General features: G+C 43.2%; 1 protein-coding gene, 1 non-coding gene and 1 pseudogene across 2 annotated transcripts; 2 read left to right on the forward strand and 1 right to left on the reverse strand.

Moving 5' to 3' along the window:
- The first annotated feature begins 5,477 nt into the window (after window positions 1-5,477).
- LOC126204448 (GTPase-activating protein CdGAPr) lies at window positions 5,478-843,038 on the forward strand. The gene is made up of 20 exons (XM_049938835.1): window positions 5,478-5,601; window positions 105,655-105,818; window positions 382,306-382,391; window positions 739,369-739,539; window positions 747,307-747,531; window positions 749,427-749,651; window positions 758,096-758,477; window positions 767,876-767,978; window positions 770,304-770,537; window positions 771,187-771,452; window positions 789,023-789,151; window positions 789,973-790,151; window positions 790,394-790,647; window positions 790,975-791,176; window positions 799,370-799,567; window positions 799,684-800,785; window positions 820,406-821,524; window positions 831,169-831,632; window positions 840,072-840,521; window positions 841,843-843,038. Exons 3-19 carry the CDS (start codon window positions 382,323-382,325, stop codon window positions 840,504-840,506), a joined length of 5,757 nt encoding a protein of 1,918 aa, XP_049794792.1. The 5' UTR covers window positions 5,478-5,601; window positions 105,655-105,818; window positions 382,306-382,322; the 3' UTR covers window positions 840,507-840,521; window positions 841,843-843,038.
- Trnas-cga (transfer RNA serine (anticodon CGA)) lies at window positions 100,573-100,647 on the reverse strand. The gene has a single exon. It is a non-coding gene; the product is annotated as a tRNA-Ser (tRNA).
- Window positions 284,780-284,897, forward strand: LOC126204549 (5S ribosomal RNA; annotated as a pseudogene).
- Window positions 843,039-862,807: the final 19,769 nt, after the last annotated feature.

An 862,807-nucleotide genomic window follows, 5' to 3' on the forward strand; every position in this document is an offset into this window, starting at 1 on the left:
TACAGGCCTCATAATTTTAGAGCAAGTTGTTTCAGCTTGTGGAACATTCTTGCTTGCTGTGAATGATCCAGTGTCTTGGCACAGTGGAGCGTTGTGATCTGTCGGCAGTGGTTTACGTTATCACCGACCTCATGCTCGTAACATCCCCCACAACATGGGCTCCAAACCGCTGCAGTGAGTGTTTTGGATCACTCCTGCCCCATGTCTAATTAGGTTGTCAAATGAAGTCCCATTAACACATTTGAAGTTCCAGTTTTCTGTCCAGCATGAGAATACACTTTCTTACACACAAAACAAGTCACTGTCTCTGAGATTTTCTCCTTACTACCAGGTAAAAACCAGATTTCTTCCAGATTGGTGATTTCCATTTAGTTTCGCATAACAATGAGAAATTACGTTGTTTCACCTTATGTGAAACCAGTGGCCAGGGCTGCATGTAGAGTGTGCTTGATGGACTGCACAAAAGATAATGTTATGACAATATGTACTCATGAAGTAAGTGCAGGGCCCTTGGTGTGTAGCTAAAGTGACATAGCCAGAAGTTAAGGACAAGAGTTCTGCTTTATCTGGGCATTTCAAACATTCCTTGGATGCCAACAGACTTCAAGTTTAGAACTATCATTACAAAATACAGTTCTAATTCATGCAATCTCATTTGTTGACCACTGGTAACACAACTTGATGAAGAGTGTATAGTAAGATTGATATTATACTTTAATTTTTAGCCACAAAGCAGCTATTGTTGAGGATATTTGCAGATAACCCACAAACATCTGCATTTGTGCATGCTTTTATCCAAAGCGTAGCAACTACTGTGGGTATCCAGGGATATATCCTCGAATATCTGCAGCCCCACTGACCTCTTCTCATAGGCTGTCTATCTCTTGTTGGCTCACATGCTTATACCATTCAATTTTGTTATTGTTTGTGGTTATGTCATTTCATTCTTGCATACGTTCCTTTATGATACATTTAGAAGCACTTAGAAAAGTTAGTTTTCTTGTTAGCTTTCTTCAGTATTATCCATTCTCTCAGCAATGGCCATTCTCATCGCCACTGAAAGATGTGAAATGTGTATATGTAGGCAAAATATTATATATTTCTTCATACTTGAAACAGGAAGAAATGAGCATGTTTGGAAATAGTGACCAGAGGCAGACATATGAAAGTATTCAGAATTTATTTTCCAGTGTAAGTAATTGACTCTACTTCAGCAATGGCACTTGACAGTGGCAAAGAAACATGTTATCAGAAATTTACCCCTAGTAAAGAAATTGAGTTTGTTATCAAACTACCAAGGTTTTGAGAAATGCTCCTCTTTCACCCAACAGCACTGGCTTAATTTATCTATTGCATCAGTGAGAGAGGATTGACATTCCTTTTGCTTCTGTTTCAATCTTTTTCCTTCCTTCGTTTCTCTCATTATTCTCACAACAAATATTTTCCACTGAAAGTTTGCCCACTCTTGTCTTCTGGTAAATACTGTTGACCCAAGAAACAATCTTCAGAAGTACAGAGAATTATTATTATTATTATTATTATTATTATTATTGTTGTCTCCTATCATTCTTCATATATATTAACTTTTAGTCTCCAGATATAAGAATATAAATAACTTTGGTGTGTAATGCACTGTTATGTGTAAAATTGTGTTGTGTAAAAATTTTTAATGTTATAGTTAATATCAGTTTAAGCAGTAATTTCATTGTAGCATACTTATGTTAAATATGATTATCAGTTTCCTAAATTTTTGTTAAATTTGTTTCCTTATAGTTGGAACCTATGATTAAAAGCAGTGTAAAGGCTGTGATATAATGTGACAAAGAACATATGACATATATTATGTTTTTATTTTTGTTAAAGAAAACTGGTAACATTTTATATCTGTTGAAAACTAATCATTATGCATAAACATCAGCTCTATTCCAAACGTACAACTTCTTTGTTTAGGCTGTGTCAATGCAATCATTATGGTCTATAGGCACCTGGAAACTTTCATAACTCAAAAAGTTACCTCATTTTACAACTCAGATAGTATGCTACAGCGCATATCCTCCATTTCAAATAGATGAGAAACTGTTTCTTTGTAACAAGTTATGTTTACAATTAGTGCTACAATAAAAACATTGTATTGTTTAATTCCATTCAGATCATTATAGATTATATTCAGAAGGTGTGTCCTAGATCACTAAATTCAGTTCTCTTAAATCATAAAGTAACAACCAAAATCCAAATCTACCAGAGTCAGAAACTGAGAACTTGATTTGGCATCTATTTAATTTCTGTTCATACTTACTTTATTACTGTTGTGTTTAGACTGTAAATTCGTCTAGTTAAAAACTTGCTGATAACTCATGACGCTTATTATGCACACACCTTATGTCTGGACCTCCACTTGTAGAAGTCCAATGCCTTTGAACCAGTAGTATTTTGTAAGCAAGTACTGCAACTTTTTACCATCAGGCAACATTGTATGCAATAGATTTTTTGGAAGCATTATTTAATCATGTGTTTCATTTGCTGGTTTGTAACTTCTAGCAGTAAGTATCATTATGGAGCTTGCCCCTATACAAGGTGATTTCAGTTTGAATTTTAATTACTGGCACACCATGCTTTTACAGAGATTCAGTACAAAGCACTGCTATGGTGCCTGCACTGAATGAGGAAAGCAGGGCATGCTCCTTCCACACTACTACTCATCCCACAACAGTCTGTGTTCAGGGCTGGACGTGGGTTATCTGCTCCTTGCATCCTTCTTAAAATCAGCCAAGCTAAAGTGTGTGCATAATAGCAAATTTATGTTTCATTGGCATGTTGTATTGTTAGCAAGCCACAATATAATGACAGTGTTAGCAAACCACACTGTAATGGCATTGTGTGAAGCCATATCTCTGTTATTGTTGTAGCTGAATGCAACCATCCCATTTGGTGTTAAAAGAAATTAAGAAATTCCAAAGTTGGGTTGTAGTTGGTTCTTTCTTAGATAAAAAATTTAAAATAACATTTTTATATAAAGAAGCAATTAATTGCCCTAGTATAATAACAAAAAGGAATGATAGAAAGTCAGACCCTAACATTTCTTCAAAGGAACAAAATTAATCTCAGTGATCTGTGGAAGACAGTTCTCAGAGAGATGTGACACAGGCTGTATTTAGAACTGTGCAGTTTTTGTGTGTGTGTGTGGGGGGGGGGGGGGGGGGGGGAAGGGAGAGCTGTATCCAATCTATTTTCAGCTGTTCAGAAGCATCAATTTTCTGACTGTTACATTGCTTGTACAAGACTTGAGAACTGTAATAAAAAAAAATATGTTGTGGAGGAGTCAGATCGAGTGTCATGTATAGTTACATACTAAATACCTAGATCGTACTGTTTTGTGTGATTTTCTGTTTTTTATTAGGATATGTATGTATTTTATGATACAAAAACTTTGTACTTAAACATCTCTCAGAATATGCTGTTTAAATTGTATGTGTTATTATGTGTTGTTATTTCATTTCAAAGTAGTACAGTAATAGAGTACTGCATGTGGAACATTTTAAAAATGTCATGAGTAAAGACTAAACTAACTCTACAAATGAGATATTGAGCAGTGTTATCACTTCCCCCCCCCCCCCCCCCCTCTCTCTCTCTCTCTCTCTCTCTCTCTCTCTCTCTCTCTCTCTCACTCTCTCTCTCTCTCTCCAGCTATCTATCTGCCACCCCCCACTCCACCTCATTTTCAGATCCTGCACCAGAAAATGGAAATATGCAAGTAGAGACCTAACTAATAAAGAGAACTAGAAATATAATGATGTGGCAGTCAGGCTTTTGTCTTTTCCTATCATTTGTTGTCGTGCGCCTTTTGTTTTGGCAGTTGATGAGTAGGTGACATTTTGCACTTCATACTGAGACATTGATACTATTACTGAATGGTTTATATTCTTTCTTGTGCTTTTAACACAAGAGACCATGAGATGTTTGTAATTTCAGTTTTATCTAAAATGTTGTTGTCAAGTGAGTTAAAATCGAAACTTCCTGCAGGGAAGTAATGAGCCTGGTTCATTTTTGCAAAAGGCTTAGTTAAAGTGTAATAGAAAACATTGTATTTATGACAAATGAATGTAAAAAGCAGCAGTTTCATATTTTATAAAACTAAGAAGGGTGAGTGTGTTGTTGTTGTCTGTTCATCCATGTTACATTATAAAATGGTTAAATATTTCTTTATCTGCTACAATACTTTTATTTTCTTAATGATTACTTTTACTGTTGTTTTCTGCAGATGATGATTATACACCTCTCTGTGTACAGAACTGAGCTACGTACGCTACAGGCAATTAGTCCTTAAGAATTATTTCATTAGTAATAGTTATAAATAAAACAAATTATGTGTGCTTAAATCTATTTTATTCTGATGACAGTAAGAGGGTACAAGATCTTGTGTCACTGTTATGTATTTGTAGATTCTGTTCTATTTATAAATGTGTGTGTATTGACTGTGCCATCAAGTTTCCTCACATGATGCCATATCATTTATATCCAAACTACGTATCTTATACCAGTTGTGTAAATTTTTGCTTTTATATATTTTAAAATTAAATTTTAGCTTCAAATGCACCCAACAGTACACATTAATGTGTTGAAATGTGCTTCCAGTCCTAAAGAGCTGTGGTATTAGAAATTGTTGAAATCTATTTTGTGCAAATATGTAAGAAATGTGATATATTGTACAATGCAATAAAATTTAATATGCTATTTTCAAAGTAAAAAATGAAGTTCATTCCCCAGAAAATTCTAAAAAAGAAAAAAATTGCACACACACACACACACACAGAGAGAGAGGTGGTGAGAGTTATGAACATCTCTCTTCTTCCCTGGCCCTCCACCATAATGTTACAGTTGGAATCCTTAGCAAAACAAAATGACGTGTTTGACAGACATTTAATAAGGCAAACTATATACATTTTTGATGGAGTATTTTCAAGTTGAATGTTTTTATTTATTTATTTATCCATCCGTAGACAAACAGGATTGTATGGATGTAGTTAACATAATTATGACAACTAATTTCTCACGTCACATTTACATTTCACATTCAGAACTATTCTCGCGCGCGGTGTTATAAGAGCTGCTGTAGTTTTCGATTACATTATTATAAAACGTTATTATTAGTGCTGCTTTAAACTAAACCCAAATGCATGTTCGATGCAAACAGATCGCCTGGATGTAAAAATTAGACTTTATTAGAAGTCCTTCGCTGCTTATAGATGTAAATTATGGGTATTATGAACATTGCACTACGTTCCTGAAGAATATTCACAACGTTGTGCGTGTAATATTTTAAAATAAATTATTTCATTACAAAATAGTCCTTGAGTCTCAGCAGTCACAAGTACAGAACGTTTCTCAGAGAGGGCAGTGAAGAACTTGGTGCGTAGCCGCTAGGGGGCAGAGCAGTAACTTCCGGTCGGAGGGTGTTCCTGCTCTGTGTGTTGTGTATCTGTTAGTATACGTTGTTGATGTTGTGTGTGGTGCGCGTCGTACGCAGGGGTGCGAGTGTCAACTGTTTCGCAGAATGGTCTCAAGCCAAACCTTCCGCTTATGATGATGCTGCTACACTTATAGGTAGGAACTTTTAATTATTGTTCATACCAGAAGAGTGGTGCAGGCCTCCATAACCAGAAATTCTGTTCGAATGTTTATCATGATCAAATGTCGGAACATTCGCCTGACGCCGTTGACAGATTACATATTCTAGTGATGTGTGTTCTGTCGCCTGTAAGGTGTTATTCTCACTTTATAGCGGCTTTCTCCGTTTTTCAGAGTCGCTCACGGAGGCAATCGCCAAATTATTGTGCGTATGAAGCATTTTCATCATAAGGATGTAGCTTTCACGCCGTGTCAATCAAAACATGAACTGCAAACTTTTGTTGCCATCCCTCAGAAGACTGATTTGTCATAGCTTTTAGGTTTCAGTAGCGTATAGATAGGTCTTAGACTTCTGCTAAACATAGGTTTCGTTAATGGAGAATTTCCTTTGTAACAAGTAACGCCAGTAACTAGTAAACGAAAGTTATTGACACTTTTTTCATCACTCATTATGGAAATTATACCTAAGAAGGTACTAGGTGCAAAATTTCGAGTAAATAACCGGTTTACATACTTCACTCCTGAATGCTTCAGTGTTACGTTATCATCACAGCAAGCATTTTCGCATTCTGGTAAGGGCAGTTACTTGGATCGTAGCCGATAATGCTATATTTTAGGAAGGCAACGCTGGCAGAATTGTGGCAGAAGTTGAAAGACTTAAGTTTCCTTTCTGTTTCAGATGTCAGTACCATTTACTTATCGTGTATAATCCAAATGAGAACCGGCAAGCTGTTTCCTTAAATCTGAATGCTGGTGTAAATTTTTCGTAATAAATGCATGACAAGAGGCCACAATATCATAATAGTTTGGTGGGGGTACGCTATACATTTCAACTGTCCGCATTTATGGAATGGGTAAAATTTTCAGAAAAAGAAATTAAATTAACGCTCAGCTGATCATGTATGTTAGCCCCGATTATTGCCCCCCCCCCCCCAAAATTTCCTTCACGGGTCCGGCGCGGTGGGGGAGGGGGTTACGTCCTATTCGTTTTAGCAAAATTTTATTCCAGTGATATTACCAGTTATGGCGAGCTGAATCATCAAAAATATTTAGCATACTTTTCCTTGCTATACGAACAATCATATCTCCGTCGTACGTAGCCAAATGTATCTCAGAGCACACAGAAATAAACAGAATCAAATGCAGTATTCGTTAGAAGGCTCGTTTAAATTCATAACTCCCACTGTATATCGGTTAACAATTGAACTGCGATATGGTTGAATGATACTAAGAGCCTCGTATGGCCGAGAGAATTTATTGCCTCAGGAAAGCAGCCAGTTTGAAATGTAGCTGTATGTGTTCTCTGTATTTTAAATCGCAAGTATGAACTATGTCTCCCAATCTTCTTCTCAGAACATAGCTGGTTTGGTTAGTTACATAGATCGTTTGAACGATTTGTAGTACTGTTAATACTTTCAATTGAAACTTCGTTAATCGCCGGTAGGACCATCTTTCTCCACGATAATAGCAACGTAATTTAATTTTTTTCCCAAATACCCGCATTTTGCTTTATAAACGAGCGAGTTGACGCTATAGCTCTGATAAAACAGGTTTAAAATCCTCGACTACATCAATGTTTAATAAACTATTAAGTTCCGTAGTTTGGCCGGCCGAAATGACCGTGCGGTTAAAGGCGCTGCAGTCTGGAACCGCAAGACCGCTACGGTCGCAGGTTCGAATCCTGCCTCGGGCATGGATGTTTGTGATGTCCTTAGGTTAGTTAGGTTTAACTAGTTCTAAGTTCTAGGGGACTAATGACCTCAGCAGTTGAGTCCCATAGTGCTCGGAGCCATTAGTTCCGTAGTTTCTCAAAATCGTATAGCACGGATTGTAATAAACACGACCTATTTTCTTTGATAACCTCTCTGATCCGGTGTATTGTTGCAAATATAATTTTAAGAGACAGCCCCTAAGCAGACGTATCGACTACCGTAACAATTAACGACGTATTATGACGAGTTAATCCTCCTAATAACTTGGGTACTCTTATTTTAAGAAATTCAGCCTTCAGTTGCAAGGTAAAATTTTATTACTTTACCCAGGTTTCGATGCCAATAATGGTACCTTCTTCAGAACAAAAATTAAATTATTTTGAAATTATTTAACAAAAATAATTTATGTTCTGAAGAAGATACCATTATTAGCATCGAAACCTAGGTAAACTAATAAAATTTTACCTTGCAACTGAAGGCTTAATTTCTGAAGCACTGCACTATGTTAAAGATTTGTTCTCTTATCTTCTGCACTGAATAGAAAGGTGTAGATCTGTGTGACTTTATGATCAGAACTCGTATCCCGTCTCTATCAACTAGTTGGCAACGAGATTTTAAACCCACATTTTCCTCTCGTTAGTGCTGAGAGCTCTCAGACGTAACGGAGAAAAGATGCCATCAATCTGAAGGCTGTTATGACCACAATGCCATTCGAGGTGTGGTCGGCCTAGAGTTGATTGCTTTTGTCTTCCTCCGATCTTGGAACAGTGATAAGGGGATATGCAGTTTAACGAGTACTCGAAACCAGCATACAAATCTGCATTTTCAATGTTGTACAATTAATGGCAATGACAAAAAATCCTAGGATCGATTTAAGATGGAATGCCGAATACGTGGATTTGTAGTCCGAAACTTATGCACTAAGCTACAAGTTAACAATCTAAAACAGCACGAAACCTCTTGACATGTTACTTACAGTACTTTTCAGTGTTGAGCTATGATTGGTCCTTACAGTGAGATGATACCAACAATTTGTCTTTCGCCATTCACCACTGTTTTACGCTGAGATCACCAGATCGTCATTTTTCTGTGATTCCAGAAAGCTGCTGAATGAAACCCGTTTGGCTGTCAAGAGAGCAATGCGTGATGGCTTCAGTGAATGCCATCGCAGGATACTGATAAGTGTCTTCCACAGAACTCAGAAATTCAGGTCGTATGTAAAGGCTGTTAGTGCCACAAAAGTTAGTTTGCAGTACCTAGTGAATGAGACGGGTACTGAAATTGAGGTTATCAGAGCAAAAGCTGACATGCTTAACTATGTTTTCAAATGTCACTCTACACAGCAAAACCGAGGACAGTTGCCCCTATTTAATCCTCATCCCTCTGAAAAGATGAATGAAATAAGTATTAGTGCCAATGGTGTTGAGAAACTGCTGAAATCGTTGAAATTGAACAAAGCAACAGGGCCGGCTGGAATCTGTAAGATTCTTTACCCAGTTTGTTGCTGAGTTAGCCGCTCTTCTAACTGTAATCTATCATAGATCCCTCGAACAAAAAACCGTGTCCAGTTCTTAGAAAAAGTTACAGATCACACCAGTCTACAAGAATGGTGGTAGAAGTGATCTACAAAACTACTGTCTAGTATCCTTGACATAGATTTGTTGTAGACTCTTAGAACATATTCTGACCTCATACATAATGCTCGAAAAGAATGACCTCAATGCGAATCAGCATGGATTTCGAAAACATCGATGATACGAAACCCTACTCGCATTTTTCTCACGTGACATACTGAAAGCTTTGGATCAAGGCAGTCAGGTAGATGCAGTATTCCTTGATTTACAAAGAGCATTTGACTCAGTACCACACCCACGCTTATTGTTAAAAATACGATCATATGGATTATCAAGTGAAATTTGTGGCTGCAGGCAATATTAATAGTAAAATCAGGCTATTTGCAGGTGATGCAGTTATCTATAATGAAGTACTATCTGAAAGAAGCTTCATAAACATTGTCAGATCTTGATAAGATTCCAAAGTGGTGCAGAGATTGGCAATTTGCTTTAAATGTTCAGAAACGTAAAAAAAGATCGTAGTGTCCTATAATATCAATAAGTAACTGTTGGAATCGGCCAACTCATACAAATACCTAGGTGTTACATTTTGTAGGGATATTAAGTAGCCGGCCGCTGTGGCCGAGCGGTTCTAGGCGCTTCAGTATGGAACCGCACTGCTGCTCCGGTCGCAGGTTCGAATCCTGCCTCGGGCATGGATGTGTGTGCTGCCCTTAGGTTAGTTAGGTTTAAGTAGTTCTAAGTCCAGGGGACTGATGAGCTCAGATGTTAAGTCCCATAGTGCTTAGAGCCATTTGAACCATTTTTTAATATTCAATGGAATAATCAAAATATCCACGGGTGTACTGCCGGTCTACAGTGTCCAACGGGCACAATATTTCGGCGATCATACATGTCGCCATCATCAGGTGAACTGACGAACTGAGCTCCTGTGAACGTGCCGGCACGGAGATCCGTACACTATGGCTGCTCAGGGGGAACTGGGTTCGGTCGCGGCGGCGGCCGATTTAAATACCCTCCGCCCGGGACGCGCTCACTCCGCCGTCCGCGCCCCGCACCACGGTCGCGCGGTGGAACAGATTGCGACGGCGTCTGAGATGACGTCGGTGTGATGGCTCTGTCCGCCGTGGTCGTCACAACTATACATTTGCTCGATTTACTCTTGATTAACCCAATCGCTGGGCATGTCTTGACTTCCACGTATTTTCTTTTTAATGGAGAATACTACGAACAAACGGAGGGAGTCGCCATGGGTAGCCCACTCTCACCGGTGGTGGCGAATTTGTACATGGAGAACTTCGAGGAGGAAGCCCTGTCGTCATCCGAATGGAAACCTACTTGCTTTTTCCGTTACGTGGACGAAACGTTCGTCATCTGGCCACATGGTATGGATAAACTCCTTGATTTCCTTACACATCTAAACTCCATACACCCCAACATCAAATTCACTATGGAGACTGAAACGGAGGGTAAACTACCTTTCCTTGACGTCTTGGTCAAGAGAAGGCCTGACGGCACCCTAGGCCATGGGGTGTATCGGAAGACAACGCACACTGATCTGTATTTGCACGCAGACAGCTGCCACCACCCTTCTCAGAGGAATGGGGTGCTTAAAACTCTAGTACATAGGGTGCGCACTATCTCTGACGCAGAGAGTCTGCCCCAGGAATTGTAACATCTGAGAACTGTATTTCGAAAAAATGGGTACTCCGAGTGGCAGATTCAACGTGCTCTCCGCCCACCCACTACAGCACAACCTGTGGAGATGGATGAAATCACGAGGGAGGAGGTAGGCACTGCGTTTATCCCATATACAGGCGCACTCTCAGGGAAAATCGCCCGCATTTTGAAGAAACACCGGGTCGGAACTGTGTTTTGTCCTCCGAATAAAACTCGTGCACTGCTGGGGAGCGCCAAAGATGACCTCGGTTTGAGGAAGGCCGGCGTGTACCAGATTCCGTGTCAATGTGGCAAGTCGTATATTGGTCAGACGATGCGTACCGTCGAGGATCGATGCTGTGAACACCAGAGGCACACTCGACTGATATATCCGAGCAAGTCGGCGGTCGCTGAACATTGTTTGTCGGAAAATCACGCTATGGAGTATGAACGCACGAGGATTCTGGTACAGACGTCGAGATACTGGGACAGCGTTGTTAGAGAGGCCATCGAAATTCGCACCAATGACGACCTCATAAACCGTGACTGTGGCTATAATCTTAGCAAGGCTTGGGAACCAGCGATTGGGTTAATCAAGAGTAAATCGAGCAAATGTATGGTTGTGACGACCACGGCGGACAGAGCCATCACACCGACGTCATCTCAGACGCCGTCGCAATCTGTTCCACCGCGCGACCGTGGCGCGGGGCGCGGACGGCGGAGTGAGCGCGCCGCGGGCGGAGGGTATTTAAATCGGCCGCCGCCGCGACCGAACCCAGTTCCCCCTGAGCAGCCATAGTGTACGGATCTCCGTGCCGGCACGTTCACAGGAGCTCAGTCCGTCAGTTCACCTGATGATGGCGACATGTATGATCGCCGAAATATTGTGCCCGTTGGACACTGTATACCGGCAGTACACCCGTGGATATTTTGATTATCAAATACGCCGGGAGAAACTCAAGAATCACGTTAAATGGAGTGATCATGTGGGTCCAGTCGTGAGTAAAGCAGGTGGTAGACTTGGATTTATTGATGAAATACTGGAGAAGTGCAATCGGTCTACAAAGGAAATTGCTTACAAATCACTCGTCCGACATGTTCTAGAATATTGTTCAACTGTGTGGCACCCGTACCAGAAAGGGCTAACAGCGGATGTTGAACGTATACAGAGAAGGGCAGCACGAATGGTCACAGATTTTTTTAATCCGCGGGAGAGTTCCACAGAGATACTGAAGGAACTGAAGTGGAAGAATCTTGTAGATAGAGGTAAACTGTCTTCTGGAAGTCTGTTAACGGAGTTTCAAGAACCAGCTTTAAATTGCTGCTCAAAGAATGTATTACAGCCCCCTACGTATCGCTCGCATAGGGATGATGAAGATAAGATTAGAATAATTCTTGCACGCACAGAGATATTCAACCATTTTTCCCGCGCTCCATACATGAATGGAACAATATGAAACCCTAATAACTGGGACAATGGGGTGTACCCTCTGCCATGCACCTCACGGTGGTTTGCAGAGTATATATGTAGAAAATAAGTAATAAATATTGCAGTTGTATAGTTTATGTACACTACTGGCCATTAAAATTGCTACACCGCGAAGATGACGTGCTACAGACGCCAAATTTAACCGACGACAAGAAGATGCTGTGATATGCAAATGATTAGCTTTTCAGAGCATTCACACAAGGTTGGCGCCGGTGGCGACACCTACAACGTGCTGACATGAGGAAAGTTTCCAACCGATTTCTCATACACAAACAGCAGTTGACCGGCGTTGCCTGCTGAAACGTTGTTGTGATGCCTCGTGTAAGGAGGAGAAATGCGTACCATCACGTTTCCTACTTTGATAAAGGTCGGAATGTAGCCTATCGCGATTGCGGTTTATCGTATCGCGACATTGCTGCCCGCGTTGGTCGAGATCCAATGACTGTTAGAAGAATATGGAATCGGTGGGTTCAGGAGGGTAACACGGAACGCCGTGCTGGATCCCAACGGCCTCGTATCACTAGCAGTCGAGATGACAGGCATCTTATCCGCGTGGCTGTAACGGATCGTGCAGCCACGTCTCGTTCCCTGAATCAACAGATGGGGACGTTTGCAAGACAACAAGCATCTGCTCGAACAGTTCGACGACGTTTGTAGCAGCACGGACTATCATCTCGGAGACCGTGGTTGCGGTTACCCTTGACGCTGCATCACAGACAGGAGCGCATGCGATGGTGTACTCAACGACGAACCTGGGTGCACGATTGGCAAAACGTCATTTTTTCGGATGAATCCAGGTTCTGTTTACAGCATCACGATGGTCGCATCCGTGTTTGGCGACATCGCGGTGAACGCACATTGGAAGCGTGTATTCTTCATCGCCATACTGGCGTATCACCCGGCGTGGTGGTATGGGGTGCCACTGGTTACACGTCTCGGTCACCTCTTGTTCGCATTGACGGCACTTTGAACAGTGGACGTTACATTTCCGATGTGTTACGACCCGTGGCTCTAACCTTCATTCGATCGCTGCGAAACCCTACATTTCAGCAGGATAATGGACGACCGCATGTTGCAGGTCCTGTACGGGCCTTTCTGGATACATAAAATGTTCGACTGCTGCTCTGGCCAGCACATTCTCCAGATCTCTCACCAACTGAAAACCTCTGGTCAATGGTGGCCGAGCAACTGGCTCGTCACAATACGCCAGTCACTACTCTTGATGAACTGTGGTATAGTGTTCAAGCTTCATGGGCAGCTGTACCTGTACACGCCATCAAAGCTCTGTTTGACCCAATGTCCAGGCGTATCAAGGCCGTTATTACGGCCATAGGTGGTTGTTCTGGGTACTGATTTCTCAGGATCTATGCATCCAAATTGCGTGAAGATGTAATCACATGTCAGTTCTAGTATAATATATTTATCCAATGAATACCCGTTTATCATCTGAATTTCTTTTTGGTGTAGCAATTTTAATGGTCAGTAGTGTACATACAGGCGCAAGGCTGAAAACACAAGCGAGACAGAAATCTTAGCGGTTCTGTAATAAAGTATGTAAACCTTGTAGGCACTGAATAAGTGGATCAGATGATTTTTTCCTGCGGCTATATTATAGTAGATGAAATGTGGTGCACTGCAGAAAAAATTTCCCCAATGGAATACCAGGAGGAAAAATTACAGTATATAGGCAAAAAGGATCTGTAGAGGTCCGCCACTTAATTATTTTATCAGTTATTAATTTGACGTGATAACTGGAAGAAATACCTTTTATTCGCTGACTGTTGCTCCAAAAGAAAGAAACCTTTAACCGTCTACTTATTTACTGATTTATGGTAGCTTTTATTTGCTGTATTTACCTAGTGTATGTTTTGTAGTGTTTCGTTATAGAACCTAGCAACACGTGGATAACGAACTAGATACGAAGACGAAATATTGTACTTTCGTATTTCTATCAAATAACAACTAGATCAGTCCCGTTATCTGGTGTAACGACTGCAGGGAGATGACAGGAGCTTATAAATCTTTGCCGAAGAAACAGTAGGCCTAGTTGCAGAGATCTCGCCAAAGGACCATATTCTCTAATGCACCTTTAGATACAGACGAATAATAATATGAGGTGAGCATTTGACATGTTTTGTGCTGAATGCTACATTTACTTTTAAAACGACAGGGAACACCGCACAATTACTTCCCAGACGGAATTTAGGAAGGATGATTGTTGGTGCGTACCCCTGTTGTAATTATCTTAATAATCGACACGTTACGAACTGCTGGGTACTGAAATTGTATCTTTAAATTTAGTCAAATTGTCTGGAGATGATCTGCGTTCGTTCTTGTAACATTCCTCCGTGAGCTGAATAGAATCAACGATTATCGTGTTGCTGCTATCTGTACACGGAACAAGTGTGCCTCCGAAAGACCGTGACCACATTAAAGAGACTCACAGGAAGTTGCGCATGCTTTTTGATGGGATCGAAGTTTCCCATGACTACTTCCGGAAACATGTAGGTGTTTCCCGCGATCGGACACTGTCATTTAAGGAGCACGGCTTGAATGTGTCAAGGAAGATTGCCTCGAGAGTAAATCTACTCCACAGAATAGCCGGAAGCACCTGGAAGCAAATGAACATACCCTTAGCAATGCTGCAGTTTCACTTTACAGCTGCTGAATAGTATGCCGCTACGTGAGGAAAGAAATAAGAGAGCTGTACGGCTGAATGAGGTCACGATGACCATTACTGGCTCTGCCAGATGAACTCACTTTCAGTGGTCACCTGTTCTGTCTCAATGTTGCCCCTCTGAATATCAGAAGAAAAAGAGCAAATTCTTAGGAAGACACTATAAGAACTCAGTCCTGTGTCGCTCTTTCAAGAGTGCACCAACTATACGCCTGAAGTCAAGCAAACCACTTTGGGTAAAAGTGCTATCGACTGAGGATTTCAAGTTTATTCCGTATTGCTAGATTTCCAGTTAAGGCTTATGACACCGATCCTCTCAAACGGCCTGTAGTCAAATTGTGTGCCTATGAAGTATCGCGTCGGTTGTGCGACTGCATTTGTGACTTCCTACCAGAAACGTCGCAGTTCATACAGGAAACAGAAGTGAATCTGGGGTTTCACAAGTAAATGTAGTAAGCCATCTGTTGTTCCTAATCTTGCCGCGAGCTGTGCAGCATGTAATGTGCATGGCTGAAATGATTCCACTGAGTCGCCAAATGCAACAGGTGGGATAACAATGATGTACTTTGCAAATGCGTACTTTCGCTAGGATGCTGCAGCCCAGCAGTGGTAAGAGAACAATGAAGAGAAGCTTGATAGCTGGAACAGATTCCAGGAACTGTAGAAAACGTTTGGCGGCTATCAGCAGCAAGTTTGCGTGGCAAAACAATTACTGGAGAATAATGCCCAATGTCAGAAGAAACAACACAGTCTTAAATACAGAATGTTTTGGCCGTGAATACAGATATGATAGCTCACAGGATCCCACAGATGATAAAAGGAATCGCAGAAGACAAGTACTAAGTTCTTCTGGCAGAGGACGTCACAACAAAAGAATTCATCAAGTGATACCAGTGCAGTGAGTAAGTTAAAGAGAAAAAGGTCGGGCAAAATATGTTCAACTCCCGAATGTGATCGCTGTGCACTTGTGGAAGAATGCCATGACCTCACTTCTGTCATCTGCCAGGTTAGGAGACGAGATGCAGCATATTGTGGCAGCCAGAACCGTCGGACCGAGTACACAGGGGGCAACGCCATGATTGTGAACCCTTTATTTCAGGTTGAAGAATCTTTACACCCACATCCGCCACCAACCAGATCCTCCATGAAGAATGGACTCGCTCACATGGACTTAGGCTGCAGCTGTCAAATGACAGCCCAGCATCTGACTGTGACATGTACTGCTAACCCCTCTGGCAAGTAGAATGCCCAAAGGACAACAGACATTATCAGAACAGCACAGCAGTATGTTTCCAAGGAAACGCTCCGGGCACATTGTATGCTACTGCAGAGAAAGATGATGAGCATTCAACATCTGCTACACAACAAGTCGTCATCCATCACAATAGTTCTATTCACGCCAGTCAACTGCAGATGATTATAGCCAACTTGTGGCATGAAGCCTTATGCAGTACCCTGGACGAGGCCACTCCGTAACGTGCTGTAGCCATTTCGCCCTATTGTGCAGAGGTACCGGTGCTCGCCTGGTCGCCGAACTAACGAAAACTAGATGAAGCTACCGTCTGTGAAGGTGAGAAAGCGCCGATGACAATCCCCTATGGAAGACAGACGAAGATTTCAGGAAATATCATCGATGGCCAGTCTGTCGAGGTACTACTCAAGGGCTACCTTTTCTCTTATGTTCTGTGAAATAAAAGCACAAGGTCACAAATGGTAAATACATTCATCTGAAAGGAACATGTATTGCAAGAATAATTACCAATGATGCGACACACTCCTTTGAATTTATCGTTTTAAAATAATGTGATAATGTAATCCTAATCTTATCAGATGGGGCGTCTTGCAGGCGTCACAAGCAGTCATACACTGTGGGACGTCGTAACTCCAGATTGACAAAGCTGTTCCAACAAGCACACATTGGACAGAGCAATTGTTTCCCCTTGAAGAGCTTGTTGTTATCCTGCTATCATCAGTGAGATGAAATGCAGTTGCCAATCTCCATGCTCATTTAAGCTGTGAAGCTTGTGTCGATTGCAAAAAGCTATTCAGACTCGTGAAAGAAATCTATGAACCAGTGACAGTCGTAACCATTGCAGGTGGTAAAGAAGATTTTTGGATAACTAATTGTCGTGGGCAGCCACAACTAATCCCTAAAGGTATGTACATATAAACAGCCAAACCAGTCCACGATGGACAACTCAGTCTCATCAACAAAGAATCATGCTCCGCTACCAATACAGACAAAGCAATGAAGAAAGCTACAGTGAAACTGCCAATAGGATCTGTCCTGACCAAGGCACAACATCAGCAAGTCTTAGCCATTCTACACCAATTTTCGGATGCTTTCAAATCTGGAATGGAGAAAAGATTGGCCACACCCCACGGTAAAACATAGTACCAACACTGGGGACCATCTACCACTTAGCAAGCACTCGTATGTGGTGTTCCCAGCTGAATTACGCATAATCCTGGAGGAAGTGGAGAACATACTACAAGACATAATTGAACCGTCAACGAATCCTTGATCATTTCCTGTGGTCTTTGTCAAGAAGAATGGCACATGGTGTTTCTGCATCAGCTACCAATTACTGAACAAAATCACGACAGTAGATGCCTATCCATTGTCGTGCATTGATGACATCCCGAAATGCTTATCATCATCATCAGATCGGCGATCGAGGACCCTGCAGATCATGCGCCGACCTCACAATGCTCCTCCATAGATGGCGATCTTGTGCGCTTTGGATCCTGTTGTCACGGACTCCTGTCTTTCTGTAGCTCATTCTCCCATCTCCTCCTGGGTCTTCCAATTGGACGGTTACCATTAGGTCTTCCCATAAGTACGGCTTTTGCCCGAGAGGTGTCTGGTCTCTTGGCAACGTGGCCTACCAAGCTTATTGACCGCGCTTTCAGTTTTTGAGCGATGTTCAGTTGCCACATCAGCTCATACAATTCTTGGTTTTTTCTTCGTCTCCACGAGCTCCCTTCCTGGACTGGCCCAAAGATCCTTCTCATAATTTTTCTTTCGAAGACCAACAAGTTTTCTTCATCCTTCTTTGTTGTGCTTAGGGTTTCTGTCCCATACAACAATACTGGCACTATCACGGCATTGTATGCTTCAAGTTTGGTCTTAATTGACAGATTCTTGGATGACATTATCTGTTTTAGACTGAAATAAGTCAGACCATAGAAACCTTGAAGGAAGAAGAACCAACTAAAGAATAGTTCGAGTTAATAAACGGAACATTGCATAAGAAGAACTATGATCCACTGGGGCAGAAATACACTGCTGGCCACAGTAAATGCAACACCCTGAAGGAAGCATCCGAATCAAGTGAAATTTACACCATGGGTTTGCAGCGATGAGATATGCAACTGATTAGAATTTCAGCGCAGACGCACATCATGCGCGCCTGTGGCGCCACCTACATCTACATCTACATTCATACTCCGCAAGCCACCCAACGGTGTGTGGCGGAGGGCACTTTACGTGCCACTGTCATTACCTCCCTTTCCTGTTCCAGTCGCGTATGGTTCGCGGGAAGAACGACTGTCTGAAAGCCTCCGTGCGCGCTCTAATCTCCCTAATTTTACATTCGTGATCTCCTCGGGAGGTATAAGTAGGGGGAAGCAATATACTCGATACCTCATCCAGAAACGCACCCTCTCGAAACCTGGCGAGCAAGCTACACCGCGATGCAGAGCGCCTCTCTTGCAGAGTCTGCCACTTGAGTTTATTAAACATCTCCGTAACGCTATCACGGTTACCAAATAACCCTGTGACGAAACGCGCCGCTCTTCTTTGGATCTTCTCTATCTCCTCCGTCAACCCGATCTGGTACGGATCCCACACTGATGAGCAATACTCAAGTATAGGTCGAAAGAGTGTTTTGTAAGCCACCTCCTTTGTTGCTGGACTACATTTTCTAAGCACTCTCCCAATGAATCTCAACCTGGTACCCGCCTTACCAACAATTAATTTTATATGATCATTCCACTTCAAATCGTTCCGCACGCATACTCCCAGATATTTTACAGAAGTAACTGCTACCAGTGTTTGTTCCGCTATCATATAATCATACAATAAAGGATCCTTCTTTCTATGCATTCGCAATACATTACATTTGTCTATGTTAAGGGACAGTTGCCACTCCCTGCACCAAGTGCCTATCCGCTGCAGATCTTCCTGCATTTCGCTACAATTTTCTAATGCTGCAACTTCTCTGTATACTACAGCATCATCCGCGAAAAGCCGCATGGAACTTCCGACACTATCTACTAGGTCATTTATATATATTGTGAAAAGCAATGGTCCCATAACACTTCCCTGTGGCACGCCAGAGGTTACTTTAACGTCTGTAGACGTCTCTCCATTGATAACAACATGCTGTGTTCTGTTTGCTAAAAAATCTTCAATCCAGCCACACAGCTGGTCTGATATTCCGTAGGCTCTTACTTTATCAGGCGACAGTGCGGAACTGTATCGAACGCCTTCCGGAAGTCAAGAAAAATAGCATCTACCTGGGAGCCTGTATCTAATATTTTCTGGGTCTCACGAACAAATAACGCGAGTTGGGTCTCACACGATCGCTGTTTCCGGAATCCATGTTGATTCCTACATAGTAGATTCTGGGTTTCCAAAAACGACATGATACTCGAGCAAAAAACATGTTCTAAAATTCTACAACAGATCGACGTCAGAGATATAGGTCTATAGTTTCGCGCATCTGCTCGACGACCCTTCTTGTAGACTGGGACTACCTGTGCTCTTTTCCAATCATTTGGAACCTTCCGTTCCTCTAGAGACTTGCGGTACACGGCTGTTAGAAGGGGGAGAGGGGCAAGTTCTTTCGCGTACTCTGTGTAGAATCGAATTGGTATCCCGTCAGGTCCAGTGGACTTTCCTCTGTTGAGTGATTCCAGTTGCTTTTCTATTCCTTGGACACTTATTTCGATGTCAGCCATTTTTTCGTTTGTGCGAGGATTTAGAGAAGGAACTGCAGTGCGGTCTTCCTCTGTGAAACAGCTTTGGAAAAAGGTGTTTAGTATTTCAGCTTTACGCGTGTCATCCTCTGTTTCAATGCCATCATCATCCCGGAGTGTCTGGATATGCTGTTTCGAGCCACTTACTGATTTAACGTAAGACCAGAACTTCCTAGGATTTTCTGTCAAGTCTGTACATAGAATTTTACTTTCGAATTCACTGAACGCTTCTCGCATAGCCCTCCTTACGCTAACTTTGACATCGCTTAGCTTCTGTTTGTCTGAGAGGTTTTGGCTGCGTTTAAACTTGGAGTGAAGCTCTCTTTGCTTTCGCAGTAGTTTCCTAACTTTGTTGTTGTACCACGGTGGGTTTTTCCCGTCCCTCACAGTTTTACTCGGCACGTACCTGTCTAAAACGCATTTTACGATTGCCTTGAACTTTTTCCATAAACACTCAACATTGTCCGTGCCGGAACAGAAATTTTCGTTTTGATCTGTTAGGTGGTCTGAAATCTGCCTTCTATTACTCTTGCTAAACAGATAAACCTTCCTCCCTTTTTTTATATTCCTATTAACTTCCATATTCAGGGATGCTACAACGGCCTTATGATCACTGATTCCCTGTTCTGCACTTACAGAGTCGAAAAGTTCGGGTCTGTTTGTTATCAGTAGGTCCAAGATGTTAACCCCACGAGTTGGTTCTCTGTTTAATTGCTCGAGGTAATTTTCGGATAGTGCACTCAGTATAATGTCACTCGATGCTCTGTCCCTACCACCCGTTCTAAACATCTGAGTGTCCCAGTCTATATCTGGTAAATTGAAATCTCCACCTAAGACTATAACATGCTGAGGAAATTTATGCGAAATGTATTCCAAATTTTCTCTCAGTTGTTCTGCCACTAACGCTGCTGAGTCGGGAGGTCGGTAAAAGGAGCCAATTATTAACCCAGCTCGGTTGTTGAGTGTAACCTCCACCCATAATAATTCACAGGAACTATCCACTTCTACTTCACTACAGTATAAACTACTACTAACAGCGACAAACACTCCACCACCGGTTGCATGCAATCTATCCTTCCTAAACACCGTCTGTACCTCTGTAAAAATTTCGGCAGAATTTATCTCTGGCTTAAGCCAGCTCTCTGTACCTATAACGATTTCAGCTTCGGTGCTTTCTATCAGCGCTTGAAGTTCCGGTCCTTTACCAACGCAGCTTCGACAGTTTACAATTACAATACCGATTGCTGCTTGGTCCCCGCATGTCCTGACTTTGCTCCGCACCCTTTGAGGCTGTTGCCCTTTCTGTACTTGCCCGAGGCCATCTAACCTAAAAAAACCGCCCAGTCCACGCCACACAACCCCTGCTACCCGTGTAGCCGCTTGCTGCGTGTAGTGGACTCCTGACCTATCCAGCGGAACCCGAAACCCCACCACCCTATGGCGCAAGTCGAGGAATCTGCAGCCCACACTGTCGCAGAACCGTCTCAGCCTCTGATTCAGACCCTCCACTCGGCTCTGTACCAAAGGTCCGCAGTCAGTCCTGTCGACGATGCTGCAGATGGTGAGCTCTGCTTTCATCCCGCTAGCGAGACTGGCAGTCTTCACCAAATCAGATAGCCGACGGAAGCCAGAGAGGATTTCCTCCGATCCATAGCGACACACATCATTGGTGCCGACATGAGCGACCACCTGCAGATGGGTGCACCCTGTACCCTTCATGGCATCCGGAAGGACCCTTTCCACATCTGGAATGACTCCCCCCGGTATGCACACGGAGTGCACATTGGTTTTCTTCCCCTCTCTTGCTGCCATTTCTCTAAGGGGCCCCATTACGCGCCTGACGTTGGAGCTCCCAACTACCAGTAAGCCCACCCTCTGCGACCGCCCGGATCTTGCAGACTGAGGGGCAACCTCTGGAACAGGACAAGCAGCCATGTCAGGCCGAAGATCAGTATCAGCCTGAGACAGAACCTGAAACCGGTTCGTCAGGCAAACTGGAGAGGCCTTCCGTTCAGCCCTCCGGAATGTCTTTCGCCCCCTGCCACACCTTGAGACTACCTCCCACTCTACCACAGGTGAGGGATCAGCCTCAATGCGGGCAGTATCCCGGGCAACCACAGTCTTAGTCCGATCGGGGGATGCGTGGGACGAGCTGGCCGTCCCCGACAAACCCCCATCCGGACCCCCACAGTGATGCCCATTGGCAACAGCCTCAAGCTGTGTGACCGAAGCCAACACTGCCTGAAGCTGGGAGCGAAGGGATGCCAACTCAGCCTGCATCCGAACACAGCAGTTGCAGTCCCTATCCATGCTAAAAACTGTTTTGCAAAGAACGTCTGAACTAATCTACAGAGAGCGCAAACAAATCGACAAAATTTAAACGGTTATTAAAATACAAGATTGCCTAGTAAATGCAGTAATGCTGCTACTAACGCACTGCTGACACACTGCTCGGCAGCGGAAGGAGACTACGCGATTTTACACTATTCAGGTACTAAAACGCGATGCTACAACTCGCAAATACTATAATACGCCCGAAATTTATGTATCAAACAATGCAAGTACCAAAAACACTCAAAGAAATTAAGAATTAAACTATGTAAGAAATGAGTGAGCTAGGAGTATACGACTTGCTGCTGCAGCTGCTTATCCAACGGCGGCGCCATTTAAGGCTTGGCGATTTCGACGAGTGTACGTTCGGCACGTGTGTTTACCTTGTGGTTGTTTCACAAGACGATCAGTTATGCCTCGTAGACAACAGCGAACATCGTTTGATCAAGTATCCGAGTTCGACAGAGGAAGGATAGCGGCTTACCGAGATTGTGGATTATCATACAGAGAAATCGCTAGTCGTGTTGGACGAAACCAAACAACTGTAATGCGGATATGTGACCGTTGGATGCAGGAGGGTACGACGGACCGACGTGGTCGATCGCATTCACCTCGGTGCACCACTGCACGTGCTGATAGGCAAATTGTGCGCATGGCAGTGACGGATCGCTCAGTGACATCCCGAACCATAGCACAGCACATTGCGTCTGTAACGCATCATCCAGTGTCTGCGCGTACCATTCGACGCCGTTTACAGCAGAGTGGTCTGTCCGCAAGACGTCCATTGCTTCGTCTACCATTGACGCAGAACCACAGACGTCTCCGTCGCCAATGGTGTGATGACAGACGGATGTGGACGGCAGAATGGAATGACGTTGTCTTTACTGACGAGGCACGCTTCTGTCTGCAGCACCACGATGGTCGGATTCGAGCGTGGAGACACCGTGGAGAGAGGATGCTGGACAGCTGCATTATGCACCGCCACACTGGTCTTGCACCGGGTATTATGGTATGGGGCGGTATTGGATATTACTCTCGCACGCCTCTAGTACGCATTGCCGGTACTTTAAATAGCCGGCGCTACATATCCGAGGTGCTGGAGCCAGTTGTCCTTCCTTACCTTCAGGGCTCGGTCACAGCCATATTTCAACAGGATAATGCGCGACCACACGTGGCACGCATTTTCCAAAGGTTCTTCGTCAATAACCAGATTGAATTGCTTCCCTGGCCGGCTCGCTCTCCGGATCTTTCGCCGATAGAAAACATGTGGTCCATGGCTGCTCAACGAGTGACCCAGATTACATCCCCAGCTGCCACACCAGATGATCTTTGGCAACGTGTGGAAGCTGCTTGGGCTGCTGTACCCCAGGAACACATCCAACGTCTCTTTGACTCAATGCCGAGACGTGTGGCAGCGGTGATCTCCAACAATGGCGGCTACTCTGGCTACTGATTCTGGCAGGAACCACATGTCACAGACGTCTGTAAACGTAATCATTTGATACTTGGTCAACATGTTATCTACAAAATAAATTTTGTTGTGCTACCTCTTGCCTTTCTTGGTGTTGCATTTACGGTGGCCAGCAGTGTAGTTACTCATCACACATCATCTATTGCCAGCTGTCCTAAAGTTTTTCCGCAACACTCCAACATATGGTCACCTGGGATTTGTGAATCCTCTGTGCAAAATAAGACGCAGGTATCACTGGCAGGCCTTTACTGATCCGTTAGACACTATTCGAGCCATTGTAAGGAATACCAGCAACAGAAGCATGTGCTACAATTACATCTAGTGTATCTGAAGCCAATTCTGCCCGCGGCAGCGCTATTCCACCAGATTGGAATTGACCTCTTGGGGAGGTTTGTCGAGTTGACAAGCGAGAATTGATAACAGTCGTAGAAACAGTCGTAGATAAGTCTTGTAGAAATAATTATTTTGAAGCAAGGAACATCTCGCGTGACTATCTCTGATAGCGAATAAGTTTTCCAGTCGAGAATAGTATTAGAGATAATTTCACTATGCGAAATCAGCCACAGACAAATGGCCTCGTTGGACACTTTAATAAGATGGCAGATACACTCTCATGATACGCTGATGTCGAAGAGAGGTTGAGATAGATATTGTCCATCCTAACATTCGCATAAACACAGCAAAACTTCACAAATCGTATCACGATAGATACACTTTTCCCGTTTCGACCTGATGGTACTCTGCATAACTGCTTGAAACATCTCATCACGAGTATAAAGAAAAGGGACAGCCAACATGCATACGGTCCGTGGATGCCTGCGAGAAAGGCCAAGAGTGCTGCTGTAACGCAAAGCCAGTGAACTATAGCCTGGGAGGCTTGGTATGTATTTTTTCGCATGTGGAGAAAATGAGGCTGTTGGTATAGTTACTAAAACGCTACTTTGAACTGTATGTTGTCGTTCGTTGCTTGTTGGACGTCACATACAAAGTCGAGATTTATGACCCTCCCAGTAACCGCCTCCTTTGGCCAATTGCAAAATTACGTAGCGTATCGCTCTGAGGCAATTTTATGACTTCAGAAGTCACAGTATAGCTTATGTTTAGTTGTCACAAACGTATTTTCTTTTAAGTATTAATTTAAATCTACTTGCCAAATATTGAGTGGGAAACCATCAATGCCAAAAGATATAAAAAGCGTTTGGTGTCACCTATAAAGTTAAGTTTTGTGACATGACGTCTCCCTGCCAGTCCAAAGAATTTTTCGTTATACAGTGAAAATTCATGCAGATTTCTTCCAAAGGTTTTGTTCGATGACTCAGTATGTAAGTGCCACACTAAAATTGCAAAGGTTCAGGTTTATATTCCCAACATTTCTTGTATCATGTATCGCTTCTTTTACCTCTAGCAAGAATTTCTTAACCTGAAAACTTCCGAGTTGCATCCTGGTTCAGAGTCGATGTTAAACTATAAGTGCCCCCTACAACAATCTGGGAAGTCTGCAAAAGGTGGAACATGGGCGTACCACCTCTCATAAGACCATGCATAAGAAAGCACCTTTGGGTTGAAGACAGCGTTCCTTTACGTTACAAGAGTGCAAAGTTTTAGACAAGTGGCGTCCACTATCTCCAGTATTTTTATAGGCCTGTGATACCATAGTTGATTATCATTGGCCTTAGCAACAATAGATTTTTACCAGAGCCAAGTGGCTTTCAGTACTACTTTACTTGCTGACGATCAGTTAATTCTCACCGAACTGAGGAGTCTGTCAATCTTTTATAAATAACTGGAGGAAAGGTCAGTTCCTACATAAAAATTTACAGCTGTCAACGGCAAATATTCATTTACATGTACAGCTTATTACTTTTAATTGTTTGGGTTATCTAATTTTGCTGAAGATAAAGATTCAGGCTTCAATGTAAACAAGAAAATTAAAATTACGGATACTGGAGAATCTAACTGAATAGAAAGACTTTTTTCAAAAAAGAAAACATATTCCACGGAAATTGTTTAAATTTATGCAGCAACTTGCTGATATTCTGAACTGTATGTCTAGATACGGGACCTCTGCGAAGAGTCGCAGAAACTGATAAATGACAGACGATTCCCCATAAAATTATAATAGATTATTTTAATTTTGTAGAGGAAAATAATCCACCTAAATATGACAAACTAAAGAATGACTCTTTGGTGAGAAACAGAGTTCGTATAGATATACAATTTTCAGAGAACAAAGTAGCTTTATCCTTAAAATACTGTTCATAGAAAATGGATATGGCAAGGACCAGCTGATATCAAAAATGAAGTGACTATATTTTAACGGTATGTGAGGGTCCTAAATTACTTTTGAATTGCAAGTGATCATAGCTTGCTGAGAGGCAGAATAAAAACCAGGCGTGACACCATAAATGTAGGCTACAAGAGTTTATTTATCGATAGGGAAGAATACCAAATTAAATTAAGAGAAACTTGAGTGTTTAAAAAATTCACATAAAGACAGAAGATGCAGTTATTTGACAAAGCTTGTAGGCAACTGGGAAAAGGGTAGACTTATAAGAAATGTGACACTGGATAGGGAGCATTTGAAAACTATAGAAAGTTTCAGGTGCCGATAAGTATAATGTAGGAAAATGGAATGAAAGGCAAAGTGAACGTGCGAGGCAAGTTGATAACTGTATGTGAAGTGTGAGAGGAATGATAAAGTCCAACAGAAAAGTAAGAAGGTGAAATAGTACACATATTATATACCAATTTTGTTGAATGCTGCAAGAACTAGGCACAGGAAGCAGAGGAAAAAAAAGGTAATGTAGGAACAAGTTAAATAAAATTTTTGATAAGTCGGATGGAAGCAACAGATAGATCGATAGATAAGAAATGAAAGCGTTAGGAAGACATGCAAAACTCCTACAAGTCTAGACTGAGGAAAAAAGATTGTATTGGCATACGAAGAGAATGTATGAGACGAAGATGTACAGGAAGGTGCACGAGATGAAGTTTAAGTTGAGGGGGGGCGGGGACCAAGGGGAACCCCAAGGATGATGGGGCTAATAGAAGGGGATAAGAATGAATCAGAACGATATAGGGATGTATAACCAGTAACGCAAGAGAGGCAGAAAAACGAACTGATCAGGAGACGTAAGTGGCGTCAAATCGAAAGACTTGCACCAGGCGAACGGTCTACCCGACGGGAGGCCGTCGTCACACGACATTTCATTTCATGACAATGAATGGAGTTGAACTGAACATGTAACCGTGTAAATCGACGGTAGATGGACCGAGGAAGTTCTCTGCTGAATTCTAAGAGGCGAGAAAAGACAGAGGTAAGAAAGTAGCTATAGGCAGATAGATGGCTTTCTAAAATAGGCATGGGCAGCGTGGGTGCGATGACCGTAGTGCATACAGACTAGTATCTTGCAAGAAATAGAAATCGGTCATTACGTATACCTAAAACCAAGATTGCCTTTGTTCCACCTAATCTTCAAGCACATTGCTACTCTCAGGTATTTGTATTACTTTAGTTACAATTCATTACTCTTGTAGACAAAGCCAACGGCAGGCAGTCTTTGCACGAGACTGATATTTTTGTCTAGGTCATGAACAGTAATAGCCGTACTACAGTTTCTGCCGGACGTCTGAAATTACTTTTGTGTTTGAATTTTTGCGTAATGAGTTGCGTGCTGGTTGGAAAGGAAATGTTAATTCGATAATACTCCGGTAAATGTTCCTTCCAAGTGTAAGAACTTGACAGAAATAAGCCTGTTCGGCTGTCTTATGGTACCAAAGCTGCCGCCGCCCCCGACCCCCCCCCCCCCCCAAAAAAAAAGGTTGATGACTGCTTTGCGCAATTACTCTATACTTTCATGAGGGTGCTTTGTGTGCCGATCACAGGGCATCAAATTGTCCTTAATGTTCTCAGAGAATACAAGTTTATATCTGTGAGCTATTGGCTGGGCAATTGTAACTATACTTGTAACAACATGATGGCTACACATCGAGAAATTTTAAATATATTTAATTTTTTCTGTTTTATTTTGTAATCATTATTATTAACTGTTTCTTCAGTAGGCTTGATTAGGTTTGGAAAGGAACTAATAACTAAACCATCGAACGCTAAATGCCAGTGTAGCAACAGTAAACCCCGTAGTACAACACGATCTGATCAAAATATCGGTAAATGTATTAGTAGTCATTAATATAAGTTATATCCACCCTTGGACTTTATGACTTCTTGAACTTAGTTGGGGATGCCTGTGGAGAAATGACAGCCCATTCTTCCTCAAGAGTCGAAACCAGAGAATGTGGTAACGTTCGATGCTGGGGTCTAGAGCGAAGTTGACAATCTAACTCATCCAAAAATGTTTCGTCTGGTTCATGTCCGGAGTCTGGGTAGTGGAGTCCGTTTTAGGAATGTTATTGTCTTCAAACCGTTGCCTCACGGATGCTGCTTTATGATAGGGAGCATTGTCATGTTGATAAAAACAACTGTCGTCTCCGAACTGTTCCTCTACTGTACGCAATACGCGCTGCTGTCAACTGTCTTCATATCCTTCCGCTAGCGCAACAAGGGGACCACACGCTAAACGCGAAAAACGCCTCCATACCATAACACAGCGCCCTCAGTGCGCTATCGTTGGCACTACACGTGATGGCAGGTAACGTTCTCCAGTCAGTCGCCAAACCCAAACCCTTCTACCTGATTGTCACCTCGGTAACTCAAAATCATACGTTTCCAGTCATAATACTCCTCACCTCCTTTGGTAGTGGCCGTTTCGCTTCTCGTGACACCTAGTAGTCAGTTACGCATTAAATAGGGCTGTCCGGACGCTTTTGATCAGATAGTGTATCTCAGGTTTGACACGATGCAATGTGACGGCTAGTGGTGGTGACTCCATATGCAAGTGTCAAACTGGCAGTTGTTTCACTCTCAAGTCAGACAGATTTTTCTTCTACCAGATAATTAAAAAATGGCAATTTTTGAGTTTGGGAGGCTTTGCTTGACCATCAGGTAGCAATTTTTGTGTTCAAATCGGTTGCATTGCGCTTGGGAAACCAACGATGTCGAAATATCTGCAGCCCTATGTATTTTCCCCGTTTATATTTTTCGAGAGCACTGCATTTGACCTTAACATAGTCATTGTTTCACCTGGAACATCCACATGATGATGGAGCAGTGCCTCAGAAACGTGTTTTCATTTACCTAGTGGTTATAATTAAACTTTCCCTATTTAACACAACACGGAGACTAATTACCGTACTAGTACCAAACTTGGTAGCATTAATATCAAGGACATGGGGAAGAGCAATTGAAACACTTTTAATGTGCTGCTACGGTACATCATACCATTACATACCGGTATCATTACTGCTACAAAAGGGACTCTATACGGTGCCCATCAGTGTCCAGAAGAGTCTGAAAGCGCAGGATTGCGTTCTGCACAGCAGAGCGAGGCATGTCCGTAGGTATGCTGGCTACCTCTCGCGATATGCTGCGCTTTAGATCAGCACATTTATGAATGTTCCCCTGGTAAACCCTGCCCTTCAGGAAACTCCACAACCAGAAATCACAGGGAGTGAGGTCAGGTGATAGTGCCGGCCAAGAATTTGGAAACGATCGGCTGATAATCCGATCGCTTCCAATTGTGTTTCGGTGCATCTCTCTCTCCTGCAGGGCGGGTATGACATTGGCGCAGCATATCATAGTAACGCTGGCCAGCAACACTGCGCATCTTCGGTCCCTGAGCGCCAACCTGTTCAAAAAAGAATGGGCCAATGATGAACGTATCCGTGAAGACACACCATGTTGTGACACGTTAACCATACAGAGGAACTTAATGCACAGTGACTGGAGGTGAAGATCCCCATACTCGGCAATTCCATGTGTTCGCCCCACCCGTCAGAGAAGAATGAGCTTTGTCTGTCCATAGGATGCTCCAGGACCAGCCCTCGCCAGCTTCAATCCTTGCGAGAAAGTGGAGAGCGAAGTCAATACGTCGTTGTGCGTCTGTGGTGCAAGCTGTGTACGATGTGGATCTTGTACGGATACCATTTGAGAATGGTTCTTACAAGGGAACCTCCCCATCGCACCCCCCTCAGATTTAGTTATAAATTGTCACAGTGGATAGGCCTTGAAAAACTGAACAGAGATCAATCGAGAAAACAGGAAGAAGTTGTCTGGAACTATGAAAAAATAAGTAAAATATACAAACTGAGTAGTCCATGGGGAAGATATGCAACATAAAGGACAATGTTAGCCGACGAGCGCCGTGGTCTCGCGGTTAGAGTGAGCAACTGCGGAGTGAAAGGTCCTTGGTTCGAGTCCTGCCTCGAGTGGAAATTTTACTTTCTTTATTTTCGCAAAGTTATGATCTGTCCGTTCATTCATTGACGTCTCTGTTCACTGTAATAAGTTTAGTGTCTGTGTTTTGCGACCGCACCGTGAAACCGTGCGATTAGTAGACGAAAGGACGTGCCTCTCCAATAGGAACCGAAAACATTTGATCATAAGGTCATAGGTCAACCGATTCCTCCACAGGAAAACACGTCTGATATATTCTTTACGACACTGGTGACGGCATGTGCGTCACATGACAGGAATATGTTGTCGACCCACCTAACTTGCACACTTGGCGAATGGGTAAAAAGATTCTTCTACCTTACCCGATTTAGGTTTTCTTGTGGATGTGATGATCACTCCCAAAAAATTGATGAAAACATAAGAATTTGTCACATAAACTGCATCAAATGAATGCAACAGTTTCACAGTCGCACAGTTTTCCCTGTGCTCTGTCAAAACGTATGTTTTTTACGTTTTCAAATGTTTCCGTGCGTAGTCCGTCAAATCCTGTATATGTCCAAGCAAATCTGAACCTGTCCTGGAATTTTGGAGAGCGAAGTTGATTATGTGTGAGTGCCTGAACTTTGATAATTATCTGAAAATAAAAAGTTAAAATTTTCACTCGAGAGATGATTTGAACCCAGGACCTGTCGTTCTGCAGCTGCTCACGCTAACCACGGGACCACGGCGCTCGTGAACTAACACGCTCCTTGATGTTGCCTAGCTTGCGCATGGACTACTCAGTTTGTATATTTTGCTTATTTTTTTCGTAGTTCCACACAACTTCTTCCTGTTTTCTCGATTGATCTGTGTACAGTTTTTCAAGGCCTATCCCTGTGCCAACTTATAACTAAATCTGAGGGGGGTGCGATGGGGAGCTTACCTTGTTAGCACCTTCCGTCCAGTGGACCGCGGGATGTTCAACTGTTGTGACACAGCACGCGCACTGCTTGACGATGGGGAATTGCGCTCAGCGTTGTCCGCCATAACAACAGCGATCCCATCAACCACCTGAGGTGCAACCGGTCGTCGGCTTCTTCGCGGAGCGACGACCAGTTCTCCAGTTGATTCGAACTACGTCATGCTCCGCACAGCAGGAGAAGAAAGAGCACCCTTCCGTAACCCTTTGAGCCGGCGATATTCTCGAAGTGCAGCTGCATCGTTACTGTTGTTTTGATCGTAGAGCTGCTCCTTTTGCCCAAGCTCATGTTGACACGCCAACAAGTGCACGCTGCCACTGCCACTGTTCAGGTGTGCGTGAGACTGTGAATCACGATGGCTGATGTGAGACTGTGAATCACGATGGCTGATGGCGGCATCTGTTGGCCATAGTTTGGACTGGACGGTGGCACTGTGACGCGTGGAAATCATGCACCCCAGGGAAAGTTTAATTATAACCACCCGGTATATCGTGAACAGGCAGTCGCGAAAATAGCCTACTAAACATGTGTATGTGTAAAGTTCTCCTCCCTCTCTTGTATTTTTATTCTTCCTCTTTTCTTCTTCCTCTTTTCTTCTTCTGCATCTTCTTCACATGTCATTCACTTGCGACAGACTCTGTGTACACGTGAAAAGTATCAAGCCGCAATGTGAGATTCAAGCCAACCTTACTTGATGACAGCTTTACGAGAAAAATAACACCCACCCAGTTTCAAGCAAAAAATTTACTTAGAGATTTCTCACAAACGCCTGTGCGGTTATTTACGAGGTGATGGCAGGCAATTTTATCCAAGTGTTGCAAGTAATTTTTACCGCCAATATTCGGCCTGTAAGAGGAGCACAAGTTTAGCGTTCAGTTCTGTTCGGTTCATTCCTTGCCCATTTGTAACAGCAGAACTCTACACTGCCCTGCACAAATACTCGTCAGAGTTATCTACGCTGTTCAAATACACAAACGAGAAGCTGAATTAGAGATAGCTGCTGGGTTTTCAGAGTGAATGCTCTTGCCGCCACGGCGACTGGAACAGTCCTGCGTATCACATGGCACGAATGTACTCTGTCCATGTAATAACTGTCGGCGTGTCAGCCAAGCGTAGGATTGACAAAAAGTGCGACATCGTTGTCCACGAACTCTTGTTTGGTGTTTATTGTAAATTTACTTATCCTCCGCTTGACAATAGCTCATAAATTTATTGTGGGAGTCACATCAAGGCTATGGAGACACTTTTGACTTGGTGACAATGTGCCCTATCATGCATAAAAATGGTATCTTTATTAGGGAACGACTTACTTATGGGGGAAAAGTCTCTTTTCAGTGATAGTTTATATTGTTTTTGTCTCATTGTCTCTTCAGCAATGTGTAAACTGCCAGGACCCTTCAGGGACGTCACACTGAAGACCACAACGGAAATGAGATGCTCACTCGTTGCATGCACTCGGCCTGGAACGCCTCTCCTGGTCTCCGACGAACATACTGGCAGCTTTCTTCCGTCACAGTGAATACAGATTCAGCACTGAAGCATACCAGACGGACGTCTACAAAATTTCTAATTAGAAATGTTGTGAATAGTAGAACAGGAGACTTCAACACCAAAATTCGAAATTGCATTTCTTTAACGACAGTAAAACATCAAAATTTGGAGTAGAAACTCTTAATTTTGCAGTTAATTTTGCACTTAATTCACCGTATCATTTAACATATCTTTAGCCAGTCCTTACTTGCCCACTTCCGAAGTTTTTTAGCCCACAGCAGTCTTTGGGGTTTCATTTCATGTGTGATTTTGTGCTTTTTTCCGTGGTCGGCATGCTTTTAAACAACATTCAGACACACCTGCGTGCTGTCACAGGAGAAACTTCCACACCCAGAGCTTTCAGCTGATGGCCGAAGTCAGAAGAAGCAAGTTCAGTTAATTGTTGTAAGTCTCTTGTTCTAGAAATGGTTTTTCTTATACGTCCACATTTTACTCCTCTGTTTGGCTCATATTCATCACCTTCGCGCACTGAAAGTTGATTGTGCTGACAGTTTTCTGTGATATTATCATTCTATCAGCAATTTTTTTCCGTGTACAGCGGTTTTCAGCAAGAAGTGATTACCATAGCAGAAGTTTTCCTAGGTCAAATGTCTTTTGTATTTGCCATAACCTGTCTTTCTTCGGCAACTTAAAGATTTATTCCTGTACTAAACACATTAAAGTTCGCAGGATATAATGTCTTGTTAATGTAGCAAGAAGTTTGTAGAATAAAAACCAAGCCGAAGATAACCACAGAAACATAAGAAAATAATGTAAACATAGTTTCAAAGCGTGTGCACTGCCAGCCTACACTATACCACAATTTAGAGGGAAAATGACATTTTGCCAACTGTGAGAAATACAATGATCTGTGACTTGTTTGAAAGGGATTTTCGTAACATCGATCAAGAATGAAGTAAGCAGAAAAAATAGTCAGGTATTACTCTTTTCTCTCCTGTTTTTCTACCAGCGAACTTAGGAACATTGAAAGTATATCCTTTATTCTAATAATTAGAACACGAGGACTTAAGATAAAAGTAAAAACTTGCTGTTAGCGAGATTCGAACCAGCATACTTAAGGATTACTAAATTTCCGCACCATGCACTCAGCTACCGTCGAGTCTGGCAGTAACGTAGACATGTTTTATACTTAACAGTCTTGCAAATATTTTATTAATTTGAAGATGATTTTTTCATCTAATCAAAATTATTCGCACAGTTCTATTGACCCCTAAATGTCACGAGGAATGGACCCGCCAGTATAAAAGGAGGCGGGGAGTAGTGTGTTGTCAGCAGAGAAGCGGTAACAGAAAATGGGTCGGTCAGGAGAGCTCAGTAACTCGAACGTGGGGTAGCCATTTGACGTCACCCGAGTAACGAATCCATCAGGCACGTTTCAGCCCTTCTAAAACTGCCCAAGTCGACCGTTGGAGATGTGACTGAGAAGTGGAAACGCAAAGGAACATCTGCAACTAAACTAACATCAAGCAGACCTCAGGGGCTGTGTTAAGGAGGATGGTTGTAGAAAATCGTATGAAATCGGCAGAAGGACTAATTCGTGAGTTCCAGAGCGCTACCAGCAGTCGACCTAGCACAGTAACTGTACGTATGGAGATGAAAACAGTAGGGTACGATGTTCTAGCAGTTCCTCTTGAGCCACATTATTGTAGTCATTGCTGAGCGACAGTCGGGGTTGTGTGACTAGCGGCGCCACTGGACAATGAATTACTGGAAACGAGTGATTTGGAGTGATGAATCACTGCATACCCTGTGACAGTCCGAAAGACGAGTTTGTTCTTGGAAAATGCGTGGAGAACGTTACTCGCCGTCATCTGAAGTGCCAACACTGAAGTGGTGTTAGGATATGGGGACGACACGTGGTTAGGGTGTAGTATTCTTATTGCGCTTAGGAAAACGCTGGATATGGACAAATCTGAACACATTTTACAGCATTGTGTACTGCGTATAGTGGAGGACCCATTCGGAGAAGCTGATTGTTTGTATCAGCATGACAGTGCACGATGTCATAAAGCAGCGTCCGTGAGACGGTGTTTAATGGCCGAGTCCCGACGTGAACCCAACACGGAACACGTTTGGGGTGACTTAGAACTTTGGCTTCGTCCCAGACCCCTGCGTCCAATATCACTGCCTTCATTGGTTTCAGATCCTGAGAATCAGTTGGCTGCCATTCTTTCACACACATTCAATAACCTCATTGGAAGTGTCCCCAGCAGAGTTAAAGCAGTCATAAAGCATGTGATGGGGACACACCGTATTAATGTTTAGTAATAGGCGTCCGGGTACTTTTGATAATATAGTGCAGATGTCTGGGTATGACCTCCATATTTCATATGTATGAACAAAATCCAACAGGGCAAGTCCTTAATATACCCCTGCGGGTTAAGGGGTTTTCAGAAGTCAAGAAATATTACAGTGTCGTGCTTATTGTGTAATTGGCGACAAATGATGCATTTTTTGGAAGGCCTCTTGCTGCAATAATACAGATCAAGAGGACATCGTTCGCGAAGTCTTCGTCCCCATACCTACATATGTGATCAAAAGTATCAGGACACCTGGGTGAAAATGACTTAAAAGTTAATGGCGCCTTCCATCGTCAATGCTGGGATTCAATGAGGTGTTGGTCCACCTTTAGCCTTGATGACAGCGTCCACCCTCGCAGGCATACGTTCAGTCAGATGCTGGAAGGTTTCTTGGGGAATGGCAGCCCACTCTTCACGGAGTGCTGCACTGAGGAGAGGTATCGATGTCGGTCGGTGAGGCCTGTGACCAATTCGGCGTTCCAAAACATCCCAAAAGTGTTCTATAGGATGCAGGTAAGGGCACTGTGCAGACCAGTCCATTACAGGGATGTTATTCTCGTGTAACCACTCCGACACAGGCCGTGCATTATGAACAGGTGCTCGATCATGTTGAAAGATGCAATTGCCATCCCCGAGTATCTCTTAAACAGTGGGAAGCAAGAAGGTGCTTCAAACATCAATGTACGCCCGTGCTTTGATTGTGTCACGCAAAACAACAAGGGGTGCAAGCCACCGCCATGAAAAACACGACCACACTATAACACCACCGCCTCCGAATTTTACTGTTGGCACTACACACGCTGGCAGATGACGTTCACTGGCCATTCTCCATACCCACACCCTGCCATCGGATCGGCACATCGTGTACTGTTATTCGTCACTCCACACAACGTTTTTTCACTGTTCAATCGTCCAGTGTTTACACACCTTACACCAAGCGAGGCGTCGTTTGACATTTACCGGCGTGATGTGTCGCTTATGAGCAGCCGCTCGACTATGAAATCCAAGTTTTCTCACCTCCCGCCTAACTGTCAGTACTGCAGTACTTGCAGTGGATCCAGATGCAGTTTGGAATTCCTGTGTGATGGTCTGGATAGATGTCTGCCTATTACATATTACGACCCTCTTCAACTGTCGGCGGTCTCCGTCAGTCAGCAGACGAGGTCGGCTTTTGTGCTGTACTTGTCCATTCACGTTTCCACTTCACTGTCACATTGACCTGACCACGTTCGAAGTCCGTGAAGCCCGCGGAGCTCTCCATTCTGCTCTCTCGCGATGTCTAATGACTACTGAGGTCGCTGATATGGGGTACCTGTCAGCAGGTGGCTGCACAATGCACCTAATATAAAAAAACGTATTTTTTTTGGGGTGTCCGGATACCTTTGATCATATAGTGTATAAGTCGTGTTTTCTGTCGCGCTGCCCCTCCGTAACTGTTCCGCGGCGTTGCAGAATCCGTGGGCGCACTCACGGTTACAGCCGTTGCCGTGGGAACCTGTTGCCGTCCGGTTCGCGGGCTTCGGCCAGAGCGCGCGAACGGTCGCCCGCTGCACAGCCTGTTTTCAAAAAGCCTCACAGCCTTGTGCGACGATGCCCAAGTTTAGAAAGTGATTGAAATCGACCTCTGTTACACGACTCGTGTAACTAAATATATCCATGCCTGCTCTCACAACACGTGCTGTAACGGTCGTGGAAGAATTACTTCAGTCAGATGTCAGAGTGGTCTTAAACATACAAGACAGATTTTACTTTCTATTGTGTAAAAGGAATAAAGTATCATTGGTACCTGGCCGTGTGTGAGAATCCCAGGAAAAGCGCATGCCGAATGCAAGGAAAGTGCTGTCCGCTTTAGTGCTGTTGAAGTAGAGGGCTGCATGAGAGAATGTGTGGCTGAAGGTACAGAATGCCATGACGAACGTTGTTCCAGTCACACTGGTATAAAGAAGTGTGGTCTTCGACGCGACAGAGAACAGACGATTGTCCTCAGACACACAGGCACCTCGTGGGGCGGGACGACCACCCAGTGTGTGGTACCTGTGACATGTCAGTGTCGGTTCACCACATTTTAATTTGACTGCTTTTTATATTCTGATAGAAGGGCAGGCATTTTCCTTGATAACGATTTGTCCACTGTTTTAAATAAAAATTAAACGTTGGTCAAAACCGTTTAAAATTTTCTGTGCTGTAGTCCAAATTACTGGGTACGTTATTTTGATGTATCTTTGGGTGGCTGGTTCGCCCTTTTTTAGTCAATGATCGATTATTTGAATCAGATTTTCAATTTTCATTGCGTGCCAATTTCCCTTTTAATATATATTTTGTAAACATGTAAGCAGTTTTAACATCCACGTATCTTTACATTGAGGAAGCAGTAAAAGAAATCAAGCAGAAATTTGGAAGGGAATTACTTAAAGTCTGAGGTTTGCCTGTTACTTTGTAATTCTGTCAGAAACGAGAAAGGACTTGGAAGAGAATTTCAGCGGAATGAACAATGTTTTGAAAAGACGTTATTAGATGATCAACCATGGTAATGGAATGGCTACGGTGCGGGAATTAGGTAAGTCTTCTGTAGCAACACATTTCAAAACCTTCTATTGTCTTCTTCTCTAGACTGCTTGACGTCCGTCCACGTTTTACTTCCGGACAATACTCACACTCCAGGGAAATACCTTCAGAAAAGACATGATGTTGTAGTTAGTGCAATGTTGGCTAGACAGCCATCATGTTGGTACCACAGTTTCCTCCTCGTCTGCAGAAGGACGTCTTCTAGCATGGAAGATGGTCTATTAGGAGGTTGCGATACTTGGGCGCGTTCAGTGTTCCGCCTATGAAAAACGGGCCTATGAGCTGATTGTTTACTATCCCACACCACATGTTTTACGTTCCATGGACGCTGACGTTCCACCTGCCGAAGCCAGCGGGGATTTTCAACAAACCAATAGCGCGTGTTTCGGCGGTTTACCTGGCCATTACTGGTAAATGTGGCTTCGTCACTAAAAAAGATAGAAGTTAACACGTTTCGCATAATCATTTCCATGCAACTCTTGATGGAGTGAGATGTGGTAGGGATGGGACCTATGCCGATGGAGAATGCGAGGGACTCTTGGCTGACTCGTGCCACTTCCTTGTGCGATTGCGAGGGAGCTAACGTGCGGACCAACTGCAGCAGCAGCAACATTAATTTCCCCCCCCCCCCCTCTTCTGTTGTCACTTTTCTCCTCCTGTTAGCTGGCCTAAGTTTTACACTGCGACTTTCGTGTAAGTGATGGTAGAGTTTGATGAATCAGTGCCGACATAGTTGACGTCTATAGGGATATCCTGCCACAAGAACGGCTGCATTCTTCCTACGCTCTCCATACACCAAGAGTATGTCGGCTTTTGCTGAATTATGAAATCCCATCGCCCACTCACGACCTACTGCTTGGGCTGTCACACACTGACTGGCTAGCAAGTCGCAAGGCACTCAAGGAACACACATGCATACTGCAAGCAAACTATACAGGTTGAATGGCGCTAACAAGTGCGGAAAACTTTTTGAAACACCGCATCTGGTAAACGTCTGGCACTAGAATCCTACAACAAACACCACTGACTTACTAATTTACCATACTTTTAGTTTTTTAGTGTCAATAGGTATTGTTCCATTAAAAGTGTATGTTTCTGCAAAAAATACACTTTCTAAGTATATAACAGTCTGTTTACTGGCTAATATTTGCGGTACAGGTCTTGGGTGATTCAACCTATATATCTTTATATTTAAATGTTATCAGTGCATATTTGGTTGCTTTTTACATTACTGTGTAAGGAGCGATAGAAATAGTATTAAAATTAGGAAAGTGGTAACGTTTGTGGACTTGGGACAAGTAACAACCAATGTGTACCAAGTAGACGAGGTACAATGTAGTTACTTTGGATAGGATACACACCAAGGGATTGGCAAGACTTGAAGATTATCCAAGACAGCCATGATTTTTTTAACTTATGTAGAATAGAAATGAAGTAAATGTGGCAAAGGAACCCTTTGGTGGAATAAAAGTAATTAAAGTAGTAAAGGTAACAATTCGACAAATAGTTAAGGTGCTGAGTCGTTTATAGACGCGTTAGTAAGACTGAGAACGTTGCTAGCTTTTGAAGAACACATCTTACGGTGAACATTTTGTTTTGATAAATGTAAGTCTATGATTTCTATTTGAACAAAACTGGATTTAATACAGTTCCACTTCTGTGTTAAATGGCCAGTAGAGACTCATGAAGGTCGGTCTTGATGAAACAACGATAAATAAATATAACACATAGTTTCGACCAGTTGGTTTCTGCAGCTGTGGAACAGCGTGACGGCGTGGCTTGCGAGCAGAATCCTTCAGGTACTCCAACACAGTAATGTCAGATACGGATCAGGCTGCAGGCACAGGGTGGCACAACACCTTTGAAATAGATTGTCTGTGAAAACACAACTACAGAAAGAAAGTCTTGATGTTGTTGGCTGTATGAGCCGTTGCATTGTCCTGCCGAAACCACATTTACTGTAACTGGACTTAGGGTACGATATAATGTTTACGAACTGTTATAGCGTCTTTATGTAGCGATCACTGTCCAATGCGCCACGAAACAATCGAAATAATGTAATAAAGATTTATGTATGTGACATCGCACACCAAATACAAATGTCTTATGTGTGTAGCTGATATGGATTGTCCGGAGCCCAAATGTGCGAATTCTGTACAGGTGTATCGTCAAACAATTGCGCAATGCCTTGGAAATACTACCAATGCAGAGATCCGACTGGTTAAATGCTATTGACACAAACTTTGTAGAACTAGAAGAACATGCAGGTTCCACGTCGATCAACGTTTCTTGGTTTAGAATTTCTAGCTGCTAACTTTTGGTTGTATCTGCCACATTTCTCCTGTCCCGGAACTTATTTTACAGCCGCTTTATGCCGTACTTCATATTTGCAACCTTATTCTACTGCGAATGCATTATGTGTCGCGGCATAACTGATACATCTAATGTACTGGGTGACAATATGCCCTGCTGTAATCTTCTGTACCATTGTTTAGCGTAATGGGATCATTTCGAGACACGAATGACAGCGATACAATTCAAAGGAGCTCGTTTAATACTGCCGCAAAATAAGGGGGAGAGGTCACTGATACTATAAGCGAGTTGGAATGCCAGCCATTAAAACAAAGACATTATCCTCTCAGCGATATTGTTTCATAAAATTTCGATCACCAACACTCTCCTACGAATGCGAAAATATTTTGTTGACTCACACCTACGTAGAAAGATAAGACTAACGTGATAAAATAAGAGAAATATGTCACGGGTAGAATTGGGTGTTTATTACTCCCACGTGTTGTTCGAGAGTGGACGGATGAGAAATAGCCTGATTGTGGTTTTATGAACTCTCCGCGAAATATTTAGAGCTCGAATTTCAGAGTAGTCGTGTGGGATGTAGATGCCTCAGATTTATGTTTTCCTTCTTTCGATCAAGTTGTGCCATAAATGTCCTTTCTCCTCCACTTCAGCTCAGCACCTCTTCATTACTTATCTGCTTTACCAGTTTAATCCTCAGCTTTCTTCTGTAGCACCACATCTCGAATGCTTTTATTCTCTGGTTGGCTGCACTGTTTTATCGTCCACGTTCCGCTTCCTTATAAGGCTATGCTCCAAGTAAATAATTTCATAAAAGGCTTCCTAACATCTAAATTTGTACTACACTCCTGGAAATTGAAATAAGAACACCGTGAATTCATTGTCCCAGGAAGGGGAAACTTTATTGACACATTCCTGGTGTCAGATACATCACATGATCACACTGACAGAACCACAGGCACATAGACACAGGCAACAGAGCATGCACAATGTCGGCACTAGTACAGTGTATATCCACCTTTCGCAGCAATGCAGGCTGCTATTCTCCCATGGAGACGAAGGTAGAGATGCTGGATGTAGTCCTGTGGAACGGCTTGCCATGCCATTTCCACCTGGCGCCTCAGTTGGACCAGCGTTCGTGCTGGACGTGCAGACCGCGTGAGACGACGCTTCATCCAGTCCCAAACATGCTCAATAGGGGACAGATCCGGAGATCTTGCTGGCCAGGGTAGTTGACTTACACCTTCTAGAGCACGTTGGGTGGCACGGGATACATGCGGACGTGCATTGTCCTGTTGGAACAGCAAGTTCCCTTGCCGGTCTAGGAATGGTAGAACGATGGGTTCGATGACGGTTTGGATGTACCGTGCACTATTCAGTGTCCCCTCGACGATCACCAGTGGTGTACGGCCAGTGTAGGAGATCGCTCCCCACACCATGATGCCGGGTGTTGGCCCTGTGTGCCTCGGTCATATGCAGTCCTGATTGTGGCGCTCACCTGCACGGCGCCAAACACGCATACGACCATCATTGGCACCAAGGCAGAAGCGACTCTCATCGCTGAAGACGACACGTCTCCATTCGTCCCTCCATTCACGCCTGTCGCGACACCACTGGAGGCGGGCTGCACGATGTTGGGGCGTGAGCGGAAGACGGCCTAACGGTGTGCGGGACCGTAGCCCAGCTTCATGGAGACGGTTGCGAATGGTCCTCGCCGATACCCCAGGAGCAACAGTGTCCCTAATTTGCTGGGAAGTGGCGGTGCGGTCCCCTACGGCACTGCGTAGGATCCTACGGTCTTGGCGTGCATCCGTGCGTCGCTGCGGTCCGGTCCCAGGTCGACGGGCACGTGCACCTTCCGCCGACCACTGGCGACAACATCGATGTACTGTGGAGACCTTACGCCCCACGTGTTGAGCAATTCGGCGGTACGTCCACCCGGCCTCCCGCATGCCCACTATACGCCCTCCCTCAAAGTCCGTCAACTGCACATACGGTTCACGTCCACGCTGTCGCGGCATGCTACCAGTGTTAAAGACTGCGATGGAGCTCCGTATGCCACGGCAAACTGGCTGACACTGACGGCGGCGGTGCACAAATGCTGCGCAGCTAGCGCCATTCGACGGCCAACACCGCGGTTCCTGGTGCGTCCGCTGTGCCGTGCGTGTGATCATTGCTTGTACAGCCCTCTCGCAGTGTCCGGAGCAAGTATGGTGGGTCTGACACACCGGTGTCAATGTGTTCTTTTTTCCATTTCCAGGAGTGTATATATTATGGTATTTTTGCTTCAGAAAAGCCGGCCGGTGTGACCGAGCGGTTCTAGGCGCTTCAGTCTGGAACCGCGCGACCGCTACGGTCGCATGTTCGAATCCTTCCTCGGGCATGGATGTGTGTGATGTCCTTAGGTTAGTTAGGTTTAAGTAGTTCTAACTTCTAGGGGACTGATGACCTCAGATGCTAAGTCCCATAGTGCTCAGAGCCATTTGAACCATTTGCTTCAGAAAAGCTATTCTGCTGTTTCTAGTTCGCATTTTATATTCCCCTTAGTTTTGTTAGCATCTGCAGTTGTCAGCAGTTTTGCTGCCACTATTAATTACGTTCAGCTGATCTTCCAAGTCCTTCGTTATCCCCGACGGGATTACAATAGCATCGGCCGTTCTCAAAGTGGTTTTTTTTTCCCTACCTGAACTTTAATTCCTTTTCCAAATATCTCTGTAGTTTCATTTAGTGTTTGCTCAGTGTACAGTTTGAGCAACACGAGAAATAGGTTCCAACCCTGTCTCACTGCGTTCTTAGTTACTGCTTGCGAAGTGGTATTCAGAACACTTGGGGCGCGAATGGTGCCACTCTGAACTTGGGAGAAATCAATAACCAGGCGAGTTTTTGCGTACCAGGGAGTTGTGGAAACGAGAAGTAACCAGTATAGCTTAACAGCAAATACAGATGATTATGATGGCCTTTTGACTTGCAAGATCAAACACATTCACTGCTTTTGTCCCGGCTTGCTTCACAATTAAGGTTTGTCTTGCTTCTGATCCACTCAGCTCGCGCTCATTGACGACAATGATGCATCACTTTTGACATAAGAACAGTTGCTAGGGTTGCGCTGTTTCATAAGAGGGTGAGTCAAATATGAACGACTCTTGGCCCCACGAGCGCAGTATTGAAATGTGACGGTTCCGGCTGCTGTCGGTTCTATATGGGGACGTGAAGAGTGGCCGAAGAAGTCGAGTGGGGCTGCTCGCTATCACGATGCCTTAGACAGTTCTAGCTACAGATAAGTCACCGTTTTCAACAGCTTGCTGAGCGTGAGAGAAGTTTGATGGTCGCTGAGATTACAGAAGAGGCCAGTATAGCTTATGGCAGCACATGTGCCATTATTACAGGCCATATGGGGTTCAGGAAAGTGTGTACCACGTAGGTTTCTCGCCTTTCGCAACTGATTTGAAATTGGACCGTTTGTAGACGTTTGAGCGATATTGGTTAAATTTCAGGAGGAAAGAGACTCGCTTTTGACTCACATTATCGCCTGTGATGAAAAGTGGGTGCATCATTACATACTTCAATCTACAGAATTGCTGAGTGTGGAGAAAGACAAGGGGGGCGGACCGGTGAAAGTCGTATCGCAGCTGTCAGAACACAAGGTCATCCCAGCTGGTTCCACCCGGCGTGGCTTGTTGCACACTGAATTTTTGTACGGTCTTCGAGCAATAAACGCCGTATACTACTGCGAGGAATAACGACGTGACATCACCGAGAGAAATGGTTCTTCTGCAAGACAACACGCGTCCCCGTATTAAAATCCATGGAGAAGAAATAAAAACTTTGAGGTTTGCCGATGACATTGTAATTCTGTCAGACAGCAAAGGACCTGGAAGAGCAGCTGAACGGAATGGACAGTGTCTTGAAAGGAGGGTATAAGATGAACATCAACAAAGGCAAAACGAAGATAATGGAATGTAGTCTAATTAAATCGGCTGATGCTGAGGGAATTAGATTAGGAAATGAGACGCTTAAAGCAGTAAATGAGTTTTGCTATTTGGGGAGGAAAATAACTGACAATGGTCGAAGTAGAGAGGATATAAAATGTAGACTGGCAATGGCAAGGAAAGCATTTCTGAAGAAGAGAAATTTGTTAACATCGAGTATAGATTTAAGTGTCATGAAGTCGTTTCTGAAAGTATTTGTATGGAGTGTAGTCATGTGTGGAAGTGAAACGTGGACGATAAGTAGTATAGACAATAAGAGAAAAGAAGCTTTCGAAATGTGGTGCTACAGAAGAATGCTGAAGATTAGATGGGTGGATCACATAATTAATGAGGAGGTATTGAATAGGATTGGGGAGAAGAGAAGTTTGTGGCACAACTTGACTAGAAGAAGGGATCGGTTGGTAGGACATGTTTTGAGGCATCAAGGGATCACAAATTTAGCATTGGAGGGCAGCGTGGAGGGTAAAAATCGTAGAGGGAGACCAAGAGATGAATACACTCAGCAGATTCAGAAGGATGTAGGTTGCAGTAGGTACTGGGAGATGAAGAAGCTTGCACAGGATAGAGTAGCATGGAGAGCTGCATCAAACCAGTCTTTAGACTGAAGACCACAACAGATTTTCCCGCACCCCGTGACTCAAGCACAAAAACGACGACATGCATACGCCTGCAGCGACTTTATTGAAGTGAAAACTGCGGACAATTCTTTTCTGAAAAAAATCATCTCTGGTGAAACTTATTCATATGAACTAACCACAAAACGACAAAGTGCAGAAATTCCCAATGGAAGTTCGACGCTTTGACGACATAACCGAAACCCATGCCAGTGTGAAGTGCGAGTTGAACATCACAAAGAAATGCTTTTCTGACAGTTTGACATGGTTTGTGTGTGTTTGCGTTTTACTGAAGTGAAGGGAGACTACGTAGAATACCTGAAGCATTAACCAACGTTTTCAACGTTTCTTTATTTTTGTTAATCTAGTCTCGTAACTTTTTGGGCTTCGGACACGACCGACTTCATTGTACGACGTCGTGATATCAGTTACCTTTTCACTGGGAAAAACGTGTTTCTAAAGCAATGGGGTTTGTAGAAAAATTACGTGCACTGGTACTTTTTATTTCCAACTAATTCGTGTTTGTGTTTGATTCACCCTCGTACTTCTCCTCTGCTTTCCGCGCTCCCCAAAAAACTGAAATGAGCCGGTCTGCCACCAAAAAATCAACAGCACACCACTACAGAGTACTGGATTAATGACTTTCTCAGATTTGAAAGTGGATTTAATGAGGTTAGGCGATCAGATTGGAACCCTATTCTTTTTGAATACGGATGTGTATTCCAACCACTGCGTTACGTCAGCTATGGATTGTGTAGCAATCATGTGCGACTTCTTTAAAACAAACTCACCAAAGTAAGCATAAGGAACTGCAAACCATGTGGCAAAAAGTGTCGCGATAACACCCTGAATGCACCCCTCTTGGCGTAAGAAGTGCCTCTGAGGCTGATTAAACGAACGTTGGACGTGCGTTCAGGAGCACTGGGCTACAAATCCCCATTGGGTCGTTCAGATTATGTTCTCCGCGGTTTCCCTAAGTCGCTTAAGTCATATGTCACAATGGTTTCTTTGAAAATGACATCCGGTTTTCCTTCCCCATCCTTCTAAAATGTGGGCTTGTACACTGAAGCGCCAAAGAAACAGGTATAAGCATGCATATTCAAATACAGAGGTATGCAAACAGGAAGAACACGGCGCTGCGGTCGGCAACGCCTATATAAGACAACAAGTGTCTGGCGCAGTTGCTAGATTAGTTACTGCTGCTACAAAGGCAGGTTATCAAGATTGAAGTGTCTGAACGTGGTGTTGTAGTTGGCGCACGAGCGATGGGACACAGCATCTCCGAGATAGCGAAGAAGTGAGGATTTCCCCATACGACCATTTCACGAGTGTGCCGTCAATATCAGGAGTCCGGTAAAACATCAAACCTCCGATATCGCTGCGGCCAGAAAAATATCCTGCAAGAACGGGACCAACGACGACTGAAGAGAATCGTTCAACGTGACATAAGTGCAACCGTTCCGCAAATTGGTGCAGATTTCAATGCTGAATCATCAACAAGTGTCAGCGTGCGAACCATTCAACGAAACATTATCGATATGGGATTAAGAGCCGAAGGCCCACTCGTGCACCCCTGATGACTGCACGTCACAAGCTTTACGCGTCGCCTGGGCCCGTCAACACCGACATTAGACTGCTGATGACTGGAAACATGTTGCCTGGTCGGACGCGTCTAGCTTCAAATTGTATCGAACGGATGGACGTTTACGGGGATGAAGACAACCTCATGAATCCATGGACCCTGCATGTCAGCAGGGAACTGTTCAAGCCAACTGCACACGCCCCACGCCATTACAGAGTGTAACGGCGTGGGGCGTGCGCAGTTGGAGTGATAGGTGACCCGTGATACGTCTAGATACGACTCTGACAGGTGACACGTATGTGAGCATGTTGTCTGATCACCTGCATCCATTCATGTTCTTTGTGCATTCCGCGACGGACTTGGGCAATTCCAGCAGGACAGTGCGACACTCTGCAAGTTCAGAATTGGTACAGAGTAACTCCAGGAAGAGTATTCCGAGTATAAACACTTCCGATGGCCACTAAACTCCCCAGACGTGAACATTATTGAGCGTATCTGGGATGCCGTGCAACGTGCTGTTCAGAAGAGTTCTCCAGCCCCTCGTACTCTTACAGATTTAAGGACAGCCCTTCATAATTCAGGGTGTCAGTTCCCTCCATCACTACTTCAGACATCAGTCGAGTCCATGGGACGTCGTGTTGCAGCTCTTCTACGCGCTCGCGGGGGCTCTACACGATTTTAGGCAGATGTACCAGTTTCTTTGGCTCTTCAGTGTATTTCGTCTCTAATGACCTTCTCGTCGACGAAAAGCAAAACTCCCTCCCTCCAAATGAAGTAATTGAGCTTAACCGGAGTTGTGGATATCGAGAAGTTCCGTCACTCCTTCGCAGATTTCATAAGAACTACACCTCTTTGATATCCCCCGTTTGAGATATTATCAGTTAATAATCCAGTTCAAAATAAGGACGTCAAACCCCAAAACGAGCAGAGATCGGTATCGACAGCAGAGGACTTTCTTTTTAGCTCAATTAAGAGTTCAGTGACTGAAATATATGTCGAGGATTCGAAACGCGTAGCTCTCCGTCGAGCTCCACCACTTGTGCAAGTGGGGCGCAATGGTAAATAAGTAGACGTCAGATAAGAATATTAAACTGAACGACTGCACCATTTTTTAAAAAATTTAAAAATCTAAGGATTAAAAATGGTACGTACTTATCGCACTATCTGCGAGTGTCAACACTGCGTTGCGTACATCAAAATGCCGTGGTCCTAAATGGCTATACGCAGATGGTCACTAATTTGGTTTATAACCGGTAAATTTGTAGTAATATTTTACACACTATAGCTTGGCCGTACATTGTTGCATTTCGTTGCTGCTAGGTATATACAGTCACATTTAAACAGCTGCACAGAGCTACAATTAGTCCTTGTTACATTTAACTAGTTTTGTAATTTTTTTACAGAAATTTTTGGAGGTTGATCATCTCTGTTTACAGGTTGTTAGGCATCTGCAGTTCTAAGTAGTGAAGCCTTTTCAATTCTACGTGGTTAGCCACTTAAAATTGCCAGGTAATTAACCATTTATTATTGCGGGCACTAAACCATCTACAACCTCCAGTTGGTGATTTAATATTGGTATAGGTGGTTAGTTCTACGTAAACAATGACATGTAGGCATTCTGTTTTCAAAGTTACAGATGCTTAACTCTGTAGTTACGAGCAATTGAAATAAAACGTTGTAGCTCTATCACAAGTTGCATTGAGAAGTATCTTTTTTTTTTTTATTTCTTGATGGTGACTAGTTTCGGACACCTGATTCCATGTTCAAATCATCCGTATCGTGAGTGTGACAATACAGGCTATAGCACATGTACAAAAACTGCCCCTGCAGTGAGGATCACAGCAGTGCTATAGCCGACTCAACAATAGTAAAAAAGAGAACATAGGACGGACATTAGAAAACTCTCTTGTATTTTCCTGTACAGCCTTCTGAAGAAGAGCACTTAGTGCTCGAAACGGGTTAAGAAATTAAATTCATTTTATGCAGCTGGTTGTTGATTATATCTATGTACACAACTACAGTTGCTGAGGATGGATAAACTACTAAAGCTCCGTGTAGTTTTTAGAGTTTACTTAGCGACCTCAACTGAGGAGATAAGTTTGGATGAAACAGCGACAGGAAGATTTACAGGCGCCCAAGATATGAACAGCTTGGAAGTGTACGTGCTTGTGCTTTAAACAGCCAACACGTCGCTCCAGAAGAGAGAGAGAGACTGCGACTGCAAACTACGCGAGACCTTCTATACTGTCCCAGGTTCTCTGGTAAAGATGGGCTGCTTAGAATGAAAAACAGCATCCTTGTGCTTTCCCGGCTCTGGGCGAAGATATTTAAAGTTTTAAATAATAAAATAAATACGCCAGTTGCGATTTTTCATGCGTCTTTCAACGCGTTTCGTTGATTTATTTCCCTTTTCGAGAACTCTGATATAGGAATAAATTCTCGAAAATCCGTTTGCTGTGCTTGAAACAAAAACAGAAACTATTATAGCATTGTATTACTGAAATCATTGCTGACGCAGTGGCAAGTGTACCAATAACGTCGTCTATGATACATGAACTGCAGATATTAAAAAAAAGAAACCTAGTATAGTGTGTCGCGACATTTAAGTACCGTATTTTACGAACTATAAGACGCTACAGACTTTAAGACGCACCTTGATTTTTAAGCAATTTTTGTAAGAAAATACAATTTTACCATTTTTATTATTAGCTTACAAAGCCAGACTAAAAAAATCATAGTTTATAAAACCGTACTGATCTTTAAAATGCCTGAAAAACGTCATTTGAACTTTCTTCTTCTTCGTCGTCGTCGTCGTTATCCTCTTCGTGCATAAGATGGTCTTCACTGTCATCTGGAGCGTTACTTATGATTTACCAGTAATGTCTTCTGACTGTAGACTACGACTGTTTTATCCACTGACACACCGATTTGATTGTAGCTCATTTTAAAACTCCCTTCGGCGTGAATTCGTGCAGGGTTTCATCCACCATCCATTTGTTCCATTCCTCTCGCAAGTATACTTAATGGTTTACTTATCGAGACATCAAGAGATTGCAGTTATTAAGTAAGTTCTCCCGGAACAACAGCAATCTCTGTACTTCCGTGTCTCATATTCTCTTTCACGGATTTTTTTTTTAATTACTGCTAAACTGATTTAGCACAAAAAGAGAACTCTTGTTCAATAAAGCACCTTCCCTTCTCTCCCACACTGTAAGTCCACAATTTCATACCAGCTTGGTACCTCCTACCCTTGTCATGTTTATGAACACCACCACCTGGCGATATTTCAGAAGACTTTGGCATTGTCTTGCGCTTGAAAAAGATCATCGGATTAAGTTCAGTACCGTCAGCACAACATGAAAGGACAACAGTGTAGTTCCTTTTTTCATGTCCACTTCTTTTTATACGGTAGTTACAATTTTAGCACCTTTCATGTCAATGGGTCTGTTACTCGACACATCAAATGTCACAGGAGTTTCGTCCATATTCGCTGTATGCCTTGGTTCCACACCGGTTTTCTTTCGATGTTGAATAATAAAGCTATAGAAAGATAATAGTTTCTCTTCATACTCTCGTGGAATTTTCTGAGATATTTTGGTTTTGTTTCGCATCCTAAGTCCAAGACGCTTCGTAAACCTGTAGCACTAACCATCTCCACACTTAGAAGTCTGATAAGTTCCCCTGTAGTGCGAGATTACGACCGTGTATTTGAATCGGTTTTTTTTTTTTATATAAATACCAGTGCCATTTTGACGATATTCTTGAATCCATTTCAATACGTCATCTTCTGGTTTTGGCCATTTTGCATTCTGTCATCTGTTTGTACATTTGGTCTTCCCCTTTTTTTCAGTTCTTTACTACCCCCCCCCCCCCCCCCCCCAATCGCGAATGATTTTTCTTTTGGTGGAGAGCCGAAATGGTGCTCAGCTGCTCTGTTTCCATGTTTATAGCACGCATCTTGCGAACACTTTTTATTTTTTCCATTACGAAACTAGCTACTAACAAAAATACTGTGCTGTTACCGATAACACACATCACTTTCGATTCAAGTTCACTGGCACCGTAGACTGCAGTGACGCGTCATAGGCTAGACAGTGTTCTGGGTTTGTGTTGGCGGGGTGGGAGGGAGACAGTGTTATTTTTATATTAATTTAGAGTATATGACGCACCTGAATTTTGAAGGCAAATTTTCAAAGAAGAATGTACGTCTTGTAGTCTGAAATACTGTATAGGTGTCGTAAACACTAAGGTTACTTTGAACACCACAGTGCTGTACGAGGGATGGGGTTGTTGGATATAAATTTCCTCGTCATTTATAAGGGCGACCTAGGTTTAACGTTCACTGTGAGCCACGATAATACGGCATTTTTCACAGCTAGGTGAGAAAGAAGCCACAAGGTAAAAGCAAAGCTGTGATTGACCGAAAGGTTCGTTTGAACATCACGAGACTTTACTTATACCCTTTCATGTTTCCGAACTTTGATCTGCCTTACCCAGCCAGTTGTAGGAACACCTCCAGTTTAACGTGCATTCGGAACCGTGTAGAAACTCGACATTTTTGACGTTAACAGACGAAGGAAGTGATAGGTGACATAATAATCCTAGGACTGACCAGGCATCGAACTACAGTCCTTTGGAAGCGGCGTCGGGCATTAAGTCGCTGAACAATAAGTGACTGGAAATATCCCCGGAAAGACTGGATTTGAACCTGCACTCATGAATTGATAAGCTCATGTACGTAATTAATTGTTTCTTTATGTGCGGCGTTTATGTTGTATAACCTTAAGTCGCGTGGATGGGATGAAATGTATTCCCGACTGATGTTCGTATGATACAAGTCCGTCTTGGTCATAGGACTCGCAAACGTGTGAAACACGGGCTTAGACTTTGATTCTGCAGCGACATGTAAGCCGTGATGATACTTTGAATGGTAGCGGTGCTCCGTAGCGGTACTTTAACCTAGAACTTAATCTTTAGCAAGAAACGCTCTTACCAACTTAGATACACAAGTAAGCCTCGTGACCCAACTCAGCGCTTCAGCCTATTGATACTTCTCATGTTTGACAGTTTCCACAGAGTTACTCTGGGATGCATTGCCGCTGATAGAAAGTGTGTGGCCGAGGATGGTTTGGCCACGACGACTTACGGATTGTTCCCAGAATGAGTGTTTTGTCAGGTGCGGCCCTACAGATACACAGTTGAGCCGTTAAGCGTTCCCGGCCGGCTTAACAAGATTATTGCACGCGAAAGGTTAACAGCCAACTTCAGTTGCCCGCATCTCGTGGTCGTGCGGTAGCGTCCTCCCTTCCCACGCCCGGGTTCCCGGGTTCGATTCCCGGCAGGGTCAGGGATTTTCTCTGCCTCGTGATGGCTGGGTGTTGTGTGATGTCCTTAGGTTAGTTAGGTTTAAGTAGTTCTAAGTTCTAGGGGACTGATGACCTCAGATGTTAAGTCACATAGTGCTCAGAGCGATTTGAACCATTTTGCTGTAGTGCAGAAAGAGAGGAAAAAATACACACAATTTACATTCGTCCACGAGTACAGCAGCAGAGGGTAGTTTTAAACTGTGAGCGCTAGCAGCAATGGGCGTGAGATAAGATGTGGAAGAGAAACAGGACAAAAAAATTGGTGAAGACAGAGGACAGGAAAGTGCCATGAGTGAGTGAGAAATTAAAAGGGCAAAATGTATGACTAAGATAACGAGAATATTTGCTTTATTGGTTTTCAGAGGAAAAACTAGACAGATTCGTTAATTTTTGGGGAAACGTTACGATGGTGACAGAAGAAAGGGCGTCATCTTCTTAAATGCAGCAGGGCATTCGGCTATGCGCACAGTGCAGCGCAGCTTGTTCCAGAAGCGGACGGCGGAACAGAGAGAGGACTTTGGGTACGTTTGTGTTACTGATTGGCACAGTTAGGGAGTAAGATAAGTTAGACCTTGTGTTTCGATTATGTTGACAGGTACTCAACCTCTTCTGCTAGGTACTGAAAAGTTGACGAAGTAGATCTAGCGTTCGGCAGTGACGGAACCTGTCTGGTCGCAAGTAACCTGTCTGGGCAGATGAAGCACTCACCTGGTCGAGTATATGTATGTTGCGGATGTAAGCACACAAGCATTCGTGGTTAGCAATTGGTTTGTATCCAAATTGTCTTGCCGTCTTCGGCCCCAAATACTGAGGCGACGATTTATTTGCAAGCAGTGAATTGGTGTAAGGTCGCTAAGATGACTTGTCTTTTTGTCTCAGGCGTGTAATGAACTACCCACAGTAGAGGTACGAAAAATCTAGCCTTCCAATTCAAGTCGGTCGAGAAACTCGCAGGCGCTGTTGACTCCCATTTCTCTCGTGCTGCTCTGTTAGCTGTTTTGGGACTTACCTTGCGCATAGTTTCCGGTAACGCAGCGTTTCTGTGTGTGTCTCGTATAAGAGTTGTGGAAACATCGCAGAAATTTTGTTCGTAACACGTTCGCAGCAAACTGTCCTGAGCAGCAAAAAAAGTTGGTAATGTTGTTCGTTCCGCGAATAGGATGCGGATGACAGCGCGTGGCCGAGATTTGGCAGGATTTTTTTAGCGACATCTTTCATGCAGCTGGACACTGCAACGTGAGTTCACGCACTAGCGTGTTCCTGCGATGCTCGGTCAGGTCGGGGGTTCTCCTCTGGCACTCAGAGTTTTCAACCCTCACAGCCCGTTATAGTCGCAGCACACTTGTATTCTGAACGTGCTTCGTATATCGGGAAAAATTTAAAAAGGAAGATACACATTTCGTTGCACAACTCCAGTTTGGCATTTTTTCGGGGCTGAAATACCATTGGATTTCACCATAGTTGGGCGCGTTCCAGACGGGTAAATTTTAAATGGACGACCTACCGCCATGTCTACATTTGAGGTTTTTCACACTGGGAAATGTCGTTTAGAATATTCCTGCGCTACCTACAAATTTAAGTCACCGAGGAACGAGTGAAATAGAATAGAAACGTCATTGTGTGCGGGTGCTGTGATGCAGTGGTTGTGTGAAGACTGTATTGATTTGGGGTGGCGTGTGGGGAGCGTGCGTGCCGGCGCTAGGCACGCGTGCTGCTGCTGCTGCTGCTGCTGGCCCGCCAGGAATCCGCCGCTTCCGTCAGCGCCAGTTCAGCGTCTTCGGGCTGACTCCGGGTGGATTAACCAGGGAGCGCGGCTGCCTCCACCGGCGACGCTTGCGATGCTGGCGACGTATAACAGTGTCGAACTCGTTCTTGTCGGCCACTGCGTACATTTACAAGAAATTATCCGCCCCTTTCCTTAATCATTCAAAGGGAGTCTACACTCTGTATCGCAGAAATGCCCTGATCATGCTACATTAGTCGGAGGCGACTTCAGACTACCTAGTATAGACTGGGATGTCTATGGATTCATTTTACAGGTGGTACAGACAAGCCGTCGTGTGAATTACTTTTGAACACACCCGAAAACTGTCTTGAGCAGCTAAATCGACAGCCAACGCGTAATGGAGATATTTTAGATCTGGTAGTCACTAACAGACCTCATCGACGGTGTCAGTGTTGAGACAGGGATTAGTGATCATGACGTTGTCATTACGACTATGGTTACGAAAGTTAAAAAGTCGGTCAAGAAGGCTAGGAGAGTATTCTTACTAGAAAGAGCAGATAAGCAGTTGTTAGCATCCCACTTAGTAAATGAATCTACTTCATTTACTTCTGGTACGATGGACGTGGAAGAATTATGGGCAAATTTTAAACACATTGTAAGCCACGCATTGGAGAAGTATGTGCCGAAAAAGTGCGTTACGGACGGAAAAGACCCACCGTGGTTTAACAGCGTAATGCGGAGATTGCTCAGGAAGCAAAGACAGTTGCACTCGAGGTACAAGAAAGATCGGGAGAATGAGGACAGGCAAAAGTTAGCAGAGATTCGTGCTGCTGTATAAAGAGCGATGCGCGAAGCATTCAACCACTACCACCGTCATACCTTAGCAAAAGATCTTGCTGAAAACCCAAGGAAATTCTGGCCTTACGTAAAATCGGTAAGCGGGTCGAAGGCTTCCATCCAGTCACTCACTGATCAGTCGGGCCTGGCAACGGAAGACAGCAAAACGAAAGCTGAAATTTTAAATTTAGCATTTGAGAAATCTTTCACGCAGGAGGATTGTACAAACATACCGCCGTTTGAGTCTCGTACGGATTCCCGTATGGAGTACATAGTGATAGACATTCCTGGGGTTGTGAAGCAGCTGAATGGGTTGAAAATAAATAAATCGCCAGGTCCTGATGGGATTCCAATTCGGTTTTACAGAGAGTACTCTACTGCATTGGCTCCTTACTTAGCTTGCATTTATCGCGAATCTCTTGACCAACGTAAGCCCCGAGCGACTGGAAAAAAGCGCAGGTGACGCCTGTATATAACAAGGGTAGAAGGACGGATCCTCAAAATTACAGACCAATGCCCGCAACATCGGTTTGTTGCAGGATTCTCGAGCATATTCTCAGTTCGAATATAATGAATTTCCTTGAGACAGAGAGGTTGCTGTCCATACATCAGCACGGCTTTAGAAACCATCGCTCCTGCGAAACGCAACTCGCCCTTTTTTCACATGATATCTTGCGAACCGTGGACGAAGGATATCAGACGGATGCCATATTCCTTGACTTCCGGAAAGCGTTTGACTCGGTGCCCCACTGCAGACTCCTAACTAAGGTACGAGCTTATGGGATTGGTTCCCAAGTATGTGAGCGGCTCGAAGACTTCTTAAGTAATAGGACCCAGTACGTTGTCCTCGATGGTGAGTGTTCATCGGAGGTGAGGGTATCACCTGGAGTGCCCCAGGGAAGTGTGGTAGGTCCGCTGTTGTTTTTTATCTACATAAATGATCTTTTGGATAGGGTGGATAGCAATGTGCGGCTGTTTGCTGATGATGCTGTGGTGTACGGGAAGGTGTCGTCGTTGAGTGACTGTAGGAGGATACAAGATGACTTGGACAGGATTTGTGATCGGTGTAAAGAATGGCATCATTAATAGGAAAAAGAATTCCGTAATGTTTGAATACTCAATTAGTAGTGTAGCGCTTGACACTGTCACGCCGATTAAATATCTGGGCGTAACATTGCAGAGCAATATGAAGTGGGACAAGCATGTAATGGCAGTTGTGGGGAAGGCGGATAGCCGCCTTCGGTTCATTGATAGAATTTTGGGAAGATGTGGTTAATCTATAAAGGAGGCCGCTTATAAAACACTAATATGACCTATTCTTGAATACTGGTCGAGCGTTTGGGATCCCTATCAGGTCGGATTGAGGGAGGACATAGAAGCAATTCAGAGGCGGGCTGCTAGATTTGTTACTGGTAGGTTTGATCATCACGCGAGTGTTAGGGAAATGCTTCAGGAACTCTGGTGGGAGTCTCTGGAGGAAAGGAGGCGTTCTTTTCGTCAATCGCTACTGAGGAAATTTAGAGAACCAGCATTTGAGGCTGGCTGCAGTACAATTTTACTGCCGCCAACTTATATTTCGCGGAAAGACCACAAAGATAAGAGAGATTAGGGCTCGTACAGAGGCATATAGGCAGGCAGTTTTCCCTCGTTCTGTTTGGGAGTGGAACAGGGAGAGAAGATGCTAGTTGTGGTACGAGTTACCCTCCGCCACGCACCGTATGGTGGATTGCGGAGTATGTATGTAGATGTAGAGCACTGTTCATCTTAATTTCGAAACTTATTTAGAAAAAAGCCTTCTGAAACAGTTGGTGTATTTCAATTACAGCAAGACAGCAAAACAGCTCGATTCTGCTATCTAATTTTACTTTAAAGCCGGTGTTTAAATTACTATTAATTAATCAAAACACTGAGAAAGATACAGCCATAACTTTCGTAACACTTTCCCTAGACCAAATTCAATTTCAGTTTCGTAGTCCTCGTATCAAATGGAATCGTTTGATATGCACCTCAATAACGTTTATTTTGGCATTTTTCTAGTTGTGTTTTTAGCCGTTTCACCACCAATCCTATCAATATATTGCAATCAGTCTGCAGTATGTTACAATCTTTCAGGGATGACAGGGAAGAGTTAATGTATCAGTTTGAGATAAGAGTCGCTGGTCTGTAAACGACCATGTCGAAAGCTATAAGCGATAATCGTTCTGATACCTGTGACAGTGAAACACTTGTACTGGTACTGTTGTTGCCAAGATTGTAGGGTGGGAAACTCTCATAGATAGTGGTATGGACCAAAACACGAAAAAAAGTATCGAAAACTTGGGCTTCAAACTGCGTAGATGCTAGCTTACGAACTATACGCACTCGTTCAGTAGAAGAGATGGGTTTTACAGTAGCGAAGATTAACAAGTGCTGTTAGCTCTTAACGTATTAATTTTAGAACCCATGTTTAATAGACTTTTCTTTTTTCTTTGTTTTGGTTCGTACTACGACCCCGCAAGGGTTCCTACCCCAGAGTCTTAATAAGAACAGTACCAGTACACGCATTCCACTGTCACAGGCATCAAAACGATATTCGCCTATAACTTTCGACTCGGTCGTTTCCGATTTAAGGTCCCTACCTCTAATTGATTCACTTACCCTTCCCCATCGTATCTGAAGTCACTCTATATTTTCAACACGATTTACAAGCGAAAAGAACCACGAATTGTGAGGGACTCACCGTGTCGTTTGAATGCACGAATTATCTGAAAAATTCGCCATCAACAAAAAAATTATATGAAACTTCGTTTGATTCACTGTAATTACATCAGAAGTCACTAAAATAAAAGCACCGGGTTCAGATGAAGTTGGACTCTTGGGGAAATTGCGATGAGCGTCTAGGCACTCTTATCGACTTTTGTAGCAAGCACTCGCTTTGAAATCTACAAATGTGTTCATGACTCCAAGACAGCACAGTTTCTTTCCCTTGTGTGAGATTGGGAACACTGATGCAGCGAGGTTTTTTCAGAGCAACGTATTCGTGTTACTGTTTCTGTACTCAACAATAATAAACAAACATTACTTGTTTGTGTTTGTTATTTGTAAAGTTATAATAACGTTAAATTTGGACTTGATATCCGCAAGGTCAGTAGAGCAGGGGGGGGGGGGGGCTCTGAGTTTTTCTATGTGTGTGCAAAACACTGTAACGATATGTCAAATATTACAACTGCAGCAAATTTGTGAAGTCACTTCAAGCATTTATATTTATAAATAAAAAGGATAAAATAAAATACAAAGTGTTAAAAGGTTTTCTGGTACTCGTACAGAACAATGAAAGGAAGCCAGGGTAATTTAGAAGTGAGAGAGACAGGTTTCTATCGCATCCCCAATGTTAATCAACCTGTACTTAGAGCAAGCGACGAAGAAAAGAATAATTAATTTTGAAAGGCTATTAAATATTCATTAACCATATTGACTGATTACTTTTCCGCGACTTCTATAATAAGGGATAAGTCTATGTGCACTTAGCTCATGCAGTCACGATGTTTAAAGATTTTTAATATTATGATATTAATTTATCAACGTCGCGTTTCGAGCCACCAGTGCTCATCTCTGGCATCAAGCCATGCAAATATTTAAATATTCTTTACGCTACTAAAACTATACCTAGATTAGCGGTAAACTGTTGCGTCAGCAGGGTATTTATCTGGTGGAAAACGTACGGCTCCCTCCAGACATCAGTTATCATGTATTGCTACATTTTGCTGTGTTTCCTCGCTTTAAGTGCATTGTGGAGAAAGATGCAGAACACAAAAATGCCACAAAGTGGAGAACAGACGCTCGACCACCGCAGCAGCCTGCTGGCATACATGCAGTAAGTCACCAGAATAGTATTATCAAAGACATTCTGCTGGCAAGAACTCATTTGGCAATAAATAAACGATTTTTCCCCTTTCTCATCTTTGTACAATCCCCCCCCCCCCCCCTCTCCCGGCAACGCAACAGATCAACGATAATCCAGCAAATAGGAAATACACTGACAGAGAACCTAATCCCAAGATCAAGATACAGGATGACAGTTTGATGTAAGCGCGAGAAAAGCCATTGCAAATGTGCAATTCTGTTAGATTAATAACCGGTGTGACGACCGTACTGTTGTTGAATGAAAGCATCCCAATGTGCATACATTGAGTTATCTGGTGGCATGGAGTTCCATGCCTATTGCACTTTGGTCGGACAATACAATACAAGGACGGCTAATGCTGGTTGTCGATGAAACTGAAATTACCGTCCGCTAATGTCCGACACGTGCTCCACTGGAGACATATCCGATGATTGAGCAGGCCAAGGCAGCAAGTCGACACTCTATAGAGCATGTTGGATGCCGAGAAATAAAGATTTCCGACAATTAGAAGCATCAGAAATGAAATTACTAAGCTCTGTAAAAAATCTGCGGTGAGGAAGACATTAGAATCGAATTAATAATGGTAGATTTAGGGATGCAACCAATAACCCAAAAGGCAATGCAGAGAGAAAATGTACTTCGTGTGCCTCCACAGTTATTTTTAAAACAAGCAATGGATTATAAACCATGGGTCAAGAGAACTGTGGAAAGGCCGAGGATGCGATGGTGAGACTGAAAAAGCCATAACGCTGGAATGGCGACAGAAGAAGGAGGCGTTCGATACAGTTCCCCACAGTCATTTAATGAACAAAGTAAGAGCATATGGACTATCAGACCAATTGTGTGATTGGATTGAAGAGTTCCTAGATAACAGAACGCAGCATGTCATTCTCAATGGACAGAAGTCTTCCGAAGTAAGAGTGATTTCAGGTGTGCCGCAGTGGAGTGTCGTAGGACCGTTGCTATTCACAGTATACATAAAAATCCTTGTTGATAACATCGGAAGTTCACTGAGGCTTTTTGCGGATGATACTGTGGTATATCGAGAGGTTGTAACAATGGAAAATTGTACTGAAATGCACGAGCATCTGCAACGAATTGACGCATGGTGCAGGGAATGGCAATTGAATCTCAATGTAGACAAGTGTAATGTGCTGCGAATACATAGAAAGATAGATCCCTTATCATTTAGCTACAAAATAGCAGGTCAGCAACTGGAAGCAGTTAATTCCATAAATTATCTGGGAGTAGGCATTAGGAGTGATTTAAAATGGAATGATCATATAAAGTTGATCGTCGGTAAAGCAGATGCCAGACTGAGATTCATTGGAAGAACCCTGAGGAAATGCAATACGAAAACAAAGGAAGTAGGTTACAGTACGCTTGTTCGCCCACTGCTTGAATACTGCTCAGCAGTGTGGGACCCGTACCAGATATGGTTGATAGAAGAGATAGAGAAGATCCAACGGAGAGCAGCGCGCTTCGTTACAGGATCATTTAGTAATCGCGAAAGCGTTACGGAGATGATACATAAACTCCAGTGGAAGACTCTGCGAGAGAGACGCTCAGTAGCTCGATACGGGCTTTTGTTGAAGTTTCGAGAACATACCTTCACCGAGGAGTCGTGCAGCATATTGCTCCCTCCTACGTGTATCTCGCGAAGAGACCGTGAGGATAAAATCAGAGAGATTATAGCCCACACAGAGGGATACCGACAATCCTTCTTTCCACGAACAATACGAGACTGGAATAGAAGGGAGAACCGATAGAGGTACTCAAGGTACCCTCCGCCACACACCGTCAGGTGGCTTGCGGAGCATGGATGTAGATGAAGATGAAGAACAAAGTAGCATTTTACCACAGAGCCATCGAGACAAACGAAGTACTTGCAGTATCACACTTGTGAATCTTCGAGCGTACATCCGCCTTCAGGGAGAGATTCTCCGTGGCTGCGTGCAGTGTAATGGTTCGGCACCGGCCAGGAAGACGTGCAGTGTGGGCGGAATACTCGCGATCAGGCTTTTGATGCGCCCTGCCAGTTAATGACGTGCAGTTCCCAACTTTCCCTGTCGGCTGCGTCCTCCCCCACCGCACGGCCTGCGGAACTGCAGCGCCGCGCCGCGGTCCCGTTAGAAGCAACGGCCGGACGGAGGACGGAGTGCTCGATTAAATGACGAGCCCGGCCGGCTGCAGGCGGCGGCGACCTTTCACCGCGGTTAGCGCTTCCCCGCTGTAGCTGGCCAGCCTGCCAGCACTTAATAGCCGCGGCCGCGGCGCGTCGTCACGCGTCACGTGTACCGATCGAGGACTGGGAGAAAGGCAGGCAGGTGTGACGAGCGGCGCCACTTCAGTTTATACTGCACTACGCTGTCACGGACGCTCCGTATACCTTCTTCAGAGTTCTTTCTTACCGCTACACATTCTGCATCCGACTTTTACAATAAGCCAGTGCATACAGTTTTGTTATATGGCCAGCCACAGCCGTCGAAATTCGGTAGTAAACTGAACTTGAATAAACCGCAAACAGCTGTTAAGCGATGATTTATTAACGACCGTTGTCAGTGCGTTGAAACAGGTCCTTCACTTCGTTCTACATAGCAAAGAAAAAATCCTTGTAATCTATATATTAAAAAACTGATTACAGACAGGCAATAAAAGTAATCCTAAATAAAAGTACTTACAGTACATGGAACGAAAGGCTATATACAGTGTGTACAGAAACCAGATGGCAGTTATAAGAGTCGAGGGGCATGAAAGGGGAACAGTGGTTGAGAAGGGAGTGAGACAGGGTTGTAGCCTCTCCCCGATGTTATTCAATCTGTACATTGAGCAAGCAGTAAAAGAAACAAAAGAAAAATTTGGAGTAGGAATTAAAAACCATGGGGAAGAAATAAAACCTTCAAGGTTCGTCGATGACATTGCAATTCTGTCAGAAACAGCAAAGGACTTGGAAGAGCAGTTGAACGGAATGGTTGGTTGGTTCAAATGGCTCTGAGCACTATGGGACTCAACTGCTGTGGTCATAAGTCCCCTAGAACTTAGAACTACTTAAACCTAACTAACCTAAGGACAGCACACAACACCCAGCCATCACGAGGCAGAGAAAATCCCTGACCCCGCCGGGAATCGAACCCGGGAACCCGGGCGTGGGAAGCGAGAACGCTACCGCACGACCACGAGATGCGGGCGAACGGAATGGACAGTGTCTTGAAAGGAGGATATAAAACGAGCATCAACAAAAGCAAAACGATGATAATGGAATGTAGTCGAATTAAATCGGGTGATGGTGAGGGAATTAGGTTAGGAAATGAGACACTTAAAGTAGTAAAGGAATTTTGCTATTTGGGGAGAAAAATAACTGATGATGGTCGAAGTAGAGTGGATATAAAATGTAGACTGGCAATGGCAAGGAAAGCGTTTCTGAAGAAGAGAAATTTGTTAACATTGAGTATAGATTTAAGTGTCAAGAAGTCGTTTCTGAAAGTATTTGTATGGAGTGTAGCCATGTATGGAAATGAAATGTAGACGATAAATAGTTTGGACAAGAAGAGAATAGAAGCTTTCGAAATGTGGTGCTACAAACGGTTCAAATGGCTCTGAGCACTATGGGACTTAACATCTTAGGTCATCAGTCCCCTAGAACTTAGAACTACTTAAACCTAACTAACCTAAGGACATCACACACATCCTTGCCCGAGGCAGCATTCGAACCTGCGACCATAGCAGTCGCGCGGTTCCGGACTGAAGCGCCTAGAACCGCTCGGTCACCGCGGCCGGCGTTGTGCTACAGAAGAATGCTGAAGATTAGATGGTTAGATCACGTAACTAATGAGGAGGTACTGAGTAGAACTGGTGAGAAGAGGAATTTGTGGCACGACTTAACTAGAAGAAGGGACCGATTGGCAGGACTAATGCTGAGGCATCAAGGGATCACCAATTTGGTACTGGAGGGAAGCGTGGACGGTAATAATCGTAGAGGGAGAGGAGACGAGGAGATGAATACACTAAGCAGATTCAGAAGAATGTAGGTTGCGTTAGTTACTTGGATATGAATAACCTTGCACAGGATAGAGTAACATTGAGAGCTGCATCAAACCAGTCTCGGGACTGAGGACCACAACAACAGTAAAAAATTAAATGATAGTATGGCATAGTTGGCCGGGAGGCCCAATCCGGTGAAGTTCCGGCCGCCGAGTGCCAGTCTTATTCCAGTGGGCGCCACATTGGGCGACTTCGGCGCCGGTGATGAGGATGAAACGATGATAAGGACAACTCATCACACGAGTGGAGACTATCTCCAACCCGGCCGGGAATCGAACCCGGGCCCGCTGCACGGGAGGCAAGCACTTTACCACCCAGCTAAGCAGGCGGATAACAACAACTGTAGTGTCACATAGATAAGGACACGGAGACGCCTTCAATGTACGTTGTCACATAGTGCAACCCAATGAAGAGGGGAAGTCGTCAACAAATAATAAATCGGCAGAGCACTGGGGCAAATAGTGCATAGTATGGCGATCTTCGCCAGTTCAGTATACAGCTGCTTTATTACTATATCGGGTGATCAAAAAGTCAGTATAAATTTGAAAACTGAATATATCACGGAATAATGTAGATAGAGAGGTACAAATTGACACACATGCTTGGAATGACATGCGGTTTTATTACAACCAAAAAAATACGAAAGTTCAAACAATGTCCGACAGATGGCGCTTCATCTGATCAGAATAGCAATAATTAGCATAACGAAGTAAGACAAAGCAAAGATGATGTTCTTTACAGGAAATGCTCAATATGTCCACCATCATTCCTCAACAATAGCTGTAGTCGAGGAATAATGTTGTGAGCAGCACTGTAAAGCATGTCCGGAGTTATGGTGAGGCATTGGCGTCGGATGTTGTCTTTCAGCATCCCTAGAGATGTCGGTCGATCACGATACACTTGCGACTTCAAGTAACCCCAAAGCCAATAATCGCACGGACTGAGGTCTGGGGACCTGGGAGGCCAAGCATGACGAAAGTGGCGGCTGAGCACACGATCATCACCAAACGACGCGCGCAAGAGATCTATCACGCATCTAGCAATGTGGGGTGGAGCGCCATCCTGCATAAACATCGTACACTCCAGCAGGTGTTTATCAGCCAGGCTGGGGATAATGCGATTCTGTAACATATCGGTGTACCTCTCACCCGTCACGGTAGCTGTCCAGCGCCATCTGTCAGACATTCCGTGAACTTTTTTTTTTTGTTCTAATAAAACCCCATGTCATTCCAAGCGTGTGTGTCTATTTTTACCTCTCTATCTACATTATTCCGTGGTTTATTAAGTTTTCAAATTTATACTGACTTTTTGATCACCCGGTATATAAGCCCGCCTCCAGTGCTTTGCCCATGCGATAACCAACTGCAGAGAATATAAATTTCGCGTATTGGCATGTTTAGACATTCAAGTTATGCTAGGCGGTTCATTAATCTGTTCTTCTGGTTCCTAGGTTTGCTTTTATAAATGACATCCCCTGTTATCTGATGGTCATTCTTGGTTTTTGGTAACTGACTTAAATAAAATTTAAAAAAAAAATGGTTCAAATGGCTCTGAGCACTATGGGACTCAACTGCTGTGGTCATAAGTCCCCTAGAACTTAGAACTACTTAAACCTAACTAACCTACGGACATCACACACATCCATGCCCGAGGCAGGATTCGAACCTGCGACCGTAGCAGTCGCGCGGTTCCGGACTGCGCGCCTAGAACCGCTAGACCACCGCGGCCGGCTAAAATTTAAAACCGAAGATTTTTAATACGGTCTAGTCTTTCATCTAAATTAAATTTGCACATGGATACACATGTAGGCCCAACAGCATAATTGACGTCTTGGTTCTCGATTTTTAATCTTGAATAATTTTATCCCTCTGGGGGGGGGGGGTATTTTTATCTTTGTAGTAACGGGTCTGGTTAATGGCTTCATTCTCAGATGGACGCTCCACTACGTACTTTATTTATTGTTCTATTACTTTTTACCCATATTTATTTCGTTAACTGCGGTTATTTTCGCCATAGTACCTCATCACCCCCTCCCCTGCACTATTCGCCCCAATGCTCTATCGCTTATTATGTGTTGTTGATTTCTGCTCTTCAAGGGATTGGATTATGTGACACTACTGTAAGTAGTTTTAGTTAGGATTACTTTTATTGGCACTCCTTAACAAATTGTTTTACATTATGGATTACAAGGATGCTTTCTTTCCTATGTAGAACAAGCTGAAGATGCTGCTTTAAACGCAGCGAAAGCACTTAACAGCTTTTTGTGATTTATTCAAGTTTAATTTACAATAAGCCAGTAGTTTCCAACCCGAGGTAATTACCCCATGAAATAGTGTGAGGGGTTAAAAACAAACGTGTGCAATTTTTTTTTTCGGCGACGAAACAAAATTGTTTTTAAACGAGAATTACTATAGTTACCACTATTTCAGAAGACTAATATTTCTTCTATAAGTTACCAATGATTACATTTTTTCCCTGTATACTAACATTAACCTGGACGCAATGTGGTGAAGGGAACAGTTTGTGAAATGAACGTAGGAACACCTTCCACACATAGTCGACGCATTACGTTCGTGCTTTGTACCATGTATTTGTGACAATGAAATGTACGTACACTATGTGATCAAAAGTATCCGGACACTTGGCTGAAAATTACTTACATGTTCATGGCTCCCTCCATCGGTAATGCTGGAATTCAGTACAGTGTTGGCTCACCGTTAGCCTTGATGACAATTTCCACCCTCGCAGGCATACGTTCAATCAGATGCTGGAAGGTTTCTTGGGGAATAGCAGCCCATTCTTCACGGAGTGCTGCACTGAGGAGAGGTGTCGATGTCGGTCGGTGACGCCTGGCAAGAAGTCGGCGTTCCAAAACATCCCAAAAGTGTTGTGTAGGATGCAGGTAAGGACACTGTGCAGGGCAGTCCATTACAGGGATGTTATTGTCGTGTAACCACTCCGACACAGGCCGTGCTTTATGAACAGGTGCTCGATCATGTTGAAAGATGCAATCGCCATCCCCGAATTGCTCTTCAACAGTGGGAAGCAAGAAGGTGCTTGAAACATCAATGTAGGCCCGTGCTGTGATAGTGCCACGCAAAACAACAAGGGGTACAAGCCCCCTCCATGAAAAACAAGACCACACCATAACACCACCACCTCCGAATTTTACTGTTGACACTATACTCGCTCGCAGAAGACGTTCACCGGGCATTCGCCATACCCATACCCTGCCATTAGATCGACACATTTTGCACCATGATTCGTCACTCAACACAACGTCCTTCCACTGTTCAGTCGTCCAATGTTACACTACTTACACCAAGCGAGGCGTCTTTTGGCATTTAGCGGCGTGATGTGTGGCTTATGAGCAGCCGCTCGACCATGAAATCGAAGTTTTCTCACCTCCCGCCTAACTGTCACAGTACTGGCGGTGGATCCTGATGCAATTTGGAATTCGTGTGCGATGGTGTGGGTATATGTCTGCCTATTCCACATTAAGGTCCGCTTCAACTGTCGGCGGTCTCTGTCAGTCAACAAACGAGGTCGGCCTGTACGCTTTTGTGCTGTACGTGTCCATTCACGTTTTCACTATCACATCAGAAACCGTGGACCTAGGGATGTTTAGCAGTGTGGAAATCTCGCGCACAGACATATGACACAAATGACACTCAATCACCTGGCCACGTTCGAATTCCGTGAGTTCCGCGGAGCGCCCCGTTGTGCACTCTCACGATGTCTTAATGACTATTGGTGTCGCTGATATGAAGTACCTGACAGCAGGTGGCAGCACAATGCACGTAATATGAAAAACGTATGTTTTTGGGGGTGTCCAGATACTTTCGATAACACAGTGTAAGTATCTCATGAAAAATGCCTCCTCCCAGATGTAAGTAGTTCCCTTAATGAACCAGAATTTGCTTCATTATTTGCTTCAGATCAGAAGCAGCTAGTAATCGAGAGCCCAACACAGAAGTAACTGCGTAGTGGCTACTACACTGCTTTAGAGCTCATACATATTATTACGATTATTATTATTATTATCTTTACTTTCTCAGACGTTAAGTCTGGTGAGGAATGGAGTGACGCGGACCTTTATCAAGCGTCACTTCCTTTTTGCTGTACGGTATATGTTATATTGCATTTAGGAACTTTCGGGTAATTGAACATGTATAAATAATTACGGATTTCTGTAATTGTATATATATGTTTGGATGTAGCTGTATTGCATTGATGTATTGGTGGATATTGTGTGGTATGACTCCTGTAGTTGATAGTATAATTGGTATGATGTCAACTTTATCCTGATGCCACATGTCTTTGACTTCCTCAGCCAGTTGGATGTATTTTTCAATTTTTTCTCCTGTTTTCTTTTGTATATTTGTTGTATTGGGTATGGATATTTCGATTAGTTGTGTTAATTTCTTCTTTTTATTGGTGAGTATGATGTCAGGTTTGTTATGTGGCGTTGTTTTATCTGTTATAATGGTTCTGTTCCAGTATAATTTGTATTCATCATTCTCCAGTACATTTTGTGGTGCATACTTGTATGTAGGAACGTGTTGTTTTATAAGTTTATGTTGTAAGGCAAGCTGTTGATGTATTATTTTTGCGACATTGTCATGTCTTCTGGGGTATTCTGTATTTGCTAGTATTGTACATCCGCTTGTGATGTGATCTACTGTTTCTATTTGTTGTTTGCAAAGTCTGCATTTATCTGTTGTGGTATTGGCATCTATAACAATACGCTTGCTGTAATATCTGGTGTTTATTGTTTGATCCTGTATCGCAATCATGAATCCTTCCGTCTCACTGTATATATTGCCTTTTCTTAGCCATGTGTTGGATGCGTCTTGATCGATGTATTGCTGTGTTAGATGATACGGGTGCTTGCCATGTAGAGTTTTCCTTTTCCAATTTGCTTTCTTCGTATCTGTTGATGTTATGTGATCTAAAGGGTTGTAGAAGTGGTTATGAAATTGCAGTGGTGTAGCCGATGTATTTATATGAGTGATTGCCTTGTGTATTTTGCTAGTTTCTGCTCGTTCTAGAAAGAATTTTCTTAAATTGTCTACCTGTCCATAATGTAGGTTTTTATGTCGATAAATCCCCTTCCTCCTTCCTTTCTGCTTAATGTGAATCTTTCTGTTGCTGAATGTATGTGATGTATTCTATATTTGTGGCATTGTGATCGTGTAAGTGTATTGAGTGCTTCTAGGTCTGTGTTACTCCATTTCACTACTCCAAATGAGTAGGTCAATATTGGTATGGCATAAGTATTTATAGCTTTTGTCTTGTTTCTTGCTGTCAGTTCTGTTTTCAGTATTTTTGTTAGTCTTTGTCTATATTTTTCTTTTAGTTCTTCTTTAATATTTGTATTATCTATTCCTATTTTTTGCCTGTATCCTAGATATTTATAGGCATCCGTTTTTTCCATCGCTTCTATGCAGTCGCTGTTATCCAATATGTAATCTTCTTGTTTAGTGTGTTTTCCCTTGACTATGCTATTTTTCTTACATTTGTCTGTTCCAAAAGCCATACTTATATCATTGCTGAATCCTTCTGTTATCTTTAGTAATTGGTTGAGTTGTTGATTGGTTGCTGCCAGTAGTTTTAGATCATCCATGTATAGCAAATGTGTGATTTTGTGTGGGTATGTTCCAGTAATATTGTATCCATAATTTGTATTGTTTAGCATGTTGGATAGTGGGTTCAGAGCAAGGCAGAACCAGAAAGGACTTAATGAGTCTCCTTGGTATATTCCACGCTTAATCTGTATTGGCTGTGATGTGATATTATTAGAGTTTGTTTGGATATTAAGTGTGGTTTTCCAGTTTTTCATAACTATGTTTAGGAACTGCATTAATTTAGGATCTACTTTGTATATTTCCAATATCTGTAGTAACCAATGTGTGGGGTACACTATCAAAAGCTTTTTGGTAATCAATGTATGCGTAGTGTAGCGACCTTTGTTTAGTTTTAGCTTGATATGTCACCTCTGCATCTATTATCAGTTGCTCTTTACATCCTCGTGCTCCTTTGCAACAGCCTTTTTGTTCTTCATTTATAATTTTGTTCTGTGTTGTATGTGTCATTAATTTCTGTGTAATGACTGAAGTTAATATTTTGTATATTGTTGGTAGGCATGTTATGGGGCGATATTTAGCTGGGTTTGCTGTGTCTGCTTGATCTTTAGGTTTCAGATAGGTTATTCCATGTGTAAGTGTATCAGGGAATGTGTATGGGTCTGCAATGTAACTGTTAAATAATTTAGTTAGATGTGAATGTGTTGAGGTGAACTTCTTTAACCAGAAATTTGCTATTTTATCATTTCCAGGGGCTTTCCAATTGTGCGCAGAATTAATTGCTCGGGTGACTTCATGTTGCAAAATTATCACTTCAGGAATTTGTGGTATCATCTTGTATGTGTCTGTTTCTGCTTGTATCCACCGTGCATGTCTGTTATGTTGTACCGGGTTTGACCATATGTTGCTCCAGAAGTGTTCCATGTCTCTTATGTTTGGTGGATTGTCTATTTTTATGTGTGTGTTATCTATTGTCTGGTAAAATTTCTTTTGGTTTGTGTTGAATGTTTGGTTTTGTTTCCTTCTATTTTCACTTTTTTTGTATCTTCTAAGTCGTTTGGCCAATGCTTGTAACTTCTGCTTCTTTTCATCTAATTGCTCCATTGCTTCTTGTTGTGAGATTTTACCTAACCTTTTTCGTTTTTTGTCTGATATTTCATTTCTTATAAATTGTGTTAGCTGTCCGATGTCTTTTCTCAGTTTTTCTATTCTGATCTGTAGCCTGTGTTGCCATGCTGGTTTTGTGGGTTTCTTCTGTGTGTTGGTTGGTTCTGATCTCTGTCTAGTGTGTATATTTAGTGTAGTGAGTGCTCCTACATAAACCAGTAGTTGTAACTCTTCCATTGTTGTATTTTCATTTATTTTGTTGTGTATGATTGTGTTGATAGTTGTTATTGTTGTTTCGACTTGTGGGTTATTTGGTGGTCTATGCAAGAATGGTCTAATGTCTGTATTTGTGTCTTTGTATTCTATATATGTCAGCTGAAATTTCTCTTCTATATCTAACATGTGTGTCACTTCGTGTTCTATTTGTGCTTGTTCTGGTGGCTGTCTTAAGATGTCGTTTTCCTCTAATTGTTTAATTGATGTGTGTTGTTCTTTGTTTGTTTGCTCTGGGATGTTTGAGTCCATTACTGTATTTTCTTCTTCTTCTTCTGATTGCACATTATTTTGTTCTAGTATTTGTTGTACTTGTTGTTTGATGTTTTCTAATTCTGACTGGGGTATCCTGTTATTTTTGATTATTACACGGATCTGATCAGCTAGTCGTTGTTCTGTTAAAAATTTTAATTCTGGGTATCTGGTAATAAATGTTGTGTGTACTTGTGATCTGTATCCAGTTGTGTTGGTTCCTAGGTTTGTTGCTCGGTAATAACAGAACATGAGGTGTCGATTAACTTCATCTGACCATCTCATCCTCTGTCTTTGTTTTCCTTCTAGGGTGGTTGCAGGAAGCATATCCTGCAAAACACCTCTATTTGGATTTAAATCATTTTCCAGTTGGCTAGCAGTGTCGTTACCATTGTGGGCGGGCATAGGGTTCAAGCGTCGTCCCCGACCATGACGGCGCTTGTCCGAGGCTTCTTTAGTTCTGTCCTGAACCAAGTAATCACACTAAAAGGGGGGTTAGCCCTATTAGTGGTTTGTTCTTTTCGTCGCCTTTTACGACTGGCAGAACATACCGGAGGCCTATTATTATTAATGGCATTGCACAGACATAAAGCATTGGTAGCCTGAAGTCTCCCAATTTCGGACAGTTCAGAAGTAAAAAGTCAGCAATGAAGTGAATTTCAAACAGTGAGTATAGTACATGCATTTTACCTTGTTGGAGTTTAACTGCCGGTACAGGGTGTGAGTGGAGCAAGTGTCGCTAGGCAGAGAAGAGGTGCAGAGGAGGTAGCATGTTTTGTAACGACGGTCTGCCGTCAGTGTGGATAGTCAACTCTTTTTGCCAAAGAGGAGTTGTAGGTGTCACTTACAATGCACTGAGAATTGCTTCGTCGTTTTATAAAAAAATTGTTACACATAAGACTTACCAATTGCCTCGTTGTCCGCATCCGCAACTGAGTGGTCAGTGTTAATGTTTGTCGTGCGGAAGAGCCGGGTTCGATTCCCGGTACGGGGTGCACTCAGCCTCGTGATATCAACTGAGGAGCTGGTTGACCGAATAGTAGCCTCTCCACGGTCTGGAAAGTATGCAAAACGGCGGGGAGTGCAGTATGCTGACCACATTCCCCTCCATACCGTGTCCGCATGACGCCGCAAGGCAGAGCATCACACGGTGTCCAGTAGACTTCCCTTGGGCCTTCACGGCCTGTTCAGGAAGTCCTTTTTAATTGTCTCGTGGAGCCATTAGTTATTAGTTTAATGAAACGAAACACCTACAAAAACTAAATATCATTACTTTCATTTTAAAAATAAAAAGTTGAAAGAAAATTCTCGTCATTCTAAAGTTAAATTAGGCTGTCCTGATGATGATGATGATGATGATGATGACAGGGGGCAGGGGGTACCAGCCAGTATCTGATTGCCCTTCTGTGATGGTCTCAGAAATATTGGCAACCACTGCAGTAAGCGAATGTGTGTGTACAGTACCACTTTTAACTGTTCTCTTTCCTTCATTTTCGTGTGTATCTGTTTGCCACTATTATCTCACTCACAGTTGCCATGTATTACGAGCATCCTTCTGTATCATATGTCACAATCATGTAAGGTCACGAGAAAAAAATGTTAGTTACTCCTATGAAAGACCACACTGTTCGTTTCCGATCGCTGCAGATAGTACAGTAACGGCATGAGAACCTCTGCCGTTGATGTAAGCCAGTCGTTTGTATGGAATCAGAATGTGGAGGCGTCACTAAATGGTGGAAATCAGCTATTGTTTACCGAGCGAGGTGGCGCAGTGGTTAGCACACTGGACTCGCATTCGGGAGGACGACGGTTCAATCCCGTCTCCGGCCATCCTGATTTAGGTTTTCCGTGATTTCCCTAAATCCCTCCAGGCAAATGCCGGGATGGTGACTTTGAAAGGGCACGGCCGATTTCCTTCCCCATCCTTCCCTCACCCGAGCTTGCGCTCCGTCTCTAATGACCTCGTTGTCGACGGGACGTTAAACACTAATCTCCTCCTCCTCCTCAGCTATTGTTAGTCCATCTTTTTTCGGGAGTGCGTCCGGGACATTGTTAACTCTTTTACCGATATTTCGGCTGACAAGCTTTCAGCTATTCTCAAGGTGAGTCGCTTGAAAGATGTTTAAGCTCTTTACACTGTGGAGTAATGATACAGCGAATCCACAGTGTTTAGGAAGTGTTTCATTGCTTAATGGATGGCATATGTTCTATATGACTGGCAGTGAAGACCAAGAACAATATTTTCGTTGAGAGCTCAGACGTGAAACTGAGGAGTTTCCATGATTTGTCGAGCAGAAATCCTCGTCTCGGGTGAGCAGGCTGTGTGCTAATTGTTTCCACAGCTTCATTGGCCACTGAATTCCAGTAGGATGAGGCTGTGGCCAGTATCTTGCCGTTCCCGTAGTCCACGGAATAGCCAGCGGAAATACAGTTTTCAGCCACTAGAGATTTGTTGGGCTGTATTAGGCGATTGTATCTCTGGTGTTCAATGCAAAGCTCTTGTACAGTGCGTATTGTTTTACCACACTCGCCATTCTTAAAAGCATATCCTCCGCAGTACACGGAAGAGCTGCTGTCTGGGCTCGTGGAAGAAAGATCACACCCACTTTATGCTTCTCAGTTATTCTAGTAGTTTTTGAAGAAGTGTTTCTCCACAAGCGGTAGAAATATCGTAGACTTCACATCTTTCTTCTTGCTCTTCTTTTAGTGGGTGTGGTGTATTGCTTGCAGAGCTCTCTTAATTTGATGTTTTATTTGTCCAGTCTTACGGAATATTTCTTCCAATAGTTTGTGTCCGACACTGCATGAGGCCTGCGTGCTCAAGTATTAACAACAATCACAGTTTGCGAAGGATGGTGGCAGCGAGGCGTCTGCAAGTACAAATCTGTACGGGTGGGATTATATCAAACGCAAAGTTCTAAAAACCAATCCTTCTTTCTTCGGACTAATTTGTCCACAAACGGTACATAGTGATTCATTTCCCGTTCCACTGTAAATTTGATATTTTCTTGACTGAAGGTGAGATGTTAAAGAAACTGGATCGATTTGTCCTCACCTTGGGGCCAAATTAAGATCTGTGTGTCATCGAGGTAGCTCCAGAGCACTGTCGGTTTAAAAACTGCGGACTCCAGTGCCTTTATTCCCCAATATCCTCCATAAATAAATTAGCTACCGTGGGTGGCAAACTACTGCCCGTGACAACACCAACAGTCTGTCAAAATATTGTTCATCAAATGAAAAGTAAGTGGAGGTTAGGCCGTGCTTAAGCAATACAGTTGTGTCTTTTTCAAACTTGCTGCTAATCAGTGACATTGTGTCAACAAAAAGTATTTCTGTGAACGAGGAATCGACGTCCAAGCTGAACAATAAATCGTGCCTGTTAAGTTTCAAAGTTTTTAACCTACTAACAAAATCTGCTGAACTACGGATATGATAACCTACAAAATTTCTCAACAACGAGGCTAAATATTTGACTAACCAATAAGTAGATACATTAATGTTACTAACTATTGGTCTAAACGGCAGTGCTTTTATTATCTGCCGCAGACGTGGTTTATAACTTCCATCTTCTTCTAAATCCCATTTTGTTTCTGTATTGCTTTGTGGACCATGGGAAGGCCGTGTAGTCTTGGAAAAACAGAGCTGTGCCCCTTCAGTCTGTTGCTATCTTACTTGGGTATAAAGCCGGAATACAGAAGTGAAGCAGTTTTTCCTTGAACACGTGCAGCGGGATACGATATGTTGTGTTCTCAAATAAGCTGTACATTTTCTCTTCATAGACCTGTCTCGGCAGCAAAACAGTGGCATTAGCCTTGTCTGGAGCAAGGATACAGTCTGGGAATCATTCCGGAATTTACGAAGTGCAGCACTATCAGACGAGGATATCTTACTTTTGTGCGGACGGGATCTTAGTGTTCGGCATGCATCATGCCTTATTTCTTCAGCTGCGTCATCAGATAATTCTCTAATGGCTTTTCAGTTCCTCCGATAAAAGATGTTGATGGCAAGGTTCCGGTGTAGGAGGAAAATTCAAGCCCATTCCTAATATCGGTGCAAGAGTAACCAACGTCTGGGATTAACTCCCGCAAAATGATGGGATATTCGGACCGCCGAGAAACTTCAATAAACAGCAGCTATCGTATTTCACTGCACCCTGAGGCGTAGCGCCGTATAACGATCCTGCCTTGGAGGCCGTTAAGTGGGAGATGTGTCTCACAGCTGGACAGTGACAGATGGTAACGTGAGACTGGATGCGCACGTAGTTTATGTATCAGCCGTTAGAGGACAGTATTGGGTAGGGGACTGATTTAGTTTCGATTGTGCCCAGTAGAGTGCACTAGAATAATAGAATGTTTTTCATAAACTGTTCTGGTATTTTCATAAAGTGTTGTTATGTCTTCTTGTGTATGTAAAATGTTATAAATGTCTTTTAGCAGTATGAATGATGCGTGAGTGTGGATTAATGTTAATATGAAGATAATTGTTTAACGAGTTATGTAGTAGGATTTAGTGTGGGTACATTTCGAAGAAGTATTGATATGGACAAAGGGGATTTTTGTAGAACAGATTTGTAAAGTAAGTTTATGGTAAAGGGAAAGTTAATTCAGGTATAAATAACAATAGTAAATAACTTTATGAATAAGCAAAACTTCAGCATATTAGATAATTACGTCGGTAAAAAGTGCAGTCGTTAGGTTTACTATTTTGCGATTGGTTATTGATGAAAAGCGTGGACTGACGCGGGAGAATGTTGTTTTGCTATTGGCTGTTGAGCAAACTGAGCAATGGTAAAGCAATATTCTTCGCGCGCCTTTCTCTGCTGGTAGAGGAGACTTAGAGTACTCTAGAGAAGAGTCCAAGCCTAGCCATGAAAGAGATCGGACGTGTGCAATAGTAGTAGTTCCGGGAAATGATAAGTTGCCGGATCTAGCAGTGTTTCATACATCAAAAGTGTGGTAAAGTGACGGCATAATTATTCCGAAGGGCGTGTAGAAATGTCGGAATTTTTAAATGAATTTTATGACGACAAAAGACATATTCCGCGTGGCGTATTGAGCAGGTCGGTGGCTAAAAACTGTGACTGCATTTGGTACCGACAGAGTTAATATTTGGCGAGCGTTCTCAATCAAAAACAAAACGTATTTTTGTAGCTATTACGTTTTCGGGAAATGCAACACCATAAACTTGCTAACGTGAGTGAAAGGGATTGTGAGTGACTGTGTTAAGACTAGCACGGGCTTGGCAGTGATACTTGTTCAGTTAAGTATCAGAATATATTAATTGAGGACAAAATTTCCAACCTTTCATTTCGTGTTTCTCCCGAAACGTAGATCAGTGATTTTAATTGCAGCCTGGTTCACGTCGAAGTACAGTAGGTTTCACTCGGCTTCCCTACTGGTGATCTGCTGAGACAATGTTCACAGGTAGGCGATGGTTCGTCGTAAAGGGACGGAAAGAACCGCGCCGCCGCAACCCCTGAAGTTGCCCTGTTTTAATATTTGTATTGTTGACGGCCTGATGCAAACGTGAAGTTGACGCCACGTGAGATTGCTTGCCAACTGTTTTATTTGTAACTGTGTCGTGTAGGCCACTGTATGAGACCTAGCTGTAAAGTTTTATTTCTAGAATTAAAAAAAAATCAGTTGCCACTAATTTCTTAATTTATTCCACGATCGGTTTCGAAGGATAAAGCTTCATCTTCAGAAACCAGCAAAAGATTACATGAACAGAAATGTGTGGAGGTCGGGTCCGTCAGTCTTGCCAAACGAACGTATGGGAGCGAAGGACCAGCAACCACAGCGCCCGCCTGGACGGCAACTGAGACGAATTTTTATTCTAGACATATGTTCCTCAGTTGCGGATGTTCACCTAATCAAATATTATGCACCTAAAGTTTTCATTATTACCTCGAGAACTTTAAGTTACTTTTTTTTTATATACGTCTGAAGTGGTACACTTCTTAAAATCTCCGTGCCGCATGACCGTAGCATGCCGCTAGTGGGTGCAGAGGTTACGCTTTTACAGTATAGGCATTTTACAAGTATGTCTGTTTGGAACTGGGGACTGATGACCTCGATGTTTAGCCCCCATCAAACCCCAAAACCAACCAACCATGCCGCTAGTGTCAGTCCAGGCCTGTGAGTCGGTCCCGCTGGTTTGTTTGACACCACAGAGCTTAACTTGGAGGTGGTCTGCCGTTACCGTCGTCCGACCTGTGAACTGATTTACGCCCTCAGTTATTGGGGGAACTGCCGTTCTTGCCATTAACGAATCATTGCTAAAGATGATAGAAAAGATAATGACAAACATTCCTAGATTCCACAGGTGATAGAAGTTCGGACCTTTCCAGCTGTAGTCCTGGCACTTATTGATCCCAGAGGCGGCAGTTGGTACATACGCCAGTATGTGTCGTCAACGTGATTGTATTTCAAGAGATTTATTGTAGTCGGTGATGTAGTGTTGCATATAGTAATCTACACAAGGCAATAGATTGTTATTAAAACATGCATTATTAGAAAAATAGATTGGGTGGCAACATGTGGGAGTAGTTACCGCCCCTGTAACACAGTTATAGATTACATCACGGTGTGAGGTTCCGCAGGGGTAAGACCAAAACTACACTATGTAATTTTTCGACAAAAATCTTTGTCAGAGAGTGTATCAAACTTCTTGGACCAAACTAGTTCACTGCAGCCATTACAATATCGTAAAATTTTCCGTCGTAGTTGCTCGTGAATGGATGCCGAATAGTCTCTGCACTAGCATGTAATATGATGTTGGAGAACGCATTGCTTCAAAAGAAACAGAAACGGAAACGATTGTGAGTGAAACCGTGGATGTTGAGAAGAGAAGCTCTAAGTGTTCACCAGAATTTGCTTCGAGAACTATAGTGCGACGACATAAAGAGCAACGAAAATTTAGATTGGTCGAACAAACATTTCAGGTTGTCCTTTATGAAAGGAGGCCCTCATGTTTACAAACAAGATACCCATTTAAGAAACGCCATTTCTGCTAAAGGTCAGCTCATGATTAAGATTTTCAACAACAAGCATAAAAGAAATCCCTTATGAAAGCTCACGTAGTATACTGTCCAAGAATTTACAAAAGGTATTTTATAAGATATTGGTCAAAGATATTTCACAGTGTAATACTGCACTGAAACACTGGATTCGTATTCTTAAGAAAGCCGGTTTAATTCCTCGTGTAGCCGTCCATATTTAGGTATCACGTAGTTCCATAAATTGCTTAAGACGAATGCCGGGATGGTTCTTTCAAAAGGGACACGGACGATTTCCATCCCAATCCGAACACGGGCTCCGTCTCTCGTGACCACCTCGCCGTCGACAGCACGGAAAATCTTAATCTTCCTTCCTTTCGCTTGCATAAATTACATCGGAAGTGACTGGGGCGAGACGCGAGCGCCACGTCAGGCGCCACGAGAACAGTTAGCGTGCTTTCAGACAGGTAGATGCGGCCACTGGATAAAACGGTACCGCAGACAAAAATAAATTCGTCTGAGTCCCGGCTGCGCGACGGACGTGCGTTTGAAAGGCTGGAGACAGCTGTTAGTGTTGCGTAGCAGTGTACGAAACGAAAAAGCCTGTACAGGTAACGGTGAAATGTTCTTACCTTGTGTGCTCTCTTTCTGTCTCCGCGCAATTCCTGATGGCTCCGAACTGAACGCAGAACTCGAGATATTTGGAGTCAGTACACGGCTGCCAGGACAGCAGCCGGCATTCATAATGCGCTGCAGTACGATTATTCTTCCGTTGGACCATAGATAACTGACCTGCTCCCGCGTCACAAGGTGTGAGGTCGACTGTGCAAGGTTTCAACAACCAAACGTCCAAGGGAGCCATCGGCGAATGTTTTTCGTACCTCTGAAGTGTCACCACTGGTCGTTTTAGAACCGCGAGTGGGTGTTGCGAAGCGTGGTCCTGGAAGGCAGCACATTTTGACTTGAGCATCGAAGTAACGAAACAGTCATCTGAAGTGTCGTTTTCGTTATTCTGTTGTCCAGTCGTGGATGTTCCTATGCCGATGGAGATGTAATTTTAACGGCTCGTTCTAAAACATTTCTGCGATCCTCATCGTTGTCAGTTGTGCTACAGAGTACCAACTGTCCTGCTTTACAAAACCGGTAAAACATACGATTTCGCCCTCATTCGTACTCATTTCGATGGCAAAGTCCTGCCAGTCTTCTCGTTTCTGTTCACTCAAACACAGTCCACTGCTCGCGTTCATGTACAGTGTGCCAAAAATGCCTATAGAAGGCGATTTCTGTACACACAGTCAGCTGATGATTTTTCTGTATCCGTGTCACGTGCCCTCCATTCGAAGCAACGTCTTGAGTTCTCCGGCAGAAGACTAGTGATAAGTGAAATGAAATGATCGTACGGCATTGTTGGCCGGGAGACCCCATGCGGGGTGTTCGGCCGCCGAAATTGCAAGTCCTTTTTAGCTGGCACCACTTCGGCGACTTGCGAGTCAATGATGATGAAAGACACACAACGCCCAGTCATCACGAGGCAGAGAAAATCCCTGACCCCGCCGGGAATCGAACCCGGGACCCCGTGCGCGGGAAGCGAGAGCAAGACCACGAGCTGCGGACTAGTGATAAGTGAATGCGCTGTTTACAACTCAAAACGTCTGCTTACGATAGCCGTCATGTACTACAGAGTGTGTCAAACCGTTTGGGTCAAAATAAAACAGGTGATAGTCGGTCCACAACCGATTACTGAGATAGGGAACCACGGTATACATATTTTTGTGTCATAGTCATGCACAGCGTTCCTCGTGTAACAACAACGTAGCTCATAGTAATTGTTCACAGCGACGACCGCCAGTCTCAATGTATGTATTGCAACGGCGCATGCAGTTCTGCCGCATTTTCGCAAAGGTAGTGGGTGTCTATTGTACCAGGAGGTAGGCAGCTTTGACCTAGCAAGCAGGTCTTCATCTGTTTCTACGGGGTTTGATAGGCCAAAGTCGTTACGTAACCACCGAGGTAAAAGTACAGAGGTGTGAGATCTGGCGATATTCCTGCTCGTGGGACAGGGCCTCCCCTTCCGATCCAACGACGAGGGTAAGTGTTGTTCAGGTGGGCTGCTGCATCTACAAGAACTTCATGTGCCATTGTCATGCATGCATTGAGACTGGCTGTCGTCACTTCGAACAGTTACTAAGAGGTATGTTGTTGTTGTTGTTATGCAGTCTGAGCTGTGTATGTCCATAACATAACAAATACGCATTCCGGCCATCTCAATATAATCGGTTGTGGATCCACTGTCAATCTGTCACCTGCTCCAGTTTGACTCAAAAGGCTTGAGACACCCTGTATAGAGACGTTATATGGACACACATAGATATTCCTGTGCTTTGAATCATCTTTCAGGAGAGAGAAATTGAATTTTCTTTCGCTTCTCTCCAACGTTTCTAAACGTAGACACATTCATTCATAAACATGTTTCTTCACCAGTGTACGTATCTAGTACTTATTTATACCACGAAAGATAAAAGCTGTAATGTATTTCTGGGTCAGTCAGAGCACCTGCTGATTAGACTCTTGTTTCACGCTTTCACTTCGTCCGCAAGCCTAATATTTGCAGGCAGCCAACCATTAACTTCCGGTTCGCTCGCCTAGTATACAGGCTGTCCCACTTATCTTGAACAACCCCCCCCCCCCTCTGGATAACTTTTTGGTCAGAGGCATAATAAAAAAAAGTGTCAAGAAAATGTTGTTTAGCTAGCATGTTTGCCTTCCTTGCTTCCTTGTAACATTGTTCATTACAAAGATATGAACTTCAGTACGGCTTTTTAATAACACCTTATTGTTTTATTGACAACCACTCTGTCCCCACGAGACCTGTTTGAAATTGACTTTGACTGTCCTGTACTAATATACTAGTACTATAGAGGTCTGTACAGAAGCAGATATTCGTAGTAATAATATTGACCTGCGAATAAAAGCCTAGCCGATGCAGATATCCGTGGGGGTATCTCCGCATGTCGATGATAATAATTATTATTATTACTTTGTGTTAAAAGTTAATGAACGGTGTCAGTTGCACGATTTCAGACTATTTGTGCATTACAAGTGATCGATTACAATCATTGTTTAAGTCATTATTAGAAACCATTTGAGACGGATAGTTGCTATATTGACTTGAATGCGCAGCATCCTGCAGAGGCTAGATGTGTTTTTGAAATCTGCAAAGACTAAATAATGCTACATGGAGATTTCCTAATTATTCGCACAATTATACGTACGTCCTGATACCGTCATACCATCAGCTGTCTTACGCCTGGGTCATTCCTGTCTAGTTTACATTAACAAGGGGTGACTTACATAGCTACTGGTAGCTGCCACGGAGTGGCATGAAGGCTGTTCTAGGACGTTCCATCTATTGGTTTGTTCACTTCATGGTATGAGTCCTGTTTGTTTATCATATACTAAATCCCCCCGCCCATGGGGCTCGCCACTCTTTGGCGGGTTCATGCTTGGTTACCACAGGGCCCGGGCCTCTGCAATATCTTTTCGCTTACGTGCTGCATGTCTATCCTCTTGCTATTCTCTTGCCCCTCCGTTGGGGAACATATCTGGGGTGTTACTGGGAATGTTCCGCATTATGTGTCACTGACATAAGAACAGCCTCACCACTGTCATTCGCTCCCTTCTCCTTTCTTTGTTTCCCTTCTCCTTTCTTTGTTTCCCTTCTCCTTTCTTTGTTTCCCTTCTCCTTTCTTTGTTTCCCTTCTCCTTTCTTTGTTTCCCTTCTCCTTTCTTTGTTTCCCTTATCCTTTCTTTGTTTCCCTTATCCTTTCTTTGTTTCCCTTACCCTTTCTTTGTTTCCCTTACCCTTTCTTTGTTTCCCTTACCCTTTCTTTGTTTCCCTTCTCCTTTCTTTATTTCCCTTCTCCTCGCGTTCCTCCCCTTCGGCGATTGAGGTTCCTCTTTTTCTTCTTCCTCCCTGTGCGCTCCTGAAGGCCGGCCCACGCGTCTGACGTGTAACAGGTGACTGGGTAACGCGTAATTCCCAGCCCTGTGTTGACAGGTAGGGTTCGCACGTACCCCCTGGTACAGGCCAGGCACAGGGAAGGGTGATTGCCTGAGCTGCTACCTTCCCAAATTGCCCATTCGTCTCTCTGTCAGATGTTGGAGAGGTGTGAAAAATCACCTAAGGCGGGTGCGCCCACTTGTGAAGGGGGCCCCAAGTTGGAAGGAGCGCGCCATTGGAGGCACTGGCAATCATGGGGGATTTACTTGCAATGAGTCAATCATCTTCCCACTCAACGTCTACGAAACATAAACGGAATGAGGCTAATGATTCAAAGACCCTTCCAGCCCCACCACAGTCCCTTGTGGTTTCACATACTGAAGACAGTCAGTCCTTTGCAACTAAATTCGTTTATCATTCAGAAAGGTGTTGATGCAGCTCTGTGAAATCCTGCTCTGCTTTACGGAAAGGCACTTTGCTTTTGGAGACTACTCCTGATTCAAAAGCACTGCTGCTTGCCGTCTCTCTTCTCCACAACCGAGCGAAGTGGCGCAGTGGCTAGCACACGGGACTCGCATTCGGGAGGACGACGGTTCAATCCCGGGTCCGGCCATCCTGATTTAGGTTTTCCGTGATTTCCCTAAACCGCTCCAGGCAAATGCCGAGATGGTTCCTATGAAAGGGCACAGCCGACATCCTTCCCCGTCCTTTCCTATTGGCCGATGAGACCGATGACCTCGCTGTCTGGTCTCCTCCCCCAAAACAACTCAACTCTCTCTTCTCCACAGCTATTTTGTTAGTGTCGAGGCCCATATAACTCTGAATTCTTCCTCTGGTGTTATTTACGCTAGGCTGTTCAAAGGTCTGACAAGGCCGAGATCCAATCTTACCCCTGTGATTAGGGTGTCATTGGTATCCATCGGGTGGCGAAAAAGGTAGATTCCTCCTTAGTGCCCACCTGAACTCTTTTTCTCACCTTTGCTAGGGTGCTGCTTCCATCCAAGATCAAAGCAGGCTATGAAATTATCATAGTCCGGCCGTACATTCCATACACGATGCGCTGCTGCCAGTGTCACAGTTTCAACCACTCTAAAACGTCTTGTCGACACCCATCCAAATGTGTAACCTATGGTAGGGATGCACACGAGGACTATTGTCTGCCTCCTTCTCGCTGCTGTATCGACTGCAATGGCGGCCGTGCCGCCGCCTCTCGGAATTGTCCCGTGTATCTTGATGAGCAGGTTGTCCAGGAGATCCGGGTAAAGGAAAAAGTGCCTTACCCAGTCGCTCGGAAGCTATTGGTTAGTTGCAGCGTTCTCCTGTCTGGCATTTACAGTTCTGATCGTGCTATCACTCGCTCCATGAAGGACATGGCCATGCAAACATGCGGCCTCAAATTCAGCCCTGATGTTATGAAATCCCCCAGTGTCAAGCTAACATCGCCATCCCCTTGTCCAGGTGTGCAACAGGCCATTAAACTCCCGCCTCAAGGGGCGAAGCTACCAGCTACACAACTGCGGCATTCCATCTCATGGGGGCGTCATGCTGCTCACACGGGATGACATTCATAGTCAACACATCTCTCTGACCACCCATCTTCAAGTTGTTGCCACCTGACATTTTTGCCCTCCGTACCATTTATGTCCCTCCATCATTTTGATGTCACCAGGGCAGACTTCCTTCAGCTTATTGGGCAACTACCTCCCCCATTTCTGGTACTCACTGACTTAATTGCGCATCATTCCCTTGGGGATTCTCACAGAACCTGTCAGAGAGGTGCCCTCTTCGCTGACCTTAATCAACTTAACCTCTTCTGCCTTAACACTGAAGCACCTACATTCCTTTCCCACTCCTCGCACATCTATTCCCATTTGGACCTATCCTGTCGCACTGCCTAACTTGCCCATCATCTTGAGTGGTCCGTTCTTTCTGACACCTACTTGAGCGACCATTTCCCATGTGCTGTCCGTTTGTTGACTCCTACCCCACCTGCGTGCGCACGCAGATGGCAGCTTACAAGGGCTGACTGGCGGCTGTACTCCTCCCTGGCAACCTTTGAAGAAAAAGATTTCCCCAGTTGTGATGACCAGATGGAATATCTCACAAACGTTATCCTTACTGCTGCAGAACGTTCCATTCGTCTCACTTCATCTTTACCATGCCGTGTCCCAGTCACTGAGGCATGCTGCGACGCAATTGGCGCGCGGAGACGTACTCTCCGCATTTTTAACCATCATCCTACCATGGAAAACTGCATTCATTATAAACAGATGCCTGCAAAGTGTCGCCGCGTTCTTCGGGATCGCAAAAAAAATTAGCTGGATTTCATTCACTAGTTCTGTTAACAATTCTACCCCTTCCGCAGTCGTGTGGACCAACCCCCGACGGCACTCTGGGACCAAGATCGCCAATTTCCGGCCTCACAGTAACAGACGATGTAATGGTGGACCCTATTGCTACCTCCAACACCTTGGGCCGCCATTTTGCGGAAGTTTCGAGCTCTTCCCACTATCACCCTGATTTCCTCCATCGGAAGCGAGCGGAGGAGACTCGATCGATATCCTTCTATTCTCAGAATCGTGAATGCTACAATGCCGCCTTCACGATGAGGGAGCTAGATCATGCTCTCAGTTCATCCCGATCCTCCGCCTCAGGGCCAGACATTCAGATGTTGCAGTACCTTCCTCTTGCGGGCAATCACTTTCTGCTTAATATGTACAACCTCGTATGGGCAGAGAGTGTGTTTCCTGGACGTTGGCGTGAAGCCCCGTCATACCCATTTCTCTCACCAGCTGCCTTTGCAAGGTGATGGAATGTATGGTTCATGCCCGGCTGGTATGGTGGCTCGAGTCTCGCGATTTACTAACGACTGCACAGTGTGGATTTCGAGGGCGCCGTTCTGCAGCTGACCATCTCGTTACTTTGTCCACCCATGTCATGAATGGCTTTCTGAGGAAATTCCAGACTGGCCGTGTTTTCCGACTTAGAGGAGACCTACGACACCTGCTGGAGAACTGGTATCTTCCGTACTATCTACATGTGAGCTTCCGTGGCCGCCTGCCCCGTTCCCTTCAGGAATTTTAAAAAGACAGAGTTTTCAAGGTGTGTGTGGGTTCTGCCTTGTCGGACACTTTTTTCCCAGGAAAACGATGTGCGTCAGGGTTCCGTCGTGAGGGTTGTCCTCTTTGCTATCGCCATTAACCCTATAATGGCCTGTCCGCCGCCAGGCATCTCTGGCTCCCTTTTTGTTGACGATTTTGCCATCTATTGCAGTTCTCCGCGGACCTGTCTTAAGAGAGGCGTCTTCAGCGATATCATGATCGTCTCTACTCCTGGAGCGTCGACAGTGGCTTTCGTTTTTCCACTGACAGAACCGTCTATATGAATTTCGGGCGGTGCAATTGGTTTCTCCCGCCATCTTTACATCTTGGGCCTGTTGCTCTTCCGTTCGTTGAAACTACGAAATTCCTGGGACTCATGCTCAACAGGAAACTCCCTTGGTCCTCCCATGTGTCTTACCTGGCAGCCCCTGTATGTGGTCCTTAAATGTCCTATGTATCCCCAATGGTACTTCCTGGGGTGCCGATCCAACTACCCTCCTCCGTTTGCACCGGTCCCTTGTCCATTTGAAACTCGATGTGGGTGCTTTGTTTATGCATCTGCACGCCCGTCCTTCTTCGCCGTCTCAACACTATCCACAGTCGTGGCATCCATTTGGCCACGGGCACCTATTAGAGTAGTCCGGTTGAGAGTTTGTATGCTGAAGCTGCTGAACTACCACTGTCCTACCGCCATGACTTTCTCCCCAGCAGGTATGCATGCCGTTTGTCTGCCATGTGTGGCGACCCATTGTATCCCTCCTTCTTTGATGATTCCTTTGATCGTCAGTATGGGGCGCGTCCCTCTTCTGTTACCACCTGGAGTCCGCTTTCGGCACTTGCTACAACGGCTTAACTTCACACTACTGCAACTTTGCCGGTGGGTGGGAACCCTTCACCACCTTGGCTTCATGTGGCGGCCCGTGTTAACCTTGGCCTTCGTTCGCTTCCTAAGGAAACTACTCCAGCCTCGCTCTATCGCCTTCAGTGTCACGACCTTCGCATGGAACTTCGCGATAGTACCTTTGTGTACACTGAGGGCTCTCTGACTGACGTGGTGTCGGGTGTGCCCTCGTCATTGGCGCCAACGTTTTTTGATATCGGCTTCCGGCACACTGCTCAGTATTTACAGCCGAGCTCTTCGCCCTATATCAGGCCACGCAGTACATCCGGCGAGACAGTCTTTCCAGTTGTGTCCTCTGCTCAGACACTCACAGCCTACGTGCGCTGTACACCGCCCATCCCTTAGTGCAACGGGTCCAAGAAAACTGTCACTTGCTCACTCTTGTTGAAGCCACTGTGATTTTCATGTGGGTTCCTGGTCATAACGGTCTGCCAGGAAATGAGGCTGGTGACGCTGCAGCCAAGGCTGCAGTCCTCCTACCTCAGCCCACTAGTTCCTGTATATTCTTTCCAGTGATCTCTTTGTTGCCGTCCGTCAGGAGGCGGTGTCATTTTGGCATCGCCATTGGTCCTCCCTTCATGGGAATAAGCTGAGGATTATCGAGGCTCTCCTAGCGGCTTGGACCACCTCCTCTCGGCCCTGCCGCCGGGAGGAGATCTTTTTAACTAGGTTTACGTAATGGTCACTGCCTTTGTGGCCATCGTCATTTGTTAAGTGGCGCTCCCTCACCACTTCGTACACATTGTGCCCATGTTTAACTGTGCGCCACTTCTTTACGGAGTGTCCATTTGTTAACCGCTTACGTTCCCGCTTGGGTTTGCTGTCTGAGTTACCCGCTGTTTTAGCGAGCGACGCGCGGGCTGTCGGCTGCGTTTAGTTTTTACCCGTCGTAAGAATATGGCGAAGGCCATTTAATTTTTAGTTCTTGTCCTCCGTTTCTTTGTGGTGTCTTTTGCAGTTCTTTCTCCACGTACCTGTTAGCTGTATTCTCTTATGTCAATTGGTATTGACGTATAGTCGTTTTTTTAACTACTCTCTGCCTTCGTGTTCTATAGTCTTGACTTGGGCGCGTATGACACCAGTTGTTTTTGCGCCCCAAAACAAAACAAACAAACAAGCATATTTTTTAGTAGCTGGAGCCACACCGGTCTGGAGGAATGACTGATCTGGCCGTGGAACGTTACACTTGTTATGCTGGTATTGCGGACGTCTGAAAGCAAGGGTAAACTGCAGCCGTTAAGTTTCTTGAGGACGTGCGAGTCCACTGTAAGAGTTCTGTTCAAGAAATTTCGGGGCGTTTGTAATTTCACACCAACGGTCTCTTGGGGCGATGTGCGGTTGGCAACCCTTCACACTCCTATGCTTAATGTTTTTCATTATTTTATGTCTGTTAGTTACTCCTCAATGCTTTGTTGAGTAGAGCGTTGTGTCGCGAATTTCGAGATGGCAGAGCAACATATCTGCGTTAAATTTTGCGTGTAACACAAGAAAATCTTTACAGAGAACGCCAAATGATGCAGGGAAGGGTACGGTGGAGAGTGCTTAAGCCGTACTCGGCGTTACGAACGGTGCACACGGTTTAAAAAATGACCCTCATTCAGGACGCCCTTCGACGTCTACCGACGCTCGTGTGAGCAGTGTCAACGAAATTTGTGCCACAGGGACAAACCGTTAATCGGTGATACTATCGGGACGTGTTGCGACACCTGCGAGAAAATGTGAGAAGGAAACGGCCTGAAATGTGGCGAGACACTTCATGGATCTTGCATCACGATAACGCACCCGCATATTCATGCTTGTTGGTAGGTGCTGCCTCATCCTCCGTACACTCCAGACCTGGACCCTACGAACCTTTTATTATTATTATTATTATTATTATTATTTCTTCCCTTTCTCAGACGTTACGTCGGGTTAGAAATGGAAAGTGACGCGGACCTTGATCAAGCGTGACTTCCTTTTAACTGCACGGTATATGGTACATTGCATGTACGAACCTTCGGTTAATTGAACATGTATCAATAATTACAGATTTCTGTAGTTGTATATATACGTTTGGATCTACTGGTGGATATTGTCTGGTATGACACCTGTAGTTGATAGTATAATTGGTACAATGTCAACTTTATCCTGATGCCACATGTCCTTGACTTCCTCAGACAGTTGGATGTATTTTTCAATTTTTTCTCCTGTTTTCTTCTGTATATTTGTTGTATTGGGTATGGATATTTCGATTAGTTGTGTTAATTTCTTCTTTTTATTGGTGAGTATTATGTCAGGTTTGTTATGTGGTGGTGTTTTATCTCCTATAATGGTTCAGTTCCAGTATAATTCGTATTCATCATTCTCCAGTACATTTTGTGGTGCATACTTGTATGTTGGAACGTGTTGTTTTATTGGTTTATGTTGTAAGGCAAGCTGTTGATGTATTATTTTTGCCACATTTTCATGTCTTCTGGTGTATTCTGTATTTGCTAGTATTGTACATCCGCTTGTGATGTGATCTATTGTTTCTATTTGTTGTTTGCAAAGTCTGCTTTTATCTGTTGTGGTATTGGCATCTATGACAATACGCTTGCTGTAATATCTGATGTTTATTGTTTGATCCTGTATTGCAATCATGAATCCTTCCGTCTCACTGTATATATTGCCTTTTCTTAGCCATGTGTTGGATGCGTCTTGATCGATGTATTGCTGTGTTAGATGATACGGGTGCTTGCCATGTAGTGTTTTTCCAATTTACTTTCTTCGTATCTGTTGATGTTATGTGATCTAAAGGGTTGTAGAAGTGGTTATGAAATTGCAGTGGTGCAACCGATGTGTTTGTATGAGTGATTGATTTGTGTATTTTACTAGTTTCTGCTCGTTCTATAAAGAATTTTCTTAAATTGTCTACCTGTCCATAATGTAGGTTTTTAATGTCGATAAATCCCCTTCCTCCTTCCTTTCTGCTTAATGTGAATCTTTCTGTTGCTGAAAGTATGTGATGTATTTTATATTTGTGGCATTGTGATTGTGTAAGTGTATTGAGTGCTTCTAGGTCTGTGTTACTCCATTTCACTACTCCAAATTAGTAGGTCAATATTGGTATAGCATAAGTATTTATAGCTTTTGTCTTGTTTCTTGCTGTCAATTCTGTTTTCAGTATTTTTGTTAGTCTTTGTCTATATTTTTCTTTTAGTTCTTTAATATTTGTATTATCTATTCCTATTTTTTGTCTGTATCCTTGATATTTATAGGCATCTGTTTTTCTCATCACTTCTATGCAGTCGCTGTGGTTATCCAATATGTAATCTTCTTGTTTAGTGTGTTTTCCCTTGACTATGCTATTTTTCTTACATTTGTCTGTTCCAAAAGCCATACTTATATCATTGCTGAATCCTTCTGTTATCTTTAGTAATTGGTTGAGTTGTTGATTGGTTGCTGCCAGTGGTTTAAGATCATCCATGTATAGCAAATGTGTGATTTTGTGTGGGTATGTTCCAGTGATATTGTATCCATAATTTGTATTATTTAGCATGTTGGATAGTGGGTTCAGAGCAAGGCAGAACCAGAAAGGACTTAATGAGTCTCCTTGGTATATTCCATGCTTAATCTGTATTGGCTGTGATGTGATATTATTTGAATTTGTTTGGATATTAAGTATGGTTTTCCAATTTTTCATTACTATGTTTAGGAACTGTATCAATTTAGGATCTACTTTGTATATTTCCAATATTTGTAGTAACCATGAGTGGGGTACACTATCAAAAGCTTTTTGGTAATCAGTGTATGCGTAGTGTAGTGACCTTTGTTTTATTTTAGCTTGATATGTCACCTCTGCATCTATTATCAGCTGCTATCTTTGCAGCAGCCTTTTTGTTCTTCATTTATAATTTTGTTCTGTGTTGTATGTGTCATTAATTTCTGTGTAATGACTGAAGTTAATATTTTGTATATTGTTGGTAAGCATGTTATGGGGCGATATTTTGCTGGGTTTGGTGTGTCTGCTTGATCTTTAGGTTTCAGATAAGTTATTCCATGTGTAAGTGTATCAGGGAATGTGTATGGGTCTGCAATGTAACTGTTAAATAATTTAGTTAGATGTGAATGTGTTGAGGTGAACTTCTTTAGTCAGAAATTTGCTATTTTATCTTTTCCAGGTGCTTTCCAATTGTGCGTAGAATTAATTGCTCGGGTGACTTCATGTTGAAAAATTATCACTTCAGGAATTTGTGGTATCATCTTGTATGTGTCTGTTTCTGCTTGTATCCACCGTGCATGTCTGTTATGTTGTACCGGGTTTGACCATATGTTGCTCCAGAAGTGTTCCATGTCTGTTATGTTTGGTGGATTGTCTATTTTAATGTGTGTGTTATCTATTGTCTGGTAAAATTTCTTTTGGTTTGGGTTGAATATCTGGTTTTGTTTCCGTTTTCACTTTTTTTTTGTATCTTCTAAGTCGTTTGGCCAATGCTTGTAATTTCTGTTTCTTTTCATCTAATTGCTCTATCACTTTTTGTTTTGAGATTTTACCTAACCTTTTTTGTTTTTTTGTCTGATAATTCAATTCTTATAAACTGTGTTAGCTGTCTGATGTCTCTTCTCAGTTTTTCTATTCTGATCTGTAGCCTGTGTTGCCATGCTGGTTTTGTGGGTTTCTTCTGTGTGTTGGTTGGTTCTGATCTCTGCCTAGTGTGTATATTTAGTGTAGTGAGTGCTCCTATATAAACCAATAGTTGTAACTCTTCCATAGTTGTGTTTTCATTTATTTTGTTGTGTATGATTGTGTTGATTGTTTTTATTGTTGTTTCGACTTGTGAGTTATTTGGCGGTCTATGCAAGAATGGTCTAATGTCTGTATTTGTGTCTTTGTATTCTATATATGTTAGCTGAAATTTTTCTTCTATATCTAACATGTGTGTCACTTCGTGTTCTATTTGTGCTTGTTCTGGTGGCTGTCTTAAGATTTCGTTTTCCTCTGATTGTTTAATTGATGCGTGTTGTTCTTTGTTTGTTTGCTCTGGGATGTTTGAGTCCATTACTGTATTTTCTTCTTCTTCTGATTGCACATTATTTTGTTCCAGTATTTGTTGTACTTGTTGTTTGATGATTTCTAATTCTGACTGGGGTATCCTGTTATTTTTGATTATTACACGGATCTGATCAGCTAGTCGTTGTTCTGTTAAAAATTTTAATTCTGGGTATCTGGTAATAAATGTTGTGTATACTTGTGATCTGTATCCAGTTGTTTTGGTTCCTAGGTTTGTTGCTTGGTAATAAGAGAACATGAGGTGTCGATTAACTTCATCTGACCATCTCATCCTCTGTCTTTGTTTTCCTTCTAGGGTGGTTGCAGGAAGCATATCCTGCAAAACACCTCTATTTGGATTTAAATCATTTTCCAGTTGGCTAGCAGTGTCGTTACCATTGTGGGCGGGCATAGGGTTCAAGCGTCGTCCCCGACCATGACGGCGCTTGTCCGAGGCTTCTTTAGTTCTGTCCTGAACCAACTTATCACACTAAAAGGGGGGTTAGCCCTATTAGTGGTTTGTTCTTTTCGTCGCCTTTTACGACTGGCAGAACGTATTATTATTATTATTATTATTATTATTATTATTATTATTATTTTCAAAGTTGAAAACCACGTTGAAACGACAAAGATTTGGTTCAAATGGCTCTGAGCACTATGGGACTCAAGTGCTGAGGTCATTAGTCCCCTAGAACTTAGAACTAGTTAAACCTAACTAACCTAAGGACATCACAAACATCCATGCCCGAGGCAGGATTCGAACCTGCGACCGTAGCGGTCTTGCGGTTCCAGACTGCAGCGCCTTTAACCGCACGGCCACTTCGGCCGGCGACAAAGATTTGCAACTATAGACGAGATAAAAGAAAATTCGCATACGGCGCTTCGCGCTATCCAGCAAGAGGCGTACCAAGACTGCTTCCGGAAGTGGAAACGGCATTGGGAGCTGTGTATCAATTGTGTAGGAGAGTAATTCGGTCCGCAGCTCGTGGTCGTGCGGTAGCGTTCTCGCTTCCCACGCCCGGGTTCCCGGGTTCGATTCCTGGCGGAGTCAGGGATTTTCTCTGCCTCGTGATGACTGGGTGTTATGTGATGTCCTTAGGTTAGTTAGGTTTAAGTAGTTCTAAGTTCTAGGGGACTGATGACCATAGATGTTAAGTCCCATAGTGCTCGGAGCCATTGAACCATTTTTTAGAGTATTTCGATGGAGACCGTGCTCAATAAATAAAAGATAAGCGTAGAACAATTTTGTGGATTAAATTCCGGAATTTTTTGAACAGACCTTATATGATAGTGTGGAGAGGTGCATCAAACCAGTTGGACTAAGCACAATGACAGTAATAACAAATCGGTGATGCTATCAACATTTTTCTTTAAAATATTTACAATGTTTCTTGTCCGCCCACGATAGCTGAGTGGTCAGCGCGACAGAATGTCAATCCTAAGGGCCCGGGTTCGATTCCCGGCTGGGTCGGAGATTTTCTCCGCTCAGGGACTGTTGTCCCATTCATCATCATTTCATCCCCATCGACGCGCAAGTCGCCGAAGTGGCGTCAAACCGAAAGACTTGCACCCGGCGAACAGTCTACCCGACGGGAGGCCCTAGTCACACGACATTTACGTTTATTTAATTTACATTTTAACATTTGTTTACATTGTGAAGTAAATTTTACAATATTCGTTCAAGTGATGACGACAGAATGTTGTAACTTCAGGTACTTCTCGGAAATGGCGGCCGCTGTGGCCGAGCGGTTGTAGGTGCTTCAGTCCGGAACCGCGCTGCTGCTACGGTCGCAGGTTCGAATCCTGCATCGGGCATGGATGTGTGTGATGTCCTTAGGTTACCAGAATGAGATTTTCACTCTGCAGCGGAGTGTGCGCTGATATGAAACTTCCTGGCAGATTAAAACTGTGTGCCCGACCGAGACTCGAACTCGGGACCTTTGCCTTTCGCGGGCAAGTGCTCTAGTAAAGTTTGTAAGGTAGGAGACGAGATACTGGCAGAAGTAAAGCTGTGAGGACCGGGCGTCAGTCGTGCTTCGGTAGCTCAGATGGTAGAGCACTTGCCCGCGAAAGGCAAAGGTCCCGAGTTCGAGTCTCGGTCGGGCACACAGTTTTAATGTGTCAGGAAGTTTCGTCCTTAGGTTAGTTAGGTTTAAGTAGTTCTTAGTTCTAGGGGATTGATGACCTCAGAATTTAAGTCCCATAGTACTCAGAGCCATTTGAACCGTTTTTTTTTTTTTAACTACAGAAGCTGAAATTTCATAGTGAAAAAATATTTACACAATGAACCTCTGAATTAACCACTTTTGATGGCTTCATGTGATTTCAACAAAGGTATCCCAGATGATAGCACTGCATTATAGCTATCGTACCTGAAAGCTACGTATCTGTATCTATTTTATTTAATGATTTACCGTATCTTTTATGTCTTATCCGTTATGCAGATGTTTGCCAGAATGTCGTATTCTCCAGAGTTACACAGCTGAGGAATACTGCATGAATATCTCACAATTTGTCACACTTGTGTAGCTGTTTTTGCTATTTTGTAAGTGTGTTGATTGCAAGTGCTACTAAAAATAGTAATTTAAAAGTGTTAGCTGACACTACCATCAAAAAGAGTGCCAAAAGACACTCCTGTCAAACTGGCATAAATAATTGTTTTAGCAGTTTTTAACGACAGTTCATTGTCATTTAACGTGGGCGCACTTGTGCAAGAGCATTAGCTTATTTATTTATGTCTAGGCGCTCAGTCCGGAACCGCGCGACTGCTACGGTCGCAGGTTCGAATCCTGCCTCGGGCATGGATGTGTGTGATGTCCTTAGGCTAGTTAGGTTTAAGTAGTTCTAAGTTCTAGGGGACTGATGACCTCAGAAGTTAAGTCCCAGAGTGCTCAGAGCCATTTATTTATTTATGAACAACCTTTATTTGCAATCATTTTACTCGGTCTGAGTGTGACCGGATATTTACAACATTTCTTTTAATTAAGTGTTGTTGTAATATATTTGCTTAGTACATGAAAGTGGTAGTCGAATCACGTCTATAGAATGATGTATTTTTGCTGGCAACAGCCTTCGGCCAATGGAAAAGCAGACAATGGTGGAAAATTACGGGAGTCTCAAGTGGAGACTGCGACTTTTTGAGTGAAGAGCTCAAAGGGACGATTCGGGACACTTTACCTAGTTCTGGAAGGAGGAAGACTTGCCTGTGGTAATGAGTGACATTTAATCGTGCGGATGCCCCATTCCGGGCGGTGAATGCCACTACCATAGTTTAACTTTTGAAGGGACTTAACATTTAGAAAGGTCTGAATGTGCTCCAGAATAAGACTCGACTTCTTCTTGATTTACGGAACTGAGAATAGACATAGTATACATCGCATGTGTTAATTTTTGAATCATCATGTTGAACTCTGAACTTTCTTGATATGGTGAATATTTCATGTATTGTGATCACAAAATGTACTTAGTTTTTGCGCATCCTTGACGACTATTTAGTGTGTGGATTTTGCTACTATTTTCATAATGCTGTCAACGTAACTTTACTGCATCTGGTAAGGGTATTTTTGTCTGTATTTTAAAATGAAAATCGTTGGACCACTTCCCGTTTATTTGAAATGCCCTTCCTTGAATAAATATTATTCAACGTAACTATCCATCATCTGTATCAATTATAGACATTAGAATAGAAACCTTGTTGTTGAATTATTCATTAACTTTATTTTGATTTCTGTGTGTTTTATTACCTCGCAGTTCTAGCCAATGCACGGGATATTTGACTGCAGGTATCACAGCTACAGGTTATTATTTAGAATGAACTAGCTGCGGGGCATGAGAGTAGATACGTGCGTCTTGTCCCTATGACTACACTGAGCTAATCATTTTAAAGAGAGCCGCGCAGAGCACAAGTATCTAAAGTACGAGTTTCCACAGACAAAGACGCAATAGATTTGCTTGCAAGTGAAGCAGTTTGGAAGAACAACTACACTAGCAGTAACCGTTAGGTACCGTCGCACCCGCACCATTTTTATCCAGGAGTCACTATGAGTTAAGAGGTAAAGGAGTTAGAGACGTTGGCTGCGAGTGGGCATTGATTTAAATCAATAAGGAAAGTCGAAAATTTGTGCCAGACCCGGATTTGAACCCAGGTCTCCTGCTTACTACCCAGATGCTCTAACCAGTAAGCCATCGAGTTACAGTGGTCATCGCAGCTGCACGGACTGGCACAAATTTTCAACTTTCCCCATTGATTTAAATCAAAGTCCACTCGCAGCCAACGTTTGTAATAGCTTTTTCTCTTAATTCATAATGACGGCTGGATCAAAATACATATAACTCGGTTTTTTAAAATAAAAGTTTTAATTAATAACCAAAAAATTTAGCACTGCTGCTGTGGGTATTGGTATTTCTTTTTACCCGCTTATTAGTAAAAAATAAAGAAAACACTGGATGTAACCGAGGGAAAACAAATACTGAAAAATACCGGTTATTCACGACTAAGATACCGGTCGATTTTTCCCATCCCCAGTGTCTCTCGCCACTGGCGCGCATCCCCTGCCTCGGCCGCTCCCGTGCCGCCCCGCCCCCTCCACGCCCCCTCTGTAATCCGGCCCCCACGGCCTCCGCCGCCGCCGCCACTGATTATCTCTTCCGCTGCGGCCGACCTTAACAGGCGCCCAATGAGCGCCCCCATCCTTTACACTGCAGCCGACGTCGGGCAGGCGGCAGCAGCAAGCCACAACTCACTGCCTCACCGCCACCTGCAAAATATGTCGGCTACAGCCACGATCAGAACTCTACACTCCTTACATATAGCAATAAAGGCGAAGATAGCTACATTTTGCTATTTGTAGGGAAGTTCTTGAGTGAGAGGTCGCAAAAGGCCAGAGGTGTTAAAGGTATTCTATCCCCGCACGTACACTGATCAGCCAGAACATCACGACCACCGACCTACTATCGATATAAAGCCGACCAAGCGATAGCAACGTCACTTGGCGAGGAGTGACTGCTAGTGAGGCACACGCACGGTGCGTGTAGGAACAGTGAGCGTGCTGTCGCTGGGTAGAGTGGGGAATCTGACTTCGACCGAGGGCAGGTTTGTGATGAACCCTAGGCTCGACACGACCATTTTGGAAACTGCACGACTTGCCGTGTGTTTTTATTTATTTATTTATTTATTGTTCCGTGGGACCAAATTAAGGAGAAGTCTCCATGGTCATGGAACGAGTCAATACATGAAATTATAACACGATATTAGAAACAGATAAAATGAAATATAAAAAAAACATATTCAGGTGACAAGTCGTAAGTTTAAATAAAGAAAATCAACAATGTAACACTGGAATTTGCTTAATTTTTTAGCTCTTCCAGGAGCTCCTCGACAGAATAGGAGTGAGCCATGAGGAAACTCTTCAGTTTGGACTTAAAAGTGTTTGGGCTACTGCTAAGATTTTTGAGTTCTTGTGGTAGCTTATTGAAAATGGATGCAGCAAATACTGCCCTCCTTTCTGCACAAGAGTCAAGTAAGTGCATTCCACATGCAGATTTGATTTCTGCCTAGTATTAACTGAGTGAAAGCTGCTAACTCTTGGGAATAGGCTAATATTGCCAACAACAAACGACGTTAAAGAAAATATATACCGTGAGGGCAATGTCAGAATTCCCAGACTATTGAATAGGGGTCGACAAGAGGTTCTCGAACTTACACCACATATAGCTCGAACAGCCCGTTTTTGAGCCAAAAATACCTTTTTTGAATCAGAAGAATTACCCCAAAAAATAATACCATGCGACATAAGCGTATGAAAATAAGCGAAGTAGAGTACTTTTCGTGTTGAAGTGTCACTTATTTCAGATACTGTTTTAATGGTAAATAAAGCAGCATTTAGCTTCTGAAAAAGATCCTGGACATGGGCTTTCCACAACAGCTTACTATCTGTCCGAACGCCTAGGAACTTGAACTGTTCCGTCTCGCTTATAATATGCCTATTCTGTCTGATCAAAATATCGGTTCTTGTTGAATTGTGAGTTAGAAACTGTAAAAACTGAGTCTTACTGTGATTTAGAATCAAATTATTTTCCACAAGCCTCGAACTTATTTCATGAACTACATTATTTGATACTGTTTCAATATTACACACAAGATCCTTCACTACCAAGCTCGTGTCATCAGCAAACAGAAATATTTTTGAATCACCTGTAATACTAGAAGGCATATCATTTATATAAATAAGAAACAGCAGTGGCCCCAGCACCGACCCTTGGGGAATGCCCCACTTAACAGTGCCCCATTGGGACTGAACATCACTACCACTCTCAATATTGCGGAGAATTACCCTCTGCTTTCTGTTCTTAAAGTAAGAGGCGAACCAATTGTAAGCTACTCCCCTTACTCCATAATGGTCCAACTTCTGCAGTAATATTTTGTGGATCAACACAGTCAAAAGCCTTCGTTAAATCAAAGAAAACACATAGCGTTTGCAACCTTTTATTTAATCTGTCCAAAACGTCACAGAGAAAAGAGAATATAGCATTCTCAGTTGTTAAACCATTTCTAAAACCAAACTGAACATTTGACAGCAAATGTGGAGTGCTGTGGTGAGTGTCTTTAGCACGTAGCGAGACAGAGGTGAAACAACATACAGACGTCGTGGGGTTAGGCGGCCACCCCTCATTACATATGTCGGACGTCGTAGGCTGGGCAGACTGGTAAAACAGGACAGGCGGCGAACTGTGGCGGAACTAACACCATACTTCAATGCTGGGCAGTGTACCAGTGTACCTGAACACTCAGTGCGTCAGACACGCCTAACGATGAGCCTCCGCAGCCGACGACCCGTGCAGGTAGGTACCAGTGTCAACACGACGACTTTGGCAGTACGTCAGAAATGGGCAGGTGACCACGACACTGGACGTTGGCGCCGTGGCAGAGCGTTGTATAGGCTGATGAATCTCGACACCTTGTTCATCAAGCCAATAGGAGGACGCGAATCCATCGTCTTCCAGGAGAACAGCTCCTTGACACCTGTACTGCATGACGGAGACATGTTGGCAGGGTCTCCATTATGCTCAGAGAAACGTTCATGTGGGCATCCGTGGGTCCAGTGGAGATCGTGTAAATTCACCGTGACGGCAAAGGAGTATCATACACTGGTTGCAGTCCACCTAGACCCCTTCATGACGATCATGTTTGTCGATGGCAGTGGCATTTTTTCAATAAGATAATGCGCCATGTCACACTGCCAGGATTGTGATGGAGTGGTTCGAGAAATGCAGTGGCGAGTTTCAGTTGATGTGCTGGGCCCCCAGCTTGCCACATCTGAACCCAATCGAACACTTCTGGGATGTACTTGAACGTGGCGTCAAAGCTCATCGGCCCCCTTCCCGGAATTTACGGTAATTAGGCGACTCGTGTGTGCAGGTGCGGAGCCAACTCCCTCCAGCGACCTACCAAGGCTTTATTTCGTCTCTGCCACGGTGTGTCACCGCTGTCATCCGTGCCAGAGGTGGACGTACCGGCTATGGGGTAGGTGGTCATTGATGTTGTGGTCGATCACTGTATTGTCTACCGTGCAGCCACAATATTGCCTGCTAATAGCAAAAAGGGCGGGACTGTAGGTATCCAGTGGTGCGCACAGCACGAGGCTACGGAGCGTAGTCGAACTGCTTGGTCGACGAGAAACTCGCCACTGTGTTACAGTGCTAGTGGTGTTGATACAAAGCAGAGGAAAGGCAACGATAAATAAATGAAATATTGCATTGTATCTGCAACAACAGTTGCCGAAATTGACATTTCGTCAGAAAGGCACCCAAGAAATTTTGCAGAGTGATAAAAAAGTGGCAGATGATGTATTAGCTTTTCTGCAAGATAAGTCAGTGGACTGCTTGGTATAGTATAAGCTCCACTGTGCGGACAATGCGCATGGGCAGTACAATGGTAACGAGACGTGCTTAACAAGTGAAAGTGATACTGAAACAGGAGTCGAGCCATGTAGTTAATCAACTTGTCGGACAGGGAGCCACAAATCCCGCCTCCAGTGAAACGTAATAAAGGACAATCGTCGTACAAGGAGCAGGTACTAAACATAATTATGGGAGATTACCCGCAGCGTAGTAATATATATACTGCTCCTGTCCACTGACTTACCTTGCAGATTGCTGCCACTTTTTTCTCACTTTGCGAAATTTCTTGGGTGCCTTTCTGACGAAATATCGTATCTGTTCTGAAATCTGTTCATATATATTTATATATATATATATTTCGAGTAGGTCCGCACCAATATGGCCGTGTAGTGCAGAAGAAAAGCTACAGATATTCAGGCGAAGACAAGGCGCAGCTGTTCCAAAAACTAGCGTTTGCTCGTTTCAAGGATGCTCGATACAGTTTATATAGGATGTGCGTGATAGTGATGTACTGTGTTATGCACATTAAATTGCACGCGGCATGGATTAGTGATTTCAAGGGAAACAGTGGATGGTTGCATAACGCCAAACAGTGCTGCAGAATTGCATGACTTGATAAGGAAATTTCACACAAAGCGTCAACTTGACGATGCACAACAAACTGCGAAACCGGCCCGAAAATATGTAGATTAGATAAACTTATCGTTCAGTAAGGAATTTGTTTTCAAATCCGAGCAGTCGGGATTCGAACAGGAAATGCATATGAAAGGAATCCTGGAAATTAGAGGTATCGAGAGAGTTGTATCAAGATCAACTAAACCAATGCTTTAACGCATTCGTATACAGTTAAGGCGACTGTTAAGCCGGATGGTAAATTGGCTGGCTGACAAGCACACTGGATCAACAAAAGTATGCATCTACCCTTGGGGACCATGGTCACTCTTACATGCAGTTTGTTTTCGTTCGGCACCATAGCATCTACCAGCATGACAGTACATCGTGTCCAACAGCTCGCAATGTACGTACGTGATTCGAAGAGCAGCAGGATGAGTTTATGGTACTCCCTTGGCCACCAAACTTCCTGGATTTAAAACCAATCGACAGTCTGTGGGAGCACCTCCATCGGTCTGTTCGCGTCAAGGATTCTCAACCGAGGAACCCAGCGCAGTTGGCCATGGAATTCAAAAATGGTTCAAATGGCTCTGGGCACTATGGGACTCAACTGCTGTGGTCATTAGTCCCCTAGAACTTAGAACTACTTAAACCTAACTAACCTAAGGACATCACAAACATCCATGCCCGAGGCAGGATTCGAACCTGCGACCGTAGCAGTCGCACGGTTCCGGACTGCGCGCCTAGAACCGCGAGACCACCGCGGCCGGCGGCCATGGAATTGGTGTCGACATGGTTCTGCATCGCTGTCGGTACCTGCAAGAACTTCACTGACGCTCTTCCTGCACGCCTCTCAGCGGTCCGCGCTTCGAAAGATGGTTATAGAGGCTGCTGACTGTCGGTCACATAACTGTGTCTGAACACTGTATGTTTGACGCTAGTACACTTCTTTGCACCAGAAATGCCGTCTTGTCTACGATAATCTGCTTGTTATTTCCTCCTTGTTTCATTCGTCATGTGTCATTTTGCTTCCAAGCTATCAGAAGTACATAACTTCATCTAATTCGATCACCAATGTTGATGGTTCGTTTCTCACTAATCCTGTTTCTGCTACACTTTAGTCAAAGTGATCAGTGGACTCATTCCATTATGTCCTGTGATTCTTCCTGGCTTTCACTGATGATAGCAATGTCATCAGTGAATCTTGTCACTGACATCGTTTCACTGTTGATTTTAATCCCAATCGTGAACCTTTCTTTTGTTATTGTCATTGTTTCTTCGATGTAGAGACTGAACAATAAGAGAGTAAGACTGCATCCGTGCTTAGCCCTGATTAATAAAGAATTTTGTTCTTGGTTTTCTGTTCTTATTGTTCCACCTAGTTTCCTGTAGTCATACGTCCATACATACTATAAATATGGATGTACGTCTGTATGTATGTTCCACATCTTCTCCTAAACCACTGGATAGATTTTAACCAAACTTGGTACACATGTCCCTTATTGCCTAGAAAGAATTGCTTTGGGAGCAAGAACCACCTACGTATCAAATGTGTGCGGGTGGGGCTGGAAAAGCAACGACGCTCAAATACCCTTTACGAAACTTTTTCTCGCTAACTAGGCCCAAAAAATGAAGAAAGGAAAAAGTTTATCGCTTACAACATTTTCGCTGTTCATGCAGTAAAATCATTGCATGGAAAATGACAATTTATTACATCTTTACTACTGTGTCCGTGACTCATGTTGCAAATAGTATTCGCATGTACCGCTGAATTTATCAACAAAATTATGCCATTGTACGTGATGACTGGGTGTTGTGTGATCTCCTTAGGTTAGTTAGGTTTAAGTAGTTCTAAGTTCTTGGGGACTGATGACCATAGTGCTCAGAGCCATTTGAACCACATGCCATTGTATGACACACAATTCAGGAGATATGATATCAAATACTGTGATGTTGAAACACTGCGGCGTCATGAATGTTGTTTTAAATTGATTACTTATTTATTATTAACTCTGCTCGCAATACATGTCGCTAAAGTGGGAAGTACCTAGAAAATACATCACTGTAGAACACTTGGGTCGGGAGATATGACGTCATAAACACAGAGATGCGTGAAGAACTGCTGCACCATGCATGACGTTTTAATTTATTTATGTTTTCGGTGCACACATTAGTTATGGTCTGTAAAGGAATACTGTGGGGATAAGAACCACCAGCTTCCTATCGGAGTATACGTAATAACGCGGAGAGAGAAAGGGGAGTGGTAGGAGGAGATGGACAGTCAGCGGGTAGGCGAGAGATAGACAGGGATATTGGGAGAAGAAGATAGACAGAGGCGGAAAGAGAAACGGACAGAGAGAAGGGGCCTGAAGGAGGAAATAAAACGATGGAATAAATACATACCCGGGCAACGCCTTGTACTCAGCTAGTATCTTATAGACTAGCGAAGCTGGCAATGCTTCGTAATTGCTAAATTTGTGTATACGTCCTAATCTCTCTCTCTCTCTCTCTCTCTCTCTCTCTCTCTCTCTCTCTCTCATCTCATCTCCTCTTTCCCTTTCTCTCCTGTCTGTCCGTTGCCGGCCGCTGTGGCCGAGCAGTTCTAGGCGCTTCAGTCCAGAACTGCGCTGCTGCTACGGTCGCAGGTTCGAATGCAGCCTCGGGCATGGAATGTGAGTGATGTCCTTAGGTTAGTTAGGTTTAAGTAGTTCTAAGTTCTAGCGGACTGATGACCTCAGATGTTAAGTCCCATAGTGCTCAGAGCCATTTGAACCATCTGTCCGTCTGCTCTTTCCTCCTCTCTCCTCTCTGTCCATCTCCTCTTTCCCCTTTTCTGTGTTCGTTTCCTCCCCTCCCCCACCCCCACCTCTCTCTGTCCATCTCCTCTTCCCCCTCTCGTTGACGCTGACTTTTATGTTATTGTTAATGCAAATTCAGATGCCATAGTAGCATTCTGATCATAAGCCGATAAGCCACAAACACCACTTTCCCGTCTTCTGTGAAAACCTACTGCGAGGAAGAAAACAAAACAGCACATTATTCTGTATACAATTTGTGTTTAAAAATATCTGTAATGAGAAAGCCTATGTATGGGAGAAACAATTTGTGTAATGGTTTAAATGCCCTGTTGCCGCAGTTAAAACTGACAGCAGGAAAGAAAACAAAATCTCACGTTTTCACAGCACAGCATTTTCTTTCTCGCAGTTTAACAGAAAACCTGTGCATGTTTCCAGAATGAAATTTTCACTCTGCAGCGGAGTGTGCGTTGTTGTGAAACTTCCTGGCAGATTAAAACTGTGTGCCGGGCCGAGACTCGAACTCGGGACCTTTGCCTTTCGCGGGCAAGTGCTCTACCAACTGAGCTACCCAAGCACGACTCACGCCCCGTCCTCACAGCCTTACTTCTCCCAGTACCTCGTCTCCTAGCTTCGAGTCTCGGTCGGGCACACAGTTTTAATCTGCCAGGAAGTTTCATATCAACGCACACTCCGCTGCAGAGTGAAAATCTCATTCTGGAAACATCCCCCAGGCTGTCGCTAAGCAATGTCTCTGCAATATCCTTTTTTCAGGAGTGCTAGTTCTGCAAGGTTCGCTGGAGAGCTTCTGTAAAGTTTGGAAGGTAGGAGACGAGGTACTGGCGGAAGTAAAGCTGTGAGGACGGGGCGTGAGTCGTGCTTGGGCAGCTCAGTTGGTAGAGCACTTGCCCGCGAAAGGCAAAGGTCCTGAGTTCGAGTCTCGGCCCGGCACACAGTTTTAATCTGCCAGGAAGTTTCCTGTGCATGTTGTTAAAAAAAAAATACACTGTATGTGTGTGTCCGTCCGAATGTTCATTCAACTATCGTGTAAAAGTCCAAGTGACTCGGTCAGCTAGTTTTCGAGATTTTTGGTAGCGTTAAGCGACGACTTGTCTATAGAATACCATCGAAGTATTGATTACCCGTCTTTTCCATGAAGGTTACTCCTATTTTTCTTAGACTTTCGACCACCTTGCACCATTTTTCATTGTTGAACCATTTTTTGTGTGTCGACAAATGCTATGAATTTGTCTTGATTTTTACGTCTTGCTTTCACTATCAAGCGTAACTTCAGAACTGCCCCTCAACGTTCCTCAAAGCCAAACTAATAGTCGCCTAACTCTAACAGATTCAGAATTCCCTTTTCCGTCTTTCTGTGTGTTATACTTGTCAGAAACTTCGATGCTTGGACCGCTAAGCTGATTCTGTGATAGTTTTCGTACTTAACTGCCCCTGCTATTTTCGGGATTGTTTGGATGATATTTTTCCGGAAGTCTGATAGGCCCTTTGTAGTTTCATAGTGTCTACAAACAACTTGCACTATGTTTTGGTTCCAATTTTCCCCAGTGATTTTAGAAATTCCGAAAGAACGTTATCTGTGTCTGTCGCAAGTCTTCCAAACCTCTATTAAACCCCTAAACTAATTCTGGATTCCCTAAGTCTTGTGTATTGACCGCTATTTCTTCTTCTATCATGTCATCAGCGAAGTTCTCCTCCTCTTTAGAAGTCTTTTTCACTTTGCCGCTCTCTCCCCTGCTTTTAACAGTGGAATCTCCATTTCACTTCTCCCTAAAAAATTAAAACGGATGGACTGCTTCCTTTCTTCAAAAAATAAATCAAAGGCTCTTATCTTCTCCTAGTTATGCGTATTATTCTTTTTGTTTCCCAATCAGTTACACCAAATCCTTTGCCCCTGTCTTCATTATTTGTGACTCTGTCACGTACCTGTTCCTCTCTGTCTCCGAGCCCTTCTGTCACCTCCATTGCTGGAAGAGCCCTCAGTTGAAATCTACCTGATTGTAAGCCTCTCCTGTTCTGCTTTCCATGAACTAATAAAAGCAGAGCTACTTTCTACTATACTACTAACGCTTTATGTTATAGTTACTTCTGAGTGTTGTATCCCATATTAAGTACAACACTTCTTGTAACATTGTGTCATTATATGAACACAGTGTAAAATTTGTAGAATGTCTTGTTAGACGAAGAGAGGACCTGATCACTGTGGTCGTAAAAAAAACGCCGAGAGCTGTGTGTACCCAAGCACTTCTTAGGCAGTAAAGACAATGACCAAACTGTCGGAGCAGCATATTCCTTCGTCGCGAAGGGAGGGCATTACATTCCCGCACGGTAGCGACGATGATACTCCACGCTTGAGTGGCAGTATGGAGATGGAATCGATTGGTCGCCTCCGAAGAGGACGGAGCTGTGCGTTTGTGCCTCAGGGGTGGGAGGGGCCGCCCGGAGAGGCTACTTGGACTCTCCGAGATCGTAAATACACGACCACGACGGCGAGAAAGCCAGCTCGCATTCTACAGGGTGAGTTTAGTGAATGGAGACAAACTTTAGGATCTCTGAGAGGATACGGAGCAAAAGAGGTCATGTGGGCATATGACCGGAGGCCAAGGGAGGTAAACCAAGTAGTCAATGTGGACATGAAAGATCTTTGACGGAAAACACACACGATCACATCCTAGGCAAGTGGGAATGTTCTGTCTGTAATAGTGTTTTAGGTCCACACTAAAGAAGGCAGTGAACTGGAGCTTCGTCATGTAGTAGCCACATTAACCTTCGTACCACCAAAGGAACATCTTCCAGCGGAGGAGGCAGGATCACCCCCAGGAAGTGCAGATATACCTCTCCCGTAAGGCTTTGTGGGAGGAGAACTGCCCCCCCCCCCCCCACACACACACACACACACAAGGCGATAACCGACAATCCCCGCACACTTATTGAGGCCACCATACCATGAGGAGTACCCGCAGCACACAGGCGGCCTGAAATGTTGCTTTTTGAATAGTTAATAAAATGTCCCAAACGCTTAATTAATGCTAAAAGACATTAAGAATAAATTTTCTAAGTGTAAATAAACCTGTAAATTAACGAGAAAAGATCATAATTTAATATAAAAATGTATTTTCGTAGTGTTCGTATAAAGAATGTTCCAATGAAATGTTTATGTAACGAAACTTTATAAAAGAAGCTCTGTAAAGCAAGTTGAAGGTAGTCGCCATAATTTGCTTTGACTGTATAAAAGCAGGACCTGCTCTCTTATCTGTCTGTAACTTTTAAATAATTACGTTAATTTAGTGGCAACAACCGTGTTTGAATCAAGAACACTACTTTCTTCTCCCGTTAATGTCGCATCTCAATTTATTATGTTGCGTCTTAGAACCTTTTCAGGCTGCACAGAAGGAGTGTTGCCGACAGGTTGTTTGGTGGCCGCAGCCGAATGCTACTGGTATCCAATCGGCATTTACTTTTTTCAAACTCTTATTTCAATGTCCCTGAGATAACTTTTACTGATCTTTTCTATCAGTATCCGGGCAATGTAATTACGCAAACTGCGTAGTTTTCAATTCGTCTACTGGCATCTGAACACTGTCGTCGGACAGCGTTCTCGTCGGTCTGATGGGAATCTGATACTGCATGGCGGAATGCACGTCATACCCCTTACTAAGCACCATGTCCCGACTTGTGTGACCATCATACATCGCGGTAACTGCAGTATAACCATAGTCTTTGAATAAAACTGTTATTTCTCTTCGTCTCGTTGCGTATTTCTTTCTTTACTATACTGTAGCAGTTTTTCTATGTATGGTCCAAGTTTCGTCGAGCTACGTTATTTACCTGGCATGTGGAAGTTAGTTTTATCCTTAAGTTTTGGGCACCAGTGTACTTGGACAGACGACGCCACGTTAGTGCAGCTTAAGAGAGATCCGCGATCTCTTTCCGATGTGTGAAGATACAACGGCGACTCCCACACTGAGAGAAGTCTTCCGAAGTAAGAGTGATTTCAGGTGTGCCGCAGGGGAGTGTCGTTGGACCGTTGCTATTCAAAATATACATAAATGACCTTGTGGATAACATCGGAAGTTCACTGAGGCTTTTTGCGGATGATGCTGTGGTATATCGAGAGGTTGTAACAATGGAAAATTGTACTGAAATGCACGAGCATCTGCAGCGAATTGACGCATAGTGCAGGGAATGGCAATTGAATCTCAATGTAGACAAGTGTAATGTGCTGCGAATACATAGAAAGAGAGATCCCTTATCATTTAGCTACAAAATAGGTCAGCAACTGGAAGCAGTTAATTCCATAAATTATCTGGGAGTACGCATTAGGAGTGATTTAAAATGGAATGATCATATAAAGTTGATCGTCGGTAAAGCAGATGCCAGACTGAGTTTCATTGGAAGAATCCTAAGGAAATGCAATCCGAAAACAAAGGAAGTAGGTTACAGTACACTTGTTCGCCCACTGCTTAAATACTGTTCACCTGTGTGGGATCCGTACCAGATAGGGTTGATAGAAGAGATAGAGAAGATCCAACGGAGAGCAGCGCGCTTCGTTACAGGATCATTTAGTAATCGCGAAAGTGTTACGGATATGATAGATAAACTCCAGTGGAAGACTCTGCAGGAGAGACGCTCAGTAGCTCGGTACGGGCTTTTGTTGAAGTTTCGAGAACATACCTTCACAGAGGAGTCAAGCAGTATATTGCTCCCTCCTACGTATATCTCGCGAAGAGACTATGAGGATAAAATCAGAGAGGTTAGAGCCCACACAGAGGCATACCGACAATCCTCCTTTGCACGAACAATATGAGACTGGAATAGGAGGGAGAACCGATAGAGGTACTCAGGGTACCCTCCGCCACACACCGTCAGGTGGCTTGCGGAGTATGGATGTAGATGTAGAAAAATGTTCAAATGTGTGTGTGTGAAGCCTTATGGGACTTAACTGCTAAGGTCATCAGTACCATATGCTTACACACTACTTGACCTAAATTATCCTAAGGACAAACACACACACCCATGCCCGAGGGAGGACTCGAACCTCCGCCGGGACCAGCCGCACAGTCCATGACTGCTGCGCCTGAGACCTCTCGGCTAATCCGGCGCGGCTGTAGATGTAGACTGTAGTCTCAGTACATATCAGTTCGATACTGTGGACACGGCGATAACCCTTCCAGCGGGATGGTTTCTACGAGGGCCGTTCTATTAACAATGGAACACTTTTCTTCTCTCGGCCAATTTCAGTAAAAAAAAAAAAAATGCGGGATTTGTTGTGAGACATCGTGGAATATTCCCACTTTGGCCCCTATAATTTTATGAAGTTTACGATAGTTCGCGGCGTTACACGTAGCCTTCACAATGGCGTCTGTCACGGAGCTGCGTTCCAAGAAGATAGGTGGCATTGAGTTTCATTTGGCCGAAAACTAGAGCGTCGGAGTTGTTCGTAGGCATTCGCAGAATGTGTACGGAGAGCTGTGCAGTGAACAAAAGCACGGAGAGTCGTTGGGCGAGGCGTGTGTCATTGTTAATGCTGTTGTGCTGTCTTTAGCGCCTGTGTTCTCGCCGTACAGGTGTCCGTCGCCGCGGCAGCAGCAGGAGCAGCAGCAGCAGCAGCAGCGGACAGCAGCAGGGGAGGAGGATGCGCCCGCGGGACCGTGTCTCCTGCGCACGCGCCACGCCGCCAAACCTCCCTGGCCACCAGCCCCGCCGGCGCCACGCCGGAGCACTCCTCTAGGTGAGTCACGGGATACAGCGTGCTGGCTTACAAGCTGCCCAAAAGAAAAAGAGAGCTTTGCACTACCAGATACATGTCAACGAACGCGTGTGCCTTAGATATACTGCATGAGAAAATATGAAGTACGGAACAGTAAAAATAGCTCTGTGATGGGAAAAGAAGAAAAAAGGTAAGTCGGTCAGCTCGAAAGTGCACATCTGTGAAATCAAAATCCGTTGCTGGAGGACATTCAATACCGTATTGCACCTCCCAGTGCATTGTAACTTTCTTGGATCCTTCTTGGCTGGCCGTTGACAAGGTTGTCCAGACATTGGTGCTCACACCTGTTCCACTCTTCGACGGTGGGCCTGCTCGGAAAATCCAGTGTGTGAAGCGTGTTCCTGCGACTACGCACTGCAAATTGGTAACCGGTCCGATTTCCGTGCACTGTCGGATCAGAAATATCTGGCAACGTGTTATCGGACATTGATATGGGCTGTGTCCACCTTTCGTCTTTATGACCACTTGAACTCTGCTGGGGATTCTTTCAAAGAGGTGTCTGAATGCGGAGAAATCTCAGTCCCATTCTTTCTCAAGAGTCTAAATCAGCGAACGTACTGGTGTTAGACGCCGATGTCTGCAGCTGAATGCACGTCCGATCGGTTTCAGTTTGGGACTCAGGAGGCCGGTCTATTTCAGATATGTTAATTGTCCAGAAATCATTGCCTCACATATGTTGCCGTATGACACGGTGCACTGTCGCGCTGTTACAATTAACGTTTCCGAACTCTTCCTCTACTGTATGGAGTACACAAATCTGTTCATATTTTCTCATTTGCCGTTTTCGTCAGCGCCGTAAGTGGACCACACCTTAATCACGAAAAGCACCTCCATGCCGTAACACACTTCCTCCTTATTTCGGTCTTTGGCAGTACACATGATGGCACGTAACGTTCTCCAGCCATTTGCTAAACCCAGATCCTTCCATCGGATTCCAACAGGGTACAGCGTGACTCATCGTTGGTTTCTAGTCATCCGCTCTCCAGCGGCGTCGCTCTTTGAACCACCTTAACGTCGCGTAGCATCGGCTACATAATTGTGTGCCTTATGAGCAGATGCTCGGCCAATGTACGCCATTCCCTTTAACTCCCGACGCATCGTTGTGTTAGTAGGACTGCTGGGAGCAGTTTTGAACTCACGAATGATCCCTTCCGCTGCGTGCTTATGATTTTTCTATGACCACTATCCACAGTGCTCGACGGTCCCTTTCTGTCAGTACAGGAGATTTGCCCGGTCTTGATTCAGCCTGGATGTTCATTGGCGTTTCCACTTTACAATCACACCTCGAGTACTCTACTTGGACGACTTTACAAGGATTGAAATGAATGTATTTTGTACTCTGGTGACATCCAGTGAATAAGCCACGTTCGAAGTCATTGACCTTTCCTCACAGTCATTCTGCTGTTTCTGGTTCTCTACTGACAACACTGCCTCTCTTTGTACTGGCTATTTCCGCCTCTCGGTACACCTAGTGGTCAACTCCGCATTATATAAGGGCGTCCGGATACTTGTGATCGGATATTGTATGATACAGCTCACCTCCTTGACAAACCAATCACTTTGCATGTCGCAGGCGTGCATTGGGAGATGGCCGCCTCCACGGCTTTCTACGACCATTATTAGGCGTCAGACAAATGTTCGCTCGTCGGAGAAGATAATCCGACATCACTGATCTAGGTACCATACCGTACGTTACCTAGTCTTATCTTCTTCACACACCACGGTGTCGAGTTTGCAGTTTTATTTGTAGTGGACACTAGAAAGTCAACTTGATGCATGGATGTGGTTTCGTAATGTGTGGGACTGTGTGTAGACCTCCCAATTGGTTCCCAAGAGGCAGAGCTCAGTTCTGTTGCAGTCTCCTCTGGATCGTACAGCTCATAATTTCTACGCTGTAGACCGTGGGTGACAGCTACAAGGCAAGTTTTCATTGTTTTTGGTCTCACTTTAGGATTGAATATTGGAATAATGTTGCTTGTCGTACGTGATTTCGGCGGGCAACCTCCTCTGCCGTCAAGCCTCCTTGACGTTAAATGGCAATATGCGCACGGCGTATACACCAAACGACGCATTGAAGCATGCTGACAAACTGAACAAGGTACAGAAACCGCGTTGCCCTGAACCCAGTTGGAGAGTCGACTGCACCGACAGTGGACGTTTCCTCTTCCTCCGTTATAAAAGTAACTCTACGTAACGATTCAACTTCGCTCGAAAGGTTACTGAGAAACGGGTTTCTGATCAAGGACACACAAACCATGCAATGCAAGTACGAGGTTGGTGCAAAACTTTTTATGTTAAACTATCACACATTAATGTGGCTACCGCCTACGATCGAGGTCAACTTAACAATAACCACTCACAGACGGCATTTGGCAAGACTAGTAGTGGAGGGCATATAAAGCGTGTCGGGGGGGACACGCACAACACTGCAGTCGTTGGCTTAAGGTGGAAACGTAGCGACTTACATGACGTCCAGAGCGATTTCGGGCCAAGGGTGGAAGCATTTCCGAAACGGCTAAGGTTGCAAACCGTTTACGTGCCGCGGTGGCTAAAGCATACCGTGCATGGCAAAGTTGCGTTATCCAGAATCGTCGCCGAGGCAATGGTCTATAAACGACAAGGATGAACGACGGCTGCAGAGATGATTACGTGCGACACAACTGTTGAGCAACTCACCGCCCATGTAAACCGAGGGGCTACCAACAGTGTCTTCTCGACGACGGTTCAGGCAAAGTTACTGGGCACGGGCCTCCACAGTAGGCGCCTAATCCGTGGACCCGTGCTGAATCCTGTACATCGCCGACAAAGCCTAGTTTTTGCACACCAGTAACGAAACGGGTCGTCCACTGAGTTGCGACAGGTGGCCTTGTCAGATCAATCGCGTTTTATGCTCCATCGGACAGATGGCCATTGGCGTGAACCGCGTGAAATATCTAAAAGCAAATACCATACAACCAGGAGGAAGCGTTGTAGTCTGGGAAATGTCCTTGTGTCATTCGCTGGGTGCTCTTGTTATTCTGCAGTGCTCAGTGGATCTCGACTAGTATGCACCTGCCCTTGGGGACCACGTCTGCTCTTACACGCAGTTTGTTTTTCCTCAGGACAGTGTGACGCGTCACACAGCTAGCAGTTTGCGTGCGTGGTTCGGAGAGCGCCACGATGAGTTTACCAAACTCCCCGGATTTAAAGCCTGTCGACAATCTTCGGGACTACCTCACGCGGACTGTTCGCGCCGTGGATCTTCAACCGAGAAACCTACTGCAGCTGGTCACGGCATTGGGGTAGGCGCGGCTCCTCACCCTTGCCCAGAACCTCACTGACTTCCTTCCTGCACATCTCTTTGCGGTACGCACTGAAAAATGTGATTATTCATGATTTTGACAGATGATCACATCGATGTGACTGGACAGTGTGTGACCATACGTTGGAAACGTTGCCATATCAGCATCGTACAGATCTAAACATCGGTGTCACATTAGAACGGGATTTCATATGCATCAGACTTGCGCAGTCCGAGGTCGTATTTAATACTATAAAGTTGTTCCCTTGTTGTGATGGATGGACAGAAAAGAGTCGCAGATTGTTATCTCTTCAGAATTAATCCGACTGTTTGATATAAGGCGTCACTTCGCGGAAGAAACGTAGATGATACGGTCTTCTCCGGCCCACTTAGATTTCCAAAGTTGGGTAGACAATGTCGTGCGAAGTGCTCACCTAATTTGTTGCAACGTGTATCTGTTGCTACGGTAGTCCGCAGCTCGTGGTCGTGCGGTAGCGTTCTCGCTTCTCGCTTCCCGCGCCCGGGTTCCCGGGTTCGATTCCCGGCGGGGTCAGGGATTTTCTCTGCCTCGTGATGACTGGGTGTTGTGTGCTGTCCTTAGGTTAGTTAGGTTTAAGTAGTTCTAAGTTCTAGGGGACTGATGACTATAGATGTTAAGTCCCATAGTGCTCGGAGCAATTGGAACCATTTTTGTTGCTACGGTAAACAGTTTTCAGATGTTCCGGTCGCTTCGGGAGACTTTCCGTGTCAGTGTAGCTGCGATCTTAATTAACCAGCGTCCACCGCTCTTCTGCATCAGGTGGTGCCCCAACTGTCTGCATGCAGATGCAATTGACCAGTGTGTCTCTTTCTCTTAAAGATAAGTGTTTCGGTCCCATAATGTAAGTGTGACTTGATGACTGCGTTCTGGTCTCTCACTTTTGCCTATTTTGAGATGCATTTCTTGTTATAGAGAACTTTTGGAAACCTGAAAGCTGTTTTTATTTTGTAATAAAGAACTTCGTAACCAGTCTTTCCAGGCCAGTTTCCTGAGTAATTTCGTCCAAATATTTGACCTGAAAAACTATTTCGATTTACTTTTATTTGGTTTTTAGGATTTTGGGTGACAGGTTGTTGCTAGGTATTTACTTCATCTATTCAGACGATTTTGGAACCCCACTCTTTCTGCACTTTCTTCAAGATTTGCTATTTGATTTTGTGCTGCTTGAAAGTCTTCATATAGGATCACTAGGTCCTCAGCAAAAGCTAAGCAGTTTATCCTAATATTGTCTAATCCTGCTTTGATTAGTTTTGTCTGTTTTAAGTTCCGATTTCTGTTTTCACCATTCTTGAGTAACTTTTTCTAAGACACAGTTGAAAAATAATGGAGAGTCTCAATCACCTCGTCTTACTCCTGTTTTAATTTCAGAATATACCCAAATTTTTCTCCTGAACTTTACTGTAGGATTTGTCGTACTCAGTGTTTGTTTCGAGGTTCAGACCTGGTTCTTCCAGAATTTGGAGTAGTAGTCATATATTTTGTATGTAATTCTCTTCGTATGACGTTAGATTTATCCAATGATACAATTGCCGTGTGCCCTGACGCAAATAACAACAAACTGGTATTGAAAGTCGCCGATGCTGTTTTACCCGGAAGGACACCACTCTTCCTCCCCTCTTTCCTCTGCGACGAAAGAAGTGTTCTACAGATGAACGCGGAGCTGCCGACCAGTTATGCTAATTGTGTTGACTCGCTACCTTGAGCACCTTGTTGTTGGTGTCGTGTCGGGTGACATGGAGGACGATAGCTAGCGTCCTAAATCCGAATGAAAAATAAAACATAAAACGTGTTGTCCCATCTACTATTTGGTAGTAGAAGGACTCAGTGGCATGGATATTCTAATGCTGTCAGCTCGATTATTATATCTGCGTACATGACTTCACTCTTTAATACGATACCGAAATCTGCGAATGCTGTTACCCATGGAAGTCAGCAAGTATTGAAAAAATGTGGCAACGGATCTGTAGCTTGTAAAGTACTTTGCGCCGGCGTCTGAGGTCTTTGGGCGTCGTCGTAACGCATAGGTCGAAGGCTCTATTCCTTCTTCGGACATGAGTGTATGCGAGGACTGCTAGGAAAACGAGACACGTTTCTTTGTAACGATTAATCTTATTTTTAGACCTCAAGGTTGAGACTTTCTAAATAATTCTCTTTAGTAGTCACCCAGCGACGGATACATCGTTCCCTGTCTTCGTGGAAGTTGAGAAAGGCCTTCGGCTTTCCGGTTACGTTCTTCTGGATATGATGCAAAGTACTAAAGCGACGTCCTTTCAAATGGATTTTAAGTCGGGGGAATAAAAAAAACATAGGGAGACTGAGGAACCACAGGAATTCTATTTATTGCAAAAATTCGTTGATAGAAGTTGGTCTGTGACAGGGAGCACGGCTATAATGCAGCGTCCGAGTACGTGCAATGCTTGGTCGTACACGTACCAACCTTTCCCTGAATATTCCGAGCTTTTTTCGATAAAAAGTTTCATTGATAGTACTGGAGGCAAAAATTCTTTTTGGACGATCCAATGACTGTCAAAACAATTGAGCATCGAACTGATTTTGCTCATTTTCGCTTTCTTCTGAAGGGAAGAGTTTGCAGTGTACCACTAGCAGCTTTGCTGTTTCGTCTATGGATTCTGTTCGAAAACCATATTCACCAGTTGTGATAACACAAGAACTCTGGTTCACTCTGAAAGCAGTCCTAATGTCCAGCACAATTTCTTCGGGATATTATGCAAAGATATTCTTCGGATTGTTCTTCTGATCGGTCGTAAGATTCTTTGCTTTCTTGCTTGCTCACACTTTCCCCATGTCCAAATGGACATTTGATGGACGCTAAGACCAATAAGAACATAATAATTCCAGTTCCAAAGACGGCAGACGCTGACATGTGTTATGTTAGCGAGCCATCCTTTTATTAAGCCATGGTTACAAAATACTGATACATGAATGGAAAAACAATCAGTTTGGATTCTGGAGAAATAAAGAAGCACATAAGGCAATACTGCCCATACGACTTGCCCTAGAAGATACGTTGAAGAAAGTCCAACCTAGGCTTGTAGCATTGTAGATTTCGAGAAAGCTTTTGATAATATTGACTGGAGTACACTCATTGAAATTCTGGACATAGGGGTGATATATAGGGAGAGAAAAGTTACCCACAATTTACACAGAAACAAAACTGCAGCTTCTGCACATTGAGCAGGCGGTAAAGGAAAGGGGGTTAGTGATCAGGGAGAAGAAATAAAAATTTAAGGTTTCCCAGAACCGTGATACCATCCGTTGGCTTTGACCACTAACGCCATAACAAGACCCAAAGTGCAACACAGACACGATTTCGAGATGTCAACCAATGATACTATCTGCTTCCATGTTCCCCCGGAATATGAACTAACGAGATGTAGCTTCGAAAACATGACATGAGCTATACAGCACAACACGTTGACACCAATACAAAACGCCAGAAACAGATAGCAGCACAAAAAAGCCAAAAAGTGATGCCATTACATTTAGATCAAAATCGCCGCAATCAGCGAAGCGCAGTGTGGAAATACAACGAAGGATTAATAGGTTAACATCAGTATAACACACAAATTGACCCTCGATCTCTCAAAGAAGTAGCAAGCTAGGGAAGAATTTTATATCCAAATGGAAAATGAATTCATAAATAAATCTAAATTCATATAAATTGTAATTACAGTTTTCGGTAGATAGCAAAGCAACCAAAGACAGTGTTTAATGTCTGACTGGTGGATGGCGTTACCCACCACAACATTGCCACCTCACGGCTCAAAGCTGAGAGGCTGTGCCGAAGACAAAAGTTGACCCGACGAAACTGTGATTGTGTCAGAGGTTCGAAGGACTTCAGGCGAGCGAAATGTGTAGTTTCTTGAAAATATGCTATAAGATGAATGTCTAGAAAAATAAAACAAGGTCAATGGAATACAGTCGAATTAAATCAAGCGATGCTGAGGGAATTAGGGTAGGAGATGGAGATACTAGAAGTAGTCGATAAGTTTCGGCATTTGGACAGCAAAATAGATGACGACCAAAGTAGAGAATTATAAAATGTAGACTGGCTATAGCACGGAATGCATTTTTTAAAGAAAGAGGAATTTTTTAACATCTGATATAAATTTAAGTGATAGAGGTATTTCTGAAAGTATATGTCTGGAATTTGGCCTCTCATGGAAGTGAAACATTTATGATAAGCAATTCAGATAAGAAGAGAACGGAAGCCTTTGAAATGCCATGCTAAAGTAGAATGTTGAAAATTACGGTAGATCGAACAACTAATGAGGTGTGATTTGAAGTGGTTAGAAAAGAAATTCATGGCAAAGCTTGACTAAAAGAAGGGATCGGATAATACAACACATGCCGAGGCTTCAAAACAATTGAGCTTGGAGGAGGAGACCAAGGCTGGATCATAGCAAGCGGATTCGAATGGTTTTATGTTGCAGTAGAGACGCAGAAGCTTGCTCAGTTTAGACTAGCACGGAGAACTGCGTCAAACCAGTCTTCGGACTGAAGACCAGAACAAGAAAAACATTCAAATTTTACGTATTAATTCGGCTACTCAACATAGTTTTGCATCTGGAATCAGATATATCAATTAGTAGGTATTTTGCTGTGTAGAATCCTAATCTCTCTCTTTCAGAAGGTTCCAGCACGTAATATTTTTTCTTTTAGTTTTTAAGAGTTTCTTATTGTTCATGTTCCATATTTCGGTGCTTACTGTTCTTTTGTTCCGATTCTAATTATTATTATTATTATTATTATTATTATTATTATTAGTGCAGGAGTGCTAGAAGATAAAATAAATACTGTATGACAGGCGTGATAAAGATTCTTAATTACACTGAGACAAAGTACACTGAGATGAAAGAAGTCATGGGATATCTCGTCGTGTCAGTAGTGTAGCAATTCGATGTGGCGTGGACTCAACAACAAGTCGTTGGAAGTCCGCTGCAGAAATATAGCCGCCCATAATTGCGAAAGTGTTGCCGGTGGAGGATTTTGTTCACGAACTGACACCTCGATTATGTCCCATAAATGTTCGACGGGATTCATGTTGAGCGTTGTGGACGGCCAAATCATTCACTCCAGTTATTCAGAAGGTCCTTCAAACTACTCGCGTACAATTGTGGCCCAGTGACAATGTGCTTTGTCATCCATTAAAATTCCATCGTTGTTTGGAAACATGAACTTCGTGAATGGCTAAAAATGGTCTCCAAGTAGCTGAACAGAACCATTTACAATCAGTTACTGGTGCAGTTGGACCGGGCGACCCAGTCCATTCCACGTAAACACTGCCCACACCATTATGGAGCCACCAACAGCTCGCACGGTGGCTTATTGACAACTTGGGTCCCTGGCTTCACGAGGTCTGCGCCACAGACGAACCCTGTCATCAGCTTTTACCAATTGAAATCGGGGCTCGTGTGACCAGGTCTCGCTTTTCCGGTCGTCTAGTATTCAACACACTTAGTCACGAACTTAGGAGAGGTGTGATGCAGGTGATGTGCTGTTAGCAGAGTCACTCGCGTCGGTCGTCTGCTGCCATAGCTCATCAACGTCAGGTCTCGCCGCAGTGTCGTAACGGATACGTTCACCATACATTGACTTCTGCAGTTACTTGACGCATTGTTGCGTGTCTATTAGCACTGACAGCTCTACGGATACGATGCTGCTGCTGCTGCTGCTCACGGTCGTTAAGTGAAGGCCGTCGGCCACTCGTCTGTGATGAGAAGTAGTGCTTGACACCGTGGATCCCGGAATACTGAATTCCCCGACAATTTGCGAAGTGGAATGTCCAATGCGTCTAGCTCCAACTACCATTTCACGTTCCAAGTCTGTTAATACACGTCCTGTGTCCACAATCACGAAGGCAACCTTTTCACATGAATTACCTGAGTAAAAATGACAGCTCTGCCAATGCACTGCCCTTTTATACGTTGAAATGAAATGTCGTGTGGCTAAGGCCTCCCGTCGGGTAGACCGTTCGCCTGGTGCAGGTCTTTCGATTTGACGCCACTTCGGCGACTTGCGCGTCGATGGGGATGAAATGATGATGATTAGGACAACACAACACCCAGTCCCTGAGCGGAGAAAATCTCCGACCCAGCCGGGAATCGAACCCGGGCCTCTAGGATTGACATTCCGTCACGCTGACCACTCAGTTACCGGGGCCGGACGTTTATACGTTGTGTGGACGATACTACCCCGTATATACATGTGTATATCGCTATTCCATGACTTTTTGTCACGTCAATGTAATCCATAGTGCGGAAGAGACTGTATGATCTGTGCATTTTGAAACAAGCATTGTGCAATTCTGAGAATACTTACCTCGGCCCAGCAGGATACTGCGAGTTTTTGGTACCTCAGCGTGTGTTTCTTCAGAGAGATAATGCAATGTTTGGTGTTTAGAACTACAATTAGTAAAAATAACTGGTAAACGTTGTTGTTATCTCAACCACTTCGACAACTTTTGCTATGCCTGTGGTGAATTTCACCCCAAAATCTCGGTCTGAAATCAATTACTGATTTAGTTAAGAAGGCCTAATAAACTGTGTTTCAATGGCCTTGTTGGTCATAAACATAAAAATTTTACACCTCATATTGCGTGCATAATCTGCACGAACACTTTAACAGAATTGTCGAAGGAAAAGCTCCGAGCAATGCCATTCACATTTGCATTAGTGTGGTGTGAACCTTTAGGCCATTTTCGTGAGTGTTGCTTCTGTCTCGCAAATATTGCTGCGCATTCAAGCCAAACTAGACAAAAAAATAAATATCCAAATGTGTTACCACTGGATAAGCGTGTGCCTGTTCCTTTTGGTAATTTGAGAGACACGGTATCAGACCCAGTGTTAGCTACTTGGTCCTCTTTCAAAGGAATCGCGAATGGCTCTTGGGGCAACAGAAGAGGTGATAATTATGTTTCCATTGTGAATGATCTGTCACACAGCTACATGAATATTGGGTATGGAGTGTCACGTAAAATGCTCTTTTGTAAATTCCCACCGCGACTCCCTTGTGGAAAATTTGGGTGCCTTAAGCGATAAGAAGCATGACACAATCACCAAGATATCAGCGCAATGGAACACCATTATCAATGTCAGTGGAACACTGCAATGATGGGCGACTACTGCTGATCTCATGGTAGAGAGAATGATGTGTAACGGATGACAAGAGAAAAGTATCGTTGTCAATTTTTTCGAATACCAAAGATTAAAGCTGAAATTATGTTGTGAACAAATTTAGATCTGTTGGTGTCATGGCCATGTATATAAATGGTATTGAATTATTAAGTTCTAAATATGTGTTTCTTGTTTGTTTAATTCTGTCAATGTTTCCCGCAACTGTTTTTTGTTTCTGCTGTGTATCTAGGAATGTAACGTGATTGGGAAAAAGTGATTTTACCAGTGAATCCAGCGTCCCAAAACTGGGTAAATCGATCCATTTACAAAGCAGACGGAGAAAAAAAGTTTAAATTTGTTGACTGCTGTTGTTATGCCCACATTGTATGTGATCTGGCCTCACAAGACACTTCACTCAGGTCACATTGTCATCCATTTTGAAGTTGAAAGTCTTCCCGCACGACCGAGCGAGGTTGCGCAGTAGAGTCGCATTCGGGAGGACGTTGGTTTAAACCCGCGTCCGGCCATCCTGCTCTAGGTGTTCCGTGATTTCTCTAAATCGCTTCAGGCAAATGTCGGAATAGTTCCTTTGAAAGGGCACGGCTTCCTTCCTTAAACCGATGGGATCGATGACCCCACTGTTTGGTCCCCCCCCCCCCCCCCAAAAGAAAAAAAAAATCAATCAACCAACCAACCAACCAATCTTCCCGCACGAGCCTCGTGTTCCAATTCTTCGCGGCCGTCTAAAAAGTACTTGTGCCGTCCATACACTTTTGCTCTGAATCGGGAATGTTGTCCTCGAAACCCTTTTAACTTTTCGTAAGTCACAGTATCGGCTCCGACAAGCTTCGCACAAAATTTTATAGTGCAGCGTTGGTCATATTTTTATCGGTCCATGTTCGTAAACGCGCTTCATAAACGCAACTTCGCTTCAAACTCTCTCCGCGCTTGGGTTCCATCTGTAGCAAGTTCGTCGTGTTTCTGAGTCGAAGGCATATTTCAACCAAGGCTCACTACATGTCTAATACAGCCTGAGGGTTTTGCACAGATAGAGAGTTCTGAAATAGAAATGTGGGTTACTTTCACTTATTTAATCAGACAACCATCACAAGATGAATCTTTCACTCTACATGACAAAGTGCACTTTCTCCTAACGTGGTATAACCAGTTTTATAAGTAATCGCAATTTAATTTTTCTCCTCCACTGTTTTACGTCACGAATTGGAACGACTTTCGAATGGATGTCATGGAACATAATAAACAATATACTGAAGTGCAAATGGAAAAAGTTAACTTCGATGAGATTAAAGGACGGGATGAGAAGTCAGTAAAATTTTCCATTTGCGTTTATTACAATGTATTTACGTTTTGGCGAGGATTGACGAGAGCAATTGTTGCCAGTGGATGAAAGTGTGCTCTGTGAGTAATATCATGAAACAAACGATGGTACGAATAGTGCAGACAGGGAGTACGGCTACGATTTGTAAGTGGAAATTTTAAGCTAATGGCGGAGCAACCTACTATTCGCGAACTTGGAAATTACTGACAAACTGCCTATTGGCTTCTGTCTCGGGTTCCATTAACACCAGGATCAAGGAGCATAAGCGACATTGCAGGTTGGGGCAGGTGGAGAAATCGGCCGTGGCAGAACACGCACTGAATGAGACCGACCACGTAATAAAATTCGCCGACACGGAAGTTCTGGCTGTAGAGAACCACTATCACACGCGCTTGTTCAGAGAAGCTGTAGAAATACAAAAACACGCGAACAGTTTGAACAAGAAAGAGGAAAGCCTTAAGGTAAACGGATCCTGGCTTCCCGTACTGCAGCGAACGACCGTCGCAGGTAGCAAGAGGAGAACCGCACCGGAAATGACCGCGGATAAGCCCTCGGACGTTGGCGCGCCAGGTACATATAGTCTGCGCCCGCGAGCTCGGCTCCAGTTCACCACCGGCAATGGAGGGTGAAGCTTTGACAATGCCAGCCACTCGTGCTGGCGAAACGTCAGAAAAATCATTAGATGAACGTCGGCCGAAGAACCCGAGACAGAAGCCAATAGGCAGTTTGTCAACAAGTGGCCACGAAAGCCTCAACAATTTGGAAATTACTGTTTGTGCAAAATCACAATGTTGCAATATCAAGTGTTTCTTAACTGTTGTTTTCTCTCCGGCCTCTGATGGACATAAAAAAAAAGAACACGATTAATGGGCAGACGTGTGAATTAAAATATTAAATAAGACTGTGCATAAAAATGACGGAAGTGTAACATTGAACAAACTTTATGAAAGTAATGTGTTGTTCTATCTTCCTAATTACTGATTAGTTTTTTAAAGGCACACTAATATTTGTTTTAATTGAATGGTGCAAACAAAATTAAATATTATGCAAATTTTTTTACGTCTAGAAATACTGACGTGCCCCCTAGGACGAAAGCGGGTGAATTCCGATGTGATATCGTAAGGACTAAGTACAAAAAGAAAAAAAAATACAGGGAATTGAACACTTTTTTGGATTAATTTGACACATGCAGTTGTTGCAGATAAAGATGTTGGCACAGGAGAGGAATTCGGAGTGCGCCGCGTCACACCAATTAGAAGACTGATGACAAAAAAGAAACAGTTTTTGCTGTGCGGAACAATATTTTGCAAGATGAATCTCAATTACAACTTTTTGCACAAACATATGAGTATGCAGAAAAGCTGTTGTGGCTATAACAACCTTTTAGTAAAAATACATTATATGAAGGTTATGTTTTCGTTACTGACTATTGATGGGCTTGGAGTGCTGAAATTATAGCATTCAGCTTACGTATTACAGCATCGATATTCCTAAACGGCTAATCTTGTGCACAATCCGAGTTACAGACAGCTTTCCAGAAGCAACAAAAATTTGATATTAAATATTTCGTACAGTCATTGATATAACGCAATAAGCCAAGTATTACAGTTACAAGCTGAGGTAGTGCAACTCACGGCGACCAAATTACACAGACTGTATTCATCTAATATTTGTGAATCAGAGCTCTTAGCGACTTTCGACAAACTTTACACAGTTTACACACATTTTCAAACATTGTTTGAAACTTTCTCTGACTGACTGACTCCCCTGGCTGGCCACGTTGTAAACTTTTATCATCTACTATGAAGATTTAATTTGTTACTTCTTTACTACCCACTCTATTAGCAACACATTTTGCAGACAGTACCCACATATTCAACTGAATGTTTCTGCAAAATTGTATCATTGTACGACACATAGTTAGGGAGATATGGCGTTTTATAAATTCTTCAAATAATAGGGAGTGGTTGGGCAACTAAATCGCAGCCAACAGTCATTTTATGAAATGTCTCGTAGCAGAAGTTTTTTTTCATCTTGTTCACTAGTGCAGCCGAAAATATAAACATTCGCAGTAATAGGGACCGCATAGGCTTGGCTTACACACCTTCATCTACATCTACATCTACATTTATACTCCGCAAGCCACCCAACGGTGTGTGGCGGAGGGCACTTTACGTGCCACTGTCATTACCTCCCTTTCCTGTTCCAGTCGCGTATGGTTCGCGGGAAGAACGACTGTCTGAAAGCCTCCGTGCGCGCTCTAATCTCTCTAATTTTACATTCGTGATCTCCTCGGGAGGTATAAGTAGGGGGAAGCAATATATTCGATACCTCATCCAGAAACGCACCCTCTCGAAACCTGGCGAGCAAGCTACACCGCGATGCAGAGCGCTTCTCTTGCAGAGTCTGCCACTTGAGTTTGCTAAACATCTCCGTAACGCTATCACGCCTACCAAATAACCCTGTGACGAAACGCGCCGCTCTTCTTTGGATCTTCTCTATCTCCTTCGTCAACCCCATCTGGTACGCATCCCACACTGATGAGCAATACTCAAGTATAGGTCGAACGAGTGTTTTGTAAGCCACCTCCTTTGTTGGTGGACTACATTTTATAAGCACTCTCCCAATGAATCTCAACCTGCTACCCGCCTTCCCAACAATTAATTTTATATGATCGTTCCACTTCAAATCGTTCCGCACGCATACTCCCAGATATTTTACAGAAGTAACTGCTACCAGTGTTTGTTCCGCTATCATATAATCATACGAGTATCACCAAGTTCAGTTAACACTTGCTCTTGGCGATGGTGGTCAGGTGCTGTAGGTAACAGCAGGACTAGTACGACTTCATAACGTTGCAGTAGACAAGCAATGGCATATGTTGTCAACGTACGTGACTCACTGCACCGACAGTATGTTTCAAAACAGAATCAGAACCTGACGAACGACGGTATTGCCGACGTTCTTGCAAACAAATACTGTGTAGCTGTTCGGTACTTACAGACGTAACATGAGCGTAATAAGCCTTAGAGGGACGTCTCATCCGACTGGCCCGTTAAGGAGCGGCGGAGCTGCGACACGCGGCAGTGAACTCGCTGGGCCAGTGACCGGCTGTGCCACTTGGCCCTTCCAGCTGGCATTGTCCCTCACAGGGCGGCTAATTGAGTTCGAAGGCGGCGGGAAAGCAGAGGACGCTTTTGTGGGCACGTAGCGGTTGCTGTCTAACCAGCCTGGCGAGTTGAGCAGAGTTTGGCAAGTTACTGCCGGTCCGTAGTCAGCGCTGTTGGAGGGGTGTTGAAACATTCATCAGACGTTGCGTAGAGTTTCCGTTGGTGTGCAGAAAATCCTGAACAGTACTCGGTCACTCTAAGTAATAATCTCAAATAATAATCAATTGGCATAACTCAGTGGCGACAGTAAAAAATTTTGTGCCGAACCGGGATTCGAACCCGGATTTCCCCCTTTGCGCGAACGGCTGCCTTAATGGTTTCGGCCATCGCGCCTTCCGTACAAGTCTGCGTGTGCCGCACACTACAGACTGGTGACCCCTGTCCGTTAATCCTCTTCGCTCGCAGCCCTATTGTATTCCCACGAGAGGTCGGACAGTCTTGTGTATCTGCTCTACAAGGTCGATACACGATCAGGCGCATATATTATACAGGTATGTTATCTGGTCTTTCCTCGTAAAGAAACTGCTCCAACTCGCTTCATTTATTAGACTTGTTAAACGCTGTCATCAATCCGAAGTTTGCTACGAAGAATCACACAGCTTTACTAGGCGTAGTCGTAATAGAGGTGGTATGCTCTTGCCTTCTTCCGAACTTTGATCTTAACTTCAGCGTAGCTCGGCATTTTTACCGTAGCAAATATATTCCCGAGGTGAAAGAAGCGATAAGTGACAAATAAAAACCTTAGGACTGACCGGGTATTGAACCCGGGTCTTTTGCATCTATAGCCTGGTATGTAACCAGTTGAGACACTTTTTTCGAAATGTCTTTTATTGTTGTGAAATACAATGAACCACAATATAATGCGAATGTTCATGCAAAGCTTAACAATTATCAATACATCCCTCAAATAATTTACATTGAGCAAGAAATTAAAAGTGATAATACCACTTTGTTTTGTGTCTACAAGATAGTTTTTTAAACAAAATAAGTTGATTTTTACTTCCCTTTACAAAATGTTTTTTTCTGTGCTATGTTGATGTATTGTTTGAACTGGTTTTATACTCAATTAGAGAAATTAAACAGCAGAATTGCAGCAATTGTCACAGAATGTGTTTTCCTAAAATAATATTTTCACATGTATTACAAAGAAAGTGAATATATGATATTAATGTTAATGGTATAAGGATCTGTTCAGATTTTCGTTAACTGAACCGTCTACATAATAAAATAAGACATGAAATAAAATGCACAGCAGTCCATTCTTCTACCAGACAATACTTCCGCTTTTATTGCATTCCATTGTGTAGCCGCTGAACAGACATCATTTTAGTCTATATTATTTGTAATTATACACGACTTCACAACAGTCCTTTTCCATCAGCTTGATTTGTTATTCCTCTGATAGTAACTTTTGCAAGGCTTTGGGTGCTCTCGCGTGGATTCCCACGTACGTACGCTGTAGTTCTCCGCTTATCTCTCTGAGAAAGCATTCTTCTGTGTCTGATATGTCGTTATCGTCAAGGAGGAGTGTTTGCTTACATCTTCGTAGTGACATCGCAGATGGAAATACTCAAATTCTAAACAATGTAGTAGAAACTATTTTTCCATTGACTTAGAATAAGAGACGCACTGCTTCCGAAACAAGTATGCTTTTTGTGGTTGCTGAAGATGCGTCCAAACGGACCATAGAAATGGCATATTATCGACAGCATGGTGCAGCAATATTGTCCGGCAACATTGTCGGTCAGTGCTACTCCACAGTATTTACCGTGGTATATTCTCGAGCCAGAAGTGTTGACACGAGCCACTATACAGCAGCGAAATGACCGAAAGTGTACTATAAATATATGCTTCACTTTACATGTGGCAAGGGCCTTATCGACCACACGCCTGCTCTATGAGCCTCTTCCACTTGTCTGTCCAATGCGCTGTTTGTCCAGTTGCTGTTGCTGTTCATCCTAGTTGTGTCCTCCCGAATGTTATCCCGCCATCTGATCCTGGGTCTTCCCCTTCCTCTCGTTCCATCTATTGTTCTGCTGAATGACATTATAGACAGTCTATTCTCTGTTATTCTTGCTATATTGTCTGCCCAATTCAACCTTCTCCTCTTGAGCACATCGACGATGTTACGGTGTTTGTACAGCCCTTTTAATTCTTCATTTCTTCTTATTCTCCATCCATGTTATTTTCGTCGTATATAGGCCCAAAAATTTTCCTTGGTACTTTTCTTTCGAATATTAAGTTTTTTTTTTCCTTCTTCATTTCTCAGTATTAATGTTTCACTTCCATACAACGTAACAGCTATAATGGTCGATTGGTATAAGCGGATTTTGAAGTTACTGCTAAGTGATCTTCATCTTAGAATTTTGATGAAATTAAAAAGTGTCTTGTCTGCTGTATAAATATATATGTTGCTATAAATATATATGGAAGTGTGTGCAGCTCCCCTGCTTTTGCATTCCACAAGGAAAACGAATTAGCAATACAGAGGTATACCAGGCTTTATGAATACGTTCTTTTTTAATTAAGCGAACTCGTGAATTGATGCAGGATACAATCTTATCCAGGATGTACAAACACATTTTGAACATACAGTGAAAGCAATTGTCAGACAACTTGCAAGACCAACACCAGTATGAGAGACTGTATGCCAGTTATGTTCAGACTGGCGGCCATCCTTCAGTTTGTGGCTGCTGAGGGGTGCCTCTTCATAAAGTGCACTTCTCATCGATACGCCTCTTGGCACGAAAGTTTTGCAACGCTTTCTCAAGGAATTCGTTAAGGTAAGTTTGTAGCAGCAGTCAAATGTTTGTCATATTGTGGTTAACCAGTATAGTGCCCACCCCCGTAGCTGAGTGGTCAGCGCGTCTGACTGCGATGCAGTGGGCCGGGTTCGATTCCCACCCGCGTTGGAGAGTTTTCCGCTCGGGGACTGGGCGTTGAGTTGTTCTCATCATCATTTTATCACCATCATCGACACGCAAGTCGCCCAGTGTGGCGTAACTTGAAAAGACTTGCAACTCGGCGGCAGCTGGGTGACTCCCAAGCATCAGTGCTACACAATCATTTCACTAGCATAGTGAGAGGACTGTGAATTTAATAAATGCTATACTTAAGGGACACGGGAAGCGACGTATATAAAGAGCGTAATCAAAAATGACATTTGGCATGTTGGTGCCTTGAGTACTCAAATACGCATGATGTAGCGTACGAAAAATAGAAGTCTTAAAACATCTGTAGAATACTTTCATGAATCACTGCTGCAGATCTTCTAGTACAACGATAGCAGCAAGGACGTTGTTTCTCAGATTGCAGATACAGATGGGAAAAAGTAAGTAAACTGTTTATTATTTCAAAAGTAATCGCCAAGCCTTTATTCCACTGTCAGACAAGGCGGTCAGTACCTTCACGGAGAACTGTTTGGGGTTGCCTGCGGAACCGTGATTAGACCCAGGTGTGCACATCTTCGTCCGAAGCAAATCGAAGGTCACGAACGTCTCTGTTCAGGGTTCCAAAAAGAGGAAATCGGATGAGGAGGGATCGGGAACGTATGAGAGCATCCCAGCGAAAAGTCTGTAGCGTAGTCGAAAAAGGAAACAACCTACCAACAAAATGTCCTCTCTCATGTCGCCAAGGTTTCTCGAGTACGCTGCAGAAGTTTCGCAGGGCAGCCCTTACGTATCCTCCCATACAGCCCCGATCTCTCCTCAGCCGACTTCCTCTTTTTGGAGCGCTGAAGGGAGACATTCGTTGGCGTCGATTTGCTTCGAATATGTAGACGCCTGGGTACAAACAGTTTCGTAGGCAACCGCAAACGTTTTTCCACGAAGGTATTAACCGCCTTGCCTCACGCTGGGATAAACGTATTAACATATATGGCACTTATTTTGAACTCTACGTCATAAATAAAAGTCATAGTTCTCTCGTTCGTTCACTTGCCCATTCCTGTCAGTAACAAACAAACCGGGTGCCTCTACGTAAACTTGCGAGCTGAAGCGAAAGCTCACTGCTTCGCCCCTCAGATCAGGTTATTCAGCACCACGGAGCTGTCCGAGTGAGAACTAGGAAACAAGGCGAGAGGAGGTAGCAAACGTTTACAGTGGTAAGTGTGTTCCGACTGTACGAACATTTCTTCATCACAACTAAAGTCTCTCAGTAAATACGGAGATAAACCGCTTCAATTGGACAAGACTTTTATTTTCCTAACATCACGACCGGTTTCGGGCCTCCATATTTACTACGATGCTCAGTCACGGATGTTCATTCGGCAGGATTACTTGTAAATTCTCTCAACAGTGCAGTACCAATCAGTATGCGGGCGAGTTCGCTACTTGAGAGGGCCTCCATGAAAAACGAGTGATTGTAGGACAATGAAACTTCGTGGAAACATTTGTAAGGACATGCGAAAGACAAATAACAAATAAACCATTGAAAGAAAGAGATATCGTTCCTTGCCTTTGCTATTGTGCGTGGACTTTCCATTCCAAGTTGGAAAGTAAGGGACCGCTCCAGTCTTTTAGACGTCCGAGCAAGGACTGTTGGGCGCGGTACGGCCGACTATTTTGAAGTTTCGCTACTTGAGCACCTGTAGACGGAAAACTGTGTACCGTATTGATACCCAACTGTATAGGAATGATGATCAGACTACGGTGCAGGATGTGTGTTGTTAGTAGCACGACTTGCCGTTAGGCACCGGTGTTGGTACAGCGACGTAGTTTCGAAAGACAACCATCAGTGTGCGTTACAGTTGCGGACAGTCGACTTCGATGTGGGTACGGTGAAAAGGGCTTCAGTCGTTAAGCTGTTTCATCAAAATTCCAGCGATAGTGCTGCTCTTCTTCGCGAGGATCGACGCATTAAAGGAATACGGGCAGGTCCTCATTCCGCATCGGGACCGAAAAACAAGATTCGGATTTTCGAATTAACTGAAGACTTGGAAATTGCTCCTGGGAGAGACCGAAGGCCAATTGCACCACATGAGAATGTTAAAGTTCAGTAATTGCGTACCGTGTTTAGGTTCCAGGTTGCAGACGTTGGTCACTGTGACGACCATCTGCATCCACGACAGCCTGGAACCGCATTACAGATACCATTTTCATAATTGTTCGCAGCGCTTTCCGAACTATGGAGCACGGAATGTTCAATTTTCGCGGCACAACTCGTGCACTGCTTGAAGATCGCACGTTTCCTCCAGCATTCTCTGCCGTGGTAACGGTAACTTCCTAAACAACAGTCTGAACATCATTCCTATAAAGTTTGAGTACCCATACGATGAATAGTTTTCCATTTGCATTTGCATTGGCTGAGGTAGTAAAAATTTCATTGCGATCACCATTACATGGCCCAAACACTTCTTGGTCGCACGTCTAAAAGAAGGAAGCGATCGTCTTACTTCCCGACTTCGAATGGAAAGTCCGTGCAGAATAGCAAAGATAAGCAAGAATATCTCTGCCTCAAGCTGTAGAGCTGCTTTCTTTTTCTTGTATTTTCGTCAAGCATGTTATTCACCTCCGAAACTCCTTGCGAAGATAGTTTACGGTAATGGATATGAGTCATCCATGAACTGGAATTCGTAGCCAATCAACGCGGAGAGAGAAAGTTCTTGAGCTATTAGTGTAATGTGGCAGGCTAATCGACTCAGTTACGCCGAGAAATTTTACTGTCGTTATAACGTGGCAACTGTAAAAAGTAATAGAGTATAGCGGTCATCTACCTATAGGAGAGCCTGCACACTCACTATACTTCTACCGGAAGTGTCGTGCCCGTCATTCATCTACGTACCAGGAACATGAAGTTCATGGCATCGTGGCATTTTTCGGATACTTAGAGCATCGACAGAAACGAAAATTACAAGACTAACATAATTTCGAACTCTGAACTTTTGAACTTGCAGCCTGTCATTCTTGTATTGAACCACAGACAACGTTTGTTACTGTACTTATCTCTCTCTCTCTCTCTCTCTCTCTCTCTCTCTCTCTCTCTCTCTAAACTGTAAGGAACCACAGAAGTCCTTAATTAATGCCATTTGATACACCAAACGGATTTTATTCCTGGCGTATAACCAACATTAGCGCAGTAACTACGGTGGCACTTTGCGAGAACAGCTGTAGCCAACAGACGCTCATTCGACCCGTCAGCTGTGAACAGATAGTGTTAAAGTAGAGGACGTCCGACCGTATTGTCAACGTTGTTATGTCACTAATTGCAATCGAGCAACTAACGAGAATCAAGTATTAATGACATTCTTCAGGATTTTTGGAAGAAAGTTGTGTGTCAAGTTTGTCTCACTCACCCTGACTCCCTAACAAAAAGGACGCGTGGCGTGACTTGTTTGAAATAAGAAACGCGGACAGTGGACGAAATGATCGCGGCTGACGAGACTTGGTATTGTCAGTGTGGATCTACCGTAAAATGACAAAAGGGCGGAGGGTCAACGCTCTGACGAGATAATGAACATTCAAACTGATGTGATGCGAGTTGAACAGCGAAGTTGATATGAACATTCTGTGCGTTGTAATGAAGTGAGAGGAGACAGTATAAAACACTTGAAGCATAAATACCACTATCTTAACTCTCCTCTATTTTTTGTTAATCGAATCTCTAAACTTGTTGTTCGTTCAGGGTGTGTCATTACAGATAATGTACAGTATTTACACAAATAAAGTGGTAGCTGTCAGTCTGAGGCCTTGAATCAAAATTCTAATTTTTGACCCTACCAGTAAACATCGACTACTATTAAGATTACACTCCAAACAAAACAAAAAAAAAAGCGATGCACCGCGAAGGAGTTATTCGAATGGGAATGAGACAGATATCGGTATATGTGATATACAGTACACACAAACAAATGATTGCAATTTCAGAAAAATTGGATGATTTATTCAAGTGAAAGAGCTTTACAATTGAGCAAGTCAATAATGTCTTGGTCCACCTCTGGCTCTTGTGCACGCAGTTATTCGTCTTGGCACTGATTAAGTTGTTGGATGCCCTCCTGAAGGATATCGTGCCAAACTGTGTCGAATAAGCGCGTTTGATCGTCAAAATCTCGAGGTGGTTGGATTCTCGAGGTGGTTGGATTCTCGAGGTGGTTGGATTCTCGAGGTGGTTGGATTCTCGAGGTGGTTGGATTCTCGAGGTGGTTGAAGGGCCTTGCCCATGATGCTCCAAACGTTCTCAGCTGCGGAGAGATCCGGCGACCTTGCTGGCCAACACGGGGTTTGGCAAGCGCGAATACAAGCAGTAGAAAATCTCACCATATGTGGGCGGGCATTATCTTGCTGAAATGTAATCCCACTGTGGTTTGCCATGAAGAGCAACAGAATGAGGTGTAGAATATAGTCGAGGTACCGCTATGCTGTAAGGGTGCCTCTTATGACAACCAAAGGAGTCCTGCTATGAAAGGAAACGGCACCCCGTCATCACTGCTGGTGTCGGGCCACGTGGCAGGCGACACGAGGCTGGTATTCCACCGCTGTCCGGGGCGTCTCCGGACACGTCTCCGCTGGTCATTGCGGCTCAGTTCGAAGCGATACTCATCGCTGAAGACAACTTAATCCAGTCAGTGAGATTCCAGGGGTACGACGACCATATTGTAGCCGCCATTTTGTTACCCTTCATGGCAAGCCATCCTGGGCATACATTTCAGTAACATAATGCCCGCTCGCACATGGCGAGAGTTTCCACTACTTGTCTTCATCCTTGCGAAAGCTTCACTTGGCCAGCAAGATCGTCGGATCTCTCTCCAACTGAGAACGTTCGGAGCATCGTGGGCAGGTCCCTCCAACCAGCTCGGGATTTTGACCATCTAACGCGCCAGTTCGGCAGAATTTGGCACGAGGACAGGAGGGGATCCAACAATTCTGTCAAATCAGTGGCAAGTCGAATAACTGGTTGCGTACCGTGAGAGGTGGGTCACCGCGTTATTGACTTGCTCAGTTTGTGAAGCCTTTTCTCGTGAATAAATCATCCACGAAAGGCAAACGTCCGTCGAGGTTAGACTCCTGGTCCACCATGTAGTTTTAATCTTCCAGGAAATTTCAGCCGGCCGGTGTGACCGAGCGGTTCTAGGCGCTTCAGTCTGGTACCGCGCGACCGCTACGGTCGCAGGTTCGAATCCTGCCTCGGGCATGGATGTGTTTGATGTCCTTCAAGGTTTAAGTAGTTCTAAGTTCTAGGGGACTGATGACCTCAGATGTAAAGTCCCATAGTGCTTAGAGCCATTTTGAACCAGGAAATTTCAGATCGGCACACTCTCCGCTGCAGATTGAAAATTCATTCTGTAAACCATGTGCATGGTGTTTAAAAGTGCGTAAAATTCCTGAAAGCTACAATTAATCATAAACGAAGTTACTTTTCGAATACGAGAAGCCTACAAGAAAGTGCGTGCTCGTGCGCGCGCATAGAAATCTGGTAAGTCATTTTCCTTTATGCCAGGCGATCGTTGCGGTTTAGTGAGTGTATGCATGCTCGATAGGCAGAATATCAGACGTGGGGCCAATAGATAGTTGGAGGTAGTGTTTCAACAGGTGTAACTGCAGCCAGTAAACTACATTTGTTTCCGTGGAAACATGAAGTGTGTATTTTTGTGTGGGAATCGACGTGTTACCCTTGATCTTTTACGCTGTCTTGTATGCGTGCAAACTGTCGGCAGATGTTGCAAGTAGTCAGTTGGAGCAGTGTGTTGACAGCGGCGTGCGTTCCCAAATCCAGTGGTAGGAGCTCTGAATCTTTCTGAACGTACAGCGGATAAAATCATTGATTTTGGTGAACTGACAGTTTTACCTATGCATCAAAGCAAGATTGGCAATCCTCCCTAATACTATTTTGTAAGTGTAGCAGAGCAGAATAATTCTCCGGGATCAAGAGTGAACCCGTCTAGCTAATCTTCGTAGCAGTTACGCAACCTAATCTATCTCGTGCCCCCAAGAGCGCGTGTAGTCCAGCCGCTAAAAAGACTTCGAAAGACCTCCCCGCATACGAGACGGAAGAACGTAACACACCGATCTCTTTGGAATTGTGTTCGAATTTTTGGAGGAATGGATTCAGTTCCCAAGCAATCGACCTGATATAGGTTTTCTGTGGTTTAATTCAGTCACTTCAGACGAGTGCCAGGATCGTTACGTTCTTAAAGTCACAGCAGATTCTAAGCTTGTGCTCTGTCTCTAAAGACACAACTGTTCTTGAACACTACCATTTTTTACCTGTTGGAGATAAGCGACGTAGATGGAATAGTTCTACTCTTTGCAAAGGACCGTTTGAGTGGCCTTATGTGTGAAAAATTATAATATTGTACGAAACCAGATGAAACCTCGTACTCTGCCTTTCACTCGCTAAGCATAACTACTTGCAGTACACGATCACGAATGAAATCCCGAACTTCCCACAGGCTAATCAACTTCAACATAGTTTAAAAATAGTGCACGTCAGCCTCTTTAATGTGACGCTTAACAGACAATGTGGAACGTAGGAAAGCGAAAGACGAGAAGGCCGCATCTTTCGATGACGACTCCAATGTTTTATAGGCGCTGCATGAATACTGAATCCTTTGCTATGAAGATTAAGGTAGGTAATATACAGGGAGTCTGATTGGAAGTTACCGCCCCTAGTTTCTCGGCGCAGGCGCTGTAGCTCATGCTAGAGATGGGCGTGCCGCCATTGACCCGTCCGCCGATACATCTAATATGTGTGCGTTAGCAGGGTTTCCCAGAGGGCCTCCCGTGCGCCCACATCTCGCAGACATCGCCTGTCAAAGCAGCTGCACTGCCCACACTAAACTGGGTGCTTTACTGTATGGGCGTCATCACACAGGGCTGCCTTCAGGACAAAGGGACTGTGTGATCGAGACTGATGGGTCGTTGCTGTGTTCGCTCCACGTCTACAGCCTGAGATAGTGTCCTCCCGGACAAAGGAAATTCGGGTAGGCTTACGGTAGGGCGAAATCCAGGCGACGTTAGGAGCAGAGTAGTCTGTGAAAAAGATGTAAGTGGTCTGTTTCAAATGTAAAGAGTAATGTGAGCAGTGCTTGCTGGCGGTAGTTGGTAAATAGTAAAAGAGTGGAATATACTTTCACAACGTGGCAACTTTTCGAAATATGTCGAAATACAGTGGCGAGCTTGTCCCATCTATACTAGGATTTCTTCACACGCAATTTCTTCACACCTCGTGGACAGAGGTGAGTAGGAAGATTTTTTATACTTGCAGTTACGAAGACCATTTGGCAACTGTTTCACCGTCGATTGTCAGTAAATACAGGGTGCGGAAAAACAAATTGACCAAAAGCGTAAGGCAAAAAGACAGCAACAGACGAAGGAATTTGGGTGAAGGAACCAAGGGTCGCCGTTGAGTGTTTACGGCAGGCACTACCCCAGCGTGGAAACGGTGATCAGTTTCAGCATATGCTACGACGTACTTATATTAATTAAGTGGTGGCAAGTCATTGTACAAGAGTATGCTCATTTCTCATTTACTTTGGCTTCTTTAGGACATATTGAAACATAAAATATGGATATGCGATTGTTTTCATTTCTAAAGAGGTGCTTTATGGTACGTCAGCTAAGTACAATGCACGTATATGTGATGCTTTAAATTTTTCTTGTTCTCGTCGTGACGATTGGTTAGACCAAACATTTTGTTTATGTATACATTTTCTGTGAATTACATTTCATTTTGAGTAATAATGTCCAGTAGTCAGATTTCAGATACATTCCTGCAGCGCCGAAAATATGCAACTGCGGCCCCTAGTTCCTATACTCAAATTTCTTTATTTGATGCTGTCTTCCTGCCCAACACTTCTTGTGTAGCCCCTGTATAGCTCATGTATGTCCTCCAACTACGTAGCTGACTCTTAAGAGAGATTAACGAGTAAAAGTGTTAATCGAAAATGAAGATAACGTTAAACGCACCTCATGTCGGCCCACGTTATCGGTATATGTAACTGAAGTAACAGAGAAAGTGAATTTCATCAAAAACTGTTGTCCTAGTCTGCTTGTCAATAGGAAACTCTCATCGTTGACCTAGAAACGTGTAGACAACATTTGCACTTTGCGAAGTGAATAGAAACTCAACGTGATAGAAACAAGTGCAAGACAGTGAGCTCAATCATACAAATTACATTTCCAAGTGTAAAGTTATTAAGTGGTATTAAGCTTCTTAACACATGTCCGAGCTTACGGAATGTGTTCTCAGATATTTGCCTGGCTAGAAGACTTTGACATAACAAAACGCAGTACGCTATACCTGACGCCAAATGTCCCGGACAAGTGTGATAGGACATTTCCTGTTCTCTGCGTACATAAACGACTATCGGATATGTTGGACAGCTGTTTGAGATTGTTCACTGCTAACGTTGTGTGTACGATAGAGAGTGGGTCGGTAAATGGTTGTAGGGCGATTCAGGAAGCCCTGTATAGAATTTCAGTCTGCCGTAAATCTGGTTGAATTTATAAGTAGTGCAGTTGTTTTAGGTTGGTTGGTTGTTTTGGGGGAAGAGACCAAACTACGACGTCATCGGTCTCATCGAATTAGGAAAGGACGGGGAAGGAATTCGGCCGTGCCCTTTCAAAGGAACCATCCCGGCATTTGCCTGAAGCGATTTAGGGAAATCACGGAAAACCAAAATCAGGATGACCGGACGCGGGATTGAACCGTCGTCCTTCCGAATGCGAGTCCAGTGTGCTAAAGTTGTTTTAGGAGAAACATTCATGTAACAGTAGATTACATAACTGTATAGGCGTAACATTACAGAACGATATGAAATACCTCGCAGACAGAGAGAGTGTAGCACCTTCGCTGAAGAGCCAAAGGAACTGGTACACCTGCCTAATATCATGTAGGCCCCCACGAGCACGCAGAAGTGCCGCAACACGACGTGGCATGGACTCGCCTAATGTCTGAAGTAGTGCTGGCGGGAACTGAAGCCATGGATCCTGGGCTGCCCATAAATCTGTAAAAGTACGAGGGGGTTGAGATCTATACTGAACAGCACGCTGCAAGGCATCCACGATATGCTCAGTAATGTTCATGTCTGGGGAGTTTGGTGGCCAGCGGCAGTGTCTAAACTCTGAAGAGTATTCCTGGAGCCACTCTCTAGCAACTATCGACGTGTGTAGTATTGCACTGCCCTACTGGAATTGTCCAAGTCAGAGTCGTATCTAGCCGTAGCAGGGGTCCCATATCGCCAACTGCACACGCGCAACACAATTACAGAGCCTCCACCAGCTTGAACAGTCCCTTGCTGACTTTCCGGGTCCATTGTTTCATGAGATTGTCTCCATGCCCGTACACGTCCATCCGCTCGATACAATTTGAAACGAGACTCGTCCGACCAAGCAACGTGTTTCCAGTCATCAACAGCTCTCTGTCGGTTTTGACGGGCCCAGGCGAGTCGTAAAGCTTTGTGTCGTGCAGTCATCACTGGTACAGAGCCTTCGGCTCTGAAAGCCCGTATCGATGATGTTTCGTCGAATTGTTCGCACGGTGACACTTGTTGCTGGCCCAGCATTGAAATCGGCAGCAATTTGCGGAAGGGTTGCACTTTTTCACGTTGAACTATTCTCTTCAGTCGTCGCTGGTCCCGTTCTTGCAGGATCTTTTTTCGGCCGCAGCAGTGTCAAAGATTTGATGTATTACCGGATTCCTGATAATCACGGGACACTTGTGAAATGGTCGTATGGGAAAATCCCCACTTCATCGCTACCTCGGAGATGCTGTGTCCCATCGCTCGTTCGCCGACTGTAACACCACGTTGAAACTCACTCACACCTTGATAACCTGCCATTGTAGCAGCAGTAACCGATCTAACTACTGCGCCAGACACTTGTTGTCTGTCTAGGCGTTGCCTACCGTTGCGCCGTATTCTGCCTGTTTATATATCTCTGTACTTGAATACGCATGCCTGTACCAGTTTCTTTGGCGCTTCAGTGTATCAAGGACAGCTTCTACATAATCTACATCTGCGTGGTTACTCTGTTATTCAGAATAAAGTGCTTGGCTAAGGGTTCAGTGAACCACCTCCATGCTGTCTCTCTACCGTTCCACTCTCGAACGGCGCGCGGGAAAAACGATCACTTAAATTTTTCTGTGCGAGTCCTGATTTCTCTTATTTTATCGTGATTATCATTTCTCCCTATGTAGGTGGGAGCCAACAGAATGTTTTCGCAATCGGAGGAGAAAACTGGTGATTGAAATTTCATGAGAAGATCCCGCCGCAACGAAAAACGCCTTTGATTAAATGATTCCCACTCCAATTCACGTATCATGTCTGTGACACTATGTCCCCTATTTCGCAATAATACAAAAGAGCTGCCCTTCTTTTAGCGGATTTCTTTTAGTACTCATGTGAATAGCTTCACATTTTTCTTTATTCACGGTCAGCTGCCACTTTTCGCACCATACAGACATCTTATCTAAATAATTTTGCAATTCCTTTTGGTCATCTGATCACTTTACAAGACGGTAAATAACAGCATCATCAGCAAACAATCTAAGACGACTACTCAGATTGTCTCCTATGTCGTTAATATAGATCAGGAACAATAGAGGGCCCATAACACTTCCTTTGGGAACGCCGGATATTACTTATGTTTTACTTGATCACTTTCCGTCTATTACTACGAACTGTGACGTTTCTGAGAGGAAATCACGAATCCAGTCACACAACTGAGGCTATACTCCGTAGGCAAGCAGTTTTATTAGAATACGCTTGTGAGGAACGGTGTCGAAAGCCTTTAAAAATATGGAATCAATTTGACATCCCCTGTCGGTCGCACTCATTACCTCGTGAGTGTAAAGAGCTAATTGTGTTTCACAAGAACGATATTTTCCGAATTCGTGCTGCCTATCCTAGTGATACCCTCAACACAGTAATGCTAGAATATTGCAGGACGAATTAAAGGAAGACATCGAATGAATTCATAGCCATGGAGCTAGATTTGTTACCGGTCAGTTCGATCAGTTCGAGAGTGGTACAGAATTGCTTCGTGTGCGTAGGTGGGAATCCTTCTAAAAAAAAACACGTTCTGTGCGCGCTGTGCTATTGAGATACAACCATTTGCAACAGACTGCGGAACGATTCTACTGCCTCCCATTGTTCGTCTCATGTGGATAAAACAAAAATGGTCAGGACTCGTACACAGACATACAGGCAATAATTTTCCCCTCGCTGCATATGCGCCATATATTGTACTGTGGCTTCCGATGTATGTATATCGACATAGATTTAGATAATAAGAGCACATAAAATTTGTCGTAGGTAGACAAACGGATGATTGCTTTCTGTATCATTTATTCTCTGACATAGTTCTTGACGCTTATGAAATGCGGATTTAATTTTTTTACTTGGTGGTGGTTTCATGAATGTGCTGCAGTTTTTACTGATAGCAGTGTATTCAATGCTGCACGCGAGACAGAATATCTGTACATGATATATACGAGGGTTGGAACTTAATTAGTGGCAGCTATTTATTCGGAATCGATACAAAAGAGTTACATGTTTGCACCTGTTACTGTCCTTCAAAGTGGTTACTAGCGTTGTGTAGAACCCGTTGCCAGCGATGTGGAAGGCGTAGTATACCGTTAGCAGAGCCTGTCTGTTGATGGTGCGATTGGAGCGGTCTAAAGTTATGGTGATTCACTTGTACGACTGTGATGGTGTTATCGTAACGCATTACGTTCCTCCATGACAGACCGTCAGTCCACAATATTACTGTTCGTTTTTGGAGCATCAACTGCGATCCGCTTTGAAAAAGAAGCGGAGACACTTTCTGCGCAACCCACCCATCATTTTGCACGACAATGCGTGGGCGCATACAGCGCAAGCTGTGGCTTCTAACAGCCCTACCACAACAAAGGTCAAAAATTAATTATGATTGTAGTGTTGCTCACGCTGCTAAATATTGCATTTTCGGGCAACAACAAAGTTATATTATGTGGCAGGTGTCATTAGAGCACAGTTAATAAAGCCATTTCTTGAAATAATGGATAAACTAGGCACTCGTCTTTTCGTGTTTCCCACGCAGGTCTCGTTGTGAACTCATGGCTCAATCGTCGAAAATCTAGGTAGTGATGATTCCAAGCTCGGATGCAAAGAGGCCTAGGTGTTATTCTGAGATATTCAAAAGTTTTATAGATGTGTTTCATAAACCATTCTTGAAGATTAAACTTTTGCAAGTTAGGACAATGGTGATGTAAAAAAAAGTAATCTGCACCCCGAATTTAAATTACACTTCTTTTTTATTACTTTTGTTGCAATATCACGTAACTCGTTCCAAGACATCACTTCACAATATAAAACATACTTGGAAATATCTTCCTCACTGTTAAAGTTCACATTTCATAAACTGACTACAATTTGCGTCTTTTTAACATGACGACCAAAGCTTGACTCTCTAATAACCGTACGTACTTACGTCAATGATCATAGTGACAAAAGAAAGAATACACACAACAATAATATCATTGCAATATATACATATCGATGTTTCGAAGTACGTCTACATTAATGAAATCAAATCTGAATGTTGTCACAGAAATATGTTAACTATTTTACAGAAACACAGTAGAATATTGCTGGTATCGAGAGATTGAGGTGAGGTGCCGTAATGGTTACGTAATTCAAGTACCATTACTAGCTGCTCTGTTCGGTCGATGGGACTGGGAAGTACTGCACCATCCACCATGCTCCCCGGACTTAAGTCCTTGTGACTTTGATTTGATTCCGAAGATGGAGGAACCACTTCGTAGCATTCGCTTCAGAACTGTTCCAGAGTTTCGACAGGCAGCAGACCAATCCATTCGCATCAGAACAGGCTCTGCTAACGGTCTACTACGTCTACCACATCGCTGGCAACTGGTTCTACACAACGCTGGTGACTACTTTGAGGACTGTAACAGGTGCAAACATGTAACCCTTTTGTATCGGTTGTGAATAAATAGTTGCCACTATTCAAGTTCCAACCTTCGTATACTGGTGAGTCAAACTTTATGGCTACGCGCTTAATAGCGTGTTCGTTCACCTTTGGAACGCAATGCAGCTGCGATTTTGCGTGGCATGGGGTCGGCAAGTCCTTGGTAGGATTCCAAAGGTAGCTGGCACCACATGTCCATTCACAACCCACACAGTTCCCATAAATTACGGGGCGGTGATTTGTGGACGCGAAGCTGGCGTCCGATTGCGTCCCAGTTGTGCTCCACAGGATTTAGATGAGGCGAGTTTGGTAGCCGAGACATCATCTGGAAAAAGCCAGCATGTAGGTTTGCCGGCAGTCCGCAGCAGTGTTCACGCAGTCGTTAACCGTCATGAGGTCTTCGATTACTACCAAACGTCCCGTGGAAGCCCCAGTGAATCTCCCCCATGGCGTGGCGCGATGTATGTTTCGAGCAGCCGTTCCCTTGGATGATGGCGTATGTGGGCACGTGTGTCCACCTCTTATAGCGAGAAAAGTGGTTCTTCCGACCAGACCACACGTTTCCATTTACCCGCAGTACAGTCGCTATGATCAGAGGCCCACTGCAGTCTTACGATCGATATGGGAACACGTGGCGGTCGTCTACTGTGGAGCCTCACGTTTTAACGATGTGCGCTGAAGGGTGTGCTCCGAAACACTTGCTCCCGCATTAGCACTGTACTCTGTCGCCAGATCTGCCACATATAGCTAGCTGTCTATCCTGCTTTACCGAGCAAGCAAGCAAGCTTCCTACTTTCGTGTCCTTGACAAGACGAGGATGCCCAACACCTTGTCGCCTACTAATGGTTTCACCGTCCTTCGACCATTTTCAATAGACGTTCACGAAGTAGCACGCAACAGCCGAACTGATTGGCCATTTCAGTGATGCTCGTTCTCAGACTCGGGGCGATAGCAATCTGCCCTACGTAAAAGTCGTTTACACCAATACATTCCCCATTTGCGGCGCGCTAAAATGATCCCCATTTGTCTCTTTCACGCTAATACATTTTCCTTGCCTCGCCACGTGCCCACAACTCATTTACGCTCGCAGTGGGTGGTGGCCACAATGTTTTGTCCCACCGGTGTCGTACGTCGGCTGTCACCTGACGGAGACAGGTACAGCGAGAACGGTGTCTCGGCGAGCAAGTGGGCAGCCTTGCCGGCCGGCAGCTTGCTGGGCGACTGGAGGGGGAGTCGCGGTATCAGCTTCCCGCCCCGCTCGCCTTTATTACGAAACGTGCAGCCGCTCGCTAAGTGTCACTTCCGCTTAGCACATCGGGGCGCTGTCTGAGGCTGCGACCACCGCACGGGTTTGCGGCTGCAGTCTCTCTGCAAACTGAGCAGCTACCCAACTACGTCACAGTGACCACGTACGGGCTGTTTCACGAAGTTATACCGACCGCTCTGCGGCGCTCCATTTATGTCACAGGCGACGCAGTGGCACGAGTGTTCTTCACTGAATGCGTTCTCACTAGACGGAGTACAGACTTCACTAATTAACATAACTGACGCGAGAATCGCGCATCGACAGAATAACATCAAATAGCTGCGCGCTGCGCTCGCAATTAGACAGGAAGCTGGTTTTTGTTGTGCTGTACGGCGGTTGTAGTGTTATTCCGGAAAACGCAGCTCGCACACCTCGCAAACAATTTTCTATACTGAAATCCCAGCAAATTCCTCAGAAGGCCTTTGGACACAGAGCAAAGCGTTAGAGGCTGAGGTTTCAAAACTGGTGAGTGCGACAGACCACACCCGAACTGAATTTACGCGCCGGATTGACAACTGTTGGTATGGTACACGGACAAGGTGGTAGACGCGAAAGGATAATTCCCATACCCATTTACGCAACTGATAGGCTGTTTCCCCTTCGGTGCGTCAGAAACACAGTGTATAAATTATTGAAAGACGAATATGCTCATGAGACAATCTGCACAGTTGGCAGCCAGGTGACACACGCCTTGCTTGTCATATGACAAGGGAAGCATATACCCATCAAGTCGTCTATGGTTCAAACGGCTCTGAGCACTATGGTACTTAACTTCTGAGGTCATCATTCCCCTAGACTTAGAACTACTTAAACCTAACTAACCTAAGGACATCACACACATCCATACCCGAGGCAGGATTCGAACCTGCGACCGTAGCGGTAGCGCGGTTCCAGACTGTAGCGCCTATAACCGCTCGGCCACCCCGGCTAAGTCGTCGATTAAAATTTTTTATAGGTAACGGTCACATATTGTGATGGAGATACCCTCAGTTGGTATCGAAGCAAGGTCAGTGCACTAAAATTTGTGCAACCGTTTGGCTCATTTTATGCTTCGCCGGCTGGTGTGGCCGTGCGGTTCTAGGCGCTTCAGTCTGGAACCGCGTGACCGCTACGGTCGCAGGTTCGAATCCTGCCTCGGGCATGGATGTGTGTGATGTCCTTAGGTTAGTTAGGTTTAAGTAGTTCTAACTTCTAGGGGACTCATGACCACAGATGTTAAGTCCCATAGTGCTCAGAGCCATTTGAACCATTTTTTTTATGCTTCATTAAAAGCACCAGTATTGTTTTGTGAAGGATGCAATGTGACCTGCTACAAAAATATGTTTAATGTTCTTTTATACACTACAGCTACCTATATATTGCGGTTATATAGTAATGTTGAGGCCTATATGTTCGTTTTACGTATCGTTTTTCACACAAACTTCGCTGCTTCTGCAATTTTCGTGGCTTCAAGAAGTTACATTAATTATCCTGGCCGCTTCTGATACATCTGTGGCATACTATTAATGAATAAGCAGCAGCAGACAATCCCAGATTTTGCGAAAGAAGTGTATTTGGCGTAAAGGTTGGGGATCAGTGCAAGTCATGGTCACACACAGAGTGTATTCGAGTTGTGAGGAAGGACCCCCGTTTCTCACGCAATTGGGACAGTCGTGGAAAAGGTAAGCACTGGTCTCAAAAAATCTGGCCAATTATAACGCGAAAAGTTGGAGAAAGAAACGTAGTATTCAATTCAAAGGTGGACAGAAGAAAGTGTCTGCCTCCACATAAAATTTGGCGCTATGAAGTATTTATTAAAATCCTATCAAATATGGTGACACTTTTAGGAATATGGTTTATAAGCTACCGGGGCTATCGAAAGATAAGATGAAAGAAGGGAAATTTCGTCAGTTCTGACTTTCGGGAACTAACGAAAGACGAAATATTTGAAGTCAAAATGAATGAAATTTAAAGATCGTCTTGGATTTCATTTAAACAAGTTACCTACAAGTTTCTTGGCAACTGCAGAGACCTTGATTACGAGAATTGGTAAGAAACACGCCGGATAACTTCAACGTAGTGGATGCCTCACAGCGCTTAAAGCTACACTTTCTATACACCCACTCCAGCTATTTTGTAAAAAATCTATGTGCTGTGAGTGTGGAAGAGGGAGGAAGATTCCATCAAAACATTAAATAAATGGAACGGGGGTACCAGAGCGACGGGATGTCAGCGTGGTACCTGGTTGCTACACGGAGAGCATCCTCAGTCAGTGCCCAGAAGGAAAGACATGGAAGTAAGAACAAGCGGTACATTTATACCTCTTTATTAGAACATAATACTCCATTATAATTTTAGGAATGCCGTATTTTATCATGTTTTTACATAATGGTTTTTGTCTGTATGTGTTTCGTATGAATTTTCAGAGTTCCCGCCATTACTTTGTGATAGAGGGGAATTCGTTAGCATTCCTGAACTTAGTGTATCAAAAAACATTAGACTTTCCTATAATCATGAAGAAAAACTTGAAAAGTATAAATTTATAGACTAATTGTCTATGAACAGGTGCAGGAACAGCTAAGCAATTTCTCAACAAAAAAATGGTTCAAATGGCTCTGAGCACTATGGGACTCAACATCTGAGGTCATCAGTCCCCTAGAACTTAGAACTACTTAAACCTAACTAACCTAAGGACATCACACACATCCATGCCCGACGCAGGATTCGAACCTGCGACCGTAGCGGTCGCGCGGTTCCAGACTGTAGCGCCTAAAACCGCTCGACCACTCCGGCCGGCAATTTCTCAACAGTTTGATTTACGGAAAGCGACTCTTATCTTACCGCAGGGCGAACTGTCGTACTTCTTTGTGATACAAGTCTGATGAAGTAAGTTGCTGTTTCTACAAAAACACGGGAAAATAATTGTCTACGGTAATCGTGTTCATGTATGTCACAGTAGTCGTTCAGATTTTGTGATTCACTTTTCGGATGGTGGTTTCTCCCCCAGTGCGCCCGTCAAGAAACCGAGTGAGGTGGCGCGCAGGGAATATACTGGATGCGTACTTGGGTGCCCGGCGTGTCAGACCCCCTTCTGGCCGTCCAGATTTCGGTTTTCCACGATCTCCCTGAATCGTTTAAGGCGCATGCCGGGTTAATTCCACCGAATGGGCACAGCCGATTTCGTTCCCCACCATTGCACTGTCCGAACTCATGCTCCGTCTCTTATGGCTTAGTCGTCGACGGAATGTTAAACTTCCAAGAACAATGCTGTATTTCATAGCACAATCCGCGTCTCATTTTTCCTTGTCTGCAAACTAATGTCGTGTCATGTAAATAGCGCAGTGAATCATTCCTCTGTTATCGAAATTGTTGTATGAAGACTAGCGTGATAAATACATTACTTAATAGCGTCGAATTGGAATCTTGGGCTAATCTCGCGACTCGCGAGGTCATGGTTTTGAATTTGTAGCTCAGCCAATTAAAGTGCTACCTGTACTGGGTGATGCAAAGTGCTGACTAGGCAACCAACTTTTTCACGTCAAAGATAAACGACGAATGGTGAGGGGGTCAGGAAACAAAGACCCACTCGTTTTCGCACCTTTGTCAATCTCCCAGCTAGAGGTGTTAGTGTTCTTTATAAATTTGTTTATAGGATGGTGTTTGTGGCAGAGTAGCCGATGTGTATGAAACAAATTCAGTGACATAACTATTGGTGGCTGTATGATCAGTGTCGTCCAAAGTCAAAAGAAGTAAAATAAAAAGATAAGTAGTACACAGTGCTTGCTCCACTATAGACGGAGAGTGAAGACGGAAGTAAAGTTCTGGGTGGCGCCCTTTGAAACAGCCGCAATAATTGATATATTTTGACATCGTAATTCCTTATCAGACCTACGAAAGAGTTTTATTACTGAATTTTTCTAATTCATATCTGCTGTTCTGTCGCAAAAATAAGATAGTTCCACAAAAGTAGTGCCTGTGGTTAATGAAGTTGCGAAATAGCTTTTGGTCTTTGTTTCATGAGTCCCAGGTCGCTATTTGTCTAAAACTCAAACTGTTTCCGGTGATAACGTTAGGCGCCTCACAAATTAGGTACAAGTCTTCTCTTGAGTCTTTTCTGGCATTTCAGAAGAGGTTGAGTTCCACCAGTAACAACCAGTGAGGCTAGTTTATTTTTAGTCGCTACAGAAGTACTTAATTCACAAAAATTGAGGACACCCCGGGGAAAGCACCATTTTTCGTCAGTAAAAGTCCTGTTTACATTCCTAGAGTCCGGCCTTCAGCGAGAATTCTTTGAACGCCGTTCTTCTGCCCTTGTCTAGCGCAACGATGGTGATAATAAAATGACGCGAGTTAGAGGCCACTGTGAAGATGAAGATACACGTCCCAGCCACTACACACAGTCCCGTGTTCAGTGAACGGAGCCTCGCGGTGTTGAACAATGTCAGCAGAGGCGGCCGCCTGTCTAAATGCAACAGCCTGCAGCTTCCAGACGTGGGTCGACGCGGTGTAGCGTTACTCGACGCAGCTGTGCCGTCATCCAGCACAGCCGGTTAATACCTCTCGCTTCTAATAGCAGCTGTCGTTGGACACTCGGACGGCACCTTTTTCATAGTGACCAGCGTTTCGGGTTCCCTGATCCAAAGTCTTCCCTCGTGGCTGAGGTCTCTCTCAGATACTGTCGGAGGCAGCGTTCGTAATCCACGTTGAAGCCTCGTCCTTTAATTTGGGATGAAGCTACACGTAACAGAATGCTGTTGGTGTAAGTTTCACAGTGAAGTGAGATGGTTGCTATGATCTCCCACGTTGCACGTCAGACGTCCGGAGGACATGAAGCTAGAAACCAATTAGTGCTTGCCTTCCGCGTTCGTGAACTGGCTTTCTAACAGCGACACATTGTTTTGTGTCTAGCAGATCGATCTGCTTATGTAACTAGTATACGTGTGCTTGGAGTGGATGACAGTCACTCCATTCACACTTGTTCCTAGAAACATACGTATGCTACTGTTACTTCTGATATCCTTTTAGAAGACAGCACACCTCAAAAGCAGAAAGAGACTGGTAATTCATGCAGTATGTAAGATTACGCTACTGCGCATGATACTTATTAAAGCCTGTACAATGGTAAGTTGACGGGCTTCACCTTATAAGAAAGGAATTTGGTATATATGTTGACCGCGTGTACCTGAATGGAGGCATAATCAGACTTTCACCCACTCAGTAAGAACAATGATACGTGAAGCAAGTCTGAAGTGCAACTACACGTTAGGACGGACAAGAAACGACACAGCAGATGCTATCAAATTGTTAATAATACGGTCGCCAGCCTAATTAGGCATTAACTGAGTTTCTCCCCAGTACAAGTTGATGTACGTTCATACAAAACAACACGAAATGACACTGCATAATATGGTAAATTTTAGAACCCGAAAATCTACTGAACTAATAATTTCACTTTCTGTACTAATATGAACAAGCCATAAATACACAACAATACACTATAATGTTTACTACAAACTTCGTACTGTCTACTGATCTGATTAAAATCGGGCATAGGTTACTCTAGAAATAGCACTTTCGAAACGCACATACAATGTCAATTTTGAAAAAGGTAAAACACTAATAAATTTTGGTTTTATATTGGCTTTAACTTTGCTGATCAAATCAGTTCAGTACACTTCAGAATTTAAATGAATAGAAAAGAAAAGGATGGAAGGGGGGGGGGGCTGAAACTGTTAGGATCACTGAACTGAAATTTTGGTTATTTAAATCATTAAGCACTCAAGATTTCCGACATATGATTTACTACTCTCTTTGTCTTATTTCTTGCTCATTTAACTACCATTATTTTTGTCTCAAATTAATTAGCCTTCATTACTGAACCAATTTCAACATTATCTTCCAACTTTGTCAGACCTATATTATTAGCTTATATATTCTTTAACAACAAAGTTCTTTAAACAATTTTCTAACATAGATAGGTCTGCAGGTAATTATTATTAACATAAACTTTAAATCTTCATCTCGGGACACTCGGATTGCACAACATGTGGAAAGGACCCTGTCTAGGTTAGTGATGAGGATAATTAAATTATAGGACAGTTCTGGTAAAAGTTAAGTTGTTATTAAACAGTCAGGAACAAAAGTAACACTGGTCCACACGAATACAGTACTAAAAGTTTCAACCTGTTCGTATCGATGTGGCGGTTAGCGGGCGGCGAGATGGCGAGGCACAGAGCACACATATAATCACAGCTATGGCTCTTGATGTATCGGCACTTTGCTTCTTCATAGCGTCGCAATACTTTTCCATTTAGTGCCTATGGAATTTTTCCATGCTGTATAGTCGTCGGAACCGGCACATCCGAGGCTCAATGAAACTACGTTTTCGAGGAGAGCCTCATCGATCCAGAACGTGTTTCTCAGACCGATGCCAAACTCCGACTACTACTGCTGAGCCCGTTATGCCGTGCAGCGCCCGTGTGCATTTTCCCGCGCTCGCCTGCCATCCACCTTTTACCGCTCCCCTACAGACAGGGTATTCACCAAAGGTTTTGCATTCCACTTATCCTAATACATTGCCTACGTATGGACCAGGCGCACAATTACAACTTTAACATCTTACAACACTTTCAACATTTCTTACATTTCCATTTTGTTATAATATTGCTTGCAATTTGACATAAACATTAATATTCACATCGAAAATTGTTTACAGTTTCTTTAACATAATGACATGAAAAGAAAAAAGAAATGAAATCAGAACATCGCTTACACTAATTTATCGAAAATCAGAAGAAAAAATTACTATATGTACAGTTGTTGTTGTTACAAGTAGTCGGAACGTCATTTGGAAACGATTGTTTACTGAGCTGCCTCGACACCGTGCACGAATAAGAAAAAGTCGTTATGATAACGAAGGCCGTATCGAAAGTAGACAAGTGTGCCATAACTTGTAGCCCAGATATCGATAGAATCACATATTTATTTTGGATTACTCGTACTCATTTTTCATCAACATAGTTTCCATCAAATGTAGTGCACGTTGTCACCACTGATATGGGCTATCCATCTTGGAAAAGTCGTACGTGCCCTGTCGTATAAACTTCTTTACAACACTTTTCACCTCGAATGTTTCATGAAACAGCAGTCTCCGAAGGGTACCGCATCGGGGCTGTAAGGTCAGTGGAATTCACAGACTAGTCGTGTTGTCAGATAATCAGATTTGTTGTGGTAACGCAGACTGTCACGCTTATTTTGGACGGATGGATAGTAATCAGTGGTGTCACGTAGCGTGACTGCAAAGAGGCTTCGGATGTAACTCCAGCCACTGGTGCACAGGAACTTCTTTTTTCAGTCATCAATCTTCTGACTGGTGTGATGCGGCCCCCAACGAGTTGCACTCGTGTGCCAAGCTCTTCATCTCAGAGTAGCACTTGCAACGTACTTCCCCTCAGTTATTTGTTGGATGTATTCCAGTCTCTGATTTCCTTTACAGCTCGTTCTAGTAACATGGAAGTTACTCCGTGACGTCTTAACAGATGTTCCATGCGACTGTACGTGTTGCATGGGAATGAGCATGTGATGTGAATGGTGAAATAAAATACAATCTCTCTCATCAACTCGCCGAAAACCAAACTTCTAAACGGTTCACAAGTTCTGTATCAGCTCGGAGCCCTCACGTGCTACTGCACGAAAAATTTACCCACACATTACACAGTACACACTTCATCGGGCCTCCGTAAATGTGGTTAAACTTAAAAAACTTGGCTACGTTTTGTCTATGAGGCGCCAACTCTCATTCGTCGCAATGTACCCAATGCAAAAATCACGTAGGCAACCACGTAATTTTTAGTTTCTCAAATTCGAGTTTGTTTCCAATAAGAACATAGAAAAATCGGAAGTCACAATCCACAATAAATTAATTTCATAGCCTGACTGAGTTTCTTAAGAAAAAAATGGTTCAAATGGCTCTGAGCACTATGGGACTTAACTTCTGAGGTCAACAGTCCCTTAGAACTACTTACACCTAACTAACCTAAGGACACCACACACATATATGCCCGAGACAGAATTCGCACCTGCGACCGCAGCGGTCTCGAGGTTCCAGGCTGTAGCGCCTAGAACCGCATGGCTACTCCGGCCGGCCTGAGTTTCTTAAGATCTTGGAGGCAGTTGAATAAGCTGCGATTAATTGAGGAAGATACCTTTAGAAAATCGTTAAAGTTCCACAGTATATAAAACTATAAATTCCACAATGGCTGTCCCTGAAACCTTCTAGGTAAGGCTTGCGTCACACGCAACCCGAAAAGTAACAAGTTCATCAGACGCTGAAAAAAATCTATGTCCGAAAGTAGGAAATATAAATAATTCACACACATGAACTAATGGTTCAAATGGCTCTGAGCACTATGGGACTTAACATCCATGGTCATCAGTCCCCTAGAACTTAGAACTACTTAAACCTAACTAACCTAAGGACGTCACACAACACCCAGTCATCACGAGGCAGAGAAAATCCCCGACCCCGCCGGGAATCGAACCCGGGCGTGGGAAGCGAGAACGCTACCGCACGACCACGAGCTGCGGACACACATGAACTGGTGGCTGTTTCACCGCTCATGAGGTAAAACTTTCTGCTAACGAGACGAACGCAGCCTGACAGTCTCCAGCGGCGTCCGTTCCTAGACCCAACTGCCGCTGTCCACCGAGGAAAGCTCGGTCAGGCACCACTGCATTTGATAACTGTTGAAATTCTTAACTTTAACCTCTTGTACACATATTCATACAAAAGTTTTCTTTTATCTGCCTTAGTTGATTTATGAACAACAATTTCTACGGTTTTCCTCCGTTTTCAGGTTTAGAAGAGTAAATATTTACAAACTAGTTAAATTATACATTAAACAATTTCATATGTATCTAACGTTTACTGTACTGTCGCTACTTTTAATGTTTCTATTTATTTAATAAGAAAACCTGTTTTTAATTGTGCAAAATCCACTTTTCGGCCTCTCATTTAAATATGCGAATAATTTCAGTGAATCGACTGTCACGGCTCTGGAGTTATTTAAAACATTTAACTTACAATAACTTATAGAGTAATGCGACTGTCGAAATCGCGTCTTGACACGCGCAATCGTCCAACTTTACCGCCTCAAATGAGCCTACTGGCTCTTCAGTAACACATATGGTTCAACAGTTATTAATATTGGGGTAAGTTTTAATCTTGCACTGAACGCGAAAGCGGCGTTGAGAAACGAGCAGCCATTTTCCTGCCCAGCCGAAGGGTTTTTCCGACCACGCGGTCACCTTAGCGGCAGGTGGAAGTCCAGAGAAAACCGCGTCTGTGGAGTATAGGGTGAATCTGGCCCTCCACGTGCTCCTGTCAAGCTGGTTTCAGCTGTCAACACGAGTATGACCCGATCTTAGCCACCGCCTGTGCGTCCAAGGCCGCCTCGTTGTGGTTGAATAAAGTCTATCTTTCCTTTACAGTAGGCTGTCGTGTTACACCTACCATCCCGCCCCTTCTTCTTGCCTCTGTTTTCCATATGTTCCTTTACTTGATCTCCGGAGAACTTCCTTACCTTATCAGTCCACATAATTTTCAACGTTCGTCTGTAGCACCACATCACGAATGCTTAGATTCTCTTCTGCTCCAGTTTCCCCACAGTTCATGTTTCACTACCATACAGTGCTATGTTCCAAACTTAAAGTGTCAGAAATTCCTCGGATTAAGGCCTATGTTTGATACGTGTAGACATCTCTTGGCCAGGAATTCCATTGTTCGCCAGTGCTTGCCAGCTTTTTATGTCATCCTTGCTCCGTCCATCATGGATTATGTTTGCTGCCTAGGTAGCAGAATTCCTTTAACTTTATCTACTTCGTGACGATCTATCCCGATTAGTTTGTAGCTATTCTCATTCCTCCTCCTTCTCATTACTCTCGTCTTTCCTCGATTTGCCGGCCGATATGGCCAAGCGGTTCTAGGCGCTTCAGTCCGGAACCGCGTGACCGCTACGGTCGCAGGTTCGAATCCTGCCTCAGATGTGTGTGATGTGCTTAGGTCAGTTAGTTTTAAGTAGTTCTAAGTTCTAAGGGAATGATGACCTCAGATGTTAAGTCCTATAGTGCTCGGAGCCATTTTTTTCCTCGATTTACTCTCAGCCCATATTCTATACTCATTAGACTGCTCACCCAGCAGATCCTGCATTCCTCCTTCACTTTCTTTGAAGATAGCAATGTCATCTTTACCACGCCGCAACTCAATCTCGCCTGATGTCTGTTCTCATTAAAATGGATACCTACCTTACAATTTCCTGTCCTCATCGTGACCCAGTTATCAGATTACTGTCATACTTGAAGGCGTAGTTAATGTTGCTATCTTAATCTCTGGTTATTTTGATCAAGCTGATAAAAAGAAGTTAAGAGCAGGTGAGAAATTACAGCGCTATCTCAATAAGAGTCATAGTCAGTCTCAAAAAAAATTATATGAAGCTCTGAATAACAGATTTAAGCAATTAACTTTAATTGATTAATGTGATAATACAGAAATGAGAGACAAATCGCACTTAAACTGTTCAATTTTTACAGACTATTGTACAAACAGTCACTGCTCTGTCAACAGTGGAAAATCTCTCACATTAAATATTGAAATACGCAGGAAAACGAAGGAGAGCGAGTGAGATATTGCGTCAGATGGTGAGGACAGCAGAGCATTTGTGGTTAACAGAGCTGCAGTGTAGACGACTTCGTGGTTCGGTTGCGGTCTTGCTTTCTAGCTGCTGTCGTAGTATCAATAAATCGAGCTGTTGCGACTAGCGGGCAGCGAGATTCTCAAATAGTTTGCATATCGAAAACTTGCAGCCGTCCCTAAACTTCTGAGGATTCGGCACTCAGGAACAAGGCTACAACATGGCGTCTAAACTGTCAGCCGGTGTGGTCTACAGCCTGGCTGTACCTATCGAATAAGTTCGCCTTGGCCTCTACAGGGTCATCCATAATGTGGGTGAGGGTCATTGTTCACCTTTGTTGCTATTTAAAGTCTCTAGTCCCAAGAAAAACAGTCGACAGACCAAAGTGGAACTAATTTTTATGGAAAACCTACCTGTGTCTTCTAGAGCAGCTCTAGAAGAACCAGTCTGGACGTTAATTTTCAAGGCACCAGCGTTTGCCTCAATGCTAACTTCATCTTGCATGGGTATCTATGCGCGTGAAAGCGTTCAGGCTCACAAGAAGAATTGGTTTTTAATGGAAATCGCCATTAGTAACTTTTTAATGGAACTACGCTGGTGTCCAATATTAAAGCAACAAACCGCTATTTCCCCGTCCTGTGTCTAATTCACGTTGTAATCATACAAACTGCAACCAGATGTCCATACGATCGTATTCTACATGGAAGATGGCATTTATGTCGATTAACAACCGTGCCAACGATGACGTCAGGCCGCCTATGAAACGAGGAAGTGTTTGCCGGGTAGGCCCACATCCACAATCGATTTGTACATAGTCACAGACGATGCAGTATGGCTCAGAGAAGATGCCCACCAGACACTCTGCGGTGGAAGGTTAGAAAAGAAAGAAAGAAAGTAGGACAGTCGCAAACTGATGTGGCCCGGTGGCTTAGAGTGAATCGTACTGTTGTTTCTCGGATGTGGCGACAGTGTATAAATACCGAAACTTTATCCCGAAGACCAGGGCAAGGCCGACCATGCGTGACTTCTGAAGTGAGGGAACGTTATTTAGCTGTAAGGCGACGGCAGTACCGCCTTAGTACTGCACGGTAGCTGAGTGGTCAGCGCGACAGAATGTCAATCCTAAGGGACCGGGTTCGATTCCCGCCTGGGTCGGAGATTTTCTCCGCTTAGGGACTGGGTGTTGTGTTGTCCTAATCATCATTTCATCCCCATAGACGCGCAAGTCGCCGAAGTGGCGTCAGATCGAAAGACTTGCACCCGGCGAACGGTCTACCCGACGGGAGGCCCTAGTCGCACGACATTTTATTTACTGCACGGCATCTGGCAAGTAAGCTCGCAGCATCCCCTGGACGTGTTGTATTGAGGCAAACGGTGTGCAGAATGCTTCGGCGGAGTGGCCTTTATTGTGAGAGACGTGCTGTATGTCTACTTCTGACGTGTCTTCACAGAACGGAACGTGTAGAGGGGGGTCATCAGTATACTACCTGGACGATCGAACAGTGGGCCATGTTGTTTTCACAGACGAGTCCCGATGTAGTCTTGGAGAGTGATTCCCGATGGATTCACATGTGGAGGGAACGTGGAAAATGATTTCGGGACTGAAACATTGTGGAAAGAGACCGATATCCCTAATGATGTGGGCAGAGATTGTGTTTATCACTCTAACCGCTCTTCATGAAATTGTACTGGTGAATCGGCAAGGTTTAACTGCTGTCAGATATCGTGACGAGATCTTGGGACCTCATTTGCGATTGTTGGGAGATGCTGTAGGCCCATACTTCGTATTGAGGGACGATAATGCTTGACATCATAGAGCACGGGTGGCGTGCTCGCTCTCCCGATTTGAATCCCTTAGAGCGTGTCTGGGATGCACGAGGGAGACGGGTTGCATCCGACAGCATCCACCAGCCAGTCTCCAAGACTGCGAGCAGCTCTCCAGGAAGAAAGGGCGTTACTACCTCAGCATGAGACTGATGACATCATTCACAGCACACCTCGTAGTTTGCCAGGCCTATGTTGCTGCCTGAGCTGGTCACACCCCATACTGAGCACGTTAACCAGTTGTCGAAATGTGTGTGCAAATCCGTTAATTGAAAAAACGGAGAACATATTTGTTATGCTTATCCATTACGGATATTTTAGAATCGCGGTTGTGTATTAAAACAGCACGTTGCAGATGTTTGCTTTCTGTATTCGTTACGTTGTTTCTACGTTATCGTCACATGTTTATACTGTTTTGTACCAAAATTAACGCGACCTTGCTTTAATTTTGGATACCAGTGTATGTATCCCCAAGCAATAATCTTGGAAATATTCCAATGTGCCTAGGTATAATCATTATCTGTTTATCACCTCTCGGCCGCCCTCGCATCAGATATAAAATTATATACAAATTTGCACATTCATTAATTACCGAAATATCTGAATTAATCTTTAATTTAAAGTGCTTATTTTTCTTTAATCCAAGTAGTTATGATTTTTATTGCCCTTGTGCTTGGCAGCAATCCGTCATCTCTTGTTGTACAAATCCTTGTTCCACCACGGAAATTCAAACCATGTATATCATAGGCGAGCACCACCGCAGTAGTTCGGATTACGGATGATGATGATGATGATGATGATGATGGGTTTGTGGGGCGCTCAACTACGCGGTCATCAGCGCCCGTACAAAGTCCCAATTTGTACACAGCCCTCGGATTACGGAGGCAGGTAGGTGCACTTACGCACGCAGATGCTAGTATTCGCTCACTAACATTGCACTGTGATGTAGTTTCAGTCTTCATTCTCCATACCCTCAAAAATGGTGGGCGAAGGTAGTTTTGCGAATAAAAAGCGAGGCATGTCTCGAGCGTGGCTATATAAGTCCGTCAGTTTCTCATTGTCGTGGTGGTTGTTGCAAAATGGGTTCTGCAACTGTAGCTGCAAGTATAGAATTTCGCGCCAATTCCCAGTTTACGTAAGGCTGTAACGGAGACGCATGCATAATACAATACCGCCATCTGGATATAGAGCGCTCTCAAATTGCGTAACGGCTCGCCGGCCGCATTCGGCTGCACAGGAATGCGCCTGCATTGCTAGACCGTAACGTGGAGCAGTGACGTAAATGACATCGAGCGCCACTCGCTCTCCCAAACACCCCACCGAGCTGCTCGCTGTTTCACGGCGATATTACCCATTTGGCGCTGGGGACCTAGCATTATGAATGGCCAACTCTGTCTTCTAAATGATGGAACCATTTTAATTACTGTAGGTTGTCAATCTTATTCCTTTAACGCATATGCACATAATATACGTTACTGACAAAATTCTGCCTTAGATCATTTCCAGATATTAACAATATTATACCAAAAGTACAGTAAATATGTGAGACACATTAAGTGTACAACATTACGTTACGTATTGCAGTTATTTTAATTGCTTACGTCATATTGGTGATGAGTGCGTCACATTCTAAAAAAAATTTTCCTGCTATTTTGGGGGACACACACACACACACACACACACACACACACACACACACACAGTCCTGCACATACCAATCAGCTTAAAAACACAACTTTCACAACACGTCATCTATGCAAAAACGTTATTAACAGTCAGCTTATTAGTCCTTGCTCTTCCGTTTAACACCATACTGTGTACTTTTCGCACCCAAACGTACATGAAACTGTTATAAATCGCGGGAAAGGTGCCAACTCACTGACATTAAACTTCGAAAAGACTCACTATATGCAATTTAGAACCTGTAAGAGGTTTCCACCCAGCATATGCATAAAATACGAAGAAGAGGTTGACAGTCTTAAATTCCTGGGATTACAACTTGATAATAAATTCAGTTGGGAAGAGCACACCACAGAACTGCAGAAACGCCTTAACAAATCTGTATTTGCAATTCGAGTGTTAGCAGACATAGGCGACATAAAAATGAAAAAGCTTGCATACTTTGCCTACTTTCATTCCGTAATGTCATATGGTATAATATTTTGGGGTAACTCTTCAAGTCAAACAAAAGTTTTCAGAGTCCAAAAGCGTGTAATACGTATTATTTGTGGAGTAAATTCACGGACGTCCTGTAGAAACCTCTTCAAAGAACTGGGTATACTAACTACTGCCTCTCAGTATATTTACTCATTAATGAAATTTGTCCTAAATAATATATCTCTTTTTTCCAACAAACAGCTCAGTTCATACATACAATACCAGGAACGAAAATGATCTGCACAAGGACTTAAAAGCACTTACTTTAGTTCAAAAAGGGGTCCACTACTCAGGAACACTCATCTTCAATAATTTGCCAGTAAACATAAAAAAATTAGTTACAAATAAAGATCAGTTTAAAAGGAGCCTGAAAGACTTACTAGTGGCCAACTCCTTCTACTCCATTGACGAATTCTTTAATAGAAACAAATGATGTATATATTCATACTATTAGTATTGTTATTTCAGCTTAAAAAAATTGACATGTTCCACATCCACGAGGATCTCCTCAGCACGGATCTATGGAACGTAAACTAATCTAATCTATTATGCTAACACCTGTGATATTGTAGAGAGAAAGTCATCGCAAGAGCGAGTTGCAATCACTTGTTCAATCTTGCGTACATGTCGTTAATTTTAATTAAACATTGTACGTAACAGACTTGACAGTTCTTATAACCATTGTAGGCATAATCAAAATTTCTTTATTGCTGCAGTGATCATACGTCGTCTTAGCCCATATTTTTAAAAAAATGGCCTCAGTGTCATATGCCATGGCTGAAAATAGCATCTGTGCTCGTTATCATTACACAAATCATAAAGCGAGACAACATTAGTGTCCCTCGCAACTGTAGTAAAACAGTTCTTACATTTGATTATAGTCCTATGTCACATCGATCTATAAACTTTTGCAATAATGTCAACTGTTTACAGTAATGTCAGTACCAGAACGGTTTGCATTCGTTGTTAGTGTAAGAAATAAGCGCCAGCTGGTGTGGCCGAGCGGTTCTAGGCGCTACAGTCTGGAACCGCGCGACCGCTACGGTCGCAGGTTCGAATCCTGTCTCGGGCATGGATGTGTGTGATGTCCTTAGGGGACTGATGACCTCAGATGTTAAGTCCCATTGTGCTCAGAGCCATTTGAACCATTTTGTAAGAAATAAGCGTCATTCTGGCAATATTTTTCTCTGAAATAATCTCACGTTTTTGTTTTCCAAAAATAGAGTATTAAAACTAATCGTTTTCATCGTTAGTAAGATTAAGAAGTCCTTTCGTGCAGAGTTACGATACTGCTCTGCAACTACCAACCAGTTTTCATGGCGGTAAGATTAGTCACGCTTCTTGCCAAATTCACATAGCAGCACATAAAATAGGATTAAAATTGTCTAAAAAATCTTCTATTTCACAAGTCTGGCTGTCCATTTAATATGTTTATTGGCTGCTTTATGAGGTGTCCATAGCCGGCCGCGGTGGTCTGGCGCTGCAGTCCGGAACCGCGGGACTGCTACGGTCGCAGGTTCGAATCCTGCCTCGGGCATGGGTGTGTGTGATGTCCTTAGGTTAGTTAGGTTTAAGTAGTTCTAAGTTCTAGGGGACTTATGACCTAAGATGTTGAGTCCCATAGTGCTCAGAGCCATTTGAACCATTTTTTTGAGGTGTCCATATATCTCAACGTCTTTCAAGATAAACATAGTTTTCCCTTATGTTTTGCGTAAAAATTTTAATATTTTGTTTATGTCTGATGCAAGAGTGGCTGCTTCCTCTCAAATGACGTGAACGGCTTATTTTCATTCTGTATGACCTGTTCTTTAAACAGTGTGTTAAAATTTCTTGCCATTTGACCAGTGTGAAATTTTTCGCAATCTCCTCAATTTATTTTGTAAGTGCTGTATTTATTGAAAGGCGGCTCTTTCTGCGCTCTTTGTCGTATAATTTCACTTAACATGTTGTCTGTACGAAAACTAATATGAGCGTTATTCTTAGCAAACTTACGTGCTACTGTATATGAGATAGCTCTGATGTATGGCATGACAGCGTACTCTTGATTTTCTGCTTTTGCTTCTCTAGCTAGCGCGATTTCGTCATTTTTATTAATTGTTTAGCTTCCAACTATAATACTACGCAAATAACTTAAACAAAAGTTGTAATACGCAAGCGTAATATTGTCCACTTATGTGTCTTAACTGTTTACTTTACTTTTGGTATTATTCTGCAGACATTCGAAAATGGTCTAAGACCGAAACTGGCCAGTAATGTAAGTTGTATGCATAGGGGATTAAGAAAATGAAATTGATGACCTAAGGTTGTTAAAATGGTTCCATCATTTAGACTATACATTGATGATGTGGACACGTACATGAAGAAAAGAAAATTCTTTGCTGTCAGTATATTTAGATATTGTTGCTGTTTTTGTTGTTGTTGTTTCCAGTCCGAAGACTGGTTTGATCCAACTTTCTGCGCTAACCTATCGTGTGCAAGCCTCTTCATCTCTGCAAGCTACATCAGTTTCAACCTGTCTACTGTAGTCAGACTTTGATCTTCCTGTTCAATAACTTTTACACGTCTTTCCCCCCCTCTTCCCAATTTCCAAATTGACGATTCCATGGTGTCTCAAGACGAGTCCTATGTACAGATCCCAGAATGTGGAGAGGTTCTCGGAGACCATGGGGAAAAGCAGGCTAATATTTCGTGGATACCTGTACCGAATGGACAAAAATTAAACTAAAAAACAAAAGTTAAATCACCTCTGGAACAAAAAGACCAACACGACGTGGATTGAAGAACCATGCAAATACCTGGAGAGGTCCAACACCATGGGAGCCCTCATGGTAGAACGAGAGGTTCTTCGAAATAGACAGCAATGTCTGGATGGGTTTCACGTCGAGAGAAGAACTACAAAAACTGGTAGAACGTATACAGAGGGGCAAAAGCTTCAGCTTAGCGACCATATGAAGCAATATTGGAAACAGTAAACTCTGGCCAAAGAGGACTAAACGAAGTTGTAGCGTGGTCGCAACTGGTCAGATCACCAATAAAAAAAACTGTTCGTTTACATGCATATGTAGCACATTACTTTACCACAGTTTCAAAGATTCTGAAGTTAAGATAAATACGGCTTTTGAAAAGCATTCATCCGAAAATCTGAGAAGTTACCAGTTATGAAACTGATTTCAGAACTACGAGGGACATTCAGTGATAATTAAAGAGGCAGATTTATGGCACTTTGTGGGAGTAGTTTTGTACTTTCATTACTTTAGGTTGGCATCACTAGGATGAAATGAGAACATCTGACGGATAAAAATTGTTTTGTTTATAACCTTAGTATTGTATTTAACCATGGCGTGACTGCTTGAGGTTTCCACATTGGTTGAACAACGTTTTTTGTGTTCTGAAGATCAAAAACCGCCTAAAGTATTTTCTCGAATGATTTCACAGGATGATGGAAGTAGTGTGAACTGCAGAATTTTTTATAAGTGGGTAGTACAATTCAGAAACAACCTCGGTGACTGACGAGCGACGTCCTGCCCCCCCCCCCCTCCCCCCCCCCCCCCGCCACCCGTTCCATAGACCATTTGGATGATCCTTATAACGAGGTGATGTGTAACGAGTCAGTTAACAGGATATGATTAGTGGTAGCATTAATGAACACATTATTTCTAGTCCTACTCGTACAGCTACAATTTTTTTTATACATACGACGACAGTAACTTGTTCCCGAAAGAACAGTTACTGTTGATGACCACGCAGCTTTTCCCTGGAATAAATGATGACTAACTGAAAACCTCAGCTGCCGACAGGTGTTGTTGATATACCTCGATGTGGACAGGTGAAAATGTGTGCCCCGACCGGGACTCGAACCCGGGATCTCCTGCTTACATGGCAGACGCTCTATCCATCTGAGCCACCGAGGACACAGATGAATAGCGCGAATCGACTGCAGGGACTGATCCCTTGCACGCTTCCCGTGAGACTCACATTCCCAACTGTCCACAATTCTACATATGTATTCTACATTATAGACATTTGACCACCTACTCATTACTCGCGCACGCTTTGGCGATTCCCGTAAGAGTTTGGGCAAACTGTGCGCATTCGCACAGACGAAGGTCAATGGCTGGGTAGCCTTTAACTATATATATACGAAGACAGTAACTTGTTCCCGAAAGAACAGTTACTGTTGATGACCGTGCAGCTTTTCCCTGGAATAAATGATGACTAACTGAAAACCTCAGCTGCCGACAGGTGTTGTTGATATACCTCGATGTGCGCAAACTCTTACGGGAATCGCCAAAGCGTGCGCGAGTAATGAGTGGGTGGCCAAATGTCTATAAGGTACAATACATATGTAGAATTGTGGATAGTTGGGAATGTGAGTCTCACGGGAAGCATGCAAGGGATAAGTCCCTGCAGTCGCGCTATTCATCTGTGTCCTCGGCGGCTCAGATGGATAGAGCGTCTGCCATATAAGCAGGAGATCCTGGGTTCGAGTCCCGGTCGGGGCACACATTTTCAGCTGTCCACATCGAGGTATATCAACAACACCTGTCGGCAGCTGAGGTTGTCAGTTAGTCATCATTTACAATTTTTTTTCTTTTGCTCCGGCTTTTAAGTAGAAATTCACCAATGGGATCGAAGGAGTTGGCCCGGAGAAATTATTTTAAATTAGATTTAAAACTTGCTTTACTACCTGTTATGACATTTTATGCTATTGGGCAAATGATAAGAAATTTTTGTGGCTGCATATTGAACTCCACTCTGACCCCGTGACAGCTATAACAATGGGTAACAAAGGTCATGTTTCCCACTGTTATTGTAGGCATGTACATCACTGTTCTTCTCTCAAACTATGATGGCCTAGCTCCTTGAAGAGGTACCTACAAGACGTCCGTGGATGAACACCACATGATATTTTTACTGCTCGCGTTTGTGCAATAAATACTTTCTTCCTGTTTGATCAGCAACCCGAGAAAATTAATCCGTACGAAATTATTGAAACGAAATATGCAAAATATGTCAGAAGGTTCATACGTTTGTTTCCAAGATTAGCAATTGTACGAAGAGAGAGAGTAGCTTAACTTCATTGTTTGAGAAGCTCTGTACTCCCGGCCATCAACGCATACCATCAATTCAGTAATATGCTCCTTCCAATTCAAGTTTTCATCAATATATACACCCAAGAATTTGGCGCATTCTGTCCTATTTACTGACTCCTGCTAACGTGCTACATCAGTTGTTGGTATGAGTGTGTGTTGCACAGTACCGAATGTACTATGTTCCGCCAACAACACAAGGAAACAAGATTCAAAGTGTGTACAGAGTTGAAAGAACTCTGCTAAAGGGAAGGTGACCCTTTCCTAAACAAGAATTTAACGTGTGTTGTAACTTGAGTTCAAGAAACAAAGCGTGGAACGGAAGCACACCTGCTCACCTGTCAAAGAAATTCAGAACGCAAGCTTCAGCGGGAAAAGTCATGTCGACCGTCTTTTGGTGTCATCTTTTGTGGTTATTTGAAGATCAACATACAATAAACGTTGCCTACTGCTTAGACATGATGATGAACAAAGTAAAGCCAGCGGGTATCCAAGATAGACTACACGATAATGTTCGCCCACTTACCACCCTTGCTCATCCGTTGAAAAATGGTTTGGGAGATACTACCTCATCCTCCCTGCAATCCAGACTTGGGTCCCTCGGACTGTCATTTGTTGGGTCCATTACGTGGAAAACAGTTCAGTAACAACGAGGAGATCAAAGAACATGTGGAAGTGACTCAGTGAACAAGACAAAGACTTCGTTGCCTCAGGTGTAAAAAGCCAGTTCGTTGTTGGGGCTAGTGTATTAACATTGGTGCGGATAATGTCGAGAAGTAGTAAAAGTCTTAATTCGGTAAAAATAATTTTTTTCTATCGTATAATTCTTTCAGACAGTCTCTAGTTTGATAACATCAAAATTTACATAACACGCCCTAGAGTGACGTTAATGGGACCACCGCGTATGTTCGGCGTCATCGTGCAATAACCACTATCAGACGGCGGTTGGCAGCACCAGCAGTGGAGAATATACACTGAAGCGCCAAAGAAACTGGTGTAGGCATGTGTACTCAAATACAGAGATATGTAAACAGGCAGAATAGGGCGCTGCAGCCGGCAACGCCCATATAAGACAAGTGTCTGGCGAAGTTGTTAGATCGGTAACTGCTGTTACAATTTAAGTGAGTTTGAACGTAGTGTTATAGTCGGCACACGAGCGTCGGGACATAGTATCTCCGAGGTAGCGATTTAAGTGCAGATTTTCTCGTGCGTTCGTGAGTGTACCGTGAATGTCAGGGATCCGGAAAACATCAGATCTCTGACATTGCTGCGGCCGAAGAAAGATCCTACAGAACGGGACCGACGCCGACTCAAGAGAATCGTTCAACGTGAAAGAAGTGCAACCCTTCCGCAAACTGCTGCAGATTTCAATGCTGGGCCATCAACAAGTGTCACTGTGCGGACCATTCGCTCGTGTACCTTTGATGACTGCGCGACACAAAGCTTTACGCCTCGCTTGGACCGTCAACACCGACATTGGACTGTTGATAACTGGAAACATGTTGCCTGTTTGGACGAGTGTCGTTTCAAATTGTATCGAGTGGATGGAAGTGTACGCGTATGAGGAGAACCTCATGAACCCATGGACCCTGCGTGTCAGCAGGGGACTGTTCAAGCTCTTGGAGGCGTGTGCAGTTGGAGTGATATGGGACCCGTGATACGTCTAGATAAGACTCTGACAGGTGACACGTACGTCAGTATCCTGTCTCATCACCTGTATCCATTCATGTCTATTGTGCATTTTGACGGACTTGGGCAATTGCAGCGGGACTATCGCGTCCAGAATTGTGGCAGAATGGCTCCAGGAAGAGTATTCCGAGTGTAAACACTTTCGATGGCCACCAAACTCCCCAGACATTAACATTATTGAGCCTATCTGGGGTGCCTTGCAACTTGCTATTCAGAAGAGATCTGCACCACTTCGTACTCTTACGGATTTATGGACAGCCTTTCAGGATTCATGGTGTCAATTCTCTGCAGCACTACTTCATACATAAATCGAGTCCATGCCATTTTGTGGTGCGGCATTTCTGCGTGCTTGGGGAGGGAGGGGGGGGGGGTTGCTCGATGTTAGCCAGGTGTACCAGTTTCTTTGGCTCTTCGGTGTATAAAGCGTGTCCGTGTCCTAGGGGCGCGGCGTACTGTCCAGTCGTTGTCCTAATGCGGAAACGGTGGTATTTATCTGACGTCCAGAAGAGCATGGTCATTGGCTTTCTGGCCAAGGGTAGCTAGCTACGTTTGTAAACTGTTCACGTGTCGCCGTACTTAAAGTATACCGTGCATGGCAAAATGGCGCTGTGCGAAACCAGCGCCGAGGCAAACGGGCCCTAGATGAAAGGTGTGAGCGACCGCTGCGTAGATGTGTACGGGCGAATAAGCGTGCAGCTGGTGTGCTACTGACCGCCCAGATGAACCAAGGTGCTACCAACAATGACTCCTCAACGTCCGTTCAGCGAACATTGCAGCGTACGGGCCTCCGCTGCAGGCGCCTGGTTCATACACCCATCGGCCGGGGTGGCCGAGCGGTTCTAGGCGCTACAGTCTGGAACCGCGCGACCGGTACGGTCGCAGGTCCCAATCCTGCCTCGGGCATGGATGTGTGTGATGTCCTTAGGTTAGTTGGGTTTAAATAGTTCTAAGTTCTAGGGGACTGGTGACCTCAGCAGTTAAGTCCCATAGTGCTCAGAGCCATTTGAACCATTTTTGAACTACTGTTCATCCGTGACGAAGGCTGAAACTTGCGCGCCAATGCGCCATCTCAGATGAACCACGCTTCACGCTCCATCGGACAGACTTTCTGAAAGGCACAGTGCGTCAACACGAGTATGCATCCATCCTTGGGCACCATGTCGAGTCGTTCGTGTAGGTTGTTTTCCCTCGAGACGATGCCATTTACTAGCAGGACAATGCTTACACAGTCCCCAGTGTACGTGCGTGGTTGGAAGAGCACCAGGATGAGTTTACCGTCTCACCTGACCACTAAGCTCACCAGATTCAACCCCAGTCGAGAGTCTGTGGGACCACTTGGACCGGGCTGTTGGCACCGTGGACCCTAGACCGGGAAACGTGCCGCAGCTGGCCACGGCACTGGGGTCAGCGTGGCTCCACATCCCTGTCGGTACGTCGCAGAACCTCACTGACGTCCGCGATGCAAAAGTGCTTATTCAGGCTTTTGACAAGTGGTCACGTTAATTTGAGTGGACTGTGTTTAAATTCGAAACATGCATTGACCATTATCAGTATTTCACTTAGCGCTTCGGTTGTGAACACAAATCTGTAGATGAGGAGAGTTCTGTTTCTTTCAGTCATTTCCGAATACATTCGCGAAGTAAGTCTCTGCATTACTTTTTTCCCCTCGGCGTTCTGAGCCTTTCACTTTTTGTCTTACTGAGCTTCCTTGCACCTCGTCGTTCCTCTTTCTGGACTCAGTGAGGGGATGCGTTGCCGGCAGCGTGTACGATCACCGCGGAATGGGCGCCTTTCCCAAGCTGTATGTTCTCCGGAGCTTGTCAGGCAGCAGGGAAAAAAAAGCCCTCTGGCAACTAACTGGAACGTTCCCTGCATTAAACACGGCTTGTAATTTTTACAACGCCTTTCTCATAGTTTTCAAGCGACTATACTCCGAAAGTTTGCCGAGAAATTTGAAAAGTAAGGCATCTAAAAATGTTCGGTTTTGGGGATTTATATGGGTTAAGTATGCAACAGTCGCTTTCTTGGATTTTTGAATTGATTTATTATTCCATTAACATGCAGTACAGGATCAGAATATGAACCTCTGAGAATGAGAATTGGAAGAGAGGAGCTGGAAGTGATAGAGGAATTTACTTACCTGGGAAGCAAAATCACAAGAGATGGTAGAAGCCGTAAAGAAATTGCGACCAGAATACAAAAGGCCAAAATTGCATTTAATCGGAGAAGGAACTTACTCACCAGCAACAACATCAGTCTGAAAATAAGGAAACGTATCATGAAACATTTCGTTTGGAGTGTGGCCCTATACGCATGTGAAACTTGGACAATTGGAAGAGAAGAGAGAAGACGGCTAGAGGCCCTGTAAATATGGTGCTATAGAAGGATGATGATGATCAGCTGGAGAAACAAAGTAAGAAATGAAGAGGTGCTTATAAGAGTACAGGAAACCAGATCTCTGTGGAGGCACATCCAAAGAAGAAGAGACAAACTTCCAGGGCACATCCTACAACACAACAACATCATTGGAACAATAGCAGAAGGAGCTATTGAGGGAAGGAATCGGCGGGGGCGACCAAGGACATCATACATGCAACAGATCATGAATGGCGTTGGATGTAACACATACGTGGAAATGAAGAGGAAGGCAGACAGAAGAGAGGAATGGCGCTCTGCTGCAAACCAGCCTCAGGGTTGAACACTAAAAGAAAAAGAACATTTTTTAAAGCCACTACAGGGTCATCATTAGATGGTGTTACAGTCACGTTATGCCGAGGACCAAGTGCAGCTAGATACTCTGCTGATAGCGCTGGCGAAACTGACCCAAATTTAACTATCGGTAACCAGACGTTTACGAAACGGAAAAGTTATGTTTCGGATAGTTACAGCGCACTGCATCATCAAATCCGTAGCAAATCCTTTCCCATAATGTACAATATTAGTTAATGCACAGAAATATACACACTGTATAGCTGCATTTGGTTTTGTACTTATTCACACAAGGTAAACACTGGATGTCATTACCAAGAATATGAATATGAAAGATATCACATATTGCTACAACATGACTCTTTCGGCTGAGGTGCATTGTATTATAGCATAAATATTACAAGTGCAGGTAATATAGTTCAGTGAATCTTGATAGCTACATGTGTGTAAGATGGATTTGTTTATCTTTCGTATGACTTTAAATCCATGTTACATGTACAAGGTGCGGGAAAATAAGAACGGTCTGGAGAACATCATTGTATGGTACAAAGAAACACAGCAGAAGAAAGGGAATACGGTACTAACCTGACTGCAGAAGATGTTGAAAATGACCACCATTCATCTCTTGACACTTTTTGGGCCCTGGTCAGTAAATTGCTGAAGGCGGATCGAAGCTGGACTGTTGGAATTGCTGCAACCTCATCCAAATGTTCTGCTGCATTTCTTGATGATTATGAGGGTTGTCGCGATACACCTTAGACCTGAGGACTGCCCGCACAAAGCAGTCGGACACTGACATATCAGGTGAGGTGGGTGGCCAGCTAGGGCCGCGACCACACTCACCTCTGCTAAAACTCTTGTCAGGCGTGAAGGTCGTCTAAACGTGCTCGAAGGGTGGGCCGGCTGTTTGGGCTGTTCCTCGATCCTCTCGGAAGTACCTGTAGGTCTTTTCCTCCTCCGTTAGTGCATACATTCGCGTCCAATGTTACCCGCTCGTCCGTGCCACTTTAATTTTCTGCCGCCCTCGTGGATATTGCCAGTAGAAGAACACTCCTGCAGCTAGCAAGATTCACTTACAATTATCTCTACTTGTAATATTTATGCTGTAATACAATGCATCTCAGCCCAAAGGGCTATTACTAGCAGACTGTGATATCTTTCATATTCTTAGTAACGACTTGAAAACATGTTAATGGTACAACGAATCAAATCAATAATCAAAGAAAGCGACCGGTTGCATATTTATTCCCATATAAATCGCCGATTTAAATCACAGTTCCAGTTCCTGATCAATAATGGATAAACCAAAATAATCTATTTTACTAGAATGTATTTGGGGTGGGCTGTTGGACCATTGGCCCTCCTTTTCCCCATCTCGGATCCACGGCGGCCTATACGTGTCCGATAATCGCACTAAAAAGCCCGAGAACAGGGCGTTGGACATCGCACAAGAAAGCGCGAGAAGAGGGGGCGCGCTAACGTCTCCTAGGAGATAGGAGGTATAATTATCGTACATCTACATTTATACTCCGCAAGCGACCCAACGGTGTGTGGCGGAGGGCACTTTACGTGCCACTGTCATAACCTCCCTTTTCTGTTCCAGTCGCGTATGGTTCGCGGGAAGAACGACTGCCGGAAAGCCTTCGTGCGCTCTCGAATCTCTCTAATTTTACATTCGTGATCTCCTCCGGAGGTATAAGTAGGGGGAAGCAATATATTCGATACCTCATTCAGAAACGCACCCTCTCGAAACCTGGACAGCAAGCTACACCGCGATGCAGAGCGCCTCTCTTGCAGAGTCTGCCACTTGAGTTTGCTAAACATCTCCGTAACGCTATCACGCTTAGCAAATAAAGGCCGGTTCCCACTAGGGCTGCCGCGCGTCAAAACCGCGCGTCAGCGGCGTGGTTGCCATGGAAACGGCGTCAGCGGCACGCCGCGGCGGGCTCTGTATCGCGGTTTGACCATGTCGAGCCGTTTCCGCTGCCGCGTGCCGCGCTCCAGGTCCGCGCCGCCAATCACAGAACGCGCTGAGCGTGACGTCAGGAACGGAACCCCTGGCCACACGAACTTTCGCCGAACCGCTGGCGCGGACGCGGCGGCAGCTATGAAATACTGATCATCCGATTCCAAGGAAACTATTCGGCAGAAAAATTTGATTCTTGGGTATGTTACAGCCTGATATCTTCTCTCGATAAAGGACCGAATTTATTTTCGTTATTCGTCGTGGTTACTTGCTGTATCGCATTTACGTAAACCTTTACACGAAATTTTAATGAGTGTGCAGAGGTAAAAACGCATTGCGTGGACTTTGCGTACAGTTCATTTTAGGTAATACAGTATTGCGTATGAAATTTAGTCAACATATCGAAATTGTTTTTAAAGCTGAGAGCAGATCGATAGCTATCACCGTTCTCGAGATATTGAATGATATGTCGGCGGACGGGCTGTGCCGTGACCGCGAGCGGGTTGCTCGGTACTTCGTCCGGCTCGTCGTAAACCATGCGGTTGTATCAACCGCAAATTTCGTAAACTGTTCAAGAAATCGAAACGTGTTTTTTTTTTTTTTTTTTTTTTTTTTTTTTTTTTTTTTTTTTTTTTGCAAACGATAACTTGTGATATGTCATGTATTTCGCCGCATGATAAATATCCTAAATCTGTTTATCTACCGAGATATGAAAGTAACTACAGTTTTTCAGAAGGGATAGATGAATTTTTTTAAACAGCATTTAATAGCATGTGGAATGAGAAGTTAAACCGAAACTAATTTGCTGGTATGTCATAAGATGTAATTTACTAAATATCTACAGCTATTGATTATTTCCTTTGGTAAGTAACAAACTTTTTTTTCTTTATCCAGTGAACTTTACTGATTCAACGCGCGTTTCGCCTTTTACTTTAAGGCATCTTCGGTGGAATCTAGAATGATTCAGTTTTGTTTTGATATGTGATACTTGCAGATTATAAAACAGTTCACATCTTTTTTTACGTGAATGACTGATTACTTACAGTGAATCGAGTTTTTGGCGGACATACACGTTTCCCCTCGCCTGGTCACATGCTGTAGGTTGAAATTCTGATTTGAAGTCGTAACTACAGTGTGTTCACCTCATGTCCCTTCCTGTCTGGTTTGTTTATGTACATGTTGCCAACCTGCAGAATTATATTCTGAAAACTAATGTTTGTTTATTTTTGTTCTCCTTGTATCTGTATGTGTGTGTGGCTAGCCAGTGGTAGTTGAAAGTGAATCCAGTAGTTGTCAGACAGTGGTTGAAAGATTTGGTGTTCAGCTGATTTTAGTTTTGGTTTAAATGTTTTGTGGAGGAGTGCATGGAAGAGTAAATTCACTGCTTACATTAATAGATAAAATAGTAGAATAGCATTTCAACAGATGATTATTATCAGAATACTATCACCCAACCCCTTTGTCCTCACTCTTTGACGCCCCATAATACGTCCTGTCAACTAACCCCTATTGTTGCCAAAGTTGTGCCGTAATTTCCTCTTCCTCCTCTATTTAATACCGTAACTCTTCTTTAGTCACACGATCCTCGTATCTACTCTTCAGCATTCTTATTGATCACCACGTTTTGAAAGCGTCCATTGTCTTCTTGACAGGACTGTTCATCGTCCACGTTTCACTTACATACAAGGCTGCACTCCACACAAATACCTTTGTAAAATAGTATCCAACCATTAGAATTTATATTCGATGTGAACAAATTTTCTTTTTCAGAACGCTTATCTTGCTATCAACAGTCTTCAGTCAGGTTTGCGTCTGCACCAGGAAATGCCTTACAATTTAAAATCTGGTTTCGAAACTCTGTTCCAAATATGTATTCTTTCATGATTCTTAAGCTAGGTGCTGGCGATGATTACATTATGCTCTGTGGGAAATTCTATCAGGTGGCTTCCACTTTCATCCCTTCCACCTAGCCTTTGTGTTCTTACTGTTTTCGTGTACCTGCTACCGTATCACATTTTAAATTTTTGTCTCGCTTAACTATGTGAATAATGTCTTTTATCGTTCATTGTTTCAATGTATTAGGAGGTAGTGAACAATCATGAACGGTAGTCATGAAATCTGTTTATGTTGAAATGAGAAAACATGAATAATGAAATATGTGAAAGAGTACATTGTACAGAAAATGAAAGATTGGTATGTCTTCACCCAACTTCGTCTTTCCTTCATGTAGGTGTAAGATATAGTTATTCAAACACACCGGTCGTTTCGGTGGGTCCCACCCCGTACCTCAGTGGCTGTCCGTCATTGGCTACCGCTAGCGTCTGCCGCTTCCAGATGGGAACGCCAATTCCGCGAGCCGCCGCGTCAAAGCGGAAAACGCTTTCCGCTGCCGTTGCCGCACGCCGCGCTGCCGCGCTCTAGTGGGAACCGGCCTTAACCCTGTGACGAAACGCGCCGCTCTTCTTTGGATCTTCTCTATCTCCTCTGTCAACCCGACCTGGTACGAATCCCACACTGATGAGCAATACTCAAGTATAGGTCGAACGAGTGTTTCGTAACCCACCTCCTTTGTTGATGGACTACATTTTCTAAGGACTCTCCCAACGAAACTCAACCTGGCACCCCCCTTACCGACAATTAATATTATATAATCATTCCACTTCAAATCGTTCCGTACGCATACTCCCAGATATTTTACAGAAGTAACTGCTACCAGTGTTTGTTCCGCTATCATACACTCCTGGAAATTGAAATAAGAACACCATGAATTCATTGTCCCAGGAAGGGGAAACTTTATTGACACATTCCTGGGATCAGATACATCACATGATCACACTGACAGAACCACAGGCACATAGACACAGGCAACAGAGCATGCACAATGTCGGCACTAGTACAGTGTATATCCACCTTTCGCAGCAATGCAGGCTGCTATTCTCCCATGGAGACGATCGTAGAGATGCTGGATGTAGTCCTGTGGAACGGCTTGCCATGCCATTTCCACCTGGCGCCTCAGTTGGACCAGCGTTCGTGCTGGACGTGCAGACCGCGTGAGACGACGCTTCATCCAGTCCCAAACATGCTCAATGGGGGACAGATCCGGAGATCTTGCTGGCCAGGGTAGTTGACTTACACCTTCTAGAGCACGTTGGGTGGCACGGGATACATGCGGACGTGCATTGTCCTGTTGGAACAGCAAGTTCCCTTGCCGGTCTAGGAATGGTAGAACGATGGGTTCGATGACGGTTTGGATGTACCGTGCACTATTCCGTGTCCCCTCGACGATCACCAGTGGTGTACGGCCAGTGTAGGAGATCGCTCCCCACACCGTGATGCCGGGTGTTGGCCCTGTGTGCCTCGGTCGTATGCAGTCCTGATTGTGGCGCTCACCTGAACGGCGCCAAACACGCATACGACCATCATTGGCACCAAGGCAGAAGCGACTCTCATCGCTGAAGACGACACGTCTCCATTCGTCCCTCCATTCACGCCTGTCGCGACACCACTGGAGGCGGGCTGCACGATGTTGGGGCGTGAGCGGAAGACGGCCTAACGGTGTGCGGGACCGTAGCCTAGCTTCATGGAGACGGTTGCGAATGGTCCTCGCCGATACCCCAGGAGCAACAGTGTCCCTAATTTGCTGGGAAGTGGCGGTGCGGTCCCCTACGGCACTGCGTAGGATCCTACGGTCTTGGCGTGCATCCGTGCGTCGCTGCGGTCCTGTCCCAGGTCGACGGGCACGTGCACCTTCCGCCGACCACTGGCGACAACATCGATGTACTGTGGAGACCTCACGCCCCACGTGTTGAGCAATTCGGCGGTACGTCCACCCGGCCTCCCGCATGCCCACTATACGCCCTCGCTCAAAGTCCGTCAACTGCACATACGGTTCACGTCCACGCTGTCGCGGCATGCTACCAGTGTTAAAGACTGCGATGGAGCTCCGTATGCCACGGCAAACTGGCTGACACTGACGGCGGCGGTGCACAAATGCTGCGCAGCTAGCGCCATTCGACGGCCAACACCGCGGTTCCTGGTGTGTCCGCTGTGCCGTGCGTGTGATCATTGCTTGTACAGCCCTCTCGCAGTGTCCGGAGCAAGTATGGTGGGTCTGACACACCGGTGTCAATGTGTTCTTTTTTCCATTTCCAGGAGTGTATAATCATACAATATAGGATCCTTCTTTCTGTGTATTCGCAATACATTACATTTGTCTATGTTAAGGGACAGTTGCCACTCCCTGCAACAAGTGCCTATCCGCTGCAGATCTTCCTGCATTTCGCTACAATTTTCTAATGCTGCAACTTCTCTGTATACTACAGCATCATTCGCGAAAAGCCGCATGGAACTTCCGACACTATCTACTAGGTCATTTATATATATATTGTGAAAAGCAATGGTCCCATAACACTCCCCTGTGGCTCGCCAGAGGTTACTTTAACGTCTGTGGACGTCTCTCCATTGAGAACAACGTGCTGTGTTCTGTTTGCTAAAAACTCTTCAATCCAGCCACACAGCTGGTCTGATATTCCGTAGGCTCTTACTTTGTTTATCAGGCGACAGTGCGGAACTGTATCGAACGCCTTCCGGAAGTCAAGGAAAATGGCATCTACCTGGGAGCCTGTATCTAATATTTTCTGGGTCTCATGAACAAATAAAGCGAGTTGGGTATCACACGATCGCTGTTTCCGGAATCCATGTTGATTCCTACAGAGTAGATCCTGGGTTTCCAGAAACGACATGATACGCGAGCAAAAAACATGTTCTAAAATTCTACAACATACCGATGTCCGAGGTATAGGCCTATAGTTTTGCGCATCTGCTCGACGACCCTCCTTGAAGACTGGGACTACCTGTGCTCTTTCCCAATCATTGGGAACCTTCCGTTCCTCTAGAGACTTGCCGTACACGGCTGTTAGAAGGGGGCAAGTTCTTTCGCGTACTCTGTGTAGAATCGGTTTGGTATCCCGTGAGGTCCAGTGGACTTTCCTCTGTTGAGTGATTTCAGTTGCTTTTCTATTCCTTGGACACTTATTTCGATGTCAGCCATTTTTTCGTTCGTGCGAGTATTTAGAGAAGGAACTGCAGTGCGGTCTTCCTCTGTGAAACAGCTTTGGAAAAAATGTGTTCAGTATTTCAGCTTTACGCGTGTCATCCTGTGTTTCAGTGCCATCATCATCCCGGAGTGTCTGGATATGCTATTTCGATCCACTTACTGTTTTAACGTAATACCAGAAGTTCCTAGGATTTTCTGTGAAGTCGGTACATAGAATTTTACTTTCGAATTCACTGAACGCTTCACGCATAGCCCTCCTTACGCTAACTTTGACATCGTTTAGCTTCTGTTTGTCTGAGAGGTTTTGGCTGCGTTTAAACTTGCAGTGGAGCTCTCTTTGCTTTCGCAGTAGTTTCCTAACTTTGTTGTCGAACCACGGTGGGTTTTTCCCGTCCCTCACAGTCTTACTCGGCACGTACCTGTCTAAAACGCATTTTACGATTGCTTTGAACTTTTTCCATACGTTTCTGAAGCTACGACATGGGAAGGGAAAGCTCTGGTGGTGGTTCCGGCGCGCCGTCACACCCGACCAGCCAGCGCTGGGACGCCCCCTGCCACCGTCACTCGCCGGGCTGTCCTCTGCCTCAGGCAGCACCGCTTGTTTTCGCGTCGCTCCGCTGACAGAGCAGTCGCCACCGGCGTCCGGTTTCTGCTCTCTTCTCCGCTGCCGTTACGCAACGCTGGACCGGTTTCCGCGGAGACTCGGCGTCGCGAGCCCCTCGCCAGCGCTACCTCTGCCGCCTTAGACCACAGATACAGACACACAGAGCGCGCGTGCCATCGTATATCTGCCGTTCCAATGTTTGAAACCAACATGATAGTCACTTGACGAGGGGGGGGGGGGTGCACGAAGCATCGGCGGTTAACAGTTTTTCTTCTTTACACAATCTGATCAGACGTATCGCGTCACTCCTATGTCATTCGGAGTTGCCCGCTAGAAATCTGGATAGGTGGGCACGTCACCGCAAAAAATGAGTGGACTGTTGTTTTACCAACAGAGAAACAGTAAGAGGAGACTTCCTGGCACATTAAAACTGTGTGCCGGACCGAGACTCGAACTCGGGACCTTTGCCTTTCGCTGGCAAGTGCTCTACCAACTGAGCTACCCAAGCACGACTCACGCCCCGTCCTCACAGCTTTACTTCTGCCAGTATCTCGTCTCCTACCTTCCAAACTATACAGAAGCTCTCATATCAGCGCACACTCCGCTGCAGAGTGAAAATCTCGTTCTGGAAACATCCCCCAGGCTGTGGCTAAGCCATGTCTCTGCAATATCCTTTCTTTCAGGAGTGCTAGTTCTGCATGGTTCGCAGGAGAGCTTCTGTAAAGTTTGGAAGGTAGGAGGCGAGGTACTGGCAGAAGTAAAGCTGTGAGGACGGGGCGTGAGTTGTGCTTGGGTACCTGAGTTGGTAGAGCACTTGCCCGCGAAATGCAAAGGTCCCGAGTTCGAGTCTCGGTCCGGCATACAGCTTTAATCAAATGGTTGAAATGGCTCTGAGCACTATGGGACTCAACATCTGTGGTCATAAGTCCCCTTGAACTTAGAACTACGTAAACCTAACTAACTTAAGGACATCACACACATCCATGCCCGAGGCACGATTGGAACCTGCTACCGTAGCAGTCGCGCGGTTCCCGACTGAGCGCCTAGAACCGCTAGACCACGGCGGCCGGCAGCTTTAATCTGCCAGGAAGTTTCATATCAGCGCAGACTCCGCTGCAGAGTGAAAATCTCATTCTGGAAGTAAGAGGAGAATTGGTCGTTCGGGAGAGATCACTGACTTCCATCGTGAATCTCGCGTGATAACGCTTCCGCGAGATACATTCTGTTAGTGGCGACTGTTGATAATGAGATTTTGAACTATAAACTTGAAGGAAGAACCACTGCTGAACCAAGACCAGGCAATAGTACTGATGGTACTGATGGAGAGGCACCGTCGAGCATTGCGCAGGGCAGTTTTAAAAAATCACTTGAAATCGCAGAAGGAACCATCTCTGAGTTCCAATGTGAAATCAACACTCCAGCCTAGCGCAATGAGTGTACGTAGGAGACTAAAAAGAACAGGGTGCAGTGGTCGAGCACGTCTTTATAAGCCACGTATTTCCGTAGTGAATACTGAGCGACACTTGAGGCGGCGTTTGGAGTAAAGGGCGACGCCATTGGAGGATGACTGGAAACGTCTGACTTCGGGCGAGGAATCACGCTATACACTGTGGGAGTCAGATGGAACGATTTGGGCTTGGCGAATGCGTAGAGGACGTTATCTGGTGTCACGTGTACTGCCAGCAGTGAAGAACGGAGGAGGTGCTTCTCGTGGTTGGAATGTGGGTTCCTTATTGCGCTTAAGAAAGCTCTATATGTGTAGGGATATCAACACGCTTCAAAGCGCTGTGTACTGCGTACAGTAGAGGAGCAGTTCGGAGACGAGCCTTGTTTGTATCAGCATGACAGAATATTTAAGACATTAGGTTGTGGACAATATCATTCGTAAAAATTTACTGGACTCCCCAGAGTCCCGACCTGAATTCAAAGGAATTCCTTTGAGATTAGTTAGAAGATTGATTTCTCTCCAGACCCTAACGCCCGACGTCACTGTCTTCTCAGATTACGGCTCTTGAGGAAGAACGGGCTGCCATTACTCCACAGACATTCGATACCTCATTGGAAAGTGTCCCCAGCAGAGATGAGGCCGTCATAAAGGCGAAGGGTGGGCGCACCCCATATTAGTAATAGGTGTACTTCTGATCAGATGGCGTATAACTGAAATCAACCATTAATTTTCTAAAGTTGAACGACTTCTGTTGGTCTTAAACATGTAATGAAAACTTCAGTTAATCCGAGTTCTGCGAATTTCCCAGCATTAATGCTACTGTTATCGTTTTTGCATGTGGCCAGGTCAAAGGGTAAAAAACCGTCTGAAACACTGTATTGACACTTCATTCTTTTTCTAAGTGACTGAATTACAATCCTTCAGTGAATTCCTGTATTTGTTGTTTACCAGCTCCTCAGGAGAAGAATACAAATTATCAGTTGGTGGGAACCAATGAGTTTTCTGTCGCGATTTCTTGAATAGTAGGTTAAGTGTTTCATTCTGCTTTTATGAGAAATTAGATCCGTCCCTGTCCAGAATGTCCATTTGTTTCCAATAAATAAAGGTTTATGTTTTGCGACTTTTGCTTAATTCAGTGCGGGTACCGAGGCAATATCAAGTTAAGCATTATATTTTCGAAAATGATGATTGTAGAGAAAACTGTTGTAATGAGTTAGACATTGGCATCCTGTCGCATCCCCCACTCTTCGCATTCAGTCAGTTTTAGCGGTGACCAACGTATTCGTACGAGACAGAGAAATCATGGTCCTTATCATTCAATTTGCAATATTCAGACTAAGGTAAATACTCATAAATAGATCATTCTCGTCTGCTTGGTGACGATATCGCACCTTAGCTTCAGCCCGTAAATCACTGACTTGTTCTTGAATAAGTGTTTGCAATTTTTTTTTTCTGAAACAACTTTACCTGAGGGACGAAATATTACTTTCTTTCTAATACCTTTCGGTGGAGCTAAGCGCTGCACAAGATTTCAGCATTGTAATAAAGAAGCCTTTACTGGCCTGCTCGTATAGCCTAACGCGCAGCGCGCCATCTAGCGAGCCAGGTAGGTGGGACTGACGCGATTCATATTCGCGCGGCAGATTAACGGCAATGAGCTGGTATAGTGGCCAGCCTGACTGTGGTTTTTAGGCGGCTTCCCCAGCCCATTTAGGCATATGCTGAGCTAGTCCCCAAAGTCCGCCTCCGAGAATCCGATACACAGCCGTTAAAATACGGTAACACACGCTTAACAGCTGACGCACACGACGAAACTTTTACTAAAAATACTATTAAGATAATGAAGTGTGTGCCAAAAGTCGCCCGCAAATGAACATTGCAGTTCGCGCATCACCTGTGCTCTACGCCTGGCGGTGTTCAGGTCTCAGCCATGCATCACCACTCGAACATAAACTGTCGTGCTACGATCCTGCAAGCTGGCGCCAGATAAACCACACGCAGCTTCCGCCCCCCTGACCTTCACACGGGCCGTGACATTCAGCCTCCAGCTCGCCGAACGGCCAGATGATCCGGCTGTTCGTGTGGCAGGTGCACCGCGACGTCGTCATTTGCCACCGAACCGTACCCCAGTGCAATAAACGCGCGCCAGCTGCACACTAGTTCTCACAATGGATAAGCGTAAACTAGATTTTCACTTTGTCAAATCTACAAGATAGTGCCCCCGCGAGACACTGTCACTTACTGTAATTTGAACTTTTGTCGGCATACAAGCACTGCTGTTCCCTAAATTCCTCTATAAACACACACAGGTTCTTTCCGTGACCAAGTAGCCGTGACGTACGAGAAGCGACCTACTTGTGACTTAGGTGGAGTTCCTCGATTTCATTGGCCAAAGCTCAAATGCATGTTCCTAACAGATGACATGCTTGAGGTATAAGTCAGCAGGCGTTTGTGATCGTTGTCATTGAAGATAAAATCTTCTAGGCTGTTAGCCCGTTCCATATTCCTCTTCAATTTGTTCTTGTGCAATCGACATTTCGATTGCTTTGCTGGGATCTTCTGCTGTCCCCGGTTAGCTGAAAACTGTCAAAGACCAGTGTCGCTGTCACTTATAAAAGGGAGTTTCCCGCGCGCACTCTAAAGAAATCGGGTTATTGGGCGAAATTCTTCCGGCTACTATTGGTGCGCCAACGTCATTGGACAGAAAGCGAAACGGGCACACAAAGAGAGGGGCAACGTTACTTCTAAATATTGCTGTCGTGCAGCAGAGGAAACTTCCTGGTCGTTATAAATTCCACGTGCACCGTGACTACGTACTGTGTTCACTTCCGTAATGGCGGGAAGCCACGACGCTAGAAACCTATAGTCGTCATCTCTTGAATTTGCTTTCGTTCTTACAAATATCAGCAGCTTCTAGGACTTCCTTCTGTAAATGTTACATTCTTTGGCTAACATGGCTAGCATTCGCATGTTGTTGAAATCCACATTTTTGTTGGAGTCTTCCTGGTGATCTGCCATCGCAGGTTTCATCGCACGTGGCGTTCGTACTCTTCATTATATTTTTTTTACTATCTTTCCAGTTTTCCTATATATACTTTGGTACACCCACACGGCACTTGGTAGACTGCCGCGTGCTGAGATGAACAAGTGCGTCCTTTTTCTGTTGGAAAATGTATTCTATTTTCTCCTGACTGAAAAATGTGATCGTTGATTTTTCAGTAAGCTTATGTGGTCAGTAACTTCAGAAAAAGAACAGTATCCTTACAGAGAGAAAAATGTGATAGAGCACAATCTTATTAGTGTAATTCAAACTATTAAGGAAGTAAATACCCAACTGTCGTGCGCGGGAAATGCGAACAGCTAGCAAGAAACCGCCTCACGATTTTTGCATAAATACTCGGATTCACGTCCAGTGGTCTGATTCTTTGTTTTGTTTGTTATTTTTTAAGATGGTAAAGTTACTGTGGTAGTTAATTATTGTTTAAAATTGAGTTTTAGGTTATGGATCGATTATTGAACAGGAAAAAGAAAATAAAGGAAAGGTGGTGCTGCAGAGGGTGTAAGGTAGTGATTAGTTTTGCCTTACGGGAGTGGTGGCGAGCTCACTGACATCGGCGGTGCCAGTAGTCACGAGCCTACAGTGAATTCAAATGAATTACGTGTTTACACGTCTTCTGAGAATGTTTTATCAGCAGAAGATAAAACAGAAACTGTAGAATTATCCCATTTTTTTCTGCAAGTACCTCAGAAAGGGTTGGGAATGAACATTTTCTCGTCATGTTACGCAACTTATCGACCAACAACAGCAAAAGCATTGACTGTGCTCACAAACAATCTCACAAGACTTGTGAACCCTGAAACATCAAACACCTACAAATACCAACAAGTGTACGTGGAGGAGGTATCCCTCCCTCACTCTAGAACAAAAGAAATTTAAAAGAAACTGAGATTATTCTGATAAAATAAAACGATTTCGGTGTGGTGTACCATTTGCTTGATCTTTCAGTCAGAAATTCTTGGATCCTTTTAGGAAAGTTCTGCTGAAGAAGAAACTTGAGCAACTCTCGAATCAGAAACATTTCAGAATTGAGATGGCGCATTGTCTTCGTAGCATAGGAAGATTTGGACGGGCAGGCCAAGCAATATAATTCAGCAGCAAATAGACACAACAAACAAAAATTGTCCCAGGAATATTGTCCCACCACGAGACGTACCAAGTGACTAATAACCACTGTCCTAAGTGGAATGCCAAAATAAATAGATTCAAATATCCTAGATGCCCTGGGTATACATTTTTATTTTCCTTGCACAAAATGTGATCCGTGCGCTTGTTTCAACAAAGACAAAAACTGCTGTACCAATTTCTCTTAGTGCTCTTACTTTTACTAGAGCATTGATCAAAATTCAGACACGGTATTACTGCAAAGATTGAGATAATTATGTGTTCATAAAATACCAGAATGATGATAGAGCAAGTATGTTAGTCGATTTGCATACATATCTTGGAAACAAAAAAAAAAAAAAAGAACTGACGCGTTTCTGTATTGTACTGTGTTGCTTATTGACTGGCTGCCGTATGATTTCATGCGAAGTTGTATACGAGATCTGTTAGACAGGTATCCTACCTTTGGCCAGGGGAAAAATAGCTTACCTGGAGCGTTGGAGACCTAGTCACCCTCGAAGTAGATCCCTTGCGACTCCACACACTTCTGCCAGCGGTACCGCCAACGTTGGAAACAAGCCGAAAAAGCACGGCTGTCTCTTGTCTGAAGTCGCGTTCCTTTCAATGGCCTCTTGAGTTTGGGCAACAACCAGAAGTGGCTGGGAGACATATCAGGAGAATAAGGAGCCTGTTGAAGCACAGGAATCTGTTTTTTCACCAAAAGTCTGAATCAAGTGCGAGGAATGTGCTGGAGCATTGTCCTTATTGAGGCGCCAATTGTCTGTTGGCCGCAAGTACGGTCTCTTGCGTCGTACAGCGTCACTTAGGCGATGGAGGACATCCCTGTAGTTCTTTGGTGACTGATCATGTGGTGCCTACTCGTGATGTTCCACACCGCGGGAGTCAAAGAATGCAGTCAGCATCACTCTGACGTTGCTGTGCAATTGGCGAGCTTTCTTCCGTCTTGGTGACGAATGCTTCCACTGTGACGATGGGGATTTGGTTTCCTGGTCGTACCCGTACACCCAGGGCTGGTCAGCAGTGATTATGGTTTTTTCGAAACTGGCGTCACTGTTCGTAGAGTCCTACATGCCCTGTGAGACTTCAACTCGAAGGTGCTTTTGCTCCGCTGTCAACAGCTTCGGAATGAATTTCGCCAACTGGCCAAATTCGGTCACAATGTGAAAGGTACAGCAAAAAATGCTGACGCTCACCTCTTCGCCAATTCCTCTGATAGTCACACGATGGTCCCGCGTCACCGCAGCGTTCACTTTGGCAACGACCTGGTCATTCGGGCACGTCGATGGCCGACTGGAGCGTGGCTCGCTCCCCACCGATGTGCAGCCGTTTTTTAAACCGGTGACGCCCGTAGCATCGTCACCGAACGCCGTCTGAATCTTACGAATGGTTTCCACGTGGCGGTCGCCCAGTTTCTGGTATAACTTGATGCAGAGTCACTGCTCCAGTCGGTCCGTCATTTCCTTCGTAATGAAAAACCCACGCGAGCACTTGCACACCACCTCACTTAACATTGCAATTAAAAAAATAACCAAAATATTCTATGACAATGACAGTGAATGTTTGGATCTGTCATCTCATTAAATACATAACCTCCCCCGTCCCCGTTTGCCAGTGAAAAAAAGTCTCAGGTGGTTGTGGCTGTCTAATCCTGACATACATTACAGATGAAGGTATTTTTTTTTGTTATCATGAGAGCCGAGATAAGAAAGGTCCTAATGAAATGTGCACCTTTTTATGCTGTTACAATGAGAACTTCGTCCCCAAAAACTACTTCCACTTCTCCGGCAATTCGTGCGAAGGCCAAAATCGCAATCATACAGCTATAAGAATGTTATTGATATTAACAGACAGTGACAGATCTGACAAAATCTACCGCTAATTCCCCATTAGTGGGCACTCTTACCTATAATCTGCTTGTGGCTTTGGTGTCGTGAAAAGAAAGTTTGCGAATGTGTGATCGAGTGCTTATTTCGCGTCAGTATGCAGTGATCAGCTAGAACATTATGACCACCGACCACCGACTCATAATTTCGCCACCAAACGTCGTTACTCAGATATTGTGCTTGCAGCTATTCATTGAAGATATAAACCCGTCCAGGCGATAGCAGCGTCTCCTGGCGAGGAATGACAGCTAGTCAGACACACGCACGGTACATGTAGTGTCAGTGAGCTTGCTATCCGTCTGTAAACGGGGGAGGTCCGCGATCCATCTGACTTCGACCGAGGGCAGATTGTGATGGCCCGGAGGCTCGGCACGAGAGTTTCGGAAACTGAACAACTTGTCAGGTGTTCGAGGAGTGCTGTGTTGAGTGTCTGTAACACGTGGCGAAACCAAGGTGTAATCACGTCCACATGTCGTGGGGTTGAGCGACCACCCCTCATAACAGATGTCGGACGTCGTAGGCTGGGCAGACTGTGCGAACTGTGGCGGAACTAAACCGAACACTCCTAACAATGGGTCTTCGCAGCCGACGACCCATACACGTGCCACTGTTAAGACTACGACATCGGCATCTGCGACTGAAATGTGCACGTGACCATCGGCACTGGACGCTGGCGCAGTGGAAGAGCATTGCATGGTGTGATGAATCCCATACCTTCTTTGTCATGTCGATGGGAGGGCCTGTTTCCTTCGTCTGCCATTGGAACAGCTCCATAAGGACACCTGTACTGCGGGACGGAGACAAGCTGGCGGCGTCTCCCTCATACTCATACTCCGGGAACATTCATGAGGGCATCCACAGGTCAAGAGGAGCTCGTGCAAGGCGTCATGGTGGCAAAGGAATATTGTACAGTGGTTGCAGACCCCGTACACCCCTTCATCACAATCGTGTTTCCCGACGGCAGTGCCATTTTTCAGCAAGATAATGCACCGTGTCACAAGGCCAGGAGTGTCGTGGAATGGTTTGACGAACACAGTGGCGAGTTTCAGTTGATATGCTGGCCCCCCAACTTGCAGGATCTGAACCCGATCAAACACATATGGGATGTGATTCAACGTGGCGTCAGAGCCCAACACCCTCCTCCTCGGAACTTAACGGTAATTAGGTGACCTGTGTGTTCAGATGTGGTGCCAACTCCCTCCAGCGGCCTGCCAAGGTGGATATACCGGCTATTGGGCGGATGGTCGTAACGTTCTGCCTGATCATTGTTTGTCGTTTATCACTGAATCCAGCCGCCTATGTCGATTTGAAGTTCACGCTGCAAAAACAAGCGAAATAGTGGATCCCTTTATGCAAAAAGGTCGTAATATCAGATGAAACAATGGGAAAAGGAACTACAAAAGGAACAAAAAAAATTCTTTGCTCCAAGCAGTTTCTGTTTTGTGAGTACAGGGGCAGGCAGTTCCGTCAGTACCTTTACAGGACATATTTTACCAAAAAGGACCTTGGGCTTCCTGAAACAGGAGCATGTGATGGGAAAGTTCCCATAAACAAGAGCCATGCGGGGTAACCGCGCAGTCTATGGTGCCTTGCACAGTTCGCGCGGATTCCCATGTCGGAGGTTAGAGTCCTCTCTCTGGTGTGTGTGTGTGTGTGTGTGTGTGTGTGTGTGTGTGTGTGTGTGTTTTGTTCTTAGCCTAAGTTAAAGTTAGATTAAGTAGTGTGTAAGCCTAGGAACCGATGACCTCAGCAGTTTGGTCCCATAGGAACTTACCACCACCTATAAACCAAAAAAAAAAAGAAGTATATTATCGAGAAACTTCTTAAGTGTCTCATTTCCTAATCTAATTCCCTCATCATCACCCGACTTAATTCGACTACATTCCATTATCCTCGTTTTGCTTGTTTTTGCAGCGTGAACTTCAAATCGACATAGGCGGCTGGATTCAGTGATAAACGACAAACAATGATCAGGCAGAACATTACGACCATCCGCCCAATAGCCGGTATATCCACCTTGGCAGGTCGCTGGAGGGAGTTGGCACCACATCTGATCACACAGGTCACCTAGCATTCATAATTAGATGAAGACGTGGCCTACCAAAGGAGCGGATGAAGTTGACAGAAAAGTGACGAGACCCAATCATCTCAACATGTTCTGTATTCATTTCTGTGTAAACTTAGCGAAGTTTCCTGAACACCCAAGAGTTATAAAGTTAATGCTAAACATATTCGATGGTTTAGGTTCATAAGCATTAAAAATAGTAAGTTATTTGGTTATCATTTAAATGTACTTCATAACGTGATTATGTACGGGAGTAATGCATATTTCTGTCTTACAGGACGATTAGGACAGACATATTTACTTTATATTAGATTAATTGGCTTCTGAATACCGTCATTCATTAATTTTAAGTTCTTACTGTTATACGATTTTAAAATGTTCCTTAAGATATGAGCCCTCATTTATGGCTACGTGTAAGTGAGAACTCCAGGTATTAGCTCTACACCGTCTAGAAAATAAACATTGTACACGGCAGAAGAAATTCGCACTAAATTATTAAACATATGGTGTTTGTAATTCTGTCAGACACAGCAAAGGACTTGGAAGAGCAGTTGAACGGAATGGACAGTGTTTTGAAACGAGGATATAAGATGAACATCAACAAAAGCAAAACGAGGATAATGGAATGTAGTCGAATTAAGTCGGGTGATGCTGAGGGAATTAGATTAGGAAATGAGACACTTAAAGTAGTAAAGGAGTTTTGCTATTTGGGGAGCAAAATAACTGATGATGGTCGAAGTAGAGAGGATATAAAATGTAGACTGGCAATGGCAAGGAAAGCGTTTCTGAAGAAGAGAAATTTGATAACATCGAGTATAGATTTAAGCGTCAGGAAGTCATTTCTGAAAGTATTTGTATGGAGTGTAGCCATGTATGGTAGTGAAATATGGACGATAAATAGTTTAGACAAGAAGAGAATAGAAGCTTTCGAAATGTGGTGCTACAGAAGAATGCTGAAGATTAGATGGGTAGATCACATAACTAATGAGGAAGTATTGAACAGAATTGGGGAGGAGTTTGTGGCACAACTTGACAAGAAGAAGGGACCGGTTGGTAGGACATGTTGTGAGCATCAAGGGATCACAAATTTAGCATTGGAGGGCAGCGTGGAGGGTAAAAATCGTAGAGGGAGACCAAGAGATGAATACACTAAGCAGATTCAGAAGGATGTAGGATGTAGTAAGTACTGGGAGATGAAGAAGCTTGCACCGGATAGGGTAGCATGGAGAGCTGCATCAAACTAGTCTCAGGACTGAAGACCACAACAACAACATAGCGTAAATTTTTTTTCGTTGTCCTGAGTAATTCAGCAATCGTGAGTTGTTTCCTTTCAGAAATAAGATATTCAAATGGTGTAAGTGAAATCAACACGTGAAATGAACAGCGGGGAAAGCCAGTGAAAGACTAGTGTTGAAATGATTCTGGGAATGTTTTTTCATGCTGTTCTGTAGTACAGCTCCATTTTTTCTTTCTATCATTGCATAATTGTGGCTGTCACAATTTGTGTATTCCATTCGCCGTTCGCCTAAGAGGTGACGTGAGCCGTTTAAGAAATATGTTTAGTCTCCAGTTTCGGAAAGCAGCAACACCGAATTTAGTAGTCCATCCACTTACTTGAAATCTCCGTGTTCCAGGAATGTCCATAACCATAATACAATTATTGTTCGCGGCTCTCTTCTGAATCTCATAATTATGTTAACAATAGGATGAACGTAGTGTGTGTGTGTGTGTGTGTGTGTGTGTGTGTGTGTGTGTGTGTGTGAGAGAGAGAGAGAGAGAGAGAGAGAGAAGCGAAAAGCGATTTCGTTTTGCAAATGAAGTTATAGAGCTGTTGCGTCAGCTGTGACATTTGCGTTAGCGTAGATGTGCAGTCGGAATACAATTTACGTCCTGATTCAGCCCTACCACTTCCCGCTCCTCGCAGTCAGCTTGAAATGTGCTCGCTAAAATGTCAGAGGTCATAAAGCATCTAAGTTCTTTTTATGTCGCAGCGTCGGGACGCCCATAGGCGTTCCGATTTAAAAGCTGTGGCTTTCATTTGCAGTGTTAAAAATCCATTAACGATACAGGAGCTCTGTAGGTTCTGCTTCAATTCCACTTTCGTGTCTCATGTGCTTGCATTCGTGCGCTTCATTAGTGGCTAAATAACGACCTAAGCTGAACACAGGCCTCTAATTAGTAAAATTGTTAGAAGAGGAAAGAACTAGCGCAACTGACAGTACTGCTGACTTCTCAGCATTATCCAGCTGCTGCAGCAGCAGCCGAACAAAGTGAACAATGGGTATGTGGCTGCGTAGCGTGCGCAAGAAGTGACCACTCTGACAGTTGAAAACTATTTGCCGCGCCGGTACGCGTACGTGGGCCTTTACTTTTACCGAAATGGAAAACAATTCCAGCACCGATTACCGAGGTGTATAATACAGTGTTGATCGGAACAGATAACACCGAAGTAATTTTTTGTTAAATATTGCATTTTCTGTTTTTGAGTCATCCCGCTGCTTGTTTATCTGTTGCTTGTTTGTGTAAGTTATTGAATCTGTCTCATAAATAGTACTGTACATATTTAATTTTGCAAGTTGATGTGAATCAATACTTATTAGTTCTTGTAATTATTTTATGTCCTGGACTCGAAAAGTAAATAAAGTCAGTTAAGTATAAGAGAAATTTAGATTGAAGGGCGGTATACGGTTAAAGGGATATTCCACACAGTTGTGCTTTCGGATAGGTGACAGATCTGTCTGACAAACCATGAAGGCGGTTCCACTTCATCATAATCTGTATCGAGGCATCAGTGGCTACTGTGAGGTGCATTTACGAATCGTAAGGGAATAGCAGTGTTATAGAAGGTGCTCCACAAATATCTGGCCATATCAAAGATGTAATAGAGAGGATAAAAGTAAATAATTATTGTCGTGGGAAGTGGGTGCAGAAATGCAGCGTTTACTCGCTTGGCAGAAGGCACAGGATAGCTCATAATTTCGCGACCAAACGTCGTTACTCAAATATTGTGCTTGCAGCTATTCATTGACGAATCGCGTGCCTGCTTATTTGTCGTCTCCACAGGGAGAGTTGCCCGTCACCAAGCAGGTCGACCATCCGAACTACTTTGTTGTTGCGGCTCCTTGTAGGGTGTGATGCGTAGTAAATAAATAAATAAAAATGAAAAACTTAAGTTTAGTTTTGTTTTATTAGTGTGTTCTATCAAAAATATTCTGTGAAACGAATAATGTTAAGCGCAATGCGCGGAAGTGTATTGCTACCATGAGGTACCTGTGGGAACAGTTGGTGAGAGAGCGGAAGTAGGGCCGTTTTGCAACAGTGATAGTATTGGCGGAAATCAACTCTTGACTCTGATAAAACGTGCTAGTTTAGCAGAAATGATGAAAACTGAATTAATTTTTATTTTAAAAACGTTTTTCAGTGTGATTTTGTACATATAAGCGTTCTCTGATTAAAGGAAACATTATTCTTTACCTCTTCTTACGTGCACAAATTCATTAACAAGGAAGTTTTCGTTTGTGATCTGCAGTTAAAAAAGCTATTTGTTTAGCAGTTAAATTTTAAATATTCTATTTTCAACAAGTAAATCTGACCACACAATCAGTGCAATGAATGTTTGGAATTTATAGTATCTGTGAAGTTGAACCCTTTAAGCGCCTTTTGGGACTGCTTTCTTCCTATAACGAGCTTTCTGTCTTTGAAGTACCACACTTAAGAAAATTGATCCTTTTGTGTTTCTCAGTTCCATCTGTTATCGTAATGCAAATGGCATTTCACCTCGCAAGATGTTACAAAAGGGTGTCAGTAAGGACTCAACTTGATTTGCTGTTGAAATTAGAATTTCTCTTATATACAAGTTGTTCATAGGTACCACTCGTATTTCAAAGACAACTGCGTGAAAACTAAAAGACATACCGAAAATCGTCACACATCAGTGGACAGAGCATTTCTCCAAGTTTCCATTCGTAATACGCCCCGTAGCCCAGTAGCAGAGCGTTCCAGTAGCGAGTAGGGCTTCAGAACATGTAGACAAATCAGCCACTTCATATTGTCGCATCCACTTCTTTCACTGCTGCATATAGGCAACTCAGAAAACAAATTTAGAAAGCGGCGTGCTGTTGCTGCCCCTCCCTGGGGGACGGCGACACCACGCACCACGCAGAAATGGAAATAATTCGATGCGACAATACAGTGACTACAGTGAATTGATCGCACATATTGATGTTTTGCCGTCACAAACGGTGGCCGTATTGAACACTTGTAATGTTTCTTAAAAACTTTGAGAAATGCTCTGTCCACTGGTATGTGTCTATTTTCAATATGTCTTGTAGTTCTCGCGCAGTCGTCTACCGAAACCTCGGAGGTACATATGAGTAACCTGTATTTTGTACCTGATTTACGTAGATTGTCTATGAACTTGGGACCATACATAACACAGCGTAAGTTGAGCCACTGTTATCGAACCCAAATCCTTTTTCATAGCTGTCATTCAATATTGTATTGGTAGGCACTTTCTTTCTTGCAAATCGCTATCTGTACTTCCACATACCAGGAAAGAAAAACCAACGAGAAAGGATCTTAAGGAAATGCAGCAAGATTTGGATGTAGTTTCCATTAGGTGCAGTGAATGGCTGATAATACAAAAAAAAGTAATAGCATTCGATTATAAGATTATGGTGGAAGAACAATGTATATGCAAACGAAATTGCATACAAGCCGCTAGTGCGACCATTTCTGCGAGTGCAGTATTGTTCCAGGATTTGGCGTCTTTATCGAGTAGGTATGACAACACACGTCGAACAGATTCAGAGGCGCGCTGATGTCACATCGGTACAACCCACGTGAGAGTTACGAATTCAACAGATGTCCTCGCAAACTTAAGTAGAAATCTTCTACATCTACATCTACATCAATACTCCGCAAGCCACCTGACGGTGTGTGGCGGAGGGTACCCTGAGTACCTCTAAGAGTTCTCCCTTCTATTCCAGTCTCGTATTGTTCGTGGAAAGAAGGATTGTCGGTATGCCTCTGTGTGGGCTCTAATCTGTCTTATTTTATCTTCGGAAGAAAGACAACGTAGTTCTCGCGAAACCCTTTTCGGTCAATTTGGAGAATCTATATTGGAAGAAGACTGTGCAACAGCCCTGTTGCCACTGACGTATATCTCGCTGAGGGGTTAGGAGCATAACATGAGAGAGATTACGCGGTGTGCAGAGGCATGTATAGGTGTATCAAAATACATGTCACAAGGCGTTACGGTTGGCAGATGGGTACCATGTGAGCATATTTTGCTAATCGACCTATGTTCGAAAACGCTTCGTTTGCGTGCTAGCCTCTCTGAAATGTGGAGGAGGACGTAGGCAGCTTGGACCATACAAGCTAGGCAGGGAGTAAAAGAGACAATGTACATTACTGTCAGTAAACACTAGTTCAATTCACGTACAGGAGGTGCTCAATGTGACCGGTTCCGACTTCGATACATTTTGTGTATCGTGCTGAACCCGTGTACACCTCGTTCGCTGGACTTCACACGGTTGTGTTTTCATTTCTGGAGCCACATGAAAACTCTGTTGTACGAGACGCCCGTCGAGTCACCGCAGTATCTTGTGGCACGAATACAAGTAGCAGGTGGAGTCCTCCGTGATATGCCGAGAATCTTTTCAACGGTTTGGTAAGATTTCATCAGGCGATACACAAAAATGTATCAAAGTTGCTGCCGGTCATATTGAGCACCTTCAGTTAGTGAATTAAAATGTTTGGTTGCTCATAGTAATGGACACTATCTCCTTTACTCCTTTCCTCGTTTGTGTAAGCCAAACTGACTACGCTTTACTTCACATTTCAGAGACTCTAGACGCAAAAGACGCGTTTTCGTTTATTATCACAATATGCTGACAACGTACCCATCTATCATCCGTCACGCCTTGTAACATACCGCTTGATACACCCTTTAGTCAGTTGTCCGTCGCTCAGTACGCGAATGGAATAGGACATAAAATATTGATACAGAGTATTTCGTGCCATGCACGGTATATATGAAGATGCAGATATTGGTCTATGTGTATGCACCCAGTAACATAGCGTCACCATGCACGATACATCAGTTTACTCCAAGTAGTATCTCATCACCACCCTCACTGTTGGGGCTGGAGATGCCCAGTAATGCCGGTTAGCGTCCGAAAATAGGAAAGCATCAGGACAAAGTGAGAAACCTGTAAGATTCTACAAAGATTATGCGAAAAAGAGAGTAGCTTTCCTTTCTAGCAATAGGTTATCATAAGTCGTTTGAGCAACGAAGGATAGCTAGCGACAGGAAAAGAAAACGCAGGTCACTCCAGTTTTCAACTAGGGCCGCAGGACAGAAGCGCATAATTACGGACCTATATCGTTCATGTCAGTTTGTTTCAGAATTACGGAACAATTCTAATGCTCACGTTTTATGACTTTTTGGAGAATGAATCTCCTCTATAAAATCATGATTTTCGCAGAGATCTTGCGAAAAGAAAGCTCTCTCTGTTCGCCTATGAAATCAAGGGTGCCGTCCACACCGGTCCCCAGATTGATGCCGTGTTCCTAGACTTTAGGAAGGCATTTGACTACGTCCCGCATTGTCGTTTAGTGAAAAGAAAGAGAAAAGAAAACCAAAGAGCTTACCGAATATCGGACCAGATTTGCGACTGGATCAAGATTTCCTTGCAAAAAGAACTAAACACGTCCTCTTAGACAGATGTAAAGGTAACCGCGAAAGTACGTACCCCAAGGGAGTGTGATAGGACCGCTACTGTTTACAGTTTATATAAATGATGTGTTCTCAGAAGATGTAGTTGTCTATAAGATGGTTGTAACGCCAAAAGACTGTTGCTAGCTGCAGGAAGACCTGCAGAGAATTGATGATTGGTGTTGGGAGTGGAATAATTTGGCCCTGAACGTAAATAATGTAAGTGATTGCGCATAAATAAGCAAAGGAAATCACTACTGTACGGTTACACCATTGATGACAAATCACGGGGAGCAGTAACTAGTGAAAAATACCGGGCAGTAACCGTCCCGTGCGACCTAAAGTGAAATGGCTTCAAAGAAAGATAGTAAGAAGAGTAGATACCCGGCTGTCATTCATAGGAACAGTCTTCAGGAAATGTGATAAAACAATAGTATGACGGCTTCTGGAGTAATGCCCGTCAACCTGGAACCCTTACCAGGTTGCATTAGCAGACGAGAGAGACAACATCCAACAGAAAGCGGCGTGTCTCCTCATAGGAGATGCTCAAGAAACTCCAGTGGCGGACGCTGCAAGAAAGGCGGTGTGCGTCATGCGTCACGCAGAAATTCCCAGGAAGCGTCATGCAACACATTATGTCCGTTAACATACGTCTCGCGAAATGACCACAACGAGAAAATCTGAGAAAGTAGAGATAATAAGCATATTTACCGACAGTAATTCGCCGGCCGCGGTGGTCTAGTGGTTCTGGCGCTGCAGTCCGGAACCGCGGGACTGCTACGGTCGCAGGTTCGAATCCTGCCTCGGGCATGGGTGTGTGTGCTGTCCTTAGGTTAGTTAGGTTTAGGTAGTTCTAAGTTCTAGGGGACTTATGACCTAAGATGTTGAGTCCCATAGTGCTCGGAGCCATTTTTTGACAGTAATTCTTACTAATCGCGAATAGAACAGGGAAGAGGAATGGGGGGAGCGGTGGGGGGGGGGACAAATAGTGGTCCCGAGAGTATCCTCCGCCACACACCGTAATGTAGGTTGTGTAGTAAGGATATAGGTGTAGAAAATATACATAGAGGGTGAAAAGTATTTAAACCGACAAAGTCTAGGAGGTTGTAGGGGATATCAAAACAAATATTTTTCCCTAATGTCATTTTTTCCTTTGAGGAGTATTTAAACCGGTAGAGGAAGATTTCTGTGGCGGCAAATTAATTAAAGCAAAACTTTTCCATTTTTTTTTATGAGCAAGAGGCAACACATTAACACAACCCAATTTCAATTACAGGAGATTTTCAAAGATGGCTCCATTGACACGTAAGCAAAGCTGACACCGTCGGACCATGTTCTGCCCGGGTTCCCGGGTTCGATTCCCGGCGGGGTCAGGGATTTTCTCTCCTTCGTGATGGCTGGGTGTTGTGTGCTGTCCTTAGGTTAGTTAGGTTTAAGTAGTTCTAAGTTCTAGGGGACTGATGACCATAGATGTTAAGTCCCATAGTGCTCAGAGCCATTTGGACCATGTTCTGTGTGACACGGGCAAAAACCCGAGGAGTACTCTGAATTGCTGCTGCTGATACTATCCAGGCAACCAGATCCTCTTCTGATGCAACACGAGTTGCGTAAACAAGGTTGCGCATCTCTCCCCAAACAAAAAGTCCAGAGGGGACATATCTGGGGATCGAAGAGGCCATGGTACAGGACCACCTCTGCCAATCCACGTTTCTGGGAATCGGCGCACATGTTGGAACCACATGCGTTGTCTTGTAGGGAGCGGGACGTCTTCCAGCAATTCTGACAATGCTCTGGCGAGAAAATTGTAATATTGCCTGCCATTTAATGCCCTAGGTAGCAGATACGGCCCAATTAAACAGTCCCCATCAACACAGACCCACACATTAACGAAGAACCGCACTTGATGAGCGCCAGTAACTGTGGCATGTGGTTTATCCTCACTCCAAACATGCGAATTGTGCGTGTTGAAGACTCCATCACTCCGGAACGTTGCTTCATCGGTAAACAACACAGAGGATGGAAATGTAGGATGCATTTCACACTGTTCCAGGTACCACTGCGGAAACTGTGCTCTGGGTGGATAATCAACTGGTTCCAGGTTGTGGACACGCTGTATGCGAAATGGACGTAACAATTGCTCTCGAAGGACTGTTCTTACATTCATCTGAATCGTCCCCATGTTACGTGCAATTGCACGAGTGCTGATTGAAGGATCCCGTTCTGCATGGTGCAAGACTGCTTCCTTAGATAGCAGCGTTCTTACCGTGCGACGGCGTCCCTGTCCAGGCAATCTGCTGAATGACCTGGTCTCACGCAGATATTGGTACACGGCAGCAAATGTCGTATGATGCGGGATAAGGCGATTAGGATATTGTTGTTGATAAACCCGCTGTGCAGCTCGTCCGTTGTGGTGCGCTACGTAGTACGCACCAACCATATCAGTGCACTCACTCCAAGTGTATCGCTCCATTAGTAAACAGAGACAATGCACTACTACACTGGTGGACAGCAGTAGCCTACAACTGAAGATCGTAATACGGCCTTTAACAACTGAAGAGCGTAATACGGCCTCTAACAACTAAAGAGCGTAATACGGCCTCTACCGGTTTAATTAATCCTCATAGGAAAAAATGACATTAGGGAAAAACATTTATTTTGATGGCCCCTACAACTTCCCAGAGATTGTTGGTTTAAATACTTTTCACCCTGTATATACTCAGACAGCCTGAGACTTACACGGATGTTGTTAGTCGCGTGTTCGGCCATCTGCTGTACAATAAGGACGAAATGTAGGGCACATTACTTTGAATTTGCCTTGTCTTCCGTATCGTTGTCTGATAAATGGGGCATTGTGGGTAGTTCTGTGAGGATGATGTGTCTCAGGATGAATGTAGAATTGTAGTACCGATTCAGTACAGTACGACTGTGACGAAAAAATGTGGCGTAATTTGATACATCTGCGGACTTTGGCTAAGCGAGGCGCGCCTCAGCATTTGCGTGCGTGGTAGCGGGTCGAGCTGCAAGAGGATCGGTACGGTACCTCGCAAGCGTGGCGGGCGCGGCCGCGCGTGACTGCACTGCACTGCACTGCACTGCACTGCGGCGCCGGAACGCGACCGCGGACCACGGCGAGGCCCGTAAAGGCGCGAACAGCCAGAGTTTCTGGTTAAGTGCACCGTTTTCCCATTTCTTAAAATGAGACAAGTACACTTATTTCGACTCGCCGTCTGTTTGTCACGCCGCAGTTCAAAGAAAAATTCGGAATCGTGTACGAAGAGTAAGCCGAATGCCAAGACGACATGCAGACTTCTATTCTTGCTTTCCACAAAATGGTACCCCAACAAGCACATATTAGATAGGCTACGGTAGCAAAGTCCCATTGCTCCCCATGAGCCCGACTTTCGGCGTCTGGTGTGGAGATATAACATGGAGAAAAGATACAAGTTCAGAGCAGTTTTATCACAGGTCACGCGACAGCCTCGGAATTTCACCACTAAACACACTTAACCATACTCGCAGCGCGAGGCAACTACACTACTGGCCATTAAAATTGCTACACCACGAAGACGACGTGCTACAGACGCGAAATTCAACCGACAGGAAGAAGATGCTGTGATATGCAAATGATTAGCTTTTCAGAGCATTCACACAAGGTTGGCGCCGGTGGCGACACCTACAGCGTGCTGACATGAGGGAAGTTTCCAACCGGCGTTGCCTGGTGAAACGTTGTTGTGATGCCTCGTGTAAGGAGCAGAAATGCGTACCATCACGTTTCCGACTTTGATAAAGGTCGGATTGTAGCCTATCGCGACTGCGGTTTATCGTATCGCGACACTGCTGCTCGCGTTGGTCGAGATCCAATGACCGTTGGCACAATATGGAATCGGTGGGTTCAGGAGGGTAATACGGAACGCCGTGCTGCATTCCAACGGCCTCGTATCACTAGCAGTCGAGATGACAGGCATCTTATCCGCATGGGTGTAACGGATCGTGCAGCCACGTCTCGATCCCTGAGTCAACAGATGCAGACGTTTGCAAGGAAACAACCATCTGCACGAACAGTTGGACGACGTTTGCAGCAGCATGGACTATCAGCTCGGAGACCACGGCTGCGGTTACCCTTGACGCTGCATAACAGACAGGAGCGCCTGCGATGGTGCACTCATCGACGAACCTGGGTGTACGAATGGCAAAACGTCATTTTTTCGGATGAATCCAGGTTCTGTTTACAGCATCATGATGGTCGCATCCGTATTTGGCGAAATCATGGTGGAAGCACATTGGAAGCGTACTGGCGTATCACCCAGCGTGATCCTATGGGGTGCCATTGGTTGCACGTCTCGGTCACCTCTTGTTCGCATTGACGGCACTTTGAACAGTGGACGATACATTTCAGATGCGTTACGACCCGTGGCTCTACCCTTCATTAGATCCCTGCGAAACCCTGCATTTCAGCAAGATAATGCACGACCGCATGTTGCAGGTCCTGTACGGGCCTTTGTGGATACAGAAAATGTTCGACTGCTGCCCTCGCCAGCACATTCTCGAGATCTCTCACCAACTGAAAACGTCTGGTTACTGGTGGCCGAGCAACTGGCTCGTCACAATACGCCAGTCACTACTCCTGATGAACTGCGGTATCGTGTTGAAGCTGCATGGGCAGCTGTACCTGTACACGCCATCCAAGCTCTGTTTGACTCAATGCCCAGACGTATCAAGGCCTTTATTACGGCCAGAGGTGGTTGTTCTGGGTTGGGTGAAAATGCAATCACATGTCAGTTCTACTGTAATATATTTGTCCAATGAATACTCGTTTATCATCTGCATTTCTTCTTGGTGTAGCAATATTAATGGCCAGTAGTGTACTACATAAAGCGAGTGAGAACGGGGAAGGAATAACTGTTTAACGGTAAAATCTTACAGAATGACAAGTACTGAAGTATATGAAAAGAACCGTAAATTAGTTACAAACTACGACGTGCACACTTTTTATTCAACATGTAAACGTCACTACAGATATTCAGATTTAGATTCTGACATGTTCGCTATGCCTGCCATCATTGACCACGATGCGCCGCAGACGAACAGCGAAATTCTGCGTGACCTGCTGAAGTGTGGGAACATCGACGCAGTTGATGAGCTCCCGAATGGCTGTTTTCAGCTCAGAAATGGTTTTGGGGTTGCTACTGTACACCTTGTCTTTAATATAGCCCCACAAGAAGGAGGCGCATGTGTTCGGATCCGTGGAATATGGCGGCTTCGAAGACACCAAACATTCTCCAGCTTCGAGGGAGTCGAGTTCCGTCTTGCATAGACCACATCTTGTCGAAATCAAGGTCACTTTGGATAATGGGGATGAAATCTGGAGTACGTGCGCTAGCAGAACCGAAATGCGGGAAACGAAAGTCCGAAAACAATTTATCGGACTCACCAAAACGAAACTATAATACAGTATCCAAAAGAACAACGGACTCGATCTCAACTGCAGATCCACACAAATACAAAATAACAAATAACTATAGTAATAATAGTTAAGACCCGTCTCTTCACGGAGAGCGAACACAAACCGTTCTACAAAGTCAAGAGGTTCGTCGACTATACCAAGAGATCGGCCAGCTAGAAGAGGCGTCTGGCCGGGGCTGCCGGAGCGGTGTGTCGAAATGCCTTTTGTCGGCAGTGCGCCGCCTTATAAAGCCCGTCGGCGGATGCATCTGCCGGAATTATTTGCAATCACGTGCCTGGCGTAGCAAAGTAGTTCCTAGGCTAGCTGCGACCTCTGGTGAAAAAATCATGTTCCAAAACTTGCAGGTACTGTTCGGTAGTCATCGTGCCATCAAGGAATATTGCACCGATTATTCCGTGACTGGACATTGCACACCACACTGTCACCCATTGAATGTGAAGAGACTTCTCTATCGCGAAATGCGCCAATTTTGCTTACTGACAAAGATCCAAATGCAAGTGGACTTCGTCGCTAAACGGAACCATACTAATTCCCACCATGCCCTGCGGCCAGCCGTGCAGTGTGAACGTCCTAACGCAAACCGTTCAGAAGTTATGGCGTTTCTATTTCATATAGTTTAATTATTGTCACCCTGTACCAACAATTTTTTTTTCAGCTGATGGAACATGTAATGTTCTTTCCTCCCCTCAATGTAGGGGCGCTGTGTGTGTGTGTGTGTGTGTGGGGGGGGGGGGGGGGGGGGGGGGGAACGTGAGGTCACTCGGTGAAGTCTCCGTGTCGCATAAAGTGAGTGCGCCCTCTTGTGTGTGTGTGTGTGTGTGTGTGTGTGTGTGTGTGTGATTTTTTTTTTCTGGACTGGAGAGGTAGAGCCACACCAACTTCCTCTTGAACAGGATTTAGGGGATTCGGCTATAAACCACACCGTGGCTGGCCAAAGTCCACGCCGACTGTTATTAATGTGGGCCACGAGTTCCATCTTTACACACTTCCATTCTTGTAAGTTGACATTCAGCTATGCTACTATCAGGCCTAGTTGCTCAATGTTACCTGCACATCGTTCCTCTTCGCAAGCGGTAGATCTTTTTAAAATTTATACATCCAAAAATGATAGAAACTACATTAGCAGAATTCTCTGTAGTAAGCTGATAGAACAAAAATCCATCGCATCGCGCACAGTTAAAAATAAAACATTGTGAAACACGCAAGTATGTGAGAGTGACTAATTTGTGTTAAAAAAAAGGTAAAGCTGTCATCAACTCAAAGTTGGTTTGATCATAGTCCGATCCGCGAACGATGGCGGTTCGCGCTGGTCGAGAAACGGACGGGATTCCATTGTTGCCAGTTCCAGGCTACAGCTGCATACATGTGCTTTGCGCTTCATGTGAGCGTATATCCCGCAAATTATTTCTCTCACTTGTTTGTGTACAGTTTGCCTCTCACCACTGCTATCAAGCGGTGGCAACTCGCAACAAATGGAACAAAAGTACTCTCTAACTCTCTACGATCACGTTTAATGCTCGCGCTGGCTACGATATTGGCAGCAGAGCGCTCAGAAAGCTGGGGAACGCTCGTTGCCTGTCGGAGAATGTGTGACGTAGATGCGCAGAACGAGTCTAAACTGTACCGCCGTCGTTTCTGACTCCAACTCGACCTTGACTGCAGCTATAGACTTGTATTGCACGCCACATGCCATTGCATTTCTCGGGCCTTCTAACTAATTTATATAGGGAGACCTACAATTTAACGCGCACTCTGAACCACGATGCAACTTTGCATTTTTCGCCTTAAGTTACCATTGCCAGAGGTGAATGAAGTGATAAGAGGCTGATAAAAATCGTAGGAGTGACCGGGAGTCGTAACCCAGATCCAGGGATCAGTAGTTTCGCAACTAACCGTGAGCCACTGAGGCACACTCATTGTTAGGCATACAGTCATTACCTGCGAATTAATATAACATTTGTAATGACTGTTTATCTAATACTAAAATCTTTGAATGCTATATTCGAAAGCATATTTGCACCAACGACACTCGGCGGCCAAAGATTGTTTTACTTAAGGTAGCATATTACGTCTCTAGTCGATGGTACTCTCGTACGCCGTGCATTGTCCTCTTAAAATGGTATGTCCCGCGTTTATGTATAATATTTTTATGTAAAATGTTTTTCTATCAAAGATAATTTGTTTCCCATTTGTGTCCTCCTGTGTGACGATGATGACTCCAGGCCGAAACGCATAAAACTGAAAAAGTTTGTAAAATAAAGAAAGCAATCAACACAAGAGCATTACATCGTGTATACAACGGTGGACATTGAAGATTTTTAGAGAGACATGAAACTAACTTTCTGAAATTGTCCGTATTTTTTTCTCACGCCCGCAGATTGACTGCTACATTTGTCTATCAAGGATTGAGCCGTCTCATCCATACATGTTAACTACTTCTTTATGGCTGGAAACCAGTGGCTGTCTCAGTAAATGAATGTTCGAGCCATAAAGAGTTTTTAACTACACGTTGGTTGCGGCCTACGAGGCAAAAAAATGGTTCAAATGGCTCAGAGCACCATGGGACTTAACATCTGTGGTCATCAGTCCCCTAGACCTTAGAACTACTTAAACCTAATTAAACTAATGACATCACACACATCCATGCCCGAGGCAGGATTCGAACCTGCGACCGTAGCAGTCGCCCGGTTCCGGACTGAGCGCCTAGAACCGCTAGACCCCCCCTGCGGGTCCGGGGATTAGAATAGCCCCGGGGTATTCCTGCCTGTCGTAAGAGGCGACTAAAAGGAGTCCCTCCCCCTCAAGGGGGTAGTTAGCGCCTGCGTCCGGAGACGGACGGTTCCACGATCTCTATTTGCGGTCATTTTGCTTTTTCACTTCTCGTTTCTTCCTTCCTTTGGTTGGTTCCTTTCCTTGCTCTTCTCCACCTCACTGTCTTCCTTACTCTTTCCCCTGCAAAATCTCCTTGCCCTCTCATTGCCTTCTTCTCCTTGCCTTCTCATTGCCTTCTTCTCCTTGCCTTCTCTGGTCTCCGCCTCGACGTTTGAGACAGTGTGTTCTCTCTCTCTCTCTCTCTCTCTCTCTCCCTCTCTCTCTCCTTTTTCCTCTTCTTCCTTCCTCCCTGTGCGCGCCTGAAGGCCGACCCACGCGTTCGCACGCGTAGCCGGTGACGGGGTAACGCGTAATTCCCCGCCCTGGGTAGACATGTAAGGCACGCGCGTACCCCCTGGTAAAGGCCAGGCCCGGGGAGGGGTGATTGCCTGAGCTGATACCTTCTGACCATGCCGATTGGTCCCTCCGTCTGTTTCTCGGGAGGTGTGACCTGAGGTGTAAACATTCACCTAAGGCGGGAGTGCCCTCTGAGAGGGTCTCCACAAGGAAGGAGCGCGCCATCGGAGACGCTGGCAATCATGGGGGATTCCTCCGCAATGGATTTCACTCCATCTCTCTCGACTTCTGCCCAAAAACGGAAACGTGACCAGCTACCAGTGACAAAAGTACTACCGCCTGCCCCACAGTTCCTCGTCGTTTCCCGATCTGAGGACGGAAAGGATTTTTCCTCTGTCAACCCTTTCGTTATCCAGAAGGGCGTAGATGCCATAGCCGGATCTGTCAAATCTTGTACCAGGTTGCGTAACGGTACCTTATTACTCGAAACTGAGAGCGCCTTTCAGGCACAAAAACTGCTTCAGGCCACACTCCTGTACACGTTCCCTGTCCGGGTGGAGGCTCACCGAACTTTGAATTCGTCTCGTGGTGTGGTCTATACTCGATTACTCGACGACTTGACTGACGAGGAGATTCAATCTTTCCTCGCTGAGCAGGGCGTGACGGCTGTCCATAGGGTCATGAAAAAGGTCAACAATGACCTTGTACCGACCCGGACACTTATCTTGACCTTCGATAGTGTTAAGCTGCCATCGCGCATCAAGGCGGGCTACGAGGTTATTTCTGTTCGCCCCTATGTCCCGACACCTACGCGCTGCTACCAGTGTCAGCGTTTCAATCACACTCGACAATCTTGTTCCAATGCGGCTAAATGTGTCACTTGTGGCAGGGATGCCCATGAGGGTGACTGTCCACCTCCCTCTCCTCGTTGTGTGAACTGTCAGGGTGACCATGCCGCATCCTCCCGCGACTGTCCTGTCTATAAGGAAGAACGCTGTATCCAAGAAATTCGGGTCAAAGAGAAAGTGTCCACCTCGGCTGCTCGCAAGCTATTGGCTAGTAGGAAGCCCACGCTGCTCCCAGCGGGGAAATACAGTACTGTCCTCGCCTCTCCTCGGACTACCAGGGAGGTGGCAACCCAGACATGCGATCTGACCTTCAGCACCACGGTCGTCCGTTCGGCCAGTGCTAAGATCGCGCGGTCGACGTCTCCTCTTCCTCCCGTCACCCCACAGACACCAGCCCCTTCATCAGCTTCTGCTAAGACGAAGACCCAGAAGTCAGATGCACGGGCCTTTAAGAAGGAACCGTCCCGTGCAGACTTCCTACGTACCTCGACCTCCCAGCCTTCGACCGGTACTTCCACCAAACGACCTTCCAAGAAGGCTCATAGGAAGCACAGTTCTCCTTCTCCGCCACGGCGCATTTCTTCTCCTGCGCCACCCAGCGGTTGCCGCCCCAGGCCGTCATCCGTTTCGCCTGGCCGCACCGCTGGTAGCCGAACATCTGGCCGTTCACCGGCGGAGGAAGCTCCCTCTCCCGGCCATCTTTCCAAGATGGCCGATGAACCTATAGACCCAATGGACGATGACTGTCCGCCTACTGATAGCGGCGGCAGTGCTCGCTCGAAGCCAGGCCCTCAGCGGCCTTCGAGGTGACCCCCTTCTTTCATCTTCCTTTTTCTTTTCTTACGATGGCACTTATTCACTGGAATATTCGCAGCATTCGCTCCAACCGAGAGGACTTAAAGTTGCTGCTCCGCTTGCACCGTCCGCTCGTCGTAGCCCTCCAAGAAACGAAGCTACGCCCATGCGATCAAATTGCCTTGGCACACTACACCTCTGTGCGTTTGGACCTACCCCCTGTGGTAGGTATCCCAGCTCATGGAGGGGTTATGTTGCTGGTCCGGGATGATATTTACTACGATCCCATCACGTTGCACACCGGCCTGCAGGCAGTTGCCATCCGCATTACTCTCCCCACTTTTACATTTTCCATTTGTACCGTTTACACTCCATCGTCGTCTGCCGTTACCAGGGCAGACATGATGCAACTTATTGCTCAGCTACCTGCACCATTTTTGTTAACTGGAGACTTCAATGCCCACCATCCCCTTTGGAGCTCTCCAGCATCCTGCCCGAGGGGCTCCCTGTTAGCAGACCTTTTCAACCAGCTCAATCTTGTCTGCCTCAATACTGGCGCCCCTACTTTTCTTTCGGACACATCTCACACCTATTCCCATTTAGATCTCTCTATATGTACTCCCCAACTTGCACGCCGGTTCGAGTGGTATGCACTTTCTGATACATATTCGAGCGACCACTTCCCGTGTGTTATCCATCTCCTGCAGCATACCCCCTCTCCGTGCTCATCTAGTTGGAACATCTCCAAAGCAGACTGGGGGCTCTTCTCTTCCAGGGCGACCTTTCAGGATCAAACATTCACAAGCTGCGATAGTCAGGTCGCACACCTCACGGAAGTCATTCTCACTGCTGCTGAATATTCCATCCCTCACCCTACTTCTTCTCCACGTCGCGTACCGGTCCCCTGGTGGACCGCAGCATGTAGAGACGCTTTACGTGCTCGTCGACGTGCTTTACGCACCTTTAAACGCCACCCTACAGTGGCGAATTGTATCAATTATAAACGATTACGTGCACAGTGTCGTCGTATTATTAAAGAAAGCAAGAAAGCCAGCTGGGCTGCTTTCACAAGCACCTTCAACAGTTTTACTCCTTCTTCTGTTGTCTGGGGTAGCCTGCGCCGGCTATCTGGCACTAAGGTCCACTCACCAGTTTCTGGCTTGACGGTCGCGAATGGCGTCCTTGTGGCCCCTGAGGATGCCTCCAATGCCTTCGGCCGCTTTTTCGCAGAGGTTTCGAGCTCCGCTCATTACCACCCTCCCTTCCTCCCCCGCAAACAGGCAGAGGAGGCTAGGCCACCTAACTTCCGCTCCTCGAATCGTGAAAGTTATAATGCCCCATTCACCATGCGGGAACTCGAAAATGCACTTGGCCGATCACGGTCCTCCGCTCCAGGGCCTGATTCTATTCATATTCAGATGCTGAAGAACCTTTCTCCTGCAGGTAAAGGTTTTCTTCTTCGTACTTACAATCGCATCTGGATTGAGGGACATGTTCCCGCATGCTGGCGCGAGTCTATTGTTGTCCCGATTCCTAAGCCGGGGAAGGACAAGCACTTGCCTTCCAGTTATCGACCCATCTCGCTTACCAGCTGTGTCTGTAAAGTGATGGAGCGAATGGTTAACTCTCGATTGGTTTGGCTGCTCGAGTCTCGACGCCTACTTACCAATGTACAATGTGGATTTCGTAGACGCCGCTCTGCTGTTGACCATCTGGTTACCTTGTCGACCTTCATTATGAATAACTTCTTGCTGAAGCGCCCGACCGCGGCTGTGTTCTTTGATTTGGAGAGGGCTTACGACACCTGTTGGAGGGCGGGCATTCTCCGCACCATGCATACATGGGGCCTTCGCGGTCGCCTCCCTCTTTTTATTCGTTCCTTTTTAATGGATCGACAGTTCAGGGTACGTGTGGGTTCTGTCCTGTCAGACACCTTTCGCCAGGAGAATGGGGTGCCACAGGGCTCAGTTTTGAGCGTCGCTCTCTTCGCCATAGCGATCAATCCAATAATGGATTGCCTCCCAGCTGATGTATCAGGCTCCCCTTTCGTGGACGATTTTACCATCTATTGCAGCGCGCAGCGTACGTGTCTCCTGGAGCGCTGTCTTCAGCGTTCTCTTGACCGTCTTTACTCCTGGAGTGTCGCCAATGGCTTCCGTTTTTCTGCCGAGAAGACGGTCTGTATTAACTTCTGGCGCTACAAAGAGTTTCTCCCACCGTCCTTACGACTCGGTCCCGTTGCTCTCCCATTCGTGGAGACAACAAAATTTTTAGGTCTTACATTTGACAGGAAACTTAGTTGGTCTCCACATGTGTCATATTTGGCTGCCCGTTGTACCCGTTCTTTAAATGTCCTCCGTGTTCTCAGTGGTATGTCGTGGGGAGCGGATCGAACCGTCCTACTTCGTCTATATCGGTCGATCTTCCGCTCCAAGCTGGACTATGGGAGCTTCGTATACTCCTCTGCACGGCCATCCATCTTACGCCGCCTCAACTCCATACAACATTGGGGTTTACGACTTGCGATCGGAGCGTTTTATACTAGTCCCGTCGAGAGTCTTCATGCTGACGCTGGCGAATTGCCACTCACCTACCGGCGCGATATACTGCTTTGTCGGTATGCCTGTCGGCTACTGGCAATGCCCGACCACCCGTCTTATCGTTCCTTTTTTGATGACTCTCTCGACAGTCAATACGGGTTGTATGTCTCTGCCCTGCTACCCCCTGGAGTTCGCTTTCGTCGCCTCCTTCAACACCTTAATTTTTCACTCCCTGCAACCTTTCGAGTGGGCGAGAGCCACACGCCACCTTGGCTGCAGGCTCAGGTTCGCGTTCACCTTGACCTCTGCTCGCTCCCGAAGGAGGTTACCCCCGGTTCAGTCTACCACTCCCGTTTTGTCGAACTTCGTTCGAAGTTCATTAATATGACCTTCATTTATACAGATGGCTCTAAGACCAATGACGGGGTCGGGTGTTCTTTTATTGTCGGGGCACAAAGTTTCAAATACCGGCTCCATGGCCATTGTTCGGTCTTCACAGCTGAGCTCTTTGCCCTCTACCAGGCTGTTCTTTACATCTGCCGCCACCGACATTCTGCATATGTCATCTGCTCCGATTCCCTGAGCGCTATCCAGAGCCTCAGTGATCCGTACCCGGTTCACCCTTTCGTGCACCGGATCCAACGCTCTCTTCAGCAGCTGGTGGACGTCGGTTCTCCGGTTAGCTTTATGTGGGTTCCTGGCCATGTCGGTATCCCTGGGAACGAAGCTGCAGATGCCGCGGCCAAGGCTGCGGTCCTCCAGCCTCGGACAGCTTCTTGTTGTGTCCCTTACAGATTGTAGCAGGGTAATTTGTCGGCGCATTTTATCGCTGTGGCATGCCGATTGGGCTGCACTTACAGACAACAAGCTTCGGGCCTTGAAACCTCTTCCCGTGGCTTGGACGTCCTCCTCACGCCCTTCTCGGCGGGAGGAGGTAGTTTTGGCCCGGTTACGAATTGGACACTGCCGGTTCAGCCATCGCCATCTGCTGACGGCTGCGCCGGCGCCGTTCTGCCCATGTGGGCAATTGCTGTTTGTCCGCCACATTTTATTGTCCTGTCCGGATTTTAACACCCTGCGTCTTGATCTTGGCCTGCCATGTACTGTAGAAGCCATTTTAGCGGATGACCCACGAGCAGCTGCTCGCGTTCTTCATTTTATCAATTTGACAACTCTCTCAAAGGACATTTGATTATGCTGTTTTCCTTTTTTTAATCCTATGCCTGTCAGTCTGTCTTTTATCGTGTTTTCCGTTTCGTTGCTGTTTTAAACTAGTGACTCGCGGTGCATTCCTAACGTAGTCTGGGCGCTAATGACCGTTGAAGTTGTGCGCCCTAAAACCACAAAAAAAAAACCGCTAGACCACCGCGGCCGGCCCCTACGAGGCAACTGAGGATGTCCTTTCTCCGCTAATTCCTCAATAGTTTCAAATATAATTATATGTAACATGGCTGTATTTCCTGCCTTCCTTCGCAAAACTCTTTCTTTTTAATTACTTGCATCGTTTAGATTTTAAACGTTTCTCTGCAGTGCTGATTGTAGCTGAGGTCAAAAATGATTATGCTGTGTAGTTCCTTTCACTTCTTACCGTACCGTTAGCGACTTTTTGTTAACGGAATTTCTGGTCTCGATTTTTTTTCCACTCCACAGAAAAATTCCAGATTTGATTTTGACTCAACTGCTTCAAATGTTGTCATCGTGTTATTTATCCCGATGTTCAAATTATACTGCGATCAATTTCGGAGTCATGAAACTCCATCTTTAGGCACTTGCAAAGTAAGTTATTAGTAGTAGAGAACCCTGAAGTTACAATTTGAACTATTCTTGCCGTTATTTATGCTGGAGATTATTGAGTAAGGAGGCGCTCTAGGTTAACGTAGAAACAGAAGTACAACTTTAAAAGGCCAAGATCGCTACTGTACAGCGTTGTTTTCTGATGAATGGTTTCAGAAAATTACAGTACTACCATCAGATTCGTAAAGCAAAGACAAGTTATGTACAGAAATATGAAACATTACATTACAATTTTTGGGACAGTGCTATTCGTTCCGTTTGTCTCTGTCAGTTCCTATTTCATACTTAATCTCGAGCACCATGCATACCTTTGGCAAGTGGTATCACAAGCTGCAATCAAGCACTTAGGCGACTCCAGGGTTCTACACAACCTCACAGTCCAGTCGGGCGTTAGCAGACGGTAGCCTAAAGTGCTGCTTCTGGAGTCAGTTTACCGTTTAGGGCGTTGCAATTGGAAAGCATCGACTGCCTGGACGTGTGCGTGAGGTGTGATTGTAAGACGGCACGTCCGTGTTGTTGAGTAGAGCGCGGCTGCTCTGCATGCGGCACCCCTGCCTGCCCGCTGTCCTTGTTACGGGTGACCGACATCCGACATCGCCGTCACGCTCGGCCCCGTGTCGCCGACCCCTACCGCCCGGCGCCTCCCGCCCTGGAACACCGGCCGAGGCAGCGGGCCGCTGAGTCACCGCGTCTACGTGCGGCGTGCCTTGCCCAAGTCAGGAACACAACTCGGGAAACTTTGCATTTACGGTGTACCCCGTATAATTACAAGGTCGGGGGACGTAACAAGAATTTCCAATAGTTGAAAGTTCGATTTGAAGTGAGCTTGACTGATTGAGGTGGAACCGGGAGAAAGTCGAACTGACATGCGACGATTATCTGTGCGGCACTCGTGTTCCGACAGGAGTGGAGTTGTAAAACTACCGCCGGCCGGTGTGGCCGTGCGGTTCTAGGCGCTTCAGTTTGGAACCGCGTTACCGCTATGGTCGCAGGTTCGAATCCTGCCTCGGGCATGGATGTGTGTGATGTCCTTAGGTTAGTTAGGTTTAAGTAGTTCTGAGTTCTAGGGGACTAATGACCACAGCAGTTGAGTCCCATAGTGCTCAGAGCCATTTGAATTCTTGAATATGAGTAAATAAATCTGGAGATATAATATATTTCGTGCCATTTAAGGGAATGGAATAGATAGTAGAAATATTCAGGTATAACACTATAATGTATAAAGAGAGAACTTTTTTCCTGTGTGCATTTCTTGTGCATTTGACACGTTCCACATCATAACGGTTTTTCCTTGCTATTTATCAATGGAGCCCGTAACTAACTAACTAACTATGGAATACCTTTCTCTATTTACCTCTGGCGTGGCCCGTTGTATTCTGTGGCGCTATTGTGGTGTAGCGTCACGAGATGTACTACGTACATTAATTCTGTCGATAGCTCGTAGATTGCAGTGTTGTTTACGGTACGATGACGTACTCAATGGGTCAGTACGCGGATATGTACCTTTTTTACGGCACAGCAGAAGACAGTGCTCGAGCAGCAAGACGACGATGTATGGAGTGTTTCCAAAGGTAAGAGTACAAACCATGAGACTTCCACAGCAGTGGATAGGCGTTTAAGGGAACACGGCATTCGTAGTCTGCCACGGTTAAGTCGGCCTCAACTGGGTGGAATGGATGTTGAGAACATCCTGGAAATAGTATATGAAGACCCGACCATAAGTGCCCCCCCCCCCCCGTATAAGGACAACTATAGGGGTTCCTCAAACAAAGTATGGGGCCTACTTCGGGAACAGCAATTCCACCCATTTCACTTGCAGAAGATACACGAGCTGACATCTGTCCACTCTCCTGGACGTCACAATTTCTACAAGGATACCAAAATTTTTTTACACTAGTGTGGTGTAGTGGATAGTCAGTTACTCGGAACGCATGTTATACCACAGCTCCTGGCCGACAGAGTGTATCGACAGTTTTTGGAACGTGAACTGGGTAGTCTGTGCTTCATGGCGCCCCACTCGCTGCACGAACCGACTTATGGTTTATGCACGACTGTGCCCCCGTACATTTCAGTCGAGAGAATACCTCAGTGGTGTTTATCCCGATTGGTGGATAGGTTGTGCAGGACCAGTTGGTTGGCTCGCCAGATCTCCGGATCTTAACCCCCTGGACTTTTACCTTTGGGGCCGTCTCAAGCAGCTCATATAAGATGTTCGAATAGAGAATGTAGCACAACTATAGCAGCGAACTGAAAATGGCTGTGCAGTTGTTGAGAATGAGCCCTCAACATTCCCAGAGCAGTAAGATGTCGAATCCGTCACTGTTTCGTCTACATGCAGACATCATTTTGAACAAGCTCTGGGGTAAATGTACAGTACGTCGTTATGATGGCTAGTGGGTCCCTTCCCGTATTTGCTTTCTGAAAAGAATTAATTTTTTATTGTTTGTGTTTTACTTGCGATCCCTACTGTACTGCATAACTCTGAAATAAAACAATTTCAGACAAAATTTTATTTAACATTTTATGTTTATTTTGATGCATACATTACACACACACGAAGTGTGTACAGTTACTTTTGAATCACCCTGTAGACTGTCTCACGAAACTGCTGGCAATCCTTGCGAGAGGTGGTCATTCAGAGCTCTGGATTTTATCGAAAATGTATGCGGCAAGTTTACCGAGAACTTCTTATCCAGCAGAGAAAATGGACAGTAGCCTACTGGAGGAGTGTAGTGTGGTCCGAAGAGACGCAATGTGGCTCTTAAATGAAAGAAGGTGTGGAATGCACCGACAGCCCTACGAGACGTTTAATCTGCCATGTGTGGAGGGTGCAGATCAGGCGAGAGGATGTTCCGTGATGTTTTACGGGCGTTTGTCGTGCCATAACTTCCACATGTTCATTCAAGTTACCGTCGACATGAAGCAGGATGTTTATTTCGTTATCGATGGCATTATCGGTGGCTAGGTGTTGTCCTTTCTTGTCAATTTTCCTTGGGTGTATGCTGTGGACACTCTAGTGTTCCAAGATGACAATAGCCGTATTCACGAATACGTTCTTGATTTCACGAATACTCGCATACAATATCGCACATTATCGACGCGCTAAATACCAAATGTCTGGCACTATGTGATACAGCATGTGAAACAGAGCAGATAACACCCACGCAGTCACGTCGCTCAAGCAGCCGAACTGAACACAGTCAATCCTGTTTTGCGAAGGAAGTGATGACAGAGAAATACGTACAATTCTGTAGCGGCACAGCTCCGAGAAGCCTTTCAGCCGACAATGCCACACTATTCTCTCTGTTCCCGTATTCCGCCAGTACGGAAGCCCCGCCGGAGTGGACGCAGCGCACCACGTCTTCCTCTTTTTTGGCAGCTGGAGCAGAAATAAAAGGGCGGAGCGGCAGCCAGCGAAGCGCGAGCGATAAGGCGTGCGTATCTGAGGAAGCCGAGCCGACGACGGGCCCGGTTCCCCAAACTGGCCCTTCTCTGAAGCCGCGTGACTCACTCCCACGCAAGCTGCCTCCGGTGCTTCCAGTTGCGCCAGCTGCCCCGTTTTCAGAGTCGCCGCCAACTGGATCACTTTGCCCCTTTATAAGAGCTCCGGCGTCTCTCGTGGCTTATGAATTACGGGATTGTTTACTAACTAGAGAGCGAGATTTATGTCGCGTTCTGACCACTTACGACTACCAGATTACAGTTAGAAGAGTGGATCAGCATGAAAAGGAGGTAGTAACTGAGGAGGGAGTGAGGCAACGTTGTAGCCCATCTCCCATGTTATTAGATTTGTACGTAGAGCAAGCAATAAAGGAAACCAAGGAGAAATTTGCGTCGGGCAATTAAAATTCTTGTTATTCAGAGACGGCAATGGACTTGGAAGAGATTTTCAACGGAAGGGATTTGCGGTAGTCGGTGAATGACGCAACTAGCCACAAATAATTTTTAAATATTTTATTTTGGTGCCATAACTGGTTTGGGGCTACCACGCCCATCTTCAAATGGGTAATATTTTCGTTATATAGACGTTTTGATCAACATCGTGTCGTCTGCCTTACGCTGCACAATAATATGTGAGTGTTTAGTACCACTTTATCAATTGTTTCATTAATAAAAATCTGCTAAAGTGCTTGCATTATATATATATATATATATGGTTGGCCCTCTAGATGGCGTTGCCATAGGTCAAACGGATATCAACTGCGTTTTTTAACTAGGAACCCCGATTTTTTATTACATATTCGTGTAGTACGTTAAGAAATATGAATGTTTTAGTTGGACCACTTTCTTCACTTTGTGATAGATGGCGCTGTAATAGGCACAGACGTACAGGTACGTGGTATTACGTAACATTCCGCCAGTGCGGACGGTATTTGCTTCGTAATACATTACCCGTGTTAAAATGGACCGTTTACCAATTGCGGAAAAGGTCGATATCGTATTGATGCATGGCTGTTGTGATCAAAATGCCCAACGGGCGTGTGCTATGTATGCTGCTCGGTATCCTGGACGACATCATCCAAGTGTCCGGACCGTTCGCCGGATACAGGAAGTGTTCAGCCACATGTGAAACGTCAACCACGACCTGCAACAAATGATGATGCCCAAGTAGGTGTTATAGCTACTGTCGCGGCTAATCCGCACATCAGTAGCAGACAAATTGTGCGAGAATCGGGAATCTCAAAAACGTCGGTGTTGAGAATGCTACATCAACTTTGATCAACATTGATTGCACCCTTACCATATTTCTAGGCACCAGGAATTGCATGGCGACGACTTTGAACGTCGTGTACGGTTCTGCCACTTGGCACAAGAGAAATTACGGGACGATGACAGATTTTTTGCACGCTTTCTATTTAGGGACGAAGCGTCATTCAGCAACAGCGGTAACGTAAACCGGCATAATATGCACTATTGGGCAACGGAAAATCCACGATGGCCGCGACAAGTGGAACATCAGCGACCTTGGCGGGTTGATGTATGGTGCTGCATTATGGGAGGAAGGACAATTGGCCCTCATTTTATCGATGGCAATCTAAATGGTGCAGTGTATGCTGATTTCCTACGTAATGTTCTACCGATGTTACTACAAGATGTTTCACTGCATGACAGAATGGCGATGTACTTCAAATATGGTGGATGTCCGGCACATAGCTCGCGTGCGGTTGAAGCTGTATTGAATAGCATATTTCATGACAGGTGGATTGGTCGTCGAAGCACCGTACCATGGCCCGCACGTTCACCGCATCTGACGTCCCCGGATTTCTTTCTGTGGGGAAAGTTGAAGGATATTTGCTGTCGTGATCCACCGACAACGCCTGACAACAAGCGTGAGCGCATTGTCAATGCATGTGCGAACATTACGGAAGGCGAACTACTCGCTGTTGAGAGGAATGTCGTTACACGTATTACCAAAAGCATTGAGGTTGACGGACATTATTTTTAGTATTTATTGCATTAATGTGGTATTTACAGGTAATCACTCTATAACAGCATGCGTTCAAATATCGACCAAGGACGTAAACAGAGCAAGGACGATGTGTGAGATCTGCAAACTGTAACATGGTAATAACAGAAAAAAATGTTTACACCTTAAGCGTAAACTTATTAAAAGACAGTAGGATAAAATTTTTTCGTGGGATTCTTTTTCTTTTCTTTTTTACTAGTAGTTGAAATTATTCACAAAATACTTCAAAACCAATTTACTGCATATTATAACATAAACATAAATGTACACAAATTTATATATACAGATATTTGGTTATGACTACAGTCTCCTCTCACTTTCACTGTCTGTTATTGCTACCATCTCATTCATTCCTCCCCAGTGCTGCTGTTTTTCCTCACTGTAACTATCTCTCTCTTCCTCGTTGTCGTTCTCGTAGACTCTGTCTCTCATTATCACTGGATCACCCACTCCCACTTTCTCCTCGTTATTCCTTCCATCCTGACACTAGCTCCGTCACTCTTTTTCCTGGCACTGTTCTGTCACTGTGTCCCTCTCTTTCTTTCACATTGCGAAGGTCCCTTCCCACTTTCCATACCACAACTGCTGTCTACTATCTTCCAACACTTACAACTTTTTCGTTTCTTTCGCACTGCCTCTGTATCCTTTCTCAACATAAAAAAACACGAATGTGTTTGGACGTCAGAATTTTTGGAATAATTTTAAACGTGTTGAGGAAGGTAGACAGGGTTAGCTAGTACGCCAATTCTGTCTGTCTTTTAAACAGTCTTCTTTTTCGCCGGTTCTCTTTTTTTCCCTGGCACAGTAGGACATATCACTCACGTGAAAAGGAATTTATGGGTCAGTAAATTTTTGATAATTTACTTATGCGAAATTGAAATAACATAAAACGATTTTTACACCACAGACTGGATTCTAGGTGCACAAAACTTCTGCTTGAGAAGCAGTACTACAGCATGTGGTTCCCAGATGATAGCAGAGACATGTAACAGCACATTTCTCCCTGCTTCGTCACTTTATAAATGCGTTTTTTCCTCACGCCGGTTCTTACGTGTACAAGTAAGGTAACTTTGGAACTCTGTACCTCGGAAACGGATGAAGATGACAAGAAAATTTCCAAGTTTGCTCGAAATCGGAATCTTATGAATCTATTAAAAAATTACACACATTAACTGTGCATAGCCGTCTTGGAATCTGCGGCTCAATTTTGGTACCCAAAAGCCAGGTTTATGAGGTGTTTGTCGATAACGGATAAAGATTTTTGAAATTGGGAAGATGAAACTTCCAGATAAATGCCTAGAGAATATAACACTAAAATTTATTTATTATTTAGATTTCCCCTCACACTGGATTTTACGTGTACATGTAAGGTAACTTTGACCCTCTGTGTCTCGGAAACGGATAAAGATACCAACAACATTTTCAAGGTTGGTCGAGATCGGGATCTTATATCGTAAAAATTTCAGCATATTTGCTGTGCATAGCGATCTTGGGATCTGCGGTTCAGATACGAAAAATGGTGAAAAAACTTATTGGGGGGGGGGGGGGGGGGGATTTCTAAGGAACCGCCCGTGAACTATTGCTGTCTCCATAAATTCCTTAAGGCTCACAGTAGACTACACGAAATACGAGAAGAATCAGTCGTTTTTCTCCATTTGCCTAAGCAGGAGGAAGTGTATATTATGCACACTTTGATCCTTCTGTTGGTTCTGCAAATGATCTCTAGCCCAAGGGCTGTCCAAAAGACTAGGCCCTACCTGTCTGTTACCAATATAATCCGAGGTATGAGCACCGGAAGAACCTTGTTTTTATGCGCAGCTTTTTGGAACATATTAAGTAGCGCGTGCTGTCGTAGGCGTACCGGTTAAGTGGGGTGATGCTACGATAATTAGGTTGATATACGAGACGATAAAGTTAGTATACAAGTTTTGCTGTTTGAGCAGAAAAATAACCGACAGTGGCAGAAGTGAAGGGGCTATAAATGCAGACCGGTTATAGCAACTATAGCTTTTCTGAAAAAGCAAAGTTGGATACAAATTTAATTGTTAGAAACTCCTTCTCTGAAAGAACTCTTCTGTAGTGTAGTCTTGAAACGTGAACGATGAACAGTAGAGAGAAGTAAAGAATAGGCGGTTTTGGAATGTACTACAGAACAGTAGTGGAGGTAGGATGGTTTAAAGGCACATTTGCGTGCTGAGCTTTTATTAGCAAAAAAAGTAATTATAAGTAATGAAATAAACAAAAATTTGAGGCATATATATAGTCAACGGCTGTATAAATGTTGTATGCAGCCGCTGGAAACATTTGATGATTTTTGATCGTCATATTATTGGCGAAAGAGGAAGAGTCACCTTTCGTTTTTTAGGTCTTGTCCAGATCGGACGTATGTGGCACACTGCCATTAATACGGCATTATTTTATTAACATATTGACGAGTTGCAACCAAACTGAACGCGTAATTACATAATGTAAATGTCCTTTACATTGTGTTTTTATTATAGAATATATTGTTATTACTAACCTGTGTGTGTTTTATTTGTGTCTTTGGTCATTGTAAGATTGTTGGGTGACTTGGCATGGCAAAAGGTTCCGTACTTTTAAGCAAAGAGTCGTCCAGCTCAATCTACCGTCGTCTTCGGGTGCTTTTTTTTTCACGAAGTCCAATTTACCACGGAGAGAAGAAACACAATTAAAAATACATGAACGGACATTTAACGAAAATGCCATGCTCAAGCGCCAAAAGTCTGTATCAAACATATTTTACCAATCCGTAAACTTAATTGATATCTATTTAATATTCATTACCACAGTTCATTGTATGGTCTCGATCCAGTTACGAATGAGCCAAAAAAAATTAATTAAAATGGGTAGATCGGCTAACGGAAAAGGAGGCAGTGAAACGAAATTGAGAGTAATGAAACGGCGCAACTTGTGTGAAACAAGCGCTAGACTTATAGGACATCAATAAATATTTGTTACAGTAAGGGGAGTGAGGAGGCCGTAAGAATTGTGAAAGTGGGCTAATGCAGTTACGCAGAGATGAAGAAATTAGTTATTGTCGTGACTGCGTTAGAGAATTTAGCAGACTGCATAGGCACCCTAGCTTTTGAGTAGAGCGCTCATGATCTGTCGTTAGAAGAAAAAAAAATTAGAATTTAACGTTCCGTCGACATCGATGGCATTGGAGACGGGCCAGAAGTTCGATTGTTTCAAGGATGGGAAAAGAAAATCGACCGTGTCCTTTCAAAGTAACAAGCCGGGCATTTACCTGGAGCAGTTCAGGGAAATCACGGAAAAAATTAAATCTGGACGGCCATATTTGAACCGTCTTCCTCCCGAATGCGAGTTCAGAGAGCTAACCACTCCGCCATCTCTCTCTGTGTCTGTCGCTGGAAACATGCATTTCGTTTAAACATATATACCGTAATTTTAACATTCGGGAGGACAGGGATGCATGTATGCCGTTACGGTTGCGTGAAAGTACTGGGAAGGACGAAAGATAGTGTGTGGAAAAAGAACTACCGATTTTGTTTGTAGTTATTTAATATACTTCAGTCTCTTAGAATTCCATCTCTGTTACCGAACGTTTCTTTTAACATCCTTAACATTTTTAGGGTTGTTGGCCTCAGTTAGGTGTTATTATGTTGATAATTGTTACTTTCGATCCGTCGTCTAATTATATCTGAATATTACTAATTTTTCGTGCCATACGCGCTCCATCATTATTATTTCCAAGGCATCTTCAGTGGCCTTAAATGTTTAGATATTGTCGTTAACACTATTTTGTTTTACGTATTGGACACTCATTGCGTACTGAGATCATAAACAGTTCTAACAATTTCAGGTTTTCTGTGATTTAATAGTAATTTAAGCTTGTAAATTTATTCTTCTACTGCTCATTGTCACAAGAAAATTCGTTTGCAAAGCACTAGAAATTGAACGTATGTATTTGCTTTGCAAATGTTTAAGGCGAAACGCGTATGGCATGAAAAAGGCGTTCCACTTGGTTTTAATTAGACCGATCCAAAGTAATAACTGTCGATGTAATGTTTGTTCATCTACATCTACATTTATACTCCTTAAGCCACCCAACGGTGTGTGGCGGAGGGCACTTTACGTGGCACTGTCATTACCTCCCTTTCCTCTTCCAGTCGCGTATGGTTCGCGGGAAGAACGACTGCCGGAAAGCCACCGTATGCGCTCTAATCTCTCTAATTTTACATTCGTGATCTCCTTGGGAGGTATAAGTGCGGGGAAGCAATATATTCTGTACCTCATCCAGAAACGCACCCTCTCGAAACCTGGACAGCAAGCTACACTGCGATGCAGAGCGCCTCTCTTGCAGAGTCTGCCACTTGAGTTTGCTAAACATCTCCGTAACGCTATCACGCTTACCAAATAGCCCTGTGGCGAAACGCACCGCTCTTCTTTGGACCTTCTCTATCTCCCCTGTCAACCCGACCTGGTACGGATCCCACACTGATGGGCAATACTCATGTTTAGGTCGAATGAGTGTTTCTTAAGCCACCTTCTTTGTTGGTGGACTACATTTTCTAAGGATTCTCCTAATGAATCTCAGCCTGGCACCCACCTTACCAACAATTAATTTTATATGATCATTCCACTTCAAATCGTTCCGTACGCATACTCCCAGATATTTTACAGAAGTAACTGCTACCAGTGTTTGTTCCGCTATCATATAATCATACAATAAAGGATCCTTCTTTCTATGTAGTCGCTATACGTTACATTTGTCTATGTTAATGGTCAGTTGGCACTCCCTGCACCAAGTGCCTATCCGCTGCAGATCTTCCTGCATTTCGCTGCAATTTTCTAATGGTGCAACTTCTCTGTATACTACAGCATCATCCGCGAAAAGCCGCATGGAACTTTCGACACTATGTACTGTAGTTGTTCGTATGCAACGATACATAGCACAACTAATCCCTTGGCCAGATCTGGATTTAATCGAAGTGGCAGAGTAGCTGCAATGGATCCGGTACACTGGACGGTTTGTGTGTAATTTAAAGGCTGTTCCTCACTCTCATCTGGCAAAACCTGATCTGGTTCCGATTGTTCAGAACAGGAATACAACAAACTAACTATTCTGATAACGAACGTTTTCAATCATTACCACATAGCCGAACCTATGATAATAAGAAATATTATGTATTTATGTATACAAAATTGTTGAGGCTTTCGTGGCCACTTGTTGACAAACTGCCTATTGGCTTCTGTCTCGGGTTCTTCGGCCGACGTTCATCTAATGATTTTTCTGACGTTTCGCCAGCACGAGTGGCTGGCATTGTCAAAGCTTCACCGGCAATGGAGGGTGAAGCTTTGACAATGCCAGCCACTCGTGCTGGCGAAACGTCAGAAAAATCATTAGATGAACGTCGGCCGAAGAACCCGAGACAGAAGCCAATAGGCAGTTTATTTATGTATAGTTTCAAAATAGTCAGTGGCGTGAGCGAAGGATAAAATAGAGGAACATCTTGGCTACAGATTACCTTGATTACACGTCGGGACGATTTTGTACAATGGTTGCTACTTGAGGTCAAAAGTGCGGTCTTGACCGTTAAGTTCATACTTTCCGAAGAAGACATATTATGTCAGTCACAGGCCTCAAGCAGAAACCTATCTACCAGAAAACATAACAGAGAAAAAGTCTTATGCTCTTGCTGTGTAAAGAGTGAGGAAGGAGCGTGTCTACAGGAGTAACTGGATTGAGAACTTGAGAGGAGTCGAGTGCAATCAACAACTGATTAAAAGGCCAGCAGTTTTACTGGTCATTTCCAGACAGTAAATTTTTCGCAGAAGACGTGTCATTCGACCGTCTCCGACGAAGGTGAATCTCCGCTTGAAGGGTTATCGTAGTTAATTGTAATTTTGACGCAAAATAATCACCAGTCAATAGCATTTCGAAGACGACTCGTGAAGAATCCATACGCACTGTCTGGCACTGCCAACATCCTCGGCGCACCTGACACTGAAATCTACGCAATGTCGCCGCAGTAGTTCACGTCGCAGTAAGCAGGTAAACTCTGCGTCTGTGGTAAAGCCTTGCTGGCAAAGTACTTTCCTTTGACTTCACTCATGCTCAGCGGAATCCTTCGCGTTTTCCTCATCACATCTTCTTCAAAGACCGGCACAAATAATAATTGTGTTTTGCTATCCTCACCCATCTTGCATCTCTGTAATCGATCAACGGTCACAGTAGTACTGTTCAATCCTGCAAGTAAGATCGAACCCTCTGACGTAGAGACGTAGGTGAATACTGTTTCGATTAATGTGAGTAGTTAACTCTTTAGGAGCAATGTTCGAGTAACACTAACCTGGCGAACGTCTGTTATTCATTTATTTCAACTATCCATAGTAGCACCTTCAGTCGATGTAATCAGTGACTATGTCCAATTAATTATCTCGGGTCGAGACCGACCGGGGTGGTTGGCAGCTTAGTTACTATCACGAAACAGTTAAAATATGACAATTCGCAGCATAGGTTGTCATTTAAATTCCATATTCGGGTAAATGATTGCCTAGCGATAGGCATGGTACAGTTACAGATTTTACGAAGTCTTGGATAGGCGATTTCCCATCGTGTGCAGACAGCGATGCAGGAATATTGCCGAGGAGGAAAGAGAACAGTCTCTCTTTGCGACCTCACCAGGCAAAACATGTTCCAGAAATTCTATTTCTTTCTGCCAAGGCACTGTGTTAGGCCGTAATGTAGAGACGCGATGTGTGGCGTCATGTGTTCTTGGAACTGCATAGAATTCTAAGAATAATTGCCCGCGTTTCGTTATGCTCGTGCTTGATACTCCACAGGCGAGTCTTGTGTTGTCTCTTATAAAGTGCACTCCTCGCACTTAACTGCCCAGAAAAACGGTTCTTACGACCGTTCCTGGCACTTTCGTTTATGTACAGTACCGTCACATCAAAACCGGTGCCCAACGTACGTTGTCGAAGATTTCCGAGACAACATAACAAGACTCAAAATTTTGCGGCGCTTAAGCCAAGGGAATAACATCTCTTCAGTTACCTCACATGGATGTGAGAAAAATGCTGAAATTCTATCCGTACGGTCTGCAAGTTATTCGCTATTGAAAGAAGTAGACCTTGTTAGTTGTTCTTGATACTGCCGCTGATTGAACACATTCGCTGGTAACGACACCACATTTCTGAACACCGTGAGCGGCCCTGAATTATACAACGTAAAACTGAAAATTCACATATCTTGCGCATCCATACGATTAGTGTTTGCTGACGAAGTATGAGTCCTGTCCTGTTTGAAACTGTTCTGCATAGTAAGATTATACATCATTGATTAAGTCCACATCTTCAGGTGTATTTTGCGAGGTGGTGGTATGGACAAAAAAATGCATACAGTAAGAGCTACGAGCACTTATTCATCTTCGCTACTGTGATACTCATCTCTTCTGCTGTAAGCTCTTTGCTGTTACGAACGACCTTCTTTCTACAAAACAGGTTTACTGGTGCAAGGTATCTTCAGTTCCTATCAAAGGACTTGCCTGTCTTGCTAGATGTGGCAATGTTCCAACAACGGCTGGAGGTGAAATTCATGCATGACGAAGCACCACCGTATTGTCTCCGAAGTGTGCGAGAACACTTCAATGAGTTGGTTGGGAAGGTCCAGTGCGTTGTCCATCTCATTCCCCCAAGTTACTAATCCTTTAGTTGTTGGTTGTTCGGGCACTTCCACTCAGTAAGCCGTATGGAATAATTTTCTGGGGTAACTCATCGCCGGCCGAAGTGGCCGTGCGGTTAAAGGCGCTGCAGTCTGGAACCGCGAGACCGCTACGGTCGCAGGTTCGAATCCTGCCTCGGGCATGGATGTTTGTGATGTCCTTAGGCTAGTTAGGTTTAACTAGTTCTAAGTTCTAGGGGACTAATGACCTCAGCAGTTGAGTCCCATAGTGCTCAGAGCCATTTGAACCATTTTTTGGGTAACTCATCACTTAGAAAGTATTGATTGCACAAAAACGAGCAGTAAGAAAATATCTCGCGTTCATCCGCGGTCGTTATGTAGGTACTTCTTCAAGAAGTTGGGCATTTGAACTGCACTATCACAATACATATATTCCCCTAATGAAATGTGTCATAAATAATTCATCTGAATTTGATAAGAGAGGCGATATCCATGCTCACAGAATTAGAGGAAAAAATTACTTACGCGCGCAGCATTAATGATGTACAGACGCCACTACTACTAAAAATGCTTGCTAGTTCATCCGTACCCAACCTCGAGATTTTTTTTAGAGAGTGCGTGTTTCCCAAAGACGTCGGACAGAAAGATGGCGTTATTTTGAATCAGCATATTGAGCACCCCCTATTGCGATGGCTCAGAAGTGCAGGGCCTATGTAAAGCAAGGAGATTACAGTAGCTGCTGTTTATGGATTAACAGAATAATGTATCGCTGCTTTGTTTGTTGCAGTATGCAGTTCGTTTGTAATAGCAAACAGTTTGCAGTACAAGAGATGTGGTTCATAGAAGCAAAGATAAATAAGGGGTGACAGCTTTTAAGGTACGCATTTTAGAGAGTATGTTTACTGGGCATTTTTTCTCACTTTACTCCATACTATCACCTCACAAAGTATCAAATACTTTTTTTGACACCGTATATACTCGGAAGCTTCGTCGGTGTATCGTGGAGAGCACTTGGTGTACCCCTTTTCCGGTCCCATTCGCGAATGTCTTGCAGGAAGAACGACTGGTGGTAAGCTACAGTGTGAGATAAGAGTCTCTCTGGTTTTGCCTCTCTTGCACTTCTACCATTTAAGTTGGCTAAGCGCCTCCGTGACGCTTTCGTGCTTAGTAAATTAAGCTGTAACCAGACGCTCTGGTCTTCTTTGAATCTACTGTATTTCCTCCATCAGTGTGCTATGTGGTGCGGATTACGGACACGAGGAAAGTTCAAGTATTGATCGAACGAAGTCTTGGTGGAAGCTAATGAACATCGGTGCATTTGAGTTGCTGAAAGAAAAAGAGAGAAAGAAAGGGAGAGAGAGGGGGGGGATTTGGGGGGGGGGATGAGAGCGCATCTGTCCTTACGGAAAATAGTGGTCCAACTGGCCTTTGAACGGCTGTTCAGGAATCGGCCCTATGCGACCAAGTCATTTGGTATACGTGCTACAGATCGTCTCAAGGATCTAGATCTATCAGACATCAAAGTACACAGCCAGGGATGAAACTCGTTGCCGCCTTGGTGTCTCCAGAGGCCCAAAGCTATTTTAAACTTGATACAGTACAAAAAAACTTCTACTACGTATTATGTTTTTGCAACTTTGTATTCGTTCATTTTAAGTATGTATCACAGTTTCATCGTTGTTTATACATATGGATCCCAACAACAGGCTGTCCTCGGTTGTTCTGCTGTTTTCCCTTGATAGGTTTTTTAAGATGCATCTTCCGGAACAGTTTACGAATTATGATGTGGAATTATACGGGATTCTGTTGGAACTGCAGAGGATTCACAGACATCACCGTACAAGGTTTCTTGTCTCTTCGATTCGCTTAGCGCACTACAAGCAATTCACCAAGTGCATCCAGTTTAGCAGCTGATTCAGCTCATCCTTGACTCCTTACAGCGGCTCCAACACCGTGGCAAGGAGGTGATCTTTTGTTGGGTACCTGGCCACATCGGGATACAGGGAAACGACATGGCCGACAAAGCCGCCAAGGAAGCATGTTGGAATGGTGCTGTCCATCAGTGTCCCACCCCGTCGCACGCCATCATGTCATTTTCTGACAGACGCATCATGCGTCAGTGGGAGACTACGTGGTTGCAGGTAACAGAAAACAAACTGCGGTCGATCAGATCGACCACACATCCTGAGGAAAATTAGGTAATGGATGGAAGTTTGGGGGAGGGAAGGGAAGTAAAAATTGAAGACCAAAACTTCAATATAGCAGGTTTAAAAGGATGTAGGTTGCAGTAGGTATGCAGTGATTAAGAGGCCTGCACAGGAAAGACCCGTGTGGAGAGCTGCATCAAACCAATCTGTGGGCTGGAAGAAGAAGAAGAAGACGACAGCGACATCGACAATAACACCACCATCGACAAAGTTATCGGCAAAAGATTAAAATCGAAAAAGGGCATTGAAGATACAGGGTGTCGCATACATTATAGCACTGATATTTCCTGCGGCTCTACTTCTATGTAATACACTACACTAGAGATCGATTGTCCAAATACCTCTCAACCGAAATTTTGGGCAACATGAAGCGTTCCGGTCGACAAATTCAAAATAATTTTGTTTTTGCACCTTCCGATGTTACTTCAGTATTCCAACCAAATGTTAGTGTTAAATGTGTAACGAAAATCTGATCTATTCAGTTCCATACTCACTCACCTTCACAAAGCTCATGAAGTGTAAGACCCAGTCTTGAGTCATTTTATGAACTCCATTGTTAAAGTACGCACACACTGACGGTGCAATAGCTACAATAATATAGTAGGGCGCTGTCATTCACTGTACACTAGGAATAAAAAAGCGCCAGCCAGCTGATCAGTCCTGGTGCACATTACAACTGCGACAGCTTCTGGAAGCAGTGACACTCCTCAAGTGTTCTGCTAATGCCCGTGGGATAGGCCGCCTCTACGTCTGACTCATGGCCGCAAGTTGTCTTTTTGTGGAGAATACTGCAGCCCTCCAAGAGCACGTTAGGCGGCCACTCCGCTGATTACTTTCTCGGCGGACCAAATGATGGATTTTGAGGCATTGAGCGCGCGCTTTATCGCAGCGACCTCTCGCGGTCTCCCTCTCTCTCCCTTCCTCTCCTTGTCACCCTTCTTGTACCCAATACTTTCCAACTATTCACAACTGACGTTTTAAGTAAAAGAGCTCCTTGCCCTCCTGAACTCGCGGAGGAAAGTTAGTGCAGCAAGGAAAAGAAACTTTGGGTACCCGATAAATCGGGGCTCCGCCTGTCACCACCGTCCTTCGGACCACTACAAAACTTTTAGCGCCCTGCAGGAAATCCGCATAAGGGACGAAGCTAATGTTTTTTTATTTCTTTTCTTTTTCAGGTAAGCATCGCCTGACGTGTTGGATATATCACTGCACCAGCGGCGAGAGTTTCCAATGTGAGTTCCAATGTGTATTTACTCATTTTTAGTGGTTGCGACTCTGAACTTTCAGACTGACGTTTTCGGCAGTTTCCCTAAATAGCTTATGGCGAATGCTAGACCCTTTCCTTTGAAAATGATACAGCCGACTTCCTCCCCCTTACTTGTCTAATCAGAAGTTCAGCTCCGTCTAAATAAACCCTACCGTCAAAAGATCGTTAAACACGGATCTTCATTTCATTACAACTCCTTACTGTGGAATGTGACGCTCAAACGACGTGGAAGTCAAATATTATTTGAAGCCATGATGCTCTCATCTTTATTTCAGCTTCGTGGCAGGCTACTGCTGTACTCTTCCCAGCCGTCAACCAAGGCTGTCTACAGAAGTTACCTTCGACGCACATAAGTCACTGCCTGAACGTCACTGACGCGTCTTTTTGCCGCCTTATTTCATGTTGTCTGACGAAATGACAAAAATTATAATTAACTGTTAGAGGAAGTACTGAAGAAGAGTTTTCCATGCAAATTCGTTAGCAGATTATTATCTGAAGTACATGAAGTGTAAGAAAACATTTCTAGCTTTTTCCTGGATAGTATATTTTTGGAAGTCAATCAAACCTGACATTTCCATTTTTGTACACAATATTTTGTCGACAGACCTAGTCCTCTTCACAGTTAGACGAAGACGACGAGAGGAGGCGAGGAAACACCGAACGTGAAGTGGGATTCTCAACCCTACAGCATAGCCGAAAATACACGGTCATCAGAAACAGACTGGAAAGCTTGTAAGGGCGTTGCAGGGTAGGTTATGCTGAGAAATAATTGTTCACAAAAGATTCAATACGTTACGATTTCAGAGTTAATTAACATTGTAGTTAGCCTATCGGGCCGTTGTCTGTTCAAATTCAAGCAGCTCACGAGAGACGGTGTCGCCAAACATATGCTTCGTTTGGTTTCCTAAAACCGAACAAGAGAGTGATACAAAAATTGGACATGGGGCAGTAGTAAGGATCGAACCCGGGGCAAAGGCTGAGCAGCCTGGTGCGCTGTAATCTACGTCAAGAGAACAACTGATCCTAATCGTATGTGGCGCGCCGCTTGAATTTGCGCGCGCGACGAACTGATTCATTTCAAGACTAAGTAATCCAGAAACGGCGCAACGTGCCGAATTTTTTTCTTAAACCTATTGAAAATGTGTTTAGCTCTAAAGTGCTTGTTTTGAATACTGTGTTGAAAGCGAAGAGAGCCATTTAGAAAAAGGCAGAAACTATAAATGATCGTCCTCCATAGCAGCATTGTATTTCTTATTGTAGCGCTTGTAAGGGTATCACCGACCATCTTAGACGGCAATCGATGCTAACGTTATACCTCTGCGAGGAATTTTTGGAAAGCTGACCGTGAGATAACCTAATGGAAACAGAACAACCAAACTGTGATACGTTTCCGAAACACTTCAGCAGAGTATAGACAAGAGTAAATAGGTGGGTCAGGAACAGACGTTCTCCCAGCACAGAAGCAAGTTGTAACATTACATATTAGGCATTCTTGTGTCAAGCAAAATGATAAAGCAGAAGGCAGTGCTAAGGCTAACCTAACCTAACCTTCCTTGACACACACTAAACTCTTTCCGTAATGCTGTTCCAACTACAACACAATATCCTAACCTTGCAGATAAAATATACAAATGGCCAATAAGATACTAAAGAGCTACATATGCCTCTCAACAACACGTACCGTAAATGAACTAGGTGTAACAATTTATAAAACCAATTACCGACACACATGAAACAAGTAGCAATACTGAACAGGGAAAGGTTGAAGTGATTCTGAATTTAAATCTGCTAATGATTATAATCTATAACTTCATGGCATAGTCTATGCATAGTCTCTATGCATGTCTATTAACCAGCTTTCATTAGAATAGATAACTCAGTAAATAGTTCTTTCTTAAAGTCGATTTGTAGCAACCAAACAGAGTGCAAATCTAACTACACTGGTTCTGAAGGAAACTTTGCATTGCTTCATTAACTAACTGTAGTCTATGAGTACCCTTAAACTTTCATGGTTTGAAGAACCTTACTGATTAACAAAACTACACCAGTATGTATCATAAGCAGTCTTTTAACCTACTCAAAATTATAATTGGCTGTGCAAGTGACAACACAACATTAATTTCAGGTTCAACCACTTTCTCGTAATAAATTAGGACACTCTGAATTAAATCAACTAGGATAGGATTTCTGTCCAGGTTTGTGATAATCACGGGTGTAAGATAGATTTTTTTAGCAACAACACAATTATTATTATAAAATCAATCAAATTTCACATACTTGGTCCATTTACGGAGTGCCTAATATAAACAATTAACTGGAAGGCTGGTGGCGCTATTTGCAGTAGCTATTAAGCTGGCGGCGATGCAGTCAGCCCTTGGCCTATTCTTGGCGTCGAAATTATATTTATAGGGTCAAAAACCATGCCACGATAATGGTATCACCAAATGCAGCATCAGAGCTCTTCTGGCCTCAAAACTCCAGGAGTATGAGCCACAGTGATCCGCTACTGCTAGCGAGGTGTTGACCATTTCATTGCTCACACCAGACTCCTTACCCGACCCAAGGGACGAGTTGCCACTTGTGCGCCAACCACACCTTTTCCACTCCGGCAGGCTACTTCCGTAGCCGCGGGGCTTCCCCACAACTTTTACATTCAGCCCTACGTTCCATAACCATGGATCAAGTCATTTACAGTACATTACATGACAATCATTCCATCTGTTTTTTAAATCCACAAGCATAATTTAAACAACATCGTTCAAAAGTTTCACATAACTGAAACATGTATACATATTCAAAGAATTTCCATGACACATACATTATTATACATAAGCAATACTACAGACAGACATAGAAATATCTATAAAGGCAAAAAATAGGTCAAAAACAGGCGTTACACGCTGAAAATTCGCTTTGACGATACATTTCAAATCTCTACGATTTCACACCTTCAGCTGACTGAACAGTCTTGTGTTAATCTTGCGGAACAGAAACCGTGTTTACCTTTGTTCGTTCCTCTATAACTGCAAAATCTCTGTCGTAGCTCAAAAAGCTGTGCCCACTTACAAAAAAGTTGTGTTATCTCTCGAGACCGTCCCATTCCAAATGGAGGGGAGCCTGACGCATGTCACTTCTAATTCTACAGGGGAGCACTGCTTAGCGCAAGGGCTGTGCATCGTCTAGTTTGAGGTATTTTCTCCATGATGTGACACTTTGAACAAGTCTGGGGACATGCAACAGAGTACTGAGAACAAACGCCTTTAGTGAAAGAATGGCTTTTGGAACCGCTGACGCGCGCGCGTGCTACCATTTAATGTCGATGATGTGTTTGACATTTGGTGCAGAGTATCTCAGCAAGTGATGTTCCCCTCCGAGAAGTTGCTAGAGGAGTAAATATGCGCGTGTAGACGAAACTCGCCTGCAAGCGGGCGGAGCGAGGCATCAGGAAAATGTATGATTGACGAGCCCTGTGCGCCGGCGATCAGTCGCCGCTGTGTTCCGGGGTGGATGATGGATTGCACACATCGATCCGCCGCGCCGGCATTAAGGGCGGTTTGTGCCGCAAATAACTAGCGCACCAGTCGCCGGTAGGCTAGCCGTCATGAGCAAAACAGGCGGCGCCGGTGTTCCGTACACGAACACCGGCCGTCTGCATTGTATGGTATTGTGCTGCACTAATTCGGGCAGTTAGCGGACCCTCTCTGCTAGTGACACGGGGCTCGTGGTCGTCTCTGTGTAATGAAACGAGCGTATAGAAGTGTAATGATGTGTGCGGACTTTGCTTCACTGGACTCTAGTTCAGCTCTGCCAGGTCTCTGAACTGCCGCTCGGCAGCTCCATTACTGCTAACGGAATCACTCTTGCTAATGCGGTGCATTGGTTTTTGGCAGTAATTAACGATGCTAATCGTCATAATGGAACCCCAAATAGGTCTACTGCGAGCTAAACATTTGATCAGCCAGTACCCGGCCAGTAATTATCACTGTAATAGGGCTCAAACATCTTTCCCTGCTGACCTTTAGCACATTTATTGACTAAACACCCGATATGAATCTCCTGCTCAATAGTGAACACAAAACAGCCACTAACCGAATTGTCCCGTCTTATCGGTGACAAATATTCAAATACTGAAATTAAGCGAGTAAGCCTTCAAGGACTAGGATTTGGGGGAGATGGATGTTCCGAGAGCTCAAACAAATATGCTAGTTAGGACTGCGGATCAGCAAAGATTGCTCATGCCTGCCGCTCAGATACACGTAGAAAAAAAAAGGCGTACACGGGTTTCTCTCTCCTCCCCTCTGCGTGGCTGGGGGGGGGGGAAGGAGGGGGGGCCAGATAAGCTGGCAGTATCTTTACAATGGCTTTGGGAGTAATAATACCTTACATAATGTTACGGTTGGTTATTTGCGAAATTGGAGAACCATGCTAATACCGACCCGACGGTGGCTTGATATAGGGCACAACCAGAAAGGAAAAGGCAAGAAAATGCCAGAAAGATAAGAATAATAAAACATCATTAAGTAGGTCACCTTTAGCCATACAAAGCGCAGTTTGTTCGATAGAGTGAAGAAGCAACAGTAAACTACAGAAAACGTACACCCAGTGCCATCATCCATTGTTTTATAACTATGCTGTCGTACATTGTTTAAAGCATGACGCCAGTAGATTAGTAGTTACACAGAACGTAGAAAGAGTGGAATAATCAACATTAACAAAATCAAAGGAGGAAATTGTTCTACTGATAAGAACATATGTCTAAAACCGGATTCTATTTCACGTTGAACTACAAATATATTATGCGAATGTAAGTTACTTCAGTCACTTAAAGTTACTTTTAGTGGCTTCACTGGTATTTAGTTATAAGCTTCACTTGGGTGTAAAAATAATTAATTTTATTCTTTTACATTGGCTCATTGTTGGTGGGACTGTGCTCTGACGTGACGTTATTTGCCCTACTTGTACAGCCCCAAATAATTGTTATTAGTTGTCCATACGTCTTAATCTCTAGTCTTTTTCAGCTTCCTCGTACTTTTGGTGTAATAACTTAATACTGCTTTTCAGTTTTTTTAGTTGCATTAAAAAAATCTTTGAAACAGATCTGCAAAATAAACATATTTAGTGCGTGGCGGATTTTTTCGACCTCATAAAATACATGTAATCAAGCAAAGGTAATTTCAGAGCCACGACAAATGGTGGAAATGCGTTTAAAAATATACAGTATCCCCCTTCTCGCTGGCTGTAACACACATCAACACCGGACGTGTTGCAGAGATTGTGAAGCACGTAAGTATCCATCGTGTGGAAATAGAAGAGGTATGCCTGAAAATCGTTTGAAAGGTGTTATAAGAGCGTGATTTTACGGCCGCGTGACACTGAAAGCGCGGGGATAATTGAAATTTCTTGGGACTATATGAAACAGGTTGGCAGAACGCCAGAAATTGTGGCCTGGAGTTTGAGATCTATTAAGACGATAACGTTATCACCATCAAGCCGTCCTAAGGAGCAGTATGCACTTCTTCAGTCACCAGAACAACAGAGCATTTGGGGAGAAACTGGAGTAGCCTGTCCATAAACGTTCGCTTATTTCCGAACAATAGCTACAGGCCATCTGTAGGAGGAAGAATAACCAAATTGTAGGGCCTTTCGACCAGTGCAATATACTCAGTTAACGATATGAGACGTACTGGAACACAGTGACGTGACATGCATGTCACGATCTTTCCTCTTTCCGCATTGTCCGACCTATTTTTCCCAAATTCCTCTAGCGGGAATAATTTTGTTGACTTGTCTCCCCACGTCAGTTTACACATTGCGCAAGCAGTAGAAGCAGCTTAGGAGAAATTTCGGAAGGGGATTTAAGTTCAGAGATATAAATAAAAACTTTGTAATTTGTCGGTGACATTGTCTGTTAGACACGGCAAAAGACTTGAAATCTGAATTGAACGGAAGGGGTAGTACATCCAAAAAGAGGCTATTTCATGAACATCAGATAAAGTAAAATAAGAGTAATGGACTGCAGCTGAATTAAATCAGTAGGTGCTGAGGGAATTAGACAAGAAAATGAAACACTGAAAAAGTAGCAGATGAGTTTCGCTATTTGTGCAGCAAAACGACAGACGATGGTCGAAGCAGAAGTGATATAAAATGCAGACAGGAAATAGCAAGGAAGTATGCCTGGAAAAGAGAAATTGAGCATCTCTTATGTATTTACGTGTTAGGAAGCCTTTTTTTTAAATAATTGTATGGATTGTAACCTTTTACGGAAGTGAAACGTGGACGATAAGCGATTCAGGCAAGAAGAGAATAGAAGGCTTTCAAGTGTGTTGCTGTAGAACAATGCTGAGGATTAGGCCGTTAGATCGAGTAACAAACAAGGAGGCACTGAATAGAATTGGAGAAAAAACAAATTTATGGCCCAAGTTGATCAAGAGAAGGGGTCGGTTGATAGGTCGTATCCCGAGACATCAGGGAATCGTGAATTTGATACTGGAGGAACGTGTGGAGGTAGTAACGGTAGAGGGAGACAAGTCATGAATACGGTAAGAAGTTCAAGTGGATGTGCGTTGCAGCAGCAATGCAAAAATGAAAGAGGTTTTTGCAGGGTCGACTAGTGTGGAGAGTTCCGCATCGAGTCATTCTTCTGACTGAAAACCATCACAACAACAAGAACAACAACAAGAGCATCATCTTCTCTCGCCCCAGCTACATAGGGACTTTACAGATTAAGTTAACACCTGTCTAATCTCAAAATACAGGGTGGCGCACGAAATGTGTTACCAATTGTTTCTTTCACAATTTATGACGCACATTAGATATCCCGCTGGGATCTCTACAGCAGTACCAGCAGAGCTTGGAAAAAAAATGAGTTACGAAGTGACGTGTAATTCACGATACTGCCGCTAGGAGACTAGTAAGCAGCAATGGCTGACAATGGAAGACTGACGACACAGCAACGATGTTCAATTGTGTTACTTTTTCATGAAACTAAAAGCCATGTTGTGACTCAGAGGTGTTTTCGACAACAGTTTAACACACGATGGGTCCCTTGCAAGAAGACCATCCACAGGTTGTACGATAAATTTGTACAGGAAGGAACAGTATTGGAAGCGAAGCGACCTCGGCCTAAGCCTGTTCGTTCGCCGGAGAATATTGAAGCGGTTCGAGTTGCTGTACAGATAGGTCCCGGGAAATCGTGTAGAAAGGCAGCAGTGCAACTGGGAATATCCAGACGCTCCGTTCAACGCATTCTTAAAAGTGACCTCCATATGTACCCATACAAGATGACCTGTGCACAGAAGCTCACTGAAGAACACAAGCAGCAGAGGCTACTGTTTGCTCAGTGGGCGGAGGATAGGGAAGAAACTCTCAACAACGATTGGTTTTCAGACGAGGCGCATTTTCATTTAGACGGTGTGGTTAACAAACAAAATGTACGCTTTTGGGGCACTGAAAACCCACAAGTGATTCATGAACGACAACAGCGTGGGCAGCAATTTCCAGTCACGGACTTATTGGACCCTTTGTCTTTGAAGAACTGTGAACAGCGAGCGTTTTTTGAGCATGCTTGGCAATAGCTTCATTCCACAACTTCTTGCTACTGCCTTGCCCTTCAACACGCAGTGGTTCATGCAAGATGGAGCAAGGCCACATACTGCAAACACTGTGTTGGAGTTTTTACACGAGCATTTCGACGTGCGGATCATTTCACTCAGGTTTCCAGGTCGCTTCAATAACGGACACAATTGGCCCCCCAGTAGTCCAGACCTCAGTCCATGTGACCTTTTTCTTTGGGGATACCTAAAGGAAAAAAGTTTCCCGAAACGTCCACGTGATTTAATGGAGCACAGAAGACTTATTCGTCAAGCTTGCTGTGAAATTACGGAAGACATGTGCCGTAGGGTAATCACTAACTTCAGTGTTGGTTTGAAGGAAGTTAGGAAACGAAATGGACATATTGAGCATGTGCTGAGTTAGAACAAATCTCCATGGACGGCTCTTCATTGTAGTATATGTTCCTTTCAGGTTCTATTGACAATAAAGTTTATATTCAAAAACAAAATGGTAACACATTTCGTGCGCCACCCTGTATTTGTGGCGCCCCTGATCGCCTGACCTAACCCCCCCCCCCCCTTCCCGGGATTTTTTCTCATGGCGGTATCTTAAAAGACGAGTGTACAAGAATAGATCACGGACAACTATAGATCTCCGTGAGATCATTACACAGGAAATAAGAAACATTGGCCAAGATACACTTCACAGGACGTCGCGGAATATGATAAAATGAGTACATTTGTGCATCGATTCTGATGGAGAGCAGTTACAACATTTGCTGTGAGGACTTCGTATGTATGCGTATAATCTCCCAGTTGTGTATTTTCATCTCTTAGAAATGCAAATGTGTCCCATTATTGGTTCAAGTGCTATGTTTCACAAGAGTATTTCAGGTTTATATGGATCGAACTGCACGACAGACTGACTTCATGGATATAGGCGTGCGCGCGCGCGCGCGCCTTTTACCAGTCAGTAGGAACGCTGTTATCAGAGGAGCGAGTGCCGCGGTGGAAGGCTGGCCGGCGCGGCGCGGCGAGCCCCCTGACCTACGGCGCGGAGACTTTGGCCACCGGAGCGTGCACGGCCGGGCCACGTCCCGTTCGCCGCCGCCGCCGCCGCAGCCGATAGGTCACGGTCGCAAAGGCAGCCGCGGCGACGGCGGCGGCGGCGCAGTGCCGTACGGTCCCCCGTCCCACATACGCCGCCACAGCGGGTCGCCCCACCGCCTCTCCACACACGCTTCCGCCCCTGCTGCACGTCTGCCACCGGCCACCTCACACCAGTTGTCTGCCCGCCTTACTTTCAAAATACCGAATTAAACCCTGCCTTGCCAACTCAGGTCATAATTTTTATGGAACTTCATTAAGGGGGAAAAAAAAAATCCAGGACGTGAACAATACTAGCAGCACACCCCCAGTTCACTAAATATAGGTCCAGGATGAATCTTTCACTCTGCTGCGAAGTGTGCGCTGTTTAGCAATTTGCTGGCAGATTAAAACTGTGTGCCAGACCGAGACTCTGAACTCGAAACCTTACTACGAAACCTTCCCTACTGACAAGGGAACCTCCCCATCGCACCCCACTCAGATTTAGTTATAAGTCGGCACAGTGGATAGGCCTTGAAAAACTGAACACAGATCAATCGAGAAAACAGGAAGACGTTGTGTGGAACTATGAAAAAAAAAGCAAAATATACAAACTGAATAGTCCATGCGCAAGATAGGCAACATCAAGGATAGTGTGAGCTCAGGAGCGCCGTGGTCCCGTGGTTAGCGTGAGCAGCTGCGGTACGAGAGGTCCTTGGTTCAAGTCTTCAAGTTTACTTTTTTATTTTCAGAAAACCTAAATCAGGCAAGGTAGAAGAATGTTTTTACCCATTCGCCAAGTGTACAAGTTGGGTGGGTCGACAGCATATTCCTGTTATGTGACGCACATGCCGTCACCAGTGTCGTATAGAATATATCAGACGTGTTTACCTGTGGGGGGAATCGGTTGACCTATGACCTTGCGATCAAATGTTTTCGGTTCCCATTGGAGAGGCACGCCCTTTCGTCTACTAATCGCACGGTTTTGCGGTGCGGTCGCAAAACACACACTAAACTTATTACAGTGAACAGAGACGTCAATGGACGAACGGACACATCATAAGTTTGCGAAAATAAAGAAAGTAAACTTTTCACTCGATGGAAGACTTGAACCGAGTACCTCTCGTTCCGCAGCTGCTCACGCTAACCACGGGACCACGACGCTCCTGAGCTCAGACTCTCCTTGATGTTGCCTATCTTACGCATGGACTACTCAGTTTGTATATTTTGCTTTTTTTTTTTTTTTCATAGTTCCACACCACTTCTTCCTGTTTTCTCGGTTGATCTGTGTTCAGTTTTTCAAGGCCTATCCACTGTGCCAACTTATAACTAAATCTGAGGGGGGTGCGACGGGGAGGTTCCCTTGTGAGCTACCCACTAACGTCCCTCACTCGCAGCCTCGCTTCCGCCAGTACTTCTTTCTTATTTCCCGAATTTTACAGAAGTTCTGCGTATCGTGCAGGAGTAGCACCCTTGGAATAAATGGTATTGTGAAGAAATGGCGTAGCCACAGTCAAATGGGCTGCGAGGTAGCAGAGATTTGCTGGCAGAAATGAAGCTGTGACGTCGGATTGTGAGTCCTGTTTGCCCAACTCAGTAGAAAAGATACCAAATTCGAATCTCAGTCCGGTAGATGTTTACCGGTATATCTGCCCGAATGTTCCGGAATTGGTTACTTTCAGTAAGTGTTTGGAAGTGACATCAGCACATTGACAAAATAAGCTTCATCAGCAGCACTTAGTATGTCGTTAGTAACGAGAGGAGTATGAGAAATCGGAACGTAGTGCTTCTACGAAGAGTGACAGAATGGCTACCGTTCGTGTTTCATGTACGTAACCTAGCAGAAAATATTTTCGAATATTTTGCGACGATTTAAAATTTATGAAGATGGGATCTTGGTGATCTTGCAGCTCTCGAAGAATTGATAAATATCATCGTGGACAGTTAAAAATGTGTGCCGGGGCCGGGACTCGAACACGGTTTCTCCTGGTTACATGGCAGACGCTCTATCCGTCTGAGCCACCGAGGACACAGAGGATAGTTCGACTGCAGGGGCTTATCTCTGGAACACTCCCCGTGAGACCCACATTTTCAACTTACTGTCCACACACTACATTTATAGTGCCCCTGCCCACTATACTCATTAATCGCGGCAGTCAATCTACCGATTCCCGTAACAGTTCGGGCAGTGTGGGTACATCCGCACTGAAGAAGATCATTGGCCGGTAAGCCGGTTCAATAACGTCAATGAGGAATTCTGAATTCGTCTGCCACGTAAGCAGGAAATCCTGGGTTCGAGTGCTGGTCGGACACGCGTTTTCGACTGTCCCTGTAGGTATTTATCAACGGCTGTAAACACCTAAAGGTCTGCATTTCATTGTAATTTAAAATTTTTAGTGATCACCATTTCTTTCCGCAAGCAGTCAGTCACCTTATCTATTAGCGCAGGCATGCTCGAATCAAATTTTCGTTATGAGTGTCATTCCTTCTATAACTATTGATCACTAAAGAGTGTGTGGGTACACAATCAGAAGGGGCTCGGTGTTGGAAGAGACCGAACTTTGATTTCATCCCCGTTGATTGTACAATTCCTTTTCCAGTAGGCCAACAGCATGCATGAGGTCGATGTATTTTAGTTTTGGTACAGGTTTCTGCAGCACTGTTGACTTATTTACTCATAGTGATTTCAAAGTTACACGAAGAGCTCGCATCGACGTTTTGCCGCTATCGGTCGTACCTGTGCAGATGGTATAATAGATGTAAGATCTACGGAACGATTGTATACCTATTGTACTATGTGCATAGGTACGCTTGACAATGATAAAACGACGAAACGAGCTCGTCGCGTAACTTCGTAACCACTACGAGTAAGTAAATCAATAGTGTGGTAGGAATCTGAACCAAAACTAAAATATGTAGTCCATGGATGCCATTCATTTCATTATTCTATCCGCCTTACTGGTACTGTTCTCACATACGCCGTGTGCCAACTTCCGTATCGAGATACTTGCAGGATACCACTGATACAGTGGCGCGTAAAATCCCGAGTGGCTGTACGACGAGTCCAGTCCGATATTGTTCAGTATAAGGTATACTCAGGATACGTACCAAACGGCGGAACATTTTTAATTTTTGACTTAAGCATGTCTGTTCGTAATTTTGACCATTGCCTGCTCGCAATATAAGTTTAAGGTTGTTAAAATTTCAATCTGATGAAGACATCCTTAAAGGTGCGGTAACGTAGGTCAATGTATTAAAAAATTATTTGCAAGCGGTTGCCTGTGTGATTTCTCCGTCGAGACCTTACCGCTTTATTCCTAGTCGATCAGATATACTTAAAGCAAGTGTTTTTTAATGTCTACCAGTTTTTAAGTAGAAATTTGTCACTGGAATAGGAGTTGTCTAGCAGAAATGATTTTAAATTAGATGTAAAAGTTACTTCGCTACCCGTCAGACATTTTATGTTACTGGGCAAACGATAAAAATTTTTATTCCTGCGTACTGAACTCCTCGCTGAGCCGCTGACAGCTTTAAAAATAGGTAGAAAGGTGATATTTCCTTTTCGCTGTTCTCCTGAAATTGTGATGGATTATTTATGACGAATTTCATTAGCGACAATATGTAGTGTGACGGCACAGAGGCAATATTGGGTAACTTCGTGAGGCATGTTAGTTAAGACAGATGTCACTACAATAAGTCAACTGCATTTGCATTCGTGTTGGTCATAATTTTTCAGTTGCAGATTCAGCATCAGATTTTGGGATTATTTGGAGTAGTAATGGTTACGAGGGTGTCGGAAAAATAAAGCTGCGCAGTTTTTAAATTTTTAAATTTATGTAAGTGGTCGTTTTTTATGCTACATGTCTGCAGTCGTGGTATATAGTGAAATTCCTCCGCGTACCTTAGCATGCCGCTATAGCAGCCAAAAGGGAATGGCGCAGCACATTGGTGAAGTGAAGTGTTTGGTAATTCGTTTTTGGCAGCAGCGTAAATGTTGCAGCTGTGTCAGGTGAGCCCAGACAGATATCCAGAGGACACTGCCGACAGGAAACAGTGACGGGGCGATTTAAAGTCGAGCGAGCGTACAAAACTGATAGTAGGGAAGTTGCCAGACAGTTTAATTGGTAGAATCTTTAGTAAGGGCAGTCCACCCTTGAAGGAGGTAGCTTTGAAAATCCAGGTTGTACCGATACGTGTCTATTGGTCATCAGTTCTGGACGCTAAAACAATAAGACTGGTAGAGGATACAGAGAAAATCCAAAGTAGGGCTGCGCGTTTCGTTACTGTTTAGTTCAGAAAGCGGGAAAGCGTCACGGAGATGGTCATGCAAGTCTAGTGGCAGACGCTGCAGGAGAGGTGGAGAGGTACTGTGCGTGTCGCTGTGAGTGGCTGTTAAAGTTCAGAGAGCCTCCGTTCGTGGAAGAGTCAAGCAGCCTCTTGCTTGAAAACTTCGTGGCAGGTTGAAAGTATGTGCCGGACCGGGATTCGAACACGGGACCTTCGCCTGTTGCGGGGAAGTGCTCTGCCGACCGAGCTCCCTGAGCACGAGTGACAACCCGTACCCACAGCTTTACTTCCGCCACTGCCTCATCTCCTACCTTCCATACTTCTCCTGCAGAACTTGCGGGGCTAGCACTCCTCGAAGAAGGAGCATTGCGGGGACATTGCTTGGCCACAGCCTGGGGGATTATGTTGAGAATGAAACTTCATGGCAACCCATTGTTTCGTCTTACATGCATCTCGCGAAAAGACCCCGAAGGGAGAATTAGAGTGTTTCGAGTTCGTACGGGAGTCCTTTCTGCGCACTGGGAAACGGGGGAACGGGGGACAGTTGCAAGAAGAGCCCTCTGCCACCCTCATATATACAGGGTGTTACAAAAATGTACGGCCAAACTTTCAGGAAACGTTCCTCACACACAAATAAAGAAAAGATGTTATGTGGACATGTGTCCGGAAACGCTTAATTTCCATGTTAGAGCTCATTTTAGTTTCGTCAGTATGTACTGTACTTCCTCGATTCACCGCCATGATTTCATACGGGATACTCTACCTGTGCTGCTAGAACATGTGCCTTTGCAAGTACGACACAACATGTGGTTCATGCGCAATGGAGCTCCTGCACATTTCAGTCGAAGTGTTCGTACGCTTCTCAACAACAGATTCGGTGACCGATGGGTTGGTAGAGGCGGACCAATTCCATGGCCTCCACGCTCTCCTGACCTCAACCCTCTTGACTTTCATTTATGGGGGCATTTGAAAGCTCTTGTCTACGCAACCCCGGTACCAAATGTAGAGACTCTTCGTGCTCGTATTGTGGACGGCTGTGATACTATACGCCATTCTCCAGGGGTTTGAAGTCACGCTGGTACGTTCTGTTGCTGTGTGTTTCCATTCCATGATTAATGTGATTTGAAGAGAAGTAATAAATTTGGAAACTAAGCGTTTCCGGACACTTGTTCACATAACATTTTCTTTCTTCGTGTGAGGAATGTTTCCTGAAAGTTTGGCTGTACCTTTTTGTAACACCCTGTATATAGTGTGAGATGCACAGAAAAATTACAATATACGAAACGGCACAAGCAGGCGCATGATAAAGAAATAGATATTACATAAAATATACGACAATTAAAACGTACACATTTGGGTGTGAAATATACCTAGTCTGAAAACAAGTGCAGTGAAAAATAAATAAAAAAATAAAAAGATAGAACTACAGTAAGCAAGAAACCTGAACCCATCCAAATCAGAGAGCTCAACTACTGATGCCGCAGAAGCGAAGTGCTGTTCCATGATGCCACCTGGGAATGACCTGCTGGGGCACTCGTTTAGGATGTGGTCCATGCTCTGATTGGGAGCTCCACAATTGCATTCTGGTGTGCTTTACATGCCCCATTTGAACAACATGTCGTGACATGTACCAATATCTATTTTAAACTCGTTCATGTGGCTCTATATGTGACCGGATAGGCCCATTCCCGGACTTCTGTCTGCTGCTTGTGAGAATAATGACCAAGTTCCTAATTTCTTTATTGTTAACAACATGCTCAGTCTATTTGGCAGTAATGTCATAGTTGTCCTCCAAATCGGCATCTCTCCAGATACGGCAACGAGGCCTATGACGATTTGGTGGGGAAGAGGGTGTAAAGTTTTCTGGATGGGGTTGATAATTTTCCTGGCTAGTTACTCTTTGTGAGCCGCGGCCGTCCTGCCGACTTGAGGTGGTACGATATTGCCTGGGGTCGAGAGGCAAGCAGCGGGAGTCGATTTCAGTGTGCTCATTACGATCCTCATTGCTTCATTTACCTGGACGTCGACTTTGTTGGTATGACGACTCGTACCACGCTGGGGCGCAGTATTCTGCGGCAGAGTAGGTGAAGGCCAGCGCAGCCATTCTCAACGTGTTCCCATTTGCCGCCCCCTCCCCCCCCCTCTCCGACTGGCTTGCTGAGGATGTTGTTCCTAGACTTCTTTTCTGGGCAGTTTTTGGCAGATGGCGCTTACACGTCAATGACCCGTCTAGAGTATGTGGGGCAGGTGTTGCCGTACTCTTTCTCCGCCAAAGTACACATCAAATTTTTTGTTAGCCAACTTGTTGCTAACATGGAAAGCACTTACTTCTGATTTTTGAGAATTAAATTTTAGGTACCATGTGATGTAGTATTTGTGCATCATTTCTGGTCTTCTGTTAGTTGGTCACTTCCTTCCACCAATGTTTGATGTTGTATTGTCTGTGCTGTATCGTCAGCATAGATAAATTTCATATGTTGTGCGTGATACGTCATTCGTATATACGAGGGGCGTTTGAAAAGTCCGTGCAAAGTCCGAGAGATACCACCACCGGAGCGTATCGAGGTCATGTTGAGTTAGTAGCATCTCTGGAAAGAACACACACCAAGTTTCAGCCATATTGGTGCATTTCTTAGAGTTTGGCATTCGTGTAAATCAAGGAAGTTGAGTGATTGTCAAAAAATGGGCGAAAAAGAATTTCGTGTGGTAATTAAACATTACTTTATGAGAGGCAAAACTCCTCAGGAGACTAAAGAGAAGCTCGATAAACATTGCGGTGACTCTGCACCTTCGATTAGAACAGTTTATAAGTGGTTTCATAATTTCCGGAGTGGCCATATGGGCACAAGTGATGCTGGACGTTCTGGACGCCCTGTGTAGGTTACGACTCCAGAAATCGTTGATAAAATCCATGATATGGTGATGGATGATAGAAGAGTTAAGGTGCGTGAGATTGCTAGTGCTGTGGGCATCTCGAATGAACGGGTACATAATATTTTGCCTAAACATTTGGACATGAGAAAGCTACCCGCAAGATGGGTTCCGCGATTGCTCAATCTTGACCAAAAACGGAATCGTGTGAAGTGTTTCAAGGATGGTTTGCAGCTGTTCAGGAAGAATCCGCAGGACTCTAAGCGTTTCGTCACTGTGGATGAAATATGGATATTTTACTCTACTCCTGAGAGCAAACAACAATGTAAACACGCGTTACGACGGGAGAATCTGCACCAAAATAGCGAAGGCCAGTCCTTCGGACGGAAAGGTTATGGCGACTGTCTTTTGGGATTCGCAAGGGATAATCCTCATCGACTGTTTGGAAAAGGGTAAAACTATTACAGGTGAATATTATTCATCGTTATTGGATGGTTTGAAAACCGAGCTGCGAGACAAACGCCGGCAATTGGACCGCAAAAGAAGTCCTTTTCCCTTCACGACAATGCACCAGGACACACCTCAGCAGTTGTGGTCGCAAAGTTATTGGAAATAGGATTCCAAATCGTTTCACATCCCCCCCCCCCCCCCTATTCTCCAGACTTGGCTCCCGCGGACTACTATCTGTTCCCCACTTTGAAGAAATGGCTGGCGGGACAAGGATTTAATTCAAACGAGGAGGTGATTGCAGCAACTAATAGCTATTTTGCAGACTTGGACAATTCCTATTGTTCGGAAGGGATCAACAAATTAGAACAGCGTCGGACGAAGTGTATAAGTCTAAAAGGAGACTATGTCGAAAAGTAAGAAAGGTTTATCCCAAACGCGTAAGTAGTTTTTATTTTTGCACGGACTTTTCAAACGCCCGCCGTATGTTAAAAAGAAGCGGTGTGAGGACTGAGCCCAGTCAGCTGGGTAGCTGGCGGAGTGCAGATATGCAGACGTGGACGCCGGCCAGGACAGCGCAGCGGGCGTGGTGCTGGCTGGCAGCGGGCCGGCGCCCTGCGGACCTGTCTCTATACTCTGCGCCCGCCGTCGCCGTCGCCGTCTCTGGCATCGATTGTCGCCGCAGGCGCGCCTGCCGTTGCCGCGCCGTAGCCACCCACGCAGCGCAGCTGCCGCGGCCGACTTACAGCGCGGCCGCCCAACATCGGTCGCCACTGTGCGTCCGTAGCGGGAACACGAGTACTCGGTGTGATCCGCCGACAGGTGCGTCCGGACTCGGGTAAACTGCTTCCTGAATATCCGTGAACGCGGTAGCGCATCTGTCCGAGGAAGCAGGGTTATGGAAGAGTAAGCTGTATAAAACTAACAGTATGCCTTACTGTAAATTAAAACCAAAGCAGCAGCCAAAACGGGGGCAGTCTTTTCTAAAGTGCACATGCGAGAAATACACTACTGGCCGTTAAAATTGCTACACCACAAAGATGACTTGCTACAGACGCGAAATTTAACCGACAGGAAGAAGATGCTGTGATATGCAAATGATTAGCTTTTCAGAGCATTCAGACAAGGTTGGTGCCGGTGGCGACACCTACAACGTGCTGACACGAGGAAAGTTTCCAACCGATTTGTCATACACAAACAGCAGTTGACCGGCGTTGCCTGCTGAAACATTGTTGTGCTGCCTCGTGTAAGGGGGAGAAATGCGTACCATAACGTTTCCGACTTTGATGAAGGTCGGCCATCGCGATTGCGGTTTATCGTATCTACATCTACATCCATACTCCGCAAGCCACCTGACGGTGTGTGGCGGAGGGTACCCTGAGTACCTCTATCGGTTCTCCCTCCTATTCCAGTCTCATATTGTTCGTGCAAAGGAGGATTGTCGGTATGCCTCTGTTTGGGCTCTAACCTCTCTGATTTTATCCTCATAGTCTCTTCGCGAGATATACGTAGGAGGGAGCAATACACTGCTTGACTCCTCTGTGAAGGTATGTTCTCGAAACTCCAACAAAAGCCCGTACCGAGCTACTGAGCGTCTCTCCTGCAGAGTCTTCCACTGGAGTTTATCTATCATCTCCGTAACGCTTTCGCCATTACTAAATGAACCTGTAACGAAGCGCGCTGCTCTCCGTTGGATCTTCTCTATCAACCCTATCTGGTACGGATCCCACATTGTTGAGCAGTATTCAAGCAGTGGGCGAACAAGCATACTGTAACCTACTTCCTTTGTTTTCGGATTGCATTTCCTTAAGATTCTTCCAATGAATCTCAGTGTGGCATCTGCTTTACCGACGATCAACTTTATATGGTCATTCCATTTTAAATCACTCCTAATGCGTACTCTCAGATAATTTATGGAATTAACTGCTTCCAGTTGCTGACCTGCTATATTGTAGCTAAATGATAAGGGAAGTATCTTTCTATGTACTCGCAGCACATTACACTTGTCTACATTGAGATTCAATTGCCATTCCCTGCACCATGCGTCAATTCGCTGCAGATCCTCCTGCATTTCAGTACAATTTTCCATTGTTACAACCTCTCGATATACCACAGCATCATCCGAAAAAAGCCTCAGTGAACTTCCGATGTTATCCACAAGGTCATTTACGTATATTCTGAATAGCAACGGTCCTACGACACTCCCCTGCGGCACACCTGAAATCACTCTTACTTCGAAAGACTTCTCTCCATTGAGAATGACATGCTGCGTTCTGTTATCTAGGAACGCTTCAATCCAATCACACAATTGGTCTGATAGTCCATATGCTCTTACTTTGTTCATTAAACGACTGTGGGGAACTGTATCGAACGCTTGCGGAAGTCAAGAAACACGGCATCTACCTGGGAACCCGTGTCTATGGCCCTCTGACATTGCTGCTCGCGTTGGTCGAGATCCAATGACTGTTAGCAGAATATGGAATCGGTGGGTTCAGGGGGGTAACACGGAACGCCGTGCTGGATCCCAACGGCCTCTATCACTAGCAGTCGAGATGACAGGCATCTTATCCGCGTGGCTGTAACGGATCGTGCAGCCACGTCTCGATCCCTGAGTCAACAACAGATGGGGACGTTTGCAAGACGACAACCTTCGTCACGAAGAGTTCGACGACGTTTGCAGCAGCATGGACTAACAGCTCGGAGACCGTGGCTGCGGTTACCCTTGACGCTGCATCACAGACAGGAGCGCCTGCGATGGTGTACTCAACGACGAACCTGGGTGCACTAATGGCAAAACGTCATTTTTTCGGATGAATCCAGGTTCTGTTGACAGCATCATGATGGTCGCATCCGTGTTTGGCGACATCACGGTGAACGCACATTGGAAGCGTGCATTCGTCATCGCCATACTGGTCTATCACCCGGCGTGATGGTATGGGGTGCCATTGGTTAGACGTCTCGGTCACTTCTTGTTCGCATTGACGGCACTTTAAACAGTGGACGTTACATTTCAGATGCGTTACGACCCGTGGTTCTACCCTTCATTCGATCCCTGCGAAACCCTACATTTCAGCAGGATAATGCACGACCGCATGTTGCAGGTCCTGTACGGGCCTTTCTCGATACAGAAAATGTTCGACTGCTGACCTGGCCAACATATTCTCCAGATATCTCACCAATTGAAAAAGTCTGGCTAATGGTGGCCTAGCAACTGGCTCGTCACAATACGCCAGTCACTCACTACTGTTGATGAACTGTGGTATCGTGTTGAAGCTGCATGGGCAGCTGTACCTGTACACGCCATCCAAGCTCTGTTTGACTCAATGCGCAGGCGTATCAAGGCCGTTATTACGGCCAGAGGTGGTGGTTCTGGGTACTGATTTCTCAGGATCTATGCACCCAAATTGCGTGAAAATGTAATCACATGTCAGTTCAAGCATAATGTATTTGTCCAACGAATACCCCTTTATCATCTGCATTTCTTCTTGGTGTAGCAATTTTAATGGCCAGTAGTGTAAAATCTGCTGCTAGGTGACACATTCCAAAAAAACAAAAAAAAGGCAACAGTAAGTTTTATGAGACAAGTACCGGATATTCATTTTCTCAATTTTATATTAGAAACGGAAAAAAATGAAGTGTGATACTAGTGTAATACCGAAAAAGTTCCATGTATTCGTGAAAACCTTTGAAACAATGAAACAGTCGTACAGAATCGCGGACAGGTTCTGTACACTGCGCGCAGTTGCTTCGCGTGTCTACAACGCGAATTTTATGCGAGTATCTGCGGCAACAGCTCTACAGATAGCTGTGGTTATCGCCTAAACCCGTTTGCGCTTCGCAGTTGAAAGCTGTCTAAAGCGCTGGCAGGTGTCAGGGTTATTCCATAAGTTGACTCGATTGTAGGAGTGTGTTAGTCGTAAAGAATAAATTTATTAAAACTTCGTGCATTGTCCGGCATTTTTTGGCGCATCTGTGTTTACCACGTCTTGTCGCTTGAACAATATGTCGTCGGACATTATTTGCTTAGGTGCATTCAGCAGCATATGTGGTTAATGTCTGGGAAATATGTTGCGAAAAGAGTTAATAACAAAGAAGTAATAAATTTAAATTTCATGCGCAATGCAACAGTTTTTTTTACGCATCTCGGTTTTTATGACGTCATATCTACCCATATACGTGTTATACAATGATTATTTTTGTAGGTAGATTCAAATACAGATGTGGATACTGTCTGCGAGTTGTGTTGGAAACACAGTTAGTGGCAACGAAGTAATAAATGCGGCAGTTTTCCACGCATCTCATTGTTTGTGACGTCATATTTCCTGAACTACGTTCTTACCCTCACAGCGATTCTTTCCAGGCGGTAAGTGGTACGTGTAACAAGTTTGGCTAAAATCGTTCTAGCAGTTGACGGCATGTGGAACATACGTACACATACATATATTTTTACAATATGTGTGAATTTCGCGTTACCATTCCACTCAGCTTCGCAGGCAGATAACCTCGCTCACATTGCTGATAAAATCTAAGATTTGTTTCGTGAGTATGAGGATGCAGTACTTCTAATAAAAAGTCATTCCGCTCCAGGTTTCCATATTATCGAACTGTTGAGATTCAAGAAAAACTATAAACTGGCTGATATACTCCTGCATCTTTAATGTAACTAGAGTAGTTCTTTTGCGCGGAATGGTGAAATATCCCAGTAGCCAACGAACGTGTGGGAGGATCTCAAGCTGCGCGGGATTAGCCGAGCGGTCAGGGGCGCTGCAGTCATGGACTGTGGGGCTAGTCCCGGCGGAGGTTCGAGTCCTCCCTCGGGCATGGGTATGTGTGTTCGTCATTAGGATAGTTTAGGTTAAGTAGTGTCAGCTTAGGGACTGATGACCTTAGCAGTTAAGTCCCATAAGATTTCACTCACATTTGAACTACTATTTTTTTTTTTTTTTGTGTGGATTCAAAAACTAAGTAATAACATTTATTGAGTGCTGCACTATACTCCAGAGTGACACATATATATGACACTGTTCTTCAACATAGTCACCAAGACTCTGTCAACAGTGGTCGGGACGTCCAGCAGTCGTTCAGTTCCTCGACGATACAAATCGGTCCCTTGGTCACGGTGCAGTTCGAAGTTCGAGAACCACTGTGTGAACATCTTCATTCTTGGAAAATCCCTTCCCCCCCAGTTGTTCCTTCAACTTGCCGAAGAGATGGAAATCGCGTGATGCAAAAAAACTACTTAAACCTAACTAACCTAAGGAGATCACACACATCCACGCCCGAGGCAGGATTCGAACCTGCGACCGTAGCAGTCGCGCGGTTCCGGACTGAAGCGCCTAGAACCGCTGGGCCGCCGCGGCGGGCACGTGATGCAAGATCTGAACTCCTGATTAGCGTCAGTCACGTCTGTGCGACCTGGGTCAAAGTACATTGGGTGTGTTCCATACATTTCCAGAATTTCACGGCGAATCTATGTGCAGTGTAGACATTTTTGCCACAAGACTCATACTGTCCCACGCACGTCAACTTCCGAATACGTTTCCAGTTGCCACTCCATTTCATTCGCACATTGTGCTACATCCGTTATCCGTACCGCACAGCAATTGTGTCTGCAGGAAACCTAAAACATATACTTTCTTGCGACAATACGCCATTCTCGTTACGTAAAATGGTTTTAGCGCGGGATGACACGTGTGTATTACTTTTTGGATTTCCTACGTAACTTATAAGCACCGATCCTGTGTGTCAAATGGAACAGTCCTCCACAGATTTGAAGCATTGCTACAGATCTAAGAGATGATTACGAAGAGGACAGTCATCTAGATGTGGCATTATCCTCCGTTCCATATAGGAAAGTTTTGTTCAAAATGGTTCAAATGGCTCTGAGCACTATGGGACTCAACTGCTGACGCCATCAGTCCCCTAGAACTTAGAACTATTTCAACGTAACTAACCTAAGGACATCACACACATCCGTGCCCGAGGCAGGATTCGAACCTGCGACCGTAGCGGTTGCGCCGTTCGAGACTGTAGCGGCTAGAACCGCTCGGCCACCTCGGCCGGCGAAAGTTTGGTATCGTGCAGAAATGCAATAGGCAGACTAAGAAGGAAATGCACGTCGTTTGTGGAACATTCGTAAACTTCAAAAGAATGCCGACAATAATAATAACTACCCCAGCCGGGCAATGGATCCACCTTCTACAGTGCGAGTGCATCCTATGGGGATCTGTGAGTAGCGGACGGGAGTATAATGGACACGGAGGACGGATAAGCGGCGCTCGGTAGGAGTGTGTGGATCGGTCGTGAGGCGAACCGAGATGGACCGTGTGGCTGCTGTAGTGTCTAGGAAGCCTGCACACTCGGTCTGCTAGACAAACAAACACGTCGTATTAATGAGTTTTATTACAGTAAGAAAAGATACAGTACTTAACTTTGCAATTACACTAATGTGTCGCAAGCAAAGGGCAACATACGAATTAATCAATCTTCTTCAGCATAAACTATTCCAAGTCTGTGCTACATATAGAGTACAAGCGAAGTGGCTAGAGTTGACGCTGCTATCCAAGTCGGCGATCTGGAAGCTGTTATTGAACTGGGCCGTCAGCAGTCGGTCGCGGCGCTATGTCCTCTTCTCATAGGGGCCGTTGTTGTCGCGTTGTCCCGGGGGGAGGTCCGGTCACCGTGCGATGGCTGACTTCTTCTCACAGACGTCTCTTCTCTTTCGATCCCGACTGGCGTGCTGGTACTTGACTTTACGCCGTAACAGTTTCTGCACGTGGCTGGTAAGCAAGAGATCCCGGCTTCGAATCCCGGCCCGGTACGCATTTTCTCTCGTCGCCTCTGATTCCGCTTAATATCCCGCTTCAGCTCACAGCAGTGATTCCCTTTCAGCTTACATGTGAAGCCTGTATAGCCTGATTTTAACCACCTCAAAATGGTAAATATTAATTAATGACATTCGAAAGCCTGTGCAGTGTGTGGTGGAAATCGGCCTGTGTTAGTATTAATAATTGAAGTGTGTGTCAGGTCTTAGAACAATATCGCTAAACAGCTTAACGATGAAACTAGCTGGCCGTAGCTCAGCTCACTTGCGCGTCATCAGTGAGCTACGGAATTTGGTCTACCGAAGCTGGCGATCACAAATCCCTGGTAAGAAAATATTTTTCAATTTCGCAGACGCTATCAGGATCAGCAAAAAGCATTGTTGTTTCGTAAACCACTGCAAATGGTCTGTATGCGTAAATATTTGTGATTCCAATTGTCATTCGCATCAGGAACGGGCTTACTGGCAGGAATGCCGCTGGTGTCTTTTTTCGCTTACTGTTTGTAGCTGGCCACACACGAGTGCATTTTAGCGACTGATTCGGAAACATCAGAAGACCACACCTGTGCGTTAGTGGAGACAGGAGTTTCAGGCCGTTAGCTGCAGCGAGAGAGTCTGCAGCCGATCGTATTAGCAATGTTAACAACAAAATTCGACAAGTCAGTGGTCTCTAATTAGACTGCCGGACAAGGCAGAGGAAAAAAAAAAAAGAGACGGTCACCTCCGACGAACAGAGCGCTCATCTGGCGGCAGTAAACTTAAGGTAGCGGCCCCTTCGGAACGAATCCTGCCTTGGGCATGGATGTGTGTGCTGTCCTTAGGTTAGTTAGGTTTAAGTAGTTCTAAGTTCTAGGGGACTGATGACCACAGATGTTAACTCCCATAGTGCTCAGAGTCATTTGAACCATTTTTCGGACATATACCACTTTCGTGTGAACACAATTTTTTGAGGTTATAGTCTTGGCCTAAACCTTTGATGTGTTGCAGAGGTGCGAGGTGCCGGGGCTAGCAGTGTATTTAACACTAAATTCTTCTAGAATCTTCATAAGGAAATGATGCTCTAAGCCCCCCTTTTCTAACTCCGACTTTTGCTGTTGCACATGGATTAAGAAGAAACGCGAACTGACTGTAATCGTTCCTGCAAGTGGAGTAGAAAAGAGTTTGGCACCTGCAATAATTTAATTTGATAGAAATTAATGTGATAAAAGAAAGTTTCATTAACATAGTGAGAAATGAAAGGGTTGTTTTACCGATCCACAGAATGAAAGTTCTGTCCAAAAATAATTTGATTTATTATGACTAAACTCAAAATAATAAACAAAACACATGAAACATTTACAATACGTCAAATTGGATACTCAAATAATTGCTGTGAAGGTGAAGTTGTCTGTAAACTTGCTTGTGAAGTTTATGACCAAGTGGTATGTGGAGCCAATTCCTTGCAACTCAAATCTTAAGAGAAACACCCAGCCAACCCAACATTAATTGCTGCTACAGTAGTGAGAACTCAGACAATGAACATCCAAGACAGAACCACATAAGAAAAGACGGGAACAGGCGCGCTCTGCTGAGCTCATTATCACAGAGCAAAATTCCCTACTCTGCCGGCGCTGCGGACATACATTACCAAGCTGTCTTCTTAACTGCAAGGACGCGATCTGTCGTACCGGAAGCGATGGCTGGTTGCTTCAACGTCCCGTCGTGGTGATGATAATGTCGTGAGTATAGCCCGAAAAAAATTATCCTGGTCTGGTTGTTCCAGGCTAAAGACTTCCTATCAATACAAATGCGCCTCTGAGGGAGACGAAGAAGGCTCGCCACACAATCACTGACGGTACAGTGATTGATTTTAACAAGCGAAGTCACACAGTAACTCCGATACAGTCAACTTTAGCCAAAACTGCTCAAGACGGACAACATAGGCGGCTTGTACGCAGAACGCTCAATTACCAACTGTACTCGGAAAGTTACGTTGAAGTCGAAACTTCAGCAACTTCGTCAAACAGTTATAATTAAATAAAATTATATTACACAGCCAACAGAAGGCAGACTGTCCAGAGCAGCGAGAGCTCAGTCTTGCAACCTACTCCGACCGAAAGGCGAGAGCCGACCCTCTCAAGAGCACCCGTACAAGCCGAACACAGAACATTCCCGCCCCCACGTCATTGGCCGTGGGTAAACGTTCCAATCAGCAACTCGAAAACCGGCGGAAAATTCCACTCTATTGCCGAAGCACTACCATTCCACCAATGGAGATTCTTGGCGCCAAATTCTGCGCCGATTTTGCTACGTCACAGAGCTATTCCCTGAGCAAGCCAATCACAGTTACGATTTTGCAGAAAACGCGGGAATTTGCCCGTCCGCTAATGACCTTAGCAGTTTTGCGCCCTAAAACCAAAAATAAAAAAAAAAATTTGCCCGCCAAGATTGCCTGGGAACACAAGTCATTCCCAGGCCTCGCTGGCAGCCCGCCAGAAACAGTTTTCACCAAGTTTCTACGAAGTAACGGAATCTTTAGCTCCAGCCGCTCCGTCAGGCCCCTGTGGGGCGTGTTGCCCCCACTCTTATAACAATGTCGGCGTCTGGAAAGCATCCACTCGACTCCCTCACACCCTTCGGCATAACCCTGTCAAGATCAGCAGAGCCCGCCTGTCGCCGGACCACCCGGGTGACGAGAGACGCTGCGTGGGAAGTCTGCGTGTGAAGGAGTAGCAACTTTTCACACCATGCAATTAGAGAGGAAAATCGAATTACTCAGAGTAAGATAGAAATATGAGAGGGGGCTCATGCCACCTGTCAGATGACATGCGGCATAGACGTGAAGATGAAATGGCTAGACAGCTTCCGATCGTACATAATGTAATAGGAGGTAAAGTTCAATAAATTATAAGGAACGATCAAAAAGTTCCCGTTTGAGGGCGGTGCTGCAGCTTGTATGCAACAAAGCTTGACTTCGATTCGGGTTTATAAGCATCGACATGGGGGCGTTTTGTTAGTGTGGCCTTCCAACAGAAACTTTTTGATTGCCCTCTTGTATTATTAAATTTTTATATTATTCGAGCATTGTGGTCTCCAGTTGTAACGTCTCCGCTCGGGCGTACGTTAACTCTTTAAAGCCTGTACTATGGTAAGTTGACGGGCTTCACCTTATAAGAAAGGATTTTATTAAATATGTTGACCGCGTGTACCTCAATGGAGGCAAAATCAGACTTACACCCACTCAGTAACAACAATGATACGTCAAGCAAGTCTAAAGTGCAACTACACGTTAGGACGGACAAGAAACATACACAGCAGATGCTACCAATTGTTAATAATACGGTCGCCAGCCTAATTAGGCATTAAGTGAGTTTTTTCCTTGTACAAGTGGATGTACGTACAAGCATAACAACACATAATAATACTGCATTATATGGAAAATTTTAGAACCAGAAAAATCTACGGAACTAATATTTTCCCTTTCTGTACTAATTTGGACAAGCTATAAATACACAACATTACACTATAATGATTACTACAAACTGCGTTTTGTCTATTGATCCGACTGAAATCTGGAATAGGTTACCCTAGAAATAGCACTTTTGAAACATACATACAGTGTCAATTTTAATAAGGGTAAAACACTGATAAATTTTGGTTTTATATTGACTTTAACTTTGCTGGTCAAATCAGTTCAGTACACTTCAGAATTTAAATGAATAGAAAAGAAAAGAGTGGAGGGGGGGACCCTGAAACTGTTATGATCACTATGTTGAAACTATTAATTATTGGAAGCATTAAGCACTCAAGATTTACAATATATGAGTTATTACTCTTTTTGTCTTATTACTTCCTCATTTAACTACCATTATTTTTGTCTCAAATTACACTCCTGGAAATTGAAATAAGAACACCGTGAATTCATTGTCCCAGGAAGGGGAAACTTTATTGACACATTCCTGGGGTCAGATACATCACATGATCACACTGACAGAACCACAGGCACATAGACACAGGCAACAGAGCATGCACAATGTCGGCACTAGTACAGTGTATATCCACCTTTCGCAGCAATGCAGGCTGCTATTCTCCCATGGAGACGATCGTAGAGATGCTGGATGTAGTCCTGTGGAACGGCTTGCCATGCCATTTCCACCTGGCGCCTCAGTTGGACCAGCGTTCGTGCTGGACGTGCAGACCGCGTGAGACGACGCTTCATCCAGTCCCAAACATGCTCAATGGGGGACAGATCCGGAGATCTTGCTGGCCAGGGCAGTTGACTTACACATTCTAGAGCACGTTGGGTGGCACGGGATACATGCGGACGTGCATTGTCCTGTTGGAACAGCAAGTTCCCTTGCCGGTCTAGGAATGGTAGAACGATGGGTTCGATGACGGTTTGGATGTACCGTGCACTATTCAGTGTCCCCTCGACGATCACCAGTGGTGTACGGCCAGTGTAGGAGATCGCTCCCCACACCATGATGCCGGGTGTTGGCCCTGTGTGCCTCGGTCGTATGCAGTCCTGATTGTGGCGCTCACCTGCACGGCGCCAAACACGCATACGACCATCATTGGCACCAAGGCAGAAGCGACTCTCATCGCTGAAGACGACACGTCTCCATTCGTCCCTCCATTCACGCCTGTCGCGACACCACTGGAGGCGGGCTGCACGATGTTGGGGCGTGAGCGGAAGACGGCCTAACGGTGTGCGGGACCGTAGCCCAGCTTCATGGAGACGGTTGCGAATGGTCCTCGCCGATACCCCAGGAGCAACAGTGTCCCTAATTTGCTGGGAAGTGGCGGTGCGGTCCCCTACGGCACTGCGTAGGATCCTACGGTGTTGGCGTGCATCCGAGCGTCGCTGCGGTCCGGTCCCAGGTCGACGGGCACGTGCACCTTCCGCCGACCACTGGCGACAACATCGATGTACTGTGGAGACCTCACGCCCCCACGTGTTGAGCAATTCGGCGGTACGTCCACCCGGCCTCCCGCATGCCCACTATACGCCCTCGCTCAAAGTCCGTCAACTGCACATGCGGTTCACGTCCACGCTGTCGCGGCATGCTACCAGTGTTAAAAACTGCGATGGAGCTCCGTATGCCACGGCAAACTGGCTGACACTGACGGCGGCGGTGCACAAATGCTGCGCAGCTAGCACCATTCGACGGCCAACACCGCGGTTCCTGGTGTGTCCGCTGTGCCGTGCGTGTGATCATTGCTTGTACAGCCCTCTCGCAGTGTCCGGAGCAAGTATGGTGGGTCTGACACACCGGTGTCAATGTGTTCTTTTTTCCATTTCCAGGAGTGTAATTAAGCTTCATTACTAAACCAATTCCAAAATTATCTTCCAACTTTGTCAGACCTTTGTTCTTTGTTTATATTTTCATTAACAATAAAGCTCCTTAAAATTCATTCTAGCATAAATAGGTCTGCAGGTAATCCTTATTAACATAAACTTTAAATCTTCATTTCGGAACACTCGGATTGCACAACATGTGGAAAGGACCCTGTCTAGGTTAGTGATGAGGATAATTAATTGATAGGACAGTTCTGGTAAAAGTTAAGTTGTTATTGAACAGTCAGGAACAAAATTAACACTGGTCCACACGAATACAATTCTAAAGATTCAACCTGTTCGTGTCGATGCGGCGATTGGCGGGCGACGAGATGGCGAGGCGCACAGCACACATGCAATCACAGCTATGGCTCTTGGTGTATCGGCACTTTGCTTCTTCTTGGCGTCGCAATCCTTTTCAACTTAGTGCCTATAGAATATAGCCATGCTGTATAGTCGTCGGAAACGACAATGACATCACGTTTTCCAGGAGAGCCTCCTCGATCCAGAGCGTGTTTCTCAGACCGATGCCCAACTCCGACTAACTGCTGAGCCCGTTATGCCGTGCCGCGCCCGTGTGCATTTTCCCGCGCTCGCCTGCCATCCACCTTTTACCGCTCCCCTACAGACAGGGTATTCACCAAAGGTTTTGCATCCCACATATCCTAATACATTGCCTACGTATGGACCAGGCGCACAATTACAATTTTAAACATGTTACAATAGATTCAACATGGGTTACACTTCAATTCTGTTATAGCATTGCTTGAAATTTGACATAAATCTTAATATTCACATCGAAAGTTGCTTACAGTTTCTTTAACATAATGACATGAAAAGAAAAAGAAATGAAATCAAAACATCGCTTACACTAATTTATCGAAAATCAGAAGAAAAAATTATTATATGTACAGTTGTTGTCGTTACACAGTAAAGTAGCGATTTGAGACCACAGGTTCCGAAACTTGTCCCTGTTATGTTTCTGGTCCTCAGGATGGCACGAACTGATTTTAATTCCGCCGATCGTCGTCCGAAGTGTGTACGTTCAGGCGTTGACATCGGTTGGACTCAGACCGCTCACGTACTAGTGTCCTGATTGGAAAAGCTGCCCCCGGTAGCTGAGTGGTCAGCGCGACAGAATGTCAATCCTAAGGGCTCGGGTTCGATTGCCGGCTGGGTCGGAGATTTTCTCCGCTCCGGGACTGGGTGTTGTGTTCTCCTAATCATCATCAGTTCATCCCCATCGACACGCAAGTCGCCGAAGTGGCGTCAAATCGAAAGACTTGCACCTGGCGAACGGTCTACCCGACGGGAGGCCCTATTCACGTGTGTGTGTGTGTGTGTGTGTGTGTGTGTGTGTGTGTGTGTGTGTGTGTGTGTGAAAGAGAGAGAGAGAGAGAGAGAGAGAGAGAGAGAGAGAGAGAACTTACGGTGGATGTTACCCACGAGCAAGACGTATCCGATGACAGTATGTTTGGTCGCATCTGAGATACAGTTACAGGCGACGACCCGGTACACTGACAATAGCAGCAACACCTGCAGCAGGAGCTGAGAGCCGAGAGTTTGATGAAGCGATAGCGGGTGCACTACTGGAGACCATTAGGGCAGACGGCGTGGCGTGACCGCCGGCCGTGTAACAGGCGTCGGCGTCGTGCCCGCAATTTCCACGAGGCCGCGCCTGGCGCTCGTCTTGCCGTATCGAGCGAGTGGGCGCGCGCGGCCGCCGCTGCCTCCGCCTCTGCGGCTGCGGGCGGCTCGGCCCCGGCGCCGGCTCGGCTCGGCTCGCCTTGGCATCGGGTCCTGCCTCGGTATGCACGCGCCAGGGAAACAGGCGCAGGCGCCGCCGTGTTGGCACGTGCGACCGCGCCGTGCGCCTTATCTCACTCTCGTGTATGGCGCGGCAGCCAGCCCGAGTGCGGAGATTGCTGCCCGCCACACACGTTCCAACTGCGCCGTTCTGCCCCGTGTCGACGGCTCCCGGTACCGCCACTACACCGACGAGGTGGATCTTCTCTCTTCTCCGCACCGCTGCTCTAGCCTTACTCCGTAAGAGTGTTCAAACGCCGTCTGGTAGCGGCAAACAGAGTACAATTGGTAGTCATCTCTCTTCTCTATCTACACAAATGAATAAAAGTTTTGCGTCATCCCTTAATTTCGAAATTCGTGGCAAAGGAAACGAAAATTGGCTCTGAGTCATGCGTGTACAAGATGTCCCAGAAATATTGCGACAAACTTCGGGGCTTGCAGAGGGAATTCTTGAGGAACAGATCGAGGATAGGAACCCGTCTCCGTAACCGTCATCCACGATCGCCAGTGTCGAAGATGCTGCTGCTGCGTAGAAAGGCCCTGATGAATACGATGCCTAATTGTGTTCCTGAATGACGGTTTCGGAAACGGGTTTCAAACATAGTACACTGCTGCCCATTAAAATTGCTACACCAAGAAGAAATGCAGATGATAAACGGGTATTCATTAGACAAATATATTATACTAGAACTGACATGTGATTACATTTTCACGCAATTTGGGTGCATAGGTCCTGCGAAATCAGTACCCAGAACAACCACCTCTGACCGTAATAACGCCCTTGATACGCCCGGGCATTGAGTCAAACAGAGCTTGGATGGCGTGTACAGGTACAGCTGTCCATGCAGTTTCAGCACCATCAAGAGTACAGACTGGCGTATTGTAACGAGCCAGTTGATCGGCCACCATTGACCAGACGTTTTCAATTGGTCAGAGATCGGGAGAATGTGCTGGCCAGGGCAGCAGTCGAACATTTTCTGTATCCAGAAAGGCCCGTACAGGACCTGAAACATGCGGTCGTGCATTATCCTGCTCAAATGTAGGGTTTCGCAGGGATCGAATGAAGGGTAGAGCCACGGGTCGTAACACGTCCGAAATGTAACGTCCACTGTTCAAAGTGCCGTCAAAGCGAACAAGAGGTGACCGAGACGCGTAACCAATGGTAGTACCCCATACCATCACGCCGGGTGATACGCCAGTATGGCGCTGACGAATACACGCTTCCAATGTGCGTCCACCATGATTTCGCGAAATACGGATGCGACCATCGTGATGCTGTAAACAGAACCTGGATTCATCCGAAAAAATGACGTTTTGCCATTCGTACACCCAGGTTCGTCGTTGACTACGCCATCGCAGGCGCTCCCGTCTGTGGTATAGCGTCAAGGGTAACCGCAGCCATGGTCTCTGAGCTGATAGTCCATGCTGCTGCAAACGTCGTCGAACTGTTCGTGCAGATGGCTGTCGTCTTATAAACGTCCCCATCTGTTGACTCAGGGATCGAGACGTGGCTGCACGATCCGTTACAGCCACGCGGATAAGATGCCTGTCATCTCGACTGCAAGTGATACGAGGCCGTTGGGATCCAGCACGGCGTTCCGTATTACCCCCCTGAACCCACCGATTCCATATTCTGCTAACAGTCATTGGATCTCGACCAACGCGAGCAGCAATGTCGCGATACGATAAACCGCAATCGCGATAGGATATAATCCGACCTTTATCAAAGTCGGAAGCGTGATGGACGCATTTCTCCTCCATGCACGAGGCATCACAACAACGTTTCAGCAGGCACCGCTGGTCAACCGCTGTTTGTGTATGAGAAATCGGTTGGAAACTTTCCTCATGTCAGCACTTTGTAGGTGTCGCCACCGGCGCCAACCTTGTGTGAATGCTCTGAAAAGCTAATCATTTGCATATCACTGCATCTTCTTCCTGTCGGCTAAATTTCACGTCCTTAGCACATCTTCGTGGTGTAGCAATTTTAATGGCCAGTAGTGTATATTTTTCTCTTAGTGTATATTTTCTCTTGTGTACCGAAAAAAACAGGAGATTTTTAAGGATTCCAAAAAAAAAATAAACTGTAGATGAAAACCCATATCCGAAACAATCATCCACCGAGGCAACAGAGTATCACACTCGTGGGAGACTTGGCCTTTCAACGACGTAGTGTGTTCCATCTTCTCCACTGGCGATCACGGATTCTGCCGCAATCATTGAATAACAAACCACATTGCGAGGCGTCCCGCCTACGGTCCGTCAGTGTATACTATCAGCTTTGCTGCCGAAGGGGTGGCTTAGCGGCGGGCGCGGCACCTTCAACTTCGACGCTCTGTTGGATGACGATTCCGGATACAGGTTTCAATCCTCGATTTGTTCCTCAAGACACTCTCTACAGCAACGCGAAGTATGCCGCAACATTTCTGAGTGACCCTGTATGTTCGTTTTCAGTGTGTCTAGATCACGAGATCAGACAATCGAATATTTGTGTAACCATCGGTAGAGTTTCCACGGCACTGCTGAGCAACGTCGATAGGTGGTGGTGGTGGTGGTGGTGGAGGAACATCCTCTTGCTCGGAGGCTGGCTTTGATCCGTCGGGGCATAGCATCGGTGAGATCATCAACCCAGACCCGAGTCAAAATGTCCCATTCTGCAACGGAGTAAGTTGCGCAGAATACGTGGTCGTTGTCGACGTCGAAAAACGGTTCGCTTCAGTCGATCCCACAAATGTTCAATTGGGTTCGTGCCTGGAGAACAGGCTCGACGCACCATTCTGGTGATGGAGTTCACGGAACAGCACGATAAGCGCGCGAGTTACCGTCCATCGAGGTGGAGTTGTCGGCAAAGTGCTGCCGATGTGGTCCCTCTATTGCTTGCAGAATCTCGTCCCCGTATCGTAATGCAGTGAATTGCCCTCAACAGCCACGAAGAGTGTAAGGTGGATCCATGTAATGCCATTCCTTAACATCAACTAACCAAGACCGCCTTGTTAGACATGTGGGACAAAGTGTTGGAGGCGTTCGATATTACCAGGTTCTCCCCTGACATGTTGTCCGGGATTGTCAGGTTACAAGCAGATCCGGGTTTCGTCCATAAACAATACACCGACGTCAAATCCGTGGTGTCCATTCTGGTTGGTTTCTTGCCCATCTGTAACCGTCTCAGTGCTTTACGGTGTACGGCAGGTGCCCGCCGTAGTCGGCGGGAGTGGAGATTCGCATCACCCACTCTTCTCCTAACAGTTCGATGCGATACATAACGTCCTGTAACCTCTTCGGACACCGGATTCAGTTCTGGAGCGCTCAGCCTTGGTTCCTTCGACTCAAAAGACATATTTATCGATCATTCTATAACTGTAGAATGGGACTTCAGATTACTAGTCACTGATACTGCAGTGGCTGGTGTCTGCGTAGCAGGGAGGGTCGTTATTTGCGAGCAAGCAGAGACTCCGTATTCGGTTTACTGGTACCGTGTTTCCTCGTACTGCTTTTTCTCTCACCCACCCCCCTCCCATCCCCCACTTTTCTTTTCCCCGTTGCCGTTCGGGCTTTACTCGGGTGACAACGCACTCTACTGCGGCTGCAGAGTCTTGTTTGTCCCGGTGGCTTCCGGCACGGGCGCGGCGCGGCACTGCACGGCCAACAAGAACTGAAAGGTTTCGACCGCAGCGCGGGCAGCGGAGGCGCACATAAAAAAAGGAGCAGCGCGTCCCAGTGTCCACGGCGCAGCGCGGTGCGGTTTTTTATCACGGCTCCCACTGGCCGCGGAATTGGCGACGGGGTAATGCGATCTCTCCGCGATAAGTTACCCCCCCCCCCCTCCACCGCTGTCTTCTCGGTAGTCCTCCCACCCCAGCATAGTAGCGGCGAAGTCACGACACGGCCGCGCGCAAGGGTTGCGACCGAGCCATTGCGCTCCGTTCCGTGCCATCCCCCCTAACTCTCCCCCTCCCTCCCTCCCTCCCTCCCTCCCTCCCTCCCTCCCTCCCTCCCTCCCTCCCTCCCTCCCTCCCTCCCTCCCTCCCTCCCTCCCTCCCTCCCTCCATCTCCCTCTCCCTCTCACTCCCTCTCCCTCTCACTCCCTCTCTCTCTCTCTCTCTCTCTCTCTCTCTCTCTCTCTCTGCACTGCGGGTTGTGCGCCCCAGCAGCTGCGCTGCGCCAAATTGCACTCTTAAACGGCGACAGCCCACGAGATAGCGACTGGAGGAATGAGAACTCCGCAGTGACCTGGCATCACTGCACGATTTTCCCGTGTGAAGAAGCGTATGTCTGCAATCAGGGCGTTGGAAAAAGGGAAATTAAATTCATCTGCATGAAAAAGGCGACCCGTCATTGCGTCACGTTATTGAGCGTTCTTCCCATTCCATTTGCAGATGGATGTGGGTAAGGATTGCCATTTGAATATCTCGTTTCGCGCTGTGATGATTCTCATTATGTCTTCTCCAATGGAACATGAACATTGTGGATAATGAACTTCCGTTGGCCAGGCACCGATTCAGGATTCGATCCTCTCCCTCCTCCCTACGCCCTCCCCCTTCTCCCATTCCCACCAAAATTAACGGGTCATCAACCCCACTTTAAACACACCATAGATGCCTGCGACTGTAATAAATATAACAGTAAAATATGGAAAATGTTGTAATTTGTTTGTTGTGGTTTTCAGCCCGCAGTCTAGTCCTATACAGCTGTTTACGCAGTCTAGCCTTTGCAAGTATCATCATCTCTGCGTAATTGCTGCAAACTACTGTAGTCAAGCAAGCCTTGGTCTCTACTCTTCTCACCCCTCCCCCCCACCCGTACGTCACTTCCCTCGATTATCAAATTGATGATTCCTTGATGCCTCAGTGGTCTTAATGTGTGGTCAAAGCCGACCTGTCTAAGTCGCTGCAGTCATGGACTGCGCGGCTGGTCCCGGCGGAGCTTCGAGCCTTCCTCGGGCATGGGTGTGTGTGTTTGTCTTAGGATAATTTAGGTTAAGTAGTGTGTAAGCTTAGGGACTGGTGACCTTAGCAGTCAAGTCCCATAAGATTTCACACACATTTGAAAATTTTTTGTATGGTCAAATAGCATTCTTCTGTGTTAGATGCTGGTGTTTTTTTCGGGAAGACTTTGTTTTTCTTTGTTGTGAAACTGAAGTTCCACTATGGTACTAAATGTTTTAAAAAAGGGATTTCTGCCGTACTACAAAGGTGACACAGCACTGAAAGACCTGAGTCGAAACAAGGCCCCGGGCGTAGACAACATTCCATTAGAACTACTGACAGCCTTGGGAGAGCCAGTCATGACAAAACTCTACCATCTGGTGAGCAAGATGTATGAGACAGGCGAAATACCCACAGACTTCAAGAAGAATATAATAATTCCAATGCCAAAGAAAGCAGGTGTTGACAGATGTGAAAATTACCGAACAATCAGTTTAATAAGTCACAGCTGCAAAATACTAACGCGAATTCTTTACAGACGAATGGAAAAACTGGTAGAAGCGGACCTCGGGGAAGATCAGTTTGGATTCAGTAGAAATATTGGAACACGTGAGGCAATACTGACCCTACGACTTATCTTAGACGCCTGATTAAGTAAAGGCAAACTTACGTTTCTAGCATTTGTAGACTTAGAGAAAGCTTTTGATAATGTTGACTGGAATACTCTCTTTCAAATTCTAAAGGTGGCAGGGGTAAAATACAGGGAGCGAAAGGCTATTTACAATTTGTACAGAAACCAGATGGCAGTTATAAGAGTCGAGGGGCATGAAAGGGAAGCAGTGGTTGGGAAGGGAGTGAGACAGGGTTGTAGCCTCTCCCCGATGTTATTCAATCTGTATATTGAACAAGCAGTAAAGGAAACAAAAGAAAGATTCGGAGTAGGTATTAATATCCATGGAGAAGAAATAAAAACTGTGAGGTTCGCCGATGACATTGTAATTCTGTCAGAGACAGCAAAGGACTTGGAAGAGCAGTTGAACGGAATGGACAGTTTCTTGAAAGGAGAATATAAGATGAACATCAACAAAAGCAAAACGAGGATAATGGAATGTAGTCGGGTGATGCCGAGGGAATTAGATTAGGAAATGAGACACTTAAAGTAGTAAAGGCGTTTTGCTATTTAGGGAGCAAAATAACTGATGATGGTCGAAGTAGAGAGGATATAAAATGTAGACTGGCAATGGCAAGGAAAGCGTTTTTGAAGAAGAGAAATTTGTTGACATCGAGTATAGATTTAAGTGTCAGGAAGTCGTTTCTGGAGTGTAGCCATGTATGGAAGTGAAACATGGACGATAAATGGTTTAGACAAGAAGAGAATAGGAGCTTTCGAAATGTGGTGCTACAGAAGAATGCTGATGATTAGATGGGTAGATCATGTAACTAATGAGGAGGTATTGAATAGAATTGGGGAGAAGAGGAGTTTGTGGCACAACTTGACTGGAAGAAGGGATCGGTTGGTAGGACATGTTCTGAGACAACAAGGGATCACCAATTTAGTATCGGAGGGGAGCGTGGAGGGTAAAAATCGTAGAAGGAGACCAAGATACGAATACACTAAGCAGATTCAGAAGGATGTAGGTTGCAGTAGGTACTGGGAGATGAAGAAGCTTGCACAGGGTAGAGTAGCATGGAGAGCTGCATCAAACCAGTCTCAGACCACAACAACAACAACAACAACCACAACAACAACATAATCATACAATCTGACAACCAAATGTGCGTACGATCGTGTTCTGTACGGAAGAAGGCATTCCAGTCAAAGGACAACCATGCCAACGATGACGTCAGGGCACCTATGAAACGAGGTACTGTTTGCCGGGTAGCCCCACAGGCACAATCGCTGTGTCCAAAGTCACAGACGGTGCAGTATGACACACAGAAGATGTCTACCAGACACTCTGCAGTGAAGGGCCTTAGAAAGCAAGAAAGCAGGACAGTCGCAGAATGATTTGGTCCGATGTCGTAATGTGAATCGTTCTGTTGTTTCTCGAATTTGGCGACCGTGTATAGAGACCCAAACTGTATCCCGAAGACAAGAGCAGGGTCAACCACGTGTGACATCGGAAGAGAGGATCCTTATTTGGCTGTAAGGGCACGACAGTACCGCCTTAGTACGGCACGGTGACTAGCACGTGATCTCGTAGCATCCCCAGGACGTGTTGTATCGAGGCAAACGGTGTGCTGAAGGCTTTGCAGAGTGTCCTTTATTGTTGGAAACATGCTGTATATCTACCTCTGAGGCGTCTTCACAGAAGGGAATGTCAGAGTGGAGTCATCAACATACAACCTGGGCGGTCGAACAATGGGTCAATATTGTTTTCACAGATGAATCCCGATTTAGTCTGGAGAGTGATTCTCGATGGATTTGCATCTCGAGGGAGCGTGGAACACGATTTCTGGACCCAAACATTGTGGAAAGAGACAGAGATCGAGGAGGATACCTAATAGTGTGTGCAGGGAGTATATTTACAACTCGAATCCCTCTTCATGAAATTGTACAGGCGGATCGGCAGGGTTTAACTGCTGTCAGATATCGTGACGAGATCTTGGGACCTTATCTGCGGTTGTTGCGAGGTACTGCTGGCCTAGACGTCGTATTGATGGACGATAATGCTAGATGTCATTGAGTACGGGTGGTGTATGTTTTCTTGGAAACAGAAGATATTGCACGCATGGCGTGACCTGCTCGCTGTCCCTATTTGAATGCCATAGAGCATGTCTGGGATGCACTAGAGAGATGGCTTGAATCACGTCAGCATCCACCAGCTTCCCTCCAAGACTGCGAGGAGCTCTGCAGGAAAAATGGGCGTTACTGCCTCAGCATGAGACTCATAATACCGTCGTTGTCAGGCCTGCATTGCTGCCAGAGGTGGTCACACCCTATACTGAACACACTTGCCGGAATGTGTGTGCCATTCCGTTTAGGTGGAAAAAACGAATAAAATTTTTCTCTACCGTTATGCATATTGCAGTCGTTGGTTCGATTCCCGGCGGTGCCAGGGATTTTCTCTGCCTAGAGATGACTGGGTGTTGTGTGTCTTTCATCATTATTACATCCTCATTCGCTCGCAAGTCGCCGTAGTGGCGTTAAAGAACTTGTGGAGCGGCGGCCGAACCGCCCCGCGAGGGGTCCCCCGGCCACCAATGCCATACGCTCATTATTATTATCACCTGTTTACACTGTTTTGTGGCAAAATAAGCGCGACCTTGCAAAATTTCCTTTTGTTGCTTTAATTTTGGACGCCATTGTTTTTAATCCGATAATGTTCGGCACTGTACCAAGAAAAATAGCTCAACCCTAGCTAGGATCTCTGCATTAATCACTAGTGTTGCCTATGTGCAGTAACGATCTAAATGAAAAAAAGGAATAAAGGTCCACTGTAGTTAGCCGTAATACCAAAATTGTGTGAATAAAAATAGATAGTAGAATAAACGGTGGCCGGCTGCAAAACGAAGAATTGACTCACGCGAGGCTTAATTAAGCGAAAAGGTGATGCTTGGTTTATGACATGATTTTGACCAGACAGCGTGCTGAATATTGCAAAAGGACTCTTAGACTTTTGCACTTCATGACTGATGAAAAAGTTTAAGATAAAATACGAATAACTTCATTTATGTTTCATTTATTTATTTAGCGTATCGCATTATGTGTCTTTCTTCCGTCTTTTTCAGCTGAAATTTATTCTTAAGTACCAGACATGTTTCGTCTTTTCACGTTAGGCATCTTCGTCTTATACCATGTGCATAATTTAGCCTGTGTATTTAGCACATATAGAACAACAAATGGCTGCATGAACAGAACACAAATAAATGGAAGTAAAAAAATATATAATTGTAAAAAGAAATTGTTACATCTAACCAACGTACAGAAGAATCACTGCAAATCTCACATCAAAATATGTATAATCAAATAATTTTAATATGTATTATATACTATTGAAGATGCCTAAGATTAATAGGCGAAATATGTCTGGTGCTCAAGAATAAATTTAAGTTGCAAAATACGGAAGGTCTGTTATCTTTATCATAAAACATAATGGATGTTATAATTAGCAACTGAGGAAAATGGCTGCAAATGTTAACAGTATTAAAATACAAATGTAAAAGTGACAGATACTGCAACTAGAGACAAATATGTATTTCACGCCAAGGAAACTAACTTCAAATTGATGTAATGTTAATCCATAACTTGAAGACGATCGCTTGACCGCAGCTCGTTATCTGTTGATAAACACATTACAACAGCTTTTCGTGGCTGCATGGCGCCATTCTCTAAATACAGTAAAGTCCTACAATACTATTCACAGATTTTTAACAAACGAAATTCACCCACTCGACGAGGTCTTCGAGAGAATGGTGAAATGCGCACGGATTAATCACAGACTACATGGGGTAAATGGTGCACATACAGACAGCGCAGTCGGGATCTCGCAGGGAGGCGCGCCAGCGTAATTGCGTGCAAAAGTTGTGCGCTGCAGAAGGCAGCAACACGGGCGCTCTTTGGGTGTAGCAGAAACGCCGGATGGTCTCCTCTCTGCCATCTTTGCCTCCCTCTCCTTCCCGCTACAGTGGTCGTAGCTCCACTACAAGAGCTCCCTAGATTGCGCTCTTAAACGCTGTTTCCAGCCGTTGCGTACAGTACGGCTGAGGCCTTCTGTAGAAGTTAGAAACCAGAAACAGCTCTGCATGTTAAGTGGTGTGTGGTTTTGTTTTGCATCATGTTGACAAGGAAGCGGCTTGGGAGAAACGTACACGGAAACCAAGCGCATATACAGGGTGATCAAAAAGTCAGTATAAATTTGAAAACTGAATAAATCACGGAAAATGTAGATAGAGAGGTACAAATTGACACACATGCTTGGAATGACATGGGGCTTTATTAGAACCAAAAAATACAAAAGTTCAAAAAATGTCCGACAGATGACGCTTCATCCGATAAGAATAGCAATAATTAGCATAACAAGTAAGACAAAGCAAAGATGATGTTCTTTACAGGAAATGCTCAATATGTCCACCATTATTCCTCAACAATAGCTGTAGTCGAGGAATAATGTTGTGAACAGCACTGTAAAGCATGTCTGGAGTTATGGTGAGGCATTGGCGTCGGATGTTGTCTTTCAGCATCCCTACAGATGTCGGTCGATCACGATACACTTGCGACTTCAAGTAACCCCATAGCCAATAATCGCACGGACTGAGGTCTGGGGACCTGGGAGGCCAAGCATGACGAAAGTGGCGGCTGAGCACACGATCATCACCAAACGACGCGCGCAAGAGATCTTTCACGCGTCTAGCAATGTGGGGTGGAGCGCCATCCTGCATAAACATCGTACGTTGCAGCAGGTGTTTATCAGCCAGGCTGGGAATGATGCGATTCTGTAACATATCGGCGTACCTCTCACCCGTCACGGTAGCAGTTTTGCTGTCCAGCGCCATCCGTCGGACATTTTGTGAACTTTGTCGTTTTTGTTCTAATAAAACCCTCATGTCATTCCAAGCATGTGTATCAATTTTTACCTCTCTATCTACATTATTCCGTGGTTTATTAAGTTTTCAAATTTATACTGACTTTTTGATCACCCGGTATACAGAAATGTGCGCTTGCTGCTCGTTCGATCAGAGAAGTATGATTGAATGACCATACACACTGCTTTATTCGTCATTTACAGTTCTTTTCCAGAAGTTAGATATTAACTATTTTGTATAACATTAAACGACACTTGCGACAAGGAGGAGGATTTTGTATGTTAATCCGAAGCTCTTAATATTTTTTTCTGGGTATTCATTTCAATTTTTCGCCATTTGTTGATGTACCCTTAGTGTGCATCACATCTGATTTTCTGAAGATTGTATGTACTAATGCCCGAACTACCGCACAGTATTACACTTTATATCAGTGAGGTTACAACGTACCTGTATACTCCGGTGTATAAGGTTTTCGTGACACATGTGTACCTAATGTTCCGTGATTAATGGGAACAAGACGTCGAATCCGAAGATTAATGCTTATCCATAGAATATAGCTAGTTACAACCTGACCGTTATCGTACGAGTGTTGACTATGTGCAGCAACGATCGAAATGAAAAAAAGGTTCACTGTAGTTAACCGTAATACAAAAATTGTGTGAATGAAAATAAATAGCAGAATAAACGGTGGCCAGCTCCAAAACGAACAAAAGTTAAATTTGGTCGATGACTGCAATGACTTTGAAATCACGCAATTATCAAGCTTAGATGTAGAAAACAGGCGTAACACGAACACTAAAGACGTTAATTTGCGATGCAGTGTGTTCGTTATAATTATGAAAACCAATAATATGCAATGACTAGCAACACTTTTGAAACTGTTCCGTATTACGTAACTCACGCAATCTGTTTGGATGTTTGCATAATCGTGACCAAATTTAATTACTGATCTTTACTGATTACTTTTCAAATGATGCCGTAAAAATGGCAACAACTATCTGTCAATATTAATGTTACGTAGACCGATGCAGATAATATCATTTACAGAACACAACATAAAATTACTTTCACTATAAGAGAGCCAGCATAGTTTTGTCAAAGAAATATAAAATCACTTTTAGTTTGAACTGATCGTCAGCAGTAGTAGTGCAGCACTATGAGAACAACTATACTTACTAATGCTTTTTGTTACAATGATTACATGAGTGAAAACCAACTGTAAGTTTAACAGAATCTGTTTTCCTTTAACTATTTCTTCCACCCATCACTGTCGCGGAAGTTATAGGATAGGATGTTACTTTGAGATGAGTTGCATGTGGCGCGATGTAATTCTTATTATGAAATTCATTGTTGGCAATAGACTCTTCTTGATTAGCGAACAGCTTGAATAAATTTGGGCCACACAGTATTCATTATTAATTGCAAAATTTCTTGCAAGCATGTGCTGTGCCCATACACATTCTCGCTCACTTGTATTTTGTCTTGCCACATAACACCATTTCCAGTACAACATTTGTTTTGCATTTCCACGCCAGCATACACTTTCGCACCACACCATAGATGCTCCGCAACTCTCTCTGCCCTCCGTTCTACGTCTGTCTGCAGCTCGTGGTCTCGCTTCCCGAGTACGGCGTGCCTCGAGATGATTGGGTGTTTGTGTTGTCCTCATCATTTCATGATCCTTCTTGAAAAGTGTCGAGATTGGACTGAGCAAAGGTTGGGAATTTGTACGGACGCTGATAACCGCGTAGTTGAGTGCTCCACAAACTGCCTGCCCTCGCGCCAACTGTGTTATTGTTACTTGAAAGATACTCTTTGTATTTCATACAGTCTAAATTTCCCTGACATTGACAGCGTGTTTACTAGCGCGACTTGACATAATTATTTCTTACTTGTTGTTTCACTCCAAGGCAGCAATTCAATTTATATAGGACAGACAATCAGAAATTTTAGCACCAGATATGCAGAACTATCGTTTCCATGAATGGAACTGACAGTGTCTTGAAAACAGCAATAAAAGTGAAGTACGAGGCCAATAAAAATTTCAGTGAGCGTGTTTTGCAACTTGGGCAGCAAAATAACGCTGCTTTTTGTTCTCTGTCGTTACCGTAAATGTCCGTGAATGCATGCTGGATGACTATACAAACATCCTTACTCCTAGATTTTTTTTTTTTAAAGAAGTGACAATGATCATATTGGGACACGCTATGCGTTTAACTTTGCTGCTGTAGAGCTAAAAATAATCAGCTCGCAAATGGAATGACCGTTCGTATCCCCTGGAACAACACCGTAGCGACTGCTGTTTCAGCACTCTGGGTTGCCAGTCGCAACCGCCTACACTTCCTCTGCTGTGGTAGTGAGACAGCTTGGCGTATCTCTAGGAATAGAACGGCTCGATGCTGCAACCCTTTGACCTGTCGCCGTAGTCGATAGCAGGGGCAGTTCAGTCACCCGGCCAGCGTCGCGTATGCTGACTGCGTGGGGTGGCGCCGACCCAATGCGGCCAGACGCTCGGCGCAGGCAGAAGAGGGGCGTGAGGCGGAACACGGTTCCGGTTTTGCACCTCTCCGCTCTCCACAAACGTACGTCTTCTGCTGGCCACGAGAGCCCGTTTCCTGAACGAACAACTTTTGAAGGGACGGACTGTAACTAATTACGTGTGGTTTTGTAAGAAATGTGCATGATTTTGCAGTCCTATCTGGACTAAGTTGTAGCTCTGTTCGGGAACTGGGAGCGACTTTGCACGATTACTTCCCAAAAAGTGACCTTCATTAGGCTACAAATAAATTACTGGAACAGGTAAAGTATTTTTTGAAAAAAAAATCATAAAACTATACCTTTGCATACTTCTCTGCATAATCACATTTCATATTTAAGCGTTTATGATATTTCTTACCGATTGCAAAAAAGGTCTCACTCAGTTTAATGTTGTTAGCGCTTTCAGTTAGAAGGCCATCGTTAGGTGGCGTCATTAGAGAACTGTTAAAGGTAAAGAGGGATCATAAGACATATACTAACGGCATAATACAATAAAAAGTGAAAAGATAGCTTGAATGTGTATTCAAATAAGACAGCAGCAACTTGGACTTCGGGATAATACCGAATGGTCTCAGTAAGGTGTGGCATAAAGGCCCACAGATTAAACAGTAGGAAGAAAATCAGTGTAATAAATGGAGATAGGAAGCTTACTAGTCCACAGCATAAAAACGGATAACCAAAAATTCAACTGCAGTGGAGTGAATAAAGTGTTATGCTCCAATTGTCCTGCCTACCGTGAGGGGAAAACAGGCAGACATTTCAAAACTCGTTTCCAAGAATAGACAAATGCTTGCAGAATTGACCGCTTTGAAAAATCAGTTATTACACAGCATATGCTAGAAACAAAACACTTGGTCAACAAGATAGAAAACTATTTGGTAGTACCACACAATGAAGCCAATGGTAAGAGCTTAAATCTGTTACAACGGTTGGAAATATACCTTCAAAAAAATCAAAAAGCTTGAGTCTATGTTGAATGAACGAACAGATTTTCCTAGCAATAGCTGTTTTAATGATTTTAAAGACTTATTTTAAATTTATTCCTTGCATTTATCAACTTCTTACAACTGAGATCTCTGACACTATGTGATAAACTTCACCTTTGATCAAGTTAAACTACATCTTTTATGTGAATGCGTGGTGTCTGATCTTTCGGACATACCCGAAAGAGCACACACCACACATTCATATAATTGATCGCCTAGCTGGGTAATGGATCCACCTTCTCCTGTGCGGATGCACGAATACGTCCGACCTCCTGTACGAATCTCGTGAGTAGCGAACGGGAGTAGAATGGACAGGGACTGCGGACAGGTGGCTCTCCATGGGAGCGTGGATCGGGCTTGCTGCGTGCCGAGACGGTCCGCGCACGTGGGAAGACGCCCGTGTCCCGGACGGCGCAGTCGCGAACGCACCTGCCCAGTAAGCAGGAGACTCCGGGATCGAATTCCCGGTCCGGCGCACATTTGCTCTCGTCGCCGCTGGTTCCGCATAATGTGACCGATGCAGCTGACTTCAGTAACCCTTTTCCTTCCCTTTCTTTTCTCCTCCCTCCACCGTCACTTTACGTATAAACTACTACAGAATTTTCTACTGACACACTGTCAACACGGATTTAGAAAACATCGCTCTTGTCAAACACATGTACCTCTTTACTCACACGAAGTGTTGAGTGCTATTGACAAGAGTTTTCAAATTCCGTATTTCTAGATTTGCAGGAGGCTTTTGAGATTGTATCTCACAAGCGGTTTTTAATCAAATTGCGTGCTTGCGCAATATCGTCTCAGTTATGGGACTGGATTCGTGATTACCTATCAGAGGGGGCACAGTTCGTAGTAATTGACAGAATGCCATCGAGAAAAACATAAGTTATTTCTGAGTACCCGTCTTAGGTTGTTTGCAGATGATGCTGTCGTTTATCGTCTAGTAAAGTCTTCAGAAGACCAAAACAAATTGTAAAACGGTTAGGAAAGATATCTGTATCGTACGAAAATAGGCAATTGACCTTAAGTGAGGTCATCTACGTGAGTGCTAAAAGGAATCCGTTAAACTTCAGTTACACGATAAATCAGTCAAACCTAAATGTTGTAAATTCAACTAAATACTATTCATTGGCGACTCCATGGAGTGCTGTGTGCACAACGCCCATATACGTGAAATTAGAAGGAAGGTCAGCGTTGGCTGTAATATTGATAGTTTATTGATACAAAATCGATTTTCAATCACATAGTGGTCATCTTCAGTGCTGTGGTGTACAAATTAAACTCATAGGCACTGGTGTCAAGTTATTATCAGTAACCAAAGCCAAGAAACGATCACAATAACTCATCGTTTCTTAGATTTGCTTACTGATAATAACTTGATACCAGTGCCTATGAGTTTAATTTGTACACCACAGCACTGAAGATGACCATTATGTGATTGAAAATCGATTTTGCTATCAATAAACCATCAATATTACGGACAACGCTGACGTTCCTTCTAATTTCAACTGAATACGTAGGAATTAATGTTGTGGGGGGAAGGCTAACCAAACACTGCGTTTCGTCGGCAGGACACTTACAAAATTTAACAGACCTATTACGGAGACTGCCTACTCTACGCTTGACCGTCCTCTTTTGGAGTACTGTTGCGCCGTGTGGGATCCTCACCAGGTAGAGTTACCGGAGTACATCGAGAAAGTTCAAAGAAGAGCAGCACGTTTCGTATTATCGAAAAATAAGGGAGAGAGTGTCACTGAAATGACACAGGGTTTGGGATGGACATCATTAAAACGAAGGCGTTTCTTATTGCCGCGGGATCTTGTCACGAAATTTCGATCACCAACTTTTTACTCGGAATGCGAAAATATTTTGTTGACGTCGAGCTATATATGCAGAAACGATCATTATAGTAGAGTAAGGAAACTCGGAGCTCGTACGGAAAGATATAGGCGTTGGTTTTTTTTCGTGCACTGCTGGAGAGTGGAATAACTGAGTTATTGTGAAAGTAGTTCGATGAACCCTCTGCCAGGCACTTAAGTGTGACTTGCAGAGTATCCAGGCAAATGCAGATTTAGATATAGCTCTGCGAAATGTCGTGATGTCGACGACAGCATGAATAAGCCAACGTTTGTTGACCTCAAAAGATTAAAATTTTCTTCTTTATTTGTTTGGTAATGTTTTCAGTTTTTCCACACTGTTTATCGCATAATTCCGCACTCGATTCAAGAAATACGAAACCTAACATGTAACGTTCTCATAACGGGAAAATGCGTGTCATCTCATTCGAGAGCAAATCTAAATTGTGTATTAGGAGGTTTTGTCCTTGAAAATGGACACACAGGGTCCGAGATGCATCGTGTAATTTGATAAAAAATTGTGACTGAAGGCGTTTTTATTCAAACGTCCTGTGTAAGATATGGAGGAAATGAGAAATAGTAAAAAAATCCAGAAATTTTTCCAGTTCAAAATTTAACTGACGAAGCAACGTTATCTTTTTTTTAAAAAATGTATTATCTCATAAATGTAATTTCCTGCGTAGTCAATAGCAGTAGCGTAACTTCTTTCATCTGCTGAGATATTGGCGACGATGTAATCTTCTGAGGACCTTTTTTTCCCTTTTCCTCCTCGTCCGCCAGTGACGACCAATCGCCAACCCTTGATTTAGTAGTTGTCAAATGTCGCGTCTTGTTGGCAGTATCGCCAGTTAACCTAAAAGAGAAAAGTCATAGTAGCCATCCGTCTGTGAATTGTCTTATCTTTACTGTGCGTTTTCGCGTTTTAACTGTTTCTGTGTTGTGTTTCTGAGTTTGAGGTAGGCATCCTGCTGAAAGTTTGGTTACACGAGTGTAGAAAATTTCATATAAACGTTAGACGCAGGATGGCCGGTATGCGAGACCAAGTCAGTCTGGGGCGTGAATTCTATCTGGGTGGTTCACACCCTATGTAACGCTCGTTAGTTGTTTCGATGGAGAGGTACCCATAGAAAGGCTAGACGGTGTTCCGACTGACTAGGTAGCGCAGTTTCGTCTTTATGTATGGGTAGATCTGATATAATGCAACAATGTGCTACAAGCTAAGCATATTTTGTACCTTCCTTAGTGGAAATTTTCACACCAAATTATTAAACGCGTTATATCACTGCCCTGTTTCTATCAATAACTCTCGAATTTCGTTAAAAATAATATATGGATCGATTAGAGAGTCATACTTCCTTTAATACTGCGGCCAATAAAGTTCTGTTGAGCATAGTTAAAAATTCTCCCTGCTTACTATTTCTTATCGGGAATTTCATTGCGACGCCATAAGTTGTTGTTCAGACGTGGGTTTCATCCCCCGTATTGGACCTTCTTATGTATGCCGTACACGCGAAAGAGTCTGAGGACGAGCTCCATGAGGTTGTTGTTTCTTCCTCAATAAATTATTGGTAGTCGTTTTTCTAGATTGAATGGAGCAACTTATCACTAAAAGCAATAAGACTTTTAAGTTAGCTCCGTTGAGCAACATTCAACATCGATTTTACCAAAGTACATTACACATTAGCAGAACAAAAACTTGACTATTTTTACGTAGTATCGATAGAAAAAGAGATCACAACTAATTTTTTTTTCTTACCTGACTGTCTTTTCTCAGAATGGATTGAACCAGCTATTGAAAAAAAAAGAAAGAAAAATATGAAGAAAGGGAACCACACTAACATTACCATAGGTATAAGGTGTGTATAATGTCCGCCCCTGGTAGCTGAGTGGTCAGCGCGACGGAATGTCGTACCTAACGGCCCGGGTTCGATTCCCGGCCGGGTCGGAGATTTTCTCCGCTCAGGGACTGGGTGTCATGTTTCCTTCCCATCATCATTTCATCTCCATCGACACGCAAGTCGCCGAAGTGGCGTCAACTCGAAAGACTTGCACCAGGCGAACGGTCCACGCGACGGGAGGCCCTAGCCACACGGCATTTCCATTACATGTCAATAATTTCTCAGATGCCGAAAAAATAAAGCGGCATTGCAAATTCTGTCTCTCTCTTAGCGCATGCGTACTCGACGTCGCCCATAACATGAGTCTTTCCGAGGAGATCTGCTAGATGACAGTGACCGTTTCCTCGATTGTGCCCCAATGACTTTAAATGGAAACCCTGCGTTTATTTTCCCTCCCCTGACTTCTGCTTAGCCTAAAGGATGAACATTGTTTACCTGATAATTTCTCGTGTGTGGAGAAAATATGCCCTGAATTGAAATATAAACGTTTTTCAGTCGTTTTTCCGCCTCATCGTCAAACAGAGAGCATGAAGTGTCACTTTACAGTTGTAACAGTGTCACGGCAGATAGTGGCTCAGTGTGTCAGTCGCGGCACTATCTGCCCGGCACGTATCGGGGCCGTGCAGAGAGCGGCCGGCCCGCCATGCAGAGGTTCCGTTTGCGGCGCGCCTGTCGCCTGGCTGTGCTATGCTATGCATCGCTTTCTCCTCCGTAACTCGCCTCGCGGTTTATCAAAACCAGCCGCCGTGCAGCCATTCTGCCGATACTCTTACCACGGCCGTCTCTAGTCCGCATTGCGCCTGGATTTCTTCTACGTCCTGTCGGAATTTGTTAGTCTGTCACAGTTTTAAGCGTAAAGACTACGAAGTGGTATCCAAAATTTTCCGAATTAAAAGATAGTATTCTGCACCAGGAGGCAGGAGAAGGAAAAGCGTGGGAGACCGGAAGATGAACTGCAACAGATTTGCCGATGGCATGGCATTACTTGGAGATAAAACAATATCTCTTGAAAGGAGGACATTTTGAAGTATTCTACGTCGGCAGTTTTTTCACAAGTATTTTATTATCATATTATCATACCTTACATGGTGCAAGGTATACTAAACTGAATGCTTTGGGAAAAAAACAAAAAAATGGCTCTGAACACTATGGGACTTAACATGTGAGGTCATCAGTCCCCTAGAACTTAGAACTACTTAACCTAACTAACCTAAGGACATCACACACATCCATGCCCGAGGCAGGATTCGAACCTGCGACCTTAGCGGTCACGCGGTTCCAGACTGAAGCGCCTAGAACTGTTCGGCCACTCCGGCCGGCTGGAAAAAACAGCCGATGTGGAATTGTTCAAAATGTCCTTTAACAAATATATAACTTTGATGCCCCACATGAAGAAAACACTGTTCGACCTTGAGGAAGGATTTGGAGAGTACGAAATGGAAATCACTATAAGAAAACTAAAGTGATGAGAGCACATGACAAGGACATATGACAGTGAAAACAACAGAAGGCCTCATTGAACAGGTTGCAAAATAAAGATAATTTGATGTGTGTGTTAACTAATAACTGAACGAGTGAAAAAGAGACAAGATCAAGAATTGCAATGATAAAAAAGAAGAGCTTGTTGCGCAAAAAGTCCGGGTTGTAGTTAAGAAAAAGTTTGGTCAAATGCTTCGTGTGGAGTGTTCTTCTGTACGGGAGTTTAAGTTGGACGTTGACGGAGAGAGAATGAGGGAAAATTGAAGCATTCGAGATGTGGTTTTGAGAGATAGTAGAGCACTTGACATGGACGGATAAAGTGAAGTACTGCAAAAGATGAAGGAACGAAGTAATCTCGTAAACATGGTTACGAAAAGGAAAGCAGATTAGGTGGGGTATATACTGCGAGGAAAAGGAATTCTGACAACAACTATCGAAGATACAGCGGAAAAACAGAAGAAAATAGGAAAGAGAAGGATAAAAATGCTGGATGAAGTGAAAAGAGGAAGATATCAGACGTTCTGAAAGTCAGAACAGATAACGACCACGAAGACCATCGTCTACTAGATAGCCTAAATGCGAGCCAATACACCGATCGGAAACGTTTCTGCTTCTTTTGAAATGCATTCTAGATGCTTTTCCTCGGTAGGGTGTTTAAGTGCCCTCTGCGACACCGTTTTTGATTCTGCTTCACTTTAACGAATCTTCGTCCCTTGCACTTGATTTTCATCTGGGCGACTGGGAGAAGTCGCAAGAAGCTTACTACGGCGAGCTTGGTAGAAGGGAAGCAACTGTCGTCCTACCGTCAGTAAAAAAATCCTGAGCAGCGTATGGGGGCGTGCGTTGTCGGGCTGGAGTACTCAGTCATGACACACCACTTCCGTGGATGTCTTCTCCTCATGTTCTCCGGCAAACGTTTAGAAAACTGCTATAGAATGCTTCATTTAGCCGTCCGGCTGAGAGTGGCTGACTATTTGACAATTCCTGCCCCCTCCCCAACGCTCCGTCTCTCCCTCTCTCTCCGTCTCTCCCTCTCTCTCCGTCTCTCCCTCTCTCTCTCCCTCTCTACCTCTCCCTCCCTCCCTCCCTCCCTCCCCCCTCTCTCTCTCCCCCCCTCCCTCCCTCTCCCTCTTTCCCTCTCCCCCCCCCCCCCTCTCTCTCTCTCTCTCTCTCTCTCTCTCTCTCTCCCTCTCTCCCCCTCCCTCCCTCAGAAGGTCTGGATTGGCTTGAGGCACTTGTTTTATCTGTGCCCTTCCATATCGTGTTGCTTTCGCTCGTCTCAAAGCAGTCGTGGAACATACTTGGCCGCAATCCTCCTTTAGTTCGGTTCTTGTGACAGAATACGTTCACACGTCATATAACTTATTCCAAAGATGTTGCAGAGGTTTTCGATGGGCTGTTTACGATCATGCAGGATCAGATCCCTCACTTTCTCAATATTTTCTGGTGTGATCTGAGTTAAACCGGGATCATCATTAGTCGTAAGTATGTGTAGTACCTAAAGCGTTGTCTCAAAAAACTTGCTACAACATTTTGTGCCTTTCTGCAGCGGTTTCCCAAGTGTAAAACTGCAAGGTATGCAGATACCCTGTTCTTCCAAGGCCAGCCGTCGCAAAACCGCAAACTCAACAGAAATACGACAGTGGAAATATGTTCTCCATCAACTAAACTAACCTAACCAATCAGCTCGCAGCTATATGCCGCAGAGACTCGAGAAGGAAGTATGGGGAGACACGTAACGGTATTTGAATCGTTCTCGTAAAATTCAGATTTATGGAACCTGTGGATACTATCTCGTATGTCGGCCGCGGCACCGGGAAGAGCATTACGAGACTGTACCGTAGGCGTGAGTCGGCCGGCTGGAACAACCTGCCGCTCTGGTGGGTCGCGCAAAGCGACTCATCTGGATCGGCGCCAGAGCGATCAGTTGCCGTATCGCGTGTCGCTTCCAGTAAACGCCTGCCGCACGAGATGACTCACCAGCGGCGTCGCAAGTCACTTCCTGTGTGTGTGTGTGTGTGTGTGTGTGTGTGTGTGTGTGTGTGTGTGTGTGTACACTAGTCAAGCTAGCAAGACTTGCTGAAGTAAGCTGTTGTTAATAGGTACAAATATTAAAATTGTAAAAGGAAGCATACACTCAACGACACTTATAACACTATCACCCACTACTGGTATACCATAACCTTAAAGTTGGAGGCAGGTCGTGAAATGAAACTATCTTGTTAAAGTAGTTATGGTACAAAGCAACAGAGCAGTGTTACCCTCTGAGAGGAATTTTGTTATGTTGACCGTATTGTACCTAACGGAGGTGGCTTATCGGAAGTGAAAGTCAGAATTACGTGAATATTTAAACAGTAACAAACAATATTTTACCTAGCTACACTGTTAAAGGTCGCCAGCCTAATTAGCGGGTGTTGTGTGCTGTCCTTAGGTTAGTTAGGTTTAAGTAGTTCTAAGTTCTAGGGGACTGATGACCATAGATGTTGAGTCCTATAGTGCTCAGAGCCATTTGAACCTAATTAGGCATGAGAATGATTGACATTCTTGTTCAAGAAAATAGGTATGAGTAACTTTAACGGACAAACACAACCTATACTTTACCACACGCGAGTGCAATGAACTCTAGCACCTGAATACAGTATGTTCACGTTAAGGTTGGAGCTAACAGATCTGAATAAACTATTTGCATAAATATAACAGATAACAAAACTCACTATTACCTCGAGGACTTAGTCAAACTGAATGGTCTCAATAACGTTACTATTAATATTCACTGTAGAATCGTAAATTGGACACAGGAATATGTTTGAAAAATAATATTAAACCTATCTGACATGAAATATGGATATAGTTCATAGCAAAATTAGTTATTGTGCATAGATTAAGTCTCTCAATACTAAACACCTTTCTGCTGAGTGAACTCCATTTAATTTTCATTCTAACAGATTACTTCTCACTGTCTTTTGAATAAAGAAGTTACTCCTGTCTAGATAGTGGTCTTTCTATGAATCGTTATCTAGCCTGAGCACAATACACAAACTGTTGAGCGTGTTACACCATTAATATGCACTTCCAATACACAAGAGAGAGCCAATATTGTACAGAAATTGATTTGAATAGCAAGAGTAATTGAAACTTTCTATGATTAAGTAACTTTGTGTATTTGAACTACTTTCAATGGAGGGGGGGGGGGCTTATCAAGCATGAACATGTAACTTTCAACCGTAATAATTCTCAACTTTTACTGCAGTAGAATACAACTTGACGTGGTTATAAGATAATAGCTCACCTTTGGGTGATTTTCAACGGGCTGCACTGTGCTCATTTAATTTGCGAAACTCTATAAGCCAAAGTTTTGAGAACATTCACTTTAGAAGTTGGCAACAAAAAATTGATAAACAGTTTTAATAGAAATATTATTTTCAACAAGCATCATTTTCTATATTACTCAGTTCCGCTACATAAACTTTAACTTTCTTTTTACTATGTTCAAGTGGCATTAATTAGTAAAACACTGGGCTTTCCCATTTTCACAATATGGACACTCGTTAAGCATTTTTGACATGGGTAGGACCCTAAGTGGTTGTGTGACTAGGGATAAAAAATCAAGGTAGGTGTAAGTGTTCGAGTATAATATACCTTATATTTGCGCACACTAAAACATCCAATGAGCTGATCCTTCACATTACATATTTGCAATTCCTTGGTTCCTTTTTCAGTGATTGCGCAACGTGGTGACTATTGTAAATTGGTAGGTGGATTTGCGGATAGAATTGCTGGACTGTCATTTCTTGGTGGCGATGATAGATATCAATTCCAGAATACTTGCAGCTCTTTATCTATCCATCTGAGGCAATGGGAAACGACACGGAAAGCCTCTCTCGGCACCAGCACAATATACAACTTTTACATGAGCAGTTGACAGTTTGTTAGCTCGTCCCCGACTGACTCAATCCACCTCTCCTACCTATGCCAACCACAATTTACGCACGCTACTCAGTTCCGTTCCGGAGGGGAACCACACCACCTTTTTCATACAAAATAACTAAAAGCCCTTAGTGAGGATCAATCTTTACATAACAGCAAGTAGTTACTTTCAACAAAACATGTCATTTGCACATATTGGAATTCCTATAAAAAATTATTTATACAAAATTACAATTATATACTTTAAGTTTTGTTCCCTCCAAATGAGACAAAGAATTTAAACGACAGATATACTACATTGCATAAAATCAAACCATGACATCAAAGCTTTTACAAAGAAAGGAGTATACAATTTTGTGTTATCGATTCAATCAAAGAACATTTACAGAAACTCAACGATGTAACATTAAACAAAACAAATGGCAAAATAAATCACTAGAGCTATGGTGTTACACACTGTTACTTACAACTGGAGTATGTTTATGGAGGCGTTTTACTATCAGCAATATACCATATTTCCCTTTGCATTGTATAAACTTCTTCCCAGTGGCAACAACTTCTCCTGTGATAGTTACGAGACTATCCCCTGTATTTTTTTCAATAATGAACTGATACTCTACCTGTTTTGTTTTACATATTGAACTTCCGTGTCGACGACCTCTTCACAATTATTATTTACATTGTAGAGCACACTGGCGGATGCTAGACTTGCAGTACCTTGCTCAGTGTCCATACTTTGCGAGATGAGAGGATTATCTTCTTCTCGTATGGATCCCCGAGAGCAATTATAAGCCAGTGTTGCCATCCTTTTGGAGCGAAAGCAGCAGACGCGAACAGTAACAAAGAGGAGAATTTCGAATAGCAGAGTGTACCACGACCCTTCTTCGCCTTTTTTAGTAGTGACAAGAACGCCAAATTTGCAACTAATATTTATCACAGTTTAACCAATGAAAAAATAAGTATTTTCGTCTTTCGGCGCTCCACAGTGGGCCAACTCACTTCAGGACGTGGACAGAATAGAGAAAGGTTGAGCGTTCCGACTTTAGTCCCGCAAAATCTTGTGTAGACAGCACTGGTGCGTGCTTGGACAATTCTGCGGTGTCATTCCAGTCACAAGACGTGCCTTGACGGTTGCCGCTAAGCAGTAAACCGGACGACGACATATCTTTCAGATATTGTGTATATGGCCTGTTTAACATATGACAGCGATCCCTCCTGGTGAGAGGATAAAATAAGATCGGTAGCCCCCCTGTAAGGTATGTTTATAACATTTTTAACCGGTATAGTAACATGTCGACTTAAAACTAAACTACTACCGACATTATCGGAAATCGTTGGCTACAAAGTTTCCTCTGCGTGACTTTTACTTTATTAAATGGCTCCCCAACTACCTTAATTGGACAGTTAACGAGTCCAAATGTATTTGCGTGCACATTGTTTGTCTACCGTGCAGCAGTTCCACGTAGTAAAAGTGAGTCCCTCGTTATTGCAGTTACGTCATAAGCTATTATCTGTACAAAAAATGTCATTAGGATTTTCCGTAGAATTCTTGGGGAGGTATTCGGATTTGAGATAAATTTTTGTTCAAATTGGCAAATAACTTTTTTACACTTTAAAATTTCCGCGAACAATATTGTTTTTTTTCACGAAATGCTGCAGAACTATTAAAATTTTGTACGAAAAAAGTAAAACATACCTGTTAAGAATTCCGAAAAGAAGGTCTGTTTCTCGGAAGTTGGGTGCCAACTTCAGCGAACTCACAATATTCTGCAATAACGCGCGACGCTAACATCAGTCCACATAGTTTTGATGCACAGGCTTTTCGGTTGCCGATTGGTCGGCTGTCTGAAGATGCGCAGGAAATTTTGAATAAAAGAGACCAGGCCTTGCCGAGAAGATTTTACACACAAATATTCGCGTGAGATAACTGCATGTCATATTCCACCGACTTCTGGCATGCTCGGCTGCATCTATCTCGAGAGTCTAGAAAATGAGAATTGAAGAAAATAAACAGATGCCACCTGAGAAAAAAAAATCTGCTTTTCGAGCCATCTCTCAGTGCACAATCTGACAGCGACCCTTCTGAAATCAGTAATGACAAGATCGACGAATGTGGTTTTCAATGGCTCTGAGCACTATGGGACTTAACATCTGTGGTCATCAGTCCCCTAGAACTTAGAACTACTTAAACCTAACTAACCTAAGGACATCACACACATCCATGCCCGAGGCAGGATTCGAACCTGCGACCGTAGCAGTCGTCCGGTTCCGGACTCAGCGCCTGAACCGCTAGACCACCGCGGGACGAATGTGACTATGATTTAGAGTGAAAAACGTAAAATATCGAATGAAAATTTCAGTATTGCAGTTTCGACTTCTAATTCGTTATCAGCGACCTTGCTATATCTTATATCCGAAGTTTTACTCCAGTTCTCTAAATTTATAAATTTTGATCCCCAAAATTGGATCCGCCGCTTCGAATGTTTTAATTCCGACTTGGGATTGCTAATCAGCGAACCAAATGGTCTAAGAAAAAAAACACGCTGTAATAGGACTGTCTATCCATTTTCGTATTGTGTATCCGGGTTATGAAATGAATCGGCCCACTACGCGGCGCGGATTGCCACTTGCCCCCTCCCCCAGCCCCCTCTACCGTAGATTCGTCACTGCAATGGCATTGCAGCGAGCGTTTCGGTGCATACATTTAAACATTAAAACGTAAATATAGGCCTAACAACGTAGAACCATACTTCATTCTTAAACACTCACCATTGTCATGGCGTCCTGCACACATTGGCAGGCTCCTCCAGCGTTGAAACATCCTGGCAGATTAAAACTGTGTGCCGGACCGAGACTCGAACTCGGGACCTCCAGCGTTGTCAGCAGCATTAATTACTGTCCTCGCTATCATACATATCCCCTGCTATCCTATCTGTTACGGACCTGTCCACCACAAATGCATGACTGTCTCCTTGTGCCATAATTCTTTTCGCACGAAGTAAACCGCAGATAGCATTTTGGCCAGTCTGTTTCTTTCCTTCGTTTTCATTATGATGATGGGAGAACACTGTCGATGTCACTAGCACTACACACGTCACACAGATTTTGCCGGGGGTAGAAACACCAGCTGTACACCGGGGAACTTGCCTCGTTTCACCGAATTACCTTACAGTTCAGTCTCGATGGTCCGTAATAGTCGCCATTTTCTCGGGATCCAAACATTCTAGATTCCTCGTGATAGCGTTACGAAGTGGAAAGCGCTGACAGATCTGATCTGTGGCCTCAGTGTACAAACGTAGATTTCTTAATGTGAATATCTTTAAGTCACTTTCAGGAAGTTTTAGGTTACACAATGATGTAACAAGTTAAGCGCCGAAGTAAGTGGTTTCTAACGGCTGAAAGTGCATGGAATTTTTAAAGTCAAATTCGCTTTCTCCTCCTTGAATGATACGTTCGTGTTTTAGATAATTCAGCACATACATTTTTAAGTGATGTACATCGGGGTTTTCACTTTGCATTTGCTTATTTAAGTTGTTAAATATTGGTAAAACAAAATTCAGAAATTGTAAGTACAAAGAGTTCCAAAGGTCATTTCAATCTTGAAGAACTATGTCTGGAGCTGTTAATTTCTCAGTTGCTTGCGCATGTGTCAAACTTACAAGGTATTGTAGTGTTGCAGAATATGAGACACTGCTTTGTGCAAAGACAACCATCGCCTCTGGGAAGGATGCAACAGTTTGTGAGAGCTTGGTGAACAAACGCGTGAAATTCTTTTTACGTGTGTGTGCGTTTTGCATTCACGTGAAAATAGGTATATACAATACATCACGCTTCAGGTCTTCTGCTGACCTTGGGAGTTTTGAGCAAGAGTAAGACCCGCAGAGATTAAATGAGTGGCAAATGCATCTCATGACGTGCAAATCTGGAACGTCCAAAGAGATTTTCTCTCTCCCACATAGTATAATCATCATCTGTGACAAACCCAATTAAATTTTCTTTGTAGGGGATATTGTTGGCTGCAGACGAACTAACTATGCTCTATTGGAGTTGTTGTGCTTTTCCATCACGTACAGGCAAAAAATCATAAAAAGTAACAATAATATCGTCCCTTACGTTAACACGTATGACTGTACACATGTATTTTTTGACGCTTATGTCTTTGGATTCGTCTACAGTTGAAGAAAACTTATTTTCTCGGTGGCCTAGACACAACCTATGTTTGGTCTAAAAGCCAGAACCCGCTTCATGATGGATGTCGCTTTTGTCCGCCTTCCCCCCCAGTACCTTTTTTGTTATCTCCGAATCTGGACACATTAATTTAATCAATTGCAGTAGAAGTTCTGTTACACCGAAAGAAAGATTGTGTTCTGCTACAAACGCGCTAAATCTAACTTCCGCTACGTTTATCTTGAGGTTTAATGTTGAAGAAGTACTTATTAAATATTAAGTTAGAGTTCTCTGCCCTGCAAGTCTTTCAGCGTTATTTACGTGTTTTACTTTCTACGTGTTTTTCTAGTCCTTTTTTATCGACAGAAGCAGTATTAATATCTGAGCCACATGACTTGTAATTTGCGAACGTAATCCCTTTTTTTACATTTCAATGGCGATCTCTTTAAGTTACGGGATTGTTCTCATTCTGATTTGCAAGTTTGTGAGTACTTAGCTTTTTTCCAAGGTTCCTCGCTCATGGTCACTGATCACATAACATAAATTTAACACGACAAAGAGAATCACTGCGGTATGCACTGTGAAACATGAAAGACGCACCTCACTACGACAGTAGTTGCCCGAAACTGAGGCTGCCGAAGCTTTTAGTAGCAAGAGCGACTTGCCTCTTACTGATAAGGTTATGGGAATCCCCTTTCGTCGCTCAGCGCGTAGAGGCATTACGTAGTAGTTTAATCTTATCGGGTGCTTCACGGGAGAGGCCAAGAGGAAGGGACTTCACCGTAAGAACAAGGCTGACTGCACTCTTAATCGATTTCGAAATCACGAATTACCTCATAAAAAAGGATAAAATTGAGTATATTTCCTTGGATTTCAAAAAAGGTAGAAATTTTACCTTTTATTAATCAACCGAAAGAAGAAATGTTGATGTGTACAAAATACGGAGATCTCCTCCTAGAGAAGTAGAGGTGGCAACACCCGAAGGGAATTTCTGCCGCACATTACAGGGCGCTGATGACCTCACCGCATAGCGCTCTGAAACACCGGTCACACCGTATTATTGCCCCCTTCTTACGAGAAGAACGACAGCGCAGACACACAACCACTTCAACACGACTAGAGCAGACGGATAGGCAGACAGCGCCACTCCGCGTGTAAGATAATTTACGTGCAAGAGTACGAAGTACGTTTAATTCTCAAACATTTTTACAGCAGTTTGGCGTATGAGTAGTTTGATAAGGAAGACAGTCTGACTCATCCATGGCTCCCCAATTAGCCTTTCACACTGACATTGACGATTCTCTAACGACTTCAGTATCCAGGAAATGTTAAAAGAATTTCTCTCCTGTTCTTCATCTGACATCAAAATATTTGCGAATAGAATTAACCTCGTTGAAAAGAATAATGAAATGGGGCTACTGTGGATAAAATCATTGAAGATGCCGAACCTACAATACAGTAAATATGTTGCGACGAGTGAAAACTTGTGCCAACTGCCATTCGATCCCCGGATTTCCTGCTTTTCCCGAGCAATCGCCTTATCCCTTAAGACTGTAAATGAAGAGCACAAAAATGTAGGTGCTCTACTGTGTTAGTTTATTTAATAAACCAGTGTTCGGCTTACAAGGGCATCATCAGACTAAAATTAAATATTATGAAAATAAGGATACATTGCTGTAGAACGACTTTGAAAAGATGTTATACATGGAGAGTGAGGTACTAGAACGGAGTAAATGTCATCTTTGGTAGTGCAATTGTAAGTTAATTGGAAGAGTTTGAGCTAAACAGTAAATGGATGTAAACAGAACATTACCAGAAACATTAAGATTAAACATCGAAAAAGCAGTGTCTTTGTTTTTTGTACTTTGTACTTTGTCTTTATAAATACACAGTTGTTCTAGAAAGCAGCGATGGGGAAATCAATTAACTTCAGGCTTTCTGAGCGCGCCTTCAGGCCTGACTCAAAGCATTGTCACTGATATTTCCATTTGTGATTCACGGCATCTGCTCCCGTAGGATACAATTACGAGTATCTTTCAATAGATCACGCCTCACCATTTTTTCTTAGAACATATTTTTTCTTAAGAGTTAGAATTTGGCGAGAATATTAATCAACATGTCTTTTACATGTACAGTTCTCCTTGGCAGCCCCAATCACGTTCTCTTATACAAGAGCAGGTAGTGCTAGCTGGTAGAAGCTCTTGTCGTGTTTCCATAACCGTGCTTTCACTGCGTGAATTACGCTCTCAACAACTTCGGACCGTAGACTGCAGGGGCGGGCAGGAATCCTGCACATGTGCGGTGCACTTGCACGCGTGCAGTTAACAGGTGTTCCGCGTGCACACAGGGGCAAGCTGGCCACCCGCTTATCTCCCATCCCCACCATACCTTCTGTCCGCTCCTTCCTCTGCAATGCGTTTTATTTCCTAGCTTGCTTTATTGAGTGAATGAATAAGGTTAGTAGGAGTGCATGAAAGAAATCATGGTTTGAAAGAGTACCTATTACCTACGATACGTTTTATTTAATTATCACAGGTGGAGTTTACAATACTTTAATATCTGGAACAAAATTTCTACATACAGACAAACACAAACAGTTACGTAAATTTTCATCACTGATGTTTGCTCTTAACCGAGACTTATTAATTCAGCAAATGGTTTTCCAGCTCTCGCTATATTAAGCGCAGTCTTATAACTTGCACATACCGCTGGGCTATTATTGTTGTCGTCCTGAAAACTTGAAAACAGTGCTCCATAAAATGTTAAATCAGTTAGATGAGAGACATGACGAGAGAAAGTCGCAGATCTCTCGTGACAACAGCAACTACGACAAATTCAAATGGCTCTGAGCACTATGGAACTTAACTGCTGTGGTCATCAGTCCCCTAGAACTTAGAACTACTTAAACCTAACTAACCTAAGGACATCACACACATCCATGCCCGAGGCAGGATTCGAACCTGCGACCATAGCGGTCGCGCGGTTCCAGACTGTTGTGCCTGAAACCGCTCGGCCACTCCGGCCGGCCAACTACGACAGATTCATCTGGTATCGTCAGATCGCATTTCTTAAGCTCAGTCAATTCCCCATCTGCTGAGAATCCGAAAATAAATTTACTCGTCCTTGTGAAATTTATTATAATGGCCTTCAATACTAAACTTCCGTTGACCAGCGAGAATACTGCCACATATTAAACATTTCGAATTTTCACGTTTTTGCACAAAGAAAAAATGATTCTCCCATTACTTTTTAAAAGATAGCAAATCTCCACTTCTCCGTTTCTTGAAATAGAAGGTTCACTACATAGTGCTCGCTTCGCATCAACGTCCGCAGCTTAGCCTGGCACTACACTGCCGCAACCTGCCGGCTGTCGCCACAGCCCCGGTCGACGCCTGCACGCGAGCAGCACACGTGCAGCGCTGTGCGCTCATGAGCCGCGTGCAACGTTTGCCCGCCCCTGCCTAGAGGACTCTTAAATGGCTCAGACGGGGAAAAGTCGGAGCTCGCCAAGTGGGCTAGAGAGTCGATGAGGCAATGTCTTCTCGGTTCTGGGACTTGTGTTGACGTGCGTTGTCGTGTTGGAGCAAGATCCCATTTGGATTCTTGCCAAACAGGACACATCTGAAATGGTTCTTGAGTGTCTTCACACATGCCTCTGAATTAATGGTTGACGCTTTTGGCAACATATTCACTAGAATGACACCATCACTATCGGAAGACACTGTCATCAAGACTTTGCCGACAGAGGGAACTGCCTTGAATTCCTTCGTTTTTGGTGACCGTGGGTAGTGCCGCTGCAGTGACTGCCTTTTATTGCGAGCTCAAATTGATGCACCCAGGTGTCATCGCCCGTGACGATAAGTGACAGAAAGGCCTCTAAACTGGCGTCAAACTTGTCCAACGGTTTAAGTGAAATGATTTTTCTTGTAGGTTTATGGCCTGTTGTGAACATTCGTGAAACTGATCTTGAGCACATTTTTAAATACACAGAGAGTGTCAGTCAATGCACGCCCTCTTCCAAAGCTCACCGGTAGGTATAGAGTTGATTGTCGAGTGGTGATACGCCAGCCAGCATGAACAGTGGCATCCGTGTGTCTCCCCACGTCGTGAGGTGAGCAGCGGCTGTGACAGGACGTGCCGCACGCGGCCCATCATAGAGCTCACTTTCTGCACTTCTTCACTCTCTAACTCACTCTACACATCATCCAACACCACTACTGTCAACTACATCGTTACTATACACCGTTATGGTAGTTCATCACGGCTTCTTTTTCCACAACCAAAATTTCAATTACAGCACGAGTGTCTTGGGTAGACACGATTTTGGCGGTTAACTACGGCTCTGTTAACTATCGGAACTGTTCGGAAGTTCACACTCGCTCAGAACAAACGTTAAACTTGAAGCACTTTAAAAGACATGTTTCTACAAATATTGAAGACTGTAAAAAAAATGAAGGTATGATTTATCGAAAGACGCTCGTACATCCGTTGTGACAGACTAAGCTACGGGACTTCTGCGACCCCATTCCATCGTTGGTGCTGTACCCACATACCCCTTAAAGAATATCGGAGATGTGCTTCAGAAGCTTGTTGATTAAGGCGACTGCTTGCGAAAAGCAGAAAATTCGGCCCCGGTTTTAATTTATCGCGACATAATGAAAAATTTTCGTATCTGGTGCCTGTTTCTGCAGCGTTAAATGTTCCTCCCAGGAAGCATTCCCTGTATTAGAGACATCACACGATTTGTAGCACGGAACTGCGAGAAGCTGAATTCTTGTTTCTATTGTAGATGCTATACTGAGTGAACTCAAAATGGTTCAAATGGCTCAGAGCACTATGGGACTTAACTGAGGTCATCAGTCCCCTAGAACTTAGAATTACTTAAACCTAACTAACCTAAGGACATCACACACAGCCATGTCCGACGCAGGATTCGAACCTGCGACTGTAGAAGTCGCGCGGTTCCGGAATGTGAGTGAACTTAAAATGCACGGACAAAATTTCGGAGGTTATTCCGGGGCATTCTGTGTTTTTTGGCACAAGGAACCCTCTGCGATGGATCATTACAGATAATGTAATTTTGATTTATTTTCAGGACAGTCCTGGACGAAAAGTCAGGAACAGAAGAGTTTCTTGGACCACGACCTCACATCCCGAAAGGTTTACCAACAGCTATGTGATCGGGTCGTGAAAGCCTTCGTTGTATGATAAGATTCCCCGCTGAAAAATGAGAAACATTTATAAGGGACTGGCCTTTGCTTGTCATGCTACCTTATTCGTTTATTCGCCCCCAACTCATAACATCGCTGCGCCCTGGACATGAGAAAATCTACATCTACAGGTCTACCCTGCAAATCACACTTAAGTGCTGGCACGTGCTTCATCGAACTACCTTCACAATAATTCTGTTATTCCCTTCTCGAACAGCGCGCGGGAAAAAAACGAACACTTATATCTTTATGTCTGAGCTCTGATTTTTCTTATTTTATTATGATGATCGTTTCTCCCTATGTAGGTCGGCGTCAACAAAAGATTTTCGCATTCGAAGAAGAAAGTTGACAGAAATTTCATTAGAAGATCCCGCAGCAACGAAAAATTCCTTCGTTTCAATGATATCCACCCCAAATCCTGTATGATGTCCGTGACACACTCTCCCCTATTTGTTGATAATACGAAACGTGCTGCCCTTATTTGAACTTTCTCGATCTATTCCGTTAACACTATCTGGTAAGGATCCCACACCGCGCAGCAGTAGTACTCCAAAAGAGGGTGGACGAACGTAGTGTAGGCAGTGTGTTTAGTAGATCTCTTGCATCTCCTTTAGTGTTCTGCCAATAAGAGGCAGTCGTTGATTCGCCTTCCGCACAACATTTTCTGTGTGTTCTTCCGAATTTAAGTCGTCCGTAATTGTAATTCCTAGATATTTAGTTGAACTTACGGCCTTTAGATTTGTTGATTTATCGTGTAACCGAAGTTTAGCGGATTTCTTTTAGCAGTCATATGGATGACCTCTCACTTCATATAGATAAGGAACAGCAAAGGCCTATGACACTACCGTGGAAAATGCCAGATATCACTTCTGTTTTATTCGATGACTTTCCGTCAGTTACTACGAATAGTGACCCCTCTGACAGGAAATCACGAATCCAGTCACATAACTGAGACGATATTCTTAAGCACGTAGTTTAACTATAAGTAGTTTGTGTGGTACAGTGTCAAATGCCTTCTGTAAATCTAGAAATGGAGAATGAATTTCAAATCCCTTGTGGATAACTCAACAATTCGCGTGTGTAAAGAGCTAGGTGTGTTTCACAGGAACGATGTTTTCTAAATTCGTATTGTCTGTGTGTCAATAGACCGTTCTCTTCGAGGTAATTCATACTTTTCGAACACATATATGTTCCAAAATGTTGCTGCGTATCGACGTTAATGATACAGGCCTCCAATTTAATGGATTACTCCTATTGCCGTTGTTGAATATTGGTGTGACAGTGCATCTTTCAGTTGCTCAAAAATGTGTGTGAATTCCTAAGGAACCAAACTGCCGAGGTCATCGGTCCCTAGACTTACACACTACTTAAACTAACTTTAACTTATGCTAAGAAGAACACACACGCACCCATGCCCGAGAGAGGACTCGAACCTCCGGCGGGAGAGGCAGCTCAGTCAGTGACACGGCGCATCAAATCGCGCGGCCACTCCGCGGGGCGTTAAGTTGCTCTATTACTCCGAGGATATTTACTTCTAAATTACTCATGTTTGCAGTTATTCTTTATTCGAATTGTGGAATATTTATTTCGTATTATTTGGTGAAGGAATTTCGGAACGGTGTGTTTAGTAACTCTGGAGTGGCAACACTGTTATCGATAGTATTTCCGTTGCTATCGTGCAGAGAAGACACTGATTGTGTCTTGCCACTTGCATACTGTACGTAGGACCAGAATCTCTGTGTATTTTCTGCCAGGTTTCGGGAAAGAGTCTCGGGGATTTCCCGTTCGTTTAAATTTGGCGGGCTTTTTTTTTCTGCAACAGTGTTCTGATCTGTTTTGTGTACCTTGGGTGATCAGCTCTTGGGTTTGTTAATTTGTTTGGTATGAATCCCTCAATTGCCGTCGATACTTTTTCTTTGATTTCGAGGCACATGTGGTTTGCACTTACGTTTTTGTGTGCTTTTTTTTTGAATAGATGTATTTTTCGTTTATTTCCGGTGGATTTGGGAGTTACGGTATTCATTCTTGCTACGACAACCATGTGTTCACATATCCCTGTATCCGTTTTGAAGCTTGTTATTAACTCCGCATTATTTGTTGCTAAGAGGTCAAGTGTGTTCTCGCAACCGTTTACTATTCGATTGGGTTGGTAATAATTTTCTGAGCATGCGTTTAGCACAATTACGACCAATCGGGCCATCCGAGTCACAGCTGCTCAGTATTTCTGCTGTGTCCGTAATTTGGCACCCGGACTGTCCAGCTTGTCTCACGGGGTGCGTCTCTGGTACTTGAGATACCGTCGGACACCCGTTGTTGAAATTCCGCCCCGCTGTTAGGTGTTGACTCGTGTTGCTGTGGCTCTTTGCCTTGCGGGAGAGGGGGGGGGGGGGGAGAATGCGTCTCAGTTGTTACTTGGCTGCACCAAGTACATTATTTCGCTGTGCAACAGTAGTAAGAAATCAGACGAAATGCAATTACTGTGTAGCGAGCTACAGGAGAGCACGGGTCCCATACACCAAAATACTCGGGAAATATCCCTGAACAACCTACGAAATTTCGTCAGTGGAGTTGGGGTTTACCCTGTATGTGATGTCCAAAGCGAGTAGTTACCCGCCGTAGTGGGAGAAGCGGCGACGGGAACGCCAGCCCGACTATACGTTACGGCAGCTAGCCAGCCAGTTCGAATCTTGATTGGAAGAAATTTTCATCACCAATAATTGTCCTGAAGGGAAGGAGGAGCGATAATCACTAGATGTTGCGCTAGTGTCCTGAGATGAATAACGAACTTCTCCGCAGTGTTACACTAAGTAAAAGCATGAGCCACCAGCGCAGTATTGCAAACACTAACACAAATAGGAAAATAGCGGCATTCTTTGAATGAAACGTTGGTCTAAAGTGTAGGTGTGGGTCCGAGCCAACGCCCTCATTTTTATGCAAAAAGAAGTGCTGGTATGTCATAAAATTGCCACAATAATATTAGCTCTAATTATTCCTAACGTTGTACGTTAAAAAGGCACATGCTTCGTCGTTAGAACCATTGGTAGTTCTTCCTCCTGGAAGTTATCAAGTTTGCGTTACACACTGTTAAAATCTCGCATGTTTTGCTTTGGCTACCTGCACAGAGCGGTTGAAAATGGATGTGGCAGCGGAAGGTTGTCTGGAGCCATAATTGGGCTATTTTTTGTGGGGTTTAAAGGACGCGACCTCGTGGCGATAAAAGGACATTTCATTTTATCTGAGTGGCTTTAGGAAAGGAGGACGAGGGGAGGAATGCGAAGAAGAACATTTTCCTTAAGAAGCCAATTAACATCTGGCAGGATTTTAATAAGAATGCCGATAACACGAACGCAGACTGAGATTTTTAGAAGAATTATCACAACGAACTTATTTTGTCGTTCCCTACGATTTATTAAAAGTGGGGACCGTTAACTGAATTGTTGGAAACGTTCGTAGTCTCTCCGCCGGTATGACTCCTTTTCTTACTGCGATATTTACTGTTGAGTGGTCAAAACAGAGATAAGGCCTTTACACTCGTCCAGCGTCTGCAGAAGTCTTCCCCTTCACGATTGCATCATAAAAATAAGAAAAGAGAGTAATATTATCACTTGATGGCCTCTGTACAAACTCTCACAGTTTTATGTTATCTGTTCGTATTAGTGAAATATTTGTCCCATGTTTGGGTTACAGTAAAAATGTGGGCTATGAACTGCAAGTAATTCTTCAACCACACGTTTTGAGGCTAAATATTTGCCTTTGACTTCTGACTTCTTTATGGATGCAATTGCGAAGCGTTACCAAATAAAATTCAGTATGTGTGAAGCATTATTCGAAAGGATAAATAAGGGATTGATCAATGCTTTCTCAAAAATAAATAGTCGCTCTATTGATGCCTGTCTGATAAAACTAGATTATTCACAGATACGCATTACAGTGCTAGGACATGAAGGAAGCCACTGTAATGGTGGCTGACAGGTTGCTTTCTCCAGCATAATTTTTTACATTATGACGTTGCACGATACTCAGAAAACTTTTACTTCAACTGACTCTGGCCGCGGAAGCCTACGCCATTATATCATCCAACGAGTCTAAAGACTTATAAGAGAGCTGTATATGGAACAAATTTAGTTCAGTATTAAAGAATGTTTAATATTTGCAAATTTCAAAAACATGGTAGTCTATATTGTGTTACTAGTTGCTCTGAACTAGCCATGTGTTTAAAATCAGTTTTGTTTCCCTCTGTTGCAGGTAAACACCACACCATTTGCTGCTCACTTCTATGATAGAGGGCGGTAAGTTCCAAGCCAAGTTACTAAATGGCTAACGTGGTTCGTGGTACACGAGGCCAGTTGCAGGTTGCCTAGGATAACGGCTTCCAGGGGCAACGTAAATTTGATTTTCAGTATTTCATATAATTTTTAACCGAACATTAAATTTAAAATGATGTCATAATGTACTTATTAAGAGGTAGAATCTTGCGTGAAAGGTTTAACAAAGTAAAACAAATATTGTAGTTACAAACTGTGATTATATCTAGGGGCAGCGTAACCAGGGCGCGCACTTTAGCCTGGCTGTATTCATCCAGTATTTTGCAACTTCCAACAAACTTTACAGATAATTTCAAACCTTTCCGAAACTTATTCTTCGTGCCGCCCCCCCTCCCCCCCCCCCCCCCACAAAAAAATAAAAAATTTTAATGTTCACTATATTTTCGCTGTTCATACATTAAATCTGCCAGACGAGGCATAACGTTTTAATTTATTATTTCTTTGCTGTTAATTAGCCAACGGCCTTGCCACAGTGGTAACACCGGCTCCCGTCAGATCACCGAAGTTAAGCGCTGTCGGGCTGGGCTAGCACTTCGATGGGTGACCATCCGGTATGCCGACCGCTGTTGGCAAGCGGGGTGCACTCAGCCCTTGGGAGGCAAACTGAGGAGCTACTTGACTGAGAAGCAGCGGCTCCGGTCTCGTGAGCTGACATACGGCCCCTCCATAACCGCATCCTGTGAAGCCTGTGGGCTGAGTATGACACGGCGGCCGGTCGGTACCGTTGGGCCTTCCAAGACCTGTTCGGACAGAGTTTAGTTTTAGTTTTTACTGCTAACTCGATTCACAACACATTTTGTAGACATTATCCGTATATCCCACTGAATTTAACTTGCAAAATATCATTCTACGAGACATGGTTCAAGAGATACGAGGCCATAAACATTGGGAGGAGTGGAAAAGTAGCTCAGATTATCCACACAATACTCACCCATTGTTTGGTAATGAAAGCATTTAGCGACTTCCAACACTCTTTAGACATAATTTCATACCTTTTCCAAACTTTTCTCGTATACATGATTAACGCAAAATATTTAACACATTACGTCATTTGTAAAGTAGAAAGAAGTTTGAAGCTATTTTGTATACGGCAGTTCGATTCCTTAAAGAAGGGAGAGGGGGCGGGGGTGAAGTGACTGTATGATAACAGACGCCATAATCCACGTCTTTCCAAATTTTGATGCTACGAGAAACAAATGTTTCAGACAGAGCTCCCGTTTGCGGCCTGTACTATGTTCTAGTCTGTTTTCCTGACAAAGACTTTTCCTTTGGGAGAATTACCTGAGAAATATCTTTCCCGACTCCCCCACTGGCGTGGGTCGTATGGAGATATTAAGGAATTCGGGACATTCATCTGGGTCGCCACGGTACCTACGGTTGTCTCAGAAGATTGTGAATGTTAATGTTAATGCTGATCCCTTGCATCCTCGCAGGCCTGATGCGTCTCCCAAACCCACCCACCGACATCCTTCGGGACTTTATGTCCTCGACATACCACAGACTGGTATTTAAGTCGAAGGGGCAGTTGATGAATTTCACGTGTCTTGCGGCCAAATTCAAAGAAGACGAACCCTACCGAACGTACATGAGGAGACGTCCGCCACGTAACAGCTCATTAACCGTTTATTCGTAATGTATTGGAATTTTTGGAAACATGGCGTCATCTACTTGGGGCAACGTATCAAGGGTTCTGTGGAATCAATGAAATAACGAATTGCAGCTGTTTTGCGTGTCCATTGTGGCCCAGTATGATGTTAGATGGATGTTAATATAAGACAGAACGAGACGAAGAAAGGAGGAAATTTACTACTACGAGAGACATGCATAACTAGAACCGAGCGGTGTTGTAAACAACGTATCTGGTGAGATTGTAAAGGAGTCTTTCAGTGGTGTGGATACGGACGGCTGTAACAGCGTTCATGTTCTTAGTCAGAGACTTCGCTAAGTAAGCATTTCGGTTCGCATTCTGCAATCAAGTTGTTGTTGCATTTGTACCGTCTTGGTGAAGACAGTTTCAGTTGTGTTTCGTGTAAAATGATGATAAACAGCAGCCAACCCCAAAAGCAAAATCTGTTGCACCGATGAACAGTGAGTGGTATGAGTGGTACGTTTACTGTGCTTTTTTTTTTTTTTTTTTTTTTTTTTTTTTTTTTTTTTTTTTTGCAACAGAAGTGTAAACGAAGAGCAAGGTGAACCCCCCTCCCAAAAAAAAAGAAAAGAGTGAATATCTCGTCAGCTGTAACATTAAAATTATGCTTTGCAGGAGGTAGCGTAAAAAGTTTGTTCACCGATTTTATTCATTCAAAGGAAAAATAGACGATTTCGATACGATAGGGCTGATTGGAAGACGGTGCTACGTCTGACTTGTGAAACACTGGCTGACGCAAAGGAAACATAAATAAGACGTGCCCCACTTACCCCGGATACGCCGGAGAGAAAGATGCGCTCAAAATATAACAGCACCGTTGTAACTGGATCGGTGAGGAAACGTGGAGGTAAATTTAATAAGGGGAACGATAAACTAAAGAAAAACAAAGAAATATAAAACGGACATTTTGAACTACCCCTTTTATCCGATAGAAGAATATCGTGAAAATGAAGCGGGAAACTACTCTTTGTTTTATTCACTGCAAACATCATCGGAGACAGTGATTAAGCTTTAACAGTCTAGAATATAAAAAAAATTTCGCCCGGGAGTAGAAAATTGTTTGTGTTGAATACTGAACGTTTGAGCTACAAATTTTGAGCACAACGCCTATGAAAGCTATCGTCTTGTCAAATGAAAGGTATCGAGCGGAAACGTAGATAGAAGAGAATTTTTGTCGCTACGGATTTTCAGAGGGAGATAAAGTCGTGTTTGTTCTTTCGTGTTTGGTTTAGCATTCTACATTGTTGACTTATTTAATAAATTCTTGCATTCGTTACTATCCAGGACCGTTCTCTTCGTACCGACAAATCCTTCATTCTTTCATCATTGTTATCTGTAGTCCTCCCTTTATATTCCAATATTTGGTCTTCTTTATTTCCACTCTGTTATGCCGCCCGTTGGGCAATTAATCTATTATGTGTGCTTTAGATTTTCCTAGTGACTGATTCCCATCTACTCCTTCCAAATGTGTCAATCTCCAATAGATAGCAGAGTTCACGTACCCGTCTAGCCATCGTGATCTAGCAGTACTGTTTCCACCAGGGTGGGTCAATGAATACATGTCGAGCAACAAATACCGAATTTCGGAATTTCTTCCCGACCGGTACTAAGAGGTTTTTCTGCGGCAGTCATCTTTTATGTATGCAAAAAAAAGTTTCGACGTGATACAGACCACACTTTAAATTCTAGGACCTCGAGTAACAGCTGAAAGAAGCTGTTTTTAAAATTGGAGAAACGTAAATGTGTGCCTCTCCTGTACGACTTCGCCTTGTTGCTCTGTGATGTTCAACCATATCCTCAGTATAATGATCATTTAACATATTCTTCGTGCTATCTGTAGCACATGTGAAAAGACATTCAACAAAACTGATCCAGGTTCCCTGAACGTCGACAAAAATGTAAACCCTAATATAAAAGAGAAGTAGTGACAATTAAATTGAAGACAAACTGCAGAGGGTATTATAGAAGATCTGTGTACAATGTAACAATTTCAACGACTGTAACTAAGGCAATTCCTTTCCTAGGAAAAAAACTAGTGAGATCAAAAATTGGTGTTATTTTCTTATTTATGTGCGACATTGGTTCACATGGCTCTGAGCACTATGGGACTTAACTGCTGAGGCCATCAGTCCCCTAGAACTTAGAACTACTTAAACCTAACTAACCTAAGGACATCACACACATCCATGTCCGAGGCAGGATTCGAACCTGCGGTCGCGCGGTTCCAGACTGTAGCGCCTAGAACCACGATAGAGCTGCCGGTACGTTAATTCCTCGTGAATAGCGAGACTGCAGAGACGTGTGGTATTTAAGCGAGTTCATTGGCGCAAAGTGTGGTGATCAGAAACTTAACGCTACCACCTCTCCTCCCCTTGCCGTATAAATACTGACAGTGAAATTTTTTTCCACGACCAGTATTCGAACCGGCGTACTCCTGCGTCGAGCACTACTGCTCAAGAGGCGGGTCAACCAGATACAACGGACAGCCTGCCTATACGGGATAATTCTAACGTTTTGAGAAGGCCCAGTGATTAAGGTATTGGAGTGATGTTCAGGAAGCAGTAGGCTCAGTCTCCGTGCGCCCATCCAGATTTAATTTTATCATGCTTTTTCATATCGGTTAAAGCAAATGCCGAGATGGTTGCTTTAAAAGGGACGTACATGATTTCCTTCCCAATCCTTCGCCAGACCAAGCTTGCACCCTGTCTTTATGACCTCTTCGTCACAGAGAGGTTAAAGTTCAATGTTACTTCCTTCTTAGTAAAACGAATCTAGTGTCTTAATCAGTGCGATCCGCTCGCAAGAGGTGGAGGCCTGGACACCTGGAGTGTTACGGTGAATGGTTTTGGGTTATGATATTCCACTGGCACTCGATGGATAAGTGACACAACTTTCATATTTCATCTTTCATATATTACTGCGGTCGCCGATGTTGAAGGTAATTTCTGTACTATTCGTGCTGTGCAGTGCCACTACACCGTGCCGTGTGACCTCTTCTCCATTTGCAGTGAGGCGGCTGCTGAAAGAACTCCGATCTGTTCAAGCTACTAAATCACGTAGTCACTTTTGCGACAGCTCTTCGATATTGCAGTGTAAATGCCTTTACATTTGTAGGTGAACATATTTCTCGAAATGAAGTGATCGTATGGCATAGATGGCCGGGAGACCCCACCCGACGAAGTTCGGCCGCCCAGTTGCTAGTATTTTTAGTTGACGCAACACTGGACGACTTGCGTGTCGATGATTCTAAATCGACGATGAGGACAACAAAACGCGCACCTCACAGTCGGAAAAAATCTCCGACCCGGCCGGGAATACAACTTGGGGGAAGTGCTTTGACATTTCAGAACAGAAGGACAGTTCTCATTTATTCTTTATTTATAGGGGCTTTTACATTCTTGCCAGAGTCCTTCTCTCCATGAGACTTGCAAGCACCGGCAAGCCGCGACGCGAAAGCATAATCGGGCCTCCACAACTGGTGGAGAGACGCATTCACCGCGCTCCTTCTCAGTATGCGGATGTGACTTCCTTTTGCAGCCATCTATACATACATCGGACCATGGCGCACACAGTGGGATGTTCCACACTTAAAAACTGTCTAAAATAAGTTTCAGTTTCCACGAACATCTGTAACACTCATCACATTGTTTATCACGTTAAATGTGATTGTTGGTTGCTTACGTCATGAGTATTCCACTCTAACGCGATAGTAATAATAGTAATGATATTTTAAAAATAATATAGTTTCGTGACCGAAACACAATCGCTTTCCTCTTTGCTCCTCAGAAAACTTCACTTTATCCTTGGGGAGGGGAGGGGGGTAATTACCCTTCTCTTGGGGACCACTGATCTGCGTGTATACGAACCTGGAACTAGCGTAATGAACTGTTACGGAACGCTGATACACGAATAGATACTACATTAGGTGATTAATAAATCTGCAGGCGATCATTCGAATCTATTTCAATCGTCAAATATCTAGAAATATTCTTTCGAAGCGATTTAACATGGAACGGTCACCAAAACTAGTTATGAGAGGCCCGATGCAAAAGACTCTTTGGGAGCATTCTAAATCATTCACGAAGAACATCTCGTATACGAGGTGACGTAAGTCGTGGGATGGCGGTATGCACATGGCGGTAGTGTACCGTACACAAGGCATGAGAGGTGAGTGCATTGGCGGAGCTGTCGTTTGTACTCGGGTGGTTCATGTGTAAAGGTTTCCGACGTGGTTATGGCCGCACGACGGGAACCAACAGACTTCGAGCGCGGAATGGTGGTTTGTAGAAGAGAGATGCGACATTTCATTTCGGAAATCTTGGGGAATTGAATATTTCGAGATCCACAGGGTCACGAGTGTGTGGAGAGTACCAAATGTCAGGCGTTGCTTCCCACCACTGACAACGCAGTGGCCGACGGCCTTCACTTGACATGGCTCAGTGGTCAGCACACTGGACACGCATTCGGGAGGACGACGGTTCTGACCCGCGTCCGGCCGTCCTGATTTAGGTTAGCCACGATTTCGCTAAATCGCTTCACGCAAATACCGGGATGGTTTCTTTCAAAGGGCAGGGCCGACTTCCTCCCCCATCCTTCCCTCAACCGATGGGACCGATGACCTCGCTGTTTGGCCCCTCCCCCCAAACCAATCAACCAATATTCTCTTAACGACCGAGAGCAGCGGTGTTTGCATAGAATTGTCGGCGCTAAACAGACGAACAACACTGCGTGAAATAACCGCAGAAATCAATGTGGCAGGTACTTCGAACGTATCCGCTAGGGCAGTGCGCCGAAATTTGGCGTTAATAGGCTGTATATTGAGCAAGCAGTAAAGGAAGCAAAAGAAAAATTCGGAGTGGGTATTAAAATTCATGGAGAAGAAGTAAAAACTTTGAGGTTCGCCGATGACATTGTAATTCTCTCAGAGACAGCAAAGGACTTGGAAGAGCAGTTGAACGGAATGGACAGTGTTTTGAAAGGAGGATATAAGATGAACATCAACAAAAGCAAAACGAGGATAATGGAATGTAGACGAATTAAGTCGGGTGATTCTGAGGGAATTAGATTAGGAAATGAGACACTTAAAGTAGTAAAGGAGATTTGCTATTTGAGGCGCAAAATAACTGATGATGATAGAAGTAGAGAAGATATAAAATGTAGACTGGCAATGGCAAGGAAAGCGTGTCTGAAGAAGAGAAATTTGTTAACATCGAGTATAGATTTAAGTGTCAGGAAGTCGTTTCTGAAAGTATTTGTATGGAGTGTAGCCATGTATGGAAGTGAAACGTGGACGATAAATAGTTTGGACAAGAAGAGAATAGAAGCTTTCGAAATGTGGTGCTACAGAAGAATGCTGAAGATTAGATGGGTAGATCACATAACTAATGAGGAGGTATTGAATAGGTTTGGGGAGAGGAGAAGTTTGTGGCACAACTTGACCAGAAGAAGGGATCGGTTGGTAGGACATGTTCTGAGGCATCAAGGGATCACCAATTTAGTATTGGAGGGCATCGTGGAGGGTGAAAATCGTAGAGGCAGACCAAGAGATGAATACACTAAGCAGATTCAGAAGGATGTAGGTTGCAGTAGGTACTGGGAGATGAAGAAGCTTGCTCAGGATAGAGTAGCATGGAGAGCTGCATCAAACCAGTCTCAGGACTGAAGACCACAACAACAGGCTGCGGCAGCAGGCGACCGACGCGAGTGCCCTTGCTAACAGCAGGACATCGCCTACAGCGCCTCTCCTAGACTCCGGACCATGTCGGTTGAACCGTAGATGACTGGGAAACTTTGGCCTGGTCAGTCGAGTCCTGATGTAGTTGGTAAGAGCTGATGGTAGGGTTCGACTGTGGCGCAGACTCCACCAAGCCATGCATCCAAGTTGTCGACAAGGCATTGTGCAAGGTGGTGGTGGTGGTTGTTCCCTAATGGTGTGGGCTGTGTTTACGTGCAATGGAGTGGGTCCCTGATCCGACAGAACCTATCATTGACTGGAAATACTTATGTTCGGCTACTTGGAGACTGTTTGCAGCCATTCATGGTCTTTAAGTTCCCAAATGTTGGAATTTTTATAGATGACAATGCGCCATGTCACCGCCCCACAGTTGTTCGCGGTTGGGTGGAAGAACATTTATTTATGGGATGTAATCGAGAGGTCGGATCGTGCACAGAATCCTGCTGCAGCAACACTTCCGCAGTTATGGACGGCTGTAGAGGCAGCATGGCTCAGTAATTCTGCAGAGGTGTTCCGACGACTTGTTGAGTCCATCCCACGTTGAGTTTCTGCAATAAGCCGGTAAAAGGGAGGTCCCAAACGGTATTAGGAGGTATCCCGTGGCTTTTGTTACCCCAGTGTAAATCTCTAATCTGACCGATTTATGAGAAAAAAAATCAAAGAAGAAAAGCGAGTTTGTAATAGCGCAAAGGTATGCAGGTATTCACGTCAAATTCCAGTACCAGCACGATGGTTGGTTGGTTAGTTTGAAAAGGGGGGGGGGGGGGGGGACCAAACTGCTTGCTCGTCGTTCCCGCGAAGACATATCCCATACACGCATTTCGCGAATTGTCGTGTGACTGAAATTACAGTTATTTTTTTAGCTATTTATGTTCCTGTTTATGCACTATGTTCCGGAGGTGTGGGCTCTCTCTGTCTGCAGGTACATAAAGCTACTTTGCTTTCAGCTTTTACGTCTCTCATGTGGAGGAACACTCAAAAGGCAAACATAAAGTCCCACGAGTACAAAAGCAAGCAAGAAGGATAAAGAAGTCACAACAGCGTAAAGTCAACGAAAGAACACGTCGAGAATAGATTAACAACATCAAAGTAAAATTACTCCCCAAGAATGTTTGATGGTGACGTTCCATTCAGTGTAAGTCTGTGCGAATGCCGCCATTGGAAATGATACATTTTTACGATCCATATCGAGACGTCCTGACAGAAATACTTCTCCGGAGTAGCTACGGCTAGCGAGATCTCTAAATCCAGCCAGGTCTCAGGCCGGAAACTTGGCCAGGTCAGCATTTGCTGGCGGCAGCGAGGCTGTAGGGCGGAAGGCGCAGGCGCTAGGCGCCGCGGAACGGCGGCAATAAAATTTCTCCCGCGCAGATATACGAGGCGCTTTCTAAACACCCTCTCCGATCCGGAGGCGGAGCGCTGGCCTGCGTGCCGAATTCGCTGCACCCAGAAAAGCGGAGAACCGATGGCGAACGGTGCAGGCGCCAGCCGTAGCTCGCACGTGCCTCTAGCCCCGAGCGCTGTGCCGTGCTCCGGCAGCGAGGTCTGCGACTCGGCACCTACGGCCTTCATCCACAGTAACTACCTAACTACATTCCCCACCACACCACAGCTCTAACGTCGCTTTTTCATTCACATGTCAATCCTCTGGCATATCTTTCTTCTCTAAAACAGGCAGCGTTCCTCTTACATTGTCACTATGTCTCATGCACGTTTTGGATCATTCTTCGAGTTTAGGCAAAATTTTGAGGTTTGCCGATGGTATTTTAGTTCTGTCAGAGCCGGGAAATGATTTGAAAGACAATTTGAACGGAATTGGAGTGAGTCCGGAAAAAAAGTTATGAGATTAGCATCAACAGCAGTAAAACAAAATGAAATATGACAAGCTGCGACATCGTCGCGAAAAAACAGTGAGCCGTATATGTAATAAGTTTCCTTTAATTTACGTCTATGGTCACAAACTTTTTGTTAACAGATTAGCAGTTTCGGTCTTTAATGACCATCATCAGATCTGTTTCACAAAAACAGGACTTCGTTTTTATGAAACAGATCTGATGATGGTCATTAAAGACCGAAACCGCTAATCTGTTAACAAAAAGTTTGTGACCATAGACGTAAATTAAAGGAAACTTAAAATGAAATATAGTCGAATTACACGAGGCGATGCTGATGGAATCAGATTAAGGAATGACATTAAAAATAGTTTTGCTACTTGGACTGCAGACTGACACCGGCCGAAATAGGAGATAAAATGCAATAACAGGAAAAGCATTTCTGAAAACAAAGAAATTTGGTAACTTCTATAGTATATTTAAGCGTTAGGAAGTATTTTCGGGAGGTATTTCTTGCATACAGCCTGTAAGGGAAGTGAAATGTCGATAAGTAGTTGAGACAAAAGAATGGAAGCCTTTGAAAAGTGGTGTTGCAGTAGAGTGCTGAGGATTAGATGCGTACACTTTCTACATTCACACAGTCCATAGGTCACAACTTCTCACGCCGGATCCTTTGTGTCTGACTTATAACTGGTTATCCGCTTCTTGTAGAAACAGGTGATTACTAACATAGTCCGTTGTGGTGGACAGCTGTGGAAACAGATGCGTCACAGATGTCGGTTGGGAAATTCCTGCTCTGATCAAGGCGTTAAGAAATTAGCGACGTTTTCTGTGATAGCATGAACACCGTAGTATCGCATGTTGAGGTGCACATTCTCAGTTGGGTGGACTTCACAGTACGGAGATGATTGAACTTTTATCCTATAAAGATGTGAAGGGTAACAGCCGTGACCCAGCCGGATGTGCGTTATGGTATTCGTATGACGTCTGCGTAGCTTGATTTTTGGAGAAACAGGTTTTCCGCAGAATGCTAGGCTGGGCTGTTGTGAGGTCTTCCACGTCTGCGACCATCCTTGATGGACCTTTTTCATTACGCCAGCTACAAAATCTGCATGTGGAAGGTAAATGTAGTAAGGTTGGCCATCACTCACATTTTGTTTCGCCAGGTGGTCCGCCATCTCGTCACGTGAGATACCAGAGTGTTCCTTGATCCATAATAACTGAATACATTTATGTTGAATTTCGCACTGATAAATTAACTTTATTACATCGAGCACATGGCGGTTAATGGCGGAGCCCCTGGTTTTTCAGTGCACTCCTCGAATCCGTGGCAATAAGGATGTCGAACAGATTTGCCGCACATCGAAGGACGTCCTTAACTGCAAGAACTTCAGGAATGGTGGTAGTGTATCCCTGCAGAAGTAAGCAAAGCCACGAAGGGGGGGGGGGGGGGGGGGAGGTTGTAGAGGAAGAAGAAGGCTTGAGTACTGTAAGCAGGTTCATTCGCTTGTTCGAAGGCTACTCATTTATTAAGGTCCAAGTATGCTCGTCGTTCGCGTCACGTCACTCTTTCCAGTTCTGAGCGCACAATGAGCACGTCAAGATGACTAGAAAATAATGTCTCCCGCCGAGTAGGAGTTCAGGCTGAGAGGTTTCGTGCAGCCCACGTAACGTAACTGCCATGTCCATTTGCTTCTTCGTGACAGTTTTTGCCCGATGAGGACGCGATTTTCATCTCTACTTACATGAACCGAACATTTTCGCACAGACAACGAGCTACAGACTAGCGTTTAGAATTGGCGTAAAACACACGTGGCTGTCTTCTACGACGACGGTATTGAGAAGTTGGTACCACGCTACGACAAATGTTTTAAGTCGGGGAGGCGACTAGAGAAGTAGCTGGAAGATGTAGCAAAATGTCGCAGAGAAAACATAATTGATTTTCATTGTGGTTTCCATTTAGCAACCGATCGGACCTTAACAAACGGAGAGCCCTCGTAGGTTGCAGTGGTTATGGCGAGATGAACAGGATCACGCAGCGTAGGCTATGTGAAGAGCTACGTCATACCAGGGTTCAAGCTGAAGTGAGCAACGATAACAACTGATATTAAATGCTCCTTACGATGCGCACATATTTTTATTCTGTAAATAAGTAATGTGCAGATTTAAATTTCTTGGCAGATGCCGACTGTTTTGCCGGCTCGGAACTAGAACACGGAAGCTTGACTTTCTGGTAATGCACTGCACTTAATATCCAGGCATGATTGACGACCGTCTCGTACAGCCTCAAACATCCTACATTCATATCTGCATCTAACTCTGCACACCGCCACGGTGTGTGGCAGAGAATACTTTGTGCGCAACTGTTACTTCCCCTTTCCCTGTTCAGTCGCGTATGGTTGTGGGAAGAACGATTGTCAGTAAGTATACATATGGGTTAGAACCTCCCTAATTTTATCTCCGTGGTCTTCTCGCGACATAAACTTAGGAAGGTGTAGTATATTGATCGACTCTTCTAGGAACATACACTTTCGGAATTTTAACAGTAGATCATACTATGATGCAGAACGCCTCTCTTGCAGCGTCTGCCACTGCAGTTGCCTGACGTTTTCGAGTTTACTGAATGAACCTGCAACGAAGCAAGGTGCTCTTCTTTGGATTTTCTCTATTTATCTGGTATGGATTTCATGCTGCCGGACAATATTTAAGTTTTGGTTGAACGGCTGTTTTGTAAGCTGCGTCCTTCGTTGATGGGCTACATTTCCCGAGGATTTTTTTCCAGTGAATCTGTATGACATCTGCCTTGCCCACGGTTAATTTTATGTGGTTGTTCCATTTTAAATCGCTCGGTACGCAGTCTCTTGTACATTTTATGGAAGTAACTGCTTTCAGCGTTCTGCAGTCGTGTAGTCGTACAATAAAGGGTCTTTATGGCTATGTATCCCCAGTAATTTGCATATGTTTATGTTGAGGGTCAATTGCCACTCCCTGCACCAGGCGTCCATCCTCTCCCACCTTCAGGACTTCACAGCAGCTGCCTCGCATACACGGCAGGATTAGCAGTCCAGACAGCATACCCAGTGAAATGGTTTAGCCATATAGTTATAAATGTTCGAGGGTATTTCGAAATAGCGCGCGCGCACACGCCGCTGTTGAGTGAAAGATTCGTTCTGGAAAGAGTTCCGAACTTGTAAATAAGCTGTTTGCCGAGAACAGCTTTTCATCTGGGGATCCTAGTCCAGCAAAGGATGTTGCATACGTTTTGTAAAGCCTAGAAGGTGAGAGATACGTACTGGCAGATTTCAAGCTGTGGGGGCAGGTCATGATTCATATCTGGATTGCTCAGTCGGTGACGGCATTGCCTGCGAAGATCTGAATCCCGGCTCGCACACAGGTTTAATCTGTCTGGAAGTTTCAAGACAGCGCACATTCCTCTGTAGAGGGGAGGATTCAGTAGTGGAATGATAAGTTTCATTTTCCCTAGATACGTTTATCGCTTATACACAGCAAATTTTGCACTTACTGTAAACTTTAGAAAATGCAGTATGCTAAATTATATAATATGGATGAAGAAGCAGAATAAAAACGGTAACTAACCACTGAACTTTCTAGCGTGTACTGTGTTGAAGGAAGGACGATGATAGAGGTCACTGAAGACGGAGCACAAGATCAGATTATGGAAGGTGAGGAAGGAAATTTGTTGCGCCCTCTCAGAGGAACAACACCTGCATTGTGTAATACAACAGGAAAGCATTAATACCGGCTCTACAGGTTACTTTCTCCTGTAATACGAAATGATACAAGTATGTACGAATTGAGAGGTCACTTAACTGTTCATTATAACGCTCCCAATATTCGTGAATATTTCCATACCCGCCACGGCTAACATTATAGTATTTTCAAAGAATTCTTACGCTCATTCTGTTTTAATTTCATTCACACAATCGATTCCAACTAAACTAAGAGTCATTTTCATGAGGAACCATCAGAAACGGAACATCCGCTCTAGAAACTGACAAATATGCACCTACGACGACAGAGAGGAACCGCAGAATTGTTATATATCCAACCGAAGCTGTTCCATACGCTTAATGGAACAAGCCGCATTAATGTGAATCAACAGAAGGCGCAAAGCGCTTTGTAGGAGCCGCATTGTCCCTTAACTGTTCCTCATTCTCCCAAGCAAAAGATGGTTAATGCCTTCTTCCTCACAACACCAACACTGAGAGAAAGGTCTTACGAAAAGTGAGAAGGATGGAAGATTTAAGTTTAACGACCTATCGACAACGACAGACGGACCACAAGTTCGGGTTGAGGAAAGAGGTGGAGGGAAATCGGTCGTGACCATCCCGCCATTTACCTGGAGCGATTTACGGAAATCGCGGAAAACCAAAATTCGGCTGGCCGAACGTGGATTTGAACCGACGTCCTCCAGAATGCAATTTCAGTGTACTAACAACTGCGTTACCTCGCTCGCTAAAGTCCTACGAATCTAACGGGAACAGTAACAGAATGATCCATGATCAAATACAAGGTTACTTGTGGCTATAAGGAATGATATGATGGCGTCCTGATTTTTGAAAAGCCCACGATGTTTAGCCAATAGCCGCTGCCTACGAACAAACTGAACTAAAACACTAGCGAGTAACCGAATTAATGTTATCTTCGTATCTTGAAATTTGGGAGTGATGGCAGATCAATCCCGACGCTACCATTCTGAAGAAAGAGGGGGGGGGGGAGAGGGGGGGGGAGGCATTGTGTGTCATCGATGACGAGGTCACATGCGACATAGCACAAGCTAGTATTGGGAATGACAGGACAAGAAATCGGTCGTGCCCTTGTCGAAGGAACGATCCCAGCATTCGTTGTAAGCGGTTTTGGACACCGTAAAACATTGAAATACTGATAGCCGATCGAGGATTTGAAACCAGGTACTTACGCCAGTGAGTCTAGTGTCTTAAGAAATCGATCGTCGATATGTTTTAAATTTATCTTGTTGTCCTAGATGATTTCGGACTCATTCGGGGGAAGAATCGACAAAAAGGTCACCAATTTTTTTTTCCGTCGTTCAATTGATCTTCTGCTCAGTTTCACAGTCTGTCTCATCGTCGTTTAAATATAATCAATTATTGTTCCTAATTATCTGCAAGTTAAGGTGCCCGATAAATTATCCTTCGGTGTTTTGAGCATAAATTAAAAAAGCTATTACGAAACGATTATCAATAGCTGGCAACGACTACAAAGCCAACTTGCTCCTGCACGTTATAACTATGCGAGAACTTCTTGCGCACAACCGTTAAATGAAACGCTATGAAATGGCAATATTTTTCCTCTTTAAGTTTCATTGTTGTGTACGCGATAAGAGTTTTATTGGTAAACTTCAACTGAGATTGCATTTATTTATATACCACTTCACGTGACACGATGAACATGTGTAAAAATAAACTTAAATGCGGGAATATAGTTAAGGTGGATGAATAAATGGGATTCTAGACAAAACAATGTATGGCTGCATTTTATTCAGGCACATCTTAATTTTCCCCTCACTCTGTACTAACTTCCTTAATTCCTTTGGCCCCTATGGGGGCATAGGGCATCCAGGAGAACTCGCCATCCGTCTCTGTCTTTTGCCATTTGCCTCAATTCTGCTCAGGTCGTACCAACTCTTTTTGCTTCCCCTTCCACTGTCCTCTTCCATGTGCCCCTTGGTCTTCCTCTCTTCCTTGTTCCCTGGGGATTCCATTCCAATGCTTTTTTTCTCGATGGCTCCATCTGGTTTTCTCAAGGTGTGCCCCAACCAGCCCCACTTTCTCTCTCGTATCTGGTCTTCTATAGGTATCTGGTTTGTTATTCGCCAGAGCTCCTCATTACATATTTTTTCTGGCCACCAGATATTCATGATGCGTCGAAGACATCTATTTATGAAGCTTTGTAACTGGGTTGTTATATTTTTATCCATTTTCCAGCTTTCACTGGCGTACAGAAGGACAGCTTTCACATTTGTATTAAAAATACGGATTTTTGTTTTGTATGTGATATTTCTATTTTTCCATATTGGATACAATTGTATGAAGGCAGCATTTGCCTTTTTAATGCGATTTTTCACGTCATCTCCAGCTCCACCAGCTTCCGCCACTATACTACCCAGATACAGGAATGAGTTGACAGTTTCCACTCGCTGCTCACCTATTAACAGGGGCACCTCCATGTTCCCTGAATTTACTCTCATTTCCTTTGTTTTGCCTGTATTTATCTTGAGGCCAGCAGTCTCTGCTTCTTCTTTCAGCAAGTTTAATTTAGCTTGCATATCAGTCAGCCTTGGAGCTAATAAAACTATATCGTCTGCAAAATCCAAATCCTCCAGACGTTCGTGGATCCCCCACTGGATTCCTCGTCTCCTGCCTGCTGTGACTCTTCTCATAACAGAGTCTAGAATGAGTAGAAAAAGTGTTGGTGACAAAATGCAACCCTGCCGGACTCCAGTTGTTACTTTTATGGGCTCTGTCATATTTCCCTTGTGGAGTACGCAGCATTCGTAGCCATCATATAGATCTTTTATGATGTTTAAGATCTTTTGTGGTATGCCATACTTCCGCAACATCTGCCAGAGCACTTTATGTTTCACGGAATCGAAGGCCTTTTGAAAATCAATGAATGCCAGGTACATGGTTGCTTGGAATTCTTTGCTTTGCTCTAAGATGACCCTAAGAGTGTTAGTAAGATCAACACAGCTGCGTTGTGCCCTAAAACCGGCCTGTTCTTTACGCAGTCGCTTTTCAAGGGATTCTTTAATTCTGTTTACAATAATTCTGGTGAGGACCTTACTGGGCACTGACAACAATGTAATACCACGCCAGTTATTACAGTCTGACAAATTTCCCTTTTTTGGGAGCTTTACCACCAAGCCATTTTTACACTCCTTTGGAGATTTCTCTTCAAGCCAAATATGCTTCAGCAAAGGATGGAGCATTTTAACAGTACTAACATATGCATAAACAAAAATTGACAGAGAATAAGTAAATAGACGATATTTTTCGGCAACGAATGTGTTAGGTAAGTGGCGCAGAGGATTCGTAATGACAAGAATCGGCAGCAAAGCTTTTTCTCGCCATTCTGACCACCACTACTGCGACTTCCTTTCCAGCTTTAGGGTGAGGTAAGCCGATTCAGGTTTCAGTGTCTAGTTCTCAGTGTGCCCGCTGACATTCTCTCCAGAGGTGTTGTAATGAGAAGCTTGCTTTAGAATACCCGTGTCCGCCGGCCGGTGTGGCCGAGCGGTTCTAGGCACTTCAATCAGGAGCCGCGATGCTGCTACGGTCGCAGGTTCGAATCCTGCCTCGGGCATGGATGTGTGTGATGTCCTTAGGTTAGTTAGGTTTAAGTAGTTCTAAGTTCTAGGGGACTGATGACCTCAGATGTTAAGTCCGATAGTGCTTAGAGCCATTTGAAACAATACCCGTGTCCGGCATACGCTAAATACGTCCGTTCCAGCCGTTTTTGTTCAGTGCAGTTTTCTCTATAATATATTTCACACCTAATTTTATTGTTACGTAGAGTTTCGTGGTTTTGTCTCCTTTGCTGGAACTTTTTACAGGTTTCAGTAACTTTATTTCTGTAGTTTTCAACTGCCTAAGGTCTTTGTCTCTGTATGAGAGGTGTTTGTTTAATTTGCTGTATCCCTGACCTCTTCATAGGTTATGTCGCAGCTGAGATATTGGAAATGAGACAACTGCAGACGAAAAGGTCATAAAGTCAGAGTACAGGCTTAGGCTGGTGAAGGACTGGGAAGGAAATCATGTATGTCCTTTTCGAAGCAACCATCCCGGCAATATGGAAAAAAACGATAAAATTAAATCTCGATGGGCGGTCGGAGATTTGAAGCCTACTTCCTCCAGAACGTCACTCCAATGCCTTAACCACTGCTCATTCTCGATCGGTTCGAATTATGGGAGAGAGGAGACATATTTAAACCTCAACCGATTCTGTTGTAGGCAGGCTGTCGGTGCTTTCTGGTTTACCGAGTGATTTTCTTGAATGTGCTAAAGCTGACCAGATCCAGTCGTTCTCTAAAGTTTCTGAGTGAAAATATAAGGGGCACTCAAATGAAAATGAGAGAGATGGAAAAAAAGTAAGTAAACTCTTCATTATTTCAATAGTAATCGCCATGGCTGTTTACACATTTATCCTACTGTGAGACAAGACGGTCATTGCCTTCATGCAGAAATGTTTGCGGTTGCCTACGGAACCATGATTGTACCCAGGCGTGCACCGCTTTGTTCGAAGCAATCGACGGGCCGCAGAGTCTTTCTTCAGGCTATCCACATGATGATGCTTCGACAACGCTGCAGAAATTTCACTAGGAAACACACATCCTCCATAGAGCCCCGATCTCTCCCTATATGACTTCCAAACTTTTGGAGCCCTGAAGAAAGACATTGGTGGCCATCGATTTGCTTCTACGAGTTCCACGCCTGGGAACAATAACGGTTCCGTGGGCAGCCGCAACCACTTCTCCATGAAGGCGTTGTCTCTCTCGTCACACAGTGGGATAAGTTTATTAACAATTATGGCTTCACTTACGAAATAACGAACAGTTTACTTACCTATTCCAAGTGTTTCGTTTTCATTTGACTGCTCCTTGTACACTGTTAAGCATCAGGACACTTTTAGAATGGCTGATCATTTGCGTAGCGGTGCACACGCAGAGGAAGAAACAAATGACTCGGGCCGAACATTCGTAGGACGTAGACGCTCCAAGAAGAAGCCAATTACAGTGAGGGCATGTCGCGCTCTCGGACTAGTATGTAAAAAAAACTTGGCACAAAATTATCTTATTCGCAGAATTATTAATTAACAGACGGGGCTGATACAAAATAAGCTCATTATAGTTTATTGAGAAAGATCGGGCACATCGAAAGTTCGTACTTACTTTCTCTACCTAATTAACTGTGACTGATTTTGCGGCGTGTGCAGTTGCTGATAACGCTGCTGACCTCTTGGTAACGAAATCAACAGTGCTACGGGTTTGCCCGCAAATGGGCAAGTAGTGAAATTTACTAATTTTCTTATCTAGTTGATAGTTTCATAGACTGTCTACCAAAAACTACCCGAAAAACGGATGAAATTTGACAGTTGAAGCACAATGAGCACCCCAAGGTGCTAGCAAAGAGATTACCAGTATAGTACACCCTCAGAGAGTCATCTTCGTGTTGCATAGCAACGAACACTTCGCAGTTACATGCTGTTCATACATACAATCAGTCGTTACCTACTGGATAGTTTTCTGGAGATCAACCACACAAAATATGGACCCAACACTTAAACAACAGAAAAGTTCCTTAGGAATAACAAGTAAAAACAATAACTGGGCTCCCACCACCTCGGGCGCTCGCCACTCTTTGGAGGGTTTGTGCTTAGCTACCAAGGGGCCCCAGCCTTTGCAGCATTTTTTCCGTTCCGTGCTGCATGGCTATCCTCTTGCTATTCTTTTCCCCTCCCTTGGGGAACATGTATGGGATGTTGTTGGGAATGTTCTGCATTGTCTGTCGCTGACGTAAGAACAGTGTCACTTTTGTTTTTCGCTCTCTCTTCCTTTCTTGGTTTCCATTCTCATCTCGTTCCTCCGCTTCGGCGTTTGAGGTTCCTCTTTTTCTTCTTCCTCCCTGTGCACTCCTGAAGGCCGGCCCACGCATCTGACGTGTAACAGGTGGCTTGGTAACGAGAATTCCCAACCCCGAGTCGACAAGTAGGGTTCGCACGTACCCCCTGGTATAGGCCAGACCCAGGGAGGAGTGATTGCCAGAGCTGCAACCTTCCCAAATTGCCGATTGGTCCCTCTGTCAGGTGAAGAGGGCCCCCAGTTAGAAGGAGCGCGGCATTGGAGATACTGGCAATGATGGGGGATTTTCTCGCAGTGAGCAATAATCTTCACAATCAGCGTCTACAAACTGTAAACGTAATGAGGCTAATGATTCCAAAACCCTTCCCACTCGCCACAGTCAATCCGTTTATTATTGAGAAAGGTGTTGATGCAATTGCCAGCCCTGTGAAATCCTGCTCTCGTTTACGGAACGGCACTTTGGTATTGGAGACTAATTCTGATGCTCAAGCACAACAACTGCTTGCTGCCTTGCTTCTCCACGGCTGCCCTGTTCATGTCAAGACCCATAGAACTCTGAATTCTTCCTATGGTGTAATTTACACCAGGCTGCTCGACGGTCTAACTGATGCCAGAATCCAATCTTACCTCTCTGCACATGGTGTCATTGCCGTCCATCCTGTAATGAAAAAGGTAGATTCCTCCTTAGTGCCCACCTGCACTCTTTTCCTCACTTTTAATAGAGTGGTACTGCCATCCAAGATCAAAGCAGGCTATGAAATTATCACAGTCCGGCCGTACATTCCAAACACGATGTGCTGTTACCAGTGTCATCGTTTCAGCCACACTAGAACACCTTGTTGACACTCAGCAAAATGTGTAACCTGTGGTAGGGATGCACAAGAGGCTTCCTCCTCCCGCTGTATCAACTGCAATGGCGGCCGTGCCACCTCTCGGGATTGTCCCATGTATCTTGATGAGCGTGCTGTCAAAGAGATCTGGGTAAAGGAAGAAGTGCCTTACCCACTAGCTCGCAAGCTATTGGCTAGTCGCAAACCCTGTGTTCTCCCGTTTGACACCTATACTTCTGTTCTTCTTACCCCTCGCTCCATGAAGGACACGGCCACACAGACATGCGACCTCAAATTCAGCTCAGAGGTTATGAAGTTACCCAGTGTCAAGTTAGCATCGCCATCGCCCCTCCAGCTGTGCAACAAACCATCAAACTTTCGCCTAAAGGGGCGAATCCACCAGCTACACAACTGGTGGGCCAGAAAGGACAGAATGAATACTCATGTGTAAACTTCCTCCGTCTCTCCAGCCAAACAACACCTGAGTTTTCCTCTAACTGGAAAGGCACGAAAGAGTTCACCAAAGGCAAACAGTCTTGTCCTTCGCCGACTGGAAGATCATCTTCGATGGTGTCGCCCTGTGGTACCTTGGCCCAGCCAGCCGACGTATCGCTGGTGTGCACCACCAACCATTTTTCAGCATTGGACTCTATGGACCAACCACAAAAGCAAGCCGCTTCTTCTGTGGACCCCATGGAACAGGATCCTCCTGCCCTGTAGTAACGACTTTACACCGGCTGTCACTCGGCGGTCGCCGAGTTGACACCCCTACATCTCTTCCTCATCATGACTGACCTCCAATGGAACGTTCGCGGCCTTCGGTCCCACAAAGAGGATTTACGTCTGCTTTTAGCATCACAGTATCCTCTTGCACTCTGCCTTCAGGAAACGAAATTGCGCCCTTACGACCGCTTTGAGCTTTCACATTACTTACCGATTCATTTTGACCTTCCCCCTGAGGTTGGCATTCCATCTCATGGGGGGGGGGGGGGGGCGTCATGCTGCTTATACAGGATGACATTCATAGTCAACCCATCTCCCTGACTATCCATCTTCAAGCTGTTGCACTTCACCTTTTCCTTCCCCACCTTGCTTCTTCAGTTTATACCATTTATGTCCCTCTGTCATTCAGTGTCACCAGGGCAGACTTCCTTCAGCTTATTGGGCAGCTACCTCCCCCATTTTTGTTCCTGAGTTACTTCAATGCACATCATCCCCTTTGGGGTTCTCCAAGGACCTGTCAGAGAGGTTCCCTCTTGGCTGACCTCCTTAACCAACTTACCTCTTCTGCCTTAACACCGGAGCGCCCACTTTCCCTTCCGACTCCTTGCACAAATATTCCCATTTGGACCTATCATTCTGCACTGCCCAGCTTGCCCATCGTCTTGAGTGGTCCGTTCTTTCTGAGACCTACTCGAGCGACCATTTCTTGTGTGCTCTCCGTTTGCTGACCCCTATCCCATCCACGTGCATGCCCAAATGGCAGCTTACTAAGGCTGACTGGAAGCTTTATTCCTCCCTGGCGACCTTCGAAGAACAGGATTTCTCCAGTTGTGATGACACAGGGGGGGGGACTCTCTCACAAATGTTATCTTTACTGCTGCAGAATATTCCATTCCCCGCACTTCCTCTTTGTCACATCGTGTTCCAGTCCCTTGGTGGACTGAGGCATGCCGCATCGCAGTTCTCTACGTTTTTGTCATCTTACGATGGCAAACTGCATTCATTATAAACAGCTGCATAGAAGTGTCGTCACTTTTTTCGGGATAGCAAAAGAGCTAGCTGGATTTCATTCACTAGTTCTTTTAAAAGTTCCACCCCTTCCTCTGTCATGTGGGCCAATCTCCGACAGCTCTCTGGGAACAAGATCCATTCGCCAACTTCCGGCTTCACCGTAACAGACGATGTTATTGTGGACCCTATTGCTAACTCCAACATCTTGGGCCGCCATTTTGTGGAATTGTCGAGCTCTTCCCACTATCACGCTGCCTTCCTCCATCGGAAACAAGTGGAGAAGGCTCGGACGATACCCTTCTCTTCTCCGAATCGTCAGTGCTACAATGCCACCTATAACACCTGCTGGAAAACTGGTATCCTCTGTACTCCTTACATGTGGGGCTTCCATGGCCGCCGGCCATGTTTCCTTCAGGCGTTTTTAAAAGATCAAGTTTTCAATGTGTGTGTGGGTTCTGCCTCGTGGGACACCTTTATCCAGGTAAATGGTGTGCCTCAGGGTTCCGTCCTGAGCGCTGTCCTCCTTGCTATGGCCGTTAACCCTATAACAGCCTGTCTCCCGCCAGGCACCTCCGGCTCCCGTTTTGTCGACGATTTTGCCATCTATTGCAGTTCTCCACTGACCTGTCTCACTGAGCGGCGACTTCAGCGTTGCCATGATGGTCTTTACTCCTGGAGCATTGACAGTGACTTTCGCTTTCCCACTGACAAAACTGCCTATATGAATTTCTGGCGGCGCAAATGGTTTCTCCCACCATCTCTATACCTTGGGCCTTCTGCCCTTCCGTTCGTTGAAACTACGAAATTTCTGGAGCTCATGCTCGATAGGAAATATTCCTGGTCCTCCCATGTGTCTTACCTGGCAACCCCTGTACGCGGTCCCTCAGTCTCCTACGTGTCCCCAATGGTACTTCCTGAGGTGCCGATCCAACTACCCTCCTCCGTTTCTACCGGTCCCTGGCCCGTTCGAAACTCGACTATGGGTGCTTTGTTTATGCATCTGCACGCCCATCCCTCTTCGCCGTCTCAACACTATCCACAATCGTGGCATCCATTTTGGCCACGGGCGCCTGTTACACTAGCTCGGTTGAGAGTTTGTATGCTGCAGCTGCTGAACTACCACTGTCCTACCGCCATGACTTTCTCCCTAGCAGGTATGCATGCCGTTTGTCTGCCATGTGTGGCGACCCATTGTATGCCGCTTCCTTTGATGATTCCTTTGATCGTCAGTATGGGGCGTGTCCCTCTTCTCTGTTACCTCCTGGAGTCCGCTTTTGGCACTTGCTACGGTGGCTTAACTTCGCACTACATGCAACTTTGGCGGTGGGTGTGAACCCTTCACCACCTTGGCTTCGTGAAGCGGCCGATGTTAATACTACGGTATATTGATAATTTTCACTTATGGACCGTCTGACAGCAACTGAATAAAACACAATTTTAGTGCCATACGCGTTTCGCCTTTATTTTCTGCAAGGCATCATCAGTGGCCTGGAATATGTACATATGTTAGCTATTTTATTTACATTTTTGTCACTGTGCCTATAGATTATAAACAGTTCTGTGTGGTTGGTATTTCCTATTAAGTTGTAATATTTTGAAGTGTACTTACAGGTTGCGTAGACAGTTTCTTACATATTACGCTCCTGTTGCATTTTTGGTGTTGTTCTTCTTCCTATGAGCGCCAATTTGCTGTTTTTTCCGCATTCCACAGCACTATGCACTGAGCGCTTGTTTTAATGCAATGTTTTGGTTTCTGTTGCCGACTGTTAAATGTTTTTGCCAAAGATCGAATATTACTGCCAAACTTATGAGTGTAACTGTTGAAGTATCTGTGGTCTGTTCGTGTATGCATTTGTGTGTGCGTGTGTGTGTGTGTGTGTGTGTGTGTGTGTGTGTGTTTTTTGGTGTCGTATTAATTTAATTTAATTTTATTTTATTGTATTTATTTATTTATTTTTGTTTTTGTCCTATGTATGTGTGTGTGCGTGTTTTGGTGTAATATATATTTTTTTGTGCTGTGTGTGTGTCTTGTCTGTATTTTGGTGTTATGTAATTTTTTTTATTTATTTATTTATTTATTTATTTTTTGAGGGGGCTGTGTATGTGTGCGTGTGTGTGTGTGTGTGTGTGTGTGTGTGTGTGTGTGTGTGTGTGTGTGTGTGTGTGTTTGTGTGTATTATGGTGTTATATATATTATGTTATCATTTCCTTTATTAAGTGTAGTAGGGAGCCTGTGTTGGTGTGTGTTTGTTCATTTATCACATGTTTGTTTTCTGCTATGGCTTTCTGGATGTGGAAGTTTTCTTGCATTTGTATAAGATGTTTGTCATGGTTGCTTATTCTCATTATTTTCATTTCTTGTTCCATGTTTGTAGGATGATGGTTGTAGTGTTTTAAATGCTCTGCAAATGTGGAATGGTTTGTTTCATACTTCCAACATCTGATATGTTCTTTGTATCTTGTTTCAAAATTCCTGCATGTCATGCCTATGTATACTGCATCACAACTTTGACATTCAAGTTTATATATTCCTGATTGTTGGAATTTGTCCTTCTTGGTAGTTGGCTGGCTTAGGTGTGATTGAAGGGTTTGCCCAGGCTTATATGCTATTTTGAAGCCCTGTCTCTTCAGGATGTTTGCAACTCTGTGTGTTAGTTTATGTGTGTAGGTCATGGTGTACCATCTGGTTCTTTTCTGTGTGGTGTTGTCATTGTGTGTGTTTGTTGAGTGTGTTTGTAAGTTTTCAGCTTGTGAATTCTTTTGTATTGTGGAAATGTTGTGTTTGTTTTTTATTTGTGTTTTTATTTTTTGATTGAGCCTGTGTACCACATGTGTGTCATATCCGTTGTTCCTAGCTATTTGTATGATCGTGTTCATTTCTTGTTCATAGTTTCTCTTGCTGAGTGGGATTCTGTTTAATCTATGTAACATGTGTCTTAGTGCTGCAAGTTTCTGGCTTTGGGGGTGGTTGGATGTGTAATGTATTATTGTGTCCGTGGCTGTTGGTTTTCTAAATATGTTAAATGTATGTTTTCCATTTTCTTTTTTAATTGTAATGTCAAGAAAATTTATTTGATTTTCTTTTTCTTTTTCAAGTGTGAATTTTATGTTCTTATGAGCTTTGTTTATTTCTGAATGGAGTTCATCTATTTTTTCACTTGGCTCGTCTACCAGACAAATAATGTCATCCACGTATCTGTACCAATATATGATTTTGAAACTTTCATTTGTGGTTATCTTATCAAATATCTGATTTTCAAGGTGACTGATGAAAATGTTTGCTAGTGTTCCTGATATTGGGGATCCCATGGGCAGTCCATCAGTTTGTAGATAATACTCTTCCTCAAACTGAAAGTAGTTTTGTTCAGTTGTCAGTCTGAGCATATCTGTTATTTCTTTTATTGCGTCTGTGGTGAGGTTGCTGTGGGATGAGAGATTTTGTTCTATGATTTCTATTGTTTCTGTGATAGGGATAGAGGTATACATATTTTCTATATCGAATGAAATCAGTGATGCTGTGTGTGGTACCTGTATGTTCTGTATGTTTTCTATTAGGTTTCCTGTGTTTATCACTGTTCTGTTGTTTTCTACTTTATAGTGTTTTGTAACTAACTTTTGGAGGTGTTTGGCTATGCGGTATGTTGGGGCTTTCTTGAAGTTGATAACAGGTCTCATTGGCATTCCGTCTTTATGTACTTTCGGTTGACTGCGGAGTGTTGGTGCTTGTGGGTTTTTCTGTGTTAAGTAGTATTTCTGTTTGTCTGTGAGTGTGTGTTCAATGTTTTTCAGTGTTCGTTTCACATTTGCCTGGAATCGTGTAGTTGGATCTGACTTCAGTTTTTGTATTGCGTTGGTGTTTATGTATTCCTTGGTTTTTGTGATGTATTGCTCTTTATCCATGAGTACTGTTACATTTCCCTTGTCTGCTCTTGTTATTAATACGTTGTTGTTTGTTAACTTTTGTTTTAACCTTTTCATAGTAGCTGCTTCTGTTTGGTTGTTCTTATTGTGTGTCTGCTGTGTTTGTTTTATTATGCCTTTTATTTCTTCTTTTACTAGTTCTCTTGTCAGTCCTATGTTTATTTCACAATTATTTTGTTGTTCTTCACGTGTAAGGATGTGTTCGGTTTCTACTATGAGATTTTCTATGTATTGATTGTTCACTTTGCTATTGGTGCAGTGTTTCAAACCTTTTTCCAAGAGCATTTTTTCGTTTTCGTGTAGTTCTGTCTCTGTTAGGTTAACTAAGCGTGGATGGAATGTGTGTTGGTGTTCATGTGGTTTCACATTTAAAATGCAAATGTATTTTTGCGTCTTTTTCACTGTTAGCTTCATTATCTTGTGTTTGTGTTTGTTTTGTAAATGTTTCATTGCTATGTATGTGTTGTGCTCAGTTTTTTCTACTAGTGCCATGAAAACTGCGGCGTTTCCTACGTTTTTTGCCAATTCTAGATGAGTCTCATAGAGCATCATGTTTAGGTGCTGTTTTTTCGAATAGAGCATCTTAATTTCATGTAGTAACCAATATCGTTCTGCAAATGATTTCGACTTTTGTGCCACTGTAGAACTGTTTTTAACCTTTACATTAGTGTAACTTGGAATTAAATCGTTCTTTTTGCATGTTCTGTTGAATTTTATATGCTGTATCGTCTTATGGAGTCTCAGATGTATTTTCTTGAACCTGTTGTACATGTTGACAGGGAATGCTTGACATAGCTGTATTGACATCTTCAACGTTTTGTGGTCCTGTCCTCCTCAGTTGCGCGTAATACTACGGTATATTGATAATTTTCACTTATGGACCGTCTGACAGCAACTGAATAAAACACAATTTTAGTGCCATACGCGTTTCGCCTTTATTTTCTGCAAGGCATCATCAGTGGCCTGGAATATGTACATATGTTAGCTATTTTATTTACATTTTTGTCACTGTGCCTATAGATTATAAACAGTTCTGTGTGGTTGGTATTTCCTATTAAGTTGTAATATTTTGAAGTGTACTTACAGGTTGCGTAGACAGTTTCTTACATATTACGCTCCTGTTGCATTTTTGGTGTTGTTCTTCTTCCTATGAGCGCCAATTTGCTGTTTTTTCCGCATTCCACAGCACTATGCACTGAGCGCTTGTTTTAATGCAATGTTTTGGTTTCTGTTGCCGACTGTTAAATGTTTTTGCCAAAGATCGAATATTACTGCCAAACTTATGAGTGTAACTGTTGAAGTATCTGTGGTCTGTTCGTGTATGCATTTGTGTGTGCGTGTGTGTGTGTGTGTGTGTGTGTGTGTTTTTTGGTGTCGTATTAATTTAATTTAATTTTATTTTATTGTATTTATTTATTTATTTTTGTTTTTGTCCTATGTATGTGTGTGTGCGTGTTTTGGTGTAATATATATTTTTTTGTGCTGTGTGTGTGTCTTGTCTGTATTTTGGTGTTATGTAATTTTTTATTTATTTATTTATTTATTTATTTATTTTTTGAGGGGGCTGTGTATGTGTGTGTGTGTGTGTGTGTGTGTGTGTGTGTGTGTGTGTGTTTGTGTGTATTATGGTGTTATATATATTATGTTATCATTTCCTTTATTAAGTGTAGTAGGGAGCCTGTGTTGGTGTGTGTTTGTTCATTTATCACATGTTTGTTTTCTGCTATGGCTTTCTGGATGTGGAAGTTTTCTTGCATTTGTATAAGATGTTTGTCATGGTTGCTTATTCTCATTATTTTCATTTCTTGTTCCATGTTTGTAGGATGATGGTTGTAGTGTTTTAAATGCTCTGCAAATGTGGAATGGTTTGTTTCATACTTCCAACATCTGATATGTTCTTTGTATCTTGTTTCAAAATTCCTGCATGTCATGCCTATGTATACTGCATCACAACTTTGACATTCAAGTTTATATATTCCTGATTGTTGGAATTTGTCCTTCTTGGTAGTTGGCTGGCTTAGGTGTGATTGAAGGGTTTGCCCAGGCTTATATGCTATTTTGAAGCCCTGTCTCTTCAGGATGTTTGCAACTCTGTGTGTTAGTTTATGTGTGTAGGTCATGGTGTACCATCTGGTTATTTTCTGTGTGGTGTTGTCATTGTGTGTGTTTGTTGAGTGTGTTTGTAAGTTTTCAGCTTGTGAATTCTTTTGTATTGTGGAAATGTTGTGTTTGTTTTTTATTTGTGTTTTTATTTTTTGATTGAGCCTGTGTACCACATGTGTGTCATATCCGTTGTTCCTAGCTATTTGTATGATCGTGTTCATTTCTTGTTCATAGTTTCTCTTGCTGAGTGGGATTCTGTTTAATCTATGTAACATGTGTCTTAGTGCTGCAAGTTTCTGGCTTTGGGGGTGGTTGGATGTGTAATGTATTATTGTGTCCGTGGCTGTTGGTTTTCTAAATATGTTAAATGTATGTTTTCCATTTTCTTTTTTAATTGTAATGTCAAGAAAATTTATTTGATTTTCTTTTTCTTTTTCAAGTGTGAATTTTATGTTCTTATGAGCTTTGTTTATTTCTGAATGGAGTTCATCTATTTTTTCACTTGGCTCGTCTACCAGACAAATAATGTCATCCACGTATCTGTACCAATATATGATTTTGAAACTTTCATTTGTGGTTATCTTATCAAATATCTGATTTTCAAGGTGACTGATGAAAATGTTTGCTAGTGTTCCTGATATTGGGGATCCCATGGGCAGTCCATCAGTTTGTAGATAATACTCTTCCTCAAACTGAAAGTAGTTTTGTTCAGTTGTCAGTCTGAGCATATCTGTTATTTCTTTTATTGCGTCTGTGGTGAGGTTGCTGTGGGATGAGAGATTTTGTTCTATGATTTCTATTGTTTCTGTGATAGGGATAGAGGTATACATATTTTCTATATCGAATGAAATCAGTGATGCTGTGTGTGGTACCTGTATGTTCTGTATGTTTTCTATTAGGTTTCCTGTGTTTATCACTGTTCTGTTGTTTTCTACTTTATAGTGTTTTGTAACTAACTTTTGGAGGTGTTTGGCTATGCGGTATGTTGGGGCTTTCTTGAAGTTGATAACAGGTCTCATTGGCATTCCGTCTTTATGTACTTTCGGTTGACTGCGGAGTGTTGGTGCTTGTGGGTTTTTCTGTGTTAAGTAGTATTTCTGTTTGTCTGTGAGTGTGTGTTCAATGTTTTTCAGTGTTCGTTTCACATTTGCCTGGAATCGTGTAGTTGGATCTGACTTCAGTTTTTGTATTGCGTTGGTGTTTATGTATTCCTTGGTTTTTGTGATGTATTGCTCTTTATCCATGAGTACTGTTACATTTCCCTTGTCTGCTCTTGTTATTAATACGTTGTTGTTTGTTAACTTTTGTTTTAACCTTTTCATAGTAGCTGCTTCTGTTTGGTTGTTCTTATTGTGTGTCTGCTGTGTTTGTTTTATTATGCCTTTTATTTCTTCTTTTACTAGTTCTCTTGTCAGTCCTATGTTTATTTCACAATTATTTTGTTGTTCTTCACGTGTAAGGATGTGTTCGGTTTCTACTATGAGATTTTCTATGTATTGATTGTTCACTTTGCTATTGGTGCAGTGTTTCAAACCTTTTTCCAAGAGCATTTTTTCGTTTTCGTGTAGTTCTGTCTCTGTTAGGTTAACTAAGCGTGGATGGAATGTGTGTTGGTGTTCATGTGGTTTCACATTTAAAATGCAAATGTATTTTTGCGTCTTTTTCACTGTTAGCTTCATTATCTTGTGTTTGTGTTTGTTTTGTAAATGTTTCATTGCTATGTATGTGTTGTGCTCAGTTTTTTCTACTAGTGCCATGAAAACTGCGGCGTTTCCTACGTTTTTTGCCAATTCTAGATGAGTCTCATAGAGCATCATGTTTAGGTGCTGTTTTTTCGAATAGAGCATCTTAATTTCATGTAGTAACCAATATCGTTCTGCAAATGATTTCGACTTTTGTGCCACTGTAGAACTGTTTTTAACCTTTACATTAATGTAACTTGGAATTAAATCGTTCTTTTTGCATGTTCTGTTGAATTTTATATGCTGTATCGTCTTATGGAGTCTCAGATGTATTTTCTTGAACCTGTTGTACATGTTGACAGGGAATGCTTGACATAGCTGTATTGACATCTTCAACGTTTTGTGGTCCTGTCCTCCTCAGTTGCGCGTAATACTACGGTATATTGATAATTTTCACTTATGGACCGTCTGACAGCAACTGAATAAAACACAATTTTAGTGCCATACGCGTTTCGCCTTTATTTTCTGCAAGGCATCATCAGTGGCCTGGAATATGTACATATGTTAGCTATTTTATTTACATTTTTGTCACTGTGCCTATAGATTATAAACAGTTCTGTGTGGTTGGTATTTCCTATTAAGTTGTAATATTTTGAAGTGTACTTACAGGTTGCGTAGACAGTTTCTTACATATTACGCTCCTGTTGCATTTTTGGTGTTGTTCTTCTTCCTATGAGCGCCAATTTGCTGTTTTTTCCGCATTCCACAGCACTATGCACTGAGCGCTTGTTTTAATGCAATGTTTTGGTTTCTGTTGCCGACTGTTAAATGTTTTTGCCAAAGATCGAATATTACTGCCAAACTTATGAGTGTAACTGTTGAAGTATCTGTGGTCTGTTCGTGTATGCATTTGTGTGTGCGTGTGTGTGTGTGTGTGTGTGTGTGTGTTTTTTGGTGTCGTATTAATTTAATTTAATTTTATTTTATTGTATTTATTTATTTATTTTTGTTTTTGTCCTATGTATGTGTGTGTGCGTGTTTTGGTGTAATATATATATTTTTTGTGCTGTGTGTGTGTCTTGTCTGTATTTTGGTGTTATGTAATTTTTTATTTATTTATTTATTTATTTATTTATTTTTTGAGGGGGCTGTGTATGTGTGTGTGTGTGTGTGTGTGTGTGTGTGTGTGTGTGTTTGTGTGTATTATGGTGTTATATATATTATGTTATCATTTCCTTTATTAAGTGTAGTAGGGAGCCTGTGTTGGTGTGTGTTTGTTCATTTATCACATGTTTGTTTTCTGCTATGGCTTTCTGGATGTGGAAGTTTTCTTGCATTTGTATAAGATGTTTGTCATGGTTGCTTATTCTCATTATTTTCATTTCTTGTTCCATGTTTGTAGGATGATGGTTGTAGTGTTTTAAATGCTCTGCAAATGTGGAATGGTTTGTTTCATACTTCCAACATCTGATATGTTCTTTGTATCTTGTTTCAAAATTCCTGCATGTCATGCCTATGTATACTGCATCACAACTTTGACATTCAAGTTTATATATTCCTGATTGTTGGAATTTGTCCTTCTTGGTAGTTGGCTGGCTTAGGTGTGATTGAAGGGTTTGCCCAGGCTTATATGCTATTTTGAAGCCCTGTCTCTTCAGGATGTTTGCAACTCTGTGTGTTAGTTTATGTGTGTAGGTCATGGTGTACCATCTGGTTCTTTTCTGTGTGGTGTTGTCATTGTGTGTGTTTGTTGAGTGTGTTTGTAAGTTTTCAGCTTGTGAATTCTTTTGTATTGTGGAAATGTTGTGTTTGTTTTTTATTTGTGTTTTTATTTTTTGATTGAGCCTGTGTACCACATGTGTGTCATATCCGTTGTTCCTAGCTATTTGTATGATCGTGTTCATTTCTTGTTCATAGTTTCTCTTGCTGAGTGGGATTCTGTTTAATCTATGTAACATGTGTCTTAGTGCTGCAAGTTTCTGGCTTTGGGGGTGGTTGGATGTGTAATGTATTATTGTGTCCGTGGCTGTTGGTTTTCTAAATATGTTAAATGTATGTTTTCCATTTTCTTTTTTAATTGTAATGTCAAGAAAATTTATTTGATTTTCTTTTTCTTTTTCAAGTGTGAATTTTATGTTCTTATGCGCTTTGTTTATTTCTGAATGGAGTTCATCTATTTTTTCACTTGGCTCGTCTACCAGACAAATAATGTCATCCACGTATCTGTACCAATATATGATTTTGAAACTTTCATTTGTGGTTATCTTATCAAATATCTGATTTTCAAGGTGACTGATGAAAATGTTTGCTAGTGTTCCTGATATTGGGGATCCCATGGGCAGTCCATCAGTTTGTAGATAATACTCTTCCTCAAACTGAAAGTAGTTTTGTTCAGTTGTCAGTCTGAGCATATCTGTTATTTCTTTTATTGCGTCTGTGGTGAGGTTGCTGTGGGATGAGAGATTTTGTTCTATGATTTCTATTGTTTCTGTGATAGGGATAGAGGTATACATATTTTCTATATCGAATGAAATCAGTGATGCTGTGTGTGGTACCTGTATGTTCTGTATGTTTTCTATTAGGTTTCCTGTGTTTATCACTGTTCTGTTGTTTTCTACTTTATAGTGTTTTGTAACTAACTTTTGGAGGTGTTTGGCTATGCGGTATGTTGGGGCTTTCTTGAAGTTGATAACAGGTCTCATTGGCATTCCGTCTTTATGTACTTTCGGTTGACTGCGGAGTGTTGGTGCTTGTGGGTTTTTCTGTGTTAAGTAGTATTTCTGTTTGTCTGTGAGTGTGTGTTCATGTTTTTCAGTGTTCGTTTCACATTTGCCTGGAATCGTGTAGTTGGATCTGACTTCAGTTTTTGTATTGCGTTGGTGTTTATGTATTCCTTGGTTTTTGTGATGTATTGCTCTTTATCCATGAGTACTGTTACATTTCCCTTGTCTGCTCTTGTTATTAATACGTTGTTGTTTGTTAACTTTTGTTTTAACCTTTTCATAGTAGCTGCTTCTGTTTGGTTGTTCTTATTGTGTGTCTGCTGTGTTTGTTTTATTATGCCTTTTATTTCTTCTTTTACTAGTTCTCTTGTCAGTCCTATGTTTATTTCACAATTATTTTGTTGTTCTTCACGTGTAAGGATGTGTTCGGTTTCTACTATGAGATTTTCTATGTATTGATTGTTCACTTTGCTATTGGTGCAGTGTTTCAAACCTTTTTCCAAGAGCATTTTTTCGTTTTCGTGTAGTTCTGTCTCTGTTAGGTTAACTAAGCGTGGATGGAATGTGTGTTGGTGTTCATGTGGTTTCACATTTAAAATGCAAATGTATTTTTGCGTCTTTTTCACTGTTAGCTTCATTATCTTGTGTTTGTGTTTGTTTTGTAAATGTTTCATTGCTATGTATGTGTTGTGCTCAGTTTTTTCTACTAGTGCCATGAAAACTGCGGCGTTTCCTACGTTTTTTGCCAATTCTAGATGAGTCTCATAGAGCATCATGTTTAGGTGCTGTTTTTTCGAATAGAGCATCTTAATTTCATGTAGTAACCAATATCGTTCTGCAAATGATTTCGACTTTTGTGCCACTGTAGAACTGTTTTTAACCTTTACATTAATGTAACTTGGAATTAAATCGTTCTTTTTGCATGTTCTGTTGAATTTTATATGCTGTATCGTCTTATGGAGTCTCAGATGTATTTTCTTGAACCTGTTGTACATGTTGACAGGGAATGCTTGACATAGCTGTATTGACATCTTCAACGTTTTGTGGTCCTGTCCTCCTCAGTTGCGCGTAATACTACGGTATATTGATAATTTTCACTTATGGACCGTCTGACAGCAACTGAATAAAACACAATTTTAGTGCCATACGCGTTTCGCCTTTATTTTCTGCAAGGCATCATCAGTGGCCTGGAATATGTACATATGTTAGCTATTTTATTTACATTTTTGTCACTGTGCCTATAGATTATAAACAGTTCTGTGTGGTTGGTATTTCCTATTAAGTTGTAATATTTTGAAGTGTACTTACAGGTTGCGTAGACAGTTTCTTACATATTACGCTCCTGTTGCATTTTTGGTGTTGTTCTTCTTCCTATGAGCGCCAATTTGCTGTTTTTTCCGCATTCCACAGCACTATGCACTGAGCGCTTGTTTTAATGCAATGTTTTGGTTTCTGTTGCCGACTGTTAAATGTTTTTGCCAAAGATCGAATATTACTGCCAAACTTATGAGTGTAACTGTTGAAGTATCTGTGGTCTGTTCGTGTATGCATTTGTGTGTGCGTGTGTGTGTGTGTGTGTGTGTGTGTGTTTTTTGGTGTCGTATTAATTTAATTTAATTTTATTTTATTGTATTTATTTATTTATTTTTGTTTTTGTCCTATGTATGTGTGTGTGCGTGTTTTGGTGTAATATATATATTTTTGTGCTGTGTGTGTGTCTTGTCTGTATTTTGGTGTTATGTAATTTTTTATTTATTTATTTATTTTTTGAGGGGGCTGTGTATGTGTGCGTGCGTGTGTGTGTGTGTGTGTGTGTGTGTGTGTGTGTGTGTTTGTGTGTATTATGGTGTTATATATATTATGTTATCATTTCCTTTATTAAGTGTAGTAGGGAGCCTGTGTTGGTGTGTGTTTGTTCATTTATCACATGTTTGTTTTCTGCTATGGCTTTCTGGATGTGGAAGTTTTCTTGCATTTGTATAAGATGTTTGTCATGGTTGCTTATTCTCATTATTTTCATTTCTTGTTCCATGTTTGTAGGATGATGGTTGTAGTGTTTTAAATGCTCTGCAAATGTGGAATGGTTTGTTTCATACTTCCAACATCTGATATGTTCTTTGTATCTTGTTTCAAAATTCCTGCATGTCATGCCTATGTATACTGCATCACAACTTTGACATTCAAGTTTATATATTCCTGATTGTTGGAATTTGTCCTTCTTGGTAGTTGGCTGGCTTAGGTGTGATTGAAGGGTTTGCCCAGGCTTATATGCTATTTTGAAGCCCTGTCTCTTCAGGATGTTTGCAACTCTGTGTGTTAGTTTATGTGTGTAGGTCATGGTGTACCATCTGGTTCTTTTCTGTGTGGTGTTGTCATTGTGTGTGTTTGTTGAGTGTGTTTGTAAGTTTTCAGCTTGTGAATTCTTTTGTATTGTGGAAATGTTGTGTTTGTTTTTTATTTGTGTTTTTATTTTTTGATTGAGCCTGTGTACCACATGTGTGTCATATCCGTTGTTCCTAGCTATTTGTATGATCGTGTTCATTTCTTGTTCATAGTTTCTCTTGCTGAGTGGGATTCTGTTTAATCTATGTAACATGTGTCTTAGTGCTGCAAGTTTCTGGCTTTGGGGGTGGTTGGATGTGTAATGTATTATTGTGTCCGTGGCTGTTGGTTTTCTAAATATGTTAAATGTATGTTTTCCATTTTCTTTTTTAATTGTAATGTCAAGAAAATTTATTTGATTTTCTTTTTCTTTTTCAAGTGTGAATTTTATGTTCTTATGAGCTTTGTTTATTTCTGAATGGAGTTCATCTATTTTTTCACTTGGCTCGTCTACCAGACAAATAATGTCATCCACGTATCTGTACCAATATATGATTTTGAAACTTTCATTTGTGGTTATCTTATCAAATATCTGATTTTCAAGGTGACTGATGAAAATGTTTGCTAGTGTTCCTGATATTGGGGATCCCATGGGCAGTCCATCAGTTTGTAGATAATACTCTTCCTCAAACTGAAAGTAGTTTTGTTCAGTTGTCAGTCTGAGCATATCTGTTATTTCTTTTATTGCGTCTGTGGTGAGGTTGCTGTGGGATGAGAGATTTTGTTCTATGATTTCTATTGTTTCTGTGATAGGGATAGAGGTATACATATTTTCTATATCGAATGAAATCAGTGATGCTGTGTGTGGTACCTGTATGTTCTGTATGTTTTCTATTAGGTTTCCTGTGTTTATCACTGTTCTGTTGTTTTCTACTTTATAGTGTTTTGTAACTAAGTTTTGGAGGTGTTTGGCTATGCGGTATGTTGGGGCTTTCTTGAAGTTGATAACAGGTCTCATTGGCATTCCGTCTTTATGTACTTTCGGTTGACTGCGGAGTGTTGGTGCTTGTGGGTTTTTCTGTGTTAAGTAGTATTTCTGTTTGTCTGTGAGTGTGTGTTCAATGTTTTTCAGTGTTCGTTTCACATTTGCCTGGAATCGTGTAGTTGGATCTGACTTCAGTTTTTGTATTGCGTTGGTGTTTATGTATTCCTTGGTTTTTGTGATGTATTGCTCTTTATCCATGAGTACTGTTACATTTCCCTTGTCTGCTCTTGTTATTAATACGTTGTTGTTTGTTAACTTTTGTTTTAACCTTTTCATAGTAGCTGCTTCTGTTTGGTTGTTCTTATTGTGTGTCTGCTGTGTTTGTTTTATTATGCCTTTTATTTCTTCTTTTACTAGTTCTCTTGTCAGTCCTATGTTTATTTCACAATTATTTTGTTGTTCTTCACGTGTAAGGATGTGTTCGGTTTCTACTATGAGATTTTCTATGTATTGATTGTTCACTTTGCTATTGGTGCAGTGTTTCAAACCTTTTTCCAAGAGCATTTTTTCGTTTTCGTGTAGTTCTGTCTCTGTTAGGTTAACTAAGCGTGGATGGAATGTGTGTTGGTGTTCATGTGGTTTCACATTTAAAATGCAAATGTATTTTTGCGTCTTTTTCACTGTTAGCTTCATTATCTTGTGTTTGTGTTTGTTTTGTAAATGTTTCATTGCTATGTATGTGTTGTGCTCAGTTTTTTCTACTAGTGCCATGAAAACTGCGGCGTTTCCTACGTTTTTTGCCAATTCTAGATGAGTCTCATAGAGCATCATGTTTAGGTGCTGTTTTTTCGAATAGAGCATCTTAATTTCATGTAGTAACCAATATCGTTCTGCAAATGATTTCGACTTTTGTGCCACTGTAGAACTGTTTTTAACCTTTACATTAATGTAACTTGGAATTAAATCGTTCTTTTTGCATGTTCTGTTGAATTTTATATGCTGTATCGTCTTATGGAGTCTCAGATGTATTTTCTTGAACCTGTTGTACATGTTGACAGGGAATGCTTGACATAGCTGTATTGACATCTTCAACGTTTTGTGGTCCTGTCCTCCTCAGTTGCGCGTAATACTACGGTATATTGATAATTTTCACTTATGGACCGTCTGACAGCAACTGAATAAAACACAATTTTAGTGCCATACGCGTTTCGCCTTTATTTTCTGCAAGGCATCATCAGTGGCCTGGAATATGTACATATGTTAGCTATTTTATTTACATTTTTGTCACTGTGCCTATAGATTATAAACAGTTCTGTGTGGTTGGTATTTCCTATTAAGTTGTAATATTTTGAAGTGTACTTACAGGTTGCGTAGACAGTTTCTTACATATTACGCTCCTGTTGCATTTTTGGTGTTGTTCTTCTTCCTATGAGCGCCAATTTGCTGTTTTTTCCGCATTCCACAGCACTATGCACTGAGCGCTTGTTTTAATGCAATGTTTTGGTTTCTGTTGCCGACTGTTAAATGTTTTTGCCAAAGATCGAATATTACTGCCAAACTTATGAGTGTAACTGTTGAAGTATCTGTGGTCTGTTCGTGTATGCATTTGTGTGTGCGTGTGTGTGTGTGTGTGTGTGTGTGTGTGTTTTTTGGTGTCGTATTAATTTAATTTAATTTTATTTTATTGTATTTATTTATTTATTTTTGTTTTTGTCCTATGTATGTGTGTGTGCGTGTTTTGGTGTAATATATATATTTTTGTGCTGTGTGTGTGTCTTGTCTGTATTTTGGTGTTATGTAATTTTTTATTTATTTATTTATTTTTTGAGGGGGCTGTGTATGTGTGCGTGCGTGTGTGTGTGTGTGTGTGTGTGTGTGTGTGTGTGTGTGTTTGTGTGTATTATGGTGTTATATATATTATGTTATCATTTCCTTTATTAAGTGTAGTAGGGAGCCTGTGTTGGTGTGTGTTTGTTCATTTATCACATGTTTGTTTTCTGCTATGGCTTTCTGGATGTGGCTGAACAAAACTACTTTCAGTTTGAGGAAGAGTATTATCTACAAACTGATGGACTGCCCATGGGATCCCCAATATCAGGAACACTAGCAAACATTTTCATCAGTCACCTTGAAAATCAGATATTTGATAAGATAACCACAAATGAAAGTTTCAAAATCATATATTGGTACAGATACGTGGATGACATTATTTGTCTGGTAGACGAGCCAAGTGAAAAAATAGATGAACTCCATTCAGAAATAAACAAAGCTCATAAGAACATAAAATTCACACTTGAAAAAGAAAAAGAAAATCAAATAAATTTTCTTGACATTACAATTAAAAAAGAAAATGGAAAACATACATTTAACATATTTAGAAAACCAACAGCCACGGACACAATAATACATTACACATCCAACCACCCCCAAAGCCAGAAACTTGCAGCACTAAGACACATGTTACATAGATTAAACAGAATCCCACTCAGCAAGAGAAACTATGAACAAGAAATGAACACGATCATACAAATAGCTAGGAACAACGGATATGACACACATGTGGTACACAGGCTCAATCAAAAAATAAAAACACAAATAAAAAACAAACACAACATTTCCACAATACAAAAGAATTCACAAGCTGAAAACTTACAAACACACTCAACAAACACACACAATGACAACACCACACAGAAAAGAACCAGATGGTACACCATGACCTACACACATAAACTAACACACAGAGTTGCAAACATCCTGAAGAGACAGGGCTTCAAAATAGCATATAAGCCTGGGCAAACCCTCCAATCACACCTAAGCCAGCCAACTACCAAGAAGGACAAATTCCAACAATCAGGAATATATAAACTTGAATGTCAAAGTTGTGATGCAGTATACATAGGCATGACATGCAGGAATTTTGAAACAAGATACAAAGAACATATCAGATGTTGGAAGTATGAAACAAACCATTCCACATTTGCAGAGCATTTAAAACACTACAACCATCATCCTACAAACATGGAACAAGAAATGAAAATAATGAGAATAAGCAACCATGACAAACATCTTATACAAATGCAAGAAAACTTCCACATCCAGAAAGCCATAGCAGAAAACAAACATGTGATAAATGAACAAACACACACCAACACAGGCTCCCTACTACACTTAATAAAGGAAATGATAACATAATATATATAACACCATAATACACACAAACACACACACACACACACACACACACACACACACACACACACACACACACGCACACATACACAGCCCCCTCAAAAAATAAATAAATAAATAAATAAAAAATTACATAACACCAAAATACAGACAAGACACACACACAGCACAAAAAAATATATATTACACCAAAACACGCACACACACATACATAGGACAAAACAAAAATAAATAAATAAATACAATAAAATAAAATTAAATTAAATTAATACGACACCAAAAAACACACACACACACACACACACACACACACACACACACACGCACACACAAATGCATACACGAACAGACCACAGATACTTCAACAGTTACACTCATAAGTTTGGCAGTAATATTCGATCTTTGGCAAAAACATTTAACAGTCGGCAACAGAAACCAAAACATTGCATTAAAACAAGCGCTCAGTGCATAGTGCTGTGGAATGCGGAAAAAACAGCAAATTGGCGCTCATAGGAAGAAGAACAACACCAAAAATGCAACAGGAGCGTAATATGTAAGAAACTGTCTACGCAACCTGTAAGTACACTTCAAAATATTACAACTTAATAGGAAATACCAACCACACAGAACTGTTTATAATCTATAGGCACAGTGACAAAAATGTAAATAAAATAGCTAACATATGTACATATTCCAGGCCACTGATGATGCCTTGCAGAAAATAAAGGCGAAACGCGTATGGCACTAAAATTGTGTTTTATTCAGTTGCTGTCAGACGGTCCATAAGTGAAAATTATCAATATACCGTAGTATTACGCGCAACTGAGGAGGACAGGACCACAAAACGTTGAAGAGGCCGATGTTAACCTTTGCCTTCATTCGCTTTCTAAGGACACTACTCTAGCCTCACTGTATCGCCTTCTATTTCACGATCTTCCGCATGTAACTTCGCGACAGTACCTTTGTATGCACCGATGGCTCTCAGACTGACCGCGGAGCCTGATGTGCCATCGTCATTGGCACCCGTGTCGTTCGATATCTGCTTCCGGCACACTGCTTAGTAGTTACAGCCGAGCTCTTCGCCTTGTATCAGGCCACGGATTACGTCTGGCGACACAGCCTTTCCAATTGTGTTCTCTGCTCAGCCCCACTCAGTTCCGTTCAAAGTGTATGTGCGCTGTACACCGCCCATCCCTTAGTGCAGTGGGTCCAGGATACGTGCCAACTGCTCACTCTTGGTGGAGCCAGTGTGTTTCTGTGGGTCCCTGGTTATGTCGGTCTACCAGGAAATGAGGCCGCTGACGCTGCTGCCAAGGCTGCAGTCCTCGTACCCTCCGATGATCTCTGTGTCGCCGTCTGTCAGGAAGTGCTGTCCCTGTGGCATCGCCAATGGGCCTCCGTTCACAGGAGTAAGCTCCGGCTTATTAAGCCTCTCCCAGCAGCTTGGACGACCTCCTTTCGGCCCTCCCGCCAGTAGGTCATTTTAACTAGGCTGCGTATTGGGCGCTGCCTTTTTAGCCATCGTTATTAGGTAAGTGGCGCTACCCAACCACTTTGTACACATTGCGCACAAGTTTCAACAGTCCGCCACTTCCTGATGGAATCCCAATTTTTTAACCTTTTACGTTCCCGGTTCGGTTTGCCGTCTGAGTTATCGGCCGTTTTAGCATTTGACGCGCTGGGTGTCGACCGAATTTTACTTTTTTTTTTTTTAAATCCGCCAAAGAAATATGGCGAAGGCCGTTTACTTTTTAGTTCTGGATCTCCGTTTCTGTATGGTGTCTTTTTTAGTCCTTTTTCCACGTGCCTTCCCCCTGCGGGTCCGGGCCCAATGTATCCCTGCCCATCGTAAGAGGCGACTGAAAGAGGTCTCACACTTTTCAGCCCTATAAGTTCAGGTCCCATTTTATGGTTTGACCTGCCACTTTCCAAATTCTACAAAAGTGTGGGCCATATGGGGAAGGACGCCTTATGTGGTGCATAAGTTATCCATGGTGCCCTTAGATTCGATCTCCTGAACCTCTTGTCATGGCTTTGCATCTCCACCTACAATTCAACTATTTGGGCGAGTAGACTCTCTGGGGTATGTTGTCTTCCGTTGTTTCTGTCCTCTTTTGCCCCCATGAGAGTATTGGATTTCTCTGCGCCCAATATGCAGCACGGTAGCCAGTCCGTTGTGGTCAGTCTGCCATGTACCCATTTGGTGGTAGCCCGGACTTTTAACCTTTCCAGGAGCGTACCTTCGTTGTTGGGCGACAATGCCTCAACAGCAGATTTAGTTTCACATTTTATTCGTGAGGGTAGTTTTTATCGTACCATCTAAGAGTGGGCATCTAGCTTTCTCTGTGAGCTCGCCACCCTCCCTCCATTTTAATCCTGTCGTACTTTCTTTGCATTTGTTTGCCTTGGTGGTAGTCTTTTCCCTACATGCGTTCATCTCGCCTTGTCTTTTTGGGGTGAACATTTTCATGAGTTGCAAAGTGGCTGGCTTATGCTTTTTTATTATTTTGATCAGCCAGCCCAGACCATATGTTCTGTGGTTTCTTCTACTTTTCCTTGTGGTGTACGTTTTCCCTGTTTTTTGTTCGTTCCATTAGGTGTGATGTTGAGTATTTTTGTACTTTGAACCTTGCTCGCGTCAGGAAAAAGGGACTGATGACCCTGTAGTTCGGTCCCCAAACGAACCAATGCACGTGCCTGTTCTTAGCTGTCTTCTATTATGTCAACTGGGACTGACGTATAGTCGTTTTTTGACTCCTCTCTGTCTTCGTGTTCTCCAGTTTTGACTTGGGCGCTTATGACCCCAGTTGTTTTTTGCGCCCTAAAGGAAAACAAATCCGAACCAATGACTAGGCTCATTACAATAACCGTTAGAAAGCGTACATCTATCAAATCAGTAAGTCCAGTAAGAAATTTGTCATTATCACACTAGATCTGAATGTACGACCGTGGATCCAAAGTTAGACTTATGTTACATTTACTAGTGAACAAATCAGTAAACCAAAAATCTAATTTCCTATCAGTATTAACGTGTACAATAAATTGTCAACAGAGGTAAACGACAGATCAAAACAAACTTATTTAAAAAGCCAGTTACTGGATACTACTTAAATCGTACTTATTGTACATTAAAGGATATTTTAATTTACAGAAAGTAGAAGGGTTGTAAACATATAACAAAAAATAATTGAATACTTGGGATTCTACGAGAGGGGACATCAAAAAGTTAAGATGCTGTATTACGCTTCAAAGCAACACAGATACACGACACGTAAACACCAACTATATGTAGGCCTATACGACGATTGGAACGTTCTACCAGTCGTTCAGTTACTCGACTAGGATTGGCGAAATGTGAAAATTTCCTATGGTGGAAGATCTGGACTGTGTGGCGGATCTTCAAGTCCCCTCTCTCACCACCCATCGGAAACATTGAAGCAAAGTTTGTGTTGAGTGCGCCTTGTTAACGGTGTTGCAATGTCGTGTAGAACAATGCCTTAGCTTAATCTTCGAATTTTCGCGTGGCGTTGCACGGTATGAATCAGCACTGGTGGTTGTGTCGTCTGCCATAAGCGTTGTGTACACAACTCCTTCACAGTGAAAGAAACGGTGGCAGTGCTCCTCCCTGACGATAGCGCAACTTCGCATTTCTTCGAAGGAGGCGAGGAGGTGTCTCTCCATTCGATAGGCGCTCTGTCGTAGGTGTGAAATGGTCGATCCGTGTCTCATCGCCCGTAATGATGCCGCTTAGGAAATCATTGGCTTCCACGGAGTAACGCTCAATGAAATCCAGATATAAACCTTGCGCTTTTGTGTGCTGGAGACAGTTAACGCGGAACCCAGTTTGAGTACAATGTCCGATACTGTAGTCGATCTCGGACGATGAAATAGCGCTGCCTACTAAGATGTTCATCTGGTGAACAGTATCCGCGTTGGTCACTCTATTATTGCTGCGAATGAGTTCCTCGAGTGCCCGGTAACTGTCTTCTGTGGTCGATGTGGATGGTCTTCGTTCCCAGTCAGCATCGCCCACGTCTTTGCGAACTTGATCATCAAATTGTTTGCAACAGTTCCGCACAGCTGGACGAGAGATTGCGTTTGGTCCACATACCGCCAGAATTCCATGGTGAATATGTGCAGTTTGGACGTTTTGCCCACGAAATTAGTACTGTCCCGTGTAAATTTTGGAGTTCGTTTCCGGTAGCCTCGCAATTTCACTCGCCTTCTGACAATGCGCTACTCTTACTGCCCAGTAGTTTTAGCATAGAACGACATATGCAGCCTACTTTTTGAAGTCCCATTCATATACTTCCAAAATACAACGCATGTTACTCTAAAATCTTGTGCGCAATGTCCGTAACAATCCCCTTTTAACTTATTTCCTGCGCGTCATCCATGTATGAAATAAATAAGAAGTATAATGATGCTTATAGATTTGAAACACTACACCAGCATAATAGGGTAGCTCGCGATATATGGGTGTACGTTAATACAAGGTGAACATTTAGGCTGTGAAAGACACCGCTTTCCGTTCTCTCTCTCTCTCTCTCTCTCTCTCTCTCTCTCTCTCTCTCTCCCACCTCCCTCTCCCTCCCTCCCTCCCTCGCTCTTCAGCCGTCTCTCTTACCTTTAAGCAAGTCATCAGGGGCAGAGAACACGACCATTTCGGACGGAGCTGAGAGATGAGATCGATTGTGATCTCCTTTATGTCTTCACGATATTCATCTGGGCTCGTTGAGGAGGCAGTTCATATCAGAGTGCCTAAGAACGATTCTAACTGGCTACCGTTAAGCCATCAAGTTTCAGTTTTGCCACGAATCCTCACAATACAGCCCCCTCTTTTTAAGTTTTTTCAAAACAATTTTGTTTCTTAAAACATTAGCTTTTCAAGCTTATACAGTTTTGCATGCATTCGAGACAATTCTGAGAAAATTTTATTCACCCATATATTGGTTCTTTAAAAACATGATTCTGGACAGATTCAACAGCGGGTATGATGATTAAGAGTTGCAATTCTCTGTGATAGAGTGGCCACGAGAGTGCATTAGCGTCGTTCGTGTGTTGTTTCCCAGGCCTGGTGGGATATACAATGTGTGATCAAAAGTATCCGGACACCTGGCTGAAAATAACTTACAGGTTCGTGCGCCCTCCGTCGGTAATGCTGGAATTCAATATGGTGTTGGCCGACTCTTAGCCTTGATGACAGCTTCCATTCTCGCAAGCATACGTTCAATCAGGTGCTGTAAGGTTTCTTGGGGAATGGGAGCCCATTCTTCACGCCATCGGATCTCCACATCGTGTACCGTGATTCGTCACTCCACACAACGTTTTTCCACTGTTCAATCGTCCAGTGTTTACGCTCCTTACACCAAGCGTCGTTTGGCATTTACCCGCGTGATGTTTGTCTTACGAGCAACCGCTCGGCCATGAAATCCAAGTTTTCTCATCTCCCGCGTAACTTCCATAGTACTTTCAATGGATGCTGATGCAGTTTGGAATTCCTGTGTGATGGTCTTGATAGATGTCTGCCTATTACACATTATGACCGTCTTCAACTGTCGGCGGTTTCTGTCAGTTAACAAACGAGGTCTGCCTGTACGCTTTTGTGCTGTACGTGTCCCTTCACGTTCCACTTCACTATCACATCGGAAACAGTGGACCTAGGGATGTTTAAAGTGTGGAAATCTAGCTTACGGACGTATGACCCAAGTGATACCCGATCACCTGACCACGTTCGAAGTCCGTGACTTCAGCGGAGCGTCCCATTCTGCTCCCTCGCCATGTCTAATGACTACTGAGGTTGCTGATATGGAGTACCTGGCAGTAGGTGGTAGCAGAAGTCACCTAATATGAAAAACGTATGTTCTTGGGGGTGTCTGTATACTTTTGATCACATAGTGGTATTTTCACAGAGAAGTCGGTCTCTTCTCTTCCTCCCGCCTACTACTCATTTTTCACCTAGAGTGAACTCTTTCTACAATGATGTGCACATCCATGGCGGATCTGTCCGCGATAATATGAATGTGGGTCCAGCTTGGAAGCAAATTTGGTCCCAGCTAGGCAGAAACTTTTTGCTTTCAATTTTTACTCATAGTGCAAATAAACTGAAATAATGCTCTCTATGTAGTATATAATAAGATTTTCGTTCAACGTATGAGAAGAAAAGGAAAGGAAAGGAAAATTTGTATTGCAACTAAGTGTCCAGGAAGGGATAGTAAGGCCGACACGAGAAATTCACACATAAACTAGATTGTTTTATTATTTTGCAGTTGATGAAGTCTTGGGAAGTTATTTGCAGAGTCCTTGTGGACACTGTAAGTAAATCGTTTCTTCGAAATTTATTTGCAATCCTGAATTTTACTTTTCTTTTCTTTTTCATTTCTTTTATGAAAATATTAAGTAAATATAGTATATTGGGCATTATTTAATTTTACTTGTAGTGTGAGTAACGTATAAATTTAGTTTTAAAAAATTGTCTCCGCATATGGTCTCGAACCCCCGCCCCTTAGGATTACCATTCTAAAGTCTTTTCGCTACACCACCTATTATCTGGAAACTTTGCTAGCGTGAACGGCTCATACCTCGCCCGATTCGCGCCAGAAATGCTGTTTTTTTTTCTCGGCCATTTAGAGCACCCGTATCTGTTACTTTCATTTCTGGCTAAGCCCTGCATATACTATACATTTGGACGAAATCGGTGATCACGAGCAATTGGAGGCATTATGTTTCTCTTGAAGTTTCCCCGGCGGATCGGATATTCCATCAATTTTTTGGGCCTGTATCTGGGATACTTTCAATTGATGTCACGATATTTCGCCCGAAAACCTTTCATCCGTTCTCAAGGCGAGTCACTTGCAAGTTTTTAAATCGCTTTACACACTGCGGAGTAATTCTTCAGGCAGCCCGTAACTGTGAACAACAAATTTCGTAAGCTCACTATGGCTTCGCTAGTTGTGCACTTGCTTTGTTTTACTCTTAGAGGCACCAAATTGAACTTACGGCTGACGCTCTAGTTACCAACAGTGTTGTCTCTGACGCATGTGGGTTTTTTCTCCACAGAGTGTAAAGTGCTTTAAAACTTGCAAGCGACTCATCTTGAGAATGGCTTCAAGGTTGTCAGCCTAAATATGGGAACATGAATTAAAAATATCCCGTGCGCATGCCCGAAAAATGATAAAGAATAGAAGGAATTGTTACTGGATTAACCCTTAACGAAAAACGCTAAAAATTATTCACCAAAAACTTGCAGTAACTTTTGCACTCGCCAAATATACTCCGTGTCAAACAGAAGCAGGTGGCAGGTAGAGAACCCTTATTAGATACAAGCAGTTCCCGTTATGAGGTGGCCTTCTTTTACATAGCAACCATAGAGCCTCGTCACATGGCTGAATAGGATTAGGTAACGGCTAAACAGAAGTATAGAGTAACCGGGCTAGACATACATACAAATAAATCCTAATAACGAAAGAACTCGACATTTCATGTTGTTGGGTTAATATGCAAGCAATAGAAAAACTCTCCAAAATGCGATCCTCACCATTTCATGAACAGCGCTGAGCCGCATGGCAAATATGCGTCGTTGGCAGGGCACATCTGTCTCGACACGTTAGCCAACTATGTGCTTCCACAGCGCCTCCCCACGTCGTTTGCCAGTGGGTTAGTGCCCCACCTTTCAGTCGTGGGTATGTTACCACATTCCTCCAAGGGACGTTTCCTGAGTGAGTTGAATCGGAAGGGCGCGTGCCATTGCCCGGCTCCCTCGGATTTGCCGAGGACATTGTTTACAGAACAAAGGTTCGAGATCTGGTGGATTTGAGGAGACGGATCTACGCCGCAGTAGAAGCCATAACACCTGTCGTACTTATAAACGTGTGGCGAGAAGTGGCGTATCGTTTCGATATATATCAAACTACAAACGTGTCCACATTAAAATGTGGCAACATTTTTATATATGATTGAGCTCCTGTGTACGATGTTGGACAAGTAAACATGTATACCTTAATAGGTTCTGAAATACAAACAAATGTTTTTGTATACCTCTAGCAGCCCAGACACCCTGTAAAATGGCAACACATAATTTACAATAATTTAGCAATAGAAATGTAAAGTTACTTAATTTTAGTCCACTAGTCATTTTTTAAGTATGCTCCAGTCCTGAATCCGATGAAAGATAACCACGACCATTTGCAGTCTGTCCAGTTTGCCTCCTCGTGGCAGCGACTATAGACAAGGTCATGATGGTATCTCGAAGCACTGCGCTCATACTACTCTGATACGGACTGAGAGGAGCCATTGGCCGCTTATATCTGCGTGGCGGATGGATGTCCACATGGGAACTGTTGAGCGACGTATGGCGAAAGCGTAAAATAGGCCGGGCCTTGTGCTGCCTCTGTTGGTGGCTAGTCTGTTGCCCGTGAGTACTAGCCAGCTCGGCACTCTTCTGTGTATGGCTGCAGTAACTCTCACTGTAAACAAACTATTCGCCCAAATTCTGAACTGTTAATGTTTTAACAGTCCACTTTTCCATCTACATTCATACTCCGCAGGCCACCGTGTGGCACGTAGCGGAGGGTACAATGTACCACTACTAGTCACTTCCGCCGGCCGTTGTGGCTTTGTCTCGCCATTCTGACCACTAATACTGCGACTACCTTTCCAGCTTTAGGGTAAGGTAATCCGATTCAGGTTTCAATGTCTAGTTCTCAGTGTACTAGCTGACATTCTCTCCAGAGGTGTGTAATGAGAAGCTTGCTTTAGAATACCCGTGTCCGCAGGCAGCTGTGGTCGAGCGGTTCTAGGCGCTTCAGTCCGGAACCGCGCTGCTGCTACGGTCGCAGGTTCGAATCCAGTCTCGGGTATGGATGTGTGTGATGTCCTTACGTTAGTTAGCTTTAAGTAGTTCTAAGTCTAGGGGACTGATGACCTCAGATGTTACGTCCCATAGTGCTCAGAACCACTTGAACTAGTCACTTCCTGTTCTGTTCCGCTCGCAAATGGAATGTAGGGGAAAGCGAATGTCTGTATACCTCCGTACGAGCCCTAATTTCTCTTACCTTCGCGGTCCTTACGCAAAGCACATGTTCGCTGTAGTAAAACCATTCTGTAGTCAGCTGCAAATGTCTATTCTCTAAGTTTTCTCAACATTGTTTTACGAAAAAACGGCCGTCTTCCGTCCAAGGATTCCCATTCGAGTTCACGAAGCATCTCCGTAATACTCGCTTGTTGATCGAACCTACCGGTAACAAATCTAGCGGCACGCTTGTGGATTGCTTCGATGTCTTCCTTTAATCCGACAAGGAAGGAATCCTTAGCACTCCAGTAGTACTCAAGACTGGATTCCACAAGTGTTCTATAAGCGCTCTCCTTTGTAGATGAGCTACACCATCCTAAAACTCTCCCAACAAACCGAAGCCGACCATTCCCCTTCCGTACTACCGTCCTTGCGTTCTCCATACAGTTCGTAACATTTCACATCGCTTTGCAACGCTACGCCTAGATATTTTATCGACGTGTATGTATCAACAAATAAGAAATTTTAAAACAGTAGTAACGTCACGCATCGATAGCGCCATCTAGCTATCATTAGTAGAAAGGCAAGAGGGAACTTAACATCGCCATTTATACACTACTGGCCATTAAAATTGCTACACCACGAAGATGACGTGCTACAGACGCGAAATTTAACCGACAGGAAGAAGATGCTGTGATATGCAAATGATTAGCTATTCAGAGCATTCACACAACGTTGGCGCCGGTGGCGACACCTACAACGTGTTGACACGAGAAAAGTTTCCAACCGATTTCTCATACACAAACAGCAGTTGACCGGCGTTGCCTAGTGAAATGTTGTTGTGATGCCTCGTGTAAGGAGGAGAAATGCGTACCATCACGTTTCCGACTTTGATAAAGGTCGGATTGTAGCCTATCGTGATTGCGGTTTATCGTATCGCGACATTGCTGCTCGCGTTGGTCGAGATCCAATGACTGTTAGCAGAATATGGAATCGGTGGGTTCAGGAGGGTAATACGGAACGCCGTGCTGGATCCCAACGGCCTCGTATCACTAGCAGTCGAGATGACAGGCATCTTATCCGCGTGGCTGTAACGGATCGTGCAGCCACGTCTCGCTCCCTGAGTCAACAGATGGGGAGGTTTGCAAGACGACAACCATCTGCACGAAGAGTTCGACGGCGTTTGCAGCAGCAGGGACTATCAGCTCGGAGACCGTGGCTGCGGTTACCCTTGACGCTGCATCACAGACAGGAGCGCCTGCGATGGTGTACTCAACGACGAACCTGGGTGCACGACTGGCAAAACGTCATTTTCTCGAATGAATCCATGTTCTGTTTACAGCATCATGATGGTCGCATCCGTGTTTGGCGACATCGCGGTGAACGCACATTGGAAGCGTGTGTTCGACATCGCCATACTGGTGTATCACCCGGCGTGACGGTATGGGGTGCCATTGGTTACACGTCTCCGTCACCTCTTGTTCGCATTGACGGGTCTTTGAACAATGGACTTGACATTTCAGATGTGTTACGACCCGTGGGTCTACCCTTCATTCGATCCCTGCGAAACCCTACATTTCAGCAGGACAATGCACGACTGCATGCTGCAGGTCCTGTACCGGCCTTTGTGGATACAGAAAATGTTCGACTGCTGCCCTGGCCAGCACATTCTCCAGACCTCTCACCAACTGAAAACGTCTGGTCAATGGTTTGCGAGCAACTGGCTCGTCACAATACGCCAGTCACTACTCTTGATGAACTGTGGTACCGTATTGAAGCTGCATGGGCAGCTGGACCTGTACACGCCATCCAAGCTCTGTTTGACTCAATGCCCAGGCGTAACAAGGCCTTTATTACGGCCAGAGGTGGTTGTTCTGGGTACTGATTTCTCAGGATCTATGCACCCAAATTGCGTGAAAATGTAATCACATGTCAGTTCTAGTATAATATATTTGTCCAATGAATACCCGTGTATCATCTGCATTTCTTCTTGGTGTAGCAATTTTAATGGCTAGTGGTGTACTTAAGAGAAGCAAGCTTCGTGGCATGATGTCTGATAGATAGCTCCAGCGACCCCGTATTGTCTTACAGACCACGTCGCCTTGTTTGAGACTGGCAGTTTACATTCGCAGATCACGAGCCCCTTGGGCACTGAGTGGCCGTAGCCACGGTGGCGTTAAGTGGAGGCGGCAGCTGGCTGTTCTGCGTCCGCAGCTCGTGGTCGTGCGGTAGCGTTCTCGCTTCCCGCGCCCGGGTTCCCGGGTTCGATTCCCGGCGGGGTCGTGATGACCGGGTGTTGTGTGATGTCCTTAGGTTAGTTAGGTTTAAGTAGTTCTAAGTTCTAGGGGACTAATGACCACAGCAGTTGAGTCCCATAGTGCTCAGAGCCATTTGAACCATTTTGGCTGTTCTGCCGACCACAGGCCAGGTCCGGTTGCGTTCATCATTCACCGTCTTCTTGTTTCATGGGACCGTGTCCATACACAGGCGTTATTTGCGTGGGGGCGAATCACTTGTGGCGAAAAACGAGAGAAAACGAAATTGTGAGAAGTACGGGGTCACTCCAACGGAAACAGCAACCGGTCGCGATTTATTCTATTTAAATATTTATTTATCTGTCAAGCCACTGCATGTCGTGATATCTTGAGACGTGCAGTAAATTACACACGAGAAATTTTAGAACAGGAACGTTTTATTAATTTCAATATGTTTTATGTTGGATATCTTCCACAGCTTTTATAAATTCAGAAGTTGACATGTAACTTCGTCGGCTGCTGTTCTTTATTGTCCCGGCAGTTTCTAACAGCGAGAGTAACATACACACGTACATGGAAAACACAATGTCAAAAATATAGTAAATAGTTGAGTAGTGCTTCTGACAAGATGACCCTTGCATATACTGTTATTTATACATATTTGACGATGCTGGTGCTGATTTGCGTATAACATTTGATGTTGCCCCTATGGCTGCAGTACATTAGGGCATATTTTTATAAACAGATCTGAAGGTGGTTATGATAGACCGAAACCGGTAGTCTGATGACAAAAAAAAAAATTGTGACCATAGACCTAAAGTACAGGATCTTTTTTCAGAGAAATATGGGAAAATATAAGAACGCTAGCAGATGTCTATTGCTTCAAACAATAAAATAGACGGTAATGAAAAGTGCTACTGACATACATATACATTTTTGCTCTCTTGCATATGCTGTTATTTATATATGTATTTGACAATGCCGATACTGATTTTGTATTTAATACTTGACGATACAACCATGGCTGCAGCACATTATGACATGCTTTTAAAAAACAGATCTGAAGATGGTCATTATAGACCGAAATTGGTAGTTCGATGACAAAAAATTTGTGGCCATGGACGTAAAGTAATGGAAGTTATTCTATATTCGGGTCACCGAGCGAGGTGGCGCAGTGGTTAGCACACTGGACTCGCATTCGGGAGGACGACGGTTCAATATCGTCTCCGGCCATCCTGATTTAGGTTTTCCGTGATTTCCCTAAATCATTCAGGCAAATGCCGGGATGGTTCCTTTGAAAGGGCATGGCCGATTTCCTTCCCCATTCTTCCCTAACCCGAGCTTGCGCTCCGTCTCTAATGACGTCGTTGTCGACGGGACGTTAAACAACACTAACCTAACCTATATTCGGGTCACTGTTTTATTCGCGACCATGTCGCAGCTTGTGAAAAATATAATGTTTATAAACAACATTTAGCCAAAAAGAGACACATCCACGGAGTGTCAGTTACTGACAGCTTATTTTTTTTTTTTTATTCATTTGTGCTTGCATGTTAGTCTTGCTGTTAACAAAGAACTGTGCTGGAAAATGTGTTTGAACGAAACGGGTCGCACAATAAAGAACAAATTGGACAGCAGCTTAAGATTTTACATTAAGCCATTTCTACATACTATTTATTTATCTACCTACCTACATAACTATTCTGCAATTCACAATTAGGTGCCTGGCAGAGGGTTCATCGAACCACTTCCAATCTATATATCTACCATTCCACTCCTACCATTCCACTCTCGGGCAGCCGCACGGGAGAAACGAACACTTAAATTTTTCCGTGTGAGCTATAATTTGTATTATTTTATTAAAATGATCATTTATTCCTAAGTAGGTTGGTAACATGATTACACCGTGTTCATTCAATATCAGGCTGCTCAATCTTACCGTAGAATGGATTTTTTATGAGTCACAGTAAGGTTGGTTCATACATCCCGTGACAGATATATACTTAATGCGCACTCTAGGAAGACTATCGGTGAAGTTTCAACCTTTCTAAAGTGTCCCTAATATGTCTGGTACAGGTGACTTTTCAACTCTGATCAAGTCGCTACCTCGTTTATCTGTTATAATATTGTAGCGTGTGAGTACTGAGGTACGGCTCAAATGGCTCTGAGTACTATGGGACTTAACATCTGAGGTCATCAGTCCCCTGGAACGTAGAACTACTTAAACCTAACTAACCTAAGGACATCACACACAGCCGTGCCCGAGGCAGGATTCGAACCTGCGACCGTAGCGGTCGCGCGGTTCCAGACTGAAGCGCCTAGAACCGCTCTGTCACAGCGGTCGGCTACTGACGTATGATAAAGCTCTAAACACTAGTATAGACCAGATTTCTTTGTTAACTTTACTAATCCTTACGCATTACGGTGTTATGCCATTTTCAAAGGATCCAAAACATATTGACCGCCACGTTTCACGAAGCGTTTTTTATAGAATGTTTCTTAAAGTTCTCCATGTTCACCAGCAAAAACGTAACGGCAGAGCTATCTTTGTATCATTTTTTGTTTTTATAATGCGCGTCTAGATACTGCAATCATGGTGTAGAAAATAGCTTTTATCGCACCCCGTCTCTTTTCCTGCATGCTGCTTTGTGACCTGCTAGTTGATGTAGGTGTAGCGTTTACTGAGACGCAGCGCTCATCCTCTGTGCCGATACGTGCGCCGTGAACGCGTGGAGTGCTTCCGTAAATGTGTGCCGGCGTCTCAAAGGGCTGAGAACATTTTTCTGGCTGGCGGAGGCAGAATGCCGCGTCCCGTAAGTCACGGTTTTAGACGCAACCCGTTCTCCGCAGCTGTCTCCTACTTGAGAAGCGTGTTTCTTTTGTGGTCAGAATATCCTGGTGTGCTTTTCCCGCTCGTGCAGGTCCTTTTTCACACCCAGGAGAAAGACGCATCAGTCCTGTCAGTCTGACCCATATATCGCTCCACATGTTGTCGCTTCTGACGTAATCATGGTACGTTCCGGAAGTTCCGTAGATACTTGACCAGGAATTGGGCCGTGCACATCTATGGGGAATTTATCTGTGTGTCAAGACTTTTTCATGACAACTTCGACAAAGTCGTTCCACGCTATAAGAAAAAAAAAAAATAGACAACGATCTCAAATTTAGAAAAGAGCTGGAAAATGGACATCTTGAAAGAAATGAAAATTTTCATCCATGGCCACATGGAAAATAACGAGATCCTGAATGACATGACAATTTCAAAAATTCACATTTCTTTTCCAATTTCACTACAGTTCTCTCAGGAAAAAAGATACATAACATCACAGTCTTTTGAGTCTAGCTCCAGCAATAGCTTAAAATATGTAAAATTAAATAGTTTATATCATGATCTGTTCAATAATGTTGTAACAGGTGCTCAACTTGTAACGTATTTCGTCAACCTACATCAGTAATACGATAACAATACGTGCAGAAGACATGTAAACATCTGACTCCACATAGATCAACAGATCGATAGTCAAATGAAGGCAGCTGTATTTTGACCGCCATTTTGTCCACTGCACTACAGATTTGTTTTTGTGATCGTGTTTCCAAGTTACTGGTATGTTTGTAAAAACTTGTGAACCGTGATCAAGAAAGCCAAGAGAGCCACAGAATTGGAAACCCGTCAGCTCATCACAACGAGACTGCCACGCCATAAGAACAAAGTGAGTGACTGTTAAAAAACAGCCGGCCGAAGTGGCCGTGCGGTTAAAGGCGCTGCAGTCTGGAACCGCGCGACCACTACGGTCGCAGGTTCGAATCCTGCCTCGGGCATGGATGTTTGTGATGTCCTTAGGTTAGTTAGGTTTAACTAGTTCTAAGTTCTAGGGGACTGATGACCTCAGCAGTTGAGTCCCATAGTGCTCAGAGCCATTTGAACCATTTTGTTAAAAAACATTTTCATGCAAATATCAGTCCAGCTTACGAAGTGACATCACCTCTTATTAGGTTTTCTCTTCTTCCATAGGATAACCACAGCATTTATGAAAAGATTGTTTAACGTCTGTATGATCTTATTGTGAAATTGTTTTTGTAATGCCGTATTGCCTGAAGATGTGGTATTCCCTCGAAACATGTCGCGCAACAAATAAATAATACATTACTTAACAAATTTTGTGAGTGGTAGCGGTAGTTAAAAGGCTTTACAAAAGTTAGTGGTTGTAGGCCGTGTAATTGAACACTGCAAGTCGCATATGTGGGCCTAAAAACGGACGTAATCGCTGTGAAACACATTCGTTACTACTGTACATGCTGTGTTTGACTATTGATTTTGGATACTCGTCGTGGCAGCTGTGAAGTTCTCTCAGCATAAAAAGAACTTGAAATATGCTTTTACCTGATCTGTTTTCATCTTTACGTGCTGTGAAGGTAATCCATGTCCTGTTAACATAGTCCATGACCGAACCGGTAGACATAGATTGTAAGATAAACAACTGGTGGTTAAAAATGGATTTTTTTTTCAAATTTCTTTTTGATTGCTGATTATCAATTTACTCTAATGTTACCGTGATTGAGTTTCTGGCATACTTTCTAAACTGATCTAAGTTTGACTGCAGTAAAAGGCACAGAACAACAGTCATCATCAAAATGTAGGTGGCTCAAATGTGTGACATTAACGCGTTTTCTTTTTTTCCCAGTTTTGCAATCTGAAAACTTTCGCTAGATCTGCTGCGAGTAGCTTTGGTGATGTGCGTTTTCGTCGCCAGACTCTTCGTTCAATTCTAAACTTCCTGTCGTCATAATGAGTTTAGTGCGGAAGCAGCTGGACTGATGTACAGGGGTGACAATTATTGAAGTATATTTAAAAAAACTTAAACCATTTGCAAACTACAACGTGCACACACGTTATTCAACAAGTAAACGTCGCTGTAGATCTTCGGATTTAGGTTATGACATGTTCAATATGTCATCATTGACGATGATGTGGCGCAGACGAATAGCTAAGTTCTTGCATGACCCGCTGAAGTGTCGGAATATCGATGCTGTCTGTGACGTGTTGAATGGCTGTTTTTAGCTCAGAAATGATTTTGGGGTTATTGCTGCGCACCTTGTCTTTAATATAGCCCCACAAACAGGTGTCATCTGTGTTCAGATGTGCACCATATGGCGACCAATCCAGGCCCATGCCAGGGGCCTTTGGGTACCCCAGAGCCAGAACGCGGCCCCCAATGTGCTCCTCCAGAACATCAAACGCTCTCCTGCTTCGATGGGGTCGAGCTGCGTCTTGCATGAACCAAATCTTGTCGAAATCAAGGTGACTTTGGATAATGGGTATGAAATGATCTTCCAAAGCCTCCACGTACCGTTCGGTAGTCACCGTGCCATCAACGAACATCGCACCGATTATTCCGTGACTGGACATTGCGCACCACACACTCACCGGTATTCAGGTTGACAGCGGGTGAGCGGACCTGGGGCCGCCCCTATTCGGGATTGCAGCCGGGACATACAGGCCCGAATTTTGGTGCCCGAGATCACCACGGTCTCGTGAGACTGGCGACGTATTTCCTGGGTGAGCCCGTCGGATCGTCATGGTATCCATTATGGACGCTAAAGCGGCTGTTTGGCGGGACGGGCTATTTTGTTCAGCATAGAGATGATGATCTGGTTTTACCCTAAACCTCCTAAATGCGATGTGGTCGGGGCTGACTTTGCTGAAAGGGCTAAAAGTTCAATGACTCCATGGAGCGCCCGCCTGCTGAGCTGAGTGGTAACTTGCCTCGCTGGCTACCATGCTGCGAGCCCGGATCCGATTCCCGGCCGGGTTGGAGATCTTCTCCGCCCGTGGACTGGGTATCATCACGCCGTGAAATATTTTGACAGAAGTGGGAGTGGCCGCGTTTCTTCACATTGACACACCAAATAGACAGTCAAACGTTTAATAACTAATTACAATTACTTCGCCTTCGTGCTGAGAATGAAGACACTTTTATGTCAATATCTATTGCACTTGTTCATCGACTACCCACCTGTAAGTTTGAGGTATCTGACAATCTGATTTTCGATTGTACAGATTCCGACTTTCTCTTCTATTCTGTCTTCTAAAAATGACAGTTCTCTTAAGTACGACAACTGGGCACGTACAAATCCTCCGTGAAAGAAGCGGAGAGCCTTCATTTACTTACTTTGCAGCTCTCCCGCCTATACGCCGTGCTTAGTTCTCTGTTATATTGGGGTGGGAAAATCGTAATACCCCTACTATTCTCTTAATGGCCTGTGATTTTTCTTTCTTCTCTATGTACTCCGCTGCTCTTAGTTTCCACGGGTTACCGAACTCACAACACGACGATATAAACTGCAATACACATTCATTTTGTTTCAAAATGCGCGGCAGAACTTCAACACGCGTACGGTCAGTCAAGCCGGAGGTCTAGCAAACAATTACTTTTTGAAATTTCCTGGCAAATCAATACTGTGTACCTGACCGGGACTTAAATATGGGATTCGTCTTTCGCGGCCATACACTCTACCGACTCAACTATCCAACTACGATTCACTGCCAGTACCTCATCTCTTACCTCCCAACCTTCAGAGAATTTCTCTTGCATACCTTGCGGAACTACACTTCTGGAAGAAAGTATGTTGCGGGGACGAGCTTCCTCGCCGATGTGGTGCATACTGACAGGGTGTGTAGGGCACGACTAGGATTTCGACATAGGTAAACATGAGGACGCATCTCTTCACCGTTTTCGAAAAAGTCGAATTTGAAACTCGGAAGACATGCTTACTCATTTTGCATAGTTGCAAATATTTAAGTAGTTTCCAGCCGAGCAATTAAGCACTTAGTTTCATAAGCAAGAGGCCTCTGAATCGAATGTTGGTGCCTCTTCTTTTCATTCCGACGTGATTGTAACAACAAATTTATTATGACTGTGTGAATTATCATTATTAAATGATTAATTTAATATATACATAATATTTATCCTGAAAACTGAAGAAAAAACTTTTATAAAGTAGAAATAAAAAGGTATACACAACATCTTTCTATCACATGAACATCGCCATTTCATTTGTATTGTTGTATCTACTTTTGTGATAAATACAATATTTAACCTATGGGGGACTATACGAATCAGGGTAATGCTAATCGTTGAAGCATGGAAAACACGAATTACTGATCGTAGAAACATAGAAAACCCTGTTTGTTGCGACATACAGCATCTGTGGTGAACGCGTAATTTTTTAATGTGCATGTATTTTTAATGTGTGTATTCCAAAACAGACATGTTTTACATTCATAAACGGTTGTCGGTCATCACACAGTTCAGCGGCATACCACGCATATCGAAGCCTGTCATCGAAAAATGGTACAGACCATTGATGGTGTACGAGTGATTGAACTTTTATGCAGTCTTCTGTAGAAGCTCGGTCTCTATTTTGTTCGATGGTATACGCGCAGTTTTTTAGTCTTCTGTCAGGTACTTGTCCTGCTTGTAAAACTAAACGTCACAATGCTGCACAAGACGAGGACATTTGGGAGGGATTAAGAACACAAAAAATTTTCAGACTCTGTTTTCGAGAAAACAGTTGAGAGTTCCGTCTTCCTGTTTACATAGTATATTGAAGTCTGAGTGTGCCCCACACACCGTGTCAGTATGAATCGTATCGGTGAGAGGAAGTTCGTACGCTCCAATAGTTAGCCACAGCTGAGGGCTGTTGTTTTCAGAACGAATTTTCACTCGGCAGCGAAGTGTGTGCCGATTTTTAAATTTCTGGCAGATTAAAACTGTGTGCCAGACCGCGAAAGGCAAAGATCCCAGGTTCGAGTCCTGGTGTGGCATACAGTTTTATCTGGCAGGAAATTTCAAAACAGTGTACACTTCGCTGCAGAGTGAAAATTCCTTCTGGCAAATAGCTTTTGTTTGACAAACGCAAGCAAAAAGTCAAACCTGCTTGCGAAATCGGCAGTCAATCGTAATTTCTCTCACAGTCGTTATTTGACAAACGCATCAAACAAAGAAGTTTTCTGCCAAACATGCGAAATTTGACACATTGTTTGATCGTCTACAGGGGCGTTAAGAGTACGTGGATTCTGGCCTCGGTCGCTAGTGATATTTCGCTCAGAGGACGAAAGAATGGTCCGTTTCAGTGCGGACAGATTTCAGTCACTTCCAGAGGTTCCCAAAGGCTAAAATGGCGTACAATGCAGCCGTCCAGTTACCTGCAATCACGCTGTACGTTGCCGGCTATGGGCGGCCCATCACGTAGTGTGACTAGTAAAGTGCGTCCGCGGTGACTCGCAGAACGTGGGAGACGAGCCAGCCAGCCACTCGCGGCGTTTGCAGCGACCTCGCGCAGCCGGCTGTGTCGGGCATTGCCACCAGCTGCGTCCCCCCTGACTTTCACTGCGCCCGCGTCCTGTCAGTTAACGCTACCTGCTGCCGGCGTCACACCTAACTGTTGCCCCGCGGCTCACGCAGAAGCGCCCGTTACACCGTTATTTACGGTCTCTTTTCCGTAATAGAATAACTCGGTACTACCTTGGTCCCTTTTCCGTAATAGCCGGCCGGGGTGGCCGAGCGGTTCTAGGCGCTACAGTCTGGAACCGCGCGACCGCTACGGCCGCAGGTTCGAATCCTGCCTCGGGCATGGATGTGTGTGATGTCCTTAGGTTAGTTAGGTTTAAGTAGTTCTAAGTTCTAGGGGACTGATGACCTCAGAAGTTAAGTCACGTAGTGCTCAGAGCCATTTGAACTATTTTTTTCCCTAATCGCATTTCTTTTAATCCTTTATACACTTAAACAAATGTACAAACATTTGTGTCTAGCTCACAACTCAATATATCTCTTACAGGTGTACGGTTTGAGCGGAATCATGGGCTGTTCCGTAATGTTCAATAAAGTGGTCTGTTTCTGTACAGCTGCCATATAGTATCTTCCTTGTCCACAGAATTCTTTACGTTTTAGTCACAGCTGTGAAATTTTATACGAATGAACAATTTTTTCATAATCGTGTAGTAACACTTCGAAACACACAAACTTGTTTGTTGAACCAGAGCTCGATCTAGCTTCAGCCCCGGTGCACCTCACTGTTATGAAAGTTAATTACGAGGTACAGACGGGAAGCCGCAGTTCCTTCTGGCTGCTGATGAGCTTGTTTGTAAATGTTGCAGTGAGATACCAGGGTCAACCCACTCGAGATCCTGTTATAGAAGCGATTGGGGGCAGTGGCTTCGTTGCAGTATACATCAGCGATGCATTCTGGTAAAATATAATAAAGAAATGGACAAAATAATAAGAAAACACATCTAGACTGTAGCGCCTAGAACCGCTCGGCCACCCAGGCCGGCTAGGTAAAAATATTTAAAACGTATTGCTCTATTATTTTGAAGACAACAGGATGGAATCCCTAGATTCGTAATAAAGAATGCAGAATAAAACTGGAATTCTTTCCTTGTTATGCAAATCGGGTTGGAAAGGTGATTTTGAGGAATCTAATCACTACAGAACTCGAAGCAATGCTGCTGATGACAAGGAGGATAACGCGTAGTTCATTTCATTTGATAACTAATCGGAGTACAGTAAATGTGTTTGTAATGGACACACGGAAGCATTCATTCCCTCACATGACACACACACACACACACACACACACACACACACACACACACACACACACACACACACAAAACACGGAGCAATAGCAATAAATCGATCGTAAGGTTAGGAACAGGTTCACTTAGTTCAAACCAGGAGGAGAACAGAACGATGTTTCAGCTGAAATGACAAAGCGTAAGGATTTGCTGTTTGGTGCTGCTATTGCAGCGCCTTGTTACAGATGATAGCTGTTTCTTATATGGTAATTTAGTTATTTGTTGAAGATAGTTCTCTATTTGTAATCGTTTGACACCATACTTACAAGTAGGCGCCAACCCAAACATTGTTTCAGGAATTAATGTTAGACACGAAAGTTACAAAAGAAGCTGGTTAAACCTGTGAGAATAAAATAAAAATAAACGATTTGGATACAGCGGACTTTTCGCAACAAATAAATTTTTCATTCTGGACTAGGCAACTCAAGCGTATCAAGTTAGAATGTGAATTACGTACCGGTGATCTCTCTGCAAGGTTGACTTACCACTTACGAAACTACTCACAGTGTAAGATATCCCCATCCTTCTCCCTTCTCACTCGTTAAAACCTTTCTCGACTAATTATCTATAATCGTTGTGTGACAGAAAAAAGTATGCCACACGATACCATTCCCCATCTTGACCAAGTAAGGTAGCGCAGCTGTTACGGCGCTAGACTCGCATATAGAAGGAGCAAGATCCAGATCTCTGTCCAGCCACCTAGGTTTAGCAAAGCTTTAGATTTTCCATACTCTTAATCGCTTAAGGCGAAGGTCGGCATGGTTCCTTTGAAGCGGCCATGGCTCATTTCCAGCCTCGTCCTTGACTAATCCCACCTAGTGCTCGCTCCCAGATGACATCATAGTCGAAGAGATGTTAAACCATAAACCTCTTATTAGTGTCAGTTTGGATGTCCCTGCCCATCATTAATATAGTACCATACGCCGTAGGAGTAGAAGAGAAAGTGTGCTGAAACATGCCCGTTAACAAAGAAAGTATAGGAAAGGTGGCGTGCTCGCGAACTACGAGCAGCACTGTCGCTTCAGACTCAGGTTGATATATTCGGACGTTGTTCTTGCTTCTGTCTACACTTACTTTGTGATTTTTGAAGAGTTGAAGGCTGCGGTGATAAATAGGTGTTGAGAGTTATAATTACTGGTATTTATAGAAGAGAACAAAAAATGACCACGTTTTTCGTTCCAGCGTGCAGATTTAGCTAGAGAAAAACTAAAGGTAAATATTTTTAGACCTCCAGAAAACCGAAGTAGAATTTAGAAACGGGTGAGAGTAATTCCTCGGCAAGACAGAGGTCTGACTCACAGTTGTTTTGTGTGCGATTCACATCTCTGTGAGGAACTACAAAAGCAGACTTGTTTGTTATCGTTAAACGAGTTGAAATTCCAAGACAAGGGTGGCCTCTTAAACCAGGAGAGGTTCAGCGGATTTATTTCATAGTTTACTGAAATATCTATCGAAAATATTTCACGAAAGAAACTAGCCAGTAAAACACCCGCAAAAGAGAAGTTGTGAGAAGAAGACGGTAAACAAGACGTAGTTGCATGTCTGCCAGAGTTCCTTTCGTCGAGGGAAATGTAGGGAACGGATGGGTACTGAACGCAGCTGTAATTAAGTTAAAACAATATTGAAGTGCAAGAAAATCCAAACTCTGCTATTACATGATAAATTAAGAACAGCGAATGCCGAAATCTATCTCCCGCGAAAGCAACACTCAAATGAAAGGCGTAAGACGCCTCAGTCATATGTCTTAGATCATTGTAAACTCAGTAAGAAACAGAAAAGCATAGTTGCCACTATGTTAAGAAATGCCAGTTTAAAAACAAGAGAATGCGTTATGCGGTAAGGCAATGAATTTATTCTGGATAGTGTTCTCTTAAAAATTAAGTAGCCCCAAAGGCATGGAAATGGTTTCAAATACCAATTGTTGCCACAATCTTTCGAAACCCATGTCTGAAATTTAGTAAATGATCTCAAATGCTCATGTGGAACTAACGCACAGGCTGCAGAAGCAATTAAGTATCATTTTCGGGAACAAGACGAAGACTAAGATGTACTGATTTTTGATGAAGGCAGGCTCCAAGAGAAGTTACATTTCAAGAACGCTTCTCTGAAAGTTGACTTTTTTTGTCAATTTATGGAAATATACTCCAGACGATTGTAATAGTAACCTTGCAAATCGTGCTCTAGTGTTGATGATTATTGCTCTGCTGCGTAACCATATTCACCCTATTGCTGCGTATGCGAATCGCAACACCACTCCTGGCGATGTCTCGAATGTATTGCTTCACATAATTATCCAGCTAGAGCGAGCCGGAACGAGACTTGTTGCATTCGCCTCTTATGGTACTCGACCGAACAAAAAGGTCATGCAGAGTCCAGGAATTACTGGCATAAAAGCTAGTTACTTGCTCTATATCAAGTGCAGTTGGCGAAACCAGAAGAATATGGGTATTTTCAGACGCTATTCGTGCCATAAATTGTGTAAAAAATAGTTGATGTGATAAAACTGATGTAATTCTTAACGATCAATTTTTATCGAGAATATACTTCCCCAGGATTTGCCAAATTGAAGGTTTGCCACAAGTTAACTTCTACTCACTTGGATCCGACGTCGTTTCAACGAATAAACGTAAAATTAGCTCTGCAGTAACTCAGTAGCCAACACCGTTAAATTCTTAAGCAAATTTAAAGCAATATGGCTAGAAGACAGCAAATCAACGGGATCTTCATTACATATATGGATAGCTTTGTGGACACACTTTTATTTCCGTAATGAAGTTCTGTACAAAAACGCAGAGGCTCACATAACGTTTAATGACCTGGAGAAGCATTCTCGCCGAAAATGTAACGGGTTAGCTTCCGAAAGTACTCTCCAACCTCTAAGGGTACCCACTGGTAGTACCTTAGGAATACCTCAATACTTGAAAAGAGGTCTCAACTTTCTCCCGACGGCAACATCATTTCGGTATTGTAAGGTCTCTAATTTGCAACGATCATCCGTCAGTAATAGACTACTTCGGCATGGACAAGCTACAATGTGTTCACATTCTCATAAAAATTCGTTACCTTCCTGTGGAAACTGTGAACATAAATGTGAATTTCCTTTGATATCGTACATAAGACAAATGCGGACGTTAGCTAGATATTTGTAATAAAAGAATCTAGGTTGGGTTTTGGAACAGGAAACATAATTAAGAAAACACTGTCTCTTCCACATAACTTCACAGAGGCTCATTCCTATCCACAACGTAAGTCCGCATGCTGTTTTTGCTGTAGTAACACGTACTTCCGTGGGTCACCAGCGGAGCAACTGACAACTCGCAGCAGAACCGCTGAGCTAGGGAGTCAACACACTTCCTCAAGCACTAGCTATGCATACACTAATGACTTCCCCTGATCTCAGCAAACGTAAGTAATGTGAATGGAATTGACTCATAGGAAGTCAGTGTTGAGTCTAGCATTCTGTCGTCAGATTGGTCTAAGACAGCCGTGGAGTTTTCAAAGAACTGTTCCTGCTTAGGAGTCCGAGTACAGCATCGTAACCACAAGTGAGATGGCGCAGCAGGTATGTACTGAACTCGCGTTCGGAAAGGCGACGGCTCAGATCTCGTCCAGCCATCCTAAATGAAGTTGTCTGTAGTTTTCCTAAATCGCCTCTAATTACCTTGTCGTCGGCGGGACCTTAGTCCTGGTCTTCCTTTCTTGCTCTGTAACCAGAGCGTCATTGCCCTGGCGAAGTCGATTGTTGTTAAGAATTTGAATTAAGTAGTAAGCTGCGAACATATGCGAAGGTATGAATGTTGTGTTGATTACGGGGCGCAGAGTTTAGCTTACGTTAATCGCTGTTGGTTTGTCCAACATTGCGGAAAGCGGAGTGAGGTAGTGGAGCGAGAGGGAAGACGTGCCGTGCTGCAGCTGGGCGGCTGCTGCGGCTCCAGCGAACGGAGGGAGCACTTAGATTACGCAGGCGGCCCATTGTGCGCCCGTAATCAACAGCGATAGCTCGACCAAGGCTGCCACGGCAGCCGCCTCAATGAAGAGCTGTCCGTCCACTAGTCTGTGCATGCTCTCCGGAAGTTCGAGCGACACGAGGTAAACGCTAAATTCTCCGTGCACCCCTCCTAGTTCTCTCGCAATACACTTGCAGATAATGTACCTCGACTAATGGGACAGCCATTCGATTTCTGTCTTTGCTCAGCGCTTGCGTGCTAACTTGCAGTGGGCAAAGTGACGATGCTGCATAGAACGAGGCTATTTGATACGAGCGTACTTCCTATACCTAACGTTCACTGACGTAACTGATTCAGTACTTCATTTGCCAGTACCTGACGCACTGAAGTTGTGTGTCAGGTCGATACGGTAGAATTGTACCGGCCGAACATTCCAGGAACGACTCACGACCTAAGCCAAAACTTAAATCTGGCAGTAACTCCCTCCTGCTTTCCTAACTTTGTATTTTCAGCAGTAGGGTTTATTAACCTTCCGGAACTGCGTTCATTTTATAAAATTTGCGATTGTTTTTCTCTTTTTTTTATCTCGTTTCTGTTACCTAAGGGAATGGTTTAGAATCCTGTTACTTGCCTTGTGGTTTAGGGAATCCTCTCTGAAGCCGCACCTAGCATTCGGTTGTGTTTCATTTTATTTTGTAATGCCATTTTTCTTGTAATGATTTGTTCGTCTTTCTTCTGTTCCGTTTACTTGGCGTATTGGGTGCTGATGGGCGTTGATATGGTCACTCATTTTCTAGGTGTATGACACTTGAACGACTAGCCGGCCGTTGTGGCCGAGCGGTTCTAGGCGCTTCAGTCTGGAACCGCGTGACCGCTACGGTCGCAGGTTCGAATCCTGCCTCGAGCATGGATGTGTGTGATGTCCTTTGGTTAGTTTGATTTATGTAGTTCTAAGTTGTAGGGGGCTGATGACTTGAGATGTCAAGTCCCATAGTGCTCAGAGCCATTTCAACTTGAACGACTCTCTGCAAATGTCGCTGCTCTCGGTCGTTAAGTGAAGGCCGTTGGCGGTGTCCTTGGCGAGGGGCAACGCCTGAAATTTGGTATTCCCGGCAAACTCCTTGACACTGTGGATCTCGCGATATTGAATGCCCTAACGATTTCCGAAATGGCATGTCCCATCTAGCTCCAACTACAATTCTGCGTTCAAAGTTTGTTAATTACTGTTGTGCTGATATAATCACGTCGCAGACATTTCTCACGAATCACCTCAGTACACCCCGCCCCCGGTAGCTGAGTGGCAGCGCGACAGAATGGCAATCCTAAGGGCCCGGGTTCGATTCCCTGCTCGGTCGAAGATTTTCTCCGCTCAGGGACTGGGTGTTGTGTTATCATCATCATCATCATCATCATCATCGACGCGCAAGTCTCCGAAGTGGCGTCAAATCGAAAGACTTGCACCCGGCGAACGGTCTACCCAACGGGAGGCCCCAGTCACACGACATTTACATTTTACCTGAGTATATATGACAGCTCCGCCAGTGCACGTTGTGTACGCTATACTACCGTCTCGTGTGTATGTGCGTATCGCTATCCCGTGACTTTTGTCACCTCCGTCTATTTCTATTGGATAATCACAGGACGTGGGTCCACCTTGTTGTCCCTACGTCTGATTGCTACACTCATTGATACGGTCCCACCTAGAAAATAATGAAAATAAAGCTCCCGATCGACCGCCGTGTCATCCATCAGCCAATGGCGTCATTTGGATGCTGTATGGCGAGGCGTGTGGTCAGCACACCGTTCTCCCGACCATTGTCAGGTTAGCAGACCTGGAGCTGCTACTACTGTCAAGTAGCTCCTCAATTGGCATTACGAAGCTGAACGGACCCCGTTACAGTCCTCCCACGAAGGAAAAATCACTAGCAGTGCCCGGAATCGAACTCAGGTCTTCCGCATGGCAGTCACTACACTGACCAAAAATGGAGGCGGGCGAGGAATAATGGAGGTAAAACCTCGTCGCAGCAACTGTTGTCCGTCGTAGCCTATACTGGTTGAAAACAGTCATCGAAAATATAAAATTATGATTTAGATAATCGACGCGCAATATACAGAGCACTGGTTTCTCCACACCAGCATGATGTCGTCTTTTAGGAGTAGAGACAAGTTTTTGAACACTAACGGATTAGAACAGTGGAGAAAAAAGAGCCACAAACCGTAGGAAAAAAAGCCTCTGCGAATGTCTGGATGGGTCTTACGGCAGCTAGTGGATTATACTTTCCAGCGCGGCAGTTCATGCCCGTGTCCAAGGAGTTATGGGCATCGGCGGCACCTTCTAGGCCAATTACTGTAGCCTAGTTTCTCACCAGAGACGTCAATTTCATTATTAAATTGGTTTCCCAGTGGAGTTGGTGCGTGGGTTTTGTTTTCGTTTTTGATGCCATCAAGTTCCCTGTTGTACCCAGGCTGCATGAAGGCGGGTAGCACAGCCAGTTAGCTTTCTGACCTACATCAGCGTTATTAGGTCTGAGTTTGCCATAGCTGGTCAGATTCCGTAGTGAAAAGTGTTTTTGAATGACGATGTATGTCCACCCACGGTCGAGATCGTAGCTCCTCAGATAAATGCTATGATTATTCGCAAGTCCTGATTTCCTTCCCAGTCATGCGGAGAGTTTCTTGAATACGTTTAATGGAGGGACTTGAGAGCGGAATTCATTCTGCATATCTGCGGTGCTTATAACTCGTAGGACCTCTTTCTGTATGATCTGCAGTTGGCGCAGCCTTGGGGATTATGCTAACACTTACTTTTGATGTTTAAAGGAAGTTTCGGCGCAGTTAGCTGTCCCCTGCCCCCTCCCTGAAATGGTAAACCAGCAAGGTTTATAGGGGATCTGCAGTGAAGTTAGCACTAATGCGGGAGAATTCTTAGCAGGAAGGAAATTCATGGTGGAACGTTGCAACGACGTCGAAGTCCATAGAATCTTGGACGAAGATGGAGTAGTAAGTCAACCATGATCTTGTTCAAGATACTATCAAGGCATTCCCCGGCACTGGTGTAGCCAACGACGGAAAACCATGATCTGAACGGCCAGAGACGGAATTGAAGCTTATGGCCAAATACAACACTGCGCTTCGTCACTACTGGACCACCTGTCTCGAGAGGATGATTGACGCCATAAGACGTGTTCCGATGCCTCGCCTAATGAACGTATCCCACTGAAGCAAACATTGCGTTTTCAAATTCTGGTCTGGCACTAATTTTTTGATGTGTCAGGAAGAATAATGTCTAGGACTAACTCCGCTGCAGAATGATAAATCTGATTTTGTCTCTGTTCTCTTTAGATGACAGCCCGAAACCTGGTCGAATGTGTGCGACGTCCGCACCGCGGCGTCGAAGTTTTGGACAAAAGTAAACGATGACAACACTCAAACGTGTGTGTATTTCATTTGCGTCACTTAGCTTCACCATTGCCTGCAGCAACAGGTATATTCCAATAAGAGAAGTCTCGCACATGCGGTGCTCGCAGGGTATGTCATATTGGAAGACAAAAATCTCAATATGAAGACATATTTCTTTACAAATACGTTGCAGAAAGTAAAAAGCTGCTGATGTGTGGAGACACTGTGATTCGCTGTTGAAATTTCGTTCCACGTCAACAGTCTTTCACTACGGATTCGTGGCCAAGAGCATAACGAAATGTAAAAGTGGCTCGTATGTGTTCATAATATGCACAAGCTGGCGAGCAAACGGGTCGCGACAAAAAGCGAATCAAACTGAGCAGGTATAGATAACATTCAATACGCAGTGTGTGTCTCGTGCAGCTATGATCTCGTTGTGCGCCGTTCCTGGGACAGGTTCCCCTTGAACTACTTAGGCCCGAGATGAACGCCAAGATTGGCCGCTCTTTAACGGTGGCCACTGCATTTGCCCACTCCCAGGTGGCAGTCAAGGCCGCAAAATCGCTTGCTGTTGATCACCGTATCGGCGAAGCGTGAGGCCACGACCATTACGCAAATTGACTCCCATTATTCCAGTAGTTGTTTGGGAACATTACGTGCGGTAGATTGCCGGAACAGAATAGATGATTTAGAGGTCGCACTCACATTAGGAGAAGATTCTCATAATTTCCGGACAAAATTTTCTAGATTTAAGTGCCATGGCCCCTCCTGTTAACGTTACTGGATCTTTTTCTTCATAGTGGAGAATTCGAAAAATCCTATACGTTAAGTCTGAATTCATTTTCAGGCACGCATTCTGTATCACAGATGGAAGAGAACCGTATATGTCGAGATAAGGAACTAACAGTTAGAAAAGAGTATTTAATTTTTTTTTATTGACAGGCAACTTATAGCAACGGCATAACGTTACGTAGTTGTTTTTCGTCCGAAGACTGGTATGATATACAGCTCTCCATACTAGTCTATCTTCTGCAAGCCTCTGCAACTCCGAATGACTACCGCAACACACATCATCAAATCTTCTTCCTTTGTTCAACCCTGACAATTCCTTGATACCTAACGATTTGTCTTTTCAGCTGATGCTCTCTTGTCCCATAAATGTCCTCCCCCCCCCCCCCCCCCCCCAGTTCGATGTAGTACCCCTTCATTATTTATTCGAACTACCAGTTTAATTTTCAACATTCTCCCCTAGCACCACATTTCAAAAGGTACGTCTCTCTTCTTGTCTGAACTGCTGATCGGCCACGTTTCACTTCCGTACGAAGCTATGCTCCAGACAAATAGCTTCAGAAAGAGACTTCAAAACACTCAAATTTATCTTAAATGGCGACAAATTACTCTTCTGCTGAAATGCCTTTTCTTGCTATTAGCCGTCTGCATTTTACATCTTGTCTACTTTGGTCGTGATCAGTTATTTTAAGCCCCAAATAGCAAAAATCACCTACAACTTTTAGTATCTCATTTAATTATACTAAATTCCATTATCCTTGTTTAACTTTCGTTGATGTTCATCTATAATCTTTTTTCAAGACACTATCCATTCTGCTCAACTGCTCTTCCAAGTCCTGTGCTGTCTCTAACAGAATTACAATGCCATCGGCAAACCTCGAAGTTTTTATCTTTTGTTCATGAATTTCAATTTCTCCTTCATTTTCTTTAGTGCCCGCTCAGTGTGCAGTTTGGATAGGCATCATTTCATGTCCGTCCACTCTAACTGCATTCTTGTTTTGTTTGACTTTTACCACCGCGACCCAGTCAGCCCGAAGGCGGACCTGCTGATTGTTTTAAATTCAAATTGACGTCGGACAAGAAATGACAAAAGAAATATTTCTTCCTGTGATATAATAACAAATTAACAATTTTCGGATTTTTTCCTTTATTCGTACTGTTAAACTTACTTCTTGCCAAATTTCGTCGTTACAAATTAACGGAAAATGCCCTATAGGTTTTAATGATTGAGTTTGCGAGTATCAGAATATATGACCTAAATAGCTGTAAAGTTTGGATGCATTGAGTTAGAAGCTTACATTTATTACACAACCAAGGGACCTCTGTGTGTGACGTAAATTTCAACTTGATTCATCTACCTGTTCCTGAGAAAAATGGATTTTAATAGTCGGACAGACAGACAGACAGGCAGGCAGATAGACAGATAGATAGGCAACACCACGAACCTATAAGGGTTTTACGGTATATTGATAATTTATACTTATGGACCGTCCGACAGCAACTGAATAAAACACAATTTTAGTAGTGCCATAGCGCGTTTCGCCTTTATTTTCTGCAAGGCATCATCAGTGGCCTGGAATATGTACATATGTTTAATTTACATTTTTGTCACTGTGTCTATAGGTTATAAACAATTCTGGTGGTTGGTATTTCCTATTAAGCAGTAATGTTTTGAACTGTACTTACAGGTTGCGTGGACAATTTCTTACATATTACGCTCCTGTTGCATTTTTTGTGTTGTTCTTCTTCTTAGGAATGCCAATTTGCGGTTTTTTTTTCACATTCCACAGCACTATGAACTGAACGCTTGTTTCAATGCAATGTTTTGGTTTCTGTTGCCGACTGTCAAATGTTTTTGCCAAAGATCGAATGTTATTGCCAAACTTTCGAGTGTAGTTATTGAAGTATCTGTGATCTGTTCGTGTATGCATTTGTGTGTGTGTGTGTGTGTGTGTGTGTGTGTGTGTGTGTGTGTGACCAGAACGTGGAGGAGGAAGAGTTTTTGTGTTTTATGTTATCATTTCCTTTATTAAGTGTAGTAGGGAGCCTGTGCTGATGTGTGTTTGTTCATTTATCACGTTTGTTTTCTGCTATGGCTTTCTAGATGTGGAAGTTTTCTTGTGTTTGTATAAGATGTTTGTCGTGGTTACTTATTCTCATTATTTTCATTTCTTGTTCCATGTTGGTAGGATGATATTTATGGTGTTTTAAATGCTCTGCAAATGTGGAATGGTTTGTTTCGTACTTCCAACATCTGATGTGTTCTTTGTATCATGTTTCAAAATTCCTGCATGTCATTCCATCTCCGTTTAGTTAACCTAACAGACAGAATTACACGAAAATGAAAAAAATGTTCTTGGAAAAAGGTTTGAAACACTGCACCAGTAGCAAAGTGAACAATCAATACGAAGAAAATCTCATAGTAGAAACCGAACACATCCTTACACGTGAAGAACAACAAAATAATTGTGAAATAAACATTGGACCGACAAGAGAACTAGTAAAAGAAGAAATAAAATGCATAATAAAACAAACACAGCAGACACACAATAAGAACAACCAAACAGAAGCAGCCACTATGAAAAGGTTAAAACAAAAGTTAACACGCAATAACATAGTAATAACAAGAGCAGACAAGGGAAATGTAACGGTACTCATGGATAAAGTGCAATACATCACAAAAACCAAGGAATACATAAACACCAATGCCATACAAAAATTGAAGTCAGATCCAATTACACGATTCCAGGCAAACGTGAGACGAACACTGAAAAACATTGAACACACACTCACAGACAAATACTACATAACACAGAAAAACCCACAACCACCAACACTCCACAGTCAACCGAAAGTACATAAAGACGGAACGCAAATGAGAGCTGTTATCAACTTCAAGAAAGCCCCAACATACCGCATAGCCAAACACCTCCAAAAGTTAGTTACAAAACACTATAAAGTAGAAAACAACAGAACAGTGATAAACACAGGAAACCTAATAGAAAACATACAGAACATACAGGTACCACACACAGCATCACTGATTTCATTCGACATAGAAAATATGTATACCTCCATCCCTATCACAGAAACAATAGAAATCATAGAACAAAATCTCTCATCCCATAGCAACCTCCCCACAGACGCAATAAAAGAAATAACAGATATGCTCAGACTGACAACTGAACAAAACTACTTTCAGTTTGAGAAAGAATATTATCTACAAAGTGATGGACTGCCCATGGGATCCCCAATATCAGGAACACTAGCAAACATTTTCATCAGTCATCTAGAAAAGCAGATGTTTAGAAAGATAACCACTAATGAAAGTTTCAAAATCATATATTGGTATAGATATGTGGATGACATTATTTGTCTGGTAGATGAGCGAAGTGAAAAAATAGATGAACTCCATTCGGAAACAAACAACTCATCAAAACATAAATTTCACACTTGAAAAAGAAAATCAAATAAATTTTCTTGACAATACAATAAAAAAAGAAAATGGCAGACATACATTTAACATCTTTATAAAACCAACAGCCACAGACACAATAATACATTCCACGTCCAACCACCCCCACAGCCAGAAACTTGCAGCACTAAGACACATGTTACATAGATTAAACAGAATCCCACGCAGCAAGAGAAACTACGAACAAGAAATGAGTACAATCATACAAATAGCTAGGAACAACGGGTACGACACACATGTGGTACACAGGCTCAATCAAAAAATAAAAACACAAATACAAGACAAACACAACATTTCCAGAATACAAGAGAACTCACAAGGTGAAAACTTACGAACACACTCAACAAACACACACCATGACAACACCACACAGAAAAGAACAAGATGGTACACCATGACCTACACACATAAACTAACACACAGAGTTGCAAACATCCTACAGAGACAGGGCTTCAAAATAGCATATAAGCCTGGGCAAACCCTCCAATCACACCTAAGCCAGCCAGCTACCAAAAGGGACAAATTCCATCAATCAGGAATATATGAACTTGAATGTCAAAGTTGTGATGCAGCATAAATAGGCATGACATGCAGGAATTTTGAAACACGATACAAAGAACAAATCAGATTTTGGAAGTATGAAACAAACAATTCCACATTTGTAGAGCATTTAAAACACCATAACCATCATGCTACAAACATGGAACAAGAAATGAAAATAATGAGAATAAGCAACCATGACAAACATCTTACACAAACGCAAGAAAACTTCCACATCCAGAAAACCATAGCAGAAAACAAACATGTGATAAATGAACAAACACACATGAGCACAGGCTCCCTACTACACTTAATAAAGGAAGTGATAACATAAAACACACAAACTCTTCCTCCTTCACGTTCTGGTCACACACACACACAAATGCATACACGAACAGATCACAGATACTTCAATAATTACACTCGAAAGTTTGGCAATAACATTCGATCTTTGGCAAAAACATTTGACAGTCGGCAACAGAAACCAAAACATTGCATTGATACAAGCGTTCAGTTCATAGTGCTGTGGAATGTGGAAAAAAACCGCAAATTGGCATTCCTAAGAAGAAGAACAACACAAAAAATGCAACAGGAGCGTAATATGTAAGAAATTGTCCACGCAACGTGTAAGTACAGTTCAAAACATTACTACTTAATAGGAAATACCAACCACCAGAACTGTTTATAACCTATAGGCACAGTGACAAAAATGTAAATAAAATAGCTAACATATGTACATATTCCAGGCCACTTATGATGCCTTGCAGAAAATAAAGGCGAAACGCGTATGGCACTAAAATTGTGTTTTATTCAGTTGCTGTCGGACGGTCCATAAGTATAAATTATCAATATACCGTAATATTACACGCAACTGGGGAAGGCAGGACTACAAAAGTTGAAGATATAAGGGTTTTGTTTTTGCCGTCTGAGGCGCGGAACCTTAAGACACAAAAAAACAGTAAACACCCATATTTAATTATGAAAATTTAATTAGCATACAAAAGTTACATAATTATCCTTGACAAATTAAAAAGCGCAATCATATTTATTAGAGGCAACTATTTACCGTCGCTATATGTGTTTTAACTTTACTTGCAATGTAAGAAACACAGTTAAATACATTTACACTTCCAGAAAAAAATTTTATTTAGAATCGTAATAACTGTAAAGTAAAATTTAGTTTTTTTAACAGAAATTTATAGATCTTCGCTAATTTCTCGGGTCTTTTCTCTCCTAAATTATTTCTTAATTTTGACCAAAAGGGCGTGTAGGTGGAGAAGATTCTCTTAATGGATGCGATGTTGCAGTGCAAGGATTGAGGCCGTAATAAAGTAGTTGTAAGAGTGGGTTAGCCTTTTGAATAAATTAGTCGTATGAATTTAACTACGTAATTGTCAGTATGAAAAAAATCTCATAAAACACAATAAAGCCCATAAAATTCCAATTTGACCCACTAGGTTGCCATTTTTTAAATGGCAGAATTTTTCTTAATCCTGATTTTATTCCTGCTACCTTTAGATTTTCAGAGGACGTATTCCAGGCAACTTTGTCAAAAGCTTTCTCTAAATCTACAAATGCTATAAATGTAAGTTTTCTTTACTTTATCTTCTAAGGTAGGTCGTAGGGTTAGTATTACCTACCGCGTGGTGCATTCGAATATCTGACAGATAACATGATCAGACTAATCCTTACTAACCCCGAGGGTTATCACTTTCTTCTGCCGACCTCTTCAATTTTGACCAAAGGTCATGGTTCGCAGGTATAGTTCCGAGGCATATTTTCAGAATGAGAAATGAGTGTAGAAGAAAGTAATAAATATTCAATGTGTAGATTAGATTAGATTAATACTTGTTCCATAGATCATGAATACGACACTTCGTAATGATGTGGAACGTGTCGGTTAATTAAAGATGTCTGTACAAGATATTGCATTACACAAAATATTGCATAACACTAATGTTTAAGTTTTTGTTTTTTCCCTTAATTTATATCTAAAAATTCAGCCAATGAGTAGAAGGAGTTGTCATCTAGAAATTCTTTTAACTTATTTTTAAATGTTAGTTGGCTATCTGTCAGGCTTTTGATGCTGTTTGGTAGGTGACCAAAGACTTTTGTGGCAGCATAATTTACCCCTTTCTGTGCCAAAGTCAGATTTAACCCTGCATAGTGAAGATCATCCTTTCTCCTGGTGTTATAGCTATGCACACTGCTATTACTTTTAAATAGATGTCTGCAGGATGACCGTGGGTGGGCTCCAGCAATTATTCTGATTACACGTTTTTGAGCAATGAATACTTTTCTACTCAACGATGAATTACCCCAGAATATGATGCCATACGAAAGCAGTGAATGAAAGTAGGCATAGTAAGCTAATTTACTGAGATTCTTATCACCAAAATTTGCAATAACCCTAATAGCATACGTAGCTGAACTCAACCCTGTGGGACCCCGTACTTGATAGCCCCCCAGTTTGAGGACTCAGCTGTTGTTTTAACATTACATGAACCACTTATTTCAACTTTCTGCATTCTTCCAGTTAAGTAATGTGCTAAACTAAATTAATTCTATACAAAGGATACCACGAAGGCAGTATGACTCAATTTACATTACTGTTTGGAAATTAATCTTCCATTACATACAATGTACCCTTTCACACCTCGTTTCAAATTATTTTTTCCCAGTTTTCCTTGCACGTTCTCTCACGTTCAGCGTTTCAGAAGTCTATACACAAGGTACTTTCAAATTGCGAACATACGCAGCTAGACACCCGGTAGATCCTATCACCGATATGCTATATGCCAGTCGCGGAAAAAAACAAAACTCTCGCCGTTTGATACGTAGCACTGCGTGTCGCCGTGGTTAAGGAACTGGCCTCCCATTGCGCAGCTTTCGACACTGCTACTCATTTTCGGGATTCCCTTGCACGGGAAATGACACTGTGCGCTCAGTTGTTTCCCCCCACTGGCCCACTGATGTCTACGCAAACGCATTCCACGACGTCATTAGTGACGGATTCGTCACCCGAGCTCGTTCTCCGTGTGTGCAGGGTGCCCCACTAGTAAAGGTCAACATTTCGATTGGTGATAGAAAACGCAATTTGAAAATTGTATAACGGTGCGCTCTTTTTCAGATTATTTTAAGGGAAATAATTGGCCGTATTTTCATAGTTCTTGTTATTTTTAATGACAAAACACAGTTAAAGTTTCCTGGCATATAAAAACCATATTCCACACCGGACCGAAAATATAGATCCTTGCCTTTCGCTATTAATACCTTTGCCGACCTAATTACCTAGGCACGGTTCACGAGCTGCCCCCACAGCTTCAGTGCTGCCAATTGCTCTCTCCTACTAAAAAAAAAACTTACAGAAATTGTTCATAGTTGAGCAAATGTTTGCGGTAGATGGTGCCGGGTGCCTTTACTGACACGCCACCACTCAAACACCCCCCTCGCCGACATTATCTCTACCTTCCCCGCTCCCCATCCCCCTCTCCACCGTGATGGAATCTTGTACACCCTGTGTCTGCCTATAGAGTAAATTTATGTCCCAAGTATGAGTGTGTTTTTCTAACTGTTTGCGTAGCGTGTAGTTGGATGTGGGAAACCAAACCGCCTAAAAGCCGTATGCAGGCAGGCCGGCAGGCTCACCAGCCCTCGTCGCCAATCGCGAGGCGGATTCGATACGGGGCAAGCTTCGCTTTAACGCACTCTGTTATCGGTGCGTGCCTCGCGGAAGAATAGGTATCGTGGGGGAAATGACTTACCCATGCGGTTTTAATCTGCCAGGAAGTGCCAAAACGGATATCTTTTCGTCCACGAGGGCTAGTTGAGCGGGTTACGCAGGAGAGCTTCTGGGAAGTTTGGGAAGTGGCCAATAGGTTGTGTCAGACGTAGAGCTGTGAGGGCGGGTCGTGAGTTGTGCGTGGACACCTCAGTCGGTAAGAGCACTGCCCTCAGAGGGCCAGCGGCCGACCGTTTCGATTACTGATCAGATGTTTGAGCGGAGCGAATACAACGCTCGCTAGACATTACACAATGGATTTTTATCGGAAGTTCCGTAGACAAACGAAGAGTGGGTAATTGACAGATGGCTTATCAAATCCACCAGCATCACGTCTAGTTTTACAAAAAATAAATAAGGAATAAAAACATAGTTGCTTCAAAGTGATCAGGATAATTAAGAAAAACGTAATAGTGACTTGAAGGAAAATTGAAATATTTCACAAATCCAAATGAAATATCAAGAAGTTCGTCTCTTTAAGACCCTGCTGTTTTACGCATAAAAAATTATATTGGTGTAATATTTCACTATCGATAAAAAATTGAAAATAAATTTTGGGAAAAAAGGAAAAATGTGTTGTGAAATGAGATGCCTGAAAGTATATAGATTAGAGAAGCATTTGACGCGTCGTTGAATGATGCTCGTAATCGCTTATAGCAAATTAGTTGCCGTTTCGGAATTGAAAGTACAGTGTTAACTGAGGTTTTCGAATTTTAAAGGGTAGATAATGTGGACCGTGAAGTCTCATTTGCGGTACGTCATTTCGAGCATCATTCAAAGACATGTCAAATGTTTCTTCCCAAATCAGTAGTTTGTACCTGATAGTAACATTATCTGCCCACAAAGCTTTCCATCGTTGAAGTCAGAAATCTGCATAACAAAATTGCGTTTGCGCAACACTTACGTGTATTAATACAGTGGCAGCTTGACCGAAGACAGAACGAGTGATGGGTACTGATTAGTAGAGAGTATAGTCAGAACCCCACCAAGCTGGTTTGTTTGTAACTTGCTCCTCACAAAACGATGCAGAAACGCTCAGCAACATAAAAACCAACATGTTCTCCTTACAATTAGAATACAAAAGTGCGCTGAAGTTATCAACTATAGTAAGTTATATTCCAACACCCACTTCATTGCATAACCGGTTTCGGAATATCACATTCCATTTCCAGATGGATGTAAATACTGATCCGCTATTGAACGTGAGTTTGAAGTATACTGAACGTGGCTGTTGGGAGACGGTTTACTCCAGTAATTAACCTAACAATCGTACGAACCGCGCCGCTGTGCAGATGTATAAAGAGTGAAAAATTGTGCATCGATATTGATGGATGACATTTTTGATATTTATTGTGAATTACTATTATTTCAAACTGTAGAGAATATTTTATGAACAATTGTTTATTTTTAAACTGAGACAATAATAATAATAATTAACACCACTAATCAGTAACAAAATAAAAACATGCGTACAAACCATTATATCGGGTAGCATTCGAAAGAGAGCATATACCTATACAAGCTTTTTCGTTTCAGATACCCCTTTCTGTCACCTCCCTGAATAATAACCTTAGTTAATCTCTCCCTATCCCCTCCCCCCCCCTTTTTTCAGATCCATTCGGTTTTTAACGTATGATTTCAAGAGCCTCTTCAATTTATGCAGAGGTTTTTGCATATGCGATGTACCGTTGTTTTTGAAGCGAGCAGCCACCGTTATCAAAACTCCCATTACTGGTTAGAACAGACGGCGTGCTCTTTTCCCAGACTGAGTTTTTTTTATTGCGGTAGGTACAATCTGAAACTTGTACGGAAACGTCCACTTGTAAGTTTGAGCGTCGCAGTGAGAAGCCAGGTCTCGTCTTTTCGCCTGTGGTGGCTGTATGCAATTAGTGGGTTCTCTTTGTCTGATGTTATATTTCTTTTTCAACACAATACTGTTTGTACCATCCATTTGTCCTTAAAAAAAAAAAAAAAAAACACTTCCGGCGAATACTGATGTGGATCCATTGAAAAAGCCACTGTCTCATTCTTTCTTCGTGCTCGTCCAGTCTGCAACGCCGTCTTTGAGACTCGAGGAAAAAATCATCCTACATTCCTCGTTCAAGAACTGTTGTACCCAAAAACAAGAAATCTTTGATACTTGAATGTGGCCTACAAGAATTCTCTTTAGTGATGGAAGACAGATGTCGACCAGAGATGGGCCCGTTTTCGAGTATGAAGTATGAACAATCTGAATGCCGTAGAATGATGTAAATATAAATACTGATGTCTGCCCATTTGATCAGTATTAAGGCAACTATATTTAATACATCAGAAAGTAAAATACTAAAACGACAGCTTGAAGAAAGACATCTTAGGCAAGATCTCATTTGTGAAACCTTTATTTACGATGACTGGTTTCGGTAATCGAAGTTACCATAATCTGATCTCTGATTAGTATACATAAAGTGTAAAAACACATTACATTGTGACAACTAGCGTACACGTCATAAATATAATTAATAGATTGAATTATTATTACACATGCCTCAGAACAGAGTAATATATGTGCTCAGCTTTGGTTATAATTATATCTTAATCAGCTGACAGTTGACGCGAGATGCATTGGCATGTCAAAGTTAGAACAAGAATGTACAGTTCAGGGTATAAGTGCAGATATTTCTATTGGTGACTGAGAACGGTGTACCGGACAACATTACATCAGCATTTACGTCCTTTCCAGACTAATACACTCCTGGAAATTGAAATAAGAACACCGTGAATTCAGTGTCCCAGGAAGGGGAAACTTTATTGACACATTCCTGGGGTCAGATACATCACATGTTCACACTGACAGAACCACAGGCACATAGACACAGGCAACAGAGCATGCACAATGTCGGCACTAGTACAGTGTATATCCACCTTTCGCAGCAATGCAGGCTGCTATTCTCCCATGGAGACGATCGTAGAGATGCTGGATGTAGTCCTGTGGAACGGCTTGCCATGCCATTTCCACCTGGCGCCTCAGTTGGACCAGCGTTCGTGCTGGACGTGCAGACCGCGTGAGACGACGCTTCATCCAGTCCCAAACATGCTCAATGGGGGACAGATCCGGAGATCTTGCTGGCCAGGGTAGTTGACTTACACCTTCTAGAGCACGTTGGGTGGCACGGGATACATGCGGACGTGCATTGTCCTGTTGGAACAGCAAGTTCCCTTGCCGGTCTAGCAATGGTAGAACGATGGGTTCGATGACGGTTTGGATGTACCGTGCACTATTCAGTGTCCCCTCGACGATCACCAGTGGTGTACGGCCAGTGTAGGAGATCGCTCCCCACACCATGATGCCGGGTGTTGGCCCTGTGTGCCTCGGTCGTATGCAGTCCTGATTGTGGCGCTCACCTGCACGGCGCCAAACACGCATACGACCATCATTGGCACCAAGGCAGAAGCGACTCTCATCGCTGAAGACGACACGTCTCCATTCGTCCCTCCATTCACGCCTGTCGCGACACCACTGGAGGCGGGCTGCACGATGTTGGGGCGTGAGCGGAAGACGGCCTAACGGTGTGCGGGACCGTAGCCCAGCTTCATGGAGACGGTTGCGAATGGTCCTCGCCGATACCCCAGGAGCAACAGTGTCCCTAATTTGCTGGGAAGCGGCGGTGCGGTCCCCTACGGCACTGCGTAGGATCCTACGGTCTTGGCGTGCATCCGTGCGTCGCTGCGGTCCGGTCCCAGGTCGACGGGCACGTGCACCTTCCGCCGACCACTGGCGACAACATCGATGTACTGTGGAGACCTCACGCCCCACGTGTTGAGCAATTCGGCGGTACGTCCACCCGGCCTCCCGCATGCCCACTATACGCCCTCGCTCAAAGTCCGTCAACTGCACATACGGTTCACGTCCACGCTGTCGCGGCATGCTACCAGTGTTAAAGACTGCGATGGAGCTCCGTATGCCACGGCAAACTGGCTGACACTGACGGCGGCGGTGCACAAATGCTGCGCAGCTAGCGCCATTCGACGGCCAACACCGCGGTTCCTGCTGTGTCCGCTGTGCCGTGCGTGTGATCATTGCTTGTACAGCCCTCTCGCAGTGTCCGGAGAAAGTATGGTGGGTCTGACACACCGGTGTCAATGTGTTCTTTTTTCCATTTCCAGGAGTGTAGTTATAGCTACTTTTGGTCTATACTGACAGGCGCATTCCACTTGTAAGGAACACTTTGAATGCAAGGTTGCAGATTCAATCTTTAATAAGGCTCATTTGAAAGTGTTGTGTTAACAACTATGACAGGCAAAATAGCAAAATATTAATTGCTAATGATTCACCATGTGCATCAGGTGGTCGACAGAAAATAAGTGTCCGGGAGGTGCAGAGATCAACCTTCTATGCGATGTATGTATTACATTTCACAAAATGGACATTCGAGAAATTTTCCAAATGAACAACTAACTTCACCATGAACACTGAATGAAACATTGCGCGCCATAGTTATCACAAAGGTTTGCACCATCAGGATCGAAGGCGAACCCCTTGAGAACTGATGGAAAGTGATTGCATGCAACTTAATGCGAAACAGCCTGTCGTGGCGCTTATAGTGAAACTGGCTGTCCTTTAAGGAATCGCTGGAGACATTGCGATACATTTTTTACGCACGGAAAAAATTCAGAGGCTGAATTTGTCCAGTGGTTGCAGGTGATGTGAATTGCAATGTCACGCGCTTTTCAGGAAGACAGTTTGCTCTAAAGGAGTACGATTTTTACACGCAGACGAACTATCAAGCAAAAGCAATTTATTTTGCTCATAACATAGTTGTAGTTCTCTTAGCCCATTTTCGCACTCTCGCTTGCTTTGACGTAAATACTCCCTACTGCCCGTGCAAGATAACGCACCCGAGAAAGAATCGTAGGGGGCAGAGCACGTACAACTCCTCGCAGCACCATAAATAACTTTTCAGAGAATTTTCCCCATCCAGATTAACAGTCGGAGTAATTGTATACAAATGCCTTAAGGCACTGATGTTAGTTATATTGAGGGTTCCTTTCATATGCATTTCTGCTTCAAATCCTAAATGGAGTTGAAAAGCCGGCCGAAGTGGCCGTGCGGTTAAAGGCGCTGCAGTCTGGAACCGCAAGACCGCTACGGTCGCAGGTTCGAATCCTGCCTCGGGCATGGATGTTTGTGATGTCCTTAGGTTAGTTAGGTTTAACTAGTTCTAAGTTCTAGGGGACTAATGACCTCAGCAGTTGAGTCCCATAGTGCTCAGAGCCATTTGAACCATTTTGGAGTTGAAAAGAAATTTCGTACTGAACAGGAGGATAAGTCTGTTCATCCCGTCTACAAATATTTGAGCCTATTCGGCACTTTTGCTGTGCATCGTCAAGTTAACGCTTTGTTTGAAATTTCGTTATCTTACGTCTTTCAAGTCTGTACTACTGTTACGCAACCGTCCAACGCTTCCCTTGAAATCACTGTAATCCATGTTGCGTGCAATTTGACGTGCATAACGTAGTATGTCACTATCATCTACAGCCTGGAAATTCTATCGAGCATTCTTGAAACGCGCAAACGCCAGCTTGCATAAGAAGCGCGTCTTGTCGTCCCTTTAAAATCCGTTGTTTTTCTTACGCACTACACGGTCATATTGCTGCAGTCTTATTCGAAATCTGTTCATAACTGTGTTTTTACTATGCTGCGTATGATCCTCCATCCACGTAATTATGCTTAGTACCAGCTCCTCGGACAACGACTGTCATTTACTCCCGTTCACTTGAGACGGGATTTTCGGCTCCCTGTCAGACAAGGATGATGAACTGCAAGGCTCGATAGATGTTTCACTTTCACTCGTTAAGCGCGTGTCGTCGTCATTGTACTCCTCATACGTATACGAGGCCTTTTCGCAAAGTAAGGTCCGATCGGTCGCAAAATGGAAACCACTGTGAAAATAAAAAAAATGTTTTATTTGCAACAGTTAGCTACCCCTTCCAGTTACTTCTCTACATAGTCGCCGCTCCGATTTAGACATTTGTCGTAGCGTTGTAGCAGCTTTCTAATACCCTCGTCACAGAAGGCAGCCGCCTGCGCTTCCTGCCTGTTCTCTACTCTGGTCTACGTACATCTCGTTGTCTGTGCCAGAACATTGTCTTCAGAGCCAGCGATTCGTGTGAGCAGAGATGAAACTCGGGGAGAGTCAATTACGGGCTCAGTTGTGGGTGATCAAACACTTCCCATCGAAAACGCTGCAGCATCCTCTTCGTTGCCCCTGCAGAGTGCGCCAGGGAATTGTCATGCAAAAGGAAACGCATGACAGCTATGTTATGTGGGTTCTATGACATCAGGCGAAATCTCACAGCAGTCCCACACACTTGGCGAGAGATACTATTGTTGTAAGCATCTTCACGTCCTCGCTGTGTGCTCAGAACTGATAAGAGCGGCGTGACGCGATCGACGGGCATAGCAGAGGCACTATCCAAAGCATAAGTGCAAACGTCATCGGATATCCACTTTGGTTTCCATGTTTCGCAAAATGCATACGCCTCATGTTAAAGATCACAGAGTACATCATTGACGCAAGAGCGTCTCTGAACTGACTCGCAGCGATTCTTAAGAAAACATGTTGACATTTGATTCCGTTAGAGATCTCTTGCCTGTTCAAGTCACCGCCAGGTACAAATATAAATATGTAATTTGTAATAAAGTGTTTTAACTGATATACAATTATAAAAAAAAAATATGCAGCTGGTGGGAGATAAAATGTTTCTGAAAACAGGAAGAACATACATAACAATGTGGGAGCAAAACTATAAGTAAAAAAATACAACATGTCGTTAATACTGCAACCTAAGTCGTATTCCAAAATTCGATGTATGTACGTCAGATACAAGAAAAATAATCGCACAGTAATATTTTTTTTGACAATATGCTTGCACAGCGGAAAACAAGTTGACGACGAGATTGCACTGTATAAGCACTATCTGTAGCTTATTATGTGACAAAGAAGCAGTCCCTCACTACGCACTTAACATCACTGCACCCACATGCAGTGGCAAACACATCACAGGAGGTCACCTGCGCAACACCTAATACGTAGCTCGAGGTCTACGTATGATTTTTTACTCTCAGCAGCCGTTACAAAGGGAAATCATTAAAATGTGAAAACCAAAATAGTAATATGACAGCGGTGACAATGAAAACTACTACGATACTAAAATATTTAGATAAATTAGGGATGTAGTCATAAGTATGTGTAATTACGCGGTATATTGCCCATGGATATAAGCAAGGTCAGATCTACAGTGAAGGTACATAGAGGTCACGGCGAAATAAATAGGCCATGCATGATCCAGCTTAAAGCAGCCGAAAAAAAAGGTGACTTTCAGCTCTGAGGTAACGTGAATGTCAATTATACAGTCCGATCCATAGTTCGTGGTGTATGTGCGGTGACGCTTCAAAACCGTAAAACAAACGCGCGGAGCAGGTCACAGCAAAATGACTAATCCATACATAATCCAGATTAAGACGGATAAGACAAGTTGACGTTCAGCTGTAAGGTAACGTGAAACATCTGGTAAACAACGCATGATAAACGGTGCTTGGTGTACATGTGGTTAGCAAAGTACCATAGTACATGTTATGCATCGTTTTGCTTCTCTTCGGCTTTGCCTGTGTAGTGTTCTTCCGTATCTTTGAGTGTTAAACTTACGCCATTTTACCAAGAAAATCATCAGAGTTTTTCTACTTGTACTATACTTACGCGGAAAACAACGATCAGGGCATATTTGCTAGTAATGGTAGTGCAATGACGATCTAACTGAGCATTAGGTCTTCAGTCTGTGTAATATAAGGATATTTTTCGTGAAACTAAGGTATTTTAAGACATACTGCTACTTAAGTCGCTACCGAAGTCGTTACTAAAGTATGCTGTCTTCGAAAGGACCTCCATATAAATAACCGTAATGTGAGGCAGCTAACAAGGACATGACATAATTGGAAGGAGAAACAGCCTTGGTCGTATTTTTTTGTTTTATTATCCGCAAAATCGATTTTCGGTCACTTAGTGACCATCTTCCGTGCTGTAAGATACAATTAACAATTTTAATTGTATCTTACAGCAGTGAGGATGGTCACTAAGTGACCGAAAATCGATTTTGCGGATAATAAAACAAAAAAAATACGACCAAGGCTGTTTCTCCTTCCAATTATATCCATTATATGGTCGTGGTGCACATAACACTCTATGGAGTCGCCAATCAATCAAGGACATGGCATCTTTCGAGTTTGTGGGTGGCCGGCAGCCGCATTGTTAAGTACAAACGCATTCTTTCACGGAAGTGGAGATATGTATCCTAATTTCAAGCGAACAGTGGTTCCGTCACCCTTATCTGCGTCGTATAAATCATAGCCGCTCTCATTATGGCCTCTAAATGTTTTTTTAGTAATGGACCACACATAACGTGTAAATAATCTGGCACTCTGAGGTATAGTGTTTTTGCTTGTGTACTTGAGGACCAAATCTGGACGCTGCGAAATAAACATCGTGTCACTGTCCACAAATAAAGACGCAATCTACTGTTCTGATCCTGGAAACATATTTGCTAACATGCTGTAGGCACCGTAGAATTCAGAGCGTTAAAACAAAGTAAACGCAATCGCATTGATGATATTGCTCTGATTTTGCCCGAAAACCCTGTCGAAGTGTGATATAAGGAACGATAAAAAAAAGTTTCCGTTGAGGGCGTTCTGCAGCTTACATGTAACGTAGTGCGTCTCCAATGTGGATATATAAACACCGACATGTAGACAAGGTATTAATATGGCATTCGTGTCTTTTCGATGTGCGTCCGGTAAATGCGGAAATGTGAATTACGCCGACATTATTACCATATGCGTCCAGATTCGACCAACGTGCGATTATTCTTTCCTTAGAATTAATTTAATACCTTAGCTGCTGACGGGCGTTGATATTTATCAACGGCGATAGGTGAAAATGTGTGCCCCCCCCCCCCACCGGGACTCGAACCCGGGATCTCCTGCTTATATGGCAGACGCTCTATCCATCTGAGCCACCGACGGCACAGACTGCAGGGACTATCTCGCGCACGCCTCCCGCGAGACACATTCTCACACACTACATTCGTAGTGTCCCACCCCAACACACTCATTACTCGTGGAAGACATTCTCTCCAAGTCCCGTAAGAGTTCAGGGAATATGTGTGCATCGGCACAGGAGGAGGAGGTCATGGCCGGTATTGCCAGACCTATATACTTATATGGATATGGTGTCTGTTCTTTCGGACATGTCCGAAAGAACAGACACCATATCCATATAAGTATATCCTTATCTTGGCTGCCGAAGGACAAGCACCGGTTGATATGCATCGGAGAATAAAGAATTTGTATGGGGGCAGCATGTCTGTCGAAAACCACCGTTGTGGAATTGTACGCCATGGGTAGCTCCTGCTTCGTGATGACCTACGTCCCCATATTGAAGACGACGTAACGCAGAAGTTACGTCAACTTAAGTAGGAGATGTTCGAGGACCCGCCCTATAGTCCTGATCTCTCTCCTATGCGATTATCACGCCTTAAAAAAAAAAGGCACTGTCGACGATTACTGTCGGACGAGGATGGGCAGCTGGCAGTGACGGACTTCTTCACTCAACAGGAGACGGTGTTTTACCAACCTGGTATCTACAGCCTGATGCGTTGATGGTGTGATTGCCACAGTGCTCGCGGCGATTTTGCGTGATTAGGATATCGATTCTCAACTATTCGAACTTCGAGCTGATACTTTTTGATCGCCCCATATGCCTGAACTGGTTTTTTTATTTTGTTGATGAACACAGGAAGGCGTTAGCACGGCGACAGTATGTCGTTCAACACGAAGGCTGATGCTGCAAGAAGTTTGTTTCGCTAGTACTCGTCCGGCAAGTGGTGGCGCGAGTTTCTGCTTGCCCGCAGCCTCCAAAACATCCCAAGCGACATTGCAGCGTCTCACGGACTGAGAGCGCGCGACGCTGTTGACCATCGATAAAGTCGTGTGTCCGTCAGATACGGAAGGTATGGCAACATTCGAGAGGAATAAGTAAAAACTTTCTACAGCCAAGCTCACATAAATATTTCTTTATTTACAACAGCCGATTTCGACAGACTTTCCTGCCATCTGCAGCTCTTCAAAGAAACGTGTTCATTTTGGGTTGGAACCTCACGGCAAGTTGTGTTACTGGCTAAAAATGTTGCTCAGGATACGAAGGTTTGTCATATATGTACCGCTCACAGATGATTGTTACGTCATAAAAACCGCAGTACAAAATAAAATTCACGGTAGTACACCTAGCCGCGCGGTCTTAGGCTCCTTGTCACGGTCCGCCTGGCTTCCCCCGTTGGAGGCTCGAGTCCTCCATCGCGCACGCGCACGCGCGCGCGTGTGTGCGTGTGTGTTTGGAGCACTTTGCTCCCATACGTCTTACCACAAATTTCCAGTAGTACAGCTCTTTACGGTTGTACCTTATACGCCTTCTAAGGTGGGTCTTAAATGGTTAGAACATGTCCAGCTAACGTAAACAGATGTGCTGCTGTGCATTTTCTTGTACTGTGATTTTTATGATATAACAATCGTATGTGAGCGCTACACATGTGGACATGGCCATGTGCACGAGGTATTTTTTGTTCTTAAATTTTTATTTATGGTAAACCTTTGTACACTCCTGGAAATGGAAAAAAGAACACATTGACACCGGTGTGTCAGACCCACCATACTTGCTCCGGACACTGCGAGAGGGCTGTACAAGCAATGATCACACGCACGGCACAGCGGACACACCAGGAACCGCGGTGTTGGCCGTCGAATGGCGCTAGCTGCGCAGCATTTGTGAACCGCCGCCGTCAGTGTCAGCCAGTTTGCCGTGGCATACGGAGCTCCATCGCAGTCTTTAACACTGGTAGCATGCCGCGACAGCGTGGACGTGAACCGTATGTGCAGTTGACGGACTTTGAGCGAGGGCGTATAGTGGGCATGCGGGAGGCCGGGTGGACGTACCGCCGAATTGCTCAACACGTGGGGCGTGAGGTCTCCACAGTACATCGATGTTGTCGCCAGTGGTCGGCGGAAGGTGCACGTGCCCGTCGACCTGGGACCGGACCGCAGCGACGCACGGATGCACGCCAAGACCGTAGGATCCTACGCAGTGCCGTAGGGGACCGCACCGCCACTTCCCAGCAAATTAGGGACACTGTTGCTCCTGGGGTATCGGCGAGGACCATTCGCAACCGTCTCCATGAAGCTGGGCTACGGTCCCGCACACCGTTAGGCCGTCTTCCGCTCACGCCCCAACATCGTGCAGCCCGCCTCCAGTGGTGTCGCGACAGGCGTGAATGGAGGGACGAATGGAGACGTGTCGTCTTCAGCGATGAGAGTCGCTTCTGCCTTGGTGCCAATGATGGTCGTATGCGTGTTTGGCGCCGTGCAGGTGAGCGCCACAATCAGGACTGCATACGACCGAGGCACACAGGGCCAACACCCGGCATCATGGTGTGGGGAGCGATCTCCTACACTGGCCGTACACCACTGGTGATCGTCGAGGGGACACTGAATAGTGCACGGTACATCCAAACCGTCATCGAACCCATCGTTCTACCATTGCTAGACCGGCAAGGGAACTTGCTGTTCCAACAGGACAATGCACGTCCGCATGTATCCCGTGCCACCCAACGTGCTCTAGAAGGTGTAAGTCAACTACCCTGGCCAGCAAGATCTCCGGATCTGTCCCCCATTGAGCATGTTTGGGACTGGATGAAGCGTCGTCTCACGCGGTCTGCACGTCCAGCACGAACGCTGGTCCAACTGAGGCGCCAGGTGGAAATGGCATGGCAAGCCGTTCCACAGGACTACATCCAGCATCTCTACGATCGTCTCCATGGGAGAATAGCAGCCTGCATTGCTGCGAAAGGTGGATATACACTGTACTAGTGCCGACATTGTGCATGCTCTGTTGCCTGTGTCTATGTGCCTGTGGTTCTGTCAGTGTGATCATGTGATGTATCTGACCCCAGGAATGTGTCAATAAAGTTTCCCCTTCCTGGGACAATGAATTCACGGTGTTCTTATTTCAATTTCCAGGAGTGTATTTTGTGCTACATTTTAGGCACTAATATAACATGACGTCAGGTTCCAACTCAAAATGAACACGTTTTATAACAAATTTTTGAAGACCTCAAGATGACAGCAAAATCTGTCTAAACTGTTTACTGTAACTAAAGAAATATTTATGCGATATTGACTGTAGAAAGTCTTTACCAAGTAAAAGAGATTGCTCCTTTTGATTTCTCAACATGAGAAAATTCAATTAAGATGAGTAGGCAGTACGCAGCTTCAAACTTCACCGTTACGTCAGTACCGTACTCACCAGTAACAACATAAACTCAACGTGAAACTGCAATAGCGCTCATGATAATCATCCACACGATGGAGATCGCCTCTAACAACGGCAACCCACCTCGCCTGTCATGTTAACCGCACAGTTTCCAACGATCATTGCCGGGGTAAGGAAATTATTTGAGTCAAGCATCTCTAGAGAAATCGCAATGCAGAAAGAAACATGTGGAATGATATCGCCAACAAATACGTATTCAGAAGGCTTGCTCAGCCGTGAGCTCGAGCTGTCGCCGCGTCTCTTCGTTTCTGTAAGTACCCACCTAGCATTCAGGCTGCTGAAGTAGCTGGAAGTGGTCATGTTAGTATATCCATAATGTTTCGTAAGTCTCATTTACGGAAAATTCTCCAAAATATTTCGTCAGTGCAATTTGATTTATTCGTTTTCATTGTTGGGAAGTAGCCATATAATCTTTTTTACTTGATGCACTGATGTACACGATAATGTAGCTGAGCAGTTCGTCTCAAATATTTCTGGCATCGTGTAAGAGCTCGTAATTTATTTCTTTATCCATTGCTCACTAAACACGTATTATCTCTTGTTAATTACAGAGATATCGCTATCAGCTTAGCTTTTTCAAATGGAATTATAGTTAATTCTTCTGCTAGTATTTTTCACGCATGTTTCACTCTAAGAAAACCGATATGCAGTTCTGCAGAAATTACAATATTTAAATCTTGGGCCCTATCTATTTTGAACATCGCGTAACATTCCCTCAGAATCTTCAACTACCTGTTCAGTCAGCTGTTTCAGTTTGTATGTGACAGTTACTTAAAGGTTTTGCTGTGGCAAATGCGTCTACAGTTACTAAATCCATTTCCGTATTCTGGTCATGTATGCGGACAGTTACAGAAAACGTCCAAACTTGTGGGATTTACTTGCGATTTACTTGAGACTGTGTATTAACGGAAAGAAATATAATTTTTCGTCTTGCAACGTTTTCCCTATTGCCTTGAACATCCTTGCAGTTATTTTGTCCTGACCAGTTTTTTTTTTTTTTTTAATTTTTATTTGCCAGTTTCTCCTCCTACTTCATCAGTGAATCCAGTTTCATCTTTCATTTCGTTTCCAAGACATAAATCTAGGAGACTTACCTCTTGCTCTCAGTAACGTCTCAAAATATTCACACTACCTGTCCAAAATCTCGTTTCTTGTTAGTACTGCGCTTTATATTCAATTCACAGAACCGAACTCTGCACCCAGAATGATTTATCTACATTAACTGCGCACGTTCCTTATGACATGATGTAATTGTTGCGCCGGCAGTAGTGTCTACACTATACTGTTCGAAATTTGGATTTCATGGGTCAATCGACATGTGCTTATTAGTCAGTCTTATCCGAAACGATGAAACACCATCTCCTCCAATTTGGCGAGAACCTTACTACTCACGCATGTACTCATTCCAGACATCATAGCATCTGAAATTTCCGTTCCCGACCATTGATTACTGTCCTTTACCGTCTATATAGTTTTACGCTGAAGATTTGGGACACCCAGTATCTACGCAAATGTAATGTTTTGTGGGATTTATCCCGTGCAGCCAATAGAAATTGTTTGAACAGCTTTTTCATAGCTTTGTGTGTTATAAACATTTTTTTTTCACCATGACCGAAGTCAAAGTTCAACAATGTCCTATCCAAGAGAATGGACGGACAATATCAGAATAAAGTACCATAAAACATTTACATGCAAATTAAAAAATGTAGCAGAAAATTCGATGGTGTTATAAATAAACGCACAGGGTGATTCAAAGTTCGTGTTACAAAAAAATGGCTCTGAGCACTATGGGACTCAACTGCTGAGGTCATCAGTCCCCTAGAACTTAGAACTAGTTAAACCTAACTAACCTAAGGACATCACAAACGTCCATGCCCGAGGCAGGATTCGAACCTGCGACCGTAGCGGTCTTGCGGTTCCAGACTGCAGCGCCTTTAACCGCACGGCCACTTCGGCCGGCCTTCGTGTTACAGGCATCTAGGATTTTTAGAGGGGACTCTTACATGAAGTTTTGATAAGGAACTCATGTCTGAAAACATTCAGTTTGGATATTAAAAGTCTGAATATCTGGTCACTTTAAAATCTCCCACTTCACGGTATGCACACAAGCTGAGTAAAGGGCGCCGCCGTCGGCCCTTGTTCTAATAATGACATCACACAACACCTTCGTCCAGCTACAACAACGGCTGCGAGAAATTAGTGCGTTCGAAACTACAAGGGTTGTCTGTGGCACTCCACTTACGCACAGCGCTCTCGACTTTGAAGAGGATTTGCTGCGTGTCGTAGAAGAGAACCCGACGACAAATACTCGTAACAGCTGCCCATGCTGTGTCCTCCACCAGCACAGGCGTCAGAGCTCATTGTCTCCGCTGTTTGTGACCGAGCGAGGTGGCGCAGTGGTTAGCACACTGGACTCGCATTTGGGAGGACGTCGGTTCAATCCCGCGTCCGGCCATCCTGATTTATGTTTTCCGTGATTTCCCTAAATCGCTCCAGGCAAATGCCGGGATGGTTCCTTTGAAAGGGCACGGCCGACTTCCTTCCCCGTCCTTCCCTAATCCGATGAGACCGATGACCTCGCTGTATGGTCTCTTCCCCAAACAACCCAGCCCCCCCCCTCTCCGCTGTTTTTGTACCGTCAAGCGGGAGATTTGTAAATGTCCCGATCCTCAAACTGATTTTACATCTTTCTGGAGATGGGTCCCTCATCAGAACTTCCATCTACAAAGTCTCCTCCATAACCCCTAGAAGCGGGTTAACAGAAATCTTGAATCACCTTGTATAAAATAAATGTATGATAACGTATTTTAATTTGATGATATATCGCTAATTTGGGCGTTTAACAGTCTCATACTGAAATGCACTAAACAGTACCACGATTTATATTTAATATTTGACAATTGCAAATATATAGTTGCACATTTAAACGTATGAACATACGTCGTATAAGTAAGTATTCAACATCTTTTGCGCGACGAAACCGCATATTCGTCAGTGTAATATAAACTCCCCAAAAGTAAATTTGTTCTGTTGCCATAAATAGCATAGTTTGTGATATATCAGAAACCTCTTCTTCAGTACATTTTTGACCAAGGGAAATCGCTGCATATGGCTACTTGTGTAACGGCGGTAAAAGTAAATCTGAAATCCCGATGCAGCTCTGCACATCGTGCTGTGTCTCCAGTTATGAACGGGACAGAACGGCTCGGCCCCACAGTTCGGTCTGTCAGCGTGCCTCGAAGGGTCATTTCACAAATTGTTGACCGTGCGCACGAAGGCTTTTCAACACGAGAAGCTGCCAGGCCAATTGGCACCCACCCAGCGCCTTTAGTGTGGTACATATCACTGAACATCTGCCTCACGGTGGTCACCAGCAGTCCGTGACTGCTACGATTAATTATGGCTCATAATTACGGCGAAGAAAACTTAACAGAACTGTACGCTATCTCTTTGGAGTCAGTGGGAGGGTCGGGGCGACCCGTACAGCACCCGACCGTCTCCATAATAAGAGCAATTTGGCCTCTAGGCTTCCATTACGAACATCAGGGCAGTACGGCTTCACCATTCTCAACTTTCCCATCACCATGGCGCGCCAATAAGTTGGACAAGCGGACATTTGAAATGCCATCTGATCGATGTCGTTTGGTTCTCTTCAACAACGAGGATTAGTTTGGCGCCATGTGATTGCCGTGAGCGAGTGTAGAGACGGCCATAGACCAACGTATGTCTCAGGCAAGAAGTTTCACAGGTTCATCGAGGAGGTAGGTAACTACCATGGAAGGTACCAAGTACGGATGTCGGACGCCTGTGACCGCTGTGCAGTACCGGTACGAGAGTCTTCAACCTATTTTCCAGTGCTACAGGCAACATTTCTGCGATGGACTTCTCTGAAGACGATAGTACACGAACACACTACGCCTACCTTACGAAGACCTTCATCCGTGAGGCAGGAATCAACCGAGTGGAATAGGCCTGCAGTACTTGCTGATGTGGACCCAACTGAACGTACTTCGGACCAGTTGCAAGTCGCGGTGTGTCATCTACATCTACATACATACTCTGCAATCCACCATACGGTAGGTGGCGGAGGGTTCCCCGTACCACAACTAGCATCTTCTCTCCCTGTTCCACTCCCAAACAGAACGAGGGAAAAATGACTGCCTATATGCCTCTGTTCGAGTCCTAATCTCTCTTATCTTTGTGGTCTTTCCGCGAAATGTAAGTTGGCGGCAGTAAAAATGTACTGCAGTCAGCCTCAAATGCTGGTTCTCTAAATTTCCTCAGTAGCGATTCACTAAAAGAACGCCTCCTTTCCTCTAGAGACTCCCACCAGAGTTCCTGAAGCATTTCCGTAACACTCGCGTGATGATCAGACCTACCAGTAACAAATCTAGCAGCCCGCCTCTGAATTGCTTCTATGTCCTCCCTCAATCCGACCTGATAGGGATTCCAAATGCTCGAGCAGTACTCAAGACTAGGACGTATTAGTGTTTTATAAGCGGTCTCCTTTACAGATGAACCACATCTTCCCAAAATTCTGCCTTCCCCACAACTGCCATTACATGCTTGTCCCACTTCATATAGCTCTGCAATGTTACGCCCAAATATTCATCACAGCAACCCTTCTCTCTTGTACTGGATGACTCAGCAGCGCCGCCATCGAAGTGGCGACAGGCTTCAGCAGCAACGTCAGCATACCAAGGAGGGTCCCGACACCTTACAGTCCTCTGTCTGTTGAAAGCGACTGCGGAGCGTAGGAGCAGACAATAGATCACACTGTTAAATAGTGCACACACACACACACACACACACACACACACACGCACACACACACGCACGCACCGGGACCTCACATTACGTAAGTAAGAGATAGTGTGTTTACTAATCCGGCGTGTGCTTGAGTAGGTTTCTGTTTGCACGTACGAAATCCATAACTATCACAAAAATATACTTAGGAGAGACAGCATTGGTCGTATTTTTTTGTTTTATTAATTTAAATTGGTAGGCACTGGTGTCAACAAGCTTAGAGCACTATATTACAGCACTGAGGATGGTCACTAAGTGACCGAAAATCGATTTTGTGGTTAATAAAACAGAAAAATACGACCAATGCTGTCTCTCCTAAGTATATCCATTATCTGGTCGTGGTGCACAGGACACTCCATGGAGTCGCCAATCAATAATATTACAAAAATGTATTTTGTGTGTGCGGTTTTCCTATCTCCTCGTAAACTACTGCACCGATTTCAACCGAACGTGGTACACACATCCCTTACTGTCTGGGGGTAAGAACCAGCTGACATTGCTCAGGAGATACGACGTTATAAACACAGAGATGCGCGAAAAACTGCCGCATCATGCAGGTCGTTTAAATTTATTTTTTTCTTTGCTACTAACTATATTCACGACATATTTCGCAGACAGTATCCACATATGTCGCTAGCTATACCTACACAAGTACATAACTATACGACACAAACTTCAAGAGATAAACGCTGAGATGCGTGAAAAATGCCGCATCATGCTTGAAGTCTTCATAAATTTATTCTCTACTGCTAAGGGAGCCTTACCGTCCAGTTGACGTAAGGAAATCCCTGACACTTCGCAGCGCTTTTGACAGCCTTTAACTGCAAAGCACAAACTGCTGTAGGCGAAAACAATACATAGCTATAAAGAGGCATTGCCATAGAGGCGTTTACAAAATCTAATTGTAGAAACGCGAAGCCGCTGTCCAGGATATTTCGTTTCTAATAGAAAATTAGAAAAATGGATACCTGACAATGCAGGGTTTGTCAGCTAGTATGGAATATAGATGAAGGCAAAATATTTTGTACTTTTTAATGTGAAACTGTTAAAAGCACGTACTCACGAATATCACCAAAGTAATTTAAGTATTCATGCTTTTATTTTAAGTAGTAAGTTTCTACCTTTGTTTTTGTTTTTTGCACTTACGTAAATGCACTTAGTTAACACAATTATATGGCTTCAAATAAAGCCACGAATGACATAAAACTGAAGGCATGCTATGAGAGTAAGGTAGGTTTTCATATCACAAATACGTGTTTTTCAATGTCTCATACTGAAATGTACAAACAACTGACGTGACGTTTTATTCCTATATTGTATTTTCATTGTCTTGGCCGCGCGGGATTAGCCGAGCGGTCTAAGGCGCTGCAGTCATGGACTGTGCGGCTAATCCCGGCGGAGGTTCGAGTCCTCCTTGGGGCATGGGTGTGTGTGTGTTTGTCCTTCGGATAATTTAGGTTAAGTAGTGTGTAAGCGTAGGGACTGATGACCTTAGAAGTTAAGTCCCATAAGATTTCACACACACTTGAACATTTTTTTTCATTGTCTTGGATAGGATTATTCGTGAAAATAGACTGAAGGCTGATACATGTCCAACCTGAAAAATAAAAGTTTACAGCAGAGCCACAGGTACGTAAAGATGTGATAACTGCTTGCCGTTGTTGTTTTTGGTTTTGTTGTTTTTGTCGTTTGATGCAACGCTTTACATTAGTCTTATCCTGTGCAGCCTACATCCATTTGAACATGCTTACTGTTGTTAAGCCATGGACAGCCTCCACAATTTTTAACCTTCACACTTCCCTCTATTACCAAATAAACTTTTCCTTGGTTTCACAGGATGTGTATTACCAACCGATCCGTTCTTTTAACCAAGTCGTGTTACAGATTTCTTTTTTCAGTACTTCCTCATTAGTTATCCGATTAATCCATCTAATGTTCAGCGATCTTCTGTGGACCACATTCGGGAAGAGCTATTCTCTTCTTGCCTGAACTACATACGGTCCACGTTTCACTTCCGTATAAGGCTACGCTCCCATTAAAAATCTCCAAATAAATACTTTCATGAATTTGATTTCCCAACATTAAATTTGTATTTGATGCTAACAAAATTCAATTTTTCAAAAATGGTTTTCTTTCTTATGCTTGTGTGTTTTATATCCTCCCTACGTTAGCCATCGTCACCTAGTTTGCTAATCAAATAACTAAACACTTCATCTACTTTTAGTGTTTCATTTCGTAATTTAATTCCCTCTGCATCGCCTGATTTAATTTGAATATGTTCCATTATCCTTGTTTTACTTTTTTGACGTTTGTCTTACAACCTTTCGTCAAGACACTGTCAGTCCTGTTCAACTGACCCTCCAAGTCCATTTTACAATGTCATCGGCAAACCTTAAGGCTTTTATTTCTTCACTGTGAACTTTGACTCCGTTAGGAAACACGCCCTTTGTTTCCTTTACAGTTTGCTCAACAAGCAGATTGAATGACATCAGGGGTAGGCTACAACCCCACCTCACTCCTTTCTCAACCACTGCTTCTCATTCTTGCCCTTTCGACTGTCATATATGAAGCCTGGTTAGTGTACAGGTTGTGAATTCCTACCACCTTCATAATTTGAAATAATGTATTCCCGTCGTTATTGTCAGAATCTTTTTCTAAATCTACAAATCCTATAAATGTATTTTTCGCTTTCGTCAACTTATCTTCTAAGATACGTCATGTGGTCATTATTGTTCGCTTGTTCCTACATTTATCCGAAACGCAAAATCATCATTCCAGAGATCGGTTCAACAGTTTTTCCACTCCTTTTTAAATAATTCGTGTTATTTGCACACAATTCGACTACCGCCAGGTAGTCCAGTCAACGAAGGAAAATTTTGGGCAAAAATCGTGTAGTCGCAAATTTTTCCACGCTACTGGGAAGGAGTGTCATGAACGACATACTAAATATCCTGACAGGTTGGGTGTGAGCGCTGGGGTGGAGCTTAGTTTAAAAGTCACTTTTGAATATTTTTCTCGAATAACTCGAAAACGACGGCTTCTAGCGAAAATTTTTCCCAGGCTTAAGTTAAACTATTTGAACGTTGCGTTCATTTTTTTCTGTAGTTTTCGGTGATGGAAAAATCGCAGATTACTAAAAATATTGTTGTAACGGTATAACATTTAATGTTTCTCTTTAAATGAAGTGGGTTAAAAACAAATATTGAATGTGTGTGTCTTATCCAAGAGCAGGTGAACAGTATTAAGGGGTAAATTGTGTTCTGATGATGTAATAGGGGGGAGGAGGAGGGAGATAGGTCGAGGTGCTAGGGAAGGAAGGTCGCCGGATTGTGTCCGTGTACTTCTCTCATTCATAAGTGTAAAAATTGAAGGTCGAGCAGGTGAGTCCTCACCCTAGCTTTTCTGACCAGTTCTCATAAGTGAGTGGACAAAAGAAAATTAACTGAGCTCTTGTTTGTCTAGTGGAGTTTTTTTCAGTTTATTGATTTCTTATTTGCAATTGCTAAGTGAACTATTCCTTAAATTTACTCCCTCTGTAGCAGGAAGAGGTCACCTAAGGTTTTTAGAACTTGAGGTATTTCAACATACGTCAGATATATTCACACCCATCTTGGAAGATACACTGTGGATTTGTGGTAAGTGGCTTCATTCAATACAGCCCAGTTATCAGTGCCGCCAATTCGTGAATGGGAAAGATTTATGCAGTCCACCGGCAACACAATGGTGAGAGAAGTGCAGTAACTTTTTAGTCATTGATTAATTCACCATCAAGTGACTAGAACGTAATTACACGGCTTTACACCAATGCTGTTAACGGTGGACGACAGCAAGGTGCTACATTTATTAATTCAGTCCCATTCCCACCAACGCTACACAGGTTACTGTCAACACCACAGTTCACAAAATAAAAAGACAGGAACGTGTTTTACACAATAGCTCACTTAACAGATGGAAACAAGTACTCATTAACAAATCCAAATATCTCCACTACATAAAAACAAGCTCAGTGGATTTATTTTGTCTACTCACACAAGAGAACTTTGCAGGAAGATATACTGTCTCTGTAAACTGGAAAGCTAGCAGCGCTCATGGTGGGGGAAGTTGCATTTCCCGAAAGAACACCACAGCTGTTATACAGGGTCACTAAGAATCAATTTCTCCTCTAGTAGTGTAGAACAGTGTGTAGAGATTTACGTAGATTCCGCCCATATACATTACGTGCGTTAGCGTTATAAGTAACTGATACCACTTTTCCATGTAGTGTTAACGCATTTTGTGCGAAATAAACACTCGCTGGGCACGTCTGCGCACTGCGACGCCAGTGATTCATAAAGAGCCCTCTACCCGCTCTGGTTTGTCTGAGTAGACCAGGTTCGCCACGAACGTGTGGACTTGTGGTCTGCATTATTTAGTTCTCATGTACACCTTCCGATCTCAGTGAAGCTTTCGCACAGTGCTGAACCAGTAGTACTAGAGTCAGACTATCTTCTATCCAAGTCCAAATTAATTAAATTTGCTTATAAGATTATTCTTTTGTCAGTGCTATTATTTGGGAAGTTATGAAAAGAAACAGACCGGTAAGAAGAAGATGGACAAAAGAATAGTTTCTGAAATGTGAAACCCTTTCGCATGTTTGTCTTTCGAAGAAGCTGAATATAGGACGAAGACACAGTGTGTTGTTGCAGCATATTAAACCGTATGTAAGGAAACATGACACTTTAATGAGAAACTCGAGAAGTGTTTAGGGAAGCCTTATTATAAACATTGGGGTACTTGGCAACTGACAGTGTTGTGACAACAGTACGTGGTTGAGCCACGTTGTTCTGGTCTCGCGTCGTGTTATACAGGAAGTACTAAGGAACTTGAGGTGGTCTCCGTAAACTAGAGCGTCACCACAATTCGCACAGGCAATACAGAAGTGACACACACACACACAATTTTCAGCTGGCGATCCATTCACACGCAACGACTTATCTGTGCAAGCACTGTCTGTACAGACAAGGTGGTGCCAGTATCTGAGCGTGTAAAAGGCCCATATGGCGCTGTGGAGAGTCCGTATAACTTTGTGAAACATCCAGTAGTTACTTCTTGTGACAAGGAGGGAAATGCGTAAACACAATCTGGCGCCTACCTTTCCTCGTGCTGCTTTCTCCCTCACCCTCACCAGCTCCGTCCACCCTGTTACACCCGCGGAACACAATTTTTCCCTTAACACGACTCTACTGCACTTAGATGTAGTATACACATTTAATACTTGTTTTTAACCCACATCGTTTAAAGATAAACATTAATTTTATACCGTTAGAACAATATTTTTAATAATCTGCAGTTTTTCCATCTTGTGAATGCAGAAATTATAATTCGTAGAGAAAAAACGAACAGGACCTTTTTTTGTAGGAAGTTTAATGTAGTTTCCTTTGGCACTGGGAAACATTTTCACTAGAAACCGCAGTTTTCGAGTTATTCGAGTAAAACATAAAGTGACCTCAAAAACCAGCGCCACCCCAACATTTCCATCCCACCGGTGAGGATTTTTGGTATGTTGTGCAGGACGCACACTCCTAGCACTGCTGAGGTGTCGCGCGTGTTGCGTGTTGCAGGCGCCGCTGCTGGCAGCATGCCGGTGGAGTCGTGCGGGCGGCGGGCGCGGGGGCTCGCAGACATCGCGCCGCAGTACATCGCCAAGGTCAGTCGCACCATTCCGCTTTGTAATGCAGCCAAACTGCACAAAAATCTAGTCATCCCAACAAGCCCCCGTGCAGCACCGAGTCTAGCGTCGTTAATGAGCTCAGTTTGGCAAGGAAGTGCGTGCACTAGTTTCTTCAGGTATGCTCGCTGATGAATAGCTTGTCATTCCTAATTGCTGTTCCAAATCATCCGACACACTTTCTATGGGATTATTCTCGCGTGATTTGCAGCGCCAGTAGAGATTCGATACGCATGCAGCCGTGTCGTCATCTTGGAAAAAATCCGAATCCCCACAAAACTCATCGTGAAGGTACAGAAGAAAAGACAGCACGATTTCACCGAAAATATGGAAATGAACTCGCTGGTTCATGCTCAGTCTGACCTGAATGAATGGGTCCAAGTCGCTGTACGAAATCTGTTGTGTTGGCAGAAGAGCCAACACCGTGTTACGATTGGAGGCCGAAATGCACGCGTTTTAGCTCACGCAGGCTGGCGTGAAGAGCGAAGGACTATACTGACGTGAGGTCTGGAACATGACAAGGAATTAGAATTCAGAAAGCGGACGTAATTAGTTTGATACTTAACTTTAATCCATTAATGATGAACGTCGCTCTTGAAGGTACACGATTCACAATATTATCTGTTCAGAATACATTCTTGAAGAATATGGCGCCTTGCGAGGTCGTAGCAAATGACGTAGCTGAAGGCTTTGCTAAACTGTCGTCTCTGCAAATGAGAGCGTTTGTAAACAGTGAACCGTCGCTAGCAAAGTCGGCTGTACAACTGGGGCGAGTGCTAGGGAGTCTCTCTAGACTAGACCTGCCGTGTGGCGGCGCTCGCTCTGCAATCACTGATAGTGGCGATACGCGGGTCCGACGTATACTAACGGACCGCGGCCAATTTAAAGGCTACCACATAGCAAGTGTGGTGTCTGGCGGTGACACCACAAAAACTGCCTTCAAAACAACTCCGATCCACCGGTCTGAACTACACCCTCTTCACACTGTGAATTAAAGGCCTCATTGCGCCGTCGGTGCACTCGATGACTTGCATCATTTGCAAAGAGACAAAACCGCGACTTGTCGGACCACAGTACAGACCTCTGGTCAGCTACTGGCCAGTTTGTGCTAAAGGCGATTTATCTACCACGTTGGGAAATGACATTGTGTAAGTTCCCCATCTCCGAATACATACTGCGTGGACTTCCTTTCTCAATGTTTGTTCAGATACTGCTTGAGGTGGACTTGAACTCACTGTCAGTAGTAATTCCTGTCGGGTTTAAAACCATTTGTCATTAACAGATAGTGATGTTCATCTCCGGCCCCTGTCGCTGAAGATAGTTCTATGACGAGTGCTCTTACACCATGTTTCATGGCTGGCAGTGATACACCATTCCTTGTAGATAAGTTGGACAGTACACGTTGCAACATCAGTAACTCGGGCAACTTTAAGTATAATGTGCTCATGACCAAGTTCAAACACGATGGCTCCTCGTTGCCATTCCGTCATGTCTTCATGTAGAACCGTCTTACTAATGGTTGATTCCATCCAATTGATTTGCACGTAGACACCACTTCACTGCCATGACCTGCGTCATCGATGGAGGGCCAGAGGAGTGTATCTGGTTTCAGTCGTAGATCATTCACATCGTTCTGAAGTCACAATTGTTCTCTTTTAGGGGACCGGATGGTGGGGAGGATCGCTAATTGTGTGTCCAGTGAGATGACTGAGACTTCATTACAAATCGTATTTGGAGAAATGAATTAACTTCTATTTGAGTTTGACCTGAGGTACGATGGTTCCTTGGCATATGGTCTTAGCCCTCAGCAGAGCGACAGCTTGATCTGATTGTTTTTCCCTAGTTTACCTAAAATCAGCTCTTCGCGGAATCAGAATATATGCTACATCCTGGGCCCCGAATTTTCTGGGCTGGCTTAAGGAGCAGAGCTTTCCCTCTGACGTGTTCTCCCAGTACCATGGTGTTGGAAAAAAGGAAATGATCGTATGGCGTCAGTGGCCGTGAGTTCCCAGGCGGAAAGTTCGGCCGCAAAGTACAAGTCTTATTGAGTGCGACGCCGCATTGGGCGACTTGCGCGTCGACTACGGGGATGAAATGATGAGGACAGCACAACACCGTCTCACTGAAGGGAGAAAATCTCCCACCCCAGCCGGGAATCGAACCCGGGCCCCCGTGCGTGGCTTTGCAACGCGCTGGCCGTTCAGCTATTGGATCGGACATGGTGTTGGAAGCCCTGCCACAGGACAGCGCTATCCATAAACGCGCTCCTAGCCAGAGACAGTTGAAGTCCAGTAAGAATGCCAACATTCTGAGTCAAAACCGAATCATTCGGCACGTCATGTCTTGACTGGCAGAAAGCCGTATTTAAGTAATTCCGGGAATTGTTTGGATCTCACGAAAGTTGGGAGTCCGGCGGTAGCTATGCCGACTGATGGTAAGAAGCCTTTTGCCCCTGTGAAGACGCTGTGTAATGCATCATTCCCATTCTTGCCCTGTCTGCTTCCCAGACCTGTTTGCTGTTGTGGACACCAAGTCCGGTATCTGGTTTCCAGGGGACGCGGACTGCTGTCCAGCCTGGACTTATTGGATTGTTATTTCCATAACCGAAGTAATGTGTGGCTGGCCCTGCTGTGTTCACTTAAGGGTGCGAAATTTTCACATTATGACAGATGGTTTCTATCTCCCGTTGGAAATGAACTTTTGAAAAGTCCTCGCATGAAGCAGCATTTTGCTATTAGCAGGAGTAGGAAATAGCTGATAGAAATGCTTGCATTTTGCTTCTGAGGCTGATAGGTTCAAAAAGCAAAATGTTGAAACAAATTTCGTGGAGCTGTTCAGAGCTCGTTAAATCGCAAGATACAGGGGGCAAGTTTTGTGGTATCTGGGGTGAAGGTCATGGTTCAAATGGCTCTGAGCACTATGGGACTTAACATCTGTGGTCATCAGTCCCCTAGAACTTAGAACTACTTAAACCTAACTAACCTAAGGACATCACACACATCCATGCCCGAGGCAGGATTCGAACCTGCGACCGTAGCAGCAGCGCGATTCCGGACTAAAGCGCCTAGAACCGCTCGGCCACTCCGGCTGGCAGTGAAGGTCATGTTTCAAGGTGTTACTTACGTCGGAGGCCAGTGATCCTTAATGATCAGTTAACTTACTTTTCAAATATGGAAAGCTTGCAAGAATCCTAAATGTTTTCTACCTCGACCTTTCCCCGTAGTAGAGGCTTATAACGACATCGCGAAACCAGCTGCTAGGTGCTCTTGGATAAAAATAAGGAACTTGATGAAGATTGATTGGAGACAGTGAATTCCATTTTTTCCTCGGAAATATGAAGTGTTTTTGTGTGTCTTTTGACCAGTGGACTTCGAACTGCATTGCTGTTACATTGTTGTTGACATTATTCGCTGAAGCTGGAAGGAGCCGGTATATGGTCAGCGGCGTAAATTTTCCAGTCGAGTGCTCGGATCTCGGTACCTTTCTTATAGGTAGTAGTTACAACAGACAATGGCTTAGTGCTATACGATGAAGAACCAGAGAAACTGGTACACCTGCCTAATATCGCCTAGGGCCCCCGCGGGCACGCAGAAGTGCCGCAGCACGACGTGGCATGGACTCGATTAATTTCTGAACTAGTGTTGGAGGGAATTGACACCATGAATACTGCAGGGCTGTCCATAAGTCCATAACAGTACGAGGGGGTGGAGATCTCTTCTTAACAGCACGTTACAAGGTATCCCAGACATGCTCAATAATGACGGCCGACGTTCATCTAATGATTTTTCTGACGTTTCGCCAGCACGAGTGGCTGGCATTGTCAAAGCTTCACCCTCCATTGCCGGTGGTGAACTGGAGGCGAGCTCGCGGCCGCAGACTATATGTACCTGGCGCGCCAACGTCCGAGGGCTTCTCCGCGGTCATTTCCGGTGCGGTTCTCCTCTTGCTACCTGCGACGGTCGTTCGCTGAAGTACGGGAAGCCAGGATCCGTTTACCTTAAGGCTTTCCTCTTTCTTGTTGAAACTGTTCGCGTGTTTTTGTATTTCTACAGCTTCTCTGAACAAGCGCGTGTGATAGTGCTTCTCTACAGCCAGAACTTCCGTGTCGGCGAATTTTATTACGTGGTCGGTCTCATTCAGTGCGTGCTCTGCCACGGCCGATTTCTCCACCTGCCCCAACCTGCAATGTCGCTTATGCTCTTTGATCCTGGTGTTAATGGATCGTCCAGTCGTTCCGACATAAACTTTTCCGTATGTGCAAGGTATACGGTATATTCCCGACATTGCAAGTGGGTCTCTTTTCTCCTTCGCCGATCTAAGACACTCTTTGATCAACAAGTGGCCACGAAAGCCTTAACAATTTTGTATGCTCAATAATGTTCACGTCTGGGGAGTTTGGTGGCCAGCTGAAGTGTTTTAAACTCAAAAGAGTTTTCCTAGAGCCACTCTGTAGCACTTCCGGCCGTGTGGGTTGTCGCATTGTCCTGCTGGAATTGTCAAAGTCCGTCGGAATCCACAATGGACATGAATGGATGCAGGTAATAAGACATGGTGCCTACGTACGTGTCACCTGTCAGAGTCGTGTCTAGAAGTATCAGGGGTCCGATATCACTCCAATTGCACACGCCCCAAACCATTACGGAGCCTACACCAGCTCGAACAGCCTCCTGTTGACAAGCAGGGTCCATGGAGTCATGAGGTTGTCTCCATACCCGTACACGTCCATCCGCTCGTTACAATTTCAAACGAGACTCGTCCGACAGGGCAACATGTTTCGAGTCAGCAACAGCCCAATGTCGGTGTTGACGGGCCCAGGCGACACGTAAAGGCCGGCCGGGGACGCCGAGCGGTTCTAGGCGCTAGAGTATGGAACCGCGCGACCGCTACGGTTGTAGGTTCGAATCCTGCCTCGAGCATGGATGTGTGTGCTGTCCTTAGGTTAGTTAGGTTTAAGTAGTTCTAGGGGACTGATGACCTCAGAAGTTAAGTCCCATAGTGCTCAGAGCCATTTGAACCATTTGACACGCAAAGCTTTGTGTTGTGCAGTCATCAAGGGTACACGAACGGGCCTTCGGCCCGTATCGATAATGTTTCGTTGAATGGTTCGCACGCTTGCACTAGTTGGACCGGGCACTGAAATCTGCAGCAGTTTGCGGAAGAGTAGTACTTCTGTCACACGGAAAGATTCTTTTCAGTCGTCGTTGGTCCAGCTCTTCCAGGATCTTTTTCCGGCCGCAGCGATGTCGGAGATTTGATGTTTTACCGGATTCCTAATATTAACGGGACATTTGTGAAATGACAGTACGGGAAAATTCCCACTTCATCGCTACCTCGGGAGGTGCAGTGTTCCATCGCTCATTCGTCGACTATAACACCACTTTCAAACTCAGTTAAATCTTGATAACCTGCCATTGTAGCAACAGTAATCGATCTAACAACTGCGCCAGACACTTGTCCTATGTACGCGTTGCCGACCGCAGCGCCGTATTCTGCGTTTTTACATATTTCTGTGTTTGAATACGCATGCCTATACCACTTTCTTTGAGGCTTCAGTATAGAAGTAGTGACACCGTCTTCTCGCAGATCAGGCCGAGGCTGGCGACCCGTGTTTAACCTGGTTGTACTGGCGTGTTGTTGAGAACTAATCAGTGACCCCCAACGAAGCTGTCCTTGTAGTCGGAGGAGCAGTACGTTTGTCCCGTGAAGATTGCGTGGACTGTGGTCGCGACCGCGAGCTACCCAGAAGGGACGAAGAGCACTTTCCAGCTGGACTTGTGTTAGGGAGGCCGGCAGTTCGAGTACTCGTGCAGCCATCCACAAATGATTTCTCTGTCTATGCCGTAAATCATTGAAGCCAAATGTCGGCATGGTCTCCGTGAAAATGCTTCTCGTCCTTCACGTGTCAGAGATGATGCGCTCTCTCTCTCTCTCTCTCTCTCTCTCTCTCTCTCTCTCTCTCTAACGATCTCGTCATCGACGGCACATTACACTCTAAACTACCCACTCCCTCTCACTCTGCAATTCAGGCGATGTTTAAAAGTGTTCCAGGTTTCAGAAGTCAGTAGTTGGTGACAAAATGAATGACAAAAGTTAACCTACTAGTACAAAAAGCTTCGTTCCCGGTTGCTAGCGTGGAATTGTCATCAGCCGGTCTTTTCGAGTGTTGCTTACTGTATGCGCCCATGATTGGTCAGAGGTGGTACCAGGAGGTGGTGTCCGTTAGAAGAAACCGACTTACCGAAAGTCGTTGAAAGGTAATAATCAGCATTTGTTTCCGTGGAAAATTTGAAATGAGTAAGATCTGACGTCATCAGGGGAAGCAGATAAGAGAGCTGATGCATTTCTAAAACTTTTAAATTCTTTAATATAATTTTTTAACTGTCTTGTTCGCAATAATACATTACTTTACAATTGATTACCAGTTTCCGTTTCTAAACAATCGTCTTCAGATCTGTAAAAGTGACAAGAAGCAGAAAATTGCCTTAAAATGACTTTTTTAATCTTCAAGAACATACTTCAATTCAGAGTAATGAACGGAAAGTAGCTAGCCTGCTAAGTATGGGAACAGTCTGTTTTCGCTGCTTACCGCTCAGGACTTTGAACTAATATATGTTCTTCAAGTTGTAAAAGTCATTTAAACCTAAAGGCAATTTTCGGTTTCATCTTTCTTTTACAGATCTGAAGGTGGTTGTTTAGCAACCGAAACTAATACTCAATTGTAAAATAGTGTACATTATCAACCAAGACAGTTAAAATATTTTTTTTAAGTTTTAGGAATTTGAAGTGTTCTCTCGATCTTCTTAGCTCTGAGCTTCTACCTTGTTTTGTCTGTGTGGCAGCTTTCGCGAAAGCTGCAAGGAACTCGTCGGAAGAAGTTTGTTGATTGTAAGCGGTGCACTTTTCTCAACCCAGTCGTCAAATTTTCGACTATTTTTGAGTACAGCTGGTTGCCTGTAGGGTATTTATCATCGCTGTTTGAACAGCCACTATTTTAGCCCTGCGTCTCGAGTCAGAGGGAAGGTAGCACTCTTATTAAGACTGATTCAAACGTATAGCAGTGTCTAAAGTTTATCTGGGTTTGCAAATAAGCTGTTGTTCTTGTCTAGTGATGCAATACGTAGCATAACTGGTGTTGCGTTGTTCGTACTCTTCATCCAGTAATCATCATCAGGTTGACAACACCTGCAGGACACTTTCAACCTCCATATCGCCATTCCCTGCAGCTAGTCTCCAGATGTGAGCATACACAAACATCAGGGCCTGAGAGGGAGTGCTCAAGGACTTTAAAGACCGTTGCAGGTGAACAATCGTATTACGGCTTTGTGTGAAGTAGCAAATTTGTTAATGAACGACACTTTTGAAGTACATTACATAAAACTGTAATAGTATGTTTTTTGCACACGCGAGCCTCTTTAGGAATCATACCGCCTCAACTAAATAATAACATGTTCACTTTCCTATTTCGCGTATTATACATCTCGAATTCTTCCTTTAAAATCGACATTTAATAAGAGAAAAACTTAGAGCTCATTGTTCTCCCATAGAGTGTTCCATAAAGTTTTTATTGGAAATCTGCTTGCTACCCTTATTTGTCGTGATGCTAACCGTACAACTAGCTGGAGCTCTGTTTCCATTAACACAGAAGCAAAGTAGGTGTGACTTATCCACCTAGATTCGTACACTAAAAATTTGTTCTATTAAAATTTTTCAAGCTATCGTGAGATCCTCAGCTCCAAGGAAGTCAAAATTTTGTAATTGATTTGCAGTTGCTGAGCATTCACGGGTATACTTCGCCGTCGTTGTGCCGACAGAGAAGGGCGAATTGCCATGACCGTCGCTTTCTGGGGAGTGTTAGCTCGCAGTAACAGCACCGTGGGCGTTCTCTGTTATTACAGAGGACACATCAACAGGCGTGGGTTGAAAACAATGAAGAGAAAGTCGTGGAGCTTACTGCTGTAATCGATTTCTGGGAATGGCCGTATTGTTCTGCATGAATGCCGTTATACCATTGAGGTACGACGGTGACCGCATAATCATTCGACCGACTCTCTTCCACATTGTTACTCAGCTGCTGTTTCTATACTGACGTATCTTGAATTTCACGGGGAAAAAATCCAAAGTGTACTGTTGGCAAATTAACGCTGAGAATAATGATATTTATTGAAATACGTCAACAATGAAAAGATATCGTTTCGAGGTTTGTCATGGTGAATTGTGCAGATGCTTTGTCTTGGAAATCAATTGTAGCGAGTAAATAAAATCCAAAACGAAGCGGCAACCGAGAGTTACTGTTCAGTGGTGAGTAGCATGTTGTCCAAACTCCATCATACATTAGTTCGCGTTTTTGTCTCGCAAGATAACGCTAAGCTCTTAAAGCTATACGAGCAAATTCCGGCAGGTTCCTAGCAGATTAACAATGGAAGCTTTATCTTTCGCTATTCTTTGGTGTCACGGGCAGTGCCGCAAAATGGTTAAAGTCATACCTCGCTAACAGGAAACAAAGGGTGTCAGTGCAAGGGACTAGTGAATTAAGTCATCAGCCATCATCAGAATGGGAAGAAATTACATGTGGTGTCCCACAAGGATCCATCTTAGGGCCATTGCTTTTTCTTGTGTACATTAATGATCTCTCATCAGTTTCACTGCCAGAAGCAGAGTTCGTTTTGTTTGCAGATGACACAAGTATTGCAATAAATAGTATGTCAAGTGTAGTTCTAGAAAGATCTGCTAATGATATTTTCATGGATATTAATAAATGGTTTAAAGCCAACTCACTGACATTAAACTTCGAAAAGACTCACTATATGCAATTCAGAACCTGTAAGAGGTTTCCGCCCAGCATATGCATAAAATATGAAGAAGAGGAGATAGAAGAGGTTGACAGTCTTAAATTCCTGGGATTACAACTTGATAATAAATTCAGTTGGGAAGAGCACACCACAGAACTGCAGAAACGCCTTAACAAATCTGTATTTGCAATTCGAGTGTTAGCAGACATAGGCGACATAAAAATGAAAAAGCTTGCACACTTTGCCTACTTTCATTCCATAATGTCATATGGTATAATATTTTGGGGTAACTCTTAAAGTCAAACAAAGTTTTCAGAGTCCAAAAGCGAGTAAGACGTATTATCTGTGGAGTAAATTCACGGACGTCCTGTAGAAACCTCTTCAAAGAACTGGGTATACTAACTACTGCCTCTCAATATATTTACTCCTTAATGAAATTTGTCCTAAATAATATATCTCTCTTTCCAACAAACAGCTCAGTTCATACATACAATACCAGGAACAAAAATGATCTGCACAAGGACTTAAAAGCACTTACTTTAGTTTCAAAAGTGGTCCACTACTCAGGAAAACTCATCTTCAATAATTTGCAGCAAACATAAAAAATTTAGTTACGAATAAAGATCAGTTTAAAAGGAGCCTGAAAGACTTACTAGTGGCCAACTCCTTCTACTCCATTGACGAATTTTTTAATAGAAACAAATGATGTATTGTATATATTCATACTATTAGTATTGTTATTTCAGCACAAATCAATGGATCGAAAAACTAATCTAATCAAAGCACGACTCACAGCCTTACTTCACCCAGCATATCTTCTCCCACCGTCCAAACTTCACAGCACTTCTCCTGCGTACCTTGCGGGCCTACCAGTCCGGGAAGAACGGATCTGCGGAGAAACAGATTAACCGATTGTTTCCTGAATGGATTTCCAGTCTACAGCAGACTGTGCGCTGATTTGAAAATGAAAATATTTCTTCACAGTATCCTTTCTTCGACGAGAGCTAAAACAGTTTTATTATACTAATTTGTGCACTTACAGACGCTACGAACCTTGATTTTTGATCTATTATCCGAGCAGCATAACCAGCTTGTTAAGTATAATTTCCTAGCCGCGTTCTGTGTGCAGTTTCTCTGGCTACTGTGTCCACCAAAGTCGATATGCAGGGGAAGGAAGTTTGTCCAGCCAGGAGATGATGGGGTAGACTATCCCTAATCCTCCTAAATGGGTGTGGTGGGAGAGGGTGACCTAAAAGACTGGCTCAAAGGCGAGTGATTTTCCCAGCGTAGAGGATGTTTTCAAGCACGTACTGAGGAATGAACGTTTGAAAAGTCCTGAAAAGCGGGTGATGTTTTGCAGTAGAGTGTTTAGCGCGAGCTGCACGCGATTACTGAGTCTGGTTGACCGAAAGGCCTGAATGTCAGATTACTTCGTCGAGCGCTGTGGGACTCGCGAAATCGAGGAGTCGACCGGCAGCCCTCGTCAGGTGTACGAGTCGTGTGCCGTCTTGGGGGGCTGAGGTGGTGATTACGTCGTCCACCTTAGAGGTTGGGTTTACGTGATCTGCAGTTATTTCTTGCAGTACGACAAATTGAGAGATTTCGAAAGTGCGTCACGGCGCGCGGTCTCGAATTTCGGGCTGAACAGTTCACTCGGCGAGTGTTGACATTCAAGTGTGTAGACACTCAGTACGTAGGTATCTCAAGTTACGTTGTGGAACTGAATAGGTATCCAGGCGACGGCGTTTGGCGAACAACACGGACTTGACGAGATTTTCATTGAAGCCAGTATATTGCATTCGTTTCTGTGAACATAAGTGTTTAAGTGTTGTTTTTTTTTGTATTCTTTTCCCTACACATTTTGAAATGTATTCCTGTCTTATTGTTAAGATTATCAGCGGAAGTTGCTGTGAGCCTGTGGGAGACGATGTGCAACACGTCAGGGGATGAATCCAGTTCCGCCAATAGAAGTTCCGAGCGATATCTGTGCAGCAGTGTGTCGCATGGTTTATCTCGCGCACCCGCACATCGAAAGGAGTCGGGGGGGGGGGGGGGTTCTGATCACGGCCACGGATGTAGCCTCGCGTGATGCCACGGGAGCTCCAACTAACGAAGGAACAGTTTCAGGTTTTACTCAAACTAAAAACTGCTTGGGGTATTTGACTCTTATTCGTTCCATTCATGTAGAATAGAAAACTTACTATTTACAAGTCATATCATCGTAAAACTGAAATAAAATTATTCGACCACTGCCTATTTAGGCATTGTGTGCACTGAAACTAACAAAGTGGCCAGTGTGTTCTTGCACTTATTTCATTAAATTTACCGGCCCCGTTGCTGGCACTCCCTGTTGCAGACTATCTACAGATTGATTAGTTACTATGTGAGCTGTAACAACAGCTCATATTATAAACTTACACATATGGATACAACCAAGTTTCGCGGCACAAATCATTGTTCAGCGTCACGTCGCGACCCACCGGCTGTGAAAGGCTAATCAATATTGTGCTTAGTGGGGAAAGGTGGATACTTAACATTACAACATAAAGCTGGAGAGAATGGGGACACGGTAGTACCTTTATGGGTTAAGCATTGAAGCACTTGCGGAAATACTACGTTGATAATTTACTGGTTAGGACCCTCTACGTACAACTAAGTAAAACCGATTTTTTACTGCTTAGGACCCTCCAGGTACAACTAAATAAAACCGATTTTATTGTATCATGTGTTAAGATGCATCATCAGTGGCCTGAAATACACTGTCCGACAAAAAAGATGAAGTGCGCAGAATTCATGGTCAGATGCCAATGTAACTTCGTACATGTACATAGCATTGGCAGGTATGCACGAGGTCTGTTCAAAAAAAATTCCGGAACGTCCGTAATTTCGCGTCAGTGTTGTGTTGGAGCGAAATGCGGTTGGCGTCCCTGCATACGTCTGTGTTTAATGTCTAACTGCGGGGAAGTTTCATTGTTGTATATCTGTTAGTTATTGTTATTGCTGTATTGGGTAGAGTGTTGTATCACACCAAATGATGCAGGAAGCCTACGGTGACGAGTGCTCAAGCCGTACTCGGTGTTACGAATGGTGCACGCGGTTTAAAAATAGCCGCACTGAAGTTAAAAATGACCGTCGTTCAGAACGCCATTCGGCGTCTACCGAAGACGCTAATGTCAGAAACGTCTACGGAATTGTGCGTGCTAATCGAAGACTGACTGTCCGACAGATTGCAGAAAAATGTAGCATTCCAGTTCGCTCATGTCATGAAATCTTGACACAGCATCGTGGAACGCATCGTGTTGCCGCCAAGTTCGTCCTACGGCTCGTGCGTCAAGACCAGAAAGACGTTCGCCTCGCAGTCTGTGAAGAGTTTTTTTCATTGCGCATCGGTGTACGGTTGTGATGTTGAGATTAAGGTTCGTTCTTCACAGTGGGTTGGGAAAGGTTCTCCAAGACCAAAAAAAAAAAAAAAAAAAAAAAAAAGATCGTCAGGTCAGGTCAAATGTCAAAGCCATGGTGACAGTTTTCTTTGACTTTCAACGATTAGTTCATCGTGAATTCGTGTCACAGGGACAAACAGTTAATCGATGGTACTATCGGGATGTGTTGTGACGCTTGCGACGAAATGCGAAAAGGAAACGGCCTGAAATGTGGCGAGACAGTTCGTGGGTCTTGCGTCACGATAACTAATCCGCACATCCATTCCTGTTGGTGCGTGACTATTGCACAAAACACGAAATCACTTTCCTGCCTCATCCTCTGTAGTTTCCAGACCTGGCCGCTACGGATATTTGTTTTATTTCCTAACTTGAAAACTCTGTTGAAAGGACGAAGATTTGCAATGATAGACGAGATAAAAGGAAATTAGCGGACGGCGCTTCAAAGACTGCTTCCGGAAGTGAAACTGGCGTTGGGAGCGGCGTATCAATTGTGGAGCAGCATGTTGCGAAGGTGACGTGCACTATAAGTAAAAGGTAAGCGTAGAAACATTTTGTGGATAACATTCTGGAATTTTTCTACGGACCTCGCAAATGATTAGTGAAGTTGGTACTCTCTGTGACATGTAGAATGGCCACCAGTGTTCATTAGTATTTTTCGTGTGTAGTATTGTTACTAGTCCTGGTAACGTGTCTACGGGGGCGTCAACTGCGTCAGATGTTGAGTGATGAATGTGAAGCACACGGAGATGCCGCGTTCTCGTGTAAGCTTTATCAGCACCTGGCAGAGTTTGAAAGATTTATCCTCGTGGGTATCTATATGGCGGACTGGTCAAATCGTGGAATATCCAGATCTGTGGGAGATTATGGTATGAACGTGGCTCGATGCTGGACTGCATTGCAATGTGGTTCGGAAGCATGCTCATCGTCAAGGTTTTGGTCGATGACGTCAGACTATTACAAGGACATCTGTGCTTGCTGTTCGAGAACAAGTAAAAGACTCCTTGCAGCGTTCTGTGTCAGAGGCAAGCAGCAGTCCTGATAGGGAATTACCGTTCCGTGTGTAGGCTGGAGTTACCACAGCACAGGAGGGTATTTGTTGTCATGCCTTGACCGAAAAGCGTGGACAGCTGGCTAATAGCAATGGCGTCCTAAACTTCCAGTGATGGATCGCGGCTCTGCACTACTCTTTGATGGCCGTCGTCAGCGAGTTGGCGGCGACCTAGGGAGACGTCCCATTCTTCGAATGTTTTGGAGAGCGCCAAAAGTATTATTCCCGTTGTGGTGGTGAGGGGAGCCATCGCGTGTGACTCCAGGTCACGGCTGCTTGTGACTGAGGAATTCGGACGGCCCAGAAGTGCGTCACTTATATCCTGCGTCCTCAAGTGTTACATATCACGTGATTATATATCTTGGTGCCATATTCGAACAGGATAATGCTTGTCCACGCGTAACAAGTGTGATTGACTCTTTGTGTACTGTGTGTGTGATGTTGAGGTATGGTCGTGGCCTGCAATATCCTCAGATCTCTTCTCGTGTAAAGCAAGTCGGACGCCAACTCCGTCTCAGTGACTGTAACCGAGATATCGAGGACCAGTTAAAACCGTTATGGGACAAGCTCGCCTCAGGACAGGAGTCAGTGCACGCATCCGGGCCAGAGGTGATGTGACGTCATGCTGATAACCGGGCTCGTAGTAAATTTGATTCAGTTTTGTAGTCACTGCAATTACATCACGGATGGTCTCAACGCGTAAAGTTTCATTTAGTTTTCTCCTCCGTTCAGAATGCATCCCTTTTTTTGCCAGGCAGTGTACTTTGGCGTTAACAGTTCTGGCACTTCTTGGCATTGGGTAAAATAATAATGGCCTAGGTTTGTTCTTACGAGATTTATAGATGGTCTACGTGTGCGCTCACTGTGATTGTTATTTCCCCCGATAGAAATTGCAATACATTGCGGGACCCGTGTCTGCGTTGTGCCCATAGCATGTACTATACTGGTAAACCGGCTATGGGTGAACATCGAAAAAGAATTTCATCTGCGAAGTAGGGCGCAAACGCGTACGCATTCCGCTTTGAACCTTCTTATGCTTGCCTCGTAACCAGGCAGGTAAGCTGTGGCACGTTGTCAGCGGTACGGGCAGGCCGCTGTAACTCGCATCCGAGCAAGCAGTGTCCAAGCCAAGCGGCCTGCAGGAGTCTTCATTGTCTGTGCTACGCTACGTAGCAGTTTATTCTGTACGCTTTTATTGTAGTGTTACGCGTAGCGTTCGGAAATTGTTGAAACTACCCGAGTATCACAAGACGAGGCTCAATGAAATATATATATGATTCTGTGTTATTGTAGGCCGTAAAATGGTGGATTTTATTTGTTCTATTCAGCGTATTTTGAGCATATTTATTTCGGTTGAACTGTTTTCACTGCAACTTCACCCTCTTTCGACTGGTAGTTATTATTCTCTATTCGAACCATGGTCAGGTCACTCCAAATACGTTTTCTGTAGTAATGAGAACTATCTCTGAAAGTCGAGATCCTTTGCACCTAAGAGCCTGAAGACGCGTATTATACTTCAACGCCAACTGAAGTAAGATTTTGGAAGCCTATTTTCTGTAACTGTAAGAGTTCCAACAAAATTTTAATAACTTTTCCCTTTACGAGTTTTCTGAATTCCCAAACGGATTTTAGCAAACACGAAGTTCGTTTTTTATGTTACGGTAATCTACAAAGTACATGTCTGAAAGAAGCTTTTATTTCATACTAAACATTCTTCGCACTACATTGCATAGCACCAGAATGTGGTTTTTAATATTCACTGAGCCATATTTTTTATATTTCAAGCAATATTTGCCCTCTATTTAGAAAGCCCATATACTTCTAAATGGCCTCAGCTTCTTAGCCCACAGTTGTTAGCCATTAACCCTTTGTCTTCTTTCAAAATATTTATGGCGTGAGGAAACTGCTGTTCAAATTCACAAACATGTAATATACTCGAGGTTCACGAATGGTTGTTATTAACTTTCTACACAGTTTGCAATGCGAGGCACATACCGATTTATTTGAAGCTGTCTCATAAAAGCAGTACAACTTTTCCCCTGCTGGACTTTGGCTTTGTTTTCTGACTGGTATATATTCCGCAGTTCTTAATTTCTCGTGAATCTGCTTTAAGTTTGGTTTGTTCATTTGGTTCTCCCACTGTTCTGATAAATGAGCTGCCGTGACGTTACTTACTGACTAGCCACGTTGGATTGACAGCGCGCATCCCGTTGTCAGTTGTGTGTGTGTGTGTGTGTGTGTGTGTGTGTGTGTGTGTGTGTGTGTGTGTGAAATCTTACAGGAGGTAACTGCTAAGGTCATCAGTCCCTAAGCTTACACACTACTTAACCTAAATTATCCTAAGGACAACACACACACACACACACACACACACACACGCCCGAGGGAGGCCTCGAACCTCCTCTGGGTCCGGCCGCGTTGTCAGTTGCAGCAGGCTGAGCGGGTCCCGTGAAGCTTGCCAGGCTAGCGGAAACGTAAGCTGGCCTGCTTTAACCACTGTGCTTCACTACGCGTGTACTCCTGTGTCTGGGGCGCGGCAAGGTGAGCTGCTTTAATGTTTGCGACCGTGGTAGGGGCGGGCAGGCAGGCAGACAGGCTGGAGGAAGAATTTGTACACCATGCCCTCGACATACTGGAAGCAGGATCTCCCACGAAGAGGTTCGGAGCGCCTGTCGCAACGCCCGCGTCGGACTTAGGGCGCCGTGAGTGCGCCGCGGCCCCTCGAGGCTGCCTCCGGAGACGGGATGGGATGGGATGGGATGGGCCGCCGCGTCGGAAATACCGCGAGGGGCCGCCGCGCGCCATCGACCTGCGAGCCGTCGCGGCCGAAACAGGTCGCGGGCGATGGCAGCCCACGCTGCCGGCAGCCGGCAGCCGGCAGCCGGCAGCCCACGCGCGCCCGACCCGTAGTTCGGACAGCCCGGCCCGGTGGATCGTTGATTCCGGCCCACTGCCTTCTGCCTTCGATCTGACATCACCTCCCACTGTCTGCTATCACTGAGACAGAAACATCGAAGCGGGCATCCTGAACACGGTTCGGTCTAGCGATCTCTTTTGAAATCCAAAGTGACATGTATCTCGACGTAGCAATGTCGGTCCCATCAGTACTTTCTAATTTGAAAGTGATTCTTGGCGGTCTTTTATTTTTATTTTTATTTATTTATTTTTTTCACTAGCTGCTTATATTTTATGACCCACCGTCTAATTTCTTATGGTGGGTCGTATATTGCCACTTAGCCGCTGTGACTGGGTCCGGGGTCCGCAGTGACTGAAAGTAACACCACACCGGCTCCCGTCCCCACTCACACCGTTGCCCGTGTCCCGCCACGTGGAGGCGGGCTCTGTTTAGATCCATTTGATATCTTTTTTTTTTTTTGTGCAGCATTAGAAAAACTTATAACTAATACAAAATCAAGTAAGATATTAATAAACAAAACGAAATTAAATATTTAGAAAGAAGGAAGGAAGAGAACTGAATAGAGAAGTTATAGGTATAATATTGCACGTCACCTGGTTGTGGGCAGCGGCCCGGGTCTTGGAATGACCCTCAAGACTCTGGCCGTTGCTCACCATGCTTTTAACATCTACCATCCTATGAACTATTTACGATATACAATAGAGAGGTAACTGATTCTGTGCTTAGCTCAAAGTTGCTAATGAAAGGGTACTCGTGGTAAAAGTAATAAGGTAATGACGCTAACGGTTTGTGTTGCGGTCTGCAAGATACACGGCCGCAGTTACCGTAGCATCTTTATTGGACTCAGAAAGTTTTCGAACCACATATGCCCTTGGAGAGATTGCCGGCCGGAGTGCCGTGCGGTTCTAGGCGCTTCAGTCTGGAACCGAGCGACCGCTACGGTCGCAGGTTCGAATCCTGCCTCGGGCATGGATGTGTGTGTTGTCCTTAGGTTAGTTAGGTTTAAGTAGTTCTAAGTTCTAGGGGACTGATGACCTCAGAAGTTAAGTCGCATGGTGCTCAGAGCCATTTGAAGCATTTTGAACCTTGGAGAGATTGCAACAAGAATATCAACCAAGGTAAAACAAGGGTAATGGAATGTCGTCGAATTAAATCAGGCGATGCCGAGGGAATTGGATTACGAAATGAGCCAATGAAGGTAACGGAAGAGTTTAGCTGTTTGGGCAGCAAAGTAGCTGATAGTACCCGAAGTAGAAAGGTCATAAAACGCAGACTGGCAATAGCGAGCAAAGCGTTTCTGAAACAGAAGAAGTTGCTAACATCGAACACACAGTGTCTACAAGTCTTCCTTGTAAGTATTTTATATTGAGTGTAGTATTTATGGAAGTGAAATTTGGACGGTAAATAGTTCAGACGAGAAGAGAGTAACAGTTTTTGAAATCTATTAGCACAGAATAATGTTGAAGATTAGATGCGTAGACCGAATAACTAATGAAAATTTACTGAATTTATTCTACACACGTTTTTTTTCTTATTGCGTAATAAACAACCACAGAACAAAGTGAAAGTTGACAAAACCTGAACGAGTTGGGTCGGCAACAGCGACGAAACTTCATGCTGGAAGAATATAATTTTAATTAATATTTTGTGTTTATACTGTTTCCTGGTGAGGAGGAAATTTAGTTATTAGTATTTTATTAATGATCGCAATTATAAGCACCCATATCACAGTCATCACAGTCGCTCACGAAAGTTATAATTAAGCTTTACTTGTTTTATCAGAATCGGACGATGACTCTCCTTGTCCGCAGTCTCGATGATTCGAAACGATCTGCAATCCTGTGTAAATAAAATGTCTTCGTTTTCTTGCGTTGCGTAGTTCAAATGGTTCAAATGGCTCTGAGCACTATGGGACTTAACATCTATGGTCATCAGTCCCCTAGAACGTAGAACTACTTAAACCTAACTAACCTAAGGACAGCACACAACACCCAGCCATCACGAGGCAGAGAAAATCCCTGACCCCGCCGGGAATCGAACCCGGGAACCCGGGCGTGGGAAGCGAGAACGCTACCGCACGACCACAAGATGCGGGCTGCGTTGCGTAGTCAGTCGGGTAACCTCAGATCAAGCGGAAAGTTTGCTTTGATAGAGTTTAATCATCCAGTGAAATAATGGAGCTCTTGGATCTAATAATTGCAGGTCCGTTTCCAATTCATCGGAAGTTCCCTTCTGATTACCAGCGAAACGACACCTCCGTGCAAATTTCCAATTAGAGAATAGATATATAATTAAATTTCTTACAGACCTTTTATGTAAATGCTCAATATATATTCTCTTGATTAGCATACAATATATTTCCAATCTCTTTCTTCCAGTAATCTCGATAGCAAAACTACAATTATTCAGTGCGGCTATTCGGCACGGAGAAAATCCTAGAAGTCCTCTCAACGTACACCAGAGACAATATTACAAAGAGTAATTATGCGCTCGTGGAATAGTAATAACCCTGTACTACTTTGCGCATCGATTCTGCGAGTATATAGATGGTGAAGTAGGAGACGTAATTCACTCATAGAATTCTGCAGGGATAATCAGTAGAATATAAAGAGATGTTAGAGAATACACTCAGGTGACAAAAGTCGCGGATACCTCCTACTATTGTCTGCCCGTGTATTGCCCGGCGGAGTGCAGCAAAGCGACATGGCATGGACTCAACAAGTGGTCGGAAGTCCCCTGCAGAAGTACTGAGTCATTCTGCCTGTGTAGCCGTCCACAATTCTGAAAGTGCTGCCGGTGCAAGATTTTGTGCACGAACTGCCCTATCGGTTATGTCCCATACATATTCGACGGGCTTCGTGTCGGGCGATCTGGGTAGCCAGATCATTCACTCGACTTGTCTTGAATGTTATTCAAATAAATCATGAACAGTTGTGGCCCGGTGACGTGGCGCATTGTCATTCGTAGAAACCCTGTCGTCGGTTGGGAACATGAAGTCTAAAAATGAATGGCTGTAAAAGGCCTCCAAGTAGCCGAACACTCAGAGGACCCGGTCCATTCCGGGTAAAACAGCCCACACCATTATGGAGCCACCACCAGATTGCACAGCGATATGTTGACATCTTGGATCCATGGCTTCGTAGGGTCTTCGCCGCTCTAACTCGGCTCTTACCTACTGAAATCGGAATTCATGTGATCAGGCAACTGTTTTCGTTTCGACTAGGATCCAACCGATATGGTCACAAGCCCAGGAAAGGCGCTGCAGTGCTGTTGACAAGGCATTCGTGTCGGCCGTGTGGCGCCATATTCCCTTAACGCCAAGTATCGCCGCAGTGTCCTAACGGATACTTTGTGGTACGTCCCACGTTGGTTTCACGCAATGTTACTTGTCTGTCAGCAGTGACAAGTCTACGCAAGCAGTGCTCCTCTCGGTCGTTAAGTGAAGGCCTTCGGCCACTGCTTGTCCGTGGTGAGAGGTAATGCCTGAAATTTGATATTCTCGGCACTCTCCTGACACTGTGGATCTAGGAATTTTAAATTCCCTAACGATTTCCGAAATGAAATGTCCCACGAGTCTAGCTCCGACTACCATTCCGCGTTCAAAGTCTGTTTATTCCCGTCGTGCAGCCATAATCGTGTTGGAAATCTTTTCGTACGAATCCCATGTGTTCAAATGACTGCTCCGCCAATGCACTGCCCTTTCATACCTTGCGTTCGCGATACAACCGCCATCTATACATGTGTATACCGCTATGCCATGACTTTTGTCGCCTTATTGTAATACCACTAAGTCCGCATGTGCTCGCCAAATTGTTATCAGCACAGCAAGCAATAACCCATATAGCAAACCGTCGTCTAACCCAGTGGGGAGTGAGATGGTGGGGAATGTCCACTCACTGTGCAGCGACAACTCCTCACGGTTATGCCACAGTGCTTTCAGTAGTCTTTAAGCAATGGCTCATCCACAGCATGGCTGTTGGCTATGTTCAGTGAGACTGAAAAGCCTTGCACCACAGTATTGAACTATAGCAGGTATAATTGTATGTTGAAAGTTTAGGACAGTGAGTCAGGTGTTAGAGATAAATAGTTTGTCTTGAGGCAGTGTAACTCACGGCGCGTAAATTACCCAGACTATATTCATTCATCCAGTGTCTTGAAAGGAGGATATAATATGAACATCAACAAAAGCAAAACGAGGATAATGCAATGTAGTCGAATACATCGGGTGATGGTGAGGGTGTTAGATTAGGAAATGAGACACTTAAAGTAAAAAATGAGTTTTGCTACTAAGGGAGCAAAATAGCTGATAATGGTCGAAGCAGAGAGGATATAAAATGTAGACTGGCAATGGCAAGGAAAGCGTTTCTGAAGAAGAGAAATTTGCTAACATCGAGTATAGATTTAAGTGTCAGGAAGTCGTTTCTGAAAGTATTTGTATGGAGTGTAGCCATGTATGTAAGTGAAACATGGACGATAACCAGTTTGGACAAGAAGAGAATAAGAGCTTTCGAAATGTGGTGCTACAGAAGAATGCTGAAGATTAGATGGGTAGATCACATAACTAATGAGGAGGTATTGAACAGAATTGTGGAGAAGAGGAGTTTGTGGCACAACTTGACAAGAAGAAGGGACCGGTTGGTAGGACATGTTCTGAGGCACCAGGGGATTACCAATTTAGTATTGGAGGGCAGCATGGAGGGTAAAAATCGTAGAGGGAGACCAAGAGACGAATACACTAAGCAGATTCAGAAGGATGTAGGTTGCAGTAAGTACTGGCAGATGAAGAAGCTTCCACAGGATAGAGTAGCATGGAGAGCTGTGTCAAACCAGTCTCAGGACTGAAGACCACAACAACAACAACAACAACAACGCATATTCATCCAGTGTTTGATAATGTGGGCACTTAATAACTTCCAACAAACTTTAAATCATGTTTAAAGTTTTGTACATGGGAGTTCGATTCTTCACAGAGCTGGGTGCGTAGAGGACAACTTGCCTACCGGTATTTACATACGAAATTAATTCTGTGTCGAGACTCGGACATTCTTGCCTCTTTTCCTTGAAGGATACTTTCCCAACTTACGGCATAACGACTAATCGCGAAACGCCACTGTGTACGCGTGTAGAGCGGCACAGAGGTTATTTCCGAGCCACTGGTTACGTCTCGTTTGGCGCAAGTACACTTGGAAGAGGGCCAGCTGCAAAGAGAGCGACGCTCCGCTGCTCTGTTCCGTCCCGTCCCGTCCCGTTTTTTGTCGTGCGTTGGGCCGCTGACGTCACGTCGGCTGCATAGGAAACCCGAGTGCGACTGGCGTAGCGCGGCGCGGCTGGCTGGTAAACAGCTCCGACCGGGGGAGTGCGGCACGGTACGAGTCAAGACTGGCAGGCCAGCAGTCAAACACCAGCTGGGCGCTGGGGTTCCGGCACTGGCGGACGCCGAAAAACATTCTGCTTATTTCATATGACAATATAAGACAGAAAGGTGGTAAAAAATTTTACCTTACACATAGGAGTACAAACTTTTTATTTTCAAAAGAATCATCGACTTTTACAGGTACGTCTATCTTTCATGCACGCACCTACAGGTTTGGGTTACTTTTTACAATCACGTTTAAAATCAAATATTACATTTATTTTTCTCGAGTGTTTATTGTGCGTTCCGCGGGACACACGGCAAACATTCTGACAGCAGTCAGACTTGCGCCATACACAGGCGACCAGATCTGAAGCTACTGTATACACTGCTGTTGGTATGCAGGATCTGAGTTCACCCGAAGTTGTCGGAAGGGAAGTCAAAACGGAATCTTTCAAAAGTAGTAATAACTTACTATGTGGTGCATACGCCTCTTATGACCGAAGGCGGAATGCTGTACTCTTGACGAAACTCAGACCACACAGCTCTGACTGAATTCCACCTATTGAAATGGAGAATGCAAAATGCCAGTGTTGCCTTATTGCAGATTACATAATGAACGTGCTAGCAAGTGAGGTAGCTGCGCAGATATACTTCTAGCTTGAATTGTAAAACTACAGTAGGCTACTGTAGACTATCACGAATGAACATAGACTGCAATAGTTCTAGTAGCCTTGGTTATACATTACCTGTACGTTAGGTGAGTTGCATATCTATCGGGCGTTACATCATAACGATCACTTTCTTTATGTATGCAATTCCCTTTAAAACCGGAAGTGATGAACCATGTAAAAACTAGGTGAGGATATATAAAAGATAGGGTAATCTACGGAACATTTTTGTTCTACATAGTTATCTTCCTGTCTGTTACTTAAAAGTAAATAGTATTTACAGAAAAATTGAAACTCTGTGTTTAATTCACGTTTTATTCGAAAATCGGTGATCTGTATCGTGACAAAGGAAGATGTAGTAAAAATGAAGAAAACACAGATTTATCATATAGAAAACGCTATTCCTCAATAAAATGGTAAAATAAAAGAATACGAAACAAAAAAATGTCAACTATTGGTTCAATGCTTCAAAATGTTCAAATGTGTGTGAAATCTTATGGGACTTAACTGCTAAGGTCATCAGTCCCTAAGCTTACACACTACTTAACCTAAATTATCCTAAGGACAAACACATACACCCATGCCCGAGGGAGGACTCGAACCTCCGCCGGGACCAGCCGCACAGTCCATGACTGCAGCGCCTGAGACCGCTCGGCTTCAATAAAACATGTTGTTGTTGTTGTTAGTCATAAACAACTTTCGCATTAATCAATAACAACAGGAAACTCTTTGATCATGGTTAAGAACGTTCTATTGTGTACAAAATAACAGCAATTTATTATTATTATTATTATTATTATTATTAGTCGTAAAGCTCCCAACATGGAAGACGCTAAGTAAAGATGGTTCACTTCTGGGGCTTCTTATTCTTCTTGTTTGCCCACCAGGTCTTCATTCTTTGCGAGAATTCAGCTTTTCTTTCTTCGCTCCATTTTGTTCCAGTTCTCGGCGCTTTTATCTCTGGTTTGACCTCCCATTTGTCAACTTTAAGTTTGAAATTGTTTCTTTTGTTCATGTCTTAAGTGGTAATGTTGGCTAATTCCAGATCTTTCTTTACATTTTTGATCCATTCTCCTCCATTAACAAGGGATGCTACGTATCTTACTATTTTTTTTGTAAGTCTGTGATCGGGAAGTCTCATTATGTGGCCATAGAATTTTAGACGCCTCTTCCTCATGTCTATCTCTATGTTAGAATATTCTTCAATTTTAGAATTTTTCTGTAATCTATACCCCTCTTTGGTCCATCTTGGTCCCAGAATTTTCCTAATGATTTTCCTTTCCTCTTTCTTCAGGTTTTCCATATCTGTTTTCCTTTTAAGTGTCAAGGTTTCGCTGGCATATAGCATTATTGGTTTAATTACCGACTTATAATGTTTAATTTTTGTATTTATAGATAGACATTTTTTATTGTAAATGTTTTGGACCAGCCCTAGACCCCTACGAGCTTTTAATATTCTTTCTTGTTGTGAGTATTTTTCAGAAATTATCTCTCCTAAATATTTAAAGTATGGTACCCTCTTAATTTCTCCATATTTGGTTTGTAACTTAGAAATTTCTAGATTTGTTGTTGTAAACACCGTTTTCTCAAAAGATATTTGTAGGCCAACTTTTCCTGCACACTCTTTTAAGGTTTCTATCTGTTTGACTGCCATTTCACTAGAATCTGCCATTATTGCAAGATCGTCTGCGTAGGCTAAGTAGGGGATTTGTAGGTCATCTTTTTTGGTTCCCAGTGATATTGGTTTCCAGTACTTTTCTTTTTTGAGTTCTTTTTCCCATTCTGCCATGACTCTATCCAGAACTAAGTTAAATAACAGAGGTGATAATCCATCACCTTGTCTAACCCCAGTTTTTATCTCAAATGATTTTGAAAGTTTTCCCATGAATTTCACTTTGCATTTTGTATTTGTTAATGTCTGCTCTATGATGTTCCGTGTCTTCTTATCCAGTCCTTGTTCTTCAAGAATTTTAAATAGTGTGGGTCTGTGAATTGAATCATATGCCTTTTTAAAGTCGACAGCAATTTATTATATATAGTTTTTATGTTTTTGCGTGTAAATTGTACTTGAATCAAAAGTAATTGCTGTGGTTACATTAAAACGCAGAAGTTACACGATCAACTAATTTTTATCACTCTTAAAATGCAATTTACATTCTGTAACGATATAAAATACGCAGTGGGCTAACGCTGAAGGATGTGCGGTTCTAATGATGCGCAAAACGAACAAGGAAACAAACGAAAAAGAGAAGTCGTCAGCTCCAAGTTCGTCTCTTACAGTCATTTATGTTTATCTGTCTACCAATACTACCGGTAATCCTAACATTCGTTACGTCTTTTTTGTAGTGAACCAAAACTAACGAAGCGTAGTTATGGCACAGCGCAACTACGAGTACTTCTAGCGGAAACTTACAGCTGGAGCCAAGATACGTACTGAAAAGTTTCCATATTTACTCGTGTAAATGAAATGAACTTCGTTAAATGCATCAACCTATGTGAAACAGCCTGTACTTATTGTACGTTCAACCCTGGTTAAACAAACCCACTCTCAGCGACAGGCGCTACTTAGGCATTAAGTTGTTGCTCTAACCGAGGCGTGGGCAACCGTTGGTGGCCCGCGGACCAGATTCACACACTCATGTTCATCCCATCTTCAGATCTCTGCATTTAGTTACGTGGAGTCAACATTAAATGTTTACTTTCGGCGTTTTACAACAGCTTTGTTAAGACTTCCGTTGCAAAATTCTGCAGCCAGGCATCCTGAAATGGTATCATGGAAGAAAGGTCGCTTTAAAAGCAACTGCTCGCAGTTAATGCATCATCAATTACCATCAGTTTCAACAGTTGCAGTGTTCTGGTAGATCCACGACGGACAAACACCGTTTACTAACGTTAATGCGAGAAAGAATAGAAAAAAATACTGCAATAAAATAGGCGATCGCAGTCGACAAACGGTAGGAGCAACCTCGCTAATTTCTTCTGCGGACCGCATTGGAATCAAATCCCGGGCCGAATGGGGTACAAATGCTCTAACTTAACTGTCGCCCGGTAAAGCATGTACATTTTTCATTTTTTCCCATCCCATGTAGTTCTTGTTTTAAATTTCATTCAACAGTCGCTTTCTCTGTCCAGACTGTCATGGCCGTGTGCTCTCGTAATAGGAGCAATGAAAGGTTTAAAGGTGCTTCTTGTTTCGCAGTGAAATACAGACGCCGGAAACTATTAAACTGCGGCGAGAAGAAGATAGTGATTAATGTTTTCTAGAAGATTTCAAAGAAAAAATCAGTTGCTTCTGTTACGGTAGGTTGCAGAAACTTCATCTCATGTTCAGTATCGAGCGTAGCAAATGCGCGAAGAAAAAGAACAAAACACGAGTAAACTTCTCACTACTGACGAAGTATTACCGTCATTGGCTTCCTTTTATGGTTCCACAGTCCAACTCTGCAGTACATTCTTACATTACACGTGCGGAACTAGCACAAAATGTTTCTTTTTTTCGCTTAATTACGCTTACCGACTGATTTCCATGAAGCGTATTACTAGAGTTTTATCATCTATTAATTCATCCATTTTACAAATTGTGCTAAATGATATTTTACAATTTAAAGTATCCACGTTTTTCATAGTTTTCACGAATCACGTATACATGGAATTTGACGTTTTATTAAACGGCTGTTAAAAGATACGCTCATGCGGCATCTGCAACTTAATCTCACGTGGCGCGTATAGACACTGACCTCTCGAATAGGGAGGGCGGTGTTTCAAATCCCCGTCCTCCCATCCAGGTTTTTCGTCGTTTCCTCAGATTGCTTAATGCGGATGCCAAAATGACTCCTTTGAAAGGTCACGATCGATTTGTTTCACAACTTCCTGATCCGAGATTGGACTCCATCTGTAATGACGTTGTCTACGGGGCGTCAAATCATCTGCCTTCAGAATAAGATTTCCACTCTGCAGGGGAGTGTGCGCTAATATGAAACTTCCTGGCGGATTAAAACTTTGTGCCGGACCGAGACTCGAACTCGGGATCTTTGCCTTTCGCGGGCAAGTGCTCTACCATCTGAGCTACCCAAGCACGACTCACACCCCGTCCTCTCAGCTTTACTTCTGTCTGTACGTCGTCTCCTACCTTCCAAAGTTCACAGAAACCCTCCTGCGAACCTTGCAGAACTAGCACTCCTGGAAGAAAGGATATTGCGGTGACGTGGCTTAGCCACAGCCTTAGCGATGTTCCCAGAACGAGATCTGCCTTCCTTGGCCGTTTCCATCGACTGTTTGGAGAGGGAGACGGGAGGGGGAAGACCCGCGGATCTACAGCATAAGCCTATCCTCATGACCGTACGCGACTGCGTGGTGTACATTCCAAGGGAATTCAGTGGGTTACGACAGATGCGGAGGAATATATAACGCAATGTTGACTTTCGTGTTCAACTTAAGACGAACTTAGTGTATATATAAATACATTCCGATTGAAATTAGCGCACGTTGTTACTTCGCAGTGCAACACAACGTTGCTGTACAAATGAGTTTCCGTATACCGCAAAATACAACGGTGTGAAGAAGATTTGTAATGAAAGCTTAAACTGTGTGGGTAGGGAAGGGGTACGACACCAGGAGGAAGGAATATGTGTGAGGTAGGACGTAGGGATCGAACGTAATACAGTAATCGAGCGACTGCTGGACTGGCTGGGTGGCGGTAGTCGCCGGTATTTCCAGCCACCGGGGATCCTACTCGCGCGGTTCCTGGCGCCGAGCGCCCCAGAGCCGCCGTGGATGACGCGCAGTCGACACCGCCGATACACCTGCTTCCCGCAGCATTTGCATCGCTTGTCCCTGGCGCCGCGGCACGCCGCTGTTGATAGTGCTATTGTGTGTCGCGGCTCTCGGCTTTACATTCCCATCGCAGCGGGAGGCCGAGGAATCCGCGTTGTAATTCGCCAGCAACTGCTGCGCCTCTGGCGCGTGTTTCCCCGCTGTTAGAGATCAGAAATGTGGTCTCCCTGTGCTCTTTAAACTTGCCAGCGGATCCTATCACGCTATCTCTTGTTTCATAATCGGCTCGAATCATCTTCGTGGCTGATTTTCGTGGACAGCGTTATGCCATAAAGTCTTGTGTTCTCTTTAAGAAAAACTCTACGGAAACCTCTGTCTGAAAGCAGCTTATGGGGACTCTGCAATAACCCGTCGAACATGTTCCCGTTGGCATCATGCTTTCTAAACTGGTCGGGGAAAATGCTGAATTGCAGAGAGGAACAAAAAAAAAAAAAAAAAAAAAGTTCAAATGTGTGTGGAATCTTATGGGACTTAACTGCTAAGGTCATCAGTCCCTAAGCTTACACACTACTTAACCCAATTTATCCTATGGACAAACACACACACACACACACACACACACACACACACACACACACACACACCCATGCCTGAGGGAGGACTCGAACCTCCGCACAGTCCATGACTGCAGCGGCCTAGACCGCTCGGCTAATCCCGCGCGGCGCAGAGAGGAACAGGTGCACCGTAATAGAAACAATGAACGCAGAAGGTGCCGTTATTTGTGATGAACCGCGTCTCACAGAGACGACCTGCACGTATCAGTCGGGACCACTCACACAGTTTTAAAAGAACATTTGTAAATGTCTAGGGCTTGTGCATGGTGGGTACCGCGACTGCTTACTCCACGGCAAATGCAGACACGTCGGTGTGTGCCGCAATTGGGAAGACTATGTTGGGTATGAGGCCGATGCTGTGTGTCCAAACTTCGTCACTGCTGATGAAACATGAGCGTACTGTTACGATCCCGAGGTGAGACGGAGAAGTTACATTGAAATGAACACCCTTAGCTGCTTACAGGCGTTGACATACGTCAACGGGGGCAGATGAAAATGTATGCCCCGACCGGGACTCGAACCCGGGAGTAATGAGTATAATGGGCAGGGGCACTACGAATGTAGTGCGGGACAATACGTTGAGAATGTGGGTTTCGCGGGAGGCGTGCCAGAGATAAATCCCTGCAGTCGCGCTATCCTCTGTCTCCTCGGTGGCTCAGATTGATAGAGCGTCTGCCATGTTAGCGGGAGATCCCGGGTTCGAGTCACGGACATGTCCGAAAGAACAGATACCATCTTAGTATATATAGAGACGGAGAAGTACAGAATGGGAGTAACATCGTCAACCCCCACCACAAAAGGCAAGAGCTTGGAAGTCAATCTGTGAAGCCCTGGTCATTCCTTTTTCGATTACCAGAGGATGGTGTATACTGACAGTTCCAAGACGCACAACAGTCACTGCAGATTACTTTCCGAACGTTCTGAAGCAATTGATAAAGGATCACATCCCCCCCAAAAAACTAAGTAATTTCATTGGAAAGTGGAAGCTTCATCACGACAATGCTCGGCCACATGGTGCTAATACTGTTATCGCGTTCCTGGCACAAAAACGCACCTCTACGGTATTCCATCCGCTTTATAGTGCCGACATGGCTCCGTGTCACTTTTCTTAACACGACAGCCAAAAAGAAACTAAGCGACCTCGCTTCGACAGCGAGACCAAGGCAGTGAAAGCTCTTAAGAAGGTGTCAAGGAATGGCTTCCTGCACGTTATCCAAGACTGGCAAATTAATGTATTGGGCTGGGTGGACGGAAGTCTGTACGAGTGACGTTTTACTGTAAGTAGTTGTGTGAGCATTAGTGCCAGTCTTTATTCTACATCCGTCGTATATATATGTGTGTGTGTGTGTCGAAGGCTGCTGTAAGTTTATTATTTGTTTTCAATGGACGAACTTTGTGTGTTTTAATTTACGATTGTTTATTGTATACACTGCATCGCTTACTTTTCGTCTTACAGCCTCCACGGCCATTTCATAGCTACTACCTGTGATTTCGCCCTGTTAGTGCCAGTTTACAACAGCATGATGGCGCAGTCAGCTTCTTTACTAAGTCGCGACTAGCCTCATTCCAGCAAGCTTGAGTAAGAGAGAAAGATTCGACGACTAGGAAGCGACCGCAGTGTCACCTTTCTCAGGCCCGTCATAAATCACGGAAGGAAGCCAGTGTTGCACTGGCGTAACAGCGGCGCCTTGATCTCTAATGTAGACAACCCTAAGCACGGGATTCGAAGATTCGTACTCTTTCCGTTCCTGATCTCTTGACAGGAGTACGTCGTGCAAGAAAATGGTTCAAATGGCTCTGACCACTATGGGACTCAACATCTGAGGTCATCAGTCCCCTAGAACTTAGAACTAGTTAAACCTAACTAACCTAAGGACATCACACACATCCGTGCCCGAGGCAGGATTCGAACCTGCGACCGTAGCAGTCGCGCAGTTCCGGGCTGAAGCGCCTAGAACCGCTCGTTCACAGCTGCCGGCTTCGTCGTGCAGTTCATCAGGCTGGCGACTTGTTTGGAAAACAAGGATATCGCAGGGTCTTACATAAAAACTTAATTTACTGGAAAAGTCAGGAAATTTTTGGGGAATTCTGAGAGACTGGGAGGAGGGGAGGGACGCTGGGAGAATTAAACTGTTCGTTGACAGAAAGAAAGGTACTGAGTCATAGACACATTGTTACAAGTCACTCTGAAATGCTGCTTCAGAAACAATCCGTGTAAAGATGCCGTCGCATGGGACGTTTCTCGTCGTGAAGCACACCAAAACTGATTTCCATCGTGGTTGGCGCACGCTCAGAAACCAGCTGATACATCACACAGAACGTATTTCTTCTCATGATTTGCGACAGCAGCGCTCTCCCGTGGCACAGTTTGCTTACGAAACTGTACGCACCGAACACTACCACGCCAGCTCTACAAAAGACACATTTACTTCCTTGGTCGTATGCTAGCAATGTCGGTCTGTCTGTAGTGTACAGAAATAAGAACTTTTAATATCCATGAACATGATACAAGGTAAATGGAGACGTTCAAAGTCCAGTCAGTACAAACATCAGCTTTTAAAAGTTTCATTACAAATAGTGCGAGACAAATTTACAGTAGCCGTTCACATAAAACGAAAATTATTTAATCATTCTCACTTCTTATTAAAACCTTAGGGCCATTGTTATTCCATCACTCCTGTGCGCCAGCAAACAAGTGAAATGTAGGACTTTCAACAAGGAAGTGCGAAATTTTCCTTCTGCAGGTAGTGAAAGCTCTCTTGTAGCAACAGACACACACACACACACACACACACACACACACACAAACAAAATCTTTTCTACTTCTGTAGGAGTAAGTGTAAGTGTGCAATTTATTTATCAGAAAAAGTTTTAGTTCGTTGAACATATGCCTAAAAGCAAAGTTTTCCTCAGCTGTTGTCATCCTCAGTCATGTCCGCCTCGATATCGGAGTGGTCAGCGTGGCAGTATATCTTGCAAGGGCCCCGGGTTCGAGTTCCGGCTGGGTCGGAGGTTTTCTCCACTCGGGGACTGGGTGTTGTGTTGTCTTCTCCATCCTATCCTCATCGACACGGAAGTCACCGAAGTGGCCTCACCTAAAAAGACTTGCATTAGGGGACCGGACTACCCGACGGGAGGCCCTAGCCACACGACATTTCATCCTCAGTTCATGAAGTTAGGTTATGACCGTTCAGTCGAAGGTGTTATATTGTGGAAGATGTGAGATACTAGTAACACTTCACATGTCTCTTTGGCACTGAACGCAACACACAGGACTACAAGGATTGTTTTCAGCTACAGTTTGAAATTGAAAATAGCATTAATAAGCATTCATTCTGACAAATATAGTTGCCTGTCTCGTTCTCTTACCACTTTAAAGTAATGAAGCAAATTTTTCGAAACTAGAGGGCAAGAAAAGAACTACGGAAATATTATGCTGACTATTTCCATAATGGTCCCGAGCTGAACCTTGGTGGAGAGCTGCTCCGTAAATAAGACATATCAACCAAATTTTTCGATGAAATTGTTTTTCAAAATCGGGTTCGAAAATTTCACATTCCAATGTTTGTTATCCTTTTTTTAAGCCGACGTGTGGTGACATTTCCGAACCTTCTTCCGTAATTGAGCTTAGCTTTACAAGTATACTGAACTGAGGTAACTTAAATGCTATGAGCGAAACAAATGCATCACATTTCATAATCTTAGTAGGCCATTATTCAGAAAGTGCAAGCGATATGACAAACGTAGGCTCCCAAATTTCAAATGGTTGTAAGAGTGATCAAGGAAGACTTCAGAAGAATCCGATAACATTGGTTTGGGTACCTCGTTTATGTGGCATCAAATGATGTGAATTCCTAATAAAATTTAACAACTAGTAACTTGAAATTATCTCGGCTGAAGCTACACAGGCTTATTCCGGGACTGTCCAGCAGAATATAAGTACCATCTATTAACTTTCGTTGACGCCCTCCCACATCGTCGTAACACTGGCCGAGGCCAACGAGAAAGACAGACCGCGGCGCGTCCGTCACAGCACGTGACACGACAGGTGTTACGGGAGCGAGTAACTGTTACACACGAGTTTGATAATTCTTGACTGCGTGTTTAAATGGATGCAAGTTCTCGATAGCACACGACAAAATTAATACCTTTGGTGACTATGTTTTGATATTGCCATATTGTGGACATGCGACTAGTGTGATGTCACAAGTTTGTTGTGGGGCGCGTACTTCTCGTGATCCCCAACTGTAAAAGACAACACTAGATTGTCTACAAGTCTTTAGCTCGCAAACTCCCTGCGCTCTTGTCCAATTTCAACTCTTGGCTGCTATTTTTAGACACGGCGACAACGAAGAGCCTGAAGGCTGAGATAACCGGCGCTAGTAAATGTGTTGGTCTTCTACATATTTACCTTCCAATGCTACCACTTTTTTTTTTCAACTGTTGGTGATTTGGTGCTCAGGTACAGTCGCCTCCCCCTGCCTCTCTCCCTCTTCCTCGAAATTTATCTCGTCGCTGTGTGGGAAATGCGTGCCAAGCAATGGTTTCTTCGTCAGAGGGGATAGGTGCGTGTTGTTTACCACCTCAGGAACAATCTCGAGTTGATCTTGGAAACCGCGGCGGTGAAGCTTTTGCACTGAAATTGTTGTTGTTGTTGTTGTCTTCCGTCTTGAGACTGGTTTGATGCAGCTCTCCATGCTACTCTATCCTGTGCAAGCTTCTTCATCTACCAGTACTTACTGCAACATACATCCTTCTGAATCTGCTTAGTGTATTCATCTCTTGGTCTCCCTCTACGATTTTTACCCTCCACGCTGCCCTCCACTGCTAAATTTGTGATCCCTTGATGTCTCAGAAGAAGAAGAAGAACAAGAAACCGGAGTCGATTTAGAAGAGATAGGGGATCCAGTATTAGAATCGGAATTTAAAAGAGCTTTGGAGGACTTACGGTCAAATAAGGCAGAAGGGATAGATAACATTCCATCAGAATTTCTAAAATCATTGGGGGAAGTGGCAACAAAACGACTATTCACGTTGGTGTGTAGAATATATGAGTCTGGCGACATACCATCTGACTTTCGGAAAAGCATCATCCACACAATTCCGAAGACGGCAAGAGCTGACAAGTGCGAGAATTATCGCACAATCAGCTTAACAGCTCATGCATCGAAGCTGCTTACAAGAATAATATACAGAAGAATGGAAAAGAAAATTGAGAATGCGCAAGGTGACGATCAGTTTGGCTTTAGGAAAAGTAAAGGGACGAGAGAGGCAATTCTGACGTTACGGCTAATAATGGAAGCAAGGCTAAAGAAAAATCAAGACACTTTCACAGGATTTATCGACCTGGAAAAAGCGTTCTACAATATAAAATGGTGCAAGCTGTTCGCGATTCTGCTAAAAAGTAGGGGTAAGCTATAGGGAGAGACGGGTCATATACAATATGTACAACAACCAAGAGGGAATAATAAGAGTGGACGATCAAGAACGAAGTGCTCGTATTAAGAAGGGAGTAAGACAAGGCTGTAGCCTTTCGCCCCTACTCTTCAATCTGTACATCGAGGAAGCAATGATGGAAATAAAAGAAAGGTTCAGGAGTGGAATTAAAATACAAGGTGAAAGGATATCAATGATACGATTCGCTGATGACATTGCTATCGTGAGTGAAAATGAAGAAGAATTAAATGATCTGCTGAACGGAATGAACAGTCTAATGAGTACACAGTATGGTTTGAGAGTAAATCGGAGAAAGACGAAGGTAATGAGAAGTAGTAGAAATGAGAACAGCGAGAAACTTAACATCAGGATTGATGGTCAAGAAGTCAATGAAGTTAAGGAATTCTGCTACCTGGGCAGTAAAATAACCAATGACGGACGCAGCAAGGAGGACATCAAAAGCAGACTCGCTATGGCAAAAAAGGCATTTCTGGCCAAGAGAAGTCTACTAATATCAAATACCCGCCTTAATTTGAGGAAGAAATTTCTGAGGATGTACGTCTGGAGTACAGCATTGTATGGTAATAAACATGGACTGTGGGAAAACCGGAACAGAAGAGAATCGAAGCATTTGAGATGTGGTGCTATAGACGAATGTTGAAAATTAGGTGGACTGATAAGGTAGGGACTGAGGAGGTTCTACGCAGAATCGGGACAGGAAAGGAATATGTGGAAAACACTGATAAGGAGAAGGGACAGGATGATAGGACATCTGATAAGACATGAGGGAATGACTTCCATGGTACTAGAGGGAGCTGTAGAGGGCAAAAACTGTAGAGGAAGACAGAGATTGGAATACGTCAAGCAAATAGTTGAGGAGGTAGGTTGCAAGTGCTACTCTGAGATGAAGAGGTTAGCACAGGAAAGGAATTTGTGGCGGGCCGCATCAAACCAGTCAGTAGACTGATGACCAAAAAAAAAAAAAAAAAAAATGTCTCAGAACATGTCCTGCCAACCGATGCCTTCTTCCAGTCAAGTTGTGACACAAATATCTCTTGTCTCAATTCTATTCAATACCTCCTCATTAGTTATGTGATCTACCCATCTAATCTTCAGCATTCTTCTGTAGCACCACATTTCGAAAGCTTCTATTGTCTTCTTGTCTAAACTGTTTATCGTCCATGTTTCACTTCCATAGATGGCTACACTCCATACAAATACTTTCATAAACGACTTCCTGACACTTAAATCATACTCGATGTTAACAAATTTCTCTTCTTCACAAACGATTTCCTTGCCATTGCCAGTCTACATTTTATATCCTCTCTGCTTCGACCATCATCAGTTATTTTACTCCCTAAATAGCAAAACTCCTTTACTACTTTAAGTGTCTCATTTCCTAATCTAATTCCATCAGCATCACCCGATTTAATTTGACTACATTCCATTGTCCTTGTTTTGCTTGTGTTGATGTTCATCTTATATCCTCCTTTCAAGAAACTGTCCATTCCGTTCAGTTGCTCTTCCAAGTCCTTTGCTGTCTCTGACAGAATTACAATGTCATCGGCGAACCTCAAAGTTTTTATTTCTTCTCCGTGGATTTTAATACCTACCTACTCCGAATCTTTCTTTTGTTTCCTTCACTGCTTGCTCAAAATAGAGATTGAATAACATCGGGGATAGGCTACAACCCTGTCTCACTCCCTTCCCAACCACTGCTTCCCTTTCATACCCCTCGACTCTTATAACTGCCATCTGGTTTCTGTACAAATTGTAAATACCTTTCGCTCCCTGTATTTTACCCCTGCCACCTTCAGAATTTGAAAGAGAGTATTCCAGTCAACATTGTCAAAATCTTTCTCTAAGTCTACAAATGCTAGAAACGTTGGTTTGCCTTTCCTTAATCTTTCTTCTAAGATAAGTCGTAGGGTCAGTATTGCCTCACGTGTTCCTATATTTCTACGGAATCCAAACTGATCTTCCCCGAGGTCGGCTTCTACCAGTTTTTCCATTCGTCTGTAAAGAATTGGCGTTAGTATTTTGCAGCTGTGACTTATTAAACTGATAGTTCGGTAATTTTCACATCTGTCAACACCTGCTTTCTTTGGGATTGGAATCTGAAATACGAATCGGAAATAGAAATCCGAAAAGCCGAAATATGTACAGTCGAAGAACTTTTATTTGTAAAATATAACTTAAGCTACTGTTGACTCGTCAAAAAACCGAATGCGGGACACATTGGCTGCCGAGTTAAAAGGCGTGCTCCTTCGTAGCTTGATTGCAGCTTCCATACACTATCGACGTTGGTGGCGACAGCCCCGAAACGTGCCTAGTATCGAAAAACAGCACCGACAGTTCGCCTTACGTAATGACAGTATAATAAAGGGGGCGGGAGGGCTTTGCAGAGTGAGGATATGAAGGCGTTAGCAGCTCGCCGATGGCTGCGCCCCCATACACGCGGCGACGGTGGTCGGACACGATGGCCTCAGCGGCTGCACGGCGCCTCTGTGCGCGTCACATGGGCCGTGAAGCCGCGCCGCAGAGGCGGCCTCGGCCCGCTCCACCCGTTGCTCCTTTTCTGATCGCGGTGCGTGACGCTCCGAACGAGAACGAGGCTTCGCCTAGCCACTTGGAATTGCTTCTGGTTCCACGTTGCAGCGTTATGCCGGCAGTGTACGAATATGAAGATGCAAAGCAAGAGAGCAAACCACTCTGCCGTTTCACGGTACCTATTATGCCGAAAAGTGACAATCACTATGAAACGCATGAGCAACATATTGCTGTGAATACTGATTTTTGTTTCCTCTCTCCTCCATTAATCCGATTTGATAAAGATTTTCGCAGACCGAAGAACAGTTTTCAAGCCCGACGGTCGAAGCTTTTTAAGGACTCCTTAGAATTTTTCGTGTATCGTACTCTTACCTGCCTTACGTTTTGCTACATGTCTGTGATTGTTCTTCCTCACGTCGCTCTGGATATTTTAATAAAAGTGGTTATGGTGAGAAATGTACTAATGAAATGACCGATACCATACTGAAAACTTAAAAACCAAATATCCACTACTACATAGCAATGCGAAAATGTTTGAATGTCAGCTTTTATAAAGATTGTAATTACAACGGTAATTATGGACCTCTCAAAAACTATAAACATTTATTTATATTTCATTTATGAAACATTTGTTTGAAAGATGATTTTGCATAAACAGATCGTTAAATGATAGTAATTCCTTTGCCACATGTTGTTAGAGGTAAATCTTTGTTTTTTTGTGCAGTTGGCTGTACGAGATTGAAGTGCCAAGATGTAGTACATGTTGTGTGTGTTATATTGATTTGTTTTGTTTATTTATTCGTTCGGCAAATTTGTTTTGTGAAGTGAAGTGAAGTGACTGAAAATATACTTGTTATTTGCCAGAAAGCACTTTGGTGCTTACATGATTTCGTTGAAGCAACCTAGTCATCCTGTAGACGATCATAAAAAGTTTAACCAAATAAAGGAAATGGATATGGAGCCTTCAACTCAAAAAAAGAATAGCAACAAAAATCTGAGTATTATTTAATAAAACTGGTTATTTAAATTTGTCCGTCGCTCTCTCTCTCGCTGCAGTGTGTCACTATCTCAGCGTGACAAGTGCTATGAAAAAGTGACCAGCCGCCCAAATTAGCAACGTAAAAACATGAGTGAATCAACTTTGGGCAAGAAGAGGGTGGTGACGGTCAGAATAGCTACTCCTGCATACCGAATTCTGATGGCTGGCTGCCGTTTCTGTAGTACTTCTAACGATCATCAATGTTTGCTCTGAAATGTATAGCAGAAATCCTCTGAGTTGACGGTCCAACGCAGTTTTGCTCCAGTGAGCACCTACACAATGCGTAAGGACAGATACTGCTCTGTATCAGCATACTACTCCTTTAGTTTATTTTTATGACTTTATTGCGAACGTCAACAAGCGTTACGTCATTTTAATCAACTTTTCAAGACCTATCGATTGACCTTATAAAAGTATACCGTTTTGTTAAAAGAAATCCTTGATTACTTCAGTACCTAGTCTGGTGAAATTTTACCCCTACGTGTATTGTTAAAGCCTTGTTTCGTTATCTAGAACAATACACTACGTAATTGACTGTCCACATTACATAATATACGAGTACAGCAGCACATTTTATTATTCATTCTAGCTGACAAACCCAGCTTTCCTCGAATATTCATTTTGTCAATTTTCTATTAGAAACTAAAACGAAAATGAACTGTGTTTGTCATCTGCTACAGAAAAAATGTCATTTCCATGTATTCGTGGAAACGCCTCTGAAATTATGAAACAGTCGTACAAAGAAATTTTACATAATGTACAGATACAGAAATTCATCTGTTTCGCGTGTGTAAAACACCTCTTCATAGCTCTATAGACGCCTATTGCTTCGCCTACAGCCGCTTGCACTTCGCAGTTGAAAGCTGTGAAAGGCTCAGCCAGGCCGGGACGGATTACCTTAAATTTACTCCACTGTAGGAGTGCCTTAATAATGAAGAATAAATGTAGCAGTTTTTCACGCATTTCACTTTCATGGCGTCATAGCTCCTGAACCATAATAAGTAGGTGGTACTTACTCCCATAACGATTGTTGCCTGATATGTGTACTAAGCTTGCTTGAACTCGGTCCAGTGGTTTAGGAGAAGATGTAGCGCGCGCGCGCGCGCGCGCACACACACACACACACACACACACACACACACACACACACACACACACACACACACACACACACACACACACATATATATATATATATAATCTCACACTGAAGAGTCAAAGAAACTGTTACATCTGCCTAATATCCTGTAGGGACCCCGCGAGCACGAAAAACTGCCGCAACACGACGTGGCATGGGCTCGCCTAGTGTCTGAAATAGTGCTGGACGAATTTGACACCATGAATACTGCAGGGCTGTCCATAAATCCGTAAGAATACGAGGGGCTAGACGTCTTCTGAACAGCACCTTGCAAGGCATCCCATATATGCTCAATAATGTTCATGTCTGGCAGTTTGGTGGCCAACGGAAGTATTTACACTCAGAAGAGTGTTCCTGGAGCCACTATGTAGCAATTCTAGACGTGTGGCGTGTCGCATTGTCCTGCTGGAATTGCCAAAATCTGTCGGAATGCACTATGGATATGAATGGAATGCAGGTGACCAGACAGGATGCTTACGTACGTATTACTTGTCAGACTCGTATCTAGACGTATCAGGAGTCCCATATCACTCCAACTGCACACGCCCCTCACCGTTACAGAACCTGCACCAGCTTGAACAAACCCCTGCAGCCATGCAGGATCCATGGATTCGTGAGGTTGTCTCCATACACGTACACGTTCGATACAATTTGAAACAAGACTCGTCCGACCAGGCAACATGTCTGCAATCATCAACAGTCCAATGTCGGTGTTGACGGGCCCAGGCAAGGCGTAAAACTTTGCGTCGTGCAGTACACGAGTGGGCCTTCGGCTCCGAAAGCCCATATCGATGGTGTTTCGTTGAATGATCTGTACGCTGGCACTTCTTGATGGACCAGCATTGAAATCTGCAGCAATCTGCGGAACGTAGCACTTCTTTAATGTTGAACGATTCTCTTCAGTCGTCGTTGGGCGACTTCTTGCAGGATCTTTTTCCAGCCGCACCGATGACTGAGATTTGATGTTTTATCGGATTCCTGATATTCACGGTAAACTCGTGAAATGGTCGTACGGGAAAATCCCCACTTCATCACTACCTCGGACATGCTGTGTCGCATCGCTCGTGCGCCGACTGTAACACAAAGTTCAAACTCACTTAAATCTTGATAACCTGCCACTGTAGCAGCAGTCATTGATCCGACACTTTCTGTCTTACAAAGGCTTTGCTGACCTCAACGCCGTATTCTGCCTGTATTTGAATACGCCTGCCTACACCAGTTTCTTTGGCGCTTCAGTTTTTATATATGTAATTCGTACAAAAATATTGTGAGTACCTAAATATACGATATCAAGCATAACACCTTGGCGGCTGATCTGAATTCTGTTGGCTACGTAAACTGCGCTAAAATCACAGATTCTTGCTTGTGTTCGTCTTTAAGTACATCAGTCCGTAACATCTGTTGCCGCTCATTGCCCATTCGATGGACAAGGTTCAGCCAATTTAGCCCACATTTTTCAGTTTTTTCTGGTATTGACAATTTTTTTAAATCTCTTCTGATGTCTTCTCTGCGCTTGTGATCTAGTCTGTTACAACCTTCGATTGCAGACAAACTTCATTTCGGTGGCTTGAATTTAGATCTTGTCAGTGCCCTTCGTGATCCATATTTAGCTGCCGTACAGAAGAGTTTCAGATACCAGTATCTTGTAAAATTTCTTGAGTGTATGTGTGCCGCAGATTTTCAACAGCGTACTGCTGACTGTGCAGCATACCTGTGAGAGACTGTCTTTGGCGATACGGCATTCGTATTGTAGCCCAGATAATGGAAGTTTGATGAATGTTAGAGATAAGCACCATCGCGGCATAGGGTATAAACTTACAGCTTCTTCGCACTTAAAGGCCATAAATTTGGTATTTTCTGTAGTAATTTAACTGAATATTGTAAATGTTAGTCACATGCACCTTCCTTGCCTCATGTAAATAGACCCTCATTTGTTTTTGTCTGCAGCGTGTCGAAGACTCGAAAACAAAGGATTTTTCGCTCATAAGTGTCTCTGTGGTGGTGGTGGTGGTTAATGTTTAACGTCCCGTCGACAACGAGGTCATTAGAGACGGAGCGCAGGCTCGGGGTAGGGAAGGATTGGGAAGGAAATCGGCCGTGCCCTTTGAAAGGAACCTACCCGGCATTTGCCTGAAACGATTTAGGGAAATCACGGAAAACCTAAATCAGGATGGCCGGAGACGGGATTGAACCGTCGTCCTCCCGAATGCGAGTCCAGTGTGCTAACCACTGCGCCACCTCGCTCGGTAAGTGTCTCTGTAAACTACGTTTAACATTACAAGGTAGTGGTGAAAAAGAAGAAAAAACTTCTGGAAACGTCTCACGACTATCAACTAATATAAAAGTGTATCAACTAATATAAAAGTGTGTGATGGAATTATTATTGTTATAAAATACGAAACTATGTTGAGCTAGTTAAGTCCTCTACTAATACTTAGTAAAGAAGTTTTACATGCGAAGACAAATACCGTAACCAGCAACTAATCACACCCTTTTATTTATCGCATTGCGTTTCGGAAAAGAACTCTATAGTCAGATCAGCATTGCGTTCAGGCCTGCCATGTTTTTGTCAACAAAATAGAAATTAACATACGTTCATTTCGTCAGTGTTTATTATACTGCTATGGTTGAGGATAACACACACTGACCTAAACCGGTGTCAGTTGGAGGTAGTTTCCTGAAATGCCTCGCAAAAAACAGAGTGGATGAAATTTTTTCCTTCTTATGTAAAACATGCTACAAGAAATGGAAAATGATTGATCGATCAATAAAACGAATTGGGTAAACCTGAAGGGGCGGATGCAGTTCCTCGTATTTGAAGAGAGAAGAATAGAAGAACTGATAGTTCTGACTGACTGACTGGCGTAATTTAGTGGAACGGCAAACACCCAGTTCAAACTGGCAGGCTACAGAATGACCTCCGGATGCACCTGCTTATTCGTCCACTGTTTCACCGCTGGAGCAAATGGGTCCGCATGTTTTAGTTAGCAGACTTTTGGAATAGCGCGGGCTAAAGGTGAACGGTGACAAAACCTGCGAACCCACGGCCTACGTTGAGTTCAGCCAATCCAGTATGCTGTCTTGCGGTACGTATTTGTGTGTGTGTGTGGGGGGGGGGAGAAGAGAGGGGGGCACACACACACACACGTACGTGGTCGAAGCGGTCTGCTTCGCTACACATTGTAAAAGACGTCAGCTCAGTGACCGCGGCCTAATCACCTGCTACGCCCTTGCAAAGGGAAGCGCTGCGGCAGCAGGGGGTGGGGAGGTCGCTTGTGACGTCACCTCCCCACCTCCCCACCACTCGACCCGGACCTGCCCCTTGCTCTTACCTGTCGCCCGCTTTGTGTCAAAATAGGCCGCGGCGGCTGCGATAAAGTGCGAGTGCGAGCGCCATGGCGAGCGCAGCTCCTCGCTTGTGGCCGTGACAGGTGACAGGTGTCAGCGGGTTGTCCGCCGTGAACTGTCTGCCGCGCAGCTGCAGCAGCTGGCGGCTGCGTGAAAGTCGCACGCTCTGCTCTGGCGTGCTGTTGAAACTGCAGCCAGTGAAAGTGCCGCCGAGTCACGAGTACGGCCGGTTGCGACCGGACGAAAATAGCTCGCGAGCGAGTTTAAAATACGCTCCGCCTGCATAATGCGAGTACGGCAGGTTAGTCTTCGGAGTTGAGCTGTTGTTTCAGCGTCCCATTAAAAGTCCGGTAAACTACATTTTACTGACAACAGAAATACGCGTGTAATAGCAACACCACTACAGCACGTACCAGCGATTACTTATTAATTATTTATTTAATTTTATTTGCTGCCATTTACATTTGACCTGGCACCTAACAATATTTAGTTGTACAATTACATAAAATGATGCTTATTTGATTTCTTTGTATTTTAAGTTTTATCAAAGTTGGAGTTTTATACAGAGTTTTTCAAAAGCAGTATACTTATTTCGGAAGTATATGTTTATTACACTGTAGAGACATAAACTTGGGTCACATATTCACGAATCTCTCAAGTTTAGATCACAGATGTTCAATATGTCCTCCACTGGTGACACCAACAATATCACATGGATACTCGAGTTCCTCCCATATTCGGGTAAACATGTTCATCGTCTGTCCCCCCCCCCCTCCCTCCTCCTCCTTTATGGCTTCTAGGTTCTATTGTAGTGTTGATCCATAAATTTTGTCCTTAACGAAAGCACACAGGGAGAAATCACAAGGCGTCAAATCCGGTGACCCTGGAGGCCAGCTGAAAAGTGGGCGGCTGACTGAAGATCAGTCCAACGGCTCGGTAGAGTTTCATTCAGACATTAAAGCACTTTGAGACTCCAGTTCGGGGGTTCCTCGTCTTGTTGGAAAAATGAAGTTGTCCTCGTTCAGGCTCGCAAACAACCAGTTCTGTAACGTAGCAAGATGCTGTTGGCCGTTACCCGTGTTTCCATCAAGGAAGAATCGGCCTTAAGCAGATGAATGGGATATCGTATAAAACACATGACTTTGACCGAATCTCGTGCATGTTCAGTGTGTGAATGTGGGTTTTGTAGGCTCAAAAATTCGAACATTGTTTGTGTGCTTCCCTACTAAGGTGGAAAGTCGCTTAATCTCCGAACAAGATGCATTGTGCGAAAGTGTCATTGTCAACAGAATTCTCAAGCCCATCAGAAAATTCACGTGCGCTTATCGTAATGACGTAACTTTTACATCTTCATAACCTAGCGACGTCTCAAAACACTCCAAATCGTTGTTGTAACTCCCGACTGGCACGGCGAGTTGCGGAGTGGGCGAGCGGTTCTAGGCGCTACAGTCTGTAACCGCGCGACCGCTACGTCGCAGGTTCGAATCCTGCCTCGTGATGACTGGGTGTTGTGTGATGTCCTTAGGTTACTTAGGTTTAAGTAGTTCTAAGTTCTAGGGGACTGATGACCTCAGAAGTTAAGTCCCACAGTGCTCAGAGCCATTTGAACCATCTGAATGGCGAGTTGACTTCGTAGAACTTCACTGGAAAGCAGTTTGAATTCGTGCGACGATTTCGTCGGATACACGAGGGCGGCCACAACTCTTCCCTCCACACCCACATCCTGTGTCTACAAACTGTCGATACCATCTGCAAATGTTCCATCCGTGCGGAAGATCAGTTTAGTCCCTCAGCTGGAAACGTCTTTGTGTTGTAATCATGGAATGACACTTCGCAAACTGGAGAACACAAAATAATTTCTGCTGCAGAGTAGGCATTTTGTAACACGTGGCGGTAACCGACGTCTGGCGGCAGTGAATATGAACTGGGCAACATATTCGTTCCTACAAAAACCGAGCCGTGGCGCAGCGATCGACGGTTTACTGTGTACTACGTGTTTTGTTTTTGAAACACCGTGCATACTTGGAAACCTAAAAGTTGTTATAAAACGTAAGATAGGAAAAAGGAAAGATGAGAAAGAGTTTAGATTTATCCACCACCACCACCAGCGATACTGAGCAGGAGGGAGTACCTTGGCAAGACAGAGCCTGTCGCACGTGGGCAGCCATCGCCGCAACAACAAGAAGTAATACTTTTTTGGACGTGAATCACCAGTCATGCTTAATTGCGGTCCTAGTTATAATTTCACTATTCTATGTTCTTTGACCTTTTGTGTGTGTGTGTGTGTGACTAGAGGAGATCGGCATGGTAACTGCGTTATGCAGGGAGTGTGTATTTGGGGGTAAGGAGGGGAATGGAACTTCGTACTGTATACTTACACTGCGGCCCCTCAAAACTGTGCTTAGGTCCGTGGCTGTGTTCTGTAATACGAAGTGGTCAATATTGTTCCATGTCTAGGATATAGGATTCACTTGCATTAGTAGCTCGCAATTCTTGTGTGTCACCTAGCCCGTGCTAGTACGAGCATTACTAAGATAACCGTAACAGTCACGAAAAATGCAATTTTATTACTGCTCTGTTACTCGATTTTCTCTTAACGGGTAACGGAGCCTTGCTATCTGGTGTAGGGTAAGGGTCGGAAACAGAGCTAATACGAGGCTAAAGTTCGGACTGCATACTTGACAAATCAAGGGGCTGCTGTTACGTCAGATCTAACAGCCTTTCAACGTTACCGATGTAGTTCCGCGAGTAGATGACTAGCCCGAACTATGGCGCTGCGATCGCTTCATACCTACTCCACTCTTTCTCTCTTACTGAAGCATGCAGGAGTGAAGGGCTGGCAGTCACTTATTGTCAGTACGGGAGATGAAGATGAGTGCACGACCTTGGTGCTGTGAAGTTACACTGACAAGGCAAATTGTCGGGGGTCACAGTTGCACGTATCTCCCACTAGAGGAGGAGGGTACCTGGAAGAAGTTTCACTCTTACAGTCCACGCTTCAGACGAAAAACATATAAATTTCGTCCAACGCAAACTAATTGGTTGTCTTTTTGTTTATTCCACGAGAAAACATATGTGCTGCGTCAAACGAAAACTGGACACAGAACAAAACAAGTACGCTATTTCTGTATTCGTTTGGTCACAACAGCTTGCGTCCATGGGCTAACTGCGAGTTGTGTAGTTTATTATTCATTTGTGCAATTTATTTTAATAATTAATCACCGTTTAGAGATTTCCCTTCATCCTCATGCCATGTTTTGTGGTACTGCTGTCACAAAGTCGTCGGTAACGCGTCTCAAGTGTGCATTATGTCAACGTAATTGTTCGTCTCTGGATGCATATTAAATATTAAAATAAATTTACAGCAGTCTTGGAAACAGTTTTATCTGTATAAATGTACGTATAAAGAGAACAATATTCGCTGTTAACCAGTCAGTCGTAACATTCGTATAAACGAGTAATTTGCGTCTGTCATTTAGGCAGGGCGGACATTTTGTGACATTTCAGCTTGAACTTGAGGATGGCCGAAATCACTATTGCGTGAAATAAATGAATAGTGATTTACAGTTTAATGTCAGAAATTTCCTTCAAAACGGTTGCATATATCGTAGGAATGCCGCGAGTGCGCGGTTATAGTTGTGAACTCCTATGCTCGCTCTCCTTTTGCGTTGCGAACGTGTCGAGTGCACTTGTATCCGACGACAGACTGAAGTCACGTGTGGACTACGGCCGAGACACATCGAGCCGAGTCAGTCGGCCCCGCGGACACCGTCAGTTCGCGAGACCGACGAGGTATACGGGCCCAGCAACGAACTGGTGACGTCACACTAGTAGGCTTGTCCGCCACACTTCGGGAACGCTCGGCTCCCGGGGCCCACGGGGAAGTCAAATTTAATTGAAAAGATACCGACTGAAGGTTTTAATTTTGTCATACCCTCTCTCGAACTTGCATGCATTTAAATGCGCAGTCAGGAATTACTAAACTCGTCTCAAATATTTAGTCTCTCCCCGCCGGAGGCGGCTGCTGGCACGCGTAAGGCTAGGCGCAAATTGAGACGCGTATAGCGCGTGTGGAGCGACGCAGCGCAGCGCGCGTTTTTGTAACATCGCAGGTTCAAATGGGACCGCGCAAATTGCGACGCGACGCGACACGCGCCTGCGCCAGGTCGCGCGGCGTTGTGGTTCAGGCACAGTTTCTCGCGCCGCGCGTGGCTCGCTAGCACCGTGGGAAATTTGAGGCGGGGAGCGGAAAAGTAGCCCGGCCATATGCTCACATCGGCACGGCGCATATGAGCAGTGGTAGTATTGCCCATACGATAAATTTTGCCTCACTGTGTACTAAATTTTACATCACAATAAGTGTTTCGTTTTTCGCCATTTAAACACTCCGGCTTTCTTCGTTAGTACGTTACACTTTTCTGTTATTTATATCTTTATAGTTTTGTTTTTCTTCTGTCAAGAGCGGTTTAGGAGATGTGAGAGATGTTGCGATTATTTCATTCTCGCGGGCGTGAGATCGGAAGTGAGCGCGCTACATGGGATCCATTTTCTCGAGATCGGAGGCAGATAGAGACCTCCTCCCAAGTCTAAACAAAAATTCAGAATGTTAGCTAAATTTCATACGCAGCAACATATGGTGTAATACGCACCAAACGCAAAATCATAGCGACCCCTAATTTTCGTTGCAAACCTTTTGAGTTTTGCGTAGTGTCGTACTAAAATGTGTACATCACAATAAGAATGGTCATTAGCGAGTTGATGGGCACTTCCTTACGAAGCTGACATGTAACGCTACAAATAAGGCAAAAATCACATATTTTCAGAGAATAGTTTCTGTAAAATCGTTTGAGAAAGATAACAGGTTGCTCTCACTTCAGTTCTGTCAGCACAGAGCGTCGCCAGTCGGCGCGTGCGAAGTATGGTGTACGCGGCGCAATATGCGCTGCACCCGCGCGACTCGTGCGGCACGTGCGTGTCGCGCTGTAGTGTCGTGTCACGTCACACGTGCTATACGCGTCTCAGTTTGCGCCTAGCCTAACACCTGCAGTGTCACGTGCTGTGACGTACGCGTCACGGCCTGTCGTTTTCGTGGGCCTCGCTGGTTCAGAGATGACGTCACAGGACTCGCTGGCGAATTTAAAGCGCGTATACGGAGCTCTTTTCTGAAGTCTGGTCTAGGGATCAACCTGCGTATGGTGTTTTCACGGTTACTCACACCCATTGAGACAAATCTTCAGCTTATTTCAGAAGCAAAATACAAAAAAGCGTAAAAGAGACTCCAATACCCATACAAAACCCGAGGGCTATTCCGAAAATAAATTCCGATCGGTCGCGAAATGGAAACCATCGTGAAAATCAAAAACGTTTTATTTGCAACAGTTAGCTACACCTTCCAGCTACTTAGCTACATAGCCGCCGCTCCGACTTAGGCAACTTTCCAATACTCTTGTCATTGAACGCTAGGTCATGTGCTTTCCGTCAATATTCTACGCAGTCTACAGCCCGTTGATTGTGCCAGAATGTTGTCTTAGAAGCCAGCGGCTCATGTGAGCAGAGATGAAACTCTCAGACAGCCAGATACGGGCTGTACAGTTGGTGACCACACACTTCCCATCGAAAACGCTGCAGGAGCATCTTCATTGCCCCTGCAGAGTGCGGCCGAGTATTGTTATGCAGAAGGAAACGTATGACAGCTGTGTTATGCAGGCTGCATGGCATCAGGCGAAATCTCTCACCAGACCCTCATACTTAACGGGAGACGCCATTTCATGGGCATCTTACGTGCTCACTATGCACTCAGAACGGAAAATAGGGACGTGACACGATAGACGGTCATACTAGACTCACTGTCCAACCCATGTCCAAAGCTTCATCTAATTTTCACAGTGGTTTCCATTTAGCGACAGATTGAAACTTTCTTTCCGAGTAGCCTTCGTAATAACGCGATTCCGTGATACGTGGCGTGTATGACATAGCACGCAGCACATTTGTTGATGTTGGCACATTAAGATAGGTATCAATTCGCGAAACGAGTTTTTCCTGCAAAACTGATGGAGCTATAGTTTTCCAAGTTTCCGGTAAACCAGAAAAACCTTTTCAAAATCCGAATTCTCAGTTCGAAAAATTTCATTCTGGTGATGAACTTTAACGGTTTTTGTATTACGTATATTCTCTCAAAACTTTACCTCCCAGATCTCGTGGCACATGTCTCGTTCTTGGAGCTGCCTCCACCTCATGAAACGAATATTCTGTCTACATGTACGAAACGTATTTCGTAAAGGGAACTACGCTGACCGAAAAAGTGCAGCATTCAGAAGATGTGGTCTGATGTTATTGTAACATCGTACACTTACACATCATCGGCGGTACCTGTGACAGGTAGAACGGCCACCAGACAGAATTAGTGTTGTTCTTGTCTAGTGTCGTTACCAGGCCTCGTAGCGTGTGTAACACGGCGTGAACAGCGTCTGATGTTCGGCGATCGCTCTAAAAGACACGCAGGTATGGAGCACTCGTGTTAAACAGCGTTATTGGTACCTGACAGAGTTTGAAAGTGACGCCATTGTGGGTGTCCATTTGGCCAGCTGGTCGAATCATGCAGTATGCAGATTTTCGAGGCATTCGGATACGACAGTGGCCCGATGTTGCACTGAATGGGAACACAAGGGCACGACACACTCGTTGTCAAGCTTCAGTTCGACCACGTCAGCTCACAAGGAAGTATTGTGCACCAAGCATATCGGATCCTTCCCATGTGCACTTGCCTGACGAGAACAAGTAATGAACTTCCTGCGACGTTCTATGTCATCGCGCAACATTGATCAGACTAGCAGCAACAGGACGAACGAATTTCAGTCCCACGCCTAGGATACCGTTAACACGCAACACAAACGGCTGCTTTTAGAGTGGTGCCGTAGCTGGGAAACATGGACTGCTGATAAGTAGCGTCGCATTGTGTTCAGTGACGAACCGCGGTTTTGCACTACTCCGGAAAACCACCGTTGGCAAGCATGGCGGCGGTCTGGGTAGGGTCACATTCTTCCAATGTTTTGGACAGCTACTGCAGTGTTGGGAGCCGTCGGGTATGTCGTAGTGACAGAGCTCTGACGGCCCAACAGGACGTCACGCACATCCTGAGTGCTCGTGTTGCTCTTCCAACAAGGAACTGTCTGCGTCATATTAGAGGTAGTCCTGTGGCCAGCAAAATCCCCAGATACTTCCCCAAAAGAACGTGTGCGAGACCAGTTCGCACGTCAACACGGTACCAGTGCCAGTCACAACGGTTGTGGGTCAGCTTGCTTCAGGATACGATACAATGGCCTTATCACGCCCTTCCCAAACGAATCTATTCATGTGTCCGGGCCTGAGGAGGTGCAACTTCATACTGATAAGTCGGCTCATACCTTCGTAAATCACTGCAGTAACATCACATACCCGTAAGATTTTTCCTCCCCCTGTTCTGGTGCTTCGTTTTTTTCTTTCGTTTTGTCAGGCAATTAAAACATTTTATTTAATGAAAACTAAGTGAAATACGTTTTCGCTTGGCTTGGACAAACACATTCACAATTTGTAATACAGGTTTGCCTTTTCTTAATCTAGCTTCTAAAATAAGTCGTAGGGTCAACATTGCCTCACGTGTTCCCATATTTCTACGGAATCCAAACTGATCTTCCCCAACGTCGGCTTCTACCAATTTTTCCATTCGTATGTAAAGAATTCGCGTATTTTGCAGCCGTGACTTATTAAACTGATATTTCGGTAATTTTCACATCTGTCAACGCCTGGAATACTCTTCCAAATTCTGAAGGTGGCAGGGGTAAAATACAGGGAGCGAAAGGTATTTACAATTTGTACAGAAACCAGATGGCAGTTATAAGAGTCGAGGGGCATGAAAGGGAAGGAGCGGTTGGGAAGGGAGTGAGACAGGTTTTTAGCTTATCCCCGATGTTATTCAATCTGTATATTGAGCAAGCAGTGAAGGAAACAAAAGAAAAATTTGGAGTAGGAATTAAAGTCCATGGAGAAGAAATAAAAACTTTGAGGTTCGCCAATGACATTGTAATTCTGTCAGAGACACCAAAGGACTTGGAAGAGCAGTTGAACGGAATGGATGGTGTCTTGAATGGAGGATATAAGATGAACATCAACAAAAGCAAAACGAGGATAATGGAATGTAATCGAATACATCGGGTGATGCTGAGGTAATTGGATTAGGAAATGAGACACTTAAAGCAGTAAAGGAGTTTTGCTATTTAGGGAGTAAAATAACTGATGATGGTAGAAGTAGAGAGGATATAAAATGTAGACTGGCAATGGCGAGGAAAGCGTTTCTGAAGAAGAGAAATTTGTTAACATCGAGTATAGATTTAAGTGTCAGGAAGTCGTTTCTGAAAGTATTTGTATGGAGTGTAGCCATATATGGAAGTGAAACATGGACGATAACTAGTTTGGACACGAAGAGAATAGAAGCTTTTGAAATGTGGTGCAGCAGAAGAATGCTGAAGATTAAATGGGTAGATCACATAACTAATGAGGAGGTATTGAATGTAATTGGAGAGAAGAGGAGTTTGTGGCACAACTTGACAAGAAGAAGGGATTGGTTGGTAGAACATGTTCTGAGGCATCAATGGCTCGCCAATTTAGTATTGGAGGGCAGCGTGGAGGGTAAGAATCGTAGAGGGAGACCAAGAGATGAATACTCTAAGCAGATTCAGAAGAATGGAGGCTGGAGTACGTACTGGGAGATGAAGCTTGCACAGGATAGATTAGCATGGAGAACTGCATCAAACCAGTCTCAGGATTGAAGACCACAACAACAATACAGAATGAAATATTCACTCTGCAGCTGAGTGAAAATTTCGTTCTGGAAACATGCTCCAGGCTGTGGCTAAGCCATGTCTTCGCAGTATCCTTTCTTCAGGGCATGCTAGTCCTGCAAGAGAGCTTCTGTGAAGTTTGGAAGGTAGGAGACGAGGTACTGGCAGAACTAAAGCTGTGAGGACGGGGCGTGAGTCGTGCTGGGGTAGCTCAGATGGTGGAGCAGTTGCCCGCGAAAGGCAAAGGTCCCGAGTTCGAGTCTCGGACCGACACACAGTTTTAATCTGCCAAGACGTTTCACATTTTGTGATCTTCACTGTCTTCTTCCATAACGTATGGTTCCCCGTGTGCGTTATTGCATGTAACTCGTGCCTCCTAAATAAATATCTTGTGCTTACTTTTCACTCCGACTATTGAAACATTCGTACACAGCGTCAGTAACTGTGTAACTTATCTTTTGCACTTAATATTTTCTACGTCTTCACCCTAAATTATTCGTCGATTCCTTACACTTTGTTTTCTTTCGTTCATTACGTTTCAAAAGCCAACGTGAATGTAATAGCTGTTTGCCCGCTCGAAGTGATTTCCTCCTGATCAGTGGATTCGTATAAATCGCTAACCCCCAAATCTAAATAGTGCTTCTGCCCCGATGCTAATAACTGTTGTGCAACGTTCCTGCAAATAAACCAATTCAGTAATTTGATGCAACAATAACTGTAGGAGCTACCTTAGAAGTGTCTGTCTCTCTCGGCCTATATGCAATTTCTTTAATGTGTGCACAGGATTCGTCCGGCAAATCTACCTTCATATGCCCGCCTTACTACTATTCCGATGCGCTCTAGTTCATCTTACTTTCTAATATTACTGCTAGGTAATTAGACGATTTAATAGGCTCCAGGATAATGCTGCAACAGTATGCTCGCTCTCTCTCTCTCTCTCTCTCTCTCTCTCTCTCTCTCTATCTCTCTATCTATATCTCTCTCTCTCTGGTTTTGTATCGCATTTATATACGCTTAAGAGAGCTGCCCATTCGGTATAAAAATTGGAAATATTTTCGAAGTGTTGCTATATTTCTTTACCTAGATGTAGAAAATGAACGACGAGTGTGAGATGTTGATCCCGTCTCTTAGGTCGTTCACGTGGTGGTCCTGATACTCTCTCGCTTTGGGTACACTCGTTATTGCTTTTGTTCCTGCTGAAGATTCGCCGTCCTGTGTGAGTACTGGTCCTATTTGGCTAAAATTGTGCCAACATCGCACGAATGAGGTAATATCTGTAAGGACGGATCTCCTATGTATATCAATCTTATGATGCGATGTACCTGCTCGCGCGTGTGTACGGTCTGCCAGCAAAAATCCACCTGCGTTTCACACGAATGGTGTTTCCTTATACGCGTGCTGACTCATTGAGAAGTACCTATTCCACAATGTATGTCACTATGTTTGACTTTAGAATGCGCTCTAGGATCCTGCCACAGAGAGCAGTTTACGATATTGCTCTGTAAAATTGAGAGAGACGAAGTAACGTCTGAGTTTTACTATACATTCATCAGTTATTTCCTAGGTGGAAGACTATTGGTAGAAGGTATCTCTTGACATTTGTGCGATGTAGGCCCCCAAGGAATCGTTTCAAATTTGGCGATACATTATACTCCTAATTCTGTTTTATTCATTCCGCTAGTACTGTACAAACTGCTGAGTCAACCAGAGTAATTAGACTGTTTGCAGATAACCGTCGTTGAGTTACATCTATTTTTTTTTGTTGTTGTTGTAAGAAACACGTTCTTGCACTTCTCCGATAAAACTCTAATATCATTCATACAATTGGTCGACATAAGTGGCGAACCTACTAGCACGTCACATGTGTTGGCAATAAGCAAGAAATTGTAGTAGTAATGACCACTGTGGAGTGTTTGCACTCTCATACCCAGTGTTGAACACGTGTGCTGTGTTGTTTCATGGGTGTAACAATTTCGTTCCTATGTGCAGGAGACGCCAGCGAGCTGCAGGAGGCGAACGGTGTCTGTCCCGCGTACCCGCGACACGGTAACCCAAAACAAACTGCATGCAGCTGCTTTACGGCGGCGTCTCAACTCTTCTTCTTCTTGTTGCAACCAGGAGCCACGTAAAATTATCCCATGCCTTTGTTTCAGCGTGTTCTCCACTTTACTGATTCCCAGTCTTTCTTCATTCTTCCACTCGTGCAGTAGTAGTCTCACATTTGTTCCGTTGTTTGCTTTGTAGAAAATATCTAAATGTAGTTTCCTTTCGTATTCTGTCTTCTGTTATATCTATATCTGCAATTTTTATCCTTATTCTCGGATTCACAGTCAGTTTTACTGGTCTAGACGTATATGAAAATTCCTGCGGCGCCTCTACTGTTATCCATCCTTACTCCGCGGCCAAAGAATCTTTTTTTCTTGTGGTGCCAGACCAGTATGAGAAGAAAACTAACTATTTTAATGGTACGTTTCCTTTTTTTCTTTTTTTCTTTCGGTCGTTGGTTTTCACTACCGTACGACAGTCCCACAGCTTTATAGGCTGTTTGTAGCGACCTACGCTATCATACGAGGTTACTGCCAGGCTGCTTCTGGTAAGTTTGCCACCACGACTGTTCTCTACCCAGACTTTTTTTTAATAGCAATACTATGTGGCAATCTCTCCTCAGATTGTGTTACTGTGAAGTAATTAACCCTGTACCATCTTGAATAAGTATGTAGTTTTCGTGTTGTACTTCTGTAGTGTGAATTTTTAATATTTAGTTCTGTTTGCTAATTTTATCGAAAAAAAATCATATCACGTACTTTTCCGTGTTACATCATTTGTAATCGACAAACTGACTGTTGTTACGTTTTTAATTGCTTTTGGATGGCACTTAAATAGTCCACATAACGTGCTTGAGAGCAGCTCGTTGCCCTGGATATCTTTGCCGCGAACTGGATTCACATTCATACAGCGTGTAATGAGAAATAAGCTCAGGAAACGCCGCGAAAGCTGTCATAATATTTGGTTTCACAATGCGGCACAGATCTTACGTCGCCGACGTAGGAACATAACTCTATTGTTTATATACATTTCAAGACAATTTGTACATTGTTGATAGCGTTGATTTTGCGAAGGTAAAATTTTAAAAAATCATTACATCTCGTTAATTTAACACACAACTGGATATGTTGTAATTGCTATCGTTCGATCAGTACACGCAGTGCAGCCAGCAAAAGAAGGTATTCCAGCACTTTACATCAAATACGCTATACAAACCTTGCGTGGTACAATTTTGTTAATTGCACAATTAAAAAAAAAATTAGGTGCAAGCATTCCTACTGTATTTTAAGCACTTGATTGAAGAGGCCTTTTTACCAGTATTCCCAGAAGTTCTGGCATTTAAACAAAGTAGGCAGCTCGTGGTCGTGCGGTAGCGTTCTCGCTTCCCACGCCCGGGTTCGATTCCCGGCGGGGTCAGGGATTTTCTCTGCCTCTTGTTGACTGGGTGTTGTGTGACCTCCTTAGGTTAGTTAGGTTTAAGTAGTTGTAAGTTATAGGGGACTGATGACCATAGATGTTAAGTCCCATAGTGCTCAGAGCCAGTTGAACCAAACAAAGTAGCTTTTAGTCATTTGTTTGTAGTTTGACAGTAACTTATGAAGTGTCAATTGTTCTGAAAATTAGTGAATATCGTTACATATGAATAGTAGCTGTACACAAGATAAGTTTAACTTTTTCTGAGGTATTTTGGCTAATAGTTGAAAATGAGCAACTCGTAAAAACACATGACCTAATTAAACTGACTTAGAAAATTCAAAGGTTTGATACCATAAGTTGATCTGTTAAGTTTCAGTATATAGCAGGAAGTTTTCCATTGGTACATTTTAAATCATCTGGCCCTGTAAGAACAACTTTTAACAGGGAAAAGTTGTTCCCAGTTGCCACTGAGTGTGAGGTGATTATCAGTTCTGGCATTTACTGACAACCGAGGAGAACCTTTTGGGTCGGGACCGCGGAAGTGGACTTGTTTTAAATTTTTTGAAAACTCAATTTTGCCCCCAAAATAAATCTGTATATCTTCTGTTGCGTGTAGAATAAAATAAGAGCTTGCACGGCAGTTTCTGATGACTTCGAGACGTTCATACTAAGCGAGGCGGAAGTATGGTGAAGGCACTGGGATTCGCATTCTGGAGGACGGCGGTTCAGATACCCGTCCGGTCATCCGGGTGTAAGTATCCGATGGTTTACCTAAATCGCTGAATGCAAAAGCCGGGATATGCCGTTAAAAAGAGAAAAAAAGGACACGACCGTGTTCCTTCACCACCCATTTCTAGTCAGTCTGTGCTCCGTTCCTAACGACCATGTGTCTTCCTCCTCGTAGTCCTTTATTTTTTTTTTGATATAACAAAGAAACTTGCGCTAGTATTGAAAAAGGAACTGCTAATTTTGTGGGACCTTATTACCTGGCGAGACTCAAGAAGAGAGGTTCAGGAATGTTTTATCGTCTTGCGGTAAGCCATCTGTCTTAGTCATTGTTAAACTTTTTCCCTATAAGTCCTTTCGTGGCGCCCGCCAGCTTGCTAAGTGCACTAGGTGAGCACACCGCCATTCGCCGTGTAACGAAAATTCATTTGCCAAACTGCGGAAGGCACTTAGGAACGCCGTGTCCTGTTCACGTTTAGTTGGAAAAATATGAGCAAGCGTCGAGGCCGAGAATGCGACCCAGCGTCCTCTGAGGAAAGAGAGAAATTGTGTTGCGGGCAGACCCTGCTGACCATCTTTGGGAATAGTATTTAATATTTCATAACTCGTGTTCTTTCAGTAGCAACGTGGTTAGTAATTGCTTAATATTTTAATTCTGTGGAGATGTGTTTCAACATCTGTATCCATTTCGCATTCTTATTATTGATACGACGTCGAGTAAGTTCGAATACCGTCTTCTTTTATAAATGAACCGGTGAATCTTTGCAGAAATGTGTTTTCGTCGCATGGGATGTTTCCCAGTGTCGATACTTGTTCGAATGCTCCTTCCCTTATTGTAGCTGCAACTTTTGAATGAGGTAGACGTACAACGAACGGTGTGCGTTACACCAATACAAGTTATTCTTTTGTGTTTTTTTATACATTGCTGAATTAGTTTCTGTGCATCAATTGTAATACTTCGTTTTCAGGTTTTAGGATTGATATTCCAGCTTGTCGAGGTAATTCCGCAAATCTGGGGAGAATATTGTTGATATGTAATGCGTATCTGACATTACCAGTGCAAATAAATGATGTTTATTAAACTTCACGGGTGTGAAAATAATGCAAAACTTGTTTCTGCCAAATTTCACATTTAACGGTTAAAACACACCCCGAAAGGCAATTTAGCGCATTAGATTTAGGAATCAACACATGGGCAATGTTGTACAATACCTCACACAGGGACATAGAGCACGTTCTTCGTATCTTCACTTAATGGATATATCTAGTCGGCAGCAAGACATTACATCACATAACACCCTGATGTTTGGAACACTATTTTAATATGCACTATACGCCAAAAATGAATACAGTAATTTGTGCTGTGCCACTAAAAAAAGTGTCGACGCACTAAGGGAAGATCTTCGAAACAATCAAAAAATATTTTTCATATAAAATTTGATACGTAATTGATGTTCTTGAAGACTAATCAGCTTTTGTAACGATTAGAAATTGTGCAAAGTACCCCATCCCCATTAATTTTGAAAAGTGAATGCTGTTACAACATGAATTAAAGCAGCTTAAGTCGCAAACATGTACGCGTAATAGAGCTAGTTTCGAAAATTTTTTGTTTTGCGAAAGAAGCTGTACATAACTTTGTCGGAGTATTTTCAATATATTTAATTAATATATCGAAACATTTTTCAAATTATAAATTTTGCTGTATTTACTTTGTTTTAAATTATTTTACGGTTTATATTTTTTTTAGTTACCGTTTCACATACACGTATTTTGTTAATCGAAATATTAGTAACTCATGATACAAAATCAATAAAATAATGACAATCTGTGAATAAATTCTTAAAGCACAACGCTTTTTTTTTTACAGCACTGTAAGAATATTTGCAGTTCTAATTGTGTTTCCGCCTGGTGGCGTTGCGGGTACGTGACGCGGTGACAAAAATATGTAAGCGGAGCAGACACGGGCCAGAGTTCACCGCAGGGAAGGTATGGGCTGCAAATGGGGGAAAAATGTATTAAGATAAGCGACTTTTACGTGGGACAGTATTACTAGGCAGCGCGTATGAGTGTCTCGAAAACGGCGAAGCTGGTCGAATGTCGACGTGCTACTGTTGTGGGCATCTACGGAAAGACGTACAACGACAGTGAAACTACAACTAGGCGCTAAATGTTTGGATGTCCACAACTCTTCGGAGAACTTGGGATTCGGAGGCTTGTCTCCTCCGTAAAGTAGGATATATGGTGATATGTGACATCTATACCGAAAGAGAACAATGCTAGTGCACGCACAAGTATTTCGGAGTACACCGTTCATCGTACGCTGGAGCTCCGCAGCAGACCACCCCTACGTATTCACGTGTTGACCCGACGGCATCGTCAATTAAGGTTGCAGTGGGCACGTCGATCAATGGAAGCGGGTCGGCTCTTCGGGTGAACCACGTTTTCGCGACATTAGGTCGATGGTTTTATCCACATAGTTCGTCATTGACATGAACGGCGGCTCGAAACGTGCAGCGCGCCACTGTCGCAGGGTGGTGGTAGCAGTAGTACTCTGTGGGAGAGACGTTCTCCTGCAGCAGTTACTGAAGACACGGTGACAGCCGCGAACCACCTGCACCCCTTCATGCTTGATGTCGTCTTTCAGCAGTTTAATTGTCCGTCTTTCGCAGCCAGAACCGTGTTACAGTTTCAGTGAACTCACCTTGTGTATCTGCGACCGAAGTAGCCTGGTGTAAATCCTATGGCGCCTGTGTGGATCGCTACCTGGCGCCAGCACCGCGTAAAGAATCAGCGGCCCATTATTTACGCGAATTACATTACCTTCGCGTGGACATCTAATGCCACATACCTCCACAAACCTACCAACAAACTGTCGGATCCCTGACACGCAGAATCAGTGATTTACATTCATGTTGGGAAAAACAGAACACCTTGAACAACTAGAGATAGGATATTCATATTCTGTGGGCATGTACATTAGTAAGTTCTGCAGAAATGATTAGCGCTTGAACCACGTCGGCTCCCGGGTTCGAGGGCCACGTCGGCTCCCGGGTTCGAGGGCCACGTCGATATCACGGCGCAACGCCACCTGCCGATAAAATGTGCCTGCGGCTGTCGTCGCTGTAAACCAGAGATAATGGATCAGTGTGGCTCGCAGACGAATGCACGAACCGTACCGTCAAATCAGTGATTCTCAAAGATTGTTGTTGGTTGATTCGGGAGGAAGGGCTGAAGCAGCGAGGTCACCTGTCTCATCGGATTGGGGAAGGAAGTCGGCCGTGCCTTTTCAAAGGAACCATCCTGGTATTTTGTCCGAAGCCATTCAAGGAAATCACGGAAAACCTAAATCAGGATGGCCGGATGCGGATTTCAACGGTCGTCCTCCCGTAGGCGAGTCCAGTGCGCCACCTCGCTAGGTGCTTCAATGCCTTTAAACGATCTTCAAACCCCGAAGGTCTTCCTCGACGTGGAGAGTCACTAACGTGAAAACGACCCTCCTTAAAAACGAGGAAACCATTTCTTTGCCGTCATCCCCACACACGGCGCTAATGTTTCTGACTGCCTCCGCTGCTGCCCCACAACTGAAAAACAGAACATGGCGTAAATATTTTGATTTTTTCAACTTGGCACTCCATTTTATAGCGTCCACAATTCCACTCACTGTCTCCAAATGACAGAATGATGTTAACTCAAGTAGCAACATTGAAATACAATTTAAAAAATTGACAATCGATAAATAAACCCATGCAAAATAAAAACGCTGCGAAATTACGCAGCAACCTAATGCTTCGTATGTGTGTAGGTTGCATTTCCCAGTGTTGATTCAGCAAGGCAGGAATAAGTAGATTAAACCGTAGTATGTTGGTAGAAGTGTATCTGAATGTACTATCGTATAAATTTTCCTCGTAGGAATTTGCTGATGCTGGGGCTAATGCTCAGAGCGTTTAGGTTTACATCCTTTTTTTGCTTTCTTCCTATTCACTATTATTTTACGCATTTCAGTTTTCTTCTGTTCCGAACCCCTACACTTAACAGCGTTGAAAGATGCTGCGTTTTTGTGGGCAGGGTTGGGACTCTTCGGTGTAAAATATACCGTCTTCAGTCAAATTTATTTTCCTGTGGACTGACTCCTCCGGATTCTGGAGCTAAAAATGTTTCTGATAACTATATCCAAATTTCGAGCGTTGCATGTGCATCGGTTTTTCATTATCGATCGAATATTTGCCGTCTCAGTAACGTATAACTGAAAAAAAAAATAAATGTCAGTTTTGAGACTGAAGTCGAATGAGGGGCTGCTTTTCGTTATGCGAAATATTCTGTGGATGACGAAGCGTTTGTGACATTGTGTTGGGTTTGTTCCGCCTACGAAGAAAAACATAGCACATAGACATAAGAACAGCGTTTGTTGGTATATCTGTTCAGGCCGATTCAACTGCCCCTACCGCTGTCGTTTTATGCAACCCGTAATGTTACTTCTGATCTTTATAGAGCACGCGCAAATTATTGGCCTGAGAAAGAATTAACAGGACCTTTTTGTAGGAAATTTAGTGTAGTTAAGGTTTGAACTGGAATTAATTTTCACTGGAGTGTCAGTTTTTGAGTTGTTCGCACCAAGTATTTCCCGACGTTCGACCTTTTCTTTCGATCTTCGTTGACTGGCCTTATTACGACACCGGCTTAGTTGAGCAATTACAAATTGTAAAATTGACGTTTGTGTTAATTTTACCGAATATTTTGTGAATTTTAACAGCATGAAATAAACAATTACGTCATTGTGTTCGTCAGGCCTTCCGACTATGAAACTACTGTGCTCGTAAGGGTTAAGTTTGGATCGAATTGTCAACGAAATTAATTTTAGCGTAACGTGTACAAAAGTCATTTTGCTTTCATTACCTTCACGGGCACTTTTAATAATATTAACGAAATGGCCGACTATGCTGGTGAAGTAATAGCCCAATCAATAAAGATCGAAGTGGTTCGGGTAGTCTGAAATTTTTGTACAGTCGCAGGTGGGAGTGCCACGAACAACGTACTAGAAACACTGAGATGGGGGGGGGGGGTGAGGTACGCTTGTCATATTTGTACGTTTTTATTGAGTAACTCTAAAACTACGGATCTCTAGGGAGAATTTAACTACACTACATTTCCTACAAAAAGAGTTTGTGCCGAGCGAGCGAGAGAATATGAAAATCTCGCGCGTGATTAATGAAGGCCTTGTTTAACATTGCGGGCTGCGTAGAGTGACAGCGGTAGGGGCAGGTGCAGCAGCGGCACCCTCTATAGCCTCGTGGTGTATTTCTTTTCTTCTTTATCCTTATCCGTCGCGCTTATGTCATTAGCTTGGAGAGAGCCTTTGTTGTGCGTTCCGTTTCATAGCTAAAAAGCCTAAATCTAGATAGGACGTACTTTTATGCATTTGGTCTGACACGACCATAAAAAACTGTTCGCCTGGCATCGCTAGATTTAAGACTGCGCTTGGCTAACTCCTGTTATAACAGGCGTAGCACCCTGAAGTCGCACAGAATAGGCAGTTTTAAACGTAGAAAAGACGAAGCCGGCGGTGAGACGTAGGCTCAGACAGGAAAACCTTCCTGCGAACGACAGAGCCTCCTATCCGTGATCGCTCACGTCCATCCGAATAGAACTGCGAAGTGTGGGGAGGGGGGGGGGGAGGGGGGGAGATTTCAAATCCGAGGAAGATGAGCTTACTGCTAACCACAAGCCTTACAGAAAGTGGACGGGGGGGGGGGGGGGGGGGAGAGAGAGCAAACGCACAGACTGGAGGCTGCACTGACACGGTGTAAAGAGTACGTGAAACAATAGAGGGTGCGTTACCTCAGACTCCAAGACGCACAGTACCACTTTGGTTCACGAAGCCTGTGCTGCACTCGTAGCGAATGAAATAGCCATTCAGGGAGGAGAAATTTAACTCCTACGGTAAATCTGATATATCTGACCATAGACGCGAAGAAAAGGAAATTTAAAAATATAAATTAGAAATTATTTGTGCCATCAGACTACCGCTTTCGGTCTAGAATAACCATCTTCAGATCTGCAGCAAATACAACTAGCAGATTGTCTGCAGCTTTAAACAAAATAGTCTGTTTAAATGTATTAGTGACATACATATGCATTTGTGCGCTTTAAATATGACGAGGCATACCTGTTTTTATAAACAGGTGTCCTAATATACTGGAGCCGTAGTGGCATCGTCAAGTCTAAAACAAAATCAGCGCCAGCGTCGTCAAACATACATAAATAATATACAGAAGAGATCTTGTCAACAGCACTACTGTTCAAAACAAACTACCGTACTGTAGTCACAAAATGTCTGTGTTGCAAGTTAGTCAGAAGTCGCTACTGTAGGCGTACACACATTCTTCAGTGATAATTATACCATGTGAAATAAAGGGGGGGGGGGATACAGTCAGCAAAATTCGGAATGGGCTTATAAGGTGTAAGAGGCATTACAGTAATAAAAAGAAATGAAATAAAACTTAAGTTAGATGGTCAAAAGGGAAAGTAATTTACATACGCCCAAGAGGTGCTATTGTAGATAATGACCAATAATAAACAACTTTCCGAGTGCACAGAATATAAAAATGATGAAACAAATAGCTGAAGAAGCCCAATGTTTTGTCGACCATACTCAGCGCCCTCTGTTGGCCCCCAACGCCAGAACAGCGCATAGGCGGTAAGAGAGTAGAGGAACGTGACCGCCAGAGGACCCCTCGTACCCTGCGGCACGCCGCTCCAAGGAAAGAATGATGAAACCCTGTACCAGTGTATTATATAAACAGAGGGAAACACTAGTTATGCGGACAACGTAAGAAAACGAAGTAAATATGTAAGGCACTGGATACTAGGAAAAACTATCAGCAAGATATATATAAAACACAGGCATTCAGTGATTTAAGTAGAACATTGTCAAACAAAGCAAAGTAGGCATTCGGCACGAAATCGCTCTGCTAGTCAAACACTTGTCGGCTTTGTAAATATCAGAAATGTAAGGACTATGGTATGAAGATTAGCATCTCCAAAACGAAAGTAATGTCAGTGGGAAAGAAATATAAACGGATTGAGTGCCAAATAGGAGGAACAAAGAACAGGTGGACGGTTTCAAGTGCTTAGGATGCATATTCTCACAGGATGGCAACATAGTGAAAGAACTGGAAGCGAGGTGTAGCAAAGTTAATGCAGTGAGCGCTCAGCTACGATCTACTCTCTTCTGCAAGAAGGAAGTCAGTACCAAGACTAAGTTATCTGTGCACCTTTCAATCTTTCGACCAACTTTGTTGTATGGGAGCGAAAGCTGGGTGGATTCAGGTTACCTTAACAAGGTTGAGGTTACGGATATGAAAGTAGCTAGGATGGTTGCAGGTACTAGTAGATGGGAACAATGGCAGGAGGGTGTCCACAATGAGGAAATCAAAGAAAAACTGGGAATGAACTCTATAGATGTAGCAGTCAGGGCGAACAGGCTTAGATGGTGGGGTCATGTTACACGCATGGGAGAAGCAAGGTTACCCAAGAGACTCATGGGTTCAGCAGTAGAGGGTAGGAGTCGGGGCAGACCAAGGAGAAGGTACCTGGATTCGGTTAAGAATGATTTTGAAGTAATAGGTTTAACATCAGAAGAGGCACCAGTGTTAGCACTGAATAGGGGATCATGGAGGAATTGTATAAGGGGGGGGGGGGGGGGCTATGCTCCAGACTGAACGCTTGAAGGCATAATCAGTCTTAAGTGATGATTTAAATTTCAAGGTCTTCCAACAATTTAATAGCTCGCCCTTTTTCCACCCTGTGAAGAATACGCAGACAGTGTTCCCCATAGAATGACCAGTTTCAGATAAATGCTGTCCCAAAGCAGTTTTATTCCTTGGCTGTAAATGTTCGTTAAACCTTACGTTAAAAGAGCGGCCCGCTTGAGCGATAAAGTCTATTTTATTACATTTTTATTTTCATAATTTGTATATTTGTCCCTCTGTACGTAAATACTTTTAAGAGTTCCCCTATATCAGGGCTGAATTTCTTTAGGTTGATGTTTACTAGCGGAACTGATGAAAGATTTTACCCAGTAAACTGTGTCCAAATCATGAAAGCAGGATCCACACGAAAATAAAAATTCTTATGCAGTGCACTAAAAATAGTTACGCTTTGTGGCTGGTCACGACGAATAGTTAATTGATGTGAGAATGCTAGGCTGGACCGTTGTTCGGAGAAATCCCCTTCCCCTCTAACTGGCTGCAATGCCAATTTATAGTGCAGGAAAGTACAAGGACATGCCACCTTCAGTCATACTGTGTTTAGTAAAGCACCGCAGTATGGAAACCATCCTTCAGGTTGCTACGAAGAAATCTATGTTGCTACAAAGAATGAATATAAATGAACGAAATCAATCTTCAGTACTCTGGCTCGTCACTGAGAACAAAAAACACTCCGGTACATGAACGTCAAAACGCTCTAGTGGAGGTTGGTATAGAACTATGTATCTAGAAGACACAAACGAAGCATCTTCAAAGTAGCTATAATGCCATTTGAGACTTCCTGAAACAAGAAACGGATAACCAGTGCCAAATGATTGGACGCCGGTTGATGAAAGTCATCTGGCCTATACAAAAAAAAGTAAATGAAACTGTCATAGGGGTTATGAGCTTACTGTAGTTCTTTGATGACCAGTTAACGAAATAAAATATAATAATGACGATAATATTAATGCGAGGTACAAAGCTGAAGCAGGTGTAACGCTCAAAACTTAATCCTTGAAGGAGGATATTTTTTTTTTAACTTGGAATGAGCCAGACGTCGAAGAAATGTAAGGGTCGTTACTGGAGGAGGAAAAAACCCGACCGGATAACCGTGAATGTTTCAGCGCCGCTTCGCAGATGGGAGGTGCGCCACCATCGGATCGAAGCCACCCAGCGGGTTAGCGACCAGGGTCGGTGTGCTGGCCAGCTTGGGTGCGGTTTTTCAGGTGGTTTCCCCCACATCCGACTAGGCCGGTACCGAAGGCCCGCTTCAGTTCACTAACAAGTGGAAAACTTTCGTTCACTTCCGCGCGAATAAAACACACACACACACACACACACACACACACACACACACACACACACACACACACACAGTCTGTCCCGGAGGGTACCTGTTTAGTGACAGTAAGGGCATCCGGCCGCATCTTGAATTAACCATGCTAAATTCTTTCATAACCAAGCCGACCCTGTGCAGATGCGAGGGAAAGACGCGAGAAAAAGAAGGTACTGAAGGAGGAGTGTAGTGACTGCACGACGCTTACACGACCAGATTGCCCTCCTTGTCACTTAGTACCGCTACCAGGTTGTCAGAAGAGGCTGTGTGGAAGGTCCGATACTTTAATATTATTCAGGTGTAGGGGTCCTTTATCAGACCAGTTGACTAGCGTATATCAAGAAGACCGTTACGAATGGTCATGGCATTGTGTAAGTTGTGAGGAAGTGTGAAATAAATATAAAAAAATTATCCGGCAGATACTCTTAAACCGCTTCAAAAACTTGACCCAGGGGAGTGTTCCTAACTTTAAACTTCCTCATAGTATAACACCTAAGACCTTTGCATGCCTCCTCTACCTTCCGAATTTCACTGAAGTTCTATTGCACAACTTTCAGGACTGGCAGTCCTGGAAGATAGGGTATTGCGGGGAAATGGATTAGCCACAGCAGGCCCTAGGGAATTGTTTCCAGAATGAAGTTTGGAAGGTGGGAGATGTACAGGCAGAAATAAAGCTGTGAGGGCGGGTCGTGAGTTTTACTTTGATAGCTCAGTTGGTAGAGCATTTGCCTGTCCCAGGTTCTAGACCCCGTCCGGTATGCAGTTTTGATCTGCTAAGAAGTTTCAACTTAAACCTTATTTCATGACAAACTATTCTTTAGCTCTCTAAATCTGTAGAGATCACGCGAAAAAGTTAGGCCCCAGTCGTTAAAGGAACGGGAGGAAACAAATGATGCAATAAAAAGTACCTTCTGCAATACACATCAGTGATTCATATGTTACTGATGATGTAGGTCCGTGACTAGTTCTGCTAACCACCTTCACACTGGTTGCCGATACAAGTAACATTCTTTTAGAAGCAGTCTTGGTCGCGAGGCGACTTCCTCGTAAAAATAGACTCTTTGCGAGGGGTGTGCGTGACCTGTCTTACGTGTGAATCAACCGCCAACCGCGTTGCAAGAGTGAGTGATCAGTTAACTGTGGGCTGTTTACAGTTCTAAAATTCTGAGTATGCTGCAGACTGAGCATGCCCAGAAACATGGGACTATGGTGTAGTCTGCCTATAGCGAGAGTTAACCTAATCTCGCCGTGCTCACTCAGTTTTAGTAATGGGTTTTGTGGTTTTGGGCCTTCTTTATTTTGTTTTCCTGACCTTGCAAAGGTTGCATGAAAATTGTTTTCCTACTAGTGTATTCAGACAAGAGACGAAATAGCTGAAGCCTACACCGCGCAGAAATAAGAACGTAAATAGATGTTTATTATGAAAATTATTATACGGAAAATAATTTTCGACGTTATTTGACATTTTGAAACAAACGATAAAACGAAGAGATGTTATACATTAACTTCTAAACGTGTCTTCTCTATTACCTGTTCGTCTTTTTACATGTTTGGACGACACTTTCCCTCTTCTTACAGTTCTTTTCAGTGAGTATAATTTATCGTGACGTAGTAAATGGTAGGATTACCGATAATATTGATAGCGTAAGAAGCTGGGAGCAAACAATTTTTTTGCACTTAATTAGAACCGCACATCTTTCAATGTTAGTTCATAGTGTATTTTATATCCTTAGAAAATAAAGCTTTAATTTTACAAATAATAATTAGTTGATCGCGCTACTTCTGTGCAAAGCAATTCTTTTGAAGCAAGTACAGTTCAGATATACAAACACAAACTCTATATACTGTTTGGGTAAAATAATTTTAAGCATTGGGGCGCGTCATTGTAACTACTCAAACCGTTAAATTGCCGACGTTTCGACCGACTTGCTGCGATCTTCTGCAGGGCGGTGTAGTGGTTAGTGACGCGGCGCAATACCCAAAATTATTTTATTCAAAAGACAGCGGCCGTGGGAGCCTACGAAGTTAAATATATTTATTGTTATTTTGTGCTCGAGATCAAAGGCAAGAGTTCCCTGATATTACTGATAAGTGTGAAAGTTGTTTCTGAAGAATAGAAACGTTTTATATAAGCTCGACGAAGTGTTGAAGCGATGTTTGATATATTGCGTTATATATTTTTTTTAATTTTCCCTTTGAGGAAATTGCGTCTTCTGGCGCTGTATTATAAATCCATAATTTTTTTTTACTATAACGTCCCTTCGTTTTACGTTACAGATCAACATTTTCCGAACAAAACCTGAAGTAATCACTAACGATTTCATTTTGCTGTAAATGCTGTTTACTTTCAAATAACTCATTCGGGAGAACGACGGTACAAACTCGCTTCCGGCCATCCTTTTCCGTGATTTTCCTAAGTCTCTTCGCACAGCCGACTTACCTAATCCGATGGGAGCGATGACCCCCTCTGATCCCTGACCACTTCCTCCTCCCCCCCCCCCCCCCCCCCCCACAATCACCCACTAACTTTCAAGAAACAGACAGGAGCATCAGTATGAAAAATGTTCCGTAGGTTACGCGGCCCTTGATATGTTCTCAATCGTGTGCACGAAGTTAACCGACAAAACTGACCGTAGTCCACCATAATAAATATAAATATTTTTTTATATATTAATGAGATTTTTTCAGCACTCTGAAAAGCACAATAAGCTGGTCTATGCCTGTAAACGGGCAAAGAATCCTTTTATATTAGTTTCACATAAATGAAAATTAAAATGTCCGATCGCCGTGTCCACATACACAATTTTGACCGTGCCCATGTTGCGTTAATCGGATCTTCGTAAGTCTTCCGAAGTACACAGGTGGGCTTCAGTTCTTATTACATTACTACTATATTCCTTTCGATGCACAAGGAAAATACGTACTATTCACATCGCCCAAAATGGCTACCTCTGTTCACTTGGTAGAAAGCAAGTCCTTCCTCCTACCGAGGGGCAGGAAAAACATTTTTTAACATTTGAAAATCAAAAATACATGACGGTAGGCACAGGCTCTTCGCAGGGCTACCGCTTCACCCTTTCTTTTTGCCTTTAAAGCAAACAAAAGTAAGAAATGCAAAATGTTCATCATACCACGCTTATGATAGTCAACGCGTAGATGTAGAGTTTGTACTCTTGAGAGGGCGCTGATGTACACTTGCCACCGGTATTCGGCCGAGACACAGAAGTAGTCGTGTAACAGTAGCTTTAGCGTCGTATGTCCATAAAACCTGCGCGTACAGCAAATTTTGTAATGGTGGCAACACCTGAGCCGACTCGTGCCGCTGTCGGCTTTTGTCGGGCCGCGGGTTGTGTTTAGATTGGTGACGCCTTCTTCACGCCACTGAGCGGCGGTTAGCAGCTGGTTGATGCGGCACAATCAATACGCGCGCGTCACTCGCACGGCAGTGTGTCGTAGTCACGCCTGGTGCGTGGTGGGTGCGCGTCGCGCTGTTATATACTGCCACAGCTCAGGGAAAGGCCGCTGAAGCGAACGCTTTCCCCGGCGGAAGCGCCGTGACGCAGTCCGTGCAGAGCGACGCACTCGACCGCTACGTTAGCCGCGTGCGTTGAGCGTGTCCGTGTACTTTCGTGAATCAGCTGTTACAAATGTCGGAGAGAAAGTACGCGCTTGGCCTAACTATAAGTGTAACCGCGGCTTTTGATAACCTCTGTTAGCCCGTTCTGCTCTTTCTACTGAAGCAAATAGGATACCTATACTTGAGTCATTGACATTTTCGCAGAGAAAAGAAGTCTATATTGGTTTTGATCGAGGAAAGTGATCAAACAGTAGATATACAAACACCAGTCCTAATTGTTCAATGTGAATAACTAAATAACTTTCAAATGCAGTCAATTAGACAAAGAAAAAAATGTAAAGTGACCCGTTTCCAAATTACATACAAAAATAACCACTATTTCAGTATACATATAATTCGAAAACGATGCTTTGCTGAAACCGTATGTGTAAAAGCCACCGTGTGTATTTTGATTGTGCCAAAAGCATTTAACATTATTCTTAAGTGAGAATATAAATGTCAAATTAATACTGTAACTAATCGAAAGAAATCTAGCACATGGTCAGGATGTACCAGTAAACCTGTCAAAATTACTACAGCAAATTAAATAGAACATATAAATAAAGCACGTTAATTTAATCTCCGATATATGTTCGCACTAAAATTCAGGCACTAGTTGATTTGTTATAAACAAATTTAGAAATGTAATTTTTACCTGCAACATAATTTGTCAAAATATAATATTAACTCTTAAGTAAGTTGGAAATAGGTTCACCTTCTTCAGCACAGATTGCTAAAAATTTACAATGTGTATCTCATATTTGGTTTAACTTTCGTGATTTTAGATAACATTGTAATTTTCATTGTATGTAATTGTTAACAAAAGTATAAATAGAGGTCGCGCAGGCGTGTTGGGGAACTTTTTTCGGCTATGGTTGCGAGCAAATATATTGTAGGCTCACTCGTTTGTAGATTTGTGGCGTGGACTGCGTCATTTGATGTCAACTTTGTGTACATGCGATGTAACCGGTACAGTTCACCAGGATCGGACACCAGAGTCCTGGAAATATATTGGTATTAAAACTACACTGTGCTTTGGAATTTATTTGGGAGTTTTCCCGCAATCCTTTTCATAGGCTACACAGCGACGAGACACGAATCCAGGAATTTTACAAAACCCCGAGAACTAAATAACTCTCAGTGTTGGTACAACTGAAGTGAAAACAGCAGCGCATCGACTGGGCATTTCACTCAAAACATTTGCAACGCGGAGGTGGATCAGCTGGACTGTGAAATCTACAACGACGCGGCGGTGGTGGAAAATATAAACATCTCAATCTGAGTTTCGAAAGATACTACTACTGCAAGCAAATGATGCGTTGCTTATGCGTCAGACTACCAGTGCCGGTTTGAAAACCTTTTTCTCTCACAAGACATCATTTAGCGCCCTTACCCCTCTGCCCTCCCTCTCCCTCAGATGTAAGTTGCCTGTTTGGGACTCTTCATATGATCTAAATCCAGCGATTGTGGAAGTGGGTTGCATAGATAAGTAGTAACACAAATTTCTAAATGTAATTCTATTGTTAACTACCAACGAGGGAACGAAGATTGGGTTTGAAGTCCCGTCGATAAGGAGGTCATTATAGACGCAGCCCAAGCTCCAATTGTGTCAAGGATGGGGAAGGAAATCAGCCGTGCCCTTTTCAAATTCCACCACAGCATTTGCCTGGAGCTATTTAGGAAAATCATGGAGAAACTGTTGGAAGGCAGGACGTCTGTTTGAATCGTCGTCCTGCACTACTAGGAAAAAGAATTAATTCCTTTCCATTGAAAATAGTTGAGACTTGAGCTTATAGACAAGAAACACTATTATACACAGGATGAATCTCTAAGAAAGGTATTCAAAACATCGCGTGACGCCCATGTTCTGCAGCTGAGGAGGTTTTTGTTGGCAAATTTGAGATAGTTTCCCGACTTGATACGCCACGAGTGTCTGATGTCAAATTCGTCGTTTCAGCTTCCTGTAGACTGTGGTACTTTGTAAAGAAAGACTGACTAATACAGAAAAAGGGCACATGACCATATTAAATTTTTTGTGCAGATTCACTAATACTATCATCCCTTAAAGCATGTACTTTGCCTCTTGACTGGAGCAAAATTAGTATCGAAAACTGTACGTCAGCGAAAGGAAGAATCGCACTATGGGACCGCGAACAAGGCTTTTGCTAGATAGTTGCGAATAAAATGATTGTATGGCATATTGACTGGGAGGCCCCATCTGGTACTCCCAGTGGAAGCCTTTTTACTTGACGCTACTTGGGCGACTTGCGCGTCGCTGATGAGGGCAACTCAACACCCAGTCCCCGAGCGGATAGAATCTCCGACACGGCACGTAATAGAACACACTCCCCCTCTTCGTCGTCCGCGCGTGCAGTCAGCCGCGCTGACTTCTCGGCTATGGAGGCGGACATAATTGCGAATGTGTGTGAAATACTGTCTTAGTGCAAATGTATTTGAAATGTGAACGTCAGATTGAATTCTTATCTACTGACTCATTAACCCATGACTACCTACCTTGCACAATGTGGTTCATGGATTGTGTGGCAAAGGCATATTTTGCTGCTGCTGCTAGACGTTTGACGCGCCAGCACGGTTGCAGGTGGAAAAGTCAACCTCAGTCACTGATTTTCTACCGTGTGTCATCTCAAAAATAAAATGTGAAGAACGGCTGTAGAACTGTAGTAGCGAATTGTACGCTTTTGACAAGATGTAGAAGACGCCCAGGATATTTGAAAGAATTCTTAGCTAGCTCAATGAAGATTCGGGTGCATTATTGCCTCCAAATGTGAGGGTAACGCGTGAAATACCACCTTTAACTGATACGAGTGCACATTAATCACATTTAACGTGCTTAAGTAGCTCTGTATTTATTGCTAAGGCAGGCGTTCGGTGAAATAAGAGCCCGATCATGAGGAAACTTAACAGAAAAATTTACATCTTAAATACATACCAACTAGGACAATATCTCATTCTGAAGTCAGCAGCGGCTCGTAACCACACTTTCGCAAGTATGTCGCAAATGGCTTATTTGCGATGCCTTGTTTACTTTCACGTTTTTGCTACAAATTAATATGTCGATAAACTTTGCATTCTGAGTGACACCACAAGCGATCGGTTGCGTCGCACGTCGCCCTCTCACGAGACGGAAAATCCAACCGCACGAGATGGTCCCCACAGCACATGTAATGTGAGTTGGGATATGTGGAATTAGTCACGTAAACAAGCTGCATTCAGATCCTTCTTAAACAGAGCACAGAAATTCCCACTTAATGCTGCCGATTATGAGGCAGAAATGAACACTATCAAATACATAGCTCAATAATGGCTGCCACGAACATGAAAGACTATCACAACGCACAACTAAAAATAACAAACGAGGTGACAGCTTCCTCACACAACATCCAAAAACACAAGTACATAACGTTACCATATTTAGGAGTCTTATTAGACAAGAGAGCCAAGCTGTTAAAAAAAACAGAAATCAGGATCACCTTTGCCACCAACAACAACTTAAAAAAGAAACATACATCACATCCCACAGAGAAAAGAAACAAAGCAGGAGTTCATAAAATTACATGCAGTCATTGCAACAAATATTACATTGGCCAAAGGGGAAGAAACGATCTGAAAGTACTACATAATTTAGAAAGGAGCTGGAAAATTGACATCTTGGAAGAAATGGAAATATTCATCCATGGCCACATGGGGAATAACTAGATCCTGAATGAAACTACACATTTCAAAAATTCACATCTCTCTTCCAATTTCACTACAGTACTCTTAGAATAGCAGATACTTATCACAGTCGTTTGACTAGCCCCAGCAATAGCTTAGAAATATGTAAAATTAAATAGTTTATATCATGATGTGTTCAATAATATTGTAACAGGTGCTCAACTATTAATGTATTTCGTCAACCTACATCTGTAATACGATAAGACGTGCAGACATGTAAACATCTGATACCACATAGATCGACAAATCAATAGTAAAATCGAAACCAGCTGTATTTCGACCGCCATCTTGTCCACTGCATTACAGAACTGTGTGATCGTGTTTCCAAGTTACTGCTATATTAATGGCAATTTCAGAACAGTGAACAGAGCCACGGAAATGGGTACACCGGAACACATGAGAACGAGACTGCCACGCCAGAAGAACAAAGTGAGTGACCGGTACACTAAATTTTCGTTCAAACATCAGTCCAGCTTCCAAAGTGACTTCGCCTCTTACTAAGAGTTCTTTTCTTCCACAGGATGACCACAGCATTTACGAAAAGACTATGTAATATCAGTAGGACTGTTTTTGTAGTACCATTTAGCCTGAAGATGAAGTTTAATCCTCGAAACATGTCGCTAAATAAGTAATATAATAGTTAACAAAGTTTGTGGCCGGTAGCGCAAATTGAAAAAAAAAACTTTTCATATTTCTTGAGACAGTCACGGTCGAAAAATAGTCAAAATGGCTTCAAATTCTACCAAAATTGTGTCGAAAACTGAGGGGTAGTACAAAACAAATACAACTTACTCCGTGCACGGAGTGGTCTCTGGAAACAGCTTCGCACACATCCATAAACGCAGTCAATGCCTCGTTTGGCTGACTGCCTGACAGCCGGCGGAGGGACGAATAGAGTACCGCTAGACTGCGGCCGTTCGAAACAAGCATCACGAGCCCCGTCCAGGCTCCAATAAACACGTCCGCGGATAGCAGTACACGGCCCACTGGCAATCAAGCTTAGCGTAGACACCTCGTGTACAGAACCTACATTACTAAATATCAAATTACAGAGTCCCTAACCACGTGCACACAAAATTACATAGCTAAGCCCTGAAAAACCCAGTGAATCCGTAAGTTCGGTGACAATTTTAACCGAGCGCACAAAATAATTACAAAAATATGAGGGGCTACAGTCAAATCAAGTGTACAACCTCTGGAAATTCAAATCTTAAAACGCTTGGGTCCAAACAAGATTTAAATTAGCTGTTCATGTCGTTCACAAAATATCCAATTATAAATATGTCTTACAGTCATTGCTTTCCGGTACAGAGGCAGCACCCAAAACGTCCCAAAAAATATCCGGCGGAACAACGAGTCTGTCGAATTGGACTTCTGCTGGACTATACACAGTGCTGCCTGGATCAGAAATGCCAGTACTGAGAGAGGGTTAAACAACAAATACGCCCATGATCACAGATTTTCAAGGTAATAATGTCAGTGAAGCGACTCTTACCCTGGCGCAGTTAACGTTTCTGTTCAGTACCACTCTGAACTTAACGGATCACAATACCGACCTGCGCAATAAATCAGAACAGGAATTTAAGAGTTCAGGAGCCAACTGCACTTAAAAGAACTTCAAGCTAAACTCAGCTGCAGACACAGTGGCCAGAAAACATGTTCAAATAGAACGACGTAAGCACCTGAGAGCGTACGGTCTCCATCTTGCAGGTGAGTGAGCCAAGTGCATACAGCAACAGCCGTCAGCGGCCCCCAGTCGCCTACGGCCCCCGACTAGTCCACAGCACAGCACAAGCTCTGCCGACGCCGGCCAAGTCGACGACCACTACGCTCACTTCTCCCCCATGGACTTCTTTCGCCTCCGCCAGAACGCGCCACTCGCGCTCGAGTCGCAATCGATCGACGACCAAGGATCAAAACAGAGGGCAAGGATCGGTACATAATAAAAACTTCAACAGCCATGAACACGTTGTAAGACTGAAAGGAAACTTCCATGTCCAGCCAGTGAAGACATTCGCTTATACAACTTTACAAAATCGTAGGAATTCACTCTTGAGATTAGATTAGATTAATACTTGTTCCACAGATCATGAATACGACACTTCGTAATGGTGTGGAACGTGTCGGTTAATAAAAGATGTCTGTACAAGATATTACATTACACACAATATTGCATGACACTAATGTTTAAGTTTTTTTTTTTTTTTTTGCCCTTAATTTATATCTAAAAATACAGCCAATGAGTAGAAGGAGTTGTCATCTAGAAATTCTTTTAACTTATTTTTAAATGTTAGTTGGCTATCTGTCAGACTTTTGATGCTGTTTGGTAGGTGACCAAACACTTTTGTGGCAGCATAATTTACCCCTTTCTGTGCCAAAGTCAGATTTAACCCTGCATAGTGAAGATCATCCTTTTTCCTGGTGTTATAGCTATGCAGACTGCTATTACTTTTGAACTGGGCTGGATTATTAACAACAAATTTCATAAGTGAATATATATACTGTGAGGTTACTGTGAGGATCTCTAGATCCTTAAATAGATGTCTGCAGGATGACCGTGGGTGGGCTCCAGCAGTTATTCTGATTACACGTTTTTGAGCAATGAATACTTACCTACTCAACGATGAATTACCCCAGAATATGATGCCATACGAAAGCAGTGAATGAAAGTAGGCATAGTAAGCTAATTTACTGAGATTCTTATCACCAAAATTTGCAATAACCCTAGTAGCATACGTAGCTGAACTCAGACGTTTCAGCAGACCATCAATGTGTTGCTTCCAGTTTAACCTCTCATCAATGGACACACCCAAAAATTTTGAAAATTCTACCTTAGCTACAGACTTCTGTTCAAAGTCTATTTTTATTACTGGAGTTGTGCCATTTACTGTACGGAACTGTATATACTGTGTTTTATCAAAATTTAAAGAGAGTCCGTTTGCTGAGAACCACTGAATAATTTTGTGAAAAACATCATTTACAATTACATCACTTAGTTCTTGGTTTTTGGATGTTATTACTATACTTGTATCATCAGCAAAAAGAACTAACTCTGCATATTCATCAATGTGGAATGGTAAGTCATTAATGTATATCAAGAACAGTAAAGGACCTAAGACCGAACCCTGTGAGACCCCGTACTTGATAGGCCCCCAGTTTTAGGAATCAGCTGTTGTTTTAACATTACATGAACCACTTATTTCAACTTTCTACATTCTTCCAGCGCACTTTTATTTACAAGGCAACAAATATGACAGAAAAATAATTCTCTCTCTCTCTCCCTGTGTCTCTCTGTCTCTCTTTCTGTCTCTCTCTCTCTCTCTCTCTCTCTCTCTCTGTCTGTCTCTCTCTCTCTCTGTGTGTGTGTGTGTGTCTGTGTGTGTGTGTGTCTGTGTGGGTCGTCGCGCGCTTATGGGCGCTTAACGGCGAGATCATGAGTAGTTAGAGTAGGCTAGCTAATAAAAGTAGCTAGAGATTAAAACACAAGTAAAGCGACAAAGGGGGGCTAAAGAAAGTCACAGGGAAATGTCACTGGCTGAACTACTTACAAAAACATGGGCGGGCCAGTCACCCTGTTAATACACTAAAACCATCTTCCCAAACTCTTCGGAAAAATGTTGAACAATGCACAAAACTTTAAAACTCGAACCACATTCGTTTGAACGTTACTTCAAACAGAGGGCAGATCCGTCGGCAAAACCGCCGCGGCTCGCTGGTCGGAAAATGAAACTCCGTCCAGTAAAGTGTGGGGCGCACGGTGACCTGCGCCACGTCACAAGCACCACACATTTGGGGGGATCCTGCCGCCGGAGCGAGAAGCCGCGCGTCGTAGGACTGCGGCCTGGAGGACCTCGTTCCGTCGTCGTGACTGCAAGGAGGCACGACAAAGTCGCGTTGTGGGCCTTACTGGACGGAGCTTATTCTCTGTCACTTCCAGCCACCCCCTCCCAAGGACGCAAACCTCTGCATCTCAACAGTGCGGCTATAGCGTGCATAGGGATGACACACTGAAATAACTGAGGCTTACGACACGCCCCCTTGGCTGCTAGATCTGCCCTTCCGTTCCCCACAATACCCACGTGCCCTGGTACCCAGCAGAAAGACACTACCTTCCTCAGTCGTTGTAGTTGGAGGCGGGCATCGTAGATATTCTGATCTCCTGGGTACAATCGTTCTATACATTGAAGGGAACTCAGAGAATCAGAACAGACAAGAAATTTAGCACTGGAACAAAGTCTCATCTGCTCCAGCGCCCGCAATATCGCATATAATCCTGCGTCGAAGACAGTCAAGTTTTCAGTCAGTCGGACCTTGAGGACACAATCCAGAAAAACAACAGAGCAACCAACAGAAGCAGGAGTGCAGACTCTCCTGTACTGCACCAAATACCGAGCGAAGTGCTAAATAGCTTCAGCTAAATGCCGGGATGGTTCCTTTGAAAGGGCACGGCCGACTTCCTTCCCTAATCCGATGGAACCGATGACCAAGCTGTTTGGTTCACTCCCTGAAAAATAGACCAGTCAGCTGCACTAAAGTCACCCTTGGCCTCTGCAGTAACCACGGTGGCAGGCGGTTGAAACAAAGTATTTGTGCCTGCAAATGCTCCACACCGAGTGACTCCAGCATACGCTGCGCATGGAACCCAAACAGCTGTATTACTCGTGGACGATTGGAGTAAAGGCATACCAGAGTTCGACGAGGAACAGTATGGTATGCAAGTGAGGTCGGAGCTGCGATGAACTTGCATGCCTGACGCACCGTGGGAAGCTGCTTCTGGACGATGAGTGGCGGTCCTGCAGCCCCAGCACGCAGACTGGGTGCAGGGCTGGTCCTGTAATCCCCTCATGGTCGACAGCATCAGTAATCTTCAGGTAAGAGGCCTTGCTAACCTGTACACTGTGCATCCACAGTCTAGCCATGAACGCACAAAAGCCCTATAAAACTGGAGCAGACGCGCCCCGTCTACTCCCCAAGAACTGCGGCTAAGGCACTTCCTGATATCCAGTGCCTTCAGGGCTCTGGCTTTCAGGTCTCCCAGATGCGGTAATCACGACAGTGTGGAGTCAAAACTGAGGCCCAGAAACCTCACTGAATCTTTAAAATGTATAATGGTGTCCCTCATACGCAAGTCAGGTAAATTAAAAGTACGACGAGAATTATTAAAATGAACAAACACACACTTCTGTGCAGAAAACTGGAAACCTGTATTTACAGCCCACTCCTCCAACCAATGCACAGTAAGTTGCAACTGATGCGTCGCTGTTGAAACACTGGAGGAGGAACAGAAAACAGTAAAATCTTCCACAAATAAGGAGCACTGTACACGATTCCTTACCGTAGACATGATACTTTTTATGGCTCAAAACAATCTGACAGCGAGTCGTCAACTCGAGACCGAAAAAAGCCCTTAGATAGGAAGGACCGTAAGAAAATGGGGAGGTGGCCACGAAAGCCCCATTGATGGAGTTGTGTGGGAATATTGTGTGTCCAAGTACTGTTGTACACCTTACTAATATTGAAGAATACACTAAGACAGTGATGTTTACGTAGGAAAGCCCTGCTGAATAGCCGCCACTTGTAGGATCAGGTTGTCGACAGTGGACCGAAATCCCTGTAGTCGACTCTGAAAGCGGCTAAGTAGTTGCCTGGTCTCTACCAAACAGACCAGGCACAGTTAACCACTCGCTCCAGGGTCTTTCCTGCACAGCTCATTAAAGCGATGCTCCGGTAACTACTTGACATGCGCGGTCCTTTCCTGGTTTGAGGAGAGGTGTTAGAATTGCCTCGCTTCACAAGTTGAGAAAGTTGCCTGCACTCCGTATAAAACATTGGAGGAAGATTTCCTTTGACACTGTTGGCAAATGTCGAAGCATGCAGCACTGGATTTGGCCGTGATTGGGTGCAGTGTCACGAGTCTCAGACAGTGCTGATTTCAGCTCCCACATGGACAATGACTAGTTTTAAGACTTGGAATTGTGAGATCTGAAGTCCAACTTGGCTCTCTCTGCAGTGGCTCAGTAGCTGCGAAACGCCAGATCCTGGCTGGCAGTGGCTGTAGTTGCTGCTGTTGGTAAACGTCTGTGTTTGCTGGAAATCCTCCGAATGGCTTCCTATACTTTCGTAGAACAAGTGGAACGGTTTATAGAATCCAGGGACGCTTGTCATAACCTTTCCTTGTTCACCTTAACTACGCGTCGAGCCTTTGATCTCACGATTCGAAAGCTGTCAGCAGCAAGATGGATTACTCGTATGATGTTATCCACCCACTCCTGTACACTGTCACGGTGTTCAAATGCAGCCAGCCGGCTGAACAGTCTCCAGCTAGTCCTGCTGACTGTCCATTTCAGTGGCTTCTGTTCAGCCAGTCCTCCATCAAATAGTTGGATTCACAGTGGGCAGTGGGCACTGGAATGAAGATAATCATTTGTTTCCCACTGTGCTGAATCCGCAAGGGCTGGTGAGCAGAAAGAGAGGTTGATGGTTGAGGAAGACCCAGCACCAGCTGAGGAATGAATGGCACTGCCTGTGTTGAAGACGCACGGCTCCTGGGACTTTATGAAGTTCTCCGAGGGCAACTGTAGTTTGAGTACCATAGTACATTAAGGGCACTGAAATCACGCAGTAGCAGAAACAGTTGCACAGTAGGGCCTTTGAGAGCACCAGAGTCTATCGCATCCTGTGGAGGCAAGTACGTGGAGCAGATACAGTGTCCTTATGATCTACACAAACTGCAACAGCTACTGCTTGTAGCTCAGTAACCATGGAGACAGCAGAGGGGTGCCGCGTCTTACAGATAAAAACAGCAGCTCCTCCATTGGCTCTTTCCCTTTGTCAGGTCATCCTTTCGGTGGAGAGTGTATTCCCGCAGTACTGATATACAGGGTGGTCCATTGAAAAAACTACAAAGAACGAAACTCGTGTAGCTTGAAGGGGAAAACCGGATGGCGCTATGGTTGGCCCGCTAGATGGCGCTGCCATGGGTCAAACTGATATCAACCGCTTTTTTTTACTACTCGTGTAATACGTAAAGAAATATAAATGTTTTAGTTGGACCACTTTTTTCGCTTTGTGATAGATAGCGCTGTAATAGTCACAAACGTACAACTACGTAATATCACGTAACATTCCGCCAGTGCGGACGGTATTTGCTTCGTAATACATTACCCGTGTTAAAATGGACCGTTTACCAATTGCGGAAAAGCTCGATATCGTGTTGATGTGTGGCTATTGTGATCTAAATGCCCAACGGGCGTGTGCTATGTATGCTGCTCGGTATCCTGGACGACATCATCCAAGTGTCCGGACCGTTCGCCGGATAGTTACGTTATTTAAGGAAACAGGAAGTGTTCAGCCACATGTGAAACGTCAATCACGACCTGCAACAAATGATGATGCCCAAGTAGGTGTTTTAGCTGCTGTCGCGGCTAGTCCGCACATCAGTAACAGACAAATTGCGCGAGAATCGGGAATCTCAAAAACGTCGGTGTTGAGAATGCTACATCAACATCGATTGCATCCATACCATATTTCTATGCACCAGGAATTGCATGGCAACGACTTTGAACGTCGTGTACAGTTCTGCCACTGAGCACAAGAGAAATTACGGGACGATGGCAGATTGTTTGCACGCGTTCTGTTTAGCGACGAAGTCATTCACCAACAGCGGTAACGTAAATCGGCATAATATGCACTATTTGGCAACGGAAAATCCACGATGGCTGTGACAAGTGGAACATCAGCGACCTTGGCGGTTTAATGTATGGTGCGGCGTAGTGGGAGGAAGGATAATTGGCCCCCATTTTATTGATGGCAATCTAAATGGTGCAATGTATGCTGATTTCCTACGTAATGTTCTACCGATGTTACTACAAGATGCTTCACTGCATGACAGAATGGCGATGTACTTCCAACATGATGGATGTCCGGCACATAGCTCATGTGCGGTTGAAGCGGTATTGAATAGCATATTTCATGACAGGTGGATTGGTCGTCGGAGCACCATACCGTGGCCCGCACGTTCACCGGATCTGACGTCCCCGGATTTCTTTCTGTGGGGAAAGTTGAAGGACATTTGCTATCGTGATCCACCGACAACGCCTGACAACATGCGTCAAGCATTGTCAATGCATGTGCGAACATTACGGAAGGCGAACTACTCGCTGTTGAGAGGAATGTCGTTACACGCATTGCCAGGTAATCACGCTGTAAGAGCATGCGTTCACAAAGGTACATGTATCACATTGGAACAATCGAAATAAAATATTCAAACGTACCTACATTCTGTATTTTAATTTCAAAAACCTACTTGCTACCAACTGTTCGTCTAAATTGTGAGCCATATGTTTGTGACTATTACAGCGCCATCTGTCACAAAGCGAAAAAAAATGGTCCAACTAAAACATTCATATTTCTTTACGTACTACACGAATATGTAATAAAAATGGGGGTTCCTATTAAAAAAAAACACAGTTGATATCCGTTTGACCTATGGCAGCGGCATCTAGCGGGCCAATCATAGTGCCACCTAGTTTCCCCCTTCAAGCTAGACAAGTTTCTTTCTTTGTAGTTTTTTCGTTTGATGCTTGTTTCGTGAGATATTTGGCCCGGTCACGATCAATGGACCACCCTGTATAAGTGGCTTTGAAATGTGTTTGCTGTAAACGGAACCACAGGAGTTGTGCCTGTGCCAGAAGCTGCAGTTTCTCCACATGTTCCACTGTAGTATGGAGCAATTTATCTCGGGGTTTGCACTTTTACTCTGTCTTTTGCCGCAGTGGCGAGGCCAAAACGGGTGTAGTTCCAACCTTGGTGGAATATGGTTGCCCCGGGTGGACTTCACAGCCCATTGGCTATGAAGCAGAGGCATCAAGTCGAATGACATCGATATGATCTGATGACTTACCGCCTTTGTTTCACCGGTGGTGGAAGCTTCTCGTTTCCGTTTTCAGTCTGCGATGGAACTATCGTGCTCTGGCTTTGGATGCATTGGGAGGTCCGCAATAGTGGCAGCTGTTGTTTATCTGACGTTCTCGGGAGGGCTGTTGGATCTGAAACAATTGCAGCCTGACGTGTGCATTGACAAACGCAGGTACTAGTGCCGACATTAGCAACCTCCGATTGCGTAGAAGTGTTGTCTGTCGAGCCTTTTTAAGGGCCGAAGAAAATGATATAGCGAATGTGGGACACTGTTTGGGCTTGTAGATCATCTTATGTTTCGATGTCTAAATCTCCTGTATCTTTCTTTCTTCAAGGAAGACATTGAAATCCCTACTCCAGACAGGGTGATCCCCAGAGCAGTTTACGCAAAGGAGAGGACCAACCAACTCCGTCATGGGTGGCCTTGCCACATTTGTTACAAATAGCTTCACCCTGACATCCTAAGGTGGTGTGCCCAAATCTCTGGCATTGAAAACAGCGCACTGGGTTGGGGACACTAGGCCGTACATTTAGACGAAGGATACCTGCCTTGATATGCTCTGGGAGTTTCGTGCTATTAAAGATAAAGATGGAGTCATATTTTATGAAATCCCCATCCATCCTTTTCAATATATTTTGCACATCAACGATCCCTTCCTGGCCCCTCCATCCTTCAATTCCTCCTTAGGAATGTCGACCAGATCTCTACATATCACAACACCTTTATAGTGAAGGTGTTGTGGAACTCGGTTGCTATGCCATATTCCCCAAGGCACTTAGCTTTCCGGAGGTTGGTGGCTTGTCGGGAACTAGCAGTTTCAACCAACAGCATACCGTTACGCTATTGCTTGACTGATTTCAGAGTCCTCTAAACCTTTCTGAATTTATAAAAGTCGAAACCTTCTCAAACCCACGTTCTGACCAGCAGCATGCGTTCTGTCACTATATACTGATGAACTCTGTGTAATCCCAAAGTCAGGAGGATTGGCTAATGATTGATTGTTAGTACCTACCAGCGGCCCATCCTTTCCGCTGGGAGGAGAAGGAGAAAACTTCGAGGGTTCCATCTCGGTCCCACGCGAAGGCAGGGAATTAAGGGTCCACTCAGACAGAGCCCGCGTAATCCTTATACAACTGAGGTGCGGCAGGTTCTCCAGAGGTTGCCCCCTGACGACTGTTTCACCTCAACAGCCATGCATCTCATTAGCGCCCAGCACACCTTGATACTGAAGGTTTCTGTATAGAGGTTTTTACCATCCTCGCGATCCGGGTGGTTAAACCAATATCCCCGTTCCCTGCGACACATAACGTTCCACCGCTGCGCCGCACGGTGATCGCTGAAGCGTGCCCAGAGCTTACCATGACAGTTGATGGCGACGCTTACCAGTGCCCAGCTCGGAACCAACAAACGAATGCTGAGCTCCTGAGGGCGAAAATATTTCTATTAAATAAATAAAAAAGCCCCGCAATCTTCTAGAAAACATGAAGGTAAATAAAGAAATGTTGACTGCAGCAAGACACGAACCAGCAACCCACTACTTCGTAACTCATCGCCTCTACCCACTACGCTGTTCTGTACTTGGGCATCATACCACCTTCTATTATGTTTTACGATCTCCCAAAGGCTTAATTGGACGATGTTTTATCAACTTACATTTAATTATAATAAATCTCGCCAAGAACAACGCGTTTGTGATGAGTCATGAATGTGGTGTGGCCTTAAAACGGCATCGTTTGAAAACACGCTAGCTACAATACGGAAACAACTAAACTGTTTAACCACCAGTATGACATTTCCCGTCATTTTATTACAACAAATTTCACCAATAACGACGTATTTTCGAGAGATCCTCAATGTGCTGGTGGTTTGAAACAGCAGATTTCATAGGATGTAAGTTATAATGAGAAACTTATCAAATACAGGCTCCAACTGAAAACGGCAGAATCCAGTATGAGGTCTGCTTGTGACGTAGAAAGCATTCTTGCCTCGTATTGGTTCAACGTTTCGTAGCATGTTGCCGAAATATCACTCAGCTTACTTTCTGTTTGATTTACAGCAGTGCCTCCTCAACTTGAAATAACAGGAAGTGATGTCACAAAAGCTCTGCAGCGCCACGTCACCATTAGCTGACTCGTCCTGTGTGAGGACGGTTCTGAACCTGCCCTGCTGACGATGGTAGCAGGGAAATTGTAACACTTCATTTCCTGGCTGTGTTAGGCCAGCGTCTTTGACACTTGTCTCCTTCAGAGCTGGTTTCCAGTATCCGGAGGAAGGAAGTCATTGTCCATTCGGTAGATGATTATAATCTTGTGTTCAGATGTGTGTGAAATCTTATGGACTTAACTGCTAAGGTCATCAGTCCCTAAGCTTACACACTACTTAACCTAAATTATCCTAAGGACAAACACACACACCCATGCCCGAGGGACGACTCGAACCTCCGCCGGGACCAGCCGCGCAGTCCATGACTCCAGCACCTGAGACCGCTCGGCTACATAATCTTCCTAAGTGTGTTACAATATTGGCGTACTACGCTGATATCAAAGCCGAGTTGTTTTCCCAGGATGCCTGGTGTTTTCGTCCACCTCTTGGAAATAAAGTTTGACAAGACTTGGCAGGAAACAAGAGAGCAGGAAATGGCCAGTAGAATTGTGTTCGTCAGGCTGAATGTTAAAACGAATTCTGTGGCGCTGCTTTGGGTTGACGAAACCGAAAATAAGTCGGCTGGCATTCCTCGTGGGATGAGGCCGCAGGGGGTGGAGACGGTGTTTCGAAGCATGATTTCAAGTCGGGTGTAAGTGATCCTTCGTAGTCAACCGAATTATTTCTTCCGGCACGGAAAACGGAGCATCTGTAAATGCGTTCCCACGCGCGGGTGTGGATTTCTTATTGAGATATACACAGGTTTTAGAGTGTGTGCATGCCCAGTGGGTAGAGACCCACATTGGGTTGTGGGGCTAAGTAAAAAATTGGACGGTAATATTTATTGAATAGGTTTGGTAGAAGCGAGTAAATTACAGTTTATTCTGTGAAAGCTTGAAGTGTGGTGTTGTGGTGTGATTTTTCTTCCGACACCAAAGTTGGTATCCTGATTTGTCGTTTTGGAGACTCGACGGAAGATGGTGGGGGCCAGCTGCAGGTGGCGTAGGAAATGTTAGCAATGTACAATACAGTGTAGGATGGCGGAATCTCGCCGAGAGCAGTTACGTTGCTACAGGTCTTTTAGTTACCGACGGAGTAGCGAGAAATGGAAATGGAAATGCCGTGTGGCTAGGGCCTCCCGTCGCGTGGACTGTTCGCCTGGTGCAAGTCTTTAGAGTTGACGCCACTTCGGCGACTTGCGTGTCGATGGGGATGAAATGATGATGAAAGACACACAACACCCAGTCATCACGAGGCAGAGAAAATGCCTGGCCCCGCCGGGAATCGAACCCGGGACCCCGTGCGCGGGAAGCGACAACGCTACCGCAAGAGCACGAGCTGCGGACGGAGTAGCGAGAAATTTAACTCTGTTTCTCGGATCAAAGGGAGGATGGCGCTCCTTATTTAGACTAATTTAGTAGCTAAACGATACGAGAGGACTAACCCGGTTTCGACAGTAAAAGTTTCCTTGTCAGTTTGCGGAGCAGTTCTCGGGTAATTTGTCTTGCTCGCTGCACATTACTTACAAAAGGAAGTCCCCAGTGGTGCAATCGACTTTTTGAAACTTTGTATACGGTTTTGTAAGTTAAGATCCCATGTACCACACACGGCAGCCATTCAGCCGGGTGGACCCTCGTTTGCTATTAATAAACGAAAAAAAATTCGAAATTTTATGTAAGACTCAGTAGCGTTAAGAAAAAGTGGGTTATGTAATTTGATTGTGTGGTGTAAGGGATAGCATAACAGCTTCACATATATGAGGTAGTGGGGTCCAGACCTTGTCAGAGGTCGACTTTTTATTTTTAAATCTTTATCGAAACGACTTTGATCATCAATTTTACTCAGTTAATTGATTGACATGTAAGTTTTTGTCATTCTTTCGTTAATTAATTTTAATCGTAATACCAACTACTCCATTTGCCCTCATTTTTGTTCCCATCATTCTTTCTCCGCTTGAAATCTTTATTCGTGTGTTTTAAATAATTCTATGTATTAATTTTGATTTAATTTTATTGTTTTATCATCCTCTTTTTTCGTCCACATTATTGCATTCATTATATCTGTTTCTCGTATTGCTTGAATTTCGTGTTACTTATAAACCCGTCTTTCATTTAAATTTTCATCAGCATTATTTTGTCTGTAATGCAGTAGGTGTTTAGATTGTGTTTTAAATCTTTGTATGACGCTTACACCGTGTAAAAAAATGCGCATCTGCTAAAAAATACATTTTTCACACCGTTGCACCAATGTAAGTAGATTATTTCGTCTTTTGTTTTTTAACTGAGGGGAAGTTTCAAATAATTGAATGTTATAATAGATAAATACACCGAAGCCCCAAAGAAACTGGTATAGGCATGCCTATTCAAATACAGAGATATATAAACAGGCAGAATAAGGTGCTGCGGTCGGTGACGCCTATATAAGACAACAAGTGTCTGGTGCAGTTGTTAGATCGGTTACTGCTGCTTCAATGGCAGGTTATCAAGATTTAAGAGAGTTTGAACGTTGGTCACAGCATCTCCGAGGTTGCGATGAAGTGGGGAATTTTCCCGTACGACCATTTCACTAGTGTACCGTGAATATCAGGAATCCGGTAAAACGGATCAAATCTCCGACGTCGCTGCGTCCGGACACAGATCCTGCAAGAGCGAGACCAACGACGACTAAAGAGAATCGTTCAACGTGACAGAAGTACAACCCATCCACAGATTGGTGCAGATTTCAGTGCTGCGCCATCAACAAGTGTCAGCGTGCGAACCATCATCGATATGGGCTTTCGGAGCCGAAGGCCCACTAGTGCACCCTTTTTGATTTCACGACACAAAGCTTTACACCTCGCCTGGGCCCGTCAACACCGACATTGGAATGATGGTGACTGGAAACATGTTGCCTAGTCTTACGAATCTCGTTTCAAATTGTAAGCGGATGTACGTGTACGGATATGGAGGCGACCTCATGAATTCATGGACCCTGCATCTCAGCAGGGGACTGTTCATGCTGGTGGAGGCTCTGTAATGGTGTGGGGCGTCTGCAGTTGGGTGATATGGGACCCCTGACACGTACGTAAGCGCCCTGCCTGATCACTTGCATCCATTCATGTCCATTGTGCATTCCGACGGACTTGGCCAATTCCAGCAGAATAATGCGACACCCCACACGTCCAGAATTGCTACAGAGTGGCTCCAGGAGCACTCTTCTGAGTTTAAACACTTCAGCTGGCCACGAGACTCTCCAGACATGAACATTATTGAGCATATCTGGGATGCCTTGCAACGTGCTGTTCAGAAGAGATCTCCACCACCTCGTACTCTTATGGATCTATGGACAGCCCTGCAGGATTCATGGTGTCATGTCCCCCCGCACTACTTCAGACATTAATCTTGTCCTTGCCACTTTTTCGTGCTCGCCGGGGTCCTACACCATATCAGGCAGGTATACCAAGCTCTTTGTCTCTCTAGTGTATAATTAAATTCGTATTCGCAAACATTCCGATTGGAAAGAGAATGATACAAAGAAAAAATGAAAAAGTTCATACGGAGATTAAAATGGTATGACAAAGAAACAGAAATAAAAAATTAAATTTAAACCAAGTACTTGAATAAAAATAATGCTCAAAGTCATTTCGATATAGATTTAGAAATAAAAAAAAATTCTTTTGCCCCGACAAGCTGCGAAGCTGTTATTGTATCCATTACACCACACAGCCAGACTATGTAAGTCAAGTTTTATTACTCTATTGAGTATCACAAAAATTTTTTTTCGTCAGTTACAAACGAGGGCTCACCAGCGTGAATGGCCGTAGTGTGTGATACATGAGATATTAACCTACATCACCGTATAGATAGTTTCAAAAAGTCGCTTGCAGCTCTGGGGACCTCTCCTTGTAAGAATGCGTAGATTCTGGCCTCGGCCGCGTAAAGACTTTAAAACGAAGTACATTGTAATTTCGAGGGGTATCACCTAGTTTTTGGAAACTGCAAATTTGTGGTAAGTTCTTATGGGACTAAACTGCTGAGGTCATCGGTCCCTAAGCTTACACACTATTTAGTCCAACTTAAACTAACACACGCTAAGGACAACACATGGCCGGGGGAGGACTCGAACCTCCGACGAAGACAGCCACGCGGACCGTGACAAGGCGCCTCAGACCGCACGGCTACCCCGCGCGGCTCATCCAGTTGTTATTACAGGACATGTGCCCCTTACTCGATTTATCGTGACGGAATACGATGACAACTTAACAGGAAATTGAAAAAACGTGTATTTCTTTTGTTGATCCCTCCCTCTCTCTCTCTCTCTCTCTCTCTCTCTCTCTCTCTCTCTCTCTGTCTCTCACACACACACACACACACACACACACACACACACAAAGAGAGAAAGTCAGGGAGGGGGCGGGGGGGGGGGGGGCGGAAGAAACGTGGTGTCGGGACATGGTCTGTTTCTCTAGAGTGCCACCACTAGGGAAGCTGGACTTGACATCTTCCTCTGACCGACAGATCACTGACAACAGTGCTGCCTGCCCTCACCCCTTGAGACACTGTGAGAAGGTTTGGATATTTCATCCTGGACTTCTGCGCAATATATGGTAATCGGGAAAGGCCGTCACCTGTGCTACCGACCTGACGGCTAAACAGTCGCCTTGGAAATTTCTCCCACTGTCACGATTCGAATTAGCTGTCTCCACATCCGATGTCTGTCTGTGATTATTGAAATAGAAGATTTTTATGCTTGTTTGTACGTTTATTGACACTGTTTATTTCTATTAATTTATAATTGCGATATTCTTTCTCTTTAGAAGAGTTATATGTGCAGTTATCAGTTTGTCACGCTGGAAACAAAAATAACACCTGGGAAAGCCAGCTGGATCTCACAGCTTCGTTTCCCTACAGGTATCGAGTGTTGATGGTTACACTTTCGCCTGTAGACCCTCAACCCAGAAAACGGCGCAAAACGATTGGCGTTTATGTGCTGTGAAATTTGTAAACAAAATCAACAACAGTGTCACTCGTCCCTCTATATTCTATACATCTCTTCACTCCTAGTTTACAGCCGCTTTTCGTTCAGCATTTGCTTTCCACAGGCCGCTGTGGCGGAGGTTACTTCGTACCAGTATTATCGATTTTACATCCTGTTCCATTCGCATACGGAGAAAAAATGGCGCTTTACATTGAGGTGACAGCTCATGCGACTCCACCTAATATCGCGTCGGACCTCCCTTTGCCGGCGTAGTGCATCAAGTCGACGTCGCATGCACAAGTCATTACACGGAATTACTGAGTCATGCTGCCTCGGAATTAATGAGTCATGCTGCCTCTATAGCCGTCCATAATAGCGAAAATGTTGCTGGTGCAGTATTTTGTGGGCGAACTGACCTCTCGGTTATGTCGCATAAATGGGATTCGTATCGAGCGATCTGGGTGGCCAAGTCATTCGCTCGAATTGTCCGGAATGTTAGTCAAACCAATCGCGAACAATTGTGGCCTGGTGTATTTTGGGAACATGAAGTCCATGAATGGCTGCAAATGGTTTCCAAGTAGCTGAAAATAACCATTCACAGTAAATGATCGGTTCAGGTGGACCAGAGGTCCCAGTTCACAGCTCACACCATCAGCTTGCACAATGCCTTGTTGAAAATTTGGGTCCATGCCTTCGTCGAATTCTACCAACTGTTAGCAACTGAAATCGGGATTCATCTGACCAGGCGACGGTTTTCCAGTCGTCTAGGATCCTACCGATATGATCACAAGTCCAGGAGAGGCGCTGCAGGCGATGTCGTGATGTGCTGTCTGTTAACAATGGCACTTGCATCGGTCGTCTGCTACAGTATCCCGTACACGCCAAGCTCCGCCGCACTGTCGTAAGTCGCACATTGATTTCTGCGCTTATTTCACACATTGTTGCTTGTCTATTAGCACCGACAAATCTACGCAAACGCTGCTGCTCTCAGTCGTTAAGTGAAGGCCGTCGGCCACTGCGTTGTCCGTGGTGAGAGGTAACGCCTGAAATTTGGTGTTCTCGGCACGCTCTTGACACTGCGGATCTCGGAATATTGAATCCACTAACGATTTCCGAAACAGAATGTCCCATGCCTCTAGCTCCAACTAGCATTCCTCAGTCAAAGCCTGTTAATTCTTGTCGTGCGCCCATAACCACCCTGGAAATCTCTTCGCACGAATCAACTGAGTTTACACGACAGCTCCACCAATGCACTGCGCTTTTATACCTGGTGCACGCAATACTACTGCCACCGTATATCCGCATATCGGTATCCCATGACTTCTGTCACCTCACTGTATAGTTACTACTGGGATCCCGGAGTGTGTTTCTTATCTCGCTGTTCCCTACGATCCGCAATGCGTGACACGTTGTCTCATTATGGGAACAGCATGTAGAAGGACAAGGTAAGGGACCACCGCTGCCGCATGTGGTCCTCGTTTTTCTGCGTTTCAGTTTGACTGATAAAAAAATCGTAAGGTACAGTGTAAAAATGAGCTCATATGGACATAGGTACGAGAAGTATTGGTAGCTTCAGCAATGAGAAATATTGGATAGCTTCGAAAGCTCCACGCATTCAGCTACGGATTTAGACTGGGATCAGAGATGCCATCAGAGATGCCATCAGAGATGCCATAACATCGACTTAATTGTCCACAAACTGCCCTGGGCACAATGGGCGCTTGAACACCGTAACTGAGTGGCAAGCTATAGTCTTTTTACGAATGTGGCCGTTTCAACATGTACTTCGTACAGTGGTAAACATACACGCGTTGGACACAACCGTGTGGGTTCGACGCTGTGTCCTAACGTACATTCTTGAGCGTCATAACAGAAAAAATTCGAAGTGTGATTTCTGGATTATGCTTCACACCTCGCGATTTGCTCGTACTCTTCGCTATGCTTGACGTTTGGAAATGGTGTCCCTATGTTGCTGTGGTCTTCAGCCCGAAGACTGGTTTGGTGCAGCTCTCCATGCTACTCTGTCCTCTGCAGGCCTCTTCATCTCCGAATAACTTCCGCAACCTATATCCTTCTGAACCTGTTTATTGTCTTTATCTCTTGCTCTTCAAATGGTTCAAATGGCTCTGAGCACTATGGGACTTAACATCTATGGTTATCAGTCCCCTAGAACTTAGAACTACTTAAACCTAACTAACCTAAGGACATCACACACAACACCCAGCCATCACGAGGCAGAGAAAATCCCTGACCCCGCCGGGAATCAACCCGCGAACCCGGGCGTGGGAAGCGAGAACGCTACCGCACGACCACGAGCTGCGGGCCTCTTGCTCTTCCTCTACTGTTTTACCCCCCCCCCCCCCCCACACACACACACACTTCCCTCCAATGCTACGCTAGCGATCCCTTGATGTCCCAGAATGTGTTCTATCGACCGATCCCTTCTTTTAGACAAATTTTGCCACAGATTTCTTGTCTCTCCAATTCTGTTCAGTACCTCCTCATTAGTTACGTGATCCACCCATCTGATCTTCAACATTCTTCTTTTAAACCACATTTCGTAAGCTTCTAATGTATAACAGTGTAAAACGAAAACTGTGAACACCTAACTGAAAAACCTCATTTAGTTTCTGTTATTTCACTTGAAATATGACTCGGCAATTACAGAGAGAGCAAGAGAGAGGGAGAGAGACTGATTTAGTCTGTAGTGACTCGGCAATTTCAGAGAGAGCGAGAGAGAGGGAGAGAGACCGATTTAGTTTGTAGTTCAATCAGTACTGGAAGTGCCTCGTATTATATCTGCGCATCCAAACAAATGAACGCAGCCGAGATATAAGTAATAACACCATAAGTTTTCACCACATTTCACGTTTTAATAACTTTAAAATCTTTTCGTAAATGCTTTGATAGAGATCTTAAGAAATAAACCTATCGCGAACTTTACAAAACAGTAAACAAAACACATTTGTTGCCATAGCACAGCAAGCCAATAAGAGATACAAAACGAGGCCCCAGCAAGAAAACAAAATGAAACCTGAAGATAGATTTGTAAAAATTCCGAAACCAGTCACGGTTTGACTCAAATAAACCTTGTTCAATCATACTTGTGGCTGGTTGCTGTTTCAGTTATAAATCTCGCAGTTTTACGGCCATATTTCTCAACGTGTCAGTTTTCGACAAAATAACTACGAGCGGCTTATCACGTATCAGATGTTTACATACTCTGTAACCATTAAGAGGACTATCGGAAGATGACAGGTGATAATTTGCGTTGTGGCACGCCGAGCGGAGCCCTATTGTTTGATGTGTGTTGCATTTCCGCTGAGATAACGCCACGCTGTGGTAGTGGTAACTTGTACCTCCGGTCTCACAGGAGACTGTTTCGCGCAGTCGCCGCCAGAATGCGCGGTGACCCACGGCGCGGAGCCGTGACGGAACGCCAGCGCCGTCAGCCGTGCGGATCCGATAACAGCGCAAGCCGGGCAGGTGGTGCAGCGCGGCACACGGCAGATAGCGGCAGGGGCCACGCCACGCCACTCCACTACACCGACAGCCGCGGGCGCCGCTTTTTGTCTCGCGTTTTACGCTCCGCTGGCTGTCACTGGCGGGCGCAGGACTGGAAAGAAGAAGAAATCCGACGGCGAAGAAGCGACGGGCTATGCACACTGCCTCAAAGGAATTCAGAGCCACGCGCCACTTTTCTCGCTGCTCTCCTGGCAGCTTGTATTTACTTCTTAGCCGTTATCCGTGGCCGCAGGATAGCATTGTTGCATTATAAAGCTGATTATAGGTTCGGTGTCCCACGTAAGACCCGATTAGGTGTTGAGCCTTTGGTGGTTGATGGGTCACATATGTCTCACCAAAGTACAGGGCTGCTGTACACTACTGGCCATTAAAATTGCTACACCACGAAGATGACGTGCTACAGACGCGAAAGTTAACCGACAGGAAGAAGATGCTGTGATATGCAAATGATTAGCTATTCAGAGCATTCACACAAGGTTGGCGCCGGTGGCGACACCTCCAACGTGCTGACATGAGGAAAGTTTCCATCCGATTTCTCATACACAAACAGCAGTTGACCGGCGTTGCCTGGTTAAACGTTGTTGTGATGCCTCGTGTAAGGAGGAGAAATGCGTACCATCACGTTTCCGACTTTGATAAAGGTCGGATCACAGCCTATCGCGATTGCGGTTTATCGTATCGCGACATTGCTGCTCGCTTTGGTCGAGATCCAATGACTGTTAGCACAATATCGAATCGGTGGGTTCAGGAGGGTAATACGGAACGCCGTGCTGGATCCCAACGGCCTCGTATCACTAGCAGTCGAGATGACAGGTATCTTATCCGCATGGCTGTAACGGATCGTGCAGTCACGTCTAAATCCCAGAGTCAACAGATGGGGACGTTTGCAAGACAACAACCATCTGCACGAACAGTTCGACGACGTTTGCAGCAGCATGGACTATCAGCTGGGAGACAATGGCTGCGGTTACCCTTGACGCTCCATCACAGACAGGAGCGCCTGCGATGGTGTACTCGACGACGGACCTGGGTGCACGAATGGCAAAACGTCATTTTTTCGGATGAATCCAGGTTCTGTTTACAGCATCATGATGGTCGCATCCGTGTTTGGCGACATCGCGGTGAACGCACATTGGAAGCGTGTATTCGTCATCGCCATACTGGCGTATCACCCGGCTTGGTGGTATGGGGTGCCATTGGTTACACGTCTCGGTCACCTCGTGTTCGCATTGACGGCACTTTGAACAGTGGACGTTACATTTCAGATGTGTTACGACCCGTGGCTCTACCATCCATTCGATCCCTGCGAAACCCTACATTTCAGCAGAATAATGCACGACCGCATGTTGCAGGTCCTGTACGGGCCTTTGTGGATAGAAAAATGTTCGACTGCTGCCCTGGCCAGCACATTCTCCAGATCTCTCACCAATTGAAAACTTCTGGTCAATGGTGGCCGAGCAACTGGCTCGTCACAATACGCCAGTCACTACTCTCGATGAACTGTGGTATCGTGTTGAAGCTGCATGGGCAGCTGTTCCTGTACACGCCATCCAAGCTCTGTTTGACTCAATGCCCAGGCGTATCAAGGCCGTTATTACGGCCAGAGGTGGTTGTTCTGGGTACTGATTTCTCAGGATCTACGCACCGAAATTGCGTGAAAATGTAATCACATGTCAGTTCTAGTATAATATATTTGTTCAATGAATACCCGTTTATCATCTGCATTTCTTCTTGGTGTAGGAATTTTAATGGCCAGTAGTGTAAATGATTCATTCGTTTTCAGAACTGTGTATTTTCCAAGGTATCACATATACAAATATGACTGAAGCACGAATAGAACCGTAAAATAACAAAGTTTGCATTTTGCATTCGACAAATGGTGTATGAGTGCCCCCTTGTCACGCGACAGACGTCCGAGGGGTGGTGGTACGTTCCATACCTTGTATAGCAACATCCGGTCGACAGTCATCACAGCAGCATTGATGCGTTTTTTGAACTGTTCCAGTGGTTTTGGGAGTTGGGTAGGTGAATGCGGTCCTTAATGTACCTACCAAAGGAAAAAAAATCACAAATCATCTTCACCATTAACATCAATCCAGTGATGCGAAAGTTTGTCATTTTGAAATTCTCAGAATCAGTAGCCAGTTGTGGAGTGAACCACAACATCAACATATCAGGTAAGAGGTGCCCGTCGCGGTCGTCTCACAGAAGAAAAACGGCCCACATTGAGCTTTGTCTGTGACATTTTACAGAAAACATTAGTTTTCGACAAATCTGGTACATGCGCCACAATTTCATAAGGATGTACAGTGGTGCATACCCTCGCATTGTGGCGATTAACCTTTACAGGTGAGTGTAAAGCTGCTTCGTCGCTGAATATCAGCTTGGAGGCGAAATGTTCAACAAGAGATTCCTGCATTGTGGGACAAAATTGAAGACGCCGGCCATAATCCTCTGGTTTCAATTGTAGCACGAAATGCATGCGGTACGGCTGTCTCAAAATCTTCCACACAGTTTTCTGCGGTGTTCCAAGTACGTGACTTGCGCTGACCGTATGTTTTCTTGGACTGCCTACGAAACTTGACCTCACCCTTTCGACGATTTCGTTTCGACCGGCACTTTCCATCTACAGGGATAACCAGTGTTCCTAAATTGTCAATATAAATGCACAATGTTCTGTTTGGGTGACGTTTATTTTCCATAATCCCTTCTCTGAACTCTCGGCACTATTGTACAGATAAACGTCTCTCATATACCAGGATATGACAACTTATTTCTTCTTTTGTCACCATTTTCTCAAGGCGCTGCACTCGTAACGCTAGCCGACCGTTGTGACCGAGCGGTTCTAGGCGCTTCAGTCTGGAACCGCGCGACCGCTACGGTCGCAGGTTCGACTCCTGCCTCGGGCATGGATGTGTGTGATGTCCTTAGGTTAGTTAGATTTAAGTAGTTCTAAGTTCTAGGGGATTGATGACGTCAGAAGTTAAGTCCCATAGTGCTCAGAACCATTTGAATCAAAACTCGTAACGCTAGTTGGTGTGCACAATGCTGACTCGGCGAGTTTACGATTTTATTCTTCCATTAATGACATTTGTACGTGTAATACTTTCGGAAATGCAGAACTTTGAAAGCGAATGAATTATTTAATGTTCGGAATATGTGATAGGAATTCTGTTCACATATGGTCAGTGCTAATTAGCAGAGGGCGAACGCTTCAGAGAAGACCGGCGACGATTATTAGACAAGGAGCTCAAGTTCGCATAGTACAAGGAAGGGGTAGAAAATCAGTCGTTCCCTTTACAGTACAGAGCATCCTGGCATTTGAGTTAGCCATTTAGTGAAACAGAGTAAAACCAAAGTCTGGATCGCTGACCGGGTATTTGAACACGGTCTTCCCAAGTGAGAGGCACCTCACTCGCTGCCAGGAGACGATACCGAAGGGCAAACTCGTGGACGTCTCAGGCGGAATGGTGTGTTTCTTTCGAGCGCCGTCGTAGCACTGAATTGTTACCGGTGTTAACTGAGATGTTCCCCGAACATAAATAAGATAGTAAAATATTAATTTGACTCAATCACGTAAAATTTCTGGCAAGATCACAAATCACACGATGCTTTTGTAGAGCAGATCTCATATTCAGGACAAATATACAGCTATAGTGTGGTGAAAATGGAAAATTTTAAACTGGAGTTACTTACGAAACAGTGAGGCTCAATTTAAACACAGGAATCCAATACGGTTTTAAAGATTTTTGTATATTTGGGCAGAAGAGAACAGCCTTCAGTCGAAATGTGTCGTATAACGTGTAATCGCATCATGAATTTTTTTTGGTTGAGTCCAATTTTAATATTTTTCTGATATTTCCAAACCACCTCACCTCCACCTAAAATGGAAAATTCTAAATAAATGATAGTCTGTACAAATTCTGTAAATGAAAACCGTAGTAACTCACTATGGGCACTAGAGGGAAATGACGATAAAGAAATGATTAACATTGTCTGTCGCTATGTCTGAGTGGAGACAATGTCAGTGACGGTGTGAGCATCTTCATAGCACGAATTTCAGTTAAATTCGTGGGGAAATGTGTGTTTGTCATTGATGCGTTGTCGTCGTGTGCTGCAGGTAGTGGATGGCAGAACAGCGACTCTGAAGAAAGAGAGTTACACCGTCTGTCTTACATCCGAGAATGAGGCAATTAGAGGCGGGGCTAGATGAATTCGATAAGAATTTGTCTCACGCAGTTTCGGGCAACTACAAAAATCCGTCCTAACGATGACCACACGGGGAATCTAATATCCATACTCTGCAACCTCTGTGAAGTTCGTGGCAGGCGGTACCACGTATTGGTGTTTCTACCCATTCACTTCGCGTATGATCGCGCAGTAAGATTGATTGTTTAAATGTTTGTGATTTGTCGAATCTCCACTGTGTATACGGTGGCCACAAACGGTAACATGTTGTTTGTTCCTCACTTGACAGTGCTTGATTGAAGTTTCTAAGTCGGCTGTCGCGGGATGGGTTGACATCTGTGTACCAGCGTTTGCCAGTTAAGGTTGCTCATTGTTTCGGTGACGCTTTTAAACGTCTGCCCTTCTTTGTACACGTACAATTTCCTCGGTTAGTCTTGTTTGGTACGGGTCCCACTCACGTGAATATTCTACAGTGAATCACAAGAGTGTTTTGTTAGAAATTTCTTTTGTTGACTGACTGAACTGAATACTACTAAAGAACGCAGTTACGGAAGGATCTACCTTGCAAATGGCAAGGCATGATTCAGAAAGACTGCTATTAGCAAAAAAAATGCACTTGCTTTCATGGTTGAGTCACTACACTTTGTCCAGCTTTTCCTACAATAGCACTTTATATTGCCGCTTAACAAAGCGAATTATTCCTGTTACCGGTAGCGTCCGAATACGCTGTGTTAATATCAGCAAATAGAATGTTGTTCAAAATGAGAGGAATGTCGAACGTTCTATATGTAGGGAATCGCTCTCCCTCGGCTCGTGACGTCATGGTACGTGCTTCGAGCCCCTGCTGATGCGGGGCTACCGCGAAATGTGATCCGCTACGTGGGGGCGAGGGAACCCCTGAGATCTGCTCTACGGTATGTTCGCTATCCAGGCCTTGGCTAAGCCATTCGTACAGGTAAAGTAAATCTCTCGTCCTCTCCAAGGCATGGTTGTGTTCTACGTGATCATAATAAGAGGTAGAAAAATATACATATAAAGAAAAGTAGTCAGTCCAAAGATTGTTTTGAATACCACGGTCGTTTGCTGGCGTGTTGCTATTGGAGATAGTATGACGTTGCTTTCCTCCGACCTTGAAAGTGACTTACCCAACAGAAGGTGACTTATGGTAACGTGGATTCGGAAGAAATTTTTCGTATTGACAAACGTTGTCAGGGGTGAAAGAAGTGGAAAATGATAGATAAAAATCGTACGATTGGCTGGAGATCGAATCTGGGACATTTCGATCCATCTACCTGAAACTGACTCGGCCAGCCGGTTTCGGAGTGCAACCCGAACAGTTGTGCAGCTGAGCAGGTTTCACAGAAAACAGATATTCCCGGAGATGGAGGTTAGCTTAAAAACCGCAAAAATTGCTGAGACTAACCGGTGGTTGAATGCAGAACTGCTGTAACCAAGGAGCTAAGGTGCCTCGTCGGTTACGTATTTTTACAGAGAACGACTTTCAGATTAAAGTTTCTCGCTAGAAAATTCCTGAACTTTATTTTACAATATTCTGTTGGTCTCTCTCTCTCTCTCTCTCTCTCTCTCTCTCTCTGTTTTATAGCGTTGGAATCGCTCGCAAAGAGGCTATTGAACGTACCCGATGTTTCGAAGTTCATGAAATGTAATAATAAATTTGGAACATTTCTAGTACTGTTCAAAATCTGAAACTCAATGTGCGTTCCACTAATAAAAAGAAAAATTAGAAGATTTAATTTTTGTGAAAAGAACAGAGTTGATGTTATTGGGTTAGCGCATAAATTCGTGGCGCTTTTCTTTTGCGTATTGGTATTGCGGTTGCTAGGGATTATTTATTGATTGTCATTTTTAATTTGTAGTTCACTGTTACTGTTTTGAGTTAAGGTATTGTCATTTCGTCATTTGGAGATAGTGAGTGGTGGTGTGGCGTCTAGAAAAGGGAGTGCCAAGTCGAGAAATCTGAACATTTCCGACATATCTGCCTTTTTAGTTCAAAAGAGGGTTGACATCAGCGGAGGCAGTCATACACATCTGCGTCGTTTGTGGTTGTGGGGATAACGCCACTGGGCAGAGCACGGCAAGAAAACGGTTTCTCGTTTTAAGGAGGGCCGTTTTGGCATCAGTGACCCTTCACTTCAGAAAGACCTTCGGTGTGTGGCGAAAGTCCACAATGATTCACGTCATTGTACTCGAAAACTAGCTGTGGAAAAGAGGATATGAGGCAATGCTCGGACAGGCTAATGCTTCAGGCAACTGCTCTCGAAATCCGAGAAATCCAGGTTAGAATTCCCGTCTCGCACAACATATTCATTGCATTCCAGGTTAAACGTTTTCCAATGGTTTTCGCTAATATCATTTCGTTTCACTGGCTTGTCCTTATTGAGACTATTTCCTTGAGTTTAATTCAATCCAGAATAGTTCCGGGAACGCAACAATAACAAATGTTTCAAATGGCTCTGAGAACTATAGGACTTAACATCTGAGGTCATCAGTCCCCTAGAACGTAGAACGACTTAAACCTAACTAACCCAAGGACATCACACACATCCATGCTCGAGGCAGGATTCGAACCTGCGACCGCAGCGGTCGCGCGATTCCAGACTGTAGCGTCTAGAACCGGTCGGCCACCCATGCCGGCGCAACAATAACAGCAGCGGTCGCTATTTTAAACATGGCACTGTCTGTACGAGGCGTACCGAAAAATAACGGGAATTTTCGTTTTTTTTTTTTTTTTAAGGAGAGTTTTATATATTCGTCGAAGTCAATGTTATCCCCTTCAGAATGGTCCCTATTAGACGTTGTATACGGCGTACCGAAAAATAACGGGAATTTTCGTTTTTTTTTTTTTTAAGGAGAGTTTTATATATTCGTCGAAGTCAATGTTATCCCCTTCAGAATGGTCCCTATTAGACGTTGTATACTTATGCCAGCGGTTTTTCCGATCCCCGAAACACTTCTGGAACTCGATCTCTGAGAAAACTTCTAGCTCTCTCTGCGATGCGTTTTCTCTCTCATCAGTGCGTGTAGAATGAGTACTCCTTAACGTTAGCTTTAATTTTGAGAACATAAAAAGTGACAAGACTATTTTTGGCCAATATGGAGGCTGAGTAATCATTACAGTATTGTTTTTGGTGAAAAATTCACTGACAAGCAACGAAGTGTGCGCAGACGTATTATCGTAGTGCAAAATCCATGAATTCTTTCGCCATGGATCCGAACGTTTTATTCGGACTGCTTCATGTAGACAGCTTTTGGCTTGCAGATAGTACTCCATGTGACCGCTCGACCTTGTGACGAGAGACGGCGCACTGTCCAGCTAGCGTCGAAGAACACAGTGGGGGCAACCCCCACATTTGACCGCTCTTGTGGAGCTTTTTCCGATCTTGGCGGTCGTCACTACTTCCACTGGGACGATCGAGCCTCAGTTTCGATGCTGTATCACCACCTGCCACGCCACGAGGCAGTAGCTGTGCAACGTCGCTACCTTCATCTAACAGTTTTGGAATAAATTTTGCTATCACATATTTGATACGCAAAACACTCGTAAATGTCCCATGGTGTGATCCACTTGATATGCCAACATTATCAGCGAGTTATCTGGTTATGATTTGGCGTTCGTGCACAATAATTTTTTTTATTTTTTTTTTCCACGATTTCATCGGTTCATGATGATGAGCGCCCTCGTGCGTCTTCACGGCTCTTCTTCGCAGCTTTTATACCAGTCGTAAACCTTCCTTTTACCCACAACAGACTAAAATTATCGTTTTCTTGTGTCTTTGCGCCGCATCGGTACAGGATCGGCATGGTTATTAACGGATGTGACATAGTTAATTTAAGGAATTTAAGCGGCGGCTGATGCCCTTCATGTCACCACTCTGGTATCACCAGAACAGAAGGTGTGTACTCCAACAGTGTGCGTGTAGTGTTACCTATGCGAAAGTGAGGGAAGTTATCTGAATGTTTGGGAATCGTGTGACTGGAGTGGGACTAGGGTACCAGCCCGGTATTCACCTAGCGGAGTGTGGAAAACCACCTTAAAACCATATCCAGCTGGCCAGCACACTGGGCGCGTCTCTCCGTCGCGTAAGCGGCAATGTAACACTCACGAGTCCGGCCGGAGTGGCCGACCGGTTCTAGGCGCCACAATCTGGAACCGTGCGACCGCTACGGTCGCAGATTCGAATCCTGCCTCGTGATGACTGGGTGTTGTGGGATGTCCTTAGGTTAGTTAGGTTTAAGTAGTTCTAAGTTCTAGGGGACTGATGACCTCAGATGTTAAGTCCCATAGTGGTCAGAGTCATTTGAACCATTTGAACACTCACGAGTATCAGGGCGAATCATAACAAACTCGCCGAAAGCAATATTTAACATTTCTGAAACTTTGCTGCACTGTATTCCGTTCTTACAACACTGCCAGAACACATGTAACCTTTTTGACAGCAGCTCAGAATTCGTATTCAATATGGCTAACACTGTACAGATACTTTAGATATGCAGATACTTTTGATATGTTTAGCACCTCAAAAACGAAACAATCGCACGAATCTGGCCAATACAACACGCAAAATTACAAAATTCCCATTATTTTTTGAAAACATCTCGTGTATAACAGTTTCCTTTTTTACCAATTTTCTATTATGTTTGTTTATTCATAGCATAATAAAATAACGGATTAGTTGAAAATTTGAAATGAAACAACGTTGTCTCAGAACTGTGATAATTATTTTGTTTAAATAGTAGAAAAAGATAAAAGTTGTTATGGAGTATCTTAGCCATGTTTCTGAGTATAAGAGTATATGAAATTGTTGAATGATTAAACTGGACCTTCTGTTTAACGTTCATTGATTTGAAAATTTGATGCTTCTGCTTTACGGAGAAATTCTACAGTTTACTGTCTAAGTAAGTAATTGAATATTCTCCTTTAATCACTTAGCAAATACGTCAAATGGCTCTGAGTACTATGGGACTTAACATCTGAGGTCATCAGTCCCCTAGAACTTAAAACTGCTTAAACCTAAGGACATCGCACACATCCAAGTCCGAGGCAGGGTTCGAACTTATGACCGTAGCAGTCACCCCGTTCCAGACTGAAGCGCCTAGAACCGCTCGGCCACACGGCCGACAGTCACTAAGAGTGTGGATTACTTGTGTCTATTTATTCTTTCCCAATTGTAGTCCATTACCGTAGTAAATAAGGTAGGCTATATTATCACATAGTAATGTTACAGTATTTATTTCTGCTACATTCTACTACTACTACTATTACTGCTGCTGCTGCTGGTGCTATCACCACCACGAGCAACTCTCCGTTGCAGCAGAACTACTATTGATCCTCCGATCCCAACAGCCATCATACTTCTCATTAAAGCTATGGTTTAGTTGTGGAACTAATGAATTATTGAGCTTGTTTAATATTCTCAATTTTCGTTATTGGGACCGTCTTGAAGCCTCATAACATCTATTGTTATGTAGTAGTTCGCTCATGGACAGGAAGGGAACAAAGCTGCTGGAACTGCCCTCGACTTCTGAGGTAGCCGCGGCTTGCCACATAAACCAGGTGTTGGCTGACTTTCATGAATCACTCCAGGAAAACCACCACCTGCAATTTAAAACGTGATTAGAGCACGTAACTTTCCGTTTCTTTGTCATTTTGCAGCGGACGTACACCATCCCTCCACACTCTTGCTGTCTATAGGATTTAAAAACAAAGTATCTGTAACGGAGAATTCAGTCATGCTATCCACAATTTGTCGGCTACATCAGGTGAAACGAAAATATAGAACCTGTGACGGTAATTTTCAAAGCAAAACCATGACGTAATTCAATTGTAATTCACTGTTACATTATGCGGAAGACTAAAACCATTATCATAATAAACTGCACAGTTTTGATGGACATTCAAGTACTGAATGATGACCTTTTTGGTATGGAACTGTGTCATCTTCCATCGTAACGAAGGTAAGTATCTGACACGGGGAAGGTGGAAGAAAACACGCAGAATTAGTGTGTAGTGGTGGGCATAGTCCGATCGTTCCGTGGCCAGAGACTGCTGATGTCATTAATACTGTACACACATAGCGTCTCGGATTCGGAACGCAGACAGTTCAGTGTAGGGAAATCGAGGAAAAGTACTACTTAAGTTAATACGAATTCGGAAAAAGTGTAGAGATCAGAGATCTTCAGCTCTGAACCACTTAAAAATAGATACCGTTTAAAAGCACAGGCCTCGGAATATGCGGGAATAATCGTAGCCAACTGCAGTACGGAGACGACCGAATATGCTACCATTGGGGCAGATCACCATTTGGTTTGGAAACCGAAAAGTGAGGTATTTCAGTTTTAGTAACAATTAAAGGACATCTTGCGTACATAATGAAAAAAACTTGAAAAATCACGTATTGCTACCAAGAAATCTTTGTCACATTTGTCGAGTGGACAAGCAACTGGTCATGTATGAGATGGCACTTCTCTTGACAATGTGTATGATGAACAGCACGAGTAGGTCGTTAGGTAACTTCCAAACAGCGCGTTATAGGATGCAGTAATTCTAACAGGTATTCATGCTGCACGAAGACATTCTAACGTAGCCAGCACAGTTGGTAAATGTCAGAATAGAAATCCAAAGGTCTGAAGGTTGAAACATCGCCCAGTTTACGAGTTAACCTCTGACTTACCCCTTCTTTTAGCTCTGTCAGTGTGACAATTGTCAAGTTGCCCCATTTTTCGGAGTCCAAATTAAACTGTGCGTTCCCCTGGCTGGTATATTCGTCTCAAACATTGGTGAAAGACAATGTCGTTCCAATTACTGTATTACCGCGCCTAGTAAACCATTGTGCTGTCGTAACCAATCTCTAGGTTATTGACGACTTTACATTATATCGGAGGGGTGCGGCGGACAAATTGAAGACTAATCATGATTTTGCTTGACAAGTGGAAAGTAATTTGAGTGCTCACACTTATACGGTTGTGCGCAACTTTGATAGGAGATCTCTGTCTGCAACGCTCTTCAGAGATTACGGTCAGTTGCAGCAACCTCCGGACATAGTGCGAGCGTTCTTTGTCACGGAATTTGCGCAACTGCCTCTGCATTCTCAAACCTTACCTCCCAGCTGCGTGAGCGAAACCTGTGCAGATTACACACTCGTTTGCAAATTCTACACGATACGAACAGATATCCGTTTGCGACGTCCGCATTTCTTCGATCATTTCCGTATTCCACTTGGCTAACTGCTTTCACAAAGGTATTCGCGTAGTGAATGTGTGTGGATCAGTCATTTGTGTCAGTCTTTGCTATATTTACGGAATCCTTGATATTAAAAATTATGAATTCATAGAGTCGTTACAAGGATATTGGACCTGTCATGGTATTACAATTTTTTTAATGAATATAATTCGTATGTGCTGGCATTTACATACTTACAGGGATAGAGACAGGTAGTCTCGCGTGGCCTAACAGTAGAATCATCCCAGATTTTGTCTAAAACAGTATAGAAAAACAACTAGGGAAAACACAGAATCCTAATCAGGATGACCGGCTGGGGATGAGAAATACCATCCTCAAGAAAACAAGATCGGTCTGTTTAAAACAGCGCAGTCTCATTTGGTTCATTCCTCGTATATAATACTGGTTTGCAAAGAGGTTCTTTAACTGTTTAAAAAGATAGTAGTACACTGTTCACACATTTCTTAATACCGATCACTGCACACACTACAGGGTATCTCAAAAAAATTTACCAACAGTTTCACTGCCCATAACGTGCTGACCTTTTTCGTTTTTTCAGGTGTAACTAATGGAATAGAATGGCAGGACAACAACTTAGCTTTGAAGAGAGAGTGTTTATCCTTAAATGTTATTGGAATACCGAAAACATCACGGAAGTGCAAAGGAGATTCAGAAAGGAGTTCGTTAAACCGTCACCAACGAACCGGATCATTGCTCGCATCGGAGATAAATTTGAAGCAAATGGAATCGTTAACAACGTCAGCAAGAAACGTTCTGGACGACAGAGGACATGCACCAGTACTGGAAAAGAAGAGCAGGTGCGGGAACCCCCCATTCGATGTTCACAGAAACCTCTACAACAAACGGCTCGTGAGGCACACATCTCAAAAGATAGCGTTCATCGCATCTTGGAGCATCTGCGCTGGAAATGCTACATAGGAACACTAATCCATGCTCTCAGTGAAGACATTCCAAACCGGACAGTCCAATTCTGATAACATTGTGGTGTCGTGTGGAATATCCGCATTGGGTGTCACAGTACTTTTTTTTTTTTTTTGACGAAACTTACTTTTTAAAACGAAACTGTCACTGGTGACAGGTAGCTAACGGTGCTGCAGAAGTCCGTGGGTCCACACATTGAGTAGATATTTGATGATGACGAGATTTACTTTCAGTAAGATGGAGCACTTCACCACTATCATTGGAAAGTAAGAGCACACTCGATGCAGCTTTTCCAAACTCATGGATTGGACCGAGGGGGTGGCATTGAATAACCTGCGCGTTCCCCAGACCTCATGCCAGTGGACTCCTTCTTATGGTGATACCTCAAGGACAAAGTTTATCGCACAAAACCCAGAACAGTTGATGCATTGAAATTGGAACTGGAACGACAAAGTCGCGAAACTCCAAAAGAACTGTGTCATGACGTTAGCGAATCCATTCGACCGCATTATCGCCTTTGTCTAGTCAACGACGGTCATCAATTTGAACATTTGCGAACATGATATTTTAAGTACATTTTTATTCTGTAGTTTAAACCCTTAAACTTGTCTCAATGTTCATAAATAAAGTTTTTTAATCATTCAAAGTGTATGTACAGTTTTAAGACGCCCTGTATACACACGTTCTTTCATCATGTAACACTAGACACACATTCGGCTGACATTAGGCCTTTGGCGACGTTGTGTGTTTTCGATTTTGTGCACTGCTCTTTCCCATTTGCTTGCATGAAAAATTGAGATAGCATCCCTCCATGATGAATGAGACGTTGAGCTCAGGAATAAGGTAAGAGTATGAATCCCAGAGCTTTGGAGAAAGAAGTTCCAGAAATGAAAAGAAAAGAATTAGAGTACGAAAGGGTTGTGTGAAATGACAAAGACGTTATATTATTTAGTGGTATTAAATTTTTTACCATAGCAACACTCCTTTATGTCAGTAATCCTTCACTAAACAGAATATACTGTTTGACCTTGATTATCTCTTTAATCTTTTTGGGCAATATATATTTTATTTGTGTATTTTGTGTATTTATTCCCCAATAAATCCATGGCTTTATAAGCGCAAACCAACACGCGTTCGTGCAAAACTACATACACAGAACGTTTGTTATTAGTAATTTATGTGAGATTCTACGAACTTGTTTATTGGAACCTTGCACAAAAGACATCTCAGTACCTGAAGATTGAGCGAGTTGGTGCATTGGTTAAGAAACTGGACTCGCATTTGGGAGGACCGGAGTTCAGTACCCTGAGTGGCTGTCGTAGTTTCCATGAATCGCGTAAGCAAATGCCTGTAGGGTCCATTTGAAAATAATACGGCAAGATTTCCTTTCGTCGTCGACGAGGCTTTACATTCTCATCGTCTTTCCTTTCCGATGAGTTTGATTGTGATCAGTACCGGGTGACTAATTAACCGATACTCTGATGACTACCACATGCAATCGTATTTCTATGAAGTATCATGCGTTAGTTCCCAATCACCACACATCCATAGATGTGGTTGTGTTAACTCTCGTTGTTTGTCGATTTACGCATAAAGATACTTTGTATCCATTTTTCGTATTGTGCTCACCTGAATGTTGGCTGCTCAAACAGAATTTTCTCTGTTCCCGACCTCTCCAACGCAGTTCTTCACGATTCGCTAACTCTAAGAGTTTTTATACCTTCTTCCATTCGAGCCGGCCGGTGTGGCCGTGCGGTTAAAGGCGCTTCAGTCTGGAACCGCGTGACCGCTACGGTCGCAGGTTCGAATCCTGCCTCGGGCATGGATGTGTGTGATGTCCTTAGGTTAGTTAGGTTTAATTTGTTCTAAGTTCTAGGCGACTGATGACCTCAGAAGTTAAGTCGCATAGTGCTCAGAGCCATTTGAACCATTTTTTTCTTCCATTCGAAATCCTTTTCAATCGTTCTTTCAGTATGCAGCCTAACGCCGTGCTTTAAAATGCCATCTCATGGTATAAGGCGGCCCAACTCAGCGTTCATTCTAGATTTCCACGAACTGTTGTTATCCAGAAACGCCCCATTTATCGTGACAAGAAGCAAATATCCTGAGTTGTTGCTCATGAGCGTTTGTTAACTTACACTGCTGGCCATAAAAAACTGCAATACCGTGAAGACTTCTTGCAATAAGCGTTACTCTCGAATGAAGTGTTGTACATGCAAACGATTAGCATTTCAGCACAGTGGCATAATGTAGGTAGTAGTGATGTCATCTGTATTCTGTATCTAAGGGAGGATTACGCAGCGGGTTTCTGATTAAGAAATTGCATTTGAATGTTTGTGAGAAAATTGTTATACATTGTGTGAGGAAGGCAGCACTTGCCGGAATTCGACAGCGTCAGAATGTCGGCCTATCGAGACTGCGGCCGCGCGGGATTAGCCGTGCGGTCTGGGGCGCTGCAGTCGTGGACTGTGCGGCTGGTCCCGGCGGAGGTTCGAGTCCTCCCTCGGGCATGGGTGTGTGTGTTTGTCCTTGGGATAATTTAGGTTAAGTAGTGTGTAAGCTTAGGGACTGATGACCTTAGCAGTTGAGTCCATAAGATTTCACACACATTTTTTTCGAGACTGCGGTTTACTATTTGGCGAGATTGTTGCTCAAGTTGGTGTTCACCGACTGCCTTCCGAATACGGTATCGATGGCTTGAAGAGGGCCGTACTTAGCACCATGCATATTCTCACCGGCCCCACGCGGCTAGTGCCCGAGAGGACAGATGTAGTGTTCGCTCGGGCGTGTGAGATCTTACAGCCTTGTCACGTAACTCAGTCGAGTATCCACACGGACAGTGGGACGACGTGTGGAGCACCAAGGCCTGTCAGCACGGTGGCCATTGCTGTAGCTTCCCTTGCCGCGGCAACAGAGAGAGGCGCTCGACGAGGGTCACCATGTCACTTTTCAGTCGAATTCCAGTTCTGCGTACCTTATTAGGATCGATGTTCCTATTGCGTAGGGGCTCCGGGGAGAACGAATGTTGCCATATTGCATTCGTCATCGTCATACTGGCCCTGTGATGGAATTAGGCGCCATTGTGTTAACAACACTATGATCTCTGGGTCTCATAATCGGTAATTTGGACAGCAGCCGATACATTTGGGGACAAGATAAATCACTGCCTTCGAGGTCTCCGTCACTTTGTCAGTAAAGTAACGCAAGATAGCATGTCGTCGGTGCTGTCCTGACCTACCTCGATACCGAGTGTGATCGACTGTAGCCCCGGCCAGCACGTTCTTCAGATTTCCTTCCCGATGGAAGCATCTGATCACGGTTTTGGCGAGAGACTGACAAGCCACCACTAGCCAGCCTGTGCCATTGATAAACTCTGAGATACAGATGAGACAGCATGGATTGACGTACCCTCATCTACGCCTACATGACTGCTCTACAATTCACACTACAGCTGTACTTTCAAACAGCGTGCAGGAAAAATAACACACAAAGCTTTCCATGCGAGCTCAGATTTATTTTATTACAATGATCACTTCTCCCTATGTAGCTGGGTGACAGCAAAATATTTTCGTATTCGGAGGAGAAAGATGGAGATTGAAACGAAAAACGACTTTGTTTCAATCATTTCCATTTGCGTATCATATACGTGAAATCATTGCCATTTCCGTATCATATCCGTGACTCTCCCGTGTTTCACTATAATACAAAACGAGCTGTTCCTTCTTTCAACTTTTTGGATGTCGTCCGTCAATCCTATTCATTCATTCGTATCAGGTAACGATCAGATCCTGCACTACAGTACTCAACAGAGGACAAACAGGAATAGTGTAGGCAGTCTCTTTAGCAGACCTGTTGCCTCTTCTAAGTGTTCTACCACTAAATCGCTGTCTTTCGTTCACCTTTCCCACAACATTATCTATGTGGTCGTTCCTGCTTAATTTGTTCGTTATTGTAACTCGTAGGTATTTGGCTGAATTGACAACACTTTAGATTTGTGTGATTTATCGTGTAGCCTAAATTCCCTTTTAGTACTCATGTGGATGACCACAAACTTTTCATTATTTAGAGACCGTTACCACTTTTCGCACCGTGCAGATGTCTTGTCTAAATTATTTTGCAATTAGTTTTGACCTTCTTCTGAGTCTGAGTCTGAGACCGCAAATGACAGCAACATCTGCAAATCTGAGGGCTGCTCAGATCGTCTTCTAAATAGTTGATATAGATCAGAAACAGCGGTGAGCTATAACGTTAGCTTGTGGGCCGCCGGAAACTACTTCTGTTTTGAAACTTCCTGGCAGATTAAAACTGCGCCGGACCGAGACTCGAACTCGGGACCTTTGCCTTTCGCGGGCAAGCGCTCTACCGACTTAGCTACCCAAGCACGACTCACGCCCCGTCCTCACAGCTTTAATTCCGCCAGTACCTCGTCTCCTACCTTCCAAGCTTTACAGAAGCTCTCCTGCGAACCACTGGCGGAATTAAAGCTGTGAGGACGGGGCGTGAGTCGTGCTTGGGTAGCTCAGTCGGTAGAGCGCTTGCCCGCGAAAGGCAAAGGTCCCGAGTTCGAGTCTCGGTCCGGCACACAGTTTTAATCTGCCAGGAAGTTTCATATCAGTGCACACTCCGCTGTAGAGTGAAATTTCATTCTAGATACTTCTGTTTTGTTCATTGACTTTGTGTCAGCTACTACGAACTGTGAACTTTCCGGCAGGAAATCACAAATCTAATCGCACAACAGAGAGGATACCCAATAAGCACGCAATTTGATTACAAGCTGCTTCTTAGGGACGGTATCAAAAGCCTTTTGGAAATATATAAATGTGGAATTTGACGTCCCCTGTCGATAGCGTTCACTATTTTGTGAGACTAAAGAACTAGTTGTGTTGCGTACGATCAATATTGTCTGAATCCGTGCTTAGTCTGTGTCAGTAGATCGTTGTCTTTAAGGTTGTTCCTAATGTTCGAACGCAGTATATGTCCCAAAATCGTAATGCAAATCGACATCAGTGATATGATATGAGTCCGTAAATGAGCGGATTACTCGTATTTCCATTCGTGTGTATTAGTGCAACCTGTGCAACTTAACCGTCTTTAGGTACGGATCATTCGTTGACCGAGTAGTTGAATGTTATTGCTAGGTATGGAGCTAATGTACCAGCGTACTTTGAAAGGAGTCTCATCAGTATACAGTCAGGACCGGAAAACTTGATTTTATTAAGTAACTGAGTTGCTTCACTACACTCAGGATACCACTCCTACTTCTAAGTAATTCGTGCTCGATTCGAATTCTGGAGTATTTACTTCCTTCTTTTGCGAAGGAATTTCGGAAAACCGTAATTATTAACTCTGTTACTCCCCGTTTGTGGCATTGTCATCTTCACCCCACTATTGTTATCACGCATTATTGTACTGTCAGGAGGGAACGTAGGCAACGGGAGTGTATTCTCCAGTCTGTTGTAAACCTTACCGTAAGGAACGCAGATGAGAAGAGGTTCTGAGATCTGGGAGCTCTCTTCCAGGCTGCAGCCAGCTTATACAAGATAATGAGCAGAATTTGGCGACGCACATGTCGGCAGATCGTTTCGTCTCCTCGCGTTCCTCCCGCGCCGAGTGAAGCGAAAGTGGGGCATGCCTCGGTAATTGAGTGCTGCGCCTCTGGAGGCGAGGCAGGCGGCGTTCTCATTAATATTAAAGCAGTTACGCAAGGAGCTTCTCCGTGAGGAGAGCAGAGGAACGAACGGTGCGGTGCGGTGCCCGCATTTGTCTCGGCCTGTAATACAGCCTCGGCGACTGGCTTCGGCCTTCACTCCAGCGAAAGGCTTTCACACAGCGGCACACCTCAACGGCTTTGGCCGTTGTCACTTTTACATGGCTGCGGGAACGATTCTTGCTTATACCTCATATCCTGTATCGAGAAACTCTATTGTCACGCCGATAGCAAGACAAGGAGACACTAGATCTGTTGTCCCCTTCAGCAGTATTTTTAAATGATATCATTACACAGCATCACCGAATGAAGAGGCAAATTGATTTACGAGGACCCGGACGTAAAGAGCAACCATTCTCACCCCATGCCTTTAGAATAAAACGGCAAAGGATCCATCTAACACCCTGTCAGTTCGGCAGTAACCTCGGTGGCACCCGACCACATTTATTGAGAATTATACAAATGTGCCTTCACTGAGAAAACCTTCGAAGTAGTGTTGGGCGGCTCAGTAAGGAAACTGGCACCGGAGGTGTGCCAAGTGGTTTCCTTGTTGCAGCCGCCCAGCACTACTTCGGAAGTGTTCTCTGAAAAGGCACTTTTTAAAATTCTCAAGCGATCATTTACCTGTTTATTCACGCATGTGTCAATCTCGCACCCCTCTGTGATTACGCCGTAGGAGTGCGTGCATGAAACGGGAGCGCTGAAAAAGCATAGGACCCCTTTCATGCTTCTGATCACGTTCAGATTTCGTCGAATGGTTTTGAATACCCAATACACCAGAGAAAAAATTGCAGTCGCACTGAATTCCAAAGGGGAGAAACCCCGTCTAATGGAGTTTGTAGCCCACGATGTCTTTACAGAGGAGTTGAAACTTTATGGAGACGTCAGCATTAGCATAGATTGTCAACAACGTCTTCCTCTTAGCCGAGCGGTCTAGGGCGCTTCAGTCATGGGCTGTGCGGCTGGTCCCGGCGGAGGTTCGAGTCCTCCCTCGGGCATGGGTGTGTGTGTGTTTGTCCTTAGGATAATTTAGGTTAAGTAGTGTGCAAGGGACTGATGCCCTTAGCAGTTAAGTCCCATAAGATTTCACTCACATTTGAACATTGTCTTCCTCTTGCTCATGGCATTGCAAACTGTCGTTGTCGACCGCACAATGGATGGGACTCGATGTTCCAAGGTAAGGGGTGGGTTACTGACGCCCTTTATGCCACGCCCTTAGGTTTTTTTCGTGTTGTTTCTGAACGACGGTGCGCCTGAAATGTTTTCCTCGGCCACCCGCACGAAAACTGCGTGATTTCAAAGCTGTACGTCACGGTTCTGACTCCATCGCAAAGCGGTCAAACGAAGCGGTGAAATGTTTGCACAGTTACAGAGGAAGGTTGTAGTCAGCTAACTTTGAAAATTATGCGTAGCAATGGGAGACAGTTACCGGGTTTCGAAGAAGTGAGCCTTTTAATTTCGTTGCGCAGTCTAGTTAGTAGTAAGCAAGCAATAAATTGAAACGCCATGCCTGATTATGGAGCTCTGTTGCATTATCAGCGAAAATGCAATTAGCTACAAACTTTTCTCCTCTCATTTTGTGGCTGGTTTCGAAAGGTTTTCAAATCATATGTAAAGTTTGTAGGAAATCGCTAAGTGCTTCTTAAATACTGGATGTCTATAGTCTGGGTAATTTGCGCGCCGTGAGTTATGCTTTCTCTAGATTTAATACAGTTTATAACTTAAAAATACTTGAATTATTATGTTAAAGCTGTAACGTAAGATTATTCCTCATAATGAGCAGATTATGACAGCAGCATTTAAATGGTGAAAATACTCAAATAATTATATGAAATACTGAAAATAAAATTGTTATTGCTCCGTGAAACTATTAGATAAGCAACCTGCGACTGGGACCGTCTTACCGATTTTGACGTTCAGCAAGATAAATACCGGGTAAACAGGGAGTCTGATTATACACATTTTAACGCTCACGTTTTCGACAAACCCTGGACTGTGTGCGATGTACTCCATAATTAACCGTGTGGCGCATGATTTTCACTGCAATCGACAGCTTTCGATGGTCCCTTCTTTGGCGTCTTCAATCAGTCGTGAGGCTGCAAATGTATGCAGGGCACAACACCAGTAGAGGGTACCCACTGTAGTGGACTGTGGCGACCGTTAAAAGCTGTCCAATGCAGTGAAAATCATACACCACAGGATTACATTTTTCAAATACAAGTACACGCAGAACAGATATTAGACGAGCCACAGATCCAGGGCGCCGACGACTTCCCCTCATTCGCACCACTTTTCCTTTAATCCAACCAAAGTTCTTCGTTGTAAAAAAAATGGCGTACAACGACTGGAAAAAATTCTAGTTGAGCGAATGCCTGTCATTTCATTTGAGAAGCCAAGGCAGTAGAAACTATGTTAGAAAATAAAGCACAGGATCTGAAGTACTAGTGAATACACGAATGGAAGAATAATGAAAATGCTGATTTCACAAATGTAATAATTCATGTGACATGCAGATGATTAGGTGAGTGAGAAGAAATAACGTTATGAACTTGGATTTTGAGCACGTTTCTACTATGATTATGGAACAAGCACTCTTTTTGTAACTTACTGATCTCAGTTTGGTACAGTGTGTAGTGTGCGAATCTCTCTCTTGGTTAACTCTTTCCGTCATAGCCGCTAAAGCCTAATAGATTCACTGATGCCTAACAAACTCTGACGTTTGAGTTCATTGACAGATGATTCGCTGTCGTGTATAACGATGAATCTTCGTCCAGATTCAGTCACCAAACGCAAGAAATGTTCGAACAGCTGTGTACGGTGCGAAGGTACCAATCTCCATGAAAGCTTATTCGTGCCTACATCTGTCTTTGCGGTGTGATTATTGGCGTATTCGTGTACAGTTTTCAGAATCTGTTGGAGCTTATCGAGAAAAATTGTAATGTTCTCTGATTTGAAAATTTCCGATGTTATTTCCGCAGACGGACGTCTCTTCGTGTATTCGGTGCCTGTCTTCGTAGCCTGTGCGATGGCGCTGAATTGCTGTAGGTTGGCTTTAGGGAACTGCAGGAGCAGTTTTTATTTTTTTAAGAGTATTTTTAACGGTTGACTCGTTTCGAATCGTGTATAGCTTTTTTAAACAGAAACGAAACAAGAAAAACAATTATATATAACAGTTTCTAGCTGTCAGATTTCAGTATGCATTCCTCGTCGGAATCGTACGTAACTCAGCAAAATTTCAAAAAACTTATTGTGAACGATATGCACAATTGGCTAAATGGTAATGGCTTCCGATCACAAAAATAGAATAATTGCTAAACTCAACATAAGCAAGTGCCGATGATACGTGCCGCCCCCCCCCCCCCCCCCTGCGCCAAACATAATAAAATATGGATATTTGCGAGATGTTTTAGAAAGAGACGGACTACTATTCTGATTGGATAGTCCGGACAGTTTACGTCTAAGAGTACCCACTGGACAGATTCACTTTAAGACACAATCATGGACTCACGGAAATAATGATATTCTGTAAACAACGTTGTGAACGTAAATGCATTATTCTACTACAGAAAGCAATTATACCCACTCACATGACGAACTAGGAATGAAATGGCGGTGGCAACGCAGATATGAACGTAGCAGGCAGTGTACAATATTTTTCCATTCACTGAGTCACTTATACTACTAGGGCAAATTTTCTGTAATGGTGGACATTAAATCACAGAAACAACGTCGGTCAAATGTGTTGTCCTCTATGAAATTCTGTGTGACTATGAAACCCTGTCGTATGAAGTTAATTCATTCCTTTTTATATTTAATATTAATTTCACTAATTTTGAACAATTTTATTTTTCCTCGTGCTATTAATAGAATTTCATATGACTATATGAGCATAGAAGGTGTTTATAACTTTTTGTGATAATAGTCGTGGGAAGAGCGATCTGTTTCGGTCATGAAAGAATTGCAGAAAACACACGAATGAAATATATTTTCGTCTACAAGTCCCCAGTTGCAATTGTTCCAATACTCTCCTTATTATCATTGTACAGATAAAACGCCATCGCATTTACAAGAAGAAAGAGATGAGCGTTCCAACATGTTTTGGGAGTGCGTCTGGGACATTAGTGTTGCTTCGTTCGATGTTTCGGCTACAAACCGCGCAGTCATGAGGACGAGGTTAAAGTATCAGCCGCAGCTACTTCGTTTTGAGATCCTGTACTTCAAAAAAGCGTTGGAAATGTGAGCAGGACACATCCTAATCAGCCAAATTGAAGATCTGGTTCAGGTAGTGCATGGTACCTGCTCAAATATCTTGTACTATCAAAGGAAGTTTCGTTCTGAGTCCGCGCCGTTTGATATTTTGAATGTCCAACTATATGAGACTTAATCTTTATGGACTTGCATCTTCCGCACAGTCTGTGCGGCACCCCCCGTCAGAGGTTCAAGTCCTCCCTCGGGCATGTGTGTGTGTGTGTGTGTGTGTGTGTGTGTGTGTGCTGTCCATGAGCGTAAGTTAGTTTAACTTAGATTAAGTAGTGTTTAGGCATAGGCACCGATGCCTCAGCAGTTGGGTCCCATAAGACCTTACCACAAATTTCCAAATTATTCTTCCGCATATTCTATATAGATATTAGCCTTAGAACGTGGTCTCGTAAATGTAATAGTATGAGATTAGAAATAAGAGATGGAGTTTACCTACATCATTTATTATTTGCTGATGATCAAGTAGTCGTAGCACAAGATGGGGAGGATGCTAACTACGAGGGCTATCCACAAAGTACATTACGTTTTGGAATTAGAAATAAATAAAGTATTGGAAATTTTTTTTATTATATACAGATGAAGGCCACACTTAAATACTACTTTTGTACATAGTTGCCATTTAAATTAAGGCACTTATCGTAGCGATGGACGAGCTTGGAAATTCCTTCGTCGTAAAATTCGGCCGCCTGCGCCTTCAACCACGTGGTTACCTCTTCTTGAAGCTGTGCGTCGTCATCAAAACGCTGCATAGCCAACCACTTCTTCGTTGCTGGGAATAAGTGGAAGTCGCTCGGTGCCACGTCGGGACCGTACGGCGGATGAGGAAACAACTCCCACTTAAAAGATTCGAGAACTTCACGAGTGGCATTTGCCGTGTGGGCCCGCGCGTTGTCGTGAATCAGCAAGATCTTTGAGCTCACCTTTCCCCTACGCTTGTTTTGTATTGCTCTTCTGAGGTTGTGCAGAGTTTGGAAATACCTTTGAGAGTTCATTGTAGTGCCTCTTTCCAGGAAATCCACAAAAATCACACCTTTTCTGTCCCAAAAGACAGTCATTACGTGGTTGAAGGCGCAGGCGGCCGAATTTTACGACGAAGGAATTTCCAAGCTCGTCCATCGCTACGATAAGTGCCTTAATTTAAATGGCAACTATGTAGAAAAGTAGTATTTAAGTGTGGCTTTCATCTGTATATAATAAAAAAATTTCCAATACCTTATTTACTTTTAATTCCAAAACGTAATGTACTTTGTGGATAGCCCTCGTGTATGTGCAATCAACTAGCAGTACCATACAAAACTTGGGGTTTGAAGATTAATCACCAAAAAACAGAATACTTGACTAATGATTCAGATGAGCTATACATTGAAGGAAAGAAAATCAAAAAGATAAACACTTTCTGTTATTTGGGATCCATTTTAGAAATCGAGGGAAAATCAGAGTCAGAAATCAATAAAAGGATTAGTAGCGGACGGAGGGTCATTGGGATGCTTAACTCAGTCTTATGGAGCAGGAATGTAATGAGCAGAACTAAAAAATTAATATACAAATCCATATTAGAGAGTGTGGTTCTGTATGGAACGGAGATCTGGACAATTAACATGAAGCAAATTAAAAAATTACAAGCTCTAGAGATGGACTTTTGGAGAAGATCGGCAAGAATTTCCAGGAAAGAAAAGATAAGGAACACCGAAGTAATAAGGAGAATGGAAATAAAAGAAAGAATATATGATGTAATGGATAGGAAGAAATTACAGTGGTACGGGCATGTACGACGAATGGAGAAAACCAGAATACCAAAACTGATACTGGAGTGGGAACCGGAGGGGAGAAGAAGAAGAGGACGACCTATGACCACCTGGCGCCAAAATGTACAGCACACAATGAGGAGAATGGGCGCAGAGGAAGAGGACACACAAGATCGAAACACCTGGAGGAGTATTTTGAGAATATAGTTTAAGAACGTTTATTGTTTGTATTGTAATTTCCAAGTAAATTATTATGTTGGAGATAAGCCTCTGTAATGAGGAAAAGCTCAAAATAATAATAAAAAATTCTTCCGCATAGCGTGTTTATTTGTAAACGACGTGGTTACGCCCTAAACTCGATCGTGTGTCCTCAACAGACGATTCATCAGATTTCTCCAGTGTCCTCTAACGCTGTGTAATTTTTACAAGAGGTCATACAGCTGTCGGGACTAAAGATTTTCGAGCTCCGTTAACTGAGGTAGGAGGTAGTCATCACTTCGTGCCTCTTGAAGTTTTCACAGAAAACGCTTTGTTTCGGGGGTACTCTCGAGACATTATTATTTCGTCTCCCAATATTTCAACAAGAAAGCCTATAATAATTATAAGTGAGTGTCGTTGACTAATTTCTGAGTGTAAGGTTTATTACACAAATATTGTATGAAAAAATAATAATGTCCCGACAGTATTCCCGAATGATAGTGGAACAATTTGTTCGCTGGGAAGTCTTCAAGAAGCACAGAGTGGTAAAGTGGTGACTACCTCGTATTTGAATTAACGCGACGAGAAAGTCGTTTGTCCCAATCGCTATACGATCTCACATAAAAATTACACGGGGTGAGAGGACACTAGAGAAATCTGATGAATCGTCTTTTAAGGACTTACGAGTTTCGAGGGTAAACGGCGGCGAAAGCACGCTGCGTGAGAACGATCTGGTCGAACGCGTTTGCCCGCCCAATGTAAGAGCTGGTCGTGATTTACGCTGGCGGGCTTTCACGGTCTTCGGGTACTGAAGCAGGGAAAACTCATTTCACGCGCCTTCATTACCTGGATCACTGTTGCAAGTCGGTAGCGATTTCGCCAAAATGACAGCTGCGAGAGACTAGTGTGTTTTCCAAGTGTTGGGAGCAAGTAGGCTGTGTTGATCATGGAGTAAGCAGAACCACTGCTGGAATTGTCCCGCTCCGGGCTAATGCCGCGCTCCGTTGCAACTGCTAAGAAGAGAGGAAATGTGAGGAATAAGCTTTATCACGGGGATGGCATTCGGAATGTCAGCACAAACGGGGTTGTGAGTTTATCCGAAACAACAACTGGCTTTTGGCTTACCGGTTACTGGCAAGTACGGCTCAACTTCTGACATACTGATCGCGTGACAACTAGTAGCTAGCAACGAATAAGAATTCGCACCATTGGAATGTGTAGAATCCAACACGTCAATCGTCCTATAGTGCGATTTGGCGCTGTTGTGCGCTTGTGTCGAGACCATCCCCCATTCGTGAAATCGTGTGGTCGGTGCTTCTGCTGTCTATATTAGAAGGTCCTGATAACTGCACTGGGCTTGGTGCGGCTGTGTACCTCAGCCAGCCACATAACGCGATTTTGTTTATGAGCCCGTGTCTGTGACAACGTCTGTGTTGTCGCTGCTCTACAGAAGACTATTGTCTCGCCTGTAGCGTTACCAGCTGACAGGGAGCATATTTCGCCGACTACTATAGGTTTATATAATTTACACATGTTTGGGGCGATCTAATATTGTAATTCATAATATTAGATACTTATGTCCATAATTTATTCTACCGGATGCCTCGTTATGTAATTGTTTAGTGTTTATTGTCCAGTTGGAACTACGTTTTTGTGTATAGTTTCTGTATGTAACATTTCTTGTATGTAAATTTTTTTATATAATTAGTTGCTTCGGTTTTAGGCTCTTCAGTCTGGAACCGCGCGACCGCTGCGGTCGCAGGTTCGAATCCTGCCTCGGGCATGGATGTGTGTGGTGTCCTTAGGTTAGTTAGGTTTAAGTAGTTCTAAGTTGTAATGGACTGATGACCTCAGATGTTAAGTCCCATAGTGCTCAGAGCCATTTGAACCCTAGTTGGTTAGTACAATCTTCGAAATAGTAATGGTTGATTGGTTTGTGGGGAGGAGGGGGGGGGGGTGAAGGGACCGGATACAAAGACCATCGGTCCCGAAATATTTGTGTGTCATCGTTGCGTAAGTGCGGTGGCGCTGCTTGACTAACAAGCTTGAAACGACTTAAGATGGGTTCTAAAGCGCATTGGGTCAGTCTTCCTGAGTTGTCGTCGACCCATCCTCTTTACTGATGAATATGTTTTTGTTCCTTTACTCCTTACTAGTGCTATGGATTTGTTATTTAACAAGTTTTATATATTTAACATGCCACTGTACAGCTGTCTTATTATACTTGGAGCATGTTCCCAGTATGTCGACGACATTGATGTGTAATTATATTTCTGGGGGGGGGGGGGGGGTGTTCCTGTGTAATTTTTTATTGTTCGGAGAATATGGTTCCTTGTGTAGAATTGTTGTACGCTCATCTAGATTACTACTTTAACGTTATTCCATCCGTACACTGTAGGTCAGAATCTGAGGATGGCAGCTAGTTACTGTTGAAACTACTTCACATAAAGCGATCTTGGCTTTTAATATTGTAAATTAGTGTAGGCTTTTTGATTCCGTTTTCTATAAATGCACTCTTTCCTGAACGACAATTGCACATGGAACCGCTAATCAACGTTAACTCGCGGCTGAGGGAACCCAAGAGCAATTTTCGCCCATGAAACACTGCACTGATAAATCGGCTGTACCCGATAACTCCACTAGGTAAGATTCTCAGAGACGGAGGAGAATGGGTCTAGAGAGGCCACAGAAATTCACGAACCTGAGAAATGTAACCGTACACGAAGATCGGTTAAATTAGACACATTGTGGGATTCGTGTCAAATAAAGCACATAACGATCGATTATATGCTGAACAATCACCGGGATCCAGATCCATTCCCTTTGGTGAACATTAAACGAAAAGTCAAACTACCTCCCTCAGAACCCTTCATTGTTTACGTTAGCTGCAGTGACCATAACGCAAGCTATCCAATTCTTCAGACCGCTCGGACTCGTCGAGATCATGGTATTCGGTATGGAACTTGAGCGAACTGTATCCAGATATCAGCACACCATGGCGTCCAACAAAATGAGTACTTGGACATCCTCACAAAGGACGCAAGTACAGTGACACATTTAGTTGGTTTGTTGCATCCGGCCACATCCCTGAACGTACAGCGAGATAATAAAACGCTTGGGAAGAAAGAGGTTGCCACAGAGAGTGCCAGTATTATAGTCTCCAACGCGTTATCCGAGAGGGTAGTGATTGTTGTGTTGGACAGTCACGTGACGTCCATCATGAGGATGCGTTTCTTTCACCCATCTTCCGCTGTCACCTGCACGGGACGCCTTCACATGAGTAGATGACTGAATCCAGCTGTTGTTTTCGTTTGGGCGGTATCCTGTTCAGCTGGTCATTCTGGGCAAGAGACTAACCGAGCTGAAACACGAGTTAGCAACTAGTGTCACCACCATAATCACATTAGGAAACGCAACTAGTTGCACAACCATCGTGGTCTGTTTTAGAGTTTACAACCAGCATATATAAAGTAGTATCTATTTGTAACTGGGCTGGATAGAGTGATACTCCGTTTAAGTGAGGAGAGGGAAGTGTCTTCACCTTGCGTCTTGCACGTGGCAAAATTAACATTTTTGATCTCCGTATTGACCGCGTAAGGCAGTCGAACACGGACCATATTTGCAGATGGTTGTAAATTGATTAATTATGCAACTGAGTTAGTTGACAGTGGTTACAACACACAATGAAGAAGTATTCATTAAAATACTCATATATTAAGAGAAAGAACTTTCACGTTGCCGAGAACAGCCTTCACAATACTGTAGATGCAGCCAAGAATTCACGGTAGACTACCATAAGGAAAACACTGACACTTGCGGGAAAACGAATTTTTCTTGTTCTTCTTCCTGACCTTTTCTCATATCTTCATGGCTTCGACTCCTTAATCTGGGGTTGGCGGTGTTAGTAATAGAGGGTAGCTGGACTGAATGCTCTGCTTTCACCCCTCCTCCTCCGCCTACATCTATATCATACTCCGCAAGCCACCTAATGGTGTGTGGCAGAGGGAACATTTTGTACCACTAACTTAACCGTCCAACCCTGTTCCACTCGCGAGTAGCGCGTGGGAACAATGATAGTCTCATTTCTCGAATTTTCTCTTCATGTTCATTAAGCGAGACGTATGTAAGGGGAAGTAATATGTTGTCCAACTCTTTCCCGAAAGTATTCTCTCGAAATTTCAATAGTAAATCTCTCCGTGGTGCACAACACCGTAGTGTGTGTATCCCATCTGTCTACGTCGGGTGTTATTCCTTGTGAAGGTGCGAGCAAATTTTCGAATTGCTTCTGAATCGCGTAACCGAGCCAAGACGTGGGTACCAGCCCTGTATTCACCCAGTCGGGTGTGGGACCGCCTTGTTGTTGACCCGCCGGGCGGATTTGATCCGGGGCCGCGGCGCCTCCCCGAATCCCGGAAGCGGCGTGGTTACGCGCGCGGCTATCCGAGCGGGTCTTAAGGAAATAGGCATTGTTAATAAATAAATATGTAGTGAATTTTGGTAAACATTTTTGGAAACAGTGATCAATAGAGTATTATATTTTAACTAAAGTTCAGTCTTGATCACAACACTTATGTCTCAATAACACCTATGTTATTGAGACATAAGTGTTGTGATCAAGACTGAACTTTAGTTAAAATAAAATATGTAGTGTGTATGTGTGAATTTCTAAGGGTCCAAACTGTTGAGGTCATCGGTCCCTATAAATGTGTAGTGGTTACAGAGTCGCGGACAGCTTGCCGTTACTCAGGAAACGACATTTAACCTTTACATTGGACACGCTGCTGAGGGAAAGCTTTCGATATATATATATATATATATATATATATATATATATATATATATATATATATATATATATATATATATATCTTAAGAGACAAAATTGCTGAGGTCATTGGTCCCTAGACGTACACACTACTTAAAATAACTTATCGTAAGAACAACACACACACACCCCCATGCCCGAGGGAGGACTCGAACCGCGCGGCCATTCCGCGTGGCTCGAGATAAATCTGAGAGAACAGAGAGATCTTCGCATTTCGTGGTGGCGCCATGTGAGGGTGGATGCGATGCCTTCATACCACATGGCGAAGTCGAAAGAGGCTTGCAGCACGCGTCCCCACAAAGGATGAGGCCCCTCCACGCCCACACCAACGTGGTGACCAAACCAAAAGTTCTACTGTCACCTCCGTATAACATGTTAGTTTTTGAATCAGGAGTCACAGGATGCGGGCTGTGATGTTATCCATGCGTCTGGGTAAGATTACTCATTAACATGGTCCATCAGGAGATAGAAAGTGGACGAAAGCGATCGAAGGGTAACGGTTGTAAGGGCAGAGGAAAAAAGTGCCAAGGCAAGCGCCAAGGGAAAAAAACCTCTGCGACAGAAGGACGGGTAGTAAGGGCAGTAGCGGCTTGCTATCTGCGACAGTGCATGCAAGGTGTGGTTGTGTTAGTGCGAGATATCGTGCATCGTTGCCTTTGTCGTTGCTGGAGCTCGTTGCGGGTCTTGCTGCAGTTGCTGCGTCCCTGCAACAGTTGAAGGTCGTTGTACGTTAGTGGGCGATCGGTCATAGATCGGCTCACAGACAGTGTAGGGGGTGTGTGTGGTTGGTTTGCGTGCTGTGTACAGTACGGTTTCCCCGTTCACAGCACACAAACCAACCACACACACACCCCCTACACTGTCTGTGAGCCGATCTATGACCGATCGCCCACTAACGTACAACGACCTTCAACTGTTGCAGGGACGCAGCAACTGCAGCAAGACCCGCAACGAGCTCCAGCAACGACAAAGGCAACGATGCACGATACCTCGCACTAACACAACCACACCTTGCATGCACTGTCGCAGATAGCAAGCCGCTACTGCCCTTACTACCCGTCCTACTGTCGCAGCACGCAGTTGGCTGCTACAACTTCGCTGCTCGAATCAGTCGCTCGCGCCGCGTCAAAACGTTGGCGCTTTGTCGCAGCCGGCCGCGGTGGTCTCGCGGTTCTAGGCGCTCAGTCCGGAACCGCGGGACTGCTACGGTCGCAGGTTCGAATCCTGCCTCGGGCATGGATGTGTGTGATGTCCTTAGGTTAGTTAGGTTTAAGTAGTTCTAAGTTCTAGGGGACTGATGACCACAGATGTTAAGTCCCGTAGTGCTCAGAGCCGCTTTGTCGCAGGCGTTATTACGTGCGTTTGTCTAGAGGTGCGTTTACACCTGTCCGCTGTGCTCGTGACATGCCCCACGCGCGCGAAGAGGCACGCATGTCAGCGCATACCTCTTTCTGAACACGAGCGCATGAGTGACTCCATTCACACCTAGAGGGAAGCGCACGCACGCCAGTCCAGTGATCAAGCTGCCGCTGTAGACTGAATGCGCCTTCGTATGTGGCCAGTGGGTTTGTGTACCAGAGCCAGCAAGTTGTGCTGGTGATGTGCGGCAGCGAAGCTGCAGCATAAAAGAGTCCTCTTGCTGGGTCATAACCACCTACCATTAGTTATTAAGGCTTACTTTTATGTTACAGGACACTTTCTAGACTCTTAATATTTACATTCAAGAGGGCAGAATGTGGAAATACGTGCATTTTATTTATCTCCAAAACATTTAATCACAGTGATGAATTCAAAATACGAGGAAAGTACATAGTAAGAAAACAGAGCAAGAGTCATCAGATCATCGTGTTTGGCAAGTCGTCCTCCCATTTATACCAGGACGTGCTGAAAAGTAATGCCTCCGAATTATTTGTGTACACTACTGGCCATTAAAATTGCTACACTAAGAAGAAATGCAGATGATAAACTGGTTTTCATTGGACGAATATATTATACTAGAACTGACATGTGATTACATTTTCGCGCAATTTGGGTATATAGATCCTGAGAAATCAATATCCAGAACAAAGACCTCTGGCCGTAATAACGGCCTTCATACGTCTGGGCATTGAGTCAAACAGAGCTTGGATGGCTTGTACAGGTACAGCTGCCCATGCAGCTTCAACACGATACCACAGTTCATCAAGAGTAGTCACTGGCGTATTGTGACGAGCCAGTTGCTCGGCCACCATTGACCAGACGTTTTCAATTGCTGAGAGATCTGGAGAATGTGCTGGCCAGGGCAGCAGTCGAACTTTCTGTATCCAGAAAGGCCCGTACAGGACCTGCAACACGCGGTCGTGCATTATCCTGCTGAACTGTAGGGTTTCGCAGGGATCGAATGAAGGGTAGAGCCACGGGTCGTAACACATCTGAAATGTAACGTCCACTGTTCAAAGTGCCGTCAATGCGAACAAGAGGTGACCGAGACGTGTAACCAATGGCACCCCATACCACCACGCCGGGTGATACGCCAATATATCGATGACGAATACGCGCTTCCAATGTGCGTTCACCGCGATGTCGCCAAACACGGATGCGACAATCGTGATGCTGTAAACAGAACCTGGATTCATCCGAAAAGATGACGTTTTGCCATTCGTGCACCCAGGTTCGTCGTCAAGTACACCATCGTAGGCACTCCTGTCTGCGAGGCAGCGTCAAGGGTAACCGCAGCCGTGGTCTCCGATCTGATAGTCCACGCTGCTGCAAACGTCGAACTGTTCGTGCAGATGGTTGTTGTCTTGCAAAAGTCCCCATCTGTTGATTCAGGGATCGAGACGTGGCTGCACGATCCGTTACAGCCATGCGGATAAGATGCCTGTCATCTCGACTGCTAGTGATACGAGTCCGTTGGGATCCAGCACGGCGTTCCGTATTACCCTCCTGAACCCACCGATTCCAAATTCTGCTAACAGTCATTGGATCTCGACCAACGCGAGCAGCCATGTCGCGATACGATAAACCGCAATCGCGATAGGCTACAATCCGACCTTTATCAAAGTCGGAAACGTGATGGTACGCATTTCTTCTCCTTACACGAGGCATCACAACAACGCCGGTCAACTGCTGTTTGTGTATGAGAAATTGGTTGGAAACGTTCCTCATGTCAGCACGTTGTAGGTGACGCCACCGGCGCCAACCTTGTGTGAATGCTCTGAAAAGTTAATCATTTGCATATCGCAGCATCTTCTTCCTGTCGGTTAAATTTCGCGTCTGTAGCACGTCATCTTCGTGGTGTAGCAACTTTAATGGCCAGTAGTGTAAAAACTTTAAAGCAAACATTATTAACGTTCTACATCTTTATTATTCGTGTCTACATATGCAGCCATCTACCGCTCGAATGTTCCGGCTTGTGTAACATGGTGACATGTAACCTAACTTTGTGGGTGTGCATGAGAAATAGCGTTCTGTAATCGAGTTTCGAATGCGAAGAGTCCGTCCAGACATGGAGGACATCTCTCCTTCAGCACGACAGTGCCGGACCACACACGAGTGCTACTGCGACGTCTGCAGCAACCGACGCCACGGGTTCGTTGCCATCGATCATCCTCCATACAGTCCCGATTTGGCTCCTTCTGGTTTTCACCTGCTTCCAGAACGTAAAGTACACCTTCGATGACTTCACTTTGATAGTGATGAAGTGGTGCTAACAGAGGTGAGGCTCACACCGTCAGCCGGCCGGAGTGGCCGAGCGGTTCTAGGCGCTACAGTCTGGAACCGCGAGATCGCTACGGTCGCAGATTCGAATCTTGCCTCGGGCATGGGTATATGTGATGTCCTTAGGTTAGTTAGGTTTAAGTAGTTCTAAGTTCTAGGGGACTGATGACCTCAGAATTTAAGTCCCATAGTGCTCTGAGCCATTTGAACCATTTTGTGGCACCGTCAGAGAAATCAGACATTCTACAGTGACGGTCTTAACAAGTTGGGCTCTCGTTGGGAGAAACGTGTTCGCCGGCAAGATGACTATGTTGAGAAGTAAACGTCGGGACGTGGGGATTGAAGATGTAGAATGTTAATAAAGTTTGTTTTATTTAAAAGCCTCATGGGTTTCCACATAAATTCGGAGGCATTATTTTCAGCACGCTCTCGTTTTATGAATGCATATTTTTTCTTCACTTTGAAACATCATAGACTGAAGAGTTTGAAACGTCTGGACATTTTACTCTTGCTCTGCTTAATTAGATTCTCAGGTTGAGCCATAGCCGTTGGGAGCAGAAATTTGTGAAGCGTTGAGGAGAACAGTTTCTGCACTTTATTGCTTTGCGACATACTAGGACTGCCTGGCAGCTAATGGAAAAATAGGAGACATTAGATGTTGGGATCCGTTTTATTTGTAAATCGATAATTACTTTTCGGATGCGCATTTTTTCTATAGATAACAGTGTTCTTTTATTTGCTCGCGCCACAAACTAAGAGTGTTTATGGGCGCCAAATGACGCACAGGATGGCGGTATCTATATCAAGGCGCCTCTTTGAAGGCGGAGGAGCCGTTAAAACGGGGAAGATCAGTTTGGATTACGTAGAAATGTTGGAACACATGAGGCAATACTGACACTACGACTTATCTTAGAAGATAGATTAAGGAAAAGCAAACCTACGTTTCTAGCATTTGTAGACTTAGACAAAGCTTTTGAGAATGTTGACTGGAATACTCTCTTTCAAATTCTGATGGTGGCAGGGGTAAAATACAAGGAGCGAAAGGCTATTTACTATTTGTACAGGAACCAGATGGCAGTTATAAGAGTCGAGGGGCATGAAAGGGAAGCAGCGGTTGGGAAGGGAGTGAGACAGGGTTGTAGCCTCTCCCCGATGTTATTCAATCTGTATATTGAGCAAGCAGTAAAGGAAACAAAAGAAAAATTCGGAGTAGGTATTGAAACCATGGAGAAGAAATAAAAACTTTGAGGTTCGCCGATGACATTGTAATTCTGTCAGAGACAGCAAAGGACTTGGAAGAGCAGTTGAACGGAATGGACAGTGTCTTGAAAGGAGGATATAAGATGAACATCAACAAAAGCAAAACGAGGATAATGGAATGTAGTCGAATTAAATCGGGTGATGCTGAGGGGATTAGATTAGGAAGTGAGACACTTAAAGTAGTAAAGGAGTTTTGCTATTTGGGAAGCAAAATAACTGATGATGGTCGAAGTAGAGAGGATATAAAATGTAGACTGGCAATGGCAAGGAAATCGTTTCTGAAGAAGAGAAATTTGTTAACATCGAGTATAGATTTAAGTGTCAGGAAGTCGTTTCTGAAAGTATTTATATGGAGTGTAGCCATGTATGGAAGTGAAACATGGACGATAAATAGTTTGGACAAGAAGAGAATAGAAGCTTTCGAAATGTGGTGCTACAGAAAAATGCTGAAGATTAGATGGGTAGATCACATAACTAATGAGGAAGTACTGAATAGGATTGGGGAGAAGAGGAGTTTGTGGCACAACTTGACCAGAAGACGGGATCGGTTGGTAGGACATGTTCTGAGGCATCAAGGGAGCACCAATTTAGTACTGGAGGGCAGCGTGGAGGGTAAAAATCGTAGAGGGAGACCAAGAGATGAATACACTAAGCAGATTCAGAAGGATGTAGGTTGCAGTAGGTACTGGGAGATAAAGAAGCTTGCACAGGATAGAGTAGCGTGGAGAGCTGCATCAAACCAGTCTCAGGACTGAAGAGCACAACAATCACGACGGTCGCGTCATAGATTAGGTTATTGGACACTCTTCTTCAGTGTGTTCGAAATAGACTCTATACTATCTATGATCATTTACTCTCCGTTTTTTCTTTGATCAGGAAATGTGATTATGAAGTTCTGAATACATCTAAGTAACAATAATATTAGAAAATGAAATACAGCAAAGTGTTAACCGCAACGACGAGATCGATACTTGAGAGGAATGTAAATCTGATTTCAATTACCATTCTAACAAAACTAATCACAAGAACAAAATCATTTTCATCGTTATTGTCGGCTTCACTTGAAAACGCCACCTTACGTGCTTTTACAGGTCTAATGATTCTAATTTCACTGCAGTCGCCCTCAGAATCATAAACACATTCGTTCACACAGTCAACCGGATTTTCATTCTCACTAGGAACATCTGAATACTCTTCGTCAAAAGGCTCCTAATATATTTCAGATTCGTTGATTTCCTTCTGCGTTCCGAGTATAGGACCTTCTGAAAAGCAGCAAGCAATTCACAAGACGATAATAGTAAGTACTTGGAACATCATAATACAATAAAAATGGTAAATAAACCAAATGAACATCAAGACAATCAAGTTTGATACACTGACTGCTGGTATAACCAGCTAAATAGAGGAAGGAGTTAAAATATAACACGGCAGATAGCATCTACAGACAGCGTGAAGAAAACACGAGTTATCTCGGGATTCGTCCTTTAGTGTATGGCGAGCAGAACAAGCGTAAACTGGGGACATCTCCGCGTTGTGGTAATTGGGGCCTCCTTCTGAATTCTTTTTCCACAGCACGTGGCGGGCCTAGCTTGTGTTGTAGTGCCACTTACTCCCACGGAGATCTGTGCTCATTCAAGTACTGTCGGGCAATAGTATCAGACGTAAATATTCCTTAAAATTTGCCTAATGGCAGTCATCGTATAACCAGAAGATTATGCAGCAATACGACTTCGTAAGAAATTAGAGCATTTGGCTATATTTTTCTATCTTTTCTCCCTGAATAAGTTAAAAGTATTGTATTTATAGTAATTTGGGACAATATGGTGCTATGCTTTGTTTGCAACTCCGGTATACGTGAATTGCTTTTAGCACACTTACAAGGTGTTGTCTACGTGCTGTGGGCACAGAAAGCCAAACACAAAAAAATTAAATACCTTTCTGACATTCGAGTGACGCCACGACGCAGCAATAGTTTCGGAGATACGAGCAAACAGTTCGGCTGTGCTTGTGGAACTGCCAGCAATGTTTTAGAATCTTACGTTTCTGAAAACGGCCGGGAGTTTACCACCTGTCCCTTAACCTCTTCGGATGTCTCCTGCAGCGGAAAACTGGCGTTACAAACTTATGCTTAAGACCGAAAAGATGAAGTCACAACAAAGTAAACTCTAGGTGCAGTTCAGCTGATGTGCGTGCCGGATACGCCGATGGCTGGCTCTGAGCACTATGGGACTCAACTGCTGAGGTCATTAGTCCCCTAGAACTTAGAACTAGTTAAACCTAACTAACCTAAGGACATCACAAACATCCATGCCCGAGGCAGGATTCGAACCTGCGACCGTAGCGGTCTTGCGGTTCCAGACTGCAGCGCCTTTAACCGCACGGCCACTTCGGCCGGCAGGATACGCCGAGCTTGCAGGAGTGCGGCGTCCGCTGTAGTCAGCTGGTGGCAATCGCCGTGGTCCGTGTGACAGGCCGCGGGGTTATCTCGACACTCGAAACGGCCCCGCTGCGATAGCGTGGTGCTGCGCTGCACTCGACCGGGGAGATGGAGCCGCCGTCCTCTGGCCCTGGAGCCATAGCCCGCGTCACCTAGCAGGGCGCTTCTGCGCATAGAGGCTGAGCGGAAAAGAAGCGTGGCGATATGAGATCTGCGCATACGCGGCAGCAGAGAGCGGGCAAACAAAGTCCACGTTGTACTATACGTTCAAATCTGTGAGGGGAATAATGAGTATTAAAACCAATTTCGATAAATCGTCATGAGAGAAATATTAATTCACGTCTTGACGACGTTGCGTCCACTGCTCCACAGATTTACTCTGTGTGACGTCGGGAGGCGAGAACAGCTGACACAGCTTTGTGAAGACGTGATGATGTACAATTTTTCTTAAAATGAAAATTGTCTAACGACAAGGTAATTGAAACTGCTTGCAATAATTACCATTTATGGCAATTTGAACTGCATTCTAAGAAAAAATTTTATACACAACGAAATTAACTGCAGGCACCAACCGAAATAATTGATTACACGTCACTACAGTGAAGTGTAATCACTGCATGTAAAAAATAATTACTGGTAGGAAAGATTATTGTAAAAGACTATTGTGAAAATGGTCAGTAAGTTGTCATATTTTTCGTTGTTAACGGCCGTTATGAGTGTAAACCAACACGTTCGATATTACAGTGAGAGACCGCATTGCCGGCCGGTGTGGCCGAGCGGTTCTAGGCGCTACAGTCTGGAACCGCGTGACCGCTACGGTCGCAGGTTCGAATCCTGCCGCGGGCATGGATGTGTTTGATGTCCTTAGGTTAGTTAGGTTTAAGTAGTTCTACGTTGTAGTGGACTGATGACCTCAGATGTTAACTCCCATAGTGCTCAGAGCCATTTGAACCATTTTTTGAGACCGCATTTATAATCCATTGAACAAGCAAACAATTAACCATCATCAGGGAATGCTGACCGATAACATCGAAAACCACCCATATCTCGACAAGTAATAGTTACTGTCATTTTAGGGCCTTATCCAGTCCGTGCCTCGAAAATGATAGAGGTTTACATGTGGAAATATCAGACTTCTGGCAAATTTATCCAGTTGCATTCTCACGTGTTGTTAAAGCATACAACATGATGGGAGAAGCTTAACTTCTCCTTGGGCAATATTTTGAATGTTACAGTCTGCATAACTAAAAGGATACAAAGTCCTAATCAAAAAGGCTAGGAAGTTCTCACTTTATTGTTTGCAACTGATATGTTGACAAACACATTTTCTAACCCACCAGTCTTTAAAACTAAGAAATATTATTACTTTGTTCCCAAGTCTATGCCGTAACACCATCGTCACTTCTATTTGAGTCTGTATCCGAACAACCTGATTGTAAATTTACAATGATAGGTTCAATGCTTACATCCATCATCACTTCCCTGTCAAATTCTTTTTTTCTGAAGCTTTTCAGCATGCCACACAGACTGTGCCCACGCTACAGGTGGGATGCTGCCTGTTACCTAATTGTGTATTGCCTCATGGACAAGCGATTCACTGTATATTATCTTGAACATTTTTTTTCTGCCACATAGCCTTAAGTCATTTTGCTCAAATTAATTCCATCAGGCTACAATGACAGTGACAAACGCAAAATTGTGTGATTCCTTTCACATGCAAGTTTGTACGTTCTGTCGTGTGACTTGTATAAATTAACGAGCTGCAGGAGATCGGCACGAGTCTGGTTTATAATGAGCTTAATATTTTTATTTTTAAGCCAGGCAAAAATATCCGCTTTTCTGGTGTTTGTACTTGATGTTTTCTCTATAACAGTTAAATTATAACTGGCAATGACCGACTTCGAAGCAAGGTATGACAAGAATTGTGAATCACGTCACGAAATTGACAGCGTTCATTGCCGAATGGTAATTGCTATTTTTCTTACACGTAAACACAAGTTTATTCTCAGAAATAAACCAGAAGAAGAGTCACCATTCAGAATAATTATCCGAGAACCTACCCCTGTGAGAACGTTAAAACCGCCAGTACCATCACTCATTTTCCAGCAGATCTTCTTGGAATGATTCTAATTGACCCATGTTTCATCAAGGTAATACACTGTTGAACTACCTCCTTCTCTTGTATCGTGAATTTTTATATGGGATATAATTCGTGCTGCATCTGTCACTTCTGTATGGCAACGGCCTTGCCACAGTGGATACACCGGTTCCCGTGAGATCACCGAAGTTAAGCGCTGTCGGGCGTGGCCGGCGCTTGGATGGGTCACCATCCCGCCGCCACGTGCTGTTGCCATTTTTCGGGGTGCACTCAGCCTCGTGATGCCACTTGAGGAGCTACTCGACCGAATAGTAGCGGCTCCGGTCAAAGAAAACCGTCATAACGACCGGGAGAGCGGTGTGCTGACCCCATGCCCCTCCTATCCGCATCCTCACCTGAGGATGATACGGCGGTCGGATGGTCCCGATGGGTCGCTTGCGGCCTGTAGACGGAGTTTAAAGAAAAGAAAGAAAGAAGATCTGTCACTTCTGTGAACTAAAAACTTATTCTTAACATATCTGGAACCAACGTCTTTTAAAATTCTTTACCTTGATGAACCTGTACAATTGTAACACATTTTTATTATGTCGGGCATTTATCATTCACTGGAGCACTTCAAAAACATCGTTGTTAAAACCATCCACTTGTGTAGCAGGTTCCTTGCGGTTTCGATGCTTTCCAGGCGATACTAAACCAACTGTTTCTATAGTTCCTACAGCTCTGACACTTTCGTTTACAATTCTCTTTACAGTTCTCTTGCCGACATCACATTATTCTGGAGTCTGTTTTTGTGTTTCCCAATGCCAACAGTAGGAGACCTGCTTTTAAATTCGAGTTCGAAAAAGTTATAAATGCGGTAAATAATCCGGCTCGCCTGCTTGCGAAGCACTTCACATTTTTTGCCGTCACCTGACTTTTCTTTTAATCGCACTTAAACATTTACAAGATACACATTCACAGCTATACTGCTACAAGAAAAAAAGGAAACAAAAAAGTCGATAGTTGAATGAATAATTCGGTTGTCGCGAAGTATGGCAACAGTGCAGCATGTAGGAGCGAGATTGTCGCTCTCTAACTATTCACTATCTGGTAGCCGCTAGGGCAGAGAACGAATATTATTGGCCGCCAGTGGCTAGGGGAGGCGAGATGCGCAGAACGGCTGAAAACTGGGCCACCTTTCTTACATGTCATGACCAGTAGCACGCGGAAGTGCCGCAACACGACGTATGTCTGAAGTAGTGCTGCAGGGAATTTACACCATGAACCCTGCAGGGCTGCCCGTAAATCTGTAAGAGTACGAGGGGGTGGAAATCTCTTCTGAGCAGCGTGTTGGAAGGCATCCCAAATACGCTCAATAATGTTCGTGTCTGGGGAGTTTGGTGGCCAGGGGAAGTGTTTAAAGTCAGAAAAGTGTTCCTGCAGCAATTATGTACGTGTGAGATGTAGCGCTGTCATGTTAGAATTTCCCAAGTCCGTCGGAATGTAAAATGGACATGAACGGATGCTGGTGATCAGGCAAGATGTTTACATAAGGGTCACCTGTCAGAGTCGTATCTAGACGTATCAGGAGTTCTAACTCATTCCAACTGCGCATTCCCCACACCATTACAGAGCTTACATCAGCTTGAACAGTTCTCTGCTGACATGCAGTGTCGATGGGTTCATGAGGTTGTCTCCATACCTGTACACATCCATCTGCCCAATACAAGTTGTAATGAAACTCGTCCGACCAGGCAACACGTTTCCAGTCATCAACAGCCCTATGTCGGTGTTGACGGGCCCAGGCGATTGTGTCGTGCGGTAATCAAGGGTACACTAGTGGGCCTTCGGCTCCGAAAGCGAATATCAATTAGGTTTAGTTTAATGGTTCGCACACTGACACTTGTTTGTGGCCCAGAACCGAAATCTGCAGCAATTTGCGGAAGGGTTGCACTTCTGTCACTTTGAACGATTGTCTTCAGTCGTCGTTGGTCCCGTTCTTGCAGGATCTTTTTTCGGCAACAGCGAGGTCGGAGATTTGATGTTTTGCCGGATTCGTGATATTCACGGTACACTTGTGAAATGGTCGTACGGGAAAATCCCCACTTCATAGCTATCTCGGAGATGCTATGTCCCATCGCTCGTGCGCAGACTATAACACCACGCTCAAATTCATTTAAATCTTGATAAGCTACCATTGTAGCAGCAGTAACCGATCGAACAACTGCGCCAGACACTTTTTTTGTCCCTCCATACCCGCATTCAGTGACGCCTGTGGTCTGAGAATGACACGGCGGCTGGTCGGTACCGTTGGGTCTTCGTGACCTGTTCGGGAGGAGTTAAGTTTTTTTTTAAAAAAAATTATTAAGATTCAGTGCAGGCAGACGTAAAGAAATAACCAACTGCTCGGCTGTTCCCGCTATGCCAGTCAGCAGGCCAGACTGTGTAACAGACAATAGTCAAACTGAGAATTTCGCAACCCACAATTAACACGAACCTTGCCCGACTGCCACAGGTTTCCGGGGTTGGACTAAAATATCGTGAGAAATGCATGCTTCAATATAAATGCAGACGTTGGCGAAGCCTGCAGGTTGCTCTGCTGTATTTGGCCACGAACAGCACCTCTGCCGTGCCTTCAATACGCTGCAGGTGTCACAGGTGTAGTTGACAGTCCGAGATGTCGGAGCTAAGTGAATTCGAACATGGAAAACTTATTATGCCATCCACAAGGTCATTTATGTAAATTGTCAATAGCAACCGTCCTATGCCACTCCCCTGCGGCACACCTGAGATCACTCTTACTTCGGAAGACTTCTCTCCATTGAGAATGACATGCTGCGTTCTGTTACCTAGGAACTCTTCAATCCAATCACACAATTTGGTCTGATAGTCCATATGCTCTTACTTTGTTCATTAAACTACTGTGGGGAACTGTATCGAACGCCTTGCGAAAGTCAAGAAACACGGCATCTACCTGTGAACCCGTGTCTATGGCCCTCTGAGTCTCGTGGACGAACAGCGCGAGCTGGGTTTCACACGATCGTCTTTTTCGATACCCATGCCGATTCCTACAGAGTAGATTTCTAGTCTCCAGAAAAGTCATTACAGTCGAACATAATACGTGTTCCAAAATTCTACAACTGATTGACATTAGAGATATAGGTCTATAGTTCTGCACATATGTTCGACGTTTCTTCTTGAAAACGGGGATGACCTGTGCTCTTTTCCAATCCTTTGGAACGCTACGCTCTTCTAGAGACCTACGGTACACCGCTGCAAGAAGGGGGGCAAGTTCCTTCGCGTACTCTGTGTAAAATCGAACTGGTATCCCATCAGGTCCAGCGGCCTTTCCTCTTTTGAGCGATTTTAATTCTTTCTCTATCCCTCTGTCGTCTATTTCGATATCTACCATTTTGTCATCTGTGCGACAATCTAGAGAAGGAACTACAGTGCAATCTTCCTCTGTGAAACAGCTTTGGAAAAAGACATTTAGTATTTCGGCCTTTAGTCAGTCATCCTCTGTTTCAGTGCCATTTTGGTCACAGAGTGTCTGGACATTTTGTTTTGATCCACCTACCGCTTTGACATAAGACAAATACAGTGTGTGGTTGATTCTTTTTTACACGTATCCAAGTGATCTACAGGGTGTTACAAAAAGGTACCGCCAAACTTTCAGGAAACATTCCTCACACACAAAGAAAGAAAATACGTTATGTGGACATGTGTCCGGAAACGCTTACTTTCCGTGTTAGAGCTCATTTTATTACTTCAGATCACATTAATCATGGAATGGAAACACACAGCAACAGAACGTACCAGCGTGACTTCAAACAGTTTGTTACAGGAAATGTTCAAAATGTCCTCCGTTAGCGAGGATACATGCATCCACCCTCCGTCGCATGGAATCCCTGATGCGCTGATGCAGCCCTGGAGAATGGCGTATTGTATCACAGCCGTCCACAATACGAGCACGAAGAGTCTCTACATTTGGTACCGGGGTTGCCCCCATAAATGAAAGTCAAGAGGGTTGAGGTCTGGGGAGCGTGGAGGCCATGGAATTGGTCCGCCTCTACCAATTCATCGGTCACCGAATCCGTTGTTGAGAAGCGTACGAACACTTCGACTGAAATGTACAGGAGCTCCATCGTGCACGAACCACATGTTGTGTCGTACAACTGGTTCTCCCGTAGCACTCTCCATACAGTGACGTGGTCAACTTTACCTTGTACAGCAGCAACTTCTCTGACGCTGACATTAGGGTTATCGTCAACTGCACGAAGAATTGCCTCGTCCATTGCAGGTGTCCTCGTCGTTCTAGGTCTTCCCCAGTCGCGAGTCATAGGCTGGAATGTTCCGTGCTCCTTAAGACGCCGATCAATTGCTTCGAACGTTTTCCTGTCGGGACACCTTCGTTCTGGAAATCTGTCTCGATACAAACGTACCGCGCCACGGCTATCGCCCCGTGCTAATCCGTACATCAAATGGGCATCTCCCAACTGCGCATTTGTAAACATTACACTGACTGCAAAACCACGTTCGTGATGAACACTAACCTGTTGATGCTACGTACTGATGTGCTCCGTGCTAGTACTGTAGAGCAATGAGTCGCATGTCAACACAAGCACCGAAGTCAACATTACCTTCCTTCAATTGGGCCAACTGGCGGTGAATCGAGGAAGTACAGTACATACTGACGAAACTAAAATGAGCTCTAACATGGAAATTAAGCGTTTCCGGACACATGTCCATATAACATGTTTTCTTTATTTTTGTGTGAGGAATGTTTCCTGAAAGTTTGGCAGTACCTTATTGTAACACCCTGTATATGTCTTTCCGTCGTGTAAGTCATAAGTTGGTTGTGGTCTAGGACGGTGGCGGTGACTCGTGAGGCATAGCACGGGCGCCCTGGGTCGCCTTGGTCTGGCGTGCGCGTTGCTGGGACAGGAACAGGGGGTGGGAGCAGTACGCGTAGTGAGTCACGGGGAGCCCCGGACCGGCCAGCCAGTGCGCCGCGCCGTCGTGGCGAGGACAGGGGACAGGACAAACGGCTGTTTGCCCGCGGGCCGCCAACAGGTGGCTCGTCTGCGTGTCGTTTGGCCGACCGCGGAAAAATTAGCCAGTTTGGGCCCGGCGCTGGCGGTGGCCGGCTTCATCAGCGATGGCCGCTGTCCCATTCACCTGACAGGTAATCGATTCGCGGCCCTTCTTTTCACTCCATTCACGCTGCGCAGCTGAGGCAGATGTCATTGTCCCTGCCCTCCGCACCGCACTGAAAGGCGAGACGTCGGTTTACTTTTTACTCGGAAATACACGGCGCAGGGCTGAGTTGACGAGCAATCTGACCTCGTAGCTGTGTCATCGTTTGTTTCAGTAGTGTACGTAGTGAGGCACGAATACAAGCGTTGACCTGCATCTGCTACCTGGCAAAGCGAGGGAGGTGAGGTAATAGCAGTGTACACTCCGGTATTCTGACAGATATAGCACTACCACAAGATACGCTTCTGTACACAGAGCACCCGTGGCACACGATTTAAACATTGATCAACATTTCTGTTACACAGTACTCTTTGCAGACTATCACCAAGATCATTTTAGTAGTAGGGCACTTTTATTATCAAATTGGTACGCAAATTAATTTTATTTTGACAGATGACTGATTTATGACTTTAATCCTGAGGGTTAATTTATGGCCTCCTGGGAATAATCTGCCCTTCTGAGAACCCCTCACATCACCCCCTCCCCATCCTCCTCCTCCTCCACCCCTCTGGGAGAAGGGACATTCATTCGGTTCTGAGCCACTTTTCCCCTTCTGGGAAATCCCCCAGCCCTCCTCTTCCTTCCTTTACTTCCCCCCCTCCACTGCTCCTCGACCTGGGCCGGCCGGTGTGGCCAAGCGGTTCTAGGCGCTTCAGTCTGGAACCGCGCGACCGCTGCGGTCGCAGGTTCGAATCCTGCCTCGGGCATGGATGTGTGTGATGTCCTTAGGTTAGTTAGGTTTAAGTAGTTCTAAGTTCTAGGGGACTGATGACCTCAGCAGTTAAGTCCCATAGTGCTGAGAGCCATTTGAACCATTTGTACCTCGACCTGGAAACTGGTGAGAAAAGAGCTATGTTTGCTGGAGAGGAAGGATCTCACAACACGCAATTCAAATCAATGTCGATAAAACATTGCTGCATATTCTTTATGTAATCCGTTTGCAGGATACAAAGACTCCTATGGAGGAGTCTGGGAAATAATGACGTCACCTTACACCCTGTTGGTAGATACTGGTGCAGGTAGGTCAAAATCCTCCTGGGAAATTCCTGTTGAAACACAACCTCTCTCTCTCTCTCTCTCTCTCTCTCTCTCAAGTGGATACTTTCTGACCAGCAAGCATCTGTCGCGTGACACTAGAGACCACATTTACCCCTCTTTTGTCCTATACAAAGTTGCAGATACTTAGTACATTCACAGCTGTCAATGTCTTCGAAATAGTCCATTTGCGCTACCCCCAACCTTATCAAATTGACAGACTAATTAATGAAATCGATACCCTATGTGTTGGATAGTTTTTCCTTGCTTCCTATTAGTGGATACTAGGACTGCCATATTCGACAGGAAATTCTGGGGCTGTATGGAAATTTTTGGTAAGATCTTGTGGGACCAAACTACTCAGGTCATCGGTCCCTAAGTCCACACAATACTTAACCTGTCTTAAACTAACTTACGCTGTGGACAACACACACACACACACACACACACACATCATGCCCGAGGGAGGACTCGATCCCCCGTCCATGTTTGTATGTAAACATAATGTAGTGGACATCATAATAGTGTAATATGAAGCTATACCTGATATATGGACATGAAAATGACCATAAGTGTATAACTAAGTGGCAAAACTATCATCACAGCATAACTGTAATAATGGTGCTTCATCTTTTTTGATCTCCAACAGTACAAACATGTAAACGAATGTATAAACACCTAAAGATGGGCGCAAGCCCGAAACCGGTCGTGTGACGAATAAACAACCTTTTATTGTGACTGGTAGCGGATATTTTCCTTCAACCCCATAAAGGAACAGCCACGGAGTTCGACAGCATCCACTATGGATAAAATTAAATTAATATATTTATCCCACTGTGGGACAACACGGTCAGTCCCCTCGTGGAAGAATGTTTTAAGTTTCCTACGGAACCGCATGCGTGCACCTCTTCGTCCGAAGTAAATCGACGGACACGAATGTCTTCCTTCAGGGTTGCAGAAATATGGAAATCGCATAGGGAGATGGTTCAAATCGCTCTGAGCACTATGGGACTCAACTGCTGTGGTCATAAGTCCCCTAGAACTTAGAACTACTTAAACCTAACTAACCTAAGGACAGCACACAACACCCAGCCATCACGAGGCAGAGAAAATCCCTGACCCCGCCGGGGCATGGGGAGAGATGGGGACTGTATGGAGGATGTATTAGGGCTCCCCAGCGACACTTCTGCAGCGCACTCGAAACAACCTTGGCAACGGATGGGTAACTGTAGTAGTACGACCTGTATTGCTCTACCGTGCCGCAGATTCCAGAAATATTATATATTTTATATTTTCATTCGCTGCCTGTTACTTACCTGACGGTTTTTCGTATAGCGACACTAAATTGTGAAACAGCGTAATATCGTGGCAATGGATGTAGAGGTAGTGTTGTTAACAGAATAGCCTTACGGTCAACAGTCTCATAATCTTGGTTTTCTTCTGTTGCAGGTAAGCACCCGATGATCCGGAGCGCACCGTTGAAGGAGTAGGCGGTAAGTCCCATTTTGTAGCAAAGGCCGACCTGTGTCACGTGTGTCTAGTGTGGATGACACAGAACCGAAATCTTTTCAGGCTGGAGCTTGTATTTCCCATTTGGCGCCTGGGAGTTTTGTGAAATCGCTTGCTGGTTCGGTGGTACACTTAAGATACTGGCCTCTTTTTTTGGAATTAAGCTGAATTCAAGTTCCTCTCCCGTATCTTGATAAAAATTACAGCTAGGTTACCTAAATCATCCTTCAGTGTTCCGAGGTGACTACTTCAAGATTATCACGTCTGATTGCTTCATTAACTGATCTGTATCTGTGTAGTAATGATCGTCAGATTGTGCAGAACCAAAAAGGGGTTGTTCCAAGTAGATTTCACTCTGTGGCGACATTCGGCCAGGTGGACGTCTGAGCAAAGATGTGGAAATGGCGCTCCACGTCCAGTGTTGCCATTTTTGACTTTGAGATGACTTTTTGTAGCTGAGACAGGGATCTGTCAGGGAACAGAAGGGCCGTGTCGTGGGGTGCATATTTCTTCACTATGTGTTATCAGATTTGTCTAGTTCTAATGTTGAATGCGCTAGGGTTTCTCATTTACAAGAATTCTGGAGACGATAGAATAGAGTACTAACATAGCAGTGCGTGACGTATTTGTATGTTCGAAGTTTTAATTTAAAATATATGTATACTAGGGGGGTATTTTCAGCATATCGCTTCATTTTTAAGTGAAATATACGTAGGGTTTCTTTGCTGAAAAATAGGAATGCAGCTCATTCAGGAATGGGCCTACAGACGATATTTAAATGAACATTTTAATCTGTCTTTCTTCATTACAAAGAGAGACACCTGAGTGTTATACGGTAAATTTAAAAAATGATAACCAGATTGGAAATGAAGGACGAAGGGAAACATTGCCTTCTACACGCAGAGCTCATGAGCACTTTTCAGAGGCGGCAAGAGGGAGACTCAGTAGAGCTACAAAACTCAAAGAAATTTATTTCTTACAAACCAGCTGTGTACTACGCCTTCTGCATTAATGTTACATTAGGGGACGAATTAATGAAGAACATGAAAGGCATGTTGCAGTAGATGAAGATGGGTGAACTAGCAGGTCTAGTGTTAGTAACGAAGGAAATTCTGTGGCATAGTAAATGTGTGAATGCGCTGCCATGGAAAGTATCAGCGTAAAGAAACATTTTGCAATGAACATGTGTAACGACGACATGTCCAGTTTTCCTCGAAATCCCAGACGCTCTACAGTAGGAGTCAGATGTTTTTTCTCGCCGAAGTAGTAATGGAAGGCATATTTCATCGTACCCATAAGTTTCTAAAGTTAATGACAAATTGACAAATATAATAAAACGATTTTTTGGTCTATGGTATTAGAAGTCCGGCCCCGGTAGCTGAGTGGTCAGCGTGACGGAATATCAATGCGAAGGTCCCGGGTTCGATTCCCGACTGAGTCGGAAATTTTCTCCGCTCAGGGACTGGGTGTTGTGTTGTCCTAATCAATATCATTTCATCCCCATCGACGCGCAGGTCGCCGAAGTGGCGTCAAATCGAAAGACCTGCACCAGGCGAACGGTCTACCCGACGGGAGGCCTTAGCCACACGACATTTCATTTTTAAAAAAAAAGTACATAAACGCCACATTCTCTATTCTCAATAGTTAGAATGTGAACATTTTTTAAAAAAATTATCTGTTTCTCTCTCCGTCACACACACACACACACGCACGCGCACGCACACTGCATGGGGGCTTAATTAAATTAGAATGCAAATAATTTTAATTTTTTGCTTTAGTAGCTGTCTGTTCGGTTACGAAGTCTCGTAACGGTTGGCCCCGACTAGTATTATTACGCAATCTGACTGCATAGAACAACAACAAAGAATGAAATGGAAATTTTCATTAACACAATTAATTAATTAAGTCCCCAGCAACTATAAAACCTACGAAACCAAAGCACAAGTGTAACTGTTCTGTGTGTGGAAGTATGACTCAACGTACGCATCTGGCACGGTTCTTCTTCAACAACACAAGAAATTTTAAATATCATTTATACTGAATTAATTAAAGAAAATAGAAATACCATAATTACTCAAGAAAACCAGAATTACACTCTAATACAAGAACACAAGCCAGATGCTTTGTTGACTGAACCTGTAATGACGCATTATTCAGGACATTGAAATAATGAGAAAGAAAAGAAAAGTAGTTTGTTACCTTAATTTATATTGATGAAAAGCACTCTAGACATTACAATCTCTCCACACCGACTCGCTACTATCACATCTCAACAAGAACTTTTCAGTATCACATCTCAGCAAGCACTGCCTACTAGCTCATCTCAACAAACACTCCTCACTACGACATCTCAGCACTGACTACTACGAGTTCTCCCAAAGCACTCCCACCACGACATTTCAATAATCACTGCCAGTGGAGGCGGCGGAACAATACTCTCTAGCGCGATCTCTGGCGCTGTGGCTCAGTGTAGCCACCTTTCATATGCCCTTCCTCCACGGGCTAGAATTTGATGGTATTTTTTGTCAGCATTGGTGGTGAAAATACCACCAAATTCGTCAAAAAAATACAGACAAAAATAAAAGATAATATTAATGCGTAAATATCATATAACTAGATAAAATTTTGGCTTTGCACTGACCTTTCAATAACCTAATATATAAAATACAGTAAGCAATACAAATTCTTTCATACATGTGACTTTACATAATAGTTTACACAAGTATTATGTGGTTAAACAGTTCAATCAATAGCGTCAGCAATGACGAATATGTGCAGGTAAGAGTCTCATAACTTTTCACAAACAGTAATACACAAAAAATCAGTTTATACAAATATACTGCCTACAGGAAAATTAAAGAGACCTTTGGAGAGAAGAGAACCACTTGTATGAATATCAAGAGCTCTGATGGCAACCCAGTTCTAAGCAAAGAAGGGAAGGCAGAAAGGTGGAAGGAGTATATAGAGGGTTTATACAAGGGCGATGTACTTGAGGACAGTATTATGGAAATGGAAGAGGATGTAGATGAAGATGAAATGGGAGATAAGATACTGCGTGAAGAGTTTGACAGAGCACTGAAAGATCTGAGTCGAAACAAGGCCCCGGGAGTAGACAACATTCCATTAGAACTACTGATGGCCTTGGGAGAGCCAGTCATGACAAAACTCTACCATCTGGTGAGCAAGATGTATGAGACAGGTGAAATACCCACAGACTTCAAGAAGAATATAATAATTCCAATCCCGAAGAAAGCAGGTGTTGACAGATGTGAAAATTACCGAACTATCAGTTTAATAAGTCACAGCTGCAAAATACTAACGCGAATTCTTTACAGACGAATGGAAAAACTGTTAGAAGCGGACCTCGGGGAAGATCAGTTTGGATTCCGTAGAAATGTTGGAACACGTGAGGCAATACTAACCTTACGACTTATCTTAGAAGAAAGATTAAGAAAAGGCAAACCTACGTTTCTAGCATTTGTAGACTTAGAGAAAGCTTTTGACAACGTTAACTGGAATACTCTCTTTCAAATTCTGAAGGTGGCAGGGGTAAAATACAGGGAGCGAAAGGCTATTTACAATTTGTACAGAAACCAGATGGCAGTTATAAGAGTCGAGGGGCATGAAAGGGAAGCAGTGGTTGGGAAAGGAGTGAGACAGGGTTGTAGCCTCTCCCCGATGTTATTCAATCTGTATATTGAGCAAGCAGTAAAGGAAACAAAAGAAAAATTCGGGGTAGGTATTAAAATTCATGGAGAAGAAGTAAAAACTTTGAGGTTCGCCGATGACATTGTAATTCTGTCAGAGACAGCAAAGGACTTGGAAGAGCAGTTGAACGGAATGGACAGTGTCTTGAAAGGAGGATATAAGATGAACATCAACAAAAGCAAAACGAGGATAATGGAATGTAGTCAAATTAAATCGGGTGATGCAGAGGGGATTAGATTAGGAAATGAGACACTTAAAGTAGTAAAGGAGTTTTGCTATTTAGGGAGTAAAATAACTGATGATGGTCGAAGTAGAGAGGATATAAAATGTAGACTGGCAATGGCAAGGAAAGCGTTTCTGAAGAAGAGAAATTTGTTAACATCGAGTATAGATTTAAGTGTCAGGAAGTCTTTTCTGAAAGTATTTGTATGGAGTGTAGCCATGTATGGAAGTGAAACATGGACGATAACTAGTTTGGACAAGAAGAGAATAGAAGCTTTCGAAATGTGGTGCTACAGAAGAATGCTGAAGATAAGGTGGGTAGATCACGTAACTAATGAGGAGGTACTGAATAGGATTGGGGAGAAGAGAAGTTTGTGGCACAACTTGACTAGAAGAAGGGATCGGTTGGTAGGACATGTTTTGAGGCATCAAGGGATCACAAATTTAGCATTGGAGGGCAGCGTGGAGGGTAAAAATCGTAGAGGGAGACCAAGAGATCAATACACTAAGCAGATTCAGAAGGATGTAGGTTGCAGTAGGTACTGGGAGATGAAGAAGCTTGCACAGGATAGAGTAGCATGGAGAGCTGCATCAAACCAGTCTCAAGACTGAAGACCACAACAACAACAACAACAAATATTCACATAAACGCTTTCCATAGCCCAAGAAACAAGTAGTTGACAGTTCCAGCAGTAGCACCCAGCAATGGTCAACAGGTGCAAAAACCAACAAGTGACATTTTTTCAGTAGAAACAGTCCATCAGTGGCACCCAGTAATGTTGAATAGGTGCAGACACCAACAAGTAACACCATTTCAGTATAAGCAGTTCCATTAGTGGCACCAGCAATGTTGAGCAGGTGCCGACACCAACAAGTAACACCATTTCAGTATAAGCAGTTCCATCAGTGGCACCAGCAATGTTGAACAGGTGCAGATATCAACAGGTGACATCTTTTCAGTAGAAGCAGTCCATCAGTGGCACCCAGCAATGTTGAGCAGGTGCAGACATCAACAAGTAACACCATTTCAGTATAAGCAGTTCCATTAGTGGCACCAGCAATGTTGAGCAGGTGCACACAGCAACAGGTGACATCTTTTCAGTAGAAGCAGTCCATCAGTGGCACCCAGCAATGTTGAGCAGGTGCAGACATCAACAAGTAACACCATTTCGGTAGAAGCAGTCCATCAGTGGCACCCAGTAATGTTGACCAGCAGCTGACCGCAGTCCATAAAATTCACTATCACTAATCACACTGTTCATCAGCAGAAATTAAACATGTCCTAGTGGCACCAATCATGTAGAAAAAGTGCAAATAACAGTTCATAATATTCCCTATCACTAATCACACAGTTCATCAGCAGAAATTAAACATGTCCAGGTGGCATCCACCATGTTGAAAAGTGCAGCACCATCACTAATCAGACAGTTCAGGCATGAACAATAGTTTGAATACACATACAGTGCTTTTACACTAAACATACAAATCATAACAAACACACAAATGATATCAGATAATTGTCCTATTAACTATTACAATACACAAATACCAGTAAACCTATAATATTTATGGGTGTCAGTGCAAGCCACAACAACAAGTAAAATAATATTTAGGAGATAGGTTGGGATCACTTCTCTGGGATTATAAAAGGAAAACACACAAAACACACTCACTCATCTTTCATCCACATTTAGTGCTACTGTGTAGTTGAATAGTGTTAACTGTGTAAATGCAATTCTGTCAAAATTTTATGTTCATCATGTGTATCAAGTAGTAGTGGCAGCAATGTATAATAGTCAATAAAAGTTAGTCAACGTCATAGTCATCATGTCAAGACCAATGTTTGCCAAGCCAGATCAAAATGTACTGTTGCTGAACAACTGTCAGTGAGCCAAGATATGCAAATACTTCCTCTCTTCAAAAAAAGTATATACTGCTTAGTGATTTAACAAAGTGTGTGTGTGTAGACAATCTTCCTTCTACTTGAGTGTTCTAGTCTGCCATCTTTATCCTCCTTGTTCCATATAGACCAACAAAAAAAAAATATGCTCCTCACTTACTTCACCTCTTATCCACCAAAACTCCAATAATCATCAGCATCACAAAATCTCAATACTTCAATAATACCTCATTTACCTTACCTCTTGTCCACGAAACTCCAATAATCATCAACTTCACATAATCTCAAATACCTCAATAATACGTCGATACATATAAACCTCAGCACCAATATCATTTCACTTCCATAACAACTCTTTCCTCTAGTCAGTCTCCTCGAACAAGTACAGACAAAATCCTAGTGCAACTTCAATTCAGCATCCCATACAATCCGAAGACACAGTGTCCGCACACAACCTCTGTGTAATCCATCTGACACAAATTTTCTACTCATTATAAATTATAAGATACATTTTGGTTCCTTGTCCATCATTAAATAAAAGAAATGCATACATGACCTCTAACAGACTTAGTTCGAATAACTCTCAGTAATTAAGTACGATTACGAAGTGTTAATGATCGTGATATTTCAGTGTGTACACCACTTCAAAAATTATGGCAAACAGAAGCAAACATGTGGAGTATTTCTCGTGTCAAGTGTCACTTCCTATTTCAATTGCTCACGAAGAATGCAGTGTAATAACTGTCAATGGTCTAAACCTAGTGTTGGTATGTCATGTCGTTAGCTTCCTTCCTATTAGCATAAATTTATACAGCTTCCATAAAACCTCCAGCTCATGTGACTTCTAAGCAGTTTCTTGTACCAATGTCGTTCGTAGAATTATAGCAGTTCATTTTCTTATCTTAAAAATATCAGGCACTGAGCGTAAGCAATACATGCAATATCGCGACAATATACCAGTAGCGAACAGAATGTCAACAAGTGGATGCAGCACAATCCCTATAACGAGGCTCTGCCAAGCGAACAATCTACAATTAATACAAGAGTGTAACCTAATCTTCATGTTTGTACACTGTACATCAGCATTGCTATATTCTAAATTGAAGAGTAGTTATGACAACAAAACAGAAATGTGTAAATATGCAATCCATACGCACAGCAGCAAACATATATCTTACCTAATAAACAAGTGATTAGCATCATATCAGCATAAGCAAATAAATGTTCATATGTAATCTTTAAAAAGTAAACATGAAGGCGCAAGCAGATAAATCACAAAGTGTAACCTACATACATAACCACTGTCAGCACAATTAATCAGGTGACAATTATAACTTAAATAAATAAACACAACAGGCACATAATAAAAAAATATGACATCAGTGAAAAAGCATAGCAGCCAAGCGATGCATAATATACGCAAGTAATAACACTGTTCATTAATAAAACATTGTCAAAATCAGTAAATGTACACAAGCACGTCGCTTCACACGCTTCACAAGTAAATTCATAGAACATGAAATTTAGCACAAAGTATGAGTCACGTAATCGCAAGCAGCAAATTACGTCTAAAGTACGTACCTAAGTGGAAATATGTTACCTGAAAAATAAACTCAGTTAATAGTTCCCTTTTTAGTTTATTACTTTTTTTTCTTCGAAATTACATTCTTCCTGAAATTTTCTCCATAGCAAGTCGTCTTAACGTCGGACACGCACAGAATTTACCTAAAGGTCTTAAATATTTTACACAACCGTATCCTGAAAAATACTGAACGTTAATAACATAATTTATAAAGTCACCATAGCTTTATACAGAATTTAGTCGGAAAAATTAGACTGTGTATTTGTTTACGGCTGTCAGTGCATTCACACTGTGCGCTCGATCAGCTGTAGGCGCGTGACGTATGAAGTAATTGTTTGCGGTCAACGACTGCCTTTTGCGGCGCGCAGACTTCACTGTTGCTTTGAGTATCTGCCGCCGCCGGAACGCGGCGCGGTATCCTTGCATTCTCCACCTGTTTACGTATAACTGTTGGTTTCTCAAAAGTATGTCATTCCACAAAAATTGTTACGTTCGATATATGATGTATTCCCTTAGAGCGCCGAGATTTAAGTGTTTCTACTTCCACAGTATTATCATGTATAATTTTGCGAATCCTATATGGACCGTTATAAAGCAGAAAAAATTTGCGACACAAGCCTTTTCCTTTATGAGACAAACGATGAGACTTAATTAACACCTTTTGACCAACTGACAAAATTTTGAAACGACCAGGACGTTTAGCTGATTTCTCTCTTCTAGCAGCCGCAGATGCAATATTTCGTAGAGCCAGGTTGACAACTTCAGAATGCCGCAGTTTCCGTGAAGGCGGAAAAGGAACGATTTCAGAAATGCGATTTGTTGGTACTTTATTTTTTAATATCAATAGAGGCGGTAAAGAAGTTGAGTCATTAGGAAGTTCATTCAGAATGTTTTGAAAAATATGAAGATACTGATCCCAAGTTCTGTGATTCTGATGACAATAAAGACGGCACAATTTATTGATTTCCTTCATCCATCTTTCTGAAGCGTTAGATTGAGGGTGAAAAAGTGAAATGAAGATTGGTTTAATTTTACGACGCCGTAGAGTACGAAGCCAAATTTTAGAGCGAAACTGTGATCCATTATCTGATATAACCTTATCAACATGACCCACTTCTTTAAGAAAATGTTTGATGAAAGCATTAGATACTGAACGAGCTGTTGCTTTGCGTAAAGGTGTAAAACACACATATTTTGATGTCAATTCCACTGCTACGAAAATGTACGCAAAACCATTAGTAGAACGAACCACTGGACCGAACAAATCGACTGCAGCCATGTCCTTTAATTTCGCTGGAATGATAGGAAACAACGGTGCTCTGTGAGAAACAGTTGGCGGCTTAGCCTTTTGACATAATTTGCATTTGGCAAGAACAGATCGAATACGTTTTTCCATATTACTGAAGTAGCAATTTTCTCGTAATTTATGAAAGCATTTTCTGGGACCAAAGTGCGCATAACTAAAATGTGTGTACCAAATCAATTTATTGACCCACTCATCAGGAATACAAACTAACCAAACAGAGTTGTCGACCGATTTTCGTTTGAAAAGAATGTCATTGCGGACTAAATAATGCTGTCTAATCGCTACGCTTTCCTTTCTCCTCCACTTCTCCTTAATGTCCTTCCAGATTGGATCCTTATTTTGCTCCTTAGCGATGTCCTGGAGCGAAGACGAAATAAAGTTCTCAAACGCAACACCTTGCATGTACATCAAACAATAATGGTTTTCTTTGCAGTCCTCTTCAGCACTTTGTTTCAAACCCATAGGTGCACGTGATAAAGCATCAGCAACAATATTTGAAGATCCCTGTATGTAAACAATACTAAAATCAAATTCCTGTAGGTACAGCGCCCATCGTGACAATCTGCCAGGAGTTAATTTTGTCAACATAAGAAATTCCAAAGCTCGATGATCAGTGTAAACCTTAGTATGTCTACCGAACAAAAATGTGCGAAATTTTGTGAAAGCCCAAACAACAGCCAAAGCTTCAAGTTCCGTAATCGAATAATTCTTTTCGGATTTAGAGAGAACACGACTTCCAACGCCGTTTTCTTCTATCTCTTGAAATAAATGTGCACCTAGGCCTTTGTAAGATGAGTCCGTCACCAAACAAAAATCTTTAGATAAATCCGGGTGTGAAAGAAGTGGAGCAGCAACTAAAGCATCACGAAGTTGTTCAAATTCTGACTGAGCTTCCTCATCCCAACACCAATTAGAATTCTTTCCAGATAGTTCACATAAACGAGGTGTGGCCAAATTGTCCAATCTAACAAAGCGTCTAAGAAAATTACAGACACCAAGGAAACTACGAACATCACGTTTTGTGGTAGGAACAGCATAATTACGAATAGCGTCTAGTTTCTCTGGATCAGGGAGAATACCTTCTGTAGAAATAATGTGACCGAGAAATTTCACCTGAGAACGACCAAATTCAGATTTTTCCAAGTTCACTGTCATGCCAACTCGTGCAAAAATACGTAATAATGAATCCAAAATTTTGTTGTGCTCACTCCAAGAACGTTTAGCAATAAGAATATCGTCAACATATGAAGTAATATTGTCACGAAGATAAACAGGTAAAATTTCATTTAAACTACGAATGAATGCTGCAGAAGATACAGTAAGTCCAAACGGTAATTTCCGAAACTGGTAACAGTTACCAAAGGCTAAAAAGGCAGTATATTTTCTACAATCAGGGTGGAGTTCTATTTGCCAAAAACTTGCGCGCATATCAATCGTGGATAAAACTTTAATTCCATGGAAATGTTGAAGAAGTTTATCTAAATTTTGTGGACGGTCAGTTTCAGGAATAATAATATTATTTATCTGTCTGGAATCCAGAACCAAACGAATTGATCCATCCTTTTTAAGAACGACATGTAATGGGCTGGTATAAGGACTGACTGCTGGCTCAATAATGCCCTGATCTAACATGTATTGAAGTTCATTCTTAACCTTGTCTCTGTAAGCCAAAGGAATAGCGTACGTTTTGCCGCGAAATGGTGTGTGTTCTTTTACTTTAAATAAATATTGTAAGCCTTGTATAGTTCCTGTGTGATGACTAAACACTGTAGCATGTGAAGTCAAAATATGGTGCAGCTCTTCTCTTGCAACGTCATCTGGCACTTCAGCTTTCTTAACCTTTTCATTAATTAATTCTTCGCTACTAATTACATCCTTCATCGCGTCTCTGTATCTATTGTCATTGTCATGAATAAACACACTGTCGTCATAATGCTCAACGAAAACATCAGAAGTAAGAAACCTTAAACATTTTGTATCTGATTCAGATCTTGCTAAACACTCGAAAAATTTCAGACATTTCGGCATTCCGGCAACAGTCAAATTCACACTTCCTTCTTTAAAGTTCAAAATTGCCTTATGTGTGTTAAGAAACTCCATACCTAATATAATCTGTGTACTGAGTAATGGAACAATAATAAAATTAGCAGAAAATTCGTATCCTTGACAAATGAAATTTAGGTTGGTCTGTTGTTTAACTTCCACACCTTTTCCGGAAATCGCTCCTCGAATTGTAGTTTTAGAAATAGGTAACACAGGACAGGCAATAGTTCTTTCACATATACGAAAAACTGATTCACTAATGACGTTCAATGGGCTCCCAGAATCTAGAACTGCAGTGAACTTATTCTTACCCACACATACTTCAATAACAGGATGTAAAAATGCGTCTACATTATTTTCCTTTTCGCCTAGCAAAATGTCTCTCATATCTTCCAGGCGTACGTAGTGTAAAGTTGTAGTGTCATTACTTTCTGAACCGTCTATATTGCTGCCAGAAGCCGAAGCTGCAAGTCATGGTCGATTGTTTGCGTCACGTCTTTGATTATTCCCGTCATTTCGCGGATCAATTTCTACTATTTCCACTTGTCTCTCTGAATTTCTGTCACGCGGAGCATGCCAATTAGGTCCTTCCTGTCTGTTAGATGCAAATTCTTGGTTGTGTCTGTTATTAAAATTTCTGTTTTCCTGTCTGTCTGCATAACTACTTCTTGTATAATTTCGACTGTCACTTCTGAAATTACTGTTAGACCTACTACCCTGATTATTTCTGTAGTAAGAATTTCTATTACTGTATGGATAATTTCTGTCTTGATGATACCGATTACTGTTTCCGTATGATTGATCATTCCGGTAAGAATTACCGTTATTATAATTGTCGGTGTAATTTCTGTTAGAACGTCTGTTATTGTCATAAGGCTGGTATCTATTGTCCTGTCTGTTACGTCTGTCATTCTCAAAATTACCCATATAACGCCCGTTCCGATCACTATCCCTTTTCTCTGAAAATCTATTGTAATTACTGTTACTGAAAAAGTTACAAGAAGTCCCGTCGTCGTTGTCATTCTCAAGTTCTTGCAATAAAGTCTTAAAAGTCTCGATGTCGTCTTTACATCTTCCAGCTAAAGCAATTTGTCTTATGGTTTGTGGCAGCTTAGTTAAACAAATGCGAATTAATTCAGTCGGGCTATAAGGGTTGGAAAGGAACTGATTCTTTCGAATCATGTCTTCAAAATATTCCGCTGGCGTGCGGAACTCAGACTGTTTGAAATTACGCTGCATAATAAGACTGTGTTTGACTCTGTCTTGTGTGTTTTCGGACCAATATGCCGACAGAAATGCATGATAAAAATCATTCAGATTATTACAATCTCTAATGAGTGCACGCATCCGCGTCGCCGGTTCATTTTCTAAATATCCACACATAAATTCCAGTTTGTGACTTAGTGGCCAATTTGGTGGGAGTGCATACATAAATTGATCTAACCATGCACATGGATGTATGTCATTCTTAGAATTGCGGAAGATCTTAAATTTCCGAACAGTCAAAAAGTGTTTATAGTCAAAGTTTTCGCCTCGTGGCGACAAAGACCTACCGCGTCTGTCCCAGTCCCAATGTCGATTATTGTCAAGTTCGCGCGCCTGGCGCTCTCTTGTTGCATCCCGTAAATGAAACAAATTACTTTCTTCAAAGCCCTCTGCTATCTGTGATTCTAAATTTCTTCTGCTGTCTTTTCCTGCGATTTCGCCTTCAATTTGTTTGACTTGCTTTCGTAATGCCTCAACTTCCCTTTTAACGTGTTCATTAAATTTTCCCTGATTGTCAACATGTTTATTTATGCTCTGGTACTCTTCGGTTTCTGCAAATGGTAATGGAGCTGTATCATCTGAATCTCTATCCCCATTTAAACTAAGACTTGTCAATTTATCTGAAACCTCCTCAACTCTTTCCGATAAGTCACCTATTTTTTCTTTCTGTTTACCTACGTCTTCCGTAAGTGTCGCGACTCGGGTTTCAGTGTTGACACATTTGGTAGTTAACTGTTCATATTGTTGTGTCAGGTTATTTAATCTGTCATTTGGTACGGATTCCTCGATTCTCTCAAATATTTCTTCCTTATCGTGTGCACGTTGTAAATTTAACTCTGAAAATTTTTGTACTATCACGCGATCTCTTTCTTCCTGTTCTCTATCTTGTTCCCTTTGTCTAATCTCTACTGCAATTAATCTATTATTGTGAGAATTCAAAATCGGTTGTACTTCTTCTCTAATTTCTTTCTTTAATTCATCCTTCATATTTTTGAAACATGTCCCTATTCGTGAGTCTAACCGTGTTTCCATTGTTTCCATCTCTGTTTCTAGCCGTGTTGCCACCGTTTTCAATTCAGATCCTAACTGTGATCCCAATGAGTCTAACCGTGTTTCCATTGTTTCCCTATTTGTTTTTAATTCAGATCTAAACAGTGATTCCATTGTTCCCATCTGTGTTTTAAATTCAGATGCCAAATTTAATATTACACCCATCAACTTCTCCGTATTAACTTGTTCGAAATTCCTTTCGCCCCTAACATTTCCCGCAAAACCAGTTTCATTCGTCATAGCTGAAAGGCTATCTGTGTTCGATGCTATTCCAGAATTTTCTATCGTTAATCTCGTATTCTGTGAATTTTCTGATTGAGAAAAATTTTGAAATGGTTCCAGACTGTCTTCCCGACTTATTAAATTGTTTTCAACTCCATTATTCATCATACTGTTGTCCTGTGTTGGCGAGTTCGCCATGTCGACGATTTCGTCATTCTCACTATTCATCATTTTCGCCTTTTTCATTGATCGCGTAATCATTTACAAAACATACAAAACTCGTTACTGTACGAAAATTACACACAATGCCTCCTTATTTCCAACAATACCATTCACACGAAATGCTTCCCTCAACCACGATTAACGAACAATTGAAATCTTCCTAACTGCACAAAATTGTCAAATCCAGATACAAGATAACATAATTAAATTCTGCAAAAAAAAAAAATACCATTAGAAGAATGACAATTACCAAATCTTCACATGCAAAATAGGCTACAATTACTAAACTACAAAGTACTACAACAATACTACTGTCTACTATTTCTACAATCAGAAGAATTCCAAGGGACGATCCGAAGCAGCGGTCGCCACGTGCATGGGGGCTTAATTAAATTAGAATGCAAATAATTTTAATTTTTTGCTTTAGTAGCTGTCTGTTCGGTTACGAAGTCTCGTAACGGTTGGCCCCGACTAGTATTATTACGCAATCTGACTGCATAGAACAACAACAGAGAATGAAATGGAAATTTTCATGAACACAATTAATTAAGTCCCCAGCAACTATAAAACCTACGAAACCAAAGCACAAGTGTAACTGTTCTGTGTGTGGAAGTATGACTCAACGTACGCATCTGGCACGGTTCTTCTTCAACAACACAAGAAATTTTAAATATCATTTATACTGAATTAATTAAAGAAAATAGAAATACCATAATTACTCAAGAAAACCAGAATTACACTCTAATACAAGAACACAAGCCAGATGCTTTGTTGACTGAACCTGTAATGACGCATTATTCAGGACATTGAAATAATGAGAAAGAAAAGAAAAGTAGTTTGTTACCTTAATTTATATTGATGAAAAGCACTCTAGACATTACAATCTCTCCACACCGGCTCGCTACTATCACATCTCAACAAGAACTTTTCAGTATCACATCTCAGCAAGTACTGCCTACTAGCTCATCTCAACAAACACTCCTCACTACGACATCTCAGCACTGACTACCACGAGTTCTCCCAAAGCACTCCCACTACGACATCTCAATAATCACTGCCAGTGGAGGCGGCGGAACAATACTCTCTAGCGCGATCTCTGGCGCTGTGGCTCAGTGTAGCCACCTTTCAACACACACACACACACACACACACACACACACACACACACACACACATTCAGCAGAACTGCTGTCCTATTCCGAACATACATTAGATAAAAGTTAAAACCACGAAACCACTGTTTCGCAATTAAACTTTTGCTCAAAAAATTAAAATTTGATGCATCACAGCTGGCGAGACTGTTACATTCCCGTCGTAATTTGAAACATAAATAAGAGCGATGTTTGGCAGAAACGAGCAACTTGGAATTAGTTAGCTCCAATACGATGGAGACATTGCCGCGTGTTTGATGGATTTCATGTTACAATGTGATGCATTCCGTTGAAGTTGGTAGTGGCTGTGAATGGCTACGCACTACACTAGAGCTATTAACACTCCCATATACACGTTCTTTAAATGGCGCTGAAGTGCTTGCGGAAAGATCCGTGTTAATACGAGCCACAAGGGACTCATCAGTATTGTACACAGCGCTACGGGAAGGAAGCTCAAGTCTGTCACCCAAGTTCCAGTAAGGCCTTGATGACCTTCCTCTTCGGCTGTGGGAGCCCTCCGCTCGTCGAGTTCCTCGAGAGTGGAACCTCAGTCACCGCGCAGCGCTGAAGACACTTCGCCAAGTCGGAATGCCAGGAATACTGTCGGACGGATCGTCGTGTTGCACGCTAAAGCCCATCCCACATTGCGGATCGGCGATTTGGTGGTAAAACACTGCAACATCCTCCCGGATCGTTCACCATGTGGTTTTCACACCTTTAGTGAACTGAAAAAAAGGCATGGCGTGGACGTCGGTTTCAGTCGGACGAGGAAATGCAAGAGTGGATGCGATTGTGGATCCGTCAGCGGCTGACCGCGTTCTATGAAACCGGAATTGATCGTCTTGTCTCCCAGGGGGATAAATATCCTAATGCGTGTGGTGATTACTTTTGAATGGAACCCTTCAGTGGTCACGCTGTTGCGTCTGTAATTTTTTCATTTGACTGCTCCTCATAAAAATAAAAACCTAAATATAAAACTAAATACAAAAATTCAAAAAAAAAGTATTCCCAAGAGTGCAGAATACGTACAATGATCAATTAGGCAGTTTATCCCTTGATTACTACAAAATTCAGTAAGGTATTAAATATTTAATCTGTGCATTGCCAGGCCTTTGTGACTGAGCGATTCTAGGCGCTTCAGTCCGGAGCCGCGCGACCGCTACGGTGGCAGGTTCGAATCCTGCCTCGGGCATGGATGTGTGTAGTTCTAAGTTTTAGGGGACTGATGACCTTAGAAGTTAAGTCCCATAGTGTTCAGAGCCATTTTTTGAACCTTCTATTGAGCTTTTTGGACAGGGAAATAGCTCCCACCCTGTTCCACGAGTTTGGGATTTTGTTCCTTTGCCAGCACATATTAATAAAATGCAGGAGTGTGAGATAAGAGGAAACTACTGCGAATCTAATTAATTCTGCATTTATTCCATCTCTTCCTGCAACTTCCATCTTTTTAATTTTTTTTAACGTCATTTGCAGCTCATCCATTCTTATACTGTCAGTGTTCACAAATACGTTTCCCTCATCGAAGTGCACATCATTGCAGAAACAGGTCACTCTAGGTGGGAGGAGGAGAAGAGACCGCCATTTCTGTGACAATAAGAGGACGAAATAGCCGACCAGATGGTTGACAACATATGGAAGTTTCGGTCTCGCGATAAGCGGGAAACCCGGCTTCGAAACCCGGTCCGGCACAAATTTTCATTGTCGTCATTCCATTCTACAGCTGACGGCAATTGCGAATTCATCTAAGGTGTTTTTAGTGACCGCTGTGGTCGCCGCAGTGCATCATCATCAGTGTAACGCCGGCACCGCAATATCCTATCCCGCCTTTTGTGATGTCCAGGGGACCATAGTAAATCGAGGTGCCTTCAGTGTAATTACTCTGTTTGAATGAAATTGCCATTTCTGTTCGTCTCATTGCGCATTTCTTTCACTGTCTTCTGCAATGTACTGTACTGTAGCACCTCTTATCTATGTATGGTCCACATTTCATCGAGCTGTGTTACCTAGCAGTGATACACCATGCGAAACTTACTTTCGTCCTTTTTCTGTATACCGATATATCTATACATACAGTAAATTCAAGTTTCAAGAAAACATGTTTACATTTTTGATAACAGACAATCTTTTATATGTACCTTGTTACCACGAGCCGTATTTTGCGTTTCATATGGTTTTATTTCACAGATTATCTGCAATCAGAAAGAACATAAAACTAGCTTACACGGAAAAATTACATCCGCGAAAGTTGTGCGTAGCATTATTTTATACTGTGTGCAAGTGTGTGTGTGTGTGTGTGTGTGTGTGTGTATTAGTTTTCGTCGCCTGACAGTCTAGGTCGTCTGAGGCCAAAGGGCAGAGCTCCGTCGCAGACAGCTGTGTATTCGTTTATTATTTCTTTTCCTTCTGCTATGCCTTTGCGTATTTGGAAGCTTTCCTAAATGACACTGGCAAAAAAAAATCAATTATTGAATTTTTCCTGTACTTCATAAGTGAATTCCCACTAATTGTGGGTCGATTAAAACGAGTATGACAATGAAAGATTTTCCTTAGCTCTAGTTCCTGTGATACACACTAGGTGGAAGAATTTCATATTAACGGTTTAAGAGAAAAAAGATACATTTTAAATACATATGCTAACCACATTGGAAGTGTATTTGAATTTTTTTTAAATGGTAGTTACATTTTAAGATTTCTAAATTGCTGTGGAATACCTCGCAGATGGTTGGGTCTGAAGAGAATCATGTGGTGGCTGCATGAGATCGTCGTCTCTTAGCTTGCATCTTGTAACGGAGTCCCCGAGAATCCCTACACAAAGACCAACTGCAATCAGCAAGCATGGCTTCATTCCATTGGCCATGATATCTTTGTTCCATAACAGAAATTTCCTGGTGGAATCTTCCTCCATGATGATCACTGACAGCTTCAGAACTAGGAGGGAAAAAGTCGAGGTGGGAGTGGAGGAAATGGATTTTAAGGGACATGATGCATCCATGATTATGGTACTTATGCAGGAGAACTGTCACCAAATAACTGCAGTTGTCATCTCTTTTGTTGCCTAAAAATCCACGAACAACTCCCTTGAAGGCTTCTCAAGTTTCCTTTTTTCTCCCCTCCAAAACTTGGTCAAATTCAGGATTCTTTACAGGTTATCGAATTTATGGCCCGACAAAAATACTTTCCTTAACTTTTGCATCACTTAATTTCGGAAATTTCTCTCTTATGTGCTTAAAGGCCCATCCTCCTTGGTTCATACCTTCGAAAATATTATTCATCAAACTCACTTTGATATGGAGGGGTGGAAGAAGATCATCTTTTGGGTCCAAGAGAGACTCGGCAACGACATTTTTCTCGCTAGGGTTAAGATTTCTTGCAGGCCAGTCTGCTTTAATGTAGTGCAATGTCCTATCCCACATACATAAGAAGCAGCAATGTTTTGTGTACCCCAGCTGCATTCATGAAAGTATGGCAATGACTTTTAGATCACCTTAGGTTTCCCGTTTGTGTTCATGATATTAGATTGAGTCTAAGAGGACAGTCATATTTGCATATGTCTCGTTCATGTGGACCGTCACCAACAGGAGTAGAAGAAAGACGGTTGCCATTGTGAAGTAATACAGCTTTCAAACTAAGCTTGGAAGACTCCATGAATAGCCTCTATTCAGATGGATCATGGTTCACATTCAAAGATTTCAACAAGCCATTAATGTCGCAACAAACAACAAGATCGTTTTTCTTTTCCAAAGAGGGAAGCAGTTGCATGTGACGTTTTCTGTACTGTGAGACTGTGACATTACTTTCGAGAAGATTCCATTGCTGTAGTCGAGACCCCAGAATTTCTGCCTTCTCCTTTGACAGGAGATCTAATAAGATCACTCAATTCCGCTTGGCTCAGTCTGTGCGGTTTATCATCTTTTCCCTCAAAATCAGGGTCACGGGATGTGGAAGGCTTGTTTGATTCTTCTTCTTCTTCTTCTTTTTGTTCCACACTGTCTTCATTTTCATCTTGAAACACACAATTTTCTGTTGGAGTAGGAAATGGTAAACTATCTGAATGCGGAATGGGTGGATTAGCAGATAAAAGATTCGGCTACTGAACTCTTCTTCTTTTCTTCATAGACAATCCTGCCTTTACAGGTAGAGTCAAGCTTCTGTAGCAGTCATTTGTGTGGTTTGTAGGCTCCCGCCAAACAATAGGCACAGCAAAAGCGGCAGATCATTTCTTATTTTTCAGACATTCTCACAGCGCTGAGCATGCGCTGCAACATATATATGGAGCCCAAGACTTATCCTGGTCCCCTACTTTCATACTGAAATAATGCGATAGGCAGTCTTCACAAGAGGCGTCGGACTGCGTTTCCGTGAGGAAAATGTTAATTCACCGGAAAAATTATTCACTTTGTTTGCACATTTTCGTAGCATTTTTACGAATTTTACACTACAATAGTACTCTCAAACCAGAATTTCTACTTTAACTACAGCAAAAACTCTATGAAACTCAGTCACAGCAACACTGTTAATGTTTATGACTTACAAATAGCTTAAGAGTGTTTTGTTATTGGACAGGTGTGCCAACTCCGAAAACGAAATTTCCCCCAAACTAAAAATGTTGACTGTACAAATGAAATGTCACTTTATCTCCAAAGCAAGAGCTAATCCGTCGTTTTTATGGTTATTTTTTCAATTCAGCAGATGAAAATACATAAGAATTAACTATTTTTGAGCCCGAAACATTTTCATTGATGGCCAGTGTCATAAGTTTTATGTGCGAGGATCTTTTGCTGCATTTTTTCTGTTATTCAGTAGAAAGAAAATTATAAAGACCCACTGATGATGCTGTAACTTCAGCGAAATGTGTGTGAGTGATAAAAATGCGTTTGCTCAAGACTGACCCCATCCAAACAAAAAATATTCGTGAACAAACACGGACACAATAGTAAGTTTCAGCCTGAAGATGTATTTCTCCATTGTTGTTTGTGGTTTACAATCTACATTCCTTTTAATGTTGTTTTCATGTTCACTCTTGTTGAGGCAGTCTTTCCTTCTTATATAAAAAAGACTCGGCTTCTCATACTGTCCATTTAAAACATTTATCCGCTCTATTCTTCAAGTTGCCGTATGCTGCCTTCTTTCTCCTCGAAATTACTGTGTGACATGGCAGGGAATCTGTGAAATGGGCGGGTGCAAATTGTCTTCTCTTTCCGTTCTGCTTGAAAGCACACGCGAGAGAGATGTTTTCGACTTTTATCAGCAGTGGTGAGGGAGGGGGGGGGGGAGAAAGTAAGTGTTTCTCTCTATAACGTGCACAATATCAAGTGAAGGGAACATTTATTTAGCTGGCAGACATAAGAAAACATTATTCTTTGTGCGCAGTAATGAAGAGTACATACAGAAAGATGCTTTTTTTTCAGTTGTGTAGCTGATTTATTTAAATCACTTCGTATAAATCAAACGTCTTTTGGGTTTAAGTGAAGAGGTAGAAACGTTCAAAGTTTTAGGGGTTATGCTATATGCTATACATAACTGTCTGTGTGTTCTGGTGACTGCATGTGCACCTATGTGAGGTGTCCAAACGCGCGCCCTTCCTGAATGCACAACATAGCAACATGTCAGATTGCTCGTAGAATGTGTATGCCATGTTTCATCCACGTCACTATACGTGGCAGAACAAACCTCGTTTGTTTGTGCGTTCCGACCTGCAATTTTTATGGATGCTTTTTATATTTTAACCGAACGTGACTTCAAACAGCGGGTCGAGGAGACATGTCGCTCCGTGAAACCAGCAGTTTATCACCTCGTCCACAGGTCACTTAGGAGGCACACAGAGTTGTCCAGTCAGGAGAATAGCCACTCGCGTGCCCACTTTACAGAAATGAACACTCGGCCACTAGAACAGTCATCTGAACCCAGCCATTTGAGTACATGTTGCATGCAACCCTAAAACTTTGAACGTTTCTGGCACCCTAACTAAAACTGATTTCAAATTAGATTTCAGTTGATTGTACACAGTTCGTGCAATACATCAACTCAACGATAGAAAGCGTACGGAAAAGTTGCTGCGTGTTACAACGTATGTTGAAAATGACGCCCACGAGAGGCTGTGCAAGTCTGAGCCCCACAATTTTATTGGAAAACAGTCTCTGTAGATCTGATTGTGGTATGATTCTTACGTACGCAGTTTTTTGACTTCTGAAGTCACAAAGCGTTCGTGGGCGACTGCGAAACACAACGCATTATGCTTCCCTAAGAAAAAAAAGTCTGGTAGAGTAAGGTCCGACGTGCGAGGGGGCCATAGGTTTTTTGACGTGGTGTGTTTCCCAAAAAAACTCTCGCAGAAGACGGGATATTATTGTTAGCCGTGTGCTTAGTAGCTTTTTGAAACTGAATATTGATTTCGTGTTCCTTTAGCTGACCAATGAAATCTTGGATCATTAAACAGTAACGTTCACTGCTGGCAGTTTCTTCAGAAAATAAAGGTCCTATAACGTGCCGTTTGGATATTGCCACCCACACTCCTATTTTCAGACCATGTAGGCCTACTGGTGTGGCCGGCCGGAGTGGCCGTGCGGTTCTAGGCGCTGCAGTCTGGACCGAGCGACCGCTACGGCCGCAGGTTCGAATCCTGCCTCGGTCATGGATGTGTGTGATCTCCTTAGGTTAGTGAGGCTTAAGTAGTTCTAAGTTCTAGGGGACTGATGACCTCAGAAGTTAAGTCCCATGGTGCTCAGAGCCATTTGAGCCTACTGGCGTGACAAGCGCAGCGCCAGGACTCGGAGTTGAACATAATGTGTGTTTTGTGTCTTAACATGACCAGAGAACTGGAGCAAGTGTGTATAGCAGGTGACATGAAAAATATCAGCGTTTTTACTCTTAATAAATGATGTAAATCATTTGCAGTAACGGATTCACTTTTCATCATCCGCATCTTTCAATTCTGTCACTGCTGTCACATTAATAAGGGAAAAATTTCATTGTTTGCCTAAGCGCTTTATGCGCGGTTGTAGCCACGATATCTTTTTCTTGTGCCAATGAAACAAATGATCAAAAAGAAAAATATGTTCCTCAATTAGAAGAATTATACCTTGAACGTGTAAATACTGCACATCGCATTCGATGGCTTTCATCGTCCGAATGAAACAATTGAACGATACGCAACAGTAGAACGAGTTAAAATAAAAAACTATTCTGCCAACTTGTATTGTGTCAACTCGATTTCGAACTTCAAACATAATCCACATCCGTATTTCCGTGAACAGCGACTTTCCGAACGCACTCTAGAAAAAATGTTTTATATAAGAATATAACTCATTGCAGTAACTCTCTGGAAAATAAGCCATGTTCGTAATTCCGCAGAAGAGCAACGTTTTTTACGCAGAGCCGCACCGAGGCAGGCCCCCGCCGAGGTCGCGGCATAAAGGGGGCGGAGAAACTGACCGAAAAAAAGAAAGAAAATATAGTTTAGAAATTAATCGGTAGAGACATGTGAGTTCTCTTACCCCACGTGTTCTTCTTGTCTTCTGCCTGCGGGAAGTAGGTTTCCTCTCGGCACGAGAATGTAATCACTCGCTGTTTCCAGAGTGTCACTTCATCCAAAGAATTGACTACTGCCGAATTGTGTCCGAGAGTGCGCTATAATAGGTTCTCACAGTCGCCGCCTACTCTGCTACCTCGTGTTCAACCGTGGAATTTCTCTGCTACTTCGCTACGGCATTGTAGGAGCTCAAACGCTGACCAGCGGGTGCTGAAGCAGAAACAGTATGCTGATTAATCGAAACCTTCGTATTTTCGACAATAGAGGACTCGAGTAAAACTCATTTAAGTTATAATGTTTCGAAAGTATCTGAGAGAATAAAAAGTGAAACAAAAAACAGATGTCACATGTAACACACCATTTCATCTAACTTTAATTTCCTGCCAGGAACGCCGTAAGTGAGAGCCTCTGTATCTTATTTTTTAAAAATATGCAGCATATTTTGTGCCAAAAATAGCAGAAATATCGATACAGATGAGCTAGTTTATGAAATAGCGGTTTTTAAATACCAGTAGAAAGAGCTGATGAAACGAAATGATCGTATGCCATTGTTGGCCGGGAGGCCCTATACGGGGAAGTTCGGCAGCCTTATTGCAAGTCCTTTTTAGTTGACGCCACTTCGGCGACTTGCGAGTCAATGATGATGAAGAACACACAACATCCAGTCGTCACGAGGCAGAAAAAATCTCTGACCACCCCGGGAATCGAACCCGGGACCCCGTGCGCGGGAAGCGAGAGCGCTGCCGCAAGACCACGAGCTGCGCACTAAAGAGCTGATGATGAGCACTGACAGATCTTCCTATTTGGATGTTTTAGAACTTTTTAAATGAAAGTATAGGTTACGAGATGCTTATCGAAACATCGAAGTAACTTTGAGGATATTTATAACAATTCGAGTGACCGCAGGATCTTGTCACGCAGTCCCAGCAAAGTAGAGTTGATAAAAAAAAATAATTAGGAAGGTCGGTACAGGTGAAACGAAACGGTGAAGCGCACTGTGAAATTAAGCTCTCTTGCCGATACAACACATCACAGCTACTAAATCTGGTTTCAACGGGATAATCAGTAAGGTTGCTTCACTCAAAGCAAGGAAATGGAAGGTGAAATTATGATAAACACAGTTCTTCATTATAGCCCTTTTGCTTTTATTTCCAATCAATGATTTAAGCACTATTAATAATTTATGAGGAGCAAATAAAATCTTTATTATCTTCATACTAAAATTGGTGTACAGTAGCTGTCATGTATAATAAGACATAGATTTTGTTTTACTTTCAATTTTTATAGAAAGTTTGTACAATTTGAAATTTATTTGCTACAAGTAAAATGATACCTTTCATTTTTTGTTTTAATTTGTTGTGTGTAATACTTTTCATCTATATGGATTATGTAAGTAATATTCTACAATAACGCTTCATTTCTGTTAATTAGAAAATATGCTAAGTCTTTGAAGGAAAAAAATTGCAGAAAGATCTTCTTCTGTAGTGGTCAATCCAAGGATTGGTTTGCAACAGCTACAATGGCAGCTTGTCTCCATTCTGTGCGTCTTTCAGTTTTTCTCTTCATTTCTCTATAGGTGTTACATGCCACATCTTTCACGATTTGATCCATGTACCTCAGTCGTGGTCTTCCTCTTGATCTTTTTCCCTCGACATATCCCTCTATGATTGTGTTCAGGAGTCCTTTATGTCTTAATAGATGGCCTGTAAATTGCACTCTTCTTTTAACAATGAAACTACAGAAGCTTCTCTTCTCACCTGCTCTTTCGAGAACCACTTCGTTTGTGACCTTGTCGATACATTTTATTTTGAGCATGCGTCTATAGCACCACATTTCAAAAAAATTTAGCTTCTGGTCTTCCTCTGTCCCGAGAGTCCATGTTTCACACCCATAGCATGCCACACTCCACACACATGATTTCAAAAAAAATTTCCTGATTTCAAGGCTGATGCTCTTAGATGTGAAGATGTTTTTCTTCTTGTTAAAAGCAGCCTTTGCTTGAGCAATTCTACTTCTCACTTCTGCCTTGCTACTTCCATCCCTGGTAATATTACTCTCCAGATAAGTAAATTTATCAACTTGCTCAAGCAGTTCATTGCCTACATGAACTTGGACTTTCACTTGATCTTTTTTGTCGCATGCCGTTACTTTTGTTTTTGCTTTATTAATTCTCATATTCTTTATTGTATTCTTCATATTCTTTATATATTCTATTCAGTAGGACTACAAGATCTTCACTTTCAGCTAGGACAGCTATATCATCGGCATATCTTATCATATCTATTCGTTGCAGAAAGATAGTTTTATTTTTTTTCGAGAGGTTGGGTGGAACAACTTTGGAAGTTCTGCCAGCGGTGCAGGATAACATAGTTACGGCCCTGCTCTTACACTTACTATTATGGAAGTTACAGAAGTAAACACCTTTTGTGAAACACCCTGTGTATGTGTACACAGCTCCATCTGAAGTTGCACATACAGGGTGTTACAAGAAGGTACGGCCAAACTTTCAGGAAACATTCCTCACACACAAATAAAGAAAATATGTTATGTGGACATGTGTCCGGAAACGCTTACTTTCCATGTTAGAGCTCATTTTATTACTTCTCTTCAAATCACATTAATCATGGAATGGAAACACACAGCAACAGAACGTACCAGCGTGACTTCAAACACTTTGTTACAGTAAATGTTCAAAATGTCCTCCGTTACGCGAGGATACATGCATCCACCCTCCGTCGCATGGAATCCCTGATGCGCTGATGCAGCCCTGAAGAATGGCGTATTGTATCACAGCCGTCCACAGTACGCGCACGAAGAGTCTCTGCATTTGGTACCGGGGTTGCGTAGACAAGAGCTTTCAAATGCCCCCATAAATGAAAGTCAAGAGGGTTGAGGTCAGGAGAGAGTGGAGGCCATGGAATTGGTCCGCCTCTACTAATCCATCTGTCACCGAATCTGTTGTTGAGAAGCGTCCGAACACTTCGACTGAAATGTGCAGGAGCTCCTTCGTGCATGAAGCACATGTTGTGTCGTACTTGTAAAGGCACATGTTCTAGCAGCACAGGTAGAGTATCCCGTATGAAATTATGATAACGTGCTCCATTGAGCGTAGGTGGAAGAACATGGGGCCCAACCGAGACATCACCAACAATGCCTGCCCAAACGTTTACACAAAATCTGTGTTGATGACGTGATTGCACAATTGCGTGCGGATTCTCGTCAGCCCACACATGTTGATTGTGAAAATTTACAATTTGATCACGTTGGAATGAAGCCTCATCCGTAAAGAGAACATTTGCACTGAAATGAGGATTGACACATTGTTGGATGAACCATTCGCAGAAGTGTACCCGTGGAGGCCAATCAGCTGCTGATGGTGCCTGCACACGCTGTACATGGTACGGAAACAACTGGTTCTCCCGTAGCACTCTCCATACAGTGACGTGGTCAACGTTACCTTGTACAGCAGCAACTTCTCTGACGCTGACATTAGGGTTATCGTCAACTACACGAAGAAATGCCTCGTCCATTGCAGGTGTCCTCGTCGTTCTAGGTCTTCCCCAGTCGCGAGTCATAGGCTGGAATGTTCCGTGCTCCCTAAGACGCCGATCAATTGCTTCGAACGTCTTCCTGTCGGGAAAACTTCGTTCTGGAAATCTGTCTCGATACAAACGTACCGCGCCACGGCTATTGCCCCGTGCTAATCCATACATCAAATGGGCATCTCCCAACTCCGCATTTGTAAACATTGCACTGACTGTAAAACCACGTTCGTGATGAACACTAACCTGTTGATGCTACGTATTGATGTTCTTGATGCTAGTATTGTAGAGCAATGAGTCGCATGTCAACACAAGCACCGAAGTCAACATTACCTTCCTTCAATTGGGCCAACTGGTGGTGAATCGAGGAAGTACAGTACATACTGACGAAACTAAAATGAGCTCTAACATGGAAATTAATCGTTTCCGGACACATGTCCACATAACATCTTTTCTTTATTTGTGTGTGAGGAATGTTTCCTGAAAGTTTGGCCGTACCCTTTTGTAACACCCTGTATATTCGAGGAAGAAGCAATCCTGTACGAACCTCTACTTCATCATTGGCGATTTGGAGACTGCGGCCAGGAGCAGGACGTGCCAGTGCTGGGTTACGTATTTATTAGTGGGAGTGGAGGAGTGCGTCACTGCGCTCCCACGAGCTGTTCGCACTGGAGCGGCGCGCAGCGCTTCGCGGCGATCGGGCGAGGCCGTTTCAGACGCCGAGAGGGCCGGCGGCTGGCGGCACGCAATGCGCGCTGCGCGTAGCGGCGGCGCACGCACGCACGCACGCAGAGCTCGGCTAATTAGTGCGGGTGATTCACCAGCCGACAGCCCTTCCGCGCCGCGCCGCGCTGCGGCACGTGTACCACAGAAAGTACCGTGTTGTTGTGACTCTTCACATACCGACCACGTCGTATTAAAGCTGACGCTCACAGAGCAGGAGAACTTTATCTGTATCTAACCTAGGGCTATCAACTCTCTCGTTTTTCCGGGGATCTCCCGTATAATTTTTCTCTAAACGCGTCGGTTCTATTATTGGTTGCCACTTTCTCGCGTAATTTCGTCAGTGATTACTGTTAAATATTATTAATCCCGCGAAGTACTATCTATAGTTCAAATTCCTGACCGACAAATCTCGAACATTTTCGTATAATAACCGATACTGTTGTCGACATAGTTGTTTCTGTGTTGGAGATCACAGATACGCTCGCTTTGTACCGAACAGCAGCTATGACACAAATAAGGTACAGGAGTAACGAGGACTCGCGAAAGCAGATTATAAAGACAGTAACGTTTAAACTCATTCGTTGCGTTATTTACTTCTCAGTTGATTCTCACAAGCTTACTGCAAGCTACGTAGGCTGAAATATTTTGGTAATGGCAACAAGGGTATTAACCCTGGAGTGCTACCCAAGAATTTTTGACGATCACTGCTATCCATTCGTCGATTCGACGAACACCATCACTTTTCATTTATGTTATCAACAATAACTGCAGTTTATGAAGATTTGAGCCTTGGAATGTATGTAATACTCGTTTACAATCAATAACACATCAAAATTTCAAAATTTGTAGGGTTCAAACGAAGACTAGTATGGGGATGTAGGTAAAGAACTATTTCAGAAGTAGGTTTGGCTCGATGTTTATTAGTGTAAGAGCAAAGAGTTAAATTCCTTCTGTCTTTTGGGCAACAATCACTCGAAAATCTGTAAGAAAAGAACAATATAACTTTGTATCAATAAGCATTACAATAGATTCCACTGTAACAATGAGAGTAATACTGTAAGAATAAAAGTAACACATTACTATATAGAGATTTAGAAACAAAAAGAAATACCTATTCTTCAGGGGCTCCTGACTACTAATCACTCGAAGCATAGCTGACCGAGCGCGATGCTAGGCAGCGGTGCCGTGGCTCAGTACAGTAAACATCATTGAGTGTTCGTCGCATCGACGAAGGGTACCATTCCAGGGTTAAAAACGTTGCAGATGAACTAGCAACAGTTTATCAGTTTGTCAAACATGCAATCTACAGAAGTATGGGTTTTGGAAATCAGTTATCGAAGGATATTTTACATGACTCCAGTTTGCCTAAGATGACGACATGTGGCCGAACTAAGGCAAAGCAATTGTGTAAAAGCTTTTGACTCTAAAAAGTGTTCAGAACTTCATTGAAATTTTTAAAAATACAGCTAAATTAAGCAACTTTTTCTCCACTGCAACCGATGCCCCCGATCGCAGAAACAGAAAGATGTTTTCTCTATTTGTGTGGTAATTGACCCTGAAAACGCAATAAAAAATGGGCCCGTCGACTGAACAGGCTGACGAGACAGCTAATTGTGTTCTCAGTCTGATCAAGTCTACACTGAAGTTTTATACTTTAGATGTAAAGGAGCTCGCTGCATACTGTGTAGATGATGCAAATGTGAATTACAGGAAGTATAAATCTGCTTCGAGAAAACAACACGTATTTGGTGAAAGTAATGACTTATGCAACAAAATATGCACGTGATGCATTAGGTGTAGATATTTAAATGCTTGTCTTGGAAACATGTGACGTAGTTGTGCAGTTGAAATATTGCGAGTAAATCTCCCTTACACGTACCTTAAAATCGTGGTCAGATGTTGGCCATCTCACTTAAAAACGTGGTCAAATATTGGTCGCCCTAATTTAACACCGACAGACTTGTTACACTTTTATGCTCTACGAAAGAAAGATATATTCAGACAGACGATGTAGCAGAAGATTGCTATATATATATATATATATATATATATATATATATATATATATATATATACAAACGCTCAGTTTACCCTGTCGCCTTTCTCGGTGGCTGCTGGGTATAGACTTTTTTTTTTTAATCACGTTCGTCTTACAGCTTCTCAGTAGCACTGTTGAATGGTATTTTGGGATTTGTAGGGACATGACTTCCGTCTAGACTGCATGAAATCATTTAAACGACCGTTACCTCCGTGTGTCAGTCTACTTTAGCGGCAATGCACGTGAACTTTTGTATTTTAGCCTACCTGATCGGCAGTAGCACTCCCCCTGCCTCATCCGAGCCAAACTGCTGGTATAGTATATACTACGGAACACCCATGAAATCCTATATAAATGGAGAAACTGAGTCTGCCCTACAATCCAGCCAGAAGCCCCACTGGCACCTACTATCTTTAATTCCTTTGTGTCGTCATCCATAGTGGCTGCAAGATCAAAATGTATTAAATGTAAGTGAGGAGTTGACGGCCAAACACCCTTCCAGTGCAGTTGCACTCCAAGCTCGATCTCTTACAGGATTCGGCGAGATGTCACGAGTAGTGGGGCTAATGAGCAGGGGGTGTAAGTTGAGAATGTTGGTCTGGTGTAGGGAGAGTCCGTGCGGTTGTGGTGACCGGTGTGTCCGGAGGGCGTGGTCGGTCCGGCACAAATTTTCAACTGGTCCCACTGATATAAATCAGCGCGCACTGGCAGCTCATATCTCCAATCACAAGAAATGTATACAATCAGGACAAAATTGCACAAAAAATTCGTCACCGCCAGGAGGCATCTTGTCAACACGAAGCAACACTGCCATTTTAATGCCTTCAGTTCGACGAGGACAACCCACTCATATGTATTAAATGCACTCACCTGTGTTGGAGTTAGTATGTTTCCATCACCAAAATTCCGCTGAACATATGCTGTATTCATACAGCAGAGGAGTCTGAAAAACGTATGGAGGTTATTGAAATGAACATGGTAAAGGTAACCGCTGGATATTGTAGCTGTTATTTATTATACTTTCACAAAGAAATTTACATTTCTTCAGGGCTGCGGCAGCTATGAAAACTCTTCCTCACTTCTGTGTGACATTTATCGCATATGTTGGTTTCGGTATCATCGACAGTTAATCAACTCGCTTAGAGTTGACGAAGCGTGCGTTGATTAAGTGCAGATTATGTCAAAATTGGCGCAGTACCTATGTAAATACTTCAATACGAATCTGTAAATGGCTTTTCGTAGATGCGAACAGTCATGAATAACTGTAAAATTTTTATCTTGAGTTAATAGTTTAAGAAAAGGAAGAAATGTACTTGCTTAGCCAGTTCTGTTCATGTATGACTAATTCAGGTTGATGTGATTCTGTTACAGTAATTGTAACTAACTATAATACATTGGAGAAGTAAAAAAAAAGTGTTCATGTAAAGAAGTTACTGCTTTGTTTAATTGTTCCAGCGATTCTCAAGTTGAGATTTTGACGGTATTCCCGGACCATTTCAGACTTACACACTGGGGATAGCAGCAGTGTATATCGGTCATCATTTCGTTTCCTTGCAACGTATTAAGACATAAAATAAATTCTTATTCGTAACGTGTAATTCTGTAGTTGCCTTTATTTTCATTTTTAATTTAAATTTAGAATTTCGTAGTTCAGAGTTTTGTTATTCTGTTCTGTATTTTACCTCGTGACGTTGACACTCAGGCATTAAATTACATTAAATAAATCTAGGAATTACACGCAAAACCAAAGTCCAAAAAATCTGAAAACTGCTGTCATCGTCGGGACCGATCTTGAAGAAATGTAAAGTTACAATCTGGATGATTGATAAATTTTCTGAAGAAGAACAATGAAATATTTAAAAAGTCTAAGACCTGTGATCATGCAACGAAATAAATACAGTAGCATTGGAACGTACAGCTTTTACTTTTGAAACCAGCTTACAGTGGAAACAATGGCTTAAATAGCGATAATTAATTTCCGTCCTTATATGTGTTCATGCATTTGCTATATCGTCACAAATGACCTTATTTGCGCTAATTAACACACGAGTGTATTTTCGCTTCAGAGTAAAGCAATTATGGCGCCTATTAGACCGAGTGCGTTAATTAGTGCGACAATAATGGGAACCATATTGGGTGCATATTGCGAGCATTGTGCTGTACCCCTCCTGCTTGCAATTGACAGCAGTCGCTGGCGATACACGATGTGGTGTATTTGGCATGCGTCAAGCCGTGTTTCGAGTCCAACTGTATTGTGAATCACTTTCTACATGCTGGTTATTTACAGGGCCGTAACTGACAGTTTATTTCTGCTGAAGAACTTCTGCATGCTGGTTATTTACAATATTATAATTGACTGTTTATTTCTTTTGAAAAGGAAGAGAAAACTGTATTTAAAGTCCTGTCGTTTGCACGGAACACAAACACCGATTAGGAAAGAATTTTAGCCGTATCCCTATGAAGAGGAAAATTTATGTGTGGCTGACCATGCGGGGATTTGAAACCCCTTCATCCCGAATGCCAATCCAGTGTTTTAATCACTAAGCCACCTCATTCATTATAGAACTGCCGAGGAATTCCGTCTACACTAGAAACATGGTGAATGAGACCGCTTCACCTGTGTGATAAATCTTTATTTCCGACCCAACTAGTTCCGCAGCGTTAGAGCCACATCTTCGGGGATGCAGATTATAATTTATTTCAAACGATAAGCAGTAAATGGCCCAACATTCTTTGTCTCATTGTGATAAAACTGTTTAACCGTCGATGTAATTGAAAGAAAACTGCTTTAAAATACATCAGTAGTTGGTAGCTGGATTAAAATGCCTCCTAACATGTAACCATTTAGTCACCTACCGACAAAATACCCTTATAGTAAACTACCAACGTTTCAGCTACTGCCGACCGGGGTGGCGGAGGGGTTCTAGGCGCTGCAGTCCGGAACCACACGGCTGCTACGGTCGCAGGTTCGAATCCTACCTCGGGCATGTATGTGTGTGATGTTCTTAGGTTAGTTAGGTTTTAGTAGTTCTAAGTTCTAGGGGACTGATGACCTCAGAAGTTAAGTCCCATGGTGCTCAGAGCCATTTGAACCATTTTTTTTTTTCAGCTACTGTTACAAGAAATCTTCATGTTGGTGTCTGACTGACATGTCGCTCCAGCTGTATATGTGATCTTGGATGCCTACATCCTCGGTCGTCACACGACAGGGTAATCTTTGTTTTGTTTTACATCATGGCGCACTCAGACAAGCTGATGAATTTTATCGCAACTTCATTTTGCGTTTGGGGCATTAGTCGTTTTGTTTCAAATGGCTCTGAGCACTATGGGACTCAACTGCTGTGGTCATCAGTCCCCTAGAACTTAGAACTACTTAAACCGAACTAACCTAAGGACATCACACACATCCATGCCCGAGTCAGGATTCGAACCTGCGACCGTAGCAGTCGCACGGTTCCGGACTGCGCGCCTAGAACCGCGAGACCACCGCGGCCGGCGTTTTGTTTCAATAGGTAGAATGTCTGAACGTTTTATGGTTGAATATGTCATATCTTTATGTTGCAAAGTGAGATTCAGTAGAGAATATAGCACAGAATATTTCCCCCTTCTTTTAATGAATTTGCGTATATCTCTCATAATCAAACTCAAATAATTGTAAAGAATGGAACTATAGTTCATATTCTTACCTGCATAAACAGTGACCTGCAATGATCATACAGTGCAGATTTTCGCAGGTTCATTTACGTCCTTGGTGAATTTTGTTTAGTAGATATCAGCCCGTTGTCCAAGCCACATTCAGCGCGAACATGAGAGGCAGCGGCAATACGACGCCACGACCCAACCCTTGTTTGCACACGTATTAACCGATCGGGTTGTTCAGTTTTTCAGCTTGTTTAAGTTTAAAACTGCTATCTGGCTTTTAAAGCCGCGCGGTCTGAGGTTTCTTGCCATGGTCCGTGCGGCTGCCCCCGTGGAAGGTTCGAGTCCTCCCTCGGGCACGTGTGTGTGTGTGTGTGTGTGTGTGTGTGTGTGTGTGTGTGTTTTGTCCTTAGCGTAAGTTAGTTTAAGTTTGACTAAGTAATGTGTAAGTCTAGGGACCGATGATCTCAGCAGTTTGGTCCCATAGGATGGTTCAAATGCTCTAAGCACTATGGGACTTAACATCTGAGGTCATCAGTTCCCTAGACTTAGAACTGCTTAAACCTGACTAACCTAAGGACATCACACATATCCATGCCCGAGGCAGGATTCGAACCTGCGACCGTAGCAGCAGTGCGGTTCCGGACTGAAGCGCCTAGAACCGCTCGGTCACAGCGGCCGGCTGGTCCCGTACGAACTTACCACGAATTTACGTCGGGTTTTTATAGCCTCTGACGTTGACTCCAGCAATAGGAGACGAAGCATGTGCCGACTACGGTCTAACGTCTGTAAAACAAAATTCACCGAAGACGCCTGCTAAGACATACGTGTGTGGATTTTACACGTAATTCCAAACATTCTCGCGAAGTGAATGTTTCAGATTAAGTGAGGAGTTAATCCGTATAAATATTGTAGCGGAAAATTTTCACAGCATTCAGAGTAGCCATTGATGGAAGCTATCCAGTGCCTGTAATTCTCTTATTGTTTCTTTTCAGGGATGATTCGTATGAAGACCTCAGATGTATACGACTCAATGAAAAATTCATCTTCTGATTTACCCAGATCAGTCTGGGAAGAATGTTTCGGTCGCAGCCTCTTGTTCACAATCCTCGCATGGAACTTTTTATCCTTCTCACCTTACATTGCCTTTTTAATTTTATCATCTTTGTGTCAACCGTTTGCAGCCCGGGTTAACTTAGTTTCAGGTGTTTTTGTTTGTTTGATGTCTTGTATGTGTAATCATTCCTCGAAATCAGATCCAAATCGGATAATTCACTGCTACTCAAACTCGTTCCCGCAAGACTTCCAAACGATACATTGGGGCTGGGATAAGGGTGAGTGTTTCCTACTCTCGGAGGACGTTGGCGAGTGCTAGTCGCGGTGTAAACAGCGCTAAGAGAGATAGCTGAAGGCTGCTCTCATAGTCACGCCTTATTCCGTAAACGCCGGCCGGCGTGGCCGAGCGGTTCTACGCGCTACAGTCTGGAACCGCGCGACCGCTACGGTCGCAGGTTCGAATCCTGTCTCGGGCATTGATGTGTGTGATGTTCTTAGGTTAGTTAGGTTTAAGTAGTTCTAAGTTCTAGGGGACTGATGACCTTAGAAGTCCCATAGTGCTCAGAGCCATTTGAACCTTTTTTTATTCCGTAAACGAAATGCCCCGCCCCCTAGAGAGCAACTCGCCACTACACGCAAAAGAATCGTCGAGTACTAATGGCGGAAACGCTTCTTCGAACTGCTCATAGAGAAATTTACCATCTGGAAAATATCGATTTTCGCGGAAAATAATACTGCGGCTCATTCCGAAGAGCGCCAAATCTCGGAAAATAGAAAACTCGAATCTACATTCCTGTCTTACAAGATGACAGAAGAAAAAGAAAGAGGGTTAGGATGCAATGTCCCGTCAACAACAGTGTCATTAGATAGAAAGCTCAAGGTCGGATAGGGAAGGAAATCGGGCGTGCCCATTCAAAGGAATCATTCCGTCATTTGCGTTAAGTGATTTACGGAAATCACGGAAGATCGCTGCCTGGATGGCCGGACGGGGATTTGAACCGTCGTCCTGTAGAATGCTAGTACTTTATTATCATAGCATTACCTCGCTCGGTAAGACGACGGCAGTTACTGCTGGAGTAGGGGAGTTGTTGCAACTGGACTTGATCAGTATGGCGTCTCCCGCGTTTGATTTCTAATTAGGCTCGATGCACACGAGCTGTTTACTATCGCGGGTCGCAGCTTCATTTTCCCGCGTGTTTCAGCTGTGCACGTGAAACAACGGAGCCACGAACAGTAGGCCAGTGACACTGCGAGGTCTCCACGAGGGAATTGGGCTCGCCAGCCACTGCTGCATCGCAACGATCCTCGTAGGCGAATGAGGCAGGCAGTTCGCAACCTCTGCAACACAACAGCTGCCGGCAACCTGCCATGGATGCAGCCGGTTTGGACGTGGAATTTTTTTCACTGAAGCGGCGAAAAAATACCCTGAAATATGGAACACTTCTTGCAAGGAGTGTCATGACGGAATTAAACATGGTTTCACGTGCGTGTGTGTGTGTGTGCGCGCGCGCGCGTGTGTGTGTAAGGTTTTGTGAGAATTTTACTGCGAAACCGTATTGCAGTCACCAAACACCTAATTGCATACATTTCAATAGTTACATTAAATTGAATAGCCTTTCACGTTTGAGTATAAATTTATTCAATGTTCACTGTGATTGTTACCGACCAACTTTAGATACATTTGCCTCGCCGTGGTACTTTGCCAGCGTGGTCTGTAAATTAATCAGCGAAAACATTTCTTCTATTGTGAACTTCCTCCTTGTGTTGATAGAATTTGTTTGTACAGAACACATGGCATGCGTTTCAAACCACGTGGCAGTTTTCAGACACCTTTTATTGTGAATTTCCTTATGGAATCTTTTTGCAAGACTTCCCACACGACTTTACAAATTTTGCACAGTGTTGTGCGGCCGATTTTGTATTGATAATGCAGATCAATAGAGTGCAGCCACTACCCAGATGAATTAACCAATTGCGCTTTCTTACTGTAATCACTAACGAAATGCGCAAAGACTGCCTGCTTTCTTCTGCCTAAGTGCATACTGGTTGGATTCAAATGTGGTACTGGTACTGCTGCGCGACCATCGCAGCCGTGCGGACGTGCGTGCACTGAAACGACTTTCCGCTGCGAGCACGCGCGCCACTGTTACTCGGTTGTGTGCATTGAGCCCAGGACACCATCGCAAATCTCTCCCTCCCTCCTCCCCCCCCCTCTCTCTACACACACACACAACACAAAACAATACTGTGATGCTCTACTGTAAGCTGATTATAGTTGCTGCATTCTGAACCAAGAACGCCTCTACCATAGTTCCTAAGGGGGCGGGGGACTTACACCTGGAGGTATGGAATATTTTTAATGATAAGTAGACACAAGAAAGTACCAGTGCCGCCTCTGTTAAAAACCTACGTAGTAGTGTCTATTAATTCAGTTTATTGAGAGAGAAACACCTGACTATTTTTTGTTTTGTTTTGTTTTTCGCTTTTCCTGAGATCTGGGAGGGAATGGGGAGCTCCCCCCCCCCCCCCACCACACTCCCTTTGCTAGGGGTGTGAGCGCGCTTGGTGTGAACTCGTGTCACGTCTAGAAACTACATTCGTGCCATGAAAGACGGACTGGAAGCATTTGTACCGCTTTTTAATGTATGGAGAGAACCTGACAACAGGCTTTGACAATAATACGAACACATGGATAGCGTCGAGCTCCCAAAGGCAAAGGTATTTAAACGCTTGAGAGAGGAATGAATTGGAACGAGACACTATTGTAAGGGACTGTTGGTGATGCAACAAGGTCAGATGTGCGCAGGTCCCAGTGTTACTTTTGATCTTCATCGTGTTTAATCTTTTTCTAGTTCTAGTGAATACTGCATACTGGGAAAAATAGCTCTTAGCAAGTTATCCGGAGCTACAGTGTCAAGCGGTTAACCCTCTCACTAAGCAGAAATGTATACAGTTCTAGACACATTTTGGCAGTCCCAGTAACATCGTTTCGCACCGAAATAACTGGCAAGCCTAACCCACGTCTATGCTGCGGTCACAGTGACCGCTACAACTATCACCAGACGTTATCACCAGAGGCCGCCCTTTAACGCCGACCGAAAGTTTATTCACAGTGCGCCCAATCACCTTCGTCAGTTTTTGACAGTATGCCCAGAATGGATGTCACGACGCTTCTGTATTAGAGAAGAGTCTTATGTTGCGGCATTCACTATTAAAACGTCGCCGAATGTATGTGAATGATCTAAATCTGTCGCGCGAACAACGTGCAAATTGCTACACTCCATTTCCTCAGTTAATGGATGAACTGGACAAGTTTTACGAATGCATGAAAATGAAAAGAGAGACGTACTATTATGTACTGGAGATGATTAGTGGTGACACTGAAAAGCAATGTAATTTCAGAAAATGAAGATCAAAGAAAGAGAGGCTTGTTGCAAATATTTGGTAACTTTTTTTACTCATTGTACGAGTATTTAATCCTCCTTCAAAAAAATTGACCATAGATTCGGAGATGAACACCTAGTACGGTATTTCTCATCCTCAGATTGCCACAATCCCGTTCCTTCTTGTACTAAACTTAAAAGTTTCTCACAGACCATCTTTTGCTTGTGCGAACGTCACCCGTTTCGACTGCAGAAAATAGATTTGGTTTCAACCGACCATCGTCGGAAGTCTGTAAGTTCAGGCGTTGTTGCACTGTGATCGCGCACTTACTGGCGCACAGTTTGAAAGATCGACTCTCTCTTCGACAGTCATTTGTCGGACGAATCTCTCAGTGGCGTTTGTCGAGCGGGTCTCTCCGTGTCATTCGTCGGACAGATCTCTCGACGTCATTGGCTGGTCGTCTGCTGAATCTCCCTACGTCGTGGCTGCTGTGACCGTAGCCTACGACGTACCCACGGCAATTGTGTTCGGCTTCAGTTTATACATCGCAGACAGGTCTGCAGGGTATCGCACTCAGAGGCGTGAATCGTGGAACCTCTGTGGTAGCCCGCAGGTAGTTTCTTTTTTAAAAACCCATCAGCGATTACGATTAGTGACGATGCACCATTTCGGTGTAGTGGTTCCGTGCACTAGACGTGGAACGTCATTTTCATGGTCGGCCGGCTTACGGCTCGGTGATTGCCTGCCGGAATTGGCGCGCGCGGTCTCGCGGCCTACATGCAGAGCTGGTCGCGTTTGGCACGTACCTCATATCCGATCGAGGCGCTCTCGAGGGCGCGCGCTGAATTGCCTGCGAGAATGGCTGTGCGCCGGAGTGGAAGGCGGGGCGCCTCCCTCCCAGCCCCCGCCCCCGCCCCGCCCCCGCAGACAGAAGAGCGGCGCGGCCGCGGTCAGACAGACGCTCGAGAGCCGGGAGGAGAGTGGAGAAGCACGTCTTATCGGCCGCCCTCGATCGAGCGAGGAGCCGCCGAGAACAGAAGGCGGGGGTGGGGCGGCCCTCCGAGGCGCGCCGCCGCCTCCGTGGCGTCATCTCCGATGCAGATAGCTGCAGGTCTTTTTGTCTGCAGCTCAGATCCGCGCGGCCCGCGTCCTTCCCCCTAAACCCGTCGGGGGAGTTCATCGCAAATGCCAGCCGACACTGGGCGGCTTCAGATTAATCTTTTGTATGCTCACACGTCTGGAACGGCTACACGCTCTTCACAGTAGCTGTGCACGATACGGGATTTTTTTTTTTTTTTGTCGTGTTTTCAATCTGTTACCAATGAACGACGAGCAGGTTCTTTTTCTTCATTGGACAAACATGGAACGTACACTGTTGGCCATTAGAACTGCAACATCAGAAAGGATAGCAAACAGCGAAATATTACTTATTGTGCGTTTACTGAATACTAGGAACTGTTCATGATTGAATATATTGAGCAGTGTAGGAGAGCTCGCGATCACCGATTTCGTTTAAATGTGTGGTACAGGCAGGGCTTTGCCAGAAATGAAACCCACAGAAGTGGAAGCCTGCGGTCGCCAAACATTTGGAAAGAATAGCAAGTGTGGCGTAGCGGAAGGAGTACAAAACGGTAACCATGCTTTCCAGAATTAAATTTTCACTCTGCGGCGTAGTGTGCGCTGATATGAAACTTCCTGACAGATTAAAACTGTGTGCCGCACCGAGACTCGAACTCGGGACCCTTGCCTTTCGCGGGCAAGTGCTCTACCAACTGAGCTACCCAAGCACGACTCACGACCCGTCTTCACAGCTTCAATTCTGCCAGTACCTCGTCTCCTACCTTCTAAACTTTACAGAAGCTCTCCTGCGAACCTTGCAGAACTAGCACTCCTGGAAGAAAGGATATTGCGGACACATGGCTTAGCCACAGCCCGCGGGATGTTTCCAGAATGAAATTTTCACCCTGCAGCGGAATGTGCACTGATATGAAACTTCCTGGCAGACTGAAGCTGTGGGGACGGTTCCTGAGTCGTGCTTGGGTAGCTCAGGTGGTAGCACACTTATCCGCGAAAGGCAAAGGTCCCGAGTTCGAGTCTCCGTCCGGCACACAGTTTTAATGTCAGGAAATTTAATATCAGCTCACATTCCGCTCCAGACTGAAAATCTCATTCTGGAAACATCCCCAGGCTGTGGCTAAGCCATGTCTCCGCAATATCCTTTCTTCCAGGAGTGCTAGTTCTGCAAGGTTCGCAGGAGAGCTTCTGTGAAGTTTGGAAGGTAGGAGACGAGGTACTGGCAGAATTGGAGCTGTGAGGACGGGTCGTGAGTCGTGCTTGGGTAGCTCAGTCGGTAGAGCACTTGCCCGGGAAAGGCAAAGGTCCCGAGTTCGACTCTCGCTCCGGCAGACAGTTTTAATGTGCGTTACTTACGTTGCAAATAAACTGAAAGCTCAATATAGCGTATTTATTAATATTTTTATAAGACTCATGAAGAGGAAAGGCAAAGGAAATTTTGGGATTGCAAAAATTTCCAATAAGGGATTGTAAGGTTTGTACAAGGAGCTTCATATATAAAATTATATTTTTTTATTATTTCACAGTGGATGATTTACACGTCGTGGGGTGATATTCATCGTAAAAACAAGGGAATTTTCTCGGCATCTTGCACACATTATAAATGCCGCATTTTTATAATTATATGGTTGTTTGAAAGTTTCTATGGCAAAACTAACTTGGTTTCTATGCGCATAATTTTCTCTCTCATCGCACAGTTTGGCAGCAAACCACGCGTAACGTATCATTTCACTAAATAGTCTGATAACTGGTGATGTACAGTCGAATGTTAAGGGAGGATAGGGACACAGCAGTCACTCGAAATGCTACTGGTTTTTTATTACCTTTTCATATCAAGATTTCAGCTGTAGATAGCCATATTCAGTGCATTTGAGTGCGTTACCATCCAACAAACTCGCCGCAGTAGATGTCACCATATGACTTCACTGGTGTATACGCAGAAGTTTCCTTCTGCTGCGATCCTATCCTTTCTTAATTAATCTACAGTAACTGTGCTTATTCGTTCTGTATGGAATCAAAGTTTGTTTACAATGGAATGTATTATGCGGTCTTCTCGGGAGATGATTCTTATTCACTCTCGATCAGATAAATTCAAAAATAGCAAAATGTGACGTCATAGTGACACGGTTTGCAGCGGCAAAAAATTTAAATGCCATTGATGGTAGTCGCGTATTTTGTGCCGTATGCTGACCAAATATGATGAGTGACGGTTTTGTGTATCAATTCTCTCGTTTCTAACAGTGAAAGACGGATGTTCACGAAGATGATAGACGATGATGACCGTTCGTCTATAGTTAGCAACGAAGAGGCACTCAAAATTAACGAAAAAGTGTGTGCAAAGCGACGTTGCACAGTTTTTCAACTGTCGCATAACTTTCCATACATATCTCATGGTATTTTGCCGGAGATCGTGGCTGAACAATTAAGAGTACGTACCACAAGTTATGTGCTCGTTGTTGCTGAAAACTCCTCTCTCAGAATCACCGAACACAACGAACGTTTCCTTTTCTCGACTTCGCATTTCGTTACGATGCGGAAGGAGAAGGTAACGCCACAGGAAAGAGGTAAAATTGAATGTCTCAATAAAATTTGAAGAAGATGGGCGCGAGACAGAGCTTAAATGAGTAAGGGTCGAAAATTTCTTATTCACTCTCGATGAGGTACAATCAGTTTTGAAACGTTTTGATAAAGAATGAAGAACACTTTTCAACAGACACAGAAGATGAGCATGTTTTGTATACGGTACTGTAAGTTGATGTACATAATAGCCGCTTTGAGAATAGAAGATAATGAAGGTCGTTCGTTAGTTTCAACACTTACGTATATAAACTGAAGATCACTGTGAATTGCATACTAGGGAGAATCTTTTTATTTGACCATTCCTTTCGTGTTTGTTCTCGTTTTCTTTACCGATGGCGCATACGAGGAATGGTAGCTTGAACTCCTTTGCACGAGTTTTTATGAGTCTCCTAGCTGAGAAGGACCCGCTTGGTACTTATTTGCCATTTGTTTTGTGAATTTGAATAAATCTACAATTAATCATCTCATTTGTATAGCATAAACTTATTAAAAATATGTTATTACATACTACATTTGTTGTTTTGGTTTCGGATGCAAATTTTTGTTGTTGTCCAAGGCACCAACACCGTAGGTAGTAGTTCGCCAACTAGTCTGCAACATTGCAGTGTTTGCTCGGTGCTTTATTGATATTGATATTGATATTGATACTGTACGTTAATCATACTGGGAACTGGAGCCTACTAAAGCTGTGTGGTCAGTTAGTTGAAACGAGTGGAATTCGTGGTGTGAGTACTGATTTGTCTTATTGTTTTTCCGTTGACATTTCCGCTTCCATGAAATTGAGTAGAATGCGAGGACATACCGGAAACATTGAGGAATTCTGTTGGGATGTTTACGCTTTCACCTAGGTTCATCATTGTATCAGTGGACTTAAATATTTTTTCTTCTTCTTCCCGTGTTATTGTATTCTGTATTCGCTGATTTGTTTGTTGAATTGGGTAATTTTTGTTGCTACAGCTGTTCGCTCAAAGATGTATTCTTTGTTAACTTACTTTCTCTCTCTGTGAGCAGATACACTTTTTCGATGAGCTGCTCCTAGGCCTCTGCTGCGTCGCACAATTAATCGGTTAAAGCGATTTTGCCGGAGTGCGGATCAATGCGTTATTTTAGAACTTTCGAAAAAACTCTAGAACATTATACAACAGTCTCAATTCCTCCCCCCCCCCCCACCTCGAATAATATATTTATGCGACAGAAACAAATGTCTTGGTGACAACCACGATTTAGTGGCGACCACTGCACAACCAGTATGCTGCACAACGGGGGAGGTAAGGTATCACCAGACATAAAAATCGGTTGTCGGCGGTGTGTGGTTTTAGAGGTATCGTCAACTTCAAATACACACATTTCATTTGGTCTTCACCGTTTTTGCTGTGGCAATGGCGATTAGTAGCGTTGTGAAGAATGTTGAATCCGTCCAGAGAACATGTCCTTCGAATTTTCTGAGTAAATTTTCATAATAAATAGGTTTGCTCCTTGCAGTTATGTCATTTGAGATTTGGCAGTATTCTGTTATACTATTCCATAGCCATGACGCAAGCAAACCTTGTTTTTGTAGGTTTTATTTATTCCGTTAGCACAATCTGATGGGGTCGCAATACTTAACATTAGCCCACCATAGCCTGTTAATGTTTGCAAAGCCTTCTTTGCACGCAGTTACAGTTGTACCGTAATCTACCGACGAGCCTTTAGATTTGCAGACAACTAAGTCTGTGGTCGTACCATCTATAGCCTATTCCCGCACACTGTTACTTCCAATATTTCTAACTCACGGTTGACTCCAGTTGGGACTCATTATCCTGTAGGAGGCAACTAACGTTCCTTAAGGTACAGCTGCACATTGATGTACTGTAAGAATGGGGTTTGCCGCGTGGGTTAGCCGCTCGGTCTCAGGCGTCTTGTAATGGTCCGCGCGGCTTCCCCCGGTCGGCGCGGCTTCCCCCGTCGGAGGTACGAGTCTCCCTCGGGCATGGGTGTGTGTGTCATCCTTAGCGTAAGTCACTTTAAGTAGTGTGTAAGCTTAGGGACCGATGACCTCAGCAGTTTTGTCCCTTAAGACCTTACCACAAATTTCCAAATTTGCTAAGAACGGTTTGCCAGTTTTTGTTTTTTTCGGAATGCCAGTGGTTTGCTCCTATTCTTGGATTTCACTTCCGTATAGATAATTGCGAAATCTACTAAATTAAGTTGAAATTGTTAGCAATTTCGGTCGCTAAGGCTCAGTGGTTAGCGTTCAATCTCCAGCCAGTCCTAGGAATTTTATCGGACTCCCATAACTTTTTTCAGCTCCGCAATGTTTGTGAATGTGAAAATACCGAGTTGCACCGTGGTTCGCATCCACTTCAAGCTGCAGGTCCCTCTCTACGTGGCTGGGTAATTCAGTTCAGAGGGCGGAGAAAGGCGACGGCATACCACCTCCAACAGGGTCATGCCTAGGGAAGTGCTGTGTTGTCCAACAAACTTTCGGCTTGAGACCAGCTTTACACTTATTAAGTTATTAATACATAACATGAACAACTTATAGCTCTATCACACTTTACAGGGATACATCTTTTGTGGATACATCCGTAATTATTTTTGAAGGTTGTCCGTTTATGGTTAAGTGCTGTGTTCTGCCTATGAAGAACTGTTTGATACGTTCACAGACCTGGCTACATACCCATTCCAGCATATTCCTGTTTATTCAGAAGGTGAGGTACCAGCTGCCTCACTCTACCCTCCTTAACACCTTCAAAAATTCTGCGCAAAATTTTTTGCATGTAAATATATTCCCGCTTTTTTTATGTTGAGAAAGAAGACTTTGGCAGTGGCAAAGAGACGGGAAAGTAATAAATACTGGAAGATAGCAGACAATGGTTGTGTTATAGAAAGACGAAATGAGACAATGGCAGTGTCAGGGAAAAAGAAGCACACAGTGGCAATGGAACATAGTTGACAGTGACAGAACAGTGCTAGGAAAAGAGTGGAGGAGACAGTGTCACGGGGAGGAATAAAGAGAGAGAAAGTGGAACTGGATGAACGCGAGTGATGACGAGACACAGGGTATATGACATTGCCAACAAGGAAGAGAGCGATAGTGACAGTGAGAAGACAGCAATAATAGGAAGGAAGGAAGGAAGGAGTGAGATATTAGCAGCAGGAAGGAGGGGGAGACAGGAGAGGAGACTGAGTAGTAGGGCAGAGCGGAGGGGTCTGTGGCTGTGGTATGTGAGGCAATGGCAGAGCCACAAAGAGACAGTGACAGCGAGTCAGGCTGAATGAGTGAATGAGAAAGGGCGACTGCGAGTGGACGGGTATGAGCATCTTTCAGCGATGGACTAGTGCGCGTCAGCGAGTTACAGTTTTAGGGGAGTTTGTGGGAGTTTGAGGCGGGTTACTTGCATCTGAAAAAAAAAGAGCGCGAATATGTTCGCAAGTGAAAATTTTTGGGAAAATTTGTAAAAGTCCTGAGGAAGGTAGAATGAAGCGCTGGGAACCCCGCTTTTCAGTCTTTTAAGTAAACAGGAACATATTCGCATTTTTTGTACTCCGACAGGAGAATTTTTCTGCTAGTCATTTATGTTTCGACTCTCACATAATTTTTGTCTTCTACATCGATTTGCATCGTGGAGTGCGCACTGCGGGCCCACTTTGCTGCTGCATTTACGAACCTCTCGAATCGTTTTAAACGAGACGTGACTTACATCTTGTTCCACGACTTCTCCCTGTGGCAAACTGCTTGTTCCTTATGTGTGCAATTTAAATTTCCCCACCAACTACTCCTTAAACCGCTGGACTCGGATTCTAGAGAAATTGCGTTCAAAGCATTTTACATACTCTTGCTTCGCTGCGGTACTAGGATCGAGAAAAATCTAAATCTGTTAACATCGAATTTACCCGCTTACCTCCATCCTTTGGTCCGTGGTACGGTTTTATTACTTTGTTGAGATAGAATGATTTTTTTTTAACTTTAAACGGTTTCAAAAATGGTTCTAATGGCTCTGAGCACTATGGGACTTAACATCTGAGGTCAACAGTCCCCCAGGACTTAGAACTACGTAAACCTAACTAACCTAAGGACATCACACACATCCATGCCCGAGGCAGGATTCGAACCTGCGACCGTAGCGGTCACGCGGTTCCGGACTGAGCGCCTAGAACCGCTCGGCCATACCGGCCGGCTTGAACGGTTTCCTTTCTACTCTTTTGTGCCAGAAGTGCCATACAGACAATTTGTCTTGGGTAAAAATGTAGGTGAAATAAATATCCATAAACGTTCCGTGTTGAGTGAAAACGATCAAGCGATCGAGTACATCGCCCATAGAAGGGACTTGTTAATGGTTGCGACTAATCCAAGCAACTGGGGTGCGTTCCTGAAGTAATTATGAATGTAAAAGTGAAGCAGCATAGACAACATATTGATGTCGGCAGAGAATTGTTCCGTCACGGGGCAGTGCGTCTTTGGTTTGTCACAGATTAACGAAAATTGTAACTGGTATTTCAAGATAAATCAGGTAATACATGTCGGTGATCAGATGCTGAAAATAAGCAGCCTGCTACAGTCTGTTGGCGGTGTTCTCCTGAGCCCCAGTGGCTGGACATCAGTTAATGAACAGCCCGTGTGTGAAACTCGCCGCGCTTAACGCGGCATTTCATTGAAGTACCGTGGATGAACTGCGACGCAAGTGTGACGCCTGTTTCATAACGGGCGAGACTGATTGCCGTAATTAGTTGTTGCCAAGCGGAGTGCCTTTAATGTGTGTGAGTTGTGTGAGGGGCTGAGCCACCGTGATGAGCCATCGTCCGGAGGCGGCTTAACAGGCCGCGCTAAGCAGCGATGGCACTTTTTTTTTTTTTTTTTTTTTTTGCGGCGATGTGTGTAGAAAATTACAAAACGTCTTCAATAAAAGTACCCCAACTCACAGCATTGTAGAAAGCATAATTTTATTGCTCCAGTAATTTTCCATTTAAGTATTCTGTGCACCCCAGAATTCTTCTCTGCGAATTAAACCGGACAATTACACGAGCTGAAAGTTTCTGAATTCCTTATTCCTCTCTTCCGCCTTCGTAAGGGAGATCGCTAACTCACGCCTGAGCGCGGCCATATCGAATCCAGGTGCTGGATCAAATTTTCCCGTCGAGTGTTTGTACAGCAAAGGGAGGAAAGGTGATGCACAGTCTCTGATCGTACAGTTTTGCGCAATTAGTGTCAAAATTTCAGCGTCCATTGAAGTTAGGCATCCTCTAGTCGGGGCGATCCCAACAACAAACGTGCCAACTTTTACGGCTTAACAGTAAAATTTACGGTGTCATTTTTCGACTTCGCGGAAAAAATTGGAACTTTGATATTCGATAATCATCCCACATCCGTACAGTTGTTAGCGTGGGCCGAAGGCAAGTAAATGTTAGTCGATAATTCATTCTTTGATATGATTGGTGCTTTTAACGATGCGATGTTTGTATCGTCATTGGAATTGAATTTAAAGGCGGGGAGCAGTTCCTCCATGTGAACCGTACTTGTCGACAGGCTCTGCTGTGCAAATTCTTTGTCCCTCTCCGTTCGCTTGTTGCGATTTAACCCATATTCTTTGACCACGTGTGGACTAATTATTCTGTCCACGTATGTGTGTGTCTTTTTAAAATGTGTATATTCTGTGTTCACGACGATGGTGTCGTGTTCATTTAATGGGTTAAGACTGTCTGTTTTGACATGTTACAATGAAGTGTTTCACTGGCTTGAGTCTTTATGTTATCATTTTAAGTGACGTTCAGTCATACAGGTTCCTTTCGATGTTTCAGTACATTATTTAATATGATGTTCCCATATCAGAAGTTGCAAAGAAATATACAGTGCGCCAATTATTGAACTATATGAAATAAAATCGTCATAACTTCTGAACGGATTGCGTTAGGACGTTCAAACTGCACGATTGACTGTGGGGTATGATGGGAATTAGTATGCGCGTGCATGGTTTGGTTTAGCAACGAAGCCCACTTTCATTTCGATGGGCTCGTCAATAAGCAAAATTGGCGCATTTAGGGGCCTGAGAACCCGCATTTCGCGATCGAGGCGTCTCTTTACCCTCATCGGGTGACTGTACGGTGCGCGTTATCCAGTCAACAGTGCGATATTCCTTGGTGGCACAGTGACTACCGAACGGTGCGTGAAGGTTTTCGAAGTTGATTTCATCCCCATTATTCAAAGTGACCCTGATTTCGACAAGATGTGGTTCGTGCAAGACGGAGTTCGACCCCATCGAAGCGCTGACTGTTTGATGTCCTGGAGGAGCATTTTGGGGGCCGCGTTCTGGTTCTGGGGTACACAGGGGCCACTGGCATTGGCCTCAAATGGCCGCCATATTCTTCGGATCCAAACACATGCGACTCCTTTTTGTGGGGCTATATTAAAGATAAGGTTGTCTTGTGACAGCCAGAGCGAGAGCACCAGCAGCAGCGAGTACTGTTTGTATAAAGCGTTTATTTTGCATTTTGTTTACGACCTTCCACTAAGGAAGGGATTCTATTTGTGTTTATCTGCTCTGCATAGAAACTAACAGTTCTTGATCGTTAGGAGAGAAATTTATTTTGTACTTATTTGCTGCGCTTAGCTTTTAAATAGTTTTTCTGGGAAAACCTATCGTAGTTTTCGCGTCTCGTATATTCAGTGAGTGTTTCTTGATTATCAGAGTAGCTCATCAGAAGATTATCTTGGGAATTTGTCACCGTATAGAGTAGGGTAAACATAGTCATGTGTAGGGACTGTGGTTGTTGTGAGCGGACGCAAGGAGAATTGGCCACTCTTCGGGGGCAGGTAGAGGCTTTGTCTGTTAGGCTCATCGAGCTCGAGGCGCAGGCTGCATGGGGGCTTAATTAGATGCAATGTAAATAATTTTAATTTTCAGTCGCTGTACTGTCCGATTACGCAGTCTCGTAACGGTTGGCCCTGACTGTTATTATTACGCTATCTGACTGCATAGAACAACAACAAAGAATGAAATGAAAATTTTCATTAACACAATTAATTAATTAAGTCCCCAGCAACTATCAAACCTACGAAACCAAAGCACAAATGTAACTGTTCTGTGTGTGGAAGTATGACTCAACGTACACATCTGGCACGGTTCTTCTTCAAAAGACAAGAATTTCAAATACCATTTATACTGAATTAATTAAAGAAAATACGAATACCATAATTACTCAAGAGAACCACAATTACACTCTAATCCAAGAACACAAGCCAGATGCTTGTTGACTGAACCTGTTATGACACATTATTTAAAACATGGAAATAATGAAAAATAAATCAAGTTTCGTTACCTTCATATATTGACCAAAATCACTCTCATAATTACAATATATCTCCACACCGATTCGCTATTACAACATCTCAACAAGAATTTTTCAGTATCACATCTCAGCAAGCACATCTCAACACGAACTGACTACTACGAGCTCTCCCCAAGCACTGCCTTCTAGCACATCTCAATAATGACTGTGTCAGTGGAGGCGGCGGAACAATGCTCTCTAGCGATCTCTGGCGCTGTGGCTCAGTGTAGCCACCTTTCATATGCCCTTCCTCCACGGCTAGAATTTGATGGTATTTTTGCCAGCATTGGTGGTGAAAATACCACCAAATTCGTCAAAAAAATACAGACAAAAATAAAAGATAATATTAATACGTAAATATCATATAACTAGATAAAATTTTGGCTTTGCACTGACCTTTCAATAACCTAATATATAAAATACAGTAAGCAATACAAATTCTTTCATACATGTGACTTTACATAATAGTTTACACAAGTATTATGTGGTTAAACAGTTCAATCAATAGCGTCAGCAATGACGAATATGTGCAGGTAAGAGTCTCATAACTTTCCACAAACAGTAATACACAATAAATCAGTTTATACAAATATTCACATAAACGCTTTCCATAGCCCAAGAATAAGCAGTTGACAGTTCCAGCAGTAGCACCCAGCAATGGTCAACAGGTGCAAATACCAATAAGTAACATTTTTTCAATAGAAGCAGTCCATCAGTGGCACCCGCTATGTTGAGCAGGTGCAGACACCAACAAGTAACACCATTTCAGTAGAAGCAGTCCATTAGTGGCACCAGCAATGTTGATCAGGTGCACACAGCAACAGGTGACTTCATTTCAGTGGAAGCAATCCATCAGTGGCACCCAGCAATGTTGAGCAGCTGCAGACATCAACAAGTAACACCATTTCAGTAGAAGCAGTCCATTAGTGGCACCAGCAATGTTGATCAGGTGCACACAGCAACAGGTGACTTCATTTCAGTAGAAGCAATCCATCAGTGGCACCAGCAATGTTGATCAGGTGCACACAGCAACAGGTGACTTCATTTCAGTAGAAGCAATCCATCAGTGGCACCCAGCAATGTTGAGTAGGTGCAGACATCAACAGGTGACATCTTTTCAGTAGAAGCAGTCCATCAGTGGCACCCAGCAATGTTGAGCAGGTGCAGACACCAACAAGTAACACCATTTCAGTAGAAGCAGTCCATTAGTGGCACCCAGCAATGTTGATCAGGTGCACACAGCAACAGGTGACTTCATTTCAGTAGAAGCAGTCCATCAGTGGTACCCAGCAATGTTGAGCAGGTGCAGACATCAACAAGTAACACCATTTCAGTAGAAGCAGTCCATCAGTGGTACCCAGCAATGTTGAGCAGGTACACACAGCAACAGGTGACATCTTTTCAGTAGAAACAGTCCATCAGTGGTACCCAGCAATGTTGAGCAGGTACACACAGCAACAAGTCACATTTCTCAGCAGAAGCAGTTCAATAAAATACACTGTCACTGATCACACTGTTCATCAGAGTTTATAAGCAGAAATTAAACATGTCCTAGTGGCACCAATCATGTAGAAAAGGTACAAGTAACAGTCCATAATTTTTTACAATCACTGATCACACAGTTCATCAGCAGAAATTAAACATGTCCTTGTGGCACCAATCATGTAGAAAAAGTGCAAGTAACAGTCCATACTATTCACCGTAACTACTGAGACAGTTCAGTCATGAACAATAGTTTGAATGCACATACAATTTCTTTAACAAATTATTATCAATGCTCTTACACTAAACATACAAATCATAATAAACACACAAATGATATCAGGTAATTGTCACATTAACTATTACAGTACACAATAACAGTTAACCTATAATATTTATGGGTGTCAGTGCAAGCCACTACCAACAAATAAAATAATATTTAGGAGATAGGTTGGGATCACTTCTCTGGGATTATAAAAGGAAAACACACAAAACACACTCACTCATCTTTCATCCACATTAGTGCTACTGTGTAATTGAATAGTGTTAACTGTGTAAATGCAATTCTGTCGAAATTTTATGTTCATTATGTGTATCAAGTAGTAGTGGCAGCAATGTATAACAGTCAATAATAGTTAGTCAACGTCATAGTCATCATGTCTAGACCAATGTTTGCCAAGCCAGATCAAATTGTACTGTTGCTGAACAACTGTCAGTGAGCCAAGATATGCAAATACTTCCTCTCTTCAAAAAAAAGTATATACTGCTTAGTGATTTAACAAGTGTGTGTATAGACAATCTTCCTTCCACTTTAGTGTTCTAGTCTGCCATCTTCATCCTCCTTGTTCCATATAAACCAACAAAAACAATATGCTCCTCATTTACTTTACCTCTTATCCACCAAAACTCCAATAATCATCAACTTCACCTAAACTCAATACCTCAATAATACGTCGATACATATAAACCTCAGCACCAATATCATTTCACTTCCATAACAACTCTTTCCTCTAGTCAGTCTCCTCGAACAAGTACAGACAAAATCCTAGTGCAACTTCAATTCATCATCCCATACAATCCGAAGACACAGTGTCCACACACAACCTCTGTGTAATCCATCTGACCCAAATTTTCTACTCATTATAAATTATAAGATACATTTTGGTTCCTTGTCCATCATTAAATAAAAGAAATGCATACATAACCTCTAACAGACTTCAGTTCGATTAACTCTCAGTAATTAAGTACGATTACGGAGTGTGAATAATCATAATATTTCACAGTGTGTACACCACTTCAAGAATCATGGCAGAAGCAATCATGTGGAGTATTCCTTGTGTCAAGTGTCACTTCCTATTTCAATTGCTCACGAAAAATGCAGTGTAATACTGTCAATGGTCTAAACCTAGTTTTGGTCTGTCATGTCGTTAGCTTCCTTCCTATTAGCATAAATTTATACAGCTTCCATAAAACCTCAGCTCATGTGACTTCTATGACTTTCTTGTACTAATGTCGTTCGTCGAATTACTGCAGTTCATTTTCTTATCTTAAAAATATAAGGCACTGAGCGTAAGCAAAACATGCAATAGCGAGTAAATATACCAGTAGAGAACAGAATGTCAACAAGTGGATGCAGCACAATCTTACAACGAGGCTCTGCCAAGCGAACAATCCATAATTAATACCACAGTGTAACCTAAACTCTATGTTCGTACACAGTATATCAGCATTTCTATATACTAAATTGAAGAGTAGTTATGACAACAAAACAGAAATGTGTAAATATGCAATCCATACGCACAGCAGCAAACATGCCTTACACAATAAACAGGTCATTAGCATCACATCGACATAAGCAAATAAATGTTCATATGTAATCTTAATAAGTACACATGAAGGCGCAAGCAGATAAATCACAAAGTATAACTTACATATCTAACCACATCAGCACAATTAATCAGGTGACAATTATAATTTAAATAAATAAGCACAGCAGGCACATAATAGAAAAATATGACATCAGTGAAAAAGCATAGCAGCCAAGCGATGCATAATATATACAAATAACAACCCTGTTCATTAGTCAATCATTGTCAAAATCAGTTAATGTGCGCAAGCACGTCGCTTCACAAGTAAATTCATAGAACATGAAATTAGCACAAAGTATGAATCACGTAATCGCGAGCAGCAAATTACGTCTAAAGTACGTACCTAAGTGGAATTATGTTACCTGAAAAATAAACTCAATCAATAGTTACCCTTTTTAGTTTATTACTTTTTTTTTTTTTTTCGAAATTGCATTCTTCCTGAAATTTTCTCCAAAGCAAGTCGTCTTAACGTCGGACACGCACAGAATTTACCTGAAGGTCTTAAATACTTTATACAAGCGTATCCTGAAAAATACTGAACGTTAATAACATAATTTATGAAGTCCTTATAGCTTTATACAGAATTTATTCGGAGAAATTAAACTGTGTATTTATTTACGGCTGTCATTGCATTCACACTGGGCGCTCGATCAGCTGTAGGCGCGTGACGTAAGAAGTGATTGTTTGCGGTTAACGACTGCCTTGTGCGGCGCGCAGACTGACTGTTGCTTTGAGTATGTGCCGCCGCCAAAACACAGCGCGGTATCCTTGTACTCTCTCCATGTTTACGTAAACTGTTGGTTTCTCACAAGTAGGTCATTCCACAAAATTTTTACGTTTGATATATGATGTATTCCTTTAGAGCGTCGTGATTTAAGAGTTTCTACTTCAACAGTGTTATCATGAATAATTTTGCGAACTCTAAATGGACCGTTATAAAGCAGAAAAAATTTGCGACACAATCCCTTTCCTTTGTGAGACAAACGATGAGACTTAATTAATACCTTCTGACCAACTGACAAAGTTTTTAAACGACCAGGACGTTTAGCTGATTTCTCTCTTCTTGCAGCCGCAGACGCAATATTTCGTAGGGCCAGGTTCACAACTTCAGAATGCCGCAGTTTTCGTGAAGGCGGAAAAGGAACGATTTCAGAAATGCGATTTGTCGGTGCTTTATTTTTTAATATCAGTGTAGGCGGTAAAGAAGTTGAATCATTAGGGAGTTCATTCAGAATATTTTGAAAAATATGAAGATACTGATCCCACGTTCTGTGATTCTGATGACAATAAAGACGACACAATTTATTGATTTCCTTCATCCATCTCTCTGAAGCATTAGATTGAGGGTGAAAAAGTGAAATGAAAATTGGTTTAATCTTCCGACGCCGTAGAGTACGAAGCCAAATTTTGGAGCGAAACTGTGATCCATTATCTGATATTACCTTATCAACATGACCAACTTCTTTAAGAAAATGTTTGATGAAAGCTTTAGATACTGAACGAGCTGCTGCTTTTCGTAAAGGTGTAAAACACACATATTTTGATGTTAATTCCACTGCTACGAAAATATACGCAAAACCATTAGTAGAACGAACCACTGGACCGAACAAATCGACTGCAGCCATCTCCTTTAATTTCGCTGGAATGATAGGAAACAACGGTGCTCTGTGAGAAACTGTTGGCGGCTTAGCCTTTTGACATAATTTGCATTTGGCAAGAACAGATCGAATACGTTTTTCCATATTACTGAAGTAGCAATTTTCTCGTAATTTATGAAAGCATTTTCTGGGACCAAAGTGCGCATAACTGAAATGTGTGTACCAAATCAATTTATTGACCCACTCATCAGGAATACAAACTAACCAAACAGAGTTGTCGACCGATTTTCGTTTGAAAAGAATATCATTGCGAACTAAATAATACTGTCTGATCGCTACGCTTTCCTTTCTCCTCCACTTCTCCTTAATGTCCTTCCAGATTGGATCCTTGTTTTGCTCCTTAGCGATGTCCTGGAGCGAAGACGAAATAAAGTTCTCAAACGCAACACCTTGAATATACATCAAACAATAATGGTTTTCTTTGCAGTCCTCTTCAGCTCTTTGTTTCAAACCCATAGGGGCACGTGATAAAGCATCAGCAACAATATTTGAAGATCCCTGTATGTAAACAATACTAAAATCAAATTCCTGTAGGTACAACGCCCATCGTGACAATCTGCCGTGAGTTAATTTTGTTGACATAAGAAATTCCAGAGCTCGATGATCGGTGTAAACCTTAGTATGTCTGCCAAACAAAAATGTGCGAAATTTTGTGAAGGCCCATACAACAGCCAAAGCTTCAAGTTCCGTAATCGAATAATTCTTTTCGGATTTAGAGAGAACACGACTTCCAAATGCAATAGTCTTCTGTACTACAACGCCGTTTTCTTCTATCTCTTGAAATAAATGTGCACCTAGGCCTTTGTATGATGAGTCCGTCGCCAAACAAAAATCTTTAGATAAATCCGGATGTGAAAGAAGTGGGGCAGCAACTAAAGCATCACGAAGTTGTTCAAATTCTGACTGAGCTTCCTCATCCCAACACCAATTAGAATTTTTTCCAGATAATTCACATAAACGAGGTGTGGCCAAATTGTCCAATCTAACAAAACGTCTAAGAAAATTACAAACACCAAGGAAACTACGAACATCACGTTTTGTGGAAGGAACAGCATAATTACGAATAGCGTCTAGTTTCTCTGGATCAGGGAGAATACCTTCTGTAGAAATAATGTGACCGAGAAATTTCACCTGAGAACGACCAAATTCTGATTTTTCCAAGTTCACTGTCATGCCAACTCGTGCAAAAATACGTAATAATGAATCCAAAATTTTGTTGTGCTCACTCCAAGAACGTTTAGCAATAAGAATGTCGTCAACATAAGAAGTAATATTGTCACGAAGATAAACAGGTAAAATTTCATTTAAACTACGAATGAATGCTGCTGAAGATACAGTAAGTCCAAACGGTAATTTCCGAAACTGGTAACAGTTACCAAAGGCTAAAAAAGCAGTATATTTTCTACAATCAGGGTGGAGTTCTATTTGCCAAAAACTTGCGCGCATATCAATCGTGGATAAAACTTTAATTCCATGGAAATGTTGAAGAAGTTCATCTAAATTTTGTGGACGGTCAGTTTCAGGAATAATAATATTATTTATCTCTCTGGAATCCAGAACCAAACGAATTGACCCATCCTTTTTAAGAACAACGTGTAATGGGCTGGTATAAGGGCTGACTGCTGGCTCAATAATGCCCTGATCTAACATGTATTGAAGTTCATTCTTAACCTTGTCTCTGTAAGCCAAAGGAATAGCGTACGTTTTCCCGCGAAATGGTGTGTGTTCTTTTACTTTAAATAAATATTGTAAGCCTTGTATAGTTCCTGTGTGATGACTAAACACTGTAGCATGTGAAGTCAAAATGTGGTGCAGCTCTTCTCTTGCAACGTCATCTGGCACTTCAGCTTTCTTAACCTTTTCATTAATTAATTCTTCGCTATTAATTATATCCTCCATCGCGTCTCTGTATCTATTGTCATTGTCATGAATAAACACACTGTCGTCATAACGCTCAACAAAAGCATCAGAAGTAAGAAACCTTAAACATTTTGTATCTGATTCAGATCTTGCTAAACACTCGAAAAATTTCAAACATTTCGGCATTCCGGCAACAGTCAAATTCACACTTCCTTCTTTAAAGTTCAAAATTGCCTTATGTGCGTTAAGAAACTCCATACCTAAAATAATCTGTGTACTGAGTAATGGAACAATAATAAAATTAGCAGAAAATTCGTATCCTTGACAAATGAAATTTAGGTTGGTCTGTTGTTTAACTTCCACACCTTTTCCAGAAATAGCGCCTCGAATTGTAGTTTTAGAAATAGGTAACACAGGACAGGCAATAGTTCTTTTACATATATGAAAAACTGATTCACTAATGACGTTCAATGGGCTCCCAGAATCTAAAACTGCAGTGAACTTATTCTTACCCACACATACTTCAATAACAGAATGTAAAAATGCGTCTACATTATTTTCCTTTTCATCTAGCAAAATGTCTCTCATGTCTTCCAGGCGTACGTAGTGTAAAGTCGTAGTGTCATTCCTTTCTGAACCGTCTATATTGCTGCCAGAAGCCGAAGCTGCTAGTCATTGTCGATTGTTTGCGTCACGTCTTTGATTATTCCCGACATTTCGCGGATCAGTTTCTACTATTTCCACTTGTCTCTCTGAATTTCTGTCACGCGGAGGATGCCAATTAGGTCCTTCCTGTCTGTTAGATGCAAATTCTTGGTTGTGTCTGTTATTAAAATTTCTGTTTTCCTGTCTGTCTGCATAACTACTTCTTGTATAATTTCGACTGTCACTTCTGAAATTATTGTTAGACCTACTACCCTGGTTATTTCTGTAGTAAGAGTTTCTATTATTGTATGAATAATTTCTGTCTTGATGATACCGATTACTGTTTCCGTATGATTGATCATTCCGGTAAGAATTACCGCTATTATAATTGTCTGTGTAATCTCTGTTAGAACGTCTGTTATTGTCATAAGGCTGGTATCTATTGTCCTGTCTGTTACGTCTGTCATTCTCAAAGTTACCCAAATAACGTCCGTTCCGATCACTATCCCTTTTCTCTGAAAATGTATTGTAATTACTGCTACTGAAAAAATTACAAGAAGTCCCGTCGTCGTTGTCATACTCAAGTTCTTGTAACAAAGTCTTAAAAGTCTCAATGTCGTCTTTACATCTTCCAGCTAAAGCAATTTGTCTTATGGATTGTGGCAGCTTAGTTAAACAAATGCGAATTAATTCAGTCGGGCTATAAGGGTTGGAAAGGAACTGATTCTTTCGAATCATGTCTTCAAAATATTCCGCTGGCGTGCGGAACTCAGACTGTTTGAAATTACGCTGCATAATAAGACTGTGTTTGACTCTGTCTTGCGTGTTTTCGGACCAATATGCCGATAGAAATGCATGATAAAAATCATTCAGATTATTACAATCTCTAATGAGTGCGCGCATCCGCGTCGCCGGTTCGTTTTCTAAATATCCACACATAAATTCCAGTTTGTGACTTAGTGGCCAATTTGGTGGGAGTGCATACATAAATTGATCTAACCATGCACATGGATGTATGTCATTCTTAGAATTGCGGAAGATCTTAAATTTCCGAACAGTCAAAAAGTGTTTATAGTCAAAGTTTTCGCCTCGTGGCGACAAAGACCTACCGCGTCTGTCCCAGTTTGAATGTCGATTATTGTCAAGTTCGCGCGCCTGGCGCTCTCTTGTTGCATCCCGTAAATGAAACAAATTATTTTCTTCAAACCCCTCTGGTATCTGTGATTCTAAATCTCTTTTGCCGTCTTTTCCTACGATTTCGCCTTCAATTTGTTTGACTTGCTTTTTTAATGCCTCAAATTCCCTTTTCACGCGTTCATTAAATTTTCCCTGATTTTCAACATGCTTATTTATGTCCTGATACTCTTCGGTTTCTGCAAATGGCAATGGTGCTGTATCATCTGAATCTCTGTCCCCATGTAAACTAAGATTTGTCAATTTATCTGAAATCTCCTCAACTCTTTCCGATAAGTCACCTATTTTTTCTTTCTGTTTACCTACGTCTTCCGTAAGTGTCGCGACTCGGGTTTCAGTGTTGACACATTTGGTAGTTAACTGTTCATATTGTTGTGTTAGGTTATTTAATCTGTCATTTGGTACGGATTCCTCGATTCTCTCAAATATTTCTTCCTTATCGTGTGCACGTTGTAAATTTAACTCTGAAAATTTCTGCACTATCACGCGATCTCTTTCCTCCTGTTCTCTATCCTGTTCCCTTTGTCTAATCTCTACTGCAATTAATCTATTATTGTGAGCATTCAAAATCGGTTGTACTTCTTCTCTAATTTCTTTCTTTAATTCATCTTTCATGTTTATGAAACATGTCCCTAGTCGTGAATCTAACCGTGTTTCCATTGTTCCCATCTCAGTTGTAATTGTTCCTATCTCTGTTTTAATTGTTCCTATCTCTGTTTTAAATTCAGATCGAAACTGCTCCATTGTTCCCATACCAGTTGTAATTGTTCCTATTTGTGATCCCTGTGAGTCTAACCGTGTTGCCAAAGTTCCTATCTCTGTTTTAATTGTTCCCATATCAGTTGTAATTGTTCCTATTTGTGATCCCAAATTTAATATTGCACCCATCAACTGCTCCATATTAAATGGTTCAAAATTCTTTTCGCCCCTAACATTTCCCGCAAAACCAGTTTCCTTCGTCATGGCTGTAAAGCTATTTGTGTTCGATACTATTTCAGAATCTTCTGTCGTTAATCTCGAATTCTGAAAACTTTCTGATTGAGAAAAATTTTGAAATGGTTCTGGACTATTTTCCCTGCTTATTAAATTGTTTTCCACTTCATTATTCATCATACTGTTCCCCTGTGTTGGCGAGTTCGCCATGTCAACAATTTCGTCATTCTGACTATCCATCATTTTTGCCTTTTTCATCGATCGCGTAATCATTTACAAAACATACAAAACTCGTCACAGTACGAAAATTACAGAGAATATAACACGTTATCACCAACAATACCATTCACACGAAACGCTTCCTTCAAACACGATTAACGAACAATTGAAATAATTGCACTAATTTGTCAAACCCATAGACAAGACAACCAATATTAAATTTTGAAAAATACCATCAGAAGAATGCCAATTACCAAATCTACACATGCAATATAGACTACAATTACTAAACTACAAATTACTACAACAATACTACTGTCTACTATTTTTACAATCAGAAGAATTCCAAGGGACGATCCGAAGCAGCGGTCGCCACGTGCATGGGGGCTTAATAAAAATATTGAATGCAAATAATTTTAATTTCTGCTTTAGTAGCTGTCTGTCCGATTACGAAGTCTCGTAACGGTTGGCCCTGACTAGTATTATTACGCTATCTGACTGCTTAGAACAACAACAAAGAATGAAATGGAAATTTTCATTAACACAATTAATTAATTAATTAAGTCCCCAGCAACTATAAAACCTACGAAACCAAAGCACAAGTATAACTGTTCTGTGTGTGGAAGTATGACTCAACGTACACATCTGGCACGGTTCTTCTTCAACAACACAAGAATTTTTAAATAACATTTATACTGAATTAATTAAAGGAAATAAAAATACCATAATTACTCAAGAGAACCACAATTACACTCTAATCCAAGAACACAAGCCAGATGCTTTGTTGACTGAACCTGTAATGACGCATTATTTAAAACATGGAAATAATGAAAAATAAATCAAGTTTCGTTACCTTCATATATTGATGACAAGCACTCAAATTATTACAATATATCTCCACACCGACTCGCTATTACAACATCTCAACAAGAATTTTTCAGTATCACATCTCAGCAAGCACTCCCTACTAGCACATCTCAACACGAACTGACTACTACGAGTCCTCGACAAGCACTGCCTTCTAGCACATCTCAATAATGACTGTGTCAGTGGAGGCGGCGGAACAATGCTGCGTGCATGGGGGCTTAATTAGATGCAATGTAAATAATTTTAATTTTCAGTCGCTGTACTGTCCGATTACGCAGTCTCGTAACGGTTGGCCCTGACTGTTATTATTACGCTATCTGACTGCATAGAACAACAACAAAGAATGAAATGAAAATTTTCATTAACACAATTAATTAATTAAGTCCCCAGCAACTATCAAACCTACGAAACCAAAGCACAAATGTAACTGTTCTGTGTGTGGAAGTATGACTCAACGTACACATCTGGCACGGTTCTTCTTCAAAAGACAAGAATTTCAAATACCATTTATACTGAATTAATTAAAGAAAATACGAATACCATAATTACTCAAGAGAACCACAATTACACTCTAATCCAAGAACACAAGCCAGATGCTTGTTGACTGAACCTGTTATGACACATTATTTAAAACATGGAAATAATGAAAAATAAATCAAGTTTCGTTACCTTCATATATTGACCAAAATCACTCTCATAATTACAATATATCTCCACACCGATTCGCTATTACAACATCTCAACAAGAATTTTTCAGTATCACATCTCAGCAAGCACATCTCAACACGAACTGACTACTACGAGCTCTCCCCAAGCACTGCCTTCTAGCACATCTCAATAATGACTGTGTCAGTGGAGGCGGCGGAACAATGCTCTCTAGCGATCTCTGGCGCTGTGGCTCAGTGTAGCCACCTTTCAAGGCGTCGGCTCGTAGTGGCGTTGGGGCAACTGTGGTGAGACCTATGCCTACTTCGGTGGCCTTGGAATCACATGGAACCCCTGATGTCGCTGCGTCTTCCGGCAGTGAGCATCTTACCGGTCAGCCATCACTCCAGGGTGAATGGCGGACAGTGGTGGGCTCGCGCGTGCCTGGCCGAAAGGCGAAGGTGGGATTTGGCCGCGTGGCAGCTGCCATACCCCTTTCCAACAGGTACGGGGTGCTTCCTAGTGGTGATGACATCGTTTCCGAGCCACCACAGGATGCCTCGCCTGTTGGGCCAGTGGCCGATTCTCCGGCAAGGTCCCGACAGTCACAGAGGGCGGGCCTATTAGTTATAGGGAGCTCCAACGTTAGGCGGGTTATGGAGCCCCTCAGGAAAATAGCGGGTAGGTCGGGGAAGAATGCCAGTGTGCACTCGGTGTGCTTGCCGGGGGGTCTCGTCCGTAATGTGGAGGAGGCCCTTCCGGCAGCTATTGAACGCACTGGGTGTGACCGGCTGCAGATAGTAGCACATGTCGGAACGAATGACGCCTGCCGCTTGGGTTCTGAGGCCATCCTTGGTTCCTTCCGGCGGCTGGCTGATTTGGTGAAGACAACCAGCATCGCACGCGGAGTGCAAGCTGAGCTTAATATCTGCAGCATAGTGCCCAGAGTCGATCGCGGTCCTCTGGTTTGGAGCCGTGTGGAGGGTCTAAACCAGAGGCTCAGACGACTCTGCGACTATAATGGTTGCAAATTCATCGACCTCCGTTATTGGGTGGAGAACTGTAGGGCCCCCCTAGACAGGTCAGGCGTGCACTACACACCGGAAGCAGCTACTAGGGTAGCAGAGTACGTGTGGCGTGCACACGGGGTTTTTTTAGGTTAGAGGGACCCCCCCTTGGGCGAAACGATAAAATACCTGACGGCTTACCAGAGAGAACATCATCGTTGATAAAGAACGTCCGGCCTCAGAGACCAAAAACAGGAAAAGTTAACGTAATATTGGTAAACTGCAGGAGTATCCAGGGCAAGGTTCCTGAATTAGTATCGCTTATTGAAGGAAATAGTGCGCATATAGTATTAGGAACGGAAAGTTGGTTAAAACCGGAAGTGAACAGTAACGAAATCCTAGACACAGAATGGAATATATACCGCAAGGATAGGATAAACGCCAATGGTGGAGGAGTATTTATAGCAGTAAAGAATTCAATAATATCCAGTGAAGTTATTAGCGAATGCGAATGTGAAATAATCTGGGTTAAGTTAAGTATCAAAGGTGGGTCAGATATGATAGTCGGATGCTTCTATAGACCACCTGCATCAGCAACCGTAGTAGTTGAGCGCCTCAGAGAGAACCTGCAGAACGTCGTGAAGAAGTTTCGTGATCATACTATTGTAATAGGGGGAGACTTCAATCTACCAGGTATAGAATGGGATAGTCACACAATCAGAACTGGAGCCAGGGACAGAGACTCTTGTGACATTATCCTGACTGCCTTGTCCGAGAATTACTTCGAGCAGATAGTTAGAGAACCAACTCGTGAAGCTAACGTTTTAGACCTCATAGCAACAAATAGACCGGAACTTTTCGACTCCGTGAATGTAGAAGAGGGTATCAGTGATCATAAGTCAGTGGTTGCATCAATGACTACAAGTGTAATAAGAAATGCCAAGAAAGGAAGGAAAATATATTTGCTTAACAAGAGTGATAGGGCACAAATCGCAGAATATCTGAGTGACCACCATCAAACGTTCATTTCTGAGGAAGAGGATGTGGAACAAAAATGGAAAAAATTCAGAAACATCGTCCAGTACGCCTTAGATAAGTTCGTACCGACTAAGGTCCAAAGCGAGGGGAAAGATCCACCGTGGTATAACAATCATGTACGAAAGGTACTACGGAAACAAAGAAAGCTTCATCATAGGTTTAAGAGTAGTCGAATCATAGCTGATAAGGAAAAGCTGAACGAAGCGAAAAAGAGCGTAAAGAGAGCAATGAGAGAAGCATTCAACGAATTCGAACATAAAACATTGGCAAACAATCTAAACAAGAACCCTAAAAAGTTTTGGTCATATGTAAAATCGGTAAGCGGATCTAAATCCCCTATTCAGTCACTCGTTGACCACGATGGCACCGAAACAGAGGACGACCGAAGAAAGGCAGAAATACTGAATTCAGTGTTCCGAAACTGTTTCACTGCGGAAAATCGTAACACGGTCCCTGACTTCAGCCGTCGCACGGACGCCAAAATGGAAACTATTGAAATAAACGATATCGGAATTGAAAAACAACTGCTATCACTTAGTAGCGGAAAAGCATCCGGACCAGACGAGATACCCGTAAGATTCTACAGTGATTATGCTAAAGAACTTGCCCCCTTTCTATCAGCAATTTATCGTAGATCTCTGGAAGAACGTAAAGTACCTAGCGACTGGAAGAAAGCGCAGGTCGTTCCCATTTTCAAGAAGGGTCATAAATCAGATGCGAATAATTATAGGCCTATTTCGCTTACGTCAATCTGTTGTAGAATAATGGAACATGTTTTATGTTCTCGTATTATGACGTTATTAGATAATACAAATCTCCTTCATCATAACCAACATGGATTCCGCAAACAGAGATCATGTGAAACCCAGCTCGCCCTATTTGTCCAAGAAATTCACAGTGCCGTAGACACTGGCGAGCAGATTGATGCCGTATTCCTGGACTTCAGGAAGGCATTTGATACGGTTCCGCACTTACGTTTAGTGAAAAAAATACGAGCTTACGGAATATCGGACCAGGTTTGTGATTGGATTCAGGATTTCCTAGAAGAAAGAACACAACATGTCATTCTTAACGGTTCAAAATCTGCAGATGTAGAGGTAATTTCGGGAGTACCGCAAGGAAGCGTGATAGGACCTTTATTGTTTACGATATACATAAATGACTTAGTTGACAACATCGGTAGCTCCGTGAGGCTATTTGCAGATGACACGGTTGTCTACAAGAAAGTAGCAACATCAGAAGACTCGTACGTACTCCAGGAAGACCTGCAGAGGATTAATGAATGGTGCGACAGCTGGCAGCTTTCCCTAAACGTAGATAAATGTAATATAATGCGCATACATAGGGGCAGAAATCCATTCCAGTACGATTATGCCATAGGTGGTAAATCATTGGAAGCGGTAACGACCGTAAAATACTTAGGAGTTACTATCCGGAGCGATCTGAAGTGGAATGATCACATAAAACAAATAGTGGGAAAAGCAGGCGCCAGGTTGAGATTCATAGGAAGAATTCTAAGAAAATGTGACTCATCGACGAAAGAAGTAGCTTACAAAACGCTTGTTCGTCCGATTCTTGAGTATTGCTCATCAGTATGGGACCCTTACCAGGTTGGATTAATAGAAGAGATAGACATGATCCAGCGAAAAGCAGCGCGATTCGTCATGGGGACATTTAGTCAGCGCGAGAGCGTTACGGAGATGCTGAACAAGCTCCAGTGGCGGACACTTCAAGAAAGGCGTTACGCAATACGGAGAGGTTTATTATCGAAATTACGAGAGAGCACATTCCGGGAAGAGATGGGCAACATATTACTACCGCCCACATATATCTCGCGTAATGATCACAACGAAAAGATCCGAGAAATTAGAGCAAATACGGAGACTTACAAGCAGTCGTTCTTCCCACGCACAATTCGTGAATGGAACAGGGAAGGGGGGATCAGATAGTGGTACAATAAGTACCCTCCGCCACACACCGTAAGGTGGCTCGCGGAGTATAGATGTAGATGTAGAAGGTGTGCAGCAATAACCCTAAAACTATTGGTGAGCAGAAAACAGCCATTCGGGAGGTCATCGACAGCATCGATGTTCCGACACTTCAGCAGGTCATGAAGAATTCCGCTATTCGTCTCCGCCACATCATCGCCAAAGATGGCGGGCATATCGAACATGTCCTAACCTAAATCCGAATATCTGTAGTGACGTTTACATGTTGAATAAAGTGTGAGCGCTCCGTAGTTTGTAACTAATTTACGTTTTTTTCATATAGTTTAATAATTGCCACCCTATAGCTGTGGTCGCACGAAAACGACGTGCATCGGAAATAAAATGGCAAAAAAATGCAACATCTGAAGTTGTTAAGTACCTTCATAATTTACTATTTTCTTTGGCAACGGGTGGAAGCAATGGTACGAATGCCAAATTGTATCTTGTTGTTGTTACATTCTGACATTCCGCGGGAAAAAGTAGCGAGCAGTGTGCTCTCCAAATCAACTTTAGACGGGGACATCGGTAGCCTTATGTTATCAGTGCTGAATCCTCATAACATACCGACTGAAAACTGTGTGGTTCTCTGCCCCGACAATGCTGCTGCTACAAAAATGGGGTTTCAGCAGGTCTGAAGGAAGTTCAACCAGGTACTCCCATCGTAGCTTGCATCTGCCACCTGATTAACCTAGCAGCTGAAAAAGGTGCTGGAAGATTGCCACTTAAAGTGGATGAGATGATTGTTGATATATTTTATTTCTTAGGGGAGACTGTCAAAAGATAAGAACCTCTTCAGAAATTTCAGAACTTGCACAATAAAGAGGCAAAGAAAATTCTGAAGAACGTGTGTACTAGTTAGTTATCTTCAGGCAAATGTTCGGATTTACTGCTGGATCAGTGCGATCCGCTTCATTCTTTCTTTCTTTCTTCAAGGCGGAAGTAATATTGTGTACCCAAAACATTTCCACAAGCTTGACATCTTTCAGAATGCCTAGAGTTGAACGAAGTGGATCCAGAGAGTAACAGAGGAAGAGAATTCTTCATTCTGCTACTGCACATGTCTCCAAAAGAAAAGCTTATTCCTCCAGATGTGACACACATACCCAAAAAGTAAGACTTCTCCTACAACACGCGAGGAAAAATTGTTTATGTTCCATTCCTCAAACTTGAACAAGGCCCTTTACACTTCCCTTCATGTGACTGTTCCTGTATTTGACAAATTGAATGCTGCCCTTTAGACTTCTTTCCACAAGTTAACTTTTTATTAGAAGTTCTTAAGCCCAAAATTGTCAAAAGCTCCTCATTGCTTGAAGTTGAGTACAACGTGACTCATCAAAAAAGTGGTCATGAGTTAGTTACTGGCATTCAGACTTCGAACCTAGTGAACAGGATACAGATAAATACCTTTTCTTTTCATCAGTGTGTAACTACTTTTGTACTGTCTGTGGCTACATCATCAACAAATGTCCACTCGAGGATGATGTGTGAAAGCATGCTCAAGTTGCTAGGTTAGACAAAATTGAAGGTGTACAGTTTTCATCCATTCGTTTTTTCTTGGAAAAGTTTCCTATCATGTTATACAAGGGAGAGAGTGAAACTGCAGATGAGGTGCTGAATGAGCTTCAGAGCAGTTTACTGCTCTTCAGGTAGATGACACTTTGGCTGTAAATCAAGATACTGCAAGTGATTCCAGTTGAGCACGAGTATCAAGAACTTGTGGAGCCGATGGACCTCTTAAGTGTAACCGAATTTCTAGGATAATGCTCTCTATTCTCACCATACCCCATAAAAATGCAGTGTGTGAACGTATTTTCAGGCCTGTAAAGAAAAATAGAATAGCGTTCAGATCATCAGTGTCCAATGAATCTCTGGAGTCTATTTGTGTTTTCTGCTCCCTGTCGTGACAAAACATTTTCTCAAAACTTTATGCAGGAAGATAAAAAGGCCACCCCTATGACTTTAAAGTCGCACTAGCATGTGATTTGCAGTGTGTATTATATTATTTCTTCTCTGTGTTACGTTAAACAAGTGTTAAGGTGTAAAGCCTTTTTCAGTTATCGCATATCTGCTTAATTTATCCCTGTTGTCTGGATCTTGATTGTTATGTTCATCTACAAACCACTGGCGTATGGTGTAAGCAGATGTAATTTCATTGAATTATCCCGTTTACAACATGAATTATTGTATTTTGCAGCCCAGAATTATTATTATTTTCGTCAAGCCGGAGTATGTAGAAAAACGTTAGATATTTTGCCGCGGGTGAGTTGTACAGATAGCCTTTTCAAAATTTGGCAGGTATGCAGTAACAACAACAACAATAATAATAATAATAATAATAATAATAGCGAAGAGCTTGCTGTAGAAAAGATGTGTTTCGCAGTAACGAAGACGAACAAGTGCACATAGTCCTTAAGGTATGCTTTTTAGATCCCATGTTCACTAGACATTGTTGTCTTGTTTGGGTCCATACTACTACTACCTCTCAAAATACGGAATAATTACAGCCCGTATAACAGTGGTAATCACCCCATTACGGGTATAGTTAAAATCTTCTGAGGGGTAAAAACGAAAGGGTTGAACTGTGTTCCGGTCACGAAAGTAAATTATTTTTAAAAATATCATTACTATTATAACTTTTTCGTATTGCTATATGTAATGCTGACCACAGGAGTTATCAGTAATTAATTTTTTCAAATACTATCATTAACACGGTTGACGCAACGTAGTGGAGCTTACAGCTTCTGAAACGAATGTATGAACATCATGTTCTTCACATAGTCTACCTGCTACACACATGTTTCGGACAATGCATTTATGATAGTAAAATTGAGACATATTCATCACATGCACTTAAATACATCATGAAACTTACCCGCAAAAGACCAGAAATTGCTGCATCACTCACTTCACAACAAGGAAAGGAATAACTGACATTGAACTGCGTGGTCCGCAGCTCGTGGTCGTGCGGTAGCGTTCTCGCTTCCTACGCCCGGGTTCGATTCACGGCGGGGTCAGGGATTTTCTCTGCCTCGTGATGACTGGGTGTTGTGTGATGTCCTTAGGTTAGTTAGGTTTAATTAGTTATAAGTTCTAGGGGACTGATGACCATAGATGTTAAGTCCCATAGTGCTCAGAGCCATTTGAACCATTTTTTTGCTGCCGCGTGGTCTGAGGGCGTCTTGCCACGGTTCGCGCGGCTCCCCCCGTCCTCCCTCGGGCGTGGGTGTGTGTGTGTGTGTGTTGTCCTTAGCGTAAGTTAGTGTAAGTTAGATCAAGTAGTGTGTAGGCTTAGGGACCAATAACCTCAGCAGTTTGGTCCCATAGGTTCTCACAATAAATTTCCATATTTTTACTACACTGCTGTAGTGCGTACACAGAAATATTATTATTATTATTATTATTATTATTGTTAGTGGCAGTGGTCAGACACAAAGAACGGGCAGCGTGATGTCTATCAATGTCTGCCAGTTCAGAAGTAAGGAGTCCAGCAATCACGTGATTTACAAACAGTAAGTACAGTGCACACATTTTAACTTGGTTGAATTTGAACGGGAGTGCAGGGTGTGGTTGAAGCAAATTCGTTTTGTAATGTGTGTCTATTCTCAATGAGGATAGTTAGCTTTCTTTTCTGACAAAGCTTTGTAGTTCTCATACACGATGCACTGAGAATCGCTTCATCATTCTATAAAAAAAGTAAGACACAAGCAGTACCAATTGGGTCGTTGACGCGTTATTTCGTGTCTTATTAAAAACTTCTTCAAAAAGTTAAATATCATTTATCTTTCATAATTTTGAAAACAAAACTGTTGAAAGATTTTTTTCCTTTCTAAAGCGTCGCTAATGTTGATAACATGCGCGGTAGGGGGTACTAGTCACAGATTGCGCCCAGTGGTAATGGTCTCAGAGAAAGGTTGTCAACCACTGCTGTGTAATGTGGCTATCGGCCTGAATCAGTAATTCACGTGTGAAGAGTGCAGTCCTCGATTTTCAGCAGCGATGCTTTCTCAGAGAGCCACGTTGATCTAAAGGAAACTCGTTACATTTAGAGCTCGGAGCATTTTGCTCCGATGATGACGCTGCTGTGGGGTAAAAGCTGACGCCGTGCTTGGGAGTGTGATTGGCAGAGGGGAGCCACTTGCCAGCACGCCTGGGGATACAAGCGAGAGGACACGCGCGCCAGCCGTCATGTTTTACGCGCGGTATCTGTCCATCACTCGCGCCGTCCCCTCGGGCCCAATCGCGGCGAGGCGCGCGCGACACGACTGACGGACGTTAAACCGATCGAATGCCGGATTTCATATACGCTGTCTGATTACGCCACAAGCGGTTTTTGTCGCCCTACCACTCACCTGAATGTATACATACAATCTGTCTCGGTCGCAGTGTGTTTCTTATTCCGTATGACGCGTTTCGGCCATCCCGTCGTCACATCCAGAAGAAAAAGGAAACGTAATGAGGAGTCGATTGTGACCTTATGTGATGTAGACAGCTCTGTGTGCAAGTGCTAATACTGTTGTTGGCTTTCGGCTCTCCACGCAAGTTCTTTGCTGCGCAAGCCTCTTCGTCTGTGCATAGCTACTGAAACCGACTGAATTTCTTTCTCAAATAGTTATGGTTTGCAGTTAACGTACTACAGTGAAATAAAGACTTCGGTTACTTACTACTGTTTCTCTCTTCACGAAGCAAGAAAATTTAAGTGTTAATGGCAGGTGCATTCAAGTTTTTTAGGTCAAATAATGTGGCTTCTTAGTACGTTTCACTCGATAATAATGTTGATAGGAAAGGATCCTACTGCTGGCTGATGACTTGGGAAAATCATTAACACCTGAATGGTATTTACAGTTTGCCAGAATATAAAGTTCGCAGATATTGAATTTGCGCCACTTTGCAAGTCTTTTATTATACTACACTGTCACATGGCACAGTCTCCCTTTCTGATGCGTTGCAGGTGGCGCGAAGTAATGAATGTCGTGGCAACTATAAATTTGCGACAGATGGTTCAAATGGCGCTGAGCACTATGGGACTTAACTTCTAAGGTCATCTGTCCCTTAGAACTTAGAACTACTTAAACCTAACCTAAGGACATCACACACATCCATGCCCGAGGCAGGATTCGAACCTGCGACCATAGTGGTCACGCGGTTCCAGACTGAAGCGCCTAGAACCGCTCGGCCACTACGGCCGGCTAAATTTACAACAGTAAAGGGCAATTTGTTTTAAATTTGGCCACAGAGTACTGTTCTTCCAGTGATCCATTTTACCAGTTCTTCCTGATTAAATCTTGTACTGTGACCCATATAAATGCCCCTCCGTACATTTACGATGCCTTCCCGAACTTCGGATACCACAGCAACAACGAAGTCAATTGTGCACGCTAGCACGGCCGCTTTACGTCCGTCTTTGACCACTGTAAGCTTTCAGCTCCTTTTAAATTCGTTCTGTTCGCGCTCGTGCCTCAACTATTCTCATGCTGTTAAGAATCTCTTTGCCTCTACATAATTCAACGTCCCTGAAATTGCCACTGGGTCTGCTACACTCCTTTACATAATTTGTTTTGATATCAAACGAAGTGATGAATATGAGGTACTGTGCTGTTGTGCTATAAACCGAGAACCCTCTTACTTGGTTTCACGGCTGCAGTGCGAAGTACGTGGAGTGTGTGAGCCCTCAGGAAGGACCAACACTCCAAAAACAAGGCAGCGACTAGCAGAAACCGTAGATCGCTGACGATATAAATACTGGACAACAGTCGCTGGAACGATACCTGGATCAGAATAAGAAAGTGATAGACATCTAGTTATTTACAGGGGCAGCTGCCATAACAACCAATCAAGAGAGCGAGCTTCGCCACACCGTCTGTTTGTTCAGTGTTTACGAGTATTGATCTGCTGCTCCAGGTGCCAGGTACCACAGAGTAGTTGCAGAAGATGCCTGCGGCCGGTGAGGTGGTTATTGTGATTCGTTTTCCTTATTTCTCTTTGAGGTATGTTAGATTTACGCAACAGACTGTCTCAAACTATGTACAATACTATACGGAAGAGTGGTAAGCCTCTTATGATCCTGCATAGGGAATTTAATAATGTACACTGTTCAGTCACATTAATGTGACCATCTGTCAAAACACTGAATAATCACCTTCTGCGCCGTGTACCGCTGAGAGAGAGAGAGAGAGAGAGAGAGAGAGATAGTTAGTGGTGTTCAGGAATGTACCGGTTCCCGTGCAGTGGCCAGCTATGCTACGATGGTCGATCCGAAAGTAATGTGTCCTATTTTTTTGCGGTGACTTTGGATATCCGCGCCAGATGTCTTCCTCTTTCATTTGCAGGTGGTTCCGTTGTTCTGCGGTAGTTGGCGCCACAAGAGGAGTGTTCCAAAATGGAGTCTGTTGTGGACGCACTATAAAACAGCGATGTGTTGTTGAATTCTTCACTGCTGAAGAAATTGCGCCAATTCAAATCCATCTAAACTTCTTAAAGGTGTATGGAAACGATACACTAGACATGAGGAATGTGGGGCGATGGGTATGGCATTTTTTGAGGGTCCTGAAGATGGTGTGCATGACGTCTTGATTAACTCATCCGTGCTGATCTGCGGAAAACGACCCAGAGAATTGTGTGCAAAGCTGAATGTCGGCTGTAATGCCTTGGAAACTAAATGGGAACATCTTGGTTATCGCAAAATCTGCGCGAGATGGATCCCGCGGATGCTTACAGAAGAACAAAAAAATGGAAATTTGTCGGGACCTGCTGGACCAATATGAAGCTGAAGTGACAATTTTCTGACTGTCGTCGACATCGGAGTCCAAAAGGCAGTCCATGGAATGGGAACACTTCTCTGTCAAAGAAATACTCCAAGACACAGACGTTTGCAGGCAAAGTGATGTGCACAGTCTTCTGGGATAGCCACGGTGTGTTTCTTTTGGATGTCCTGGAGCCTGGAGAAACTGTCAATTCAGCATGCTACAAGACGACACGGACTAAGCTGAAAACCCTAATTTCCAGGGTAAAGCCAGAGAAGAAGAAGACAACTGTCACCTGCAGCATGGTAACGCCATGCCCCACGCCAGTTTTGCGACCACGCAGCTCATTGCAAAATGCGGCTGGATTGTCGTACTACATCCACCGTACAGTCCCTATTTAGAGCCTTCACACTTCCATCTCCATGGGCCTCTGAAAGATGGGCTACGTGACGGACATTTTCAACACTCCGATGCTATTGTCAAAGTTGTAAGGAAGTGGTTAGGCTCAGTTGGTTCCGATTTTTACAAGCGCAGCGTGTAGGTTCGGGTTCATCATTGGCAAAAGTGCATGAGGAATAGTGGTGACTGCCGGCCGTTGTGGCCGTGCGGTTCTAGGCGCTTCAGTCTGGAACCGCGTGACCGCTGCGGTTGCAGGTTCGAATCCTGCCTGGGGCATGGATGTGTGTGATGTCAAAAATGGTTCAAATGTCTCTGAGCACTATGGGACTTAACATCTGGGGTCATCAGTCCCCTAGACTTAGAACTACTTAAACCTAACTAACCTAAGGACATCACACACATCCATGCCCGAGGCAGGAATCGAACCTGCGACCGTAGCGGTCGTCCTGTTCCAGACTGTAGCGCCTAGAACCGCTCGGCCACTCCGGCCGGCTGCGGCCACTCCGGCCGGATGCATGACAATAGACCGTGTACACAGTCATTAATTAACAACAAAACAGTTGACCAAAAAAGTATTGTAATAAAAGCTTTTCGTCTGCACAAAGTCGGATTATTAAGTTACAAATCTTCAAATTAAATCCTGTTCTTTCAATTGTTGCTCTAAGGGGGACAAGCAGTCTGCTAACTTGTTCATGTAGAGAATATCTAATAACAAATCAATGTTTAAATATACAATGTGGAGGCGATATTTTTATTGGCCGGTAGTTCGATATATTATCCTCCGATACATCGATAATTTTTGACTATATAACGCCATTCGATTGTGATGGATGTATAAAAATCATTATATCAGTATCCCTATATGTTTAAAAATATCAACAGTCCTACTGCATAGTGACAAAAAGCTAGAGTCATATTCAGTCTACACGTTTATAACATACTCGGCGGCTCCCCTCTTGAAGACCCGTGCTGCGAACCAGGAGTGTATTGGATGTTTTTTTCTGTGGCTGAATTTTTCTTAGCAGTACCACGGGTTGTGCTTTATTCACAAAATCTTTGCGTAACCGCAGCCAGCCAGATTCTTGTGTCTCGCACCGAGTTCTTAACCTGCACGGAACTTGCAAGCAGTTTTTTGAAATAAATGGAGGAGAAAGGTTGTTCCAACAAGTTCTCATTTGGTACCGATCAAGCTGAGGGGACTTGCTTTGTACGCAAAGGAAATTTCTCTATCTATGAGCAAAGTGTACATCTGAGGAGAGAGAAGTGGAGCACTCAAAAATGTACCGTTTATTTTGAGTCATATACCGTCCTGCAATGTGTGTTCAGATGGTTCAAATGGCTCTGAGCACTATGGGACTCAACTGCTGTGGTCATAAGTCCCCTAGAACTTAGAACTGCTTAAACCTAAATAACCTAAGGACAGCACACAACACCCAGCCATCACGAGGCAGAGAAAATCCCTGACCCCGCCGGGAATCGAACCCGGGAACCCGGGCGTGGGAAGCGAGAAAGCTACCGCACGACCACGAGATGCGGGCTACGCAATGTGTGTTAAAAAGTATATTTACATCGTACTCGTTCGCTATTACGAGGTCGACTTAATTTCATTACGTCTAAGAAAAAATTAGCTTACGGATCAGAGAGCGTGCCACTACATTGGCTCGAACGTACATTCGGGAGTACGTGTTGTGTGTGGCGGTACTCGTTGGGAGGCAGCGCGCCACGCCTGTAATGGCGCAAGGTGGATTGGCAATTAGGGCGCCTAATTGGGGCCAAGTGCCGCGTAATTGGGTGCTGCAGAAAAAACGGAAAAAAAGCGACGTCGTGGCGGCTGGCTCGCAGCTGCCCTAGGCAGGCGTGCAGATCGCGTCGGGACGCGTAATTGCGAACGGGCCGGGCGAGGGAACGTCTTAGCCGCACATCGATCTCGATCTCGCCGGGGCACGCTGCCCCCGGCCGCTTTTGCCTCCCTCACACACAGCCTCGGCGTTTGACTCGCGTTCGCGACGGAGTTTCCTTTCGGAGCGCGCAAATATTCCGGCTATTACATTCCCGGGGAGCTCGGCATTGGAGGCGGTGCCTCGCGCGAGTTTTCGCTTTGGTGCTTACGACCCGTTTTCTTACAGCATCGAGCGGATCATCTGTTTTGGTACAGAGATCCAAACAAATAGAGGATCGCTTATGAGATTCCAACGGCGTCGTTTACTGAACCAAATAGCAATCCATCCCGTCTCGTGGCTAGCTGACACACAATTGTGCTAGCTTTGTGTTGTGAACCTAGGCAGAAACACGTTTTAATTGATATTCTGCGCGCAGGTAGCAAAGAACAACAGAATTTTTAGTAAAGTCTAATAAACGTAATGCAATTATACAGTTGCCGGCCGCTGTGGCCGAGCGGTTCTAGGCGCTTCAGTCCGGAACCGCGCGACTGCTACGGTCGCAGGTTCGAATCCTGCCTCGGGCATGGATGTGTGTGATGTCCTTAGTTAGGTTTAAGTAGTTCTAAGTTCTAGGGGACTGATGACCACAGATGTTAAGTCCCGTAGTGGTCAGAGCCATTTGAACACAGTTGCGACGCGAGTCTGTACTGGTTCAGGGAGTGTTAATGAATTATTCAAACGTTCAACAACTAAATGGACTAGTTCACTTGTAGGTCCAGCATCGGAAAACTCGTTGGATATCACTGAAAGCCTAATTCAGATTGACAGTCACTGACTTGGAATACTGGTACGTTCTTTGTGAGACAAAGTTCAGCTGAGGACTTACTCTTTACGAATGCCGAGTGCCAGGACGCGGTGGTCGGTGGTTTTCAGTGGCTGCACCCGGCATGGGCTTACAAGGGAACCTCCCCATCGCACCCCCCTCAGATTTAGTTATGACTTGGCACAGTGGATAGGCCTTGAAAAACTGAACACAGATCAATCGAGAAAACAGGAAGAAGTTCTGTGGAACTATGAAAAAATAAGCAAAATATACAAACTGAGTACTCCATCCGCAAGATAGGCAACATCAAGGATAGTGTGACCTCAGGAGCGCCGTGGTCCCGTGGTTAGCGTGAGCAGCTGCGGAACGAGAGGTCCTTGGTTCAAGTCTTCCCTCGAGTGAAAAGTTTAATTTTTTATTTTCAGACAATTATCAAAGTTCAGGCACTCACACATAATCAACTTTGCTCTCCAAAATTCCAGGACATGTTCAGATTTGCTTGGACACATGCAGGATTTGACGGTCTACACACGGAAAAATTTGAAAACGTTAAAAACAATGTTTTGACAGAGCACAGGGAAAATTGTGCGACTGTGAAACTGTTGCATTCATTTGTTGCAGTTTATGTGACAAACTCTTATGTTTTCATCACTTTTTTCGGAGTGATTATCACATGCACAAGAAAATCTAAATCGGGCAAAGTAGAAGAAACTATTTACCCATTCGCCAAGTGTGCAAGTTAGGTGGGTCGACAACATATTCCTGTCATGTGAAGCACATGGCGTCACCAGTGTCGTATAGAATATATCAGACGTGTTTTCCTGTGGAGGAATCGGTTGACCTATGACCTAGCGATCAAATGTTTTCGTTTCCCTTTGGAGAGGCACGTCCTTTCGTCTACTAATCGCGGTGCTGTCGCAAAACACGGACACTAAACTTATTGCAGTGAACAGAGACGTCAATGAACGAACGGACAGATCATAACTTTGCGAAAATAAATAAAGTAAACCTTTCACTCGAGGGAAGACTTGAACCAAGGACCTGTCGTTCCGCAGCTGCTCACACTAACCACGGGACCACGGCGCTCCTTAGCTCACACTCTCCTTGATGTTGCCTATCTTACGCATGGATTACTCAGTTTGTATATTTTGCTTATTTTTTTTTTTTTCACAGTTCCACACAACTTCTTCCTGTTTTCTCGACTGATCTGTGTTCAGTTTTTCAGGGCCTGTACACTGTGCCAACCTATAACTAAATCTGAGGAGGATGCGATGGGGAGGTTCCCTTGTTAGTAGCTGTTTGAGGGACGTTTGGGTGATAGCGTGCCGGGAGGCACGGCCGGCGGTGAGCGGAGGCTGCGCACGGTAACAGCTCGGCTGCTTGACGACTGCAAGGAATACACCGCGGTGGAGCTCCGCCAGCGGAATTGGCTTGCTAGCCGGAGGCGTACGCCGAGGTACATACACACCGGGTGGGTGGTCACTTGCTCCACATCCAGTCTGACGCGTGGGCGGCACAAGCAAAGTAGAGTTGCCGATGCTGCGGGTGGCAATGCTGGCGCCGCAAGTTCTCGTGGATTTGTCCGTAAGCTAGCCTGCCGGTGTGTGTTTATCGGTCGATGTATTTATCTGCAATCCGTGTCCGCCGGCTAACGTGTCGATGCCGCGGGTGGACGCCTCTGCGTTGGTAACTTGACAGTCTTGGCTGTGTTGCCGAAGTTGCCGTCTTTGGATGAGCATACGGATGCAGCACACATTGTTCGGCCGAACAAATGCGAGAAGTGATAGGGATCTCGCATTTGTTTTTCTATCACTGCTGTCCAGCTCAATAGAACATTGCCAATTAGATCTCTCCCATGCTGTCGACTGGTTGTCGGGAACCGAAACTACAGGAACCAGGCTACATAGTATGGGCGTTTACACACTCGGTTGCCACAGCCAGCGAGTTCCATTAGACCAGAAAAGCACCAGCGACCAGTCCCGGCGACCGAGGCGGGAGCAACTAATGGTGCGGCTTGAAGTTGGTTCAAATGGCTCTGAGCACTATGGGACTTAACTTCTGAGGTCATCAGTCCTCTAGAACTCAGAACTACTTAAACCTAACTAACCTAAGGACATCACACACATCCATGCCCGAGGCAGGATTGGAACCTGCGACCGTAGCAGTCGCGCGGTTCCAAAGTGTAGCGCCTAGAACCGCTCGGCCACGCCGGCCGCTCTTGAAGTTGGCGAGCGTGTGTACTCAGTTTAGCACCCAGACAGCAACCAGGGTACTTTCCCGTTTCATAGAAAACGCTTCATCACCAAAACGAAGCATCGTAGGGCGATATCCCAAATGTGTTCCACTAGATATTCAAACTGGAACATGAAAAACTTTGTGGAAGGAAATAGTTAGAGAACTGGATGAGACAGGAAAAAAGGTACTATCAAAACCGAACATAAGGTGATCTGCGAGAATTCCGGGATCTTTATTTCTGGAAAATAAAACTTATTTACAGTTTATCTGTGTGTTAGTATCTGAAAAACTGGTTTCCGGCAGCATCGCTTATCTTCAGATCCTTCTCGTAATTACAGAGTACCCAGTCTTAACGCAAACAATATCAGTTTTACTCTCGTATTCTCGACTGATAGTGTTTCCGTTAAGTCTGGTTATTCTGTACCTATAAGACTGGCCGACACTGATTATTTTTAGGTAGTAAAAGAGCGATCTACAGGCTGAAAATAACCGTTTCTTTGAAATATAACTAGGTAACCAAGAATTTAATTTAGAACAAACTTTTATTTTCCTTATACCCTAGTATGAAATATTTTTTTTTTCTGAAACAGTTATTAAATGTATTTGCTGCTTTATTACAACTTAATTTGTGAAAATATCTTCATTGTTTCACTTTTTTGCAAGTGTTGAAAGGTATGTTATTACAACTATCAACAACTACTGAAGAATACATGTGTAATAATTTAAAAGTGAAAAAAAAAATTGAAAACCTTGATGTTATATTTTCTCGAATTATTACATAAATTTTGAAACGGTTCTAATGGCTCTGAGCACTATGGGACATAACATCTTAGGTCATCAATCCCCTATAACTTAGAACTACTTAAACCTAACTAACCTAAGGACATCACACACATCCATGCCCGAGGCAGGATTCGAACCTGCGACCGTAGCAGCAGCGCGGTTCCGGACTGAAGCGCCTAGAATCGCTCGGCCACATCGGCCGGCCGAAACTTTGAACATACCTCACTTGTTATTTGGGCTAAATTTACGTTATGTCCACTTTTGAACGTGAGTAAAAGGCATGAGCTCTTTTAATACAGTGTGGCAACCGATCGACTGAACTTTAATGTGTAATATTCATGGAAGATTTGGAGGAAAACTCTCCATCTGTTCCACCTAACGCCAAAGCTCACAATATCACTCCACATAATGAAGATGCAATGGTCATATGAAAGTGAGGCATATGTTCACACTCCAAACCTGACTCTGGCTCTGATGGAAAGCTTCTTGCTAATTTCCTTATTTCTTGGATAAAATTTTTCTCGTGCGCAAAAGATGTTCCCTCTGAAGTCCGGTACTTCCACTTCCACTTTATAATATTCCCATAAAATCGAATTTCAGGTCATGATGGTGGAGCATTTTGTGACTTGTGTTAAAAGTTAGATATTATTGTTTTTCATTAACAGATATGTAGTTAGAGAACTCATAGTTTTCGAGATGATCAGTTTAGTTTATAGTGGATCCCAGTGGCCGATATAGGAAAACCTCAAGGAGGGGGCACTGAAGATACCTCGAGCTACCTTCACTTTTACCGTAATTAAAAAATTATTCAAGTCACAAAATTTAACAAAGTTTATTTAAAACTGATTATACACATATACAAGACAATGCCATAGTATGGTATAAAAAAGTTACAATTGCGGTTCTCTTGCTTAAAGATGAATTCTATGTGCCTATTCTTCCTGGCAAATTAGTTAATTACGTCGTCAATATGACAATCAATGTCAGGGTCTGTTCAACAGAGCTAAGCCATTAAGTCGATCCTCCTTCATTGTCGACCTCAGCCATGTATTTGTACGCCGCAATGTTGAAAAACTTTTTCCTACTATAGCAATAGACGCAGGTAGACAAGCAAATATTTTGTACAGCGTGTGAAAAGTAAGGATAGTCAGATCTAGGACAAACAAACAACGCTTGTCTAACAGAATCACGATCATTAAGGGCGTTTATACTCGTTTGCTCGTATTGAAAATCTCTCCCATTAGTCTCTTTTTAATCACGAAGAGTGAGTTTTCTCGATAACTCGATTCAGCCGAGTCGACTGACGAAAGAAATGAACGAATAGCGTGCGGGTGGAAATGCGGGCGGCCCCGCTAGGGGGGGAGGGGGGGCGCCCCCATATGTATCCGCCACTGGTGCAGCCAGACTCTTGAGAATAAAACCAACCTGTTTTCAGAAAAAAGTGTTTTGGATTACTTACTGAATGTCTCTCGTAAAATGAGGTCTTTACTACTTTATTATTATAGCATTTTCAAAGGCAGTCGCACTGTGGTATTTTCGCATTTTATGCGCGAAATAGCTTTTCTCTTTTAGATCCGTCCAACCTGTTTCATTTCGTCTTTGTGCAGCTTCACGTTTGACTTGGCTGTAGACAACCTTTGAAGTCGTAATTTCGTTTCCATGAGGCAGTTTTCTCTCGGTTTATGAATCAGGCTTTTGTCGTTTCCTTGCTATTGGAAAAAAAACTTTCCTGACACTTTAGTTTCCAGGTCAGTTTTCAGTTAAATCTGCAATATCTGGAGCAGCATGTGGAAGATGTGACCTTAAGGGTTGCGTACGGACTCCCAACATTAGTTCGACAACGATCAGACATGTACGACGGGCGTCAAAAACTAAGTTACACATGTCGTCCCACGCTAAAACCATTGCGCAACCAGATTGTTGCATTGTCAGAAGAGTGTACATGTTCTGAGTTTCCTGAAGAGAAACTTCTGTTGCGGTACGGCTAACAAGAGCCTCACATGGTGGGAGTGAAATGGCAGGGCACCTGGAAACGTACTCCAAAGTTGAAGTACTCAGGACAGTACGATGTGTCTAAATGGCACACAGATTGACCAAGAAATTTTGATGGTATATGACAATGTCGCGTCTAGCCGCAGTGCCGCTAGCTTTACGAAGGCCGCACAGATGTGGGCGAAGCTGATCAGGGAGGAAGGCGATCGACGGCGACTACAGGAGGCAGTGCCTAGGCCAGAGATCGCCAACAGGCGGAAGGTCGAACCTCGGACCGCCAATATTCTTAATTACAGTCCGACGTCCAACTAAATATCCCGGTGCCTCGTTCGCATTAGGCTAGTAAGTAACTAAACGTGTCTGAAAAACAAAAATTTAGTCGAGTAGATTAGTCCCATTACCAGAGCCGTAACGGAATCTCATTCATGTGGTTTTATTCCTCTGTGATTACCCGAAGTTTCTGGAGTACCAGACGGCAATAGAAAGTCGAGAGGAATACTTGGTAGGGTCCTAGCTGTCTTTTGATATTGTTCCAGAGACAATAGGGATATTTGAAGGAGGGTGGCAAACTTTGTTGCCTCGCTGTAACCCATGTATTCAGACAGTCGGTCGTCGCTTTCAAGAGATGCTCTGAGGTCTTTCCATAAGGTGGAAATTGCGTATGTCAGTAATAAACTGAATATTCCTATTCTGTCACTAGCGCCGCGTCTGAAAATTCTCTCTGTGTGATCTTCTAACATTTGTATTATTCTGACCCTGAAGATGTGCACACTCTGCTGTCGTATAACCAATGATCCTTTCCTACATTGAATGTGTAAATCGAACAGGAAGAAACATGCTTCACGTAGTTGAACGAAAAGTGTTGTTTGGCTAACTATTGCAGTAATACACAGGTATGATCCGTGGATCTGGTGTATAATTTTTACCACCCAGCACAAAGCGGGCGATTGTGACAAAGTTGTGTCGAATCTTGTATCTTGTGGCTCTATATACAACTCGGATGCACCAGGATATTGTTACCTATCCGAGAAGACAGCACACAAGAGGGCCGGAGCTAAAGCCCCCTGTCTTCGCTATCTTTGGTAGTTCTTAACTACCCTGAAATATTGACTTACCTGACTCCAAATCTCAGAGTAGAGAGAGAACACAACTGCCGTGATTGCTGAAAACTGAAACTTCACTGAATCTTTATTTATGTCTCAGAACAAATTAAATGTCAGTTTCACATAAATAATTCTCTTGCCCTTCAGGAATATAACTGATCAGTAGTAAACGTCAAATGTATCTCTACAGCGAGAGAGACACTTCAGCAGGATCCAACTACTTATCGCAAGTCGATGAACGCCTATGTACAGGAGTTGGATATACATCCCAAATTCCTTCCCCTTCTTTGCCTGCTCTTCGCATCCTCCTATTCCTGTCTTTATTCATTTTCTTCTGCTATCCTCGTATCATTCTTCCTAACCTAGAGTAAACCAGTGGGGAACATTGGTATGTGGGGTATGAGAGACACCTCTTGAGCTGCTGGATCTGTGAGGATAGTGGCTTAGATGACAGTATTTCGCTTAGTTCCAGTGGGCGAATGAATGGCTTCTAATCATAAAGCGATAAGCCATAAATACAACACTCCTGTTTTCTGTGAAAATGACGGCGAGAAAGAAAATAAAACAGCGCAGTGTTGTGTATAGAATTTTAGTTTGAAAATATACAGGGTGAAAAGGTTGTAAGTGCAGATATTTTTAATGGTGACTGAGGACAATGTACTGAACAACATCAGTAGTTACTTCATCTGCAGGGTAATAACTACAGTTATTAGGAGTAGTATGTTATTAGGTTGATTAGTACCTCCAAGTACGTGTTGCAGAAGCAAACCATTAATGCTTATTCTTCCCATGGCCCGGTGTTGAAGTGTGAATGTACGGATGTGAAACAGTTAAGCCTATACAGACAGGCGTAGTCCACTTACAATTAGTGGTGCACTTGACCACGCAAGAAACATGAGGTAGTAAATTATTGATGTGTTTGTGGGAAGACTGTTCGACGCGTAGAAGAAGCAACCAACATACTGATGTCTGTATATACTAAGGTATCATATGTAAGAATTGTGCGCTTATATCTGTTACACTCTGTATACGAGGAGAAAGCATAACACGTAGGAGCAGTTTGTCTAATGCAGTGGTTGCGAACGTGGTCCCTATCACCTGTTACTGGTCGTTCCAGCCTTCCTGTTGGGTAGTAGACGGTAGGAGTGTTAAAAACATTTCCATTACTTCGTCAAAATTTTGACAAAGTAATTTTTTAACTAATTATTGTTGTTATTATGTGCTTTAACTAGCTGTAACGCTGCGTTATCAATTTTATAATGGGAAGTTACTTCACTACTTTATACATCACCATTACAGCAGAAGCGGTGGGCTGTCATATAATTTTACTGTTAACAGAGACGCTAAAGTGGGCACTAGGCGAGAAGGGCTGACTACCCCTGGTCTAATGGTTTACACGGTCTCCTATCGTAGCTGAAACTGGCCGCGAGAAAGAAATCGAAACAGAAGTTTCACAGCACAGCATTTTCTTTCTCGTAATCGGTTTTAACAGAAAACCACTACATTGTCGTTTAGAAAAATGTGTAACCTACGGCCATCCGAATATTCATTATAGTGCTGTGTAAAAATTTGTAGTAAATCGATCAAGTACTTTTTGCGAATTTTGGTAACAATGATAAACGAAGACTTGCCTTTATGTAGTAGTATAGATTAGGTCTATGCCATTGATTCCCTGGCTATCTGTTACCAAGAAATCCATTTTGCATTAATATCAAATCATCCTAGCCTGGCGCGTACGTGCTATAGGAGACATCATACATGACGGCACTACAAGGCTTGATACAAGACTGGTTTTTAACAATAACATGAAATATTTTCAGCCATCAGCGGATACAGTCGCCACGCTTTCGGACAGACTGTTGCGAATGGGCCGTCGCTGCTGGTCCACCATTCGCATCGCGAGCAACGTCGCCCGAGTAGTTACAACATTTTCAGAGTTTTAATCCACGCAACGCGCAGAAAATTCTTTCACACTGGCTGTTCGTTGGCGTCTCAGCAGACGTGTTACTCAGAGATTTGAGAACTAGATCGCTTATCGAAATGTTAAAAATAAATTTTCTCTTTGTACTACTCCGATGTTAAGTCGAAAATGTGGAGAATGAGACAGTATTGAAAGAGAAATGTGTTACAGGCTTTGAATTTTTTATGGCCGGCTCCAAAAGAAATAAAGCTGAAGACGATGAAAGCGGGTGCCGTTTCGCTAAAAGCTGTTCCGTGCGATCGCAGCGGTGGGGCGTGGCGCAGCTAGCCGATTAATGGCCAGCCGGAGAGCTCGGGGGATTATCGAATTAACGGTTAACACGCCTAATGGCCCACAATCCTCTTGCTTTCGCACCCACGGGACGCTTGGCACCCTTTGTGGAGGAAGTCAGTCGAGAACCGGATTATGCGAAAAGGGACCGTTCGCAAGCAGTTAGTTCCCACGGTATTCTTAAAAAAAAAAAAAAAAGGCCAGATAAACGTAGGGTTCCGTACAAACTTAATTATAAATATCTAGGCAGTTCATCCAGTCCGGGAATCGAGAATTTCGACAACTTTTGCCTGTTATCGACACTGATTCTAGTAAGGTATCGGTCCTGGTAATTCCAAGACTTTCGAAAATGTTTTAATTTTAAATTAGAAATCGGATAACGAGTGACAGAAAATATCTTTATCGCGTTGTATAATTACAGATTAAGATTTTCTTCCTTTACATGTACTCATAAACCTTGCTTCCTGCCAAATTTCATGATTCTACGTGAACGGGAAGTTTCCTTTAGGCTTTGATGAATAAGTTATCCAGTATCAGAATATGTGATTTAAATGGCCGCATCTTTTAATTGCACTATTTTAGGAGCTTAACTGTTTTACACAGTCAAGGGTCCGTAGACTTAAGTGTGTGACATCAGTTTGAACATGAGACCTCTCCTCTTTCCTGAGAAAAATAGCTCTTAACAGACGGACAGATAGACAGTCGGACGGATTATAGGTCACACGGAAAAATTTAATTGTTCGTTTTTCCCGTGCAGCTGCCCGAGAGTGGAATGGCAGAGAGTGGAATGGTAGATATATAGATTGGAAGTGGTTCGATGGTCCCTCTGCCACGCACCTAATTGTGAATTGCAGAGTAGTTATGTAGGTAAGTAGATAAATAAATAATATATTGAAAGGGCTTCATGTAAAATTTTAAGCTGCTGTCCAATTTGTTCTGTATTGTGCGACCGGTTTCGTTCAAACCCATTATCCAGCACAGTTCTTTGTTAACAGCAAGACTAACATGCAAGCACAAATGAATAAAAAAATAAGCTGTCAGTAACTGACACTCCCTGGAGATACCTCTGTTTGGCTAAATGTTGTTTATAAATATTATATTTTTCACAAGCTGCGACATGGTTGCGAATAAAACAGTGACCCGAATATTTTTTTTTTTCTTCCGAATAACCCATTTGGAGGGTACGATGAATCAACTTTGGCTACTCTTCATTGTATTAGATTTCTTCAGTTTCCAAATTTCCTTCATCCTTTTAGAGTGTTGTTCCCTTTCTTCTTGAGTCCACTTTCGTCTAGTTATTTTCTTTCTCTCCTGAAATTCTGCCTTTTGAACTGCCTTTCTGAAATGTGTTCTGTTTTCTATTGTGTCTATTGTAACTCCAGTATTTTCAATGTCCTTTTCAGTCTCTATGAAACATGCTGGCTTGGATTTGAGTAATGTGAATATCCGCTTGGTTAGTCTGTTGTTATCCATTCTGAATATATGTCCAAAAAACTGTAGTCTCCTCTTCCTCATTACATCAGTTAGTTTCTCCGTTTTCAGATATAGCTCTCTGTTTGGTCTTAACCTGTATTCAGCATTATCTTTTCTTTTAGCTCCCATTATTTTCCTTAAAATTCTTCTTTCGACCTTCTCTAGTTTCTCAAGATCTCCATTTCTTGTTAGTTTAAGTGTTTCTGCCGCATAGAGAGCTTCAGGTCTGGCCACTGTTTGGTAGTGTCTTAATTTCGTGTTCCAGGACAAGGATTTTTTATTATAAACGTTTTTGGTCATATGAAACACTCTTTCCATTTTGTGCACTCTAGTTTCTATAGCTATCTTTTCGTTGGCATTGTATGTAATCCACTCTCCTAGGTATTTAAAGGAATCTGTTTTGTGTATTGTGTTGTTGTCAACTGCAATATTTTGAGGAGCATCACAGATGTTTGTCATAAACTTTGTTTTTTCATAGGATATTTGTAGTCCTACTTTGGTTGCTTGTTTTTGTAGTTCTCTTATTTGTTCTTGGGCATTGTCTAGTGAATCTGTAATCAATGCCATGTCATCTGCGAAGGCTAAACAGTCGACAGTGATCTTGTTTGGATTTCTCCCTAGTTGAATCCCTTTAGTATTGATGGCCTTCCTCCATTCTCGAACTACCTTCTCCAAGACACAATTGAAAAGCAGAGGTGACAGACCATCTCCCTGTCGAACACCTGACTTTATTTCAAACGATTTTGAGAGCTCTCCCCTAAATTTTACTTTCGATTTTGTATTTGTCAAAGTACCTTTAATTATTGCAGTTGTTTTAGCATCGAGTCCCAATTCTTTTAAGATATCAAGCAGTGTATTTCTGTCAATTGAATCATAAGCTTTTTTAAAATCCACAAAAGTAATTACATATTTTAAGTTCCTGATTTTCCTCATTTCTATTATGTTCTTTAAATTTAGTATTTGTTCTGCACATGACCTTCCCTTCCTAAATCCAGCCTGATACTCTCCTAGCTGTTTGTCAAGTATCTCTTCTGCTCTTTTTAAAAGCGCCTTAGACAAGATCTTATAGGTCACTGGTAAGAAGGAGATTCCCCTATAATTGCTAGGATCTGTTTTCTTCCCTTTTTTATGTAGTGGATGTATTAATGCAGATGTCCAGTCTGGTGGTAATCTGTGTGTTGTCCAGATTTCTTTTAGTATTTCTGATAGTATTCTGACCCGAATATAGAATAAACTTCGTTGACTTTACGTCCGTGGTCACAAATTTTTTGCCATCAGACTACCGATTTCGGTCTATAATGACCATCTTCAGATCTGTTTTTTAAAAGCATGTCATAATGTGCTGCAGTCATGGTGGCATCGTCAAATATTAAACGCAAAATCAGCATCAGCATTGTCAAATATATATAACTAACTGGATATTCAAGTGAGCACAAATGTATATGTATGTCAGTAGCACTTTTCATTACCGTCTATTTTATTGTTTGAAGCTGTAGACAATCTGCTAGTGCCGGCAGGTGTGGCCGAGCGGTTCTAGGCGCTACAGTCTGGAACCGCGCGACCGCTACGGTCGCAGGTTCGAATCCTACCTCGGACATGGGTGTGTGCGATGTCCTTAGGTTAGTTAGATTTAAGTAGTTCTAAGTTCCATGGGACTGATGACCTCAGATGTTAAGTCCCATAGTGCTCAGAGCCATTTGAACCATTTGGTAGCAGAGGGCACGGGACCATCGGGATTCGACCATGTCGGCTCTCCGAGTGAATCCCATTTTTGCTACGCTAGGTCGATGGTTGTCTCCACAAACGGCATCATCGAGGTGAACGGCGGCTCGAAACGTGCAGCACGCCACGGACACAGGCTGGTGGGAGCAGTATTATGCTATAGGAGACATTCTCCTGTGCTTGCGTGGGACCTGTGGTAGTAATCGAAGACAGGCTGACAGCTGCGAGCCACCTTGTCCGACAGCGAGGTCATCTTTCAGCAGTATAATTAACACGTATCTCTGAACCAGAACCGTGCTGCAGTAGTTTGAGGAGGTGAACTAACGGTGATGTCTCGGCGACCAAATTCGCATGACGTAAATCCTACGGAACCCACCTGGGTTGCTGTCGGGCGGCGTTACAGCACACGCAAATCAGCCGCCCGTTATCATCGCGAATTACGTGACCTGTGCGTAGACGTCTAATGCCGTATACCTCCACAAACCGTCTGATTCCAGATACGCAGAATCAGTGATGTATTTCGTTCCAAAGACGAACAAACAAGCCGTTAAGCAGATAGACATTTTGTTTTGGTTTAGCAGTATACTTTATTCGAAGTATTTCGTTCTCTAACCGTGTTCCTCTTGCGTAAGATTTGAAGCCCTTGCCACGGGGAGTGCACAGTGCAGTTGACGGGGGTGGGATTTTTAGGGAGAACGGGCGTGGAGGCTGCGGCGGCCAAGTGTCGGCCGGGAGATGCGGGATGCGGCGGTCGATACGGGCGCACAGCGCCGCGCCACGCCACGGCACAGCACACGGCTGCCGCTGCCGCTGCCGCTGCCTCACGCACTGCTCCTCCTGTGCGTGCGATGCGTCCGCAGCGGGGCCGCCCGCCCAATGCCCTGCCCCGCCCCGCTCTGCCACGCCGCACCCACAGCCACGCACCACACATTCTCCCCCTCCTCCTGTTGCCTTCTTCATTCCGTGCCGACGCAGAGCCTACTCACCGGTGTTCCAATCCACGACGGCTGTGTGGAAAGTAAAATCCCCTTCGGCTTCTAACATCTACATCTACACCCTGTAAAACACCGTGAAGTGCGTGGCAGAGTGTACGTCCCATTGTACCAGTCTGAGCGTTTCTTCCAGTTCCATTCACTTGTGGGTCACGGAAAGAATGATTGTCTAAATGCCTCTGTGAGTGCTGTAATTATTCTAATCTTAACCTCACGATCTACATCTACATCCATACTCCGCAAGTCACCTGACGGTGTGTAGCGGAGGGTTCTTTGAGTACCTCTATCGGTTCTCCCTTCTATTCCAGTCTCGTATTGTTCGCGGAAAGAAAGATTGTCGGTATGCCTCTCTGTGGGCTCTAATCTCTCTGATTTTATCCTCATGGTCTCTTCGCGAGATATACGTAGGAGGATGCAATATACTGCTTGACTCTTCGGTGAGGGTATGTTCTCGAAACTTTAACAAAAGCCCGTACCGAGCTACTGAGCGTCTGTCCTGCAGAGTCTTTCACTGGGGTTTATCTATCATCTCCGTAACGCTTTCGCGATTACTAAATGATCCTGTAACCAAGCGCGCTGCTCTCCGTTGCATCTTCTCTGTCTCTTCTATCAATCCTATCTGGTACGGATCCCACACTGGTGAGCAGTATTCAAGCAGTGGGCGAACAAGTGTACTGTAACCTACTTCCTTTGTTTTCGGATTGCATTTCCTTAGGATTCTGCCAATGAATCTGTCTTGCATCTGCTTTACCGACGATCAATTTTATATGATCATTCCATTTTAAATCACTCCTAATGCGTACTCCCAGATAATTTATGGAATTAACTGCTTCCAATTGCTGACCTGCTATATTCTAGCTAAATGATACTTACGGGTTTTATTGTATATTCCTAGAGTCATCATTTAAAGCCGATCCTTGAAATTTTGTTAGTACACTTCAATCTTTGAGTCTTCCTGTTCAATTCCTTCAGTATCTCTCGTGACACTTACCCACGGATCAAATAAACCTCTTACCATTGGTGTTGCCCTTGTCTGTGCGTGTTCAACATCCCCTATTAGTCCCATTTGATACGGATCCCAAACACTTAGGGATATTCTAGAACCGGCCCCACGAGTGATTGTAAGCAGTGTCCTTTGTAGACTGACTGCACTTCCCCAGTATTGTACCACTAAATTGAAGTCACTATTGACCCTATGTGATCTTTCCATTATGTATCCCTGCAAAGTGCTACACCCCCCTACTACAGAATTACAGCCAGATATTTGAGGGAGTTGGTCGATACGAACAGTGACTTATTAATATTATAGTCATAGCAGACGACCTTTTTTCGTTGTCTGAACTGCACAATTTTACATTTCTGAACATTCAAAGCAAGTTGCCAATCTACGCACCACTTTGGAAATTTTATCATGATCTGACTGTCAATATTTATGCAGTACTTCATTATAGAAAGCTACATCATTTTCGAAAAGTCTGGGTTTACTATTAACTTTGTCTCCTTGCTCATTAATATACATCATGAACAGCAACGGTCCCAACACACTTCCTTGGGGCACACCCGATGTTACTTCCACATCTGACGATGTCTCTCCATCCAAGATAACATGCTGCGTCCTCAAACCAGTCACAAATTTCGATTGATACCCCATGTGATAATAAGCGTAGGTATCGTACGAGTTAAATGCTTTTCGGAAATCAAGAAATACTGCAACTATAAGACTCATTTCATCCAAAGCTTTAAGTACATCATGTCAGAAAAGTGCGAGTTGGGTTTCACGTGATCGATGTTTTCGGAATCCATGCTCGTTGGCATGGGGGATGTCATTCTATTCGAGATATCTCATTATGTTTGAGCTCAGAGTATGTTCTAAGATTCTACAACAAATCGATATCAGGGATATTGGACTGCAGTTTTGTCGATCACTTCTACTACCTTTCTTGTAGAAGGGTATGACCTGTGCTTGTTTCTAATAACTGGGACGGTTTTCAGATCGTGTATAGTTAAAAGAGGGGCTAACTCAGCCCCAAATTCAGTGTAGTATCTGATAGGGATTCCATCGGGCCATGGAGATTCGTTCAATTTTAACGATTTCAGCTGTTGAAAGGTGGCTACACTGAGCCACAGCGCCAGAGATCGCGCTAGAGAGCATTGTTCCGCCGCCTCCACTGGCAGTGATTATTGAGAACTCGTAGTAGTCAGTGCTGAGATGTCGTAGTGAGGAGTGTTTGTTGAGATGGGCTAGTAGGCAGTGCTTGCTGAGATGTGATACTGAAAAGTTCTTGTTGAGATGTGATAGTAGCGAGTCGGTGTGGAGAGATTGTAATGTCTAGAGTGCCTTTCATCAATATAAATTAAGGTAACAAACTACTTTTCTTTTCTTTCTCATTATTTCAATGTCCTGAATAATGCGTCATTACAGGTTCAGTCAACAAAGCATCTGGCTTGTGTTCTTGTATTAGAGTGTAATTCTGGTTTTCTTGAGTAATTATGGTATTTCTATTTTCTTTAATTAATTCAGTATAAATGATATTTAAAATTTCTTGTGTTATTGAAGAAGAACCGTGCCAGATGCGTACGTTGAGTCATACTTCCACACACAGAGCAGTTATACTTGTGCTTTGGTTTCGTAGGTTTTATAGTTGCTGGGGACTTAATTAACTAATTGTGTTAATGAAAATTTCCATTTCATTCTTGTTATTGTTCTATGCAGTCAGATAGCGTAATAATACTAGTCAGGGCCAACCGTTTACGAGACTTCGTAATCGGACAGACAGCTACTAAAGCAAAAAATTAAAATTATTTGCATTTTTATTTTAATTAAGCCCCCATGCACGTGGCGACCCTGCCAGGGTCGTTCCTTGGAATTCTTCTGATTGTGTAGACTGTAGTATTGTTGTAGTAATTTGTAGTTTAGTAATTGTAGTCTATATTGCATGTGTAGATTTGGTAATTGACATTCTTCTAATGGTATTTATTTTGCAAAATTTCATTTCTGTTGTCTTGTCTACGGGTTTGACAATTAGTGCAATTATTTCAATTGTTCGATTAATCGTGTTTGAGGGAAACATTTCGTGTGAATGGTATTGTTGGAGATAAAGTGTCATTGTGTGTAATTTTCATATAGTGACGAGTTTTGTATGTTTTGTAAATGATTACGCGATCGATGAAAAAGGCAAAAATGATGGATAGTCAGAATGACGAAATTGTTGACATGGCGAACTCGCCAACACAGGAGAACGGTGTGATGAATAATGAAGTGGAAAACAATTTAATAAGTCAGGTAGATAGTCCGGAACCATTTCAAAATTTTTCTCAATCAGAAAATTCACAGAATACGAGATTAATGACAGAAGATTCTGGAATAGTATTGAACACAGATAGCCTTACAGCTATGACGAATGAAACTGGTCTTGCGGGAAATGTTAGGGGCGAAAGGAATTTCGAACAAGTTAATACGGAGCAGTTGATGGGTGTAATATTAAATTTGGCATCTGAATTAAAAACACAAATAGGAACAATTCAAACTGAGATGGGAACTTTGAGATCTGAATTAAAAACAGATAGGGGAACAGTGGAGCAGTTTCGATCTGAATTTAAAACAGAGATGGGAACTTTGGAAACACGGTTAGATTCACGAATAGGGACATGTTTCAAAAATATGAAAGATGAGTTAAAGAAAGAAATCAGAGAAGAAGTATAACCGATTTTGAATTCTCACAATAATAGATTAATTGCAGTAGAGATTAGACAAAGGGACCAAGATAGAGAACAGGAAGAAAGAGATCGCGTGATAGTACAAAAATTTTCAGAGTTAAATTTACAACGTGCACACGATAAGGAAGAAATATTTGAGAGAATCGAGGAATCCGTACCAAATGACAGATTAAATAACCTGACACAACAATATGAACAGTTAACTACCAAATGTGTCAACACTGAAACCCGAGTCGCGACACTTACGGAAGACGTAGGTAAACAGAAAGAAAAAATAGTTGAGGAGATTTCAGATAAATTGACAAGTCTTAGTTTAAATGGGGATAGAGATTCAGATGATACAGCTCCATTACCATTTGCAGAAACCGAAGAGTACCAGAACATAAATAAGCATTTGAAAATCAGGAAAAAATTAATGAACGCGTTAAAAGGGAAGTTGAGGCATTACGAAAGCAAGTCAAACAAATCGAAGGCGAAATTATAGGAAAAGACAGCAGAAGAAATTTAGAATCACAGATACAGAGGGCTTTGAAGAAAATAATTTGTTTCATTTACGGGACGCAACAAGAGAGCGCCAGGCGCGCGAACTTGACAATAATCGATATTGGGACTGGGACAGACGCGGTAGGTCTTTGTCGCCACGAGGCGAAAACTTTGACTATAAACACTTTTTGACTGTCCGGAAATTTCAGATCTTTCGTAATTCTAAGAATGACATACATCCATGTTCATGGCTTGATCAATTTACGTACGCACTTCCGCCAAATTTGCCACTAAGTCACAAACTGAAATTTATGTGCAGCTATTAAAGTCCTCAGGGGATTCACTATACTAAGTGAATATGTGCCGTAGCGTTCACAGGGCCCCGAGCTGTAGTGGTGCTATTTCCCTTTTAGTTTTCTGCACCGCTGCCTACTCTTTCACTATTCTTTGCATCTATAAAAAACAATTCTTCTACTATCCATCTATTTAGACAGTAGGTAAAGAATAACCGGATTTGACTGTTTGACCCAAAAGTGACTTTGGAAATTACCGTTTGGACTTACTATATTTTCTGCAGCATTCATTCGTAGTTTAAATGAAATTTTACCTGTTTATCTTCGTGACAATATTACTTCATATGTTGACGACATTCTTATTGCTAAACGTTCTTGGAGTGAGCACAACAAAATTTTTGATTCATTATTACGTATTTTTGCAAGAGTTGGCATTACAGTGAACTTGGAAAAATCTGAATTTGGTCGTTCTCAGGTGAAATTTCTCGGTCACATTATTTCTACAGAAAGTATTCTTCCTGATCCAGAGAAGCTAGACGCTATTCGTAATTATGCTGTTCCTTCCACAAAACGTGATGTTCGTAGTTTCCTTGGTGTCTGTAATTTTCTTAGACGCTTTGTTAGATTGGATGTTTTGGCCACACCTCGTTTACACATTTTAGTTATGCGCACTTTGGTCCCAGAAAATTCTTTCATAAATTACGAGAAAATTGCTACTTCAGTAATATGGAAAAACGTATTCGATCTGTTCTTGCCAAATGCAAATTATGTCAACAGGCTAAGCCGCCAACTGTTTCTCACAGAGCACCGTTGTTTCCTATCATTCCAGCGAAATTAAAGGAGATGGCTGCAGTCGATTTGTTCGGTCCAGTGGTTCGTTCTACTAATGGTTTTGCGTACATTTTCGTAGCAGTGGAATTGACATCAAAATATGTGTGTTTTACACCTTTACGCAAAACAACAGCTCGTTCAGTATCTAACGCTTTCATCAAACATTTTCTTAAGGAAGTTGGTCATGTTGATAAGGTTATATCAGATAATGGATCACAGTTTCGCTCTAAAATTTGGCTTCGTACTCTGCGGCGTCGGAAGATCAAACCAATTTTCATTTCACTTTTTCACCCTCAATCTAATGCTTCAGAGAGATGGATGAAGGAAATCAATAAATTGTGCCGTCTTTATTGTCATCAGAATCACAGAACTTGGGATCAGTATCTTCATATTTTTCAAAACATTCTGAATGAACTTCCTAATGACTCAACTTCTTTACCGCCTCTATTGATATTAAAAAATAAAGTACCAACAAATCGCATTTCTGAAATTGTTCCTTTTCCGCCTTCACGGAAACTGCGGCATTCTGAAGTTTTCAACCTGGCTCTACAAAATATTGCATCTGCGGCCGTTAGAATAAAGAAATCAGCTAAACGTCCTGGTCGTTTAAAAAATTTTGTCAGTTGGTCAAAAGATGTTAATTAAGTCTCATCGTTTGTCTCATAAAGGAAAAGGCTTATGTCGCAATTTTTTTTTGCTTTATAACGGTCCATATAGGGTTCGCAAAATCATTCATGATAACACTGTTGAAGTAGAAACTCTTAAATCTCGGCGCTCTAAAGGAATACATCATATATCAAACGTTAAAATTTTTGTGGAATGATATACTTTAGAGAAACTAACAGCTATATGTAAACATGCAGAGAATACAAGGATACCGCGCTGTGTTTTGGCGGCGGCACATACTCAAAGCAACAGTCAGTCTGCGCGCCGCACAAGGCAGTCGTTGACCGCAAACAATTACTTCCTACGTCACGCGCCTACAGCTGATCGAGCGCTCAGTGCGAATGCACTGACAGACGTAAACAAATACACAGTCTAATTTCTCCGACTAAATTCTGTATAAAGCTATGGTGACTATATAAATTATGTTATTAACGTTCAGTATTTTTCAGGATACGGTTGTATAAACTATTTAAGACCTTCAGGTAAATTCTGTGTGTGTCCGACGTTAAGAGGACTTGCTATCGAGAAAATTTCAGGAAGAATGTAATTTCGAAAAAGAGAAGTAAAAAACCAAAAAGGTAATGATTAATTGAGTTTATTTTTCAGGTAACATATTTCCACTTAGGTACGTACTTTAGACGTAATTTGCTGCTCCCGATTACGTGATCCATACTTTGTGCTAAATTTCATGTTCTATGAATTTACTTGTGAAACGACGTGCTTGCGCACATTAACTGATTTTGACAATTATTGATTAATGAACAGGGTTGTTACTTATGTATATTATGCATCGCTTGGCTGCACTGCCTTTTCACTGATGTTATATTTTTTTATTATGTGCCTGCTGTGCTTATTTATTTAAATTGTAATTGTCAACTGATTAATTGTGCTGACTGTGGTTATGTATGTAAGTTATACTTTGTGATTTATCTGCTTGCGCCTTCATGTTTACTTATTAAGATTACGTATGAACATTTATTTGCTTATGCTGATATGATGATAATGACCTGTTTATTATGTAAGATACATATTTGCTGCTTTGCGTATGGATTGCATATTAACACATTTCCTTTTGTTGTCATAAGTACTCTTTAATTTGGTGTATAGAAATGCTGATATACTGTGTACGAACATAGAGTTTAGGTTACACTGTGGTATTAATTATAGATTGTTTGCTTGGCAGAGCCTCGTTGTAGGGATTGGGCTGCATCCACTTGTTGACATTCTGTTCTCTACTGGTATATTTACTCGCTATTGCATGTTTTGCTTACGCTCAGTGCTTTATATTTTTAAGATAAGAAAATGAACTGCTATAATTCGACGAACGACATTAGTACGAGAAACTTCATAGAAGTCTCATGAGCTGGAGGTTTTATGGAAGCTGTATAAATTTATGCTAATAGGAAGGAAGCTAACGACATGACATACCAACACTAGGTTAGACCATTGACAGTTATTACACTGCATTTTTCGTGAGTAATTGTAATAGGAAGTGACACTTGACACAAGAAATACTCCACATGTTTGCTTCTGTTTGCCATAATTTTTGAAGTGGTGTACACACTGAAATATCACGATCATTAACACTTCGTAATCGTACTTAATTACTGAGAGTTATTCGAACTAAGTCTGTTAGAGCTCATGTATGCATTTCTTTTATTTAATGATGGACAAGGAACCAAAATGTATCTTATAATTTATAATGAGTAGCAGATTTGGATCAGATGGATTACACGAGAGGTTGTGTGTTGACATTGTGTCTTCGGATTGTATGAGATGATGAATTGAGGTTTGCATTAGGATTTTGTCTGCACTTGTTCGAGGAGACTGACTAGAGGAAAGAGTTGTTATGGAAGTGAAATGATATTGGCAATGAGGTTATATATATCGACGTATTGAAGAGGTATGATTGAGGTATTGAGATTATGTGAAGTTGATGGTTATTGGAGTTTTCGTGGACAAGAGGTAAGGTAAATGATATTGATGATCGACGTATTGAAGAGGTATTATTGAAGTATTGAGATTATGTGATGCTGATGATTATTGGAGTTTTGGTGGATAAGAGGTGAAGTAAGTGAGGAGCATATTTTTTTTGTTGGTCTATATGGAACAAGGAGGATGAAGATGGCAGACTAGAACACTCAAGTAGAAAGAAGATTGTCTACACACACACTTTGTCAAATCACTAAGCAGTATATACTTTTTTTGAGAGAAGAAGCATTTGCATATCTTGGCTCACTGACAGTTGTTCAGCAACCGTACATTTTGATCTGGCTTGGCAAACATTGGTCTTGACATGATGACTATGACGTTGACTAACTATTATTGACTGTTATACATTGCTGCCACTACTACTTGATACACATGATGAACATAAAATTTTGACAGAATTGCATTTACACAGTTAACACTATTCAACTACACAGTAGCACTAAATGTGGATGAAAGATGAGTGAGTGTGTTTTGTGTGTTTTCCTTTTATAATCCCAGAGAAGTGATCCCAACCTATCTCCTAAATATTATTTTACTTGTTGTTGTGGCTTGCACTGACACCCATAAATATTGTAGGTTTACTGGTATTTGTGTATTGTAATAGTTAATAGGACAATTATCTGATATCATTTGTGTGTTTGTTATGATTTGTATGTTTAGTGTAAAAGCATTGTATGTGTATTCAAACTATTGTTCATGCCTGAACTGTCTGATTAGTGATGGTGCTGCACTTTTCAACATGATGTGTGACATTTAGTCATGTTTAATTTCTGCTGATGAACAGTGTGATTAGTGAAAGTGAATATTATGGACTGCGGTCAGCACCTGTTCAACATTGCTGGGTGCCACTGATGGACTACTTCTACCGAAATGATGTCACTTGTTCGTGTCTGCACCTGCTCAACATTGCTGGGTGCCACTGATGGTCTGCTTCTACTGAAAAGATGTCACCTGTTGCTGTGTGCACCTGCTCAACATTGCTGGTGCCACTAATGGAACAGCTTATACTGAAATGGTGTTACTTGTTGGTGTCTGCACCTATTCAACATTGCTGGGTGCCACTGGTGGACTGCTTCTACTGAAAAGATGTCACCTGTTGCTGTGTGCACCTGCTCAACATTGCTGGTGCAACTAATGGAACTGCTTATACTGAAATGGTGTTACTTGTTGGTGTCTGCACCTACTCAACATTACTGGGTGCCACTGATGGACTGTTTCTACTGAAAAAATGTCACTTGTTGGTATTTGCACCTGTTGACCATTGCTGGGTGCTACTGCTGGAACTGTCAACTACTTGTTTCTTGGACTATGGAAAGCGTTTATGTGAATATTTGTATAAACTGATTTTTTGTGTATTACTGTTTGTGAAAAGTTATGAGACTCTTACCTGCACATATTCGTCATTGCTGACGCTATTGATTGAACTGTTTAACCACATAATACTTGTGTAAACTGTTATGTAAAGTCACATGTATGAAAGAATTTGTATTGCTTACTGTATTTTATATATTAGGTTATTGAAAGGTCAGTGCAAAGCCAAAATTTTATCTAGTTATATGATATTTACGTATTAATATTATCTTTTATTTTTGTCTGTATTTTTTGACGAATTTGGTGGTATTTTCACCACCAATGCTGGCAAAAGTACCATCAAATTCTAGCCGTGGAGGAAGGGCATATGAAAGGTGGCTACACTGAGCCACAGCGCCAGAGATCGCGCTAGAGAGCATTGTTCCGCCGCCTCCACTGGCAGTGATTATTGAGAACTCGTAGTAGTCAGTGCTGAGATGTCGTAGTGAGGAGTGTTTGTTGAGATGAGCTAGTAGGCAGTGCTTGCTGAGATGTGATACTGAAAAGTTCTTGTTGAGATGTGATAGTAGCGAGTCGGTGTGGAGAGATTGTAATGTCTAGAGTGCCTTTCATCAATATAAATTAAGGTAACAAACTACTTTTCTTTTCTTTCTCATTATTTCAATGTCCTGAATAATGCGTCATTACAGGTTCAGTCAACAAAGCATCTGGCTTGTGTTCTTGTATTAGAGTGTAATTCGGGTTTTCTTGAGTAATTATGGTATTTCTATTTTCTTTAATTAATTCAGTATAAATGATATTTAAAATTTCTTGTGTTATTGAAGAAGAACCGTGCCAGATGCGTACGTTGAGTCATACTTCCACACACAGAACAGTTATACTTGTGCTTTGGTTTCGTAGGTTTTATAGTTGCTGGGGACTTAATTAACTAATTGTGTTAATGAAAATTTCCATTTCATTCTTGTTATTGTTCTATGTAGTCAGATAGCGTAATAATACTAGTCAGGGCCAACCGTTTACGAGACTTCGTCATCGGACAGACAGCTACTAAAGCAAAAAATTAAAATTATTTGCATTCTATTTTAATTAAGCCCCCATGCACTGTTTCTCAACACCACTATGCTGCCTGTTATGTACTAAGTCGGAAATTATGAAAGAGAGTGACAGTTGAAAGCCAGCCCTCTGAGATCCGAAAGTTTTAACTGGCTGTGTTCGTGGTAAAAAGCTGCCAAGACACTTGCCATGTTCTTGAAGGTACTGAAATCACTCACGTTCTCTTGGGACTTGGTGACTGGACGTTACTGCCAATTCAACTTTCATGGTGACAGAGAAAGCATTTCTACTGTAGTTCTATAAATGGTGGTAGTCTGCTTTTCCAGAGCCGCGCGCCACTACACACACAGTTTTCCAACACACGCACTCTTTTCAACCACTGTGTCGTTCTTCCAGATGTGTCGGATATTCAAGTAGCTATCAGCGTGTGATTGCTATGAGCAACCTACTTCTTTCTGTTCTTGATTTGAACTATCTCGGTAACCGTCCTAAACAGCTCTGTTGTTCCTTCGGTCGTATAATATTGATTTAACATTTCGTAGTTCTCTTTTATTTTGTTGTCAGTTATTGTTTTTCCTTTAAGAGGACTAGTTCCTGAACACAAGGAGAAATCATAAAACTCTTGTTCGTTTTGTAAACAGTGGAGCTCAAACAATAATTGTAACCCTATGTAACTATTACCATATTTTAACAGGTCCTTTGGGAACAATTTGATGTATGAACCCCATCTTTTGGTCTCTCCCTTTTTTCTGAATTTTGTTTTGTAGTGTAAGTGAAATAAAGCATATTAATGACTTATGTGCAACATAGTACACATATCTCGAAATAAAAACAAAGTAGAAGCTTGATTTTTTTTCTGGAAGTTCTTTACACTTCTTTGTTTAAAAGTAGACTTTTAAATGATGTTGCGATCATGTTATGGTTCAAATTTTTTTAATAATGACTATAAAAAATTCAATAACTCATAGTTTTTTAAAAATGTCTTTGATTTTCTAATTTAAGTCATAATAATAGTCTGCTTTTTAGTTAAGTAAGTTTCAGAAAGTGTGCAAAATTTCAGCTCTCTATCTATAATAGATTTTCATCAGTGTGTACCAGAACATCAGAGAAGTGAACTTATCGGAAAACTCAACGTAAAGCTTGTTTCTCTATTTACCCTACATAAAACCAATGCATCCTAGGTCCATGTTCATCTTGTTTCTGGTGTTGTTTTCCCTCCCTTTTCTTTTTCAGACTTCTTCTTAGTCTTGCTTCTTTGGTGGCTTCCAAACCGATGTCTCCTCTTCGCAGAGCCTCCTCGGTCAATGGCAATTAAATATTTTTCATATTTAGTGCACCAGGAACACCCATCTTATTCTATTAGCTTAATCCTTGACACTGTACCATCACTGAAACATAGCAGGGCGATCAGCCCAACTATTTAGTCCTACCAGAACAGTCTTTGGTATCCGTTCGCTTATACGGTTGTTAAAACCGTCATTTTAGTTTTGAGCCCTATTATGTAATTACTTCTCTAATAATCTTGTGTCACTAAGACATTTGAGGTTAAAAAGTTACAAAAAACAAAAGTGAGAACAAAATTATGTTTTTAAGAGCTGTGTGCATGACACGGAGGCGTCGTCATGTATGTAGACACATTTAAATTATTCTAATTTTGGTACTTTCGTCAGCACAGTTTCCTCGAAGTAAACTTTTTCTTGTTTCAGAAAACTACAGAGAATTTTTTAAGACATAAATGTAAAAAGAACGTTTTTTTTTTTTTACACTTATTCGCGTACTAGTACGCTCAATGAATTGGGCGTGTATCCAGAACAGAAACTGTACCGAATGTTGCTGCTGAATCATCTCCGCGAACCCTTTTGTTTTGACTTCTGCTGGAAGTCTCGCAGATTCCAGCAGTTCTCAAAGGGAACCGTGTCGTCTCAGCATTGCCGCTTTGCTGGCGGCGGTCAGTTTTCCCTTTCTAGGACGCCGCCGCCCCCGTCTACACTCTGGCGGAGGTTTCCACATCCTATCGTTCATCATTATCTCTGTGCACCGACATCACTAGTTGATACCTTGCTAAGCGTAATGTTCCGATGGTTATTAGCGCCCACAAATAGAACTACAAACAAACTAATATTTCTTGTAGACGGCCGGCCGGGGTGGCCGAGCGGTTCTAGGCGCTACAGTCTGGAACCGCGCGACCGCTACGGTCGCAAGTTCGAATCCTGCCTAGGGCTGTGTGTGATGTCCTTACGTTAGTTAATTTTAAGTAGTTACTAAGTTCTAGGGGACTGATGACCTTAGAAGTTAAGTCCCATAGTGCTCAGAGCCATTTGAACCATTTGTCACTCGTGGATATCTTCGCCGTGCGTAATTCGAACTAGCTATTGCAGTGTCAGATGTTGCTACGACTCTAAGCTGAATTAGCTGCCTCGGCTGTTGAGGCAGATCTAAATCGAGTGACCATCAATATTTCATGTCTCAAGCGTCCGGCCTAATCAAGTAGATCTGCAAGCTCTGCTGCGTTTCCACTAGTGAGGCTTGGATTAGGAAATAACAGGGAACAATGGGAGCGCCGAGGTGGAGTTGCAGCCTGATCGATGGCGCGAATGCCCGATCCGACTGGGGAATGTAATTACTGAAGAACGAGGCCGCGTGATGAAGGAAGGGGCAATATCTAAGAGGCCGGTAATGGATCACCCAGCGAAAGACGGGCGTTGGCCATCGGAGCTGCCGCCTCAGACGTGATGGGCATTTCACGTCGGCGGCGCCGCCGGGGTCTGACGGGGCCATTAAAGGGGACGTCTCACGTCTCCCCAACTTCTCACTTTCCGTCTGCACCGTTAAAGGCGCGCCGTGTCCGCTTTCGCGTTCCTTGTCGGTTTGATACTTACGATTGTGTTTCGTTACTGTTTCTGTTACCTTGATCTGTTTTTGTTATTTGGAAACACAGAAGGACATTTTTTCAATAGTACACCAACGGGGAAAAAAATCCCACAATCAAGAAATAATTAGTATACGAGGGCTATCCACAAAGTACATTACGATTTAGAATTAAAAATAAATAAAGTATTGGAAATTTTTTTTTATTATATACAGATGAAAGCCACACTTAAACACTACTTTTCTACATAGTTGCCATTTAAATTAAGGCACTTATTGTAGCGATGGACGAGCTTGGAAATTCCTTCGTCGTAAAATTCGGCCGCCTGCGCCTTCAACCACGTAATGACTGTCTTTTGGGACAGAAAAGGTGTGATTTTTGTGCATTTCCTGGAAAGAGGCACTACAATGAACTCTCAAAGGTATTTCCAAACTCTGCACAACCTCAGAAGAGCAATACAAAACAAGCGTAGGGGAAAGGTGGGCTCAAAGATCTTGCTGATTCACGACAACGCCCGGCCCACACGGCAAATGCCACTCGTGAAGTTCTCGAATCTTTTAAGTGGGAGTTGTTTCCTCATCCGCCGTACAGTCCCGACCTGGCACCGAGCGACTTCCACTTATTCCCAGCAACGAAGAAGTGGTTGGCTATGCAGCGTTTTGATGACGACGCACAGCTTCAAGAAGAGGTAACCACGTGGTTGAAGGCGCAGGCGGCCGAATTTTACGGCTGCTCAAATACAGGGACTGCTAATGCAGTTGGTGGATGTCGCTGGACATGCCGTCCCATGATGTCCCATACACCCAGTCGCAAAAGTATTCGGACAGTGGGAAGTTTCACAATGAGTACTCGAGAAACACTGACTATGAAACCCAAACATATTTATTAGCAATATATATGCGTAACAACATTAATTACAAAAGAATTATTGTATTATTTCTTTCCAAAACATAAATAACAGAAAAATTAACAACAAAAATGAAACATCCTGCACACCCTGCTGCTACAAAAGTATTCGGACACTGTCCAATAAATGTTGATAAATTGTAAGACGGAAATGTTAATACCTTGTGGGTCCACCTTTCATTTTCAATACCTCCTACAATCTACTAGGCATACTTCCCACCAGTTTTTTCGTGAAATCTGGGCGTATATTTGCCCATTTTTGGCGCACTTTTTCTTTCAAGGTCTCCTTCGTCTCCGCGCGGAGAGTCCGTTTCAATTTATCCCACAAATGTTCGATTGGATTCAGGTCTGGTGATTGGGGAGGGGGTGCAATACTTTCGGACAATAGAAGAGCAGCCACATTTGTACAATATGCGCGGTATGCTTGGGATCATTATCCTGATAAAAATGAAAGTTGTTCGCAATACCTAGATGTCGTGCACTCTGCTTCAAATGTCCTCGCAGTATATTCAAATACCCTTCCTTGTTCATCGCATCATCAATGAACACTCAATCACCCACACCATTACCGGACATGCATCCCCACACCATGATGCTCCCACCTCCAAACTTTACTGTTGGTTTGAGGTTCCTGGGATTCAGCTCTTCATTGGTCTTTAGCCACACGTTTGCCTTTCCGTCGCTTTGCCATAACGTAAATTTCCATTCGTCGCAAAATATCACCCGATTCCACCAATCCTGATCGTATTCGGCGTATTCCCTCGCAAACTGCCTACGTTTCTTCTGGTTCACTGCATTTATGAATGGCTTTCGCCGTGCCACTCGACCATGGTACTGCGATCGTCGCAATACTCTCCGCACGGTTTCGGGATGAACTTTTATACCAAAGTCTCCCTCCACCTCACGTTCAATTTGTGTGGCAGATATTTTCGCATTCTGTTGTACCTATTGCACAATCACACGTTCATCTCTCTGTGAAAATGTCCATGGCCGCCCTGTATTGCAACGGAATTCCAATCGGTCTTCTTTCTCAAACCGTTTAATAATGTCGTGAACTGTACTTTTCTTCATGTTCACTATTGCTGCAATTTCCCTGCAGGTTTCCCCCTTCGCGTGATGATAAACGACAAGTTGCCTTTGCTCGAACGTAGAACACTTCCCTCTGCGTCCCATCGTCGACCTGCACAGGCATGGAGGGTAAAAATCGTAGGGGGAGACCAAGAGATGAATACACTAAGCAGATTCAGAAGGATGTAGGTTGCAGTAGGTACTGGGAGATTAAGAAACTTGCACAGGATAGAGTAGCATGGAGAGCTGCATCAAACCAGTCTCAGGACTGAAGACCACAACAACAACAACAACAACGGTGTCATACGCCCACCCGATGGTCTTTCCCTCTCGGTAGCGCTACGTGGCCGCCCGTAGCGGATCTTCTTGCGACATACCTTCCCGTGACCACCGCTGCCAGCAGTCCTATGTAGCAGATACATTCCTGCCAAATCTGTCTGCAGTGTCGCAGAAGGAACATCCAGGTTCTCGTAGTCCTATCTCCCAACCTCGCTTAAACTCGCCTTAAAAGCACTCTTGACTAACGTTCGCTCACTACGTCCAGTCTCAAAGGCAACTGACACCCACGACCGTTACATCCCGTCTTTAAAACAAACCTGATTTGCATCCTCATAGTGGCGATGTTGGCGCCACTGTTTAAACAACTGGCGCGAAATGTGAATAGACATTAGTCTTTCAGATGTAGAAACACGCCTACCATCTTTCGTTATCTCGCACGAATCCTTGGGTTGATGTAGGGATATCTTCCACAGCCCCCACCCCCCTCCACGGCGTCTGTGTGTATAACGTCACGCAGAGTGTACTTCATGGGAACTTTTAACAGATTGGAAGATCGACGTAAAAGCTTACTAAAGAAGGCACGGTGCCGGCCGCGGTGGTCTAGCGGTTGTAGGCGCGCAGTCCGGAACCGCGCGACTGCTACGGTCGCAGGTTCGAATCCTGCCTTGGGCGTGGATGTGTGTGATGTCCTTAGGTTAGTTAGGTTTAATTAGTTCTAAGTTCTAGGGGACTGATGACCTCAGAAGTTAAAGTTAAGTCCCATAGTGCTCAGAGCCATTTGAACCTTTTTTTTTTTTTTTTTTTTTTTTTTTTTTTTTTTTAAGGCACGGTTGAAGAGAGAAAATTTCGAAACCTAGATAGTGACTCGGTCCAGTATAGTCTCCAGCCGTAAGTAGGGTTCAAAATGGTTCAAATGGCTCTGAGTACTATGGGACTCAACATCTTAGGTCATTAGTCCCCTAGAACTTAGAACTAGTTAAACCTAACTAACCTAAGGACAGCACACACACCCATGCCCGAGGCAGGATTCGAACCTGCGACCGTAGCAGTCCCGCGGTTCCGGACTGCAGCGCCAGAACCGCTAGACCACCGCGGCCGGCCCCGTAAGTAGGGGAAAGTCATTTAAGACTGTGTGTCAGACAGGATCAGTAGCTGTTATACATATATGTGTTCCGAATTTTGCTAAAGAAACGCTTCCCGCGAATGAAACATCGACGTAAGATTAGAACTGACACCTGATCGATTGATACCCTACAATGTGTACTTGAGACCTTTGTATCTGCAGTTTTGTGCGATGATAAGATATTGGGACGGTTTCGTAAGGGTTTTCGTATGATTCCTCATTTTATTCTATCGTTATTATTGCATTTCATGCCATGTGAGCATCTCACAATACAAGTAGGACATCTCGTTCCAAGAATTTGATTTTATAATCACCTATTCCGGTCTGTCATCATCCATCCACCTCTTACAGGTGTACCTATTTCTCTCTTTCCATTTAGCCGATAAGTCGTTATTTATTTTGCCATAATATATTTATATGATTCTATTAACATGATCCTTCCACTTCATTCTATTCTCTTCTGTCTTGTTGTTAATTGAAAAGATAGATGCAACTGATCATATTGTTTCATGCCATATTTAACCCATTCTATTGCAGCCCTTTAACGTATCTCAAGGACGTCATCTCTGCTGCCAGTATGGAATTTTTCTTTCCTTTTCTTTTTTTTCCATGCTACGGGACCATATACAACTGTAGGTACAGGCGTTACATGTACAGTTTCGTCGGTTTTTTCTTTCTTGTTTCTCTCCCCACAGCTGATTTCCAATTGTTCCGCATATGGTTAGATATATATTAACCTTTTTCTCAATGTCTCTAACATAGTTAAAACTAGTATCATATCATAGACAACTGACGTGGGAGATTTGTTTCAAAATTTTGACATTTACTATTATTTTCAATTTGACTGAATACTTCCCTTTGAAGGCCATTGTCTTTGGCTTATTTACAGATATATTCATATTGTGTTGTACTGTGTTTCATGTCAATCTATATACTGCTCTTCGTAAATTATTTTCTGTTTCCTATATAATTATCTGTTGATCAGCATATAATAGTAGATTTATGGTATGCTGGATGCTGTTTTAATTCCTAAAGGTTACGTACACTTTGAAGTACGACCGTTTCACGAAGTGCGGGAAATTTATGCTGACTCGCGATTTTTTTATTGTATATACAGCCCGTGTACAATTTACAGAAGGATTTTATAGGGATATTTTTCCACCATCTGGGACATAAACATCTTTTAAAGTGATACAATGTCAGATTAAGGCATTCGACCTTATATTTGTTCACACAATAATTTATTACGTCAAGATCGTCTGGTAGTATATATTTTTAGAAGAATTTTCTTTCTTTCTTTATTTTTATTTTTTTTTAAAGTTCAGATTTTGTTGTCTGGAATCCATGAAGTTCTGTGCTGTATCTGTTGGAAACCTTATTGACCACTTCCTCACTTACATTTTCTCTTGAAGGAGAAATACATTATTTGCCTGGATGCAATTCACATTTCTATGGATTGATATCGCAGTCGACAACGCCCATGATATCGTGTACACATCTGTGCCACTACAACGGCGCTGTTTCTTCGCACGCATTCACGCACACTACGCCTGTGTGTTCGGACCAGAGAGAGAGAGAGAGAGAGATAGCATATAGAGGGACTGCGGCGTATTAGAGCCACCAGCGGTGTCCCTCCATACTGTTGCCAACCGCCGGCCGAAGTGGCCGTGCGGTTAAAGGCGCTGCAGTCTGGAACCGCGAGACCGCTACGGTCGCAGGTTCGAATCCTGCCTCGGGCATGGATGTTTGTGATGTCCTTAGGTCAGTTAGGTTTAACTAGTTCTAAGTTCTAGGGGACTAATGACCTCAGCAGTTGAGTCCCATAGTGCTCAGAGCCATTTGAACCACTTTTTTTTTTTTTTTTTGCCAACCGTGTTTGTTCAAAAATGGTTCAAATGGCTCTGAGCACTATGGGACTCAACTGCTGAGGTCATAAGTCCCCTAGAACTTAGAACTACTTAAACCTAACTAACCTAAGGACAACACACACATCCATGCCCGAGGCAGGATTCGAACCTGCGACCGTAGGGGTCGCGTGGTTCCAGACTGTAGCGCCAGAACCGCTCGGCCACCAGCGGCCGGCAACCGTGTTTGTCCTGTAGCTATTTTGGAAGCAAGAATATTCGTGTTTAAAGAACGCAATTGCTGAGCACTACGTAATATGTTTTCCAAATGCTTGCTTGCCCTTTGCTCCCCATGTAACTGGGTGCATGATCTGCCTAAGGTGTACATCCTGGGTTTTCTGATATTCATGCAGCGTTAATTCATGCCAATTGTTGTTTGTCACATTTTCCATCTTTCTGCTGAATTATCTGATGAAATATCTATTGTTATTATAAATGCGTATCACAGACAGAAATATAATTCCTCGAATAACGTTGCGGAGAGCTAAATAAGAATTTTAAATCGCTTTTCGTGCAGAACAGTGTAAGTGGTCTAGAAAGAGGGGAAAATAAGGTAGTATTGGCCTCTTACCCGATATACTGATAACTTTGAGTTAATGGTTTAAGCGCATTTTGAATAATTTAAACAGAATTTTTTTTCCACTTGAGCTTTACCTTCGGGTAAATAAGTGTCTTTTTTAAATTGTGGAAATGTTACTTTTACACTTTTCCCCAAAGAAGATCGACATTCTAATCAGAAATCCTAAGGCGAATCCAGTGTACATACAGGCTATGTGCAGATAGTTGGAATTCTGTAGTATTCGGGACGTCGATTTGTAAAATTTGCATTTATGTAATCTACGGATTACAAACTGCTTCGGGAGAAGGACGTTTTAGCTACGTGTACACGTTAATGTCTCCTGTATCATTTCAAAACTCTAATGACCTCGTTGTCGACGGGACGTTAAACAATAACGAGCTAGTTTCGTAAATTTAAAATCAACGAGAAGCTTCAGTGCATATTCCCCTGGTTTTGTGGTTGGGGGTTGTTCGGGGAAGGAGACCAGACAGCGAGGTCATCGGGTTAGGGAAGGATGAGGAAGGAAGTCGGCCGTGCCCTTTCAGAGGAACCATCCCGGCATTTGCCTGGAGTGATTTAGGGAAATCACGGAAAACCTAAATCAGGATGGCCGGACGTGAGATTGAACCGTCGCCCTCCCGAATGCGAGTCCAGTGTCTAACCACTGCGCCACCTCGCTCGGTCTGGTTTTGTGGCATTTGATGGTTATGTACCTACCCCTCGGATCGGCGGATGTTCCCGATCAGAACCTTGTGACATGAACGTTTCTTTCCATCTATTTCAAATTTAAACAGATGTTAACTGTATGCTACTTACAATTTAGATAAAATACGAGTTAATAAAACTGCTGAGAGCCAAAGTATATGAAGTGCTCTTTCGCTACAGTCAGGGACACCTTCGTTTTTTCTGTTATTGCTAACAGTTGACGGTTGGATGTTATTTCGTCGTTACTTGCACATTATCAGCTACTGTCCTATACGTCATCCATTTGTTTTGAATACATAAAAACAACATCGTAATGCTGTCCGTGTTGTTCTAATTGCTTCACTTCCGTGGCCGTGTGACCTGTTGTGTCATTAAAAAGGTTTTTTTTTTCCAAACCAACAGCTCAGTTCATTTAATCATAATTATGAATAAGAGTAGCTTTCACAAAGATTTAAAGTCATTTACTTTGGTTCATAAAAGTCTCCACTATTGTGCTGTACACTTTTTCAATAGCATACCAGCAGCCATAAAAAGATTAATTAATAATAAAGTTCAGTTTGAGAAGTCTTTATTGGTGGCCATCTCCTTCTACTCATTGACGATTTTCTTAGCAGAACCAATTGATGCGTGTATGTTATTAATATCACATAATGTGAACGTTGCATCCAATCTGACTTCTGTACTAAGTTTGTGCAGTAATGCGATCATTGTAAATAAGTGTTGTAAAATGTTTTTATTTATTTTTTTTTATTTAGTGATTCGTGGCTATAATAGCCTAAGAATTATCGTATGCACCTAAGTGTGTTGAACATTTAATAGGTGATGACAATTTTTATATCTTTTTAAATGTAAATATGTTAAAGACTTTTTTTTGTTGATCGTTTGCATACCCACAAGGCCAATTCGATTAGGGATATGTGGAAGATACATTAGCATGTGTGTTCTTATTTCCTAAATATTTATTGTGTATTCTTGTTTTTTTTTTTGACATGTTCCACACCCCAGAGGATGTCATAAGAATGAGTCAATTGGAGGGGAAAGTACATCTAATCTTATCTGATCTTCTATTGAGACTGTTGGAACATCAAGCACTTGTTTCAGTGTTGACGCAAGTGTAGGAAAGTGGAAGCTTCCAGTAATTTTTAATCAATTTAATAATGAACATAAATATTAGATGAATTTTTACCTTGGACTCTGTTATTCAATCGTAATGTTTTCTTCTGTTGCAGGTAAGCTGCGGTTGGCTCGTCGACACACTGCCTCTGTAGAGGGCGGTAAGTTCGTCACCGCTGTTAACAGCTACCCACATTGTGTTCGCGGTGGCCTTGCATGTATACATGCTCCCAGAGATGTGAACACGTAACTTTTTATATATTTAATGTGCTCGGCAGTCTTGCCTCGACAAATTAGAAAAAAGTTCGATCTTTTCACTACAACCAACATCGTCTGCGTCAGTAACATCTGACTGCCGCCATGTTGGCAGAGACGGTGGCCATTTCTGCGCTGTTAGCGGTGTTCATAACGACACAAAGGGCGAATTTCGTAGTAATCTATTAGCATTTCTATCAGGGTTAACAGCTCGCTTCCATGCAGCGTTAATATTAAAGCCGCTGACCCGAATGAAGTTACTGGTGTTCATTTTGATATCTGTGACCTCTTTCATGTCAGTTCCGCTAGGTCAGGTTTCCCACACTGTGTTCCGCGGAATGCTGGTGTTCCATGGGAAGTGAATAAGTGCTCCATGAAAGACCGTCAATAGCATGGCGTTTCTTCGACATTTTGACGATACTAATAATTTTATTACGATTGCTGTTTTTTTAATTTATGACTTAAAATTGAATTAATCAACGAATGAAACAAATTTTTCTCATTTTTTCGAAATGTTTGAAACTTCAAAATAAACGAGATGTTCTATCAAAGTACCAGGATTCTTTAAGTTTTCAATCAGAGGAAAAGTTTGGAAACCCTCTGTTCTAGTTAATGCGTGGGATAAGATGTTTTCTTTTTTCATAAAACATCTTTTTACTTTTCACTGTGCCCAACGATCGCTCATTTTTTAAATTCGCGATTGTTCAAGTTTCTTGGGTCTCTTCACAACATCTAGAAAGTCTACGGATTGATTGACCTGTATAAACTGTTCAAAAAAAGGTTTTGCACGCGTTATATACCTGCAAACGCGTGTGGGCTTTTATTCGAGTGGAGGAGGGAATGACAGAATAAGGCTTGCGAAACTGAAAAAAATAGCTTTACTGTGGAACGGAAACAAAAAAGAACCAATATAAACGCGTCATGTTTCGGAGTGCAAAAGCACTTCCTCGGAAAAAAAAGAAAAAAGAAAGAAAAAAAAACTGGAGCACCCAGAAGAAATAGTCGGATGTCAGTGTAACGTCGTACACATTCATACAACCAGGACGTATGTAAATGATTACAGTTGCAGTTCTCTGTGCAACGTGGTGCTTTAGTGTTGTTCGTGTTTAGTATTGTTACTAGGCATGGTAGGGTACATTAAGAGGCGTGAACAGTTAGAGATGTAGAGTGATCTGTGTGAAGAATGCGAAGATACTGGGTACTCGTACAGTATCCAGATTTGTGGGGCATTCGGATGCGGCAGTGGCCCGATGTTGGACTGCATGGAAAAGGTAAGGCAGGCACACTCGTCATCAAGGTTTCGGCCCATCGCATCTGACCTCCACAAGGGAGCATCGCCGTATTGTGCACCAGGCATATCCTGATCCCTCCACAGCTGCGTCCGGCATCCGAGCTCAGATAGTGGACTCCGCGCAACATTGTCATCCCGTACCACTGGTGGGAGACTAGCAGGAAATGGACATTGAACAACAGTCCCATGCACAGGCTGCCGCTAACAACTGTGTTTCTGCACTACTCTGGATGACCGTCGTCGGAGCGTGTGTTGGCGACCTGGGGAGAGGTCCCATTGTTCCAATGTTTTGGAGAAGCACGGCGTATTGTTCCTGGCTCCGTGGTGGGGAAAGCCATCGGGTGTGACTTCAGGTCACGGCTGGTAGTGATTGAGGGACACCCTGCGTCTTCGTGTCTTACCTCTCCTGCGACAGTATCGTTGTGCCCTTATTCAACAGGACACAGCTCGTCCACACACACTGCACGTACGTGTATGTACACTCTGCGTCATGGTGGGGTACTCTCGTGGCCAGCAAGCCTACATCTACACACAAACTCCACAGCGCAACATGTGGTTTGTGGCAGTGGGTACCATGTACTGCCACTAGTCATTTCCTTTCCTGTTCCACTCGCAAATGAGGCGAGGGACAAACGACTGTCTATATGCCTCCGTACGAATCCTGATTTCCCTTCTCTTGTCTCTCCGTCGTTAAGCGAAATGTACGTTGACGACAGTAGAGTCGTTCTCCAGTCAGCTGCAAATGCCTATCCTCTAAATTTTCTCAATTGTGTTTCGCGAAAAAAACATCTTCTTCCTTCCAGGGATACCCATGTCAGTTCCCGAAGTGTGCCCGTAACACTCGCTTGTTGATCGTGTCTATCGGTAACAAATCTAGCAGCACGCTTCGATGTCTTTTTTTAATCCAACCTGGCGGGAATCGCAAACACTAGAGCAGTGCTCAGGAATGGATCGCACCAGTATCGTGTACGCTATCTCCTTTATAGACGAGTTACGCTTTCCTAAAATTCTCCCAGTAAACCAAAACTAAGCATTCGCCTTCCCTGCCTGCTACAATCGTTATATGCTGGTTCCATTTCATATTTCTTTGCAACGTCGGCCTAGGTACCTAATCGACAGGACTGTGTCAAGCAGCACACCACTAGTACTATATTCGAACTTTACAGGATTGTAGTCATCCTCTATCCTCCTCCAGTCGCTCAACGAAATACACTACTGGCCATTAAAATTCCTAGACCAAGAAGAAATGCAGATGATAAACGGGTATTCATTAGACAAATATATTATACTATAACTGACATGTGATTACATTTTCACACAATTTGGATGCATAGATCCAGAGAAATCAGTACCCAGAACAACCACCTCTGGCCGTAATAAGGGCCTTGATACGCCTGGGCATTGGGTCAAACAGAGCTTGGATGGCGTGTACAGCTACAGCTGCCCATGCAGCTTCAACACGATACCACAGTTCATAAAGTGTAGTGACTAGCGTATTGTGACGAGCCAGTTGCTCGGCCACCATTGACCAGACGTTTTCAATTGGTGAGAGATCTGGAGAATGTGCTGGCCAGGGCAGCAGTCGAACATTTTCTGTATCCAGAAAGGCCCGTACAGGACCTGCAACATGCGGTCCTGCATTATCCTGCTGTAATGTATCGTTTCGGAGGGATCGAATGAAGGGTAGATCCACGGGTCGTAACACATCTGAAATGTAACGTCCACTGTTCAAAATACCGTCAATGCGAACAAGAGGTGACCGAGACGTGTAACCGATGGCACCCAATACCATCACGTCGGGTGATACGCCAGTATGGCGATGACGAATAGACGCTTCCAATGTGCGTTCACCGCGATGTCGCCAAACACGGATGCGACCATCATGATGCTGTAAACAGAACCTGGATTCATCCGAAGAAATGACGTTTTGCCATTCGTGCACCCAGGTTCGTCGTTGAGTACACCATCGCAAGCGGTCCTGTCCGTCCGTGATGCAGCGTCAAGGGTAACCGCAGCCATGCTCTCCGATCTGATAGTCCATGCTGCTGCAAACGTCGTCGAACTGTTAGTGCAGATGATTGTTGTCTTGCAAACGTCCCCGTCTGTTGGCTCACGGATCGAGACGTGGCTGCACAATCCGTTACAGCCATGCGGATAAGATGCCTGTCATCTCGACTGCTAGTGATACGAGGCCGCTGGGATCGAGCACGGCGTTCCGTGTTACCCTCCAGACACCCACCGATTCCATATTCTGCTAACAGCCATTGGATCTCGACCAACGCGGGCAGCAATGTCGCGATACGATAAACCGCAATCGCGATAGGCTACAATCCGACCTTTATCAAAGTCGGAAAGGTGATGGTACGCATTTCTCCTCCTTACACGAGGTATCTCAGCAACGCTTCACCAGGCAACGCCGGTCAACTGTTGTTTGTGTATGAGATATCGGTTGGAAACTTCCCTCATGTCAGCACGTTGTAGGTGTCGCCACCGGCGACAACCTTGTGTGAATGCTCTGAAAAACTAATCATTTGTATATCACACCATCTTCTTCGTGTCGGTTAAATTTCGCGTTTGTAGCACATCACCTACGTGGTGTAGCAATTTTAATGGCCAGTAGTGTACTTTTCCGTATACTATAGATTCATCGGCAATCAGTCGCAGATTGCTGCTCACTCCATTCGTCAGTTAATTTATGTAGAGAAGTAAATAAGAAACCAAAATACATTGCTGGTTAAGATTTGCTATGTGCGTTGTAATATCCATATATTCTCCACGCAAACTGCTAATAAAGTAATGGATACGTTGCACCTGAAGCCTTTCTCAGTCTTCGGCGGCGACCTCCTCAAGTCATCAGGAGGGTCCTCAAGTCATGAGGAGGGTTCCCACGATAACGAACGACAAGTTTCAGCTGCGTGCAAGCCTGCTTTGTCACTTTCATATCAGCAGTTACCGCATGCTGTTTCAATTGGTTGACTGAAGGAAGGTGTTCACAAGATTTGCGCAATGTGCTGTCCCGTATATGCATAGACCTCAAATTCCTCTCGCTAGCGGTGAGAGTAGTCCGACACATGTGAGTGACAATTGCCCGAAGCCGCAGTTACTCACCTCCTTCCAGGACCTGTGGGTCTACATGCCTGCGACGCTAACTGGTAGTCTTCTGTGATGATCAACAACCTCTAAATTCACTTGTCATTCCTTTGTCACCACGGTGCTAGGAGATAGCTACTGTTGTTCGGAAAATATGTCCAGAGGGACGGTTGTGTACTGTCTGGATCGACATAGTCCTCCTACATGCCTCCAGATCGCAGTTCGGACGATATTTGGTAGGTATCGGTCACCAGGCGTGTGTGTGTGTGTGTGTGTGTGTGTGTGTGTGTGTCAGAGAGAGAAAACAATCATGAATAGACGTTATCATCAATACGGACCAAGGGCACAGGAGCAGTGTAAAAATTGTCTTTTATGAAGTTCGAAGTTTTAACTTGAGAGGGTGATTCAGCCCAAAAATATAGTGTTGAAATACTGCCTGTTGGCACCTGTTTCGGGATCTTCGGCGGAAGTTAGTTTGGCGATTTTTCTGACGTTTTGCAGCACGAGCGGCTGGCATTGTCCAAGGTTCACCCTCCATTGCTGGTGAGTTTGCGGACGGAGATTATACAGCGTGGTCAGTAAGAGACTAAAAAGCTTGTGAGTGTGTTGCAGGGCATTTCTGGCTGAGAAATAATCGTTAAGAAAAATACTCTATACGTTGCGACGTTTCCGATTTAACTAGCATTGAAGTTAGCCCGTCAGGCCATTGCGCGGGGAATTCAAGCGGCCCGGCAGATGAAATTAGTGTCAGTTCTTTCCACAGTGTAGTTGATAGAGCACGAGACTGCTCAGCCTTTGGTTTGTGCTCGATTGTTACTACCGTCCCAAGTCCAACTTTTATATCGCTCTCTCGTTCAGTTCTAGGAAACCATACGAAGAATACGTTTGGCGACACCGTCTCTGGTGGTTCAAAATGGTTCAAATGGCTCTGAGCACTATGGGACTTAACATCTGTGGTCATCAGTCCCCTAGAACTTAGAACTACTTGAACCTAACTAACCTAAGGACATCACACACATCCATGCCCGAGGCAGGATTCGAATCTGCGACCGTAGCGGCGTCTCTGGTGGGCCACTTTAAATTGTGCATTCAACGGCCTGATTGACAAACTGCAACGCCAATTAACTCGAAAATGGCGCTACGTATCGATTTTTTTCTTAACATTTATTTCTCAGCACAACCTACCCTGCAAGTTTTTCAAACTGTTTCTGACCACTGTCGCGCCAACGTCTGAAGGCTGTTGCGTGCTGTTTACCGTTTGGTTGTCCACTTGATACGTATAACGGTTGTTCGCTGCTGCTAGTGAAACCGTGATCTGTTTAGATTGTGGTTCTCCTTTTTCTTATTGAAGCTATTGTCATGTTTGCGGATTTCTATGACTTGTGTGAATAAGCGGACGTGGTAGCTCAACTCCACAGCGAGAACTTCAGCGTCAGTGAATTTCTTTATGTGGCCGGTCTCACACAGCGCATGCTCCGCCACGGTCGATTGCTCCACTTGTCCCGTTGTGCAACACCGTTTATGTTCGGTGATGCTGGTGTTGATGCAGCGTCCACTATTCCCACATATACAGGATACGCTGCATATTGCCGACAATGCAAGTGTCCTCTCACGATTTGTGACAGTCTTTGATCTTCTGGTTCGGTTTCTAAATAGTCTTTACGTTGTGTTTGCGCAGTATACCGCCAATTTTGTCCGTCATCTTGAGTATGTATGGTAGAAAGGCCGTACCCGATATTTCTTCTGTCGTCGTGTCACTTCGAAGATTGTTAGGTTTCGTGACATTTCTTACACAGCTGGTTGGAGTACTTGTTGCTCCCCAGAACAGTTTCCACGTGTTGCCTCTCTTGCGACGATCTCGACTACAGTCCGTCACCATCAGTGCAGTGTGAAGCTTTGACAACGCCAGCCTTTCGCGCTGGCGAAATGTCGGAAAATCGTCGAACGAACGTCGGCCGAAGAACCTGAAACAGAAGCCAACAAGTAAAATGTCAAAAGTAGCCACGAAAGCCTCAACAATTTTGTACACGCCCTGTTTCTGTGTGTGTGTTTCTGCAACAGATGAACATGCAACTGAGGACGAGTACCACGAAAATAGCTGCAAGTATGGCAAAATAGTGTCCCGAAATATTCCCACCTATTAAATTACGCCTACAGATAATCTTGCCAACCAACCTCCCAGTAACACCATTTGGTTGCAAACGACAAGCTGTATAATAATGTTAATATGGTCCTATAGAACCCAACATTCTACAGCAATGGTCGTCAAACTGCGGCGGGATGAGGTATCCGTGCGGCCCGCGGTTTTATCGTTATATGATCTAACAACTAACAGTAGTATCCAAAAGCAACAACTTCTTAGGAGCATAGCTTTCGTGCTCAGGAACAACCAAAAGTACGTATACTTTTAATTAAAAAAAACTTTTGTGTCCTGCCTTGGTCTTGTCATGGGGGAAGCCTCGTCAGAGAGGTCCACCGCATGAGCCTCTAGGGAAGTGATTCGAGTGGTGGTTTCCCGTTGCCTTCCACTGATGATGGTGACAATGATAATGAGGACGACACTACACCCAGTCCCTGAGAGGAGGAAATCTCCGACCCAGCCGGGAATCGAACCTGGGTCCCTTGGCGTGACAGAGCGCCGTGATGACTACTTTTTTTTTTTTTTAATCTCATTTTGTTCACTTTTGCTCGTCGTATCTGCTTGGGGCGGACGTCGTAAGACACCCTTTTAAGTTCTTTGTTGATCGATTATCTCAGTTTTTTTATTACAGAGGGCAGCTAGCCCTCTGACCGAACACGCTGAGCTACCGTGCCTCCTACACCACTCAGCTATCGGGGCGGACCAATTTTAATTGACGTTGGTGAATTCGACCATGAGCTAAGCAAAGTTATGTGCGAACCTGATGATCAGACGGGTAAGTAGCGGGGCCACTGCGGGTTTAGAGGATGTGAGAGGGACAATGTTTTATTGTTAGTCTTCCATTACTCAAAACTCATGGGCGTGCGCGACTCGTACCGATCAGCTGTTAGGGTATAAATTTTGACACAGAAGTAACATATTATGGAAACGGTCATTGCGAATGCGGTATATATTTGTAGCAAGGAATATGAAATTAGCCGGCTGGTGTGGCCGAGCGGTTCTAGGCGCTTCAGTCTGGAACCGCGCTGCTGCTACGTTCGCAGGTTCGAATCCTCCCTCGGGCATGGTTGTATGTGATGTTCTTAGGTTGGTTAGGTTTAAGTAGTTCTAAGTTCTAGGGGACTGAATGACCTCAGATGTTAAGTCCCATACTGCTCAGAGGCATTTTTGAATATGAAGCAGAAGGAAAGTAACACAGCCGCGCGGAGTGGACAGATGACCTCAGAAGTTTGGTCCCTTAGCAATTCACACACATTTGAAACATTTTTTGAAAATAACAATGACAACATAATTAGACTTTTGACATAATGCCTTTATTAAATGAAGGCTGGGGAGGATATAGGCCACGCCCTTTCAAAGGCCGGCATTTGCTTTAAAGGTGTCTTCATGGTCAAACGGGAATTTCAATTGTCGTCCTCGCGGATGCGAGTCCAATATGGTAACCACTGGTGTCTCATGTTGCATAATACAAAAATACAGTGTGTTTCAAATTGATTGTATGGATTTTAAGGCTTTGTAGCATTTATTACATTCAATTTATCATCAAATGAAATTTCCTTACAAGTGTTCAATGTGAGCACCACTCGTCGCATATAGAGTCGATAGGCGAGCTCTTCCCGAACCTCGATCAGTGTGTCTGGAGTGATTGTTGCTCTGTGCTGTTTCTGAAGTCGGGTAGGTCAGCTGGTAGCGGAGCCACATGCACACGGTCCTTCATGAACGCCCAGAGGTAAAAATCGCGCTGCGTCAGATCGTGTGTGAACGTCGAGGCCATGCAAAACAAGCTCCGTCATATCCACCACATGCGCACATTTTGTGTTCAGATTTCCATTTAGATGCAATACCGATTCATCACTGAAGATGAGACGATCCAGAAAATAATAATGGTCGTGCAGCAATATTTCGTTTGCATAATAGGAACGAAAAACGTAGTCTCTGAAGGGTATAGAGCTTGTAACAATAAACGATATGGACGTAGTTGTAAGCGTCCCCTTCAAAGTCTCCATCGAGACGTCACTGAATTGGTATTTCAAGACTAGCCTCTGGGAGCATGAGACTCACACTCCTTCAGAATCTTGTTCAGGTAGTCTTAGTCGTTCCATAGTCTTCCCTTTGCGCACAGGTATAAAAACAAAACTTTTTAAATTGCTCTCTCATTTGATACATTATTTATAGTTGTAAGTTGAATGTAATAAATGCTACGAAGCCTTAAAACCCGTACTTTCATTTGGAAACACCCGGTATAAGTACAGTTACTGTTATTAATTAATCGTCCATTCACACAGACAATAAAATAATACTTCGCCTAATAGTTACAGTGTCACAACTTTGGGGTCGCTGTTGGTGGCAACTATTTTGAAACAGAATAGTAGACATAAAGTGTTCCGAATATGTCGTCTTTTAACGTTCAGTAACTGGCGATCGGTGGCCAAACATATCGCGCCCTTGCTGTTGCCATTCTGTCAGAGGCTCATGTTGTTGTGGTCTTCAGTCGTGAGACTGGTTTGATGCAGCTCTCCATGCTACTCTATCCCATGCAAGCTTTATCATCTCCCAGTACCTACTGCAGCCTACATCCTTCTCAGAGGCTCATCCCATACTAATTTACGTACCTTACCAATTAATAACAGCATCAGTACTTATGTGGCCGAGGTGTCGCCCACCTGAGGCAAATGCCGGAATGGTTCCTTTGAAAGGGCACGGCCGAATTCCTTCCACAATCCGAGCTTGTGCTCCGCATCTAACGACCTCGTTATCGACGGGACGTTAAAAGCAAATCTCTTCCACCGACGTGCCGCCTCACAGTCTCACTATTGCCCCTTGCGCAAAAAGTTTTGCGACCACTGTTCTAGAGAATAAGGTAATAATTACAATAGACATAAAACGTTTTTAAACTTATCACTTAAAATGCATTTGCATTTTACACCATAGCCTAAACCAAGTATTCGCTGATTATGGGACAAGTGGGCCGAAACATGTTTGAGAATTAAAAAGAATAGTTGTTTGCGAAATAGGCGTTCCTGAATCCCCATGATGTACAGGGTGATCAAAAAGTCAGTATAAATTTGAAAACTGAATATATCACGGAATAATGTAGGTAGAGAGGTAGAAATTGACAGACATGCTTGGAATGACATGGGGTTTAATTAGAACCAAAAATATACAAAAGTTCAAAAAATGTCCGGCAGATGGCGCTTCATCTGATCAGAATAGCAGTAATTAGCATAACAAAGTAAGACAAAGCAAAGATGATGTTCTTTACAGGAAATGCTCAATATGTCCACCATCATTCTTCAACAATAGCTGTAGTCGAGGAATAATGTTGTGAACAGCACTGTAAAGCATGTCCGGAGTTATGGTGAGGCATTGGCGTCGGATGTTGTCTTTCAGCATCCCTAGAGATGTCGGTCGATCACGATACACTTGCGACTTCAGGTAACCCCAAAGCAAATAATCGCACGGACTGAGGTCTGGGGACCTGGGAGGCCAAGCGTGACGAAAGTGGCGGCTGAGCACACGATCACCACCAAACGACGCGCGCAAGAGATCTTTCAGGCGTCTAGCAATATGGGGTGGAGCGCCATCCTGCATAAACATCGTACGTTCCAGTAGGTGTTTATCAGCCAGGCTGGATCGGAGGAAATCCTCTCTGGCTTCCGGCGGCTATCTGATTTGGTGAAGACTGCCAGTCTCGCTAGCGGGATGAAAGCAGAGCTCACCATCTGCAGCATCGTCGACAGGACTGACTGCGGACCTTTGGTACAGAGCCGAGTGGAGGGTCTGAATCAGAGGCTGAGACGGTTCTGCGACCATGTGGGCTGCAGATTCCTCGACTTGCGCCATAGGGTGGTGGGGTTTCGGGTTCCGCTGGATAGGTCAGGAGTCCACTACACGCAGCAAGCGGCTACACGGGTAGCAGGGGTTGTGTGGCGTGGACTGGGCGGTTTTTTAGGTTAGATGGCCTCGGGCAAGTACAGAAAGGGCAACAGCCTCAAAGCGTGCGGAGCAAAGTCAGGACATGCGGGGACCAAGCAGCAATCGGTATTGTAATTGTAAACTGTCGAAGCTGCGTTGGTAAAGTACCGGAACTTCAACCGCTGATAGAAAGCACCGAAGCTGAAATCATTATAGGTACAGAAAGCTGGCTGAAGCCAGAGATAAATTCTGCCGAAATTTTTACAAAGGTACGGACGGTGTTTAGAAAGGATAGATTGCATGCAACCGGTGGTGGAGTGTTCGTCGCTGTTAGTAGTAGTTTATCCTTTAGTGAAGTAGAAGTGGATAGTTCCTGTGAATTATTATGGGTGGAGGTTACACTCAACAACCGAGCTAGGTTAATAATTGTCTCCTTTTACCGACCTCCCGACTCAGCAGCATTAGTGGCAGAACAACTGAGAGAAAATTTGGAATACATTTCACATAAATTTTCTCAGCATGTTATAGTCTTAGGTGGAGATTTCAATTTACCAGATATAGACTGGGACACTCAGATGTTTAGGACGGGTGGTAGGGACAGAGCATCGAGTGACATTATTCTGAGTGCACTATCCGAAAATTACCTCGAGCAATTAAACAGAGAACCGACTCGTGGAGATAACATCTTGGGCCTACTGATAACAAACAGACCCGAGTTTTTCGACTTTGTATGTGCAGAACAGGGAATCAGTGATCATAAGGCCGTTGCATCATCCCTAAATATGGAAGTAAATAGGAATATAAAAAAAGGGAGGAAGTTTTATCTGTTTAGCAAGAGTAATAGAAGGCAGATTTCAGACCACCTAACAGATCAAAACGAAAATTTATGTTCAGACACTGACAATGTTGAGTGTTTATGGAAAAAGTTCAAGGCAATCGTAAAATGCGTTTTAGACGGGTACGTGCCGAGTAAAACTGTGAGGGACGGGAAAAACCCACCGTGGTACAACAACAAAGTTAGGAAACTACTGCGAAAGCAAAGAGAGCTTCACTCCAAGTTTAAACGCAGCCAAAACCTCTCAGACAAACAGAAGCTAAGCGATGTCAAAGTTAGCGTAAGGAGGGCTATGCGAGAAGCGTTCAGTGAATTCGAAAGTAAAATTCTATGTACAGACTTGACAGAAAATCCTAGGAAGTTCTGGTCTTACGTTAAATCAGTAAGTGGCTCGAAACAGCATATCCAGACACTCCGGGATGATGATGGCATTGAAACAGAGGATGACACGCGTAAAGCTGAAATACTAAACACCTTTTTCCAAAGCTGTTTCACAGAGGAAGACCACACTGCAGTTCCTTCTCTAAATCCTCGCACAAACGAAAAAATGGATGACATCGAAATAAGTGTCCAAGGAATAGAAAAGCAACTGGAATCACTCAACAAAGTCCACTGGACCTGACGCGATACCAATTCGATTCTACACAGAGTACGCGAAAGAACTTGCCCCCCTTCTAACAGCCGTGTACCGCAAGTCTCTAGAGGAACGGAGGGTTCCAAATGATTGGAAAAGAGCACAGGTAGTCCCAGTCTTCAAGAAGGGTCGTCGAGCAGATGCGCAAAACTATAGACCTATATCTCTGACGTCGATCTGTTGTAGAATTTTAGAACATGTTTTTTGCTCGAGTATCATGTCGGTTTTGGAAACCCAGAATCTACTATGTAGCAATCAACATGGATTCCGGAAACAGCGATCGTGTGAGACCCAACTCGCTTTATTTGTTCATGAGACCCAAAAAATATTAGATACAGGCTCCCAGGTAGATGCTATTTTTCTTGACTTCCGGAAGGCGTTCGATACAGTTCCGCACTGTCGCCTGATAAACAAAGTAAGAGCCTACGGAATATCAGACCAGCTGTGTGGCTGGATTGAAGAGTTTTTAGCAAACAGAACACAGCATGTTGTTATCAATGGAGAGACGTCTACAGACGTTAAGGTAACCTCTGGCGTGCCACAGGGGAGTGTTATGGGACCATTGCTTTTCACAATATATATAAATGACCTGGTAGATAGTGTCGGAAGTTCCATGCGGCTTTTCGCGGATGATGCTGTAGTATACAGAGAAGTTGCAGCATCAGAAAATTGTAGCGAAATGCAGGAAGATCTGCAGCGGATAGGCACTTGGTGCAGGGAGTGGCAACTGTCCCTTAACATAGACAAATGTAATGTATTGCGAATACATAGAAAGAAGGATCCTTTATTGTATGATTATATTATAGCGGAACAAACACTGGTAGCAGTTACTTCTGTAAAATATCTGGGAGTAAGCGTGCGGAACGATTTGAAGTGGAATGATCATATAAAATTAATTGTTGGTAAGGCGGGTACCAGGTTGAGATTCATTGTGAGAGTGCTTAGAAAATGTAGTCCAGCAACAAAGGAGGTGGCTTACAAAACACTCGTTCGACCTATACTTGAGTATTGCTCATCAGTGTGGGATCCGTACCAGATCGGGTTGACGGAGGAGATAGAGAAGATCCAAAGAAGAGCGGCGCGTTTCGTCACAGGGTTATTTGGTAACCGTGATAGCGTTACGGAGATGTTTAATAAACTCAAGTGGCAGACTCTGCAAGAGAGGCGCTCTGCATCGCGGTGTAGCCTGCTCGCCAGGTTTCGAGAGGGTGCGTTTCTGGATGAGGTATCGAGTATATTGCTTCCCCCTACTTATACCTCCCGAGGAGATCACGAATGTAAAATTAGAGAGATTAGAGCGCGCACGGAGGCTTTCAGACAGTCGTTCTTCCCGCGAACCATACGCGACTGGAACAGGAAAGGGAGGTAATGACAGTGGCACGTAAGGTGCCCTCCGCCACACACCGTTGGGTGGCTTGCGGAGTATGAATGTAGATGTAGATGTAGATCGGCGTACCTCTCACCCGTCACGGTAGCAGTTTTACTGTCCAGCGCGATCTGTCGGACATTTTGTGAACTTTGTTTTTTTTTTTTGTTCCAGTAAAACCCCATATTATTCGAAGCATGTGTGTCAATTTTTACCTCTCTATCTACATTTTTCCGTGGTCTATAAAGTTTTCAAATTTATACTGACTTTTTCATCACCCGGTAGTTTGCAAAGACGGCTGCTGTCGAGCTTTCAAATTAAACGACCAAGCTTGTATACCTTTCCGGCCACCGAGTTTGACGTTTTCCGCGATTTCCCGAAGCCAGTATGAAGTGGCCACTGGTTTTGAACTCCCGAAGACAAGAGGAAAAGAATCTAGCAGGAACCAAAGAATCTAGCAGGAACCGCGACCACAGATCGCGGCGCAGCTGTGCCGCCGGCGCGCCCTCGCCGCCAACTCCCCGGCGGCCGTCCTCAGCGGCCTTGCGGAAGTGGTTCGCCATTGTTTGCCTCCTGCCTCTGCCTCTGCCTCTGCCTCCTGCCGCCGCCTTTGAGCCCATTGGCTCGCGCGACGCCTCCGGCCGTGTAATTCGGTTACGTTGTGTTCCCGGGCTGTTGGGCTGGGTCGAGCCGGTCTGCGCCACGTGCACAAAGCAGAGGTCGCGCTAGAGCTACTAAGCTACTGCTGGAGCCGTCGGCGCACGGGACAAGTCCGCTAATGCTGAAGCGCACGTAAAGGTACACAGCGCCGTAGGTACAAGGGACGATCTGGTTAACGTGATCCTGCGTTCTCAGCGGCCTCCGACAGCTGTTGCCGACTTTATGTGGCTCGCAAGCACGAAAATGGACGTGGATTCCAATATTAACGAAAATGGACGTGGATTCCAATATTAGTTCTATTAAAACGCACATTTCCTGCCTTGTCCATATGCTACTCACGTTTCTGGCTATTGCCTACATACACTGAGGTGACAAAAGTTATGGGATACGTCCTAATATCGTGTCGGAACTCCTTTACTCAACAGTAACGACTCGACGTGGCATGGAATCCGCAAGTCGTCGCAAGTCCGTCGCAGAAATAGTGAGCCACGCTACCTCTACTGGCGTACATAATTGCGAAAGTGTATACGGTGCAGGATTTTCGGCATGTCGCATAAATGTTCTGTGAGATTAATGTCCCGCGATATGGGTGGCCAAGCCATACTGTCCAAAATATTCTTCAAACTAATAGCGAACAGTTGTGGCCCCGTGACAATTCCATCGTTGTTTGGGGCCATGAAGTCCATGATGGCTGCAGATGCTCTCTAAGAAGGCGAACACAACCGTTTCCAGTCAATGATCGGTTCAACTGCATCAGAGGACCTTGTCAAAAATGTTCAAATGTGTGTGAAATCTTATGGGACTTAACGGCTAAGGCCTACAGTCCCTAACCTTACATACTACTTCACCTAAATTATCCTAAGGACACACACCCATGCCCGACTCGAACCTCCGCCGGGACCAGCCGAGGACCTAGTCCATTCCATTTAAACACGGCCCACGCCATTACAGGCCCACGAGCAGCTTTCATAATACCTTCTTGATAACCTGTGTCCATGGCTTCGTGTGATCTCTGCCGCACTCGAACCCTGCTATCAGCTCTCAGCATCTGAAATCGGGTATCTTCTGACCAGGCCACGGTTTTCCAGTCATCTAGGGTCCATCGATATGATCACGAGCCTAGAATCCCCCAGGGGGCTCACCACTCTTTGGCGGTTTCGTGTTTGGCTACCACGGGGCCCCAGCCTTGGCAGCATTTTTTCCCTTCTGTGCTGCACGTCTCTCCTCCTGCTATTCTTTTTCCCCTTCATTGGGAACATGTCTGGGGTATTATTTGGAATGTTCTGCATTGTGTCGCTGACATGCCAACAGTCTCATCGTTGTTTTTCGCTCCCTTTTCCTTTCTTTCTTTCCCTTCTCCTCTCATTCCTCTGCTTTGGCGTGTGAGGATCCTCTTTTTTCTTCTTCCTCCCCGTGTGCTCCTGAAGGCCGGCCCACGCGTCAGACACGTAATGGGTGACTGGGTAATGCCTAATTACCAGCCCCGGGTCGACAGGTAGGGTTTCCATGTACCCCCTGGTACAGGCCAGGCCCAGGGGAGGGGTCATTGCCTGAGGTGTGAACAATCACCCAAGGCGGGTGCACCCCCGTGTGAAGTGGGCCCCCAGTTGGAACGAGCGCGCCATCAGAGATGCTGGCAGTCATGTGGGATTTCCTCACGATGAGACAATCATCTTCCCACTCAGTGTCTACAAAACGTAAATGCAATGAGGCTAATGATTCAAAGACCCTTCCCGCTGCCCCACAGTTCCTCGTGGTCTCACACACTAAAAATGGTCAGTCCTTAATCATGGGGGAAGTCCGCTTATTATTCAGAAACGTGTAGATGGCGATTGCTGGCCCTGTGAAATCCTGCTCTCGTTTACGGAATTGCACTTTGCTTTTGGAAATCACTTCTGATTCTCAAGCACAGCAGCTGCTTGCTGTCTCGCTTCTCCATAGTTACCCTGTTCATGTCGAGGCCCATAGAACTTTGAATTCTTCCCGTGGTGTAATTTACACCAGGCTGCTTGACGGGCTAACTAAGGCCGAAATACAATCTTACCTCTCTGATCAGGGTGTCATTGCCATTCATCATGTAATGAAAAAGATACACTCCACCTTAGTGCCCACCCGCAATCTCTTTCTCACCTTTGAGAGAGTGGTGCTTGCCGGCCGCGGTGGTCTCGCGGTTCTAGGCGCGCAGTCCGGAACCGTGCGACTGCTACGGTCGCAGGTTCGAATCCTGCCTTGGGCATGGATGTGTGTGATGTCCTTAGATTAGTTAGGTTTAACTAGTTCTAAGTTCTAGGGGACTGATGACCACAGCAGTTGAGTCCCATAGTGCTCAGAGCCATTTGAACCATTTTTGAGAGTGGTGCTTCCGTCCAAGCTCAAAGCAGGCTGTGAAATTATCACCATTCAGCCACACATTGTGAACCCAATGCGTTGCTACCAGTGTCATCGTTTCAACCACTATGGAACGTCTTGTCAACACTCGACCAAGTGTGTCACTTGTGGTAGGGATGCGCACAAGGGCGATCGTCCACCTCCTCCCTGCTGTATCAACTGCAATGGCGGCCATGCCGCCTCCTCTCGGGAGTGTCCAGTGTATCTTGATGAGCGGGCTGTTCAAGAGACCAGGGTAAAGGATAGCATTGCCATCCCCCCATCCAGCTGTGCAACAACTCATCAAACTCTCGCTTCCAGGGACGAAACCACCAGCTACACAACTGGTAGGCTGGAAAGGACAGGAGGAGTACTCCCATGAAGACTTCCTCTGTCCCTCCAGTCAAACAACACCCGAGTCTTCATCTAACTGGAAAGTCTCGAAGAAGTCCACCAAAGGCAAACGGTATTCCCCTTCGCCACCTGAAAGATCCTCTTCGATGGCGACGGCACGTGATACCTTAGCATGCCCATCCTCCATGTCGCTAGTGCACACCATCAACCGTTTCTCAGCGTTGGACTCCACAGATCGACCACAAAAGAAGCTGATGCTTCTGTGGACCCCATGGAACTGGAGCCTCCTGCCTCTGTGACCTGTAGTAGCGCCTCTTCCCCAGCTTTCACTCGGCAGCTGCCAAGGTGTCACCCCTACGTCTCTTCTTCATCATGACTCTCCTCCAATGGAACGTTCATGGCCTTCGGTCCCACAAAGAGAATTTACGGCTGCTTTTAGCATCACAGCGCCCCCTTGTACTCTGCCTTCAGGAAACGAAATTGCGCCCTCACGACCACTTTGAGCTTTCACGTTTCTTAGCGACTCGTTTTGAGCTTCGCCCTGAGGTCGGAATTCCCTCTCATGGGGGCGCCATGCTGCTCATCCGGGATGACATTCATAGTCAATCCCCCTGACTACCAATCTTCAAGCTGTTGCAGTTCACCTTTTTCCTCCCCCCCCCCCCCCCCGACTTTTTCTCTCTGTACTATATATATGTCCTTCCATCATTCACTGTCACCAGGGCAGACCTCCCCCATTTTTGCTACTCGGTGACTTTAATGCACATCAATCCCTTTGGGGTTCACCCAGGACCTGCCAGAGAGGTGGCCTCTTGGCTGACCTTCTTAACCAACTTAACACTGGGTCACCCACTTTCCTTTCCAACTTCTTGCACACCTATTTCCATTTGGGACTATCCTTCTGCACAGCCCAGCTTGCCCATCGTCTTGAGTGGTCCGTTCTTTCTGGCACCTACTCAAGCGACCATTTCCCGTGTGCTATCCATTTGCTGACTCCTACTGCATCCGCGTGCATGCCAAAATGGCAGCTTACTAAGGCTGACTGGCAGCTTTACTCCTCCCTGGCGACCTTCGAAGAACAAGATTTCCCCAGTTGTGATGACCAGGTGAACTATCTCACCAACGTTATCCTTACTGCTCTAGTAAGTTCCAGTCCTCGCACTTCCCCTGTGCCAAGTCGTGTCCCCGTCCCTTGTTGGACTGAGGCATGACGTGACGCAATTCGCGCACGTAAACGTGTTCTCCGCGTTTTTAACCGCCACCCTACGCTGGCAAACTGCATTCATTAGAAACAGATGCGTGTAAAGTGTCGTCGCGTTCCTCGGGATAGCAAAAGAGCTATCTGGATTTCATTCACTAGTTCTTTTCAACAGTTCCACCCCTTCCTCTGTCGTGTGGGCCAACCTCCGACGGCTCTCTGGAACCAAGATCTATTCCCTTATTTCCAGTCTTACAGTCAATCACGAAGTCATTGTGGACCCTATTGCTATCTCCAACATCTTGGACCGCCATTTTGAGGAAGTTTCGCCGGCCGCGGTGGTCTCGCGGTTCTAGGCGCGCAGTCCGGAACCGTGCGACTGCTACGGTCGCAGGTTCGAATCCTGCCTCGGGCATGGATGTGTGTGATGTCCTTAGGTTAGTTAGGTTTAAGTAGTTCTAAGTTCTAGGGGACTGCTAACCGCAGCAGTTGAGTCCCGTAGTGCTCAGAGCCATTTTTTTGAGGAAGTTTCGAGCTCTTCCCACTATCACCCCGCCTTCGTCCATCGGAAACGAGCGGAGGAGGCTCGGGCGATACCCTTCTCTTCTCTGAATCGTGAGTGTTACAATTCCGCATTTACTAGATCATGCTCTCAGTTCATCGCGATCCTCCGCCCCAGGGCCAGACGCCATCCACATTCAGATGTTGCAGCACCTTTCTGTTGTGGGCAAGCACTTTCTGCTTAACACGTACTACCCCACCTGGACAGAGGGCACATTTCCTGGACGCTGGTGTGAAGCCACGGTCATACCCATACCTAAGCCCGGTAAGGACAAAAACCTTTCTTCTAGCTACCGCCCCATCTCTCTAACCAGCTGCCTTTGCAAGGTGATGGAACATGTGATTCATGCCCAGCTGGTGTGGTGGCTCGAGTCTCGCCAGTTACTAACGAATGCACAGTGTGGATTTAGAGCGCGGCGTTCTGCAGTTGACCACGTCATGAATGGTTTTCTGCGGAAATCCCAGACTGTCGCCGTGTTTTTCGATTTGGAGAAGGCCTACGACACCTGCTAGAGAACTGGTATCCTCCGTAGTCTTCACACGTGGGCGCCCGCCCTGTTTTCTTCGCGCATTTTTACAAGACCGAGTTTTCAAGGTGCGTGTTGGTTCTGTCTTGTCGGACACCTTTATCCAGGAAAATGGTGTGCGTCAGTGTTCCTTCCTGAGCGTTGTCCTCTTTGCTGTGGCCGTTAACCCTGTAATGGCCTGTCTCCCGCCAGGCATCTCTGGCTTCCTTTTTGTTGACGATTTTGCCATCTGTTGCTGTTCACCACGGACCTGTCTCACCGAACTGCGACTTCATCGTATCTTGATCGTCCTAACTCCTGGAGTATTGACAATGGCTTTCGCTTTTCGACTGACAAAACTGTCTATGAATTTCTGGCGGCGCAAATGGTTTCTCGCACCATCTCTATATTTTGGGCCTTCTGCCCTTCCGTTCGTTGAAACTAGGAAATTTCTGGGGCTCATGCTCGATAGGAAACTCTCTTGGTCCTCCCATGTGTCTTACCTGGCAGCTCCTGTATGCAGTCCCTCAATGTCCTACATGTCCTCAGTGGTACTTCCTGTGGTGCCAATCGAACCACCCTACTCCGTTTGTACTGGTCCCTTGTCCGTTCGAAACTCGACTATGGGTGCTTTGTTTATGCGTCTTCACGCCCATCCCTCTTATGCCATCTCAACAGTATCCACCATCATGGCATCCGTTCGGCCACGTGCGCGTTTTGGGCAAGCCCGGTTGAGAGTCTGTATGCTGAAGCTGCTGAACTACCACTGTCCTACCGCCGTGACTTTCTCCTCAGCGGGTACGCATGCCGTTTGTCTGCCATGCGAGGCCACCCCTCCTATGCCTCCTTCTGTAATGATTCCTTTGATCGTCAGTATGGGGCTCGTCCCTCTTCTCTGTTACCTCCTGGAGGCTGCTTTCGCCACTTGCTACAGCGGCTTAACTTCACACTACCTGCAACTTTCCCAGTGGGTGTGCACCCTTCACCACCTTGGCTTCGTGAAGCAGTGCATGCTAACCATGGCCTTCATTCGCTTTCTAAGGACACTACTCCAGCCTCGGTCAATCGCATCCAGTTTTACGACCTTTGCATGGTACTTCGCGATAGTACCTTTGTCAACACTGATGGCTTTCGGACTGCCCATGGGGTCGGCTGTGCCTTCGTCATTGGCACCCGTGTCTTTCGATATCTGCTTTCGGCACACTCCACAGTATTTACAGCCGAGCTCTTCGCCTTGTATCAGGCCACGGAGTACATCCGGCGATACAGCCTTTCAATTGTGTCCTCTGCTCAGACTCACTCGGTGCCCTCCAAAGTCTATGTGCGCTGCACACTGCTCATTCCTTAGTGCAGCGGGTCCAGGAAAACTGCCACTTGCTCACTCTCGGTGGAGCCAGTGTCATGTTTCTGTGGGTACCTGGTCATGTCGGTCTGTCAAGAAAGGAGGCTGCTGACGCTGCTGCCAAGGCTTCAGTCCTCGTGCCTCAGCCCGCCAGTACCTGTATTCCCTCCGATGGTCTCTGCGTTTCCGTCTGTCAGGAGGTGGTGTCCCTGTGGCATCGCCATTGGTCCCACCCTTCACGGGAATAAGCTTCGGCTTATTCTCTCCCAGCGCCTTGGACGACCTCCTCTCGGCTCGGCTGTGTATTGGGCTCTGCCTTTTTAGCCATCGTCATTTGCTGTGTGGCGCTACCCCACCACTTTGTACACATTGCGTCCAAATTTTGACTGTGCGCCACTTCCTGCTGGAATGCCCTTGTTTTAACCATTTCCGTTCCAGCTTGGGTTTGCCGTCTGAATTATCAGCTGTGTTAGTGAATGACGCTCAGGCTGTCGACCGCGTTAACTTTTTATCCGCCGAAGCAATATGGCGAAGGCCATTTAATTTTTAGTTTTGGACCTCCATTTCTGTATGTTTTTTTTAATAGCCCTTTTTCCATGTGCCTGTTTTTAGCTGTCTCCTATTCTGTCTGTTGCGACTGACGTATTGTTTTTTAACTCCTCTCTGTGTTCGTGCTCTAATATTTTGAGTTGGCCGCGTATGATCGCAGCTGTGTTTTGCGCCCTAAAACAAAACAAACGAGCCTAGGAGAGGCGCCGCAGATGATGTTAGCAAAGGCTGTTAGCAAAGGTATTCGCGTCAGTCGTCTGCTGCCATAAGCCATTAACGCCAAATTTTGCCGCGTTGTCTTAACGGATACGTTCGTCGTACGTCCCACACTGATTTCTGCGGTTATTTCACACAGTGTTGCTTGTCTGTTAGCACTGACATGTCTACGCAAACGCTGCTGCTCTCAGTCGTTAAGTGAAGGCCGTCGGCCACTGCGTTGTCCGAGGTGAGAGGTAACGCCTGAAATTTGGTGTTCTCGGCACACCCTGAGACTGTGCATCTCAATATTGGATTATCTAACGATTTTTGAAATGAAATGTCCTGTGCGTCTAGCTGAACTACTGTTCAGCGTTAGAGCCCTGTTAATTCCCGTTGTGAGGCATAATCGCACCGGAAACCTTTTCACATGAATCACCTGAGTACAAGTTACATCTGCCGCGCGGGATTAGCCGAGCGGTTTAAGGCCTTGCAGTCATGGACTGTGCGGCTGGTCCTGGCGGAGGTTCGAGTCCTCCCTCGGGCAGGGTGTGTGTGTGTGTGTTTGTCCTTAGGATAATTTAGGTTAAGTAATGTGTAAGCTTAGGGACTGATGACCTTAGCAGTTAAGTCCCATAAGATTTCAAACAAATTACATCACCGCCAAAACACTGAGTCGAACTCCGTGCCGACCAAACCTCTGGTTCGTATTATGGTACCTTTACTCACTACACTAGGGTAATACACTGGTCAAACAGGTTTTACGTCACCCAGATGACTTGCATACATCCTGCCTCGGGCATGGATGTGTGTGATGTCCTTAGGTTAGTTAGGTTTAATTAGTTCTAAGTTCTAGGGGACTGATGACCACAGAAGCCATTTGAACCTTTGACTTGCATACGTCGCATTTATTTCATTTATTGTAAATTGCGAACCTGTTTTTCCTGTCCATGTATGTGACCACAGGGAATCGCTACGTACACTTAACTATCTGCGCAATTGAATTCGGCACTCTGTTTCTCCTTTCGTGAACAGTAAATGCGTTTTATGTGCACTGTTCAGGTTGATCAGTGTGTCAACATACCTCGACGGGACATTTCGGCCTTAGACGTTCCCCCGCCATAGTGAAACGTTGTATGAGATCGACCCAGGCTGTATGAAACCGAACTCCCTGATCAGTTTTAACAACAGTGCAACCCGCCTTGGTTGCGAATGGTGATGCATAAAGAACGCCCGTTTCAACTGTTTACAAAACGTTATTAACACAGGCCTTCATGTTTTACAAATTCAGACGTGATCGTGGATCTTCGGAGTTTCGTGCGGTAACAGCACTCGCTTCTTATAGGCGACATCACTCAGATGGGCACCGCCTTTGCGTAGCAACTTCATAGAGAATGTTCTCCAGTACAGCAACAGGAATACCGACCACTTCTCTCCGAATGTTGGCCTCCAGCGCCTGGATTTTGCTACTTTCGAACATTCTGGACTCGAGATGTCCCCAAAGGAAGAAATTGGGAGTGGCAGATTCCGCAGTAATCTTTATCTCAGGTGTGCTAGTATACAAGAGAACATCTGTGAAGTTTGGAAGGTAAGAGGTGAGGCACTGGCGTAGGTAAAACTGTGAGGGCGAGTCGTGAGTCATACTCGGATAGCTCAGCCTGTAGAGCACTTGGCCGGCGAAAGGCAAAGGTCCCAGGTGCGCACTGTCTTAATCTGACAGGAAGTTTTGATGAGTGGCTCCATCGCCTTCCAGTCTATTTACATTTACAGATACCTGCATAAGTTTCGACGTCCCTGGTGACAATCATTATTGTCTGGCGAACGTATCTTTGAAATACCTTCAAAATTAACTCGGTGAACGCACTCGGTGGATGCACTTTAACGACCGCGGCGCGGACATTGATGTTCGGCGGCATTTAAGGCTCATTATTTCACCTCGGAATTAGTTCGCTTCTTCCGTACCTTCACTGCTTTACAAACCTGTTTTTTTCTTCCATAACGTATGATGTGCTGTGTACTTCGCAGTCCTCACACAACGAGCTTATGAAGATGCGATTAGATAACGGCAGTAAAAGCAGAGCCACTTAGGCAGTTTATTCCCACGCCTCTTCATCAGAGGGGCAGAAACCACGCCTGGGAGGCTGATACCATCGTGACCACCCACAGCCTTTGCGCTTCCATGTGACTGCACAAATTATACGGGAAGATTTATTTCTCTACTCGCGTAATAATTACTTTCGGCAAAACACTGCCATTTCGGAGGCCGTATTCGGTGAGCATACCTCAAAGTGAAATTTTCGCTTCTAGATTCTCTTTCTTCCAAAACTGTGGAGAACAGGAAGGAAGCTAATGGCTTAACGTTCTGTAAATAACGAGGTCGTTACAGACGGAACACAAGATGGCGTTGGAGAATGAGATCGGCCGTGTTCTTCTCAAAGGAAGCATGTCGGTACCTGCCTTAAGCTACTTAGGGAAAACACAGTAGATGGCCGGACTGGGATTTCAACTGCCACCTCCCCGAAGGCGATGTCAATTTCTAGCCAATTGCGCTGCGTTGGTCGATCGTGGAGAAAATGTGAGAAACCTCTGAAGACATCTTGAAAGCTAGAAAATGAAAATAAAGATTTTTGATCTGTGGTGCGAGGGTGCGCTGAAAAGTAATGCCTCCGAATTTTTTATTCTGTTCTCAATATCGTTTGAGATGTTACGTGTCATGTATGTAATTCGGGTGACTTTCCAACTTGGCTGACGCAAGTTTCAACTCTCTGCGACTAGAGGATTTGGAATTGTTATGTGTAACATGGCAGTGTGTAACGTAACTATGTCGGTGCGTGAGCATTTCTACCCGCAGAAAACGTGTCTCCAACTGAAACTGTAAGTAGGCTGTTTAGGTTTTTATATTGGTAACGCCACGTAGTGCTCAGTATGAAAATCACTGGCTGTGCTGTGTGCAGTCTGTGGCTGGTTTGCATTGTTGGAATATTTGCTATTGTAGTGTTGGGCAGTTGGCTGTTTAACAGCGCGTAGCGTTGCGCAGTTGGAGGTGAGCCGCCAGCAGTGGTGGATGTGGGGAGAGAGATGGCGGAATTTTGAGAGCGGATCATCTGGACGTGTGTCCATCAGAGACAGTAAATTTGTAAGACTGGATGTCATGAACTGATATATATGTTATGACTTTTGAACACTATTAAGGTAAATACATTGTTTGTTCTCTATCAAAATCTTTCATTTGCTAACTATGCCTCTCAGTAGGTAGTGCCTTCAGTAGTTTGAATCTTGTTCAGCTGGCAGTATTGGCGCCCGCTGTATTGCAGTAGTTTGAGTCACGAAGATTTTTGGGAGGTAAGTGATTTGTGAAAGGTATAGGTTAATGTTAGTCAGGGCCATTCTTTTGTAGGGATTATTGGAAGTCAGATTGCGTTGCGCTAAAAATATTGTGTGTCAGTTTAAGCACAGTAATTCATTTATGTTTCTGAGGGGACGTTTGAAAATCCATAGAAGAATGAAAGGTAGGTACTGTGGTGATTGTACGGGCATCAGTAACGTGCGACGTTGGGTTGTTGGTGCTCAGTCTCATAAATCATCATCCTCCATGCAGTCTCCACATGTGGCCCCAAAACTTGAAGAGATCTTCGCCCTGATAGCGATGAAGCGGTGCCAGCAGACGCGAGGTTGTGGCTCCGTCACCAACTCGAACACTGTACAGTGAGGGTGTCAACAAACTGATCTCTCGTCGGGAGACGTGTGTTCGTCGTCAGCGTGACTATGTTGAGGAATAATTATGTAGAGGTGAAGAATAAAGATGTAGCATCTTGATGAAGTTCGTTTTATGTAAAAAGCTATAAGAATTTACACAAAAAAAATCCGAAGGCATTAGTTTTCAGCAAGCCGGAAATCAAGTCCACATGAACAAAGAAAATCATTTATATTTTTCTTGAATGAGATATATAATCATATAACACATTCTGAATGAGGCTTTGTCGCCGTCGACTGTTAATAATTCCACTACAGGGACTCGAGTCTTTGCCTATTTTCAGGCGATATACTGCAAAAATCTATTGTAGAGACAAAATTATGGAACGTGACTAATATACTGCCGTGCAAGATGACAATTTAGTACGTGAAGACGCATTATTTAAGTTTTCCGGCTTTTCATTCTTATTACTTCCCCTAGTAATTTTCAGCAAATCGTTTCTCACAGTCCGCTGTGCAGAATCTACCTACTGTAAGATTTAAAATCCGAGACAAATGTGCTTACACTATTTTAGTTTTCAGACAGAGCTTACGTCGAAATATAATTTAAAAACCATACGGCGAAGAGACAAAACATTATTACCACCTGCTTAATGGTCTGTTGGTCCACCTTTGAAACGCTATGCAGCAGTGATCGCACATAGCATGGGTTCGGCAAGGTCTCGGTAGGTCTGTGGCAGCAGACGTCTACGCATAGATCCCGCAGTTCCCTGAAATTACGGGCCAGTACGTTGTCGGCGCGTAACTGGCGCCCCGTAGCGCCCTAGGTGTTTTACTTCGTGTTCAGATCTGGCGTATTTGGAGGCCAGGACATCAGCGTAAGTCCACTACCGCCCTCCTCAGACCACATAGCATGCTGCTGCACTCGTAGCACTGACAGTTGTCTTCTCTCCGCCCCCGGTAGCTGAGTGGTCAGCGCGATAGAATGTCAATCCTGAGGGCCCGGGTTCGATTCCCAGCTACCCGACGGGAGGTCCTAGTCACACGACATTTACATTTATTTAGTTGTCTTCTGGAAAATGCCGTGGCTATCGGCGAATAAATGAAGCGTGAAGGGGGGGGGGGGGGGGGGGTGCAGTGGTCCGCAGTAATGTTCAAGCAGTCCACAGACGTCATGTCGCCCTCAACTCACTAACGTAGGTCCCACAGAAGGTAAGGCGAATGTTCTCCATAGCACAGTACTGCTCCCATCTCACTGCGTCCGAGACGCGGTGCACACTTCAAATAGCCGTTCTTCCCAAACTTTAGTTCCTCGAGGTTTCAACGATTTCACATAAAACCTCGGAGTATCACGATCAGTATTACTAGCTGTTTCGTCAACAGCGAGCACTGTACGCGCGGTCTTTCAGCGAAATCTGGAACATTCGCCCTGCTGACATTGTCACGTTTGACGACTGCTCGCAGCACTTGTTGCCTCACCTAGAATCAACTCGGATATTCAGATGTTCCAAAATGGTTCAGATGGCTCGGAGTACTATGGGGCCTAACATCTCAGGTCATCAGTCCCCTAGAACTTAGAACTATTTAAACCTAACTAACCTAAGGACGTCACACACATCCATGCCCGAGGCAGGATTCGAAGCTGCGACCGTAGCGGTCGCTCGGTTCCAGACTGTAGCGCCTAGAACCGCTCGGCCGCCACGTTCGGCAATGGTAACGACTACTGTGAAGAATTCCTGTACAGAATAGAAAGAGAGTGCCACAAGGAAACCTTTTAACTTTGATCTGAATACTTGGGGTTTATCACTCATTCTTCGTTTCGCTGGAAACTTACTGAAAATGAAAACTGTTGAAGAGTGCAAACCATTCTGTGTAATGCTCGAGGAAGCGTTGTCCAAGTGCATATCCGTTTCCCGTGTTCACTGAATGAAGGTTACAGTGTCTTCTGAAAGGATCTGAAAGAAAATCCCGCCATTCCACGTAATAGGCTCTGTGAAGAAAAAGTATCACATAAATCAGGACGGTCTAAGAGGAATTCAAAACCAGCTTCTCCAGACAGCCATTTCGGCATGCTAAACACTGTGTGATGTCGCCTAAGTAAGGAAGAAGGAACCAAGTCTGCCGGCCGGTGTGGCCGAGCGTTTGCAGGCGCTTCAGTATGGAACCGCGCGACTGCTACGGTCGCAGGTTCGAATCCTGCCTCGGTCATGGATGTGTGCGATGTCCTTAGGTTAGTTAGGTTTAAGTAGTTTTAAGTTCTAGGGGACTGATGGCCTCGGATGTTAAGTTCCATAGTGCTCAGAGCCATTTGAACCATTTTTGAACTAAGTCTGCCACAAAACACACGGACACAAATATGTGGAAGACTTCAAAAGACAGAGTAATAGTTTGCTAGTTCTCTTGCAAGAATTGAACAACTGATGGAAAAGAGCTGTTTGTGAAACGGCGGAAAGCCTGATTGGGGGTGTCTGAAAGAAGAAGTGCCGCCGTAACATATGGCCCCGTCTCCAAAGTCTGCTGTACCAATAGTGACCAGTGTTGCCGGTTCTAGGAAAGCACCACCTGTGCCGCGAATGCCGCGTTCCACCGTCCCTCCTTGAACCGTTACCTGAGCAGCGTACCCACAAGACAACAGCAATGCACGGAGGAGTCGGCATTGCGGAAAAACCGAGTGTTTCAAGGGAAAACGAGGAAAAATGGAAACTTGTGGTAAGTGCTATGGAACAAAACTGCTTAGGTGATCGGTCCCTAGGCTTACATACTACTGAATCTAACTTAAACTAACTTACACTAATGACGACACACACACACACACCCATGCACATGCCCGAGGCAGGACTCGAACCTCCGACGGGGGAGCCGCGCGAACCGTGGCAAGGCGCCTGAGACCGCGCGACTGCCCCGCGCGGCAATTCGGAATGCTCCGATCAGTACTTAAGCGTATGGATTTGCCAGATCACTATTTCCCATGTGACTTGATAACTACAGGTGTATTGTTTCGTACCAGAAATTATCACAAACGACAGCATTCATATCGAATTAACTGAAATGACCGCCAGACGTTAGCTCTACGTCAATTACGTAAACTGTAGCTCAAGACACACTGATTAGGAGCTCCTCCCAATGTAGCAATCGCCCAGTTTTGTCATTTTGTTCATTATGACAGCTGATAAACTCCAATTATCCGGAAAGTCGCCACAACGAACAATGCAAAGACTGCTCGCAGTTACAAGAACTTCAGGGACAGTTCGGTTTCTCACTAGCACATTTGGGTTCACCCTAAGAAGTTTTGAGAAAGTAATGCAATTTTATGCTTCAAGAAACACGGTCTGATATTCGCGAAGTATTCACAGTGGGCCGGCTCCTCCCAGACCACTCAGTGGAGCACATCATGGATGTCTTTGGACCAGTCACTAGAAACAGTTGTAGTTTTCTTGTTATGTGAAATCATTTTCGCCGATTTGAGGGAAGACCTTCTTTTTAAATATTACCCGCATGAATAGTGATTTATTTTCAAAGAATATTCTTAAGAATTTATTTTATTTACTAGCGATGCATCAAGAACATTAACACAATTAATCATGCTATGTAAGCATGGAAGTAGTTGCCAGGGAGTAACTGGTGAAATCATAACCAAATTCCTTCTAAGAAATGGGAATTTTATTTACTTTAATAGTGCCTAAAAGCCTTTTTAAAAGAAACGGATTTAATATTATAATCAGAAAGCACCCTCTAATTATCAAAGTTACAATTTATTCAGAGGCAGAAAGAAACAAGTTTTGGCTATATGAGCTTTCGGGCAGAGAACCTTGCCGCTCCCTTTTGACACGGCCGTAGTTACGACCGCTCACAACAGCCTCTCAAAGACTACCCTGGTGCAAATCTGCAATACACCAGATAACTTTAAACTAAGAGTTTTAACAATTTACACAAGCACACAAACTATGCACCCCCCATAGGAGGGATGGAAATGGTACAAAACGCTAACAAGGTGCAACTTGATTTTAACTTCTAAGAAAAGTCTTACGGTGAAACGGTGGCAACTTTATATACTAAAACGATTATTTAAATAAAAGCCCATGAAATGCAATCTTATATAAAACTCTACAAGGTTGGCCAAACAATAGTTAAGATGCTCTACAGTACACAGATACCGCCTCTCGAGACCATAGGCAATAATATCAAAGTTTCCAAAAATCAAAACATATTACAGGTATTAGGCTGTTACTCTCCAAGCAATAAATTCGTTAACACACCAAATCCGACAAACATGAAAGAGGCAGCTACTAACGTACGGTAGATTGATAGGGATATTACCTAACAACCCGAACCGCACGTTGCTCTAACCCGCCCCTACCCCACAAGGGAAAAACGGACCACCCAATTTATAAACAACCACCTTCCCGCGGGTGGGCAAACGGAGAAGAATGGTGGGACGACCCCAAAGCAAAACGGCTGGCGACCCCTCCAAGAAAACAAGTAGAATTTAACAAGAGTAAATGAAACAACATATCACCAATCACTTAACTTCTACTAAACTGCGATTTCTCGAGAAGACCTGGCGCAGCACCCCCAAATCGCTCTCCCGAACCGTCCGCTGCCAGCCCCTTCAACGGACGCAGCAAAGCGCGCCGATCTCCCGTCTCACGGCGTCGCAGCTCGCACCGGCCAGACTGATGTGGGTTGGCTCCAGTTGATCTCGTGTCGGCCGCCAAGTCACTACCCCTCGCACACTTACTCACGTGGCGACCCCACATGCGCCGACGCTCAAGACGGACAAGTTATCTTGTGTCTCAGTGCGCGACCGACCAACCGATCGATCCAACAGCCAATGACCATTGCCTGAGCAACTCGAGCAGACTGGCGGCCTAACGCGCAGACTCAGATGCAGGAACTAAGCCCCGACCGGGCGACCACTCGCTGAGTTCTCTTACTGGGGGAGTGGAAAGACTCTCATTTTGCCGGCTTTGAAGGATGATGCGAATGACAGACATACCAGCACGCCGAACGACAGACAGACACCAACAGCCTAACAAATGCGGACGAGAGACAGACTAGCAAGCTGGGGACGAGACACTGACCCAAACTGACCGACTAGCGAGCTCATAGCGCCCCTTAAATGCATGTGAACAGGCAACCTTTCCCCTTTCCCACCAGAGGGAGACACCAAAGCTGCGATTGCCACCGCCAGAAACGGAGGGCGACTGCTTCACACTACGCGCTGCGGCGCGCTCTTCAAAACAGCAAATTTTACCACGGCTCACCGGAGTTGAATCGCATTTTTTTTTTAACTTTCTTAGTGGCCTGTAACATTTGGTTGGTTCACTGATGAGCCAAAACATTATGACCACTGACCACCGCGAGACTGGCTTGTGGAGAAAATATACAGGGTGAAGAGTAATGAAACCGACAAAATGCAGGGCAGACTCCTGACTGGAAATGGAGGAGAAAAAGGTCTTGTCAACATGTGTCATGTGTCCCGAAACGGACGGTGTGTTTGTGTGTGTGTGCAAGGACAACAAATCGTCCAGGAACACAGTACAGAGTTGCATCGCATCCACATCTTCAACAGGTGTTCAAGGTGGCCTCCATAGGTTGCAGTGCACGCGTTCACTGTCGTATCATAGATTGCCGAACTCTTTCGCAAGTTCTGACCTCTCTCCGAATAGCGTTACAGGCGTCGTGAACATGCTGTTGGAGGTTCTGCACATTGGGAACTGGTTCAGCATACATAACGCTTTTCAGATATCCTTAGAGGTAGAAATCCAGGAGGTTTAAGTCCGGTGATCTAGCAGCCCCTGCCACGGGGCCCCCGCGTCCGATCTAACGTCCGGGAATGATGATGTTGACGCGTTGGCGAACAGTGATGCAGGAAACGCATGACCTGTCGTATTGCCAAAGGCACATTCTGGAGTAGCCCAGGTGGAGTAGACTACTCCGCAGGAAGTGGGGGTACGGTCCTCCGTCGAGACGTTGTCTATTAATAACCGCTTGAAGTATGTGGTCGCCAAGAATCCCCGCCCACGCATTGATGCTGAACCGATCCTGATAAGACGCCTCAACCATTCCCCTAGGATTGTATGTAGCCTACAGATGATGCTTGTGCAGATTGATGATGCCAGTTCTGGTAATAGTTGCTTCGTCGGTAAAGAGGCCTTATGACAAAAATCCCATAACCGTGATGGTCTGGTGCAAAAACTATCGACAAAGTCTTCCCGCAGTGAGAAATCCGCTGCTGATAATCCTTGCACTCGTTGCGGCGATAGGGATCGTAGCGGTTCTCAAGCAGGATACACACAAAGGTACTTTGGCTTGCACCATGTTGGCGGGCCACTTGTCTGGACATTCGTCTCAATGTCCTGTAGAATCCGGTCCTGCATATGTGGTGTACGCACAGTGCACCGCCTCCTTGTACGTTCATCTGTCTGGAAGGACCCATGGCCACACAAACGTCGAGAAAGGACTTGAAATGTTGTGTGAGGGTGCTTGTATTGCTGTAGCCGTGCTGCCTCCCGACCGTTTCCGTCTGCTTGGCCGTACACAAACACCATCTCGGCTTGTTCCCGACACGAATACCGGCCATTCTGCTGCGTGCAGTACGCACACGGCCTGCAGTACACAAGGGCCAGAGCAAGTGTCACTCATCAACGCATCTACCAGGGCAACGATGCATTTCCAGACACGTTCGTAGGACCTTTTCTCCTCCATTTTCAGTAAGGAAGTGGTGATTAGTGTTTAACGTCCCGTCGACAACGAGATCATTAGAGACGGAGCGCAAGCTCGGGTGAGGGAAGGATGTGGAAGGAAATCGGCCGTGCCCTTTCAAAGGAACCATCCCGGCATTTGCCTGAAAGGATTTAGGGAAATCACGGAAAACCTAAATCAGGATGGCCCGAGACGGGATTGGACCGTCGTCCTCCCGAATGCGAGTCCAGTGTGCTAACCACTGCGCCACCTCGCTCGGTTTCAGTAAGGAATTCGTCCCTGCAGTTTGTAGGTTTTATTAATGTTGAACCTATACAACCGGAGCAGAGGCGAATCACTTTAACAGCGATACGGAACCTAAATGGGAAAAATCCACTGACATAGCGACTCCAGCAGAGGACATGTTGTTACGGCTCGGTGCCCGATAACGAGCATCTCGGAGACGGCGAACTGGTAGGCTGTTCGCCAGCGTCTGTGGATGGTGGCTGGAGGACGGTGGAATCGGGAGCAGGCGACCAGTTGTTGGACGTCTACGCCTTATCACAGAACGTGGGGGACGGAGGCTTGCTCGCTTTGTAAAGCGGGGCAGGCGGCAGACCTGAGTACAGAGTACATTCGTGTTTCGGAGCGCACATTGTCGAACATGGGGCTCTGCAGCAGGGGACCGCTACCTGTCCTTACATTGGCCCAGCGACGTGGTGTGTTACTACTGAAGTGCGCACGACACCATCCAGATCGGACGGTGGACCAGTGGCGATCTGTCGAGCGGTCGGATGAGTCACGTTTATTGTTACACCCGGTGAATGGTTGTGTCCTTAATAACATTGCGCCAATAGCTGGGAGTGCACCGGTGATTCTATGCAAAGTAGCAACAGAAAGTGTCCTCATGTGCACTTCCAGCTGTTGGAACATAGTTATTGCGGAAGCAGTTGACAACTTGAAAGTTATCTTATAAATAAAGACGGAGGTTTTTGCTTAACTTCTGCTTGTAACCATCCTCTCTCCTCGGGCAGACAGCAGAGGGACAGAGTTAGTGCTACATACTCACCTATGGTAATTAATATTCATCATCCATAACTTACGTCGTTGGTCTTCTAGTAGTTTTATGATAGCGCTAGTCGTTGAGATGGTGTGTGTGTGTGTGTGTGTGTGTGTGTGTGTGTGTGTGTGTGTGTGTAAACTTCCTTGCACAGCGCTCTGTACGTATGCAAGTGTTCGGAAGTTCCTGTTACACAGTTTCAGCAGTTTTAGAGGGGACTGATAACATTCTGAATTTTAGAGGGGACAGATAAAATTCTCAATTGGAACCCATGTGCAACATCCATTTGAAAACATGTAGTTAACGCGATCACTTCTACAAGCAGTTGATTACGATAAGTCAGTCGTTTTACACTTCCTCTCATTAATAGCTAAAGAAGTTGCTCTTGTACTGGCTGACGTTGTGCAGTGCGGCCTCTTCCGGTTCGGGCGTGCGCGTCTCCGTGGAGCACGACAGTCACGCACGGTGACGGTCAAGTCACCCTCTCTAGAAGTCGTTGCGTAGTTGTGGCGAAAGAAGGGTCACGTCGGTGTATTCTGCAAACGTGTACCCGACCATGTTGCTCTAACACTCACGGACACTTGAATCAGGGAGGTCGGCTGGACGTCAGATGTGACATCAGCCACTCCGACTGAACCATCAGTTAGGGCGGTTCACAAACAACAACTCAAGTACACGTGTTACTCCATAACGTTATCGTGGAAGTAGGGGCCAGCAGGTGCTGGTGAAATAACACACACTGCTAAACATACCTTTTTATTTTAAAGACTTTCTCAATAATAAATTTTTAAGTCTGGCATTTTTTTAAAAAAACACACATTTTCAAAAACAATTTCCAATAGCTGACAAATTTTCTTTATGAAAAAGAGAGGTATGACGTTAACAAACTTCCTGGCAGATTAAAACTGTGTGCCCGACCGAGACTCGAACTCGGGACCTTTGCCTTTCGCGGGCAAGTGCTCTACCATCTGAGCCACCGAAGCACGGCTCACGCCCGATACTCACAGCTTTACTTCTGCCAGTACCTCGTCTCCTACCTTCCAAACTTTACAGAAGCTTTCCTGCAAACCTTGCAGAACTAGTACTCCTGAAAGAAAGGATACTACGGAGACGAGATACTGGCAGAAGTAAAGCTGTGAGTACCGGGCGTGAGTCGTGCTTCGGTGGCTCAGATGGTAGAGCACTTTCCCGCGAAAGGCAAAGGTCCCGAGTTCGAGTCTCGGCCGGGCACACAGTTTTAATCTGCCAGGAAGTTTCATATCAGTGCACACTCCGCTACAGAGTGAAAATCTCATTCTATGACGTTAACAGCTTCCCGATAATGAGATTTTAAACTTATCATATATGTATAAAAGAACAAGTCCTTTAAAAAAACCTTTAAGTAGCTAATTTGTACTAAATTTAAAATAGTTGTCTCTTGTCAATTAAATAACTTATATTACACCTGTCAGTTGTTACAAGATAAATGTGAATAAGCCAGCACACAAACCTTCACATTAAAGGCAGTTCCCCAAAAAAAATTTCCTTAGCTCGGTGAGGGAGTGACACGTGTAATGGGGCCCAGATCACAATAGTCGGAAAAGTTATTGGTGGTTTATAGGGCCTCAGCAGATCAGCCCCAAAACTTACATTACAAGCCACCATCTCCCCGAGTTACCCAAAACCCGAAGATGTAGCAAGGGTGGTGCCTGTACAGACTCTGAACCACAGAGACACACGACACCGACCCTACATCACCCAATGAAACGGCCCGACCAAGAAGCAATTACCACATTCCCGCGGACAGGCAAACGAAAACTGTGGTGGGAAGACCCCAACAAAACCACTGGTGAAGAAACTCATACACTTCACTAGAATTTGAAAAACCCATTTATATAACTCTGTTACATAAAAAAGTACTCAACTTCTCACGCTCCACCCCAGCGCCGGGAACACGTCGCACTTCCAAATGCTCGAGAGCCAACCGCTGCCAGTGGTTTCAACGGCCGATAAGAAGACAAACGGTCCCACGCGCTGATCCCCTGCACTACGGCTTATAAGCTTCATAAGCCACGTACAGGCGGGTGAGGCAGACTCAGGCCCTGACAGCCGAGAGGTCGGCCAGAGCACGTGGCGAGCAGCTGACGACCCCCAGCAGCAGGGCCCCGCTCGCGCCGCCACCTGTCTCGGTCACCGCCCAGTACGTACTGCCTAGATAGTCACGCGACCCTACACTTGCTCCACCTCCCGCCAGAGGGCGGTAGCGATCCAAACAGCGCGCCAAACCGAAAGCGCCACCGCAAGCACTAGACGCGAAGCGAAAGCACTCCGCCTGGCTCACCCCCCCCCCCCCCCCCCCCGACTATCCTGTTTCAAACCTACTTAGCAAATATGTTTTCAAACGTCTGTAACACAGAAACGGTACATTTGTGGTCATGGGTTCCTATTTTAAAATATTATGTACTCGCTCCCCTTTACAAGTGCTCGAAGTTTGTAACCGGGATTTCCTTACACCCTGTATTTTTGCCTTGAAACCGACGTGGTGTTTACCTTTCGAAATATCGGCGGTTGTCGAAGACGTCCATTCCCATAAGCTGTTCAGACATAAATAGAGTTATTTTCTAATTGTTCTTAAACTGACAATAGCAATTATTGCGCATGCAGAATTCTATATTGACTCAGTAATAGTTATTAGTAAGATCGGAACTCAAAGTTAAACCTGGAATGGAAAAATATACTTGTTTCACGCACAAAATGACTGTCATTCACCGTACTATAGCGGAACCTGTGATCCACCTTCAGATGTTTATTTTCTTGCAAACATGGTTCAAATGGCTCTGAACACTTTGGGACTTAACATCTGAGGTCATCAGTCCCCTAGAACGTAGAACTACTTAAATGTAACTAACCTAAGGACATCACACACATCCATGCCCGAGGCAGGATTCGAATCTGCGACCGTTGCGGTCGCGCGGTTCCAGGCTGAAGCGCCTAAAATCGCTCGTCCACAGCGGCCGGCTATTTTCTTGTACTGTCAACATAATTACACCATTTTTATTTTTGGAGTTAGTTAACGCTGTTACCCTAATTCAGAAAACCATTAATAAGACGCATGTTGACTTAGTAAGAAAAGAAAATCGACAAGAGCGGTAATGATACAGAACAATTTTTTAATCAAGTTTAATGTGACTGAAGGCGGTATCTACGCATATTTTCAGGTGAATTACCGCGTTCACGGATATTTGCATCTTACAAGGGGAGGCCGCCAATTGTGAAATTCAGATTCGATTCATACTGCGCATAATAAAAGCTCATGGCCAGAGGTGTAATATGGCAAAGCACCAAGATGCACTTCTCAGCCGTTGTCGAGAAAATCGACAGTTAAAAGAAACCGTTGCGGTGAAATACTCTCTACGATTAACAGTTTCCTACAGCGTCGTGGCACAGCGGTAAGCGCTCGGGTTCGTAATCCGAAGGTCGCCGGATCGAATCTCGCGCCATGCAATTTTTTATTATTAGTATTTTGCTATATATATATATATATATATATATATATATATATATATATATATACTATTAATGAGTTGCTTCTGCATGTTGGTGAAGGCGGATCGCTCTCCAATTGTACCGCCTCCATTTTTCCGTTTTTTTAACAGGGTGTACCAAAGCTCTCCCGTCCGCACTGATTTTCGACGATGTTATAAGTTGCGCTAGGCACCGCATCTACCTTCTTTCGAAGTTAGCAGGCAACTACGCTGTTTCGGCCCATTCAACATCTGTCCTTCAAGTGTAACGAGCGAGTAACGGAGTTTATATTTCATACCTGCCACAGCGAATTTGTGTTCGTGGAGTCTCTATTCTAATTCGAACGTTTGACTTACGCTATACGTATTCGTTTCGGAATATCGTTTCTACGTCTTCCGTTAACTAGACGTGGTTAACATTATGAAGACAATTAACAACATTTGTGAAATACAATATATATATATATATATATATATATATATATATATATATATATATATATGTGTGTGTGTGTGTGTGTGTGTGTGTGTGTGTACACATTTGAATTACAAAAAACAAATACCAAAAAAAAAGTTACATGGTGCGAGATTCGATCCGGCGACCTTCGGATTACAAACCCGAGCGCTTACCGCTGCGCCACGACACTGTGGAAAGTTATTAATCGTACAGAGTATTTCACCGCAACGGTTTCTTTTAACTGTCGATTTTCTCGACAACGGCTGAGAAGTGCATCTTGGTGCTTTGCCACATTACACCTCTGCCCATGAGCTTTTATTATGCGCAGTATGAATCGAATCTGAATTTCACAATTGGCGGCCTCCACTTATTAGATGAAGTTAAAACCTACAATATTAGTGTAGACACTTCTGTGATTCGAGACGGATGCAGTAGTAGTCGGTTCCCAGCAGAGGCTCCACCGCGGATGTAGTTGGTTTTACGTGTGTGTCGGTGACATCCTGTCGCGCTGTGGACGGCTGCACTGGTAAATATTAGTAGAACGGGAAAGACAGAGAGCGGCGTATGTAGGAGACGCAGATGCGTGTGTAATTGTAGAAGGCCGCAGCGCGGCTGCAGTCGGCGCAAAAAGCCGCGAGCAGTGACGTAAGAAGCGGCGCGTGTTGCGTCTGCCGAGACGGGAAGAGGCGGCTGTTCTCACGCAGGGGCCAGGGGCCAGCTTCCGGGCTACGCTGCCTACGTCACGAGCCGGACCGGGCCTGCGCGAGCTTGTTTACTGTCTGTGTGCAGGTGGCTCCTAGTGCATCCTTCTCGTGGTCTCTGGCTTGATGCATCCTGTGCATACCTACTGCAACGCACATCGTCATGAATCTGCTTACTGCATTAAAGCCTTGGTCTCGTCTTATCCCACCCCCATACGCATTTCCTTCCATTACCAAATTAAATATACCTCGATGCTTCAGGATCTATGCTATCAATCGATCCCTTCTTTTAGTCACATTCTACCAAGAATTTATTGTCTCCCGATTCAGTTCTGTACCTCTTTCGTTGGTTATCCCATCTGAGGAAGCTCAGCGTTCGCAGACCCGTCTATATGGTTGTCTGTCTGCACTTGACGCGATCTTGTACTGGAGCCACTATCTTGGGTTCTCTGTGGAACCAACGTTGCCTCGGTCTCCCAATAGGTCTTTTACCGACTTGCAACGAAATCCTGCCTTTTGCTATTGTTTCTCGTTCCATACACTGTAGGCGGCTTTCCCTCAGTTGCTCACCGGTAGGTGCCTCTCAGTACCCCCTGCGAATTGCGTCGCACGGTCGTGAAATATCACGACGGACGCCCGCCGAAGCATTACAGCAAGTCCTTGCTCTGCTTCATTTGATGGGGACCAACATTCTGCAGCGCAGAAGGTGATGGGACGGGTTGAAAACTAGTATATTTTCCACCTGAGACGGTCTGCGATCATCGTATCAGAACCCGCCACTCATCCTCCGCCAATTAAACTTGTCGGTGAAGGTCGTTCTTAGAATGAAATTTTCACTCTGCAGCGGAGTGTGCGCTGATATGAAACTTCCTGACAGATTAAAACTGTGTGCCGGACCGAGACTCGAACTCGCGACCTTTGCCTTTCGCGGGCAAGTGCTCTACTAACTGAACTACCCAAGCACGACTCACGCCCCGTCCTCACAGCTTTGATTCCGCCAGTACCTCGTCTCCTACCTTCCAAACTTCGCAGAAGCTCTCCTGCGAACCTTGCAGAACTAGCACTCCTGGAAGAAAGGATACTGCGGAGACATGGCTTAGCCACAGCCTGGGGGATGTTTCTAGAATGAAATTTTCACTCTACAGCGGAGGGTGCGCTGATATGAAACTTCCTAGCAGATTAAAACTGTATGCCGTTCCGAGACTCGAACTCGAGACGTTTGCCTTTCGCGGCCAAGTGATTTACCACTTGCCCGCGAAAGGCAAAGGTCTCGAGTTCGAGTCTCGGTCCGGCACACAGTCTTAATCTGCCAGGAAGTTTCTCAAGGTCGTTCTTGTCTTCAGCAGCCAATGCAACATTATCAGCTTACAACAAAGTAAAAGGTGCTAATTTCCGAAAATCTCTGCCGACTAAGTGAGTTAGTGCGAGAAGGGAGAAAGAGCAGATCTCTGATGAACATCCACAGGAAGAGGAATGAATGTCTTCTGATACCATGTAGCAGATAGTACTGATATTTTTGGGATTGTGGTAGAGCATTTGGACTCATTCAGTTAGTTCTTCCGGTACTTCCGGTACTCGTAAGAAATCACGTGGTACTTGGTCAAAAGGCTTTTCCAGTCAAGAACACTGAAGTGAAGGTGCTTAGACTTCTCAACGCCTCTCCCGTAGCTGCCGACGTAGCAGACTCTAGCAGTGAGCGACTTTTGTATTCTACATAGATTTTTAATACTCCTAATTTTGTAAATCTTTATCACTTGTGATTCCAAGTTCATTATCAGCAACTTATTAACTGCCCATTTTTTGATTACGATCTTTATAGACATTACGTTTCACATGCCGTAACTCTGGTCGTAGAGGAATCAGATATATGAAATTTTTAGTTCTCCCACTGCACTGGCGAACCACAGCGAAATATTAGCATAAACGTTTTGATTAATGAATAGCCGGTCCATTTACAACATTTAATTTTTATTTCTAAGCGTATTAATCAGTTCCTTGAATCGTCCCATCACACCGATATACATGCCTGGTAAAGTGCATATGCATGAGAAATGCACTTACGAACAGGTCCGTTGAAGTTCTGTATGAATCACCACTAGCCAAGTAGCCAAAAACCGAAGAGCTATCGACTATCTAGTTGTTGACCGATTTACAGTTTTTCGTGTTGGTTAGGTCTTATCAATTCTCGAACGAATTGCTTCGACGATATATTCAAAGTTGTGCTTTATCATGGTGGAAGAGGTATGTATTTAGCATCAGTTGGTGAGTTACAGTTTCGAAGGCAGTTCACTTACTCAAAAAAGAACGCATCCCAACCCGATTTCTCTTTTCTTTGCTAAGTTTTTTTCTTTGTGGAACGCAAAAGGGTAAGAACCACACTCGCTTTGGCGGCAATACTGTGTGGCTCGCGTAAACACTTCTGGCCCGAAAATGGACTGCCGCAAACATTGCAGGGAAATAGTAGTCGTGAGTATTGCCGAAAATGTGGCTGCAATTCGTGTCGCGAGCAGTGTTACTGGCCAAGTTTATATTGCCGGCGTGATGCAGCTCCAGCGCCCCGTGTAAACTTGTCTTAACGAGAGAACTGCAGAGAGGCTGCAAACTCTACTGAATCAGGAATTGCCAAGGCTCAATGTCTTTTTTCTCTCATGCGGGTTATTCAATTAACAGTTCACATTTGCTACTGGGAATCTGTCATACTTCTATTTGATGTATAATTCCTCCGAACGTGTTTCTTTTGGCCATATCGGGAATCAACACTGTGTCGCAAACAAACATATACAGGGTGCTACAAAAAGGTACGGCCAAACTTTCAGGAAACATTCCTCACACACAAAGAAAGAAAATATGTTATGTGGACATGTGTCCGGAAACGCTTAATTTCCATTTTAGAGCTCATTTCAGTTTCGTCAGTGTGTACTGTAATTCATCGATTCACCGCCAGTTGGCCCAATTGAAGGAAGGTAATGTTGACTTAGGTGCTTGTGTTGACATGCGACTCATCGCTCTACAGATTTTCTGTGAACGTTTGGGCAGGCATTGTTGGTGATGTCTTGATAGGGCCCCATGATCTTCCACCTACGCTCAATGGAGCACGTTATCATGATTTCATACGGGATGCTCTACCTGTGCTGCTAGAACATGTGCCTTTACAAGTACGACACAACATGTGCTTCATGCACGATGGAGCTCCTGCACATTTCAGTCGAAGTGTTCGTACGCTTCTCAACAACAGATTCGGTGACCGATGGATTGGTAGAGGCGGACCAATTCCATGGCCTCCACGCTCTCCTGACCTCAACCCTCTTGACTTTCATTTATGGAGACATTTGAAAGCTCGTGTCTACGCAACCCCGGTACCATATGTAGAGACCCTTCGTGCTCGTATTGTGGACGGCTGTGATACAATACGCCATTCTCCAGGGCTGCATCAGCGCATCAGGGATTCCATGCGACGGAGGGTGGATGCATGTATCCTCGCTAACGGAGGACATTTTGAACATTTCCTGTAACAAAGTACACTCCTGGAAATTGAAATAAGAACACCGTGAATTCATTGTCCCAGGAAGGGGAAACTTTATTGACACATTCCTGGGGTCAGATACATCACATGATCACACTGACAGCCGGCCGAAGTGGCCGTGCGGTTAAAGGCGCTGCAGTCTGGAACCGCAAGACCGCTACGGTCGCAGGTTCGAATCCTGCCTCGGGCATGGATGTTTGTGATGTCCTTAGGTTAGTTAGGTTTAACTAGTTCTAAGTTCTAGGGGACTAATGACCTCAGCAGTTGAGTCCCATAGTGCTCAGAGCCATTTGAACCATTTGAACCATCACACTGACAGAACCACAGGCACATAGACACAGGCAACAGAGCATGCACAATGTCGGCACTAGTACAGTGTATATCCACCTTTCGCAGCAATGCAGGCTGCTATTCTCCCATGGAGACGATCGTAGAGATGCTGGATGTAGTCCTGTGGAACGGCTTGCCATGCCATTTCCACCTGGCGCCTCAGTTGGACCAGCGTTCGTGCTGGACGTGCAGACCGCGTGAGACGACGCTTCATCCAGTCCCAAACATGCTCAATGGGGGACAGATCCGGAGATCTTGCTGGCCAGGGTAGTTGACTTACACCTTCTAGAGCACGTTGGGTGGCACGGGATACGTGCGGACGTGCATTGTCCTGTTGGAACAGCAAGTTCCCTTGCCGGTCTAGGAATGGTAGAACGATGGGTTCGATGACGGTTTGGATGTACCGTGCACTATTCAGTGTCCCCTTGACGATCACCAGTGGTGTACGGCCAGTGTAGGAGATCGCTCCCCACACCATGATGCCGGGTGTTGGCCCTGTGTGCCTCGGTCGTATGCAGTCCTGATTGTGGCGCTCACCTGCACGGCGCCAAACACGCATACGACCATCATTGGCACCAAGGCAGAAGCGACTCTCATCGCTGAAGACGACACGTCTCCATTCGTCCCTCCATTCACGTCTGTCGCGACACCACTGGAGGCGGGCTGCACGATGTTGGGGCGTGAGCGGAAGACGGCCTAACGGTGTGCGGGACCGTAGCCCAGCTTCATGGAGACGGTTGCGAATGGTCCTCGCCGATACCCCAGGAGCAACAGTGTCCCTAATTTGCTGGGAAGTGGCGGTGCGGTCCCCTACGGCACTGCGTAGGATCCTACGGTCTTGGCGTGCATCCGTGCGTCGCTGCGGTCCGGTCCCAGGTCGACGGGCACGTGCACCTTCCGCCGACCACTGGCGACAACATCGATGTACTGTGGAGACCTCACGCCCCACGTGTTGAGCAATTCGGCGGTACGTCCACCCGGCCTCCCGCATGCCCACTATACGCCCTCGCTCAAAGTCCGTCAACTGCACACACGGTTCACGTCCACGCTGTCGAGCATGCTACCAGTGTTAAAGACTGCGATGGAGCTCCGTATGCCACGGCAAACTGGCTGACACTGACGGCGGCGGTGCACAAATGCTGCGCAGCTAGCGCCATTCGACGGCCAACACCGCGGTTCTTGGTGTGTCCGCTGTGCCGTGCGTGTGATCATTGCTTGTACAGCCCTCTCGCAGTGTCCGGAGCAAGTATGGTGGGTCTGACATACCGGTGTCAATGTGTTCTTTTTTCCATTTCCAGGAGTGTATTTGAAGTCACGCTAGTACGTTCTGTTGCTGTGTTTTCATTCCATGATTAATGCTATTTGAAGAGCAGTAATAAAATGAGCTCTAACATGGAAAGTAAGCGTTTCCGGACACATGTCCACATAACATATTTTCTTTCTTTGTGTGTGAGGAATGTTTCCTGAAAGTTTGGCCGTACCTGTTTGTAACACCCTGTATATTTATGGTTAGGTATTTATATTTTTACATATTTACTTAATAAAAGTGTCATACTGATCACCGGCTGCAGGGTAGTGGGTGTGGCTTGATAAGGAGTATTTCTGTTGTCAATGTGCGATAATTATGATGTAATTAATTAACGGCTATTCTAGTTGGTAGGCGTTCTTGTGGAAGATACCTTCTGCATAGCACTCAGTATTCTGCGAGTTCGCATTATAGGCTCTCCATTTTTTATTTGTAGAAACGTTGGTGTGGTGCTGTAGTACCTTAAGTGATGCGAGTAGTCTCATGTACTTTCGTACAAAGTAATAATCGTTTAGCATTATTATGCAGACTGCAGGATTTGAGGTCTGTGTAGAGGAGTTCGCATTAGAGGGAAATCTGTTTCCACGTGACAGTGAAATGCATTATACCTTGGCCTTCTTCTCCTGTGCATTTCTTCCTCGGAATAACATAAAGAGCAGATTGATGGACCATCCAAGGAAATTTGGCAATTCTTGAACTTTGCTTAAGTGATACGGAACGAATGATGACAAGTGTGAGTTTTTCTGTGCCTCAACTAATTGAAAGCAGAATTTTGTTTTTGTTAATTTCGTTAGCGGACAGACTTGATTTGGTATTAGAAAAGCGGCACCAAGAAGTACCTTTTTACAACCTTACTTGCTTCAGTTAGTACGGTTCAAGAAAGTCATTAGACCATCCGTTGCTGACCGTACCGAGCCGCAGCCATAAACCGAGTAACAGCTGGTGATTGTGGCAGTTGGTTCGATGCACGGAGGACACGCGGCTGGGGAATGTGGCTGGGATTCAGACGACTCCCAGTGGAGGAACCACTGCACGTGTTGGGGAGTGTCAGATTGCAGCCACCGTTCCTGGAGAGATTAACACCTGTGGAGAATGCCGAGGTTCCATTTGAAACTGCGCATTAGAGCTGCTAGCTTAGAACACACCAATCACTAGTAGACCGAGTAAAGCAACGGTAATTACTCGGCGATAGACGGTTAGTGGGAACTGGTCAGATAACATTGCTGTATGCTCAATGATCTTGAATGGGAATTTTGTTCTGTTTTTTAATCCGTATGGTATTCTTCATACGATTCTTATAGACCACTCATGGTCATCGTGTTGTAAAGACTGGACCTTCTTGCCGCAAGCACATCGGCTGGTCTGCTTCAGTTTCCACCTATTGTTTATTGTTGCATCTCAGTAGTATCCTCTTCAAGTCTTGGAAGTCTGTGTCTCGTACTTTACATGCGTCGTACCCCTCTTGCATTTCTGTCTGAATTGTAGGAGCCTACTCTTGTCCTGTCCCTATAGTGGTTTTTTCTGGTTAAGCGACTAACCACCTGCTTTATTAATAGAAACACACGTGTTACTAACACAGCTACTTTCGTCGATCGTCACCCGGCAGCTACTCCCTGCCTCCCGCATAGAACTATACCTGTTTCTTCATAGTCTAAAAGAAAAACTTAAGTTCTTTGCATCATATCTTTCAGACTTAACAGTTTCGAAAATTTTCTCGGTATCGTTGTTGGTATTACTAAAGATTAAAAAACACCTTCTTTTCCTGTAGAGAATTGGGAAACGGCAAATTGGTACAAAATTTCAGTGAGCTCAGCCCCGCTCCGACTAAAATCCTGGATGCGACTCCGATCCTGCCGCTATGTGTTTCGGAGGACTGTATGGGAATCGTGGAGCAGACAGACTTATCTAACATGACAAAACGTAGCCAGTTTGTACGCATGATTGTTGTGGACAATCCGCGCTGCTGCCAGCACGGAGGGAGGCGAAAAACAAATTGTTTCAGTCCACGCTGACGCTCCAAATCAGTCGCCACGTGGTTGCGTACGTAAATAGAGAAGTAAGGTATGGTTCAGTGGTCGGCTGACGTATTAGGAACAGACAGGAAGCAAAGAGAGTATCATCATCATCATCATCATCAGTTATCTGCTGTATTAGCAGGTCCTTTGCCTCTCCATTTTCTGCGATCCATTGCTTCCTTCTTGTTGTTGTTGTCGTGGTCTTCAGTCCTGAGACTGGTTTGATGCAGCTCTCCATGCTACTCTATCCTGTGCAAGCTTCTTCATCTCCCAGTACCTACTGCAACCTACATCCTTCTGAATCTGCTTAGTGTATTCATCTCTTGGTCTCCCTCTACGATTTTTACCCTCCACGCTGCCCTCCAATGCTAAATTTGTGATCCCTTGATGCCTCAGAACATGTCCTGCCAACCGATCCATTCTTCTAGTCAAGTTGTGCCACAAACTTCTCCCCAATTCTATTCAATACCTCCTCATTAGTTATGTGATCTACCCATCTAATGTTCAGCATTCTTCTGTAGCACCACATTTCGAAAGCTTCTATTCTCTTCTTGTCCAAACTGGTTATCGTCCATGTTTCACTTCCATACATGGCTACACTCTATACAAATACTTTCAGAAACGACTTCCTGACACTTAAATCTGTACTCGATGTTAACAAATTTCTCTTCTTCAGAAACGATTTCCTTGCCATTGCCAGTCTACATTTTATATCCTCTCTACTTCGACCATCATCAGTTATTTTGCTCCCCAGATAGCAAAACTCCTTTACTACTTTAAGTGTCTCATTTCCTAATCTAATTCCCTCAGCATCACCCGACATAATTCGACTACATTCCATTATCCTCGTTTTGCTTTTGTTGATGTTCATCTTATATCCTCCTGCCACCTTTAGAATTTGAAAGAGAGTATTCCAGTCAACATTGTCAAAAGCTTTCTCTAAGTCTACAAATGCTAGAAACGTAGGATTGGCGTTTATTAATCTAGCTTCTAAGATAAGTGGTAGGGTCAGTATTGCCTCACGTGTTCCAACATTTCTACGGAATCCAAACTGATCTTCCCCGAGGTCGGCTTCTACTAGCTTTTCCGTTCGTCTGTAAAGAATTCGCGTTAGTATTTTGCAGCTGTGACTAAGGCTGCTGTATGTTGTACCGTCCATCATGTCATCTAGTATCTGGAATCTCTTCCTTCCTCGGTTCCTTTTCCCTTCTACATAACCTTCTAAAACTGTTTTTATCAGTCCGTCATTCTTTCTTAATATATGCGCAATTCAATTTCTTTTTCTTCTCTTTATTACATATAGTAACTGTCTTTTCTCTCCCACTCTTCTCAGTACCTCTTCATTTTTTACTCTGTCCATCCAACTTATTCTTTCCATCCTCCGCCATGTCCAGATCTGAAAAGCCTCCAGCCTATCTCTGTCGTTTTCCTCAGAGTCCGTGTTTGAGCCCCATATAGAAGAACACCCCATACAAGACATTGTATGAGAGTATACTTCGACGTAAAATGTATAGAATTTATAATGATTCTGCCAGTAGTGACGAAGTACATACAGTATTTTATGTTGATATGCTGTGTGTGTTTGTGAGTGAGTGAGAGAGAGAGAGAGAGGGGGGGGGGGAGAGTGAGAGAGGGAGAGGGGGGGTGAAAGGGGGCTACAGAGATGACAAGGGTGAAGCAGTGGCAGTGTTTAGGTGTTTAAGTGGCGCACGGCCTAATGTTCACACCTTTGTTAATATCATAACTCTTAATTTAGTACATTCAAGAGTCGCCTGCAGGGTACACAGCGACTGTTATAGTCTACAGAAGACAGCCAGAGATCGCGTATTATTTGATTCACCTCACACCACTTTGTGATGACGATGGTGCAGAGTGATGCTTTTAACTTGAAACGTGTAGCCGCTGGAGCAATGGATGCCTGAGTATACTAGCGTCTGACGAGCGTAATCGCTGGCCGCGGTGGTCTCGCGGTTCTAGGCGCTCAGTCCGGAACCGCACGACTGCTACGGTCGCAGGTTCGAATCCTGCCTCGGGCATGGATGTGTCTGATGTCCTTAGGTTAGTTAGGTTTAATTAGTTCTAAGTTCTAGGGGACTGATGACCACAGATGTTAAGTCCCATAGTGCTCAGAGCCATTTGAACCATTTTTCGAGCGTAATCGGTAACTGTAACTGATAATCGGCAGTTTTGTAGAAGAAAACATTACCCGTGGTGGGCTGTAAGTTATCCTTTACTTGTTGTACGGATGGCCAATTTCGACTCGTAAGTTGAAAATGGTTCAAATGGCTCTGAGCACTATGGGACTTAACTTCTAAGGTCATCAGTCTCCTAGAACTTACAACTACTTAAACCTAACTAACCTAAGGACATCACAAACATCCATGCCCGAGGCAGGATTCGAACCTGCGACCGTAGCGGTCGCTCGGTTCCGGACTGTAGCGCCTAGACCCGGTCGGCCACCCCGGCCGGGGACGCATAAGTGATTGTTCAGCACTTACGAATAAGCAGTACGCTGTATGTTCTACGTTTTGTGGCATACAGTCGATAAAATAGACGTGGAGTAATACATCTGCGTTGCAATCTGAGATCGAAAACATCGTACTAGAAGCAAGTGACCTCTTCATCTCATGTGTAAACTACAAGACTTTCACATTGCTTTCTATGCCGCAATACGTAGGGTATATAGCGTACTGCTTATGAACAAGTGCTGGAAAATGAGTTATAGAATGACTTATCGTCAAAATTGGCCAATCACACAACAAATAAACGGCAACGCTTGCTTCCACAAATTTCTTGGCGGCTGTGGACCCACAAAACCGATTTGAAACGTACGGTCAGAGGTGTTTCGGAAAAGCAACTCGTATGTGTTGGTGAAGGAAGATTTATTTAAAGAGTGGAAAGCGTTGTGATTGTGCCGGTTCTGGTGGTCCGACGGCAAGGTGTGCCGGGCGCTGCGCTCGGCTGCCTCGCTAGCGGTGCCCAGTGCGAGGCGCGCGCAGACTTCCGGCTGGCCGGCCGAGAAATGGCGACACTTCCGGTGCGTGGCGATACGCAGCCCGGCGGCATTGTGCCTGCCGCCTGCCTCCACCACAGTTTTTTTGCTGGCGCGCGCGCGCGAGCGGGACGTCAACTGACACGCGTTGTTTGCGGCAGCGGCGCTGGCGCCGTAGCGGCCCGTTCTCACCCGGCCGTCGCGGAGTGTTTGTGGACGGCAGCATGTCGCCCGGGTAAGTTGCCGGCCGCGCCAGGCTCCCTAGTTTACGCGTACTCCCCCCACCCCTCCCCCTCCCCCCTCCCACTCTCGTTGGCTCCTATTGTCGACTGCATTTTTTGCACTACCAGACCCCTACTGCACGAGAGCATTATTTTCCACTTGCAGTGTTCCTATTCTACCAGTAGTTGTTAACTTTTTTTGCCTCTGCGCGAAGCGGGTACCGAAGTAGATAAGTTCCCTTGTTTGTGTGCTGAATGCGAAGGGCCCTGCAAGAAACTACACTACTAGAAAATAAATGAACGCTCTGCGACAATGGCCGTACATACGTGCAGTTTCTCTCCTACACCGTGTGGCGACAATTGTAGTGCAGTTGCTCACCGGGGTTACATGGAGGGCTGCGACCATCGTATGTCAGAGGAACTTAGCAGATACGCTAATGCGTTAATGCGGAACCGATTTATGCTGACAAAAATTAGTTCCCATTTTGGGCTCCAGTTGCAAATCTGACGCCGTGAATGCAAGAAAGACCTACAGAACTATTTCCATGTGAACTGGATTAGAAACGGGACGTGGGCGGGAAAGGTCAAACAAACGAGAAGGACATAATGTTGATTTTCCTATTAACTAACTTGCATGAATATAGTGGTTTCCACACAGTTGCGCTCTTCTCAAGCGAGAACCACATGCTGCACGAGGTGGTCTCGATAATGTGCAGACGTCACGGCAACCAGACGGGCCTTCAGGGTGCATCCTCTTCAAAGAAGAACGGACCCGGAATAAAGGTGCTCGTTAATCCACACCACACAGTCACATACGGTGAGTCCACTGACTCTTTCTGCACATCACACGGTTTAACAAGACTCTTATTCGTCAGTTCTGTGTACTCACTGTAACCTGTAGTGCAAAATGCACCTCGTCATTCCATATAATATAGCCGGTCACATGTCATCAACGTCGATCCGTGCCAGAAATCGAAGAGCAAATTCAGAACTGTGCTGTCGATCATGAGGTCTCAGTTGAGGCTCCGTCACGATCTCGTACGGGTACAAGCGTACTCGGCTACTGGGGGCGGACACCAGCCTAATTGTAGACTGCAAAACTTTTGGACTTGTTAACCATGTTGTTGTTGTGGTCTTCAGTCCTGAGACTGGTTTGATGCAGCTCTCCATGCTACTCTATCCTGTGCAAGCTTCTTCATCTCCCAGTACCTACTGCAGCCTACGTCCTTCTGAATCTCCTTAGTGTATTCATCTCTTGGTCTCCCTCTACGATTTTTACCCTCCACGCCGCCCTCCAATACTAAACTGGTGATCCCTTGATGCCTCAGAACATGTCCAACCAATCGATCCCTTCTTCTAGTCGAGTTGTGCCACAAACTTCCCTTCTCCCCAATCCTATTCAGTACCTCCTCATTAGTTATGTGATCTACCCATCTAATCTTCAGCATTCTTCTGTAGCACCACATTTCGAAAGCTTCTATTCTCTTCTTGTCCAAACTATTTATCGTCCATGTTTCACTTCCATAATTGCCTACACTCTATACAATGGTTCAAATGGCTCTGAGCATTATGGGACTTAACATCTATGGTCATCACTCCCCTAGAACTCAGAACTACTTAAACCTAACTAACCTAAGGACAGCACACAACACCCAGTCATCACGAGGCAGAGAAAATCCCTGACCCCGCCGGGAATCGAACCCGGGAACCCGGGCGTGGGAAGCGAGGACGCTACCGCACGACCACGAGCTGCGGACGCACCCTATACAAATACGACTTCCTAACACTTAAATCTATACTCGATGTTAACAAATTTCTCTTCTTCAGAAACGCTTTCCTTGCCATTGCCAGTCTACATTTTATATCCTCTCTACTTCGGCCATCATGTTATTTTGCTCCCCAAATAGCAAAACTCCTTTACTACTTTAAGTGTCTCATTTCCTAATACAATTCCCTCAGCATCACTCGACTTAATTCGACTACATTCCATTATCCTCGTTTTGCTTTTGTTGATGTTCATCTTATATCCTTCTTTCAAGACCCTGTCCATTCCGTTCAACTGCTCTTCCAAGTCCTTCGCTGCCTCTGACAGAATTACACGCTGCCTCTGACAGAATTACAATGTCATCGGCGAACCTCAAAGTTTTTAATTCTTCTCCATGGATTTTAATACCTACTCCGAACTTTTCTTTTGTTTCCTTTACTGCTTGCTCAAGATACAGATTGAATAACATCGGGGAGAGGCTACAACCCTGCCTCACACCCTTCCAAACCACTGCTTTCCTTTCATGTCCCTCGACTCTTTATAACTGCCATTTGCTTTCTGTACAAATTGTAAATAGCCTTTCGCTCCCTGTATTTTACCCCTGCCATCTTCAGAATTTGAAAGAGAGTATTCCAATCAACAATGTCAAACGCTTTCTCTAAGCCTACAAATGCTAGAAACGTAGGTTTGCCTTTCCTTAATCTTTCTTCTAAGATGAGTCGTAGGGTCAGTACTGCCTCACGTGTTCCGACATTTCTGCGGAATCCAAACTGATCTTCTCCGAGGTCGTCTTCTACCAGTTTTTCCATTCGTCTGTAAAGAATTCGCGTTAGTATTTTGCAGCTATGACTTATTAAACTGGGCCCGCCGGTGTAGCCAAGCGGTTAAAGGCGCTACAGTCTGGAACCGCGTGACCGCTACGGTCGCAGGTTCGAATCCTGCCTCGGGCATGGATGTGTGTGATGTCCTTAGGTTAGTTAGGTTTAAGTAGTTCTAAGTTCTAGGGGACTGATGACCTTAGAAGTTAAGTCCCATAGTGCTCTGTCAACACCTGCTTTCTTTGGGATTGGAATTATTATATTCTTCTTGAAGTCTAAGGGAATTTCGCCTGTCTCATACATCTTGCTCACCAGGTGGAAGAATTTTGTCAAGAATGGCTCTTCCAAGGCCGTTAGTAGTTCTAATGGAATGTTGTCTATTCCCGGGGCCTTGTTTCGTCTCAGGTCTTTCAGTGTTCTGTCAAACTTTTCACGCAGTATAGTATCTCCCATTTCATCTTCATCTACATCTTCTTCCATTTCCATAATATTGTCCTCAAGAACATCACCCCTGTATAGACCCTCTATATATTCCTTCCAACTTTCTACTTTCCCTTCTTTGCTTACAACTAGGTTTCCACCTGAGCTCTTGATATTCATGCAAGCGGTTCTCTTTTCTCCAAAGGTCTCTTTAATTTTTCTGTAGGCAGTATCTATCTTAACCCTAGTGAGATAAACCTCTACATCCTTACATTTGTCCTCTAGCCATGCCTGCTTAGCCATTTTGCACTTCCTGTCGATCTCATTTTTGAGACGTTTGTATTCCTTTTTGCCTGCTTCATTTACTGCATTTTTGTATTTTCTCCTTTCATCAATTAAATTCAATATTTCTTCTGTTACCCAAGGGTTTCTACTAGCATTCATCTTTTTACCTACTTGATCCTCTGCTGCCTTGACTATTTCATTCCTCAAAGCTACCCATTCTTCTTCTACTGTATTTCTTTCCCCCATTCCTGTCAATTGTTCCCTTATCCTCTCCCTGAAACTCTGTACAACCTCTGGTTCTTTTAGTTTATCCAGGTCCCATCTCCTTAAATTCCCACCTTTGTGCAGTTTCTTCAGTTTTAATCTACAGGTCCTAACCAATAGATTGTGGTCAGAGTCCACATCTGCACCTGGAAATGTCTTACAAGTTAAAATCTGGTTCCTAAATCGTTTTCCTACTGTCGAATTCCAGTCACCAATGACTATTAAAATTTCGTCTCCCTTCACTACCTGAATAATTTCTTTTATCTCATCATACATTTCATCAATTTCTTCATCATCTGCAGAGCTAGTTGGCACATAAATTTGTACCACTGTAGTAGGCGTGCGCTTCGTATCTATCTTGGCCACAATAATGCGTTCACTATGCTGTTTGTAGTAGCTTAGCCGCATTCCTATTTTCCTATTCATTATTAAACCTACTGCTGCATTACCCCTATTTGATTTTGTGTGTGACCAGAAGTCTTGTTCCTCCTACCACCGAACTTCACTAATTGCCACTATATCTAACTTTAACATATCGATTTCCCTTTTTAAATTTTCTAACCTACCTGCCCGATTAAGGGTTTGACATTCCACTCTCCGATCCGTAGAACGCCAGTTTTCTTTCTCCTGATAACGACGTCCTCTTGAGTAGTCCCCGCCCGGAGATCCGAATTGGGGACTATTTTACCTCCGGAATATTTTACCCAAGATGATGCCATCATCATTTAATCATACAGTCAAGCTGTATGCCCTCGGGAAAAATTACGGCTGAAGTTTCCCATTGCTTTCAGCCGTTCGCAATACCAGCACAGCAAGGCCGTTTTGGTTAGCGTTACAAGGCCTGATCAGTCAATCATCCAGACTGTTGCCCCTGCAATTACTGAAAAGGCTGCTGCCCCTCTTCAGGAACCACACGTTTGTCTGGCCTCTCAACAGATACCCCTCCGTTGTGGTTGCACCTACGGTACGGCTATCGGTATCGCTGAGGCACGCAAGCCTCCCCACCAACGGCAAGGTCCATGGTTCATAGGGGGGGGGGGGGGGCATGAGAAGATCATAAAGTTGATTTAACTTTTAACTAACCTGCATGAAGATAGTGGTTTCTAATGGTTCAAATGGCTCTGAGCACTATGGGACTTAACATCTTAGGTCATCAGTCCCCTAGAACTTAGAACTACTTAAACCTAACTAACCTAAGGACATCAGACACATCCATGCCCGACACAGGATTCTAACCTGCGACCGGTGCAGTCCCGCGGTTCCGGACTGAAGCGGCTATAACAGCGAGACCACCGCGGCCGGTAGTGGTTTCTACACAACTGCGTTGTTCTAAAGCGGGAATCACATGCTGCACAAGGAGGTCTCGATAATGTGCAGACGTCACGGCACACCAGACGGGCCTTCAGGGTGCATTCTCTTCAAAGAAGAACGGACCCAGAATAAAGGTGCTCATTTATCAACACCACACAGTCACATACGGTGAGTCTACTGACTCTTCCTGCACATCGCTCGGTTTAACAAGGCCCAAATTCGTCAGTTCTGTGTATTCACTGTAACCTGTAGTGGAAAATGCACTTCATCATTCCATAGAATATAGTCGGTCACACGTCATTAACGTCCATCCGTCCCAGAAATCGAAGAGAAAATTCAGTATGTTGTTATCTGTCCTGAGGTTTCAGTTACTGCACCGTCTCGATCTCTTACGGGTACCAGTCTAATGTAGACTGCAAAACATTCCGACTTGTTAACCATAGGATGGACAATTCTCGTGACACGGCACGAACCACGAACAGTAGCACTACACGGGGCACATGCTGCACGGTCACGTACACGAACCCCGTCTATGCTTCCCCCGGGATAGCACACCTTCCTCTTCTGGGTGTCACGGCCGTATTTTAGAATGTCAGTGTTATCTTCTTCAATCATTTAATGACATTGGGCTTCTCCTCAGACCTTTCAGTCGGCGATACTCTCTCAGTGCAGCAGTGTAATTGCTGCCGTTCAAATAAAAGCCTCGGTAACAGCGCACAGTCTCTCTTCTCGATAGCTATACTGTTAACTCACGTTATGGCTTGTCAGATGACAGCAAGGATGTCGTACCGTCACATAAACGGTGTACTACAGCAGATTTACACCTGGTGGCGAAAATTGGAACTAATTTTTTGCCGGCGTAAACCGGTTTCACGTTAACTCATTAGCGTACAGTATCTACTAAGATTCGTTGCCGAAACTCGACCTCCGTCAATCGCTGCATTTTAATTATAAAAAAGCACTCCGTCTTCAGGCCACGAGTGGCCTACCGGGACCATCCGACCGCCGTGTCATCCTCCGTGGAGGATGCGGATAGGAGGGGCGTGGGGTCGACACACCGCTCTCCCGGTCCTTATGACGGTATTCTTGATCGAAGCCGCTACTATTCGGTCGAGTAGCTCCTCAATTGGCATCGCGAGGCTGAGTGCGCCACGAAAAATGGCAACAGTGAATGTCGGCCTGGATGGTCACCCATCCAAGTGCCGACCACGCCTGACAGCGCTTTACTTCGGTGATCTCACGGGAACCGGTGTAACCACTGCGGCAAGGCCGTTGCCCGCATTTTAATTATAACAATCTGGTATTATTTAGACGGTACTCTCTGTCTGACAACCATATGTGAACAGGTTGTCGTCAGTTTTTTTTTGTTCCTGCCATTACTTAGTTGCTTCCGTATTATTACTATTATTATGTCGAGCCTGGTGGGCTAGCAGGAAAGCGCATATCTCGAAACGAGAGGACGAGAGATCGAATCCTAATGGAATCGTGGAAATTTTCAGTCTGTGCCTAACTTTACCTTCAGCTCACAACGATGTGAGATTCGATAGGAGTGACACGTGGTTCGGACTGCAAGGTAAACTGTAGGTCCCTTTTCTCTGGTTGCATAACTGGGGTAGGTTGGGGCACTCAAGTCGGCGACTGGGCGCTGAGTTGAAAGACTCGCGTCGGCCGTGGCCATGCTGACACACACACACACACACACACACACAGAATTATGTGCTTGAGGATGGAGTTCATCTATGCAACCAAGTAAAAGGCTGCTCCATTTGTGCCACATGCGCCTCCTTTTATTTACAGAGTATCCTCAGTTACTGCAATACATGTTTGTCCAGTGCATATAATAACTTTGTTTCCACATGTACTGCAGTATCCTCGTTATTGTGTTATTGTTTGGTGAGAAACAACTTTTTGGGGTGCAAGTGTCATAATGTTAAACTGGTTCTACTTAGGATTTTAGCCGGCCGCGGTGGTCTCGCGGTTCTAGGCGCGCAGTCCGGAACCGTGCGACTGCTACGGTCGCAGGTTCGAATCCTGCCTCGGGCATGGATGTGTGTGATGTCCTTAGGTTAGTTAGGTTTAAGTAGTTCTAAGTTCTAGGGGACTTATGACCACAGCAGTTGAGTCCCATAGTGCTCAGAGCCATTTTTGAACCTTAGGATTTTTTGGGATCTCGTCATCACATAGGGCACCCTGTAATTGTACCTCGTTACCCTGCTTACACCTAGATGTCCAATTTTCGGCATTTGCGAGCACATTTCACTTAGTAAACACATACAGCCGACATACGTTTAAAAAAAAGAATAAAAACAGTGAAAGCAAAATGTGCTCGCAGACGCCGAACATCGAATATCCTGGTGCGAATAGGACGACGTACATCACATATGTGATAACAAGATCACAAAAAATCCCAAAGTAGAACGAATTAAATGTTTTTCTTGTCTAACAGTGTGAGAAAACGATGAAACTATGATGTAGTAATATATCGCGAAACAATATGCAAGACATTCATTACACAACATGAAAAAAAAAGCGAAGAACCAAGAACACTTCTTCCGATGTCAGTGTAACTTCGTAAGCGAGTAACATGTTGCAGTTGTCTGTGTCAGGTAGAACGGCAACCACAGTGCATTAGCGTTGTTCGTTTTTGTTATTATTACGAGTCCTGGTAGACACTGGACGTGTATTCGACAGGGCGTCGGTTTAAATCACTGTTAGACCATCCAGATTTACGTTTTCCATGATTTCCCAAAAACGCTTATGGTAAGTGTCGGAGTGTTTCCTGTGGAAAGGACTCTGCTGATTACCCTTCCAATCCGAGCGTGTGCTCTGTCTGTAATACCCTCGTCGTCCATGTGAAGTTAAGCACAAATATATATCTTTTTCTTTCTTCCAATTTAAACATAAATCTTAATCTGCTGATGGTATGTAGTCCTAATTGTTTCGTGAGGATTTGACACCCGCTGACAAATATTGGTTGTAAACAATTGCAGTTCCATTTCTTCCTAATGTTGCCGTGTTCTTAAAGAAACTGAAGTGCCAACGCGTGTGCAACAAACCATCGGTAGTTTCGCCGTGGTCGGCGATTGACAAACAAAAGACCCTTCACATATTTGAGATGATTGCGGATTCATGTTCTGACTTTGAAGCACCCTCCACGTACACTAGAAATACCACACGCTACCGATGTTTCATGTTGTGTTATCTTCTTGGAAAATCTGCAGACTGCATTATTCTAGGTGAGGCGTGCGTGTGAAACTTGGTCTGCACCGATGCGCCGTTTCGTGCGTGTCAGATGGAACGCTCCACTGTACCGGTTGTTAGGACGTTTCCCCGTTTCATTCACGAATGGAGCGCGCAAGAAAGATTCTTTAAATACTTCTGTGCTTGCTGTAATTAATCCGATCTTATTCTCAAGATCTCTATGGGACCGATATGTAGGGGGTTTTAGGATATTCCTAGAATCATAATTTAAAGCCGGTTCTGGTTCTCGAAACTTTTTTAGTAGACTTTTTCCGGATAGTTTCCGCCTATCTTCAAGAGTCTGCTAGTTCATTCCTTCCGCACCTCACTGACAGTCTCCCGTGGATGAAACAAACTTGTGACCTCAGGTGCTGTCCTTCTGTGTATGCGTTCAATATCTCCTGCCAGTCCCATTTGGACTGTCTTGTTGGATACTGTTTCAGCGATGCGTCGATACCAGCAGCAAGACGGACTGGCCGACTGGTCGGCCTTTTGTCTTGAAAGACGTTTTGGCACGGCGGTGTGGCAAATATTAACATTCGCCAGGCAGTGCACAAAGATCGTACCTGCGTAGCCGAGAAAGGACTTTCATGCCATAGTTAAACGGGACACTCGATAACAGTACTGAATACACGGAACGTTCAAGACTGACCAACATAAAAACTTTCGCGTATGTTAACTTAACATTGATTCCGGCCATGTAAACCTTGTAGTTTCTTAGAGCGCTAGCCATTTTTGATGGGTTTTAAATGCTTTTGACCAAGAAAACTAGCCATTATTTAAGTGAGATACTAACCATTAATGAAAGCCTGAAACGTCTTCTCCTATATTACATATTTTTCGCCTTTTGATGATCCCTTTTTTTCATATATAGTATGTTTCAGGAATGTTAAATTGTACAAAAAATATAATAGCTAACGACAGGAATTTTTTTTAATAACGGTTATTTTCAGATAATGTACTACTGTACTTTCAGTAACTGAAAACTAACATCGTAAAGTCCTAATTATCAATTATTACGCATTATTTCCTCATGATATTATTTTGTGTATGTGGTGCAATCTCGAATCTGGATCTTTCCATATGCTGATTTTCCGCTTGCGTCACTTATATGTTATGTCTTTTCTTGCAGCCGTTTTCTGTTTGCCTTTTTTCTGTAGCTGAGCTTACTTTGCTCATCCTCTGGATTCTTGTTTTGCGTGGTGTTGGATTTTTTTGCTAGTAAATGCTTTCTTGTAAATTGTTTGCCCAGTTGGCCGCGAATGGAATCCAGTCTTTTCGCACAATTCTAATTCTACACACTGTACATTTTTGAATTTAAACAGAGGCACCGTCCTATTTTTTACTTTATTGTTGACAATGCATGCATTTGGTAGACACCTACGGAAACAGTGAACAATGAACAATGTTCTGTGCTCGAGAGCCCCGTACGACTATCTCCGATCAGGCAGATCAAACGCGACGTTTTTTATACCTTTCCCTAGGACCACAATGAAGACAGATCGAGCCCGTCTGTATAAGTGATTTCATATTTAAGCAGGGAAAAAACAAATCCCTCTAATGATGGGATCAGCAGTCTATCGAAATTTTCACTTTCAACAGCAGGTGGGATTGTAAACATGTCTTTTCGCCATCAAGGGTTCACTGAGTGCATCGGCAGACTAGCATATGTCGATAGCACTCGATTATCAAACACAATTTTTATTGTAAGTTACCAACGTCAATTGGTTTTACTTGATTTGCGCCGAAAGTAAACTATCGTTAACATCTCAGCAGGAAGAGGATTTTCCGACATTTGCTCACGGTAGATTCTGCAGTAAGGATACACTTCAAACCCATACCCGTGGCCGAGGTGCGATTAAACGGGCGACCTTAGCTCACGACGTAGCGACGACACTCTGAAGCATTGCAGGCCACTTACGCCTCACCTTTGTGCTGACAGCTGCAGATCTTGTGGTGAGTACGAGTGGTTTGGGAATGCTGTTACGCGGAACCATGCGTCATCCCATGTTTCGCCTGTGTGTGTGTGACTGACTACACATAACGCTGACCCGTGCCATTCTGACTATAAACAGACACAGAAGTGTCCTTCCGTATTTATACTGCACAGCAGATAGGCTCACATTTGAGCGATGAGTCGTGCCGTGCTGTGCCTCGGTTCGCAAGTAAGTAAGTACGTTACCTATGCGGGGAGACAGCGTGTTGTAATTTGTCGTTGTATCCTGTATGTTTTTCACTCACGCAACAAGATCTCATACAGCTCTCGGCAGCAGGAACAGATTGGTTACCAGTTTTGTTACTATAACCGTTTAGTAGAATTTATTTAGTTATCGCTGAGAGTTAAGTTCGATCAGTCAGTCATTTGCGTAATTTTGTCCAGACAAATTGTTGTGGTTGGCTTTCTCTGTCGTAGCAAATGATAAAAATCTGAATGTTGCACTTCTTTCTGCATCGTTAGCGAAGCAGGTGTATTTGTAGTTTACGAAGCATATGATGCAGATGAAATAAACGAAAACTGTGTAACTAAAAAAAAATGCTATTAATCAGTACCTTTTTTTACGTTTACAAGTGAGTGGCTTCATCCGACTAGTATCGACGATGTAACATATTTACAGGAAGTCAAACCATGTTCCGATAAAAATGTTATATTTCCCGTCGTGGGAAGTTCCTGGTGGATATACCCAACCTGTTATGAAGTTTCAGGCGTGTGTCTGTGTCTGGAAAGCAGTGATGACTTCCTGTTCAGTGTAGTGATGTGCTCGCGATGCTTTCGACGGTGGCAGAAGGGAGAGGGTGAAATCGAGTGCCCACACTCAGCTGCTTCTCTTGAATAGCGCCAGGGTAACTGCCACGTTTAAGTCCCCATCCGAGGCATGGATTGCCACCAACAGTATCATGCCATCATTTCATGCGGCACTGCAACAGGCTTGGAATTTAATCTGGAACAGTGGCGTAAATCCTGACACACCACCACCAATACCTCCTCCTATCATGTCATTGGCTGACAAATAGAGACGGTAAAATTTTTTCCGCCAGCAGGCTTCGAATCATCCGTTACATAATACAAGGTCTCCGCAAAGGCGGATATTTGTATGTTACCTGATGGGTGTGGTAGAAATTGTCCTACATGCTAGGCCATCTATCTTTTCTGAACCATACCCGTTCATCAGGATTACAAACAACTATTCGTACGTGACTCTTCAAGCATTCCCGGCGGTTATGTTGTAAATAGTCTTCACGAATTTGCCGCCGGATCACATTGTGCAAATTCCACAATACTTTCTCGAAGCAACTGTCCGATATCTTCAGGTGGTCCAACGTTGCTGGTGGCTAGATGCGACTGACTGACACTGAGTCAGTCGTACCTACGACAATAACATCCCTGTAATGGACTGACCTGCACCGAGTCCTGACCTGAATCCTACAGAATTCCTTTGGGATGTTTTGGAACGCCGACTTCGTGCTAGGCCTCACCGACTGACATCGATACCTCTCCTCAGTGCAGCACTCCGTGAAGAATGGGCTGCCATTCCCCAAGAAACCTTCCAGCACCTGATTGAACGTATGCCTGCGAGAGTGGAAGCTGTCATCAAGACTAAGGGTGGGCCAACACCATATTGAATTCCAGCATTACCGATGGAGGGCGCCACGAACTTGTAAGTCATTTTCAGCCATGTGTCCGGATATTTTTCCTTACATAGTGTATATTTTAGTAAAGTGAATATGTCCTCCAATGACAGTTCAGAATAACGACGGAAATATGTTGAGTGGACACGTCGTTGTATACACGTTATTGAAGTGGCGTGTTACGTTACACATCGTCAGCTTATTGTAACGCTAGGAATCTCGTGTAGCCCACCCTCCTGTGTTTTGTGTGATGAATGTTCTGTGAATCTGCACGTCTTAACTGATTACGTATTGAGTTTCTGATTTGGAAGTAGATAACAAAGTCCGTATTTGCTTAATCTGGTGTGGAATCCTGGGTAAAAGTCTCTTTGGCTGCCACTATACTGAACCAGTCAGTATCGAACGCAAATTCCATAGGATCTGGCTGAATGCCGTGTCTCGCATAGTAACGTTCTACGCCGTTTTCTGTCCCCTCGTTCTATAATCCCCATCGTCTTTAACACCAGCTAAATATGTCTTTAGCGGGTTCACCGTGCAAAGAAGCAGGAAAAATGGCTTTTGTTCTATGTGTTAACTTTATAACTGGCATTCCTCTCATTATGGGAAACAGCAGACGCCGCTTACCGGCCAAGCACGCCCTATCCTCTCCCTCCTGGGTTGTAAAAGGCCGAGAGTCCGTTGGCATCTGCAGCCATAAAGGCTCTGACCAAATTGTGGTTGTGTTTTCCTCTTGTTGCTGGCACGCGAGGCGGTGAGTTACGTCGCAAAGCCGCAGAACCGGTCGGAGTAGCTGCAGCCAATGCCTTGGCTAAAGTCTCCGTCTTTGAGACAGTGTCCGTAGGACGCTCCGGTTTGACGCCAGTCAGCGCCCGAGAAAGTTGATACAGGCGTTGTAGGCGCGGCCGACGTGTCTGAAACGAATCGGTTTCCCACTAAGCAGTTTTTAACCGTATTATGGGTCTTCGGTCTCTTCGTGGTATATCAGCTTCGTATCAGAGAGTGGAAAACATATAAATTACGCAACAACTGACTAGCATGAATATCGCCGCTAATGTGCGAGTAAAACTAACCTTGAGAACTACACAGCTTATGATACAGCTGTGGCCAAACATTACTGTTAACACTATAATGGAATGTCGACCCTTTCTGTCCGTGTATATGACAGATGCTGCGACTCAAGTCAGTTGCGCATTTGACGCCAAGAAACTTAAGCTAAACTTGATGCAGTGTTAATCCTAATGCGTACGGAACCAAGACTGCACACAGGCGTGCACTTCTTTGTCCGAAGCAAATCGACGGCCGCGAATGTCTTCTTCAGAGAAAGTTGATACGAGAGGGGTCCCGTGAGGAGAGGTCGGTACTGTAGGGAGGATGTGTAAGGGCTTTAAGGCAAAACTTCTGCAGCCTAGTTAGCGGAAGCAACCTTGGCAACTTGTGGGTGGATATTATCCTGCAACCGAATGATGTCGTCCGTCAAAATTCCTGGGCGTAAGGACTTGATGGCGGGCCTCAGTTTTTGCAGTGTGTTCACGTATGTATGTGCGTTAATTTGCGGCCCTGTATTCGAAAAGTCAGTGAGCAACGGGCCCTTGCAGTGCAAGGAAAAGGTCATCACGCCTTCCCCGGAGCCCGTTGTTCCGATAACGCTTGAGAAGTTTCTCTGGGAAGCCCTTACACATGCTCTGTACAGTGCCGATCACTCCCCATGCGGTTTCCATTTTTTAGTAGCCCTGAAGAAAGACGTTCGTCGCCGTCGATTTGCTTCGAACGAATAGGTGACCGCCTGTGTACAGTTATGGTTCCGGAGGCAACCGCAAATATTTCTCCATGAAGGCAGTTACCGCTTTGCCTCCCAGTCAGATAAATGTATTGCAAGTTATGGCGATTATTTTCGGAATTATAAGCAGTTTACTTATATTTATTTCCATCTGTCTCGTTTCCGACTGACCTTTATAGTTGTCTACGTATAAGTAATAATTTCAACGCTTTCGACATTTACGTCCATATTCTGCAAACCGCTGTGAAATACATGACAAAGGGTAATTCGCATTGTGCCAATTATTAGGGCTTCTCCCCTTTCCATTCACGTGTTATGGGACGCCGGGAGAATGCCTCAGTGTATGTTGTAATTAATGTAATCCTGTCTTCACGATACCTGTGGGAGTGATATGTAGGAGGTTGCTGGATATTCTTAGAGTCATCACTTAAAGCCGGTTCTTGAAACTTTACAACTAGGCTTTCCCAGGATAATTTACGTCGATCTTCTGTGGCGTTTGTGCTGTCCTATGTGTGCGTTCTCCTGTTAGTCGTATTTGCTACAGGTCCCACACGCTTGAGCAATATTCTAGGATGCGTTGCACAGGTGATTTGTACGCATTCTCCTTTGTAGACTGATCGAATTTCTCTAGTATTCTACCAATAAATCGAAGTATGATGTCTGCTTTACCCATGAGTGAGTCTATGTGATCGTTCTATTTCGTGTCCCTACAAGCTGCTACACCTAGGTGTTTATATGAGTTGACCGATTTCAGATCTGACTCATTGAAACTATAGTCGTAGGATGCTACGTGTTCTCGTTTTGTGAAGTGCACAGTTTTAGGTTTCTGAACATTTAAAGCGAGTTGCCAGTCTTTGCACCACTTTGAAAACTAGTGGAGATGTAACTGAATGTTTGTGCAGCCCCTTTGACACTGTACTTCATTATATAATACTGTCGCAACCTGAACTTCAACGGACCCAACACGCTTCCCTGGGACACACCCGAAGTTACTTCAGCATATGTCGATGACTCTCCGTAGAATATAACTTGCTGTGTCCACCCTACCAAAAAAAAAAAAACTCAATCCAGTTACAAATTTCCCTTTATATCCTTACAATCTTTTTGGTAATTAGTGTAGATGTGGTACTGAATCAAATGCTTTTCAGAAACTGAGAAATACTGCATGCCTTGATCCGTGGCTTTCAGAGTCTCACGTTAGGAAAGTGTGAGTTGGATTTCACGTGGTCGATGTTTTCGAAATCCGTGCTGGTTGGCGTCGAGGAGGTTATTATTTTCGAGATGCTTCATTATGTTTGAGCTCAGTTTTTTGGTGGGTCCATGGTGAAGTTCTTTAAATACATTAACGCTATGCAGCACTGTCTATAGAAAAATATCATAATAGAAAGAAAGGCTGAGAAAATTACATAACTTGGAATTATACGAATGGCAGTAAAAACTGGCCCCCGTTCTGAGGTGGGCTCGTCTGTGAAATTATTGTTTCGAATCCTGACAGTGGAAAGATCTTCAGCGTCAGTATTTTGTCGGCACCAGGAAGGAAGTGTGACCAGAGTTTGCACCAGTATCCCGGCTTGGATATAGCTCTTCTCAGAGAGTGATGGAGTGGGGGCGTTTGACTCTGTTGATCGATCCGTGCACGTCAGAGCACGGTAGCAAACAGGCGCGATCGATATTGCGATTTTTCAGAGGGTCATATCTCTTGTTCTGCTGATTAAGTGTCTTAATACACCGTGGCCTAGCGACCATTTGTATGCCTTTCGGAAGAACGAGCTTACTGTGACTATCTTGCGGTACAGGGTCAAAATTTCAACATTACACGCCGCCTCCAGCCCAGGAAAATGCAGCAAATCGGTTGGTTCTTATGCGTTATGTATGGTCTAAGATGGACCTTTGGCGGCTTCTAAAATCGCCGTTTCTTCACAGGCGGTTCCTGAGAAAACCGCGAAAAACAATGATTTTATGGTACACAAAATACCAGTTGTCGGAATGGTCACTTCTGTAATTTCTGTTCTTGCCGAATCGTCGAAACTTTTGCGATATGTTTTTAAGATGATTACCTCGGGGAACGTAGAAAGCTTTTTCGACACCGTTATCCGTTGCCGAGATCCAGAGTTACTGTACTTACGCACGCAACATCCGGTGTGAGGCGGAAATGTAGTGTTAACTGATATAGTGAACACGTCGGGGTTCTCAAGTCACCAGATTATGTTTGTAGTCAGCATTTTTTCACCAATAAAACTTTACTACGCGCTGTTTCGGTATAATGGGCACTTCATGGCTGTTCAAAGATCCCCAAAGTGGTACTGCAGTGGCACAAATTGAGCTAAAAAGGGTCTAACATGCCTTAAAAGAACTTGAGATGACTGCCAAACATTATATAAAAATTGAAGGACAGCAAGCACAGCAAAATATTTCTAAACATTTTTACTCTTTTTAAGATACAAATCATAAGCCGGGCACTTTCGATGACCTGCGTTCGACAAACGAAGTATTGAGGAAAAAATGTAAATCTAACGATTTTGTGTTACTCTTGTAACATACGTACTTATTTGTTTATACGAGCCGAAGGGTGAAACATGTACAGGAAGAAGAAATATTTCGACCAACTTGTTAGCCGGGAGCCACACGATAGTAATTCCTATGGAAGGATTTAGGTCTCTAAAATCCCGTTTTAGAACCAATCGAGATCAAAGATCGCGACTGCAGGAATACAGGTTATTCTTCGCATTTTGCTGTCGCTGTTAACACATGAAACGTGCTGTTTGTTGTAATAATTTAACATTTACTGGACTATTCGTGAGCACGTTTGAGGTTTCAGAAGACGACGGTGCGGAAGCTACAAGACGTATTTACAGAAAAATGACAGAGGATCCATCCAAGTTTCGATTCGTAATATGCGCCGTGGTGTAGTTGCAGAGCGTATTACAAGAGTGCACGCTTGTCAGAACGTGTAAACAAATTGTTCGCTCCGAACTGTCGCGTCTGCGGATAGACAACCCAATAAACAGATTTTCGAAGCAGGCTGCTGTCGTTCCGCTTTTTCGAGCAGCAATGAATTTCACGCGCGTGCTCATCCGCCCGTATTGACTTTTCTCGTGTCACGAACGGTGCCCACATGAGCACCTGTAATGTATGTTTAAAATTTTGAGACATACTGTACCCACTGGTATATGTATGTATTTTATGTATGTCTTGTAATTTGCGAGTAGTTGTCTTCAGAAACCCCAGAATCACCTGCACCACAGCGTACAATACTAGCCAATGCAAACCTGCCTATTAATGTATGTGGCTATAACATTGATCTCTCACGTATCTGTTTCCGAAACACTATATGCGCCACTGCAAACACTGTCAACCAGGGATGGCAGTTATTGCTGAAACAACCGTTTTCGGTTATATCGCTTTTTTTTCACGCCTGTTTAAACTGACTGTCAAAACCCCTCGAAATAACTGGTTTCTGAAATAACTGATTTTCTCTTTTTTGTTTCCTTTAATAAACTTCGAACTTGAATAAAGACTCTCTCACTTTCAAGATATATGGAACAAAATATTAAATAGGCAAATCCTTCCGCCTCCTTGATTTCTACATCACCATCTATGGCCGTCCTATCGCCCTCACTCCCACCCTTAAGTACCTTGGCGTCACCCTCGACCGTCGCCTCTCCTGGACTCCCCACCTCCGGACAATCCAAGCCAAGGCACGCTCCCGACTCAATCTCCTCAAGCTCCTCTCTGGCCGTACGTGGGGTCTGGACCCCTCCACCATCCTCCACACCTATAAATCCCTCATCCGCCCTATCCTTTGTTATGCCCATCCGGCTTGGATCTCCGCCCCCCCTCCTTTTTATAAATCCCTCCAAATCCTTGAACGCCATGCTCTCCGCCTCGCCTATCGCATCCGTCTCCCCTCCCCCACGCGGATCCTGTATGATCTCATCCCCTTCCCCCACCTCCCGCTTTTCCTTGAAAGGATACGGATCCTGTACACCTCCCGTAAACTCGACCCTCCTCACCCGCTCGTCTCCCCGATCCTCTCCCACCCCCGCCCGCTGCCGCGCCTGTATGCCCACGTCCCACCTGGTCTCCATCTCTCCACCCTCCTTACCCTCTCCCAAGGTGGCTTCCGCCAGCTCCCCCTCCCTGATGATGTCCTCCTCCCCTCCATCTACCCCTCCTATCAACTTTGACCCTGCCCCCCCCACTTCCTGTGTCCTTTCCTTTAGGCACCCTCCCTCCCTTCTCTTCCCTTCCCTTCCCTTCTCTTTCTTTTTTCCCCGTCACCTCCCTCCACCCCTCTTCCCCCGGGCTTCCCCTCCCCCTTCCTCCCTCCCCCCTTTTCTCCTCTGCCCGTGGCATCTCTGCTCTCCCCTCTCCCTCTCCCACTCCCCTTCCTCCTCCTCCTCTCTTGGCAGGTCCCCGGACTCGCACACGCATAGTGAACATTCGCGCGCCGGAGATCATCGCCATCAGTGTCTAGTGTGTGTGCTTCGTTTTGTGTTTCGTGCAGTTACAACTCAACTGTTCACATGTGCTGTCGCCTTTCTCCGTGTTTTGTGCGCCGTGTCAACAAGTTTTAGTGTTTTTATCGTCCAACGTGAACGGCTTCTTGTTTATTGTTTTTTGTATCTCCATTTTTTGCCCGCCGTTTTTTGTATTGACTGTATCACCTCTATGTCATGTTATTGTTCCACTTAAGGCTGAAGAGCAGCGTACTATGCTGCTGCCAGCCCGCCTGTATAGGTGATTAAAATTACAATAAAGGAAAAAAAATAGGCAAATAAAAGAAAACGTGGTTCGTGTACTGTATGCCCCTTTTCTCAGAAAGTATTCTCCTAGTGAGTCCATTTTTTTTTAAACTCTGCTCAAAAATCATGTTGTAATTTAGGGATCATTCTGCTATTTCGGCTTTACGAATAGTCAGTGTTAAAGGGTGAAAATTTATTAGGTTGATGAACTCTGTTATTTCGTGTTAAATTGTTAGTTCTGAAGGTCTACAAGCAGATAAAGGCATATTATATAGACACAGACAGCATATCAGCCACTCTCTATTTTTATTGTATACTGTGAATGAAGTGTTGTTGAGTTTTCAATTTATTTCTGTTACCATAACTTCCTTCCTATGTTATTACTTCACAGACATGGCAGACAAATCTTTAATCTTTCAAAGTAAATGAAGCATTGTACTTCAGTGCAATGTCACTTCGTAAAAATATTTCCAGACAAGGTTGGTGCCATTCTGCAACGCGACGGATGTCCGGCAACGACAGCGAGAAACTGTCGTATAGATCAGGTGGGGGCAAGTATTGTCACATATGTTTGTCGCTCGTTTCTGTTGACATTGTTACTGAAATAGCACGGATCGATTTTCCAATTTTCTGCGTTAATGCAATATTTCAAACCAAATTTTACGAGTAAAAATAACTCCTTTCTTCAAAAATGTTTACTTAAAAACGAAAGTAAAATTAGCACTGCTGCTATGACTAACTAATATTTCAGTTTTTTAACTCGGTTATTAGAAAAAAACAAAAAACCTGTTATAACTGAGACTAAACAAGTAACGAAAAATACCTGTTATTTAGAACTAAAATACTGATATCGGTTTTAACCGGTCGGTTTTTCGCATTCTTAGTGTCAACAGGGTTGTAGCCTATCCCCAATGTTATTCAATATCTACATTGAACAAAAAGTAAAGGAAACAAGAAAAATTCGGAGTAGGTATTAAAGTCCATGGAGCAGAAATAAAAACTTCGAGGTTTGCTGATGACTTTGTTATTCTGTCTGAGACAGCAAAGGACTTGGGAGAGCAGTTGAACGGAATGGACATTGTCTTGAAAGGAGGATATAAGATGAAAATCCACGAAAGCAAAATAAGGATAATGGAATGTAGTCGAGTTAAATCAGGTGATGCTAAGGGAATGAGATTAGGAAACAAGATAGATAGAGTGGTTGATGAGCTTTGCTATTTGGGCAGCAAAGTAACTGATGATGGCCGAAATAGAGGGTTATAAAATGTAGACTTGCAATGGCGAGAAAAGCGCGTCTGAAGACGAGAAATTTGTACACATCGAATGTAGATTTAAGTGTTAGGTTTTCTGAAGGTATTTGTCTGAGTGTAGTCATGTATGGAAGTGAAACACCGACGATAAACAGTCCAGACAAGAAAGGAGTAGAAGCTTTCTAAATTTGGTGTTGCAGAAGTCTGTTGAAGATTAGATGGGTCGATCACGTGACTAATGAAGTACTGAATAGAATTTTGAAGACTAGAAGTTTGCGGCACAACTTGACCAAAAGAAGGGGTCGGTTGACAGCACACATTCTGAAAGATCAATTTGGTACTGGGGGGAAGCGTGGGAGGGGGGGGGGTTAAATTCGTAGAAGGAAACCAAGAGATGAATACGGTAAGTAGATTCAGAAGGATGTAGGTTGTAGTAATCATTCGGTTATACAGGATAGAGTGGCATGGAGAGCTGTATCAAACCAGTCTTCGGACGAAAGACCACAACAACAAACAACGGTGTCAGCTACCGCTGTTGACTACAGAAGACGCGCCTCGTGCCCAGTTACGGAATGTACAGTAGAACCCCTCTAATCCGTCACCTTCGGGACCGGGACCATGGTCGGAACGAGAAAAAGGTCGGATTTTCCGAAAAATCTAACATTTATTGCAAAAAATATAAAAAGACATTTAGTACAAAAATTAAATGATTTAAGAAGTAAAATATATCTACAGTAATATAAAAAGATGTTTTTTACACAGTGTTAAACAGTATATTAACTAAAAAACTTCTACACACACTATAATATGTATTGGTTTTAAAAGGAAAAACGACAAACAAATTACAGTACAGTACTGTACATAATAACGTATAAACGATATATACTGTAAACTAACAAATGTTTATAGCACTCTATATAAAAAATAATTTTTTTACAAAGAAATAAACTACTGTATGTATAAACTGAGAAATGATTATACTGTATGCATTGTTTTTACAGTAAAAACGAAAACAAATTACTTGAAAAAAAAAGTCAGGGATACATTTTTGACGAGTTTTCCAAGGATCAATCCAGCCTTCACTGGCAGCTAATTTACTTTCGGCTTCCAGTTTTTGTGCAAAACTATCGCTTTTTCTTTGAGAATTGGCCCGGATATTGGAGTTCCTTTCTTTCTTTCTTGACAAAACCACATCCATAATGCGTTATCAAGCAGTTCAAGTTCAGGCCTTTTTAATGTTTTGCGATTCTTCAGAGTGTTTTCACCATCAATCGTAACTGTATAGGAGTCAATGTCTTTCCGATTCTTCCTCGAATCCTTAATTGTCGTAACACCTACATTCAGTTTCTTTGCAATTTTTTGGAGCGAAACTCCTTCGTCCAGTCTTTGTAGCACTGCTAATTTTTCATTTACTGAAAGAGTTACGTGTTTACGTTCGAATCCAGACATGTTGAAAAACAGACAACTGTACACAGTGAATCTACAGTAATAAGTACGGAATAAAGCAAAGAACGAAGTTTTTTAATCCCAACAAAGGATAAAACTGCACAATAACGTACAGTATAACAATATGCACAGCGATAGACACCGCAACAATGACCCGACAGGCGTCCAGTCAGTGACATTTGGCACAAGCTTGCGAGCCTCAGCATGGTCGGACTAACCGGAGTGACGGACCATCCAAGGTCGGATTAGAGGGGTTCTACTGTAGAATGGTTCAAATGGCTCTGAGCACTATGGGACTCAACATCTGAGGTCATCAGTCCGCTAGAACTTAGAATTACTTAAACCTAACTAACCTAAGGACGTCACACACATCCATCCCCGAGGCAGGATTCGATCCTGCGACCGTAGCAGTCGCGCGGTTCCGGACTGAGGCGCCTAGAACCGCTCGGCCACCGCGGCCGGCCGGAATGTAGACGTGAGATGTAAAAGCAGAACGTTTTCTTGCTGCCAAATTTTAGCGTATCTTTTCCTAGTGTATCGTTGTATGATAGAGAAAACTCTAGTGTTTTGCCTAACCCGCGCCGGCGTGGCGCGGAAAACTAACATTTCGTCAGGCTATCGGGAAATACTTTCATTTCAGTTCCTTTTCCCATGTGCGCGGGTACTATTCCTGGAATGACTTTCAGTGTTGTGAGTGTATTGTACCGCACGGAAAAACAGGGTTTGACTGTGCCACAAAACTGCATATTAGCTTCTAGTTTGTGGGGTCCTTTGTGAGTACCGGAGCAGGATGCGGATTGCTCCATTGAGCGGGCTCCGGCAGAGCCGCGAGCAGCACAATGGGCGCCGTGCGCGCCTGGCCCCGCATATTGACGAGCCGGCAGCAGCCAGCCACTGGCTGGCTCCACACGCGGCCTGCCGTTACTCGCCGTGTTAAAAGCTGCTGCCACGCACCGACTCTCTGTCTTCATTGTCTCAGCTGGTTCCAAACCTAGCCGCCTCGAGGTCAGGCGTCACTGTTCGGTTCTACTGGGTTACTGTATATGATTCATTCGTAGTCAGAGCTCTTGTGTTTTCCAAAGTATTACTGATGCATGAATAAATCGTACACTCACTCCAAGTTTGCATTCTGGACTCTACAACTGATCTACGAGTGCCCCTTTGGTCACATCCGTCGAAGCGGTAGTCAAGGTCGTACTACAGGGTGACACACGGGAGACGGACGGCTTTTAATGAAATAATAATCAGCCAACTTTAAAATTAATGCATGTTTATTTGCACAAAATCAAAGCTCATTATTTGCCATTTTAGTTGGCAAAGTTATTTGTGAAAAATAATGTCGTCAAGATGATGTCAATCATTTCGAACAGGACTCAAGTCTCTTCTCAAAATGCTCCATCACACGGACTAAAATCTCTGCATGCATGGCAGCAATTTCTTGAATGATTGCATCCTTCAACTCGTCCAAATTTCGTGGTTTGTGGTTATAGACACAGTTCTTAAGGTACAGCCACAGAAAAAAGTCACATACCGACAAGTCGGGAGACCTGGGAGGCTAAGGAACATTGCCAAAACGTGAGATAACTCGGCGATGAAACATGCGTCTAAGAACTGTCATTGAAGTGTTTGCGGTGTGCGGTGTTGCCCCATCCTGCTGGAACCAATGGAACCAATGGATTCGTCGTCGTCTTAGTTATATTTTCAAGAATGTTTCAAGCATACGAATGTAACGAACCGAATTAACAGTAACTGTGGCCTCGTTCTCTTAAAAAAAAAGGTCCAACAATGCCAACAGAGCCAAGAGCACACCAAACGTACTTTTTCTGAGTGTAGAGCACGCTGGTGGATAAGGTGTGGATGCTCTGGAGCCCAGTAACGTAGGTTTTGCTTATTCACGGCCCCGTTTAAATGAAAATGAGCTTCATCGCTCATCAATAAAATTTCATTTTCATTCGATCCCAAAATCACTTGCATTCTGTAAGCGAAGTCTTCTCGTACAGCAAAATCAGTTTCCTTAAGTTGTTGGACAATGAGCATTTTGTAGGGATGGAATTTTAAGTCTTTATGCAAAATTCGTCTAACTGATTAACGATTGATTCGTAACTCACTAGCATGACGTCTAGCTGACCGTCCTGGGCTTCTGACTGCCGCTTGCCTTACCCTCTCAACATTTTCTGGTGTCGTTACTCTGCGTCTCGGGCCAGGATGCTTCTTATCCAGTACGTTTCCAGTTGATCTGAAGCTTTCCACCCATCTGAGGATTGTGTTACGGCTCGGAACAGCTCCATGTCGACCGACATTAAACCGCGCACGAAACAATCGCTGCGTAGCAATAACAGACTCACCACTTTTCACGAAACTGTCATAGACAAACACTCGACGTTGCAAGTCCCACTGCTCCATAGTGACTGAGTAAATGAAATGGCGTCTTGTGTGGATCAGAACTATCCCCACCACGACCACCTCCCACCACCGCGCCCTCAGTACCACGCAGTTCAAAACCGTCCGTCTCCCGTGTGTCACCCTGTACAGTGAAATGTAGCAACATCCTGTCACAGGTCATCACAGTAGCACTGATTCGTTCTCTGAGCAGTTCGATAGTTCTTGGCATTGGGGGTACGTAAACCGGCCCACAATGTACCCACAAAGGGAAAAGACACAAGGCGCTAGGTCAGGTCATCTTAGGGGCCAAGGGGGGATGCCACGTCACTTTCGCCAGTACACCAAATCCAGCGATGCGGAAGTTTACGTAGCGGCGAACATCCATGCTCCAATGAGCGAGTGCTCCGTCCTGTTGGAAGATAACATTCCCCGAATCAGCTGTCAGTTGTGGAAATAATCACACATGCAACATGTCAACGTTAAGGGGCAACCGTCACAGAGTTCAGACAGAAGAAAAACGCCCCATACAGCTTCCTCAGTGACACTGCACAGAAAACGTTAACTTTTTGCTGATCTCGTTCATGTGCCACAAGTTCATGAGGATGTTCAGTGCCCACACTCTGACGTCGTGGCGTTTAACCTTACCATACAAATAAGAGGTTGCTTCGTCGTTGAATATCAGCATGTAGGCGAAATGTTCATCCCCAAGTAATTACTGCATTGTGATGCAAAGTTCAAGGTCATGGCCATAATCAACCCGTTTTAATTGTTGCACAAGTTTCAGACAATACGGATTGAAATGTAACTGCCGTCGCAAAATCTTCCACAGACTGCCGTCGCAAAATCTTCCACAGAGTTTGCTGCGGTATTCCAAGTTCGAAGCTTTCGCGGACCTTTTATTTTTATGGACTGTCTACGAAATTTTCCTTCGCCCTCTGCACGGTCGAATCTGGCACCATTGTTCGACTGGTATTTTTCTGTTTACAGAGACGACCAGTGTTCTTGTATTGTCGATTCCAACGCTCATTGTCCCGCTTACATAGCGGTTCTTTTCCATTATTCCTTCTGAATGCGCGCCACACTTTTGTAACAGATAAACATCTCTCATATTCCAGCACACAAAAACTCTTTCCCTGCTTTGTCAGCATTTTGTCAAGACTCTGCAATCGTAACGCCAACTGGTGGGCGCAATGATAACTCTTGACACTTTACGGTTCCATTCGTGAATCAGTCATAGTTGTACATGTCATACCTTGGAAAATATAGAACTCTGAGAACGAGTGAATCATATTTAGTATCCCATTGAAAGACATCGAAATTGTAAAAAAATGGTATGTCAACAGACGTTGTTGTAGTTGGGACTTAAAAGTGCGAACCAACTGTTAAGGTGTGAACTAACTGCCATTAGCGCCCAAAGCAGGATCTCAAATGTACCGTCTTGGAACTACCGCCCTTAGCAGATTTTTACTTCGGTGCTTTGGGTGCATATGTGGCCGTTTTCCCAAATTTGAGCTGCTATGATATGCCCTATGCTAGTACCTTAGTGCAACTGAATATTAAGACGCTCCTTCCATTCATCAAAGGTACTCGGAATTTAAAAATTTTAGCAGCATGGCTATCCCCATGTAGAACTTGCGACGATTTTAGAGGGACGTAATTACGCAAAAGAAGTTTAGCATTTCATCAGATTCACGTTTAGCATTGATGCTGTTAGAATGCTACGATGTCAACAATACCAAAAATAGTTTAATATGCCGCATTTTAGAAGCATTTCAGGAGCTTTGACACCTAAATAAGTCTGCCATCTCGTTTTGGGTGAAGGTGCACTGCGGAATAAAGGGAAATGAAGATGTAGGTACTCTGGTCGAGGGAGCTGTTTGCACCGATTCAGTGAAATACGATGAAAAGCCACCTGATGATACTCTACATACAATAAGGACCAGAATTAGCGCCCGATGGAAAGAAAACCTCGATCACTCTTACGAAATTAATGGGAGACACTATGCCACTAAGGTACTTAACGCCCCATCACCTCCTTGGTACCAAAATTTCAGAAATAACTGAAACTTTATATAGTGACAGTGGGGCGACTTCGGAAGATTCCAGAAGCACTTCATCTGCCTCAACATGGTCACTTTTTTTTTCGGCTGTGACAGAGAACATCAATAAACTACGATAGTAATGCAGCGTCTGATGTCCTCTGGCAATGCTTTACCAATGAACATTCCAACTCTTCTAGCAGTAACACATAAAAATTTACTAACTTTTATATGATTTTATAAAAGAAGGAATATATATATTTATATATATACGATTTATGTTGTCAACCATTCTTTATTAAAGAATGTACTTTAGTTTTCTTAGATCATGGACTTAATTTCAGATTAAATGAATGGAACTGACAGTTGTTGCTTTTAGCGATTTCAGGATGTATAGGTGATGCCCAAGATCCATTAAATTTTTTTTTAAGAAATGGAACGGTTTTCATGGGGACGCACTACGTGGTTCTTGAACTTATTTGACACGTAGGAGCCTAAACGGCATTAGTAGATGGATAAAATAGTGAACGTGGAATGCGAGCGAAAAAGCAACAAACATAGTGGAAATATAAAATGAACAATTATAACAACCCTCGTTTTTAGGAGTCTTTTGGTAAAAGTTTCTGGGACAGCTGACATCGAGTTAGAAAGTGGCGCACAGTTAGTAGTTCGTTGCAGTGAGAGCAAAGTGGAGAGACGTCGCCTCTTAACAGATGGCAGTGGCTGAAAGAGACAGTAGGCATTTGGTAGTAGTCCAGTTAAAGTTCGCGACTAGATGTGGACGGTTGCAAGTCGCGCAACACGAAGACGCGTTGGGGGGGGGGGGGGGGGGTAGTAGAGTGTCAGAGGTATAGACTGTTACTTCGGAAAGTCCTAGAATGCCTGGGCAGTAGAGTAGCAGCGTTGGCAGTTGCTTGCGTCAGCAGCAGTAACTCAAACGACGACACTTTTGCGTCAGTAGAAGCGATCGAGTGAAGACATTTCCTGGATCTGTTGTATTAAAGGCTGCTAAGATACATCGCAGAGAGGCTCTTGAGAGCTTGAGGGATCAGAGCATGCAACAGCTGTAGAGATCCCTGTCATCGGATATACGAGTTGGCGACCGGCTTACGTACACAGTGTGTGACCCAAACCTTGAAAGTCTAAATTACGCAGGTGTTACGAGACCCTAAGCCAGGTGAAGTACTGAAGCAGGTATATCGCGTAACCAAAATTGTAGACGCAAAGAATATAAGGAAGAAAGACCGTGTTTGGCGTCCTGTTGACGGCCAGGATATTCGAGACGGAGCACAAGCTTGGACTGGAGAAAGATTGGGAAGTAATTCTACCGTATCCTTTTCATAGTTCGCCTCGTCCTCGGAGCTTCCGTAGTGTCGCGCGACCGCGGCCATAGTCCACGCAGTCTTAAGCTACCCTTATACCAGGCGAGTTTGCTAACGTCAACCGGAAGCTGTACGAGTTTTGTGACGTCATTTCCTGCTATTTCACGTTGATGATTCATTTCGTCATGTTAAACACAAAATAAGTTCTGTGATATTTCGGCAACGTGCCCTGTAAATGAAATGATCGTATGGCATTGTTGGCAGGGGCCATGTAAATAAACTAGAACCAATAAGAAGCAAGAACGCTCTCTACGTCACAAGCAGAACTTGCGAAACGTCATATTGTATTCTTCGTTTTCAGTTCAAGCCAATGTTTGTTGAGATTTATATTCTAACTTTCACCCTAGTTTTACTCTGTTCCATTTTCGTAAAGAAACGGTGGTTTGGGAGCCAGATGCAACCAACTGCCGCTGGAAAGCGCTGCAGTCGCAAATCAAGTTAACTAACACGTCTCGCGCGACGATGGTGCTGCCTCTTGCGAGGTTAGATTTCCCGTCCACGTCAGCGTTAGCTGTCTCGTCCGATGCGAGAACGGCTTCAGCGATTCGCGGCGCGAGACAAATTACGTGATGTACTGTCCCGCCATTCTCTTTGACCCGCGAGGCAGGGCCGAACTTCGTACAGTGCGAGCTTTCCCGTACGGTATTTCCATTTTCAGTGATATTGTTTTACGGCCAATATAACAAAAATATGGAGGGTTAAAACACACTCAGATGGCAGCGAACGATACTTTGTACGCTACAGACCGTAGGCGGAATGTCTGGCACTGTTTGCTATTCACTGGTCGCGTCAGATTGCCACGATCGCAAGTGGAGAAGAGGGAGCTAGCTGCTGTGCAGACAAGCCTTCTTTCCTATTAAGATGGTTGTTGTTGTTCGGCGCATCACTGTCCAATGCGGCGCATTGCGTTCCTCGTCGTCTGCCTCCCCACTCCCCTCCCCCCACCCCTAGAACTGCCTGGTTGCTTTACGATATTGGTTTTACTAGTACAGCCAGCGCACATGTAACGGCCGATACAAACACATGCTATTTTATCGTTGGCCATTGAGTCACTGTACCGCCTCCAGATACTTTTCAGCACCACCTGCCTATAAGTCGTCCAACACCAAAAGAGGATAGCAGTTCAAAGACGGAAGGGAGAAATGCACACAAAACAATCACACCTCAATTTAACATGCGAAAAAATGAAACTTATTAATTTCTGTTAGACTTCGCCGCTCTTAGGCACTGCCTCCTACTAGCCATTGGCTCCACGCTATGCCATCACATATACAGGGTGTTACAAAAAGGTAAGGCCAAACTTTCAGGAAACCTCACACACAAAGAAAGAAAATATGTTATGTGGACATGTGTCCGGAAACGCTTAATTTCCATGTTAGAGCTCATTTTAGTTTCGTCAGTATGTACTGTACTTCCTCGATTCACTGCCAGTTGGCCCAATTGAAGGAAGGTAATGTTGACTTCGGTGCTTGTGTTGACATGCGACTCATTGCTCTACAGTACTAGCATTAACCACATCAGTACGTAGCATCAACAGGTTAGTGTTCATCACGAACGTGGTTTTGCAGTCAGTGCAATGTTTAAAAATGCGGAGTTGGCAGATGCCCATTTGATGTATGGATTAGCACGGGGCAATAGCCGTGGCGCGGTACGTTTGTATCGAGACAGATTTCCAGAACGAAGGTTTCCCGACAGGAAGACGTTCGAAGCAATTGATCGGCGTCTTAGGGAGCACGGAACATTCCAGCCTATGACTCGCGACTGGGACAGACCTAGAACGACGAGGACACCTGCAATGGACGAGGCAATTCTTCGTGCAGTTGACGATAACCCTAATGTCAGCGTCAGAGAAGTTGCTGCTCTACAAGGTAACGTTGACCACGTCACTGTATGGGAGAGTGCTACGGGAGAACCAGTTGTTTCCGTACCGTGTACAGCGTGTGCAGGCACTATCAGCAGCTGATTGGCCTCCACGGGTACACTTCTGCGAATGGTTCATCCAACAATGTGTCAATCCTCATTTCAGTGCAAATGTTCTCTTTACGGATGAGGCTTCATTCCAACGTGATCAAATTGTAAATTTTCACAATCAACGTATGTGGGCTGACGAGAACCCGCACGCAATTGTGCAATCACGTCATCAACACAGATTTTCTGTGAACGTTTTGGCAGGCATTGTTGGTGATGTCTCGATTGGGCCCCATGTTCTTCCACCTACGCTCAATGGAGCACGTTATCATGATTTCATACGGGATACTCTACCTGTGCTACTAGAACATGTGCCTTTACAAGTACGACACATGTGGTTCATGCACGATGAAGCTCCTGCACATTTCAGTCGAAGTGTTCGTACACTTGTTGACAACAGATTCGGTGACCGATGGATTGGTAGAGGCGGACCAATTCCATGGCCTTCACGCTCTCCTCACCTCAACCCCCTTGACTTTCATTTATGGGGGCATTTGAAAGCTCTTGTCTACACAACCCCGGTACCAATTGTAGAGACTGCTCGTGCTCGTATTGTGGACGGCTGTGATACAGTACGCCATTCTCCAGGGCTGCATCAGCGCATCAGGGATTCCATGCGACGGAGGGTGGATGCATGTATCCTCGCTAACGGAGGACATTTTTAACATTTCCTGTAACCAACTGTTTGAAGTCACGCTGGTACGTTCTGTTGCTGTGTTTTTCCATTCCATGATTAATGTGATTTGAAGAGAAGTAATAAAATGAGCTCTAACATGGAAAGTAAGCGTTTCCAGACACATGTCCACATAACATATTTTCTTTCTTTGTGTGTGAGGAATGTTTTCTGAAAGTTTGGCCGTACCTTTTTGTAACACCCTGTATTTCTATTGAACGCGGGCACTCCGACTGAAGTGCAACACACCGTGGAAAACTCGAAAAAGACTAAACAGCATCACACGTTAGTGCACGGGAACGTACTTGCAAACTCTGTCAAAGCTTACTGTGCCGGCTAAATAATTTCAGTGATCACTGAGGACCACTTACTCCCAGCGTGTTATATTCAATAAAATTACATCATTACTTCTGCCCGACAGGGCCCACCTCTCAGCTGTATATTGGCTCCTCTGTTTCGCAAGCTCTGAGGCACTCCAAGAAACTGTTTGGCCTTCAGCCAAAGCAACCTCAGGAGCAGAATAAACGCATTTCGATTGACAAATTTCTGGCTCCGGCTTACTCGTTGCCAGAGCGCTGCTTCCGGTCCGGACTTCTCAGAAGTTTACGAGCATTTCCAACAGGTGCTGGAAGACATCTGCCGTAACGGGAAAGTCGCTTTCCCGTAAGCCAGAATAATAGGCTACGTCGCAACCAATTTAGGAGGACCGCAGAAATATGGTTGAAATGGCTCTGAGCACTATGGAACTTAACTTCTGTGGTCATCAGTCCCCTAGAACGTAGAACTACTTAAACCTAATTAACCTAAGGACATCACACACATCCATGCCCGAGGCAGGATTCGAACCTGCGACCGTAGCCGTCCCACGCTTCCAGGCTGTAGCGCCTAGAACCACTCGGTCACACCGGCCGGCCCTCAGAAATATGCCAGCCCGTCATGTCTAGACTAATCAAAGCCCCTATCTCCCGCATTCTGGCGTCCACAGTAGTCAAGAGGAGAGGCCCGCGGACGCTACCAGGAATGATATGTTTACACTATGTCCTAACGCGTTGAAAACTGTATTACACATGTCATTCTCACCAAATACACTTGACATCAACATATAAATGTGGCAGGAAGGGAGCTTCCTACCGCATGAAAACAGTTTCTGTTATTGTGGTGGTTTACTTGCACGCGGCTTCTATATAGTGTCGCCACAGAGCCAAATACGTCCTGTTGGGAACTATTTGAGAGGCGTTAGGCGAAAGCGCAACATAGTTCGTGTTGTGTGTGTCTCCACGGCGTCTGACAATAACTATGTTGCCCCCTTCTGGAGGCTGGCCTTGCAGTGTGGTGCCCTGTCTGTGCCTCGTATCTCTGGAGGACACAGTAATATAGATAGTGGCAGCCGACAGTTTCGTGGTATTAAATACTTCAGCCTCGAAGTCAGTCACCTTAAGACGCTAAAAACTACAATTTTAGTTTAATTTTTAAAATTTTAGTTTTTTCTTTTTTGTGTGTGTTTTAATCCTGGTCTGTTTTAGCAGATATTCCCTTTAAGTAACACACTTGATTACTTTGTGGTAGCACTTCTCTGTCGGCTTCTGCCTGAGATTAAGTAATTTGTTGCCTGCAGCTCGTACTTCGAACGACCGTGCTCGTATGGCTAGTTTAAATGGCATAATAGCCATATTCATGCTACTCAGCTACTCCTCTGAAACAACAACCGCTCACATGAATTGAAGTATTGTTCCCAGAAATGCTCTGGATTAGACACCTGTTAGATGCTACTGGCAGCGTTGAATAGCAGTGTTGTGACAGCGGATAGATTCCAGAGCTGCCAGATGCATGGATGTAGCAACAAACACCCTACTGTTCGGTCTGGTTATGCAAAAGAGTATATAAATACAGTAATTCTGATGACAACCACATATCATTAGTGACTTTCATTGCGCAAACCGTGAAGGAAATTAGAGGATTAGAGGAGCAACAGCGCCTGGGTTTTGCTAGTGACCTCCAAGTGCCTCCAAGACACGCCTTCTCCCTTACAATGTCCGCCTGCAAGTGATCTCTGGTTTTACCATGAAAACCGTTAGCATTTTTTCTGCGTGTCGCTTCAGAGAATCTTCTGTACTAGATTCTCGCATGCTGCCAATCCAGTTGGTCTAGAGGCATGCTTCTCCCATGGGAACGACGGTAGAATACTCTTCTCTGTTAAGTTTCCTGGCAAGATCGATTTTGCTTGAGACCTATAAGCGACCTGACCTTCGTCTTCTCCGCCGAGTCTAAACGTAATAACCGCATCCTCATTTTTTATCTCACGCAAATCCCCCCTCCCCCGACAGACAACCAAGAGGCATGTACCGCTCGATGTGCACCGTGCTCTCCCTCGCTCACATCATTGACTGGTTTCAACTTAATCCTTTTTATCATTCTTCTACTTCTTGCGGATTACGGCTGGCGACGCTTCTCCCCCCCCCCCCACCCCCTCCCATGCCTTTCTGTTCTGTCCAGACTCCCTTCAACATTCATATTTCCTTGTTCATATTCCTTGCTGACATTGCATTCTCCACATCATTTTGCCATTTGCGCCGTGGGCGACCCCTTTTCTTCCGCTGGGTTGGTATCCTTCGTATTATCATATTTGGCATCCTATCTTCGTTCATCCTATTCGCATGGGCAAACCACATGAGCTGTTTTTGTTGGAAATCGTCACTGATATCCCTATCCATTTTCACCTTTGTTGGATTATGTCATTTTTTATCCAATCCATCTTAGTATAGTTTGAGCCTCGTCTTAAGTAATCCATCTCACTGGCACGCTTTATTTCCCTGTTGACGTCCTAGGCTTCTGCTCCGTACAAAACTATACTCTGGCTGGACTATAGTCTTATACAAGGTCTTCTTCATTGTTCTTCTAATCTTTCTGTTCGAGAGAACAGAGATAATTGCCCTTTTTACAGCTAGTCCTTTATTATTAAAACTAGTGATGTCATCATTGTTCAGTAAATAACACCGCAAGGTATTTTGTCTTTTCCACACCTGAAATTATTTCTCCAGCTTTGTCCAAATTATTTACTTTTTCCGTTCCAACAGCCAAGTACTCACACTTGTTCATGGTCATCTCCAGGCCAGCCATATTGTATTCTTCTAGCTTCGTTATCGTATAGCTCAGGTTATCTTCATCTTCTGCTAGTAAAGTCTGCTCATCTACAAAATAAGGGGTAAATATCTCTCTGTCTTGTACTGTCATTCCTATAATCTGGTATTTTCTATGCGACGTCTGCAGAACTGCTCCAGCTGCAGCTTAAAGAGGGTCAGTGACAACCCACATCTCTTTTGCAGACCGTTATTCACCTTGAATTCTTCTCTCCAGCTATTCCCAATCCTTACTCTCGCTGTGTTATTTTCGTGTAATTTCGTAACAGTCTTTAGCGATATTCGATCCAAGTGTCTCTCTTTCAGCCTCTCCCACACTTTGTTGGTGGTTCAAATGGTTCAAATGGCTCTGAGCACCATGGGACTTAACATCTGTGGTCATCAGTCCCCTAGAACTTAGAACTACTTAAGCCTAACTAACCTAAGGACATCACACACATCCATCCCCGAGGCAGGATTCGAACCTGCGACCGTAGCGGTCGCGCGGTTCCAGACTGAAGCGCCTACAACCGCACGGCCACACCGGCCGGCCTTTGTTGGTGGGTACATTGTTGTATGCTTTCTCTTGGTCAGTCAGTGCAACATTTGTGCGTTTTTCATAGGTTTCATTGTGAAGAAGTTGTCCATTACCGATCTTCGAGCTTAGAATTGTGCTTTATCCTTCAACACGTAATATTCCCTCAGTAGTACGCGTCCGGCTGTCTGGTAACTAAGCAAAATATTCGTATGACTAAAACTTGACACTTTCACTCTCTGCAGGCGTGGACTAGAAAGAAGGCACGCAGGTTGGGTACGGAAAGGGAACAAGTGTTGTGTTGACTGGCCGCGTGACGTAGCAGTGCTCCGCTGGGGAGGGGACCGCGCTTCGCCTGGCGGTGACCGCAACTTTGTCGGTGCACTGGCGCAACGGTGTGAGCACGAGGTGCTGCAACGATAAACCTCGAATACTCGCTGACGTCGTCATGGATGTCGCAGGTAACAAATCTATCTATATTTCCTAGAAAACTAATGGTAGATATGAAAAAAAACGTTTTTTGAACGGACACTCCCGCACTCTATAGCCGTGTCCCTACCGACGAGACGCGCCACGCACGACGCAGAACCCAGCTGAACGGCGCAGACCAGGGCAGAAAGGGGCAGTGTGTTCGCAGGTGCGTAGCAGTGCACCGGTGTTCCGAAACGTGCGCGCGCATCAGTTAAAATAGAATACGAGAACCGTCGTCCAAATACTCAAAGAGCGCGCACGAACGAACGGTTTTGCGAGGCGAGGCGCTGCCGGTGTGGGTGCGGATTAAGGCAGATGCTCCGCTGATAATTTGCTGGCCTGTTTTGTTTTAAACGCAGGAGATCTCCGCGCCGAAACTACGAGTATACGATACGCTCTCGTTGTTATCGACGACCATTATCCGCAGTTTGGGCATCGGTGAATAGATCACGACGCTTCTGTTCCATTGCCACCTCGATCACCTCGTACCACTCCGACAACCTTTCCGGGGTCAGCCTAGTTTAGATGATCGCAGGTGATACTCACCTGGGCCTGCTTCTTACTCTTTTCAAGTTTCCGAAGGATGGAAGATAAGGGACTAACGTCCATTCGGCGACATGCGCTTCTTCTAATTTTTTTTCTCTCGGGTGATGCAATTCAGCCACCTTCATACTTACTAGATCTCAAGGAAATGTACTAAGACTATACAATAGATCTGCATCCATACTCCACAATCCACCGTCAGGCGGAGGGTACCTCGAGTACCTCTATCGGTTCTCCCTTCTGTTCCACTCTCGTATTGTTCGTCGAAAGAAAGATTGTCGGTATGCCTCTGTGTGGGCTCTAATCTCTCTGATTTTATCCTCATGGTCTCTTCGCGAAATATACGTAGGAGGGAGCAATATACTGCTTGACTCTTCGGTGAAGGTATGTTCTCGAAACTTCAACAAAAGGCCGTACCGAGCTACTGAGCGTCTCTCCTGCAGAGTCTCCCACTGGAGTTTATCATTTCCGTAATGCTTTCGCGGTTACTAAATGATCCTGTAACGAAGCGCGCTGCTCTCCGTTGGATCTTCTCTATCTCTTCTATCAACCCTATCTGGTACGGATCCCGCACTGGTGAGCAGTATTCAAGCAGTGGGCGAACAAGCGTACTGTAACCTACTTCCTTTGTTTTCGGATTGCATTTCCTTAGGATTCTTCCAGTGAATCTCAGTCTGGCATCTGCTTTACCGACGATCAACTTTATATGATCATTCCATTTTAAATCACTCCTAATGCCTACTCCCAGATAATTTATGGAATTAACTGCTTCCAGTTGCTGACCTGATATATTGCAGCAAAATGACAAAGGATCTTTCTTTCTATGTATTCGCAGCACATGACACTTGTCTACATTTAGATTCAATTGTCATTCCCTGCACCATGCGTCAATTCGCTGCAGATCCTCCTGCATTGCAGTACAATTTTCCATTGTTACAATCTCTCCATATACTACAGCATCATCCGCAAAAAGCCTCAGTGAACTTCCGATGTTATCCACAAGGTCATTTATGTATATTGTGAATAGCAACGGTCCTACGACACTCCCCTGCGGCACACCTGAAATCACTCATACTTCGGAAGACTTCTCTCCATTGAGAATGACATGCTGCGTTCTGTTATCTAGGAACTCTTCAGTCCAATTACACCGTTGGTCTGATAGTCCATATGCTTTTACTTTGTCCATTAAACGACTGAGGGGAACTGTATCGAACGCCTTGCGGAAGTCAAGGAACACGGCATCTACCTGGGAACCCGTGTCTATGGCCCTCTGAGTCTCGTGGACGAATAGCGCGAGCTGGGTTTCACACGATCGTCTTTTTCGAAACCCATGCTGATTCCTACAGAGTAGATTTCTAGTCTCCAGAAAAGTCATTATACTCGAACATAATACGTGTTCCAAAGTTCTACAACTGATCGACATTAGAGATATAGGTCTATAGTTCTGCACATCTCTTCGACGTCCTTTCTTGAAAACGGGCATCACCTGTGCCGTTTTCCAATCCTTTGGAACGCTACGCTCTTCTAGAGACCTACGGTACACCGCTGCAAGGTGGTGGTGGTGGTTAGTGTTTAACGTCCCGTCGACAACGAGGTCATTAGAGACGGAGCGCAAGCTCGGATTAGGGAAGGATTGGGAAGGAAATCGGCCGTGCCCTTTCAAAGGAACCATCCCGGCATTTGCCTGAAACGATTTAGGGAAATCACGGAAAACCTAAATCAGGATGGCCGGAGACGGGATTGAACCGTCGTCCTCCCGAATCCGCTGCAAGAAGGGGGGGCAAGTTCCTTCGCGTACTCTGTGTAAAATCGAACTGGTATCCCATCAGGTCCAGCGGCCTTTCCTCTTTTGAGCGATTTTAATTTAATGTTCCAGTACCATTTTGCTCACAGAGTGTCTGGACATTTTGTTTTGATCCACCTACCGCTTTGACATAAGATCAAAATTTCTTAGAATTTTCAGCCAAGTCAATACATAATTACAATAGCTTGATAACTAGTGCAAAAGTGTAGAAAGTGTGATCGCAATCAAATTCATTCCAACATTAAAAACCATTGCTTTATATTTAATAGATGTCTCTTACATATTTACTTTTGCTTTCTCTAAGAAGGTAGTTTTTAGAAAGGTCGTCGAACAGACGCAGTAAAGTATAGTCTTATATCTCTGACGTCGGTATTCTGTAGCATTTTGGGATTTGTTTTATGCTACCGTATTATGACATTCCTGCAGCAGTCAGCATGGGTTCCGGAAACAACGATCGTGTCCACGAGACCAGAAAGCAGCAGATACTGGCGCCCAGGTTAATCTCGTGCTCCTTCACACCCCCACCTAATAGTGAACAAAATAAAAACGTAGGGAATATCAGATTATCTGTGTGACTGAACTGAAGATTTTCTAACCACTCTCAACGGAGAGAAATCTCCAGAGGTTAAAGTGATTTCGGGCGTACCCGCAGAGAATAGAAAATAGTGTCGCCGACATGAAAGTACCATAGCTCAATGTTTTTTTTTTTTTTCGAAATTCATACTGATCTACGTTACAGTTTGTCTAGTTAATGACAGCCACTGTAAATACGAAAAAATGCAAGATTCTGTACGTAGACAAGAGAAAAACTCTGGTAGTGTTTGACTGCTTATGAGGTTTCCATCGAGGAAAAATACTCTTGCCGCTAATGCACAACAAACATTAATGGTTGAAATGGCTCTGAGCACTATGGGACTTAACATCTGAGGTCATCAGTCCCCTAGAACTTAGAACTACTTAAACCTAACTAACCTAAGGACATCACACACGTCCATGCCCGAGGCAGGATTCGAACCTGCGACCGTAGCGGTCGCGCGGTTCCAGACTGAAGCGCCTAGAACCGCTGGGCCACACCGGCCGGCGCAAACATTAATGTACACAATTGTAAACAGAGGGTCTTAAAGGGTTAAGCGGGAAAAAGAGCTTTTCAAAATATTTAATACCAGAGCCCACTGTTCGGTAACACTGCGTTGACCAACAAGTGTCTCTACATGTCTTCATCTACATGGATACTCTGCAAATCACTTTTAAGTGCCTGGCACAGGGTTCATCGAACCACCTTCACAATTCTCTATTATTCCAATCTCGTATAGCGTGCGGAAAGAATGAACACTTATATCATTCCGTACTAGCTCTGATTTCCCTTATTTTATCGTGGTGATCGTTCCTCCCTATGTAGGTCGGTGTCAACAAAATATTTTCACATTCGGAGGAGAAAGTTGGTGATTGGAATTTCGTGAGAAGATTTTGGATTTTCTGCCAGGTTTCGAGACAAAGTTTCGTTCTGGAAACTTTTAAGGGCATCACGCGTTGAAGTCCGCTCTAAATTTCGAGCTTCTGTAAAAGATCGCCAGTCTTGGGGATTTTGCGTCTGTTTAAATTTGGCACTGTTTCTGCAACAGTGTTCTAGTCCGTTTTGTGTACCAAGGAGGATCAGCTCCGTCGTTTATTAATTTATTTGGTATAAATCTCTCAAACCCTGCCGACACTATTTCTTTGAATTGAAGCCACATCTGGTCTACACTTGTATTATTAATTTGGAAAGAGTGGAGATAGTGTCTCAGGAAGGCGTCAGGTGAATTTTTATTTGCTTTTTTGAAGAGGTATATTTTTCGCTTATTTTTCGAGGACTTGGGGATTACAATATTCAATCTCGCTACGACAACCCTGTTCACTAATACCTATATCGGTTTTGATGCTGGTTATTAACTCAGGATTATTTGTTGCTAAGAGGTCAAGTGTGTTTTCACAACCGTGGGCTCATGAACTAACTGCTCGAAATAATTTTCAGGAAATGCGTTTATCATAATTTCGGATGATTTTTTATGCGTACCTCCTGAATTAAACATGTATTTTCTCCAACATATCGAGGGTAAATTAAAGTCACCACCAACTATTATCGTATGAGTCGGGTACGTGTTTGAAATAAAAAATCTCAGCTTTATATAGACGTGAATCAGTATGAATGTTTATTATCGTGAGATTTTAGTCTCGAGACTTTAGCGACAAAATACTTTCTGGGAGTGGAAGGATGACCGATCATAATGTTGTCTCATCGCATATTAATCTTGTTGTAGCTAAGTTTATTGCTTCCACAGATAATACATTTAATATTTAAATCTTGTAAGTGTTGTACGACGAAATAACACTGGTCGGTACAGTGGTTGGTTCTCAGCCTTACTCCTGGAGGGGGCAGGTATGATAAGCATATGAAGTATTAGATCAGATGAAATACTTAACTTCGTAACAATCTACGTCCACAGGAACGTCACGAGTATTTATTACTGCCACGGGACGTTGTATATCACATGATACAGAACAAGATACTTGTCAAGGAAAATTTAGAATTGCAAGTATGTTTCCAAGACAGGGCTGTACTTGTAGCGTCCTCGAGGATTCTGCAAATAGCTTTCCAGAAAGGGATTCTAATTAAGGCGTACGCCTTAATTACCTACTAGGAGTCATCGGCAGCTGCACGCGAAATAATAGGATTCCGGTGCAGGTTGGGGACAACTACGGAGCTCATTCGTTGCTAGGTCTTGACCCCAAATGCGCACCGCTGGTGTAACCCTGCGATGTCTTATTTATGTCGTCTATTAAGTAATTTGATCAGAATGCTTCAGAACTGCTCCTATCCCATCGACAGAGAAAAAGAAGTCACAGCTTTACGCGTTGTTCGCTGCCAAACGGTGTGATGAGCGAGAAGCATTTATGAATGTAAACCAAGTTTGTTTTTCTATACAGGGTATATCATAATTAATGGCGTAAACGCATACGGTTGAAAATATACAATACTAGAAACAAAAAAAAATGGGTTCTAAAATGCGTAGCTTAAGAGCCATTAAGCACTTGTTCAGTGGAAGAGATGTGTTTCGCAGTAGCCGAGATGGAGAAGTGCTCACATCTCTCTAGGTACACGACTTAGAGCCCACTTAACTGACTTTTTGCCTTCTAGTGTCGAGTGCTTTCAACTGTATACGTTTACGCCAATAATTGTGGTACATCCTGTGGAGACTCGTACATCCTGTAGAGACTTTAAAACAACCATCTAACTGTTAAAATGCGACACTATTTCGGTTTATTTGCAGTCTAAGTAACTAATAATTAAAAATAAAAGACAGAAAATAGAAAACGTTTCCACAAAGATACTCGACCCCACTGCACTCGATAGGATTACCGTTCTTCACTCTTTCCGATGCGTCAATCGCTGCGTAAAATTAAGGTATCGTAAATACCTCGTCTCGTCCATCCCGCGCCAAAAATGCTATTTTTTTTTCTAAATGCTTGGCCATCCGGAGTTCTCACATCCGCCACTTTCATTTCTGGCAATACCATGAGGTTGGAAGAAATCTGTGGTGGATGGCAGGTTGTTTATTTGAACCGCCTTTCTCTCGAAAGCGATTTCAGTGTCTTAAATACTGTTCGACCGCTACGGTCGCAGGTTCGAATCCTGCCCCGGGCATGGATGTGTGTGATGTCCTTAGTTAGGTTTAAGTAGTTCTAAGTTCTAGGGGACTGATGACCTGAGAAGTTAAGTCCCATAGTGCTCAGAGCCATTTGAACCAATACTGTGCCACTTTGCTCTGGTGCTATGATCTGGCGATCTGGTGTTAAGAGACACTCAACTCCCGTTCGAGACGAACGAGATTCAACGCCCGTCCACACATATGGATTTCGGCTCTTCATTGTTTTCTTAAAGCGCCTCGGGCGGTTGACTAGGCAGTCTTTGTAGACCTGTTGTCGATGGGGTTGTCGAGATGACGTTGAACCGTAGTCTTCCGTACTTGATTACTTTGACACGTGACGAAATACGAGGTGCAATTTTGTCGTAATGTGGACATGGTTGGAGACTGTGGCTGTTATATATAATAAATTCTTGATGGTGTAGAGCAGTATGACGTATTATTACGTTTGCAGTGATAAATAAGAGGGATAGTCATGAAGTTTTAACTATCACTTCGGGAAAAATAAAGCTCCAAAAATAAAATCTGGTGGTGGTGTTAGTCTTTCTCTACATATTTGTCCTGCATGCGACATACTTTTCCCAACGATGGATGACTTAGCGGAGAACTTGGCGGTAGAATTTTATTTCTGACCATTCAGGAAACGATCCACCTTGCACATAGCCACGTTAGAAGGCTTCGAAGTCTGCTCGTGTAACGATTTGCTCCTTACAAGTGTAATCTGTTAACACCAAACCATGGCACTCCCAGAAAACATTCAGAATCATGTTATTGGTGACGGTTGGACCTCCGCCATTTTTGCTCCTTTGTCTCGTGGTCACAGTAATATACCCAACGCTTACCCATGGTCATTAGCCTGCTAAAGAAGACATCTGGACTGATACAGTTGCAACATTTTTCGCACTTGCCTTGTTTGGAAGGGGAGAGCATTTATTTATTTATTTATTTATTTGAATGGGTTTGAGTAGGGAAAGAAAAAAAACTGTTTTATTTTATGCCTTTCGGTGCTATTTTTGACGTCACATTATAGTTTGTTGTGGGGGAAATGAACTAACCTTTTAAGATTATACATTAACCTCAGCCTTGAGGACAAAATAAGGCAAAATGCAGTTTCACTAATCAATAACTATCGGTTACGGCTACAGATAAACAGTCGTCCGCATACTTATATTTTTTTATATGGGAAAATGACAAATTTCATGATATTTTGTAAAATCGCCTGTTTCACTTTATTTCGCTAAAACCTCCAATTTCGCGTTAATTTTGGCGATATTTTCCTGTCCCAAGATACGAGCCGTTGCGCAGCCCACCGGGCGTCGACTTTTGTGAGTTCGAAATGTCGTGCAAGATGTTGAAAAGCGATCCATGACAGATCTGCACTTTATCACTCTCGCCTCGGTTGTCATAATATTAGTCTTCGAGCACCAGGGCCCCAGTTTTTGTAGTGGTTCTCGGATCTTCAAAGATAGATGGTCTGCCACTTCGTTCTTCGTCATTCGGACTTACTTGACCGCGTGGGAACCATCTGTGGCGCCTAACCACTGTATGATATGATGGGACATTGTTTCTGTATACTGCCACCAACTCAGTATGCTTTTTTTTATAGTTGCAGCGGTTTCTTCTTCAAATGCAGAAAACGAATTACCACACGATACTTCGCTTCATCAGTGGACTGCGCGATTTTGTTTTGGGCCCTTTAGTGTCGTGCGATGGTACTGTGGTGTGGCGATTTCAGTGTGCATCAGAACAGTAGTAGATTTTGCCCCTCGGTTCAGAAAGAAAAAAGACGTACAGCATCTAGAAAAGTATGCGACGCTTTGCTGGGATTCAAAGTGGTGTGAAAAATACAATATAAAAACAGTATAAAATTGCGTCTTAGGACTATGTGTCTGGGGGGGGGCGGGGGGGGGGGGGGTTGGCTAGAACAGGGTGACTAGAAGTTGGGATTGGTGAGGCTCCTTACAGCCACTGGTGTTCAGATCTCTGTCGCATTTGACCCTTCTGCATTGAGACGACCATACAGTGTGCGCTATTGCTCCCAGATTTTCGAAGACCAGCCCAACTGAAGACTTGCCTTCTACTTTTGTAGACGATGAGCGAAGTGTTGAAAGCGAAGGAATTTTTGTTCTTCCCTACAGCTTTTTACTGGTTATCGCCTGCGTTTAACCAACTGACTCTTTCATTTTGAGAGTCATTCCTGAAGTGGCCTCTAAAAACAAAAAGACAACATCTCTATTGTACCGGGTGATCAAAAAGTCAGTATAAATTTGAAAACTTAATAAACCACGGAATAATGTAGACAGAGAGGTAAAAATTGACACACATGCTTGGAATGACATGGGGTTTAATTAGAACCAATAAAAAACAAAGTTCACAAAATGTCCGACAGCTGGCCCATGACAATCGTGTATAAAAGGAGCTGTAATGAGAGAGACGTGACGGGTGAGAGGTACGCCGATATGTTACAGAATCGCATCATCCCCAGCCTGCCTGATAAACACCTGCTGGAACGTACGATGTTTATGCAGGATGGCGCTCCACCACATATTGCTAGACGCGTGAAAGATCTCCTGCGCGCGTCGTTTGGTGATGATCGTGTGCTCAGCCGCCACTTTCGTCATGCTTGACCTCCCAGGTCCCCAGACCTCAGTCCGTGCGATTATTGGCTTTGGATTACCTGAAGTCGCAAGTGTATCGTGATCGACCGATGCTGAAAGACAATATCCGACGCCAATGCCTCACCATAACTCCGGAAATGCTTTACAGTGCTGTTCACAACATTATTCCTCGACTGCAGCTATTGTTGAGGAGTGATGGTGGACATATTGAGCATTTCCTGTAAAGAACATCATCTTTGTTTGGCTTACTTTGTTATGCTAATTATTGCTATTCTTATCAGATGAAGCGTCATCTGTCGGACATTTTTTGAACAATTGTATTTTTTTTGGTTCTAATAAAGCCCCATGTCATTCCAAGCATGTGTGTCAATTTGTACCTCTCTATCTACATTATTCCGTGATTTATTCAGTTTTCAGCCGGCCGCAGGTGGCCGAGCGGTTCTACGCGCTTCAGTCCGGAACCGCGCGACCACTACGGTCGCAGGTTCGAATCCTGCCTCGGGCATGGATGTGTGTGATGTCCTTAGGTTAGTTAGGTTTAAGTAGTTCTAAGTTCTAGGGGACTGATGACCTCAGATGTTAAGTTCCATAGTGCTCAGAGCCATTATTCAGTTTTCTAATTTGTACTGACTATTTGATCACCCGGTATATCTACGTTCTTGGCATTTCGCCGACTTACTGTTATTGAACCTTTAGATGTTTTTAATTTACTATGTTTAGACGTTAATCAAGTTCTGGGGTAAACGGTCGTGCTGTCGTGCGCTGCAAACCCCAGCAAATATGTAGAGAGATTTAGAGGGTGGTGCGCCGAAGACCATTACTAATGAACCAGAAATAGATGAATAGTGAATTGTAATTTACTTGAGAGCTAGTCTTTTGATCAACTTACAAATGAAACGTTGCACGGGTATTACACACCTTACGTATAATTTTGCTTTCGGCATATTTCTATCTATGGTGAAAGACTTTTCCGCTACCGCTTTTTGAAACGAACGCTAAGTACTAAAACGAGCCATTACGGCGATCTTTACAGCCAGTTGCAGCGAACGCTGTAATTATACCAGCTCAGTATTAATCAGGCTCGCCTGTAATTATAATAAAGTGTCCGGTGACGGCCGCGATCCGCAGCGCCGTTACGCAGAGGCCGACTCGTCCCCCTCCCCCCGCGACGTCATCAAGTGCCATTTTACTGGCAGAGTTGTGCCGCTTAATTCATTCCGTACACGTGACAAACAGCGTCTCCTCCGCCGGTAGACTGCGTTATTAAGTCGTGTCGTTACTGCGACGGTCTTTTCACCGCCCCGGTCAACCCAGTGAAACGTCGTTAGCGGAGCAAAAGATCCCCGGCCCGCCTTTGTGGCGCGACGCGCGGTAACAGGCCTTTACATCAATTACCGACGCTTTCCAGTCGTGGGCGGCCAGCGGTCTGCGAATTCTCCCAGGCGCCTGCCTGCCGCTTCCTTCCTCCTTTCCCTTTCAGTTCCGAGCGTTTTGCGGCGAATCCCGCGATATCCTGATTATATTTCATCAACCTCCTTGGGACACGCCTTAAAAAAAAACCGAAAGAAAAGCTATCAGAATTCGATCGTGAACGAAATGGTGGGGTTGTGCTTATTGGAAGGAAATTAGAAAAACGGTGTATTATCTACGAAATAGGTTGCTCTTAAAACTTTAGCACTATTTTTGGTAAATCACTGCTCAAAAGCGGTGGGTAGAGTCAGGTATATACAATATATTTTTCCCGCAGCTTCGCCCGCTTGTGCATACGTCACCTATACAGGGTGAGTCGTGTAAGACGTAACACCCCCTTTATTCCGGGGGCGATTGCACGTATCGACAAGCGGTGTTCGGCGAATCATAGCTGACTATGGGGCACATACTTTGGTACATGCACAATAATCACAACGTTTATATTGACCGAGATAATGAGGCAAGTACATGTTTTTTAAATGGGACGCTGTACTTTTTTTACCATCATTCGAACGCCCTGGAAAGACGCGTGTAGTGATGTAACGCATGTTGCTATTGTGATTCAAACTCCGCTTAAAAGGGGGCGGATGAGGATTTACCTACGTAGCTTAGGCCGTGCATGCCGCATAGAGCACGGCAACTCGGCCTGCGGGTCGCGCGAGGCGTGTTCACAGTCTGCAGCCGCTTCCGACCGCCTCGACCTTCAATCGTACAATATTTCCCAGCGTCTTTTAAGCGAAGTTTGAATCACAATAGCAACATACGTTACATCACTATACGCGTCTTTTCCAGAGCGTTCGAATGATGGTAAAAAGGTGTAGCGTCCCATTTAAAAAAAACATGTACTTGTCTCATTATCTCGGTCAATATAAACGTTGTGATTATTGTGCATGTACCAAAGTATGTGCCCCATAGTCGGCTATGATTCGCCGAACACCGCCTGTCAAATGGCTCTGAGCACTATGCGACTTAACTTATGAGGTCATTAGTCGCCTAGAACTTAGAACTACTTAAACCTAACTAACCTAAGGACATCACACACATCCATGCCCGAGGCAGGATTCGAACCTGCGACCGTAGCGGTCGCTCGGCTGCAGACTGTTGCGCCTAGCACCGCTCGGCCACCCCGGCCGGCAAACACCGCTTGTCGATACGTGCAATCGCCAACGGAATAATGGGGGTGTTACGTCTTACGCGACTCACCCTGTATTTAACAAACACACACACACACACACACACACACACACACACACACACACACACACCCTGTAGCCGAAGTCGCTAGTGCACGTCTGTGCGCTCGACTCTTGAGGTAGGCCCGTTCGAACCGTGGTGGTGGATGAAATAAATGATCAGTCGGCAACGAGAGGACCATTGGTTGCGTAAAGCTCCTCATCGCCAGACTTCGCGCTAGTGTCCTGGATTGATTCCAATCCTCTCCGCAGACTCTCATGAAGTGAGAGCATGTCACGCTGGTCACGCTGTTAATATTGATCTGTCCGTCGAACGAGGATTTGAAGCTCGACGGTCCCCTTGGTGTTATTCGAGAGCAGTAGGCTATGTGCCGGCACCGGGCTTCAACATCTCTCTTCTCTCATCGTGCCGTTCGTATTGATCCTCACGAACTCGCGAAGTGTGTTGCAGAAACTACAACGTCGGGCGTTTGATAAACAGATATGTGTTGGATGTCTTGGAAGCCATAATAGAAGCGCTGACATTCGGCATAGGCGTCTGCTCTGGATAAAAGGACATGGTGGCATTATACATAATGAAACTGTTGACCGCCTCGCTAAGACGAGCATTTCGGAAGGACAGTTCCGCCCAATACCGATCCCTTATACAGATTTCAACTGGACGATCAAGAAGACTGTTTAGAACGACTGGAATTGTTGGTGGAAAGTTACCCAACACTATAAGGGCGACCACTTTGACACCATACAACCGAACCTCACTTCTCGGCCATGATTCATCTCGATGCAGCGTAGTAGACGTCATGCGACCTCTCTGATTCCCACGAGGCTGGGACATTGGTATTACCCCCTCCCCCGTCACCTCTACCGGTTGGAAATCTTCGCTTCTGCCCCAGTGATCGGGACCCAACGGCGGCGACGGATCTGGACCACGTCATATTGACGTATACCAAGTACTCGTTCGCACAAGCGGTCCTGTACAAGGAATTGGTAGCGAGTAGCTACCCCGTCCGTACGAGTGTAACTGCTTTACTTCACCGGTTCGATATACACTGGACCGCCAAAGAAATTGGTATAGGCGTGCGTATTCAAATACAGAGATATGTAAACAGGCAGAATACGGTGCTGCGGTCGGCAACGCCTATACAGGACAAGTGTCTTGGCGCAGTTGCTAAATCGGTTACTGTTACTGCAGGGGCAGGTTTCCAAGATTTAAGTGATTTTGAACGTGGTGTTATAGTCGGCGCACGAGCGATGGGACACAGCATCTCCGAGGTAGCGATGAAGTTAGGGTTTTCCCGTACGACCATTTCACGAGTGTACCGCAAATATCAGGAATCCGGTAAACATCAAATCTCCGACGTGGCTGCGGCCGGAAAAAATCCTGCAAGAACGGGACCAACGACGACTGAAGAGAATCGTTCAACTTGACAGAAGTGCAACCCTTCCGCAGATTGTTACATATTTCAATTCTGGGCCATCAACAAGTGTCAGCGTGCGAACTATTCAACGAAACATCATCGATGTGGGCTTTCGGAGCCGAAGGCCCACTCGTGTACGCTTGATGACTGCACGACACAAAGCTTGACACCTCGCCTGGGCCCGCCAATACAGACATCGGACTGTCGATCACTGCAAACGTGTTACCTGGGCGGACGAGTCTCGTTTCAGTTTGCATCAAGCGGATGGACATGTACGGGTACGGAGACAATCTCATGTATCCGAGGGCCCTGCGTGTCAGCAGGGTATTGTTCAAGCTGTTGAGGCTCTGTAACGGTGAGGGGCGTGTGCAGTTGCAGTGATGTGGGACCCCCGATACTAGATACGACTCTGACAGGTGACACATCCTGTCTGGTATCCTGTATCCATTGATGTCCATTGTGCATTCCGACAGTCTTGGGAATTCCAACAGGGCAATACGACATCCCGCACGTCCAGAATTGGTACAGAGTGGCACCAGTGGCAGTCTTCTGAGTTTAAACACTTCCGCTGGCCACCAAAGGCCCCAGACATGAACATTATTCAGCATATCTGGGATGCCTTGCAACGTGCCACCCCCTCGTACTCTTACGGATTTATGGACAGTCGTGCGGGATTCACAGTGCCAGTTCGCTCCTGCACTACTTCAGACATTAGTCGACTGCATGCCACGTCGTGTTGCGGTATTTCTGCGTGCTTGCGGGGGCCCTACTCGGTATTAGGCAAGTGTAGCGATTTCTTTGGTCCTTCAGTGTATATAAGTACCATTTGCTGGCGAACTGTCGAAAAAACGCCAGTATCCAGCTTTGATCTATAAGCTACTGTGAATCTTGTCCTCACGTGGAACTAGCCCGCTTCGAAAGCTGGGATATCTGTTTATGTTTTTACTTTGCGTTAAGGATACAGGGTACTTTTCCGGCTCAATATTATGTAAAAATCAATCCCTATTTCTTTCAGGCGCTGTTTATAATGTACATGTTTTACAGATTTTTTTATATCAGGTAATGCAGCACACTTTCTAAACAAATAAGAAGTATTTTGAATATGTTTGAACCTGCTTAGGATTATTAAAAAAATTTTTCCAAAATGCTTCCTCAAATTGAGGTGCCATTTAATCCAATGTTATACATTTGAAGGAGACCAAATTTTTACCAGGTATGCATGACATAATAGCGAGGCACTAGACCTATTTAATTCCACCTATTATGTATTTTACAAGGATAAAAAAATCACACCTTACATTTTAATTTTTATAATTTTTTCTAATAAAAATGTTATTTTTTTCTGTAATGTAGTTGATTCTGCAATAAAACTTAGGTCTACTACAAAAGCATGGACTATTGCAAGTTACAGAAAAAAATAGAGCAGTACTTTATTAACTTTAGGAAATATTTGTACCTGAATTCTAAAAAATACAATTTGCAGGAAATTGGGAATGAAGATATCAGTCCAGTTAAACTGTGCTTCAGAACATGCCTGAAGCATAGTCTTCTTCCTGCAGCATATCTTCATCTTGAAGCTTCCTCGAGGCATTCCTTTTAGCACTTCTTGGTTCTTGCTTCTTTGGTAACTTGAAGAGCGAATGTTTCAGCTTCATGCACCCATTGTCACACGCAAGCAATTGATGTTTCATATTAGAGCCACATTTTGTGCCTAAATTTCTCAGGACTTCCAATCTTCCTATCACTGTATCACTGAAACATATCACTGCACCTAGTACACCAACTTTTAATGTATTTAGTCCTACAAAAACATTCTTCAGTAATCTTGGCCATATGCAATGGTTGAAACTTTCATTTGTATTCTGAGTGCCCACGAAGACATTTACTAAGCAAAACAGGGTCACTCGGATCTCTAAAGATTGGTTTTATTTAATTCATAACAACCTCAGGAAGAGAATCCTTATGATGGTATATTTGACCACTTTTTTTTTTTGCTTTTTGGTAACCACATCAAGAATCTGTTCCTTTAGGGCAAAGTCTGTGAACAGGGTGGTCATCTGTGGACAACTTATGAAAGTAGGTGGCCCATACAAATCTTCTCATTGCTGTAATATCAATCAGAGGTGCAGTTCGTCTAATGGACAGTCCGTAATAACTCTGAAGAAGGTCTATTTCAGTTTCTGCCAATCTGCCTAGGCCAGACAGAGATTTTCCATCAGATAGCAACTTTCATTTCTCTTCGTAGCTTCCTCAATCTAACACCCATCCTCTTTTGCACTTGTCCACAACACTCCAGTTTTGTTACGAAGGTATCACCATAAACAACGGATTCGTGGCTGGAAATGGAGGAAAAGGAAGTCCTGTGAACAGGTATCCGGTAATGGGCGGTGTGCGTGCAACGACAGTAAAACATCTCGGAGCACAGTACAGGTCTACACCGCATCCACGTCAAAACAGATGTCCAAAGTGGCCTCCATGGGATTGCATATGATAGGGATAGTTTGTGGGTTGCATTAATGGCCACCCCGCAATAAGGGGGAAACGTTATTATCAAAAATATCGGAAAGTTCTTGAATGATAAAGCATTGTGCTCTAATGATCATTCGGACGGGCCTACGATATAGTATTTAATGTTAATGAAATTCCTTTAACATGGCATTTTTCAGTCTCATCTTAATAAACGTGAAAAAAATGACATTTTGTCTACTGTTCGGCTGTGTTATTTTGAGTCGATACTTAATGCATGTGATATTTTTTTGTTACATCTGTGATTGTGTTGCGTTATATTCAGCGTAATATTGTAAGTGGACGAGTAGACATGTCGCTGAAAACCAAATTAAACAATTGTTGCAATAATGGCGACCCTGTCCCCCCTCTTGTCATCCACGTGGAAACAGGTGTCCAACAGAAACTTCCACATTCACAAAATGGTTCAAATGGCTCTGAGCACAATGGGACTTAACTGCTGAGGCCATCAGTCGCCTAGAACTTAGAGCTACTTAAACCTAACTAACCTAAGGACATCACACACATGAATGCCCGAGGCAGGATTCGAACATGCGACCGTAGCGGTCGCGCGGTTCCAGACTGAAGCGCGTAGAACCGCTTCATTCGCAGAATTCGGGAACGTGACGATTTCCAACGCGGCTGTTTATGCCACTTCCCTACATTTGAATGTGGAAGATACGTGATCGTCGTAGGCGGTAGACAGGTGATGATCACATTGAGGGCCTCCACCTTCAGTAAAAACGGGCACTACGCGTTTACAGTCCCCCGCGCTCGCCTCTAGTTGTTGAGTTGCACCAGAAGCGCCGGCCACAAACCCTTCTAGTGTCCCGGCCCGCTCCTATTGGCAGCAGATATCGGTTTTGGCGACGCGGGCAGACGCGGCAGCGTGGCGGCGGGCACGTGCTCGGCCCCTGGTCCCTGTCCCCGGCCCCTGGCAGAGCGCCCAACAGCCGCACCCGCCGCTTCCTGCCTGCCTGCCTGCCTGGCCCACTTCCGTCTCCAATCGCGCACGTGGGCGAGCCGCCCAATTAAATAATCTCCTTCCGACAGCCTGACATCGTGGCCGTTTTCTGCGATTTTCTGATAAATCTTTCGCCCGAAGCTGACTGTGAAAATTATTGTAGGCTATAGAGTTAGTTAGTTACATGTCCGATAGATCATATTCGCGATAACTATTATGGTGTGAAACGTGTCAAGGAGTTTTTAAGGAGAAACATCTTACTCTACATCTGAAAACGCTTCTGCTGTCTGTTATATATTGTAGTCCCGTGGACTGTCGAACAGTTTTATACCTGCATATTTTACCCCTTTCTGTGCCGAAGTTAGATTCGTTAAAGGGTAATGCAGATCATGAATTCCTTGTACCCATTCCAGGAGTTACCCAATAACCTTACTCCGCAACATATCAGTGAGTGAAATTATGTTTACTTTGCCGGCCGAAGTGGCCGTGCGGTTAAAGGCGCTGCAGTCTGGAACCGCAAGACCGCTACGGTCGCAGGTTCGAATCCTGCCTCGGGAATGGATGTTTGTGATGTCCGTAGGTTAGTTAGGTTTAACTAGTTCTAAGTTCTAGGGGACTAATGACCTCAGCAGTTGAGTCCCATAGTGCTCCGAGCCATTTTTTTTATGTTTACTTTCTGACTTCTATATCCCCAAAGTTGTCAGTTATCCTTATGCAAAGGTAACCGGACTATAAACTTGTAGCAGTTAGCATCAATAAATACACCTAATAATTTACATTTATATACCCTGTTTATTATTTCCTAATTGTAAATTACGTTATTAAGAGGTGGGATATTTTCGTCAGATAAAACTCGATGAAGTGCATTTTTCAAAGTTTAAAGCAAGCCCATTTGTGTAAAACCAATCAGTAACTCCCATAAAGCTCGTTTTATTATTATCTCTGTTAGTGCTTCTTTGATCGGCTTCACAACTACGCATGTTAACTCGCCTCCGTGGCCGAGGTCGCCAACGCACGCTTGTGCGGTGGCACTAGACCCGGAGGTAAGCCGGTTCGAACCCTGGTGACGAGAAAAGCTTTCCGTGCCAATATTTGGCCTGCAGTGGGAGGAGACGTGCTGGCATAAAGTTGGTCATCACCAGCAGGTGGTGTAAATACCAAACCTCTCCGCATTCTCTCTTGAAGTGACGGCATTTTACACAGTAGATGATGCTATTTGCGACGAGTAGGCTACGTGTCGCACCGGGTTTCTCTCATCATCATCGTCATCATACAAAAACACACACACACACACACACACTAAATACATGTAGTATTACAAATATAGTAATGGAGCATGTTCCAAATAAATAAACGTTTGTTACCATTCGCAAACAGCACTAATTCTGTCTCCTGATTCAAATATTATAGTAGATCATTAGCATAAATAGCATAAAGCTAGCACAGTAGAAGTCCAATGACAGATGCCTGGAGAGCCGGCCGGGGTGGCCGAGCGGTTCTAGGCGCTACAGTCTGGAACCGCGCGACCGCTACGATCGCAGGTTCGAATCCTGCCTCGGGCATGGATGTGTGTGATGTCCTTAGGTTAGTTAGGTTTAATTAGTTCTAAGTTCTAGGCGACTGATGACCTCAGAAGTTAAGTCCCATAGTGCTCAGAGCCATTTGAACAAATGCCAGTGGGACTGCTAATGCTATTTATCTCCATGCAGATGTCATGCACTTCTGTGTATCACTCTAACAGCCTAGGGTAATTTTCTGTACCCTAGGTTTGTTTACAAATAAATAAATCTTCCGCTACCAGTCACTGGTTAACCAAATGAAAGTGTACTGTTCTAGCCGTTTTCTGCGTCTAATACCCTAAGGTTAATCAAATGAAAGTGTAAGGTTCCAGAGACCTTTCAAGTCTCAAACAGGTCCCCGGAACCATATTGTTTCATTTGAGTAAAGCACGTGCCTGGGTTTCAGGAAAGATCTCCTTCTTCGTTCGATGATGATGATGATGATGATGATTGGTTTGTGCGGCACTCAACTCCGCCGTTATCAGCGCCCGTACAAATTCCCAACCTTTGCTCAGTCCACACTCGCCACTTTTCATGAATGATGATGAAATGATGAGGACAACACAAACACCCAGTCATCTCGACGCAGGTGAAAATCCCTGACCCCGCCGTCTTCCGTTCGGTGCTGAGGTGCTGTTCCAATGTAGTTGGAGAGCTGCTGCAGTGCTGTTGGAGTTTATGGAGAATATCAAGTGGGCTGACGTGTAAACGGGACTTTTAACTGAGGAGGGAGGCGCGCTAGGGTACTCAGTGGAAAGCTGCTGTGCCAGGGTGGCGTAGTGGGTGGCGCTTCTGCCTAGTCAGCACGAGACTCTGGTTCTGATCCCAGCCTCGGAACAAATTTTCATTCGTCGCACCAGTCTCCCAGTATTCATAACCCTAAGGTTAATCTGAAGTATTTCAGATATAATTTTCCAAAATTGAACGAGCGCGGTGGCGCATGGTTATCACAACGGACTCGCATTCGGGACGACGACGGCTGAAATCCGCACCCCGCCATCCAGATTTAGGTTCCCCATGATTTCCCTGAATAACTCGTGGCAAATGCTGGGGTGCTTCCAGAATGAGATTTTCACTCTGCAGCGGAGTGTGCGCTGATATGAAACTTCCTGGCAGATTAAAAATTGTGTGCTGGACCGAGACTCGAACTCGGTACCTTTGACTTTCGCTGTGAGGACGGGGCGTGAGTCGTGCTTGGGTAGCTCAGATGGTAGAGCACTTGCCCGCGAAAGGCAAAGGTCCCGAGTTGGAGTCTCGGTCCGCCACACAGTTTTAATCTGCCAGGAAGTTTCAAATGCTGGGATGGTTCCTTTGAAAGGGCATGGCCGATTTCCTACCTACCTACCCACCCTGAAAGATGCCGAGTCTGTGCTCCGTCTTTATTGGCTAAAGAAAGGTAACCCAATGGAAGTACCAAGGGTGCTTGGAACTGAGGCCAATTCGAAAGAAGCAATAAAAGATTGCAATCACAACTGTGGCAAAATGAATGGGACCATCAGGCACAGGCAGGAGAACACACGAATTTCTCCCTTACATCGGCGACATTAAAAATGAGGTTTCTTAATCAGCCGAGTGAACTGATACATTACCTGTTTGCCCATGGCCCGTTTGGATCCCAAAGCAGCACTAAGGAGCGAGTTGACCTGGCGCATCTCGGATGATACTGCAGCCCCAGTATCCAGGAAGGCCAGGGAAAATTTCACGAATCATTCAGTCATAAATCAGCATGCTGCCATCCAGGCTAGACGAACATATTCTCCAGATGGAGAGACGATAACCGAGATCGGCGACCACCGAATGAAATAGTGTCCCAAGAATCTGCATTGCGCCGGTGTAAGTGATCATGGAAGTGTGGACTTTAAGACGTAATAAGTAATGATGGATGGTGCTATTTGCTATAGTGGAAACGCTGCCGACGTGTTGCCCGACACCCAGCAGGTCCAGTAGCGGAAACAACCATTCACAAATTAAGTGCACCAAAATAAATTAACAAATAGAGAACAGATTCTGTACTGCTTATAGTAGTATTAGTAGTTGAGTAACTGGTTAAGGGTTTTGTGTAGATTTGTAATAGTAGAATTAGTTGTTGTATTTTAAAAATTATCAGAAATAAATAGTTAATACATAATTTGTTACTACCCAACGAAACGTGATTTGTATATAGGCCGTAATTTTGGAGATTAAATAAATAAATACATTTGTAATGATCTCGATGTTGACGGGACGTTAAACCGTAATATTCCTTCCTTCGTTTTTCTATAATTTTCGAGAAGGTGATGAAGTGTAGGGTTGTCACCCACTTGAAGAATGTTGGGACACTTAGTAAAAGTTTAGATTTGAGAAGGGCCACTGTAGTGGGTCAGTTCTTTGCACATCTACTGAGCAAAAAGAATCTTAATGTGATAAAATATTATCATGCGGGATCTTCTGCGTCTAATCGAAGGCATTCGATTATGTCATCCTTAATACACTGTTAAGGAAGTAAAAGTTTTTATGGAACGCATAATTCAGCACGTACCCAGTTCAGTTCTTGTTTGAGAAACAGAGTCTACAAAATTAACCAAGGCTATTAGAGTGATACAGAGAAGCGCATCAAATCTGCATGGATATAAATGGCAATAGCAGTCCCACAGGCATCTGTCATTGGACCTCTACTGTGCTTGCTTCATGCTAATGATCTACTATAATATTTGAATCAGGAGGCAGAATTAGTCCTGTTTGCGAATGGTACCAAGCATAGTTAGTTTATTTATTTATTTGGAACATGCTCCATTACTATATTTGTAATACTACATGTATTTAGTGTGTGTGTGTGAGTGTGTGTGTGTGTGTGTGTGTGTGTGTGTGTGTGTGTGTGTGTGTGTGTGCGCGTTGGATGATGATGATGATGATGATGATGATGATGATGAGAGAAGGGAGAGGGTGAAACCCGGTCCGGCACGTAGTCCACTCCACGCAAATAGCATCATCTACTGTGTAATGCGGAGAGGTTTGGTATTTACTCGACGTGCTGGTGATCACCAAGTTTATGCCACCACGTCTCCTCCCCTTGCAGGCCAAATATTGGCACGGAAAGCTTTTTTCGTCACCAGGGTTCGAACCGGCTTACCTCCGGGTCTAGTGCCACCGCACAAGCGTGCGTTAGCGACCTCGGCCACGGAGGCGAGTTAACAGGCGTAGTTGTGGAGCCGATCAAAGAAGCACCAACAGAGATAATAGTAAATCGTGTTTTGTGGGAGTTACTGATTGGTTTTACACAAATGGGCTTGCTTTAAACTTTGAAAAATGCACTTCATCGAGTTTATACTGACGAAAATATCCCACCACTTATTAACGTAATTTACAATTAGGGAACAATAAACAGGGTATATAAATGTAAATTATTAAGTATACTTATTAATGATAACCGCTAAAATGTTTAGGTTCGGTTACTCTTGCATAAGAATAATTGGCAACTTGGAGATATAGAAGTCAGTAACTAAACATAATTTCATTCACTGATATGTTGCGGAGTAAGGTTATTGGTTAAATCCTCGATTGGGTACAAAGAATTCGTAATCTGCTTTACCCTTTAACGAGTCTAGCTTCGGCACACAAAGGGGTAAAATATGCAGGTATAAAACTGTTCGACAGTTCACGGGACTACAATATATAACAGACAGCAGAAGCATTTTCAAATGTACAGCAAGATGTTTCTCCCTAACAACTCCTTGCATGTTTCACACCGTAATACTTATCGCGAATATGATCTATCGGGCACGTAACTAACTCTATAGCCTACAATAAGTTTTCAGTCAGCTTCTGGCGAAAGATCTATCAGAAAATCGTAGGAAATTCCGCTCATATATAAAGTCAATGAATGGGTTCAAACCTTCCATTAAGTCTGTGGTGTCACCGCTAGACACCACACTTGCTAGGTGGTAACTTAAATCGGCCGCGGTCCTGTAGTACATGTCGGACCCGCGTGTCGCCACTGTGTAATCGCAATCCTAGCGCCACCACATGGCAGGTCACAATACACGGACTAGACCTCGCCCCAGTTATACGGACGACATAGCTTGCGACCAGACATACCAAGTCTTCCTCTCATTTGCCGAGAGACTGATAGAATAGCCTTCAGCTTATTCCATAGCTACTACCTAGCAAGGCGCCATTTGTATCAGTGCTTATAGCTTACTACTATTCAAGAGATGTATTCCAACAAGAGAATAAAGTTAAGTATATTATTCCAGCTACGTACTGTTCTTCTTATTCATTAATAAGTCTCATGTTCCAGTACTTCACGCCCGTTTGCGTTAGTTTAGCGTGCACTTTCAGCCACTTCATTCTACAAGGTGTTGGCCCAGCTGCCGACACATCAAAGTCCCTCGTGGATCCGTCGTGTTTTGAAGCTTAAAACGAACAAGGAACCAGTTGCTGACATGGTGCAATAGTCCCGCTAGACTGGAAAACCCTGCAGGTCACTTATTTTGACTATAAATTGCGAGTCGCGAGTGGGACTCGGGGTTACGTACGAAGTAAACTACGAGTAAAGACTGTTCATCCACTCCGGGAAACGAGAATATCTACAGTTCTTGGCTGTTATCGACATCGATACTGACAAGACTTCGATCCCGTGGATTCCAAGACTTTGGAGAATGTTTTGGTTTCAAGTTTGAATCCGGATAAGAAATGCCAAAGGAAATATTTACTTTGTGTGATATAATTACAAATTAACAATTTTCTGATTTTTTCTGTACTTGTGGTGTGAAACCTTGCTTATTGCCAAATTCTCTTGATTCTAGGTCAACGGGATGCACTCTATTGGTTTTAATGAGTGAGTTTGCGAGTGTCAAAATATGTAACTCAAATGGCCATGTCTTTTGACTGCATAGAGCTAGAAGCTAACATGTATAACACCACAGAGGGATCATAAACCCTAGTATGTGACATAAATTTCAAATTGTTACGTGTACCCGTTCCTGAGGAAAGGACAGAGAATGTGAAAACAAATGACAAATTCTTTTCGTGTGATATAACTACAAATTTACAGTTCTCGGATTTTTTTCCTTTCATTGTACTATGAGCTCTTACATCTTGCCAAATTTCATGATTCTAGACGCACGGGAATACTCTATAGGTTTTGCTGAGTGATTTTGCGAGTATAAAATATTTGACATGCAGGGCGGTATCTTTTGGTTGCATTGACTTAGAATTTTCAATTTCTTACAGCGCCAAGGGACCGTAGACCTTATCACATAGGATCAGCAACACTAAAAGATTATTCGCTGGCAATGGTGTTGTGTGGAGGAAAGTATCCTCGTTGGACGATTGTAAGAAAATACAGAAAGACTTGGTCAATATTTCCAGAATGTGTAATGAATGGCAGCGATTATTAAATGCAGATGAATGCAAGATAATATCAATAACAGAGACAGAATGAACCCAATGGTATTCGATTACAAGATTAATCGTGAACGTCGTCAGCACGTCAGAGCGTATAAGTACGAGGGACGTTCAGTAAGTAACACAACACCTTTTTTGTCTCGGCCAGTTTCTTTAAAAAGAAATGCTGAATTTGTTGCGGGACATCGTGAAATATTCCTACTTCAGTCCCTTTGAATTCATGAAGTTCTGATACGTGGTGGCGCTACACGTAGCTTTCAAATTAGCATCTACACTAGTGGCCATTAAAATTGCTACACCACGAAGGTGACGTGCTACAGACGCGAAATGTAACCGACAGGAAGAAGATGCTGTGATATGCAAATGATTAGCTTTTCAGAGCATTCACACAAGGTTGGCGCCGGTGGCGACACCTACAAAGTGCTGACATGAGGAAAGTTTCCAACCGATTTCTCATACACAAACAGCAGTTGAACGGCGTTGCCTGGTGAAACGTTGTTGTGATGTCTCGTGTAAGGAGGAGAAATGCGTACCATCACGTTTCCGACTTTGATAAAGGTCGGATTGTAGCTTATCGCGATTGCGGTTTATCGTATCGCGACAATGCTGCTCGCGTTGGTCGAGATCCAATGACTGTTAACAGAATATGGAATAGGTGGGTTCAGGAGGGTAACACAGAACGCCGTGCTGGATCCCAACGGACTCGTATCACTAGCAGTCGAGATGACGGGCATCTTATTCGCATGGCTGTAACGGATCGTGCAGCCACGTCTCGATCCCTGAGTCAACAGACGGGGACGTTTAACCATCTGCACGAACAGTTCGACAACGTTTGCAGCATTTGCACATTACTAAATGTCGTAGGCATAATGCGCAAAAACGAACGCACTATATCGATAATAATTGCGTAACTCGATTATTACTTTTGTTTCCTGTCAGGTACTTCGTATTGTGCTCGCACGTCAAAGATATGCAAACTGTTGTTTGAGTAGCCACGGTTCTGAAGCAGAAAATATTAGACCTGCCTTTTTTTCTTTAAATAAACAAAATGTACTTTCCGTAGATTCGGGGTAAAATGTCGGAAACTAATAGTGGGTAGTGAAATAAATGTGCGTACGTGAATAGTGAATGGTTGATGCAAATTCTGTAGCAGTAGAGCTGTAAACTACTGTAGCGTGTTCTAAGTAAGGGTAGAGTATGGTAGTTTTTAGTAGGCTTGGTCAGTTAGGGTCATGTATGCGTTACTTGTACGTTAGGTGTGTTATATACCTATCCGGCTGTGCGTCATATCTTTCGCTTTTTTTAATGTCTTCTGTCAGTGGCATAATAGATTCCCCTAGAAACCGGAAGCAGTGAACCGTCTACAAACTGATTGAGGATGTATGATCGGCCATTAACCTCCAACCTGCAAAATTGAAATTGTCAATGTTTATAATTCAGGTTTCAATCGAAAATTGTTGATTTGTAACGTGAAACAAGAGGTTTGTTGTAGTAAAAATTAAAAAAATACAGATTTGTCATATAGCACAAGAAAACGCAAAAAGAGGGTCAAATAAAAAAAAAAAGAAAAACGCATAACAAAAAGATATCAAACATCGCTTCAATACTTCGTCGAACTTATATAAAACTTGTTTCCGTTATTCATGAACAACTTTCGTCTGTATTAATAATAACAGGAAACACTTGCCTTTGAGCACAATGAAGACTGTTCTGTTGAGTATAGAGTAGCAATAATAATTATGAAGACTTTTTTATGTTTGTGAATGTAAACTGTTCTTGCTTTGGTTACATAAAAGCGCAGAAGTTAGGCAATCGACTAATTTTTATTACTTTTAAGGATATGAAGTACGCAATGGACTAACACTGAATGATGTGTGGTTCTAATAATGTGCAAGATAGACAAACAAGGAGAAGTCGTCAGTTCGCACTTTCTCTCACACACATTCATTTATGTTTCTTCCTTTACCAGTGCTACCAATACTGCCTATAATCCTGCCGCTTACTACGACATTTATGTACTGTACCAAGAAACCCTAACCGTGGTTTTGGTTGAGTGTAACTCTGTTTATCGGTAATAAACATCTACATCCATACCGTGCGAACTACTGTAAAGTGCATGATAGTGGGTACTACCCATGTACTGTACCACTTATTAGGGTATCTTCCCGTTCCTCTAACGTACGCAGCGCGGGAAGAATGACTACTTGAATGCTTCTGACCGTGCTGCAATTGGTCTAATATTGTCTTCACGGTGCCCTACGGTAGCGATACGTAGGGGTTCTTGATATTGTTTATTGAAAATTAGCGTCTAGGACACTCGGCGCTATCGAGAACCTGTCAATTCAAATTTTTCGTGACACAGTGACGATATGCGTTAATCCATTGTGGATAAAAACAGCGAGTTGAGGAAAGTCACGGGATACCTTCAAATGTCGTGTCGGACGTCCTTTTGCCCGGCGTAGTGCAGTAACTCGGTTTGACGTGGACTCAAAAAGTCGTTTGAAGTTCCGTGTAAAAATATTGAGTCATGCTGCCTCTGCAGCCGTCCATAATTGCGAAAATGTTGGCGGTGCAGAATTATGTGCACGAACTGACCTCTCGATTATGTCCAATAAGAGTTGGATGACATTCATGCGAGGCGATCTGGATGGCCAAACGATTCTCTCTAATAGTGCGGAACGTTCTCCAGACCAATGGGGAACAGCTGTGGCGTAGTGACTCCGCGCATTGTCGTCTATAAGAATCCCAACTTTGTTTGGGAACAAGAAGTCCACGAACGGCTGCAAATGTTCTCCGAGTAGCTGAACATCGCCATTTCTCATCAGTGATCGGTTCAGTTGGACCAGAACACGGCCCACACCATTATGGCCCTACTGCCAACTTGGACAGTGCCTTGTTGGCAACAATTTGAGTCCACGGCTCCGTGGGCTCTGCGTCAAACTCGAACCGTACCATCAGTCTTACCAACTGAAGTCGGGCCTCATCTGACCAGACCACGGTTTTGCAGTAGTCTAGGTTGCAACCGATAAGGCGCCGCAGGCGATGTCGCGCTGTTAGCAAGCCGCTCCCTTCTGCCGTCTACTGCCGTAACTCATTAACGCCGAACTCCGCCGTGCTGTTTCAACGGATACTTTCGTCGCACGTCCCACACTGATTTCAGCGGCTGTTTCAGGCAGTGTTGCTTGTCTGTTAGCAGCGACAACTCTACGGAAACACCGTTGCTCTCGGTCGCTGGTCCCTGCGTTGTTCGTGGTGAAGGTAATGCCTGAAATTCGGTATTCTCGGCACACTCTAGACACTGTGCATCTCGGAACACTAGCGATTCCCGAAATGCAATGTCCCATGCCTTTAGCTCCAAGTACCATTCCGCGTTCAAAGTCTGTTAATTGTCGTCGTGCGGCTATAATCGCGTCGGAAACCTCTTCACACGAATCACGCCAGTACAGATGACAACTCCATCAGTGCACTGCCCCTGTATACCTTGTGTACGCGATTCTACCGCCATCCGACGACTTTTGTCATACTGTAAATAGTTGTTTGCTTATCACAGCAGAGAGATTTAAGGGTGAGCCTCCAGGGCATCGAACAACCTAGCGGGAAGAGTAGTTTTTGAGGAAGGGCGCGGCAGATAAAGAGCGTGATGTGTAGGGTGGGCTGCCTGGCAGCCGGCGCCCAGGCGCCGCTCCCGCTGCCGCCTCCCGCCTCCCGCCTCCCGGAGCCGGAGCCGATCGATGCCGAGCGCCCGCCTCCCGCCGCCCGCCGCATCCTCCCGGCCTGGACCCTCGTCCCGCTGCGCCGCCACGCTGCTCGTTTGTCAGATGCTGGAATATTCGCGCCCGCAGCCGCAGCCGCGTCGGGAGCACCTAGTCCGTGTCGGCGCATAGTCGGCTAGTCGGCGAGGCGATGTAGGTGCGCACTGCGAGTCGTCCGTGCGTGCGTGCGGCAGGGGGCAGCGAACTGGGGCGCGCCGCACACCTGCTCTACCCCAACGCGGCCCGCGCCGATGCGTCACCGCCGCTCGGGGGCCTGAGTGTGCAGCGGGAGGCGGTGGCGGTGAGGCCGGTGTGTCCGTGTCGGCGAGACGACGCCCGCGACGGTGGAGGATGTGGTGAGCTGCCTGCCCCTGGGCAGCGCGCGCATCTGGGGCTACGAGGGCGGCTGCTGCGCGCGGCAGGGGCGGGCGTGGGCGGCGCGGGGGCGGCGGCGGCGGGCACGCGACGAGCCCGCCGGGCCCATGCGCCGCGTCCTCGCCACCTGTCGGGATGCCGCCTGGGACTGCTACGCGGTACGCCACGCACCCTCCGTCGTTTGGGTCGGAACACCTCCGGTGGCCTGGAATAGAACGTACTCTAGCTGTGGTGTGGAACGAGTCGGTTTTACAGTGACAAGACATCTCAGCAGCGAATATGGCAACATACTGGTCCTTTACATGATTCCTTAAGGGATTCTTCCACGCATGCAACGATTTATAATTAAATTGCGATCCGCCCCAGCATTGCACGAATAGCGTCAGTGGCCAGGCCTCTTATCTGGCATAGTGGCCGTAAACTTCATACAGAAACGTTCCACATGAAATGTTCTGTCTGTCAGTATAAACCGAATCAAAAACCCCCTACAGTAGTTCCACAGATTAGGTGTCACATACAGACAGTAAAACGCAGCCTGGGACTTTGTTCTGTATTAACCTATATTCAGTCTCTCTCACTCTCACTCTCTTTCTCTTTCTAACTCTCCCTCCTCCTCCCCCTCTCCCCCCCCCTCCCCCCCGTCTTAAACGTCTCCAGAATCATTTTAGTACGTGTTCATAAATTCTATGGACTAGGATTGGTCATCAGGCAGATACAATTTCAGTTCATGTTTGAAATTAATTTTATTAACCATTAAATTCCATATAATGCTAGATAGGTTTTATGACTGAATATTTCATTCTGACAAATGCAGATACTGGTGTTATAGTCAAAACTTCGTTGATCAGACATTGTTAAAACTCAGTCTGAAGGCTGAAATTCTTTCCACCAGTCTGTTTTTTTACATTTGTGCTTTATTGTGCACTAACAGCTAGTTTCGAGATCTTCTCAAATGCTTAATACAGGCGTTGTCTGTGTCTGATTTGTGGATAGCTGTTCCGAGGCCGCGATCGCACTGACGAACGTGCTACGCACATCTGTGCGCGGGACGTGCCTTTTGTTTTATAAAAACTACGAGGACGGTTTATCCGCGTCTATTGTACATTTGAGAATCGACTTAGCTGGAAATTATCTAATAGTACTTCATAGAGTACTGTTTTAAAATAACAGCCTGGTGGTAACGATTTCATTATTCAAATTTATTGAGGCTGTGGTGCTCACCCTGAAGTAAATGACACACAATGCTTCTTATCATTTGGTGTCATATTCTTAGTTTTTAAGTGCACCCATCCAACTGCATTTTAACAATGTATGATCAGTGCAAGATTTGACTAATCTAAATATTTCAATCTGACTGGGTGACACACAAAAATAGCCAAAATAAAAGGATGTCGTAATCTAAGTTACGACAGCCAGTTTGGTAGGTCATTGTCATTCAAAAACAATTAAGTTTGGCTATAAATCTACATAGTTTGTTTATAAATCTAAATATGTTTGATTACAGACAACTGACGATGTTTTAAAATAATAAGACTAAACAGTCATGCTGAAATAAATGAGCATCCTTGATAACTCCATAGATGGATTCAAAATACACAGAGAAATCATGCAGCCACTGTGGACACCATGCATGGCAAGACAGAGGAATAATTTGTGTGTGGGCTGCACGGACTACCTTCACGGTATACATTTTCCATAGCTCATACTACCGAGAGTCGGGGGGCTATTTTGTGCTGGTGGGCACTGAATTCTAAAAAGAAATCATTAATTGTCGTTGACTTTTATTAACAATATCTGTTTTAAATAGGTAGTAATGTATAAGTAGGGTTCATAAACTGAAATTATCTGTTATAACAATTTAGCAGTACCAGTGCATTTTCCGCAATGTGTACACAGAGAGGAGCGGTATTTTATGACCACAACAAAAAATTTTAAAAAGTGCAGATTTTGTTGATTGTCAATTAGTTTTATTCACAACGTGCTTTTTACAGATAGACATAGAGGTGTAAGAAGGGTTCTGAACTTGAAAATATGAACATGACATTTGTTGCGAAAAGTCACATTCCCTACCGAGGTTTTAAGTTTTTGGGTTACATTTTACTGAAAACTTCAAATATTATGGAATCTGGTGTGAGAAATCATTAAAAACAATAATTTTTTTCAGAATTTTGAAGTATAAAGTACATGACAAGATTACAATATTTTCGAAAGGTCAGCGTAAGGTAAACCCTCCACCTCCACTCCCTGTCCTCCCCGTAGGTATTGTGAGGGTTAAGCAGCAATACTGATGCCAAGATATCAAATTGACCTATAATCAATTACCACCAAGCTGGCAGCCACATATCACTTATTTATTTAGAATTTTTTCTGCCACTTACACATCTTTCACCTCTATCAATGATTTTTTATGTAAAAAATGCTGTTTACACTATGATTCGAAGTCCATGTTAAATAGTAGGTCCCTCTGTAACTGACTTGAGAACCATTTCTAAGGTGAAAGGAAGTCAGTAGCGTACTACCTCCAGCCGGACTGTTCATAGTAAACCAGTGCAGTTTTCAAACTGCCCTCGGAGCAGAGAACAGATTTAACTTTTGTTTGTGGAATCTTGGTCAGTTCTGAAGAGATGACTGAAGGACCCTGGAAAGTACTCAGTTAAGTAATCCCCTGGCTCCATCAAACGTGACCTGGAACTACTTCTGCTTGGAAACCTGCGCACTTTCTCAGCTTTTCTTCAGGGTGCTAATTTGTAGTTACAAGTGTTAAATAACAAATCCAAAGATACAGTGTTTGATCCCCGGTGAGTCCTAGGGTTTTGTTGTGGCACATAATCTAGATATTCAGTCCTTACAATGCTTTGTGTATGTCTGACAAAAATCAAGCTACACTCTGTTTCAGGCTACATGTTTAACTACAGATTGCCCTGTAATGATTCGGTGAACTTGTTCACAGGTCAGAAAAAACTAAAGAACATTCCACTTTCTGTAAGATATAGATTTCTGCTATTCTTGGGTGAAATTAATCATGATATACTAATAGTTCCACAAGCAAATGCACTCACATTCTAGTCATCTGCCCAGGATATTAAGTTGTATGTCGGTACAAATGTAAGAATAAAAGTCTTACAGTTCACAGTTTCATTCCTGCTCTATCTAGGCCTTTGAAATTAGACCAGCCGTTCCTGTTCTATTGACTGTAGAATAACGTATTTAAAACAAAAAAGTTGTGTTTCAATAGTTCTGACTCGTGCACCGTTACTCAAGACATTTGATTGTTTTAGTGTCGTGATATAGAAGTTACGTGTTTTATGTGATCAATAGTTCAGCATATGATGGATCTTGTGTCATTTTTGAGAAATTATGCATAACATGATGCTAAGTGATTAATGAGAAAAATTTTATAGTGTGTTCTGATCACAGTCACTGAGCACAAGGTAGTACAGTGGTTAAACACTGGACTTCTGTTTGGGAGGATGTCGGTTCAAATCTCCACCCAGTCGTCGAGATTTAGGTTTTCCGTGATTTTCCTCAATCCTTAAGACAAGTGTTGGGATGGTTCCTTTGAAAGGGTACAGTGAACTTCCAGATCTGAGATTTAGCTTAATCTGTGATAATCTCATCAGTGATCGATGTTAAACCATAACATCCTTTCTTCTTTTTTCCTATCACTGTCCTCCATGCTTCTGTGTGGTGTGTGTAAATAACTTAGTATTTTTTGATTAGAAGGCAGAATTAATTCTTTTGGTTGATGAGACAATTAGTCTCTCAGAGTTATTAATTCTCACACCCAGATAGGTTTGCTTTAGAGATTAAAAGAGACATTTCACCCAGTTTAGTACTGTAGAAAGTACCATTATTGATAAATGATGTATAGAAAATACATCACTAAACAGGAAAAAATTACAAACTATCCAAGAATTTGTTAAAGATTATTTGAAAGAAAATGCAACTATTGCAAAATATTTAAATTGGCTATTACCATAAGAACTACTAGCTTTGAGTACATAGAAATCACTAAGTTAGTGTATTTTAGTAAGTCTCTTAACATGTGCTCTAGGGGAGAATACTTTTGGCTAGCACATGACTTAGGTAAAAGGTACCAAAATGTAAATAATTAACTTAGGCGTCAGTTGCTGACAGCACCATCACAGTAGATCTATTCTTCTATGAATTTGTTTTTAAACAGTCCATATACATTTGGGTTTAACAAATATGTTCTATAACACAGCATTAGAAGTAAAAATGACATACAGAACTCAATACTGACTGTACCTTTTCCTCATAAAGAAAACAGCTGCTCTTTGAAATATGTGTTGGAGGAATATGCATACATGTGATCTTCTGATACTGCAGTACATTAATCTTATTTTGCATGTACCACATAACGTGATAAATGATAACGTACACCAGACCAGGGTTTTAACCTGAATCTCCTGTTTGTAGTGAGCAGCTGCCTTGGCCAGTAGGCTATCTGAGTATGCCCGAAGGCCCACCTCAAATTATCATTTATGCTTCCTTCTATCTGTATGAAGGTGGTGTATACGAGACACTCGTAGGTGCTTTGAAGATTGCAGTTTATCCATTTGTGCCATTTTGTGAGTTCATACAGTGAAAAGAAATTCAAGATGGACCACTGTAATATTTCACTAGCACAATAAAAATCTGTTGTGTATAATGTTCTGTAGATTCCATTGTGACGGAGAACATTCAGAGACATTAAACAAGCAAAGTTATTCTCTAGTAAAGAGAAGCAGTTAGGAGAGTATCCTACCTTTAATCTAATATAAGCTATTCATTCCTGCTCAGGCTGAATTTAACATAGTAAAATTAGACCAGAAACTGCTACTTTGGGGAAAAAACCTTTTTGCTGAAATTACAGCTACAACTGCTGTTATAACTATGCTGATTAGCTCACGTGTTATCTTGAAAATATTTGAACCAGAGTTACAAAACGTGGAGACATGATTTCCTTGTGAAAGCAGTAAACTGTGATAACGTATTGAAATGTGACAAGATGTTGTAGTTATCCCCTTTCAATGGCTACCAATTACTCTCGAGTCCTTTAAGTTTTCTTTTAATTGTGTAGTATGCATTACTTATGAAGAATGTTTTAGCTGACTTATTAAATAGTTGTATTTTAGCAATCTTTTTGATTGCCTTTGCCAGTTTATTATACAGTTTTATTCCCTGATAGAAAATGCTGTTTTGGGTTTTTTGTTTGTTTTTCCTTGGTAAATGTAAACCCAAACTGGCTCCAGTATCAGACTAGTGGCTTTGTGCTGCAAGGAGAAAATGATTCTGTCATAATATAAATAAAACATCATAGATCACCGAGTTTGGCCAAAATAGGCCTTTTTCAGACTAAAATATGGAGTGTGTGACAGCTATCTCTAGCATGGAGACTGTGATTTGTTTACAAAAATGGCTGTTTCCAACAGATAGCAGCCCATTGATATGTATAAGTCTAACAAATGCTTCCTCATCTTCAATTATTTTATCAAACAATGGATAATCCAGGAATGGAATGAGAAGGAAAGTAGCCACTCACCATATAGCAGAGATGCCGAGTCACAGATAGGCGTGTGCGCCCCCCCCCCCCCCCCCCCCCCCCACACACACACACAGTCACGCAAACGCAACTCTCATTTTTTAGACATATCTCTGTTCAAAGTTCTGTTATTCCATCTGAAAATTTTGATTCTCTTTTTTTCTGAATTATAAAACTGAATTTTTGTTTCTGCTTTCAGAGTGGACTGTGTGCTGCAACAGAGATGGAATCTGCACGAGGTGGCAGCATTCGCATCCAGCATTTGACTGGTGCGACCGCAGGCGTGGCCGGGGAGGGCAGGTCCCGCTTTCCCAAATTGGATGAATGTGCACACTTCCACTATGAGGCTGTTGAACTAGGCCCTCTGCAAGTGAGTTGGCAAGCGTTATGTGGTTATTTAGCAGAACACAATTCCAGCAAAACAGAATGTTACTACATTAGTTCGGTAACTGTGAATGAAAATTTAAATTGTAGCATCTCACTTGGAAAAACTGATAAACAGGAAATTTCAGAACCCATTATTTGTACAATAGTGAATGTGGTTTGTTTTTTGTGTGTTTGCTCTACATATATGTAAATAGGCAGTGCTACCATCAGGACTTTAAACTGGACTAGTAATATGTATACAGATGCTTTTAACTTATCTCCAATGAAATTTTAAGAAAATTGTTTCTTTTTTATTTTGTTAGAGGAAGTTATATCTTCTGAACACTATTTGAGTTTATTACAGATAACTTTTCAGTAATAAAAAAGGAAAAAAAGGGGGGGAGTAATGATTTATGACATTGACCATAGTAGACCAAGTTACCAGTTATAACATTTTGTGTGAAAATGTTTCAGAAACAGTATTTCCTTGATAAAAAAAATTAAGTTAGAGTACTAATGGATCTTCCGTTCACTGCAGTGTGTGTAATTTGTTGTTATACTTGCAAAAAGGCACTTTTCACCTCTCCATTCTAAGTGGTATATCTGTTTTAGTACAGGGATTCAAAATTCCATACTTATAGCACTTGTTAAATCGTTAGTGTTTGCACCTCAGCTGTTCGAATTTTACTCCCTGCATTTCCTTTCAAGAAATTAACTGTGCCTAATGAAAGTGTAGGTCCTACATATTATCAAAAATTATTAATTGTCATTAGATATTTTTAATTCTGCTTGTACATACTTCCCTGCAAACCACTGTGAAGTATATGGCAGAGGGTACTTCATGTTGTGCCACACACAAAGATTTCTTCCCATTTCATTCTCAGGTGGAGCACAGGAAGAATGGCTGCTTTTGCACTCCCTACACCACAGCATAATAACATTCAATTAACACAAAACATCAACACCTCACAGGAACAGACAACAAAACATTACATATTCTGTAGCACTGAGTAGGATAAACTAAAACAAATAGTGCAAAATCACAACGCACAAAATATTAGAGGAAGTAGAGATTACAGAGCACGCAGATTATACAATATGCACAGGAACAATCAGCACCAAGGCATCATACGTGAAACAGAAAACTACACCGTGGACAGACAAAGAACTAAGACTAAAATGAGATGTGTGTGGGAAATGAAATCTCTACCAGCAACTATGGATTCACAGAGACAAACAGACTCAAATTGCTGCACTGCGTATAGACAAGCATAGAACATTTTCACATTTTCAAACAAACATTGCTACAAACCAGGAAGCAACATTGGGAACAATTAATGCCTAACCCCCCCCCCCCCACACACACACACACACAACAGAACATTTGGGGGGACAACACAAGATACTCACAGACAAAAATAAGACCCCACTAGTATTACGTACACTAAGGCAGGATGACAGCACAAAGAGAAGAGGGTGGAGGAATTCAGCACAGTTCCTGCTGAATAAACTACTACCTGAATATATCATGAACGCAGACACACCACAACAAACAACATTGAAAGATGAACTGCATGCACCATACAACACAGTTACTGTCATTATGTCACCTGTCCATTTGCTCAGGGAGATGTTGCAGTAGCGATAAGAGAGTTAAAAGCTAAACAAGTGCTGGGGCCAAGTGGCATCCATTCAGAGGTACTCAAAACACGGTCACCACAGATCACCCCATATTTAACCGAAGTACTTAATGATGCCTAAAGACTAGGCACGGTGCCTACAGTCTGGAAAACCTCAGGTGCAGTGATCATACAAAGATCTGTGGACAGACCCATATGTCTTATAAACACAATGGCTAAGGTTCAAGAGAAGCTGCTGTGCAGCTGACGGCAGGTCCACAGAGCTCTCCACAGCCTTAGTCCCCACCAATTCAGCTTTAGACTGGGAAAATCCATTGATGACACAATTAATCAAGCACTCGGAATTGTTAAAAATACACCAAATAAATATGCAGTAGCAATAACGATAGACATCACAGTGCCTGTGACAAGTGGCCGAGCGGTTCTAGACGCTACAGTCTGGAACCGCACGACCGCTACGGTCGCAGGTTCGAATCCTGACTCGGGCACGGATGTGTGTGATGTCCTTAGGTTAGTTAAGTTTAAGTAGTTCTAAGTTCTAGGGGACTGATGACCTCAGAAGTTAAGTCCCATAGTGCTCAGAGCCAGAGCCTGTGACAACCTGTGGTGTGCAGCACTCTTTGCGATGTCCGACAATTGGAAGTACTCCACTCCCTATATAATAATCGGGAGCGTGACCAAAGGATGCCCACAGGGATCGATCTGTGGACCCATCTTCTGGGACATCACAAGTGAACCCCTCCTAGAACTCGTGGATGGGGACAATAGGACTGACGGAGTTATTGCCTACACAGGTGACCTATTGTATTAGTTTCTGCAAACAGTAGAGCCCACCTAGAAGAGGAAGCATTCACACAAATACAAAGTGGTGCACAACAAACAAGCTCCAGATAGCAGGCCACAAAACAACATATACTCTATTGAAGGGTCTATTGAAACTGGATCCTTCAACACAGGATGACTGTAACATGCTATCTAGGAGAATACATAGAAAAAAGTTAAACTTCCATGAACACATCAGAATACCTACAGACAAGGCAGAAAAAATACTACACAAACTGACAAGGCTAAATTCAGGGCAATACAGACTACCCTTGCCAGTAATCAGAATGTACCACTGTGCATTCTTTGAATCATTACTCAGTTTTGCGGCAAGTATGTGGCACATTGTTTAACTCTTGCCACCGACAGAATGGTGGCAAGGTGGGGCAGAGAGGTGTCCACCGTGGACTATTGGGAGCTTTCAGCACCACATCAGTCAAAGCACTATGCATGGTGCTCAGATATCGGGCTGCACAGTACTGGTTGAAGATGGATAAACTAGACCAAGTTAGCCAAATAACCGGTGTACCATTAAATACCAAGTGCCAGCTTAAACTCTGGCGAATGGAAGCCTGGCAGAATGAGTGAGGCACAAGTGATAAGGTACAGAGAATCCATACATTCTTTCTGGATGTATCGGAATGGTTAGTAACGGAACGTGCCTACTTAGCTGCGGCACGGTTAACTTTGTAACATGACACGGACCTTATCCCGTGCAATTGAACTGTGTGAGTCTGATGCAGAGACCTATTTGTACGTGTGAGGAGACGGGATCTCCCGATCATACAGTCCTATCCTGCAAGAATTGGAGACACCTCAGGGACACAATACGAGCACAAAAGATTTACGCGGAGTGCCAACTGTATGATATGCCTACGAAATAAAACAGAATGGTCACTGTTAAATACACTAACAGACAAGATTTCAAAGGCAACACACAAAGAATACCCGCATACGTGACCGTACAGAAGACAAAACAATATGCAGCGTGATAACAAACTCTGTAGGGTGGATAGCGACACAGAAGATGACACAGAGAGCAATGAGGCAGACAGTGCAGATGACTGAAAACTAAGCAGTTAGACTGCTACTCGCCGGACTTTGGATTACGTGCTTCTGGAAGTTGACGGGTTTATTGGTAAAATCTACGGGCTGTCTTTGTGATAAGGAAGAACTTGACAGATAAACAGACCACTTTATAAATGAACCCTGCAGCATCGGTCAATACTCCCACAGAATCTGCTTATGATATATTCGAGGTCTTTATAATTTCTGATACCTTCGAGAAGATTATTTTTCCAGAGATAGGTATCGTGTGTTTCCTTTTATCTTGTATGGAGGAATGAACCGTAGCCTCAAATTCAAGGTATTTCCTGCTTTTGACAGTCAGTGGGATTTCATTGATGAAGTTGCAGTTTGAAACTTATTCTCCAATGCTGTTCAATGTAGCTTATGAGACGTGTCCAAACCATACCTTTTCCAGCTTCTCTAATAGTTCCACTCTTCATGTAACGAATAACTACAGGTTTAAATTTTGCATCATGACTGTGTCAAATTCCAAAGTTTGTTTTATAATATTCTTTTGGTGATGCTACTCATTGGTCAAGAAAATTAATGTATAAGAATTTTTAATGTGAAAACTCTTAAAGCTTTTTAAATAAAACCCATGTTATTAACTTACTACATCTTTGTTCTTCAAGTCTGTATATTTGCAGCCTTCTGCTGCTGAAGGGCTCTGAATGACAGCAGGGAACATAATGGAAAGTAAAGTAACTATGTCAGTGTGTGAGAAACAGTGTGCTGTAACCGAGTTCCATATTTGAGGAGTTTGTCCATACATGGAGCACCACCTGCTTCAACATGACTATGCCAGATCGTGCATGAGTGAAATGACTTCAGCAAAAATCTGACACCTTGCCTTCACTGTCATCGATCATCCTCCATACAGTCTTGACTTGACCCCAACTGATTTTCTTCTGTGTTCAAAGTGTAAAGAATGCCTTTGAGGACTTCACTTTTATAGTGATGAAGTGGTGCAAGGAGAGGTGAGGAGGTTGTGGCTCTGTCTATTAACAAAGTCAAACATCCTACAATGATGATATCAACAAACTGGTCTGTGGTTGGGAGGAATGTATGTGACTATGTTTAGAAATATATATGTAGATGTAAGGAACAAAGAAGTACAATTTTAATAGACTTACTTTTATTAAAAAAAAACTTTTAAGAGTTTTCACAAAACATGTGGAGGCACTACTCTTCAGCACGCCCTCATTTTACTCTGTAGTTGGAAAAAAAACTGTGATTGTCCTGTTGTGTAAAATAGTCACTTCCAACATGAAACATCAACAGTTAAATGTGTAACTTCATATATAAAATTAATTTACAGATACTAGAGATATTATTGCTCCAGTGTGAACCAAGGAATGAGCACTACAGTTGAAGTTTTTATGATGCAGAAATGTATCAGTATTTGTATGGTTGTGCACATAAGCCTCAGCCAGATTTTCATGGCTGAATTTTGGGGAAAATGCATCTTACATTTGGGTCATGAAAATATGAATCATACCCACTTTTGACAATAAACAAGCCAAAATACCACTGAAAATATTTTTTAACTATGTGGTTGCACAAAAATTGAGAGATTATAAGAGTACATATAGATCTTGCTGTAATATGATAATCTTCACCCATACAAATGCTTTTTAGTGTGTATGTATTTGCTGTGTGGCTTTTTTTATGGGAAATTTTTTGATACAAATAACAAATAATCGCTTAGGAAGGCTTACTTCTTGCTAAGCAGGTCAACTACGCGGAGGATGAAAAATCATTCAACTAGTTGTTTGATGAAGGTGACATGTTAATATTAATTCCTTTGCACTTGGACAAAATATTCACAATGACTTACATGTAACACATGCCACATAAGTGAAATGGATAAAAACAAGAAATGCTAAACTGCAAGATGATATGGTGATCTTATTATGTAGGCAGAAATCAACAGAGAACATTAACATTTAAATGCTGATTGGAAGCAGTTGTAGTGATGAAAAAGTATCCAGAATCTCATTAAATACAAGCAGCAGTCAAAAAAGAGAGTAACCTCAACTTACAGTTTCACACTTTCAGTTCTGTTGCTCATAATATAAAGTTCGTCTTTCTGCAGTTATATTTTTTAAGAGTTCTGTTCCGGGTGGCTAGTGGTCTACTTCTTTTTATCATTTTTTAAAATGTTTTCAGTTGTTTCTGAATCATTTCATGGCATGAAGAACCTGTCCTTTACATTCCTGGAGCATACTGATAGTCATTTTACCATAAAAAATTATTCTTGCAAGTTAGTTCTACAATTTATGTGAACACTATAGAGACTGAACATATCATAATTAATGGAGAGTTACCTTAATTCTTTCCTGTGATCCGCATTCGGGAGGACGACGGTTCAATCCCGTCTCCGGCCATCCTGATTTAGGTTTTCCGTGATTTCCCTAAATCGCTTCAGGCAAATGCCGGGATGGTTCCTTTGAAAGGGCACGGCCGATTTCCTTCCCCATCCTTCCCTCCCCCGAGCTTGCGCTCCATCTCTAATGACCTCGTTGTCGACGGGACGTTAAACACTAATCTCCTCCTCCTCCTCTTTCCTGTGATCCTTTTTCAGTATACACTGAACTAGCATGCATGTTCTAAAAATGTGGAAGGAGAGACAATGTCTTTCAGTGCTCCCTCGTGTATGTGTGCACCCTTATCTAATTCTTTTACTGTGTGTAACACCAACCAGACCATGTTACATTACACATGAAAATATGAACAACTGAAAAGGCTATAGCTCAGTTGTGTACTTGGTTAGCTAGTTACATTCACGTACCATTGACCATAATTCTGACTACTTGTGATTATATTCAACAAGTCATTCTCACAGTGGAAAATATGGATGGCAACAGGCTGACCATTTATACGATTCCTTAAGTTATTCTTGTGTGCATAGTGTGATTTGTATTTAACTGTGTTCTCAATAATGGTGTACTGAGGTGGAAGAATTCAACTCATTTTGGCTGCTATTAAATCTACATCTGATCTGATACAAGTGAGTCATACTTCACTGTCACTTGTGGAATAACCCAGCTTCAGTATGCAACAGTGACTGAACATTCAGTAATGATAGCAAAGACTGATATTAGCAGTTCTATATATTGAACAGTTATTATACAGTCTCCTGTTGTTATCTTACAACACTCCTGTAAAAGTATTATTTTCTTAAAAGGGGGATTAATCTCTGTTCATCTGGAAATTTGTTGGGGCAGTATACATTTCAGTCTTGTAGTATACAAAATTCAGTACCTTTTAATTAATACATAGAAGCCCCTTTTGTGCCTGTCAGAATGGAAGATACATTTTTCTGCCTTGCTGCTTGGTATCAGATGTAACCACAGCTCAAGTATCTGCCAGCAAAAAGCTGCCATTGCTTGTGAGGACCACTTAGTAGATAAAAAAAGCGAGCACAGATGTCTCTGAGTTTCCCAGACAACCAACAGTAGCGTATAGTTGTAAGATATGTTAAGTGCACAGAGGGGCAGCTGCATGTGCGTCTTGTGCGTTCTTGATAAATCTAATAATTTCAAGATCATTTTTAGTGTAGGAATAAAGCTACTAGTTGTTTCTTTGGCATTGCTTCACTCACACAGTTAGATGCTTCTTTGGGTAACTCCTTTGATGTATTTTAGTTTCAGTTCAACTATCCAAGGAGATTTTATATTCATTTTTTTGTTTACTTGTAAGGTTGATGGTTCAAATGGCTCTGAGCACTATGGGACTTAACATCTGAGGTCATCAGTCCCCTTTGTAAGGTTGACTTTGTATATTAACATGCACTAGACTTCTTGCATGTGGCTATTCAGGCTGAAGATATTGTTGAAATAATTATAGACAGGATTATTTGTAAACATGTGAATGACAGTTGAAGTACTGGCTGCAACTGAATGAAGAATTTTCAAGATGTGCTGGTTTCTGGAGGTTACTGTAGTATAAAACATGGATTTGTTAGATGGTGGTCTCTTCAGTATTCAATTTTTGAATGATACTTCGAGTAATAGGCAAACTGTTGAGAAAATGATCAATAAATGATGTTGCATTGTGCTTTTACATTGTGCTACTCGAGTCCTACTTTTATTCCTTTGTATCTGCTAATGCACAGTGTGTGGGATAGTCATTTATTACTGTTCACCTGCTGATGTATTTAACATATATGTGGACTTCTGTGTGAAACTGTTAGTGATCTGGTGTGTAACACACCATAAGGAATGTAATTTTCTTTGCAGATCTGTCTCTATGAGGAAGAACTAAAACCGTTATGGAGTGAAGACTCTGAGAATAAATGGTGGCATGTGTCAGTTACATCGCAGGGAAAGAGCTGGGTAATACGCCGTTCCTATGACAACTTCCGTTTGTTGGATCAGCAACTGCATCGATGTATATATGACAGAAAATTCTCAGGCCTTCCTGAGCTTCCTCCTGAGGACAATGTTCCTGGCACAAATCATGAGGTAAGTTAGAAGGAAACTGCTGTAAAGCTTTTCATTTCTTACCTTTTCTTTTCAAGCTGCCTCTCTGTCCTTTTGTGGTAAGTCAAATTCTTTCTGGGTCTTCAGCCATTTGTAGCTGTTTATATCCCTCCCCCCCCCCCCCCCCCCACACACACACACACACTCACAAACACCCTGTTACACCATGATATACAGCTATACATAATATATAATTATGTATGACTAAAATACAAAAATATCAGGAATAAGTGAATGTATTTCTCCTGTCTTATTCTTCTTTTGTTTTTATTGTATTTTTCTTTTCTCTTTCACTGTGTACTAATTCAGAGAATAAAGAAAAGATTTCTCTCTTTTTATTATGTTATGTCTGGAATGTATTCAGTGGTCTCAGTTAATTATATGTTTAACTTCACATAGTATATTTTCATGCAGCATAAAATAAAGTCATTGGGGATGATCTGAAAGTTACATTATTCTTGAAGAATCAAGTTTCCCTATTACAGTAATAGTAATTCCTGGTTTCAACAGATCTATGCTGTCTACTGTGTGACTTCCAGTGTACCAAAAAGCATGTACATCTAGTAATGTTGCAGGGGCTGATGATGATAGCATAAATCTGTCAAAACTGGTAATAGTAATAAAAAGAATTACTAGCATTGGCAAACTTGATTCTTCAAGAATAATATCATGTAATTGTGAATAAAACAGATTTTATACAAATTAGTGACTAGCGCATTTGTAAGAGGTTGTGGGGAAACTGTCTGAAAACTACATCTACAGTTGTTGGTGCATTGCCACTTGGTGGAAGCAAAACATGTCACAATTTGCTTCTGCAATGTATTAAATTTCTAGCAAACCCGGCAGTGCTTCGTAGTTACTCAGTATGTATGGGAAATGGATATACGTCCTAATCTTCCTCTCCTCCCTCCTGCTGTTCTCATCACTTCCTTCCCACTCTCTATGTCTGTTTCCTCTCTGTCCTTCTCCTCTTCTCCCTTCTCTCTGATCTTGAGCTTTGTTTCTTCTTATTGGAAACAAAATCTTAATTGGGAACTGAAGTCAAATGAGTTGGTAAACCTGTTAGGATAATTGTATACAGGGTTTGAGGGAGACCTCTTCAGCTGGTGGAACATTGAGGATAGTAGCTTCAGTGCATAATTTTAATCTGCGAATAAGTAGGATTAAAAAGTTTTGCACCAATTGGATTCCATAGTTGTATTCTAAACATATATCAATAAAGCTGAAATGTAACACTCTTCTTTTCTATTGAAGGCGACTGCGAGGAAGAAAATAAAACAAGCATATTGTTGTGAATACAATTTTTGTTTAAAATTAGACACAAGGAGAAAGGATGTACACAGAAGAAACAATTTGTCTCTTGGTTTACATACCATACAATGTAGTTAAAATTGACGGCGAGAAAGAAAACAGCACATTTACACAGCACAGCATTTTCTATCTCGCATTTGGTTTTGATGGAAAATCTGTACATCATTGCTTTTTTTTTTTTTCTAAAAGTAGCCCATGTGCGTCTGAATTTTTATTAGATTATCGTGTAAAAATTTTAAATAAATCAGTCAAGAACTTTTCAAGATTTTTGGTAACGACATTAAATAACATTTTGTGTTCATATAGTAATATAGATGAAATGAATTATGGGTACAGTCCATGCACCAGATCAGATCAGATTTGTGTGTGTGTGTGCGTGTGTGTGTGTGTGTGTGTGTGAAGACAATGTCCAATTTTGTACATTTATAATTTAGGTGGGTAGTTTTACATGTCAGATGAAGAAATAAGATCTTTTTGCTTCACGCTTGGTTGGTTTACAGCTCTTACTTAATCTTTATATTGTTGGCAGTAGGAATTGTATTGAATGTTTCATACCTTGTCCACAGGAAAGCACACGCCAGTTGCTGTCTGACTATCTGCTGCGCTTCTCGCAGTTGGCAACAAGTACAGTCAATTGTGGGCCAGTGCTCAACTGGCTTGAGCTAGACAATAGAGGCCATCGGCTATTGGTACCTGATGGGGACAGCTGTCCCATTAACACACCAGCTGTGGCAGCAGCCTATGCAATTCGCCGATATCAGGCTCAGGCTGGTGATGAGATTTCCTTTGAGGTAAGTAATCTGTTCAGATATCCTGCTCTCTGTTTGTTATTATTTACTCTACACATTACAAACAGAAGCCAAATCTGACAAAAAGGAGTTTTGAAACAGTTTCTGATCCTGTCAGTCAGAACGTTTCTTCCTCCAACTTTGTACTTTCTGTTATTCCACTGTCACTAGTATAAATTTCACAACAGAAAATAGAAATTGCATCAGAGTTAGTAGTTATATAATTTCAGTTTTTATAAAGTAATAAGGCAGGCAGTTCATCTGAGCTGTATATAATCGTCGTTGTGCCTCTGTAAAAGATTGTGAAAAAATCAAAATCTGCTAATGTAATATAAAAAGTGGGTAGACTTCTTGTGCAGGTTTATTCACTTTGCAAAAACTTGTTTTATAACCCTATTATTTATGTATCCCAAGACATTTTTCTGGCATGAAGTTTGTCACTTGCCTATGGCAATGTCTTATCAGTGTGAAAAGTGCCAAGTTGCACTGTGTTCAGATTACATAATAAACTTGTGGTATTTAGTTTGTTAGCTGTGAGGCAGATGGAGATTAAATATTTTGCTGCACTCCCCTTCTAGAATCATGGTTGTAAATGGAGATAGCTATGTAGAAAAAATAATCCCGTAAACAATATGTTGTGGAAAAGAATAGCAACCCTAATAAAAGTAATACTAGGAGTAAAAATAGCCCCCACATCAACAAGTTATCCTTACTATTGCAAAGAAAGGAGCGCAGTATGCAGCTATAAAAATATTTGACCACTTTTCTTGTGAATTAAAAGTTTTAAAAACATATTGAAAGCATTTCTACACTCCTGGAAATTGAAATAAGAACACCGTGAATTCATTGTCCCAGGAAGGGGAAACTTTATTGACACATTCCTGGGGTCAGATACATCACATGATCACACTGACAGAACCACAGGCACATAGACACAGGCAACAGAGCATGCACAATGTCGGCACTAGTACAGTGTATTTCCACCTTTCGCAGCAATGCAGGCTGCTATTCTCCCATGGAGACGATCGTAGAGATGCTGGATGTAGTCCTGTGGAACGGCTTGCCATGCCATTTCCACCTGGCGCCTCAGTTGGACCAGCGTTCGTGCTGGACGTGCAGACCGCGTGAGACGACGCTTCATCCAGTCCCAAACATGCTCAATGGGGGACAGATCCGGAGATCTTGCTGGCCAGGGTAGTTGACTTACACCTTCTAGAGCACGTTGGGTGGCACGGGATACATGCGGACGTGCATTGTCCTGTTGGAACAGCAAGTTCCCTTGCCGGTCTAGGAATGGTAGAACGATGGGTTCGATGACGGTTTGGATGTACCGTGCACTATTCAGTGTCCCCTCGACGATCACCAGTGGTGTACGGCCAGTGTAGGAGATCGCTCCCCACACCATGATGCCGGGTGTTGGCCCTGTGTGCCTCGGTCGTATGCAGTCCTGATTGTGGCGCTCACCTGCACGGCGCCAAACACGCATACGACCATCATTGGCACCAAGGCAGAAGCGACTCTCATCGCTGAAGACGACACGTCTCCATTCGTCCCTCCATTCACGCCTGTCGCGACACCACTGGAGGCGGGCTGCACGATGTTGGGGCGTGAGCGGAAGACGGCCTAACGGTGTGCGGGACCGTAGCCCAGCTTCATGGAGACGGTTGCGAATGGTCCTCGCCGATACCCCAGGAGCAACAGTGTCCCTAATTTGCTGGGAAGTGGCGGTGCGGTCCCCTACGGCACTGCGTAGGATCCTACGGTCTTGGCGTGCATCCGTGCGTCGCTGCGGTCCGGTCCCAGGTCGACGGGCACGTGCACCTTCCGCTGACCACTGGCGACAACATCGATGTACTGTGGAGACCTCACGCCCCACGTGTTGAGCAATTCGGCGGTACGTCCACCCGGCCTCCCGCATGCCCACTATACGCCCTCGCTCAAAGTCCGTCAACTGCACATACGGTTCACGTCCACGCTGTCGCGGCATGCTACCAGTGTTAAAGACTGCGATGGAGCTCCGTATGCCACGGCAAACTGGCTGACACTGACGGCGGCGGTGCACAAATGCTGCGCAGCTAGCGCCATTCGACGGCCAACACCGCGGGTCCTGGTGTGTCCGCTGTGCCGTGCGTGTGATCATTGCTTGTACAGCCCTCTCGCAGTGTCCGGAGCAAGTATGGTGGGTCTGACACACCGGTGTCAATGTGTTCTTTTTTCCATTTCCAGGAGTGTACTTGCAAACACCTTCCATTTCGTAACAGAATTTCATTTAGATAATATCTATAGTGGCTGGATTGCATTTATGAAGCTTTAGATTAAAACAGAAGTGAAAATTCAATTATGTAAATAGGCAGTTCATAGCCATGTTATAACAGAATAAATGTATTATTTATGAATCCACTGCCATGTTTCACATTATTCCAATGTTGTTGTTGTTGTGGTCTTCAGTCCTGAGACTGGTTTGATGCAGCTCTCCATGCTACTCTATCCTGTGCAAGCTTCTTCATCTCCCAGTACCCACTGCAGCCTACATCCTTCTGAATCTGCTTAGTGTATTCATCTCTTGGTCTCCTTCTAAGATTTTTACCCTCCACGCTGCCCTCCAATACTAAATTGGTGATCCCTCGATGTCTCAGAACATGTCCTGCCAACCGATCCCTTCTTCTAGTCAAGTTGTGCCACAAGCTCCTCTTCTCCCCAATTCTATTCAATACCTCATCATTAGTTATGTGATCTACCCATCTAATCTTCAACATTCTTCTGTAGCACCACATTTCGAAAGCTTCTATTCTCTTCTTGTCCAAACTATTTATCATCCATGTTTCACTTCCATACATGGCTACACTCCATACAAATACTTTCAGAAACGACTTCCTGACATTTAAATCTATACTCGATGTTAACAAATTTTTCTTCCTCAGAAACGCTTTCCTTGCCATTGCCAGTCTACATTTTATATCCTCTCTACTTCGACCATCATCAGTTATTTTGCTCCCCAGATAGCAAAACTCCTTTACTACTTTAAGTGTCTCATTTCCTAATCTAATTCCCACAGCATCACCCGACTTAATTAGATTACATTCCATTATCTTCATTTTGCTGTTGTTGATGTTCATCTTATACCCTCCTTTCAAGACACTGTCCATTCTGTTCAACTGGCCTTCCAAGTCCTTTGCTGTCTCTGACAGAATTACAATGTCATCGGCAAACCTCACAGTTTTTATTTCTTCTCCATGGATTTTAATACCTACTCTGAACTTTTCTTCTGTTTCCTTTATTGCTTGCTCATTATACAGATTGAATAACATCAGGCATAGGCTACAACCCTGTCTCACTCCCTTCCCAACCACTGCTTCCCTTTCATACCCCTCGACTCTTATAACTGCCATCTGGTTTCTGTACAAATTGTAGATAACCTTTCGCTCTCTGTATTTTACCCCTGCCACCTTCAGAATTTGAAAGAGAGTATTCCAATCAACATTGTCAAAAGCTTTCTCTAAGTCTACAAATGCTAGAAACGTAGCTTTGCCTTTCCTTAATCTTTCTTCTAAGATAAGTCGTAGGGTCAGTATTGCCTCATGTGTTCCAATATTTCTACGGAATCCAAACTGATCTTCCCCGAGGTCGGCTTCTATCAGTTTTTCCATTCGTTTGTAAAGAATTCGCATTAGTATTTTGCAGCTGTGACTTATTAAACTGATAGTTCGGTAATTTTCACATCTGTCAACACCTGCTTTCTTTGGGATTGGGATTATTATATTCTTCTTGAAGTCTGAGGGAATTTCACCTGTCTCATACATCTTGCTCACCAGATGGTAGAGTTTTGTCATGATTGGCTCTCCCAAGGCTGTCAGTAGTTCCAATGGAATGTTTTCTACTCCGGGGGCCTTGTTTCGACTCAGGTCTTTCAGTGCTCTGTCAAACTCTTCACGCAGTATCATATCTCCCATTTCATCTTCATCTGCGTCCTCTTCCATTTCCATAATATTGTGCTCAAGAACATCGCCCTTGTATAGATCCTCTATATACTCCTTCCACCTTTCTGCTTTCCCTTCTTTGCTTAGGACTGGGTTTCCATCAAAGCTCTTGATATTCTTGCAAGTGGTTCTCCTTTCTCCAAAGGTCTCTTTAATTTTCCTGTAGGTGGTATCTATCTTACCCCTAGTGAGATAAGCCTCTACATCCTTACATTTGTCCTCTAGCCATCCCTGCTTAGCCATTTTGCACTTCCTGTCGATATCATTTTTGAGACGTTTGTATTCCTTTTTGCCTGCTTCATTTACTGCATTTTTATATTTTCTCCTTTCATCAATTAAATTCAATATTTCTTGTGTTGCCCAAGGATTTCTACTAGCCCTCGTCTTTTTACCTATTTGATCCTCTGCTGCCTTCACTATTTCATCCATCAAAGCTACCCATTCTTCTTCTACTGTATTTCTTTCCCCCATTCCTGTCAATTGTTCCCTTATGCTCTCCCTGAAACTCGTACAACCTCTGGTTCTTTCAGTGTATCGAGGTCCCATCTCCTTAAATTAGCACCTTTTTGTAGTTTCTTCAGTTTTTATCTACAGTTCATAACAAATAGATTGTGGTCAGAGTCCACATCTCCCCCTGGAAATGTCTTACAATTTAAAACCTGGTTCCTAAATCTCTGTCTTACCATTTTATAATCTATCTGAAACCTGTCAGTATCTCCAGGCTTTTTCCATGTATACAACCTTCTTTCATGATTCTTAAACCAAGTGTTAGCTATGATTAAGTTGTGCTCTGCGCAAAATTCTACCAGGCGGCTTCCTCTTTCATTTCTTAGCCTCAATCCAATTCACCTACTATGTTTCCTTCTCTCCCTTTTCCTACTCTTGAATTCCAATCACCCATGACTATTAAATTTTCATCTCCCTTCACTACCTGAATAATTTCTTTTATCTCATCATACATTTCATCAATTTCTTCGTCATCTGCAGAGCTAGTTGGCATATAAACTTGTACTGCTGTAGTAGACGTGGGTTTCGTGTCTATCTTGGCCACAATAATGCGTTCACTATGCAGTTTGTAGTAGCTTACTCGTTCTCCTATTTTTTTTATTCATTATTAAACCTACTCCTGCATTACGCCTATTTGATTTTGTGTTTATAACCCTCAGCAGAAGAGTGATGTACTTACTACTGAAGATATAATAACAGCAAGAGTAGAAATGGCAGATATAAAATTTTAATATATATTTAGTTTCTGCAGGTCCCCTAAATTCCTTCATCAGGGCAAAGAAAATGGAAAAAGGGAAGCTTATATACACATATGTTGTAGACTGACTAAATAACTGAAAATCTTAGTTCAGGAGACACACAAGATCAAAATGGAGTATCAGGGCATAATTCAATGTCCATTGTGTTCCTGTTAATTTTCTGTAAGTGAGCTGTTTTTATATTGTTATTTCCTGTTCATTGTCTGTGCCCTGTGTGTCCCTTGAGTCGAAATTTCAAGTGATGTTTTTTGGCTTCAGCATCTGCATGCAGAGTGTGGTTTTTTTCTTTTTATTTAGAAGAAGGGTTAATATGAAGTTGGAAGTTTGACATTTAACCACATTTGTAAGTTTGTGTATCTGTCAGTATTATTTTGATGACTGGTGAATAGACACATCTTCTGTTACAAATATTCTTATTATTCATTTCTTTACTCCCATTTTGAATACTATTAGTTTTGAGATATTAGTGTATGACTGTTTTTAACATTGAAATGTGGCATTATACAAGTTTAGTCAAAATTAATCGCCTCTGTGACAGAAAATAGGCAGTTGGGGAGAGGAGGATGATGAAGCTCCTGAATACTGACACAGAAATAGAATCCAGAAATGATTCGAGCAGCATAATTATTGAATGCAAACATGCATGCGTTCAGAGGGGTTCAGGTTTAAGCTGATCTACCAATTGAGAATGTCATAAAAATGAACTTCCAAAAGAACTGTAAAATGTTAGTATTACATGCTCAAAAATACTCTTTAATGTTAAAAAGATACTCTTAAGTACTCTTAAATCCAATTAAGGATTCAATAATACTGCAATCTGAAATAAAGTATTCTGACACTCACGTATTCATGTCTTTATACAAGGACAAGAACATTCCAAAATATTCTAAAAATATTCCAATGCATTCATAAATATTAAAGAATCTTAAAGAAAGCTGTGGAACTTTCTAGAACATTCCAGAACGCTATAAAACATTGAAGAATGATTTCAGAATGTTAAAGAATGCTATAGTGTATCTAGAACACTCTGGAGTATTCTAGAACATTCAAAGAATCTACTAACATCTGAGAATATTTGTAAAAACTTGAGAACATTGTAGATAATTCTCAAATTTTTTCTCTTGAAATAAACACATTGATGCGAAATAGACGTGCGATGTTCTGGTAACCACTACAAATATCCATATCTCCTCAAGCACAGCAGCTGTGGTGGTGCACACATAAGAAGAAGGGTGATGGTGAGATGAACAGTGTGAAGGAGCAGTGTACCAATAGTGTCATTCCGCTACATCTGCCTGTAGCATGCACATCAGGGTGTGTGTGGAATATTTAGCATTTATTTTCATGTTAGTTTAGATGTGATGAGATAACTTAACCACTATAGCATATGTTATTGGCGGCATAAAGCGAACAGGATAAGTATGCATTAAGAAGCAACAGCAATAATTTTCCAAGTGTAGGAATTCCACAAGGGCAACTTGGAAGCGGAAACAGCGATCCTGTGTAATGCTCCCCTGGCATTGCCAGTTACCAGGATAGACAACTGGAGCCTGAGACATGGGACACTAACACAAAGTACCCTATCTCTCTCTCTCTCTCTCTCTCTCTCTCTCTCTCTGTCTGAACCAAACACTCATTCTGATGTGCATACCGTGCACACTACTATACCACCAATTTACCATTATAGTGGACAACAATGGAACCGAAGTTAATACCAGACACTGAACCCAGTGGATGAACCTTGAGGTTCACAAACTTTTTCCACAAACACTTTAATTTTTATGTATATGTTTATGGAGTTACCTTAGCTTGACTTGGACAAAGCTAATCAGCTCCCATCAAATGTTAATTTAAACAATAAAAATGAACCTTTAAATACTGAAATTATAAAGCTATCAAGAAAACTACTTTTTGCACTTCATTTCACACTTAGTTAACTTATTCTACAGGGTGATTCAAAAAGAATACCACAACTTTAAAAATGTGTATTTAATGAAAGAAACAATATATAACCTTCTGTTATACATCATTACAAAGAGTATTTAAAAAGGTTTTTTTTTCACTCAAAAACAAGTTCAGAGATGTTCAATATGGCCCCCTCCAGACACACGAGCAATATCAACCCGATACTCCAACTCGTTCCACACTCTCTGTAGCATATCAGGCGTAACAGTTTGGATAGCTGCTGTTATTTCTCGTTTCAAATCATCAATGGTGGCTGGGAGAGGTGGCCGAAACACCATATCCTTAACATACCCCCATAAGAAAAAATCGCAGGGGGTAAGATCAGGGCTTCTTGGAGGCCAGTGATGAAGTGCTCTGTCAGCTGCAGACAGTGCTTGAACCACTTTCAGACGATAAGGTTTCATAACTAACCTCTTTCGTAGGACTCTCCATACAGTTGATTGTGGAATTTGCAGCTCTCTGCTAGCTCTGCGAGTCGATTTTCTTGGGCTGCGAACAAATGCTTGCTGGATGCGTGCTACATTTTCATCACTCGTTCTCGGCCGTCCAGAACTTTTCCCTTTGCACAAACACCCATTCTCTGTAAACTGTTTATACCAACGTTTAATACACCACATATCAGGAGGTTTAACACCATACTTCGTTCGAAATGCACGCTGAACAACTGTCGTCGATTCACTTCTGCCGTACTCAATAACACAAAAAGCTTTCTGTTGAGCGGTCGCCATCTTAGCATCAACTGACGCTGACGCCTAGTCAACAGCGCCTCAAACGAGCAAATGTACAACTAAATGAAACTTTATAGCTCCCTTAATTCGCCGACAGATAGTGCTTAGCTCTGCCTTTTGTCGTTGCAGAGTTTTAAATTCCTAAAGTTGTGGTATTCTTTTTGAATCACCCTGTACTACAATACTTGCTTATGAACTACATTTGACATTATATTATTCAGTGAGCAGGTATATAAATTCTTTAGTTTTATCAGAACTGTGTAAATTTATCAGATGCTCCAACAGGGTCCTAACTATCTCATTGTTGTGTATCTGCCTAAAGTATATCATTAATGCTTGATGTGCTTTACTAACCTCATACAGTATGTCCTGATAAACAGACTGCAAACTTGGAAAAAGTGACATCTCTGACCACAGCACCACATAATATTATCATTTAATCTGCTATTTGTCATATGCAGATGGAAGCCATGAAATACCTTACCATTTTATGCCATTGCTATGTATTACAGATTGGGGACATGATTTCTGTGATTGACATGCCACCTCCAGAGGAGTCAGTATGGTGGAGAGGCAAGCGTGGTTTCCAAGTTGGCTTCTTCCCTAGTGAGTGTGTTGCAGTAATTGGTGATAAGGTCCCCCACGGATTGCCTATTCCACAGCAGCAACAGCAGCAGCAGCAGCCTCCACAACAGCAACAACAGCAACAAATAGAGCAGCAGCGACAGCAACCTAGTAAACCTGTATTGCGGAAGCACGGAAAGCTCATTGCCTTCTTTCGCTCTTTTATTCTGGCACGTCCATCACGTCGCCGGCTTCGTCAGTCTGGTATCCTCAAGGAACGAGTGTTTGGCTGTGATCTTGGAGAACATCTCCTTAACTCAGGACATGATAGTGAGTCTAATTGTTTGTTTTCTTGAAACTGTGCTGTTTTGAAAGTAGTAAATGTAATCTTGATATCTACCTGGTCCTTAGTATATAAGCTCTGCTAACATGATTGATACACTCAGAATCCTATATTGTAAGTTAATAAGTTATCCCTTGTTTCACACTTATGAGAGACATTAGCAAAATACTGGTAGAGGGTGGACCTTAACTACCTCTGCCAATAACCCTCCCCTCCACCCTTCTCCCCCTGCTCTCTCTCTCTCTCTCTCTCTCTCTCTCTCTCTCTCTCTCTCTCTCTCTCGTTTGCATACAGATGATACTTCATACTGAGTGTTCAGTGGGCACATAAACAAGATGAATAAATGTTGCTAAGCTTCCAGACAAGTTCTCCTTCACAGCTCGCAGAATACACATACCTCTGCAGATCTGAATTATTCCAGTTGATTGCGTTATAGTGGCACTGCAGCTAACCTAGCTCAGGAAATCCCTTTCCCTCATAGAAATAGTACTAAAGAAACAAATTTCCATGACACAGGCATCCCTGAACCAACTGTGCTCCCTCTAAAAGATACTTTTATTATCCAGTCCCAGTTATCTACACACCATCTCCCAAATTGAAACCCTTGCCCCACCAACAACTGGAAGAATGCTCCAGAAACTGGCATCCTACTCCCACCCTGGAATACTGCTAACCAGTGATACCTATCCTACTCCTAGTGAATAACCCAACCCCCACCCCCCACTGTCATCCTCTCATAACACACACACTGTGCCTTGCTGACCTTTCCCTACTACATCCCCCAAAACTCCCAATATCGAAATCCATCCAGAATCCAAAAAAACCAAAACAAAAAAACTGTTGTCTAACTACCAAAAACCTTAATTCTGAAGGTATTTCAATTCTATCTAATGTCCTTACCTTCAGTCAAACACCTAAGTTCAATCATGCTGAGCTCATCAAAGTCCTACTTTCCTTGTCTCACAGTTGACCTGCATTGCTGGTATGACGGGATAATGTAGCTGTGTATTGCATTTGCTTTGAAAATTACTTGTTTGAAGGCTAAGTGTAATTTTACACCTTAGTTTATGTGTCTACAAGCTGCACAACGAGATGTTACCTGTGGTTAAACAGGTATTTATAAAGAAATGTTATTACCAAAACTCATTTTTCGTGCATATGTGCCACCACTAAAGTTTTCTAATGGAGGTATTCAGGTTTGAGCCACTTGTGGCCCAGCAAACTGTGCAGTTTGGAGGGAAGCAACAACAATGCCAAGTTTTGAGATGATGGAAGCAGCTGAAAGAATACATGTCACTCATAGCTGACCTGTTTACTTAAGGAAAAACATTTTGTGCAACCAAGTAGCAAACAACAAAATAATTTCAATACAATTTGCAGTATGCTAAGCACAGAAAAGATCATAATTGTTTTGGTGTGTATTAAGAGCCACAAATCTCCTGTAATATGTCTCTATAAACAATTTTCCAAGACTTCTTGTTCTCTGCATATATGTAGAGATTTCCGGCTCTCGATACACCCGAGCAGCCAATGTAGAGCAGTCCATGTGAAAAACGTGGTGTGCCCAGATGAATACCCGCCATTTTTAACATTTGTCCTTGACTCTTATCTATAGTGATCAAGAAGGCCACTTTCAAAATGAACTGCAAGTATATGAACTGGAAAGGCAAGTTTGTTGGGATGATGAGAATTCATGATATCGATACTGTCTCTCCTTTGGCTCCGGTTGTGATGATGGTCGCCTGCGTGAAACGCCTTCACAGCATTCTGACATGTAACCTAGTGCCATTGCACGATCTTGGTGCATTCAAGTTATGCGTCAGTATGACAGGCACACCCACCTTCAGCTCCAGCTTGTGGAACAGCATCCTCAACAGCTCTGATTAGGAACTCTACAGAGTATGTAGCAGAGTTGTCTCTTGCCATCACTTTATCAAGTGACATGTAGATGGTCACCTCACCAGGTACTTCATCAACAATTTTTCTGTTGATGTGATTCATTCTGGAGTGCCAGGATTGCTCTTTCACATAACCAATCCAAATTGCTCAAATTTTGCTGTAAGCTCAGAAAAACCTCATTAATCAGGTTATCTCCTGAGCTTACAACATTGCAGCAGAGGTGCAGTCTTTCTGTATTTGGCCACAGTGAGGAAGACTTGAGGCACATGGTGAGGCAGCTGCCAAGTGCCTCATTTGATGACCAGCAGCATCTGTCGGAAGTCGCCTGTGAGCAAGGGAACTACTCAACCCTTCAACATTATGTTACTGCTGACTGTAAGCTCTGATTGAGTGCCTCGATTGCACACTTGTGTGACATTGAGCATTTTTCCCACATGATCAGTTTACACTGATGCAGGAGTGGTGTGACCACTGCTCTTGCTTATAGTGCAATTGGACATTTTCTCACTCGCAAGATTCAGCAGAAGCTTGAACACTGAGTGGGTAGTTCTTCTTCCGCTGAACAAGGTTGCAGCTATCCTTGTGCAACTGCACCAGTAGCAAATTCAACAAGAATATCTTGCCCATACACTCCCACCCTGCAGGTGTGTCCAGGAAATAGAGACCCCCTTCTCCAGTCACCACATGAGTCACGTTTTATTAAAAATATGCTTTTGATCTTGAGCTCTCAAGGCTACGGTATCATAACTGAGCTCCCTGAGGAAATCGGTGGACAACTATACTGCTTGTTGTGGGGTGGGCCAAAATCAGACAGCTGTTTTCCCACCATTGAGAAAACTTTGTCCTCAATACGTTTCAGCACTTTGATGACATATAAGTCATCAGTGGCCTGTACTGTCCCTTGGTACTGATGTGTGATCTCTTCTGGTAATGCAGTTTTATATTTATTCCAAAATGTCTTTAGGTTTGAGTGTCTGCAGGTGCTCGACATGATAGTGAAGAGCTCTCTCAATTTGACGAATGACCGGCACACTATGGCATCCTCCATTGTAGTGTCCCAGTGGCCGTCGTCATTGAAAAGTCCCATTGCCTCACATTCTTTCTGGAATGTGGGTTTTCCCTGCTCATCAACTTTTTTGAGGGCCTGGAAACTGATGAGGCACCAGACATGCGTCAGCAGTAAATGCACACAATAACACTCAGTGTGTGTTGCATGCATGATGTATATTCTGTGGGTAGCTGATGCCTTCACACATTGCCAGCCTTCAGTTGTGGTGCCCTGCACGTGATGCTTCCATTCTTTCCATAACACGTTCCATGTGTAATATTTTGCCATTTCTGAATACAGCAAAGTTCAAGCAAAGTCGTTCATCTGGCACTGCCGAAAAAATGCAGTGACGGTGGTAGTGGATGGTGTCGCTACTCAATAGACAACAATTTGGCCTTTGTGAAGTACGTGTGCTTGCCCTTAGGAAGGTGCTCCACAAGGTGTGTGACTTTTGGGTGCCTCTCCTGAAGAGGCAAGTCCAATATCCGAGATGGCGCTCTGTTGGTGCTTGGAGCAGTGAGTGCAGAAACACCCAGGTATTGTCCATTACAGTGCCTTACATGGTACCTCTCCCTTTAATTGTGACCGTATGTAACTTGTCCGTGGACATTCCTGCACAATGGATATCCAGTCTCGTTTGTTTGGGTCTTTTTAATACTGCCCAATTTGGTGTATTTCCCATCCTGCACGCACAGGGACTTAAGCTTCAGCATTCCGCATAGAGTGTGTAATGGGCTCTTGGTGGCTGTGTCTTGTAGCTGTTTGTCCACATTGTGATCGGGCAGCTGTGCTGATATCACTTGATCAGTTTGGTTTGGCCGCAGTTTTGTTTTAACCACAGCGGCAAGTGCACATGTGGTGAGCTGTGTTTTTGCCATTTAGTGGAATACATGAAGCACTGCACCTCACCAAAAATATGCCTTTTCATGAGGAGGGCCACCACCTTTTTGCAATTTGGCCTGAAAAAGTAATGCTATGATATTGTGCCAGTCTGTTGATTGCTGCCTGTCCATCAGTTCTTTCCTGATCTTGGTCCGGGCTGGATTGAATGTGAAGGTGATGAATAAATCCAGCTGACCATAGTTCTGGACATAGGAGAACTTGTCCTGGGTAACTTTGTGGAGGTACCTCAAACTGTTCACGAGTGATGACAGGAGGATGACCATCTGATCTAAGTCGTTCGGATTTACATTGACATCATTTGCAATGGTATATTGCAGGTAGAAGTAATTTTGTGCACATAGTTTGCTTTGATTTAGCACTACATACCTTAGATGCCCACTTTCCTTCTTCACGTACATGTCTACCATAAATATGGGCAGAAGCACCCAACTCCACAGCAGCAAGTTGAAGTTATGTTCATGAACCATCCCCAGCCATGGCAAGTATGTTGCAATGGCCAACATGCTGCCTGCTCAGCAAGTGACCTGCATGAATTGTGATCATGCTGAACGTTTTCTATTTTCAGTACAGTCACCTGTTCAACCGCCTGAACAGTTAGGCAGTGTCTATCAGTCTCCTCGTCGTCTCCCATAAAGTAAAATTGTAAAAGTTGTGCCTGCGGATTGGATGGATGTAAAAGGGCCCTTATTTAATGGTGCACTTTCCGCTGCACTGTAAAATCCCAGGCGTGGTGAGAATTCTGTAAGCTCCAAGGTCATCATGTGTAAACATGAATTAAATTTTTTATGGGGTTTGGAAATCACTGTGAATCATCAGTCTCGCCAGAAAATAATTCCTTTAAAGGATCAACTGGTGCTTCTAAAGTGGTAATGGATGCCTTGCCACCCAGAGCAACAAATTCCTGCCATTTCCTCCTGTACCATTTCAGTGACCCACAAAATCTGTGTGCCTCGTTCGTGCAGTCAATTTTGATGATACTGTGGTTAATGAAATCTGTAGTTGGATCATAGTTGGAAGCACACTTTTTTTAAAAAATCTCCAGGCATTCCTTGCAAATATTTGGTGACGTTCAACTTTGCCTCTTGGACTGTTCAAGAGGCATGCACAGAGGCCATTCGTGCTGCATTCACCTGATGCAGAGAAGCTGTGTTTTTGGCTGTCTCAGAAGCAAGCTGAGAGGCCATGTGTTCTGCTGTATACTTTTTGTCATTGATCATATGACAGCTCTGGTGTCTCCACTGCATGCTGAGGTGCAGTGCATTCAGTGTTTTGCTGAAGTTGAGTATGAGCCTGCATTGACGCTCTGTCTGCTCATTTCTCCACTGTTCAGCATGAACTAATGATTTTTGCTGTCGAGCTATCTACATAGCTCATTGTTAGCTCTGTGAAATATTTTATTTGCGTTTCCCAGTCATTAGAAATTTAAACAGTAATAAAATCAGTTCCTCGGTTTAGGTACGTTATCCGATGTAAGCAACGCAACCTAACAAATAACTACGCTAACAACAATACATCTACATCTACATCTACATGATTACTCTGCAATTCATATCTAAGTGCTTGGCAAAGGGTTCATTGAACCACAATCATACTATCTCCCTACCATTCCACTCCCGAACAGCGCGCGGGAAAAACGAACACCTAAACTTTTCTGTTCAAGCTCTGATTTCTTCTCTTATTTTATTTTGATGATCATTCCTACCTATGTAGGTTGGGCTCAACAAAATATTTTCACATTTGGAAGAGAAAGTTGGTGACTGAAATTTCGTAAATAGATCTTGCCGCGACGAAAAACGTCTTTGCTTTAATGACTTCCATCCCAACTCGCGTATCATATCTGCCACACTCTCTCCCCTATTACGTGATAATACAAAACGAGCTGCCCTTTTTTACACCCTTTCGATGTCCTCCGTCAATCCCACCTGGTAAGGATCCCACAACGCGCAGCAATATTCTAACAGAGGACGAACGAGTGTAGTGTAAGCTGTCTCTTTAGTGGACTTGTTTCATCTTCTAAGTGTCCTGCCAATAAAATGCAACCTTTGGCTCGCCTTCCCCACAATATTATCTATGTGGTCTTTCCAACTGAAGTTGTTCGTAATTTTTACACCCAGGTACTTAGTTGAATTGACAGCCTTGAGAATTGTACTATTTATCGAGTAATCGAATTCCAACGGATTTCTTTTGGATCTCATGTAGATGTAACAAGTAGATGTAACAATCAAAGAAGAAGAAGAAAAACAGTTAAATGAGGGAAAGAAACAACAAACATAACCCAGAAAGAAACTATTGAGATATTTGCAGACCAACAAAATCATCAATCACTCACATCTAACCAGAAAAGCCATGTCAGTATCCTAGAAAGCAAACTTTCAGTATGCTAGAAACAACCAAAATCACTGAAGAAGCTATGAATCATTGAAGCCAATGAGAGAAACTAAGTCAGTGTTCAAGAATCATTATAATATCACAATCCAAGTTCTCAACATCAGTTCTTCTGAGCTATAGAGACCCTAGAAGCAAAAAAAATCTACAAAAAAAAATTATAAATCCAAATCCAAACAGAAAATTGAAGTCGTTACTTAAGGATCCCAATATATCACAATCCAAAACATTTCCCAAACATTCTGTGAGTTGCGAAATATTTTCATGCTCATATGTTACAGAGTTTAGTGATGATTTTATCCTACAGGAATATTTCTGCTGTTCTGGATTTATGTATGTGCTTATTTCATTTGTTGAAACAGTTAAAAAATAATCCCTATGCTAAACTCATAGCATTTATTTGATAGGTAACTTTTATAGATGACTTTTTAGTCACATTATCCATCCCATAGGAACAGTAGTTATGTTGACCATCTCACGGGAACAGTGACTTTTTGGGAATAAAAGGTACCTTGCGTGTTAATTCAAGGTATAGGCTATCTCCATAGTTCATCCAAATGTGTCCAACCATTTCAGCATGAAGGAGTAAGAAACATACAACTCGATGAAGAAAGAAAGTTAACAATTTCTAGTTCGGTGCAGCACAAACTTCATAATATTTGCGCACATGCAACAATGTCATTTGCCCTCACATATGTAAGTGTTATCAGCAGTTATGTTCACATATAATCATAATCGTTTCCAGCCTCATGAAAAGCCTACCACATTCTACACATAAAGGCATCATTTCTCTCTGTTGCACACATTTAAATGACACTGTTGTAGGTTTTCAAGTGTCTCAGAAGCTATAAGATACACCTGATGCTCAGTGGCTAAAATGTGCTGGGCTTGTAAATAAGTATGGATTAAACACTTTGAGGATTGTACAAGTATTGTATCCATTACTTTGAATCATATTTGTAGTAAATATTAAACAATAAAAGCGTTTACACAAATACAAAGCAGTTCAAAAGATAAAGAGTAAATAGTTTTTTCTAAGAGTAATTATTGTTCCTCATTTCATACTATATGCTCCAAATTTATACATATCTTGTACTACACACTTTTAAAAGTACGCTCTGTGTTAATTCTGGGTATAAGCTAATTCCATCCCAAAGTTGTTCCAAATCCATCCAGCCGTTTCAACATGAGAATGTAACAAAATACTCAAACACAAACTTTTGTATTTATAATATGTATAGGACTTTTAGCCACGTACTACTTATTACAATCTTCAGAACGACTCACGAAGTAGTTAGGCTATAATATTTTACTTTTTTATTGCGACGAAAAGCTCATATTAACATTGAATCAATAACAACAGAACTATTATATATAATCAAAGAATAAACAATCTGTCCCTTGTGCGCGCCACCACAGAGTAATGCTATCCTTCACTGTGTGTCTACGGATGTTTTGCTGGCGACTCCCACACAGCCCCCTCTCTGATAGAGCGGAGCTCCGGGAATGTAGGGGTATTTATATTTCTGCTGATGCCCAGCTCTTGTGTGTACTGAAGGCATTGGTTGAACTTCTTCAGCTTCTGTTGCGGGTAGTGACGGTACCGCTCCCTCTTGTGGTGGTGAGGTGGTTTCATACTGGACCAGTGGTGTGGAAGGTGGCGCTTGGTGCCTGACCTCTGTGTCCTCTTCAGTCGGTAACATATGTGCAGGTTTGAGCCGTTCCAATGATACCACTTGACTCTTTCCATTTAGAGCTATCTGCATGGTATGTTCATTCTGTGAGGTCCAGAATATGGAGGCTGCAGCGGTGACTTGACAGTGTCCGTCCATAGCATCACTGTGTACATGAGCGTAGATCTTTGTGCACGAAAGTATTTACCGCTCCATGTCTCGAGACAGGAGATGGGCGAAGTCTGGCCATATGCTCGCGTACCATTTGCAATGTAAACGGCAATTTGGTCTGTCGTGCCCCTTCTTTATTGGTGAAGAATTCTGCAGGCAGTCGTAAGGGTTCACCATAAACCAATTCTGCGGTGGATGGCCCTAAATCCGTTTTCAATGCTGTGCGTAGGCCCAACAAAACTAGTGGTAACGCTGATGACCAAGATTGTGCATGGCACATTAATGCAGCTTTTAATGTTCTATGCCAGCGTTTCACCATCCCATTGCTTGCTGGGTGGTACGCTGTGGTGTGATGATGTTGCAGCGTTTCACCATCCCATTGCTTGCTGGGTGGTACGCTGTGGTGTGATGATGTTGGAACCCGGAGAGGTTCAACTGTGCTCGTGATATGTACTCCACCAAGGTAGAGGAATTTGTTTTCTCAGACCACTCCATGTTAACAGTAGAGTTAAGACATTTTATAAAAGGGGATGAGAGCAAGGCTGCACAAAAGTTAACAAAACCTAATACCTTAATAATAACAAAACACAATCTCATAAAGCTAACACACCAGCTGAGCATAACAAACTGGGACAAATTATTTCAAGACTGTGATTCCAGTGCCCAAACAGTTTACGAAACATTCCACTATTACTGAAAAGGTACTTTACAAGCCCATCTTGTTCAAAAGAAATACCATAAAACAAGAAAGGGTAAATTTTGGTACACCAAAGAACTGGAGAATCTAAAAAATAAGCTACTGCTGTTGAAGCGCCGTGCCAAAGTAAACAATTCTAATGAAATTAAGGATCTCGAAAAAATCACTAAGAAACTGTATAAGAAAGAGTTGCAATTGGCGAAACAAAGATACAACACAAATCTCATAAAAAAATAGTAAAAACCAATGCAAAACAGCCTGGTCAGTAATTAATACTGTTAAAGGTGAAGTCAGAAACTTTGACAAGACAGTCCCAATACCAGCAGAATACATTCAATAAATATTTTGTAAGCTGTGCTGATGATATCAAAAAGTTGATCAGTAAACCCAATGTAACATGTATAGATTATCTTAAGAGAGCGAACCTAAATCATAATAGGGCCAGATCATCATTGAAACACGTTAAAGAAGTCTATTAGACTGTAGCGTTCTTATATTAAACTGTCATGTTACCTATCACATCAGAACATGATGCACATCTTCTAATTTTCTATAATAATTTTTATTTTTTAAGAATATATATAATCTCACCTTCTCTCCTGTTTACAGTTCCTATGGTCCTGAAATGTTGTGCAGAATTTATAGAAAGTAACGGTATAGTGGATGGCATTTATAGGCTTTCTGGTGTCACATCCAACATACAAAAATTGAGGTATGTCACGGAAATTTATAACTAACTGATAATGTTAAGATTATTATTTTTAGTTTAATGATTATGCTGTCCCTTTGTATCAGGTAAATATAGCCTCAAAGGAGGAGTCATTGGACTTTGTGTGGTTCTGAAGCATAATATGCAGTCTGTGGTCATGAAACTGTTGGAAATGTAAATGGTGTAACAGCTCTGGCTATATCTGTGAACTGAGTTTGTGGCAAATGTCAGTGTATTGTAGAATACTTTTTCTTGTGTATCTATGAGAATCACAAAAGGTTGTGCTGTGTACTCTCTGTTCCATGTATTTCTTTCTTTTTTTTTTCCTTCAGAGTTAATATATTATACATTTGATATAGATAAAGAAACATACCTCAATTCACTTAACTGGCTTCCATTACAAATTTTACGTGTTTTGTAGAGGTTTAGTCATTGTAACAATGGGGAAGAAAATCGATTGTAGCTTCATTGCTGGCACCATCTGGGCTTTCACTTGTAGAGATTTAAGGAAATAACAGAGGTGCTTTTTGTGGTGTCACTGCCAGACACCACACTTGCTAGGTGGTAGCTTAAATCGGCCGCGGTCCATTAGTACCTGTCGGACCGTGTCGCCACTGTGTGATCGTAGACCGAGCGCCACCACACGGCAGGTCTCGAGAGACGTACGAGAACTCGGCCCAGTTGTACGACGACGTTGCTAGTGACTATACTGACGAAGCCTTTGCTCTCATTTGCCGAGATACAGTTAGAATAGCCTTCCGCTAAGTCCATGTCTACTACCTAGCAAGGCGCCATTAGCCTTAGATAGCTTGTATCTAAAGAGTCGCACTTGTATCGCCACAATCTCCAGATGTCTCATCAAGAACGATGTATACAAAGGAAGGATTAAAAGTTAAGTAGTCCAGAAGTTACGTATTTTCTTTATAGCATTCATTAAGTCTCCTGGTTCAGACCTCACTCCATCCTTCGTGAGTTAGCGCGTGCATCTTGGCCGCCTATTTCAATTAGTGTACGTAGTGTTGGCAAGTCTGCCAACACAACACTTTTATTAGTTGCAGCAAATTTTTAAATCTCTAGTCTGTTCCTGGATTTGTTCATTTTACTGCTACACCTTGCTTCCATACCATCACCATCCACTTCTGTATGAAGACCACCTGTAGACTTTTGTATCCATTACTGTCACTGTTATATGCTTTCATGTTGCATCTGTATGTTTTTCTAATACACCTGACCCTCCACCCATTAGGTCTTCCATTTGTTGCTGCTTACCGATTTATGGTATGTATGTCCCATTTGCTTTTCCCAATTTCTTAAACTAATTTTCTGTCATCTGTAACAACATAATTCAATTAAACTTTTTCCTTTGACCTTGGGTCTTGAGTGGCTTTCCTGGTTGGATCTTAAAAAGTTAAGTTTTTCCAGCTGTTATTTCTCTTGTCAGGTGAGCTAAGCCCTGACTATTAAAATATTGTAACTAATGTCTGTGCTTCGTGGAAAGCAGAAATTTTCCTGTTGTTGTTTGGTTTTAGTGTCACTGTGGCTTCAGTTTGAGTGTGACAATTTCATCAGAACAACATTTCCATGTAGATGATTCCTTTCCAAATCTTGGTCCAACCAGAGCAACTATTCTTACTGATTTTGCAATAGATAAGTAAAAAAGAACTAGTGGTTCTGAATCAAATTCCCATTTTATGTCATCTGCTGTTTAAACTTGTACCAAATGCAGTGTTCACAAAAGTTTATTCAGTGTTCACAAAAGTTTATTCTACAACTCATTGTTTTGTGGAATTGTTTGTAGCACTGTTTTGTGAACCATGTTCTGCTGTATGCCATCCCACAGTCTTGTAATTTCTCCAGTTCAAAATGGCTCTGAGCACTATGCGACTTAACTTCTGAGGTCATCAGTCGCCTAGAACTTAGAACTAATTAAACCTAACTAACCTAAGGACATCACCCACATCCATGCCCAAGGCAGGATTCGAACCTGCGACCGGAGCGGTCACGCGGTTCCAGACTGAAGCGCCTTTAACCGCACGGCCACACCGGCCGGCAATTTCTCCAGTAATTTATTGAGTAATGTTTATGTTTGAGGTTAGAAATCATAGTAACTTATTTCATTTTGATGGTAGTTAAATTTAATGGATATATTTTCAAATTATATAGAATGTTTAAAAAAAAGTACGCTATATTTTTAGAGGTGGTAGTAGGGATTAAAACAAGAAAACAAAATTATCTTGTAAATATGGGCTCTAAAATGGTGCGTGTGCTTGTTAAAGTTGCTACTCTAGAAATGATAATTTTGTCAATGTTGTATTCTTTTGTTGTCAGAAATGCGTTTGATGAGGACCGGGTTCCAGCCCTGTATGAGGATGAAGCTATTCTTCAGGACATACATTCAGTTGCTTCACTACTTAAAATGTATTTCCGTGAACTTCCAAATCCACTTTGCACTTACCAGTTGTATCATACATTTGTTGGAGCAGTGCAGGCTGGTACTGATGAAGCAGGCCGTCTGGCACGGATGAGAGATGCTGTGCATAAACTTCCACCTCCTCACTACAGGTGTGTACAGTATTTTATACATAGGGTCTCCAGAAAAGTAACTGAGGTGAATCAGATTATTCTGAAATAAATAAATGAATTTGATGTTTCAAAACATTTTAGAAGGATATAACTAATTTTATTTAACACATTCTTACTAAGTGTCTTCACATGTCAGTGTGTTCCTGTGCATGCAAACATACAGAGTGAAACAACGTGGTTGAATTTCTTGCTTTTTGAACATGTGTATTTTTATAATGAACAACTGCAGTAATTAATTATTATGATATATGTCCTAGTAACCAAATTATTATTTTAAGCATAATTTTCATCATGAAAATCATGTTTTATATAAAATCAGATTCACTGTCAGTCATAGAGACTATCTTATTTCCATACAGCATATATTCACTATCTTTTAATCCATATTATTTATATAATTCATTTGACTATTAGTCATTGGTAGAAAGATTAATTTGGTGTTGACTGCTGTGTGAACATTTGAGTTTGTTTATCAAAGTCATCATTTTGAGCTAATATTTCAGTTAGAAATCAAAATGTATTTCATACAGCCACTTTCTGCTTTATTTAAAAAAAAAATAAAAGAAAGAAAAAGTGCTTCCAGGACTAATAAAGAGTAGTGAAAAAGGGCCCAATATTTGTTTCTCAGGACACTGCAATACCTAGTGCGGCACTTGGCACGAGTAGCTTCTAGAGGTCACCTCACAGGCATGACGCCTCGTAATGTGGCCATTGTGTGGGCCCCTAATCTGCTCCGCTGCAAGGAACTGGAAGTTGGTGGTGTGGCTGCCCTGCAAGGGGTTGGAGTACAGGCAGTTGTCACAGAGTTCCTGGTATGCTATGCTGACCTTATTTTCTGTGAGGGACTACCGGCACAGGTTCCCATAACCAGACAGCAGTCGGAGGCTCTGGATGGTGAGTTTATTGCAAAGAATATTATTTCAGTGCTAATTGTGTACACATTCTATCCCTTCCTGTTGTAAATGATAAAGTGAGCTCTGAATTGCTTCTGTTGCACACGAGAGATAGATAATTTATTGGGTTGGTGCATACGTTCGTAGTGTTTTTCCATAAGTTTGATAAAAACAACAAATACAGTAACTTTCCAATTTGGTTGCTGTTGAACACAAATGGTTTTGAAGCAAAGAACTCATCCAGCCATGTTCGGATCGCATTTTCATCTGAAAAGGAAATTCCTTGAAGTCTCTTGTTCGATAGAGAGCAGAAAAGGAGAAAATCTGAGGGTGCAAGATCAGGTGGATAAGGTGGGTGTGGAATGACTGCCCAACCAAACTCCCATATAGTGTTTTTTGTCAGTCTAGCAAAATGTGGGCTGACGTTATCATGGAGTAGCGCCACTTCACGCAGTCTTCCTGGTTGTTGCTTTTCACCTGCAAGATGTTTCAGTTGTTGACAATAAATGTCAGCAGTGATAGTTACACCTCAGGGAAGCAATTTTTAGTACAACACATCATCGTTGTTCCACCGGATGCATAACATTATCTTTTGTGGATGTGTGGGTCTTTTTATGGGGAGTTTCTGCTTTGTTTGAACTCAACCCGTCCTTTCTTTTCCTTATGTTAGCATAAAGACACCATTTCTCATCACTAGTAATGATACAGGGTAGGAACAGTTGGTACTTTCATGAGTCAATTGATGATGAGCAAGCAGAGATACACATATGGCCACCTCCCGATTTTTGTGCTTTTGGCTTAGAGGATGCAGTTCCTGTACAAGCGATTTTTGGACCTTCCTCATTGTACACTATGTGATCAGAAGTATCTGGACACCCACAAAAACATATGTTTTTTATTTTAGGTGCATTGTGCTGCCACTTACTACCAAGTACTCCAAATCAGTGACCTCAGTAGTCATTAGACATTGTGAGAGAGCAGAATGGGGTGGAACTCGTGGACTTCGAACGTGGTCAGGTAATTGGGTCACTTGTGTCATACATCTGTACATGAGATATCCACACTCCTAAACATCCCTAGGTCCACTGTTTCCGATGTGATAGTGAATTGGAAATGTGAAGGGACACGTTCAGCACAAAAGCGTACAGACCGACCTCGTCTGTTGACAGTTGAAGAGGGCATAATGTGTAACAGGCAGATGTCTATCCAGACCATCACACAGGAATTCCAATCTCCATCAGGATCCACTGCAAGTACTATGACAGTTTGGCGGGAGGTGAGAAAACTTGGATTTCATTGTCAAGCGGCTGCTCAGAAGCCACACATCACACTGGTAAATGGCAAATGACACCTCATTAAGTGTAAGTGCATAAACATTGGATGATTGAAGAGAGGAGAAATGTTGTGTGGAGTGACGAATCACGGTACACAATGTGGCCATTCAATGGTAGGGTGTGGGTATGGTGAATTCGTGGTGAATGTCATCTGCCAGTGTGTGTAGTGCCAACAGTAAAATTCGGAGGAGGTGGTGTTATGGTGTGGTCATGTTTTTCATGGAGGGGCCCTGCACCCCTTTTTGTTTTGTGTGGCACTATCACAGCACAGGCCTACATTGCCCTTCACACTGTTGAAGGGCAATTCAGGGATGGTGACTGCATCTTTCAACATGATCAAGCACCTGTTCATAATGCACGGTCTGTGGTGGAGTGGTTACACGACAATAACATCCCTGTAATGGACTGGCCTGCACAGAGTCCTGACGTGAATCCTTCAGAAAACCTTAGGGATGTTTTGGAAAGCCAACTTCGTTTCAGGCCTCACTGACTGACATTGGTACCTCTCATCAGTGCAACACTCCTTGAAGAATGGGCTGCCATTCCCCAAGAAACCTTCCAGCACCTGATCGAACGTATGCCTGTGAGAGTAGAAGCTGTCACAAGGCTAAGGGTGGGCCAACACCATATTGAATTCCAGCATTACCGTTGGAGGGCGTCACAAACTTGTAACTCATTTTCAGCCAGATGTCCCGATACTTTTGATCACATAGTGTATGTAAACATCACATCATAGTGAAATAGTCACAGTACATCACATGTGCCTGTTTTCAAGTACACTGACATGGATCCTTGTGAATTAATGCATTTAAATAATCTTCATGAAACCCCATAGGTCTTCCTGAATGGGGATGGTTACTTATGTCAAAACAAACCTCTTTAAAAGGAGAAAACCATTTTATTGCCATGCTGTATCCAGTGGCGTTATCCTCATACACAGCGCAAATGTTCCTGGCTGCCTCTGCTGCTGCCACCTCTTTACTGAGCTCAAACAGAAGAACATGTCAAATATGTTTCAATTTCTCTACTTGGCATTCAATTTTTTAGTGTCCACAGCTCCACTCACTATCTCCAAATGATAATGTGTTACTTAAGTAGCAACTGTGAACTACAGTCTAACATACACAGTCACAACACTCACTTCTGTGAGAATCGTTACCACCTGACAGTTGGTGCAACAGTAGTGAGACAGCATCTGTAAAATTAAAGTTTGTTTTTAATCAGTTATTACATTTTTGTATTCCAAGCATTATTAAGTTTTCAAGAGACATGAATGATCGTGAAATACACGTAAAAACAGCCCAATCTCCTTGTTTCAGTGACATAAGCTACAGCTTAATGATAAAGAAATATTTTCAAATATATGTATAATTACAGCTTAATCCAGTGAAAACAAGAAAATGTAAACACACATATTTCATGCATGAGAATAATATTATTCTTTTGTTGTCTGTTGTTATTATGACAGGCACTTTCCTTGACATGTAAAAACGTTGTAGGGAGCCCAATGTTATACACAATCTTACACTTCACTCAACTTTCTAATACAAAACAATGTCTGAAGATGACCTTGTAAGCCGAAAACCGGTTAGCAATAAAAGTAATATTGTAGAACAAAAGCAAACTGGTGCTTTTCATTTATTCAATGTAATGTAATTACTTTTGTTTCAAAAGTGAAGATTTGTTAGTTAAGATTTGTTAAGATTTGTGCCATTTGTTGCACAGATGCAGCAACAATTGTGGAATTGGTTTCTTCTGCATTGGGAAACGATTTTATTGCTTTTGTTCTTTTATCATGTCTGTGTGGTTTTTCCTTCAGCTGCAGTTGTGGTAGCTTAGCCACTACATCAAATAATGTAGGTATTTCATTCCATACGCGTTATATATGTTCCACATTCACGAATTTGACTGGAAGTGTAGTGAAGAAATCTTCACATTTTTGAGTACATATACGACGCCTTTCTGCAAAAGGTCAGGTGTTCCACTGTTTATTTTTGTGTTCTTAAAGAAAATGACATTCTCCAGTGAATATCTTTAAGTTACAAGAAAATTGTAAATAACCTGTTCTGTAATGTAGTGCTTGACACCTCTTAAGAGTCATGAGGAAACCTAAAAAAAGACAAATCTGGCATCTTCTTCTTCTTGTTACTGCACAGTGTATTGCACTACAGACACTCCCATTTGTAAAAATCATTCTACACATTAATATAACAATTACCGTTTGCCTTCACAAGATGTCGTCAAACTCAGCAGTATAGCTTTATGGCCACTTGGCGACTGCAGTCGCAGTGGGTAACGAAAGAGGGATAGAGTGTCATGATTGTTATGTTAGACTGTGAGTGAACTAAAAATAAAAAATGCCAATCGACAAACAAACCCATAGCAACGAGAAAACCAACAGGCAAAGCAAAAATACTATGAACTAGGCATGAGCCTAATTGTTGGTATACTTAATATTAACTGTTTTTTTAGCCATAGTAGTAATTGTTGCAGGGTAGTATAGACTTTTTCCTTTTGGTATTGTTCTCAGCAATCTTGATATTATTGTCAAAGTTATGTAGATTGTGAACAATATATTTCATCTGAGAATAAAGGCAATATACCAGTCTAGTTAGTATTCCCCCTGCAAGATAATGTTGATCAGAAACTAAACTTTGTGTTGTGGAAAGCAAATTGGTCAAGTTCAAAATTACACAGTTTAGCTGATAAAGATTCCCACAAAACAGTCACTGATTCCTCAACATCATATAGCTAATTTAAGAAAAGAAACTGATTTCTCATGAGGAAATCTGTGCCGTATATCAAGTTGTGGGACAGTAGCATTAAAAGAAATGAGTCTAACGGTTATTAAATATTTTCAACATTTTGCAGCTCTGTCAGCAACTGTATAATGATTAATTATAATTTTAAAAACCAACAGCCTCAGTTGCAAAGTTTACCTAGATTTACCTAGGTTTCAGTCGGGATAACTCAACCTTCTTCAGAATAAAAGTAACTACCATTTGTCCATAGTGGACATCATCAAGCTAAAACTACAAATCCATAAGTTATCGTCAGACTGTAAAAACTTACCTGAAACTTGGTCAACACACTTAAAACTATTGGCCAACATAGGTCGGTTATGCTCAAAGCTAAAGTGTGACTTGGCGAACATCGCTCTGGTCAACACACTTAAAATAATTGACCGACAAAGGTCATATGTACTTGAGGAACTAGTCTAAACTATGGGAGGATGACGGGAAAATGGTTAAATTGTGATGTGATTTGGCGAACAACGCTGTTGGAGCGATGTTCGCCAAGTCATATTTTAGCTTTAAACATAATTCTGCTGTCATTCCCTAAGTTCAGTGGTAGTGGTCACCAGGCCCAAATTATGATGGCAGTGTTCCACACACAGTTTTTACAGTATGTGTGTGGATCACCTCCATGAAAACGAATTGAGTACCCCATTGCCGCCACATTATCCCCTGCTTCAGTGTTTTCTGTAACTCATAACTGTAACCCCGTCATGAAGTGCAATCGGGCATGTGCAATAGTTTATTTTTACTTGATTCTAGACCATTTCAGGTCAAATATACTAATCTTGAATAATGACCATCTATTTTATACGGCCCGTATTGCCGGATGTTACAGATTAGATTGTTCGTAAGTTCATACATGACCATTTGTGTGCTAAGTCAATAGGATGTTCGTGCTTTGCAACCATAGCTAAGCAACTGCTTAACATTTACGTCTCAAAAGGTTTTTTAGACCTAGTCATAATAATAACAATGTTGGCTTTATATTATCCTTCCCACTCCTAAGTTCTTTTTAGGTGATTAAACTTCATGCTTAAGCACAAAATTTTCCTAGACAGGCCATACATTGTAAGCATGTGATGTTTTCCTCATATCATGACCAACGAATACTTCATAAATGATAAGACAGTCAATCTAAGTATGTTCTGCACAGGATAACATATACGCCCTTTTCCTCAGCCATACCTTTTATTTCACTTTACTAGTAAATTCGAGGTCAGGGGTTAGGTTCACGTCTTGTCCCAACAAGTACCCATCACACAGTTTACATGCAGGCGCAAGGTATTGTGTCGGCCTAGGCAGTCCTCATGACGCTATGGACAGTGCCAGTACAGCACTCGTGACTGCCGCATCGAGGTCGCGAAGTGGGGCCGAGGCAGTTTCAGATAAGTTTTTACAGTCTGATGATAATTTACGGATTTGTAGTTTTAGCTTGATGATGTCTGGTATGGACAAATGGTAGTTACTTTTATTGTGAAGAAGGTTGGGTTATCCCAACTGAAAGCTAGGTAAATCTCGGTAAACTTTGCAACTGAGGCTGTTCGTTTTTAAAACTAAAATCTAATGGTTGTTTTGAACACTTTTAAATATCTTGATTATAAGGCAAAGAGAGAAATACAACACAAAAAATAACGTAATTAATATTCAGCAATTTGCATATAAGTGGCATATTTATTCTTATCAGTTAAGGCTGTATAACTTCAATTGCCAATGGAGGAGAGTTTTTTCAAAACTTGATATGTGCAAAAAAATTTCAAAATTGAGTTAGGTGTGGTAGTGTCATAATTCTGACCTTTTACATCAACCCCTAAGCCAAGCCTTGGCAAAAATCGACCATTGCCGTGTATATGAACACTTCGAATCACAAGGTTTCAGCAAAACATGATATATACATTCTTACAGTTGTAGCAAAAGTCGACAAATGCAATATAATTACTCTTTCATGTCTCGGCTCTCTTTCCATCTTTCTGCAGCAAGCTGTTAACAATAATGGAGTACACTGGTTGCTTTAAGCGGTGTTATTGTTGTAACAATATGAACTGGTGGGAGTAGTGTTGCAAGCAGACTTCATTGTCATCGGAACACCCGCAGCTTACTTTTAGACAAGTATTTGCTTGATGCTCACTTGTACATCTACAAAGAAGTATTGCAAGTGGAAGCAGAATGGATGATGAGCCTTGTGATTCTGAAAATGGCTTACAGGTCAGTGATTGTTTTGATGAGAGAAAATCCTGATTCAAGAAAAGCTTACATCGGCCTGAAACACAAAGCAAAAAGTGTAAAAAGAAACCTATCATTAAAGGCAATCATGGACTTGAGGTTTCACCTTCAAAAGCTACAGGAATGAAAGAATGCAAAGCTGCTGAACTCTGCTATGAAGTTGTTTCTCATTTTCATCACCACATGATGTCATTAAATAAAATGGATCGAGATAAGTTCCTGCTAAAAGTTCTTCACCTCGGCACAGAGAAGTGGATACCCAGAATGCAGAAAGGAAGAAAACATCGCCAGTGAAGTGTACCATTGTTGTTGTTGTTGTGGTCTTCAGTCCTGAGACTGGTTTGATGCAGCTCTCCATGCTACTCTATCCTGTGCAAGCTCCTTCACCTCCCAGTACCTACTGCAACCTACATCCTTCTGAATCTGCTTAGTGTATTGATCTCTTGGTCTCCCTCTACGATTTTTACCCTCCACACTGCCCTCCAATGCTAAATTTGTGATCCCTTGATGCCTCAAAACATGTCCTACCAACCGATCCCTTCTTCTAGTCAAGTTGTGCCACAAACTTCTCTTCTCCCCAATCCTATTCAATACCTCCTCATTAGTTACGTGATCTACCCACCTTATCTTCAGCATTCTTCTGTAGCACCACATTTCGAAAGCTTCTATTCTCTTCTTGTCCAAACTGGTTATCGTCCATGTTTCACTTCCATACATGGCTACACTCCATACAAATACTTTCAGAAACGACTTCCTGACACTTAAATCTATACTCGATGTTAACAAATTTCTCTTCTTCAGAAACGCTTTTCTTGCCATTGCCAGTCTACATTTTATATCCTCTCTACTTCGACCATCATCAGTTATTTTACTCCCTAAATAGCAAAACTCCTTTACTACTTTAAGTGTCTCATTTCCTAATCTAATCCCCTCAGCATCACCCGATTTAATTTGACTACATTCCATTATCCTTGTTTTGCTTTTGTTGATGTTCATCTTATATCCTCCTTTCAAGACACTGTCCATTCCGTTCAACTGCTCTTCCAAGTCCTTTGCTGTCTCTGACAGAATTACAATGTCATCGGCAAACCTCAAAGTTTTTACTTTTTCTCCATGAATTTTAATACCTACTCCGAATTTTTCTTTTGTTTCCTTTACTGCTTGCTCAATATACAGATTGAATAACATCGGGGAGAGGCTACAACCCTGTCTCACTCCTTTCCCAACCACTGCTTCCCTTTCATGCCCCTCGACTCTTATAACTGCCACCTGGTTTCTGTACAAATTGTAAATAGCCTTTCGCTCCCTGTATTTTACCCCTGCCACCTTCAGAATTTGAAAGAGAGTATTCCAGTTAACGTTGTCAAAAGCTTTCTCTAAGTCTACAAATGCTAGAAACGTATGTTTACCTTTTCTTAATCTTTCTTCTAAGATAAGTCGTAAGGTTAGTATTGCCTCACGTGTTCCAACATTTCTACGGAATCCAAACTGATCTTCCCCGAGGTCCGCTTCTACCAGTTTTTCCATTCGTCTGTAAAGAATTCGCGTTAGTATTTTGCAGCTGTGACTTATTAAACTGATAGTTCGGTAATTTTCACATCTGTCAACACCTGCTTTCTTTGGTATTGGAATTATTATATTCTTCTTGAAGTCTGTGGGTATTTCGCCTGTCTCATACATCTTGCTCACCAGATGGTAGAGTTTTGTCATGACTGGCTCTCCCAAGGCCATCAGTAGTTCTAATGGAATGTTGTCTACTCCCGGGGCCTTGTTTCGACTCAGGTCTTTCAGTGCTCTGTCAAACTCTTCACGCAGTATCTTATCTCCCATTTCATCTTCATCTACATCCTCTTCCATTTCCATAATACTGTCCTCAAGTACATCGCCCTTGTATAAACCCTCTATATACTCCTTCCACCTTTCTGCCTTCCCTTCTTTGCTTAGAACTGGGTTGCCATCTGAGCTCTTGATATTCATACAAGTGGTTCTCTTCTCTCCAAAGGTCTCTTTAATTTTCCTGTAGGCAGTATCTATCTTACCCCTAGTGAGACAAGCCTCTACATCCTTACATTTGTCCTCTAGCCATCCCTGCTTAGCCATTTTGCACTTTCTGTCGATCTCATTTTTGAGACGTTTGTATTCCCTTTTGCCTGCTTCATTTACTGCATTTTTATATTTTCTCCTTTCATCAATTAAATTCAATATTTCTTCTGTTACCCAAGGATTTCTATTAGCCCTCGTCTTTTTACCTACTTGATCGTCTGCTGCCTTCACTACTTCATCCCTCAGAGCTACCCATTCTTCTTCTACTGTATTTCTTTCCCCCATTCCTGTCAATTGTTCCCTTATGCTCTCCCTGAAACTCTCTACAACCTCTGGTTCTTTCAGTTTATCCAGGTCCCATCTCCTTAAATTCCCACCTTTTTGCAGTTTCTTCAGTTTCAATCTGCAGTTCATAACCAATAGATTGTGGTCAGAATCCACATCTGCCCCTGGAAATGTCTTACAATTTAAAACCTGGTTCCTAAATCTCTGTCTTACCATTATATAATCTATCTGATACCTATTAGTATCTCCAGGATTCTTCCAGGTATACAACCTTCTTTTATGATTCTTGAACCAAGTGTTAGCTATGATTAGGTTATGCTCTGTGCAAAATTCTACAAGGCGGCTTCCTCTTTCATTTCTTCCCCCCAATCCATATTCACCTACTATGTTTCCTTCTCTCCCTATTCCTACTGACGAATTCCAGTCACCCATGACTATTAAATTTTCGTCTCCCTTCACTACCTGAATAATTTCTTTTATCTCGTCATACATTTCATCAATTTCTTCATCATCTGCAGAGCTAGTTGGCATATAAACTTGTACTACTGTAGTAGGCATGGGCTTCGTGTCTATCTTGGCCACAATAATGTGTTCACTATGCTGTTTGTAGTAGCTAACCCGCACTCCTATTCTTTTATTCATTATTAAACCTACTCCTGCATTACCCCTATTTGATTTTGTATTTATAACCCTGTAATCACCTGACCAAAAGTCTTGTTCCTCCTGCCACCGAACTTCACTAATTCCCACTATATCTAACTTTAACCTATCCATTTCCCTTTTTAAATTTTCTAACCTACCTGCCCGATTAAGGGATCTGACATTCCACGCTCCGATCCGTAGAACACCAGTTTTCTTTCTCCTGATAACGACGTCCTCTTGAGTAGTCCCCTCCCGGAGATCCGAATGGGGGACTATTTTACCTCCGGAATATTTTACCCAAGAGGACGCCATCATCATTTAATCATACAGTAAAGCTGCATGTCCTCGGGAAAAATTACGGCTGTAGTTTCCCCTTGCTTTCAGCCGTTCGCAGTACCAGCACAGCAAGGCCGTTTTGGTTAATGTTACAAGGCCAGATCAGTCAATCATCCAGTCTGTTGCCCCTGCAACTACTGAAAAGGCTGCTGCCCCTCTTCAGGAACCACATGTTTGTCTGGCCTCTCAACAGATACCCCTCCGTTGTGGTTGCACCTACGGTACGGCGATCTGTATCGCTGAGGCACGCAAGCCTCCCCACCAACGGCAAGGTCCATGGTTCATGGGGGAAGAGTGTACCATTATAAAAAGGAATAGTGAAGTAGTTCCAGTTTGTGCCGCCAGTTTGCAAGGAGTATCTGGCATGTCAGAGGACAGGTTATCCTGTGTAGCAAGCAGGTTCCATGAAGGAGGAAGGTTGTCATAAGAAAGGAGAGGAGGTGGCAGAAAAGGAGAGGATCATAAGGAAGTAACTTTGCCATTAAGAATGCTATTGAAAATGTAAATGTATAGAGAGCCACAATGAAAGGGGAAAGTCTATGAGAGGTTATTTGCCTTCAGATATCACAGTCTATGGAATTTTCAAGAGATTCTGTGAAGAATGAAAGAATTTTGGACTGAAACACTGTTTCTTATCAAAATACATATATTTTGCGAACTCATACCGATACCTGCTCCACTTGTAATGTTGGTGTAATGGAAATAAAAGTTGAAACTCGTCTGCAGAAGGAAAATGAATCACAAATAGACAGATTACATGAAATTAGTGCAAAGCAGTTTTATGATATAATAAAGGAAGATAATCCTAGTGTCATTATGATTTGCTTTAACGAGCAACAAAACCGGCCTTTTCCAAAACTATCAGTCAGTGAAGTTTTCTGCATTAGACAAGTATGGTTATACAATCTGTGCATCGTGATCCATACAAAGGAGCAAAAAAGGGGAAAAGGGGAAGCAACATTTTCTACACCTGGTTGGAGAAAATATCTGCAAGAGGATGCACTGAATTTGCTTCAGCTTTGCTGGACTTTCTTCTGACTTAGATAAAATAAAAATAAATAGATAAAATAAAAATAAATAGATAAAATAAAAATAAATAAATAAAAACAGATGAGGGACTCCTGGTTCCCGCCTGTGAGAGACAGGCAAGGTCAGACATGTTCAGTATTGCCTACCGCTGCAATGGAAGTAACATGCGAGGAACAATACGTGGCTTTGAAATTCTGCTTTCGTCTCAACAAATCTTCAGCTGAGGTCTATACAGTGTTACAGGAGGCTATGGAGAGTCCGTTCTTCCCCACAGCACAGGTTGAAGGTGGTTTAAAATGTTTAAAGAGGGGAGACAATCAATTTCAAAGGAAGGTGGATCCAGTGCTCCAATTACTGCTCTTACATAAGAAAACATCAACATTGCTGCTGTCATTCTTAGAGAGGATCGACGAATTACCTTAAGACCTCTTTCTGAAATACTGAACATTTCATTGGGTGCCATCCATATGTTGGCGACAGAAAAATTACACGACACTTGTTTGTGTGCGATGGGTTCCAAGATTGTTGATTCTCGAACAAAAGGACATTCAGGTGCAGGTCTCCATCCAGTTAAAGCTGATGTTAGAGGAAGATCCAGAGTTTCTTTCAAATGTAATCACTGCTTATGAAACTTGGCTACATCATTTTGATCCTGAGAGCAAACAGCAAAGCTCAGTGTGGAAATCTCCTCCATCACCAACCCCCAAAAAAGCAAAAGTGGTTGCTTCTGTTGGGAAAGTTATGGTCATCTCATTCTTTGATATTCATGGAATGGTTTATCAGTATGTTGTACCTGCACACACATCAGTAACTGCCCAATACTACAGGGATGTCCCGAAAACAATGCAAGTCCATATCATGCGCAGAAGACCACATTTCTGTGAAGCAGTCTGGATGCTGCACCACAATAATGTGCAGCCACATATTGCCAATGTTGTTGCTGAATATCTTGCAAAAATGAATGTGAAGTGCATCCCTCACCCTCCCTATAGTCCAGATTTAGCCCCATGTGACATTTTTCTATTCCCTTCTTGAAGAAATGCCTTTGTGGGAGGCATTATCAATCATAAGAAGCAGTGTGGAGGCGATTTTGAATGACCTCTAAAAAAATGGTTTCCAGCATGTATTTGAAGACTGGCAGAAACTCTGGGACAGGTGTATCTCATTCATGGGAGACTGAGAAGGACCATCAAAATTATGAGGCTGAGTAAAGATATGTTGTCAAAAAAAACTATGATCTTTCTTTATTGAACAGTCCTTGTGTATATCAATCCTCAGATTCTTGCAACAGCCATAATAAAAATAGTTTTATGATGGCGATGCTGACAACGTTCTTGCAAAATAGCACAAAATTGTATAATATTTGTCACTTCTTCCCTGTTGGTGGCCATAGCTACATGCCTCCAGAATTGAGAAAACTTACAGAAAAGAGAAAGCATTTTGTGTCCTGAAGAATATTAGGATATTTTAGAGGAGCACGGTACTCTCAATGTTGTAAACACAGACTGGATTGTTAAAATATAAAAGATAGTGTCCAGGAAGTACTAAAATAGAAGTTGTTATTCAAAATGAGCAGCCAGCATGTCATCTTATACAAGAAAGCAAAGAAAATTGTTAATGTGTCAGTAAGTGATACATACTCTTGGGATCCAGTACAACTTGACATCCTGAGACAAAAGAAACCATGCCATCCAACAGTACTAACTACTACACTCTTACCAAACCAAAATATGGTAAGCAAACAAAAGAAGAAAGATGTTTGTGCCTTGCTAAAGTATTTTGAAATTCCAGAGGGTACAGAGGTGTTTTACAAAGAAGTCCTAGACAAATGATGTATAGATGTAAGAGGGAAAACTTGACAATAACGATGTGATTGTAGCATGCAATACTTTTTGTGTTATACTTCATGTAATACTGATTAGCTAAACTATTATGTTAAATTAGTTACCACTGCTGTTATTGTATTATGCCACTGTATTTCTATTATTATTGCTCGAACAGTCCACGGGTGTACTGCCGGTCCATAGAGTCCAACGGGCACAATATTTTGGCGATCAGACATGTCGCCATTGTCAGGTGCGCTGACGAACTGAGCTCCTGACGGTGGGCAGCCGTCTTAAATCCCCTCCCCGTGCGAGGCGTTCTCTCCACAGTCCGCGCCCGCGCATCAGCGGTCAGTGAGAGGCTGGCGTCGGTGTCTGTGGTGGCGTCGGTGTAATTGCCTCGTCCGCCCCAGTCACCCATTCGTTTCCTTTGCTGAGTGTCTTTTTAATTAGACTCAGTGCTGGTTCCCATGCCCTGCTGAGGTTGTAGCCACACTCTCGGTTGATGTGTCCGTCCGTGGTACGAATTTCGATGGCCTCTCTAATGACGCTGTCCCAGTATTTACATGTTTAGGCCAAGACCCTGGTATGTTGGTACTCCATTTCATGATTTTTGGACTAACAGTGCTCTGCGACTGCAGACTTGTTGGGGTACCCAAGTCGAGTGTGCCTCTGATGTTCTCGGCAACAATCTTTGATGGTGCACACTGTGTGTCCGATATAAGTCTTCCCACATTGACACAGAATCTGGTATATGCCAGCCTTCCACAAACTGAGATCGTCTTTGACACTTTCCAATAATGGTCGCGTTTTATTGGTGGGCAAAAGACAGTTCCTACTCGGTGTTTCCTCAATATTCGTCCTATTTTCCCCGATAGTGCGCCAGTATATGGTACATAGTCAGTGGCTCTCTCTTTCTCCGTGAATTCTTCCATCTTCACACGCTGTACTGCAGAGGTGGGGAGGAGAGCGCAAGTGATCTGCCATTCTGAGTACCCATTTTTCTGGAATACAGTTTTGAGGTGATCCAGCTCTTGGGGTAGACTCTCTGTGTCAGAGATGGTGCGTGCCCGATGCACCAGTGTTTTTAGCACCCCATTCCTCTGTGCAGGGTGGTGGCAGCTATCTGCTTGCAAATTTGGAGACTGTAGAAGTCACGGAGAAAGAGAGAGCCACTGCCTATGTACCATATACTGGCGCACTACCGGGGAAAATAGGACAAACATTGAGGAAACACCGAGTAGGAACTGTCTTTTGCGCACCAAATAAAATGCGAGCATTATTGGGAAGTGTCAAAGATGATCTCAGTTTGCGAAAGGCCAGCATATACCAGATTCCGTGTCAATGTGGTGAGACTTATATTGGACAGACAGTGCGCACTATTGAAGACCATTGCCGAGAACATCATAGGCACACTCGACTCGGGTACCCCAACAAGTCGGCAGTCGCAGAGCACTGTTAGTCCAAAAATCATGAAATGGAGTACCAACATACCAGGGTCTTGGACTAGACATCTAAATACTGGGACAGCATCACTAGAGAGGCCATCGAAATTTGTACCAGGACGGACTCATCAACCAAGATTGCAGCTTCAACCTCAGCAGGGCATGAGAACCAGCATTGGGTCTAATTAAAAAGACACTTAGCAAAGGAAACAAACGGGCGACTAGGGCGGACGAGGCAATTACACAGATGCCACCACAGACACCAACGCCAGCATCTCACCGACCGCTGATGTGCGGGCGCGGACTGTGGAGAGAACACCTCGCGAGGGGAGAGAATTTAAGACGGCTACCCGCCCTCAGGAGCTCAGTTCGTCAGCGCACTTGACGATGGTGACATGTCTGATCGCCGAAATATTGTGCCTGTTGGACACTATAGACCGGCAGTACACCTGTGGACTGTTCGAGCAAGAAATACGTCGGGAGAAACTGAAGAATCACATCTATTATTATTGTTTGTGTTCTCAATAAAGTCAAAAACTATAAATAAAGAATGCTATATATAACAATATGTACAAAAATACACTTTTTACAACGGTATTATGAGAAGGAAAGTTGCTGCTCACCACATAGCAGAGATGCTGAGTCCCAGATAGGCACAACAAAAAGACTGTCACAAATAAAGCTTTCGGCCATTGAGGCCTTCGTCAACAATAGGCGTAGACACAGTCACTCACACACACACAAGCACGCAAATGCAACTCACACACACAACTGCATTTGTGTGTGTGTGTGTGTGTGTGTGTGTGTGTGTACATCTATTGTTGACAAAGGCCTTAATATCTGAAAGTTTTATTTGTGACAGTCTTTTTGTTGTGCCTATCTGCAACTCAGTGTCTCTGCTACATGCTGATAGCAACGTACCTTTTCATAATATTACACATTCCATCATAGATTTTCCGTTGTTTGACTTTTTACAATGCAGACATATAATAAACACTACAGCACATAAAAATATCAGCTGTGGAAAAAAACACACAGAATTAAAGAAGGCAACGTAACTGATACCAGCAATAATTATAAGCATTTTTGACTTTTGGAGAAAAAAAAAAACTGGAAAAATCACACCTTAATATAACGTAATATAAACATCACATATCCCATCAAAGGCAGGGCTACCTGTGAAATTGGTTGTGTGATCTACCAGCTAAGCCGGAAGTACCTTGTCTATGCTGCATTCTACATGGGCATGACAACCAATATGCTGTCTGTCCGCATAAATGGCCACCGACAAACTGTGGCCAAGAAACAATGGACCACTCTGTTGCTCAGCATGTCACCCAACATGACATTCTTGACTGCTTCACAGCCTGTGCCATATGATCCTTTGCACCAACACCAGCTTTTCTGAATTGTGCAGGTGGGAACTCTCCCTGCAATATATCCTGTTCCCGTAACCCTCTTGGCCTCAACCTTTGTTAGTCATTGTCTTCACCCATCTAGCCCCTTCTCTGTTCCCATTCCAGCACTACACAGCCCTCTATCCCAGCAATGCAGGCAGTCTTTTTACCGTATTTACTCGAATCTAAGCCGCACTTTTTCCTGTTTTTGTAATTCAAAAAACTGCCTGCGGCTTAGAATCGAGTGCAAAGTAAGCGGAAGTTCTGAAAAATGTTGGTAGGTGCCGCCTCAACTAACGTCTGCCGTCGAATATATGTAGCGCTAGACAGTGCTTTGCAGGTGCAAAGATAAATTCTGTTGCCAAAACTTCTGCGTCAGTAAATAAATTAAAAGAAAAGGTAGAAGAATGTAAACATTATGCAGTGTATTCTTTCGTGTTTCCTGCTATCTCATTTAAATCCTGTCTGCCTAATAAACTATGAAACTAGTGAGAGACAACAGCAAACGCGGAAGAATGTACATATCATGTCATGTTTATATGCGTATTATTCTTATGCTGAATAGTGATACAGTCCGAAATGAAGCACGGCAACTGACTAGATTTTTAAATCTAAGATGACTCTAATTTCTGTGCAGAATGTAATGTAATAAAGAGGACCCTGTTAAGATTTTCAAACGTAGAAAAATTTTCGCTAAACTCTTGTTCAGAACATCTTCTATCACATGCAGTCTATTATTTGGATCTTGTTGATCATTATCAAAGAAAGCAGCAATGTAAGTAACAACAAATAGCAGTCTGTTGCCATTGTTTTACTTATGAAACAATTCCTCTCTTTTTTTTTTATTGTAAGCTGCGGTAGGACGCACAAAAGCAAGCCATTTGGCGAGCGGCGACAGGTTGTAAACACTCATTATCAGAATGCGACAAATGATGCATGACACAGTACAATAATGCATTTTCAGCTTAGAGTGACTTAAGCACCTATAACAAAGAGAACGGCACTTAACAGATCAAAGCAAAATAAGCAATCGATTCAAACCAGACAAAGCATGTGAAAAAGGAAGGGTACCCATACAAATATGGATGGAGTGCCTGACACATAGCAATGGCTACTTGGTAAAGCCTAACTGTTAAGCTATGACTCGAACCAAACTACTGTTGCTGTATCTTCATCCATTCGGCCTCAATTGTGTCTCATGTTACAATGGACCAACTTTGTTTCGATTTGGAGGGGCCATCTAAAACTTTTCTCTCCCCTTGGATTTCAGGTGCGGCTTAGATTCAAGTGCGGCTTCGATTCAAGAAAATACGGTACTTCTCTCCTTTTACATTAGTGCCCCCCCCCCCCCCCCCCTCCTTTGCCCTCTGTTCCCTGCTCTCCATCTAACCTCCCAACTGCACCTAGCTGCCATATCCTTTTCTCACCTCTCACCTTGTCCCTGCATGCTCCCCAGCAGCAATTCACCATCCCCCACCCTAACTTGCTATACTTCCCCCTCCCCATCCCAGCCTCTTTCTTACCTGCACCCAGTTGCCTCTCCCATCATTTGCTGCTGCTACTGGTCGTACTCTGGCTTCAGCTGCCAGAGACAGTGATTTTGTGTGTGTGTGTGTGTGTGTGTGTGTGTGTGCGTGTGTGTGTGTGTGTGTGTGTGCAGCTGCCAGAGACAGTGATCGTGTGTGTGTGTGTGTGTCATATGTTTTTGACAGAGGCTTTGTTGGCCGAAAGCTTATTTTGTGATAGTCTTTTTGTTGTGCCTTCTATGACTCGGCATCTCTGTTATATGGTGAGTTGCACCTATCCTTTTCATAATATTATTACACCTTAATATAATGTTATAAAAATTAAATTTTAATATACTTCATTACAGAGCTTTGTTACTGTCAGTGAGATAAGTAATCATTTAAAAATTCAAATGCTCAAACATATCTATTGCATTTATCAAGTTCTGAAAAAATGCTCCTCATTTACAGAAGTATACTGCAATGATCCTGGATAGCTGGAAATATGTGTCCAAGACTTACGTTCCCAGATAATAATAGTTAGGGACATGCAAAATTCTGGAATATTGAAATGAGCATTGACACAATCTCAGATGCTGTGGTTGTTCAATTCAGTTTACAATCCACAGAGAGAAAAAAGTTTCATGCCACATAACAAAACCATCTAACTGAATGATTTTGAGAACTATTAACAATAATGCAGATTTTTGCTAGTTCCAGGAAGGCGAAGTCGGCCTAAGAGTCTTGCTATCTCTACTCCTACAAAATTACTATCCTTGGAGGAAGCTCGATCACGAGCTTTGATGTCATCTGGAAAGGGAGAACCAGAGTACATTGAAGTAGGTAAGTTGCAGTTCATTTCTCAAACTTGTCCGAGAAATGCGAAGTTTCTGCATGGGGTTGTTGTTGTAACACACAGCTTATTAAAATTGAACTCATAAAAGAAGTGTACAAGAATTAGTATCTACCACTTGCAGTGTAATAGTAAAATATTATTTTGTCCTTAGAAATTGCTTGGAAAATATTTTGTGCATCTTCTCATTTTTTGTTAAAAATACTATTAAGTTAGAATTCACACTACAATGTATTGTAATAATAGAAAATATAGATTTCCATTCATTAAGTGTTGTCACATACAGCATGCATACTGTTTTGTGTTAATCTTCTTTAAATGTGGTCGAGCAATAGGACCTGTAAAATATGTTATTATTCAATAAAACCTAAGAGTTCTTCTAATAAAAATATTGATGTAGGCTCATGTTATCTGTTGGAATTACTGAAACAACACACACCTATACAGCAAAATGTTTGTAGCTGAATACACTCTGTACTCCTGCAACTTGAGTGGTTGTATCTGGTGGTGCTGGTGGTGGTGGTGGTGCTGGGGTGTGTGTGTGTGTGTGTGTGTGTGTGTGTGTGTGTGTGTGTGTGTGTGTGTGTGTACTCTAGCTTGAAAAAGGATTTTTCCAAAAGCTAACAAAGTTTTCAGTCTTGTTTATGTGCCTGTGCATGACTCAACACCTCTAATATTCAGTGTGTTGTTATTTACAATGTCTGTTACAATAGTTAAAAGCTACTGGCCTTATAAGTAAAAATTTGCATAAAAGAAAGTATCATTATGTACATGCAACAACCCAGTACTTTATGTGAATTTGATGAAACAGGTGGAGGACCAGCCAGCCTTCCTGCCAAATACCACACTGTGATTGAGCTCCCTGGTGGTGGCTCAGCTCGTAAGCGATCTGGTTCCAAAAGGTCACCTCTTGGATGGAAGTCCTTTTTCAGTAAATCAGGCCGCAAGACTGGAAAAGCAACTACGCCATCTGATTTAGGTCTCAATCAGGTAATTATTTTGAAAAAAAATAAATAAATAACTAAAGGCATAAAGTTTACACACAAAATGCAACCATTGACTTAAAAAAATCATGCTGCACTTGTTTTTCAAACTTGTTGCAGTGACAGTGATGTCATGAAAATATGTTATTGTTTATAATCCAGAATATTGCTGTATTATATGAAAACTATTGTTTGTTTGCTGTGTAAATTGGTTGTTGTCCTCACCGTTAGAAGATGTTTATGTTCCAGACAACTGCAGTAACAGAAGCAGATTTGTCAGTGGGAAGGCGACGCTTGCGACCTGTAAAGAGTGCGGAGTCATTGGCCAACTCGTCGAGTCGAAATTCTGCTGCAGTGACAGATACAGATCTCCCACTGCAAGCCCCGACGGCAGGAGTACCTGAGGATCTCGTTAGGGCTGGTGGTCATAGCCGCTCTGTTTCACACGATTCATACTTTGATCAGTTGGCGGAGACCCCAGCACGTACTCGTGCACATGCTAGGTACGTACAAAACAATGTTAATTATTTGTTTTTGTTAAAATTGACTGTATATCCTTAAAAACTCGTGCTGTTTGGCACTAAAATGTTGACTCTATAAGCAGAGATAATAATAGTAATTTGTTATTTCATTTATGCAGCTGGAAGTATTTTGTGTTGTTTAGTTGAGTGGCAATTTCTTTATTTTGGGATTTTAGTTATTACTGTTCTTATTATGTGGAGCAAAATAACTACTCATCCACTTAACAAAACCTGTGGGCAAAACAGAATGCAATATTTGGTCAGCCTCACAATTAAAACTTTTTAAGCTTAACATTTCGAATGTTACAGGCCATCGAGGCTAGCAGAAGAGGAGCGTGAGGAACACTTCTCTTCTTCTTTGGACCTGAGTGAAATTCAGCTGAACTTTGAACTGGAGGAAACGGAAATGCGCATCTTCTCAGAGGACGAGACGTTGCTGTCGGTGGGTAGTGGGAGCCTGATCTCCCAGGGCTCGCCTCGTATCTGGCCAGGGGCTGCCCTCAGGAGGGGGGTGAGTAGGACAGGCAACCTACCTGCCCCTCCCTGTGTAGTGTAGGCTAGCAGTGCCGACAGTTCATTAGTTAACCCTGCATTAATATCAGTTAATTTGTAAACTGCCTGCCCCATGAATTTTTAACCTCTTTGAGCATCCTGACAGCCCATCGTAGCCAGATATGTGGTGTAATATTATGTAGCAACCTCTCCTTCTAATTCACATCAATTTGTTGTCGAGGAAATTCCAGTTTAACATGTCAATATGAACTTATTTATTGATGGTCATTTTTGACTTGTGAAAGTTTCCTGGAATTTCTGTTGTTGTTGTTGTTGTTGTTGTTGTTGTAGAAGGTTGTGATTAGGTTTCTATAATATGTTATTTTTGCTAGTGTGTGAAGTTTAGCAGTAGTGTATATATATAAAAGTCGGCATTTGTGTTGTTGAATATTCTGCAGAATAAGAAGGCTCTTACTGACAGTTGTTACACTAATGTATTTAGTATCAAGATTGGCAGTGAGCAACACATTATCCACTGTTGTTCAGCAATAGTAACCACCAGAGAAATATAATATCATAAGCAGAAGCTCTGGACTTTTGGGAATGGTGCTCAGTATATGATCCTTTAGATTCTTTGCACTGCATCCATCTTTGCTTCCATGACAGGAATTCATCATCATAAAACTCTTAAGCTTGATCATTACCCTGAAGTTAACATTTATGGGTTGTCATACCAATATGAATGGCACCCATCTCCTGACAAGCCACACCAGTGAATTATGCCTCGAAACATGGTTTTTTCCGAGTACATTCAATTTCTCTTCACTTCTTTAGATGTTTACATTTGTTTATGCATTGTGAACATTTTTTCTGTACTTGCAACGTTTTACAATAACTGTCTTAAAAGATTCCATTGGAAAATTCTGCAATGCCCTTGGTAAAGAAACTGTTGATGACGCATACATAAATGTAAACATCTGGAGTTAGGGAGCCAGGTGTCTTAAAATGTCATCATAGAAAAATAAATGCATATAAAAGTATCTGTTGCACTTATTCATTACTGTCAATTTTAACAGTTGCAGTGTTTTAATAAATCCACAACAGTCAAGAATTATTTATTAATGTTAAGATGAGAAAGGATAGAACAACGAAATACAGCAATGAGGTACACAATTCCAGTCAACAAGCAATTAGGAGCAACATTGTGATTTTTGGCTACCAGCAGCTCATTCAAGTGTTTGAAATTTGGTGTGTTGATATCCACAAACACTAATAGCAAGTATTTTTTAAATATTTGTCAAAAATGATGACTGACTGCATAAGCATGGATTGTTTCTGCAGCACTAAATAAGTACAATGTGGGTGCCTTGCTCTTCCTTCCTCAAATTTCTTCCGTGGTCACGATTGAAACCAAACACGGAGTAGATCTAGCCTGCAGTCCATTGGTTGCCCACCTGTATTCCAAATTTTCATGAGATTTTGTATTTTTGTCATGTAGCTTGATGTTTCTAACAGCCACCCTTGTTTACGAGATATGCTGTAGTTTGTCTACTGGTGAACAATGTTTTCATTTGATACAGATTGTTCAATGCAGCAGAACATGTATGGTAGTGACCCCTCTATGACCCTAAAATAATTTTATCACCAATTTATTGTGTGATCTGACAGAGAACTTGACAGTATATTATGAGCATACAGCAAATCTCTCAGCAATATCTTGCTCAGCTAATCTAAAGTAGAAAAACGATCTCAATCTACCTGTTGGTTGCAATCAGATCCTTTGTGAGAAGATTAAGCTGTATCCTTGCTCTAGATTTTATCTTGTCCACTCTTATTGTCCTCATCGACAACAGTACAGTGTGTTTGTTACTGTCATCTTGACAGTTAGAACCTGAATGCTTCCAGTCTCACACATGATGAACCCATAAAAGCATAATGCACAGTGTTTGCAGAGGGTCATCACTTGCATTTATTTCTGAATTGTGTCATCTCCCTTGTAAAAAAAAAAAAAAACTGTAGCACACATTGAGCACATTTTTTTCGGTTTGTGAATTATGTGATTAGCATTAACCATCATACTTCTAACATTCTTGTTTAGTCAATAATCTGTCTTATGATGATGCTTCTATCATTTTGGATGAGTTCGTCAGTGACCGATGCTTTATCATTTGTCATGATGGGTGACAGTTTATCGACATGTGGCTGATTTGTAATGTGGTGATTAACACCCTAAAACCTCTTAAGCCCCAGAAATACTTCATGTCAATTCATTGTTTTGCTTCTAAAAACAAAGATGATGAGACTTACCAAACAAAAGCGCTGGCAGGTCGATAGATACACAAACAAACACACAAAATTCTAGCTTTCGCAACCAACGGTTGCTTTGTCAGTAAAGAGGGAAGGAGAGGGAAAGACGAAAGGATGTGGGTTTTAAGGGAGAGGGTAAGGAGTCATTCCAATCCCGGGAGCGGAAAGACTTACCTTAGGGGGAAAAAAGAACGGGTATACACTCGCGCACACACACACATATCCATCCACACATACACAGACACAAGCAGACATTTGATGATATATTTTTCCCACGTGGAATGTTTCCCTCTATTATATTCATTGTTTTGCTTCTATACACTGGCAAGCACTTACTGTAAATTGATGTAGCTGATTTATTCTTGGATTTGTAGAGGGATTTATCACTGCGGGTGAACTATTATGTCATGTTGATTACCTGTTTAGTGACTTCCCTGAAACAACCAAAAACAAGAAATAGTTGTACACCAGCTGGTAAAGGACCAATGCTGCTGCCATAAAAAAATTCTCTTTTATGTTCATTATCATTATTGAATTACAGTGAATAGTGCATTACTATTTCTCTGACCTCGCATTTTGATTGATCTGCGTGTACTGAATGATGCTTGTTACAGTTAAAAGTAACAAAATGCAAATAAGGGAAGAACATGTGATTCACAGCATGGCGTGAATGTTTCTGAAGACAAGTACTGTGCCAGATAACTAACCGTTAAGATGACGGTAACAAATACACTGTGCTATTGTTGATGAGAAAAATAAGAGTGGAAAAGGAAATATTTAGAGCAAGGATACATTGTACTCCTCTCACAAAGGATCTGATTGCAACCAACAGGTAGATTGAGATCACTTTTCTACTTCGGACTAGCTGAGTGCGATACTGGTAAGAGATCAGCTGTCACCTCAATCTTCTGGCTAAATTAGGGTTAAGGAAATTCTTTACACCACAAGTATGTGGGATTATTTTCCTTTTGATGAAAATTTATTAATTCCCCTGTTTGGCCACAGAGGTAGGTGATGGCTCATTTGCTGCCACATGATGTAAGTGAATATTGATTCTTTTATTACAATGTTAATAAATAGTCATTGTTTTCCACTATGATGTAGATTATGTTAGCTACATTCACTGAACAGAAAACTGCTCATATAATGTAACTGAAGTGTTTATTTACCACTTAGCAGAGATGCTGAGTCACAGATAGGCATTACAAAAAGACTGTCAGAATATAAGCTTTCGGCCATCAGTACCTTTGGTGTGTGTGTGTGTGTGTGTGTGTGTGTGTGTATGTGTGTTTGTGTTTGTGTTGTCTATTTTTGACAAAGGTCTTGATGGCCGAAAGTGGATATTGTGGCAGTCTTTTTGTTGTTATGCATCTCCACTGTGTGGTGAGTAGCAACTTTCGATTGTTACGTTCAATCCTGGATTTTCCATTGTTTGAGATGTTTATTTGTTGGTCCTTACATTGGCTTGGAAAAAGTGACCCGTGAGGTAAATAATTGGGCAATGTCAGGCATGGTCTACAAGAAGAATTGATCGTATTCAGGATTGTCAAAGGCTATAGGGCAAGGAACATGATGCAGATTCTGCCTTTGTATACATCTTCATTGAAACTCTTTGTCCACAAGGGATTCTCATCATTGTTGTATACATAAGGTGATTCCGACAGACTGGAATTTCCATAGCTTGTGGCTAAAAACAGATTTTAACAGAGTCAGGAACTGCTGCTAGATGTTAGTAGGCTACTAGGTTTTCTGAGCCAATACTTAGGCATGCTAGGAGCCTTTGCTGACATTGATGAGTTAGTGTGTGTAAACCACACCAAACTGGATCTCTGTTGTCTAATGAAAATCGTTGCAATTATCTCTCTTTGAGAATTATGGCCAGGATATCATCTATTGAGAGCATAGAAAGATTTTTAGAGAAACTACTTGAAAAGTATGGTGCAAACTTGAGATGGTCTCATGATATTTTCAGAGTGTTTTAGTTTTACAAATTTACTGTCTAACTTTATAGTGGAATTTGTTCAGAAGGGCTGTAAGAAGGAAAGGTACATTTTTTTTTATATTTTGTTTGCATATTACAGATAACTGTAAAACTCCCATACATGTTTGCTTAGTTTTCTCATTCACTGAGCTGCAGTTTTGGATGTTGGGATGATTATTGATTAGCACAGTCACATCTGAAATGGCCAAAATGCCCCATATATTTTGAACTGAGTTGAAATTCTATTCTATTACCTAAACAATGCGCCAAATGTAAGGCGAGACTATAAGGTCAGTGTGACTTGAATTTACTGTTGCAAAAGCAGTTACATACTTACCTCTCATAGTTACAGTATCTTGCCTAGTCTGTATTAGATCAAACAGAACCTACTACCGAAGCTCGTGGATTAACTGCATGATTTTATGTATGTAATTATCCCTTGTGATTAGTATTTTTGATTGGCTATTTCTGTTTGGATAGAGGTTTTTATAACAGTTTCCTGTGTTTTAGTGTACGGTAGTACTGGGTCCTTTCGTTTCTCCAGTGCTTGTTTCTCTAATGAAAAATGTCATGCTAGTCCATATGTCAAGAATAACCCCCAATAAAATGCATTATAGATACAGACAAGATTTAGGTGGTATGGACATGTTAAAAGAATGGGAATTTGCAGGGTACCAAGACGATTCCATTAAATGAAATTTGGAGGCGAGAGATCTACAGAAAGACTGAGAGACATATGGATTGAGGGAGTGTTGGAATTTGTGAGGAAGGGAGGAGAAGACTGGGTCAGTAGGGAGAGAGAATTGTGTGGATGATGATGGTAGATTAAGTGGCAGAGAGTAAAACAACCTAAACCACAGAGTGGTGCACATATTTTTGAACACTGCAACTTTTTTGCCACAGTTGTTACTCTTCAGCCACTGCCAGTCACAACTGTTTTTATTAATCATTAGGAGTTTAAAAAAAATTCAAAATGGAAAGGTTCTGCAGCTGAATGACTCTATCGATTGCAAAAGTTTCACAAAGCTATCGAAATGCCTCTAAAAATCGGACAGTAGTATGCACAGCCAGTTGTTCATACAAAAGCGTGCACAAAATGTCGTACATTGATACTGTTGAATAAATATTTTATTTGCCGGTTGTCAACCTCGTAATATTTTGACGAGAAGCCACAGTTTGTGCACGGTTCACAAGAAGACAGTACTGGTCAGTACGCTGCACGCATGTCGCCACCACTTCAGTTTAGTAAAATGGCAGACAGAGACCGATTGACTCTAGAACAGAAAGTGGAGGCTGTATTATTTTACATGGAATCAAAGAGTGTAGTAGAGATTCGGCAACATTTTCTTGTTCATTTTCATACAAGACAGCCAATGTATAGACTAACCACAAAATTTGAATCTGACAGCAGTATTTTAGAGCAAACGTGATCTTGTGACAACACAGTCTGTACTTCAGGGAATATCGAAGCTGCGTGTTGAGGTTTGTCCCTCACTTTTGCCACTCCTAGTGGCATCTAGTGCCGAATCTAGCAAACTGGAGTGGTCAGCCTACCCAGTGTAAGCTGCTCCATATTAGGACCACAGGCCTGCAAGTGAACTGTGTACAGTGTAAGAGTGGCTTTGACATGAAGTCCTAGGAAATCCACAAGGCGAGCTTCAGCTGAGATAGGCATCTCACGCTGTTTTCTTCAGAGAGTACTTCGTGCTGTCGTGAAGTTATTCCCGTACAAAATGACGGTGTTGCACAAACTTTGGCTGTTACAAATGATGATGCCGCGATTCGTGGCTCGTGGTTCTCTGACGGTGATTCCTCTGAACAGTAGTATCGATAGGCAGAACGTCAGATTTTGGGCACGAGAAACTTCTGTTGTTGTACATGAGACTGAAAATTATGGCGAAAAAGTGAATTTGTGGGCTGCCATTTCCAGCTGTGGAATCACTGGGCCAATATTCTTCAGTGACACTGTTAACAGTGTGGAATATGTGGAGATGTTTCTGAACAATTTCCTTCTGCAACTTGTGCAACACAATTATCAATTGAAACACAGTAGCTCATGCAAGATGGAGCTTGTTCTCGTATGGCAACATTATTCTAGATTTCCTGCTCAAACTTTCAGGCGCCATGTGATGTCCCATTGATATGCAGAACATTTTAAGGATATTTTGTTCATTAAAACTTTCATAAACAATTTTCCATGTATGACATTTTGCACACCATCCTGTGTCTGAAAAGCAAAATTAAATGTGCACAGAGGTTTATTGATCAAAACAGGAATGTAGAAATGCAGAGACCTATTTCCACTGTAACAAGTTGCAATATACAAAACATTTGATTTGAACCACATAACTAAGTTAAATTGTTTGTAAAAGATAATGAGCTTTCAATAAAGATTTGATATAATTACGGATATGAAAGGGGACATATGGAAGAGCAAAATTAAAGGAATCCACTGACTTCGTATTCTAGCTGTTGCATAATGTTCTCTCAACTCAAGGATGATCTGACTTCTCACTTTGTAATTGCAGTTATGAGGCTGGAGAGTGTTCCATATGAGGAAGTATAGCTGGAAAAAGAATAGTTATCAGAAAGGCATGGAGTGCAGAAGACAATGATGAATAAAGAGAACCTCAAGCTTTTGAAATTTTCCATTATTTTGAGATAATTAAGAGATGCAGTGCAAGTATCCAAGTCTTCAGGCAAATTACAGAATTTTTGAATAAATATTAGATTATACATCAAATCTAAAGTAAACAAGATTTTCAAACTATGGAAAGTCCAGGAAGGAATGTAACAATATTGTGAAAAGAAAGTTGTCACTCACCATATACCGAAGATGCCACGTCACAGATACACACAACGAGGAGACAGTCACAAATGTAGCTTTCGGCCAGTAAGGCCTTCGTCAGAATTAGATGGCAAACACACACATACACACTCGCACAAATGCAAATCACACACACATGACTGCAGCCTCCCTATTTCCCTGACTTAGCACCAAGTGACTTCTGCATTTTCTTTATACTGAAAAAGACTCAGAAAAGGACCAGGTTTCAGAACAAGGAAGATATTATGCATAATTCAATGGAGGAACTGCGCACCATACCAAAAGAGGCTTTCCAGTGGTGCTTCCAACAGTGGCAGCAGTGTTTGGAGAGGTGTGTAAAACCTGAGGAGGAGGAGATAAGTGTTTAATGTCCTGTTGACCACAAAGTCATTAGAGACGGAGCACCAGCTCGGATTAAGGAAGGATGGGGAAGGAAATCAGCCATGGCCTAGGAACCATCCCGACATTTAGGGAAATCGTCCTGAATGCGAGTCCAGTGTGCTAACCATTGCACCACCTAACTCAGTAGAACTGGAGGGACTACCTTTTTGAAGGTGACTAGTGTCAAACAATTATATCTGAGTAAAGATTGCTTGTATAGATAGAAGTTGGATAATTTTTAACAGTTCTCATATAATACGCTGATCATATAGACCGATGTCAAACTGTGACAACTGCCTTAGTTTTTGAGTGATTGTATGAAGAATAGTTGAAAATATCTGGGAGACAAACATTCTTTGCTTTCTGAATGATCCTCTCCTAAGTAACAGATAATTTTTGTAAATTGCATGTTTTGTTGTAACTATAGCAGCATCCACACTCATAACAGAGAAATCAAATGTAGTAATGTAACAGTCTATGAAAATGAATTATTAATATATAGTATACAATAATAAGGACAAGTTAACTAAAGTTCCTGACTCTTCATATTTGTCGTACATTGAGAAGTATCACGTTGGAGACTATAGCATATTGGCTACAGTCTGAGTAATAGGTAGGCAGCTTAAAGATAAAATTTATATTCTCTATATTTTTTTAAATTTTGGTGTTCATTTGTACACGAAATTACCATATAAAAACTTTCTCTTGCACAGCAGAGTGCTGCAGGTGAAGCATCCCCAAAGCGACAGCAGCGACCGGCAGGTCCCCCATCCCCACGTTCGAAGCGCTCTCGTTTAGAGCAGCGACTCGGGTGTTCCCCACACGATGAGCTGCGTTACATTGACAGTCAGAGTCCTGAATCAGTTTCAGCTGTTGGTATTAATAGTGGTTTGCAAGTAACAGTGCATGCTGAGGTAAGTTCAGAGGCTAGGGTGTCATTTGCTCATGTGGAACAAAATATTTGTTTTTTTGCTTCCCTCAATATATTTTTTTCAGTTTTTATACTGAAAGAATGTTCACACTGTTGCAGGTGCACCCTCTCAGTTCACCTCCATCAACACCTGGTTACCGTCCTCTGCTGGACAGTAGTCCTGAGACACCTGATCCGGACAGGCCACACGCCAGCATGTACCAGGATATGTCAAGTGCCAGGTCTAGCAGCACATATAGGGACGCTTCAGGTGACGAAAGATCTCCAACGTATCATGAGATGTCTGATACAAAGTCAAGTAGTACTCATCAGGAAGGCTCTTGTGACGAGAGATCTCCTGGGACCACATTTGATGACTTGGCAGGGAGGAGGCTAACGGAATCCTACTGTAGTACGCAAAGTGATGCAGATGTTGGCGTCTATCAGAATGTGTCACTTAGTGCCTATTGTGAAGAATCTGAAAGTGAAAAATCTCAGCATGCATATGAAAATGTTAGTAGCACAGCATCACCCCATAGGCACAGCAGTGCTGCAAGTGACAGTGATACCATTTACCAGGAAGTATTGAGAGCAAAATCTTTGTCTTGTGATGTGCCAAATAATGTGTTGAACAGTGCGTGTTACGATGATGTGAGTGAGAAATCTTCTACTTTACAACATAGTATCACTAGTGAAGAAGGAGTTAAAGATGCAAACTGGAATATGAATAGTGAAGTGTGTTCTGGGGCTTTCCCAGTTTCAGAAAGCTGCAGTAATGACAAAGATGATAGGTTATATGAAAATATTCCTCAGTGTGTGAATCATAAGTGTGGGAGTGATAGTAGTTCAACAAAATCGTGCTGCAGTAGTTTAGCAGAAAATGATCACCTACAGGCAAAGACGCCTTCAATAACAGCTGTCTATCAAAATGTGTCCCCAAGTGGCTCACCATTACATTCTGCATTTTCCAATGTTTATCAGAACTTACCAAGCAGGACCTCGGAAAATGTCTACCAGAACATTATCCACAACTATGAACCCGTTCTTCCAGTAAAAGAACTGCAAAATCTAAAACCTTCAGATCTCTATGAAGATGCCCCAGAAGAACATGTTTATGAAGATGTACGCCCTTTGGTCACAGATGGTATTGATTTGTACCAGCAAGTAAAAACATTAAGAAGATCAGTTCATGAAGTAAATCAGTTACTTGGGGAAACAACAGGTTAGTGATATGACACTTGAAAATAAGTCTAGGTGGCATTTTTTAAAATAAAATTTGTTAAATTGATTTTGGTGATGTGAAATGTTTGCAACAGGTATCTGGCAGATATTGATGATTATTCTGATATTTTGATAAGTCCATCAGATTGCTTATATTTTGTTTAGAGTTTTCATCTCTTACACTGCAGGTAAAGTATTAACATCATCCATTTGACATCTACTACTGAATACAAGCCACCTCTAGACGCTTCCATTATTTTTTGTTCTTCAGCTGTATGCATCCATAACAGCCCTGCATATTTTTTGGTGTTATCTATCCACCTTCCATTATGTCTTTATCTCAGTCTTTTTCACAACGTTTTGGAATCCACTTAAAAGCCTTATTGATGTAGCTACTGTGCATTCATGTGGCCTAACTTCTTTCTTCCAATCTGATCCAAAGGTATTTTGGTCTTGCTGGTGTGCAGTAAGGGCATATGTGAGAAAGCGACAGCAAAAAGTTAAAGGATGCTATTGTGGCACTATTGTGCAAATGTTCACATCTGTCTTCATTGTAAAATGGTGCCAGCACCACTGTCAAACCACAGTGACTCCACAATTTATCATGAACAGTATAAAAAACAAACAAATCTAACTTGTGTAGTAATTGTATATCTAAAAACAAAGATGATGTAACTTACCGAATGAAAGAGCTGGCATGTTGATAGACACACAAACAAACACAAACATACACACAAAATTCAAGCTTTTGCAACCAACGGTTGCTTCATCAGGAAAGAGGGAAGGAGAGGGAAAGACGAAAGGATGTGGGTTTTAAGGGAGAGGGTAAGGAGTCATTCCAATCCCAGGAGCGGAAAGACTTACCTTAGGGGGAAAAAAGGACAGGTATACACTCGTGCACACACACACACACACACACACACATATCCATCCGCACATACATAGACGCAGGCAGACATTTGTGTAATTGTCAACACCACAACATTTCCAACCGTGCTCAGCAATGCAATGATGGATTAGACTGAACTTGAGTTTTAGTAGAATCTCTAGAAAAGCATGAGACTCGTGCAGCAATAAAAGCTACATGTTCCAGAGGCCAGGAGGGGCAAGTGTACCCCACTTGTCCACCCCCCCCCCCCCCCCTCTACCCCGTTCAGATGCTTATGCGTTTTGGTTACCGTATGCAATTTTCTCTTTCTCTCTCAAAAAGTTCTCGTTGTATATTCTCATATCCTGAGCTCTCTAACAGAATGACCACCTGCATGCCTACAAATGTGGATTTTAAAAATACCAGTCATGCTAAACTTCACACAAATCTTTCTCGTATGACTTTCTGAGATCTATGGATAAAGCCAATCAGGTGGTTACAGTATTTCTTGAATTCTGAAAAAACATTTGACTCCGTACCACACCAAAGCTTCTTAATGAAACTATGATCATGTGTGGTATCAAATAAAATTTACAACTGGATTGAGGATTTATTGGTAGGGAGGATCAGCATATTATCTTGGATGTTGAGTCCATCAGCAGATGGTGAAGTAACTATAGTCATGTGCCAGGGAAGTGTATTGGAACCTTTGTTGTTGTTGCTGTATATTAATGACCTGGCAGACAATACTAATCAGAACCTCTGGCTTTTTGTAGATGGTGTATTTGCCTATAACGAAATACTGTCTGAAAAATACTGCATGTACATTCAGCCCGATCCTGGTAAGATTTCAAAGTGGTCAAAAGATTGGTAACTTGCTTTAAATTTTCAGAAGGTAAAATTCTGCACTTCAAATACATAATATCCTGCAATTACAATATCGGTGAGTCATGACTGGAATTAGCTGAATCACACAAATATGTGTAGATGTAACAATTTGTGGGGACCGTCCTAGAATATCGCTCATGTGTGTGGCACTTGCAGTTGTAGGACTAACACAAATACGGAATGTATGCAGAGAAGGGCAGCACGAATTAATGGTACCAGGGTTGTTTGACTTGTGAGGAGGCCTCACAGAAATGCTGAGAAACCCTAACAGGCAGACACTTGAAGATAGACATTAACCATAAGGCAATAGTGTACTTATAAATTTTCGAGAACCTGTGTTAAGTAAAGAATCTAGGAATATACTATAGTCCCTTCGTATCGCTCCTATAGGTACTGTGTAGTAAAGATAAAAATATTTACAAGTCCCTCTGCCAGGAACTTCACAATGGTTTGCAGAGAATGGATGTAGAATGCAGATCTCTCTCAACATATTTCTGGACAGCTTTGTTTAATTTAGCTTATTCTATCATGTCCTTTTACCGTTTGAATCCCTTGCCTTGTCTTTAACAGCTGGATAATACCACTTGAGATGTTCTTTCCATTTGGTTTCTTTGTACTAGCAAACTGTAGTTTGCATAATTACCTTGGATAAATAACTGCTGCTTTTGTTTAAGTTTTTATAATATTTAGTTTCTAAGACACTGAAATTCTTGATTGGTGTTTTAATGTGGTACACCTCCCTGTTCTCTGATTTCTTTTTGAGGAGTCCTCTAGATTGTACATTTCATCTTAAAATGTTATGAATACTTGCAGCTTGCAAGTGGTTTAATGCTGCATCATTCTCTATACAATTTATTTATTATTTGACATAATTCAGTCATTTTAATTTTTAGTTGTATATGGTCCTTGCCATGTTGTTTTTCTATTTGTTTCCCATATATTCTGGAAGAGTACATTAAGGGCAAATATTACTTTGCCAACAAATTATGGTGACATTTGAAGTTTGTCATTTCTAGTATCATACGAGAATTTTCCCACTATAGAATTATTCTATAAGTTTTCTCCTACTTTTTTATTAAAATTGTCCATTAACATCTTGTAGTGGAATTTGCTGTCACTAATCAACTTTGTAACTCTTCATAAAGGTCTTCTTCTTCTTCTTCATGATTGGTGCATAGATTTCAGTGCCTTTTATGCAATGTCTTGTACCTATTTCTGAAACAAGTTTTGTCTGAAACTACTTCAGTATCTGAACATAAATCGGACCCAACATAAGTATGAGATGACAGGCAACCAAACTGATGCTTCTAAATTAGGATAAGAGATGTATTGTGTGCTGCAATGGAAGTGCTGTTGATTCTCTCTCTCTCTCTCTCTCTCTCTCTCTCTCTCTCACACACACACACACACACACACATATAAAATACTGTCCAGCTCAATTTAGTTAGACTGTCATTATTGGGTACCTAATAAATTGGAATAAGCTATCAATTCTGAGGTATTTCAACTGAAATGATATGAGAAATTATACAGCTAATAACGGAGATTGTAATTTATTCCTCTAGCGCTGCAAACACTGTATTATAAGTATAGTGCAATTAGAGTAATTTTGTTAAGATGGCCTTCATAATCATAGTATGATGATAAACAGAATATTAAATAAATGGGTAACTACTGAATACAACACAGTAATGATGCTGCATGACATATATGTAACCCTTACACTCACACACACAATTGAGAAACTCGTTAAAAAATAAATCATTTTAAAACAGAAACCAAAAACAAATTCAATACAGTGTCCTTGTACACTGCCAGTTGGTACCAGTATAACAAGCAGAGTGAAGTTAGATATTGCACGGAACATTACAGGATGAGCCAGAAACATTCTACTCCGGGGTTAACTAGAAAAACATTAGATGTTTCCATGTTGTGGTGCTGGATGGTGGATGCACACATTGCTCTTGATACTTGGCTGTTGGCATTGTCTGAAAGTGCCCACTCCTAGCGAGTGAGCTTAGACATTGTACACCAATGTGGGCTGATTAAATAACATGTAACGGGTCAGCACCACATGTCCTGCTGAACGTCAGTGGGTTGGGGTTACTGCAGCCCCCTCACCTCTTGTCGGAGCACCTTTTAGCCGGTGCCATCCGAGCATCCCTCCTCCGTTGCATAGGATGGTATTCAGTGCTCAGGAAGGTGATGTCCATACCGTCTGTGGCACTGCTTGTGTGAGCACACCAGCAAGTGTGCCATGGGACTAAAAAGGAGCACTAATGGCTTGTGATCAGTCACCAAATGAAACTTAATACAGTAGATAAACACATGAAACTTATTATAAGAGCCTCTTTCTCTGTCTGAGAATATGTCTTCTGTGCATCATTAAGTGTTTTTGACACAAAAGTGATGGGCTGAGCCATCTTCACAATGCTGAGATAACACCCCAATGCCATATTGTGATGTGTCTGTTGCAACCACAAACTGGAGCCCTGGCTGATAGGTGGCCATGTACGGAATGGAATGCAAACCACCTTTCAATGTCTTGAATCTATGATAGCAGATAGGATCCACTCAGAGGTGGCACCCTTCTTAAGCAACTGATTTAGGGGATAGGAAACCAAGGATCCCTGCAGAAGTAACTCGTGCTATTATGCAACTTTGTGTAAGAATGCTTGAAGCTCCTTCACATTCGGAGGACACAGAAGGGCCAATATAGCGTCTATGTGCCTGTCAGGTAGCTGAATCTCCTGATAAGAGGCAACATGCCTCAACTGTTCTATAGAGGGTTGGCAGGAATGCAACTTTTCCAAATTGCACCTAAGACTCGTGTCATACAAGGTCTGAAACGAAAGACCAAGCTTGCAAAGATGGTCCTCGGGCAACCCAAATGTCGAAGTAATTGTTACAACAAGGAATGCATTGAAATGTCGTGTGGCGAGGCCCTCCCGGCGGGTAGACCTGATCTCCTGGTGCGAGTCTTTTGAGGTGACGCCACTTCTGTGACTTGCGCGTCGATGAGGATGAAGTGAGGATGATGAAGATGACACAAACATCCAGTCCCTCCCTGAGTGGATAAAGTCTCCATCCCAGCCGGGAATCGAACCCAGGCGCTGGCATGACGAGCTGTGGTGGCGGACAAGGAATGCATTGAGTAAGCTGTTCCAAGTAATGCTGAAAACTAGCAGGTGCACTTGCAACACCTAAAACCAAATACTTAAAATGGTATGGGTTGTATGGCTTATTCACAACGAGAAGCTGACTTGCTTTCTAGTACTCTGCAGACCACTGTGAAGTGCACGACAGAGGATACGTCCCATTGCACCAGTTACTAGAATTTCTTCCTGTTCCATTTGTGTATGCAGTGCAGTAAGACCAATTGTTCGAATACCTCTTTGTGTCATGTAATTAATCTAATCTTGTCTGCAAGATCCCTATGTGACCAATACATAGGGGGTTGTAGTACGTTCCTAGAGTCATCCTTTAAAGCTGGTTCTTGAAACTCTGTAAATGTGTTTTCTCGGAATAGTTTAAGTCTATCTTCAAGGGTCTGCCAGTTTAGTTTCTTCAGCATCCCTGTGACTCTCTCCCATAGGTCACACAAAACTGACCATTTGTGCTGCCTTTCTCTGTATACAGTCAATACCCCCTGTTGGTCCTATCTGGCACTGGTTCCACACACTTGAGCAATATTCCAGACTGGGTCGCACAAGTGATTTGTAAGCAATCCCCTTTGTAGTCTGATTGCATTTTTCCAGTATTCTATTAATAAAACAAAGAGTACCACCTGCTTTACCCACTGCTGAGCATATGTTATCATTCCATTTAATATCCCTACCAAATGTTAAACCCAGGTATTTGTAGAAACTGAGTGATTCCAACTGTGACTCATTGATATTATTTATAGTCATAGGATACTATGTTCTTTCATTTTGTGAAGAGCACAATTTCACATTTTTGAACATTTAAAACAAGTTGACAGTATCTGACTGAATATTTACGCAGCTTCTTTTGGAGAGTGCTTCATTATAGATAATTGCATCATCCGCAAAAAGTCTGAGGTTACTGTTAATAGTATCTGCAAGGTCATTAATATACAACATGAATAGCAAGGGTCCCAATACACTTTCCTGGGACACATGCCAAGTTACTTCTATAACTGACTATGATATAACTGACTATGACTCTGCATCCAAGATAACCTGCTGCATCCTGCCAACCGGAAAATCCTTAATCCAGTCACAAATTTTGTTTGACACACAATATTATTATACTTTTGACAGTAGGCATAGATTTTCTGCAGAGTCAAATGCTTTTTGGAAATCAAGAAATAGTGTGTCTACCTTATGATCTTGATCCATAGCTTTCCTTATATCATTGCAAACAGATGTGACCTGTGCTTTCTTCCAACTACGGAGCACAGTTTTTTGTTTGGGTGGTGTAAAAGAGATTACACTAGGAAGAGGGGCTAACTCAGCTGGAAATTCAGTATAGAATGAGATAGGGATTCCATCGGGTCCTGGAGCTTTGTTCAGTTTCAACGATTTCATTTGTTTCTCAACACCACTGATACTAACAGTTATTCCACTCATGATTTCAGTGGTACATGGATTAAATAGGGACAATTCTCACGGGTTTTCCTTTGTAAACGAAAATTTGAGAATAGAGTTAAGCATTTCAGCTTTTACTTTGCTGTCCTCAATTTCAGTTCCTGTCTCATTCACGAGTGACAGGACACTAACTTCAGTAAAAGGTGATTTGACCATATTCAGCTACGGTAGACACTGAAGGCTATTCAGCTACGGCGACACTGAAGGCTTTACACATTACTCTCTTGTCACCCAAATGAGTTTCATTCAGCATCTCTCAATCTGTAATCCTATGCTTTGTTTTACACCTTCTGTGTTGTAGTCTCTGTTTCTTTAGAAGTTTTCTTAGAGTGACTGTATACCTTGTTCTGCAGGGTACATATTTGTCCAGTGCATGGTCAACTATTTTTTTAAACTTGAGCCATAGTTCCTGTGCACACTCCTGCCCTGTGCTGAAAGCTTCAAGTTCCTGATTGAGATGTGACACTACCACTTTTTTATCTACTTTACTGAACATATATACCTTTCTATTTGTTTTAGTTGTCCTTTGTACATATGTAATCATTGTTGGCACAACTGCATCATGATCAGTGATACCAGTTTTGATGTGGACATACTCAAAGAGCTCAGGTCTATTTGTTGCCATTAGATGGAATAAATTTCCATCCTGGGTGTGATTCTGAACTATCTATTCTAAGTAGTTTTCAGAGAAAGCATTTAGTAATGTATCCCAGGATTTCTTGTCACACTCATCACTAACAATACTGAAATTGTTTCAATGTCGAATGTCGGACGATTAAAGCCTCCGTCGACGATTACATTAGGATCGGGGAACTGGCGTACAGACGAACTGAGGTCTTCTCTAAAGTTTTCTGCTACATCAGGAAGTGAGTCCGGTGGGCGACAGAACGATCTCGTTACCATTTTTATGCGCACCCCCGATACTGAGTCTTGCCCACCCGAGCTTCCTTCCCCATTAGCCTAGCCTTTTGATAAAAACTTCAATTTTCCCCAAAAATCTCACTGCAATCAATTTCAGGTTTCAACTGGCTTTCTGTGACAAATATTCTTCATCAGCTAGCAGCTGTAAATATGCTTCCAATACATCAAGTTCTGAAAAATATGGTCCGTATGGCAGCTTCATCGTAAGTTTATCTGAGTGAGGAATGGGATACGTATCAGTCGTGGACACTGACTTCACTGTCAGCTTCTTGATAATGGGGTAGCACACTGACTACTAGTGGTACGAGGTATCCTCCACCACACACCGTACGACGCTTGTGAAGTAGCGCAGTGCGAGCCGTACAGGTCTGGCACAGAAAAAATGGGGTTGCATCGTATCCAGGTGATAAAAGGACTGAATATTCTTTGCACAAATCATCCAACTCTTGATAGTGTACAAGATTTGACACTAAATGAATGGAATCTGAGATTGTAAATCCAAATGTCCAGAATGGATCCAAACCAAACAGATTATCTGTAAATACATGGTCCACTACTAGAAATGTTATTGGCTGAACCACCACTTTGTATGTTGTTTCCACAAAAAACTGGCCAAGAGGAGGAAACTGCTGTCTATTGTAACTGACAAGATGGTACGAAGTATCCAACAGCGGAGAGGAACCGAGGCGTAAATTAGTAGCAGAATTTAGTAGCAGGGTTGCTGTACTGTTGTCCACCTGAAGGCTTAATAAGTCGCATCAATACACAATATCCGTAGGTTGAAATGTGAGAGGCACGACGGGAGCAGACCGGGCGAGGCAGTCGGAACGTGGTCTCTCTTATGACACATATGGCCCAATGCCCAGTGCTTTGGAGAAGCTAGCTGGTGGTCATGTTGGACAGAACATGCTGGACAAAAGCTTGGGGAGAGTTTCCAGGTGTGGCCATGTCTGTGTATAACGTGGTGGCCAAGCACACTGACTGCAGTGGCCTCCTCTTCTGAGGGCGTGCTAACACGTACCTGCCTGTTGCTGTCGGAGTTGACCGTGTCTGTGTCAGCCCAAAGATGTAACTGGCACCCATTGGCACGTGAAACTTCATTGTGGTATCCAGAGTATTACTTCTAAAAGGGGATCCTCAGATTGCAATGTCCTTTGTCGAACTTCGTTATTGGGAACTGCCTATACGATAACATCTCGACCGTAATATCTGAATAAGATTCCTGAGATGTACCGATAATGAAACGGCATTTGTGACTTAACCCCTGCAGTTTTACAGCCCAAGTATGGTAAAGTTGATGGGGTTGCTTTCTGTATTGATAAAACTTCACTCTTGCTGAAATGACACGAATATGCTCGTGGTAATAAGAATCGAGCAAATGACACATTTTGACAGAGATCTCAGATACTGAAGGGGGCCAACTTCCGTAACAACTGATAAATTTGTGGCAAAATCTAAGACAGAAAAAGAGCTTTGATGGAGTCAATGTCTGCTATCTCAAAGGCTGCAGAGTTTTGCCACGTGTGTTTTTTATACGATTACTAGTTTTCAGTGTCGTCGTCGTAGGTGGGTAGGTCGGTAAAATTTGAGGACTCGTTAACAGATCCATCAATACACTGTCCGGCATGGCCATGTTGCTGCATTTTTGTTAGCGATGCTGGTTTTCCATTTGCTACTGTAATAAACTTCGTAGGACGACCTCCAAAGATGTGCCTGTTGACATCGTGAATTTGCATGAAACATTTAAGAACGAACCTTACTTGTCACCACTTCTAAAGTAAAGAACACAACTGAAAAACTCAGAAACAATAAATCACTTTAAAACAGAAAATTGTCCTTGTACATTGCCAGGTTAGTACATGATAACAAACAGATCCGTGAGTGGAATGGAGTTATATATTGCGTGTAACATTACAAATGGACCAGAAGCCACTCTGCTCTCAGCTTAAATAGAAAAGCATTAGATATTTCCAAGTGGTGGCACTGGATGGTGGAAGCGTGAGCTGCTCTCGATACTCAGTTGTCATCGCTTTCGCAAAAGGATGCCTCCTGGTGAGTGAGCTCAGATACCGTGTGCGAGCATGAGCTTATTAAATAACATGAGATGGGCTGGCACCTTGTGTCCTGCTGAACTTTGATGGATGGCAAGGTGCCAGTGCAATTGAGATGGGAGCAGGTATTGCCACATTAACTCGTAATCGTACACATGTATTTTTGTGACTTTACTACACATTTGGGGTATTTTTTACCCCAGTTAGAAAAATATATATAATCATGAAACTATTCAGAAAATTGGATTATACATGTATACATCACAATATTTTAAACATATACAGGGCGTTTCAAAAAGAAAGAGCAGATTTCAAACATTTATTTCTCAAAAACTACAAATGATAGAAACACAATTCAAACGTTTCTTGTCAGAGAAAGGTTCAAAGTTTTTCAATGGTCCGCGCAGAAGTTCCATGCAAATCCGCAGTGGCGCTGGCGTTTGTTTGTAGGAAAATGGCGACGACACCACAGGAACGATCATTTTGTGTGCTGCAATTTGCAAAGTTAGAGTCCATTGTTGGTGTGCAACGTGCATTCCGCCGTCAATTCAACAAACAGCCGCCTCGTCATAAGCAAATTTATGAGTGGCATCACAGATTCGTAGAAGATGGTTGCATCTGCAAGCGAAAAAGCACGGGTCGTCCACGCACATCGGATGAAAATGTCGAGCGTGTCCGTGCAGCTTACGAAAGGAGCCCTAGAAAATCCACGGCACGGGCAAGTCACGAACTAAACATGTCTAAAACAACGGTATGGCGCGTTCTGAGTAACCGTCTGCACATGAAGCCGTACAAACTGCAGTTATTGCAAGCATTGCGTCCTGACGACCACAACAAAAGGTTCGAATTTTCAACTGCAATTCTACAGGACATGGAAGAGGACAATTTTGCCGAACGATTAATTTTTTCAGATGAATCAACGTTTCACATTTCTGGTAAAGTTAATCGGCATAACGTACGAATTTGGGCGAGTGAAACTCCGAGGGACGTTATTCAACATGAAAGAGACTTGGTGAGTCTTTTGTGCAATTTCGGTAAACAAAGTTTATGGACCTTTCTTTTTCATGGAGAAAACTATCACAGGAACCATTTACCTGGACATGTTAGAAAACTGGCTATTTCCTCAACTTCAGGAAGATTCAAATCACTTCATCTTCATGCAAGATGGCGCCCCACCACACTTCTCTGAACCTGTACGACGGTACCTAAATAACACCATTCCAGGACGGTGGATTGGAAGAGCAGGAGCACAAGATCAATGTCATCGTCTGTGGCCTCCCAGGTCACCAGACCTTACACCCTGCGATTTTTATTTGTGGGGGTACATAAAGGACTGTGTTTATGTCCCACCTATGCCCGCTACTCTTCAAGAGGTACGACATCGAATTGTTGCGGCCGTGAATTCGGTAACTAAAGACCAGTTGCGTCGTGTGTGGCAAGAAATGAGATACCGGTTTGATATTTGTCGTGTAACAAATGGTGCTCATATTGAGGTACAGTTTTGATATTTGTTGTGTAACATTTGGTACTCATATTGAGTGAAGGACCGTTGGAATTGTGTTTCTATCATTTGTAGTTTTTGAGAAATAAATGTTTGAAATCTGCTCTTTCTTTTTGAAACGCCCTGTATTTAAGGATTTTTAAGATGTAAACACTCACTTCTAATGACAAAAAATTAATCTCACATTGGCTCTTCCACTCGAGCACGATGGACCTCACAGCAGGTATGATATATGAATGCAAGTGCTTCTTGGTGGCATAGATTTTTTCCTTTATAGCTTTATTGAGATATTGCAGCCACATCCTCTGAATCATCACTTCTACGTCTTGCTCAGTATCTGTATTATTATCACTCTTTAAAATGTGGTCATTTTCACTCTCAGGCTCATTATTTGTCTCATATTCATTTGCATAATGTTCTACATAGGATGCGGTGTCTGTATCATGTTAGAATCTGCAATCTATTCCCTAAGTTTTGTGGCTACATTATCACATGCACAAAGTATTTTTTACCCAGGCATTAGAAGACCTCTTTACTCAACAAGACAGTGGGTGAAAACTAGGGAACTTAAATATTGTTGCATGTAGGGACAGTAGGTATGTGGGAGGTCAGAGCTGTAGAATTTATCTGCTTCTGCCACCAACATATCAAAGCTATAGTGAAAGAGGTATTACTACTTTCAGCAGATAAATAGCACAACGCAATGACATTGTTGGAATGCGACAGCCAAGACATCAATACATGTTGTTACAATAAATACTCAAAATCAATAAGATCAAATATAAAAGGAAATTATTCAATCATATTCTTTTCAGCTGTATTCACAAACTTTAATTCCAAAACTTCTGTTATTATTAAAAAAGTTTGATCAGGGAGTTAATTATTACAAAAAAATCTAAATCTCATATTGAGAATTATTAACATTTACTTTCTGGTAATAGAATTGAGTGTCATGTATCATTTAAATCATCAATTGTAGCATGGCACTCAGAATACATGAGAGTTGGATTAGAATCGTGTACCATGTAATGAATTAGGTAAATGATCACCAGAGTTTGCAGTCACATTTCATGCAAAATTATGTTTTTCATCTATATACCACTAACAAGCCTTTTACACAGATAAAGACTAGTAGTAATTTAATCATACAGTTTTTGTGTTGCACCTCACAATCACAAATACCTTTCATTCTCCTCTCTGTCACGCAAATGCCACCATCTTTTGCATCCTCCCTCTCTTGATGTTCCACTACCACCATTGCTCTTGACAGCCACCATTCGACTCGTCAAAAGAATAATTACAATATGAAAGATTCTGTTTTGGTCAATCACTCTGACAGTTTCAGAGTTAACACAATACTGACTCTCTGATGATGCATATGTGTGTCTAACATTTCACATAATATTGTAATTGCAAATGTTTATGTAGTTTACACATGGTGGCAGAGGGAATTCTAAATTTTGAAGTAACGCAATTTGCACAAATAAACACAGGAATTTTTTTTTTTATTGTCAAGTGTGCATGTAAACAGTGTGCCATTTATGTCTTCATTACAAAGTGTCACAAACTGTCACTTTAGTTCTTCAAAATGGCTTCAAGAAGGTGTACTCCCTTTTGGCGTTCACATTATAATAGCCTATTATGGAAACTCTGGAATGCTCGGTGTAGCATGTCTTGGGTAATGGCAGTGATTTCATTGTAAATCTTCTGTTTCAGTTCACGGATATAAGCTGTACACATTACTTTTAAGATGTTCCCTACAGGAAGAACTCGTATACGTTACGATCAGGGGAACTTGCAGGCCGTGAAATGACACCATTACGTAAAATGACACACTTTCCAAACAGTTAGCAAGTGGCTTCCAGTGACTGTCAAGCAGTATGTGACATGGCTCCATGCTGCTGAAACCATACATTTTCGATGTTAAGATCATACAGTCTCAGTGTGAATAATGTTTCAAGAATATCAACACACCGTGCAAATGTTGTTGTTGTTGCAATGCCATCATTGCATTAAAAAAGTAAAGGCCAGTGATATAATGACATCATACAGCTCACGATGCTGTAAGCTTGGCACTTTGTAATGGCCACTTGTGAAATTCTCAAGGATTTTCCCATGCCTAGTAATGGAAATTCTGTTACTTAATGTAACTATTAAGGTGGAAGTGGGCTTTGTCTGACATCCATATGCTGTTAAGAAAATTGGCATCAGTGTCTATTTTAGCCAACACCCATTTGCTAAACTCCCTACATGACACAGCGTCTTGTGGATTTAACTGCTGCACAGTCTGTAACTTACAGGGGAGGAACATAAATTCGTGCAGTATTGTTTGTATGCTTCATTGCCCAGTCTCCAGCACAGATGAGTAGTTGAATGGAGGAGTGAGGGGCTCCTCTTGATGGAAACTCGAATAGCTGCAATGTTCTCTGGGATCCGTACCAAGGGAACATCACCTGGAGACTTCTTTTTCACTGCTGAACCAGTTTCTTCAAACTTGCACACCCATGTTGTAACTGCACGAGTAGATAAGACATATCCATGATGTCCTAGCTGGTAGTGCTGTCGAAATACCTTATAAGCAGCAATCACACTATCATCCTGCTTGTAAAACATACTCAAGGTGATAGCGTGTTCTGTACCACACAAGTGCAGCAAGATTGCTAAGTGGCAGTGTGTTCACAACAGCTGAATATTGGTTCCAAACAACTGCTGGCAGTACAGTGTTGAAACACTAACATAGAAAGTTTCTTGTTTCCCTTTGCCAGACTGTGTGTAGTTCACAATATTTATACAACATTTGATATTGTCAGTGAGATCGAATAATAATCACAATAATATATGGAATAAGAAAAAAAATTATATTTCAGTAGTAATAACTGTGTTGTAGTGTCAGAAGGTCATCTTATAAAGTACTACTAATTACTGGAGAAGTGCACAGTGTAGCAAAATGTAGACAGGAACTACAGAGCACAGAAAAACAACATATGAAAGTAATATTAAAAATAATCATAATAGATGTGTCTCCATTTATCACTTTAGCTTATAAAATTTTATTTACAAATAAATCACCATAACAATTAAACAATGGAAAATTCAGAATGGAATGTAAGAATATTATGAGAAGGGAAGCTGTCACTCACCATATAGCAGAGATACTGAGTCGCAGATAGGCACAACAAAAAGACTCTCACAAATACAGCTTTTGGCCATTGGCCTTTGTCAACAATTGACGCGCGCACTGGTTTGGGAGGGCGAGGGAGAGGGATAGTATGGTGAGGGTGGCAGACAGTGAAGTGCTGCAGGGTAGATGGAGGGCAGGGGGAGGTGGAAGTAGCAGAAAGGGAGAGAAATAAAGAGAGTGGGTGTGGTGGTGGAATGACGGCTGTGTAGTGCTGGAATGGGAACAGGGAATGGGCTGGATGGGTGAGGACAGTGACTAACAAAGGTTGAGGCAGGAGGGTTACGGGAATGTAGGATGTATTGTAGGGGAAGTTCCCACCTTTGCTATTCAGAAAAGCTAGTGTTGATGGGTAGGATCCATACGACACAGGTTGTGAAGCAGTCATTGAAATGAAGGATATTATGTTTGGCAGCATGTTCAGCAACAGGGTGGTCCACTTGTTTCTTTGACACAGTTTGTCGCTGGCCATTCATGTGGACAGACAGCTTGTTGGTTGTCATGCCTACATAGAATGCAGCACAGTGGCTGCAGTTTAGCTTGTAAATCACATGACTGGTTTCACATGTAGCCCTCCCTTTGATGGGATAGGTGATGTTAGTGACCGGTTTGGAGTATATGGTGGTGGGAGGATGTATGGGACATGTCTTGTATGTAGGTCTATTACAGGGGTATGAGCCACGAGGTAAGGGATTGGGAGCAGGGGTTGTTTAAGGATGGACGAGTATATTGTGTAGGTTCGGTGAAACCCTGGTTGGGAAAGTAATCCAATTGCTCCAGTCCTGGGTGGTACCGAGTTACGAGGGGAATGTTCCTCCGTGGCTGGACGGTAGGACTTTAGAGGTGGTGGGAGACTGGAAAGTTAAGGATACAGAGAAGTCCCTTCTGTGCAGAAGCCATCCGTGGTCGTTGCATCAACAGTGACGAGCAGTCCCTCCCGAAATATACTGAGGGTCTCACTGAAGCCTTCACTGACTGTAATTATCCTCCCAAACTTGTACAGAAACAAATCCCCTGTGCCTTATTTTTCCAGTCTCCCACCACCTCCCAAAGTCCTACCATCCGGCCACAGAGGAACATTCCCCTCATAACTCAGTACCACCCAGGACTGGAGCAGCTGAATTACATTCTCCACCAGGGTTTTGATTACCTCTCATTGTGCCTAGAAATGAGAAATGTCTTCCCACCCCTCCCACAGCAGTATTCCGCCGTCCACTGAACTTACACAATATACTCGTCCATCCTTACAAAATCCCTGCTCCCAATCCCTTACCTCATGGTTCATACCCCTGCAGTAGACCTAGATACAAGATCTCTCCCATACATCCTCCCACTGCCACGTACTCCAGACTGGTCACTAACATCACCTGTCCCATCAAAGGCAGGGCCACCTGTGAGACCAGTCATGTGGTCTACAAGCTAGGCTGCAACCAATGTGCTGCATTCTATGTAGGCATGACAACCAACAAGCTGTCTGTCTGCATGAATGGCCACTGACAAACTGTGGCAAAGAAACAAGTGGACCACCCTGTTGCTAAACATGCTACCAAACATAATATCCTTCATTTCAATGACTGCTTCACAGCCTGTCCCATATGGACCTGTTCCAGCAACACCAGCATTTCTGAATTGCACTGGTGGGAATTTCCCCTGCAATACATCCTACGTTCCCATAATCCTCCTGGCCTCAACCTTCGCTAGTCACTGTCCTCACCCATCCAGTCCCTTCCCTGTTCCCATTCCGGCACTACACAGCCATCATTCCACCACCACACCAAGTCTTTTTATTTCTCTCCTTTTCTGCTACTTCCCCCTCCCCCTGCCTTCCATCTAACCTGCAGCACTTCACTGTCTGCCACCCCCACCATACTATCACTATCACTATCCCTCCCCCTCCCCCTCCCTGCCCCAGCCTCCTTACCCCCACCCAGTCGCCACTCCCATCGTGCACCGGTGCTGCTGCTCGCAGTGTGATTTCAGTTGCCTGAGATAGCAGTTGTGTATGTGAGTTGCATTTATGCGTGCGTGCGTGCATGTTTATTTATTGTTGACGAAGGCCAATGGCCGAAAGCTGTAATTGTGAGTGTCTTTTCGTTGTGCCTACCTGCGTGTCGGCATCTCCACTATATGGTGAGTGGCAACTTTCCTTCTCATCACCATAACAATTGAAGGTTAAGCATGTCTGTAATGTTCATTATGCATTATGCAGGGAAATTTTTATCTTCACATTTTGCATTTTTGATTACTGAATTTGCAAGGTGGTCATAAAGCCTGCACCCTAACATTGCAACAAATTGGTATTAGACTTATACATCCACAATGAGAGCAGGCACAGAGTGCACAGCATTGTTATTGGGGAGGGGTGGATCTTAAGGCAGAAATTACCTGTATATGGTGAACATTGAGCTGTTGTGAAAGCAATGTTTTCTGGTAATAAGATGGTACATTCAGCAGGTCTTTAAACTTAGCTCTTCTCGGTAGATTTAAAGAATGCAGGATTGTATGTCATTTATATGTTTTACCATGACTTGCCTTTTCCATTGTGTCCTGCTGACAATTATTGACAGAGAGGAGAGGGGGGGTATGTATATGTCTCGTTGGCTGGGAGATGTGAAGCGTTTGTTCGGCCACCTAATAGGACTGGGTATTTTCTTTCTTGAATACTGGAACTGTTGTTTTATGATGCATGATTTGTATGACTTAGTATGTGTGTTTTGTGTAGATAATTGTGAACTATAGCATTGAGTTTCATTGTGTAGTTGATGATAGGGGCGGAGGGTGAAACCCAATGTCTGTAGAAAACATTTCTGATAGCACCTAGAGGATCACGAATGTTCTTAAATATCTTTATTTCATGTTTGTGATCACAAATACTGTAGGTCCTCAGACAAACAGCTTCGGTCAGCAGTGACTGTCCTCAGATCTGCAGAAAAACACAAATATGACATGTGGATGTCTACAGCTTAAAACAATAAAATGGGCCACAAACAAAAGGGTTACTGACATACATGTGAAAATTATGTGTTTTGAATATGATAAGGCGTATCTGTTTTATAAATAACATATCCTAATACACTGGTGCCATAGTTGCCTCGTCAAATGCCAAACACAAAATCAGTGCCAGGATTGTCTCACATTTATAAATTATGTTACATACTAGAGTCATCTTGTTAGCAGTGCTATTGTTGAAAACAGACTGCTGTACAGTAGCCGCAAATTGATTGTGTTGCTAGCTCACCAGAGATGTTGCTGTAGGTGTATACACATTCTTCAATGATATAATTGTATGATATAGAAGAAAAAGAAGAATACAGTCAGTCAAGTCTGTAGTAGGCTTGCCAGGTGTAAAAGTCATTACAGTAATAAAATGCTATAGAACAACGGAAGTTAGATTGTTCAAAAGGAAAAAAGTTAAGTGACAATAATTCTTATATGCTCTAGTGGCAAATTTTAGATGAAAATATTAAGATGTAAGTAATAACTAGCTTATGGAATACACAGAATGGTATAAAAATGACAAAAACAAATTGCGGAAAATGCCCAGTGTTTTCTTATGTTGAGAGTATAACTCTAGTGTTTTCTTGTCCCTTCTCTGTTTATATAAAATGTTTCACTAACTAGATAATCTTGTTAATGGACTGGTATAGTGTTTTATCACTATTTTCTGAGAACAGCATGTCGCAGAGTATTAGAGGACCTATGGCTGTTACATTCCTCCAACCACTTCTCACCAATGCGGCATTCTGGTGGTAGCGCCAACAGAGGGCGCTGAATATTTGCTACAGTATGTTTCCGTTCACTGGGCTTCTTTTGCTGTTTGTTTTTGTCATTTATATATTATTCAGTGTACTCCATAAGCTGGTTATTAGTTATGCGTTTGTATTTTCATCTGAAATTCACCTCTAGAGCGTATCAGAATTATTGTCAATTAACTTTTTCCTTTTTAATAATCTGATTTTTGTCATGCCTTAATTTATTGTGTTTTATTACTGTGATGACTTTAACAACTGGTAAGTCTGTTACAGACTTCACTGGCTGTATTTTTGAACATGTGTGCACCTACAGAAGTGACATCTGCTGAGCTTGTGACACAAACATTTTGTGGCTACTATACAACAGTTTGTTTTGAACAGTAGCACTGCTGACAAGATGACAGTAGTATATACTATAATTTATATGTTTGTGATGATGCTGGGGCTGCTGGTTTTGTGTTTAGAATTTGACAGTGCCACTATGGCTCCAGTATATTGGACAGGTACACCTCATCGTATTTTAAGCACTTAATTGTCACATGTATGGCCTATTTTATTGTTTTAAGCTGTAGACTTCCGCTAGTTGTATTTGTGTTTTGCTGCAGATCTGAAGACAGTCATTGCTGACCGAAACCTGTAGTCTGAGGACCTAAAATATTTATTATCATAGACGTGAAGTAAAGAAATGTATTATACATTTTCGGATCACTGTTCCATTTGAAACCACGTCACAGCTTGTGAAGCAGATGTTCTCATTCAACTCGTGGATCATCAGTAGGATCACATCTTGAGAAACAGATACGAGGATTACATTTTAACCCATAGTAGTGGGACACAGTGCGGTAATCGAAAACTGATCGTGAGGGCCTCTCCTTGATTTACAGGCCATATTGATGAAAGTATCTACCACAGCGAGAATCTGAACTATCTAGCCCTAGAACCATTACCACTGAATTATGCTTCGGTTAAAATAGCTTTGTGATTGATGTTTCAGCATAGCTTTGTGATTGATGTTTCAGCAAGTTGAGTAGAAGAGACCATGCATCAGCCAACGCTGCTCTTTGTAGAGCTCTGTGTCCTTGTTGGTGTTTTGTAGGTACCTGCAGAGCCTTACCAGGCATGGCAGATTACACTGCATGGAGGGAGGAGAACAGCCAATAATACTGCCCCATGCTGATGAAGTCTTTCAATCATAAAAATATGTTATGTGAGCTATAGCATGTTTTTTTTGCAATAGCAGCACATCCAATGGTGGAAATATAACGCAATGCTACACTGCACCAATTGCAGTCATCCAAATTTACAGTTACTTATTCTACACTTGGTATGAAAAAAGAGGATGAAAAGCAGTCCACTTTATGATTTGCCATGTGAGTAAAGTTTAGATTTTCACAGAACCATTGCACTCTGCATTGGAAGCTGATATATACTTTAAATCATTTGGAATGTTGACCAGATAGACTGAAAGCAGATAATAGACACTCGTAAAATTGGAGTTTTTATGGGTTCTTAGTTTGACAGCCCCCCCCCCCCCCCACACACACACACACTCTACTGGTCACTGCATTAGCACCTTGCCTGGATTACATATGACATATTTTCCCATAGTGTTACTGTGTCCTTAGAGCCATGAATTTATAGGTTCATTTCAAATTTCCCCAGGTGCTCTTTGCATCCATACTCGGCGAATGATAAAAAATAATAGTTTTATGGATTTACCTTAATTTCTTGCAGAGTGTGGCTCAGTTTTGCTTCTTATAGCTTTGCTGCTGTTGTGATTTTAAGTGTTTTTGGTGTATTTAGCTGTGAATTTTAGTTTGTTACAAATGTGTGATACTGAGTATTGTTACAGTTTCAGAAGCAGATAGCAGAATCAGTGAGAGTCCTTCTGACAGTAGCCACCATGAAACATTGGACACAAGTTCCAATTTGGATCTGGGGTCAGATATAGCAGGAAGTACAACACTGTTAGAAACCGCAGTCTGTGACAACGAGTTAGAAAATAATGGTGATCTAAAACATAAAAAAACAGAAATTGTTAGTACTGATGATGTGAAGAATGCTTTTGTTTCGACAAGAGATACTCCATCTAATGATGGTTCAATTTCGGAATTACTAGATGATGAAAGCTGCAATGTGGTTACAGAAAGTGTTGCAGGTGGTAGAAGTGTTGCAGCCTCTGCTAATGTGAGAACAGAAGAAAGATCCCAGCAATCACCACAGAGTGTACAAGAGGAGTTTGCTTCTGGTGTTACATCATATACTCAAAGTGATATTATTACAGTAGTTATAGATCCTTATGTTCCAAGAGGAGCTGTTCAGAAAAGTGATAACAGACTATGTGATAATAGGAATGTAGGTTATGACAGTGGGAACAATATTGTTAGTAGTCCTGGGGTGGCAGAGGAAAGCGTCAATGAGAGTGAACCGTCAGACGTGACTGGACCAGAAAAATACTCTAATCATAGTGCTGAATATTCAAGGACACTGCAGGCATCTCCAGCTGACCATAATGAATGTCAAAACCCACCAGAAGTAATAGAAAGTGCTACAATTCCTTCGGGTTCAGCAGTGGATGATTGCAGTAGTAATAACAATAATTATGTGGGAAAAAATAATGCTGATATTTACTTCCGGGAAAATTTTCTTAGTGGTGAAAGAAACTCACTCTCCAGGCAGAGTAACAAAGAAAACTCAGAAGACAGTGCACCATCTGCAGAAACCAGCCCTCACAGGAGAAAAAGGAACACATCTTCTGGAAGTGGTAGCAGGTCAACACCTTTCTTGGAAACAAATTTGGATGATACAGAAGATTTTGGTGATTCCTCAGGAAGTAGTCCTATTCGTGAAACCAGTCCCACTTCCAAATTACCCCTGGACAACAATAGGCGTCGATTTGAATCTGAGATTGGACGCGAGATTTTACGTGAGAGGCGGATGAAGCAAGAATTGGAGGAAATACGTAGTCAAGGTCAGTAAAAAAATGAAAAAAGAAAATGTGTGCTTTTAATTTTTTATCATATCGTATTACAGCACAAGAGAGCTCTCTGTAATGTTAGTGTTGGAATGTTAGTGTTGGAGAGTAGAAATGTGAAGAGTTGTGGTTTTATACGTGGTCTCATTTTGTTGAATTTATTTGATTCTTCAGTCCCGTATAAAATGACATTATTCTGATAGTTTTCTAATAACGTATACACTCACATAATGGAACGAACTATTTTTATTTCTGTATTTATTTATTTGTTCATGTTTTGTTGTTGTAATGTTTAGTATTATAGAGGTTTTATTCTCATTAGTACCATATTTACCCAACTATAAGATGGCCCCCGCGTTTTTAAAAAGTTCCTTGAGAAAAACTTATTTTTTAACATATTGTGACTAATCAAAATTACAAACTTTTATTGGGGACTTGAGGTATCTGTTCACGTAAGTTGCCATTTCATAATACAAGGAGAAATAAAATCAACAGAAGAAATTGATCACTGCATCCTTTGTTTAGACCATCACATGTGGTACCACTATTTTTTATCATCATCATTGTCATCGTTGTCATCATCATCATCATCATCATCATCATCATCATTGTCCTAACAGTGGAGTTGTCACAAATATTTGGCTGTTTCTCCCGAGTATGTTACAGGTTTTTTTTTTTAAAACACAAAGCAGATTCCACTTCTATACTGATGTGAGAATGTTACAATATCTTTTACTACAAAAACCTATTGTCTGCTCGCCACTCTCTCAATGGATATGTATAACCAGCAGCTGACACCCCCCCCCCCCCCGCCACCCAAATCATTTGCATCATACCTCATGCCAAGTGTCCACAACAGTCTAGATTTTTAGCATCTCCTGCAGAAATGTATGCTATTGTTGAACATTTGGCAAATTTTAAAATCAATTCGATTCTAAGTACAAATGGGTTCAGGAAAACTGCAGTTTAAATGGTAGATGTTCATAAAAAGCAGTTCATAAGTTAGCAGTGCAGATTTCCATGGTTGGCAGCAAAACGAAATTTGCTGCCCACTCACCACGCCCCTCGCCCCACTCATGATAGTTCTCAGCTAAGCTTATGTCACTGTTCCCCCTCTAAGCCTTCCATAGTGCTAGGCTGGAGCAACCGTGAAACACGAACAGTTGTATCTTCTAGGGTGCAGGACATGTATAACAACAGCAACTAATACATAAATAAAAGATCACAATAAAGATTAAGTCTAGTTGTAGAACTTTTGCCCATCCTCGCGATCTAATGCTGTCTCTTGGTGCTGACTCCACAATGGGTCTTTCCACTATAATTTATTCTTGCAACAACAATTGTAGTCAGTTTAATGTGATTTGTTCTGCTTGTTAGACTTTAATTCTGGATTAATTTTATTTCTCGTTTCATCTGAATGTTACCATCTAGTTTTAAAGTTGATTAAAAGCTGCTAATGTTTTGCCCCAGTGTTGTAATACATGAACAGCTACCGAATTTTGTGTTGCAATGCACTTCATAAATCATTAGTTTCTAAGAACCAAATAAAATACTAACCTGGGTGGTTCAGAATAATGTAATGGTTTTTGAAGGACAAGATTTTCACATTTGAATGTTACCTTTACTAACAAAAAGCAGCATAATGTTTACAGTATCCATTCATGTATGAGAATATCTATTGCAAACATGTTCAGAGACAACAAAAGCGTGTGAGTTGATAGAATTTAATGCTATTTCCTCCAGTGTTTTACCAAACTGTTAAATTTTTAATCAGGCCATTGTGCTGTTATAATGTCTAGTTCATAGTATTTCATATACCCATCCATTGAATTAGTGCTGCAAGTCAAATGTCATGTCATTGTTTGAACAAGATTGATATGTATTGTGTTCTTTTGTGCATCAGGAAATCTCGAGCCTATTTGAACAAAAGTATTATTTGGTAAACTCCACTCTGCAGAACTATTCAAGCTAAATTTGTACATAACATCAGTAGCCAAAGATTCATCTGTAAATGTAAGACAAACTCTACGTCAATCTATTAAACACTGTAAAAATGTTTACCTCAGCAGCAATAGTTTAATTTACAAATATAAGATGATCCCATATTTTTCAAATGATGAATTTGGAAAGGAACCTCATATTGTAGTTGGGTATTACATCTCGTTGACAGCCATTTGTTTACTGTCAACTGTGTCACAAGCACAGTGAATTCTACACAGTTCTTCAAGAGATGGCTGAAAATTATAATTCATTATTTAGCTGTAAATAGCTTTCAGACACAGGACAGATTTGTTAAAATGAGAGTACTGCCCATTGTTTATGCTTTCAAAGTACACTGAAGAAGATTTGGAAGTTCAACATGTGTGAACAAAAAGTTTATGATTGTGTAATGTATCATCATAGATGGATTTTTGGAACACCAAGAGCTGCCTAGGGAACAAGTCAGTCAATGTTTGGTAACCTAAATGTGTAAATACAATACAACCTGGGGCAGTATCACTTTCAAGACATTTTCACAGAATGGTATTATGTTTCATTTTCAATAGCTCTAACATTGTAATATATACTGTATTGTAGTACACTTTGGGATTTAGAAATGAAAGTGTCAGTGGCCTCTGATACTCATCATAACGGTAGACCTGTCTTCATTGCCTGACCTGCCCCACCTCATGTACAAGCTCACATTGGGGTGACTGGTATCACCAATGACACAACTTCTGTCACTGCCAAAGCATGATTTTCTTTGGGGTTAGCTGTCTCTGTTAATTTGAATGTAGAAATAGGCTACCACTCTATTGAATGGGCACATAAAATTCGACATCAAAAAATTTTTGGGTTGTAATGAGGAACAAACTGAAATTTTTTGTGAACACTGAGCATTGCATGAAATGAGTGACAAGCAGTACTTGTTTGAGCTATCTTTATCTACACATTGAAAATACCCACCAAAACACCAAAGAAAATATGTGTGGTCTTCCTCAACAATTTACAGGAATAGAAGGAAAAACCAACAGCATTATAGTGAAAACTTACAGCAACTTTCTTCTTTCTTAGATAATTAGGTATTAGTCCACTAGTTTTAGTTCTCTAAACCAAGAATGCAAAATGTTATCAAGCAATACTGAGGAATTTTCTGCTACCAAAACAGCGGTAACAATTTTGAACCACCTGCTTTCATTTTTTCAGGAGAGTGATTCAATTTCAGTAACCTTCAGCCCAGTTGAGCATTTCTTGAGTAGGTTATAGAAATATCTATCATATAAAAAGGATAGATTGCTACTTACCACATGAATCACAGAAAGGCACAATCAAAAAGAAAATTAGAAATGTTTTAGCTATTGGACAAGTTTTTCTTCAGAAGTAGAATACTCACTCAACAACAACAACATCATCTTACAAGCACGTGGACACTGTCTCCTGATGTTAAGGTCTGACACAAAAGAAATATGTCAGACACACAAGACAATACATTATAAGACAATGGAAATATTAGGGTCAGCAAGGCTCACTTTTTTATATTCTTTATTTTTGCCACAGCATGGGGTGGTAGTAATTGTTTATGAATGCATTGTATCTAAAAGTAAACACCATCACTCTGTAAAATGTTGTCCGTTGTTGAACCAGCATTCCCACGTATCAGCTTCTCAGGTTTCTGCATAGCAACAGCCAGAAACTATTACCTTTCTTGAAAATATGAAAACAACACGTTGTATACCACGAAAAGTCACAAATTAATGGAATAATTTCGTAAAATGCTTTAACCCATGACAAGACCTGCCGTAAGGCAGAATACATTTAGATGTTTAGTACCCATTAAGGCAGTGAACTGATACTTTAGTAGGGATTTAATTAAACCTTTATGACTTGCAGAGCTACTGATATGTACAAGTACAAAGTGAGAGGTGGTGCACTGTTTAAGGCTTTGGACTCGCAATTGGGAGAAATGGGTCGCAAATCACTATACAGGCTTCCAGATTTAGGTTTTCTGTGAGTGCTCGTGGTTTTGTGCCCTCTTCCCGTCCAGTTTAAACTTTTGGTTTGTCTCTAATAATCTCGTAATTGGCATGAAATTAAATGATAATTTTCCTTTCTTTGCATCTCCAAGGCTTACCACCTTGTTATCAGAATGTCTTTTAAATCATGTGGCTTAGAGTGTAATTAAGTGAGAAGCACAAAAATTATGGAAAGTGAGTATGTAAAACGGTCACTTCAGTCAAAATTTGATATAAACACTTAAATTTCATTTGTGCTCAGGGACAAATGCACAGTAACATCACTACAGACATTCACTCTCACAACATTTCGAACAAAGATTAGATTCTCTTTGATACTGACAGCATTTCCTTCTTGGAAAAGTTGAATAACAGAATTCCATTGATTCTCTCAAGGACGTAGATCACATTGTCCAATATTAATTTGTCGGTTACCATTTCTTTATAATATACAAACTTTTTTTTAAGAATCTGTATTGGGTTGGATCAACATTACATTTCCAATGACACCGAGTAACAAAGAGCATAAATCGTGTGTTGTTGTACAGAAAATAGCATAAATAAAGTCACTGACTGACTGACTGGATGTTGTCAGGAATCACCAGTGTATCAGGTGGTTGTCTTGTGATTCTTTCTCTTTTGTTTGGTTAATAATGCTGTGTGTGTGGCTAAGAATACAGCTGTTATGATGGCCTTCCCCCCATGAACCATGGACCTTGCCGTTGGTGGGGAGGCTTGCGTGCCTCAGCGATACAGATGGCCGTACCGTAGGTGCAACCACAACGGAGGGGTATCTGTTGAGAGGCCAGACAAACATGTGGTTCCTGAAGAGGGGCAGCAGCCTTTTCAGTAGTTGCAGGGGCAACAGTCTGGATGATTGACTGATCTGGCCTTGTAACATTAACCAAAACGGCCTTGCTGTGCTGGTACTGCGAACGGCTGAAAGCAAGGGGAAACTGCAGCCGTAATTTTTCCCGAGGACGTGCAGCTTTACTGTATGATTAAATGATGATGGCGTCCTCTTGGGTAAAATATTCCGGAGGTAAAATAGTCCCCCATTCGGATCTCCGGGAGGGGACTACTCAAGAGGACGTCGTTATCAGGAGAAAGAAAACTGGCGTTCTACGGATCGGAGCGTGGAATGTCAGATCCCTTAATCGGGCAGGTAGGTTAGAAAATTTAAAAAGGGAAATGGATAGGTTAAAGTTAGATATAGTGGGAATTAGTGAAGTTCGGTGGCAGGAGGAACAAGACTTTTGGTCAGGTGATTACAGGGTTATAAATACAAAATCAAATAGAGGTAATGCAGGAGTAGGTTTAATAATGAATAAAAAAAATAGGAGTGCGGGTTAGCTACTACAAACAGCATAGTGAAAGCATTATTGTGGCCAAGATAGACACAAAGCCCATGCCTACTACAGTAGTACAAGTTTATATGCCAACTAGCTCTGCAGATGATGAAGAAATTGATGAAATGTATGACGAGATAAAAGAAATTATTCAGGTAGTGAAGGGAGACGAAAATTTAATAGTCATGGGTGACTGGAATTCGTCAGTAGGAAAAGGGAGAGAAGGAAACATAGTAGGTGAATATGGCTTGGGGGGAAGAAATGAAAGAGGAAGCCGCCTTGTAGAATTTTGCACAGAGCATAACTTAATCATAGCTAACACTTGGTTCAAGAATCATAAAAGAAGGTTGTATACCTGGAAGAATCCTGGAGATACTAAAAGGTATCAGATAGATTATATAATGGTAAGACAGAGATTTAGGAACCAGGTTTTAAATTGTAAGACATTTCCAGGGGCAGATATGGATTCTGACCACAATCTCTTGGTTATGAACTGCAGATTGAAACTGAAGAAACTGCAAAAAGGTGGGAATTTAAGGAGATGGGACCTGGATAAACTGAAAGAACGAGAGGTTGTAGAGAGTTTCAGAGAGAGCATAAGGGAACAATTGACAAGAATGGGGGAAAGAAATACAGTAGAAGAAGAATGGGTAGCTCTGAGGGATGAAGTAGTGAAAGCAGCAGACGATCAAGTAGGTAAAAAGACGAGGACTAATAGAAATCCTTGGGTAACAGAAGAAATATTGAATTTAATTGATGAAAGGAGAAAATATAAAAATGCAGTAAATGAAGCAGGCAAAAAGGAATACAAACGTCTCAAAAATGAGATCGACAGGAAGTGCAAAATGGCTAAGCAGGAATGGCTAGAGGACAAATGTAAGGATGTAGAGGCTTGTCTCACTAGGGGTAAGATAGATACTGCCTACAGGAAAATTAAAGAGACCTTTGGAGAGAAGAGAACCACTTGTATGAACATCAAGAGCTCAGATGGCAACCCAGTTCTAAGCAAAGAAGGGAAGGCAGAAAGGTGGAAGGAGTATATAGAGGGTTTATACAAGGGCGATGTACTTGAGGACAATATTATGGAAATGGAAGAGGATGTAGATGAAGATGAAATGGGAGATACGATACTGCGTGAAGAGTTTGACAGAGCAGTGAAAGACCTGAGTCGAAACAAGGCCCCGGGAGTAGACAACATTCCATTAGAACTACTGACGACCTTGGGAGAGCCAGTCCTGACAAAACTCTACCATCTGGTGAGCAAGATGTATGAGACAGGTGAAATACCCCCAGACTTCAAGAAGAATATAATAATTCCAATCCCAAAGAAAGCAGGTGTTGACAGATGTGAAAATTACCGAACTATCAGTTTAATAAGTCACAGCTGCAAAATACTAACGCGAATTCTTTACAGACGAATGGAAAAACTGGTAGAAGCCGACCTCGGGGAAGATCAGTTTGGATTCCGTAGAAATGTTGGAACACATGAGGCAATACTAACCTTACGACTTATCTTAGAAGAAAGATTAAGAAAAGGCAAACCTACGTTTCTGGCATTTGTAGACTTAGAGAAAGCTTTTGACAATGTTGATTGGAATACTCTCTTTCACATTCTGAAGGTGGCAGGGGTAAAATACAGGGAGCGAAAGGCTATTTACAATTTGTACAGAAACCAGATGGCAGTTATAAGAGTCGAGGGGCATGAAAGGGAAGCAGTGGTTGGGAAAGGGGTGAGACAGGGTTGTAGCCTCTCCCCGATGTTATTCAATCTGTATATTGAGCAAGCAGTAAAGGAAACAAAAGAAAAATTCGGAGTAGGTATTAAAATTCATGGAGAAGAAGTAAAAACTTTGAGGTTCGCCGATGACATTGTAATTCTGTCAGAGACAGCAAAGGACTTGGAAGAGCAGTTGAACGGAATGGACAGTGTCTTGAAAGGAGGATATAAGATGAACACCAACAAAACCAAAACGAGGATAATGGAATGTAGTCATATTAAATCGGGTGATGCTGAGGGAATTAGATTAGGAAATGAGACACTTAAAGTAGTAAAGGAGTTTTGCTATTTAGGGAGTAAAATAACTGATGATGGTCGAAGTAGAGAGGATATAAAATGTAGATTGGCAATGGCAAGGAAATCGTTTCTGAAGAAGAGAAATTTGTTAACATCGAGTATAGATTTAAGTGTCAGGAATTCGTTTCTGAAAGTATTTGTATGGAGTGTAGCCATGTATGGAAGTGAAACATGGACGATAACTAGTATGGACAAGAAGAGAATAGAAGCTTTCGAAATGTGGTGCTACAGAAGAATGCTGAAGATAAGGTGGGTAGATCACGTATCTAATGAGGAGGTATTGAATAGGATTGGGGAGAAGAGAAGTTTGTGGCACAACTTGACTAGAAGAAGGGATCGGTTGGTAGGACATGTTTTGAGGCATCAAGGGATCACCAATTTAGTATCGGAGGGCAGCGTGGAGGGTAAAAATCGTAGAGGGAGACCAAGAGATGAATACACTAAGCAGATTCAGAAGGATGTAGGTTGCAGTAGGTACTGGGAGATGAAGAAGCTTGCACAGGATAGAGTAGCATGGAGAGCTGCATCAAACCAGTCTCAGGACTGAAGACCACAACAACAACAACATGATGGCCTTATAACAATTCTGCTGATGTCAATGTCTGCAATTTGTGTGTTACGTCTTTGTGGGAAAGAATTGTATTGCTAAACAATGCTTAAACTATGTGCTTCAGTACCAGCCATATTCTTAAATGAAGCAGCAGTGTCTTCTGTCACTGCTGAAAGATACAAAAGAAGGTGTACAAGAGAAAATGGTGGTCAGGTATCATTTTACTAGTTTGATAACAAAAAGTGGGAGGCACTGTTTTCTGACTACTCTTAAAACACAACTTACAATTTAATGGAAGTTTCTTTGTAAGAGTAGAATGTGTGATAATGAAGCGTAAATGCTTAATGCAGTGTTCTTCTTCAGTCAACTGTCAATTTGTATATTTTAACTTTATGTATTACTGTTATGTGAACACCGAGTGAGGTGGTGCAGTGGTTAGCGCCCTGGACTCGCATTCTGGAAGACAACGGTACAATCCTGTCTCCAACCATCCTGATTTAGGTTTTCTGTGATTTCCCTAAATCGTTTCAGGCAAATGCCGGGATGGTTCCTTTGAAAGGGCACAGCCGATTTCCTTCCCAATCCTTCCCTAACCCGAGCTTGCGCTCCGTCTCTAATGACCTCGTGGTCGATGGGACGTTAAACACTAACCACCTACCCTACCTGTTATGTGAACAGGCCCATCTGCGCTTTCCTTCTCTGAACACATCTTTTGATAATTCAGTTTGGTAGGCATGCCACATGATCAAGAAACGTCACAAGTTAGGTTGCAAAAGTATTTTGCAAGCAGGTTTCTTTATAGACAATATGTGGTCTCAAAGGATATTAAAATCTGCTGAAGGTTGCTTTATGCATGAGTAAACTTCCTGGTGTTAAAAAAAAAAATTGAAAATAGGCGATTATTCACCTGCAGATGAATGATGGGTATTGATAGCCACATGGAATAAAAATAACATCAATAACACTGTCTTTGGCAAGGGTTATAAGGTGAATGGGAAGGATTTCTGTAAGTATCTCCTAAACAGGTTGTAATGGTAAAGTGCTTCACTGGTTCTTAGCATTTGCCTCTACCTCTCCCATTCCTGCTACTAAGCTCTTTCATTCCCTCAGTTACGAGTAATAACAGTCACATAAGGAACAATCCTAACTTTGAATACATACCCTTATTTACAGAAAGAAAAAGTTAAATGTAAACATACACAAACACATTTTCAATATCATATAAATCAATAAGGTGGTCTATTGTGATGAAGATACTAACACAAGAGGAGTTGGGGAATGGAATGACATAAGCCTGTGAGGATTCAAACAATGGAAGGGCGGGGAAGTGGTATTAGTGTTCATTCAGGGTTTACAGTGGTAAAGAAAAAGTGGCTAGGAAGGTGAAGGCATCGAACTTCCTAGAAATATCGAGGGGAGGTATTGAGGCTGGAATATAGGAGGATAGTCAACATGATTTTACAGCATCCAATGTGTAGAGTGAAAACAACTTTTGATACAGACTTTCGATATAGTTAAGCTCGTATCTAGTTGAAAAAGTATACAAGAGCTTCATTTTACACTTCACATACTACTTTCATTGCAGTATCACTTTCTTTAAATTATCCGTGTAATATTTTTACTTGTTGTCATAAATACTCCAAGAAAATACATTAGAAATATTTGGCCATCTACAGCTACAGGAGGACAGGCTCGATGTCGCCGTCCTGTTCGCTCCCTGCCTGCGAGACCGAGTGACGCGTCGGCGCCTTCTCAGCCACTCCCACCCTGCGTGCGGGCGAGAGAGGCTCGCGCTCGCCGCCAGCTTTCTTCAGGTTCCCTCAGTTCGTCATTAGATGGGGGAAGATTCCCATCTTCGGTTCTGGTGCGTGCAACGACATCACCTGATGTTAATGTGGATTCCACACTGAGACCATCTGGCATGGCATCTGCAACATCACAGGCTCCTGCTCATCCTCTTCCTCTGCCTCTGCCCGAGGATGACGATCCACAAAGGCGAGAACGTATCGAACGCTACAAACAAGAGCGACGGATGTTCTTACGTGAAAAATATCGCTCGGAAAGCTTTCGAGGGGAGCGTGATGAGATGCTGCAGCGGTTGAAGAGACGAGCGGGTCGTACTGCTGGTGGAACAAATGAGGTAACCGACTTATATCACTTTTTATCTTATTGCACACCCTTGTATTAAAGAAATAATACAGATAGTTTTTTTCTCCAGCTCATCATTGTACACTGTATTCTTCATTAAAATAATTTGGAGATCCACATTTCAGAGTGTCACATAGAGAAAGCTATCAATCAATTACAACTCTCTCTTAAGCTACATGTGCAGCCTTGTGAAGCATGACATATTGTACAGCTGGAGAGGTTCATGGTTGCCTGTGTGGAGCTAATGCAACAAGTGCTAGATGTTGGATGGCAGGAAGCATGTGAATATATTCTTTCCTATATAGGTATGTACGTGGATAGTTCCTGAGAGAAAAGACTTCTGAATGATTCAACTCTGGAATACTTTAAAGGAGAGAGAGAAAGCACTGGACCTGAGCTGTGCTTCGGAACTGAAGACATGTTAACACATTGCCGATGATTCTGGGTTTACTTGTGTTTCACACTCCATCTATTATGGATGGATCTTGGGATAACTTGTGTTTTCTACACACTGTCTGTAGATGCAGATGATGTGGTGTATTTTAACTACTTTGTCTATTTGGATGTTTACACCAGTAGTCAATGTATCAAACTTGATTGCCTTTATCTACTTTTAGCTTCCTTAGCATTTACTATTTTTGTCTTTAAGTTCTTTGTGCTTTTAGAGGTGGACATCTTCAGAAAATGGAAAGAAATGAATGAATCTGAAATACTATTGGAGCTTTCTGACAATGATTATTCAGATGTTCCTAGTGCTAACGAAGATCTGGATCACTGTGTGAATGAATGTTTTAATCATTCTGAGGACAATTCCATGAACAGTGATATCTTTAGACTATTGGAGAAGCATAAGGTGGCAGTATTTTTAAATGCTTCTGACAATAATGATGACAGGTTTCTGTTCTTGTGAATGATTCATTTTGTCATAATGTTAATAACCCTTTTGAGACAGCACCCTAGTCTCACTTGCGTGATTGAGACTCGGTTGCCATCTCAAATGTGTTTTGATAAAAAATATTTATAAAAACAATTTTTTAAGCAGAAGACATGGAATGTGATCTAGAATAATAAAAGCCAGATGTCTTACCTTGTATACTCCAACAAAGAGAGACACACAGAAAGTGGGCCTTTCAGAGGTAAAAAATTGCCACAGAAAAATCTAGTGCACAGATGAGGTTTCAAAAATAAAAAAAACATAAGCACCCATCAAAAAATGCAGTAGACTGCCTTCATTGTGCAGGAATATTCACAGGGATTTATGGAATATTGTGTGTCATTGACATTTGTTGATCAGCAGTGAATATGCATTTAAATTGGTCAAAAAGAACCAAAAGCCAAAAATTAATACTTTGCCAATTTCACCACAGCACCATGCCTAAAAAACAGTAAATAACATCCTATTTGAAACGTGATAAATAGTTGTTCTCAAAGTACACATCTACATCCCATTGATACTGATAAGTGCCACTGACAGTTCAAAGTGTGTTCTTGAAGGATTTTTCATTTACTGGAGGTTGTTGCACAATAATGTAGCGTGTCATGAAGTGGCTAATTGTATTAATGAAAATGACCCCAATGTGCTTTATAATGGCATTACATTATTTGGTCCTAGTTTTATTGTTGCCATTCATGTTTTTATGCAGTTTTTGCATTATCATGCAGGGTTCATTGGTCCAGTCTTCATTTGGCTGACGGCATCTCATTTTGCCAGAACTTTTGAGGAGAACCATGTGTTTCACATCATGATACTACATGTCAAGTTTGTAATTTGTCTGTTTTCACACTTCCATCATTCTGGCATTGGTTGAGTAGAAGTCGTTCCAGATAGAGTTGTGTTTTCTACGAGTATTTGCTGTGTGCTTTTGTAGGGCATGGCATTTGGAGAGAGCACCTGAATTCTGATGTCTTCATGATCAGTAAGACCACTTCTAGTGGTTTATTTTGAATTTGTAGATCATTTTCCAAGGCCCATTATGTGGGTGTGTTTAGCTCTTCTTTTTCTTCTGAACCTATTACCGTTTCATTCACATGAAGTATGAACAATGCTGAGCTGTCCATAATCTTGTCATGTTTGCTACCATGATGGTGAACATTGTTGACCTTACAACTTACAGAATTCTTGATAAAACTGTTAATTATAGCTGAACTAGGAATAATCACTAAATGAATGGAGCTACAACTATAAAAAAATTAAAAAAATAAAAAGACCATTTTGTGCTATGAAAACTAGTAAAGTAAAACTTGCTCTCACATACAACAAAATTGGTTTAGGGAAATTCAGGATTTCAATCCACGAATCTCAAGCAAACTGTAGTTGAAACAGTTGCCATGTGCTTATTAAGCAGACAACAGTTAAGCTGATACTGGGAAGTCCTGGGTGGAATGCAAGTACCGACAGGAGCCTGCAGTACCAGGAATCTATAGCCGTGTGTGTGTGTGTGTGTGTGTGTGTGTGTGTGTGTGTGTGTGTTTCCCTTTTGCTGATGAAGGCTGTAGCCGAAAGTTTTTCGTAAGTGTCTTTTAATTGTTCTTGTCTGCAACTTAATGTGTCTTTTTTTGTTGTAAGTAGCAATCTGTCTTTTCCTGCATTGTTGTTTTTTTGTTGGTGAGGCACCTCTAAGGAAGGACATTGGCTGAAAGCTTAGCAACAATACAGTGAATGGTGATCTTTGCTCTTTCCATTACTTGCAGACAACAGTCAATTCATTCATATAACCTCTGAAAAAAGATATCCTCAACATTTGAAAATCTGTCATGAGAATGTTTGTGTTCATCACTGGTTATTTACTATGGGAAGAGACCAAATTTTTACACCAAAACCAAACTGTTATTAATAACAGTGTCTTTGTAAAACAGAAATGATACCCTGTACAGGCATCTGGGAAAGGCTCTTAATTTTAAATGTGAACATTTTAGGTAATGCTTTGCAGTGAATGTTATAAAATAAAAATTGAAACTACAGTTTACTGTAATCAATCACATTTTATTTTTATTTCCATTGTGTTTTGGAGAGTTAAACCTCCATTATTGGTCAGATTTATGGTAGTAATTAAAGTATATATTACATGTACAACTTTTGGATAACCTGTGGCACTGCCTAGTGGAGGGATTGGGGGGGGGGGGGGGGGTGAGCTATTTTAGTACAGGATTCAAAGTTACTTGAAAAATTTTTATTGCTTATGTGAACAGTAATATATGTTATGTAAACAAAACAGAAAATGGAGCCTGTGATCACTGAAAGGAGTTTTCATTTATGGTATATTAACCTATGCAATCAGAAACCTTCCCATAACTTTGAACCTTCTAATAAGGTAACACTTTTGTCTTCTGCTACCAGGCATTGCCTCAGGTTATGCAAAGGACATACATGTAATACACACATGCATTATTAAACAATGGAAAATCCAGGATGGAATGTAACAATATAATTAAAAGGATAGTTGCTACTCACTGTATAGCGGAGATGCTGAGTCACAGAAAGACACAACAAAAAGACTGTCGCAAAGTTAGCTTTCAGCCAACGAGGCCTTTGTCAAAAGTAGAAAACATACACAAATGCACACACTCACACAAATGCAACTCGTGCACACATGACAACAGTCTCTGGTAACTAGAGCCAGACTGCAGGCAGCAGGGCGTTAAGGGAGAGGCAACCAGGTGGGGGTAAGGAGGAGGCTGGGGCGGGGAGGGGAAGGGATCTCAGGGTAGGGGTGGGGGATGGTAAAGTGCTGCTGGGAGAGTGCAGGGACGAGGTGGAGAATGGGGCAGCTAGGTGCAGTCAGGAGGTTAGACAGAGGGTGGGGGAAAGAAGGGGGCAGGGCGGAAAAGGAGAGAAGTAAGAAGACTGAGTGAATTGGTGGAATAGAGGGCTTTGTAGTGCTGAAATGGCAATGTGGAAGGGGCTAGATGGATAAGGACAATGACTAACGAAGGTTGAGGCCAGGAGGACTACAGGGACGTAGGATATATTTCAGGGAGAGTTCCCACCTGCACAGTTCAGAAAAGCTGGTGTTGGTGGGAAGGATCCAGATGGCACAGGCTGTGAAGCAGTCATTGAAATGAAAGACGTTGTGTTGGGCGGCGTGCTCAGCAACAGGGTGGTCAGTTGTTCCTTAGCCACAGTTTGTTGGTGGCCATTTATGTGGACAGACAGCTTGTCGGTTGTCATGCCCTCGCATTCTGACTCTAGCTGCCAGAGACTGTGGTCGTGTGTATGTGAGTTGCATTTGCACGAGTGTGTGCATGTATGTATGTTGTCTACTTTTGACAAAGGCCTTGTTGGCCAAAAGCTAATTTTCCGACAGTCTTTCTGTAGTGCCTTTCTGTTACTCAGCATCTCTGACACACGCATTATTAAAAGAGATCAATACACCTGATATTGAAGGTTTAACCCTCTGGGACACACATTGGAAACAAACAACTTGCAGTTTCAGTAAATTGAGATGCCTCTTAATGTAAGGGCTGAGTAATGCAAATTGCAAAGTGTATCCAATCATAACTTACACTGAATTGTATGCTGAAATGTATTTAGTCAGCACTTAAGTCCAGCTGGAATCACCTCCATTGTCACCAATGGCTGACTGCACCTACATAATTGAAAAGCAACATAACTGGGGGTCCTGCATTCATGGTTAAAGCTTAATTGCGATTAAGTTGTCTCTGCGCTGCACCAATGTTAAATGCTGGTTACTAAAATGCTAACCAAAAATTTGACTGCAGTTAACTCCTTGTTACAGAGAAAAGCACCCATTGTATGTGCAAAGATAGTGGTAATCACTGTCTGTAGTACCTATGCATGGCTTCTCAGTTTGTTATCGTAAAGTGGGTAATGTTACTGCACTAAGGCGAATGAGGAAGGAGGCCTAATTTTTTTAAATTTGAAACTGATATCCTTTTAGAGCTAGTTAGTTGTAATGCAAAAATTTTAGAATGCAAAAAAATAAACTAGTGTATTGTTAAGAAGATTGACTCGTAGGGCTTTAACAGCAAATAATGCTGTACAACAATCTGAAATACATACTAGTAGAAGTTATTCATTAACTCAATTAAATGTGCATCCCATTTTCAGTTTCAAAATTGAATATAGTTAAACTGCGGTGTCTAATGTCTGTTTGCACAAGCTTCACATCCACTTTCCCATTGTCACATTAACTAACATCACTTTGAATAATGTACTTCTTCACATAGATTTCAAAATTGAGATTTGTTGTGTAATTTAATTTCAATGGAAGAGGAGATTTTTTTGAAGTTGTTCATCATCACTGAAAAAGATATTTACTGATAAGATGCAAACATGAGGCAGTCCACAAAATTAAGATATAGGTATGTACACATCAACAAATGTTTGGAATATCGTAGAGTTTACTACAACGACTTTTTCTAGTACAGCCACTGAGGTTTGTACAATACCTTATCAACAAAATAAATATAATTCCTTCTGAAAACAACAATGATTTCAGTTACTTACAAAAAACTCATTACAAAACACAGCAGGCTCTCTCCTAAATGTACATTTTAAAAACAAAACAAAAATTGAAAATCTTTATCTCATCATGATGATTATCAGTCTTTATTAGTGAGTACATCATCCCTGCACACCAATGTCCTGTTACACTGTGCAAGGCATGTTCTAGATGAGACCATCAAGTTTATCTTTAGGTATGAGGTCCTGCTCCCAATGGCAGCATCAGTGAGGTCTTGAAAATTGTCAGGTGGATTCGGACGGTGTGCAACAGCCTCCTTAAACAGGCTCCTTGCATACTCAATTGCATTAACGTCTGGGGCTGTGCTGTGCAGTGTAGTTGGTTGACGTTGCATCTTTGAAGGCACCGAGACTTTGTCATCGAATAGTATTAAGTTGCCTCCGACTTCATGTCTGCAGGGATTTTCAGTCATTTGTAGGACCTCTTAGAGGTATTGGGGGCCAATCTAATTGCCATAGATGGTAATTAGAGGGATCTGCAGTCCCATCATTATTACTGCCCAGAATATTATACTTCCACCTGCAAATGGTTGGACTTCCTGAACATATTGGTGTTCCTGGTGTCATCTAGCGCTTCTCCAAACCCTAACATGTCTAGCGTCTAGTAGCAAACCAGTCCTGGTCTCAACAGTAAACGTGACATTACTCCATTCTGCAACGGTCCAATGTTGATGTACAAGAGCCTAGGTCATTCTATTGCACCGGTTCTGTGACTCTGTGAAAAATTTCAGTATTATGGAATGAAGACCACCATGATGCAATGTTCTACACACTGTTTGGTCTGACATATGAATCCCTGTTGCCTGCGAGAAGTCATTTCCAAAATTTCTGGCGGCTGATATTGGGTGTCTCTAAGCCGACAGTTGGAGCAAATGATCGTGCATTTGTGTTGTCATATGAGGTTTATCATTCACATTGTCCGCCCCGATAGCTGTGTGGTCAGCGTGATGGAATGCCGTGCAAAGGGGCCTGGGTTCGGTTCCCGGCTGGGTCAGAGATTTACTCCACAGTCGGTCGGAGATTTTCTCCACTCAGGGACTGGATGTTGTGTTGTCCTCATCACCATCATATCATCCTCATCGACACCCAAGTCACCGAAATGGCGTCAACTCAAAAGATTGCACCAGGCGACTTGTCTACCCGATGGGAGGCCCTAGCCACAGGACATTTCATTTCATCCACATTACCAGTCTATCTGTACTTTCTCCACACCTTAGACATACCACTTTGAGTGACATGTAACTTACCGGCAAAATCTTATTGTGTATGACTTGCTGAAAGTAAAGCCACAATCCTGACTCTGTCAAAGTGCTGTATGCCTCTACATGGCATGTTGCTGCAGTCCTGAACACAAACTAAATGAACCTGTCGTTGATACTGGATTAATCACGATGTGCTGCTGTGGCAGCAGTTCGTTTACTGTACTGGGAAATGGCCACAAAGCATACCAGTTGTAAACACCGTCCCGTATATGGGCTCCAACTGGACAAGGATCAGTGAGACCTCTAGTATCGTAGACTACATTTTGCAATAGAATTCCAAACCTTTTTTTGAGCAGTGTACCTTCTACAAGAAGTTTCATAATAACCAAAACTTCCAGCATGTAACTTGTGTTTTCCTTCTGACATAGACTAACAGTTATGTTAGAGAGTTATGACCACTGGAATAACATACCAGACTTTGGCATTTGCAACAAGAATTGCAGCAAATGCATCATTTATAATAAATAACATTGACTAATGCATGTCATTCATCTGTTAAATTAAGAAAAAAGACCCAGAATCTTTTAGAAAACAAAAGATGAAAAAAAATTGGAAGGAGGTGGGCAAACTTGGTACCTTTCTCTTCACAGCTTATGTCACTGACAAGTAGGTTACAGTGTCAACCAGGGCAGCCATCTCTCCAAATCAGTATATACCGTGTAAATATCATATCTGGAAATGTTATTATTTGATATTTAACTATGACAAATTATATCAAAATTATGTGCTTTTGACAGATCATCATTGTGCTGTAGCACTGAAATCCACCAGTGAATCCACAAGTACATCAATACAGTTGAGGCAACAATTACATGGTCAAGATATAATATGTTTCATCTTATACACCATCTAAAACATCAAAAGTCACCGCCACCTTAAGCAGTACATATTTACTTGTACAGAACAAAAATGTATGTAGAAATTGCAATGTGAATGTAAAATGACTCATTCCACATCATTACAATGCAACATGAAAAATCATCCACAGGACATGTAATTAAATAACTAAGTAACTATCAGTTAAAGATAAATGAGCCTCTTATGTTGGTTTCCCTTCCATGAAGTCCTGGATTTTTAACGATTTTTAACACTTGATCCATGAACAGTCTCATATTTCCTCTCATTTCCAGATGATAAAACACCTCATTTTAAAAATTATGATTTTTGTCCTCTCTCTCTCTCTCTGATGTCTCCTATGCAATAGAAGCTTGAATTTTTACCTGATTAATGAAAAAATCTTTAAATTGCTAGCCTGTTAATGATTTTCTGTCTAACAGCTAATCATGCTCAGGTCTACAAGGAAGATTTTAATAATCATAAGAAAGTAGACTACATGTACCATTTTTTTTTACAAAAATTATATAATTATGAAAAATAAATTTATCTGAATTTTCTGTTATGGAAGCAATATTTTTTACCCAAAGTTTCTGCTGCTGTAGCTACTTTTACCAGTACCACAGCCACCACCAGCACTGTTATGGAAACTACTACTATGGGAACTAACTAAATTGTGCTTTTTAAGTTATGGCCCCAGGCAATACAGCTGTATAATAAAAGAGGAAGGCTTTTAGTTTTCTATGCCTTCTGCAACTAGTTTTCTGATTGTAAATTATTAATATAGTACATAAATTTTTGTGAAATTTTCTACCTTTTATGGCTTAACATTCCTTTACATTGCATTTTGCAGCAGCCTCCTGAAGGCAACAGTGATCAAGCCAGTGTTCTGAGTGCCAGACTACATGAATCATTTGCTGGAGAACCTGAAAGAAGCCCTAATTTGTCAAGGGATAGAGAAATCAGAAGAGTGTCTGATGATCAGAAAAGTAATGATAGCACGAAAATAACAGAGAAAGTATTAACTGATGTAGCACGTGAAAGGCGGATATGTGAAGAAGATAGTGTTGTGACAAGAACACGTCCAGGAAGAGCTAGATACACGGACAGAACAGAGGAAGAATTGCGGACAGGTTCACTACGAAGGTCATCAGCACCTCAGCAAGGTCCTGGATGTATTCGTGATATGGCTGCACTATTTGAGACTCGAGATATGTCTGGCTCAACATCTACACCACCATCACAGCCGACCACAGTGGCTGCAAAAACTTATGTGTCTTCTGTGTAGCACTGTTCAAGTGAGGTATGTTATTTATTTCATCAAAGTAGTCGTTAACATCTTACTCATAACAAAATTAATGATAGTAGTAGTAGTAGTAGTAGTAGTAGTAATAGTAATAAAAATGTAATAATAATAATCTTTGTCCAGCAACATCCCATCCATACAGTTAATCATCAGTTCACTCTTTTGCTATTCTTATCACGTGATATACTGTGAGGATAAGATGATTTTGTCTTTGTAAATATTAATCCTTTGGTCATCATCAAACTTGATGCTTCACATCAGATTTCATTGTTACTTGGCAGTTTTAGATGGTGATGTGTACACAGTATACACATTACTTTCTCCTGTCTTGTCAGTTTGTTGATGTCTACTCTCAGGGGAAGTAATTTGCACGACCCTATTATGTGATGATTCAAAGCTGGAATTATTTTCTGCTTTATCATGACTAGATACTGCTTCTCACAATTTTGAATTATTTTGCATCTTTTTGTCCTTCTTGATGTCTTCTTCTCATGTCTGAGCCAGAGCTGACAGGTGGTACAAAAATTTTAGCATTCTAAAAGTTCCACTTTTTTTAAATAATATTCAACACCCTGTCTCTGAGGAACCTATTTCTTTTCTTAAGTGTCTCTTTAGCTTTTGATTTATTTTGTTGTTGCAGGATTTTTGTCTGTGTTTGAAGAATGCCCTTTACATATGTTAGACTTTTTTAATGTATTGTAAATCTATTATTGGTGTCTCTCTACATTTTAATTTTTCCCTGAGTCAGTAAACTGACTATTGATAATAGCTAGGAAAGAATTCTCACTTCAAAAACTTAAAGAATGCAAAATGTTGTGAATTTTCTCATTAATTCTCATGTTGCTAAGATGATAAAAAGATTGTTGCTAATCCACTGCAATTCGAATTTTTATCTGATGTTCCACTTTATTATGACAGTAGTAGTGATTTGTCATTCCTTGATGTAGTTTTGTAAACACCTTAAATATTTAGATTTATTCATATCTTAACAACTTAAATGATGCATTTATACCATTTATATCAAAAGGAAAATTCATTTTAAAAGACTATGAAAATATGAGACAGAATTGTCAGCCAGTACTTACCAGCAACAGGTGAAATTCTTAGCATTGCGGATAGACACACACATGTAAGGACAAGAAACTATCCTGGCTTTGGGAACTTGAGTTCTTTGCTCAGAGAATACTAACCAGCAATTTTGTCTCATAATTTTATAATTGCCATATCTGTTTGATGACATGTGTATTATTGGTGAGTACCCTGTACATGTTGGAATATTTGCTATACTTACTTATAGCAGATATTTGTATTTTTGCAGCTATCGAGGGACCTGATTGGTGGAGTGAAGTTTCCTCAAACCAGACAGTTTCTGGAACTGTACATCTGTGATATATTGCATTTATAATGTTTCAAGACAGTTGCAAAACTGGCAACAGAAAAACAAGTAGCTGCAGTTTTAGCTTTTGCTTACGGAGAGGCATAAGGATCATTAAAGATCTGCTGTTTAACAGACTGCTTTCTGGACAATATTTATTTATTTATAAATATATTTTTACATTGTTAATTGTTTGTAATGGATGCTGTGTTGTGTTCTGTGTAACACAGGGTATTTTTCATTTGCTGTAACAATTTTTACTGCATTTACTGGACCTCACTGATGTTATGAAGAGAAATAAGTTATAGCAAAAACTCAGAACTGGCTGAGATTTGAGGATATAATGCTGGACTTAATATCCGTATTGCCAGGAAATATTCATTTCTGTTTAAGACACTGACATATGATTTGTAGTACACTCCTCCTGAAAAATTATCTTTGTACAGATGTTCTCTGTATGAGTTATGTAGAACTTTTGTTTACCTTTGATTAGTTAGCTCAACTTCACCCTTTCTTTTATCATTTTTATTTTTTTTTAAATAATTATTGAAAATTGTATTTGTATTTCATATATGTCTTGTTACATTTCAAATATATTTGTTACTGTTTTCTACTTGATAGTTAACATATTAAACACTTTAATAGTGTTATGTTCACTCCAGTTGGTAATTATCATTTTTACCAAGCTCAGTATTATGTAGAGTGTTTCACTTAGGAGAGAAAGAGATAATGTTTCATAATGGTGTCATTCCAGTGGAATGGATGAAATAAAATTCATCTAACTATTGACAAATGCTGAGTAAAGACATGCTTTGAACTTTCTTATCATCTCTGAAAAAAACTGTTGTACTCCAGTTTGGCTGTTGGGCTAATGTATGGACACACATGACAACACATCAATAGTGACACAGTGGCAACAATGGGACAGGATTGTACCATTATAATATTGGGGATGTTGCTGATCATCAGTGTACCATCTGCAAATCACTATTTTCAAGGCTATTTTTGTAATAATATTCACATAAGCATATGCAATTTCTGAAATAGCTATCGATAAATTTATGTCTCTTTCATGTATGAGAATACTGTGAAAAATTCAGTTTTTGTTGATGAAATAAATCTTGACACTTGTTCCTCTACATCTTCTCAAAACGAATTTCTGTAAAGAAACTTGTGTTTTCACTGAGCAGTACATGCTACAAGTATATCGTACACTACAAGGCATTTGTATTTTTAAGAGGAGTCTGGTAGTAATAAAGCAACATGAAATGATCATAGATATACTTCAAAGTATTTACTCAGTACATTCTTCATTCAAGAAATTATATGCAAAGGGACCATAACATTTGATTGCCCATGTAAGTAGTTTTTCCTTGTCAGGATCTTCCATAAAAAATGTGTTTTATCAGCTGATTATTATTTGTTAACCATCATGAGATTCCACACTGTTAGATGTATTGTTGTTGTCATTAATGTATATTTATATCTGTACTTTTTACAAACACGTGCAATGTAAACATCTTTTTCGGTATATGTATATAATATATGAATGCAAGTTGGTTGCTTATACATGTAGAATGTTAATGGTAAAAGATACATTTTTCCTGTTCCTAAGCAAGATAAACATAATGTCGTAACACTATGCTACATGCTACCTGCTTGTGAAATTTTCATTGTAAAAGTTTTGAACAGTCTTGTTGCAATAAGTTAGAAGCTTTAAGAACATTTATATTGTTCTTGGCATATCTGCTGTTTGAAACATAAAAGGCAAACATGTTAGATCAGTCTCGACTTTGGAAGTAATAAAACACACACACACACACACACACACACACACACACACACACACACAAAATTCAGATGCTACTCCAATGACATTCATCATGCTAATGAAAGATTCAAAACCTCATACTGCAAAAATATATTTTCAGCAACCGAATGGTCGCTTTGTTAATAATTGCAGTGGGATATAATTATAGTAAATTATTATTGCATCAGTATTTTATTTCAGGTTGCTGTACATAAGATCTGAACAAGAAAATGTACTGTTCAGCACTGACACTGTAAGGTTCAGAGGACAATATTAGCTCAAAAATGAGAAATATGAAGCTGCATGTATGATTTATATAAATGGTGTGCATGTAACATCTTCTAAAATAGGTGAGGTTATTTTTATACGTATTTGACTTGATTTCTAATTGAAAAACTGAAGTTGGTTGATTGAAGCATTGCTTTGCCAGAGGAGTGAAAAACGCAGATGAAGGAAATTATTTAAAATATTGATTGTGAGGGTGTGAGAGTTCCATAACTGTATTGATGTTAATGAAGCTGTATTTGGAATGAACTATTATTTTCTGCTTCATATTGCTGTGATGCACCAAAGGATGGATTCAGTATGTAATATAACGGAAACCCACACAGCAAGTTCAGTACTGACAGTGGTTTTTACTACGAGACTCTTATATTACTGAGTAAATTGCATGGGCATTATGAGTGTGACATACTTGAAATATTCTTTTGCAACTAGTTAAGCATTTCAATAATTTTCAAAAAACTGATGATTGTATTGTGACTTATACATATTTTATCTCTTTAACTAAAAATCCAGGACTTGGCTAAGTTGTAACACAGTAGAACACTGAGAAAGAAAAAAAAAAAGCTTTTACATTTGGCAAATTCTGTGTCGCACCCTGAATGGCTCTCTTTTTTGTGAAGAACTATTACTCAAATTAATTTGTCTTCTAAGCAATGAGTGGGATCACTAGTGCACAAATTTAAGAACGCATTAATATATTCTGGCACTTTCCATATGTAGTGGTTTTATGGATGTGCTGTTTTATGACAAATATGCAATACCTGTGTTACTTTTAGCCATAAAAGTGTTCCTTTTAGCCATAAAAGTGTTCCTTTGAACGTGATTGCTTAAATCTCAGACATATGAGAGTTGCTTGTTTTTAAAATCTGTGTTTTAGACAAAGAGCCTCCTATAAACAGTCATTTCTATCAAATACATAAAAAGCTGCAAATCTTTAAAAATTTCTCCAGAGTATTAATAAGGAAGTAATATCATTGATATCATGAAATTCATAAAATATTCAGCACAGAGTCATGCAGTGAACAGTGACGTATCAACCTTCTGACACTGGGAAACTAAGGGACTACTTTTCATTAGTATTTGCCATGGGCACTTTGTATAACAACAAGGCATGTGTTACGAGCATGCTAAAGTGTAGAGAAACAGCATAGAGACCACTAGCTCTCGAGCTACCACTTTTTTCTAGTTTAAACACACACACACACACACTCACACACAAATCACAGTTAAGGTGATGCTTAGTTTGGAGCATCTGGTGGGTGTGTAGTTGTGTGCGCTCTTAAATTAAAAAAAATATATACACTTCGACATAGTAAAGTCTCTGGGAGGTAACATTTGTCTATGTATCATACATCAAAGAGCTACAGGTGAGTGACTACAAATCCTTATTTTTGTTTGGCATCAATTTAAAGTGTTTTAAGAACTGAATAGGACAGAAGAATAGGTAAGAATGAAATAGTCTCAAAAAGGAATATTTCCATAGTTGCTTTTGTGGTCTTAAATCCAAAGACTAGCAAGGAGTGCTACATCAAACCAGTCAACCATGTGCAAGCTGCTTCATGTCTGAGTAACCACTGCAACCTTCATCCATTTGAACTTCCTTGCTTACTTAAAATCAAATTTTACTCCCCACACTTACATTACCAAATTAGTTATTCTTTGATACCCTAAATGTGTCCTACTGATCCTCTCCTTTAGTCAAAATGTGCCAAAAATTGTTTTTTTCCCAATTCAATTCAGTACTTTATCATTAGTTATTTGATATATACACCCATCCAATATTCAGCAGTCTTCTGTAGCACCACATTTGACAAGATTCTTTTCACTTAGATCTGCATAGGTAATGATGAAGTACCATGTACCAAGGATGTTTTTAGGGTTTTAAAAGAAATAATGTAGGGTGTGTAAAGAAAAAGCTAATCAAGGTATAATAATGATCAACATCTTGCCTCTTCTGAACTGGCTTTTCATCCTTTCTATAAAAATTCTACCATTGTTGGTAAGATATTTTATTAATATGGTGGTGCCTTTTGATTTTTTAGATGGCACAGAATATGAAAAATATAATATCTTAGCCATGTAAATTGTCCACACAACCGTATTAGTGTACTCGTGGAAAGGGGAAATCTTTTTGAAGATTACAGGAGACAGTAAATTTGAAAGAAGACTTAATCTTTCAAGAGAAATAGTCTGGTGGTTATTATGATAGTTTCATTACCTTTTCGTTGGTTGCTGCTGATGGTAATACTGTTCTGTCTTTAAGGACGGCTTTTTTGTGTCAAACCCCTTTTTTTTCCCCTGAAGCATACTGCAGTTTGAGAGAGTTTCATAGCAGACACATCACTTTTGTTTACAAATCATCATTAGTCATAGTCTGTGTTTATTAGTCCTTTTTACACATTATGAAGTCGGCCAGCTTTCCTCTATCATTAGCAGAGGTTGAAATAAAAAAGAACTTGGTTGCTCTATCACTGTTAGTGATTTTTTGTCTTTTAGGAACCTGCTTTTTCTCTTACTGCACTGCTGTTCTATGCACTTTGCTTCACTTTTTGTAAAACTCTGCACAAATTGTCTTTATAGAAATTTTACAAATCTCAGAGAGTAACAACAAAGTTTTTTTGACTTCAGCCTCTGCTCTCGACATGGGGAAAAACCTGTAGACTACAGAACAAATAGAAAGGAGTAATAAACACAAATCACCACTGATGATGTTTTGTATATAAAAGCCAGTGTGTCTGCCCTTAAAACAGCAGAATGTTGTAAGGCGGGGGGGATTATGATAATAATAATTACTGATATGTAACAGCTAGTGCAGGAGATGGACATGGCCATCCAAATAAACTTTTTTTTATTTTCATTGTGAACTGCAAGCCTGCCTTAACTTCACACCAAAAGAAGCATGCTACCCCATTCCACTGTAACACATGAAGGAAAATAATAATAAAAAAATTGTGAAGCTCAGTATGCATTCTCTGTTCAGACTGTGTCTTTCTTCCAATTCACATCTGTATTTTACATTTCATTTCATTGCGATGTGACACAAGGTTTACATTACAATGCCAATCTAAGAATTATGGTTCAACCTCATCCAAATCGAACAACTTTAGTTCTTTAAATATAATTCCAAAATATTTTGAATAAAGTCCTTTTGTCAGCTATCAAGCAAAACTGACATGATGACAGTCTTTGCAGAGTTTTGCTAGTAAAAAAAAGTATGTGAGCTAACTTCCAAAAAGGATTTTATGCTAATTGACACTGGTCACGAAACCATATGCACAAAATATTTTATCTCTCCTATCCGATCGCGATATTATTGCACTTGGCCTCCCGCAGCTGTTAGCAGAAAAACACGGTGACATTACGGTAAACAAGTACAGTTGTGACTAAACGAAGTGCATCATATTTTAAATGATTTCAAGACAGTTGTGCACATCTACTATCAAGTGGTTCAGTGTGCCTTCGCGAAATATCACAATGAAAACTCATGATATGCCGACCAATGTGCTGTCACTCCCAGGTGCAATAATATTGTGGTTGACTAATAAATAAACATTTTATCTTGTTTGGAACACACAGCCATGCCACTTTGGGAGTAACTGCTATTTCATTGTATGTACCACTCTTCTGTTGAGTTTTACATGAAATGGAATCATTCTGTATAGACTATGAGAGATGCGTTACATAGCTGTTTTCTACATCCTTCCATAACAGTCAGATGTGCACAGAGCAATTATTTATCAATTACTTTGAAGCATATATGTCACATAAGTGTCAATAAAGTGATTAATAGAACCTTTTTATCAATTTGCAGCTAAAACATAAGTGGAGTGTAGCAAAATTTAAGTTGTCATGAAAAAGCCTGACTTATTTCTACAGACTGTTGTCAAGATATTTATTTATTTATTGCTCCTCTGGCAAAATATCCAGAATACAATTTTTTGAGAAGAATGAAATTTGAAGTAATATACTGACAATAACATCATTTTTGTAACCTCACTGGCTCATTATGTCTCATTCCCTTGTATATAAATAAGTATAAGTAATCATGTAACAAAAATGATGAAATGCCACAGGACACAACTGCCTTAAAAAATATGTCTTGTGTGCTTAAAGAAATGTGCCTGCATTTGCCTACATATTTCAAGAAACACCTTCTGTTAGCACATTTTATTAGTATAAATTCTGTATTCAAGTACCGACATTATAAACTGATATCATAAATATTTGACGTACATAATGCACAGTAAATTTCAGGACAGAAAAAAATTTAGAAAATTTGTGTAGCATATTCCTTCAGTAGGTTTGTGTTGTCCTTTATTTTTGTTCAACAGTTAAGAATACTACTGTCTATCTTCCTCTCACTGGACTCAGTTTGGATGTCTTTTCTCCAGCCAGTTGGCAAGTGATAATGTTATGCCCATTTTTAATGTTATACCAAAGTGTGCAAAGAAATGTAGCAGTTGAAAGATCTTGATAAGATTTGTATTATAGGTGTAAATCATATTTTTTCATCAGAATTTGTGTTGTCACTTGACATTATGTGCTCTTATATAGGAATAAGTAGTTTACATAATGTCAGGATGTGAAGAACTGTTACATACCACTTTCATAATTTTATTGTTGGGTGTACTTTTTTTAATGTCACATTCATAGTAGGAGCTAATATGTTACAAAATATGCAGCACATACTGAAGGCAAGAGATATTCATTGGAAAATTTCATTTCATTGTCTGATATTGTTAAATATTTACTACATTTATTTTGTTTATGAAGAATGAGATTAATTTCATTTAAATTACTGTGTAGTCTTCACTGAATATTGTGATTAAAAGCATTAAAAAGCAACATGTGTAAATACATAATAATAATAAATACTACTATTGACTTCATATTATTTGAAATTCTATGTTGCTGGATAGCCCAGTATCCCCAGTTTATACTCCCCCCCCCCCCATGAAGTCAAAACTTGAAATGCTCATTGAACAGTATATGTAACATAATAAGTGATGGATTCATATTTAACGTCAAGAAGTTGCTACTGCCATAAATGAATTTTATTTGTCTTGGGCACAAGACTGTTTTATTGGTGTACCTGTAAAGCAAACACATGAAAACTTACAATAACTGGGATTTATTTTCTTGTAGATTCCAGCTAATGTGAAAGAAATTTGACTTTAGGATATATATATATATATATATATATATATATATATATATATATATATATATATATATATATATATATATATATAACAGAGGGAAACATTCCACGTGGAAAAAATATAGAGAGAGAGAGAGAGAGAGAGAGAGAGAGAGAGAGAGAGAGAGCCGTTGATACAGTTTATCAACAGATTATTAATTTTACCTTCCCAGTATAGTGAATATTTTTAGTAATACAGAGAATATTATTTATCTAAAAACAAAGATGATGTGACTTACCAAACGAAAGCACTGGCAGGTCGATAGACACAAAAACAAACACAAACATACACAAAAAATTCAAGCTTTCGCAACAAACTGTTGCCTCATCAGGAAAGAGGGAAGGAGAGGGAAAGATGAAAGGATGTGGGTTTTAAGGGAGACGGTAAGGAGTCATTCCAATCCCGGGAGCGGAAAGATTTACCTTAGGGGGAAAAAAGGACGGGGATACACTCGCGCACACACACACACACATATCCATCCACACATTTACAGACACAAGCAGACATATTTAAAGACCAGAATATTATTTGCTACACAACTACACTAATTCCTACACATCAATATTTTAATTTTAAAAATACTATCAAAATAGCAGAAGAAATTGACTGAGACACATTACTAAAGTTTTTCATTAGTATTTTCCCTCCATTTCTTTGTGAAAGTTCTTTCAACAAATGATTATGGTAAGTGAGCTACTACACAAGACACATCTCAATCATTGTCATGTTATAAGTAATTAACTTCAGGCATGTCTACCGATGGCCTTTGTAGTCCGGTCCCTTTCAACCCCCCCTTTGAGGCATTGTTTTTGGAATCTACTAAAATGGCACAGTTAAATAAAATACACTCTGTTTCCAAGTCACTTCAGTTGAGTTATAATTCCCAAGCTCTCTCTGCCATTGTCTTCAGGGGATAAAAGTACTGACTGCCAGGAATGGCAAGGTATCCTCCTTATCTTGCAAGTAGCTGAGTGCGTATTCTTCCACAGGTAGTTTGAATTTATTCACTAGCAGGAAAGAAAGCCGAGCAGTGCCTAGATGTGGCCGCACAGGAAGCCCTGTGATATTATGGACTGATGGAATGTGAGATGCTTGTGCCACCCCTGAGATAGTTCTTCCTTGTAGCTGCTGAGCACCGTTTTTTGATTTTGTTCCTTGTAAAACCTTGTCTCCATGGCCAGTTATATGCTTTTCTCCATGCCCAGTTATATATTACCCTGATCTCTATCAAAATTACACTCATACACTCCGTCGTGCAATAATTGCATTTTAGTTGCCTCTGCCTTTCCGTAAAATTAATTAATTGGAAAAGCTGAAAGAGAGAGGAAGAGGGGCAGAGAAAGTGAGTAGGAGGGGTAAGGGGAGAGGGGGGATGAAGAATAGCCTGTAAAGCATGTAGTTGTGAGCGCATTATGTTGGAGATAAGTGAATTCGAACACGGGCAAACTGTTGGTCCTCCCACGTGGGTGCTTCTGTAACCGAGGTAGTGGAACTCTTTGGTGTTTCAATAGACATAGTATTAAAGATTTAGATGGCATACAAGAAAAGTGCAGAAACATCCTCTGCAAAGTGACAATGCGGACAGAAGTATTAGTTGAGTGATCGTGAGAGATGGTCAGTGAAGAGGACTGTCGTCATTGCAGAGCTGAATTTTGCACTCACAAAACCCGTCAGCACCAAGACGACGCAAAGGGAGCTTCATACACACGGATATTTGCAGGCTGAGCTGGAACTTAAAAAGCAATGATCAGTGATCCAATTACTTGTAGAAGGAAATCATTGTGCCAACGCCATAAAACCTGGAAGAAAGTCATTTGGTCAGGTGAGTCTCGTTTCACACTGTTTCCAACTTCTGTCCAAGTTTAAGTCCCTGGAGAGAAACATGGCGGGGGTTCAGTCACGATTTGGGTAGCTATATCACGGTATTCGACGGGCCCCACGTTTACTCTGCAGGGTCAGATTACTGCCGAGGATTATGTGACGACTCTGACCGATCAGGTCCATCCCACGGCACACCGTTTGTTCGCCAATCGTGATGTTGTGTTCCGAGGTGAAAGGGCTCCTGCTCATGCAGACCACATCATCCAGGACTGGTCTTTTGAGTGTGAGGATGAATTGTTGCACCTCCCCTGGCCACCACAGCCACCACGTCTCAAGGTTATTGAGTCCTTGTGGCCTACTTTGGAGAGAAGGTTGCATGATTCCTATCCACCTCACATTATTCATACCTGAGCTTTTTTGCAGGAAGAATGTATAAGAGTCTCTTGAAAACTGTACAGAACCTCTTATTTATCCATTACAAGGTAAATGGAGGCTGTTTTGAATGACAACGGGTTTTCTACACCGTAATACGCACGGTAATGCATTGTGTTTTTAGTATTTCCTTATTTTTGTCCAGCCCCTGTAAAATGGCCACCAGACTGCAGTAGGGTCTTTCAAGTTTAGTGATGATACCAAGCCTAGTAGGGTATATAAGGACACGAGCAGCATCAGATGTTATCTCTCTGAAAGACACTGAGATACTGCGTACTCATATGAGACAGCATTAGCAGCACCTGCCAGAGTCTGAAAGGTTCTTCATTGCAGATCTTCATTTGGTTGGCCGGTCGAATTGTGGAATATCTGTATTTTTGGGGGATTTGTATGTGACAGTGATCCAATGTGGGACTGCATAAGGGCAGGCAGACTTGTTCTAAAGGTTCCTGTCCACCACATCCAACCACCACAAGGGAGGATTGCAGTACTGCGCACAGAGTACATTGTAACCCCTTCCCATGTGCGTATGCCAGCTAAGAAGAAATAGTGGACTCCTTGCAACACTCTCTGTCATCCCGTACAAATAGTTGTACACTAGCAGCAGCCTGACTAGGGAATTAACATCTGTCGCCAACACAAACAGCTGTGTTTGGAATGGTGCCACGATCAGAAATAATGGACAGCTGATGAATAACATTGCATTGTGTTCAGTGACGAATTGCGGTTCTGCACTATCGTGGATTACCGTCACTGGTGAGTATGGTAGCGGCCTGGGGAGGTAACTCACAGGACAGTGCCTGTCCACATATGGCACTTATGTCTATGAACTGTCTATGTGACAGTGAGATACTCCTCTGGCCAGCAAGATCACCATATCTGTCCCCAACAGAATACGTGTGATACCAGTTCCAAAGTCAATTCCGATCCAGTTCCTGTATCCAGTTACAATAATTGTGGGCCAGCTTGCCTTAGGAGGGGATACAGCAGATTTATGACACAGTTCCAAATCAAATCAGTGCATCCATCCTGACCAGAGGGGGTGCAACACCATACTGATAAGTGAGCTCATACTGCCAAGGTCTTTATAAATTTGAATTGATTTTGTGATCACTGTAATAACATCACATCCCATGTGTAGGCTGTCATCAACACAAACAGCTGTGTTTGGAATGGTGCCATGATCAGGAAGAATGAACAGCTGATGAATGACATCACATTGGTTTTTTTTTTTTTTTTGTTTTTTTTTTTCAGAGAGAGAGAGAGTGAGTCTGAGTGTATTTAGGAATACCGTGGATAACCTAAATCTGGATAGTCAGGTGGACATTCAGACGAGGGTTGTACCATATGTAAGTCCAGTGCCTTAACCATAGTATGAGGTGCATTCAAGTTCTAAGGCCTCCGATTTTTTTTCTAATTAACTACTCACCGAAATCGATGAAACTGGCGTTACTTCTCGACATAATCGCCCTGCAGACGTACACATTTTTCACAACGCTGACACCATGATTCCATGGCAGCGGCGAAGGCTTCTTTAGGAGTCTGTTTTGACCACTGGAAAATCGCTGAGGCAATAGCAGCACGGCTGGTGAATGTGCGGCCACGGAGAGTGTCTTTCATTGTTGGAAAAAGCCAAAAGTCACTAGGAGCCAGGTCAGGTGAGTAGGGAGCATGAGGAATCACTTCAAAGTTGTTATCACGAAGAAACTGTTGCGTAACGTTAACTCGATGTGCGGGTGCGTTGTCTTGGTGAAACAGCACACGCGCAGCCCTTCCCGGACGTTTTTGTTGCAGTGCAGGAAGGAATTTGTTCTTCAAAACATTTTCGTAGGATGCACCTGTTACCGTAGTGGCCTTTGGAACGCAATGGGTAAGGATTACACCCTCGCTGCCCCAGAACATGGACACCATCATTTTTTCAGCACTGGCGGTTACCCGAAATTTTTTTGGTGTCGGTGAATCTGTGTGCTTCCATTGAGCTGACTGGTGCTTTGTTTCTGGATTGAAAAATGGCATCCACGTCTCATCCATTGTCACAACTGACGAAAAGAAAGTCCCATTCATGCTGTCGTTGCGAGTCAACATTGCTTGGCAACATGCCACACGGGCAGCCATGGGGTCGTCCGTCAGCATTCGTGGCACCCACCTGGATGACACTTTTCGCATTTTCAGGTCGTCATGCAGGATTGTGTGCACAGGACCCACAGAAATGCCAACTCTGGAGGTGATCTGTTCAACAGTCATTCGGTGATCCCCCAAAACAATTCTCTCCACTTTCTCGATCATGTCGTCAGACCGGCTTGTGCGAGCCCGAGGTTGTTTCGGTTTGTTGTCACACAATGTTCTGCCTTCATTAAACTGTCGCACCCACGAATGCACTTTCGACACATCCATAACTCCATCACCACATGTTTCCTTCAACTGTCGATGAATTTCAATTGGTTTCACACCACGCAAATTCAGAAAACGAATGATTGCACGCTGTTCAAGTAAGGAAAACGTCGCCATTTTAAGTATTTAAAACAGTTCTCATTCTCGCCGCTGGCGGTAAAATTCCATCTGTCGTACGGTGCTGCCATCTCTGGAACGTATTGACAATGAACGTGGCCTCATTTTAAAACAATGCGCATGTTTCTATCTCTTTCCAGTCCGGAGAAAAAAAATCGGAGGCCTTAGAACTTGAATGCACCTCGTAGTATCTTGCTTTTTAACTGTCTGACAGATTAAGCTCTACAGTGCTTTAGAATGCATGGTCCTCTTGGAGATACACATCTGTGACTTCTTTGACCTGAGGAACAGCTCGCTCAATCAGTTACAAATAATTTAATCTCCAATCTGGACCACCAAGTAACTTGCATTTTCGCAGGTAGTCAAAGCATTGATACTGCAGGACTTCAGAGATCATCCTCGAGATGTGTGGTCCTATACTTTCCCACTGAACGATGAAGTCAAAGTATCCTGAATGATAACTAAAAATTCTCTTTGCAGGGGAGGACTGCACGAATATAAGAATTGACCCACAGTGCAAGTCAATAATGTTATGCATCAAAGTACTACTAGAGGCATATTCCATACAAAAAACGAGGCATGCTTGAGGTGGTGTTTAGGACGGAATGGCTGATGCATAGTCGCCTACAGAAGACTTATCATCATTACTGAGACACTATCCCAGAAACTGATACCAGTTGCATGTGCCTATCTAATGGCTACCAGGGACAACAAAAATTTGATTATTCAGTATTTTGCAGTTATTGGTCGAATTTAAAATGCCATCACAATCTACTCATTAAGATGTATAATCTCATGTAACATGTTCAGAACAATAAGACAAGTATTACAGTCAGAAACTGTTGGTTTGGCTTGATGCAGCATAACTGACAGTGTGCAAATACACGGATTTTTTCATCCTGCATTTGAGAATGAGAACACTTAGTGACTTCCAACAATTTTTTCATCCTGCATTTGAGAATGAGAACACTTAGTGACTTCCAACAAACTTCACACATAATTTCAAACATTTGCAAAACTTTTTCTCACCAACATCCCCTGCAAAATGATGAAAGGAAAAAAAGTTTATGACTTGCTAAATTTTCATTGTTGCATCAGACATGAGATTTTAATTTATTACTTCTTTACTAATATTCATAACACAGTTTGCAGACAGTAGCCACATATATCACTGAATGTTTCCACAAAATTACATCACTGTGCAACACATAGTTCTGAGGATATGTTGCCACAGATTTTAGTGAGATGCATGAAAACTAGCTTTTGCTTAAAATGGAGCACAAATTAATGAGAGCATTTAGCGACTTCCAACAAACTTAAAGCATAATTTTGAATCTTTCCCAAACTTTGTCTCGCTTAACACATTAACTCATTTGTAAAATAATCAGAGATTTGAAGCTGTTTTATACATGGGATTTTGATTCTTTAAAGAACTGAGTGCGTATTGGTGTAATTTATAAACAGCGTAAATTTAACAATGGGAACCACAATGAAGGGGTGTAATAAGCTTCCAGGATTCTGGCATCGAGAAAGACTTACGATCTTCCAAATATTGCTAATTAGAATGACAAAGTAACTACTGTGGTATATGTTGTCTTTCTCTAGTTTTAAGAATAATATAATTATTTCCCCCGTTCCCTTCTCAATGATCCTGGAAAATGTCCAGTCAACCAAATTTAGTTGCAAAGGTTACATAACATTTTCTTTGGTTCATTTACAAGACAGTGCAATATAATTATTTCCTCCATCCCCTTCTCAATGATCCTGGAAAATGTCCAGTCAACCAAATTTAGTTGCAAAGGTTAAATAACATTTTCTTTGGTTCATTTACAAGACAGTGCAATATGTTGACTGAAGTCAATCACAACAAGTGACAGTACAAAGAGCATCAGTTAGCACCTGTTTTAGTTCCCTCATGAAGAAAGAACTGTTCTGTACCTTGGCACTGTTGGAGTGAAAATCACTATTGACTCGTTCATTGAAGGAATACAGATTCGAGTTCAATGTCCCATAGGCGGAGTCAAAATGAGACAGAGCATAAGCTCAACAGGGGGATGGGAGTGAGATGTGTCGTGGATATCATCCAGTTATTTACTACAAATGGTTTATGGAAACAGTAGATACCCTAAATCTGGCTGACTAGATGGTGGTTTGAGATATCTTTTCATGAATGTGAGTCCAGTTCTTAAGAACATTTTCGATAACAGAAAGACTATGGAGAAAATCTGCCTGTTGGTAGGTACTAGTGGAATACCAGAGAAATATCCTGATATTGTCTCCGTAGTGGCAACAATGTGGAAGTCACAAGATTCTTTGTGAGTGATCCTCTTGAACGTATACTGAACAGCTTATATACTGCATGTAGTTTTTAGTGTTCATATTGCCAATGGGGCCTTGATAACTGTCCACTCTGATGGTCCACTTTTTAGAACTGCTGCTACTGTCTTATGACCAAATTTATGTTTTGAAATGAGGCTTTCAATAAATTGATCCCAATGTGTCAAATGTACATAAAGTTCCATAACAAAGTGGTACACTAAAATCTCCAAGAATAGAAAATGTCTATAGACTCAATCAAGTTGTAATTTACTTGGGCTCTGTTTACATGTTTTACCATTTTCTGTACCCAACACTCTATGAATTCCTACATCCAATGTCATAATTGGGGAATCATTTTTGTCCACAGCATCTTGTAAAGTTTTGTTGCTAAGCTCACCAGAAAAAAAATTAGTCGCCACAGTGCTGATGTACAAATGAATTGTTAAGCTTTTACCAATGGCGCAGTGATCAAGTCATATGCTCAATTGCGCAGGCACTGCATCTACGTGAGTGTAAGGCAGTTGCAAGCAGTGAGACATTCATGTTTCAGGTAGAGATTGTATGTAAACATGGGTAAATGTGTGACTGTGACAGAGTGGCAAAATGGGGCAACCCTGTTCAGCTGCATCTATTTTGATAAGGTGTGAAGTTACTGGGCTTGTTGGTGTTTTGCAATGGGCTGTTCTGTCTAGAAGCAGTGGTGTAACAAATGTGGCCACAAAACATGATGTCAAGATTGTGGTCAGAAAAAATCCTGAATGGGAGAACCCAGAGCTGTATTTCATGGCATTTGAATAAAAATCACTTCCAAACTTGACAGGAATTGCTGCAGGCAAAGAATGAAGGTCCATGCCAATCCGTTAGTGAAATAACATTGCGATGGGAACTGCATGCAATGAACATTTGGAGTCTGTCACCTCACAAGAGACCATTGCTCACACATAGACATAGAGCAAATTTCATCAGGCTGGAATAATATGTGACTGGTTTTCTAAATACTCCCCCACCACATTACATCTCAACTGGCCTGCAAAATTGCCTGACTTGAACCCCATTGAAAGTCTGTGGGACATGTTGGAACAGCAAGTAATGTAGTGATATCAGCATCCCTGAAATTTGGTGGAATCATGTGATTCAGTTCTCAGCGATTGGCTTAACATGTATACAGTGTAGCTGTACTATCTTGTGGATTCACATCTTAACTGAATCCAGGTGGTAATCATGTCCACGGACAGAAGTACATGGTATTAAATGATGGCTGTAATGATTTCTCGTGGTGGCGGGTGATTAATTTTTTGTATGATGAGCTTACATTTTCATTGTTTATTCTCTTCATAGTCTTCCATGAATCCTGTTTCTGATGGGCATTTTCTGCCTGCTGTTATTACAATAATCGCTGTTGTTGCGATATCTGAATCAAAATGCATTTTCCATATTCTGTCAAGTGTGTTGGGATTTTCTATCAACCTACAAGTCTTGAGACAAATGGCTAAATTCTCATAAATTTCATAGAGTATCTTGAGAGAGAAAGTGAACAGTGTTGCACTCTTTTGAGTGTGTATGAAAAGCATATCAAATTGTCTTTAGCAGGTACTTTTGGAAAGCTTAACAGTCAGCATCAGAACAATTTCTCCGAGTATTTATGTGAAATAATGCTTATTTACAAAAATAAGTGACACAGAAACCTTCCCAATTTATACTTTAGTCACTCTTAAGGAATGAATAAAATGTATCACTTTTAACTGTGTGAAGATGTATTGCTCTTCCCTTGAATTATTCTACAATTTAACTTGACTTCACTCCAATCTTTAAGCAGTTATAATAATTGATACAGTTGCATAGTGAAAAAGACCAACAGTATGAAGTTTACAATAAAAATGCAGGCTTGTAATAATAGGTAAATATGCCACAGTGCAACAATTCACTTATCAGTTCAGTGCAGGACAACAACAATCACTGAGCAGCCATATAGCAAAAAACCTTGTCCTTAGTTAGGAATACATAAGCCACTATCACAAGTGTATACCCCTGTTTACTGACATCACTGGGACAGCAGAGACGGAGTCACAGGAGTATTGCCACTGGATGCTCAAAGCATGGAAACAGGCCATCTGGACTAATGAGTCGCAATACATATCAATGATAGGACATGAGTGTGTTATGCTTAACACTTTAGTGTATCATAGAGTTCTTGCTACAATGTGTTACTGTGCCATCAGGACAAAAGGTGGTAATGCGCACTACAAAGTAAGCACGTATAATAGAAATGTACGTAATGAACTGCATAAAAGAATTCCTAAATTAGGTGTGCATCATCTTACTTGGTTACTTACTTGTTAGACTTTTACTGCTTTTAAGATGGGCTGTAAAGAATAAAAGGAAAAGCCACCTGGTTGAATTTTGCACAGATCGCAATTCAATAACTGCAGACACTTTGTTTACAAATCGTGAGAGAAAATTGTACACGGAACATTGTGAACTTCTCTCAGCTTGCTAATGACATTGTACTTTAGCCTCTACTGAAGATAAAACTTCAGTAATGCATGGAACAATTTAATCGCACAAGTTTTAAAGTAGGACTGAAAATCAATTACAGTGAGCCTAAAATAATGTGCAGGGTGCATAAAACAAAACTGGTCCAGAAATCATTAAAAAAATATGTGGTATTGATCCTTTTTAACAAACATCACTGAGTGGGAGATCAGAAGTTGTCGTACTGGCCACACACAACATTACAAGTGTGGCACTCCAAAGGCAGCTAAGTAAAAGAACTCCAAGGTGGTCACCAACAGGCACAGCACTTGCTCCTTATTCTCCATCATTCACTGCAAGACTGATGGGTGGTGTTACATGTGAAGATAGAGGGTGCTGCAAACGGCCACACTCAAAACAGAAGAAACAGTATTCTTCTGCACCTATTTATGTATTGGCACATGCAGAGATCTGGCAGAAGACCCACCAAAAACATGCCTTACCTATGAGGCCTGCCATTGATGCCTACACCATCAACATCAGTTACCAGAAGCAACTACTGAGAACTAAGGACTTTATTTACTGAGATGGAGCATTATAATTCCAACAGAAGAAGTTACGTATTTGTCTTTGCCTGCTTTGACTACATATAAATATTGTAAACAAAAGTATGTGAATGTTTCCCACGAAACTGTATTTATACTTACCCTGTATCCACCATATACAACTGCAGATACAACACAAATATACTGGAAATTACTGACATTGACAATGATACAGCACTGTGCTTGATTTATTAAACTGTGAGACATACACAAAAGCTTGCCTGAGGGATAGCAGCAACTGTGTCTTCAATGTTCTGCAATAGCTCTTCCAGTGAGTGAGTGTTATTTGAGTACACCTGATCCTTCAATTTGCCCCACAGGTAAATCCCAGGAAGAGAGATTAGGCAATCAAGAATGCCAGGAGATGACACTGCCTTCACTGGTTGTCCACTGCTAACCGAACATGTCATGCAATTGTGACAGATTGTCAAGGCAGTGTGTGCTGTTACTCCGTCTTACTGAAAACATCCATACTGTCATTCATCTTCTGTGAACTGACCCACATATAGGTTAAACAGTCTCTAGGCTTATCAATTGGCATTAATATTTTTGGAGAAAGTACATTACAAAGTGGATGCCAGACACTGCACATCAAACACCACACAGAGATTATGCAATCACTCTTCAAAGTACCGATCAGAATCTTCTGATGGATAATGGTGCACATTCTGTGAGTTTATGTACCGTGAAATGCTGAACCAGGCATCATCTGAAAAAATGAAAACTGAGGATCCAGAAGTCCTGATTCCACTCGAATCAGAAACCACTCAGTGAACCCAACACACAAAAGTTCATGCAGACGCTCTAACTCATGCACAACAATAAATTTGTTTAGCTATAGATGCAGGTCTTTTAATTAATTATTCAGCACAGTGATCTCTTAATTCCTACTTGCACAGATAAACAGCACTGAGGTTTTGTCAGACTTTGTTTTATCCTTTCCTTCACTCAGTGTTTACTGGTGTTAACTCTTTTCTGATAGTTACAGTTTTAATTTACTACAGAGCCTGTTTCATGCCATTTTTCCACTAAGTTTTGCATTGCAGACTTTGCTGGAGGTTTTGCCAAAATACTTCATCTTAAAGTCTTGTGCAAATAGTTCTGCACACGTTTTCCACTTATTGTGCTCCACATAACACTTGACAATGGGCACAAGCTGCTTTATTGTGAGCACCATTTTGAGTTGCATTCAAGTAGTCACTAAATATATCTGTTCCTCTTACTCACTCACTCGTGGGTAACAACATAACTGAGTACTCCATCCATATTCTGTACTCCTTCGACTGTTGATTCCATTCACACCATCCCCTTAATTTCAATCCCTATTTTTTATTTCCATCATTGCTTCTTCTAGACTGTAACTCTCATCAACACCATGATAAACAATAGATATTCCCCTGTTTACTTGGGAGAGAATGTGAGCAAGGAGAGGAAATTAAGTAATGGTCTACCACAGGGCTCCGTCTTAGCCCCTCTATCATTCAACCTACATATCTCTGATCTCCCCAATACCAGGTCAACAAAATTCTGCTAAGCAGACAATATCATTCTTGCTTGTAGAACCAAGGATCTCGGATGAGCGAAGACAATTGTCACAGAAGATCTAGCCGTTATAAGTGCCTATTTTAGAAAGTGGCGACTTAAACCCAAGTGGCGACTTAAATCCAGAACAAGTAAAACTGAAGTATGTACATTCCATCTGACAAACAAACAAGCTAATGCGGAGCTCAGAGTGAAACTTAATGGAAACACTCTTTGCCACAACAAGTACCCTAAGTACCTTGGTGTCACCCTTGACCACACCCTTTCATATAGAAAACATCTTGAGAATACTACTGCCAAGATAAAAACTTGTAACAATATTATTCAAAAATCATGTGGGATAACATGGGGAGCTACAGCAGATACCTTGCATTTATCATCCATTGTGCTGGTCTCCTCAGCAGCCATGTGTTGTGCCCCGATGTGGCTAACAGCTGCCACATCAACTTGATCGATGTCCAGTTAAACCACTCTATGCAGCTAATAACTTGGGCACTCCGACCAACACCGATTTATTGGCTTCCTCTGCTGAGCAACATCTATCCACACACAATCCACAGAAGCGAGGCCTTGCATAAGGAATACCACAAGCTACAGGGGAATTTGGAATTACCCATACAGGAAGACATACCAAGTTTACGATGACAAAGACTCCAGATAGACACGAAGCCCACGCCTCGTGTATATATTGTGTATTATTTGTCCCTCACTACAGGTTACTCCTAGTTTTCTAAGAATTTCTAACATCTTGCACAATTTTACATTGTCAAACACTTTTTCCAGATTGTCAGATCTTATGAATGTGCCTTGATTTTTCTTTTGGTTACATTACCAATTGCAACATCAGAACTGCTTGTGCAGTACCCTTATTTTTCCAAAAGCCAAATTGATTGTCATCTAACAGATCCTCAATTTTCTTTTCCATTCTTCTGTGTATTATTCTTGTCAGCAACTTGGATGGATGAGCTGTTAAGTTGACTGTGCAATAGGTCCTCGCACTGATCTGGCCGCCTTGTTTCGGGATTATTTGTGTGACATTTTTCTGAAAGTCTGATGCTATGTCCCCAAACTCATAATAGATTCTACACACCTACTTGGGTAGTAGCTTGGCTGCCACTTCTCTCAATGATTTTGGCACTGGCAGGGGTGAGGACTTATCAACGGGCAAACAAAAAAAGGGGAGTGGTGGTTCCAAGTCCATGGGCTCCATATTGGGCACCACAGGAACAATCACTGCCCGAGTCCTATTCTGTGGGCAAAAACAGGACAATGGAGGGCGCAGTGAGGATGGTAGTGGATGTGCGAGCTGCCGCAGTTGGGAGCCTCCTTCAGGAAAATGCTGGAACTGACTCCTTTGCTGGTTGGCATGGATGTAACTGATTAGAAAGACTCCTTTGCTGGTTGACGTGGATGTAACTGATTAGAATGACAGGTCAGCTGTTCCCAGCTGACAAATGTCGACCTTCGTGGGCCACTACTGTATCCAGCAGCTACTGCTGCAATAAATCTGGGCGTCCATGGAAATGTTTTGTCAGACTGCACCTGTTAACTGGAGTGGTCCAGTATGCAGCTAGAAAACTAGACAGTGCACTCTTGCGAGACAAAACAGACTTCTTCATTTGGATCTGCAACATTTACACAAAGCTTTCCACCTCTGGATTCACAGCTGGGTGAAATAAGGCATTATTCAGATGCTGGATACCATTCAAAATGCCAAAATCCTCAAATTCCCACAACACAAACTTCCAACCAATACTGTGTATGAGGGTCTGAACGGAGCCTTGGGTAGCAAAAATTACTGACTACAAGTGAATAGGTGCTTCGATGTTTGGGAAGACAGTTTGGCAACATACAACAAATTGGACAATGCATCCACTGCCAACAACCATATGCTTCACAAAAACAGGCTCACA

This window comes from Schistocerca nitens, chromosome 9 (genome assembly GCF_023898315.1).
Source record: "Schistocerca nitens isolate TAMUIC-IGC-003100 chromosome 9, iqSchNite1.1, whole genome shotgun sequence".
NCBI classification, from domain to species: domain Eukaryota; kingdom Metazoa; phylum Arthropoda; class Insecta; order Orthoptera; family Acrididae; genus Schistocerca; species Schistocerca nitens.

What these genes read in the sequence shown, in the direction of transcription:
- LOC126204448 (XM_049938835.1), top strand. Translation starts at nt 382,323, where the DNA reads ATGCCGGTGGAGTCGTGCGGGCGGCGGGCGCGGGGGCTCGCAGACATC. An exon ending in TCCAACATACAAAAATTGAG is followed by an intron (nt 767,979 to 770,303) that starts GTATGTCACGGA and finishes TTTTGTTGTCAG; the next exon opens with AAATGCGTTTGATGAGGACC. An exon ending in CGTACTCGTGCACATGCTAG is followed by an intron (nt 790,648 to 790,974) that starts GTACGTACAAAA and finishes CGAATGTTACAG; the next exon opens with GCCATCGAGGCTAGCAGAAG.